General features: G+C 42.0%; 8 protein-coding genes, 3 long non-coding RNA genes and 1 other non-coding gene across 29 annotated transcripts; 5 read left to right on the forward strand and 7 right to left on the reverse strand.

The window, feature by feature from the left end:
* The first annotated feature begins 97,088 nt into the window (after window positions 1-97,088).
* On the forward strand, window positions 97,089-97,196 carry LOC112584058. The gene has a single exon (XR_003108414.1). It is a non-coding gene; the product is annotated as a U6 spliceosomal RNA (small nuclear RNA).
* An 88,201-nt stretch (window positions 97,197-185,397) lies between these two features.
* Window positions 185,398-519,700, reverse strand: LOC112583969. Of its 4 annotated transcripts, XR_006640887.1 has the most exons (8): window positions 519,396-519,700; window positions 242,165-242,332; window positions 235,590-235,670; window positions 233,887-233,920; window positions 212,442-212,541; window positions 212,009-212,108; window positions 198,191-198,365; window positions 185,398-185,676 (listed from the first exon to the last, which is right to left on the reverse strand). It is a non-coding gene; the product is annotated as an uncharacterized LOC112583969 (long non-coding RNA). The 4 variants fall into 4 exon arrangements; XR_006640889.1 differs by lacking the exon at window positions 242,165-242,332; XR_006640888.1 differs by lacking the exon at window positions 233,887-233,920.
* Window positions 519,701-519,822: 122 nt separating this feature from the next.
* On the forward strand, window positions 519,823-529,688 carry LOC112583970. Its single transcript, XR_003108323.3, has 3 exons — window positions 519,823-520,035; window positions 521,359-521,490; window positions 528,489-529,688. It is a non-coding gene; the product is annotated as an uncharacterized LOC112583970 (long non-coding RNA).
* Window positions 529,689-535,677: 5,989 nt separating this feature from the next.
* Window positions 535,678-557,275, reverse strand: ACTL7B (actin like 7B). 3 transcript variants are annotated; one of them, XR_006550134.2, is made up of 5 exons: window positions 555,548-557,275; window positions 551,744-554,377; window positions 551,200-551,283; window positions 539,107-539,248; window positions 535,678-535,734 (listed from the first exon to the last, which is right to left on the reverse strand). XR_006550134.2 is itself a non-coding variant. In XM_006079407.4 (1 exon), exon 1 carries the CDS (start codon window positions 556,742-556,744, stop codon window positions 555,491-555,493), a length of 1,254 nt encoding a protein of 417 aa, XP_006079469.3. In that variant the 5' UTR covers window positions 556,745-557,265; the 3' UTR covers window positions 555,395-555,490. The 3 variants fall into 3 exon arrangements, 1 of the variants encoding a protein (XP_006079469.3); XR_006550135.2 differs by lacking the exon at window positions 535,678-535,734 and having other exon boundaries at window positions 537,381-539,248; window positions 551,229-551,283; XM_006079407.4 differs by lacking the exons at window positions 535,678-535,734; window positions 539,107-539,248; window positions 551,200-551,283; window positions 551,744-554,377 and having other exon boundaries at window positions 555,395-557,265.
* A 1,711-nt stretch (window positions 557,276-558,986) lies between these two features.
* ACTL7A (actin like 7A) lies at window positions 558,987-560,437 on the forward strand. Its single transcript, XM_006079406.3, has one exon. The coding sequence runs from the start codon at window positions 559,018-559,020 to the stop codon at window positions 560,332-560,334; it is 1,317 nt and encodes a 438-aa protein (XP_006079468.1). The 5' UTR covers window positions 558,987-559,017; the 3' UTR covers window positions 560,335-560,437.
* A 5,921-nt stretch (window positions 560,438-566,358) lies between these two features.
* ELP1 (elongator acetyltransferase complex subunit 1) lies at window positions 566,359-630,140 on the reverse strand. Its single transcript, XM_044940399.2, has 37 exons — window positions 629,842-630,140; window positions 626,375-626,537; window positions 625,817-625,969; window positions 624,083-624,164; window positions 623,364-623,444; window positions 620,225-620,310; window positions 617,772-617,868; window positions 617,335-617,425; window positions 616,113-616,236; window positions 615,067-615,160; window positions 611,988-612,218; window positions 610,777-610,947; window positions 609,888-609,987; window positions 606,510-606,692; window positions 604,048-604,154; window positions 603,617-603,720; window positions 601,888-601,941; window positions 601,690-601,795; window positions 600,752-600,867; window positions 600,057-600,130; window positions 599,230-599,308; window positions 599,046-599,125; window positions 597,423-597,560; window positions 597,228-597,313; window positions 596,758-596,906; window positions 595,120-595,243; window positions 594,080-594,177; window positions 592,463-592,664; window positions 589,886-589,947; window positions 582,896-582,958; window positions 582,459-582,519; window positions 580,583-580,696; window positions 579,887-579,998; window positions 573,504-573,631; window positions 572,554-572,708; window positions 570,396-570,471; window positions 566,359-567,684 (listed from the first exon to the last, which is right to left on the reverse strand). The coding sequence occupies exons 2-37, from the start codon at window positions 626,522-626,524 to the stop codon at window positions 567,617-567,619; spliced, it is 3,999 nt and encodes a 1,332-aa protein (XP_044796334.2). The 5' UTR covers window positions 626,525-626,537; window positions 629,842-630,140; the 3' UTR covers window positions 566,359-567,616.
* Window positions 630,141-630,281: 141 nt separating this feature from the next.
* Window positions 630,282-636,875, forward strand: ABITRAM (actin binding transcription modulator). Its single transcript, XM_006079402.4, has 6 exons — window positions 630,282-630,483; window positions 632,095-632,146; window positions 632,735-632,864; window positions 635,491-635,567; window positions 635,650-635,719; window positions 635,805-636,875. The coding sequence occupies exons 1-6, from the start codon at window positions 630,387-630,389 to the stop codon at window positions 635,964-635,966; spliced, it is 588 nt and encodes a 195-aa protein (XP_006079464.2). The 5' UTR covers window positions 630,282-630,386; the 3' UTR covers window positions 635,967-636,875.
* Window positions 636,876-638,475: 1,600 nt separating this feature from the next.
* Window positions 638,476-695,626, reverse strand: CTNNAL1 (catenin alpha like 1). The gene is made up of 19 exons (XM_025282191.3): window positions 695,357-695,626; window positions 685,990-686,179; window positions 678,604-678,791; window positions 676,775-676,894; window positions 673,999-674,088; window positions 672,789-672,959; window positions 668,109-668,309; window positions 665,957-666,043; window positions 662,771-662,929; window positions 656,050-656,142; window positions 652,873-653,023; window positions 649,668-649,705; window positions 647,320-647,361; window positions 647,073-647,227; window positions 643,359-643,407; window positions 640,558-640,614; window positions 640,299-640,412; window positions 639,552-639,635; window positions 638,476-639,418 (listed from the first exon to the last, which is right to left on the reverse strand). Exons 1-19 carry the CDS (start codon window positions 695,495-695,497, stop codon window positions 639,413-639,415), a joined length of 2,136 nt encoding a protein of 711 aa, XP_025137976.3. The 5' UTR covers window positions 695,498-695,626; the 3' UTR covers window positions 638,476-639,412.
* Window positions 695,627-701,259: 5,633 nt separating this feature from the next.
* On the reverse strand, window positions 701,260-778,861 carry TMEM245 (transmembrane protein 245). 2 transcript variants are annotated; one of them, XM_025282192.3, is made up of 18 exons: window positions 778,259-778,861; window positions 769,880-769,997; window positions 768,280-768,381; window positions 756,987-757,103; window positions 754,421-754,645; window positions 753,116-753,285; window positions 749,966-749,989; window positions 744,512-744,616; window positions 741,428-741,510; window positions 740,336-740,426; window positions 734,095-734,193; window positions 730,085-730,216; window positions 725,927-726,049; window positions 725,653-725,798; window positions 719,042-719,142; window positions 717,979-718,153; window positions 713,589-713,783; window positions 701,260-702,097 (listed from the first exon to the last, which is right to left on the reverse strand). In XM_025282192.3, the coding sequence occupies exons 1-18, from the start codon at window positions 778,859-778,861 to the stop codon at window positions 702,052-702,054; spliced, it is 2,655 nt and encodes an 884-aa protein (XP_025137977.2). In that variant the 3' UTR covers window positions 701,260-702,051. The 2 variants fall into 2 exon arrangements, with proteins under 2 accessions (XP_025137977.2, XP_025137978.2); XM_025282193.3 differs by lacking the exon at window positions 749,966-749,989.
* Window positions 778,862-778,936: 75 nt separating this feature from the next.
* Window positions 778,937-818,838, forward strand: LOC123332946. The gene is made up of 6 exons (XR_006550145.2): window positions 778,937-779,080; window positions 783,345-783,611; window positions 813,533-813,739; window positions 814,840-814,957; window positions 816,653-816,728; window positions 817,324-818,838. It is a non-coding gene; the product is annotated as an uncharacterized LOC123332946 (long non-coding RNA).
* Window positions 789,597-815,700, reverse strand: FRRS1L (ferric chelate reductase 1 like). Its single transcript, XM_025279163.3, is given in 6 exon segments — window positions 789,597-794,163; window positions 796,160-796,406; window positions 800,629-800,767; window positions 802,882-802,966; window positions 815,111-815,396; window positions 815,398-815,700. Coding segments are annotated over 6 exon segments (1,032 nt in total). The 5' UTR covers window positions 815,500-815,700; the 3' UTR covers window positions 789,597-793,990.
* Window positions 818,839-822,909: 4,071 nt separating the features above from the next.
* EPB41L4B (erythrocyte membrane protein band 4.1 like 4B) lies at window positions 822,910-964,798 on the reverse strand. Of its 12 annotated transcripts, none has more exons than XM_025282195.3 (26): window positions 964,394-964,795; window positions 928,009-928,113; window positions 914,635-914,677; window positions 913,725-913,803; window positions 911,792-911,836; window positions 909,902-909,954; window positions 905,452-905,572; window positions 904,066-904,153; window positions 903,822-903,910; window positions 903,456-903,525; window positions 903,193-903,362; window positions 900,965-901,074; window positions 898,673-898,703; window positions 895,477-895,510; window positions 891,526-891,590; window positions 865,358-865,572; window positions 863,334-863,452; window positions 856,955-857,080; window positions 855,982-856,049; window positions 853,038-853,136; window positions 846,635-846,824; window positions 844,238-844,315; window positions 838,552-838,668; window positions 836,237-836,305; window positions 826,739-826,911; window positions 822,910-825,580 (listed from the first exon to the last, which is right to left on the reverse strand). In XM_025282195.3, exons 1-26 carry the CDS (start codon window positions 964,691-964,693, stop codon window positions 825,511-825,513), a joined length of 2,727 nt encoding a protein of 908 aa, XP_025137980.3. In that variant the 5' UTR covers window positions 964,694-964,795; the 3' UTR covers window positions 822,910-825,510. The 12 variants fall into 12 exon arrangements, with proteins under 12 accessions (XP_025137980.3, XP_025137981.3, XP_025137982.3 ...); XM_025282196.3 differs by having other exon boundaries at window positions 846,635-846,815; window positions 855,982-856,052; XM_025282197.3 differs by having other exon boundaries at window positions 826,766-826,911; window positions 855,982-856,052.
* Between the last annotated feature and the right edge of the window lie 42,201 nt (window positions 964,799-1,006,999).

A 1,006,999-nucleotide genomic window follows, 5' to 3' on the forward strand; every position in this document is an offset into this window, starting at 1 on the left:
GACTGAGCACAGCACACAGCACCAGGGGTAGTAATGCTGCTTCCTCGAGTTTTTCAGACCCATTGCTTTAAGGAAAAGAAATGTGATACAGTTGTTTTCTGATGAGAAATTTAAGCGTGCCCTTCTGTTCTATTCATCCCTTCTCTTTTTAACTTCTGTGTTGACACTGTAACAGACAGAATAAAGAAAGAGGATCTGTGCTGAAGTATGGGGTTCAATATCAGAAAGTCAAAGGGAGAATCTAAAACTGACCAGCACATTTGTGTCCCTGCACCTGACCTCAAGCCCTTCTCACTCAACTGCCTCCTGCTGGAGGTACAGACTGCAACTCTGCTCACGAAACTGTGAAGCAAAAACCGAGCAGTACTTTTCTGATATGAAGATAATAGATCTATACACATAAACCACTGTGATAGTAATTAATGGTTCCTGGAGAATGACAGGACTTTGAGGAATTGTCTGCTCTATTAGTACAATTTTTAAACCACTCTAGAACCTAGCTGTCTGCTTTGTTTCAAAAGATTCCTGATGATACCAGAGTAGAACAAAACAGAACCATTCAAGTTTCATTTGAAGCTTTATTTCAGAAAAATATACTCCTTGTTTGATTCCAACCAAGAGAGACTGTTTGCCAGAAATTCATGGAACCATCCCCACGCAGGACCAATAAGACCAATGATTGACATAGGGTAAGAAAAGAATTTCTCAGAAATGTGTACCACAGGCCTAATTCTGGGTTGGGGATGCGATGGCCTAGTCTGCCATCAGAAGGATTGTACTGACATGAAAACAGATTCTCCATTTTTTCTGTATAGAAGTTAGAAGCCCCCTATGTTTGCCCAAGATTGCCTGTCATTGTAGCAAGGAAAGAGGGTGGGAGGGAGGGAGGAAAGGAAGGGGGAGTGGAGGGTGGGAGGAATAGAAGGGGGGAAAAGAGGGGGGAGAACATCCTCTGAGTTCCACAGAAATCTCTCATATAAAAGAAAAATATACACTAACCATAAAAAGAAATGCATATCCCATTTCCTTAACATTTAGTAAAGAATGTTTTCTCTTAACCCAAACCAAAGCCTTCTTTTCTTTCCATTTGGATATGATTATCTGTCCTTTATTCCAATCAGCAGCTGTCATGTATGTCTTGGATAAAGGGTCAACTTCTTCTCCATGAAGCCAGTTCTTATTTTTCCATAAAGACACTTATATACTCTAACATTGGCACCAAGAACATTAGCCAAGATTTTAGCTCTGTTTAATAAGCATCTATCAGCAACTATATAGCTCGTATCCCCTGCACGCTCAGCACTGCACTACAAAATGGGAGGTGTACAAAGACTTGAACACAAATGTAATCAACTATCATTGAGCTCCTGCTCTATGATGACAGAAATATGTCCATCCTAGATCCTACTTTGGAGGACCCCAGAAGGGAGACAAGTAGACAAAAAAAAAAAAAAAATATATATATATATATATATATATATATATATATATGGCAAAGTAGAAAGAAATGTAAGTTACAGAAATAATACAACAAAGAAAAGAATTAATTGCCAGGGAAGTGGGGATGATCACAGAAGATTCCACTAAGGAGGTGACTGCTGATCTCCAGATGAATGGCAGGAAAAGGGAAAGGACAGCTGGAACCTTCAATGGAAAGGCCTTGAAATATCATCCAACAAGGGAAAGTATAGAAACATCAGATTGCAGGTATAAGTAGAGGATGATAGAGGCCACTGAATGGCATGGTGAACATTTTGGACTCTTAGAAGAAGCACCAAGAGGATTTTGAGAACTCTCTCAGGCAGCAATATGGAGGGTGGACTGAAAGAGATAGGTACTAGAAATAAAGAGATCTCATGGGTAAGAAGAGATCTTTGCTGTGGCTTCATGGAGTAAGTGAGGAAAGGAGGGAAGGAGCAGCCTGTCAGGGCACTTGCCTGCAGAGAATTACCCAGGAAGTGGAAACCCTATAGGGCAGGTCAGCATCTTTGAGGAGGAATCAGGAAATGCCTAAGCCTGGTGACAAACAGCAGATATCCTGGATACCCACCTCTGGCCCTTGAGCTTTCCTTCCTCAACTAACTGATTCATAATCCTACTAAGTGAAGGAAAGCAGAGGTCCCTCATGTTTTCTCTGGCCCAATGGATACCTGGCTTGCTAGTTGGGAAGGGGAGTTAGTAGAAATTGGCCCAGGCTGAGTCTCAGGAAAGTTATGACCAACCTAGACAGCATATTAAAAAGCAAAGACATTACTTTGCCAACAAAGGTCCATCTAGTCAAGGCTATGGTTTTTCCAGTGGTCATGTATGGATGTGAGAGTTGAACTATAAAGAAAGCTGAGCGCCTAAGAATTGATGCTTTTGAACTGTGGTGTTGGAGAAGATTCATGAGAGTCCCCTGGAATGCAAGGAGATCCAACCGGTCCATCCTAAAGGAGATCAGTCCTGAGTGTTCATTGGAAGGACTGATGTTGAAGCTGAAACTCCACTACTTTGGCCACCTGTTGCGAAGAGCTGACTCATTTGAAAAGACCCTGATGCTGGGAAAGATTGAGGGCAGGAGGAGAAGGTGACAACAGAAGATGAGAGGTTGGATGGCATCACCAACTCAATAGACATGAGTTTGAATAAACTCTGGCATGCTGTAGTCCGTGGGTCACAAAAAGCTGGACATGACTGAGCGACTAAACAACTGACTGAACTGAACTGAGTCTCACAGTAGAACAAGTGCCAAGGACACTAAAATGGCAGCTGTCAATTAGAAAGTGACTTTGCATGGAAATATTGAGGAGTCAGGGATATAGGCTTCTTCCCTCTATAGGCCCCTGGTCTATATAGGTTTCCTGAGATGAAAGAGATAGTGAGACCATAAATAGTATTACAAGGCTGTGCTTTCACAGGGAAGTTTCTGCTTGATCTCTGCCGACCAATTTAGTAAATCACGTGTGAAAATCTACCCACTGGGAAAAGCTAAAAAAGAAAAGCACACAAACAAGGGGCCAGATACCAAAAATGGGAGGAGGGATGTAGCTCCTAGGACATACATATGTCCCTTCTTCTTTGTTCCCATTGGTTCTGTCTTAACAAGGGACCAAGCAGACTATCCCATTCATAGCCCTGAATCAAAGTAATTGAGGCTCTGTAAGACAAGGGTAACTTCACTGACTCTGTTACCTCCTGTCCTAAAAGTTCAGAAGGGCATATGGATAAAGTGGTTTTGATAAACACTAGGGCAAACAAATCAGGAGGGTTATAAACCATCATTACAAGTGATGCACCATGGAATATACTGGAACATTGTTAATTTTTTTTTTATTAGACCAACCTTTGAAAGAGCAGGCCTTGTTATTTTAATGTCAATTACTATAGCTCACATCACTGGATTCTTGTTATACCAGCCCTACTACTCAGAAACATTTACAACAATCAGCAATTCTTTCACTGGAGGCCCACAAATTACACTAAAAAGTATTGATAATTTCCTCTAATCACTTATTTTGAACAAGACATGAATGGAGATGAACGTGGAAATGAAATATCTTATGAACATTCCAGTTTTGAGCCAAAGGACTGATTCGTCACCACATGAAAGCACAATGGGCAATTACCAGATGGTTGAAATGACAATTAATTTCATCCTTAATAATTATAATCTGACAGACAATAAATCAAGATGGCAGCCATCTGTAAATAAACACCCACAGAGCCAGCTAAACAGTATCGCACAATAACCTCATAAAACCAGCAAACTAGTTCCGACTAGCGAGCAAGTAAATCTCCCAAAGACCAGAGAGAAGCAAATTTTTGGGTCACCATGTTCCTACATTTGTCAGCTGGACACAATTGAGGGTCCGATGTTGTTTTGTTTTTGATTTTTTTTTCCCTAGGACAATTATTGTTATTTTCCATGAAACATTAGCTCATTTTATAATATGGGATTATGACTTTTGGATTCAAGGAAATTGTTCTCTCAAATAGCTCTACTCCACAGCCTTATATGGGCTTCCCTGGTGGCTCAGATGGGAAAGAATACGCCTGCAATGAGGGAGACCCAGGTTCAATCCCTGGGTCAGGAAGATCCTCTGGAGAAGGGAATGGCTTCCCATTCCAGTATTCTTACCCAGAAAATCCCAGAGGAGATTTGGCTGTAGCCAGCCACACAGAGGAGTCTGGTTGGCGACAGTCCATGGGGTTGCAGAGTCAGACACAACCAAGCAACTATGCCTGCACGCATGCAGGATCTTATCTAGTCCTTAGGATATCTAGCCTTGACCACAGAGCAGCCTCTACAGAGTTTATTGTCTTCCTTCTTGAAGACCTCTCCTTACTTATCTTCCATTATGCTCTCCTACTTCGATTTTTCAGAATTTTTTGCTGAATTTTGAAAATAATAATGGTGCTAGTATCAACAACAACAACCACTTGTATTCTTTATTTTCAGCTAACTGATCTCTATGCATTTTATTGGTCAATTCTCTTAGCCCTCTCAAGTGGAGATCTTTTTTCTTTCAATTACTCTTGAAAGCACAAAGGCCAAGAATCCTCTAGTCATTTGCCCATAGTCATAAAGTTCATAATTGGTGGAAAAAAGATTTTAACTCAAGTCTGGAATCCCAAAGCCATTGTTCTCAACTCTGATATTTATCTGACAGTTTTTATTTCTTTTCCCAATTTTTATGTTAGTCTTTTTAAAAAATCTCATCAAATGTCTTTTCCTTGTTCTGTCTTAGCTACTCCCACCTATCTGTCACTCATTGCTAAGAACTGCCAAATCTATGTTTAACCCTGATCTATCTCATGAGTACTAGATTCTCATGGTAACATGCTGCTATACTCCACCGGGATTTATTCTTTCATTCAACAAAAATCTACCAAGCAACTGTAGATGCAAGAGAGTGGGGGTGGGGGACGGGTAGAGACAAATAATAGATAAAATCTAAAGGTGAAATATAGAGTATGATAGATGGTGATACATGCTAAAGAAAAAATACACAGAAGTAGGAGAGGGATTGGAAGATCAAATGTAAAAGGGAGGAGCCAGTTTAGATAAGGCAGCCAGAGGAGGCCTCGCTGAGCAGATGCCATTGGAGTGAAGAGCTGAAGGAAGTGCATTTGATGGAGCTCATTAGATGGACATTTGAGGAAACCATTCTAGGCAGGGGACCAGTCATTGCAAAATCTCATAAACAGAAGCACTCCAAGCACATCTGAGGAACACTAAGAGATCCAGTGTGGCAGTGTGACACCAAAGAGGGCTAAAGTAGGAGAAGTCTAAGCAAGAATGGGGCCAGGGGTTGGGAAAACTCAGTCATGCAAACCACCATTGTGAATACTTGGAGATTTTACTCTAAGTAAGGTGGAGATGCCTTTGAGAAGCTAAGTACAGAGGAGTCATGATCTGACTTCTTTTTAAGAGGACCACACTGGCTGCTGAGTTGAGAACAGGCTGAGGAGGGCAAGGTGGAAAGCAGGGAGGCAGTTTAAAAGACTCTTTTGATAATCTTATAAAAGATGATGATGGTTTTGATGAGAGTGGTAGCCTTGAAGATGATGAGAAATGGTCATATGCTGTATATATTTTGAAGAAAAAGCCAGCAGAGTTTGCTGAAGGATCAAAAATAGAATTTAAGAGAGAGAAATCATGCAAGGCTAAAGAACAGAGTTGCCGTTTGCTAAGATAGGGAAATTTGCTGGGAAACAGGTCTGGGGATTGTGATTGAGGACATGATCAGGAGTTTAGAACTGGCTGTTTCCAGGTGAGTTTTGTACCAAATGGACATCTATTATTTCTAGTTCAAAACAAACATACACACAAACAAACACATCCCTCACATACCTTCTCTTATATATTCCTCATCTCTATTAACAACATCACCATTCTGTCCAGGTATTCATGCCAGACTTAAGGGCCTTTTTTGTTGCTCCCTCTCCACTCAGCATTAGACAAGTTCTCGTTCCATGAATATACCTTGTTTTTCTGTTCCAATGCACAAATCCTTCCCTCAATCTACATGATCCACCCAATCACATTCCACTCTACCTTGCTCAGCCAATATCAACTTATTCTTCAAGATACAATTTAAATGTCTCTTCTCGGAAGCTTTCTATGAGCCCATGAGCAAAATCAGCTGCTCACTCATCTTACTCAAATATTACTTACTCATCAAGCCAGTATAACTTTTTGCACTTTGGGCATTTGTTGATACTTGCAGTGTAGTGTGCATGTGGGAATGATGAGAGATGAGGCCAAGAGAGGAAAAAAGAATGAGTTCAAGAAGGATCTTTAAAATTATGCTAAGGGCTTGTACTTAGTCATGAAGTTGATAGGGAATAGTGATATTGCTTGAAGAAGGTGAAGGGTCTGGTTCAATGTGAGTCTTCGAGGATTCACTCTAGACCCCATGTGAAGCATGAGAAGGCAGGTAAAGGAAGACAAGGTAAGACTTGATGAGCACTTGAAATAAGACAGAGATAATGGGGATACAGTGGAGCCTGGCAGGTTATAGTCCATGGGGCTGCAAAAGAGTCAGACATGACTTAGTGACTGAACAACAACAGTGTGGATGAAGACGTGAAAAAAATATGACTTTTCTGAACTAGACATCATAAGACTTGGGGACAATAACACTTATTGAGACTTATTAACTCATTTAGCTTGTTCAACCTTCTCATGAGGGGGTCAGCATTCTTATTTCCATTTTACAAAGGGGTTAAACTAAGACAAAGATAGACTGAATAAGTTGCCCAAGTCACACAGCTATTAAGTAGCCAAGCCTAGATATGAATACAGGCAGTTGCTCTAAGACCCATATTCTTTTCCCCTATCTTATACCTCCTACAACATAGTGAATTAATATAAAACTATATTTAGCTGCACAAGAACATTTTTCCAACCAATATCAATCCAAATGTAATGTCTACTTCAATATTTTCATAAAATCGCCCTTCTAAAATGCACCATTCATGAACAGTACATGCTATAACTCGTGTTTATATAGATGCTTAGCCTCTATGTTATGTTTTTCTTAGTCTTTCTTCTCCCTCAGTCAAATGAGGGGAAACACCTAGCATATGGAAGCATTTCCACGCTACAAGTTATGCTGAAGGGGAATATTATGCAATTTGCAAACACTGTCAAATGAAATATAAATATGCATTAGAAAAATACAACAGAGACAAAAATGTCTTTGTACGGATGATTCATTTAGTTATTCATTTTTTCACTCAGCAAACTTTCATCAGGTACCCACTCTATGGCAGAGGTGAAGTAGTCAACAGCGAAAAGACAGAGATGAATTAGACTTAAGCCTTGTCATGACGAAACTCACAGTCTCATGATATTTATTTTTAAATGGCCACAGCTGAATGGCAGTTATTGCAGTTGATTCTCAGTAACCATCTCAGAGATAAACAGAGCTCTGTGCTTTGATTCATACAGAGTTACAGTCTCTAGCCCATCTTCATCTCTTATCAGCTGGACATGTCACCCCATCTATCTGAGCCTATGTTTTCTCAAATGAAAATAAGACACTACCTTACAGGAAGATTATGGGAATTAGGCATTATGCAGGGCAGATAAATTCTAGTTTGAGCCAATGCAATCAATGAATGACTCGAGACCCTCATTTTCAATCAACAGTTGAAATTGGTTTTTCAGTCACCAGTACTCTTTCCAAGGGTATAATCAAAATTCACAACTAACCAAACATTCCCACATATTCCAAAATTGTCAAACATTAACAACAACAAACAACAATAAACCAAAAGCTCCCCTAGCAGCTTCAAGTAAGAAAGGAACAGTCCTAACTATCAGGAACTGAATTGGACAAGTTCTTGGAAAAGCAGCCGATGCTTTATCAACAGCTAGTGCACACCAGGAGGAAGGACAAGTTTTTTGAGCATCAGCTTATGGATGGGGAATTAAACTTGATGAAGAAAAGGTGAACTTCTAATGAGGTGGATGAACCTAGAACCTATTATACAGAGTGAAGTAAGGCAGAAAGAGAAAGATAAATATTGTATTCTAGTGCATATATCAGAGAAGGCAATGGCAACCCACTCCAGTACTCTTGCCTGGAAAATCTCATGGATGGAGGAGCCTGGTAGGTTGCAGTCCATGGGGTCGCACAGAGTCGGACATGACTGAAGCGACTTAGCAGCAGCAGCAGCAGTGCATATATATGGAATCTAGAAAAGTGGTACTGAAGAATTTATTTACAGGACAACAATGGAGAAGCAGACATAGAAATAGACTTATGGACATGGGGAGAAGGGAGGAGAGGGTGAGATGTATGGAAAGAGTAGCATGGAAACTTACATTACCACATGCAAAAAGATAGCCAATGGGAATTTGCTGTATGGCTCAGGGAACTCAAACGGGTTCTGTATCAACCTAGAGGAGTGGGATGGGGAGGGAGATGGGAGGGAGGTTCAAAAGGGAGGGTGTATATGTACACCTATGGCTGATTCATGTTGAGGTTTGACAGAAAATAACAAAATTCTGTAAAGCAATTATCTTTCAATAATAAATAAATTAATAATAATAATTAAAAAAAGAATAGCATTGCAGTGAATAGTTCCCTAAGGACTAGTGTCCCTGTGGAGAGAAAACCAGAATTCTCTTGACGATGTCCCGATAGGTTTTCTTCAGAGAAGTGACACCAGCTAAATGGTTGATTCTCTCCAGATAGGAGACCCCAATAAACAAGTTTCCAGGACCATCGCAGTCCCATCCATTAGTCCAGCTGTGACTCATCAGGGGACTTCCAGGAAGAACTTAATAAGAGAAAAGAAAGATCTCAGACCGGTTCTTCAACATTCACAAGGCAGACATCTCACCATGTAAGGGGTAACTGGTGGAGGATCAACTGAAGGAAATCAACAAATACTAAATACATTCCATGTGTCAAGCATTGTGTCAAGCTCTTTTACTTAGGCAACTTGTTTAATATCCACAATACCTCAATTAGGTAGGTAAGTAGTTATTATAATCTCCATTTTACTGGATGAAGAAACTGAAACTCAGAGAAAGTAAATGAAACTCTCATGAAGCAGTTCATGAAAAGATCCCAATATCTGATTATTAGTAGGTAGAACTTGAATCCAGATCTTTCTGACACCTAAACCTATGTTCACAGTATTATGCCACTCTGTCATAGTAAAATCTGAAATCAGCTGGTATAGGATACCCCAAAACAGTTTCTGCCCTTCTCTATCTGTCATGAACCCCCAGGAGACTGACCTCAATGATTCCCAGCCTCCCTTGCTCTCTGGTTTCTGGCTGGGCGTGGCCAATGGGTGGCATCAGCAAGTGTTCAGAGGATACAAATGGAGAGGGTGGGGAATTTATTCTCCTGTTTCCATCCAGCCTTGCTGTACTGAGCCATGCCGCATTCCTCAGCTACAGGTCCTGTTGGACCTTCCAGAGTACTTCCCAGGCACCCACCCTCCAAGCCCTAACCCGTTACCCCTTCTGCCTGAGGCAGCAAGAGCTTCCTTCCTGATGCTGACAATTCCTGAGTGCCTCACCATTCCTTGTCGATTCCCTTAAATATGCCCATGCCTCTTAAATACTCTCTTTACAAAATTATATTCCACTAAACCCTTTTAAGCATGCCATTTGTTTCCTACTAAGACTCTAATGATATATACTGAGTCAAAAACTATTGTATATTTAATTCCACCATAGTTTAGACTCTTGAATTGATCTTGGGATATCTTGTAAATAGCATCAACTTGCATCTTATGGAAATGAATCAGCTAAAATTACAGTGCACACATTTTGTTTGGATTTGATGAGCTCGCTAGAGGGACAATAAACTCCCCACATGTTATTGGCAACCACTGTGGTGAATGAAACTTCCCAGTCACATTTGGAATGTGATATTTTTCCATGAGGCTGTGCTACAAAGATGAAATCCAAAGAATATGAAAACACACTTTAAAGACCCTGCCAAGAAGTTCTCTAGAATGTATGCAAAGCCGAGCTAAAATGTTTGTAACTCTGTCATAGAAAGTGGGGCTTCGGTTGGGAAAACGTGACTGAGATTACTTGAGCTCCCCAGTTACTGGCTTTTGGAAATGATGAGTGAGTAATGTGAAAATGAACTGAGAAACATTTCAGCCTGAATGGCCTTTTTGAAGTTTTCACAGGGCTCATACACAATAGGAGTTTGTCCAGGAAAGAAATAAATCAAAGAGGCCAAATGGGAGGCTTCGAGTCATACCTCAGTGGGTGTGCTAGGTGAAGGCTGAGGCTCTGTTTACACACATTAGAATAAAGTTGAGATTTGAGCTCCTTATTCCCCAAAGTATGCACCTTCTCCAAAAGAAAATGCACCAAAAAAAAAAAAAAAAGAATTGCCAGTTACTTCTCCAGAAAATTATCATCACAATCATCTCATTCTCTACCTTACTCCACCCAGAAAGACCTACCTGTGGTGAGTTACAGGCCAAAGACCCAGGAGAGGTGTTTGGCTTGGGTAAAGTTTAAGGAGACAGATTTTTTGTTGCTGGACTTCCTCAGTCTTATGGCTTTTGGCATTATTGCAAACATGGTACTTCAATTTTTATGCGTTATCCCCTGAAGGATATTTTGTAAGAGAATATGCTTTCTCTTCTAAACCCACCTGTGAATCATTTAGTATCTATCTTCCCATGCTGCCCAACAAAGTTTTACTGCATGCACTCTACACCCACAGTAGAGCACAGAGTAGATAGGCAAATATTTGCATGAGTCTATTTTTATTTCCAGTCTGTGACAATTTTGGGGGAGGGGGAGGGAATAGGGCTATAATCAGCACAGTCAAGCTTTAATTGTCCTAGACATTGGAGGTGCTTTTTTCCATTCCTCTCCTAGCTGCGTGGCTCTAAGCAAGTTACATAACATCCCTGGCTTTCCCCATCCATAGACCAGGGACATGAACTCTTGCTTCATGACATTGTTGTGATGACTAAATACTATAATCTTTGTGAAGGGCCTAGCATGATGATGGGGAAGGTTTCCTAAAATCTAGCTCATGACATTCCTTCCGAACTGATACCGTGGACACATGATATAAGAAACACGAAAAAGGATGGAGGCTATGAAGAGATGGTCTCTGTTTGGAGGAAACCTGAGTTAGTGGAAATCTGATCTCACCAGTAAAGCTCCTTTATGAATGAGCATCACAGAACCATGTTGAGGCCAGTATCACACCTTGTACGTGAGGACCAGGTTTCTAGCTAGACAAAGATCTTTCCACTTTTTAACAAATCCAAACATCAATATGTTATCTGAGTTTTACATACAACGTTTGGTTTTTTTACAATAACCAAATGTAGTGCATTTGGTTATTATGTCTCTTTTCTTAATTCTTTTAAATTAAGAAAGGCCCCCTTCAATGGGCCCAGGAGGAGGCCAGGCCAGTCGTTATGTAGAATGCCCACTATCTGAACTTGTTCCTTTATGCTGTCTATATCTTTTGTTTCCAGCAAGCTGGAAGATGGACCTAAAAGTTTGGTTATATTCTAATTAAGTCTGTGACAAGAACACATCATAGGTGAGTAGATCTACTTCATATTATGTCACATTTGGAAGCACGATACACTGTACTGCCCATAAAGGAGACTAGTAATATTGACATCAAATGAATTGACCCTATTTAGAGAGGAAAACCCTGAAGTTAGGGAAGTCAGTAACATGCCTAATATGCAGTTAGTAAGAGACTGAGGCATAATTCAATGTGTTACCTGCCCATGAAAGTCAGGGAGAGAGGACTAATGCACAGAGTCTCAAAATATTCTAAGTGGATCACTAGAAGTGTATGCTGCTGCATCGAAGCGAGACTGCAAGGCATACTCATAGAAAGAGAACTAACTGTCTTCAGTGGCAGTGGGTGGGAATGGGGTTATGAGTTGTGATCAGTTCAACATATGACCTGACAAAAGCTTAGTGGGAAACCTTCCTTTAAAAGCTTGTATTACAATCAACTAGGCACCAGAAATAAAATAAACTTTTTAATGCTCTCTTATAAACATATTTGTATTGTAATGTTTGAGAGAAGGCAGTCAGAGGCTTGTGAAAAGCACCCTCAACTAGCTTATCTGGCACATAAGAGCCAGTTAATAGCTATTTGTTAATTGAATGAACCCATTTGTGGCAAGTGTCATCCTGCTTGACTGCTAATCAATTCCCGGGGCCAGTGGTTCCAGTTCCTCAATATCTCTTGACTGCATCTACTCTTCTGCATCACTTCTCCAGCTGCTTTAGGGGGAGCCACCATCTCTCCTGAAAATGCTGTAACAGCCTCTAAATTGGTCTACTCTTCCATTCTTACACTTTCCAATCATCTCTCTACAATGCTGCCAAAATAATTTTTAACACTGCAAAGTGGATTTAAAATTGGCTTAAAATCCTTTCAGTGATTTCTATTTATACTTTGGTAAAATTCAAGCAACTTACCCTATCTTAAGAGGCTCTGCATGATCTCATCCCACCGACTTCTGCAGGCTCATCTTTTCCCTTCGTATCCGTAGCTCTATTCCATTGGTCTTTCCTTGCTCCCTTATCATGTCAATCTCTTTCCTGCTTTTGAGTCTTTGCAGGTGCTGTTCCTTGTCTCTGATGTTCTTTCCCACCTACCCTGAACTCCTGGAGCATCCTTACTATTTTACCTTGAATAGCACTTTTTCAGGGGTGCATTCCTTGACTCACAGATTGGGTTAGATCTTCCTATTATAGCCTTCATTTAATGCCTTGCTATTACTCTGTTGGTTTAATTAAATTTGTGGTTTAAAAATTGCTTGTATGTATGTACATACGTATGACTTTCTAAGCTGTAAGTTTCAGGCTAGAAGGAACCACCTAGGTTAAAGTCATATTTGTAATCCCTAGTATTCCCTGTAGGTCTAGCACAAAGCAATTCTTAATTTAAAAAATTGAAACTATGAATGAGTGAAATTTATTAAATTTATCATTTAATAGTTCTAATCAAACATCACATCTAAAACTGGTTGGTACTTTTGGTCCTCAGTCCTCTGTACAATCTCAGCTTTGCAATCCCTATTTTGACAATTGGGAGGTCTGCAACATTAGGATCTTGGGTGCCCTGAGATTTTGACTCTAAACATAGCTCTGGAGCAATTCTTTCCCTCATTCATATCCGTTATAACATGGTAGGCACAATAGTAGGGCTTCCCAGATGGTCCACTGGTAAAGAATCTGCTCGCCAATTCAGGAGATGCAGGAGAGATGGGCAATCCCTGGGTCAAGAAGATTCCCTGGAGGAGGAAATGGCAACCCATTCCAGTATTCTTGCCTGGAGAATCCCATAGACAGAGGAGCCTGATGGACTACAGTCCATGGGATTACGAACAGTCAGACATAATATCACAACTGAGCACACACATAGGCATAATAGTAAGGGACAGGGCACACACACACACACAGAAGTCGCTCAGTCATGTCCGACTCTTTGTGACCCCATGGATTGTAGCCCACCAGGCTCCTTGGTCCATGGGATTTTCCAGGCATGAATACTGGAGTGGGTTGCCGTTTCCTTCTCCAAGGGACGGGTCAGGAGCCAGGAAAGTTCAAAGGAGATATCTCTCCATATTTGGTGTAGGGGAGGTGGAGGTGTCAGCGATGATATACAAAAGGAACAGACTCCTGACCTGAGTTTATTAATAGAATTGTTTGAGTTTACCAGGGGAATAAGGAGGGGTGGTATGGGCATAAGGAGGGGTATATGGAACAGCTTGTGAAACGAATGGAGGGAAGAGACAGTGTGGCATTTTCAGGGCACTGTAAGTGTGGCTAACAGAAGCCAGTGAAGCAAGTGAGGTCTGGATCAAAAGGTCCTCCTGCCATGTTAAAGGAGTTTAAACTTTATGCAAAGTGTGATGGGAAGTCAGTGAAGGCAGTATAGCAAGGAGTAAAATGAATAGATATGAATGTTTAAACAATTGCACAAACTACAGCTCAGATGAAGAAGAAATGCAAACTCCAAATTCAATTCAGTAACAGTATTGAATTCAATTTGATAATTCTTGACTTTGTCAGGACATGTGTTTTTGTACTTCTTTTTCCACTTGCCAAATCAAACATGCCTATAGCACTGTGTAGAAGTAGTATGATCTGCTAGTTAACCCTTTCCCTCTCTATTGAAAGGCAGGTTGAATTATTGTATCTCTTGATTACTTGCACATGAGGCAGCTGCCGCCACCCCCATCACCCGCCCCCCCGCCTCCCCACTTGAGCTGCCCCAGAGAGTTGGGTTCTGCTGCTGGGTTCTGTAGTTTTTATTTATTTAACGATAGCTAGGAACAGGGAAAACAACAGTCTCTGAGCACGTGGATGGGTTTCCTTGCAGAAGTCTGAGCTGGCAGTTATTTTGATTAGCAACACATTTTATAAGGACAGAATCAGAAATGGAAACATGTCAAGGCCTCTTTAGCTATTGAGTTTGGCAGATTCCTATGAGTGTGCCTGGGCATGGTAATCAGCTCTTAACAACCCTCCGTCTCTCCCAAGGGAACCATGTGACCACACAAAATGTTCCCTCTGCGTATAGCCCCCCACTTGGGTATTGAAGGACTTACCAATATCACACACTAAATGCTGACGATTCAAGAGTCTTCTTAGAGCCAGTTCTGGGAACTAAAGCCTTCCCAAGCCTAAAGTCATTCCTCTTTTTTCTGTCTCCATACCAGTTTCTCTGTTCTCACTCCCTTTTAAGAATCAATACTTCTAGATGTGCATCTTAATATGCTAAGTTTCTCTCTGTAACACCTATTTTGCTTTTGAAATATGATTTCCCCTTTTTATTGCCCCAGTGACTTCCCAGAATCCTGGAGATATATGTGTGTGTGTGTACTGTTATGACTTGATATATAGCTGAGATGAATCACAGTATGCTCATACCATCTAAAAATGACAGACAACTATGGATACTGTTCTAACAGGGAGAGCTTCTCAATGAATGAATTCAGTTTACAGGGCGCCATCTGTTTCCCTACCCTTTCCTTATCTTTTTCAATCAATCACTGAATTTCTTTCTGTGCCAGACATATGCAAAGTACAAAGGATAAGAAAAAACAGGTCTGTAACTTTGAGAAACTCTCAATTTAATGGGGGAAAGTGATCCATGGACTAGTTTAAAACAAAATGGTAAGAGTAGTGACGGATATATACACAAATTTCTTTGGTTTGAAAGTGATAAAAACAAACTTGAAGCAGCTTAATAAAGACAGAAAATTTGTCAGAAGGAGAAAACATTGCATTAAATTCAAAGTCACATTTTGGAAGTAACCAAACCCCCTGGGATGGGCTAGAAGACCTCAGACACAACTTCTCCCAGGGTCTCTCATGTTCTCACTCCTTCTCTTCACTTTGCTTAGAGTTCTAAGTGAGAACTCTCATGTTCTCACTAAGCACACTTGTGCTAAGTGTGCTAAGTTGTTTCAGTCGTGTCCAACTCTGTGCGACCCCATAGACGGCAGCCCACCAGGCTCCCCCATCCCTGGGATTCTCCAGGCAAGAACACTGGAGTGGGTTGCCATTTCCTTCTCCAATGCATGAAAGTGAAAAGTGAAAGTGAAGTCACTCAGTCGTGTCCGACCCTCAGCGACCCCATGGACTGCAGCCTACCAGGCTCCTCCGTCCATGTGATTTTCCAGGCCAGAGTACTGGAGTGGGGTGCCATTGCCTTCTTTGTGTCTCTGTTAGTCTTTGCCTCTCCTGAGAAGGGAATGGCTACCCACTCGTATTCTTGCCTGGAGAATTCCATGGACAGAGAAGACTGGCAGACTATAACCCGTGGGGTCACAAAGAGTTGCACACAAGTTAGTGACTAACACTTTTCTCTTGAGCTCCTAATATTTCATTATCTAAATTTAAACAAACATTCCAGACTACAGTTAATATCTTGGTAACAATTCAGAAATTTCAGGGTAACAATTCATAAATTTAAACAAATATTCCAGACTACAACTAATGTCTTTGTAGGAAAGCATCACTACGAACAAAGCTAGTGGAGCTGATGGAATTCCAGTTGAGCTAATTCAAATCCTGAAAGATGATGCTGTGAAAGTGCTGCACTCAATATGCCAGCAAATTTGGAAAACTCAGCAGTGGCCACAGGACTGGAAAAGGTCAGTTTTCATTCCAATCCCAAAGAAAGTCAATGTCAAAGAATGCTCAAACTACCGCACAATTGCACTCATCTCACACGCTAGTAAAGTAATGCTCAAAATTCTCCAAGCCAGGCTTCAGCAGTACATGAACCATGAACTTCCTGATGTTCAAGCTGGTTTTAGAAAAGGCAGCAGAACCAGAGATCAAACTGCCAACATCCGCTGGATCATTGAAAAAGCAAGAGAATTCCAGAAAAGCATCTATTTCTGCTTGATTGACTATGCCAAAGCCTTTGACTGTGTGGATCACAATAAACTGTGGACAATTCTGAAAGAGATGGGAATACCAGACCACCTGACCTGCCTCTTGAGAAACCTGTATGCAGGTCAGGAAGCAACAGTTAGAACTGGCCATGGAACAACAGACTGGTTCCAAATAGGAAAAGGAGTACGTCAAGGCTGTATCAGAGAAGGCAATGGCACCCCACTCCAGTACTCTGGCCTGGAAAATCCCATGGATGGAGGAGCCTCGTAGGCTGCAGTCCATGGGGTCGCTAAGAGTCGGACACGACTGAGTGACTTCACTTTCACTTTTCACTTTCATGCATTGGAGAAGGAAATGGCACCCCACTCCAGTACTCTTGCCTGGAGAATCCCAGGGACGGGAGAGCCTGGTGGGCTGCCGTCTATGGGGTTGCACAGAGTCAGACACGACTGAAGTGACGTAGCAGTAGCAGCAGCAGCAAGGCTGTATATTGTCACCCTGCTTATTTAACTTCTGTGCAGAGTGCATCATGAGAAACGCTGGGTTGGAAGAAGCACAAGCTGGAATCAAGATTGCTGGGAGAAATATCAATAACCTCAGATATGCAGATGACACCACCCTTATGGCAGAAAGTGAAGAAAAAGTAAAGAGCCTTTTGATGAAAGTGAAAGAGGAGAGTGAAAAAGTTGGCTTAGCTCAACATTCAGAAAACTAAGATCATGGTATCTGGTCCCATCACTTCATGGCAAATACATGGGGAAACAGTGGAAACAGTGTCAGACTTTATTTTTTTGATCTCCAATCACTGCAATAGTAATTGCAGCCATGAAATTAAAAGATGCTTACTCCTTGGAAGGAAAGTTATGACCAACCTAGATAGCATATTCAAAAGCAGAGACATTACTTTGCCAACAAAGGTCCGTCTAGTCAAGGCTATGGTTTTTCCAGTGGTCGTGTATGGATGTGAAAGTTGGACTGTGAAGAAAGCTGAGTGCTGAAGAATTGATGCTTTTGAACTGTGGTGTTGGAGAAGACTCTTGAGAGTCCCTTGGACTGCAAGGACATTCAACCAGTCCATCCTAAAGGAGATCAGTCCTGGGTGTTCATTGGAAGGATTGATGCTGAAGCTCAAACTCCAATATTTTGGCCACCTCATGCAGAGAGTTGACTCATTGGAAAAGACCCTGATGCTGGGAGTGACTGGGGGCAGGAGGTGAAGGGGACGACAGAGGATGAGATGGCTGGATGGCATCACCGATTTAATAGACATGAGTTTGGGTAAACTCCGGGAGTTGGTGATGGACAGGGAGGCCTGGCGTGCTGTGATTCATGGGGTCGCAAAGAGTCGGACAGGATTAAGTGACTGAACTGAACTGAACTGAACAATTCAGAAATAATCTGATTAGATTAGATATTCATCTTTGACCCATCCAGTCAGATACAGCCAAGTGGCAAGTTGTCTGTTACAGCTAAGTGGCAGTTATTTTATGCAAATCAATATTCTGAAACTCCACACATGCAAACTCTAATTTGCTCTCAAGAGAAACAAAGAATGTTCTCCTATTCTGCACTGTTCTTTTTCCAATTAGACAGTGAAGTCAATGGATACCTTTAAGATGATTGGCTAGTTTAGACACATTTCTTTGAGGAACACATAGAATCAAGAGGAGTCCATTTAAAACTTTTAAAAGAGAAAAGGATGGAGGGGATAAAGGAAAGGAAATCCTTATATCCTAAGAAATAAATGCACTCAAATTTCTAATATGTGTTTTATGAGACACTACTGTATATTTAGTTTTTAGGCCAAAGATGCCAAGATTATGGCCCATTTGGTGAGCTTAGCACCAATGGGAAAAAGCCCATAAGAAGAATGTTATGGTTAAAATGTACTAGAATCTTACTCCTATAACTGCTAGTTTCAGAGAAGCTCTCATTCTATCCTATACACATTTCCCAAAAGCTGTAGGAACTTTTTAAAGCCACCAACCTGAACACCAAGATTATTATTTTCAAAAAATCTCTTCCAACTACCATAATGCCTCAGAAACCAAAGCACTTGTTAATCCATTTTGAAGTTTATTTGGGTCAAACAAAAGAGAGCAACCTTGACTTTTTTAAGCACATGACCTCCAGTTTAATGTTTATTTTTTTTAAATATCACAACATTGTTAATCGTCTATGCTCCAATATAAAAACAAAAAATTTAATTAAAAAAAACAAAAAACAATGTTCACTGTTTTGATATTTAAAAACACTTTTTAAAATAAAAGGCTGCTTTTGCTTTGAGAAGCACACACAGCGAAATGCCTGGCAGAGTATCCAAGGCCTCCCAGGAGGTAGCTACAATAAAAAGGAGAGATGGCGTTGGCTATAAACTTTACCATCATGTTAGGTGAAGCCACTCTTCATTCATCTTCAAGCATTCATTCAACCCACATGTGGTTCCTACTGAGCCCATCTTGCCTGTGAGGTTCTGTGGGAATCCAAGGCAAACCACAGCTACTAAAGACACATTGCTACCAAGTAAGAAGGGGAAAGAGATAAGAACCCACATACCTAAACAGCAAAGCAGAGTGTACTACATAACATTCAAAGCACTAAAGAAGGTTGGAAGAGAGTGTAGCAGTAAGGTGTTTGGCTTTGGAAAAATGGAAAAAAAAGAGGTTTAAACACCAGGTTTGCCACTCCTAGCTATTTGACCCTGATAAAGTTTTTACTATCATTTAACTATAGTGTTTTCATCTGCAAAATGAGGATAATAAGAATACTCACCTCAGAGAATTGTGGTGTGTATAAAGTTAGAACAGAATGGAAAGGTACTTGTTGTATGGAAGAAATGCCACTTGTCCGAAGCCTTAAGTGATGGCTTCTATATTTGAAAAATAATGTAAATAATGTACTATAAATTTGTTATACACAATAACTGTACAAACTTTCAAAAATATAATGAGTTAAAAAAGAAAAATAAATTCCAATTCCCATTTCCAGTGACAAACCCTAGTGAAATTTTGCTAAACTTCTGTCTAGCCTTTTTTCTTCTCATAGATTAATACTATTATATGTAATAAATAAATAATATAGTTAAATTTCCTATATTTTAGAGTCAAATAAACTAGTTATTTACTTTATTAATTTTCTATTGCTTTTTATTTTAGAGGGCCTCATCTAAATTCACATATTGTATGTTAACATATACTGTATTATACTCTATCATCAGCTAGGGCTTCCTAAACTCTCTTTCACAATTCAAGGCTAAAAGGACGGGATTAAGAATAAACTATGAATTAAAGGAAAAGATGCAAAGAAGGAAAAGTCCTACTCTAAAACGCATGAAAAGAAGTCGCTCACTGATTAACTCACATTTTTACACACAGACTATATGCTGTGATACTAGGCTCTGAGGATTGTTGTTGTTTAGTCCTTCAATTGTGTCCCACTCTTTGCAACTCCATGGACTGCAGTATTCCAGGCTTCCTTATCCTTCACTATCTCCCAGAGTTTGCTCAAACTCATATCCATTGAATTGGTGATACCATCCAACCATCTCATCCTCTGTCATCCCCTTCTCCTCCTGTCTTCAATCTTTCCCAGCACCAGGGTCTTTTCCGATGGATCAGCTCTTCATATCAGGTTTCCAAAGTATTGGAGCTTTAGCTTTAGCATCAGTCCTTTCAATGAATATTCAAGGTTGATTTCCTTTAGGATTGATCTCCTGGCAGTCCAAGGGACTCTCAAGACTCTTCTCTAGCACCACAGTTTAAATTCTTCAGTGTTCAGCCTTCTGTATGGTCCAACTCTCACATCCATGCATGACTACTGGAAAAATCATATCCCCTGGAGAAGGGAGAGGCTACCCACTCCAGTATTCTGGCCTGGAAAATCCCATGGACTGTACAGTCCATGGGGTTGCAAAGAGTTGGCAATGACAGAATGACTTTCACTTTCACTGGAAAAACCATAGCTTTGACTATATGGACCTTTGTCAGCAAAGTGATACCTCTGGTTTTTAATATGCTGTATAGGTTTGTCATAGCTTTCCTTCCAATGAGCAAGTGTCTCTAATCTCATGGCTGCAGTCACCATGCACAGTGATTTCAGAGCCCAAGAAAATAAAATCTGTCATTGCTTTCACTTCCCCCCTTTCTATTAGCCATGAAGTGATGGGACCAGAGCTATGATCTTAATTTTTTGAATGCTGAATTTCAAGCCAGCTTTTTTCACTCTCCTCTTTGACCCTCATCAAGATGCTCTTTAGTTCCTCCTCACTTTCTGCCATTAGACAAATCTGCATATCTGAGGTTGCTGATATTTCTCCCTGCAATCTTGATTCCAGCTTGTCATTCATCCAGTCCAACATTTTGCATGATGTACTCTGCATTGAAGTTAAAAAATCTTGTTGTACTCCTCTCCCAATTTTGAACCAAGAAGCTAGAGTTCTTATTAAACTGTATGTCAATGGGAAAAGGAAACCAATGCACTATATATGAAGCTTCTGCCCTGAATGATACATAAAATGCCATTTACCATAGCCCTGAGAGGTAGGCATGACAGTCCAGTTTACATGTGAAGAGACTGAGGCAGAAAGGAGATGTGACTTGTTCTAGGTAATAGGTAGACGAACTAGAATTAGAACCAGCTGGCTTCACAAGTATGCAATCCATGTAGTCATGTGGCACCTGGTGCTCTCAAGGGTCCCAGTTGTCACCATTTTGAAATTTTTAATAAACTTACCTCTGAAGTTGAGTTTTATAAATGAAGTCTAATAGGCCAATGGTACATGTTCTTGGAGCTTGGCACCCACAGCGCATATGCACTCTCCTTTTCCACCACCTCCCTGACTCCCTGGATGGGTTCTTAGCCTCCTGCTTCCTGACCCCAACTCTCTGCTGCATGGCCTTGCCCGCTCCACACACAAGCACTGGGTCCTCCACCCAGGCCAGCAAGGAAGTCTTGTTGGCAGCAAGAGGTCTTCTTTTTGCCTACAGTGGGCCTGTGGGCACAGGAAGAATTCATGTCAGGTGTGTGCCCTTCAGCATCTCTGGATAAGGCAAGGCAGTGCCTGTCCTTGCCATGGGCTAGCAATGCCACAAACATTCGACAGGTGAGTCAGTGGAGACCTCTTACTCACTCCCATACAGGTACCAAGAGCGTCCCTGCAGAGAGGTTGCAGTCCCTTAGGGGATGACCTTATGGGAAGCGGAGATTGAATTCCCGTTATGGGGCCTCTCATTTTCAACTTCCATGTCCCGTGTCCTTTCCGTGGGCTCTGCCAGTTATGTAGCAGGCCCTGATCCAAATCCAGACCAGAATGACTTCAAAGTCTTTGCTTCCTGCAATGTCCCACAAGGTTGGGGATCAGCACAGCACAGTGTGAGTCTGAGGTCAGAGGGCTTCAGTCAGCCTCGCACCAGAAGTTCTGGCAGGAACCTGGCAGGAGAACAACTCTGCACCAGCTGCCTGGAGAACACCCACCATTTCTCCTGCCTAAGCAGCAGTTTCTATCATATCTACATTGTCTCCCTCCTTCTCTCTGTCCCCATGAAACAGTTCTGTTTTACTGTGCAGAAGTATCTCTTTCCTTCTATACACCCCTCCAGAGAAATCATGCCAGTGGTAACAGATGAGTAACGTTGGTGGAGACAGACCTGAGAGGTTTTTGGAAAGTCTCGAATGCTCAATAGGAAGAAAGTGAACTGGAGAAGAGGCAAAGGAAACAGAGATTAAGGAGGTGGATGACCAAACATCCTGGTTTTCACAGAGCTGAGGAGTTTCTCAAGATATAAAACTGGACAGCCCAGGGCAAACTAGGATCATCAGTCACTCCAGAAGATCAAATCATAGAAACAGTGAGCACTAATGATGCCAGTGTTTCACAAATGCCAAAGCTCTTTCCTTTCCATGATCAAATCTCATTCAGACAACAATCGTGTAAGGAAGGCTGAATGGATTATCAACCTGTTTTACTTATGAAGATGCAAGAGCTCAGAGAATATAGTGATTTACCCTAAATTCAATAGTTCCTAAGTACTGGATACACCTGAAACTAACACAACATTGTGAATCAACTCTACTCCGATATAAAATAAAATGTTTTGATGTGGACCATGTTTTTAAGTCTTTACTGAATTTGTTATAATATTGCTTCTGTTTTATGTTTTGGTTTTTTGGCCGTAAGGCATGTGAGATCTTAGCTTCCCTGGTGGTTCAGATGGTAAAGAATCTGCCCACAAAGCAGGAGATCTGGGTTCAATCCCTGGGTTAGGAAGATCCCCTGGAGAAGGGAACAGCAACCCAATCCAGTATTCTTGCCTGGGAAAGCCCATGGACAGAGGAGCCTAGTAGGCTACAGTCCAACGGGGTCAGAAAGAGTCAGACATAACTGAGCAACTAACACTTTCACTTTCATGTGGGGGTCTTAGCTCTCTGACCAGGGATGGAACCCCTATCCCCTGCTTCAGAAGGCAAAAATCTTAACCACTGGACCACCAGGAAGTCCCTAGTCATGGAACAATACTGCAAATCTACATAAGTTAACAGAGTAGGACTAATGAGACCTGATAACTGATTGAATGTGCTGAGGAAGAAAGAGAAGATGGGCTTTGGGTTGACTGAGAGCAGAACACTTTCTTGAAAAGAAATAGAGAAATTAAGAAGAAAGAATTGTTTGGGTTGGAGCAGCTCATGCTCTGAATCTCTTCAGTGGGCCAAGGTCTTGAAAATACTCAGCCAAAATCATGGTTGCCTAATCAATCAATCTGTTTTAAGCTCTGAGACACACCTTGGCTTTCTGCTTCTACTCAGGAAATACTCTAATATTCTAGGCCCCCTTCCTGACAAGATACGCATTAAGTACTGGCAGTAAATCAGGGTGACTCTACAGTGGGCAGGAAGTAAGCAAGAGGTAATCAATTCTCTGTAAAGGTCCTGAGGCTGGGGACCACAAAAGTAACCCAGAAGGGAGGGAAGTGGAGAGGTCGGGACGCTGTCTTTAGGATTCCTTTCTTTCATTTACTCAATTAATTTCTTTAAAAATCAATTTCCAGAAGCCAGGCTATGTTCAGAGAATGCGAAGTGACAGTCCTGTCCTTGCAAATCCCATTTATCTGTCACTGAAGAACACAGGCTGTGACCTGTGCTGTAATATATGTCTGTCAGTGCCTGGAGTTGGGGGGAAGTCTAGGAGAAATAATGTAAATGGGACCTTGAAGAAGGAGCTAAAAAATTTCCAGGTAAACAAGGATAGAAAAAAGCAATTCATTCCCTTATTCCTTTATTCAGCTGAAGATTTATTTTGTGTCTACACAGTGCGCCTGGACCTGCTCTAAGTGACTAGTCTCCACACAGTACTCAGAGACTGCGTTCAAGGCTGCCAGGCTATGCTGTGCTTAGTCGCTCAATTGTGTTGACTCTTTCTGTAGCCCACCAGGCTCCTCTGTCCATGGAATTTTCCAGGCAAGAATACTGGAGTGGGTTGCCACTTCCTACTCCAGGGGATCTTCCTGACCCAGGGATCGAACACACGTCTCCTGCATTGGCAGGTGGATTCTTTACCACTGCTCCACCTGGGAAGGCCAAGTTCAAGGCTATCTGGTACCAACTTGTACCATACTGGGACTCCCCCACAGAGGACCAAAACCTTCTAGAAATGGAGAGGGGCTCTGGGTGGAGGAGAGGGCTTATGTCCAAAGATGAATTCCCCTATAGTCCTCTGCTTCAAGCTTACCTGAAGGGCAGATGTAGATACACTACCTGTAGAGAATTTGTGGGATGAGTATAACAAATACAGAAGCTACCACTTCTTAAAGCACATGTCATGTTCCCAGGACTGAGTTTTGTCACGTTTTAAGTTCATCCTAACTTTATTTCTGATGTCAAAATGAAAACTCAGAGAAGTTAAACGAATTCCTCAATGCCACACAGCCAAGAAGTAAGAGTCCAGTGCCTTTCTGACTCATATTCTATGTTCTCACCACTGTACTGGACTTTCCCCAAGGCAAGTAACTAGTGTGTGACTATTGATGGAATCGTCAATCCTTCATATCTTACATTCCACAACTGCTCTGCTTTTATAATTATTATCACTCCTTCTACTACTACAAAAGTTAATAACTAGAAGGCAGGATGTTATATAACAATCATGTTTCATGATAGTAATAACTACTCTTGGGCTCTTCCAATAGGAAATAGCTAGATATGTATTTATTGGATGAGCTTTAAGATCACTCCTACTCTTTGAGATGCTGATTTCCTGAAAACTCCAGGATAAGGCTCAGAACCAATCTTGTTGAGTTTCACTGGTAACCAACACATTTGTGACATTTTCCCTCCCTGTTCTCCCAGCTTCCTTTTTTTTTTTTTTTTTTTTTGGTTTTGTTTGTTTGCCTTACTGCGCATTTGTTTAATTCTTCCAAAATGCTGGTAGAAGTTACGAAAGTTGTGTAAGACCTCACATTATCAATCTAGGCTATTCAAAGCATATGCTAGCACAGGACTGTTTTGTGGATATTATTCCTCTTGGTTACAATTATGACAACCAAACAGAGCTTTTACTACAAACAAAGTTGCAATTACAAATTAAAAAAAAAAAAAAAGTATCTGGGCAACAGAGAAAAGCTGTATCTCTGAAATTGACTCTTAGTTTTTAGAAGCAGAAGTGGGGCAGAGGAGGAGGAAGAAAGAGGATTATGCCGCCTACATTCAGCGATTCCATCCAGAAAGCCTCTCTTCTGTGGCCGAGAACCTCGACTCCAGCTTCCATCTGGTTTCCATAAGGCAAGGGAACTTGGCGAATGACTGGCCACGTAAGTGCCGCACGTGCATATCCTGACCACGAGCACCAGTATAAGAAGCCAGACGGAATGAAGAAATTTCCCTTGGTCCCTCCATGCAGTCTAGAGCAGGGAAAGTTGTTGCTTTCAAGAAAAATGGAGCTCTCCTCCACCCTGACAGGAAGGTTCATAAAGAACTAAGCATTTAACTGCATCAAGAACGCCCAAACCCCCAATAATGTGATGTTACCAATTATTCTAGAAATGTCAGGTATATGGTCCAACTCCACTGCTGCTATCAATTCTATACCATGTACGCACAGGTAGCAGGACCAAAGAGAAAGAGCCGAAACTTGGATCCAAATGGATATGACAATTCTTTACTCACTAACTGTGTAGCCTTGAACAGAGTACTTAAACTCTTTGAAGAGCATGCAGACTGGCCCTAATTTATGAGATTGGTATTCATGATACACAGGAAACATCCTGTACACAGTGGATGTTTACTAAATAGCTAATTAAGGCTGAGGTGATGCTTTTGTTCAAGATTTGTAGTTATTAAAACATGTTTATTGTATGTCTGGCCCTGGGATACTGCACAAACATTGCCCCCCATTAACCTCTTTAACACAACTTAGTTGCTTTTAATATATACAACTTACAGCACTTCAATTCAAAGGTCATGGAACATTCAATGGTCCTGAGGATGCTGCTCCAGAATAAAAGGCCCACCCATGGGTGCCCAGGATGCAGAGCAATGCATGGCAGATCTACAGCTAACCCAGTGTCCCAAGTCAGTTTTTCTGTCAACTATTCCACTTGCTCTCCTAAATCTTTCTGAATCTAATACTATAATTTCAGTCATCTTTCTAAAAGCGTCACCATAGAATTACAGAGCTGGGAGAGGTCTGAAAAAATCCCTACTTTGCTTTTGAGAACAATCAGGTAGTCTAAGTGATAGTCCCCAAAGATGCCTAGTCCCTGGAGCCAATGAAAATAAGAAAGAAAGTTTAGTCCCTCACTCGGGTCTGACTCTTTGTGACCCCATGGACTGTGGCCCACCAGGCTCCTCCGTCCATGGGATTTTCCAGGCAAGAGTACTGGAGGGGGTTGCCATTTCCTTCTCCAGGAGATCTTCCCAACCCAGGGATTGAACCTGGGTATATAAACGTATATGAAACGTATATGAAAAAGGGACCTTGCACATACATTAAGTGAAGAATTTTGAGATGGGGATGAGCTGACAAATGGAGGAGTATGGGTTTTACTCCACATGCCTGGAGAGTCACTGAAGCATTTTAAGCACAATGAGATGACCAGACTCATTCTTTAGAAAGTTCAACCTGTAAATGGAAAGAGATTCAAGTTAAGTGGTGTTAAGGAAAGCTGAGTTCAGGGCAACAGCTGTGCAGTAGCAAAGAGAGGATGAATTTAAGCAGAGCCAATATGACTTGGTGAGAAGAAAGGGAAGCATTATGGGTGGCAGGGAGTGATGAGCCTGAGTGACTAAGTAGCCATTCCAGTGCCCAGGAGGAAACTGTGGAGGTGAGCTTGATCTGGGCTGAGAGGGCAGGAACTGTACCTACGTGAAAATCTGAAATTGATGCTCACACTAGATATTTTAAAAGATGTTCTCACCCCAATGACACGTTGATCTGTTGAATTGAAGGCAAGATGGAGAACATTTACACTGATAAGAAGCAATCACCGTGATTAAATTAATACATCATAGCTTTTAGTTTTGTCACTTTATTAATGACAAATTCATAAGATAGGATATAATGACTGATTATTAATTTGTTTTTATTAGTATTATAGTTAGAAAGAAAACTATTTTCATGACCTATATTTTCCAAATTGGGAAAGGAATATGACAAGGCTACATACTGTCACCTGCTTATCTAACTTCTAAGCAGAGGACTTCAAATGCCAGGCTGGATGAATCACAAGCTGGAGTCAACATTGCCAAGAGAAATAGCAACAACCTCAGATATGCAGATGATACCTTCTGCAAACATTAGAAATGCAGAAAGTAAAGAGGGAACTAGAGTCTTTCAATGAGGGTGAAAGAGGAGAGTGAAAAAGCTGGCTTAAAACTCAACATTCAAAAAACTAAGATCATGGCATCTGGTCCCATCATTTCATGACAAATAGAAGGGAGAAAAGTGGAAACAGTGACAGATTTTCTTTTCTTGGACTCTAAAATCACTGCAGATGGTGACTGCAACCATGGAATTAAAAGATATTTGCTACTTGGAAAGAAAGCTATGACAAACCTAGACACCATATTAAAAACCAGAGACATCCTTTTCTAGTTGCTTTAGGTGTAGAGTTAGGTTATTTATTTGACTTTTTTCTTGTTTCTTGAGGTGTGTCTGTATTGCTATGAACTTTCCCCTTAGGACTGCTTTTACAGTGTCCCACAGGTTTTGGGTTGTTGTGTTTTCATTTTCATTTGTTTCTATGCAAATTTTTATTTCTTTTTTGATTTCTTCTGTGATTTGTTGGTTATTCAGCAGCGTGTTGTTCAGCCTCCATATGTTGGAATTTTTAATAGTTTTTCTCCTGTAATTGAGATCTAATCTTACTGCATTGTGGTCAGAAAAGATGCTTGGAATGATTTCTATTTTTTTGAACTTACCAAGGCTAGATTTATGGCCCAGGATGTGATCTATCCTGGAGAAGGTTCCATGTGCACTTGAGAAAAAGGTGAAATTCATTGTTTTGGGATGAAATGTCCTATAGATATCAATTAGGTCTAACTGGTCTATTGTATCGTTTAAAGTTTGTGTTTCCTTGTTAATTTTCTATTTAGTTGATCTATCCATAGGTGTGAGCTCCAGAAAAATAAATGACCCAATCAAAAAATGGGCCAAAGAACTAAATAGACATTTCTCCAAAGAAGACATACAGATGGCTAACAAACACATGAAAAGATGCTCAACATCACTCATTATCAGAGAAATGCAAGTCAAAACCACTACGAGGTACCATTTCACACCAGTCAGAATGGCTGCGATCCAAAAGTCTACAAGCAATAAATGCTGGAGAGGGTGTGGAGAAAAGGGAACCCTCTTACACTGTTGGTGGGAATGCAAACTAGTACAGCCACTATGGAGAACGGTGTGGAGATTCCTTAAAAAACTGGAAATAGAACTGCCTTATGATCCAGCAATCCCACTGCTGGGCATACACACTGAGGAAACCAGAAGGGAAAGAGACACGTGTACCCCAATGTTCATCACAGCACTGTTTATAATAGCCAGGACATGGAAACAACCTAGATGTCCATCAGCAGATGAATGGATAAGAAAGCTGTGGTACATATACACAATGGAGTATTACTCAGCCATTAAAAAGAATACATTTGAATCAGTTCTAATGAGGTGGATGAAACTGGAGCCTATTATACAGAGTGAAGTAAGCCAGAAAGAAAAACACCAATACAGTATACTAATGCATATATATGGAATTTAGAAAGATGGTAACAATAACCCTGTGTACGAGACAGCAAAAGAGACACTAATGTATAGAACAGTCTTATGGACTCTGTTGGAAAGGGAGAGGGTGGGAAGATTTGGCATTGAAATGCAAAGAATGGCATTGAAACATGTATAATATCATGTATGAAACGAGTTGCCAGTCCAGGTTCGATGCACGATACTGGATGCTTGGGGCTGGTGCACTGGGATGACCCAAAGGGATGGTATGGAGAGGGAGGAGGGAGGAGGGTTCAGGACGGGGAACACATGTATACCTGTGGCAGATCCATCTCGATATTGGCAAAACTAATACAATATTGTAAAGTTTAAAAATAAAATAAAATTAAAAAAAAAAAAACAGAGACATCACTTTGCTGACAAAGGTCCGCATAGTCAAAGCTATGGTTTTTCCAGTAGTCATGTACAGTTGTGAGAGTTGGACCATAAAAGTGGTTGAGCACTGAAGAATTTATGCTTTCGAACTGTGATGCTGGAGAAGACTCTTGAGTGTCCCATGAACTGCAAGGAGATCAAATCAGTCAGTTCTAAAGGAAATCATCCCTGACTGTTCATTGGAAGGACTGTTGCTGAAGCTGAAGCTCCAATACTTTGGCCACCTGATGCGAAGAGCTGACTCATTAGAAAAGACCCTAATGATGGGAAAGATTGAAGGCAGGAGGAGAAGAGGGCGGCAGAGGATGAGATGGTTAGACAGCATCACTGACTTAGTGGACATGAATTTGAGCAAACTCCAGGAGGTAGTGGAGGACAGGGGAGCCTGGCCTGCTGCAGTCCATAGGGTCACAAAAAGTTAGTGAACAAAACTTAGTGACTAAACAACAATAAATACTTTAAATACTGGAATGTGCCGGATTCATTTTGATATTTGGCAAAACTAATACAATTATGTAAAGTTTAAAAATAAAATAAAATTAAAAAAAATAAAAAATAAATAAATAAATACTGGAATGAAATTATCAGCTTTCAGTGATCACAAAAAAGAAGGAAACTCAGCCTGATCCTTTCCTTAAAGGTGACAGGTGTTTTGTCCTCTCTACCACAAAGAGTGCAGAAATAAATAATGCAGGTGTCCATATGTATAAGCCTTAATTTCTTTTTTTCTTTTTTGGCAGTGCTATGGTGACTTGCAAGACCTTAGTTCCCTGACCAGGCATTGAACCTGGACCCATGGGTGTGAAAGTGCTGAGTCCTAACCATAGGGCTGCCAGGGAATTCCTGTCTTCTAATTCCTTTATCTGTTTTTCAGACACAAAGAATGTCTACTACATAAACAATTTCTACATGTCATTATATGAGTAAGCACCTTGATTACTCAGTGCCAGTAATTTGACCTATTAAAAAGTAAACATTTTCAAAAAGGCATGATTTATTTTCCTGTACATTACTTTGCCAACAAAGGTCCGTCTAGTCAAGGCTATGGTTTTTCCAGTGGTCATGTATGGATGTGAGAGTTGGACTGTGAAGAAAGCTGAGTGCCGAAGAATTGATGCTTTTGAACTGTGGTGTTGGAGAAGACTCTTGAGAGTCCCTTGGACTGCAACGAGATCCAACTAGTCCATTCTGAAGGAGATCAGCCCTGGGATTTCTTTGGAAGGAATGATGCTGAAGCTGAAACTCCAGTACTTTGGCCACCTCATGCGAAGAGTTGACTCATTGGAAAAGACTCTGATGCTGGGAGGGACTGGGGGCAGGAGGAGAAGGGGACGACAGAGGATGAGATGGCTGGATGGCATCACTGACTCGATGGACGTGAGTCTGAGTGAACTCCAGGAGTTGGTGATGGACAGGGAGGCCTGGCGTGCTGCGATTCATGGGGTCACAAATAGTCGGACACGACTGAGCAACTGAACTGAACTGAACTGAAAGCCACTTGAACACATTCTTAAAGATATATTTTTAAAAACTTTCTGTTTCATTTTCTTAAGAGATTTGTGAAAATCAGTGTTCTTTTTTTATGTATTTATTTTTAATAGGAGAACAATTGCTTTATAATATTGAGTTGGTTTCTGCCATATATCAACATGAATCAGCCATAGGTACACATACATCCCCTCTCTCTTAAACCTCCCTCCCACCTCCCACCCCATCCTACCCGTCTAGCTTATCACAGAGAACCAGATTTGAGCTCCCTGTGTCATACAGCAAATTCCCATGGCCATCTAGTTTTACATATGGTAATGTGTATGTTTGCATGTTACTCTCTCAGTTTGGCCCACCCTCTCCTTCCCCTCTGATATCCACAAGTCTTCCTTATGTCCATGTCTCCATTGCTGCCCTGCAGACCAGTGTACTTTAAAAACATAAACTCCCATCTAATAAAGTTCATGCGATTCTGAGATCCCGAGTAAATCCTGGGTAAATCCACTTGTTCTAACATTTGCAGGTGCTTCAAGAGAATTTCTGCCTGAACAATGTGCATTTTAGAGCTGGAAGGTGCCAGAGGAAACTGAAGGTGCCAGAGGAAACTGAGACCTGCAGGGAATTAAATAAACTGCTCCAAGTATTGCAATTAGAATCCAGCCATACTCCCTATCCACCATCCTTGTCATTACTCTCACACAGGCCTCAGGCCTTCGAGCCCTGTGGCAGCCTTTGGTACCACTCTGCATGAAAGCAGAGCTTGTTAGCGGAGCCAGGGCAAGGAGCCTCCCAGATCCATCAGATTTCCTGTGTCTGATGATAGGTAGGCCTCAGAGAAGAACAAAGTCACTCAAGCTTCACCTTTGAGTAATATATGTTTACATGCTAAATCACTTCAGTGTGTCCAACTCTGCGACCCCGTGGACTTCAGCCCACCAGGCTCCTCTGTCCATGGGATTCTCCAGGCAAGAATACTGGAGTAGGTTGCCATGCCCTTCTCCAGGGGATCTTCCTGACCCAGTGATCAAACCCGCATCTTTTATGTCTCTTGCATTGTCAGGCGGGTTCTTTACCATTAATACCACCTGGGAAGCCCTTGTAATACAGGGTTCTATTAACCTTATCCTCGGGGTTGTACAGCTGTAGCTTTCTGCACATGGCCCACCAGGCTCCAGTGGGTTTTCCTGCCATGCCATGTCTAACAGCAGCAGGCCTAGGACTAGACTCTGATCAGCCCTCCAGTGTAAGCATCATGAATCAATCTATGGTTAAATACACACACACCACAGAACTCGGACTTGTGACAAAATCTTGCATATGCCTACCAACACAGCAGTATGGCTGTGAGTTATGAATTGCACCATTCCTGATAGACTCAGGACTGCCTCCCTTCAGAGAGAGTCTCTTTCTTGCACTGTCACTAAACACAGAAACCAGGCTGCTTTCTTTTTCTGAACAATTTTTTCAGTAGGGTCACTGTATTTCACCTCTGTGACATGTTAGGATCTAAAGAGAGGCAAATGGTTCTTCTTCCTTATGCTTCCTCTCACAGGAGAAGTGAATATTATTTCTCAGTGACCCAGAGGGTCTGCATCTAATATAAACCACACAAAGTCAGCCTGGAAGGGAAAAAATCCCTAAGAAATGCAGGAGAGAATGGATGTGCTATCAGATCAATGCAGATGCTCAGGTCCCCAAGAGTCTGTCATGGACTGAATTGTGTCCCTTCCCCAAATTTGTATGTTGAAATCCTAATCCCGAGGTATCTTAGAATGTGACCGTATTTGAGACAGGATCTTTAAAGAGGTAATTAAAGTCAGATGAGGCCACTGTGGCGGGGCCTTAATCCAATATGACTGGTGTCCTTATAAGGAGGAGAAGCACCAGGATGTGTGCACCCAGAGAACAGGCCATGTGAGGACACAGCGAGAAGATGGCCAAGATCTGCAAGCCAAGGAAAAAGGCCTCCACAGAAACCAAACCTGCTGAACTTTGATCTTGGACTTCTAGCCTCCAGAACTCTGAGAAAAGAAATCTCTGCTCTTTAAGTGACCCACTCTGTGGCATTTTGTTATGGTAGCCCTAGCAAACTCATACATAGGGTGATTCAGAAAATAACATGGATCTAGACCTTGATTCTAGAACCCAGCATCCAAAGGGTGCACAAAGCTCTGTGCTCTATGTCACTTGACATGATCAAATCTGACCAGTTTTCCTTCAGAAGGAGCACAACCTACAGTAATCAATCTCCCAAACAATGAAAGAGAAGGACAATGGCTGTACAACAAGGTGGATTTCTTTTTGGCAGCCAAGGAACAGGGTCATATTTCATGGAGCAAACCAAATCCAAAGATTATCCTGCCCAAGAAAATGTCTATTCTATCAAACATCCTTATATAGCATTTGAAGTAAGAGTTCTTTCAGAAGAAGGAAATGGCATCCAATATTTTTGCCTGGAAAATCCCATGGACAGAGGAGCCTGATTGGCTACAATCCATGGGGTTGCGAAGAGTCAGACATGACTGAGCATGCACACAAACATACACAGTAAGAGTTCATTAACTCAAACCTTCCACTTACTTGCAATCTGCGATAGGAATTATACTAAATTTATCTTTATAGAAGGTATAAATGAGGTAATTAAGGAAATCAATCAATCAACTTGAAGGAAATGGAATATTTACTTAGCTCAGCTTCAAGTGCATTAGAAATACACGTTTGCATGTACATAATGACTATGCCAAGTCTAAAGCACTCATCTCTCTTCATAGAGCAGTTCATCCCTTTCTGTCTCATCCTAGAAGATTGGTTCTTAATCCTTGCTCACTTGAAAGTTGACTTGGAGAAGCTAGAAAGATAATGAAAATCTAACAGAACCCATAGAAATGAGAGGGTAGGATGGATCAGTATGATTTCTTATGTTTAAACATCCCCAAAGATAGCAAAAAGTGCACTCTATAAATGCTATTTCTAGACTCCTTTACCTGTTATCTAAACAATAAGTTTTACTATAATGACAGATTTAGGTACTAAAGAATCATAAGAAGTTTATGAATTATAAAGCTGAAATGGCATTAGAGACCATCAGCTCCAACTCCTTTATTCTGAGTTGTAGAAACGAGGGCAAACAGAGGTTAGCAACTTTTTAAAGTTCATTTACTCATCAATAAGTACTTTTTTGTGTGGCAAGCGTTGGGCTGGTCACCAAGTTGGTTGCTGACAAAGTCAGGACCAGCACCCAGGACCTTTGACCTTGAGCTGCTCCTACTCCCACCCTCAGTGCTGCCCCTGAATTCATTTTTTCAGAAATCATGTGACCTCCGGCATAGCTTGCGTACCTCTGTCTGCATGCATTGAGGATTGATTCCCTTTCCTCAAATGTGGGAAAAGAAGATGCCTAAAACAAATCCCAAATGCTAGCAGAATTACACTCGTAGAAAGGAAGAAAAACTCTACAAATGCTACCTCGGGTATTTGAAAATGCCTGTGATGTTTCAATGACACTATATTTTGAGCAGAATTGAGGCATAAGTAGTATTTGCTAACAATATGATTGAATGTAAAAAGTATCATGGGGACATCAAGAAGTTGTGGAGCAAGGCAGAAGGAGGAATATTATGACAGGAGTTGTAATAAAGTTATGGAGGTAGAAGTGGGGAGGTTGGGAACAAATTAGATTATTGTTGAAGAATGACTAAACAGTCAGAGGGAAAGGAGTGGTGCTCAAGGCAGATGGAAGAGAATATATATGTGTACCTAGAAACATATGTTTAATGTGGAAAGTGAAAATGTTTTAAAAAGTATGACACAAAAATATGTCATTATCAATAACATGATGTTCTTTTGTCTAAGAACTTATGTGGGCTTCCCTGATGGCTCAGTAGTAAAAAATCTACCTGCCAATGCAGGGGACATGATTCAATCCCTGGGTTAGGAAGATCCCTAGAGAATGAAATGGCAACCTACTCCTGTATTCTTGGGAAATCCCATGGACAGAAGGAGCCTGGTGGGCTACTGTCCATGGGGTTTCCTGAGAAACCTATATGAGGGTCAAGATGAAACAGAACCAGACATGGAACACCTGACTGGTTCAAAATTGGGAAAGGAGTACGACAAGGCTGTATATTGTCACCCTGCTTATTTAACTTCTATGCAGAGCACATAATTAGAAATGCCAACTTGGATGAATCACAAGCTAGAATCAAGATTGCTAGGATAGATATCAATAATCTCAGATATGCAGATGACACCATGCTTATGACAGAAAGTGAAGAGGAACTAAAGAGCTTCTTGATGAAGGTGAAAGAAGAGAGTGAAAAAGCTGGCTTAAAACTCAACATTCAAAAAACAAAGATCATGGCATGTGGTCCCATCACTTCATGGCAAATAGTTGGGGAAACAATGAAAACAGTGAGAGACTTTATTTTCCTGGGCTCCAAAATTACTGCGGATGGTGACTACAGCCAGGAATATAAAAGACCCTTGCTCCTTGGAAGGAAAGCTATGACAAACCTAGACAGTATATTAAAAAGCAGAGACATCATTTTGCCGACAAAGGTCCCTATAGTCAAAGTTATGGTTTTTCCAGGAGTCATGTATGGATGTGAGAGTTGCACCATAAAGAAATCTGAGTGCTGAAGAATCAATCCTTTTGATCTGTGGTGTTGGAGAAGACTCTTGAGAGTCCCTTGGACTGCAAGGAGAACAAAACAGTCAATTTTAAAGGAAATCAACCCTGAATGTTCATTAGAAGGACTGATGCTGAAGCTGAAGCTCCAATACTCTGGCCACCTGATGTGAAGAGCCAGCGCACTGGAAAAGATCCTAATAATGGGAAAGAGTGAAAGCAAAAAGAGAAGGGGGCAGAGGATGAGATGGTACCAACTCAGTGGACATGAATTTGAGCAAACTCCGGGTGATAGTGGAGGACAGAGGAGCCTGGTGTACTACAGCCCATGAGACTGCAAAGAGTCAGACAGGACTTAGCAATTGAACAACAATAAAGAAGTTACATGAATGGGCTATTTTTCAGTCTTATTCTTTTTTTTTGTTAATACCTTCATCAAGTCTCCAAAAGTGCCTCAAATGCAAATATAACAACTTTTTTGAATAAGTCAATATTTACCCTGTTTTCTTTGGGGATGGGGGGACTTGGCCATTCAGCTAATATTTCAGCAATGCTTCTAATTGGGCATTGGGTAGTTTGACATGCTTCTCAGACTTGTGAATGAACCAAAAATAATATTATACCTGCTATGCTCACAAATTGGTCTTAGTTTATTGATGCCCTTCCCTGCCCGCCAACAAAGTGATACTGGTAAATTTCTCCAGAACAGAATTTATGAAATTCAAGTAGTAGCATCAAGAGCACACATGTGTGCACGCGCGCGCGCACACACACACACACAATCTGCCCATCTGTTTAATGCTTTGGAATCTAACAGAGACCAAAATAAGTGTCTATTTTGTTTAGAGTCCTAAGAGCATGTTAGAAAGAAGAAAAATAGCAGTTCATGAGGAGATACTTCAACATTCCTGTATTTATTATTAAAAATAAAACCTTGTATATATAAATGTTCTAAAATAAAAAAAAATAAAACCTTGCTTTTGGCTTATGATAGAATATCTGGTACCAAGCTAGTTTTCCTTCTATAAATGTTAAAACTCAGAGCAAATAATGAGAAAATTAAATTTTAAAATAGCATTTGCAATAGCATGAAAAGTATAACGTTCTTTAAAATAAATTAATTAAAGATGTACAAAACCTCCACACTGAACACTAGCAAATTTTATGAAATAGGTTTTTAAAAATCTAAATAAATATATAGGTATATGTTTATGGGCAGCAAGCTCAGTATTGTTAATACGTCCATTCTCTACAAATTGATTCGTGGATCCAGTGCAAACTTAGCTAAAATTCTAGAAGACAAGATGACTCAAAAATGTATATGGAGATGCAAAGGGCCACAAATAGCAAAAGTAGTATTAAAAAAGGACAAAGGTCAGATGAGTTACACAACATAATGCAAAGATTTACCATAAACTTTGTTAAGCAAGACCTCACCTATTGACTAAGGATACAGATTCATCAATAGATCAACAAGAAAGACTAGAAAGTCCAGACATAAACTCACACATATATGGCCAGCTGATTTTTGCAAAATACACCAGTGTAATTCAATGTGAAACAAGAGTATTTTCAACATGGGGTTCTGCAACCGCTGTACATCCTTGTGCCAAACTCTTCCCCCAAATAAAAACCCATAATCTCCATTCCTATTTCATGTCATACACAAAGTTAATTTAAAATGAATCACAGACATAGCATAAAGGGTGAAATTGTAAGAACTCTGGAAGAAAACAAAGGAGAAAATCTTTATATACTTTGGGTAGGCAAATGAAATGCAAATTCCTTAAACAAGACACAAAAAGCATGCAACATGAAAGAAAAAAATTATAAATTTATCATCAAAATTGAAATGCTCTGTTCTTTAAAAGATACTACTAAGAAATGGAAAATGTCAACCACTGGAAGAAAATATTCATAATACAGATATATGACAAAGAATTAGAAAATAAAAAGAACTCCTCCAACTTGATAAGAAGAGAAAGAAAAATAAACAAATACACCAAAGATTTAAAGAGATACCTAATTAAAGAAAATATTTGAATGACCATAAGTGAATAAAGATAGTAAACATCTTTAATCATCAATCAGACTCCATGATATACTTACAAAATTGCTATAATTAATAGACCAATAATTATACCAAGTGTTGACAAGGATAAGGGGCAGCTTATACAGTGCTACTTGTATAGTAAAATGTTACAACCACTACATGGTTTCTTCCAAAGTTAATCATAGACTTATCTTACAACTCAGCAATTTCAATCATAGGTAGCTGCCTAAAAGAAATGAAAACATATTCACAAAATGATTTTATGTGAATATTTAAGTAACTTTTATTCATAATAGCCCCAAACTGGAAATAACCCAAAAGTTTATCAGCTGGTGAGTAGATAACCAAACTGAAGTATATTTAAACAATGGAATACTACTCAGCAATAAAAACAAATGAGCTACTAAGAGATGCAACAACATGAATGAGTCTCAAACATGGAGTGAAAGAGTCCAGACATGATAGAACACACCCAATATGATTCCATTTACATGAAGCTCTTGATCTTGTAAAGCTAATTAATTGTAATAGAAATCTGGTAAGTGTCAGCCTTAGGCAAGGATGGGGCGGGGGGGAGGGAACCTACAAAGACCATGAGAGAAATTTCTGGAGTGATGGAACTATTTTGTGTCATATTGAGGTGGCAGTTGCCCTTGTACCATACATTTGTTAAAACTCATCAAAGTATAAACTTAAAATGTAAGCATTATATTATGTCGAGTATAATGGAAAAAATTTGATTAAAAAAATCATAAACAGAAATACATGCTACTTTATAGTTTACAAAGGCATTTCAATGTTCAGTGGATCTTCTTAATCCTTAACACCACCATGTGAAATAAGCACGTATATCAAGCTTCACTTGTGAAAAAAATTACAGAATCACACAGTCTGTTCATGAACTACAGTGTATCATTTGCACAAAGGATTTATTCCAACCTATCCTGGAAGGAATGAGACAAGAATTCACCACCCCCCCATGCACACAAATTATAAAAGCTGCTTAGGATGAAGCATCACCTAGATTTTCAGGGAAGGGGTGCTTACAATAATAATGGGCATCATGAGCACCATTTATTTATAAGGTGGCACTATGACAAGCTCTATCCAAGCAATTCTCAAAATAATCCTGGGAGGTAGGCCTTATGATCGCCATACACAGATGAGGACAATGAGCTTCAGCAAACTTAAGGGACTTGCCCATGTTCAAACAGCTATTTGGAAAAGTTGGGAACCAGACCTGATGGAGTCAAAGCACAGCTTTCTGCATACATAGCACCACATTGGCTCCATATTTGAAATAACTGGAGATATATCTTCTTGGCAACTAAATTTACCCAAGCAAGCTGTCTGGGAATGGTACTTCAGAAAAGATTAAGGTAAGGTCGAAAGAACTTCAAGAATAGGATGGTGTGTTCTACAACGCAAAGATCATGTAGGTGTCACTCCTCCTGAGGGTAGACACTGAGCTCCAAAGGAAAGAGGGGTATCACTCTATGAGGGAACAGGGAGGCTCACCCAGCCACCTGTGCTGATCACCTGGGAAGCTGAACATGGATGTAATAGAGACTTCAACATGGCCAGGCAGGCAGTACACCCTGGGATGAGAAGATGTTTCTGGTAGAAGATCTGGAGCCACAGAGTCCTTGATGCAAAGCATTGTGGGATAGATGGGTGTTCATTTTCTTTAAAGAAAAATGAACACCCATTTTTCTTTAAAGAACAAAAATTAGAGAAACAGCAAAGCACAGGGGATCATTATAACATATTGGGATTGAGTATTAACATTTGGTGAAAAAGAGTTTGAAGCTAAAGAATGCTGTGTGAAAATTCTGACTCTGATACTGGGTTAAAATCATGTCTCTGTATTTGCTTGGATAGGCATGCAAACTTGGATAAGTTACTTTACCTACTTTACCTCTTAAGCTTCCCTCACCTTAGCTGTCTAATGTAGATAACATAATATCTACTACTGTGGGCAAGAATACCTTAGAAGAAATGGAGTAGCCCTCATAGTCAACAAAAGAGTCCAAAATACAGTACGTGGGCGCAATCTCAAAAATGAAAGAATGATAGCTGTACATTTCCAAGGCAAACCATTCAATATCACAGTAATCCAAATCTATGCTCCAACCAGTAAAGCTGAAGAAGCTGAAGCAGAATGGTTCTATGAAGACCTACAGGACCTTCTAGAACTAACAACCATAAAAGATGTCCTGTTCATCATAGGGGACTGGAATGCAAAGTAGGAAGTCAAGAGTTACCTGGAATAACTGGCAAATTTGGCCTTGGGGTACAAAATGAAGCAGGGCGAAGGCTAATAGAGTTTTGCCAAGAGAAATCACTGGTCATAGTAAACACCCTCTTCCAACAATATGTATAGAGAAGATTCTACACATGGGCATCACCAGATGGTCAATAACGAAATCAGATTGATTATATTCCTTGCAGACAAAGATGGAAAAGCTCTATACAGTCAGCAAAAACAAGATCAGAAGCTGGCTGTGGCTCAAATCATGAACTCCTTATTGCCAAATTCAGACTTAAATTGAAGAAAGTAGGGAAAACCACCAGACCATTCAGGTATGACCTAAATCAAATCCGCTATGATTATACAGTGGAAGTGACAAATACATTCAAGGGATTAGATCTGATAGAGTGCCTAAAGAACTATGGATGGAGGCCCATGACATTGTACAGGAGGCAGTGATGAAGACCATCCCCCAAAAAAAGAAATGAAAAAAAGCAAAATGGCTGTCTGAGGAGGCCTTACAAATAGCTGAGAAAAGAAGAGAGGCTAAAGGCAAAGGAGAAAAGGAAAGATATAAGCATCTGAATGCAGAGATCCAAAGAATAGCAAGAAGAGATAAGAAAGCCTGCCTCCGTGATCAGTGCAAAGAAATAGAGGAAAGCAATAGAATGGGAAAGATTAGAGATCTCTTCAAGAAAATCAGAGATACCAAAGGAACATTTCATGCAAAGATGGGCTCGATAAAGGACAGAAATGGTATGGACCTAACAGAAACAGAAGATATTAAGAGGTGGCAAGAATACACAGAAGAACTATACAAAAAAGATCTTCATGACCAAGATAACCACGATGGTGTGATCACTCACCTAGAGCCAGACATCCTGGAATGTGAAATCAAGTGAGCCTTAGGAAGCATCACTATGAACAAAGCTAGCAGAGGTGATGGAATTCCAGTTGAGCTATTTCAAACCCTAAAAGATAATGCTGTGAACGTGCGGCATTCAATATGCGAGCAAATTTGGATAACTCAGCAGTGGCCACAGGACTGGAAAAGGTCATTTTTCATTCCAATTTCAAAGAAGGGCAATGACAAAAAATGTTCAAAGTACCACACAATTGCACTCATCTCACACGCTAGCAATGTAATGCTCAAAATCTCCAAGCCAGGCTTTAACAGTACACAAACCATGAACTTCCAGATATTCAAGCTGGATTTAGAAAAGTCAGAGGAACCAGAGATCAAGTTGCCAACATCTGTTGGATCATAGAAAAAGCAAGAGAATTTCAGAAAAACATCTCCTTCTGCTTTATTGATTAGGCCAAAGACTTTGACTGTGCAGATCATGACAAACTGGAAAATTCTTCAAGAGATGGGAATCCCAGACCACCTTGCCTGACTCCTGAGAAATCTGTATGCAGGTCAAGAAGCAACAGGTAGAATTGAACATGGAACAACAAACTGGTTCCAAAATGGGAAAGGAGTATGTCAAGGCTGTATGTTGTCACCCTGTTTATTTAACTTATATGCAGAGTACATCATGTGAAATTGCTGGATGAAGCAAAAGCTGGAATCAAGATTGCTGAGAGAAATATCAATAACCTCAGATATGCAGATGACACCACCCTTATGGCAGAAAGTAAAGAGGAACTAAAGAGCCTCTTGATGAAGGTGAAAGAGGAGGGTGAAAAAGTTGGCTTAAAACTCAGCATTCAGAAAATGAAGATCATGGCATCCGGTCCCATCACTTCATGGCAAATAGATGGAGAAACAATGGAAACAGTGAGAGACTTTATTTTCTTGTGGTCCAAAATCACTGTGGATGGTGACTGCAGCCATGAAATTAAAAGACCCTTGCTCCTTGGAAGAAAAGCTATGATCAATGTAAACAGCATATAAAAAGCAGACATATTACTTTGCCAACGAAGGTCCATATAATCAAAGCTATGTTTTTTCCAGTAGTCCTGTATGGATGTGAGAGTTGGACTATAAAGAAAGCTGAGTGCCAAAGAATTGATGCTTTTGAACTGTGGTGCTGGAGAAGACTCTTGAAAGTCCCTTGGACAACAATGAGATCAAATCAGTCAATTCTAAAGGAAATCAGTCCTAAATATTCATTGGAAGGACTGATGCTGAAGCTGAAACTCCAATCCTTTGGCCACCTGATGCGAAGAACTGACTCATTAGAAAAGACCCCGATGCTGGGAAGATTGAAGGCAGGAGGAGAAGAGAAGGACAGAGGATGAGATCTTTGGATGGTATCACCAACTCGATGGACATGAGTTTGAGTAAGCTCTGGGAGTTGGCGATGGACAGGGAAGCTTTGTGTGCTGCAGTCCATGGGGTTGCAATGTGTCAGACACAACTGAGCAACTGGACTGAACTGAACTTCCTGGTACTGATGTTAAGATGGGTGCTTGCAAAGCGCATATCTACAGCACGTCAGGAATTATAAATGACAACCTTGAAAGTAGGCTATTTTTCCACTATGGAAAAAGTGCCTTATAGAGTAAAGAAAGAAAAAGAGAATTTCTGCAGTAAGAGATTTCCCAAAGGACCCCAGCAAATAGGGCCAACTGCAATCCAAGGCCACTGGACCACCCTGGAAAAGCAAAGACCTCTTCTTAGATTTGTGTGGGAAACCCCTCAGCCCACACTGTGCTTTTAGCCCATTCAGTCTGGAAACAGAATGTCACATTTTTTGGTCTGTGCTGTGTACTAGCCTGCTCCAAAGTTGAAGGGAACGGCATTCTCTAGGCACAAAGAATGCACCCAGACCCACTGATTAGAAATGTATTTTTAAACCAAAAAGTTTGGGTAGAGTTAAGCAGCCTGGAAGCTTTTAGAGATCTGTAGCAAATGGGATTCAGCACAAAGACCTCCCAGGATGTAGAACTTGTCCCAGCAGGAATTAAAGCTGTCTCAGATCTGGGAAAGATTTCTAGGGACTTAAGTAATTACCAAAGATCTATTTGTGGCACATCCCCAAGGTGGACACTAAGACTCTGAGGGTCTGTTCTCATGTGAGACCTGCAAATGCAGGCTTCTTTGCCCCAACAGATGGGCAAATTTTGACAAATATAGGCTTAGTTGGATCCTTGAGATATTGTTGTGTGGAAAGACTTCAATTTCTAGTTTGGATGTTATACGGGGATGTGTCATTGATGATTATTTCCTACAAGCTCAATTTCTTCATCTCTAAAATGCAGACCCACTGAAACTGTGTCCCCAGGGGACCACAAATCAGGACAGTGGATCTGACAAAGGATGGGTACAACACAGCAGCTGAGCGGGTGGTCTCTGGGGTCTGAATGCCTAGGTTAAACTCTGGCTTCATCAATTATGTATAATGTATTTTCTTAACTTGCCAGCCTCATTTTCCACATCTGTAAAATGGAAATAATGCGAAGTTGTATAAGAGTTGGGATTCAGTAGAATTTTATATTGAATAATTAAAAAAAAATTAAATCCTTGCATGTTCCTGGCTTAGAGGAGCTAAGGATCAATATGTTTTAACTCCTGTTAGTGAAATGGGACTATCCTTGACAATCTGGGGCACACAGCAGCCACAAGAATGATGGGACAGAATCCTTGCTCAAGTGGTTCATCTTATAACATTGCAAAAGAGTCCAGTAGCTTCTGTTATAAGATGGCCATTGATCTGGATTTGTTCTCCTTGTCACTCAACACATAATTACTGAGATTATGTGCCCAGATAGGGCCAAGCATCTGGGGATACAAAGATGTAGGAGGAATGGTCCCAGACTTTTCTGAACTCACTTAAGGGTGGGAGAGTCAGGTCCAAAAAGATACCATGGTAGACTAAAATCCATCTCATTATAGTGTGATAAGTCAAGTGAGAGAAGAAGGCAGAGGGCTGTGGACATGCAGAGAAAGGGCCCAAGGGGAGTGAAAGGCCTCCTAAAGGACGTAAGACTCAAGGGGATACACAAGAGAATGAGAAGGTGAGCTCACAGCTGAAGAAGCCAAAGGAAGCATGTTCAAAGCAGGAAGGCCAGCCAGGACAAAGGCCTAGAGATGCCACACACAGTTTGGGAACTGTTGAAATGACCGAGAGATCTGACAGTAATTCACCTTGGCTAGAGGCCAAGATGTAAGGGCAGCAATGAAGCTGGAACCTGATGTGAGTAGAAGCTTATCAGGGAGCTCCCATGGGCTGAACTCGGGTTTCCAACCTCAGCACTGCTGACCTGTTGAGCGGAATGATTTGTGCTACGGTGGCTGTCCTGAGTGTTACAGGATGTTTAACAGCATCCCTGGCCTTCACGCACCAGGTGTCAACAGCACATGCACGTCCCATTCCCCACTGTGACAGACAAAAATGTCTCCAGACGTTGTCAAATGGCCCTGAAGGGGCAAAATCTCCTGGTTGAGAGCCACTGGACTAAACTGAGGACCTTGAACATTATACTGGGCTACAGACTCCTAAGTTTAGGTGACATGGTCAGATATACATTTAATTTAGGTTGTTTCGGATTAGGAAGTCAGCACAAAGACAGCCAATCTGGCTATTTCAACCATCTAGGAAAGAGATTACGAGTGACAGTGGAAATGCTAAAGAAAGGATGTTCTTGCTACAGCAATAGCAAGACACAGATACAGATAAACATATAGATACACAGCTCTCTACATAGATATATAATATATACTAATTGATAATTAGCATATATACTATACAGATATATAATAATATCAGTGTGTGTATATAATACTAAGTATACTGTAATATATATGCAATATATAATACATACACACACACTAACTGGCTCTATAGGAAAATGGGGTGGGGTGGCTAAGGGTGAAGTGAATATTAAGTCTACCTCCTCTCCAAGGACAAACAGGAAAACTTTTTTATACTATTATTCTCAAGAAAATTTATAAATGCCACCATTGCACTTGAAAATTGATAACACAACTTCACAAATATTAGCTCATCAAATTCTCACAACAGCCCCTTCAATTTGGTTTTACCTGATAGGAAGAACTGACTCATTGGAAAAGATCCTGATGCTAGGAAAGATTGAAGGCCGAAGGAAAAGCAGACAACAGAGGATGAAGTGGTTGGATGGCATCACCGACTCGATGGACATGAGTTTGAGTAAGCTCCAGGAATTGGTGATGGACAGGGAAGCCTGCAGTCCATGGGGTCGCAGAGTCAGACACGACTGAGCTACTGAACTGAACTGATATTACAGATGAGGAGTCTAAGGTTTAAAGGGTTAGTGATTCACCCAGAATCACACAGCTAGTAAATTGTGGAGCATGGATTCACTTCTGGAGTTCAAATCCCATTCTCTTTCCCGCACATCATGAAAGATGTTTCATAAACACAGGCTTATGGTATTCTGACACTGCAATCAGTTTGATCTAGGGCGTTTTTAAAGGAACTTCGCTAGTTTTTCAAACAATACATTTCCAAGCAGATGATCTCATAAAAATATATAAAGAATAGAACCACAAAAAGTTCTGCAAAGTTTTTATGCTTTTTTTTTTTTTTTTTGTATGTGCTTTCTTTTTTCCCTCTTTGTTAGGTGCTAATTAAAAACGTGCTGTCCTTTCTTTATACTCACTCCAGGCTCTTATAAATAGGGCTCACCACCCCTCACTGAAATGCTTGTACCCAGAAATTCTCCAGGTTTCTGTGAATTTCATGCCTGGAGTCCTTGCACCCTAAGCAGACAACTGAGGCGAGAGTATCAAGCCCTCTCCTTAGCTAGTTTGAATTCCTCCTGTTGCTAACAAATCTTTCAGCTTTATGCTTAAGAGGAGAAAAAAAATTAGTGTTCTTTTTTTTTTCTTGCTTGGTGCAAAGTTTACAGCTGATAAATCTGTCTAAATATTGTTAACAGGTCAAGTGCACCTGGGAGCCAAACATGATTTCTCCAGACCCATGAAGAATGTGTGCATTTTCCCTGGCTATACCCACACATCATTTGTTATACTATTTGAAAGGCTTGGCCAGTGGCTGTACCCAGCCTCACTCCCACCCTGAGTTATAAAGCTTGCTCCACTTACAGAGTTTTCCAGCAATTACGGGAAAAAATTTCTGGGAGGAACATCAGTATTGTTTTGCACACTGGGCAAGAAATAGAAAAGTTATGGAATGTATTCAAACTATACAGTTGCTCTGTTTCTTTCTTTCTCTCCTTCTCTCTCTCCTCTCCCTCTCTTGCTTTCTCTTCCTTTCTCTACATAAATTTCCTGAAAATTGGATTACTGTCAGAAGACTACTTTGGCCACTGGAGGTGAAAAGAAACCAATATTTGTCTAGAGCTTTTCATAGGCTAGGTCTTGTATTACTCCTTAGCCTGTTTATCTCATGAATTTCCTGCTTATCTAAGGAAACTTGGAGGCTCAGAGTATGAAAGACTTTCTGAAGAGTGCTTAGCAAGTGAGGGTGCTGCTGCTGCTGCTGCTAAGTCGCTTCAGTAGTGTCCGACTCTGTGCGACCCCATAGACGGCAGCCCACCAGGCTCCCCCGTCCCTGGGATTCTCTGGGCAAGAACACTGGAGTGGGTTGCCATTTCTTTCTCCAATGCAGGAAAGTGAAAAGTGAAAGTGAAGTCGCTCAGTCGTGTCTGACTCTTAGCGACCCCATGGACTGCAGCCTACCAGGCTCCTCCGTCCACGGGATTTTCCAGGCAAGAGTACTGGAGTGGGGTGCCATCGCCCTCTCCTGCAAGTGAGGGTAGAACTGACATGAGAGTCTGCTTTTGCCAAAGCCTGTTCTGGGCACTGAAGTGGCATTGATGAACGAAACAAAGACCTCTGTCCTTATAGAACAGACATTCTAGACATGCAGACAGATAATAAACATGATAAATACATAGAATATAGAGTATGTTCAAGACAACGAATGTGGCAGCAGTCACTGATGTGTTTCCTGCGCTCAGCTTTCCATGAGTCTGGTTCTTGCAAATGAGTGGTAAGCACTGTCACTTCTGGGGTACATAATTACTAGTTTGAAACTCTCCAGGACATTCTTGTCTCTGTTATGATGATTGTTCTATTAATCTGGGTCCCAAGTAAGAACCCAAGAGTTCAGCTGAAGGAAAAAAGGGCAAGGCTAGGCACAAGAGAGAGGTTCCATTGCTACCGTGTAAGCAAAGAACACTTAATTAGCAGTAACACCGTAAGGGGAACTGGGAGGCCCTGTCCTGGGGCTCATAACCAACAGTACAAATAGCCCGCAGCCAGGGGAACCAGGTGGTAGAGTCACGTCCCATTGTGGAAGGAGCACCGGATAGTTAGTGGAGGAACAGTGGAAGGTGTGTCAAGTAGACATGGGCTCAATCTCAGCTAGGCCATTAACTAGCTAAACAAACATCCTTGACCTTGAAATAGTGTTGGGGCTCAGTTTATTTGCAAATGCAAGTAACGAACTCTGGCTTTACAGAGTTACTGCGTTGAAATGGAGTGTGTGAAATGGAAATGGCTGGTTCTGTGTTCATTACGATCAGCGTCCCCACGGCGCCTTTGTCTCCCGACCCTAGTGGTCTGCAGGTTCTCTTTCTCCTTCTCTCCCTCTCTCTCTCTCTCCCTCTCTCCCCCTCAGGAATGAGAAGTCAAGTTGTGTACTCTCTGCATCAGGGTACAGGCATGACTTTTTCTCAGTCAAATGGCTGTAATTAGACCGTCTTTCCTTTTATAAGCCTGGTTTTTGTTTTCCTCACTTTGGTTTCTTTGTTTCATTTTGTTTGTGTGCTTTTTTTTTTTTTTTGCCTCTTTTCATTTGTCTTCAGAAAATTATTTATGCATTCACTGTTAAACATTCCAAAGACTGAACATCCTCTTCAAGATTTGTTTTATATTGTGTAACAAATAACATTGATTCTCACTTCCTATGACAGCTGCTTCTCCTCTCTTGGCTCCTCTCTCTCTCTCTCTCTCTCGCTCTCTCTCTCTCTCTCTTTCTCAAGAAAACTGAAGCACACAGCCTCCTAGCTCCCTTTCAGTGGTCTCCATCCGCATCTCCATCCGCACATCATCCTCTCCTCTCTTGGGACCCTGTCTGTTGATTGAAATATATAATTGGATTAAGCAGGTTTATGTCTCTGTGTCCTGTTTCCTGTGCAATTTATGTCCTTCACCACACATCAGTAAGAAGGATAAAAAAAGCTAGTGTCTTCCTTGCTCAAAAAGAAAAATCAATTATCCTCCTTCTAAAATGAAATCATATGTATTTATTTGGCAAGAAGTCTTCAAAGAAATCAAAGTATCCCTCTAAAATATTCAGGCCATTATTACAAACCCCCAGAGTCTGCTTGAATGTTTTATTAACCATAAGTGTATTGGCTACCTACTAGGCACTTGATATCAAATACAAACAAGCTCTAGTCCCTCCCCTCAAGGAGCTTCCAGCACAGAAGAGGAGGCAGACATGGCACATTACAGAACAGGATGATTCACGCAGCGAGAAGAGTGCAGCAGCCAGAGGGCCCAGGGCAAGGGGCGATAACGCAGTGGCCATTCTGGCAGGAGTTCAGGGTCTGAGGGCACAGGGGCATGGGAGGTACGTTGACTGGGAGAGAGCACCCAGACCAGATCATAAAGAGGCCCAGTTTATTTTTCTTAATTGCAGTATAACTTCTTAACAATGTTGTGTTGGTTTCTGCTGTATAGCAATATGAATCAGCTGTAAGTACACATATATCCCCTCCCTCATGAGCCTCCCTCCCAACCCCTCTAGGTCATCACAGAGCATCGAGCTCAGAGCTCCAGTTTTATGAGAGAAAAAGTGTGGACTTTTCTTGTCTTCCTCAAGAGAGGGGAGAATTAGAAGACTGTGGGTGTGGAGGTTGATTCCATAGTGACTTTAGATTGGTTCTAATTCAAAAATGGAAAGAGCAGAGAGAAAGCAAAAGAATGGAATCAATTAGAAACTGTGCTGGGAAACTAAACACATTATCTTGCTTGATTCACAAGCTATTGTTACTGCACTCATTTTACGCATGGGAAGGCTAAGGTTCAGAAACTTGAATGTGGGGAGAGGCATTGCTGCACTACTTCCCATGAGGGCTGACCACTGGGGACCAGTGGCGTGTATCCCTCCCGGCTAGGATGTCCTCACACGGGGTAGGAGATGGGCCGAGTGCCCTGTACCTGCCTGAAGGGCTAAGAGGCATGAAAAGCTCTTCTGAGTGCTGGCTGGAAAACCCAAATGCCACGTCCTTACCATACAGGTTTTCTTCCACCAATTTGTCCACTCCAGGGGCTTTTATAATTATGGTTTTTAGAAGCTGACAGAAGCTAGATGGTGAGCTAGATGAACTACTGGTAGCTGGAAGAAAGACGAGTGTTCAGCAAATTTTAAAATTATTAAGATGGCATATCCCTAGATAAAGATTTTATAGCCCCTGAAACACTTCTGTTCTCTCCCATTGTTTGGAACTTCAACTTTGATATGTGAAAAGTGCTTAGACCCCAGGACATCACAATTGGATAAAAAGTGACTGCACAAAAGGAAGACAAGAAGCTTTGCCTTGGGATGAAAAGAAGCACTTCACTGGGGAAACCACAAGTTCATCACCCAGCCCAGCAGTGTCTCCTGCATCTCCTCCCTCTGACAGAGACAGAAGGTGGTGCTGAGGGCTCCAAGTAATTCCCACTCACGGCAATTCCTTCAGCAGGCTTTTTCCTTGAGGCAGACTACCTGGAAAAGGAGACTTCCTGGACTCTTGCTTCTGTGAGGGTCAATCAGGAGGAGTTACCAATGACCTTGGCCTTTGTCTTAAGCCCTCATTCTCAAAATGATGGTGATTTTTATTTTTCAGTGGTTTGGCAGATTGCAGGTTCACCAAGGCCTACTACCAGATGCAAGCGGTCAATAATGGCCAATCACAACGTGGATACTGGGCAAGACCAGGACCCCCTGACCAAGAACCTGGTTCCCCAGAAACTAGTCAAAGCCATTTCCCCAGACTACCTGCATGATAAGGAGCTGCTGGCTGGCACCAAGAAGAAACTTAGGTACGTTGGCCAAAAAATCACTGTTCAATCTGTTTGGAAGGCTAGGCTTCTAAGAAGAGTAGAATTAACCCCAGGAAAGGTGTGAAGGATCACAGCCTGGGGCCTGTCACCCCTCATTATTGGTCAACCTCAATTAAGCCTAGTTTTAACAGATGGGTTGTCATTCCACTTTTCCTGTTTCCTTGAAAATTATTGACCAAGTTTAGCAATTATTCTCTCCACCACATTTGTACAGAACTGATTCTTTGGCTCAAGTACTGAAAAGCAAGAGTTCTTTGGGTTTTCTAGCACCCTTAGTCCCCTTTTATCCCCTAATGATCCTTTCGGACAGCTGAGGCAGATAATATCAACAACTTCTCACCTGACATTTAAGAATTGGAATGAAGGGTAGCTTTTCCAGAATTAGAAGGGAGATCGCCTGACAAGCAAAACAGTTTTCTCCATGAATATCCTGTAGGATTGAACAGTGAGGCCCTGGTTCCCCCTGTTGCATATTTACATGCTGCAGTTTTAAGCCAAATTTCTCTCTCCCCTTTGAAAGTGCTGTAGGGAAGTAGTTTCATAATGCAGAGGAACTCCATCAAATTTGGATTTTATTTGTAAGATGAAAGGTCCCCTTTGTATGTAGGCATAATGGGAACAGGATCCAAGTCAAGACCATCTTCCTGAACTCCTATTTCCTTTTTTCTTTCTTTTTCGGGGGGAGGATTCCTCTCCAGGCAATGCTGTGTGTCTAAAAAGGGCAAAACAGTCACTGTTATTATTGCTTTTTGTCACTGTTTTCATTCTTATTAATTCATTGGTGGTGGTGGCAGTCTTCATCACCTCGGGCTCTCTCAATTCCTGATAGAAACTTTAGTTTTTCTGGCTTATTTACCAAGACATTGCACTGACATGAAATTTTACCATCTATCTGACACTGGTCTGCCTCCATTCTGCCCCTGATTCCCCCGCTCCCCCCACCCTCAGTGCACAGGTCAGAAAGTCACACTCTTGTGGCCTTTATCTCTTTCCTATGGTTTGTAAAACTTCATAACCACAAGACTCCTCTCTATAAAATGCTCAGATTCAAAATTTTGTGTTTCTCTCTCAGTGTTGAGCAATGTTTCTACTCAGATAATTCAGGAAAAAAGAATATTTATAACCCCCTTTTCTCTACAATTCAAAATGAGGACAGCTGTATTGGGTTCCCAGACACTCTGCTATTGGAGGGGTCAGAGGGCTAGAGAAACTCTGTGGACAAGTTCACCAAAAATGCCCTGGGAATTAAGGACTGCCCCAGGGCAGGCTGCTCAATCCATCCCCCTGAGAGCTGGAGACCTAAGAACACCTCACCAGCCTCGAGTATCAATGAGTTCCAGTTATACTTGGGCAGTTGTGCTTAATCGGTTTGATATGATATTTTTGATAGCTTGCTTATAATATATCAGATCAGATCAGATCAGTCACTCAGTTGTGTCCGACTATTTGCGACCCCATGAATCGCAGCACGCCAGGCCTCCCTGACCATCACCAATTCCTGGAGTTCACTCAGACTCACGTCCATCGAGTCAGTGATGCCATCCAGCCATCTCATCCTCTGTCGTCCCCTTCTCCTCTTGCCCCCAGTCCCTCCCAGCATCAGAGTCTTTTCCAATGAGTCAACTCTTCGCATGAGGTGGCCAAAGTACTGGAGTTTCAGCTTCAGCATCATTCCCTCCAAAGAAATGCCAGGGCTGATCTCCTTCAGAATGGACTGGTTGGATCTCCTTGCAGTCCAAGGGACTCTCAAGAGTCTTCTCCAACACCACACTTCAAAAGCATCAATTCTTCGGTGCTCAGCCTTCTTCACAGTCCAACTCTCACATCCATACATGACCACAGGAAAAACCATAGCCTTGACTAGACGAACCTTTGTTGGCAAAGTAATGTCTTTGCTTTTGAACATGCTATCTAGGGTGGTCATAACTTTCCTTCCAAGGAGTAAGTGTCTTTTAATTTCATGGCTGCAGTCACCATCTGCAGTGATTTTGGAGCCCAGAAAAATAAAGTCTGACACTGTTTCCACTGTTTCCTCATCTAGTTCCCATGAAGTGATGGGACTGGATGCCATGATCTTCGTTTTCTGAATGTTGAGCTTTAGGCCAACTTTTTAACTCTCCACTTCCACCTTCATCAAGAGGCTTTTTAGTTCCTCTTCACTTTCTGCCATAAGGGTGGTGTCATCTGCATATCTGAGGTTATTGATATTTCTCCTGGAAATCTTGATTCCAGCTTGTGTTTCTTCCAGTCCAGACTTTCTCATGATTTACTCTGCATGTAAGTTAAATAAACAGGGTGACAATATACAGCCTTGATGTACTTTCTCCTTTTCCTATTTGGAACCAGTCTGTTGTTCCATGTCCAGTTCTAACTGTTGCTTCCTGACCTGCATACAGATTTCTCAGGAGGCAGATCAGGTGGTCTGGTATTCCCATCTCTTTCAGAATTTTCCACAGTTTATTGTGATCCACACAGTCAAAGGCTTTGGCATAGTCAATAAAGCAGAAATAGATGTTTTTCTGGAACTCTCTTGCTTTTTCCAAGATCCAGCAGATGTTGGCAATTTGATCTCTGGTTCCTCTGCCTTTTCTAAAACCAGCTTGAACATCTGGAAGTTCTTGGTTCACATATTGCTGAAGCCTGGCTTGGAGAATTTTAAGCATTACTTTACTAGCATGTGAGATGAGTGCAATTGTGCGGTAGTTTGAGCATTCTTTGGCATTGCCTTTCTTTGGGATTGGAATGAAAACTGACCTTTTCCAGTCCTGTGGCCACTGCTGAGTTTTCCAAATTTGCTGGCATATTGAGTGCAGCACTTTCAAGGCATCATCTTTCAGGATTTGGAATAGCTCAACTGGAATTCCATCACCTCCACTAGCTTTGTTCATAGTGATGCTTTCTAAGGCCCACTTGACTTCACATTCCAGGATGTCTGGCTCTAGGTCAGTGATCAAATCCATCGTGATTATCTGGGTTGTGAAGATCTTTTTTGGACAGTTCTGTGTATTCTTGCCACCTCTTCTTAATATCTTCTGCTTCTGTTAGGTCCATACCATTTCTGTCCTTTATCGAGCCCATCTTTGCATGAAATGTTCCTTTGGTATCTCTGATTTTCTTGAAGAGATCCCTAGTCTTTCCCATTCTGTTGTTTTCCTCTAGTTCTTTGCATTGATCGCTGAAGAAGGCTTTCTTATCTCTTCTTGCTATTCTTTGGAACTCTGCATTCATATGTTTATATCTTTCCTTTTCTCCTTTGCTTTTCGCTTCTCTTCTTTTCACAGCTATTTGTAAGGCCTCCCCAGACAGCCATTTTGCTTTTTGCATTTCTTTTCCATGGGGATGGTCTTGATCCCTGTCTCCTGTACACTGTCACGAACCTCATTCCATAGCTCATCAGGCACTCTATCTATCAGATATAGGCCCTTAAATCTATTTCTCATTTCCACTGTATAATCATAAGGGATTTGATTTAGGTCATACCTGAATGGTCTAGTGGTTTTCCCTACTTTCTTCAATTTCAGTCTGAATTTGGCAATGAGGAGTTCATGGTCTGAGCCACAGTCAGCTCTTAGTCTTGTTTTTGTTGACTGTATAGAGCTTCTCCATTTTTGGCTGCAAAGAATATAATCAATCTGATTTCGATGTTGACCATCTGGTGATGTCCATGTATAGAGTCTTCTCTTGTGTTGTTGGAAGAGGGTGTTTGTTATGACCAGTGCATTTTCTTGGCAAAACTCTATTAGTCTTTGCCCTGCTTCATTCTGTATTCCAAGGCCAAATTTGCCTGTTACTCCAGGTGTTTTTTGACTTCCTACTTTTGCATTCCAGTTCCCTATAATGAAGAGGACATCTTTTTCGGGTGTTAGTTCTAAAAGGTCTTGTATGTCTTCTTAGAACCGTTCAACTTCAGCTTCTTCAGCATTACTGGTTGGGGCATAGACTTGGATTATTGTGATAATGAATGGTTTGCCTTGGAAACGAACAGAGATCATTCTGTTGTTTTTGAGATTGCATCCAAGTACTGCATTTAGGACTCTTTTGTTGACCATGATGGCTACTCCATTTCTTCTGAGGGGTTCCTGCCCACAGTAGTAGATATAATGGTCATCTGAGTTAAATTCACCCATTCCAGTCCATTTCAGTTCGCTGATTCCTAGAATGTCGACATTCACTCTTGCCATCTCTTGTTTGACCACTTCCAATTTGCCTTGATTCATGGACCTGACATTCCAGGTTCCTATGCAATATTGTTCTTTACAGCATCGGACCTTGCTTCTATCACCAGTCACATCCACAGCTGGGTATTGTGTTTGCTTTGGCTCCATCCCTTCATTCTTTCTGGAGTTATTTCTCCACTGATCTCCAGTAGCATATTGGGCACCTACTGACCTGGGAAGTTCCTCTTTCAGTATCCTATCATTTTGCCTTTTCATACTGTTCATGGGGTTCTCAAGGCAAGAATACTGAAGTGGTTTGCCATTCCCTTCTCCAGTGGACCACATTCTGTCAGATCTCTCCACCATGACCCGCCCATCTTGGGTTGCCCCACGGACATGGCTTAGTTTCATTGAGTTAGACAAGGCTGTGGTCCTAGTGTGATTAGATTGACTAGTTTTCTGTGAGTATGGTTTCAGTGTGTCTGCCCTCTGATGCCCTCTTGCAACACCTCCGTCTTACTTGGGTTTCTCTTACCTTGGACGTGGGGTGTCTCTTCACGGCTGCTCCAGCAAAGTGCAGCCAATACCTCTTACCTTGGACGAGGGGTACATATATATATATATATAACTTTGCTAATAAATCTTCTTGAATATCTCATTCAGGATATGTCTATGGTAAAAACTGTCCTTAATGCGTCCTTGGGACCCATTCAATAATACAATTTCTCCATGGCTATTTCAAAATACTTTTGATTTACAAAGAAAGTTTTTTATTTTTCTGTGTATATTTAACCATGTTGTTTTTCAACAGTGAAACTAATATCATGCTAATCCAATCAGAAAATGGGTTTATAGTACTACTTGCCTCTTGGGAAAGTAAATGAGAGAATATTGTGATTTCTTCATCAATATAATTTGGAGAGGAAAATAGATTAAATTATTTGCCAAAGAAATACAATTGGTGATAACAATGAAGCCTTCGGTCTCATTTTTTTCCATAGCCTGTGGCTGTCTTGCACAGTTGGATTAGGAAACCCGAACAGATACTGAGTTTGTTTATGGGGCTTGGTTTCACCTTTTCATTTCACAAATGGGAGAATAAAGGACAGACTAGGGTAGGGACTTCCCTCAGGTCACATGTAAGTTTGATGACTGATTTGCAATAAGATGCCTGGCCGCTTGACTCCCCAGGCAGAGTTCTTTCCAGGCTTGCAGGAGCTCCTTACTGGTTCCGAGTCATTTCCTCTCCACACTGGCACCACTTAACGCTCTCCTTTATTGCATTGAATAGCTGATTACTGAGGCTCCAAGCAACACCAGAAACATAGCTCTACCTCCCCGTGAACACACATTCTTGCTGCCTTCTCATGGGAACTCAGTCTTTGAAAGCATGGTATAAAAAAGCAAATCTGCTCAGTTGAAAGGCAATATGGTCCAGTAAAAAGAGTTTGGGCTTTGAAATCAGACCAATTCAGGTTTTAACCCTGGCTCTATTGCTAACCAGCTGCATGGCCTTGACCACATTATAGACCCTTTGTAAGTTTAATTTCATTATCTGGGCCAAGGAGACCTTAGTGTCTGTTTCCCATTCACAACTGTATGCACCAGACGAGGTGGCAGACAGATTATATTGAAAATTCATAACAGAAAAAATGGCTATAAATTCCTCAAATGTAAGGACAACATTTTAAAGTGAAAGAAACTTTCTGGACTAGTCCAATATTCCCTGTGTATACATGATACCAATTCAATCTATAGATAGTTCCTAGGACATGAATAGGTTCCTCAAATCTTGTCATAATTCTACAGGGAAAAGCCTCCCCTTCCACCAAAAAAAAAAAAAAAAATCCCATCTCATCCTTGATTCTCAGGATTATGTCCATCTATCAAATACCTGACTATTAAATAACCACTAATCACATATTTACATTTTCTGTAAAAACATACCAAATATAGAGTATGTGATATTAGAAGACACAATTTTCTATACACCAAAAACCTATACTTTGTTTAATAGAAGAATAAGAGAGTACTCTCAATAAATGGGGAACTGCATTTTCTTAGAAAATATGAACTTAGAGAAAGATATCTTTCAGCTAAGAAAGTGTAGTTAATAAAATAAGATTTTGATCAATTTATTACTTAAATGTATAGTTTGAAATGTAAAAACTATAATATTTTTGCATATTCTCCTTTCTAAAACTTTCAGATAACTTTCATTCATCTTTTCTAACATTCTCATTAGCAAGGACAAATATAGTTAGTTGTAACTGGATTTCTTCAAATGAAGTACAAAAAAGTTGTGTTTTTCTGGCCTGCCCAGAGAATCAACATTAGTTGAACAGTTCTAAAGCAGATGTTCTAAACATCTACACACCTCAGCATTTCCCTGCTCTTTGGTTTTTCCCTATCCACAATCATGAAGAAGAGTTGGTGATTATAGTGGTTTCATTCTTTAGTCCAGAATCTAACCCGAAACAAGGATCCTGTGAACGTCCTCAATAAATAACTGGGTTCCTTCCCACTATCACTGTTTATGTGGACACAAACCTTCCAAGCCTTTTTAGATATTAGGATTTAACTTAAGGATTTCTAGTCTCTCTTTCATTGTTTTTCCAGAGTCAACCATACGAAGCTCCATCCAATTTCCTTGTCACTTCTAAGTTATACCAAGAGAGTCTTTACTCCTGACAATTATATTAAATGGGAATAGACTGTACATATGATGATTAGATGTGAATAAATAGGCCACTTTCCCTGATACTGTGGGTCTCTCGGTACACTAATGTCTTTGGGATAGAAAAGGTGTATTGAATAAATGCCCTTGCCCATGTGAATTCCCCTGTCAAGACCCATACTGCCTAAAGCCAGTTCTCAGGGAGAATTCTCCACTGCCAATCTCAAACTGCATATTCTTAATGCATGCCATTAAAATTAATCTTTGCTTTAGCTGTCCATTCTTATTTACAGACCTAATTTTCTTTGCTGCAGTTAACTCTAGTTATGAAATCTTCCCTGATTCTGAGGCCTCCATGCCACCTGAAATTGACTGGACTTAATTTGAGGATTGAATGTGTATGAAGAAGCTTAAGACATATCTGAATTCACAATTCAGTTAATACAGATGAAACTTCTTTATCTTGTGGATTCTTTGAAGGAAGTGTGCCACCAATACTTTCTTGCACACAAAAAATCCCTATGTTCTTGGCCAAATATAGATGGCACAGGGAAGAAAACTACCATTGACTGAACATCTGTCATATATGGACATTGTGTTCACAGCTTTACATACTTTAACTCATTAATAACAACCCTATGGAGAAATTAATATTTTCTCCAAATTGCAACGAAGAAACATAAATCTTAGATAAAGTAACTTACCCAAAGCTATAAAGCATAGTGGATGAAATTAAAACAAAAACAAAACAGGGGTTTCTGTTCTTCTGCTACTGCCTTTATCACTGTAACACACAGAACAAGAAGTTAAAAGCTTTCAGCTTTATTCCTCATTTTCACAACTAATTAAACCCCATAACAATTATGGTCTATGAGTTCACATAACTTGACACATAATGCTAAATAGTTGTACCTGATATATAGATCATGGTAATATAGCCAAAGGATATAAAGAATTAGGCAACTGATTCATTAGAATCCATGTTCTGTCATTTCTCTCAGGATTAATTATTGATTCATTTCAGATAAAGAGGTTCTGTTTTTCACCTTGTCAGACATTCCCACCAAAAAAGTGACTTGGTAGGAATCTTCAATAGTATTCTTAAGGTTCTATTCCACTATTTCTGTTTCCTAGAGGGACCTGTAACTCCGTACTCTTATTGAAGACAGACATTCCTGACTCGGAGTCTTAAGGAAACTCACAGTTATCCAGCTTAATTCTAATGCATAAGCAGAACTCCTCACTGTGGGCAACAGTTTGGTTAAGCTCAGCACAGTCTGCACAGGATTGGAATCAGGAGAAAGCAGAGATCTTCACCCTAATCTTGGAGATGTAGAGTCAAAGGCACCAAATCAATGACTTTATAGACACCAGAGGTGATGTAGTATAGTTATGCAATTAGTGTTAATAGAAAAGAGTCAAAAAAAAAAAAAAAGTGGGGGAGGGAGGAGAAGGGAAGGAAGAAAGATACAAACAGCAGCTTCACCAGATAAACTTTTCCTCAAAAAAATAAAATTCTACTTCTACTTAAATATGCTAAGCTGAACACACATATTTAACCTCTGCTTTCTCTTTCCCAAAAGTGTTGTTAAATGCTATTAGGCACTATAGTGCTTTGTTATTATTTGTCTGTCTGCCTGTTTGTTTTGAGATATAAAGACACAGAGACAAAGAAATAGAAAGAAGCTAAGAGCAACAGAAATTTGGAAGGTCTGGAAAGAAACTGGATCAGTTGGAATAGACTTAGCAGAATCCTAAACTGGAAGCAATTATTTTAAAACAAAGAGAACAAATGAGATCCTACAAGTTTGCAGAGAAGAAATACAGCTTTCATATAAAAGTGCAAGAATTATGTCGGCATCATAGTTTCAAACAGAAATCCTGGAGACAAAAGAAAATTGAGCAATGCTTTCAAAATTCTGCAGGGAAATTATTTCCTACCGAGAAGATTATATCCAACAGAGCTATTGATTAAATGTGATGCAAATAAACCCATATTTGGACACGCATGGTTTAAAAAACTTGATCTTCCATGTATTTTCCTCAGGAAACTACTAGAGAATGTGCTGCATCAAAACAACAGAGTAAACCAAAGAAAAAAAGGCAGTAGGTCCAAGAAATAGAGAACCCAGCATAGCAATACATCAGAGGGAATCTCCAGGGTGACCGCGAGGGGTGTTGTAAGAAAACTCCTGTGCAGAAGCCTTACGAGAGTAACTAGTTCAGGTTGGGTCCTCCAGAAGTAGAGGCTGAGAAGGAGTTTGGAATGTAGAGAATTTATTAGAAGTCAGTACTTCTCAGGAATTGGGGAAAAGTGAGAGATAAGAAGCAAAACTGAGCAGAAGGAGAAGTTGAGTTATGATGCAGATACAATAAAGTCTTGGCCAATCCCTTAGGGAGTTCTGGAGCATTGGAGTCCATTGGAGTTGCTCCTCAGTGGGCTGAAGTGACTGTTATAACCTCTCCATTATCAGTCGCTAGATATGGACCACCCAAAGGCATGCTCTTGGGTGGGACAGTTCTCTGCAGCTGACACAGAAGATGAAGACGCTGACAGCTGGAGGCTGTCTGCTGACTCATTCCCAGCAGCTGGAACAAAAGGTTCCTCCTTGAAGGGGCTTCTAGGCAACACATCTCCGTGTCCACCTTACTGGCCCAAGTTGGAGCAGGCTAAAAGAGTCCAGAAGAAAGTTCTTTGAAGAGATGAAATTGATAAGACTACCTTATATGTTTTAAATTTACACAACTTAGTATTAAGTTTGGGGATGAATGAATGAGTGATCAGTACATAGAAACCTAAGCAAAGGATAATAACAAGATTAACTCCAAGGACAAGAAAATATTGTGCAAGAAACTAATCATATAATACTTCATGTTTGCCGTTGTTTAGTGGCTAAGTTGTGTCCGACTCTTTGCGACCCCATGGACTGCAGCCTGCCAGGCTTCTCTGTCCATGGGATTTTCTAGGCAAGAATACTGGAGTGGGATGCCTTTTCTTCTCCAGGGGATCTTTCCGAACCAGGAATTGAACCCACATCTCCTGCATTGGCAGGTGGATTCTTTACTGCCGAGCCACCAGGAAAGTGCCGTAAGACTTCAAGCCCTTCTATAAATCATCATTATGCTCAGTTGTGTCTGACTCTTTACAACCTGGTGGACTGTAGTCCTCCAATCATTGTTATATGGTCATACAATTACATTGAGAGAAGGAAAAAATGAGACATGTGGATAGCAATGAATCTCCATCTACCATAGTGTAGTACTTAAAATAATATTAGTATTTAAAGTACTTTTTACAAAGAAATAGCAACATAAGTTTGGTTTAAATATATAGAACTAAAGACTAAAAGACTCTGTTAGAAGTGCTGCAAGTTGTTGCCTTGAAGAAGACAAATATAGAGAAGTGCTATTTTTCATAGAATTATGTACATGTATAGCTTCTGAATGCAGAGTTCCAAAGAATAGCAAGAAGAGATAAGAAAGCCTTCTTCAGTGGTCAATGCAAAGAAATAGAGGAAAACAACAGAATGGGAAAGCCTAGGGATCTCTTCAAGAAAATCAGAGATACCAAAGGAACATTTCATGCAAAGATGGGCTCAATAAAGGACAGAAATGGTATGGACCTAACAGAAGCAGAAGATATTAAGAAGAGATGGCAAGAATACACAGAAGAACTGTCCAAAAAAGATCTTCATGACCCAGATAATCATGATGGTGTGATCACTGACCTAGAGCCAGACATCCTGGAATGTGAAGTCAATGGTCCTTAGAAAGCATCACTATGAACAAAGCTAGTGGAGGTGATGGAATTCCAGTTGAGCTATTCCAAATCCTGAAAGATGATGCCGTGAAAGTGCTGCACTCAATATGCCAGCAAATTTGGAAAACTCAGCAGTGGCCACAGGACTGGAAAAGGTCAGTTTTCATTCCAATCCCAAAGAAAGGCAATGCCAAAGAATGCTCAAACTACTGCACAATTGCACTCATCTCACATGGTAGTAAAGTAATGCTCAAAATTCTCCAAGCCAGGCTTCAGCAATATGTGAACTGTGAACTTCCTGATGTTCAAGCTGGTTTTAGAAAAGGCAGAGGAACCAGAGATCAAATTGCCATCATCCACTGGATCATCGAAAAAGCAAGAGAGTTCCAGAAAAACATCTATTTCTGCTTTATTGACTATGCCAAACCCTTTGACTGTGTGGATCACAATAAACTGTGGAAAATTCTGAAAGAGATGGGAATACCAGACCACCTGATCTGCCTCCTGAGAAATCTGTATGCAGGTCAGGAAGCAACAGTTAGAACTGGACATGGAACAACAGAATGGTTCCAAATAGGAAAAAGAGTTCATCAAGGCTGTATATTGTCACCCTGTTTATTTAACTTATATGCAGAGTACATCATGAGAAACGCTGGACTGGAAGAAACACAAGTTGGAATCAAGATTGCCGGGAGAAATATCAATAACCTCAGATATGCAGATGACACCACCCTTATGGCAGAAAGTGAAGAGGAACTAAAAAGCCTCTTGATGAAAGTGAAAGTGGAGAGTGAAAAAGTTGGCTTAAAACTCAACATTCAGAAAACTAAGATCATGGCATCCGGTCCTGCCACTTCATGGGAACTAGATGAGGAAACAGTGGAAACAGTGTCAGAGTTTATTTTTCTGGGCTCCCAAATCACTGCAGATGGTGACTGCAGCCATGAAATTAAAAGACACTTACTCCTTGGAAGAAAAGTTATGACGAACCTAGATAGCATATTCAAAAGCAGAGACATTACTTTGCCAACAAAGTTTCGTCTAGTCAAGGCTATGGTTTTTCCTGTGGTCATGTATGGATGTGAGAGCTGGACTGTGAAGAAGGCTGAGTGCTAAAGAATTGATGCTTTTGAAGTGTGGTGTTGGAGAAGACTCTTGAGAGTCCCTTGGACTGCAAGGAGATCCAACCAGTCCATTCTGAAGGAGATCAGCCCTGGGATTTCTTTGGAAGGAATGATGCTGAAGCTGAAACTCCAGTACTTTGGCCACCTCATGCGAAGAGTTGACTCATTGGAAAAGACTCTGATGCTGGGAGGGATTGGGAGCAGGAGGAGAAGGGGACGACAGAGGATGAGATGGCTGGATGGCATCACTGACTCGATGGACGTGAGTCTGGGTGAACTCCCGGAGTTGGTGATGGTCAGGGAGGCCTGGCATGCTGCGATTCCTGGGGTCGCAAAGAGTCGGACACAACTGAGCGACTGATCTGATCCGATCTGATAGCTTTGATAAAACAGAACATCAATTTCAAAAACAGAAAATATATTATATTACATTCTGTGCTTCCTGATGGCAAGTATGAGGGTCTGGTTCTCACCTGTGTTTTTTCCAACCTATTCAAAGCAGCGAGTCAAGGTAATTCTTTTGCCCACAGTCAACTTCCCTTTCTGGCTCTTGTCTTCCAAAAGTGAGACCTTGAGAGGATACTGCTGGGGAAACTGGAGCAGTGAGTGCCTTTGAGTAGAGGAAAGGGAACACAAAGGGACAGAAGACAGAGAGTACCTAAGGCAAGGAAGGTGCTGGCTTTGGGGAAGGTCCTATGAGTAACTCCTAGTCACTGAGGCTCCCAAGATAAGCAAAAATTCTGGAGTCAAGTTTGTGATTCAGGTTCCAGAGCCACCTGAACTTAAGACACCCTGTAGACCTAGATGATGAGAACATTAATAATGTTCATGAGAGCCTGAGGAAAAAGACACCATCCCCAATTCCCCAGTTCTGCTTAGTTTTCTAATATTTCCATGGCTCTCTGAGGACTACTACTGCAATATACTGAAACACTGGTGTTATTACTCTCATCATCATTATTTAAAATAACAAACAAGAGTACTGAATAGCTTCTATTTAGTGACTTGTAAACCTATTTTAGTAGAAACTATGCCTGCCTATATATAATCTTCTGGACTATCTTGTTCCAGAATGTTTTAATATATGGATAACAAGTATCAAATTATCACAAGCCTAACTTCAATACTTATCCAACAACTGGGATGATAGAAGAAAAGGTTATCACGGCCATGAAAACAGCCCAGCTCTCCATCAGATGGTCCATGTTTCTAGACCTAGGGCTTTGTCTGTGCTTTTCTGGCTTCCTGGACCCGTCTTGCCCCTGCTCTGCAGAAGTTGCTTCTCACTGAAGTTTAAATGTCAGCCACAGCCCTAGGCCTTCCAGGAGTAGGATCACTCTATCTCAATAAGTTCTCTGTTACTCCCCAGCTGAGTCCCCCAACACTGTGGACAAGCTCTACTTATTGTATTTATTCACAGATCTGCTTTTTTCTTAACTCTCTCCTCGCTTGAAAGCCATTTCCATGCAACCAGGAGTCTTGCCTGTCCTTTTCATTCTGTATGCAAGAACTTGGTAATGGCTCAGTGAAGAGTTACTGAACTTAAAAACCAATGGGCTTCACAGTTAACATTAATCAGCCATAGGGTTTGGCTGTATTTTAAAATAGTTAACATGTCAATTACGACAGCTGTTGGACACAGTCACTACAAATGTGTGACTGAGCGCCCTGCCATGTGTACAATAAGAAGGAGTTGAATTTTCAAGGCTTCCGTACAGGTAAGAGCTCATGTGTCCCACATCGTAGCTTCCTAAATTAAATTCCCAACCTCAGAGACAAGTTGGTAGTTCATCGTTCATATGCCAGTTGTTCCACCACCATAGGAACTGACAAAGCAGAAAGCAAAGATGTGAACGACTACTACCATTTATTGAGCATTTACTACAGACATGGTACTCGGGACATTATACTTTTCATCCTTATAATACGAAAGACAGTTGGGGGGCAGGGTTTAAATCTCACTTTAAGATGGGAAAACAGAAGCCTGGAGAAGTGAAGTAATATGTCTAAGAATACACAGTAAGTAAGTATCTGAGTACTGAATGAGAGCTCAGGTCTGTCATTTCTAAAGCTGGTATTCTTTTCACTGTAAAATGCCATTTCTGAAATCTAAATTTGTACCTTTTCACATCCAGAAAATCAAACCACTGTAGCTAAAAATGTTCTATTAAAATAACAGAGTCCCTTTTAAAGGGGAAAGCTAAGAAACCAACTCCTTTCAGCTTGTTGTCCAGAAGTTTAAAGAAAATTTGTTGTTCATGGAGCACTTATGCAATTTTATATAATGACCCTGAGAATCATGGCTCAATCACTGAAGTCTCAGCATAAATCAAGAGGGAAAATGATAATAAATGTCTTTGAGATAATAATGGAAAAGTACCAGTCTTCAAGGGGTTACAAGTTAGCAAAAAATGATATGAAATGCAAATGACACTTCATTTACTGTAAGAACAAGGTACAAATGTTCAGAGTAATTTCTTTCCAGCATGAATTCCTAATGAAATGTTGAGATCAATGTCAAGCAGGTTATTACTGAAAGAGGACACGGAATAGATGTCAAAGTTAAGTCAAACCAAATGAAGTAAGTTAGAGGAAGTGGGGCCGTATGATCCTTTGTCTTTGGTTTCAAGAACAAAGAATTGCTTTCTTTCTTTCTTTTTTCAAAACAATTGTATTTAGAGTTTATTAGTCATGTTGAAAATGCCAAATTTTTAAGGTAGAGCTGCAAGTTCAATAGGCACTGGAAAAAATCAAAAACAATTTCCTCTTTAAAATAAAATTTATCAAAATAATTTTTAAAACCAACCTTAATGTCAAGTTTTCTTAGTTATTATTTTGATAGATATACCAAGATAATTTATGGAGAAAAATTTATAGAAAAATTCTTTATTCATCAGAAGATATCCTCAATAAGGATTATAATTACATTGCTTCTAATTATAAAATACATATTCATTTGAAACTTGAAAAAATGAGAAAGAAACCTCTCCCATAATCTTACAAACCATGATAATGTTTCTATGAGTAGAAATATGTTCATATATTACACATGTAATATATATTTTAAGCTCAATTTTAGAGTGCTCATAATATTTCCTTTATTCTGCACTTGGGGATTAGGGTTTTCCAGGATGCTGATAATTTTATGAAATTATTTTTTAAATTAAGGTGGTTTTTATTAAACATATGGTTATACATGATTTGATTCATATGCCTTCGAAAATCTTTTCATATAAACACATTTGAGGATCTTTTGCTAGATGGTGTCTTTATACTGAGTTCAAAAACTATGTTGCCAACTCCTCACAACCGTCTTCACTCCCGCTGTGTTATTACATATCCTCTTGCTGGCCTTTCCCAAAAGGACACAAGTTAGTGAAGTCCCATTTTGTTGGCAACTCTCAGCACCATTTCCTTTTCTCTCTGCTTAATAACTGTCTACATAAAAATCTGTTTCAGAAGCCCGCATTATAATTATCTGTGAAAAAGGAGTAGGTTTCACCCTTGCCCACTCTTGTCCTAAAGCCAATCCATCAACTTCTCAGGTGTCACGACTGTCAACCTGGTTTGGTTTTGAGTGTGCGTGTGGGATGGGTTGTTTGTTCATTTGCTTTATTTGTTTAGAGGATATATCATTGTCCAAAAGCCATGGAAAAGATGGCAAAGGGCACCCCTTACAAGGTCTTGGGCTGAAGAAGTTGTAGAGGGTTGCTGTGTGGACACTGTCATCCTTCACATGGATGCCCAGATCTGGCCCTCCATCTCACACCAGACAGCTCCAGAAGGCCATTGCTCTTCCTCTCCACAAAGCACACCCTAGCCACCAGTGACATAGAGAATGCTTTCAAAATTTCCTGTGTTAGCATACAGTTTACCCCCTGCTTCCCTTAAGCAATGCAGAAGATCTGGGCTCAATCCCTGGGTTGGGAAGATCCCCTGGAGAAGGGAAAGGCTACCCACTCCAGTTTTCTGGCCTGGAGAATTCCATGGACTGTCTAGTCCATGGGGTTGCAAAGAGTCAGACACAACTGAGTGACTTTCGCTTTCACTTTCCCTCAAGCTTGCCTTTTCTGTTTTGGGTCTCAAAAACCTATGTTGAAAGGTGAAAAGACAGCCTTCAGAAAGGGAGAAAATAATAGCAAATGAAGCAACTGACAAACAACTAATCTCAAAAATATACAAGCAACTCCTACAGCTCAATTCCAGAAAAATAAATGACCCAATCAAAAAATGGACCAAAGAACTAAATAGACATTTCTCTAAAGAAGACATACAGATGGCTAACAAACACATGAAAAGATGCTCAACATCACTCATTATCAGAGAAATGCAAATCAAAATCACTATGAGGTACCGTTTCACGCCAGTCAGAATGGCTGCGATCCAAAAGTCTACAAGCAATAAATGATGGAGAGGGTGTGGAGAAAAGGGAACCCTCTTACACTGTTGGTGGGAATGCAAACTAGTACAGCCACTATGGAGAACAGTGTGGAGATTCCTTAAAAAACTGGAAATAGAACTGCCTTATGATCCAGCAATCCCACTGCTGGGCATACACACTGAGGAAACCAGAAGGGAAAGAGACACATGTACCCCAATGTTCATCGCAGCACTGTTTATAATAGCCAGGACATGGAAGCAACCTAGATGTCCATCAGCAGATGAATGGATAAGAAAGCTGTGGTACATATACACAATGGAGTATTACTCAGCCATTAAAAAGAATACATTTGAATCAGTTCTAATGAGGTGGATGAAACTGGAGCCTATTATACAGAGTGAAGTAAGCCAGAAAGAAAAACACCAGTACAGTATACTAACGCATATATATGGAATTTAGAAAGATGGTAACAATAACCCTGTGTACAAGACAGCAAAAGAGACACTGATGTATAGAACAGTCTTTTGGACTCTGTGGGAGAGGGAGAGGGTGGGATGATTTGGGAGAATGGCATTGAAACATGTAAAATATCATGTATGAAATGAGTTGCCAGTCCAGGTTCGATGCACGATACTGGATGCTTGGGGCTGGTGCACTGGGACGACCCAGAGGGATGGTATGGGGAGGGAGGAGGGAGGGGGGTTCAGGATGGGGAACATATGTATACCTGTGGTGGATTCATTTCGCTATTTGGCAAAACCAATACAATATTGTAAAGTTTAAAAATAAAATAAAATTAAAAAAAAAAAAAAACCTATGTTGAAGGTTGAAAAAGAAAAGCTTATCCCATCTGCTGTTTCTTACCCTTTCAATCCTGCTTCCCTCGGAGTTAGTGTGAAAACCATTGAGGAAGGGTCATATGCAACGATGAAGAGAAAAAGAAAGTATGATGGTTTATCTTCCAAAACATCAAACTAATTCAATCGCTATCTGCCCATCAATGACTGTGAGCCTCTTGAGGGCAGAAGTGCCACTCCAGATGCCAGCACCCCACTGCTCAACAGTACTTCTGACTCAGCTGTGCAGCCTCAGAACTACTCACTAAATAGATTCACATGTGAGCTATCAAAATTTTTGATAATCAGATATGGAGAAATTTGGTGCAACAAATGGTATTCTCAAATTCCAATAATACAAAGTTTCAATCAAGCAGAAAAATGCTTTACTTCTAAATAGAATACTGGAGTACTTAGTATAAACTGCTGAATTAAACAGATTTATGACAGTTCTGCAAAAGTAAAAGTTTACAAGGTGTTTTAAAGAAACTGATATCACAGGCCATATAATTTCCGCAAGCATTTCAACGTGAGACTGTGTAATTCCTCTGCTTCTGATGATGATGTAAGTGCAAGCGTCAAACACTCAGCCTTCCACCCTCAGTCAAATGGGATGACCAATGGATATAAAATTAGGGAAAAACCAGCATCAGCACTGGAAAATAGGAAGGATGCCATGTACATGCCTGACACCTTAGAGGATGTATATTTCACACAGACTGGTGGTAACGAATGGAAGGGTACCTTTTAGGCTCTAGTCCTTGAATGTCCTTGTGATACAGAAGGGATAGTAAGGAGGTGGAGGGAGCCAGATAATTCCTGTGAGACCAACTAATTTGCAAGAGTGAAAAGGGACCTTAGAATAGGAAAGTTCAACAATCAAAATGCTAGTTCTGCTGCTAGGCTTTCTCTTTGAGCCAGAGGCCATCTCAAGAAGAAAATGCTCACAACAGAAGCAAGAAGCCCCTTCAAGAGGGAGGTCACGTTGCAAGTCCAAATAAGAAAATCACCTTGAAAAGATGAAATGCTTCTTTTCAAATATTTCCTCTAAGAAATAAGAACACAAATATGCCAGTTAATGTCAGAAAGATACTAGAGGGTTTCTGAATGAGTATCTGATAACAAACTCAGCAGTGAAATGAAAAAACATAGTTGTTGAATGTGACATAGATAGCTGATTGACCACCAGATATTCATAGCCCCTCCTCCATCTTTATTCTTGGAAGGCACTTGCCCCTTGACATTGGGGTAGAGCCATATGAATAGTTTTTGGTAAAGGAATATAAGCAGAAATGAAACGTCTCTCCTGGGTTTATGCTTTTAAGAAGCCAGTATGCCTTCTCTATTGAATCTTTCTGCATTGTCTGGCTGGAGACAGAGGACTCAGGGGATGGAGGATGGAAGAATCTGGGACCTAGAACCATCACACAGAGGATGGACAAATACGTTTCTACTGTTAAATAGAATGTCGGAGATTGTTAGTGTGAGAGATGGTTTAATGGCTGCAAATTCCTCCCTTTCCAGTTATCCACACTGTACCACAATATGACCTTGCTGTGCCTTCAGAGAGGAAAAACTATTTCCTCTCTACATTCTCTTCACTAACTAAAAGAAAACTCTGGAAACAAGTCGCCAGTCCAGGTTCAATGCACGATACTGGATGCTTGGGGTTGGTGCACTGGGATGACCCAGAGGGGTGGTATGGGGAGGGAGGAGGTAGGAGGGTTCAGGATGCGGAACATGTGTATACCTGTGGCGGATTCATTTGGATATATGGCAAAACCAATACAATACTGTAAAGTTAAAAAATAAAATAAAAAATAATAAAATAATAAAAAAAATAAAATATAGAGTGAAGCAAAGTAAAAAAAGAAAAAAAAAGAAAACTCTGTTTTTCCATACTCAACACCAGATGTGTGTGCTATTTCCCACACAGAGCAACTCTCTAGTTCTCTGTGGACACCAACTCTGTGTCGTATAACTCACTTAAATTCTGACGCTCTACCTAGAGTTGGCATCAGATCCCACAAGTTACGGGCTCAGCCCCAGAAGACTGCCTCCACTTGAGGTGCCGATCACCAGGCCAGGTTGTCATTTGTGCTTGTGACTAACCAGCTATAAATCGAGGAGTCCCACGACCTCCTCCTTGGGTTCAATAATTTGTTAAAATGGCTTATAGAACTCAGGAAACAGCTCTAGCTGCGGAGCACATATTGTGTCCCCTCTATTGGAAGGGGAATCCTTAACCACTGGACAACCAGGGAAGCCCAATAGTAATTTTTAAAAGAGAAGCTATATGATGAAAATAACAATAATTGGGTTAAAATAAAAAATTATTATCAATAAAAATTGGACACGAGGACATGTGGGAAAAGATATACAAAACTACGTTAAATTTCTTATGTAATGGAAAAGAATATAGCTTAATTCTCAACATCAATAATAAAATAAAATAAATTCAAATATATTTTTAGTTATAGGGAAAAGTATAAGTCAAATAAAAAGATTACATTTTTTCTTTTATTAGTGAGACTTTGAGCAATCTTTCCCCAGTTCAGTGATTCCTTAATAAATTATATAGAGACACATGTTCCATCATATGTACTTATTTTTGTGTATGTATTATAGAATAGATGCTAACAGACTCATCAAAAGGATGAGATAAACCTAAAATTAATCCTAATTTAAAATAAATTTAATTGTGTTTATTAATAACAAAGCAACTTTTTTCTTTCACTAAAATAATAATTTTTAATGGGAATCAATGATTAATATCCTCTCAATGTTTTTAAATAGCTTGGTTCCACCTCTTGCAATATGGCAATTCAAAGGTGTGATTCTGGGTCCATTTTTATTTCAAACTTGGTTTTAGTGACTGCAATAGCTGAATAATCCTTCACAGACAGACAAATTCCAAGTGAAGAAGTATGTCACTGGCTACACTTGATAATCATGACGCTTATGTCCTATTCCCTCCACCAATTATGTAATTGTTATTGTTGAAATGTGGTAGTAAATTTCCACCTTCCATTGATATCCATCAACTGCTCTTGCAAAGGGAATTAGTCCCTGTTATATTTTTATGTTTCAACAAACGGGTTTAAAATTCTCCAAAACCTTTAAACAGAATAAAAATTCGATTTCAAGTTTTTGAAGTGTGTTGATACGAGAGATTTTATTTTATAGGTGTAACATCTACATCGTTTTCAGCAACGTATCAGATAGCAGTGGAAACACACGGGGAAACATTCCCCAACATCCGTTCTGAAAATGCTCTTTCTTACCTCATAACGTGGCTAATGGTGAATTCCTGCCAGGAAAAGGGAAAGTATGAGCTTGGCTGGTCTTCTGTGGAGGCGGGGAGAGGGCTGTTGTTACTGTTTTCTTGTGTTTGCTTTTACATAATGGACATTACTTTTAGCCTGCTTTTTTCCCCCCCAGGAATCATTTTAAGAACCTTGCCAATTCTGTGACATAGTTTAGATAAAAGTAAACAAAACAACCCTAAATTCACTTAACTGATTACACTAAAATTCCAATGAGTCCAGGAAAGTGGGCAAAATGTTAGTGTCACTGTTATTCACCCTGACTTCTAAAAGTCACTCTCTTCTACCTCAATTATTAGGATTAAACTGACTAAGTCTGCCTTACATGTGGACCAGAACAAAATACAAGTATTAACTCATATTAAATATTATTACAGCTTAATATCTTTCTTAATTTTTAAGTAAAAAATAAGATTTTCTTCAGAGTCTCCAATGAATGATTTTGTATATCACCTGGAGTATATGCATCCTACTTTGGAGAATAAAATAAATCAGTATGGATTCAGTATGGAAGTGTAACAGACTACCATTGAAGTGAGACCAAATATATCAATTCTGACAATACATATAGATGGTCAGAAATCAAAACTTGTCTCCAACAGCTCTAAAACCAAAGTATTAAATTATTTTATAAAATTAAAAACACAAAGACAGGGAAAGGCACACTTTGATTTTAGCAGGCCCAAACAGAAAGAAATGAGGAGTCATAGTATTAATTTCAGACAAAAAAGAATATGCAGCAGGTAACACTACACAGGACAGGGAGTGTCCTTCCATACTGACAAAAAGCACAGCCTGCAGAGATCTCAAGAACAACAAATGCGTATCTATTTGAAAGACTATGCAAAATATACAGGAACACAACTATTAGAGACTGAAATGCCACTCCAGCTTTAGCCATTCAAGTTTATAAAAACCAGGGAAGAATATAAAAGATATGAATAATAAAGTTAAACTTAATATGTATACATGTATATATTAAATTTCAGGGGAAGAGAAAATACCTTCATCCAAGATCTTGTGGAACATCTACACATACAGATCAGATATTTGGCGGCAAAAATAAAGCCAGATAAATTCGCAAATGTAGGAATTGCACAAGTCATGTTCTCAGAGCACAGTGAAATTTAAATGAAGAAATTAATAACTTACATGGTCTCGGCCTTTTACTATAAGCTTTCCATCAAAACATCATAGAGATCACTCTGATCTAGGAATACATAAATTTATTGTGCTCTGAGAATATTCCTCTTCTATTAATTTCATGAAAAAAGGCTTTAGGAGAAGTAAATGGCACCCCACTCCAGTATTCTTACCTGGACAAGTCCATGGACAGAGGAGCCTTGCGGGCTACAGTCCACAGGGTTACATGACTGAGCCCGCGGGCATGAGGGGGGAGGGAGATGGGATGGTAGCAGTAAACTAGTAGAACTGAAAAAAAAAAAAAAAAAGCCTTTAATTCAAGGCTTAAACCCTTCATAATTGAAGAAATAACATGTATATTTCAAGGAATTCTGACAATCAATAAAGGAATTTAAAAAAAGGTAAAAATCATCCATAACCACACTACCCAGAGATATTTTTGATTTCACCATTTCAGGCTTTTTCTGATATATGTATACATTAACACACACAAGTATCCATATGCATTTTTCCCCTCACCCCACAAAATAGGATTATACTGTAAGTTTACGAAAATATGATAACACTATACCTTTCCAAGTAACTAGCCACTTGAGCCAACCCATTCACCAAATAACCTTTGCTCTCATTCCTAATGGAAACCCTGTTTTTATCATCTACTAAAATCGAGGATACTATCTGTATATCTGGCCCTATCCCCTTCACCACCACTTTAAGTTATTCTGATTTAGGGGGGCTTCCCTGGTGGCTTAGAGGGTAAAGCGTCTGCCTACAATGCTGGAGACCTGGGTTTGATCCCTGGGTCGGGAAGATCCCCTGGAGAAGGAAATGGCAACCCACTCCAGTACTCTTGCCTGGAAAATCCCATGGACTGAGAAGCCTAGTAGGCTACAGTCTATGAGGTCACAAAGAGTCGGACACGACTGAGCAACTTCACTTCACTTCATACATTTGGTGTAAGTATGCCTTCATCAGTCCTCTTTTCCAAAGTATTCTGGATTCACTCTACCCTTATATTCTAGATGAAGTTGAATTTCATTAAACTATTTTAAATATTAAAATATTTCATTAAATTATTGTATTAAATTCTAAAAATTTCACTAGAATAGGGATTGGGTTGAATTTATGGATTGATATAGGGATAATTAACCTCTTCACACCAAAACAATTTTAATAACAAACAGTTTACATCTTCTAAAACTAAGGTTCAAAAGGCTTGGGAGCTCACAGAGGAAACATGTGACAGAGTCAAGATTTATATCTGGACCTGTTCACTTGTCACCTACGTGAATACATAATTTATGAACATCAATTTGAATTAAAATATATAATTTTAGAGATTAAATTTTTTTTTACCAACATGTTCACATTTCTGCCCATTTTCCTAGTCAATCCTTTTATATTTCATGGTGTGCATTCCAAAAGCAACATGTAATCTTGATGTCAATAAATTCTACAAGCAGTGGCAATGTTCTCTTTTCATAGCATGACTATAAGCAGAGAGATCTCATTAAATGCTGACATTTATTTCTATTTACCAGTGCATCTAACCTAGAGACAATATGCAAATGTATATGAGTTTTTCTCCAGTTACATAAGATGTGTTTAACAGAAGAATTTCCCTTGTGGTGAATTTTTTTAGTTTGTTGCAAAAGTCTTTGACAGTCTACTTCATGCCAGCATTTATATGGGTCCTGGGGTGAAGAGATGAATAAGACGTGGTCTCTTGCCTCAAGAAACTAGCATTAAATTGTTAGATATATACAAATACTTCAAATACATTTGGCTATTATTACATCCTATTTCTTAGAAATATGGACAAGGTTGAGGGAAGACTCATAGGAGGGAGGAGCAGAGGACTCTCTGGGGCCAAAAGAGCCTTCACTGAGTATGTGATTTACCTGGGTCTTGATGGATGAATAGGAGTTCATCACTGACCAATGGGAGGAAGGGAAATCTAGGAAGAGAGAAAAATGAGAAAAAGTTGTGAGGTCAGAAAAGCAGGCTGAGAAACTGTATGTGATTTCATACACCATTCAGTATAGTTTCCATCCCCCCCAAAATTTCTTAGAACTTCAGTATATGAAGACTTCATCAGACTCCTGTCACCCAGTCAGCCATTTCTTTTCTCAAGGTCACTTTACACCATCAATTATTAAAGTTTTATCTCTCTTCTGACTTGATACTTTCCTAATCTTCTTCTTTTATGAATTTTGAGAATACCTTGAGAAGAAACATTTATAAAGACCTTCCAGTTTTTCTTCTGCTGAGATGAAAAATTGACTAAGTCTTAACCATTTGTACTAGCCAATTGATATGCATGGTTTCTGTTGCGTGGCATCAACATGCCCTTCATAAGATTAACAGTCCCTTCTGTGTTGTTTGGGGCCCTATCTAATCCCCAACTCCCAGTGTTTTGTGAAGCTGAATAAAGGGCCTGGGACTGTACATCATCTCTGCAGGAGACAGAAGGTTTAAAAAAGTACCTAGACTTTGGAGGGTGAACTTAGATTCCACTCTCAGTGCTGCCATCTGTCTGTCCTAGGAGTGATCTTGGGCAAGTCATTCATCTTTCTGAGCCTCAGTTTCTTCAGCTAGAAAAATAGATGCCCTTGGATTTACTTAATTGGGTTTCTGTGAGGAGCAACGATGAATAATGTACATGAAAAGTCAGGAAAAGCTCTCAACTTTTCAAGGAAAATCAAATCCTATTTACCTTTGTGCCTGGTCCTGCGCTACAGGCTTTACATGCTTTTCCTCCTTCAATCTCCATTTACAGTTGAGGGGACAGCTCAGAGAAGTTGAATAGCTTGCCCAAATTCATATATTTCATCTGTGTTACAGCAAAACTAAATTCTGTATCTCCCATCTCTTTAAGTATTAGCTTTTTCAGAAGGTGGGATTGAGCTGGATGATAAAGTGCATCTCTGAGACCAAACCAAAGTTGGAAGCGCTAAAGAGGTCTTATAATTATATACCATTACCAGACATTTAAAACTTCTGGCCTAATATTAACTATTTCCAACCATCCTTGGCTAAAGATTCTATCCATAGTTGTAAAATTTAAAGAAACTATCCTGTCTGAGAATCAGAACAAAGAAGGAATTCTACAAGTTTTTCCTGTAATTATATGTAAAAATGAGAACTTTATACTACTTAACTAGCATACCTTGCTCCTTTGAATACCCTTTTATTTCATGTTGAGTGGCTTGTATGCAAATTGCAATGTAAATTCTTTCTTCCCCAGCTTCTACAGTTTTCCATTTTGCAACTTATTTATTATTCCTTGAAATGTCATAATAACAGGTTAAATCCAAGCTCTTGTGGGCTTTGTGCCAAGATGAGATTTTTAAAAAATCATGTCTAAATTACTTCATGAAATAATGTTCCTGTCTGCCTCCAAGCTGCTGTCAAGGCTGAGGCCAAAAACTTGCTAAGAACAGAGCAAACTGAGCTAGGAGTCTCCAGGGAAAGGGTAGAGTAGAAACCAGCTCTAGGGAGAGCCCTCAGTAGATATCCTCTTATTTCATATTTTCCTCTAAATGGTGTAGATGTTATCTCTACAAAGTATATTTCCTAATCAGATTTGATTCTACAGGGACTGGAAGCCCCCTAAACCATGTGCCCTTGGCTCTCATCTGAACTCATACTATGATGAAAATGAAATATGAGGGAAACATCTGAGAAATCTTAGACTAAGTAACCTGACCCTTAATATAAAATTTTGTCATTCGTGTATTTAGCAAACATTCTCTGATGTGAATGTATATAAACATTCATATAATGCCTGTATATAAACATACATTAAAAACATCTTCCCTGCCCTGCAGAAAATCAATCTCTGATAGGAGTGATAACCATGAAAATAGATTATTACAGTACAAAGTAATAGGAAGTACTATTGTCCAAAGGTAGATTGTGATACCTTGAGGGCCAGTGGTATTCTGTCCATTTAATTTTCATTTGTTTTATTCTTCATTCACTCAGCAAATCTTTACAAAGTAACCACCATTTGTGATGTGCTATTAATTGTTCAGGGGTACACAAAGATGAACTGGATAAAATAGTCTGCAAAAAATCCTGTGTCAATTTTATTAACTTACTAAAGAGACTTACTAGCACACATGCTAGATATGTCCTCCCCCGCCCAAGACCTATTATCTATCCTTTCCTTCTGCTCTGTGACCCACAAGGTACACTCTTAGTTGACTTCAACATTGATTAACTTTCCTCCAAAATGTGTTTTGTATCAACAAACCACTCTATGCCATTTGAAGTCCTTGATCAGTAATCTTTATAGCACAGTGAAACCACATGTATTTGTGTGTTTTAATATTTACTTAAGTTATGTCCACATGGTCTTTTCCTTTGTTGTTGTTTAGTTGCTCAGTCATGTCCAAGTCTTTGCAACCCCATGGACTGAAGCACATCGGGCTTCCCTGTCCTTCACCATCTCCCAGAGCTTACTCAAAATCATGTCCACTGAGTTGGTGATGCCATCCGACCATCTCATCCTCTATAGCTCCCTTCTCCTCCTGCCTTCAATCAGTCCCCAAATCAGGGTCTTTTCTAATGAGTCAGCTGTTCACTTCAGGTGGTCAAAGTATTGGAGTTTCAGCTTCAGCATCGGTCTTTCCAATAAATATTCAGGATTGTTTCTTTGGGATTGACTGGTTTGATCTCCTTGTAGTCCAAGGGACTCTCAAGAGTCTTCTCCAACACCACAGTTCAAAAGCATAAATTCTTTGGCACTCAGCCTTCTTTATGATCCAACTCTCACATCCATACATGACTCCTGGAAAAACTATAGCTTTGACTAGATGGACCTTTATCAACAAAATAATGTCTCTGCTTTTTAATATGCTGTCTAGGTTGGTCATAGCTTTTTGTCTAAGGAGAAAGCGTCTTTTAATTTCATGGCTGCAGTCACCATCCACAGTGATTTTGGAGCACAAGAAAATAGTCTCTCACTGTTGCCATTGTTTCCCCATCTATTTGCCATGAAGTGATGGGACTGGATGCTATGATCTTTGTATTTTTAATGTTGAGTTTTAAGCTAGCTTTATCACTCTCCTCTTTCACTTTCATCAGGAGGTTCTTTAGTTCCTCTTTACTTTCTGCCATAAGGGTGGTATTATCTGCATATCTGATATTTCCCAGATTATTGATTCTCAGGTTATTGATATTTCTCCTGGCAGTCTTGATTCCAGCTTGTGCTTCATCCAGCCTGGCATTTTACATGATGTACTCTGCATATAAGTTAAATAAGCAGGGTGACAATATATAGCCATGATGTACTTCTTTCCCAATTTGGAACCAGTCTGTTGTTACGTGTCTGGTTTTAACTGTTGCCTCTTGACCTACATACAGATTTCTCAGGAGGCAGGTAAAGTGGTCTGGTATTCCCATCTCTTTAAGAATTTTTCACAGTTTGTTGTGATCCACACAATCTTTTCTTTATACATCACAATAAAGACATTTTTCAATTTATCAGGTTTTTTTCCCCTGATATGAAAATGTTCAAATGTATTAAAATGTTCAAACTATACCTGCTTCACAGTGATTTGTTGCTGTTACTGTTAAGGTTATTTCTATTGAGTGCATTTTTTTTTTAATCTGGATATATTTTTCAGATAATCTCTTTAAGGTAATAAAATCTTTTGTCATTTTTTAATCAATAAAGTTTAACTCTACATATATCTGTTGTTATCAATATTGCCTTACGTTCACTATCTCTACCTGCAATATTTAGTTGTGATTTGATTAAATGAAAGTCCCTCAGCTGTGTCTGACTCTACAGTCCATGGAATTCTCCAGGCCATAATACTGGAATGGGTAGCCTTTCCCTTCCCCAGGTCATCTTCCTAACTCAGGGATCGAACCTTGGTCTCCCGCACTGCAGGCAGAGTCTTTACCAGCTGAGCCACAAGGGAAACCCAAGAATACTGGAGTGGGTAGCCTATCTCTTCTCCAGCGGATCTTTCCAACCCAGGAATCAAACCAGGGTCTCCTGCATTGCAGGCAGAAAAATAAAATCAATGTTTTTTGAGGCTGCTAAATTTCAGAAGAACTTTTAATTTTACCTCAATAGCATTAAAACAGCAATGTCAAAATGCTGAGGTCAAAATATTTTGCTATACATTGTGTAGCTTCTTGGATTTACACATCTTTAAGAGCACTTAGCATAATATGTTGAGATTCATGTTTGCCTTCCTCAGGAAATTGTGAGCTTCTTGAAATATGAAATTAAGCATTATTCACCTCCAGGAAGCCAATGCCTTGCTCAGCCTGCTCCAGATGGTGCTGAGTGAATGTAGGTTGATTGTAGAGTCATAAATGTTTTGGTTTTCTTTATACACTCTTCTGTATGTATGTATGTAGTTCTAGAGAACTAATCAGTACAGTGTTGCCAACATGCTCAGATGTAGGGAATCCTGAAGTCCCAGTGTCCCTTCACTTTAACTCTATTCCTACTCTTGTCCAAATTGATGTTCATTTGTCCAAGCCCTAGCCATCAAATGGAAACAATGGGCTTCACATACCAGACCTGATCTCAGGTCTATCACTCCTGGGGCTAGATTCTAGCCAGGCAGGATCTGCAACAGGAATTGAGAGCAAATGAGTTAAAGAGGAGGGGAGAAGAGGGAGCCAGGGAGGAAGGAAGGGAAGAAGTGCTGTGCTCGTGTATATTTATCAGTCTGTTTGCTAAAAGCTCCATGGAGGCAGCAAATTCATCTTTTATTCATTATTATGCATCCAAGAACGCTGCCTAGAACACAGTGCCTAGAACTCCTAGAACACTGCCTGGTACACAGGAGGTGCTCAATAAACATTTTAATGAATGGGACACCTGACAAAGGACACTCTGATTTACTGAGAACCTCTATTTGACAGGTTTAGTGCTAATCACTTCACTCACGATCTCATTTTAAATGTGGTCCTCAAGCCATCTTGGTGAGGGAGGTGGTATCACACCTGTTTAATGAGAAAGCACAGAGCCTTCACTACCACATACTGGCTGTTAGTAACTCTTCATAGATTAGGCCTCATGGAGTAAAAGATTTGTCAGAGCAAAAGGTAACTTGGAGATGCTCTAACCCAACCTTCTTATTTTACTAATGCAGAAAATAACTCCTGGATAGCTGAAGTGACTTTGCCAAGGTCTCACAGGGGTTAGGGTTGGCAACTGACCCTGAACTCAGATGTCCCACCTTAGTCAGGGATCTCTCTGCTTTGCTTGGATGCCTCTTGCTTGTTCCTACCATTGCCATATGGAGAGAGGACAAGACACCATGAGCCATAAAGTTGTTCAACCCAAAAGAGCTAATTTCAGGTGTTCTTTAAATCACATTCCACAATCAGCCACCATACCCACTCCTGACCCCCATCAACTCCATGACTTTGTCTACACTGGGTGGCCTTGTGTGCAGCTCTTGGCCCTGTTAGCCTCTAGCCTTGTATACAGCCCTAAAAACTGTGGAACTTTTGCACTTGGCAGAGGAAAATTCACCAAAGAACAGAACATACTCTTTTTCTTGTTTTAACTTGACTCCACTCTTCACCAAATACATTTTTTTTCTTTCCATGAAGTATAACTGAACAGTTTATGACAAGATTGAACACTGAAATCAGTGACATAACGATCTCTCTTTGTCCCTATACCCTGATGGTTTATCAAACAAGGTTCATGCAGATGGCAAAAAGCATGACTACACTATTAGATAATTCCTCAGGTTAGCTCTTTGCATCCATGCATGTTACAGACAGCAGAATCAACAAGAGGAATGGGGATCTGAAGCAAAGGAAGGGGAAATGCAAATATAAACCTGTGTTTCTAAAGGGCACCGGTTCTTGCTGTTTCAGAGGACTAGAGTCTGGATTCCTGAGGCGGGCATCAGACACGATCCACCTCATTTCCAGGGAACTCCCCTGCTTTGCATCAAAGTAAATACTTCCCTATTGCTCACACTTTGGACTCTTCTGTTGACTATGATGGCTACTCCATTTCTTCTAAGGGATTCTCCCCTACAGTAGTAGACATAATGGTCATCTGAGTTAAATTCATCCATTCCCGTCCATTTTAGTTCACTGATTCCTAAAATGTCAATGTTCACTCTTGCCATCTCCTGTTTGACCACATACAATTTGCCTTGATTCATGGACCTGACATTCCAGGTTCCTATGCAGTATTGCTCTTTACAGCATCAGACTTTACTTCCGTCACCCATCACATCCACAATTGGGTGTTATTTTTGCTTTGGTTCCATCTCTTCATTCTTTCTGGAGTTATTTCTCCACTCTTCTCCAGTAGCATATTGGGCACCTAATGACCTGGGGAGTTCCTCCTTCAGTGTCATACCTTTGCCTTTTCATACTGTTCATAGGGTTCTCAAGGCAAAAATACTAAAGTGGCTTGCTACTCCATTCTCCAGAGGACCACGTTTTGTCAGAACTCTCCACCATGACCCATCCGTCTTGGGTGGCCCTACATGGCATGGCTCATAGCTTCATTGAGCTAGACAAGGCTGTGGTCCCTGTGATCAGTTTGGTTAGTTTTCTGTGATTGTGGTTTTCATTCTGTCTGCCCTCTGATGGAGAAGGATAAGAGGCTTATGGAAGCTTCCTGATGGGAGAGACTGACCGAGGGATCTTGTTATGATGGGCGGGGCCATGCTCAGTAATCTTTAATCCAATTTTCTGTTGATGGGCGGGGCTGTGTTCCCTCCCAGTAGCTTGACCTGAGGCCAAACTATGGTGGAGGTAATGAAGATAATTGCAACCTCCTTCAAAAGGTCCCATGAACACACTGCTGCACTCAGTGCCTCCGACCCTGAAGCAGGTCACCATGGAACCACGCCTCTGCTGGAGACTCCTGAACACTCATGGGCGTGTCTAGGTCAGTTTCTTGTGGGGTCACTGCTCCTTTCTCCTGGGGCCTGGTGCACACGAGGTTTTGTTTGTACCCTCCAAGAGTCTGTTTCCCCAGTCCTGTGTAAGTTCTGGTGGTTCTATAGTGGGGTTAATGGCAACCTCCTCCAAGAGGGCTTATGCCATACTCAGGTCTCAAAAATGGCAGAATGATCTCTATTCATTTCCAAGGCAAACCATTCAATATCACAATAATCCAAATCTATGCCCTGACCAGAAATGCTGAAGAAGCTAAAGTTGAAGAGTTCTATGAAGAACTATAAGACCTTCTAGAACTAACACCAAAAAAAGATGTCCTCTTCATTATAGGGGACTGGCATGTAAAAGTAGGAAGTCAAGAGTTACCTGGAATAACTGGCAAATTTGGCCTGGGAGTACAAAACAAAGCAGGGCAAAGGCTAACCCAGTTTTTCCAAGAGAACACACTGCTCATAGCAAATACCATTGTCCCCAACACATGTAGAGAAGACTCTACACATGGACATCACCAGATGGTCAATACTGAAATCAGATTGATCACATTCTTTGCAGACAAAGTTGGAGAAGCTCTATACAGTCAGCAAAAACAAGACCTGGAGCAGACTGTGGCTCAGATCATGAACTCCTTATTGTCAAATTCATACTTACATTGAAGAAATTAGGGGAAACCACTAGACCACTCAGGTATGACCAAAATCAAATCCCTTATGATTATACAGTGGAAGTCACAAATATTCAAGGGATTAGATCTGATAGACAGAGTGCCTGAAGAACTATGGACAGAGGTTCAAGACATTGTACAGGAGGCAGTGATCAAGACCATCCCCAAGAAAAAGAAATGCCAAAAGGTAAAATGGTTGTCTGATGAGGCCTTACAAATATCTGAGAAAAGAAGAGAAGCTAAAGGCAAAGGAGAAAAGCAAAGCTATACCCATCTGAATGCAGAGTTTCAAAGAACAGCAAGGAGAGATAAGAAAGCCTTCCTCAGTGATCAGGGCAAAGAAATAGAGGAAAACAATAGAATGGGATACACTAGAGATCTCTTTAAGAAAATTAGAGATAAGATGGGAACATTTCATGCAAAGATGGGCACAATAAAGGACAGAAATGGCATGGAACTAAGAGAAGCAGAAGATATTAAGACGAGGTGGCAAGAATATACAGAAAAACTGTACCAAAAAAATCTTCATGACCCAGATAATCACGATGGTGTGATCACTCACCTAGAACTAGACATCCTGGAATGTGAAGTCAAGCGGGCCTTAGGAAGCATCATTACGAACAAAGCTAGTGGAGATGATGGAATTCCAGGTGAGCTATTTCAAATCCTAAAAGATAATCCTGTGAAAGTGCTGCACTCGGTATGCAAGCAAATCTGGAAAACTCAGCAGTGGCCCCAGGACTGGAAAAGGTCAGTTTTCATTCCAATCCCAAAGAAAGGCAATGCCAAAGAATGCTCAAACTACCGCACAATTGCACTCATCTCACATGCTAGTAAAGTAATGCTCAAAATTCTCCAAGCCAGTCTTCAACAATACTTGAACTGTGAACTTCCAGATATTCAAGCTGGATTTAGAAAAGGCAGAGAAACCAGAGGCCAAATTTTCAACATCTGTTGGATCATCGAAAAAGCAAAAGAGTTCCAGAAAACCATATACTTTTGCTTTATTGACTATGCCAAAGCCTTTGACTGTGTGGATCACAACAAACTGCGGAAAATTCTTAGAGAGATGGGAATACTAGACCACCCGACCTGCCTCCTGAGAAATCTGTATGCAGATTAAGAAACAACTGTTAGAACTGGACATGGAACAACAGACTGGTTCCAAATAGGGAAAGGAGTACAGCAAGGCTCTATATTGTCACCCTGCTTATTTAACTTGTATGTAGAGTACATCTTGTGAAATGCCAGGCTGGATGAAGCACAAGGTGGAATCAAGATTGACGGGAGAAATATGAATAACCTCAGATATGCAGATGATACCAACCTTATGGCAGAAAGCAAGGAAGAAATAAAGAGCCTCTTAATGAAAGTGAAAGAGAGAGTGAAAACGTTAGCTTTAAATTCAACATTCAAAAATCTAAGATCATGGCATGCAGTTCCATCACTTCATGGCAAATAGATGGGGAAACAATGAAAAGAGTGAGAGACTTTATTTGAGGGTGCTCCAAAATCACTGCAGCCATGAAATTAAAAGATGCTTGCTCCTTGGAAGAAAAGCTATGATCAACCTAGACAGCACATTAAAAAGCAGAGACATTACTTTGCCAACAAAAGTCTGTCTAGTCAAAACTATGGTTTTTCCAGTAGTTATATATGGATGTGAGAGTTGGACTATAAAGAAAGCTGAGTGCTGAAGAAGTGATACTTTTGAACTGTGGTGTTGGAGAAGACTCTTGAGAGTCCCTTGGACTGCAAGGAGCTCCAACCTCAATCCTAAAGGAGATCAGTCCTGAATATTCATTGGAAGGACTGATGCTGAAGCTGAAACTCCAATCCTTTGGCAACCTGATGCAAAGAACCAACTCATTGGAAAAGACCCTGATGCTGGGAAAGATTGAAGGTGGGAGGAGAAGGGGACAACAGAGGTTGAGATGGTTGAATGGCATCACCGACGCAATGGACATGAGTTTCAATTGGCTCCAGGAGTTGGTGATGGACAGGGAAGACTGGCGTGCTGCAGCCCATGGGGTTGCAAAGAGTCGGACACAACTGAGCAACTGAACTGAACTGATTGCCCACACGTAATTGCTTCTGTATTGATCTAAGAAAGTGGGGTTATTTTTCATTCAGAACTGTATAGTTTGATTGTATTTATGATGCATGACATTAGCTAAGTGTTTTACCAAACGAAGGAGACAGTAAGTAAGATGCGACAGACACTGGTTTATGGTAAATGCACACTCACTTCATGTATTGGGTGAACCATTGCAAGCATCTTTAAACCACTTTCCCTGCTTCCCTCTCACCTTCATAGCATCATCTATGATATACATCTTATAGAATGTACTATGAGATTATCTGGCATATAATGTATTGAGAGTCCTTGGACAGCAAGGAAATAAACCAGTCTAGATAAAACCATCTAGAACATAAATCTCATCATGTCACTCCCTTGCTTATAACTGTTTAATGTTACTTTAAACTTAGAATGAAATACCAACATCAACATGGTAGACAGACAGGTGCTTAAAAATCTGGCTCCAAACTGACCCGTCTGATGTTTCTTACCTCACACCAGATCGTCTCTTCTCCAACAATATTTGATGATTTGTTTCTCAAGACAGCCTGTTACTTCACAAATAATACTCTTGGGCCTTTTCTCTGCCTCACAATCTCTTAGTTATACTTCAAGACCCAGTATACAGGCCCCGTCTCCTGAAAATCATCAAGACCTTTCCAGGCAGAGTGAAACATGCCTTTCTTTCATTAGAGCACTGATCACACTGAAGTCTAGTTGTTCAGTCACGAAGTCATATCTGACTCTTTGTCACCCCATGGCCTGCAGCATGCCAGGCTTCCCTGTTCTTCACTATCTCTCAGAGTTTGCTGAAACTCATGTCTGTTGAGTCTATGATACCATCCAACCATCTCATACTCTGTCACCCCTTCTCCTCCTGCCTTCAGTCTTTCCCAGCAACAGGGTCTTTTCCAGTGAGTCAGCTCCTAACATCTGGTGGCCAAAGCATTGGAGCTTCAGCTTCAGCATCAGTCCTTCCAATGAATATTCAGGGTTTATTTCTTTTAGGATTGGCTGGTTTGATTTCCTTGCTGTCCAAGGACTCTCAAGAGTCTTCTCCAGCACCACAACTCTAGTTATCTGATCCCTTATCACATCTACCCTACTGGACTCTGAGCTTTTCAAATCAGAAGACTATGTCTTATTCTTTTTTTTTTTTTTTTTATCAACCCAGTAGTTGGCACAGTACCTGGCAAAATAATGAGTCTATAAAAATACTCATCAGATGAACATTTACTCTGTTCAAAGCACCAGGCTAAGTGCTATGAGGAATGCAAAGGTAGATTATTCAAAGTCTGTTCTTTGATGGCACCCAGCTGGAATGAATTACATCCATGGTTCTTGTGTTTTCTACTTGGTCACTCTTTAGCATTCCTTGAGAATTTTTACTAATTGCCCTCTGTTATAGAGTCATTAGGCAAAGCACTGCATGTGTTCCTTCCAACACAAAACCCCACCTTGATGCTGACTGAGTTTTCTCCATACGACTTTTCTGAAGCATACATATTCTCAGTTGAAACAAAATTAAATGTACACACTGATCAAAAGCTGACAAAACATCTGAGGGTGGGTTTTAGGTGCTTATGAATGACAAGACATGTCAAGTGGGCAATGCTGACTTATGCAGGTGGTTATCATAGGATTATACTTTTTAACCTAGGAATGCATCCTATAGACTCTATAGTAAAGATGTTACTAAAAAGGTCTGAAGTATCAAGAACAAAGAAACAAGAAGATCGAGGAAGGCTGCACAGAGAAGAAAATGTCTGACCCTGATAGGAAAATAGAACTTTTAAATCCTATAAATAATTCATACATTTTTTTTGAGTCACTTTTTGGAATACCAGTAAGGTAATTAGAGTATTTCACCCGGAGCAATCCAGTAACTAAATGCATGCAAAACAAATGGAGAGTCAACCCAGAGATACAATTAAATAGCATGTAAAAGAATCTTTTGAGCAGCTCAGGATTGATCACAAAGGGTTTTATCTTAGAGTTGGGTTCTGCATTTGGTAAGATAAAAATCACACAAGATTGATTCCAATTGAGGGTGATAAAGATGATCAATAAAAAATGTTTTCAGAGAAGAAAACATTTCCTCCCCCAAACCCATAATCCCAGTCTAAGCATGAACAAAACATCAAAGTCACACTAAAGTGAGAAGCATTCTACCTAACCAGTACTCCTCAGTTCAGTTCAGTTCAGTCGTGTCCGACTCTTTGTGACCCCATGAATCACAGCACGCCAGGCCTCCCTGTCCATCACCAACTCCCGGAGTTCACCCAAACTAAAATCACGTCCATCGAGTCGGTGATGCCATCCAGCCATCTCATCCTCTGTCCTCCCCTTCTCCTCCTGCCCTCGATCCCTCCCAGCATCAGAGTCTTTTCCAATGAGTCAACTCTTCGCATGAGGTAGCCAAAGTATTGGAGTTTCAGCTTTAGCATCATTTTTTCCAAAGAACACCCAGGGCTGATCTCCTTCAGAATGGACTGGTTGGATCTCCTTGCAGTCCAAGGGACTCTCAAGAGTCTTCTCCAACACCACACTTCAAAAGCATCAATTCTTTGGCACTCAGCTTTCTTCACAGTCCAACTCTCACATCCATACATGACCACAGGAAAAACCATAGCCTTGACTAGACAAACCTTTGTTGGCAAAGTAATGTCTCTGCTTTTGAATATGCTATCTAGGTTGGTCATAACTTTTCTTCCAAGGAGTGAGCGTCTTTTAATTTCATGGCTGCAGTCACCATCTGCAGTGATTTTGGAGCCCAAAAAAATAAAGTCTGACACTGTTTCCACTGTTTCCCCATCTATTTCCCATGAAGTGATGGAACCAGATGCCATGATCTTCCTCAACCTGTCAACAAAAACAAGGGAAGTCAGAGAAACTGTCACATGGCAGAGGAGGCTAAGGAGACACGATCCCTAAATCTAACATGGGATCCTGGGACAGAACAAGGATCTTAGGCAAAACCTAGTGAAATTCAAACAAAGTGCAGAGCTTGGTTAATAGTGACATAGTAATTAATGGCTAACAGTAATGTACTGATGTTGGTTTCATAGTTGTGACAAGTGTACCAGTGATGTAAGATGTTTACAATCAGAGAAACCAGATGAAGAGTTTATAGGCAGTCTCTGCGTCATTTTTGCAACATCTCTATAAATTTAAAACTATTGTAAAAAATGTTTTAAGTTTGTTAAAAAACAAAAAAACTGCCTCAAGCCTTATTGAAATTGGCTCAGTTAGATAATCAACTTCCAGGAGACAGCTTTGCAAGGGATATAAGGCAGGCAGACAAATGTTGCCAATTCTATTTTATGTAGAAGAAAGTGGAGGCTTGCAGAGTTTTAAGGTCAATCAACTGTTAAAGTCCCAGGATGGGTTTGAACTTGTGATTTTCAGCTAGCGCATTAATATTTACCTCCCTTGCAAAACTGGACAGGCAGCTTACATACCGATATCTTTTTGAATCCTCACAATGACAGCAGACACTGTAAAACCCATTTTGCAGACTACGGAGGCTCAAAGAGGCTAAACATCTTGCTTACGGTCATATTATTAGGACTTGTTAAAGCCAAATTTTGTACACAGGTTATCTATCTCCTGAGTTGTTTCCTGCTGCCTCCCTTCCTCCAGGCTGCCTCCCATGGAATATAAACATAAATGCTCTGGAAACTGCCACCCCACTCTACGCTGCTTCCAGCATCAACGCCTGAGAGCCAACTAAACACATATGGGAAAGGGTCTCTCTCCACTTGCTGGGACTGAAAAAGCAGTTCCTCAATTGGGCACGGGGTACTTGAGCAGCCTTCCTGGGCACCAGGGATCTGCTCCTCCTGTGAGCTCTCATGTTCTTCTTTCTACATCTTTGGGGGCTGCCCTGGGGAGTGCTCAGCCTGCCCTTTGGCAGCTCCACAGGCTCCTCCTTTCTGCAGCAGAGTGCTTTCTATCAGGGGTGTCCAGGGCAGGAGCCAGAGAGGCGTATTGGTAATGTGATGCGATAATAGTGTATCAAATTCAAAACGCCATTTCTGCCAAAAGAAATTTAATTAAGCACAAAAGTGGGTTACTGCAATGAAATGCACATGTGTTCTTTAAAGTCACGCGTGCCTTTGGGTATTTGGAAAATACCCTAAATGCATGTTATTGCAGGAATCTTGTTATCAGCCAGAAGGAAGGCTTTAGATCCTAGGTATATGGTTTGACATATGTGAGCATCTTGAAACCTTGGTGTTAATGTGTCAGTTTATCTGCATTGGATAAACTGTATTTTAAGACATAATCTTTCATGTCACTAACCAGGATACAATGGACTTTTCTCATCTAAAATTTCAGCTTTGCTATCAAATCCAGACCAAGCTTTCTTTCCAAAGATCTAGAAAGTAGTAGAAAGTTACTACTATTAAGAAAGTTACTAAGAAAGTTACTACTATTATTTTCCCTTTTAATAAGAAAATTAACTGGCTTTGAACGGAAGCATTTGTTATCATAGATTCATAAAAAAAAAAATCACGAATTTCTTCATCCACAGGGTTATTAAAGGGCCATCTAACTTGGTCCCTTCTTTTAGCAAGTGAGGAAATTGAGACTACAAGGGTAACTAGCCCAGGATGGCCCAGGAGGTCGCTGGCAGGGCTGAGCCCATATCTGAGGCTGGTGGAACATAGCCTCACAAATGTCCTATTTGGATCTAGGTGATCCATTAGATTACTATATGTGCTCAGTCGCTCAGTTGTGTCTGACTCTTTGCGGCTCCATGGACTGTAGCCCACCAGGCTCCTCTGTCCATGGAATTTTCCAGGCAAGAATATTGGAATGGGTTACCATTTCCTTCTCCGGGGGATCTTCCCGACTCAGGGATCAAACTCATGTCTCCTGTGTCTCCTGCATTGGCAGATGCATTCTTTACCACTGTGCCACCTGGGAATGCCCCTTGATTAGTATATATGTGATCAAGTCTTTTTTAAAAGTCACACATCCAGTAGAGAACGAATAACATGAGTCGAGCTGGAGGGGAAGGGCTTCCCTAGTGGCTCAGTGGTAAAGATTCCACCTGCCAGTGCAGGAGACCCAGATTCAATCCCTGGAAGACTGATAGGAAAGATCCCCTGGAGAAGGAACTGGCAACCCACTCCAGTATTTTTGCCTGGAAAATTCCATGGACAGAGGAGCCTGGCAGGCTACAGTCCATGGGATCACAGAACAGTCTGACATGACTTCACAACTAAACAACAAGCTGAGGGGTGGAAGAGGGAACATGGAACGCACACCAAGTGAGGAACAATTTAATTTAAAAGGAAGGAAGAAATTATATTCTCCAAAAATAGCAGTGTCATAAAAGACAACAAAAGGCTGAGTGACTATTTTGGAGGAAGGGAGATAACTAAATATATGACTAGAGAGAACTATCCTAGAGGAGGAAGTGCTAAAAAGGACATTATTGGGTTAATTGATAATTGAAATACAGACCATAAACTGGCTAAAAGTATGTGTCACAGTTAAACTTATTAAGGTTGATAACTATACCGTGCTTGCAGAAGAGAATATCCTTATTCCTAGGAAATGGACAGTGAAGTATTTGAGGGTAAATAAAAATGACATGAAGCTTACTCTCAATTTGATCAGTAAAAAAATTTATATAGGCAAAAAGATGACACAATTAAGGCAAAATGTCAACAATAGATAAACTTGGAATTAGACTATAGGAGTGTTCTTTGCTTTATTTTTATAAGTTTGAAATTGTTCCAAATAAAAAGTTTTTTAAAAAAAGTTAACCAATGCAAATGATTACCACCAGCACCACAAAATTATAACCACTCTTCATTCAAGAGCAAAAGAGGGCATTTTAAGAACATCTCTAAAAATATAGAGTCATGACATCCCTCATGCATATTTACTACAAAACCAAAATCTCAATAAATGAAAGCAATGAGCAGGGTCACCTCAGAAGTCCTCCCAGCCTGGTGTTTATGTCTGGATTTGGGGCTGGCACTACCCCTTCTGGGACTGCTGCCATTTACCCATTTTGTTATAATTTTTCATAGTGAAAACAAAATAATAACTTTCTATTATCCTAAAAATTACAACGAGAAAATTGATACCTACTGATTGCAGCAAAATAATTAGCCCACATGGTTTTTCTTTAAAAAACAAAAAGCTAAAGTTTACATTTCTGGATGTGAACAGGAAAATGGTCACATCAGGCCATGCTGAGGGTCCTGGTTCTAAAGAGACAAGACAATAACCACTTCCTTGGAGGCCTGAACAATCAGCTTCATGACAGAGCTTCATCTACAGTCATTATTTACACTTGCCCAGAATAGCAACTGCAATGCCTGCTCATCCCAGTTGAAAGCAAAGCCTCTTCTCTGAATTTGTCATCTGATTCTGGGCAGTGCCTGTCAGTTGTCTGCTTCAGGAGTCTGTGCCAGCCCTGACTGTCCACACAAACCACGTGGCATTGATGTTCCCCAAAGATAAAAACCAATCCTGGCCACCGCTCAGTATTCTTGGTACTTAGAGAATGTTTTCTGTTAACAGCAGGGGAGCTTTACTAAGTCACTCACAGATAAATTTATACCCAGTATGTTTGGAGATATAGGTATGTGTTCCATTCTGGAAAAGAAACGAAGTCCAAAGGTTGGGTCCTGCCCTCAGGAAGCCTGTAATTGCATTGGGATCACACAGAACGCAAAAGGCAACAACAGCAGCCATCCTGGCCACAGGCCATAGAAGCCAGATGTTCTATGCACACACACACACACAAAAAGAGTTGTGAATGCAGTAACCCTGGTGCAGAAGGTCCTAGCATAGCAACGTTTCTATCGCATTGTTTAGTCACGATGACAAGCTTGCCTAATCAAGCCAAATGTGACATGCTCTCTCACCTCCTGGTCTTTGTACATACTGCTCCTTCCGCCCAGAACATTATCTCCTACCCCACCCTCACCACCCAGTATCCTGCCTTCCCACCACCACATCACCTCTTTCTTTGGTTAACTCCTACAGCTTCTAGCTTGGATGTTATCACCCTTGAAAAGCTTTCTTGACCCCTTCCTTCTTGGCCTGGGCCCTTCCTGGATTCTCCCATTATAGCCTTTATCATGTTGCAAGGGGTACTCTAGAGTGAGACTGGGTTCAAATTCTGGGTCCCTCACCTACTAGCTTTGAGACCTAAGTCAAGTTCAGTTCAGCTGCTCAGTCGTGTCCGACTCTGGCGACCCATGGACTGTAGCACTCCAGGCTTCCCTGTCCATCACCAACTCCCAGTGATCACCAACACCCATCAAACTCATGTCCATTGAGTTGGTGATGCCATCCAACCATCTCATCCTCTGTCATCCCCTTCTCCTCACATGCATAACCCCTGTGTATCTCCTATGGTTTATTATCTCATTTAAGCTCAAGCCAATTCTCTAGTGTTGGCCTCTCTTCACAGATGAGGAAACTGTGGAGGAAACAGAGGCTTCATAACTCACCCAATGTGACACCTGGGGAATGGAGATCCAAAGCCAAGTCTAGAGGATATCGAAGACATCAGTTTTAAGCATCATCATGAACTTTCTTAGGGGCTCACTCCCTTGGTGGCTCAGACAGTAAAGAGTCTGCCTACAATGTGGGAGACCAGGGTTCGATCCCTGGGTTAGGAAGATCCCCTGGAGAAGGATATAGCAACCCACTCCAGTATTCTTGCCTGGAAAATCCCATGGGTTGAGGACCCTGACAGGCTACAGTCCATGGGGTCACAAAGAGTCAGACACGAATGAGTGACTTTAGTCACTCATGAACTTTCTTAATCAAGTGATACCAGAATTTCTGCTACTATGGGGAGGAGTCTTGGCAAATGGAATTGGAACTGCCTTTATGGAAGAGGTCAGGCAGAAGAGCCAAGAGGTTGTGAGCTGAGACCCCCACCCCTGAGACTGTCTTCCAGGGAAGGAACCTCCAGGTGAAAACTATTAGAAACTGTTTGAGAGCCATTAGTTTAGTTTTAATATCACATTTAGTGACACAGTTCAATTTTTTTATGTTTATATTTTCATTTTCATTAACATAGAAATGCATGGAAAAGACTGAAATAAGAGGCAGCGAAACAAAGAGTTTAAAATCATGGCTTTTGAAATCAGAGCTGATCCAGCCCCTTTACAGCTGTGTGACCTTGGGAATGAAAACTGAGGAACTCAAGTTTTCTCTAACTAGAGTTAAGCTAAATATTCCAAGTCAAACAGGGGTGTCAGCTAGATATCAAAGAAGGGGGAAGAGAGCAGTACAAGGCCAAGAGGGTAGTGTGTATAAAGACAGTCTGTCCTGTCTGGTAACATCTCTACATGGTGCTAGAAGAACCCCACTGCTGTTTGTCATGACGCATCCACTTCTACTTCACAGCTGACCCCAAATCCTTCGCTGGTAAACATGTTGCTGTAATTTCATCTCAGCTGTTTATTTAGAGGTTCTGAGTGCTAAATTTTGCTTTTGAGGTTAAAGTATCCTTTAAAAATAGTTTCAAGATGCCTTAACTTGTGGCACAACTAACAGGGAATTGTAGTTTTTGTGTCGTCAGTGTCTCTAGTTAAACACTAGTATCTTCTTTCAAAAGATTTCCTCCCATCAATAATACATCTCCAGAAATCTATATTTTAACCATACTTATTTTCAGTAGCTCTAGAATTACTGTTTAAATTCATCACTAATAGAAGGGAATGCATATGGTTTAATATATCATCTCATTTTCTGAAAACTGGTTCATAGATTCTAAGGACCAGCACATGATCAGTGCATAATCAGTAATGGTAATAAGAGAGGTTGCATGAGGGAGGGAATCTAAGGTGAGGCTTCTGGGAATGGAGTCACATGGTGGGCTTGGACCAGTGGGTGAACACTGCTGGGAGGGAAGTTTGGGGATATACCAGACTGCCTTTGGCAGGCAGAATTCAGACTTTGAGTCCCTGCTTGATTTCGATGGCATGGGCCAGGCTCCTGCATGTTACAGTTATGCTCCTGCATGTTAATTAGCTGGCATTTTCCACTAAGATTGTGTTAGTGCCTTTAGTAAAAGTGTCACTTATTACTCCTGGACAGGTGGGTGAGATGGGGTAGTTTGAGAAGTACTGAGTCCATCTACTTTCCAACAGCATCAATTGAGTAAATTAAACAAATTACATGAGTAACAAAGTATTTCATTTCTTCATAATTACCCATATTTTAGCACCAATATGAGTATGGGATATACAATTATAAAGTATAAAAACATTTTTATTTTGATTTTAATTGTAATATAGGAAAAATTATAGAAACATTTTAATATGTAACATATTTAATTATTAGGTATCTAGGCAGTATCACTGATGTTGCTGGCACAACTCTTTTTCTATCATTAAAGTTGAGCACATACATCTGTGCTCAACTTTATCATTCATTTTCTACACTGAGTTGCCCCAAAGAGGAAAAGTGTCATGATCATCAATGTCTATAGTTTGAGGTATCTGTCAGGTGACCACTGACTTCAGTTCACACTTGAAATTAGTTCCTTCTTTGTCCGCAGCTCAGCAGCCCTGGACTATGACTGCCTGGTTCTCTGAGCTATCACACTGAGAAGCTCTCTAAGAGAGGCCTGGAGTGCCACATGGTCTGCATTCTGAGTCAGATCCCCTCAGACATAGTTTTGAATTTGACAATACTTTCCAATCATATCCATATGACAAATTAGAGGGAAGAAAATTAATTATATTCATGTAAATGTTATTAGATTAATAAAGTTCATGTATAGCTTTTGTCCTCCTTCATCATGAACTGTTGGGACACAACACTTGCAGTAAATGAAACAGTAAAATTAAATTCCAAAACTATTTGCTTTTTTATTGAAAAATCAGTAACAACAGTGGAAGAAACCAAAAAAGAAAAATCATCTCTAATTCCAACACTCAATCAAAAGATTTATTTTCATTCTAACCCCACTCCTAGCTTTAGTTTACATGATTGCAATCATAGAAGACATAAATCTTTATAATCTGCTGTTTCACTTCATGCTCAATTGCAAATATTCTCAGTGTTGATATGTAATTTCTATTTTTTATTTCATTTTTTGGTACAAAATTTAGGCTTTTTCTTTTTTTTTCTGACTGCATAGTTAATCAAATACTGTAACTTTCTTAGTCAATTCTCTAGTAATTTGAACACTTAACACAGTAAGTTAACATGTAGTATAGTTTTTCCTTGAAATAAATGCCCAGAACTGAGATTTTTTAGATAAATGTGAGAAGGTTTTTTGGCTTTTACTCAAACCATTTATTAGCAGCTTGGATGAGCCCCTGGTGGAAATCTTTGCCAGTTCTCCTCTCCTCAGTCTGACACATGACTTCTCTGAGCTCTTAAAGTCCTCTTGGCTCTCTAGCTCCCCTTCCACTCCCAGACCCAACAAATGAAGGATGCTAACCAGCATTTAAACATTTGGCTAAGCAAATCCTACGCAACTTCACACTTCATTACTTTATCTCCACTCTCCTTCCTTTCTAAAGAAATGCCATTTCTTATAATGAATGAGGTGTGTATAATCCTCAGTTGTTTGGGTGCACTTTTAGAAATTCACAACTATGGCAATGTAGCAAGTTATCTGAACTATAGAATGTGACTGACACACCCATGGGCCTAATTCTACTGCAAACATAATGAATAGGGTTTCGTAAGGAACAAAGCAGACAAAATATGGGAAAGTACTTTCTAAATAGCAAAGGAACATGCAGAAAGTATAACTACTATTAACCACCCCTAAATTTACCTTTACATGTGTGGCATAAGGAGAAATGTGTGTGTGTGTGTGTGTGTGTGTGTGTGTGTAATCCCAGCTCCATTTCCTGGCACAGAGCTCCTAAAACACTAGGAACTTCCTGAGGATAGGACTGATAGGAGTGTCTTCTGTTATTCATAACAAGCCACTTTAGACTACACCTATATTTATGCTAATGACGTGACTCTCCAGAGGACCCTAGATATCTAGAGGACACCAGCTTGTTGGTGGAAAGACCAAGCCATGCTTAGAGGGCTGCAATATTTATCCCTTACCCTTAGCCACCAGGAAGGAAAAGGGTCTAGAGATTAAGTTCATTCATCAGTGGTCAATGATTTAATCAGTTGGGCCTACATAACGAAACTTTCATAAAAACTTTAAAAATAGGTTCGGAGAATTTCTGGGTTGGTAAATTACATGAAGGTGCTGGGAGGTGGGTATACCTGGACAGGGCATGGAATCTCTGTACCTCGTCCCCTGTATCTTACTCTATACACCTCTTCCACTTCAGTTCAGTTCAGTTGCTCAGTCGTGTCCCACTCTTTGCGACCCCATGAATCACAGCACGCCAGGCCTCCCTGTCCATCACCAACTCCCAGGGTTCACTCAAACTCATGTCCATCGAGTCAGTGATGCCATCCAGCCATCTCATCCTGTCGTCCCCTTCTCCTCCTGCCCCCAATCCCTCCTAGCATCAGAGTCTTTTCCAATGAGTTAATTCTTCACATGAGGTGGCCAGAGTACTGGAGCTTCAGCTTCAGCATCATTCCTTCCAAAGAAATCCCAGGGCTGGTCTCCTTCAGAATGGACTGGTTGGATCTCCTTGCAGTCTAAGGGACTCTCAAGAGTCTTCTCCAACACCACAGTTCAAAGGCATCAATTCTTTGGCACTCAGCCTTCTTCACAGTCCGAGTCTCCCATCCATACATGACCACAGGAAAAACCATAGCCTTGACCAGACGGACCTTTGTTGGCAAAGTAATGTCTCTGCTTTTCAATATGCTATCTAGGTTGGTCATAACTTTCCTTCCGAGGAGTAAGCGTCCTTTAATTTCATGGCTACAGTCACCATCTGCAGTGATTTTGGAGCCCAAAAAAATAAAGTCTGACACTGTTTCCACGTTTCCCCACCCATTTCCCATGAAGTGATGGGACTGGATGCCATGATCTTCGTTTTCTGAATGTTGAGCTTTAAGCCAACTTTTTCACTCTCCACTTTCACTTTCATCAAGAGGCTTTTTAGTTCCTCTTCACTTTCTGCCATAAGGGTGGTGTCATCTGCATATCTGAGGTTACTGGTATTTCTCCCAGCAATCTTGATTCCAGCTTGTGTTTCTTCCAGTCCAGCATTTCTCATGATGTACTCTGCATAGAAGTTAAATAAGCAGGGTAACAATATACAGCTTGACATACTCCTTTTCCTATTTGGAACCAGTCTGTTGTTCCATGTCCGGTTCTAACTGTTGCTTCCTGACCTGCATACAGATTTCTCAAGAGGCAGGTCAGGTGGTCTGGTATTCCCATCTCTTTCAGAATTGTCCACAGTTTATTGTGATCCACACAGTCAAAGGCTTTGGCATAGTCAATCAAGCAGAAATAGATGTTTTTCTGGAACTCTCTTGTTTTTTCCATGATCCAGCAGATGTTGGCAATTTGGTCTCTGGTTCCTCTGCCTTTTCTAAAACCAGCTTGAACATCAGGAAGTTCACGGTTCACGTATTGCTGAAGCCTGGCTTGGAGAATTTTGAGCATTACTTTACTAGTGTGTGAGATGAGTGCAATTGTGCGGTAGTTTGAGCATTCTTTGGCATTGCCTTTCTTTGGAATTGGAATGAAAACTGACCTTTTCCATTCCTGTGGCCACTGCTCTTCCACTTAGCTGCTCCTAAATTTTATTATTAATGATAAGCCAAGAATAGTTAAGTAAACAGCTTTCCTGAGTTCTTTGAGTCATTCTGGCAATTTATCAAGTCTGAGGGAAGGTTGTGGAAACCCCTAAATTTGTAATTGGCCAATCAGAAATGTGGGTAGCCTGGACAATTCATTTTCACCTGGTGTATGAAGTAGGGGCAGTCTTGAGGGACTAAGCCCTTTAACTAATGGGATCTGATATTAACTCCAGGTAGGTAGTTTCATAATTGAATTAAATTCTTGGACATTCAATTGGTGTCTGGATAACTGCAGAATTGATGTTGGAAGAGACAGCACATATCTGGTGTTGAGGGAAAACACTTCTCAACATGACTCATCTGGTGATCCTGTTAAGATGGAGACACTGATTTGAGAGCAAATCACTCCTCACAATGTGATCCATGGATCAGCAGCATTGGCATCACTTGGTAACTTAGAACTGCAGAATATGAGACTCCATCCCAGACCTACTCAGCCAGATTCTGCATTTTAACAAGATTCCATAGTGGGTCGTATACACAGTAAAATTTGAGAAGAACTGGTATAAGTCTCGGATTGCTTGTTCCTAAAAGCTTTGCAGCCACATACAATACACACTCAATGAGTGGAAGCTACTATATAGGCTTTCCTCTGGGTTCAGAGCTTGGATTTTAAAAAGTATTCCTTATAAGTAAGCAAAAAAGTAACTTGTCTGATCTTACTGTATGTCCCATGGAAATTTACTTCATGTTTTTATAACTTAGTTTATCTTTTCTAATAAAACAAAGATAACAGTAACTATCTCATAAGATTATTGTAAGGCTTTATAAGAAAACATAATTATAGTAACTAACACTTAGGGAGTACAATGAGCCAGGCTCTATGCATAGGTCTTTATGTGGATTCATTCACTTGATGCATATTTACTGAATACCTACCTGTTACTGGGCACAGTTTGCAGGCATCTGGAATAATGTTATAATAGTTAACATTATTGAACATTTCCTATGTGCCAGGTACTTTTCAGAACAAGTTATTTCTTTTTTAAAATTTCATCTTTATTGAGGTGTAATTAATATACAAAAAACTGCACCTCATTAATGTATACAACTTGGTGAATTTGGACTTACGTATCCATCCATGGTGGGCTTCCTGAAGGAGGGCATGGCAATCTGCTCCAATATTCTTGGCTGGAGAATCCCATGGACAGAGGAGCCTGGCAGATTCCAGTCCATACAGTTGGAAAGAGTCAGACACAACTGAAGCGACTTAGCACGCACACTTGCATACACCCATGTTATCAACACCACCGTACAGGTAGTAAACATATCCATCGCCTGCAAAAGTTTCCCTGTGTCCATCTGCTAGATAAACATGTTATTTTTCAACAGATCACATTTCTAAACAGGTTAAATCTTCACAATAGTCCTCTAACTTTCTTCAATCTCCACAATAATCCAATGAAGATCATCCAAATGGGGAAACTGACTAGCCCAAAGTTACAGTGTGGCACATGGAGTAAATGGTAAATGGTAAATGCTAGTAAATGGAGAACTCCAAAGATCACACTCCAAACTACTGGGGTATGCTGTGTGATGTATGAGGGTAAATTGTATGAAATCACCAACATTCCATCATTATTGATTCTTGCAAACAGTAATTTTGTAGGCAGTGTCCACAAGATTGTGAATTATTATCTTCCCTTTGCTTTTTTTTTTTTTAAATGACAATGTGTGTCCTTAATCTTTGCCTTAGGATCCAGGATCCACTGAAGGCTATGAAACCAACAGAAAGACAGGAACTATAAACAAGGTTCTCTCCATTAGTCTATTTCACTTCAAGCCCTTGTGGAGACTCAGTAAAGGTTTTTACTCTAGTCATTAAAACATTAAAAATAACACAATTCTAGTGCTTGCTTCAGCAGCACATATACTAAAAATTGGAACGATACACAGAAGATTAGCACGGCCCCTGCCCAAGGTGGACAAGCAAATTCCAGAAGTGTTCCATATTTTTAACCAACACAAAGCTGTAAAGCAATTATCCTCCAATTTGAAAAAACACAATTCTAAATAGCAAAATAGGATATGTTTATCACTTTGGCAGAGAGAAGAAGAAAAGAAAAATAAAAGTCTGGTGTCCACTGGGAATATGTTTGATCTTTTTCCTCTCTGAATTCAGAACGTAGGAATATATTTGATCTTTTTCCTCTTTGAATTCAGAACGAGCTTCAGCATTTGCTGTGTACAAAGTGCCAAAATGAGCTGATAGGGTAGATGTTTTAAGACATATGAATACAAACATGAGTTCAGAACCAAAGCCTTCACCTGAGAGTACAGCTAATATTATCAGTGTAAGTATTTTTTATTTGTAGTGTACACAGGCTGGGGAGACATAAGCTGCTTTAATAGTTTCTCTTTGAATAACAGGAATGACTTCTACTAAACGTAACTCTGAAAGATTAGAGAAGAGTGATAAAAAATAATTTTCACAGCCATGATCCCCTGTCCTCCCACTTAAATAAACTCTGCCTATTCTATTATTGTATTATACCATAAGCTACAGGGCTAGGAAACTCCCACTATTTCCAGACTCACTCATGCATAGAACGTTTGTGATTGACGGACAAGTGAGGCTGAAATGTGCAAATGGAAATGAAACATTCTAAGATTATACATCTCCCAGGTAGGGGTTGGCCCTCTTCCAGCATCTTAAGCTTGGCCAAGCTCTGCAGGGATGAGTATTCAAGGAAAGATGCTTGTTCTCAACCAGAGCCTAGAATAACTCCTCCCCTTCCTAAACCTCTAAATACGCCCCCTCAAAACTTGCTCTTTCATGATCTATACTCATTTAGTCAACAAATAGCAACAGAGCCTGGAAAATCCACTTTTATCCAGGCCCTGAGAAAACATACAGTTAGTTGAGAAGAGGTCCAAAATCAGAGGAACTTAGAGTCAAAGAGAGTGATTCTCAACTCTGAATGCATGTTAAAATTACCTAAAGCTTTACAAAAATCCTAATGGGTCCCACTGCTAACTAATTAAATTATAATCACTGGGGTAAAGACCAAAGAGGAGCCAAAGTTGAGAATAACTAGGAAAGAGTCAAATATATCACTGTCATACACTGCTATTGTGGAAAGTGTAAGATCTATTAGACCCTAAAGGAAGGATCCCATCCCAACTTTGAGGGAGTCACAGGTTGGCTGGAAGGCACCTGACCGCCTGTATTATACTTGAGGAGAAAAGGAGATAACCGAGAAGGCAGGGTAGGGAATGAGGGCTGAAGGGGCCGTGTGGGCAAAATGAAAGGCAGCATGAAATTCTCCAGAACTGCAAATTGTGTAGTGCAGTGTAGTGTAGCATAGTATATTGTGGTGTGGTGTAGTACAGTGTAGTGTGGAGTGGTGCGGTGTGGGTAGTCTAACGTCGTACGGTGTGGTGCAGTGTGGTGTAGCGTAGTGTGGTGTGGTGTGATATAGTATAGTGTGGCATGGTGTGGTGTGCTGCAGCACAAAGTAGTATGGTGTGGAGTGGTGTGGTGTAGTGTAGTATAGTGTGGTGTGGTATAGTATGGTGTGGTGTGGTGTAGTGTGGTGTGGTGTGGTGTGGTATAGTATAGTATAGTGTGGTGTGTGTGGTATAGTATAGTGTAGTATGGTGTAGAGTGGTGTGGTGTACTGTAGTATGGTGTGGTGTGGTATAGTGTAGTATAATGTAGTACGGTGTGGTGTAGTATAATGTAGTATGGTGTGGTGTGGTGTAGCATAGTGTGGTGTGGTGTGGTATAGTGTGGTGTGGTATGGTGTGGTGTGGTGTGGTATGGTATGGTGTGGTGTGGTGTGGTATGGTGTGGTGTGGTGTGGTGTGGTATGGTGTGGTGTGGTGTGGTATGGTGTGGTGTGGTGTAGTATGGTGTGGTGTGGTATAGTATAGTATAGTGTGGTGTGATATAGTATAGTGTAGTCTGGTGTAGTGTGGTGTGGTGTGGTGTGGTGTAGTATAGTATGGCTGTGTGTGGTATAGTATAGTATGGTGTGGTGTTGTGTAGTACAGTATAGTGTGGCATGGTGTGATGTAGTATAGTGTGGTGTGGTGTGGTATAGTATAGTGTAGTATGGTGTGGTGTGGTGTAGTACAGTGTAGTGTGGCATGGTGTGATGTAGTATAGTGTGGTGTGGTGTGGTATAGTATAGTGTAGTATGGTGTGGTGTGGTGTAGTACAGTGTAGTGTGGCATGGTGTGATGTAGTGTAGTGTGGTGTGGTGTGGTATAGTATAGTGTAGTATAGTGTGGTGTGGTGTGGTGTGCTATAGTACAGTGTGGTCTGGTGTAGTATAGTGTGGTATGATGTGGTGTAGTATAGTGTAGTATAGTGGGGTGTGCTGTGGTATAGTGTAGTATAGTGTGGTGTGTGTGGTATAGTATAGTGTAGTATGCTGTGGTGTGGTGTTATATGTAGTGTAGTGAAGTATAGCACAGTGTAGTGTGGTGTGGTGTAATATAGTGTAGTGTGGCATGGTGTGATGTAGCATAGTGTGGTGTGGTGTGGTATAGTATAGTGTGGTCTGGTGTAGTATAGTGTGGTATGGTGTGGTGTAGTATAGTGTAGTATAGTGTGGTGTGGTGTGGTATAGTGTAGTGTGGTGTGGTGTGGTGTGGTGTGGTATAGTATAGTGTGGTCTGGTGTAGTATAGTGTGGTGTGGTGTGGTATAGTGTAGTATAGTGTGGTGTGGTGTGGTGTAGTATAGTGTGGTGTGGTGTGGTATAGTGTAGTATAGTGTGGTGTGGTGTGGTATAGTGTAGTATAGTGTGGTGTGGTGTGGTATAGTATAGTGTGGTCTGGTGTAGTATAGTGTGGTGTGGTGTGGTATAGTATAGTATAGTGTGGTGTGTGTGGTATAGTAGTAGTGTAGTATGGTGTAGTATAGTGTGGTATGGTGTGGTGTAGTATAGTGTAGTATAGTGTGGTGTGGTGTGGTATAGTGTAGTATAGTGTGGTGTGTGTGGTATAGTAGTAGTGTAGTATGGTGTAGTATAGTGTGGTATGGTGTGGTGTAGTATAGTGTAGTATGGTGTGGTGTGGTGTGGTGTGGTGTGGTATAGTATAGTGTGGTCTGGTGTAGTATAGTGTGGTGTGGTGTGGTATAGTATAGTATAGTGTGGTGTGTGTGGTATAGTAGTAGTGTAGTATGGTGTAGTATAGTGTGGTATGGTGTGGTGTAGTATAGTGTAGTATAGTGTGGTGTGGTGTAGTATAGTGTAGTATGGTGTGGTGTGGTGTGGTGTGGTATAGTATAGTGTGGTCTGGTGTAGTATAGTGTGGTGTAATATAGTGTCGTGTGGCATGGTGTGATGTAGCATAGTGTGGTGTGGTATAGTATAGTGTAGTATGGTGTGGTGTGGTATAGTATAGTGTGGTCTGGTGTAGTATAGTGTGGTATGGTGTGGTGTAGTATAGTGTAGTATAGTGTGGTGTGGTGTGGTATAGTGTAGTATAGTGTGGTGTGGTGTGGTATAGTATAGTGTAGTATGGTGTGGTGTGGTGTGGTGTGGTGTGGTATAGTATAGTGTGGTCTGGTGTAGTATAGTGTGGTATGGTGTGGTGTGGTATAGTGTAGTATAGTGTGGTGTGGTGTGGTATAGTGTAGTATAGTGTGGTGTGTGTGGTATAGTAATAGTGTAGTATGGTGTAGTGTGGTTGTGGTGTGGTGTGTGTGGTGTGGTGTTATATGTAGTTTAGTGAAGTGTAGCACAGTGTGGTGTGGTGTGGTGTAATATAGTGTAGTGTAGCTGGAACAAAGGGTTCTATGGGAGAGAGATAAGCAGTAAGACAGGAGACTGAAGAAATAGACAAGAATCACATTATATTCATACTTGACCCTCGAACTTGTCAGGTATATCCAAATATACTTTGTAATTTATACTGAAAGCCATGGGGTTTAATGAAGGATTTTGGTTGGGGAATAAGTATTTTGATCAGATTTCTATTTTAGAATCACCCAGTTATAGCAAATGAAGGGAAGTGATAAATGGAGAGCAAGTGTTTGAGAAGGGATGAGGAATAAAGGAGTAAGGGCAGTTAAAACACTGGTGATACAGAGAAGAAGATAGATGATGTGGGACTGAACCATGGCAGGGAGAACAGGGAAAGAACAGATTTAAGAGACAATAAGAGTAGAATAAATGAAACTTACTGATTGATTAAATGTGAAAGTAAAACAATGAGAAGCCTGACTCCCAGCTTCCTGGACTGGGTGGCCAGATGTCTGGAACAGCAGCAAGAGTAGAGAAGGGATAACTTTAATCTTCTGGCATCCTGTCCTGCTGTGGCTCCTGCCATCCTTTCTCCTTGACCATTTCATGACCTACCTATGCCTTCCACCAGCATTTGAGGTAAGAACATAGAGATATTATTTCTGTTAATGATACGCCAATGGGAAACGTATGAATGGATGCTTTCAAACAGCTTTTGGTCCTTTGAAAGAGTTTATTACAGCCCAGTCCTCATCATCATTTCACTATTATCAGACAAGTCAGATACTTTCTCTCTCCCAACTCCAGACTATGTGAAAAGACACTCCAGAGATCTCTATCAATGCAGGCCAAGAAGGCTGAGGGACAAAACATTAGTTTCTCCTGTCCATAATCAAAATGGAAGAACTGCAAGAGAATGAGTGATTAATTCCTTTTTAGCCTTGCTCCAATCAGGAGTAGCAGATTTGGGGAGCTCAGATGATACAGAGAATGAAAAGAGAAACATAAAATTACAACTGGTTCTATGGATTAAAAGATTGCCTAATAATTTATGAATTGTGCTTTTGAACTGTGGTGTTGGAGAAGACTCTTGAGAGTCCCTTGGACTGCAAGGAGATCCAACCAGTCCTAAAGGAGATCAGTCCTGGGATTTCTTTGGAAGGAATGATGCTAAAGCTGAAACTCCAGTACTTTGGCCACCTCATGCGAAGAATTGACTCATTGGAAAAGACTCTGATGCTGGGAGGGATCGGGGGCAGGAGGAGAAGGGGACGACAGAGGATGAGATGGCTGGATGGCATCACTGACTCGATGGACGTGAGTCTGAGTGAACTCGGCAAGTTGGTGATGGACAGGGAGGCCTGGCATGCTGTGATTCATGGGGTCGCAAAGAGTCGGACACGACTGAGCGACTGAACTGAACTGAACTGAACTGAATAATTTATGATCTGTAATTTCACTCTGAGGTATATTCCTAAAACAACAGCATATATTTCATCAGCAAAAGGCATGTACTAGAATGTTCATAAGCAGTATTATTAGTAAAGCCAAAAGCAGAAAATTACCCAGATGTCCATCAGTAATATAATGGATAAATAAATTATAGTAGCTTCTTCATCCATGATTTTGCTTTCACAGTTTCACTAATCAGTGGTAAACCCCAGTCTGAAAATATTAAATGGGAAATTCAGGAAATAAGCAATTAATAAGTTTTAAATTGCATGCCATTTTGAGTTGCATGATGAAATCTCACACTGTCCCATTCTGTCTTCCCTGGGATCCCCAATAACTGATGTCTACTCATGACATCCAACCGTTGACATCAAATTGCTCCATAATCCAGAATCACCCAAAGCAGATGATCCTCTTTCTGACATATTTTGTCAGAAGACAAATAGTAGCCTAACGCTATGTCACAATGCCTATGTCATTCATTTCACTTCATCTCATCACACAGGCATTTTATCATGGCACATCATTACAGGAAGAAAGATGAATACAGTACAATAAGGTGTTCTCAGAGAAAGAGACCACATTCATATAACATTTATTACAGAATATTGTTCTAACTGTACTTCTCTTTTAACTTTAAAATTTTTTATTCTATATTGAACCAGAGTTGATTAACAATGTTGTATTGATTTCAGGTGTACAGGAAAGCGACTCAGCTAAACATATACATATAACTCAACTCAGTTCAGTTCAGTTACTCAGTCGTGTCCGAGTCTTTGTGACCCCATGAACTGCAGCATGCCAGGCCTCCCTGTCCATCACCAACTCCTGGAGTCCACCCGAACCCATGTCCATCGAGTCGGTGATGCCATCCAACCATCTCATCCTCTGTCATCTCCTTCGCCTCCTACCCTCAATATTTCCCAGCATCAGGGTCTTTTCAAATGAGTCAGCTCTTTGCATCAGGTGGCCAAAGTATTGGAGTTTCAGCTTCAACATCAGTCCTTCCAATGAACACCCAGGGCTGATCTCATTTAGAATGGACTGGTTGGATCTCTTTGCAGTCCAAGGGACTCTCAAGAGTCTTCTCCAACACCACAGTTCAAAAGCATTAATTCTTGGTACTCAGCTTTCTTTATAGTCCAATTCTCACATTCATACATGACTACTGGAAAAACCATAGCCTTGACTAGATGGACCTTTGTTGGCAAAGTAATGTCTCTGCTTTTTAATATGCTCTCTAGGTTGGTTATAACTTTCCTTTCAAGGAGTAAGCGTCTTTTAATTTCATGGCTGCAGTCACCATCTACAGTGATTTGGGAGCCCAGAAAAACAAAGTCAGCTACTTTTCCACTGTTTCCCCATCTATTTGCCAGGAAGTGATGGGACCAGATGCCATGATCTTCGTTTTCTGAATGTTGAGCTTTAAGCCAACTTTTTCACTCTCCTCTTTCACTTTCATCAAGAGGCCCTTTAGTTCTTCTTCACTTTCTGCCATAAGGGTGGTATCGTCTGCATATCTGAGATTATTCATATTTCTTCCGGCAATCTTGATTCCAGCTTGTGCTTCTTCCAGCCCAGCGCTTCTCATGATGTACTCTGCATAGAAGTTAAATAAGCAGGGTGACAATATACAGCCTTGACGTACTCCTTTTCCTATTTGGAACCAGTCTGTTGTTCCATGGCCAGTTCTAACTGTTGCTTCCTGACCTGCATACAGGTTTCTCAAGAGGCAGGTCAGGTGGTCTGGTATTCCCATCTCTTTCAGAATTGTCCACAGTTCATTGTGATCCACACAGTCAAAGGCTTTGGCATAGTTAATAAAGCAGAAATAGATGTTTTTCTGGAACTCTCTTGCTTTTTCCAAGATCCAGAGGATGTTTGCAATTTGATCTCTGGTTCCTCTGCCTTTTCTAAAACCAGCTTGAACATCTGGAAGTTCACAGTTCACGTACTGCTGAAGCCTGGCTTGGAGAATTTTGAGCATTACTTTACTACCATGTGAGATGAGTGCAATTGAGCGGTAGTTTGAGCATTCTTTGGCACTGCCTTTCTTTGGGATTGGAATGAAAACTGACCTTTTCCAGTCCTGTGGCCACTGCTGAGTTTTCCAAATTTGCTGGCATATTGAGTGCAGCACTTTCACAACATCATCTTTTAGGATTTGAAATAGCTCAACTGAAATTCCATCACCTCCACTAGCTTTGTTCATAGTGATGCTTTCTAAGGCCTACTTGACTTCACATTCCAGGATGTCTGGCTCTAGGTGAGTGATCACATCATCGTGATTATCTGGGTCGTGAAGATCTTTTTTGCATAGTTCTTCTGTATATTCTTGCCACCTCTTCTTAATATTTTCTGCTTCTGTTAGGTCCCTACCATTTCTGTCCTTTATAGAGCCCATCTTTGCATGAAATGTTGCCTTGGTATCTCTAATTTTCTTTAAGAGATCTCTAGTCTTTCCCACCCTATTGTTTTTCTCTACTTCTTTGCACTGATGACTGAGGAAGGCTTTCTTATCTCTCCTTGCTATTCTTTGGAACTCTGCATTCAGATGCTTATTTCTTTCCTTTCCTCCTTTGCTTTTCACTTCCCTTCTTTTCACAGCTATTTGTAAGGCCTCCTCAGACAGCCATTTTGCTTTTTTGCATTTCTTTTTCTTGGGGATGGTCTTGATTCCTGTATCCTGTATACATATATCTATTCTTCCCCAAATTCTTTTCCCATTTATATTATTGTAGAATATTGAGCAGAGTTCCCTGTGCTATATAGTAGGTCTTTGTTAGTTATATGTTTTTAAATATAGTAGTGTGTATATGTCAATCCCAAACTCCCAATTTATCGCCGCTCAACCTTTCCCCTTTGGAAACCATAAGTTTGTTTTCTATGTCTGTGGGTCTGTTTCTATTTTGTAAATAAGTTCATTTGGATCATTTTATTATTAGATTTTTCATATAAGTGATATCATATGGTATTTGTCTTTGTCTGTCTTACTTAGTATGAATATCTCTAAGTCCATCTATGTTACTGTAAATTGCATTATTTCATTTTTAATGGCTGAGTAATAGTCCACTATATATACATATGTACCACATCTTCTTTATCCATTCATTTTTCAATGGACTTTTAGAATGCGTCCATGTCTTGGCTATTATAAATAGCACTGCAATGAACATTTGGGTCCATACATCCTTTTGAACTATGGTTTTCTCTAGATATATGACCAGGAGTGGGTTACTGGATCATATGGGAGCTCTATTACTAGCTTTTTAAAGGAGCTTATATATTGCTCTCCACAGTGGCTGTACCAATTTACATTACTATTAACAGTGAACAAGGGTTCCTTTACCCTATACTCTCTCCAGCATTTATTGTTTGTAGACTTTTTTGATGATGGCCATTCTGTTTGGTGTAAGGTGATGTTTTATTGTAGCTTTGATTTGATTTTCTCTAATAACTAGTGATGTTGAACATCTTTTCCTGTGCCTATTGGCCATCTGTATGTAGCCTTTAGAGAAATATCTAATTAGGTCTTCTGACCATTTTTTAAAAAATTAATTTATTTATTTTAATTGGAGGCTAATTACTTTACAATATTATATTGGTTTTTGCCATACATTGATATGAATCAGCCATGGGTGTATATGTGTTCCCCATCCTGAGCCCCCCTCCCACCTCCCTCCCCATCCCATCCCTCAGGGTCATCCCAGTGCACCAGCCCTGAGCACCCTGTCTCATGCATTGAACCTGGATTGGTGATCTGTTTCACATATGATAATATACATGTTTCAATGCTATTCTCTCAAATCATCCCACCCTCACCTTCTCCCACAGAGTCCAAAAGTCTGTTCTTTACATCTGTATCTCTTTTGCTGTCTCACATATAGGGTCATCGTTACCATCTTTCTAAATTCCATATACATGTGTTAATATACTGTATTGGTGTTTTTCTTTCTGACTTCACTCTGTATAACAGGCTCCAGTTTCATCCATCTCATTAGAACTGATTCAAATGCATTCTTTTTAATAGCTGAGTAATATTCCATTGTGTATATGTACCACAGCTTTCTTATCCATTCGTCTGCTGATGGACATCTAGGTTGCTTCCATGTCCTGGCTATTGTAAACAGTGCTGCAATGAATATTAGGGTACATGAGTCTCTTTCAATTCTGGTTTCCTCAGTGTGTATGCCCAGCAGTGGGATTGCTGGATCATATGACAGTTCTATTTCCAGTTTTTTAAGGAATCTCCACACTGTTCTCCATAGTGGCTGTACTAGTTTGCATTCCCACCAACAGTGTAAGAGGGTTCCCTTTTCTCTGCACCCTCTCTAGCATTTATTGTTTATAGACTTTTTGATAGCAGCCATCTGACCAGCGTGAGATGGTACCTCATTGCGGTTTTGACTGGCATTGCTCTGATAATGAGTGATGTTGAGCATCTTTTCATGTCTTTGTTAGCCATCTGTATGTCTTCTTTGGAGAAATGCCTGTTTGGTTCTTTGGCCCATTTTTTGATTGGGTCATTTATTTCTCTGGAATTGAGCTGGAGGAGCTGCTTGTGTATTTTTGAGATTAATTCTTTGTCAGTTGCTTTGTTTGCTATTATTTTCTCCCCCTTTCTGAAGGCTGTCTTTTCACCTTGCTTATAGTTTCCTTCACTGTGGGTCCATCCATTTTGAATTTATTTTTGTGTATGGGATTAGAGAATTAGCTGGTATTAGTTGAATGAGTTGGTTGCTCAGAAGAATGATTTGTATAAGAATTATGGGAACACATGTATACCTGTGGCGGATTCATTTTGATATTTGGCAAAACTAATACAATTATGTAAAGTTTAAAAAATAAAATAAAATTAAAAAAAAAAGAATTATGGAAACAAAAAAGGAACTTGCTCTTCCCCTCTTCTAGAAAACATACTTCATAGAACAAGCACAGAAAGTTAACTAATTACCCCTTTAACACTGAACCTCTTGAGCAAAACTTTTCTTTTTCTGTTCTTCATGAGTCTTTCTGCAGCAGTGTTTTCCTGACAACAACTGCTCCTAGTTGGCAAAGGACTGGCTATTTTAAACTATTATGGAATACTCTCACAGCATATACAGATATTCTAAATTCTTCATGCACTGAGATGGACACTCGCTAACTGTTTACCACGTCCATCTCCTCTTTGCCCTGGGCACACAGTGAGATTACCATTCCCAGGCTTCCTCGTAGTTAGACATGGACATGAGCTTTGGCTCTAGACAGTACAGAATGACTTGATATGATGGGTGCTGCCACTTCCAGACCTGACCATTACAATCTCTCACATATAATTTTTCTCTTCTCTTTGCTCTTCTCCCTTCTGCCAGTCTGAAGCAGACAAGTATGACAACCTTGGAAGTCATGCAATGAAAGTAAAGGAATAAAAAATGGAAGGGCCCCAGGTCCTGAATATCTTCTAGTAGAGAGCCACTCACTGTACAGAAATACCTATTTTGAAACTCTATGAGATGAAGAAATAAACTTCAGATGCCACCCTCTCTAACTAGCCTTTGCAGATATTCCTACATGAAGAGAACTCTACATAGGCCACCTACCTCAGATTTTGACAGCACTTTATTTGCACCTACCTAGGTTATGACAGAGGATGAGATGGCTGGATGGCATCACTGACTCAATGGACATGAGTCTGAGTGAACTCCGGGAGTTGGTGATGGACAGGGAGGCCTGGCGTGCTGCAATTCATGGGGTTGCAAAGAGTTGGACACGACTGAGCGACTGATCTGATCTGATCTGATGTTATTCTGTGTCTTCTATTTTGATCACATGTACTCTTGTCTACTAGATTAAAAGTTCTGAGTGGCAAGAATCGACCCTTTATTTTCCAACTGAGAAGTTAAACTGTTTTTAAGAATTTTAACCAGGTACTCAACACTTGTAAAATTAATGAAATAAATGCATATTGGATAAATTCATTCACACATGGACACATGGATATGAGTGGCAAAATAAGGAGGAGATGCCTGAGATTTGAAGCCTGGTAAAAATGGAGAAAGCTAGTAAGTGTTAATGGCAATAAGAAAGTCCAAAAAGGGGAAATCAGTCTTCGGGTATTCATTCATAGTTCATTCCTCCACTCATCTCATCTTCTCTCAATGAAAACAAACTGAGCAACTCTGGTAACATAATGAGATAGCATTGCTGTACGCACTTTCCATGGAATAACTCATTACATCTTCATAACAAGCCTATTATGTGGGCATTCTTATTTCATTCATTTTATAGATGAGAGACGGAGAAGGCAATGACACCCCACTCCAGTACTCTTGCCTGAAAAACACCATGGACGGAGGAGCCTGGAAGGCTGCAGTCCATGGGGTCGCTAAGAGTTGGACACAACTAAGCAACTTCACTTTCACTTTTCACTTTCATGCAAATTGGAGAAGGAAATGGCAACCCACTCCAGTGTTCTTGCCTGGAGAATCCCAGGGAGTGGGGAGCCTGGTGGGCTGCCGTCTATGGGGTTGCACAGAGTTGGACACGACTGAAGCAACTTAGCAGCAGCAGCAGCAGCATAGAAACTTAAATAAATAGCTTGTCAAAGCCACATAGGTAGCAGTGAGGCTGAAACTCAGACCCACACAATCCCAGTCTACAGCCCCAGAGTTCAACCACAATGCTACAACAACTCCTACCTGCCAGCCATGATTTTCCTCATGGAGTTCAGAGAAGAATAAGTAAACAACCTTATTCTTTAAAACATCATCATAGCAGTTTTAATATGCTGTCTAGTGTGACATATATTATGAAAATTCTGAAAGAAGCAGGACAGAATTGTTGTGACTTTAGGTTAAGCAAAGATCTGACAGAAACTAACAATATAATACACCAAAGAAAAGACTGATAAATTGAACTCCATCAAAATTTAAAACTCTGTTCTTCAGAAAAACACTATTAGGAAAATCAAAAGACAAATACCACAGAATGAGATAAAATATTTGCAAAACACATACCTGAGAAAGAGCGGGAATACACTTTTGATTTTACTCTAAAATTTGAATGCAATTGTGAGGTCCTAGCTTAGTGGTTTTGAGAATAAGCCGTGGAGTCAGGAAGACTGACATTCTCTCTGAAAACTGACTCAGTCTTCTCACTTGTAAAATGGAAAGAACAATAACATCTAGCTCATGAATTATGGAGATTAAATTAATATAAACTATTAAGCATAGTTTGTGGTACATATAATCCTCAGTAAAATTTTTCTAACCAAAATTTTGTAAAAGACTGCAGGATATGAAAAATACCATCTTCCTCTTATTTGGGGATATTTAAGTTGCTTCCAATTGTTATCATAAGTAACATTATGAAAAATGTATTTGTGCTTGAAACTTTTCCTATATTTTTTATTATTTCCTTGAGATCAATTCCTAGATTTGTAAAGATTTTCAAGGCACTTCGTAATTCTTATTATCTTCTCAAAAGATTATATCTATTTCTCATTCCTACTGATCAGCAAGTTAAGAATTTTAGCATCATTATACCCTACAGAACAGTAATTTTTTTATTTACATGCTTGTTATAGAAAATGCAATTATTATAGAGATATTCACCACTCTGGTAAGATGGTAAGCAGTTAACGAGGAACTCTCTCTCACTAAAAATGCACGAATATGCTGTATTAAATATAAGAACTAAAAAAATACACAGCAATGTTTAAGAGAGAGAAATAAAATCTAAGAAACAAAAGGGAAACTCAGAGTCTGATCAGTAAAGTTTAACAAGCATCCTGGCCTATGAGTATTAAACCCACAAATAGGTCAGAGATCCAAGAGATGGGAATTTAACATCCATTTTTGGAACAGGAAACATAGATAGAGAGACACCTATATTAACTTTAGACTTTCAAAAGGCTGCCCTTTTTATGAAAAGAGAATTAGAAAAATCTTAAGCAATAACTCTCAGATACACCAAGGGAAATTGCTGCATACTCAGGAGTTAAGGGAAAAAATGTTCTGTAAGAAATCTGGACTCCAAGTCCACACCACACATGGATGCAGCATTAGTGTGGCCAACTTATCACCTTTGCTAATACTCTCCTGGTTTTAGCCCTGTGATCCTGTCTCTTAGGCAGTATCTCAGCACCAGGGCAACCTGGAAGTCTGATCATACCACACATCATCCAAAGGTACACACCCATACTTTCTAGGAAACTCAAGCCAAGTAAGTATATAAAAACTGGTCTGACTCTTGTGAGTCCCTGTGGATCCAAATGGACTCAATTATACAATCATTCTATGTACAGACTTTCACAAAGCAGGTTTCTGAGGACCCTCCAGATAGCATTGTCAGATAAAATACAATTCACCCAGTTCAGTTTGAATTTCAGTTAAACAATTTTAAACTTGCAATATGAGAACACTTATGCTAAAAAATTCCCTTCCCTGAGAAGGGAATGGCAACTCACTCCAGTCTTCTTGCAAGGAGAATTCCAGGGACTAAGGAGCCTGGCAGGCTACAGTCCATGGGATCATGAAGAGTCGGACACAACTGAGCAACTAACACTACACTAAAAAGTTAGTTAATATTGTTCTGAAATTCAAATTTAACTGAATATTCTGTATTTTTATTTGCTAAATTAAGCAACCCTGTAGTGCCAGAAATAAACAGCAGTAAGCCACAATTAACCATATGTCCTGGAGATAAATTCACTCATAAAAATTTAAAAATTATACAAGGAAATGAGCTACAATGATGGATAGTCAGTAGACATATAAAATGTAACAATTTGTACTTCAAAACCAGAAATTATAAAACAAACTCAGACAATACAAAATAAATACAAAAGTCCCATCTATCAAATAATTGCATTTTGATTTTTCTTCCATACTACATAGTTCATATGGCTGCTGCTGCTGCTGCTAAGTCCCTTCAGTCGTGTCCGACTCTGTGCGACCCCATAAACGGCAGCCCAACAGGCTCCCCCGTCCCTGGGATTCTCCAGGCAAGAACACTGGAGTGGGTTGCCATTTCCTCCTCCAATAGTTCATATGGCTATGCTAATACAAAGTGGCACTGCCATACCGTTCCCCAGCCAACTGCATGTTTGGGGCTCCTTCAATTATTAAAGAGATAAAAGAAGGAATGGAAATTATAATAAAAGAACAGGACACTGTTAAAAAGAACAGATGGATCTGCAAAGGGACCAAATAGAACTTGGAGAAATGAAAAATGTAGTCACTGAAACTAAAAACTTGAGATTTAGGTTAAACAACAAATTAGAGGGTTGAGAAGAGCTATAAGACCTTGGGCTAGTTAATCAACTCTCTGTGCCTCAGTGTTCTCAATTGCAAAATAGGATTAATAAAAATACCTTTCTTAAAAGTTGATTATAAAAATAAATATAAAACATATAAAGCACTCACAATAGGGCCAGTTTATCAAATAATAATTATTATTCAGTTCAGTTCAGTCGCTCAGTCATGTCCAACTCTTTGTGACCCCATGGACTGCAGCACCCCAGGCCTCCCTGTCCATCACCAACTCCTGGAGTTTACTCAAACTCATGCCCATTGAGTCGGTGATGCCATCCAACCATCTCATCCTCTGTCGTCCCGTTCTCCTCCCACCTTCAATCTTTCTCAGCATCAGGGTCTTTTCAAATGAGTCAGTTGTTCATATCAGGTGGCCAAAATATTGGAGTTTCAGCTTCAGCATCACTCCTTCCAATGAATATTCAGGACTGATCTCCTTTACAATGGACTGGTTGGATCTCCTTGCGGTTCAAGGGACTCTCAAGAGTCTTCTTCAACACCACAGTTCAAAAGCATCAGTTCTTCAGTGCTCAGCTTTCTTTATGGTCCAGCTCTCACATCCATACATGACTATTGGAAAAACCATAGCTTTGACTACTACGACTACTAAGTCGCTTCAGTCGTGTCAGACTCTGTGCGACCCCATAGACGGCAGCCCACCAGGCTCCACCATCCCTGGGATTCTCCAGGCAAGAACACTGGAGTGGGTTGCCATTTACTTCTCCAGTGCATGAAAGTGAAAAGTGAAAGTGAAGTCGCTCAGTCGTGTCCAACTCTTCGCGACCCCATTGCCTGCAGCCCACCAGGCTCCCCCGTCCATGGGATTTTCCAGGCAAGAGTACTGGAGTGGGGTGCCATTGCCTTCTCCATAGCTTTGACTAGACGGACCTTATTCAGTCATGACTTATTAGATAAGTATGCAGAACATCCTCACATGGTGATGATCCCCAAACATGTGGCTCAGAAATTTAGCTCTGTAAGGTCCTCTGAGAAAAAAAGTACTCCGTGATGAAATACTTTGTGAAGTCCTACATTACCCTAACAGCCTCTCAGAGATTCACAGTTTATGTTACCATCTTAAAAAACCCTCAAAATTTCTGCTGTGAAGAAACCTGTTTAGCCTGGTCATTTAAGTGGTAACTTAAAAAATGACAGAATGAAGACTCATGGAAGTTGTCACTTGGCAAAGTCCTTCAGCTGGTAAATGGCAGAGCTGATCTACAAACCACGGTTGCCTGGCCCTAAAGTCCATGCGTTTAATGACTGCACAATATTGTAACATTTGGAAGGAATTGATAAGAATCTTCTGGCAAAAAGCCTTCTTTCTGACAGTGCAGAAACCCAAGGATGAACTCACCCTAGTGTCCCTTCATACAAACGTCTGTATGTCTGCCTCAAGAGCCCCCAGCCAGTCCCCTGAATCCCAGGGGCAAGCAAGGTATCGTTTGAGCATTTCCTCTCTTCCTGAGGCACAGGCAAGGCACAGGCAAGGCACAGCAGGAGAATGACCGGCTTCTAGGGCCCTGGTTCTAAGCAGTCCCATCAATCATGGAATTGCATTATGAGGCTTCTTCCATACACACAGCTCCTATGGCTCTGCTAATACGTGGTGACGCATCCACATGTTTCCCTAGTCAATTGCATGCGTGGAGCGCCTTCAATAAATAGCAGTAGAAAATCAAAGACTAAGACATGAATTCACTAACACTGTTTATAATTTCCAGCTCAAAACAGCTTTTTTTTAATTAGGTCCATGGTTGTTGTGCTGTCACTCTCAGGGTCAATGTCTTCTTCTTATGTAGACGTCTAAGTGTTCGACTTGAGAGAAATGAAGGTGGAATTTTCTGCACTGCATTTTATTCAAGGCAGGGATTTGGATTTCACAGGAACTGATAGGCCTTGAACAACACTATTAACTGATTTCCATTAAAGGTTAATCCTACCCCAGATGTGAGTTAAGTTGGAATTTATGTGCTGGGTGTGTCACTTTTGTTTTCCTAAAGCTGTACTTTTAAATAAGACTATGTTAAAACCTTCTCAACTATACTCAGAAGTCCCAAGGTAATCATACTTATGACTACAGCTCATTGGTATTAAGTTGAAGTTAAAAAAGCTAACTAATGATCATCAAATATTCTGACAACATAGAAATTCTTCCTAAGTGAATCTTTAATATCCATAATATTTGGCTGCTTCTTTCATTAACATTTCATTCCTTTCAGTTCACAACATTTTAATTAAACACTCATATTCATATTTTCAATCCTCAACACAAATTGACCAAGCACTTTTCAAGGGCCAGTCTCTAAATTTGGCACTGATTCTAACATTAATAAGACAAGTTTGGCCTTTGAGGAGTATATTCTGGATAAAAAAAAAGACTCAAGCAGTTAAAAGTAACCAACCAATCCCTTACTGATTGTAGACATGGCAACATAAATGCATCTTAAAATACATGTTACTTATTTACAAAGAATGAGCTGTATAATACCACGGTATTTATGCAAATTTTAAAAAGCATCCATACAAAAACACAGTTGAATCTATTTTACAGCATACAAATAAAACAATACACAAAAAATATGCCTGAATGGTTGTCTGTGGGAGAGGAGGTAAAAGGAAGTGGGGAAAGGAAGGAAAGAAGAGAGAGAGGGAAAGAGGGAACAGAGGAGCAAAGGAAGGAAGGAAGAAGAGGCTGAACTTGCAAGTAGCTCTGCCAACTTTCAGTAGCTCAGGCAGCTCTGCCATCTGTCTGGTAGACAGGCAGTATTCTCTAGACATGTTCTTTTACCTAATCCCTTCCCTCTTTTGTCCCGAGTCCTTAATTATGAGAAATCTTCTTAATCAGAAAACTGTTAAAATAAGAAATAAACCAATAATAAACTGTGTAACCATGTAAGTGACTTGGGTTTCAATTTCAATAATAGAAGGTGAGCATGTAGGTGGGCAGATGGACTGGTAAGCCCACCCACCTTCTGTAGACACCAAGTACCTTAAGACAGAATCATCACAGCAGACCCAGGAGAGTCAGCTGCCCACTTCCCACCCTCCTTTTAACATGGGTGATTGCTCATGCTTAATCTGACTCAGATTGTAACCTGTACCTCTTTTTGGAAGATCATGCCTTAACCCACTTCTGTTCCTCTAGTAATTAGAGTCTTCTTCCTCAAAGCTTTAAACTTGAGAGAAACCTGAGGAGAGTCTTTCTAAACCAATCTTTTCTTGTCCTGGGATTCAACACAGCCATCAATCAATATTTACTAACTGCTCCCCTCCCCCCAACAAAGGCCTGGAAAATTCCATGGACTCTATAGTCCATGGTGTCACAAAGAGTCGGACATGACTGAGCAACTTCACTTTCATGAATGAACTATTGTTTTTCCACATGAGACATATCTGATAAGAGAGGCAGTGTAGAATAAGGAGAAAAACAATGGCTAGAGGTCAGAAAAGTCAACCCCAGCTCTACCTCTGACTAAATCTGTGGAATTGGGCCACTGATGTCTCCTCTGTGGTCCTCAGTCTCCTCACCTGGAGAATGGGAGTGGAAGCCTAAATGACTGCTAGTGATTCCTTCTGCTTCAGCCCTCAGTGGTAGTATTTACCTAATTTAGTGACAGTTTAAGACAGTTTTGTTGTCCTGACCCATGCAGGAACAATAATACTAACACAAAAGAAGATTTCTTCCTCTTCCCATATTTCAGTAAAAATTCCTCTGTGAGGTATTATGGTTGTTACAAAAAAACTGAACCCTGAAGTTCAGGCTCAATAAGGAAGCCAAAGATTGCAAATGCCGTTAGCAAAACTGAACCACAGCAGAAGCCTTGGTCTGAACAGTGTTGTCTTTAGGCCTTATATATAAGATATATACAGTCCAGAGTACATATCTTAATTAACAAGGTTTGAAGAGCAAGAGGTAGATCTGCCTATGTTTTAAAACAGTTAATAAACTATCCTAATATGACCAGCCTAAATTATTCTGTGTATCCCTTAAACTATGCAATACAGTATAGTTGAGAAAAAAATTTCCATTTGGAATATTTAAAATCAGAAATGTGCATCATTTAGAAGGATAAATTTCAGTGATTTGGAAAATTAATTTATCAACAATAAATCATTCTATGACTTGATTTTTTAATTTTTTTAACTTTCTATTTTGTATTGGGGTATAGCCAATCAACAATGCTGGGACAGTTTCTGGTGAACAGTGAAAGGATTCAGCCATTCACACACATGTTCATTCTCCCCCAAATTCCCCTCCCATTCCAGGGTGCCATGTGCTATACAGTAGGGCCTTGTTGGTTATCCATTTTAAATACAGCAGTGTGTACATGTCCATCCCAAACTCCCTAACTATCTCTTGCCCCAATCCTTCCCTTCTGGCAACCATAAGTTTGTTTTCTAAGTTTGCGAGTCTCTTCCTCTTTTGTATGTAGTCCATTTGTAAATGATTCCATATTTTTTAATAACAATAAAGATAGATCATAATTTGGCCGATTATTGCTCTATGGCTAGGAGTATGAAAAGTGTGTAAATTTAACCAAATTTTGATCCTTACCACTCCTAGAGTTTTTTACTATAGCCTAAAGATTCTGAACCCACAGCTTTTTCTTGTGTCCCAATTTTAATTTTCAATCCTGTTAAGTCCAAATGGAGGTAGAGAACTAAGATGTCCCAGAGGGCAGATAGTACATCTCATCTACCTGAGATCCATTCATCAGTCAACTACTAACTGTGTCTCTTATACCAGAACTTGGTACATAGAGAATACAAACTGGCGAGTTGTGCCCTTATCAGTACAGACTTAAGTGAATATAAACAAAGACCTCCTTCTAAGGTTACATCATTTATGCTGAGCACATCGTTGATAAATGCTGTAATATACTCTAAGGAGTCCCTCAATTTCTTTGGATCTTATTTCTTTCGCCTCAGATCACAGCAATGCATCAACTATACTGAGAAAGAAATCAGGAATGTGTTTTCCTCATGAGTTTGTTCCTACATTAAGTCACGTCTAGTGCTCAGAAAGCACGTCACATGCTCTGAAATGTCTACATTAGGTGCCAAAACCTCTTGTCACACAGAAGCCTCCTGTCTCAGCAGCTTCTGCCAGCATCATGAACTACAGTGAGGATAACCCACCATTGGATTATGTAGGACAGTCTTGCTTTTTCATTTTTTATGCCTTGTATCAGGCTTAAAAATGTGACTGAATAAACTTTGTCATACAGTTCTACTGATTCTGTCTCATTAATTTTATTGAGAAAAGTCCTGGTGTGGTCTATAAGCATCAGAATGTCATTTAAAACAAAACACAATGTAATGGGTTCTTCAAACTCAAGAAACTTGTGGAAAATAAACATTAACCATTTGTTGCAGTAATGAGGTAAATCAAAGTGTGCCAACTTGTTTGGGATCCTGTCTGCCATATTTGAGTTATTTTAGCTCTTTAAGCCTCCATTTCTCTATCTACAAAATAAATTTTAAAACATTTATTGCCAACTACTACATGTTCTAACTCCTTGGAAATGCATCAGTGAAGAAAACAAAATCCCTGACCCTACTGAGCTTACTGTACAGGGAGAATGTATTAAAATAAGCCAGTGAGGCAAAAACTGTGACATTATTCCAGCAGTTTATTTCTTATACAAATAACATTTTAGATATTTTTACATTACAATAAAAGAGAAAAGATTTTTATATCTATTATGAGATAACACTTTAAAAGGAAAAAGAAAATTAGGAAATCATCACTTAGAAGCCACCATAGTAATAATTGTTCATGCAAAACTTACCAACATATGCTAAAAACTAGTAGGTGACAATCGGAAGAGAACAGAACATTTATATAGTCTCAAATATTTTCCCACATGATACTTCTAAGTTAAAAAGAATTAACACCTATTGTTAGGAAAGAGAATGCAACCTAAGTCTTAGCCTATATGCGTATTACCATTACTCTGGCCACAGGATTTTTATGTTGGATCACCTTAACCAAGAGATCAAAGGTAACATCTCTAGTGATGAGAAAAATTCATAGGTACTGTCTACATCCTGAATCAAGGCATAAAAACATGTTCTATGATACTCCTGTTAAAAAAGCATAGCCTGGATCGAAAAATATGGAAACATTAGGGAAACCCAAATTGAAGGGTATTCTACAAAAAATTGAATAGTACTCTTCAGAAATGTCAAGGCCATGCCAAAAATAGAAATACTGTAGAACTTTTTCAGATTTAAAAAGACTACAGAGACATGACAACTAAATGCAGTGTGTAATTCAAAATTGGATCCTAGGCCAAAAAAATACATTCTTTTGCTCTGATGATATGAAGAGGACAACTGGTGAAATTGTTAGGCCTGGAGGCCAGATAATAATACTGTAGTAATGTTAATTCTCTAATTATGACCATTACAGTATGGTTATATAGGAAAATGCCCTTGCACACTTGTTATGTAGAAGAATGCCCTTGCACTGAAGTATGTAGATCAGAAAACTAACATCATGGCATCTGGTCCCATCACTTCACGGCAAATAGATGGGGAAACGATGGAAACAGTGACAGACTTTATTTTGGGGGGCTCCAAATCACTGCAGATGGTGACTGTAGCCATGAAATTAAAAGATGCTTGCTCCTTGGAAGAAAAGCTATGACCAACCTAGATGGTATATTAAAAAGCAGAGACATTACTTTGCCAACAAAGGTCTGTCTAGTCAAAGCTATGGTTTTTCCACTAGTCATGTATAGATGTGAGAGTTGGAGTACAGGCAAGCTGAGTGCAGAAGAATTGATGCTTTTGAACTGTGCTGTTGGAGAAGACTCTTGAGAGTTCATTGGACTGCAAGGAGATCCAACCAGTCTATAGTAAAAGAAATCAGTTCTGAAAGGTCATTGGAAGGACTGATGCTGAAGTGGAAACTCCAATACTTTGACCATCTGATGCAAAAAACTGACTTATTGAAACAGACCCTGATGCTGGGAAAGATTGAAGGCAGGAGGAGAAGGGGACAACTGAGGATGAGATGGTTGGAGGACATCACCGACTCATTGGAAATGAGTTTGAATAAACTCCAGGAGTTAGTAATGGACAGGGAGGCCTGGCATTCTGCTGTCCATGGGGTCTCAAAGAGTTGGACACGACTGAGTGACTGAATTGATATAATGATAAAGTGGCCTGTGTCTATCTTTAATTTTTCTCAAATATTTCAGGAAATGAAAAAAAATACATATATAAAGAGACAGAGAGAGAGAGACAGAAAAGAGGGAGTATAAAGTTAAAAATATTTTTTAAATCGAAACATTTGAGAAACATAAGTGAAAGGTATATAGGAATTCTTTGTACTATATTTTCAATTTTAGTGTTGTTACTATCTGGCAGTGAACAACCTAACCAATGAATCCAAATTAGCATCACTAAAAGTGGGATAAGCTGATATTTTATGCCCCTTGATGTGACGCAATATGAAACAGACAACATCACCTATGATGTATTCCTGCCAAGAATGTTTTATCTCAATCTAACCCTTTACACATAGTTTCCAATTAACAGAAAATAAAGGAACAGAAGAATAGGTTAAATGACACCAAGTGAAAATAATTAGAGAAGCTCAGAATGCAGAACATTCTATAACATTCTATAAGACAATAACCCTGGACTCATAATAATGTAAAATATCAGGGAAGAAAAAAAAAAGATATGGGGGAAAGAGAGGGTTTGCATTGTGATTCAGAACAGTTCACTTCAGTTCAGTCACTCATTTGTGTCCAGCTCTTTGTGAGCCCATGGACTGCAGCACGCCAGGCCTCCCTGTCCATCACCAACTCCCAGAGTTTACTTAAACTCATGTCCATTGAGTCGGTGATGCCGTCCAAGCATCTCATCCTCTGTCGTCCCCTTCTCCTCCTGTCTTCAATCTTTCCCAGCATCAGGGTCTTTTCAAATGAGTCAGTCTTCACATCAGGTGGCCAAAGGATTGGAGTTCAGCTTCAACATCAGTCCTTCCAATGAATATTTAGGACTGATTTCCTTTATGAAGGACTAGTTGGATCTCCTTGCAGTCCATGGGACTCTCAAGAGTCTTCTCCAACACCACAGTTCAAAAGCATCAATTCTTCGGCACTCAGCTTTCTTTATAGTCCAACTCTCACATCCATACATGACTACTGGAAAAACCATAGCTTTGACTAGATGGACCTTTGTTGGCAAAGTAATGTCTCTGCTTTTTAATATGCTCTCTAGGTTGGTCGGTCATAACTTTCCTTCTGAAGAGTAAGCATCTTTTAATTTCATAGCTGGTCACCATCTGCACTGATTTTGGAGCCCTCAAAAATAAAGTCTCACCATTTCTGTTGTTTCGCCATCTATTTGCCATGAAGTGATGGGACTGGATGCCATGATCTTAGTTTTCTGAATGTTGAGTTATAAGCCAACTTTTTCACTTTCCTCTTTCACTTTTATGAAGAGGCTCCTTAGTTCTTCTTCACTTTCTGCCATAAGGCTGGTGTCATCTGCATATCTGAGGTTATTGATATTTCTCCTGGAAATCTTGATTCCAGCTTGTGCTTCATTCAGCCCAGAGTTTCTCATGCTGTACTCTGCATATAAATTAAATAAGCAGGGTGACAATGTAAAGCCTTGACATGTTCCTTTCCCTATTTGAAACCACTCTGTTGTTCTATGTCAGGTTCTTACTGTTGTTTCCTGACCTGAATACAGATTTCTCAAGAGGCAGGTCAGTTGGTCTCGTATTCCCATCTCTTGAAGAATTTTCCACAGTTTGCGGTGATCCACACAGTCAAATGCTTTGGCAGAGTCAATCAAGCAGAAATAGATGTTTTTCTGAAACTCTCTTGCTTTTTCCATGATCCATGCATGTTGGCAATTTGATCTCTGGTTCCTCTGCCTTTTCTAAATCCAGCTTGAACACCTGAAAGTTCACGGTTCAAGTATTGTTGAAGCCTGGCTTGGAGAATTTTGAGCATTACTTTACTAGCATGTGAGATGAGTGCAATTGTGCAGTAGTTTGAGCATTCTTTGGCATTGCCTTTCTTTGGGATTGGAATAAAAACTGACCTTTTCCAGTCCTGTGGCCACTGCTGAGTTTTCCAAATTTGCTGGCATAATGAGTGCAGCACTTTCACAGCATCATCTTTAAGGATTTGAAATAGCTCAACTGGAATTCCATCACCTCTGCTAGCTTTGTTCTTGCGATTCTTCCTAAGGCCCACTTGACTTTGCATTCCAGAATGTCTGGCTCTGGGTGAATGATCATACCATTGTGATTATCTGGGTCGTGAAGATCGTTTTTGTACAGTTCTGTGTATTCTTGCCACTTCTTCTTAATATCTTCTACTTCTATTAGGTCCCTACCATTTCTGTCCTTTATTGAGCCCATCTTTGCATGAAATGTTCCCTTGGTATCTCTAATTTTCTTGAAGAGATCTCTAGTCTCTCCCATTCCATTGTTTTCCTCTATTTCTTTGCACTGATGACTGAGGAAGGCTTTCTTATCTCTCCTTGCTATTCTTTGGAACTCTGCATTCAAAAGGGTATCTCTTTCCTTTTCTCCTTTGCTTTTCACTTCTCTTCTTTTCACAGCTATTTGTCAGGCCTCCTCAGACAGCCAGTTTGCTTTTTGAATTTCTTTTTCTTAGGGATGGTCTTGATCCCTGTTTCCTGTACAATGTCACAAACCTCCATCCATTCATCAGGCACTCTGTCTATCAGATCTAATCCTTTGAATCTATTTCTCACTTCCACTGTATAATCATAAGGGATTTGATTTAGGTCATACTTGAATGGTCTAGTGGTTTTCCCTACTTTCTTCAATTTAAGTCTGAATTTGGCAATAGGGAGTTCATGATCTGAGCCACAGTCAGCTCCCAGTCTTGTTTTTGCTGACTGTATAGAGCTTCTCCATTTTTGGCTGCAAAGAATATAATCAGTCTGATTTTGGTATTGATCATCTGGTTATGTCCATGTGTAGAGTCTTCTCTTGTGTTGTTGGAAGAGGGTGTTTGCTATGACCAGTGTGTTCTTTTGGCAAAACCCTATTAGCCTTTGCCCTGATTCATTCTGTACTCCAAGGCCAAATTTACCTGTTACTCCAGGTATTTCTTGACTTCCTACTTTTGCATTCCAGTTCCCTATAATGAAAAGGACATCTTTTTTGAGTGTTAGTTCTAAAAGGTCTTGTAGGTCTTCATAGAACTGTTCAACTTCAGTTTCTTGAGCATTACTGGTCAGGGCATAGACTTGGATTACCATGATATAGAATAGTTTGCCTCAGAAACAAACAGCTATCATTCTGTCATTTTTTAGATTGCTTCCAAGTACTGCATTTTGGGCTCTTTTGTTGACTGTAATGGCTACTCCATTTCTTCTAAGGGATTCTTGCCCACAGTAGTAGATATAACAGTCAATGGAGTTAAATTCATACATTCCAGTCCAATTTAGTTCACTGATTCCTAGAATGTCGACGTTCACTCTTGCCATCTTTTGTTTGACCACTTCCAATTTGCCTTAATTCATGGACCTAACATTCCAGGTTTCTATGCAATATTGCTTTTTACAGCATCTGACTTTGCCTCTATCACCAATCACATCCACAACTGGGTGTTGTTTTTGCTTTGGCTCCATCTCTTCATTCTTTTTGGCATTATTTCTCCACTGATCTCCAGTAGCATATTGGGCACCTACTGACCTGCTGAGTTCATCTTTCAGTGTCCTATATTTCTGCTTTTTCATACTGTTCATAGGGTTCTCAAGGCAAGAATACTAAAATGGGTTGTGATTATTTCAGATTAAAAGGGTCTAAAAGAGATAACAACCAAAGGCAGTATATGATCCTAGGTTGGATCCTGTTTCCAAAAACATTTTTAAAGCTCCAAAAAGAAATTATTTGAGACAACTGGGAAAATTTAAATCTGGCCTGAGTATTGGATGATATGAAATTATTGCTAATTTTCCAATGACTCATAATAAGTATGCAGCAGATTATCCTTATATTTAGGAGATGTTTGCTGAATATTTCAAGATGAAGTGCCATGATGTCTACAGTGTACTTTCAAAGGGTGCCGAAAATTTTATGGCATGAGAAAGACACAAACAGAGAGAGAGAGTAAATAGAGCAACTCATTAATAATTGTTGAATCTAAATAAAGAATATATGGGTATTTATTATACCCTTGTTTCAGTTGCTTATGTAACAGGTTTTATAATAGCATTGAGGGGGAATAAATAATAATGCTTTTACCTTCATAATATATTCCTATTAGTCTTCTTCTAGAGATTTAAAAATTTGAAAGTAAGCAAGAGAATGAAAAGATTTTAAAAGCACATCATTGTTCACAAGCTTTGTTCTAAAACCTCACTAAATTTAAAAAGATAACACAATTTACCTCAGGGTTGTGTTTGTAGCACAGATGAAGGAGGGTTGACGAGCTACAGTGATTCCCTCAGCGAGTAGCAACGTAGAGAATAAGACATAATTGTGGCTGTGTCAAAAGTTAACTCCCTCCAAGTCTGGGGGTGACTGTGAGATCTTCCAATTTGAGACTGTCTCCAGGTCTGAGGTAGACAGCAGAGGTGGATGTAAACTTTCTTTTCTAATTCCTTTCTGACATGTGGAGTTGTTCTATTTCTAGACATGAATCCAGACTATTTCTTTCTCAAAGCCATCCATGTATACTGAAGATGGATACGCTTAACTGCCAACGCTACTGAGTTTTGTGTTTTGCCTTGTATTTTCATAAGTATTATTATGATAGTATGTGTATGATTTTATCAATGAGAGATGAGGAAACAGCACAACTGCACACTCTGCCTTCTATGTGTGAACTAAGTAACAGATATATGCGTGTCTAATCACCATAAGCTTTGAAGGAAGTGATGTGATAGGCTGCTGATCACATGTATCTGTTATTCACACAGTGATTTGTGGACTGAAGAGCTAGCAGCGAAGTCTGTACTTTATGCAACTGTTACTGTTGTTTAGTCACTAAGTCATGTCTGACTGTATGTGGCCCCATGGACCATCGCCTGCTAGGCCCCTCTGTCCATGGGATTTCCCAGGCAAGAATACCAGAGTGGGTTCTTTTCTTCACCAGGGGATCTTCCCGACCCAGGGTTTGAACCTTCATCTCCTGATTGGAGGTGGACTCTTTACTCCTGAGCCACTCTATGCAATTACTAACAACTAATCTATCTTGAGAACTGAAATTTGAACCATGTTATTGTTTTTCATTCCATAATCATGCCTGTACTATCACTTTAGCCTCTTTTTTGTGCTCCTTGAACATCCAAGAAAAAGTGTTACTGGGTGAACCAGTGTTACTGAATCTGTGTTATATGGAAAACCTGGAAAACCCAGGCAAGGAATAAAAAACAAACCATTCAGATGAGCAATTGTACTTGACTAATCCATGAATCTTTGTTTTCGGAAGGATAGCCATGAAGTTTTAAACCAAGAAATGACCCCAGTGAACCAGAAAAAGGCCATGAACAAAGGCTCAAGTAGTCTACCAACAGTAAATTAGAATTAGTACATCATTTTTCTGTGTACCTATGAAAACCTATCCTACTAATCCATCCTAAAGGAATTCAACCCTGAATATTTATTGGAAGGACTGATGCTAAAGCTGAAGCTCCACTATTTTGGCCATCCAATAATAAGAGCCAACTCATTGGAGAAGACTCTGATGCTGGGAAAGATCGAGGGCAAGAAGAGAATGGGGAAACAGAGGATGAGATGGTTAGATAGCATCACTGACTCAATGGACATAAGTCTGAGCAAACCCTGGGAGATAACCAAGGACAGAAAAGCCTGGCATACTGCAGTTCATGAGGTCACAAAGAGTTAGACATGATTTAGTAGCTGAATAACAACAAAAACCTACTGATATTTTTGGTAACTATTAAGAAAAAGAGATGGGAAAACAGTGGAAACAGTGTCAGACTTTATTTGGGGGGGCTCCAAAATCACTGCGAAAAGAAGAAAAGCAAAAAGCAAAGGAGAAAAGGAAAGATATAAGCATCTGAATGCAGAATTCCAAAGAATAGCAAGAAGAGATAAGAAAGCCTTCCTCAGCGATCAATGCAAAGAAATAGAGGAAAACAACAGAATGGGAAAGACTAGAGACCTCTTCAAGAAAATTAGAGACACGAAGGGAACATTTCATGCAAAGATGGGCTCGATAAAGGACATAAATGGTAGGGACCTAACAGAAGCAGAAGATATTAAGAAGAAGTGGCAAGAATACACAGAAGAACTGTACAAAAAAGATCTTCATGACCCAGATAATCACGATGGTGATCACTCACCTAGAGCCAGACATCCTGTAATGTGAAGTCAAGTGGGCCTTAGAAAGCATCACTACGAACAAAGCTAGTGGAGGTGATGGCATTCCAGTTGAGCTATCCCAAATCCTGAAAGATGATGCTGTGAAAGTGCTGCACTCAATATGCCAGCAAATTTGGAAAACTCAGCAGTCGCCACAGGACTGGAAAAGGTCAGTTTTCATTCCAATCCCAAAGAAAGGCAATGCCAAAGAATGCTCAAACTACCACACAATTGCACTCATCTCACACGCTAGTAAAGTAATACTCAAAAACCTCCAAGCCAGGCTTCAGCTATACGTGAACCATGAACTTCCTGATGTTCAAGCTGGTTTTAGAAAAGGCAGAGGAACCAGAGACCAAATTGCCAACATCTGCTGGATCATGGAAAAAACAAGAGAGTTCCAGAAAAACATTTATTTCTGCTTGATTGACTATGCCAAAGCCTTTGACTGTGTGGATCACAATAAACTGTGGACAATTCTGAAAGAGATGGGAATACCAGACCACCTGACCTGCCTCTTGAGAATCCTATATGCAGGTCAGGAAGCAACAGTTAGAACCGGAAATGGAACAACAGACTGGTTCCAAATAGGAAAAGGAGTATGTCAAGGCTGTATATTGTCACCCTGCTTACTTAACTTCTATGCAGAGTACATCATGAGAAATGCTGGACTGGAAGAAGCACAAGCTGGAATCAAGATTTCCAGGAGAAATATCAATAACCTCAGATATGCAGATGACACCACCCTTATGGCAGAAAGTGAAGAGGAGCTCAAAGGCCTCTTGATGAAAGTGAAAGTGGAGTGAAAAAGTTGGCTTAAAGCTCAACATTCAGAAAATGAAGATCATGGCATCCGGTCCCATCACTTCATAGGACATAGATGGGGAAACAGTGGAAACAGTGTCAGACTTTATTTTTTGGGGATCCAAAACCACTGCAGATGTGACTGTAGCCATGAAATTAAAAGTCGCTTACTCCTTGGAAGGAAAGTTATAACCAACCTAGACAGCATATTGAAAAGCATAGACATTATTTTGCCAACAAAGGTCCGTCTGGTCAAGGCTATGGTTTTTCCTGTGGTGATGTATGGATGTGAGAGTTGGACTGTGAAGAAAGCTGAGCACCGAAGAATTGATGCTTTTGAACTGTGGTGCTGGAGAAGACTCTTGAGAGTCCCTTGGACTGGAAGGAGGTCCAACCATTCCATCCTAAAGGAGATCAGTCCTGGGTGTTCATTGGAAGGACTGATGCTGAAGCTGAAACTCCAATACCTTGGCCACCTCATGCAAAGAGTTGACTCATTGGAAAAGACCCTGATGCTGTGAGGGATTGGGGGCAGGAGGAGAAGGGGACGACAGAGGATGAGATGGCTGGATGGCATCACTGACTCGACGGACATGAGTTTGGGTGAACTCTGGGAGTTGGTGATGGACAGGGAGGCCTGGTGTGCTGCAATTCATGGGGTCGCAAAGACTCAGACACAACTGAGCGACTGAACTGAACTGAACTAAAGAAAAAGAGATGAAATTTTAAAGAAAGAAAGTAGGCATTCATATTTCTGTAATAATTTGAATATTTCCACACAAAGTAGGGTTTCTCTTTGCATAAAATATTTAGGGATATTTCTTTTAAGTTTAGTTTTACATAGTTTTCATGTTCATAGGTAAGGTTCAACTGATTGTAGCTTTCAGAGAGTCACTTCAGTCAATATCACACAAGCATCTAGTAATCACAGGAAAACCATTTCTTTAAATTCATAAATGCTGATAATAACAGGTGGCCGACAAGTGGTAATGACTACTGCATATATGTATTGTGTATTTTATTTAATATTTAACTATAAGAACAAATTTAAAAGCTGTTACAAGCAATTGTTAAATATTTGTTACCTATCTTGATCACAATACAGTGTACACTTGTATTTATTACCAACCCATAGATTAATTAACCCCAGGGATTAACATTTCTTATTTTCTCAAGAGCAACAGAATAACCTTGTGACTTACATTAACAAGGTGTCTATATTATTTCATTTTTAACTGTGCAATTTCATATTTTAGTACAGGTAAAGTTTGTGGTTTGCTGCTGCTGCTAAGTCGCTTCAGTCGTGTCCGACTCTGTGCGACCCCATAGATGGCAGCCCACCACGCTTCCCGTCCCTGGGATTCTCCAGGCAAGAACACTGGAGTGGGTTGCCATTTCCTTCTGCAGTGCAAGAAAGTGAAAAGTGAAAGTGAAGTTGCTCAGTCCTGTCTGACTCTAGCGACCCCATGGACTGCAGCCTACCAGGCTTCTCCGTCCACGGGATTTTCCAGGCAAGAGTACTGGAGTGGGGTGCCATCGCCTTCTCAGAAAGTTTGTGGTTTAGGGCCTCCCAAACTCATTTCACATCCCTGGGGCTAGGATCACCAACATTTCTCTGCTTCCTCCAAAGTAGAACAAGATAAAGCCAGATTCTTTCTCACTACATCCCTGTGATTATGAAAACTCTTTGATGTGACCAATTCCATTTCGCATCAAAGAAAAGTAAAGCTATCCAGTAACATTTTTGTCAAAATACACCAGTCTATGTGTTTTATAACTATTGAAAAGATTGATCAAGAAAGCATCTTTTGTTAAAAGATATCACTAAGTCCTTGTAAACGTGTAATGACATTTATCGGCCAGTTCCTTCATTTTGGCTTTATTATGTTAGTTATAAAAGTAGTGGACCTGAAGATAAGAAATCCAGGATGTACTGTAGACCAAAACCTGTCCCTAATTAACTAAATAACCTTAACAAATGCTTCAGCTTCTATCTATGAGCCTTAGCCTTTTCACTGTAAAATAGGATAGCACTTCTTCATCTTCCTCAGAGCTTCATCATGAGAAGAAAATAGATGTCCATAAGATATGATAAGTGGGACTCTATACGAATGTGACTACAAAATAAGCCAACCTTACTATGTGAACCAGTATGCAAAATTAATAGACGTATAGTCCTGTTCAGAGTATTCATAATTAGAAAAATTTGAAATTGGTGATGTGTTCATTAATTAATCTTTGCACAAACTGATCAGCTTCCAGAAAAATAATACATTTCCCAATCTTTGAAAGTGGTTTGCTTCATCTGAGACATGAGGCTGAGTCTGAATTCCAAAGAAAACATGGCGTAAGCATTAACATGAAAAAAATGTTTAATCCCACACAAAAGGCACATTATATGGCGATGTAACCAGCTTCCCAGGTCTGTTACCACTAGAAGCTGACTCTTCCAATGATTCAGAAGGTGTGGGGTGGTCATGAAGCCAAATTTCAACTGTCTTGCCCACTCAACGTTGGCTATTTCACTTGTTTCCCATGTGTGTGTTTCGCCCGTGTGGAAACCTTCTCCTGCTACAAAGGTATCTCTGTGGTTGTACAATACACATCACAGGTGTTCAGGCAAAGAGGAGAAAGCTGGATTTAGTTTTCATATCTGAAAAAGATCCAGACAAGTTTCATGGATCATTCTTTTAAGAGTAGTTAAAAAACTGTCAGAGCCCTGGTGAAGATGGGAGAGTCTAATTACCCACTTCTACACATTTTCTGTGGGTGCAGCCCACGGTCAACTGGCAGAATGAGAAATTTTACTTGTTTGTCCAAAAGCCTAAGTTCATAACTCATCATTCCTGGTTGAACATTTATCATCATTTACTAAGCAGCACCTGTATGCCCTTCCTATACAGGAGAAGAGGGTAGAAAAGGGAATCACTCTCCTTGTAGGAACAGGGAGGAACTGATTTCCACACTATGGAACCAACACCTCTTCTCATCTGCCTTCCCCATATGCTGAGACAGCAGCCTGTGACTAATCTTGGCCTAGTCAATCAAAAAATAGGGATGTCCACCGCTGGAACTCTGGATGATCCCAGGGGAGTGATGCTAAGATGCAGGGCAACTTGGGAAACTATTACAAAGGAAGGAGGAACACTGATAATCCAGAGACAAAGAACAAAAGTGTCCAGGACCAGGGATGCCCGTAGTGGAGGTCAAAGGAGACTGTTTCCAAGGTTGTTCCCAGTGCCAGTTCTCCACGGTTCTCATCCGTCCTCTGAGCTTGATTCTCTAGCCTTTCAATGAACGTGCATCCAATATTTGTGATAACCCAAATATGTGCCAGACTCTTCAAAAGAGAATTAGCTGGAAGTGTGCAAGGAGACACTGTAGATATAAATATATATGACACATATTTTGCCTTGGAGAAGCACATTGTAGTGAGGCTGGTGATGAACTAAAATTCAATTCTGATCCCACTTCCTCCCAGACCCCTATCTTCTTTCCTTCCTCCCAGCTCCCAGGTTCTATGATCAGTAGCCTTCTCTGGAAATAGTTTGCTTTCTAATCTCTTTTATAGGTATTTAGTGTCTACCCTCTAAGATTGTGAGCATATAACCCTCATAGGTTTTATTTTTAAATCATCATAGCATTCAGCCCCATGTCTAGAATGTGGGAGGTTCTTCTCACAGAAACACGTCCTGACAATTGCCCCCAAATATCCCGTGCATCATAATAATGGAGCTTTGCTGTACTTGCCCACCTCTTAGAGAGAATATTAGATTCCAAACAATTCAATTATGTGAGCACCATAAATGTCTTTGTGTTAGGTTCTCGCTTTAGCACAGCTGATGAAGAGCCTCCATAATCTGATGATCCTTCACCTCATAAACACGTCATCCTGGCACCTACTCAGGGCAAGCTCTAAACTAGGAAATGGAGACACAAAGATACATCATCTTCCTTTCACTCAGGGAGTTCACAATTATGCGGAAATAAAGACATTAAAAATATTCCCTGTTCCCAGTCTGAGAGACAGGTTTGTAATGGGGTTTATTCCAACTGTCAATACAGAGACATAATGGGACAGCTGAAAGTGGGAAAGAGAAGTCACAAGTACAGAGAAGACAGGAAGAAACCGGAGGCTTCTGAAAAGGACCTGAGCAGTTGCTGTGACTGAATGAAGGTCAGGTATCAAATTGGCGGTAAAAGGAATTCTCAGAATCAAGCAAAGACAAAAAGCCTGGGACAAATTCTTGATTAGAGCTGGAAGGATTGGCTAAGACTAGGGCAAGGACATAAGGATGGATACGCAAAAAAAACAGATTCCCTGGGCAGCATATTGGGCTTGTGCAGTAGGATGGATGGGTCACTGGTGGGTCAAGGTCATGGTTTTCTGAGTTCATTACCTGAGGTTAAGTGTGGTAGCTAAAGTAAGCATGAGACACTCTAGAAGAACAATGGAAGAAATTGAACTTCAAAAGTGAGATTTCAATTAAAATTTACCCAGTAGATAAAAGATCAACAGCCATCGGCAGAAGAAGAAAAGTACGAATAAAGCAAAGAAGCTGGACAGAGAATCATTTGTCATGGGCAGGGGGAGACATGACCTGTGGCTGAAGTACAGGGGCAAAAATTTCTCAGGGAGGATTCAGAAGAAGTAATTCAGGGTTAGACTGGGAGGGGCCTTTGAAAACATGCTAAACATTTTGAACTTCATCCTGGAATCAATAGAAAGTCCACACGGGGGGTGTTGTGTTGCAGATTGGGTTCCATGGGAAGCTGGTTCAGAGCACAGATTTGCATGTAGGGAGATTAGTGGATAATGCCAGAAGCTTAGCACCTATTGGGGCAGTGAAGGAAGTCATGCTGGGCAGAGGGAGAAGTTGGACTGAGATGTTATAGCAACAAAGGCCTCAGCTGGCCTCCAGATGCTACTAAGAACAAGTGACAAGTCAGTTACTGCTGGAAGGCCCAACGTTGGTGCTCACCTACGCTCTATTCATCGCTACAAACCGAACAGTGCAGGGCACCAGGGTGAGCTCGCTCTGTGTACCAGGGCCTCTGCTAAGACATGTTTCATACTGTACATTTTTCAATCCTCCCCAGATCTTATATACCATTTTCATTCAACATACCACACTATTAAGGACCTCAGAAGTAGAATCAGGTAAAATCAATGAGCAAAAATTATTCTTGCTATAACCATATACAAAAGAATAAAAAAAGATAACCCAACACATATATTTCTTTGGCGTAATTTTTTTAAGAATTATTTGGAATCTTGGGTAGAAGAAAAAGGTTGGGAAGTTATGTCTTTTCCTTGTGAGTGTTTTGTTTCGTTTTGTCTTAACTGTTTGTGAGAGTGAGATGAGGAAAACAAATGAAATTTCTATGTAAATAAACTGTTGCAACTGTCCATCATGCTTTTGTGAAATAAAAGAAAAAAAAATAGATGAAGAAAGAATTAAAAAAAGGAACTAAATCAGTGTTTCAGAACACAGTCATAGGTTAGGAGAATAGAATCACAGTCTAGGAGAGAAAATAAATAGATGTATGAAGTTGCTGCTCTTCATTTTACCAGGTCTTCCCAGGTGACTCTCGTAGAGAACTCGCCTGCCAGTGCAGGGGACATAGGAGACAAGGGTTCAGTCCCTGGGTGGGGAAGATCCCCTCATGGAGGGCATAGCAATCCACTCCAGTATCCTTGCCTGGAGAATCCCATGACAGAGGAGCCTGCCCAGTCCACAGGGTCTCAAAGAGTCGGACACAACTGAAGCAACTGAGCATGCACGCAGACATTTTACTTAGATTCTGCCCCTGCAGATACATGTGCATGTGGGTGACCTATACTGGATCTTGCCACAGAAGGCAACAATTCTAACCATGATTAACATTTGTTGCTTTTGAACTGTGGTGTTGGAGAAGACTCTTGAGAGTCCCCTGGACTGCAAGGAGATACAACCAGTCCATTCTAAAGGAACTCAGTCCTGGGTGTTCATTGGAAGGACTGATGGTGAAGCGGAAACTCCAATACTTTGGCCACTGATGCGAAGAACCGACTCATTTGTACCGATGAGGAGACCAAGTCTCACTGAATTTAGAAATCTTGAGTTAGACCAAGTCTCACTGAGTTTAGAAACACCAGATTTCTAAAATGAAGTGATACCTTTCCATCTGGAGAACCCAGTAACTCAATAACTCTGTCAACATTCCTACAGAATTTATATTTACAAAGCACCTACCCAGCCCTTATATGCAGAGTACATCATTAGAAACGCTGGGCTGGATGAAGCACAAGCTGGAATCAAGATTGCTGTCAGAAATATCGATAACCTCAGATATGTAGATGACACCACCCTTATGGCAGAAAGTGAAGAACTAAAGAGCCTCTTGATGAAAGTGAAAGAGGAGAGTGAAAAAGTTGGCTTAAAGCTCAACATTCAGAAAACTAAAACCATGGCATCTGGTCCCATCAATTCATGGCAAATAGATGGGGAAACAATGGAAACAGTGACAGACTTTATTTTGGGGAGCTCCAAAATCACTGCAGATGGTGACTGCAGCCATGAAATTAAAAGACTCTTGCTCCTCAGAAGAAAAGTTATGACCAACCTGAACAGCATATTAAAAAGCAGAGACATTACTTTGCCAACAAAGGTCTGTCTAGTCAAAGCTATGGTTTTTCCAGTAGTCATGTATGGATGTGAGAGTTGGACTATAAAGAAAGCTGAGCACTGATGAATTGATGCTTTTGAACTGGGGTATTGGAGAAGACTCTTGAGAGTCCCTTGAACTGCAAGGAGATCCAACCAGTCCATCTTAAAGGAAATCAGTCCTGAATATTCATTGGAAGGACTGATGGTGAAGCTGAAACTACAATATTTTGGCCACCTGATGCGAAGAGCTGACTCATTTGAAAAGACCCTGATGCTGGGAAAGATTGAAGGAGGGAGGAGAAGGGGACGACAGAGGATGAAATGGTTGGATGGCATCACCGACTCAATGGATATGAGTTTAAGTAAACTCTGGGAGTTGGTGATGGACAGGCAGGCCTACCATGCCATAGTTCATGTGGTTGCAAAGAGTCGGACACAACTGAGTGACTGAACTGAACTACCCAGCCCTCAACTCAAGCGCCTGTCATAACTTTGTGGCAAGCATGTCAGTAAACACTTTGCAAATGAAGCCCAGAGAACTTGAAGAACTTGTCCTGATCATACAGTGGGTAAGTGGGAAAACCCAGGCTTGAACTCCTGATAACAAACACTGGGCTTTTGCTACATAAAGCACACTGATGCTATATTTAAGAAAAAAAAAAAAAATACAAGTTTGTCAGTCGGATGCTTTAAAGATATAAATATCAAACATGACTGACTATGCATATAGACAGATGATAATAAAAATGTTTGGCTGAAGGAATCATTTCTATGAGACATCAATAATACAGATCCAAGAGCTTGGGAAAAAGTTCCTGGCTGACAGAAGAGCAAATCAGTACCAAGTCTTTGGAATGCTATTCAGCAATATATACAGAGAGTTTTCAGTGTGCAGACTCTTTGGCCCAGTAATTTTATTTCTACTTTACAATAGCATCTGGCTAGCAGCCCCGGCGGGAGCTGCTGCCATTAAAATGTACAGAAGTCAGAGGATAACCTCCATCAGCACTGAAAATTAAGCCTGACAGAAACAACCAGAAAAACTTGGAAATCCCACTCTGTAGCATGGGCACTGGTTTTTGAGGTAATCAAAAATGCTGTAGCTATTTTACCTATTTAAGGAGAAAGCGATGGCACCCACTCCAGTACTCTTGCCTGGAAAATCCCATGGACGGAGGAGCCTGGTGGGCTGCAGTCCATGGGGTCACGAAGAGTCGGATACGACTGAGCGACTTCACTTTCACTTTTCACTTTCATGCATTGGAGAAGGACATGGCAACCCACTCCAGTGTTCTTGCCTGGAGAATCCCAGGGACGGAGGAGTCTGGTGGGCTGCCGTCTATGGGGTCGCGAAGAGTCAGACACGACTGAAGTGACTTAGCAACTAGCAAGGACTAAAATTCTAAGTAATCACATGTCAGGCCTTGCGAGAGGGCAGCATGGTACACCTGGGAAGTGGGGCCTGCAGGCAGGAGGAAGAGGCAAAGAGCACTGCACGCTGGACTCCAGAATGCCATCATGGCTTCCATCAGTTCTAAGTGCCAAAAGGCCAAGTGGTAAGAGAGGAGAACACTCTACCCTAAGCTGACAGAGCTTCTCTTGTTAAAAGTCAGATCTATGTGGAGCTTTCATTATGAGGAGAATTTCAAGGGAAAACTGCTGAAAAATCTACAGAATAACCAAAAAAAGAATATTAACCATGCAATTCAGTGAATAAGTTACTTCCTTAAAAAGATTTATGACAGGAACCATAAGAAAATTTTAGAAAGTTATTTGGTATCTTTTGTAGCATAAAGAAAAAAGACGTGCTAGTTTTGAAATAAGGTAAGAGTTGGGTGTGGAGGGTAAAGGAGGGAGAAGCCATAAAGAGAGAACAGAATGAAGTAAAATGAGAAAAGAATAAGATGAAAGAAGAGGATAACAAAAAATAATAGAAACAATGCAACACTGTACTGAGAAGGCAAAAATTGAGAGACTAAGACTTTTATACCAAGTCAAAATGTCATTCATATATGAATGCAAGAGACAGATATTCTCAGATTTGTAAGTTCTCAGAAAATATATATTTAAAACATATTTTTGGAGATATACACCAGTCTACAGAAAGATAAAAACCCAAGAATGAAGAAGTCAAGGTATAAAAGGTTCAGTGCTAACTACTGACTGGAGAAGGCAATGGCACCCCACTCCAGTACTCTTGCCTGGAACATCCCATGGATGGAGGAGCCTGGTAGGCTGCAGTCCATGGGGTCGCTAAGAGTCGGACATGACTGAGCGACTTCACTTTCACTTTTCACTTTCATGCATTGGAGAAGGAAATGGTAACCCACTCCAGTGTTCTTGCCTGGAGAATCCCAGGGATGGGGGAGCCTGGTGGGCTGCCATCTATGGGGTCGCACAGAGTCAAACACAACTGAAGCAACTTAGCAGCAGCAGCAGCTGACTACTGAAATGTGGTAAACATAGAGCTCATTAAAAGGTTGTAAATATGGTTACAAAACAAAACAATTATTTTCTTAAGTATTAAAATTAACAAATATGAGGCAAAGCTTTATTATACATTAATAAAGTCCATGTATGAAGAGGAACGAAGATTAGGGATTAAGTCAAGAGTGTTAAATTCTCAGTGTAAAATGTTTCATTCCCCAGCCGCCCCAGGTCAAGAGTCAAGAAGGTTCAACAACTCCCAGGCTGTCATTTTACAGAAGACAATTTTAGGGTCCCAAAAGGGGAAGGGCATAGCATAAACCTACTTCAGATATTGTGAAAATACAGTTCTTTAATTCTCCCCCTTCAGGTTAGAGCTGCATTCAGTTTAGTGCCGGGATTTTTGGAGAAAAGAATAAGAAACTTGCTTTTATTACCTCTATGAAATCAGTGAAGAAGGCTTAACAGAATGAGAAGTTCTGACCTCAACGTTAACAAATGTAGCAATAAGTGTTCATAATTTTTTTTGTTTTAACTTAGAAACAAACCAGTTGAAACCAAGGCTTCCACTATCCAAAAACTTTCAAGATCCAGCAAATATAGTCTCTTCTTTTTTCTCTCCCTCTTTCGTCCCCCACCCTCAACTCTTCATACAGCAGAAAAATGCTTTCATTTTTCTCACAAGATACTTTCTTTAGGAAATGCAGGAAACATTACCTATGACTTAGAATGTATTAGCATATGATCATTTCCTTATAAAAAATACATGCTCATTTGCTGAAACAGATTCCAACTATAATTGTTATGGCATTACTCTGTCAGGATTAACGAAGACACTTTCATTATCAAATAAGAATATGCAAATCAGCCTTATTTAGGGACTTATCGAATCCAAGAGTACTTCAAAATAGTTCATGTCACGAAGTTTCTCATTTTCTCTAGTCCTTCACTGGCTCTCCATTTTTAACCTCATGGGGACTTTAAAAGACATCAAATACTGAAGTATGTTTCTAATTTATTTACACTTAAATCATCAAAATGCTCTTTTGTAAGAGTCATTTGATGTCCAAGTATGCTTATGGGGCCTTATTCATTAGCCATGTCCCTGCCCTGGAAAAAAAACAGGAAGTCACAATTTGCTGCAATTAAAAAGACTGAGCCGGAAAACAAGGTTTGAATTCAGTTCCACATTAGTCACAGCACACTCCTGCCTCTCTCCAAATCGCCTTCTTGTTTTTCAAAAATGATTTAGAATACAGCAGGTTCCTTTAAATTTAAACTTCACCAATGGACGTTCATAATAACTTCACTTGGATTGTAGTTTACCATTCCAGCATGTGTGTGTGTGTGTGTGTGTGTGTGTGTGTGCGCACATGTGCGTGCGTGCACGCGTGTTGGGGGAGGTGGTAGGGATTAAGATCCTTTAAAAAAGAAGCGTAAATAGGAGAGATAAAGAGTCCTAACTTCTCAAGTGAGATATGCTGATTTCCTGTGAGATGACTCAAAGGGATTCACTGCCGAAATAAAATTCTAGCCAAAAACCATATACTCAAGGGAAAAAAAATAGTAGAGAGAAGTTCCACAATTTTCTGTTCTTTTTCTGCCATGAATGTAAATTAGATCTCTGGCCTATTATTGATTTTTGGTAATAAGCTAAGATAATATTAATAGCAGCTGAGGAGAAAATGATGTCTTCTCTCAGTGTATACTGAATGTCAGTCTGTCAGAAGGTTTTGCTTCAAATGCCATAACCTCCAGGTGTTCTGCTTCCTGAGTGAGTCTGAGATTTCCCAAGTTGCCAGTCAGGATCCAATCAAGAGCCAGAAACCACACCAGTTATTTGAGCAGAGCTAATTCAAGAGAAAGGATTGCTAAATAGGCGTAAAGTGGTTAACTAGGTAACAGAACAAATAGGAAGAGGACTCAAAGCTATCTGTTCAGTTCAGTTCAGTCACTTTTTCTTGTCCGACTCTTTGTGACCCCATGGACTGCAGCACGCCATGCAACAATTTCAAGAAGCAACTTTCACTCCTTAGGCTCAGGGAACAATGGAAGAGTCCAGAAGTACTGAAATGCAGAAGCCCATGGACCCAAACTCAGATTCCTAATGCACGGGGCAGCTATGGCAGATAAGAGGTTTACAGGCTCCCTGTCCCAGCTCCACAATGTAGGGCATAGAAGGGGTGACTTTGGAGATGAGAGACAATATTTAAAAATCAGTTCTCTGAGATATAAAGTAATTTAGGAAGGCGCTTGAGCATCCTGGTCTTTCTTGGTGGCTCAGATGGTAAAGTGCCTGCCTGCAATGAGGGAGACCTGGGTTCGATCCCTGGGTTGGGAAGATCCCCTGGAGAAGGAAATGGCAACCCACTCCAGTACTCTTGCCTGGAACATTCCATGGACCGAGGAGTGGGGTCGCAAAGAGTCGGACACGACTGAGCAACTTCACTTTCAGCATCCTGAGAGTTATTATTCCCATTTTATTCATATTTTTCCAGCATTCCCATTTTTCCAGCAGACTGGAAAAGTGAGTGCTGCAACAGAGTCAAATAGCCAGTAATAATAATAGCAGTATTTATCAAATGCTATGTGCCACATACATTCCTAAGTGACTTATAAATGTTAATCCTTCACCATCACCTTTGAGTCTTTCTGTGAGGTAGGTACTACAATTAGCACACTTCTACTTGTGAGGAAACTGAAGCGCAGAATGGCTAAGGAATTTGTTAAGGTTGCTTAGCAAATAGATGGATGAGATTTGAAGACCAAGTGGTCTGAACCTACCATCATAACCATTACATAATGCCACCACTCCTGTATCTGTCTTCATGTATCATGCTGCCTCACTGAAATAATAACAGCTGCTGATAGCTAACTAGCTATGGCAAGGCCCTGTTCTAAGAGCATGCATATATTTTCTAACTAAATTCTCACAGCAACTTTTTGAAGTAAGTACTGTTATTTTCTTTGTTTTACAAATGAAATACAGAGAAGATATTTTATAGCCCTAAGTCTCAGGCCTAGTAAGAGGCTGTGCTATGATTGAATCCAGAGTGTTTGGCAAGAAAACTCATGCTTTCAACCACAATACTAGAATGCATGATAAGTTAAGCCTCAGTATGCAGAATTTATGGCATCTCTCCTTGAAAACCCTTTGGCTAGTTACAGTAAATGGGCCATTTACTCCCATCTTTTTTAGGCAATCAAACGCCCATCTTTTTAGACATATTCCATAATGTAGACTTTTACCAATCAAGACTGCTCTTCCTTTCAGATTCTTGATGAGCATTAAAGAAGCTTTGCTTTATGTCATCATCCATGAAAACAGAGTTTCACTGAAGATTATGCATTTAAGAAAACTGAAAGGGTCTGAGTCAGTGTTTCTTTACATGTATATATGGACACATACTATGTGTGCACAGATAGTTAATAATCCATTTCCTTGACAAAATATGTGATTTTTACATATTTCTGATATGATTATTTTTATTTCCTTGAGCCATATTACTATCTATGTTATAATGAAAAACTGGCTTGTGACAATATCCAGAAGGAAAATTTTGTGACATGATTTCCTTTTCCAAAAGAATTGATTTTTATTGTTTTGTAAGAAGAGCATATTTCTCTAAATCCTTCTCAATATTATTTATTTTCTAAACCTTTATTTATCCACAGCATCTCAGAAACCCATCCAGTGTCTAAAGTGAGGATATACTTATTTAGCCACACAAATTAAATAACTGTTTTTTTGTCCTGATTTTTTTAAATTAATTTACTTTTTATTGAAGGATAATTGCTTTACGGAATTTTGCTGTTTCCTGTCAAATCTCAACATGAATCAGCCATGGGTATACATATATCCCCTCCCTTTTGAGACTCCCTCCAATAGCTGTTTTAAATGAAGGCAAAGCAAAACATCCTTTAAAACTAAAATGCAATAGGCACAAAATAAGAACTTTATTCAAACTAACAGCAATAAGAAAAAACAAAAAGTTGCAGAAAAGAATATAACATGGCTAAACACTGACAACAAGAACATGGCAAATCACCAGCTCTTTATATATGTGGCATTCGTTATACTGGAAGTGCTCTTTGCAGAAAAGTGAGAAAATCCTTTATAGAACAAAGAATACAAAAAAAAAAAAAGGAGGAGGAGAAAGAGGAAGAGAAAGAGGAAGAAGAAGGAGAAGAGGAAGAAGGAGGTGAAAACTACACATGGTCCAGAAGAGAAACACTGTAGAAAAATTTAAGTGGGCCTCTAATCTTGTCTGTGCACATACATACATGCACATAAATAAATGCATAGTTTCCCTTTTCAAAATTTAGCTCACACTGAACATACTTTTTTGCAACCTGTCAGAACTTTTTAAGCTCTGAAATTCATAACTCAAGCCCTTGAGGCAAACTCTGGAAGAAAGAGAGGAATAGGCTTGAATAGCAATCTTACAAGAAAAAGAAAGGGAAGGAAAAGTAGAAGGCAAATGAGATCAAAGAAGACAGAGGATGTGGAGCTAAAAGGATATCACAAAGGAAGCAAAAGATAAAGATGGACTTTTTCAATTTAAACTTCATTTTCTAATTTTCTTAATTGCATCAACATTGCACTATTGTGTGTTTTTTGGAAATTCTACTCTCTTCCTCCCCCTTCTCTGTGGCTGGGGTAGGTCACAGCACAGTGTAGGGATGCCAACCGCTGGAGCCAAATTCAATTCCAAAGCCAAACATAAGCAATGTTTGCAAATCGAGACTCCTTTGAGGTTCACCCAACTCCAATTTTACCAATTCCCTTCAGGGAAACATTTCCCTTTGAAGCTTCTGTGTATCCAAGTGCATTCTGGGATACAGGTTTGAGTTTCCAGTGCGGGGCAATTTACATATAGAATGAATATGTTCTGCACCTAGCCCTCTCATTACTTTATGTGAGCACAGTCTGTGACAGTGTATATAGTAAAGTCAGTACTTGAAGGCATGGCTGGAAAACATTTTTGGTCATGTGAATCTAAATTAAAATTCAAAAGGCAAATTGAGAACATTGAATTAGCCCAGATGTTGTAAAGTTAATATGCATTTTGATTTCTCTAGAAATACTCTTTGCTGCTGCTGCATCGCTTCAGTCGTGTGCGACCCCAGAGACGGCAGCCCACCAGGCTCGCCCATCCCTGGGATTCTCCAGGCAAGAACACTGGAGTGGGTTGCCATTTCCTTCTCCATTGCGTGAAAGTGAAAAGTGAAAGTGAAGTCGCTCAGTCGTGTCTGACTCTCAGCAACCCCATGGACTGCAGCCCACCAGGCTCCTACATCCATGGGACTCTCCAGGCAAGAGTACTGGAGTGGGGTGCCATTTTAGCTTTAAAAAAAAAAATGGGTCAGGGAAGAACTTGAAATGAATCTGATATTAAAATGGTAGTTTCAAAACTGTTTATTGTGTCAGGGATTGTCTCCTAGATAAATGCTACAGGCCATAACTTGAAATGCTTAAACAAGCAAAAAAAAAAAAAAAAAATTGTTTTTCCTCTAGAGAGAAGAGCCTACTAAGTATGTGGGTTGGAGTATGTTTCTAATGGACTTGGCAAGTGGGGAGTGTAGTTGATCAAGTTTAAGGGAATCTACCTGCCCTGAAAGTTCTAAAAGCACAGCTGGAGAAATAAATAAGCTTGAGCTTAAAGTAAACCGGGAACTGGGGAAGGGCTGAGAATTGTGCCTGTGCTGAGAATTACATGCTCACAAAGCCCACATGTGGGGTGGAGGTGGGTGGGCAGTGGCATTCACCAATGTTTATATTATCATTTTGTGGGTGAATGGAATCTAAGAAGTCTTTAAACCCAGCTAGGAACCTGAATCCCCAGTTTTCCTAGCCTTCTGAGAGGCATCTCCCCTCTCCCTGTACACCAGATCAATATGACTTGTGACCAAAATAAGACAAAGTGTTAATATTTTCAATCAGGGTCACAGTTGACTCCATTCTTAATCCCTCCTACCATGCATACCTGTTTCCATGTCTCCTCTCAGATTAAACATCTAGGAAGCTGGGAGTTTGTCTCCTTATTTAACCATTAGGCACTACTCCCCAGGGCCTCATCATGATGTCACACACTCAATATGTACTCAGGAAATATCTGAGAAGAATGGCCTCCATTATCATCTCCTTAAATTACTGAGACAGATTTGGGAGTGGGCCTGCAGAATTATGTCTCCTGAGACTCTGAGAGTCTTTATGCTATACTCAATTATTTTACATTATTCTACACAGCTTCATTTGGCTGTTTGATCAGAAATAAATGCTATCTGGTTGACCTACCATTGTGAATTTTTCCAAAACACATCAATACTTAGAAAATAAATTATTTTTTTCTATCCTTTACATTAATCTACTTTCCTCCCTTTATAGACTGTCAGTTTGGAATCCCCATCCTAACAAAAATCCCCTCAATGGTTTTTACATTATTATTCTTCCTGGACTTTCCAAAAGAAATATGCTTTTGATACAGCATGTATTTATGAAACAATGGTGTGTACACAACATTGTATAAACAAATGTATTGACCAAATTGAAGTGTACTTTTATGATTAGAAAAATCCTCACCCTCTTAAAAAACTATACTAAGCCTGTCTTATTCACCAAGATGTGAAAGGTGAGGTGTGGCCCCTTTACCATGTACACCACGCTATTACATCAAGTGGTATTTATGCCAGATATGCAAGCCTGGCTCAATATTTCAAAATCAAGTAATGTAATCTATTGCACAGACTAAAAAAGAAAAGTCACATGATCATATCTATATATGTAGACAAAGGATCTGGCAAAATCTAACACCCATTCATGATTTAAAAAAAAACTATGCAAAACTAGTAATATAATGGAACTTCCTCAACTTGATAAGAATACCAACAAAACCTACAGCTAAGATCACACTTAAATGGTGACTATAAAGTCATGAAATTAGAAATCAATCACAGAAAGAGAAATGAGAAAATGATTATATGGAGACTAAACAACATGTTACTAAAAAAAAAAAAAATCAAAGGGTCAATGATGAAATCAAAGAGGAAATTTCAAAATATCTTGACAAACAACAATGAAAACACAACTATACAAAATCTATGAGATGCAGCAAAAGCAGTTCTTAGAAGTTCATAGCAATACAAGGCCTTCCTCAAAACACAAGAAATAATCACAAATAAACTAACCTACAACCTGAAAGAATTAGAAAAATAAGAACAAATGAAAGCTATGGAGCAGAAGGAAGGAAAGTTTAGAGGCTGGTCAGCAGAAGGAAGGAAAGTTTAGAGGTTAGAAAGGAAATAAATTAAAATAGAGACTTTTAAAAATAGAAAAAAATCAATAAAACCAAGAGCTGGTGTAAATAGCACTGACAAACCTCTGGCCAAGATCATGAAGAATAAAAGAAAGAGGACCCAAACAAAAATAACAAAAATAAGCAAAATAAAAAATTAAGGAAGAGAAATAACAACCAATACCACCAAAATACAAAACAGTAACACTAATAGAATACTATGAACAGTTACATGCCAACAAACAGGGCAACCTAGAAGAAATGGACAAGTTTCTAGCCCACCAAAACTGAATCAAGAAGAAACAGATCATTTGAACAGACCAATCACTAGAAATAAAATAGAATCTGTAATTAATAAAATTAAAAAAAAAAAAAAAACTCCCTGAAAACAAAAGCTCTGGACCAAATGGCTTCACTGGGGAATTCTACCAAACATAAAAAGAAATCTTACCAAACCTTCTCAAACTCCTCCAGAAGACTGAAGAGGAGGGAACACGCCTAAAGGCATTCTATGAAGCCACCGTCACACTGATGCCAAAACCAGACAAAGACACCACCAGAAAAGAAAATTTCTGGTCAATATCTTTTTCTTCTCCACCCAGCGTGCTGGACCTAGTTCCCTGACCAGTGATCAAATTTGCATCCCCTACATTAGATGTGCAGAGTCTTAACAACCAGACTGCCACAGAAGATCCTGCAGGCCAACATTTTTGAATGAATATAGTTGCAAAAATTCTCAACAAAATATTAGCAAACCAAACACAACAACACATTTAAAAAAAAGATCATCAGCAGATGAATGGATAAGAAAGCTGTGGTACATATACACAATGGAGTATTACTCAGCCATTAAAAAGAATACATTTGAATCAGTTCTAATGAGGTGGATAAAACTGGAGCCTATTATACAGAGTGAAGTAAGCCAGAAAGAAAAACAGCAATACAGTATACTAATGCATATATATGGAATTTAGAAAGATGGCAACGATAACCCTGTATGCAAGACAGCAAAAGAGACACAGATGTATAGAACAGTCTTCTGGACTCTGTGGGGGAGAGAGAGGGGTGGATGATTTGGGAGAATGGCATTGAAACATGTGTAATATCATATAAGAAACAAATCGCCAGTCCAGGTTCGATGCAGGATACAGGATACTTGGGGCTGGTGCACTGGTATGACCCAGAGGGATGGTATGGGGAGGGAGGTGGGAGGGGGGTCCAGGATGGGGAGCACGTATACACCCGTTGCAGATTCATGTTGATGTATGGCAAAACCAATACAATATTGTAAAGTAATTAGCCTCCAATTAAAATAAATAAATTGAAATTAAAAAAAAAAAAAAAGATCATATACCACAATCAAGTTGGATTCATCCCAGGGTCACAAAGATGGTTCAATAAATACTAATCAATCAATGTGATACACAACATCAACAAAAGAAAAGGTCAAAACCACATGATTATCTCAATAGATGCAGCAAAAGCATCTGATAAAATTCAACATCCATTCATGATAAAAACCCTTACCAAAGTTAGTACAGAGGGAACATATCTCAACATAATGAAAGCTATTTATGACAAACCCACAGACAACATAATACTCAATGGTGAAAAACTGAAGACTTTCTGCTAAACTCTGGAACAAACAAGAATGCCTATTTTCATCACTTCTATTCAACACAGTATTTGAAGTCCTAGCCACAGCAGTAAAACAACAATAACAAATAAAAGGTCTTTAAATTGGAATAGAAGAGATGAAACTGTCATTATATGCAGATGACATGATACTATATATCTGTTCAGTTCAGTTCAGTTGCTCAGTCGTGCCCAACTCTTTGCGACCCCATGAATCCCAGCATGCGGGCCTCCCTGTACATCACCAACTCCCGGAGTTCACTCAAACTCACGTCCATTGAGTTGGTGATGCCATCCAACTATCTCATCCTCTGTTGTCCCCTTCTCCTCCTGCCTCCAATCCCTCCCAGCATCAGGGTCTTTTCCAATAAGTCAACTCTTTGCATGAGGTGGCCAAAGTATTGGAGTTTCAGCTTTAGCTTCAGTCCTTCCAATGAACACCCAGGGCTGATCTCCTTTAGGATGGACTGGTTGGATGTCCTTGAAGTCCAAGGGACTCTCAAGAGTCTTCTCCAACACCACAGTTCAAAAGCATCAATTCTTTGGCACTCAGCTTTCTTCACAGTCCAACTCTCACATCCATACATGACTACTGGAAAAACCATAGCCTTGACTAGACAGACCTTTGTTGGCAAAGTAATATCTCTGCTTTTTAATATGCTATCTAGGTTGGTCATAACTTTTCTTCCAAGGAGTAAGCGTCTTTTAATTTCATGGCTGAAATCACGATCTGCAGTGATTCTGAAGCCCCAAAAAATAAAGTCTGACACTGTTTCCACTGTATCCCCATCTATTTCCCATGAAGTGATGGGACCAGATCCATGATCTTCGTTTTCTGAATGTTGAGCTTTAAGCCAACTTTTTCACTCTCCACTTTCACTTTCATCAAGAGGATTTTTAGTTCCTCTTCACTTTCTGCCATAAGGGTGGTGTCATCTGCATGTCTGAGGTTATTGATATTTCTCCCAGCAATCTTGATTCCAGCTTATGCTTCTTTCAGCCCAGTTTCTCATGATGTATTCTGCATATAAGTTAAATAAGCAGGGTGACAATATACAGCCTTGACATACTCCTTTTCCTATTTGGAACCAGTCTGTTGTTCCGTGTCCAGTTCTAACTGTTGCTTCCTGGCCTGCATATAGGTTTCTCAAGAGGCAGGTCAGGTGATACTATATATAGAAAACCCTAAAGACTACACACAAAAACTACTAGAACTGATAAATGAATTAAGCAAGTAGCAGGATACAAGATTAACATACAGAAATCTATTGCATTTCTTTTCACTAACAATGAAATATCAGAAGGGGAAAGTGACAAAAAATCCATTTAAAATCACATCCAAAAATATAAAATACTTAAGAATAAATATGACCAAGGAGGTGAAAGATTTATATGCTGAAAACTAGAAAACATTGATAAAGGAAACTGACGATAATTCAAAGAAATGGAAAGATAGCCCATGTTCTTGGATTGGAAGAATTAACACTGTTAAAATGGCCATACTACTCAAAGGAATTTACAGATGTAATGTGATCCCTATGAAATGACCCATGACATTTTTCTCAAAACTAGGACAAATAATCCTAAAATTAATATGGAACCATAAAAGACTCAGAATTGCCACAACAATCCTGAAGAAAAAGACCAAAGCTGAAGCCACAACATTCCCAGGCTTCAGACAATATTACAAAAACTACAGTAGTCAGAACAGCATGGTACTGGCATAAAAGGAAAAAAGAGAAGAGAGAAACCAGAAGTAAACCCATACACCTATGGTCAATTAATTTTTGACAAAGGAGGCAAAAATTACAATGGAGAAAAAGATAGTCTCTTCTCAAAGTGATGTCAGAAAAGCTGGACAGCTACATGTAAATCAATGAAGTTAGAACATAGCCTTACACCACACAGAAAAATAAACTTAAAATGACTTAAAGGCTTAAATATAAGACATGACACCCTAAAACTTCTAGAAGAGAACACAAGCAAAACATTCTCTGACATAAATTATAGCAACATTTTCTTAGAAGAGTACCCTAAAAGAACAAAAGCAAAAATAAAAAATAAGACCTGATCAAACACAGCAAGTTCAGTTCAGTTCAGTTCAGTCACTCAGTCGTGTCTGACTCTTTGCTACCCCATGAAACGCAGCATGCCAGGCCTCCCTGTCCATCACCAACTCCCGGAGTTCACCCAAACTCATGTCCATTGTGTCAGTGATGCCATCCAACCTTCTCATCCTCTGTCATCGCCTTCTCCTCCCGCCCTCAATCTTTCCCAGAATGAGGGTCTTTTCAAATGAGTCAGCTCTTCGCATCAGGTGGCCAGAGTATTGGAGTTTCAGCTTCAACATCAGTCCTTCCAGTGAATATTCAGGACTGATCTCCTTTAGGTTGGACTGGTTGGATCTCCTTGCAGTCCAAGGGACTCTCAAGAGTCTTCTCCAACACCACAGTTCAAAAGCATCAATTCTTCAGTGCTCAGCACTTTTTATAGTCTAACTCTCACATCCATACATGACCACTGGAAAAAACATAGCCTTGACTAAATGGACCTTTGTGGACAAAGTAATGTCTCTGCTTTTTAATTTGCAAGATCAGATCAGATCAGTCACTCAGTCGTGTCCGACTCTTTGCGACCCCATGAATCGCAGCACACCAGGCCTCCCTGTCCATCACCAACTCCCGGAGTTCACTCAGACTCACATCCATCAAGTCAGTGATGCCATCCAGCCATTTCATCCTCTATCGTCCCCTTCTCCTCCTGCCCCCAATCCCTCCCAGCATCAGAGTCTTTTCCAATGAGTCAACTCTTCGCATGAGGTGGCCAAAGTACTGCAGTTTCAGCTTTAGCATCATTCCTTCCAAAGAAATCCCAGGGCTGATCTCCTTCAGAATGGACTGGTTGGATCTCCTTGCAGTCCAAAGGACTCTCCAACACCACAGTTCAAAAGCATCAATTCTTCGGCGCTCAGCTTTCTTCACAATCCAACTTTCACATCCATACATGACCACAGGAAAAACCATAGCCTTGACTAGACGGACCTTTGTTAGAATGGCCAAAATCTGGAACCTTGACATCATAAAATGTTGACAAGAATATGGAACAACAGGGACTATTTTTCATTCCTCATGAGAATGCAAAATAATAATACAGCCCCTTTTGAAGACAGTTTGGTAGTTTCATACAAAACTCAACATACTCTTAACATATAATCTGGCAATCATACTCTTAGTTATTTATCCAAAGTTGAAATTTAGATCCATGCAAAAACCTGCACATGAATGTTCACAGCAACCGATTTCATACTTGCCAAAGCTTGGAAGCAACCAAGATGTACTTTAACAGATAAATAAACTGTGGTATATACAGACAATGGAACATTATTCAGCACTAAAAAGAAACAACCTATCAAACTATTAAAAGACATGTAGGAAACTTAAATACACATTACTAAGCTAAAGACGCTGATCTGAGAAGCTACATATTATATGATTATAAGTTATGACATTATGGAAAAGGACAAACAATGGAGATAGGAAAAATATTAGTGATTTCCAGGGGTTAGGGGAGGGGAAAGAATGAATAAGCACCACATGGAGGATTTAGGGGCGAGGCAGTGGAACTATTCTATATGATACCACAAGGGTGGATACATATCATTACACATTTGTCAAAACCAAATAATGTCCAAAACCGTTAGTGAGCCCTAATGTAGACTACAGACTTCGGGTGATAATGAAGTGAATGATGCGCCAAGGTACTTCATCAGCTGCAACAAATGTACCACTCTGGAGCAACCAAGGGTGCTGACAGTGAGGAAGATTGCACATCTGTAGGGACAGGTGTATATGCACATTTTCTATAGTTTCTGTTCAGTTTTGCTATGAACCTTAAACTGCTCTAAGAAATAAATTTTACTAAAAAAAAAAAAGTCTTGGGCTTGAGTTCTGACTCTGCTGCTCACTAGTTAAATTGCCCTGGGCTAATCAACCTAGATAGCATATTGAAAAGCAGAGACACTACTCTGCCAACAAAGGTCCATCTAGTCAAGGCTATGGTTTTTCCAGTGGTCATGTATGGATGTGAGAGTTGGACTGTGAAGAAAGCTGAGCACCGAAGAATTGATGCTTTTGAACTGTGGTGTTGGAGAGTCCCTTGGACTGCAAGGAGATCCAACCAGTCCATTCTGAAGGAGATCAGCCCTGGGATTTCTTAGGAAGGAATGATGCTAAAGCTGAAACTGCAGTACTTTGGCCACCTCATGCGAAGAGTTGACTCATTGGAAAAGACTCTGATGCTGGGAGGGATTGGGGGCAGGAGGAGAAGGGGACGACAGAGGATGAGATGGCTGGATGGCATCACTGACTTGATGGATGTGAGTCTGAGTGAACTCCGGGAGTTGGTGATGGACAGGGAGGCCTGGCGTGCTGCAAGTCATGGGGTCACAAAGAGTCGGACATGACTGAGTGACTGAACTGAACTGAACTGAATCAACTTATTAGCCCTTGTAAACTGCTGGTACAAGTAGTATGTACTTCCCAAGCTTGCCAAGATTGCAGCGAAACACTAGGTATGAGAACACTTTGTAAAGTGGCTATAGACCCGTGCCTTTGGCTTCCTATAGAAGCAACCAAACAATTTCTCATCATTTTCCACTGAGCAAGCACTGGTAGTTGCAGATGTGGAAATACCTCATCCTTTTTACAAGCTTAAAGAAATTAGCACGAGCTGCAAGAAAATCCCCAACAAAAGAAGATGAGACTCCACTGGATGCCAAGGAAGCAGCTGGCACCATAAGCACTGTGGGAGCTTTGCTGGCATGCCTCCCTCTATTGTCCTGCCAAATGGCCTGGATGGGGGCATCTGGTATTGCAGTGGGGAAACCAACAGGAGAGAAGAGGCCACCCTATACCTGCCTCTGGCCTAGAACAAGGGGATACTTTTGGCAAACTACTGCCGCAGGACCCCACCAAGTTTAAGTGCACATTCCATGATATACCCTTTGGGGAAATGTGGGGAATGGCCCAGATCCTTCAGGATAAAACACCCAGGTAACATAAGTACTGTTTTTCTTCTAAACATATCATCAATCTCTATTTCTTTAAGTCTCTATACAGAAACAATCTTAAATTACCTTCTAAACGTGTATATGTTTGTTTACTTCGGTCTGCTTATCTTTGGGGCACTTCCCAGACAATTTTTAAAGAGCCTTAAAAATGTTTCCATTATGAAGAGATGGACAACAGTTGTAATGTGAGTACTGTCAGAGGAAACAAGAGGACAATGACTATTTTCCTTTATTAGGTAAACCTTGATCCATTTTCTTCACCTTCCTTTCTTATCCTGAGCAGGCTCTATATCACCCACTCTGGATAACTCAAAAATTCTTCCTAGTTACAAAAAAGAATTTTTGCCTCCTATACAAGTGGCATGCCAGGAAAGAACAGGAAAGGCAGCCCCACAATGGATTTGCTCACCAAGTTCACATTCCCTTGCCCCCACTGAGAGATGTGCTGTCAGCTCAGACTTGGGCAAGTAGGCAAGTGTTCTCCTGGGCACTCCACCTCCTGGCCTTTCATCCATGGCTTGGCACTGGCCAAGCCCAGCCTGGGGTCTGCCTCAGATCCCATCTCTCATGCTTGGGAGAGCTATGATTTAAAGGGGAAACATAGGTGAAAGAGGACCCTGGCTTTTCTCACAATCCTTCACAATTAAGTCTTTTAGGAAAGACCAGAAAAACAGAGTCTGTATACATGGGGCCAGGGCATATTCAAAGCAGAACTTATGTTGCCGGAGTTTGTCCACTGGAGTGACTTCTACTTATGGTAACAGTCATAGCAAGATGGTCCATCATCATTTCTAAGTTGCATTGGAAGTATAGACTTGAACATCCATAAACTGATACTCAGAAACACCTTCAGGGTCAAACTGACCCTCATATTGAAAGGATTCCATTTCAAATTAGGAATGATGTATATTTTAAAAAATATTTATCTATATATCAGCTTGGAAATTCATTTAAGAATATTGAAGCCATATATTAATACAATTGGCACATTTTTCACTGGGGAACTGGGATGATGCTTTTTTCTATTTCAAGAAAATTGAAAAAATAAGTTTCACTCACAGATCTCTTCAGACCAACAGCAGCCTGCATGATGATGTCTCTGAACACAGGAGAGAATAGCTGAGAATGTAACTCCAATGATTTTTACATGTTTATCGGTTGTTGTAAAAACATTCCTTGCCCCAAACTTAAAGGTCTACTGACTAGTCTATAGCAAACCAAACTCTGGGATATCAGTGCGATGTTAGACTTCCAATCCCAGAAAGGAGTGAGTCAAAAAAACAGAGATATGTAAGAAAGAAGGGAAAGAAAGAAGGGGGCAGAAGAAGAGGGAAAAAAAAAAGATGGAGGGAGAGAGATAGTCAGGGAGGGAGAGAAGGAAAGAAGCAGGGTGGGAAGGAAAAAACAGCATCAATCAATACGTGTTTCAAAGTGCATCACCTGTTTGGCTATGAGGCTAGTTTTCTGACTGGCTCCAATTACTTTAAATTCAACGAATATTTATGGAGTCCATACCATACGCAAGGCATCCTAATGAAAAGTCAGTAATAAGATAGTGTCCTCAAACATTTTAAAAATAAGATTCAACTTAAAATAAAACCTTAAATAAGCCACACAAATGCACAGGAATGTCTTCATACCACTTGTGTATAATATAGGTACAACGAGGTATTATATGGGCTTCCCTGGTGGCTCAGTGGTAAAGAATCCACCTGCCAATGCAGGAGATGTTGGTTCAATTCTGGGGTTGGGAAAAATACCATGGAAAAGGAAATGGCAACCCAGTCCAGTACTCTTGCCTGGGAAACCCCATGGACAGAAGAGCCTGGTGGGCTTCAGTCCATGGGATCGCATAAGAGTCGGATATGACTTAGCAACTGAACAGTGGTATTATATAAGCGCCCAGAGAACTGCAGCTCACAAAAATACAAATCTGGGCATCTTACCATGCCATTTTAAAATCCTACTTGATAACAATGTAAAAGTTTAAGGCATGGAGCATACCCACCTACTGATCTACTTACCTATCTAGTTTCCTTCCTTCCACCTACCCATCTAATGATCCACTCTTCCTCTATGTCATATCCCTCTAAAGTCAGCCTGCCAGTCTGACTTCATAATCTATTTACCTTTCTAGCAACAGGCTAGAGATCTCATCTCAAACTAGGTAGACAATTACCCCTTCCCACTTCAAGCCCCAATCAACTCTTAGCCGAACAACTGCAGTAGACCTCTAACTGTTCTCATCTTCCTTCTTTATACTTATTCTCATGTAGTAGCTAGAGAGAAATTTTTGAAATGTATCAGATCTTGTTATTCACCTTTTGAAACCCATACAAACGTGGCACTGATAATAAAACCCAGGGTCCTCATCAGGATATCAAAGGCTCCATTTAATCAGCCCTGCTAGCTCTCCAACCTTGTCTGTACCTTTCTGCCTCCAGCTTTTCCCTTCCTTGAATATACCAAGCTTTTTCCATGTTAACACCCCTTGGCCAGGTTATTCCATCTTTCTCAGCTTCCTCCAATAAAGCCCTTCTCTTTCTTCCTAGATTAACTAAAATGCTACCTTCTCCAAACATGCTGCCTGAAGAGGCCTTGCCCCCTTTATCCATTCATTCCTTCTCTATAACCTCTCCTTGCTCATTTTCTGCACAAAACTTAGGACCTTCTCAAACTCTTTTGTTTTTTCATTCTCCCCTGCTGGAATGTAAGTCCTTAGAAGGATCAACAAAATTGACAACATTTAGCTAGACTGACCAGGGAAAAAGAAAGATGATTCACATTACTAAAAATCAGGAATGAAAAGCGGGACATTACTACTGACCTTAGAGAAATAAAAAGATTACAATACTCTAAACAACTGTAGGCCCTAAAATGAGACAATTTAGATGAAACGGGCAAATTCCTAGGAAAAACACAAACTACCAAAACTGACTCAAAAATAAAGAGATGCTCTGAACCTATAACATATAAGCAGACTGAATTATCAATCAATATGGCTTCTCTGATTGGTCAAGTACTCTTCAATGTTTCCATTTTAAAGAATTCTTTTACAGTCAGTTGTGAAGACTTGCAAGATATGAAGTAAAATGCTTCATCCCTTTAGGTAGGGAGAATGATATTTATGTCAACAACATAAAGATATGGTTATCAAAATTAAGTGCTATACTATTCTTATTGGCCATAACATTTAGTTATATTTTTTCCAAAAAAGAAAAGCCAATAAGTATTTGTAATTCTCCCCCAGGTTTCAGGACCTGAAATAATTCCAGATGACCTAATATTTAATCTTCATAAAATCAGTAAAAATGATGGTTTTTGGAATCAAACCTGGGATAAAATCCCAGCCCTTTTGTTTATGTTACCTGTGGGACTTAAGGACAAGTCTCGGAGAATCCATGCCCTCATTCTTTGGGACAATATGGGTATAATAGTGGCTTTCTCCTAGAATTAAAAAGAATAATTGGGGTAGTATTTAAAAGTGTACAACCTAACAATTAATGTAGCAGCTATTATTGATCATCTCCTACATACCTGGTACTCTACTGGGGGATACAATTGCAAGTAAAACATGGCTTCTCCATGGGGCCAATAGAGTGGTTGAAAAGACACAGTCAAGGTTAATAGCTTTTTCTTCATTTCTCTGCTTAATGTAGAATTAATTTTTTAACTTAATGACACTTGATTAATAGGCCTACATATCATTGTGGCTAACAGTGAAAATGATCAATGACAATTTTACAGGTGTAAAATGCAGCTGATGAGGTTTTTAATCCTTTCTTTAGGGAGGTTCTCTATGTATCTCTTGAGAATTGAGAGTACAAAAAACACCATAGAAGTTGGGTTAAAATGCTAACTTCCTGTGTATTAATGAATGAAAACAAAATGAAATACGTAGAAGAGCTTATACATTTGCTCCCAAATGATAAGTACTGGATGAGGTTTTTAGAATTTCAAATCCTTATGAATCCTCTTGAACCATTTCAGCAACATATTCTGCCGCTCATATTCTGCAGAAGTGAAACTATAGAGACAGAGAATGTTGGCACCCAAAGGATAAAGATTAAGGAGTGGTCACAGAGCAGGGGACAGAGACATCTTCCAAATGAAGTGTGACTTGTGGCAGAGCTCAAACATATAAAATATATGACAAGGACTTTATGACCGGAGAAAATTTAAAGCACCTTCCACCACTGGGGAAAATAATGTTTAAAAGTGACAAAGGACAATGTTTCTTGGTGAGAAGCTTTCACCAGCCCTACAGACAAAGGCAAAAAAAATCATAGAGTAAATTGGAGTATCCCAATTTCAGTTTGATGACAACTTTTGGTTATAAGAAGAAATGTTTTCCTCAGAGGACTCCCAGATTTCTGAGCTGATACTTACCCTAAGTCTAAACTATATCTAGCACCATCTAGTGAAATAAGAGAATATGTAAGGTTTTTGAAAATAAAAACTTAAGAAATGATTAAAAATACAAGTCAATGAAAGAGGTAAGGTTTTAATAGGACAGGATGGAGGAAAGTGTGTTTATTGTCTTACTTATTTTTGAAATACGTTTTTGAACTCTTAGATAATATAAGAATGCTTTTAACTCAGTCAGTTGTTTGATAGAGCAAACATCCTTAGGCATTGGTTTGGCATTACAGGGAGAGAAATGTTGGAGTAAGGAAGAAAGAAAAATATTGGCTGTAGAGGTGAGAATTGGGTCTAAGCTAAGGGTGTGCGAATTGCTAACTGAGAAGAAAAGAATGCACATTGATGCGCTGGAACCAGCTAACACCGCTGGAGAGAGCCAAGCGTGCGTACCTATTCTCACCTTTTTGCTCAGTGATGTCTCACCTGAACATGAAATTGCCAGGGTGGAAACACTTACACAGTGGAAACTGGCAAAAGCAACAAGTCAAGGTTGTGTGCCTGTGCTTGTGCTTAGTCGCTCAGTCATGGCCGACTCCTTGCAACCCCTTGGACTGTGAATTGAATTAGACTGTTTCCAAGGGTGTATCTTCTCTTCCAGCACTGGTATTCTAAACAAGGAACTGGCTATCAGCTGCATGTCTCCCCACCACCCCTATCTAGAGGAGTGAGTCTCCTCCTCTTCTACCCGATCTAAGTGGGTGGAGGAAACAGAGTCCAAAACCAGCTTGTCTCCATAGACGACCCAAGGGCTGTTCTCCAACTGTGTTTTCAATCTGCAAACTATTGATCCTAGATGGGTCTTCAAGTCAGAAGAACTTAATGCAGAAGCAAATCATATCTGGGCAAGATTTCTCTGTCCCATTCCAAAAACATTCTGCTGTTTGGAGCCTGCATGCATAGATGAATTACTCATATTATTCTGAAGTGCTTTCATCTTATATGAACATGGTTTAAAACTATAATTTTTATCAAGAGATAATGATCATGGAGGGTTACCTTTTCTTAAGCTTTTAGAAAAATATTCCTAGTCAAGAACAGCAAAGATATTAGATAATTTCAGAGCTAAAATCTTATCTATGGGGGGTTTTGTGGCTTTTTCATTTAAAGGTGATTATGCTTCTAAGTGGCCTAAGTTCATGCAGATAAAGGTGGTGTCTCCAGGACCACAGAGTGACTAGTGGCCTACAGGCTGGCACTGCATATCAGAAGATAAACACGTTGTCAATGGGACAACTCCAATCTCTACAGAGTTGGAGAGTAATGAGGATTAGCTGCCAACATGTAAAACTTGGGAAAATATCACATGAAAATTCAGATTTGTGGCTTTTCTTGGGGAAAATAAAAAGTATATAGTAAAACTGGGCCTGCATTCTTATCTGGCAACCCCCAGCTAAACTGAGAGCTGCCATTCCCTGCTCTGATGCTGAAGCTCCAGTACTTTGACCACCTGATACAAAGAGCAGACTCACTGGAAAAGACCCTGATGCTAGGAAAGATTGAGGGCAAGAGGAGAAGGGGGTGACAGAGGATGAAATGGTTAGATAGCATCACTGACTCAATGGACATGAGTTTGAGCAAACTCCGGGATAGAGTGAAAGACAGGGAATTGTTTCAGGGCTTGCTGCAGTTCATGGGGTCACAAAGAGTCACACACGACTTAGCGACTGAACAGCAACAAATTCCCTATTCTCCGTGGTCTTCCTGATGCCCCTGCAACCCGTTTGGTACCTCCCTGCCTTCATTCGACTTTGCACTTGCTGACGTAAGGCCATGCCAGACTGAGCTGCAAGAGACGTCGGGCCTTTCTGAGGAAAGTGAAGAAAATTCATAGAAAGTGAATACATTTAAAGTTGCTCAGGCCTGAGCCCCACCTGAGCCCTGGGCCCTGACTGAAGGGACAGGAATGCTCCTTGCAGGCAAGAGTACACCCTACTTAATGGGCAGACAGAAAACCTGAGCTGCCTTTGGAGCAAGATGGGGAGTTTGTGGTTGAGCACATTTATTTCTGAACTTAATGACATGGAGAACCACAAGCCTACCCAAAGTATCAACTTTTTCATAAAAAAAAAAAAAGGAGAAAGTCTATTGAGTCAAATGTTCCAAGAATGCCTGGGCCAGGGAAACCTCCAGTGTATTTATAGCTTGGATATACAAACAGGAATGACTTGTTCAGCAGAGAAAAATAATAAGAGCTAATCACTGAACACTTGTTTCGCGCTCTCTTTCCATGCTCACAATTATCCAGAAAGGTTTTATATTTACAGATCAGGAATTCAAAGCTCAGAGAGGTTAACTAACTTAGGCAAGTCACACAGCTTGTTATTTGATAAACCTATTATGCACTGCATAGGCTGACAGCAGACCTGTGCTTTCTTTACTATGTTATGCTGAAATTTTATATTTTAAAATGGCCCTTCGTACTCTCCAACACATTTTCTTAAATATTACTGCCCAGGAGCTCTGTTACAAGTGCATAAGGTGGAGAAATTATTATCCACATTTTTCAGACAAACAGCTCAAGCACAAAGAATCAAACTTCTTAATAATTAGTAACTAAAAACTAATACCCAGGTTTGCCAAATGTTCTTTTCACATCATCACACTAAAAGCTGACTCTGGGCTGAGTATTTGTGTCTTCCTCTTCAGATGCTTAAAGAGTTATACAATTTTATATTATAGACATTTTTACATTACTTTGAATAAAGGATTTCTTTTCATTTTAAAAAGTGTCGGAAAATGAAGAAAACAAAACTTTCAGATTATTCTTATTAAACTAACCATGCTTCTTTTAAGGTAGCCAGTAAAACGTCTCTCTGTAACTGAGCTCTATTTATAATAGAGACGAATTTAGTCTTTTGTGGCGAAGGCAGTTGACAAGGAAAATAAGTCTGGGTAAAATACTTTTTTTGTTTTTCAAAATAGTACAACCCAGTTTAGAAGCAATAGAAGTTACCAAAGTGATGCCACAAACTGAAATTCTTTTTTTTTTTTTTTCCAAATGGTGGTAATGAGGCAGAAAAGGGGGCTGAGAAAGACCAGTGGTTTAAACAGATTGATTTTTAGTGTCTGGAAATATATTGTCTTTATCTGCATATGGTTTTATGGGTAAGAAATTTCCACGAATAGGGATATTTTTAAAAAGGCAAACCTGGACACTACAGAAATGGAATAAGTTCTTATAATACTCTGGGAAGCACTGTCTCTCTGGATTCAGTCATGCCAGGAGAGCATCTTATAATTTCCATTATAGTGTTTCCACTGAATCCATAGATCCCCAAGTTGGAAGGAGACATCTGTTCCACTCTCATCTAGACATGCCATTTTCTTCTGTCATGACAACCCTCAGCCAACACACACTTGCAAGCCCAAATCCAATTTATTCTATGAAAGGAACCGACTTTTATTCCCTTGAGATAAAGGGAGGGCTTTGAGATCCCTTGAGATAAAGGGAGGGCTTTGAGATCCCTTGAGATAAAGGGAGGGCTTTGAGATCCCTTGAGATAAAGGGAGGGCTTTGAGATCCCTTGAGATAAAGGGAGGGCTTTGAGATCCCTTGAGATAAAGGGAGGGCTTTGAGATCCCTTGAGATAAAGGGAGGGCTTTGAGATCCCTTGAGATAAAGGGAGGGCTTTGAGATCCCTTGAGATAAAGGGAGGGCTTTGAGATCCCTTGAGATAAAAGGAGGGCTTTGAGATCCCTTGAGATAAAGGGAGGGCTTTGAGATCCCTTGCAGGGAGGGCATATGCTGGTGCTGGGCTGCCACAGCGCTTTGGAGGATGTGGGGATGTGAGGCATAAAGACTAGAAGACAGCAGTGTCAGGGCTTCCATCAGACTGGGGACAGCAACCCTGTGCTAAGAAGATGGGTAAGAACAGGATGAAGCTCCATTTGGGGAGATTCTTGCAAGGACAGTCACTGAAACAAGAAATTGGTAGACTTTGGATATGGATTCATGGTTAATCCTGTAATACTGAACTATGATTTCTTAAAGTTTGTCTACCCTTTTTCTTGTCCCCAAGGTGGATGCTGCAGATGGAACTCAAGAAGTCCCCTGACTGCAGTAAAAGAGTGATTGCCGGAATAGGAAACCAGAAAGGTTGTTATACTGCAACAAACTGATAAAGAAACAAAAGGCACTGTCTCCTTAAATTGGCCTGACAAGGGGAATTTCCCTGGCAGTCTAGTGGTTAGGACTCAGTGCTTCCACTGCACGGGACACAGGTTCTATCCTTGGTGAGAGAGCTAAGATTCTGCAAGTTGTGTGGTACAGCCAAATAAATACATACATAGATAAGTTGGCTTGACAAGGACATTGCTCTGCAGCCAGTAACAGAGAAAGAAACAGTTTCTAGGGAGCAAATTCACCAGGAGAGCACTGATATCCACAGTTCACAATAGGTAGCATTTACTGAACACATCCAAGGGGTCAGGCATAATTCCAAGCCCTTCACCTATAACAACTCATTTAATCTTCATCCTACAAGGAAAGGACTGCTATTATCCCCATTTTTCATTCAAGGAAACTCACAGAGAGAGCAAGTAATGTGCTCATAGATAATTACAATGTCAAATAGCTAGGAAGTGGCAGAAATAGTGTCGGAATTGTGGTAGAAAAATAATAACCCTCTAAAGATGTCCATGATCTTATCCCCAGAACCCATGAAGGTACTACCTCATAGGACCAAAAGGACTTTACTGATGGAATTAAGTGAAGGATCTTGAGGTGGGAAGATTATCCTGGATTATCCAAGAGGGCTCAAGGTAATCCCAAGGGTCCTTTTAAGAGGAAGCAACAAGGTCAAATTCACTAATAGGAGATGTGTTGTCAGAAGCAGGAGATAAAAGGAAAGGGCTATGAGCCAAGGAATACAGGTGGCCTCTAGAGGCAGAAAAGGCAAGGAAGTGAACTGAAACCTCCTGAAGGAAAGAAGCCCTGTTAATACCTCGATTTTAGACTTTTCACCTTCAGAATTGTAATAGAACAAATGTGCACTATGATAAGCCAGTAAATTTGTGATAACTTGTTACAGTAGCAGTAGGACACTAATACATCCAGGAAGCCTGCTCCAGAGACTGTATGAAAGTGAAAGTGAAGTTGCTCATTTGTGTCCAACTCTTTGAGACCCTGTGGACTGTAGTCTACCAGGCTCTTCTGTCCATGGGATTTTCCAGGGAATAGTCCTGGAGTGGGTTGCCATTTCCTTCTCCAGGGGATCTTCCCAACCCAGGGCTCAAACCCGGGTCTCCCACATTATACACAGACGCTTTACCGTCTGAGCCGTATACTTAAATACAATTACATCACCTTTCCAGTATTAGTTGTTGACATTCCTAGAAAAGACTTTATAAAAGGAGTTTCGTATTGGCTTCAGTATTTCCCTTGTTTATCCCCATAGTGCTTGATGTCTGTAGGACTTTAATTACTATTTTAGATTCATTGCATACACACAGACCTCATATTCAGCAGGTCATCAAGCAACAGTCAAAACTGGACATGAAACAACAGACTGGTTCCAAGTTGAGAAAGGAGTATGTCAAGGCTGTAATTGCCACTCTGTTTACTTATTTATGTATGCAGGGTATATCATGAGATATGCTGGACTGGATGAAGCACAAGCTGGAATCAAGATTGCAGGGAGAAATATCAATAACCTCAGATATGCAGATGAGACACCACCCTTATGGCAGAAAGCGAAAAAGAACTAAAGAGCCTCTTGATGAGAGTGAAAAAGTTGGCTTGAAACTCAACATTCAGAAAACAAAGACCATGGCATCTGGTCCCATCACTTCATAGCAAATAGATGGGGAAACAGTAGAAACAGTGACAGACTATTTTGGGGGGCTCCAAAATCACTGCAGATGGTGACTGCAGCCATGAAATTAAAAAATGCTTGCTTCTTGGAAGAAAAGTTATGACCAAACTAGACAGCTTATTAAAAAGCAAAGACATTACTTTGTCAACAAAGGTTTGTCTAGTCAAAACTATGGTTTTTCCAGTAGTCATGTATGGATGTTAGAGTTGGACTATAAAGAAAGCTGAGCCCTGAAGAATTGATGCTTTTGAACTGCGGTGTTGGAGAAGACTCTTGAGAATCCCTTGGACTGCAAGGAAATCCAACCAGTCCATCCTAAAGGAGATCAGTCCTGAATATTCATTGGAAGGACTGATGCTGAAGCTGAAACTCCAATACTTTGGTCACCTGATGTGAAGAACTGACTCACTGGAAAAGACCCTGATGCTGGGAAAGATTGAAGGCGGGAGGTGAAGGGGACATGAGATGGTTGGATGGCATCACCAACTTAATGGACATGAGTTTGAGTAAACTCCGGGAGTTGGTGATGGACAGGGAGGCCTGGTGTGTTGCAGTACGTGGGGTCGCAAAGAGTCGGACGTGACTCAGCAACTGAACTGAACTGAACTGAACTGATATTCAGCTCACACACACTCACATGGAATGTTGTTGTTCAGTCCAGGGTGTCCAACTCTTTGTGATCCCATGGACTGTAGCATGCCAGGCTTCCCTGTCTCCTCGAGTTTGCCCCAGACTCATGCAATAACCATTGTTAAAATGGTATACAATTTCTGCTGCTGCTGCTGCTAAGTCGCTTCAGTCGTGTCGGACTCTGTGCAACCCCATAGACGGCAGCCCACCAGGCTCCCCTGTTCCTGGGATTCTCCAGGCAAGAACACTGGAGTGGGTTGCCATTTCCTTCTCCAATGCATGAAAGTGAAAGGTGAAAGTGAAGTCGCTCAGTTGTGTCCGACTTGTAGCGACCCTATGGACTGCAGCCTACCAGGCTCCTCTAACAGTTCCTAAATAACATCTGAGACCCTCCCTGCTGCTCTGGACATCTTAGTGTCTCCCCTGGGAGTGCCTCACCCCACTCCCACCCTAGGCCTTCCCAATCCCTGTAGGATTAGAGCCTGATAAGGAAGGTTCCTCCCCCAATCCAGCCCCAACTCAGCAGGCTAGGGCCATTCTAAAAGCTGGTGGCCATGCAAAAAGCAGATGTTTACTATTTCAAACATAACCCCAGCATATATACATGCTGATTAATAACTTGAGACACCCTGTTCAGTTCAGTTCACTCAGTCGTGTCCGACTCTTTGCGACCCCATGGATCGCAGCACGCCAGGCCTCCCTGTCCATCACCAACTCCCGGAGTTCACTCAGACTCACATCCATCGAGTCAGTGATGCCATCCAGCCATCTCATCCTCTGTCGTCCCCTTCTCCTCCTGCCCCAATCCCTCCCAGCATCAGAGTCTTTTCCAATGAGTCAACTCTTTCGCATGAGGTGGCCAAAGTACTGGAGTTTCAGCTTTAGCATCATTCCTTCCAAAGAAATCCCAGGGCTGGTCTCCTTCAGAATGGACTAGTTGGATCTCCTTGCAGTCCAAGGGACTCTCAAGAGTCTTCTCCAACACCACAGTTCAAAGGCATCAATTCTTCGGCACTCAGCCTTCTTCACAGTCCAACTCTCACATCCATACATGACCACAGGAAAAACCATAGCCTTGACTAGACGAACCTTTGTTGGCAAAGTAATGTCTCTGATTTTCAATATGCTGTCTAGGTTGGTCATAACTTTCCTTCCAAGGAGTAAGCGTCTTTTAATTTCATGGCTGCAGTCACCATCTGCAGTGATTTTGGAGCACCAAAAAATAAAGTCTGGCACTGTTTCCACTGTTTCCCCATCTATTTCCCATGAAGTGATGGGACCAGATGCCGTAATCTTCACTTTCTGAATGTTGAGCTTTAAGCCAACTTTTCACTCTCCTCTTTCACCTTCATCAAGAGGCTTTTTAGTTCCTCTTCACTTTCTGCCATAAGGGTGGTGTCATCTGCATATCTGAGTTTTATTGATATTTCTCCCGGCAATCTTGATTCCACCTTGTGCTTCTTCCAGCCCAGTGCTTCTCATGATGTACTCTGCATAGAAGTTAAATAAGCAGGGTGACAATATACAGCCTTGACGTACTCCTTTTCCTATTTGGAACCAGTCTGTTGTTCCATATCCAGTTCTAACTGTTGCTTCCTGACCTGCATACAGATTTCTCAAGAAGCAGGTCAGGTGGTCTGGTATTCCCATCTCTTCAGAATTGTCCACAGTTTATTGTGATCCACACAGTCAAAGGCTTTGGCATAGTCAATAAAGCAGAAATAGATGTTTTCCTGGAACTCTCTTGCTTTTTCCATGATCCAGTGGACGTTGGCAATTTGGTCTCTGGTTCCTCTGCCTTTTCTAAAACCAGCTTGAACAACTGTAAGTTCAAGGTTCATGTATTGCTGAAGCCTGGCTTGGAGAATTTTGAGCATTACTTTACTAGCATGTGAGATGAGTGCAATTGTGTGGTAGTTTGAGCATTCTTTGGCATTGCCTTTCTTTGGGATTGGAATAAAAACTGACCTTTTCCAGTCCTGTGGCCACTGCTGAGTTTTCCAAATTTGCTGGCATATTGAGTGCAACAGTTTCACACCGTCATCTTTCAGGATTTGAAATAGCTCAACTGGAATGCCATCACCTCCACTAGCTTTGTTCGTAGTGATGCTTTCTAAGGCCCACTTGACTTCACATTCCAGGATGTCTGGCTCTAGGTCAGTGATCACACCATTGTGATTATCTGGGTCATGAAGATCTTTTTTGTACAGTTCTTCTGTGTATTCTTGCCACCTCTTCTTAATATCTTCTGCTTCTGTTAGGTCCCTACCATTTCTGTCCTTTATCGAGCCCATCTTTGCATGAAATGTTCCCTTGGTATCTCTAATTTTCTTGAAGAGATCTCTAGTCTTTCCCATTCTGTTGTTTTCCTCTATTTCTTTGCACTGATCACTGAGGCAGGCTTTCTTATCTCTTCTTGCTATTCTTTGGAACTCTGCATTCAGATGCTTATATCTTTCCTTTTCTCCTTTTCTTTTTGCTTCTCTTCTTTTCATAGCTATTTGTAAGGCCTCCACAGACAGCCATTTTGCTTTTTTGCATTTCTTTTCCATGGGGATGGTCTTAATCCCTGTCTCCTGTACAATGTCAGGAATCTCAGTCCATAGTACATCAGGCACTCTATCTATCAGATCTAATCCCTTAAATCTATTTCTCACTTCCAGTGTATAATCATAAGGGATTTGATTTAAGTCATATCTGAATGGTCATATGCTAAATGCGCCAGTCGCAGCTGCCCACGCTACAGTCTAAGACACTAGAAGCTTCCAAAAATTTTTACTTATAACTCGTTTCAAAAATATTCTTGTTATAAATGAAAGCAAATTATAAAAAAAATACTAAGCAGCATCTAGTGTTAACTCCTTTTAGCAAAATGACTTTCTGTGGAGTGCAGCTGTGAAATTCTCAGAAACCTAGATCTAGGTCTCTAACTCCATACTGGAACCACAATGGCCTCAACTGAAAAGCAGCCACTCCCAACAAACAGTATCAGCAAACACCTCAAAGATTTGACTTAGCATGTGTTTCTTTTCCAAGTGAAACCACGCAGTCTCACTCCTTATCCTGTCCTCTTGGTTAGGACAAGAGAATCTGAGAATCAGATAAATACACTGTGTATAAACCATTATGAAATGTCATTAATTAATTTTTCTCTGACATCTCTGGCTTCATTGAAAAGGAATTCCACCATCTGTGGATGCCTCATATTCTTAGTCTCCTCTGAATAATATAATTGGGTGAATCAGTGTTTTCCTCAGAACATGAAGGCTGGGTTATAGTCTAAAACTCTTCTCTACTGATAATCTCATAGCAGTCGCGCTCAGTCGCTCAGTTGTGTCCAACTCTTTGCAACCTCGTGGACTGTAGTCTGTCAGACTCCTCTGTCATGAAATTTTCCAGGCAAGAATACTGGAGTGGGTAGTCATTTCCTACTCCAGGGGATCTTCCCAACCCAGGGATCGAACCCACATCTCTTACTATTGATCTTACCTTGTGGAAAGAATCATTTAAGGAAAATTGTTAAGGGACTGTGTCGATATCCTTTATTCTCCTGAAGATATATTGTGGTGTTCTGAGCACACCAGGCATCCATGGGGTTAACAGAGTGGATTCCAAACTTTGGAGTTATATGAGCTACAGGTCACCCTTTGTTCCACCACTACCAACTGTGTGACCTTCACAAGTCAGTCAAGCTCTGACAGCGTCACTGGACAGTGAGAGCAGCATTCCTTTCTTATGCCTGGTTGCTTGTAAGGACTAAATGAGTTAGCATGGTAAAATATCTATGATGGTATCAGTGGCCTATAGTCTATGGATCCCAGGTAGTTCACTTCCCATCTTCTCTATGACAGACCCAGTGCCAGTACTTGTCAGGTTGCTAAACAATATTCTGAAATGATCAAGGATGATTCTCCTTTATAATTGTGCTTTGTTTCATCACACCGAGCACAAAGCAAAAGAAGCAAAAGCTACACATATGTCAGGACTTTTTAAAAGTTCTGGGTTTCATGAACCCAGATTTGCACTAGTATGTTCTACCTTTAAGAAAATGAAAACTGTGCAAATGAAAAATGCTACGTGGGGGCAGTGTCCTTGGGTGTAAAAAAAAAAAAAACCGACCATAAGTCCCTGTAGACTATCGCCCACCAAACTCCTTTGTCCATGGGACTTTGCAGGCAAGAATACTGGGTAGGGTAGACATTCCCTTTTCCAGGGGATCTTCCTGATGTAGGGATTAAGCCCAGATCTCCTGTATTGCAGGCAGATTCTTTACCGTCTGAGCCACCAGGGATGCCCCCCATAAGTTCCATCCAAAAGAAACTCTTAAGGAGACCACCATCTTATCGCCCAACAAATCAACATTGCTGCTTTTCCATCAACATTTCTTGCATTTTCTATAAGTTTAAGAAAACAGAGTAGGTGACCCAAGGTTGCTGCTTTTGCCACTTCTAAGTCAGCCATTTGAAGATTGATCACAGAGTCTTTCCTTCCTTCCTTTTTCCTTATTCCAGGCACACTGCCATGCTAAGATGAAAAAGCAGCCACTCTGCAAAAAGATAGGGAACTGGAATCCAGTTGTGACCCCCAAAATAGGCACGAAGATACAGAGAATGTATTTTTCTACCCAATAGCCCAAGGGAGAACCTCTTCAATTAAATACACTTTTGATATGAAGCCAGACTGCCCATGATGACCATCTAAAAATATACAAAAATCTAGGAAAAACAAGCTCTCCATCCTGGAGAGAATGTCAATGGAAAATAGTTGCTAGGCTTTTCCAGTTACCAGTAATAAAGAGAAAAATAGGCTCCCCATTATTAGCCCAGAGCTGGAGGGGTCGTCAGCTGGTTTTGAGCCAGGCTTGGGATTTTCTGAGTGCGTTACAAATTATAGGAACAAAATGTGGACTTTTCATTCTAACCATGTCCAGACAATTTATTATTAGGTTTACTTCCGAGTGGGCTAGAGTTGAAAAAGATGATCTATGTATGGATAACATTTATAAGCTTCTAAAGCACATATACTCTCCTATTGAAAAGGACATAGACTTTAAATGAAAGAATTAAGAAAAACAAAAACAAATAAGGCAGTAATCCTTTCATTAATCAAACATTGATAATATGCCTATATAACCTTGTCAAAAATTTCTGCCCTTTTATGTCTGGTATGCCAAAGCCTTTGACTGTGTGGATCACAATTAACTGTAGAAAATTCTGAAAGAGATGGGAACCAGACCACCTGACCTGCCTCTTGAGAAACCTATATGCAGGTTAGGAAGCAACAGTTAGAACTGGACATGGAACAACAGACTGGTTCCAAATAGGAAAAGGAGTACGTCAAGGCTGTATATTGTCACCCTGCTTATTTAACTTCTATGCAGAGTACATCATGAGAAATGCTGGACTGGAAGAAGCACAAGGTGGAACCAAGATTGCCGGGAGAAATATCAATAACCTCAGATATGCAGATGACACCACCCTTATGGCAGAAAGTGAAGAGGAACTAAAAAGCCTCTTGATGAAAGAGAAAGTGGAGAGTGAGAAAGTTGGCTTAAAGCTCAACATTCAGAAAGCAAAGATCACGGCATCTGGTCCCATCACTTCATGGGAAATAGATGGGGAAACAGTGTCAGACTTTATTTTTTGGTGCTCCAAAATCACTGCAGATGGTGACTGCAGCCATGAAATTAAAAGACACTTACTTCTTGGAAGGAAAGTTATGACCAACCTAGATAGCATATTGAAAATCAGAGACATTACTTTGCCAACAAAGGTTCATCTAGTCAAGGCTATGGTTTTTCCAGTGGTCATGTACGGATGTGAGAGTTGGACTGTGAAGAAGGCTGAGCGCCGAAGAATTGATGCTTTTGAACTGTGGTGTTGGAGAAGACTCTTGAGAGTCCCTTGGACTGCAAGGAGATCCAACCAGTCCATCCTAAAGGAGATCAGTCCTGGGTGTTCTTTGGAAGGAATGATGCTAAAGCTGAAACTCCAGTACTTTGGCCACCTCATGCGAAGAGTTGACTCATTGGAAAAGACTCTGATGCTGGGAGGGATTGGGGGCAGGAGGAGAAGGGGACGACAGAGGATGAGATGGCTGGATGGCATCACTGACTCGATGGACGTGAGTTTGAGTGAACTCCGGGAGTTGGTGGCAGACAGGGAGGCCTGGCGTGCTGTGATTCATGGGGTCGCAAAGAGTCGGACACGACTGAGCGACTGAACTGAACTGACTGAAGTTGTTAACTACTTTTGTTTTCAAGATGACTATGCATTCTTTTGAAGGCAAGATCATATTGTATTCATCTTTGAATCTTTGTCCTAATACTGTGCCTAACATACAGGAGATATTCAATATATGTTTGATGAAGAAATTTCTCTTTTGGGAGCTGTAGGTACAAGTTTTTCCGTTGTATTTTTTCATGGACTCCTACAAATATATATCCAATAATTTCCTCCCAAAGTTTAACACTAGGGGAAAAAAAATCATCTGCCAGGATGTTCTTTCTCTTTACATAAGAGCAATGTAGCACACCATGCTTTCCTTGTTTACCTGGAACACAAGAAGTTCAGAGTCAAGCTTTAAGGTCAGTCATCACTCTCCTTACCCTAAGACTTTTGATGCAACTCTTTCCCTCCTTACTTTCTCTTTTCAGTTCAGTTCAGTTGCTCAGTCGTGTCTGACCCTTTGCGACCCCATGAACCGCAGCATGCCAGGCCTCCCTGTCCATCACCAACTCCCGGAGTCCACCCAAACCCATGTCCATCGAGTCGGTGATGCCATCCAACCATCTGATCCTCTGTCGTCCCCTTCTCCTCCTGCCCTCAATCCTTCCCAGCATCAGGGTCTTTTCAAATGAGTCAGCTCTTCACATCAGGTGGCCAAAGTAGTGGAGTTTCAGCTTCAACATCAGTCCTTCCAATGAACACCCAGGACTGATCTCCTTTAGGATGGACTGGTTGGATCTCCTTGCAGTCCAAGGGACTCTCAAGAGTCTTCTCCAACACCACAGTTCAAAAGCGTCAATTCTTCAGGGCTCAGCTTTCTTTATAGTCCAACTCTCACATCCGTACATGACTACTGGAAAAACCATAGCCTTGACTAGATGGACCTTTGTTGACAAAGTAATGTCTCTGCTTTCTCTTTTACTTGGCTCTTTATCTTTGTTTTACATAAACTTAATTTTAAGCTGCCTCGAATCCCTGTTGGAAGAAAATAGGAAGGGAATGGTGAATTAAAAATAATGAATAAATAAGAAAAAAGTTAGCATATTTCTTCTCAATGGTTTCCTACATTTGCTGAAGAAATACCCTCAAGATGCTGTTATGCTATATCAATGATCACTTAATATATTTCAATAGAAACAAAAAAGCAAACACAGCACACTATCAAAGAAAGGCTACTGAACTGGGAGACCAGCATCACAGGTTTAAAGTTCAACCTCTGTGCCTCCCTATCTATGTGACCTTGAACAAAACACAGTTTCATGAGTATCAGTTTCCTCATCTCATAAATGAAGTGCATTTGCGTTTTCAACACTGAGTACTTACTATGTGACAGTGACAAGTAAATGAAAACAGAGAAATGTAATCAAGTTAGCACACAGCCTGGCAAGGGAAACAGAAAGGAAAAATGATCAGAGTCAAATATGATCACTGCTATACTACATAGGTTACAGAAGAAGCAGAGAAGGGAGACGTCTAAATCAGCCTGCGGGTGTCCAGAGGATTTCAAAAGAGGCGACAGTTACATTGATTTTTCAAGTCAATTGGGAATTGGCTAGACGAAAAATGAGACAGAGGAGGGGTAAGAGGGCATGCCGGGACTCAGGAAGAACACGTGTGAAGTCACAGAAACATACAACAGCATGACAAGAGTGGGCAACTGTAAAATGCTGGAAGGTAATATGTGTCCCATCTATCTCCCAGGGTGGTTTCAGGGATCAGTTGAGTGGATGTATACATAGAAAGTGCTCTGTAAACTCTAAAGCACCATACACATGTTCAAATGTAAAAGATTATTATTAGACACTCATTTTTTTTTTCTTTCTCCAAATTGGAAACATTTGCTGAAGTAAACATTGCTGATGCATTAGCTGTCAGGATGGTGTATTATATTTGGAAAACATTTGCCAATGCCTGTTCAGTTTTTAAATTCCCAGTCACATGTGTTTTTTGTTTGAGAAAATACATCAAGCAATAATGGATTTATTGTTAATTGTGCAACATTGGAGCTTCAAGATTTAAGTAATCGCTCTCCCATGTTGATTTTATTCCACAATGCCTGTGAAGTTTGAAGTCATTTATTTAGTAATGAGAACTGATAAGTGAACACTATTACTACCTTGTAGTCATCAAATTTTGTTATCAGAGGAAATTCTGGACTCTATACATAGACAAGTGTGTGGATAAAGGCAAACTACTTCAGAGAAAAGGAGGAAAAGAAGTGTGGTCATAGCTCCCCAAAGTCCAATGGAGCTCAGATTCAAATACTCATCTCCCTGTTCAACATTTCAAGAACCAAACACTTCCTTCTTAGGGACATTTTTTCATGATTAGAAAAATCAACAAAAAGCATTTTGGGTAGAAAAATTAGAATGGATAACTCATGTTTAAAATTCTTGACATTCATGTACTATCAGTCACTGGAGAGTTTGAATCACTGCATTTTAAAAAGTACATGCCTTCTTTCCCTCATTCTTGTAAGAAATTCCTATAATAAAATCTGAAGAAGAAAAAGATAATAGGATTTTTTTTTTCATGTTGCCAATGAGTTGTCTTGGCTTTCCTTTTTCATCTTTAAACTCTCAGGAAATAATCAGATCCTGGCCCCTCTCCTCCTTCAAAGAGAAAAATGTTTCAAGTCTTGGAAGTTCTGTTAAACAGTGAAATCTTATATTGAATCACGGTTAATTAGGCCATTCATGAGCAGTTTTGGTCACTGGGATCTAATACACCATGTGGATGAACTAAGTAACATATTCATCTACTTCTTCTTGTGTAGAGGAAAACCAAATCATAGATCATCAAAGAGAGACAGGAGCTGAAAGGATATCCTGCATGACATCCCATTTTATGAATGAAGAATGCAGAGGAAAGTCAGTTGATTTGTTTAAAGTCCGACCTTGAACACATGGCACAGTTGAGGTTAGAAGCTGATGCTGTCGTCTCCCCGGGCGATCCACCTGGACACAAGGCCAAGACCCGGAGGAAAGCTTCCTGGGTGAGTGATTTCAGGCCAGTTTACCTGATGCCACTCCAATTCCACCACTTGAGGGGGCTGTCAGGTCCCTTCTTCCCAGGACTAGCTTGAGCACACCAAAGGCTTCTTGGCAGACGAGGGCTGGTGCATGAGGCGCTTAAAGCAGGCAGTTCCTGCTAGGCGATTTAAGCAGCATCAGAGCCGTGGCAGAGCTCCCAATAGGAGCAATAAACCCACTGTGCCTTTACAAGCGTGGTGGCCAAAAGCCTGGACAAATTGACTTGCTTTAGAGGCAAGCTGGGAAAAAATGATTTGTTGTAGAATTCCTGTTAGTCCAGTCAGCTCTCATTCTCTTGTGAAACCGGATTTGTAGGCACATGCACTGGGCCAATGAGTCAGCCCTTAAAAAGTCATTCATAATTTATGTATAAACAAGAATAGCTTTTGTTTCAGAGAATTTGGGAGGTTTTTGTAGTCTGCTTTCTTCCAGTACCATTTCTGAAGAACTGTTCCTGTCTCAAGGCAGTTCCTATAGGCCTACAAATACTTTGATGTTCAGACATCTGGAACTTATATTTGGTGTTGACTAATGAGTATTATTATTTTATTATGTATTTATATATGATCTGAAAGAAATTTGAGGTTATATGCCACATAACTCTGTATACACATTGAACAACGACAAATTCTTTTTACCCATTACACTTATGATTTATTACTTGGGCTGAAGAAGTTCTGAGTCATTCAATTGACATATAATTGTGTTTTGGAAGATAGTAATGGGATAGAGAGAATGTAAAATTGCCCTTAACATATATTGTTAAAATAATTTGTAAGTGGACAAAATGGACTCCAGAGATATTATTTCTCCCATTTTAAAAATATCAAAGGATAATTAATCTGACAACAAACTCCAGTGCTCCTTTTGAATGAGTAAAGATGATGCTTGGTCTTAGAAATACATGTGGGTATGTTTGAAAGGGCAATAAACAATGCGTAATGGATCTGACTTCAAAAGAATGCCTATTGGACAACCAGGCCTATTTCAAAGTCAAATGCTCAATACCCAGTTTGCTTTGGTACCAATAAGCCACAGGTAAACACCAAGATCAAAGGGAAAGGTGGGTGTGTGGAGGGGCATGTGATGACATTACTTCTCCACAAAGCCATTTCCCCCAAGGGACAGGGACGGCACCTTGTACCAGCCTCTGTTGTATATTCAGTAATTTATTTTAGAGGAGTGTCAGAGGTAGTTCAGTCCATTAGAACTGCAGCGTAAAGGCCACCAAACAAGAGATACACTGAAGGAGGCATGCTCTTGGAGAAGAGGATACTGAGCTGGAAAGGGATAAATGGGGCCTTTTTAGGCCACGCTGATCCATGCTTGCTTGCTTCTCCCTCCCACTAGCAAGAGCAGTGTAAACTGGTTTGGCCCACCAGCAGGCCGTGTGGCCCTTTGAAGAAGAATGAGCGCTCTGTGTATGCTGGCAAAGCAGCTGCCAACAAAGGCCCAATGGAGTGTTTAAAAGTTCCAACTTGATGCTGAATCAAAGCCTTTCTAGAGGCTGAAGCTGTGAACAGGATATCCCATCAACAGGGAGATGAACTCTTCTGCAGCTCCCCTATGGAATCCTTATAATTGACTTATCTGTTGTGCCAACCGTCCCCAGTTTCAATGCCCACAGTGGGCAGTATTCATTCAAAGTCATTAATGAGGGTTCTGTTAAAACTTACTGAACTACATTTTGGGACTTGACCAGGAGCTAGCAGACTTTATAGCAGGGGCAAGGTAAAAAAGACCCAGTAGATCCCACAACAGAAAGAGTTCTGAAAACAAAACAAAATCCAAACGTGGTTTTAAGAATGTGATAAAATCAAATATTTCCAGTCTCCTCCCTCATACCCACACACCTTTCAGTGACTTTATTGTCCATGATAATCAGATTAGAAGATTGCTCAGAAACATAAACTTAGGAAGAAATATTAGCCTTACTTTGAATGGATGCAAAAACCTGAGATGAAGGGCTAAAAGTTGTAGGCTATGTTTTGATTGCATGAAAATTATTTGCCCCATATATTTTTAAATGCATCATAGTATTTTCCTTTTGACTGACTTCCAATGAATGTCTCTCTTGTCCAAGGGATTATGTGAGGGCTAGCTGATTAGAAGTAAACAAGAACTACATACACTGAAAGTATACAGAGCAACAGATGAGCTGCATGAGCAAATCTCATTATAAATTACAGAAAATAGAGGATGTCAGCCTCTACCCCTGATTGCCCTGGTACTTGTCCAAAATGTTCTCTTCCTTAGTAACTATTACTATCCCAGTGCCTAAGCTAGTACCTAAGTAGGTCAAAATACCAGTTTATCAGCTAATCTTTCCTATCACACCTCCCACTGAACCTGAAATTAGGCCATGCTTCCAACTTAGGTTGATAAATTTGGATTTCTAACAAAACAACTAAGTTCTAATTCTCTCATTCTAGGGCACCGATGTAGCTCCATATTCTAACTCTCAGTAGCCATCAATGTAGATTTGTGCCATCTCCAGTTCTGTTCTTTTGTTTCCTATCATCCATCTGTGATCATATTGTTGACCTGATGATGTTAGAGTTGCCCAACACCAGGTCTCACCCCATTTAGCATATTTTGCTCATATAGGCCACATTCACAGGACTAAATCCCAGTTCCACTCCTCCAAACTTTGAAGAGCTGCTATTTTTATGCTCCCGAGCCTTACTGCTAAATGTGGTCACTGCCTGGATTCCCAGATCCTACTAGGCACCAAGAGGAGTTAGAAATACAAAGATCACTGAATTACATGCTCGCTCACAATCCTTTAGCACTTCAATACCCTGGGGGGAATTTAGGCTTATGATATGAAATATTTTTAACAAACTGGTTCTGATAAATTATACTTCTTAGTTATACATTGTACAAAAATACACAGAAGAATATAAAAATTACCAGAAATCAAACCAGTAGAGATGTGAACCTTCTTCCAGACATTCCTCTTTATACATGTATATAGACATTCTATGTATTTTCTATAAATTGGAAAATGCAAATACTTAAATACTGCTTTTTTCCTCAAATACATGACATGGATCTCTTCCTTAGCAATAAATAAGGAGATATATAATCATTTTAATTGCTGTAAAATATTTCATTATCTGTCTATATTATAGAACAGTTAGCCAGCTTCCTATTAATGGGCATTATATTCTATCTTTCATATTAACAAGAATATCTTAATGTTCCCTTTTTTGTCATTTGCACCAATATCTCCTTCAAATAAATTTCCATAAGTAGAATGTGGATGTCAATGTATATTTACATTTTATAATTTGAAACATATTTCCAAGCTATACTCTTAAAGGTTTGTGCCAATTTACACTTCCAGAGACGGCATAGGAAATTACATCATCTACATATACTCTCATTATATTTGAGGGTTTTTTTTTTTTTTCCTGAACATGTTTAATCTTTGCCAATCTGATAGGTGAGTTTTATGTTCATTAACTTTTCTTTGATTATCAGTGAGGTGGAAAATCTTCATATATATTAATTGGCTATTAGTATTTCTCCATTTGTGACTTGTCCATGTTTATTACCATTCTTTTTTATTTGTATAAATTTTTTCATGCATTGGTTAATGGTCCTTTGTATATTAGAAATATCACCCCTTGTTTTACCTACCAGTGCTACAAATATTTTTCCAGTGTGGTGTTTCAACCTTCAACTAATGGCTCTTAGTCACATAAATTATTTTTTTAATTATTAAAAATTTCAAACATCCAGAAAAGAGAAAGAGAAATAAAAGAGACAAATATAAGTGAACCCATGTGCTTACTTCCAGCTTCAATATTAATTAATTCACAATCTTGTTTCTGTTTTAAACTCCTCCTTCTTCCAATCCTGTACTCTTTTGTAGCAAACAAAATATCATATTATTTCACTTACCAATAATTTAGTCTGCACTTCTAAAAGATAAAGGTCTTCAGAGGGTTTGTATTAATATCATCAAATTTCTCATACCTTCATTTATGGTTTTCTTGTTTTTGTGATCTACCCAAGTCATTCTCATGGCCAAATTATTTTTTGAATATATTTATGACTTCTAAGATTTTCACCTGATTTCTTTCTACAGCTGCTGCTGCTGCTGCTGCTAAGTTGCTTCAGTCATGTCTGACTCTGTGCGACCCCATAGACGGCAACACACCAGGCTCCCCCGTCCCTGGGATTCTCCAGGCAAGAACACTGGAGTGGGTTGCCATTTCCTTCTCCAATGCATGAAAGTGAAAAGTGAAAGTGAAGTCGCTCAGTCGCGTCCGACCCTCAGCGACTCTGTGGACTGCAGCCTTCCAGGCTCCTCTGTCCATGGGATTTTCCAGGCAAGAGTACTGGAGTGGGGTGCCATTGCCTTCTCCGTCTTTCTACAGAGATGTGAACAAATACAGAATTCTAATCAAATATCATCAGGCAGCTCAGTTTGATAAATAGTGGAAACACTACTGAGTCTTTGGCTTTCAATGGAAGTGACAGATGTCTATTCTGTCCCTTGAGCATGATTTTCAAATTTTCCATTTAGTGTGACTGAGATAACTACAAATCATGGCATTCATTTATTTTTTTATGTGTAATCACTGAACTTGATAAGTCTTTCATTCTTATTTAATCTGTTTATACTTATGATGTGTGCTACCAGGCGGATGGAAGTTCCTTGACGATTGACCGGTTGGAACAGTCAGTCGACTATTGTTCAGTTGCTAAGTCATGTCTGACTCTTTGCAACCCCATGGACTGCAGCACTCAAGGCTTCCTTGTCCTTTACTATCTCCTGGAGTTGGCTCAGACTCATGTTCACTGAGTCCATGATGCCAATTCAGACAGTGTATGGATATGGCTAATTGAGAATGTATAATAATTAATGGTCTCTTACAACAAAATATGCTAATATTTTATTTTTTTTAACTTTACAATATTGTATTGGTTTTGCCATATATCTAAATGAATCTGCCACAGGTATACATGTGTTCCCCATCCTGAACCCTCCTCCCTCCTCCCTCCCCATACCATCCCTCTGGGTCGTCCCAGTGCACCAGCCCCAAGCATCCAGTATCGTGCATCGAACCTGGACTGGCGACTCATTTCATATATGATATTATACATATTTCAATGCCATTCTCCCAAATCATCCCACCCTCTCCCTCTCCCACAGAGTCCAAAAGACTGTTCTATACATCAGTGTCTCTTTTGCTGTCTCGTATACAGGGTTATTGTTACCATCTTTCTAAATTCCATATATATGTGTTAGTATACTGTATTGGTGTTTTTCTTTCTGGCTTCCTTCACTCTGTATAATAGGCTCCAGTTTCATCCACATCATTAGAACTGATTCAAATGTATTCTTTTTAATGGCTGAGTAATACTCCATTGTGTATATGTACCACAGCTTTCTTATCCATTCATCTGCTGATGGACATCTAGGTTAATATTTTAAATAAAACAAAAGAAAATTTTCATCTATTAGTCATATATGTTAAGAAGCAGAAGTCCTGCACATTCAAAATAGCAATTATTCAGTCCAGGTAATAAAGAAGAAATAAAAGAACAGGGAAAAATAAGTGTTTACTAAATATCATGAATTTGAAGTAATACTCATACACCTTACTAAAGCTATGGATCTCAGAATACATTCATCTTATTTTATACATAGTTGTTAAAACTGCACTAGCCTATCCCACATCACATTAGAAAAAAATTAAAAACTGATGGATCAGAATGGAAAGATAAATAAGAAGGTAATAACTTCAGAGAGGAGGTGATGAAGCCTGTCGATAAAAAGTACACACAAGAACTCAAAGAACTAAGGGATCTGAAGGCAAAGAGGCTCACACAGAGCTGTGAAGGCAGGCTTCATTGTTCCATAACACTGTGCAGTATTCATAGTGATAACCCTGAGGCATGAAGGGAAAACCATGGTATTTACCACAGTCTCTTTAAGAAAGCATGGAGTTAATTCATTTTTCATCATTTTTCATCAGATAATTATATTAAAATTTACTTTTAACTTTATATTTAAGCCTTTTTGGTAAAATTTCATTTAAGCAGCTCATTACTTCATTAAGTCATATAATGTCAGTATTAATCAGTCACATTTAAAAGTCATATCCAAGTGGAATAAGATTCTAAGTAACACAAACTCAGATATATTGCATACTAGTTAAAAATAATTTTTAACCCAACCTTGATTCTGTTGCATCACTTCAGTAAAATTTGCTTGATTGCAGAACCCTTTTATCAGGAAGCATCTCGGAAGTCAAATGTGGGGAATACCCTGGTGGCCCAGTGGTTAGGACTCAGCACTTTCACTGTTGGGCCCAGGTTCAATCCCTGGTTGGGGAACCAAGATCCTGCAAGTCACATGGCATAGCCAAAAAAAAATAGAAATTAAAACATCATTTGAAGGTCCAGAGAATAGTAAAATATATTCTAAGTAAAACATGTGAAAACTGCAGGATAAACCAAACACTAGAATCAAATATCTTTAATTCTTATTTTCTTGACCATGTAAGAGAAATGCTGCCCTGGTACTCTATAAACTTTACAAGAGTTTAATAACCATCCACAACTCAAAAAATAGATTCAGATTACAAAAATATTCTATGTAGTTTGAAATCACAAAAACAAAATGAGTAACTGGTTCAACCCAGTGAGCATAAAATATACTCCAGAGATAAAAGAACTAGGATTCTATCAATAGGGTATTCTTTCCTGCCTTTGCCTCTAGTAAACCAAAATTCCTGATTCAAAGTGGACAGTTGATAGGTCAATCCTAGACTAATGAGTTTTTGGTCACCAGCAAGGAGGCACAGGCAGCATGACATCTTACAAATATATATTTCTACTTGTTATTAAATGGATCAGATTATCAATTACTTTTAAACACTATCCTTGAAGGTCTGATTTCCAGATATTATTTGCTACTGGGAACATAAAACAAAGGCCCTGGGTATTCTCCTCTCATTTTGTGAAGTTATCATTTCTATAGACTCATGTTTCCATGGTCACATGTATGCAAGAACAATAATTGGCTATGTCTCTGAATGGCTGCATCAACTGTTAAGCTAGTTCTCAATAAGGCTTGGCTTAAGTGAGCACTGGGACCTTTCAGTGACCTGAGTCAACTTCCTGAATTCATCCATTCACTCAACAGATATTTTTGAGGGCCAACTACAAATCAGGCAATGCAGAATATCAATCTACCAAAGAGGTGACAAACCAGAGCCACTCACAGTTTTGGCAGAACAGTCCAACACCCTCGAGGCCACTATGTGGCAGAATATCATATGCTAAAACACTCAGTTGTTGTTGTTTTGGTTCAGCTGTTCAGTCGTTCAGTCATGTGTAACTCTTTGTGACCCCAAGGACTACAGCACACCAGGCTTCCCTGTCCTTCACCATCTCCTGGAGCTTTCTCAAACTCATGTCCATTGAGTTGGTGATGCCATCCAACCATCTCGTCCTCTGTCGTCCCCTTCTCCTCCTGCCTTCAATCTTTCCCAGCATCAGGTTTCATACTAAACCCCATGAACAGTATGAAAAACACTCAGTGGTTTGATACAAATCTGCTGAGAGGAACTGAACTGCGTGGAAATATTAAATGGTGAAATATGCACATGATGTGACTGCCTTCAAGAATCTCAAATCCAACAATGCTCTATGAATTGATTCAGAAGCATTTATGCTTAAAAGAAGCATAGAAGACAGGTGTGAAATCTCATTTCTGTTCCCAGATTCAACTCCTGACTTCATGTGAGGTCCACTGTCTCTAACATTACTACAAGTTATTCACCTGGAGGTAAAGAGTAATCCTTCTTTGAGCTGAAATATATTAAGGAACTATTGGGCTTTTGTTCTTCTAAGAAAAATATTTTTTTAAATAGCTGATATGGATTTTATATATATGCTGACTTTCATTAAGCTACTGCCTTTGCTTGAGATTGTCATGCAGAATTTCTGAACTGGAAAAGATCATTCATATAACCTATTACAGTGATATTAGAACTGTTAAACACAGGTTCTACCATGAGGTGGAGGAAGATGGCATACATAGGTGAGACCTGGAACCCCAGAGCCACCCTGCTTTAATATTTTATCTGTTTATAATCCCAGGAACATTTAAAGAAAGTGATATATGAGTATTCTTTAAAGAGCTTGAAATCACTGAATTAGTCTAACTTCTTTGTGTTATGAAGATACCAAAGCTCAGACAGAAAGCTGACTTGCCGAAAATCACATAGAGGGTAGGCGACAGTACCTGGACTCAGATCAGTATCTCTCCGTATCCTGCTCAAGAATTGTCCAGCAGGCCATTTTGCCAACTGGTCAGGTATTCAAAGGGCCAAAGTACTAAGGTTATGACTGTATTCCAACAGCCTGTGGCATGATAGTTCCTGTCCTTTTTAGGACATTTGCCAAGTTGTGTGATCTCCCTTCTCATTCCCTCTGGAGGGGAGGACATCTGACAGCATAATAATGACTCAATCTTGCTCTAAGACGTTATCACTACTACCAGGAAGATTTGTCGATAAAGGTTCTATACTAAACAATGTGAGCACACCACAGCTGTGCTCCAGAATGGGGCCAGGAAGCATCAGGTTCTCTCCAGGATTGAGGAAGACAGAGGTGATGAAAGGAAAAGATGGAGGAGCATCAAAATTAAAGCACTTCTAGACACCCATCTGAAGCAGAATCTGTTCAAAGGAAAGGCAGACTGAAGAGAGAGCTAAAGGGCCATTTTCTACTGCCCTTTGGTCTCTAAGTGTGTTTGATACATAGTTCAAGGCTGTAATACACAACTTTCTAGATCAAAGACTTTCATGTGAATTTCATGATTTTATAATTATGTGACAACTGTTGACACCTACCCCTGATCTTATTGGATGCAGAGAAGAATTATGTAATAATAATTACTGTGCTCACAACTAATGATTAATAATAAATTTCTGTAGTTAATGTGTCTTACTGAATAGATGTATCACCTTCTCAAACAGAAAAAAATGAAACAAAAACTGTTTTATATAAAAATGAAGATATTCAAGAGAGAACATTATAGCTAAGCCTATACAAAAAGGAAAGACCAGAGGATAATATAACAGACTCAAAATTGAGTCCTTGTTTACATTTATTAGTCTGCTGAGAATTACTGATGTCTCCACTTTGTCGGAGAAGGCAATGGCAACCCACTCCAGTACTTTTGCCTGGAGAATCCCATGGACGGAGGAGCCTGGTAGGCTGCAGTCCATGGGGTCGCTAAGAGTTGGACACAACTAAGCGACTTCACTTTCACTTTTCACTTTCATGCATTGGAGAAGGAAATGGCAACCCACTCCGGTGTTCTTGCCTGGAAAATCCCAGGGACAGGGGAGCCTGGTGGGCTGCCATCTATGGGGTCGCACAGAGTCAGACACGACTGAAGTGACTTAGCAGCAGCAGCAGCAGCAGCAGCCACTTAGCCGAATTTTTTGATAGGCAATAATTTTATCTGGGAGTGGACTATCCTTTGCTAATTCCAACCTTAGAGCCTCAGTCTTCCCAATCACCCAGGTAACATGTGTCTATATCTGGATTCTTGAATCTAGGAAACATCCTGACTTGTGCCTTTCTCAGGCTACTTTAACCAAGATCTTATTCTACCCTCTGTGGATTTTTTGACCAACTAATATATTGTTTCTGCTAAAAATAAAAATTTTGTCTTAACTGATTAATTAAAGCATAATACAACCAAAGTCAAGTTTGTAATATCCAGTTTTCCAAGGGGATTACATCGCACTTTGCACGTAGGGCCCCATACCTTTACTGCTTTGTGTCTCAAGAGCAATGGCAATAGTTAAGAGGGTAGTTCTGGAATCACATTGCTGAGTTCAACTCCTAGCTCTGTCAACTACAAACTGTGTGATCTTGAATAAATCACTTAACATCCCTATGTCTCTGTTTTATCATCCCTAAAGTGGAGATAATAATAACAGTACTGACTTCTTCATAGGATTGTTGGAAAGCTTGAATGAGATAATAGATGTATGCTGCTAAGAACAACAATGGCACACAGAAAGTACTTAATTAATGTTGGCTATGCTTGGTCGGTGAAGGCAATGGCACCCCACTCCAGTACTCTTGCCTGGAAAATCCCATGGATGGAGGAGCCTGGTAGGCTGCAGTCCATGGAGTCACTAAGAGTCAGACACGACTGAGCGACTTCCCTTTCACTTTTCACATTAATGCATTGGAGAAGGAAATGGCAACCCACTCCAGTGTTCTTGCCTGGAGAATCCCAGGGACGGTGGAGCCTGGTGGGCTGCTGTCTCTGGGGTCGCACAGAGTCGGACACAACTGAAGCAACTTAGCAGCAGCAGCAGCATGCTCAGTCGGTAAAGAAAATGCCTGCAATGCAGGAGACCTGGGTTCGATTCCTGGGTCAGGAAGATCCCCTGGAGAAGGAAATGGCAATCCACTCCAGTATCCTTGCCTGGAAAATCCCATGGACAGAGGAGCCTGGTGGGCTACAGTCCACAGGGTCACAAGAGTCAGACACAACTCAGCAACTAAACCACCACCACCACCATGATCAATTTTATGCAATTATGTGGATCATGATGAAAGTGAAAGAGGAGAGTGAAAAAGTTGCCTTGAAACTCAACATTCAGTGCCATCACTTCATGGCAAATAGATGGGGAAACAATGGAAACAGTGAGAGACCTTATTTTGGAAGGCTCCAAAATCGCTGCAGATGGTGACTGCAGCCATTAAATCAAAAGACGCTTTCTCCTTGGAAGAAAAGCCTTGACCAACCTAGACAGCATATTAAAAAGTAGACACATTACTTTGCTGACAAAGGTTCATCTAGTCAAGGCTATGGTTTTTCCAGTAGTCATGTATGAATGTGAGAGTTGGACTATAAAGAAAGCTGAGCACTGAAGAATTGATATTTTTGAACTGTGGTGTTGGAGGAGACCCTTGAGAGTCCCTTGGACTGCAAGGAGATCCAACCAGTCCTTCCTAAAGGAGATCAGTCCTGAGTGTTCATTGGAAGGACTGATGTTGAAGCTGAAACTCCAACACTTTGGCCACCTGATGCGAAGAACGGACTCCTTAGAAAAGACCCTGATACTGGGAAAGATTGAAGGCAGGAGGAGAAGGGGATGACAGAGGATGAGATGGTTGGATGGCATCACCAACTCGATGGATGTGACTTTGAGCAAGCTCTGGGAGTTGGTGATGGACAGGGAAGCCTGGAGTGCTACAGACCATGGGGTCACAAAGAGTCAGACACGAGTGAGTGACTGAACTGAACTGATGTGAATCATGGGAGTAAACACTTTTTCTGATTCAAATCTCAATAGGAAATATGAGCCATTTATCCTCTAGTTGATAGTTTGTGTAATATCCACTGTCCCCCTTGAACATCCAGCACTGGGTCATGGCTTGTATCCCATAATTGCTGACTACCTTTGTCCCCTTCCCTGACAGCTCAGTTGGTAAAGAATCCACCTCCAATGCAAGAGACCTCAGTTCAATTCCTGGGTCAGGAAGATCCACTGGAGAAGGGATAGGCTACCCACCCCAGTTTTCTTGGGCTTCCCTTGTGGCTCAGCTGGTAAAGAATCTGCCTGCAATAGGAGACCTGGGTTCAATCCCTGGGTTGGGAAGATCCCCTGAAGAAGGGAAAGGCTACTCACTCCAGTATTTTGGCCTGGAGAATTCCATGGACTCTATAGACCATTGGGGTCACAAAGAGTTGGACATGACTGACTGACTTTCACTTACTTTGTCCCCTTCTAATTCTGCATTTTCTCTCTCTCTTCTTCCATCACTCTCATTATCATTATCATCTTCATCTTCATCATCATCAGTATTGAGTACAGTGCTAAAGACCAAAGTCAGAAAATGCAGTTCACTGAAAATTCAAGAAGCTGCAACTTAAGAGGCAGTAGATGAGACATGGGATAAAGCAAAGAGTGAGACGCACATACTGCCTGGAGAGATCCAGTGCTGGAGAGACAGTGGAGTCTCATTAACTCTGATGCAAGATTACTAAGGTCCACAGGGACCCACAATCATCAATTATTCTTCCTGTCATGCTGTCCGGAGTTCAGAAGTTCTGAGCCCAGGGGTGAGGATCAGAAGTCAGTGGCACAGAAGTAAGTCTAATTACAACCCTGACACTCATCCGACCCCAGTCACGAGCCCCAAGATGGGGACAGTTTCAACAGACACTCCATCAGGATCCCAGAAGAACAAGAGGCCTGAGATACTGTGATCCCAAGGACCAAGTGATTGGCCTTCAAATATCCAAAGAAAACAGACAGTGCAATAGGACCCTTTCTTTAGGGTTCTCATTGCCTCCTTCTAAGCAGAGGCTGCGCTAGAGGCTTGGGACAGAATGAAAGGATTGGATGTGATGCTGTGGGTCACAACCAAATTCCTAAAAAGTGAGCCAGAGCTTTGGCTTAGACCCAACCCCTGCCAGTGGAATTCAAAGACTAGTGATTAAGAAATACTTTCTTGGCCTATTCAAAAGGGTGGTGGAAGCATGGTGCCAAAGTACCACCATCAACATCTGCATCTTTTACTACAATTTATTATCCGCTCACTCAAGTTGGACCCTACAATCAAACATAATGCTTCATACATAGAAACTCATGATGTGGATATTATTTCCTCCATTTTACAGAAGAGGAGACTGAATCTCTGAGAATTTGGGTAAATCATCCAAGATCACACAGCTACTAAGTAGCATCCCAGTTTCTCTAAAGAATGAAGACAGTTAATTGAATATGTCGATATATACCCACAGCACCCACCAGCTGCCAAAATGTTACTAGTTGAGGCAAAGTTATTTAACTGCTATTCAAAAGCAGAGACATTACTTTGCCAACAAAGGTTCGTCTAGTCAAGGCTATAGTTTTTCCTGTGGTCATGTATGGATGTGAGAGTTAGACTGTGAAGAAGGCTGAGCGCCGAAGAATTGATGCTTTTGAACTGTGGTGTTGGAGAAGACTCTTGAGAGTCCCTTGGACTGCAAGGAGATCCAACCAGTCCATTCTGAAGGAGATCAGCCCTGGGATTTCTTTGGAAGGAATGATGCTAAAGCTGAAACTCCAGTACTTTGGCCACCTCATGCGAAGAGCTGACTCATTGGAAAAGACTCTGATGCTGGGAGGGATTGGGGGCAGGAGGAGAAGGGGACGACAGAGGATGAGATGGCTGGATGGCATCACTGACTCGATGGATGTGAGTCTGAGTGAACTCCGGGAGTTGGTGATGGACAGGGAGGCCTGGTGTGCTGCGATTCATGGGGTCGCAGAGCTGGACATGACTGAGCGACTGAACTGAACTGAACTGATTATAATTCTTTGTCTATATTATACTAAGAACTATTCATCACCTTTGTTGTATAACTAGAAATGGTGTTGCATGATGAAGTATTAATAAGCTATTTATCTTCCCTTCAATATCTTCTGTTTGATCTGATAGGCAAAATTGATTTTTTTTTTCACTTCTACCTATTAAAAAAAAAATTACTCAAAACTGGTTCCACTAGATAATTTTATGATCCCAAGACTAGAGGTAAAGAGCTTCTCCATAATTTGCAAAATTCATCATGGTGGTTCACTACAGAAATCAGATGTCAGCATTGGGTCCAGTCTGGTCTCTATTCTTTTCTCTTTAGAGAACTACACTTGTTGATTGGTCATAGTGAGATATGTCTTACATTCTGAATGAACTGTGCTGTGTTGCATTAATCATTACATAGCTACAGGGAATGAAAATAACCAATTTCCTTAATTAAAGGGTTCTAGTAAGACAAGAAATGCTCTATTCATCACTTTTCATTTGTCTTGGCTAATAGTAATAGCAAAAAATAATACCTTGAATTTAGACAGTTACTTTCTTTCAAGAAGTTCAAAGCTCTAGTACGTCTAGTATATCATGAGAATAGACAGATGAGTACTAGTGAACTTGGCAAGGAGAAAGAGATGTTATTTATGCCAAATTAAAGCAGTAAAATGAGACCATAATTTATTTGATGAATGTATTATCTTTCTTGAGATGAATGCAGCATGGTGTAAGAAAGAAAAAACAGAAATTAGATGCAGGCTAGTGTGTGCAAATCTTGGCTCTGTTATTGACTAACTGGGGACTCACACTTAAGCAAAATTTTAACCTTGCTAAACTCAAGGTTCTCACCTATAATAGAGAAATAGTGAATATTTATCTTGTATGATTACTGTGAAGATAAAATAAGAGTTAAGTATGGCCATATATATGAAAGTGAAAGTATTAGTTTCTCAGTCCTGTCCAACTCTTTGCGACCCCATGGACTATAGCCCACCAGGGTCCCCTGTCCATGGGGTTTTTCAGGCAAGAATACTGGAGTGAATTGCCATTCCCCGAACCAGGAATCAAACTTGGGTCTCAGTTTCTTTACTGTCTGAGCCACCAGGGAAGCCATCTATCTATCTATCTATATATGTATTATATATGTAATATCTATATATGTATTATATATGTATTATATGTAATTATAATATATGTAATTATTATATATGTATTATATTATACATATATAACACATAATTATATATGTATTATAATATGTATTATATTACACATGTATTATATATAATACATATATAATAATATATATAATACACATATAATAATGTATTATGTGTATAATTATATATAATATACATATATGTATACATAATACATATATTATTATATTATTATATGTACATATATTATATTATATATATGTCATATATATGTATTATATATATAATTATATGTATTATATAATATACATGCATATTATATTATACATGATATATATGTAATATATATACATAATATATTAACATTATATATATTAATATATAATATAAAAATATATATCATATGATTGCTATGAAAATACAATAAAAGTAAAGCATGGCACCTTATAAAACATGAAGGCTTACAGCACAAATATTAAATTACTGTTTTCTCATGACTTTAGTAGAAAAAAGTTTCAGCAAGCTCCCTTGCATACGTACACATCATCCTCTACAATCTATGTTTAACTTTTTACTCTCCAGTCCCTTTCCTGATACCTAGCATCCACTACAATGCTCATCAATGGTTTGCTCAATTGGGGTGGATTAAGTCAGATTTGGTTTATGTTCTTTAAAAATTCATATAAACAATAGATATGGTAATCTGATGCCCCGTGTCTTTAAATTCTGGGATTTCAGATTTGTAACCTATAAGAACAGAGGAAGTAGTCCTAAACTGATTCAAGAATAAGAATTTGGGAGTTAAGAATTACTTAGGAAATCAACAGAAACCATGCTTTTAAATGCAGTAAAGTGAGGATTTTTTCAATGTTCCTCATATATAATTTATTATTCAAGAAAGGATTAGGATATCTCTAAATAAATAGTAGTTGGTATTTATATTTCTAGTCCCAAATGAGTCCATGGACTGTTAAAAGTAACTATTGCATCTTTGGAAAAATAGTTTTGCAGTAGGATTTCAACAAGGGATAATAATCACCTGCATGTTTACATCATTTTGCCTTTGAAAGGGCCCTCATCTCTTATCTAATTGATCCTCATAGTAGTACCCCATTTTACAGATAAGGAAACAGAGTCACAGACTATGTGACTAGATCCAAAGTGACAAGGTTAGGATTAAAAATCAGTTCTTAATTGTTTGAAAAATTCAACCACTCTAGGAATAAGACATACCATGAAAGGATACTCAACTCTAAGAATTAGAGGGGAATAAATGAATGAGGAACCTGACTTAGCTGATTTTATCAACAAAAAACGAGTGGCTTTACCACCACTGCCAACAAAAACTGAACAGCACAGTCGGCTCTTTGAAGCTGATCTACTCGGTGCCTGAGAGAAAGTCTGTGTGTACAGTTTGCTGGTTGTGGTTGGTGGTGAGGGTGGGTTGGGTTTTTTGTTAGGTTCTTTTTTTTTTTTTTTTTTTTTTTTTGTATTGTAGTTTTGAATTTCTTCCTATAATTGAATAAACAATAATTTGACTAACTGACCAAATGAACTAGGTATTTTGCCTTCAAAAGACATAACCTAAAAATACAAAAGGAGAGAATAGAATAAGGAATAATGGAGTTAAGAAGAAAGTGTAATGAGGGAAACTGAAAAATGGACAGCTCAAAGGAAACAATACAGGAAAATGAGTATACGTGCTAAACTTAATTATGTGCTCCTAGAAAGCTGAAGAAAAGACAATTCCTAAAATATTTAATCATTTTTACATTTTTTACTTAATTGTTTTTATATCTTTTCCTGCAAAATAACACGATAAAATGGAAGATAAATTTTAAATAATTACCCAGGATCCTAATTTAAAATTTATGCTTTATTTTATATTTAAAGCCTTCCCAAACTACTTTTGGACACATTTCAAGTACTCTTTCCAAGTCCTTGAAGAAGGGAGTCACTGCGTTCTGATTTATCTTTCTGTAAGTGCAGGTTTCCGTGCAGTGGGCTTGTTTGGCATGAAATTTGGGCTGGCAAATCTCTTCTGGGCTTCCTACTGGCTTCTTGTATATTCCTCTCTGTAAAGTCACAGAAAGAGCTGGACTGGGAGAAGTGACTCTCTCTTCCAAAGAAGTACTTCTAAAAGTATAAATAAGAGAGGGACTGTTATTCAAGACTTATCAACAACCTTCTTACAAAAGATGTAAACTTACCTAAAGCAAAAGCTCGTCGAGAGCTTCTGTTAGATAGAGTACCAAGTACAGTATATAATTTTAATTTTCATCTAACCTTACAACAACCCTGTGAGTAGGTATTAGTATTCCTGTTTGACAGTGGAGGAAATTGAAACTGAAGGAAATTAAGTAACTAACCCATGATCAGAGAGCACACAAGTGTTGGAATTAGGATGTAAGCTTAAATCTGCCAAGCTCCAAAGCCTTTTTGGATGTGGTGACTGCTGCGGAAACCATGAGCACAAAGTCATGTTGCTCTTATCTGATGGCAGACCATCGGAGCTCGAGTCCAGCAGTTGCTGGATGCAGGTTTTCACTGGAATTGGATTTGATCCTAGGAGAGAGCTTAGTAAATCCTGAAGAATGGCAGATTGGCACATACTTCAGACTAGTCATCTACTTTGCTAATCACTTTTCCAGCATCACTTCAAGCCACTTGGTTCTCTAGTCTATTTATACCCTCAGTTTTTATGTTGAGAAGCTAAACCTAAATATGCTGCATCATCTTGCAGCAAGACAGTATGGAGCTACAAAAAGAACATGACCCTGGGAGTAGCTTAGATACCCCTGCACCCCAGTTTCCCAGCTCTGCCATGCACTACCTCTGTAGATGGCAATAAAAATAACCACTAGATGAAAGGCACTGCGCCAGGGTTTTACTTACGCTATTTCATTTAATCTTCAGCTATTCTATGATGTATTTATAGTCTCCTCAGATAACAGACTAGGAAAGTGAGATCCAGGAGCTTCCAGAGTTTGAATTCAGGCTCTACCACTCACTATCTACATGATCCTGTGCAAGCTACTTAACCTTTTAAAGCCTCAGTTTATCATCTATACAAAACTCACAGAATGACTGTAAAAATACAGTATAAACTTTGCATACAAGGCTACTTGTCTTATTCAGTTTGATATCTCTTCCCAACATCTAACAGAGCACTTTGAAACAGCAGAAATTCAGTTATGGTTTAATCTAGTATTGATACATAGACTGGCTGACACACAGGTGAAATTTTGCTGAAAGAGTGATATGAAATAAGCATTTGTGGATTAAATCCTTAGGAAGCAGGAGAGCTGGTCGGGCCTTTTGAAGGAGGACTCATGGGGACCATGGATCTCATCTTCTCTGTGTTCAGCCTTCTTATCTTGGACATGAATTTTAACTTAGGATGTTGGAGATAGGAGAAAGAAGTGGAAGATCCCCTCCCCTAGGACCACATCTCCACCATTAGCTAAAGTGTAAATTTCCTCCTTGGTTTGGCTCCAGAATGTTTTCTCCACTTCCTTTAATACCTAATAAATCATCCTCTCCAGACCAATGACTTCCTATGCCTCAAAATACCTTCTGCCTTTCAGACCTCTGTTGATTCTATCCTACTTAACTGAAACACACTTTCCACCATCTCTTCTGATCAACTGTTTAGATTCTCTTAGAGCCCAAATGGCATTTCTTTTAAGGATCTTCCTGCATTTTAACAGAGTTAACTGGACTAACCCGGCTCACTCAGCCTGGCATTACAGTGAATACTCAACCCACAACGCCCCCACCCAGTCATACAGATGCATGCTCCCACAGACACATACCCAAGGAAGTAACTTTTTCTTACTCCTCTCTGTACCCACAACAACTACTACTGAGTTTGGCCCAGGATAATTTTTACATACGTGGATGAAATAACATGGGATGTAATCAGAGCCCCTTGTCCGTAACCTCTGCAGTGGACCATAAATCAGGATGTGTGTTCCCTGATGGACTGCCTTTATGTTCTCCATCCCCTTCAACCTCTGCTTTAAATATTAACACATTCAACATGGCTGAGAATTCCCCTCCATTATAATGGAAACTGACTTGGGTTAGAATTGTTTCAATAGTGAAAATAGGAAGATTATTGATGAATCATCCCCCTTAGACACAATATGGTCAAGCTTAGGACACACCCAGGGACGGAGGAGCCTGGTGGGCTGGTGTCTATGGGGTCGCACAGAGTCAGACATGACTGAAGCAACTTAGCAGCAGCGGCAGCAGCAGCAGGACACACTGAAAGGGAACTCTATACTTACCCACACCTAAGATAGAGAATGTCCACTGGGGCTCCATCCTTCATCTCTTTCTATGATTCTTGGGTCTGGTTTCATGAGAAGTGTTTCAGGGATGTTTTATACTGACATTAAGGTAGAATATGGTCAGAAGGGGCCATAGTAACTAAAAGGCAAGCAGTGAGGTGGCAGCATCATGTCCTGAAACCATAGCTGGAAACATAAACTGGTCTAACAGGCAAAGAAGGCTTCACTGGGGGAACGTGGTGGGGGAAAGTGAGATGGGAGTTGTCCACGCCTCTGTGGAGACGCCCCTCCCTAAACCCCTATATCCTTCTTCCCTCTGACCTTAGCCTCAGCTTGTCACTCAAGCAGCAAAGAAGGCTGGTTAGAGAGAAGCTTGCAGTCAAGGCAGATGCTGCAAGTCATGAGTATTTACATGACACCAGAGGGGATTGTGGCCTTCACATGTATAAGGGAAGAGGAACTATGGGAAAAGAAAGACATGGAGGGGATACTGACATTTGGAAAAGGAGATGTTAAAAGTCAGAGGGATTACAGGAAGGAGGAAGACTGAACAGCATCAGGAAGGACAAAGTACCTCTAAGGCACGCAAAGGGCAAGCCAATCCTGAGACTCTCCAGAGGAAGTATGGTTGGCCTGGGCAGGCAGCTCCATGCTTCTCTACAACACTGGGACTGATTTTCTACCTAGGGCTCGGAGTGGTTTGGATTTATCACTGGAACTTTGCACAAAGCTGCATAAATCTATCTGGAGTATATGTGTGTGCTTCAGAGAGCAGAAGCAGCAAAGGCAGGCACTGGAATAAGAAGGAAACAGTCTTCTCCCTCGCCCTGATCCTTCGTTGGCTATATCCTTGCCTACAGTGGCCATGATGGCTACATTAGCTACCTTCCTGGTGGGCTCCTCTGGGGATTAGAGTCATCCTGACCACTCCAGTGGATTATGGGACTTGAGGAGACAATTTTCTTTTTTAAGAATTGAGTTTCCTCCAATATAAAATGATAAACCTGGCCCAACTAACTTCAAAAGACCTATATGAAGCTTCAGTTCTACCTGTAATTCTTTTTTTTTTTAATTAATTAATTTATTTTCATTGGCGGATAATTACTTTACAATACTGTGATGGATTTTGCCATACATCAATATGAACTGGCCATAGGTACACATGTGTCCCCTCTATCCTGAATCCCCCCAACTACCTCCCTTCCCCACTCTATCCCTTTCGGTTGTCACAGAGCACTGGCTTTGGGTGCCCTGCTTCATGCCTTGAACTCACATTGGTCATCTATTTTACATATGGTAATGTAATGTTTCAATGCTATCCTCTCAAAACATCCCACCCTCTTCTCCCACTGAGTCCAAAAGTGTGTTCTTTACATCCAAGTCTCCTTTGCTGCCCTGTATGTATGATTGTCTGTACCACCTTTCTAGATTCCATATATATGAGTTTTCCTGACAGAGTCCACTGCTCCCTTTTTCTGTCTTTTCTGCTTTAGATTCATGGATTGCCAGAGATAGAAACTATTCTTTTCCTTACAGCAGATATAAGGTGAAACAATATGCCAAGACTGGAGATGAGGCAGGAGAGAGAGAGAAACACTCCTAATCAAGATGCTGCTACTGCTAAGTCACTTCAGTCGTGTCTGACTCTGTGTGACCTCATAGACGGCAGCCCACCAGGCTCCGCCATCCCTGGGATTCTCCAGGCAGGAACACTGGAGTGGGTTGCCATTTCCTTCTCCAATGCATGAAAGTGAAAAGTGAAAGTGAAGTCTCTCAGTCGTGTCCTACCCTTCGCGACCCCATGGACTGCAGGCTACCAGGCTCCTCCGTCCATGGGATTTTCCAGGCAAGAGTACTGGAGTGGGGTGCCATTGCCTTCACCATAATCAAGATGAATCAGCTGCGAAATTTATTGGGCCCCGTGCAAAATAAAAATGTAGGATCCATTGTTCAATAATTAAGAATTTCAAGATGGCAATGACAGAGCACTAAGCCAAACCCAGGGCTCTTCTGAGTATATGACCCCATGAAACTGCACAGGCCAGTGCCCAGGAAGCAGCCTAGATCTTAATGTCATGATCTCTCCTCTATGGTATGCTGACTGCTTTCTGCCTTCCCCATCCCCAGTCTCTATGAGATTATAAGTAATAGAGAAAAAAATGTCATTTCAAGTTTGAAAGACTATGACTGCATTCTTGGGGGGATGCTATTCAATCCCTGAAAAGAAAGCAAAGGAATAAAAAGAGTTGAAGAATATCTCCTCTATTTTTCACCCTCTCCAAAGCTCTCTTCACTTCTAAGACACTGCCCTGTGAGCAGAAAACAAGGTTAGAATCTGGAATTCAATGGGAGTGAGAAAAATCATAAATTGGGCTTTCTGAGGAAAAGCCAGTATGTTACAAGAGGTGAATGGCAGGGACTACACCTCACCTTAAGGAACAGATTTGGACAGTCCTTATTTCTCAATGCTGACAGGGTTACTAAGAACAACCATCCACATACAACAAGACAAAGTTAAGTGAGGTTGACACATAGTCCTGCTCTTAGGGTCACCGCAGCACTGATAGACACAAATGAGCTACTGCATTGAAAAGGCCAGGGTATGAGAGGTTGGTTGATATGATGCTTTATTGCTGTTGTTCAGTCAGTAAGGTGTGTCTGACTCTTTGCAACCCCATGGACTGCAGCACGCCAGGCTTCCCTGTCCTTCACTATCTCCCAGAGGCTGCTCAAACTCATGTCCATTGAGTCCTTGATGCCATCCAACCATCTCATCCTCTGTCACTTTCTTCTCCTCCTGCCTTCAGTCTTTCTCATAATCAGGGTTTTTTCCAATGAGTCAGCTCTTCGCCTCAGGTAGCCAAAGTACTGGAGCTTCAGCTTCAGCATCAATGAATATTCAGGGTTGAACAATGAATATTGTTAAATGAATATTAAACATTTCACTTGGGTTAAACAATGAATATTTGATATCCTTGCTGTCCAAAATCTTTACAGAAAGACTTCTCTCCAGAATCTTCTCTAGTACCACAGTTCAAAAGCATCGATTCTTTGGCACTCAGCCTTCTTTATGATCCAACTCTCACATCCAAACATGACCACTGGAAAAACTATAGTTTTGACCATATGGACATTTGTAGGCTATGATGCTTGGTATGCACCAGAGGTCTGACAAAGGTAAAGCTAAAGGCACCACATGCTGACTATCTATCAACAGAAGTATAAAGGGCAGGGTGAGAAAGGTAAAAATATATCCTATGCTGTGCTGGGGGTGGAGTGCAGGAAAAAGTGTGTTCTCTATTTTAAGCCTTTCACTGTAACTAGGAAAGAGTAACAAAGAGGAGGAGAGTTGTAAGTCAGGATGGTGAAGGATCTCAGAACAGCACCACTGAAGGACTAGTTGAAGGAGAAAGGAGCTCTTCACCTGAAGAAGAGAGTCAAGGAAGTCTTTGTGTGGAAGCTTCATTCAGCATAGTCGGTGCGGCTTCAGAAATCAAAAGACGGGGTGGATGGAAGACAGGAAGATGGGAGGAGCCCCTGTTACTGGAAGTGAAGGCAATGAGCACCTGAGAATGCTCTGCAAATAGAAGTTCCACTGGGTGGGACCTCGGGTTCTCTTCCAAGTCTATGAACTCCTGGGAATCAAACACATAAAAAGATAGTAGGTGTCCTGAGTCTTGAGGTGATGTATTTCACAACCAAAATCAACACATTTAAAATATTTCATAACTTCCAGGATGGTAAGGGAACGGGGAACACCGGCATCTACAAAGAGTTAAGCGGAACATGGGTTGGGTTGGACACTTTACAAATACCTTCCGGAGTGAAGAGATGCCTCAGACACTGCTGCAGGCACTTAATAGGTACTGGCTAGGACTAGGGCCAGGACAGAGCTTGGGCGTAATACTGAGTAAGTCATCCTAAGGTTACCTAAAGCTGGCCTGGAATGAGAGAGCAGTGGCGGTTCTCCAAAGGCATTTTCTTTGACCAGTCTTGAGCACAGATTAACATCAGTAGCATCTTTTGACTATGATAAGATAGAAAGAAAAAGAAATTTTTTTTTTTTTTAAACGCAAAGCTTGGGTCCTGTTGCCTTTTATAATCATAGTGTTTTTGTCAAGCCAGTCTGATTCCCTGTTTGTTTTCCTTGGATTACTCCACCCTGCCATGGGAAAATTAACTCTTTGGCACATCCACAGGTACACAATCCTATAGGCATCCACCCCCGACCACATCCTCAGGAGCCCCACTGAAGCTACCAGGTTACAGGAAGGGCTTAAAGTCCAATTAGAGTCTAATGAGCTGTGCTAATTGAGATTATTCGTGCAAACTGGCTAAAATTCTAATGAGTTGGCCTTAAATGGAACCTTCAGTCAATGTTTACTCTGGCTCTGCCCCAGCGAATTTGTAAGACAAATGCAATATCTCTGTCCTTGCCAGCCTCAGTGAAAGTAGGGGATAACATTACTGGTCGCCAGAAAGTCATAAGCATTAATCATCATTTTAGGCTGCTAAAAATGCTGTCAGCTACTGATACAAAAACTGATATCAAACACAATGGATGTTTTCTAGGAAAGAAGCACCCAGCATGTGGTAGATACTGAGTTAGGGGTATCCAGAAGTCAGGGCGAATACAAATGGATACTTACACTTGCCTGATATGATCGAATCTCCAAGTACGACAGCTGTGTTTTGGGGAGGTGGGGGAGATAACAGGGGAGAGGGTGGTAGGGCCGTTCAACCTTTCCTCCTATCAGGCACCAAAACCTTTACAGCAAGAACTGGGATCCATTCACTCCAGATCATTAGCTACAGTAACACCTACAGGGAATTTTTTTTAATGGAGGGCTTCAAAAAGACAATGAAAAGATTATACAAAGCTGATGGGAGTGAGCAGTGTATACAGATTACAAACTAGATGACTTGGTTATGAATATATGCATATACATTTTTATCTGGTAGTAGCCCCCAATGAGGCAATGGAGAAAATATGAGCATCACTGAATCATGGCCTTTGGAGTCACAGACAAGGAATGAGCTAAGTATCTACTTCCTTACCCCTCAACCTAGAGGAGATACACAATATCAAACTTCCTAAGAGGATTCCTTCAAAGTCTCTCTCATTTGGATTGAAATCCGTGGGATAAAGACAACTCTTTCCAATGTAATCCATCAGTCTCCTGGACATTCAGCTTCCACAATTTATATAGCTTAGAAAGGGACTTGGCTAACATCAACAGAACCAGATCTATAGTTGCTGAGATGGTATGGCAGAGATACCTGGTACCTTGCTTTAGGAAAGGTACCTATTATGTTTTTCTTCTCCTTTGGGATTTTTGCTAAAATTACAAGGGAACTGGAAGAATCACATTTAACATCCTGTTGTAATAATTAAGTCCCCCTTATTAGTCAGAGTTCTTGGTTGCAACTATAAGAACCTCCATCGAATTTAAGCAGAAAAGATATTTACTGAAATAGTACACAGAACCTCTGAAGAAAGCCTGGGATCCAGTTTGGAGTCTACCTGCCAGGAGCAACATATTCGTACTCCAGTAAAGGTATATTAGCTGTGAATAGACACCATGGCTTTGCACCACCACCCATAGGGCCCAGACACAAATAATCAGCAACTGCTGATCCCCAAAACAGATGCCACATCATCACTTGCACTAAAAAAGAAAAAATATGGAGTTCTTACAGCAGCTGATTCTCAGATTGCTCCAAATAAAATGAAATCTCACATGATTAGCTCTGGCTAACAGAGTTTGTAGTCATATGCATATGTCCTGAAAATGCTGGCTTCTTCCTTGAGGAAGCAAAATTTATAAAGATATTCCCCTAGTATGAGAATGGTATTCAAAGTTGCTGAGCATTATAAACAGGGCAAACACCCTTTCATACATCTTAACAAATGAGACACTTAGGGCCAGAAATTTTAGAAGTGGGGTCAGATTTCACCTCAAACATTTTTCCTGAGGCAGACTTTCTAGGATGGATCCTCCTTTATCATGGCTAAGACAGTTTTAACATCTCAGTCTGTCCTTGAAATGGACTTTATTTTCAGTTACTTATTTTCTTACAGACTGGTTCCAAATAGGAAAAGGAGTACGTCAAGGCTGTATATTGTCACCCTGCTTATTTAACTTATATGCAGAGTACATCATGAGAAACACTGGACTGGAAGAAACCCAAGCTGGAATCAAGATTTCCAGGAGAAATATCAATAACCTCAGATATGCAGATGACACCACCCTTATGGCTGAAAGTGAAGAGGAACTAAAAAGCCTCTTGATGAAAGTGAAAGTGGAGAGTGAAAAGTTGGCTTAAAGCTCAACATTCAGAAAACGAAGGTCATGGCATCCGGTCCCATTACTTCATGGGAAATAGATGGGGAAACAGTGGAAACAGTGTCAGACTTTATTTTTTTGGGCTCCAAAATCACTGCAGATGGTGACTGCAGCCATGAAATTAAAAGACGCTTACTCCTTGGAAGGAAAGTTATGACCAACCTAGATAGCATATTGAAAAGCAGAGACATCACTTTGCCAACAAAGGTCCGTCTAGTCAAGGCTATGGTTTTTCCTGTGGTCATGTATGGATGTGAGAGTTGGACTGTGAAGAAGGCTGAGCACCGAAGAATTGATGCTTTTGAACAGTGGTGTTGGAGAAGACTCTTGAGAGTCCCTTGGACTGCAAGGAGATCCAACCAGTCCATTCTGAAGGAGATCAGCCCTGGGATTTCTTTGGAAGGAATGATGCTAAAGCTGAACCTCCAGTACTTTGGCCACCTCATGCGAAGAGCTGACTCATTGGAAAAGACTCTGATGCTGGGAGGGATTGGGGGCAGGAGGAGAAGGGGACAACAGAGGATGAGATGGCTGGATGGCATCACTGACTCAATGGACGTGAGTCTGAGTGAACTCCAGGAGTTGGTGATGGACAGGGAGGCCTGGTGTGCTGCGATTCATGGGGTCGCAAAGAGTCGGACACGACTGAGTGACTGAACCGAACTAAACTGATTTTCTTACACTTATCACATTAAGAACTAACCTAGTATTCAGAAATGATATCTGAACTTTTTTTTTTAATTTAATTTTATTTTTTAAACTTTACATAATTGTATTAGTTTTGCCAAATATCAAAATGAATCCACCACAGGTGTGCAGGATGAACTTTTATTTAGCTTTGTATTCATCAAAAACAAAGATCATTTTGTCTATATACCAGTAATTATTATAATTATTAAATTGGAGTAAATGCAGTGAGAGATAACACAGTTTAAAAGCTACAGGAGTTTAGAGATGGGAAATTATCTAACTGAAGAAAGAACAGAAGGCTTCAAATAGAAGTATTATCTGTGCTGACTATGAAAGACAAGTAGAATTTCAACAGGAGAAAAAGGTTAAGGGCATTCCAAGTAGAGGGAAAAGTGTGAACCAAAGAAGCAGCAGCTGATGGTGGGTAAAGATGCCCAATGGAAGGAAAGACTGCAAACATAGATCAAGGACCTTGAATAGCATGCTAGTAAGTTCAGCCCCCATTCAATAAACACCAGGAAGTCCTGACTGAACTACCATGTTCGGTCAGCAGACTAAACTATCAGATCTGGACTTCAAAAAGACAAATCAGCATGTTAAGTGCCCTGTGGGCAAAATAAGAATAGAGAGGACTATAGATCAGATCTGAAATAAATCTCACCAGTTTCACCAGGACCAATTTTCTTTAAAAAAAAATATTTATCTGTGCCAGGTCTTAGCTGTGGCATGCAGGATCTTCAGTCTTTGTTGTGGCATATGAAATCTTTAGTTATAGCATGCGAACTCTTAGTTATGGCATGCAGGATCTATTTGCCTGACCAGGGATCAAACCCAGGGCTCCTGCATTGGGAGTCTTAGCCACTGGACTAGCAGAGAAACCCTCCAATTTTCTACAAAATACTCTCTTCATATAGAAACAATATCCAAGATCAGAATAGGATTTTTTTTTTTTAGATAAGAGAACTGCTTTCAACTAACTTTGGAAAGTCGAAATCATTTAGATATATTTTGATGCAGGAACTAAGCCAGACATTTTCAGTTGCCATCACTGTAAATTCCTGGGCCATGACATTATCAAATATTACTGCTATAAAGATGTTTTAGAAACTACCTTGTCCAATTCCTTCAGATGAACGGTGGGAAAAACAAGATTCAGAAAGAAGCCACTTGGGCTTGTGCCATAGAATAAGACATAGTGCGTCAATAACAGGACCGATGAGTGAATGAAGAATGAATTCTCCTGTTCTCATCATTCCAAAGATGGGGACAAATGTTCTTTTTCATACAGGGCCAGATAATACAGTGTAGCCCAGTGTCAAATTCCAGATTCTCCACTTACTCCCCAGGTAAGCACACTGCCATTTATGCCTCTATTTTCTTTTCCCTGAAAGGAGCAGGGGAGATAATAAGAATACCTTCTTCACAGGGTTGTTGTGAGTACTGAACTAGCTAATTTACATAAAGTTCTTATAACAGTGCGTCTACTACAGAGTAAGTCCTCCATAAATGTTAGCCATGTTAATATTTAGTGCAGACCCATCACTACAATTCAGGTGATGGATCTTAAGACGTATGTTGACCAACTGCCATATATCTGGAGAAGCTAGGCCAAGACATTGAAGAATCTGTAAAACATCTCCGGCAAAGAACAGTAGAGGGAATTGAGGTATGGAAAGAGAAATATGGAGGAGGGAACCTGACAACTGTCTTCAAAAATTTAACTTGTATCATAGAAGAAGAGGGCATAGATTTTTTTTTTCCCTATTGTCACTTGAGGAAGAAGAATTAAGAACAATGGAAAAGAGTGAAGCAAATTTCTATTTATAGAAATAATTTCAGGAGGAAAGCCCTTCCAAAGTAGGAATAGTTACTTTAACCAATAGGAGGTCTTCTATCAATACACATGGCCAAGGCCTGAAAGCCTGGCAGAATGGCATCCAAATATCAAATGGTCTGGTTTGGGATGCCAGTCTGCCCTACACTATGTCTCAGTCTCAGAAATAAGTTTAAAACGTTGAGTGTTACCATTTTATGGAACAAACAAAATAGGAAGATAATTAAGTAATAGAACTGTAAATAGTTTACAAAGTAATTTCATCTTCAGTGTTCCATTGAAACCACATCCTGCAGCGAGTGTTAAGTCTTTTTCCCATTTTGTTAGAGGAATCTGTGACCTGGAGAGGTGAAGTGATATATCAGAAGTCACACAGTGAGTGTCTTCTAACTACAGCTTCAGAGGTCTTTCTCTTGCTGCACTATGCATGGCCTTGCACAGGCCAGACAACAGAATCAGGTAATATGGCCGTAAGCTCACAAAAAAATTACCCATAAGAATTCTAGGGTCTTCTAGGTTGGAAGGCTTCTGCAGAACTATGGAATTTTGGCAGAAAAAAGAATCACCTTTATAAAACTGTATCTTAAAAAAAAGTAGAGGCTTCCCTGGGGGTCCAGTAGACAAGAATCTACCTGCCAATGCAAAAGACATGAGCTTGATTCCTGATTAGGGAAGATCCCACATGACACGGAGCAACGAAGCCTGTGTACCCCAACTACTGAGCCTGTGTTCTAGAGCCTGGGAGCCGTAACTATTGGGCCCACGTCCTGAAGCCCGCATGACCTAGATCCTGTACTCTGCAGTGGAAGAAGCCACCATAATAAGAAACCCACACACTGCAACTGGAGAGTAACCCCATTCACCACAACTAGAGAAAAAAGCCTGTGCAGCAGCAGAGACCCAGCACAACCAAAAACAAATAAAACAGGATAAAATAAAAACGGAAATCTACTTTGTATGCAAAGCAATCATTCAGAACAAAACCTACTGATGGAATTCTTAACATAATTTAAATATTCAATTATGAAGTTTTAAGCAAGCTAGGGCATTGCTGACTGTCTTTTCAGTAACAGATTAATTTCTATATGTTACATAACAAACTAAATTGGCTTTCCACTTCCCAGGACATAAAAAATTTCAGTTTGCTTGGATTTCAAATATCACTCACACAAAGAAATTCCGCTGACAGCTCATGAATAAAGAAATAGCATTACAAAGTTCTTTCAGCTTATAGTATACTTTTCCATCAATCATAGCATTTAAATTTACAACAATACTGTGCAGTACATATTATTATCATGCATAACATGTATTCTTAACTTCATGGTCAAAGACCCAAAAAGTTGCCTTGTGCAAGGTCACCCAAATAAAGAGGCCAAAATCACAGCACTGAACCCTGCTGACTCCAAGTTTAATGTTTCTCTCACCACAGCAGAGCTATGGCAACAGCGATATGAGCTGTCCTGACCGACCTCGGTAGATACCTGAAACTACTCAACCCCCAGCGGAAGTCGGGTCAGGGTCCCAGGTCTCTCTCGGTCCTTTGGCCTGGTTCCTGTAGCATTCACCTCACTGGGTTCTGCTGCCCTACCCAGGGGAACAAGATTGGTTTTCTTGTCCAATATTGGTTTTCTCAATATTAGATGGAATGGCAGGCTACTGCAAAAAAAAAAAAAAAAGAATTGACTGCCATATGCAAAGAGAAATACAATTCATAGTATTGAGGAGATGAGGTTGAGAGGATGCCTGACAAGGCGCAAAGGGGACTGTTATCTTGGGCAATTCCCAGGGTCCACAGTCTGGCCACTCCCCTCCTGGGTTCATAAATTCCTCCTGTCAAAGCCATGAACATGACTGGACCCAGAACACTGACTCATTCTAACAATGCTCACAGAGACATTCATCAAATTTGCTGCCAAATCCGCTAATTCGCAATGAGGAAACTCACTGTCAAGTGGATGGATGCTCATGTCAGCCTGACCAGCTGTGGACAGGCTACATGGAGAGCTAAGAGACCAGCAGGCTCTTCAGTGGGCCTAACCCTGATAAGAGTCAGAGAAGTAACCTGATCTAAATGCAAATGCTTATTGTTATCAGCAGGATAATATTATGATGCTTCCAATTCACCACTGGGCAGACTTATCATGGAGAAAGAGAAACTGAGGCCTGCTGAGATGGGCACCAGACATCTCTGTGATCTTTCAGACACGTTCATCCTTTATCAATTATTTTTCAACAAATACATCCTGGATTGCATTTCTGAATGTCAACTCTGGTTGTAGCCAGCATTAATGCTGGCCTGTGAGTCACTTGGATTCTTTAAAGAGATTTCACGTAATTCAATGCTAATACTTTTCGATGTTGATTTCTGAGCCTAATTCTCAGAGGGCAAGCTGAGTCCCTTCTTTCCAAGTTTGTGGTGAGAGCACACTCATCGCTGTCACGCCATGTCAGGGCACTCTGACTCATCCATTCTGCTTCTGCAAACATAAACCTCTGAACTGTCCACTTTAAAAGGAAGAATTTTATGCTATGTGAAATATATCTCAATAAAGCTCTTTAAAAATAGAAAAAATATTTTAAAATTCTTATTAAAAAAATCAATACAATTACCATAAAGGAAAACTAGAAAACACATATACACACAAAACATACATTTTTTAAAACTCTCCTCTAATCTCACTGATCTAGACATAACCACTCTTGACATTTTGGTGAACATTCTGCCAATTCTCTGTATGCATAAATGTTAATAAAACAACATTTTGAAAGTTGTTTTTCACTCAATATATTAATAGCATCTTTACTTGTTGGCAAATACAATTCTACAACATCATTTAAATGACTGCCTGGTATTTCATCCTATGAGATCAAGGCTGGATATTTAGGCTATTTTCAAATTCTTGCTTTTACAACCAGTACTATAATGAAAATCTTTATTTTTATAAAAAATTGAATTTTTAAAAAAATATTTTAAAGACATTTTGTTTTAGGGTAATTTCAGGTTTACAGAAAAGTCACAAATGCAGTACATAGAGTTTCCGTACATCCACACCCAGTTTTTCCTAACCTTGACATATTACCATGTTATATTTATTACAACTAAGAAACAAACTTTGACATATTCTTATTAACTAAACTCCATACTTTATTCAGATTTTATTATTGTACCAATGTCCTTTTTCTGTTCCAGGATCCAATCCAACATACCTCAAAGCATTTAGTAAAGCTGAACTTTCATGTTCATATTTATTGCTGGAAGCAGAATAAACTTCTAGACGTGCTGGGTTCTAGGGCACACACATTTTTTTTATGTGTGTCACTGAACTGTCTACCAGAAGTGTTGTACCAATACACATTCCCTCAGCAACATGTTTGGAGAAGGCAATGGCACCCCACTCTAGTACTCTTTTTTTTTTTAATTTTATTTTTAAACTTTACATAATTGTATTAGTTTTGCCAAATATCAAAATGAATTGGAAAATCCCATGGATAGAGGAGCCTGGTAGGCTGCAGTCCATGGGTTCGCTAAGAGTGGGACACGACTGAGCGACTTCCCTTTCACTTTTCACTTGCATGCATTAGGGAAGGAAATGGAAACCCACTCCAGTGTTCTTGCCTGGAGAATCCCAGGGACGGGGGAGCCTGGTGGGCTCCCGTCTATGGTATCGCACAGAGTCGGACACGACTGAAGCGACTTAGCAGCAGCAGCAACGTGTTAAAGTGCCCATATATATGGTGATAGCAGCTTTGAACATCATTATGATGATGTCACATCAAAGTATAATAAAAACAACCCAATTAGAGTCAAGGGCCCCAGCTCTGTTGATTTGAATCCGTCCAGAAAAGTCTGAGCATACATGCAAATTGGTGAGTTGCATGTCCTTCAAGGAATCCTTTAAATCTTACTTGATATCTATCTAAGGTTTGAGTAGATATCAAGAAGTGATGAGCCTGGCAAGTGCTCCATGGAGTTCTTAATGTTGCCAAGAAAGCAACTGTCTTCAGTACATCTCCATAGATACTTAGCTGGGAGAATGTACCATATCAGCTTTCAAACATACTTTAAAAAAATTTTTTTATTGAATTATAGTTGATTTACAATATTGTGCCAATCTCTGCTATAGAGCAATGTGACTCAGTTAAACACATATCATATATACGTTCCTTCTTCATATTCTTTTCCATTATGACTTATCATAGGATATTGAATATAGCTCTCTGTGCTATACATTAGGACCTTGCTGTTTATCCATTCTAAATGTAATAGTTTGCATCTACCAGAACCAGACTCCTAGTCCATCCCTCTTCCTTCCTGCCTCCCCCTTGGCAACCCAAAGTCTGTGCTCTACATCTCTGAGTCTGTCAAACATACTTAAAAACCAAAACCCTCATTCAAAAACACACCTTGCATTTCCTGAAAAAGTATTTACCTTACTATGAGCAATGCCTGCTGAAACTACTCCATTATATTTCAATGAATAAACTTGCAGGCACCAAACTTGGCTGTTTAGTGTGATAGTAAATAGCCGCATGTGGCTACTGAGAACTTGAAGTGTATCCAGTCTGAATTGGAGAGTGCCAGTGTAAAATAAACACCAGGTTTTGAAAAATAAGTACAAAAGGTTAATGTACAATATTTCATTAATAATTTTATCAGTTCAGTTCAGTTGCTCAGTCGTGTCTGACTCTTTGATACACCATGGACTGCAGGCTTCCCTGTCCATCACCAACTCCTGGAGCTTACTCAAACTCATGTCCATTGAGTCAGTGATGCCATCCAACCATCTCATCCTCTGTCGTCCCCTTCTCCTCCTGCCTTCAATCTTTCCCAGCATCAGGGTCTTTTCCAATGGGTCAGTTCTTTGCATCAGGTGGCCAAAGTATTGGAGTTTCAGCTTTAGCATCAGTCATTCCAATGGAATATTCAGGACTGATTTCCTTTAGGATGGACTGGTTGGATCCCCTTGCTGTCCAAGGGACTCTCAAGAGTATTCTCCAACACCACAGTTCAAAAGCATCAATTCTTCGGCGCTCAGCCTTCTTCACAGTGCAACTCTCACATCCGTACATGACTACTAGGGAAACCATAGCTGTGACTAGACAGACCTTTGTTGGCAAAGTAATGTCTCTGCTTTTTAATATGCTCTCTAGGTTGGTCATAGCCTTTCTTCCAAGGAGCAAGCATCTTTTAATTTCATGGCTGCAATCACCATCTCCAGTGATTTGGGAGCCCCCAAAAAATAAAGTCTGTCACTGTTTCCATTGTTGCCCCGTCTATTTGCCATAAAGTGATGGGACCAGATGCCATGATCTTAGTTTTCTGAATGTTGAGTTTTTACTTTTTCACTCTCCTCTTTCACTTTCATCAAGAGGCTCTTTAGTTCTTCTTCGCTTTCTGCCATAAGGGTGGTGTCATCTGCATATCTGAGGTTATTGATATTTCTCCCAGCAATCTTGATTATAGCTTGTGCTTCATCCAGCCCGGCATTTTGCATGATGTACTCTGCGTATAAGTTAAATAATCAGAGTGACAATATGCAGCTTTGATGTACTCCTTTCCCGATTTGGAACCAGTCTGTTGTTCTAAGTCTGGTTCTAACTGTTGCTTCCTGACCTGCATACAGATTTCTCAGGAGGCAAGTCAGGTGGTCTGATATTCCCATCTTTTGAAGAATTTTCCATAGTTTATTATGATCCACACAGTCAAAGGCTTTGGCACAGTCAATAGAGCAGAAATAGATGTTTTTCTGGAACTCTCTTGCTTTCTCGATGATCCGATGGATGTTGGCAATTTGATCTCTGGTTCCTCTGCCTTTTCTAAAACCAGCTTGAACATCAGGAAGTTCACAGTTCACGTATTGCTGAAGCCTGGCTTGGAGAATTTTGAGCATTACTTTGCTAGCATATGAGAGGAGTGCAATTGTGTGGTAGTCTGACCATTCTTTGGCACTGCCTTTCTTTGGGATTGGAATGCAAACTGACATTTTCCAGTCCTGTGGCCACTGCTGAGTTTTCCAAATTTGCTGGCATATTGAGTGCAGCACTTTCACAGCATCATTTTTTAGGATTTGAAACAGTTCAACTGGAATTCCATCACCTCCACCAACTTTATTCAAAGTGATGTTTCTTAAGACCCACTTGACTTCACATTCCAGGATGTCTGGCTCTAGGTGAGTGATCACACCACTGTGGTTATCTGGGTCATGAAGATCTTTTTTGTACAGTTGTTCTGTGTATTCTTGCCACCTCTTCTTAATATCTTCTGCTTCTGTTAGATCCATACCATTTCTGTCCTTTATTATGCTCATCTTTGCATGAAATATTCCCTTGGTATCTCTAATTTTCTTAAAGAGATCTGTAGTCTCCCATTCTATTGTTTTCCTCTATTTCTTTGCATTGATCACTGAGGAAGCCTTTATTTCTTATTTTTTCTCATTTCTTATTTTATATTAAAGTTCACTTCAGTTCAGTATTATATGTCAAAATAATATTTTAATATAACAGATTAAATTATTAAAATTAAAGTTAACTGCTTTATTCATGTGGCTAGAAGAAATTTTTTTAAATTATTAGATGACTCATACTTTTATTGGGCAACCATACAGTAAAATAATTTTATGACCTGCTAATGCATTGCAGGGCTTCCCACGTGGCTCAGTGGTAAAGAATCCACCTGCCAATGCAGGAGACACAGGTTCAGTTCCTGGCTCAGGAAAATCCCCCGGAGAAAAAAATAAGAACCCACTCCAGTATCCTTGCCTGGGAAATTCCATGGACAGTGGAGCCTGGAGGGCTACAGTCCATGGGCTTCACAAAAAAGTCAGGCCTGACTTAGCAACTAAACAGCAACAACAGTAGGTTGCAACCCACAGTCTGAACACTGCCCTAGTGGGCTCTGGGTTCCTGACCAGGAAATATGCCACCATCTGTACCCAGCCCATCTATCTGAGAGCTACCTGCCCAGGGATTGAGCCAGGATTCTCCATGAAAAACTTCACTTCTCCATGAAAAACAGCTTTTAGTCTTCACCATAAGAATGGATGGCCCGTGTTCAGGTATCTATTCCATAGACCATGATGTAAAACAGCTTAGAACTCAACAAACATTTCTGGGGAAAAAAAAAAAATCAGACGTCATCAATATATTTTGAAGGGCTTTCAAAAAACTGATACCTAAGAATATATGTTTTAGCAATTGAGAGTTCCTCACACAGCCACTGTTAAACTGTTTTGCTGTTATTTTTTACAACTTCACACTGTTTCGCATTCTACACTGAGATTATCATACAAATAATCGGTAGACGTTAAAACAGCTCAGTAACTGGCTAATGAGAAGATGTATTATCTTTGGGATGTGTTGACTTTAAGATCTAAGTGAAGTGAAAGTGAAGTCACTCAGTCGTGTCCAACTCTTTGTGACCCCATGGACTGTAGCCTACCAGGCTCCTCCATCCATGGGATTTTCCAGGCAAGAGTACTGGAGTGGGGGCCCATTTCCTTCTCCAGGGGATCTTCCCGACCCAGGGATCAAACCCGGGTCTCCTGCATTGCAGACAGACACTTTGCCCTCTGAGCCATCAGGGAAGTCCTAAGATCTAAAGCAGAATGTTATTTATTCTGATTTTTAACTATGTACCATTTAGTCTCTAGAAATTTGCATATTCTCATAAGTTCTATTTTACAATGCACTAACTATATGTTATAGTTGACAATACAGCAGAAAGTAAACTTTATTAATAATGATATACTGAACACTGGAAATCTGCTAAGAGAATACATATCAGGCGGTCTTACTACACACACAAAAATGGTAATTATATTTAATAATTAACTTAGCCATAGTAATAATTTCACTATGTATATGTATATCAGATCATGTTGTATACGTTAAACACATATAATTTTTATTTTTTTGTATTTAACAAATATACCTTATATAAGCACTGTAACATCAGTAATATAAAATGCTTTGTCATTTTATTTTTATAACCTCTTTTATAAACTAAAAAGGAATACATGTTATACAGAGACATTGAAATGAAGTGTACAGTATTTCTTCAATTACTCTTACCTGAAGAGACCGTCAGATTCTCCCTGGCTTAAAATCTACTTCTATGTCTCCGAAATGAGAAGAAACTAATTATTCAGTGTCTATTTAGATCTCATTACTAGATTCCTTTATGCTCTACAATAAGCACCGTCAGTATCAGCAAGTGGTTAACTTGTTGAGCATAAACATATTAACTTTATCAATGTGCTCATTAACCTTATTAATAAGCTTGTTAACCACTCTCTCTTATAGAAAATGTATGCCATTGACTAAATGCTTCTTTTTTTATCATTAAAGCTTTGCTTAATTATGTAGGTAACACGGGCTCATATAACTACATAAACAGTCCAGAGCTACGTAGTGTGATGATCAGGTATTACACATGGAGAGGGACACGGCCACAATACAATAATGACACACGTCAGCAGATGCAGTCAGACCTCTCCTGGTTACGAGGTCTTGGAGAAACCAGGTACCATTTGTTTCTTATATAAGAATAAAACTGAATTGTTTTCTTTATACATGTTATGTAAGTCTCTTGTTAAATGTTTCCTAAATTTTATCACTTCTGTCATTTCTTCACGTAATATAATTTTTTCTATTCCCATTTCTAATTCATTAATATTCATAAATAGAACTAGCCTTTTATAAGTTAAACTATTTTGCAGAAGGCATATATGTAGACATCCCCTGTGGTAACAGCATGGCTCAGATTTCACCATAAGTTGAGGCCTTCCGTGGCCTCTGTGTGTGAGGAGGGGACAGGGAAAAGGGAGGTAATGAGTTAACAGTCAGTGCAGGGGGTACAAATATGGAGGAATAAAGCAAGAGAAGCATCCTATAGACCCAGATCACAACAGAGGTTGCCCCCTGTGCTCAGGCATGGGAATGAGGTGGGTACTCAAGAGGAGAATAGTCAAGCTGAAAAAATGGAAATGGAAGTGAAGATTGTGGGGCAAGCGTCTTATGGGAGAGAGAAGATTCCACATTGGCCGCATGAGGCTACAGGAAGCCACCAAAACCCCCACATCTATGTACATGCATCACACCAGACCATGCTTCCCAAGTCTTATAAACTGAAGAGGGAGCTGCAAGGCCTCAAGCCACTGCAGGAAGGGGTGAGCTTGGGGCTTGGGACCAGGTCTCTGTTATCTCTGTGGTATATGAAATCGGGTGGCCACAGGAGGTGACCCTGACCTCACTCATGAGTCACGCAACCCTTTCAGGTCACAACACACTTGTGAACACGCCTTTCTGTCTGTCTGGGCTGTGGTTTGCCTTCACTTGATATAGATAGAGAGAAACTGAAGTGGAGGGCAAAAGCAGACTTGTATGCTTCAGAAACTTCTGCATCATCTACAACAAATAACTGCTTAAGTATACCAAAGAGGAAGTCAACCAGCAAATCCACAGGCCTTTCAAGAAACAGACCTGAGAGATTCCTGGAACGTTGAGTGTCCCAAGCCAGAACACAGATAGGAAAAGCCTATCTGTTCACAGGTAGGAGGGGGAAAGAAAGAAAGTAAAGTAAAAGCTCATACGCTCTTGGCTTCCGTGTGCTATCATTAATCATTTTCCTAGGAATGGAGGATGGTTTCCTCATTGTAAGAGGAAAAGAGAAACAGATTCCTTTGACAAATATGTTACCCAGATGTTCACCAGACCCCAATATCTTTTCCCGCAACTTGATTTAGAAAAGTGAAAGCTAGGATGACAATTGACGGGAAGTAGTTCCCAAAGAACTTATCAGATTGTGGCTTCACTCCACTTCTGCAAGGGGAAAGGGATTACATGAGGTCCTGAGAGCTTTCAAGAGTAGTATCCAGTCATCTTCTGACAGAAGCCATGGAAGCATTTGGCCGACTAGCTATTTTCTGGATCCGCCATGAGTTAAATTGCCTCATAAAAGGGAGGGAGGCTTGTATGAAACCTGATGCCTGCAGGAGTGGCTCCAACCTGGAATGCCTTGACACATCCCAGCCTCGCCTGGCTTCCCATTGCATCATGTATTCCTGAGGAGTTCACCGTCATAAGGAAGAACTAAGTCACGTACTTGGTGGAAAGGATTCTTAGAAGCTCCAAATTAGAAGGACAAATGTAAGTCATAAAGATTGTGAGGTTCAATAAATTGTTGTCATTGTTGTTCAGTCACTAAGTTGTGTCTGACTCTTTGTGACCCCATGGACTGCAGCACACCAGGCTTCCCTGTCCTTCACTATCTCCCAGAGCTTGCTCAAGCTCATGTCCATTGAGTCAGTGATGCCATCCAACCATCTCATACTCTGTTGCTGGCTTCTCCTCCTGCCCTCAATCTTTCCCAGAATCAGGGTCTTTTTTTAATGAGTAGGCTTTTCACATCAGGTGGCCAAATTATTGGAGCTTCAGCTTCAGCATCAGTCCTTCCAATGAATACTTAGGATTGATTTCCTTTAGGATTGACTGGTTTGATCTCCTTGCAGGTCAAGGGACTCTCAAGAGTCTTTTCTAGCACCACAGTTTGAAAGCATCAATTCTTCAGCACTCAGCCTTCTTTATGGCCCAACTCTCATTAAATTAATGCTAAAGAGAGTGGGGACTGCATCCTTATTTTTCACTATGGACTTCAGAAAGCATGAGACTCTGTGGATCTCAACAAGTGTCATTATTTCCCTTTTAGCTAACTCACAATTTTACTTATATAAATGTTTGTAAATGGAAGCCTTATATTACCATGTTAAACAGTAAATGAATATTCCTTTCCACATGTAATCATGAAACATGAAAAATAAACACTGTGACAAAGAGGCATTACAAAATTCACTTCACAGAGAGGGTTGTCTACAGAAGATTTGAGTCTTGTGCATGCTTATGCTTTTTTTTTAAATAAAGAAATGAATAAATAAAGATGATTAAGTCACAGAGAGGTGATATAGACATTTGGGATCCAAACTGCAGCTTTTCCTTGATTAATCAGAAAGCTGGAGAATTTTAAAAAGAGAATGCCTCTTACGAGTCGATAGTGTTTAGTGCTGTATCTATGTACCTTATCAAAACAACCCCAGTGATTCAAGGGTATAATCTCTTGCTTTGGAAAACATCACATTAGATCATCTCAAAATTTCTGCTTGATTGACTATGCCAAAGCCTTTGACTGTGTGGATCACAATAAACTGTGGGAAATTCTGAAAGAGATGGGAATACCAGACCACCTGACCTGCCTCTTGAGAATCCTATATGCAGGTCAGGAAGCAACAGTTAGAACTGGACATGGGACAACAGACTGGTTCCAAATAGGAAAAGGAGTACATCAAGGCTGTATATTGTCACCCTGCTTATTTAACTTATACGCAGAGTACATCATGAGAAACGCTGGGCTGGAAGAAACACAAGCTGGAATCAAGACTGCTGGGAGAAATATCAATAACCTCAGATATGCAGATGACACCACCCTTATGGCAGAAAGTGAAGAGGAACTAAAAAGCCTCTTGATGAAAGTGAAAGAAGAGAATGAAAAAGTTGGCTTAAAGCTCAACATTCAGAAAACGAAGATCATGGCATCTGGTCCCATCACGTCATGGCAAATAGATGGGGAAACAGTGGAAACAGTGTCAGACTTTATTTTTCTGGGCTCCCAAATCACTGGAGATGGTGATTGCAGTCATGAAATTAAAAGACGCTTACTCCTCGGAAGGAAATTTATGACCAACCTAGAGAGCATATTAAAAAGCAGAGACATTACTTTGCCAACAAAGGTCTGTCTAGTCAAGGCAACGGTTTTTCCAGTAGTCATGTATGGATGCGAGAGTTGGACTATAAAGAAAGCTGAGTGCTGAAGAATTGATGCTTTTGAACTGTGGTGTTGGAGAAGACACTTGAGAGTCCCTTGGACTGCAAGGAGATCCAACCAGTCCATCCTAAAGGAGATCAGTCCTGGGTGTTCATTGGAGGGACTGATGTTAAAGCTGAAGCTCCAATACTTTGGCCACCTGATGCGGAGAGCTGACTCGTTGGAAAAGACCATGATGCTGGGAAAGATTGAGGGCAGGAGGAGAAGGGGACGATTGAGGATGAGATGGTTGGATGGCATCACCAGCACAATGCACATGGGTTTGGGTGGACTCCAAGAGTTGGTGAAGGACAGGGAGGCCTGGCGTGCTGCATTCATCATGAATGCAAAGAGTCGGACATGACTGAGCGACTGAACTGAACTGAGCTGTTAAAAGGAATCGAGGGAGAATTGAGAGGTAAGGAAGAAGGAGCCAAACTGGTGGTTAAAGAAGCTAAAGTGAAAAAGACCCAAGTGCCAGAACATTCCATCTATGTTGCACCTGCTGCATACTGCCAAAGCAAGAATGTGGGCAAAGAAAGACTACTTCAAAATCTATAGTCAGCACGTGCATTCGGTATGCCTGCATGTCTACAAGCATGTATCCATTCATCCATGCCCATGGACCCTTTCCATTCCTCATTGTGTAAGGTTGTGATGAGTGAGTGCAGAGGTGAAGATAGCATAGATCAAGATGCTAGGAAGAAAGAAATAAGAAAAGGGAAACTATAGCACTTAAGGGAGACAGTGTCAGCAAGCTGAGAGAGGTACAGAAATCGCCATGGGAAGGAAGTTCAAGGAGAATAGGGTCATAGCTGCCTGGTGTGGGGTCGGGGCAGAGAATACCTAGAGTTCTCCCAACATCTCCACCTCATCATGAATGCAATAAAAGGAGAGATTTTCCTGGAAATGTGGCCTTAAAGCAGTGCTCTGAAGGATTGGGGGCGGGGTAGGTGGACAGGAAGGATGTGACAATGGGAAAATGCGAGGCAGAGAAAATAGCTTGAGCAAAGTCAGAGAGGCCATCATTTACAGCTTCCTAGATGTTTTCTAACCACAGAAACCAAACCCTAAAGAATCTGTCAGCACGTTCGAGGCTTACTGACTGAATCCTGAAAATTTATAGGCAACTGACACAGGAGGGTTGAGCAATTCCGTTGATTTTATCATGGCATCTGTGATCTTACATGAAGAGCAAGAGGCAATTGCCTTAATGATTTATTTAAAAGACTTTTCATAGATTTCTCAATTTGAAAATTATTTTCAATAAAATATGTTGATGTGTTTATAAATACTATATTATAGTAAAGTGATCCCTTTTGGACCAGGCAGTGGCAGCGAGTATGGAGGAGTTTGTACTTTCTTGAATGAAAAGTTAGGAAATTCCTGAAAATGTTTTGAAATAACATTTAAAGCACTTGGAAATCTCAGCTGGTTTGAACACATTTGTGTTCCCAAATATTACAAGGTAACAGAGCTCACTTCCACTCACTTCCCCTTAACTACATTAGATTAGTGATTAGTGAAAGTGGCTCAGTTGTGTCCGACTCTTTGCAACCCCATGGACTGTATAGTCCACAGAATTCTCCAGGCCAGAATACTGGAGTGGGTAGCCTTTCCCTTTGCCAGGGGATCTTCCCAATCAGGGATGAAACCCAGGTCTCCCTCATTGCAGGCAGATTCTTTACCAGCTGAGCCACAAGGGAAGCCCTAACCGCATCCGTGCATTTCAATTAATTCTCTTGATGTTGTATGTGGAATAAAAAGAGGACAGTGTTGATTTTTTCTAAGAGAAAAATAATATCTTAGGAAAATGATAAAAATAAAGGATATCTTCTTCCCTCTAAAATAAAGGTGCTACATTTTTTTTAAACTTCTATTTTAACATGAAGTAAATGAGATTCCAAGACATTAAGTAAATGCCCCTAGTTCATTCACAAGTGAGGGAAGGAAGATCAGAGTGAGGCAGTACTAGATCCCCCCATCGGGCTGTTACTTGAGCAGTGCTCTTGGCCCTCTCCCCACACTTGAACCCTAGACCTGGAACCATCTCTGCTTACCTCTCTCCTCTTCCCTGGATCTGCCAACCAGAACTGAACTCAGCTTCATGTGGAATTCCATCCCCCCTGCCACCTCTAGAAGATGAGGTGCTCTTCTCCCAGTCTTCCCCATGTCAGTAAATGGTATCATCCTCTAAAAAAGTCAGCAGATATTTTTGACTTTTTGTGGCTGCCATAACAAATGTACCACAAACTTGGCTTAAAACCACAGAAATTTATTCTCTCACACTTCTGGAGGCCAAAAATCCAAAACTAGATGTTGGCAGTTTTAATTCCTTCTGGTGGTTTTAAAGGATTCACACCCCTTCTACCTTCTATTGGCTGTGAGCAATCCTTGGCATTCCTTGACTTGTCAATGCATGATTTTAATCTCTGTCTCTGTCTTCACATGATCTTCTCCCTGGGTCTCTGGATCTGTTTCTTTTCTATTTCTTATAAGGACATTCACATTGAATTTAGGACCTACTGTAATCTGGAATGATCTTATCTCAAGATCCTTATCTTAGTTACAGCTGCAAAGACCCTTATTCCAAATCAGGTCACATTCTGAGGATCCAGGTGGTCATATCTTTGGGGGACACAATTCAACCCTCCTTCCCACATCAAATCAGTCCCAAGTCCCACTGACTTGACTTCTACCATATATTCCATTATCATTTCCTTCTTGCCACCTCTGATACCACCATTCAGGCCAACACCATCATCATCATTCCCTGGACCACTACGGTAGCAGCCGAACTGAACTCCTTGTCTCCACATTGGGATCTTTCTATCCTTTCTCTCCACCACAATCTGAATGATTTTTTTTTAAATTCCTATTGTACCTCTCCTCTACTCAAAATTCACCAAAAATTTATCACTAACTTAGCATAAAATTCAGACTCCTCTCCACAGCCTCCTGATATCTCAGGCTAACCTACAGCTCCTGCCCTGCTGGGTTTTTTGATGATCCTCAGGTTGTTGTTGGTGTTCAGTCACTCAGTTGTGTCTGTCTCTGCAAACCCATGGACTACAGCATACCAGGCTTCCCTGTCCTTCACTAACTCCCAGAATTTGCTCAAACTCATATCCATTGAGTCGGTGATGCCATCCAACCATCTAGTCCTCTGTTGTCCCCTTCTCTTCCTGCCCTCAATCTTTCCCAGCATCAGGGTCTTTTCCAATGAGTCAATGCTGATCCTCAGATACTTTAGGCTTATTTCCTTTCGTGAGTTTGTGCCTAGCTTTCCTTCTAACAGGTGTGCCTATTTTGCCCCATTTGCCATCTCTGAATGGCCCATTTCCCACCATTCAATTTCAGCTTAAATGTCACCTCCTTAAAATGCCTTCCTGACCATCAGGAAGTCGTCACCCACTACCTAGGAAATCTGCATCACAGCACCTACCTTTATTTGTCCACTGAGTATCCAGCACTGTCTGACAGCTTTCTTGTTTATGCGTCTCCTGTAGGTCTTTGTTCATTCTTTTATCAGTGTCCCATTCCCACTAGAATATATGCCGTGAAATCAGAGATTCTGTCAATTTATTCACTCTTAAATCTTCAACACTAGACTTTTTGGAACACTGTAGTTTCTCAAAAAACATTTGCCGACTTACCAAATATTGAATGAATTAATTAAAGTTACAGATGCTTAAAGACCCTGACTTGTGAATGGGTAATAGGTCACAGCTGCTGAAACCCTCTGATAGGGAGAGATCTGTTGGATGAGGACCCGGGAATATCCACAGATATTTCCTCAAACTTGGGGCACAAAGAGCAATTAGAGGCAGGAAATCTCCAACTGCTAGACAATCAGACCCAGAACTTTGCTTTCTTACCTGTAGTTAAGTGTATATAATTCCACTCTGGAGTTGATTAGAAGGTCAATGTAATTAAGGAGGGCAAGGACATCAGCATCAGTTATAGAACCTGGAGAACCTAGAATGAAAATGAAGACTTAGTTTGGCCACGGGAAAAAACCATCGTTACAACAAATACAATATGGGTTTCCTATTTCCTGTGCATCATAATGATCACATATCTCATTCAACATTTACCAAATTCATATAATTGTAAATGTTTTCACTGATGACAATAAACACAGGGGGAAACAAGATGTTTTATGTAAGCGATCTGAGACCCACTCACCAACATTGAGAATTGCCAAAAAAAAAAAAAAAAACTGAGCCACAGAGTAGCCAGAGCAACTTTGAAACAAGAGGTCAAATAAGCCACTGTTTTGCTTGATGAGATGAGAAAAAGAAGAATGGTGGTGGGGTCATCAACTTGTCCCTGTTTGCCTGGGAGCGTCTTGGTTTTGGCAGTAAATGTGATTCTGGAATCCCTTCAGTCCTGGGCAAACTGAGATGGTGTGACTCTAAGTGGTGAGGACTCAAGGCTGAAATTTCTCATCTGTTGAATGACTTAAGTCAGTGACCCTGTTTCATTCCCAACTCAAATGTCTGCATAACATTCACTGTGGTTTCATGTGCTCTGGTTTCTCTCTTTCTTACTAATTTTTTACTAATTTTTTTACTAATAATTGTGAAGGATACTTTTTAAAGTGCTCCTCCCAGCACTGCCAGCCACCTGAACATTGGGCCCATCTCTCTGGCTCAAAGACCCCACATGCTACTTTTGCCTGGGAGCAAATGGCCTCTCCCCTAGCAACACATGAACTCAACACACCTGGCTGCTCCCTCTCTAGACCCCCTATCACCCACCCTCCCAGTGTCTCCTGCACTCATTCCAGCCCCAGGACCCACACGCTCTCAGCGCTGCTCTCACCTCATGGCACGATCCTCTCACACCTGTCCCAGACTGTCCTTTCATCTTTAGTCCAAATCCATCTGCTTTCTGTCTTTCAGAGATTTCTCATAGTACCTGATTCACCATGCCCCTTCTTTTCCTGGTCTTCCATGGTAGCTCAGTTGGTAAAGAATCTGCCTGCACTGCAGGGGACCTGGGTTCAATCCCTGGGTCTGGAAGACCCCCTGGAGAAGGAAATCACAACCCACTCCAGTATTCCTGCCTGCAAAATCCTATGGATAGAGGAGCTTGGTGGGCTATAGTCCATGGGGTCATAAGAGTCAGACACAACTTAGTGACTAAACCACCACTTCTTTCCCAATATCAGGTAGATACAGATTTATTTCAATACCTGTCTTCTCTATTATTTCCTGAATTTGGTGTCGTAGAAATGACTATAATATATACTCAAGCTACTTTTTAAAAAATATACAGCTTGCATAATTCAATCCCAATTTAGGAACAGCTGACAAGGCACATAATGTAAGAGGAAAAAGAAGAATGCAAAAATACATAAAATAAGCCAACAAATGAACATCCACCACCTCCAAATGTGTGGACAGCACTATTAGCTGCAGGGGGAGGAGAGTATCCCATATCTGCTTTTCTGCTGTTAATGTGTTGCTCATTGATTTTATGCCTGATATCTCTTTTAACTGTAGTTTTAGGCACAATAACTAAAATCACAAGATCTTCTCATGTGCTCAGAAACTCTCTATACATGAGTTTTCCAGCCAAAAGTAATTTTCTTATTAGCTTTGTCTTTATATGTTATTTTAAATTAGCAGATAATTACTTTACAATATTGCGATGGTTTTTGCCATGTATCATATGGATCGGCCTTAGGTGTACATATGTCCTCTTCCTCTGGAACCTCCCCCCCCATCGTCCTCCCCATCCCACCCTTCTAGGTTGTCACAGAGCACTGGTTATAGGTTCCCTGTGTCACACAGCAAACTCCCACTGGCTATCTATTTCACACATGGTAATGTACATGGTCTAATGCTATCCTCTCATATCATCCTACCCTCTCCTTCCCCCACTGTGTCCATAATGTCTGTGTCTCCTTTTTTAATGAGGCTCAGCTAGGTAGCTGCAGTTGAACGGGGGCAGATGAGTAAGTGTTAATTCAGTCCCATCTGTGGCATGGTGCCTGGGACCAATGGGTGCTCCTGGGAGGCTGAAATGGATACTGCCGAGCCTCTGCCCACAAGGAGTCTGCTATCTGGGCAGGAAAATGAACATGCAGATAAGTCAGAAAACATAAAAAAGTTTGAAATAAGCAGACCCAAGCTAGGACTGTGGAAATACGGAAGAAGAACTGACTATTCCGGATCAAGAGAATCCAGAAAAGCTTTACAACAAAGATTATTTTTAAGGTCAGCCTTGAAGAATGAGTATGAGAAAGTAATGAGGGTGTTAGTGGGCAGCATGAGTGATGACAAAGATGCCTGATCTTGAAGGGTCTTGAACACCATGTGCATGAATTTGAGCTTTATTCGGTACACTGTGGACATGTCAGAAGTACTTTGAGAAGGAATCTGACATGAAAAGAGCTTTGCTTCTAAAAGCTCACACTGGTACCCACACACAGGGTGAGTGGGACATAGATAGAGCAGGGCCCTGTAGGGAGAGAGGGATTGTGAGACAGAGACCTTAGGAAGGGAAAAACAACAGATTTAAGGGCTGACTGAAGACAGAGGAAGATGTAGAAGGGGCTAGATAACTCTGAGATTTAGAACTAAAGAAATTTTTTACTTCTTATTGAAACTGGGAGCAAAAATGATTGGGAGGGAGAAGATACTTTTGCTCTGGGTCATCCTGGCCTAGTGCTCATTCTTACTTGGAAAGATTACCAGGACTGAACATCAGCTCTTGCCATGATTTCTGGGAATGGCAATCATCACTTTTTTCAAATAGATAATACTTAGCACTCCTCTTGGGCTAAGACTTTTATCCACTACTTCAGTGATCGGCTCTAATCAACAGTCAAGGGGGCTTTTGAACTCATCAGGATATTTCTGCCAACTTCCCCCATCCCAAGACACTAATGAACCTCCTTCAGTCACCCCCAAACGGGTCCATGAAAGGCACAAAGAACACAAAGCAAAAAGAACACGGGGTTTAGAATCAGAACAGGCCTCCAAAACTGAGGCCTTCTCTCCTTCCCCACTGCATGACCTGTGGGCAAATTTCTTAACAATTCTGTAGGTGATGAGGCTCAAAATGCAATTGGGCTCTGCGTTCTTCATCATCAAAGGGCTGGGTAGTGATGGCTTTTGTGACCACCCAAGGCTGCCTTCAGGTTGGATGTTGGCTTCATCCATTATCTGCTTATAGCAGCAGCATCCTTGCTATGAGCCACAGTGAGAATAGACCAAACACCCTACTCAGGGCAGTATGGACAGATGAGTAATTATCAGCTAATTCTCAGCAGTGAGAGAAACCAGGGCAGACAAAGCAGGCTAAGCCTCCAGAAGAAAAGAACTGTTCCTCCGCCATCACACAGCCCTGGTTCAGTTTGTGTGCCTGGGGAGCATTTCATTTCGAACACTGTTATCATCATCATTAATACCTTACATCTGTACAGTGCTTTATAGTTTAAAAGCATTTTCGTATTCATTATTTGATCCCCACAGAATCTCTCAGAGCTACAGATTTGTATGCCCATTTTACAGTTGCTAATACTTATGATTATGCATTAGTAATACGGCTCCCCAGGTGGCTCAGTGGTAAAATTGTCCACCTGCCAATGCAGGAGACACAGGAGAACCAAGTTCAATCCCTAGGTCGGGGACATCCCCTGGAGGAAGAGATGGCAACCCACTCCAGTATTCTTACTGGGATAATCCCATGAACAGAGGAGCCTGACGGGTGACAGTCCATGGGGTTGCAGAGTCGGACACGACTGAGCACATGCACACATAGGTAATATAACATGCCAATTACACTATATTATTAATTATTATACTGTGTTCCATGTATTGTGCTAAAAATTTAGCTTGTATTACCTAATTTAATTCTCACAACTCCAAGTGGTAGGCAATACTAGTTCCCCTACTTTACTAAGGAAGAAACTGAGACACTGAGAAGTTACGTCAATTCCACAAGGCCCTACACCAGGTTGCCCTGGATCCAGAGCCCTCCCTGTTAACCACCGACCAGGCTGCTTTTTCAGTCGCAGCCAGAGGAGGCAGAGCATGGTTACGAGCTGCATCAGAGGTTATAGAGTCAGTAAGTATACAGTTGCAAATTAACCTATGATCCCTTACTCTTGAACTTATGTTGCCCCTACTACTCTTTGCCTCCACATGTGCTTAAAGAACACAGTGGTAGAAACCAATTCCCATTCTCTTATGATCATGAGATAAGTGTGTAAGAAATGACCACTGAGCATCCATGAAACCCTCTTGGGTCTCACTAATCTCCCAGTCTGTCCTTTTCCCCTCACTGATACTACAGCTGCTGAGTGCTGCCTGCATTGGGACTTCTTGCATTTGACCCTCTAGCTAACCCCCTTCCTGGGTTTACTGGGCTTCCTGGTCAATGATGTCAGCTGAGAGACCCAATTTCTTGACCCACTAGAGCCCACTGCAGAAGCCTACCAAGTGTAAACCCAGATACTGGTCATTCTTCCAAATCTTCTTGAGATCCATAAATGTTCTTAAGATGATACAAGCTCAGCTAGTTTCTGTTATGTCTTCATTACCCTAAGGAATCCATGGCCTCTTAGGGGATACCAGAGTAGTGGTTGATTGGCTACTGCAATAGCCTCCTTCCTAACTGGGCTCTTTTCAGTCCTTCTTGCTCAAAACATATGCCCCATGACACAAGGGCAATTTTTCCATAACAGAAATATGATTTTGCCACATCCCTGCTCAAAAACCTTCACTGATTTCTACTTACGTAAGAATTGGCTGTAAATGCTACATCCCATATTGATTCAATACTCGATTCCTGGCTTTTCCCCATCTGTTCCTACCCACTATTATCATTTCAGTTATTCCCCATGAGACCTTCAAGTTCTCACCCTGTGCTTTGCTCAGGATGTTAACTCTGCCACAATGTCTTCTCCTTCATTCTTAAGTCTGATCATCATTTTTCAAGGCCTACTTCAAAAATCTCACCTGTCCATCAATTCTTTCCAAAACACTCCTCTCAGAATACCTTCCTCTTCGTGGTATTATGTATTCCCCAAACATATTATTTGTGCTATGTTAGAATTATTTTAATGAATGAGAGCCATACATGTATTTATATCCCCTACTTGATTGAGAGTACCTGGAGGGAAAGAATTAGGTATTATTCATTTCTTTCTTTTCAAACATAAAATAATGTTTTATACAGTATTGAGCCTGATAAGGTGGAAAGTACTAGACTTGGTAGTTGGAAGATGGCAGGGTAAAACCTTAGCTGATGATCAATGACCACGAACTAGCAGATCCCAGCAGAGAAGCAGACTGTCCTCTCCAGGTTTCTTTCCACCCCCACACCAAGTCCCAGGTCTTTGCTCTCTTCAGAGATGTGCTAGAGCTGGTGGCTGGGGTCAGCATTGATCCCATGTCCCTCCCTCCTCATTGCTACACCAGCTTCTGCTGCTTGTCACTGAAGCTGTGGCCACTGTATAATCAATGTTGGTACCTTTGACATTGGCACATATAGTCTAGGCACCCATACTGTCTGTATTCTTCCGTGCCTTTTATTTTTCATTTGGTAATATGACCCTGAGATTTACTTGAATACATTTTAATTGAATGTAGCTTTATTTCGTCAACTCTGAATCATAAACACCATGGTATCTGATGTTAATAAAAGCCTCAGGTAGTCGGAGAAAAGAGGTATTTGCAAATCAGTGTCACAGTTTCCATAAGGTAATGGTCCTGCTGGAAAACATTGCTCTTTTCCATTCCTCCCACCACTCCACTTCCTGCAGGGACACTGGGCCCTGCCACCCCTGTCACCATGGAAAAGTGCATCCAGTGAAACACCTATCTCTGTGAGCCAGGCAGTTCAACACCCTCTGGGTGTGAAGTGGGGAGGGGGACGAGGCAGACACCTGACTGTGCCTTTCTCGGATAACACACATGAAGAATAGTCTGGGGGAAACTGCTACCCACCAATGCTCTGGATTATCATTTCATTTGGCATTTTGTTTCTGAGCCAGCTTTCCAAGTCTAAAAGACAGCCCTCCGTGGGAGAAAGGTCATATCAAGAGCCATTTCCCCCTCATTTGTGTCAGATAAAACGAGTCTTGTTCTGTCAGCCTTCCACATTTAGCATTTCCACTTCAGCCGCCCCTGGGAATTTCCTCTATCTGAAGAAGACCTAATTAGACCCGCAACCAGGCTGGCTGGCCATGGAGCACTCTGGATCCCAAATGTCAAAGATTTCCATCCAAGAGACTCTGACCTATTTCTCACATTACTCTGTCTGCGAAGGCCTCGTTAACAAACCAAAGACTTATCTGTTCTAGAGAATCTATTCCCTGGCCCCAAGAAGGAAATTTGGTTCTGTATGAAGCATTCTTCCTTCACAGGGGATGCCCCTGGGGACTCAGCAACTTATCGCTAAAGCTCTCTTCAACCATCCCCACAACCTGGCGCAATGGACTTGCCCCCTGTCTATATCCCTAATTCACTCCATATGGATGTATCTCTTGGTACCCACAGTGTATTACTAGTTGTATTTATTTATACAGTTTTCTTTTCTACCAGGTCCTAGGTCTTGAGAGTATCTAATCCATCTCAATATCCTCAGCTTAACCCAAGGCCTGGCACAGGGGATCTATGATGGTTGTCCTGAATTTTCTTACTCCTGGGATGCCCCAATAGGTGATCTAGAAGGCCAGCCAGGATGCCAGACAAGCAACATGGAACCAGAGCATGAGTTCCGAGAGGTGGATAAGGGTGTCTTTCTCTAGGAAAGAAGCTACAGAACATGAAGAAAACTCCAGGCCAAGTCCTTGAGACAAAGGTAAGAGTCTGAACTGGGAATACCAAATATTCACATTGAGTCTAAAATCTTAGGGTGGGATAGTTACTAGAGACAGAGTGTCATCTATATACTAGAGCAAATCACAGCAGATCAAAGACAAGCTAGAAAGGCTTAGAACCATGAGCCAATGAGGCTTAAACATGGTTAAGGTATTATAAATACATTGGAACTCAAGCCTGAACAACCTTGAATGCCAGCCTGTGGGGTTTGAATAGTATTCTCTGGGGCAACAGCCAAATGGCCTCATGATACCTAGGGCTAACTGGCTTCCACCAACTGGAACCTAGTGTGAAACCAGATTATTTGAGAAGAGTGGTGTAACTTCTCAGATTCAGTTCAGTCGCTCAGTCACGTCCTACTCTTTGTGATCCCATGAACCGCAGCACGCCAGACCTCCCTGTCCATCACCAACTCCCGGAGTCCACCCAAATTCATGTCCATTGAGTCAGTGATGCCATCCAACCATCTCATCCTCTGTTGTCCCCTTCTCCTCCTGCCCCCAATCTTTCCCAGCATCAGGGTCTTTTCAAATGAGTCAACTCTTCGCATCAGGTGCCGAAAGTATTGGAGTTTGAGCTTCAACATCAGTCCTTCTAATGAACACCCAGGACTGATCTCCTTTAGGATGGACTGGTTGGATCTCCTTGCAGTCCAAGGGACTCTCAGGAGTCTTCTCCAACACCACAGTTAAAAAGCATCAATACTTCGGCGCTCAGATTTCTTTATAGTCCAACTCTCACATCCATACATGACCACTGGAAAAACCATAGCCTTGACTAGACGGACCTTTGTTGGCAAAGTAATGTCTCTGCTTTTTAATATGCTTCTCAGATTAATAGGATTTTAACTTGAATTCTGTCTCTGAGTCTAACACAGGGGAAGGCACCAATGCGATTCAAAGAATCTCGGCACAATGATAGATGAACTTTATAAACTTCACCTAAAATGGCAGGTTTCAAATGCGGAAAGAGAGGCCATCATAGCTTTCTCACTTATTCTCTGGGCCTCAGCAACATCCTTTGTAAAATGAGGATTTGAAGTTTTCCTCGGAGTTCATAATCTATGAAGCTGTAAAGCATGTTTTTTTAAGAAACCACCAAATAAAAACTGCAATTCTACCTGTTAACAGCTTGCTGGGAGCTCTGTGATGCTCTGAGGGCCTCCATGTCCCCAGGCTGTCAGGTCCTGACACTGAGCAGGACCTGAGACTGGAGCACCTGACACGATGTCTCCAGGACCTGGAGCTGAGAGGCCTTTGCCTGGACAATTTCTGAGAAATCCAGATACTGTACAGAGATTATCCCAAACTGAGGCCATCCTGCCTGACCTGCCTGGTTCCCATATCTTTCCATCTAATCAAAATAATCAAATTCTGCTAAGAAAAAAAAGCCCAAGTCCAAAGTCCTGACCATTAGCTTTAGTTTAGAAAGTCAATATTTATTTTTTTAAAAAAGAAAGAAGTGTGCAAGTAGAGCCCTTAACCAATGTCACAAATCTGGAGAGAGGAAGAACTGGGAAACAAAACCTTGTCTTCCAGCCTCAGACACATTGTCTTAAAAACTGATTCAATCATAGGTTTATGTTTTCAAATGGCAGAATAATGAAAGTATAATAAAATGGGAATAAAACAGGAAGTAAATTCAATTCAAATATTAAAGGGGAAAGTACAAACAACCAAGAAAATTAACTCTTCAAATAGCTGATACAACCACAGAATACCAAAGCTTTAATTTAATTGCCTTTATTTCGTGAAAATGTGAAATGGGGTTTGATCAAGCCTAGCAATGATCCAAGTTTTCATCTGGACAACTAATATTCAGTGCATGGAAAGTTGATCAGGTTTGCTAAACTGAAAAGAGGTAAAGGAAGGACTGGATGTAATTCTGGATGGGCCCGAAATGTGGAGTTCCATATGGGAATGCAGTAAGTGGGATAAATGGATCCCCCCACCCTGCCCCAGTCCTGTGGCTGCATCTCTGAAACCTGAGTTGCAGAGAATCTGCACAAATGCTTAGACCACGTGAACTCCCTTCCTGAGCCTCAGTTTTCACAGCCCCAAAATGGGGATCCTAAGAACCATTTCTCAGAGCATAACAGGAATGACATGGAAATCCCCTGATAAACCATTGCTAATGGAAGTGTAAGAGCATCGTTACTAAACTATTGACAGGACCAGGGAGGTTTGCTTCTGATTCTGTGATTTAGTGAACCTGCTTTTTGTAACAAATGACAAAAACATTCCACAGAGGAAGAGCAGAAAGGAGTGAAGGAGAGGTATTTAACAACCTAGCAAAACAACCTTGCTGCCTGCTAGCCAAACCATAAATCTAAATGGCAAAACCAGACGAAGGAAAAAAAAAAAGATGTGCAGCACTTTAGAATAAATGTGTCAAATATCTTCTGCGCAATTCTCTAAGCAGTTTCTTGTTTAGGAAGGTTTTCGGAGAAAGCTGGTCATCAGATGCAGCTGCCCACCTGGACTGCTTTACTTCACATCGTTCTCAAAGACGCGACTTTGAGAAGGACATCACCCTGGAAAATAGGAGGGCTGGGTTCTGCACTTGCTTCCCTGTGTGTCCTCGGGCACATCCCATCCCCTCTTTGGGTTTCAGATTTCTCATCTACGACATGAAGGTTCAGTCCAGAGACACTATCATTTTTAATGATGAGTCTCTCATTTTAGCTGTTGCTTTTGACTTGTTAGCTTCTTAACACACCTGTGTGGGAAACTTTCATGTAATGAGAGGCTGGACTGCCCAGGTATGACACCAAATGGTGGGTGCCTTGGCTTCTTCCTTCTTTGGACTTTTCCAGAAGTAGATGAAATGAAAAGACAGGACAGGGTCCTAGTCCAGGACTTTCCCTTCCATCAAGTGCCTTCCTTCTTTATCTCCCCTTCTAAACCACTTCCCAATCCCACACTCCCCACTTCAGACTGTCAGTGCCCTCTCAAAACTACTGTTATCTACTGCCCTTCTCAAAATCAGGATGCAGAGAGCTCCACGTGTACCTATGACACTGACATGTAATACTGACTGTAACTAAACCACAGCTATTATCTCAGTATAAGAGAGGACCCAGGAATCATTTTCAACCTCTGTCAGTCAATAATAAGACATATTCTAAGTTGTGCCAGAAGAGAATGAAGGCCAATTAGTGCAGGAGGAGAGTTTTTAACACAATATGTTCTAGTCCATTTTACACTCTTCCTCAACTGTCCCCATCTAATAAAACTTCCTAGCTCTAAAATATTTTCTAAAAATAAATGAATACATACATGACCGTCTAACAGTGCCCTCTGTGTACATGCTCTTTCACACACTCCAGGTACTGCTGTGTGCTTTCAGCCAACAAGAGCTATCAAGGAGGTCGTGTCAAAGGCAACTCTACCCTCACTTTGAATTCAGTGTGTTCTGCAACCCGAGTGGTTTATCTACCACGGTCACTCTTTATGCCTCTGTGTGTGTGTGCGTGTGTGGGTGTGTGTGTGTGTGTGTGTGTGCTCACATGCACATACTCACACAAGTTTGACCCACAGTGGAACACAAAAACTATCTAAGAACGGATCTGGATTTTCCAGATTTATTTTTCCTGTTGGCTGTTAAATTATAATTAAATTGCAAAAGTTTCCTTATCTTGAGACTCTTTCAAGAAAATGGGCAAAGAAACCGGTGAAGAACAGAAGATAATAAGGAGGGCTCTGACTGGCTTGTCCCTACACTTGGCTTGCCTGGATTACATGCAGATTGATGAAGTTCCTGCTGTCCTCTCCATGCCTTACCACCTAGATCAATCAAGGTCACTCGTTTTGCCCCAGAGAAGTGATCTGCTTGGACATACTCCTGTAGTTGGAAATAGGTCAGGGTGAGCTTCGACAGAAAATACAGAGAAGTCCACTGTCCCGTAAGGTATTTCAGAATCTTACCTGTACTACAGCCCTGATGGATGGCCCAGCTATAGAGACTCCTTACATTTCCTAGCACTCACTCAAGAACCTGCCCCCTGACGTCCTAAGCAGAGCATCTTGTAAATGCTCAGAGAAGCCCTCAAAGGCTCTCTGTTTGACCTTATATTCTCTGGAAGACTTAACCTAGTAGTGACTTAGTGCCCGTTGTTATATAGTTAAGTCTGTACTTATAACTCACGGTTGTCCATTTTACGTAATTTATAATAGCAAAAAAAAAAAAGAGAGAGAGAGAGAGAGAAACAAACTAAAATCCAACAAAAAGGGATTAGTTACAAAAAGTATGGTAAACCTAGACAATGGGACACTATAAAAATTAGATATACCTACGTATTTATATACTTAGCAATATACTGCCAAGTAAATAGGTATAGTACAATCTCATTTACAGAAAAGACTCTGGACAGTAATACACCTAATTCTTAATTATACTTATTCACGAGTGGTGAAATTACAGTTGCTGTTGGTGTTGTATTCACTTTGCTTATACGTATTTTCTAATTTTAAAGAGTAAATTTATAGTTTGTATAATATTTTGAAGTTAAAATAGTTAAATAAGGGTTGATTAGTCCTGATGGCATTTAGCATTCCTCCAACACTAAGACTACGAAACTGATTACCTGAAGCCAAATAACTAATGCTGTGCCCCATCCCCCAACTAACCATACATACACACATAAGCTCACACACACCCACACACATGGCTAATCTAAAGACTCTTTTTCATCCCCTGCATATATGTCACCAGCAATGGCCAAAAAGCCCGTCTCTGGAACACGAGATTGCAATGATAAGTCTCACAGTGATGGCAGGAATTTCAATGGCCACATTCAAAATGACAACATGACTGAAATAACACCAGCACTCTGCAAATAATAAACAGGATGGAGTGCTGCTTGGCTCAGGTGAACTCCACAGTTTGTTTTCTTTTCATTGTATTCCCCCTCGCACACAGCCAAGACTTGCCTTTGGATCTCACGGGCCTAGGATACTATTATTTTGACAGTTGTTCAGTGGGATTGCAGAGGATGAAAGAACACTGGTTAGCTTTCCATCTAAACACACCACCCACTCCAAGCAGCATAAACACTATTTTTTTGAGTTGATGGATGAGATTTATAGATGTGTGTGTAGAGGGCAAGTTGAAAATTAGTAAGGAGAAGTTGAGAATTAGAATGAAGAGAATACATATGATTCATTTGTCTATAAAATAGACCAAGAATTGAATTTGTATAAAGATAAATACATTTTAATTAGAAGCTGATATCTCAAATATCAGATCAAGATTAAGCTTAATAGCAAATGCAAATCCTTCTACCTCTCAGGAGTGTTCAGGATTTAGTTCTAATAAGATAATAGATCTGAAAGTCCTTTGTACCTTTTGTGAGAAGTTCTTATTGTTGTATGAGTAAAAGTAATAACCATTTAATTTTACTCTGATTTCTTAAGAACACTAACTTTCAACAAAGATCTGTTCTTGCCTACTGTGTTAGGATATACAAAACCATATTAGAAACATCATTATTTTTTTGTTGTTGAAAGGAAAAAAAAACAACTTAACCCAGCATCTAGAACCTCACAAACATGTAAAACATAAGAAAAAAAAAATCTCCATTCGAATAGCCATATGATTGCTTTAATATACTAAAAATATTGCATCCAAAGAAAGTTATAATTTAAAATGTTATTTGCATCAAGTCACCTTGATGCCAAGTGTCAAATACTTTGAAACAAATACTAAGATATCAAGTCTCTAAAAAATCTTTTATACAAAGTAATACTTTCAGAGCCTATATATATGGGCACTCCATATGTTTTTCATTGTTGACCTAAGAAAGGGATATAAGAATCATGTTTTATTGTTGAAAACTCTGATGATGAGGTGATTAATAGGCAGAAACTTTCAGGACCAGTATTCGAATCCACATTTGATTCCAAGTCTCTTGCCCTTTTACTTTAAATGAGTTGCCTCTTTTCCTTGCCCACTGGGTAGCACTGAAACGTACTGAATATAGGCTAACTACTTGAAAACCTCTGATTTCTACAGAGGAGTAGCTTATGGAAAATGGCTTGTGCTAAGCAGATCACTCTAAGCACCACACGTGATCTCCTGGTTGCCTAACTCATGACTGCAATGATGTCACAGTTATCCTAATTACCCATCATCACATGAACGAGATATGCAGGAAAGGTGTTTCCTCCCAAACACTGAGCATTTGAATCATTGCTTATGATGGAAACAACCTTAGGGACTGACCCAAGAGAAAACAGTAGTCATGTAATTTAAAGATATATTCTATTAACAGGAAGATGTGCAGGTTATTGATGCATAGGAGTGGATTTGTTACTGTCATTCTTATATAGGCTCTATGTGAGTTGAAAAAGAATGGAAATAATGATCTGAGATACTGTGTTAGAATTAAGAGAAAAGTGTTCCCCTAAAACCAATGGTTAGAAAACATATGAAAAGCATTTTTGGGCAATAGAGAAAGTCCAAATTTTATAATCTCATTACCCTGGTTTTTAAAACTGAGTTCTAAGATCTTGGGCCAATTTTTCAATCTTTTTGATCCTTAATTCTTCACATGTTAATAAGTTTCTACAGATCTTACAGTTAGGTAAGCCTGGACTCAAACTCAAATTCCATTCAGGAGAGGCCTGTTGCACATTTCAGAAGACAAATGAGCCTGCACATGTGGAGGGACAGACCAGGGAACCTGACCCTCCCCCGAGGGATGCCAGAGACCAGGTAATGGTGGAGGGTACATGAGAGAAGTTGTTTAAGAAAAGAAATGCTGATGGAAAGGGGAATTTCAAGCCAAAACTACTGCAAGACTCAAAGACCAGAGGAATTTGATGAAGCTATTTGAGGTTCTGAGGGAATAGATTTCCAAAGAAAGTTGGTTCCCCAATTTGTGGAAAACCAAAATCCTGAAAATCCTGAAAGCTCTGTAAGCACATTTTGATGACATGAGTTCACATTCATTAAGTATTTTTGATTTAGATTCAAGAGGGAGAAACAGATACATAGTGTCAAGCTATAAACTAGGCAGAGTAGAGAGGGAAAAAGTAAGAATAAGAAAGGAGAAAAGCTGCCAGCCTGAAGTCTCCAAGGTGAGTCTTATAAGGAATGTTTTATCTCAGGGGTAATGCCCTTTTTGATCCCCTCTGCTGCTTGCACATCATTTCTCCTCCCCATTCCCTAATTCCTACTCCAAAACAAAAACAAATAAGTCAGCTTCGTTAAAGGGTATATCATTAGACCCACCTCACTGTTGCTGTCTTCATCCCTTGAAGAGTTTAGAACTTGGTGACTCTTTCATCACTTCTCTCACCATCTTGATAAAAGTCTTGATGATGTCATCATCCATGTGGATTACTCATCTACTGGCTGGCCTCTCCACTGCTATCCTTGTTACTTCTTGGACCTTATCAATCAATACTACACCTGTCTGGAATTTCTCTCCTTAACACCCCATTTTGGGACACCCTCCTCCTGTCTTACGAGCTCACATAATCTACCATGTCCACACCTATAATTCTTTGGCCCAGCGAAGAGCTCCAATCCACTGGGTTTGCAAATTTGTTACTTTCCATCATCTCTATCATATCCTCACTTTCTTCTTCCCCACGTGGGTTTCCTCAGTGTACTTCATAATCACTCCCTTGCGCCTTCTACTTCTTGTCCTATCCATCAAGCTCCTCTGGGAAAACTCTAACCCTGGTCTGCAGTGGCTATCAGCACAAACTCTCTGCATTTGTGACAAAATTTGCCTCAGATTAATTGGAAGACTGGACAGACTCTATCCAAGTTTGGCAATTCCCTCCAACCAAAGAATTAACTGACCTTGCATATACACTGTTAATGCAGGTAAAAGAAAACAAAGCATTATTGACTCAGATTAAGAAAAGTAGGTTGAAGGGAAGTAAGAAGGAGTATAATTTGAATTTACATCTGAATAATAAGTCTCTGACTTTAAAATAAAGTAAGTGAAACTGCTAAAGTATTGCCAGGCAGAAGACAGACGGATTAAATAATAAAAAGCTTTCTTGTTTGCATTTAGCAAACTGCTGATAGTATGTAAAATGAAAGATAATACATTTCTTAACAGAATTGGTCTCTTAGTCAAACATTAATCATTAACATCTTCTTAACCATCAAGGGGCTTCCCTGGTGGCTCAGAGGTTAAAGCATCTGCCTGTCTGCCTGCAATGCAGGAGACCTGGGTTCAATCCCTGGGTCAGGAAGATCCCCTGGAGAAGGAAATGGCAACCCACTCCAGTATTCTTGCCTGGAGAATCCCATGGACGGAGGAGCCTGGTGGGCTATAGTCCACAGGGTCGCAAAGAGTTGGACACAACTGAGCAACTTCATTTTCACTTAACCATTAAGACTTGTTAACAAATTTCTTCATGAAAGATAGGAATAAAGGCCTTAAAAGGTAAAAATTATGACACTGCTATAAAGTTAATAAATGTTTATCATAGAAAATTTGAAAAATACAGACAAGAAATGTCTGGAACAAAGTGAGCACTCAATAACTATTTTCTTACATCATTAAACATTATTTGTAGATACTGTTGACTACATCCTATTGATACTACCTAAGACTGGATCATTACCCTGTATCATGGTATTTATACTGCTTCCTTAAAAAAAAAAAAAAAAAAAAAAAATATATATATATATATATATATATAAACTGCCAAGAACTTTGTAAAACATGAGTGCATGAAGTTAGTTTTGTTAGATCATAATGGGAAAATGAAATAAAAGAGTCAACAACAGATATGATCAGCTTTAAGGCTTCTTATTGGCAAAGCTAACTTGCCTTCTAGAAAGTTCCTACGCTCTGGAAACGTGGTTACTGGTTTTTACTCCCCATAGTGGAAGAGTTCCTAGGAAGGTAGACAAGCACACAAAGTACCTTGAAAAAAGTGAGGAAGTTTAAATTCAGACCTGGCCAATTAGGATAGTTGACCTGGGCCCTTGGGATAACTGCAGCTCACTTCCCCTCACAAGAGTAATTTTGTTTCCTACCAAGTCCAAGCTCACTCTTCTCACCTGCACTGACAGGCCAAGAAATCCTAGAGACTGTTGAGGCAAAGGCCAGCTGACTGAGAAGATAGCAGACTAATGTCTCAAAATAACTATCTTCTCAGGGTCTGGATGCCACTTTCTTTATAGACTGGTGGGGGTGAGGGGGGTGGGTTGGAGCTGGAAACAAAGTAAAAAGGCCATTAATCTTGTAAATGTCTCCTAAAATGGCAATTCCCAGGCAGGGGATGTGTTAATTTCCTCCTTCCTGCCATCCACACGTGGACAGGGTCCTGAACAAAGACAAGTTTAACAGGCAGAGGTGCAGGATTCTCTGAGGCATAGCCATTATGCATGATTATAATACCAAAGCAATAAAAAGCAAGTCAAAGAACCAGTTCTAACATGGAGTCAGAATTGGCTCTTCCCTGCAAAAATTTTACTTAATGATCAGATAGCTCTGAATGATGCACAGTGGTGCCTAACATATGTCAACAGGAGAAGACTCCACCAAGAAAATCAGCAAGGTCCTAGACTGCTGTTGACCTCAGATGCCCATCCATACAATTATTTCCCCACCAGTGGGTCTTAGACAAAGGCACATCCAAATCTTCTGGGGGCATGTTAAAGTTCATAACACACACACACACCCACACATACACACACACCCTTACATTCCTGTATCCACTGTCTAAAGACTGTAACTCAGTAAGTCTTAGATTGGAGCTAGGAATTTGTATTTTTAATATTGTCCCTAGGCAATTCTAGTGTAGATGAGCCTCTTATAAAGAGCTAATTTCGGAAAACCTACCAAGCCTTTAATTTTCATGGAAGTTCTCATGAGAGAGTTATAGCTGCTTTTTAAATTTGACTAGGAGAGGTTCTTAAAAAAATATTTTGAAGATAAAGTGTATTTAAGTTGTCAAATTTTTAATGGTTATTATGTCCTCGAGCATACTCCAATATCAGTTTCTTTCAAAGAATTCTCAAAAGTATCTTATACTTTTCATAAGCTTGTGATTTTGTAATCAAAACTTTATTTGCTGTCCTTTCCTTCCTTAAAAATGTATGTTAAAATATATTTTAATATACAGGAAATTTATTTAGACTTGCTTATCAATGCTTGCATGGTACTTTCTTACTACCTCATCCTCTGATCCAAGATAGCAATGGTTGGGTTAAAACTGACTGCACCAGCCATGCACTCATGGCTTCCCATTGAGCTGGTCTCCCAATACTTGTCTTTCCATTGGCAGCAGTGCCAGCAACAGTAAGGCATTCATTGAGCACATACCAGGTATAAAACAATGTATGGAAACTTCTAGAGATCACCTTGGCTCCCTGATAACAGTCAATGCTACCTTGTAGCTCACTAGATGTCATTTGATTTATTGCTTCTACCAATATAAATACAAAATATACTTTCTCTTAAAACATCACACATACTGTTCAAGTATATTTTCAGACTCTAATAAGCATTAAATGAATGTATGAAGATATTAATAAATGCTATAACAAGTATTTGAGAAATTAGGTACACATAGGTAACATATAATAGATCTCTGCATTAGATAGAAAACTGGCCATTGTCCCACATGGCCATAACCCTTGATCTTTGGGGCTTTCTTTTCCACCAAATAGGAATTACCTGGCTTTCTACCAGACAAAAATCGACGAGTCCCTATGGGATCCCTATAGAACTAGAGCAGCAGTCCCCAGTCTTTTTGACACTAGGGATGGATTTTGTGGAAGACGATCCTTCCACAGGCTGGGGGTGGTGGGAGGAAGGTTTCAGGACGTTTCAATCACATCACATTTATCGTGTGCTTTATCTTGACTCTAACGCTGCTGCTGCTGATCTGACAGGAGGCACGGATCTGAGGCCTGGAAGCGGGGGTCCCTGAGCTATAGATAGCTCAGCCAGTAGAAAGTCTGCTGAACCGCACTGACACTGTTTCACCAGAAGACACAGGAGCCTCATTTGCCCACGTCCAAGTCCGGGGTAGTTTTCATGACAATCTGAAGTCTGTGAAAATATTACAGCTGATAAACTAGTGCCGTCAATGAGTGGGTGAGGAATCTTTTCTTAGAAATGTAGCAAAGCTTTCTGTCATCAAGTACCAAAAATTTAAAAAACAGAAAGGGAGGGAGGGAGGGAGAGAGGAAAAGAAAGGAAGAAGGGAGGGAAAGGGAGCGGGGGAGAGAGAGAAAAAAAAAAGAAGAAAACAGGATTTCAAGTTTTACCCTCGTATTTCATGCCTAGAGTTTGGATTCACTCAAAGTATGCTATTTTCTTAGGGATTTTACCCAATACTGTTTATAATTCAGTCAAAATCAAGGCAATATGAATTGCATACTAACAATATCTCAATAAATACAGCATTATGCTTGAAAGACTAGAGGAATGCTAAATTTACTTATGGTTTGTTCAGGTAACAGCTTTGATGTACGCTGATGGCAAATATTCTGTGGTTAAATCAGATATGCTACATGTTCACTGTTAAGATACTACTTTACTTTATGCTGGTTTTCATATATACATTTCTATTTGGACACGACTGAGCCACTGAACTGAACTGATTTGGACTTTTTATTCCTTTAGGTGAAAGGGCATGACAACTTTTGTACACAGTTTTTAAAGGTTACTCTCCATTTATAGCTATTACAAAATACTGGCTATATTCCTAATGTTGTACATCCTAGTAGACCACCTTACACACCCAACACTTTGTACACTCCTGCACCCTGTATCACTCTTGTTCTACCTCTCCACTGGTAACCACTAGCTTGTTCTTTATACCTGTAAGTCTGCTTCTTTTTTGTTATATTCAGTAGTTTGTTGTATATTTTTTTTAGATTCTACATATAAGCTCTACCATACAATATTTGTGTTTCTCTGGCTTTTTTCACTTAGCATTTTTGTTGTTGCTCAGTTGCGCAGTCATGTCCGACTCTTTGCGACTCCACGGACTGCAGCACTCCGGGCTTCCCTGTCCTTCACCATCTCCCAGGAAGACCATAGCCTTATAGCATAGTGAAGTCGCTCAGTCGTGTCCGACTCTTGGCGACCCTGTGGACTGTAGCCTACCAGGTTCCTCCGTCCATGGGTTTTTCCAGGCAAGAGTACTGGAGTGGGGTGCCATTTCCTTCTCCAGGGGATCTTCCTCACCCGGGCATCGAACCAGGGTCTCCTGCATTGGAGGCAGATGCTTTAGCCTCTGAGCCACCAGGGAAGCCAAGCAAACGCCCTCCAAATCGATCCATGTTGCTGCAAATGGCAAAATTTTGTTCTTTCTTTTTTATGATTGAGAAGCATTCTTTTTTATGGTTGAGAAGCATTCTGGAAAGTATATATATCACACCACAGCTTTTTTTATCCATTCATCTGTTGATGAACACTTTAGGTTGCTTCCATATGTTGGCAACTGTAAATAATGCTGCTATTAACACTGAAGTGCATGTATCTTTTCAAATTACTGTTTTTGGTTGTTTGGTTGTTGTTGTTTGTTTTTTTTTTCTATATATACCCAGGAGTGGAATTGCTAGGTCATATGGCAGTTCTATTTTTGTTTTCATTCTGATTAGCAGCAATTTTATTTTTCCATTAATTCTACTTTATCCTTTGTAATTTTAATTTTTAAATTGTAGTTGATTTACAATGTTTCAGGTATATAGCAAACTAATTATGTCTGTGTGTGTGTGTGTGTGTATATATATATACTTTTTCAGATTCTTTTTCATTATAGGTTCTTACAAGATATTGAATATAGTCCCTGTGCTATACAGCAGGTCCTTGTTTATCTGAATATATATAGTAGTGTGTATCTTTTAATCCCAAATTCTTAATTTAGCCCCACACACACACACTTTCCCTTTTGGTAACCATCAGTTTATTTCCTATGTCTGTGAGTTTATTTTTGTTTTGTAAATAAGTTTATTTGTATCATTTTTTCAGATTCCACATATAGGTGACATCACAATGCTTTATGTTCTAAAATATATTCAAGAAGTATAGGAAAGTCTGAGAAATTTCAAAAATCTTTCTGATCTGAAAGTGATCTGTTTATATTGAAACTGAACAAAGAAAGAAATAGCCTTATATTTTCCCTGCTATTTGAAACAAGAAATAGTCAGACTTTGTAGATGATCCTAGAACTTGAGTTATTATTTTTTTTCTTTCCTTTGTACTTTGAGATTTTAATTCATATTGATGGAAGAAAATGCCAGAAGATGACCAAAGCCATAATAAGCTGGAACATTTGGAAAGAGTCAGAGGGGTATTTGCATGACTATCCCTTATTAAAATCTACCTTCCAATCTCATACGGGGAAGAAGTCCTCAGGAGAGCCCCTGCACTCTGTAGTTTGGCTAACCAAAAGTACCTTCAAAAGACTTTAAGGCAGTACCATGAAATCTCTAATTTTGGTTTTTAGTGGAATCAGGAGCCACAAGGTCAATAACAAGTGGAAAAAAATAATGTTTTTAAGTTTCCCAATGTCAGTCAACGTTTCAGTTATCCGACATTCAGTGTAAGGACACTTAACCATAGGTGTCAGTTTTGGCAGAGATAAAACACAGATTCACCCCACCCAGATTCACATACTAGGCACTGGGGTTGACCCAGATGGCCTCTCCTGTCCCCTTCATGAATGATGTACGTTGAGAGTTGTGGAGAAGAGAGGAGGAATTATTAAATCAGTCTCTTCCACCCCCAAACACTAGAGAACAACTGCAAAAGGAATTGATCATTAGTGAACACCAAGACAACCAGACATATTACAAATGCCACTCTCAGTAAGGTAAATGTTATCCTCCTTTGAACAAACAAGGAGACCATGTCTAAGAGAATTTAAGCAACTTTCCCAGGATCAGAGGACCAGGTAGCAGGGACATCTGAACAGCAAAATTCAGTTCAGTTGAAAACCATGACCTCCTACAGGCATTCTCAGCCTATTAAGCCCTGAGCCAAAGGCTGCCGGCCAGCAGGAAGGCAAAGATGACTCCTGTGTGATATATCTTTGACAAACCAAGCAAGAAAAAGTGGGATGTGGACTCCAGTGTTTCAATTCCAAAACCAGGCTCATTCTCCTACTTCAGCAACCTGAGAATGGGCCAGAGGACCTCGAAGCATCACAGATGCTCTTAGTACCCCAGTCTGGGGCTCAAAAAGGAAGGCCTGTTTTTCTGATCACGTTCATATTCTGGGTGTGCCCACACAGGAATATATAGCTACATCGTGTCTGCAGTGCCCTACTAAAATTACACATAGTCCTGTAAAGTTGAAATGCCCACACAAGTTTTAGAGAGAGCCTGGAACATGTGTCCATTATTTTTCTGACAACTACTCCCTTCTGGATGATGCTAATGGGATGTAATGAGAAAACTCATTTAAAAAGTCTCTGTTCCCCACTGACTGAAAGTTCATATTTTCAATCTTTGTAATTAGTCAGTCAACAGGTGTATTACCAAAGCGACTTACCAAATTATAAATGATGATCTGTCAAAGTCCAGAGCTATGAGAGAAAAGAAAAAACAACAATATATCAAGCTAACCAAAAGCAACAAAAAAGATGCAACTAACTCTTGAGAAAACTGACAGGTTAAATTTTATTCAAATTTATTTAGATGGAATGGTCTTGAGATGTGGTTAGCTTTGATGATCTACTATTGCCAGGAGCAAGAAACTTTGTATGAATGTCTGAAAAACAATTGTACTTGCTAGGTTTTCATCAGGATTAAATGGTGAGTCCTAAACATTTTAGTCAATAGCTTAATATGGATCAACTAATCTAGAATACAGTTTATAGTAAATCAAATTGACATGCCTCACAGTGTCCACCTTCTCAAAATTAAACACCATACCAGAATTGTGGTATAATTGACTATAGTGGATAGCCCATCATTCTCAACTTTCTCCCAAGCTAAACTCTCTCAATCATGCTTAAGTCATTCTTCATTCAGTTAGAACTTGTTTGGAGTCAGGCTTCATGAATGTCACTGAGAATGCAGAAATAATCAAGGCACAGTACTTTCCTCCAAGAGGCACAAAGTCTACTTTGTGGCACAAAGTTGATGGCCAAGTAAACCAAAAATGGCAAGATAATCCGATGGCATAAGTCCAGAGAATTCTGTGAATGTCAGGCTCAGAACCATCTCACCCAGTTCAGGGAAGGTTTTCAAGAAAAAAATTGTATACAAGTGAAATTATTTACAAAACACAGACTCACAAACTTAAAAAACACACTATAGTTACCAAAGGGGAAATGGGGGGGAGGGCGCAGGCAGATAAATCAGGACACTGGGATTAACATAAACACAGTACTATATATAAAATAAATAATCAACAAGGACCTATTGTGTAGCACAGGGAACTCTGCTCAATAGTCTATAATAACCTACATGGAAAAAGCATCTGAAAAAGGATGGATATATGTATACACATACACACACACACACACACACACACATATAACTGAGTCAATTTGCTGTACACCTGAAACTACAACATTGTAAATTAACTCTACTCCAATATAAAATAAACAATTAAATTAAAAAATAACTCATAAGTGTGAGCAATAGCATAACTGCCTACTTATTTAGCCAGTAGAAAATCAAAGGCATTCTGGTTATCTAATAATAATTGGGCTAAAGAATTTAGGGATGTTTATTGTGCTATAGTGCAATCTTTTTTGGATATTTAACCAAGGATGGCAGATAGATTTCTGATCATCTTTTTGTTTACATACACTCCTGCATTAGGAACCAAGATTCCCCAAGATTTTGCTACCTTTATCTTGGTATCTTGCTAACATAGATTGCTTGACTCTGTAAATAAGAGGGAAGGGAGGGACATATACTTCTGGATGTATAGACAATGGGGTAACATAATGTTCTAATAAATATAAACCTTCTACTTGTCAGCTACTAAAAAATGAAAAGAAAAAAGAAGAAAGTGTGAAGCTTCATCTACATCTTGAAGAACAAGTAAAAGTTTACCAGATAGAGAAGAAGGAAGAAGATTCCAGGCAAAGGGAACAACCTGTGGAAAGGCTCAGGGGTAGGGGAAAACATCGTATGTTGGAATAAGGCCTGTGCAGAGTCTCCTAGCACAGAAAACAAACAAATAGCATCAGCAAGAAAACAAACCTATATTGCACTCAGAGGTTTTGGAACTCTTCTTACCACAGCATAACCTAGACATTCCTGGCTGAAACAACAGCCACATGTCCTTGGGCATGGATTTCTGAGCCTCAATTTCCTCATCTGTGGGGAAAAAAAAAAAAATGGGAACAATGATATCACTCTGGAACATAATAAAAATAAGCTAATAGATTTGAACTTACTTTGAAAACTGACAACTGTTTTCCTTTATTTAGTAGACTTAAGATATAATTACTGATTTCTTTTTAGAAAGCAAATAACAAGCAAAAAATTTCTACATAATGTTACTCTTTTCTGTCACTTAAAAGAAAACTTTATCTTCCATTTCAACTAGTCTTCTATATAGACAGCAAGGTCTTTAGGTAAAACTCTGTAGGCCTCAAGTGACAATTCCAGTGAGATCCACTTTATCCCTCATTGACACAATATAAACAGACCTCCAGCAGGCCTGAGCCTCCTTTGATGAGCCTTTCTGAAATGTGCACATCCATATCTTAGTAGACGTATCACTGTCAGCTTTAGCTACAACAAAATTCCCACTGATATGTGATTCTCACTCCCATCTACTGCCTCATTCTACCACACTTTGAATTCATTTCTTTATTCAATTAGCAATCATAAAAATATACTGAGCACCTTCTCTATGCACAGAACGTTGCTCCAGTTAGGGCAACTATGTTTTCTGAAACACAAATCAGGTCGGATGTTCAAACAACCAAAAACGCATAGAAAGAACAGAGTGCTTCCAAGTGAGCCCACTATGGACAGAAGTCCAATGTACTATCTATCGTATGAGCACACTGTGGATAATTTGCCTATACAACATTTAAAGGGTATTCATTCATTGATACATTCAACAAATACTTACCGACTCCCTACTCAGTACTGGGAATGCTCATGATAAATAAAAACAGACACCACTTCTGCCTATGAGTTACTTGCCATTTGAAATGGGAGACAGAAATTAGTGAAGCGGTCATGGATACAAGTAAACTGGCAAATGTGATATAATTGCTATGCTATCAAGGTATTTAATTTAGTCAGGGAAGCCAAGGAAGCTCTCCTCAAGAAATAATGCTTCAGCTGAGATCCGAAGGTAACTAAGTAGACAGGAGATAATTCCATTCAGAAGGAATGCATGTGTAAAGGCACTGTGGCAGAGTAAGCAGAGGAGACTGAAAGGAAGCAGGAATAGAGAACGCCAGAAGGAAAATATATGAAGTAGGCTGGATGCAAAGAAGGTTAAGGAAGGAATGTTCAGTACTTATGTGCTTATACCAAGAGCAATAAGAGGTCACTGAAAGGATACACAAAGGTATAAGACATGACATCAATTTGATCTTGAGCGGCATAATATTTGTCAGGAGGACTATGTATGTCCAGCATTAGCAATAAATTAAGGGAAATACCATAAGATAAATTCTCCAAAGTCAGAGATCTTTGTTCACTGAGGTACCCCAAATACCTAGAATAGTACCTGGTTCATGGGAGGAACTCAGCAAATACTTGCTGAATGAATAATGAGACAAATCTTTGAGAGGATGGAAGAAGAAGCATCAGTTCCAGAGATCAGACAGGATGTTAAGAGGCAGCATGTAAGCTATATCTTGAAGACTAGGTAGGATCAGGCTAGTAGAGAGGATGAGCTTGGGCATTCTAGGAAGATATTTCAGGGAAAGAGGCCTGTCTGAACCAAGGCAAGGAGGCCACTAGGGCATGGACATTATGAGCCGTTCACCTTGGCTGGAGTACGGGCTGCATGAACGAATGTCATGCAAGGTAAACTGCAAAGGGAGGCTAAGGTTAAATGCTACAGGGCCACCTTGAATGCCAAAGTTATTTCCCAAGCTGATCCATATATCTTCTCTTGGCACTAGGAGCTCGCACTTACAGAAACATTTTGTGCTGCAGCAGGAGGAAACAGGCGCCAGGAAATACAACTCTTGAAAAGTAAGAACTCTACACCAATGTGATGATAGATTTTTTTGTTTGTTTTTATTTGGGAATTCCAGCATATGAGCCAGCCCTCCTCAGCACACCCTCCAGGGAGCCACTGGGACCGTCTTCCCTCTATCTGACATGTGAATCTCACCACCCCAGCCTTCACTGGTCCTATCCTTGGGGAGGTAGAAAAGAGGATGTGGAACTGAACAAATGTTATCTGGAATTCCAGGCACTGTCCAGAAGAAGCATGCGCGGCAGCTCAGTCATGCAGAACTTCTAAAGAAGTGCTTTTCCCATGGAGACTCCAAACCCTGTTTACTTGCCACTATTAATCTATGTTGAATCACACGTGGAGAACTCAGAACTGTTGGAATGAATTACCGATCACAAGAGTTATGAGTGTTCGTTGGAGGGAGGAATGAAATTCAAGATATGCTATTTCACTCTGTGTGTGGGTGTATCTCATTCCTTTCTTAATTTCTAGATATTAGGTTAGGTTCACTAAAAAAGTAAGTCTGGAAGTCAGGAGCCTCAGATGGTAATCCTGAGTTGCCACAAATGAGATTAAGATTTAGTTACTTAACCTTTCTGGATTTTCTCATCTATTAAAAACAAAATAGGAGGGTTGGGAGAGGGGCAGAGGTGGAGTCAGGGGTTGAGGAAGTGAATAATAGGAGGCATGCTGTGGCTGGACCATGCCAAAGTCTTTCACTGTGAAAGAAGCATTTAAGTGAGGGATGGTCCAGGGCAGCAGAAAGTAGGTGTTGTATGGAATCAGAATTGGTTCTGAATCCCAATCCCTTGCTTACTGGCCATGCGTCCTCCCAAGCAAGGCTCAACTGAGCACTCACTCTTTGCCTATTCCAAACGCTTTATGGTGTTAACTCAATTAATCCTTATAACTAACCCCATAAGGAGAATCATCCCATTTTTATAAGTGAGGAAATTCAGGCACAGAGATGACAACTTGCTCAAGGGCAATAGAATTGTCAGTCTTTACCACTCCATTCTTCTGCACTAAAAGTAAGATGGTAACTTTCTGAACCTCTTTTAAGATGTTGTGTTTCCATAATGTACAGGAATAATAGTAATACCAAGAATAGCTATCTTAGATACTATATAAGGGTGAGTTGGAAAACATTTTAGGTAAATCACAGGCTGACGTCTAAAGGACTTTCCAGCTCCAATTCAACAACAGTAATAATTGTATCTATTTAGCATCTAATGTACTCCAATACTCCAATAGGCATGTTTACCCCTATTTTTCAGAGAAGGACATTGAGGCAGCTAGTAAGCACTGGTCCTAGTACCATGCTGGTGCATCCGAACTCGAGTCTGCCTGGTCCTGCAGGCCCTACTCTTAGGATTCAATGATGCAACTCACAGGCCCAAGAATCTCGGCACAAAGAGGCCTGAGCCCACACAGATAAACTGGGCCAATGTGTTTCTAGAACTCTTTGACCTTCAAGTCACTCTGGAGTGAGAAAATGAGAAAGGCAAGGAGTGCGTCCAGGTCACTCAGTCATGAAAGACAAATGTTCTTGGGAATATTCAGAAGATGCTCTGCCTGCCTCCTATAAGCACAGAGGATAGGCCTCTCCAGGGACTATTCCTATTTACATTCACATGGTCACCAGCCAGTCGGGAAATCAAGCTGAATGCCTGGTAGACTAGAATATGATCCGTTGCCCAGACCATGTAAGCAGCAGCTCTCAGGCCTCCATATGTTTTAGATGGCCCAAGAAGATGACCAAGTACCAAGTGGGTGCTCAGGGTCAGACACCAAAGGCCTACTCAGGTGCGTGTCCTGAGAAAACCTGGGATATAAGGCTGTGGGCCTGGTGCAGAGGCCCAACCAGTTCTCACCACAACCCTGTCAAGAGCCCAACTTGGTGCAGTGTAAAGACAAGAAAGTCTTTGAAGCCAGACAGACTGAGGTATTCTAAATCTTATCATGCTGTTTACCTGTTTTATGTCCTTAAACAAGTGATGAGCCAATCAGAATCTCAGTTTCCTCCTCTGTAAAATGAAGACAGCAACCGTGCTTCAAAGAGTTGCTATGAGGACTTTCTGAGGGAATATGAAAATGAGTATGTCAAGGCTGTATATTGTCACCCTGCTTATTTAACTTATATGCAGAGTCCATCAAACGAAATGCTGGGCTGGAGGAAGCACAAGCTGGAATCAAGATTGCCAGGAAAAATATCAATAACCTCAGATATACAGATGACACCACCTTTATGGCAGAAAGTGAAGAAGAACTAAAAAGCCTCTTGATGAAAGTGAAAGAGGAGAATGAAAAAGTTGGCTTAAAGCTCAACATTCAGAAAACTAAGATCATGGCATCCGGTCCCATCACTTCATGGCAAATAGATGGGAAAACAGTGGAAACAGTGGCTGACTTTGTTTTTTGGGAGCTCCCAAATCACTGGAGATGGTGATTGCAGCCATGAAATTAAAAGACACTTACTCCTTGGAAGGAAAGTTATGACCAACCTAGACAGCATATTAATAAACAAAGATATTACTTTGTCAACAAAGGTCCATCTAGTCAAGGCTATGGTTTTTCCAGTAGTCATGTATGGATGTGAGAGTTGGACTATAAAGAAAGCTGACCACCGAAGAATAGATTCTTTTGAACTGTGGTGTTGGAGAAGACTCTTGAGAGTCCCTTGGACTGCAAGGAGATCCAACCAGTCCATCCTAAAGGAGATCAGTCCTGGGTGTTCTTTGGAAGGACTGATGTTAAAGCTGAAACTCCACTACTTTGGCCACCTGATGTGAAGAGCTGACTCATTGTAAAAGACCCTGATGCTGTGAAAGATTGAAGGCAGGAAAAGAAGGAGTCGATAGAGAATGAGATGGTTGGATGGCATCACCAACTCAATGAACACAAGTTTGGGTAAACTCCAGGAGTTGGTGATGGACAGGGAGGCCTGGCATGCTGCAATTCATGGGGTCTCAAAGAGTCGGACACGACTGAGCGACTGAACTGACTGACTGACTGACTGATATGTAAAGTTCCCAACACATAGCAGGTGTTCAAAAACGCTCATCTCCTCTTCCCTGCTGAGGAAGAAGAGCTCTTCTTTCATACCCGGTCCCCATCAGAAGATGAGAGAGTACCGAGAGAGATTGGAGAGGGAATACAGCTTCCTCTGAGTCAACATCAATCACTTATTACTCATTCATTTATTCATTCAGTAAAAATTTACCGAGCATGTACCGTGTGTTGAGCACTATACTGAATGCTTGAGAGGATCAGACATGGAGCCTTGCTATCACCTCCCCCACCACCCCACATACTCTCTCCTGCTCCCTGCAAGAACATCTGAGACAAAGAAGAGGGTCAGAAAGAACCATCTCCCTCTCAGAGGCAGGTTGTCAAGGAGCAGAGCCAATAGCCCAGTGAACCCACTGTGTGGTTGCAGTCAGGAAGGGCAATAGTGTCCAGGCGCTGAGAAATTGCTCTGTATGGAGAAAGGGATGGCGCAAATGCTACTCCTTTAACCACTACCTCCAGTCCCAGCCCTGCATGCACATAGGAGGTACTTTTCAGGAAGACAGAGTAGATTCCAGGGCAAAGCAGACAGGAATTGTGAATGGAAGGACTTTTGGGGTCTAAAGTAAAGAAATTTACAACTCTGTCTGTGATTCTTACCTGGGGAGAGGTTCCCAGTAGGAACCGAGAGCATACTCAAAAAGCCCCTGGAGACTGATCACTGAATTTTCTATCAAGTCAATTAAAAAGGTATCAAAGGAGTTGGGAATAATGGGGTGTCAGACTTATGGAAGAGGGTAGATATTTTTCTTATATATCTTATATGTAACCCAAATTCAGTTCTATCCACAATTAATGTTGTGATCCACATTCCACGTTCATAGAGTCAGGATGCTTCTGGGTGGGATGGGATGGGATGAGTTGGAAAGGAGAGGTGAAGCAGAACACTCCCTATCTGTAGAGGTGTGCCTGCCGGATGCCATGTGGTGGGCCATGGGAGGCTGGACTGGACAACTATCAAGGCTTCTCCAAGCCCTGAGGTTCCTTGCCCTTGGTTCCATGTGATAAAGGATTCCCATTTCCCTGAATTCTTTGGGTCTCCCTGACATTATTCTTCTACTTTCACTGCAAGCCAATCCAAAAGCACACAGGGTTTGGGATCAAAACTGTTGGGAGGGTTCCCATAGCACACTGTGCTCAGCAGCTGATGCATCCCTTGGACTGCCAGAGAGGTCTGGAGAGGGGAAGCCAGCTTCAGCTTCACGGTGGGGCTCACCATGTGGGCCTTCCCACAGGAGGCCACCTGAGGGAAGAGGGCTGCCAGCTAATGGCCCAAGGGGACTTCTTTCTCCTCTCCTCGAGGGGAAGTCCAGGCTTGAGAGTAGAAATGACTTCACCTTGCATATTCCTTACAGCTCTCACTCAGCAGCTGACAGTTCTGAGTCCTGAGGAATGGGAGAACTCTACACAGCTTCTATGGGTCATAGAAAGGGCTTATCCCTGGTTTCACCCAGAAAACAGCACACAGGAAATAGCATCAGAGGCAATCTCTAAAGTTTCTCATTAGGGTGCCTTGGGATAAAGACAGGGGCTAATCCTTTAAGCTGAATAAAAGTGGAAAAAGTTTAACTTCTTCTTCCAGATCTCTTACCCTGAAGCCACTGCAGACACTGGCAGGGAGCTCTGAAAGAGGCTTCATCTCATCTCTTGAATCCTAGGTAAAAATTTCGTGCTGGGTGGTCAGGTTGGTTTCAGCATGTGATCACGACATTCAGAGGCAATAATGTTGAGTAACAAGCATGAGCATGAAATGAGGAATCTGACAAATGTTAAAAAGAAAAAAAATTCCAGAATTATAATGTGTTAGAACTGTTCTTCTCTGCCATGTTTACTCAAGTATTTGATCTTTCCCTCCTCCCAATCTTCTAAATTTTGAGAAGAAAATACTTTGATCTTTATTTTCATACCATATCCTCTCACTGAGATTCGAAAGCTGTAAGCAGTATTACCCAACACGGGAGGGTTTAGGAAGAACATCCAAAAACGTACAAACAGCGAGCCATCAAATGCTGCTGAGGAAGTGGCAGAAATCCTGACCGTATCGCCACCATTATTATAATAACCACTTGATTTTTAGTTTAAAGAGCAGCATTAATTTTCTTTCCTGTGCATTTCTGTAAAGCAGCTTATTTGCCTATTAAAGAATTCAAACCATCAAGACAGAGAAACCTGGGAATTAGTCACCTTTATTATTAAAGGAGTAATTATACAATAACCACTTGACTTGGGTGAGGCAGCAAATGGAGCAGAAGGTCTACTGAGTGGAGCCTTAGGAGAAGGGGGAACCAAGTTTCAGCTGTCCACACACCCACAGTGTTGACCAGGGCAGGTCACCAGTCTTCGTAAGCCTCAGGTTCCTTGCCTCCGCACAGAATGGCAGCTTCTTCTTGACCTAAGGGTACTATGAGAACCACTTTGGAACCCTGTGTGTAAAATGCCTTTGTCAACTGTATACCTTCTCCAATTTGGGGCATGACAGACATAAACAATAGGGTGGCCTCTGGTTTATCATAAGTAAAGAAGGAACTAGCCTTTGTTTTAATTTGTATTTTATATTGTATTTTATATATATTTATATATATATATAATATATTTAATATTGTATTGTATATATAAATTTGTGATTTATATATATTATAAATAAAATATATTTATATTGTATATTTATATATATTAATTTATATATATATAATATATTTATATTATATGAATATTTATATTCATTATTTTTCAGATTCCTTTTCCATATAGGTTATCACAGAATACTGAGTAGAGTTCCCTGTGCTATATGGTAGATCCTTGTTGATAATCTATTTTATATATAGTAGAATGTATATGTTAATCCTAAAGTCCAAATTTATCCCTTCCCTCCACCTTTCTCCTTTGATAATCATATGTTTGTTTTCAAAGTCTGTGAGTCCATTTCTGTTTTGTAAATAATTTCATTTGTATCGTTTTTTTTTTTAGATTCCACATATAAGTGATATATTTGTTTTTGTCTGACTTACTTCTATTAGTATGATAATCTCTAGGTCCATCCATGCTGCTGCAAAAAGCAGTATTTCATTTTTTATGGCTGAGTAATATTCCACTGTGTATATGTACCACATCTTCTTTATGCATTCCTCTGTCAATGGACAATTAGGTTGCTTCCACTATTGTAAATAGTGCTGCAATGAATTTTTCAGTGGTTTTTTTCAATATGACAGCTAGTCATAGATTAAAACTTAAAATTGTCATTTTGAGTAATAAAGGAATGTGGAGAGTGGTGATGATGATGCTAAACTTAGAAAATTGGGCCTGAATGCTGCTGAGATGTTTAAAATAAATGTATTCCTTCATTCACTGGGCACTTCTTTTATGATGTACTGGGGAAACTGAGGCACGAGCCCTCAGTGTGACAGGGGCCCCAGCCCCAGAGTCTTGTGAAGGGATTAGCAGAACAGGGCAGGTGTTTGTAACAACACGGACTGAGGTATGCATTATCCCAGAGGAGGACACCTGATCCAGACTGGGTGGAGGGGAGCAAATTCCCTCTTAAATAGATCTGATGACTGAAGTCTAAGGGTGCACCTGCAGAAGCAGAGTGAACCTCCTTTAGTTTGCTCCAGAGTGCCCCAGTCTGCCTTTCCTTTTCCACCCTCGTGCCAGTAGCCTTTGGGGTCTGTCTGGCATAGCCTTGCCTTTGCACCTGTCTCTGAGGAGCACCTGTCATCCCCAGCTGCTTGCCGCACTGGTAGTCTTCGACAAGGCTTTCCGCCTTTAGGCATGGGAACAAAGGCCGTGGACAGGGTAGCTGCTGCTGCTAACCTGAGGCTTGAGCTCACGGTGCCCTATTCCCCGGGGAGATTACTCACCCCTACCTCCCAGGGGCAGCACCTATGAGTGTCTGAGAGGCAGAACGCTTCCACTATTGTTGGAGAGCTGCTCCTCCCCACTGCTCCCTGTGCATTTGAGCAGGGAGGATTAGGGTGTGTCTCAAGTTGGCCTGGGGAAAACCCTGTTTCCCCAAATACAGCACGCAATTATAACAGAGGGCACAATCCTGTGAGCAAATAATGCTGGGACTGGAGAAAAAGAAGCTAATGATTTATGTCATTTCCCTCTACCCCTGACTTTCACAAAGCTCCATTACTCAGACCCAGGACAAAGGTCTGAGTGAACCGGGGCCCTTCTCACACACGAACCATGACATGGTGAGTGGTTTGGGCCTTCTGCACAGAGTTCCCTACCTCTGCTTCTGTGCTTCGAGGAAGCTCCTACCCACCTCACAAGACCCCACTCAAACATCACCTCCGACCTGTAGTCTGTGCCAGCAGAGAGGATGGAGTTACAGTACCAAGTTCTGAACTGCCAAAGACCAGGTGCAGTGGAGCTGGGCATATCTGATACTACAACAAGCCAGGGTTCTGATAGAAGACAACGGAAGGGATATCAAGTAGGCAATAAACAGTGCCTGCTCCCCAAAACTGCATTTTATACTTTCCACCCACCATCTTCCCCTTTTGGTGATCAAAAGATATTTTAACACATGAAAAGTTTGAGAATTTTATGTATTTTGTCCAACCTTAACTTTCCATACTCAAAGAGTCAAAAGATGGACGCTTCCTTCATTTTCTATCAAAAATCTGCAGACCATACAATGAGAAACACTCACATGGTACATTTGAGCCTAATAACATTCCTATGAGGTAAGTGTTATTATTCACATTTTAGAAATGATTGAGGCATCAAATGATCAAGTGAGTTACGAATGTTTACCCAGTCAGGAAGGGTAAACTTGAGGTTAGCATCCAAGGCTTCTGACTACAAATCTAGCTCTTTCTCCACTAAAACCAGATACTAGATAGAGAAACAAAGAAACTAGCAGAAAAAAAGACAAGTGGATTATGCTAAAATTTTAAACAGAATTAACTACCGAAAGGAGAGAAAGAGAAGGAAGAGGTCCTCTTCTCTTCAAGATAAGTCTGAAGTCCACAGATATAGAGCAAAGACAAGTGTGGCCCCACTCCCACTAAGATCAAACAGGGTACTAATTAAAGTAAGGGGTTTAGGGAAGGCCATAGGTCTTCCCATGATTTCTTTTTTCCTTCATTTGTTCAATCACCAAAGCGTTCATGCAAGAAACTTTGGTTCAGTATCCACTCTGGTCAGCCCTTGCTGAATATGCAGAGAGAAGAGCCTCTGGCCTCCAGAAGCTTCTAGTCTCCGCAAGCATCCTGGCTTCCAGCCATATGAATCTGCTAACTATTGCCCTGAACACTCAGGTCATTGTTTAGACTTCCAAGCTTTACACAGGCCACACCCTCCTCCTGAGGAATGTCTTTCCCATCTTCTCTTCCTGAAAAAATCTTGCTCAGCTTTCCAAGTGCAGCCACATGGCCCATCCCAGTGCAGCTCAGGCTGTGGAACCCCTCTGAGTTCCTTCTCATGCTGCCCAGGACTCTGCCTCGGCTCTGTGCACTGGGGTACATGTAGAGGTGTTCTCATTCAGAGCCTGCAGTCCTTGCAAAAGTGAACTAAGGAAGTCTCCACAGCTAAAGAGGCCACCCTCTCCCAAGCCAATTTGATTTACCTTCCAACTCAAAGCAGGGGAAGTCGAATACAACCAGGTAATGATGGAGAAAGATGTAAACTAATCCATGGTAAGAAATCCTCACGGAAGAGAAGTTAATGAAGAGAAGGAAGAGGGTCTGTATGCTTTTGTAACTCAACAGCAACTCAGACAGTATTCTATACCCTTGATTCTGTCAATAAACTATAATTATTATAGCTCCATTTGTCAGAGTTAGAAGTTAATATTCTGACACTCTGATCTCTGAACAAGTGCTCATATCTGGAGGACATGTGCTAGTCTAGAAAAGTAACCTTAAACAACTTGTCAGAACTTGTATAACCCTGCCTGCATAGCCAACACTGCCCCTAGGTGGTAACAGCCCTCTGGTTACTGGAGAGGAGGTTTTATCATGGCACAGGGATCACTGTGGCTCCAAGACATCCAGTTCCATCTGCTTTTCTTTCATGTTCACCAAGGTACTTCAAGGATTAGTTTCCTCTCCTTGCTAGGCTTGCAATACAACTTAATGAAGAGAAGCATGGCCTATGGTAGCAAACTCTACAGTATTCAAAACCCAACACAACCATTTTCTTAGTTAGGCAACTAACATAATCTCTTTGAGGCTCAGTTCCCTTGTCTCTGAAATTATAACAAAGAGATAAGCACCAACACTATAAGACGTTTGTGGGAAGAGATGATCTAATGCACAGATGGTGCACAAGGTTTGCACTTAGCCCTCAATACACTGGTAGTTATTATTAGTGACAAATTCTTACTGTCACTTCTTTGATACAATATCTGGAAGGTATCTTTCTATCTTAAAAAATCAGGCACTGATATTTAGTTTCTACACCACTACTGTAAGAAGTAAGAATACACTGAGTCCAAAAGTTAACTTGCTAATGTCTAGGGACACTGATATGATAACATTCTTGCACCTCAAAGCCTTGGATCAGTCCCTAAAGACATTACTGCCCTGGCAGCAGCTTTCACTCCACCCTGAAATCCTCACACCCGCTCTAGTGCACCTGCAGTTTCTATACTGCTTTCCTGCTTCCATGAACTGCAAATGCCCTGCTCTGTGAACACTTCCCCTACCAAAATATCAGCTCCTGGAGGCCAAGGCATATGTCCTTCCTCCCTCTGTAGCTCAGGATCTGGCCTAGAACAAATCTTATCATGTACATACTGGACAAATGATTTTAGCAGGGAGAAAGAGGGCATTATTGATTGAGTCCATGAGTGACCGCAATGCAAGAAGACCTTAGTTCTCTTTGTATCTATTTCCCCTCAATTCTAATCATTTTAAAATATTCATTATTCCCAGTGTCCTAGTCTGCTTTCTTTCCACTCCCTTTTCCAGCATTCACTCCCTTCTCTGCTTCTATCCTGAAAACTCAAAACTGAGTGACTGCTATATGGCTTGTTGACAGCACTCATCAGTCCAGAACTCATGAAGTATCCCTTCCAAGAGTTCAATAAAAGTCAAGCCAAACCTGGACTGTCCACGAAGCACCTTAGGCTTACAAATAAAGAAGAAAGGAACATGGAATTTGGCTTCCAAGGAAGCTCAGTGGTAAAGAATCCACCTGACAATGCAGGAGACACAGGTTTGATTCCTGGGTCAGGAAGATCCTCTGGAGAAGGAAATAGCAACCCACTTCAGTATTCTTGCCTGAGAAATCCCTTGGACAGATGAGCCTGGCGGGCTACAGTCCATGGGGTCACAAAAGAGTTGGACATGACTTAACACTAAACAACAAGATGGGATTAAGTCGTAAAACAGATACAAAATCCAATCAGAGAAAGGAGTGGGCCAGCCAGGTAGCTTCCCAGAACACCAACTGTATTAGTCAGAATGCCAAATAGATTCCCCAAATCCCAAGGATACGACACTTCTTGGCTTCTTGGTATTGACACGTCTAATGCAGGTCAGCAAAGTATTCAGCTCCGTCTAGTCTTTCAGGGACCCAGTCTGGCAGTGGAGCAAGCGATCCGATCGGGTTGTCATACCACCAGCTTAAAAAATGGCTTCAGGCTTCAGCAAGGGATGGGATAGAGCAAGGGACTCGCCTTTGCTTTTAAACTGGTTGGCCGGAAATGACGTGTTATCACTTCCACTCAGTGCTCATTAGCCAGGATTAGGCAATAACCTATCTTATTTCAGATAAGATATCTTAAAATGTGAAATCTTCCTTAGGATACAACAGAAGTATCCATCTCAAAATTTTAAACATGGTGAAAGTGAAGTCACTCAGTCATGTCCAACTCTTTGTGACCCCATCAACTGTAGCCCACCAGGCTCCTCCATCCATGGAATTTTCCAGGCAAGAGTACTGGAGTGAGTTTCCATTTCCTTCTCCAGGGGATCTTCCTAACCCAGGGATTGAACCCAAGGTTCCCGCATTGTAGGCAGAGGCTTTTACCGTCTGAGCCACCAGGGAAGCCCTAAACATCATGCTGCTGCTGCTGCTGCTAAGTCACTTCAGTCAGTGTCCGACTCTGTGCGACCCCATACACAGCAGCCCACCAGGCTCCCCCGTCCCTGGGATTCTCCAGGCAAGAACACTGGAGTGGGTTGCCATTTCCTTCTCCAATGCGTGAAAGTGAAAAGTGAAAGTGAAGTCGCTCAGTAGTGTCCGACTCTGAGCGACCCCATGGACTGCAGCCTACCAGGCTCCTCCATCCATGGGATTTTCCAGGCAAGAGTACTGGAGTGGGGTGCCATTGCCTTCTCCGTAAACATCATGGGACTATATCAAAAACCACCAGCAGTTACCTCAGGTTTCCACTTACACAACTGGTAAAACTGAACTTAATTCTACTGTCACTGAAACAGAAAGCACCTTCAATTGGAAAGTTTATATTTCCTGCTTACTGGGGTCACCCTACCTCTGCTGATTAGTTTTATGACAGAGGTTGTTCAATGCAATAGATGCCAGGCCACCAAGTCAGAGACCAGACGATTGTTTGTTCCTGGAAGCCAGAGGAAAATCTGAAACCAAATCATACCTGGGGTCATGCCATTTACTGGCAGCAAATGATTTTGTGTAATATTTAAATGTTAATCCCTTTAATAGGCTTCCCAAGAAGTTGTCTGGTTCAGTAAATCATACAAAAAAGCTGAAGGGAGAATGAGAAATAGAAAAGTGGAAAATTTTTGCCAAAAGGCAAACCAAACCAAGAAAAGCAATTTTTAAACTCTTTCTGAATGAGACTGTGCAACTATATTCTTGGAAGCTACACCAACCCTCTTGTGTGTGAGTGACTTATACTATCCAGTTATAAGTGATGGAAAAACTGTGAGCTGGACAGCTATGCCAGATACATGAAAATGTTATATTAGCATCAATGCATGTAGTGGATTCCCCATTTTCAATCTAAACATGAAAGGAACTTAATTTAATGGAAAATCAATTTCTCTCCCACTAAAATAAACGGTGAGAATATATATTTTAAACATTGATCCAAGCAAATACCATAGTAGCTGCCTGAGGCACCCATGTCTCCAGGCCTTGGCAACAGTATAGCTCAGTCAGAATCAGAGCCAACTCTATTTTTCTACTGATAAAAGGAAGCATCCTTTTTTCTTTTTCTGGCAATGACCCACAGCATGTGGGATCTTAGTTCCATGACCAGGTATCAAACTCACACCTCCTGCATTGAAAGTGCAGAGTCTTAACCACTGGACTGCCAGGGAAGTCCGCAAAAGAGGCATCTTGATGTAGACAAAGACACTGAACTTGGGTACAATAGTATATAAGTAATGGCATGGCAAATTACTAGTCAATTTGGATTATCTATTTAAGCTACTATATAGCAGTAATAATGTTTATCAAATAAGCTACCATATATATAAACAGTCAGACATGACTAAGCACAGGATGGGCCTACTTGGGACATAATGTCTTCAACGTCTAATCTAAGTTGATTAATGACTTTGTATCAGGCAGGAGACTTGATCTTGACCCAAGCAAAATCAACATGAAGTGGGTCAACTTAGTAAAATTTGCATCCACTTTCCTTTCTCCAAAACACCTGCTTCTGCCTTTACAACAGAGCTAAAGAGGTGACCAAGGTAAAGTGGAAGAAAGACCTTGGCACTCTTAGAGAAGAGACACCAGAGAAATCCAAACTCTTATTACCTGTCCTTGATGAGTAATACTAGGGGATTTTCCCTACCAGGAAACAGGTCTCCACTCCTAAGAATGCATATTGTCCATATCAAGCAAATACTGCAATGCTGACCTAGTTAGTACTGTCAAATATAATCTTAGTGATGCTTTTTGTTAACTGAGTTTATTATGCTTAAGGACACGGCGTCAGATGAACAGGGAAATACCAAGTAGGCCTCCTTTGCATTCTATCTGTGGGAGTGACTGGACAGGTTTGGGGTGCTGACTCGTCAGCAACAAAAGAAAATTAAACCAAACCTTCCTGTTTAGTTTTCATGCTATATTTGACATTTCTGGGATTTCCCATTTCTTCTATCTACCATCCGATGGCAGAGCCCTCCTCTCCTAGGGAACACGGATCCACAGCCACTTTCCTTGGTAACTTACACTTGGCATTTGGCCAACAAGCATTCCAATAGCTGCCCTCCTAGAGCCAAGAAATGGGATTTCACTCAAATGAAAATAGTCTTTTACTTTCACAATGGGAGAGAAATGTCCATGAAAATTTGCATTTGAGCTGACTTAGAGCCCACCTTTAGCAAAGGGGAAAAATATTTTAACAGTTGCTGCAAGTGACAGCAAACTCTCACCAAGCCCCACAGCCAGAAAGAGGTAGCCCATAAAGCCTGCTGTGAAACCTTGTCAGTAAAACAAATTTTATTTCTCTGGGACCAGTCCCTCCTGAAAATACCATGCCAGTTCCTTGCTGGAATTGTGAACAATGAGTACACCATCAGAAAAACATGAGTCCTTTTCTTCAAAGACACTGAAGTCTCTGAGCATGCACTGTCTCATTAATTCTCATGACATATCTATAAGGAAGTCAAAAGCCGTCATTATGTTTTTCCCATTCTGCAGATTTTATGGGCTCCAACAATTGCCTAGGGTAACAGGACACATTTGTGGCAGAGCCCAACCTCCAGGACTGGCCAGTCTCCTGGGAAATTACTGTTTTCAGGTAAATTCTTGTGTCATCATGTGGTCACTCTCTTATTCACACACTGGGCAAACATTCATTGAATGCTGACTCCCTGCCAGCCACTGAGCTATATGCCAGGAGAGGAAACTTATCAAGGAAAGGACCTGCCCTAGAGAAATGTACAGTCTAGGAGGGGGGAGTCTGGAAGAAAACAGGTAATTACAAGGAGATCCAAGATCCATAGGCAACACAGCTGAGTGGTTAAGAACATGCCACGGGTAAACAAGCTCTGGGTTCAAATTCCTGCCTAGTCTCACATCTGCATTTTCCCATGGCACTGATCTTCTAACGTACTATATAATTTGCCTGTTTATTTGTTTACACACACACACACACACACACAGACATAGAATATAAATTCTATGAGGATAGGGATCTTTTGGCTGTTTGTTAGGGAATGTGTCTTCCAGGGCCTGGCATGTAACTAGTGTTGAATAAACATATATTGAATAAATAAATTCACTGCATGACCCTGGGAAATCTACCTTCTTGGAGCCTTATTTCCCTCATGTATAACATGGGGGCTGTCAAGAGGACTAGGTTAGGTAATATACACATGGGTTCAGCATAGAGGTAGGCCATAATAAACAGAGTAAGTGGTCTTAAATGTTAAATTTTGATGATACAGTTGTCTCCAGTACTAAGGGAGCACTAATAAGCATTAATGATCTCTACTTTGGGAGGTCAGAGAAGTCTGTGATGTTGTGTCCTGAAATTGAGTAGTGGAAGAAAAAAGGAAAGGAAATGGAGTCAAATCAGCAAGAAAGACAAGATCAAGACTAAAAAGATGTCACTGGAAGCTACTCTGAGGCCTCCTTTTTTGTTCACAGTCTTTCATCCCTGTACTCCCAAGGACTTCTGTACTTCGGAGGCACCTTCTCCTGGATTGCTTTCAGGACCCAGCAGAGAGCGAAAGTCCCCTAATTCCTCCTACACAAAGGCTTCTCCTTCAGGCCTAGCCACGGGCTGGATTCTGTGTGCTCAGTACAAATCCACCAAGATGAGACTGGCTGTGTAGTAACTACAGCAAGTAAAACAAGAGGCTTTCCGCTGAATGACACACCTGTGATTCAGTCTGCCCTGACAAAGTTGGAGATTAAGTTTCCTTGCCTAAAGCTGCAAGGAGAAACATGACACCCTTTACTGGCTATGAGTGGAATACACTTTATTAACCCGACCTTAATTATATTCCATTTTGAGATTCAATAGTTTCGATTGCAACACCACATGAAACCAGAGGGAACTGCACCCCACGGGACGCCGGCCATAAACGAGATCGGAAAAGTGCCTCTAAGGCAGTGACCCGCTTCTGCCAACCAGTCAGCAGTGAGCAGCCTGGAGCCCTTGCCTGGCTCTGGGGGAGCCCCAGAGGTGGCCAGATCAGGGCAGGTCTGGGACGGCAGTCAGCTGGGTAATGTGAATCTGGCCTCTATTTGTAAGAGAAATCATGTCTCACTGTGAAAAGTAAGATGCAAACGTGGCAGGAATTACATGCAGCCTAAACTTTCCAGGGATGCAGTGAATACAACTATCTCCACACAGACGAAATTCTTTTTCATCCAATCGTCGCAATCGAGTTCTAACTAGAGGGAGAAAGTGACTTTTCAGTAGACAGATCAGAATCAACCTTATAAAAGCCAAGGGAGTTAATCCTGCACTACTTTTCTGAGGTCAATTTTCCCCAAATATTTTGCCTTCCAACCTGTACTTTTCAAATAAAGTTACTAAGACAGCTTATTGGCCCGAGGGTTGAGTGTCTTCATTATTGTAATCAATAGCTACGAATTATTGGCACTTACTAGGTAGCAATCATTATGTTAAAAGCTTTACATGAATTATTTCATTAAATCTGCACAATAGCTTTATGATGTGGACATACGCAGTTCATTTCTCTAGTTTCCGCAATCAGAAACAGGCAGGACGGCTCACACTCAAGTCGACACGAAGCCCAGGCTTGCACCACCGCTGCTACGCTCTGTCTCCACTGAAACACGGGATCTGAAACGATGAGCAGGATGCCTCCTTCATCTGGGTCCCCCAGTGCCCAGCAGAAGCCCTGATACACGGTAGGTCTTAAGTGATGTCTGTCCAATTAATTAATTAACCGGGCAAATTTAAAGTATCTCAGACTAGGAACAGAGGGGCTAGTTGGAAGCCAGCTCTCTCATGGTAACAAGCCATGTGAATTTGAGCCAGGCAATTCCCCTTGGGCCTTGGCCTTCCCACTTGAATAATGAAATAGTTGGACTAGATGACCTTTGATGCTATCTGATTCAGGGTCTTGCTCCAAGTTCACCTAGCCAGCCAGCACCTAAAGCCTGCACTGGAAGCTTGTCTGCCTCTCCATCTCCCACCCCAAACTTGAATCCACGTTCGCAGAAATGGGCGCCTAGTTTGACAGCACCTTGGCCGGAGCCCCAGTGAGTCATATTTCAAGCTAGGCGGGAATGTAGGCATGCACATGAGTTACTGTTAAAAACACAAGGCTGGTGTCTATCCACCAGAGGGAAGAACAGTTAACACAACCACGACCCAGGGTTCTCTTTAATCTGACATATGAGAGAATGAGTCTCTGTGAGCCCAAGGGGGACCCTCTCCTCAATCATGGAAACATGCAAATATAAAAAAAATCATTAAACACCTCATCTTTCTGAACAGGTGAGGTGTCTAAAATTAAACTATTATCATTTAGTCATGGTCAGTACTACATTCAGGACACTTTGCCACATTCAGCAAATTGCTTTTATTGCTATCCTGTACCAAGTATGAGATGAGGCAAGTATACTATAAAGAGGAGAAAATAAATTATTCTTACCTCAAGAGCCCCAATCTTATGAGATTTAGCTATCATTCAAGTTGGACTTGTAAAAGTCAACAAAGAAAGGACTAATTCTGACAAGAGAATGGAACAGCAGGAAGGCTGGCTGGAAATTGGGGCTGGTTTCTGAGGACATGCTACTTGATTTAAACTTCGATAAAAGAATGGGCTTTGACAGGTGGAAGTGAAGGAAAAATATTTTACCAAAGGCAAATGATTACTGAGTTTTAGTTATTGAGCCATGACACGCACATATGTACACACACACACAAGTTATCCACATTCAGAATGTCCCTCTGCACACACCTGTACCCACTCACCAGGTTTCTGTGGGCCCAGCCCCAGGATTTCTCACTAACCATTAGGAATAAAACTGGTCACACTTCTCGTAATGGCAGGATTGAAACACATGTCTCTGTTAAGTACAATTTAAACCATATGCTTCTGCCTTATTTCTGCCTAGTTCATCAAAATTGTCTTTCACATTTGAATCTGGATAGCCAGAAGCCTTCCAAGTTTTTTTTTTTTCTCTCTTGACATGTAGGAAGTTGTCTTTTTCCAAAGAGAAAAACACTCTGAAATCACAGAAGATTCCAGGCTGCTCTTGGAAGGAATTAGATGTGTTTAGATTCACACACAAAGACTGAAAAGGTAAAGATTCTTCCAAGTTGAGTTTATTGGTTCTGCATGGTCCCACAGTGCTCCATGTTTTCCTTTATTTTAATACTTACCATAAAACTTAATGTGGAGATATAATTTTATAATACAGGGCCCTAGTGCAAGGGGCAGCAAACCCAAACAAGTGGCGCAAATATGACTGGCCACCTATTTATATGAACTGCAAGTTATGACTGGTTTTGTGTTCACTTGTTTTTAAAAAATTAAAGGAATAATACTATTTTGTGATATGCAAAAACTATATAAAACTCAAATTTCAGTGTTCCTAAGTGAAGCTTAGGAACCAGAGATCAAACTGCCAACATCCGTCGGATCATCAAAGACACAAGAAGTTTCCAGAAAAACATCTACTTCTGCTTAATTGACTACCCCCAAAGCCTTTGACTGTGTGGATCACAACAAACAGGAAAATTCTTCAAGAGATGGGAATACCAGACCACCTGACATGCCTCCTGAGAAACCTGTATGCAGGTCAAGAAGCAATGGTTAGAACTGGACATGGAACAACAGACTGGTTCCAAATCGGGAAAGGAGTACATCAAGGCTGTATACTGTCACCCTGCTTATTTAACTTATATACAGAGTACATCATGCAAAATGCCAGGCTGGATGAAGCACAAGCTGGAATCAAGATTGCTGGGAGAAATATCAATAACCTGAGATATGCAGATGACACCACACTTATGGCAGAAAGTGAAGAACTAAAGAGCCTCTTGATGAAAGTGAAAGAGGAAAGTGAAAAAGTTGGCTTAAAACTCAACATTCAGAAAACTAAGATCATGGCATCCAGTCCCATCACTTTATGACAAATAGATGGGGAAACAATGGAAACAGTGACAGACTTTTATTTTCATGGGCTCCAAAACTACTGCAGATGGTGACTGCAGCCATGAAATTAAAAGACACTTGCTCCTTGGAAGAAATGTTATGACCAACCTAAACAGCATATTAAAAAGCAAAGACATTACTTTACCAAGTCTGTCTAGTCAAAGGTATGGTTTTTCCAGTAGTCATGTATGGATTTGAGAGTTGGACTATAAAGAAAGCTGAGTGCAGAAGAATTGATGCTTTTGAACTGTGGTGTTGGAGAAGACTCTTGAGAGTCCCTTGGACAGCAAGGAGATCCAACCAGTCATTTCTAAAGGAGATCAGTCCTGAATATTCATTGGAAGGACTGATGCTGAAGCTGAAACTCCAATCATTTGGCCACCTCATGCAAAGAACTGACTCATTGGAAAAGACCTTGATCCTGGGAAAGATCAAAGGCCGGAGGAGAAAGGGACGACAGAGGATGAGATGGTTGGATGGCATCACTGAATCAATGGACTTGTATTTGAGCAAGCTCCAGGAGCTGGTGATGGACAGAGAAGCCTGGCATGCAGCAGTCCATGAGGTCCCAAAGATGACTGAGCGACTGAACTGACTGACGGAAGTGAAGCTTTAGTAGCACATAGCCATGATCATTTCATTTCTTTATGTCTCTCTGTGGCCTGGTGATGGACAGAGAAGCCTGGCGTGCAGCAGTCCATGAGGTCCCGGACATGACTGAGCGACTGAACTGACTGACGGAAGTGAAGCTTTAGTAGCACATAGCCATGATCATTTCATTTCTTTACGTCTCTCTGTGGCCACCATGAGACTTATGGCAGCATTGAGTAGTTGTGACAGAGACTATATGACCTGAAAATCTAAAATATTTGCTATCTGTCCCTTTACAGAAGATGTTTGCCAACACCTGCTCTAAGGTAGCAGGTTGCTCTCACTCAACTGGACGCTAAAATTTTTTTAAATAGGTCTTTTTTTTTTTTCTATTGACTATGTTTTCTTTTTTTTTTTAATTTTATTTTATTTTTAAATTTTACATAATTGTATTAGTTTTGCCAAATATCAAAATGAATCCACCACAGGTATACATGTGTTCCCCATCCTGAACCCTCCTCCCTCCTCCCTCCCCATACCATCCCTCTGGGTCGTCTTAATGCTGAAAAAACAAAACTGTCTCAAAGTTCTCAGTAGTTATTATCCTCTAGGAACTAGAGAATTAAATTTACCTTTGGGTCATGCTATCCTTTGTCCTTTGTTCTTGGAAAATGAATCCAGTGTGGCCTTTAATTACCCAGATGTAAAGCAATATATATTTGAGGAAAAATGAAGTAACCATTAATCTTAATGTAAATGTTTATACAAAAAAGTAAAGAATTCTCTTTGATATATATGTCAGATGTTTCTTTTAGCATAGCTGCATCTCTGTAGACTTTGTAGCTTCTTTAGAGAAAAAAAATTCCTTTAGTTTTCATCTTTTCTATGATTGTATATCATTGCTTGTTCTTGGGGAACTGTGTGTGTGTTTTCTAGAATTTTTACACATTAGCTTGGAAGTACAGATCTGAAAAACTACAAGAAAAATGGGAAAGACTCTGTTTTTACATTAAGCTGAGGTTGAGATTAGATTGGCTATGTTTATGTCATTTTGAACTATAATAAGATGTTATTTAAGATGAACAACAACCTAGGCTTTGTGAAATGATGATGAAATATTGCATTCTGATGTGATGGTATTTTTGAGATCATAGGCCCAGGGGCAGAATTTCATCTGAAAAGAAGGGGTGTCCTTGCTATATATTATTCTCAAGAGAAGGATAACATACGAGGACTAAGCCTGCAAGACTGGTCAATGACAAGGGGAAAGAATAAAACTCTTCTTTTTCTCTGGACCTTCATAAACTGAGGTCTAAACTCTGGTGAAAGGGATATACTGTAGGTCACAGAGACTCCCATAAAGTAAAATGGTTTCTTTGAAATAGCTAGGATGGGGAATGACCATTCAGAGGCCTTGGGAGAATGAGTCTGGACCTATAGTCCTTGAAAACAGACACTGGAAACAGCAGTTCTAGAATATTTACTGCTCGTACTTACCTCCTATAAGCCTTAACATCCAACAGAGTTGTGTTCTAAATTTATCATCTAGGCTCAAATACGTGGTGATAAATTAAGAACTTGCTCTATATTTAAATGAAATGATAAAGAGGAAATATAACCAACTGAGGATGCCAATACCCAATGGAGCAGTGACTGGCAACAAGAGAAACTCCACAGCATGGCAAAGGGTTTCATAATGGGTCTACATGTGTGAGTGTGTGCTAAGTCGCTTCAGTCGTGTCCAAGTCTTTGCGACCCCATGGACTGTAGCCTACAAGGCTCCGCTGTCCATAGGATTCCCCTGGCAGGAATACTGAGTGGGTTGCCATGCCCTCCTCCAGCGGATCTTCCCAATCTTCCCTGCGTTTGTCTCTTAAGTCTCCTGCATTGGCACATAGGCTCTTTATCACTAGTGCCACCTGGGAAGCCCCAATATATCTACACTAGGAATCTATTTATTTACACACATAAGCCAGTATCCAAAGGAACTGTAAGAACCAACTGAGAACACATCAAGTAAGATGCAGGTTGGCCATCAAAGCTGACGGAGGCTCAAGCCAATAGCAACAGTTTTTAACGGAATGTGACCTCATTTTACAGTTTTATAGGTGGTAGGAGTTACTTCTGCTGATAGCCTCCCTTAAGCTATAAGCTTCTTAAGAGTGGATAATCTCTCCATCCCCATCATCGTAATTCCTGACTCCAAGTAGGATTTGAATACAACAAATCATCCAACAGAAAAGCACAGGGTTTATTCCCACACATTCTCGCTATAAAGAGTCCCCACTCAATCAAGCTCAGGGGCACACTTTAAAACAGCCACTACAAGTGTCCCAAATCATCTGATACTTTTGCCTCCAAAACTAATCCTGACAAATTTTCAAGAACACAACTGAATAATTTCTAATGAACTACAATGGCATATAGGCATGTCTTAGAACAGCATCTTAATTATCCAGGAAATATTAAGGATTACAAATAACTCTTACACAGATATGGCTATCTGCTTATGACTACTAAATTGAGATTCTTTTATTTGAGAGTTATATATACACCTAATCAACACCCAATACATTAATTATTAAAAACAGTAATTACTTTCAGCTAACTTGACAATGGCCTCACAATGCCTCTCAGCAGACTCCCTCGAAGCCAAGCATTCTCAACCAGACAGTGCAGCACCCAAATCCACATGAAGCCCAGGGCCCAAACTTAGTTCTAGGAAGACGAAAAAAAAATTGATATTACAATGGTACTGTATACATGTATCCTTTCAAAGGGTTGCAGTACATAAAGAGATATATGGTTTATCTGGGACATTAAAATCACATGGGGTATGGTGACTAATAAAAAAGCATCTGACAAGACTTCTTGTGGGGTTGAGAACCATCACTCTGGGCGATCACTAACACACCCCTGAAGATGGCACATTAAAGAAAAGCCATCTGTCCATCTGGATGGCCTAAGCATTCGTTTTACTGATAGGGAAAGTGAGTCTCAGACAGGCGAAGTGACTTGTCCCAGGTGACACACACAGGAACTGGCCTAGTAAAGACTTAAATTCTGGCTTTGAGTTAAGTGCCCAGTTCACAGTGTGTCCTGTTATCATCACCACGAGAGAGTTTATTTTTCAATCTTTTTGGTTAAAATTATATTTCTTTATAGACAGAAAGGAATAATACAAACAAAGAAAAATTAAATTCTTAACCCACACTGTGAAATGTATATGGAAAACAGTGCAACGAATGCAGGCTCATTTACTGAGCGTCTACTGTGATTACGGACCTATGCCATGTCTCAGATTCCCAAGAAAATGGACTAGATTATCTTGAAGCTCTCCTTGTCCTGTCACGCTACATAGATTCCCACCTTATGTGTACATCAGGGAGTTGAGGGAACTGCAACAGCATTAATAATAATATACAGAATCAGTCCCTAATCACTCACGTTGTTCCAAGTCAAAAGGAGGCTAAACTTCAAAATAATTTCTTGGTTGTGAAACGAATATTGTTTTTTGCTAAGTTGCCCTTTAAACAGCCCACATGGGCTGGCCCACTTTCATGAAGCAGTTCTACACGAGTAAAAATCCCAGGGACAATCCTGCCAAGGTCAAAGCAAAGACTTTCCATTCAGACCATCATCCCTTCTGGCCAAAGCGTGGCTGCCAAAGCTCTTTACATGAGCAAGGGGAGCTAATGAATAGAATTTGCATGGAATAACTTAAGCTGATATTGGCATTCCAAGAAGACATCTGTGTTGACATCTTACTCTCTCCTTTCTCATCTCTCCTCACTGTTACCAAAATGACCTCTCTAAAATGTATATCCGAGCATGTCATTCTCCTGCTTACATAATCTGGATGGCTCCTTACTGTCTACAGGACTAGTCCAAACACCTTGACAAGGCACACAAAAGTCTTCTCAGACTGAGTTGTGTCTACCATTTCTGCCTCCTTTTCTGACAACTCCCTACCCCTTTATCCTTTTACCCTTTCAGCTCTATACTTTACTCAAACCAAGAAGCTACTTATTCCTCAAGATAACCTTGTCCTTTCCCATCATTGTTTCTTTGTAGAAGCTATAGTCCTTCTGGGGGATCTACAGCAGACAAACCCTTATCCTTCAATACACAGCTCACATATCACCACACTGGGAAGCCTTCCTTGACTCACGGCTGATTTTCTTCCTCATAATGGACAACTTAAAGATTCATATGATTGCTAATGAAAATAAGACCACAAACTTGCTTCAGGGATGAGACTGTCTTCATCTTTGTATGGTTAGCACATAGTAGGTGCTTATTAGATGACACTGAATGGATGAATAGTAATACTGATTTATGGAATTCAATTAGCACAATTGTTATTGATTTCCACATAGCCTACCAGAACTGCCCAAATATATAGTCCACATTTACTCCTTAATAATATAACAATGGTATTCTGCAGTGTTTCTCACAGGGTGGTTAACAACTTAAAATTTCTTTAATTATGTGTGAGAGAAATCTACATGGATACAATATTAAATAACACTGATTTGCATGTTGGAAAAATTATTCCTTTTCCAATTCTGTTTCAGTCCTTCTGATGATATAAAGGAGAAAGATTCGGTTTGATGCCATATGACTTCAGCATCTCTCTAAAACCATGTTAAATTTTTTATTTTTAAGAAAGAGAGAACAAACTTAAGATCAAAAAATTCAGTGACAGGAAAGAAAGAACAGGACTTAGGATAGGAGACTTCAATGATAGTCAATACCTAGCTAAAGTATAAGGGCACTGCTTCATTCTCATTGTTTTTATTTTCATGGTTACTTTCCAGTTTTACAAAGTGACATTAAATTTTTATTTACTGTGGAGCTATGAATTTTTCTTGTTAAATTTATTTAAGTTATAAAATCAGTCAGTTTAAAGAAAAACAATAAGGAAATATCATTACATGTACTTGTTAGCATTACAAAAATAGAAAGGATGGTATCCAAAGGATGGTATACCTATTATAGCTTGAGTGAATAAAGTCTTAGTAGACAAAAGATCCAGGAGGGTCACAAGTCTTCTGCTTTTGGGTACGTTACTAAACTTTTTTGAGCATGTTTTTATGAATTAGCAGAGTATAAGTAATCATTGCTACTTTTCCTATTCAAATCTGTTATAAAAATCAAGTGAAATAACATGTATGAAAATGCTTTGGAAAATGTAGAAAGCAACATTATGATCATCAAAACAACCAGCCTCATCACAGTATACCATTCCTTCCCATCCTGTCTCATCCAGTGTGGTTGAAATTGAACTTTGTTGAGTTCTAATAGATTTAATCTTCTTCATCCCCAAATTTCTGTTAAAACGACCAAGCCTACTTTTAAAATAAGAAAATATCTCAGGAATGGTATCATGAATTGATCAAAATAAATGAGAAATTTCTGCCAGATGTAGGGCACACAGGGCCATTTGAGAAAATCACTGACCACTCCACTACCCAAGACCTGCAAAGGGCCTGTAACCACACCCTCAAGTCAGCAATCAACACTTACATATGCTGGGGAACAGGTAAAGGGGTTCCCATCGTAGTGGCATGCAGGATGAAGGGAAGTGCTATCTTCAAACCCACAAATGACCTCTGGAAATTGCAACAGTTGACGCAATCAAGACAGCGGGGCTGAGGCTAGGGGTGGAGTTGAGGTTAGGGGTGACGTGGTCTATTGAGGGGTCGCCAGAATTATTTCTGCCCTCTGGTTACACACAAAAAGGACAAAAATACTAAGCAAAGAAATGATCTTTTCATTTCCAAGTAACTGGACCTCAAATTTAATAAAATAAAGCTAGAAGATTCTAATCTCTTCTTCCTTTTCCCCCTTATACTTTTTCCAGAAAATTTCAACCAGGAATCTATAGAATCTATGAATCTATAGAACCTGTAGAATCTAGAGATTCCTGGTTGAAATTTTCTGGGAAAAGTATAACGGAGCAATTCAAGCATGTGCAAGTCAGGGGATGAGCCTTGGTTTAACGACCTTCCTAATGGATACAAAGATTAGGATGAAGAGGGGGGAAAAAAACAAGTATCTGAATTTTTAAAGACCCCAAAGCTTTAAGGCTCATAGATGCCCAACATCAACTTTCAAATGCAAAGGACATTTTTCCAAATAGAATCATTGAACGCCATTCTCCTTTGCTAAATCTAAGATGTTCCTTTCTATTCTCCCAAATGAAAAATAAGCAATTTATTGCCTCTCCTATTCCTTTGTCTTAGGACTTTGTTCCAGACAGAGTTTGTCTACTCCATGGTGACAAGTTACATTTCCACAGTCCATTATACCTCTGGCCTGAGAAAGATCTCAGGTTGGCCTGGTAGGCTGGGCTACAGCTGAGAACTCATAATCTCACCTTGGATTAAATACAGACTCCCAAAGGACAATCTCTCCCTTCCCAAGGGTATCTGCCTCCACAATCTCATCTCCAACGGATTGAGCCAAATTCGAAGACTCCCCAGAGAAAGCTGAGGTCAGGAGTTGAAAACAACAGCTGAAATCTCAAAAGAAACTGCAGGAGAGTTGGGTCTTCTCCATCGCTGGACTAAGACTCAGGCAACTGCTGGATGAGCATGACTCAGAAGACAGTTCTGTGCCTGTGAACAAAGCCAAGGCCTTTGGGCTGCATGATCGTCACATCACATTCATACTAGTCAGCCAACAGGTGAGCTGCTCTGACTAGCACATCAGATTGCTTTCTGGACAGGATTTCTGCAGAGTCCGCTCCTCACAGGGCAGGCAACAAATCTGAGTGAGACAATAGGAGCAACCGCAATGAGTCAACGATGGGATGAGTAAATATGAACGTGAGCACCTACTATACCCTTGGCCATGGGTGGGCTCAGGAAATTCACAGATGAAGGAGAGATGGTTCCTGCCCTTGAGAAGCTAACAGTTCACTGGGAAAAGCAGATACATAACCTTATAATAGTAACACACTGTGGTGGTGCCATCATGGGGATGGATCCACTGCAGGAGCACAGATAGAGAAGAGTAAATCATTAGTAGAGGCTGGTCATGAACATTATGTCATCTAAGCCAGAGCTCCCAGGTTGGTCATTCCATTGATGGAATACTAGTGAAAATTGATTGGTTTGAAGAAAATGTATATTTGGCTTTGGAGCAAACTGTATACATGCCCATAAAAATATCCAAGGGTAGTTATTAAGAAAGGAAAGAGACTTCTCTTGGTTAGTGAGTATTTTATCTGTTTGCAGGGCAGACATTTTCACTTGCATATAGAGTAATAAAAACAGTGGAGTTAAAGGGGGATGGTTCAGAAAATGCTGGAAAAGTAGACAGGTCAGGCTGTTAAATAGGAACATGACTTCTTTTGCTCTCTATAGGAACATTGAATAAGTACATGAAAGAGAAATTTCCATCAAAATTCAACTGCCTCACTTCTCTTTTGACCATGTTTTGGATGAAGATATTTGACTAGATAAAGCAGCTCAAGCTTCAAGCCGACAGGCCTGCTGGCTTCTGTCCAGGATAAACACTGTCAGTAAAACAATCCCTCCCCAGCCTCTGAGGAGAGTGCTGACTGGAGCTACCAGCATTCCCTAACTTCTCCTTATGAAACTTAGAACACAAATCACATCGTGGGTCACCAAATGAGCTGTCGTTGACTTGGGCAAAGGAAAAACAGAGTCGTTTCATCAAACGCAGGTGGCACCACTCTCCTGTTTCATCGCCAGTTTTACCTGAGGGGCAACTGAATCAACATACCTTTCTTCCTATTCATTTTTGAAAACATTTGAGGCTAGTTATCACTCTTGGAAAATCAAAAGAAGTAGTTTTAGGGTAATAGAATCTGCTGTAGATCAAGAATCAAAGATAACTGGGCTTAACTTAGAGCCACTGGATTTTTGCGTCATCTCAGACAGGTCACTCTGCCTCAGGGTCTACTTCCCAGAAGATCTTCCCATTTATTCCAGTTTATTTTGAGAGGCTGTGACTTTCAGGTTGATAAATTTGTTTAAACACTGAATTCAATCTAAAGATTCAGATGAAAATATTTCACTCACTCACTTAATAAATATTCTGAGATCCTACCATGTACCAGGAACCGTCCCAGACATTGCGTTAGATTTAGTAAGTTTCCCCATTCTTTGTTCCAAAGAGAATTTGTGGTAGCTTGCGATAATAATTCAGTACAATAACTATCAAGTTTGAGGAAAATAAAATGAAAGCAGGCATCACACGATCACATATAATCATCTAACTGATCATATAATCAAATGTGTAGCATGTCTTTCTTAGTTATTTGCTAGAGATGGGCCACTATCTTATCTCTGAGCTTTTCAGAAGTCAGTGTGAAGAGGGGAACAATCTATTTCATAAAATTCTGTGTCTGTAAGACACAAATAGCATCAAAGCTATTCCTGATGCTGAGAAGTGGATATTTAGAATCAGCTTGACATTGTTAAATACATCCAACTACAGAAACCTTAATTCAACAAACATTCACTCACGCCTACTCTGTACCAGCTCCTGTGCCAGTTATTAAAATGAGTGAGATGAGTAAGATCTAGTCTGTGCTCTTCAGGTCTTTCTTAAGCATAAACTGCAGTTCAGGATTTGCAGGCTATGGCTGTCGATTCCTCTACGCCCCACCAATCCCCCACAAAAAGGGGAGATTATGAAGTAACCTTCTAGAAGTCATCCTGAGACAGGCTGGAACCTGGGACCTAGGACCTTTGCTGAAGTGTTTGCACCTGAACAAATGTCTCCTCGAGTAACAAAACAGAAAGAAACTATAACGGACTAAAATAACTGCATACATGTACAATTGAGGCTAATTATGGACAAGAAGATATAGAACGACCTAAAACCTAACTGCTACTGCTGAAGAGCCAGGAGCAAAAACAGAGTACTTATTGTTCATGACCCTGCACACAACATCCCCAAAGGGGCACGGAAACTACCTAAGCCACCCCTCTGGCCAGACCCCCGGACATGCCCCAACCCGCACCCCATGTAAAGAACCAGCTTATCCCTTCTCAGGAAGCAAGGAAGGGAACCTGTTGTTCTCGCTTCCTCCTGTTGCAGAAGGAGTCCCAATAAAGCCTTGCCCAAATTTCTTATCTGGCCTCTTACCAATTTCTATAAGGAGGCCAAGAACCCAGAACAGGAACACTCCTTAGAGGAAATCCCAGCGGTATGTTGAAGCTATGTATACAGAGATGAGAGTACAGGAGTAAGAATAGGGGGATACCCTCTGTGGTTTGGAGATGCCCTCCATCATCCCCCTGGTCCCACTGGTCTGGAACACATTTCTACAAAATAAGCACATGTAATTTGGGTATATTTTAAAGGCTTCATCATCAACAACTAGTTTTCCCTGCAATGAAATAAAATGCAAATGAGAACAGTCAGACCCTAAAGCAGCAGCAGCAGGGTCCCTCTGTCCTGCCTGAAGTGCTGAGCTAATGCCAGGCCAAGGAGTCCATCTCTCTTCAAAACAGCCAAATTGCTCCTAAGCACACACAGAATTTGATGGGGAAAAGATGTGGCCCTTTGGAATACAGCTACATCGATGCTTGGAGGCACGTAGCTCATCATCCTCCTTCTCCTAATGAGGAATCCCATCAAAACCCACCAAATAAAGTGAACTATGGAGTGGTCAAGTGACACACTCCAAAGCATGCAGCAGATCAGGGACTGCACTGCAGATCCTATTTGGAGTTTTAAATCTCAGCTCCTTTACAACTATGGCTTCCTGAGTACAGAGGCCATGTCTTAATGTCTCATTTTATCCTACAGCCACAGTGTCCTTCCCTGTGCCTGGAGCTGCATCAGGAGCTTCGATTGGGTTCTTGCAACCCAGGGGCAGGCAGCCTCCATCTAGCACAGATTACGGACACTGGGAACACAACTGAGTTCCTGAGGAGTTTTAACAAAATATACAGATGCCTAGGACCCACCCCAAAACAAGTGAAATCAGAATGCTAGATGATTTTCATGTGCAAGTGGGGCTGAGAACCGCAGATTCAGCTTCTCATAAAACCAAAACATGGCCATCGTGTCTTGGGCTGGAGCCCGAAGTCACAATGATCTGTGAATTCATTGTCTTAGGAAGGTAAGTTCCAACTGGATGTCCTTGCCAAGGCTTTCACCATGTTCAACTCAAGGTATTCAAAATGAAGAGTGGGTGCCTTTTTCCCTTTAATGTTCACATACTGCCATCTAGCGGTTCCTTTGGCTTTTCCAGAGGGGTGTCCCACAAAGACACAACTGTGCCTCAGCTCTAGCTAAGAGATCCTGGGTGCCAGAACCCCAAGCCATCTTATCATCTGGATGCTTTTTCTTGCAAAATATTCGATGATTTCTTCTCTCGGGGTGTCTTCAAGTCTTTAATTTTATTTGGATAGGGCATCCAGGGTGGAATTGGACCCAGGCCTAAACTGAGAAGCTGGAAAACAACTTTGCAGGTTCAAGAATTTCTACATATGAGCCCTACCTCAACAAAGGGCCAGTCGTGTGAACTTGGAAACATCATTTCACTTTCTGGTGCTTCAGTATGTTCATTTGAAAGACAGAAAGAATAGTTATGTCAGAAATCTTTACAATTAATGAGGTCACTAATGTGTGAATTTCTTACATTCATAATCACGAAAATAATTAAACATACACATACACACAAACATAATGATTAGATTGATACAATGTTATGCAAGTTTAGATGCAAATAGTATCAATACATGAACAGATAGGTGGCTACAACTTTTTATATATAATAGATAAACTCACATTCCACTGAATTTTCATATAGATATACTGACTTGACTGAAAGATTACCAAAGCAGAGAATACCTGAGATAATGTCATCAGAGGCTGCCTAACCCCATTTTTTTATTTACAGAGGATATTAGGGAAGACCTGAGGAAGGGAAGGGTTCTAATCAGGGAGTCTGTGCACGACAGTGCTAACCAGAAAAATCCAAGGTAAAGTCTCCCTCCCAGGGAGACCACCTAGGAAAGCACATCAGAAAGTTGCAAAGAAAGAAGTGCTGCAGCTTCTACTTCGGAACAGGGCTGTTTGATAACGCACACATTAGAAGAGTCCAGCAACTTTAGGACCTACTTAGATGTAAACTTATTTACTGCACAATTTGTTATTTTTAAAGTGAATTTTGTGTAGGAAAAAAAAAATAGGCAAACTAGTGGTTGGCTTAATTTTCCATCTTTCACTGATTATACTGGTTTCAAAGAGCTAAGAGAGTGGATAAGGCAACCTAAAGGGAGGCCTTGGGGAAAAAAATTTTTTTAATACTCTAATTGGAAGAGCAGCAGGTCTGTAAGAACCACCTGAAACCTAGTTTTAAATGGGCCCCAGAGCAGAGATCCTGACTCCAGAACTCTGGATGAAGCCCAGACATTTCCATAATTAACAGTCACTTCTAGGTGATTCTGTCCAGGTGCTCCACAGACAGCACCTTAAATAATCCCAGCCAAGATGCCCCTTTTCTTCCATGCTTCAGATGTTAGAAGATGGCTGATTCTGATCCAGTGGGGGTGGAGCAAGAAGGACTGAGGTAGGTTAGAGCTCAGAATGGAGAGCAAATTGCCCTAAACATGTAGACTGGAAGGAAGTTCAGTTCAGCAAAACAGAGGAGCCCGTAGTTTTGGCATCAGACAGCTGGCAGAGGTCAGGATCAAAAGATGTCTCCCAGCAGGCCACAGGACACAGTCAAGCAGTGGGTGTTTGACATGCCTTCTCTCCAATCCTCACTACAGGAAAGGAGGTTGCTACTTCACAGTTAAGGGAGACTTTACCCCTCAATATTTCTGCCATACTATTACCCAGGGATGCTGCAGCAATTTCCAGGGTCACTTTAACAGGACAGCAGGACCTTTACATACGCTGTTTCCCAGACCTGATCATTCCATCTCCAGACCCTGCCACCACTGCCTCCTTTGTCCAGAGGACTCAGACCTAAAGACTCAACTCTTTTCTTCTAAGACCCTAAATCAGAACTAATCATTGTGGAGATGTTTAAGCATTTATTTAATAATTACTAAAACAAAAAATCATTGATTATGCATATTGCAAAAGTATTTCATATAATAGAATGATCACAAAAACTAGAAATCATCATCTAGAACAGATTCCTTGGCCATCTAGAATATAACTCCCAGACCAACCAGTCACCTGGTTTTGTGAATAAAGTTTTATTGAAACACAGCTACAGCCATTTGTTTACATATTGTCTTTAGCTGTGGCAGAACTGAGTAGATGCAAATACTACTATGGCCTGAGAAGCTGAATATTTATTATCTGGCTCTTAATAGAAAAGGTTTGCCAGCCCTGGTTTAGAAAAATGAGTAACACCTTAGATAGTACAACAGACTCTAAGAATCTTTCTTAAATAATTTGAAATCAGACTCTGACTTCTGAACTAATGCTGAGTCACTTCAGTTGTGTCCGACTCTGTGTGACCCCATAGACGGCAGCCCACCAGGCTGCCCCGTCCCTGGGATTCTCCAGGCAAGAACACTGGAGTGGGTTGCCATTACCTTCTCCAATGCATGAAAGTGAAAAGTGAAAGTGAGGTCGCTCAGTCGTGTCTGACCCTCAATGACCCCATGGACTGCAGCCCTCCAGGCTCCTCCATCCATGGGACCCTCCAGGCAAGAGCACTGAAGTGGGGTGCCATTGCCTTCTCCGTCTGAACTAATGCACAATTATATTTCTACTCTTAGAATCTTGTTTACATCTCATTTAAAGTTTTTATCATCATTTCCCTCTATTCACTTATTCAACTAAATTTAATTGCACTTCTACAAATAACAAAGCGTGCATGCTCCCCAAGATCTATTATACCAGAGCAATGACCCTCAAACTTTTCAGATTATTAACCCCATCAGTAAGAAAACTTTTGAACACATGACCACACTATAGGTATATTTATTAATCATGAAGTATATCCTATGGACAGAGGAGCCTGCAGACTACAGTCCAAAGGGTCGCATAGTGTCTGACACAACTGAAGTGACTTAGCACACGTATGCGCATGTGCGCGCGCACACACACACACACACGTGTACCACTGTATCAACATATTAGCTACATTACAAAGCATATAAAAAATAGTTGGGGAATTGCAACTTTGAAAGCCACTAGACTAGAAGACTTATAGGATGTTGTGGAAAATGCTACGGAGAAAAATTAACATGACTTAGAAAAAAAAGTTGGGGGGGGGGACCAAATGCAGGAAAGGGATACCAGAAGGACATTAGATCTGAGTCTTGGGAATGATCAGAAGATCATCAAGCAAACAAAAAGGACAGGAGAGGGCATTCAATACAGGGAACAGAGCTTGTCCAAAGATACAGATGCTGCTAAGTCACTTCAGTCGTGTCCTGACTCTGTGTGACCCCATAGACGGCAGCCCACCAGGCTCCCCTGTCCCTGGGATTCTCCAGGCAAGAACACTGGAGTGGGTTGCCGTTTTCTTCCCCAATGCAGGAAAGTGAAAAGTGAGAGTGAAGTCGCTCAGTCGTGTCCGACTCTTAGGAACCCCATGGACTGCAGCCCACCAGGCTCCTCCGTCCATGGGATTTTCCAGGCCAAGAGTACTGGAGTGGGTTGCCATTGCCTTCTCCATACTGTTACCATGCTATGCTATGCTATGCTAAGTCACTTCAGTCTTCAGTATCTTATCAGATACAGATAATGTGTGCTATATTCAGATAATGTAGTTTTATTGTCTATAAATGGGGACAGAGGCAGATGAGGCAGGTCATTGTGATTGAAACCACACCTGAATGGCTTCATGTGTCAAGTTAAATCTGAAGTTTATCCTGAAAGCAAAGAGGAGATATTTAAACACAAGACAGACATTATTAAGTTTATGTTAGAAAGATCTCTCTGGAATTTGGGTGAAAGAAGGATTAAAGGAGGAGACTGGAGGTAGAAAGGTTAGTTCACAACATTCATGGAATACTTGTTTGCTCCAATTATATAATCAGGTCTCTTTTTTAATTGATAACTCACTGAAAGCAACGGCAGTCATATTCATCTTTTCATTCTCCCCTCCTGCAGCCAAAATTGAGCTGATCAATGAAAGGTAATGACTATTATACTGAATTGACACTATCTCCCATTGCAAAAAGACATTTCCCAGGGTGAAATCTTTGCCACCTATGGAAGAGCATCATGGCCCCAGAGTCTGTGCATGAGATGGGGAGATAAACAGACTTGAGGAATTATGACTCCATCCTAGAAGATCACAGTCCTCACGAAAGACCAGCACTTGGGCTGACTCGGCACTTGGAGAAACTGCTGAGGACGTACATGTCGGACCAGCCTGGCCGAGTCCACATCTCCAGGCCCTGGCTAGATGAATCAGTGGGTGCCAGTCACACCCCAGGCAGTGCTGGGAGGTTGGCTGTGGATGACTGCCTGGTGGTGAGGCAGCTGATCGAGCACAGGTGTCAGGATTGATATTGAGTGCGTCCTGCCAAGGAAGTCAGTTTCATTTTCTCCTGGAGCAGTTTTCTGTCTTGTTACTGAGTATGGTCTTTTAACAGGTACATAATTAACAGGAGGGAAGCCAGTACCACTGGGTGTCAGAATAGAAACTCAAGAAGCAGCTCTTCATTCTCCACCTCTTTTTAGCTGAGCATTGAAGAACAAAGCAGGAGTCAGACTTGAATGGAAAAATTACCCATGTCGCTCAAACTCAGGGCTGCAATTTAGTTGCATCAGGAAACCTCAGGGTAGAAAGGGCTAAAAACAATGTAACTGCAGATACACAACTCTGGATAATCTGCCTCCTGGGCCTCAAAGAAAGCTAGCTGGTAAGTGTAATGAAAATGACACTGAAGTTTATAGAGGAAATCCTTCAGGTACTAGGCATAAGAAAGATGAGTTCAAATACACACAGTTTAATATAATTTGCCACAAAAGTAGGTTAAAGGGAAAAATCATATGTGATCCCTATAAATTCTGGAGAGGTGCTTGAAAAATTCAAAACCCACTCAATTTTTTTAATATTTAAAATAAGAACAGAAAGATGCTATTTCAACACTAGAAAATATGCATCTTAACCAAAATCCCATCATGATTATCAGGCAAACAGTAGAAGAAGCATTTCCATTAAAGTCAGAAATACAAGGAAGTTCTTTGCCACCACTAATATTTACACTTATTTTGAATCTACTCACCAACACAATAGATAAAATAAAGAAGTAACAAATATAAAAGTTGGAAAAGAGGCAATAAAATTGTGAGTACTTGCAGATAATATTATCTGCTTAGAAAATCCAAGAAAAGCAATTGACAAATGTTTAAGGAAAAAAAGATAGAATTCACTTAGGATGGATAGGTACAAAATTAATACACCAAAACTAATAACTTTCATATAATAATAGTCAATTTAAACATATAATAAAAGAAAAATAACTTACAATATAATAAAGAAAGATAAAAGACTTAGGAATAAAAAAATTTAGATAAAGAAAGCAGATCTTTAAGATCTATATACATAAAACTACAAAATGCTACTCAGAGGCAAAGAGAAAGTAAGCAAATGGAAGAAGTTGTCTTAAATCAATCTATAAATTTAACACACTTTCAATAAAAATACTAATGGGATTTTTTCAACCAGGCAAGTATAGACAAGCATATTCTATAGTTTACATAGGAAATAAACAAGTGAGAGAAATCTTCTATTGCTTTTACTATTGAGGAGGGAAAAGAGAGAAAAGTAATCAGTGGGGATCAGTCCTACCAAATATTCAATGTTTTAAAAGATATTAAAAATAGTTTGAGATAGGATCAAGAGCAGATGGATCAATAGTAAGAGTAGAAAGTTCAGAAATAGATGTAAATATATGTGAGAATATATGGAGGCCATTATTCAATAAATGATGTTGTGTCAACTGGGTAGCTATCTGGAAAGAAAAATAAAGTTGGATGCATACCTCACGTCTTACATGAAGCTAATTCTAGATGTATCAAAGATTTAAATGCAAAAGACTAAAACATAAAAATAGAAGATGTAAACACAGGACAAGAGCTTTTTATATTTCAAAGTGGGGGAGAGGGTGATTATAAGTTGGACAGAAAACACACATACATCAAAAAAAAAAAAACCGTGATAAATGATACCACATAAAACTGATCATGCCTGACTTCTTGAGTCAAAAGAAAAACAGTGTGGGAAAGATGCTGCAACTCGTACCACAGATAAATGACTAATTTCCTTTCATTTATAAGAACTCCTACAAATCAGTAACGAAGATGAACAGATAGTTCTCGGAAATGAAATGTGAATGCCCCCCTAGAACAATTATTAAGATGTCTCAATAGCGTTCATAGTGTAGAATGCAAATTAAAACCACAGTGAGATATCACTTATCATCTATCACTCTAGCAAAGATAAAATGTTTGGTAACACTGTGTACCTGCGTGTGGGGAAAGAAACATCCCATTTGTGGCTGGTGGGACTTGACTATGGATTTCCAAAACACCTATGGAGAACAGTATGGCAGTATCCATCAAAATTTTAAATACATCTTCTAGGAATTTATTCTAGTGGTTTGAAATGAGATGTGTTCACTGGAACATTTGTACTAGTCAAGTTTTAGAAATGATACCTATCAACAGAGGACTGTTTGATTCGATTATAATACCCACATGCAGTTATTTTTATAGTTGCAGCAGCCTTGTCTGTACTAAAATAACTATAATACATTTTCAAGTGAAAAAAGCATGGCATAAAAAATAGAGAAAAGTAAGAAAATATGCATGTGTACTTGCATAAGTTACCTCTAGAAAAATAAATTAAAAAAACTAGTACTTAGTGCTTCTGTAGAAAGGATCAGGTGGCCAGGAAACAAGCGTTGGGAAGGTAATTTATTTTCCTCTGAGTACCCTTATGTGTCTTTTAAATTTTGTAAAGTAAGTACCACCTGTTAAAAAATTACAATAATGCCAATGTAATTTTTAAATTTTGTACTACCACCACCTCTCCCTGGTGCTAATTCAATTTGTGGAATTGTGAATGGTCTGTCCAAGCACAGATTGAAAAAATCTGGAGCCTGAAAAGGGTCTTACAGCACTCAGCTCAGCCTCCACTATAACTACTGAATCACCCCTACAATCGCGCAACTAAAAATATGGCCCACAGACCGGCAGCATCAGTATCACCTGAGAGCTTGTTAGAAATGCAGAAACCCAGACTCCATCTTAGACCTACTGGATAAAAAACTGCTTTAACAAGAACCTCGGGTGACTTCAGTGCGCGTTCAAGTCTATGAACCTGGGTCTCCCGCATTTCAGGCAGACACTTTAACCTCTGAACCACCAGGGAAGCCCTAAGTCTGAAAAGGACTCCCCTACCATGTGCCCATCACATCACCTGGGAAGGGAACGGGAGATGGCTTCCTCTGAATTCGCCTATTCATCTTTAATAATTACCATACACTGAGAACCAGTATGCACCAGAAGGTCACAAAAGTAGTTAATCTTCATTAATCCTCACAAAAATTCTATGAACCACGTAGATTCCCAAGGCAAGGAACAGGTAAGAGACGTGTGAGAGAGAATTCTACACAGAACACCTAATTGGCAAACCACTTTCTTACAAAGTGAGACTACTGTTCTCTTTTCACATCTTTTCAATGATTTTAATTATTCAAGAGAAAAGTCACACTTTGGTGCTTGTGTGTTTTTCACGGTGCTTTAAATTTTTTATAATCCCTCCATCTAACTATTTTCCCCTTTACAACTTGGACTCTTTCTCTCTCTCAATAACTCATTTACTGAGTTAATATAAGAGACTTCTTGTAGCTTACTCTTACTAGCTATAGTTTTACCTCTTGGATCCACACACAGAAAAGAACTGAAAAGAGAACTTGCTCAGTGAGATGATAAAATGTTCTGCAGTGGGAAGACAAATAAATAGATGGTGATGGTACGGAAATAAGCAGGCAGATCAAGAGAAAGCAAAAGGCAGTTTAAAACCAAATTCAAGTTTATTTTAGACTATGATCAGCAAGTAACCTTTCAAATCAGAAGAGGAAAAACTTTAATGAATAGTATTAACTGGATAATAAATTGGAAAATATACATAATGGATTTATGATTTAAATGTGAACAAAACATATATCAGTATGTGTATTTCTTAGAAAGAGGAGGATATTCCTAAATACAGCACTCAAAATCACAACCTAAAGGATGAAATTGATTTAAAACCTTTATTAATAACTTTCTGTACACCCCAACCGCCATAAAGCTAAAAGACAATGCCTGGGGTAAAATATCTGCAATGAATAGTTAAACACATTCAGATTCAGATTCAGATCAGTTGCTCAGTCGTGTCCGACTCTTTGCGACCCCATGAATCACAGCACGCCAGGCCTCCTTGTCCATCACCAACTCCCGGAGTTTACTGAGACTTGTGTCCATTGAGTCAGTGATGCCATCCAGCCATCTCATCCTCTGTCATCCCCTTCTCCTCTTGCCCCCAATCCCTCCCAGCATCAGAGTCTTTTCCAATGAGTCAACTCTTCACATGAGGTGGCCAAAGTACTGGAGTTTCAACTTTAGCATCATTCCTTCCAAAGAAATCCCAGGGCTGATCTCCTTCAGAATGGACTGGTTGGATCTCCTTGCAGTTCAAGGGACTCTCAAGAGTCTTCTCCAACACCACAGTTCAAAAGCATCGATTCTTCGGTGCTCAGCCTTCTTCACAGTCCAACTCTCACATCCATACATGACCACAGGAAAAACCATAGCCTTGACTAGACGAACCTTTGTTGGCAAAGTAATGTCTCTGCTTTTGAATATGCTATCTAGGTTGGTCATAACTTTCCTTCCAAGGAGTAAGAGTCTTTTAATTTCATGGCTGCAGTCACCATCTACAGTGATTTTGGAGCCCAGAAAAATAAAGTCTGACACTGTTTCCACTGTTTCCCCATCTACAACACATTAACTATTCATTAAATATGAATCTTATAAATCAACAGGAAAACAACCCTCTGCATTTTAAATGGGCAGAGAAGAGTAACCAAGTCCAAAATATGAAATACAAATATCAAGAAATATACAAAAATATTTCTATTAATTAAATAAATGCAATGCTAAACATGATGATTATCAACCATAATTTATAAAATGCTAAAGAGCATTCAACTTGGAGATGTGAGGATATAAAGAAATGGGCATGATTAAATACTAGTGGCAGAAGTTTAAATTGATACAATGTTCTCAACCACAATTTGACTACTTGTAATTATATATATTTGGTTGAATATATACATATTATGTATATGAATGTATATATTCATTTGGCAAATGTAGTTCCAGATATTTAAATTGTGGAAATAAAAGTTGGAAGAGAAGGAAGGAAAGGAGGGAAGGAAGATGGAAGGGAGGGAGAGAGGGAGGAAATAGGAGAGGACAGGAAGGGCAGGAAAAGGAGGGGAAGGGAGTAATAAAGAAATAAATGAAAGGAAGGAGGGAAGAAACAGAAGGAAGGAGGAAGAGGAAGGTGTACATTTAAATATCCAACAACAGGAAATCAGTTGAACAAATTATGGTTTATCTGTCTGATGCTGCTGCTGCTAAGTCGCTTCAGTTGTGCCAGACTTTGCGCGACCCCATAGACAGAAGCCCAGCAGGCTCCCCCGTCCCTGAGATTTTCCAGACAAGAATACTGGAGTGGGTTGCCATTTCCTCCTCCAATGCGTCAAAGTGAAAAGTGAAAGGGAAGTCGCTCAGTCGTGTTGGACTCTTAGCGACCCCATGGACTGCAGCCCACCAGGCTCCGCGGTCCATGGGATTTTCCAGGCAAGAGTACTGGAGTGGGGTGCCATTACCTTCTCCCGGTTTATCTGTCTAATGGGATACAATTCAATCATTTTACAGATATTACAGAAGCAGATTTATTAACAAGAAAAAAATGGTCTTGGATTACTGAGTGAAGAGAAAAAGATCTGAAAACATCATTTTCAAAGCAAGGCCCTGCATGTGTGTGTGTGTGTAATACATAAAAATATGTGTACAAGACCTTTATTACTGCATTGTGATGACAGCAAAATCTAAACAAACTTGAAACAACCTAGATTTCAAACAAAGCAGACTGGCTAAGTGACCTAATTACAGTATAGCCATATCACACAGGTATTAAAAAGAAAGTGGTATATCTATAAATGCTGACATGGAAAAATCATGGTAAAATACGGCATGAAAAATATCTCATTTGTGGAAATAAAGACATATAGCTACTTATATTATTTCATTTAGTCACTCAGTTATGTACAACTCTTTTTGATCCCATGGACTGTATAGCCCACCAGGATCCTCTGTCCATGGCAATTCTCCAGACAAGAATACTGGAGTGGGTTGCCATGCCCTCCTCCAGGGAATCTTCCCAACCAAGGGATCAAACCCATGTCTCCCGCATTGCAGGCAGATTCTTCACCATCTGAGCCACCACGGAACCCCAAGAATACTGGAGTGGGTAGCCTATCCCTTCTCCAGGGGAACCTCCCAACCTAGGAATCAAACCGGGGTCTCCTGCCTTATAGGCGGATTCTTTACCAGCTGAGCTACCTGGGAAGCCTTTCATATACATATATATCTTTTTTAAAAAACTATGAACAATAGTAATTATTAGACATATTTTAAGTATGATATTATACATACATATATATGTGTGTGTGTGTGTATATATATATATAAAACAGAGACGGGAGCCTAGTCAGGGGAATGGAAAGGAAACTCATTATTTTATACCTTTCCATAATGCTGGAACTTTTCCCATATGTACTTTTATTATTATGTGTATATACAGGATCCGCTGCTCATAGAAAAAATATATATACATATAAAGATAAAACCTAAAAAGCTAATAGTGATTATCACTGGCTATTGAGATTATATTTTTATTTTTTTGTTTACCTTTATTTCCCTATTTTTCCTTATAATTCCCTATTTTGAATTACATAGTTAATTTATTTTAATCATTTCAAAAATAACTGATGATATAGGAAAATATGATATAGTATATTTAAATGACAGAATAAAAAATGTTATATAAATCTTGATTTTGTTTTAATACATATTTATATACACATAGAAAATGATTGGAAGGAAATGTAAATAATAGAATTATCTATCATTGGGTTTAATGAGCAACCTTTATTTTATTCTTTATACTCTCCTTGTTTACCAGTTTTACATATTCAACACTCAGTAACATAGGAGACTGGAATGCAAAAGTAGGAAGTCAAGAGATACCTGGAGTAACAGGCAAGTTTGGCCTTGGAGTACAAAATGAAGCAGGGCAAAGGCTCATAGAGTTTTGCTAATAAAACACACTGGTCATAGCAAACATCCTCTTCTAACAACACAAAAGACTTCTCTACACATGGACATCACCAGATGGTCAATACCGAAATCAGTCTGATTATATTCTTTGCGGCCAAAGATGGAGAAGCTCTATACAGTCAGTAAAAAATGAGACCGGGAGCTGACTGCAGCTCATCATGACCTCTTTATTGCCAAATTCAGACTTAAATGGAAGAAAGTAGGGAAAATCACTAGACCACTCAGGTATGACCTAAATCAAATCCCTTATGATTACACAGTAGCGGTGACAGATAGATTCAAGGGATTAGATCTGATAGAAAGAGTGCCTTAAGAACTACGGATGGAGCACAGAGTAACAGAGCACAGGAGGTGGTGAACAAAACCGTCCCCAAGGGAAAAAAAAATGCAAAAAGGCAAAATGGTTGTCTGAGGAAGCCTTACAAATGGCTGAGAAAAGAAGAGAAGTGAAGTGCAAAGGAGAAAAGGAAAGACGTACCCATCTGAATGCAGAGTTTCAAAGAATACCGAGAGATAAGAAAGCATTCCTAAGTGAACAATGCAAAGAAATAGAGGAAAATAATAGAATGGGAAAGACCAGAGATCTCTTCAAGAAAATTAGAGATACCAAGCAAACATTTTCAAGCAAAGATGGGCATATAAAGGACAGAAGTGGTATAGATCTAACAGAAGCAGAAGATATTAAGAAGAGGTGGCAAGAATACACAGAAGAACTGTACAAAAAAAATATCTTAATGACCCAGATAACCATGATAGTGTCATCATTCACCTAGAGCCAGACATCCCAGAGTGCAGTCAAGTGGGCCTTGGGAAGCATCACTATGAACAAAGCTAATGGAGGTGATGGAATTCCACCTGAGCTATTTCAATTCCTAAAAGATGATGCTCTGAAAGGACTGCACTCAATATGCCAGCAAATTTGGAAAACTCAGCAGTGGTCACAGGCCTGAAAAAGGTGAGTTTTCATTCCAATCCCAAAGAAGGTCAATGCCAAAGAATGTTCAAACTACCACACAATTGCATTCATTTCACATGCTAGCAAAGTCATGCTCAAAATCCTTCAAGCTAGGCTTCACCAGTATGTGAACCAAGAATTTCCAGATGTACAAGCTGGATTCAGAAAAGGCAGAGGAACCAGATTCAAATTGCCAACATTCACTGGGTCAAAGAAAAAGCAAGAGAATTTGAGAAAAACATCTACTTCTGCTTCACTGACTATGCTAAAGCCTTTGACTGTGTGGATCACAACAAACTGGAAAATTCTTAAAGACACAGGAATACCAGACCACCTTACCTGCCTTCTAAGAAATCTGTACACAGGTCAAGAAGCAACAGTTAGAACTGGACATGGAACAACAGACTGGTTCCAAATTGGGAAAGGAGTACATCAAGGCTGTATATTGTTACCCTTCTTATTTAACTCATGTGCAGAGTACATCATGTGAAATGCCAGGTTGGATGAAGTACAAGCTGGAATCAAGATTGCAGGGAGAAATATCAATAACCTCAAATATGCAGATAACACCACTCTAATGGCAGAAAGCAAAGAGAAACTAAAGAGCCTCTTGATGAAGATGAAAGAGGAGAGTGAAAAAGCTGGCTTAAAACTCAACATTCAAAAAATAAGATCATGGCATCCAGTCCCATCAGTTCATGGCAAATAGATGGAGAAAAATGAAAACAGTGATAGACTTTATTTTCTTGGGTTCCAAAATCATTGCAGATGTTGAGTGCAACCATGAACTTAAAAGACGATTGCTCCTTGGAAGGGAAGATAGGACAAAGCTAGCCAACATATTATAGCACAGAGACAATACTTTGCCTATAAAGGTCCATATAGTCAAAGCTACAGTTTTTTCCAGTAGTCATGTATGGATGTGACTGCAAGGAGATCAAACCAGTCAATCCTAAAGGAAATCAACCCTGAACATTCATTGGAAGGACTAATGCTGAAGCTGAAGTTCCAATACTTTGTCCACCCAATGTGAAGAGCCACGTCAGTGGGAAAGACTCTGATGTTGGGAAAGATTGAAGGAAGGCAGGAAGAGAAGGGGATGACAGAGGACGAGATGACTGGAGGCCATCACCAACTCAATGGACATAAGTTTGAGCAAACTCAGGGAAATAGTGAAGGACAAGGAAGCCTGGCATGCTGCAGTCCATGGGATCGCAGAGAGTCAGACACAACTGAGAGACTGAACAACAATAAATCATAAAAAATAAATGGTTTGAAATAAAATGGGGTATATAAGGAACTCAACATCCACATGTTGTAATAAGTTGATTAAACAGGATAGAGGAACAACACAAGGAGAGGACTCTTCGCATTAATAGACAAAAGCAAATATCACAGCCTCCATGGGCACAGCTGGCATTAGGTGGGAGAGGCAGTACCTAAGCTGAACGAGTTCCCTCAGAGAGCTCTAGAACCTTGAAACTGGAAGAGACTTTCTAGGTTACTTAATTAAACCCTTTAGTTGAATTCTGATCTCGCAGAGACTTCTGCTGCTATGTGGGGAATGACACCCTGGTCCCTCACTAGACAACATCCCTGGGGACAGGAAGGAAATGTAGGCATCAGCACTGCGCACCAATGGGGCCAGACTGGTCTCTGGGACAGCCCAGTTCCCTGGGCATGTCTTCTAATTACCCATCGTCCTAATATATTCAAAGTATTACATATGGTGGATCAGTACCTACTTCTGCTCCCAAACTCTGGCTCCTATGCCTCCCCACTCTACAGTACTTGTCTGTGCTGGGACGTGAGACAAAGTAGAAATTTTCTCTAAGAAAGCCTGCTCCCATGACCTAAGCCCTAGGGGCAATGATTATCGAAGTGTAGTGTACAAAGAAGCACAGGGCTCACGGGGGCTTCAAACAAAGCAGTCATACCCGTGATGTCCTGCCTGTGGAAACCACCACTCCACTTCCCTTGAGGTTCAGTTCAGTTCACACAGAACTGGGACACTCTTCTGTGACCAGCCTGACGCAGTACTCACGCCTGCACAGGTAGGTGGAAGGCAGTTCGTCGTCAAACTGTCTCCATGAGCTTTGGCACACAAGGACACCCCATCAAGCCCAAAGAGTAAAGCACTCCTTTGAAAAATAAGGCAACCAATTCGAAGAGAATCTATCTGTGAATAGGCATGAAACAGCTAAGTTGCCAAATCCCCAGGAATATCAAGTAGGTGATTTTCACTCCCAGCTTCTGTTGCCCAGGGAGACATTTGCAAATGGGAAAAGAAGCAACCATTAAGAAAAGAGCTTGTGGATCATGATGGAGGGTATCCATGTAGTCCTCAAACCAGAAGTTGGTTTTCCTACAATAAAATTGGTGATATTCAAAATACCTCTCTAATCTTCAAAGTGCAATAACAGAGAAAGAAATCCTTGGGGTGGAAAATTGAAATAGTTCACTGTGGTTATCAGTCCTCGGTGCATCAGAATCATCTGGGACGTATCTGAAAGTTACAGGTAATTAAGCCCCAAAGATTTTAATTTAATTGGTCTGGGACCAGGGCTGGCATAGGTGCTTTTTAAAAGCCTCCTCAAAAAAACTTCCCAATAAATAGCTGGGAGGCCAGTCACTGAGCTAGTATAACAAAAGTCTAATGGGTGAAATATGTGCATATAAAAGAACAGTTGAGGTCCAAAACTGGCCCCTCCACTCAATCTGCTTCTACTCAGTTGCCAGAGGAGTATTTCTAAAAGGGAAAGCTCATCACCCTAGTCTCCCATTTGTTTAGAAGCCTGGAGAGGTCCCCCTGGTCTAAGGAATAAGAGCCTCCTCAGCCTAACTTGTAAGACCTCTCATGATCCATGCCCCGGCCTCGCCCTCCTATTCACAGCTCCCACAATGCTGAACTATTTTTCCTTTGCCCATACTTTGTTAGGTCTCCACCTTTTCTGTCTAAAATCTCTTCCCTCATTCTTATACCAGACTCACATATCTATATTTTAAGGCTCATGTCAAAAGGTTCCTACTTCCTATCACTCCAGTCAAATGGATGTCTCTCTTCTCTGTGCCTCATCAACAGACCTCTCTTACAGCATACTGTTACTGTGATTGGACTCTGCCTGTGTCCCCACTAAATGGAGCCCCTGGAAGCTTAGACTCTCTAAGGCTTAGTGAACCTAAATCAACGCACAGCCTGGAGATGCCACACTCATAATCATAAGATCTGGTCCTTAACGTTTGTAGCGTCCAGGTCAATTGGACAGAGGTCCGATTTGCATATGTCTCTACTACCATGGTGAAGAAGGCAATGGCACCCCACTCCAGTACTCTTGCCTGGAAAATCTCATGGACAGAGGAGCCTGGTAGGCTGCAGTCCATGGGGTCGCTAGGAGTCAGACACAACTGAGAGACTTCACATTCACTTTTAACTTTCATGCATTGGAGAAGGAAATGGCAACCCACTCCAGTGTTCTTGCCTTGAGAATCCTAGCGATGGGAGAGCCTGGTGGGCTGCCATCTATGGGGTTGCACAGGGTCAGACACGACTGAAGCAATTTAGCAGCAGCAGTAGCAGCTACTACCATGGTGGTTCAGATGGTAAAGAATCTGCCTGCAGTGCAGGATACTCGGGTTTGATCCCTGGGTCAGGAAGATCCCCTGAAGAAGGAAATGGCAACCCATTCCTGTATTCTTGCTTAGAAAATCCCATGGACAAAGGAGCTTGGCAGGCTATAGTACATGGGGTCACAAAGAGTTGGAAATGACTGAGCAACTTCACTCAACTACTGAAAAGTTATGTCAAGCCAGCCTCCTGTTAAGTAAAATAGTCACTCTCTTCCCATCTTGAAAATATATCCTCAACAATATGGAAGGGCAGGTTCAGGTGTAGAGTTCAAACACTGCAGGGAATCCATGCAAGATTGGAAGACCCAGAGAAAATAGAACCTTGTCCCAGCTTCTGGCCTGCCCCTTTCCCTTCCCCTGAAATGGCTCTTACCTACAGGGTGAGGAGTCTCTTGTGCACATAAGTGGTTGCTCCAACGCACATGTCCAAACTCCATCCCCATTCAGCTAAAACAAGCACTCTTGGACTACTCTTCAGGTCTAGGAGGTCACCTAGAGATTCAATAAGCCAAAGGGAGAATGGACCAGAGAAAGAGGCCCACACAGGATCTAGAAGCAGGCTCTGAGTTGTCTGAGCAAAAAATTCAGAGTTCAGCACATTCGTGGGGAGCTAGAAGAAAACCAGAATGGGGCCCTCTAAAGCTTAGAACTCAGGGCAGTGGCCCTTCCTGCACAAATCCAAGGGCAGTTATGTTTAAGACTTATTTCAAGTATCATCACCTCATCCAAGAAACATTCCTAGATTCCCTAAGCTAGGAGCTGTCCCTGTCTACTCTCAAAACACCTTGTGGATATATCCAAATTTGCACCTAGACAGGGTATTACAACTATCTGTTCCTAGGTCATCTCACTACACTAAACACTTTCTGAGAACATGGACTGTACCTTATTCATCACCGTGGACTCCCAGGAATCTAACACAGAGCATGGCTTAGGGTAGGACCTTATCCAGCAGCCAATGAATGGGTTCATGAAACAGAGATGATGAAGGAGAGGACATTCAACCAACCCAGACACTAACTCCCTTCACCTCTCCAGCCCTCAAATTTTACTAGAGACCTTTTGAAGACAATGTAGCAATTAACAGTGGCAACTATAATAAATTTCAGTTCCACCCATATATAATTTTTGATTTATGACAGACATACTATCTGTCAAGAAACTGAATTGCTTCATGTCATACTGAATTTAATTCACAAGTAATCTTTTTGCTATCCTCATACAGTGATTCCCTCCCCCCAAAAACTGATCCTCTGACGTCCTGTTGAGGAAGATATCTTAAACTGTGAGCACATGGGGAAATCTTGAAGCAAACCAAGAGGACAACACCTCTCATCAACAGGACCTGAACTGAGCTACTTCCGAACAAGTGAGAAGGGCCCTTTCTCCTACTCACATCCTTTCTTCCAAATGACATTCCAAGACTTTGGAGAGAAGCAACTGACAAACAACTAATCTCGAGAATATACAAGCAACTCCTACAGCTCAACTCCAGAAAAATAAATGACCCAATCAAAAAATGGGCCAAAGAACTAAATAGACATTTCTCCAAAGAAGACATACAGATGGCTCACAAACACATGAAAAGATGCTCAACATCACTCATTATCAGAGAAATGCAAATCAAAACCACTATGAGGTACCATCTCACACCAGTCAGAATGGCTGCGATCCAAAAGTCTACAAGTAGTAAATGCTGGAGAGGGTGTGGAGAAAAGGGAACCCTCTTACACTGTTGGTGGGAATGCAAACTAGTACAGCCACTATGGAGAACAGTGTGGAGATTCCTTAAAAAACTGGAAATAGAACTGCCTTATGATCCAGCAATCCCACTGCTGGGCATACACACTGAGGAAACCAGAAGGGAAAGAGACACGAGTACCCCAATGTTCATCGCAGCACTGTTTATAATAGCCAGGACATGGAAGCAACCTAGATGTCCATCAGCAGATGAATGGATAAGAAAGCTGTGGTACATATACACAATGGAGTATTACTCAGCCATTAAAAAGAATACATTTGAATCAGTTCTAATGAGGTAGATGAAACTGGAGCCTATTATACAGAGTGAAGTAAGCCAGAAAGAAAAACACCAATACAGTATACTAACGCATATATATGGAATTTAGAAAGATGGTAACAATAACCCTGTGTACGAGACAGCAAAAGAGACACTGATGTATAGAACAGTCTTATGGACTCTGTGGGAGAGGGAGAGGGTGGGAAGATTTGGGAGAATGGCATTGAAACATGTAAAATATCATGTATGAAATGAGTTGCCAGCCCAGGTTTGATGCACGATACTGGATGCTTGGGGCTGGTGCACTGGGATGACCCAGAGGGATGGAATGGGGAGGGAGGAGGGAGGAGGGTTCAGGATGGAGAACACATGTATACCTGTGGCGGATTCATTTTGATATTTGGCAAAACTAATACAGTTATGTAAAGTTTAAAAATAAAATAAAATTTAAAAAAAATAATAAAAAAAAAAAAAGAAGGCATTTCCCTTCAGCAGGGAATGCCTCCGCTAAATCTCTCAATGATAAAGAGAAGCAATCTGCAGATGAGATTACAGTAACTCTTCTATGGTAGTATGCCTTTTGATTCATGTAGCAGTGGCTGAACCTTGAGTCAGTTGGAGTTTTTTACATCATTTGCCAATTCACCCAGAGATATTCTAAAGTTGTGCAATGGGCAGATTGTAATCGCCTGCACCCAGGGAGTGGCAGAGGAGTGAGTGCAGTGAGTCACAGACCACAACAAAACCTTTCCTTGCATGTTGCGCTCACCTGGCAAACCCAGAGGATGTACAGTTGACAGCTAGACAAGGAGTATCTTTGTTATTTGTCAACAAACTGCAGTGACCATTGCAAGCCTTGGCAACTTGACATGGGGAAGACTTGGGGTAAGAAATGAGGGAGCCAGTAAGTAAGATAATGAAAAACTCCATTCTCCTGATGACCAACTGTCAGACAGGTATGTCAACAAGAGTTTTATCTGACCCTAAGGACCTATTTTGGAGAAGGCAATGGCAACCCACTCCAGCACTCTTGCCTGGAAAATCCCATGGATGGAGGAGCCTGGTAGGCTGCAGTCCATGGGGTTGCTAGGAGTCGGACTCGACTAAGTGACTTCACTTTCACTTTTCACTTTCATGCATTGGAGAAGGAAATGGCAACCCACTCCAGTGTTCTTGCCTGGAGAATCCCAGGGACAGGGGAGCCTAGTGGGCTGCTGTCTATGGGGTCGCACAGAGTCGGACACGACTGAAGTGACTTAGTAGCAGCAGCAGCAGAAGAAGAACCTATTTATCATATTCAATACAACAGGAGGGTGTTCCTTTAAGTGGCAAAGGGACCCTCAAATAGATATAATGATCAACTGATTTTGAAATGACTTAAATATCGAGCTCTATTAACGAACAGCTATGTGACTTCGGGAAACCCAGGTGACATCTGAGAATCTGGTTCTACACATCTATAAAATGGGAGTAATATCTGCCCTGCATGACCCACAGGATTGCTGTAAATATCAAACAAGATAATGAAAGTAAAACAGATTGTAGCCACAAAGTTCAGTACAAATAACATTTTATAACCATTGCTTTTGGTAATAGACATTATCCAAAAGTCAAATTTGGAGAGACTAGACAGAAGCTGATTCGATTGCTTTACATCCACAGAAGTAAGTGCATTTATAAACTAATGCGTAGTCAGCAGAATGTTTGCTGGTTACTATCCACTTACAACATGGAAAAATTATAGGAAAAACGCCACCCTTGGCCTCCCATCAGGGGCTTAGCACCAACTCATCTGCACAGCTTTGCTTCTTAAGATTTAATTAAGCCTTCTTTTTGGTGGCTCAGACAGTAAACAATCTGCCTGCAATGCAGAAGACCTGGTTTTGATCCCTGGGTTAGGAAGATCCTCTGAAGAAGAGAATGGCAACCCACTCCAGTGTTCTTACCTGGAGAATCCCACAGACAGAGGAGCTTGATGGGCTACAGTCCATGGGGTCACAAAGAGTCAGACAGGACTGAGCAACTAATACTATACACAGTCAGCAGTTTCTGAGCACCCCCTGCAGACCAAGCCCTTTGGTGGTAAATGGACAAACAAACACAATGAAGACAGCCACGTTTCCTGCTCATGGTAGAGGAGACAAGTAATCATGGAGAGAGACAAGTAAAACACTCAGAACATTACAGGTTATGGTAACTTGTACACAAGCTATGGAAAGTGGGGTAAATTTCTACTTACACAATTATGAAAGCTTCAAAGAAAAGGTGATTCTTGAATCAAACCTTAAAAGAGAAGCTGGCACTTGCCAGGCAGATGGCAGCTTGGAGTAATTCCCAAGAGAGGATACTGAGAGCAAATGCTTTAGTGTTCCAGGGGAATTGAAAATGATCTGACTATGGGAGGAAAGGGGACAGTATTAGAGAAAGGTAAAGGGACAGGTAAGAATCATCATAAAAGCCTGAGAATGAAAGCTGACATTTACCCTGTAGGTAGTGGGATTTAAGGAAACAGTTTAAAGTTGACTATGGCAAGATTGTATTTCCACTTCAGAAAAATCTCTTGTGTGTGCTTTGAATATGGCATAGGAGGAGAAAAGCCTAGAAGTAGGAAAGCCCATAAAAGAATGCTTTTCCTGCTTATTTTTATACAGCAGAATCCTTCTTTCAAGTCAAATCGTAAGTGGAAGCTTAATGAAATGAAACAAACCAAAGCACATCAGCTTTGGTAGAAGCAGTAATTCAGGATCAGGAGTCATACTATATGGCCTCCCTTCAGCCTCAAATAGCACCTGAGGCCCTTCTATAAAATCTTAAGGCTCTTAGTATTGGAAAGTGGTGTGTGCACTGGGTCAAGAAGACAAGAATAGCCCAGGCGAGAGAAGAAAAAGATCATAAATGTAGACGGGATCAAACCCAGTTCCTGGTAGTGGACTAGTTGCAGGGGGCGAGGAGAAGAAGAAACAAACTGCAGGGTCTGAATGAGGCAAGTGAGTGGATGATGGGCAGCCAAGGAGGGTGAGCAGGCTGAAGAACAACCATTCAGGTGTGGCATGCTGGGTTAGAGGACCCTATGACACATCGGGCAGGTCATCAGGAAGGCAGCTCAAGGAGGAAACTTAAGCTGGAGGGAAAAGATGTGGCCGTCAAGAGCAGGGCCGAGAGAAAAGATCACATCACCATGGAAAAGTGGAGAGAGGGGGAAGAGAGAGAAGGTGGCTGTGATCAGACCCTACAAAAGCTCCTATAGTTGAAGAGTAGGAAGCTAAAAGATGGTTTCTCCCAACTCACCCTCCACCTCCATTTTGAAAAGCCAGGAAGAGAACTAACCCTTACTGATCACCTACCAACTAGAGACCAGGTGCTGGAAGAGGTACACTTTCATGTGACTCATCTCACGTTAAGTCCCATGACAGCTCTGCAGAATGGTCACTTGTTCAAGTCACCCAGGAAATAAATGATGAAACAGGCATTCCAACCCAGGTCTTTCTGAATCCCCAAATCAGCCTCACTGAAATCTAGAGCTGTACTGTCCAGTACAAAAGTCAGAAACAAAACTGGAAGAAAGTGGCACCCAGAAACCAAGGTGGAAGACAATGCTAAGATTGAATGTGCAATGAGAAGCCCCAGATTTGGATGGGGCTTCCCTAGTGACTCAGACAGTACAGAATCTGCCTGTAATGTGGGGAACCTGGGTTCGATCCCTGGGTCAGGAAGATCCCCTGGAGAAGAAAATGGCAACCCACTCCAGTATTCTTGACTGGGAAATCCCATGGACAGAGGAGCCTGGTGGGTTACAGTCAATGGGGGTCACAAAGAGTTGGACACAACTGAGCAACTAACATTTAACAAAGTAGGACAGCATTCCAACTCCTCCAGGCCCTGGCACACAAAGAGACAACTGATGCCAGTGTGGAAGGGGCTGCAAGAGAAACACCTTGATTCTTGGTAAGACACTCTTCCCACAGGCAGGACCAGAGAATGGATATTCAATTCCTAGTATGTCATGTCCTTGAAGAAGTGTCAAGTCCAAAGTTGGGTAATCAGGCAGTAGTGCACAGAAAGGAGGAGTGATTTAGAGACTCCAAGAACTGAAAGGGCCTCAGAGTTCATCTAGTCTAACAATACCTGTGTTAAGTGGTCACCGCATTTACTTAACATTCCCTTCTCCAGGGGATTCTTCCCGATCCAGGGATCAAACCCAGGTCTCCCACATTGCAGGCAGATTATTTACTGCCTGAGCCACCAGGGAAGCCAATAATGATAATGATATATAGTAAATCATAGTGTTTTATATGTGTTGCCTCATTTGAGTCTCCTCATATTAACAGTATCCAAGTAATTAAGTGATATCTTATCTTCTATAAAATACTACCTCACAGGATAACTCATTCCATTTTCAAAGCATCTCTGTTAAAAAGTTCTTGTTGAGCTAGAATCTTCCTCTCTGTAGTTTTCACAATAGTTCTGGCTCTTACGACCAGACAAAGCTGGTTTATTTAAACACAAAACTATTTTCTCCCCCAGTCTCATCTCTCTTATCTCTTCCCTTCCCCCACCCTCATCTCAAATGGAAATATATCAATCACCTCCTTCAATCATTCCTTCTAGGGCATGACTTTGAATCATTTCTTCATTTCTTGACAGCTCTTCTTCAAAAGGGTTACATACCTTAACATTCTAGGCCAGCACAGAGAAGACAGATGCTTCAGCTTTTTGAGTAACTATGCAGTAACCATGTAGCACTAATCTGGAAATGCCTGTCAGGTCTCCATCTGTTCACTCAGTTCAGCACCTCCACCCTTCAGCCCTTTCATCCATGCTATCTTTGCCTGGAGTGAGAAGATTCATCTGGGTTTCCTACTAATGCTTCTGCCTTTCTCCCAAGCCACCCTCCACCTCCATATTGAAAATCTGGAATGAGAACTAACCCTTATTGATCACCTACCTACTGGGGCCCAGATGATGGGAGAGGTACTCCTTCATGTGACTTTTCTCACATTAAGTCTTAATGACTGTTCTGCAGAACAGTAACTTGTTCAAGTCACACAGGAAATAAATGATGAAACAGGCATTCAAACCCAGGTCTTTCCAAATCTAAAAATCACCTTCAATGAAAGCTAGAGCTCTATCGTCCAGTACAATAGCCATTTTTCATATCTGTCTATTGCATATGTGAAATGTGGCTGTCTGAATTGAGATGTGATATAAGGCTTTTTACACACCAGATTTTGAAGACCTAGTTCAAAAAAAAGAATACAAACATCTCACTGAAATTCTTATGTTGATTACATGTTAAGATAAAATATGCTTTTATTTTTTTTTAATTTTATTTTATTTTTAAACTTTACGTAATTGTATTAGTTTTGCCAAATATCAAAATGAATCCACCACAGGTATACATGTGTTCCCCATCCTGAACCCTCCTCCCTCCTCCCTCCCCATTCCATCCCTCTGGGTCATCCCAGTGCACCAGCCCCAAGCATCCAGTATCGTGCATCAAACCTGGACTGGCAACTCGTTTCATACATGATATTTTACATGTTTCAATGCCATTCTCCCAAATCTTCCCACCCTCTCCCTCTCCCACAGAGTCCATAAGACTGTTCTATACATCAGTGTCTCTTTTGCTGTCTCGTACACAGGGTTATTGTTACCATCTTTCTAAATTCCATATATATGCGTTAGTATACTGTATTGGTGTTTTTCTTTCTGGCTTACTTCACTCTGTATAATAGGCTCCAGTTTCATCTACCTCATTAGAACTGATTCAAATGTATTCTTTTTAATGGCTGAGTAATACTCCATTGTGTATATGTATCACAGCTTTCTTATCCATTCATCTGCTGATGGACATCTAGGTTGCTTCCATGTCCTGGCTATTATAAACAGTGCTGTGATGAACACTGGGGTACACGTGTCTCTTTCCCTTCTGGTTTCCTCAGTGTGTATGCCCAGCAGTGGGATTGCTGGATCATAAGGCAGTTCTATTTCCAGTTTTTTAAGGAATCTCCACACTGTTCTCCATAGTGGCTGTACTAGTTTGCATTCCCACCAACAGTGTAAGAGGGTTCCCTTTTCTCCACACCCTCTCCAGCATTTACTACTTGTAGACTTTTGGATCGCAGCCATTCTGACTGGTGTGAGATGGTACCTCATAGTGGTTTTGATTTGCATTTCTCTGATAATGAGTGATGTTGAGCATCTTTTCATGTGTTTGTGAGCCATCTGTATGTCTTCTTTGGAGAAATGTCTATTTAGTTCTTTGGCCCATTTTTTGATTGGGTCATTTATTTTTCTGGAGTTGAGCTGTAGGAGTTGCTTGTATATTCTCGAGATTAGTTGTTGGTCAGTTGCTTCATTTGCTATTATCTTCTCCCATTCTGAAGGCTGTCTTTTCACCTTGCTAATAGTTTCCTTTGATGTGCAGAAGATTTTAAGGTTAATTAGGTCCCATTTGTTTATTTTTGCTTTTATTTCCAATATTCTGGGAGGTGGGTCATAGAGGATCCTGCTGTGATGTATGTCAGAGAGTGTTTTGCCTATGTTCTCCTCTAGGAGTTTTATAGTTTCTGGTCTTACGTTTAGATCTTTAATCCATTTTGAGTTTATTTTTGTGTATGGTGTTAGAAAGTGTTCTAGTTTCATTCTTTTACAAGTGGTTGACCAGATTTCCCAGCACCACTTGTTAAAGAGATTGTCTTTTATCCATTGTATATTCTTGCCTCCTTTGTCAAAGATAAGGTGTCCATAGGTGCATGGATTTATCTCTGGGCTTTCTATTTTGTTCCATTGATCTATATTTCTGTCTTTGTGCCAGTACCATACTGTCTTGATAACTGTGGCTTTGTAGTAGAGCCTGAAGTCAGGTAGGTTGATTCCTCCAGTTCCATTCTTCTTTCTCAAGATCACTTTGGCTATTCGAGGTTTTTTGTTTTTCCATACAAATTGTAAAATTATTTGTTCGAGCTCTGTGAAGAATCCTGTTGGTAGCTTGATAGGGATTGCATTGAATCTATAGATTGCTTTGGGTAGTATACTCATTTTCACTATATTGATTCTTCCAATCCATGAACATGGTATATTTCTCCATCTGTTAGTGTCCTCTTTGATTTCTTTCACCAGTGTTTTATAGTTTTCTATATATAGGTCTTTAGTTTCTTTAGGTAGATATATTCCTAAGTATTTTATTCTTTCCGTTGCAATGGTGAATGGAATTGTTTCCTTAATTTCTCTTTCTGTTTTCTCATTATTAGTGTATAGGAATGCAAGGGATTTCTGGCTGTTGATTTTATATCCTGCAACTTTACTATAGTCATTGATTAGTTCTAGTAATTTTCTGGTGGAGTCTTTAGGGTTTTCTATGTAGAGGATCATGTCATCTGCAAACAGTGAGAGCTTTACTTCTTCTTTTCCAATTTGGATTCCTTTTATTTCTTTTTCTGCTCTGATTGCTGTGGCCAAAACTTCCAAAACTATGTTGAATAGTAATGGTGAAAGTGGGCACCCTTGTCTTGTTCCTGACTTTAGAGGAAATGCTTTCAATTTTTCACCATTGAGGATAATGTTTGCTGTGGGTTTGTCATATATAGCTTTGATTATGTTGAGGTATGTTCCTTCTATTCCTGCTTTCTGGAGAGTTTTTATCATAAATGGATGTTGAATTTTGTCAAAGGCTTTCTCTGCATCTATTGAGATAATCATATGGTTTTTATTTTTCCATTTGTTAATGTGGTGTATTACATTGATTGATTTGCGGATATGGAAGAATCCTTGCATCCCTGGGATAAAGCCCATTTGGTCATGGTGTATGATTTTCTCAAGCGCACATGGAACCTTCTCCAGGATAGATCACATCCTGGGCCATAAATCTAGCCTTGGTAAATTCAAAAAAATAGAAATCATTCCAAGCATCTTTTCTGACCACAATGCAGTAAGATTAGATCTCAATTACAAGAGAAAAACTATTAAAAATTCCAACATATGGAGGCTGAACAACACGCTGCTGAATAACCAACAAATCACAGAAGAAATCAAAAAAGAAATCAAAATTTGCATAGAAACAAATGAAAATGAAAACACAACAACCCAAAACCTGTGGGACACAGTAAAAGCAGTCCTAAGGGGAAAGTTCATAGCAATACAGGCACACCTCAAGAAACAAGAAAAAAGTCAAATAAATAACCTAACTCTACACCTAAAGCAACTAGAAAAGGAAGAAATGAAGAACCCTAGGGTTAGTAGAAGGAAAGAAATCTTAAAACTTAGAGCAGAAATAAATGCAAAAGAAACAAAAGAGATCATAGCAAAAATCAACAAAACCAAAAGCTGGTTTTTTGAAAGGATAAATCAAATTGACAAACCATTAGCCAGACTCATCAAGAAACAAAGGGAGAAAAATCAAATCAATAAAATTAGAAATGAAAATGGAGAGATCACAACAGACAACACAGAAATACAAAGGATCATAAGAGACTACTATCAACAATTATATGCCAATAAAATGGACAACATGGAAGAAATGGACAAATTCTTAGAAAAGTACAACTTTCCAAAACTCGATCAGGAAGAAATAGAAAATCTTAACAGACCCATCACAAACACGGAAATTGAAACTGTAATCAAAAATCTTCCAGCAAACAAAAGCCCAGGTCCAGACGGTTTCACAGCTGAATTCTACCAAAAATTTAGAGAAGAGCTAACACCTATCCTGCTCAAACTCTTCCAGAAAATTGCAGAGGATGGTAAAATATGCTTTTAGAATTAGCTTCACCTGTTTCTTTTTACTTTTTTAGTGTCATTACTAGAAAATTTAAAATTATATATGTGCTCTGGTTTGTGGCTTGCATCATATTTCTTTTGAGCATCATTGATCTAGAATACTAGAATGAACTCTTTGAGAACTATTAATACTATCCTAGTATGAGCATGTAACCCAGGGACTAGCCATTTAATTAGTTTAGTATCAGATGGGATTAGAAGTTCTTTTAACCAGTGATGGAATCAGAGCTTTCCCTTTATACATTTTTGTTGTGTTTTTTTTTGTTTTTTTTTTAATTTTATTTTATTTTTAAACTTTACATAACTGTATTAGATTTGCCAAATTGTTGTTTTATATCTTGTTTCATTATTCAAACTTCCCAGAGGCTTTGCATGTGCGTAATTCTATAAATAAGTTAAATAAATCCATATCTTTTGTATCCAAAAGGACATGTATTTTTTCATCTAATGTGTTTACAATATGTCATAATATTCCACAAAACTTACTATTATACAACTGGATAACACCATGTATGTTCAAGTTGAGAATCATTCTTAGAAGGAATTGTCTGAAGCTTTTAGAGGAAATAATCCTATATATGATAGTTTTGTGTTCTGCTGTAATGAGTTTTATATTTTTATTGCTCTGCACATTTGGCAACAAGAAAGCAAAGAATTATTTTAAACAGAATTTCCAAATCAAAAACTGAGATACAGCAACTGAAATGAAAATTAGCTTAAGTGGTCACAGGGTTACTGTTATCTGACATTAATAAAAATGATAATAATATACAGAATGTTACAGTTTATTATCTGCAGTTCAATTTAATCCTCACAAAAGCCTATGAAGTAGGACACAGTAGTCTAAATCGGTCTGTTTATCAAGCGAAAATTTGAGGGCCCAGAAAGTTAATGAGTGGAATCTAGAGCGTTTGAGTCCAAGTCTGGTCATCTTTCCACTTTGTCCCACACTGGATCATGAAAGACATTACAAGTCTGACAGTTATATTGTTTGGGGCTTAGAGAGAGTTTCTATGGGATAAAAGGTTTATTACCAGATTATTTTAGATGCCACAGGAAAGCATGTGCATGATTTGGTAATGGGTATATGGTGATTACTCCGTAAACATAGCTTTCCTTTCTTTTCTCACACCAAGAAGATTCTTTTCATGGATAATGCTACAAAATGATACTTATCCCTAACTCTTGGTTTTTGGGTTACGGATACCTGCCTGCCTTTGATTGAGCTATCTGGATGCTTTGTGACCTCACCAATGCTATCATTACATTGTTGTAATCCTCTGGTAAAGAGAACTTTAACTTAAAACCCCAAAATCCAGGTGAAGGAAAGATAGAGAATAAGAAACTACTTGCTGATGACTATCATAGATATTATTATCAAGGTTGCCATTTCCCTCTCCAGCGGATCTTCCTGACCCAGGGATCAAAGCTGGGTCTCCTGCATTGCAGGGAGACTCTTTACCGCTGAGCCACCAGGGAAGCCCATTATTATCAAGAGTAAACCAATTCATGGTGACTTGACAAACCATCACGTTCTCTATGAAATCCACAAGTCCCCAACACTTTCCAAAACCTGCAAGGGTGAAATGTGAAAATGCCAGTCAGAGACGATTGCCTATAGCTTGGGGGTCAACCCAAGCTGCCAAGCAAAACAAGGCTTTGTTATGAAAGAAACACAGAATCATCCATTATGACATCAATGTCAAATTATCACAACAAAGCCTTACATTTATAATTACTTTAGAGTTTTAAAAAATGCTTTCACCCATAATCTCATTTAACTCCCAATTATCTGATTCGAAAGTTGAGTGTTACAAGTCTTGCAGAACTAGCCCAGAACACAATCAAGCTGCCTGTCTCCAAATAAGTCAGTAGGGAATTTTTCAATTGCAAAGCTTTAACATTAAAAATAAGTTTTTGACTTCTGTAACAGTCAAGAAATGGTTCTGGATTCAAGGAAACTTGATCAGGTCAATGATATGACCAAGAACCTGATTTCTCTCATCCTTTTCTCTACCTTCACCCTAAAACCAGCCTCCATCCTGGTAGCAAAAAGGATGTCTATAATTGCAAGAGCCTGATGATTCTTCATCCATATCCAGCAGGAAAGTTTTTGCCCCAATATTCCTGATCTCAAGACTCACTCTGCTTGGAATAACTTAGGTTACAAGTTGCCCTCCTCAAAGCAATCTAAGTGGCTAAGGGAAGGTATGTGTTCCTTCTCCTGGAGCCTAGATTGTTACAGGCAGTTTCTGTGGAAATACATGAAACCCTACAGAAAATCAGGAGCCCTTGAGAAGGAAGATGGGACAATGGATGCTAGAGAGGCAAATCAACAAATGTCCACCCTACTAGTCTAGGCTTTTCCCATTTAATACACAGCGGTAAGGAAGATAAAAAGTAGGGTAAGTGGATGGTAAACATAGATGTCCTGATATATTTTTGTAGCATTGGAGAGTCTGTGTCTGTGTGGGGATTTTCCTATGAGATGTGTTAAGCTGAGTGGGCTAAAAGTTAGTTAAAAGATTTATTTCCTAAAGCACTTAGTTATCCTGAGTTCCAGAAGCGAAAGAAGACCAGGAGACACATTAACACCAAAACATGTCCAACAACTGTGCAAAAGACAATGCTTTCCCCTGTTTCCTAGGCATAATCAAAGCTAGGTAATGGCAGTGTCTTGACTAATAACTAAGAGGCTGACTCTTGCTTGGTTCTGGCACCAAATGCTTTACATTCATTTAATGCTTACAAATACTATGATTACCATCCCCATTTCACAGATGAGGAAACGGAGGATCAAAGATGTTAAATGATTTAGCTAAGCTTACTCAGGATAGGAATGCAGCTCCATTTCAGAGTGTATGCTCTTAAGCATTGTGCCATTCTGTCTTGGGTTGCTGCTGCTCAGTCACTGAGTTATGTCCAACTCTTTGCAACCCCATGAACTGCAGCAAGCCAGGCTTCTCTGTCCATCACTATCTCCCTGAGTTTGCTCAAACTCATGTCCATTGAGTCAGTGATGACATCCAACCACCTCATCCTCTGTCACCCCCTTCCCCTCTTTCCCTCAATTTTTCCCAGCATCAGGGTCTTTTCCAGTGAGTCAGTTCTTTGCATCAAATGGCCAAAGTATTTAAGCTTTAGCTTCAGCATCAGTCCTTCCAATAAACTCAGGATTGAGTTCCTTTAGGATTAACTGGTTTGATCTCCTTGCTGTCCAAGGGACTCTCAAGAGTCTTCTCCAGCACCGCAGTGGTCTTGGGTGGTCAATGGCAAATTCTGCTACTGCGTGGCTCTCATGGAGACTTATGCCATCAGCTTGTTATAAATCAAAACCCTTCTTTTATCATAATGCACACCTTGTAGAAAAGAACAAAGCCCTGGAGCCCCTAGAATCCACCTTCAGACGCTTCCACTATTTTCATACTTTCAAGAAAGTAGCAGGGTTCTGAGACCCACAGATTTGTGTTCAAATCCTGACTTTGCTACTTACCAGCTGTTTGACTTTTAACAAGTCAATTAATGAGCCTTGTAAGCCTAATCTTCTTTATCTGTAAAATGTAGATATTACCTGCCCTCAGATTATCTGAAACATAAAGAGGCATAGGCTAGCACACAGAAAATGATCAGTAATTATTAGCAGTTTTTTCCTCCTCTACTATCATGTCTTTCATCTCTCCACTTCCTTTGAATATGGTTGTACCTATTTAAAATAGGAAGCTCAGAACATGTTCGCAGGGTCTTCTTAATATGCATTCCTTCTCAGAACTCTGAGTGACTCTACACACCAAACAGGGCAATTTTATTTAAAAGCTGTAACTCTTGCTGAAGTTTTAAGAATTTTTTTCCTATTGCTGGAATGGTGGACCATAAAATAATGTAACTTTTTTTTCATTGAACCCCTTGGGCTTATTCTTTAAATGGATTTACTTGCTCTTTTGCAGAAAGGGAGTAGTACAGCTCATTTAAAAGGGGATCCTTTTGAGCAAGAAGAAAGGTTGGTGGCTTATTCAGGGCTTAATGAGTTAGCTTTAGTATGTAAGCTAATTAGTAAACCCAAATTTCCAGGGCAAGGAGCTAAGAGAGGTAGCCAGGTACTTAAAAAGATGCCTCTGGAAAAAGCACATCATTGGGAAATCATGCTGTTGATAGATGTTAATCACTTTCCCTTCTAGTTTCTGCCAAATTTTGGAGCACAGAAAATAATTTCATTTTGTTATATTTTGTTTTGCTATGTTTCTCCTGAGCTAGGAGATGGGAGGAAACTGAGCAACTGACTACTTAATCAGATCCATGAGCATTAGTGACTAGGGATGCCCATGGGTGCTTTCTCAAAGGGGAAAACACTTCAGGCAGAGTAAAACCTGGTGGATATGGTCACCTCTAAAGTTAACCCCAGAGTCCTCTTGGCAGCAGCTTCACCAAATTGCAGGCATGACACCTGGAAGAAAATTAACAGACTTTCCACTAAAGGATGAGCATTACAGCAGGGCCACAGGAAGTAGATCAGAAGAGCTGAGTTTATACCTCTGTGTTCTAAATGCCAAGTGGTATGTGTGAATGAAGCTGGGTCCTTGCGGTGGACTTTGATGTGCTGCCAACATGAAAAGGAACAGAATCAGAGAGCAGTTTAGAAACTATTACCAGGAGAACTTTCTCCTGGAGAATTTATTAAGTGGGAAATGTGCAATTAGAAATCTTATTATGAGCGAATAGGCCAGTAAAAGTCTGCCTTATTTAGAACACAGAATTCTAATTCAGTTACTAAGCTGAAACATATGATATTGCCATTTCATAGGTTAAAAATGGTTCAAAATCAGAAATTTTCTGTGGCTCAATCTAATATCATTTAGGCATTTTATAAAGGGGAAGATGATGGACACTGAATGATAGTTTTTGACCACTATTATATGTCAAGAAACAGGGTGACAATATACAGCCTTGACGTACTCCTTTTCCTATTTGGAACCATTCTGTTGTTCCATGTCCAGTTCTAACTGTTGCTTCCTGATCTGCATACAGGTTTCTCAAGAGGCAGGTCAGGTGGTCTGGTATTCCCATCTCTTTCAGAATTTTCCACAGTTTATTGTGATCCACACAGTCAAAGGCTTGGGCATAGTCAATAAAGCAGAAATAGATGTTTTTCTGGAACTCTCTTGCTTTTTCCATGATCCAGCGGATGTTGGCAATTTGATCTCTGGTTCCTCTGCCTTTTCTAAAACCAGCTTGAACATCAGGAAGTTCACGGTTCACATATGGCTGAAGCCTGGCTTGGAGAATTTTGAGCATTATTTTACTAGCGTGTGAGATGAGTGCAATTGTGCAGTAGTTTGAGCATTCTTTGGCATTGCCTTTCTTTGGGATTGGAATGAAAACTGACCTTTTCCAGTCCTGTGGCCACTGCTGAGTTTTCCAAATTTGCTGGCATATTGAGTGCAGCACTTTCACAGCATCATCTTTCAGGATTTGAAATAGCTCCACTGGAATTCCATCACCTCCACTAGCTTTGTTCATAGTGATGCTTTCTAAGGCCCACTTGACTTCACATTCCAGGATGTCTGGCTCTAGGTCAGTGATCACACCATCGTGATTATCTGGGTCGTGAAGATCTTTTTTGTACAGTTCTTCTGTGTATTCTTGCCACCTCTTCTTAATATCATCTGCTTCTGTTAGGTCCATACCATTTCTGTCCTTTATCGAGCTCATCTTTGCATGAAATGTTCCTTTGGTATCTCTGATTTTCTTGAAGAGATCCCTAGTCTTTCCCATTCTGTTGTTTTCCTCTATTTCTTTGCATTGATCGCTGAAGAAGGCTTTCTTATCTCTTCTTGCTATTCTTTGGAACTCTGCATTCAGATGTTTATATCTTTCCTTTTCTCCTTTGCTTTTCACTTCTCTTCTTTTCACAGCTATTTGTAAGGCCTCCCCAGACAGCCATTTTGCTTTTTTGCATTTCTTTTCTATGGGAATGGTCTTCATCCCTGTCTCCTGTACAATGTCACGAACCTCATTCCATAGTTCATCAGGCACACTATCTATCAGATCTAGGCCCTTAAATCTATTTCTTACTTCCACTGTATAATCATAAGGGATTTGATTTAGGTCATACCTGAATGGTGTAGTGGTTTCCCTCCTTTCTTCAATTTAAGTCTGAATTTGGCAATAAGGAGTTCATGGTATGAGCCACAGTCAGCTCCTGGTCTTGTTTTTGCTGACTGTATAGAGCTTCTCCATCTTTGGCTGCAAAGAATATAATCAATCTGATTTTGGTGTTGACCATCTGGTGATGTCCACGTATAGAGTCTTCTCTTGTGTTGTTGGAAGAGGGTGTTTGCTATGACCAGTGCATTTTCTTGGCAAAACTCTATTAGTCTTTGCCCTGCTTCATTCCGTATTCCAAGGCCAAATTTGCCTGTTACTCCAGGTGTTTCTTGACTTCCTACTTTTGCATTCCAGTCCCCTATAATGAAAAGGACATCTTTTTTGGGTGTTAGTTCTAAAAGGTCTTGTAGGTCTTCATAGAACCATTCAACTTTAGCTTCTTCAGCGTTACTGGTTGAGGCATAGACTTGGATTACTGTGATATTGAAAGGTTTGCCTTGGAAACGAACAGAGATCATTCTGTTGTTTTTGAGATTGCATCCAAGTATGGCATTTCGGACTCTTTTGTTGACCATGATGGCCACTCCATTTCTTCTGAGGGATTCCTGCCCACAGTAGTAGATATAATGGTCATCTGAGTTAAATTCACCCATTCTAGTCCATTTCAGTTTGCTGATTCCTAGAATTTTGACATCCACCACTTCGTGGGAAATAGATGGGGAAACAGTGGAAACAGTGTCAGACTTTATTTTTTCTGGGCTCCAAAATCACTACAGATGGTGACTGCAGCCATGAAATTAAAAGAGGCTTACTCCTTGGAAGGAAGTTATGACCAACCTAGATAGCATATTCAAAAGCAGAGACTTTACTTTGCCAACAAAGGTCCATCTAGTCAAAGCTATGGTTTTTCCTGTGGTCATGTATGGATGTGAGAGTTGGACTGTAAAGAAGGCTGAGCGCTGAAGAATTGATGCTTTTGAAGTGTGGTGTTGGAGAAGACTCTTGAGAGTCCCTTGGACTGCAAGGAGATCCAACGAGTCCATTCTGAAGGAAATCAGCCCTGGGATTTCTTTGGAAGAAATAATGCTAAAGCTGAACCTCCAGTACTTTGGCCACCTGATGCGAAGAGTTGACTCATTGGAAAAGACTCTGATGCTGGGAGGGATTGGGGGCAGGAGGAGAAGGGGATGACAGAGGATGAGATGGCTGGATGGCATCACTGACTCGATGGACGTGAGTCTGAGTGAACTCTGGGAGTTGGTGATGGACAGGGAGGCCTGGCGTGCTGCGATTCATGGAGTCACAAAGAGTCAGACACGACTGAGCGACTGATCTGATCTGATCTGATTTGTCAAGAACTCAACTAAGTAAAAAATATATATATATTAAATATATTCATAAAATATTATTTAATGGTATCACAACTCTAAGATCAGTATCAGTATCTTCGTTTTCAGAAGAGAAAGCTAAGGAACAGAGGAGGTGAAATATAATAACTTGCTTGGGGTCATGCAGAGTTGGGTTGCAGACAAACTCTGGGGCCATGCTACCAAAAACCAATGGTGAATTCTCAGTAGTGCTGGACAGTGCACATCCCTCCAGCCTCCTTGAACCTGCTTCTTAATTTGCTCTTTCTTGGCCACCTCCTATCTCACTGGCCACACACTCACTGGGATCTCTTCATCTTCCCAACCTACAAGCATGCTGTGGGTCCAGAGTTTCGGTCTCAGATCCACTCTCTATTTATACACTAACTTCCCAGATTATTGTATCCAGTCCTCTATTTTTTAAATACCAGCTATTTACTAATGATCCAAATTCAATCTTCAGAGGCCCAACATCTCCTCTGAACTCCAGACTAGTACATCTAACCAACTACTTGCCTTCTTCACATAGAAATCCAATAAACAAACTGAATATAATACACCAGAAACTAAACTCTAGAGCTCCACACCCACTACCCACAAACATTAATTCTTTATCTGTTTTCCTGATCTTGCATTGAAAGCAGACGCTTTACTATCTGAGCCACCAGGGAAGCCCTTTCCTGATCTTAGAAAATGACAATTCTGTACTTCCTTCCACATAGGCCAAAACAACCAGACAGGAGGTATTTTTGACTTCTATGTTTCTCTAATAGCTCACATCTAATCCATCAGCAGATCCCAAAGTTTCTACCTTCAGATTAGGTAGAATGCTGAATTGAAACACATCTCATGATCCTGCTATACAATAATCCAAGCCATCATCATCTCTCATTGGACTTTTACAAAAGCCTCCTAACTCGTCTCCCCATTTCCACCTTTATCACTCTCCAGTCTGATTGTAGTGCAGCCGAAGTGATCTTTGTAAAACATAAATTAAATCATGCCATTCTTTGCTCCAAACCCTACACTGGCCTACTATCACACTCAAAAAACATCCTCCAAAGTCTTCCCCAGGGCTTACACTTCATTGATATGACCCCGACTACTTTTTTTTTTTTTTAACTTTACAATATTGTATTGGTTTTGCCAAATATCAAAAGCTAGCCACTTCCCACTGAGAGGTGAAATCTATTTCCCCTCCCCTTGAACCTGAATATGGCACAACCACAAGTACGATGGAAGTGACCCTTTGCCACTTCTAGGTCTAAGACTTTAAGAGGACTAGTAGCTTTTACTGGCAGCATCATATCTGAGAGTCCTGAGCCACCAGGTAAGAAGTCCAATGCCCTCAGACCACCAGATTACATGGCAGCAACACAGCCATCGGCAGGCATTCCAGTCAATAACCACAACTGAGATCCCAGGTGTCAATGGCAGCCATGTAGGTAAGCCAGTTTGTCTTTACAGCCCAGTCAAACCTTCTGATGTCTGCATGCCTAAATGTTACTTGAGTATAAACACATGAGAGACCCTAAGGAAAAACTACCCACCCAAGCCCAGAATCTTAGATGATGATACTTGTTTTAATCCACTGTTAGTTTGCTATGCTAACTATGTGTGCTGTGTGCTTATTCGCTCAGTCGTGTCTGAAACTTTGGGACCCCATGGACTACAAGCTGCCAGGCACCTCTGTCCATGGGGATTCTCCAGGCAAGAATACTGGAGTGGGTTGCCACGCCCTCCTCCAGGGAATTTTCCTAACCCAAGGATCATCTCCCACATTGTAGGCAGATTCTTTCATGGTCTGAGCCACCAGGAAAACTAACTATATGGCTAATTAACTGGAACACCACTTCCTACCCTTCTCTCCCTTGTTCCCTCCATTCCAGCCACATTGACCTACTTGCTATTCCTCTAACATACCAGACATGTTACTACCTCCAGTCTTTATACCAGCTTTCCCTGTATATGGCATGCTCTTCTTTCAGATACTCACACGGATTCACTCAGAGCTCTGCTCAAACAAGAGAGAGCTTCTCTGATGAATTAATCTAAACTACTACCCTATCAGTCTGTCTCTTATCAAGCTTTATTTTTCTTCCAAGTATTTCATATTAACATATTTTAGACTTATTACTTTCTTTCTACTAAGAAAATGAAAAATTTGCAATTACAATAACACTGAGAGCTTTCACCTGAAGCTCCTTCTCTATTGCCTGGAGAATAGACATGTAGACATGGGCGGAATGAATGAATTCGATTCTACAGCGCAAAGCACTCTCCCCGCTTTACACTAGTATGCAGAGGAAAAGACGGGGCAAAGGGAGAAAATGCAGGTGGTGCAGACACACAGAAAGGCAACTATACAAAGAAGGGCTATTTCTCCTTCTTTGAAAACCCTGACCTAAATTCCGCTCTTTCTTTTGAGCCTTACTACTGGGGCTGTTATCCATTTTTTTGTTGTCTCCATTGATCTGAGGTGACCAAATTCAAGTGCATATTTACCTCACATTCATAAAGAAATGAATGTGAAGTGTTGGCGGGGCAAGTGTTGGCGGGACAGCTTATGGCAGAGAGAGAAACTAAGAAGTTCAGCCTCAGGGTCTGTCACCAGTGAGACCTCCATAAATCATGATGTTTTAATACTTTCAAGAAAGTAGCAGGGTTCTGGGATCCCACAAAGCTCTATTCAAATACTGATTTTACTACTCACTGGCTGTTTGACCTTTGACAAACAATTAACTGTTGTGAGCCTCACCTTTTTTACCTGCAAAATATATCCAAAATGGCCTAAAAGATAAATATACAGGTATTATAAGTACATTGACCAGAGTTCCAGTTCTTATCCATCCTCTTCCTTAAACTCTAAGTCCCTCAGTTTTCTCTTTGGTGAAATAATAATAATAACAATCATTTTTAAAATGCTGGTGTGAAAATTATATGAGACCAGGAAAGTGACATAACAATAGCTAGCATTTAGTTAGCATGATGCTACATCCTGGATCTCACAACATCCTCTGTCCTAACCAACACTGACCATATTAGGTAGGTACTAACCCTATCCTTTGCCCCAAATCACAGAGTTAACTAGCACAAATGGAGTGGGATTTAAACCCAGGCCAGTCTAGAGCCCAAGCTCTTAAGCATTCTATTCTGTAACTTCTCCTGGAAGCTTAGATCAGTATCTGGTACATAATTACATTCTAAAAAATAAATTACTATTTCAACTACTGCTAATAGTACATATCATCATGATCATAATGATCATCATTTTCATCCTCATGTTAGTGTCCACAGACACTTTTCTTACCCACAGAAGAAAATTTCAGAGTCTTGCATCTGATAAGCCTGAGCTAAAGATGTGCCCCTACTTGCTCAGTTATAAACCCAGACACTGAACAAAACTCCTCAGTGACCCTGACTATAAGAAAACCGGTCAGGCAGGGGGGGGGGAAGCATAGCCGTGGCAGTGACAAGCGGGCACTGGGTCATGTTAGCTTCATACAGCCAATGGTGCCTGTCTCTCTTCAACTCTGTAATTACCTTTAGTAACTGGAACCTGGCCACGATGGGAATGTTTACACCACAGAACTCAGCAAACCCAACCAATCAAAGCTCTGTTTCTCCCCAAAGAGAGCTGGTTGTTAAACACTTGCCAGCACATCACTGTTCTGAAGTCAGATAGACATGAGTTTGAATCCTCATGCGATCAAGTGGGATCCTGCAAATTAATTAACTTCTTTGAGTCTTATTTTCCTCACATCTATAACAGCAATAATAGATACCTAATGGATTGTTCTAAAAATTAAATGATGTACCATGTGTAAAGCTCTTATGAATATCTGACACTTATCAGTCACTCTCTAAGCGAGTGTGACTACTTTGACACAATTTTGTTAGTTTTATTATTTGTGTGACAGCAATTCTGTTAGTTTTATTATTTGCATTACAATAAATAAAAGCAGATGGCAAAGAACATGGTATAAATAATATACAAGTACCAACTCAACAATGTACAATTCACCAGGGTTGGTTTCACCCTTCTAGAAACTGTCCTAGTCATATCCCAGCTCAAAAGATTGGAACTAAAGTGCTTCCTACACTCTGCTCAAGTAATGCCTTCTTATTTGGATTCATTTCTTATGTTACAAGCCCCTGCCCGCACCATTCAGTCAGGGTCAGGGTGAACCTTACCTAATTAACAGTGGCATAATCAAAACAAATATTGTTTCATTTCCCCATGACATGATTCTCATATGCATTCAAGGTTGGGCCTGCTCTTGATGAGTAACCAGAGGGCAAATCGCAAAATCACCAACCATTTGAGCTGGAAATTATTGTGTACTCCTTGTACTCGCTTTGCCGATGGGGAGACTGAGTACTTAGGTGACCTGCCCGCTAGAAATAGAGTGCTCTAGATCATGAATTGTAAATTGTAAGAGATAAATGATGCAAAGAAGAGAGCCAAATATTTAATGACGTCTCTCTCCACTGTCCCCGAGACCTAGTCCAGCACCCGTCCCATTGCCATGGCCAGGTTTCAGTGTGTCAGATTATATACCATAGAAACTTAATGATCTGGCAGTGTATGCATGTCCATCCCAATCCCCCTAGCTACCTTTCCCCTCAACCTTTCCTCGCCCCACCCCAGAATCCATGAATCTGTTCTCTAAGTCTGTGAGTCTCTTTCTGTTTTGTAAGTAAGCTTATTTGTATTGTTTCTTTTTAGATTTTACACATAAGGGATGTCATATGATAGTTCTCCTTCTCTGTCTGACTTCACAGTATGACCATCTCTAGGTTCATCCATGATGCTGCTATATTTAACATGGATAATCAACAAGGACCTTCTGTATAGTACATGGAACTTTGCTCAATGTTATGTGGCACCCTGGATGGGAGGGGAGTTTGGAGGAGAGTGGATACATGTATATGTTTGGCTGAGTCCCTTCCCTGTTCACCTGAAACTATCATATTGTTAATCAGCTATACCTCAATACAAAATAAAAAGTTTAAAAAAGAAATTGAACAATTTAATGATGTTCTTTATTCTCCAGTAGAGCTACTACATTTTATTAAATGCAACAGTTCCAGATCTAGAATGACCAAGGGTACTACTCAGCTCACTCTTTGAAAACTTTAATGGCTGTACGAATTGAGGGACACCTGACTACTCTGAACACTCATACCTCTCAAGATGCCCCAGCTTCATCCTGTAGCTCCCGTTAGAGAATCATAAGATGCATTAGCAAATTAGAGGTTCTCAGAAGCCTCACAATACAGACATCTTTTAAAACTTTTTATTAATCATATGCTTATTTTTAATTAGATCAATGTTTCCCAAGTTTGTTTTTTTTTTAAACTACAGAACTCCCTTTGTGCTGTATAACTATTAATCTTAGACAGAGTATTCAGTATAAGACCAATCTGATAAAAGCTGATCTAGTCCAACCCCACAAGTTAAGAGAAGAAACTGAATTTCTGGGTAACAATCCAGCTCTTTCGCCTCCTATTCCTTGCCACAGCCACCCCTTAGTGACTTCTCAATATGCAAATAGCCTGCTTGAATGTCCCAGGGACCCACACTAGCCCCATTCTAATCCAGTGTGCTAACGAGCAGCTGAAGAGCAAATCCAAAGAAGTGATTCAGTTAGGAGGCGAACCAGAGAGGAACTTAAATAGGAAGGAAGACCAACAAAGATGAAAAAAGAAAAAGTGCCTAGCACACAATAGGTACTCAACAAATAATACCTGACTAATCTATACTGAGTTCATAAAGGAAGCAGATTCATTCACGTACTCAGCAAGTATATACTTAATGCCAACTACATGCTAGCACATGTTTGGGTCCTGGGGATACAGCAGTGAATAAACAAAATCCCTACCTTCATGAAACATCCAATTTAATCATATGACAAGATCCCAGCATGTTAGAGTCAGAAGTCAGCTTATCTCCTGCAGCCCAACCCTCTAATTGTTAACAGAAATTCAGATCCAAAGAGAAGAAATTCCCCCAAGGTCACCCAAGAAGTTAGCAGCAAAGCTGGAATTTAAACTCTGATTTCCTGACCATAAATTCAGTGCTTATCCACCACACCAGCCTGCCTAAATTAAGAATATTTGATATCATAATCTTTAAGGGAAGTCATGGTGCCATAAATCATCATTAAATGACAGAGACATAAATATTATAGTCCTGACCCCCAGTTCAGCATCTAAACATACTTACAAGTATCAGGTCTTGGCCAATGTTTTTGGCTTACTAGAGTAAGTAATTATATTACTTTACGAAACCAAATTCAATTAACCAAAGCTCAGGGATTATGAAGACTAGAGAAGACAGAAAGGGGACTATCACTTTGTGTTCTTTCCAAATAGGTGATCAGGAAATGAGAAGTGGAAAGGGCATGGGTTTTGGAATCAAATTGAGTTTTCAATCCCAGTTTTGCTTTCAGTTAGTTGTACAACCACAGGAAACCCACACTTAATGAGGAAACTCACACTCAATTTCCCCACTTGCAACATGAATTCTCACAGAGCTTTATGGGGATTCTATGACATATGTACGTGGTGTATTAAGGGCTAAAAAAGCAGTCATTCCTTATGCCTCCCCACACCTTTTCTTTTGAAGGTAAATTCCCTTTCTTGAAGACTTGCTAATGAACTATAAAATGTTCAAATAGTTTGGTGAAACATAATAATGTAATCATCTGATAAAGTCTGAGGAAAATGCCCCTAAACTCATGGTGTGCACAACAGGTCTGGAATTTGGATTCTTTTCATTTGGTGGAGTTTTCATATTTTCAGCCTTTGGTCAGACTTAAATTCCAGTTGGGACTACCTCACCTAATATTTTGGCACTTTCCCTAGTCACAGTTGGAAGCCAGAAGTAAAGATATATGTGAAATGAAAAAATAATGAAAACCAAAAGTCAATATCTTTCTACTTTTTCTTTCTCCTTTAGTGGGATAAAAAAAATTTTAAAGCAGACCTATTTGACTTCCAATCTAAGCCTGGGATCAAGTTTTCATTCTACAAACCTTTTCCCATGCTCTAATTTGACAGGGTTCTGCCTACCCTACACCAGTCACATTTTTTAAGCCCAAGAGATCCTTTTGCAGGTAATGTCTTATCAAGACCAATGACCCTTGTGACTCTCTGGTTATGTCTTTGGAAACATACATGCACACAGGTCTTGCTAGAGCTGAGAAAAAAATAAAAACTTTTGTTTGTTGTCAATGTCGTGTGCTTCAATATTGGTACCAACACAATCATACCAGAGACACAGTCATCTGAATCCATACTGTAATTAGCATCAAGATTTTGTAATATCCCTCAGCCAAACTGTATATCTACAGCTTCAGATCAGATCAGATCAGTCGCTCAGTCGTGTCCGACTCTTTGCGACCCCATAAATCGCAGCACACCAGGCCTCCCTGTCCATCACCAACTCCCGGAGTTCACTCAGACTCACATCCATCGAGTCAGTGATGCCATCCAGCCATCTCATCCTCTGTCGTCCCCTTCTCCTCCTGCCCCCAATCCCTCCCAGCATCAGAGTCTTTTCCAATGAGTCAACTCTTCGCATGAGGTGACCAAAGTACTGGAGTTTCAGCTCTAGCATCATTCCCTCCAAAGAAATCCCAGGGCTGATCTACAGCTTAGCTCCCTTTCAATTTAGCAGAGTAGTCACTATCCATTTTCCCTGCCATGCCTGAAAGAAATCATACTTTATTTCTGGCAGAAGCAAAGACAAGATAGGGAGGTTAATGAGGGACTGGACATACACAAGAATTCTAGCACTTGTGTGTTCCAGAAAGTGAACTGATAAAACACTTGTCATGTCTGACTCTGCGACCCCATAGACTGCAGCATGCCAGGCTTCCCTGTCCTTCACCATTTCCTAGAGCTTGCTCAGACTCATGTCCATTGAGTCAGTGATGCCATCCAACCATCTCATCCTCTGTCATCCCCTTCTCCTCCTACCTTCAATCTTTCCCAGCATCAGAGTCTTTTCCAACAAGTCAGCTCTTCACATCAGGTGGCCAAAGTATTAGAGCTTTAGCTTCAGCATCAGTTCCTCCAATGAATATTCAGGGTTGATTTCCTTTAGGATTGACTGGCTTGATCTCCTTGCTGTCCAATGGACTCTCAAGAGTCTTCGCCAACACCACAGTTCAAAAGCATCAACTCTTCAGCACTCAGCCTTCTCTATGGTCCAACTCTCACATCCATACACAACTACTGGAAAAAATTATAGCTTTGTCTATATGGACCTTTCCTGGCAAAGTGATGCCTCTGCTTTTTAATATGTTGTCTAAGTTGGTCATAGCTTCTCTTCCAAGGAACAAGCGTCTTTTAATTTCATGGCTGCGGTCACCATCCACAGTGATTTTGGAGCCCAAGAAAATAAAGTCTGTCACTGCTTCCATTGTTTCCCCATCTATTTGCCATTAAGTGATAGGAATAGATCACTTGCCATGATCTTTGTTTTTTGAATGCTGAGATTTAAGCCATATTTTAAAAAAAAATAAATTTATTTAATTGGAGGCTAATTACTTTACAATATTGTGGTGGATTTTGCCATACATCAACATGAATCAGCCACAGGTGTATATTTGTTCCCCCATCCTGAGCCCCATTCCCACCCCAACCCCAAACCCATCTGGGTTGTCCCAGAGCACTGGCTTTGAGTGTTCTGCTTCATGCACTGAACTTGTACTGGTCATCTATTTTACATATAGTAATATACAATGTCAATGCTATTCTCTCATATCATCTCACCCTTGCATTCTCCCATTGAGTCCAAAAGTCTATTCTTTTTTTTTTCTTTTCTCTTTTTTTTTGTTAATTTTTTTAAATTTTATTTTCTTTTTAAACTTTACATAATTGTATTAGTTTATTCTTTACATCTGTGTCTCTTTTGCTGTCTTGCATATAGGATCATCATTACCATTTTTCTAAATTCCATATATATGCATTAATATACTACATTGGTATTTGTCTTTCTGACTCTGTATAATAGGCTCAAGTTTCATCCACCTCATTAGAACTGACTCAAATGTTTTCTTTTTGTAGCTGAGTAATATTACATTGTGTATAGGTACCACAACTTCCTTATCCATTTGTCTGCTGATGGACATCTAGGTTGTTTCCATGTCCTAGCTATAGTAAACAGTGCTGCAATGAACATTGGAATATGTGTGTCTCTTTCAATTCTGGTTTCCTTGGTGTGTATGCCCAGAAGTGGGATTGCTGGGTCATATGTTAAGCCAGCTTTTTCACTCTCCTCTTTCACCTTCCTCAAGAGGCCCTTTAGTTCCTCTTCGTTTTCGGCCATAAGGGTGGTGTCATCTGCATATCGGAGGTTATTGATATTTCTCCCATCAATCTTGATTCCAGCTTGTGCTTCATCCAGCCTGGCTTTTGCATAATGTACTCTGCATATAAGTTAAGTAAGTGGGGTGACAATATACAGCCTTGATGTACTCCTTTTCCAATTTGGAACCAGTCCACTGTTCCATCTCTGGTTCTAACTGTTGCTTCTTGACCTGCATACAAGTTTCTCAGGAGAGAAGTAAGGTGGTCTGATATTCCCATCTCTTTGAGAATTTTCCACAGTTTGTTGTGATCCACACATTCAAAGGCTTTAGTGTAGGCAGTGAAGCAGAAGTAGATGTTTTTCTGGAATTCTCTTCTTTTTCTATAATCCAGTGGGTGATGGCAATTTGATCTCTGGTTCCTCTGCCTTTTCTAAATCCAGCTTGAACATCTGGAAGTTCTCTATTCATGTACCATTGAAGTCTAGTTTGGAGGATTTTGAGAATTACCTTGATAAAATCCTTACAGGGATGCTTACTCAATGTGGAGGTCATCAAGGGTTGACATTAACAATGGAACAGAAATAAACATAAATTCAGGAAAAGTAAAAGAATATTACCAACACCAGGTTGAGGGTTGAAGAGAGTAGGAAGTTTTCACTCTTGGCTGTGCTTTAACTCCCATGTACATTTTCATGGGCCTCCTCTGAACTCACTGAACTGCCTCCAGAAAATGAGGAAGCATTGGCTTAGATGGGATCTTGGGACCCTCCCAGGCCTGATACTCTATGAATAGACAAAACAACACAATGTCCATAGCAGGACTCTGAGAGTTGGGCTTCACTGACAAGCCAGATGATGTAAAAGACCATCATCCATGTGGAGATGATCAACGATAGTGGATAGACCTAGAAGTAACAGTATACCTCTCTGATTTGCATAATAGCAAGAAAAGGGATCAGGCAGCACTAGATTCACTCAAAGTATTGCCACTTTGAAATGTTTCATTCCTTATGGAATGTGGTTTTTCCTCCTTGTTTGAAACAGTCATCAGGATGCCTAATCGGAGGATTATTTTGAAAGATTTTTCTAAGCCCAGTCATGGGCATATTTAAAATCCCAGGGACTAACTATGAAAAAACAAAAAAGATATTTTTAATTAAAAACCCAATGAAGAGGGCAGGTAAAGCAGCTTTGTAAAAAAGACTTACCATTGAGTACCTAATGTGCCAGACTAACACTCAAAGATAGAAAACACGAGAGATCAACACAACCCCCAGCACCCCCACATATAAGTACACAGCCCCTAAAGTAAAGGTCAGAGACCATAAAGAATGAGATGGAAGCCATCTATCCTTCCCTGGGGATGTCAGAAGTGATATTATAGTGAGAGTGACATCGGATTGGCCCTAAAAATGTGATTTTATGGACTTCTGGCTATGATAAAAGTGTTACAAGTGGGAAAAAGAAGGATGCTGTAATTGCAAAGGATAAGATTTTTGAAAACTGTATTGAACCTCAGTTCTCTCATCCCTAAGTTAGGAATAAGAATTCTCCTTGCCTTGCAGGAACAGAACTTTTCAATTTAATGAACATTCAGGAAGCAGTTGAATCACAGAGCAAGCTATTTGATGTGTGACATCACGATAAAAGATTCAAGGAGGAAAGAAGAAAATGACATTGGGGCCCCACCTCTATGAGAACAATGATCAACTCTGAAATTATAGAGAATTAATTAAGATCATATAATTAAGCAGCTGATGTTTTCCTTCAGGGAACCATAAAATGCTCCCTGTGCAAAACTTTCTTAATACGATCCCCAAGGCACCTTTGGAGGTAGAAGAAAAATAGACGAGATATTGTAGTTCTTCATAAGCAGGTTGAGCCTGAAACTGAAAGTCACTCAGTCGTATCAGACTCTTTGCTACCCCATGGACTATACAGTCCACGGAATTCTTCAGACCAAAACACTGGAGTAGGTTGCTGTTACCTTTTCCAGGAGATGTTCCCAAACCAGGGATCAAACCCAGGTTTCCCACATCATAGGTGGATTCTTTACCATCTGAGCCACCAGGCAAGCCCAAGAATACTGGACTGGGTAGCCTATCCCTTCTAAAGCAGATCTTCCCAACCCAGGAATTGAACTGGGGTCTCCTGCATTGCAGGTGGATTCTTTACCAGCTGAGCTACTAGGGAATCCCCAGGTTGAGCCTAGCCCAGCTTAAAGGTTAGAGAGATGCTTCCTCTCCATCCAGCCATCTCCAGCTAGTTTCAGTTTTGGGCATCATGATGAAGCTGGAACCCCTGCAGTGACTCACCAGTCTCCAAGGTCATCAAACTCAGTGGCATTTACAAATTCATCAACCCTCAATAGAACTACATTTACTGATTTCCCACTGCATATCAGGCCCAGAGCTGATGTCACATGAGCGTGGGATGCAGAACTTTGTTTCTTTGCTCACCAACTTTAGGGAAGTCAGACATGCAATCAAGGAAACTTCCATGTGGAATGTTCTAGAACAATTCCATCTGGCACAGTCAGAGAACAGTGCTACAGAGGAGGTGCCACTGGGCTACCAAGCAGAGAAAGGGATAAGGAATATCTTGAGTAAAGGCTCAGAGGGGTAAAGGAGCATGGGAACCTGCTCAGTGTCATGCTTGAGAAAAGAGTGAGTTGTCTGGAGGCAGAGAATATGGCTAGAGATGTGGGCAAGAGCCAGGTCATAAAGGGCTGCCCTGTGTGCCAAGGCAAGGAGCTTGGCCATCATCCAATAGCCATGGGGAACCACTGAGAGCTTTCAGACACAGGAGTGACGTGGTCTTTAAGAGCGCTCCCTCTGGGGCGCTGTGAAGCCAGACTATCAGGGGAAAGACCAAAGGCAAGGAGGCAAGTTAGGAAGAGTTTTATTGCTATTTTTGTGTGGAACATCTGTTCTGAAAGGAACAATAGAGAGTAAGTCATGTGGCCTAATAACTTTTCACGCAGGCTTCCATGGGGGCTGTTATAGCAGCTAGTGTATAGGTGCTATAGTGTATAGTGTATAACACCTGATGTGTTATAACACATCAGGGAATCAGGACATAGTGCCAAGTGAGAGGCAGGCAGCACAGAACAGTCGCCTTAGAGGGAGAACGATTCAACAAAAACTCAGCCCAGCAACTTTCGATTGTATGACACTGGGCAACTCAGTCAACCTCATGGACCCGTAGTTTCCTCATGTGTAAGATGGCAATGCTAATGTCCACCTGGCCAGCTGGCGTGAATGAGAGATGCTCACAAGGCCCCTGGCAGAACTTCAGGCACAGAACAGGTCCCTGTTATTACAGTGGAAAAGCCTTTCGCCAAGAATGTTCTCAGAAAAGATCCATCCACCATGACAAGATGCTTCCTCTGCTAAGCACCAGTAACCAAAGCAAACACAGCAATGGGGATGAACCCAGAGTTATTACCTACACTAGAGGTTCAGGTGTCCCTTTGATGGAAAGCAAAAGCCAGTCCGAGTCTAACAAGCCCATACACACTGATCAGAACTGCCTATTCTCAAAAGCCTTGGGCACATTCCCACGTAACCTGGTTTGACAAGCTGTGCTGGCCCAGTGCCCAGCTTCCAATCAGAATCTACAAGGCCTAGAGATTATTTGACAATTTCTCTCTCTCTACAAGGGCAGTTATGATGCAGAATGGAGGCAGCAATACACATTTTAAGCACATACACATCACCCTTTCATTTCCTATCTCTCTAAAGGCTCAATTACTTCTTCTAGATAGCAACAGTACCACCCTTGTGGCACAAAGCTCAATATAACTCTACAGTAAGCACAGCTAATTCACTGTCTGGGAACAGTTTGGGTTCTAGAACCAAGAACCATAGTTGCAGATATTCTGATATTCTCAGCTCAGACTGTGCTGAGATTCTGGCTCTAAATCACTTGCTTGGAAAGTGAGAGCACTCACGGATGAAGACAGTGCTCAATGCTAACTAATATCCCTCCTCCTATCTTCTGACTCTTATCCTCTCATTTGCAAACACTCTGGAAACTTCCTGTAACCCTATTCAGACACCAACTGTCCCTTTCCCTCTACCACTGTATGTTGCTCAGAGTATCCCACACCTACTGCTGCTGATCATATGCTAGTCACCGTTTAGCCTTTGGAAATCCCTTTCTCCCTTCCTTAAGAGACTGAAATGTTCTGGACAAGTCACTAGTTATCTTTCCAAACACAACAGGAGCTCCACTTGGCTCCACTTCAGTATGGACCACTTTGACCATTCACCACTTCTGGAAAGCCACCCGTCTCTTGACTTCCTGACACTCCTCCCACTCTCCTGGCCACCCCCAGTTCACACTGGTGGAACCTTCTTCTTCTGTCCATTCCTGGGCATGGGCTTTCTGGAGTCTTGTCCCCAGAGTCCCTTATCTTTCCATAATCCTCTTTCCAGGAGATGCCAAAGGTATCTACTCTGGCTCCAGATACCTCCCATATCCCCAAGAACACAGCATCTTCTTCTACTCTAGCTCAGTTCTCTCTTTGATGTGTCTCAATAGCAAAGCCAGGCCCCTGGTGGAATCCCACACCTTCTTGTCCTACACTGGCCTCAAACAGCTGTCCATATCCAACTCTGGACTTTTGTATCAAAGCCTGCTCATCTGCTGATGCTTGCTGCCTTGGTTGGTGACACCACCATCCTCCCTGTCCAAGGTAAAAGGCTAAGGCATTCTTGGCTTCTCCTCCTATTCTACTCCACATTTGTTGAGTTGGATCTGTCCCTTCCCTCCTTCCTTAATGCCCCAGTTTCTGGCCAAACTCTTGTCTGGGCTTTTGTCATCCCTTTATAACCAGTCTTTCTGCTCGCTTCTCTCACCTTTGCAGAGTCTCCTCCTCACTGCTGTCTTTATAAAGCACGGAAAATATTACCATCAGAGGAAAACCCCTCACTGTACCCTCCTCCCCAGACCGTCTCCTTAGCATGACATCCAACACTCCTCTACAATGTAGTAAGAACATACAGTCAGGGGGTCTCTCTCTCGTACTAGATCATAAATTCTTTAGTGCCTCTAATTGTTATTCAATTGCTGCATGCCAATCAATTTGACCCATAATAGGTGCTCAATTCACACCTGAAGAAATGAATGAATCTTCAGGCTGTCAGCACTCCCAGCTTATCCAGCCCTGCTCTCTGAAACAAAAATGCCCTTCTTGGATTATCTCAGGATGAAGAGCTCCTTCAGATCAGTTACATAAAATCACCAAAGTATCCCCCAAATTGTAAGAGTGATGAATGCCCTACCTTAACTTTCCAAGCACTGAGCAGCTTCTAACTGGTTACTTATCCACATCAAGCAAAAAGTGTCCTCCATATGAATTGTGGAGAATACAGCCAATATTTTATAATAACTACACACAGAAAGTAATCTTTAAGAATTGTATAAAATTTTTCACAAATCAATAAAAATGTGAATTATGGATGACAAAAACAATTTCTTAAAGTTTTTTTTTACTTGGACTTAACTTGCTTGATCAGAGTCCAACGAGAAAAACAAGAAATCATTCTACTTAATACAAATGAAATTCCATAAAAATAATTGATTATTTAATAACCCAGGTGATAGAAAAATGGGGACATTTAAGCAAACAATGGCATGGTGACCCAGGAAGCACAAAATTGCTAACACTTCCAGGCTGGAAGAAAAAGGGGACCAGGAGTTGGTCTACTCAGTGGAAGCTGGAACCTTGGCAGAGGTGGATTTACCATGAAGCTAATAAGGCTTATATTTGAGGGATCTTTGTCCTTCTGGGCCTCTTCTAAAACCCTGGATCTAATTTTGTACTCTTTCCTTTAAAGCTTCCCTCAAATTGTATAAGCTTTTCAGTCTTCACAAAAGCCACGAAGGAAATATCACCAGTGCTGGAGCTGTTGCCCAAGGCTGAGATGAGAAGAAATACCCTGGTTTTCCCTTTGTCTTTCCTTTCCTTTCTGATTTCCTGCTAGTACTTCTCATTGGCCAAACTCAGCCACAAGCCAGTTGGCATGGGAGCCTGGATCAGATTTCAGGATAAGATTCCCTGTAACATGCAACCAAACAGGGGAGGGGCAAGGAGGAGATCTGAGAGCAGACAAGCCAGGGATTGGCATATCAGCCCATTCCATGTCCCTTGGGTATCCAGTGTTGGGACTGAATAGAGTTTTAAGTGTTACCAGGAAAAAGCTAATTGGCTTTCCCTCTCCCAAGATGTTGCACAAGGCAACACTGTCCCAGTGTACATAAGACACAACCTGTATCTTCCTCCCAGCCATGTAGACTCTGAAACCCAATCTTGTTCTTGTCCCAAAGGCAGATTTGGGGAGGATAACTCACACTAACCAAGCTTATAGAAGCCTGAAGCACAAGCCTGAAAACCAATATGCTAATTTGAAGAAGAAATATCCCTGTAATTTAATGCAGAGTGACATGTTTGTCTTGACAAAATCAGTTCACTTCATTTGCTCACTGCTGTACATAATATTGACTATTAACACCGTAGCAATTACTTCCAAGAAATGTGCATACAAATGTAATACATAACTCCCATCCTGGAGGGGCCTAGTGATGAATTTACAGTAACACTGTAAACAGATGTATATCAAAAAGAAATTAAAATCCTTATTGAGCACAGACCCATATCAGACTAGTTAACATGATTTGAACCTTTATAACATCAGGCTCTGACAGATACATATGTTGGTGTCAACCATGGAGACAGATCTGACAGGAAGATTGTAAATAGTAGTTGTTTGCCTGTTAGATCACAGAATCTCCTGGAGAGAGCTCAAGTTAACCTCCCTGACTTAGTTTTTCTATGCCCCTTACTGACCACCACCTCTTCTGATGGGTACATATTTGAAATGCCATTCATTTGGTTACAGCCAAGTTCAACAGTCCTGAAAATCATTCACTCACACGAGGTCAGGCTCCTAAACCATTCTTGATCTTTGAGAATCTCATAAGAGCTTCAGACTCTTTGAAAGCCACATATACACACATTTTATTTACACATTCAGGGGGTTCTTAGACTTCATTACCTCCAGTTCTTTCTCTTGAGCAGAGTTTCTCAATCTCAGCAATACTGGCATTTTGGATTGAGTAATTCTTTGTTGTTGGGCTCTGTCTTGGTTGGCAAGAGAAGCAAGCATTCTAGAAAGTTTAGCAGCATGCCTGGCCTCCACACTTCAGGTACTAACAGCCTACCCTCAACCAGTTGTGAAAATGTTCCCAGACATTGTTCAATGTTCCCTGGGGGAAAAAACTGCCCCAGCTGACAACTCCTTTCCTAGAGAGACATTGAAGTCTCTGCTCTTACCCCAGGAGTGATACATGGGGCGTCCAGCTATAAGAGTAGCCAGGTGCTGTGCACCTCTCCTGCCTAGACTTTAGGCTAATGATCAGTTCAGCAGATGAGTTTGCTTTAAAAAGGAGAACACTGAAAAGTTTCTGCATTCTAGTTCCACAAATGTGTAAAATAAATATCTCCATGTGGATCAGGGTTGGGAGAGAACCTGAAAATTTTTGTTCAGGCTACTGATCAGGATGGGGGAATTTTAAGCTTGTTTGTTTGTTTCCATTATTGGGGAGAAGAAAACCATCACCACTATCGTGCATGTGTTTACAGAATATTACATGACTATATCTGTTAGCTAACTAACCTGGAGTCTACCTAAAGCTGCTTGTGACCATTAACCACCTGGAGGAGCTCCACATGGTTCTGGAATAGCTGGCTTTACTGTCAGTCTCTCCTTAAGTACAGAGACCTGAAGCCCATGCCACTTCTCAAGGGCATCTATAGGCCTTAAAAGAAAGCAAAGAAGGCATTGTTCCCTGACACCTCCCTGCAAGATGCGTAATGAGGATTTGCTGTGGGCCAGGCACTATGCTTTATGCACATCAAATCACTTAAGCCTCACAACAAGCTAGAAAAGTTGCTATTATTGTCCCCACTTTAGAGAAAAGAACTGAGTCTCAAAGAAGTCTCATAGGTTTCTTAGAGTCACACAGCCAGTAAGTAACAGACTGGAATTAAAACACAGTTCCTGTCACTGTCATGATTCTGGATCAGCTGCAAATTTTAGCTAAGGAAGAAGAATTTTAGAACAGGAAGAAGTCGCCTCCGTGACACCTGTGAAAATCAAGGCAAACAACACAACTCGTTCACTTGGATGGGAAAACTGCCAAAACAGATTTTTTTATATCAAATCAATGTAACTTCTGATGGGCACAATGTTTTTAAAGAGATATCTCTGAATACATTGAGAGCAGTATTTGGCTGTCATCTTCAAACTCCCAAAGTCTTCTCCTAACACAGGCAGCTACATGCCACACTGAGGGTAAGGCAGAAGCCCAAGGATTCTGACGTGGAGGGCTTTTCTACTCGTTTCCTCATGAGCAACTACAGGCTGCTGGCTCTGAGCAGGAAAACATTCACTAGCCTTTAGCTACCAATTCAAACCAGGGACCTCCCCATCCTGCCCACACAACTCCAGAGGAGGTCTGGGACAGGGATGAAGAGACCAGACTGATGGGACTAGTCCAAAACACAAATAATGTATTTCCTCCCAAATATGAAAACAACACTTGAAGCCAGGGTGTAATAGTAGGTTTTCCCAGGATGGTTGCTTTCATAGAGTGTTACAAGTGTCCCTCGATTATACTTCTAAGAATATCGAGTCTGGATTTCTTCCTTCCTTTCCGTCTTCTTTTACTTTCCCTTCCTTCCTTCTTCCCCCTTCCAGCAGTCATATCCTGACCTCCTCCTCTGTACCAACCCCTATGCTGGGACCTGGGTAGACTGAGATGAACAGATCCCAGACCTTGTCTTATCTTGAAGCTTAGTGACAGAGACTGGCAAACAATATCAAGGGAATAAAACAGGTACTGGAACAAATGGAGTTGTGCTACTGCCTCCTCAGAAAGCTGAAAACATTCAACATAGTGCAAGAAAATCATGTATTCACTTGAAATACTGCAGGTCAATGTCAAAAGAGGCACCTCAGAAGATACAACATTTGTATATAACATTGTAAATCTGGGTCTCATAACTTGTTAGGAAAGCATGACTTTGAATGGATCCTTGGATTCTATGATGTGAAATCCTAATAAAAAGAGATGAGAACAAAGCTGTTTTCCCCCTTAAACAGCAGGGTGGGTAGGAAAAAGGAATACGGTTAATGAGTTCTGCTTTTCTTATTCTTTAAATTCATTAATATTTATTGTGCTTTCGTTTTCAAATTACTTCTGCTTAATTCTGAAGTAATTTGAAGAATTACTTCAAATTAATTCTGCAAAATTATGTTAATTTTGCCTTAAAATAGTCCTATGAGGTAAATTAGAGAAGGGCATGGCAACCTACTTCAGTATTCTTGCCTGGAGAATCCCATGGACAGAGGAGTGTGATGGTCTACAGTACTCGGGGTCGCAGTACTGTAAATATTATTATCTCTGTCGTACTGTTGAGAAAATGAGGCTCAGAGAAGTCAGTTGCTCTCTCAAGGACTCACAGCTAGCTGAGACAAGAATGGGCCACTCAAATTCACCTCCATCTGCCTGTGCAGCCCAGGTCCTGAAAGGCTCCCATGCATGCCATGAGCCCTGGGAAACGAGTCATGTTATTCAACTGCAGTCTCACCAGCATCACACATGGAATAGGAGGTGTGTTCAAGAGGCTCTGGGGTGTTGAGAAGAGAGCTAAGTGGGTTTTAATGGAAAAGATTGTTCTACTCATAGCGGCTCCAAAAAAAAAAAAAAAAAAAAGTGATTCACTCTTCAGGCCTGACATGTTTTGAGAGACAGACATGCCTGTAAATTTGGCCAGACTCGTGGGTGCCAGATGATAATTGACAAAGACCCTAGGGCTTGGCGATCAAGCCAGGACTTCCTCGTGTTCCTCACTGAGCTCTCCAGGGGCCAGGCATGGTGCATAATTAAGTCAGATGGTTGCAGAGGGGAAGAGATGGGTTATTTTCTCTACGGAGAGGTTTTCTTCTTGGCAAGATGCAGAATGACACACTTCAGGCAGCAGGAAGATGATTTCCATAAAAGTCGGTGGGGAGGGAGGGAAATCATGAAGTTACTGAAAGACAAACAAAGCCCAAATACCATAAACAGAGTATGGAGTTCCCAACCAGAGGCACAATTATCTCTTACCTCAAACTTGGACAGGACTCAAGCAGGCATTATAAGAGATTTTCTCATGCACATGAGTAATTCCCCCACTCATTAAAATGTTATAGATGAGCCTCACTTGGAAAACAGCAAAGTGTGAATTCCAATGCAGGACATGGAGGAGGCAAAAGGGGGCCTGAGGATGTCCTAGCAGAAAGTTTTAAGGCAGCCCAACAATCTTCTAAAAAGCCAAACAGTGGACAGAGTGAAAAGAAAAACACAAGGAAGAAGCTGGATTGTCCATAAGAACACCACTGGTACACATGCACAGATGCCTTCCATTTTACTAACTTCCACTTAATGAAAGCACAAGTTCATAAGTAAACATGGGATTATTTATCCATTACAATGAGGGAAAATGCCTTTTTTAATCTCATGTACGGTTTAACCACTTGGGACTTTTCCTTCTTGGACCAAAGTCAATACCTGTTAAAAACAAAGAACTGATGGGATTGATAACAATGTAATTTAATGAAGGTGTGATTCACATGGGATTTCATAGCATGACAGAGAACCACACTGAAATCCTTAACCCATCAGTTTTGGGGCATCATCTTCCTATCATGAATGTTTTCATGATATTGTGAGGCTGCAGAGCCAGCCAAAAAGAGCACAGATATGAATGTCAAGTCTTACAAGGTCTAGTCCAGTACCTCAATAGATCATATGTGAGCTGACCCCGGAACTGGAGTCAGATTTAAATGTTTAATTCTATATACTGTCCTGAAAGCACTGTGAATTGGCTGATACAACACGAAGACTTGAGGTGGGGAAAGAATTTTCCCTGGAAAATTTTAGGCATGTGACAGATTCAGACTGACGTTATCCTTAAAGGGCTGAATAAGGTTATTTATTACAGGACAGTAACGTGTCTCCATGGGTTTTGATGAGAGAAGGGACATCCATTCCTTCTCCTTATTTAAAGACTTCTTATATAGCCATTTTCTATAAAAGACTGATTGTCATGAATTGTCGTAATATACTACGACAACCCTTCAAATATGATAGTACTCACACAAGTGATGAGCATCTTTCTAGATCACAGGTATTCTCTTATTTGTTTTCCATAATGTTTTTTTCTGAATATAAAGTAATATATTTCCATCACAGTATGCTTGGAAAGTATGAAAAAACCAATAAGAAAACAAAAATTACTTTCAACAGCAGCAGAGATAACCTTTTTAATAATTAGGTATGTTTTCTTCCTATATATATTCCCCAATATATATATTAGGAGTGTATGACATCAATCTGCACATATCATTTTATACCATTTTTTCTCCTTTATGTATTGAGTATTATCCTATGACATTAAATGTTTTAATAACATGGTTTTTATTGGCTAAATATTATACCTTTTGATATAAATAGATCATAACTAATTTAACCAATTCTCCATCAATGGAAACTTGGTTTGTTTCCATTTTTTTGATAAGTGTAAGTAACAAAATTTTTTAAAATATCATACTTAAACATGGTTACACTTCTATATTGATCAGATTCAGACAAGAAGGCAGAAGCAAATGGAGTTTCATGAAGAGAGTATTTACAAGGGTATTGTTGGGTTTAAAGGAAACCAACAACAATAATGAGCCAAAGAGGCATGGACCCAGAAGAAGTGGAGAGTCCACCACTAGCCAGGGCTGAAGGAGAAAAAGGAGTGAGTGGCCACTGGGACCCAATGAGGGCTATAGAGGAGGAGAGGAAATGTGATGGGGTATGTGGCCTTGGGTGAAGAAGGCAGCCACTTCCAGTCCATGGCCCAGCAGGGAAGGAGCAAAAGAAAATACTATTCCACCCTCTCTTTCCACCTGTTCTCTGACTTGTCATGGCTCCCCAGTGAAGAATCCAGCGAGCAGAGAGAGGCAAGGAGGCTGGGTTGATGCAGTTCATTGAGTTCAGCCTCCCTGGGCACACAGCAGGGTGGAGAAGGTGTTTGACATATCTAGGGAGACAGAGAATATCCAGCTCAATACCTCTGCTTATGCCCTAAGTTAGAGCCACAAACACTGTGAAGATTTAAAACACACACCATGTGGCCGGTTCCTCTGAAGCTGTATTATCTGAGTTCCAGATGGGTACAAAACAGCCCAGCTTGTCTTAAGTCCATTTGTGCCAAGTCTAGAACTGGGTCAACTCCTCCTCCAAGCCTTACTCTGCTGCAGCCACCGAGGAGACTTGTACTGAGACAGCGCCTACTGGAGCAGCCAGTATATTAGCACTCAGGAAATTCTGGAATTAGGCTTGCTGCATAGGCCAATTATATAATGCATCTACAGGGTGATCCCTATCTCAATTATTGCTTGCTTGCTTGCTTGCTAAGTCACTTCAGTCGTGTCCGACTCTGTGTGACCCCACAGACAGCAGCCCACCAGGCTCCCCCGTCCCTGGGATTCTCCAGGCAAGAACACTGGAGTGGATTATTACACAACTTTTAATCAATATGGCTTTCTTCCCTGGGTCCAAATTTTTTGTTCATATTAGATGTTATAGGATAGAGTCCTACTCTCAACATTAGCTAGTGGTCTATGGCCTTGACACCTTTATTTAAGCCAGCATCGTCTTCCTGGAAGCTGGTCCCTGCTTCCTTTCCAAGCAGTTGGCTGATGTCCTGCCCCAATATCAGAAGACCTTCTATAACCACAACTGTACCCATGAACTGAAAAACCACTACTTGCTAGAAATACTTATTGTCAGGCACTGCTACCAGGGTTCAATACCTCTGGCTGTCGAGTCCAGCATAGATGGAAGCAAATTTGAAGCATTTTTAGATACTGTGTTTGGGGTCAGTCCTTCAGTCCTCTGATTCTTGCCATAGCTCAGTAGAGCCTGAACCTTCTACCTACTGAGGTTCCAGTATGTCTTGTGCTTGATTGTGCAATAACTGGTTAAGCCCTAACTAAGATTTACTAACTGTGAGAAAACACAATAAAAATCTAGGTAATTTGGCTGCTGTCTTTTGATGATGACATCACCTTCTTTCCATGCCCTCTGACCCCCATGTCCAACACATGGGCTTTGAATGTTCTGCTTAGGACCTGGCAACTAATTTGGAAAATCATCTTCTCGCAGAGAAATACTTTGTTTTTCCTGTCTGATCTGTAGCTATGAACTCTTTTGCTGGGTCCCTGGCCATGAAATATGCCTCCTATATTATTGTGGGAAGATCTGCCTCATTGGGGTCTGTGTCCTGATTGCCTTTGAAGTCAGCAACATCAGAAGCTAATTCCAAGCAGGTCCTCTAGATCCTGTGCATGGTTTTGTGTTTTAAAAATTGCATTAAAGATCAATTTAAGCTCTTGCAGCCCGATAGGCATTGTCTTGTGTGCCTCTATTTCTTTGTCTCTATTTCTAACAGCACAAGCCTAAGTCTTGTCTTTGTTTTGTCAGGTGGGTCCCATTAAAATCTTGTATTAAACTTTGCCTCTTTTGAAGTCCCAGACCTCATCCATCTGTTTTTTTTTTCTAATGACTTTGTTTAGAATTTTTTCAAAGTTAATGGAAATGTCTGAGGGATAGAGAGTCTGGTTAATTGATCCTTCAGTTATTGAAGGTTACTGTCGACCAATATTTTTAGAATTTTGCATTTCATTTTATCTCACTTCAAATATTCCTCTTGTTTGTTTCAGCTGCCCATCCTCCACTGAGCAAACTTTCCCCTTTCTTAAGTCTCATTTTAGTCGCTTCTACTCCCCAAATTGAAATTGGATGTCCAGAAATTAGACTCCAGGGAGCCTAGCTGAGGAAGGTAAACTATAAAAGAGATGCAGAGAGGGAAGAACCCTGGACAGAATATATGCCCAAATCTATGAAACAAACCTAATAATCACAGACCACATATAAGCATCAAATCTAAAAGTATATGAGTAAGATCATAATGAAAAACGAGAGTTTAAGACTAAAGAGCACTGAATCATAGAGAAGGCCAACTGGAAATAAGCAGAGCAGATTCCAGAATGCTGCTCCCAACACCGATAGGTGTTTGACCATCCTTACCAAGAGGCTTCTCAAAAGTTAGTATGCATCCAAAAAAAAGAGGAACAACAAAAATTACACTTGCTGAATATGCTAAGAAATGTCCCTTTTCTCACAAATTTTAAGCAAAAGCTCTTTACCACTGTGTATATACTTTATGCAGAAAATGTTAATACCAGAATTGCTTTCTAAACAGAAATGTTAAACTGTCCATAAAAGAAGCATTTCTGCCTTGTATGTCAAATGCCTGTATTTATATACCAGAAGGCAATCTACTGTCTAGCTCCTTTGTTTTCTCTTATTGTCTCAGCTATTTGGAGTCTTCAAGTCTCATGTATTAAAAGCAATGAGAGAAAAATAAATAAAAAAATAAAAGCAATGAGAGTTAATAACAAAAGGTCTTTCTCCTTGGCTTCCTTCACATGGCTGAGCATCACATTTATGACCAGGGTGAAGACTATAGGACACAAGGCTCCTAAATAGATGAGGCAGTGAAGTGGAACTAGTTCCAGCATTTGGAAGTTGGGTGGCATGGATGGACACGCCCACTGGATGAAAATAATTTACTGAGCACAAAGGGATCTCTGAATCAATACTAAACATGGACAAAAGTATATACCACCCTCAATTTGGGTGGGTAATGATTGCAAGCTCATACTGTCTAAGAGATACTTAAAGTATTATGGAGGAACTGTCAAGGTATGGCAAAGTGGAGGAATGCATATCCAGTTCCAACCCTAGAGAAAGAGAACAATTTCAAACAAAGGGATTTTAAAACCTTCATGTGATCAGAACACAGAGTGAATCCAATCATCAAAGAAAAAACTGAGGGCAGGAAGACACAAGCAAACATCATGAGGACAGTCAAGGCTAACACGATAAAACAACTAAGAATCCAGAATCAAAACCAGAATGAGAGAAATTATCCAATTTGAAACATGGAAAAAAAACCCAGATGAAACCAGAATGATCTCCTAAGTGACTTCAGTGCAGAAGAACCAAATGCATATTGGAATCTCTGGATTCTTTGAAATGTGTTGGTTACACTGCACATTTATGAACTGTCATTATTTCAGACTGAAAGTTAAGTCACTGTCAACAATTTTTTTTGTTACTCATAAAGAATACTCATTACAGAACAGTCTCTTATCAAGATTCTTATTTTTAAATTAGTCAAATATATTGTTTCAAGAGGGAAATTCAAGTAGGATAAACGTCCCTTCTTTCAGATGTTATGAGTAGTTTGAAGTAGTTCTATTCTTTCTAGATTGCTGGGAAATAAATGCAAGCAGATTATCTTGATCTTGACCATACTTTTACCTTGTGTGGTTACATGTGTGAGTCTCTAGTTAATTGCCTGAGTTTCATATACACTGATTAGCAACAGTCTCAGCATCTAGCACCACAAGGACCCACACCCATCATGGCTTTTCTTTCCCAGAGATCAACCCCAAGGGATTGGGAAGATGTCTCACTGAAGCACTCAAAAACACAGATGATCGTATTATATTCTCTTTTCTGAGAAATTTTTGTGAGGAAGGCAATCGTCTTCTAAACACTATTTCTCTAGTAATTCCAACATCAAATCTTCTAGAGGGACTACCCACAATGATTCACAAGAGAAAAAAATATGATCCCTTGAGTGAGGGGAACCTCTTTACACAAAATTCTGATTATGTTACTCAGCTTAAAAAGCTTCAGCATCTCTCAACTGTCTACAGAATAACTTTTAAGATCTTTAGCTTGACCTACAAATTCTTTTACAATCTAGCACCTGCCCGTCTTTCCAATGACATATGCCACTCAGCCAAAAGGAATCCTCAGTTCAGCCATGCTGAACTTCTTGCAGATGCTCAAAGGAGAGGCTTTCTCAGGCCTCTGTGTTTTTCCACTTGGTGTTCCTTCTTAATAAAACGCCCGTACCGCCTTTACCACCACTGGTATCATCCCTTGCCTCTTCTGCATGTGAGAAATATCTTCAATGCTGAGATAAACATCAGTTTAACAAGTCTTTCCTGGTCATCAGAGGCAGAGTCAGTGGCTACATGACATCCAACTATCACAACTATTCCACTTGTTGTAAGTACCACAACGTTTTTAATCTTGTGTGACTAGAGCCCAGCAGAATGTTCCATTAGTATTTGGGGAAGAAGAATAATTCTGTAAATTAGTAAGACGACTCAAGGAAGATACAGTAACTCTTATTAATAAAAACAGTAACCTCAGCTAGGTTATCATTTTGATGTTTGGTATGTGTTAGGCATAGTAATAGCTTTACAAACTTTACAAACATCTCATTTAATTTCCCATAAATCACCTATGAAAGAGAAGTGTTTATCATCCTCATCCCCATCTCGAAGAGGTAAACGAAATGGGTCAAGATCACGGAGCTTGTCCGTGGCAAAGCCAGGGTTCAAAGCTCGTCTGCCTACTGCCAAAGTGGAGTCCCTTCACACTGTAGCAGGCTAACCCACATCCTGGCTTTAGAATTGTTGGCCTTGTCCTCTACTTTGTAATTATCTAGCTATGTGGTCTCAGTTAAGGAATTACGCCTTTCATCTGGATCTCTAGACCAGTCCTTCCTTAAAACCCTTCCTTAACCTATGTAATCAATACATCACAGATATTACTCCTTCCATCTCCTGAGTATGTCTCAAATATGACCACTCTTGTCCATCTCCATTACCAAAACCCTAACCCAAGCTACCTTTATCTCTCACCTGAACTTGTGCAGTAAGTTCTTAACTCATCACTAGTGTCTTCACACCCACTCAGACAGGGCCTGCTGTCCAGTATTAGTAGGACAGCCAGATTGAAATTTAAAAACACAAGTGTATCATGGCTCCCCATTTGTTCTTAGGATGAAGAAAAAATGCTTAACATGGCACACAAGGCCTCTGCCCCCCATTCCAGTTTCATCCTACCTCTCTCCCCACTTTTCCCTGAGCCTTGCAGTTAGTTGCTCAAAACTCTCCCTCCTTGAAGCTTTTGCAGATACTGTTCTGCAGCCTGAAAGGCTCCTCTCTCCCCTCAACTCCCAACTTTCTGACCATCTCAGGGGCTGCTTCATTGAGGGTGCCTTCCCTGATGCCCAGATCAGTTAGGGCCCCATTAGATATCCTCACCATTGTCAACTACAAATTGGCACTTTCTATTGGCACTTGCCATCTACCTCTACAAGGATTACATCTGGTGCTGCTGCAGCTGCTGGCTTTCAACACCCCCCTGAAAAGAGTTCAGGATGGAGAGAAGAAATGAGGCACTCTGTGCTCTTGGAAAAATGGACAGAATGGGTCTTCAGATAGTGAGATATTTTCAGGAGATGATTTTATGTGCCCAATTCTTATACCTCCTCATATCCAGAAAAGCACAAAAATCCCTCACGGTCACATCTGTTTCTCATGACTAGTAGTAACCCTCACAAGAAACCTTCTGCAAAAAAAATATGTGCTTGACTGCAGGTACTCTCCCTTCACTAAAATCACATACTGATCTTACTCCCTCCCTCTCTGGAGCAGTTTCTCAGAGCTATCTGAAATTCTGTCTCCTATGCGATAGTCCTCAATTTAGTTCACTTGCTCAGTTGTGTCCATCTCTTTGCGATCCCATGGACTGCAGCACGCCAGGCCTCCCTGTCCATTACCAACTCCCAGAGTTTACTCAAACTCATGTCCATTAAGTTGGTGATGCCATCCAACCATCTCATCCTCTGTCAGCCCCTTCTCCTCCCGCCTTCAACCCTTCCCAGCATCAGGGTCTTTTCAAATGAGTCAGCTCTTCGCATCAGGTGGCCAAAGTACTGGAGTTTCAGCTTCACCATCAGTCCTTCCAATGAATATTCAGGACTGATTTCCTTTAGAATTGACTGGTTGGATCCCCTTGTTGCCCAAGGGACTCTCAAGAATCTTTTCCAACACCACAGTTTGAAAGCATCAGTTCTTCAGCACTCAGCTTTCTTTATGGTCCAACTCTCACACCCATACATGACTACTGGAAAACCACAGCTTTGAAAAGATGGACCTTTGTCGGCAAAGTGATGTCTCTGCTTTTTAATACGCTGGCTAGGTTTGTCATTGCTTTTCTTCCAAGGAGCAAGCGTCTTTCAATTTCATAGCTGCAATCACTGACCACAGAGGTTTTGGAGCCCAAGAAAATAAAGTCTGTCACTATTTCCATTGTTTCGCCATCTATTTGCCAGGAAATGATGGGACCAGATGCCATGATCTTTGTTTTTTGAATGCTGAGTTTTAAGCCAGCTTTTTCATTCTCCTCTTTCACCTTCATTGAGAGGCTCTTTAGTTTCTCTTCACTTTCTGCCATAAGGGGGGTGTCATCTGCAAATCTGAGGTTATTGATATTTCTCCCAGCAATCTTGATTCCAGTTTGTGCTTCATCCAGCCCTGAATTTCACATGATGTACTCTGCATATAAGTTAAATAAACAGGGTGACAATATACAGCCTTGACGTACTCCTTTCCCAATTTGAAGCCAGTCTGTTGTTCCATGTCCAGTTCTAACTGTTGCTTCTTGACCTGCATACAGCTTTCTCAGGAGACAGGTCAGGTGGTCTGGTATTCCCATCTCTTTAAGAATTTTCCACAGTTTATTGTGATCTACACAGTCAAAAGATTTAATGTAGTCAAGGAAGCAGATGTTTTTCTGGAATTCTCTTGCTTTTTCTATGATTCAGCAGATGTTGGCAATTTGATCTCTGGTTCCTCTGCCTTTTCTAAAACCAGCTTGTACATCTGGCAGTTCACAGTTCATGTACTGTTGAAGTCTAATGTGGAGAATTTGGAACATTACTTTGCTAGCCTGTGAGATGAGTGCAATTGCTTGGTAGCTTGAACATTTTTTGACATTGCCCTTCTTTGGGATTGGAATGAGGACTGACATTTTCCAGTCCTGTGGCCACTGCTGAGTTTTCCAAATCTGCTGGCATACTAAGTGCAGTACTTTCACAGCATCATCTTTAGGACTTGAAATAGCTCAGCTGGAATTCCATCACCTCCACTAGCTTTGTTCATAGTGATGCTTCCTAAGGCCCACTTAACTTTGCAATACAGGATGTCTGGCTCTAGTTGAGCGATCACACCATTATAGTTATCTGGGTCATTAAGATCTTTTTTGTATAGTTCTTCTGTGTATTCTTGCCACCTCTTCTTAATATATTCTGCTTCCCTTAGAAGATATTTTTGTCCCCTATTGTGCCCATCTTTGAATGAAGAGTGTAATACATATCTATTAATGAATGCTGAAAGAATGTATGTCAGTTTCCTCAGCTGAAGAATGAAAAGATTCAAGCATATGATCTCTAAGTTCCCTCTAGACAAACAGTTAACTCCTTAGGACACTAAATTGTTCCCTGTTGCTCTGGAAGTCCTAACTGGACCAAGGAGGAGGCAGATTTAGCTCAGGAGAAGGAAGTGCTTTCTAATAAGAGGAACACCTCAGCAATGGAAGCAGTTTCCCCACAGAATAATGGAACTAATCAATTAACTGTTATTTGACCCTTTCCCAGGGGCACTGTAATAATAATTCCTGCATCCCATGAGAATGAGAACAAATGATCTCAACATACCTTTAAACTGAGAGTCTGTGAATTTGTATCTCTGTGAAATAACCAGACCCAGCTCTAAATCTCAAGCAGATGATTAAAATAGTAAGATCTTATTAAAATGAGAATTTAATCCCAAAGGGAATTGACACATTCTGTTTCAATATATATTGAACCACCTTGGCCACTCAGTAAAAATACAAATTCTCAGACTTCCAGTCTGGAGATTCTGATTCAGTAAGTCTAGCTATTTTTAATAGGAGTTCCCAAGTAATTCATACAGATTTAGAAAATTCTTGCATAATAAAAAGAGCTCTCAACTTGGAGTTACAAGATCTCAGTTCCAGCTGGAATTGATGGCCAATTAACTCTAGGACCCTGGCGAATTTTGTGATCTTTCCTCACTTTGGCATTTTCTTGAAAAGAGGCACAGTACTTTTAAATGGTCTAACATGAGCTGACATAGAAGCTGATTCTTAATGCTAGCATATTCTACATGTATCCTAATCTCACTACCTCTGCAAAGGATTCTAAAACTCTTGTCTCAAAAGCTTACAATGAATCCATTCAATGTTTGGCTTCCTTTGGGGAATGGTGGTATATTTCACTTCCCTCAAAAATTACGAAACTTTTGGCAAAGATAAGTTCAGCTACCTCAGTGACCAATTGTCAATCAAGATTTCAGGACTTCAGAACCTTCTCCCCATAAATGAGCCTCTTCTAACAGATCCTGGGATTACAAATGAGATCCACCTAAGGTATTCTTCATTCTCCATTCCTTTCACTCTCGCTTTGTTCAAGACTCCATCACCTTTGGAAAATGCATTTAAGAAGCACTATTAAAGCAGGAGTGCAAGAACCTATCCAAACCATTCTTCCTGCTTCTATCCTAAAATTTGTGGATTTGATAAATTTGGGGATGTTGGAAGGGGATTGGAAGTTAGCATTGATATATTTCTTGAAACCTGGGCCTTGGGAATTCAAACATACTAGTCAGAGTCCTTGGTCATAGCTAAGTTTCATTCATTTTCTCAAGCCTTCATTAACCTCCAGGCGTCTTGCTAATGTCTGCACATGGAGAAGTAAATTTAACATGGTTCCTACCCTTAATGAGGAGCTTATACTCCAATACAGTGTCATTCAGTGGAATGCTGTACAATAATAGAAATATTCTGTATCTGCACTATCCAACACAGTAGCCAGTAGCCACATGTGGCTATTGAATATTTGAAATGCGACTGGGGAAAGGAATCTCTATTTTTAACTAATTTAAGTTAAATAGGCACATATGGCTCACAGCTACCATACAGCACAGCTCTTGAATAAAAGCAGATATTAGAAGAAGATAAAGAAGGAGAGGAGAAAGAAAAGGAGAGAAGGAGGAGGAGGGGAAAGAAGAAGAAGAGAAAAACTAAAGTATGGTGAGTATAACTGTAATTACATATTATGAGTTACCAATTACTGATCATGTGATGAATAACTTTTCGTTGAGATGTTTGAGGGTCAGGTAAGATGTTCGGGAAAAGAGATTTCATGTGAAGGGTGAGGGATGTTGACCAGATGGAAAATGGAGGAAAAGAGCCTTTGGGATAGAAGTCATAACCTCATGAAAGCTTGAAAGCACAAGGTGGGTTTTTAGGTAATGATGTGGTTTGTTTGAAGCACCAGATACTTGGGAAGGAGGTAGAGTAAGGAGGCAGAGCTAGTAATGATACATGAATGGGGTAGGGCCAAATCCTAAAGGGCCTGATGTTTAGTTCCGAGGGGGTTGGGCTTCTGTCCACAAGCAAACATTTTTCTTGGGGAAACTCTAAAGCTTTCCAGTGGTGGCTGATGTGTTGGTTGCCCATTTGTTTTCCCAGAGTTGGGAACAAGAGCCGGTGTTTTCATTGTCTTTAACTAACTTCCTGCTTTAGTTTCATGCTTATATTTTCTCATTGCGCAACGTTCTTGGTTTCTATTTTAACAATGCCTCAGAGAAATATAAATAGCAAGGTTAAGTTTAATTCAGCTGAAGTCTTTATTCAGCCTGGACAACTGTAATACCTCAACATAATACTTCCAGGCTACAGGTGAACCTTGTGTTTAAGGTAGGTAGGCACTAATCATGCTTGCAGACCTGCCAGGGCCCACCGAGAAGGTTACAGCTCAGGGTTCCTGAGACAGTGTTCTTGACAGTGTGAGGAGCTGAAGAAAATTTATGCGTGGTTCAATCAGAAATAGCTCAACTCCAGAATGAACTGGGAAAACGATGGAGTAGGACAGTGGTCTGCGACCCACTGAAGAGGGAAGTCTCCTGGAAACTTGATAGTCACTGTTGGTGTAAAGTCCTTTCCTTTATGATCCGCATTGAAACACTTTTATTTATGAATTATCAAAAAAATCATTTACTGAGCATCTACTCTGTGCCAAGGCGTTGTGCTGAGCACTTTACTGGCATTAGCCCTTTTAGTCCTCACAATACTCTGCCAGGCAAGTAATCATATCCATAATTCACATGTGGCAAAGTCAAACTCAGAAACACTGTATACATAGCACGTTACTCGCCCAGAATCACACAGCTAGTAACTGACAGTGCCGTGTTTAAACCCAGGGTAAACTACATGAAATGTATGCCACTAAGAGAGACATGGCTAAAAGATACTGGTGTCACAATTAAAATAGAACGCATTCCCACTCCCTCTTCCTACTCTGGTAAACCTGAGTAAATCCTTTGATACTTCAACCTCTTTTATTTCATCTACAACATGGGGATAATTAGACGTCCACTCCAGTTCTGAAAGGTATTTTAAAAGCTTTGAAAATTCTCCTTTAAGCAGGAGGTGTTCAGAAGCCACTCAGTCATCAAACCAACACAAACCAAGCACCTCTCATTTTTACAGAGATGTCAGCTAGGAGTTGCAAATATAAAAAAAAAAGAATATTAAGACTTCAAGGAACTTTCCACTTAGCAGTTAAAAATCACAATATTTATAAGATGCCACTCACCCAGACAGGAATAATACTCATTCCCAAAGAATTCTGTAATGTGGTGGAGGGTACTCAGCTAGTACTGGGAGCTTTAACGTTTCAGGTGGACAAACATACCAAGTATAGGGACCTATATATTTATCTTGAGTGCCCTCCATCTAACCGCTTTGCTAAGTTAATCACACTCTCCAATCTTTCTGTAAAACAGATGGAGACACACAGAGCACATGGACAATGAAATTACACACAACAGACACCAGGCCGCCCCCCAGAACACTCCACCAATCTGATACTGACTTGCCAAGAGTCACCTGGGTTTGCATCCAAATGTGTTTATGCCAACTGTGCCTGCTGGTAAAATGACGATTTAAATACCTTTGGAACCAAATAAAATATGAAGGTAATAGAAGTTGCTTCTATGAAAAATAACTTAAATACTTTGATGAATCATTAAGTAAATGCTTTGGAAATAGGTGTGAGTGAGATGACTGTCAATAATTGGAGGGGAAAATCATAAAAATCTAGAAATATTGCCCAGGTCACTTCACATGTTTTTTTAAGATCATATTCCACTTTAAAGAATTGAGACTGTTGACTGTGCATCATGGCAGTGGTGTAGGAAGAATGACTACTGTTAGCCATTTCCAAAGAAAAGCTTTGACCTACCATCAAAATATTGGCAAAGGTATATATACATATGTGCTATACATTGGAATTAAATGTCTATGGTTTGTATGTATCATTTTATCCCCATTTGAACCAACTTTTCAAAACAACCAACTATTGCCCCAGTCATCCCTGATAAGAGGACTCCTACTCTACCTCAAGGGCAGTTTTTTGTTTGCTTTTTAGTTTTATGAAACTGTAAGATGTTTTTTGAGCATGGTCAAGCCCACGCTGTAAAATGAGCGATGTTTGCTTACTCTCTCATGGGACGGGTAACAGGTTCCTATCTCACTCCCCAGGCTGCACACAGGCTGGAGAAAACGCCTTCCCAGGCTGGCTGCAGCATGTAGCTATGCCCCACAGGTCCAGATGCTCCTTACTGTGTCTGACACTGTGTCTCACACCATTTGGCCTGGGATGGATGCATGGTTTTGTCATTTCTAGGATTTTCTCTTCAGTCTTATTCTTTGTTTATACTCTTGATCAAATAACTGACTATTTACAATTATTTCTAGGGAGGCAATCATTTCCCTCTAAATTGCTATTAAAAAAAAAAAATGTTGCCAATGTGTTTCATTCCAAAGTGGCCCCTTGTGAGAAATGAACTATTTCTACTTGGTGAATATGAAATTTATTCCATAGATTTCCACATTCTTGTGTATCTAAGGACTACTTACTGGTTACCTACTGAGTTATGAAAGATTACTAAAATTGGGTATTAAATTCAGTACATTGCTAAAATGTACTGAATTCTCTAATTCAGTGGTTACCAGAAACGTCTGATTATTTCTACAAAATATAAAACTCTTACTGTGTGCATACAATCTCAAATGGCTGGAATTCTAGCAATTTTTAGATAGAATACATTGTTCCCAGAGCTTTGTCACTAGGGTCTAAGGTTGACTATAATCTTCAGTTGCCTCAGCTCCAGTTTTACCTAACAGATCTATGCAATTACTGTTAGGTTTCATTTCTGCTGTTTGTTTGGTTCTTGACAAACCAACAGTATTGCTACCATTTCTACTATGATGAACTTTTTACTGTTGATACACACAGTTTTTAAGAGCCACTTAGCCTGTTAATCAGAATGCTGGGTGAAGCTACAGCTCTGTCACTTTGACCAGAGAACTGTATATTCATATTCCTTTCAGCAGTTGCCATCTCTCTGCCCTGATCAATGGTCTATACACTGTGGATGAGATATGGAGCTTAACCCCCTTTTGGCTCAAAAAGTCCCTTCCTTCAGAGTCTGAACTGTAAAAGATCTCCATTTACAGACCCATGATACTTCCTGGGTCACACCACTAAATATCTCAACAGCCATTAGGGTTACTCATACCATGCCCAGTATTTCATAGTCCATGTGTATATGAATAAAAATTGCAATAGCCTGCAAAATATTAGAATTAGGATAAATTTTACTACTCTCTTTCTATTTTATTATTGATATAACACACTCAACAACAGTCTCCATGCCTTTGACCTCTCTCTACCAGGGTCCCTCTCAACTGAACTACCAGATTTGGTCATTTCACTATCCTGCTACAAATGAAAATAAAGAAATAAATAAACTTAAATAATTTGTCTTATATGTGTATCTACTGCAAACAGATTGAAAATTTTAAAATCTTAGTCTAGTGTGCTTATCATCCATGGTCTAACCCCAACCAAATATTCTCCCTTTATTTTCCCCTCACTTCATTTTATACAGTCTTCATTTTAATAAAACTGAGCTGCTCCAGGCACCTGATTTTAAGATGTCCTGCCTTGCTTTTGGTGATCCATCTGGCTGACAGCTCTTTCTCCCCGCTTTGTATGGGTCCACATCTTACCAAATCTTCAAAGTTAGCCCTAAGGTCACCTCCTATAAAGAAACTTTTCCAACTTAATTTAAACAGGAAGTGGTCTCTCTCCCCCAAATGTCAGTGATGCATTCCCTGACTACTCCCCCTTCACTCTACACCTGCAGCGTCACATCTTAGTTCATTGCATCTGCCCTTCAGACTATAAGCTTTTTTGTTAACTATTTATTTGTTTGACTCTACCGGCTCTTAGTTGTGGCATGCAAACTCTTATTTGTAGCATGTGGGACCTAGTTCTCTGACCAGGGATCCAACCTGGGCCCCCTGCACTGGAAGCATAGAGTCTTAGCCACTGACCACCAAGAATTCCCCTGTAAGCTTTTTGATGACAGGATTTGGATGTTAACTTCCACTCTCTTACATGCCACTGGGCCTTGCAAGTAGTAAGCAGTCAGTAAATAAGTAAATGAATGATATGTATGAATGAATGAATGAATTCAACATATAACCAAATGGTTCTCTCCTATGACAGCTTCACTTCTTTGCCTTTATTCTTTGATGAACTGGCCTTGCTAAGAGAGCCCAGACAGGGCTCAGCAGATTAGCAGGGAGTCTCTCTCAAGCTTTTGATATATAAGAGTGTAGCCTTGTTGCAGGGCAGAAATAGAACACAGAAAGTCATGCTGAACAAACTCCTCCCACCCACACCCTCAGAAGAATCCAGAAATTTACCCAGACTCAGGCCCTCACCTTCACACAGGGTGACCATATAATTTGTATCCCAAATTTTTGAGAGTGAAAGAAAAGTTTATTAACAATTATTCTAGGGCAATAAGGATGACTGGAGGACTCTCCCAAGCCAAAAGGGGGAAGGGGGTTACCCCACCCTTGGATACCTTTCATCATCTGTAAATTGGGAATAATAACACTAACCTCAGAGATTTCCCACAGGATGAACGTGAAGAACCTAGTGCAACATCCAGGACACAAATGGTTTACTGAAACTCTTTCTACTGCAACACCCAGGCCATACAAGCTTCACCGATGGGACTTTATTATTTTTATTTATTTTTAACTGAAGGATAATTACTTTACAATATTGTGTTGGTTTCTGCCATACAACAACATGAATCAGCCATAGGTATACACATGTCCCCTCCCCACAGATGGGACTTTAAATCAGACTGAACACCTCACGACAGTTAGCTGAAATCACAGGACAGCGTGGAGAGGGCTCAGATAAGGACACCTGGAAGTCTATACCCTTCTCTGCGCCAGGGGAGATAGAAAGTCCAGCCCTGAAACACCAGTCTCATCAGGTTGTCCTTTCCAGGAGGAGATGATTTCCTGGCTCTGTCAGAATCAGTTTCACGCTCCATCTCAGAAGTGGCTGCATTTCAGCAGAGGAGGGGAATAAAGCTGGAATTCACCATAGTGATCTAGACTGATCAGGAGCCCAAAATCAATCAGGGAATGGCAATCATCTGGCAAAAAGCCGTCTTCTGGTAGGTTTAACAAGCACGCAAAAACGTCAGTTATGTGTACACATCCATAAGTACCCTGGCTAAAGATCAACTGCCCGCTTCTGCTCCCTGAGACAAAATAATTAGAAAAGCCAGGCGTTATCCCTTCTGTTCATGCTTCATTTCCAAAAGACAAATGATAATTTGTCTAACTCATACATTATTCCGTTCTCTTTATGTCCTTATGTGACAGTGTTGTCTGATCTTGACTCCCCGGTGAGCAATGGTTGGACCTATTAAAGTCCAACCCAATTTATCAATGAATATTTCCTATTTCCCAGAGAATATGAAAGGCTTTCAACACTAGTACCAAGAAGCCTCTTCTCCTCTAAATTTAAACGTAACAGCACTCATGCCTTACTTCCTTCCCTCGCATGCTCCTTCTCACCTCCAGAACTAGCCCACTGCCCTGTGGACAGGACTCCTTCCCCTCCATCTTCTTGCAGGCCTGTGCTCTGTCAGCCATCCATCTAAGACTTGTCTTCAATTATCTCTACTCTGACTTCTTCCCCTCAGCCTAAAAACAGACTTAAGTCTTAGGAAAAAAAGACAAAAATAAAAATAAAAGCAAACTCTTCTTTTCCGCTTCCAGTTCCCACCTTCCGTCTCAGTTTTCCCTTTACCAAACGTATTAGAAGAGTCATAGTCCTAGTTGTTTCTACCGTCTCAATTCCCTTTCACCCTCAACCCGCTGCAACATGGCTGACCTAAAGCCTCTATTGACATGTCACCCCTGGGTTCACTAAAACAGCTTACAATAAAAACCAATACCATACTAGTTGCAAAAGTAAGCTTGTCAAACACAACACCCTTGCTTTAGCTCTTTTCCTCCTTCCCCCAGGATTAGACCTGGAAGCATAGGGGGCATCCTCAGGGCATTCTCATCACCCACTACAGCCAATCAATCATGAATCTTGTGTGAAAAGAGTCCTACATGGAAAATAAAGAGTCTGAGTCCCGGCTAAGACCTGCTGCCAATTTGTTTTGTGACTTTATACCAGCCATTGCCATATCCAAGACAGCACCCTCATCTGTATGATTGAGAATGGGTAATGTTGACCCTCCATTTGGGTAAAATCAACCTAAGTCATTACCTTCCAGCCCCCATTTGCTATCAAATGCCCAAGGATTGTTTGAAGTTTAGAGTCTTAATCTCTGAACACTGTCCATCCTCCTCTTCCTACAAATCTTTTTAATCACTGATAGCACAGCTGAATCCGTACATCATGCTCCCCACAGCCCCTGTTTTGAATGTTCCCAACTGGCAAAGAACTGAGGTTTCCATTTCATCAAAGCCTGTTTTCACTAACAATTCAATTATCATTTCATTACTGAGTCCTTGTTCTGCTATGGACGAGCGAAATCACAACATTGAGCAGTTTCCCAGGGAAGAGCCAAAGAATGCAAAGGAAGTGATATCTGATGACATCTAGTGATGGAGAAGAAACTAAACGACTTTGATAGTTTTCAGTAGAGACTGTGATAGGTGTCAGTAGAGACCTGACACCAAGCTGCAGCTGAGCCGAGGGCCAGCTACTCAACTTCTGAACCTCACTGGAGGGAAGAGGGATGACCAACAAGGCTCTATGTAGATCAGTTCACAGTCATCATGCCAGACACTGGGCTTGGTGCCAGGCGCTGTGATCCAGGAATATAAAAATGGAAAGGCACAATCCCTGTCAAAGCCCTCAGAGCCAAGGAACCAACAATCCATCTTTTTTTCTAGAAAATGGTAATAAAGAGTTAGTGTGTGAGAGCAAAAAGGACAAGGGTTTTGGTCATAAGCAGATCTTGTTTTGAATTCTGATAACTCCATTAATTAGTTATGGGACTTCAGGCAAATTATTTAAACTCTCTGGGCCTCAATTTTGCCACCTATAAAATGGGGATAATACCATATAGGCTTGCTAGGATGGTGAGAGCTGACACTCGGAAAAAAAAAAAAAAAAAAAAAAACTGTGGCACGCTGCTGCTGGTACATGGTGACTGTTATAAAAATTATAACACTAATAGTATTACCAGGAAACTGAATTAGGGTCTGTCACTGACTCGATGTTTGAGTTTAAACAAATAATTTTGCTTCTTTGACCCTTAGCATCTTTAGCTTAAAAGAACCTAATAGGATCCAGCTTGCAGGGTTCTGTGCAGACCAAATTATATAATGCATATAAAATTATTTGATAACCTATAAAATACTCAGGCCCCATAAAATGTCATTATATTATTACTATATTAGTGACCAAAAGTGGGGTAGAAAAAGAAAGTTCTAATCTTACACACCCAGGGGTCATTTCTCTCTTCTAATAAAAGTTCATTTTCCTTTTTAAACAATCATTTACATGCCACCTAATATGTGCTAGTCACTGTCCTAGCTATTCATAGCATATTCCCTCTGATCTTCACAACAGCCCTTTAAGGGTAAGCATTGTTATCACCCCCGTCTTAAGACAAGGAAATAAGGGCTTTAAAAAGTAACTCCCTCAAGGTCACACAGATGGTGGGCACTCGTATGTACTGTACTTCACTGGCCACTGAATGGTCTCTAAGCCTCAGCTGTGCCTACAGCGGCATGTTTCAATCTGGGGATCCCAAGTAAACTCCCCCAAAGGACCAGCTAGCTATTTGACCCTCCTCTATACCTTGGTTTCCTTTCTTATAAAATTAGGGAGAAATACTAGATGGTTCTACCTCTGATACAGTGGTCTTTAAAGATTAAATCATACAAACCAACATTTCCAGCAGAGTTTCATTATTATAAAGCACAGGTCTTACACATTTCCTTGTTAATAGTTAATAATTATTACAAACTGCTTGGTGGGGTTAAAGAACATTCTAACTGGTACAATGATGATCAACCAAAAAAAAAACACTCATAGACAAAGGCAGGGGGCCTAAGTTCCTTTAATATTGATAAAGGACACAATAATATAGCTATATGAAGGCAGCTACCATTTTGGACTATCAATATGAGGGGTACACCCTAGGAATGGCAATGCCGTAAGCCAGGAGTCCAAGCCCTTGAGGACTTTGTGGGGCTGCCATACCAGTGCTGGACCACCTATTCCCTGACTTCATTCATGTAAGAAAATAAACCCTTGCAAGTACAAGTTATTTCAGTAGGGTCTCTGCTAATCCTATGGGATTCTACCCTTAAGACCTATTCTGGTTTTTCTGGTTGGAACAACCAAATCCCCCATGACTCACAGTGCTGCCTCTCACACGTAAGTCTGGACAAACAACCTTCCCCTGAATAATTAGTAGCTTGATACTTTAATCACAAAGCTGATGCTTTCTGTAAGGCTGCCTTTTGACTTTTATGACTTTTCAAATATGTTTGTCTAATGAAACCTACCCATTAACCCTCTTCTGACCCCTGTTCGAGAGGTACTGTTCCATTTTCAGAACGCAGCTCAGTGCGGCGTCTGCCATTTCACTGCGTGCCATCTCTAGTCCAAATCCCCTCCCTTCTCTAGCAGCCCATCTCAGTCACTGTTTCTAGCTGGGAAGTCTCACAAACACCAGTTCACACTTGCTTCTGATTCTGGGGCCCCCAAAAAATGCGCCAGTTCTTGGATGGAGAGTCATCATGACAGTGACTCAACCCAAACTCGAAAGCAAACACCTACTGCCACAGGACCAAACTTGATGGGAATTTGGGGTGTTGGCCTGACATACCAACTCCAGGAACGTGACTTTGTATTCACGCCTAAGCACTAACGTCACACATAAGACACTGAAATAATGTTATGATGTTTCCAGCTATTTATGGTGAGGTATAATAGTGACATTCCAGAAAATGCTTGTCCTAAACCTTGACACTTAACTTTGTTTTTAAGTTGAAGCCCACAAAAACATTTTACGTGTAGCAAAGCCCATATGCCTGAGGAGCCCCAGGAGACTTGTGGGTATGATCTTTCACTTTAGTATAAATCCATATAAGATCTCCTCTGCTTCCTACAAGTCAAAAAACTCCAGCTTATTCATGGAAGCTCTAGTGAACAATTCTAGCTGTAGTTACCACATTACATCAGTATGTGTGTGCCTGCCTTTCAGCCGCCCTCAACTCTGTCCCCACCTGGCATTCCGCCACCCCAACACCACACTCCCAGACCGTAAGAGCCCTCAGAGGAGGAGCTCACCTTTTTCCTACATAGGACACCTATGCAGGAAAATCAATAGTAGAAATTCAAAAACATTTATTATACATATCACAATGGAATATTACTCAGATATAAAAAGGAATGCATTTGAGTCAGTTCTGATGAGGTGGATGAACCTAGAGCCTATTATACAGAGTGAAGTGTGTCAGAAAGAGAAAGACAAATATCGTATATTAACACGTATATATGGGATCTAGAAAGATGGTACTGACGATCTCACATGCAGGGCAGCAAAGGAGAAACAAACGTAAAGAACAGACTTTTGGACTCAGTGGGAGAAGGAGAGAATGTGATGATTTGAGAAAATAACACTGAAACGTATACATTACCATATATAAAACAGATGGTCAGTGTGAGTCTGATGTATGACGCAGGGCATGCAAAGTCAGTGCTCTGTGACAGTCTAGAGGGATAGGACGGGGAGGGAGGAGGGTTCAGGATGGAGGCGACGCAGGTGTACCTGTGGCCAAGTCATACTGACGTGTGGCAAAAACCATCACAATGCTGTAAAGTTATTATCCTCCAATTAAAACAAATAAATTTTAAAATTAATTTCAATAATTCACATTCCTTATAAGAAATAGCAATTAAAAGATTAACCTGATTATAGGACTATATGTCATACTATCATTATATATATATGAATATAAAATCAAGGTCAGGTACTAGCAAATCTCTTATATAAAACCTTCCAGAAAAACCCCACCTCATTTTAGGAAATAATACACACATACACACACAGAAATCTGTCCATGGATTTCATTTTGTCTTTTTTGTTTTAGTTTTTAAAACTTTTGCTTTCACCTCACTTTTTATTTACTTACTTTTTAACTGAAAGATAATTGCTTTACAGAATTTTGTTTTCTGTCAAACCTGAACATGAATCAGTCATATTCACCTCACTTTTGCTTCCTTACTTCTTAACACTAGAAATGTGAAGGTTAGTCAACCTAAATAAGAATGAGTCCTCTTCAGGCTTCTTTCCTGAAAATGGCAACAAATACTCATGGCACCAGGAAAAGGGACAACAAATGCTGACTGGGTCACACTCACCTCAGGACCCTTCCTTATAGGTGGATGAAGGACTTAAAAACAAAAGAGGAACTCAACAAAAACGAGCCCCATCCTTCAAAATGAATTGTGTGCATTTCATTATGTCTGTAAGCAAAAATACCACAAAATGAGTTGCAAATAATTTTTGAGCCAAGCCACACTGTGGTTCGGATATTAACAACCAATCCCTCCTTACCAGGAAACCGAGGAAGCCCTAGCTACCATGGCATTGCTCCTCCCTCTTGCTGAGTTCTGTGTCCTGTTATCTACTGACTCTTCTCTTTGTTCCACGCTGGTAAACTTTCAAAGAGTCTGCCTCTTTATAGGAGAGCTGATGGGGTCTTGCAGAAGAATCTCCATCTCCTGTCTGCAGTTTATTTGTGGTTTAGACTCTTTCGTTTTTCTTAATAACTCAATAATTCTACCATAGCATTTTCTGGGCTCTCTATATCAATCCCTCCTGAACCATGACTAGGAAATTTCTCCAGACAGTAAATTGGAACATTCATAATGTCCACCTCACTTGTTTCTCATCACTTAAGGATCAAAGATACCTCATGGCCTGATGTCCGGTATCTTGAAATGATTGCCTCATAGTTTTTGTTTAGTTTTAAGGGGTATTTTAAGCAAGAGGGTAAATCCAGTTCCTTTTATTCCACCTTAGCTAGAAGCAGAAGTCCTGTGTCCATTGGAAAACCAAATCCCAAACAAGATAAAACAAAACAAATAAAACAGACAACATGATAGACAGACAGACAGACAGCTAGAAAGAAATACCAGATAAATTTGTCAAGATATTTTTAGAACATATTTTGATACTATTAATTTGGTAAAAGCACTACTAGGTCACTTTTTCCTTTACATCAATTTCCTCCTTAAATACAATGAAGCATCAACTGTTTAACAAAATAAATCATCCATAGGTCTGTTCTCTTCCACCTGATAGTCAATACTTGACCATCTCTTCCAACCTAAGTAAGTCACGAACACCCACACAGAATGCAAAATGCAATAGCATCCACTGTGTGCGTCTAGCCTATTCTCATGCTTCCAGTTGCTTTTCATGTTTCTGCTGCATGTTCTTCTTCCTTGGCAGAGAATAACCACCTCAAACTATTCATATAAGATGGTGTTCCATGCTTGTTTTTGTTTTTTGTAACACTGGTATGTGTTCTTAACTGTATCAATATGAAATCTCTCACAGCAGCCAGTGGGGACATTACTCACTCTATTGATCTTATCATCTTAACCCTCCTTTCCCCATGTTTCACTTCCTTTGGAGGTGTTATACTCTTCCTCTCCAGCAAATTGTTCTCATCTACCTTGGTTGATTTCTGAGCTCCTTGACTCAGGATAGCTCAGGAAATCTTCAAATCCCCAATTGGGAAAATGGGCTCAGAAGGAGTAGAAGAGCATAGGGCACTATGACAAGACCAAGGGGCTGGGCCTTTGTCTCCCTACTTTGATTCACCCAAAGTTCAACATTTAAATTAGTCTGTAGTCAAAATTACTTCTTTTTCCTGTTCACTGCTACATTAACCCTTGCAAATGCAAGAGACAAAGCAACTATGTTTTACCTTTTAGGCCCACAGACAGCTCTTCAAACTGCCTTTACTCTTCTATGAAAGAGGGCTGTATTTCTCCCCAGCGTTAGGAGGAAAAAGCTTTAGGTGGTCAACTGTCCTGGTTTGCCCAGGGCAGAACAAGGCTGCCCAGGGCTGGAGGAGATTCCTGGTTTGCAATATGGCTTCTAGTTTTAAAACCAGACAGTCTTATGTAAAGAAGGATAAATAAGTCAAGTTAGTGCTTCCTGGTTGAATGCCATATCAATTCTGGTTCACCATAACGATTACCACCACCACCACCACCCCCACCACCCTGCCATGGGGTGATCAAAAAGATGATCAACACAAAAGATTAATTACAATTAGATTCAAAATTAAGTATCCCCAATCACTGATTTCTCCAGGTATTGTTAACCTAAATGCACAATAGGGCAGTTTGGCAAGCATTTTACATATCTTAAACATATTTATCTGTTTTTCTAGGTATTTCAGTTTTAAAATTATTCTCCTCATTTATTTCCCTTTCATTTTCAACTATTACCCCTTTCCTTCCATGATTTTAAGAAACAATTTTGGAATTATTTTAGTGGCCAAAGTGATGAAACATTTAAAAATTTACTGTCTGAGTTACATTCTGTTTTATTCTAAAAATAGTGTAAATCCTCTGTATAGAAAATTACCAACATGTACATGTATGTTGCTTAGAAAATTACTAACATGAAATTAAAAGATGCCTGCTGCAGCCATGAAATTAAAAGACACTTGCTCCTTAGAAGAAAAGTTATGACCAACCTAGACAGCATATTAAAAAGCAGACATTACTTTGCCAACAAAGGTCCATCTAGTCAAAGCTATGGTTTTCCAGTAGTCATGTATGGATGTGAGAGTTGGACTATAAAGAAAGCTGAGTGCCAAAGAATGGATGATTTTGAACTGAGTTGGAAAAGACTCTTGAGAGTCCCTTGGACTGCAAGGAGATCCAACCAGTCTATCCTAAAGGAAATCAGTCCTGAATATTCATTGGAAGGACTGATGCTAAAGCTGAAACTCCAATACTTTGGCCATCTGATGCGAAGAACTAACTGTTTGGAAAAGATCCTGATGCTGGGAAAGATTGAAGGCAGGAGGAGAAGGGGCTGACAGAAGATGAGATGGTTGGATGGCATCACCGACTCAAATGAGTTTGTGCAAGCTCCGGGAGTGCTGCTGTCCATGGGGTCGCAAAGAGTTAGACACAACTGAGTGACTGAACTGAACTGAGCATGTATGTTGCTTAGAAAAATACTAATATACTAGCATGTACATGTTATGCTGGGGACAAAGAATTTCTCCTGCCATATCAGTAAACAAAGGATGTGGCAGCTATCAAGACGTCAGCCACCACAGCAAACCCCCAAACCCCAATAGTGCATCTGAGAGGATTCAGAGTGGGGAAAAAGAGGATGGTGGCCCTAAAGGCTCAAGTTACATATCAAAGGAATAATTTCAATAAGCCCAGGCTCCTGCATCTTCCCATATGTAGAAAAGTACTACTGACTAACTTGAGATGTCTGGTCTTCTTTAATTAGCAATAACCTTTTGATAGTCAGACTACCTGGGTTACTTTTTTTTTCTTACAAGAACTCCTATACATGCTGGCTCCTCCCTTATCTCTTCAGAACACTCCCGCAGAGCTATCTGAAAGGTTGTCTCCCGGGCTTAAGTCCTCATAAGTTCTCCAAATAAAACATAATTCTCAACTTTTAAGTTGTACATTTTTTTTCAGTCAACAATATCCATGTAGAAATACATGAATTATTATCTCTGCATTCAAAATCTAAAGGAAATAAATCAAATGTTGGCAGTGTTTATTCCTGAGCAAGCGGGATGTAGATTATGCCCTTTCTTATTTTTCTGATCCTTCTGTAATATGATTAAAAATAAATAGCATGAAAATTCCCTGGTGGTCAAGTGGTTAGGACTCCATGCTTTCACTGCCAAAAGCCAGGGTTTGATCCCTGGTCTGGGAACTAAGATCTGAAAAACCATGTGGTGTGGGCCAAAGGAAAAAAAAAAAAAAATCTGGCTTGAAAAAAGTAAATATCAGTAGGAATTCAATCATTTTTAAAACAAATAACAGTAAAGAAGAAGAATGCTCCGAGAGTCAGAAGAGACGTGATAAACACAGCCACTCCCGGAGAAGGAGGAGAACACTCCACAGAGAACGTGGCATTTATACTGCCCCTTGTGGAATAAGGGTCAAGGATCTCTGAGGAGCACATGGGAATGGTGTAAATGCCAGGCTACAACGGCGCAGCAGCAGCCGAGAGGAGCTACCACGTGTCCAAGGTCAGGGGCGGTGGCCGGGAGGAGCTACCCCATGTTCAAGGTCAGGAGGGGTGGTGGTGAGGAGATACCCCTCATCCAAGGTAAGGAGCAGTGGCTGCACTTTGCTGGAGTAGCCGTGAAGAGATACACCACGTCCAAGGTAAGAGAAACCCAAGTAAGATGGTAGGTGTTGCGAGAGACATCAGAGGGCAGACACAATGAAACCATAATCACAGAAAACTAGTCAATCTAATCCCACTAGGACCACAGCCTTGTCTAACTCAATGAAACTAAGCCATGCCGTGTGGGGCCAACCGAGATGGGAGGGTCATGGTGGAGAGATCTGACAGAATGTGGTCCACTGGAGAAGGGAATGGCAAACCACTTCAGTATTCTTGCCTTGAGAACCCCATGAACAGTATGAAAAGGCAAAATGATAGGAAACTGAAAGAGGAACTCACCAGGTCGGTAGGTGCCCAATATGCTACTGGAGACCAGTGGAGAAATAACTCCAGAAAGAATAAAGGGATGGAGCCAAAGCAAAAAGAATACCCAGCTGTGGATGTGACTGGTAATAGAAGTAAGGTCTGATGCTGTAAAGAGCAATATTGCATAGGAACCTGCAATGTTAGGTCCATGAATCAAGGCAAATTGGAAGTGGTCAAACAGGAGATGGCAAGAGTGAACGTTGACATTCTAGGAATCAGCGAACTGAAATGGACTGGAATGGGTGAATTTAACTCAGATGACCATTATATCTACTACTGTGGGCAGGAATCCCTCAGAAGAAATGCAGTAACCATCATGGTCAACAAAAGAGTCCAAAATGCAGTACTTGGATGCAATCTCAAAAACGACAGAATGATCTCTGTTCGTTTCCAAGGCAAACCATTCAATATCACAGTAATCCAAGTCTATGCCTCAACCAGTAACACTGAAGAAGCTGAAGTTGAACAGTTCTATGAAGACCTACAAGTCCTTTTAGAACTAACACCCAAAAAAGATGTCCTTTTCCTTATAGGGGACTGGAATGCAAAAGTAGGAAGTCAAGAAACACCTGGAGTAACAGGCAAATTTGGCCTTAGAATACAGAATGAAGCAGGGCAAAGGCTAATAGAGTTTTGCTAAGAGAACACACTGGTCATAGCAACACCCTCTTCCAACAACACAAGAGAAGACTCTATACATGGACATCACCAGATGGTCAACATTGAAATCAGATTGATTATATTCTTTGCAGCCAAAGATAGAGATGCTCTATACAGTTAGCAAAAACAAGACTGGGAGCTGACTGTGGCTCAGATCATGAACTCCTTATTGCCAAATTCAGACTGAAATTGAAGAAAGTAGGGAAAACCACTAGACCATTCAAGTATGACCTAAATCAAATCCCTTATGATTATACAGTGGAAGTGAGAAATAGATTTAAGGGACTAGATCAGATAGAGTGCCTGATGAGCCACGGAAGGAGGTTCGTGACATTGTACAAGAGACAGGGATCAAGACCATCCCCAGGGAAAAGAAATGCAAAAAAGCAAAATGGCTGTCTGAGGAGGCCTTACAAATAGCTGTGAAAAGAAGGGAAGTGAAAAGCAAAGGGGAAAAGGAAAGATACACCCATTTGAATGCAGAATTCCAAAGAATAGCAAGGAGAGATAAGAAAGCCTTCTTCAGCAATCAATACAAAGAAATAGAGGAAAACAATAGAATGGGAAAGACTAGAGATCTCTTCAAGAAAATTAGAGATACCAAGGGAACATTTCATGCAAAAATGGGCTCGATAAAGGACAGAAATGGTATGGACCTAACAGAAGCAGAAGCAGAAGATATTAAGAAGCAGCAGCGAGAATACACAGAAAAACTGTACAAAAAAGATCTTCATGACCCAGATAATCATGATGGTGTGATCACTCACCTAGGGATTGATGTTGAAGCTGAAACTCCAATACTTTGGCCACCTGATGCGGACAGCTGACTCATTTGAAAAGACCCTGATGCTGGGAAAGATTGAGTGCAGGAGGAGAAGGGGACGACAGAGGATGAGATGGTTGGATGGCATCACCAACTCGATGGACATAAATTGGGTAAACTCCAAGAGTTGGTGATTGACAGGGAGGCCTGGCGTGCTGCAATTCATGGGGTCACAAAGTCGGACACAACTGAGCGACTGAACTGAACTGAGGGACCATGGCCATTACAGTGAGATCACCACAATTTCACTCTTCCTTTCCCTTTCTCCATACTTCCTCACTGGCCAACAACATCACAGATTAAATACCTGCCATTTTGTCCCCCAAACATCCTACAGACTTATAACATTTACTTCTCATTTTTATGTTAAAGTTTATATATTACAAACATTCTCCGTCATAGGTTGTAGTCCCCATCTATCAGTTATGAAGCTCTCAGCTGCCTGTTACCCTGATTCAAACTGTCTCTGGTGATAAGGAAATTGGTTATTACACATTCACAAAGTCCAGAAGTCAAGAAAGCTTCTGGATTTCCTGGTTCAATGACAGATCTGTGTCATCAAAAGCTTTCTTCTCCTCCCCATTCTGCAGCCTCAGGGTTTCAACTTGGTATACAGACTGCCTGTTTGCATGGTTGAAAATGACTACCAGCAACAACCAGAAAGAGAAGGAGAAAGTTGTTCTTCCAACCATAGCATACAGTCAACCTTCCATACCCCCAGGTTCCATATTCTCCTACTGTGGATTGAAAATATTTAGGGAAAAAAATTTTCAGAAAGTTTCAAAAGCAACTCTTGAATTTGTCAGCAACTACTTGCACAGCATTTACAACTGCATTTAAAAACTATTTACAGAGCATTTACATTGTATTAGGTCTTATAAGTAACTAGAGATGATGGAAAGGCATAGATTATACAAAAATACTACACCATTTTCTATAAGGGATTTGCGCATCCCTGGATTTTGGTATCGGTGTCAGTCCTAGAACCAATCCACCAAAGCTACTGAGGGATGACTATATATGGCTTCCATTTAGTCTGATGTGACTAGTTTAGGACACACATTCTACGGAGAACCAATAACAGCTGCCACAAAAATGCCATAGACCCAGACTCAAAGGAATGAAGTTTTACCCCCAGAACTGGAAAGGTGGCATCTGAATAAAATTGGGCTTCTCTTAGGAAAGAGAAGAAGGGAAGGTGTGCTGAGTAGAGAACCAACTGGACACAATATACCCTTGTTGCATTTTCCTTTTATGATTCCTTCATCCCATATTGATCAAATTACCCAGACAGCTGCTCTCTCTCTACCTCACTGGCATCTGGAGGTCAATTATAGCATGGTGGAAAAGAGCTCTGGAATTCCAAAGTCATGGTTCACCCCCAGTTCTGCCACTTCCTTCCTTTGTGAAGAAGCCTTATGAGCATCAAGATATTATTTGATTTCTCTGTGCCTATTTTATAACTGTAAAATGGGGGTGGTCATAATTGCTATTTCATTAGATTGCTATACGGATTCCATAAGAGAGTCTATGAAGTCCCTATCATCAGTTCAGTTCAGCTCAGTCACTCAGTCGTGTCCGACTCTTTGCGACCCCATGGATCGCAGCACGCCAGGCCTCCCTGTCCATCACCAACTCCCGGAGTTCACTCAGACTCACGTCCATCGAGTCATTGATGCCATCCAGCCATCTCATCCTCTGTCATCCCCTTCGCCTCCTGCCCCCAATCCCTCCCAGCATCAGAGTTTTTTCCAATGAGTCAGCTCTTCACATGAGGTGGTCAAAGTACTGGAGTTTCAGCTTTAGCATCATTCCCTCCAAAGAAATCCCAGGGCTGATCTCCTTCAGAATGGACTGCTTGGATCTCCTTGCAGTCCAAGGGACTCTCAAGAGTCTTCTCCAACATCACAGTTCAAAAGCATCAATTCTTCGGCGCTCAGCCTTCTTCACAGTCCAACTCTCATGACCACTGGAAAAACCATAGCCTTGACTAGACGGACCTTTGTTGGCAAAGTAATGTCTCTGCTTTTCAATATGCTATCTAGATTGGTCATAACTTTCCTTCCAAGGAGTAAGCGTCTTTTAATTTCATGGCTGTAGTCACCATCTGCAGTGATTTTGGAGCCCCAAAAAATAAAGTCTGACACTGTTTCCACTGTTTCCCCATCTATTTCCCATGAAGTGATGGGACCGGTTGCCATGATCTTAGTTTTCTGAATGTTGAGCTTTAAGCCAACTTTTTCACTCTCCACTTTCATCAAGAGGCTTTTTAGTTCCTCTTCACTTTCTGCCATAAGGGTGGTGTCATCTGCATATCTGAGGTTATTGATATTTCTGAGACCTTGTCTAACCATCACTATATAGATCCTTAGCACCCAAAATAGTGCCTGGAAAAGAGTGGGCACTCATTAAATATTTGCTGCATGAATAAATAGACAAAGTAACAGTTTTATAATACCAACATAAAGGCCAAATGAGCTGTGCCATGCTTCTCACATGATTCTCGTGATCACACTATGAGATAACAAACACATTCAGAAGTCTCTGTTCTAAGATCAAAGAATTATAGCTCCAACATGGGACAGAGGGCAGGAAGTCCCCGGCTGCTTCCCTCCTCCGTGTGAGCAGGTAGGAAACCAGCCAGGCAACTGTATTTGCTCTCTTCAAGCCTTTCCCCATGGTCTTGGCTGGCTTGTTTATTTCATTACGCTGACAACTCACAAATGTTTACTGCCTCCCTGTTAAGCCGTTTCCTGACATCCTGATGTTTCGGAATATGAGCAATTTGTCCACCTCTACCTCATAGTAACCCCTTACATCCTAAAGCAGGTAATGACGATAAGCCTTAGCTTTTCTTTTCAAAAGTGAGCAACTCCAATCCCTTTCAATGCTCCTCCAAGGGCCCATTTTTAAATGTCTAATGCTTTCCTGAGGAGCCTCTCCAACGTTTTCCATTATTTATAAAATGAGGACTTTCAAACTGGGAGCAATGATAAAAGAAGATTCAGAACGTGTTTTTTTTTTAACTTTTTATTTTATATCAGAGTATAGCCAAATAACAATGCTGTGATAGTTTCAGGTAGATAGCAAAGGTCCTCAGCCATACATACACAAGCATCCATTCTCCCCCCATACTCCCCTCCCATTCAGGCTGCCACATAACATTGATCTGGGTTCCCTATGCTATACAGTACATCCTTGTCAGTTCTTTTTTTATTGAATAAAAGGTGCTTGCAAACTGTGCAGCAGTAACACAGGCTAGAAATATTTCAACATATGAGTTCAAGTCTCCACTTAGCAACTTATGATCCCTGTGCTTCGGACACATTGTTTAATTTTTCTGATCCTTATTTTGATCCCTCTAAAATGGAAGTTCTCATTCCTCAAGATTTTTGTGCCAATCATGTACACAAGTAACTGTTAAGAGTACTTTTCATTTCCCTTTAAAAAGTCAGTGGATTAGTTGTTTTTCAGTTGCTTCATTTGCTATTATTTTCTCCCATTCTGAAGGCTGTCTTTTCACCTTGCTTATAGTTTCCTTTGTTGTGAAGAAGCTTTTAAATTTAATTAGGTCCCATTTGTTTATTTTTGCTTTTATTTCCACTATTCTGGGAGGTGGGTCATAGAGAATCCTGCTGTGATTTATGTCGGAGAGTGTTTTGCCTATGTTCTCCTCTAGGAGTTTTATAATTTCTGGTCATATGTTTAGATCTTTAATCCATTTTGAGTTTATTTTTGTGTATGGTATTAGAAAGTGTTCTAGTTTCATTCTTTTACAAGTGGTTGACCAGTTTTCCCAGCACCACTTGTTAAAGAGATTGTCTTTTCTCCATTGTATATTCTTGCCTCCTTTGTCAAAGATAAGGTGTCCATAGGTGCGTGGATTTATCTCTGGGCTTTCTATTTTGTTCCATTGATCTATATTTCTGTCTTTGTGCCAGTACCATACTGTCTTGATAACTGTGGCTTTGTAGTAGAGCCTGAAGTCAGGCAAGTTGATTCCTCCAGTTCCATTCTTCTTTCTCAAGATTGTTTTGGCTATTCAAAGTTTTTTATATTTCCATACAAATTGTGAAATTATTTGTTCTAATTCTGTGAAAAATACCATTGGTAGCTTGATAGGGATTGCATTGAATCTATAGATTGCGTTGGGTAGTATATTCATTTTCACTATATTGATTCTTCTGATCCATGAACATGGGATATTTCTCCATCTATTAGTGTCCTCTTTGATTTCTTTCACCAGTGTTTTATATTTTTCTACATATAGGTCTTTAGTTTCTTTAGGTAGATATATTCCTAAGTATTTTATTCTTTTCATTGCAATGGTGAATGGAATTGTTTCCTTAATTTCTCTTTCTATTTTCTCATTATTAGTGTATAGGAATCCAAGGGATTTCTGTGTATTGATTTTATATCCTGCAACTTTACTATATTCATTGATTAGCTCTAGTAATTTTCTGGTGGAGTCTTTAGGGTTTTCTATGTAGAGGATCATGTCATCTGCAAACAGTGAGAGTTTTACTTCTTCTTTTCCAATTTGGATTCCTTTTATTTATTTTTCTGCTCTGATTGCCGTGGTAAAAACTTGCAAAACTATATTGAATAGTAGTGGTGAAAGTGGGCACCCTTGTCTTGTTCCTGACTTTACACACTGAGGAAACCAGAATTGAAAGAGACATGTGTACCCCAATGTTCATCACAGCACTGTTTATAATAGTCAGGACATGGAAGCAACCTAGATGCCCATCAGCAGATGAATGGATAAGCAAGCTGTGGTACATATACACAATGGAGTATTACTCAGCCATTAAAAAGAATACATGTGAATCTTGAGTTCTAATGAGGTGGATGAAACTGGAGCCTATTATACAGAGTGAAGTAAGCCAGAAAGAAAAACACCAATACAATATACTAACGCATGTATATGGAATTTAGAAAGATGGTAACGACAACCCTGTATGCGAGACAGCAAAGGAGACACAGATGTATAGAACAGTCTTTTGGACTCTGTGGGAGAGGGGTGGGGGGATGATTTGGGAGAATTGCATTAAAGCATGTATAATATCATATAAGAAATGAATCGCCAGTCCAGGTTCAATGCAGGATACAGGAAGCTTGGGGATGGTGCACTGGGATGACCCAGAGGGATGGTATGGGAGGAAGGTGGGAGGGGGGTTCAGGATGGGGAACATGTGTATACCTGTGGTAGATTAATGTTGATGTATGGCAAAACCAATACAATATTGTAAAGTAATTAACCTCCAATTAAAATAAATAAATTCATATTTTAAAAAAAAGTCAGTGGATGCAGAGGTGACAAATAATAAATTCTGTGTTATATCAAGAAAGTACCAGCTTTAAGGGAGAACCTCTCCAGTAGCTCGCTCAAGGATCCACTTATGATGAAGCACAGCCCATGCCCACAAGTTCCTTTAGTGCTTATTATCAGAGCACTGCACACTGTTGACCTTCACAAGAAGAATGGCTGTGTCGGACTTTCTGAGAAGAGTTCTCTTACACATCAAAGGGACTCTAAATGAGTAATTTTAGTTACAAGCAGTATATCCTGTTAAGAAAATAGATTTTTCATCATGGTAAGTGTTGTGGCCATGAGAATGTATAACTACAGGAAGTAGAACTAGCCAATGGCCCCACCTCAGCTCTGGGGCCATTCACTTCTTTGTTGAGGCCACACCTCCCTCAAGCTCTTCCCAGCCAATTACTGAGCTCAGAAGAATAGCTTGGGTGCCTCATTCTGGAAAGAAAGAACCTGTAAGGACTCTATACTGGTTGACTTTTGCTCAAGGTTGTCTCCCCTACCGAAGTTTCCTTGGATGGCACAGAAGTCTAAGATGCTTCCACTCAACACCCCTAACTCTCCCCTTCCCTCAGGTCAGACCTCCAGCATGTTCTGCCAGCTCTGCCAGCTTCTCCAGCCCCACCCTGCTTTCCCTCACAAGTATTTCCCCAAATAAAATCTTTGGCATCTTTTTCTTAGAAGAGCCTGACCAACATCGTAAACAAAACAAAAAAGAAAATTCTCAGTTTTCCAGGAACTTTTGCATCTATCATCACATCTTTTCCTTTCAATTAGTCAATAAGTTACACAAATGGGAAACTGGAGTCCCCACTATTTAAATGAACAAATAAGGAACTTGGCCAAGAACAATTACCTCAATTTTTTTCGGTAGCTTCTCCATCTCCTAGTCTTCCATGCTCAGTGTTCAGGAAAAAAAAAAAAAAAAAACCTTTAGGTTTACTTTTCCTTTTGATTACTCTTTTCTTAGCATGAACAACAATAGTACCTACAATTTATTAAGCAGGCACTGTAGAAGCACTTTGCTGCTGCTGCTGCTGCTAAGTCACTTTAGTTGTGTCCGACTCTATGCAACCCCATAGACGGCAGCCCAGCAGGCTCCCCCGTCCGTGGGATTCTCCAGGCAAGAATACTGGAGTGGGTTGCCATTGCCTTCTCCAATGCATAAAAGTGAAAAGTGAAAGTGAAGTCGCTCAGTCATGTCCGACTCGTAGCGACCTCATGGACTGCAGCCCACTAGCTCCTCCGTCCATGGGATTTTCCAGGCAAGAGTACTGGAGTGGGGTGCCATTGCCTTCTCCTAGAAGCACTTTACATATATTCAATTATTAATTCTCACAAAAATTCAAGAAGGTAAGTACTGCCCCCATTTATATATGTGGTAAACAGCTTCAAAAAGTTAAGTAACCTGCTCAAGGTCACTCACCTACTAAGTAGAGGACCCAGGACCAGTCTGTGACTCTAAATCTAATGCTATTAACATTAATAACAATATCTCAAAACTGCAGAACATTTTACTAAGCATTTCTATATGCATTAGGAAGTGGGCTCGGCACCTACCAGTTAATTCCCCCTGCAGAAGTCTGGAAAAGACAAGAGCTAGGGAAAGGAACAGGGGTGACAGGAGTTGACAAGGTACTAGCAAGAGTGAGAATGACTATCTCCCTAATGCTTTTAGCTCAGGCTGCAGAAGAGTCACTCATGGCCAGGGATCTTGATTTCAAAGAAAGCATGGGAGGAAAAAGTAAGTTTTTGTTAAAGAGATTGCCAGAAAAATATTTTCTCAAGTAATGTTCCTAAAATTATTAGATGGAAATCAGCTTCCTACCACCTACCGGCCATGGAATGGGGAAGAAAGCATCAAGCACTCAAGGTTCTCCATGATCCAATGCTTAGCGTCCTGTCCATCTTCATCGCCCCTCCAGCTCTATTTTACCTGATGCTTAAAAACAACAGCATCCACAATGGGCTGTCACATACCTCTGCCTAATTCATCCTTTCTCTGCTAACTCCTCCTCGTTCCTCAACAACTCAACTCAGCCACCATACGCTACATTAACCCCAGTGTTTACCTCACCTCAACATTTCATTATTATGTTGAGACTATCTCCCATTAGAAATACAAACAGAATTATCTCACCTTAAAACATTATCCGTACCTCACTGCTCTGGCCCATAAAGTGCTTCAAGGGGGATCCTATGGAAGGCAGAAGAAGATCCAGGTTCCATGCTCTGGCTTTCAAGACCCTAAATGACATGGTCCCTGAGCTTGTCTCCAAACTCCCCCTTTTTCCTTTGCCTACTACTGTCATGCCACTGTCTGCATTTAGATGAATTACCACACCAACCCTATTTTGCCTTAAGACTTCTTTCCTCTGTTCTTGTAGAGTTGTCCCTTTTAAATTCTTCAGATCTTTGCTTGAATATTGCCTTCTTAGAGATGCCTTGCTTTTCCACTTCTAGAACTACCATATTCTCTCCCACTCTTCCCTATTCCTTCTCCTCACTGCAACCACAAAACTTTTTTAAAAGGCTATTTATTTATTCCTTTGCATGATGCATGCATGGTAAGTCACTTCAGTCATGTCCGACTCTGTGCAACCTCACGGACTGTAGCCTACCAGATTCTCTGTCCATGGGATTCTCCAAGCAATACTAGAGTGGATTGCCATGCCCTTCTCCAGAGGCTCTTCCCCACCTCGGACTCCAATTCACATCTGTCTGCATCTGTTGCATTGCAGGCAGATTCTTTATTCACTGAGCCACCTGGGAAGCCCATTTACTCTTTAATTTGTTATTTAAAACTTGAATTCAATGGAAAACACATCTTCAACTTCTCATGCTATTGAGAGCAAGGATCCAGACAGGCTTATTAAATTATATTCTCCCAAGGTGTTTGGTGCAACAGTATATTCTCAAATTTGTTGAATAAGTGAATGAGCAGGCAAAGTTCAGGAAGAACATCAAAAGAGAGGGAGTTACAGAACAGCAGAAAGTCATAGAACTTAAATATTAGCTAGTTTCCATAATGACTTGTTCTGAGTGAACTCTAAGTGCTTTGTAAATATTAATTACATTCTCTTCACAGAAAAAAACTCATTATCTCTAACGTATAAGCAAAGAAAGTAAAGCCAAGTGAAGTGACTATTCCAAAAGTAATATAATGAGTTAAATAGAGAGCTTTGGTTTTGACTCTGAATAGCTTTATTTTATACCATCTTGTTCCCAAAGGATTTGAGGTGGCTTTGAAAGACAGACAGTTACACAATTTAGACTGTCCGCAAAAAAACAAAACAAGCTGGTTGCTCAGGAGAAGCACGACTATTCCTGGTACAAGGCCTGAAAGAAACATTTCCCCCGGGTCCTCACAAAGAGCAGCAACCACATCCTCAGTCACATCCTCCAGGACAAGCAGCAGTGGGGCTCACAGGGTTGTTTGCTAGCATTCCACAGTGTGGGCTGATGGCACACGACCAAGGCTCAGATCCAGGGAGCAATTCTCCAGGGAGCCAAATCAAGACAGCCCAGGTGTGCAATTCTCTGATGGTCTGTCTTAATCCAAAAAGGACATCTGGCGATTTTGGAGGACTAATTTAACAGCTTCATGTGCTGAGCGCTGTGAATTTTACTTCCCACATGAAAACTTCTAATGTCTTAAATGATAGTGGATTGAAAGTGACCAGCATCCAGAACACAGTCAATATTGTGGAACTATGAGAGTTCTATATGATTTATCCATCAAATGACCTGCGGAAGGTATAAGTTAAGCTGCTATAATAAGGAAACCCCAAAATACAGTAATTTGGATAAAAGCAAAGTTTATCTCTCTCTTACCTAACAGTCCAGGTATATGACGTTTGTTCAAGACAGGTGGACATCTCCACTCCATAAGGTCATCTAGGGACTCAGGCTGGCAGTGTACCTCTACCATCCTCAACAAGAAGCTTCTTTTCAATCCAAGGCAGCTGCCCTGGTTGTTGACATTTTAGAGTCAACGGAAAGACAGAAAGAGAGTGAAAGGCAAACAACTTCCTTGTAAAAATGTAATCTAAAAGTGGCACAGGTCAATTGTGTGATCATTTAGTGACACAGACACACCCACTTGCAAGGAAGAGTCGGGGAATGGAATCTATACCTAAAACTCAAGGAGATTATATTACTTTCAGGAAGAACAGGAGAGGGGATAAGGGAAACCATAAGAATATACTACTAGGAATTGGCATCTGCTTAAACAGAATTACCCTTGTATTAAAGACCAAGCCACTATTACCCTTTGGGAAATAAAGTCAGACACCTGTTACAGGTTCAAATTTTGTATATTCATGTGTTCTGGCCAGTGACAGACAGTGAAGGATCAAGACCCCAAAATTCTACATCATATGCAATGCTATGCTCATTTTAGCCAGAAAAAAATTTAAGGTGCTTCTAAATGCCAACTACAATCATAAAAGAATTAACAGAGCTTCTGTGTAATATTAGACATTAAGAAATGTCATATCCTTGTGAATCTTCCAAGATAAACTAATCGCAAAATATAAGTGAAGGTATACAAATAAGATGACAACCACATAGGGTTCTTAACTCCAAGCTAGTTAAATGTCAGAGGATCTTTATTAAAACTCAGTAAACTGGAAAAAAAAAAAAACCCTCAGTAAATTGGTTTTGGAATAGTTGATCTTAGATGACTTCTTTCTGTCAGTCATTAGATCATAGCATCATTTGTTTGAGGAGGTATTCTTAGTTTGAAACAATAAAAATCATGATGAGGTATGATATTTTGTTATTGTTCTTCTCTCTGTCTATGGAGGTAGAAAGCATATGTCTATCTCATCCAAATGGGATGTCATATTATTACCATACAGTTTTATAAAAACTGGGCAGCAGGACTTATCACTTACTCCACTGAAAATCATCTCCTCCCTCAGAAGACTGCTCTTGTCTCTGCTGCCAACCATGCTGGTATTAAGGTTTAAATTCTATATGCGCTTTAGTCAGTTGTTGTAGTCCAGTCACTAAGCTGTGTCTGATTCTTTGTGACCCCATGGACTTGTAGCACACCAGACTTCTGGTCCTTCATCTCCCATCTATATGGACATAGATTTTCTCCCATAAGCAATTCCTTTCCATGGAGTGAAAGTTTAAGAAGAAGTCTATAAAACATAAAACTCTTAGTATGTTCTTACTAATTTTCTCCACAAGATGGTAAAGAATATAACAAAAGCCAACAGTGCTTAAAGTTGACCTACTCCTTATAACTAAGAAGTCCACATGTGTAGTTTGTCAGAAGCAAACAGGTACTTAGTCTAGATACCAGGTGAGTAAATATACAGGTCTACAATTTGGGAAAAATTGGTGGTTGCTCTATTAAATACAGAGGGGCCTAATGCTATCAGTAGGCAAGCTTTCAAGTATGCCTTAATTACTAGAACGAATAGCCAACGTACCTCTACCATCCTCAACACATGTGTGTGACGATATGTGTGTGTAAAGATGATGTAAAGAGCTAGGTTCTCATCAGCACAGTTTGGTAAGAGGAGAAGGAAAGGAGAACTAACATCTGTTGAGTATCCTCAACAGATGTCAGGGATAATATAACACCATGTCCTTTATCTTCGTTTTCACTTTATTTCTCACAACAACCCTGTGCAGCAGGCATTATACATCATCACCTTAGAGATGGGGAACCTGAATCACAGAGGTGTGAAATGACCTGCCCAAGCTCACACAGCTCATGCACAGAGAAGCTGGAATTCAACCGAGTTCATGCTCTTTCAAACAAATCACACTGCTGATCTGGAATTCTATGTACTCCCCCACTTACTTTAGGCACCACAAGGCTGACCATAACTGGGGCTTGGGTCTACACAGTTCAGGGAGTGGTCCCTACAGGGGTTTTTAATTCCACTAGAGTCCTGCTAGTGAGCTCTTTGTCTGTCTTACTTGCTGTTACATACTTCACCTAAGATAGTGCCTGCACCATTTTCTCCAAAAAAAAATTTTTTTTAAATCAGTGAAAGACTAAGATTAGTCACATACCTATAACGAAGATGGTCAATGATTTCTAGAGAATTCTCAATGTCTCTAATGGCTTGGATCTCACTTGAATTTCTTTATTATAAAAATTCTATCTACAACACATATCATAAAGTTCAACAACTATTTCTAGTATTATTATAAAACTGTCATTTATTTACAATGTTCACGGTATCAGTCTAGATACTTACATGTATTATCACATTTAATGTCACGGTAACTCTACAAAGGAGGTACTGATTTCATTCATGAAAAAGGTGTAAAATGATTCAGTAACTCAAAGGACTTGACCCAAAACTGCTCAACTCTAAACATAAATGGCAGACCTAGAAAATGTAACATCTGAAAAAATTCTCTTTTAAAATTTCTACTTCTGTATAACAAAATTATTTTCTATAAGCATTATTTTTAAATGATTGATTCAAAAGAAGAATAAATTTCAAATTTCAATTCTTAACATGTTATTCAAAGTCAGCAGGCTATTTCACAAATACACGAAAACTTGCATCCACTAAACAAAAAGATTACATCTCACACTTCATATCAGTCTGACCATATTAGACTTTAAGCACAAATAAAACCTCTAAATGGTCATTCAAACTAAAAGAACGCGTAACTTGAATTCCGTTTGTCTTCACAGTCACTGTGCTATCAGTATTTATTTCAAATCTTCAGTTTATTTATTTTTTTTTTCTTTTTCTAATTTTAATTTTAGATTTTCTGATCTAAATCAACTCTGCTGAGTTAGGCTTAATTCAAAGATTTGTTTTGTTTTTACTCTGTAATTAGATTACCTCCTACAGTTTATTTTTTTTTTTAATTTTATTTTATTTTTAAACTTTACATAACTGTATTAGATTTGCCAAATATCAAAATGAATCCGCCACAGGTATACATGTGTTCCCCATCCTGAACCCTCCTATAGGTGCTGGAGACAAAGCACATATGAGATGAGCAGTAAAGATTCCAAACCACTATGAACTTACTCTCAAAACCAATACATGTAGTTGAGTTCATGCATGCTGCTGCTTCTTAGTCACTTCAGTCATGTCCAACTCTTTGTAACCCTATGGACTGCAGTCCACCAAGCTCCTCTGTCCACAGGATTTTCCTGGCAAAAATACTATAGAAGGTTGCAGGGGATCTTCGCAACTCTGGAATCAAGTGCAGGTCTCCTTCATTGCAGGCAGGTTCTTTACCTCTGAGCCACCAGGGAAGCCCCGAGTTCATGCATACTAAGCACAAATTACATAACTCAGAGTTTTTTTAATCAATGTAGAAGACAAAGAAAGGATAAGATGCAAAAATGTGCTACTATGAAGCTTATGCGTGTATTATTAACAGTAACCCTAGTCATCGTTTAAAGCTTAGAACAAATGATTTTCTCAAGGTGTAAAGTATCACTGACATGGTTCAAAATTGCAAATGCATGTGATAAAATGCAAAACAACTTTTAATTATTTTTATTATTGTTTTTACGTTCTCTACAGACAATACACCTTTCATCACCCGCACCTAAAGCTGACCCTTCCCACGACCACTCCCCTTGGTAAGGCACTGACAAAGACAGCACTCAATCTCCAGCCACATCTGTACTCACCATTATTAATACTTGAGTTCAATCACGCACTTTCCTATTCATTCTTTAAATTCGCGCGAATATCCACATGGTTGAAAGACAAGTTATTCTCCAACGTGGAGCCCTATTAATAACTCCCCACTGTTTAGAAGGAAAGAAGAGTTCCTAGCTTCAGTTACCTTGATGATCCCTCTGTTCCTCAATAAACCTCTCTTTAAGGTCGCTTCCTAAGCATAATACAGAAAGGGCGGCCTCACTAACCATCGGAATTATAATCTATATTTTTCCTGTCTTTGTTAGTTTCATGGCCTCTTATTGTAAATTATGTGCATAAATCAGCACAGTCTGGAAAAGTGGAAAAATCACTACTACTTGGTGAAAAGCAAACCCATGTTTAATATTCTTTTCCAGTGACTGAACATATCCATCTTTTTGGGGGTGTTAGTTCTAAAGGGTCTTGTAGGTCTTCATAGAACCGTTCAACTTCAGCTTCTTCAGTGTTATTGGTTGGGGCATAGACTTGGATTATTGGGATAATGAATGGTTTGCCTTGGAAACAAACAGATCATTCTGTTGTTTTTGAGATTGCATCCAAGTACTGCATTTCGGACTCTTTTGTTGACCATGATGGCCACTCCATTTCTTCTGAGGGATTCCTGCCCACAGTAGTAGATATAATGGTCATCTGAATTAAATTCACCCATTCCAGTCCATTTCAGTTCGCTGATTCCTAGAAGGTCGACATTCACTCTTGCCATCTCCTGTTTGACCACTTCCAATTTGCCTTGATTCATGGACCTGACATTCCAGGTTCCTATGCAATATTGCTCTTTACAGCATCAGACCTTGCTTCTATCACCAGTCACATCCACAGCTGGGTATTCTTTTTGCTTTGGCTCCATCCCTTCATTCTTTCTGGAGTTATTTCTCCACTGATCTCCAGTATCATATTGGGCACCTACTGACCTGGGGAGTTTCTCTTTCAGTATCCTGTCATTTTGCCTTTTCATACTGTTCATGGGGTTCTCAAGGCAAGAATACTGAAGTGGTTTGCCATTCCCTTCTCCAGTGCACCACATTCTGTCAGATCTCTCCACCATGACCTGCCTGTCTTGGGTTGCCCCATGGGCATGGCTTAGTTTCATTGAGTTAGACAAGGCTGTGGTCCTAGTGTGATTAGATTGACTAGTTTTCTGTGAGTATGGTTTCAGTGTGTTTGCCTCTGATGCCCTCTTGCAACACCTACCGTCTTACTTGGGTTTCTCTTACCTCAGACGTGCTGTATCTCTTCACGGCTGCTCCAGCAAAGTCCAGCCATTGCTCCTTACCTTGGACAAGGGGTATCTCCTCACCACCACCCTGAATAAGCTGAAGTTGAATGGCTCTATGAAGACCTACAAGACCTTTTAGAACTAACACCCAAAAAAGATGTCCTTTTCATTATAGGGGACTGGAATGCAAAAGCAGGACATCAAGAAACACCTGGAGTAACAGGCAAATTTGGCCTTGGAATACAGAATGAGACAGGGCGAAGACTAATAGAGTTTTGCCAAGAAAATGCACCGGTCATAACAAACAGCCTCTTCCAACAACACAAGAGAAGACTCTGCACATGGACATCACCAGATGGTCAACACTGAAATCAGGTTGATTATATTCTTTGCAGCCAAAGATGGAGAAGCTCTATACAGTCAGCAAAAACAAGACCAGGAGCTGACTGTGGCTCAGACCATGAACTTCTTATTGCCAAATTCAGACTGAAATTGAAGAAAGTAGGGAAAACCACTAGACCATTCAGGTATGACCTAAATCAAATCCCTTATGATTATACAGTGGACATGAGAAATAGATTTAAGGGCCTAGATCTGATAGATAGAGTGCCTGATGAACTATGGACTGAGCTTCATGACATTGTACAGGAGACAGGGATCAAGACCATTCCCATGGAAGAGAAATGCAAAAAAGCAAAATGGCTGTCTGGGGAGGCCTTACAAATAGCTGTGAAAAGAAGAGAAGTGAAAAGCAAAGGAGAAAAGGAAAGATATAAGCATTTGAATGCAGAGTTCCAAAGAATAGCAAGAAGAGATAAGAAAGCCTTCTTCAGCGATCAGTGCAAAGAAATAGAGGAAAACAACAGAATGGGAAAGACTAGGGATCTCTTCAAGAAAATCAGAGATACCAAAGGAACATTTCATGCAAAGATGGGCTCAATAAAGGACAGAAATGGTATGGACCTAACAGAAGCAGAAGATATTAAGAAGAGATGGCAAGAATATACAGAAGAACTGTACAAAAAATATCTTCATGACCCTGATAACCACGATGGTGTGATCACTGACCTAGAGCCAGACATCCTGGAATGTGAAGTCAAGTGGGCCTTAGAAAGATTCACTACAAACAAAGCTAATGGAGGTGATGGAATTCCAGTTGAGCTATTCCAAATCCTGAAAGATGATGCCGTGAAAGTGCTGCACTCAATATGTCAGCAAATTTGGAAAACTCAGCAGTGGCCACAGGATTGGAAAAGGTCAGTTTTCATTCCAATCCCAAAGAAAGGCAATGCCAAAGAATGCTCAAACTACTGCACAATTGCACTCCTCTCACACGTTAGTAAAGTAATGCTCAAAATTCTCCAAGCCAGGCTTCAGCCATATGTGAACGGTGAACTTCCTGATGTTCAAGCTGGTTTTAGAAAAGGCAGAGGAACCAGAGATCAAATTGCCAACCTCCGCTGGATCATGGAAAAAGCAAGAGAGTTCCAGAAAAGCATCTATTTCTGCTTTATTGACTATGCCAAAGCCTTTGACTGTGTGGATCACAATAAACTGTGGAAAATTCTGAAAGAGATGGGAATACCAGACCACCTGATCTGCCTCTTGAGAAATTTGTATGTAAGTCAGGAAGCAACAGTTAGAACTAGACATGGAACAACAGAATGGTTCCAAATAGGAAAAGGAGTACGTCGAGGCTGTATATTGTCACCGTGTTTATTTAACTTATATGCAGAGTACATCATGAGAAACGCTGGACTGGAGGAAGCACAAGGTGGAGTCAAGATTGCCAGGAGAAATATCAATAACCTCAGATATGCAGATGACACCACCCTTATGGCAGAAAGTGAAGAGGAACTCAAAAGCCTCTTGATGAAAGTGAAAGTGGAGAGTGAAAAAGTTGGCTTAAAGCTCAACATTCAGAAAATGAAGATCATGGCATCCGGTCCCATCACTTCATGGGAAATAGATGGGGAAACAGTGGAAACAGTGTCAGACTTTATTTCTCTGGGCTCCAAAATCACTGCAGATGGTGAGTGCAGCCATGAAATTAAAAGACGCTTGCTCCTTGGAAGGAAAGTTATGACCAACCTAGATAGCATATTGAAAAGCAGAGACATTACTTTCCCAACAAAGGTTCGTCTAGTCAAGACTATGGTTTTTCCTGTGGTCATGTATGGATGTGAGAGTTGGACTGTGAAGAAGGCTAAGCACCAAAGAATTGATACTTTTGAACTGTGGTGTTGGAGAAGACTCTTGAGAGTCCCTTGGACTGCAAGGAGATCCAACCAGTCCATTCTGAAGGAGATCAGCTCTGGGATTTCTTTGGAAGGAATGATGCTGAAGCTGAAACTCCAGTACTTTGGCCACCTCATGCGAAGAGTTGACTCATTGGAAAAGACTCTGATGCTGGGAGGGATTGGGGGCAAGAGGAGAAGGGGACGACAGAGGATGAGATGGCTGGATGGCATCACCGACTTGATGGACATGAGTCTGAGTGAACTCCGGGAGTTGGTGATCGTCAGGGAGGCCTGGCGTGCTGCGATTCATGGGGTCGCAAAAGAGTCGGACATGACTGAGTGACTGATCTGATCTGATAGAACATATCCAAGAAACCCTCTGAAAACGTAGCATAAAATAAAATACTAAATGGACTATAAATTAGAGGTGAGAGGGGAGAAAATAGGAGTAAGAAGAGATTTAGAATAATTCTGATTAAGTCCGGAAGTTTTGTGAGAAAAAAATCAATTGTGCCTATATTATTTTTTTGTGCATTATACAGTACTATTTTTGTGCATTATATAGCATATGGATGTCTTATATGTTAGAGAAAATTCCTAGTGTCTTTATGATCTCAATAAATATATCATGAATGAATGACTTTGTAAAATAAATATTAGTTATACTAAATCAGAATATTTTGTCATCTGTAGCTCTTTCTCCTAAAATGATTCACAATAAATTGCAATCAGATTGTATCTGTCCCTAGGGAAATTTAATCTCTTGATAATTCTTCATTACTAACATTCATTAATCCCTACAGTAAATTCACATAGTTAATAGTCATAAACTTCCCCATTTTGGAAATGGTGCTATTGAGACATGGTGTCAGGGAGTAATTCCTTTGAGTTATTCAGGGTGAGTGACAAGCAAGGAGATGAGAGTGGACTCCTAAGATTGCTAGGAACAAAGTTCTGGGAAGAGTCACAGAATCTCAGGATGAAAGGAACCTCAAAAATCACGTCCTACCTTCCTAGTGTTACATCCCCACTAGAGCCTTCAGCCTCCAATGGCAATACCTCTGAGAACAGTGAGCTCACCACCTGAGTTGGACCATCCTACTTTGGAACATCTCTGACTAATAAAAAATTCTTCCTTGTGTTGAACTGAACTCTGTCACTTGATATGTCTATTCTTCAATCTGAGGCTGAGTAGAACAAGTCTAGTCCCTCTTCTGCCTGACCTGCCTTCAAAAATATTAAGGCAGGAAGCATTTTTCAGTCTATTGACCCAGTTTTTTCAACCAGTCCTTGTGTGACGTAGTCTCAAGTCCTCTCACCACCCCCGTCACCCGCCCTGTAATAACTTGTCCAGGCAGGAGAGAAGCCTTTGTGATCAAAGGCATATCTCCTATAAAACTGGACTTTGCTAATTCATCCTTGCCTTGCTTTGCTTGTTTCTTGCTCAGAAGCAAAGAAAACAAGACATCAGAGAATTTCTGCTCTAGATCTTCCCACCAATGCCAACTTTCAATTCATTTTCCGCAACCAAAGTAATCTTGTGGTTAAGGTTCCCACTGATTCAGACAATGTCCTGCAGAGCATAAAATATAATATGGCTCTTCAGGCAATGAAAGGTAAAGCTCCAGTCAGAGGTCACCACCTTATTAAACAGAATAGAAAGATTTCTTTCTTTAAAAAAAAACAACTGACTATTTTTACATCAATAACCCTAGAGTGATGGTAATGAAAATTAAAATGGAAAAAAAATATACTCAGAATTTCATCAGTCACCAAAATGTCTTTTTCATTCTGTTTTGTCTACCAACAAAAATTCTTGCCCATGTGCATAAACATTTCTATTTTCAGCTTCATAATCATAATTTAAAACAACTTTTTATTCTTAATGTTAAATCTAACATTATCTTGTAAGTTTTATTCAAATTACTTCACAATTTTAGTTATTATTGTAATGGATATATAGTATTCCTCAGAGTAGACAGATAATGTATTTAATTCATTCTCTATTATAAGACTTCTCAATGAATTTCTGAAATGTTCTTATTATAAACAGTACTGCCACAAATTTCTAAACACTTACTGCTTTTTATTTCTTTAGACAAAGAACCATTATCCCCATTTTACAGACTACTAGGTTCAAAAGGATATGTATATTTATGCCTCAAAAAAAAATCTGACCATGAAAATTATTTTTCAAATGAACTCATTAGCCCTACAAGATAAGAATATCTATTCCTTCCTGGGAGTCTGCTTCCCTTATGGCTCAGCTGGTAAAGAATCCGTCTGCAGTTTGGGAGACCTGGGTTCGATTCCTGGGTTGGGAAGATCCCCTGGAGAAGGGAAAGGCTACCCACTCCAGTATTCTGGCCTGGAGAATTCCATGAACTGTATAGTCCATAGGGTTGCAAAGAGTCAGACACAACTGAGCAACTTTCACTCACTCACTCTACTGGGAGTCTAGTATGCACAGACTCTGCTCTGAAGAATTTAAGAATAGAGTTCAATTTAACCCTCAAAAGAACTCAAAAGGAAGGTGTTTTATCCCAGTGGTAGATGAGGAAAAAGATTTAATTAGAAATACTGAAGAAAAGATCATCAGTTTTGAGAATGAGGATTTGAACCCAAGTTGTTCTGGCTTTAAAATTCATAGTCTCTGAATATAAGTTTGCTCAAGTGTAAAACAAAGGACTGAACTATATATTCTCTTAAGTCTTTCCCGACTGAAATATTTAGGTTTCTTTGTTCCCTCATTTTCAAAAAAATTTAATTTCTTAACAACACTGTTTCTTCCATACAACAAGCTGTAAGATACATATATCCCCCACTTCCTCTTTTTTCTCAATTCATTTATTTTTCACTAAAGGACAATTGCTTTACAGTATTGCATTGGTTTCTGCCATACATCGACATGAATTAGCCATAGGTACCCATGTGTTCCCTCCCTCTCAAACCTCCCTCCCACCTCCCACTTCTTCCCGCCCCTCTAGGTTGTTACAGAGTTCTGGTTTCAGTACCCTGAGTCATAAAGCAAATTTCCATTGGCTATCTGTTTTACATGTTATATAGTGTATATGCTTCCACGCTACTCTATTTGTCCCACTCTCTCCTTCCTCCCCACTCCCCACCACCCGCGTCCATAAGTCTGTTCTCTTTCTCTGCACTTCCTCCTGAATCAGTTAGAAGTATGCTTCCCAGGTGGCGCTACTGGTAAAGAACCTGCCTGCCAATGTAGGAGGGACATAAGAGATCTGAGTTTGATCCTTGGGTTGGAAAGATCCCTTGGAGGAGGGCATGGCAACCGACTCCAGTATTCTTGTCTGGAGAATCCCATGGACAGAGGAGCCTGGTGGACTACAGTTCACAGGGTCACAAAGAGTCCGACGTGACTGAAGCAACTAAGCACACATACATATACGTCCCTCCCATCCACCCCTTACCCCACCTACCCCTCTATGTCACCACAGGGCACCAGGTTAACTCCCTGTATTACATAGCGACTTCTCATTAGTTACCTGTTTTACACATGGTAATTTATATATTTTAATGCTGCTGCTGCTAAGTCGCTGCAGTCGTGTCTGACTCTATGCGACCCCATAGACAGCAGCCCACCAGGCTGCCCCATCCCTGGGATTCTCCAGGCAAGAATACTAGAGTGGGTTGCCATTTCCTTCTCCAGTGCATGAAAGTGAAAAGTGAAAGTGAAGTTGCTTAGTCATGTCTGACTCTTAGCGACCCCATGGACCGCAGCCTACCAGGCTCCTCTGTCCTTGGGATTTTCCAGGCAAGAGTACTGGAGTGGGGTGCCATTGCCTTCTCCAATTTTAATGCTACTCTTTCAATTTATCCCAACCTCTCCTCCCCCTACTGTGTCTACAAGTCCCTTCTCTACATCTGAGACTCTATTCCTGCCCTGCAAATAGGTTAATCAGTACCGTTTTTCTAGATGCCATATATATGTGTTAATATACAATATGTGTTTTTTCTTTCTGACTTAACTTTGAGAAGGTTTCTGATAGCTTCAGATCACCATGGTGCTTTCCCAGCACTAAAATTATGTTCATAGACATCTCCCTTATGGATAACAGGGGAGCTATTTTAGCACTTCTGTGCTTATAAAAGATGCTGATAGCAGGAACTTCTAACTGAAACTACCTCACTAACAGTGGTACCTCCAGGTTTTATCTCCATTTCAGTAACTCTTACAAATGATCTTTTGTATTATGTGAATTCCCTCCTTTGATTATTGCACGATAATTTTATAGTTTTCCTCAGTCACTACTAAATCTCTTGACAAAGTACTTTACTTCTTGAAACATGTCTACACTATCATCCTGATTCTACCAGGAACTTATTTTTGGCTTAGTTTCTAAATGCTCTCCTGTCATCAAATGAGTTTTATCTGAGCATCTGTGTATAATACCTAGAATTTACTCTTGAATTATTTGGGGAAATAAACTATAAGACATGTAATTTCTTTTGCTCAGTGTAATTTACAACCTTAGGTCATATTGTTTGAAGGAAGAGATTCCCTACCTTTGTAACTTTAGCTTTATCTGACCATTCATCTGACATCACATACCCCATGTATTTTCCACACTCGGCGTTTTCTGTACAAGTCAATCCTAAAGGAAATCAACCCTGAATATTCATTGGAAGGACTGATGCTAAAGCTGAAGCTCTAATACTTTGACCACCTAATGCAAAGAACTGACTCATTGGAAAAGACCCTAATGCTGGGAAAGACAGAAGACAAGAGAAGAAGGGGATGACAGAGGATGAGATGATTGGAAGGCATCACTGATTCAATGGACATGAGGTTGAGAAAGTTCCGGGAGATGGTGAAGGACAGGGAAGCCTGGCATGTTGCAGCCCATGGGGTCACAAAGAGTCAGACATGACTGAGTGACCGAAAAACAACTGTTCCCTAAAAAACAAACAAAAAAAACTTTTAAAATTCTTAAAAAGCCTTTAATTACCATCCTGAACTCTCTTCCCAAGTGAGCTGCCACTCATGAGAAGTACCCAAGGATGATAAGAATGACCATCAGTCCAGCAAGCTAGAGAGGGGATAGCAGGACATATATTTCATGTATCACTGGTTAAGTTGAAAAGGAAGGAGTTCTATCTCTTTGGTCCCCTTTGGTTTCTTTCAACCTGAAGTTTCTCTAGACCTGGCTACTTACATTTTCAATCTATAATTAACAACACTGTCTTTTTGGTGGTTATACATGTAGTAGGTTAGTGTCTGGTGTTTTGTAACTGAGATGCAGGGAAGACACAAAAGCCAGGGTAGACACAAGAGACAGGGGAACCAGGAGCAGGCATTCCCATCCTACCTGCTTTGTTTTCCCAGAATCCACTGGTTGACAGAGAAGGTGTTCAGATTTTGAGAAGGGAGCAGGGAGTGGAGAGGGGGGAGACGAAAATAAGAGTGGTTGTGTATTTGCTTAAACAAAACATAAACAAACCAGGTACATAGTATCTTTGTAAAACCCTTATTACTAATAAACACATAAGCAATCAGATTGCACCTGAAAATTTGCAAATAAAACAATACAGTCTGTGCCCTCAGAGGCCCCTGGTCTGAATTCCACAAAAACAATGCAAAAGTGAGCTGGAGAGGCAAGCCTGGCCAGATAGGCAAAAGGAGGTATCCATGAACAGAGGGAAAGCTCACTCAGGAAGCTCCTGAAAGGACAGTTTGGGATCTCTATACTTAAATCTGGATCCAACCTCTGACTCCCATCTGTGAAACAGGACTAACTGTAAGCACTATTATGGAGTGAGAACTAGGTGAAATGGGAAAAGATCTCTTTAAACTGTGAAGAAACATGCAAATTTACCTTAAAATAAAATTTGAGACTTGGAAGCAGAACTTCCATAAAAATGTCATTTTCAGTCCTTGGATGGATACTCCTCACACTCTCCTGTGCCCCTACTGTTAACTCCATATTAATATTCTACACACCACCCAAGTGTACAAGAATTAACTTTAATCTTTGCTAAAACCTGTTAGTAAATATCATTATTCCTAATTTACAGATAAGGAAACATGGCTTTGATGAAAACGATAACAGAATTAGAGGTAATTATGCTCATTTAATCATCTTTCCAGTTGAGCTATTTCAAATCCCGAAAGATGATGCTGTGAAAGTGTTGCACTCAATATGCCAGCAAATTTGGAAAACTCAGCAGTGGCCACAGGACTGGAAAAGGTCAGTTTTCATTCCAATCCCAAAGAAAGGCAATGCCAAAGAATGCTCAAACTACAGCACAAAAAGGCAATGCCAAAGAATGCTCAAGCTACCGCACAGTTGCACTCATCTCACACGCTAGTAAAGTAATGCTCAAAATTCTCCAAGCCAGGCTTCAGCCATATGTGAACCATGAACTTCCAGATGTTCAAGCTGGTTTTAGAAAAGGCAGAGGAACCAGAGATCAAATTGCCAACATCCGCTGGATCATCGAAAAAGCAAGAGAGTTCCAGAAAAACATCTATTTCTGCTTTATTGACTATGCCAAAGCCTTTGACTGTGTGGATCACAATAAACTGTGGAAAATTCTGAAAGAGATGGGAATACCAGACCACCTGACCTGCCTCTTGAGAAATGTGTATGCAGGTCAGGAAGCAACAGTTAGAACTGGACATGGAACAACAGACTAGTTCCAAATAGGAAAAGAAGTACGTCAAGGCTGTATATTGTCACCCTGATTATTTAACTTCTATGCAGAGTACATCATGAGAAACACTGGGCTGGGAGAAACACTGGGCTGGAATAAACACAAGCTGGAATCAAGATTGCTGGGAGAAATATCAATAATCTCAGATATACAGATAACACCACCCTTATGGCAGAAAGTGAAGAGGAACTAAAAAGCCTCTTGATGACAGTGAAAGAGGAGAGTGAAAAAGTTGGCTTAAAACTCAACATTCAGAAAACGAAGATCATGGCATCTGGTCCCATCACTTCATGGGAAATAGATGGGGAAACAGTGGAAACAGTGTCAGACTTCATTTTTGGGGGCTCCAAAATCACTGCAGATGGTGACTGCAGCCATGAAAGTAAAAGACGCTTACTCCTTGGAAGGAAAGTTATGACCAACCTAGATAGCATATTGAAAAGCAGAGACATTACTTTGCCAACAAAGGTCCGTCTAGTCAAGGCTATGGTTTTTCCAGTGGTTATGTATGGATGTGAGAGTTGGACTGTGAAGAAGGCTGAGCTCCGAAGAATTGATGCTTTTGAACTGTGGTGTTGGAGAAGACTCTTGAGAGTCCCTTGGACTGCAAGGAGATCCAACCAGCCCATTCTGAAGGAGATCAGCCCTGGGATTTCTTTGGAAGGAATGATGCTGAAGCTGAAACTCCAGTACTTTGGCCACCTCATGTGAAGAGTTGACTCATTGGAAAAGACTCTGATGCAGGGAGGGATTGTGGGCAGGAGGAGAAGGGGACGACAGAGGATGAGATGGCTGGATGGCATCAGCGACTCGATGGACGTGAGTCTGAGTGAACTCTAGGAGTTGGTGATGGACAGGGAGGCCTGGTGTGCTTCGATTCATGGGGTCGCAAAGAGTCGGACATGACTGAGTGACTGAACTGAACTGAACTGAATCATCTTTCCATTATTTTCTTACTTTTTTTTTTTTTAGTATTTCTGTTAACATATTTCTACCAGAATACTGAGACTGTGTATCAAGATCTCAGCCCCATTCAGTTATTTACTTTACTTCATTAGTTCATTCATTTAACCAATATTCATCAAGTCCCTATCACGTGCCTGTGACTGCCCCAGGTGCTGTGGACCTGTGTCAAACAGAAAAGAGAAGGTCTCTGCTCTCTCAGAGTTCACTTCTAGATGTGAGAGACAGGATAAACAGACAAACAAAAGCATCCACATGATACTATCACATAGTGACAGGTGCTATAAAGAACCTTCAAATACATTTGAATGATGACTAAGTGAATAAAAAAAAAACTGTCATATACCCTGTTTTAAAAAGTTTATACTGTCCTGAACAAAATGTAAAATGGAATCTGTATAATGCCATCCATCTGGTTGTTCTGCCAAAGACAAATGAGCTGAGGGCCAAGATAGAGGCTTCCTATTATCAAAATAGCATTGCCAATGTCAAGGAACTCTGCACTTTGGAGATGCACCATTTCACCCAACAGTTCTCATTAAAACATCCTTGGCTGTTTCCACTTCCTCTGAGGTTGCCCCACCAGCCCAAGGCTATGAAAGAAAATGGAGATGGCTCTGAAAAACTTCCTGCAAATAGCTCCACCATGATATAAACCCATTATTGTCAAGCATGACGTGATCCAGAATCTGCATGTTTCCTACAAGGAACACAGAGATGTGAGCATGGCTAATATCAGAAATAAAATGGGGGGGGGGGGGAGGGGGGAGGGGGGATGACACTTTGAGCCAATATGGGAGGGAGACATATATCATTCAGACACATTTTGGGGCAGTATCCTACAGAGTCCATATGGATTATTGGCCAAAGCTTCCTGGTTTATTACCACTGAAAATTAATTTGGTTTGGTTGGTTACATTGCAAATCATAATATGTACTACAATCTTCTGTGGTTTTCTAAAGATCAGTGTAAGTTCCAAAATTTCAAGCATAGCTCCAAGGCTATGACATATGTAAATTCTCCTGGTACATTGCCAACAGAGTGCCCAAGATAATGTGATTAGTGCCTCTAGAATATTTCAGCTTCCTCACTGGAAAAAGCACCCTCAGTAAATAACCCTCCTTGACAGTTTACTACTCCCTGGGTGGAGAAGTAGAACAGTGAGAGCGTAGTATTTAGAGATTAGGACTTAACTTGTGACATAACGCTGCTATTTCCTGATGAGTCATCTTCTATAAGCTACTTATCTTTTCTGAAACTCTGTTTCCTCATCTGTAAAATGGGGATAGCAATACCTACCAATCAGCATTTCTGTGACAATTAAGTAAAGGAATGTGAATTTACATACATCACAAAGGGCAAAACATCATGTACCTGGTTATGGTCATTCCTGGGGAGCACTCACTATAATCAGGATGTTGTAACGATATCTTACAACCAGGATGTAAGATGTGTGTCAATGTGGGAGCCCCAGTAACTATCTGTATACTTTTTTCAGCCTGAAAAGGCAGGTCATTTAGGCCTTCTAATTTGAAAATATATAGTAGAAGTGAACTATATCTGAACTCTGTTCATGTCACCATTACTCAGGATACCTCAACTCCAAGTTAGATGCAGTAAGAATGAATCATCATAAGCACTGACAAATATTTCATTCATCTGCTCATTCATTTATTCATTTCCCACTCCATCATTTTATATTCTATTTGTGCATGCTCAGTCGCAGCTGACTCTTTGCAACCCCATGGACTATAGCCTGCCAGGCTCCTCTGTCTCTGAGATTTCCCTGATAAGAATACCGCAGTGGTTACCATTTCATTCTCCAGGGGATCTTTCTGACCCAGGTATCGAAACCGCTATTCCTGTGGCTCCTGCACTGACAGGTGGATCCTTTACACTTAGCCACCTGGGAAGCTTTTAGATGTCACATACTCATTCTTTAAGTCTATTCTGAGCTCAGTACTACGCTGGGGACTGTTCAACAGCTGGGCTCACAGTCCAGGAGGGAGGAAGGTAAGTCAGTGACTACAGTAGACTGTGATGAGGGCAAAACAACACAATAATAATAATGAAAGTTAACTCTGCTGATTAAGCTCCTGGTCGTAAGCATCGGACACCAATTCTGGTTTACTTAAGTAGAAAACAAATGTATTGGAAGGAAAAGAATTTCTCACAGAATTTCTGACCTTAGAGGACAAGATGTCAAAAATGGGCAGGAACTAAGGCCACACAACAGGACCACAGCCAAAATTCCACCATGGGGAAGATCTGGTGTGTACAACATGGCTGGTCCTGTTTCCATGGCTACTTTGGAAAACAGGCTATTCTTGTTGCTACCAAGTTGAACAGGATAAACCCCTTGGGTAGTGCAGGAAGATATGACACTGAGTTTTAGGCTGGGGCATCTGCTAAGGTAAGCCCTGGGTCCCAATGGGGAAGCCAAAGTAGCATCTGGACTTTCAGCTTTGAAAGTGGACACAGGTTGATGCAGTCCTTCCAGGTCTCATCCTGAGGGAATCTTCCAAATACAGGGATGGATTTCAGACACCAGCAGCCAAATGTTTACTGAGTGCTTTCCATGCACCAGAGACTGTGCCGAGCAACTTATATACTGCATCTCAGTGGACCAATCCTCAAGGCGGTCCTATCATATAGGCACTTTACTACCAGACTTCACCAGGAAACTGAGATTCAGCAAGAGCAAGAAACTTGCCAAGTTGTACAGCCAGTAAAGTGGGAGAGCCTTGACTCAAACTCAGTTTTCAATAACTGACCTACACCACAAAGAAAGAGAAGTTCAAAGGTTCTCAGGATCACAGGCAAGAAGTGCTTGAATCAGACCAGGGAGTGAGGGAAGGCACTCCAGAGGAAGAGAGGTTGCAGTGGAGATTTAATGGACAAGAAGCTGGTTAGATGTTGCTGGGAGGCGTGTGGGAACTGAGGGTAGAGGCAGTGGGAGAGAAAGATATGTTATGTTTTTAATTTTATTAAAGAGTATATATCAGCAACTGTTACATGTCTCCAGAAATCCATTCTTTCCTTCTTCTATTTAGTATTAGGACAGATAAATGCACTCATACACACACCTCCATCCTGGCAGAACACATATCCATGCCACCAGAAACACATTCCTCAGACTCCCTTGCAGCTAGGTGTGCCTACATGACCATGTTTCCCTAATGGTGTGAAGGTAGGAAATGATATGTACAACTTCTGGTCACATTCTTCCTAGTAAACTGCTTGCCTGTCAATCATTTTTTTTTTTCTCCTTTCCCAAGGGTTAGACCATGGGCATGCTGCTAGCAAGAAACTGACTATGCAGATGAAGAAAACATTCTGAGATGGTAGAGCAACAATACAGGAGGAACATACGTTCCTGAGTGACCTCTTAGAGCTACCCAGCCTTCCCAGGCCATTTACCTACAATAGGGCTGTTATGTAAAACAGAAATAAGCTCCCATTTTTATTTAATCCATTGTATATTGGGGTTACTGTGTTACAGCTTAACCTTTCCCTAACTATCCATAAAGATGGCTGAGTGCCAAAGAATTGATGCTTTCAAACTGTGATGCTGGAGAAGACTCTTGAGAGTCCCTTGGACAGCAAACCAGACAATCATAAAGTAAATCAACCCTGAATATTCAGTGCAATGACTGATACTGAAGATGAAGCTCCAATACTTTGGCCACCTGATGTTAAGAGCTGACTCACTGGAAAAGACCCTGATGCTGGGAAAGACTGAGGACAGGAGAAAGGGGCGACAGAGAATGAGATGGTTGGATGGCATCACTGAACCAATGGATATGAGTTTGAGCAAACTTCGTGAGATAGTGATGGACAGGGAAGCCTGGCATGCTGCAGTCCATGGGGTTGCAAAGAGTTGGACATGACTTAGAGACTGAACAAGATTCCCTGAGTTTCTGTTTCTTTATCTATAAAATTATGGGCTCTATTTTCATGGTAAAAATAATGTAATACAAATGTTGTTGATAGGAAGAAAAATGGAAATGCATTAAAGAAGACAATATAAAAAGTAATAGCCTGTCATTATTCTTTCTTGTCTTGCACATACACTTTAGCAAAAGTATTAATGTGCCTTTAATAGTTTTAAGCAATACAAATTATTATACATTAATTTCAACCCTAAATGATTAACTTTTCTCCATTCATATTCTATATCTTGCTGGATAGCAGACTTGCTGTTTTAGAATTTGTATAATCTCACTCTCAAGAATAAATCTACTGATTAAAAAAAAAACAATGCAGAAAGCATGTGGTTTTTTTGGAAGACATACAAACCTAAGTTCTATTTCTAGTTTTATCACTGATTAGTTATCTGCAGTTGTTAACCACTCTAGGTCTCATTCATCTCACATGAAAAAAGGGAGGGGGTGGGGCAAATAACATTAATTTTTCAGGTTGTTAAAAGAATTATAAATAAAAGACCTTATACGGTGCTGGTACATGAGTGCTGTAAATGCTACTATTTGTATTAGTACTGTATTTCAGATGACTGATAAGGCCTGCTGCAAATACCACAGCACCCTGAGGCATCCAACTTGGAACTCTCCAAGTAATTTGTTTAGAGGACTCCAAAATGCCATGTGCAGTCAAGTTTATCTGATAGTACATGATATGAATTCTATTAGCTGAGCTGGAACTTCATCCCACTTTTGAACATCTATAGCCTTTCAATTCGGAGATGGCAATGGCACCCCACTCCAGTACTCTTGCCTAGAAAATCCCATGGATGGAGGAGCCTGGTGGGCTGTAGTCCATGGGGTCGCTAAGAGTCGGGCACGACCGAGTGACTTCACTTTCACTTTTCACTTTCATGCATTGGAGAAGGAAATGGCAACCCACTCCAGTGTTCTTGCCTGGAAAATCCCAGGGACGGGGGAGCCTCGTGGGCTGCCCTCTCTGGGGTCGCACAGAGTTGGACACGACTAAGGTGACTTAGCAGCAGCAGCAGCCTTTCAATTTGGTACTGTGCCTGTCAACTCTGTAATTATCAACAGAATGTGAGAGGAAGCCTCCACACCTGAGCAGTGGAGGGTGGGTCTGCAGCCACTGATCTCCTGCAGGTGGGAGGGTGCCTGCAGTGTTAGAAGCTGTTCCTTTCCTCAGTATGGTATGACTGATGCCATCTCATCTTCGGGACCAGTTTAGGTGACAAACTTGGTTCAGAAAAGGAGACTCACGGAAGGACTTTGTCATGGCTCTTCTGCCCTCTTACATTTTATCTAAATTTCCAACTTTGCAGCACAGAGGGTAGCAGTCATACCCTTCGATGTTAGCAGCACACCCTGGCCAAGCTGTCAACTCTCTTCATGAAATTCAAAGGCCTGAACCATGTCGGTGCTGATGCCAAGTAACTTGCCAGCTCTTCAGAGTGCTGCAGACATCCTCATACTGGGTGAAGCACAAGGAGTGAAAAATCTTCTTACGCAAATTCCCTTACCCACCCACCCACCCCCAGAGAGGCAACAGACTGTTCCATCTGGAGTCCTATGTCAACTTTTTTTTAACCATTTTTCTCAAGGTATGACTGACATACAGAAAGTCATAAATATTTAATACGTACAACCTGATGAGTTTTGAGATACATATACATGCATGATGTCAGCTTTAAGAAGGAACAAATTCCCCTCAGATCATAAATCTCAGGTAACATTCTAACTGAAATCAATCTTTTCTTTACGCCTCAGAGAAGCCAGTTGCTTCTGCTCCTGTGCCAGGGTGGATATACTAGCTCATTGTTTGCCATCGGTTCTCCAGAGTCGATATACTCTGCCTACTGTTGGCCAACATTTTAAGTAGTTTTTTCTTGAGCTCTCAGGTAGAAAATGTCACTCTAGGTATTAAGATCCAGGCAAGGCTATGCCCAAGCTTTCAAAAAAAATTCAATGGTCCTTCACTGTTGAAAACAGTTTTGACTTAACTCTACATTGCTGAGGCAAGAAGGAATATGAGTTAACAATAAACAAAACCCCAAATGCTAAACCACTGTACCCACTGCATGCACAGCAGCAGCCTTTCAATTTGTCATTACCTTCCTGTTTTTCTAGTTCTCTCTTATACATACAAACAGCCCTAAAGCCACTTGCCCAAAGGTCATTCCATGACGCTGCATAAAACAGAATGGAGGCCCTCATGCTGACAATGAAAGAAGTCAGTTCCAAGCACTTGCCCAAGGGCACCTGGTGGGTCAGTGGTAGAGCCAGGGACCCAGAGCTTCCTTCCAAAGTGCCCAGCATGCGGGGTGTGTGCTGCACCAGCCAACAGGCTGTCTGTCATGCTCTCCTTGACTCACTGACTTTCAAGGACCAGAACATGCTAATGTCCACGTCCAAATGATGGTGATAACGGCAGGTACACCACAGTGCCTTCCATGCATAGGGTGACAAATGTCAGTTTCCTTGAAAGGAGAAGCTTCATGCAGAAACCCAGCCCTCCTAGAGTCAACCGTGCCATGAGGTCAGAGGCCAGGAGGCACTGGGGGAAGGTGTGTTCCGTGTGGAACGTCTCAACTTGCCAGGTCTCGGGGAAGTTGGACTTTTCCCAAGGAAAGTTTTGCCCTAAGTCTTGATAACTGTCAGCACATCTCACAAAGACAGGAACTCTCGAGCTAGAGATGCCAAGCAGCCGGGAACCATTAAGACTAAAACTTGAGCTGCTGGAGCAAACTGGAGACTGAGGATCGTTCTTCTCCAGGCTGCAGCCTGTGAACTTTGAGAACAAAGTGCCATTTATTATGGACCTGCTCTGGGCCTGGCTCTTAGCACACTTGACTTCTCGGAGGCAGTAAGTGTAATGCAAGATTCCTCAACTGACATTTTGGATAGGACAATTTTTTATTGTGGGGGCCATCCTATGCATCCAAGGATGTTTAGCAGAATCCCTGGCCTCCACTCACTAGAGGCCAGCAGCGCTTCCTCTTGCCACCCATGACAATCCAAGTTGTCTCCAGCCTGATAACCCCTGGGAGGCAGAATCACCCCAAGCTGAGAACAACTACTATAGTGGCTATTTTGCAGGCTCTGGGATTGGACAGTGCTAGTCACTCAGTCGTGTCCAACACTTTGCAACCCCATGGACTATAGCCTGTCAGGCTCCTCTGTCCATGGAATTCTCCAGGCATGAATACTGGAGTGGGTTGCCATTTCCTTCTCCACAATCAGACAGCCAGACTCCAAATCCTGACCCACCCTTTGTCCCATTTATCAGATAACTTTAGAAAATTCTATAGCTTCTCTGTTCCTCAATGTCCTTAACTGCAAACAGTTAATAATAATACCCACACATAGGGTAGTTATGAGGATTATGTAAGATGTCACCCAAGAGGCATGCAGAATCGGGCCTGGCACAGAGAAAGCCAACACTCCCATACAGAGTCTCAGCCTCATTTTTCGGAAAAAGAAAGCAAGGCTCGAAGAAGTGACTAAGAGATCACACCATCAGCAAGCAGCTCAGCTAGTACGTGAACAAGATTCCACGTAAGCCCAAGAGCCGTCAAGTGAGCTCCTACCACATGGCAGGCCCTGTTCTGGGCTCCTCAGCTAAGGAGGAAATGAGACAATCCTTGTGCTCAAGGGACGCTGGTGGTTTCACAACACGTGCTATGGTAGAAGTGCAGACAAGTGTCGGGGTTGTGTGTGCTCGGCAGTGAGGCACTTGACCCAGCCCAGGTTGTGGGGGAGGCGATTCCCAAAAAGTTCCTCAAAGACTCCAAGACTCTCTACCTGTCACCACAGTGCTTGTTTTATCTAACAGCTAACAGATGACAGCTTTCAACAGTGACTGCAATATGTACACCTGAGGAGCGAAGTCTACAGTAAGTCTGGGCTGAGACACCAGCCTCCAAAGATCTGTGGAAAGGGAGGAAATCACAGAGTCTCACTGAGACTGAGGCAGACCTCTCATTCAGAACTGCAGGAGGGACTGGGAAGGTTTGAAAGCTGCCCCTCGCTAGTCAGTGCATCCTTCAGCAGTTTGGAGAGTGGGTTTAGCAAACCCCATTTGACAGCCCTGGGGGCGGTCGAAGACAATTAAAACTGACTCAGCATGAATATACAGTGATGATGAATAAGCAAAAACCCAAACTGCCACAAGAGTTTCTTCTTTTCCTCAAAGAAGGTGATTACGTAAGAAGGGATCACGGTCCTCAAGATAGACAAAACCGTTTTACAAGCAGAGATGCTTTCATTGACCTTGTTAAGTATTCCACTTAACAAGCTGACTGCTGAAAATTCACATTCATATTTCCACTGGTTGGCTTAAACACCTGCATCATGGCCATGTTCTCACACACTTGTACAAAATCCCCAGTGCTTGGGATGATCCTGTATGACAGCCTGGGGCCCCTACTAGGAAGCTGGGAAGGGCCAAACCTCCAAGGCAGTTCTTTGAGAACAGGACCCAGTAGCACTTCCTGTCACTGAAGTAGGACAGGGATGAACCTTCCACAGGCCCTCACCGCACAAAGTGTGGCCCTTGTGCCAATAGCATCAGCATCGCCCAGAGCTTGGTAGAAAGTAAATATTCAGGCTCCACCCAGACCTATGGGATCACAGCCTTTGGGATGGGAATCTATATTTTAACAAGTTCTTAAATCTAGAAACACTGCTGTTGACCATCTTCCCTTCACCTTCCCTCTTATTAATTTATTCAACAAATAGCTTCTGAATATCTACACTTTAAAAACCTTGCTATTAGATACTGACTGTACAGTTGTGAATAAAACTAACACAGTTTCTGCTCTTGCAGAATTTAAATTCTTCTCTGGGGAGCAATGGGAATTGGTGGCCACTTTTGATGAGAACCCGTGAAGGAATTAAAAACAAAGGTTTATCCCTGACAGATATGCAAGTAGAGTCATATCATATCATAAACATAAGCAGGCTAAGCCAGAACAAATATTTAGCAGGCACTGGAGTTATGCCTGATGAAAAAAAAATGACAAATGGATTTTTTTTTTCTCCTACCTGAATCTGCCCCTTGAGAATGGGCCAGTGTTCCATTGCCCTGGTTTCCCCAGGGCTCAGCAAATACCTGGAACTCACTTAGTATTTGTTGAATGAATAAGGGAAGGAATAAACCCCAATTAGCCTAAGGGGTTGCCTAGAGTCCTCTGTGTCCTAGGAACCCCTGAATCAGCCTGGAACTTGCTCTCCCACAAGCTAGGAAAGGGTCTCTCACTCAATAACCTGCATGTCCACAAAAAATTCTGTAAGCACAACCCTAACTCTACAAGCCAGTCCCCACCTGGTAGGCTGGGGAGCAGAACTTCCTTCAGGAAAGTCAAATCTCTCTGGAAGCATCTCCCTCTGTGCTGGAGGACTCTGTACAGGAGAGGCTGAGAAAGAACGACAGGAGAGATAGGTCTCCTGGGAGCTGCCCCAAGAGCAAAATTAGAATTAAACTAGTGGGGTGGGAGTCCAAAGGACACAGTGAAGTGCTGCCCCCTACCCAGCCTTCCTGGAAAACAGGAACATAATCAGCTGACACTAACAATTAGCTGCTCAGATCTCAGAGATTTCGCTCAACTAGAAATCCTTAGGCAAGCCGATAGCCGCAGATTTTTGCTTCATTTGGATACTTGATGGACTTAAGCCAGACTGTATATTTACTTAGGAAGGAGAAGAATAAAACATTAAAAGCATATTCTTCATGATGAAATTACATTATCCAAAAGCAAGGAAAAACAGATTTCATATCGCTTTTCAGCTCTCAAGGAATAAAACCCCCTCTGAATATGTGGATATTATGGTGTGGGTTTTGCTCATGCACTTTCACGTAAGAACACAATATATGCAAGTGGGAGCTTTCATACTGAGTAAAGATGCTCAGGGCCGATAGGAGGCCCCTGATAAAAGAAGAAGAGGTGGGAAGAGCACAGCACAGAGCCTTCACAGTGAGGCCACCAGTCAATAGCACCTGAATCAAGAGGGCTTTCTGCTTTCCATCCAGTGTATCAGTAGGAACCTCCTTTGCAAAATTGCTATAAGTCTAACTCATGGCTGAAGTATGATGAGAGAGGGTGCTCCCAAGCAAGGCTTAGTCTTACCCTCAGTGTACAGAAGCTTCTAAGATGAAGCATGAATGAAAGGTTTATAGTCTCCCTCATCTTGTGCAGGAGGAAAGGAAGGGAAGGGAGGAACGGCCCGTCAGCCAACCACCCACCGCGGTCACCCAGTGCAGGACGCCTTAGGCTGAAGCCACCGCTGGGCTCCTCAGGAGCTTGCGGGAAAAGAATCATTAGGCCAAGGTGGAGACAACACAAAGCCCCAGGCATCTCCTAAAGGCTCTGGGGACTTGGGTCTCCTAGGGGAGTCTGTAGGCTCCATGGGCCCAGAAAAGGTACTTGAGACCCTTCTAGTGAGTCAGGCAGTGGAAGACAGAAGACTGAACACCTATAACTGGGTCCCGGGGGTGGGGGTGGGGGGGTGGCATGGGGGGAGAGAAAAACTGAGATTGAGAAAAAGGGACTGAGACCCAGAGAGAGAGAGCACATTTGTGAAAGTGAAAGAGAAGCTGGACAGCAAAAGAAAAGCAAGTCATTATGAAAAACAAAGAAGTCGTTGAGAAAACCAAGAGGCATTAAGGTTGACTGAACACAATTTTAAGAGTTTCACATAGATTAACTCATTTAATTTACTCCTTATAACATCCTCTAGTAAGGTACTATTATAATCCCTCATTTTATACATGAAGAAACTGAGTTTTAGAGTTAGTAATGATAAATGTCTGAACGAGGACTCAAGTTTAAACAGTTTGGTTCCAGAATATGGGAAAGAAAGAGAACAGCAGGCAAGGCAAGGCAAAGGAAGAGGAAAGAAAGGGTAAAGAGAAGGAAAATCTTAATGAGGAAGACATTTCATGAAGTGGATGGGTAGACAGATAGCAGGCAATAGAGAGATGAATAGAGCAAGTCCTCACTATTAAATTGGACCATTATGACTCTGAAGGGCTTCCCCAATGGCTCAGCAGTAAAAGAATCTGCCTGCAATGCAGGAGCTGCAGGAAATGCAGGTTCAATCCCTGGGTCAGGAAGATCCCCTGGAAGGGGGCATGGCAACTCACTCCAGTATTCTTGCCTGGAGAATCCCATGGACAAAGGAAACTGCAGGGCTACGTTACATAACAAAGAGTCGAACACAACTGAAGCGACTTAGCATATGACTCTGAAAATACAAGTCACTACACAGGGTTGCTCTCAGTCTGTTCAGCTTTCTATTCTGTCCAGTAGAAGCGTAACAGGGCTTATTATTTCACAAATTTGGTTTCCCGTATCAAACATTTCAGGAAAGTAAGATCTGGGAGAACACATGTAGCCTACAAGATGGAAGTTAGTCCTACCCTCCAAGGCCAGTCTAAAAATGTGTCCCATAGATTATGGGACCCAGATAAAGTTAAATGACTCATTGTTTTTTAAATTCCAACAGATGGTTCCTGGGTGTTCACCCTGGGCCAGGCCCTCTACCAAACAATACAGAATGACGAGGACGCTGAGTCTCCAATGGCTCAAAACCATTCAGTCCCCAGACAATGCCATGAGCTCTATATGAACAGTGGGAATAAAACTCATACAAGCCCAGAGCAGGGGGCAGATTGAGGACAATTTCATGTAAGTGGCATCCTAGCTGGACTTTGAAGGATGAGCTGGAATTTCTCTGGTGAGGAAGAAGACAACAGGCAGTACTGGCAGAGGAAACCACATGAACACAGGCCTGAAGGTGTGAAAGGGCAAGGAAACTTCCAGAAAGCTGTTAGAAGTTTGGAACAACAGAACTCAACAGGAAGTTGGAGGAAATACCCCAGTGAGAAATGTGAAGCTCTGACAGTGATGAGTCTTGACTGCCTCTCTAAGGCATCTGTACTTTAGCCCTTGAAGTCAGGAACCCTTTGAGAATCTGGCCAAGATCTGAATACTCTTCCCACAAAATACACTCACACATACACAAATTTTGCATTCAGAATCACAGTGTTCTCAGATCTCTGGTAAAATGCCATCACTACAGGCAACAGGGAGCTACAGATTGTTTTTAGCAAGAGAGTGACAGGGTCAGATCGATGTGTTAAGAGATGCCAAGAGAGGCGAAGGTGACAACCCCCACATTAGAGTCAAACAAACCTGGATGTAAGATCCTGCTCTGCCCTTTACTAACTACAAGACCTCAGGAAACTTGGTTCAGGTTTTAGCAACTTAGTGTCTCATAAAATAGTCACAGTAATAGTTCCTATCTCTCAAGGCAGTCGCTAACATTAAATTAGATAAAGCATTTAAGGTGCATAGCACAAACTCCAGAGGACATGAGAGCCCTGGCTCTATGGGAACTTTTTAAATGATAAACACAGTTTTGTTGGTCTCAATGAGAGAAGAGGAAAGGCCCATGGAATAATCCCAGTGAGCCTGGCTCACCCACCACTCCAGGAGGCACCCAATCCTATGTCTGTGACTCCTGGTTACATTATGTGCCTTTAAAATGAGGCTCAATTCTTAACAACAGAGGCTCTTAGGAAGTAAGTGCTATCCTTGATACTTCCTTTCCAAATAGATGGTGACTGCATCTCCAGAGGCCAGAAACTGGGACTGGAGAGTGGCCGAGCAATGCAGCTCACTCCAAATGTTTCCAAACTGATTTCATAACCAGATAATGCCTAAGATTTAAACTTGGCAACCACAGGTCTATTCTTCAGATTGTGAAACCAATATTCAAAAAGCTGATGAAGTGGATTCCCCATCGAATGACACAGGTTGCATTGAAGATGCCAACCACAGATTTGTCATGGACACTTCATGATGTCTCACTCAGCAGTGAGGGTACAAAACCACTGAGAGAATTCTGCTTATGGAGCACAAATTTCAGTGCCTGGCACATAGTAGGCAATCAATAGCTATTTGTTAAATGAAGGAATTTATAACATATTCTCTTTCCAAAGTGAAAGAGAACGTATTATAAATGAGGCTTCAGGCTTCTATCCATCTTGTCGAGTCCTCCATTCTGTATGTGTGGAAACGGATGCTGAGAGAGAGCAGAAGTCATATTCCCAAGAACTCAGTGTTTTTATAATTGTTCAAATTATGTCCCCATATGCACTTCAGTACCTCATATGGCATTACTCAGGTCTTTACAGAAGTAATCAATTACAACGGGCCTTAACACAACTAGTGTCCTTATAAGAGGAGAAAACTTGGACACAGACACACACACTGGGAGAACACCACATGAAGATGAAGGGAGAGACTAAGGCAATATTTCTATAGGCCAAAAGTTGCCAACAAACCACTAGAAGCCAGGAGAGAGGCACGGAACATTCTCTCTCACAGCGCTCAGAAAGAACTCACCTTGCTGACACCTGGATTACAGACACTTCTAATCTCCAGAAGAGTGAGATGATAAATTTCTGCTGTTTAAGCTACCCAGATTATGATATTTTGTTACAAATTTACACAGTGCTCTCTCTGCTACAGACCCAATAGCTCTGAAGAAAATGAGAGGCCATTTCAGCTGACTTTCAAAGGGCAAGTCTAATATCATGCTTCTTTATGGGATGGTCAGCAGGTCAACCTAGACAGCATATTAAAAAGCAAAGACACTACTTTGCCAAGAAAGGTCCATCTAGTCAAAGCCATAGTTTTCCCAGTAGTCATGTATGGATGTGAGAGTTGGACTATAAAGAAATTTGATTGCCGAAGAATTGATGCTTTTGAACTGTGGTGTTGGAGAAGACTCCTGAGAGTCCCTTGGACTGCAAGGAGATCCAACCAGTCCATCCTAAAGGAGATCAGTCCTGAGTGTTCATCATCAGAAGGACTGATGCTGAGGCTGAAACTCCAATACTTTGGCCACCTGATGCGAAGAACTGACTCATTTGAAAAGACCCTGATGCTGGGAAAGATTGAAGGCAAGAGGAGACAGGGATGACAGAGGATGAGATGGCTGGATGGCATCACTGACTCAACGGACATGAGTTTGGGTAAACTCCGTGAGTTAGTGATGGTCAGGGAGGCCTGGTATGCTGCAGTCCATGGGGTCGCAAAGACTCGGACACAACTGAGCAACTGAACTGACAGCAGGTCAATGAATTACAGGCTAGGAAATCTAATTATCCATTCATTTGACTAATATTTCCTGGACACACATGAAAGTGAAAGTGAAAGTCACTCAGTCGTGTCCAACTCTTTGCGACCCCATGGACTGCTGCCCACCAGGCTCCTCTGTCCATGGGATTCTCCAGGCAAGAGTACTGGAATGTGTTGCCATTTCCTTCTCCAGGGGATCTTCCTGACCCAGAGCACACATGAAGTGCCATCATAAGCACAGCTTTGTCCCTGTGGTTGATGGGCACACACGAGCCACAGAGCTGGACTCAACACAGGGCAACACAGCAGAGTCTGGCTCAAAGGGCTCAAAGCAGCCAGGGAGGAGACCCTGACTCTGCCTGGGTGAGTCAGGAAAGATTTCACAGAAAATGTGAACTTTGAGAAGGTCTGAAGGAGTTTCCCAAGCATAAAATATGGATAAGGGCATTGCATTCTGAGAAACCAAAACACTGTAAGAAAAAGTCTGGCATAGGTATACTGAGGGTGCAGTGAGAAGCAGTTCCTGGATGGAGAGGAAGGAGGAGAGGTCATGTGGCATCAAACTATGAAGGACTGAGTTTGAGTTGTTATCCTGTAATGCAGAGAACACAGAATCATTCAGGGGGCGCTGGTGTGATTAGTTGATTTCTCAAGTTGACCACTCTTGAAGAGAGGGCATAGAGGCCAGGAAACCAAAGAGCAAGAGGCTGCTGTCACTGCCATATGAGGGGTGACAAGGGCATGAAACAGAGGAGCTACAAAAAGGACAAATAGATTCCGAGCCACTCCTGAGGCCAGATTAACAGATTCGGTTGACCTAGGCTCCATAAGACATAAGACTGCCCAATAGGAGGTTGACACTGGCCTGATAAAGATGGTGTTGATGGTTTCTTCTTATCTTCAGGAAAGAGAACAGATACCCCCAGGTTTTCAGATCTCACACCTTTTTTAATGATTCTACAGAGAAACCCATAAGGCAAATGTCCAGAAGAGGACAATTTTTTGCTCACTGAAGGCAAAAAGGTGATGTGGGTGTCACTTCCCTTTAAATTTTGCATGTACCCAGAAAGTTCTGCCTCAATTATGGCAGGCGGTGGTCCACGCAGGGCTTTCTGCCATTCACTCCAGATTAACCTACCTTATTAGGCCTTGACCTCACAAAAGGAAGCGGCCCCATGCCAGCAGAAACAGGGATGTCACAACTTCAGGCCCATAAGGGAGTCACTGGGGATCAAGCAGAACTGGAGTCCTCCCAATCATATCTCACTTTTACCTTAAAAGCTCCAAATCCTGGAATTCACAGGGACTCTGCAACTCTCCAGTTTAATAGCCTTCCATCCCCTGCTTGCCTGCTGCTGCTGCTGCTAACTCGCTTCAGTCGTGTCCGACTCTGTGTGACCCCATAGACAGCAGCCCACCAGGCTTCCCCGCCCCTGGGATTCTCCAGGCAAGAACACTGGAGTGGGCTGCCATTTCCTTCTCCAGGGCATGAAAGTGAAAAGTGAAAGTGAAGTCGCTCAGTCGTGTCCGACCCTCATTGACTCCATGGACTGCAGCCTTCCAGGCTCCTCCGTCCAGGCAAGAATACTGGAGTGGGGTGCCATTGCCTTCTCTGCTCTCCTAGCTCATACCTAAACTCATCAAGGAACTGCAGAACCCAACTCTCCAGCCCAGGTAATAGCCTCCACTAGGACTCCCTAATCATCCCTCAACACCTAATCATCCCTCAATGCATCCTCAATGCAGAAAAGAGGATGAATGCTGCTTCTGCCTGACTCTTGGAGCATCTGAAAATAAACTCTTGCCCTGCCCTGTCTTCTTCTGGTTAAAGTTATGCAGCAGCTCCAGCCTCTCCCCATGGAGAGACTTTACATCTACTCTCACTTTGTTCATACTTCTCTGAACTCATGCCAGGGCCAATCACTTCCAGTTTATCACTTGAGGTTTTACAGTAGAAGGAACCTTATTTAAAAGACTTCTCCTGTTTGCTCTGGCACCCAAAATCACTACTGCCTTTTTAGCATGTCACCATACCTCTGTGCATTCCAAAGACATCTCTAGTCTTTTAGGGAAAAAATGTGTAAGGGACATAGAGTGAAAGAGGAGCATGTGAGCTGAGAAAGCAAGATAAGGGTAGTAAATGGGGATGGTGGGATAGATATGACCCCTTTTCCTTCACTGATTCCTGTGAGTGCTTACCCATGCCTGTCACCATCATTATCTGAGAAGTTCGAGAACAGTGTATTAGGGCATGGTGCCAGAGTGACCACAACTGGGGGGGATCAATCCTTTCATCCACAGATCTGCTCTGTTTAGCAGGAAGACACTGAGTGTTCTGAATTCCGGGGTGAACTCCTCCAGTTGGGGTATGCAATATAATCCAATAAGGTGAAGGTAAGAATGTCTCTGTTTGACTGGTTTATCTCACACTTCCAAATTTCCCATTTTTTCATGTACTATATGTCTGAGACCATTATACTCGTGTGTGTGTGTGCATGCTCAGTAATGTCTAACTCGTTGCAACCCTAAGGACTGTAGCCTGCCCGGCTCTTCTGTCTATCAGATTTTCCAGGCAAGAATATTGGAGTAGGTTGCCATTTACTCCTCCAGGAGATCTTTCCGACCCAGGGATTGAACCCGTGTCTCCTGCATCGCAGGCAGATTCTTCACTGCTTGAGCCATTGGCAAAGCACCCTTGAGCCACTGGGAAAGCCCCATTGCACTCTTTATAAGTAAATAAACATGCACATATTAGAGATGCATACTCAATATATTTTTCTAGAGACACTTGCATAATCAAAAAGGTTTAAAGAATGCTGCCCAGGATGGCAGTCAGATAGCCCACACATGCCTTTGACTGGCTTTGGGGTGGGCAGGTGAGAGTGTGGATATTCACAGTAAGATATATGCACTGCCGTAAGAACAGGCATTCTGCAGAGGACCTATTGACCTTTGGTAGGTACATTATTAAGAGGATGTTATTTAATCTGCATTTATAGTGGTAGCATATCTAGAATGAGAGAGGACATAGTCACATTCAACCTCAATTGTCTAGACTACATCTAGAGAATTATGTCCCCTTTTTAAGAGGTACATTTTTTAAGAAACTACATTTTTAAGAGGGAACTCCAAAACTGGAGTCTTTTCAAAGAATATTGACAAAATGTGTCAAAAGCACTTGCAATGGTGTCATCAGAGGAATGCTGGATGGAACTGGAGGTGTCCAGCCTGACCAAAGTGTGGGATACCTGAGAACTGGCTTCAGATTTCTAAAAGGTAATCATGGGAAGTGAAAGCAGACATGGTTTGTGACCCAAGATTTAAAGCCAGTGGCTGGAATTACAGGTAAGAAAATCTGGGTACAATCTACAGAATAATTTTCTGGCACTGCTGTCTCAAGAGAAAAGCTGAGCTCCAGTCACTAGAGCTGTGCAAACAGATGTAGGGGGACTCCTTGTTGAAGATGCTGCAGAGCAGACTCCATCTTCAGACGGGTGACTCATCTGGAATACAAGCTTTCAGTAAAGTTAGCACATGGACAACTGGTGACCCACACAGTGATTTTAGATGATACATGAATACGTATTTTTTATTTTAGTAGTTATAAGGCAATCTCACAGATACCTTTGATTTAGATGAAGCTGAATTTACTGTCAGTCAACTGACATAAAGAAAACCATCAGGCAGAAGACAGTAGAGGGCACATGCAGACATGGAAAAACTCCTGAATAGCTGAAGATAAGGGAACAATGGAGATGACTGGGAGACAAAGAAAGCTCCTCCCTGCCTCAGGACTGCAAGGTTCTCTGATCTTCAGTACTCACCCTTGACCAGAGATCACTTTGGATTTCTGCCCTTCTCCTTTCAGCCAAGCACAGACCCCAAAGTTGGAGTCCCCAGAGCCCCGGTGTTCACCTGGCCTCCTCGAACGTCCAGTCCTGGCACCTTTCCTTTCCTCCTCGCCAAATACCCTGTCCTGGATCCTGAACAACCTGCTCTCCTTTTAGAAGATGATAAACTAATAAATGGATCCCCCATTAAAAGCTGGAGTATCTTTCTCTACCTCTGTCTCAGAGAATGTATCTTTATTTGATCAACAGCCTCCTGTAGGGTATATCTGAACCCCAAGAGGAAACTCCAGATTCAAAAAATTGCCTTAATCAACCTAAATCAACTGCCTTAATCATTAAGGCAGTTTTGAGGGCAATGATTGTTAGTCAGAAAGGACCTTAGGAATCCCCACCCCCAACAATGCACTTACAAGAATGTTAGAATCAAGTATTTAGCTCTTTATAATTTACAAAACACTTTTCCCATCCATTTTCACCTGATCCTCATAAGAGCCCAGGGAATGGGTATTACAGTGATTATCCCCATTTGGGGACAAGAAAATTGAGACTCAGAGACGTTGCTTAATATGTTTAAGGCCACACAGCTTTCAAACCCAAGCCCAAATTTCCTTACTCCAAATCCCAAGCTCAAACCACTATACCACACTGCCCCCCAGTGTCCCAGAAAAGTGACTCTAGCCTAACCACAAAGGCAACAAGGGCAGCTGCCATTCCTACATTCTCAACAAACAAGAGCTCTTTTTAGTTTTTATTGATTGTCTGGATTGTGATGTGGGTGGTTAGGCTCAAAATGATTCTTGCATAGCTCATATCTGCCCCTCAAGGAGCCAAGCAATTTCTTCACCGGCTTAATATATGCATCTAATATTTACCTGTCTCCTAGGATGGTTCTAAATGGAATAACATAGGCAAAAGGGTCTGGAATACAGTAGGATTTTGATAACTGCATGCTGGGACTGTGGGCACTCCTCACTTTTCTCTGAGATCCTGGTTAGGAAAAGAGGTTTGAAACAACTAGCTGAACCTATAAACTAAACTGGAACCGAAACCTCAGATTTCCAGATCATGCATTTCCATTTGAAACCTAAGTGCATGCCTCTTCTTGCTTGGCCTGCAGGAATTTTGTAAAATGAATCATTTTAGCAAAATGCATCTTCATATTAGGAAAGGCAGAAACCCAAGAATTTGGGGGGAACGGCAATAAAAAGAAGACTATTAAATTCCACTGACTCTTCGTACACAAGGCATCTTAAGCACGTTTTCACCATGTGTCCCAGATTTTCCAAGATGGTCCTCATTTCAGACGCTCTGTGCCTCACTCAGACCAGGCGGTGTATACTGTGCCAGGCCACATGACTCGATCTGGGGCTAGGAAAAGATGGTCAGTATAAATATGTGCCAGACCTCAGCCCTTGGGGTGCTCATGGTCTAGAAGAGAAGGCAATGAAGAAAGAATGAACCAGTATGCAAAATGATGTGGTGGAGGAAGGAACCAAGAGTGTTAATAATTCAGGGTACAACAGGAAAGCCAGAGTTTTCATAAGGAAAGAGCATTCAGTCTGGATCCTGAACGTTGACTAGAAATTTGCAAATGAACAAAAAAACTGTACCTATCTGTGTTCCCACTCTACCTACAATCCCTCACCCATGAGCCAAACACCTTCCAGTCCTGATCTGCCTCTGGTGGATCACCTTTCTCACCCACCCCCATAAAATGTCCCAATCTCCCTGTCTTCTCCACTGATTCTCATCCCACCCATGCCTCCTCCCTCCTCCACATCTTCCTTCCACCATGAATCACAAAGCCCACTCAGACCTGCCTTCGCTCTGAAAGATGCAAAATGGCTTATTTATCTAAGACTATCCCTCCACCCCCAGTCCTCTGTCCTCATGGGACAGCAAAGTAAAAAAACAAGCAGATCCAACAGAGGACAGAGCATGGAGGTGCTGCCGGCTCATGATTCATGATTCAACAGAGATGAGTGAGCCACTGTGGTGGGTGTGGGAGCAGTGAAGGCACAAAGAGAAGGAGAAGGATTAATTGAACCAAGCCAAGCTCAACCTGAAAGATCCTGGTTTGGTTTGTTCCCGAAATAGGGTTGAGCTTATGGCTGGTTCTTACTTGTTAGTAACCAGTTCACCCATCCCTTCTCTTAAGTCCTTGTTCATTAATCTTCTTAAAGAAAGCAAGTTGACTCTCAGGTTTGCTGGCTGTGTGTCAAAAACCTGTTCTTCCACTAAGAGATTTCAGAGGTGAAATACATATAGAAATCTTCACACTGAACTTCCATGTAGAACAAGGAAGCTGTTCTCCTGATCCACTGTTGTAAGAGATAAGCTAGTGACGATTCATAGGCTTAAGCACCAAGAAGCTACATTTACTTACCCATTCACTCACTCATTCATTTATTCATTTATTTTAAAATATGTACTGACTATAATCCAGACCTGAGCTAGACACTGTGACCCTGAGCAGCAATGAACAAATCAGGTGTGATCTCTGCTCTGGCAGAATGAGGAGGAAGTTCTATACATACACAAATAACTGCAACATATGGTAGTCAGTGGTATAAGAAAGCCCCTAAGAGCATGCTTGGGGAATTACCAAGAGGATTAAGGGTGTTTTCACAGAGAAAGGAATGCTTATGATCTCTTTGAGGTCAGGAACTATGTCCTACTTATCACTGTATCCTCCCACACACACACACATCAGATCAGATCAGTCGCTCAGTCGTGTCCAACTCTTTGCGACCCCGTGAATCGCAGCACGCCAGGCCTCCCTGTCCATCACCAACTCCCAGAGTTCACTCAGACTCACGTCCATCGAGTCAGTGATGCCATCCAGCCATCTCATCCTCTGTCGTCCCCTTCTCCTCCTGCCCCCAATCCATCCCAGCATCAGAGTCTTTTCCAATGAGTCAACTCTTCGCATCAGGTGGCCAAAGTACTGGAGTTTCAGCTTTAGCATCATTCCTTCCAAAGAAATCCCAGGGCTGATCTCCTTCAGAATGGACTGGTTGGATCTCCTTGCAGTCCAAGGGACTCTCAAGAGTCTTCTCCAACACCACAGTTCAAAAGTATCAATTCTTCAGCGCTCAGCCTTCTTCACAGTCCACCTCTCACATCCATACATGACCACAGGAAAAACCATAGCCTTGACTAGACGAACCTTTGTTGGCAAAGTAATGTCTCTGCTTTTGAATATGCTATCTAAGTTGGTCATAACTTTCCTTCCAAGGAGTTAAGTGTCTTTTAATTTCATGGCTGCAGTCACCATCTGCAGTGATTTTGGAGTCCAGAAAAATAAAGCCTGACACTGTTTCCACTGTTTCCCCATCTATTTGCCATGAAGTGATGGGGCCAGATGCCATGATCTTCATTTTCTGAATGTTGAGCTTTAAGACAACTTAGCACAGGGTTTTTGCTCGTTGGAGGTGCTCACAGACGTGTGCCAAATGAACAATCAAGATCTCAAAGAAATGAGTAGGAGTCACTAGACAAAAAAGAAAAAAGAACACATTACAGGAAGAGGGCACAATGACTTTTTTAAAAAAAGGCTCAAGGTATAGACTTTTGAAGGAAAAACAGGTATTTCACTATCAGTAAGAGCAGAAGATGACGCTGGAGAAGGAAGGTGGGCTCAAACTGGGAAATGTTTAATATACCAGGCAAAGAAGTTGGAACTTTAACCTGGGAACAAAGGGTAGATTTATTAGTATGGGTTTGCCATGAGTAGATCCATGTAGACATATTTTCAGAATTAAAAACACAGTCTCTTGGATTTCACTATGTTGGAGGCTTTCTTTTAAATGGCAAATGTACTCATCTTGGTAACCTGGGGCTTAGCCCAGGGAGTGAACGCATAAGGATTTTAATCAAATTCGAGGCAGGTGTCTTCTCAATCTTTCTTCAACTGAGAGCCCAAATCCTTCACCTCATCCTTTGAGTGTATTAGAAACATCCCTGCTGACTCGATGCTGCTCCTCAGAATCTTACAGTGGACAGCAGACAACAGAGCAAGAAGGGAAGGCACTACTTATGATCCAGGATCCAACTCCAGGAGACACATTAACACTCTGACAAAACTGTAACTCGAAAAGATACATGTACCCCACATTCACAGCAGCATTATTTACAATAGCCAAGTCATGGAAACAGCCTAAATGTCCATCAACAGAGGAAGGGAAGAGGAGATGTGATATATAGACATATATACAATGAAATATTACTCAGCCATTAAAAAGAATAAAACAGTGCCATGGATGAACCTATTGATTAATCATACTAAGCGAAGTCAGAAAGATAAAGACAAGTACCATAGGCTAGCACCTATATGTGGAATCTAAAATATATACAAATGAACACAACTACAAAACAGAAAGACTCACAGACCTAAAGAATAGATATGTGATTGCCAAGGGTGAGAGGAAAGGATTGGGAGTTTGGGGTTGGTAGATATGCAAACTAGTATATATATATGATGGATAGACAGCAAGATCCCACTGTATAGCACAGAGAACTATATTCAATATGCTCTGATAAACCAAAATGGAAAAGAATAAGAAAAATATATTAAAATATATATATATGTATGTATGTGAGTAACTGAATCACTTTTTTGCTGTAAAACAAAATTAAACATTGTAAATCAACTACAGTTCAATAAAAATTTTTTTAAAGAAAATCATTTTTTTAAAAAAGGGAAGGTACCAGAATCACAGGGACATGTGGACATTCCCAGACACCAAACAGAGCACAGCAGCCCAAGGCAACAATTACAGGCCAGCATTTTCTAACACTCCAATCATAAAGCAAAAACACACAAGGTTGTTCAGTTTTGTTTTTCTCTTTTTATTTTTTTTTCTTTTTAGACAACTCAACATCAAAATACATACACATCTCCATCAGAAAACCTGGATACAATCCTAGCTCTTCACCTGACTATGAGACACTGATCAAGTCACTGAAAGCCTGAGACTCTCAGTGACATCACCTACAAATGATTAGAACACACTCACACAGCTGTTATGGGGACTGACAGGCAGGAGGTCTCCAAAGCCCCTGTCAAAGAGGTTAGCGTTTAGGAGGCACGCAACACACCACTTGGCCCTCTTGGCCTCCCCACCCATCAAAGTAGAGAATCACATCACACCTGGTTTACAGGGCTCAGTTTTGCCTCCATAGTAACCTCAGGTTTCTGGTGCCCTAAAAGGAAAACCTCACTGCTGTTTACTTTACTAGATAGTGATGTGTCATTTCCTAGTGACTGGGCACTGGTAAATCAATGACCAGGAAATAGATACATCAAGTCTCTGCTCTTTAGCCTGGAGCACAGGGTCCCTACTTTCTACCTCTCCGCTTCGGAGCAGCGTCGGCTCCCACCCGGCCCCCACTGCATGCTTACACACTAGGGCTTGAAGGCACTGCAGGTACCCGGGGGCACTGCTGCTCCACTGCGCCGCGTCATCTGGGAACGCCCTTCCCACATCTCCCCAGCTGGATGGATTCACTCGTCTTTCAAGTCTCGGCTCGGGTGTCACCTCCTTCAGGAAGCCATGTATGAACTCCCACATTAGAAGACGCACCCCTTCCCATGCTCCTTTCACACCTGTCACTCTGTATCTCATCATATCCCATGTCACGCTGCAAATCTCTAGTTTTGAATCTGTATCCCCAAGTGGCCTCCAATATCCTCAGGAACAGGAACCATGACTTATGTCATTTTATCCAGTGCCTCTCACAGAAATGGGGACAAAGTGAGCATACAGCAGAGAATCATTAAAAGGAGTTGACAAAAAGCATAAAAAGAATCCTGGAACATTGTTTCCATGAGTAAACTACTAATACACTCCTAGTCTCCAAAGATGATTCCCACCAACCAATCCTGGATCCTTGTATTTATGCTCTTGTACAGCCCTCTCTCCTTGAATCTGGACTGGCCCTGGGGCTCACTTGGGACCAGCAGAACACAAGTGTCCCTGCCTAACTTCCAAGGATAGGTCATAATAAGTCTTGCAACTTTCATCTAGGTTTCCTGCAACACTCACTCTAAGGCAGCAGTTCTCAGCCCAAGATAATTTTGCTTCCCAGGTGACATTTGACAATGTCTAGGGATGTTCTCGGGGCTGGGGTAGGAGATATGCTACCTGCGTCTAATAGATGGAGGCCAAGGATGCTTCTCAGCATCCTACAGTGTCCAGGACAACCTCCTACACAAAATAGCCCAAAATGTCAATAGTCCCAAGGCCGAGAAACCCTGCTCTAACGGAAGCTGGATGCAATGTAAGAAGTCCTACTTCTCTCAGACTGTCATGCTAGAAGGAAGCCCAAACTAGTCATGTGGAGAGAGAAAGACCTGGCCAGCCTCTAACTATTCCAGCTCTACAGCTGATGAACCAAACATGTCCGTGAAGAAGTCATGTTCTTCATGGACATGTTTGGCCAACCTATTCAGGAACTCAAATGATTCCAGCCCTAGCTGCTCTCAGACAACAGCCATTTGAGAGACCCAAATGTAAAGCACATAGTTGAGCAAGGTAACCCACAGACTGTGAAGGACAATAAGATACTGTTTTATAAGTCACTGAGTTTTAGAGCGGTTTGTTACATGGCAATAGACAATCAAAGCACCTGGATTCTGACATTTCCAGGTCTCATTCCTTTCCCATGCTCTCATTTATCTTTCTCCTATCCTCAAGTTTCAGGAAGGCAAGTTTTTTATGCAAACTGGTTTCTCAGACATTATAGACATATGCAAATTCCCCGATAGTTGCTTTGGTCCTACCAGCTGGGACAGAGAATCCTACAGCACTTTGTAAGCCAGGAGCTAGGGCCATTTTCATCTTATTGTTGGAAAAAGAGACAGTAAAAGTCAGACTGCTGCTGTAGTCTGCCCACGTAATAGGCCTTGGGACTGTACTGACCCCAGTGAGAAGTTGCTGCCAAAGAAACAGGAGTGAGCTCTTGCTGAGATTTAAAGTTAATACAAAGGGAATTTATTTATAATATCAGGACACATTGCAGTATCCTTGGTTTCTAAACAATACAAATTTATCACCTAACTCAATTCAATTCAACAAGCATTTACTGAACATCTGCTGTGTGCAGAAATTAGGCTTATCCCCTTTGGAAGACTCAAATATGAAATCATCTAGTTCCTGTTAGTATGTCAGATGTTGGGCTTCCCCAGTGGCTTAGTGGTAAAGAATCTACCTGCCAATGCAGGAGACATGGGTTCGATTCCTGGGTTAGGAAGATCCCTTGAAGGAGGAAATGACAACCCACTCTTGTATTTCTTGCCTGAACAATTCCATAGACAGAGGAACCTGGTGGGCTGAAGTCCATGGAATCGCAAAGAGTCGGACACAACTGAGCACACGCATGTGAAAGATTTTACAGAAATACCCTAATGAATTTTTTGGCAAACTCAGTGTTTTAGTCAGTTGGACTGACACATCAACAGCAAGCTATAAAACAAAATACCAAAATAAAATCAATGCCCAAGTAAGATATAAACATGTGAAGAAGGGTCTGTAAATTTTCACTATTAGGTTAATGAAAGTACACTCATTCACCATACCATTAACTAAGTGCCCACTATATTTAGGCATGATAGGGTAAAGAACGGAGAAGGCAATGGCACCCCACTCCAGTACTCTTGCCTGGAAAATCCCATGGACGGAGGAGCCTGGTAGGCTGCAGTCCATGGGGTTGCTGAGGGTCGGACACGACTGAGCTACTTCGCTTTGACTTTTCACTTTCATGCATTGGAGAAGGAAATAGCAACCCACTCCAGTGTTCTTGCCTGAAGAATCCCAGGGACGGAGGAGCCCGGTGGGCTGCTGTCTATGAGGTCGCACAGAGTCGGACACGACTAAAACGACTTAGCAGCAGCAGCAGCAGCAGCAGCAGGGTAAAGAATCTGCCTGCAATGCAGGAGACCCGGATTCAATCCCTGGGTTCGGAAGATGTCCTGGAGAAGGAAATGGCTACCCACTCCAGTACTCTTGCCTGGAGAATTCCGTGGACAGAGGAGCCTGGCAGGTTACAGTCCATGGGATCGCAAAGAGTTGGACATCACTGAGCAACTCATAATTTCACTTTTCATTTCCACTGCAACCAAACTCTAATGATCAAAGGTTTACGGCTCAACATAAACTTATAATTCATACTTTTAGACACAGTACATAGTCCTAGGCATTTAGTAAATAAATGTTAAAGAGTGATACCTCCTCAAAATTAACAAATAAGCAGCTGATTTTAATCTATAAACGTACTAAGACTCTAAATCTTAGAAGGACTCACAAATCTCACACTATGTGCTATATTTTAAAGATTAAAAATAATAATTTTTGTAGAAAATAGGGGAGTGGGAGTCCAGCATCTGAACTTTTTCATTTTTCATCTGTATTCCTCACCTTCCAAAATGTACTGATTTAGATAAGACACCAGAGACCACTTTCAAAACAGAAGACAGGCTCCCCTTGAGAAATCTGATGGGCACTAAAGGGGATTAGGAGGGTGTATGTCAGGACAGGCTGCATCATATAGTGATGGCAAACAGCCTTGAACTCTCAGTGGCTGTAACACAGCATTTACTTCTTGTCCACACAGCCTGTCCAACCCTGTCCAATAGAAAAATCTGGCTCATCAGGCACTCGGGGACCCAGCTGACAGAGCCTTCCTTTTAGTCCAAGTTTCTCCCTCTCCATAGCAAAGCAGTGTGGCAAACTGGACACTGGCCAGAGCTAATGTGCTTCCTATGGCCAAGTTAGTCACATGGTCACACCTGACTTCAGACAGACAAGGACATACAGTCCTACTATGAGCCTGGAAGGGGGAAGAACCAGAAATACTTGATGAACAGCACCAACGGCTTCACAAGAAGTCATAAACTCAGAGGTGTGTCTTCCTGAAACATCAGTTTTACTTAAAGATTGATAATTCAAAACATGGACTGAACATTAAAACAAAAGTAGATATAAAAGGGGCTCAAGTTCAAAATACATGTATTCATTTTCAACTTAAAATACAAAATTTGAAAGAGAATTCAGACTTCTGCGCTTTCAAGACTATAATCTCCAAATTCCCCTCAGTCACTATTGTTGGCTATTTTTAGCAGTTCCATCGAAAAACGAAGAAGTACTAGTCTAAGATAAATATCCATTTGAAGAAAAGGGACAAAATAGATGCTTTGGGGCCCTCAAAATAAGCAGTGGGTAATATTCTAGGTTTCCTGACAAAAATGCAAAATGAAAACTCTAACATCAGTCAGTTCCAGAAAAACATCCATTTCGTCTTTATTGACTATGCCAAAGCCTTTGACTGTGTGGATCACAATAAACTGTGGAAAATTCTGAAAGAGATAGGAATACCAGACCACCTGATCTGCCTCTTGAGAAATCTGTATGCAGCTCAGGAAGCAACAGTTAGAACTGGACATGGAACAACAGACTGGTTCCAAATAGGAAAGGGAGTATGTCAAGGCTGTATATTGTCACCCTGCTTATTTAACTTATATGCAGAGTACATCATGAGAAATGCTGGACTGGAAGAACACAAGCTGGAATCAAGATTGCCGGGAGAAATATCAATAACCTCAGATATGCAGATGACACCACCCTTATGGCAGAAAGTGAAGAGGAACTAAGAAGCCTCTTGATGAAAGTGAAAGTGGAGAGTGAAAAAGTTGGCTTAAAACTCAACATTCAGAAAACGAAGATCATGGCATCTGGTCCCATCATTTCATGGGAAATAGATGGAGAAACAGTGGAAACAGTGTCAGACTTTATTTTTTGGGCTCCAAAATCACTGCAGATGATGACTGCAGCCATGAAATGAAAAGATGCTTACTCCTTGGAAGAAAAGTTATGACAAACCTAGATAGCATATTCAAAAGCGGAGACATTACTTTGCCAACAAAGGTTCGTCTAGTCAAGGCTATGGTTTTTCCAGTGGTCATGTATGGATGTGAGAGTTGGACTGTGAAGAAGGCTGAGTGCCGAAGAATTGATGCTTTTGAACTGTGGTGTTGGAGAAGACTCTTGAGAGTCCCTTGGACTGCAAGGAGATCCAACCAGTCCATTCTGAAGGAGATAAGTCCTGGGATTTCTTTGGAAGCAATGATGCTAAAGCTGAAACTCCAGTACTTTGGCCACCTGATGCAAAGAGTTGACTCATTGGAAAAGACTCTGATGCTGGGAGGGGTTGGGGGCAGGAGGAGAAGGGGACAACAGAGGATGAGATGGCTGGATGGCATCACTGACTCGATGGACGTGAGTCTGAGTGAACTCCGGGAGTTGGTGATGGACAGGGAGGCCTGGCGTGCTGCGATTCATGGGGTCGCAAAGAGTCGGACATGACTGAGCGACTGAACTGAACTGAGTTGAACATTAGTCACTTTTTGTCAACAGAACGCAAACATATCCATGCTGCTGCTGCTGCTAAGTCGCTTCAGTCGTGTCTGACTCTGTGCGACCCCATAGACGGCAGCCCACCAGGCTCCCCCGTCCCTGGGATTCTCCAGGCAAGAACACTGGAGTGGGTTGCCATTTCCTTCTCCAATGAATGAAAGTGAAAAGTGAAAGTGAAGTCGCTCAGTCCTGTTCAACTCCTAGCGACCCCATGGACTGCAGCCCACCAGGCCCCTCCGTCCATGGGATTTTCCAAGCAAGAGTACTGGAGTGCGTTGCCATTGCCTTCTCCAACAAATCCATAGTCAAAGGTATTTGTCTTTCTGCAAGTACAATGTACGGATAATGAAGCCATCTCCAACTGCCATGTATAAAGAACAGAAGCATTATTTTTGCATCAACTCCTGTCAACTAAAAGGACAGGATCAAAGCTGGTCAGAGAAAGTTGATTGCTTTCTGTAGATCAGGCCTAATAATGGGTAGGCTTGGGGTATCTTGAAAGACTGATAGCTACACACACAGAGTGCTTATTATTAATAATGCCAGGCACTGTTCTAAGTCAATTCTGAATAACAGTTAATTAAATCCTCAAGAATTGGAACAGCCTATATAGGGAAAGAATCTTGAAAAGAGTGGATATATGTATATGTATAACTGATTCACTTTGCTGTACACCTGCAATTAACATAACATTGTAAATCACTTATACTCCAATAAAAATAATAATAATAAAAAAAAAAACAAAAAAACCCCTATGTGGCCAAAAAAACCCCTATGAGGTAGGTTCTATTACTGTACCCACTTTATAGGTAAGGAAACTGACATACAGAGGCATTAATGTGCCCACATCTTACAACTTATAACTGGTAGAACCAGGATTCTAACCTAGGCATCTGTCTTCAAATCCTCACTCTTATGCATCAGGCAATTCCATCTCAACTTAACCAATTATGGCCCACAGGGCATCTTACATAGTCAGTGGGCTCTGGACAAGTGCTAGAACTCATTCATCTCCTTATTAAGTCACCTCAGCAAAAAAAGGGCAGAGAAGTTGTGCTATCAGCTACAGCACAGCCAATGGGCCTTCCTTCTCTATGACTTCAGGGAGGCCCCGCTTCCTCTGAAGACAACTTTTGGACCAGATTCTATACCTGCCCCCACCCAAGGCAGCTCAAGTCCAACTTAGCATGGGCACCCAAGACCAATTTGATTTTTTGAATAAAGATCTGCATTTTCTCCAGCTCATTTCCCAGTGATTGATGGAGACCCCAAAGCTCCACACACTACATTAAATGGAACAGATGACCTCAGCACGGAAACATTTTTATGCAATACCAGCGGCCCACCCTTTCCGTAAGAGAAATGAGGAAAGTAAACTGAATATGGCCTAGGAATGCTCCTTTACTTTAAAAGAAAAACTTTTTAAAATCGGAGCTATTGGAAGAGGCAGGCTGGCTTCACAATATTTTTTGTTTATTTGGGAAACACTGACCAAGCATTTAGCATGTGCCAAGTGTGTGCTACACAATGTCCCCCATACCACCACCACCATCATTCCTGACTCAAGAGAGTCCAGGAACTATACAAGCATCTGTTTCAGTCTCAAGCAGTCTGGTCTATTCAATCCAAAGGTAGCAGTCAATCCATGGTGATCAAGAAACTACAATAAGGTCAGAAAAGACCCAGGAAGATCAGTAGTGCAGGTGCAGGCCCTGTCAAAAGCAGATAAGACACTCCTAAGCCACTGGAAAGTGCACAGCACGTGGAAACAGTAAATCTGAGCTGGGATTTCACACTCAGCTGCCCACCGGCTAGACTGTGTGTGTGGAGGGATCACATGAACTGGGAAGCACGTGCCCTGTCTAAAGGCATTCCCATTCCGTATTTTCTTTCTCCACAAACAATAGGCAGACCAAACCAAACATATACTGTGACAGAACTGAGCTGTGAGCTGCCCACTGGTGACCTCTGATGGAGTATTTCATTTGAGGTACCAGTTCTTAGGTTTACAGGGCTGGGGGCTGATGCTGGAGCTTCTCCAAAGCTTGACTTCCTCATTACTCAAGGAACAGTCTCTGCCTTAAAGTGTTATCCAGAAAATTCCATAGTGACAGTAAAGTTCTCCCAATCCACTCAACTTGAGCTCCTTAAGGGTAGTTATTTTTCCACCACTAGCTTTTGACATTAGGTCTGGCATACTATAAGTCAAATGAATGAAATGCATGTCTGCTGCTGCTGCTGCTGCTAAGTCGCTTCAGTCGTGTCCAACTCTGTGCGACCCCATACACGGCAGCCCACCAGGCTCCCCCGTCCCTGGGATTCTCCAGGCAAGAACACTGGAGTGGATTGCCATTTCCTTCTCCAATGCATGAAAGTGAAAAGTGAAAGTGAAGTCGCTCAGTCGTCTGACTCCTAGAGACCCCATGGACTGCAGCCTACCAGGCTCCTCCATCCATGGGATTTTCCAGGTACGAGTACTGGAGTGGGGTGCCATTGCCTTCTCTGGAAATGCATGCCTACTGTGTGCCAAACGTGGCCCTAAGTGCTCTACAAATGTTACATTAAAGGAAAAAGGGCTCAAATGTAATCCTGATGGTCATACACCCAAGTCTTCCCGGTTCAGTCCTTATTCCCTTTGTCTACCACACATGCAAGCCAACTCGTTAAAATGGCAGTGGGTTTTTAGGCAGGAATTGACTAAGGGAAAAGCAGGGCTGGGATCATGGCTTATTTTAAGCACCTTCTTCTAAGGGGCCTTTTCTCTCCTAATACCAATTTAATCACTAGCGTCACTCACATTCATTTATTCACCTCGAGCTCCCCGAGTCCTGGGGAGCTCTGTGCTGGGCCCCGTGCTGGGCCAGGGGACAATGAGTCAGTGCCCTCAGTCCTGCCCTGGAGGAGGTCACCTTTTAGGGTTTTGCATCTGTTGGGCTCTAGACAAGAACACTGCAGCCTATGCCAAGCCTCCAAATTACAGCAATGTTCTAAGGAGCAGCTGGGGTTTTATTTTTCATTTCCTCAGCACACCCGTCTCTCTGCATTTAGTTGATACACTCTAAAGAATAGGCCCTGACACCTGGGGGTATGTTTTTGAAAAATGTGTGGACCATATGCATACCTAACATGCAACAGGGCCATGGAGAAATCAGTACAATGCGGCTTGGCACCAGCCAGCTTTTCTTTTTTTCTAATTCCTTAACATCTTGCCTACAAATTGTGTCCTCAAGCACTTCAGAGAGTTGAATAACCCCAAATGCTTATAGCTTATTTCATTATGCTTCATTTGGGGCTTTAAAGGAGGAAGACCAGAGAATGTCAGGAACAGTTTAGCAGCATCAGGGCTGATTAGGTTGAAGAGCATTCAAAGAAATGTATTTCTGTATTTCTTTTGTTACCAAGATCATGTGTTTCACTGAAAGCGAGCTTATGATTGCCTCACAAATGTTTCCTAGCCTCTTGCAAGCCCATGAGCCATTGCTTGACTGCCTTTTATTAATTTTTTAAAAAGAAAAGGGGGCAGGGCAGAGGAGAGGGGTCTTGACTAGAAAGCACTCTTAAGGCAGCAACCAGCATAGAATAGACTCTGTTCTAGGAATGGGGAAATCCAGCTTCTAGGCCCCTCTTGCGCTTATAAGCTGTGTAGGCTTAAGCACACCACTGCACTTCTCTGGTCTTCAGCTGCCTTCTCTGTTTAAATGTGGTAGGAAGGATGATGTCTATTTCCGTGAGACTGCACCACTTACAAAGCCCCCCAACCCCTACATATATTTTATCAGGGGCATCAAGCCAGCCTGATATGCAATCCCAGCTTAAACCTGTGAGCTGTGTGGTCTTGTACAAGTTAACTAACCTCTCTGAACTTCAGTTTCCTTGTAAAATAGGAAAAGAAACAGAAGACAGCTACTAGACTCAAATGAAACAGCAGACCCAAAATTCCTCTTTAAAACATTATATCAATATTTAGACTCAACTCTCCCTTGGAACCACCTGCCCCTATTATCTTCACTGGCACTTCCTTCAGCTGCCACAAATGAACAGATGTATGATATAAGTAAAAACAGTGTGTGTGCCATGAAATGCAACTTCCACCCACATGCAACCAGACTGCTTGCCTCGATTCCTCCTACATAGTATACACCACTTAGAGTTACGCAAAGGTCATCCTCCTCCTCATCACACACCGTATGAGGCACCCACCAAGTTATTCTAAATTCTCTGTCCATGGGATTCTCCAGGCAAGAATACTGCAGGGGGTTGCCATTTCCTCCTCCAAGAGACCTTCCCAACCCAGGTATCAAACTCAGGCCTCTTGTATTAAAGGCAGATTCTTTACCATCTGAGCCACTAGGGAAGCCCAAACTTGTCATAGCTGATTTAAAGACCATCTTTCAATGATAACCACAGGGGAAGCTCTAACTCAGGGGGACTGTAATAGGACACAGTATTCCACTAAACAGCTAAACTCTACATAGGAATTTACAGGAATTCACATGTATTCATCATCCCATTTGAGCCTCAAAACAGCCCATGTTTAAAAAAAAAAAACAAACAGCTCATGTTATAATTTACTTTGTTACGTCCATTTTACAGATAATGAAACTGGAGATAAGAGAAATGAAGCAACTAGCTCCAAGTCACACAATCAGTAAGTGGGAGCTTGCAGTTGAGAGACCAGGTTTTCAGATTCCAGATCTGATAACTTTGCACTTCCCCACCCCTCCCCTGGCATCACATGGAGGGTTATACTATAAAGATACTTGCCCTGGCTCTGCTCCCAGTGGTCACCCTCATTTAAGGTGGGGGATCCTGTACCACCAGCACTTCGTTTCCCTTCCTGGGCGAAGTGAGAGACTGAAGGAGGGGGAGTGGTACTAGTTAGATGGTCTCTTCTGGCTACCCTTCCCCCTTATTGTTTTTCCTGTAACCATTAAAAAGAGCTTTTTGGCCTACACTTGCAGAATGGCCGTCACATACATATGAAAGCTTTTTGCTTCCTGCTTGTTTTTTTAAGAGTAGTATGTTTCTCTTTAGGCCAACTTCTGAAGCTAGGCCCAAGACCATTTACTCTTCACTGTCAGACCCACAATTCATCTGCATGTCTCACTTTCCAAAGCTCGAAGCCACAACATGAGCAAATACTCAAGCATTTTTTTTATATATTGCTATTAGGAACCAAAATTGCTATTAGCAAGACTGAAAAAGCCATTTTAAACAATGTTCTATATAAGGAAAGGAGAGAGCCAACTTATTGAGTTCATTCCATGTGCCAGCCCTGGGAAGAGGTTATCAGTTCTCATAGCATTAAGAGAAAGAAACCATTACTTCATTCTGAAGATGAGGGAAAATGAACTCAGAGAGGCTGAGTGGCTCACCCAGGGTCACACAGGAAGATGAACAAAAGATTGGAAGTCAGATAGTTTGAGTCCAAAACACAAGCTTTCAGCTGCAATACATATATGTACACTAGTTCTGTAATCTGGGTCATGGCTTCCTCCAAAGATTCCTCTACTTTTTCTGGTTGTACCTAAATGTGGAATGAAGGACTCTGCTTCTTGGTAAAGATGGTTTAGGTGAGCTGAGAATTGGGAAGGAGAAAGAGTGAGGAGTTCAAGGAAACCAAAGAAACCTCACTAGATCCAGCCATAAATCCTACCTTGGAAGGTATAGTCAGTTTATTCGCTCAATCATGACCAACTCTTTGCAACCTGATGGACTGCAGCACGCCAGGCCTCCCTGTCCATCACCAACTCCCAAAGTTTACTCAAATTCATGTCCATTCAGTCGGTGATGCCATCCAACCATCTCATCCTCTGTCGTCCCCTTCTCCTGCCTTCAATCTTTCCCAGCATCAGAGTCTTTTCCAACGAGTCAGTTCTTCGCATCACGTGGCCAAAGTATTAGAGTTTCAGCTTCAACATCAGTCCTTCCAATCAATATTCAGGACTGATTTCCTTTAGGATTGACTGGTTGGATCTTCTTACAGTCCAAGGCCTTCTCAAGAGTCTTCTCCAACACCACAGTTCAAAAGCATCCATTCTTCGGAGCTCAAATTTCTTTATTGTTCAACTCTCATATCCATACATGACTACTGGAAAAACCATAGCTTTGACTAGACAGACCTTTGTCAGCAAAGTAATGTCTCTGCTTTTTAATATGCTGTCTAGGTTGGTCATAGCTTTTCTTCCAAGGAGCAAGTGTCTTTTAATTTCATGGTTGCAGTCACCATCTGCAGTGATTTTGGAGCCCAAGAAAATAAAGTCTGTCACCTGGAAGGTACAGTAGAGGTTAACCTGGAGAAGGGAATGAGGAAAAGGCCCCAGGTGGCAGAAAGCAACCTGTGGGAAGTAAGAGTTTGATCTGAATGCAGTGGTGAACTTCAGAGCAACTGGGGGCCTTAGTCAATCATACTCTCTGTAATCATGCAGTCTCATGGCTGCCATGGTAATTTTGCACAGAATCAAGTGAAAACATTTAGAACTCTTCTGAAACACTTGTTTTATTTACAACTCTAGTTGCATATTTTGCAACTTTTTTCAAATACAAAAATAGCCAATATAATAAAATAAATTATAAGAGATACGGACTCATCCTGTGATGAAACTGTAATGAAAGTCAGTTCTCACAAGAATAGAATACAGACAATAACAGAGTTCTGTGATGAGTAGGTATCTCCTTTCCCATCCTGATAAGCTCAAATGGAGTATTCATGTTTCTGGTCCAGCTGAATGGCTAGTTCATTGGAAAAATTGCAAAGGGTCATTATCTCAGGCAGACCCTAAAGTGATCCCCAACTCCTGGCACTCACACTCTTGTGTTATCCTCTCCCTGAGTGTGAGCAGGATCTGTGACTTGCCTCTCACCAATCGAACATGGCAGAAGTGATAAGAGGTCACTCTCGGGATTACACGACATAAAAGTCTGCCTCTCTAGAGTTACTCTTTCCCTCCTGTGAGCCACAAAGAAGTAAGCTGCTATGTTGCGAACTTCCTGCAGAGAGGGCCATATATTGGGAACTGGAAATGGTCTGTAGGACTGAGGCACTCAGCTCCTACAGGCCACTAAGAAATGAATTCTGCCAATGACTCGATAACCTTGGAAGCAAATTCTTCCCCAGGAGAGCCTCAGGTGAAAATGAAGCCCATCCAACACCCTGACTGTGGCTTTATGAAACTCTGGGCAAAAGAACCAGCTAAGCCAGGGCCAGAAAGGTAAACCATGTAAATTGTGAGACAATAAATGTGTTTTTTAAACTGTGAAGTTTGTAGCAATTTGTTACACAGTGATAACTTGTTAATATAGTCACATATATGCTTTGGACTGGGCACTGTTCTAGACACAGTGGCCATATTTATTTGGTTAGGCCATGGATCCAGACCTACGTGCAAACAGAGGGAGATGAACTAGTTAAGCAGACAAGATGGTTATGCCTAACCTACAATATAATTCACAAGATGTTATAAGACTTATAAACAAATTTCTGGGCGCACACATCCACAGAAGCAATTACTTCTGCCCTAGAGAGCTTGAGAAAGCATTATGGACACAATATTTCAACTGGGAAGGAAGTTCTAACATGGTGAAGTTATTTTATAACCACAGAAAGTTCTGCACTTTGGGTTAAAATGCTAGCATCCTTAACATAATGGATATTTTTTTAATGCCCATTTAAACTCTGACCATCATGGAAGAAAGCCATGATTAGAAATATCTTCACACTGGACTTTCTCCTCTGCTTTCTGAGCCTAGCAAAAGACACACCTGTGCTTCCCTCCCACGTAGGGTGTGAAAGAATTGCTTGCATGCAAGACCCAGTGGAACAAGACAGCTGTCGGCCACGTCACTGAGGAGGGTTTCCCTCACCCAACTGCTGGTCTCCATGGCAACTGCCAGTCACAGCCAACAAACAGTTACCTCGACTGCATTACACATCTCTGCAGAACTCCCACGGAGGGAATCCTTGTTGATTTCTTGGTCACCATGGTTTCAGTTCCCGCCATAATCTTAGATGTTCTCTAAGCATGTGTGCACAGGCAGGTTCGTATATTAATGTGCGTGCTGAAGCTCAGAGCATTGTTGCCCTTTGCTCTTGGTGGAAGTCAAAGCATGCTTGAGGAATGACTAGTGTAATCTTACTGATGAAAATGACATAGTTATCCTCACCCCAGTGAAAGGTCTGTGGTTGCTCAGGATCAGCTGAAAAAATTCCTTCACATTGACTGATAGGAATGCAGCATGATCAACTCTCCCCAGAGAAAAGTACATCTGCAGGCACTAAAACTACTTTTTCATCTTGGACTTTTTAGAAAATAACTCAGTGGATGGGTCAGTTTTACTCAGGTCCCAAGGACAGTCAACTTTTGATTGGAAATTACTGTACATATTCATGGTATTTGCTCTAAATAACATTTACAGTCTCAATGGTAAAGTCATCTCATCCACAACATCAGAACAATGATCAAGAGAACCATTATCAGAATTATTTATAAATGCTACATCTGCATTTCTATGCTGATGCTGAGGAATCTGTACAATTATGATGTAGAAGCCAACTTTAATGTAAATCTTCCAGGAATTCTTGTGAAAATGCAGACTCTTTCAGTGGTAAGGCTGGCAGTTCAGTACTCCTGACATGTTCCTGGGTAATGATGGTATGCTAGCCATGGACCACTGTTGCAAAGCACTAAGGAGTCCTCACTAGAGGACTTCTGACTAGAGCTTCTGAGAATTACAGTTAGGATTCTCAGTAATGACATCATCATGTAAAATACTACACACAGCACCTCGCATGGAATAGGAACTCACTGAATGTTGTTTCTCTCCTCTGCAAAGTGTTTCCATTCTCATTTGCTCATTGGACTGTCACAACAAACTTGCAAGAAGGTACTTGGGGCAGAAATTGGACTTGATTCCGATTTTAAAGACAAAGACACTGAAGTTGAGGAAGATGAAATAATTTGCCCAAATTTATAGAGTTAATGGGGCAAAGGCAGGAACTGAACCTTTGTCTTCTAATCTTCAGTTCTGTGTTCTTTCCATCACACCATTCTTAGAGCCTACATGTCCCTACTAGGAATACTACTTAACTAATTCAAGATGAAGACCATTCCATTATATATTTGAAAGCTAGAAAAATCCTGAAATCAAAACCTGACACAGATAATACTCTCAAAAAAAAAAAAAAAATCACCCTCTATAGGCCAATTTCAAAAATATAGATGCAAAACTCCTAAATAAAATATTATCAAATCAAATCCAGCCATGTACTTGAATAATAATACAAAATGACTAACCAGAGCTTATTCCAGGAATGCAGGATAGTTTAATATGAGGAAATCTATTAACATAATTCATAATATCAATAGGTCAAAGGAGAAAAACCATATGATCATTGTAAAAATGCCAAAAAGGCATTTGATAAAATTCAATAGTCACTCAAGATGTTTTTAAAAACTGGGAACTGAAACTTACTTCTTTAACATGAAAAAAGGATAAATATCTGAAAGCACCAGCCAGTAATCTACTTAACTGGGAAACAGCCAGAATAAGATAAAACTGCCAACCCTAGAAGAGAAAGCTAGACCAAAGAAACAGAATAGAAAACTCAGAAGTGGTCCCAAGTATAAGTATATGAGAAGGATAGTATTTACAGTCCCTGGGAAATTTTGTTGAACTAATGGATTAACTATTTGAAAGGAAATTAAGTCACACTTTTACTTCCATCACAGTCCAAAATAGACTACAGTTGGATTCAAGTCAGTGTTTTTAAATAAATCATGAAAGAAATAGAAAAAAATACATATATATTCCTCCTAAACATAACAACAGTCAGATAACTTAAAGGGAAATACTAATACACTAAATCACCTGAAAATAAAGAACTTTTATATTGTAAGAAAATAAGGAAATCATAAACTAGAAAACATATGATAAGTAAGGAATATCTTTAATTCATTACAGAGATTTTATAAAGCAATGAGAAAAAGATTAACCCTATATTATAAAAATGAGGAAACTATATGGAGTCAGTTTTCAAAAGAAGAAATATAGTTGGTTATTATATGACCAAATATTCAACTTTACTATTAATCAAAACCATTCAAATTACAAGTTCAAGATGGGATATGTTTCCCCATAGAGTTAGCAAAGACTACAATTCATTGAGAGTGTCTGGATACTGATACTCTTCTACTCAGCTCAGAACATAAATTGGTACACACTTTTTGGAAGGCAATTAGCAATATGTCTCAGAAATCTTAAAATGTGTATATTCTTCAGCCAAGCAATTCTATCTGTAACAAATTCATTACCCCTTCCCCAAAAAAAGTATAAGATAAAAGATTACACAAGATATATGCATATGAATATATTTTAAAGTGTTGATAATAAAAAACAATCAATGGTTTTTCATAGGGAATTAAATAAGTCAATTATGATAAATCTATTCATTGAACTGCAATGATAGCCACAGATTCACTAAATTAGTCTATCTAATGACCCGAAAAAATGTTTAGAATATATTACTAAGATAATAAAGCGAGGTACGAAACAGTATGTTTCATACTCTTTGATAGCATTTTTTTAAGTTATGTAAGAATAGAAAAAAATGGAAATACTTTTAGTGCTTATCTTAAAGTGACTTGCTAATACGTGATCTGTTTATTTTTCTGCTCGCTCTTCTGTACTTGGCACATCAAACATGAGTTGCTATTGTAATAGGCACAAAACCTGTGTACACATCTTATTTTCAAGAGGCACTAGGGAACCAGTGTTTAATCTGAGGAGTGAAGTGACACACGTTAAGTGAGGCTTCAGGAAATTTGTTTTCACTACTGGGGAGTAAGTTGGGTCAAAGGAGTGAGAACTTGAAAAGCAGGAGACACACATCTGAGTTCAGCTGTTACAATGGCAGCATAAGTCTTTAGGGCACTGCCTAGAGATGGTTACCAGGTTCCAACAGGTGAAATCCAAGAAGCCTGTTGAAGGTGAATCATCAGGAAAAAGTAATAGAAAAATCAAGATGTGGCTAGCCATGGGGAGAGAGGGTGGGGTGGGCCCTCGGGACAATGAGCTGATGATGAAAGTGCAGCCACAACAAAGTAGATGAGCGCAGGTGTGGAGGCAGGTCATCTTAATGAGGAAATCGCCACGCAAGGTAGATCCTGACATGAGGAAGTTCGGAGAAGAGCTTTGCTGGAACGGAGGTTCAGAGTTCCTCTAAAACACTTCCTTTAGAGTTTACAAAAGTTGCTCTCTCACCTGTTTCTCACAGGTGACCTGATGCAACAGGCATGCCTGTCATCATCACTCACCTGCACAGATGAGAGAACTGAGACAGGTTCAGCTAAAACTGAAAGTGTTAGACAGTTTCAGTTAAAAAAGGTCTCTGTGAAATGATAGTCAGGACTGGATTTAGGCCTATCTATCTTCAAATCTAATATTCTTTCACATACATCATTCTGTTTTGTTATAAATATAGGTAGCAGTTGAAATCACATAAGCAGATGAATTTGCTTTAAAAAAAAGAAAAAAATGAGGGGCGGACAAAATAGGGCCCTAGAAGTTAGTAGGCCAAATGGAATCAGTTCAGCCACTCAGTCGTGTCCCACTCTTGGTGACCTCATGAACCACAGCACGCCAGGCCTCCCTGTCCATCACCAACTCCCGGAGTCCATCCAAACCCATGTCCATTGAGTCGGTGATGCCATCCAACCATCTCATCCTCTGTCGTCCCCTTCTCCTCCTGCCCTCAATCCTTCCCAGCATCAGGGTCTTTTCAAATGAGTCAGCTCTTTGCATCAGGTGGCCAAAGTACTGCAGTTTCAGCTTCAACATCAGTCCTACCAATGAACATCCAGGACTGATCTCCTTTAGGATGGACTGGTTGGATCTCCTTGCAGTCCAAGGGACTCTCAAGAGTCTTCTCCAACACCACAGTTCAAAAGCATCAATTCTTCGGTGCTCAGCTTTCTTCACAGTCCAACTCTCACATCCATACATGACCACTGGAAATACCATAGCCTTGACTATATGGACCTTTGTTGACAAAGTAATGTCTCTGCTTTTTAATATGCTGTCTAGGTTTGTCATAAATTTCCTTCCAAGAGTAAAGCAAAAAGCAAAGTCACTCAATCATGTCCAACTCTTTGCGACCCCATGGACTGTAGCCTACCAGGCTCCTCCGTCCATGGGATTTTCCAGGCAAGAGTACTGAAGTGGGTTGCCATTTCCTTCTCCAGGGGATCTTCCCGACCCAGGGATCGAACCTGGGTCCTCCCCCATTGTAGGCAGATGCTTTTACTGTCTGAGCCACTGGGGAGTTCCAAGAAGTAAGCATCTTTTAATTTCATGGCTGCAATCAGCATCTGCAGTGATTTTGGAGCCCAGAAAAATAAAGTCAGCCACTGTTTCCCCATCTATTTGCCATGAAGTGATGGGACCAGATGCCATGATCTTAGTTTTCTGAATGTTGAACTTTAAGCCAACTTTTTCACTCTCTTCTTTCACCCTCATCAAGAGGCTCTTTAGTTCTTCACTTTCTGCCATAAGGATGGTGTCATCTGCATATCTGAGGTTATTGATATTTCTCCCGGCAATCTTGATTCCAGCTTGTGCTTCCTCCAGCCCAGCATTTCTCATGATGTACTCTGCACAGGTTCAGTGGTAAAGAATTCACCTGCCAAGCACAAGACATGGGTTCAATCCTTGCATCAGGAGGATATCCTGGAGAAGGAAATGACAACCTACTCCAATGTTCTTACCTGGGAAATTCCACAGACAGAGGAACCTGGTGGGCTATGGTCTGTGGTGTCACAAAGGAGTCGGAAATGACTTAATGACTAAACAGCAAAACTCAATCAATAACTGAATTATGTATAGCATGTCAGTCAGTGTTCATTTTACAAACATCCACTGGCTGCAGAGCATTATTCTAATAAGCAATTCTCAGCCTCAGCTCAGAGCCTGCACCAGTCCACCCACATAGGACAAACAGCTTTTCTCATGAATGCTGGGACACCCAGAATCCTTTCTCTGGCCCATGTGAAACTATCATTTGGTGTTTTAGCAAATTATTTTATATACTTGACTTGGAGTGGCAACAATATGCACTCAGAAAATGATGAGACTGTGTCAGAAGGCTGAAATTTGAATCTTTACATTGTTCAAGCTATTTACTGTACAAACTCATGATAATAAATAACCTTACCTCACAAGGTTGCTGTAATGAGGTAAAGTGTGAAAAAGCCTAACACTTAGTAGGTATGCAATAAATGCTCTTTTCCTTGCTTTAATATAGCATCTCAAGTTTTAGAATATCTGCCACAGGCAAGATTCCAGATGTGTGAGGCATGTTTATGACCTCAGATTTCATTTTATAAGGCCTATATCTAGACCTTGTGTAGTAACTTTAGTAGAGAAGGTGTTAGATTTTTTTCCTCACATAATTTTTTTTGCATACTGTACCTCCTTCAAAGGCCACATTGCTAGTTATAAAGTAACCCCTTCTAGAGGTTTGCTTCGTAACATATGACAATTAGACTGCCCAAGAATAAAGTTCAAACATACTTCAGCTAGTGATGAGTTTGAAGGATCTGTCAGCTTACCCAACAGGAACACTAGGAAAACTGACAGCCAGTTAGCGATGCACAGCCCTCTCCTTTAAACCAAGTTACAACAAAAGCACTTGCCGTAAGGACCTAATTTATCATTGGAAAGATAGCAGATATGTTATTAATAAATAAATCCCTCTCAAGCAAGCAATGACTTCATTTTCTCTCAGGGATACTCAGCATAGAATTTTTCCTTAAGCCAGCTTACACTTACACAAAGGAAAGGCTAGAATGCATTTGTCTGCAGGCCTTAAGCACCATGCTGTGATGAGAACCCCAGTGTCCTGTACTGCAGAGACCTGTCTATTGGGAGAGAAGTTAGTCTGCCATAGACTGAATGTTTGTGTCCCCCCAAGATTCACATTTTAAATCTCACAGCCAAAGTGCTGATACTTGGAACTGGGGCCCTCGAGGGGTAATTAGGTCATGAGAGTGAAGCCTTCACAAATGGTATTAGTGCCCTTATAAGAGAGATTACAGAGAGCATCCTTGCTTATTCCACCATATGGGTGAGGACACAAGCAAGAAGATTGCCATCTACTTACCAGGAAGGAGACTCTCACCAGAAACTGAATCTGCTGGTGTCTTGATCTTGGACTTCAAGCCTCCACAAGTATGAGAAATTGAATTTCTGTTGGTTATAAGCCACCAGTCTATGGTACGCTGTTATAGCAGTCCAAATAGAATAAGACACTGACTGCTGGGCATACACACTGAGGAAACCAGAATTGAAAGAGACACGTGTACCCCAATGTTCATCGCAGCACTGTTTATAATAGCCAGGACATGGAAGCAACCTAGATGTCCATCAGCAGATGAATGGATAAGAAAGCTGTGGTACATATACACAATGGAGTATTACTCAGCCATTAAAAAGAATACATTTGAATCAGTTCTAATGAGGTGGATGAAACTGGAGCCTATTATACAGAGTGAAGTAAGCCAGAAAGAAAAACACCAATACAGTATACTAACGCATATATATGGAATTTAGAAAGATGATAACAATAACCCTGTGTACAAGACAGCAAAAGAGATACTGATGTATAGAACAGTCTTATGGACTCTGTGAGAGAGGGAGAGGGTGGGAAGAATTGGGAGAATGGCATTGAAACATGTAAAATATCATGTATGAAACGAGTTGCCAGTCTAGGTTTGATGCACGATACTGGATGCTTGGGGCTGGTGCACTGGGACGACCCAGAGGGATGGAATGGGGAGGGAGGAGGGAGGAGGGTTCAGGATGGGGAACACATGTATACCTGTGGCGGATTCATTTTGATATTTGGCAAAACTAATACAGTTATGTAAACTTTAAAAATAAAATAAAATTAAATAAAAATAAAAAATTAAAAAAAAAAAAAAGAATAAGACACTGTCCATCCTGGTAGGGAATGGCCTGGAGGAACAGCTCTCTTCTTCTGGACCTTCAACCTCTTCTAACTGTGAGAAGAACTAGCTGAAATACAGATGACCACACAAAAGTTATGACCAACCTAGATAGCATATTCATAAGCAGAGACATTACTTTGCCAACAAAGGTCTGTCTAGTCAAGGCTATGGTTTTTCCAGTGGTCATGTATGGATGTGAGAGTTGGACTGTGAAGAAAGCTGAGTGCCAAAGAATTGATGCTTTTGAACTGTGGTGTTGGAGAAGACTCTTGAGAGTCCCTTGGACTGCAAGGAGATCCAACCAGTCCATTCTGAAGGAGATCAGCCCTGGGATTTCTTTGGAGGGAATGATGCTGAAGCTGAAACTCCAGTACTTTGGCCACCTCATGTGAAGAGTTGACTCACTGGAAAAGACTCTAATGCTGGGAGGGATTGGGGGCAGGAGGAGAAGGGGATGACAGAGGATGAGATGGCTGAATGGCATCACTGACTCGATGGACGTGAGTCTGAGTGAACTCTGGGAGCTGGTGATGGACAGGGAGGCCTGGCGTGCTGCGATTCATGGAATCGCAAACAGTTGGACACGACTGAGCGACTGAACTGAACTGAACACATTGCATTGCACATGGGCTTCCTAGGAAAGGAATGTACCCTTGGCAACTAGGCCACAAACTGTAGGGTGGCAATGTCCAAAGTCGATTATTTTTTCAATATTTACTTATTTATTCAATTATTTATTTGGCTGTGCCAGGTCTCAGTTGCAGCATGTGCAATCTTTGATATTCATTGCAGCATGTGGGATCTTTTGTTTTAGTTGTGGCATGCAAGATCCTTAGTTGCAGTATGTGAACTCTTATTTGCAGCATGGGGGATCTAATCCCCTGACCAGGGATCAAACTCTGGGCCCCTGCATTGGGAGCACAGAATCTTAGCCAGTCAACCACCAGGGGAAGTCTCTGATGTTCACTCTTGAGGAACTTAAGATGTTGAGAAAGCTCACCAGAAAACTTCCTATTCCTTTTGGATCCCCATCTTTGGTTTTCTAAATACACAGAGCAGGATGCAGTCAGGACACAGATTGTGCTACAAATGTGCTGCTAAGGGGTTAGCTTTTGATCCATCAGCTAGGGTTTCCCAAAGTGTATACATCACAAAACACTGGGTCCAGGGGGTTGTGTTAGGTTTTCTTTGGGGAAAAAAAGATTTCTATAATCAGGTAAATGTGAAAATTTTAATAAAATTAAATTCTTCTTTGTAAGAACTCTGAGAGCCTTTGGTATTCCATGCACATATTTTGTCTACCTCTCTGACCTTGCCATAATCTATGCCATTTCTAGTACTGAGCAGGCACTAGAGTTGTGGTGTTTAATAATAGAAGATGTAAACAGATAGACATACTTACAATATAATGTAATTATATTGTAAAAACATAGTTCTGTATAGACAATAACAAAATTAAGCATGAAAAAGAAGTGATAAAAAGGGAATAGTGCACATTAATAGCATAATCTGCCTCCTGACTCCTTCTCTGGCCTCACTGTCAGCTAAACATTCGGGACTTCCCCAACAGCAAACCACTTGTGGCTCCCTATATGCTATTCGTGCTATTTCACGTCCCGTTTACACACTCTATTCAGTGTGCCTGGAATGTTCTTGTCTTTCTGCTGAGCAACAGATCTTAAAATCCAGCTCAAAAATGTTCTCCTTTGTGAAATTCTGAACACCTCTCCCTAAACTCATCCTGCCTTACACAAGACCCCCCCAACACACACATGCTTGCACACACACACGTATGTAAGTGAACAAAATCATGTACACACAGGCCACTATTCATGATATCATGTTGTAAGTAGATGCCTACTTGTTTGTGTCCTCTATTAATAAAGACCACTCCAGCACCTGCCCAATACTAGACGCTGCATAAGTGATGTTCAAGTGGATTCATTCATTTATTAATTTCATCTTTGAGAAAAGCATACTATGAACTCTACCCCTACTGAAGTCCTAACTAATCTCCCTCCTCTCCTGTGGGAAGATTATTTAATTGGAGAGAAATCCAAGGTAACATAAGAAGGGATTTCTGGTCTTTGATCCTATGTTGAAAGACAGAGGCTTCATTAACTTAATTTCAGGTAGTGCACACGCAGTTGCAACATTTTGGTGAACTGACTTCCCTTGTTATCCTTGCAGTCCCTTAGCTGCATGAGAAATGATCACTGAAAAGAGTGTCAGGGGTGTTCCTGCCTTCCCAACATGCAGGACCATTTCAGACTTAGAGAAAAGCAGTATGGCTCATGGTTACCAAGACCAGTGCTCCTCAAGCTTGAGCCAGCATCAGGATCACCAGGAGGACTTGTTAAAACATGGGTTGCTGGGCCCCACCCTGCAATGTCTGATTCAGTAGGTTTTAGGTGGGCCTGAGAATGTGCATTTCTAAAAGTTCCTAGGGGATGCTGGGGACACTGGTCCAGTGACCACACTTTGAAAACTATTGACCTATGGTTCACTGACTGCTTCCCAATGCCAGAACTGTACTAGCAACACAAGTGTTCAAGCTACCTGGTTGCTGCTCTCAGGAAGATGGCAAAAAGGACCAGTACTAAATTTGGATTTCAAAGACCAGTCTTGTGACAACTGGCAAATCACAGAACCTTAGAACACCTTAGCTTCTTCCACCAAAAAATGTCAACTGTAAGCCCATCACTGCCTACCCTCACTGGTTTGTTGTGTGAATACAATGGGGGGAAATGAGCTACAAATGTTTATATCCTAAAAAGTTCTAAAGAATGAGAAATTTGATCTGAAAAGATAAACATGTGTGAATGATACAAAAAAAAATTTAAGGTGTGTAAGGCAGTGCAGGGTAGTTCAGAGGAAGAGTTCAGGGATGAATTTCTCTACATAAATTAAAAAAGCTTTCACATGTGAACAGACAGCAACAGAACTTTGACTTAACCATTAAAGGGTTAGTTTGCCCCTTTTTATTGTTGAGTAGTAGAAAGGAAGTAGGTTAAATAACTGCTGTGATTGTCCAAGGGTCTGAACTAGGCTGGTATAATTGGACAGAAAAAGAAAGGATGGAAATAAAATAAATTTAAAATACAGAATTTATAGAATTTATAAATTGACTATATACCATAGCAAGGGAGACACAGAAAGCAAAAAACAGCTGAGCTCTAAGTACAGGCTCTAGAATGAAGCAGATCTCAGCTTGAATTGCTTGTTCTACCATTTTCCTGAGCAAGTTATAAAACCTCAGCTTCCGTTTCCTCCTCTGTAAAATGAATAAGAACAGCATCCTTCTCAGAGTGCAGCTGGACAGACTGAATGAATTAATGCAGGTAAAGCCCTTAGGACAATAACTGGTCCTTACCAACAACTGATTAAACAATAGTGATCACGACACTGATTACACCAAAAAGATCTCTCTCCAGTCCCTACTGCTGCTCAACAATCTTGCAACCTAATTTTTCACATTAAATTTTTCACATTTCTCCTGCTAACTCTCCCCATCTCCCTGTTTGGCTGATAATAGCTTTGCAATACAACATTCAGCTTTTTTAATTGTGAAGACTCCAAATTATGGGACTATATCCTAGGCCATAGGCAGAAAGGACTTCTCCTGGCAAAGCTGCATTTTCGTCCCTTTCTACATTCAGATGGGCCTCCTTTCTTACAGCATTTTACTGAAGACAGAATTAGACCACCTATGCCAGCATCCTGAGTTTTTCTTACCATTCCCCCAATACCATCCCTTATAGGGATCCCTAAGGCTTATAGGCAAGATCCTAAGGTCTCGTAGGTGAGAGGTTAAGAAAAAGTTCCATGGTGATATAACAAGAGTCCCTAGCTCAATCTAAAATAGTTGGGTCATCTCAACCCACTATGTTGTTGTCCAGTCGCTCAGTCATGCCTGACTCTTTGTGACCCCATGGACTGAAGTATGCCAGGCTTCCCTGCCTTTCACTGTCTGGCAGAGTTTGTTCAAACTTATGTCCATTTAGTCAATGATGCTATCCAACCATCTCATCCTCTATTGATCCCCTTCTCCTCCTGCCCTCAGTCATTCCCAGCATCAGGGTCTTATAGATTGAAACCCACCAGACTCCTCTGTCCATGGGATTCTCCAGACAAGAATACTGGAGTGAATTGCCATGTGCTCCTCCAGGGGATCTTCCTGACCAAGGGATCCAACAGGTGTCTCTTATATCTCCTTCATTGACAGGAGGGATCTTTTCCACTAGCACCACCTGGGAAGCCCAACCCAGGACACTTCCTTCCCCATTCAGTCACTTTGACATTTTAAGTCATTTACCTACACTAGTCTACTCCTAGTACCAAATTATGGATCAGGAATTGTTGCAAACAAAAAGACAACCAAACAAAAAACCTTCCATTCAAAAATGGCTTAAATGTGCATTATTTCACATAGCAAGAATAAGTGAGGTAGGCAGCTCCTGTGTGGGGGGTAAATCGATCTTTGAGAAGATTCTTGAATGACGTTTTCTCTCAAATGATCTTGGCATTTGCTTTCGTCAAAATCCCCAAAATTCTATGAGAAGTTTAACTGAAATGAAAATTAATGTTGTCATTAATTATGGAGAGGATTGGAATTTTCATAATATTGAGCCTTCCCATTCTGAAATGCCTTTGTGCATTCATCAAATTTTCTTTAAGGATTCTCTGGGAAGCTTTATAGTTTTCTTCATATGGGATCACCTATATTCCTTAATTTCTAGGGCTTGGAAAAGAGAAAATCTTGTAGTATTGTTATCTTACTTTTGCTATTATGAATTAGATATTTTATCTCATTCATCATTATTATTTTCCAGTTTGACATGTTTTATATGGTCATCTTAACTGAACTCATTTATTAGGACCCTTAATTTTAATTGACTTAATTTTTGTTGATTGTTGTTGGTTCTGCAGATTGGCAATTTTATCCTCTGAAACTAGTATTTCCAATATTATACCTGTTTATTTCTCATTTTATTATATTGACCAGAACTGAATTTCCAGGAAAATATAACATATTAGTGACAACAACCATCTTGATCTTGCTGTTAATTTTGCTGGAAATGTTTCAATTAGGATGAACCATATGAAACTGCCATTCTTCCAGGTCAAAAAAAGGTCAAGTGTTAGCAATTTCATATCTTTTAATCTATTATTTAGCCATAGGTAGAATATTGAAATTTTATTTTAAACATAAATTCATTACTGTGACTTCCATGGCAGTCCCATGTTTAAGACTCCGCACTTCCATCACAGAGGGTGCAGTGTGATCCCTGGTTGGGAAACTGAGATCCCACTGCAGTGCAGCACAGCCAAAATGTAAGTAAATAAATACACAGATATTCATTACTAATTAAACAACTGTTTTTTGGGTGCCTACAGTATGACAGACATAGATTTAGGCCATGGATATATAACTTTAATCAAGACAAACACAATTTCTGCCCTCTTGGGGTTAACATTACTATGGCAAAAAAACAGATAATAATTCAGCTAACCAAAAAAAAAAAAAATTAACAAACGAACTAAAATAGTGAAAAGAGTTCAGAGCAGTTACTATGTATAGAAACTGGAGTAAGGGCACAATTCAGACAGGTCAGTCAGAACCGGTCCTTTTAAGTCAGGACTCAGAACCAGTCATGCAACCAGCTTTGAGTATGCACTCTGGGCTAAGACAAGGTAGGAGCAAGCTCTAAAATGAAGCATGGCTGATGAGTGCTGGAATCTGTCAGGAGCCAGTGTGGCTAGAATGCCACCAAGTGGGTCCTCAAGCTTCAGGCTAAGCCTCAGCTGGTGGCTGTGTGAAGGAACAGAAATTCTGAATTAGGATGAATATTAAAATTTAGATTTGGACTGGGCTTTTAAAGACTTGAAAATGAGACCATCTCTCTTAGCTTAAAATGACCAGCTAGAGGATCTATCCTAAGCTGTTGGACAGGGTGGGAGAATGAGCACTAATACGGCACCTTTGAAACACTGGTAGGAGAAAAATAAACCCTTTCCTAATTGTACCAAAACTGCATTCAGTCATCCTGAAACCAGTTCCAAAGGCTGGAGAGGCAAGCTGAGGATAGACCCAAAGAGGCTTTATTTGGACAAATGTTGAACTTCATTTTGGAAGTCAAAAGAAAGCAGTAATGCTTTTTGTGCAAAGACCTGATTCTGTAAAGTCAGAGAATGGGGTCATAGGATCCTCAAACAAAAAAGAGGACAGGGATTTGCCTCCCTGTGGCTCTTACCTCTGGTTCAGTCTGCATTATTTGTGCATTCTTCTTTAAAAGCCACCAGAAAGTGCCAATGAAACAAGATAAATTTTCACAGCTACCCCCAGGCCAGAAAATGATTCGACAGCTGTCCCACCAGTCTATTGTCATACTTGAGAAAACAGAAACAAGTTGTTTCTAATGCTGGCTAAAAGACTTGAAGCAGAGAAGATATAGATTTGGGTTCCAGCCAAATCTATAAAGACTAGGCAAAATTCTGGAGGGGAAAGGCTCGGATGACAGTGGGCAATTCAGCAGGCAGTCAAGGCATAAGCAAAGTATAGTGAGCAAAAGACTGGGGCTCAGTCTAGCTGGTGGGAGTCCTAGGCAAACCTACAGTGTGCTAGTAAGGGGCAGACTGTGACAAGAGGCAGGGGACACGTGGAAGTCCAGGCTGGAGCAGCTGACGCTGTAGGACAGAAGTGGTGGTGAGAGGCCATCAGGGACCCTGTCCCCAGGAGGCAACTAGGGCCCAGAACTCCAGATCTTGCAAAAAGCCTGTGGGCCCAGACTTCTGATTGGAACAGGAGTGTAAGACACAAAAAGAGATCTCCAAGGGACTAGGGCTGTTTACTCAAGTCCAAAGGCCTGAGCAGAGGACAGCTGGAAAATGGTCGGTGAGTCTGGCCTGGGAAAAGGTAGCAAAACAGAGGTACAGCAGGGACAGAGGACTACTTGGCCCAGAGAACCTTCTTGGATGACTTCCAATCTCACCCTCTTTCCTCTCTATAAGAAGGCTCTCCTCTCCCTCACTGCCTTTACCTGATTATGTCTGGGCATGTTATAACTCTGACGTGAGCTATTGGAAACCTAACTTGCTACCTGCATGTAACAATGTAACACAAGAACCAGAAAACACTGCGAGCATCACACAAGCCACTCAGGACCAATGGGTCACTTGTTGCCACAGCAACCACAATCAAAACAACAATCCCAATTTTCCTAAAGCCGGTATTTAATGATGACTGTATTACACAGACAGTAACGAATCCCACGGTGCATCATAAACAGAGTTGCTAGTATCCAACATTATCAATGATGGAGAAAAATAATTTGAAACTGGACAAAGTACATTTCTCAAGATGTGTGTGCAGTTCTAGCCAAAAATGCAAGGAGGGAATCTCTCTCGGCTCAGCTTGAAGTCATCGCTATATCCCAGCCTCCTTTTTTCCCTCTTCACTCCAGTTTTGGAGGGATACCTTCATAAATTCTTAAGAAATGTAATAAATTTGCTTTTAAACCCAGATATGCATATCCCTAGCCGTAGGGGTAAATCGGACAGAAATATAATGATTGCTATGAACCGTTCACATTTGGAGTAGATCTAATAACTTTCTTTCATGTGATCAGGGCAAAATATAATCCAGGCTTATCTCTTTGAAGCAGATTGTTCCCTTCTAAATGCCGGATGCAAATATGAAACACAACCGTCTCTCTCCTTTCCTAGTGTCCCTCTGCGCCAACACCGCCCCCTCGCCGCGGGGGGCGGGGGGCGGGGGGCGGGGAGGGGAGTAGGACCTGTGCTTTAGCCCACTGCCGCCACCCACTGGTTGGGAAGCCAAGTCACAGTTTCCCTGGCCTTGGGTTTCTTAGTCTTTCTCAAGTCACCTGGCAAAATCATAGCCACTGTAGGATGGAGTAAAAGAGTCCACCAATCTTTCCTCTCTCTTTCAAAGCCTGTTCCCCTTTCCTTCTTCATCCGGGTCTCAGAACAAAAGAGCTATCTTAACAAGAGAGAAATAAGCAAACAGGAAAGCAGACTTCAGTTTTCTTTTCTACTCTGACTCATCATTTGAGCCAAAGGCTCAAGACCAATTTACTCCAATTCCCACATTACAGTTCAAATTTGCAGGAAGAAACTGGTAATCTGCTAATCAGGTAATTAATTGATACCCTGTGGTCAGGTATCTACCTCTGGACCAATCAGTGGGGTGGGGTTATCTTGCACCGATCAGCTGTCCAGTCTGTCCCCAGAGGCCATTCCCAAAGAGCAGGGGCTCTCAGGAAACCATATTCCTTGGACTCTGACACAGCTCAACCTTCAGTTGTCATATCTTTCATTTTGTGTGTTATTTTCTTGACCTTAACACTGTAATAGTGTCATACACACAGTTGTAATTAAGTGCCTCTCTTTGGTGGCTTTACCATTTTCTGGCTAAGTGACCATGGGCAATAACCTAGACTCTCTGAGTTTCCACTTTTGTTCACCTATAAAATGAACATGCCCCATAGGATTTTCATAGAGTTTTTAATGATCATCTCTGTAAACTATTTAGCATGAGCCCTGGTACAGTCAGTGCAAAAGTAATATTAGCCATTATTATCACCATCACCAGCAGCAGCGTCATTCAGTCAGGAAGACCATCTTCAGAGCTTCAAGTTGAGCGCCAGATGTATTTCCAGACAAGCTCAGCCTCCCTTGTCCTAGTTATCACACCAAATTTAATCAATCGGTCAAGAACTGAAATACTCACTTTTGCTACCCAGGATCTGAGTCCTTGCATCCAGCCTAGCAACTGGAATAAAGTTAGTTCTGAGCAAATTCTACCAGAAACTGGATATGTCAGAGATTCAGAGGGACATCATGTAAGATGAGGGGAAAGAGGCACCTTCTCCAACTTTATGATTCCTAGATGCTGGAGTAGGATTCTTCAGAATGTGAAAGCTAAATAAGCCAGCAGAGATGGAATTCTAAAGGCAAATATGATCCTGTGTCAAGAAGTCTATTTGGGAGGAAAATATTCCCTAAGAGTAGGGAAGCCTGATGTGCTGCAGTCCATGGGGTCACAAAGAGTTGGACATGACTGAGCGACTGAACTGAACTGAAAAGTAGGAATATATTTCAAGGAGCTAATCAATAAACCCTCAAAAAAAGAAGAGGCTCCCTACTGGGATTTTTGTGGGGTTTGATGACATTGCAAAGTAGTCTGGCTATTGGGCTGCCCACATCCTCACAACCCTAAAGACCAAGTGACTGAGAAAGAGGTATATGGCCAAGGTTACTTGGCACCTTCCTTTAGTTGCTCTTTGTGGAAAGAACTTTGCTTAGAGATGCAATTGAATAACACTTCAACTGAGTTAATGATCTAAATTAGGGCAGGAACACTAGGAGTGGGATGGGAAGACATGCAGGTGAGGCCACTACCCTGGATCTCAGAGAACTTACACAACAGACCAGCTCACAGACCCTGGGCACACAATCCAATTTCTATGTAATAGGAGAGAACTGGATAAAATCAATGATTATCAAGCATTTCCACCAAGCCCTGAAGTCCCTCTATAAATCCAGAGGCCACAGCAGGTTTTGGAGGAAAGAGATTAAGGGGTCTAAGCAAGAGTGAGCCTCTGGGTCCCATCCCCACCGCCATAACTCTTTCTCTGCCCTTCTGATGTTTCAGATCAAATTTTATCGAGAAAAATCCTTCTTCTTTTTTTAAAGCAAGGTAAAGAATTAGATGGTCTCCAAATTCATTTTGGCTCTGACAGTCTATGATTCCAGAGGGAAGGAATGGGATTACTTCAAGAGGCTACACGGGAGGGTTAACACGAGATCACGAAAGGCCTGGAATGCCATGCTAGGGCACTTGTGGTTTACCCAATAGGGAGCCATGAAAGGGGGCTAAGATGACCACGTCACTGTGCTGAAGGACTGGAGAAGTGGAGGATGCAGTGGGAGCTGGGGGACAGAGCTATTCCAACAATCTGCAGACAGGAAGTAGTTTATCAGTGTTTTATGAGAGAGGTGAAAAACCAGACAAGAAAAATAGATGGGAAAGGGAACAGCCTTCTTCACTAGCCAGCAGCCGCCATTCTGTCTCAGGAATTTTTGTTTGCTTGCTTTTTTTCTTTTTTTCTGCTAACTCCATTCCCATCCTTAAAAAACAGAATAAAAATGACTCTTTATACTTGGAGCCAATGTTTTGACTGGTTCTCTTACACCAGATGAACACAATGACACCACAGCAAAAGGCATGTCCTCTATAGCTAATTAACAGAGGACAGATAACGTCAATGGTTGGCACCTGTCATAGCTGGATCCCCACCCCTCCATAACCCAGATGCTCTCAAGCTCCCAGCCTGCAGCTGCACCTCCCTAACTGGCTTTGAAGAGGGACTTTCATAATGTCTCCATTCTAGCAGCTTCCTGACCCACAATACCTGTTCCCACTACCAGCTCAGCCAGGGCAGGAAAACCCACAGATGTCCTGGTGGACTTGTTAAAGATGGAAAAGCCATATCCAGGCCTCTGATTTACGATGTGACATGAACTCAACACTTTTCTCATGTGCCTGAATCCAACACTAATGAGCAAAAGCAGATAATTAAAGCTGATGCTAACAGAATATGCCTTAAAAAAGAAAAAAAAAAAAGCTACATATGACACCCCTTAGCTGTCTGGCAACCTGGCATGCAGAGCTCACTGAGAAGCAGGGCACTGTTTCCTTGACTGTGGCTCTGACCTGACTCTGGAATCAGCTGCCAGCCCATGTCATGGCATCAGGCTTCTAACACTCCCTTCAGGTTGCCTAACCCTTGCTGAGGTATGTGTATATGCTATTCCTGTGCCAGGAACACCCTTCCCACAGACTCTTATCACTTGTTCACTTGGAACCAGAGTACTGAAATGCAGAATTTTCAGTAATCAATCATGTCTAACTCATGCACTTTGAATTTGAAGGAACAGACCCAGAGAAGGGAAATGCCTTCTCCAGCACACCCAATAATAACCAATGCTAACAGCTATGGATGCTAGGGCCCAGAAGCCATGCTAAAAGTTTCACACAAACTATTACATTCAGTCCCTATAACAACCCTATAAGGTAGTAACAATATATACCTTAATTAATTACCGATGGCACCCACTCCAGTATTTTGCCTGGAAAATCCCATGGACGGAGAAGCCTGGTAGGCTGCAGTCCATGGGGTCGCTAAGAGTTGGACACGACTGAGTGACTTCACTTTCACTTTTCACTTTCTTGCATTGGAGAAGGAAATGGCAACCCACTCCAGTGTTCTTGCCTGGAGAATCCCACGGATGGGCGAGCCTGGTGGCTGCCGTCTGTGGGGTCGCACAGAGTCAGACACGACTGAAGCGACTTAGCAGCAGCAGCAGCTTAATTCTAGATATGAGAAAACTGAAAGGGGAAATGACTAGTCCAAGTTCTATAGTCTTGATAGTGTCATAAAAAATTCTAGACAGGTGACACCTGGGAGGGTGGGCAGGGAACGAGAGAAAAAGTGTAGCGGAGAGTTCTCTCCACAAATAGTTCATTCACTCCACCTCTCTGAGACTCAGCTGCTGCATCTGTGAACTGAGAACACTTATACTTTGCTGCAAAGCACTATGTAAATGAAAGAGAAAATAGTTCTTTTTCCAAAATTAAAATAGGGCTTATTATATGTTTAAAAGAATAATACTCATTTATATTTTTTTAAAAAAGACCATAACACTACAGAAAAAAAATGAGGAAATATTATCCGAACTTCCACTATCCAGAAATTATTTATATCTTAATGCTAACTAATATGTAACAAGAAAACTGTTTGTGATTACATGTGTGGACATACAATTATTAATCAATGGGATCATACTGTTCATGCTGTTTTGTGATCTATTTTTTTTCATTCAAGTTATTCAAGTTATAAAAATCAAAAAAGTCTATTTTCAGGAGGACATTCTTCTGAGCTTAGATCAGCCCTGTGAAATCTAAAACAAATAATCCTAAAATTTATATGGAACCACAGAAGACCTGAATTGCAAAAGCAATCCTGAAGAAAAAGAACAAAGCTGGAGGCATAATCCTCCCAGATTTTAGACAATAATACAAAGCTATAGTAATCAAAATAGCATGGTACTGGCACAAAAACAGACAGATCAATGGAACAGAATAGAATGCCCATAAATAAACCTATACACTTATGGTCAATTAATCTTTGACAAAGGAAGCAAGAATATACAATGGAGAAAAGACATCTCTTCAATAAGTGGTGCTGGGAAAACTGCACAGCTACATTTTTTTTTTTTAAATAAAGTTAGAACATTCTATCCGGAGAAGGCAATGGCACTCCACTCCAGTACTCTTGCCTGGAAATTCCCATGGATGGAGGAGCCTGGTGGGCTGCAGTCCATGGGGTCGCTAGGAATCGGACACAACTGAGCGACTTCACTTTCACTTTTCACTTTCATGCATTGGAGAAGGAAATGGCAACCCACTCCAGTGTTCTTGCCTGGAGAATCCCAGGGACGGGGGAGCCTGGTGGGCTGCCATCTATGGGGTTGCACAGAGTCAGACACGACTGAAGTGACTTAGCAGCAGCAGCAACAGCAGAACTTTCTATAACACCATACACAATAATAAACTCAAAATGGATTAAAGACCTGAATATAAGACATGACACCATAAAACTCCTAGAAGAAAACACAGGCAAAATATCCTGACATAAACTGTGGCAATATTTCTTAGATCAGTCTCCCAAGGCAAAAAAATAAAAGCAAAAATAAACAAATGGGACCTAATCAAGCAGAGCAAAGGAAATCCTAAACAAAACAAAATTACAACCTATAGAATGGGAGAAAATATTTGCAAACAATGCAACTGACAAGGGCTTAATTTCCAAAATATAAAAACAGCTCATATTCCTCAATTAAAAAAAAACACAATCAAGAAATGGGCAGAATACCTAAAAAGACATTTCTCCAAAGAATACATATAGATGGCCAATAGGCATATAAAAAATGCCCAGCATCACTAATTATTAGAGAAATACAAATTCAAACTACTGTTAGATTATTACCTCAAACCAGTGAGAACAGCCATCATCAAAAAGCCTACAGATTCCCAGTCACCTGCCCCAGCCTCTACTGGAGATTCTCCAAGACCAACAGTTTGTGGGTCGTCCGCCTAGCACCACCAGAGTGGCATTCAACTTCCACGCACATGTGTAGAACGAGCTCCCAAATATGCCTTCTGCATTCCTAGCCACCAGCTCCAACCTCTCCCGGAGACTCACAAAGACTGGCAGAGATCAAGCCCTGAGCCTTTGGGGTGGGAGCACTGACTCCAAGGCCCTAGATTACCAGAGAACTAACCCGGCTGCTGCTGCTGCTGCTGCTGCTAAGTCGCTTCAGTCGTGTCCGAACTCTGTGCGACCCCATGGACTGCAGCCTACCAGGCTTCTCCATCCATGGGATTCTCCAGGCAAGAACACTGGAGTGGGTTGCCATTTCCTTCCCTAGGGAGTATCAAATAGTGAGAACTCACACAAAGGAAACCACTTGAATACAAGACCCGGCATCACCCAACCACCAGTAGCACCCTGTGCAGGATGCCTCATCTTAACAACGAACAAAACAAAAATACAAATCCAATCATCAGCAGACAGGACTACCACCTCACTCACCCTTGCCCATCAGAGGAAAAAAAAAAAAAATTCAGCATAAATCTCACCCTATACGAAGCTTATACAAACCACTGGACCAACCATAGGAGGGCAGAAACCAAAAGAAAGAACTTAACCTTGAAGCCTGGGAAAAGGAGACATCAAACACAATAAGTTAAATAATAATAATAATAATGAAAAGGCAGAGAAATACTACACAAATGAAGGAACAAACTGAAACACAGAAGTCCAAATAATGAAGAGGAAATAGGCAAGCTACCCGAAAAAGAATTCAGAATAACAATAGTAAAGATGATCAAAAACCTTGAAAACAGAATGGAGAAAATGCAATAATCAATTAACAAAGACCTAGAAGAATTAAAGAATAAACATACAGAGACAACACAACTACTGAAATTTAAAAATACTCTAGAAGGAATCAATAGTAGAATATCTGAAGCAGGAAAATCAATCAGTGAGCTGGAAGATAAGATGGTCAAAATAACTTCTGAAGAGTAGAATAAAGTAAAAAGAATGTAAAGAACTGAGGATAGTCTCAGAGACCTCTGGGACCATATCAAACGCACCAACATTAGAATTATAGGGGTCCCAGAAGAAGAACAGAGAAGGCAATGGCAACCCACTCCAGTACTCTTGCCTGGAAAATTCCAAGGACAGAGGAGCCTGGTAGGCTGCAGTCCATGGGGTCGCTAAGAGTCAGACACGACTGAGCGAACTTCACTTTCACTTTTCACTTTCATGCATTGGAGAAGGAAATGGCAACCCACTCCAGTGTTCTTGCCTGGAGAATCCCAGGGACAGGGGAGCCTGGTGGGCTGCTGTCCATGGGGTCACACAGTCGGACACGACTGAAGTGACTCAGCAGCAGCAGCAACAGAAGAAGAAGAAAAGAAAGGATATGAGAAAAATTTTGAAGAGATTATAGTTGAAAATTTCCCCAACATGGAAAAGGAAATAGTCAATCAAGTCTGAGAGGCACAAAAAGTTCCATACAGGATAAACCCAAAGAGAAACACACCAAGACACATACTAATCAAACTAACAAAGACTAAACACAAAGAAAGAATATTAAAAGCAGCAAAGGAGAAGGAACAAGTAACATACAAGGGAAACTCCATATGTTTAACAGCTGATCTTTCAGCAGAAACTCAGCAGGTCAGAAAGGAATGGCAGGATATATTTAAAGCACTGAAAGGGAAAAATCTACAACCAAGCTTACTGTACCTGGCAAGGATCTCATTCAAACTTGACAGAAAAATCAAAAGCTTTTCAGACAAGCAAAAGTTAAGAGAATTCAGTACCACTAAACCAGCTTTACAACAAATGTTAAATGGACTTACATAATCAAGAAATACAGAAGAAGCAAAAGATCTACAAAATCAACCCCAAACAATTAAGAGAATGGCAATAGGGACATATATATCAATAATTGCTTTAAATGTAAATGGATTAAATGCTCCAACCAAAAGACACAGACTGGCTGAATGGATACAAAAACAACACCCATATTTATGCTGTCTACAAGAAACCCATTTCAGACCTCAAGACACATATAGACTGAAAGTGAGAGGATGGAAAAATATATTCCATGCAAATGGGAAGCAAAAGGAAGCTGGAGTAGCAATCTTCATATCAGACAAAATAGACCTTAAAATAAAGAAGATTACAAGAGATAAGGAAGGACACTACATAATCATCAAGGGATCAATCCAAAAGGAAGACATAACAATTGTAAATATCTATGCACCCAACATAGGAGCACCTCGATACATAAGACAAACACTAACAGACATAAAAGGAGAAATTGACAGTAACACAATAATAGTAGGAGACTTTAACACCCCACTCACACCAATGGACAGATCATCAAAACAGAAAATTAATAAGGAAATGCAAGTCTTCAATGATACATTAGATGAAATGGATCTCATTGATATCTTCAGGACATTCCATCCAAATGCAGAAGAATACACCTTCTTCTCAAGTGCACATGGAACATTCTCCAGGATAGACCACATCTTGGTTCACAAATCAAACCTCAGTAAATTTAAGAAAACTGAAGTCATATCAAGCATCTTCTCCAACCACAACACTATGAGAGTAGATATCAATTACAAGGAAAAAACTGTAAATAAAACAACCACATGGAGAATAAACAATACATTCCCAAATAAACAACAGGCTATTGAAGAAATCAAAAGGGAAATCAAAACATTTCTAGAAACAAATGACAACAAAAGCACGGCAACTCAAAACCCATGGGATGCAGCAAAAGCAGTCCCAAGAGGGAAGTCTATAGCAATACAACCTCCCTCAAGAAATAAGAAAAACATTGAATAGACAACCTAACTTTACACCTAAAACAACTGAAAAAAGAGGAACAAAAAAAACACCAAATTTAGTAGAAGGAAAAAAATCATAAAGATCCAAACAGAAATAAATGAAAAAGAAATGAAAGAAACAATAGTAAAGATTAATAAAACTAAAAATTGGTTCTTTGAGAAGATAAACAAAATTGACAAACCACTAGCCAGACTCATCAAGAAAAAAAGAGAGAAGAATCAAATCAACAAAACTACAAATAAAAACAGAGAGGTTACAACAGACAATGCAGAAATATAAAGGATTATAAGAGACTATTTATGAACAACTATATGGCAATAAAATGGATAACCTGGAAGAAATGGACACATTCTAAGAAAAATTCAGTCTTCCAAAACTAAATCAGAAAGATATAGAAATTATGAAAAACCCAGTTACAAGCACTGAAATTGAAGCTGTGATCAAAAATCTCCCAAAGAACAAAAGCCCAGGACCAGATGGCTTCACAAGAGAATTCTATCAAACATTTAGAGAAGAGCTAATGCCTAAACTTCTAAAGAAAGTGAAAGTGAAGTCGCTCAGTCGTGTCCGACTCTTTGCGACCCCATGGACTGTAGCCTATCAGGCTCCTCCGTCCATGGGATTTTCCAGGCAAGAGTGCTGGAGTGGGGTGCCATTGCCTTCTCCAGGGGATCTTCCCGAACCAGGAATCAAACCCAGGTCTCCCACATTGCAGGCAGACGCTTTACCTTCTGAGCCACCAGGGAAGCCCCTAAACTTCTAAAACTCTTTCAAAAAATTGCAGAGGAAGGAACACTTTCAAGCTCATTCTACAAGGCCACCATCACCCTGATACCAAAACCAGCCAAAGACAAAGTTGGTGGTGGACAGGGAAGCCTGGCACGCTGCAGTCCATTGGGTCACAAAGAGTCGGACATGACTGAGCAACTGAACTGAACTGAACAGGCCAATATCACTGATTTGAACATAATTGCAAAAATCCTCAACAAAATTTTAGCAAACAGAATTCAGCAACACATCTAAAAGCTCATATACCATGATCAAGTTGGATTTATTCCAGGGATGCAAGGATTCTTCAATATATGCAAATCAACCAATGTGATATACCATATTAACAAAATGAAAGATTAAAAACCATATGATAATCTCAATAGATGCAGAAAAAGCCTTTGACAAATTTCAGCACCCAATTATGATTAAAACCCTTCCAAAAATGGGCATAGAAGGAACCTACCTCAACATAGTAATGGCCATATATGATAAGCCTACAGCAAACATCATTCTCAATGGTGAAAAACTGAAAGCATTCCCCCTAAGATCAGGAACAAGACAAGGGTGTCCACTTTCACCACTATTATTCAACATAGTTTTGGAAGTCCTAACTACAGCAATCAGAGAAGAAAAAGAAATAAAAGGAATCCAGATCATAAAAGAAGTAAACCTCTCACTGTCTGTAGATGACATGATGCTATACATAGAAAACCCTAAAGATAGTATCAGAATATTACCAGAGCTAATCAGTGAATTTAGAAAATTTGCAGGATACAAAATCAATATACAGAAATCACATGCATTTCTATATACTAACAATGAAAAATCAGAGCAAAATTAAGGAATCAATCCCATTCACCACTGCAACAAAAAGAATTAAATGTCTAGGAATAAACTTACCTAAGGAGACAAAAGAACTATACACAGAAAATTATAAGACACTGATGAAAGAAATCAAAGACATAAACAGATAGCTTCCATGTTCCTGGGGAGAAATATATATTGAAGAATCAACATTATGAAAATGACTATACTACCAAATGCAATCTACAGATTCAATGTGATCCTTGTCAAACTACCAATGGCATTTTCCACAAAACTAGAACAAAAAAATTTCACAATTCATATGGAAACACAAAAGACCCCGAATAGACAAAGCAGTCTTGAGAAAGAAGAATGGAGTTGGAGGAATTAACCTTCCTGGCTTCAGATTATACTACAAAGCTACAGTCATCAAGACAGTATGGTACTGGCACAAAAACAGAAATATAGACCAATGGAACAAGACAGAAAGCCCAGAAATAAACCCATGCACCTATGGGTGTACCTTATTTTTGACAAAGGAGGCAAGAATATACAACGGGGCAAAGACAGCCTCTTCGATATATGGTGCTGGGAAAACTGGACAACCACATGTAAAAGAATGAAATTAAAACACTTCCTAACACCAAACACAAAGATAAACTCAAAATGAATTAAGGACCTACATGTAAGACCAGAAACTATAAAACTCTCAGAGGAAAACATAGGCAGAATGCTCGATGACATAAAGCAAAGCAAGATCCTCTATGACCCACCTCCTAGAGTAATGGAAATAAAAACAAAAGTAAACAAGTGGGACCTGATTAAACTTAAAAGCTTTTGCACAGCAAAGGAAACGATAAGCAAGATGAAAAGACAACCTTCAGAATGGGGTTGGAAAATAATAGCAAATGAAAAAACTGACAAAGGATTAATTTCCAAAATATACAAGCAGCTCATACAACTCAATAACAGAAAAACAAACAACCTAATCAAAAAGTGGGGAAAAGACCTAAACAGACATTTCTCCAAAGAAGACATACAGATGGCTAACAAACACAAAGATGCTCAACATTGCTCATTATTAGAGAAATGCAAAACAAAACTACAATGAGATATCACCTCACCCCGGTCAGAATGGCCATCATCAAAAAGTCTACAAAAAATAAATGCTGGAGACGGTGTGGAGAAAAGGGAACCCTCTTGCATTTTGGTGGGAATGTAAATTGATACAGCCATTATGGAAAACGGTATGGAGATTCCTTAAAAAACCTAGGAATAAAACCACCATATGACCCAGCAATCCCACTGCTAGGCATATACCCTGAGGAAACCAAAATTTAAAAAGACACATGTATCCCATTGTTCACTGCAGCGCTATTTACAATAGCTAGAACATGGAAGCAACCTAGATGTCCATTCACAGATGAATGGATAAAGCAGTTGTGGTACATATACACAATGGAATATTACTCAGCCATAAAAAGGAATGCATTTGAGTCAGTTCTAGAGAGGTGGATTAATCTAGAGCCTATTATACAGAGTGAAGTAAGTCAGAAAGAGAATGATAAATATCGTATTCTAACGCATATATATGGAATCTAGAAAAATGGTACTGAAAAATTTATTTACAGGGCAGCAATGGAGAAACTGACCTTTTCCAGTCCTGTGGCCACTGCTGAGTTTTCCAAATTTGCTGGCATATTGAGTGCAGCACTTTCACAGCATCATCTTTGAGGATTTGGAATAGCTCAACTGGAATTCCATCACCTCCACTAGCTTTGTTCGTAGTGATGCTTTCTAAGGCCCACTTGACTTCACATTCCAGCATGTCTGGCTCTTGGTGAGTGATCACACCATCATGATTATCTGCATCGTGATGATCTTTTTTATACAGTTCTTCTGTGTATTCTTGCCACCTCTTCTTAATATCTTCTGCTTCTGTTAGGTCCATACCATTTCTGTCCTTTATCGAGCCCATCTGTGCATGAAATGTTCCCTCGGTATCTCTAATTTTCTTGAAGAGATCTCTAGTCTTTTCCATTCTGTTGTTTTCCTCTATTTCTTTGCATTGATTGCTGAGGAAGGCTTTCTTATCTCTCCTTGCTATTCTTTGGAATTCTGCATTCAAATGCGTGTATCTTTCCTTTTCCCCTTTGCTTTTCACTTCCCTTCTTTTCACAGCTATTTGTAAGGCCTCCCCAGACAGCCATTTTGCTTTTTTGCATTTCTTTTCCATGGGGATGGTCTCAATCCCTGTCTCCTGTACAATGTCACGAACCTCCATCCATAGTTCATCAGGCACTCTGTCTATCAGATCTAGTCCCTTAAATCTATTTCTCACTTCCACTGTATAGTCATAAGGGATTTGATTTAGGTCATACCTGAATGGTCTAGTGGTTTTCTCCACTTTCTTCAATTTAAGTCTGAATTTGGCAATAAGGAGTTCATGATCTGAGCCGCAGTCAGCTCCCAGTTTTGTTTTTGCTGACTGTATACAGCTTCTCCATCTTTGGCTGCAAAGAATATAATCAATCTGATGGATGGGGGGGCCTAGCATGCTGCAGTTCATGGGGTTGCAAAAAGTAGGACACAACTGAGCAAACTGAACTGAACTGAACAGAATGAAGAAACAGACATAGAGAATAAACTTATGGACATGGGGAGAGGGGAGGAGAGGGTGAGATGTATGGAAAGAGTAACATGGAAACTTACATTACCATATGTAAAATAGATAGCCAATGGGAATTTGCTATATAGCTTAGGAAACTCAAACAGGGGCTCTGTATCAACCTAGAGGGGTGGGATGGGGAGGGAGATGGGAGGGAGGTTCAAAAGGGTGGAGATATATATATACCTATGGCTGATTCATGTTGACGTTTGACAGAAAACAACAAAATTCTGTAAAGCAACTATCCTTCAATTAAAAAATAGTTAATTTTTTTAAAAAAGAGAAAAAAATAAAGACCAAAAAAAAAAAACTCTACAAATAATAAATGCCAGAGAGGATGAGGAAAAAAGGGAGCCCTCCTACACTGTTGATGGGAATATAAATTGGTGCAGCCATTATGGAAAACATTCTAGAGGTTCCTTAAAAAACTAGAGTTACCATATGATCTAGTTATCTCACTTCTGGGCATACATCTGATCAAGATGAAAACTCTTAATTCAGAAAGATACACACAGCTCAATGTTCACAGCAGCACTATTCACAATAGCCAAGACATGGAAGCAACCGAAATGTCCATCAACCTATGAATGGATAAGGAAGATGTGGCATATATACAATGGAATAGTACCCAGCCATAAAAAAGAACGAAATGTCATTTGGAGCAATATGGATGGACCTAGAAATTATTATACTAAGTGAAGTAAGTCAGACAAAGACAAATGCATGATGGAATCTAAAAAATAATACAAATGAACCTAGTTACAAAAGAGAAACTGACTCACAGACATAGAAAACAAACTTATGGTTACCAAAAGGGAAGTGGGGAGGGATAAATCAGGGATTTGGGATTAACAGACATGAAAATCAAAGTGTTAGTCGCTTAGTCATGCCCAACTCTTTGCAACCCTATGGACTACAGCCTGCCAGGCTCCTCTGTCCATGGAATTCTCCAGGCAAGAATACTGGAGTAGGTTGCCATTCCTTCTCCAGGGGATCATCCCGACCCAGGGACTGAATCTAGGTCTCTTGAACTGTGGGCAGATTCTTTACCATCTGAGCCACAGGAAGTCAACAGACATAAACTACTATATTTAAAATAGATAAACCACAAGTATTTACTGAAGAGAGCAGTTATTCAGCATCTTGAAATAATCTCTAATGGAAAACAATCTGGAAAAGAATATAGATAGACATCTGAATAACTTTGCTGTATACTAATACAATATTCTAAATCAATCATACTTCAATTAAAACACTGTGAAAAGAACCAAGTGGTTTATTTACCATCCTCTTTACGGCTGCTCCTTGGAGGGGCATCGCCAGCTACAGTGGTGCAGCCTGTGCCCTGTCCAGAGCCCAGGAGAGCACATGGGAGCTGAAAGGCATCCTGCCCTAGTCTCCAGGCTTAGCCCCTAGCTACATCATCCAGGAAAGGGCCCTTGTGTGATTGGCACGAAAGCAGTGTGTGTGCTGGCCTCTGAAAAGGGCTAAAACTAGCCATGGAGACCCTAGAGCCAGAGAGCCTGCTTCTGAGGGCCGCTGGAACAGCAAGAGCAAGCAGAGCTGGAGCCATCCATCTGCCATGTCTGTACCAGACCTGGGCCCTGGGCCCCAGGGCACAGGGTTAAACCATGGCAAGCACAGAGCAGGCTCTTAGAATGTGCGCTAAGTCCGTTCTGCTCTATGCAGGGAATGCTTGTGGTGGTTTCATTCTTTTCCTCTAAGCAAATTTTAGGAAAATATTCAAGTGATAGGAAACTGAGCAAACCTTAGGCCCAAACACTGCTCGTGTCCTGCTGGAGAGAACCCAAGGTAAAAAATCCAATTTCCTGTTCGGCTGTCCCTGGGGGTCTCTGTATGTACCCAGAGTTCACCGAGTCCCTCTAAAACAGCTACAGGGCGAATTTGTTTTCTATTGCTGCATAACAAATGACTCCAAAATTTAGCAGGTGAAAAAAAAAACAAGCATTTCTCATCCCAAAGTTTCTGCACATCAGGAATCACATCAAGTTAGCAGGGTGCTTCTAATGTAAGGTCACCCATGAGGTCGCTGTGAAGCTGTCAGCCAGGGCTGCAGTTGTCTCAAGGTGCAACTAGGGCTGGAAACTCTGCTTCCAAGCTTACCCATGTGGCGGCAGGCAAGCTTCAGCTCCTTTCCATGTGGGCCTCCCTACTGGGCTGCTTCATAACATGGCAGCTCACTTACCCCAGCACCAGGGAAGCCCAGAAAGAAGAGAAGGAAAGCTGAAAGGGGAGGAGCACAGATGGGAGAGGAAAGGAGAGGAGGAGAGAGGAGAGGCTACAGTCTTTCTGTACCCTAATCTCAGGAATGACATCATATCACTTTTGCTGTACTCATTTCATTAGAAGTGAGTCACTGGGTCCACCCTACACACAAGGGGAGGAAATTACAGAAATGCACCAACCTCCATCCTCTTGCCTGGAACATAAATATAGTAGTTAGAATCCTGCCAGATATTTTGGCTGGTAAGGATAAGGGCAACACCCTAGGGATAGTGGATCAGAACACAGGAAGGAGAAGCCTCAGTCTCTGCTGATTTCATCACATCATCATCACTGCCTCTTACTCAAAAGAATAAAACCTAGGTATTAAAGCCACTTCTGAGTTTCTTTCATTTGCAGGCGAGTCTAATCTTAGCTGATTTAGGTTGTTCAGTTCAGTTCAGTCGCTCAGTCATGTCCAACTCTTAGTGACCTCATGAATCAAAGCACACCAGGCTTCCCTGTCCATCACCAATTCCTGGAGTTTACCCAAATTCATGTCCGTCAAATTGGTCATGTCATCCAGCCATCTCATCCTCTGTCGTCCCCTTCTCCTCCCGCCTCCAATCCCTCCCAGCATCAGGGTCTTTTCCAATGAGTCAACTCTTCACATGAGGTGGTCAAAGTATTGGAGTTTCAGCTTCAACGTCAGTCCTTCCAATGAACACCCAGGACTGATCTCCTTTAGGATGGACTGGTTGGATCTCCTTGCAGTCCAAGGGACTCTCAAGCATCTTCTCCAACACCACAGTTCAAAAGCATCAATTCTTCGGTGCTCAGCTTTCTTCACAGTCCAACTCTCACATCCATACATGACCACTGGAAAAACCGTAGCCTTGACTAGACGGACCTTTGATGGCAAAGTAATGTCTCTGCTTTTTAACATGCTGTCTAGGTTGGTCATAACTTTCCTTCCAAAACTAATAGAGTTTTGCCAAGAGAACGCACTGGTCATAGCAAACACCCTCTTCCAACAACACAAGAGAAGACTCTACACATGGACATCGCCAGATGGTCAACACCAAAATGAGATTGATTATATTCTTTGCAGCCAAAGATGGAGAAGCTCTACACAGTCAGCAAAAACAAGACCAGGAGCTGACTGTGGCTCAGATCATGAACTCCTTATTGCAAAATTCAGACTGAAATTGAAGAAAGTAGGGAAAACCACTAGACCATTCAGGTATGACCTAAATCAAATCCCTTATGACTATACAGTGGAAGTGAGAAATAGATTTAAGGGACTAGATCTGATAGACAGAGTACCTGATAAACTATGGACAGAGGTTCGTGACACTGTACAGGAGACAGGGATCAAGACCATCCCCATGGAAAAGAAATGCAAAAAAGCAAAATGGCTGTCTGGGGAGGCCTTACAAATAGCTGTGAAAAGAAGAGAAGCAAAAAGCAAAAGAGAAAAGGAAACATATAGGTTGTTAGCTAAACTCAATTAGGGCTTAGATTCAACCAGCATTTATTTCTTTTACAGATGGGTCACCTAAACTCAGAGAGGTAAAGTACTGATAATTCACCTAACATCACTCAGAGATGATCAGGAATGAGACCCACACTACTTATCTTCAAATTTACCCAAGCTGGTTCTGAGTGTCCCCAAAGTTTGTTGAACACTCAAGGCTCTGTTTAAGATGTTCCTGGCAGCTGGAAAAGTCCTGACTCCCTCAGGCTATGTATTCGTACCAGAACATTCCCTGCTCTGTTTCTCTGCGTACCAAGTAAACAAATGAAATAGAGGAAGAAAATCATTTTGGATTAATTGATGACTTTCAGCTCAAAAATTTTTTGTCTTATGCACACTCAAGACAGTAGCCATGGAAACCCTCATTTCATTTCCTTGGTCCATCTTTGTATACCATCCCCTCTTTTGGAGGCCAAAAGTTAGCAGCAGCTATTAAGTATGTTCTGGAGAGCAGCAAGGTAGGACAATTTTTCAAAGAACCTTAGTACACACATCTATAACTCAGAAATGATCATGTTTTCATTACAGAGTTGTCTCAGAAAGTTTGCCTCTTAAGAAAGAGCCTTTCACCCCACTTGCCGGAAATGTTAGCAGAGCCATTCAAGACAGAATCATAGCTGTGACATTAAACATTTTATTTTGCAGAGGACACACCTGGTGCCCTTACCCAGCCACACCCTTGCTCTAGGAATGACCATGTTTAATTAAAGCCTACTAAAGGGCTGGGCCTGAACCATCTTATTTGAACTTATGTGCCCCTACTTCCACAGTCTTGGGTGGGTGAAGCTTGGTTTGTCATTTCAGCCAGGAAAACCATTGTATCAATTAAGAATCTTCCTTTTAAACATGCCATCCATCTTGCTAGCTCAGTCGGTAAAGAATCGGCCTGCAATGCAGGGGACTACTTGCAATGCAGGAGACCCGAGTTTGATTCCTTGGTCAGGAAGATCCCCTGGAGAATGAAATGGCAACCCATTCCAGTATTCTTGCCTGGAAAATACCATAGACAGAGGAGCCTGGCGAGCTACAGTCCATGGGGTCGCAAGAGTTAGACATGACTTAGCCACTTAACCACCACCTCTTAAGCTTAGGCAGAACATTCTATGCATAAATCATAGCAAGATCCTCTATGACCCACCTCTTACAGTAATGGAAATAAAAACAAAAATAAACAAGTGAAACCTAATTAAACTTAAAAGCTTTTGCACAGCAAAGGAAACTATAAACAAGGTGAAAAGACAACCCTCAGAATGGGTAAATTAACAGCAAATGAAACAAGTGACAAAGGATTAATTTCCAAAATATAAAAGTAGCTCATACAAGTCAATACCAGGAAAACAACACAATCAAAAAGTGGAAAAAGACCTAAACAGACATTTCCTCCAAGAAGACATACAGATGGCTAATAAACACATGGAAATATGCTCAACATCACTCATAATTAGAGAAATGCAAATCAAAACTACAATGAGATGTCACCTCACACCAGTCAGAATGGCCATCATCAAAAAGTCTACAAACAACAAATGCTGGAGCATGTGTGAAGAAAAGGGAACCCTCTTACACTGTTGGTGGGAATGTAAGCCACTACGGAAGACAGTATGAAGAAGTGAAGTCGCTCAGTCGTGTCCGACTCTTTGTGACCCCATGGACTGTAGCCTATCAGGCTCCTCCATCCATGGGATTTTCCAGACAAGAGTGCTAGAGTGGATTGCCATTTCCTTCTCCAGGGGACCTTCCCGACCCAGGAATTGAACCTGGGTCTCCCGCATTGCGGGCAGACGCTTTACCGTCTGAGCCACCAGGGAAGTCACTGGAAGACAGTATGGAGATTCCTTAAAAAACTAGGAATACAACTAGGAATAAAACCACCATATGACCCAGCAATCCCACTCCTAGGCATATAGCCTGAGGATACCCTAAAATTGAAAAGGACACATGTACCCCGGTGTTCCTTGCAGCACTACTTAGAATAGCTAAATCATGGAAGCAACCAAGATGTCATTGGCAGATGAATCGATAAAGAAGCTATGATACATATATACAATGGAATATTACTCAGTCATAAAAAGGAATGCATCTGAGTCAGTTCTATGAGGTGGATGAACCTGGAGCCCATTATACAGAGTGAAGTAAGAAAGAGAAAAACAAATATTGTACAATAATATGCATATATATCAAATCTAGAAAGATGGTACTGATGAAATTATTCGCAGGGCAACAATAGAGACACAGACGCAGAAAACAGATTTATGAGACTTGGAGCCGGGGGAGGAAGGAGAGGGTGGGATGTACAGAGAGAGTAACATGGAAACATAAATTACCATATGTAAAATAGACAGCCAATGGGAATCTGCTGTATGACTTGGGGAATTCAAACTGGGGCTCTGTAACAACCTAGAGAGGTGAGATGGGGAGGGAGGTGAGAGGGAGGGGATATAAGTATACCTATGGCTGATTCATGTTGATGTTTGGCAGGAACCAACACAATACTGTCAAGCAATTTCCTTCAATTAAAAATAAATAAATTTAAAAATAAAAAAAAATCTTCCTCTTGAAAGTATGAAGTAAGAGATGCAGAAAATCATTAATTGATGGCAAGCAGTTAAACTAAAAAGTCATGTAGCATTAGAGCTGGAGCTACCCTTTATGGACAAGCATATAAGAAAAAAGGAAAAAAAAAATTCTACAAAAAAGTGGAAGACTGGCTTAGATAAACAGAGGGAAAAAAAAGAAAAAACTCATGTGGTCCCAGAGAGAGAGGAAGAAAGCAGCCACTTCAGTTTCTAATGGCTTCCCAGTTCTCAGCTCTAGTCTCCACAGGCGAGCTTATGTTCCATTCCTGTGTCATTCCTAAGGGTCTTTCCTGCATCTAGAGTCTAACTAGCTTTCTGCTCCTTGCTGCAATGATGCACCTTCATCTTATAAATCCTTTCCACTTTATATTATCCTGTTTGCTTTTTCCTATATCCTGGAAGACTAGCAGATTAGGAAAGGTAACTTAACCTAGCCCTTTTACAAGATAGGGAAATGAGTCTCTGGGAGAAAGGGGAAGGAGCTTTTCTAAGATTATTCACCCAGGTAGCTATAAGAGGAAGGAAATGGCAACCCACTCCTGTGTTCTTGCCTGGAGAATCCCAGGGATGGGGGAGCCTGGTGGGCTGCCGTCTATGGGGTCGCACAAAGTCGGACATGACTGAAGTGACTTAGCAGCATATAAGAGGCAGAACCTAAACTCAAGTTTTCTGATTCAAGGCCAGATATTTCACCTAGCATGTCATGTGATCAAGAAAACCAGAAACTCAGAGTGAATTTGACTGAAATTCCCATAATTCTCTTGGGTATTCAGGTTTCAGGAAGAAACAGATAGATGTGGATACTCGATGGTGAGAGAAACAAGCCAAACCATGAAACCTGTTTTATTTTAATTATTTTATTAATTGGTTTCTACCCCTTTGGACCACAGACTGGAAACTCAGATGCTTACAGGTGCCACACAGATAAAGAAAAGAGGGAAACAAGCCAGTGTGGGACAGATGGAAAAGGGGTTCAGTTCAGTTCAGTCACTTAGTCGTGTCCAACTCTCTGCGACCTCATGGATTACAGCACACCAGGCCTGCCTGTCCATCACCAAATCCTGGAGCTTACTCAAACTCATGTCCATTGAGTCAGTGATGCCATCCAACCATCTCATCCTCTGTCATCCCCTTCTCTTCCTGCCTTCAATCTTCCCCAGCATCAGGGTCTTTTCCAATGAGTCAGTTCTTCCCATTAGGTGGCCAAAATATTGGAGCTTCAGCTTCAGCATCAGTCCTTCCAGTGTTATTCAGGACTGATATCCTTTAGGATGGACTGGATGGATCTCTTTGCAGTTCAAGGGACTCTCAAGAGTCTTCTCCAACACCACAGCTCAAAAGATCAATTCTTCAGCACTCAGCTTTCTTTATAGTCCAACTCTCAATCCATACATGACTACTGGAAAAACCATAGCTTTGACTAGATGGACCTTTGTTGGCAAAGTAATGCCTCTGCTTTTTAATATGCTATCTAGGTTGGTCATAGCTTCTCTTCCAAGGAGCAAGGATCTTTTAATTTCATGGCTGCAGTCACCATCTGCAGTGATTTTGGAGCCCAAGAAAATAAAGCCTGTCACTGTTTCCATTGTTTCCCCACCTATTTGCCATGAACTGATGGGACTGGGAGGCCTGGCATGCTGCAGTTCATGGGGTCACAAAGAGTAGGACATGACTGAGCAACTGAACTGAACTGAACTGATGGGACTGGATGCTGTGATCTTAGTTTTTTAAATGCTGAATTTTAAGCCAACTTTTTCACTCTCCTCTTTCACTTTCATCAAGAGGCTCTTTAGTTCTTCTTCCCTTTCTGCCATAAGGGTGGTGTCATCTGAGTATATGAGGTTACTGATATTTCTCCTGGCAATCTTGATTTCAGCTTGTGCTTCATCCAGCCCAGCATTTCGCATGATGTACTCAGCATATAAGTAAAATAAGCAGGGTGACAATATACAGCCTTGACGTACTCCTTTTCCTATTTGGAACCAGTTTGTTCCTCTGGAACCATGTCTGGTTCTAACTGTTGCTTCTTGACCTGCATACAGATTTCTCAGGAGGCAGGTAAGTTGGTCTGGTATTCCCATCTTTTTAAGAATTTTCCACATTTTGTTGTGATCCACACAGTTAAAGGCTTTGTTGTAGTCAATAAAGCAGAAGCAGATGTTTTTCTGGAACTTCCTTGCTTTTTCAATGATCTAACAGATGTTGGCAATTTGATCTCTGGTTCCTCTGCCTTTTCTAAATCCAGCTTGAACATCCAGAAGTTCACTGTTCATGTACTGTTGGAGCCTAGCTTAGAGAATTTTGAGCATTACTTTGCTAGGGTGTGAGATTAGTGCAATTGTGCAATAGTTTGAACATTCTTTGAGGATGTAAAGTGGGAGACTGGGGCAAACCAGAATGCTCGTGACCAGCTCGAGTTATTCAGATCCAGTCATGAAATGTGATGAGGCCATTAGTCGCTCAGTCAGGTTCAACTCTTGGTGACCCCATGGACTGTAGCCCGCCAGGCTCCTCTGTCCATGAGATTCTCCAGGCAAGAACACTGGAGTGTGTTGCCATGCCCTGCTCCAGGGGATCTTCCCGACCCAGGGACTGAACACAGGTCTCCTGAATTGCAGGCAGATTCTTTACCATCTGGGCTTCCCTGTAGTTCAGTTGGTAAAGAATCTGCCTGCAATGAAGAAGACCTGGGTTTGACCCCTGGATCGGGAAGATCCCCTGGAGAAGGAAATGGCAACCCACTCCAGAACTCTTGTCTGGAGAACTCCATGGACAGAGGAGCCTGGCAGACTATAGTCCATGGGATTGCAAAGAGTCAGAAACAACTGTGCAACTTTCTTTTCTTTACTATCTGGACTACCAGGGAAGCCCATATGAGAATATGCTGCTGCTGCTGCTAAGTCGCTTCAGTCGTGTCCGACTCTGTGTGACCCCATAGACGGAAGCCCACCAGGCTCCCCTGTCCCTGGGATTCTCCAGGCAAGAACACTGGAGTGGGTTGCCATTTCCTTCTCCAATGCATGAAAGTGAAAAGTGAAAAAGAAGTCGCTCAGTCGTGTCCGACTCTTAGCGACCCCATGGACTACAGCCTACCAGGCTCCTCCATCCATGGGATTTTCCAAGCAAGAGTACTGGAGTGGGGTGCCATTGCCTTCTCCGACCCTATATTATCAGATCTTTTGAAGTTTTTATGAAGAGTTAGCAATCTATATACTTTTACCTTGTTTGATCTACTGTATTGCAAATTTTCTAAAAGAACAGATCCTTGTGAAATTTCCTAATTATTAATACACATGGCAGCCAAACAAATTTCACCTTCTGATAAATACTGCCCTGCACCTCCGTTTTGGCACCTCTGCTCTGGATTGCAAGCATTGAGAACAAAACTATGTATTATTATTTATCTTTACATCTTTAATGCCAAGCACAGAGAAGGCATTCAGGTGCTTTGATTAATGGAATGAACTGGATGAAAATCATGTCATTCTAGTCTCTTTAAATGATGCCTCCTCAGAGAGGTCTTTTCTCACCACCTACGGTTATCTGCCAATATCCACTTTTCTATTTTTTTTCTATGAAAAAGACTCCAGTAGCATGTGGCTACTGAAAATAGAGAAAACACTTCGTCAGCCTCTCTTGTGGCTATGTGGCTATGTGACTAAGATCTGGCCAAGAAAATGAAAATAGAGGTAATATGGGAAACTTCCAGGAAATATTTTTCAAGAAAAGGCCATTCCCTTCTCCTTTCTTTTCTTCCTTCCTGCTAGAATGCAGACATGACGGGTGATGCTGAAGTGGCCATGAAGGGCCAGGATATGCGAGCCACATATGAAGATGGTAAAACAAGAGGACAAAAGGTGCTAGGTGTCTGAGGATTTGGGAGCTAGATTGGCAGCAGTGGATTGCATGATCTTGTACGAGAAAAAAATACACACTTCTACCTTGTTCAAACTACTGTTTTGAAGTTTTCTAAAAGAAAAAATCCTTGTTTTCTATTCTCTCATTCTGATTTATTTTCATTTAGCATTTACCATACCTTAAAAATAGCATATATTTATTCATTTTACTCATTATTTTTGTTCCCTACCAGATTTTGTTCCCTACCTGCTCCATGAGGGCAGGAACTTTGCTTTACTGGCAATTATTCTCCCAGCATTAAAGAAGAGTTTCTGTATACGGCAAGTGATCAAAACATAATTATCAAAGTGAAACTGAATTAAATGATGACCTAAACCCAGTTTCATACCAGCCACCATCAGTTAAATTTGTTCTTTTTTTTAATTGAAGTATAGCTGGTTTGGGCCTCCCTAGTGACTCAGTGGTAAAGAATCTGCCTGCGATATAGGAGCTGCCATTTCAATCCCTGAGTCGGGAAGATCCTCTGGAGGAGGGCATGCAACCCACTCCAGTATCCTTGCCTGGAGAATCCCATGGACAGAGGAGCCTGACGGGCTCCAGTCCATAGGTCGAACACGACTGAAGTGACTTAGCACGCACAGATAGGCCTGGTGAACCGACTTCGTGTGAATATTAATATTCATTCATACTTGATTCACAATGTTGTGTTAATTTCTGTGGTACAGCAGAGTGACTCAGTTATACACATTCAGTATCCATTCTTTTTTATATTCTTTTCAATTATGGTTTATCCTGGGATATTGAATATAGTTCCCTGTGCCACACAGCACGACTTTGATGTTTATCCATTCTATTTGTAATAATTTGCATCTACTAACCCCAAACTCCCAATCCATCCCTCTCCCACTCCACTCCCCCTTGGCAACCATGAGTCTGTTCGCTATGCCTGTGAGTCTGTTTCATAGATAGGTTCACTTGTGCTGTATATTAAATTCTGCATATAAGTGATATCATATGGTATTTGTCTTTTTCTTACTTCACTTAGTATGAAAATCTCTAGTTGCATCCATGTTGCTGCAAATGGAAATTCTTCATTCTTTTTCTTTTTTTAATGTATAAATGTGCTCAATTCTTGCAACAAATTACCCCAAAGATTTTGGTCAAAAATTTGCAAAAATGCAAAGGTGGCGGGAGTTGGGGTTGCGGGGGGAGGTCAATGATCCAAAGGACTTCTCTCAAATTGACAAAGATTATAAAAAAGTAAGACAATTCCAACAACATATTTCCACTTCCAAAGGCAGCACTTTCCCAGCAGCTACCCCATTTTTACTCAGTAATAGCCAGATCCCACGTCCAGGCAGGGCTCCAAGACAGCTGCAGCATGAGAAAGAACAGGTCTGTTGGAGAAAGCCACTTGGTATACTGAGTTCAAGGCTGGCCTCCTAGATTCTAAATAATATATTTTTTAATTGTTCAAGCCACAGTTTGAAAGTGGAGTGCTGCCTCCCTCATAGAAAGATAAGCCCCTGCTCAGAAAGTGGCGTCACTAAGTGAAAACTCAGAACACAGAAGGTGGCAAGGCCCAAGGCATTGCATGGCTTCCTCTCAAAGCAGTAGCAGTGGTTTTCCTAATTAACAGAGCAAGTTTCCAAGGAGCTGGGGAACCCCACCAGAGGAAGGAAGCCCGGGTTAAAAAGACTCCAAATTCAAAACTCTGGCTCTAAGGCCCAGGTCTGGAGCTGAGGCCCGGAGTCTAGATCTTTTCTAAAAGAACATCTGGGGTGGAGTTGGAGGAAGGAGGGGCAGAGGAGGGAGAAAGGCTGCATGTACCAAAATGCCACATTATATACTCAAAATAAACACCTGGCAGAACACCTCCACATCTGGAGCACGTCACAAGGCTCAATTTCACTTGGCCAGACCAAGTGCCCCACAGCTGTTACATGGTAAGTCAGATAATTAAAAACAGCAGGTTGCCATGGCACAAAATTGGTTGCTGCTGAACAATTTGTATGTTTGTCTTCGGAGCTAAAGTACTAGAAGTGAGCTATGTCTTTGGGGGACAGAAAGGTGATTTCTCAAGACACACGAATGAGAGGAAATAAAGGATAAAAGGAACTAACCTATTAAGCACCTCCTCTGTGCCAGGTGCCACACATACATTTGTTTCTTTTAATCCCACCACGATCATAGAAATAGAAATTATTATCCGTTTTCTCAGGACAAGAAAACAGAGAGGCTCAGTGACATGGCCACAGTCCCACAGCAGAGCCAAGTGGACCAGGTTACATTCAATGCAGGTCTGACTCCAGAGCTGTCCTTTTTCCTCCTACCATCAGCTCACTGATTTTGGCCCCAAAATACAAATGTTGCCAGATGATGCTTACACACAGGGAAAAAGACTCCCAGTGAGCCCACAGACATGGGGAAGGTGCTGGTCCCCCAAGTCATTTGCTGCAAGAGAACAATCACTGAACACATATGCCCACAGACACACAAGTATGGATTATATGTTAATCATCTGGCAAAGACGGGGCCTCAAGGCTTCATAAAAAGTAGCAAATGGCTCTTTGATCAAAAGGTAAAGAAAGATTTTAGGTGGTGGTATGTCATTGTCCATTTGTGTTAGAGGGACAGAGCCAAGAAAGGGATCAAGTCAGTCGTCGGCTTGAAAAGGGGGATAAGGCCAGACACAGCAGCACAAGATAAAAGGACCATCCCTCCAGCTGCAGCCCACAACTGGACGTTATTAGGCTTCTGACCCCGTCCCTCTGCAGTGTGTGGGACTGGTGGTCTCCAAAAAGATATGTGCACACCAAACTCCCGGAAGCTGTAAATACTGCCTTATTTGGGCAAAGGGTCTTTTCAGAGGTAATTACAACTCTTGAGATGAGATCATCCTAGACTACCTGGGTGGGCCTGAAATCCAATGACATGTATCCTTATGAGAAAAAGGCATGGGGAGATTTGAAACACACACAGAGAAGGCAGTGGGAAGACGGAAGTAGAGTCATGATAGTAAGGCAGCCACAAGGAACGCCAACAGCCACCAGAACCTGGAAGAGGCAAGCACAGATTGTCCCCTAAAGCCATCAGGGAAGGGCAGCCCTGCCAGCACCTTGACTGCATATTTCTGGCCTACAGAAGTGTAAGAGAACAAATTTCTGCTGCTTTAAGCCACACAGTTGTGGTATTTTTTTTACATCAGCCCTAGGAAATTAACAAAACCCTTTTCAAAGTTTCCACTCTGAGCCAATGGAGCAAGATGATCATACATGGGCACATGATCAAGTCCTGCCCACTGCCATATAGTGTTCACCAGTTTCCTTTTCTTCTGATGTGTGTGTCATCCTTCGTCAGCTCTTTGGCCTCTGCTGGGTGGCAAGCCATGTAATTGTGCCTCCTGCCGCCAGGCAGCCAGAACCCGCCAGCAACAGCACACTGCACTATGGCAGAGGCCTTGTCCACCGATGTTCTCAAAGCCACCAACCCTGCTTCATGCTGCTGTTCATACTGCCGCAACTGTCAGCCCCCATTAAACCTCCTGAAACGGCTGCCTAATGAAGTTATGGTACCATGTACCCTGGCGACAGTCTAGAGAAAATCCCTCAGTGCCTGAAACACCCGGCACCAGCCTTGACAGGATTCTTCCTCCCTAGGGATATAGGGGGAACTAATAAACCCAAGGCAAGCCCCATTTCTTCTAAGACATCGGCATGTCTGCACCCACTGTTTGGTGGGGTGCCATCCACCAAACCCACACACAGACCTTCTCTGATCTCAGACGTGTCTTCTGCTCTTCTGAAATGTTCATCTTGGTAAATAAAGAGAAAGTTTTCCCTTTACCCCAGATGAAGCAAAAAATAAATTCTAACTGAATTTTACCTTGAGTCCACAATTTCTGCACCAAAGCATATACTGAAAATGGTCACAGGAGGCTCCTCTCCTTGCTGGGGGCAACCTCAACCATGAGAGACTCAGTTACAAGGACAAACCCTTGTCTTGGTCACTGCCATGAGCTCTGAGCCCAGGATCTTGCAGGCAGTTGAAGATTTCCACCATCAAGCAGGATATTGCTTATGAGTTGAATTTACAATGAACAAAACTGGAGGAGACCGAACTCTGTCTCTAGTGGCCCAAATTTTTCTCCTATTACATTAAGAAAAACAGAAGACTTGGGTCTAGAGAAAGGAGGTATCCCTAAGTTGGGAAGACCTTGAAATGACACTATGGTCAGAGCCCCAGCTGAAGACTTTGCCTCTACCCACTGATGTCAGCCACTTAGCCAAAACATGTGGCCACTATTTACAACAGCTAGGACATGAAGCAACCTAGATGCCAATTGACAGATGAATAGATAAAGCAGTTCTGGTATATATGTAAAATTGAATATTACTCAGCCATAAAAAGGAATGCATTTGAATCAGTTCTAATGAGGTGGATGAGCCTAGAGCCTATTATACAGAGTGAAGGAAGTCAGAAAGAGAAAAACAAATATCATATATTAACACATATATGTGGAATCTAGAAAGATGAAGCCATTTGAAGGGCAGCAATAGAGAGACAGACTTAAGAGAACAGACTTGTGGGCACAGTGGGGGAAGAAGAGGGTGGGACAAATGAAGAGGGCAGCGTGGGAACATATACATTACCATACGTAAAATAGATAGCCAGTGGGAATTTGCTATGTGACTCAGGGAACTCCAACTGGCGCTCTGTGATAACCTAGAGGGGTGAGATGGGGTGGGAGGTGGCCAGGAGATTTAAGAAGGAGAGGGACAAAAAAGATATGTGCTGCTCCCTAACAAGTAGCAGAACTCTCTCCTACCCTCATGCCACACTCTAACACATTGATCTTAAAGCTATATGGTAATGGACTCAGCATCACAGAATTATTTTATTTTTAACAGACTTACAGAAATATAATTGATGTACCAAAAAACCGCATGCTTAATATATCCAATGCCATGAGTTGGGACATATGCATACACCTGTGATATATGTACATACATACACATATTCTGTATGCATACACAATCAGATAATAAACGTATCTACCACCTCCAAAAGTTTCTTTAGTCCTTTGTGTGGGGGGTGGGGGCGGGGGGGGCGGGGGTGAGAAGTCTTAAGATAACCCTCTTAACAGATGTTTAAGTGTACAGTAGGTTAATACAGATACTACGTTCTAACAGATCTCTAGAACCTATTCATCTTACATAACTAAAATATTATACCCACTGAGCAACAAATCACCATTTATTCCTCCCCTCAGTCCCTGGCCACCACCATTCCACTCTGCTTCTATGTCTTTGACTAATTTAGATACCTCACATAACAGGACTCATGCAGCCCTTGTTCTTCTATGACTGGCTTATTTCACCTAGCATACTGTTCTCTGAGTTCATTCATGATGTCACACGTGTCAAAAATTTCCTTTTTTTTAAGATTGATCAATAATCTATTATATGTGTGTGTGTGTGTGTGTGTATACATATCACATTTTCTTTATCTATTCTTCTTTTGATGGATGTTTATTTGTTTCCATATATTGCTATAGAGAATAATGCTGCAATAAACACAAGAGTGCAGATCTCTTTGAAATCCTGATTTCAACACAAAATGATTTCAGACCAAATTAAATAGATGGATGAGATACTTAGCTAGCATCACTGACTCAATGGACATGAATGTGAGCAAACTTCAGGAGATAGTGAAGGACAGGGAAGCCTGGCATGCTGTAGTCCATTAGGTCCCAAGAGTTTGGACACAACTTAGTGACTGAACAACAACAAGATTTTTACAGACACCACCTTCTGTTCTAACAACAAAGACAGGAATCCACAAGGGCTGCAGCACAAGAGAGATCTAAGAACAGGATTAGCGTTGCCCCTAAGGCTAGGACCAAGCTTATGCTCCTGACTCCTTCTTCCCTTTAATGAACTTTTTGCAGGAGGCTCCAAGGTTGATGAGGAATATAGAATACTGTTGAGCATACCCCATCAGTTCTTTAACTAGGTTTAAATCAGGCAGGGGAGAGGGTTAAGGTTTAAATTGAGTTACACAAATAACAGAAGCTACACAAGTTCTGAACAGTCCTATACAGTCTCTACATGAAAATAAAAACATCCTCAATTCTGAGAGCCCCTTTCTTCTAACTAAAGGTAATAAGAGGTTGCATTTATTAAGCATCTATTACATGCCATCTGTGTCACAGACATTACCTCATTTCATTACTACCAGCCCTGCAGGATAAGTTTTATTATTCCTATTTTACCCACTTCTGCCATGACCCATCCTCTTACTGGAGACAAGACGGCAGACAGCCTGAAACAGGACATGGAAAACAATATGGCTGATAAACATTAGCTGCTATAACAAGTCCTGGCCAGGACGTGTCACAGGCTAGAAGTTTTCATTCTTTCTCAAAACACAAAGCCCACAAATTAGAGGGCACCCAGCTCTGACCATTATACCAGCATTTGCTTCCCTGGACTCTTTTCTTTAATAACCAAAACTATTCTTCCAGAAAACTCTTTGAATCCCACACAAAAGCTGAGTCTGGCACGTTCTATGGGTATTTAAGACTCAGCAATCAAGCGACTGATGTGGTGGGGAAGGGATGTGGAGGATGGTAAGTGAGAACTCACTGGTGTTCAAAGTTCAGCAGGGCTTTGCCACAAGAACGCAACTGAAATAATAATACTCATTGTGCAGCATATTTATTTAAAAGATGGATGCAGTTCCAGTTAGAGAGGATGTAGAGAGTCAGAAGAGATTATTGTTCCCACCATAACATGACCAAGCCAGGTGTACTACCAAATCACAGTTTTTTACAAGCACATCACAGAGGTGACAACATACAGAAATCCAAACAAACTAAGTTCCAGAAAGTGGCAAACTCTTCCTCGGGGAGAAAAAAATTTTTTAAATCAGAACAGAATCAATGAAATAGAAAATGGACAAAAATAGAGAAAATTTTGTAAGTCAGAAGCTGGTTTTTTTATCAGAAATAATAAAAGTGATAAAATGCTAATAACACACACACAAAAAAGCATAAAGTAACAACATAAGAAATGAAAAATGGACTTCAGTCCAGATCTGACAGATATTAAAAGGACAATAGGAGTGCTTCCCTGGTAGCTCCAGGGTAGAGAATCCACCTGCCAATGTAGGAGATACAGATTCAATCCCTGGTCCAGGAAGATCCTACATGCTACAGAGCAACTAAGCCTGTGTGCCACAACTATTGAGCCTATTTTCTAGAGCCCAGGAACCGCAACTATTAAGCCCACGGGCCACAACTACTGAAGCCCAGGCTCCCTAGGGCCCGTGCTCTGCAACAGGAGAAGCCATACAGTGAAAAGCCTGCACACGCCAACAAAGGGTAGCACCCTCAACCGGCTGCAACTACAGAAAAAGCCACGGAGCAATGGAGACCTAGCACAGCCATATATAAACTCATACATTTTTTAAAAAAGAATAATAGGGGACATAAATAGACAACCTTATGCTAACAAATCTGAAAACTAAGATAAATGGAGAAGTTGCTTTAAAAAGATAATTTACCAAAACTTAAAAACTAGAAAACCAAACTGTACCATATCTATTTTTTAATTTGATTCATTATCAAAATCCTTCCAAAAAGGAAAACTCCAGGTCCAGATAGCTTCACCAATGAATTATATCAACTATTTAAGGAAAATAAAATGCCAAATTTATAGACTCTTTCAGAAAATAAAACAAATATTTTTCAAAGGCAGCATTATTTGATATCAAAACCAAGCAAGAAAGACTCCTCATGATCATACATGTAAAAGTCTTTAACATATTAACAATATATCAATATAATTAAGCAATATACAAAAATAACATATCATGACCAACTGAAGTTTATCCCAGAAATGCAGGCATTAATATCAGTTTAACAGTCAATTAATTTCATTAACACATTCACAGAATAAGAGAGAAAAATCATGTGATGATAAATAGATGAGAAAAGATATTTGACAAAATTTAACACCAATTCATAATAGAAAAAAGGGGGAAACTGAAGACAAATGAAATTTTCTCAATCTGATTATGTGGAGATAAACACTAAGTTCATGGATCCAAAAGGCAATAGAGTCAGGTATCCATACCTTCAAGTTGATATATAAACAAAAAGCTATCCCAGTCAAAATTCTAGCTAACAAGTTGATTCTAAAATGTATATGAAAAGCAAAAGTCCTACAATGACCAAAATAAACAATCTCAAAAAAAAAGGAAGAAAAGTTGAAATATTTACACTACCTGAATTAAAGACTCACTAAAAAGCCACTATAATCAAAACAAGGCAGTATTGACATCAGACAAATAGATCAATGAAACAAAATAGAGAGCTCAGTAATAGATTCATACATATAGAACCAACTCATTTTTTACTCATTTTTACTAGGTATCAACCAAGTCAATTCAATGAGAAAAGTTTTTTCAACAAATGGTGCTGAAACACTGGAAATCCATGGGGGCGGGGGGTGGGGGGGGTGGGGAATGAGTATATAAAGAACCCTTACAAATTAACAAAACACACAAACAACCCAAATAAGCTGGGCAAAAGACTTGAATAAATATTCCATAAAAGTAAATATACAAATGTGAAATAAGTGGGAAAAAAAGCTTAATAGCATTTTTCATAAGAGAAATATAAAATTAAAGCCACACTAGGACCCTGACAGCCTTCACAAAAATCAACTCAAAATAAATCATGGACCTAAATGTAAAGTACAGAACTATAAAACTCCTAGAAGATATCACAGAAGAAAACCTAGATGACCTTAGATATGGTAATACCTTTTTAACTATAACAGCAAAAAGGAAATCCATGAAAAAAATAATTGATAAGCTGCATTTCAATAAAATTTAAAACTTTCATTTTTAAGACAAAATCAAGAGAATGAGAAGACAAGCCACAGACTGAGAAAACATTTGCATAAGACACATCTGATAAAGGACTAATAACCAAAAACATACAAAGAACTCTTGAAACTCAACTTTAAAAATGGGCCAAGATCTTAACAGGCACTTCACCAAAAAAAAATTTACTAATGGCAAATAAACATACGAAAATATGCTCCACATTACACGTCAAAAGGGAAATGACACCACATCTGTTAGAATGGCTAACGAGACCAAATGCTACAAGGATGTGGGGCAACAGGAGTCCTCTTATCTTGCTAGTAGGGAGGCAAAATGGTAAGTCACTTTGGAAGACGGATTGGTTGGTTTTTGCATATTCTTACATACAATCCAGCAACTACACTCTTTAACATTTATACAAGGCGCTAAAAACTTACATCCACACAAAAACCAACACACAGATGTTTATAGCAACTTTATTCATAATTGCCAAAACTTGGAAGCAACCAAGATGTACTTCTGTAGGTGAATGAACGAACAAACTGTGGTACAGCCAGACAATGGAATACTATTGGGCTGGCCAAAAAGTTTGTTCAGGTTTTTCCATAGCATCGTACAGGAAAATCCAAATAAACTTTTTGGCCAACCCTATATTTAGTGCTAAGAAGCCACAAAAAGAACATGAGGAAACTTACATTTATATTACTAAGAGAAAAAAGCCAATCTGAAAAGGCTACACTGACCTTCTGGAAAAGGCAAAACTATGGAGACAACAGAAAGATTAGTTGCTACCAGGGATGGGGTGGAAGAAAGTTAAACAGAGAAAGCACAAAGGATTTTTAGGGCAGTGAAAACACTCTGTACAACATTATAATGGTTGATACATATTATTATAGTTATCCAAACCCACAGAATGCACAACACCAAGAGTGAATCCTAAGGTAAACCATGGAGTATGGTATGTCAATGGAGATTCATCCTAATTTATTTTTTAAAAAATCGATACCTGCCGGGAGCCGGCATATTGCATATTGAGTGAGGATCTGTAATAGCTCAACTGGAATTCTATCACTGCCGGGAGCCAGCGTGAGGAACTCCGCCCATGACAAAGGTCATGAGGAAGGAGACTCGGCATACGCAAAGGCGGGATCGAGCCTCAGGAGTCCCCCTGGAAATTCTCGAGCATCTACCCCCAAAACCAGAGTCTGCCTACTTTCTGCTTTGTGCTTTCACCTACACCTCTGACTTTACGGGGGGCTGTCTCCCACTACCTCTCTCTGAAAAAAGAGTTAGCTTACAGCTCCAGTTAATAATTCTTGGATGTGACAGTGTTTCAACCTACAAACTCCTTTGGAAATCCTCTAGCCTGCCTGAATGGGTTTTTCCGGCCACATGTGATTGTTCAGAGCCTCCCAACTGTGAGAGGCAGGAGATGTTCTAAACTGCCTAAACACAGATTCCTTTGAGTAGTTAAAAGATTGATTAGAAATTGTATTGGTGAAGGGTTTTTCACTTGTTGGGCCAATGTTTGCTGCTAAGTCTCCATACTCCTTACCTACTGTGTCCTTGGCAGTGTATTGATTGATATAATGGGTGTATAGAAATGTAAAGTGCAGCTTTGTCCAATGCTTTTTGGAAGGCTGGCGCCTGACTTTGGAATAATCACCTTTAGAGAAAGATAAGTTTCTTAAAATGTTAACAGGCCTCCTGGCCAGAAGATGATGTCAATCACCTGAACTTTTGCATATGATAAGGAAGAAAGCCTGGCTTGCTGCATGGCTCTACCCCTTCCCCCATTATCCTCTATGCATACCTTTAGGTATAAAAACTACTTTGGAAAATAAAGTGCGGGCCTTGTTCACTGAAACTTGGTCTCCCCATGTCACTCTCTCTCCCAAATTCCAGCTGAGTGTCCATCTGGAGCGCGGATGTCCTCTGCGACCATTTATTTGCCTGGGCTTCTAAGACCCACTCGAGAAGGTGTCTAAGGTGGGGCACCTTCCGCTATTCAAGAGGGCGCCTGCGGCCTCCGTGGTCAGAGCTAACCTGGTGTCACGGGTTATATTGATTTTCCGCGTAAACCAAGCCACTCAGCTTCTTTTCTCCACTGAATTTTCCTACTGAGCTATCCTTATTTCAGCCACTTTTCTCCACTGAATTTCCTCACTGAGCTATCCTCATTCTATTATTCTTTATATCTTTGATGAATAAATAATTAAATAGGTCGCCGATGCCGTCCCCGCTTCGAATACCCTGGATCAGACGGGGCTGGACCCCGGCAGATACCATCCTCTTTTCTGATTTTTATCCGATTTTGCTCTGTTACAATGGTTGATTAAATCATTAGCTATCAGCAATAGATTCAACCGCCCCTCCTTTTCCCTTCCCTTTCCTTTTCCACACCCAGCAGGGTGTGACTAGAAGTTCTAATCCTATAAACACATGACTGGTTTTGCTGGTAAGCAGTCCCCAGCCTTAGGTTCTTTCCCAGATTCATCTCATTAACAAAAATTCAGGCATGGTTGAAAGGAGTTTGTTATGAATTTTAAGACACCTTTATTGCTCTTATCACTGAGGAAATTCCAAGGGTTTTAGGAGTTCTGTACCAGAATTGGTACAAAGATCAAATATGTATTTCTTATCCTATGTCACAATATCACAGGTGACTTCAGAAGTCATCAACTGCCTGAAATTACATGAAAAATATTACACATATGTGTGCTTGGGGCAGAGGAGGAGAAGTGGTGTCCTTAGCTTTCACCAGCTTTCCCAAGGAACTTGCGACCTTTTTGAAAGAGATTCAAAACAAAGTCTCTCTACCTTCTCCCTTGACAATTTCCTCTGATTTAACTCTGTCCTAGATTTCAATGACTCTCATAATATGTAATCTTGGACAAGTTACTTTACCTCACTAAGGTTTTCATGTCTAAAATGAGAGATAATAAACTAATAAAATCTATCATACAGGAATATTGTAAAGGTTGAATGACATAATTATATAAGGAACTCTATGCACACTAGCTCTGAAATAGACCAAGGGTCAGCTAAGTTTTTCTGTAAAAGGCCAGACAGCCCACACCATTCCCTTGAGAAGCATTCTTTCATGACTTTACCTCCTACCTCTTAGCTCTGAGTCCAAAACCTCTCTTCTATTCTCACTCTCAGGATCTCTAATTGCCTGTAGGGAAACTTCCCTTGAATGCTCTTTGAAACACAACCAAATGGAAATTATGATTTCTCTTATCAACTGAACAACTCTCACCAAAACTAACAAGCCAACCTATTAGACATTCCCTAGTCTAACAGATAGATGGGAGTACAAAACCATCTTATCTGTCTCCTGAGAAACCTATATGCAGGTCAAGCAGCAGAACAGTTAGAACCAGACATGGAACAACAACAGACAGGTTCAAAATTGGGAAAGGAGTATAACAAGGCTGTATATTGCCACCCTGCTTATTTAACTTACATGTGAAGTACATCATGCAAAGTGCTGAGCTGGACAAATCACAAGCTAGAAACAAGAATATCAGGAGAAACATCAACAACCTCAGACATGCAGATGATACCACTCTAATGGCAGAAAGTGAAGAGGAACTAAAGAGCCTCTTAATGAGGGTGAAAGAGAAGAGTGAAAAAGCTAGCCTGAAACTCAACATTAATAAAACTAAGATCATGGCATCTGGTTCCATCACTCTATGGCAAACAGAAGGGGGAAAAGTGGAAGTACTAACAGTTTTTATTTTCTTGGGCTCCAAAATCACTGCAAACAGTGACTGCAGCCATGAAATTAACAGACACTTGCTCCTTGGAAGGAAACCTATGACCAACCTAGACTGTGTATTATTATAAAAAGCAGAGACATTACTTTGCAGACAAAGGTCCATATAGTCAAAGCTATGTTATTTCCAGTAGTCATGTACAGATGTGAGAGTTGGACCATAAAGAAGGCTGAGTGCTGAAGAATTAATCCTTTCAAATTATGGTACTGGAGAAGCCTTTTTTTTTTTCCTTCCAAAAGTCCCTTGGATTGCAAGGGGATCAAACCAGTCAATCCTAAAGGAAATCAACCCTGAACATTCATTGCAAGAACTATTGCTGAAGCTGAAGCTCCAATACTTTGGCCACCCGATTCAAAGAGCCAACTAACTCATTGGAAAAGACTGGATGCTGAGAAAGATTGAAGGCAAAAGGAGAAAGGTGTGACAGAGGATGAGATGGTTAGATAGCATCACCAACTCAATGACATGAATTTGAGATAAATTCTGGGAGATAGTGGAAGTCAGAGGAGCCTGCCATGCTATAGTCCATGGGGTTGCAAAGAGTCAGACATGCCTTAGTGACTGAACAACAACAGATATATCAGCACTTCCATGATTTTCTGCTTCTTCTCAGGCAATTCTCTCTGCTTCTCTTCCACCATCTACCTCTCACACAGCTGTTGATTTCTTATCCTTCAAAACCCAGGTCAAATGTCACTTCTCAATGGTGTTTCCCAACATCCACCCCACAAGCAGCCACAGCAACCTTAGGAGGTGAACTGTGCCTCTTGCACACATATGTTGCACATTCCTTTACAGTATATTATGTTCATTTGTGAACATGTCTACCTACTCCACTAGAACATGAGCTCCTTGAGGGAAACATTTTTTGAAGTCAATATTAATACAGAAATTAATCCAAATTAATGAAAACTTAATATTACACAGAGGCAATTGAGAAGTCATGCAAGTTCTGTATCAGGTCCTGTCTTTACCTAAAATTTAGTCCATCATGGATTTTTTACCTTAATGTTGATTTTATTTTAAATATTACACTAAAACCTTGTTTACCTTGATTACTGAGTTTGCCAATGCCCCTTTAACTTTGCACCCAAGGTAAGTGCCTGACTGTCTTCACCCTTGTCCTAACCCTGAATTAGTCATTAGCAGCTCTGGCATTCAAATTTGGGTGTCTCTGATCCCAAAACCATACTGCTTCCAAAAGTCAAAAAGATCAGGCACTAGTCAACCTCTCAAAGAGTTCATAATCTAATGGCAGACAGTGACAAGTAGGTGGACAGTTACAACAGAAGTGACATGTGCCTCCCCCGGTGTAACTAAGAAAGAGTGAGTAGCTAACCTTGCCTGAGCCCATCAGGGAAGGACCTACAAGAGAGGAAGGCTCCAACTCAAAGGGTCTCCCCTAACATGGATTATCCCACTCCCCTTAGGAAGTGGCAATAGCTACAGTAAACTGTGAACAATTTTTCATCTTTTTACAAATTAAACAGTAATGGTTTTTACTTTCTGTATGTTTCCCATCAGATTTTGAGCTCCTCAGGGACAAGGCTGAGTGACACACAGCAGATGCTCAGTAAGTGGGGTACAATGTATGAGTGGCCCAGTTAATGAAGGGCACTGACTGTCACAGAGGGGGCTCCCAGCCTCCAGCACCAAGGCACCGCACAGAGACATCTGTGAACAGAGAACAGGAACAACCACTCTAGTCTTTCCCGAGACACAGTCTGACAGACTGTCTCATCCCAGGGGCCTCACCTGGGGCCCAGGTTGCCTGGGCAAGCACACACATGTGGGCCCACACAATGCTACCTTTGAGCCATGCATGCGTGGAATGTGCCTCTGGATGGTATGTGCTATGAAGGGCCTTCAGTGTCCACTAGGCAGACAGATGGCACTGGCCTGGGAAGAGTCTAGTTCTGCGTCACAGCAATAAAAATACCATCCGCAGACACACTGGGCAGGGGTGGAGACAACCAAGGGAGTAAGCAGCATGGGATGAGGGCTGAAAAAGCCGCTGTCGGGTCAGACTCCAGCAGAAGACAGATGCAAGAGCCACACTCCTTCCTTCAAGAAGGCAGCCCATCTCTGAAGAGAGAGCCTGGGGTTCCACATAACATGTGGGACTTGAACAACCGGCTAGCTTTTCTCATCTACTAAATTGGGGTGAAACTTCCCACCTGGTTATGAGGATTTTTAGGTATAAAAATGCCTACCCTGGTGTGTGGCATATGGTAGGCGCCCAATGCATATTAGTTCTATTCTTGGTCTGCCTTAAGTAAAGAAAGTATTGGCTCCAGTCTAATTTTCACTGGGGTTTCCCCAGAGCTGAAAGTGACGACTACAGGCAAAAATCCAGCAAAATCTACCTCTGCTTTTCCTTAGCAGAGTCCCAGGATAAGACCCAGCCCTGCCATTTATTGACTGCTACCTTCTGCAAGTGACCAGATCTATCCACTCTGTTTCTTTATCCATGGAGTGTGGGTAATAAGAGAGGCGGAAACTGACAACTCTTTGAAAAGCATAAAATTCATTGCAAGTTGTTCATTCATGTATAGAATCCACTCTTTTGAGTCTCCTATCGGCCAGGTGCTGTGTGTTCATAGCTCAAGGGGTGCTGCAACAATTCTGTGAGGCAGAAACTAAGCTCAGTGAGGTAAAGCGATGTTCAAAGGCAAGGAAGGGCAGAGCTAGATCTGAATCCCAGATGTGACTGGCTTCCAAAGCTTCAGTTTATTCCATGACTAAGCATGTAACTCAAATATTGAACAAGGCAGCAAATTCTATGTTGGTAACAGTAAAAATCATTCATGTTTTAAGCTCCACCCCAGTCATAGGGGAGGTGATACCTGCTCTTGGTGTTGGAAATCGATACTGTACTGCCCCAGACCCAGCAACTCTTTACTTGGTTCACAAGCTGATCACCCAGAAGTTCAGTTGGCTGCTAGGGGATCCCAGCTGTGCCCTTCTTCAGAGAAATGCCTGCAGCAGGCAGAAGCCACCTGGCCTGCCAGTGGCTGAGACGTTATGCGTCCACCCCCCAGCAAACAAAAACAGACGCAACAATGCCTCACTAGTTCAGAGTAGAAAAGGCCTGAGCCTGTCGCAGAGGTGATCTTCCTCCCTGTGGGGTAAAACTGAGGTCAGATTTCAGCTGAAAGTCGCTCTTGGCCCCATCCTCGCCCTGTCGTCCTCACTTCCTCACAGGTTCTCCTTCTAAGTGCACTACCTCAACAACCCACACGCAAAACTATCCCCATCTCAGGCTCTGCTTCGAGGAAGCTGACCCAAGACAGTCCTAGGAATGAGTAGAAATGTGTTTCAATTAAGAAAAAAGGGAAGGACATTTCACTAAGAGAGAAGGTTATCAATTAAAAAATGAAAACTGTTAAGTCCCTGCTTTGTGTGAGGTACAGCACTATGCACTAAGACAGAGAGCAATCAAAAATACCCCCAGCTTCAAGGGGGAAGAGGGCCTCCCAGGGTTCTGTCAGAACACAGTGTTTTTTCCAAGGAAAAGTATAATCAGGATTGCATTGAGGAAAGATGCTCCTTGTCCTGGCGGGACCATGGGAGATTAACTGGGCTTGAATAGAGAGACATTTGGAGGCAGAAATACTTTGGCCACCGGATGCGAAGAACTGACTCATTGGAAAAGACCCTGACGCTGGGAAAGATTGAAGGCGGGAGGAGAAGGGGACAACAGAGGATGAGATGGTTGGATGGCATCACCAACTCAATGGACATGAGAGTTTGAGTAAACTCCAGGAGCTGATGATGGACAGGGAGGCCTGGCATGCTGCAGTCCATGGGGTCGCAAAGAGTCGGACACGACCGAGCAACTGAGCTGAACTGAACTGAAATGAGAGGCAGAAAACTTGGATGTAAGATGGTATTATCCAAATGACTTAATTACAGTTAGGGTGTATGTTGGAATGGAAAAGATAACACTGGAGGAAAAAACACCTAAAAATGTGAAATACTTATTAATAATGTTTTTTGGAACTTTAATGCAAATTTGCTCCTGATGACTTTCCCTCTCACCAATGCATGTTTATTCCAGGGCTCAGGGATATAAATAATTCTAAATCCAATTCAATTGGGAGTGCCCCTGGTACCAGGCCCTATGCTGGGTGCTGGTCACTGCCCTCCATGTGAGACAATGGGACATCTGCCCTAAGGATTCAAAAACAAACCAGCCATAATCTCTTCCTTTTAATCTTCTCCTAGCCCCATGTGTAATGTTTCTCATTTAATGAATTATAATCCAACCTGTTATCAATAAATAGTATAATTTTCGCAAGACCAGAGAATCCTGATAATCCAGCATTTCTATAAAGGCCGCTGCACTTTGAAAAGACCATAAGTTCCAACATCAGAAAAAACTAGGATCAAATCTCCCAGCTCTGCCTTTTGCTGGCTATTTGCCCTCAGCAAATACCTTAACCTCTTTGAGCCTCATTTCCTCATCAAAAAATTAAGGGCTATAGTATCTATCTTCAAAGGTGTTTGAGAGAATTCAATAGGACAAGAGAAATAAAGCGGTTGGGAGGGACAGTGCCTGGATCAAAGTAGATGCTCAATAAGTGCAGCAATTGTATTACCATTATTTAAAGCCTTCTTCTGTCATTTCCAAATAGTGACTGAGGGGAGATATTGATCTCCAGCCAGCTTCCTCATCTGGCCTTTCATCTCCTGATTTGCCAATCACTGAGTCACCTGAAGGGCTACTGTTAAAAACAAATGTCAGCATGTGCCATTAGAGCTGGTATGTGGTTTCTGGACAATTATTGGCTGGGGTGGGTCGAGTGGCATCTAAAAAATGCATAGGAAATATGTGTCCTGGCGCAATACTCTAAGAAGTGAGTCTTTGTTCCCTCCGTTGCTTTACTTTCAAAGCAAGAAGGTTACATCTGTCTATGTTCCACATGCCTGGGATGCCAGAGAGACACAGCCAATAGGTGGGGCCCCACAGTAGAACTCAGCATCTCAGCTTCAGCCACAGGCCAAGAGCATGGGGGAAAAGGGGCGATCACATCCCCGACTGACTGCAGGGCTGCTTCCAGACCTGCTGCAAGGAGAGGCAGAGACAGAAGAGGCACTACTGCAGTTCCTACTCCCAGAAGATTCCACAATCAGAGGCCTCAACAACCTGCTATTTCGGGTCTCAGGAAGTAGGCATCTGAAGTTTCAGAGCTATGGGTCATTCCCCCTCAACCCCAGAAGATCCTCAGATTGCATTCACCAAGGCCATGTTACGAAGTAGCAAGCTCCATTGAGGGGAGAATACAAATTCTTTCTGGGATATTACTAAAAGGATCACATTCTGAGAAAGGATCTCTTTCTTCTCAATCAGCTGATATTGTATGAGCTCCTGGCAAGTCACAGAAGGAATCAGAACCACAACACGATGAGGGCCCAATCCTATGTTTCACTGTCTTTCTAGCAAACTTTGCTTCACTGCCACAGCACAGGCCAGTTTAAGGCAAACATTCTAATGCAAGGCAGGTTAGTAGGAGGAAAAAAAAAAAAACAAAAAACTTGAGAACTAGCTCACATTCCCAGATGCTTTTGCTTGTACCTGGGCAGGAACACCAAAATTGGTGCAAGGCGATATCAGGTAGCAGAGAGTATAAGACTAGAGTCAGGGCCCTTCTCTTGTTCTTGACTCTGAAACCAAGGCTGTAAGACTGTAAGCTGTCTCTAGCCCTCTCTGGGCATCAGTTCTCTCTGCCATAAAATAAGACAACTGGACTAGAGTTCTTTAACCCCAACGTTCATCATGTGAGCCCATCTTCATTATGTTTTCCATATTAACATATGCCAGATTGTGATTTGTGTCATATCCACACAGATGTACTATTTTCATGTTACATCTGGTTAAAATTGCCATGTTTCCTCACTGTTTTCCTTCCTTGAAATTGATTTTAAAAGGAAACTTGATAGAATTACCATGAATGGAAACCACTATCACTTGCCAGAACAGAAGGCAGCCATAAAAATAAGTACAATGAAAAAAAAAAAAAAGGCTTTTAATTATCTCTGGGAAGCATTGCCTTTCGAGGATGAGCCCCCTGATGTCTGCTCTCTGGTTTAGAAGCAAAGAAATTAGTAAAGAGGTGTTAAGGATATTCTAACACCTATCTGAGACTTCCCTAATCAAAAAAAAGAAAAGAGAAAAAAGGATTGAAAGGTAACTTAAAGGGAAAAAACTTCTTACTACAAGACTCTATCACCTAAATTATCTCAATATCCCTACAGTTTAGGAACTAATATTTCTAAGGTCTTCTCCTATATTGATATTCCATTTGTGCCTTCCTGTAGAGAAAGGATGATCATAAGTAGTGGAAAATCTGAGTTATAGACTATCCTGAGAGAAGTGACTCTCAATATCCAAACAGACATTGTCAGAATGTTTTCCAACTGAAGGACCTTGAACATGCATTAGCAAACAGAAATGGTTTGTGATTTGCCTAGTCATCATCTATTTTCAAATAAACACTTCTAAATGATTTGGCAGTGCCTAAAAAATCATTCACCCTTCTGTGTAATTTAAACACCACTCTCCCAACATTTTGTTTACAGTATCAACTTGCTTAATGAACCATTTTGTCAGGAATATGCAAAGATAAATTAAACCAGAACTTATGTCATCAAATTAACACAACTTCCAAATTAGTGAAGTTCAGATTAATCATGACATCAGAGAGAGTACTATAAAAACAAAATGCCAGTGGATGTTTTGGCTATATATGTTCATGAAGATGAATGTGTTGGAGTTACACAGCAAAGCCTTCATTATATGACTCTCCAAGGCACTCCTTTCCTTGGAACCATTTAAATATAATATTTGTCTTATTTAGACAGATATAAAATGAGGGAAGGCAAAGTCCCTGAAATATACCTGAAAGATCTTAGTATAACTGATATGTCCAGGGCTCTGGATTATGGGAGAATATTCACTAACCTTAATTTTTTCTTTCCGAAATGTTTGCCTTTTTGCCTTTGCTAATTCTGTATGCGCTCCTGGACAAGTTCCTTCCTCTTTATGGAATTAACTTCCCATGTTTAAAAAGGAAGACGGGGGGTGTTGGACTCGAGCAGTTGTCAGCACACTTCTTCTGTAAACAATCAGAGAGTAAAGATTTTCAGCTTTGTACACCATATGGTCTCTGTTGCAACTGCTCATTCAGTCTTTGTATCAAGAAAACAGCCACACGGAATATGTAAACAAATGAGCAGGGCTGGGTCCCAATAAAACTTTATTTACAGAAACAGATGGGGGGCCATATTTGACCCACTAGCCTATATTTTGCCTTTCCTAGACTCAAGGATCTCTAACCTCTGGCCCTGATACTGTCTTTATACAGAAGGGAAGGAAGTTGCCAAGATCTGTTATTTGACAGAGCCAGGATTAAGATAGTCCCTTGGACTGCAAGGAGATCAAACCAGTCAATCCTAAAGGAAATCAATCCTGAATATTCATTGGAAAGCCTGATGCTGAAGCTCCTATACTTTGGCCACCTGATGTGAAGCACTGACTCATTAGAAAAGACCCTAATGCTGGAAAAGATTGAAGGCAGGAGGAGAAGGGGATGACAGAGGATAAAATGGTTGGATGGTATCACCAACTCAATGGACATGAGTTTGAGCAAGCTTCAAGAGTTGGTGATGGACAGGGAAGCCTGGTGTGCTGCAGTCCATGGGGTTGCAAAGAGTCAGACACAACTGAGTAAATGAACTGAACTGAACTGAAGATTAAAACCTGGGTCTGTGAAGTTTAAGTCCAGGATCATTCCTCTATAGTAGACTGTCTAATCAACCAAGAAACTTGTACCTACATGAGAAAGCATCAAGTGCTGTCATAAAGAATAGGAAGAATTTCTTCTACCATTTCAAGCAGAATTAAAGTTACTTTATCAGTGAGTCATTAGATTCCAAGATGAAGGTGGCATTAAGTGTTTCCTAATTCTGAAAGAGATGGGAATACTAGACCACCTGACCTGCCTCTTGAGAAATCTGTATGCAGGTCAGGAAGCAACACTTAGAACTGGACATGGAACAACAGACTGGTTCCAAAGAGGAAAAGGAGTATGTCAAGGCTGTATATTGTCACCCTGCTTATTTAACTTATATGCAGAGTACATCATGAGAAACGCTGGACTGAAAGAAGCACAAGCTGGAATCAAGATTGCCGGGAGAAATATCAATAACCTCAGATATGCAGATGACACCATCCTTATGGTAGAAAGTGAAGAGGAACTAAAAAGCCTCTTGATGAAAGTGAAAGAGGAGAGTGAAAAAGTTGGCTTAAAACTCAACATTCAGAAAATGAAGATCATGGCATCCGGTCCCATCACTTCATGGCAAATAGATGGGGAAACAGTGGAAACAGTGTCAGACTTTATTTTGGGGGGCTCCAAAATCACTGCAGATGGTGACTGCAGCCATGAAATTAAAAGATGCTGACTCCTTGGAAAGAAAGTTATGACCAACCTAGATAGCATATTCAAAAGCAGAGACATTAACTTTGCCAACAAAGGTCCGGCTAGTCAAGGCTATGGTTTTTCCTGTGGTCATGTATGGATGTGAGAGTTGGACTGTGAAGAAGGCTGAATGCCGAAGAATTGATGCTTTTGAACTGTGGTGTTGGAGAAGACTCTTGAGAGTCCCTTGGACTGCAAGGAGATCCAACCAGTCCATTCTGAAGGAGATCAGCCCTGGGATTTCTTTGGAAGGAATGATGCTAAAGCTGAAACTCCAGTACTTTGGCTACCTGATACGAAGAGTTGACTCACTGGAAAAGACTCTGATGCTGGGAGGGATTGGGGCAGAAGGAGAAGGGGACAACAGAGGATGAGATGGCTGGATGGCATCACTGACTCGATGGACGTGAGTCTGAGTGAACTCCGGGAGTTGGTGATGGACAGGGAGGCCTGGCATGCTGCGATTCATGGGGTCACAAAGAGTTGGACACGACTGAGCGACTGAACTGAACTGAACTGATTGCCAAGAAATGTATCATATTGGGAAAGAAAAACTCAAGAAGGTTGAGCAGGAGCAGGAGAGAAGAGCTGAATATTCAGTCAAAGTTCCACAGTGTAAAGGAAACTATTTCTTCTTCACCTCACATGTGCACAGCAATTCATGGTTTATAACAAAATACTTTCATATCTGGTATTTGATTTCATGTTCACAATACCTCTGTGAAGTGGGAGTCATTGCTTTATATTTGCTCTTCCCAGTCTCCATCAGGTGGCTTCAATCAGTCAGGTGAGCCAAGTACCTTGCCTCCTAGTGATTTCAGTGTTATTCTCCCTATTCTACAAAAAAGAACTGAAATAACCAGCTTGGAGGTCAAGCAACCAGGGAGGTCAAATACAAAAAAGCCTGATTCAAAATCCACAATTTTGGCATCTCCTCAGGCTGCCTCCCCTTAAAGATAGAAAACACTTGGTATAGTACACAGCATTTTAGGGACTTCAAATTTTAATGAGTACGACAGGATAGGACAGGACAGACAGAACAGAAAGCATTTTCCCTTTGATAACACAAAAATGAGGCAAATAGAGAAGCTTCAGTTTAATGAATTAGATCAGGCTTTTCTCCCTTTCCATTTCCCTTTCTTTTAGTTCCACCTACCCACTCCATAAAGGTGCTCTTGTAAACCTCCCTGCTGCTAAGTTGCTTCAGTCGTGTCCAACTCTGTGCGACCCTATAGACGGCAGCCCACCAGGCTCTGCCGTCCCTGGGATTCTCCAGGCAAGAACACTGGAGTGGGTTGCCATTTCCTTCTCCAATGCATGAAAGTGAAAAGTGAAAGTGAAGTCGCTCAGTCGTGTCCGACTCTTAGCGACCCCATAGACTGCAGCCTACCAGGCTCCTCCACCCAAGGGATTTTCCAGGCAAGAGTACTGGAGTGGGGTGCCATTGCTTTCTCTGATAAACCTCCCTAGTGATGCTTAAATAATCAACTTAATAGCATCCTGGTATCTATAGCATCTGAAAAGAAATTCTATCAAGAACCACTATTTATAAAGTACCAACTATGAATCAGATACTGTGATAGGTTATTTTCCCAACACCATCTCATTTAATCTCTAAAAGACCTCTACCAGGTGGGGGTCTTTTGTGGGTGAGGAAACTGAGGCTGGCTCAGAGAGGCTGGGCTTCCATGGTCACAGAGGAAAGGCCAGAGCAGAGACTGGACCCTGGACCTACTTCTAAAGCTCCCATTCTTTGTACTGTGAGACTGCCTCTCAAGAAATAAATGGGGTTAACATCACAATTAGGGAGTAACTGTAACCTGGTCATAGAAGAGATGAATCCTTACCTAGACAACCTCTAGAACATCATGTGGTGACCACCTGAGAAAGCTGTAGCCAACGCTACAAAAGGGACGCAACCCCAGCCGGCAGCATCAGTGTCCTCATGGGCCAGGAGCTGGCTAGAAACCCCACACAGACCTGCTGAATTAGACTTTCCAGGGACAGGGTCTGAGAACTCATGCTGGGAAGCTCTCCCGGTGATTCTGATGCCCATCAAACACTGAATTTCTGCTGTATAGGCATCTCTGTGCAATCAGCGGCAGCTTGAACTGTTAGCCAGCCAGAGACTGGGAAAATCAGACTTGGAAAAGGAACACATCTTCCTCCAAGGATGCAGAGTCTCTTGTGAAATGGAGAACTGAACCTTAGGAAGCTTCACTTCAGATTCCATACCCACAATTAGGAACTCATCGATTTGCAGTGAGAATAAACGCTAAAATTGAAACAGGTAAATCAGACTGTTCTGTGGCAAAGCCAATTGGGCCCTATTTCACTCACCTCACCGCACGCTCAGATCATCAGAGGAACTCAATCTCTGGTCAACGAGCAGATCTAAACCTCCCAACAAACCAGGGTTTGCTTTTCTCTTCATGATTCTTTATTGCTCACTTACATGAGTTCTCACAATGGATACTGAAAATAAAATACTCTTCTACATCTCCAGTCCTTTTGGTTTTGAATAGGTTGATTGCCTGGGGACTGATACTCCAGAGTTTAGATTACAGATGCCTGAAGAATATTTATTAACTCCAAGGGAGGAAAACAGTTGTGAAATGAAGTAGTTATTTAAATCTAATTCTACTTACTAATATTGTCTTGCCTTATTTTTCTTAAATCAGCCTTCAGTGTGTGGTCAAAACATATATGACTTCACTTGATTTTGGAAACTTCTTAACGTTGCAAATCAATGGCCCATAATCTCAGCATACTAACGTTAACTATTTTCGTTTTGCCTATTTTATTTCCATTTCAGGCTTTGTTTTTACATTTATATACAATTTTGCCTGGTGGTAATTATACAGTAGAAGTGAAACTTAAGTCTTGCTTTCTTCCCGGTTAAAGTTTCAACATAAGTGAGTTTATGCATTATCTTCATAATGATCATTTTAAATGTCTAGACAACAGACTCATGAGTTGGCACTTCACTTAAGCACACCATATGGGTTAGGAAGTATTTACTGAGCTCCTACTGTGTGCCATATGCAATTCCAGGCCCCCAGGAATCTAGCACTCAATAAGACAAAGCCTCTGCTAAGACAGCAGCAGTGTACCACTCATCCCGTCTACTTAAATGACACCCCTGCAGCAAGTGCTGTCTGTGCGCTTCACACAGAAAAGATGCTTAGTTGAGGGGGAGACGGATTCCATTAGTGCCTTTAGTGGGTAGGTGAATGGAAATAAGAGGCAGGTGCAGGCCTAGGGATATATACAGACAGTGCCTGACATACGATGGCTCAACTTAATGATTTTTCAACTTTACAATTTTATGAAAGTGATTCACACTCAGTAGGAACCATACTTTGAATTTTGATCTTCTTATACTAGTGATATGAGGTACGAAACTCTCTTGTGGTGCTGGGCAGTGGCAGCAAGCTAAAGCTCCCCGTCAGCCACAGAGGCACAAAGGTGGACAGCCCGACCACCTTAAACACTCTACTCATACAAGCACTGTGTTTCTCACTTCCAGTACAGTATTCAATAAAACGCATGAGACCTTCAACACTTTATTATAAAATAGGCTTTGTGTTTGGAGAAGGAAATGGCAACCCACTCCAGCATTCTTGCCTAAGAAATCCTATGGCAGAGAAGCCTGGTAGGCTATGGTCCATGGGGGTCACAAAAGAGTTGGACATGACTTAGTGACTAAACAACAACAAAAATAGGCTTTGTGTTAGAAGATTTTACCCATCTGTAGGCTACAGCAACTGTTTTGAACATATTAAGTTAGGATAAGCTTAACTATGACATTCGGTAAGTTAGGTATATACATTCATTTTCAACTTAACGATGTTTTCAGCTTAGAGTTGCTTGACTGAGACATGCTACATTCGTGGCTGCCACTACAGATCACCAAACTGTTCTAAGGCATTAAACCAATCTCCACTGCTACTACAGACAGTGTCTCATTTTTAACAGAAACTCATCAATATTGAGTGCTAACATTTTAAAAAAACAAATGCCGATTGAGTTAGTTCACAATAGTGCCTTAGAGAAGCTATGGATTTACATATATATGTTCACTGGGGATCTTATTCTTCCTTCAGTTACTTCCTTTAGTATCTAAGATGATGCTATCAGATCCTGAAGGCAAGAGTTAAAATTGTACACTGATATGTTTAGCCTATGTCATATACTCTCATGCTCTATGAGAAGGAAGAAGAAGGGGTGAACAGCCTATTCCAACAATCCTTACATCTCCTCCTCCCTAACTCTGAGAGGCAGCACACAACTCCTCAGGAGCTGGCTCTTTTCTCTCCCATCACTGGTCCCTCCACAACCATGCCTTGAGTAGCCCCCACTGCCAGTCCAGACACTTCCTCCTTAGCCAGGTCTTCCCTGACTCCTGCCTGGAAGAGCTTCCCATACCTCCCCACTCGCTGGGGCAGGCCTCAACTAAGGCCCTTTGCTCTAGGAGTAGTGAACTTGCCTTTTCACCTGGACCTTTCCTATCACATCGTAGAGGTCAGGACCTGCCCTTGCTTCCTATTGTCCCCAGCAGTGACATGTGGCTGGGTCATGATAGATGCTCAACAGATAGCTGCATGGTCCAATAAGACAGAAGAGTCAGAAAGGGGATAAATACACTAGCAGACTGTTAACAGATTAGAAGCCATGGACACCAGCTTGATGTGATCCTTGGCAATCTGGCACTTCAGGAATCCCTGATGAATTCAAGATTCCTCACTTTTCTTCTTGCAGAAGCTCAGGGACATTCATGAGTCTTGTGTATTTTTCCCACATAATCCTAATCACTCTCTTCTTTTTATTTTCAGTTATCCCTAATTCAGACCCTGATGCTCATTAAAGTTCTTTAAGTCCTCAGGTTATTTTGTTCCATCTTTTAACCCTACCTCAACTTCCATTTCAGGACAGAAAAAGCATATCATATTGCTCCTGTGTCAAAATGAAAAAAAAAAATTTAATTTCATATTTCATGAACACCTTATAGTAATACCTTTTCTTCACCCCTTAAAAACCACTCTGAACAGGGGGTGTATTGTCATCCCATTTCACAGGTAGGGAATGAAACCTCAATGAGGTTAAGCTACCTGCCTGAAACCTCACTGCCAAGAAACAGGAGGCAGAATTGAAACCCAGGCAGGTTTTGTTCAAAGAGTCAGACACCACTGAGCAACTGGACAACAACAAGGCTCTGTTCTGAGTTGTGGGCTCTTTCCTTTGTACTCTTGCAGCTGTCAATACGAAATGCCCAACAAATGTCAGAAAGCTGAGTTCTCCTCCTAGGATGGCCACTTACTTCCATGAGAACATGCATGACCAGTGCCTTCTTGTACCATGTTGTGCTTAGCAAATGGCAGTAAATGCTAATGCTGTCCCAGCGTCACAGGACTATAAAAAAGAGAGTCATGGGCCCAAGAGCCAAGCAGGAAAGCTGGAGTCTTTGATGTGTCTTTGTGTTGCTCATCAGAACAGCATGTTCCAAGGCATAATGTCTACTTTGAGAAAGCCTCAGCATGGCTCTGAGGGCCAGGTTACAACACCCATAAATCACAGTAACACTCGAGTTCACAACATCTCAATCTGCTCTTCATAACCCAACTCACACACCTCAGGGGAGTCGGACAGCTGGCCTTGTGAGCACAGCCTCTGGATCTGAACACGAAAAAATGCCCACACTGGAGGGATCTTAGAGAATATTCAGCCCAATTCTCTTGTTTTACCCACGAAGAAACTGAGCCCCAAGGTTCTGGCCCTACTCTGACCCTCAGTCTCCCCATCTGATGGCAGCTTATTCCTCCTCAAAGGTGCTTCCTAATCTTACCTCTGTGAGGCAAAGCAGCGCCATAAAGGCTCACACTGGCTCTTCAGACCACAGGTGCACTGCCCGAGCTCAGGGCACACAGCCAGAGGCTGCTTCTAAGACGGGAAGAGAGCGAGCCACAGCGCATTTGGGCCACAGGCGGCCCCCCTTGGTTGTATAAGATAAGGAAGACTAGTTTCACTTACCATCCCACAAAGAGTCCAAATCTTTGGAACAAGAAACAAGGTGTGAGCCAACTGTGTCGCCTGTACCCCCCATGGAGATAAGCAAAAACAAACAAACAAAAAAGGACTGTCTTAATTTTAAGCACAGCAGTTTGAATAGAAAAGGAATGAAGGAGTAGGTCACTCACTGACTCTTCAGTAACAAATTAAGTGTAAACTTGCAGAGATTGAACTGCATAGCTGGCTTTGAAGATGGAACTGGTCAAAACAATCAACCATGGAGCTCGGACGCCTCCTTGTGGTAGAGCTGGATTACTGTCAGGGACGATTCCCCTTCACGACCACTTGGAGCCCTACTCACTATATTGTAATCAACTGAGAGCCTTCGACATACCAGACTCTGGGCTAAGTGCCTTCACAAACCTAATTCACCAATGTTCGCATTATGTGAATATAATTAGGCCCACTCTATATAGACGGAGAAGGCAAACCTGCTCCAGTACTCTTGCCTGGAAAATCCCATGGATGGAGGAGCCTGGTGGGCTGCGGTCCATGGGGTTGCTAAGAGTTGGACACGACTGAGTGACTTCACTTTCACTTTTCACTTTCATGCATTGGAGAAGGCAATGGCAACCCACTCCAGTGTTCTTGCCTGGAAAATCCCATGGATGGAGAAGCCTGGTAGGCTGCGGTCCATGGGTTGCTAAGAGTTGGACACGACTGAGCGACTTCACTTTCACTTTTCACTTTCATGCATTGGAGAAGGAAATGACAACCCACTCCAGTGTTCTTGCCTGGAGAATCCCACGGACAGCAGAGCCTGGTGGGCTGCCATCTATGGGGTTGCACAGAGTCGGACACAACTGAAGCAACTTAGCATAGACAATGAAGTAGAACCTTTAAAAACTTAAATCGCTTGTACAAAATTATAAACCTAGATCTGGGAAATTTCCAGTCCAGGTCTCCTTTCTCAGTATCACATTGAGTACAGAGTGTTGAGGACACAGAGATGAACAAGATCTAGCCCCTGCTGGGATGTTTCGATCCTGCCATGCTCACATATTTTAACTGAACATACTGACTCATTAAATGATCAGAATGCAAAGCCCTCAGCGCTGTTTGCACAAGGGTAGGAACTGAGTGCAATGTGCCTGGGGCCTTGGCACTCACTGCCCCAATCTCAGGACATCCCTGACCAGAATCCCTGGCACAGGGGATTGGTGAGTGAACCTGAGCTAGTTCATAGGCATGGCTATGAACTCTTGGGTAAGAAATGAAGCCCTGGGTTGAATAACTGTAAAAACAGACATTAACCAAGCCAAAACTTCAAATGGTCCAAGTCAAGGCAGAATCCAAAGAGAGTTAATAAGTCTTTTGATTTGTCTTTTACAGCATTTCATATGTCCAGTCAAGAAGACAGGAAACCTGTGGGATCTCCACACAGAAAAAGTCAGGCCATTAGTTTGGTCTATTGATTGGAATGACAGGTTAAGAAACAACTGTGGCCAAACAAGACCTGGGTATCTATTTTTGCAGGGCACCAGAATGCCGTTTTCTATCTGGCATCGATAGCAAGCCATCCCACAAGAGAGAAAAACAGTCAGATCTATTTTGGAGCTGGCCTTCTTTTATATATTGGCTGGTCAAAAGGTTCATTCAGTTTTTTCCATAAAATGGCTCTTGCATGCATGCTGAGTCACTCAGTTGTATCCAGCTCTTTGCAACCCTATGGACTTTAGTTCATAGCCCAACAAGCTCCTCTGTCTATGGGATTCTCCAGGCAAGAATACTGGAGTGGGTTGCCATGCCCTCCTCCTGGGGATCCTCCCAACCCAGGGATCAAACCAATATCTCTTCAGTCTACCTGCACTGGCAGGAAGCTTTACCACTAGTGCCACCTGGGAGCAGCACTTATCTTTAACCTCATTGGAAACAATTTTGTTTATGTATTAATGACATATGTATTTGTTATGTATTATGACTGTATTATGACAGCTGGCACATCAGTGCTGCATTTCAGAACAATTATCAAAATTGGTAACCTTTTGTGTAGCCATTTTAATATTGAAGATGGGGGAGCAACATTTTCGTTATACTGTGCTTTATTATTTCAAGAAAGGTAAAAATGCGGGGCAGAGACCCTCTGCACCTGTGCGAACATGGTGCTGCGAGCCATGCGGGCTGTGGTTGGCACCCAGCATGCCCTGCTGCGCACCAGCCCCGCTCCGTTGTTGGTGCAGAAATTCACAGAAAACACGAATGGATAACAACAGAAAACGGTGTTGGAGCAGTGGGAATCAGCAATTTTGCACAGGAAGCTCTGGGAGATGTTGTTTACTGTAGTCTGCCTCAAGTTGGGGCAAAGTTGAACAAACAAGAGGAGTTTGGTGCTTTGGAAAGTGTGAAAGCTGCTAGTGAACTCTATTCTCCTCTATCAGGAGAAGTAACTAAAAGTAATAAAGCTCTAGCAGAAAATCCTGAACTTGTCAACAAATCTTGTTATGAAGACAGTAGGCTGATCAAGATGACATTCAGTAACCCTTCAGAACTAGATGAACTAAGGAGTGAAGAAGCATATGAGAAATACATAAAATCTACTGAGGAGTGAAAATGGAACCCCTAAATAAACTACTTTGAAACAATTTAATCTAGCATAGTTGTCTTAATTTAGTAGTGGATAGATATTTAAAGAGCAACTTTTAGCAAAAGAAACTACTTGTAACAATGTTTCCTGAAGAAAATACCCCTTAACTTTCTAATGACTTCAGGTAAACACCTTGCATCTTTTCCACAGCATCCTGTGATTTTTAGGCTAGCAGTTATAACATTCAGAATTCCTGAAATTATCTCTGGTAAAACTAGTTACAAAAATTATGTAATTCAAGGATAACATGGTTATCTTAAACCTCATATGACATTGTAACTTGCTTACAGCTATCCTTGGATTTGGGTCAAAATGATCTTCTCACTAGGAATAACTGCCAGTGGAGGAAAGTCTGTTAGTTGTGTACTGTCCGATGAAGAATATTACTATCTTAATTGTGCAATATACTGTGTTTGCTGGTGCTATTTTTATACAGTGAAGCAACAGCCTTGCAGGAGAATAAACAATTTAAATAAAATTTTTTTCTTAAAAAAATGCAACTGAAACACAAAAAAAGACTTATGCAGTACATGGCAAAGGTGCTGTGACTGATCCAAATGATTAATTCCCACAAGCACTACACCCAAGCAGACCAGCTGAAAGCCGCACACAACAAAAGCATCCATAAACAAAACAAAACAAAAACAAAAGCATTCGCATAACCTTCCACTGCGGTGATGCAAGATCATGTTTCTTTGATGACCAAGCAAAAACTGCGACAGCTTGACCGGGAAGTTCTGACTTACCTGCTGTACTCACCAGACAGTTCAGTGAGCACCCTGACTGCAGCCTTCTGAGAGATCCTAAAGCAAAGGATGTAGATAGGCTATTCCTGGATCCCTAACCTTCAGAAAGTATGACATACTTTCAAATGTGTGTTGTTTCAAGCTGCTACACTTCAAGGTTATTTGGTCTTTAAACCTGTATGGGCATCAAAAATCACATGAGGAGTTTCTATTTTTTTAATGTTAAAATTTAATTTTTAAAAGTTTTTTTAATATTATAAGTAAAAATATGCATCCTAATACCTTTCAAAAAAAAAAAACACCTTCCTCTCCAAAATAACCACTCTACTTGGAGCATATCCTTCCACATCTTTTTTATATGTTGCATATTATACAATGATATCATACCATACATACTATTCATCACCTTGCTCTTTTCGCATAACACCGTCTTAGAGACCTCTCCATGTCAATAAATGCATATCTATTACATTATTCTATCTGCATCAGAGTATTCCATAAAATGAATGAACCATAATTCATTTAATCACTTCCCTACCAAGACACATTTAAGTTGCTTCTAATTTTTTATATTATAAGTAATACTTTAGTAAATATTCTTGGACATGCATGAATACAAAGGATAAGTGCATTTTTAAATTCAAACAGATACAGTCAAAATGTTCTCCCAAAAGGCTGCATTAATAATCACCTATCGATGCAAAATAGAATCTATTAGGCCCTCCCTGGTGGCTCAGATGGTAAAGAATCCACCTGCAATGAAGGAGACTCAGGTCTGTTCCCTGAGTCGGGAAGATCCCCTGGAGAATGAAATGGCTACCCTTGCAGTATTCTTGCCTGGAGAATCCCATAGACAGAGGAGCCTGGTGGGCTACAGTCCATAGGGTTGCAAAGAGTCGGACACAACTGCACAGCTACCACTTTCACTTTCGCATATGGTATTATATATTAATACATTAATAATTATTAATATAATAGTTTATAATATAAATTTCAACTCACCTTTATTAATAATGAATATTATGTCTATGTTTTTCTTGCCAATCTGATGAATAAAGGTATTTCACTTTTAATATTTTATTACAATCTAATAAACCTGAAAAAGAATGTTAATTTCATTTTCCTGCTCACAAGTGAATCATTACCATAAGTATCAATATACATGACTTCCAGGACTGGGGAGTTTTTAAATTTATGGATAAAGAAAAAGAAGAGAGATTTTTCTCAGTGATTTACATGTGCTGGAAGATACAGATGAAGGAAACAAATTATTTTTAAAAGATGAGTATATAAGTAAACCATGTCAGTGAGAGAAGAATGGGATGTGCAGCTAGAGGTGTGAATGGTAAAAGGTGAAACGAACAGACTGAGATAAAGGTGGTGTTGACCTATGCAAGACATCTGTTAACTAAGGTGTTTAAAAGTACGGACCTTGAAAACACCTATATTTGTTTCTTGGGTGTATAGCTGTCTATATCAATGATTCATGAATTGATTCCCCTGAAGAAATTATCTGCTCAAAGAAAACCCAACAAAAGTATGTTTTTCTTTGATCATCCAAAAGGAAGATGAAATGTAGTATTTCTAATATCACAGCAGTTCTTCAAGACACAGACTATATCCTCATTTTACAGCTGGGAAAATGATGTTTGCAGCAATGAAGTTTGTTCAGTTTCACAGTCAGTAATCAGCAGAGCAGTGACTTGAACTCAAGGATGTCTGATACGAACACCCTTACACTTTCCAACAGGCTCTACAGCCTCCAAACAGTGAGCAAAACTTGGCGCTGATACTGGTTTGTCATCATTCATTTTTTTTTTTCTAGTATAATTATGATTTTTTTTCATTTTTTTTCATTTTATTTTTTAACTTTACAATATTGTATTGGTTTTGCCATATATCAACATGAATCTGCCACAGGTATACACGTGTTCCCCATCCTGAAACCTCCTCCCTTCCCGTACCATCCCTCTGGGTCGTCCCAGTGCACCAGTCCCAAGCATCCAGTATCGTGCATCAAACCTGGACTGGCGACTCGTTTCATAAATGATGTTATACATGTCATCATTCATGTTGCGTGATCTGGGGAATGCCATTTAAAATATTTTGGACCTAGATTTCCTTTCCTTTAGAAGAAAGAGGTAGAATCAAATAATCTATGCAGTTTCTTCCAAATCTAACATTTTTGGATTCCATTTACTATCTCCTAGATTACAAAGTTGAATTAGTGCTGAACAGAGAGAAAGAAAGCTTTCTGAAGGTTAACTTAGCATAGTCAATGTGTCTTTCAGAGACACAGTTCCAGAGAGATACATTTCTTGCTCCTAAGGAAATAAGAAATCATAAGTTTGAGGACGGGAATAGGAGCAGGACAAGGAGGCATCTCCAGGAGACTGTTCCAGAAAGTGTGAAATTTCAAGAAGCATTTGAAACTCAGTGGGATGAAATACGGTTCAGAGTCAAGCTTATACAAGAAGAGAATGTGAGAGAGAGAAGGGAGAGCTGAAAGGACTAACTTTCTGAAAGTCTGATTAAAACCCATTTAATCCTCCCTCCCGTCTCCCTCCCCATCCCACATAGGGAGGGAGGTTCAGGAGGGACAGGACATATGTCTAATCTACCTATGGCTGATTCACACTGAGGTTTGACAGAAAACAACAAAAGTATGTAAAGCAATTATCCTTCAATTAAAAAATAGATTTTTTCTTAAAAATTAAAAAAAATTTAAACTCATTTAATCCAAATTTGTTTTGACAAAGCAGTTTTTCAATTAGTACTACCTATTTGGAACTACTTCCTCAAGCAAATATGAAATCTCCCTTTATGCATACTGGAAACTGGAAATTAAGGATGAGAAAATGATACCATGATTAGTGTGAGAAAAAGGAAAGGCATAATCTCTTTTAATGTAACAGTTCTTCTCACTAAAATGATATATACACATTTTAGAAAACTGGAAATAGAAACTATTTTTAAAATCTAATTTCATCACCTCATCATGCAGGTGTGCTTCCTTTTAGTCCTTTTGCCATGCATGTGTTTTTAAAACAAAACTAGAGTTCTATCATATATGTAGTGCTAGCTTATATTTTAATGAAATATTATAAAAAGAGTATTTTCTCAAGTCATTACAAAGTCCTGGAAAAAACAGTATGTTTAATGGCTGCATGGTGTTCTGCATTTTGAACGTGTCATGACTTACTAAGCCACTCTCCTGCTGGGGGGACAGAAGGCAACACTCTATATTTAAAATGGACAATCCCTCCCAGGGACCTGTGCAAGACTCTTCCCATTCCTCCCTGAAAGCAGGCAGGAGGACTAAGAAACCCTTTGACTCAGAGTGGTGTCCAAAGGGGAAATGCCCATCACTTCGGACAAGCTGGAACTCCTCACCTGTACCCTTCTCCCAAAGATTTCAGGCTTTGTGAGGGCAGATTGGATCATGGGTGTGGTGAACAGGTCTGAGGGAGAAGCCACAGACCAGGGGCAGGAGGCAGCTGGTGGAAGGAAATGGGCCCGAGGAAGTGGGGAGACACAGACTGAGGGAAAGACAAACAGAAAGTTTATAGGAAGTTTACAGAAGAAGCTAAAATCTGAGGTACATCCTGAAGGAAGAATAGGAGGTATCACATGAGCATCACCATCCTTCATTATCTTCATAGTTTGTTTATGATATGCCAAATCTGCTTTGAACTATGCTGTTTGTCTTTGGTCTAACTCATTTTGAAACCTCTTCATCTCAGGAGAGTATAATTGTGAACTCTGCCTTTCAAAAGTAAGCCATATAGCTGAGGATTCAAACTTATAAATCTACTAGCCATAGCTCTTTCCTAGTCAAGAAATAAGAGTATCTGACATCACACAAAAAAAATATGTTCCAGGAAGAAGACATATTCCCCCACATTTCACCTTTTTGCATCTGTTACAAAGAAAGTTTCACCTATTGGTCTCTGACTTTTCTGAAGTAAACCTTCAGAATATTATTTTTGGATGATTATATTTTGGATCAACTCTCATCCAGAAGCCTGATAAAACCTGTTTTTACTTTGAACCTGGAAATTACTTTTTTTTTTCTAGTTTCATAAGTTTAAGACTTCATGGTTTAGATTTCATTCCAAGTTCAGACTGCTCAGAGGCCTGGTGGGATCACAACTTGGCAAAATATATCCATGTTCCTAAAATTAAGCAACTGTTACAAACATCTGAGCTTCCACACTGGTGCTGTTGAAAGGGCATTTTCCTATCACAAAGGCAGACTTCCTGCTGGGCTGTGGGCAGAGGGAGAGAACTAAGGAGGCAGACCCCACTGAAGCCTTTTTCATCCCCACTGCCTTTTTATCCACCCCCTACCTCCCCGGATTGGCTGGGCCTGTCATTTGAGACTAAGTCATATAGACAAATCCAAAGTTCACTCAGGGACATGGGCAAGAAAAGACAACAAAACACTCATTATTCTCATCAAGATCTTTTCCCAGACTTGGGGATATTCCTTGGCACACAGTAAGCACCCAATAAAGTTTACTGAAGAGAAAGACACAGAGAGAGAGAGAGAGAGGAGGCGGAGGAGGAGGGAGGGAGGGAGGGAGGGAAGGAAGGAAGGCAAAGAAAGAAAGAAAGATAAGAGAAAGAGAGAAAGGGAAAAGGAGAGAAAGGAAAGAAAGGAAGAGGGGCAAAAATACTCTGAAATTATTTGAATAAATTCTTATTTACACATATACACATGTACATATACTGTGTTTTATAAGAAATTAATTATAAACAAAGTTGAGGACTTAATAAGCAGAGGCACTTGCTAAACACCATTACGCACATTAACGCAAACCTCATGATAACACCATGAGACGAGAACTATTATTAACCCCATTTTACTGATGAGGAAACTAAGGTTAGAGAGATTAAGTAACTTGGCCAAAATTCCAAAACTAGTAAGCGTGGGGCCAGAATCTGAAGTTGGATCTAATAAGAGTCTGATTCTCTCCTTTCCTCTTTCTCCTTTGTTCTTTCCTCTGCTACTTCTCGTCAGAGGCCCAGAACTCTTTGTTTCTCCTTTCTTTATTCTTTATAAGGTGATAACCAATTCAGGGCATGGGCACACAGGTGTAAGCATTAGCAATAAAGCAATCACATGGCTCAGAGAGTTCACTCAGCAGAACCTGGGTTTGCCAGGGGAGTCATGGAAAAGTACTGAGAAAGGAGATTTTCCTTGTTAGAGATACCCTAGAAGGAGAAACCGGAGAAGGCAGTGGCACCCCACTCCAGTACTCTTGCCTGGAAAATCCCATGGACAAAGGAGCCTGGAAGGTTGCAGTCCATGGGGTCGCTGAGGGTTGGACACGACTGAGCGACTTCACTTTCACTTTTCACTTTCTTGCATTGGAGAAGGAAATGGCAACCCACTCCAGTGTTCTTGCCTGGAGAATCCCAGGGACAGGGGAGCCTGGTGGGCTGCTGTCTACGGGGTCACACAGAGTCGGACACGACTGAAGTGACTTAGTAGTAGTAGTAGAAGGGAGAAACACTGAGGGTCCATTCGAAGGGCGAAACATAAACCATCAGTCTCTAAGCAAGGTGACCTGCGATCCACTAGCCTTTAGAAACCAGTTTGGAGCAGCTGCTCTCCGTCTGTGGCTTCTCACATATCAGAAGCCATTGGGCATGCTCAGCTCAGGGCAATCTTCTCAGTCCTACTAGAAGCTGGGGAAACCCAGGTAGAGAGTATCCCAGGAAACCACAAAGGAGCTCCAATACAAACCTAACTCAGAAGAAACCTGAGTCCTATTCACTTCCACTGCATAAACCCATCCTAAGGCCTGCCAGGTGGCTCAGTAATGAAGAATCTGCCTGCCAATGCAGGAGATGTGGGTTCAATCCCTGAGTTGGGAAGATCCCCTGGAGAAGGGAATGGCAACTCACTCCTATATTCTTGCCTGGGAAATCGCATGGACAGAGGAGCCCAGTGGGCTACAGTCCAGAGGTTCACAGTGAATTGGACACGACTGAGCAGGCACACGCACAGGGCACTTTACTGTCTGCAGAGCCCCTCCAAGGCTCACCCCACTGGCGTCTCTGGGAGAGCTCGTTTCCTTATCTTTCTGCTCTTTTCTAAGCTCAGTGTGCTATGGTGGGAAAAAACACAATTTTGCCCAAGAGATCAATGATTGGATTCCAAAGTCCCAGTTCTTATTAACTACTCTCCATTCCTGGGCCTCAGTTTCCCCCTTTACAGTCCTCTCTCTCTCAAAGGATAAAAATAGGTTCTACAGAATGACAAACACCATTATAATAGAAGAAATCTTCCTCCCACCTCAGAACATTGTTGTGCTAGACTTTAACTGTCTGATATAGAGATGGTTGTTTCCTTCAGCCCAGAGTGCAGGTATTCAGTCAGGACCATTGCTCTAGAAACCACAGCAAGTTTCCAGAAGAGCAGTTCTGAAACATGTGGCTCACCAGAGTTGTTCTAACACCTCCCTTTCAGTTCATGAAGACCATTTTAAGCCTGATGACAAGAACAGACAGACCAGGTCACTTCACCCAGGTCCTCTGGAACCTAGTGGCTATCCCTTTTTCCAGTTTCAAGGACCCAGTTTTATAAAACCCTACCTTCCTGAGACACAGATGGGCCAAGGGCAGTTCTACAAAGGGTGGTGAGCTGCCCCACAAGAAGGAAAGTGGTGTCTGAGAACAACCAGGCATTGTTTGTCCTCTCCACCCACCACCACCCACCCCCACCAGGGTCTGGCAGGGCTGAGCCTGAGTGGGCAGAAGAGCGGCCTGGAGGCTCTGGCAACATTGGGGGGGGGGTGCAGCCTGTGGGGAGGGGAGCAGGGAGTTCTGTATGACAGCTGGGCTCACAATGTAGGCATTGTTCCCTCTCAGAATTGCATCTGTTCCCCTAAGGGTGGTGGACAGAGAAGAACAGAGTTGAGAGCATCTGCCAGGGCCCTGGGAGAAAGCTTGTGTGCTACCCGGCTAGGTGAAAGGGAAATATTAAATGCTCATGTGGCAGCCCACCCACAAGCCAACCTGACAAAGGTTAGAGATGCTGCAGAAAAATACCAATGCCAACTCCCTCTGCCACAGCCCTCTCCCCACCCCAGTCCCTTTGATTCTTTCTCTTATTTCAGTCATTTCATATCATGCTGTGTTTTGCCTGGCACTGTTATTTTATTTTTTTTACTTCTCACTATCTAAGCATTTCTTTTGTACACTTCAAAATTTCCCTAAGCACCTTTCTATTAACATATTATGCCCATTATGTTGACTTTTAAAATCATTAAATTCAACATGGTGCACTCAAACCTGTATATCCTCATTATATCACTGATGATTCTATATTCTGAAAAGAAATGTGATCTGGATCAAGAAAAGTAAATAAAAATGTCTATCCCCTTTTATCTAAAACTAATATGTTTTAGTATGCTATGTGCTAATATTTACATGATCTCTCATTGCATGCATGCCTGCTCAGTTGCTATCTGTCATGTCCAATTATTTGCAACCCCATAGACTATGTACAGCCCATCAGGCTCCTCTGTCCACGGATTTTCCAGGCAAGAATACTAATGAGTGAGTGAGTGAAAGTCGCTTTGTTGTGTCCCATTTTTTGCAACCCCATGGACTGTAGCCCACGAGTCTCCTCTGCCCATGGATTCTCCAGGCAAGAATACTAGAACAGGTTGCCATTTACTACTCCTGGGGATCTTCCCAACCCAGGGATAAAACCCAAGTCTCCTGCATCTCCTGTATTGGCAGGCAGATTCTTTACCATTGTGTCATCTGGGAAGATCTACCTGAGAAATCCTGTGGACAAAGGAGCCTGGTAGGCCACAGTCCATGGAGTTGCAAAATGGACAGGACTTAGCAACTAAACAGCAGCAGATTTCTCGTGAATCCTCACTAAAATCCTACCAGGTATAAAAGAGTATAAATAAAGTTTACAAGTGAGAAAACTGTAGGTCAATAACACTAAGTAATCTGACCAAGATCACACAGGTAGCAGATAAAGATCAATCCCAGGTCTTCTGACTCTAACTCCAGTGCTCTTTCCATGGTGCCAGGTCATCCAGTAATCCCACTTCCATCTTCCCAGGTCACCCAGTAATCTCACTATTCGAGATTCATGCTGATGAATTTTACTTTGTAATTTTAAAATCAAAGGTTAAAAAATTGTCCACTACACTGTTGAAGATGATAACTGGAAGCAATCTAAATATCTAACTATAGAAGAACAGTTATGCAAATTGTGACAAATTCACTAGAATATTGCTCAACCGTTAGAAATTAAAATTTTATAGATTATTGCAACACAGAAACTTTTCATAACTGAAAAATATGTATGTATTGATATATTGTGATTGCAGCTGCGTGTAAGTTTACCTGTGTAAATAAGAACAAGCACAGCGTCAGATGAAACGAAAGCAGTATTTGCAAGGCAGTAGAATTCTGGGTAAATTTTTCCTTTCAATTTTCAATTTTCCTTTTCAATTTTCATTTTTCAGTGCCATTATGACATCTTAATGAATAAAAGACTGGTTCCAAATCAGGAAAGGAGTACGTCAAGGCTGTACATTGTCACCCTGCTTATTTAACTTATATGCAGAGTACATCATAAGAAATGTTGGGCTGGATAAACTACAAGCTGGAATCAAGATTTCCAGGAGGAATATCAATAACCTCAGATATGCAGATGACACCACCCTTATGGCAGAAAGGGAAGAAGAACTAAAGAGCCTCTTGATGAAAGTGAAAGAGGAGAGTGGAAAAGTTGGCTTAAAACTCAACATTCAGAAAACCAAAATCATGGCATCTGGTCCCATCACTTCATGGCAAATGGATGGAGAAACAATGGAAACAGTGAGAGACTTTATTTTCTTGGGCTTCAAAATCACAGCAGATGGTGACTGTAGCCATGAAATTAAAAGATGCTAACTCCTTGGAAGGAAAGTTATGACCAACCTAGACAGCATATTAAAAAGCAGAAATATTACTTTGCCAACAAAGGTCCGTCTAGTCAAAACTATGGTTTTTCCAGTAGTCATGTATGGATGTGAGAGTTGGACTATAAAGAAGCTGAGTGCCGAAAAATTGGTGCTTTTGAACTGTGGTGCTGGAGAAGACTCTTGAGAGTCCCTTGGACTACAAGAAGATCCAACCAGTCCATCATCAAGGAGATTAATCTTGAGTATTCATTGGAAGGACTGATGCTGAAGCTGAAACTCCAATCCTTTGGCCACCTGATGCAAAGAACTGACTCATTTGAAAAGACTCTGATGCTGGGAAAGATTGAAGGTGGGAGGAGAAGGGGATGACAGAGGATGAGATGGTTGGATGGTATCATCGACTCAATGGACATGAGTTTGAGTAGGCTCCAGTAGTTGGTGATGGACAGGGAAGCCTCACGTGCTGCAGTCCATGAGGTCTCAAAGAGTCAGACACGACTGAGCAAGTGAAGTGAACTTATGACATCTTTATAATAAATCAACATATAATATCTTTGCTAAGTTTTTAATGCCAGATACATGTGCTTTTCCAAATTTTCTCTTTTATCTGCTGATTCAAATACATTTAATTTTGCTTTACAGAAACAAACAAAATTTTTCTTCAAACTAAGATTTTTTGTTCCATTTTTTACATAAATTCTTTTATAATTTACAACTTTCTCTGTGGTGATCTTAGAATACATCAAAATCAAGCCAATATCTGTAACTGCCCCTGGCTTTGACTGCACTAATTATGCTGTAACAACTGTTTGGCATTCAGCCACGCTGAGAAAAGAGGAAGAGACAACAGCAAAAAGTAATGGGGACCTTATCATAGCTTCACAGCAGCCAGGAGACCTGGAAAGAAAGGTGCCTGCTCAGTCACACCGTCAGTTTCTCTCGATGCTTCAGCTCCTCTCAGTCTCTAAAGATTTTTAGATTTCCGGTGTTTTCAGAAACTTTAATCACAAGGAGCAGGAATCCATTTAGACTCTCTCAAATTATGTGGAAGTTAATTATAAGATTACTGAAGATATCCGAGACACCCCCAATGCACAGGAAGTTAGCCTAGCCTTGTGGGACTTGAGAAGCCATAGAATCCAAGACTTGGCCTCTGCTGCTTTCTCCCTTCTCTCTTCTCAATCTTTCTCTCCCTCCTCACTTCCCTTTCTCTCCAGCCTGGATACTGCTCCTCACTCAACAGCTCACGGAAGACACAGCCCCAGCCAGCTACCCTTTTATAAGACTCTGATACTAGCATTTTCCTCACTTTCTCAGACCCAGCTTCCTCTGCTCCCTTCCCCCCTTCTGCCTCATCCCCCCTGAAAACATCAGGTTCCCTCACAATAAACAGGATCCCCACCTGACAAGTACAAAGATTTAGCAAGAAGAGTGTTCAGTGCAAACCCCAAAGGGGAGGAAGGTGGTCGAAGAGGTTAAGACAAGACACTCATCCTATCAGAAAAAAAACAAGATTGGGCAAAAAGTCAGGAGCTGATAAAATACCTAGGGCAACAATTCTGGGGAAAGAAAAATAATACTTACCCTCAAAGTAAACAGAAAAATAAGTCAGTAAACTGGACAAGGTCATGGTGAAGTTGGTGACAAGAGTTCTTAGGTTGTGCTGGCCTGAGGCTGCACAGTGCTAGGAAAACATATGGTGCTAACTTTGCTGGCTCAAACTTTGGTAAAGAGGTAAAAGCCATAAAAAGGGAACCATGGGTATATATTCTGCTACTGCTAAGTCGCTTCAGTCGTGTCCGACTCTATGCGACCCCATAGATGGCAGCCCACCAGGCTTCCCCGTCCCCGGGACTCTCCAGGCAAGAACACTGGAGTGGGTTGCCATTTCCTTCTCCAAAGCATGAAAGTGAAAAGTGAAAATGAAGTCGCTCAGTCGTGTCCGACTCCAGCGACCCCATGGACTGCAGCCTACCAGGCTCCTCCGTCCATGGGATTTTCCAGGCAAAAGTACTGGAGTGGGGTGCCATTGCCTTCTCCGATGGGTATATATTAGACAGCATCAATAAACAAAGATGACAAGACTGGAATTAGGAAACTTGACTCGGCCACTAGCTTTCTAAGTAAACTTGTGTAAGTCATTTTCTTCTTTGGGCCTCAGCTTCCCCACCTATAATGGGAAGGGGCTGAACTAAAGGACACTTGAGGCTCCTCCAGCAATGACCTGTGTGAGGCAGTGGTATGCTGAAGTCAGCTCTTACCAGATCATGAAAACTGACTGTTAAATTTGGGAGAATTTTGTGAGTTTGTTATTAAATAGCTGTCATTAAAAAAAAATTAGTTACATATATTTATAATCAAATAAATCATATTAAAATGCAAGAGTGAAAAATACTCAAAATTTATCACTTCCTAATTATTTTACTACATTTTACTATTACCTATGCCAAGGGTCCTGATAGCTCAGACAGTAAAGCATCTGCCTACAATGCAGGAGACCCAGGTTCGATCCCTGGGTCGGAAAGATCCCCTGGAGAAGGAAATGGCAACCCACCCCAGTATTCTTGCCTGGAAAAATCACATGGACCGAGGAGCCTGGTAGGCTACAGTCCATGTGGTCGCAAAGGGTTGGACACAACTAAGCGACTTCACTTTCATTTTCATGCCAAAGGTCAGGTAGCTTTTCCTATAAAGGGACAGATGTGAAATATTTTAGGTTTTGGGGACCACAATCAGTCTCTGTCGTGTATTATTATTAAAAGAAAAAAAACTTTAAAAGTGTAAAAATCAATCTTAGCTCATGGGCTGCACAAAAACAGGCCATGTGTCAGACTTGGCCTACAAGCCATAATTTGCCAACCACTGATCTATGCTCTTGAGGTTATCTAACATCAATTTCACTTACATGGTAGAAATACCATATAATCGTGTGCTACTGAGAATCTCTTCCCAACTCCATATTCAGTTATATCACACTGGCATCTCAAAATTGGTTATGACAGGAGTATTTACACTATGGAAATGGGCAAACATTGCAAACAAGGGCTGCTTCTCCTGGAGAGTCTGTTGTTAAACATCTATCTGCACACCACTGTCCTGAGGGCTCAGTGAGACAGAATTATAGGAAACTACAGTGCTCTCCCAGGGACTTCCCTAGTGGTCCAGTGTTTAAGACCAGGTTTGATCCCTGATCCAGAAGCTAAGATTCTGCATGCTGCGTGGCCAAAAAATAAATAAATAAATAAAGTACTTTACCAACTCACTCAGAAAATCCAGACAGAAAAGCAGAGTGAAAAGGGGAAATGGAGTCCATGGAGTCAGAGGAAAAGAAAAAGTGAAGGGCACCCACCCCTGCCTCCCTGGACACAGCTTAGTCAACAGGTGGATCTTTATAACAGCCCTCAGCATTCAGGCTTGCTTTTCTGTACCTGCGATTTATCCTATTTTTCTCTTCTCTTCCTTTGAAAATGCTACTTCTATGCTTGCTGCTGCCCTGGGCAGTAACAGAGCAGCTGAGGACTGCCCAGAAGCCAGCAGGGACAGACACTATACAAAAAAGGGTTCACAACTGTCAGGGAGCCAAGAAGATGCCAAAGGGAAAGGGACTTTTATGTGGAACAGACACCTCTGCTGTTCTGATATGGACTGGGGGCTTCTCTTAAAATAGAACAGTAAGTGTGCAGGTCTAGACTGAGCAGCAATTTTGGTTTTAGGGAAAGCTGATACCCAGCAGGATGAGGATAACCCAGGGAAAGTTTATTTTCAGCAATTTGGGCTCAATTAGGCAGGAAAGGTGCCTGGCAAGGAACAAAGATACAACCAAAACCAGGAGTAGGCTTTTTGGGGTCTATGAGGTGACCCTCCTACAAACTCCCAGACTGTAAACAATGCCCTTGGGCAAATGACATGCAGCCTTCATAGTTTTGGAAGAAACTGTTTCTGTGCTTTAGTCCTCTCTCCAAGACCCTTGAAAGTCCACCCTGGGCATTTATACCACCTCTCACCCTGCCACTCTGCTTCTCCCAGCTGATCATAAGGAAAACAGATGAAAACCAGAAAACAGGAGTCTTCCTTCAACTCCCAGTTTCCTGATCCAAATTATAAAAAGTGCCAGGGAAGTGGAAGGGAGGAGAGAGTTTGACGGGGGTGGCAGAAGACAGAGGTGGTTAGAGACAGCTGCAAAGGACCCTTAAATTGACCCCTGAAGGAACAGACAGAGAGTAAAAGCAAAGGACATTTCAGACAAAGGCAGTGGAGCATGAAAATGCAAGATATGGTTGTTACCGTTAAAGGGGCTCAAACTTATTAGTCACAGGAGAAATTCAGGTTAAAATCACAGTGACAGGTAGAAAGCCACAAAGAGAACATTAACTCCCACCCCAACAATGAGGAAGAAGCCAGACAATCTGGAAAATCAGAACCTCCCTGGAGCCCGTCAGAGAGCTGAGGTTACAAGGCAATCAGAAGAACTGAATTCCAAAGACTTGACAATCGCACCAGGGAGAGCCAGGCCATAAGAGCTATTCTACATTTGTCAGACTTCTTTGGAGGAAGAGGGTAAGAAAAAAGTTTATATTATAACAAATTCTTAAAAGCCAGTGTGGATTAGAATGAAGTTAAGAATCCCTGGGAGCCCCAGACACAAGAGGAGTTTATACTCCCAAACTCTTTTCCACAGCCTCTACCTGGTACTCAGCAGACAGACAGAGGCAGGCAGGAGAGCTGAGAGAGCCTTCACTGGCCTGCACACATTTTCCAGTATGTTCTCTTATAAGAAACCAAAGCCTTAATCACTAATGGAAGGGCAGGCAAAAGGCCCAGACATATATCCACTGTCTGTAGAAAGGGTAGAAACACAGGCACCTGCCTCTGCAGGAGAAGCAGGAAACCTCTCTCACCCCATGATGCCCTCTGCACTGAGCAACAGGCAACAGCTCTCCTGCTGGGGCAAGAGAAAAAAGCCCACCTGCAAACTAGTCCTCCAGAACAGTTACCACTATACACCCCGCCAGAAAAACTTAAGATTTGTAAGACTGATGTTGGCAAGGATGCAGAACAAGAATTCTCCTGGTAAGAGTAAAAACTGATGGTACCACTTTGGAAACCATTAGACAGTACCTCCTAAAAATAAACCTTGTGTATATCCTATGACCCAACAATCCCACCTCTAGGTATTTATCCAAGTGAAATGAGTATATATGTGAGACAAAGGTATATAAAAGAGCAATCACAGCAGAGTTATTTGGTTTTTTCCAGCTCTCTTTTTTAATCCATTTTATTATAGTTGATTTACAATGTTGTGTTTAGTTTCAGGTGTACAGCAGTGATTCAGTTATATCAGATCAGTTGCTCAGTCGTGACCGACTCTTTGCGACTCCATGAATCGCAGCACGCCAGGCCTCCCTGTCCATCACCAACTCCCGGAGTTCACTCAGACTCACGTCCATCGAGTCAGTGATGCCATCCAGCCATCTCATCCTCTGTCGTCCCCTTCTCCTCTTGCCCCCAACCCCTCCCAGCATCAGGGTCTTTTCCAATGAATCAACTCTTCGCATCAGGTCGCCAAAGTACTGGAGTTTCAGCTTTAGCATCATTCCTTCCAAAGAAATCCCAGGGCTGATCTCCTTCAGAATGGGCTGGTTGGATCTCCTTGCAGTCCAAGGGACTCTCAAGAGTCTTCTCCAACACCACAGTTCAAAAGTATCAATTCTTCGGCACTCAGCCTTCTTCACAGTCCAACTCTCACATCCATACATGACCACAGGAAAAACCATAGCCTTGACTAGACGAACCTTTGTTGGCAAAGTAATGTCTCTGGCTTTTGAATATGCTATCTAGGTAGGTCATAACTTTCCTTCCAAGGAGTCAGCATCTTTTAATTTCATGGCTGCAGTCATCATCTGCTATGATTTTGGAGCCCAGAAAAATAAAGTCTGACGCTGTTTCCACTGTTTCCCCATCTATTTCCCATGAAGTGATGGGACCGGATGCCATGATCTTCGTTTTCTGAATGTTGAGCTTTAAACCAACTTTTTCACTCTCCACTTTCACCTTCATCAAGAGGCTTTTTAGTTCCTCTTCACTTTCTGCCATAAGGGTGGTGTCATCTGCATATCTGAGGTTATTGATATTTCTCCCGGCAATCTTGATTCCAGCTTGTGTTTCTTCCAGTCCAGCGTTTCTAGTGATGTACTCAGTTATATATTCAGTTATATACATATCCATAAAAAAGAATGTCTATATTATATACATAAAGGTTTTGTGCCAATGTGGATTTTCCAATGTATAAGAGTAAGCTTTTAAGTGAAGGTCTTCTCACATTTTAATATTTATGGGTTTTCTGGCAATAAATACTGGCTTCCAAATGAAGGCATTCCCCCACTCACTACATTCATAATGGCATTCTGCACTGTGGGCTCTTTGGTGGGTGACCAGACTTGAAACACAATGAATCCTGTATTACACTCTTCACACCAATAAGTTTTCTCTTCAATGTGGATTCTCTGATGTTCAGCAAGGCTATCACAGAACTTAAAGGCTTTGCCACACTCATGACATAAATAAGGCTCCTGTCCAAAATGAATCTGCTTATGTTTAATGAGATTTGAGCCCATACAGAAAGCTTCTGACACTGAAGATATCCCTAAAGGTTCTCTGATGCCTGACAAGATCATTCCAGTGTCTGAAAATTTATGGCAGAGTTATTTAAAATAGTCCAAAATTAAGCAACCAAGTAATCACCAATAGTACTACATAAAAATTGTATAACTGTAGTTTCTTCACACAGTGGGCTGAATTATAGCAGTGATAATGAACAAACCACTGCTACCTGCAACATGAATAATTTAATCATCATGTTGGGCAAAAGCCAGTTTAAAAGAAAAATCCATGAATTCATTTATATGAAGTTCAAAAAAGGGCAAAACTAATATATGGAATGGAAATCAGATAGCAATTACCCTTCGAATAGTAGTAAATGGATGGGAGGAGGTGGGGGGCTTCCAGGCTCCTGGCAACGTCCTACTTCTTGATCTGGTTCTCGTCACACAAGTGGGTCCACAATGTGAAAATACATCTCCCATGAGAGAGAAGACAGACAAAAGGCAGATAAAAAGTGGAGCCAGAACACAGAAGAGCCTTGAGTTCCAGACCAAGGGACTTAGCCCTTGTTCCACAGCATAAGAGTGCCACTAAAGACACTTTTTAAAAGATAATTGTAGATTCATAGGCAATTGTAAGAAATTATACATATCCTTCATGCAGTTTCCTCCAATGTTGACATAGGAAGAAAGACCAAGAGTGCAGTCTCACAACTAGGAAACTGACACTGATACAATCTACCCACCTTATTCAAATTTCACCAATTCCACATGTGCTCATTTGTATGTGTACATGTGTTTGTGTGTGTGCTTGGTCACTCAGTCACCTCCGACTCTTTGTGACCCTACAGACTGTAGCCCACCAGGATCCTCTGTCCATCCCAGGCAAGAATATTGGAGTGGGCAGCCATTCCCTTCTCCAGGGGGTCTTCCCCACTCAGGGGTCGAACCCAGGTCTCCTGCATTGCAGGTGTATTCTTTACCATCTGAGCCACCAGGGAAGCCCCGTGCGTGTGTTTAGTTCCACGCAATTTCAACACATGTGACTACCATCACAGTCAAGATACACAGCACCCTTTTGTGGAATGGTTAAACAAATGGGGGTACACCTATACCACAGAATACTACTTAGCATACACACACAAGGAACTATGCCTCTTTTTAAAAAGGCCTATCTAAAATGGTTAGCACTGTATAGTTCCATTTATGTAACATTCTTGAAATGACAAAACTATAGAAATGAAAAACAGATTAGTGGTTGTCATGGGTTAGAGAAAGGGGGAAAGGTGGAAGTAGCTCTGAAAGGGTAACAATAAAGGCATTTAAGCAGATAAAGGACATTAACAGCACCACCCAAGGAATCTGGCTCATTCTAAGTGCCTCAGCTCTGACTTTCCAAGACTTTAATTCTCCCACCCCTCCTCTATACCATCCCTACCAGCATGCCACCGCCACCCTCAGCAGCTGCCTCTTGTTGTTTTAATACCGAGTGAATTAGCAGTGACTTGGGCTTTGATTAAAGGATCCTGTTGATAATGGGTTCTCCCCACTGGCAACCCGACATAGTATCATCTGTCAGTGGGGAAAGGTACTCCCACTCTGCCCTGATACACTAATGGATGGCAGACTAGGCCCCAGGAGCCAAATAAGGAGAGAAAGTGCATGTCACCAACACAACAGGGACAAAGTGCAGGCCTTGCGGAGAGGCACACCAGGCGTTTAGGAACAGCCAGTCCCTAACTCAGCCTTTGACTCTGCTCTGACGCTGCAAGTCAGGCACTGTGCATCCTGCTGGGGACACTGTCTCCACAGTAAGACTCCTGTGAATCAGGAGGGAAGGGCTTCTTGGAGGTGACATGTGAGCTGGCCTAAAGAATGAGCAGTTCCCCAGGTAGTAAAGGAGAGTGGAAAGCAGTATCCCAGACGAAAGGGGCAGTAAGAGGAAAGGTACAGGCCTGGAGCTGACTGGTGTGACTGGAGAAGGTGATGTGCAGAGGGAAACGGGGAAATTAAGCAGGAGAAGTAAGGGGGCCAATACATCAAGAACAGCCCCATTGCTCATGATAAAGAACTTGGGGCTTTAGGCAAAGGGCAAGCATGAACAGTTCTGAAAGCAGGGGTGAGACTCAGTTATTTTCGAAAGACTTCTCAAGTGGCACCATGCGCACGAGATAAATTACAGGGCGCGAGATTCCAGTCAGAGACACCGTTAGGAGCCCGCCGCTCTCTCTCATGCACTTCACTACGAATGAGCTAAAGAAATGATTCTACTTCCCTGGAGATTTACATATTAAGGTGGTTTCACTACAAGTGCTGTCTTCTCTTGTTGGGACACAATTTGTCAAAACAAGGATCAGGCTTTGACTGATCAAAAAAAAAGAGAAAAAGCCTTGAGCACTGCTTCCAAAGGGGTGGGGGCTCCCAGTTCAAAGCTGCAAGAGAGAGGCCTTTCTGACCTTGTATGACAGCCCATCAGGGACCATGCAGAGCAGCCTTGAGAAAGAGCTAATGCGAGTCAGGAATGTCTGGGCGCACCGGGCACACGGGAAGCGGCCTGACAGATGTCTGTATGGTGGGGAGCTCAGGAGTCTCCTGGGACAGAACATGTGCTAAGGGAAGAAAGGTCTGGTTTGCCTGTAAGGAAGTCCTAAGGATGGGAAAATTCTGAGTTCAGCCAGGTATGTACCCCTCCAAATTGTCTCTTGACCCAGTCCTACTGGTTTCATCTCAAAGTCCTCTGTTGAGCAAAAGACTGTAAACAAAGATGGAAACACCTTGGAACTCAGGCATTCCTGCTCTGGGGCCCTTCTACTGGAGTGTAGCACAGGTGGAGCTGACAGGCCTCCTCTATACGCCTCTGGCACCTGAGGGCTCGGTGTGGCAGCCCGTGAAGAACTATAGGAGAAGTCACTGTCCTTTACAGACCGACACAGAACAGTGTGCCAGCCATGCCTACCTACAGCAGCTGCGCCCACCACAGGAATGGGCACGCCTGCAGAGTCCTCCGGGTGACACGGCAGGGACATGGTAACAGCAGACACGCTGTGAGCTCACAGGAAGCACACCCTAAAGAGTTGCTAGGGGCCCGGTAAAGCCTCAGCAGAAGCAGCTGGGGGGTCAAAGGAGGCTAATTTGTGTACTGGTGTGAAGGTAGGATAGCCTCACTGGAAGTCCTCACTTGTCAAATTCTGGATGACTGTTGTTGACACAAGGAAATAGGGATAATTGTGGAACAGTCTAATGTTAAAGAAAAATTCAACTTTAACTAGCTCAGGCAGAAAACTTTTAAGACTGCCTACTCTGCCACAATTTGACATTATCTCCTCTAAGCTTAATCATGTGAATGACAGATATTTGTGTAATGACTTAACCAGTGTTTCTGCTGTCCCCAGTTATGTAAGCACCTCTCAAAACCTGTTATTTCCCTATATCTCTTCCTAAGAACCAACCCGACCTGTATGCAAATGTTTAGGTAACAAGGGATTTTTGAGTGCATGGTCATAATGAAATCCTGGAATATCAAATGTCAAGACCAGGACCCTGAACAAGACAGCAGGAGGCACTCTTTGGTGAGGGAAGGTGGGCAGAACTGAAAGAAACCCAGGAGAATTACTGTAATGTGAGAGACTGTAAGTCATACCAATCACTGTAATCTCATGGTATAACAACTCTCTATAGCTGAGTTCGGATATTGCTCTCCTTGTACAAGGCGGACAGTGTGCAATAAATAAAATCTCCAAAGACTTTCCTGCTAAGACTCCGCTCCAAATTACTCTAAGATCCTAAGAGCCCAATTTACTGATGGATGGAGCTTGAAGAGCAATTAAAAGTGTTGTTTCCCTTCCGATCTTAAACTAAGAATCATGCCACAAACACATAAACCAAATATTGCAGTGCTAAATCAACAGACTGGTATACATTGGCCTTTTTTCTGCTCCCCAAATATGCCAAGGTTTTCTCCTCACCTTCTCATCTGTTGACCTCTTTTACTGAATACTCTAAACCCAGATCTTTGCATAGCCACCTACATAGCGTGCAGGTCTCAACTCAAACGTCACCTCCTTATGGCAGTTAGCAATGTTCTACTTCTTGGCCTGGGTGGTAGTTACAGGAGTGTGTTCAAGCTGTGCACTTGACTTGTGCTTAATTTTCTGTACATATGTTATACGTTGACAAAAAAGTTTACATTGCAAAATAAGTCACCTCCTCAAGGTAGTCTTTCCTGATAAAACCATGCTCCCTACCCTCTCACTCTCACATTAGCCTTAGTTATCATCTTCATAGCACTATCAGATCAGATCAGATCAGGTAAGTCGCTCAGTGGTGTCCGATTCTTTGTGACCCCATGAATCGAAGCACGGCAGGCCTCCCTGTCCATCACCAACTTCTGGAGTTCACTCAAACTCATGTCCATCGAGTCAGTGATGCCATCCAGCCATCTCATCCTCTGTCGTCCCCTTCTCCTCTTGCCCCCAATCCCTCCCAGCATCAGAGTCTTTTCCAATGAGTCAACTCTTCGCATGAGGTGGCCAAAGTACTGGAGTTTCAGCTTTAGCATCATTCCTTCCAAAGAAATCCCAGAGCTGATCTCCTTCAGAACGGACTGGTTGGATCTCCTTGCAGTCCAAGGGACTCTCAAGAGTCTTCTCCAACACCACAGTTCAAAAGCATCAATTCTTCGGCACTCAGCCTTCTTCACAGTCCAACTCTCACATCCATACATGACCACAGGAAAAACCACAACCTTGACTAGACGAACCTTTGTTGGCAAAGTAATGTCTCTGCTTTTGAATATGCTATCTAGGTTGGTCATAACTTTCCTTCCAAGGAGTAAGCGTCTTTTAATTTCATGGCTGCAGTCACCATCTACAGTGATTTTGGAGCCCAGAAAAATAAAGCCTGACACTGTTTCCCCATCTATTTCCCATGAAGTGATGGGACCAGATGCCATGATCTTCGTTTTCTGAATGTTGAGCTTTAAGCCAACTTTTCCACTCTCCACTTTCACCTTCATCAAGAGGCTTTTTAGTTCCTCTTCACTTTCTGCCATAAGGGTGGTGTCATCTGCATGTCTGAGGTTATTGATATTTCTCCCGGCAATCTTGATTCCAGCTTGTGCTTCTTCCAGTCCAGCGTTTCTCATGATGTACTCTGCATAGAAGTTAAATAAGCAGGGTGACAATATACAGCCTTGACATACTCCTTCTCCTCTTTGGAACCAGTCTGTTGTTCCATGTCCAGTTCTAACTGTTGCTTCCTGACCTGCATACAAATTTCTCAAAAGGCAGATCAGGTGGTCTGGTATTCCCATCTCTTTCAGGATTTTCCACAGTTTATTGTGATCCACACAGTCAAAGGCTTTGGCATAGTCAATAAAGCAGAAATAGATGCATTTCTGGAACTCTCTTGCTTTTTCCATGATCCAGTGGATCTTGGCAATTTGATCTCTGGTTCCTCTGCCTTTTCTAAAATCAGCCTGAACATCAGGAAGTTCACGGTTCACATATTGCTGAAGCCTGGCTTGGAGAATTTTGAGCATTACTTTACTAGCGTGTGAGATGAGTGCAATTGTGCGGTAGTTTGAGCATTCTTTGGCATTGCCTTTCTTTGGGATTGAAATGAAAACTGACCTTTTTCAGTCCTGTGGCCACTGCTGAGTTTTCCAAATTTGCTGGCATATTGAGTGCAACACTTTCACAGCATCATCTTTCAGGATTTGAAATAGCTCAACTGGAATTCTATCACCTCCACTAGCTTTGTTCGTAGTGATGCTTTCTAAGGCCCACTTGACTTTACATTCCAGGATGTCTAGCTCTAGGTCAGTGACCACACCATCGTGATTATCTGGGTCATGAAGATCTTTTTTGTACAGTTCTTCTGTGTATTCTTGCCACTGCTTCTTAATATCTTCTGCTTCTGTTAGGTCCATACCATTTCTGTCCTTTATCAAGCCCATCTTTGCATGAAACGTTCCTTTGGTATCTCTGATTTTCTTGAAGAGATCTCTAGTCTTTCCCATTCTGTTGTTTTCCTCTATTTCTTTGCATTGATCGCTGAAGGCTTTATCATCTCTTCTTGCTATTCTTTGGAACTCTGCATTCAGATGTTTATATCTTCCTTTTCTCCTTTGCTTTTCGCTTCTCTTCTTTTCACAGCTATTTGTAAGGCCTCCCCAGACAGCCACTTTGCTTTTTTGCATTTCTTTTCCATGGGGATGGTCTTGATCCCTGTCTCCTGTACAATGTCACGAACCTCATTCCATAGCTCATCAGGGATTCTATCTATCAGATCTAGTCCCTTAAATCTATTTCTCACTTCCACTGTATAATCATAAGGGATTTGATTTAGGTCATACCTGAATGGTCTAGTGGTTTTCCTTACTTTCTTCAATTTAAGTCTGAATTTGGCAATAAGGAGTTCATGGTCTGAGCCACAGTCAGCTCCTGGTCTTGTTTTTGCTGACTGTATAGAGCTTCTCCATCTTTGGTGGCAAAGAATATAATCAATCTGATTTCGGTGTTGACCATCTGGTGATGTCCATAAGTGTCTCAAATTAACTTGTTTATGCTTGCACTCACTTATTTTCTGTCTCTTTTTCTAGAAAGTAAGACCATGAGAGAACAAGGACAATATCCACCTTGTTTCATGCCATATCCCTAGTGGCTATAACAGTGCCTGGCAAAGAGTGATTAAGAATACACAGGAGGCAAAGAAAAGGAGAATAAACAGGGGAGTGTGCTGTGTATGTTCTCAGTTGCTCAGTCGTGCAGCCCATAGATTGTAGCCCACCAGGCTCCTCTGTCCAGGCAAGAATACTGGAGTGGGTTGCCATTTCCTACTCCAGAGGATCTTTTCAACCCAGAGATCGAATCCGTGTCTCTTGCATCTCCTGCATGGCAGGTGGATTCTTTACCACTAGTGCCACTTGGGAAGCCCAAACAGGGGAGAGGAATGATAAATAAGGGATTAACGGATTAACATATCATCAAAAAGGCTACAAATAAATGTTGTCAAGGATATGGGAAAAAAGGAGCCCTTGTACTCTCTTGGTAGGAATGCAAATTGCTGCAGCCACTATGGAAAACATTATGGTGGTTCCTCAAAAAACTGAAAATAGAACTACTACATGATCCAGCTATTCCACTCCTGGGTATACATCCAGAAAAGAGAAAAACTCTAATTCAAAAAAATGCATGCACCCCAATATTCACAGCAGCACTATTTATAATAGCCAAGACATGGAAACAATCCAAGTGTCCATCAACAGATGAATGGATAAAGAAAATGTGGCATGTATATATTACAAACACACACAATAATATTACTCAGCCATAAAAAGAATGGAATTCTGAATCTGAAGCAAAATAGACAGATCTAGAGAATATTATGCTTAATGAGATAAGTCAGACAAAAAAAGACACATACTATATGATGTCACTTTTTTAATATAAATCCATTTATTTTAATTGGAGGTTAATTACTTTATAATATTGTATTGGTTTTGCCATACATGGGTATACACGTGTTCCCCATCCTGAACCCCCCTCCCACCTCCCTCCCCATACCATCCCTCTGGGTCATGCCAGTGCACCAGCCCCAAGCAACCAGTATCATGCATTGAACTTGGACTGGCAATTTGTTTCATATATATTATACATGTTTCAATGCCATTCTCCCAAATCATCCCACCCTCTCCCTCTACCACAGAGTCCAAAAGACTGTTCTATACATCTGTGTCTCTTTTGCTGTCTCACATACAGGGTTATTGTTACCATCTTTCTAAATTCCATATATATGTGTTAGTATACTGTACTGGTGTTTTTCTTTCTGTCTTACTTCACTCTGTATAATAGGCTCCAGTTTCATACACCTCATTAGAACTGATTCAAATGTATTCTTTTTAATGGCTGAGTAACACTCCATTGTGTATATGTACCACAGCTTTCTTGTCCATTCATCTGCTGATGGACATCTAGGTTGCTTCCATGTCCTGGCTATTATAAACAGTGCTGCGATGAACATTGGGGTACACGTGTCTCTCAATTCTGGTTTCCTCGGTGTGTATGCCCAGCAGTGGGATTGCTGGGTCATAAGGCAGTTCTATTTCCAGTTTTTTAGTGGAATCTCCACACTGTTCTCCACAGTGGCTGTACTAGTTTGCATTCCTACCAACACTGTAAGAGGGTTCCCTTTTCTCCACACCCTCTCCAGCATTTACTGCTTGTAGACTTTTGGATCGCAGCCATTCTGACTGGCGTGAAATGGTACCTCATTGTGGTTTTGATTTGCATTTCTCTGATAATGAGTGATGTTGAGCATCTTTTCATGTGTTTGTTGGCCATCTGTATGTCTTCTTTGGAGAAATGTCTATTTAGTTCTTCGGCTCATTTTTGATTGGGTCATTTATTTTTCTGGAATTGAGCTGCAGGAGTTGCTTGTATATTTTTGAGATTAGTTGTTTGTTAGTTGCTATTATTTTCTCCCATTCTAAAGCCTGTCTTTTCACCTTGCTTATAGTTTCCTTTGTTGTGCGGAAGCTTTTAAATTTAATTAGGTCCCATTTGTTTATTTTTGCTTTTATTTCCAATATTCTGGGAGGTGGGTCATAGAGGATCCTGCTATGATTTATGTCTGAGAGTGTTTTGCCTATGTTCTCCTCTAGGAGTTTTATAGTTTCTGGTCTTACGTTTAGATCTTTAATCCATTTTGAGTTTATTTTTGTGTATGGCGTTAGAAAGTGTTCTAGTTTCATTCTTTTACAAGTGGTTGACCAGTTTTCCCAGCACCACTTGTTAAAGAGATTGTCTTTAATCCATTGTATATTTTTGCCTCCTTTGTCAAAGATAAGGTGTATGACGTCACTTTTATGTGGAATCTAAAATATAAAACAAATGAGAGAGCATGGAGCACAAGAGAAACAGACTCAGAGATACGGAAAACAAACTATTGGTTACCAGGGGTGAGAGGGAAAGAGGGAGGGGCACGACAGGGGTATGGGACTAAGAGCTGCATACTATTGTATATAAAATAGATAGGTATCAACAAGGATATATTGTACAGCATAGGGGATTAAGCAATTATCTTGTAATAATTTGTAATGGAGTATATTCTATAAAAATATTGAATTACTATGCTATATACCTGAAACTACTATAATAGGCAAATCAACTATACTTTGATTTTTAACAACTTCTAAACGTAGCAACACTTATTCAAACATTTACTGTTTGAAACCTGACATTTAAATATAAAATGGATTGCTTCTTTAAAGAACATGAGAATCTCCCTGCTTTAGTTTTAACTGCACTGATTTATCTTGAAGCCAAAGGTGATGCTTTATGAGTAAATCCTTCCGTGAAAGTAGAAAATTGTTCAGTTAACAACAAACTGCCTATCTTCTAGGGGCTAGACACTGTGCAGCATCCTGGCAGAGAAGGAAGAAACACAGGATAAAATAATAAATCCCAGTCCCTCCTTCCACACCCTGCCAATCTCAGTTGATTACCCTTGCTTCTTAGTTCATGAGAAAAATGAAACCCCAAGAGAGAACCTCCAGTATTCCCACCACCAAATCTATCACCTTTCCAACAGCTGGACCCATATACTCCAGTGGCAGTGGTCACCCAGAAACAGCCAAGGCAAGATCTCTACCTCAGTCTCACCTTCCAGATCTCATAAGAGTGCCTCTGATAGGTGAAAGCTGAATTACATCCAGAACTGTAGCTACAAGGGAGTCAGGGATCATTTTTCTCCCATCCCATATATAACCCAGCAGCAAATTTCGATGATCCCACCTTCAAACTATATTGTGAACTCAACTGTCTCTCACCTCCTGTACTAACAGATATCACCCTAGTCCAAACCACCATCATCTCTATCCAGACAGCAAGGGTCTCCTAACTGGCTCCTGATTCCTACTACACTCCTTTACAGTCTATTCTCCACACAGCAGCCAGCATAATTTTAAAGACTAAATCAGATCATGTCATACCTGTGCCCTCAACTCTCCAATGGCTTTCCATAGCCTCTCGTAATGCTGCACGGAAAAATAATAAACAGCCTACTTTCCAGGAAAAACAGAGGGGTAACAAAGGCATGACTTCTACCTCATGCTTTTGCCTTCTAAACTCTAGGCAAGTGCCAAGCGACTGATGGAATCTAAATTACATCTAGAACTTGAACTGCAAGACAGGCTGGGGAAATTTTAGTCGTCTGAGTCTAGAAAAGCTCATAAAAAGAAACTGGAACATATACTGAGGCCAACCCACCATGTCCCCATGATGTCCACTGCAACAGCATTTACGACAGCAATCAATCATCAGAAAATAGAATAAAGGAACAGAAGTAAAGGGCTGGAAAAATAAAGTGTGCTCTATTCAGGTAATAAATAGCACAGGCATTTTTGAAGGACATTTTATCGATGACATGAAAAATCTTACAATATGTCAATTCCCAAAATAAAGTGAACAAAAAGCAATGAATTCAATTTGAATTGAATTGTCCCCACTTTAAGGGACAATAAGTGATTCTAAATGTGGCCTATGTATTATTTTTGCAGGTATGATAATGGTATTATGATTATGTCAGACAATGTCTTTGTTCTTGAGAGATTAATGATTTAGTGTTGTGAAATTTTTACTTTCAAATAATTCCGAATAAAAGCAGACAGATTATTAACTAGGAAATCATGAACGATGAAAATCTAGGAAAATGATACACAGGCATTCACTGTACTATTCTTTTAACTTTTCTGTTCAAAATATGTCAAAATAAAAATTTGGGTAGAAAAATGCTGGGTAACAGTGGCTAGTTATTTGCAAGACTGCACTGACTTCAGGCTGTTTCCTTTGCTAACAGCACATCTTTAAAAATGCATGCTCTCAGAATGCATGTACACAATGCTGTCATCTCCATAACCCAATATGGCTTTAGGCTGCTGTTTCTTTTCTCATTCTTCTAATGTGTTTTGAAAAACTGCAACTGTTCCAGAGAATATCTCTCTTTCTCCTTTCTTCTCTCTGTGCCCCCTTCTCTCACTGCCCCTCACCACCCTAACACACACAAAATTGTTGAATCAGTGATGTGAAATGTATGGCACATAAGCCACCAGAACCCCTACCAACCAAGGCAGTCATCACTAATTGATTTAGGTACTCTTTCCTGCCAAACCTCATTATCTCTCCGAATCCTGCTAAACACCGCTCTCCAGGTAACTTTGATTAATGCATGGCAGCTGGCATGTGAGATTAAACTTTTACCATATATCTATTCAATAGATTACTTTAGCAAAACCTTAAAACACTGGGGGGAGAGGGGAGGAAATGGTGGGACAAATCAAGAGAGTAACATGAAAACATACATTACTATATGTAAAACAGACAGCAAATGGGAATTTGCTATATGACTCAGGGACTACAAACCAGGGCTCATTAACAACCTAGAGGGGTGGGAAGGGAAGGGAGGTTCAAGATGGAGGGGACATGGGTAAACCCATGGCTGATTCATGTTGATGCTTGGTAGAAACCACCACAATACTGTAAAGGAATTATCCTTCAATTAAAAATAAATAAAAAACTTTTTAAAACCTTAAAAAATTATGACTGCCATTGTAACCAGGAAGGGTTAATTTTGAATTTGCACTGGATCTGTTTCTGTGACTTTAACCCTTTTTGTTACTATAAGCATACATAATGGCTTGCCTAGGTCCCATCCCTGGGTTGGGAAGATCTTCTGGAGAAGGGACTGGCAATCCACTCCAGTATTCTTGTCTGGAGAATCCCATGGACAGAGGAGACCGGCAGGCTACAGCCCATGGGGTCGCAAAGACTTGAGTCGGAAACGAGTGAGCGACTAGCGCTACGCTACCGCTACGGTGGCTTGCCTCAGGGAGGTGACCTGGCCCGTGCGCCTGTGGAGGACTGTGCCATTCGTGAATTATTCGTGTGGCAAATGGCACAGCACCTTGTCTGCTGCTTACTGGCCCAGAAATTCACATTTGGGGAGGCCGGAATCACAGATAGAGCTGACATCTTTATTTGTTGATATGACAGGAAATATTCCATTTCACACCAATGAAATGACTGTAAGGAGGTGAAACTAACACATCCCCCTATGTGAGGTTTGCCATTCTAGGAGATATCTTCAGGAATTACATGGTCTTTTTACTTTGTTTCCTCGCCTCCCCCCTCATCTCTGATCCATAAAAGAACGTAGCAACCAGGCCCTGACAAGATGGTTATTTTAAGGCGCTAGGCTGCCACCTTCTCAGTCAATGGGCTCCTGAATAAAGTCCCTTACTAGCCCCAACACCTCAGATTCATCAACTTATCTTGTGGTGATCAGGGCAAGATTGGACTCGGTAACATCATGAGTGTCTCTGAGGCCATGGAAAAAAGAGTTCAAAATGTGAAGCCAAAGACCTCTGCCTCTTGCTTCCTCACAGGGCTATAAGGCAGTTGAAATGAAACCATGGACACTTTGTAAATGCCAGACATTTTACATATAAAGAGTGGCATTATGAAAATGGAAAATTCACTGTTGGAGAAGTCACTGCTAGAGTGTTGATTATAACTCTGAATACAGGATGAGTTCTAAGAGCCTAAACTTTTTTTTTTTTAAGCCAATTCAGAAACAGGGTAAATTCTGAATTCTTTGTGGATTCTTCATTTCTAGCTTATGAAAGGGCTCAGTACTCAGATCTTTTCTAATCTCATGGCTTTTAAAGCAATTCATCTGCTGTTGACTCTCAAATTTTAAAAGCGTAACAAGATGTTAAAAAGGGAATTCAGACCAAGGCACAATAGATACCAAATACGGGGCAGACACAAATCAGTATTTTCAAGGTGGGTTTCTAAGAACAGTTTAACCTGGGGCCCTCATGTAGCCACTGTCATAAAATGGTCCAGTAACCAAAGATTGAAGATAATTTGTAACAGGTTTTCTTTTTATTTTTTATTTATTGATTTATTTTCTTTTAAATTTTTAATTGGAAAATAACTGCTTTACAATATTGTGTTGGTTTCTATCATAAATCAGCCATAGATATACCTCCCTCTTGAACCTCCCTTCCACCTTCCACCCCATCTCACCCTGCAAAAGGTTTTCTTTGAAGAAAGCTATGCTGTGAATAGTTTCTCTCCCTGGAGAATGACAGGAAATCCCCTCAGCTCAGACCTAGTGACAGAGCAGGACTCAGAGAGCTAATATGTATTCCCTGCAGTTTAAAGAAAAGGGGTTGGGAGAGTTGCTTAATTAACTGGAGTCTGACCCCACCCCGCCACTGGGGAATCTAAAGGTAAGAGGTAGCTAAAGCAATGGGTGGCGGCTGAGAAGAGATTCCCTTGGGGATAGCCAAGGCACAGGGTGTATATTTTCAAAGGGCAGGAGGTGAGCCACACTGGAGTCAATAAGAGCCTCATCATCCTAGCTCAAGCGTTCTGCTCGGTGGGGTGCTGGGACTGTAAATGAGAAAGTCTGTGTGGAGCGAGCTATGGGAAAAAAGCACAGCAGCTGGAGGAAGAGGGTGCGTCACCCACACCAGAGGAGTGGACCACAGCAGTGGAGCGCCACAATTCACGAAAGAACCAAGGAAGACACGACGATAACTGTCACCAGCCTCCGAGAAAGTGAAATCATGTTAGGAGAGCCCCAGACAAGGAAGAACTTTCTGATCTCTTTCTCCTCTACCCTCCTAGTGGAGTGCTGAAACCAATTCCGGACATGCTGAAACCATAGCTAATGAGATGATGAACAAGAAAAGGGGTCAGGGAAAGCCAACCATAATTTCTTCCCAGTGTGGGTGGCTGACCTGCTATGGTACAGAAATTGGAAGCAGAAGAAACAGGACCTTTTAATGAAGATTTAAGTATTAAGTAGGGCTTCCCTGGTGGCTCAAATGGTAAAGAATCCGCCTGCAATGAGGGAGACCTGGGTTTGATCCTTGGGTTGGGAAGATCCCCTGGAGGAGGAAATGGCAACCCACTCCAGTATTCTTGCCTGTCCCATAGACAGAGGAGTCTGGCGGCCTACAGTCCATGGGGCCACAAAGAGTTGGACGTGAATTTGCAACTAAACACACAAGTATTAAATAACAAATTGAACTGGACATTCTTGTTTCTGAATGAAGTGTCTGGTTTCCTGCTTAAACAAAACCATGGGACTTTCTTATACCTAAGAGGGGCCAGAAAAATCATGGTGCCTACCAGAATTTTCACCCAATGGCAGGGAAAATTCTTCCTCTACTGAATAAATGTTAAAGGGACATTAGGAAACAAAATTAAAATTGCATTCCGATTGATTCCCAGAGCTGTGCTTCTTCCCAAAAATTGTTATAGTGGTATAATAGGCATCTCAGAATTATCATATCCAAAAACAAATTCTTAATTTCCATCTCCTAGATTTCCTACTCTTCCTGAAGTCTTTCCATCTCATTAAAAAAGAACTCTTATCATTCCTCTTGATCAGGCCAAAATCCTTAACGTCATCCTTGAATCCTTTCTTCCTTTGACATGCTAGATCCAAACTATCAGTAAACTCTACAAGTTCTAGTTTCAAAAGTCATTGTGAATCCAACCACTTTTTACCACCACCTGATTGAAACTACATTGTGTCTCCCCTTTGCTGTTTACTCTCATCTCCCTACACTCCACTCTGAACACAGCAACCCAAAGGGACCCTTAAAAAGCATGTAAGGTCTGCTCTAGAGCCTTCAAGGCCGTCATTGTGTAATTAATTAATTTTTAAATGAAACAAAGATGCTTACTTCTAATGATAAAAGGTACAATTCACAAAGATAGACATTATAAGCCATTAGACATCTAACAACAACAACGAAAAAGATACACAGAGCAAAAATCAGAAGAAATATAAGGGAAAAGAAAAAAAATAATCATAGACATATTACCATTTCTCTGAGAATATTTTATCAAGTCCAGAAAAAATAAGAATAGGAGCATCTTGAATGATGTCATTAATAATTTAAATATAATTTATATTTATATTAATATTAATTTATATTACTCTTATAGCATACACAAGTATATTTAAAATTTTGTATTTCATACCTTGCTATTACTTCCATGGAACATTTAGAAAAACTTCAGTACCTTCATTGTTAACTTAGAATGAAAGCCAGTGTTCTCAGAATGCCTACATGATAGAGACCCTGGTCTTTTTCAAACCTCATCTCCCAGCACCCTCTCCTTGCTCGTCACAATCTGGCCACAATGGGATCCTTGCTTTTCCTCAAACTTGCTAGGTGCTCTTCCAACTCAAGACTTTTCTCCTCTGTTCCTTCTGCCTGAAATCCCCTCCCCGTTGCAGGTTTCTGTTCAAATGTCACCTTATCAGAAAAGTCTCTCCTGGCTGCCTAATATAAATAGCAACTGCATCTTTCCCTTCTCTCCTACTCCTGAACTCCCTACCCTCCTCCTTTACTAAAGTTATACCCATGCCACTAAGACCCACCTCAAATACTATGCATTCATTTGCTTGTTTATTGTCTGCCTTCCTCTTCCAGCATGTCACAACCCAAAGCTAGGATTTAGCTTTGTCTGTGGTTGTGAGCACTCAATATTTTTTTTTGAGTAAATGAATAGATTAAAGCACTTGAAGAGATCCTAAGCCACAATAATTTTATATTTAAAAAGCTCTTTCAGGGTCCCTTATAATATCTGGAAACTAATCCTGAAGTAGAGAAGAGCTGGATCCCCTCGGCCTCCTCCTGACTCCTTTCAGGCCTACTCTCCCTGATCCCATATCTCAACAGGAACGCATCCCCCGTTCTCACACTAAAGGCCTTCCAGAAGTCAGACAGGGCTGGAGGGAGCCCATGGAGTCTCTCCCTGGCAACCGTGGTTGCCCATTAAGACCTCACTCTGACACAAGAAGTACCAAAGCCGAATCCGGGGCCCTCTAGGTCTCTGTTCTGACTGCCAGACCAGAATGTCTGTCTCTGTTAATTTGACTGAAGCTCTGTTTAATTACTAACTTGGTAGTTTCTGCTCTCTGCTTAGCTGCTTGTCAAGTATATGGCACTTTTGATAATTTCAGGGTAGGAATTTAGTCTATTTTGGTAATTGAAAATCAGCCTGGAGCCAGAGTTTCCCTTTTATTCAGAAAGACGAAACAGACAGCACATGAAAGGCGGGCACACTGTAATTTTGTCTTTTCTGATGCATTAAAAGCAGGCCTCTGCACACTGGCTGCTTGCTGTCATCTGAAAACCTCTACTGGGCCTGTAAATATGAAGTCTGGTGCTTTCACATCATTAGTTTTTTGTTTTTTTTTTCTTTCTGCGTCCAGTTTGGTTGGAAAAATTACACAGCAATGACAGGAGACCACAATGAGAGACAGGCTGGGGGTGCCCAGAGAGCCTGGGGACTAGCAGCTGGGCCCTGGGTTTCAGGACTGGCTCCACAGCACTGGTCTCGATAACTGAATGCTTATCTAAGACAGTTTCAGGTGGATTGACAAATTCTTTAATATTTGTTCATTCAAACCAACATTTATTTGGCGCGTCATAAATACCAGAGACAGAAGTTCCACACATGAGAAGACATGATCCATTTCCCCAGGGAGCTCTTGGTCTAATGAAAAGATAAATAGGAAGAGAGTCATATCAATCTTGTCGTAATCAAGATATGCAGAAAGCACTCCGGGAACATGGGGATAAAAGGGAGTCAGTCTACTTGAAAGATGAGTAGCTATTTACCAGGGTTCATGATGTGGGCTCAGGACAGACAGGATAGCCCATACAAAGGCCTGAGATACCAGTGCTGAAGAGAAAAAGGAAAATTCAGTGTAGGCTATGGGAGAGTGTGAGGCTGAGGATGGTGTGGAAGCAGGAGGATCTGAGGAAATGTGAAGAAAGTAAGACTTGACCCATTTAACTAATGGTTCAGTTCAGATCAGTTCAGTTGCTCAGTCACGTCCAACTCTTTGCAACCCTATGGACTGCGGTTACAGAAAAACTTGAAGTCATGTGGTAAAATGGGCATGAGAGAAGTAACAGCTAACAATTATTGGGCACTTATTACCAATTCTGAGTACTTGCCACTTAAATCTACAGTGTTCAGAGATGCTAAGTTCCTCGCCCAAGATGATGCAGCTGAGAAGAGGTGAAGCTAGGAATGTAAAGGCAATCTGCAGACCCTCAACAATCACACTACCTTGCCGGAAGTTTGCAACTATTAAGTGAGCTAACAGTTATGAAAGCACATTGGAAAGGGTAAAGTGCCAGCCAAACGGAGCACTAGTGTTCACTAGTCTTGTTACAAGGAGCCGCAAGCAGGTCTTTCTTCACTGATACTTGACAGTGCGACCCTGAGCATTTTCTCCCAGGCTCCGAATAGCAAGCAAGAAAGGCTGGAGAAGACAGATCACTGTGGAAGAAAGGAAAGGAAGTCTGGGCTTTCATGATTCACACTGGGGGGATGGAAGAAGGATAAAATCAAATGAAGCAGCCCTTCCGAAAGCTTAGCCTGTGCTGGCACCTACTGGTGCCCATGGTAGATGTGCCAGCTTCATGGGGAATTATGCCCTGGAGGACAGATGCCCCAGGGCAGTTATACCTGTGAAGGGGATGGTAGGGAGAGGAGGGGCAGAGTTACAGCTGGTCTAAAAGGCTGGGAGACTTTTTCGCACCTGAGAGGCTCCTGTACATCTGTGGGGGAAAAAAACTTTCAGCTGGGAATTCACTAATAATAACCATTACTAAGCACTGCCTGTGGACATGAACTGCACTGAGGGTCTCACACACCTTCCCAAAAAATAGCAATACCTCAACCCCACCAGCTCAGCAAAATGTCATTCTCTTTGTTTTAGAAATGCAGATAGCTCCAGGAGGTTACCTGACTGGATCGGGTAACCACATAACTAACTAGTAACTGACAAACCCAGTTTAGGATCAAAGCTGAATTTAATTCATACTCTTTCTTATAGCACCAGGATGCTTCCAATAGACTTACACTCAAAGCTTATGATTATGCCTGTGATCCTGGCCCTGTTAACTCACCACTGGGAGTTTTGTTTTGATTGATTAGTGAATTGATGCTCCTGCCTCATTCCAGAAGAGGTTTACATCTTCGATCCTCACCTGCAGTATGAGGAGAAAGCCCTCCCAGTGTGTTTGTAGAGACTCTGAAAAAGGGATTAGGTCTGAGGCTTCCCTGGTGGCTCAGAGGGTAAAGCATCTGCCTGTAATGCAGGAGACCTGGGTTCGATCCCCGGTTCAGGAGGATCCCCTGGAGAAGGAAATGGCAACCCACTCCAGTACTCTTGCCTGGAAAATCCCATGGACAGAGAAGCCTGGTAGACTACAGTCCATGGGATCGCAAAGAGTTGGACACAACTGAGCGACGACTTCACTTTACCCTTAAACCATGAAGTGAAGAAGAACTAAAAGCCTCTTGATGAAAGTGAAAGAGGAAAGTGAAAAAGATGGCTTAAAGCTCAACATTCAGAAAACTAAGATCATGGCATCCGGTCCCATCACTTCATGGGAAATAGATGGGGAAACAGTGGCTGACTTTATTTTTCTGGCCTCCAAAAATCACTGCAGATGGTGATTGCAGCCATGAAATTAAGACACTTACTCCTTGGAAGGAAAGTTATGACCAACCTAGACAGCATATTAAAAAGCAGAAATATTACTTTGTCAACGAAGGTCCTTCTAGTCAAGGCTATAGTTTTTCCAGTGGTCATGTATGGATGTGAGAGTTGGACTATAAAGAAAGCTGAGTGCCGAAGAATTGATGCTTTTCAACTGTGGTGTTGGAGAAGACCCTTGAGAGTCCCTTGGACCGCAAGGAGATCCAACCAGTCCATCCTAAAGGAGATTAGTCCGGTGTTCATTGGAAGGACTGATGTTGAAGCTGAAACTCTAATCCTTTGGCCACCTGATGTGAAGAGCTGACTTATTTGAAAAGACCGTGATGATGGGAAAGATTGAGGGCAGGAGAAGGGGACGACAGAGGATGAGATGGCTGGATGGTATCACTGACTCAATGGACATGGGTTTGGGTGGACTCCAGGAGTTGGTGATGGACAGGGAGGCCTGGTGTGCTGTGGTTCACGGAGTCCCAAAGAGTCGGACACGACTGAGCAACTGAACTGAACTGAACTGAAACCACGAAGAACTGCTACCTCATAAAATAGCTATCATTGAACTTTATGTCTCCAAATACAAACCAGAATCCTAAGGTGCCCCTGGAAATGTTTCCAAACTTATCAACATAAGAAACCACAGTCCCAGGTCACTTGTCAGTTAATGTTCACATCCTGAAAAATTCTCTTCTGCCTGCGCATCCAAACAAAGATCCAGAAAGCTCATTTTCTAGATTTCAGTTGAAATTTAAAGGAAACAAAGATACTAGGTTGAACTATGTGAAATTACTAAAGGGGTTCAACACAATGAACGCAGGTCTTCAAAAAGACAGTATCTTTATCACTGCAAAATGACTGGGAAAGCCCATCCTGGGTCAGATGTCAGCAGGCAGGCATACGAATCATCTGCAAGACTGTTTAACATGAAGATTCGGGCCCACCCATAGATTCAGCACTGGAGTTGGGGTGGGGTAGTTCAGGAATTCAGCTTTCTAAAAGGCATTCCAAGACAGAAGAAGGACTACATTAGGGGACTTCCTCTTGAGCATTTCCCAACTGGAAGTCTATTCTGTCCCCAATAACTCTGAAGGACAGCATCTCAAGATGATGCACTTCTCAAGGGGCACCCTTAGTCTACTTAAGTGTTAGTCACTCAGTCATATCTGACTCTTTGCAACCCCACAGACTGTAGCCCACCAAGCTCCCCTGTCCATGGAATTCTCAAGGCAAGTATACTGAAGTGGGTAGCCATTCCCCTCTCCAGGGAATCTTCCCAACCCAGGGATCGAACCCAGGTCTCCCGCATTGCAAGTGGATTCTTTACCTTCTGAGCCACCAGGGAAGACAGGAAAGTTCAGTTTGAGGGCCTCTGCTATAAAAGTAGGCAAGACCCGGTGACAGTTTCAAATTCAACTCCACAACTTTCAACTTGTCTTCTTTCCAGAAGTCTTCTGAGTGCCCAGCTTTTTTGTTTTAATGACCCACCCCTCCTTCTGTTGTTTTTTAATTTTGTTTTGTTGCCTAAAATTAATAATTATTGCAAGGCAATCTGCACCACTTTTTGAAAAGCTGCATTTGGGTAATGTGCCCATCACTCTACCCTCCAGGGGAGAATTACTACAGCTCCACCAGTTAGTCCAGAGACTATGTCCATCTTCCACACTGCAAACCCAAACCAAAGCCTCATTATTTCTACTGTTTGTTTTGCTGCAGAATGGTAATATTTACATGGAAATGGGTTTTTCCTCTATCCTGTAATTTGTACTGCTTACTTTTCCTTTTTGGACTTCTTTGATGCTGCTGAAGAAAGAAGTCCACAAGAATCTGGAGAAACGAAGAGAGTGGGCTGCAAGCAGGAGTAAGTGGAAGTGTTGTTGGCTTCTCTGTCTCATAAACCCCCTACCACCACTTTCCCTACCTTGACTAAGCTATCTCCTTATTTCTGCTTTTCTGCCTCTGACAGCTGGGCTGAAATATGTCAACATTATCACTGACTTACTATAAGACCTTCAGTGGGTCTCTTTCTCTCTCCAGGCCCTGTTTCCCATGTGAAGAGTGAAGGTATACAAGGAGACAATCTCTAAATTTAATAACTTTCCTAAGTCCACTGGACTGTCACTCATTCCTCTGAGATAGACATGTGACTTGGGGCAACTTATTTAACTCCTGTGATAGACCATCAAGGTCAGTCACATCCTTCTCTTTTCTATCTCTGATGAAGAAAAAAAGTTGTTTCTTATTCCCAAGACACAAAAATAGAAACCAATCTATGATCCCTCAGAAGTCCCTGAGTTCCAAAGATGATACCATTACTGCATGAAATTCTTCAAAGACTTTCCAGTGCTTCAAATCCTCTATCACAGCCCTGACACATCCACCACACCCACTGCCACATCCTCCAGCCCCAGTACAACCTTAAAACCTCCTAAGGTTAATTTCTGCCTTTCCTCTCCCCTTTATTTCTTACTGGAGGGTCCTACGAGAAACGTAATTCCACCTCTAAGGATGTAGTCTGGAAAAGCATTTTAAAATATCACAATAAGGTACACAAAAGGGTATTTACTGGGGCCTTGTTTACCATAATAATAGGAAAAATTGTGCATCAGCTAAAAATAATAATAATAATAAAACTCTGAGAAATCCATTTGATAGAATATTCTGCAGCAGTCCAAAAGAATAAGGCAGATCTATAGAACCTGCCTCTTGAGAAACCTATATGCAAGTTCAGGAAGCAACAGTTAAAACTGGACATGGAACAACAGACTGGCTCCAATAGGAAAAGGAGTACGTCAAGGCTGTATATTGTCACCCTGCTTATTTAACTTCTATGCAGAGTACATCATGAGAAACGCTGGGCTGGAAGAAGCACAAGCTGGAATCAAGACTGCCCGGGAGTAATATCAATAAACTCAGATATGCAGATGACACCACCCTTATGGCAGAAAGTGAAGACGAAATAAAAAGCCTCTTGATGAAAATGAAAGAGGAGAGTGAAAAAGTTGGCTTAAAGCTCAACATCCAGAAAACTAAGATCATGGCATCTGGTCCCATCACTTCATGGGAAATAGATGGGGAAACAGTGTCAGACTTTGTTTTTTGGGGCTCCAAAATCACTGCAGATGGTGACTGCAGCCATGAAATTAAAAGACGCTTACTCCTTGGAAGGAAAGTTATGACCAACCTAGATAGTATATTGAAAAGCAGAGATATTACTTTGCCAATAAAGGTCCGTCTAGTCAAGGCTATGGTTTTTCCTGTGGTCATGTATGGATGTGAGAGTTGGACTGTGAAGAAAGCTGAGCACTGAAGAATTGATGCTTTTGAACTGTGGTGTTGGAGAAGACTCTTGAAAGTCCCCTGGACTGCAAGGAGATCCAACCAGTCCATCCTAAAGGAGATCAGTCCTGGGATTTCTTTGGAAGGAATGATGCTGAAGCTGAAACTCCAGTACTTTGGCCACCTCATGCGTAGAGTTGACTCACTGGAAAAGACTCTGATGCTGGGAGGGATTGGGGGCAGGAGGAGAAGGGGACGACAGAGGATGAGATGGCTGGATGGCATCACCGACTTGATGGACATGCGTGTGAGTGAACTCCGGGAGTTGGTGATGGACAGGGAGGCCTGGCGTGCTGTGATTCATGGGGTCGCAAAGAGCTGGATATGACTGAAGGCAATGGCACCCCACTCCAGTACTCTTGCCTGGAAAATCCCATGGATGGAGGAGCCTGGTAGGCTGCAGTCCATGGGGTCGCTAAGAGTCGGACATGACTGAGTGACTTCACTTTCACTCTTCACTTTCATGCATTAGAGAAGGAAATGGCAACCCACTCCAGTGTTCTTGCCTGGAGAATCCCAGGGACGGGGGAGCCTGGTGGGCTGCCATCTATGGGGTCGCACAGAGTCAGACACGACTGAAGTGACTTAGCAGCAGCAGAGCAACTGAACTGAACTGATAGGTACTAATGAGTAGACTGACAAAACATATTGTTGAATAAAAGAAGAATGCTATAGAATGGGATGCATAGTATATCCAAATAATTAAATGTACATATTCTAAGTATATATATATATATAGATATATACACATACATATATATACCCATACACAAGCGTGCGCGCACGCACACACACACGCAAATGTGCAAATATATATCAGAGGTTTGGAAGGATGTGTAACAAACTGGTAACATTGTTTACATCCAAGGAAGGGAGGGTCAAGGGGACTTTATGTGAAATGTTTTAACAGTTTTACTCAGAGGATATAATCATAAATTATTTTAAAAATTTTAAATTAATTTGAAATAATACTGCCCCTAAATACGTAGTGAAGTGAAAAGTGAAAGTTGCTCAGTCATGTCTGACTCTTTGTAACCCCATGGAATAGTCCACAGAATTCTTCAGGCCAAAATACTGGAGTCAGTTCCCTTCTCCAGGGGATCCTCCCAACACAAGGATAGAACCCAGGTTTCCCACATTGCAGGCAGATTCTTTACCAGCTGAGCCACCAGGTAAGCCCCCTAAATACATAACGATAGCACAAAATGGGAGGAAGGAAAAGTATCTTGTTATAAGGTTCTTACACTACACATGAACTCGAATAATATTATTTGAAGATGACTATTCAAAAATGTGATAAAGATGAATATTAAATAAGATCAATTTTTATTAGAAAAGAAGAGGTTTAACAAATAAAACAAGAATGAAGAGAATAGAATCATAAAAAATAATCCACAAGCAAGTTAGCAAAGAGGGAAGGAACAAAGAACAGATGGAACAAATAGAAAACAACCAACAAGATGCTAGATTAAAATATAACCATGTCAATAGTAATAACGTAAGTAATCTATACACCCCAATTAAAAGGCAGAGACTATCAGATGGATTAAAAAACAAGACAACACATTATGCTGTCTACAAAAAACTCACCTTCAACATAAAGATATAAATAGATAAAAGGTTGCTGCTGCTACTGCTAAGTCACCTCAGTCATGTCTGACTCTGTGCAACCCCACAGACAGCAGCCCACCAGGCTCCGCCGTCCCTAGGATTCTCCAGGCAAGAACACTGGAGTGGGTTGCCGTTTCCTTCTCCAATGCATGAAAGTGAAAAGTGAAAGTGAAGTCGTTCAGTCGTGTCCAACTCCTAGCGACCCCATGGACTGCAGCTCACTAGGCTCCTCTGTCTATGGGAGTTTCCAGGCAAGAGTACTGGAGTGGGGTGCCAGGGCCTTCTCTCGATAAAAAGTTAAAATAATGCAAAAAGACCATGCAAACACTAATCAAAAGACAGCTGAGTGCCTTTATGAATATTAGAACAGGACTATTACCAGAGATAGAGAGTCACTCGATAATGATTAAGCAGACAATTAACCAACAAGACATAAGAATCCTATATATGTAATATATCTAACATTGGAGCTTCAAAATGCATGAAGCAAAAACTGATAGAACTCAGAAGAAAAACAGACAATTCCATGATTACAATCAGATACATCAACAGCCCTTTCACAGCAATAAAAAGAAGCAGAAAGAATTAGGAAGGACAAAGACTACCTAAACAACATTATAAACCAACTTGACCTAATTAATATTTATAGAGAACTCTAGTCAGCAAATAGCAGAATACAAATTCTTTTCAAGTACAATTGACTACTGAAAAACACAGGTTGGAACTACACAGATCCATTTACATGTGGATTATTTTTCAAAAGTAAATACCATAGTAATACACAATCCCTGGTTGGTTGAATCCATGGATGTGAAACCTTGGATACAGAAGAATGTAGATACAAAGGGCTGGCTATAAGTCAGTCATGTGTATACATGAAATAGTCACCAAGAATATACTGGCTCATAAATCAAATCTTGACAACGTTTAAAAAACTGAAATTGTACAAAATACATTCTCAATACTTTGAATTAATACTTTGAATTCACAATATAATTAAATTAAAACCAAGAATAGAAAGATATTTTGAAAATTTCCCACACTTCTGAATAACTCAAAGAAAGTCAAATGAGAAATTATAAAATAATGTGAATAGAAAATGAAGACGCATCATAAGTTGTAGCTATTAATAGATGCAGTATTATGAACTGGGAAGAGATAACAAGAGAAAAGTCCAAATCATCCAGTTCTGGGTTTCACCTTTTGTTTTATTATAAAGGAAGTAAAATCTTGAGGTTATGTTAACTTCAAAAAAAATGTATATTAAGAAGAGAAGAATGGTCTCAAATCAATGTTGTAACAAGAATTCACCTTAACAAACTAGAAAGAGTCAATATAAACTCAAAGCAAGCAGAAGAACATAATAATATGAGCCAAAATCCATGAAATAAAAAAGAGAAAAATAAAATTAATGAAAACAAAAGCTGTTTCTTTTTTTAAAAAAAGACAATTGATAAACCTCTACTCAGCCTATCAAGAAAATTACGGCACAAATTACCAAGACCAAGAATGAAAGGGGACATCATCAGATCTACTAACATTATAAGAATAATATTATGAACTATGCCAATAAATTCACCAACATGGAGGAAATGGATAAATTCTCTGGGGGAAAAAAACACAGCCCTAACCTACTGTAGCAGACCGTGAGAACTCTAGTTATCTGCCTAAGGAACTCCAGGTAAAGAAATCATAATGAGTAAGAAAAAGGAACCTTCCTTCACTGTTGGCAGGAAGGTAAACCGGTGCAGCCACTATAAAAAAACAGTAAGGAGGTTCCTTGAACACCTAAAAATAAAGTTACCATTGTTGGTGTTTAGTCGCTAAGTTGTATCCAACTCAAACTACAGCCCACCAGGCTCCTCTGTCTGTGGAATTTCCCAGGCAAGAAAATAGAAGTGTATTGCCATTTCATTCTCCAAGGTTTCTTTCTGATCCAGGGATCAAACCCACATCTCCTGCATTGGGGGGTGGATCCTTTATCACTGAGCCACCTAGACAGCCCTAAAGTTACCATGTGATCCAGTAATCCCACTCCTGGGCATATATCCAGAGAAAACTCTAACTCAAAAAGATACATGCACCCCAATTTTCATAGCAGCACTTTTACCACGGAAGCAGCCTAAATGTCCATCAACAAATGAATGGACAAAGAAGATATGTGTATGTGCATGTGTGTGTAATGGGATATTGAAGTGAAGTGAAGTCGCTCAGTAGTGTCCGACTCTTTGCAACTCCATGAACTGTAACCTACCAGGCTCCTCAGTCCATGGGATTTTCCAGGCAAGAGTACTGAAGTGGGGTGCCATTTCCTTCTCCAGGGGATCTTCCCGACCCAGGGATCGAACCTGGGTCTCCCCGCATTGTAGGCAGACGCTTTACCATCTGTGCTACCAGGGAAGATTCAGTCATAAAAAAGAATGAAATAATGTCACTTGAAGCAACATGGATGGACCTAGAGATTATCATTCTAAGTGAAATCAGACAAAGACAAATATATATCACTTATATGTGGACTCTAAAAAGAAAATGATACAAATGAACTTATTTATGAAACAGAAATAGACTCATGTAGAAAACAAATTTATGGTTACCAAAGGGGAAAGGTGGAGAGGATAAATTAGGAGTTTGGGATTAACAGATACACACTACTATACATAAATTAGGTAAACAACAAGGACCTACTGTATAGCACAGGGAAGCATAGTCAATATCTTGTAATAACCTATATAGTAGGAAAGAATCTGAAAAAGAATGTGTGTGTATAATATGTGTATATATATACATATTCTAAATCTGAATCATTCTGCTGTACTCCTGAAACTAACACAATAGCACAAATCAACTATACTTCAATTAAAAATGAGTAAGGACATGGAAGCACTGAACAAAACAGGCATTTTTACTAGAGTAGAAAAACAGACTTTAGAGTAGCAGAAGTTAAAGAAGTAGAGATCAGCAAGTACTGGATTAAAATCAGGTAAGTTAAGAAGCCACTGCATAGTTTGGTGAGAGACCATGAGAGTCTGAACTACCAAGACAGTAGTAAGCATGAAGAGGAGACTAAAATTTGAGAAATAGGTAACCAGCAGACTCAGCAGAACTTGGTATTTGAGGAATTACAGGAAGGATGAAGGAGAAGGACAGAAAGGTAGTTACAGGTCAGCCTTGGGAACCAGGCTCTAGTTGACCCTGGGACTACTTGAGCAAGGGCAGTAGGTGGCAGAGGAAGACCATGGTCTACATTTACAGATTTTAGGTATGGGATGCCTATGGGAGGTCAAAGTTGGTAATGCTTAGCGAGTATTTGGATACATAAATGTGAAGCAAATGGGAGAAGTCAGCAGTGAAACAACTTATTGCATAGGTAGATACCTTGCCTAAGAGACTACAGAAAAAGAAGTGTCTCAAGGGCAGAACCCTGGATGAGAAAATAATCTGAAGTTCAAGAAAAGCTTTATGATTTTGGAATAAGGCAGTTCTAAGCAAGTGCAACCATACACAAACCTGTTAAGTGACGTCTCATAATCCAAAAACTTAGAACAAACCTACCTATCAGAGAAAAACAGAATAGTTCATATGGAAAACCTTAAAAATAATCTTTAGGAAGGTGTACAATAATGTAGAGATTGGTTATGATAAAACGTTATATGTCTTCTTACCTTTTAAAAAATATTTATGTGTGTGTGTGTGTGTGTGTGTGTATAATTTAAACACTGAAAACAGGCACAGCGAAACTAGGAAAAATACATCAAAATGTTAGTATCAGGTGTTTTGAGTTTAGGAGCCCACGGGGTCCTGCCATCCACCAATACTATTCTATATCTTGCAAATTCGCTATATAATATTTATGCCAAGAGGAAGACAACCTGTCCCCAAAAAGAAGAACCATGGTATTTCCTTACATCTCTAGTGTCGACCACCATCACGCCAGTTCCCGCGGAACCGTGCCCTCGGCCCACAGCGGCGGCCGGAGGCCTCAGAGGGAAGCCCGCCTCCCTCTGCAGAGGGTCCTCAGGTGTAGTCTCCTCTCCACAGTCAAGCTGCCCTTTCCCGTCACGAGCCTTCCCCCTCGGGGCCTCACCAGCCCCTCCTCCTGGCCTGGCTGGGGGCACCAGGGCCCTGCCGGCAGCTCCTCATAAAACAAGTCCCAGAGGGCTGCCGACACCCCACACGGTGTGGATACTGGTCCTGCTGGGACAGGCGGCAACCACAGCAGAGCTTTTACACCAGCCTTGGGCCCTGGTGCTCAACAAAGGCTCACGGTTCCCTCCACTCCCCTTGCCACCTCACTAAGTCAGTGTAGCGTCCTGTGCCAGGCCTGTGCGCGGGTTGACATCCGGGCCAGAAACCCAAGGACTCACCTAGCGCTCACTAGACTGCAGTCAGCATTACAGTGAAGGCCATGAAGATGCTCAAGTTCAGGCAGAGAGGGCGGGTCCCGTGCTCAGGGCCTCTGGGGCCCTTCAAAGCCTTGGTAGGCCGCAGCCTGAACCAAGGCCCCAACAGACTGAGGTGAAGCGATACTTGGTGGAGCGCCGCAGGAGGGGAGCCCTGTCACAATCGCTTTTGTGAGCAGAATACCGAGCTCTGGCTTTGAGACCTAGGATCCTGAGAGGCAGTCGCTACCTTCAAAAGCTGGCTCTGCAGCAATGCAGGCCCCGCCCCAGGCCTTGACCCCTGCCCTGGACGTGGCCCCGACCCCAAGGGTCAGGCCCAGCCGGATGTGGGGGCGGGCGCAAAGCATCCTGGGAACAGCCTTTACCCCCGGAAGTTCCGCCCAACGCTTGCCAGTTAATTCCTCTAAACGGTTACTTACTGACCGTTAGCTACCTGCGGTACTCCAGGCCAGTAGTGAGGAAGATAGAGAAAGTCCTGCTACTTAGGGGACCTAGATAGTAGCCCAAGATTACAAAGGCAGTTGTGATGGAGAACGTGAGGTTGCTAATCCCGTTTTGGGAGGGTCAAGGACGGCCTCCCCGAAAGACCCGGCTTTACAGAGCAGTAAGGAAAAAGGAAGGGAGGGTGGGATGCAACCGTTATTGAAGATTTGGGGATGAAAAGTTCCCATCCGGAGGCTTTATGGTTCCTTTCAGAAGTGGGCCAAACAGCCAATCTATTGAGGGTGTGGAAGTGGGCCAAACAGCCAATCTATTGAGGGTGTGGGAAGGGCAGGAGCTTGAGAAAAATGAAAGAGGTTTGATACCGTTTTTTGAGTAGATTGAAAAGAAGCTGACTCGAGGACCAACACTGTAAGCCCCACAAGGGGAGGGAGCTTTGTTTTTCTTATTCGTGTGTCCCCAATGTTTGGAACAACGACTAGAATAATTTTACCCAAAGACCCCTCTGGTTTCAACTGGATTTGGACAATGCACAGTTGTAGTTTTTCTCAAGTGACCTTCTTGCCCTTAGCTTCGTGTCCTGGGACAAAGCCACTGAAACAATTCATCCATTTTTTCCAAGTGACTTTTTGTTGAAGTCTACTACATCTGGGGCAAAAATCAGGGGTTTTGTTCACTAGGGTGTCAGCTAAATCTGGGAGGGTGCCTGGCTTGGAAGATCCCTATTCCTGCCTCCTCTCCTTGATGCATTTAATCTTTGGTTCTCCTTAAGTTCCTCTCATCCTTTGGAGCTAAATTCTTTTTCTTTTTTTTTTTTTTTTTTTGCTTTTCCTTGGGGCCTCAAACTTAGGAACACAGGGCTTCTACTGAGACCTCGGCTGCCCCAGAGCTTGGGAATTCCTTGGCCTTGACTATCTCTCTGTACTGTAATCTTTGAAAGGCTACATAAATTCATCTCCATTGTCATATTCCTAAAGTGGAAACTCAACTTATACCATCCTTCTTTGGTGAGCTCCTTCCCTCTAGAACCTTCCCCCAAGGACTGGGGCTAGGATTTAATGTGAGGGCAAGGTCTGGGGCTGAGGAAGAGAAAGAAATCAGTTAACTGCTTTTGAACTGGGAGAGGAGGACATTAGCAATTGAATAAGCAGAGAAAGAGGCTGGTGAGGGACTGCTATCAAAGAATAGAAGGTTCTCCAGCAGGGACTCGCTGTGCAGAGTGGGGGACCTCTGAAGAGCTAGTTACATTTCTGCTGCAGAAGTTCCCAAGATTTTGGAATTTGGAGACTCCTATGGACTATGCAGTTACTCTAGTGGGCCTTCACATCTCGAGAAGGGTTGAAGGGCTGTGGAGTAGTGCTCAACAGCAAGTGATACTAAAAAAGTTGCAGAAGAATTGAGTTGGTAGTATGCCCTCATTTGTTTTAGAATGATCCCTTTGTCCTCACAAATCTGGAAATCTACACTCTTTGTGATATATCCCTAGGAACTTCTGGACAGCATAGCTAAGGAAAGAGTGGCTGCTTGCTTCCACATGTCTGGTCACAGGCTCTCTTCAGAGACAGGACCCGATGGCTGAAAGGAAAAAGCTCCTCCTGCTGGAAATCAGTGTGAGAAGGTAGGGAAAAGCAAGCCCTTAACAGCAGCCCCCGGGAGAAGGTTGAAATGGACACAGTTTTGAGCAGTCAGTGCATAAGTGTTTTGCAATAGAAGTCAGACAAAGGAGATTTTCAGAAGATGAGCTCTCTGGGACAGTGTTCAGTGGGATTTAAATCAAGCCAAAGTGAGAGTATTAGAATCTGGCAATGGTGGGTAGAGACTGTACATGATGGTGGGGTGACAAGGCAAGTGAATCAGTGGGATTCGTGGAGTTCATGGGATGTTGTGAAAGATGGGAGATTTGAGATTCTGAAAAAAGGGTAGGAACTCTTGCAAGAGGAGGGATCTGATTAGAGAAGGTCTAGTGTCTGAGGTGTTTGTTCTAGGGCAAAGAAGAAAAGATAAATGATGGGGGTGAAAGATGGTCCCTTAAGATTGTAGCTCTGGAGGCAGAAAGGGATCTATCTGCAGGGTTGAGATTTAATACGGGGATCTGGGAGGACAGAGTGGAGGCAGAGAGGACCTTGGTGGAAAAGATGAGAAAGCTGGTAAGGGGGCAGAATAAGGATAAATGAAATACTAGGAGAGATTGAGGCAAGGAGGTCTACCGAACAGGGGGAGAAGGCCATAATAGGAGTGGGAAAAAGGTGCGTGGGAGCTGATGACAGAGCCTCTGGTGGCAGAGAGGAGGCCAGTGAAAGGAATGATGAAGGAATGGGACCAATTGTGAAGAGCAGGGCACAATGAGAAGAAAACAGATTGTGCAGGAGCAGAGTCAGATACAAGATTGGGAGTAACGGGAAGATGAGACTCTGCAGGGTCCTGGGAAGAAAGGCTGATAAATATGCCAGAAGGGAAGTGACATAGGGTGGGTGGTAATTGATCTGAAAATACTGGTGAAAGGGTGGAGGCCAGAGTTTAAGAAAGCTCAAGTAGAGGATCTATTGGAACAGAAGGGGACGCACAGGGAGCAGCATCTTTTCACAGGATTCCCCTAAGCAGGTCAGACACCACAGTGATGCCTTCCCAACCCTCCCTGCACACAACTTGACCCAGAAGTTACCAAAACTGCAAAAGACTATGAGCTGCAGCCAGGAGCAGTCAGAACAAGAGGGTCTGGCAAGAATAAGGGTACCTGAAGCAGGCTACCCATCCCCTTCCCATTCCCTCACATCTGAGACTTCATTATACTCCTTTGTACCTCACCCCAAGACTTGCTTTCTCATTCCATTCTCTATTGGTTCCTCCTTCAGGAGCAAGCCCAGGCTGCACTGGGGCCCTACAATTATGTAGTGCATGCTAGGAAGTGAGAAAAGGAAAGAAGGAAAGAGATTAATCACTTCCAGAAAAGGTCTCATGCCACCACAGCTTCTTTCTGGCAAGTTCCACAAGCCACTATTACAAGAGACTGGGTTACATGCTGAAAAAGTGAAAATTAGTTTGACCTGAAAAAAGTGAAAATCTGCCATGCCAGTCATCAAGCTGGGAAAACAGACACAGATGGCAGATAAAGCCAGCTGTAAAATTAGCAAAAAATTCTGTTTCTCCCAAGGAAACACACCAACTATAAAGTGTCCGAATGATACTCAGTAGCAGAACTATTACTTTGTAACTGAGAAACCTTGTTTTCTAAAATCGGAGTTCATTGCAAACTTTGCTTTTGAAATCATTTCAGTAAGAGCAAAGCATCCTTTCCTGAAGGATCTATTTCACACTGACACAGAGCACCTGCCTTGATTTTCAACCCAGATTCAGATAAGGGTGTTTGGGATATAACATTATATATCTATCTTAATTTGTAGTGTCTAAGGAAAAGAGACCTACTGTCCACTTTGCCATTCAGACATGATGCCACTTTACACAAAGCCCTGCTTTGCTTTAGCATATCAAAATACTATTTCATATAAATTTCACTTTATGCCACCCTTCCCCAAATCATATAACTTTTTCCCATTCTTGGTGACACACCCCATGGTTCCTCCAATGTGTGACCTCCATTGCAATGAGCCAATAACCCTGATTTTGTCAGACTACCACATTGCTCCAGGTGTCCTGATTAGGAAATTTGGAGGGTCTCTGAATATTTGCTCAGATCCCTCCCTACAAAGGATTGGCCTCCATGACAGTAATAATGTGTACATCTGAGACTTCTAGAGTCTCAAGACATTCAAGGTTTGTCTGTCTTTGATTGTGTGGCTTTACACTGAATTTAGATTCTGGTTGTCCCTTTGATCCTTCAATATCAGTTTATATGTCCCCTGGAATTTTTTGGTTTCCTATCAAACTAGTGTCTCCTGGTGAAATTAGGTTTTTAACACCCTGTCCTGACTAGTGTATATCTCAATTCAGTAACGCAATCGTGTCCAACTCTGTGACTCCGTGGACAGCAGCACACCAGGCTTCCCTGTCCATCACCAACTCCCGGACTTTGCTCAAACTCCTGTCCATGGAGTCGGTGATGCCATCCAACCATCTCATCCTCTGTGGTCCCCTTCCCCTCCCACCTTCAATCTTTCCCAGCATCAGGGTCTTTTCTAGTGAGTCAGCTCTTCCCATCAGGTGGCCAAACTACTGGAGTTTCAGCTTTAGCATCAGTCCTTCCAATGAATATTCAGGACCGATTTCTTTTAGAATTGACTGGTTGGATCTTCTTGCAGTCCAAGAGACTCTTAAGAGTCTTCTCCAACACCACAGTTCAAAAGCATCAATTCTTTGGCTCTCAGCTTTCTTTATAGGCCAACTCTCACATCCATACATGACTACTGGAAAAACCATAGCTTTGACCTTTGTTGGCGAAGTAATGTCTCTGCTTTCTAATATGCTGTCTGAGTTGGTCATAGGTTTTCTTCCAAGGGGCAAGCATCTTTTAATTTCATGACTGCAGTCACCATCTGCAGTGATTTTGGAGCCAAAGAAAATAGTCTCTGTCTCCATTGTTTCCTCATCTATTTACCATGAAGTGTTGGGACCAGATGCCATAATCTTAGTTTTTTGAATGTTGAGTTTTAAGTCAAGTTTTTCACTCTCCTCTTTCACTTTCATCAAGAGGCTCTTCAGTTCCTCTTGGCTTTCTGCCATAATAGTGGTGTCATCTGCATATCTGAGGTTATTGATATTTCTCCCAGAAATCTTGATTCCAGTTTATGCTTCATCCAGCCTGGTATTCGCATGATGTTCTCTGCATGTAAGTTAAATAAGCAGGGTGACGATATGTAGCCTTGACATACTCCTTTCCCGATTTGGAACCAGTCAGTTGTTCCCATGTCGGGTTCTAACTATTGCTTCTTGACCTGCATACAGATTTCTCAAGAGGCAGGTCAGATGGTCTGGTATTCCTATCTCTTTAAGAATTTTCCACAACTTGTTGTGATCCACACAGTCAAAGGCTTTGGCATAGTCAATAAAGCAGAAGTAGATGTTTTTCTGGAACTCTCTTGCTTTTTTGATGATCCAACAGATGTTAGCAATTTGAACTCTGGTTCCTCTTGAGCTGGATGTTCAAATCCAGCTTGAACATCTGGAAGTTCATGGTTCATGTACTTTTGAAGCCTGGCTTGTAGAATTTTGAGCATTACTTTGCTAGCGTGTGAGATGAGTGCAATTGTGCGGTAGTTTGAACATTCTTTGGCCTTGCCTTTCTTTGGGATTGGGATGAAAACTGACCTTTTCCAGTCCTGTGGCCACTGCTGAGTTTTCCAAATTTGCTGGCATATTGAGTGCAGCACTTTCACGGCATCATCTTTCAGGATTTGAAAGAGCTCAACTGGAATTTCAGTGCCTCCACTAGCTTTGTTCATAGTGATGCTTCCCTAAGGTCCACTTGACTTCGCATTCCAGGATGTCTGGAAGTTTATCTACTGTCTTCTATTTGTCTATGAGAAATTTCCCGTCTTCTCTGGGTATGAGAACTTGGTTTTAGGAAAGAGCTGTCCACACTTCCTGAGAGCCAGGTGACTGCTGATTATTCAGGTCAGCAAAGAGAGGCAGCTTAACCTTAGGGTTGAGGACTCCGCACAAGTGATGTTTTACCTTTGATCAACAGTCAAGCAATCTCTCATGGGCTTGTCTGCTAACAAGCTTGTGCTACTTCCTGGCATAATTCACTGAGAATAAATTAAAATTATGTGACCACTTGGGGATCTTTGACATGAACAAGAATGTTCATTTGAGAAATGCTTGAGGCATAAAGGGAAAAGAAACTCTCATGAGATTGTATAACTGGTCTAAGAGAGATCACTGTGATTAATGTAGAGATTTCCTGTCTATTTCCATTCTTTAGGGATTAATAAGCACTAGTTTTTTATTATATGGCTTGATAATACTGTCAAGGACTTGAGTAACTGTTTAAAGCAGCTATAATGACTTTCTTTTTTGTGTCTCTATATATATGAAAAAGGTTTTCCTGCATCTAAACTTTCTCCTCCTCCTTACAGAAAGATAACCTCTTAGTGATAATTTCATATTTGTCTAAAGCTACCCTCTCTCTCACTTTTTTTTGTTGTTAGTGTTCTATCCTCCTCTTTTCACCTCACTGGGGACAATTTTAAAGATTCATTGCTCAGAAAAAAAAAAAAACGTTGTCACTATTTTGCATACTAAATAATAATAATAGTCTAAGAAGCAAGAAAAATGTCAGTAAATTGTCTTGCATTATATAATATAGACAAATGTATTTAAAGAATGGACTTCATTCCTATGCTATAAGGGATGATCTCCTTCAATATAAGAGCTTATTTTTAGATTTTAAGGCTATTTAAATTTTGTCTCCTGAATACAAAGTTTATAAAGTACATTTAAAAAATATCCTGTAATATTTCTGATAAATCAATTGGGACAAATTGAAATGAGTTAATCATATTGATTGTGCTTCCCTGATAGCTCAGTTGGTAAAGACTCTGCCTGCAATGCAGGAGACCCTGGTTTGATTCCTGGGTCAGGAAGATCCACTGGAGAAGAGATAGGTTACCCACTCCAGTATTCTTGGGCTTCCCTTGTGGCTCAGCTGATAAGGAATCCACCTGCAATGTGGGAGACTTGGGTTCAATCCCTTGGTTGGGAAGATCCCCTGGAGAAGGGAAAGACTACATCCATACATGGCTACTGGAAAAACCATAGCCTTGACTAGACGAACCTTTGTTGGCAAAGTAATGTCTCTGCTTTTGAATATGCTATCTAGGTTGGTCATAACTTTCCTTCCAAGGAGTAAGCATCTTTTAATTTCATGGCTGCAATCACCATCTGCAGTGATTTTGGAGCCCCAAAAAATAAAGTCTGACACTGTTTCCACTGTTTCCGTATCTATTTGCCATGAAGTGATGGGACCAGATGCCATGATCTTAGTTTTCTAGATGTTGAGCTTTAAGCCAACTTTTTCACTCTCCTCTTTCACTTTCATCAAGAGGCTTTTTAGTTCCTCTTCACTTTCTGCCATAAAGGTGGTGTGAGAGTCGGACTGTGAAGAAGGCTGAGAGCCGAAGAATTGATGCTTTTTAACTGTGGTGTTGGAGAAGACTCTTGAGAGTCCCTTGGACTGCAAGGAGATCCAACCAGTCCATTCTGAAGGAGATCAGCCCTGGGATTTCTTTGGAAGGAATGATGCTAAAGCTGAAACTCCAGTACTTTGACCACCTCATGCGAAGAGTTGACTCATTGGAAAAGACTCTGATGCTGGGAGGGATTCGGGGCCGGAGGAGAAGGGGAGGACAGAGGATGAGATGGCTGGATGGCATCACCAACTCGATGGAGTTGGTGATGGACAGGGAGGCCTGGCATGCTGCAATTCATGGGGTTGCAAAGAGTTGGACACAACTGAGTGACTGAACTGAACTGAACCCACTCCAGTATTCTAGCCTGGAGAATTCCATGAAATGTATAGTCCATGGGGTCACAAAGTCGGACAGGACTGAGCAACCTTCACTTTCACTTTCAATCATATTGATTAGAGACAATCCTATATCTATATTGCTCTGGGTTTGTTATATAAAATTAATGCTAAGACAATGTTGTAGTATATATAACTAGTATTAAAACTTTAAGACTTAAACTTTCTAAATTTTATGTATTGGTTTTATGGGACAAGCAAAGAATCATTGTTGAAACATTTTAAGATTATAAAATATAAAATTGTTTTTAAGTGAAATCATAGATGTCTTATAAATGGTTTCGATTTTATAAAATTCTTAAAATACTACAAATCATGAGGACTTAATTTTTTAGCTAAAATTATAACTTCCAAATAATTAAAAAGTTAAGACTTTAGAAAATGTTGTTACTTGATATATAATATTTGAATAGCTGAATAGTTTCTAAAGCTAAAAAAAAACCCATATACATATGGTCTTAATTTATCCATATTCATATGTGTTATATAGGGCTATAGATTAATAGGGTGTGTAAGTGCTTTTGGTTGATGTGTTCGTTCTGTCTTCTGTAAATGTAAAAGGTAATCTAAAATGTGTACCCATAAAAATTTAGTCTAGCAGTTTAGTTTTCCCTGTGTCTGAAGAAAACAAAAATTGGTTACTTTGGCTAAATGCGGTAATCAATAAAATTATAAAAACTGTATTTAGTATAATAATTATAGAAAATGAGAATATGTTTATGACAATGGTTTATTAAGGAATTATTTATTAAATGATAATTAAGTATAATATATACACTTGTTTTAATGTGCTGAGATGAATATCTTAAAAACTGAAATTGTATGTGTATTATATATTTATGTCTACATATACATATGAAGCATTTAATATGCTTTAATTCTATAAATGACAAAAATGAAAATTCAAGGTTATATTCCATGTTAATAGATTTATCACAAAAAGGCTTATAAATCTTTTATTGCAAATTGTAATATACACACAAAGAGTAATAGTAGGGTTTTCTTTCCATAAAGTGAGCAAGTTATTTTGTGCCTATATAAGAGTTTCCTTTTGATTTACCAAAGTATCCTGATAATTCTCTGTCCTCCTGTCATTCTCTTGAATAATAACACAAATTTCTTTATTGTTTTTTAAGTTACTAGATCAGATAATCAGAGGAAAACTGTGGTTGAACTTCAGTGAGGAGCTTACCAGGTACTGTTAACAACTAACACAAAAGTAATTCCAAGTCAACAGACACACGATACAAAGTACTTGAAAGTCTGTCCTAAAACCTCAGAGGAATCGGAGGAATCATCCCAAAGCAGATAACTGCAGGAAGTGTCGCCTCCCAGAGACCCACCAGACAAGATCGCCAGAGCTGCAAATTGCCTTTTGCTCTTTTTCTTTGAGCTTTCCTCTCTGCCAAGTTAAGGTTTAAATTGTTGACACTTTTTATCTATGAACTATGATACTTTGAAAGTCTTTATCCTTAATACTGTTTTCTTTGTTTTTTTCCCCAATTGCTCACTCCTTGGTGTGAATCCAGTGCTAGGCTGCAGTTTGCTCATGGTTTGGTAACAGTACGCAATTACCCTGTCTACTGGGTTTGTACTCAATTTTCTTCAGGTGCCACCCAGCTTCCTTTGCTATCAATTTGTTGGAATTAATCCACTCATTTCCTTCCTTGGTGGGTAAGACTCAACCAGGAGGTGGGCAGGGGATGAAAAGTAAGAGGCCAAACAACCAGAATTTTAAAACCCCCTGTTATGTCATACATAGAAAGGAAGGTTTCAGCCCTAAATAAAACAATTCTCCCAAAAACTTTTGTGAAAATTTAGCTATTCCAAGCAAATTTTCACAAAAGTCAGTGATGGAGGATGAAAGGCGTGATAAGGGGGTACTTTGAGAAAACATAAAACAGGGAATTCATTGACGGTTGAGTGGTTGGGACGCCACACTTTCACTGCCAAGGGCTGGGATTCAATCTGTGTTTGGGGAGCTAAGAGCCGCAAACCACACAGTGCAGCAAAAGAGGGAAAAAAAGAAAACAGAGAAGACAGTAAGAGGAAATGAGACAGTTAAGAGTTCCGTGAGGGAAGATGGGCCCCATAGGGTACTCAATCAAAAAAGAAAGAGAGAGGTAACTATGCCTCTGGCGAGGCCCCAAAGAAGTAGGAGCTAGTGCCATCGAGTCTGTAAATGGTCTGGAACTTGGGCCTCTGTGGAATCCAGTCAGAAGGTAGAAGCCAGAGGTATACGGGCTGAGAGAGGGCCTGGTTGCAGGTTTTCTGAGGCTCCCTGAGAGGCTGAAGGTAGAGACTGAGCTGACCTTGCTCAGAGGAATGATGGGAAGCCCAGGACTCTGAGGCCGCATTATCTCCCATAGGCTCCCAAAACAGTAGAATGTCAGCTTCCTTGGCCTCGCCTCCCTACTCACAGTGGGGATCTTGATAAAAATGGTTGTCACGAACTGCCTGTAGCAGACAGCTTGTCCAAGTGGCTGCAGACGACAAGCTAAAATCTAGAAAGCTGGGATGGGGGCCTCACCGAGCCAGAAACGCACTCCATTCCTCCACATCCAAGACTTCACACTGCTTGTCTGATTCCTCACACCAAGGCTTTCTTTTACATTCCCTTCTCTGTAGGTTTCCCCTCCAATATCAACCCCAGGCTTCACTGAGCTCTGGACTGCAGGAGTCATCCTAGGAAGAGGGATACAGGAAAAAGGGGAGACTAATCTGTTCACCAGGAAACCTTATTCTGTGCTCCAGTAGATTCTTTTCAGTCAGCCTCTCTAGTCTGAGAATCCAAAAACCTCGGTTACTTGTGGTGAAGAGAAGAACAAAGTGTTATTTTAGGAGGCTGAGTGGAATGATCCTTTGTGGCAGAGACGTTTCAGAGACTAAGACTTTGAAAACACCAAATTTAGTATATAAAATTGCCCATGACAATAATAGTAAGGGCTTTCATAGACATTATCTCATGTGATCCTCACAACAACCCTGTGAGGTATGGAGGCCAGGAATTACCTCTGAGGAGGAACTTGAATTTTGGGGAAGTTAAATAGCTTGTCCAAAATCAGGATCAAGGAGCTCTGCCTCCTAAATCAATAGTGGTTCCAGTGTATCTCACACCACCGCCAGTGGGCAAGACTCATGGTCCAGCTCCATCATTCTTTCACTCTGCTTCCTAATAGAGACTTACTCTAGGAACTGACATGCTCAGAGATTGTGGACCTGGGCCTTCATGGGAAGGTGAGATTAACACCTCTAGGTAGCCCAGACTTGACTAGACAAAACCTTACCTTTTAACACTACACCTTTGTTCCTCTTTGACTCTGCACTAAAGTTGAGAGACTAGAGTGAGTGACTAGGACTGAATTTTCACTTTCTTCTCCCTAGGCAAGCCATAGACATACATTAATTTATGCATGGATAATCTGATTTTCCATATTAAGTTACTAAAGCTCTGTGATCCATCTCTGTTAGTTACTTTAAAGTGGATAAAAATATTTTCTAGTTTTCCTTTGAAAATTTCATGAGGGTTTTCTGTATGTCATGTTCAATTGATTTTTTTTCAGTCCTTGCCCTTTGCAGATGAAGGGCACTAATTTCCAGAACTGCAGGTGCATGTATATTCCTTCACATGGGACTTGCCCCTGCTCACAGAGGCTCAGCCTCTGATTCAAGGCTTTCAAAAGGCTCAGAGGATTGCTCTCCGTAGCAGCCCTAACACAAAGGGAAGCCCTGGCCCAGAGATGCCTCAGATGGAACAAAACAGGTGAACCAAAGTTGAAGGACCCTGTCCTCCTACAGCAATCCTGAACTCAATAGTCCAGTCCATGGCCAGTGACTCCCTCTACCAACCCCCAGAAGGTCTATGAGCTTCAAGCCCTCCTCTGTTCCCCATATTCTAATCTTCCCTGAGAGTCTCCATCTTAGGTGTCTCTCTCTCCCAACATAATTGGTTTGGAAAAGGAGAAAAAGGTTAATCTCTGCTGGTAGCTGCCCTAGGATTCCTTTGTCAAATTAATGTGTCTGTTTTCCTATATGTTAGTAAACTTTATTTCTCTAAACGGTAGAGGAATGGAAAAATGGATCCCATGCTATACAGAAAGTATGAAACAGAACTAGAACCCCAAGACTCACTGAGATGCATTTGAAAGCAGAGTTTATCTGAAGTGCGCCTCAACCTCAGACAGCTGAGGAGCCATGGAATAGCGACAGTGTTCTCGAGGGTGGGAGAGGACCCTTAACGAGGAAGGTGAACTCACAGTTCCTCTTCACAGCAGCCAGCCTGATAGCTCCCTCCAGCCTTCCCTGGGTCTTCTAGATCCTTCCATCTTTCCATATCATAGATACACTGTAGCATTATTTTCTATTTATTCCTCTTACATCACTAATTGCGTTGTCCATTACCTCCTTGGTCACCTGAGCTTTAATCTTACCAATTATATAGCCTTTGAAAACCTGAAGTTCTTCCAGGAATTTTCGCTAATTCCCAGAGATTTGCCTTCACAGGATTTCCTCTGTTCTTAAGTTCAGCTTCCTACCTCCCAGGCCAGACACAAGACACAACTCCACATTCACTCACGAGAGTCCACTTTCACATAAAAGCGTTAGTGAGCAATGCAGTCTTTACAAAAGATACTGTGAGAGTGATGAATAAGGCCATGTATGGGGAAACCGACCTCCTGGCAAACAGCTCTAAGAGCCCTGACTGCTAAATTAAGCACTGAATTAGTTCCTTCCCTGAAACAGTCCTATCCCAGGGCACTCAGTCCTTTCCCACGCAGATGATGGGTTTTGCTGAACTGGCAGCAAAACTCTCAAGAATGAGGGATAGATTCTCAGTTTACATTGCTTCTGAGATAGCATTGTTTTTAGGTCCTTTCAATGAACAGAAAAAGAAAAAAAAAATTAACCATGAGTTCATATTAATACGTACAATTCAAATTTAACACCAGGTTTTTACTTTGTATCTCATTTCTCTCACAATGAAAACTTTGGATCTTAGTAACATTAATGTTATTTGTTTTATCCTAATATATATATATAAATGTAATTTTAAACTTTATAGTACAAGCATTACACCTAATAATAAAATTGAGTGAAGTTTCAAGTTATTTGCAATTTTTTTTTCCTTAGAATATACCCACCAAGAAGATAAACCAGAAGAGCATGTTCCAAAGTCACTTGAAATAATTCTTTTCTCTATGTGGGTATATAACCAAATTGGTGTCAATTCATTCTCAATTTTAGGATTAGCTTTACTTTCTGTGTATTAAAACTAAAACATTTACATAGGTCTAAGTCAAAAATAAATTATACTCAGAGACGTCTCACTCCCAGCCCTTTCATTTGATTCAAAATAGATATTATTTCTTCTCTCAAGATGTAGAAGGCATGTGAGAAGCAGGAAAGGATAGGAACTTTGTAGAAAGAAACTGTGGTCTAAATCCACTTGCTGTTTGAGGTTGGGAGTTGGGCATTTCCTACTTTTTAAGACTTGATTTTTTCACATGAAAATGAGAACAAAATAACCATCTCCTAGAAATATCCTGCAGATTAAATTAGATAATATCTGTGAATTGCCCAGTCCATATTAAGTACTCAAAACATGACAGATATTCAGTATATTTTATCTGAAAAGCTTAATAAAACTTAGAAATGTTAGACCAGCTTGTCACCCAATTTTGGTGTCCTTTTAAAAATACTTTTCCATAATGTAGAAATAATAATGTATGATAATACTCGAGACAGAATTCAGAAGATCTATATCTTCTATAGCCTATATCTAAAGAGATATAAAAGTAACTTTTATCTAGTAGAACCCAAAATACTAGATTTATTTGGATGGCAGTAGTGAGGTAGACTACCAAGAAAGAGATAAAAAGGAAGGATACTCAAAAGAGATATGTTATGGACTGAATGTTTGTGTCTCCCCAGAATTCCTATATTGAGACTATCCCACAATGTGAACATGTTAGGCGATGGAGCCTTTAGGAGGGGATTAGGATTAGATGAGGTCATGAGCATGGAGCCTTTGTGAATGGCATTAGAGCCCTCATAAGAGTCACGAGAAAGCTTACTTCCTGTCTCTCTTTTCTGCCATGTGAAGACAGCGAGAAGATGGCTATCCAGGAAACAGGCTCTCAACAGACACCAAATCTGCTAGCACTTTGATCTTGGACTTCACAGCCTCTAGAACTGTGAGAAATAAATGTTGTTTAAGCTACCCAGTCTATGGTATTTTTGTTACAGCAGCCCCAACAGACTAGCAAACATCTGTTATAGAACTAAATGAAAGTGGGTAAAGTCCTTGTTGCTGTTTCATCACTAAGTCATGTCTCATGGACTGTAGCCCACCAGGCTCATCTGTCCATGGGATTCTCCAGGCAAGAATATTGGAGTGGGTTGCCATTTCTTTCTCCAAGGGATCTTCCCAACCCATGGATCAAACTCGAGTCTCCTGTTTGGCAGTCATCTCCTTTTTGCCAGGCAGATTCTTTTACCACTGAGCCAGCCACCTGGGAAGCCTGATAAAGTACTTAGCAAACTCAGAGTTCAAAAATGAAACTACATACTATATTATCTATAAAACATGCCTAAAACAGAGACTTAAGAGAATTAGAAAGGCTGAGAGATAGATAATAAAGTAGCTAAGTAAAAAAGCAAGTACACAAAAATCAAGTTTCTAAAATTCTACCTAGGGACTTAATATTGGAGACGGAATTTGTGGTAGGAGAGTAAGGTGCTGTTTTTAGGACTGAAACATTCTAATAATTGGTATGTTTTCCCTAAATCGATAAATCATTGCAGCTTTAACTGTTGGGGCAATTGTCTAACATGGGAGGAAAACTGGATATAATCCTATATATAAGATCTTTTTAAAAACATCATAAAAAGCTCTAGATTATCATCTTGCAGTAGGAAAAGCATTTGTATATTTTAAAGCTATTTTCAAAGTATAATAGTAGAGCATGCTTTTAATAATTCAAACAGCACATAAATGTATAAACCACAAAATGTAAACACTCTTTCCACCCCTCTCTACTCCCACTGCCTAAAATGGTGAGGTAAGCACAGTTAACAGTTGGATGTATACGGAAAGGCACACCTCACTGCATGCATTTAGTCCCACAGCCATATCACACTTAGCGGCAAAGGAGGCTGGTAAATGCAGTCTGCAACTGAGCAGCCATATGTCCACCTAAAAATCCTATCAAAGAGTGTTTTGCTAAAACAACCCATTATTTTCTGCCATGGCCTTCATCCTGCTTTACCCATCTTCAACAGGAAGGCTTGGATTTTTCTTGATCTGGCTGTGAACCTTTGCCATTTGCTAAATTTGGCCTTGGTTAGGGGAAGTCTCCTTAATGCCATCACATCTCCTGGTGACATATAGTTGGCCATGTGAGCTCCCTAACAGTGATGGAAAAGCTGGGGCCTGAAGAGGGTGTCTGGGAACTCAGGCTAGAGCACCAACCCATTGTGTTTTGAAGATACGGTTTTGATGTATGGAGTCTTTCCCCCCAGCATTATGAAACTGGCTTGGCTGTTACTGGGGGTAACTCTTCTTGCTCTCCATAGAGGGAGCACAATCACATTGTTTCTGCAAAGAGCACACTCCTGCCAGGCCACTTGCACCTGCAGACAAGTCTGTTCGTCTTTAAGTGGTTCTTTAAGGATTAAAAAGTAGTGAGAGACTTTGGATAGGCTGAGCTGCACGCAGCTGCACCAGAAGCTCCAGTGCTGTGAAGAGAGAGAATATAGGACAAGACCCTGGGAATCTCACAATGGTCCCAGCTCTTCTGTTCACCAGCGATGTATCCTTGGCAAACTGCTTCCCAAACCAGAGCCTGTTTTCTCATCTAAAAAGGAGTTGGAGCAGATCATTTCTGTTTCAGTTCCCCAGCTGTCCATGACCTTTTCCTATCTATTTCTTGTTGGGATCTATTTCTTGTTGGGAACACTTCAGTATTAACCTTAGGGGAAAGACAAATCTTTCCTTCTCATCTGTTTCTCAAGTGTCCATTACCAGACATGGAAGAATCCAAGGTCTTCAAAATGACTCACCCCTGTGTACCTTCTGGAGACCAGAAACCTGGGCTGATGCATTTGGTCAGTTTCAAACAGGTGTCAAATGGATTTTAACACAGTGTTCACTATTGGTTCCCACAATCAAGTCTACAGGGAGACTGGAAAGAAAGTGAAAGTGAAGTCGCTCAGTCGTGTCTGACTCTTTGCGACCCTGTGAACTGTAGCCTACCAGGCTTCTCCGTCCATGGGGTTCTCCAGGCAAGAGTACTGGAGTGGGTTACCATTTCCTTCTCCCGGGGATCTTCCCGACCCAGGGATCGAACCCGGGTCTCCCATATTGGAGGCAGACACTTTAACCTTTGAGAGACGAGGGTAGGAAGCAAAAACAGAGGAATGAAAAATGTGTGTAATGGTTAGAGCAGTATTTTCTCTTTAAGACTCTATGGACACACCCAGGGCATGACACATGCTGAAGCTAAGTCTTTGATTTTTAAGGGTGAAAGTGACCAAAAACACAGATCTCCATAAAACCCACTACAGGATGAGTAAAGAAAGAATGAAATGTCAATGAGAGCACCTTTTTTAGACTCTTACACTATGTTGCCAAAGTTTCTAGTGTTTTCTCCTTTTCTTAAAAATAAATTTCATCTGCATAGCACATTTACTTGGAGGAAAAATTGAAAGGCATTAAAGGATACAAATTAAAAAGTAAATTTTCCTCTCACCATTTCCAGTTCTCTAAGTTCTCACAGAGCTTGTATTTCAGAGACAGCCCATGTCCACACTTGCATAAATGCAGGTCTATAACTTTGGGGGACCTCTATGTTTGCCTTGGTTTTCATAAAACTGCTTTGAGTGTAAACTACATTTAGTGCTAAGAATAGCTAGAGTTGCAAGTAGAACACTGGCAATGATTTTAGTATTCTTCTTCACTTTCACTCAGTCCTTGGGGGATTTCATTCATGCCCTTGGTGGTGGTGGTTTAGTAGCTAAGTCATGTCTGACTCTTGCGACCCTATGGACTGTAGCCTGCCAAGATCCATGGGATTCTCAGGCAAGAATACTGGAGTGGGTTGCCATTTCCTTCTCCAAGGGATCTTTCTAACCCAGGAATCGAACCTGGGACTCCTGCATTGCAGGCAAATTCTTTACCGATCAAGCTATGAGGGAAACCCATTCATGCCCTGGCTTTCCTCCAATCTGAAACCTCCCAGGCCTCTACCCCGGCCCTGCTTTCTTTCCTGAGCCTATACTTGGATTCCAGCCACGTCTCTCCACCTGGAGTGGGTACCCCAAACTCAGGTGTCAATGGAATTGGTCCCTTTCCCCCAGACCAGCTCCTTTTCACCTCTTCCCAGGCTCCGGGTTTCCCCATTCAACTGTTAGGAATGTATATCACTTCTCTTTCCTTCCACCTCCTGCCTCATTCCTCTGGAAAGCCCCTTCCTCTTCCTCGCCTTTTCCTTTTGCCAAATTTCATTTCATTGTCACCTCTCACTGGAGCAGATACGTACATAATGCTTATTCTGTGCCAGGTACTATCCTAAGTGCCTCACAAATACCAACTCATCTTATCCTCACAATAACCCCATAACAGGTATGCTATTATCATCCTCATTTTACAGACGAGGAAACTGAGCCCAAAATAATAACTCCATTCCCTAAGCTCTACTGCGCCTCTTTTGACTACGTTTTCTATGGCCTCTTCTGCCCTCGAGACACAGCAGTTTCTTATTCCTGGAAATCGTCCTGAGTTCCCGCTATTGTCACAGTAGTTTCAAACTTTCAGTCTATCTCCCTCCATGTAAAATACTGCCCGAGAAAATTGCATGGGGCATGTTCATACTGGAAACTTCCTTCTTGTTTACTGAAATTTCAATTTAACTGAGCATCCTTATCCTTATTTGCTAATTCTGACAACCCTACTCCCGCAAAACCACAAACATCTTGGCAGCAGGATGTCCCACCCACCCACCCTCATGGGCTAGAACAGAGCCTGGGCCAGGTGGGCGCTCACTCACTCGACTGTACTGAAGTCAGGTGCTCAGTGAATGGTGAGCGCTTGCCATGTTAGCTTTCACTATGCTTTGCATTTGGAAAGCTTTGTCCCCCCGCCAATGCACCAGATACTGTTTTGTGCACCATCGTTAAATCCAATGTCTCTTGGAGTCTTATTGTTCTCATCAACAAAACGAGAATACTGTTCAACACCCACTCCCCCATGCTGTTTTCTAGGCTGCTTACAAGGATCAAACGCCACAGGTGAGGTGCAAAGGTGCTTTGAAACTAAGAAAAACTGCACTGTTGTGAAAGATGCAAACAATTACCAACATTAGCATATCTAACTTAACAATAGGGAAATACTTGGCCTATATTTAATCTGATTTTTCAGGAGTTTTAAATATTGAAAGCTACTAATTGATTGCTAAGAAACAGCATGACAAAGGAACTGAGACAGTGAGAAAATCCAGGTTTTCCTTGATAGCTAAAAGAGGGTAGAAAAAAGAGCAGAGGGAAAAGACCCATTGGAGACAGGAGCAGACACTGTTCTGGTAGGTGCCCCTTCAGAAACCACAATGCCCAGTGACCCGGCCCAATGCCAAGATCCCCTGAAACTGCCCCCAAAAATTGTTTTCCATATTATGTTTCTTATTACTATTTCATCAGTTTAGGAAAATAAGGCCAAAAATGGTAAAATTCCATGTCCAACTTCTTCATGTCTTAGACATCCACAAGTTAGGACTGAATCCAGCCACTTCTCCCAAGACCTGAGTGAGTAGAAAGTTGCTTCTTGGTTTCAGAAGGAAAAGGAACAAGCTGCAAAAATATCCTCATGTCTTTACCTTCCTCTTCCCCAATTACTTAAAATTCACCCTGTGAGTTGCTGCCAATTCATTGAGTTAAAACTTTAGGGATCTGATTTACTTGGGAATCTGAACACACAACCAGAGATTACAATGGATGGTAAAACATCATTCAGAGGAGAAAGGATGGTGGTCAGCTCATGCAAAGCTCCAAATTCTTAGATCACTAGAAAAATGTTGCCAGGTGGCCAACATTGAGGCTGACCCCTTGTTCCAACTCCATCTGGAAGGTAGAAGACCTTGAATTACTTGGTCTCAATTTATACACATACAGTTGGTCAATAAAGTAATTGTCTTAATCCAAAATGCATGCCAGTGACCAAGATATTTTCAGCTGTATATGTGGACAGCTTTTTAACACATAATTGTCTCAGTTCTCTGATCTATTTGAAATTGAACCCCCTTGGACTTTTTTTTCCTACAAATGTTCTGTTTTTAATTTCTAGAATTTAGTTTATAACAGAAGCACATAAAAAGGTGAGAACTTCCTTCTCCACTACCTTGGTTTTCATTGTGTGGCAATCTGATGCTGGAATTACCTTTTTGACACTTAATGCATTTTTAACTATCAATACTTTTATAATCAAACAAGGGCTTTGAGAGGAATTTAACACTTGCCACAAGTCCTAGCTTGTTCTTACTCCAGGCAGCCTCTCTTCTGGATTCATGCTAGGAATAAATCATTTGGGAATCAGATGCTTTCTTATTCTCAGCTGTTTTTGTGTTTTCTTCTCTTACACCTAGCTTCATCTACACTGGCAAATGAAGTGAAGGATTCAGACTATTACTCAGATAATGTGACCAAAATTCCCCTTATAGGACTTTTATTTGTTGGTGTGTCTTAGAAGTGAAAGTAAGGGCTTACCTTTAAACCCAAACAACTTGACATCCAGTGCTGTTGGGCAAAACCATGGCCAGTTAATAGAGTTTTGCTGGAACAAAATCTACTTATACTTCTACACCAGGGGTGTTATTTATATCTATGAGCCTCTTGCTCTTCCTCCTCTCTGTAAAATCAGAATAACAATTCCTACACTGCCAGATTGTTGATGAAATTAAATGAGATAAATATGAAGATTTCTACATGCAATAGATATTCTGTACATATTTTAAAACATATTTGCACAAATATACAACACTTCATGGTAAATAGATGGGGAAACAATGGAAACAGTGACAGACTTTATTTTGGGGGCTCCAAAATTACTGCAGATGGTGACTGCAGCCATGAAATTAAAAGACACTTGCTCCTTTAAAGAAAAGCTATGACCAACCTAGATAGCATATTAAAAAGCAGAGACATTACTTTGCTGACAAAGGTTCGTCTAGTCAAAGCTATGGTTTTTCCAGTGGTCATGTATGGATTTGAGAGTTGAACTACAAAGAAAGCTGAGTGCCAAAGAATTGATGCTTTTGAACTGTGGTGTTGGAGAAGACTCTTAAGAGTCCCTTGGACAGCCAGGAGATCCAACCAGTCAATCCTAAAGGAAATCAGTCCTGAATGTTCATTGGTAGGACTGGTGCTAAAGCTGAAACACCAATAGTTTGGCCACCTGGGAAGAACTGACTCATTGGAAAAGACCCTGATGCTAGGAAAGATTGAAGGCAGGAGGAGAAGGGGATGATAGAGGATGAGATGGTTGGATGGCATCACCAACTCAATGGACATGAGTTTGAGCAAGCTCTGGGAGTTGGTGATGGACAGGGAGGCCTGGCATGCTGCAGTCCATGGGGTCGCAAAGAGTTGGACACGACTAAGCGACTGAACTGAACAACACATATTGTGTTATATATTGACCAGAACATTTATATTGTGCCTTACAATTTATAAAACACTCAGCTACATTTTCTCTTTGATCTTCAACAAAGCATTGGAAAGTGTAAAAACAGGTAAGTCGCTGTTTTACAAACGAAGAGCCTGAGGTTAAATAGCTTTCCTAAGGCCACAAGGCTAATGTGAGTTGATCTGGACAACCCTGAAACTCTCCACCGCTTCTATGTTGATGCCTCATACTCCACACACATGTGTGTGTATATGTGTTCAGTTGTGTCCAACTCTTTGAGACCCCATGGATTGTAGCCCACCAGGCTCCTCTGTCCATGAAATTTTCCAGGCAAGAAATACTGGAGTGGGTTGCCATTTCCTACTCCAGGGGACCTTCCTGACCCAGGGATGGAATCTGTGTCTCCTATGTCTCTTGAGTTGGCAGGCAGATTCATTACTGCACTACCTGATTCTTAAATGTGGCTTCACATTAGAACTACTTGGAAAATTTAAAAATAAATATCAGTAACTCGTCCCACCCCCAGAGAGTTTCACTTAACCACTCTTAAGTGTGGTCTGGGCATCAGTATTATTTTTCACATTTCTCATTTCTCCATTTTCAGTTAAACTTTGATTGTGACATAACAGTAGATTCATGGACAGTTGAGAGAAATAATACAGAGATCCCATTTCCCCCCATTAGTAACATCTTGCAAAACTATAGTATAATATCACAGCCATGACACTAACATTTATACGGTCAAGATGCAGAACACTTTCACCATCATAAAGAGCTCTTGAACTTTCTTACAGCTACACCCAGCTCCCCCTACCTACATATCCCTAACCCAAGGGAACCATTAATCTGTTCTCCATTTCTATAATTTTCATCCTTTCAAGAATGTTATGTAAGTGGAATCTTGTAGTATGTGATCTTTTAGGATTGCTTTTTTTTCACTCAATATAATTCCCTCAAGATTCATCCAAGCTGTAGTTTAATCTCTCTCTTTAGTCACTAAGTTGTGTCTGACTCTTGCGACCCCATGGACTGTAGCCCACCGGTCTTCTCTGTCCATGGGATTCTCCAGGCAAGAACACTGGAGTGGGTTGCCATTTCCTTCTCCAGTATTTCAATAGTTTATTCCTTTTTATTGCTGAGTAGTGTTTCCCAGTATGGATGTACCAGCTGATTTCACTGTTGAAGGACATCTGAGCTGTCTCCAGTTTCTGGCTATTACAAATATTTGGATATAGGTGTTTGTACGAAGAGAAGTTTTCATTTCTTTGGGATAAATGTCTTAGTGCAATTGCTAGCTGGTATGGTAGTTAGATGTTTAGTTCTGTAAGAAACTACCAAACTAGAGTTTCTAGAGTGACTGTATCATTTTACATTCCCATGAGCAATCTCGTGTGCGTAATCTACTTTCTTATCCTCACCAGCTATGGTGTTGTCGTCATTCTGTCTTAAAAGCCATTCTGATGTGTTCTCCTTGTGGTCTTAATCTGCATTTATTTCTCTAATGCTTAGTGATGTTGAGTTTTTTTTTCATGTGCTTATCTGCCGACCGGGCTTCACCAGTGGTTCAGTGGTAAAGAAGTGCCTGCAATGCAGGGCACATGGTTCAATTCCTGGATCGGGAAGATCCCCTAGAGCAGGAAACGCAAGCCACTCCAGTATTCCTGCCTGAAAAATCCCATGGACAGAGGAGCCTGGCGGGCTGCAGTCCATGGGGTCGCAGAGTTGGCCACGACTGAGTGACTGAATACGGACACATTTGCCAACTATATCGTCATTTTAGTCAAATGCCCATTCACAACTCGGAGAAGGCAATGGCACCCCATTCCACTACTCTTGCCTGGAAAATCCCATGGATGGAGGAGCCTGGAAGGCTGCAGTCCATGGGGTCTCTAGGAGTCAGACTGAGCAACTTCACTTTCACTTTTCACTTTCATGCATTGGAGAAGGAAATGGCAACCCACTCCAGTGTTCTTGCCTAGAGAATCCCAGAGACGGGGGAGCCTGGTGGGCTGCCGTCTATGGGGTCACACAGAGTCTGACACGACTGAAGTGACTTAGCATAGCATAGCATAAACATTCATGTGTAGGTTTTATGGGAACATAGGTTTTCAATTCACTTGAGTAAATACCTAGGAGTGTGATTATTAGATTATATGGTAAGAATACATTTAGCTCACTAAAAATATCAAACAAAAAAACAAATTGTCATTTAAAGTGGATGTACCATTTTGCATCTTTTATATGGGATAAACATCTTTTCATATGTATATCTGCCATCTGTATAGCTTCTTTAATGACATGTCTGTTTAGATCTTTTGCCCATTTTATAATTGGATTGTTTATTGTCTTATTGTTGAGTTTTAAAGAGTTTTTTGGATACAAATCCTTTATCAAATTATTTGTGTTGCAAATATTTTCTCCCATTCTGTGACTTGTTTTTTCATTTTCTTAACTGTGTCTTTCACAGAGCACAAGATTTTCCTATTAATAGAGCCCAATTTAGTTCAATTTTTTCATTTATGGACTCTGCTTTTGGTGTTGCATCTAAGGTGTCATCACCAAACCCAAGGTTCTACATTTAGGTCTATGATTCCATTCTGAGTCAATTTTTGTGAAAGGTATAGAGTCTGTGTCTAGTTTCTTTCCTTGTATTTTTGCAGAAGGATTTCTAATGGTTCTAGCTCCTTTTATTAATATTTTCTCTACTGAATTGCTTTTACTCCATTGTCTGCAATCAATTGATTATATCTGTGTGTCTATTTGGGAACTCTCTATAGTGTTCACTGATCTGTTTTTTCACCAGTCCCATGCCATCTTGATTATTGTAGCTTTATAGTAAGTCTTTAAGTCAAATAATGTCAGTCTTCAACTTTTTCCTTCTTCCTCAGTGTGGGACTGGCTATCTTGGGTCTTTTTCCTTTCCACAAAAACTTTATAATCAGTTTGTCATTATCCACAAATTACTTGCCTCCAAGTGGGGGTGGAAGATCATTTCTCCGCTGGGCGCCCATTACAGGAGCATAAAGAGGAGAAAGGTAAGAACATCACCCTGTTCTGCCTCGGTGCTGCTGCATGAGGCCAGAGGTACAGGAACACTAGACCCACTGACACTACCCTCCTGGGGCGATCAGAACGTGGCACCCACCGCTGTGGTGCGGGGGAATGAAGCAGGAGATCAAGTCCTCACTCAGCCCCACTGAGACCCATTCCAACTGTGCTTTTTTTTTTAGATTTTTGTGTTTGTCTATCTGACATGCATTCATCACTGGGCCACTTATATTAACTATATTTTCTTTTTCTATTTGTGATGCTCTGGCATTTGGAGGCCTTACAAAAAATAAGAATATACAGTTAATATAAGTAATTCCTAAAGATAATAACAAGTTGCCTACAAGCACATCTTCTTTCACTTTTTGGAGTCTTCCTATTTTGGAGAAGGAAATGGCAGCCCACTCCACTATTCTCGCCTGGGGAATTCTTTGGACAGAGGAGCCTGGTGGGTTACAGTCCATAGAGTTGCAAAGAGTCAGACACAACTGAGTGACTAACACACTTAGGTTTGTTTGATGGGTTTTACGGTCAAAGTTGAACAAAGCTGGACACTAATTTAAGTGATAAGAATAGATTTTAATCGCTAAATGCTACTATAGGAGAGAAAAGAGTTCCATCTTGATTTATAAAGAGGTGACTGTGAATTTTAAAGGGAAAACGAATGCATAGAGAGGAGATCAAGCATGGGCTTGAGGAGAGTCAAAGAAGTGAAAAATAACAAAAGTAGGAAGCAGAGGTAAGTCCCTGGGAAACCCACCTGGGCCTGCCAATTGGCATTTACTGAAGTTAGACTCCTTCCCTCCCACAGAGCCTGGGAGATAAGCAGTCTATCTTCCTTCAGGTGTTGGCTGGAACAAACAGTAAATTCTTTGGGTATCCTGAGTTTTCTCAGACAGACACTCTAAAGGGTAATGGGGGTCATCCTAGGGATGCAGCTTTAAGTTATTTTAATGTTTTTCCCACCTTTCTCAGCTTCCCAGGTGGCTCAGTGGTAAAGAATCCACCCGCAATGCAGGAGGTGCGGGTTTGATCCCTGGGTCAGGAAGATCCGCTGGAGAAGGAAATGGCAACCTACTCCAGTATTATTGCGTGGGAAATCTCCACGGACAGAGGACCCTGGCAGGCCACAGTCTATGGGGTCACAAAAGAGTCAGACATGATTGAGCAACTAAACAATGACAATCAGTCTTTATAGGCCAAAGCTGAGACTTAGTTAAGAGAGGGCTCAGGGGACCCTGGCTAGAGTTTGGTCAAGGAGAGTCTCTGTCAGTGTGCAGGGGGTTTTAGTTGTAAGAGGGAGGACCTCAGAGAACAAGGTGACTCCATCTTGGTACCAGAAGTCCTTGACATGAGGAATTTTGAAAGCTCCTCGTGTGATTCTAATAAACAACAAAGTTTGAGAACCACAAGGCCAAGACAAGAGCTTTGCCCTGTGTTTTAATGCTCCCCATCACAAAGACAAATTATTTTATGGAAACTGCATGCTCTGTGTACACGTGTGTGCAAGCATGTACATCCGTACAGGTGTACACATGAATGCAGCCACACACCAGGCTGACAGGCAGATGAGAGGCCTGGATCTCTCAGGCAACAAGAAGATGAAGAAAGTGCTGAGAACTACGGAAATGTACCAAGCTGCCTTTAGTTTAGTTCAGTCGCTCAGTCATGTCCAACTCTTTGTGACCCCATGGACTGCAGCATGCCAGGCTTCCCTGTCCATCACCAATTCCTGGAGCTTGCTCAAACTCATGTCCATCAAGTTGGTTATGCCATCCAACCATCTTATCCTCTGTTGTCCCCTTCTCTTCCCTCCTATAATCTTTCCCAGCATCAGGGTCTTTTCCAAGGAGTCAGTTCTTCCCATCAGGTGGCCACAATATTGGAGTTTCAGCTTCAGCATCAGTTCTTCCAATGAATATTCAGGACTGATCTCCTTTAGGATGGACTGGTTTGATCTCCTTGCAGTCCAAGGGACTCTCAGGAGTCTTCTCCAACACCACAGTTCAAAAGCATCAGTTCTTTGGCATTCAACTTTCTTTATGGTCCAACTCTCACATCCATACATGACTACTAGAAAAATCATAGCTTTGACTGATGGATCTTTGTCAGCAAAGTAATGTCCTTGCTTTCAACATGCTGTCTAGGTTGGTCATAGCTTTTCTTCCAAGGAGCAAGTGTCTTTTAATTTCATGGCTGCAACCACCATCTGCATGGATTTTGGAGCCCCCGGAAATAAAGTCTGTCACTGTTTCCATTGTTTCCCCATCTATTTGCCATGAAGTGATGGGACCGGATGCAATGATCTTAGTTTTTTCAATATTGAGTTTTAATCCAACTTTTTCACTCTCCTCTTTCACTTTCATCAAGAGGCTCTTCAGTTCCTCTTCGCTTTCTGCCTTAAGGGTGGTGTCATCTGCATATCTGAGGTTATTGATATTTCTCCTAGCAATCTTGATTCCAGCTTGTGCTTCATCCAGCCTGGCATTTCGCATAATGTACTCTGCATGTAAGTTAAATAAGCAGAGTGACAAAACCTTGATGTACTCCTTTCCCAATTTGGAAGCAGTCTGTTGTTCCCATGTCTGGTTCTAACTGTTGCTTCTTGACCTGCATACAGATTCCTCAGGAGGCAGGTAAGGTGGTCTGGTATTCCCATCTCTTGAAGAATTTTCGACAGCTTATTGTGATCCACACAGTCAAAGGCTTTGGCATAGTCAATAAAGCAGAAGTAGATGTTTTTCTGGAACTCTCTTACTTTTTCGATGATCCAATGGATATTGGCAATTTGATCTCTGGTTCCTCTACCTTTTCTAAATCCAGTTTGAGCATCTGGGAGTTTTCTTGGTTCACATACTATTGAAGCCTGGCTTGTAGAATTTTGAGCATTACTTTGCAAGTGTGTGAGATGAGTGCAATTGTGTGGTAGTTTGAACATTCTTTGGCATTGCCTTTCTTTGTGATTGCTGGAAAAAAAGGGGGTCCCAGCAGAATTCAACCATATATCCATTTATTTGGCCATAGAAATGAGAAGGGGTGCTTCTCATGGTTCTGGTTGAGAGCTCACATTCAAAGTCTTACTGATCCAGTTTCTTCAGGCACTCTGCCTATCAGATCTAGTCCCTTGAATTTATTTGCTGCTTCCTCTGTATAGTTGTAAGGGATTTGATTTAGGTCACACTTAAATGGTCTAGTAGTTTTCCCTACTTTTTTCAATTTAAGTCTGAATTTGGCAATAAGGAGTTCATGATCTGAGCCACAGTCAGCTCCCGGTCTTGTTTTTGCTGACTGTATAGAGTTTCTCCATCTGTGGCTGCAAAGAATATAATCAATCTGATTTATAATCAGATAAGAATATAATCAATGGAAACAGTGACAAAATCACTGGGCTCCAAAATCACTGCAGATGGTGACTGGAGCCATGAAATTAAAAGATGCTTGCTCCTTGGAAGAAAAGCTATGGCAAACCTAGACAGCATATTAAAAAGCAAAGACATTATTTTGCTGACAAAGGACTGCAAGGAGATCAAACCAGTCAATCCTAAAGGAAATCAGTTCTGAATATTCATTGGAAGGACTGATGCTGAAGCTGAAGCTCCAATAGTTTGGTCACCTGATGCAAAGAACTGACTCACCAGAAAAGACCCTGATGATGGGAAAGATTGAAGGCGGGAGGAGAAGGGGACGACAGAGGATGAGGTGGTGGATGGCATCACTGACTCGATGGACATAAGTCTGAGCAAGCTCCAGGAGTTGGTGATGGACAGGGAAGCCTGGCATGCTATAGTCCATGGGATCACAAAGAGTTGGACATGACTAAGCGACTAAACTGAACTGATCTAGTTTCTATCCTTCAGTTTTCTCTGCTAGACAATTACAGCCTAAAACCAAGGAAGTGGCTCTCTCTCTCTGCAATTGCTCAAGGGTCATCCTTAAAGTGCTGTATTTCAGCCTGACTTTCCCATAACTCACTGGCGTGCTGTGATTCATGGGGTCGCAAAGAGTCGGACATGACTGAGCGACTGATCTGATCTGATAGTTTTATTGCTTCATTTGAATCCTAATTATTATTCATGTGTTTATGCAAATACAGAAGCCAGGAAGGGTATGACTCCTTTTAGAAGCCATGCTGTGGTCTCTGAAATGTTAAAGGCTCAGAAAATTGGCACATTGAAGGGCTCCATCTCAGGAAAAGGACATTTTTCTAGACCAAGTGCTGCCTGAAAGCTTTGGCATTTCTGGCCGTGAAAATGAAAGAGGAGGTGGGCCCTGAGGCTGCCCTGGAGCAGAGGTTCCCACATCAGAATCCCTGGGGGCCTGGGAGATCACACTGGTACTTCCACTGTGCCCCACACATTCTGATTTAACTGGGACTAAAGTCGGGCACTGGTGTTTTTTCAAAAGTCCCCCACCCCAGGTGATTCTGACAAGCAGCCAGGGTTGAAAGGCTGAGAACCCTAGAGATTCTGCAGAATTCTGGGGCAACACAGCAAAATGTCCAAGCCTGATAAATACAATTAAGGAGCCTTGCAGCAATGCATACAACTTATCTCCCCCAGAGCACCTAAAAGAGCCAAGACAGAGATGGGAGAGACACAGTTTGTCCTCTCCACCAAAATGGGCAGAGGATAAAAGCCAAGGCCGGTATGCAAGGCCACAGTGGTGGGAAGGGGCCAGCGGGGGAGAATGCCTTCCAGAGGAGCAGACATTCAGCTTGCGCCTTGAAGAAGAGTGGAACTTGGACAAGTGGTAAAAGACATTCTGACCTTACAGAGCAGATCTTCATGGTGAAGCAAAATTATTTTTAAGACATGAAAAATTTAAGATAAAAATTTCCTTGCTGTTTGAGCCACAACCTCTCCCCTTTAGTGTGTAATGTGTATCTGTACTATATACTGGGGCTTCCCTGGTGGCTCATATGGTAAAGAATCTGCCTGCAATGCAGGAGATCCAAATTCAATCCCTGGGTTGGGAAGACCCCCTGGAGAAGGGAATGGCAACCCACTCCAGTGTTCTTGACTGGAGAATCCCATGGACAGAGGAGCCTGGCATTACATATTAGCTAGATGCCCTCAAAAGAAGAAGGCCTACTTGCAGAGAAAAGAAAAAAAAAGCAATACTTTCTACTTGGCCAATTTCAAGCTACCAACACAGTTGAACTGGCTTACAAAATTTCTGAATAACCAACAAAGGGCTCTCACAAGCCATTAAGATCTAGCTCCAGCTGCATCACCAAATCCCTATACTCCCCCTCCCAACTGGTTAAGAACCACTGCATTACAAGACAACGTGGATTTAATTAAAAACAAAACCAAAAAAATCCGCTTATCAAATAGAACATTGTTAACGGTCTGTACTGTACTAGTTAATTGCTTAAACCCACCTCACACAGATAACTCTTGGGGAAAACTTAGTAATACACTTAAGGAAGAGAGATCAGGCTGCCCAGATAAGGCAGTGAGGATAACAGGACTCTTGCCACGGGTAAATAGTAGGATTTCACCACAGGATGTCACTCTAATACTTGCTAACTTATGTCTCTGGAAATCTGAGGCAAGCTGTCTCTTGTTTGCTAAAGGATTGGCATTCTTACCTTTTATACCTTGGGATGATCATGAAATTACATCATATTTGTTGTTCATGGAGAGGCTCTATACAGTCATCAAAAACAAGACCGGGAGCTGACTGTGGCTCAATCATGAACTCCTTATTACCAAATTCAGACTGAAATTGAAGAAAGTAGGGAAAACCACTAGACCATTCAGATATGACCTAAATCAAATCCCTTACGATTATACAGTGGAAGTGACAAATAGATTGAAGGGATTAGATCTGATAGACAGAGTGCCTGAAGAACTATGGACAGAGGTTCGAGACATTGTACAAGAGGCAGTGATCAAGACCATCCCCAAGAAAAAGAAAGGCAAAATGGTTTTCTGAAAAGGCCTTACAACAGCTGAGAAAAGAAAAGAAGCTAAAGGCAAAGGAGAAAAGGAAAGATATGCCCTTTTGAATGCAGAGTTCCAAAGAATAGCAAGGAGAGATAAGAAAGCCTTCCTTATTGATCAGTGCAAAGAAATAGAGGAAAACAATAGAATGGGAAAGACTAGAGATGTCTTCAAGAAAATTAGAGATACCAAGGGAACATTTCATGCAAAGATGGGCACAATAAAGGACAGAAATGGTATGGACCTAAAAGAAGCAGAAGATATTAAGAAGAGGTGGCAAGAATACACAGAAAAACTGTACAAAAGAGATCTTCATGACCCAGATAACCACGATGGTATGATCACTCACCTAGAGCCAGACATCCTGGAATGTGAAGTCAAGCAGACCTTAGGAAGCCTCACTACAAACAAAGCTAGTCTAGGTTATGGAATTCCAGTTGAGCTATTTCAAATCTTAAAAGATGATGCTGTAAAAGTGCTGCACTCAATATGCCAGCAAATTTGGAAAACTCAGCAGTGGCCACAGGACTGGAAAAGATCAGTTTTCATTCTAATCCCAAAGAAAGGCAATGACAAAGAATGTTCAGACTACCACACAATTGCACTCATCTTGCACACTAGCAAAGTAATGCTCAAAATTCTCCAAACTAGGCTTCAGCAGTACATGAACCATGAACTTCCAGATGTTCAAACTGGATTTAGAAAAGGCAGAAGAACCAGAGATCAAATTGCCAACATCTGCTGGATCATCAAAAAAGCAAGAGAGTTCCAGAAAAACATCTACTTCTGCTTTATTGACTACGGGGATCACAACAAACTGTGGAAAATTCTGAAAGAGATGGGAATACCAGACCACCTTACCTGCCTCCTGAGAAATCTGTATGCAGGTCAAGAAGCAACAGTTAAAATAAGACATGGAACAACAAACTGGTTCCAAATTGGGAAAAGAATATGTCAAGGCTGTATATTGTCACCCTGCTCATTTAACTTATATGCAGAGTACATCATGAGAAATGCTAGGCTGGATGAAGCACAAGCTAGAATTAAGATTGCTGGGAGAAATATCAATAACCTCAGATATGCAGATGACACCACCCTTATGGCAGAAAGCGAAGAGGAACTGAAGAGCCTCTTGATGAAAGTGATAGAGGAGAGTGAAAAAGTTGGATTAAAACTCAATATTGAAAAAACTAAGATCATGGCATCCGGTCCCATCACTTCATGGCAAATAGATGGGGAAACAATGGAAACAGTGAAAGACTTTATTTCTGGGGGCTCCAAAATCACTGCAGATGGTGACTGCAGCCATGAAATTAAAAGACGCTTGCTCCTTGGAAGAAAAGCTATGACCAACCTAGACAGCATGTTGAAAGCAAGGACATTACTTTGCTGACAAAGATCCATCAGTCAAAGCTATGATTTTTCTAGTAGTCATGTATGGATGTGAGAGTTGGACCATAAAGAAAGTTGAATGCCAAAGAACTGATGCTTTTGAACTGTGGTGTTGGAGAAGACTCCTGAGAGTCCCTTGGACTGCAAGGAGATCAAACCAGTCAGTCCTAAAGGAAATCAGTCCTGAATATTCATTGGAAAGACTGATGATGAAGCTCCAATATTGTGGCCACCTAATGGGAAGAACTGACTCCTTGGAAAAGACCCTGATGCTGGGAAAGATTGTAGGAGGGAAGAGAAGGGGATGACAGAGGATGAGATGGTTAGATGGCATCACCAACTCGATGGACATGAGTTTGAGCAAGCTCCAGGAATTGGTGATGGCCAGGGAAGCCCAGCGTGCTGTGGTCCATGGGGTCACAAAGAGTCAGACATGACTGAGTGACTGAACTCAACTGAATTGAACTGAGTTGAAAGGAATCGTTTATACGTTTTTTTTTTCTTATGTGTTCATGCTCTGTCACTCAGTTATGTTCGACTCTTTGCAAACCCTGGGTCTGCAGCCCACCCGACTCCTCTATCCATGGGATTTCCCAGGCAAGAATACTGAAATGGGTTGTCATTTCCTACTCCAGGGGGTCTTCCTGACCCAGGAATCGGCCAAGTCTCCTGTGAGTCCTGCATTGGCAGGCGGATTCTTTACCACCTGGGAAGCTGTTCTTGTAAAAGATTTGGAAAATTTACAGAAAGGAGACAAAGGCAAAGAAGCATTTTGGAATCACAAACCTTTGATTTAACACAAGACTTTGATTTACCAGGTGAGTAAAGTTGAGCAGGATTCTTAACCTCTCCAAGCTTCAGGGTCCTCACCTGTAAAATGCAGAAAGATCCTTGTAACTTGTGCCTCACAGACTGGGACGATGTCATTTCCATTGGCACATACTGAACACCCACCCCATGCCATGCTCTGCACGAATGAGGCTGTCCAAGTGCCTGCCCTTAAGAAGCTCAAGTTTAACCTCATAGATGGACAAACATCTAAACAAGGGAATACAGGCCAATGGCCAACAGACACGCTTAGGTTTCTACTCTAAAGTGTGAACGTGTTATCTGACATTCTCTAATACCATGACAAAAATTCTTCACATGTGATAGCTTTTGTGTTGGGAAATAAATGAAGTGTTGGTCTTCACATTTCAACTATAAGAGTTGTCTCTAGCCCTGGCTCCTCCTCCATGCAGACTGCTCAGGAGGAATGCCATTGTTGAGAAGGAAACAAAAGCAGTTAGAATGTTCTCAGTCAGAGTGGAAGACACACATAAACTCTTACCTGAGGGATGAGGATGAATGCTGGTGGAAACAGTCTGATGGCCTGACGGCAGAGGGTGCTCTGGGCATGGTTTCACTAGGAGGTCACTTTGCTTCAGGACAGCCAGCCCTTTCTCTGAGATTCTCTGAGTTCCACACTCCTTGGTGGGTCAGGTTCAAGCTGGCTTCCTTCTGGAAGGTAATAAATTTTGCCACAGCAGCACATATGCTCCAATTTCAAGTCAACCTTCCAAGCAAAAGGTCTGTGTCTCACCCTGTGGGGTGGGGACGCAGACAGATGGACAGCTGAGGTCACATGCTCACACCCAGCCAACCACCATGGCCAGGTAGATGGGCTGGTCTGATTGGCTTAACCTAGGTCATATGCTCTGCTTTGGGTGCTGGAGTCGGGAGTCAGCCCCGGGTCACATCTGATGCCCATATAGAAACTGGGAATTGTAGGTAAGAGATGAGGGGGGAAATGGAGGGCATCAACTATTGGTTCCACCTGGTGGATGTTAGCAAGACCTGAGTGTGACTCGTGCTTTAGGGGGGCCACAACGGGCTACAAGTGAGGTTCACGACCTGCTCTTCATACAGTCCTCTCCTCCTCTTCCCTGTATTAGCACTGCTATCGCATAGAGAACTCTTCAATTTTTTTGTCTGCAAAACATCGCTTACAGGCTCACCCCTCTACCTATGCAGAGGGAGAGAGGGGAGCTGTGCTCTCAAATAAAGACCACTAGTTACCATCTCCTCCCCTAACCTGACTGTCACGCATACTTCCTCCCCTAACTTGGCATTTCCAAGTCTCAAACCTCTTCTCATCCTTCAGGTCAGGAAGTTGCCTTCCCCTGTGGGGAGCACCTGCACATTTCAGACTGCAGCCTTTCTGCCCTGCATCCATTCTCCTCCTCCCAGAATCAAGTACAGATCTTGGGCTCCCTGCAGTCCCTCTACCATCCTCATTTGTAGTGGGTTATACAACTATATTTCTCTACTATCACCTCAATGAAGCTAAGGTGGAAGAGGAGATAAACACACATGGTCGGTCACCTAAGCTGAAATGTGTTGACCCATATTTTTCTATAAAAATTAAATCTGTCATGCCTGTGGTTGGCTTAAGTAAGTTCATATCAGAGTCTCTTAAGTGATTCATGTTTTTATAGCACCTGCCACAGCGATGTTTTTAGAGGAGATGAACAGGAGGTCCTCACCTCACAGCACTGAATCTGTGACTGTGGAGACAGAGGTTGTTGAGAATGGAGGAAGAACAGATTGTGGAGGTGGGGCGGTAGACACAGACACTGTTTTCAGCGATTGTCAAGACCAGCATGTGGAAGAACATTTACATGCAGCACTAACTTACTGCCTGTGTGATTTGGGGTACACTACATTCCCCTCTATAAGCTTCCACTTTCCTCTCTGTATCTCATCAGGCTTTTAGAAGAAATATTGAGCCAAGGTTCTTGGGTTGCAAGCCACAGAAATGAATGCTGGCCAATAAAGCAAAAGTTATGTTGAAGCAGCAGGTATGTATGAAGACATCAGAGAGGTAGAGACTTTGGCAACATAAGAATATAGGTCCCACTGAAAGAATTCACACTCCAGAAAAAAATTATTTTCACTGTTAGGCCAAATAAACTGTGTCGACTGGCACAATCAGCCTCCAGTCTGAAGCTCTCTCCACAGGCAAGAGCCCTGAATAGTACCAAAGCCCTGTCAGTCCCAGAGGAACTCCAACTCCAGGCTACAAACCCAATTCTAGGCAACAGGGAAGGCCCAGATGCCAGGGCATTAGGTGATAAAGACCATGTCTGGTTCTTTCCCCAAACTGCAGTCCCTAGCATAGGACCAGGGACAAAGGTAGCCTCACAGAATGCCCCCAAATCAGGACTCTTTTTCTAAGGTAAGAAGTGGCTCAGGGATACTTGATGGCCCATCAGATTCCACAGCTCACCAATGGCTGATTTCACTGACTCTGCTCACAGGCCCCCAGTCATGCGCCCCCATCTGGAGGTGAGGGAAGGAGAAGGGGCAGGAACTACCCTCTTCTAGGCAGACAGTCATTCACCAGCTGAAGTCTTTTGCAAGTCTTGATGTCTTCTCCTTCAGCCCCAAAGCTACCAAGTGGTCACCACACCCAGCACTTCTTTCTCCATTTGCAGCTTTTCAATACCCACACCTCCACCTTCCCACCCCCAGGAACACCGAGCTCAGGCCTTGTTTCCTTATCAACGTGGCTGCCCCCAGTAGCTGTGTGTGATCCTGAGGAAAGGGCCACACTGGTCATTTCTGTCTCCAGTCTGGGTCTCACCCACAGTAGATGCTTGGTTAAGTGCTTAAAGGTTGCTAACCGTTAAGAATCATTGCTGTAGTTTAAATGTTTGCTTCCACCCTCCCAGTCCCCAACCCCCAAATTCCTATGTTGAAAACATAATGCCCCAAGTCATGCTTTAGGGGAGGGAGACCTTTGGGAGGGTAAGGCCTTCATGGATGGGATTAGTGCCTCAACAGCAGAGGCCCCAGAGACGCCTCTCATCCCATCCACTAAGTGAGAATGTAGCTGGATGTCAGGGGTCTGCAACCTGCAAGAAGTTTTTCACCGGAAGCCTGCCATGCTGGCACCTGGCTCTTGGACTTCCAACCTCCAGAACTGTAAGAAAATAGACTTCTGTTGTTTACAAGCCACCCCACGTATGGTGTTTTGCTATAGCAGCCCAAACCAAAGCAGCCATGTTTGTGTGCTGTACTAAGTTGCTTCAGTCGTGTCCGACTCTGTGCCACCCCATGGACTCCACTGTCTATGGAATTCTTCAGGCAAGAGTACTGGAATAGGTTGTCATGCCCTCTTCCAGGGGATCTTCCCAACCCAGGGATCAAACCCTCATCTCTTACGTCTCCTATGTTGGCAGGCAGGTTCTTTACCACTGGCATCATCAGGGAAGCCCTCCTGGAAATAATCATGACCTGGGTCAGGAGACCCAGGCTCAACCACTGACATGGCCCCCTCCCTCTTGGTCCTTAGTTTCCCCATCTCTACAGGAGGGAGAGAACCGAATGATTTCCAAATGGCCTTCTGGTTTCTCGAACATCTTCCAGATTCAGTGGCTCTGTGACACTGTAAAAATAGCCACAGTTTTGGCAGGAGTCTAAAAGGAGAGGTCCACTGATGGGTAGTGGTCATCATGGGAAATGGCCCCTCCCACTCAGGAGACACCCATGGGCTGTACCTTTGGAGGGGGGGCGGTGGCAGACGGTTAGAGAGGCAGTCAAGCAGTGATAAAGCTGTGGGCAGGCGACCACTAGGGGCAAAGACAGGAGACGCCTAGTTTGAGTGTCCCACCCACCACATAACTTTGTAACCCAAGCCAGTCCCTTAATCTGAGCCTTTGTTCTCCCCTTGGTCTATGGGTGAGCAAGCAAGATGAGTGTCAGTTGGATTGGGCTTTGAACCCTGAAGAGCTAATGGAACAAGAAGCCACATTCTGGGCTCTATGATGATGTCACCCTCAGGAAGAGGGCAGAGGGGGAGGGGCTGGTGAGCCTTCCCCCCACCCCCCATCCCCTGCCCCTGCTGCTCCCAACCCAGCAGATACAGACTGAAAGCCCAACTCCCCCTCCCCACCTTCTGCTATCAGCCTAGAGCAAGAAATCCAGACCAGACAGGAGCCACCGCACTTTAAAATTTTATGTGAAATTCTGTAAATGTGTATAGAGTGGCCTGTGGCTGCCTGCCCCCAGACCTGGCCGGTGGGGACCCCACCGCTCAGCACTTGCTGTAGATGGCCGCACTGCCCCGCTCCTCAAACTCTTCCTTGCTGACCCAGAGCTGCTGGAAGGCCTGCAGGGATGCCAGGATGGAGCCGCCGGTCCACACGGAGGTCTTCCTCTCGGGAGCCGCGGCCACTGCAGGGCTGTCCCCGGGACAGAGGAGGCTCAGCTCCCTCTGGAAGCGCTCGGGGAAGCCATCCAGCATGGTGCAGCCTCCGCACAGCAGCACGTTGGCGGCCATCTCCTCCCTGAAGCCCGCCTCCTGGCAGCGGTTCAGGCAGGCGGCGGTGAGCGCGGGGAGGCCGGGCTGGTTGCTGCCTACCAGGGTGGGCTTGAAGAGCATCTCGGCGCACTGGAAGCGCTCCTGGCCGATGCTGATGAGCTTGCCATCTGGGAGCTCGTAGTCCACGCGCAGGTCCTCCAGGCACAGGCTGAGCTCCTCCTCGGGCTTGAGGGCCGAGTAGCAGCACTTCTTCTTGATGTGCTCGATGATGTGCAGGTGGTCGTCAGTGAACTTGTGGCCGGCCTCGTTGAGCAGCTGCAGCAGATAGTTGGTGAGGTCGCTGCCCGCGTAGTCGGCTCGACTAGTCAGGCCTGGCAGCACGTCGCCCTCAGAGATGGGCACCACATGTGAGACACCGTGCCCGCTCTCCACCACCAGCCCGGAGGTCTTGCCATAGGAGTAGATGGACAGCAGCGACTGGGACGTCACGTGCATGGCAGGGATGCCGAAGGTCTCGAACAGCAGCTCCGCATACTTCTCCCGGTTGCTCGTGGGGCTGAGCGGGGGGTCAGAGACCAGCACAGCGTGCTCCTCGGGGAGGATCTTCATGGCCGTGTGGAAGATGTACTCCCAGATGCTCTGGATGCAGTCCCAGTCCACCACGATGCCATATTTGAGCGGGTTGATCAGCTTCAGAGGCGCCTCCATGTTGAGCAGCTCATGGCCCACGTAGGTCTCCTTGCGGGTGTCACCGGAGTCAGCCGCCTCCGAGTAGCGCTTGCCCACCGTGGAGGAGATGAAGTAGGTGGGCCTTGGCTCACCCGCGTAGCCACACTTGCAGTATTGGGAGCCCAGGTCAATGATGAGTGCCTTGATCTTGCGCACCTTCTTGGGCTTCATCTTCAGCTGAGTGGCTGAACTTGTGTCCCGGATGCCAGCATCAGGACCTGGCAGTGTGCCTGCCTCTCCCGGGTCCCCCTGAGCCGTGCCCATCGGCTTGGGGCTAGAGCTGTTCCTTGTCGCCATCTGCCTTCCTTGCTCACCTGTCTCACATCCACATCCTAGAGCTCCCTGGGGAGAAATGAGGGTCTGTCTCTAGCAGTGACTTGGCAACCCCTTAGAATTGTGATGTCACATGGGCTGGTCCATTCTGGCAGTTGTAGGGGGAGGGGCTTGGTCTGGGCAGGCCCTTGATCTATCCCCCTCCAACCACCCGATCAGCCTAACTCAACTTTGCTCCAGGACAGAGCAGGTGGCCAGCACAGTTTTAGAAATCCAAGCACACTTGCGTCTCAGAGGTTTCTGCTCTTTCTCACCTTATATCCTCATTCCTAATCTCCCATTCACTAGTGATCACCTCTTGCTTCTCAGCTTGATGAAAGGGTGATAAATATTTGAGCCCCAGTAGTGAGCCAAAGGCTTCCGGGTGACGCTAGTGGTAAAGAACCCACTACTGGATGTAGTGCCAATGCAGATGTATGAGACACGGGTTCAATCCCTGGGTCAGGAATATCCCCTGGAGGAGGGCACGGAAACCCACTCCAGTATGCTTGCCTGGAGAATCCCATGGACAGAGGAGCCTGGCAGGCTACGGTCCATAGGGTCGCAGAGTTGAACACGACTGAAGCGACTTAGCACAGCACACACACAGCCCAGTGAGCCAAGCACTGTAGCAGGCATCTCACATGACACTTCACAGAATCCTGGGAGATAGGCAGAGCTGAGGAAATCAAGGTTCAGAATGCAAATGACTTGCCCAAGAGCAAACAGCTCTTGGGGTGTTTGTGCTATAACCCATGTTCCTCCAACTTCAATGTACCAGGTCTCCTTGAAGCGTGTGAGAGCTCCAATGATAGCAACCCAGCCACAAGCAGTGCCCGATCTAGTCGGGAAGATGAATGATGCAGAGGAGTTTGCAGGTGGGTGTCTGTTGGGAGGACACAGGAGCACAGAGGGAGGGAGTCAGAAGGTTCTGCAGAGAGGGGGTGCCCACATAGAGTACTGAAAGGCAGGTGGGTGCCTGTCAGGTAGCTTAGAGGAGGGAAAGGCATCCCAGGCAGGGAGCGCAGCCTGAGCAAAAGTTCTGAGGGAAGCATGGTGCAGAGTTTCCAGTAGTTAGTGTTTGGAAAAATAGATGAGGATAAGGAGGTCATGGAGGCAACTAGGTACGTGTGCTCGGTCATGTCCAACTCTTTGCAACCCTTTGGACTGTAGCTTGCCAGGCTCCTCTGTCCATGGGATTTTTCAGGCAAGAATACTGGAGTGAGTTGCCGTTTGCTACTCCAGGGGATCTTCCTGATCCAGGGATCAAACCCACACCTCTGGAGGCTCCTGCATTACAGGTAGATTATTTACCTGCTGAGCCATCAGGGCTTGAGGGGACCGCAAATGCTAGAGGTAAGGGCTTGGATTCAACTGACGACGCAGAGGGCTAAGGACAGCGAGCATGGGCAGTGGGGGAGGAGCTTGTAAAACAGAGCACGCCAGGCTTCGAGGGTCTTAGTGAAGTGGGATGCACAGGTCAAGGGGCACAGGGTGAATAATCACCCCCCACCCCCTGCAAGATGTCCACATCTGAGTCCCTGGCATCTGTGAATATGTTACCTTTGTAAGTGCTTGGCAGAGTTGCCATAGCAGCAGTTGGCCCTAAGTCAGATGGTATTAAGTCTTTGCTCAAAATTCTCTAGTGCTTTCTGGCCTCATGCAGAGTTAGAGCCAAAGTCCTAGCAATGGCCTGTGAAGCCTGATGAGAGAATCTGCCTGCAATGCAAGAGACCCAGGTTCGATCCCTGAACATCCTTTGGAGGAGGAAATGGCAACCAACTCCAGTATTCTTGCCTGGAGAATTCCATGGGCAGAGAAGGGCTACAATCCACAGGGTCGCAAAGAGTCAGACATGACTGAGTGACTCACACACACACACACCCCCCCATATATTTATTTTGGTTATTGTCTGTCTCTCCCCCAACCCCCACTGACTAGAATATAAGTTCTACGGGGGCAGAGATTTTTGTCCTTTTTTTCCCCTCACTGCTGCCTGCCTTGCACATAGCGAGCACTCAAGAAATAGTGCTTGGATAAGCCAGGTTTATTACAAAATTTAGAAAAAAGTAAATCACTTCCAAAACTCTATCTCAAATATACCCTAACACAAGACAAAGGTCCCCCGTAACTAGAAACCCTGGGACACTCGATTACGTCACAATCAGTGATGTCACCACTGGAGAAATTCTCAAGTTGCCCCCTTATTTCAGCCTTTCAGGCCTCGAGGCCGCTGGGATTGAGGAACTGAGAGCAAGATGGCTCTCAAGAGTGTGTGGGCGCCACAGGCGGCAGTAATAGGGGATGGGCCGTCCGAGAGAGGAGGAGAGCAGGCCCCCCCGCAGACACAGGTCCTCCACACCGCCTCCTTGAAGGATGGCCCAGCCAAGCGGGCAGTGTGGGTGCGCCGGAACCATTCAGAGCCAGAACCTACAACGTCACCTGAGGTCAAGCAGCCCAAACTAGAGCTGACCAAAGCTGTGGTTGTGGACCTTGGCACAGGCTACTGTAAATGTGGCTTTGCCGGGCTGCCAAAGCCCACCCACAGGATCTCAACCACAGTGGGCAAACCCTACATGGAGACCGCCAAAACCGGCGACAATCGCAAGGAGACATTCGTGGGGCACGAGCTTATCAACCCAGAGGTTCGTCTCAAGCTGATTAACCCTCTGCGACACGGCATCATTGTGGACTGGGATACAGTGCAGGATATCTGGGAGTATCTCTTCCATCAGGAAATGAAGATTGCCCCAGAGGAGCACGCGGTCTTGGTTTCAGATCCACCCCTGAGCCCACACACCAACAGGGAGAAGTATGCCGAGATGCTGTTTGAGACCTTCAAAACGCCCGCGATGCACATCGCCTACCAGTCCCGCCTGTCCATGTATTCCTACGGCAGGACCTCCGGCCTGGTGGTGGAGGTCGGCCACGGCGTGTCCTACGTAGTTCCCATCTACGAGGGCTACCCTCTGCCCAGCATCACCGGACGGCTGGACTATGCGGGCTCCGACCTGACAACCTACTTGATGTGCCTGATGAACACTGCAGGGAAATACTTCACTGAGGGCCAGCTGGGCATCGTGGAGGACATCAAGAAGAAATGCTGCTTTGTGGCCCTGGACCCCATTGAAGAGAAGAAAGTCCCAGCTACTGAGCATATGATCCAGTACACCCTGCCAGATGGGCAGGCAATCTACCTGTGCCAGGAAAGGTTCCTCTGCTCGGAGATGTTCTTCAAGCCTTCTCTGATCAAGTCCATGCAGCTGGGCCTCCATACCCAGACAGTGTCCTGCCTCAACAAGTGTGACATCGCCCTCAAACGAGACCTCATGGGCAACATCCTGCTCTGCGGGGGGAGCACTATGCTCAGCGGGTTCCCTAACCGTCTGCAGAAGGAACTGAGCAGCATGTGTCCCAATGACACCCCCCAGGTAAGCGTGCTGCCCGAGAGAGACACGGCAGTGTGGACTGGGGGCTCCATCCTGGCGTCGCTTCAGGGCTTCCAACCGCTGTGGGTCCACCGCTCTGAGTACGAGGAACACGGGCCTTTCTTCCTCTACAGAAGGTGCTTCTGAACTCCAAGGCAGCGTGGTCGCTGTGCCATGCATCGGCTTTGCTGGGTGAGCACCCATCTCACATGCAGGGAGCAGTCAGCCCGTTCACTTCTGTAGTATTAAACAACCCTCATGTTTCCTTCCACAGTGTGTTTCTCTTTCCTTACGCATTAAGAACTTCATGCGTGAAGCATCTGCCTTAGAATATGCATTTGCCCAAACAGTGGTGGGGGCTGAACAAAGGAGAGGGGCAGTGGGGGCGGGAGGAGGGAAGGAAGGGGGAATGATTATGGACCAGAAAGACATGCATTATGTTGATTGCTGAAGTATTTGGGGGAGACACTATCTCTACAATTACTCTGTCCCTTATTTTGTGTATTCCCCACTTAAGGTACTATAGTATTGTTAAACTCTGGGAGTGTGATACATTTAATAGAGTAAATGCTGTCGTGGCATTTAAGAATATCCCTTTCAATAAACAGCAACAGGAAGTACGCGGTAATGGTTCAATCTCCCACAGAGGAGCAGAGCACGTTTCACACTTGATCAGCACCTCTGAAGGCTTGGAAGAGCTGATAATGCCTGACACCTGCTTTGATTGGACTTTCTATTGGTCCCAATAGTCACTTATAATGTCTCTATCAGTTCTTACCAAGCCATCATGGTGACTAGCTGCTGAAACCCATGTGTTATGAGCAAGGTATGTGTTATCTTAAGGGAAAAACTCTTCAGGGAATAGGTGCTATATAGATTTCCCCCTTTAAAAACTGCAGGAAGATTTATCTTGGTTTATCAGCACTAAGATCATGAGGATGCAACCCACAGCCATTCTCCAGACACTTCAAAGGGCAGCTGCTCATCTCCGACATGACTGGATTCTCCATCAACCCGCAGGGTATACAAGGAGTTTGGAATGGGCTCAGGATAAAGGCTGCCGGTTTTGCAGTGGATGGTGGGTGACTCTAACCCAACTGAGGAACCAAAGGAACATAAAGACCCTTGTGGCCTGGAAGCCTTTCCAGGGCCCAGCATGGTCTGGGGTATTCTTGCAGGCAGTTTATAATTGAACCTTTGATTTTTTAGAACGGTCCCCAATATATTCTCTGCCCTGTCTCCAACACTGCCAGGCAGCATAAAATAGTGGAAAGAACATGGGCTTTGGACTCTGTGGACTGAAACTCTTTTGCTACCAACTGGCTATGTGACCTAAGTCTTGTTTAGTCACTAAGTTGTGTCCAACTCCTTTTCGACCCCATAGACTGTAGCTCACCTGACTCCTCCGTTCATGGGATTTGCCAGGGAAAAATACTGGGGTGAGTTGCTGTGTCTTCTCCAGATCTTCCTGACCTAGGGATCAAACCTGCGACTCCTGCATTGGCAGGCAGATTCTTTACCACTGAGCCACCAGGAAGCCCTGAGTCTCTTCACCTATAAAACTGAAATCAAACACCTACCTCACATAGCTGATTATAAATATGAGATATAAAACAATAAAAGTTTAGCTTTGAAAAAACTATCAGAGATAAACATTTGAAAACTAGCGTGTGGCCTCCAGGAGGTGATCCTAAGAGTTGTTGGATAGTATTATCTTGTAGATTTCTACCCGTTAAATACAGGAGCCCAAATACCTTACTAGGATCCTGAGCCACACATACACCCAAAGGCGCACACTTTCAAGCATGCATAGGAGAGCTATGGCATCTCTACCAGGCTCAGGGAGAAGCCCTACAGAGCCATCCTTGTAACCTACAGGTTTGCCTACAGACAGCCTTGAAAGACGCAAATGCCTTACCCTGGAGGCCTGGTGAGTGAGCATAGACGGCTGGCACCAGCAAGCTAGAGTAGAGAAGCAAAAATAGCCACAGAAGGGCTTAGTCAGCAAGGGTAAGCCTTACCCTGGAGGATCAGGGCGTCAGATGAGTTGGTACACTGACTTGAGAGAGGTCTGCCTTGTTTACCTGTTTCTGCCCAAACCACTACAGTCAACACTCGAAGAACATTCATTGTTCTTCGAGAAGGTTGAAGTCTGGCTAATTCTTAACCTTTGGACCTCTTTGACAGGGTGGTTAAAGCCTATTGGCCCCCTCACAATAATATTCTTTGAACACATCAAATAAAATACATAGGATTATAGAAATACACTATCTTCAGATTCTTTAAGGGTCTGTGAACCCCCCAGTCAAGAACCCCCAAAAGGTGAAGAGGGTCTTGATGAAGTGGAGGCATGGGAGATGATTCTGGAGAATGGGAACTCCTAGGCCATTCTAGGACTAAATGCCATACTGCATTTTAAAATGAAAAATACCAATGTAAGGCTGAACAACTGTCTAATCTCTTTTCAAAGCACTTTTATGAATTCTCTCACTTGTCCCATATAAATAGCCCTTGCAGAAAAAAAGCATCTTCCTCACACAGAAAAAAAGATGAAAAGTTTTTAGTAAGTATTTGGAAGCCATCTTAGCCCATTAGTTCCCAAATGGAACAGTTTTGACCCCTGAGAGACATTTGGTAATGTATAGAGCCTCTTGATGAAAGTGAAAAAGGAGAGTGAAAGAGTTGGCTTTAAACTCAACATTCAGAAAACTAAGATCATGGCATCTGGTCCCATCACTTCATGGCAAATAGATGGGGAAACAGTGGAAACAGTGTCAGACTTTATTTTTTGGGGCTCCAAAATCACTACAGATGGTGACTGCAGCCATGAAATTAAAAGACACTAACTCCTTGGAAGGAAAGTTATGATCAACCTAGATAGCATATTCAAAAGCAGAGACATTACTTTGCCAACAAAGGTCCGTCTAGTCAAAGCTATAGTTTTTCCAGTGGTCATGTATGGATGTGAGAGTTGGACTGTGAAGAAAGCTGAGCACTGAAGAATTGATGCTTTTGAACTGTGATGTTGGAGAAGACTCTTGAGAGTCCCTTGGACTGCAAGGAGATCCAACCAGTCCATCCTAAAGGAGATCAGTCCTCGGTGTTCATTGGAAGGACTGATGCTAAAGCTGAAATTCCAATACTTTGGCCACCTCATGCAAAGAGTTGACTCATTTGAAAAGACTCTGATGCTGGGAGGGATTGGGGGCAAGAGGAGAAGGGGACGACAGAGGATGAGATGGCTGGATGGCATCACTGACTTGATGGATGTGAGTCTGAGTGAACTCCGGGAGTTGGTGATGGACGGGGAGGCCTGGCGTGCTGCAATTCATGGGGTTGCAGAGTCAGACACGACTGAGTGACTGAACTGAACTGAGAGATATTTGTGGTTATCATAACAGGAGGAAGGGGTATGTCATACTGGCACCTGATGGGTAGTTCAGTTCAGTTCAGTTGCTCAGTCGTGTCCGACTCTTTGCCACCCCCACGAACCACAGCACGCCAAGCCTCCCTGTCCATCACCAACTCCTGGAGTTTACCCAAACTCATGTCCATTGAGTCAGTGATGCCATCCAACCATCTCATCCCCTTCTCCTTCTGCCCTCAATCTTTCCCAGAATCAGGGTCTTTTCCAATGAATCAGCTCTTCACATCAGGTGGCCAAAGTATTGGAATTTCAGCTTCAACATCAGTCCTTCCAATGAACACCCAGGACTGATCTCTTTTAGGATGGACTCGTTGGATCTCCTTGCAGTCCAAGGGACTCTCAAGAGTCTTCTCCAACACCACAGTTCAAAAGCATTGATTCTTCTGCGCTCAGCTTTCTTTATAGTCCAACTCTCACATCCATACATGACCACTGGAAAAACCACAGCTTTGACTAGACAGACCTTTATTGGCAAAATAATGTCTCAGCTTTTTAATATGCTATCTAGGTTGGTCATAACTTTCCTTCCAAGGAGTAAGCGTCTTTTAATTTCATGGCTGCAGTCACCATCTGCAGTGATTTTGGAGCCCAGAAAAATAAAGTCAGCCACTGTTTCCACATCTATATGCCATGAAGTGATGGGACCGGATTCCATGATCTTAGAGGCCAGAGCTATTGCTCAATATTCTGTAATGTACAGGGTAGCCCCCTACAACAAAGCATGATATAACCCAAAATATCAATAGTGCTCTTGTGAGTCCCTTGGACAGACAGCAAGGAGATCAAGTCAGTCAATCCTAAAGGAAATCAACTCTGAATACTCACTGGAGGACTGATGCTGAAGTTGAAGCGCTAATACTTTGGCCACGTGATGCAAAGAGCCGACTCACTGGTAAAGACCCTGATGCTGGGAAAGATTGAGGGCAGGATGCGAAGGGGGCTGCAGAGGGTAAGAGGGCTGGATGGCATCGACTCAATGGACACTGAGTTTGAGCAAGCTCTAGGAGATAGTGAGGGACAGGGAAACCTGGCGTGCTGCAGTCCATGGGGTCACAAAGAGTTGGACACGACTTGGTGACTGAACAACGAATCAACAATGCTAAGACTGAGAAACCCTGGTTAGCCCAGTGGACACACAGGTTGGAGAAAAGATTCAGTGAGATTAAATGACTTTGTCCAAGGACACTAAGATGAGTGGACCATGACTTTGTTCTTTCCAAATACCAGGAGGACATCTGTTGGTCTTGAAGTTCCTAGGACTGGAGGAAGAGCAGGCAGGAAGCACAGGTAAGGGCTGAGGGAGCACAGAGAGCACAGGAATTGAGAGCAGGCCTGCAGGGCTGCAAGCACCATCACCTTGACTGTGGCCTGTGTACAGGCGATCTCAGATATTTATGGTGACCTAGCTTCTAAGATGGTCATCCTCCCCCAGTTACTATGTGACAGACAAGGAAGGACAACCAAAGGCTCCCAAGGACTTGTCCAAGTGGTACTTCTAGTGAAGCACAGATTACAGGAAGCCACAGGAGGAGGAAGAAAGCTAATTTTGCTTTCCAAACTTCTGTGTGTGTGTGAAAGTCGCTCAGTTGTGTCCAACTCTTTGAGACCCCCATGGACTATACAGTCCATGGAATTCTTCAGGCCAGAATGCTAGAGTGGGTAGCCTTTCCCTTCTCCAGGGGATCTTCCTAACCCAGGGGTCGAATCCAGGTCTCCCACACTGCAGGCGGATTCTTTACCAGCTGAGGCACAAGGGAAGCCCAAGAATACTGGAGTGGGTAGCCTATCCCTTCTCCAGCAGATCTTCCAGATCCAGGAATCACACCAGGGTCTCCTGCATTGCAGGCGGATTCTTTACCAACTGAGCTATCAGGGAAGAAGCCCTTCCAAACTTATAGTCACCTACAATTACTAAGAACTGTCAGTTTTATTTACTTTTAAAAATATCCTCTTCAATTAGAGAGAATCCCTCAGATGTGTGCACACGTGTGTACATACACACATAAATGTATGTGTGTATATATGTAGGTATATGTGGAAAATCAATTTATTTTAAAATATGCAGCACTGCTAAGAAATTATACCAAGCTCTACTGATAAAAACATAATAACCTCCTGCCTCAGCTTTTTTAAATCTGAATTAAAATGCACTTTGATTACAGGAGACAATCCTCTGCACAATTCCTCTTGATGTACAGAGCATCTGACCAAAGCTGATTCAGTGGCACCAACAAAATAATGAAGGCTTTTAGCTTCTTCCTGCAGCATGAATTTGCTTTGGGAAAAGCCCAAATTTGGGGGAAGAATCATATACTCTCCTCTAGAACTTGACAGAATCTTTCCCCCAAATTAAGCATTCATCTACCAGGAGGTTCTCCTTTGCCCATACACAGCCATTTCCCCCCAGGATTTCCCCCTTGACGTTGCCCTTCAATTTGGAAGGTTTGCTCCCACCTGCTGCTTCTCCAAATGAATAAAATCCCATCTTGCTCAGATGAGTAAGTGACAGTAATTTGTATTCATACAAATTATTTTTTGCTTCTTCACTACATTATTTTAAGGAAAGTGAATTTTCATGCAAAGTCACGCCATTATCAAGCCATGTTTACTTCTATTTCCAATCCATCAGCAGGGATCCCTTTACTATTATCTGTAGCAAGAGCACTACATTAAAACATCGTGTAGGTTACCATGTTCAGTAATCCACACCACAGAGTAGTCACAAAGCACTTGCAGCCTTTCGATGCTGTGCACTTAATTACAGATCTTCTGTTTCTATTATTTTGTGAACATTTTCAGACACAAAAAAATTGAATTATACAATGAACACACCTAGATTCTGTAGTTTACATTATTATTAGGGAAAGGCTTATTTGGTTACACAATTCTGGGTATATCCACACTCTGAGGATCAAAAGCAGCACTTACTGTTAGCTTACATAGAGAAATAGAAGTCTGATTCTGATATTAAAGCGTGGAAGAGATTGTTAGCTTTACCCAAGAACTCAGCAACAAAACTGTTGTCAAAAGGAATTAAGCTTCTTCTAGACTCACCGAAAAGGGAAAACATTTCCATTTCTTCCAAAGAAAATAACTAAAAGACAGAAGTCAGTTAAGCACCATAAAGAAAAATAAATGAAATGGCCTAGACACTGACAAAAACACTATGTTAAAAGAAGCAACATCTGGAGGAAAAGGAGTGACTTACTACTGCACGTGCCACCTGATGCACACCGCTCACCATGCCAAATGCGCACAACACTGTTTCAGAAATTCTCGACTGTTCCAGCGCTGATACTGCTAATTCTAGCAGAACATTCACAGGCAGTAAAGAGTCTCTATGGACACTGTAGTGCAGAAGGCTCAAGCTGGCTGTAACTGGAAGCACATGACCTGGTAAGATATTACTGTCAGCACAGGAAAGCTCAGAACATTAAAGAATCGATTTCGATTTTCATTCTGCTTAGTTCAAGGTGAAGAAGTCATTTAAATGATTGAACCTGACCAAATGTTGAGACCACTAATAGCCATGTTGTTTATATATAATGCTTTGCTCAAGGAACATAAAACAATTTTAAAACATTATTTTACTTTTCTTCACACTTGAGATAGAAGCCACGAAATATTATTCCCAATTAACACAAATCAGTTCTATGATTTTTTTATGGTCCCAATATGATTCAGATCTGTAGCTGGGAATCAAACCCAATGTCCTGATTACCATAAATACCAGAAATATGCTCTCAACCAGCACTAAGTAAAAAAACAGTAACTTTTACAAAATGATGTTCTATTGGTTGAAGCTTAAAGTCTTGCTAATGATTACAATTACATGCAAAATAAAACAGAAATTTCTGTCTGCCGAGGTCCGCTATACAGAGCAGCTCTCCCCAGTGCTAAGGTAGATGGTCTTCTCTTCCCAGTTCCCAAAGCCAGGCCTCGAGGAGTGAGGAGTAGAAGGAAGACAGCTTTCTCTGCCAGAGCCTCCTAGCTGAGGTCACATCAATCTAGAAGGCTCAGTTTCCACTGGGTTCTTCTGTTGATCTTTGGTGGCATAAAAAGCTCAGCATCTAAAGGAAAGGAAAGAGAAACTGTAACAGACACACTCTTTCCTGTTGGTGGGAGCTGAGGCAATCGCTCTAAGCTAAAACGAGGCGACTGGGCTTTGCACCTACAAGATGAGCTTCAGAAGCAGAGTTAATGTTCGTGTTACCCTAACAACCTCCTGGTCAGAGCAAACACAGCCTAGAGGCCCTGCCCCAAAAAGAGGAATTCCACTTGAACTTCAGGCAGGTGAGAGGGTTGAAGAAAAACAGGCACACTAACTGATTCAAAGGGAAAGAATATTTTGTATTTCAAATGGGAGAGTGTGGTGGTTGTGGTGATGATAAGGCTGTACACATGTATTAAATTTCATCAAACTATACACTTAAAAGATCTGTACATTTCACTGTATGTAAAGTTTACCTCAATTTTAAGACTTAAAGAAAAAACTGGTGGCATGTTTTCAGTAAGTAAAGCTAACAGACAGAAAAGACTTTAAAAAATAAATAAATAACTAGAAGAGGCAGGTGACAGTTGGAGAAAATTTGTCAGATAAAACTTCCAGGCCCTCTTTCGGATACATTTATGGAGTTATTTAAGTAGGAATAATAAATAATAAGTAGAAACATGAGAAAATAAGTAAAGAGGTTCTTTCTTAGTATAAATACCACATATTAACTTATTGGCAGGAAAGAAACTATTCTGAAAGACTATATGACAGCAAGCCCTGACATCTTTCATATTTCCATGTTTGGATTTCATAGCACAAAGAAAGTCATTTCATAAAAATACTTTGAGGACTTTTATCAATTTTTCCAAGGACTTCTCTTTATCCTTTGATAGTCAAAGCAATTTTGCTATCAACCATAACAAGTCCAACTGGTCTATGATTTAAGCACTACTCTGGTAAAACGTGAATCCATTTTATGAAACAGATTCCATTTTTGCAAGACCTGGAATCAGCTTGTGTGGTGCTGCATTGATGGTAAACATGAAGCAATGAGAAAATGCCCCTCAGGTCACTGCTCCCCTGTGGTGTCAGCTGGGCAGGGGCAGGCGAGGAATATTTGAGTGGCACTGATTCTGTGAGTAGCTCATCTGCCCCTTTTTGGGTTATGCTGCTGCTGCTGCTGCTAAGTCGCTTCAGTCATGTCCGACTCTGTGCCACCCCATAGATGGAAGCCCATCAGGCTCCCCTGTCCCTGGGATTCTCCAGGCAAGAACACTGGAGTGGGTTGCCATTTCCTTCTCCAATGCATGAAAGTGAAAAGTGAAAGTGAAGTCGCTCAGTTGTGTCCGACTCAGCGACCCCATGGACTGCAGCCTACCAGGCTCCTCCATCCATGGGATTTTCCAGGCAAGAGTACTGGAGTGGGGTGCCATTGCCTTCTCCGTTTTGGGTTATGAGAACTTCTCTTTTCCTACACAGTCTATACCAGTGTTCCTACACAGGGACACGGATAATACACATAATGAACTGATGATACATAATACAAATTTGGAGGCTGCTGATAATGAGCAGCCTTAAAGTTTTAAAAGTCTTCAAGGCACAGCTGGGAAATGAAACTGCTCTTTGATAAAGCCAACTAGACCACCCTAGGGAAAGATGTGTGACTGGACTTGACCTGAAGGCCAGCATCAAGCCAGCAGTAAGGAAAACAGGGGCAAGAAACCACAGCTGGATTAGACACCACACAGCCTGGATTAATTACCAAACAGCCTCTCGTCTGGGATGAACTGTGAGCATCTCAGAAATCAGTGTGTGTTTTGGGACTGACACCAGAAGCAGCCTGCCAGCCTCCAGGAAGAAGGGGACCTAGGGATATAGCAGTTAACTGTCTGGATATATGAGCTTAGCTGGTATGGAAGGTGGTAAGAATATTCCTGGTAGCAAAATATACCATTAAGGTTAAACTTGACATGGCTCTCACAAAGCCTACTTCAAATGTCATCAAAATACTAACACAATATACCATTTAAATGAAAAACTTTCAGAATGCTGCCTGCCACATGCCAGAAATGCAAACAGCAACTACAGAAACTGCCAACTTTTCAAAGCTGAGAAGAAGTTACCATGCTGGAATGATCCACATGAAGGGCAAATACTTTGGCACCAAACTGATCCGTCAAAAGTTTTTTTTAACCAACTTTGAAAAGAAAGCCTTTAGGGTTTTTAACTTTGAGGACTATGTAACCCCCCACCCCCCAAAATAAGCAGAAACATTTTACGTATAATTCAATAGGAAATGCAGATGAAATGATAACCTTCTTTGGATCTGTTTTCAAATTATACTATCAATCCTAAGGATGACTAAAAAGGTCCAGCTCTGAAGCAAGAAATGTGAAAATGTCCCCAAGACACAATGCAAAACTGCCAAGAGCCAAAGCTGATGATTCAGAAGAATTCTTACAATGTATGTGCAAATTAGACTGTTTAGACTCAAACTTCAACTGGGATGTACCTGTATGGATGCATATATGCCACTGCATTGACAAGTGCACATGTCAGAACAAGTTTTTAAAAAATTATACATTTAATATCACACTCGATCTCTCATCCCCCAACCCAGGTTCCTAACACTAAAGGATTAAACTAATTTTACTACAGATAGATTCTTAGAATAGAGGAAAAATTGCAGTGACTCCCCAATCTCTCCTTATACTACTAACCTCAACACTTACAAAAATATACTTCTTCTGCTTAGTACTATAATAATTTAAAGAGAAAAATACTAACCAAGAACAGGAACTGAAGTCTTCTGTTGTTGGTAAGAGGCCATGATACTATTTGCAGTAGAATTGGGACCTAGAACCTAAGTAGAAAGTAGACTGAATCAGCAAAGATTATTTTATCCTTCTGATGACTGCAAATACCTTTGCAGCAATAAGTAGCCCTTCATTTTCATTATGGCATCAAACATATATGTCATTTTAATTTGACAGTTTCTCCCATCTCCATTCAGACCCTGATATCTCCTGTCTACCAGAAGGTAACGATGGGGGGAAAACAGAAAAGGAAAAGCTCAGTGATAAACGTCTGGTCCTTTCCAAATGAGTGAGCCAAACCCTGGGGAGGGGCACAATAATAGATTATAGAATACACAGAGCATCAGACTGTACTCAAAAATTTGTGAGAATTTTTACATTAAAATAATATGTACACAAAACGGAGGAGAATGCAAACTCCACGTGTGTTCAAGGTGAACAAGAGACTTCATAGGAATCCCACGCCTGCAGGAGCCTCAGCGGGCACATGCCAGGCCCTCTGCCCTGCCGTCACTCAGCTCTGTGCCCGTCCCCTCCTGGCGCACGCCCAGCAGCGATCCCACATGCTCAAAGCACTGCCCTGTGACCCATGGTATCCTGCACATGTGACATTACCGTGCTTTACCAACCAGAGCAAAAACACAGATTTCCTGTTATTTCCCCCAAAAGACTCCTAAACTGGTATCTTAGGTGTTAATATGATCTGAATAGATGAGATAAGGGAGGGCCTGGGGAGGCATTGTAAATTGTTAGCTTCAAAATCACAAGTTTTGAAGGTGATCACATTTCTTCTAGGAAATACCTATTATAGTAAATTCAAGTGCTCATGGGAGGCTAACTCTTAGTTGCTTTTATAGTTTTTTCTTTTAAATGCTTTGATACCTACCTTGTCATGTAACCTTCAAAACATTCAGTGAAGTATACCAGAGAATATTCTCATTTATAACTGAGGAAATCAAGACCCAGTAAGCTCATGTATTTCATAAGGCTATGAGCTGACTTTCGGCCTCTGTCTCAGCTCCAAACCCACCCTGCTGTGCACTGCTTCTGAGGCTGGGACTGTGGGCCTGAGAAAACAACCCTCCTCTGACGGCTGTTATTCTTCAACAAGAGCAGCCGACGGAGGGACAGGCCGAGGCTGGAGGGAGGAAGGAGATGGGCTCTGTTCCTTCGTTTGCTTGCTTCCACTCAACAGTGGCTCCTTACCCAACAGCATCTCTTCATTCCAGTTTCCATTTATTTCTATGCACTCTGAACCAGCCTCATCTGCCCCCTCAGAAATACCAGCACCAGATGGCTGCCCCTGCTTCACGGAGCTTCCAGAACCGGTTCTGCAAGGCCCACCTCCAAGCGTCTAAATTCTAAGAATCTCAAACTCTTCCTTCTGTTCTTTCATCCCTAGGGGTAAAAGCTGCTGCCCACACTTACTATATCTCAGTGTTCCTTCTCTGTGCTCCCCTTTGCCTTTTTGTTCCTCTAGTACTTGGTTAACCAGTTCCATTTATTAAAATCTCTCTGATAAAATATGAGCTGTGGTTTCCGTTGTCCTTAACGGACCCCGACAGACAGACCAGCCTTTCAGAATCAAAATCAAAACGCTGAGCAACAGACCTGAGCTGTAAGAGACTGTGCAGATATAAACAATAAATAGATGACAAAACATCAGAATTCTTGATGGGACACAAACAGCTTTAACGTAATTAGTAATCATGTCATAACAACACAGAATTGACAAGTCAAATTTACTGCCATTATCTGGGCTTCCTTTAAAGAGTTCAGATCCCATCCATAAGTGTGAACAGAGAGGTGAGGGACCAGTTCCGGTCGACCCTTAACAATTTCACTGAAGGTCAGGGGCAACCATCTGACTCCCATCTTCTCCGTGACAGAGGTTTCATGTGGGAAAGAGAACTAAAAGCAAACTCAACCTAAGCCAAGGTGTACTATGAACTACACGGTCAATCACAAAATCTTCTTACCACCAGCTTGCTAAGATAATTTAACTGTGGTGTGGTATGTTTTAAGAAACGGAAAATCTTTTGCTTTGACTGTTAAGACACTATGAGAGTAATAATGTGTGAAAGTGATTTTAACACGAAAAGCACATTGTGTTTTTGAGGAAAACTTACAGATGTAGCTGAACTCTGCTGGGGGGTGAGAGTCCAAATTTCCGGAAGCGACCTTTCCATTAACTGCAGAGTATCTTCAAAGGCCTTCTGTAATTCCCTTCCTTGCTCATCAAACTCAAAGAGAAAGAGCATCTTTAAAATATGGCATATTTCATCTAGAGAGAAGAAATGTGAGAGAGTGGTTAAGCTGTAATACCAGCTCCATTGCTAGAATCCTAACAGATTCTTTCCCAAGCAAAAAATATCTAATATCACACAATATCTTCCGTATTTTCTCCTTTCTCCTCCAAAGCTAGAATAATTTAACGTATCTACTACAAAAAGAAAACAAACCCACTGCAGCCCAAGCAGGGGTTAGTGTCTCCTCAATCCTTATCCTGATGTCAGCGATGCATGCATGTGTGCTAGGTCACTTCAGTCGTGTCCGCCTCTTTGTGACTCTATGGACTGTAGCCCGCCAGGCTCCTCTGTCCATGGGAATCTCCAGGCAAGAATACTGGGGTGGGTTGCCATGCCCTCCTCCAGGAGATCTTCCCAACTCAGCCATCGAACCTGCATCTCTTACGTCTCCTGTATTGGCAGGCAGGTTCTTTACTATTAGCACCATCTGGGAAGCCCCCAGGGAAGTTCCCAAAAGGCCAAATAGAAAGATAGATGTCTTTCTCCAGACCAATAAGACTTATTCCCAAGTCCATGATGTAGCAAGTGAAGGGGATGGACTGGATTTTAATCTTTATTTTCATCCCAGAGCAAACCTGCTTAACACTTTAGGCTCTGTGTGGCCTTGGGTAAACTTTTTGACTTCAATGATCGTCCTTCACATCTTGGGTAGGTGAAAGCCAATGAGAAAGGCCTCTGGGCTGAGAAGTTTTGTTTTACGAATGTGCCCTGAAGTGATGTATTTACTAGGGTTTTTATGTGGGCAAGAATCATCAGTATTGAAAATATACCTTTCAATTTCTCAGTCCCCTGCACCACTTCACTCAATGCCTCCAAAAGGGCCACATCCTCCAGTGGACTCCCCTCCTTGAGGCTGTGCTTCTTCCGCTCCGCTTTGCGCCGATTCTTAGATGATCGCCTGTTAGAAATCAGAGATGTTTTAAAAGGGGCTCTCCTTAAGCCCTTCCCACATAAATCTGAACAAGACAAGGATGCCCACTCCCAGTACTTCTCTTCAATGCAGTACTGGAAGTCCTAGCGACAGCAATCAGAAAAGAAAAAGAAACGGAAGGTCATCAGGAATTGTCATTAGATAGGGATGACATGATACTATATTTGGAAAACCCTAAGGACTCCACTGGTGATAGAAGCAAGGTCCGATGCTGTAAAGAGCAATATTGCATAGGAACTTGGAATGTCAGGTCCATGAATCAAGGCAAATTGGAAGTGGTCAAACAGGAGATGGCAAGAGTGAACATTGACATTCTAGGAATCAGCAAACTAAAATGGACTGGAATGGGTGAATTTAACTCAGATGACCATTATATCTACTACTGCGGGCAGGAATCCCTTAGAAGAAATGGAGTAGCCATTATGGTCAACAAAAGAGTTCAAAATGCAGTACTTGGATGCAATCTCAAAAATGACAGAATGATCTGTTCGTTTCCAAAGCAAACCATTCAATATCACAGTAATCCAAGTCAATGCCCCAACCAGTAACGCTGAAGAAGCTGAAGTTGAACGGTTCTATGAAGACCTACAAGACCTTTTAGAACTAACACCCAAAAACGATGTCCTTTTCATTATAGGGGACTGGAATGCAAAAGTAGGAAGTCAAGAAACACCTGGAGTAACAGGCAAATTTGGCCTTGGAATACGGAATGAAGCAGGGCAAAGACTAATAGAGTTTTGCCAAGAAAATGCACTGGTCATAGCAAACACCCTCTTCCAACAACACAAGAGAAGACTCTATACATGGACATCACCAGGTGGTCAACACCGAAATTAGATTGATTATATTCTTTGCAGCCAAAGATGGAGAAGCTCTATACAGTCAACAAAAACAAGACCAGGAGCTGACTGTGGCTCAGATCATGAACTCCTTATTGCCAAATTCAGACTGAAATTGAAGAAAGTAGGGAAAACCACTAGACCATTCAGGTATGACTTGAATCAAGTCCCTTATGATTATACAGTGGAAGTGAGAAATAGACTTAAGGGACTAGATCTGATAGACAGAGTGCCTGATGAACTATGGACTGAGGTTCGTGACATTGTACAGGAGACAGGGAGCAAGACCATCCCCAAGGAAAAGAAATGCAAAAAAGCAAAATGGCTATTTGGGGAGGCCTTACAAATAGCTGTTAAAAGAAGAGAAGTGAAAAGCAAAGGAGAAAAGGAAAGATATAAGCATCTGAATGCAGAGTTCCAAAGAATAGCAAGAAGAGATAAGAAAGCCTTCCTTAGCGATCAATGCAAAGAAAGAGAGGAAAACAACAGAATGGGAAAGACTAGAGATCTCTTCAAGAAAATTAGAGATACCAAGGGAACATGTCATGCAAAGATAGGCTCGATAAAAGACAGAAATGGTATGGACCTAACAGAAGCAGAAGATATTAAGAAGAGATGGCAAGAATACACAGAAGAACTGTACAAAAATGATCTTCACGACCCAGATTAATCACGATGGTGTGATCACTCACCTAGAGCCAGACATCCTGGAATGTGAAGTCAAGTGGGCCTTAGAAAGCATCACTATGAACAAAGCTAGTGTAGGTGATGGAATTCCAGTTGAGCTACTTCAAATCCTGAAAGATGATGCTGTGAAAGTGCTGCACTCAATATGCCAGCAAATTTGGAAAACTCAGCAGTGGCCACAGGACTGGAAAAGGTCAGTTTTCATTTCAATCCCAAAGAAAGGCAATGCCAAAGAATGCTCAAACTACTGCACAATTGTACTCATCTCACATGCTAGTAAAGTAATGCTCAAAATTCTACAAGCCAGGCTTCAGCAATACATGAAAAGTGAACTTCCAGTTGTTCAAGCTGGTTTTAGAAAAGGCAGAGGAACCAGAGACCAAATTGCCAACATTTGATGGATCATCGAAAAAGCAAGAGTTCCAGAAAAACATCTATTTCTGCTTTATTGACTATGCCAAAGCCTTTGACTGTGTGGATCACAATAAACTGTGGAAAATTCTGAAAGAGATGGGAATACCAGACCACCTGACCTGCCTCTTGAGAAATCTGTATGCAGGTCAGGAAGCAACACTTAGAACTGGACATGGAACAACGGACTGGTTCCAAATAGGAAAAGGAGTACGTCAAGGCTGTATATTGTCACCCTGCTTATTTAACTTATATGCAGAGTACATCATGAGAAATGCTGGGCTGGAAGAAGCACAAGCTGGAATCAAGATTGCTGAGAGAAATATCAATAACCTCAGATATGCAGATGATACCACCCTTATGGCAGAAAGTGAAGAGGAACTAAAAAGCCTCTTGATGAAAGTGAAAGAGGAAAGTGAAAAAAGTTGGCTTAAAACTCAACATTCAGAAAACGAAGATCATGGCATCTGGTCCCATCACTTCATGGCAAATAGATGGGGAAACAGTGGAAACAGTGTCAGACTTCATTTTTCTGGGCTCCAAAATCACTACAGATGGTGACTACAGCCATGAAATTAAAAGACGATTACTCCTTGGAAGGAAAGTTATGACCAACCTAGATAGCATATTCAAAAGCAGAGACATTACTTTGCCAACAAAGGTCCGTCTAGTCAAGGCTATGGTTTTTCCACTGGTCATGTAGAATGTGAGAGTTGGACTGTGAAGAAAGCTGAGTGCCAAAGAATTGATGGTTTTGAACTGTGGTGTTGGAGAAGACTCTTGAGAGTCCCTTGGACTGCAAGGAGATCCAACCAGTCCATTCTGAAGGAGATCAGCCCTGGGATTTCTTTGGAAGGAAGGATGCTAAAGCTGAGACACCAGTACTTTGGCCACCTCATGCGAAGAGTTGACTCATTGGAAAAGACTGTGATGCTGGGAGGGATTGGGGGCAGGAGGAGAAGGGGACGACAGAGGATGAGATGGCTGGATGGCATCACTGACTCGATGGATGTGAGTCTGAGTGAAGTCCAGGAGTTGGTGATGGACAGGGAGGCCTGGTGTGCTGCGATTCATGGTGTCACAGAGTCGGACATGACTGAATGACTGAACTGAACTGAAGGACTCCACATAAAAAACTTCTAGATCTGATAAATGAATTCAGCAAAATAGCAAGATAAAAGAATGACATCAGAAATTGTTTGCATTTCTTTATAATAGCAATGAAATATCAGAAAGGGAATGTGAAAAAACAATACTTTTCAAAATCGCAGTCCCCAAAACAAAATACTTATGAATAAACCTGATTAAGGAGGTTAAAGACTCATATGCTGAGAACTATAAAACATTAAGAAAGGAAACTGAAGATGATTCAAAGATATGGAAAGAAATCCCATGTTCTTGGACTACAAGAATTAACATTGTTAAAATGGCCATATTACTCAAAGCAATCTACTGATGTAATGCAATCCCTATCAAATGACCCATGACAGTTTCACAGAACTAGAACAAATAATCCCCAAATTCTATGGAACCATAGGTGACCCAGAACTGCTAAAGCAATTCTGAAGAAAAAGAACAAAGCAGGAGGCATAGCCTTCCCAGACTTGAGATGTACTTCAGAGCTACAGGAATCAAACCAGCACGGCACTGGCACAAAAACAGACATGTGGCTCAATGGAGCAGGAGAGAGAGCCTAGGAATAAACCTACACACCTACTACCAGTTAGTCTTCTACAAGAGAGTCAGGAATATAAAACGGGAAAAGCCTCTTCAGCAACTGGTGTTGGAAAAGCTGGACAGCCACATGTAAACAGACGCAGTTAAAACATACCCTCTCACTGTACACAGAAATAACCTCAAAATGGCTTAAAGACTTAAACATAATTAAGACATGACACCATAAAACTCCCAGAAGAGAGCACAGGCAAAACATTCTATGATAAATTGTACCAATGCTTTCTTAGGTCAGTCTCCCAAGGCAATAAAAATAAAAGCAAAAGTAAACAACCTTACAAGCTTTTGCACAGCAAAGGAAACAATAAAAAAACAATGAAAACGATCTACAGAATGGAAGAAAAATATTTGCAGATGATGCAGTAGACAAGGGCTTAATTTCCAAAATACACCAATAACTCATACAACTCAACAACAAAAAACCAACAACCCAATCAAAAAATGGGCTTAAGATTTTAACAGACATTTCTCTAAAAAAAAAACCATACAGATAGATGGCCACCAGGCATGTGAAAAGATGCTCATCACTAATTATTACAGAAATGCAAATCAAAACTACAGTGAGGTACCACTTGACACCAGTCAAAACGGTCATCATTAATAAGTCTACAAACAAGAAATGCTGAAGAGCGTGTGCCGAAAAGGGAACCCTCCTGTAATCTTGGTGGGAATGTAAGTTTGTACAGCCACTGTGGAAAACAGTATGGCAGTTCCTCAGAAAACTAAAAACAGAATTACAATATGATCCAGCAATCCCACTCCTGGGCATATCCTGGAGAAAACTCTAACCCAAAAAGATATATGCACCCCTATGTCCATAGTAGCATTACTCACAACAGCCCCAAGACATAAACAACCTAAAGATCCACTGACAGATGACTTGATAAAGAAGATGTGGTACATACATACAATGGAATACTACTCAGACATAAAAAGAATGAAACAATGCCACCTGCAGTATCGTGGATGCAACTGAGATTATCAAAGTAAGTGAAGTCAGTCAGAAAGAGAAAGAAATACGGTATCATTTATACACGGAATCTAACATACAGTACAAATGAACCTACGAAGCAGACTCACAGACAGAGAACAGACCTGTGGGTGCCAAGGGGAGGAGAGGGAGAGGGAGACGCATGGACTGCGGGTTTGGGGTTGGTGGATGCAAAGTACTACACTGGAATGGATAAACAAGACCCTACTGTGTAGCACAGGGAACTATATTTGATATCCTGTGATAAACCACATGGAAGAAAATAGAAACAAAGAATGCATGTATGTGTATCACTGAGTGACTGTGCTGCGCAGCTGAGACTGTCACACTGTAGATCAATTATGCCTCAATAGAGAAAAAGAGAGCTCTCCTTGCGCTCAGCAGATTACAATGAATGTAGCAATAACTATGGTCACCGGGAAACCAGGGTATATACAGATGGTGCTTGTATTTTGGGGAAAATGGTGAAGGTGATAAAAAGTTCAATTGGTAGTGAAAAGGCAGGAAATAATAAGGAAAGCCCTAAAAAGTGATGCCTGGCCTTGAAGTTTTGATTAAGATGCAGGATACAGGAAGCTTGGGGCTGGTGCACTGGGATGACCCAGAGGGATGGTATGAGGAGCGAGGTGGGAAGGGGGCTCAGGATGGGGAACACATGTACACCCGTGGCGTATGCATGTTGATGTATGGTAAAACCAATACAATATTGTAAAGTAAAAAAAAAAAAAAAAAAAAAAAAAAAGATACTGAATAAAATGAGATTACATCTGATAATCAGAGCTGGAAGAATGAGAACAACCAGCTTCAATTTTGTAGTAAAAAGCAAATAAATTTAAAGGCAACAAAATTAAATTTAAGAGGACAGACATATCAGATTGGAATTTGAATATCATAAAATGTATAAATGAACCCCACATTCTTTCCTGCCTCAGAGGTCTTTAATTATGCCATTTGTTTCATCTGGGACCCTCACCCCAACTCCCAAAAGCCCAGTCTGGGTGGCTTTCCTGCAGTTTCTGTTTATCCCACCCAATCCCACAGATGTCCATTCTAAATTCCCAAAACACTATTTGGTTTAAATACATCATCATGCATTGTTTTCTGTTTCCCAAGTAAGTCTACAAATTCTTATTAATTCACATCTCCTTAAAGGGCTTCTGTAATATCCACTGCAGCTAGTTCAGTAAACACTTTTGACCAACTGAACTTTGAAGAAGTGTGAACTTGCTTTTCTTTATAATCTTTCTAGTTTTCCAGTGCCTACACATTACATATAGTCACTTAATATTTGTTAAATGAATGAAATCAGATGTTAAATATAAACTGAGTACCCAGTGTAAGTGCCGTATTAGCAACGGGCAAACACACAGGCCACGAAGCTGCAGCAGAAGACAGCTGAAGTCAAGTCTGATCTCTCGGACACGCTGGGAAGGTCCTTACACAACTTCCACAGTCCTCCCCGTCCTGCTGCACTGTCCTGGTGGAAAACTGACCTCTTCACTTCTCCTTTCTCCACACACCCAGGGGACGGTCAGTGTGCTGAGTGCACGTGATACGTACGCTGATATCCTCGAGTTACTATGTGAGTATCCGCCACTCAAGTTACTGCCGCTCATGGTACTGCTGGTCTCAGAGAAGAGGTCTGACTCTGGACCGTGGGGCGCTTCATCATCTAGAAAGGAAGAACCAGACATGGAACTGAAAGCCCCTGCAGACAAGGCTCACCTGCAGCAGGGTGAATGAACCATCGTTATCCAGGTCACCTCTAACGAGGTAGGAAAACCGGTACAAAGCGGATCTAAAACAGGGCACACGTGTACAAGTGAGCCACTAGACTGGCACAAGGCTGCGCATCAACTATTCGTCAGTAAAAAAGGAGGTGCTCTGCTTGTGCTCAACAGACCACAGTCAAGGCAGCAATAGCTACTAGTCACCAATAGACAGGAAATACAATTTTACTACTGTAAGCCAGCTCTTTACCAAACGTCTTTATTCTTTTCTTAAAGCAAAGGAACTTCTGGAGATGAGGGGATTTATTCTGTCAACACTGCAGTCAGTTCCCCTGGCTGGGTGAGTGGGGGACGTTTGGTAGACCAGTACCCATGACAAAGACACACACACGCCCTTCACAGAGGCCTCAGACTTCCACTTGGCACAGTAACCTCACTGCGGGAGGCACAGCAAGCGGCTAATAAGACCAAGTGTGACGCTGCCCCCAGCAGCCCCGAGCTGCACTGCCTCCGGGCAGGCACTCACCCAGGCTCACGGGCTGGGCCTGCTCCTTCAGCTCTCGTACCACCAGCAGACGTTTTTTATGGCGGCTGAATGTGGCTGTTTGAGAGTCCAGAAACACCATATAATTTTTCTGGGCTGAGGGTACAGATGGAAAATAATTTAAACATGTTTAAGCAAAGGGAAAAAAATAGAGTGAGGGGTTAGCAAGGGAGTTGGAGCTTAATGAAAAGAAAACAAGTTATCAAGTTTTTCAAGTACGATTTTTTTCTTTAAATTTAATGGTGAATTAACCAACAATGCTTTCGGAGAATGAACTAGAGATTGAGATTCAAGATCTTAAAGTTCATCAACATCATCCTAGAAAACACTCTACCACTAAACTTTTAAAATTACCTGAATAAGAGTCTTTAATATCTAACCCAAGAGAGGACTGGAAAATAAAAGGAGTGTACAGGAAGCTATTAACAAAAATAGGAAGCAAGTCATGAAATGCTTCCTAAACCTATAAGTATTCAGTCTTTGCTGATGAATAGTCAGCATTTTTCTAGGTTCTCATTAGTGGAGAAAAATTCAAGTAAGACTGAGCTAGAAGGATTGTTACAGGGCCCAGAAGGATGCTTCCAGGACCCAGGTAGGAGTACGTATAGAGAATGATGCACAGAGAACTCTCCCAGTTTTAAGTTGGACAGGGTAGTAGAGAGCAGACAGGGTAAGAATGTGAATGCATGTTAATGTCAGAAAGGCTAGACATTACTTACAGGGCAGACTGTGCAGGGCTTAAAAGCAACCTCTACTCCCAAAGATGTCTATACGTCAAACTGACATCCTACTCCTACATTTTGCATTTAAGGAATTACAATGTACACTAGAGTATTCTAGAACTGATTAACACTCATCTGTTATTGATTAACCTTCTGCAAAGGTCCTTTTCATTTTTATTATTTTTTTGGACATGCTGTGCAGCATACAGGATCTTAGTTCCCCGAAAAGGGATTGAACCTGTGCCCCCAGAACTGGAAGCTGTCTTAACCACAAGGCCACAGGAAAAGCCCTTCTTTTTATTGTAAAAAAAATTTTTATTTTGAAAGTTCTAACCTACATTAAAAGTTGCAACAGTTCAATGAATACACACACACACACGCTTCACTTAGATTTATCAATTATTAATATTATTCTATATTTTTGGCTTCCTGTTTCTCTCTCCACTCTGTCTCACACACACATAATTATTTTTGTGGAACCCTTTGAGAGGAAGTTACAGATACCATCCTTCCCTCCTAAATACTTTAGCATTTCTCTCTTAAGAATCAGGATATTATGTATACAATCACAATACAACTATTAAATGCAGAAAATTAACCATGACATGATATTATCCAATAACTCATATGCAAGTTTACCAACTATTCCCCAATGCAAAAATTTTTAATTGTATCTTACCCACAGGTTTTTAACATTCAAATATTTCATGTCTGACTATTTAACATCATTGTTGCTACTGTTTAGACACCAAGTCTGTCCAACACTTCATGACTCTATGGACTGTAGCCTCCCAGGTTCCTCCATCCATGGGATTTCCCAGGCAAGAATACTAGAATGGGCTGTCATTTTTCTTCTCTAGGGTGATCTTCCCGACTCAGGGATCAAACCCACGTCTTCTGTAATGGCAGGCAAATTCTTTACCACTGGAAGCCCATTTAACATAGCACATTTAAAAACCGTGGTCAGAATTCAATGACCTCACCCAGGGGAGAACTCTGGTTGACTCAGTAAAATGCATTCTTTCATCACTGACATGATTAAAGGATGTAACAGCAAAGACAGTCCTCTCCCATCTCCCTCTCCCCCCATCTTGATATTTCCAAATCAGGAATTCTTTCTAAAACACAACCCTCACCTTCTAGAATGGAAGGCTTTATGTTGGTTTCTATAATATCTGGTCTGTTATACTTGTGTACCTAAAAGGAAAAATAAGATAATTTTAGGCAGGAAAACTTCAAGTCACTGGAAAGTTAAGATGCTAGGGAATGGATTGCTTTCAGAGGTGACCAGGATATTTTCCAGAGGAACAGGCCTACAAGGCGGCCAAAGAAAACCCAAATCATTTCAGTAAAAAACAGTAACATTTCACATTTAGAGGACTAATTCCACACCTCAAGAATAAATTATTTAAATGATTTAAAAAGCACTGCTTATCCTTAGACCAGAACCTGAACTACTTCTACCAAACCTTGGAAGCTTCAGAAGACCAGGGACTCCGGCTGACACCGTGTCCCCCGTGCAGGCCCTCGTTCTGCTGAGCACTTCAGGCAGGGAGTTCTGAAGGCCTCTTACCAGTCTCAGAGCTTCTTCCCAGGCAGCTCCTTCTAACAGCACGAGCACAGCTTCTTCATGGTCCTGACAAGGGAACATCAAGGAAGATAACAGGCTAATGGGGCAAGCGTGTCAGATGCCACCATATCAAACTGCAAAACTGCCCAAAGAGCTGCCTCTCTTGCTCACAATCCCAGATCTCAGCATAGGGTCTGGCCTAGAGCGGATGCTTGATAGATGCTGATGCAAAAGACAAATAAGGAGTGTCAATTCTCTAAATGACCACAAAACACAAGGTGAGCATCATCTCTCTACATCCCTGAGCACTGAAACCACGAGAGAGACTGTTAGAAATGCCCATTTCCCCAGCTGCACCTCCAAGTCTGATTCAGGAGATTTAGGTGGGCTCCTGAATTAACAAGACCCCACTTTGAAAAAAGGGTAGACTAGAACTGTAACTTTCCAAACCGTTTTTTCTTTTAATGCTTATTTTTTTCTCTTTGCATTTCAAACAACTTCAAACCTACACAAAACTGAAATTAGTAGACATGTATATCCTACAGTCTTTAAGCCATTTGTGATGCTTACATACTTACCACTAAGAACTTTTGATTAGGTACCCTAATATATAATTACGTTCTTAAAAAGCACATAAAACAAAACACGTTTTTAAAAGATGAAATAAGAGACAACTGGCTGGATTTCTTCAAGTAATCTCTATCATAAAAAAGGTGTGTATAAACTAGATAAAAAGGGATTTAAAGAACATAACATAATGAATGCAATACATAGACCTAAGAGGAATCTAATTTGGATCGATCTACTATAAACAACTTTGGAATATTGAGGGAACTTAACTTTTCATTATTGGATAAATTAAAATGTGTCAACATGGAGAGAGGAAGATTATAGCGAAACAAACCAAATTTACAAAAAGTATACTTTCATTTTGGTGAAAAAGTACATCTGTGTGTAGTGTGTGTGTGCGTGCATGCATGTGCGTGCTTGTGTATGGGAGTGAGTAGGGAATACAGAGAGGAGAGAGGAAACTCTAGAAAGAAACAGTCGCACAGAGTCGGACACGACTGAAGCGACTTAGCATGCATGCTCAAACTAACGCACAATTGCACTCATCTCACACGCTAGTTAAGTAATGCTCAAAATTCTCCAAGCCAGGCTTCAGCAATACATGAACCGTGAACTTCCAGATGTTCGAGCTGGTTTTAGAAAAGGCAGAGGAACCAGAGACCAAATTGCCAACATCCGCTGGATCATCAAAAAAGCAAGAGAGTTCCAGAAAAACATCTATTTTTGCTTTATTGACTATGCCAAAGCCTTTGACTGTGTGGATCACAATAAACTGTGAAAAATTCTGAAAGAGATAGGAATACCAGACCACCTGACCTGCCTCTTGAGAAATTTGTATGCAGGTCAGGAAGCAACACTTAGAACTGGACATGGAACAACAGACTGGTTCCAAATAGGAAAAGGAGTGCGTCAAGGCTGTATATTGTCACCCTGCTTATTTAACTTATATGCAGAGTACATCATGAGAAATGCTGGGCTGGAAGAAGCACAAGCTGGAATCAAGATTGCCGGGAGAAATATCAATAACCGCAAGTATGCAGATGACACCACCCTTGTGGAAGAAAGTGAAGAGGAACTAAAAAGCCTCTTGATGAAGGTGAAAGAGGAGAGTGAAAAAGTTGGCTTAAAACTCAACATTCAGAAAACGAAGATCATGGCATCTGGTCCCATCACTTCATGGCAAATAGATGAGGAAACAGTGGAAACAGTGTCAGACTTTATTTTTCTGGGCTCCAAAATCACTGCAGATGGTGACTGCAGCCATGAAATTAAAAGACGCTTACTCCTTGGAAGGAAAGTTATGACCAACCTAGACAGCATAGTCAAAAGCAGAGACATTACTTTGCCAACAAAGGTCATTCTAGTCAAGGCTATGCTTTTGCCAGTGGTCATGTATGAATATGAGAGTTGGAGTGTGAAGAAAGCTGAGCGCCGAAGAATTGATGCTTTTTAACTGTGGTGTTGGAGAAGACTCTTGAGAGTCCCTTGGACTGTGAGGAGATCCAACCAGTCCAATCTGAAGGAGATCAGCCCTGGGTGTTCATTGGAAGGAATGATGCTAAAGCTGAAACTCCAGTACTTTGGCCACCTCATGCAAAGAGTTGACTCATTGGAAAAGACTCTGATGCTGGGGGAGATTGGGGGCAGGAGGAGAAGGGGACGACAGAGGATGAGATGGCTGGATGGCATCACTGACTCGATGGACGTGAGTCTCAGTGAACTCCAGGAGTTGGTGTTGGACAGGGAGGCCTGGTGTGCTGCGATTCATGGGGTTGCAAAGAGTCGGACACGACTGAGCGACTGATCTGATCTGATAAATAAGTTACTTTCAACTAAGAAGGCTAAATAAACATTTTCTTCCCAGACCCCAGAGGATCATTTCAGACCTATACCATGTCCCAAAGAAACACAGTATATGTGTTTTGCTTGACCAGCAATGTGTGTGTGTGTTATTGACATAAAATTCATATATTAATAACATACAATGAATAATTTTAAAGTGTATAATATTAAATATACACATATTTAAAGTGTATACACACTATATCACAATGTTGTGTAATCAAAAGCTCTTCCTACTTTCAAAATTTTTTTTATCATCACATAAATACACTTCATATCCATTAACCAATCCCGCCGTATTTTCTACTCCTCTCACCCCCTGGTAACTTCTAATCTGCTTTTTTTCTCTCTGAATTTGCATAGTCTGGATATATTATATAAAAGGAACCATAAAATAGGTGACTTTTTGTGCCTGGCTTCTTTTATTAAGTGTATGTTTTAAAGATTCATCAGTTCTTTGTTCCTTTTTCCTCCCCTTATTTTTTTGACTAGCAAAATTCAATATAAAATGTACCCTTTTAGCCATTTAATGTATAGTTCAAGGGCATCAAGCAAATTCACATTGTTGTGAAACCACCACTACTATCAATTTCCAAAACTTTTATCTTGCAAAAAGGAAATGCTATATCCATGAAACAATAACTCCCCTCTCTCCCTACCCCCCACCTTCAGCAACCATTGTTCTACTGTGTCTCTATGAATCTGACTACTCTAGGTACCTCACAAAAGTAGAATTATACAATATTTGTCCTTTTATATCTATTTCATTCAGCATTATCTTTTCAAGTTTTATCTAAACTGTAGCATGCACCAATTTTTCATTATTTTTTGACTGAATAATATTCCACCCTATGTGTGTATGTGTTCAGTTCAGTCATTCAGTTGTGTCCGACTCTTTGTGACCCCTTGAACCACACCATGCCAGGCCTCCCTGTCCATCACCAACTCCCGGAGTCCACCCAAACTCATGTCCACTGAGTCGCTGATGCCATCCAACCATCTCATCCTCTGTCGTCCCCTTCTCCTCCTGCCCTCAATCTTTCCCAGCATTAGGGTCTTCTCCAATGAGTCAGCTCTTTGCATCAGGTGGCCAAAGTACTGGAGTTTTAGCTTCAGTATCAGTCCTTCCAATGAACACCCAGGACTGATCTCCTTTAGAATGGACTGGTTGGATCTCCTCACAGTCCAAGGGACTCTCAAGAGTCTTCTCCAACACCACAGTTCAAAAGCATCAATTCTTCAGCACTCAGCTTTCTTTATAGTCCAACTCTCACATCCATACATGACTACTGGAAAAACCATAGCCTTGACTAGATGGACTTTTGTTGGCAAAGTAATGTCTCCGTTTTTTTAATATCCTGTCTAGGTTGGTCATAACTTTCCTTCCAAGGAGTAAGCGTCTTTTACTTTCATGGCTGCAGTCACCATCTGCAGTGATTTTGGAGCCCAGAAAAATAAAGTCTGACACTGTTTCCCATCTATTTGCCATGAAGTGATGGGACCAGATGCCATGATCTTAGTTTTCTGAATGTTGAGCTTTAAGCCAACTTTTTCACTCTCCTCTTTCACTTGCATCAAGAGGCTCTTTAATTCTTCTTCACTTTCTGACATAAGGGTGGTATCATCTGCATATCTGAGGTTATTGAGATTTCTCCCAGCAATCCTGATTCCAGCTTGTGCTTCCTCCAGCCCAGCATTTCTCATGATGTACTCTGCATAGAAGTTAAATAAGCAGGGTGACAATATACAGCCTTGACGTACTCCTTTTCCTATTTGGAACCAGTCTGTTGTTCCATGTCCAGTTCTAAGTGTTGCTTCCTGACCTGCATACGGTTTCTCAAGAGGCAGGTCAGGAGGTCTGGTATTCCCATCTCTTTCAGAATTTTCCACAGTTTATTGTGATCCACACAGTCAAAGGCTCTGGCATAGTCAATAAAGCAGAAGGAGATGTTTTTCTGGAACTCTCTTGTGTATGTGTACATATATCATATTGTTCACAGCAGCAGTATCCACAACAGCCAAGATACGGAAACAACCTAGATGTCCATCAACAGATGCATGGAGAGAGAAGCTGTGGTCCATACACAATGGACTACTACTCAGCCATAAAAAAGAACGAACCAATACCATATACAGCAACAGGCATGCAACTAGAGATTACCATAAAATCAGAAAAAGAAAGACAAATTCCACGTGATATCACTTATATGGAGTCAAAATATGACACAAATGAACCATCTATGAAACAGAAACACACTCACACTTATAGAACAGGTGTGCAGCTGCGAAGGAAGGTAGGCGAGGGACGGAGTGGGAGGGTGGGCGAGCAGAGGTAAGCCATTACATATGATGGATGAACAGCAAGGTCCTACTGCATCGTGCAGAGAGCTGTCGACATGTTCAGTATCCAATGGTAAACCAGAGCGGAAAAGAATATAAAAAAGGAATGTGTATATATACACACACACACACATACACACACATACAAAACCAAATCACTTTCCTGTATTTTACCACAACATTGTAAATCAACTATAGTTAAAAAAAAAAAAAAAAAGTCAATGCAATTCACCCTATCACTGGTCTAAACAAAAAACGTATCTTAAGAGTCATCTGGTAAAATTTAATACCCATTCATGATAAAAACTCTCAGAACCAGAAACAGAGGAGAATTTTCTCAACCCACGAAGGCAAGGATTGGCAATTTTTTTCCATAAAAGGCGAGACAGTTAATATTTTAGGCTTTCTGGGACAGACTGTTACAAGTCCTCAAACTGTTGTTTTAAGTGCAACAGCAGCCACACACAATGTATAAACAATTGGTGGGTCTATGTTCCAATAAAACTTTATTTACAAAACAGGTGGTCAGCAAGCTTTGGCCCCCAGGTTGTAGTTTGCCAAACCCAGTAAGAGCCTTACCAGTTTCTCACATCTACTGAACAAACAACTCCTTTGCCAAAAACTAGCAAACATCACACATAGGGTGAAAGACTGAATTTCTCTAGCTAATATCACTCACTGTAGACAAGACCAAGAGTTAAAAACTCTATAGGGGTCCATACTTAGGGAGATGCTACATTTTTATGAGTTTTTACCTCCAGGAGCCTTAAGAGAACTTCTCATAGTGAATGCGAGGAAATATCCTCATATTTCTAGCAGGGGGGAAGGAAAAAGGAGACGTGAAAATATACCCAAAGCATGCCGATTTCAACAAGACCTGCTCTCAAGAGAAAATATTTTGCCAGAGCCTAATCAAAGAGGGTTTCACCAGGACCTCCAATGTGGGGGCAGAGAAATACCCAACTCTGGCCCACTCTAACTTTCCCGTCCTACTGAGGGGTGAAAAAAAACTGACAAGCCCTGGTGAAGTTCACAGCTAAAGCACATACTCAAAGACTGAGGCCTAATCACAGGACTAGAGAACACGTCTCCTCCTACCCAAACCCCAGCCTCATCACGTCACTAAAGGGCTTCTGATCAAATTTCCTTTTACCCAGGTATCACATTAAGCTTTTGACAAAAAATTACAAGGCATTTTTAAAAAGGGATAAAAATGCAGTTTGAAGAGTCAGAGCAAGCATCAGAACCGGACACTGATATGGCAGGTATCTTGAGATTATGAGGCTGGGAATTAAAAAATGAGTATGATAAATATGATAACACCTCAAATGGAAAAAAGAGACAACATGCAAGGACAGATGGGTAACGAGACCAGAGACAGAGAAATCCTAAGAATCAAAGAGAAATGTTAGAAATCTCAAGCGAGCCTCCTATCCATTTAATTAACCATCTTCAGTGGGATATGTCTTCATGTTTTCAGATGAATCACCATATTCTCTTTCTAGGATCTAGTGATATCAAATTTTAGTTATCTTCTTTCACTCATCCTTATTACACAAAAGACAATGAAGTATTATAAAATCATAATTTAGTTATGCAAGTGTGCCTGCTAGTAACAATTGTAACAACACTTTCTCATCAAAGGCCAACACTCTAGAAGGAAGGAATCCCTGGTAACATGTGTATGCCTGTGTCCTTTGAGTCTGTGGCCCATGCAATGCATGGATTTACTATTTTCATAATAAATCTACAATTCTATCAAAAGCTGGTATGGATACTTTATAATCTGCTGGAAAACGGGAACCCAAAAAGCTGCCTAAGGTAAAAGAGACATTTCCAAGAGAGACAATGGGAGTGAAAGCCAAAAAAGGAGGTCTCAAGTTCAATCACTTTGGTTTAGAATGGTCTTTTCTCATTGTTCCTACTTTGGTATGTTAATATAAAAAATATAACTGCCTTATGATTTAATTTCTACTTTCCACCAAGGTCAAGCCACTAGTGCATATTAGAGTTCTTTGATATTCTATCTCACAGAAATTACAATTATTTAGAGATATACTGAATTTAGATTTCCAAGTCAAGTAGGCAAGATGGAAGACCTTCAAGGGAAATACTATCTCTGGATTTCCTAAATACCCACAGTTCCTTTCATTTTCATGATTGCTAAGGTACAAATGGGAAATAATGACTTGGTGTGTGTGCGTTGCGGGGGTGTGAGTAGAAGGGAAGAACTGAGTTTACCTGAGCGTACTGTTCCAAAACTGTGGCTGCATCGCTGTGTTTCCTCTGCTCAACTAGCTTTCCTGCAAAGACAACAATAAGCATTTGACTCTCACAGTTGGCTAAGATCAGCATTACCAAAACACAAGTGGAAGTGGCTTTCAGTGGTACTATTTAAATCAAAATGGTCTCCGACATATTGGAGATTGAGCTCTACAGAGTATACACTCAAAATGAGCTGCTTTAAAATAGCATTTTCAAAAGTGTTCCCCAAGATTGTTCAAAGAACAATGAAAGACAGGACCAAGAAACCATTCTCAGGTCAAACATGTTTGTGAAGCACTGGCTAAGACAGAGTTGACCATTCTTTTGCTGACATGCTTCATCAGTATGTCTTTGATGCGTGCACTCAGTCATGTCCCTTTGCAACCCCATGGACTGCAGACCACCAGGCTCCTCGATCCATGGGATTTTCCAGGCAAAAATACTAGAGTGGGTTGCCATTTCCTCCTCCAGGGAACTTCCTGACTCAGGGATCTAACGTGCATCTCCTGCATTGGCTAGCAGATTCTATACCACTGGGCCACCTACGACAGTATGTCTTTTCTGCATCAAGCAAAGTATTAATACTTTGTGAATTTCTATGAGAGATATAGGCAGGAATACCAGAGTCCTATCCTAAAGTGGCAGTTCAAATCTAAATTTAGCATGGGATGTGAAAATCACATATAGTCAAAATCATTCAGGAACAAATGCTTACAAAGGCATTCATGTGGAAACTGACCTAGCACTCTCACTGATCCATTTCTTCCTCTAATAGGAAGATGCTGCTGTTGCCTTGGTTGAGCACTAGATGGGGGTGGTTGGCATGTGTCAGGAATGTGGCAGTATCTCTAGATTTGAGAATCACTCTTGGTCCAGTTGAGTGGGAGTGTGCCTCGATGAGAGGCACACCAGAAACCAAAGTTAACTAAGGGGCTGGCAGATTCATGTCTTCTATTTCATGCTAATTCCAGGGCATATTATCATTTACAAAACCAGGAAGAGTCACCTCCACTAAACAGCTATCTTTTCTCTCTTTTGGTGACTTGTGTAAACTGCCTAAGTTAAATGTACAAATAAAGTGACTCCACCTTATAACAGTTCCCAAAAATCTTTGGCATCTCTCTTCTCCACCTTTTTCTGCTAAACATCTGGGCAAACTGGGTATACTGCAGTATAAGGCATGAAAAACTGGAAGCTAAGAGTCACAAAAAATGTAAGATAACAGACCCCAAGAACAGAGCTGGAAAGTATAAGCTACAAATAACAAGTTTCTAGAGCAGAAGTATCAATGGAGGCAGAATAAACAGTTTTAACAGGAATCAAATAAGGACTTCTCAATACTTGTAAGAAGACTTCAGCTTGGAAATTGAAAGGGCTTATAGAAGAGTCTACAGAACCAATATGCTGAGCTACCAGGGAAGCCCATCTAATAACCAGAAAATGCCAGAAAAAGAAAAGTCATAATCTCATACATTTTTTTTTTTATCCCAAGGGGGAAAAAAACAAAGTGAAATAACGAATTAGAATATGTTCATACGTTTAACAGGCTATAATTTGAAATTTTTTTCAGGACTGTTTTGGGGGAAATCATAACAATATTTACAAGACTCTTGAAAAATAGGGGGAAAATATACCAGCCACTCACTTCAAGCATGATTGAGAGTGCCAGAGCCCCACCTGTCTCTTCTCCTGGGCACTCTGGGGATGCCACTCCACTCTAAGAAACCAGACTCTGCAATAGCCTCGCCTCTGGTTTCACACCCTGCAACAGCTAAACTGGCTCTGCTTTCGGACTGCTTACACATTTGGCCTCATTTCTGAAAACCGCCATTATGTTTTCGTTTTCCAACAATCTACTGTCTGTATTTGAATGGCTCCATCCCAAAATTCATCTTTACATTCTTATAGGGCACCTGGCTACCCAGCTACACTGTAACAAGTGTACCTATAAGGTGTGAGTTTCAGTGAATGAGATGGAGAAGGAGGGTTAGCTAGGTCATTGCCAACTTAAAGTTAAGTGTTCCTGGGGCTTCCCTGGTGCTCTTGTGGCTAAGACTCTGCACTCCCGAAGCAGGGGGCCCAGGTTTGGTCCCTGTTCAGGGAACTAGATCCCACATGCCACGACTAAGACCTGCTGCATCCAAATAACTAAAAATAGTAATAAATAAGTATTAAAAAAAATAAAAGTTAAAGTGTTCTCTCATGACTCCAGCTTTTCCCTTCCCCGAGGACTGGAACACAGATATGGAAAAAATCCAGCTTCAACTACTGCCCAAGAGACGGCAGATCTGCACCGTGGGAAGACCTGCCAGAACTGCAAGAGAGAGACATGAGCTGCTTTCCCTACGGTGCCATCGTATCTGGGGACTCTTGTAGCAGTTCAACTTTTACTCTACCTAGTAAGCCATTCCAAATTAATTTTTATCAGTGCCTTTTTGAGGGCATCAAAGTGGGCTGCCTTACAGGTATTTGCAAAAATTCCAAATGAAACCAAAGAAACTCAAACCGTTAGGGGAAGTTCTCATTTGGAAGAACCTTAACGACCGTGTTTACCTGCTAGAGTCCTGCCCAGGCCAGCCAGCTGCTCTGCGGTCAGGTGAAGCTGGGCTGCTGCACAGAGCGCTTGCTGCCAGCTGCCACAGGCCAGAAAGGCGCTGAGAGCTTTCTCGTGTGCACCGCAGCGGGCGAACATGAGCCCTGCCGGCTCATGGAGGTGCTCCTGCAGCAGGTGTTCCCCGTAAGCAATGCTGATGTCCTGGAACAGGAGGAGACACAGGGTCAGTGAGGAGAGGTGGTAACTTGTTCTTTAAATCTCCAGGGAAGGCTGTCTTGGTCATTATACTTGAAATTCCTTGGAATTACTTAGAAAAACCCTGTGGATGACTAGTGAATTCAATCTTTTTTTCATTCAAAACCTTACCGAGGATATGCTGTTTGTTCATCCACAAATAATTACTGAGTACTATTCAGGGCAGTGGGAGTAACACAGCAATGCAAAAAATATAACAAAGGAAAAAAAAATTAAAAAACACTAACAAGAACCATGATCAAGCTACTGTTATGGTGGTGAATGAGAACATACTTATTAAACCTGATATGGTCAACAGTATAATGGCAGACAGTGGTAAAGGGACAGAGTGATGGGAATGCTATTTCAGAGGGCTGTGAGGAGAAGCTGTGTGAAGAGTTAAGGGAGAGTATTCCGCGCCAAGAGCACAGAAGGCACCGTGGCGATCAGGCAGGAATGGGTATGGAACACACAGGTCGGAATAACAAGGCCAGTACGACTGAAGCAGAGAGTGCACAAGAGAGGAAAAGATAATGAACATGAGAGCAAAGAGGTGGCCTTTGGCCAAATTCTCTGTTCCCCAAGCTCAGCATTAGGCAGGGAAACAGAGGGATATAACATGGGGTCCCTGCCCCTAAGGGAACCCACAGCCTGGTGGGGGAAAAAAATCAGTACATAGCAGATTGATAAATGCCATCCCCAAGGCAAGAATGAGGTGTGCTGGGAGCTCAGTGTCTGGCACTTCATCCAGGAATGGTTTTCTGGCAGAGGAGAACAGAGTTTAGAAGGACAAGGAGGGCTAAAGGACAGGGAGGTAGAGGGCTGGCAGAGAAAGCCGATGCTCAAGAGGTGGCAGCGGCCAGATCACAGGAAGATCTGTGCAATTTGTGGACAAAGTGAAAATGTTGCTGATGATGGCATGGGCTCCACATCGCAGGTTCTCGGACAAAGTGCTTCCTCATTTAAAAACTGTGCACAACACCTATCAGACTGTTGTGAGAATTCATGTAGCTGACAAGCGGAGTATCTAGCATGTGAGTAAAGCTAAACAGACGTTTGTTTAAACAAGTAAACCAAACTTTATGCAGAATTATACGGGAAAGATGCATCAGGATGCTCAGTGAGGTTGGGCCGGAGGCGGCAGGATGGAAGCCCCCAAAGTATTTCCGATGAGGATCCAGCGACAATGCCTTGACCTGGGCAACCTCTTTCCAAGAGGAATAGATGAGGGCCATTCTCTCAGATAAGAAGTTCAAGATAAGAGTAATTAGTTTGAAGATTAACTTTGAAACCAAGGAAAGTGTCAGGGACACAGGATCCTCATCCCTTTCCAAATGAAGCACAAAGCAAAATCAGGAGCACTCGTTTCACACGTTACACACCTTGTACTGCTGCGAGTTCGGTGGGTAGAGCTTCAGAGCTTCGTTATACAAGTTTTTATCTTTTATTAAGTTTAAGCATTCTGGGAAGTACTCCGGTCCTACAGGAATAAGATTCATACACACACAAGCTTAAGACTGGAGAAGCATAATGGATTTCATCTCTACCACTGGTCCTTACACAAAACCAACCAGGCAGCTTTTTACCTGCATAATTAGAGTATCCAGAGAAATGGAATGCAGGAATGTGAACTTTAATGCGCACCACTGCAGATTCTGAGATTTAAGAAGCACTAATTGGGATCAGAGTTCTGCTCAAAAGGAATTTTACGCAGACCCTGAGAAATGACCACCCAGCCCAGTGTTTTTTCAACCTTCTTAATAAGAATCATCTAGGGAGCTTATTAACCATATACACATGCCTGAGTCCCAGCCTAGCCTAGATGAACCTGATTCTCCAAGGAACACAGACCTGAATGCAAGCACCTCAGGCGACTCTTCTCGTCCCTGCCTCGGCCGTCAGGAAAAAATCATGAATACTGAAGGCCGAGGTTCCAGCACCAGTCAGGCATGGGTGAAACGACCACCTGGCATGGTGCCGGTTCTACTTCACACGACTGCCAGTCAGAACTGTGTCTTTCAGGGCACAGGAGCCATGGCCACTCAGACAAGCTGGGTCTCCTCAGGGTGTTTGCATACACCATGATAAGAATGAAGCATCAACAAATTGTGATTTTGAGACACGGAGTGGATTTCAAAGGTGATCACTTAACTCAAAGGATCTGAGCTATGGGGCTCCTCGAGTTCACTCAGAGACATCTGCTGTACCCTCAGCTTTTCAAAACTGACAGCTCCCCGAGTTCACTCAGACATCACTGTACCCTCAGTTTATCAAAACTGACAAAAATCAGGTCTGCAGCCACAGCTGTTAACATTTTCAGGTGTGGAAACTGAAATCAGTCTGTCTCAACTAACATTCGATTTCAATTTGTACCCTACCAAAGAATATTTGAACAGAAGTAAATATACTAACTCATACTTACCACATTTGCTTAGGTGGCCAATGGCTTTTTCATATCGCTTCAAGTGTTTATCTATAGTGAACCGCTGATAATTCATTTCCATTTTCTTAAGTGTATTCAGAAATGGAAGATATTCTTTGGGATCCTAAAAAAATTTTTTTAAAGGATAATTTTAGTGCTGTGATAATATTTACTTTAAAAAAAAAAATATATAGTAATTGTAGCAATAAATCCAAAGCTACAGCATTTTCAAAATATGTGAAAGCGAAATTGTTAGTTGCTCTGTCATGTCCAGTTCTTTGCAAACCCATGGACTGTAGCCCACCAGGCTCCCCTGTCCAAGAAATTCTCCAGGCAAGAATACTGGAGTGGGTAGCTATTTCCTTCTCCAGGGGATCTTCCTGACCCAGGGATTGAACCTAGGTCTTCTGCACTGCAGGCAGACTCTTTATACCATCTGAGCTACCACAGAAGCCCTCTTCAAAATATGTAGTATATTAATATATTAATTATGTAAAAAATCAAACTACATAAAACCACATTTGGAAAAAATGCCTTAACATATGGGTGTTCTTAGTTTTCACTCTGAATAATAATGACTAACTCTTAGCTTAATCTCACAATACCAATTGTTTCATAGGTTAATAAGGAAAACAAGATTCCCTCATCCTCGGGAAACTTAAAATCTAGTAGAGGAGATAGACTGGTACATCTGGTAGGTACTGGGTGTCATAAAAGCACATAGGATGGCCATCTCATTCAGTCCCTGGATGCTGGGCAGGGAGGCACCAGCAACAGTTCACTGAAAAAATGTCTCCTGGGCATCCTTCCACCAAGATGAGTGAGAATCAGCCAGGTGAACAGAGAGGATGAGAGTGCTGGAAGCGCATGGGCCCAGGGGAAACAGAAGTCATGCCACCTGCAAAGGTATGTGGCAGTTGGGAGACAAAAGCACTGTCTCGCATCCACTGCAGAGAAAAGGGGATAACATCAAGAGGTGAGAACTGAGAGATACACAAATACTAGATCACAGAGGAGATTTTAAGCATGGAGCCTCTGAACTTCTTCCTAGGGGGAAGGTGGAGCCCATGAAGGATTGTAAGCAGAGGAATGGGGATCAAATTTTCCTCTTTGGAAAGGTCATTCTGGCAAGAGCAAAGAAAGGAATGATAGGGGCTGAAACTGAGGGTGTTAAAAAAAAAAGAAAAAGATAAAAAATGTGCAAACCAGAGGTGCTCAAACTCTTGGACCATAGCATGGCAAGGTGAGACAAAGAGGCCTCGAACCCTTCTATTCTCCAGGTTCCCAGTTTCCACTGGAAAAAGATGCTGCATGATAAAGCTGGACTGGAATATAAATCACCTGCTGTATTTCCTTTATAAGAGCAGAATTTGTTCTCATTTTTGCCTGTACACTTGAAAACAATCAAATGGCTTTATTTCAATTGTTCAATCTAGCAATCAAAACACTCTGATAAGCCAGAACAGTGACAGAAAATGAACTTTAAGTATGGACCCTGGAGACTGGCAGATCTGCCTGGAGGCCTGCACTCACGGCTGTAACTTCAGCCCAAACTCTGCACGTCAGGAGCACTGCTTCACACTCTCATGTTCGCATCAACAAAAATGCTAACTATGTTGAAGGAGTAACTTCACATACCTTCTGTGACTTCTCAGCTACCATGAGGACCAAATCAAAGTCATAGGTCCCAAGAGAATGGTCATATAATTCATTAACATCTACCAGAAGCAGCAAATACTTCAGGGCCTCTTCGGCACTCACAGCGTCAGGGACTGGTGGAGCATTTCCTGTCGGTGTGTAAGGAAACAACAGAACAAAATCATTTGGGGGAGAAAACCCATACACCTAGCAGCATAACCAAAAAGAGAAAGTAACACATTTTCCTGACAGAAGTGGACACCAGACAGAAAATAGTCCTTTGACGATTTGGTACATGCTTTGTAGGGTAGCACCAAAAAAAAACAGACCCAGGTTTTAAAGTGGAGACCAAAAGGCCACACTCTGAACTGGTGATGTGGTGCTGGTCCTGGTCAGGGCTACCTCCCGAAGACCGAAGACCCGACGTCAGTCAGGGCCCTGATACACACAGACTGTCAACATGTCTCTACCTTGAAGTTCGTGTACCTTCTGCAGTGCAATCTCCAGCTCTGGGGTCGTTTTCTTCACGTGAGAGGTGAGTATTGACAGGCAGTACCTGCAGTGGTCAGTGAAGGACAGCACAGTAAAAGCGATGAACAAGCTGAAGAAAAACTACTACACACTTCCGTTATTCAAAAGATGCCAACTCATGACAGCACACGTACTTGTGAGGGTTTATGTTCTCCATGGCTGCTCTCATAGCATCGCAGATAAGGTCTACTTTTTTCTCATCAGGATCGCTGGACAGTGGAACAGTGCTGGGAACTGGTGGAGGATACATGGTCTTTGTAACATCTTCTTCCCTAAGAATAAGTATGTATTAAAAGGTCACAAACCAAACATATGTCCCAGCTATCAAACTACTAACACATATACTGGAGTGTTGATGAGATAATAAATATAAAATAACAAAATAAATAAAATAAAAAAAATAATAAAAATGGCTTTTGGAAGGTAGTTAATTTTAAAAATAGTCACATATAGCAAAAAGTGGAGAAACTAACTGAGAAATGAAACATATGCACAGAAGACTTAAATGGTAATGTTTATAGATGTTACATTAATATAGCCCCAAACTGGGTCTAGTACAGGTGTCCACTCACAGAAGAATGAAGAAATAAGCTGTAGCATATTTATACTATGGCTTACTGTGCTTCCCTGGTGGCTCAGATGGTAAAGAGTCTGCCTGCAATGCAGAAGACTCAGGTTTGATCCCTGGGTCGGGAAGATCCCTGGAGAAGGGAATTGGCAACCCACTCTAGTATTGTTGCCTAGAGAATTCCATGGAGAGAGGGGCCCAGTGCCCTACAGTCCATGGGGTCACAAAGAGTTGGACACGATTGAGTGACTAACACTTTCACTTTCTTTCTTTTTTATGGCATACTACTGAGCAATTAAAAAGAATAAACTAGTGATACATGTAAAAACATGGGATGAATCTCCAGATAACATGCTGAATGAAAGCAACTTTATTTACACAGAAAAGTCAATACTATGGTATACAATTCATTTCTATGAAGTTCCTGAACAGGCAAAATGGATCTTCAGTGAAGAATTCAAAAAAGCAGTTGCCAAAAGGGTGGGGAAAGAATAAATGGGAAGGGATCTGGAGGAACTTTCTGAGAAGGAAATGTTCGCTATCTTGACAGGGGCCAGGACTGCATGGAAGCATACATTTGTCAAAACTCAGTGAACGGTACACTTATAATCTGTGCATTTCGCTACAGATAAATCTGACATGGAAGGGGTGGGACCCTGTACACAAAGAATATACTCTAGTTAACGTTACACAAGCTGAAGTACTGACAGGCAAAGTGGATTTATGTCTACAATTACCTTGAAATTTGTTTAAAATAAAGATGAATGGTGGATGGACAGATGGTAGATAGTGATAAAGCAAATACAGGAAAATATGAACTGTAGAATCTAGGTGATGGTACAGGATGCTCGCTGGACAACTCTCTCAACTTTCTTACATGTTCAAAATTTTTCATTTAAAAACTTAGATAAAAGTTATTGCAGAAAAAGAAGCCATTTATTTCAATTAATAGTTTTTATATGTATACCTAAAAATAATGACAAAGAATAATTTTCAGGACATGTTTTAAAGTCTCAGTTTTAAAAAGAAGGGAAAAGAGTAAAAATCCAGTACATGTGGCATCTAAGAGTTAGAGATTTAAAAAACTACATTGAAAGTAAATTTTCTCCTCTATTTATCTGTTTGATTTCCTTAATCAGAAAAGAGAAAATTATGGATATGATATTCATGAATTATTCAAAATACTTACTTCAATTCTGTGAAAAATAAATTAATATGATTCACAGAGTCTATCTGTCTTATGAAGGTTTCCACATTTTCAAGAAACACCTACCCAAAAAAAGAATAAAAAAAAGAACAAAACATCTTAGTTCAGAGCATATTAATTACAAGCCTAAAGTACATTATGATAAATATCAGATTTAGAATGTTACCTTAGGGTTGTGATCGTGAATCAGATTGAGATTAATTCTCAGTTTTCTCATGCATTCAAATGCTTCTTTAAACATAAGTCTGGGGAAAGACAGAAAATGGAGAGAAGGGACATTTCACAAAAACTCAGCTCCTTGGACTCAGCACATTTTCATAAGGCTATAAACCAGTTAAAATTAAGACTACAGCCCAACTACTACTGGATTTCTGCTCTGAAATCATAGAATGAAAAAAAATCAGGCACTTGGTTCATTTACCTTCCTAAATGGTGTGACGACTTAAGTCATCCAGGCCATCCGAGGACTTGATCCCCACACACTCACACAAGAAAATCTTTATGGAACTCAGGGCTACCTTCTTTTTTAACAAAATGTTAGTAAACATCTATCTTTCCAATATAAACTTTCCCCCAAATTCAAAGATGCAAACAATCGATCATTTCCTTCCCAACAGTGGCTCACGTATTTTGGGGTCATAGGTCTTTTTTTAAGTTTGCTGAAAGCCTTGGACCTTCTGCCCAGATAAATACACAGATACAGGATACAGTAAAATTGCCCTGGGTTCACAGGCCATCTAAAGCCCATATGGATCCCCTTGGGCTAGGAAGTTGTTTCATACCATGAGCCTCATCATTCCTTCTGCTAGGAACGTATTCTACACCATACAATTTAAGAATCTAAGTGCCAAAAGAAGAAAGCCTCTGAGGATCTGATTGAAGATATCTGTAATGAAATATTTAAATACTTTTTAAGTTTTTAAAACTCTTAATAGAATACTTGCTGCCTTCACACATAACAATAAGCTAACTAATCATATACATGGTACTTACTTGTCCAACCACTTTCGAATCTGAGCTAAAACCAGGGCTCGATGATGAACAACTTCTAAGTTTCCCCTTGGCATCTTAAAATAAATAAATCAAATCAATAACATGTTTTATTAAACAGAAAAAATTTAAATACCCAGGATATACAACTTTACCTAACTCTTCTTCGAGAATTAACACAGCACTATAAAATGAGCATGCTGCTGCTGCTGCTGCTAAGTCACTTCAGTCGTGTCTGACCCTGTGCGACCCGAGAGATGGCAGCCCACCAGGCTCCCCCGTCCCTGGGATTCTCCAGGCAAGTACACTGGAGTGGGTTGCCAGTTCCTTCTCCAATGCATGAAAGTGAAAAGTGAAAGTGAAGTCGCTCAGTCATGTCTGACTCTTAGCGACCCCACAGACTGCAGCCTACCAGGCTCCTCCATCCATGGGATTTTCCAGGCAAGACTACTGGAGTGGGGTGCCATTTTGGCAAAATCTAGTTGTGCTCAAAATTTACTTTGACTTTTAAGAAGTTTCCCTCTTAGCCTTACTGGGAAGAGCCTGTTTTAACACTACTTCGTATAAAGCTAATAGAGAATTTAGCAAGGAAAGGCTTATAATAAATTAATACAAATGATAAAATATAATCCACAAGAACTGTCTGGTATTTATTGCCAAATGACAATCAGAAAACACAGCCTGAAAAATCAATGTACCTGTAATATAAGCTTTGTGTCTTGAGGCACAACAGTGACGATGCGTGAACCCCTCTCCACCTTCCGCAGAGACTCGCCATTAGGCACGTGGCTGCTGCTCAGACCTGCCTGCAATGCTAAAGACACCACAGACCAAGACTTGAGAATTACTGTCACGACAAGCTACTTTCCATTAACTGCAGCTGAAACAGCACGTTATCCAAAGGAGAAGGAAGCGATTAATAATGAAGCCGGATTGCTCTGTCACTCAGCCTCAAGACCATCAGCCTTTCGGATAAACAAGTTCATCCCAGGATCTTGCCCTCTCTTACAGAGCCCTCATGCATGATGCACAAACAACTTCTCAGCTGACATGGAAGCCAGTGGGAGGACTGGGCAGTTTCTCCCTGTCTTAGCTTTATCGATACACTACAATCACATCAGTCAAAGAGTCCATTTCCGAGTTAGAAGCAAAGAAAACAAGTGGGCTACTTCTTTCTTAGTAACAGAACTGTGTGCACGCACACACATACACATAGGGGAGGGGGTGCGAGGAATCGAGGAAAAACTGCAGCCGATTTCCTACAAACCCCAAGACAGAGTCCTTCAGATGTACAATGGAGGGTGGCCACAAAGAAGACTGAGGATATCGCCAGTCTGCCATCTACACAGTAATTCAAAGTAAAATATGAGTTATGTTAAGAAATTTTCTGAAAATTTTTTTATCTCAGGGTACGCTGCTTTAAGGAAGGACCTCCCACTCTTTGATAACTGGCGTGGAGTGATTTAACTGAGATATTGAGATAAGAGGCTAAGTAAATGAACTTGACGTTTTCTCCAGTCTAGGACTCCAGGATAAAAAGCCAAAGTACATGACAAACATAAAAGTCATGGAGACTTCAAAGGACAAATGATATTAGAAGAGAGACTATCTTCTATCTTCTACACTGAAAACTTACTTTTCAATGAAGCATCTCTCAGGCAAAAGCACTGGCAAGTATGAGAATGAGTCGTCACCAATAAAAACTCATCATATACAGCAAATGATGTGATATTTGATGCAACCTACAATAGGTCGGGCAGGCAAGGGGGAGAGTTAGTTATATTACTTGGAATCAAGATGGAAAAAGATCCAGCATCAAAGCAGGCCATGTTACCTCAGTGTCGTTGATGAAAAAGCGACATCTGTCAGTCAGACCAAGGATACATTCCTGCAAAAAAATAAAATATGAAATTACCAACAGTTCTAACCAAACTGGGGCTTCCCTGGTAACTCAGTGGTCAAGAATCTTCCTGCAATATAGGACACGTGGGTTTGATCCCTGGGTTGGGAAGATCCCCTGGAGAAGGAAATGGCAACCCACTCCAATATTCTAGCCTGGGAACTCCCATGGACAGAGGAGCCTGGGGGGCTACAGTCTATTGGTTCTCAAGAGAGTCAAACTCAACTTAGCAACTAACCAAACTAGTGAAACCAAATTTTTTCTGTTATATGGTTCTACTGTCCTATGATTTCACATTTAAGTCCCTGTAATCGGGACTCAAGATGCCTAAGATGTGGTTGGTCCAGGGCAAAGTGGTCTATGATGCCATCCAATCCATCAGTAGCCTCAACATTTCTATGTCCTACACATCTCAAACATATCACCTTTCACCCCTCACTGCCTCCACTCCAACAGTCACTTCCACTCTCGTCCCTTTCAACATACTCCCACTGGGCAGCCAGAATAACCATTCCAACCGTGAAGCACATCACATTACTCCCTGATTAATATCATCAACGTCTCAGTCTTTGTTAAGTGAGTAAATGCATACTCCTCTGAGTCTAGCCACTGCTTCCATTAGGTTCCTTGAATAAGCTGAGCTCTAAGTTTATTTACAATATGCACAGTTCTTCCTCCCTTTCTCAGAGATGGAGCTTTCTTTCTCTTCACATCTCAGCACATATTCCACCACCTCCTAGAGACCTTCCCAGCCCACCAGAAGCTGTCCTCTGCATCCTCACAGCGGCTGTCCTCTCAGCCTCCATCAATCCGCTTGGTGCTTGACCTCTACGCCCTGCTCACTGACTTCACTCTCGTATCAGAGGGGATGGCCATACCCATACTGATAGATTAAAACTTCCAGAAGGGCAGGAACTGGTCAGCAGTTTTGTTCTGTAACCACTGCATCCTACCTCTTCCACAATTATAGGCAATTCCAATATTTGATGAATAATAACTTACTCAATATCCATTTCAAGATTATATTTCTGTTGTCCCCAAAAGTTACTTATAAGACTAACTTTGTTAGTTCTGTACATGTTCTGTTTTGAATGTTCTATACAACTGGGGATAAGTCTGTCAACTGCATTTTTTCTATTTTCGAATTTATACCTCCAAGGAAAGGAATCAACTAACAGCTATTGACACATGCGAGGCAACCTCTTAAACCTACTTTGTAAACTGAGAAGCTGAGGTTCAGGAGAGTGAGTACTTCTCATTGTTGCCTTGAGATTTAGTGGATACTCAGGTTCACTTTCGGAGAAGGCAATGGCACCCCACTCCAGCACTCTTGCCTGGCAAATCCCATGGACAGAGGAGCCTGGTGGGCCGCAGTCCATGGGGTCGCTAGGAGTCGGACACGACTGAGCGACTTCACTTTCACTTTTCATTTGCATGTACTGGAGAAGGAAATGGCAACCCACTCCAGTGTTCTTGCCTGGAGAATCCCAGGGACAGGGGAGCCTGGTGGGCTGCCGTCTATGGGTCGCACAGAGTTGGACACAACTGAAGTGACTTAGCAGCAGCAGGTCCACTTTCAAAGCACACACTCTTTCTAGTTAATGTTGTCAGCTCCTGGGCCACTGCTCTATGAGGTAAATTTTTCTGCCTTGTGTTCACTTACCTCTCCTCCAATCATGGCCAATTCAGTCTGCGTGCACGGATAAGGAAACCGAACAGGGAACCCACCAGGGTTCTTCCACGGTTCAACAGCCAGAGAAGGTGACTCTGCAGGTTTGGCAGATGAGGTTTAACAAAAGCTGATCTGCTCTTTGTAAAAAAACTCTCACATCAATGCTTGCTAAAACACTTAACAGGCAATTTAAATCATTTTCCAAATGTGTTTTGGAAACTCATGAGAATAATCCAGTTCGTTGCAAGAGAAAATATAGGCAGAACATATCTGCTGATTCCACTCTATAGATAAGGTTTTCTAGGGTAGTTAAAAGACCTAATAATCAATGTGGCACTGTAAGACACTCATAAGTATACGTTCTCAAGATTTACATATGTACATAAGTCATAAACATGCTTTCCCAACATTCTGATACTCACCCCATAGGTACTTAAATATCTGGCCACCAGCCACCTGCAGGGCTACTGACTTGGTCTTGGGGTTGCAACACAGACTGATTATTACCCCGTCCACTGTCACAGATGAACTGAGAAGAGTGAAAAAAAAAAAAAAAAGGAGATGAAGAAAACATGAATAGACCATTCTTCTCAAAAGTACTGACAACTCATTGATTTTGCAAAACAGAAAAAGAAGCAATTTCCCTCTGGTGCTGCACTGCCTCATTCAATACAACACAGACATAATAAACATGTTCATATACATACTAACTCACATATGTTTATATACACACTAACAGATAAACTACTGCAAGCTCAAGCCCAGGTAATGCAATTATCTGTCAACATGAGAGTATTTTCCACAACGTCGGTAAGCCAGGTGTCTACACTATGAGGTCATCAGTCCTATTCTGGCAGTAACTTAAGCAACTTATTGTGAATCACAATTTGCTGCCTTCAGTAGACAATATGGTGTCAATATTTATCTGCCAATATTGGGTTGGCCAAAAAGTTCATTCAGGTTGTTCGATACCATTCTGCCCAAAACCTGAATGAGCTTTTTGGCCAACCCAATATAAACTGCGTTAAATAAAGCAGTCCATCTGTAGGAAAGTGAGCCTCTTCAGTATCTCTATGGCTGCTATACTTATCCCTAGAAATCTGTGGGCCCCATTAACGGAAAGAAGGGAAACTGTTGATGCTGTGGAAGTAGCGAAAAAAGCAAGTGGTGCCAATGCTAACATACATTCAGAGTTTTTAACCAATCTACAAAAAAGCCACAAATTTGGAGAGGATAAATTATCTGTGAAGAAGTCAAGGGAATGGACTGTGGAGGTGCACTGCTGGGCCTGGATCCTGACTCCACCTCCATTATCTCAGTAAGTTACTTAAACTGCTCTGTGCCTCAGCTGTAAAATGATCAACAGTACATGTCAGAGACATGCTGTGAAAAATAAGTGAGTTAACATAGGGAAAAGCACTTAAGAGAGTACCTCTTACAAAGCATAAGTTATAGTAAATGTTAACTATGAAGAGTTATAAGCTGATCATGGGACTTTATCAAACACATTAATATTTTATATGAATGAAATAGTCTTTTTTGAGAAACAGAAGTCAAAGCAGCAGAAATATATTTTAAATGACTTCTCACTTGCTTTACAGCAAATGCGATAATGGCATTTAACTTTCACAGGATAATGATAAAAAATTTCAAATTTTGTGTAGTAGATATATGCATAATTTAGGCATTTCTAATGTCAATTGCTCCGTTTTCTAAAGGGAGCCCTTGTTAAGTCTGTATGTAGCTAGAACATATTCTGCATCTAGACATATTCACAAAAATTTTTTAAAAATATGAAGCATTATCATTCAAAGATTAAAAGGTAATAACGCACTGGAGTATGTTTCAAGAGTGCAATAAAGAAAGGTTCCTAATTTTACAACAATGGTTTTCAGGATTTAAAGCTAATCAGTGAACTTTTAATTACATGTGAATCTAGGGATTATTATCAGTGTATGCCTAAGGTGCCGAGTTTTGACACTGGAAACCTGAGGATTTCTCAGAGCTTCCCAGACAATTCTGCTGCACAATAGGGCTTGCAATACAGAAGACAGCATTCATGAATGAGACCTGTTAGCTGACAAAGATGCAGTGAGGAATCAAAATGAGACTCAGGTCAGGGAGCTGTGAAATTTTAGCAAACAAAAATAGAAGGGACTTTCTAGTAGTACACGCAAGCAAGTGCCAAACAAAATTATAGAAGAGGAGACTGGAAGTCACTACATCAAAATAACTTTAACCTTGAATATTCATTAGAAGGACTCATGCTGAAGCTCCAATACTTTGACCACCTGATGCAAAGAGCCGAGCCACTGGAAAAGACCCTGATGCTGGGAAAGATTGAAGGTGGGAGGAGAAAGGGACGACAGAGGATGAGATGGTTGAATCGCATCACCAACTCGATGGACATGAGTTTGAGCAAGCTCCGGGAGATGGTGAAGTACAGGGAAGGGCATGCTGCAGTCCATGGGGTCGCAAAGAGTCAGACATAACTGAGTCACTGAACAATAACATCATCATCAAAATGAAGTGCAAATGTAGAGATCTTATAATTGATGAGTTGCTAATTCTCCTAGGCTGCTAATTACTTTCTAGAATGTAAGTATAAGTTGAATTAAAAGTTTTAATACACCTTCAAAACATTTTGCCTCGTCTACTGGCATGTGTTATTTTTTACCATTTTCTGATGCATTTTCATCTATATTTTGACAGAGCTAAAAATCAGACTTAATGCTCTTGATAAGTGTGTGTACAAAAAGAAGCAATCACCCCTCAACCCTGCTTTCTCAATGCAAAAAACCCCCAAAAAACTGCAATGCTCACAAAAGAAAAAAGCCTGTATCTATGTGCTTATTACCACGCGGAATACAGGGAACTGTAATACCTGATGTTGAGCTGTCCCTGCTCGTCGTCCGTCTCGGAAGGGGCCACAGTCAGATGGTGAACGGCAGACCGGGGGCCGGACTGGCTGTGGCTGACGGCCAGAAAAGTGTCTTCCTGAGCCCAGGCGAGCAGGCTGAGCTTCAGCGGGTTTACTTCTTCAGCCTCACTGTCCTCAATCGGAATTCTGTTTTAAATATTGAAGAATTTTCAAGCATGAATAAAATCTTCACATCACTGAAGTTTTCCTAAATGGAGAATGCACTGCTTTCTATACAGTCAAATCTTAATTCTTCGGAGGGACAAAACCTAAGGTAATGCCCAATACTAGAAAATCCAAAAATAATAATGCTTACCTGGCTTAAGAATGTTTTTCTGCTATTTAAAATTAAGTTTCTTACACTCTGAGATTTTTAGATCTGAAGAAACCACTTTAAGAAACTGATTACACAAGAAAAACTGACTATACTAGGCCCTACACGAATAAACTCCAGCAGTTTTTTACCGTCACCACTCACCAGCATTCAAATATTCAGTAGATATTTAGGTCCCAGTTGAACGCATCCTTTCCTAAGCATCTCACAGCAAAATGACTAATTAGCTTAAGAGATGATTTCTCTGCTGCTAATGCCTTCCTCCTGTAGCATTTAAACACTGGCGGAGGGCCTTGTTTTTGCTACTTCACACGGGAACGCATGATGGCTACTTCCTGCCATTCCGCTCAAGCAGCAGATCTGGGTGCTCACTGCAGAAGCTGGGTTGCCAGCCTGATCTTCCTCCTCGGTCCGCTCTTCCTGGACTCAGGCACCCCACCACAATCCAGCCCCACGCAGGAGCATCCCCGCCTCTGGTTCTCACGACACTCTTCTGCCCGCCACACCCGACAGCCTCCATACTTCTCTGGCAATCCTCAACCTATCTCTTTTTCAAGGTTCAAGATAAGTATTCATTGAATACACGCATATGTATGGCTGAGTCCCTTCGCTGTTCACCTGAAACTATCACAACATTGTTAATCGTAGCCCAATACAAAATAAAAAGTTTAAAAATAAGTAAATAAAAAAATTTTTTAAAGGTAATTCATGCCCTTCATGAAATCTTCTCTAAATGACTTAGAGCTATCCTCCTCACAATTTAAAAAAATGAAACCATATTCTTAATTGCCTTGCACTTTCGAGTTTGTCTTAAATCTGTCCTCTATCTCTTCCGTCTGTGAAATGAAATCCATGTACATGTTCTTTGAAAAACTACTAAGCATTACACAGTCAGTTCCCCAATCATACAGAGGTTGGAAACATATTCACTTATTAAATGTAACAATATATTTAAGAATTAAATATTAAGTATTAAATTCAGTTATTTGTTCATTATTCCCCATTAATTTAGGAATAAATGCTCCCTAGGGAGACAAAGTAGTACAGTAGTTAAGAACATGGACGTATTGAATAGAATAGAATCAAATTCTGGATTTTCACAGAAGTGAACTCATAATTCCTATATCCAACTGTTTATAGTATAGTTTCAATGGAAACATGCCTCCTGATTTCCAACCCAAGAGCCTCAAAACACAGCAACCGAAAGTTCTGCTGTAGGATGAGCAGAGTAGACACTGTGACGTCAGCCACACGCTAACAGTGTATGACTTCTCATCTGTGAAAGCAAATGTACTCTGCTCCATCATCTTCATCTCCATCTTTCCCGTGAGATTTTCTGCCGGGAGCCGGCATATTGCATATTGAGTGAGGATCTGTAATAGCTCAACTGGAATTCTATCACTGCCTGGAGCCAGCGTGAGGCACTCCGCCCATGACAAAGGTCATGAGGAAGGAGGCTCGGCATACGCAAAGGCGGGATCGAGCCTCAGGAGTCCCCCTGGAAATTCTCGAGCATCTACCCCCAAAACCAGAGTCTGCCTACTTTCTGCTTTGCGCTTTCACCTACACCTCTGACTTTACGGGGGGCTGTCTCCCACTACCTCTCTCTGAAAAAAGAGTTAGCTTACAGCTCCAGTTAATAATTCCTAGGTGTGATAGTGTTTAACCTACAAACTCCTTTGGAAATCCTCTAGCCTGCCTGAAGAGGTTTGTCCGGCCACATGTGATTGCTCACAGCCTCCCAACTGTGAGAGGCACGAGATGCTTTAAACCTTCTAAAAACAGGTTCTTTAGAAAAGTTAGAAAATTATTAGTATAAGTGTAATGGGCTGATTAGAAATCGTATTGGTGAAGGGTTTTTCATTTGTTGAGTCAATGTTTGTTGCTAAGTCTCCATATCCCCTGCCCTTACACACATTAATGAATATATAGAAGAAATAAGTATTAACCTTTGATATTAATCACGTTAGACCTTAGGCTAAGTAAATTCTTTCCTTAACTAAAACCCACTACACCCTCACCCTATAGGAATGTAACTTTATTTGGGTGGCGTCTGTTTTAAGAATAATCACCCCTGGAGAAATAAGTGTCCTGGTTGACTGACCGCTGTCACAAGGAGAGGGTCGTAAATTGTCAGCAGGCCCCCTGGCCAGAAGATGATGTAACACCCCTAAGACCTCTGTATACATTTGTATGAAGCACCTGACTTTGATAAAAGTCAGGACTGCTGACCCCGCGTGACTTTTGCATAACACCTCAGTGTATAAAAGTAGACCATGGAAAATAAAGAATTGGGATCAGTTCCTCGAAAGACTGGTCTCCCCATGTCTCTCTCTCTCTCACTCTGGTTGAGTCTCCATCTGGAGCGCGGAACCCACCATGCTTACTAATTATGCCTGGGCTTCTAAGATCCGACCGGGGAGGCCTCAGCGTCTCCTCTCCTTCGGGAGAACGGAAGGACGCCTGCGGCCTACGTAAGTGGTGCAAGCTTCTTGTCTTGAAGTTTTATTGGTCCCCCGCGTAAACCAAGCTACTCAGCCTCTTTTCTCCACTGAATTTTCCTACTGAGCTATCCTTATTTCAGCCGCTTTTCTCCACTGAATTTCCTCACTGAGCTATCCTTATTCTATTACTCTTTGTATCCTTAATTAAAGTGTAATTAAGCAGTTGTTCCCCGACCCTCGCCTAGCCGTCTCTCCTTCGAATACCCTGGATCAGCTGGGGCTGGACCCCGGCAATTTTCCCTGGAGAAAACTCCCCAGACGATGTTGGGGGAATGGTTTCTAAGTCAGCTTAAGACTTACACTCCATCATCACCCATCAGCATACATGACGTTCAGATAACTGACTTCCCCAACCAAGAGGAAAAACCAGGGCCCAGGTGTTGTATCTATTTCTTGTTCCACTGAGCAACAGGCACAGGATAAGACAGCAGTAGTTGGCTGAGTTTAGGACAGAGGCTGGCTGCTCCTGTTTCCAGAGGGCCAAGATAACTAACAACAACCTACTTGTATCTTTTGTCCAGATGAGGCATTCTAAGGGAAATTTTAAATCCATTTCCACCCACAGCTCCCAGTTTCACCGTAGAGTCTATGCTTGGACTATCACCTGGGGAAAAATAAAGCAAATATTGTCATAGTAAACTACAAACATTTTTCCTGATATTAACGACATGAGGTCCTGCATGTTAATGGGGTTCTAGAAAGTAATCCACTTCACAAATAAAGTAATCTAGAAAATAACCACATCTCAAACTCTTTCTTAAATTTCTGCACCTTTCAGGCTGAGAATTCAAAACAAGGTTACCACAGCCATGCGCCAGTATAACTCATGACACAACCATAGAATTCACAAATTCCAGGTTTTTCCAGCACATCAGGAAACCAACTAGAAACAGCAGTGGACTGTGGAAGGACAACTAGACTAGAAACTGAAACACCTAAGTTGGGGTTCTCGCCCCTTTTTGCTCAAGCAAACTTCAAACCCTCCGGCATTCTGTTCCCTCGTCTATATAACTGGAAAACCCCACTGTGACACAGCTCCTAGGAAAGCTGTGAGAACAACTGGAAACGTGTGCAATGGCCATGTAAACTGCAAACATGTTAAGGATGTGATGAGACACTGCGTTATTTCTAGAGCTGAGTACTATTCTTAACTAACTAACCCTTCAACTTTTGCTTTATTAAGCAAAAGGAACTGTTCTTCTTAGCCAGAGTAGTATTGAATCCCTGCCCCTCAAAACCCTACAGGTCAATCAAACAGCACAATAATAATAGTATTAATTATAAACTTCAAAATTTTTGGAAGCCCTAGAGCGAAGGCAACACCAAACTATAATTTGCTTCTGTGTAGGAGGGATGTGATTCAGAACATCCTGATAACAGTTTCTGAACATACCACATTTATAAACAGAAATCTGGTTGCTGGCGTCTAGGACAGCGAGGTCGTTACTCTTTTCAGGGCGTGCCGAGAACATGACCTGATTTACAGAGTGCGGGAGCTGCAGCCGGTAGGTGCACATGGGAGGCGGAACCACACTCTGCCGGAAGACCGTCACCAGTACCCGGTCTGGGAGCGAGAGAAAGAGGGTTAGACGCATGAACGCTCAAAATGCAAAACAAGGCCATTTTTAAAAGCAACTCTTGCTGTTTTCATAAGGAATTAGCTTAAATACACTGGAGGGGAGGAAAGCAAGTATCTGGGCTCCGTCTGTATCTGGCGATTATCAGACCTGGACGATAGGCCTGGCTACCTCCAGGCCTCGAGCAGTCCCATCTCTGGGCCTGGATAGTCAGGTGCCAGGGACTAGAGCAAGCAGGCCAAAAGGCCAGAGTTCTAGCTTTAACCCTGGGCCTGCAACCAAGCCAGACTAAACCAAAATCCTTAAAGCACTTCCCTGTGCATGGATCTGGTGACAAGGCATATCTGCTTAAGTCCTCTATACAGAACGTATGACTGCAAAACCAGTATTGTGACTACTACATAGAACATAAATCAGCATTACGATCTTAGAAGCAAGCTTTCCTTTATGTCATCAGCAATAAATGAACTGTCTATTCAGGGGATTACGGCTTTCCCATTTCTTTCCCCTCAGTAAACAAACACCCTCAACCTAATTAAAAAACACCAAACCCATCCTTGAACTAGGTAGACGTCCATGACTTGAACTGAACATCCTGGAAAGGTATATAATTAACGAGCATTTATCAAAAAAACAAAGCAACATAACAGAGTGCTGTGAGGGTCAAGGGCACGAAAGCAAGGCTGACACAGCAATGCCACAAGCCTACTGCAGTCTTCCTCTTGACCCAGGGTCAGAAATGTCAATGTCTTCAAAGTCCCGACAAGTAAATATGTAGAGGTCATGGTTGCAGTGCAACAGGGAGCTGGGGGAGGCAGGTCGAGAGGAGAGACTATGGTTCTAGGGGAGTACACGCCTCACTGAAGGGTGTTCCCATTCAATCCAAACCAAAAGCACAAGTTTAAACAAAGCGAACAACCAGAATAATCAACTGAACAAAAATCCCCCAGTTCCAGTCAAACCACCACATCTGCAGACCCCCGGCTCAGGCCCCTCACGGGCCCACAGACACTCTTCAGCTCCTTACTTCCATCGATAACAGCCACATTTGCCATGTCACTCAGATTATCTCCCGAGCTCCGGTCAGTCGTCCAGTGCCAGTCATAGCAGAGGTAGTGCCAGCCTTGACAGAGAACATGCAGCCGGTATGGGCTGACCGGGTCCCACAGCAGAGACACGATCTTGCTCTTCCCACAGGTGTCGAAGGGCAGACTTTGCTTGAGATACCAGTGATAGTTTCCAACAGTCCAGAGCTGAACTGCAGGGGAAAACGAGACGAAGGCCGTCAGAGGCAGAGGGCAGGGGGCCAGACTTCGCACCACTTGCTGGAGAGGGATGGGGATGCACTCTTCTTTTTCAAATGACCCTTTCTGTTCAGCTTCTTCGTTACGATAATAATATTAACAATAACTGTTAAAGCAGGACTTCCCTGGAGGCCCAGTGGCTAAGACTCTGTGCTCCCAATGCAGGGAGCCCGAGAGTTTGACGCCTGATCAGAGAACTAGAGCCCACGTGCAGCAACCAAGACTTGGCAGAGTCAACTAGATAAAAATAAACATTACAAGACCAGCGAAGTGAACATAAAAAAACTGTGAAAAGTACAGCTTTTCATGAGGATAAAACGTTAAGCATCAGTAAGGCCAGAAGCACACACGTTCATTCTTGCCTCTACCATCACACTTTACGATCGTTAGGATGGAAAGCTACCAAAACAGGACAGGGCCTTAGTGAGCTGTTTTTCCATAAAGACTTAGAAGAAAATTTGGCCATTAGATTAAAATACCCAACCCAAGAGCACGAGACTAGTATCACTATGCTGCATTATGCTTAAGATGTTTATTATTTTCTTCTAGCTGTTTTGCATGCAGTTAAATCCATGGGAGATTATATGCAATTACCCTTTTCAACATCTCTTAAAAGAACAAGACCTAAACCTGCAGGATGCAGGAGGCAGGAAGAAGCTGGTCAAAGACTATAAACCTTCAGTTATAAGTCCCAGGGACCTAATGTACAGGGTGGTGACTACAGTTAATAATACTGTATTATATACTTGAAAGTTGCTATGAGAGTAGATTTCATATGGCCTCACCATAACAACAACAAAAAATGATAATTCTATTAAGTGAAGACTGAATTAATCAACCTATTGTGGTAAACATTTCACTGTATATGCATGTATCAAATCATAATATTATACCTCCTGAATGTACCAGTTACATGTCAATTAGATCTCAATAAAGCTGGGGGGAAAAAAAACAAACACCTAATCATGTCACAGCCAACTTTTATTAAAGAGAGAATAGCTATCATAAATGATAGTTCAGTCGGTAAAGAATCTGCCTGCAATGCAGGAGACCTGGGTTCAATTCCTCGGTCGGGAAGATCCCCTGGTGGAGGAAATGGCAACCCACTCCAGTATTCTTGCCTGGAGAACCCCATGAACAGAGGAGCCTGGCAGGCTACAGTCTACGGGGTCACAAGAGTTGGACATGACTTAGTGACTAAACCACCACCACCACCATACATAAATGAATATCTTAATTGTATAAAGGAATTTCTTTTCTTTAAGCATCTCCCTGATCACTAACTCTTAACTCAGCAATCACAGCATATCCAACATAGTTCTTGAACCAGGTTATTATAAATACTTCCACCGAGCTTTAAGTTAGATCACACACTCATGTTCTGTAAGGACAGATATTGTGGCTCTTCTTGCCCTAACACTTTCCCTGTGAGCATATCACAGGGCCAGCCATTAACACCTGGTCAATCAGTGGTTCTCAACTCTGGCCGCATCTTAAAAAAAAAAAAATCACCTGGAAGCTCTTTTTAATAAAATTAAACATCGATGTATAGTCTCCACTATAACACACTGAAAGCAACTCTGAGATGAGGCCTGGACAGCATTTTTTTCCCTAAAGGTGCAGTCAGGGTCGAGAACTATTGTGGTGAATGAGTGAATGAATGAACTTCCAAATAACATTTTCGCTAAAGTTCTATTGATTAAAAACTTTCAAAGCCACTCAGAAAATAAATGAAAAGATTTATGGAAAAAAATGGTCAGCATACTGGTATTGATGACAGTGAAAAATTACAAAACTTTAAATGCCGAACAAAACAGGATTTAATAAACGGTAGCATAAAGCAATATATAGCAATTTAAAATAATACACATCTGAAATGGAAATAGTTTGAGATACATTGTAAAAGCAAGCTAGAAACCTGTAGGTATCATATCTACATATTTAACAAAAGTGAGATTATAGCTATACATAAAACCTAGGAAGACAAGAAAATTTTAATAATTTATTGAGAGAGAGAATTATGGAAGAACTTTTTTCTTCCCATCTTTTTTTTCTAATGTTTCCACATATTACATATATACTGAAAATAATATTTACAATTTGATTTACATTTAAAATCTATAAAAGATTTTTACTTATATCTAACCTCATTTCTCGTTCACTTCCACAGTATTCCTTTGGCTAGCATTCTGATTTGCTACAGTAATATCATCCATGAGGAAAAAGCACTAATGACTTGGTTATCTGATAAGTCAACTTGGCTAGGCTATGGTGTCTAGTTGTTTGATCCTAGTCAAGATGTTGCTGGGAAGGTATTCTGCAGATGTGATTAAACTTTCAAATCAGCTGACTAGATTAGCCTCCATAATGTGGACAGATCTCATCCAAAGAGTTTATGACCTTAAGGGCAAAACCTGAGGCTTCCCAGAGAAAAAGGAATTTTGCCCCAAGACTGGAACACAGAATCCTGTCCAAGTTTCCAGACTGTGGGCCTGTCTTGTCTCACAGATTCTGGACTCAAGACTGCAACATCAACTCTTCACTAATTTTCCAGTCACCCTACCCTGATTCTATTTCTCAAGGGAACCCTGCCTGATGCATAACTGAAATCATCCCATGAAAAGCTTATCACATGAAATCATCCCATGAAAACTCCATAACCACTCCCTCATCTCCACCTCCCTGCTCAGTTGTCTTTGATCCACTACAAGACTAAGTGGATGGGACGAAGGAAACTCCACAGCCTACTACTTTCAACTACACATTATGGGGCCGAAGGCTGAGATATCGGTGCTGTCTTACCATAGGTTTTTAGAGATGAATTTTCTTCCCTCTGAAGTTCTTCTAGCCAAACTGCAAGCACAGTGGAATCTGCATTCCAGAAAAGGCCATTAACCTAGGAGGGGAAAAAAGACCTGTCACCGGCCCTAAACTAAATATTTATCTCAAAATCTTTATGAGAGTTAAATTTCCTACTCTTACAAGTCAAATAATTCCACACATGAGTTGACCCCTAGCTGTAAATTATTAACCTATGGAGTTATTAAACAAATCTGTCATTACATGTAAAAGACATTTTAAAAAATCCAGTTAAATACTTAACCAAATGCAAGGTGATATTATTAGACAATAAGGGAAATTTGATTACAAACTAGGTATTGGATAATATTAAGAAATTATTACTAATTTTGTAAGGTGTGATAATGGAATTGTGGTTACATAACGAAAAATGTTCTTAACTGTTAGAGAAATGAATATTGACAATATGATTTCTAGAATTAAAATCCTAGGAAATTTTTACAAAGTGTGTGTCTGTGTGTATATATGTATGTAGGCCAGAGAGTAAAGAATAGATGACGATAATTTTGCAAAATGCTGGTATATATCTGATGAAAGTAAGTAATAGGTACATGGGAGTTCATTAAACTCTTCTCTCAATCTTTATTTAAAATTTTTTTACATAATTAAAAATAATCATGATTTGTTTCTGATCCCGCAAAGATCCAAATGGTACACAATCTTCTTAAGGATTAAACGTTATAAATGACAAGTATCTTTATCACTGGAAGAATTATCCTTTTGTCAAAATAAACAAGAAAAACTAGCATTTCTATTTCTTTTCTGTGTTTTATCTAGTGTGAGGAAAGAATGCCATTTTTTCCTCTGCAAAACCTCCTTATGAAAAACAACTTCTGTTTTGCAAAAAAAAAAATTCAGTCATAAGTAGCCACTACTTTTGTTACTATCTATTCCGGGGCTTCTGTTTACACACCCATATCAGATAGAAACTTTCTCTATAGCTGTGGACAGTCCTCTAAATTGGATGGTGAAAGAACTAAGCCACCTACCTTAACCTCATCTCTGAAGAAAGGAAGTGTAAACTGTCCGTGGAGAAGTCCATTTTTCTCAAAAAACACAACATCCTGTTGATTAGGTTTATCTTGCGTAGATGCAATCAAACTGCCTGAAGGCCTAAAAGCAAACCCAGAGCGTTAGAACATCCAGAAGCTCACCCAGCTGGTGAAGAACAAGATGAAATTCAAAGAAACAATTTTTTTCTACAAACACAAGAAGCCTCCATCTAAGGAAATTTTAAGTCTGTATTTCCTCGCAAGCAGTCACCCTAGTGTGGAACTAAATCTGCCCAGAGAAGGCAGTGCCTTTTCCTGATTTGTCCACACAAAGATTCTATTTGCCCACAAAGCATCACAGATTTATACTGCACTTGGCTGACTTTTGAAAAATATCAATAAACTATTTAAACCATTCCCAGTATAATGTCCAATAAAGCCACAACCTACTTCTCCTTCAATTACATGTCTTCAGTAATATTCCATGTACTCAGTAATAGTCATGCATTCAGTAATGCTCAGGTAGTAGTCTTAAAGACTTCTCAATCTACTGAAAATAGCTTGATCGCTGCATCTTGTTTTTATGTCTCTAGAATTTTAATTTAAATACATCTCTCTCTTTGCACTATCATCCAATTGCCACTCAAACACTGGTGGGAAACATGTTTAAAACCTAGAGACCTAGGTTTTGCCTGTAACAGATGCTTCTGAGACAGAAGCTATTTCCTCTATCTATAATTAGGACAGCCAAGTGTGACAAGAAGGAGTGACCTGCCAAAGGGTACTGGGCCAACAGGTGAACTGGGCCCAAATCCAGCCTGCCTGTTCCTCAGTGAACAGGTCCCCTTAGTGTGGGAGCTTGTGCAGAGAATGGAAGTCCCTTTCCTAGTCTTCACCAAAGCTCTGCTGCCCCACTGAACTTTGCAGACTGCGACTTCCCTTCTAAGCACCACTTTCTGTTTTACACAGTGGATTCCTGTAGGTGCAGCCTACAGCTACAAAATGTGTGGCCTTGCAATGATGAGGTCTGTGAAGCTCAGAATCTACTACTCACACCACATTCAGACTTCAGAAAACTAAGAAAGATACAGGCTGACAGTCAAATGAGAACAAGTGATTATTCTTTTGTGATTTATAAATACCTACATTCAGTAGGTACCACCACCCCTACCCTCGCTCTCTCTGGGGAGGAAGTTACAAGGCTCCTTCTCCCACTCACTTCCAAGCCAGAGCAGGTCCCAGTCCAGCCACGGGCTCACTGGTTGACTGTAAAGCGAACTCCCGGTTCCACACTCTGACCTTTCGAGCCCCTGTGCAGTAGGAAGAGGGGGAAGAAATGACAACGACAAAACTGGGAGCACGGTGATAAATGCTGTCAAGTCAGAACTTCCAAACATCTTCCTTGTTAATAAAAACTGTCATGGTTTTACAAAGCCAACTAGATTAATCTTGCTAAAAAGTTGTATCTAACATGTAGGAGGCTGGACCAAACAGCCTCAAAGAACTCTTCTAATGCTTTCTTTATGCATTTAGCACCTAAAGCAGCACATTGTCACGTCATGTGCAATGAAAGTAAACCCTCGGAGCAAAAGGAAGAAAAACTCCCTGAACTAAGTCTAAAAAGTTTTATTTAACTGCAGCAATTTATTTCCATACCTGTCTCTGGACAAACAACACTCACAGCAAAAAACTGCCCATCACCACGCCAGGTAATTTGTGGTCTATGGTCATCCCAGGGCAAAGCAGATTCGTGCTAAGAGAGGGAAAAACACAGATGTTACTGGGGGCCTTAAATGATCTAGAATCTAACCAGCCTCAGGCTATTAAAATTAAATCTTTTATATAAGGTTTAAGATACTTGAAAATGAGTTTCACAGAATCCTCAGGAACCCTATTCGATGGGCCCTTAGACCCAGAAATCCTCAACCTAAAACAAAACAAAATCCTTCTCTGGGCATTAGAAAGTGGACTCTAAGCACAGCAATAGAGAAAGAGCTGCAGACCTAGATATTAAAAATATTAAACTAAGGAATCTATCAGGTAACTATACACAGAAATAAATGTTTGTCTAAATTTGAGAGAGTATTTACTGTGTAGGCTTTGCAACAGTGCACAGAAGAATGAAGATGAGAGGAAGGTGGGCAAGGAACAGCTAGAGGAGCTAAGCCAGCAGCCATGATGAAAACATGGATAAGCGCCTCGTTACGCAGCCCAGAAGGAAGAAAGGTTTCAAGTGCTACTTGCATCTTAGTCCTGAAAGCCTTGAAGACAGAAGCCAATTCTGTGGGGCTGGGCACCAGCGACCGCCGGGGCAGCCTTCATCACCTTCCAGCAAAAGCTAAGTCAGAATGGTGCTAATGCCACAATCGGCACAGCAGGGAATACACAGCAGCCTAACATGATTTACTCGCAGAGACACTGCCCTGCAGTACAGAACACGAACTTCCTCCAGTGAAGGGCTGAGACAAAGTATCAGCTACATGAAATAAATTATGCATGGGAAACACAAATGCCAGGCAGTGTATGATTTCATCTATTCTAGGTCTGCTCAGGCAAATTTCCCATGTAGTACAGACAAAAATGCTTCCATTATATTCCATTCTACAGGCCCATATCCTGGGATGATCCTCAATTCATCTCCCTCTCACCTCACATCTGCTCTATTATCAATAAATCCTGTGGGCTCTATCTTCAAAATGTATCCAGAAAGAAGGAAAACATAAGAGTTTCATCCAAGAAGAGAAATCAGAAAAAAAAAAAAAAATCTAATATAAACGCATGTAGGAAAAGTATAAAAACATGCATGAGAATTCTCAACAGTGAATACAGGACAGTAGCTCCTTCTAGGGAGGAAGCGGAAGAGTGTCAGGAAGGGATACTGAGTGTTTCATTTCTATCTGAGATGACTTTTTTTAAAAATAAATATTGGTTATAATTATTCTCTTTGTGGAAAAAAAAAAAAACTGACTAACTTAGCAATAAAAAAGAAAAAGAGGATCTTTCTCATTCCCTAATGCATCTAAACAGCTTATGTCCATGACCACCCTCTACCTGTGAAACAGAGCAGGATCCTATGGTGGTCCTTGCCCCCCCACCCCATCCCCACCACCATGGCCTCAGCTTGCCTTTTGTCCATGGAAAAACTTCAGCTAAACAATAAATTCAATCAGAGAAGTGAGAAAAACGAAGAAACAAAGGAAAACAGCCAAACAAGACTAAGTGGTAATAGTTTAGTCATTAAGCACAGTCAAGGACCTTTAATTCCTCAATAATTTTCTGAGCCATATCCTATGAGCTATCTTATGGATTCTAAAACCCCCACTAGGTGAAAGAAGTTAACTACATGATGACCAGACTGTAGCCATGACATAAGTTGCTGCAATTCTGAGAACTGGCCTTAAAGAAATGGGAACAAACTGACCCTAGAACTAAAGGTGAACTGTACTTAAAATAATCAAGATGACATTGATCAGACCACAGCATGACCAATTTCAAGGTAACTGTAGAGCTGACTTGACTGTTTCTGCACGTAGTCCTGTCAGTGGGCCTATTAAAACTCTTGCCCAATGGTTGTTCGGGTGGGGCTGGGGGGCAGGGAATGCCAGCCTTTGGAGAGGAGCGTGCCCCTCTCCCCCTCTCAGTTGTCAGCATCCGGAATAAAGCAAATTTTCCTTTCCACCAACCCTGCCTCTTGACTGACTTTAGAGCAGCGAGCAGTTGGATCCCTTTCTGTAACATCTGGACACCCAAGAGTTCCTGGTGGGTAGCAGAACTTCGGAGAAGGCAATGGCACCCCACTCCAGTACTCTTGCCTGGAAAATCCCATGGGCGGAGGAGCCTGGTAGGCTGCAGTCCATGGGGTTGCTAGGAGTCGGACAGGACTGAGCGACTTCACTTTCACTTTTCACTTTCATGCATTGGAGAAGGAAATGGCAAGCCACTCCAGTGTTCTTGCCTGGAGAATCCCAGGGACGGGGGAGCCTGGTGGTGGGCTGCTGTCTCTGGGGTCGCACAGAGTCGGACATGACTGAAGCAACTTAGCATCAGCAGCAGCAGCAGAACTTCTATTTGTTTCAAACAAAGTTCTTTATCCATCAGACCAACCTTACCATTTGCATCTGAAAAGCTGCTTGCCTGCCTTCAGATCCATGGAACTGCGTCTCCTTCCTGCCCCAACCAACAGTGATGAACTTGCCTAGAGAACAATTAAGTGAGAACATGCAAGACAGTCAATAAGCTAGATAAAATAAGAGCCGATTCATGAAGTTGGGTCCTCTGAGACCTCTCAATAAACTGACCAGCAGTCAAGATGTTAAAAACCTATGCTCCACATTAGATGCTCAGTGATTCTGAAGACTCTGAAACACCCTTATTTTGGAGCATTACTGCCATCATATATAAATTCCCTTGATGACAGTCAGCAATCTGTTGCACTTTACAAGTAAGAAGAATGAAACATGAAGAATCTATGTGATACCTCCATGGATAACAAAAACATGAAACACGAGAAGACGAAACACGAGAGCCGGTACTAAAATGCCAACTGTAAATGTTCAATTCGCTAAATGTATCCAACCTCCTTGCTAGTGATGGAGATCATAGATTATGGAATTCAACTCCTCACAGAGACTGAGATCCCCCAGGGACAGAGGCCAAAATTACATCACAGGGCTTCTGCCTTTCAGGTTGGGCTTCTTTTTAAATCATAATGCTGAGCTTACTACATAAACCATAAAGTCAGAGTTGCTGAAATGACGCAGTTCTTCTGTCCCTGGAAGTGGGATCTGGCATCCTCCAGATGTCGAGTTACGACAGAGATGTCCTTGAGAGCATCCATCCGATTCAGGACCCAAATACCTCCTCCCTACAACTGACGCTGACAGTGCTAAAGCAGGGCTGCTTATAATTTCTATGAATTACGGCTGGCGGGACAGTTTCCTGTCCGCTCGGCTTGGGCACATCCAAGTACTGTATGGCTCACACCTCAGAGCATGCCCTGCTGTTGTATCCAAATAGTAGTGCCTATCCTGGTGCATGGCCTGGGTTTCTACCCAAAAGTTTCCACAGAGAGGTAAAGGGTCTGGAGGGAAGCAAAAAACCTTTCCCAGTGGGAGATCAGATAATAGTGATGGGACTACTGCAGAGATCAGCAAACTACAGCCTGCATCATTACAAATAAACTTGTACTGGAACACAGCCAAACCCATTTCTTTACATATTATCTTTAAGTGCTTTCCCACTAGTCAGCATAGTTGGACGGTTCCAACAGAGACCACATGGCCTGTAAAGATGAAAAACGTTACTATCCAGCTCTTTACAGAACAAGTTTGACACTTGGGTTAGAAGAAAAATATCTGTTCACCTCTTCACACAGTGACTTTTTGTACTGACAAATGCATTTCTAAGACTCAAGACCCTAACTTGGACTCCTTCTCCTTTGATATACTCTATCAGACTTATGAAGTTGGCAGGATGAATGAGAGCACGCTTTCCCATGCAAAGCTGTGTGCTTCTTACCTCTACGACAACCTCTATGACTATCCTCAAAGCTGGCTGCCCCAGAGTCCCACGCTGGACCCTAGATCCAGCACCATACCTGCTCCCTGAGCTAGTAAAACTGTAGCTTCTGTCAGCGACTCCCAGTCCACAGCTCTGGCTTCTGCTGAGCATCAGCCCTTACTAATTCACGTGCTTCGTGTGGTGATCCCATATGGCCCTTAAACAAATTCAAAACAGAACTCGCCACCCACCTCTTACAGACCACACTTCCCCCCTTTACTCTCAGATACTGGCATCTTTATTTTCACAACCTGAATTTCTGGCTACAGTCCAACTAAACTTTCACCTTCACCTTATACTCCCAAAGCCTATTTATTTCATTCTCTAAACTGGTATTTTTCAAACTAGCTAGGGCAAAAGAGGAACCAGACATGTATATTCCAAAACTGTTTCTCATAATTCCAAAAAATGTATTCCTATCTTCACTGAGAATCAAAACTTCCCTGGATTTTTCCCCTTTTCTAGCCCCAGACCCACCTTCATCTCTTACCTGGGTTCCTGTAGCAGCCTCCTACCAGGTCACCCTGTCTCCAGTCTCTTCCCTCTCTACCAATCAACCGTGCATCATCAAAACCTTTAATTACTGATCTCCTATAATTCAATGTCTAAATTCTCTATCAAACTGAATCAAAATCTCTCCCTTTTATTTAATTCCACATCCATATCCGGTCACTAAGCACTGCTTAAGTATTCACAGTTGCCTGAATCAGCCAAGATGTGTCAAAGGCTTCTGTGAAACATCCCTGCCTTGGAAAGAACTGATTCAGTTACTTGGACCACTCCCCCACCCTCAACCCTCGTCTACCCAACACCAGATAAGCCAGAGCTCAGCTCAAGTTGGCCTCCTCTGGGAAGTCTTCCCTCCCCATGACTCCTTTCTTCTCCTCATGCTACCCTAATACTTGCAATGTTCTGTTATTATTGAACTAACAGGACCCCTTAAGGGAAAAGCAGTTTTAGCCACAGTATCAAACACACTGCTGGGTTCACAGTACCTACTCAACCATTATTTCTGAAGAAAAAAAAAAAAAAATTATTTTTGAATGAAAAAATGAGTAGCAATTTTCTAAATGATTTCTTATTTGGCTGAACGAGAAGACAGGAGGTGAGAACTCAGCAAAATTTAAAATACCATCGCCCCTAATCCTCTCTTCAATCAAGCCAGCTACCTGGACCCTCAAGTTGGTCGGAGCTGCTTAGACTCAAGAAGCATCTCCACTCTTACTCTCTTCAATACTTCCACAGCCTACTGCCCATTTCATCTCAGCTAGATCCGTGCAAGAGAACACTCTGATGGTTCCCATGACCATTCAGAACTAATCAATAGAACAGAAGTCAGCTCTTTATCCCACCTCTCTTGTATTTTCCCCCAAACTGTGTATCAGAAATGCTCTCCTTATTCCAGCCAGTATAGTCCTTTTCATCAAACCCCAAGACTAAACCCATCATGGGTTTGGGCAATAACAACCCAATCTATAAGCACAGATTCTTGTTTCCCAGTTACTGACAAAGCCGACTCTCAGACCTGAAGGGCCACCAGAGGTATGCCTTTTAAGAGCTGGAATGAACTGAAGGAACTGGGCTATAGACACTTAATTAAGTCAGGGTTTAAGCTTCACAGCTCTTTGGGCTTATGACTATCAGTCTGCAAGAAAAGTCACAAAATGTTTCAGACAAAGTTATACTTACTTTCACCAAAATCATCCTGGTGGATTTGCTGTTCCATGATAGGTTCAAAGTCTTTTGTCATCATAATTAGGGTCTCTTGGCCTTGAAGGAGCACAAACAAGAATGATTTTGTTCTCATTTAACAAATCTGCCGTTCTGTAAGTATCTACAGCACTGCAAGATACAGAGCTGAAGTGGAAGAATTTGTAATTGAAACAGGGAAGACAGGATTCATTCAAAATGTTCTGACGCTCATTTAAAAAAAAAAAAAAAGTTTCAACTGGGTAAGTCACCTGGTGCTTATTCTCAGCTATTTATGTATGTCAAGCTAACATAAAAGTGTACACAGCCCTTCCTCCTCCACTAACTGCAACTGTTCAGTCACCAAGATACCTCTTTGAGTGAAAAGCTCATCAGGGTGCTGGTTTACAGAATCTCAGCCGGAATGAAAAGACTTATAGAAAAAAAAAAAAAAAAGGACTGGAAGAGCAGTTTTCAGAATCAGTTTATTTTATACAGCAACTCTTCCTCTTAAGAGTATATTAAAATAAACATTGCTGACATTTTAAACTACAGACTTCACAGCAACTTTTTAAAACAATGTGTTAAGAAGTAAAACTTCCCTCAATTGTTTCAAGAAACGTTTTTTTTTAAATCTAAGCACCCTAAAACTTAAGTCTTTGAGCTGTCAGGAGTCATGTCTCATAAAGTCACGAGTTAGGGACCAGTGACATGCTTACCTGTGGCAAGCAGCACCAGCTCTTGGTCAGGACTCCAGCTCATGACAGAGATACCACTGGCTACACTCCCGACACATTCCAGCTGAGAGAGACATTTTAAAATGTTAAGAGAAATATGAAAAGATAAGCACCCCGATAAATGTTTATTATGACCTTAATCAAAATAATTCACAACACACCAAGGTGAAATTAAGCAGTAAACATTTATTCAGTAACAGATATTAAAAGGCCAGGCGTGATACAGATCACGGGGACTGGATGTGATGACCGCCAGTCCATTCCTCCCATTAAGGAGATAGGAGATGCCTCCACAGTAGGCTGAGGGCTGTAACTGAGGTCTCCAGGAATTAAGTGGGGACTCAGAGCAGAGAATGACAAATGGCCCAGGTGAGTTCAGGAAAGCCTCTCTGAGGAGGTGCTTTAAAGGGAAGAAACAGGGCTAGGAAGAAGAGACCAGCGGCGGGGAGGGGGGGAATGTGGTGTTAAGGCATAAAATTATAAAAAAGAACAGTTAAAAATCAGCTGCCACTAAAGCATAAGGTATGCAGGGACGATGGGGCTGGGAGGTGAGGCTAAAAAGGAATTTGGCAAACAGACAGTGAACCGTCTGATAGAGACAAGAAGGAACATGGATTCTGTCTTACAGACGCTGTGATGCCATAAACAGAGAGATCAGCACCATCTGATGGAGACCAGCGGATTACAGGAGCTCGGTAATTAGGAAAAAATTCTACAGAATGTTTTACAAGTAAAAGCATACCTTTTAAATATGAGATATACCAATTTGTACTGGATGGCTTTGATGTTTCTCACCATGAACTGAGAGGAAGATTTATTATTGTACTAAATGGAACCGTTAAAAGCAAAGGTACCAGATTTAGACTGCCAGGATTCAAATCTCACCCGAAAACTGTTTGACCTTGGCCTAGCCTCAATTTCCTTTTCTGAAGAATGAGGAAACAACAATCTACTTCATAAAGTTATAATGAAAAATTACAAAATTCATGTAATTTTGATGAAAAATACTTTAAAAAGTGCCTGGCGTACTGTAAACATTTAATAAATGCCAGCTGTTATTACTATCCTGTGATTAGTAATATAACTCTTGTGACACATCAATGTTAAAGAGATCACAGCTAAGGGAATTATCAACAAAGTTTAAAAAGCTATCAAGGCGAGTAAAGACATTCAGAAACTCAGCCTTATGCTAGAGTAGAGAAGGAGGCAAGTCATTGAAATCTATCACCTCTGATAGTCATAAAATGTGCACAAAATGAAAATGTATCATCTTAGTACCTGTAGTTCAGGGACTCTACAGTCAGTCATCAAAGAGAGGCCTATCAGCATTCTTAACAGAAAACACGAGCCATCTAAACATCCCAAAGACTTCCTAAACTGAGAAATAAGGGTTACAACTCAGGATCGGATTGTAGCAAGAGGTGAGCCATACCACACAAGAATGGGTTTGAGGTTTGAGGTTTTGTTCTTATCTGGAATGCTCTCATTGTTATAATTAATAGATGCAGCAGACAAAACTGAGTTTAAGACGAATCCTGAAACCATGTCAACAACTTTCTGTAAAGAACGGTAAAATGCAAGGACTCTAATTTGCAAAATGCCTAAATATTATGGCTCCCGATATTGTAAACATCTATGAAAAACTAGTGACATGATACCAAAAAAAGACGTTTGAGGATGCCTGAGATTTCCTCCTCCCTGGTCTCTCTTGCTTACCTGGTGTGTGTTGAGATTACAAAGCAGGACATCTCCAGAAGCTGTGGCCACACACACAGACTCCTGATCCAGCAAGTCCTGAATACCAATGATGCAGCCACTTCCATCCTCTGGGAGAAAGCCTTCTGCCACCAAAGGAATTTCATTTTTCACCTTTCACCAAGACAAACAAGCAAATTAAGTCAATCTACTTTCAAGAACAATTCATAACATTTCTAGAAGTAAAACATTTTTTTAATGTTTCTTTTATAATACAAAAGCTTTCAAAAATTTTTTTCCTAGATTAAAATCCAAACTTTCACTTGAGAAATATCACAACACTACCATCTTTAACAAAGAAAACAGTTAATATGCTTCTTTTGCCAAGCAAACATAAAACAAATACCTGGTCTCTTTGGAGATATCCAATAAAACATGAAGCTAAAAACTACGATTTTCTAAAATCTACAGTCGGGGGAAAAGGGACTAAGAATGTCATCACCTAAAATACATTAGTAGCAAAATATAATTAAGGGGAGATATCAGAATTCACCCAAATAACCTCCATCAGTAATTTACCTCTCTCGTGACAGGGTCTACCTCCACCAGTCCATGCTCTGAGCCGATGACCACCGTTGCCTGCTCGGCTCGGAGACAGAGGCACTGTGGTTTCCCTTGAGCCTGAATGTCCCTGAACTCCAGGCTCCGAAGTAACTTTAGATTCCTCATGATGAAGCAATGCCTAAAAAAAAGTACAAATACCCTTAATGAAGCTTTAATTTCTCTGAGAAACAGAAACAGCAACAGCTTTATAACAACAAATGACACTCCAGTACAAGCAAAATGATTCAGGGAGCAGAGAAGTCAGAATAACCAGAAAAAAAAAAAAGATGTAATCCGAACCCACAGAGAGATAAGTGGTAGCAACCTAACCAATTGTTTAAATCTAGAGTCTACAAAGTGAGGCTGTGAAATCTATTTTACATTCTCACTCTTTGGAAGAGGCAAGATTCTCAACTTCAGAGTTTTTTCTTCAAAAAAGATTTAACATCAGTTACTTTGCAAGGAAGTAAAGAACACAATGAATGAGAAAACATGTTACTTTTGCACATGAGGATATCTTTGTAACTTGACAAACTTACAACATTGTATAAAAATCTACACGTATACATACTTGGCAGTTGGAGAAAATAGTTACTTTAATATCACCACCTACATTTATAAACTGGCTTTTTATCTTAATTAAAAAGTTAAAATTGAAATCAAACAGAAATAAAGAAAAGCATTTACTACTCTCAGAGAGAAAAGACACTATGAAATTATAATAGGATCCTTCAAAACGATGATCAACAATTGGAGGAGCTTGATAACCTGACATCACATAACCTTCACGTAACTCCACTTTTCTGGTCTGGTTTTCACCAGGGCGATACAAAAGCTGAGAAACGAATGATCAATAGGAAATATACTTTGGTTTGGCAAAATCAGACTTGCTTTAATACATAACATTATCTAAAAGGGGAAAAAAAAAGCTTATATGCTAGATATTTATATCCAGACTGCTTTAAGGTTTATAAGTAGAATTCAGTAACTTATGTTAGGAGTGACAATTACATAGACCACACGGGCCTAATTGTCACCTTAATCCAAGGTGCATTCTCTCATCTTGCATTTTGTGCATATGACAATGAGAGAATAAACACAAGTCACTTCTTATTCTACACAGCAGATTAAGTGCAGTTTGAATGAGGCAACACAAAAAGTGAGTTAAGAGGAAGGCAAGACCACGCATGGTAGAAGTGAGGAAGAGAATCAAGGCAGACGATGGTTTCGTAAGGTTTCACGACATATATATTTAAGAATTTCTGGGAATTATTTGAACCTGTATTCTACCATGCAAACTTTTAATTTAGATCTAATCCTGAATAGAAAGCTTGCATTTTTTCAAAGAATATAAAAATTACATTATATTTCATCTAAAGACACCACAAAGGTGACCACGGACATAGATCTGAAAGGATAGGAAGATGTGAGACGAGAGAATGTCTGGGCTAGAGGTGGGTAAACAAGGAACAGCAAAAGATGAAAACAGGCGACAGGGGGCTGAGATGTATTTCATGCTGGTTTAGCTAATTATGCTGTTATTGTTGCCATGATAAGATCATCAAAATGTCTTTCTGTAAACTTGCATTCTATTCATCAATAACCTTTGGACCCAGCATAATAATTTGGAAGGTAAAGGCACAAGGTGAGGACTCCCTCTTTCCTGTAACCTTGCTGTTCCAGTCAATGTTGTTTCAGTCAATGCTGCCCCAGCAGTGGACCCTCCTTCCAGGGGCCCTTGGTCCCAGTCTCTAGTACTCCCAGGACCAGCCTGGTAACAACCACCCCAGAGGTACCAGCACTAACCAGACAGGTGCCCCTCCAGGTGCTGGACATCTACTAACACGGAGCTCCTCCTCTGAGTTCTGGAGTTGTCAACACCAGCTTTACAATGTCTCTCATCTAAGGTTAAGTCATGACAACCCCAATGGCTTCCCTCTGTTTTGAGCCTCAGATCTAGCTAAGCGCTGTAACTTCTTCCATCAGTTTACTTTTTAGTTATTTCACTGCTCCTTTCTGCGTTTTGTTCTTCCAGGAGCTACTTAACCACTTCTTCCGATTAAATTCTGTTGAAATACAGTGTGTTTTCTGCCTTCCTGCCTAGACCCTAACTGACAGACACAGCAAACAACCTGAGTTCTCAAATCACTGAGCTTTCAATATCACCAGCCAAGGGCGGCTCATCATTCATCCCCCTTCTCCCCAACCCTCCCAGCCTTTAAAATGAACTTCTCTAAATTTTCATACCCATCATCTTTATTCCTTTATCTTCTCAAAAGTGTCCTATTCCTTTTCAAGACCAGGAAAGGAGAACCCTCCAAATTCCCCAGGACCTCCGCTTATCAGTCCCATTTTTTTTTTACATCTGCAATCTCCAACTCCCCTGCCCTCAATGACTCACCCTTTCTCAGCCCACTAACGTGCTAAAGATCCCACCACACCACAGATCAATCCTGGATCCTCTCTGAAATTCTGACAATGCCTCTATTTTCTTCCCTTGCTCCTCATCCATCCACTTCTTATCTAACTATCATGTCCATGACTATAAGTACCAAAGAGATCATTAATATGCTTATTAGATCTAAATGTTTAGCCCTGACCCTCCCCAAACTGAACATTAAAGTCACATTTTCAACCTTCTACTGTTATTACAAGGATTTCTCAAATGCACATCAAATGCAACTTATTACATGGCTTACTATTCTCGATCAAATTAGTTTCCCCACTGGGGACATGGCATTTCTACTTTCTCTGTCTTTCAAGTTGAAACAGTGTTTGCTTTCCTTTTGCCCACATTTTCATAGTAAACTATTCACTGGTTACTGCCCTGCCTGTCAATGTGCGGTTTGAATCCTTTACATAGTACGTAACCCTACCATCGGCTACTAGCATCCAACGCCGACTGAGCACTAAGTGCTAATTCTGGACAAAAATGACTACAGTCACTGCCCCCACAGAGGTCACAGGGGAGAGGGCCACCTAGGATACCATAAAACATGGAGAAGCACACGAACGACATTTCGAAGAAAAAGTCGCAGGTGCCCGAAGGGGCTCGCAACACATCATCTGAACTTCTCCGACCGGCTCTCTCTCAAGTGCACTGTTAGACTTTAATTGGTGCCTTAACTGGCTCAGCTGTACTGTCCGCCCCTGCAAGGAATCCGGAGCTCGGGTAAAGTGCGCGGCTCGGGGAGCAGCAGGTCATTCCCCGCCTGCCACGCGGCGTGGAACCCTCTGATGGTCGCGGGTGCAGCAGGTGGCAAGTCGGCAGAGAACTCAAGGCTCGAGGGCAGAGGTGGTCACGCCGCACTTCACTCTGGGGCCTGCAGCAGGCAGCGGCAGAGCGCTCGGGGAATCTCTTCATCGGGACACCTTCTGGAGGACAGGGCCCGTTTCTGTGGCCCCCACCCTCCCCACCCCACCTAGGCCGCTCGAGCGCTCACCTGCGCCGCACTCCGAGGACCCCGAGGACTTCCCCCGCCAAAGAGCTGTGCGTCCGCCCTGTGTCGCGCACTCGCCTCTGTCCGCTGCTCTTGAGCTCGCGCGGTGTGCACTCTGTCGCCGTGCCGCTCGACCCCCTCCGGTAGTGGCTGAAGCGGGGCCTAGGAGAGGCTAGCAGCGGGACCCTAACGAGCGAGCAACACCAGCTATTACCCGACCGGAGCTGCGCGGGAGTGAGGTCACGAGGAGGAGGGGGCGTGGCCCGCCTTCTTCGGTGCCCTGCGAAGTACCGTGAGGAGCTGCGCTGGCCACCTCCCCCTACCGCTACGTCTTCCTGCCCAGCCTATTGTATTTGACCTCTGCTTAGACGTCAGATGCCAAAGCTCAATAATTGGGCCGGTAGGCGGAGCCTGCGGGATTGGAGGAGCAGCGCGCTTGCGCACACCGCGTGTCTCGGGCCACACGCCGGAAAGACGCCCTACTCCTGGGCCCGCCGGAGGAAGTGTCCGGGTCCCGGAGGGCGGGGTTTGCAGCCTTGGAGGTCGCCATGACTACCGAGCCCGAGGACCCTGTGGTCGACTTGGCTCCCGAGCCTGCGGTGCCGTCGCTTGTGGATCGTTACTTTACTCGCTGGTACAAAGCAGGTAAGTGAGGAATGATGTTCGTCTCTCCTGGGCCCCATTGGCAATATGATGACAGATCATAAGCCACGCGCACTCTCCCCAAAGCAGAAGGAACTGGATCTCTGTTCCCCTCTAAGCCAAGGGAATGGTATTTGCAGAGACGTGGAAAAACAGCAGGGTGCATTCTGGGGAGGGTGAATGCAGTGCGAGTTCAGGAGGATGGGTTACTTGGGGGAAGAGGATAGTCTAAGGTGAGATCTCCGAGGGAGATAGGAACTGGCTTCCAATCTCCTTGAGTACCTAAAGGGTTTTAAGGGACTCAGTGCACCATAAAATGATTTAAACAATCAGGTCGAAACTAAGCTAGAGGCATAGGGAGTGAGAAAAGAGGGTGGGTTAGAAAGAGGCGTTTAGATAGCAGATGCTTCTAATTGTTTTGCTGGAGAAGACTTGGAGTCCCTTGGACAGCAAAATCAAACCAGCCAATCCTAAAGGAAATCAGCTCCGAATGTTCATTGGAAGGACTGATGCTGAAGCTCCAATACTTTAGCCACCTGATGCAAAGAGCCAACTCATTGGAAAAGACCCTGATGCTGGAAAAGATTGAAGGCAAGAGGAGAAGGGGGGGCAGGTGACAGGATGAGGTGGTTGGATGGCATCACCGACTCAATGGACATGAGTTTGAACACCCAGAGATAGTGAAGGACAGCGAAGCCTGGTGTGCTGCAGTCCATGGAGTGGCAGAGTCAGACACAACTGAGCTACTGAACAACAAGAAAGCCTAATCTATTACACTTCGCCACTTCCTGGTGGCTCAGTGGTAAAGAATCTGCCTACAATGCAGGCAACCCCAGGTTCGATCCCTGGGTCGGGAAAATCCCCTGGAGAGGGGAATGGCAACCCACTCCAGTATTCTTGCCTGAAAAATCCCAGGGACAGAAGAGCCTGGTGGACTACAGTCCATGGGGTCGCAAAGAGTCGAACATGACTGAGTGACTAACATACACTTACAAGTAGGTATCCTATTGGAGAGCTTTTGTGTACCTTCAAATAAGAGTGATGGGAGCATCACTGGAGACCCTCCTCCACATCCTTGCTTATATTCATTCAGGGATAATAGGTGTAATCAGTTTTTGCAATATTGAAATATTTTATAATAGCATATGTCTTATTGGCCAAACTTTGTGTAACCAACCATCAGGTTTATCCTAGATTGAGGGACTTCCTGGAATGCATGACTTTGAGTGCTAACATGAAGACAGTCCTGGGCAAACCAGGATGAGTTATTCTAAAATTGACCAAGAAAACATGTGCTACTATATTAAAAAGATGCATCACTAATCATCACTTTTTTTTCTAATAGAAATAATGAGTAGAATCATTTTAAAGTGAGGATAAAACAAGATGGAGCAAAGAATTAACATCACTTTGACACTGAATGAATGATTCCATCTGGTCCAGATTTAACTCCTTTATAGGAAGCCTTTAGGTGTATCTTTTTGAGTAATGAGGGGATACCAGTGACATATGTATCTAGTCTTCACAATTAACTATCTTTATGAACCAAAGAAAGTACCACACAGTGGCAGGAAATACTGACTCAAGAGCCATAGAGTCATTCATTTCTTCTAGATGTCAAAGGAAAACCCTGTGAAGACCACTGTATACTGCAGCACTCTAACCGGTAAGCAAATTGGAAATTTTAAATTATTAAAAAAATTTTTTTTTCTGGTATTGTAGCCTGGTATGGTCTTGTACTGAATATTCACTAAATGATTATCTTCCACTGTGTAGAGATGGTATTATATATATAATAGCCATTTGGTTGACAAGAATGAGTTTTTCAATGCTTACACTAAACAAGTAAACTTGATTACTCAGACATCCAAATGGAGGACCATACCCTTAGTCAGCTACTACTTCAAGTAACCAGCCCGTGCCTAACCATGGAATTGCCCGAGCCCATGGAGAGGGCCAGGGTGGAAACACAGATGTACATATGATGCCTCAGTGCTATCTAACACCTTGGTACTCTCCCCTTTTAGGGGAAGTTAAATTCAATCCCATTTTCTCCGTTTTTATTATTGTATTCTTCAGTTAAGCTCCAATAGTAGCTGGGGAAAAAAAAATGCAGGGGAGGGGTGGGTGGGGAGGGAATGATAGGTTGACTAAACAGATGTCAGCTCAGCTCTTCTTGTGCCAGTAGGAATACTGTGTTATAGGAGGAAGAATTATACCATGCAGTAATATTGGATCCATTTTTGCTCCTCAGAATATGTGTCATCACGTTGGCAGGATCTCATCCAGTTCTTCAAAGTGGAAAAACAATTAAAAGCATTTCTTATCAAATCAGTACCAACTGTAGCAGACTTCAGAACAAAGTCTCTGGGAAATTTAAGCGGGTATGTACCTGTATTTCTTTACTTAAATCCTCTATTATCAGAATAATGATAGAGCCAGTCAGTCTTATAACCAGCAATATATACTCAATACGCTTCCCTGGCAGTTAGAGATGATTTTAAGAATCATCTTGAACTTGTAACTCTAAAAGAAATTTTCAGACCAAAAAGATAAGGCATTTCAAAAGGTATATTATCTGTCATATAGGTTCTGCACCACCATCCCTACCATCCCCAGGATAAAGGATGGAGAAAGTGGGCCTTTGAAAGAACAACTCTAATACCAATATAAGAAAATATTTTGTCCCTTCTAATTTTATTAAGCCAGTATGTCAAATTTTATAAACTCTAGATCAATGCTTTTTTGTCACATATTTTCACATGTGAATTTAAAAGAGAAAAAAACAGTTCTGGGCTAGTGAAAAAAAATCAGCCTTAAAATACACAGTATTTGCTTCATATCATTTCCTATTCCTAAATCATTGCCAGTTTAGTACACATCTAGCTTTAGTACACATATACCTTCTTCTCCAAATAGTGGTCAGTTATATAAAAATGTTACCTCTATCCTCTACAACTCTATGCAAGACCAATATTATTAAAGGAGGGTATCACACCAAGGACAATTCAATACCATACTAAAATATCCTGACAAAGCCCCCAGATAGGAAAGTTTGAGTGGATGACTTCAGTTCAGTTCAGTTCAATCGTTTAGTCGTGTCCAACTCTTTGTGACCCCATGGACTGCAGCATGCTAGGCCCCCCTCTCCATCACCAACTCCCAGAGTTTACTCAAACTCATGTCCGTGGAGTCGGTGATGCCATCCAACCATCTCATCCTCTGTCGTCCCCTTCTCCTCCTGCCCTCAATCTTTCCCAGCATCAGGGTCTTTTCAAATGAGTCAGTTCTTCGCATCAGGTGGCCAAAGTATTGGAGTTTCAGCTTCAACATCAGTCCTTCCAATGAACATTCAGGACTGATTTCCTTTAGGATGGACTGGATGGATCTCCTTGCAGTCCAAGGGACTCTCAAGAGTCTTCTCCAACACCACAGTTCAAAAGCATCAATTCTTCAGTGCTCAACTTTCTTTATAGTCCAACTCTCACATCCATACATGACTATTGGAAAAACCATAGCCTTGACTAGATGGACCTTTGATGGCAAAGTAATGTCTCTGCATTTTAATATGCTGTCTAGGTTGGTCATAACTTTTCTTCCAAAGAGTGTCTTTTAATTTCATGGCTGCAGTCACCATCTGCAGTGATTTTCATTTACTGAGTTCATACAAAGAATTTCTGCTAATTACCCTTACTGTTCTATAAGACCCTTGTTTATACTAGGCCTAAAGGCCTCTAATAACCTGCCTTATAATTATTTATTTTTTTCCCCCTCATTCAAGAAGAAAATGGACTTTAAAAAGCATGGACCATTCTTTGAAATCTACAAACTACAAGTAACAGTTAGTGCTTCTGATGTTCCTGTGATAAATCTTTGTCCAAAACAGTAACACCATTGTTAAACTGAGGAACAGCGAGGGACCTGCATATGGAACCCTCTGTAGATAAACTTTGATTGGATCTCAGCACTGCTCATCATTTATTTTCCTAAGGGAGGTGACAACAAGGGGTTAAAACACTTCTTTTTGACACAGACCCAGTGGTAGAGAAACCATCTAGGATGAATCTCTAACTGCTTCTCCCAAAAGTGGGAGTCACACTGACTAGTATTTTGAAACAAAGTTACCACATACCAGAGAAGTGAAGCGTGTGGTAACAACACCTGAATACTGTCTAATAATATTGTGAGTGGTAAAGAGGCCCTAAAGAACAGTATCTAGACCTCAAATGTCCACTGCAATAAAAATTCCCAGAAGGAAAGAGCAACACATGAGACATGCTTGCATCCGTTTCCTGTGAGTTCTTGTAGGTATTTGTCAGAACCTCTCCAGATATATCCATACAGTGGTGTACGTGAAACTAAAACCATGCCATGACATTCAGACAGATTAAAGTCAAAATGCAGTATTCACTAGTGGGAGATGGGGTAAGGAGTAAATTACTCTTAACTGCTACTGAAAACTTTTCTGTTTTCCACATTTTCCTTAAAGTGCATTTTTTAAAAAATTAGAACAAAGATCCCTCTTCAAAAAGCCTTAGTGATTGACCCTAATAAAGAAGTCCTTTCATATATTAAAGTTCTAATATAAAAATAAGTGGGAATCTTAATGAAACTTTGTATGACATTGCTGTCATTTGCTGTAATATTGGATTTTATATTGTTTATTGATAAGATTTCCCTGCCCTTTGGATATCTTTACACTTGGATATATGGAGCTTTCTCATATACAGTTAAATATAATGTATAATAAAATATATTCTTAATATGTAACTAAACTATTATCACATGTGTCTTTGACTGCTTTTAGCCCTAGAGCTTAGGATGTTACCTGACCCATAGCAGGCATTTAATATATAAATGTTTGAAGAAATGAATGTTTTTTTCTGTACTTCACTCATTTTTACTTAAAACACGAATTCCAGGAATATATGCTATTGTAACACTGAGGGCTGCCTCTCAAAGAAAAATGAAAACGCACATCAATTAATTTTTCTTCCCTTTTTTTACCAGGGGGCACAGTTTCTCACAGAACTTGCACCTCTGTGTAAGATTTACTGCTCAGATGGAGAAGAATATACCATATCTAGGTAAGTTACTTTTGAACCACAACTTGGGAGAAACAAAGGAGGTTAATATTTTTCTTCAAAACAATTTTTTTTTTCTAACTAGCTGTGTTAGAGGACGGTTGATGGAAGTGAATGAAAACATTCTCCATAAACCATCTATTCTTCAAGAGAAGGTAGAAAGGGCTGGGGAAGTAGCCCATCCAGCACTTTTTATTTGATTTTTGTACCATTCAACATTAAATATTGTTTCCTTTCTAGCCATCTACCGAAGGCTACATTGCAGTTGTGTTGCCTAAATTTGAAGAAAGTAAAAGCATAACAGAAGGGTTACTGACACAAAAGGAGTATGAAGAAGTTGTGGTGAAACGCCTCAGAGCCGCGACAGCTGCCTCACGAGGGCCGAGGACCGAGACGGAGTGAGAGCAGCACCGCGTCCTTGTCCTCACTGGCCTACCAGTCCGCGCACCAAGGACGGACCAGCACGGGCGAGGCCGCCTTCACACCCGGCCGGCCGCAGGGAGGCCCGGTCTGAAAACCTGACCAAGTCTTCCTTCTCTGTCTAGCATAACAAGCCTCAGTTCTACTTTGTCTTCCGCCTCCCAGATCTGACTACCCATGTACTCACTGACTCTGTTCTTCTCTTGCTTTTCTCTAACAACTAGCAAGCAAGAGATGTTTTCCTGGTTAAAAACCAACAAACAAAGCATTTTGAGGAAAAATATACTCACCATCCTGTAGCCCATTAATAACTACTATGTTTTGACATAACTGTTTGAATGTTATAGCATGGTAATTGTTTTTGCCTCAATTTTCCGTCATTTTGAAGCTGAAAAACAACCGGCCTTTCCTCCCCAATCTGCTTCAGTGTGACGCCACCAAAACGTCTGGTCTTCCTTAGGTTGCCAAGAAGAGGCTAGGGTAGAGTTTGCCTTCCCTGTTCCTGCAGGTTGGCCTTCAGCTCTGAACAGTGTAGCACTGCCTTCTTAATGGGGACACATGGAAAGGCCTGAAAGGGGCTTTGCTAACATGGAAGTATAACCATGTGGTGTTAAGTAACACATGTATTTGTGGTCACTCATTCTCACCCTTCAGTTACAGGATAACCAGTGAAGAAGTTGTTATACTTCACAGACACAGATGCCTTTGAACAGGAAAAAAGCTTTCATATTTAAAGAAACAAAAATCTATGAATTTATGGTTTAAGATTATATATTTATAATGAATTTCAAATAAAAGGGCTTTTTAAATTGTTATTTTTCCTTAAGGGCTGCAATGCATACAAACATACAAATATTTGTTTTTAAATAAAAGTTACCCTTGATGTGTAAATTCTTTTGGACTTCCATCATCTTTTGCTGTTCAAGTTGTAAGTTATCCCTTTCCCACCCCCCACTTGCACTCTGAACCGGACGTGAAACAATGGACTGGTTCAAAATTGGGAAAGGAGTACCTCAACGCTGTATATTGTCACTCTGCTTATTTAACTTATATGCAGAGTACATCATGAGAAACACTGGGCTGGATGAAACACAAGCTGGAAGCAAGATTGCCAGGAGAAATATCAATAACCTCAGATATGCATATAACACCACCCTTATGGCAGAAGGTGAAGAGGAACTAAAAAGCCTCTTGACGAAGGTGAAAGAGGAGAGTGAAAAAGCTGGCTTAAAACTCAGCATTCAAAAAACGAAGATGGCATCTGGTCCCATCACTTCGTGGCAAACAGATGGTGAAAAAATGGAACAGTGACAAAGTCTTTATTTTCTTGGGCCCCAAAATCATTGTGGACAGTGACTCCAGCCATGAAATTAAAAGACACTTGCTCCTTGGAAGAAAAACTATGACAAATCTAGACAGCATATTAAAAAGCTGAGACATCACTTTGCTGTCCAAGGTCCCTGTATAGTCAAAGCTATGGTTTTTCTAGTAGTCACATACGGATGTGAGAGTTGGACCATAAAGAAGGCTGAGTGCCAAAGAATTGATGCTTTCAAACTGTAGTGCTAGAGAAGACTCTTGAGAGTCCCTTGGGCTGCAAGGAGATCAAACCAGTCAATAAAGGAAATCAACCCTGAATATTCATTTTAAGAACTGATGCTGAAACGCCAATACTTTGGCTACCTGATAGGAAGAGCCATCTCAAAGGAAAAGACCTTGATGCTGGGAAAGATTGAGGGCAGCAGGAGAAGGGGATGATAGGATGAGATGGTTGGATGGCTTCATCGACTCAATGGACATGAGTCTGAGCAAACTCTGGGAGATAGTGAAGGACAGGGAAGCCTGGCATGCTGCAGTCCATGGGGTCACAAAGTTGGACACAACCTTGCATGTGAACAACAGTTCTCATTTCAAGTATATAAGCTCTTTTGTGAATAGTTTTAAAATTATTTTTGATTTCCCCATTTCATGTAGCACAAATGATTCCCAGAGATGTCATAAAACAAAGATATAAAGATAGTAAAAAAATTATATATGTTTTACATATACTGTTACAGCATTCTCCCATTATTTCCATTGTAATTTAAAAGAATATTTTGGTTTCAGGGAATAAATATCATGTTTGGTGATTTCTATAAAGAAATATTTTATAAAGGTCATAACAAAAGCTGACTACATGCCATTTTCTCTCGAAGGCCTACAGTACATTCAAGTTTCCTTCAATAAAATACTGACTAGCTAGGTGGTAGTTCTGTGGTTCTTCAGGATCAGGTGCATATTCATTATGAGGGCTGAACCAGATAATTATCAGACAAGCCTAGAGAAATACTGCCTTTTGGCAACTGGCATGTCCTGTTAGATTTCAAAATGAATTTCAAAGCACTGTGATAAAAGAACAGAAAAACAAAGTTAATAATACAGCATCAGGACAGAACTTATAACTGGATCCTACAAACCCACCCCTCAAAAACAAGAGCTTTGAACCCTAAAATTTAAAAGACTAAAGATGTTTATTTGTTTTACAATGAACATTCCAAAGGCACGTATATAAAATGCATGTTTACTCAGAATTTAAACAGCTTAGTTCAGTTATTCTGTCTTCTATCTTACATTCCATCAGTCGCTACTGAGAAGTACAAAAACTACTTCTGAAGCCAGTAACAGAGGCTTAGGCTTCCAACTAATACTCAGCAGAAACAAGCCAGCCGCGCTAGAACGAAAACTATAAGCACTTCCTAGTGAGCTTCCCTCTAGGATTTTGTGGCGTGAGCTCCATGATCCTGCTTTTGGGAAGAGAGAGGAGAGGGGCATGCATCACAATAGACTGCCTGTGCACTGAAACACTAGAGAACAAACATGCGCTCTTAGGATGGATGACCTGGCCCAGAGGGGAAGGCAGAGGCCCAGACATTCTCAGTGGACAGGAGGGAGTGAAGAGGAGCCCACAGGCTTGTGGGAAACTCTGCATCACCGAGACTACTGGGCATCTGCTGCTGCAAGTTCGTGTCCTAGATGGGAAGCTTAAATTTATAAAACAGTTATGGTAAAATATGCCATCAGTGAGCATATATTTACAATAGCTTCTTTGGATTAAACTGTCATTAAGACAGTAGGGATATTTGGTCTGACTTAAAGAACATTATTCAAAGCAATGTCCCATTTTAAAATCACCCTGCAATTAGAAATACAGCAACTACCATGGCATTTATTAGTTGTCAGAAAGCTTCACAATCGATTTCATGATCAGAAAATAAAACAAGATTTCAGTTTGTTTTCTCTGCAAAATTGTTGAATTTCTGAAACATAAAGGATCATTTACTTTCTAAAACGGTCAGTGTTGCCACATGGTGTTCCCAAGATCCGACCTCAAAAGTTTCTCAAGTTTTACCATCCACAGTTGTAACTGAGACCCATCTGTTGTTTTCCATCTAAAGCTGGAAAGAATTGAGATAATTAGTATCTGCTTTACTCTTAAAAATTACAAAATTAAACAGTATCTATTTTCTTTTGCATTTTCAATTACAATAATTTTTAAAATTTAAGTTTAAGACAGAGAAATCATCTCACCTTCTTCAACAGTTTATAGCAAAGTGAGAGAAGCTGAACCAAAACAGCCATCATGGATCTTGCCTTTGTAATACACTTATCAACCTATAGTGACAGAAAGCAAGCAGATCAAATTCTTACCAGGGGGCCTTCAAAAGACTTTATCATCTACAATTTCACCATTATAGAAATCTAAGGAGTGTCAAAGGGTATATAGATTAAGGTATCTGAACTGACTTGATGAATCGAGGCCCCAGAACACAGAAGCGGCAATTGCTGCTGAAGTCTCGTGCGTGCCAACTTCATGGAACCTCAGGAAGAATGAATGGAAAACCAACCTGCTCTATTTCAGACCATTTACGGCTTCTCGGTGTGCACCAAACAGTAGCAGTGAACCCCTAACTTGCAGTCCCTTGCACTCTACTTTGCTGCACACAAACTTCCTAAAATAAACAATAGGAGCCTTTCTCTCTGAAGGGTCTGTGCCCTAGACAGGTGATGATGGTGAGATTTAGGGGCAGCTGCTCAGTGCTATGGCATTAATCTTGTCCAAAAAGCTAATTTATCTGGTGAACCTACTGCTCCCTGAGGTCAGTTATAACTGCAGATGATAAACAGTTCTTGTAGTTGAGGCAGGAAAAATGGAAATAAATTGTAGTTTGGGTATTAACACTTTATTTGAAGAGAGAGGCTGGAAGCTAACCTAATAAAAAAAGGAGCATGAAAGTTTCTCAAGTGCCTTCCTGCATGTCCCACTGTCCTTTATACCTTTAGAAGCACTTGACTCTGTAAAGGTGTCTTAATTGTTGTCTGGAGCTGGTGGCAGAGAGGAGCCAACGTGTTTATTTCCAGGAGAAGCGTAAGTTTGTCATCATCTTTCAACTGAAATGTGAATGTGGCAGTTATAACAATTCCAATGAAACTCCACCTTTTAAACATCAAATACCGTTATACCTCAATAATACACTCTCAAAGTGAGTATTTATGACATCAGCACCAGGACCAGGCAGCGGGGTATGTGAATTACCTGTTTTGAGAAAGCTTGTACACTTGAAGCAAGCTTCAAGCCCTCTTCAGCAAAAACCTGGTGGAAAGGAAAAACATCACTACTTTAGGTGCATGTCTTCTACTGGTACCAAGTACACTCGTAGATAATTTTCATATGGAATTTTAAAACTAAAACCTAACATTAAACACCTCTCATGGAACGCCTAAGGTTTTTGTTGTACCCAGGAAAACACAAGAGTTTAACTCTATCTACAAGCAGATTTCCCAGACCTGATGCAAACTTATCCCTGCAGAGGCTGCTCTACGTGTGGCCACCTCCAATTACCATGGAGGATCATGAGATACTTAGAAAAATTATGTCTGGGTTTCTGGATGGATCCAAAGTTCATCCCATAATTCCCCCAATTATAAAAGGGTGATGAATCTTGGAACATGAGGTCAAAAGCATTAGAACATTGGTTTCTGCTTCTGGCTTAGCAACAGAGAATCTGTCACTCATACATGTTCTTCAACCAGCCATCTGAAGGGACCAATTCAGATTAGATTTTCACTACTTATCGCACATTCTATGATTTATTAGTAAGCAGAATAGGATGACAGGAAGGAATGCTGGAAAATACTTTAGAATAATCACGATGATTATTTTTAAATGGTACATAGAATCTTTTAGAGTGAGAGATACCAGGGAAATGAAGACATAGCTTTAGGTGGCAGCAGTAAGAGTAAAAAGAACTGGGTAAATTTGAGAATGATTTTTGAAGAAAAATAATAGATCTTGGTAATAAAGTAGATAAAGCATATGAAGAAGGAGAAAATCATTTCAGGGTTAACTTTAACCCTCTTTCCAACAGCCTTGCTATCATGGGATAAACTGATCTCAGGGTCAAATAGCCCTTTACATCCTTCCTTAGCCTTTAAAAGGGAAACCAATGTGTTTCACACCAACCTTCCAACCTAATGGGATGACTCACTTAACCCACATGTTCCTCCTCATCTTTCCACATTACCACTTTCCGTTGTACATGTCAGCTCTTCCCTTCTAGCCTGCAAACCCCTAGCAGCAAGATCCCTGTCTCACCGAGTATCATGGTCTCAAAACCACCTGAAAGTTGATGACTCCTAAGTCTCTCTATTCTTGAGCTATCCTGACATGAACTGTGCATTTACTTGAGCAAAACTACATGCTTGATTTCCAGCCTCTAAATCCAATGTTGTCCCTCTGTTCCTTATCTCAGTAAATGGCGCTACTGTTTACCCTGCTGGTCAAACCAAAAGCCTTAGAAAACAGAAGTCAGGGCATGCCATCGTAAAACCTTCGATGGGTTTTCTATCATTCTTGGGAGAAAAAAAAAAAAAAATTAAGGGTTTTCCCAAGGCTCAGAGATGTCATACGTTACCACTTTCCTTCTTGTTCACTCCATTCCACCCACGCTTGTCTCCTTGTTCTTCAGACACCTGCACTTCCTGTACCTCAGGGCCTTTGCACTTGTTCTGTCTGCCTAAAATACTCTATCCCCAAGATATCCGTCTAGCTCACTCTCTCGACACTCTACTCAAATGTTACCTCCTTAAAGAGGTCTTTTCTGACCACCCCTCTACCACTTACGTGTTTTTATCTCTTAAGTATGTCTACATGGGCATTATATACTTAATTGTATATTGTCTATCTGCTCCCACTAGAATGTAAGCTCCATGGGGAGGGAAAGGGGCTTCCTTTTGTTCACTTTTCTCCACAGAGCTCTTAACCCCAGGAGCTGACACACCAGTACAAATTCAATGACTATTTGATAAACATTTTATGTAGATACTTCAGCAGATGTTGGTTTAATAAATAAGCTAACACAGGAAGAAGGTAAGAGTGGATATTTTGCAGTGAAATACTCCCTACAATGTGGTCTGCCTTGGGAGTGGATATGGGTCAAACTGAACAAAATGAATCCAGAATTTACTCCAACTTTTTAAACAGAGAAACAGCTCACTTGTAGTCAATTTTACAGAAAATTCCAAACAAAATATCGTCTGCAGTTCTTCTGCCTCTGTTGACTGGCATCCTCTCCAGCTGAAATCCCTTTCCTGAAGAGGCTTAGGTGAAAGCACAGGGGAATGCCAAAGGAAACTATATAAAGGCAATAAAGTGATAGAAATTTCAAATGCAAGAATGCCCTTGGTTCTAGAGAGGCAAACAGACTGACATGCGAGTCAGGGGAAATAAGAAAGGCATCTTGTAATCTCACCCATCTAAGCCTCTAAGTAAGGGAGGAGGATTAGAGTCAGGCCTAGGTGAAATTTCATAAGACACACAGGGCAGAAGGGCAGGTGTCAGTGCTTCTGTCCCTCCCTGAATGCCCCAAATCATCAGGACTATGGAAGAAGGAAACTAACGTACTGAGAAGCTGTAATGGTCTCAAGTCTGTGATAGATGCTTTCTTATGTGTTTCCTCATTTAATCAGTACTGTTCATCCAGTTCAATAATGAAGTCAAAAAGCTTTCCTAGTATTCAGGACAATATAAGAGATAGGCATCTGCTAACAGGATATTTTTACCTACTTGGGAAAACCTAAAACTTAATATTCCATCTAGTGACCATCAAAGCCCATTCTACTTTATCCCTATTTTTTTCCCGAAAAGATAACCATTTTTTAGATTTAGCTGTAAAATATGCTGTGCAAACCCTTGACTTTTCTACCACTCTTCTACTATACACGTGTGTTGTATGTACAGGTAATCACACTAATATGATACAGTAAATCATTTAGAAAACTGTTACCAACTTTTAGTCCAGAATTAAAGTATTATCACAAAATAGAAATTAAACATACCTCTAGTTGATGAATTAAATCCTGGTAAGTTTTTAGTGGCCCCTCTCCCCTGAAATAAAATAATTATTAAGGAGGTAAGAAAAAGTTATTGCCTAGCAATTGATTTTGTATTAAAGTTTTAGAGCATCCTGTGTATTTACAGATCCAAAATTTTGAAGAATAATATTGAAGAGATGAGTAACATTGTCACTCTTCTTAAAGCAGCTTTAATATTTAACTCTTACCTCTTAAGGCACTTTTAAAAACTAGTAAACATTATATATGTTAATTTTATAATGTAAAGAAAATTAAAACTGACATATTTAAGTTTTTTTTTTTTAACTTTCTTCATTTTGCTTCATAAACTCAAGATATGAGATCTGAAAAGGCCTTTGTTCCATAATGGATAAAAGATGAGACCAAAAATCAGGAAATTCTCATTTTTTATTCTGATTTCAACTATGGCAAGAATTGAGGTGATTTTGATGAGGCACGTCAGGTAAGTTTCAATTCTGAGTCTATAAAACAAGCAAAACATATTTGTGCTACCACTCTCATCAAGAAGATTAAGGAATATCACACTGAAAACTACCAAGAAGAATTAAGAACTTCACAAGTGAAAAGTAAATTACAACAAAGAGCAACAGAATACATTAAGAAGAGCAGCAGCCTAGGCATGAATCAGAAGATCTGAAATCTAGTAGGTACCGGTTTGGCCCTTAATAGCTACTAGTTACGAACACAATATTCTTTTACTCTGATAAACTGTTGTAAGGACAAATGAAATTATGAAGCAGAAACCACTTTAAAAACTATATGACACTGGTATGTGTGAAATCTTTAAAAAGTATAATGCATTAGAAAATCTAAAATACATAAATTATAAAGAAATACGAGTAACTTAAATAAATGACAAAGAAACTATATAAATTGTTAAGACAACCTTAAATAATAGCCTGAAGAAAAACTATAAAACCGCCCAGGACAATTACAAAACTGGTGCTGTGAAGACTAACAGATGAGTCTCAGAAAAAAGCAACTAGATGAGGCTGGTAAGCCACCGTCTTAAGGGAAAACAGAAAAACCATTTGGGGGAGAAACAAGTATACTGACAGGGTGGGTAGAAAACAAAGCCAGCTTGAGAGTTTATGACAATTATATTACCGAGACTTGCAAGAATGACACAAGGTGTTAGACATTACAGAAAATCCATTTTATTTTCCTGAATGTCAGTGGTTCCTATCCAATAACCATACCCCAGGAACAAGCCCCCCTCCACAGAGCTTTAGTTACGCCTTCTCTTCACAATAGAGCCTTTCATGCTTCCTAGTCTCTGTGGGCCGCATGTCATCCCTTGCCAAGATCCACTAGTCTGACTCAGAAACAAAAACTGCTGACCATACAATCCTGAAATACCCTGAGATAAGAAACAAGAAATAAAAGGGACAGTCACAAACTTAAAAAAAAAATTTCTACTGAGGAATCCTTTATTTGGGAATATTTTATATACCAAGGGTGTCCCTGGTAGCTCAGATGGTAAAGAATCTGCCTGCAAAGCAGGAGACCTGGGTTCAATCCTTGAGTCAGGAATATGTCCTGGAGAAGGCAATGGCAACCCACTCCAGTATTATTGCCTGGAGAATTCCATGGACAGAGGAGCCTGGTGGGTTACAGACCAGGGAGGGTCACAAAAAGTTGGACATGACTGAGTAGCTAACATTTTCATTTTATATACCAAACTACATTTGGTAAGCGAAAATTTATTTTTTCAGTTTTTAGCAGTCAAAAAAATTTTTTCATCTGATTTTTATCCCCCTGAGATAACTAGCATGATTCCAACACAAAGATTTCTGTTTTTTTCAGTTAATCTTCACATTTCAGTTAACCACATGTTGAGTGTAGGTAAACAAATTCTATTTTACTTTCTTTTGCACACTTGACTCATCGGATTTTTAAGTGATATAAACTAAAAAAAGGAGGTCAAAACTAGTTTGAGAAAATTCAATTCTGGGAGAAGGTTGCTAAGAATTAAGAACAAAGGAAGGAAACCTGGGGGACAAAAAGGTCTCCAATGATGGAAAATATGGAAAGATATTAACAAATGACTGCTGACCAGAGGCAAAATTACTCAACTCTTAGCATTTCTCCTTTACCCTCTGGAAGAATCATTTCTCTTGAAAAGGTAAAAGACATCATGAGGACAAGAATGACGGTTTCTTCCTCACTCCTCACCTTCCTTCCATATGAAGAAACCTTCACTAGCACAGCCTCCCTCGCTCTCTGCACTCTCACTTATCTCACCCCTCAGAAGAGGGTGGACGTTTATGGATTTTTATTTTCAGTCTTTTTGCTGACTCTGCGAAAATAAATTGCACATGGTAGCCCTTTCCTTTTTCCTTTTTCTCTTGGTAGTAAAGGTACCCTTGGAATATATCTGGTCTTTCAAGTGTTTTAAGAGATACATTCTGCCCCTAGGGGGTAAGATTTCTTAATTCTAGGTACTATTTTTAAAAATCTATTTGCCTATGGCTATATACACTATTCAGTATCAGCTTTATAAATGCCACTGGCCCCCATCTGCCTATTCTTTTGCTTATTTTTCAGTTAATTCTGAATTTGGGTGAAGAAAAAGGGGCTCTTTATTGAGCCCCAATTTCTTTGGAAGGACTGATGCTAAAGCTGAAACTCCAGTACTTTGGCCACCTCATGAGAAGGGTTGACTCATTGGAAAAGACTCTGATGCTGGGAAGGATTGGGGGCAGGAGGAGAAGGGGACAACAGAGGATGAGATGGCTAGATGGCATCACTGACTCGATGGACGTGAGTCTGAGTGAACTCCGGGAGTTGGTGATGAACAGGGAGGCCTGGCGTGCTGCGATTCATGGGGTCGCAAAGAGTCGGACACGACTGAGCGACTGAACTGAACTGAAAGCTCACACAGTGGTAGAGATCCCAATTAGTTTAGCTGAGCTTCAGACCAAACGGATTACATTCCAGAATACAGAAACAACCGGCAGGTGTGGCCCACTGCTGATTATAATTTCAAAGTCAAAATGAGTAGAAGAGAAGCCACAACACTGAAGATATCAAGTATTCTCCAGTTTTGAAAAATGGGTAAGATACATATCAGAAAATGAGTGAAAAGTTTGAGGTCATTCCTCGAGAAAATTCTAGAACAGGTTATTGAGTGCATAACTGATTAAGTTTTAACAACACTGAGATACTATGCCATATGTATAATCGTCCATTATTATAAGAAAAGACAGAATGTAGCTCAGATATATGTAAAGTTAGGGAAACTCTGCTACATAATGAATGCTGACCCATGGAGGTGTGGCACCCTACTGACTTGGCAGACCTCATGGCTCTATTCCTTGACCTGTGTATAAGCAGTCACTGCATAAAGATTTCAAAGGCATGTCGTTTAAAACTTACTGATGCAGCCTGGGGGAGACACTGATATGTGGGATGACGAAAAAGCAGGAAGCAAAATTATTTCAGAACTATGCAAGGAATGGGACACAAACCTGGAAGAGGATCTCATTGAAGTCTAAATCCTCATTAAATGAATGTCTTCTTGCTGCATTCACTGAACTGTAGTAAGAACTACTACTTATACAGTCTTTTTACATATATTTGAAACCAACTTTAATCTATCAATGACATAACATAGCACTTTTTCTTGATACCAGATATCATTAAATTCATTTTAAAAGGTAATGTAACTACATTTACCTAGTAAATAAATACAGAGAATAGGCCATACTGGACATGTTCCGTCCATATAGAACCATCTCATTCTCCTGATCCTCCCACTTCTCAATCTCGCAGTTGGCATCAGAAGTGAGCAAACCCAGCTTGAGTCCAAGCTTTGCTATCTTGGCTTGCTCCTACAAAACATACATTTTAATCACAACGATGTAGTCATTAACCATGAAAAGTAAGACTGGAAGTAAGACTATTGCAAAAGAGAAGATCTTACCTCAGAGTCAGGCTTTAATGATCTCAGGTTTGCACTATTCTTCTGTGACAATAAAAAATATTAGAGCATCTTAAAAATCGGTACAGTTAATTGTAAAGACATGCAATAGTAACAGAAAGCGTAACAAAATTTTAACAAAAATTTTTTCAGTTCATACTTAAACTATATTAAACTGTTTAAGTAAAAACAATTGTGGCTGACCCTTGAACAACGTGGGGGTTAAGGGCGCTGACCCTCACCTTAGCCAAAAACCTCCATATAACTTACCAAGAGTCCACCCTCCATATCCATAGCTCCCCCGTATCTATGGTTTTGCGCCTGTGGATTCAACCAACCTCAGATGGTGTAGCACTGTAGTATGCACTATTGAAAAAAATTCACTAATAAGTGGACCTCAAAGTTCAAACCCATGTCGTTCAAGGGTCCACTGTAATGGCAAATACCCAAATATGTGGCTTCAGCTTTGAACAGGTAGGTAGTCAGAAATCTGGGGCTAGGGAAAGCATCTGTGTTTCAGACTCTTAAAGACTTCCGCAGTCTTCCCACAGACCAATTACTACACACCCAAACCTCCTTGGCCCCTCCACTAAATTATTCTTAAGAAATGATGAAATAATATTAACCGCTACATGGCAGCTTTCAGTATCTTCCAAATGTTAAGATGCTGGAATTCATTTCCTTTAACCAGTTTGCCCTTTTGAGGGATAAATTTCAGCCTCCTGGTTTCACTTACATCCAGATTCCTAATCCTATATCCCAGGTTATATAGGTAATTATACTTAGAATTTAGGATTTACTATTTGAACCAGCATGCTTTTATGGCCCCTAGCTTTGAAACAGCAAGTTAGTTTCTATGTAGGCTATTTAAAACTCAAGAGTATATTACCTCTAGGGCAGGAGAAAACATGGTACACCAGTTTGGTTACCAGGCTGGCCCACAGATGATTGCTTACTTGTAACAACCACTACCTATAGCAATGTTTCTTTGAAAAATATATTCAGAAGTTCTCTTGAGATGGCAGCCCAAGTGGGGTATTCCCTGCATTCTGAGATCTGGTGGGAACTCCCCTAGCTGGGGCAGCAGTTCCGGAACAGCTGGGCTAGTAGAGACAAAGGGGCCAGGAGACCAGGGAGCCCTTTACTTTTAAAAGGAAACATTTATTTAAATCACACACACACACACACACACACACACTGCCCCCCCCAACCCCCACCACAGAGTATATATTCACACACACAGACACAAAGTGCAAGTTATGATAAAACACGCATGTGTCTGCTCAGCTTAAGAAGGTGACTCTGAAGTGTACGTGGGCTCTCTGTTCTTGTTGCCCTTATTATCACCATGACTTACTACTTCTGACCAGCTATTCTGTCACCACTTTAACTGCAGAACAGAACAACTGCAACTTTTTCCTTTTTTTCTATCCCACAGTTTATATTTGTTGTGTACCATAAAAAATATGGGAGGAGGTAAAGGACAGAAAAGAAATACAGTGTCCATAAAGTTACACACACACACACACACACACACTGCTTCTTGGGTTCATTAGAAAATAAGCAGAGATGATCAATGATTTCCTTGGCTCCATGTATAATTACATCATCTGTATTTTCTTCCTTAGTCTAGTGGACTATAAAGCAATTGATAAAAGTGTTTAAGAAAGTTAAGAATACCCTAGAAGTTTTTAGGTTTTATTTTATTTGGAATTTTACACTCTACCTTTATTCAATTTAGTTGTGTTTCCATTGTTTTTATTTCTGATTTTACAAATTATTATTATTAAAGTGTTTATATGAAGACTGAAAGGGAATTGCCTGAAAAGGTACAGAAACCATCCTAATAATATAACCAAGCTTGCCATCTAGTGGGCATTATTTTATAATGCAGTCAGATGCATCAGTTTTAGTCATATAAAGCCAAAACAAACAAAAAAAAGCAGCCAAAAAAAAAAAAAAACACAACACTTCACGTGTCTAAAAACAAACAAAATGGCTTATTTTCATCAAGGTAGAAAGCATTCAGAAAGTTCTCAGTCTGCATAAAATGGTTCCAACATGATCTTGTGAATTAGACCCAAGCTATGAAAAACAAACAAACAAAAACCCTGACTTCAGATTATCCATCACCTATTCGCTCAACCCCCAAACCAAACACAAATAACCAGACTATGGGCTCCATCTAGACTACCACTCAGAATAACAATTCTGAACAGCCCACATTTCATATCCTAGCTTTTTTTGTAATGTCAATTATTGGAGGTTGCGGAGAGTAGCAACAGGCAATGAGAGCATAATTTGAATTCTGAATAAAAATATTCTCAAGTGGACAAAGGTCTTCTACTTACCACTGGCTTTGGAAGTGAAAGGTAGCCATACTTCTCTCCTGCAAATAACATAATATAACTTAAAACAAATTTCCCACTACTCACATTTAATTTTTAAAATATTATTAAATAAAATGTTAGTACATTAGTTTTGACAATTTAGTCTAGTAATTACATATGACTGAGGAATAAGATTTTAATTTGGTTTGTGAACTTAAAAAAAATATATATTTGGCACAGATTTTGATTTATAAAATTGTTTCTGAAGCCCTGTCTTCACAATTTATGTTTAATACTCCCTACATCAAGATGACATTTGTGCCATCCTTACTTCTGAGTTTACACCTCTAGATAAATTAAGTCCAGAATTAAGTTCCAAAGGCCCTCTCATCTTATGAGGATGCAGAATGATTTTTCATAACAACTTAACTGAGGTCCACTTTCAATATCCAGAGCTTTTCTGCATCTCCAAAACAAGGTTAATCACCCAAGGACAGGAAAGCCTCATTATTTCAGTGAAGATATGCTCTAATATTCCTTTGCTGTAGTTGAACCACCTTGAAGTTAATCTGCCTAGCCTGTAGTTTATAGGGATGTACCAGGTTCCATGGCTCTGCACTTACTTTGTCACTTGGCAGACTGGACGTATGAGATGCTGTTCACTGAAGTGGGGTGATCAGGAAGAGGAGCTTGCTTATGGATGAATACGAACTTACTTGGGGGGGGTGTATGAGTTGGGAATAAGGGAGTGATCCAGCCAGACAAAAGATGATGTTAATAGAAATGAAGATAGTGAAAGTGAAAGTGAAGTCGTGTCCAACTCTTTGCGACCCCGTGGACTGTAGCCTATCAGGCTCCTCCGTCCATGGGATTTTCCAGGCAAGAGTGCTGGAGTGGATTGCCATTTCCTTCTCCAGGGGATCTTCCTGACCCAGGAATCAAACCCGGGTCTCCCACATTGCAGGCAGACGCTTTACCGTCTGAGCCACCAGGGACGCAAAAATGAAGACAAGAGGACTGATTTAAGAAGAATTTTACAAGTAAGATTGGTAGGATTCGATGAGTGTAGAGGTAAGAGACAGTTTGAGGATAACTGGGCTTGATCTAATCCAAATTCTGCAATACCCCAGTCCTACCACTGAGAACATAAATTTTTTTTCTGATTGATCATGCCATGTAAAGTCCCTTTCAGGACCAAAACTAATTATAAGAACTTCTAATACAGAATATTAGAGCATATCTTCAGTGAAATAATAAGGCTTTCCTGTCCTTGGGTGATTACTTTGTTTTGGAGATGCAGAAAAGCTCTGGATATTGAAAGTGGACCTCAATTAGGTCAGAATGAACTTGACTTTTGTCTAAAATAATCTCAAATTCTAAATGTGGATACACACTCATCACTAAGGAAAGGTGGAGTCTTTTTGATCTGGTCCCTTCTCATACAAAGGGGGATCATGGCCTCCCTAAAGACAGAATTGGATGAAGGCAGAGAGGCAGGAAGACAAAGATTGATTTTTGAATTCCTGACACAGTCCCAGGAGGCCCTATTATGAAATCTAAGGGTCTCTTGGTAAGGGGACAACCACCTAGCTCTCAGACTGACTTCAGATATGCAAACACTAAAGGCTCTTTTTCACTGCTTAGCATGTTGTTGCTACTTAATTGGTTGGCTAACTGATACTTGCAAATATATGTTTAGTTTCCCAGTCAGGGGAGTCAAAATTTGCAGAGCAGAACTTACACAGCTAAAATAGAGTAGAGGCTTTCCAATCACAGTTATGAGTTATAACAGCAGCAAAGAGAAACCAGAATCTGAAGGACCTACTCTGTCCTTCGCAGGGGGCAGGTGCGAGGTAACAGGCAGGTTTGTTCAAATAATCATACAGAATAGGAAGAGCAGCTCTGTTACATTGGCTCGGCTCATCAACGACAGCTAACTCAGAGTGGGACTTCTTTGGAGGAAGAGCTATATTTATGAGCTTCATGATAACAGTCGGGGGGGAAAAAAGGCAGTGCAAGAAATTAAGCAACTCTGACTCAATTCACCGCATATAAGTAAGGATGCCTCTGAACAGCAAGATACTACCAGTTAAAGAATGGGTGTCCCATTAATCAAAGGCAGCAGTTCCCTACCTAAAGAGGAATTTCTGTTCAGCATTTAGGAAGTTAAGAAAATCCTGGGGACAGGTTACCCAAACCTTAAGAAAGCCTGGGAAGCTTCTCTTCATTTCTTACAGAAGTCTTATGGTTAAATGATCATTTTCTTTAAATATGGGTCAGTTATAATCAATTTACCTTTTAGTATACAAAACTCGCCTCACATAAAGACCCATTCAATACTTTATCAAAGTATCAAAATAATGTGCCATTCAGACTAGCTATTGATTTTTAAATGCAGAAGTGTGGTAAGCATTTATTACATTTTATAAATTATATCTACAAATTCTACTATTCTCTGACTTTTAAATCAATAATTATCCTAGATGGGTATTTTAAAAAACATGATATGTTTAGACGTTCATATTCAGTAAAACATGTAATTTGATGTTATTTTGACTTTTGACTTTAAATGACATTTTAAACAAGCATGCTGACACTAACGGAAGCCATTAAGAAGGAAAAAAAAAAACACAAAAACACATAAACAACTGGACACACAGTACAATGGGAAATAAAAATCCAAGTTGATAGTAAAATAAAGAGTAAAAATTATGCCTCTGTACATTGTATGGTGCTATTCTACACGTTGTAGAAATACCAGTGAACTTACCCATCAAACGAAATATTCCAAGATTATGTAGTCATCAAGGAAAGAGATTCCATCCAAGTGGAAGGAAAGCAATTTGAAAATCAAATAACTACATTCATTTCATTATGAAGTTAGTAGAATTATATCAGAGAATTACTGTACTACAGAAGAGCTTCTGTACTAAAACTAAAAAACAATTTATAAGAAATATAAAAATGACTTAATTTCAATAAGAAAGCTACAGTGTTAATATTAATTCAAAAGAATCCCCTATACTGTTGTACAACAAATTTTACTGCTTTGATACTACATAGAAGGACAAGTAATATTTTTACTATGTTTTGTGTAAGACACTTTATTATAAAAATAATCCAGTTGGGTTATAAAAGTTATTCATTTGGCATCTGACATTTTTGACATTAAAAATTAAGTTACATTAAAATATGAATATATTTCAATATATGGACAGTTTCTCACCTCGTCTTCCTTCAAACACATCATTGATTTCTCTCAGCAGTGTTGACATGTCACTAATTTGGGATTCCCAGGCTTCGCAGAATACATCTAGATTTTCTTTAGCAATTTTACTAGATGGATGCAATGTCAAAGTTTCAGCAGCAGAAATTATCTAAAGAAACAATACGCAGGTTTAAACTTCAAAATCTTACCTCTCAGAATCATACTGGAAACCAAACTTAAAATCAACTCCGTGACACAACTATTAATACAAAGCAATTTCCACACGTAAGTCCCATGTTGGGCCATATAGACATGCACAGAAGAATAAAACTTACTGTTCCTTACAAGCTTATCCACAGATAAATAGTAGGCATTATTATACACAAGCAGTGGTATTAGCACTGGCAGGAATGACGATGGTAGCAGCAGCAGGAACACATGCGTACACCTACAAGTGCTGGCAGATACACCCTTGAGGTACTGTGCTTGATATGCATGAGTATTAATCCTCCAACACAGAAACAAAATACTATCCTTTTCAAATAAGTATTATTCTGATTTTACAGCTGGAGAAACTGAGACTCAAAGATACCAAGTAACTTATATATGGCTCTTCATGGGCACTGGACCCATGTTCCAGGTGTTGTGAAAACAGTTGTGAATGAAACAGATCAGTGTTCCTCTCTCATGGGGCTCATATTATAATATGGGGAGACAGAGGATTAAAAATTTGCAAGCAAATCATGAAATATCTTCAAAGATGATAAATGGTAAGTATAAAAACAAAGGGCAAGCAGGATGGACGGTATTAGGTAGTCCCAGTATTTTAAGCTAGGTGGTCACTGGCAAAGGCGGCATGTACATGAAGAACTGAAAAAGGTGAGGGAATCACAAGGTAGCCTGGGCAAAGGCACCTGAGGTGAGATATTGCTATATATTCTAACAGAGCCAAGCAGGCCAGTGTAGACTGGACTAACATGGAGAAAAGGAAGGTCACCAATGATTTTGTGATGCAGAAATGCACACAGTAGGATAGGCTTTACCCTGAGGGAGACAGGGAGTCACTGAAGAGCCTTCAGAAATGGATATGTAATGGAAAAGAATATGTATGTAATATGTAATGGAAAAGAAAAAGACATAAAACTGAACCACTTTGCTGTACACTAACTAACACAACATTGTCAATCAACTATACTTCAATTAAAAAAAGGAACCGATATGGTCAGAGCTGCCTTCCAGAGAATTAGACCTAGGTGCTCCTGCTGGGTGGGCACAGTCCCACAGGCACAGGCTTGACAAGCAGGTGGCAGCTTTACGAGGAGAACAAGGCTCCCCATCTTCGGGGAAGGTGGGTGCGTGGCCCGCCAGCGGACAGGAAGCTGGACACAGCAGTGAGGGCTTCTCAACTGGGAGCCACTGTACAGGGTGCCAACTGTTCAGCCGTGCCTTGGGTATGACGGGACACTGCAGACGAAATACAAAACCGACACTGCTGCAGAGATGTCCAGAAATACTATAAATTATCCTAGAGGTGTGCTCTATTTTCTTAAATTACCCCTTTGAGAGATAGGTAAGACCAGGAATAAAAGCTGAGGCTAAGGGAATAGGAAAAGCCTTTCAAGTTGTAGAAACTGGCAACAGCCTCTATCTATCACCATCCTGGGGAAGAAAATAAGCTTTTCCTAATATACCTGCTGCCACAAAAACAGTAAGCAGAGAATTACAACCACAGAGCTGGTAGAGACGGAGGACTACAAGTGCTGACTGTATATCACAGGAGATCCGAACTTTAGTTCTACTGAAATACATTTACAGCCAAAGCAAGTAGTATGACTCCCAAATGGACAAGTAAATCTTGAAACCTTGGTTTCCCCCAATAAACAGAGATCCTCTGGTTTTAACAAAATGCTCAGCAGATGGTCACTGGGGATGGTCACTCATATAGTTTCTGCTTCCAAGCCTTTGACACTTCCTCTACCGGGGAGCATAAACATCCATCCAGCATGACTCTGAGAGCCTGCACATACCAAGATGCTTTTGCTGTTCTCAACTACATATTCAGGGGCTCAATATCTGTCATCCGATAATGCAAAAAAAGGAATAAGTCCTTTTGACCGCCATGATAAATAAGAACACTTGGTAAATTGTATGTTTGAGCTTAGACCTAAATAAGGAGAAGGTCTGTCCCTCAGGTTTTCCCTTAACTTGACAGTGACATTTTTAAATGGGATATCCATTTTTTAAATGCTTTTAAAAATTATAAAAACAAAGTAACATTATAGAGAATTCAGAAAAAAATTACTCACAATTCTCCCTAACAAGTAGAACATTCATTTCTGTACAATCCTACAGTCATTTTCATATATATATATAGATTTTATATGTAGCAATTATAGCATATAAACAAATTTGTATCCTGCTTTTGTTACCTAACATTTTAATAAAACAACTTTTGATGCTGCTAATTCTAGTTATCATAATTATTATTCTAGTGTCATAATATACTATACTATTTGCCTAATTTAAGATTGTTATTTGAATCTTATTATAAGCAATGTTGTAACAAACGCTTTTGCTGCTGCTGCTGCCGCTAAGTCGTTTTAGTTGTGTCCGACTCTGTGCGACCCCATAGACGGCAGCCCACCAGGCTCCCCCGTCCCTGGGATTCTCCAGGCAAGAACACCAGAGTGGGTTGCCATTTCCTTCTCCAATGCGTGAAAGTGAAAAGTGAAAGTGAAGTCGCTCAGTCGTGTCCGACTCCGTCCATGGGATTTTCCAGGCAAGAGTACTGGAGTGGGGTGCCATTGCCTTCTCCGAACAAACGCTTTTACTTTTCTTTAATCTCCTTATGTCTTTAGGAATTTGGGGTTCAAAATGTGAGTATTTTTATGGCTTGTTACATAATTATAACTTAGTTTGCAAACATGTCATAACAACCTACACTGTAAACAGCTTTTCATTTAAATAGGTATAAACTACGGCATCGGTTAAATGAGCCGATCTCTAGTTTGGCAGATGACCAGGTAATCCAGTGGAATGTTCCGACACCCTATCAACACAAGTTCCATCACCCTCACTTCTCTCAGTAGACATGACCTGTAGCTGACAGAACTGTTTGTGTCCTCCTTGTGCACACTTTGCTATGACACTCAGATAAAACATAATACAGAACGAACGATCTGCTGTTCATCATACCTGCTGGCCAGTCACCTGAAATGTCTCCTCTGCGTGTAGACAGGTTATTTCAAGAGGTTCTGTCCCAGATACATGTCTCAACAGTCGACAGGTCTACAAGAAAAATTTTTATAGTTCAGCTTTCTCCTTCTTCACAATACATAGCATCATTTTATAGTTAATAAAGAAAATAAAACAGGGCTTCCCTGGTGGCTCAGCGGTAACAAATCCATCTGTCAATGCAGGAGACACAGGTTTGATCCCTGATCCAGGAAGATCCCACATGCTGTGGAGCAACTAAGCCTGTGCACCAGAAACATTGAGCCTGTGCTCTAGAGCCCGGGAGCCACAACCACTGAGCCCACCTACTGTAATTACTGAAGTCCGTGCACCCTAGAGCCTGTGCTCTGCAACAAGAGAAGCCACAGAAAATGAAAAGCTTGCACACCATAGAGAAAAGCTCACGTGCAGCAATGAAAACCCAGCACAGCCAAACTAAATATAAATAAAATTATAAGAAAATAAAACATTAAAACCTAAAAAATAAATTTGTAATTAATGAAATTATACTATACTGATTCCAAACAGATTCTAGGAGCAAAACTGGAACAAATAAGGGTTGAGCATATAAACTATTGTTTCTACTTCCCATCTGAACACTGTAAGGTGGTCACAAAATATAAGAGCCAGGAGAAATCCTGAGACTTCCCTGGTGGTCCAGTGGTTAACACTCCATACTACCAATGCATAGGGCACAGGTTCAATCTGTGGTGAGGACACATGCCACACGGCACGGCCAAGAAAAAAAGAACCAGGAGGAACGCTGAAAGATTTTGTAGTGCCCGCATATTTTATGCATGAAGAAACGTGGTTCAGAGGAGGACCTACCCACGATCTCTTAGCTGAACTATGTCAGTTGCCACAAGCTACACATTCTTTCTGATAACAAACTTCTGTCAATTAGCACACCTTTTACTGGAAAGAACCCTGGAGTAGGCAGACTGATACAATGAATAAAGAGTCTGTATCAGCAAAAAATATTGAAAATCTTGAGGCTTAACAGTCTGAACTGAGATGATCCAGTCTATTTCTGTCTGAACTGGTATATTCCAGTTTAGACCAGTCTATTCCAGTCTTGGAGAAGGCAATGGCAACCCACTCCACTACTCTTGCCTGGAAAATCCCATGGACGGAGGAACCTGGTAGGCTGCAGTCCATGAGGTCGCTAAGAGTCGGACACGACTGAGCGACTTCACTTTCACTTTTCACTTTCATGCATTGGAGAAGGAAATGGCAACCCACTCCAGTGTTCTTGCCTGGAGAATTCGAGGGACGGGGGAGCCTGGTGGGCTGCCATCTATGGGGTCGCACAGGGTCAGACACGACTGAAGTGACTTAGCAGCAGCAGCAGCAGCATTCCAGTCTAGATCAATCTGATGCAGTCTGAATCAATGTATTCTGGTCTACACCACTCTGGACTGGTCTACACCAGTCTTCACTTAAAATCTGTAGTATTCTGATCTGACCAAAAATTCAAGAGAGTTCAGATCAGTTGCTCAGTCGTGTCCAACTCTTTGCAACCCCATGAACTGCAGCACACCAGGCCTCCCTGTCCATCACCAACTCCCCAGCTACCAGAACCCACCCAAACCCATGTCGAGTCGGTGATGCCGTCCAACCATCTCATCCTCTGTCGTCCCCTTCTCCACCTGCCTTCAATCTTTCCCAGCACCAGGGTCTTTTCAAATGAGTCAGCTCTTCGCATCCAGTGGCCAAAGTATTGGAGTTTCAGCTTTAGCATCAGTCCTTCCAATGAATATTCAGGACTGATTTCCTTTAGGATGGACTGCTTGGATCTCCTTGCAGTCTAAGGGACTCTCAAGAGTCTTCTCCAACACCACACTTAAAAAGCATCAATTCTTCAGTGCTCAGCTTTCTTCACAGTCCAACTCTCACATCTATACATGACCACTGGAAAAACCATAGCCTTGACTAGACGGACCTTTGTTGACAAAGTAATGTCTCTGCTTTTCAATATGCTGTCTAGGGTGGTCATAACTTTCCTTCCAAGGAGTAAGTGTCTTTTAATTTCATGGCTGCAATCACTGTCTGCAGTGATTTTGGAGCCCAGAAAAATAAAGTCAGCCACTGTTTCCCCATCTATTTCCCATGAAGTGATGGAACCAGATGCCATGATCTTCGTTTTCTGAATGTTGAGCTTTAAGCCAACTATTTCACTCTCCTCTTTCACTTTCATCAAGAGGCTCTTTAGTTCTTCTTCACTTTCTGCCACAAGAATGGTGTCATCTGCATATCTGAGGTTATTGGTATTTCTCCCAGCAATCTTGATTCCAGCTTGTGCTTCTTCCAGTCCAGCATTTCTCATGATGTACTCTGCATATAAGTTAAATAAGCAGGGTGACAATATACAGCCTTGACGGACTTCTTTTCCTATTTGGAACCAGTCTGTTGCTCCATGTCCAGTTCTAACTGTTGCTTCCTGACCTGCATACAGATTTCTCAAGAGGAGGTCAGGTGGTCTGGTATTCCCATCTCTTTCAGAATTTTCCACAGTTTATTGTGATCCACACAGTCAAAGGTTTTGGCATAGTCAATAAAGCAGAAATAGATGTTTTTCTGGAACTCTCTTGCTTTTTCCATGATCCAGCAGATGTTGGCAATTTGATCTCTGGTTCCTCTGCCTTTTCTAAAACCAGTTTGAACATCTGGAAGTTCACAGTTCACTTTTAATAATTAAATTAAAATTTCAATCATCCTCAAATTAGTTCCTCATGCATTTAAAATGCCTTCACTAATAAAAAGAAGATTGAATTTGTAAATTACAAGCTTCCTTGATTTAATCTCAATTATTTAAAAAGTAGAAAGAAAGAAATAGCACAACCAATATGACTCATTAATATATTAGCATTGCAAAAACTAGTTATAGTAGTTGCACAACTTTGTAATTTTTTAAAATGCCCTTGGTGTTATTCAGTTTTTCTTAGTGAAATCCATTTGTATTGTTTATTCTTTAATTTGCTCTTCATTGCCTGCCTTGCAACAGAACATGTGTTTGCAATGTACTTAGCAAAATTCATGATCTTAACATTGTACACTGAAGTCAATGTGCCTTCCTGGTACAAAACAGCCAGTATGCAGTTTTCTAATGTTTGGGGTTTCTACCTCAATTGACAATACTGAAAAATATGTATTAGCCAAGGAAAACCACTATCTCAAAACCATGTTGAAAATTACTCCAACCTGTCAAAGCCTATTAAAATTCTCTTCCCAGTCCAATTCCCAAGATCATTTTGTATGTGAAATAGGAAAAGCTGAATTTGATTACAACTATATGCAGAAGGAATCAAGAAATCATATATTTGTTGTTGTTGTTGTTCAGTTAGTCAGTCATATCTGACTCCTTGCAGCCCCATGGACTGCAGCATGTCAGGCTTCTCTGTCCTTCACCATCTCCCAGAGTCTGCTCCAACTCATGTCCAGTGAGTCAGTGATGCTATCCAAAACACATCTCATCCTCTGTCGTCCCCTTCTCCCCCTGCCTTCAACCTTTCCCAGCATCAGAGTCTTTTCCAATAAGTTGGCTCTTCGCATGAGGTGGCCAAAGTATTGGAGCTTCAGTATCAGTCCTTCCAATGAATATTCAGGGTTGATTTCCTTTAGGATTGCCTGGTTTGAGCTCCTTGCTGTCCAAGGGACTCTCAAGAGTATAGTCAATACTATAGATGATTTTCCTTTCAAAGGATTTGTCTTTCTTTTTCCATCATTTATCCCACCTCACCTGTTCTGAATAAGTCATTCATCAATACATGAGCAGTTTAATTAGAGTTATATAACACATTTTAAAAATCCTTCTCATTCTCACCATATCATTCTCACCTTGGAGACAGAACAACACTAATGGAAGAAATCTAATTCTGTCCCTCGTGCAGATCCAGCAACTTGGCATTTTGCTCAATGTCAGTCTATTTTCTATGATTTATTATGTTTATGTGCCAATTACAGCAGTCTTCTAACTATGGTGCCCAGTGGTTGTTAATCCAGTTCTAACAAAAGGGCATGATTCCGTCCTTGAAGTTCACTATAGAAGTAAATTCCCTTCTTTAAGAAAAAAGTCAATTTTATTCCACACCGAAATTTAGAAGGACTATAACAAGGTTATACACAAGATGAGAAACATGACTATAATGTTACCCTGACCCAGTACTGATGCCAGGCACTACAAACTGCTTCAAAGTGAGAGCCATAAAATTCTTGGCAAAACTTAAGAGAACAAAAACAAAGGAACGGCATTGGGGGAAATAAAGGCAGGTTGTTCGGAATAAACAATATGATTTCCACCCATAAAATCACCCCAGAGTCCAGTGCATTTAACATTTATGCTGCTGCTGCTAAGTTGCTTCAGTCGTGTCCGACTCTGTGCAACCCCACAGATGGTAGCCCACCAGGCTCCCCCGTCCCTGGGATTCTCAAGGCAAGAACACTGGAGCGGGTTGCCATTTCCTTCTCCAATGCATGAAAGTGAAGAGTGAAAGTTAAGTCGCTCAGTCGTGTCTGACTCTTAGCGACCCCATGGACTGCAGCCTACCAGACTCCTGCGTACATGGGATTTTCCAGGCAAGAGTACTGGAGTGGGGTGCCATTGCCTTCTCTGTAACATTTATGAGCATTATCTAAAAGAGGTCGAGAATGAGATGGTTGGATGGCGTCACCAACTCAATGGACATGAGTTGGAGCAAACTCCAGGAGATAGTGAAGGACAGGAAAGCCTGGTATGCTGCAGTCCATGAGGTCGCAAAGAGTTGGACACAACTTAGCAAGTTTTACAGCATGTTCGAGTTCTTCCAGAAGAAAGATGGAGCTGCCCTATAAAAGCCTATTTGTGAGGTTTGAGGAGCCTCTTTGGAAAACATTCAACTTAAGTGGAAAAGCATGAAAAGTTGTAGTAGTAGTAATAACCAACATTGAGAGAATGCATCAGTGTTTCTGGCTACTTAAATGAAGAACTAGGACTAGGATTTTGCAATAAAGCAATTTAGAACTTTTTTTCTATCTGAACCCCTTACTGATAGTAGTAGCCTGTGTTTCTAGTTCTTAGAATATTTGTGTCAGTATCCAGAAATTTAAAAATCTACTTTTTTGAGATATAATTCATAGAAAACAAAATGCATCCATTTTGAACTCTTGAAAAAAATAATCTTGAGGCTTAAAACAGAAAATTAGGGAAAAAAATTTTTTTTCACGTTTTTAAAAAGACTTGCTGCAGGATTCCTACAATTAGCAAGTTTGCCTATGGTCATAATTCTTGGTTTATAAACAAAACAGCATCAAATCTATTTTTAAAAGGAGATGTATTTACAGTGATTTTAAGAATGCTCTCTAGTAACTCAAACTGGTACTCTGTGGCAGCCTAGAGGGGTGGGATGGGGTGGGAGGTGGGACGGAGGTTCAAGAGGAAGGGGAATACCTATGGCTGATTCATGTTGATGTATGGCAGAGACCAACACATTATAATAAAACAATTATCCTTCAATCAAAAATAAACAAACAGAATGCTCCCTAGTAGTTTTCAGATATTAAAAAATAAAGGAGAAGAAGCTAGTTTAATTCATCTGAAAGTTCCTTTTAACCATTAGTATGTGAGATTCAGTGAGCAGGGTAATATTAACAGATAACATGAAGGCAGCTAGGTGGTTCATATCTGTGCATTAATGCACACGTTGGCTAACACATACTTCATACATATATGTATGTGTGTGTGTGTTTGTATATATTCTTCATATGTACATGGGCTAATATACATTTCTTTACTAGCAGATATCTGACATTCTCAGTAGTAGAAGTCTTACAATATCAATCAATAATTGGAATTATAACAAAAGGGGCAAACAAAGCACCAATAACACGTAACAAAGATTTGGGCAGGAGAGATTCAGAGAACAAATACTGTATTGAATGTTGTCTTTGTCCTTCCACGTCCATTCTTCTTCCTTCTTGGGAGACGGACCTGTGTGGTCCACAGCTGTGTTTGGCTGTGGAAGCCCCAGCACTAGAGCAGCAGGAATGAGGAGGGTAAGGGTCTTTATTCTCACGCTCTTTCCCTGGAGGTTGCCTGGAGCTGTCTCTGTTTAGTCCCTAGGTTCTTGAAGGACTCCATACCCTTCCAATTTCCCAAACCACTCACTCCCCATGTTAGTTCGGTCGTAGAAGCAGAATCAGCTCTGCTATCACTCACCTCAATTCCTGTACTCTCATGGTTTCCCCACATCCTATCCATGCAACTGTAAACAGCTCCTTTATTAAACCCTCTTAAAATTAACCTAATTGGAATGTGCTGTCTCTTTTTCCTGTTGAGAGTCAAAAGATTCAGATACAAACAAGGTCATGAGATGTATCTCCACTGCTCTACTCCAAGATTTAACCTCTCTGATGGAATAAGGAAGAAGATTAAGAAGTGCATTTGTGCAATACTGTAAAGCAATTATCTTCCAATAAAATTTTTTTTAAAAAAGAAGTGCCCTTGTGGGTTCTAGCACTTTTTATTGTTTTTAGAGGCCAAACTTGTAAGAGCAGAACAGAAAAACATGATATTTTTAAAAGTCCAAAGGCAAGAGAGAAAACGCTCTTATGAGTAAGCCAAAAACTGTATTTGTGTTAATATTCCCTGATGACAGTACAGCTCTCATTAAACTACCTTTTCTTTAACAAGCAACCTATTACTCACCTCAACAAGCCGCTCTTTCTGTTCAGAGAGTTTGCAGGCATATTCAGCCAAACCTTCTAAATTTCCTTCTACTCCAGTAAGTTTTAATGCTTTTAGAACCACATGATCAGCATGGTATTTTAACAGATCTGCTGCCAGCTGAGCTGCTGTACTATGAAGCTGCAGATGTGGGGGGTGAAACAAAGACAATAAACAACAAGGTTTTGTGATGAAAAACCTCACGAGTACTTTAAAAACTAAAGAGCAGCAACCTCAGATCACGCCCACCTGATCTGCTGAGGGGGAAAGGGTAAAGTTTCCTGTGGTAACAGTAGAACTGCAAAGCCCCAGGAGCTTGCAACTTCTCCCAAGGGCAGGAAGGAGAACTGACATCTTTGAGTCCCCTGGTGTTGGCAGTAATCCTGTTTGCAGAAGATGAACTGGTCACCCTGGCAGAGTAGCCTGGACCTCTTTTCATCCTATTATCAACCAGCTCTTTCCCACACGGCTTCTCTCTTACCTCAACTGCCTCTGCTGCTCTTAAAGTTAGTGAAAACAACACTATGAAGAGACTGGCATTCTGTATACTAACAGGACAATCAAACGGCAGTTCATGATCATCAATGTGTTTCTAAACAGACATTTGGGAAAGCATCATTGTGAGATACAGTCAAACATGTATTCAACAAATTTTATTAAATACCTACGTCAGGAAAGGCACTAGCCTAAAGGCCGGACATACATGAAAAGTAAGACGCAACATCTTCCTTCAGGGAGCTTACAGTTCATCTATATTGCCATCCAGAACTTTATGCTCTAACTCCTAGGTCACAGGAGAAATGAGGGATAAAATAATAATGAAAACCTCAAGGCTTTATTTAACATTAAGTGGAATGGATTTTAAACATGGTTCACTCTCACTGAATATCTCTGTGTACAATCAACTCCAAAATCTTTTCTTCTCCTTATCTTGTCTTAAAAAAAAAAAAAAGTTATGACAGGTTATTTTGGGCTCACTAGAAAGAGATCATTTTTAATCTGATTTTTAATTAAGCCTATTTGTACAAAGTGATTCTTTTTTTCCTGGAAGTAATCCAATGTCAATTCAGTTTACAGGACTCTGTACAAAATTAACAATAGGGTAGTCCGCACTCATGAACTCAAGTGAGAATAATTGCAGTCAGAAACAAAGACATTAAAATGCATTTTCCTTTGGAAATTAAACAACGTAAGAATTCAAAAGATTTTGTTTAACCATCAGGGCCCTAGAAAATAACTAATGCCAACCCTTTATCTTACAGACTATGAAACAGGTCCCTAAAGACTGAGTGACTTGTTCAAGGTCACGTAAATCTTATAAATGATTCTAGAGAAAACTTACAAACCCCAAGGGAAGAAGGGTGAACAAACATGAAGTTCCTGCTCTGTGCAAGGTACTGAAAGCAGATATTGTACACATTTATAGACATTATCTCCCTAATCCTTATATCCATTTCAGAGGTAAGGAAAATGAAGTTTATAGAATGCCACTCAATCTATCACCAAAAAATTTTACGTTCTACTGATAGTCAGTCTTAACAATAGTTTAGTTGAATAGGCTGGAAAAAAATGAGTAGGCTTGTTTTAAACCACAGAAAACCATATCTTTCTATGTTTAATAGGATGTTAAAATGAAGGTTTCAACAGAGGTCAATGAAACATCACCATATAATTTATATATGAAACTCCCCCAAACCAGCTCCCTTCTTTTGAGCCCTTGACTCTCTTAAAAAATATAAAATTAGAGCTAAGTGAGAAGGAACAATTTTGGAAGGAAGATCTGTTTGGAGCACTGGCTCACTCACTGTGAGTTCCCCTCTAGGCACACACATAGCAGAGGAACAAGTGGGCAGGAGGGTTACAAAGTAAAGGGGTGGTCGGGGGAGGCACCAGCAGAGCCTCTGAAGAGCACACTCGGGGATTAATGACAGATAAAGTCAGCTTTAAACACCTTCTGAGTCCAGTGCATCTCATAAGGGCACTGGTCACTAGGAACTTTCTACCTCTCTACTTCCTCTCTTCTCTCCCTGTGCCAGAGCCTGTCAAAGACCTGGAACAGAAGCTAGATAATAGAGGATGAAGGGCCTGAAAGAGACAAGACACCACACCTCCCCCAAAAGCCCTAGGGGTGCAGGACAGAGGAGTGGGGAACAGAGGGGAAGTCATACAACTGAACGAACCAAAATACTGATGAATATATTGGAATGAACATTCTCATTTTTAACTGAGATTGTGTCTTATGACCTAAAGCAGGGATTGGTGAACATTTTCTGTAGAGGGCCAGACAGTAAGTAATTAGACTTTTCAGGCCACCCAGTCACAACTGCCCAAATCAAATGGGCAGAACTATGTCCCCCAAACTTCATTTATAAAAACAGCCTGGCTGTAGTTCACAAACCCCTGACTTAAGGTGACTTTCAGTTACCTAAAAGTAACCACTAAACGATTAAGTTTTCATTCAGGGAACAGAGAAATCGTAATCAAAAGAATATTTTTAAAAATCAACTTCATTAAGGTACAGTTTACATATAACAAAATGTACCAAGGGTACAGTTTGATGAGTTTTGATATTTACACCTAAGTAACTATCACCATAATCAATATTTATGACATTTCCATTACCCCCAAAAGTTCTCCCAAGCCCCTCTGTAGTAAATATTCCCCCTACATATGACCTCAGGTAGTCACTGATCTGGTTTCTGTCACTGTAAATGGATTTGGCCTTTTAAAAATTTTTTTCTAAATAGAAACACACACACACACACACACACACACACACACACACAAAACCTTTGTGTCTGACTTCTTTTACTCAGTGTTGCATTTAAGCAATCCATCCATATTATTACTTGTATCAATAGTGTTCCTCTTCATTGCTGAACAGTATTTGGCATAGTTACATAGTTATACCAAAATTCATTTATAAATTTCCTTGTTGATGGAAATTTAGATTGTTTCCAGTTTGGGGCTGTTATAAACATTTGTGTACAATTTTTGAGGATGATGGCCCCAATAAAACAATGGCTTCAAAATAACTAGGGCAAAGGAAAACTTTTAAATAGCATTCTCTGGGCACAGGAACATCCTGATTCTAAGGCATGTTGTACATGCTGTACAACGTGACAACTTGCAAAGAATTAAAAGAGGCCAGACTTCCAACCAACTTACCTCTTTCTTAAGCTCATTGAGATTGTGACTGATTTTCAATATAGTGAGTTCCAGTTCTTCAGCGATGCTTTTTGTTTTCCTGCTTTGCTAAAAAAATTTAAAAGTACATGTGAAGAGTTATCTTTTTCATCTAGCAATTCCAATTGTACTCTAACTACAAATAACAATAAAATTTTAATACCATTCTGTGAACTATATGCAAGTATATTTTAAAAATTCACCTGTGTATGTTAAAGTGGCAAGGAGAATATTTAGTTACATTTTTCAACTCTAACTTTTAAATACTGGAATTTTTAAAATCTAATTTTCTTTAATAAATTTATCATGGCTAAAACTAATCTGTTTTATCTTCTGCCTGGAATGCTCATCTCTTCATTCTTAACCTAATCAAAAATTAAAACCCTATTCAATCTTCAAATCCTTACAAAAATTTCTGTTTTTTAGAAAGGCCTTCTTTGATCACACAATCTAGACCCTCTTCTTACCCTCTCTAACCTTTTCTCAAAGTAATCATCTTAATTTGCAATTACATATGTAGTTTTTATTTTATTTTTTTGTTTACAGTTTATTTTGCTCACTAGGCTTTGATAAGCTCTGTGAAGGCTGGGATCACACGTATTTTGTTCACCAATGAGTGCATTATACCTGGCACAGCAAATGCAAGGTAGCAGGTATTCAATTCTTTGAATGAATAAATTCCAGCTAAATGTCAATCTCTTCATGAAGCTTCTAGATTCCTCTTGCTCCTTCAAACGCTTCACATATGCTCTGTCCCTTCTCTTGGGACACTTACAAAGTTTTTTGGACTTGTCTCATACCTTCTCATATTTTTCTACATTGCAAAATTCTTGCAAAAATTTTATTTAATTCATCTTTAGATTTCTGATGCCTGGCATATAAAAGGCACTGAGCAATAACTGCTAAAAAGGGTACATGAATGAACAATACATCTGATATGCAGAATAAGAGATCCAAGTGCTGTGAAACATGTGAAAGGTGATACCTGCATATTTAAGTACTGATAGAACTGGATTCCCAACGCAAAGAGTGTTTCCTCACAGAAACTCTTTATATCGCATGTTGGGCTTAAAATTTAACTCTGAAGCAATCTCCACTCCAGATTAGATACCACATAGATAATTCAAGTCAAGCTGAACACAAAATACTGCTTTTATTCCTGACATCATTTTACCCGAGTTAAAAGTTTCCTTGTTAATATGAGGATTTGCAATGTTGTGATGCCAAGAAATTCTGAGGGAAATCACTGATTTATCTTAGTCTTCATTCATAAACCCATCTCTTCACAAGGAAGCAGGCTGCTGGGTCCTCAGGCACCTTCACCCTTCATCTTTCGGCCTAAGCCTATGTCCATGACTTCCAGACTTGTATGCTGTAAATCATGTTAAATGCATTCTTGACATAGCCTAGGACTACGCAACAAATAAATGGTGCCAGAGACATGAGTCAGGGCTCTATCTTTCAAATCTGTGATCCACTCTCTGTCAGAGACTGGATGTATACTGCCTTATGTTGTACCACTGCTGCCAGTCCTTGCCACTGTTGCCCACATAACTTCCATGTTGAAGCACATCAGCAGCCTATTCAAGGCTTTTTAAGTGGCTGCCCACCAATCTGAGACCAGGAATCTGTGCCAGGGTGAAAAATCTTTCACCTGCCAGCTGGATCTACCCTTGTCTTCACTGCATCTGAACCTCCATGAGTTTTCCAAATCCTTGTGTCTGTAAATCAGGTGTCCTCAGAATTAAGAACTGTGCACATCTGAAAGAATCCAGCAGTAAGACTCAGGACCCAAGAATCTCTAGGTAGGGGTTCTACTACTCCGATCTTTACTCTGAAGAAGCACTTCGGGAGGGATTTCCCAGAGGTGATTTTGGTGGACGAGTGGGGCCAACAGGGTGAACTAGTGGGGGTGACTCAGAACCCAGACTGGTCAGGGTGAAAGACCACAGGCCGAGGGCTGTCAGCACCGGGAATGCTGGAAGGTCAAGCAGGACGCAGAAAAGGGAGGAGACTCCCTTGTCCCATTCTGGACCACATTCACACTCCTGATGATTACAGCACCTGCATAACTCTCAGAACTTTAGGGCAAAGCAATCACAGAGGATTTACTTTGATGAAATCAAGTTCTTACAGCTTGAATCCACACAGAAATTAACTGCTGCAATTCCGTCCTCGCCTGAGCTGACAGTTCCAAGATGCGTTCTCTGTGCTCATGGCTGGTGTAGGCACAATCAGTGAAGTCCTCCGTGCGCTCCAAGAGGGCTTCCAACATCGCTGAGAGAGTCTCTTTTGACTGAAAATAAAGATTCTCCCGAAGAGTTTCAATATTCATCTGAGAACAAAAAGGATATACATCCACAGGAGTCAACATTCCCACCTAAGCAGATGTGCTGTACTCTCCTCCCAGGGCCCAAGAAGAAGCTTGCAATTTCTTTCCCTGTCTGAAAGCTCAGGAGAAATACAACCTCCAACAAACCTCCAACAAAAGTTTGTGAACAAACTTTATTGTCCACAAACCCAGGGGGCCCACATTGCTCAAGAGCCAACAGTGGCTGTGCAGAGCTTCATTCTGACGGCTAGCAACAAAACATTTCTATACGGTCAGTGAAAGAGCGTGATCATGTAGCAACTGGTAGGGAAAATGAACCTACCTCCAGATACAGGATTTGTTATCTGAGAAAATGCCAAGGCAAAGTCCTGGAAGATGTTACAGCCAAAAACGACTATGTGTTGAGCCCAGGGGGAAGGGTGTGGAGGGTGTGGGGTACAGCAAGAGCTGGGAAAGGCGTCAATTTTTCCTTCATTAATTCAGCGAAACTGGTCTCCCTACATTTTGTTTTATGTCCCCATCAGACCTCCCTGACCAAAACATTCTCTACCAGGGGGCCTGGATAATCTTCCTAAAATGTATACCTTCAGATATTGCCCCCTCCCTCTAATTGGTTCCCCACCACCAATAAAACCAAGCCCAGACTTGTACCGCCTAGCACAAACCCTTCCAGGGTCTTGTCTTTATGTCTTTCCAACAGTCCCTCTCACCTTTCTGAGTTTCTAAACCTTTCACTTCAGCCATCCTGTGCTTAGAGTTCCCTGAATTTGTGATAAACACATGCCATTAGGGCAACCTTCTCTCTCTCAGCTGTCTGAGATGTGCCATGCCACTTCAACCTTAGCCCTTCAACCTCTAGCCCCTGAAATATCCCATAGAAACAACCTGGGCTAGGAGGCACTAAGTGGTGATGATCACGATTGTGGGCAAAATTCTTGTGCAGATAAAGACAACATACAATTGCTTCATACTTCAAGGTCTTTTCACAACAATTATTTCAAATTTATCCTTATTATAAGACCCATTTTTAACAGGACCCATGCAAATACCAAGATTTGGAAAGGTCGAGAGGCTACAGGGAAGTAATAGCTTCCCCTTCTCTCGGCCCAAGTTATCTCCAATAATCACTCTGTCCTATGGAGGCAGGGTTGGTTTTTTTAAGCCAGGAAAGAACACAGATAAAAGTGAAGTATGGAACTGACAAGGAGAACCTGAGAATTTGAGGATTTAAAGATAACTACAACATAAAAATCAGCCCACAAACCATTTAAGGTTTTTTATTTTCCCTTTAAAGAGAATCATATATGGCTTTTAAAACAGTAACTTAGTAGCATTTTTATGAAAGCCACTCATTTGCAGGTTTTCATAAGATCTGTCCATATATTCAAAGTAATGAATACATCCAGTTTCCCTCTACAGATGCAAAGAAGATCACCACCAACAGGGAGAGTGTATTCAAAACAGCTCTCTGTGCAGAATGCCTGCTGGCGAAAGGTCAACAGCAGCCACAGGTACCGCACTGGTCTAGTTAACCCGGAACCAGAAATGCAGTGCCAGGTAGCCAGAGACCTGGCTTTACATTGACTAGTTTCCCTAATGGTCCTTTGACCTCTCTCCTTTCGGCCTTAACAAAAACAAGGGATTAGAAAAATAAGCCCTAAGATTCCTTTCAGTAATAAAAACTCTGAAAGAATGGCTGGTCTCTGGAGCTTCCTTCCTCTCAGGAAGAGACACAGGGTAAGACGGACAGCACGTAAACAAAGCCAGAGGTGTAAACCCAAAGGTCATGGACTCTGGGATCAGAGTCCTGGTTCTAAACAAGGGTTCTAGCACATATTAGCTTTCCTCCTCAAAAACATGGGTACAATAATATTCACCTAAAAGGGAAGTTTAGAGAACAAATGAGAAAATATTGAGAACAGGTGTTCCATTTTTCTCTTTCACCCCATGTCCTACCATTACACAATTAAAAGTCAAAGTGCAGGATTTCCCTGGTGGTCCAGTGGTTAAGACTCTGCTTCCAATGGGATACAGTTTTGATCCCTGGTCAGGGAACTAATATCCCACGTGTTGTGTGGCTCAGCCAAAAAAAACAAAAAGTCCAAGTGCAGTGTAAGATGGAAAGAATACCATTCCAGCTGCAGTTCTGGCTGCTGGAGACATAGGTAACCCTTAGTGTATTAGAGAGCTTCTCAGGGTCCGAGTTTTCCCATCCATTAAATAACACAGGCCTATTAGACACGCTAGTAAAGTAATGCTCAAAATTCTCCAAGCCAGGCTTCAGCAATATGTGAACTGTGAACTTCCTGATGTTCAAGCTGGTTTTAGAAAAGGCAGAGGAACCTGAGATCAAATTGCCAACATCTGCTGGATCATGGAAAAAGCAAGAGAGTTCCAGAAAAATATCTATTTCTGCTTTATTGACTATGCCAAAACCTTTGACTGTGTGGATCACAATAAACTGTGGAAAATTCTGAAAGAGATGGGAATACCAGACCACCTGACGTGCCTCTTGAGAAATCTGTATGCAGGTCAGGAAGCAACAGTTAGAACTGGACATGGAACAACATACTGGTTCCAAATAGGAAAAGAAGTCCGTCAAGGCTGTATATTGTCACCCTGTTTATTTAACTTATATGCAGAGTACATCATGAGAAACGCTGGACTGGAAGAAGCACAAGCTGGAATCAAGATTGCTGGGAGAAATATCAATAACCTCAGATATGCAGATGACACCACCCTTATGACAGAAAGTGAAGAGGAACTAAAAAGCCTCTTGATGAAAGTGAAAGTAGAGAGTGAAAAAGTTGGCTTAAAGCTCAACATTCAGAAAACGAAGATCATGGCATCTGGTCCCATCACTTCATGGGAAATAGATGGGGAAACAGTGGAAACAGTGTCAGACTTTATTTTTTTGGGCTCCAAAATCACTGCAGATGGTGACTGCAGCCATGAAATTAAAAGACGCTTACTCCTTGGAAGGAAAGTTATGACCAACCTAGATAGCATATTCAAAAGCAGAGACATTACTTTGCCAAGAAAGGTTCGTCTAGTCAAGGCTATGGTTTTTCCTGTGGTCATGTACGGATGTGAGAGTTGGACTGTGAAGAAAGCTTAGCGCCAAAGAATTGATGCTTTTGAACTGTGCTGTTGGAGAAGACTCTTGAGAGTCCCTTGGACTGCAAGGAGATCCAACCAGTCCATTCTGAAGGAGATCAGCCCTGGGTGTTCTCTGGAAGGAATGATGCTGAAGCTGAAACTCCAGTAATTTGGCCACCTCATGCAAAGAGTTGACTCATTGGAAAAGACTCTGATGCTGGGAGGGATTGGGGGCAAGACGAGAAGGGGACGACAGAGGATGAGATGGCTGGATGGCATCACTGACTCGATGGACGTGAGTCTCAGTGAACTCCGGGAGTTGGTGATAGACAGGGAGGCCTGGCGTGCTGCGATTCATAGGGTCGCAAAGAGTCGGACACGACTGAGCGACTGATCTGATCTGATTAGATGACTTCCTAGGGTTTTCCCAACTAGGCACTGCTCCTACCAAAGAGTGCTTGTCACCACCTCTCTGACGTGCAATGAGTTCTGCCCTAAAACTCATTTAGGGCAGATGGGGATTCTGGGGTCAGGCTGCTGACTTTCAAATCCTAACTCTGGCACTTTGTAGCTTGCAAGTTACTTAATTTCTGTTTCTCAGTCTCCTCAACAGTATAATGCCATAATAATAATATTCTTGTGTGATGTACACATGCACATATTTAAAGCATTTAGGATGGGCACAGAGTAAGTGCTTGATAAATGTTAGTATGCGTTATTGTTCATTAAAAATTTTTAATTATAATTAATACTACTGCTATCACTACAGTCTCAAAGTATCAATTCTATAGCACAGGGAAGAGCAGGAATTCCAGCAGAATTGATTTACTGTCTGTCATCAGATGCGGATGGTATGGTACCGCTCTAAAGACTGCAAAGCGAAAGCCGTTCTGAACAGAGGACAGGAGGGTACAGTTAAACCATACAGCTAAACACAGCCAGGGTAACTACCATAACCCCACACTGGTATTCTCTGTACAAACTGCACTAAGCCTTATGTTACTGAATATTAAGTTTATAGCCTATAAGTGTGTTAGTAACTCAGTCGTGTCTGACTCTTTGTGACCCCATGGACTATAGATTGCCAGGCTCCTCTATCCATGGAATTCTCCAGGCAAGAATACTGGAGTGGGTGGCCATTCCCTTCTCCAGGTAATCTTCCCAACCAAGGAATCAAACCTGGGTCTCTTGTATTGCAGGCAGATTCTTTACCATCTGGCCCAACAGGGAACTTCCTTATATACTATAGCATTGTTTTAAAGACAAATATCTTGCTTTGTGAAGCGTCTGTATTCTAAAATACCACACGGAAGTATGAGTATTATTTATAATGTTTCTTTGAAATGGCAAGAAGAAAACAAAATATACTCTCTGTATTCTTACCTTGAATTCCTTAATCCCAGTAAAAATACTGATAGATGAAATGTCATTCTCTCCATTTGGTTTGCATTCGGTTACAATTTCAATGACCTTATCCAATGCCACTTTCATCCGGTCAAATACTCCTTCTTTGTTTTTATGTGCTGACTCACAGTTGGGATGCCTGAGACAAGTCTTTGAAACAATTGAAAAATTTTATGTTAAGATTTGACCCATATCATAATACACAAAATCTTACAGAGAACAGGCCATGCTAATAAAAATGGTTCTTTACCAAAATCTCCTGTGTCCCTGGCTCACCCAGCACTTCTCCTCACTAAAGGTGGAAGCAGGATGAGTAAAGAGTAAAAAGCAAGTTTAAGTGAAAAAGGCAGGGTACAAAACCGCATCTTTAGACTTTAACATGCTTACTTAAAACTGTTGGGAAAAAAAAAACAAACCCTATATCTTCATCATGATTAAAACTTAAAATGTTGCCTAATATGTGCAAGAGCTAAAAAAAGAATGAGGAAAAATGGACAGATGTTTTGTGACTGTGGAGGCATCTTTGATTTTCAAAAAATGATATAAAGGAGAAACTACTCCAGGGCCCAGCTGTGAACAGAGCCTTCCACACAGGCTCCAGGGAAGCCTGTTTCTGTGCCTTCAGTGATCCTAGCATGGAAGCAATGTTCTGAGCAGAAAAGGCAATTCCCAGAAAGTGCTAATGAGATGTTCAGCAGTGCACTCTTGAATTCTACCAATTTGCTGGCCTACTGCCGTATGGAATTACAAGCTCTTGATTGACAATTTTGCGAAAACCAGAATAAGGACTGAGAGGTATGAAATTACAGAATAAACAAACTAAGAGCAGACTTAATACTCCAGTTACTTAACAGATTCCAGCTCGCCTAGTTTTTCTAGAGCGTGTGTGCGGGCTCCCCAGCGAGATCGTGCAGGCCGTGCAGGCACTGACCCAGTGTGACTGGCCTCCATTCGCAGCACCTAATAAGCCGTTTTCTGCTTAGTTGCTCAAAGCTGACTCACAGATTACCTGATGTTTGGACCAGGGATGGAAGTTAACTTTCTTGTTAAAGAATAACTGAAATTTGACTACTATAGCCTATATTCCAATTTATCACTTTCATCTTTTTAAAAAGTGAAATATATATAAATTATGTGCATTTAGGGTTTCTAATTAACTTACAACATAGTAAAACAAAACTTTTCTTACCTTTGAAGCTGTGAGCAGCATCATTGTACACTTTTCAAGAACTGACCTAGCTGCTGCCATTTTTGCCTTTTTCTTTTCATCCTTCAAATCCTAAAAATGGAATAAAACCACTGAGCTGCCTAGGATCATGCAAAAAACTCAATTTCTTGGGAAACCATTTATTCAAGAAAAACAATATTCAACAATTTAACTAACACTACTTTTTTGAAAAATAAAAACAGAATAAAGTTTAATAAAATGTCACAATTTCAGTGTAAATACCTTAACACGACGGAGTAGAAACAGCTGCCCTCAGTGAGGGCGGCAGAGCCAGAAGTGAGGCGGATAAGCTGTCATGCAGCTCATGTTCTGGCGGCCTGCACACCTGACATTCCTGTGCCCAGGTGAGGACACCTCACTCCCAACCAGAAACAACCATCCCATGCTTTACTTAATTAAAAGTGACTTATTTATTCAGCATTTGTGGACCATTATTTCCTTCAAATTAGACACTTAAAAGTCAACTCTTTCAGGAACCATGTCTGATTAACCCCACCTAAGTGCTTATTCATCTCAATGTGAATTTTTTTTTTTTTTAAATCCTAAAGTTAGCCTATATGCTGCTGTAAAATGTTAAGCTGTTTCTTGGGTATGTAATTTTCCCCAACTAGAATATAAACTCTGAAGTAGACACTGTATTTTGTTTTTTTTAATTTGGTTTTTCTTCATACAGCCTTCAATATGAAGGTGTGCTATCACAGAGGGTCCTCAAATCTTGCTGATTAAATCTACAATCAAATACTCTCATAATAGCTTGATTATAACCATCTAAATTGGAGGTCAGCCAAGATTTTCAATAAAAGGCCAGATAATAAGTTTTTGAGACTTTCTGGTTCATTTGGTCTCTGAAACAACGACTTAATTCTGCCAGTGTAGTATAAAAGCTAGCTTAGACAATACATAGGAGAAGGCAATGGCACCCCACTCCAGTACTCTTGCCTGGAAAATCCCATGGATGGAGGAGCCTGGTAGGCTGCAGTCCATGGGGTCGTGAAGAGTCAGACATGACTGGACAACTTCACTTTTACTTTTCACTTTCCTGCACTGGAGAAGGATGGCAACCCACTCCAGTGTTCTTGCCCGGAGAATCCCAAGGATGGGGGAGCCTGGTGGCTGCCATCTATGGGGTCACACACAGTCGGACATGACTGAAGTGACTTAGCAGCAGCAGCAGCAGACAATACATAAACAAGTCAATATAGCTGTGTTATAATAATTTTACTTATAGACACTGAAATTTGGATTACATAAAATTTTCATAGTCGTTTTTTTTCTCATTTGCGAACTGGATGAAGTCTTTTCTTATAAATAAGAAAGACCTAAAGTTTGAAAATGGTTTGCCTTTTATCTAATAAATTAGAGTGTATGTAAAGTTATCTCTACAATAATATCACTCTCATTCACTTGTATCTCAATACAGCTTTCTTTAATAGGAAACAAAGTTATACCTAGTAAATGAAAAACTGCACAAAACCCTGAAGCTAATTCAGATCACAAGGTAACATTCCAAAGTCTGTGTCCTGCATGTGATTATCACCCATCAGGAGTAGCAATCAAAAATAAAAGTTGAGGTCACTGCTAAAATTTCCACCTATTCCTTGTCTTTAACATACTGAATGGGACTTCCGGCAAAAAAACCCTGTGGGTCTAGATGACAAGGCATCCAATGTATATACACAACACTTGCAAACCATACATTACACCACATATTGTAGGTGATAGCAAGTGATCAAAAAGATGGCATCTCAATGTTAGAGGGCTGGTCCACAGGACAAAACAGAGGTCTCATTAACCCCGGATGTCCAAGAAGAACTAAGTGAAGCATATAATCCAGCCCGCCACTTTTCACGCCAAAAACCATCTTTCAACTCCAGCTACAAACCAGGAAAGTTCATGCCCAAAACCAGTCTACAGGACTCTACCAGAGCATCTCAAGAAGAGGTCAATTATATATTTAACTTGACATGATAAAATCATGCACAAGTCCCCCAACAAGGAAAGGCAATCCTGGATATGATGTGGTCTTCTATCTCCCCTAAACTTCAGAACTTACAGTCTGAACTGGGGAACACTACTACAAAGAACCAACATCATGGCGCAGCTGGAAACTACAGGCTTTAGAATCAGACACAATTGAGTTCAATCTGCTAGAAGAGTCACCTTAGGAAAGTGTATTATCCTCTCAAGTTCAGCCTCGTGTGAAACAGTAATAACAATACCTACTTTCACAGCTGTTTTGAGAGTCAAACAAGATCAGCTAACGTATAGCCAATGCAATAACCCAGTGCTTGGGTTATTACTATTAAATTAATGTAAAACAATTATAAAGATGTAACAATAGAATAATATATAACAAGTTACACAAAGAACAATAACAGAGATATGTAATAAAATATTACCAGGATATGTATGATGACTCATTTATTTGCCTGAGCCCTTGTAGAAGAGTCAAATGGAAAATTCTGTAAAAAGAGGAAGTACTTGAATTGGGCCTTGAAGGCAAGTATGACCTTTCCCAGTGTGAGAGGTGGGAAAATATTTAACTATTATCTGTGAGCAACACAAGACACACAGATCTATTTACTTTATCCTGGCTTCTTCAGGAAAGGCTTTTAAGAGCAAGGTTATAGATTTAATAAGCAAGACAACCAATCCAAATGATCACGAAGATCACATCTCTAACCAAACTGAAAAGTATGCATGTATCTCAAGACTTGTAAATAGGGTAAATACATACATTTTGTCTATCTCCAGTTAGATGTGCAAACTCCACCATTTCATTTCCAAACTGACTGAATATTTGGACAAACTCTTGAAAGCTATTCACTTTCTCCAGTCTTTCCATAGTTGCAAGAACCTGCAAAAGAGATTATTTTATTTCAGGTTTAGATGTGAAAGAGACTAAGACATCAAAGCCTGAGGCAACAGAGGAACAAAAAAGAAATTCTAAATTCTAGAGGAAAGTTGGGAAAGAGTCCCAGGAGAAGACAGAGAAGAAGGAGGGGCTCAGAGAAGTAGATTCAAAGGTTAGAGTCATCTAGGGAATGATCTCTTTTTAGGATAGGAAGTGTGCTTCCTTGAAAATTAAAGGAAAAAGGAAATGAAATGACTAAATATGCAAGAGCTCCCATTTATGTAACAAAGTCTGGAGAAGGTGGCAACTGGGCAGGGCGAAGGTGATCGAATCTCCAGAGAATGAGGACGGGGATGAGGATGAGATGATACAAGAAGCTTTAAGGTTCAGACAACCAGAGCTGGGGAAGTCCCATCCTTCTCAGAAAGGTGGAAGACTGAGGAGAGGAAGGGAGATGGGGGACTTCAAGAGCAGGAAAAGTTTGAGTCAGTCAGAAACTGCTTGTGGTGAATAACTGTCAAGAAGTTTTGGGCAGCCAGGGGTGGAGAGATGGCATGTTTGTAATACAGCCACCAGACAGTGTTATGTATTTTCTTGATATCAGAAATAAAGTAAATAGATGTGAAACATATTTTCAAATTCTTTTCTCTGAAATAACAGTACTGGATTAGTTTTAGTCAGACCAAGATAGGTAAAGAAAACACAGATATCCTGTGTGTACTTATTTTTAATGAGGCTATGATAGATGTTTGGCATGTTAATGGGCCCTGGCAGCTCAGGAAGTCCAGGCGACCACGGCAGATAAGGCAAATCCCACCACTGAGCAAAACCTCTGTCTTCCAGAGAGAGGAAGGTTTTTCTTATTCCTCTAGCACTGCCCGATCCACCTCCTAAATTCGTTTTCTCTTTAATCTTACACTTTTCCAGGTAGTCTTGTCTTCAAACCAGTGGGAGGGTCCCGTCCCTGGCTGACTGCTCTCCCTGCCTCAGGGAGTATCCAGGGAAAAAAGTGATTGTATCCATACACACCCTGGCTCCCAGTTGATGGAGACAATAACAGCCATAGAAGAGGTCTAGACTGGGAGAGTCAAAATCTGTTCTTTAAATTTTGTGATTATTCAGTAATATTTAGAAACTCTGCATACAGAAATTTTATAATGTGCATAATTGTGGTTTCAGGTGACTGAGCTTTTTCTTTTTTAATTGGAGGATAATTGCTTTACAATGTTGTGTTAGTTTCTGCTGTACAACAACATGAATCAGCTATAAGTATATAAATAACCCCTCCCTCTTAAGCCTCCCTCCCACCCAAGCATTTTCTTAAGCATAAAAATTGTTATATCTGCCTTGGTGGGGGGAGGTACTGAGGAATTCAATATTTTCATCAGGTAGGTTTCCACTACACACATTGTCATGGTACTTGACTTTTTATCCCAAATTTGTCTTTATCCCAAATCAAAAGTTTTCACCAATAAACCTCAACAAGCAGATAATGGCTTTCTGAGAAGAAATGTTATTTGTAACCAAAAATTTAGGTCCAGTGCACACATTTAGGAATTATAGGTATAGATGAAACATCACTTTTAAACTATAGACAATTAGAATAATAAACAAAATAGACAAACATTGCCAAATTACTTGCAATTAACTTAAAAAACAACTTTCTAAACAACCCTGAAAGATACAAGTAGAAACATCAGAAAGGTAAGTACCTTATTTCTCGATCTTATTATTTGCTTAATGACTACTCGGTCTGCCAGTAGCAACACTCTTGTCACTGAAGAAAGAAGTAATCTTGCAGCCTTTATGACTCCTGTTTTATCTGTAAAAATTGTGATCTGGCCATCTGATTCTGGGCGATTCAGGCTGCTCACATCTGTAAGTGCTGCGATTGTTTCTCCTAAGAAGAAAGGTGGTGGTGGGGTGGGGGAGGGGGAGAAATTAAACTGGGAATAAGATACACAAATTAAAATCCAGACTTTAATCTTTAAGGTAATGTGCTCAGCGGGTAGAAACCCGACTTCAGGAAAAAGAAATAGCTCCTTGATGAGCCCAAAGATTATCATACAAGGATCCCTAAAGGCATAATAATGGCACACTCCTAAGAACTGTGAAAAATTGCCTTCAGCGAGTTTGAAAAATATCATAACTTTTGTTTCCAGTGGTATGCAAACTACATGATCCCCAAAGCCTGTTCTAAAAGACTAAGTGAGAGCGATCCCAAGAGCCAATAACCAAAGAACCTAAAAGCAGAGCAGTAAACAGCTGCCCAGGGTTTGCCCAGGGGTGAGAGGATAGAGGTGGTTGGATGGCATCACCGACTCAATGGACATGAGTTTGCGCAAACTCCAGGAGTTGTGATGGACAGGGAGGCCTGACATGCTGTGGTTCATGAGGTCACAAAGAGTTGGACACGACTGAGCGACTAAACTGAACTGAACTGAATAGACATTGGGGGCTTGGTGGTTACAGGGGAGAAGGCGTCACTGCCTGTCTTCACAATCTGAAGGGGCGTGGGTTTTTCCAGACAACCAGGGAGAGAAGACAAAGTTTTGGGCACCAAACGGGAGGCATCCTCAGTGACAAGGGGAACTAGAAAAATCAGCCCTCAGTAGGCAGAGGGAAACAATAAGCGAGTTCATCGGCTGGTCAGCCTGGGCTTGGTGGCAAAACAAAACTGTTCCTCCTAAGAACTCATGTCCCAGGCTGGCCCTCAGGCGTGCTGTCTGAATATACACTTTTCATGATGCCCAGCATAAGCCATTCTATCAAACCAACTCCCCACCTCTAGAAAAAGTCTCTTCTTCACTATTGCTATGAAAATATTTTAATTTCTGTAGTAGCAATTATCCATCAATAAAACAATTCAAATATTTCTTATCCCCCCAAATCAAACTGTAGTTTCTCAAACCTTACTTTTTAATTAAATAGATTTTTTTAATAAGCTTTTCATCATCTTGTAATGTTCAAGATCATTTTTCAAGTCTTGAATAAATCTGAGTCCATAATGGATCAATTTTTCTCATATAAGCCCTCCTGTCAATACTATTACATACTCCCAAGAGGTTAAGGACCTCGAGAAAAATTACCTGAATTTTAACAATTATATCACAAGGTATGATGTAATGAAGTCAGGATTCAGGAAGATTAGAGAGAAGCATATAAAATGGACTGGAAAGGAGAGATTCAGAGCCAGGCTACTAATCACACAGCTATTTTAATTGTGGATGTGAAGTGGTAAGGATCTTACCAGGATGACAGCCATAGGAATAAAAAAAATAAAAAAAAAAAAGACGATTTGAGAGACACTGAGTTAAGAAAATACAAAATCAGGACCTTAACAACTGATAAGATGGAAAGGAAAAGTAAAAGAAATGGCTTCAAGGTTGTAAACCCAAGTCACTTAAAAAAGTCAGTAGGGCATGGGAAGGGAGATGATAAATTTAGTTTCAAACAATAGGAACCTGATACCACACAGGAACACCCAAAAGATAAGCCACTACATAAGGAATGGTTACATATCAGGACCACAGCTGGAGTTCCACTAACAGATGAAATCTGGGGTAGCCAGTCTCCAAGGTGGCTCCCAATGGTCCCCACCTCCTGATATTTTCATCCCTGTGTTACCTCGTCGTACCAGGGTTGGCATGGCAGAAGTGATTGTATGTTATTGCCAAGGTCATGTTGTTAAAGACGATGAGGTTGATATCTTGGTTTCTCTCCCCATCTGAGGAAAGCCATTACCATGCTGTATGCAGCCACTACCACAGACAGGTACATATGGGGCGAAACTGTGCCCTCTGGTCAACAGTTGGCAAAAATATGAAGCCTGCCAATCATCAGGAGGCGGAGCTTGAAAGCAGATTCTGCAGTCCAGCCAAATGCTCAGACAACTGCAGGTCCAGCCAACACCCTGTGTGCAATTTCATGAGAGACACAGACCCAGAACCAGCTGGTTAAGCTACTCCTTGATTTCTGACCCTCAGAAACTAGTGAGGGAAGAGATGTTTGTGGTTTTAAGTTGCTAAGTTTGGCTTAATATGTTACACAGCAATAGGTAACCAAAACAAAGATTATACAGCAAAATATAAAGAGAAAAGAAAGGTTAGAATTAAACTTGAATGTACAGAAAAAGGAGTTGGAGGGAAAGTATCACTTTGCAATACCACGTAGTATAAAAATGTTTCCTCTGCACCCCTGGAAAATGTTCCTTTTTCCAGCAGTTCTCAATCATCAAATATATGAGCTTGCACATTATAGCATCTTTTAAACTTCCTTTTTCTGACTAAACCTCAGGCATTCAGCCTGAAGTTTGCAAGATGGTAACATTTGGTTAGCTGTACTAACAAAGTTAAATGCTTCCTTAACATTATAGAGTTGTTCCAAGTATTGACTACTCTGAAATTAGTTCCTTGGAAAAGGCACAAAGTTGCCTTATAGATTCATGGTTGTCATTTTTTTAGCTTGTTAGATGTGTTAGTGTTTTGTCTTAAAGCAAAAACTCTGAAGTCAGTCAACTACAAATATTTATTGAGCACCCATAGAAAATGTAAAGCTTGACTAGAAGCCAAATAAAAAGTAAAAACAGTGGGGGGAGGGGTGGAGGTTGATGAAATGGGTGGAGTCAAAAGGTATAAACTTCTAGCTATAAAATAAATAAGTCATGGGGATATAAATGTACAGACTAGCACCCATAGTTAATAATATTGTATTGCATATTTGAAAGGTGTTACAGAGTAAATCTTAAGGTCTCTACAAGAAAAAATCATTACATTGAATACCTGACACTAGTGTAATGCTGTATGTCGATTATACCCCAAATTAGAAAAAAGCAAAACTATAATGCAAAAGCTCAACACAAGAAAAGTTAAAACTAATAATTACAATGACAACCAATATTTACTGAGCACTTTCTATGTGTCAAATGCACACATGCATTATATCAAAACACTTCTATAAACACTAACAATATCCCCATTTTATAGATGAGAAAACTGAGACTATGTTCCTCAAATGACCATTCTCAGCCTTGTATCTGAGTGACTTTAAGAGGCAGTTCTCAAGAAGGAAAAGGACACTGCACGTAAGAGAGAACATGTGGAGACCATGACACCAGACAGCTTCCCAAATATGCCTGCACGGAGCTCCTCGGCTTACAGGGCTTTCAGGGCTGCACAGTCTGCTGGAGCTGGGGTAGGTGTGCACGTCCTCATTCCTCCAACACTTAGAGCACAGCGACATGCGAGGAAGCCAGTAAGGTGAGGACTCGGACTGCCCTTTCATTTAAAAATCCTTACTCTTGCTTTAATTAAGGATTCGCTTAAGAAACAAAACGTGAAGAACGTCTCTACATTTTCTGTTGAATTGTCCATTGCATTATGTAATAATGTCTGTTGTGTAAGTGCCCATACAATTTAGTTCCTCGAAAAAAGCCTGTCTCCTCTTGATGAGCTGGTTTGTTTCCTTCCAACAAACAATGAGAATTAAATAACCATTTCTTTCCCACATTTTTTGTCTAGATTTTCAGGAAGCAGAAAGATAAATTTCATGTTTAATTGGAGTAACAATGTTAGCCAATTCATTTCTAGTACACTTATATACATCTCCTATTTTAATGGGTTTATTAATCATATATTTAATTGTAACTCTTTTACATCTCTCTCTTTTTTTTTTTTGGCTAAACCTCACAGCTTTCAGGATTTTAGTTCCCCAATCAGGGATTGATCCTGGGTCATGGCAGTGAAAGCATGAGTCCTACCCACTGGACCACAAGGAAATTTCCTTAAATCTCTCTTAATATGAGGCAAAACATAAATTATGAATAGACTAAGGCCATCTCATTCCTATTCTATTGACATATCCTAGTGAGTGACTAGAAACCCAAACTCAGAATCCTCCCTTTGCTTTAATCAATAACCAAATTCTATCATTTAATCACCTAGTGACTATTTAGTGTACTTTTTCTGCTTTTTATACCCCTAAGACGCTGTCTTGATTCAGCCTGGTACAACAGAAAAGCGTATCAACTCCATATTAATCTCTCTGCCTTTAGTCTCAACCCTCTCTCAATCATCCCTCATTTGTTCATTTCCCCCATGCAACCAGAAAGATTTCTAACATAAAACTACTGTCTTTCATCTGGCCCCAAATTCCTCAATCTATCAAGTACAGAACAGTACCTGAAGCCATTCATGTACCATTAGGGCATGTATCATCTGGCTGGCCCCTTCACATTACGTGGCCTTATCTCACCCACTCCTTTCCCCCATGATGACTCTCCAAACACACCTGCTTCTCCCTCAGGGTTCAGTTCAGCTCAGTCGCTCAGTCGCGTCCGACTCTTTGCGACCCCATGAATCGCAGCACGCCAGGCCTCCCTGTCCATCACCAACTCCTGGAGTTCACTCAGACTCACGTCCATCGAGTCAGTGATGCCATCCAGCCATCTCATCCTCTGTCATCCCCTTCTCCTCCTGCCCCCAATCCCTCCCAGCATCAGAGTCTTTTCCAATGAGTCAACTTTTCGCATGAGGTGGCCAAAGTACTGGAGTTTCAGCTTTAGCATCATTCCTTCCAAAGAAATCCCAGGGCTGATCTCTTTCAGAATGGACCCACCTCAATTAATAGTGCCATCATCTACCCACCAAACCTTGGAGTTATCCATGACCCCTCTTCCCATGGATCGCAGCACATCCCACATCCAAACTATCAGCAAAACCTACCAGCTCCACCTTTCCAATATAACCAAATGCAACTGCTTTGCACCACCTCAAATGCTATTGCTGGGCCTAAGTCACCATCATCTATCACAGCCTCCTAACTGGTCTCTGGCTTCACTCTCATAACTCCTAAAATCTATTCTCTGTACAGAAGCCACCAGGGATCCTTTTAAACTATAAATGAACTTGTGTCACTACCCTGCACCAAACCTTCCACTAACCCCAAGACGCTGAGAAAACAGTCCAAAGTACCTATCTTTGCCTAGAAAGCCATACCTGTTCTCACTCTGCTCCTGGTTAGGAAAGTCCTTCCCCCAAATACTAATATAGCTGGGGTCCTCATTTCAGTGCTGTCTCTGCTCCTATGTTACTCCCTTAGAGAGATTTCCTCTCCCCCTGTTTCAGTAGTTCTCATTTCAGTAGTTCTCAACTCAGGGCCATTTTGATCCCTCAAAGGACATTTGGGAATGTTGAGACATTTTTGGTTGCCTCAACGGCTGAAGAAGGGATTTTCTAACATCCAATAGGTAGCAGCTGGGGATTCTACAACGCACAGGGCAACCCCCAACCCCAACAAATAATTACCAACAAATAATTATCCAGCCTAAAACATCAACAGCATCACAACTGAGAAACTCTGCTGGCCTTCCTAAAAGAAACATTCTTTGATCTCCTAACCCTTCAGTTCAGTTCAGTTGCTCAGTCACGTCTGACTCTTTGCAACCCCATGAATCACAGCATGCCAGGCCTCCCTGTCCATCACCAACTCCCAGAATTCACTCAAACTCATGTCCATCGAGTCTGTGATGCCATCCAGCCATCTCATCCTCTGTTGTCCACTTCTCCTCCTGCCCCCAATCCCTCCCAGCATCAGGGTCTTTTCAAATGAGTCAACTCTTTGCGTGAGGTGGCCAAATTACTGGAGTTTCAGCTTCAGCATCATTCCTTCCAATGAACACCCAGGACTGATCTCCTTTAGGATGGACTGGTTGGATCTCCTTGCAGTCCAAGGCACTCTCAAGAGTCTTCTCCAACACCACAGTTAAAAAGCATCAATTCTTTGGCACTGAGCTTTCTTCACAGTCCAACTCTCACATCCATACATGACCACTGGAAAAACCATAGCCTTGACTAGATGGACCTTTGTTGGCAAAGTAATATCTCTACTTTTCAATATGCTATCTAGGTTGGTCACAGCTTTCATTCCAAGGAGTGTCTTTTAATTTCATGGCTACAATCACCATCTGCAGTGATTTTGGAGCCCAGAAAAATAAAGTCTGACACTGTTTCCACTGTTTCCCCATCTATTTCCCATGAAGTGATGGGACCAGATGCCATGATCTTAGTTTTCTGAATGTTGAGCTTTAAGCCAACTTTTTCACTCTCCTCTTTCACTTTCATGAAGAGGCTTTTTAGTTCCTCTTCACTTTCTGCCATAAGGGTGGTGTCATCTGCATATCTGAGGTTACTGATATTTCTCCTAGCAATCTTGATTCCTTATGCTGCCTTATCATCTTTTCCATAACTATCACTACATGCCATTGGGCACTTATCTATTTGTTCATTTGTTTGTGTCTCCCTCTCTAGAATACAAGCTCCATAAGGACAGACTTTTTATTGACTTCTATGTAGCTATATCCCTTTGGTCTAGAAGAATGTCTGGCATATGGCCAGCACTCATTAAATATTTATTTAAAGAATAAGTGGATAAATGATACTCAACAAAACTAACTATTTGTATCCAGCAAAACTCCCCAGTTCTCTCAAGCTTCTATGCCACCAGTTATAGAGACTTCTGAGACATCAAGAAATCTGAAGTCAGATTTGTCTCCTGTAGACACAGGAACGTGCTTACTTTTATTTCCATTTTCCATACAGTGGTAAATAGGCTACTATGCTCCTTGATGGCAGAGTCTATGCCTCACATTCTCTACACTTCTCACGCTCAATGGCTGATGGCAAGGGTGGTAAAGAATCCGTTTGCCAATGCAGGAGACACAAGGGATGTGGGTTTAATGCCTGGATCGGGAAGATCCCCTAGAGTAGGCAATCCACTCCAGTATTCTTCCTGGAAAATTCCACAGACAGAGGAACCTGCTGGTTCAGTCCACAGGTTTGCAAAGAGCTAGACGTGACTGAGTGCACACATACATACGGGTGGTGGGCTTCTACCCTGCGCAGTGAGAACAGTCAACGACACAGATTCAGGACCTGATCCAAGAGACATTCAATATTCCTGGAAGCTAATCCAGGGCTTTAATGACCTACACATCTGTACTAACAGGATTAAAAGGCAGTACACATCTTTACTCAACACGAGACAATCATTTGTCATGATATCCAAAGCAATAAAATTGGTATAAACAGGCTTCAACATACCTGCTTGTTTAGCTTCAATACAGGCAATATTTATTTCTTCTTTCAAGTCCCAGTTTTCATTGGCTATAGCTTCCCCCACTTTAACAAATCTTCCAACTGCCAAGTTGACGGCTTGTCCTACACGCTGAATTGCTTGCAGAGTTTTATCAGACTTTTTGGTATTATCTTTATGATTAATAAGTGTGGTGATCTAAAAGTAAAAGATAAAAGCAAACTGCTTAAAGTTTATCTCAGTACTTTTTTTTAAAGCGATATCACAAAGACCAAGAAAATTAAGCCCAGCATACTACACTAGCCTAATAAACTCGATTAATTGACAGCTTTAATGCTTCAACCCAGAGACAGCCAGCAAACACGTTGCATCTCTCCTGAGGTCGACGCTTCCTTTAATAATAACTCCAGATTTACCTGAGGGGCTTATCAGGGCACACGTTTCTGTAAACCCTCCGGACAGATCAACAAATCATAAAAACAGGAGAAAAGTAGAAGAGGGTGGATTCTTACATTCAAAGAATCCACAGGAAACCAAAGCACTGCAGGTCTAGATTCTTCGACCGTGACTCGGGCTGCTGTGAGAGTAGAGACAGCATTTTGTTCACCGGGCGCTTCACTCTGCTGCCTAGCACAGTGTGTAGGTCGTACAAAATGCTATGTGAACCACAGATGCTACTGAACCAACCAGACACTTGAGAAGGACCAATGTAATCTATGTTTTATAGTTCACCAAGGTTTGTTGTAGACTCAAAGTACATAAAATACCAAGAGCTTTAACACTTGACTCCAGGCCCTGAAATAAAATATAAAAGGTGAAAAGTTAAGCTGCTTGAAACAAATATAAATCTTCAAAATGTCCAGGAAAATTAGTACATAAACTATACTGACATATAAAAATATTTAAAGAATGTTACATGAAAAATGTAAATCCCAAATGGTACATGTCCACTGCGTATAACTTTGAAATGATTTCTATAATATATTAACAAAGATCAGAATAGAGAATTAAGAGGAAGAGGCTTGCTCTTTGATCAGCTACTATGTGGCAAGCACTTTGTGTGTTATGGTATTAATAGTTTTGAGTCAGAAAGGCCTGTGTATGTTTCTTGGCTCTGCCATTCCTAGCTAAATGACCTAGGGAAATTTACTTAAAAATCTCTCTAAATTTCCTCATCTCTCATACTGTTTTTCAAATTTTGAAAATGTTCTAGAGTCCAGATCCTGAGGATACATCACTGAGCAGGACGAACACAATCCTGCCCTCATTCTGTTTACAGTCTAACCAGATAACAATAATTCAATTGTACACAATGTATTTGTTGAACACCTATCATATGCCAAATAAAATCCTAGACAGTGATGAAACAGCAATGAACAAGAAAGGAAAGGCCCACAATCTCATGGAGCTTACATTCTAGTGGAGTGAGGGGAGACACAATAATCACACAAATGGGTTAACAAAACTAACGTAAATGCTATGCAAAACGTTAAAATAAGACAATGTGACAGAAAGTGTCTGTGTAGCTACCTGAGATTAGTTGACCTTCCTTCTACGAAGAAGTGATATTTAAACTGTGATCTAAATGATATCAAGTAGAGAGGCCAGTAAACATCAGGCGATAAAGTGTTGCAGGGAGAAGAAATAACTGTTTAAGAAAAATAAGGGAAGAAAAGAAGGGGCATCCTTGAATATGAGACTGTTCTTTTTTTTCTTTTTTTCAAAGAATAAAGTAAGGCCAGAAGTGGTTAAAGAATAGTGGGCAAGAGGACAAGTGTAAAACCAATATCCAACAGGTAGGCAGGGACCAGCCTTTATTGCAAGGCTGCAAATTGCAATAAAGAGTTTGTATTTGACTCTGTGCATGACAGAAAGTCACTGAACAATTTTTGAGGACAGTGGTATAATCTCAGTAGTGGTTTTAAAATGTGTGCTCCAGTTCTTCAATATTTCTCCTTTCAAGCTTCATTTCTCTCCCCTTAAGTGAGATGAAATTAGTGACCCACTTCTAACCAATAGAATAAAGTAGAAGCAAGGATGTACCTCTGAGAGTAGGTATTAAAACACATTGTGACTTACATTTCTCTCTCTCTCTCTCTGGGATCAATCACTGCGGAAGAAAACCAGCTACCAAATCATGGAGGAGAGACCCACGTGGTAAATAAATGCTTAGAAGACTGTCTGGTGTTTAGTAAACATTACACATGACTACATGCTAAGTCACTTCAGTCCTGTCTGACACTTTTTGACCCCATGGACTGTAGCCCATCAAGCTCCTCTGTCCATGGGACACTCGAGGCAAGAATGCTGGAGTGGTTAGCCATGCCCCACTCCAGGGGAGCTTCCCAACTCAGGGATCCAACCCGGGTCTCCTGCGTTGCAGGCAGATTCTTTACCATGTGAGCCACCAGGGAACTGCCCGCAATGCAGGACACCTGGGTTGGATCCCAGGGTCAGAAAGATCCCCTGGAGAAGGGAATGGCTACCCACTCCAGTAATCTTGCCTGGAGAACTCCATGGACAGAGGAGCCTGGTGGGCTACAGTCCATGGGGTCACAGAGTCAGACATGACTGAGTCACTAACACTTTCACATAATGATTAGATGTTATCCAATTTACATTTCTAGAATCTCTGTTCTTTCCTCATGTTTGTGATGCTACCTTATTTTCTAGAATAACTGACACTAATCTCTTGATTGAAATGGATTATCTTAGTTTATTTTGTGGGAAGATAAGAAAAGAGGTGAAGATCCAGGAAGGAAAAAAAAAAAAACAAGCCTGGCAGTAGGCCAGAAAACAGAACAAAGTCTTAATTCCTTGAGACCTGAAAAACAAGGGAGTCAGCCCAGGACAGAGAAGTTCATCTCTGGGCTTAACTCACTAGCAAACGATCAAAATCACTACATATAAAAATTGACTAATCTGCTATAGAAACCAATATAGAAGAAAGCACACTGAATCACGCTGAGGTCTTTAAAAGGAGGAAAAGGGGCTTTTTCACTCACTTTATACACCATTTCTGTGTTTTACCTTTGCATTAAAAACACCTATACTCACATACACAGATCAGCAGAGCGCCCCATATGGACTCAATGCATCTCCAACTTGGTGAGACCATCGATCCTGAGAGCTTCCAGGACAGTGCAGTGAGAAGCAGGAAGACAGGGAGCTACCCTAGAGACTTCAAGCCTGTGTAATGGTGAGTGGAGTAAATCTATCACAGACAGGAAAAGACTGGTGGGTGGTAGAATAACATTCCAGGCTAGGGTGGGGCTGTGTGGCAGATTTCCCTCTTCCCTTCCTTGGATAAAAGCATTGTAAGACTGGGAGTGGGAGTTTTGACAGGAAGAATAAAGTGATTATTAAAGAAGGTGGGTGCCGCTCTGCAAGAACTGTGCTTGGGACTTAGCCCAGGGCATGTAAAAAAACTGTCTGAATTACAAAACATACAACAAATGAGTGTATGTAACAGATATTTGTATCATTTAAAGAAATGACAGGAAGGCAAAACACATCTAGCACCAACCTTCAGAAAACACTACCAGCACCTCTGAAAATCCAGGTGCCCTATGGGTCCCTCACTTTCCAGATCACCCCCTCACCAGCCAAAAGAATCCACTGTCCTAATTTTGTGCTCATCCTCCCCTTATTATAACGATTGCACCTATGTTATATCCTTAAATGATACATGGTTTTGTTTTGCCTGCTTTGAACCTTTTAATTTTTTCTCCTTAACATTTGAGATTCATCCAGACTGATAATTATAGCCATGGTTCATTCATTTCAATGCCGCAGCGGTGTCTCATTTTATGAACCTAGCACTCTTCATTTAAACATCTTTGCTGCTAAAAGACGTTTGGGTAGTTTTCAGTTTGGAGCCATTAGAAGCAAACTGACTATCAACATTCCAAACTATGTCTCTAACACACGTGCAGGATTTTCTCCTGGGGTGTGGATTTAAGAGCGAAATTACTGGGCGTAGGTAATATCCACTGTCAACTTTAATATATTACATCAAATTGTTTTCCAAAATGGTCGTACTGCTGACATTTCCATTAGCTCCCCATTCCAACGCTTGTGCTCACTGTGGTTTTAACTTGTACTTCACTGGTTTCTAATAAAGTTGAGCATCTTTTCACATATGTGTTAGCCATCTATTTCCTCTTCTACAACATGACTGTTTATTTTACCAATTTTTAATGGGTAATCTTATTTTTGATTCATTGGAGTCCTTTATTTATTTTGGGTGCTACAATCATTTGGTGGTTATTTCTGTTGCAATCATATTCTCTTGCTTTATGGCTTATCCTTTCAATTCTGACGAACAAAGATTCTTCATTTTAATGGAGCAAATATATTAATCTTCACTTTCGGTCTATTAAGAATTCCTTTCCCACCGAGGTGGGGAAAATATTGCCCAATTTTTTTTGCCTAAAAGTAAGTTTTTACTTCCATATTGATATTTTAAATCCATTTGGAACTGTTTCTGTATATACTGTGAGACAGAGATGCAATATCATGTGTTTCTATTTAGATAACAAATTATTCTCATTTTTTAAAAAATTCTTCCTTTTCCTACTGACAAGAAGTGCCCATTCTGTGAATTATCAAGTTTCCATATATGTGTGATTGTTTCTAAGTTCTCTATTCCGTTTCACTAGTCTCTTTGTCCATTTCTGTTAAACCCACATTGTCTTAATTACTCTAGCTTTATAATAAGACTTGAAATCTGGTAGAGCAACTCCACCCACCTTGTTTCTCTTCTGATATTCTTGGTATTCTGATATTCTTTCATATAAATCTTAGAATTACTTTTATCAAATTCTACTAAAAAAAATTCCAATGAAATTTTCATTGGAATCGCATTAAATTTACATATCAATAGGGAAAATTGGGAGCTTCCCTGCTGGCTCAGATAGTAAAGAATCTGCCTGCAATGCGGGAGATTCAGGTTCAATCTCTGGGTCAGGAAGATCCCCTGGAGGAGGAAATGGCAACCCACTCCAATATTCTTACCTGAGAAATCCTATGGACAGAGGAGCCGGATGGGCTACAGTCCATGAGTTTGCCAAGAGTCAGACATGACTGAAGCGACTTGGCACAGGGAAAACTGATATGCCCATAACATCAAGTCAATCTAGCCAAGAACATGGTACTTCTTTCCCATTTATTTAGCTCTACTTTGGCCTTCTCATAAAATTCCCCACAAAGCTTAGCAACTCTTTTACTAGACACATTTACACACATATTTTGCTTTCATTTTTATTCTAACTGGTATTTAAAAATTTAAACAAATTTTTAATAGAGTATAAGTTGATTTATAACTGGTATCATTTTTTAGGACTACTTTTCTGTTATTAATGCAGAGCAAAGTGCAAATTGACTTAAGACTCTTACACTGAGTGAACTTACTAAACCTCTAAATTTTTAAAATTTATTTGTAGACTCCATTTCTCTAAGGAAATGTTTATTTTAAATTTGACTTGTTGCTATGACGTTAAATAGATGGGGAAACAATGGAAATAGTGACAGACTTTATATTCTTGGGCTCCAAAATCGCTACAGATGGTGACTGCAGCCATGAAATTAAAAGACGCTTGCTCCTTGTAAGAAAAGCTATGACAAACCTAGACAGTATATTAAAAAGCAGAGACATTGCTTTTTAAAAAGCAGAGACATTGCCAACAAAGGTCCATCTAGTCAAAGCTATGGTTTTTCCAGTAGTCATATATGGACATAAGAGTTGGACCCTAAGGAAGGCTAAACGTCGAAGAATTGATGCTTTTGAGCTCTGATGCTGGAGAAAACTCTCGAGTCCCTTGGACTACAAGGAGATCAAACCAGTCAATCCTAAAGGAAATCAACCCTGAATATTCATTGGAAGGACTGATGCTGAAGCTACATTACTTTGGCACCTGATGCGAAGAGCCAGCTCCTTAGAAAAGACCCTGATGCTGGGAAAGATTAAAGGCAGTAGGAGAAGCGGACAACAGAGGATGAGATGATTGGATGGCATCACCGACTCAATGGACATAATTTGAGCAAGCTCCAGGAAATGGTGAAGGACAGGAAAGCCTGGCATGCTGCAGTTCATGGGATCACAAGTTGGACACGACTGAGTGACTGAACAACAACTTCTATTACTAGTTTGTTATGCGCTCTTTATCACGATGAGGAGTTGAATTTAACCAAATACTTCCCTGGTGGCTCAAAGGGTAAAGAGTCTGCCTGCAATGCAGGAGACCCAGGTTCAATCCCTGGCTCAGGAAGATCCCCTGGAGAAGGAAATGGCAACCCACTCCAGTATTCTTGCCTGGAGAATTCCATGGACAGAGGAGCCTGGCGGGCTACAATCCACAGGGTCCCAAAGAGTCGGACATGACAGAGCGACTTCACTTTCACTTTTTTTCCTGCATCCACTGAAAAGCACATGTATCTTTTCTAATATGTGATGCAGAAAATTATACAGGTACATTTGTCTAATATTGATGTAACTGCATTCCTAGAAAAAGACCAGTAGTCCAGAACTTTTTACTTAGAGCCAGAAGAGGTTAAATGATCTGAGTAGAAACTGCTTAAAACAGACTAAACTGTACAAGAATAGCCCTACTTGCTCACCTCAGACCCTATCTCCTCTAGGGTATCACTGCTGACTCATCCACACCTGCTCTGAGCTCTTAGAGCATTTACTATTGATGATGTTCATCTGACACTTGCCACGTGCTATTCTGTACCTGTCCTATCTCCCACAAGCCCCTCGAAGAGTCGTAACTAGAAAGCTTACAACAAATGCTTGCCTAAAAACCTTAAACTAGTCTAATGGATACGGTGGTAAAACATGAGTTGAATAATATTATGCAGCATCCTTAGAAAGATGAGACTCCTGGACATAAGTTTTCTAGAGAGCTTCACTCAAATCCACTAATACTCACTAAAACATAAAAATCATTCTAAATCACATTCCACACTTCTGCTTTGTGAGTGTTTTGCCCATGTTATAGATATTTCTTGATTTTAAGCAAGATTTAACTTTTTTTTGTTGTTGAGTACCGCCTGCAATGCAGGAGATCCCAGTTTGATTCCTGGGTCAAGAAGATCCCCTGGAGAAGGGAAAGGCGACTCACTCCAGTATTATGGCCTGGAGAATTCCATGGATTGTATAGTCCATGGGGTCGCAAAGAGTCAGACACGACTGAGCGACTTTCACTTTCACAGTTAATCATCAGTTATAATAATGCTAAAGATACAGCTGTGGACACATAATATACGGAATGCAGAACCTCAGCTATGGCCCTGAATTAGCCTTTAACAGGGAAGGAAAAACAAAACAAAAAAATGCCCACATTTTCCAGTTAGCACTGACCTCTAGTTAACTCTCAGCAGCCAATGCACGTTTCCTTCTCCACTCTCCTCCTCTCCACCCTCTCTTACCCCTGAATTACACAATGCAGAACTTGTAGGATACATTTTTAGCAGTGATAGTGTGAAATGTTACCATTTCTCCAGATTACAACAACCTTGTTTTGCCATTGTGACTCTCTTATCTGGACCTACTACTAGCTGACCTCATCACGTCTTCTAATCTCTGCTGCTGCTGCTGCTAAGTCGCTTTAGTTGTGTCCGACTCTGTGCGACCCCATAGACGGCAGCCCACCAGGCTCCCCCGTCCCTGGGATTCTCCAGGCAAGAACACTGGTTCTAATCTCTAGAGACAACAAATACAATACGGTGTAGCTAAGACTCTGGGGCCAGGCTGTCAGGGTGTAAACCCCAGTTGGACATTTACAGGGTGAAAGTCCCACAAGTCCCTTATCCTCAGTTTCCTCTTTCATATAATGAAAATAAACATGTCTCTACCCCTATAAGATTTATGAGAATTAAATGGGCTAATAAGTATAAAGTGCATAGAACACAGTCTCACCCATAGTAAGCATTCTATCTGGATTATTATTATTATTAAATGGATAAAATACCACTCTCTTAACTCTCTCTTAAAACTACTCCAGTATTTCTCATTTTCTGTTGTGGTTGTGTTGGTGGTGGTAATGGTATTCTTTTGTAGGAGGGGGCAATGCAGACATCACTAACTGATCCTCAACTCAAACCACCTGTCAGTGCTTCTGGCCTACAATGAAGGGAAGGCCCATACACAGCATCAAGGTTATTCACTGTTCTGTTAGCCAGGCTAAAATAAGCACAAGTGAAGAAAATGGGGCTGTTTATTTAATCAGCATAACAGAAATATGGGACATGTGTGGCTACTGTTATCAAATATTTGCAGGCTGAGATGGATTAGATATTAATAGTATTGAAAATCCTATGGACGAGCTACAGGCCCAACCACTGAGCATGTTTAAGCAGGGCCCTGGTGACCAGATGTCAAGGATGCTGTAAGAGAGAATTTTTTAAAATTCAGAGTCAGATAACTTTTAAGATTCCTTCTACCTTGAAAATCTTGGCAATATGAATGTGAATCATCAAGACGTTACAAAGGAGTTGTGAGTCACACATTCAACGAGCTCCTTAAGGCACAGAATTTTTCACTGCCCACAGTGCTTGGCACATAACAGACCTAGCTGAGGAATTCTAGCCCCGAGGGTTCGTATAAGTCGGCTCTCAGTAACAAAAAATTCTCTAAAGCTAAGCGCGGCAATTAGCTGATTCCAGACTTCTGTTGTGACCGGTAAATTCAATAAACTATACATCCCAAATGGGATTTGGCAAAAAGATGTGTACCCGGATTAACTATCAGGCGGTCCTCCACTTCACCCTTCCGAGGCAGGGCAAAAGCCAATTAAAGTGAGCAGGCAGGTTAAGGGGAAGGGTGGCCCGGGGTAAATGGGCGACTGGGGAGCAGACTTACACACGATCCGGGGAAGGGACAAAGGCCTAGGGGAGAGAGCACGCTGGGCTCGGAGGCACGCGCCAGCCAGAATGGCTACAGTCCGGGTTGGGACTGGAGATGCAAAGGTGTGACGGCCGCGAGGAGGGCCCCTGAGCGCCAGCGGAGCACCCGCGGGGGTCCCCTCCGCTCCCCGGGAGCAGGGCCGGGGGCCGCCGGAGTCGCAGTCTCGGGGCGGTGCGGGTAGGGAAGCCTGGCGGTGCACCTGCGGCCGGACTCCGGTCCGCACAGGTCTCCCCGCCCCGCAGCCGGATTTCGGATGGTCCAGACTCCCTCCGCCTCAACGAAGGCCAGTCCTCAAGCCCCAGAAAGGCGACCAGACGCCGACGCCGCAGTCTCGGCGCGGAATGTGGGGCAGCAGCTGCCTCCCGCCCGGCCCGGCCCGGCCCGGCCCGGCCCCCTCCGGGAGCGACCGCCGCCATCGCGGGCCGCGGCCGGGGGGGTAAGATCAGGGGCCGCGCGCGCCGCTTTACCTGAGAAACCAGCGGCAGCAGCGTCTGCTCCACCGAGCGAGTTTTGATCTCGAGTCCGGAGTCGAAGGCGAAGCTCGACGGGCCGGAGCCGTGCGCTGCCCCGGCGCCGCCACCGCCTGTGGGGCTCGGAGAGGCGGCCATGGCCTTTACTCAGCCCGTCGCGCAGCCGGGACACTGCGCCGCTACGGGTCCGCCGCCTCCCGCCAGCCAGCCAGCCTGCCTGCCTGCCCGCCGCAGCGGCAAGGCACCCGCGCCGCCCGAGACCCCGCCCCCGGAAGACCCCGCCCACCCCGCCTCCGCGCGCTCCGGCCTGGGGTCCGCCTTGCAGCCCCGCCCCACAGCCCGGGCCCCGCCCCTCTGCCCCCATTCCACCCACCCTGTTTCTCACATCATTCTTCAGGGGGTTCCGCACAAATCTCGCTCCTGCCAAATCAGAGGCACAGGATACCTGAGGGCCTCCCACGAACATGTGGCCTCTTACCAGAGCAAGGACATCCATGCTCATAGAAGCTACCTGTCCTCCTCCGGAGAAGTGACTCTTCCTAAATCCGAATTCCCCAGGATTCCTGGAAACTGCGCTGGGATTGAAACTATTAATAACTGGTAGGCCAGGACAGGAGTCAAGCCTGTAGGGACGGGCTTCTACCCTAAGATAGGACTTCTACAGGTTACAGTCTTTCTGGAGCTTTCACAAACACATCTCCCCTTATATAAATTGTCCATGTTCCATAAAAATTCATTGTACGCACTGGTGCCAAAGGAAAGGCAAGATATAAGACATAAGAGATGGACAGATGTATTCATTAAAGTTTGACTTCACTGAAGATCAAATTTCTCAACAGAGACTAAGTTTACCACTTGATTCATTCAACACTAGTAATTTTATTTCAAAATATAAATATTTTTACATTTACAAAGATGTTACATCAGTAGGTTGTCAAAGCAAGTTAAAGCTAAGAAACAGCATTTGTGAGAATAAAGACACATGGTTATATCTGAATAATCTTTTTTACTTTCAAACCATCTCTACTTTGCCTGAGAATGCAGAGATGATACATTTTCCACAAGTTACATGAGCAATAACAACTATATATCCAATCGTGGCTTCAAAATCAAATGGTACTTGAAATATACTCCAATCACCTAGACAAGTGGCACTGCAAAGCACAAAAGAAGGGTTTTCTTTGGAATAATTACAATTGGAGTTACATTTTCTGGGTCACTGCCATTAAAAACAGTATTTGATAATAAGCCAAAACAATGTTTTAAAATTTGCTTACCACAGCTTTCAGAGTAAAATATAAAGCGAGAATAAAAAGTAAGAAACCAGGTGTGGAGTAAAGAACTCTGGACTTGTAGTCAGAATTTCTGCAACTGAATTCTGGCTCCATCATTTTGTGGTATAAACTTAAGGGAAAGATCACAAAAAACCTTTCTGAGCTTTGATCTGATAATACTTGATGCCTGCCTATCTCACAGGACTGTTATGAAAGCAGTCTGAAACCTATAAAGTGCAATACAAAAGCGTTATTAAAATGGCATGTCAACATATCACCACTGCATTTGCACTCTAACTGATCTTTGAAAAACTTTCAAAAGTAAAACACAAATACTGACTTTACACACCATAGGTGGAAAAGAATCTCTATACTTGATGTATAGCTCTGAATGGCAAATACAGTTTTTTTCTGGTATTTCACTAAACTTTGAGATATATTACAGTTTACATGGTAGATGAGCCTGCCATTCGAATTCTATTACAGATGTCTTCTAAAAGACCTGTACATTTTTATTTGAAAGCCATGTTTCCCAAAGGACCCCAAGTCCTTTGAGATGCTCTGAGAAAAAGAGGATGAAGGTGTAGTTTAAGGTCAAATAAGTCTCGTAAACAGAGTCTTTGTCCCCTCTTGTAAATCCACAATATATAATAGCATGTTAAAAACTCTTCGAAGTCCTACTTCAGAAAGGAAACAAATTCAGCATTCCTCAGTTTTAACTGACCATAGAGTCCCTTCCCCCAACTCCATATACACTTTCATTCACTTAGAACACCTAACAACATTCTTTGGAACTACTGCTATAAGGAACACATTTTTCCCAAAATTGGCAAGCTGCATGGGGTCGCAGAGTCAGACACGACTTAGCGACGGAACAACAACAACTCAACTAGGAGGGAAAGGGAAGAGAAGTAGAACAGTGGACTGAGAGAAAAAAGAACGGACTCTACTCCGAATTGTCACTGACAGGCGCCATGTTAGAAAAGACACTTCAACCTATGGACTTGTTTCCTTCTCTGTTAAATGACAGGATCACATAATTATACAAGGCCTATTCTAGCACAGAATTTCTATGACTCCAGAAGGCAGACAGAACATGTTGGTTTATAATTCTCTTAAACTACCACAAAAATTAACTGTTTAGTGGTTTCATATAGCATGAGTATTATTTTTGCAGATCTTAAGTTAATGTAAGCAAAATTTGTCGTCAAGGAAAGTAACTCAAGTGAAGAAACTTTAGAAAAGAAAAATATAAATGAGACGAGCTTTCAGACAAACTCTATTAAGAATAATTATACTTTAGTAGGGATGTCTATCTAAAATAGTCTCTCCAGATTGGAGTAACTAAGTGATGGAAGTTTATTGAATAGCTAGGTCATTTCCAAATAAAATGAGATTTTGAAACATAATTACTGAACACTGGACAGGGAGGCCTGGTGTGCTGTGATTCATGGCGTCGCAAAGAGTCAGACACAACTGAGAGACTGAACTGAACTGAACTGAACTCTTGGGGCTTCCCAGGTGGCGCTAGCAGTAAAGAATCTGCCTGACAATACAGGAGACGCAGGATACTCAGGTTCCATCCCTGGGTCAGGAAGATCCCCTGGAAGAGGAAATGGCAACTCACTGCAGTATTCTTGCCTGGAGAATTCCATGGACAGAGGAGGCTGGCAGGCTACAGTCCATGGGGTCGCAAAGAGTCAGACATGACTGAAGCAACTTAGCATGCATGTGTGCGTAAGTTAATGAAATGAATATATTTTGATGGCAAAATGTGCAAAGACAAGAAATACATAAAAACAAAAAAATACTTGTCTTTGGCTGGAACTAACATTTGGAACTATGTTGCCAGGGGCTATTTCTACTGCAAAATGCCTACTCTAATACTTTTATAAGGGTCTTGGAAGACCCTTAGTGGAGACCGCAGTTTCCTATAAACCTTGAGGTTGAAAGCTCTGGTGAGCTCATCTGAAATTACTTTGCTCTAGGCTAACCCCTCATGGCCTGAATTTCTGAGTAAATCTGGCTCAGTAGTGACACATTCTGAAACGCTGAATACAACTAAAGTGGAACCAGAGGTACTAGAAAGTCCAGAGGGGTCACAGCGGGTTCTTATGAAGACCAAGGTTAGCCAGAGGACCTCATCTGCAAGCCCTCCAAGTGGAATAAACTGCTATTTCCAAAGCTACTCAGTTTGTTTAAATAACGCTTCTTGGGTATCAAGAGTCAATCTGTATCAGTCTCAAAAGTCAAGGGAAAACTCTGCCAGCTAACCACCTTTAATGGAAATGGGTGTTAAGAATTCCTGCAAACTTAAAAATAAATAAAACTGGTATCTAAGGCAGTCTGGCAGAGATCACTTCCAGAAACAGAGAGTGTGATAGAAATTTTGGAACTGATGCTGGACTTACATGGCATGGGTTTATGCTGAAAATCCTATGCCCCGTTCTCTCTCGGAAAAGAGAGGCGCATACTGTGTGGGGAGCTTTTCTCCCCTCCATTCAGTTTACAGTTGAGTAGTGAGTGTGACCTTCAAACTTATCTTTAATAAAGCGATAAAATGCAGAACACTGTGATAGGATTTCTGTACTTAGTTTTTACTGAAGCTACTTATACTTCATCAATTATCTGTTTTTAGGGAAACGTTCTCTTTCTGGGTCAAATGCTTAGATCGTCTTGCTGGAGCACTGGAGCAGCTCAAGTTTCCTGATACGACTGGGTAGTAGTCTGGGGCACCTCTGCTCTTGATATTTCAGGGAGATACTACATCAGAACCAACTTTGACAGCTCTAAACTCTTCTCTTAGGGCTCAGAGTCCCCCTCTAAAGACCTAGTATTCATACTAACAATTATGACCAGGAAGAACCATATATTAACCTCAAGTTTATATGTTTACCATTTCACTTTATAGAGCTAAAAACACTTTGGAGGAACATAATTTGTATATGCACACTAACTCATTGTGCATAATATTTACCTTTTATAAATATGTGCTAATCACAGCTGTAAACTTATTATATCATTAACGAAAACAAACCTGATTTCTTTCTTAAAACTTTTAATGAGACATTTTAAATTTTAGCAATACACATAATGTGGCTAAGATTTAAGGTAAGAGAAGGCATTCTTATGAGTTATCCCCTACAGCACCCTGTATAGTGCCCAGCATGGAACCCAGAGTTTGGGAAACTCTCAATCAATGCTTTACAGAAGGAATGACTGAACAAGTGATTAAAGGAAAGAATGAGTTAATTAATGCCAAATGTAGCACTTGGTGGACTATCAGACTGTAACTGTTGAAGGATTCATAGGAAATATAAGAGATCTGCATATAGTTTATTGTATAAACAAAGACCTCACAGTAGCCTCTTTTCTAGATCAAGTTTTTCTTAAGTAATATCAGAATAAATTTAATGCAATTAAGGTCCATCTAGTCAAGGCTATGGTTTTTCCAGTGGTCATGTATGGATGTGAGAGTTGGACTGTGAAGAAAGCTGAGCGCTGAAGAATTGATGCTTTTGAACTGCGGTGTTGGAGAAGACTCTTGACAGTCCCTTGGACTGCAAGGAGCTCCAACCAGTCCATTCTGAAGGAGATCAGCCCTGGGATTTCTTTGGAAGGAATGATGCTAAAGCTGAAACTCCAGTACTTTGGCCACCTCATGTGAAGAGTTGATCCAGTGGAAAAGACTGATGCTGAGAGGGATTAGAGGCAGGAGGAGAAAGGGACGACAGAGGATGAGATGGCTGGATGGCATCACTGACTCGATGGACTTGAGTCTGAGTGAACTCTGGGAGTTGGTGATAGACAGGGAGGCCTGGCGTGCTGAGATTCATGGGGTCGCAAAGAGTCGGACACGACTGAGCGACTGAACTGAACTGATGCTTCTTAATGAGAAAATAAAGTTTTAGAAAAAAGGATTTCTACTTTTAAATGTTTTTCCCAAAAAGGATATCTTTGTTACTTAAGAATCCTCTCTCCTCCATACTGCATACTCCCTTGGGGACAGAGAAAGAGGCTGAAGGTTGTTTTACAAAGGGGAAAGAGCACAAAGGTAAAAGCTGGGTTCTAGTCCTGGCTCTGTCATTAACTGTAGTCTATGCAATAGAACAGGACATGATTCTACCTCAAAGCACTGGAAAAACTGTGTCAAGATACTAAACGAGAATATTGTAAAGTAGTTAGCCTCCAATTAAAATAAATAAATTTATATTTTAAAAAAAGATACTAAAAGAGTCACTGGAGTATAGCAAGGTTGGCAGACTGTGGAGTAAGAAAGATCTGAGGTCAAATTTTACTAAACTTTATGACTTGGAGTTGGTCACTTTTCTGAACCTTAGCTTCCCCATCTGTGTGAAACACAAAATAATATGAAGCTGTATGAAAGCTGATGTGAAGTGACTGTGAAATGATATGTGCAAAAAGATTTTGTAAAAGGTAGAGCAGTATGCTGGTTATTGTTATATCTGAGATATTTAAAAAGTCATGATTTAATTCAACAAGCATTCATCTAGAGTCTGTGTGCAAGGCACTGTGCTCACCGATACAAAATTTTACACTCGTAAGTAACTAATTGGCCAAATTATAAATAGTAAAACAGAGACATTTCACAAATCAGAACACTGCTGCCCCTGAGATTTTCTTTACTTAAAACATTTGGAAAGAAAAAAAAAATCACAACATGAATTCTATCATATTGTTACCATTAATAGCAGCTTAATACTTAATTAATTTCAGTGTGGTCAGCCAAGGTTTAGAAATTTGGCAATAGAGTAATAGGGGATGAAGGGAGAGGGGGAGGAAGGGCTTCAGTCTTTCTTCTCCTATGGTTGCAACATACAACTAACTGAACTTCAAATAAGCCACCCACCCTTACACTGAAGAGTTGATCTTTCTTATAAGAGGACCATACATTGTGGAAGAAGGGAGAAGACTCATTTTTCCTGCTCAAGCCACTACATTCTCAAAAGTGAAAGCCCTCTTCATTGAAAAGTGACTGTTGTAGAAAAGTTTAAGGACAGATTTCTTAAAACAGGAGAAAATCACACTATATACAGCAGGTAGTTTACGGCTCTTAAAAAAAAAAGTTATAAATACGTATTATAATATACATAACCAAAGTGGGAAAATTTCAAGCCACAATACCAGTGTATAAACTGAAACTTTTCAAGCCATCTTAGCAACACTTAAGTGAGTAAACCACATTTCTGAGCTCTAAAGCTGTGTTTCAAAATGCAAAGCAGCCCACAGCCAGTCCTCTCTTGTCCAGGCATTCTGTATGGAAGGCCAGGAGGCTCCTGCGTCTCGTCCTGGGCTCTGTTTGCCAGGCGCGGCTGAACAGACAGGAGGCCATAGCCGAGCTGAACTCACAGTCAAGGGTGAATGTCCTTACAGAAATCACAGCAGTTGGAAACCAAGTCAGTCTACCGAAGGTTTCAGGTCTTCAGAAATGTCACGGAAAGTCCTTTAAGAAAAAAAGACAGGATGTTTAGTTTTGCTTTTAGGAAAAGAGGGAAAATAAAACTACAGAGATACTTAGAAAAGAAAAATAGCATCTAACCAGTAATTCACTGTCATATAATATTCTTATAAGTTGAGAGCCTTGGTGCCATTATGTAGTCACTGCTTTTTTTTTCTTAGTATTTTCACTGAGTATTGTTTCCAAGTCTGATAGTTGTTTCTCAACCTGCAGCAACAAGAACTCTAGTGTTTTTTTGGAAGGTCTATCCAAAAGACTGTTTCCCTAGACCCTCTTGAAACTAATGACCATGTGACTAACATCTGGCCAATGAGATGTAAATAGAACTGTTGAGTGACTTCTGGGCAATGTCCTTAAAAGAGAAAGGTGATCTTTTCTGACCTTTCCCCCTTCGTGCTGACTGGAAAGTAGACACAATGATGTTAAAGAGAAAAACAGTAAGAGACTAAAGATTAAATGCTAACTGGATAATTTTATTGCAAAAGAGGAGAACTGATCCAACAATGTCCCAGCTCTGAGTGTTGTGGTTCAGGGCAGGAGAAATGGGATAGGGCTTTTCATCAAATGACTATGAACTTATACTGTTTCTGACCTACATCAAACAAGCCAAGTGAATGTGGCTAACTGGCAGGTAATAACTGGGTTGGATGGAGGGGGTCTGCTGTATTGGGGCCTAACTTAGGACTGTAGTAGCTAGCTGGCCTTTGCTACATAATTTATCCAGCCAGGTCTGCATCTTTGTTGGCAGCCAAATGGCCAGGTCGGAGTTCATCAATGAACAAGCATTCATCTTAGATGAAAAGACCCCACACCAAGGCGACAGAACATCAAGGTGGGGGGTCAAGCTTGGCATGGATGTTTGTGGAACAGACACACCAAGCCCTGGTCTGCCTACCTTGTACTTCTTACAGCCAAGAGAGAAATAAACTTCTAGCTGTTAAAGTTCTACTGATGGTGGGGTTTTTTGAGTTGGTTTTTTTTGGTTATAATACAGGCAAATCCATCTTAAATGATACAGATATGAAGCACAAGTTTATTACCATCCTTTTAGACAGAGATTGCTTTGCTCCTTTACAATCATATCACCAATTAGGAGGGTTAGACAGGCAGGCAGAGGTAAAATAAAGGTTAACCATTTAGCATCACATAGGAAGTACTCAAATGTCAAGTGGGGCACAGGTCAAATGATATAGAAAAAAAGAGATTACATTTGCTCAGTTATCTAAAGGCTCTTTCACTGGATGGTGTGGGAAGCCTCTGATATCTCAAGCACATCTCTAACTAGCACAGCTCTACATCCAAAGGAACAGCTTTGAGGAAGGGGTAAGCTTCCTGGCTATGGTTCCTGTGTCTCTGAAAGGGATTATATATGACATGACTGAACTCACCATGTTGAATATATGCTAACAGGTCAAGGAACTAGAATGAATTTTTATACTGAGAAAAATTCCCCCAAACTAAGATTTATACACACACGTTTTATGTATTGTTGTTGTCTTTTAGTCGTTAGGTCATTTCCAACTCTTTTGCGACCCCATGAACTATAACTTGCCAGGCTTCTCTGTCCGTGGGATTTCCCAGACAAGAACACTGGAGTGGGTTGCCATTTCCTTCTCCAGGGGATCTTTCCAACCCACAGATGGAACCCGCGTCTCCTGCATTGGCAGGCAGGTTCTTTACCGCTGAGTCACCAGGGAAGCCCCTTTATATGTATTAATATCCATCTATCTCTGTATCTATCTAATCAAGGTTTCTCAATAGCTGCACTGCGGACCACTCTGTGCACTGTGAGAGGTTTAGCAGCATCCCCGCTCCTCCTGTCTACAGCTGTGATGATGAAGATGTCTCTATACGTTGCCAAATGTCCCCTGAGGGGAGCCTCACCCTCCTCCCCCACAACCATTGCTCTAGATAGCTACCTACCCATTTATTTATATATCTCTTTTTCACAGTCTCACCTACATTTGTGTACAGGTAAAGCTGGCTACAAGTTGTCCCAGACTATATGAAATTCAGGTAGCACTCAATTCTGGGAAGCCCTGGAATATCTTTAAAACCAATAACCAAAAACTGATCAGTATTACAAAGCATTTTCCAACACCAAAGAGTTTTTAAATTCATTCTTTCATATCTTTTCAAATTTCTAAGATACTTTCAAGCTTCAATCCCTAACTCTTCAATTCCCCTAAATTATGAATGAAAACGGCTGCCTCAGGGCAAACATGCATGAAATAAGATCAAAACTGTGGTTGGCCTGGTGACTGCTTTCTGTTGACAAGTAAGCTTAGCTGTAACCCTGAAATTCATACCTGCTATTCAGTTCTGCCTCCAGGCCAAGAAAGCCTCCAGAAGGACTCAGAAGAAAGAAAACACAATGAAGCAAGCTAGGAAAATAGCTATTAAGTATTTTCCATCCCAACAGTATGTTTTCTCTAGATGTTTGGGGTGGTGATGGTGTGTGTGTGTGTGTGTGTGTGTGTGTGTGTGTGTGTTTGTGTGTCTAAAACCCTATAGAAGTAACACTGATCTGAACTGAACCTCAATTATCTCGTGTGTGTGTGTGTGTGTGTGTGTGTGTAAAACCCTATAGAAGTAACACTGATCTAAACTGAATTTCAATTACCTCGTGTGTAATGTGTGTGTAAAACCCTATAGAAGTAACATTGAACTGAACCGAACCTCAATTACCTCCTGGAAAACAAACTCCATAACCCAGAGATAGAGATATAATTTCTTCCTGGTCTCATCAAAAGGCACAGCACTAACTAATCCACAGGGCTCATAAAACTGTAACCCTCCCGATTAGGAAGAAACAAAGGAATAAAAATTGCATCGGCAGTGTTTTTTTTTTCAGCTGCACTGCACAGCTTGTGGGATCTTAGTTCCCCAACTAGGGGGTGAACTTGGGCACTCAGCAGTGAAAGCACAGAGTCCTAATGACTGGACTGCCAGGGTATTTCTTTGACAGTATTATTTCTTAAAATAGTAAATGTCCTACCTAAACCATCTAAATATAGTATTCTTTCCCAAACCATAAGAATTGGTACGTTCCTTTGAACCACAGTGGTAGAATTTCTCAAGAATAAAAAGGGTGGAATGGGGCCTCATGTGACTAGGGGGATAGAGAATTGCTGTGAACATTTTACAGTTCCTTTCATTGCAATGGGGATTGTGTGATGTGATTTCTCACTTGCAATCTTCTCGGCTCCTTGAAAATATTTTGGGATCTGCTTCCCCTGAAGTTTTCAAGGAGATTTTTTTTTTTAATCCATTTATGAGAATGCTTAAGTCTTTTCTGATTTAACAACTCAAGAGTTGTTGACTCCCAGCTTCCCAGAGAAAGAGTAAATTGTGGATGTTTACAAATGAAAAGCACGCACTGACTAACGTAACTTACTTTAGCAGGCTCAGGATAGCTGAGTATGTATTTCCTAAACCCCCACCAGCACACCTTGTGACAGATCACATGTCATCACTTACGTACATTCTGCCTCTTTCAAAAATTTGGAATAAAGTTCTAAGGTTGGAGTTTACTATGGCCCATACTCTTTTATCAGCCTTATACTGAAAAGATCTTTTAATCTGATCTGCTCCTGGTTTCACTAATCTATTAACTCATCAAATTTTCATTGAGCATTTATCCTAAACTGGAATGATAGGGAGCATACTCCAAATGACGTCCTCAAGATTTAGGTAAAGGTCTGGAGGAGTCATGGTTTTTTACGAGACCATTTTCATATATTATTTTACAAAGACAAAAATAACGTCTTGCTCTATTAAAAAGTAGGAGGTGTTAAACCTTAGCTTAATTGCCAAACACTGATCTTCCTTGTCTTATGATGGCATTATACCTGGCTTCATACTTAATAATATCCTTAAGACAGCTTCCCTTGTGGTTCAGATGGTAAAGAATCTGCCTGCAACGCAGGAGACCAGGGTTTGATCCCTGGGTCAGGAAGATCCCCTGGAGAAGATAATGGCAACCCACTCTAGTATTCTTCAGTTCAGTCGCTCAGTCGTGTCCGACACTTTGTGACCCCATGAATCGCAGCACGCCAGGCCTCCCTGTCCATCACCAACTCCCGGAGTTCACTCAGACTCATGTCCATCAAGTCAGTGATGCCATCCAGCCATCTCATCCTCTGTCCTCCCCTTCTCCTCCTGCCCCCAATCCCTCCCAGCATCAGAGTCTTTTCCAATGAGTCAACTCTTTGCATGAGGTGGCCAAAGTACTGGAGTTTCAGCTTTAGCATCATCCCTTCCAAAGAAATCCCAGGGCCGATCTCCTTCAGAATGGACTGGTTGGATCTTCTTGCAGTCCAGGGGACTCTCAAGAGTCTTCTCCAACACCACACTTCAAAAGCATCAATTCTTCGGCGCTCAGCCTTCTTCACAGTCCAACTCTCACATCCATACATGACCACTGGAGAAACCACAGCCTTGACTAGATGGACCTTTGTTGGGAAAGTAATGTCTCTGCTCTTCAATATGCTATCTAGGTTGGTCATAACTTTCCTTCCAAGGAGTAAGCGTCTTTTAATTTCATGGCTGCAGTCACCACCTGCAGTGATTTTGGAGCCCAGAAAAATAAAGTCTGACACTGTTTCCCCATCTATTTCCCATGAAGTGATGGGACCAGATGCCATGATCTTCGTTTTCTGAATGTTGAGCTTTATGCCAACTTTTTCACTTTCCTCTTTCACTTTCATCAAGAGGCTTTTTACTTCCTCTTCACTTTCTGCCATAAGGGTGGTATCATCTGCATATCTGAGGTTATTGATATTTCTCCCAGCAATCTTGATTCCAGCTTGTGTTTCTTCCAGTCCAGCGTTTCTCATGATGTACTCTGCATATAAGTTAAATAAACAGGGTGACAATATACAGCCTTGACGTACTCCTTTTCCTATTTGGAACCAGTCTGTTGTTCCATGTCCAGTTCTAACTGTTGCTTCCTGACCTGCATACAGATTTCTCAAGAGGCAAGTCAGGTGGTCTGGTATTCCCATCTCTTTCAGAATTTTCCACAGTTTATTGTGATCCACACAGTCAAAGGTTTTGGCGTAGTAAATAAAGCAGAAATAGATGTTTTTCTGGAACCCTCTTGCTTTTTCCATGATCCAGCTGATGTTGGCAATTTGATCTCTGGTTCCTCTGCCTTTTCTAAAACCAGCTTGAACATCAGGAAGTTCACAGTTCACGTATTGCTGAAGCCTGGCTTGGAGAATTTTGAGCATTACTTTACTAGCATGTGAGATGAGTGCAATTGTGCGGTAGTTTGAGCATTCTTTGGCATTGCCTTTCTTTGGGATTGGAATGAAAACTGACCTTTTCCAGTCCTGTGGCCACTGCTGAGTTTTCCAAATTTGCTGGCATATTGAGTGCAGCACTTTCACAGCATCATCTTTCAGGATTTGGAATAGCTCAACTGGAATTCCATCACCTCCACTAGCTCTGTTCCTACTGATGCTTTCTAAGGCCCACTTGACTTCACATTCCAGGATGTCTGGCTCTAGGTGAGTGATCACACTATCGTGATTATCTGGGTCGTGAAGATCTTTTTTGTACAGTTCTTCTGTGTATTCTTGCCACCTTTTCTTAATATCATCTGCTTCTGTTAGGTCCATACCATTTCTGTCCTTTATCGAGCCCATCTTTGCATGAAATGTTCCCTTGGTATCTCTGATTTTCTTGAAGAGATCTCTAGTCTTTCCCACTCTGTTGTTTTCCTCTATTTCTTTGCATTGATTGCTGAGGAAGGCTTTCTTATCTCTCCTTGCTATTCTTTGGAACTCTGCATTCAGATGCTTATATCTTTCCTTTTCTCCTTTGCTTTTCGCTTCTCTTCTTTTCACAGCTATTTGTAAGGCCTCCCCAGACAGCCATTTTGCTTTTTTGCATTTCTTTTCCATGGGGATGGTCTTGATCCCTGTCTCCTGTACAATGTCACGAACCTCATTCCATAGTTCATCAGGCACTCTATCAGATCTAGGCCCTTAAATCTATTTCTCACTTCCACTGTATAATCATAAGGGATTTGATTTAGGTCATACCTGAATGGTCTAGTGGTTTTCCCTACTTTCTTCAATTTAAGTCTGAATTTGGTAATAAGGAGTTCATGATCTGAGCCACAGTCAGCTCCTGGTCTTGTTTTTGTTGACTGTACAGAGCTTCTCCATCTTTGGCTGCAAAGAATATAATCAATCTGATTTCGGTGTCGACCAGTATTCTTACCTGGAGAATTCCATGGACAGAGGAGCCTGGCAGGTTGCAGTCCATGGGGTCGCAAAGAGTTAGACATGACTGAGCGACTCACACACATACATACGTCCCAAGAAACCCACTGTACATGAAAAATATTGTAAGTCAAAAAAGTATTTCATACCCTTAACCTGCAAAACATCACAGCTTAGCCTAACCTACCTTAAACATGCTTATAACACTTAAATTGGCCTGCTGTTGCTGCTTAGTCACTAAGCCATGTCTGACTCTTTTGCAACTCCATGAACTGTAGCCCACCAGGCTCCTCTGTCAATGGGATTAACCAGTCAAGAATACTGGAAAGGGTTGCCATTTCCTCTTCCAGGGAATCTTCTCCACTCAGGGATCAAACCCGCATCTCCTGCATTGGCAGGTGGATTCTTTACCACTGAACCACCAGGGAAACCCATCAATTGGGCAAAATCATTTAACACAAAGCCTGTTTCAGAAAGTGTTGAATATCTCAAGTAATTTACCAAACACTGTACTGAAAGTAAACAACAGAACAGCTGTCTGGGTGCCGCGTGGTCGTAGGCATATCAGTTGTATCCCCTTGTGATCATGTGGCTGAGTGAGAGCTGCAGCCACCGCTGCCCAGCACCAAGAGAGAGCTGTACTACATATCACTAGCCCAGGAAAAGATCAACATTAGAAATCTGAGTACCATTTCCATTGAACGTGTATTGCTTTCACACCATCACTAAGTTGAAAAATCGTAAGTTAAACCTTCTTAATTTGGGAATCATTTGTAATTTCTTTCATAAAAAGATAATGACCTTTGATTCAACTTTGGGTATTAAATTATGGAAGATAATCACAGTCAGGTTAAGATAATGCTTCTAAAAACAGCAATGAGTTGACTAATAACTCTATCCCCCAAAAGGTAAAGCTGAGTTCCTTAAAGGACCACCTTCTAGCTGTCACCTCTGGTCACATCAAGGTGTGGCAGAGGGCAAAGGAAAACTTAAATACAGCAAACAGCATCCCCAGAGGAGTTCCTGGGCTATGCCCTGACTTCCTTCTTACAGGTTTTTCTGAGCTTTAGTGTTGAAAGATTGCTGCTCAGGTTTTGGTAGGAATGAAATAAGTACATTAAATCAAGTCTGATTATTCTGTCCAAAAATCAAAAAAGTATTGAGACTTGAAAATGTGTGATTACAGGGGTGTTATGTCCTTCCCCACACTTGCCAGACAGTCCCAGTGTTAATAGAGAACAGGGGAAGCCATAGGTTCTGATTATTGAATTGAGGCCAAAACAGTTGGGAGCCCAAAGCTGTGCTGTGTCGACAACATTTACTGCCATGAAACACTGTATTCCCCATTGTCAACAGTGAGAAGCACTACACAGGACCTAGAAACAATACACAGAAAACAGGCATGCAGATGGATCTTCTCGGCCATCAGTGCCTGTGTCTACAATTAGAAGGGCTAATGGAACGCAGACATTGTCATGTTACAGCATGAGAGTTCTAAGACAAGCTGAACCCTTCCATAGTTCATGACCCTGTAGACACTATTCCCTCACAGCCCAATGATTCCTTGATCTAGGAAGAGGGCACTGTCGAAGGTTGACGGGTACGGTGAATACCCCAGTAACTAAAACGGGCACGGCCCGGGGGTAGCAGCAACCACAGTAAAAAGGGAAAAGACAAAAGTGTATAAATGAAAGCTGTAAAAAAATGAAAGGTAGGAGGTGCTATCCTTAAGAGCATTAAACGCAGGACATAACCTAATCTTGAGAGGAGGGAAAGCTCTGATGGACTGACATTTGAGTTGCAATCTACAGAATGATTAGGAGCTAATTAGGCAAAGAAAGACAGGGGATGGGGAGAGTCTGTCCAGACACAGAAAGCAGCGTGTCTGAAGGCCTAGGGTTTGAATGGAGCAGGTGTATCTGAGGCCCTGGCAGAAAGCCAGCGTGGCTGCAGCTCTGACAAGGGGAAGATGTTACAGACGCATGAGCCAGGCACAGGCAGACCACGCAGGGCCTTGGAAGGATTTTGATCTTCCTGGTAAGAACCGTGGGAGGCCAGTTCTGGTAGAAGAGCGTTACGACCAGCTATGTCTCCCCTTTAAAAAGGACGCATCTGCTCAGTGTCAAGAGACTGGAAGACAGCAAGAGTGGATGCTGAGAGGCTGGCCGGGAGACTGAGATGCCACAATAGTCCAGGTGAGAAACCCTGTGGCTGGGCCCAGAGTGGGTGGCACTGGAGAAAAAGAGGAAAGGGTGGATTTGAGACGAAACAGGTAGGACTGGGTAAAGATGGTGACTTGGGAAGACAGGAGGCTGTAAGGATGACCACACAGGCACATGTAAGTGAGGGGTACCATCACTGAGGAAGGAAGCAGAGGAGAATGTCTTCCTGAGCAGGGGTGGCGGGATGGTTAAGGAAAAGAAAGATCTCTAGTTGAAAACACACTACCTCACCTGCTTATTTCTATGTGACTACAGGCAGGATAACCTCTCTAAGCCTTGACTTCATCTATAAGATACAGAAAACAACTGTTTCTAACCTCACACGGAAACACTGGACAGATTAAGTAAAATAAAATAATGCAGGTAAAGTTTTATCACAGAACTTGGCACACTGAGTCCCAATAAATGTCAGTGGCGGCTGGTTGTTACTATTTAAGAGGCCATTTAGACTTTCCACCAGGAAGTGCTGTGTGAGAGACATGATTCCCTCAGGCCTTTTCAAAACCCCATTAGAGGGAGTTCCCTGGTGGTCCTGTGGTCAAGAATTCATCATCCACCCTGCAAAACAGAGGGACGGGGGTTCGCTCCCTGGTCAGCAACTAACATCCACATGCTTTGGAGCAACTTAGCCCGCATGTCTAAGCCCCCCTGCCACAACTAGAGCCCCTGTGCTACAACTAAGGCTTGATGCAAGCCAAATAAGTAAAGCAATATTTATATATATATATATATTTTCAAACCATTAGACGGCATAAACCTCCCTTAAAAAAGAGAACATAAGAGGTTAAAAGAAACAAACTTTCAGAAAGTGGAAAGCAGATGAAGAACTGCTATGACCAGCATGACCTAAAAAACTGAATCCTAAGCCAGGAGTTATTCAATAAGGCTCAGGAATTGGTGATATCAAGTAACTTTGGCAATGAGGTTGAAGGTGGGACTAGACACAGAAGGGCTGCTTTGAAGTGTGCCTAAAATGCAGTAAAACCTCATGGGTCCAATATTGTCACCCACACCCCCACCCAGCCAGGCAAATACTCCTGTTACTGGCAGAAATTTGAGTCTTTTCCTCCCTTAGAGAAGGTAAAACAAAAAAGTCTCTGGACTGGGGGACAACAGGCAGGGATAAGGGTAGGGGTGCATACTGACCGTGGCAGACTGAGTGAGGATTTACATCTCGAATGCTGTCCGATTCCTTTCCCTGTCTTGGCTCCCAGAAGGCTGGCAGCCAAGCCACCGACCTCTGAGCAGGAGATTAAAAGATCTTTCACTGAGGAATTTAGCAGCCCCACAGGGAAGCCAAAAAGCACTGACATCAATGGCTGCAGAGACAATGGTCCTGGGCAGATTATATCATGGTGACACACGTAATAACCACCCTGCAAATCCTGAGTGGTTCACTCTTCACATCAGCTGACAGTCAAACGTACTGGATACCTGATACTGTGATTATTGTTGTTGCTGTTGTTTAAGTCTCTAAGTTGTGTCCAACTCTTTTGTGGCCCCATGAGTGGTAGCCTGGCAGGCTCCTTCTGTCTATGGGATTTCCCAGGGGAATACTGGAGTGGGTTGTCATTTCCTTCTCCAGGGGATCTTCCCGACCCAGGGATGAAAACTGCATACCCTGCATTGGTGGGCACGTTCTTTTTCACTGAACCACCAGGGAGGCCCCTAATATTGTGATTATATTGTGTTAATATGGTGAAGGTTAGGGGATATTATAGATGTAATTAAGGTCCCCAAGCAACTGACTTTAATCAAAATGACAATATGTTCTGTGGGCCAGGTCTAATCAGGTGAGCCCTCTGCAAAAGAGTCTTAACCATCAGCTACAGAAGTCAGAAAAATACTCCTGAAGGCCTGGCGAAAGCAAGCATTGTGTTATAAAATGCCTATGGAAAGAGGAAGCCTCTAGGAACCTCAACTTGGGGCTACAACTGCAAACAAAGGAATTTTGTCAATAACAAGCAAGCCTGGAAGAGGATCCCAATCTGCAGATGAAACCCCTGCCTGAGTTCATGCCTTGACTGTAGCCTTGGAAGATCCTACGCAGAAGACGCAGCTGAACTGTACCTGTACTCTGACTTTCTTATAAATGACTCTTACAAATGTGTTGCTTTATGCCACTAAGTGAAAATTTGCTACATATCATAGAAAACTAACACAGACCTATACGCTAAAAAAGGCAAATTTTATTTACACAAATAATATCTCAACAAACCAGACTGCCCAAAAATATGATAGTTCAAATGGAAACCTCTACAAAGATGATAGAAGATAAAATTGGAGAAATAATCCAGAAAATGGAAGCCATAAAGACAGAACCAGAAGAATATCAGAGAAAAGATTTAAAAATGACAAGACCAGTGTAGGAGGGCCAACATCAAAATAAAAATACGTTTTTGAAAGGGAGAGAAGGAAATCATTAATAAAATAATTGAAGAAAAATTTCAGAATGGCAGAACATAAATTTCCAGTTTTCAAGGTCACAGAGGCACTTGATAAAAGTGCCAATTCAAACACAACAACAAAAATAGATCAAAAAACAACAACAAAAAAAGAAGACCCTATAGGTTTTCAAACATTTGAATTACAAAGAATCAGGAATCAGACTGGCCTCAGAATTTCGACAACCACAAAAGTTAGAAAACAAAAAAGAAATAAAGTTACACAGGGAAAAATTTTTAAACAGAATTCTCTACCCAGGCAAGCTACTGAGTAAGAATGACTTTAGAAGAAGCCTTTACAGACACGTATCATCCCCTAAATTTATCTCCCGTGCATTCTTTCCCAAAAATCTACAGGAGGATGTGCTCCAACAAAAAGCAGGAAGAAATCAAGAAAGAAAACAAAATTGGGAAATACGATTCCAACACAAGGGAGAGCTAAGGGAATCCGCAAAGTGGCAGCTCTATAGCAGGTAAAAGGATATTCCGTATCTTAACAGACTGCACTCAGGTGAAAACACAGAGACTGGTGAGCTCAATTTCATACACAGTTTATGATCATTCAGCTGGAACTCACCGCTGAGCCTGAGCAGGCCATGGGGTCTGGTTGGGTGTGGGCACTGAGTTCGTGGGACTCACTAGCATGGCACTGTAAATATTGGAAGCGACCACGAGTATGCAGAGAAGTATGGGCCCAATGATTGCTCCTTCCAGGCCCAGATAGTACGCTCCACCAGCCACCGCCAAGCCCGTCAAGTAAGGATGGCCACCTCTGGAATGAAGAGCACACAGATTACGCGCGACTTTTAACAAAATGTAAACCCTGGAGTAAGTCGGAAATACATTCTCTGACACACTGTTCATTCCCTAATACACCTGACTTCTGAATTGCGTTATCAGCTTTCTTTAGATCACTTCAATGTGGATATCTGAATATTAATTGTAAAAGTATCAAGATGCAAAACTTTTCCTGCCTACATGTGTGACATTTGCCTTTTCGTAGGTCCGGCAACTGAGAAGTAAAGTCAGCAGTGTTAACAGGTACCGTTACATGGCTGTCCGAGGTGGGTTAATGTTAGCTTGGGGCTGGTTTATACAAGCTACCTGTTAGGTTTACCTTTGTCTAGAATAATTAAGTGGGCAAAATTAAGCATGTTATTCAACTAATTATGCTTTTTTATAAAAGATGATAACAATACAATGGCATTCCTGTCATTCCTAAGTTAGGCTTCTAGCAACCTCCTAAAATACAGATTTTAACACAGGGAGTGATAAAAAGCCTCATGAGAAAAATATCTGTTAGAAAGCCCAAGATTTTTATTTCATAGGACGTCCTCTAGCTTATCACAGTATCATTTACATAACTGGAATGAAATAACACACAGGCAGACCTCAGAGATACTGCAGGTTCGGCTTCCAGACTACAACAGTAAAGCCAAATATGGCAATAAAGTGAGTCACAAGAAATTTCTGCTTCCCCAGAGTATATAAAAATTATGTTGACACTGAACTGTAGTCTTTTTAAGTGTGCAATAGCATTATGTCTAAAAAAGTGTAAGGTACCTTAATTAAAAAAATACTTGATTCGTAAAAACACTAATTGTCATGTGAGCCTTCATCAAATTGTAATCTTTCTGCTAGTGGAGCATCCTGTCTCGATGGTGATGGCTGCTGACTGATCAACATGACTGGCCGCTGGAAGACTGTGCAGAGTCTGTGACAATTTCTTAAAACAAGACAATAACGTTTTGCTGCACTGACTGACTCTTCTTTTCACTGGTGATTTCTCCATAGAAAGCAATGTTGTTTGAGAGCTTTAGTCACCACAGGACTTTTTTCAACACAGGAGTTAATTCTCTCAAACCCTGCCTCTGCTTTATCAACCAAGTTGATGTACTACTCTAAATCTTTTGTTGTCATTTCAACAATCTTCAGAGCATCTTTACCAGAAATAGATTCCAAGTGGCAAGGAACCACCTTCTTTGCTTATCCATAAGCAACTCCTCATCCATTAGAGTCTTATCATGAGATTGCAGTAAATCAATTACATCTTCAGACTCCACTTCTAGTTCTCTTACTATCTGCAACATATCTGCAGTTACTTTCCCCACTGAAGTCTTGAACCTCTTAAAGTTATCTATGAGGGTTGGAATCGACTTCTTCCAAACTTCTGTTAATGTTGATATTTTGATCTCTTCCCAATGCAATACAAGCGTTCTTAAAGGCATCTGGAATGGTGAACCCGTTCTAGAGGGTTTTCAACTGACTTTACCCAGATCCATCATAGGATCAGTATCTATACTAGGTATAGTCTTATGAAATGCATTTCTTACATAATAAGGCTTCAAAGTTGAAATTACTCCTTGAACCACAGGTTGCAAGAAAGCATGTTGTGTTATAGCCATGAAAACAACATTGATCTCATTGAGTATCTCCATCAGAGCTTGCGGGTGACTGGGTGTGTTGTCAGATGACCCATAGTATTTTTAAAAAATACTTATTCCTTTATTTGGTTGTGCTGGACCTTAGTTGCAGCATGCAGGATCTTTAGTTGTTGCATGCAAACTCTTAGTTGCGGCATGTGGGATCTAGTTCCCTGATCAGGGAGTGAACCTGGGCCCCCTGCACTGGGAGCACAAAGTCTTAGCAACTGGACCACCAGGGAAGTCCCAAAGTATTTTAAAAGGAACTCATTTTTTCTGAACAGTAGGTCCCAAGAGTGGGCTTCAAATATTCAGTAAACTATGTTGTAAATGGAAGTGCTGCCATCATCCAGCTTTTGTTGTTTCACTTCTAGAACACACGCAGAGTGGATTCAGCACAATTCTTAAGGGCCCTAGGATTTCTGAACAGTAAATGGACAGGGAAGCCTGGTGTGCTGCAGTCCATGGGGTTGCAAAGAGTTGGACACGACTGAGCAACTGAACTGAACTGAAATGAGCACTGGCTTCAATTTTCAAGTTATCAGCTACATTAGCTCCTAGCCATAGAATTAGCCTGTCCTTTTAAGCTTTGAAGACAAGCACTGAAAGTCCTAAATGGCATCTTTTCCCAACAGAAAGCTATTTGGTCTACACTGAAAATCTGTTTAATGTAGTAGTCACCTGAATTATTTTTCTTCACCAGGTCTTCTGTATAACTTGCTGCAGCTTCTACATCAACACTTGCCACTTCACCTTGCACTTCTATGTTCCAGAGACGGCTTCTTTCCTTAAAGCGTATGAACCAACAACCTCTGCTAGCTTTAAACTTTTCTTCTGCAGCTTCCTCACCTCTCGCAGCCTTCACAGGATTAAAGAATTAGGGCCTTGCTCCAGATCAGGCTCTGGTTTAAGGGAATGTTGTGGCTGGTTTGATCTTCCAGCTAGAACATCTTCTCCATATCAGCAAAACCTTCTCCATATCAGCAAAAAGGCTGTTTTGTTTCCTTAGCATCTGTGTGTTCACTGGGAGAGTACTTCTCACTTCCTTCAAGAACTTTTCCTTTGCATTCACAACTCGGCTAAATGTTTGGCTCAAGAGGCCTAGCTTTTGGCCTACCTCAGCTCCCAATATGTCTTGTTCACGAAATTTAATCATTTCTAGCTTCTGATTTAAGGTGAGCAATATCTGACTCTTCCTTTCACTTGAACACTTAGAGACCACTGCAGGGTTAGTAACCGGTCTTTTTTCAATATTGTTGTGTCTCAGTGACTAGGGAGACCCGAGGAAAGGAAGAAGACAGGGCAACGGCTGGGCGGTGGGGCAGTCACAACACACGCCACGTCTATCAGTTGAGTTTGCCATTTTATATGGTGTAGTTCATAGCACCCCAAGACAATTACAATAGTAACATCAATTCTAGCTAAAACCTTAATATAAAATTTACAACAAAGTTTAAAGAAATGAAAATACTTAACTATAAACCATGTAACTAGTTATTATTTAAATTTCAACTATTAAATGTTAGTTAAACACAGTGAAGTTCTCCTTTTATATTGATGTTTTAGGCACAAAAGTCCCCCTAAAGTTCACTTATGGATGTGCTTGTTTCTTTTTGCTCTGAAACTCTGGGGCTTCTTAGTAGTTCTATATATTTACTTTCTACTTTAACTAGGAAGAAAACAAGGTAGCATATAACTCGTCTCTTCATAATTTCAAATTAACTGAAGGGTCCTCTTCCTATAAACTTTGATCTTGTCTACCCTTATTATAATGAGTTTTATTCAAAGAAAACTTAATATATTAACTATGACGATAGTTTAAGTAGGTCATATTCTATATCTGAGTAGCTGAATAAAATTCAATTATTTGGTCACATTCTAGATTCTAATAAGCAATGTTTACCTTGATGTGTGGCTAAATGAAAATCAGCTTGATTTAGTAAATGCAAATTGCTAAAACAGACATCAAGATCTACAAAAATGACATATTTATTATATTGCTAGTTTGGCTTCTGCCTTAAATTTAACCTGTATTCATCATAGCACCACACTATAGTACCTTAAGTAAGAAAGAAAGCACTGTTTCTCAGATACAAACCTATGAGATTTCATTTTACATGGAAATCCTCATAAAATCTAAAAATGTGTTTATCCAAAAGCAAAGAAGTTCTGAAAATAACTACTAATTTCTTACTGTACTTAAAATATTCTTATTTTGAAGTATGTACAGGAGTACTTTTTCCTACATTAAATGTCACTAAACCAGAGGATTATTCGCAATTTTACTTTAGCCCATGGTCTCATATATTGTAAATACTACTTACTACGAACAAAATAACATACCTTGCGAATGGTATTAATCATATACATTAAACTTTGATTGTATCAGTGGGATCACAAAAGATTACTTCACTGAAGTGATTATTATCGCCTGTCCTTTCACCCAGGCCCAAAAAGAAAAGGAAAAAAATAAACCTTCATAAAAAAAGGCCAGAGAAATTCCTAGATATGATTCATCACCAACTGCAGCAGTGCCATACTTACCCTGATATATCAGAATAGATGGCAGTATCTACAAAGTAGGTTGGCAAGAGATGAAAAACCAACAGTAAGATGGCTTTGCATCCTAAGCCTTGGGTAAGCCACAGATCAAGAACTGCAGGTACTGCTGCCCAGTATGTGCCCAGAAATGGCACTGCTCCAAGGATTGCTGCTAAGGCTAATACAAGATTAAAAAGAAGAAGAAGCAACTTTAACATCATCATCAAAGCAATACCAATAGCAGAATCTAAACACTAGCTCCTACTGTTTAAAAATTTCCACCAGAACAAGTTAAACAAATACATACTCAAATTTTAGGGCAACGATATGCCCTATTTAACTGAATCAGCTGTTAAATGAAATCCAAGATCTTAAAACTGGATCATGAAAATCCTTCTGAAGTGTGTGTTTACTTCTACTCTTAAGTCACAAATGTTAGTGTCCCACAGCTGTTATTCTCAATCGATGGCTAGTTAACACGTATGTAGCTGGCCTCAGTATCCTCAGATGTGGAACCTGCAGGTTCAGAGAGCCAAGGTACCTGAGCACCCACAGGTTCTGGAATCTTCAGGGGGTCTCAGAACCACCCCCTCAGGGACACCGAATGACAGCTGTACAGGCCTATGATGTAACTGTAGAGCACTGGCCAAATATTTGTACTGAGACCAAAGCCAACTCAGAGATTAGTTTATAAATCTCAGATGAGAACATATATTCCTTACCTTGCTTCTTTCTAATAAAGTGTATCGAAAAACAACAAAAAAAAAACCCACCACAAATAACCTTGCTAGTTGAAGGACCTTACTTCACAATCAACCCTTTTCAGAATAGTATGTTCAATTAACAAATAAATATTTGTTGCTTATGCAGTGTTTACTATGTACTGGGTATTATTCTAGCTACTGGGGACACAGCAATAAACAAACATTACAAATCACATTTCTGCTGCTAATCTAGACTAGATATCAAAATTTAGCATTTCAAGTTTGACGAAGATGACGAGACATGGAAAATGGTTTAATATTCCTTAAATAGAGCACAGCAGAAGTTATGGTACAGTTGTTACCTGATGGTATGAACACAATATTGATGCCAAATATAGTATGAGTCAGCCAGGTATACAATCCATAGAAGCCAGCCATTTTGAGGGAAGCATCAAACACCCCTCTAGAATGTCCAAAGAGAAAGTGGAATCAAAACAAACACAGTATCACACTGGGATTCAGAAAAATCAATTATTTCTAGGCTTCTAGATTTTATTCCAAACCTGATAATAGCTTCCATTTTTCCAGTGGCCTGAGAATGCTGTTTGCATTTTATTTCAATAAAATATACAAATCTTCTATTTAAACCTTGCAATAGATTTACTAAACTGTTCTTTAAATTTCACTAATAAAAAGATAACAGAAAAACCTTAAGATACCCTATTCACTGAAATAACTCATCAGCTTTTCACTTCTGAAGCAGATTACTCACCACCAAAATAAAGAGAAAGAAAAGTAAGTGTGATTATCTTATTTCTGAGGAGGTAATTAAATTCTGAGACATCCAGGCTGTGACCAGCCCTCCCCTTGGGAAGAGCAAGTGAGGGATAATATAACTGGTACTTCATCAGTCTTTCTTCTTTTGTTAACAAAGTGTTTCCACATTTCTTAAACCATGCAACCCAACTTACAAAGTAATGTCTAAAAATGGTATCAAACAATGCAGGTCACTTGGAGAGAATTTACAGAAGATAAATCTTATTAATTCCAAAGTAACACCTGAGATTACAATACAAGAGGTGTAAAAACAGGCACACACATTCAATGATTAATAGGAATGAAAATATGTAATCTCGGGTACTTCACTTTTGCTTTTCAGTTGGAAGACTTAAGGTAGGACTGTGTTAAGGAGGAGAAATAAGGAACTGCTCAGAGAGAACACAAAGGCAACAAACCTAAAATCATCCCAAGGTATCACAAAGTCACAAAAACAAGGAATCTGTGGGTACACGGGAGGCACGCTCATATACTCAGGAGAGAAGGAAAAGCTGTCTGTAACTGAAAAAAGCAGAGACTGTGGCAGCAAAGGTGACGCTGTATACAGAGAAGGACACACAAAGCTTTTCTAAAGCATCCCAAGAGGGGTACTCTGAGAGTAAAGTCAAACTCTGGAACCTGGTGATTCAGTCATTTCATACCGGTCTAAGACACGGACTTAGTGACAGAGTGGCTCCCAAATTGTAAAATCCTGTCATACTGACCAGCGGCTTTCACTCAAAAGTATCTTAAAGGTGTTGTATGACCTCTTACAATAAGGACACAGATGGAAGAGGTATCAAAAAGACTGAAAGGAAGGGACATGGCCTACAGGAAATATAAATGATCTGAAGAGTAACTGAATAGAAAACATGGAAGAAAAAAGGAACATGAGAGATTTGGGTTTTCAACGTGAGGGAGAAAGAATGGCAGTGTATCAAAGTCATGGAGAAACCCAGAATAGGAAAGAACATGCAAGAAAAGGGAATATGTTTAGTTGGGCCATGTTTAGCCAAAAAAAGGATGATGGAAATACCCTGGAGGCAGCTGGAAACAAGAGACAAGGCTTAACAGCAAACTTGGGATAAGAAATTTGAGATATGCCAGAAAAATCCCAATCATGGGAAAGGGTAAGATACCCCAAGGCATAAGCCTAGAAAAAAATGGGGCAATGAGCTGTATTCTCATAAGGGACCTAAGGACAAAGATACACTAGTCCAGGAGATAATGAAATCATTCCCCTAGTAGGAAGAAAATCACTATAGTATGGTATTCCCAGAGGGCTTCCCTGGTGGCTCAGATGGTAAAGAATCCACCTGCAATGTAAAGAATCTGCCTGCAATGCAGGAGATCTGCAATCAAACCCAGCATCAGGAAGATCCCCTCGAGAAGGGCATTGCTACCCCCTCCAGTATTCTTGCCTAGGAAATCCCATGGGGCTACAAAAGAGTAGGACACAACTTAGGAACTAAACAACAACAAACCCAATTGGGAAAAGGATCCGCCAGCTCCCTTCATTACAACTCCCTCCCCTTCCTGATTTACCAGCCACTCCAGAGATCCAGTTTCACAGTAAATCGGACAGAAACTTCGTTGACGCTGGATTTCCAGAAGGGGAAAGCATGCTGTGCACACAGACGTAGTGTGCTGCTAAGTGGCTCAGGATGGGCTGCTCCCACGGACACCTTCCGTCCCACTGGAAGTAACAGTGAGTCTCACACACAAGCCTATGGCAGAGGCATCACATGAAACCATGTGGAGTCCGTGGTGGTGGGAAAGAGTAATTCAATATTTTAATATAGTTAATACACGGTTTTGTGTCTTTGACAATCCCTACCAATCATGGATACTTACTCCTCTAGCACTAACTAAAAAAATCAACAAGAGGTTGTTTGAGTTACACGGACAAATAGCAAACATTTGTATCTCAACACTAGTTCTATTATAAGACTAATAAAATGAATTTAGTAATTTTTAAAGCACCACAAAGAGAAACTAAATATGAAGTTTTTAAAAGTCATTTATTTACCTTAGAAACCTGAAGCAAAGTTTAGGCTTATTAGGTTGATCTTTAATCAAGCAAGTGAAAAAGGCATTATATTTACTGACTTGGTTATTATTTAAGAACTCTAGCTTAAATTACTAATAAATTACTTTAAACAAATTAATTTAATTTCCCCGAATATGCATGAAATTCTGCCTCTCTATTACAGCATTAGGAAATCTCTTCAAATAAGTGAAAATATATTTTCTGACAGCTTTAAACTCTTCCTTATACATTTCAATTTAAACAATATTCATAATCTTAAATCTACAACAATTTCCAATGAATATTTAATATTTCCAGTAAAAACTGGAAATACTGATTTACTAAATGATTGACATTGATTTCTATTAACCCTGGTATTTTCAATTCTGCAAAACTAGAGGTGGGAAGCATGTTTACTTTCCAAATGAAAATCTCACAGTACACGCATTCTCCCATCAAACTGATCTCTAGGGCCCCCCCACCCGCCGGCCCTGAAAAGCCGTAATCCCACAAGCAAGAGCCATACCCGTGTGCATGCACTCCTGTGAAAATATCACACACACTAAATTGCACTGAGGCCGTGACAACATGCAACTTAGTCATGTGCAATACCCCCACCAGAGCAAGCAGGACGGGGCGCCGGGGAGGGAGGGCGTGGTGCAGACGCAGGGCACGACATGCTCTAAGGGCAGGAACGTGGTTTGCGGGTAGAGGACGCATGCCACGAACTCAAAAATTCATGAAATGTAAACCCAACCACAAATGCAGTCAGGACAGAGGAACACTTATCCAGAATGGAGAAAAATAACAAAGGTTCAGAAATTCAATGGGACAGTGTTTATATCAAATAGCCACATATTTCAGAAGGCAAAGCTTGAAGAACAAAGACACTTTCACTGTCTGGACATGCAGTTCACTCCCAATTTCAATTCCGCTTTTTAACTTATTAATGAATAATGTGAAATGAGTCTAATAACTCACTTAACTGTAACAATGATGATGACTAATGATTGGTGCTTATAAAATCTGATATAACTGATAATTTACAGACAAAACTACAGCCTCAAGACATTGTACTAATATTTTCACGATCATTTATAGAATATTTTTCCCTCTTAAAATCTGTCTCCTTGAAGAAACATATTCCATCTTGAATATAATCCCTAAGAGCGAAAAAACTGACAGTTTGTGGAACTAGAGCTCATTGTTATCCTACATACATGAGAAATTTCTTTAGAGGCATCTATGTAAAACTGCATATTTTAAGTCTTGAATTTGACCCAGTAAAGAAGTAAAAAGCACTCAGACTGCTAAAAATCATCCTGAATTATAATCTATAATTTATATAACTTTAGAGTTGTGCTTAGAAAAATGGCCCAGCCTGTAACAAGTTATCTTGTCTGCACCGTATTTTTCAGACTCACAGAAATCCATCAATTTTGAGAACAATTAGGACTGTTGTACTGCTCCTGAGGGTTGTTAAAATGTTTTCCATATTAAAAATAAAATGAATGGTTTTTTGTATGAGTACTCATTAGAACCAAGACATGGGCTACATTTACAGCACATAATTAATGTGTACAATCCCAAGAAGATAAAGCAAATCTACCCTGTAAAGAGATATATATTTCCTCATATCACTGTAGATGACTATACTCTCTCTAACCTCAAATTCCTTCCTGAAACAAAGACCTCAATTTTTTAAAAATTTTCACTGAAACACAGTCAGTTTACAGTGTTGTATTTGTTTCAGGTGTACAGTAAAGTGATTCACTTATACATACATATATACACATATTTACACTCTCTTCCATTATAGTTATTATAAGATATTGAGTACCCTGTGATATACAGTAGGTCCTAGTTATATTTTATATATGGTAGTGTGTATATTTTAATCCCAAACTCCTAATTTGACCCTCTCCATATCCCCTTTGGTAATCAAGTTTGTTTTCTATGTCTGTGAGTTTATTTGTTTTGTAAATAAGTTCGTGCGCATCCTTTTTTTTTAGATTCCATATATAAGTGCTATCATATGGTATTTGTCTTTCTCTGCAAAGAACTAAATTTTTAGCTGCCGGCTTCATGTGTCCAGCTGAATAATGTTAACAGTACCACAAACTTAATTCATCAATTTTGACACAACCACTTCCTCCTGAAGGAAAGCATCATGGTATACCAGAAGAATGTGTGATCTCCATCAGCTGGATGTGGGTGCAAATCACAGCTTTGCTTACCAATTCCAAGAAACCACGACATTAAAGAGTAATGTTTAAAACAAAGGAGATGGCATTATCTGGTGTGGAAAAAAATTACTCAGTGACAGATATTCAGAGGATGGTCAGCTATGCCAATAAAGGTTATGTCAGGAAAATGTAGTATCTTTCTTTAAGTTCTTTATAGACAAGCTAGATAATTTTCTGTAAGACTTGGCTTAAGTAACATCACTTAGAGGATTCTGACAGCCTTGATATGGTTGATTCCATAACTTTACCCTACTGGGAAAACAAAGTTATTTTTCCTTTTTGGTGAGAATATTTGCATAAACTTATCTGAGTCAGACAAATGTCACTTAGATAAACTAATCTATTGCTAGATTAATAAAGATGATAACCAAAGGTCAAATAGGCTTAGAAGGGTTGCTGAAACCAAAAAGTATCTTTCCTGAAGACAACTTCACCCTGAAAGGTGTTACAGTAGACAGCATAGTCCCAAACTTGGAAAAATTACATGGATGGCTCCAGGTGGATCCCTGAGAGCACCAAGGGGATACGAGCTTTCTTGTTTTTAATCCCACTTACTGTCCCACTTAACGGCTTCCCAGGTGGCTCAGTGATCAAGAATCCTCCTGCCAATGCAGGAGATGAGGGTTTGATCCCTGGGTCAGGAAGATCCCCTAGAGGAGGAAATGGCAGCCCATTCCACTATTCTTCCTGGGAAATCCCATGGACAATGGAGCCTGGCGGGCTGCAGATCATGGGGTCGCAAAAGAGTTAGACACAACTTAGTGACTGAAACAACAACTGTCTAATAAAGTCTACGAGGAACAAGAGGGAAAAAACCTAGCAAAGTTTCCAGAGAAAAATACAGTTTAGGTGCATGCATGCTATTTGAATGTAACCAAGGACTTTCCAAAGATTAAAGTGGTATCCTCATCAGCTGTTACATGAACACGGGGCGGGGAGCCAAAATCAGTCAGACAAAATTATCAGGTCAAATCAAGATTTCTGTGGAAGACTAGTTTGAAGCAATTACCATTTTCTTAAAAGTATGTGGAAATAGAAATGCCAGCTGAAGATTCACTATTCAGAGAAGCTTAAGACGCTTAACAACTTATTAAAAAAACAAGCTCTCATGGATAACATGAGGACTTAATTTGAGTAGCTATTCAACAGAAGTCAAAATGAAGTAAAGTCTTATTAATGAGTTAAGAACAATGAGGGACAAAGGTTGGGGAAGGAGCTGAAACAAGGCTGCAAAAGGCTTCTCCCTATTTGACATGATGAAAAGGAAAAGGGAGTCAGTGACTTGGGAAGAGAATATGAAGAATGAAAGTTGAAGAATCAGCTCGTTCAGAAGTCAAGCCTGTGATACATGGTTATGAGATGACATGATAGAAGTTTCTGGCCAGAATCTATGATTCACACAGAGCCTATGATTTGGAGATAACTCCAAATTTCTCATTTCTAGGATCCAAAGTACCCCCTGCAGAGGGCACAGCCTGGCTGCAGAGGGCAATAGGAAGAAACAGGAAGGCCATCTACTCTCCTCCATGAGCAAAGTCAGAATTCCTGAGAGTACGAGGAGGCTTCTGAGAGAAGATGAGGTGTACGTGTGGTGCAGGAGGGGCTTCTCCTGAATAAACCACGTGATGATTAGGAGCTAGAGTAAGAGCCTGTGGATGGAAAGCTGATGGGGACAGGCCACTGGATCTTTGTACATCACAGACTTGAGAGCAGGACACTGAAAATGTTTTACGTTATCCTCACAAAAGAGATTTAAAATATTTGAAAACACCAGTGCCCCTCAGTTATTTAGCACTGAATGCTGCTAGGAAGACAGAAAAACAGGCCTCTCGTGGAGAGCAGTTTCTGATGGAAGTAAGAACAGCATAAATCTTATCCCTACCTGATAGCTTCTTCCACAGACTGGCCAATAATATTAGAAGAAGGACCTGGCTGAGAGAGTGGTGTCAGGCTTATCACCCACTTGACTGGCTTGTAGTACTCATCACTGGAACTTAACAGATAAAACAGTGTGGTCAGGAAAATTATCTGCAAAACAAAGGACAGTATCTCCTAAAATACCACATTTGGAAACTACAGGAAGGAAACACAAGCGGAACCAAGAATATGCTTTACTGTGGAAGGCGTGCAACATGTGCTTGGCTGTGTGGACATACCAGCGACAGGACAAAGTTGAGGAGGGCAGTCCCGCTGTAGAAGAGAATGGTCAGGAGCGTGGTGACGGTGGAGAAGAGCAGGCTCACGTTCCGGCTCATGACAACCCACAGAGACTCTAAGATCTGCAAATATTTGAACGACGCTCAGTAAGGAAAATGGTTAGGTAAATCATGGTGAACCTACTGCAAACAGTAGGCCGCCATTAAAACATCCCTGCTGTAACACAGAAATATATCTGATGATATAATGCTCTGTTTAAAACACCAGACACGAAAAGTTTATACACAGCATGATTATAACTATGTGAACGTGGCACACAGAGAAAAAATACCTACAGGAGAACATGCCAGAATGTAACCTGTGATTGGATGTAGCTTGTAGGACCATAAGTGCAGGCCATGAAATCCTAATATCTGCCTTATTACTCACCTCCCCTACCACCTTGCCATCTCCAACTTAGAACAATCGAAAAATATAAAACATCACTTCAATGACTTCACTAACGTCACAATGACAGAAACGAACCGAAGTCACAAAAACAAAATGAACAGATGGGGTCAGAGCTCTGCAACTGAAAATCTTTCCTCAGATAGATATGACCCTATATTAAGACCTACTGAGTTCATTTGATCTACCAGCAAATTCACTAGAACCAGATATTAATACATGTTAAGTATTACTGAAAGAAGATGTATAATATTTATAGTACCCCTACATGTTTCCATTTCCTGTCTCTTCATGAATTTAAAGTCCTACTTGATAATGTCTGTTCTATTATTATCCCCATGAGGGGATTGTGGGCAAGATTGTGGGCCTACGATTGTGGGCAAGAATCCCTTAGAAGAAATGCAGTAGCCCTCATAGTCAACAAGAGTCCAAAATGCAGTACTTGAGTGCAGTCTTAAAAATGAAAGAATGATCTCTGTTCATTTTCAAAGCAAATCATTCAATATCACAGTAATCCAAGTCTATGTTCCAACCACTAATGCTGAAGAAGCTGAAGTTGAACGGTTCAGTGAAGTTCTATAAGACCTCCTAAAACTAACATGAAAAAAAAGATGTCTTTTTCATCACAGAGGACTGGAATGCAAAAGTAGGAAGTCAAGAGATACCTGGAGTAACAGGCAAGTTTGGCCTTGGAGTACAAAATGAAGCTGGACAAAGGCTCACAGAGTACTGCCAAGGGAACACACTGGTCACACCAAACACCCTCTTTCCAACAACACAAGAGATGACTGAACACATGGACATCACTGGATGGTCAATACCTAACTCATATTGACAGGACTATCCTCTCTCTTAATGAAAAACATGGAAGCAAGATGATCAGAAAAACACCTTCCATCATAGCTTTCAAAATGCTTCCCTAAACCTCACAGCAAGGTAGTGAGGGAAGCAGTGGAGATGATACCATCTTTGTTTTACAGATATACTAACTGAAGCTCAGGGATTTTAAAAAATTTGCCCAAGGGCCTGAAGCTAATAAGTGGAACCAGAGCTGGGCACCAGAACTCCTAATATCTGTTTTATTTTGGTGCCCTTTTCAAAAGAGAAATTCTGTTTTCTGTCATATGTCCAAGTTATACCATCTGTTCTATGAAAGGCCTATCCATTCCTTTCCTGCCTCAAATGTACGACTTATAAAAGGCATATTTTGTTGTCCTCGAAGTTTCTTGCAAACCTCAGCGCAGCCTTCATGAGAGGAGTTTGGAAGGCTAGTTTCATTTACAATAACTCCTTACATAAAATCTTGCAAATGCTTCATGATGCCTACAAAAATATGCATGACTGACTGTTTGACCTTGTGGGATAAAGAATGAATGAATAATGCCACTGATTCTAAGAAACAAACCAACAATGCCCTTACTTGTGATTTTGACAAGCATTCTTTTGGGGAATTCAGTCTTTTGGAATTTTTATTAAAAATTTTAAAAAAAAGTTTCTGGGTCAAACTGATAGGAAATACGCTGTGGTAATTCTTAAGAAATTAACGGAATACATTAACTGTAGACTGGTAGTTGCCAGCCACAATCCAGTAACTTTTCTATGTACTCAAAGGGATTAAGAAGAAAGGTTCAGAAAATAAGAAATAGATGTTGGGTATTATAAAACTAAAAAACTGAATCAAGGGCTGACCTTGACGTTTCTTAAAATTTTTTCTGATGAGATAGGTGGTGATGTTAAAGAACGTGATTTTTTTTTTAATACTGTATAATAAAATATGTCGATATTTAGAAATTAGTGAACACTAATTCCAAATGACCAGTGCACATTATAAAATCATGTAAGGGTGAAAGATCCATTCCTAGCCAAGACAGATCCATGGACCCTAATATAAGAGTAGAAAAAGTTCACTGATAACACTTTCAAATCCCACACTGCAACTAACCTTAAAGAAATACCATCTGTTAAGTGTCAGAGTAGTATCAAAGAATTGTCACCATGATCTGAAAAAGTTATTAAAAGACTTCCCTCTCTTTTCCAACTACATATCTGTGTGAGGCTGGATTTTCCTCACATACTTCAACCAAAACAACATATTCCAACAGACTTGAGTACAGGAACAAGCATGAGAATCCAGACATTAAACAGGTTTGCAAAAATGTGATGAAAGCCACTCTTATCACTAAATCATTATTTTGTTTTGGAAAATGATTATTTTTCAAACACAAAAAGCATGTTCTTTATGTCAACAAGTAACGTTATATTTTAGTGATCTGTTAAATATTTTTAAAGTTCTCGGTTTTAACTGCTAATACAATAAATACCAACAGAATGCACATCAGCAAAAGCTCTTTGGAGCTCTCAGACCAAAAAGTTTGAGAGCCACTGGACTAGAGAAAACAGAGGGAAGGGATTATCAAAAGCAACATTCTTAGAACTGAAGGACATGAATTTCTAGATTTAACGTCAAACTATCACAGCTATATCAGGCGACTGGGAGGACGGGAAAATGTGAGTGCAGGAATGGGTGAAGGGCCCAACAGAGTCATAAGAAAACCCTAGGGGAGCAGTAAGGAGGCACTGAGAGACTTGTATCTCCATCTTCCATGTCAGAAGCTGAAGATAACACTGTGAAACCAAGGAAGAGCAGCATAAATATTATTTTAGAAATTTAGAGGTAAATACACAGAGAAAGTTAAAAGAATGCAGAGCTCTGGAGAATGAGGCTGAAGGGGGAAGCACAGAGCAGGGGCAACGCTATTCACTATTTAACACCTTCAAGCATCTTTGACTTTTCAGCTATGGTCATCTCTTGTCCTGATAAAAATTAAAATTTAAAAACATCTAGCACAGCAAACCTCCACTTTTTAAAAAATTTTATTTTTTTAAAGATTTTTTTAATGTGGACCATTTTTTTTTTTTTTTAAACTCTTTATTGAATTTGCCACAACACTGCTTCCATTTTGTTTTGGTTTTTTGGCACCGAGGCACATGGGGTCCCCTAGCTCCTCAACTAGGAATCGAAGCTGCACCCTCTGCGCTGGAAGGGCTTTTCCCAACCACTGGACCACCAGGGAAGTCCCAAACCTCCATTTTTATTAACATGATAAGAGTTACAAGTTTATTCACAAGAGAGGATTTCTCATCTCTGTGAAAAGCCACAGGCCGAGAGACCTCATGAAGTACGCTATGGAGTGAAACTCAGCAACACTGCAAACTGTTCCTTGCTGCCTCCGATCTTCTGGAAAGCAAGCAGAGGTGGATGGCGCATGAAGGAAGGACAGGAGGGATGACAGAAATCTAAGCCTTTAAACATCCAGTCTCTCTATTGTAACTGGAACCATATTTCTATCTGCCAAAGGACTTCACCAACCAAAGGCGGCTTCCCTTGCTAGTGGTTCAACAAGGGGCATCCTGATCAGTCTAGGGGATGAGGACACCATTCTCAGAGCCTGGGAGCCACAGCATCGTGCACGCTTCCTGAGTCGGCATCTCTTGGTTACTCTTCAACCACAGAGGAGGGTCAGGGGAGCTACATTCGAGGCCTATGGCTTTGGGACATCTTTCTGGTGCAATTAGAACTCTCAAAACTGCAAAATCTCATGGCATTAAAAAACAGGGTGATGAAAGACATTTACAAGTGTGAAAAAAACCTGGGAATTAGAGTCTGTTTTTTCCTAAGTCCAATTTAGTTAAAAAATACTATTTCTTACCGAAAGAAACGTCTCAATGTTCTCATGGACAAACGAAGCGATATCCTGCCAGTCAAGAATGTCCCCCAGCCAGCTATTCTGACGACTTATGTGCAGCTTGTGCCCTCTGTGCCTTCCAGAGTGCGATACGTTCTGTGGAACAAAACAGTTCAGACATGAAATCCCCGTCCTAACCTGAAGACAAGAAGACATATAAATAGCCTACTTTGTTTCAGGTCCACTTGAGCAGTTTAGTAAATACACAGAGGTGAAAAACTTCGTATTATATCAGAAATTAACAAAGAACTCCATCAAAAAGACCCAAAATATATTTCTCTTTTTATATTCTAGCTACTGTGTCTCAGCCTAGCTTAAGTGCATCCCTCCTAAGCATGTTCATGAACACACTTTACTCGTCAGTATATTCAATTGAACATGAACACAGCATATACTTTCATCTTATTTTCCCCCCTTCTCCCCTCTAACCTTTCTTTTAGTCTCCCATTTTTGCTTTTTCCCTCCTTTCCTCATCTACCTTATTACTCTTCCAAACAAACTAAAGAGAGCTGAGAGAAATAAAATATGAAAAAGTATAGCTAAAAGCAATAGTAAATATAATGGTATGTATTAATCATATCTCAATAAAAGAGGGAAAAACAGAATATGAAAGAGAAGGGTGCAAAGGAGAAATCGAACTTGTCTATCGGGGAAAGAATTACATTGGCATATATGCAAGAATAACAGATGTGGAAGGGTGATGAATAAACAAAGCGACTAGTAAGGCTAAAATTTAGAAATAGAAGTAGATTCTTAACATTTTACATGTGTTTCCATTTTCGCAGTTTTCCAAAAAACCCAGGGATACCAATCTTCATTAGCAAAGAAAACATTAGGTCCTAGTAAAAGAGGTAAAGAAAGCAATGCACTTACCCACTTATAAACCTATGCTTTTAAAACACTGACTGACCTCCCTGGACCATTCAGGAAGCTCAAAGTGGCTGAGGGACAGTAAAAGCTGTTTGTGTGTAAGCAGAAGCCCCAGAATTAGCAGAAGAAACAAGATACAACCTTCGTAATTGGCTCTTCATCAGGTATCTATCCAGAGATTCCCCAGTTAGGTTTGGTTTGGTTCTAATATTTATTTATTTATCTGGCTCCACTGGATCTTAGTTGTAGCTTGTGGAGTCTTTAGTTGTGCCAGGCAAACTCTTAGTTGTGGCATGTGGGATCTAGGTCTCTGACAAGGGCTCAAACCTAGGCCTCCTGCACTGGGAGCTCAGAGTCTTAACCACTGGACCACCAGGAGGTGCTCCCAGTGAGTTTAACTCTCAATTACTGAAAACCCACAAAACCCATCACCATTCCTTCAACTTCTCCTAGGCAAGAGCCAACAAAGGGCCATGTAGTCAAAGCTATGGTTTTTCCAGTAGTCACGTGTGGACATGAGAGTTGGACTACAAAGAAAGCTGAGTGCAGAAGAATTGATACTTTTGAACTATGGTGTTGGAGAAGACTCTTGAGAGTCCCTTGGACTGCAAGGAGATCCAACCAGTCCATCCTAAAGGAAATCAGTCCTGAATATTCAATGGAAGGACTGATGCTGAAGCTGAAACTTCAATACTTTGGCCACCTGATGCAAAGAACTGACTTACTGGAAAATATCCTGACACTGGGAAAGACTGAAGGAGGGAAGAGAAGGGGATGACAGAGGATGAGATGGTTGGATGGCATCACTGACTCGATGGACATGAGTTTGAGTAAGCTCCAGGAGTTGGTGATGGACAGGGAAGTCTGGCGTGCTGCAGTCCATGGGGTTGCAAAGAGTCAGACATGACTGAGCGACTGAATTGAACTGGCAAGAGCATACAATGCCAAACAGGTCACTGGGGAACATATGCAAATGTTCATTTGCGCCCTCCTCCCTGTTACCCAAGCTAACTCTGCCCCACTCGATTTCTCTCCCCCTGCATCGGCATCTTCCACAGCACAGTCCCTGATGGCCCAAGGGCCCTGCCAACCCAGTGTACAGAATGGCCTGCATGACTACCTGCTTTCTAAAGGTCATTTTTACATTTAGTAAAAAATGATACTCATCAGTACAAGTAGCACTAAAGGTTTATTTAAAATAAAATAATTATCTCTAAACTTTCAGATCTATTTTCACTTCCTCAAAGAAAAAGTTCGTAATTCCAGAGCTGTACTGTCCCAAATAGTAGCCACTACCCACTTGTGGCTACCGAGTACCTAAACATGCTCTTGGTGTAAAAGATAAACCAGATCTCTAACACTCAGAATGGAAAAGATTTAAATATAGAATCTCATCACTTTTTCATTCATTCCATATGGAAATGACATATATTGGGTATACTGTGTTAAGTAAAATACATTATTAAAATAAATCTCATCCATCCTAGTTTTTTTTTCCTCTTTCTTTTTTTTAATGCAGCCACTAGAAAGTTAACATTACATATACGGCTTGCATCACACTTCTACTGCACAGATCTGGTTAAGAAGATGAGACACTGTTGAGTGCTGGGAGCCAGCGTGAGGAACTCCACCCGTGGCAAAGGTCATGAGGAAGGAGGCTCAGCATACGCAAAGGCGGGATCGAGCCTCAGGAGTCCCCCTGGGAATTCTCGAGCATCTACTCCCAAAACCAGAGTCTGCCTACTTTACTGCTTTGTGCTCTCACCTACACCTCTGACTTTACGGGGAGCTGTCCCCCACCACCTCTCTCTGAAAAAGAGTTAACTTACAGCTCCAGTTAATAAAGTTCCTGGGTGTGACAAGAGTGTTTCAACCTACAAACTCCTTTGGAAGTCCTCTAGCCTGCCTGAATAGGTTCTTCCGGCCACATGTGATTGTTCACAGCCTCCCAACCGTGAGAGGCATGAGATGTTCTAAACTGTCTAAATACAGATTCCTTTGAGCAGTTAAAAGATTGATTAGAAATTGTATTGGTGAAGGGTTTTTCACTTGTTGGGCCAGTGTTTGCTGCTAAGTTTCCATATCCCTTACCTGCTGTGTCTCTGGCAGTGTATTGATTAATATAATTGGTGTACACGAATGTAAGTAGTAGCTTTAATGTTTGTAACCTTGGACCCTTGAGTTAATTCTTTTCTTGTTATAGCCCACCACACCTTTGCCCTATAGGAATGCAACTTTATCTAATGCTTTTGGAGGGTGGCACCTGACTTTAGAATGATCACCTTTAGAGAAAAGTTAAGTTTTCTGAAGAAAGGATCATAAAATGTTAACAGGCCTCTTGGCCAGAAGATGATGTAATTCACCTAAACTTTTGCATATGATAAGTTTGCAGGAAGGAAGCCTGGCTTACTGCTGACTCTACCCCTTCCCCCATTATCACCTATGCACAACTTAAGGTATAAAAACTACTTTGGAAAATAAAGTGCGGGCCTTGTTCACCGAAACTTGGTCTCCCCATGTCGTTCTTTCTCTCACCTTCTGGCTGAATTCCCATCTGGAGCGTGGAGGCTCATCAAGCCTACTAATTATGTCTGGGCTTCTAAGATCTGACTAGGGAGGCCTTAGTGTCTCCTCTCCTTCGGGAGAACGGGAGGACGCCTGTGGCCTATGTAGGTGACGCAAATTCCTTATTTTGGAATTTTATTAGCTTTCCACGTAAACCAAGTTATTCAGCCTCTTTTCTCCACTGAATTTTCTCACTGAGCTATCCTTATTTGATCACTGTTTATATCTTTAATTCTATCATATCCTGATCACCAAAGCCGTCTCCCCTTCGAATTCCCTGGATCCACCGGGGCTGGCTGGACCCCAGTAGTTGAGGATAATGAAAAGCAGATAGAAAACCGATAACAGAGAAACTGATGGTTCTGCCATGGAAGTTAATCATCAGTTCAAGCTGACTTTTAATGACCTGAGGTTTAAGACCTTGCAGCTTAAAAATGTCAAGAAATGAAATCCCGTGTTAACACAATCAGACCTAGTCAATGAGTCCATAAAAGGACACTATTCATTTACAACTGAAGTCCTTAGCTAAAATAACTTACCTTTACAAACCAAGAATGATACAGCCTATCCCAAAGTTCTAGTACTTGTTTTTCAATTACGGCCGTATTATTCACCTTATCTCCGAGAATTTTATGAAGCTGGAAGGAATACAGATATAATCTGAGTTAGTGTTTCAGGCAACAATCCAATAAAATTAATACATGCTGGTCTTTACATTTGTTCCAAATCAAACTAAAATGTCCCAGACTATTTAACTGCCTCCAACCACACTGTTCTTTCCTTAAACTCTACTCAGTATTTCCAGTAAATACTCTCTCTCCCATCTTTTTGCTTCTTTATTCTTTCCTTTATTCTTAGGTCTCTAGGAAAACTTCTTTAGGTCTTAAGAGAACAAAGCCATGCTTACTGACTTTCCGATCTCATCTGCCCAGAGAAAAATCTTTCCCAAGTGAGCCTGGTGCTCGACCATTATATGGAAGTGTCCTGTCACATTTACCACTAGTATTAGAATTACTACACAACTTTAGGTTAAATTTTAGAACCTTAGCTAAACGCAAATCTTCCTTTGAATATGCTGAGAGATGTTAGGTCTCAGTGTGTGTTATTTGCTTAGTTGTGTCCGACTCTGCGACCCCATGGACTGTAGCCCTCCAGGCTCCTCTGTCCATGGGGTTCTCCAGGCAAGAATGCGGGACTGGGTAGCCATTCCCTTCTCTAGACCCAGGGATCTTCTTCCAGACCCAGGGATTGAACTCGGGTCTCCTGCACTGCAGGCAGATTCCTTACTGTCTGAGCCAGAGATGTCAGGTCTCAGAGTTATGACCAATTAGACTGGCTTCCAGGTTCAGGAAATCAAAAACACTAAGACAAGATAACTTGGAGAAAGCTAGTCATTATGGTATCTCATCCTACATGTTACGTGTTATTAAAACCATATGGTAATCTTAAAGATGCTTTTAAAAAGACAATGATTTGTTGCCCCACTTAATACAACTGCTGCCATTTTTCCCTCTGCAACTTTCTGCCTGCTTACACAGATACAGTTTAGAATTCTCAGTTTAGAATTCTATATTTTCTTTTGCATCATAAGTATTTCATTTTTACTCTTCAACACTAACCTTTATTTTTATATGGTTTCATATTAGCTAAGTTTTTCTATTATTATTTAATCAATCATAGGACATAGAGATGGTTCCCAATTTATAATGTCACAAGTAACACTGCAATAAATATCTTTATGCAACTTTTTTATTACTAACATTAAGATAAACATACAGGAATCAAAGGAAATAAGCATTTTAATGACTCCAGTCAAACACTGCTAAACTGTCTTCTATAAGGACTATACCAATTAATACTTTCCAATGTTGTATGAAAGAACCAATTTTTCCCAAACCTTATGAACTGATAAATTATTAAATTATTAGATAATTTAATAGGTGTGAAATAGTAATAATTATTTATATTTTTCTTTAGTGATGAGAGTGACCATTTTCCATGTTGGTTTTCAATGTGTATTTCCTTTTGTGTGACCTAACCATACCTTTTGACCATTTAATGCTGATCTTATAGACACCTGAACCAGTTTTTTGACATATTGGATACAAATATATCTGCTCAGTGTTTTCTCTTACATTTGATTTATTCATAAACCAAAGACAAATTAGTGAATATAAAAGCCATTCATCTTTGCATAGTATTTTAGTTTACAAATGGCTCTCACCTACATTCTGTGACCTTTGCAACAATCTCAACAAAGTTAGACAGAAAAACGTTTGGTTAACCCTTTGTTCTTTTAAAATGAGAAAAGAGAAAGAATCTATGATAGGCCCAAGGTCATGCAGCTAAGAGTTGGGACTAAAAGTAGCAGAGTTAGGATCAAAAGCTGTCTAATAGTCTTTCATCTACAGCATATATAACCTATGGACAAAGAACACCTAACAGAGCAAATTATCCACAGTAATTAAAACCCACCATTACCCCTATTCTAACTCTCCCTACTTATTTCACAATCATGGGGATTTAGTCTTTTTTAAAAAGTTTTATTTATTTATTCATCCATAATGTTTTTGGCTGTGCTGGGTCTTCATGGTTGCGGCGAGCAGGCGTTCCTCTCTAGCTGTGGTGTGCGGGCTTCTCAAGGCGCTGGCTCCTGTGGCCGAGCACTGGCGCCAGGCGCGGCCACAGCAGCTGTGGCACACGGGCTTGGCTGCCACAGCAGGTGGAATCTTCCCTGATCGGGGATGGGACCCGCGTCCTCTGCCTTGGCAGGCGGATTTTTAAACTGGACCACTAAGGAAGTCCTCTACTGACTTTAACTGTGTTTTTTATATACTATGATTGTCAGATTCTCACAGTCCTATGACCCATTCTGTCAGCCTCTGGGATCTTTTACCAGAAGAAGCCTAAAATGGTCACAGACAGCCTCCAGTTTTGGCTGCTTGCACAGTGGCCTTTACTGCAATAAAGCACTATTTCAAACTGACATCTCCTTTAGCTGTCTCACTCTCAGCACAATGGTGAATAACTAAAATACCACAACTACTAACTAAAAGGAGTTGTTGCTGTTTAATCGATAAGTCATGTCTGACTCTTTTGCGACTCCATGGATGGTAGCCTGCAAGGCTCCTCTGCCCATAGGATGTCCCAGGCAAGAATACTGGAATAGGTAGCCATTTCCTTCTCCGGGGGATCTTCTTGACCCAGAGATCAAACGCGCATCTCCCACACTGGCAAGCAGATTCTTTACCACCGAGGCACCTGGGAAGCCTAACTCAAAAGAGAGTTCAGCAAAATTTTGCAGCATGTTATAAAATACTCTTTTCAAATTTGTGGTGCTATCAATCATAGCAGAATACTACAGACCCCAATTACCAGCCTGCAACATTATATTAGCAAAAGCCACAAGGAAGATCGGGCCAGAGAACTGAGTTTAACGGGCACACCACCGCTGCTACAAAAAATCACTGAAGCACATATCCCACTGGAGGAATGAGATGCTCTTTGTATGTGAAACCCAATTCCACACTAAGAACAGTCAGAATGCCCTCTGAGGTGTAACTTAAGGCAAACAGCCTAATCTACAAAAACAGGAGTAAGTCAGAAGGCAAATGTCTGGTCCAACCTTGCTTGAAATCTTGGTAGCATTTGATACAACCAAGTCTTTCTTGAAACATTTTCTTCTGTAGGCCTCACTGACACACAGGGTGCAACACAGGGCTTCTCCTCCTCCATCTTCTCTGCTGGCTCACTTCTCTGGCCTTCAAAAGCCTAAGTGTGCAGGAAACTATGTCTGGTCCTCCTCAAGCCATACTCTCTCCTTAGGCCGCAATACAGGCTTAATGGTGTCCTCCACCTCTAAATTCTTATGTCAAGTCCTAACCCCCAGGATCCCAGAATGTGAGAGTATTTGGAGACAGGGTCTTGAAGAAAGTAATCAAGTTAAAATGAGATCACTGAATGCTGAGGAACGAGCCAACTAGAGGGTTTGATTAGAACCATGACAATGAACAGAGGACATAGGAGATATAGCTGACAAAGTAGGCTGGAAGCACATAGAAAGTAACCTTCTCTGTTCATACCTAAACATAGGCTATAAAAAACTTTTCTTCTTTCCTGAGTGTGGCATTCCATCCCCACCTAGTTTTGGCCCTTTCTACACTGTAGTTCTTAGGATTCAATTCTTATATGACTCTTAGCTGGATTAGATCTGAGCTACCTCTGCAATGTCAATGACTCTTTAAAAAAAAAAAAAAAATTTTATTGACATATAACTCACACACCTTACAATTCACCCATTTAGGTGCATAACTCAACAGTTTTTTTTTTGCATTCACAGTTATGTAATCATTACCACAATCTATTTGGAACATTCTCAAGCCCCCAGAAGTTAACTCCATACTCACTAGTAATCACTCTTCCATTTCTTCCCAATCCCCTACCCTTGAAAACCACCACTCTATGTTTCTATAGATAAGCCTCTCACACATTTTATATAAGTGGAATCATACTTATGTGGTCTTTTATGACTGCTGCTTTGACTTAGTAATGATTTCAAGGTTCACCCATGTTGTACAATGCATCAGTACTTCCTTTTTATGGCCAAATAATAGTCCATTATACAGATATACCACATTTTATTTGTCCATTCAATTCAGTGGTTGTTTTTAGATATTATCCCTGTGCCTCCTAAATCAGGATCACAAATATTTTACAGCTTTTCGTAGAAAATCATGTCTCTTCTGAGGTCTTCCATTTTAGACTCTCAAGTATAAGGTTTCAAACCTATTTTTTCCTCTAAATAATTAAAAATATATTTTAAAATCTAAGGCACATTCTTCCAGCTATCCAAATTCCCTTTATTATTTTCCCAAACAGGTAAGAATTCCAGAATAAAAGTTTCTCCTGAACAGATAATTCAAGAATGAAACACTAAGTTATCCACAGTATAAGTCAGGCAAACATATATCTAAGCATCTAAAAGCCCTCTGCAACATTCGGTCTTCCTTCCATGATAGTTCTGAGAAGCATGTGCACATACAGTGGACCCCTGACCAACACCGGTTTGAACAGTGCAGGTCCACTTACATGTGAAGTTTTCTCACTAAATATGTACTACAGTAGTGCAAGATCAGTGGCTGGTGGAATCTAAGAATGCAGAACCAGGTAAGTGAGAGCCAACTGCAAAGTCAGGGACTTTTCAACTACAGGGAAGGTCAGCACCTCTAACCGCCACATTGTTCAAGGTCAACTGTACTTATCTTTTGTTTATTCAATAAATATTTTCTTTAAAACTTCCATGTGACAGTGGATTTCATTATCTGGCATGGACCCAGGAAAATCAGTAACACATCTTTCTCCTAACTTTTAACTTGACCACGATTCTATCCTTAGGTTAGCAGATTATTGAACGTATAGTGTAAATGGCAACCCACTCCAGTGTTCTTGCCTGGAGAATCCCAGGGACCGGGGAGCCTGGTGGGCTGCCGTCTATAGGGTCGCACAGAGTCGGACACGACTGAAGCGACTTAGCAGCAGCAGCAGCAGTGTAATTTCCAATAGGTGGCGCAGTGGTAAAGAATCCATCTGCCAGTGCAGGAGATACAAGAGATGCGGTCTTGATCCCTGGGTCGGGAAAATCCCCAGGAGGAAAAAATGGTAACCCACTCCAGTATTCTTGCCTGGAAAATTCCATGGACAGAGAAGCCTGGCAGGCCACAGTCCATGGGGTCACAAAGAGTCAGACACAATTGAGCAACTGAGTAGGCATGTATACACAGTGTAATTTCTTTTGTTTTTTAGATTCTGAATTTGAATTTTAAACAGGGAATTTTTTGGCACACATTTCAATGCAACAAGTTTTGGCAATCCCTAGATAATCCCAATTACCTCATACATTAAAACTACAAATTACCTTCATTTCCACAGGAAAAACTAGGGGAAAAAAGTGATGTCCCAGATCCGTATCATGGAGTCTGATCCTTAGCTACAAGAGCTGTGTCTTTTCCTCTGCCTTTCGTTTCCCCTTCACAAAACTTCAGTCAAACTCACCTCCTCAAGTACACTCCTATCTCTGTATCTTGGATCACATAAATACCCCTTCTTAAAACAGACTCTTCCTTCTCTCTATTCATCCAGGACCTATCATTCCATTCCTTCACAGTTTATCTCAAGTGCCACATTAAAGCACTTAGATCAGTTCCGGGCACACACTTCTAGCATATCATAGTGGAAAGAGCAAAGGATTTAGAATCAGTCTTCAGTCTGAAAGCAAGCTCTGTGATTTATTACACGACCAGTGGGAATTTACTTAAGTAAATTTACGTAAGTCTGTTTCCTTGTCTATAAAGGGGGTAAAATAATTCAGACTACTATAGGTTTCTTGGAAAGATTAAATGAAACAAATTGCAAACTGTCGAGTACAGTTATCAGCAGATAATAAAATTTAATAGGTGTTAATAATTTTTTCTCCACAAAGCCATATTTGATCAGCCAAGCTTAGTGATCATTCTGTCCTAATGTACAAACAATGAATCAGATCTATTTTGAATATGAAGCAAATGCCCAGCCTCTTGGATTGTTCAGGCTACCAGCAATTATCAATAGGATTGTCCAGATGGTTTTATTTCATCCTATGTTGACTGTTGATTTATAGATTTAAGCCTATTTCAATAACAGAAATTATAAACAGAATCTCCATTTTTGCTTTATCAAAGCAAGAAGTCACTACCAATGAAGACCCTGCAAAGAAAAAGCTGTGAAAATAGGCTCTTCCCTTACCTTGTGGGTTATCCATTCTCGTCCATACTGATATACGTTGTTGGCTGCAGAATTAAGGGCTCTTTGGACAACCTGAGCCTCAGGAAGCCAACTAATTCAAAATAAAAAAAGGAAAAATGAAAAACTGGTGAAGTGTACTGCACCAGTAATCCCTGGAACTTAATTTTTTAAGCAATCATTTACAATTTACGATTCTAAAACTTGCAGAGTATTTCCTAACTTAAATTACTGACTACCATGGGGGTAGTTAAAAAAAAAAATAAAAGAGGAGGCCATACAATTTGTCATCAAGTTCAATTAGGTGAACAGCATAATCCTAGGAACACTCTCCACGAAAACGTAAAAACCCTCTCACAGAAGCCAAATTAAACAAGTAGGCAAAGAGATCCTACAGGCGTTGGCAGACTTTTTTTTTCTGTAAAGAGCCAAGGCGTAAATAGTTTAGGCTTTTTGGGACACATGATCTGTATCACAACTACTCAATTCTGTCTGCTTTTTTCTGCAGCCTCCAAATAGCCACAGACAACATGACATGAACAGGTGTAGGCTGTTCCAATAAATCTTTATGGAACAGGTAGTTGGATTTGGTTCTGTACCGTAGTCTGCCAACTCTGCCACAAAAAATGATACAGTATGGGAACACTTCTGACTCTGCCATGGGGGGGATTTTCTTGAATCCCTTAACCTCTGATCCTGTTTCCTCATCTGTAAAATGGGGACAACGTCTTCAGCAAACAACATAACATAGGGGAAAGCTTAGTAAATCAAAGACATGTTGTATACTGTGAGACTCTATTCAATATTCGGACTTTCCCCTCTGCTCTCCTCCATCCCATTACATGTCATTCTTATGCAAAAATGACAACATTCAACAAAGTTTTGCAAACTCTTCTCTCTTCCAAGGTAACTGTACCAATGAAGATCATTTCATAAAAACAGACATAGAACCTAGGCCATCCATCTCTGTTTGTCAAAATTACATCCACCATCCCATTACATGTCATTCTCATGCAAAAATGACAACATTCACAAAGTTTTGGCAAACTCTTCTCTGGCCATCCATCTCTATTTTTGTCAAAATTACATTCTTACTTTGCCCACTCAGGATGATTTGCTAGAGTTTCATTAATCAAATTGCTTGTGACTTCAATCATGTGTACACTCTCTTGATGTACCTGTATTATGGACAAGAAAAGAGTATCAATAAAAATTAAACTCAATTTAACATTTATCTTTTATACTACTCTAGGAACAATGCTTCAAGCATCAAGTAATTAGATATCTTAGTGTCAGTTAACTTAAGAGACCGCACTGAACAGCCACTATCCATAGCAAGGCAACCCTAGATTGTTTTTTAACTCTGAGAGCTGTCGTTTTGTTTCAGTAAGCAAACAACTTACCTGTAATAACTGCAAAGTTTGTCTGCCCTGTCATGAATGTCTCTGCTCAGTGTTTTTTATTTTTTGAAAACCCCAAGGGTTCCCCCTGAACCTGAATAGCTAAACAGTCTGCCAAGAACATTGCCATAAAGTTATGCTCAGACACTTCACACTAGGAAGCTTCATCCTTTCTAGCCTGAGATGTGTGAAACTTGAGAAATGTAATCAAAGGTACGACAAATGTGCAAATCTCCCTAGGCTTTCAATATTCACAAGATACCTTAGGGTCTCCCATATACCATTCTAAAATGTGATTTATTAATCTCTGCCCTTCTATGCCTCTCTTGCTTCCAGAACCTCTCTCTTTAATTCACAGCTTCTCTGTTCCCAGTCCCAAACCAAATCCACCACCACCCATAATAAAATCTGTAGGTTTTTTCTGCCCACACAAGGCAGGTGAAGATAATTAATTCCAAGTAAAAAAGCCACAAACTACATGCTTTTATCAGATGCAGTAGCAGTTTTTCACAAGCAAACAGTCCTCAAATTATTGCCTAACTGATCATTTTTCAATGCCCTGATATGGTGTTTATAATAATTTTTATACTATTTAATTCTTGCTTTAGGTAGAAAGGAATTACCTAACATCTTCAACCCTGCTATTATCTCAAAACATACTAGGAACATGGAGGCAAAAAGGATTTTCTGACAAACTGGATATGCATCTATTAATAAAAGAAAAAAGTGGTCAAGAATGACCCTGAGGCTTTTCACCTGAGCAAGCAGAATGAAGCTGTCACTTGAAATGAGAAGAAGAGACAAGCATGGGAGGGTCTGGAATTCAGTTCTGACATGTTATATTTGAGATGTCTATTAAGACATTCAAATGGATACTGTCATGGTGTTTTAGAGAAAGATCCTTTTATTGGCTAGGAGAATGAACTAGATAACCAGTAAGTTTCCTTCAAAAGCTCAGTTTGCATGAGTCTTAAACTACAAAGAAATGGTTCAGTAATAATTGTTATCAAAGTTCAGGGAAGCAAAAGCTAACTGAAGCATGCAATGAACAAAGAAAAAGAAAGATGAAACAATTGAGATGAGCAGGCCAGAAGACCCTACCAAAGGGACAAAGAAGGGAAAGTGGAACAGGAGAGGAAAAAGAGAAAAAAAAGGAAAAGAATTACATACTGGGGAAAGGTTTCTCTAAGAACTAGAAAAACATACAGAGGAAGGTTTAGGTGGAATATAACAAAGACAAAGACAGGCCTCTCAAGTCTGTAGAGTCTAAATAAGTGACTATACATGATTAAAATCCAAAGAAAAGGTAAAAACTGCATTTTAACTGAAATAGGTACAGAGAGCAGATTGTTAGAAGCAAATGATAAGATCAGGGCATACTGAGGCTAACAGTGACTGAGAATAGGACTTCCAAGTGGAAAGTCAAATAATAGGAAACAGGGCAATCCTTTAGTAAATTGCTGCATATTAGATTATCTATTGCTAACAGGTGCTGCTGCTGCTGCTGCTGCTTCTGCTAAGTCACCATATCTCTACAGCACTATATGAAAACGGTTCACATCCAGGATATCAGGTAAGCTTCACAATTTCTGGAAAACAACACATAAAAATCTGGGGTGCAGAGTTCAGTAGGGTCCAAATAAAATAAAGACTGTGACAGACTACAAAAGTTTTTTGAAAAGCCAGTAAGAGACAAAAAATTTAGCTGAACTCTGGAGAATGATTTTCTTTGATGAAAGAGGGGTAATAAGGACTAAATTTTTTTATATCCTCTCAAAATTCGTCTGTTGAAAGCCTAACATCCAATGTTGATGGTTATAAGAGGTAGGGCCCTTGGGAAGTAATTAGGTCATGAGGGTGGAGCTCTCATGATGGGACTGGTGGTAGTGGTTTAGTCACTGTGGTGCTTTAATCGCTAAGTCGTGTCCGACTCTTGTGACCCCATGGGCTGCAGCCCACCAGGCTCCTCTGTCAATAGCATTTTCCAGGCAAGAATACTGGAGTGGGTTGCCATTTCCTTCTCCAGGGGGTCTTCCCAATCCAGGATTGAACCCTGCATTGCAGGCAGATTCTTTACCGACTGAGCTACCACAGAAGACCTGATGGAAGACACGACGGGATTAGCATTCTTAAATGAAGAAATACAGAGATGTTCTTTCTCCCTATCATGTGAGAATACAAGGAGAAAACAGCCACCTATAAACCAGGAACAGAGCCTTTACCAAGAAGCTGACCATGCTCACACTTTCATCTGGGACTCTCAGCCTCCAGAACTATGAGAAATAAATGTTTGCTGTTTAAGGCACTTGGTGTATGGTATTCTGTTATAGCAGTCCAAACTAGGAAGGCGGAAAGGAAATGCAAGCTGGAAGGATCTGGAAAGTGAGAAATATCTTAATGGTAAATCAGCAGAAAGAACAATGAGACATGAAGGAAGGAATCAAATTCTGATCAAGTGAACAGGATCTACGCTAGGAGTCATGGACCAGATCATAGTTCTCCTTTTGAGAGAAGAACCCACTTTTCCCTCAGTATCTCCATTTTTCATCTGCCATTTACCTCAGAGGATTTTTATGATAATAAAATTTAAACGATAAAAATACATTAGGCAAATTCATGGCAAAACCAGCAATACAAAAATCATACATACTTTAAATGCTGTAATTATTTATAAGCAAAGTAACATTTCCTATGCATGCAACTGCTGGCTTCTTATCCATACAACAAATTCTAACAGTTAAAGAGTTTATTAATGGTGATAGTAATTGTTGTACTGTACCTTTGCAGTCAGGAGTAGGGCTAAAAGAAGTGTTCCTATCACTAACAAAAATATGATGAAAATGCTAATTATTTTGTCTAACATCTTCTCCAACCAGATGATCATCTGCACAGAAATGAGAAAGAGAATTAGTCACCTTTCAAGCACAGCTTAATAAAAACACATGTGCATTCAAACATCATGAAGACAAAACAGGATATTCAGCATTGCAGAAACTATGGCATAATGATTAAAGCAGTGAAAGCTATAAGCCACTTTAGAAAATTAACTAACAGTGTTAATTGTTGTTATAGAAAGAGCTTATATTGTCACTTCTAAGAAAAGGCAATCAATTTGAATATAACCTAAATCTATGCGTGGATTCTCATATTGTGGTATGTTGACATTTCAGATTAGAATTTATGATCTGATTAAACATTCCAAACTAAACAATGACAATCCATTAGTGACCTCAAATCCCTACTGTCAATTAGCAAATAGATATGACATTAGAAAAAGGATGACTCTTACAATACAGATATGTCCTAAACTGTAGATAAAATAGAAGCAAATTAAAATGGGAATTACATTCAAAATATTTTTTCCTTTAGTGTCATCAGGGTTACAAATAACATCTATTGTTAAGGCACTGATAAATACCAATTTCAGAACAGCTACCCTGGAAGCAAAAGGGCTGGGACACGGATGCACCATCAGGGAGGGGCGCACAAGGGCTTCAGCTGCACAGCTGACACCTGCTCACACTGGAGGGCAGGCATGTGGGTGCTCTTCTATCCTTTTATATCCGAAATATTTCATAATAAAACAAGAAATCCACTTGAAATTTCTATTCTTTTTAAACCATAAGCTTTATGACAAATTATAATTGACTATAAATAAAGAATAATCATTAATGCAGTGGTTATCTCTTAATCAATAATTAAAATTATGCTTTTCCAAAATGCCACTAGACATTCTATTTTGAGTATAACTTCTCTCATCTTTCACAATCACAAATAATCCTACATTTTCTAAAACTTTTGTTTTCAGAATATCTAATCTGGACAGATTTCTAGAATTCCTGACATGCAAAGCTACCAATTAACATTTCAAAAATACAACCAGACTGATGATTGAAATACCACAATGCACCCCTCCATCCCAACATGAGCACTGAGAGTAAGTTACTCTTCTTTTAAATATGAATTATGCTCTCCAAACAGTTAAACATCCAAGAGCAAAGAAGGATGGTTAAAACAGCATGTCTTCTAAAACATTTGCTTTCTATTCAAAGATTATAAGCTTGCACCTCCTTATCTTTCAGGAAGGACACTGTCACCAAGAGATCGATGCTACAGTGAACTCAAAGATAAACAGTGCATTTTTATCTTGACAATTACAGCTTTCAAACAGAAGAGTTAATTTTCAGTGCATGCTACCAAAGCATCAAAGACAACGCAGAGATTAAAAAAAGTAATAACAGGCTTCTAAGATATGGAAGGTCAGAGGTCATATTTTGAATGTAAGTTCTAAAATCAGTGAAAGTGAAAAGTATCACAATCAGAAACTAACTCAACATGTAGTTTTTGGGAGTTTCCTGAGCAAAGAGCTAGTGTTGCATGATTCCTCTTTGTATCTCCAAAACCTAACAGTGCACAGCATGTGGTAAAAGCTCAGTTAATACATATTTGAATAGGCAAAATAAAGAAAATATCAGAACTAAGAATGGATTGGTATTCACAAATTACAATTTCTGAAAATAACTTAGGAGCCTCATTTTTTTTTTTAGAAAATTCACATCCTGAAATACACTAACATAAAAGATGTTTTATTTGGAAAGTATCTGAAGTTATGTCTGAATGTTTTTAACATATAAAACATGGAATATTTACAAACACATTATGTACAACAACATTACAAAAGTCAAACTCTTTTCAAGGCAGGGTAGAATTTTCCTATCACAAGCTCTATATACCTGCTCCTGCTGCTGCTAAGTCGCTTCAGTCGTGTCTGACTCTGTGCGACCCCATAGATGGCAGCCCACCAGGCTCCCCCGTCCCTGGGATTCTCCAGGCAAGAACACTGGAGTGGGTTGCCATTTCCTTCTCCAATGCGTGAAAGTGAAAAGTGAAAGTGAAGTCGCTCAGTCGTGTCCCACTCCTAGCGACCCCATGGACTGCAGCCCACCAGGCTCCTCCGTCCATGTGATTTTCCAGGCAAGAGTACTGGAGTGGGTTGCCATTGCCTTCTCCATCTATATACCTGAGGACTGGAATAAGAGACACCTAAATAAAAATTTATTTTCAAGAGATAATACTGAGGGTTAGATGTTTTATTGAAAATTTAAAATACAAGCAGACACTGTTTTATTGTGTTTCAATTTATTGTGCTTTGTAAATAACATGCTTTTTTACACATTGAAGGTTTGTGGCAACCCTGCATTGAGCAACTATATTGGTGCCATTTATTCCAACAGCATCTGCTTATTTTGTATCTCTATCACATTTTGGTAATTCTCCCAATATTTCAAACTTTTTTGTTATGAGATGTACTATGGTGATTTGTAATCAGTGACTTTTGATGTTACTACCACAACTCACTGAGAGCTGAGATGATGTTTAGTCTTTTTTTTTTTAGCAATAAAGTATTTTTAATTACGGTTTATACAATTTGGGGGACATAATGCTATTGCACATTTAATAGACTACATGTGTCCAACTCAGTCTCCAACTTTTTACCACTGCACTACCTATTAAGCTCAACAGACTACAGTATGTGAAAGTGAAAGTCACTTAGTCGTGTCCGACTCTTTGCGACCCCATGGTCTTGTATAATACAGTCCATGGAATCCTCCAGGCCAGAATACTGGAGTGGGTAGCCTTCCCTTCTCCAGCGGATCTTCCTGACCCAGGGATCTAACCCGGGTCTCCTGCATTGCTGGCAGGTTCTTTACCAACTGAGCTATCAGGGAAGTCCAGACTACATATAGTACAAACAAATTTTATATGTACTGGGAACCCAAAGAAAACCATGTGACTTGCCTTATTGCAATATTCACTTTACTGTTGTGGTCTGGAACCCAACCCACAGCATTTCCAAGGCATGCCTGTAAATAAAATCGCTTAAGATGTTCCATACACAAGCAAAAGGTATGTGTATGGCAGGGGTCGGGGGGAGGTTTCTATTTACATGTGGCCAGCTAAGATAAGGTGAGAAAACAAGCAAAAAGGAAGACAGCAAAAGTGAAAGAGAAAAAAAAAGAGGAAAAGAGAGACAGGAAAGACTTTAAAATGTGGAGAACTAAGGACCAATCAAGAAGAAACAATCAAAGAGGGTAGAAAACTTACGGAGGAAACGAACCCCCTAAAAGAGTGAATAGAACAAGACTCATAAGGAAACTGCAACTCACAGGCACAGAGAGAAACGTGGTGAGAGGAAGCGAAGAAGGGGCAGGGATGAGGGAGAGAATTCGTAAAGAAATGCCGAGGCTGTGCTCTGCTTTAAGCAAGGGGAACCACACTGCCTGTCGGTCCCTACCCTGCTCCACTTATTTCCCAGTTTATTTTAGGTTTGAGATTTTATTTTCTAAAAGTAGAATGGGAGTACTTTTAAAATGACATTCTGAATGTTTTAAGTATAAATAAAGGGCATGCATTTTTTAAAATGTAGAAATGTCAGTAAATACATAGTTATATCAAAAGATACTCTGAGGCTTCTGAACTGACTTGCCTTCTTTATCAAGTTATGAAGAAACTGTCATTCCACTACTGAGTTTTCTATTCATTATTCTGGATGTGTAGGTTTTTATTTTGCTTTGTTTTTCTTAACCTAATTCTAGCAGTCTCAGTGCAAATAATAAATACTGAGAAATAAAACAACTAAGTCTCGAGAAACAGTTACATTTGAATTAATCATAGCCGTGTTTCTCACCCTCACTTCTCTTGAATTAGTTTCTAATTCACTCCACTTGAACTTGGAATACCAATACCCAATGCTGCAAATTTTCTGCCCTTGGATGAAATACGTAACAAAACAGACTTCAACTTATTTATGTGCTTTCCCGGGGCACAGGCCCTCAGAAGTTAAAGCAGTTACTCCAACTCTACACCAATACTTTACCTATGCTACACAGAATCATCAAAGAAAAGGAAAAGGTTGTCTGATTCCTTGAGAATCTTTTAAAACTAATTCACAATTAGTCAGCTATGAATTAGGTAACCTAACTCAAGTCACCAAAGGTTAAATCAGATTGAACCTAATGACTTTAGCTTTCCTTTCTCTCATCTCTTGAGAACAATTTCATTTCAATAAAAACAAAGTGGGGAAATACATAAGACCACCTACTTTAATCAAAGTAAGAAAATATCACTTATTTTTGTAGCACTATCATTTGCCAAGGATTGAACTCATTTACTCATATTTGTTTTGTAGAGCAGAGGTACACATAGCCATTTGTGTATGTGTGTTTGTATGTGTATGTGTGGTCACAGTGGTATGTGTGTATGCTGATTTTACACACTGTTTATTTTCAATCCAAAGTTTAAAAGCACTGTCAATAAGTCTCCCCTTTCTTCTCTTTCAATAGAAAGAACGAAACTCTAATCTTTACACCCAAGAGCCTCATTTTGAACTATTTCTAAGAGGTAACACATTTTTCTTAAGGCCTGCTATAATGTTTTCACTGAAGATTTTTAAGGTCTTACTGTGTTTAATGACAATATGCACGAATGATATCATCTTTTGCTATCTGCCCTAGGGATCTGGTAACACTGTCAGAACTACTGTATGTGTACTATATATCAAAGGTATGGTACTCCAAATCCTCCTAATCCAGAGGATTAGGCTTCATTTAAGTTACTGAAAATTCCATGCCAATCATGTGAGGCACTGACCATAGATACAACCTCACATTTTGGGAAATACATAAAACTAGATGTCACAGGCCATGACTACACCATTTTCTGAGATAAAAAATAAAATTTTGAAACACTAGCTATAAAAAAAAAAAAGATAAAAAACACTATCAGCCAAGAGAATCATACAAATATTTCACAAGTCTTTTTTAAAAACTGTGGTGTTATTTATAGAAAAAGTAGCCATAAAGAGTTCTCTTTCCTTTTCAAGTAACTTTTGCCTAAAATGCTCTCACACATCAAAGGAAACGAGAATATCAGGCTGGGCCACATTATAGAGCTGAAAAGGTCTGGAGGTCACTGTGGACAAAAGCACCATGAGACAGAACGTCAACACACTTGGGCAAGGAGATACCATTCACATCCTAAATAAACAGCTTTAAGTTTTTAGCAAATTGCACTGTGGCAATATTAATGCTTCACGACCTTCCATAGCTTATAATTAGAACTTTAAAAAACAAAAACTTAGTCTGACATATGAACAGAAACAGGGTGAGAACGGAGATACGGGGGGAAGTTACAGAATTCAATAATAAAAATCAACATCCGGGTGTTCATTTACCTTCTTATTTAGCCAGTGCCAGAGCTTGAGGATAGGGGTAAAGGTGAGAGAGAAGATAAGAACAGTGGCATATCATTAGAGAATGCAGTAATAGTATGAAAAGAAAAGAGAGTCACTGAGAGCATGAGGAGGAAATTATCTCAGACACAGGAAAAACTGGAAAAAAAACTGAAATGCATTAACAAAGTTTCGAAATCAAGTGAATGTAGTATTCCTATAAGACACACGATTGAAATGATGATAACCACAAACTTTGTTCGAAATTCAATGATTAAAAGTACATAAAGATAACCTGAATGTTTACAGGCTTAAACTTTCATACCAAATTCCAAAGATCAAAGCGGTAATTAAGATTTTTCACATACCATGCATTAAAAGATTTTCAGTCCCTATGTAAACTAACTCCTGTTCACACACTACATTTTCATTGAACTTTGTAGTTGCAGCTTTAAAATAGCACTTATTTTACATTTCCTAGAGTAAAACATTTCAGTGCTCATTTGGAACAGCGAATACCTGGCCAAAAAGCAGACATATTTAAGATTCTGATCATATTAGGCGCATTTTCTTCCATTTCCAATTTTTTAGGCATGCATTTTTCTACTGTATGCAATATCCTGCTGTTTTTTCACGTAGACATTACCTCACCTACACCTCACAATATTTAGCACTATAATAACTAATGCTAGTTAATGGGCACATAAAATAAAAATCAGCAAACATAGGATTTAAAGCATTATTAGTGATATAAAAAGCATAAAGACTAAAAAGCTTAATTCCATCTGAATGACTAAACGCTCCTTGCAGAGCTATTCCTAACACACACCTAGTACATGTTTAGACACGTACTTCGAACAACTTTCTCCAGATGGATCATTTCAACACTGGTCCAATCAATTGAAATTAAATAGAAACATGGAAAATGGATTTATTCCCCAAAGCAGGAACCCAGATATATTATTATACTGCATAAAACATAATTTTGGCATCAATTATAACTGACCAAATATTCAATTTGTGATGGCCATTCATTCTGATATGTATCATATATAACAGAAAATGCTAGTTTTATTCATTTTACTGTCTCTCTTCCTGAAGAACAACAGACTGGCATATAAATTAGAATAAAAATGACAAATTTTTACAAGACTACGGCTAAGTTGCTTCAGTCATGCCTGACTCTGTGAGACCCCATAGACAAGCAGCCCACGAGGCTCCCCCGCTCCTGGGATTCTCCAGGCAAGAACACTGGAGTGGGTTGCCATTTTCTTCTCCATTACAAGACTACCCCTTAACAAATACTTTTTGATGCCCCTGGAATTTCAACCAACACAACTGTACAGTTTTCCTAAATGAAGTGCTCCCAATACAAGTATATGGGAACACTGAAAACAGGACTTGGTTTTTATGCCATCTGATAGTGGTAAGACAAAGAAATGAACTGATGTAATAAGAGCCACCCTCTTTAAACAGCTTGAAGTGATAAATCTGCTCTAATAAGATAAAACATCACCTTAATCAGGGAGATATGATAAACATGTTGAAATCTGTGAGAAGTCCTAGATTCTTATTTAAAAAATTGAAAAAAATTAATAAGAACACAATAGGCAGGGAATTCCCTGGTGGTCCAGCGATTAGAACTCTGTACTTTCACTGCCAAGGGCCCAGGTTCAATCCCTGGTCAGGGAACCAAGATTCCCACAAGCCACGTATCATGGTCACAAAAGACACACACACACACACAAAAATAGGCAAATTAAAAAAGAAAAATATAAACAGCCAAGAAGCAAATAAAAGAATGGTCAACTCAACTGTTATTTTAAAAATTTTCACGTTAAAGCAACACAGAGATACTTCTTTTTACAAAACTAAAATGGACTTTCAGTTATACCATAATATCGAGTACTGGCAAGAGTTCAAAGAAATGGGCATTCTCATATGCTCCTGAGGTGGGAATTAAAACTAGCAAACTTTCTGGAAGACAACCGAGCCATCTATTAAAAATATGTATCCCCTGCACCTCCTTTGACTTCCTCCCCCTCACATGAACTCCAGACACTGTTCTTGTCTCTATCTACATTGCTTCATCCAACAGTGTTTTTTCAGCCTTAAGCGGATGGACCTGTTAAAAGTAGTCACCAGCCCTGTGAAAAAGTCCAGCTTGCACAGCACACAAAAAGGTGTTCTTGATCCAGTCTTGCCTGACTCTCCAGCTCTGCCTCCCACTAATCACCATTTCACATACCCCATTTTGTTCCCTAAGAACTCACTCTGTGGGAGTCCCTGTACCCCTACACTGTTCCATTTACCCGCTCTTCTTGCCATGCCTGTCTAATAAACTCCTGGCAGTGCTTCAAAATTTGCTTTGGTATCACCTTTCCCACTGCTTATCAACAGGGAGTCATTTCTTGCTGAGGACTACCACTATATGCTATACACACCTCTCCCCTCAAATTATAACAACCACTTAACACTTACGGAACTTACAGTGTACCAGATCCCAGTCTAGGAACTGAACATGTAAGTCACTGAACCCTCACCACCATTCTGCAAGATATACTTGCTATCATACTTTATATTCACTGGCACAGAAGGGTTACAAAACTCATCCAAGATCACAGAGCTAATAAGCAGCAGAACTGGGATCTGAATCTAAAGTTTGAATTCAGAGACTATGCTCCTAACATCAGCTTCTGAAACTAGCACAGCCTTTAATTTTAATGGATTGCTGTCTCCCCACTAAAACAGAGCTTCTGCACCTAGTTTTCCAGGACTCATCTGGTTTTCCGTAAAACTTATGCTCTCTGACACATGAGAATTATCCAAAATTATTCACTGAACTGAGCTACACCTGGCTATATAATTTTAGGCAAGTCACTTAACCCCTCTAGATTTCAATTTGGTCCTTATAAAATGAGAGTTGAACTAGGTGCTCCTTTTCCCTCGTTTTTAAGTTGTAAAAATACTTACACAACACTTATTCAAACTACATCTATCCCATCCATCACTCTAAATTTCATCAAAGTTAGACATTAAATGTGTTATCAGCAAGTACAATGTAAATACTAATATACCATAAAATGGAATCTTTTAGACAACGAAATACATAAATTCTATTTGAAAGCAGCTCAAGTTATGAAACTACAATACCTTGCTATCAACTTTTAGCAAGAATTTCCCGAGCCCGATAATTGGCCACGGGGCCAGGGCTTGCTGCCGCTCCCTCAGGAAGTGCTCTGTCGCCTGCCACCACACGGCGCAGCGCTTCTCCAGGAAGTTGACGACGCCAAAGTGAATAATGAGCTTTTTGAGCACCCAGACTACAAGGAAGGTGAGAAATACACACACACAAGAGACAGTGATTACAAACAGCTTCAGTTTCACAAAACCTTCCTAAAACAGGAAAGCGAGTGCTAAAATAAAGATACAGGTTTTGTTTTTGTTTAATGGAGGAGGGAAGGAAGAAAGTTCAAAATATTCCAGACTGATGGAACTGGGACACTTTCCACACAATCCCCACCTACCTATCTCCCACCTTCTCTGTGAAGTCTGAATCCTTGAAGGGGTCAGGCAGTCAAAGCCCATATAAACATTAGATACCTTGATCATGAGGATTTCACTGACTACAATCTTGGCCCCTCACACTGTACCGTCTAGGATAAAGCATACTAACCTCTGACCAGTCCTTGTCTCTTTGGCTATTATAGCTGCTCTTGCCAAATTTTGTTCTTTTCCTTAGATGTTTGATGTGTACTGACCAGAAAAGTAGAAGGTATTCCATACACATCATAATTTTATACCCCCACAGGATAACATTTTCATTTGTATTTCTAATTCTCTTCTTGATGCTCTGTACACCAGGGTTCAGTAGTGACCAGGGCTGTTACAAACAGCTGTACACTACATGATTTCAGCAGAACTACTCAAACTATAATATGAAGGTACCTCTCTGCAGGGGGGTAGTGTGGTTTCCCTTTAAATAGGCGTTAAACCTTCTGTTAAAAGCCTACTAAGAAGGAGGAGGGACTAGAAGGAAGTGCTACTTACCTGTGAGGGTTGTCTTGACGTTTGGACCCTAGATAATTGGTCCCAGCCACTATGATTTCCCTAACTCCAGGGAGCTCTGTGTCCTTAGCCCTGGCCTTGTAATCTAACAGTTCACAGTTTACTCTTCTGAACCATGAGCTCAGGGTTACACGCCAGGTCAACAATTCCTTCATCAGCATTTTTAAACCTCTGAAGAGGTCCTAAGGAAGAAAGTTCCTATGGTCTCCAGAATAAGTCCAGGGTAATTACGGTTGTAAAAACTTTGTGGGGGCCACCATGTTCACAGCCTACTCCCCCTTTGTATTTAAAAAGATAATAAAATTATCTCAAACATAAGAAAAAAAAGAATCCACAAATTAAAGAAAAAAATTTTTCAAAGGCAAGACAAGATCATCACTAACCAATTACCTGCAATAGGCACGGGCAGCAACTGTACAATCCACAGGTTTGACCAGATCTGGACTCCAACGATGGCCCAAAGGAGAGACACAAAGTAGATGTCACTAGTTTTCTTCTTCCTAAGAAACGTTCCAACTTCAGATCTCTGTCTGCCCGGGGGCGGTGAAGGGGAGGTAGGTGAAGAAGATGAGGACAGTGTTGGAGGGGGTTCTCCTCTGTCCATGGTTTCTGTCTCTGAGGAGGGAAAGCCAAAAAAAAATCACCCACATATTGGTCCACATTAATAAATAGTAATACAGAGCAATTAGCAATTAGCTAGGCTAGCCTGGTTTAAGCCTTCAAGATGTACTAAGATAGCATGATTACACTGGGTTAAAAAAGAAAATAAGACCCGGATGTATGCTTGCAAATGTAATAAAAAAAAAGGTGTGGAGAATGATGTATGCTTGCAAATGTAATGAAAAGTGTGTGGAGAATTAACACCGACAGTGTTTACATCTAAGGAAATTAAGTTTGTTAAGAGATAGGGTTGAGTATGAGAAATGGTTTATTTTTACTTTATACATTTTACACTGTTCAAGTTTTTTATGACCTATTTATCATTTCTATTTATATATATATATACCATTTAGATTAAAAAAAACTAAAGAAAAACACATGACAAAGTAACAGAATTATAATTAGCCCATGAAAATTACTCAAACCATATGAAGCAATAAATATTAACATACAGAATTCTTTATCTAAAAATTCCTTCTCTTTTAACTTTATTGTAGATGTATTTATATGTGTTTCTGAAACAGTATGGCTTTTCAGCGTCATTTTATCTAAATGGGACCAGCTGCTCTTACAAGAACCCAGGGCTTTGAAGCATATCTTTCTCTTAGAATGAGATTAAAAAATAACAGGTTGCTGGGGGTGAGTGAATCTTCAAATATAGGATAACACACTGAATTATTTCATAAGGCACTGCTTTCTAACAACACAACTACTGCTATATTTCACTATTACTCAGAATACATCACAATGATGGAAATGAGTAAGATCCTTAAACCTATATTTTGCCTTCTATTAAAAAAAGTTAATAATAAAAGTATACTATATTTCTTAAAGTCTAGGTTAAAAAAAAAAAACAAAAACATGAACACCCCTAATTTCAATGCCCTATTTGCCCCATTTTCCTTATACAGTTTTACACAGTTGTATCCTTTTCCACTCAGAACCGTTCCCACTTTCTCCCTTCAGTTGAATGCCAACTCCAAGAGAAATAAGACCTTGTCTGTCTTGCTCTCCCCTCCACTGAATTCCTAGTGCAAAAAAATATTACCTGACATGTAGAAGGTACTCATTAAGTCTTTATTCTAAGAATGCCTTCCCTGTTATTTCATAATTTTCATAAGTAACCCCACAATAGCCCTGTTAGTGCTTTATTATGATTTCTTTAGTGCTTTTTTTTTTTTTAAATGAGTCTTAGCTGTGAGTACATTTTTACTACTGATGTAACCAGGACCATGTTTAAGTCAGCTCATCTCATGAAAACTAACATTCTACCCAGAGGTTTGGGGCTAAACATCAAGCTGATTATAATACGCTTCTGTCTGCTCTCTGAATGTCTTCCTAATCTGGAAACTTCATGTTGCTGAATGTGGCAGATATTCATAAGAATAGTAAGTCCATAACCAAAACATCATCCCCTCTCTACTCTGAAAACATAATTTAATGTGTAAGAAAAGTAAGTTTTCCTACTACCCAAGATGCCTTCTTCTTAGCTGATCCCTTCTTTCAAGACTTCTCTAAAGTAAGTTCTTCCAGGAGAGCTCATGAAAACAATTCCTTAACTCTCAAACCTCTGGCAGTAATGGGCCTCTTGGCACAGACAGACAAGGCCTTTACACTCCTGAATTCTGTGTGCGAATGGTATGACTTTACAGCTGGCATAAAACTACTAGCTGGATCCCACAGGAGCTCTGTGTCCAAAATAATTAGAGGATTCTGTGCTATGGGAAACAGTCAATGTACTAACAGCAAGAGGCATGCAAAGCAAACTTTAGGAAGAAAAGCAAAAAATGCCAGAGGAATGAATTATTGGAAGATGGAAAATAAAAATCAAAAGAAAGAGATGGAGAAAAGGAACAATGACCAAAAAATGCAACACAAAGAGGGCAAAATAGAACAATGGAGGAGAACTGACAGTTGTATAAAAAATGGCAAATTAAAGGACTTAAGTAGGGGAAAATATAGACAAAAGTAAATGGGTCTTTAAGAAAAGGAAAATAAAATGAAAGGCTAGTGAGAAAGAATGACAAAAGAAAAATAAGAAAAGCCCTTTAAAAAAAAAAAGGAAAGAAAGAAGAATCAAGGTAAGAAACCTAAGAAGATACATAATTAAATGAATGAAAAAAGTGATACATGAGAACAAAGACAGAAGGGAAAAAGTGTAAAAATAGGAACCAGAGAGAAAAATGAAGGACCAGTAAGCAGCATTTTGTGATGCCAATGTCTTTCCTAATTTTATGTTCTATGTATATTCCACTTTCCAGAATGATTCTGAAGGCATTCTCACAACACCAGTCACCTGCAGGCTGGGTAGAGGTGTGGTCCTCAGTGCTCGATTCATACCCTGTGATAGAGATGGCCAAGGTTGCTAGAGTAGAAGCTGCCATGGAGATAACTTGTCCTGGTAACTCTGCTCCTGTAAAACAAGCATGCAGTTATAAAGCTTTTTAAAGGCAATTAAAAAAAAAAGGAAAATAACTTGTAAACTGAAACACAGTCCTTAGTTTTTCAACAGCAATAAAACAAAATGGTTATTAGTGATCCACTAGACCATTGGTTCTTCATCAAGAGACAGTGCTTAAAAATCAGTAGTAAAGTCTGCTAAAAATGCAAGTTTCTGGACTCTCTCTCTCTCATTTGGGAACTTGATGCTGGTGCATGTGGAAGATAGTAGATATAAACACGAAACACCACACTTGTGCTTTAACTTCACAGGTTTATTTTAACACACATCTCTGCTGAAAAACACTGCCACACCAAGTCTATGAGCTTCTTGAATACAGACTTAGTTTCCTTTGTATTACTAGCTCCTAGCACAGTACTCTCACCTGGAAAATCCCACTGACGGAGGAGCCTGGTAGGCTTCAGTCCATGGGGTTGCTAAGAGTCGGACACGAATGAGCAACTTCACTTTCACTTTTCACTTCCATGCATTGGAGAAGGAAATGACAACCCACTCCAGTGTCTTGCCTGGAGAATCCCAGGGATGGGGGAGCCTGGTGGGCTGCCGTCTATGGGGTCGCACAGAGTCGGACACGACTGAAGCGACTTAGCAGCAGCACAGTATGGAATAGCCCATGTGCATACTAAGTCGCTTCAGTCGTGTCCGACTCTCTGAGACCCTATGGACTGTACCCCACTAGGCTACTGTATCCATGGGATTCTCCACACAATACTGGAGGGGGTTGCCATGCCCTCCTCCAGGGGATCTTCCCGACCCAGGGATTGAACCCACATTTCTTATGTCTTCTGCACTGGCAGGCAGTTCTTTACCACTAGCCCAATGGGAAGTCCAAAATAGCCCATACTTGTTTTCAATAACAACATTTCATGACTGAATATGCAAATGTATGGGTATTGCACAAAATCATATACAGTCAATCCTCAACCTACATGGGTTTGAACTGTGCAGGTCCACATACGTGTGGATTTTTTTCCAATAACTATAATATCTGTATTTTCATTTTACAGATCTTTAAGTATCAGGAAAAGCTTTTGTTCAATGAGAAATCATAGGTGGAACCAGGATTTGAATTCCGATTCTACCCAAACTGTTTCAGCTTCCTGCTTTTGGGTGAGTCATTTATCAATTCCTTTTTGAAGCAGAGATAGAAATTCACAGATATTTGACTGCATGGGGGAGTCACTGCCCCTAACCCTGACATGATTCAGGGGTCAACTGAATATCTATAAAGTCCATAATTCATCACAGACAAAATCTACCACCTGAAAATCTAAAAGATTACCACCACCCTGTTTCACAATCTAGGTTGTCATGTTAAGTATCTAACAGGTAGTAAACCAAGTTTAACCTAGATCCAAAAAAACATTCACAGTCAATAAGGTCTGTCTGTAACGATCAGCCTTTAGGTTGCTATGGCAGACAACACAGACTAGCTCACCCAACACCTGGCTCCAGTGTGCTTTCCTGTACCCTAGAGACTGGAAAGCTAAAGACTGCTGCCTGGACCTCTTTGCAGCCACTGCTCCACCTGTGATGCAGTGGATACCAGGGAGGCCGCCCGTGCAGACGTGGGAGCCCTCAGCGACTCACTGTGGTCTGGAAGCTCTCATGTCACACACAGTCATGGAGACACATGGTTTTCCTGCAGGAACTTAGCAGGCGTTCCAGAGGTCCTGCCGTCTGGTCTCTGACTCTGTGGCAAACAGCAGCAGTGACACTATGTGGCACTTCTGCTCAAACGGTCCTTGGGTGTTGCTGAGCACTTCTCCTAGTTGTGTTGCTTCTACATGTCAGGTCCAAGCTCAACTGCCTGATCGGTCCAAAAATTCTGTGTGTACAAATTCTTTACACTAACCAATACCTCTTTCTATTTAGACTAGTTGGCATGAATTCCATTGTCCAACCAGGAACAAGGGTTCTTAGTCACCAAATCATACATACGCCCACATTCATACAGCTGGGACCTTTCAGTAGGCTGATATTCAATGTGACAACATAAAGTTCTGCCAGGCCAATGAAAAGAGCCATGACTTTCAGGTCAGTGAATTACAGCTCCAGATAAACTTCACATACCCAACAAATCCAAGGCTGGCCACCTCCCAGAGGTAAGCAGGCCGTGCCTGAGATGGCTCTTTGGTAGATTCAGCCCTCAGGAGCAAGAGCACTCATCTTGCTCAATCACATCCTATCCCTCCTCTAGTAAATGTCTTCGTAATCTTAAAGAGGCTTATTTTTAGACAAACCAAGAGAAATCCAAAGTTATGATCTGGGAAGAAAGCATAAATTAGATATCTGGATTGGGACCTATTCTCCTGGCATAGGTATCTAAAGTGCTGTTTTGATGCCAATAAGAGAAAAAGGGCTGAGAAAGACAGCATCTTTCATGTCTTACATGTTTCCATTACTCACTGTATTGAAAGCTGAGAATAAAAATACAGACCCCGCCCCAAAGGAGTTAGGTGAAAGAAATAAATACGAATCAAAAAACCACACAAATAAACAAATGTATACAAATTATGATCACTGCCACAAAGGAAAAATACTGGGTATTTTATGAGTTCCTAACTGAAGAAATCTGACTTAGTCTGGAAAACTAGGAAAAGCCTTTCTTTAAGAAGTAAAAATGAAGCTGATATACACAAGATGAGGAATTAACCAAAGGAAGGTATAATCTTTTAGACAGAAGGAAGCAAATAAGAAGGCTGTAAGTGAAGAAGCTGGCATGTTAAAGACTCTGTGAACGGTCAGTGTGTCTGGAACACAGAGATGGCAAGCCAGATGATGAAAGTCACAGACAACCATACTAAATGACTTTAGTCTTTATCCCAAAGGAGTAGGAAAGCAGTGAAGAATTTTTTTGTTTTTGTTTTTTTATTGAAATACTATTGAGATATTGTAACATCACATGAAGTTTTACAAAATAATACAGAGTGATCCTGTGTATCTGTTGTTCAGTCCCCTTCCCTACCATGGTAATATCTTTTAAAACTGCAGCACATTACTACAATCAGAGTGTCAGCATGGATACAAGACACAGAAGTTTCATCACTGTAAAGATCTCTTATGTTGCGCTTTTATGACCACATGTCCCGACTCTGTAAATAAATAATCAGTTTTAGGGATACACAAAGATCATTCTTACTGTTTGATCAAGAACGGATTAGAGACGACCAGGAGGAGGTACAGGAAGATGCATCACTGCAACACTACAGGCACGGCAGGATGGCAGCACGTCTGCAGTGGTTAACAGGGAAGAAGCTGGGAAAGCAGCTGCACTGAAGGGACAGGGGACGGTCGAGGCTGACCAGATTTGGTGATGAAATAATTAAGGATTCAACCACGATCCCCCAAGATTCCAGATTACGATCAGACGGACCACATGTGGGAAATGGATGGAGATTTTAGATATACCAAAGTGCTTTTTAGACTGTCAAGTAGAAATCTTTAACACAAACTGATTACACCACAGACTAGGAGGTCTTAGATTCTTGGGTGCCCACAAGAGATTTCTTGGGCTCCACTTAAGAGCAAAGGCTGGGAACACCTAACGACTCATGGCCTGGGACAGCACAGTAAAGGGAGAAATGCTTCCAGTCACAACTCGAGGAACTCTCTCACGAGACTGAAGACTAATCCCAGGTCCTCAATCATTACACCCACCCTTCACAAGATGAAAAAAAATGAAGATAAAAAAGGTGAAGTGGTGACTCATCTTTGAGAGACTGAGAAGAAGTCCCTTGATGGTTAGCTAGCTCCAAAGTAACAAGCTCATCTTCAGTTCCTCAAATACGGGCTTTCAGTTTAGCTGAAGAAACCCACCCCATTTGGGCATTTGTACACTGGTGTATACTTCTCAACTCCCACTAAGCATTCAGTCGCCTTCCCAAGTGGCTCAGTGGTAAAGAATCTGTCTACCAATGCAGGAGATGCAGGTTTGAGCCCTGGGTAGGGAAGATCCCCTGGAGAAGGAAATGGTAACCCACTCCAGTATTCTTGCCTGGGAAACCCCATGGACATAGGAGCCTGGCGGGCTACAGTCCACAGGGTCCCAAAGAGTTGTACATGACTCAGCAACTAAACAACAACAAGCATTCATTCACCAAACAGGTGACTAGGCTACGTGCCGGGATGAGAGACTAAACCGCAATCTCACGCTCAGCCCCACACTAAACTATCAGATATGATTCCGCATGTTAAGAGCTAAGGTAGATGGAAGTGTAGAATATTTGAGGAGCATCAAGGAGAGAAACCCCTGCTTGGGAGGTCAGGGAAGAGTTTCCAAAGGGACTATCTGACAAGAATGGTAAAAGACGCCACCCTTGAAATCCATTTACATAAGGTAGCCAGATAAAGACGACAGAACAAGTTTATCTTGTGGAGAGACGAAGAAGCTGGTCTCTTAGAGGACAGAGGTAGAAAAGTTTTCCTGGAAGACAAAAAAACCAAGTGTAAAGACACAAAGGCAAGAACAAGCAAAGTGTACTGTTCAGAGAACTCTAAGAAGTCTAATGAGGACGAGACCAGGGTCCAATGATAAGAGCGAAGAGACAGGGGGATGTAAGAGGAAATGGGAGCCGAGGACGGAAGAGCTCACACTGACTACACAGAGGCCGGACAGCTCAGTGACTGGGGTCACAGTGAGGAAACAAGACGGCCCAGGTGCAAACCTCAGCTCTATCCCTTATCTGTCAGATGACAACAGGCAGGCTACTTAGGATCTAGGTGTCTTAGTCTCTTCAAGTGTCAAATGCAGCCTATGTAAATTCCTATCTCATGTGAGAATTAACTGAAACAATACCTAAAAAATGCTTAGAACAATGCCTGGTAGGCAGGACTTAAGAGAAACTGACTCAATAAATGACACTATCGTCACCATCATCTGTATCAAAACTGTTGGCTTTAACAGGATAAACTACAAGCAAAGCCACTAGCACTCCTGTAGTATTTGCCTGCACCTCTCATCCCCTTTCTGCTTGATATTACAAACATTTCCCTAAGTCTTATCCTGACATTTTTAGATCTCCACACTGAGTTGTGCAAAACATCTTACATACAATTGGCACTAAAAAGCTTGAGGAAAAGTTAAGACCAACAGATTAACCCCTCACAACTATGGCTTAAAAACTTTCTTCAACTAGCTGATGACACTAAAATATGCAATAAATATTTAATAAATCTTAGCTAAGTTAATGAACACAATGCAGTATCATCTTAGTTAACACACAAAGGACTCAGCAAAGTTTCAGAATGCCTGAAACTTCACAAAGGAGCAAAAGGAACAGCACACACAGAAAATCAGCAGATTTGAAAATCAGGGATATAACATTTGGCAACTGCTCTTACTCATCAAATAGATATGTACTTAAATGATTTTTGTCTAGTACTATCCTTCTGCACTTCAAAAACCCCAGGGGTTAGGGCAGAGAATTGATAAACTAGACAGAAGAATGCCAGGACTGAGAATCTAGGCAGTCATGGTACTGGGAAAAAAGCCCTAGCTAAAAATAGGCACACAGACGGAGGGAACATAATCTGGAGACCCAAGGACTAAACAAAGAAAGGAAAGAGCATCCAAGGTTTCAAGTGTCAATCCACCCAGGGACTGAGCCAGTATTAACTGGAGGCCCAAAGGGCAGGAACCCACACAAATCTAAATAAGCAGGCCACCCACATTAGCAGCCTAGCACCAGCAGACAGAAACTCATGGTCTGGTATATAAGAAAAACATCACATGTTCAGATATCTGTAGATATGGCTAAATCAACAATGGGCAGAATAACTGCTTTTTTAATAACAGAGGCAAATATGTTTGGAAGCTGGTCTAAATAAGGAGAAACTTGATCTAATTTGTTCTCTTTCACAGGGCTAGTTGAAGTTTCCGGGAATACCTCCAAAGATGCTTATTGGAAGGAGGCCCTTTATATCAAGTAAACTCTTCCCAGCATATAAATAAAGTTCCCCTTGAAGACGGCTTCTGTTTCCATCACAAGTGTGGAAAATACATCTCCTTCTCAATGGCTTCTAGTACCACTTCACTGTAATAAGGGCTTGGATATGGACCATTCGGAATATCTCCCAGGTCTATGTAACTGAATTGAAGAAGGACAGATAAACAGTAAGAAAATTTAGTTTGCTCTTTTTCTTTTTCCAATTTGGGCTTAACTGGACAACACTTGCTTCTTCATATCACATGCTATCCCCAACAAGGCGACAAGGAAGGCTTCCTTATCAAGATTATTTCTGGTCACTCATAAACAATGAGCAATCCCAGGAGGAGCAGGCCCAGGTATACCTGCCTGTACATCTCATCCTGGGTGTCCAGGTATTAAAGATACATCTTATGCTTGTCTGCCTAGCTGCTGAAGAAGTACTTCTCATATTCATAGTAAATGGCCAACTTTCTTCATCTGTGAAGCAAGTATAGTGGTGGTGGTGGTTTAGTCACTAAGTCATGTCTGACTCTTGTGACCCCATGAAGAGGCTGTAGCCCGCCAGGCTCCTCTGTCCATGGGATTCTCCAGGCTAGAATACTGGAGTGGGTTGCCATTTCCTTCTCCAGTAAAACAAGTATACTTTTAAAAAAATATATTCATTTACTTATTTGGCTCCGTCAGGTCTTAGTTGCAGCTCACAGGATCTTTGTTGGATCACGCGGGATCTTTTCTTTGGGCTCACAGATTCTCTAGTTGTGGTGCACAGGCTCTACGTGCAGAGCATGGGCTTAGGTACCTCACAGGATGTAGGATCTTAGTTCCGTGACCAGTGATTGAACTCACATCTCCTGCATTACAAGGCAGATTCTTAACCACTGGACCACCAGGGAAGTCCCACAAACATAATACTAATCACACTGGAGTACTAAGAAAATTAAGAGAGATGGCAGCTTTTAGGAGCCTAACAGGGCCTCACCCACAGGAGGCGATACTGCCCATGCTCCTCTGTTCTCCCAGGCCCAGGGAACACACCAAAGCTGGACCCCAGGCTTCTGCCAGGTAGGACTTCAGAGACCCAGGAGGCAGAGAAGCCAGGTGCTATACTTGCGGAGAGCCACCGGGGCCAACATGAAGACTGAAGGGACGGGCAACTGCAACTGAGGGTGAGAGAGACAAGCACTCAGTGATCAGTCCATACTGTTTCAGGTTGGCTGATGCCTGTCAGAGGTGAAAGGAAAGAACACGGGGAGTAGGTGAGAGCCAATGAACTGGGTTCAAATTTTAAGTCGAGGGGTCACCTGTGGGACTATGGGCAAGTCAGTTAACCTATTATTAAAAGTCTTCACCCAAAAAAACGTGGATAACTTATTTTGTAAGGTTGAGGATGGGGGTTGTTTTGTTTGTGGATTAAAAAAAGATAGTACACCGGAAAATATGATAGACACTTAACATTTTTTCCCTACGTTATCTTGGGGTTCCAAGAAATATCAAGTCAGTACCCCCAAGGTCTAAGAAAAAAAGCATAGAGTAGGGCCCCTGGGTTCAGAAAGAACCACTGAAACTAACTCAGAAATGATCCATAAGAAGAGTTTTTCTGGATCTGGGCCCTAAACAAATTCATGCTTTAAAGTCTGGTGACATCCAAAGGATTAATTCTGTGAATCCAGTGAACCACAGATTTTAAAGCAGCACAAGATTCAAAGCTCAGCAGACACAGAGAAAAATGCTCACACAGGTGACGAAGATACAAGAGCAAGTCCTACGACGGGACAGTAGAAGGAAGACACACACGCCGGCAGCACAGAGGCATCCCCGCGCCCAACTATATTACAGTGACCCCTACAGGAGGGAAAGGACTGCAGAAAAGGGAAAGGCTGTCCCAGCATGGCCTGAGTTCTGATGCCTAAAGAAACAAGGTTCTAGGGGCAAGAGGGGAAAAGTACACAGAAGTTAAAAAAAAAAAAGTTAGACAAATGTATTTTATGATGAGGAGTATCTACACTGCTACTACTACTACTAAGTCACTTCAGTCGTGTCCGACTCTGTGTGACCCCACAGACAGCAGCCCACCAGGCCCTGCCGTCCCTGGGATTCTCCAGGCAAGAACACTGGAGGGGGCTGCATTTCCTCCTCCAATGTGAAGTCCATAAAAGGATTCTAAATCAAGAATAACCTATTCTTGATTGGGCTGGAATGAGTGAGCAAAACAAGGAAAACTGACATTTCCAAATCTGCTCTCAACATTTTTCTGTGTCTGTGATTTCCTTTCTTGTAACAGGCTAGGATACAAATACCAGAAATCTGGTTTGCATACTGGCACAACTACCAGGTTTATGTGGGAGAATAATAATCACACAAATAGTCTATTTTCCCAAGCTCAAAACTTGGGTCTTAGAAACCCTGTGCTCACAGCTCCCTAGGCTGCCATCACCAGCTGACTAGAATTTACACAAGAGAAAACCTATCTGAAACCCTTGGTTAGACCTACTTTATTCATATAATTGCAATAAAATACTTACTTAGCCCTGGACAAAAGCAGTCAAAGGGACAAAACTGTATTCAAAATAGTAAAAACAGAACTATCATATGATCCAGCAATTTCACTTTAGGGTATGTATCTAAAGAAAACAAGAATGCTAACTCGAAAAGACATGCACCCCCCATGTTCACTGTGGCATTACTTAGAATAGCCAAGATTCAGAAACAATGTAAGGGCCCACTAATCATGGCAAACAGATGGGGAAACAGTGGAAACAGTGGCTGACTTTATTTTTCTGGGCTCCAAAATCACTGTAGATGGTGACTGCAGCCATGAAATTAAAAGACGCTTACTCCTTGGAAGGAAAGTTATAACCAACCTAGACAGCATGTTAAAAAGCAGAGACGTTACTTTGCCAACAAAGGTCCGTCTAGTCAAGGCTATGGTTTTTCCAGTAGTCAAGTACAGACGTGAGAACTGGACTATAAAGAAAGCTGAGCGCTGAAGAATCGATGCTTTTGAACTGTGGTGTTGGAGAAGACTCTTGAGAGTCCCTTGGACTGCAAGGAGATCCAACCAGTCTATCCTAAAGGAGATCAGTCCTGGGTGTTCATTGGAAGGACTGATGCTGAAGCTGAAACTCCAACACTTTGGCCACCTGATATGAAGAGCTTACTCATTTGAACAAATCCCGATGCTGGGAAAGATTGAAGGCAAGATGAGAAGGGGACGACAGAGGATGAGATGGTTAGATGGCATCACCAACTCAATGAACATGGGTTTGGGTGGACTCTGGGAGTTGGTGATGGACAGGGAGGCCTAGCGTGCTGCAGTTCATGGGGTCGCAAAGAGATGGACACGACTGAGCAACTGAACTGAATGAAAAGAAAGAAAGAAAATATGATACACACACACACGAATATTATTCAGCTATAAAAAAGAATGAAATATTGTTACCTGCAAAAACATGGATGAACCTTGAGGGCATTATACTAAGTGAAATGAGTCAGAGAAAAACAAATACTGTATGACCGCACTTACATGTGGAATCGGAAATCAAACAGCAAGCTCATAGACACAGAGAAGACTGGTGGCTGCCGGGGCTGGAGGTGGGGGGTGGGAAAAATGAGTAAAGGCAGTCAAAAGGTACAAACTTCCACTTATGTAATACATAAGTCACAGAGATATAATGGACAGCACAGTGACTACTGTTAATCTTAACTAACTAAAGTTAATCTACCTTACTGTAGATTTGAAAGCTGCTAAGACAGTAGGTCTTAAAAGTCCTCATCACACAAAACAATTTTTGTAACTACGTAAGGTGACAGATGTTAACTAGATTCATGTGGTGATATAGATAAACATGCAACCATGGCTGTACACCTTAAACTAATACAATGACATATATCACATATACCTCAATTGAAAAAAAAAAAAAACAAAAAAAGCCACAAGAAATAAAAAGGAAAAAACTGTCACGGGGTTAAGCAGAGCGATCTGAATCACTACTAGGGAAAGGAGAAAAGGGGGACCAAGCTTACCAGGCGAACAGGTGGAAACCACCAAACTTTCTATAGCAGTTGCCAAAACAGGAAGTTTACTTTGACAGATAACCACAGGAAGACAGGTTGAAAAAAGAAAATGTAGACAGCAAAATATAAAATAAAATAGAATCTTTCTGATTTTCCACTGTCACAGAGATAAGTAAAATTTCTTTGTTTCAGGTAGTTATTATAAAATTCTAAACAAATATTTATGAACAAAAGATGTTTTACAACTGTCAGACATTACTCAACTATCAAATAAAATAATAAAGGGTGATTTAATTTTAAAAACTTCTATAAAGTAACTGCACAAATACACGGAACTGCCATAAATAGCCCTGTGATTACTATCTTTAACAGACTAGTCTAGATAAAGGTCACCTGCAACCAGGGTATCTCAAAAATAATCTTTAAAACAACATGGTATATTCAACATTGTAGTGGGAGTTGCAGCCAGAGCAATGAGGCCAAGATAAAAATAAAAGGCATCCAAATGCGAAAAGAAGTAAAACTATGCAGAGAAACGACCTACATGTGCAAAATCCTAAAGAAGCCACAAAAACTATCCAAGCTAATAAACAGATTCAGCAAAGCTGCAGGATACAAGATCTACAGGGACTGTAAATATTCATAACCTTGGATCTGGCATTGGTTTGTTAGACAGAACACAACATGTGGAAATTAAGTGACATATTTCTGGTTAACCAATGTATCAAAGAATAAATCAAACAGTATCTTGATCCAAAGAAAATAGAAATACAACACATCAAAACTTATGGGATACAAAAGCACTTCTAAGAGGGAAGTTTACAGCAAAAAAAAAAAAAAAACAAACCTCAAATAACCCAACTTTATGGCTACCTGCTTAATGGGCACAGGGCTTCCCTGGGGGGTGATGAAAACGAACTAGATGGAAGCTGCACAGCACTGTGAATGTACTAAATGCCACTTTTAAATGGTTAACTTTTACATTACATGAAGTAAACCTCAATTAAAAATGCAAAAACAGGAGGTGAGACATGGTTTAACTATCCAAATATTTTAAACAAATTTATTTTCTGTTCAGAAAACACCACTGAAATAAAGCAGTTTATCACAGCATGTTTTTAAAATAAAGTTACTCTCCCAAATACTTCTTAAGAATAATATTAATAGTATGCCCTATTTCTTACCAGAAGACTCTTTTCCATTCTGTTTTTCATAGAGGGTGCCCACACACATCAGGAAAACAATAACGAGGAATACTGGAATTCTCCATGCGCCAGCCAAGGATGCTGCAAATTATTAAGAACCAACATGTTTAGTGAAATAAAAACCTAGCACTTGCCTTTAAAAAACTCAGTTTAGTAGATTGACAGAACAATTTGGCAAAATATATGAACAAAATAGTTTCACAGGGAAAAACAAATTTTTTAAAGGCCACCAGACAGCTGAAACCTCAATTCAGGGCTCCTCTCAGGAAATCCAGCCCTGCTCTAAAGAATGAGGATGTGCCAGTCTACCTTTAATGGGCATGTTTCCTGAGGAATCAAGTCCATTCTAAAGCACATTCAGGGCTTAAGACCATCAAGCCCCACATCTAACCCCAGAATGACCTGCATCAGGCACAGAACCTTAAGTCATGGTGTCTGACTTGCACTCCTGAAAACAGCTGGGTGTGAATTCTACCTCTCAAGAAAGAGTGGAATGGCCCATAGGAGCACAGCAAAAAGCTTTAATGTCACCTAACAAGTGGCCAAGGATCAAAAGCCATTTGCATTTCCCTGAGCTGGTCTAGAGCCTTAGGAACATACCTGCCGATCTCCCTCCTCTACCTTCCCCAAACTCAAAATGAATCCCAACAGATATTAGGGGATCTTGTTGAGAAATTCCTTTAGCATTCCAAATCAGCAATCTAGAAAGTTATGCTTTGTTCCTTATCAGATTCTGAGTGAAGACATACTTCCAATCAACTCTAGTTTTTTTCCTAACAATAGGCAGCTCTAAAAACTACTTCTAATAGGCTATCTACTATTCTAGGTTACTGAATTTTGTTTTTAAATTAGAACTTGACGTTTCCATATACTAAGACTTAAAGATAAATCAGTCCCTGAAAAATCACTGTACAACATCCTAGCAGCCTCTCAGCTAACAGTGACGAGTCTCAAAAAACAAGGAACTCATTACTTTGAACAGCTTTGACACTGATCATTCTTTACGTTAAACAGAATCATGTCCCTCTGAAGCTACTCCTTGCTCTGACACTTGCCCCAAATGGTTAGAGATCTGTTTAAACCACTCTTTCACCGAATCCTTCAAATACGTGAAATAGGTTTCCATATTCGATATCTTTCCATCTCCACCTCTCCCTTGTAGCACCAGTGCTCTGCTGTTACGGAAAGTAAACATCTTTGGTTCCCTTAATAGTTCCTCTCACATGATTTTGAGCACCTCTTATCATTTTTGACTGCTTATCTATATCTTCCTTAAGTAAGACACTCAGAAACAGCCAGGATAGTCCAAGTGTATTCTACATTTTAAGATATATCAATATTTATTCTTAAAAGAATTTTTTGAAAACGGACATTCCATATACTTAAAAGATATCTTAAAGTATAACATTTTCATTCAAGATTAACGACTGTTTAAGCCAGAACATTTTCAAATGACTAAAGAATTTTAAATGCAACACGTAAAACTTCAAAAAATTCGCTCTGATTCACGTGGTCAGCCAGTGCTGACCTTAAGCTAGAGTTTCTTACGGAAAAAAAAAAAAAAAAAAAAAAGACCCACCTAAATGAAAAAGCAATATAATCCAGACGGGAATTGACATTGCTCTCAAGTAGCGTTCAGTGCTTGCATTCCACTTGAATGAAACAGCCAACACATAGCCAACTACCAAGGTCCAGATCTTAAATAAATGAAATACAGACACAGCTGTAAAATATATACATGTGAAATAAACATGCAATTATACAAAACTTGCAAGCCTCTACATAGCATGAGAGCTGTGGGAACACCATGGATGACAGCTGGCAGTGCTAACAGAAGGAGGCATAGTTTCTCTTCCTCTTCCTTGATAAATCAGGTTTTGAAATAAACAGGTTTGTTTATTGTTATTATTAAAATCCCATGCAGTGATATTAAATATCTTTAACAAAAAATACATAAATACAGTTTCATTTAAGTTCAAAAGCTACAGCATGCATAAAGATACTTAAGATACTCAATTTTTAAGCCATGGATTTAAATTAAGAGCTTCACCTTGTGGAATTCTTAAAAGTTTTCTCTATAGATTAATGTTCACAAAAGAAAAGAAGAAACAAGTGGGAATTCCCTTGACAGTCCAGTGGTTAGACTGCCACACTTCCACCCCTGGAAGGGAACGGCAGTAGGAAAGCCGGGTTTGATCCCTGGTCGGGGAACAAAGATCTGGAAAGCCTCATACAATGGCCAAAAAAGAGAGAGAGAATGAAAGGAAGCTTTCCAAAAAGAAGCAGGTTAAAAGATTCAATTACAACCTATGAAAATATGCTTGTTACCACAAAAAGAACTTTTTGAAAGCTAAAAAGAAGGCAGGCAGCTGAAGTGTGACCCTGCTGCAATAACCTAGGTAACAGACGGTTAAAACCTACTCCAGAGTTACACACAGTTGAGAAGTCTAGCTGAAAAAAATATTACCAGAGGAAGAAACAGGAAGACGTGAGAACAGAAGAACAGGTGAACCAGGGTCCCCTCCTCAGCTCTTTCCCACCCTAAAACTAAACGACTCAGTACTCACAAACCATCAATGTAGCTGACACAGAAACTCTCAAATAAACTCACATTTCATAGAACACGCACAAAAGACGGAAGGAATACATAAGGTAGAACAGACACGAGCACCGACACTTTATTAAAATAACTTGAACCTTGAAAAATATATAGGCAAATTAAAACAAAACGAAATGAAAGGACTTTAAGCTGTAACCCAGAGAGTGAAGAAAAAAGAACTGATATGGTTACTACAAAAGACAGAAAAAAACTACCTCATACTTTATTTTGATCATCTCTGTCAAAATACTCTTCAGGTCTAAAATATGTTTATAGGTTCAGACTTGAGAATTCTGTTTTGGGACCTTATTAAATAATGATAAATTCTGAAAAAGGATTAAATGTAAAAAAATCTCATCACAGTCTAATTTAGGACCTTGAAAAATTAATAACCTAAAGTTTCAATAACTAGGACGTGGTTAACTCTGAATGATTCATTCAATAAAATGTTATGCAACCATTAAAGCAGGCTTTTTTAAATAAAGACTACATAACTTAGAATATTCCTAAGATATTATTAAGGAAAAAGCAAAATACAATAAACACATATGACAGGATTATATCTATTTCATGGTGGGGGGAAGGAAATGTACTAATAAATTGTATTTGGGTGATAAGATTTTGTTTTTCCTTTTTTGGTAATTTCCCAGTTGTCTTTAATAGGCACTAGTTCTTTTATAATGAAAAGGACATTAAAATATTCTTCTTCAAGCAACTAGTAAGATGAAATATTAAAGAGATCTAAAGTCCCAGATGTATGAGCACATGGGAAGTGAGCCTACAGCTGCCTCAAAAAAGCTCAAGCTTGTAGGACCACAGAGATTTAACCCTGGGAATTTAGAGAATTTTGAGATAGGCTGGTAGAGCTCAGAACAAAATCTGTGTGTAACAACAATACACTTATATAGCACTTACCATGGGCTAGGCCTTGCTCTATATTAACACATTATAGACATGAACTCACTTAACCCTTATAACCCCAGGAAATAAGTAAGGCTATCATTCTCATTTTAGACATGAAAGAAATTGAGACTTCAAAGGTGACTTGCCCAAGGTAACACATCTAAAAAGTGAGTCAAGATTAGAACCTGGGGATTTGGGTCCAGAATCTACTTTCTTAACATTAAGGAGAAAAAAGGGTAGTGCCAGAAAAATAAAGAGGAAAAGCTGCTCCAGTATTCACAAGAGAAAATAAAAACAGTTGATTCTGATGACTACAAATTGCTGAAATTTTCTTTAAAAATGATCCTCGGCAAATGGATAGTCTTCAGAGGTATGTGACACAAGCATAATCAGCCCTGTTAATTAAACATGCAGTGAGTAATTTAGATAAAAGACTAGAAGGAGTATTAGTTGAACTTGCAGATTATACAAAGTTGGGAATAGTGAATATAAATGATTCAAAAAGATATTCTGAAACTAGAACAATGGGCTAACCAAGTAAGATTAAATTTAATAGAGAGGAATGCAAAGTTTTGCTTTTAGGTTCAAAACTCAGCTATACAAATACAGAATGGGAAGAGAATAGCTCGTCAGAAGTATAACTGGTGTGAATGCTTATTAATAAAAGTACATTAGGGAAAGTGTTTCAGTGACTTGCACTATCAAACCACCTGGGCAATAAAATTGAGTGCAAAAAGAAATGGAAATTACAATACAGGAGATACAGATACAGGTGCAGGGAGTGGGGGGCGGGAAATTGTTCAGCTTAGGAAAGAGAAGGAAATAACTAGATTCAACAGTTATCTTCAAATAGCTGGGGAAATGTCATCTGAGAGAGGCAACAGACCATTTTCTGTAGTTCTGAGAGCAGAAATCACAGGTGGAAATTAGGAAGCAACATATTTCAGCTTAATATGATGAATTTTTCTAATAAACTGATTGAAAGCAGGAGAAGGGGGCAACAGAGATTGAGATGGTCAGATGACATCATCGACTCCATGGACGTGAGTTTGCGCAAGCTCCGGGAGATGGTGAAGGACAGGGAAGCCTGGCACTGCAGTCCATGGGGTTGCAAAGAGCTGGACACAACTGAGCGACTGAACAACAAATCTAAAAAGGAAATAAGCTACTATCACTAAAAGTTTGAGCAAAAGCTGATGGGGAAGACCAAGGAAGAGAATGTGCTCTCAGTGAGAAGGTGAACCAGAGGATCACAGAGGATATGCTTTCAGATTTTAAGCCTATGATACTTTTCAACCAGTCTCTAACAAGTTTTTGTTTCTTAGCTGTATTCCTAAGGAATTAGTATCACTTGCAGAGCAAGGAAAAAATGAGAGATCGCATACTTCAAATTTTTTAAAGGAAACTCAAAGAGTCGGACATGACTGAAGCGACACAACACTGACACATGCATGGTCAAATCATAGCCCTAATCAGATCATTGTTTCAGATACTTCATTCTCCTTTAAAACGACTTTATTCTAATTTGAAAACTCTGTTCTCTTCATGATGTGGCAACTTAGAGTCATGAATATTTCATAATCAAAGTCTTAACATGAGAAAGAACCTAAGCACTGGAAAACTTTCCTTCTTACTGTTGCCAGGCAAGCAAAACACACCTGGAAGTGGAATGGGGCAGGCCTGTACAATCCCAAAGAACCTTCTGGCAGCACTGCCAAACTCTTGAAGTGAAGTGAAGTGAAATCGCTCAGTCGTGTCCGACTCTTTGCGACCCCATGGACTATAGCCTACCAGGCTCCTCCATCCATGGGATTTTCCAGGCAAGAGTACTGAAATGGGTTGCCATTTCCTTCTCCAGGGGATCTTCCCGACCCAGGGATCGAACCTGGGTCTCCTGTGTTGTAGGCAGACGCTTTACCGTCTGAGCCACCAGGGAAGCACAAACTCTTAGGATCTGTAAAACTGAATATCCAGGAACCCTGCACGCGTGCCAAGCCACTTCAATTGTGTTCAATTCTGTGCAACCCCACGGACTGTAGCCCACCAGGCTCCTCTGTCCATTCCAGTATTCTCCAGGCAAGAATACTGGAATGGGTTGCCATGTCCTCCTCCAGGGGATTTTCCCAACCCAGGGATCAAACCCGTGTCTCTTATGTCTCCTGCATTGGCAGGCGGGTTTTTTACTACTAGCACCACCTAGGAATTCCCTGAGCAGTTCTTTAAGCTCTCTAAAATGAGGATGATAATTAGACATCATTCAAGATAAGCCAACACTTCACACAACTAGGGCTGAGTAGCCCAGAGATGGATCCTGATTTGTTCAAAGTCACAAAGCAAGCTACTGACAGAGTTCAGTTTAGAAGTTACACTCCTATCTTTCAGCCACTGTTCTTTCCACTTTATGCTTCTTTATAAAGTAAAATGGAAACAATTTAGGCCATGGAGGCCATGGAGAAAACAAATCCATTACTACTGCAAAAACTGTAAATGTCTTCAAATGTTCTAACAATTCTGAACTAAAGGAGAGAGGAAGACCCATAACACTCCCAGCAAAGAAAAATGGTGGAGCAGGAAGGCTAGCTTTTTAGATTTATCTTGACAGCGCTACACCAAGCGAAGATGACCAGGACCCTAAGGACTGAGTTATACCTGGGTCTGGTGCAAAAGATGATTTTTTTTTCCCCCAGTGTTTAGAAATCACTAAGTCAACACAATATTTGAAACTGTTTTTTTACAATTGCCCAGAAGGAAATGGCAACCCACTCCAGTGTTCTTGCCTGGAGAATCCCAGGGACGGAGGAGCCTGGTGGGCTGCCGTCTATGGGGTCGCACAGAGTCGGACACAACTGGAGTGACTTAGCAGTATATTATAAATGATTAGCATTTCACTTGCAGGTAGGATGGAGTACTAGGAGAAGAAAAGAGCTAGGAGACTGAAGGAACCCCAAAGGAAGGGGAACAGAAACTGAATGGGAAGGATAATGTGGTAACAAAGGAAAACACAGGTACTGAAGACACTACAAAGGAAAACGGGATGGGACTTGGAAATAAATGAACAGGTATAAGGATAAAAGAGAGATGACTAAGATTTCTAGATGACAGGAATTCAGGGGTGTCTGGGGGAACATGTGTGGGTAGTCCAACCCTGATAGTCTTCTATTTTTTTCCCCTAATAACTAAAATCAATTTGTACTAAAAACAAAAAAAAAAAATTAAACTAAAAAATGTTCCTCCACAACATCCTGGAGGTAAACGTTTTAAAATCTTTAGTGAAGGTCTTGATGACAAAGGGCCTTCAACTGCTGATAGGTCTGTTGAGTAAGTACCATTTACCGAACGAACAGATCAATCTCGAAATCTTCCCGCCTATGAAATCCATCCCTCTGACTTCACATGACTATCGTGAGAATGAAATAACACACAGGAGAGTGCCTACCAGTGAGTGGCAGATGCTCAAAAACTGGATCTTAAATGCATGCACTGTCGGCTCTCCAAAATGTAGATTTGCTTACATTCACTTTTCTCTCTACCTCGCCCATCCGTACCTCTCCCATCCATATTTCTCAGCAGCAGCAGCTCAAATTTTCAAGCTGTCTAGAAAGCATCAAGACTCCTTTCTTTTTTTTTTTTAAATCACATGCAGCACTGGTTGGGCTTACAAAACCAAACCATTGTGAACCATGAGATAGAAAAGTCAGAGAGAGGGCAAGCTGCCCGGTCACATGACCGACTTTCACTTCATGTCAGGCCTTACACAGCACTTGGGACAGAGAGCTGAGGACTCCCTGTCTCTGCTTCCCAGGTACACTTTTAACTTAACCCATCCAACCACCTGCTCCAGACGACTGCTTCAAGAAACACAACCGCAAGTTTCTCTCCAACTCAGATCAACCTCCAGGCTCTACTCCCTCAATTTAGCGCCCCCACCACTTCCTACTCTTTTTTAACTAACTCATTCTGTGCCTTTTATAATGGGATTTTTATCCCTTCCTCCCATCACTTTAGCTTATCAGCTACAATAATTAATTGCCTTTACCTTCCTTCCCCTCTTCTGATCTAGCTTGGTCCTTACTTCTGCTAATCCACACCCATACAAATATTATGTAAATAAAATATAAGGAAGGAGTTTATCATCAGTAAAAAGATACTCGTAGCTATATACATTAAGCTGTGGGCACTTTTTCACAATTATTCAATTCCTCATCTCTTTCCACCACTGTGAGTGACTGGCTCAAATGCCCCAGTTTCCATTAGTCATGCCAAATGTACCCATGTATTCAATTCTAACTTCACTATGAAAATACAGCGTTCATATATGTTAGGCCTTTCCTAGTTTCTTACAGTTTGGTGGATATACTACTTGATCTTGCCTATAGTAATTTACAATATACTGCAGTATCAATAGTCAAAAATGTGAGCAGGATCTATAAGTATGTCTGAATCTGACAAGATTGAATTTCTTGAGGATAGGAATCAAGTTATAGTAATCTTTATATTTCTTAACAGCATATAATATTCTGCCTTTTATGCAAGGGGCATTCAATCAACTTAACTGAACTTAAAACAACAAGGTAAAGGAGAAGTAACATCTAACTGCTGCTCCATGAATGTGAACCTTGGATTTGTTCAAAGTCTGAGTGCCTCTGGGACGATCACAGTCTCAGGACCTCAGAAACCTCTCCTGGAGAGCGGCAGGCAGGAAGACAATAAAGAGCAAAGTAACACTAGGGTTACTCTCACCTGACAATCTACCCAGAAAGTGAAAGAGGGTGCTTCCACACCTCTCCTTCCTATCACAACTGAAATAATACAAGTTCCTTGGAGGCCAAGGATTTTGTCTGATCACGACGCAGTTGCACACACAGGCAGCGTCCCCAAATTATGGATGAGGTGCTCTCCAATACCTTGCTGGCCCATAACTGGTGGGAAATAAACATTTAGATGTGTATCTGTCATCTCCATGAGAATTATACTCACATGACACATTACTTGAACAGAGCCTGTACCTTAACCCTTTTAAATCCCTCACAAAGTCCAGTACCTAATAACATAATCAACTTCTAACTTTAATTGAGAGGTTGCTTTGATAGAGCTAGAGAAGACAGTTCTGGTATTAGTCACCAACTCTACCAATAACTTCAGGCAAGTTATAACCCTGCTTGACCGATAAAGGGAATTATTTTGCAACTTGAAATCAAGGTGCACTTAACAGGGACAAAAGTGAATAAATTTATTTTTAGATGGTACTGCTTCTTAATGAAATAGTAGTCTTATGCATTAAATATCCACTTATTTTTTTCATCCCCAGTGAAATATCCTAAAGGAAATCAACCCTGAATATTCACTGGAAGGACTGATGCTGAAGCTGAAGCTCCAACACTTTGGCCACCTGATGTGAAAAGCCAACTCACTGGAAAAGAACCTGATGCTGGGAAAGACTGAAGGCAGGAAGAGAAGGGGACAACAGAGGATGAGATGGTTTGGCAACATCACTGACTCAATGGACACGAGTCTGAGCAAACTCAAGGAGACAGTGAAGGACAGGGAAGCCTGGAGTCCTTCAGTGCATGGCGTCACAGAGTCTGACACAACTTAGCAACTGAACAACAAAGTGAAATGTTTGGATCATTAGCTGATCTACAATCTGGCCTGATTTAGGAAACATGTCACCAGATTATCCTTGAAATCCCTTCCAACTCTAAAGCTCCCTGATTATCTAAGAATAACCTCAGGACGATCCAGGAATCACAAATATGCCTTCCCTTCACCCAGTCTGCTTAAGAAATCCACGTGGGAGGAGATGTAATGTCGCAGAGCAATCCCTGCACAAGGCGTAAGAGTTCCCAAGAAGAGAATGTGGCAAGACAAAGGCCCAGGGGGCTCAGCACCTAGGTGCCTGGCACAAAGTATACTGAAATCACCTGAACTGAGAGGCAGCTCTGAACTATTAAGAAAGATTTGTTCCAGGACTTGAGAAACTTGCGTCAACCAGTCCCCTCTTTGTCCCAACAAGACTGGTAAGAAGTCACCTCTCCCGTCTGTAGGATGACATATTGGACTAGGATCTCGAAGGTCTCTTCCAGGATAGTCCCACGTAAGCAGAACTGAAGATGCTGAGCACTCCCTCTCCAAGACCAGGAATAAATTCCTGTCCACTTGCCGATGCGCTGAAAGCCCTCCCTGCAAAACGGAAGAGCGCTTCCCTACAGGGTACACGTCCCCCTAATGGGGAGACTGTTTCGAACCACACCCGTCTTCTCTTTGGAAGGAAGGGCACCAAGTTCCTCGTGTGCACGGGAAGGAAGGCGGAGACGGACACTGCCTGCATGCTCAGGTCTGGACTTTTGGCCGCCCTTGCACCGTGCCGAGGGACTGCACCCCAGCGAGCTGGGGGTGTGGTGAAGGTCACTGCGTGCCCGGCGGGACGGCCGAGGGCCCGGGCCGGGGCTCACTCACCCACAGGCTGTTGAAGTAGTCCAGCCCGCGGCAGATGAGCGCGCCCGCGTGCGCCAGCAGCACCTGCACGCCCAGGTAGCTGCCCAGGCTGTAGAGGCCGTAGAGGAGCGGGCCGCCGGCGCCCAGCAGTAGCAGCAGGCGGCGGCGGCGCAGCGCCTGCTCGCCCAGGGCCTCCACGCCGTAGTCCGCGAAGCAGATCGGCAGCAGCAGTGCGGCCAGCACGATGGGCGTGTGCGCGCGGTGCAGGCGCTGCAGCCAGTGGCGCCCTAGGCGCGTCAGCGAGCTCTTGAAGGGGTGCAGGAAGGTGCCGCACAGCACAGCCCAGAGCAGCGGGCGCAAGAAGGCCTCCAGGATGAAGTAGACGAGCACGGCGGCGCCGCAGCACAGGCACACGAACAGCACCGCCCCGGTGTTGTAGAAGGCCTGCTTGATGGGCTTGTCGAAGCGCAGCGCCAGCGCCGCTGTCCGCGGTGTCTCCCCGCCGCCGCCGCCGCCGCCGCCGCCGCCGCCGCCGGCTGCCCCGACCGGACGCTGAACCCGCGGCGCCCGGCTCGGGGAGCCCCGCGGACTGAGTGCCTCCTCAGGGCCGCCATCGTCGGCCATCGTGCCTTTGCCGCTGCCGCCGCTGCCGCCGCCAAGAGACGGCACTGGGAGGCCTGGAGAGAGGCAGGGCGGGAGATACGCGGCATTGTGGGAGATGTAGTTCCTAACTCACCACTGAAAGCTTACACAACCTTTGAGGAACTCCAACTCCCAGAGAGTATAGCGAGCGTTCCTTCGCCCTCGGGCTCCCTGTGGTTCATGGGTCCCCGCAGAATTCAGGTAACAAGTTTCTGGGGTCTGCGTGTTAGAAGGGGCAAAAAACAAACTTTCCTCTCCCCACCAACGTACAGTATAAGAGCAGTGTATGCTAGCTCAATTCAAGTGTTCTATTAGTCACAAACTGGGGGGAGGGGAGGAATGTCAGATAACAGCCTTTACACAAAACACCCTGAATCATAAAACAAAACAAAACCCTCCCTTCGTTCTCTGGTTAATGTCAACTTTTAGGGAGGCAGAATCCCCAGAGTCACTATCTTAGAATCCGTGGGGGAATACTTTAAAAAGACCAATTACCATATTCAGTTTTATTGATTTATTTAATAAAGTGTTGGCTCTGGTGTGTTTGGCAGGATTTTAAATAGCGATTACTGTGGAAAATTCTGAAAGAGATGGGAATACCAGACCACCTGGTCTGCCTTTTGAGAAAATTGTATGCAGGTCAGGAAGCAACAGTTAGAACTGGACATGGAACAACAGACTGGTTCCAAATAGGAAAAGGAGTATGTCAAGGCTGTATATTGTCACCCTGCTTATTTAACTTACATGCAGAGTACATCATGAGAAACGCTGGACTGGAAGAAGCACAAGCTGGAATCAAGATTGCTGGGAGAAATACCAATAACCTCAGATATGCAGATGATACCACCCTTATGGCAGAAAGTGAAGAGGAACTAAAAAGCCTCTTGATGAAGGTGAAAGGGGAGAATGAAAAAGTTGGCTTAAAGTTCAACATTCAGAAAACGAAGATCATGGCATCTTGTCCCATCACTTCATGGGAAATAGATGGGGAAACAGTGGAAACAGTGTCAGACTTTATTTTTCTGGGCTCCAAAATCACTGCAGATGGTGACTGCAGCCATGAAATTAAAAGACGCTTACTCCTTGGAAGGAAAGTTATGACCAACCTAGATAGCATATTCAAAAGCAGAGACATTACTTTGCCAACAAAGGTCCATCTAGTCAAGGCTATGGTTTTTCCAGTGGTCATGTATGGATGTGAGAGTTGGACTGTGAAGGAGGCTGAGCGCCGAAGAATTGATGCTTTTGAACTGTGGTGTTGGAGAAGACTCTTGAGAGTCTCTTGGACTGCAAGGAGATCCAACCAGTCCATTCTGAAGGAGATCAGCCCTGGGATTTCTTTGGAAGGAATGATGCTGAAGCTGAAACTCCAGTACTTTGGCCACCTCATGCGAAGAGTTGGCTCATTGGAAAAGACTCTGATGCTGGGAGGGATTGGGGGCAAGAGGAGAAGGGGATGACAGAGGATGAGATGGCTGGATGGCATCACTGACTCGATGGACGTGAGTCTGAGTGAACTCCGGGAGTTGGTGATGGACAGGGAGGCCTGGCGTGCTTCGATTCATGGGGTCGCAAAGAGTGGGACATGACTGAGCGATTGAACTGAACTGAACTGAACTGGCTCTGGTGTGTCTGGCAGGATTTTAAATAGCGATTACCATATGGCAGACCCTGTTATAAATTTCTCATTCCTATTAACTCATCTGATCCTTAGAACAACCCTACAAAGAAGATGGTGTTATTATCCCTACTTCTCAATAAGGAAAACTGAGGCTCAGAGAAGTTAAGTACCTTGCCAAGGTACACAGCTAGTACGTGCAGAGGCAGGATTCAAACTAAGAGTCTGACTCCTAAGTCGATTCTTACCTACTAGGTTAATAAATTGGTCTGACAAGGAAGACTTTAGCACAGGGGTCCTCAACCCCCAGGCTGCAGACTGGTACCCATCAGGGGCCTGTTAGGAAATCAGTGGCTCAGCAGGAGATGAGCATGGGGGAGCAAGAGATGCTTCATCTGCAGCTCCCCACTGCTTGCATTACAGCCTGAACGAGCCTCACCCCCAGTGGAAAAACTGTGTTTCATGAAACCAGTGCCTGGTGCCAAAAAGGCTGGGGACCACTGCAAGTTTAGCATATATTTTTTAAAGCTCTTCAGAAAACCCTAATGTGCAACTATTGTTGACAACCATGTAGGTGTCGATGCTGGAGAAATCTAAACTCCTGGAGGAACCCTAGGTCAGAGTCTCAAACTGCCACTGTTCCATTTTTGAGACCTAAGGTCAGGTCAGTTGAGCCCCCAACCCTAATTTCCCCTTTCGCATGGGAGTGATAATAGAAACTCTTGTGTCAAAAGAGAAAAAGGGAGCTCTGAAACAATGCATGGTGCTTCTGTTTTCTTGTTGAAAGGTCCTGGTACCCAAGCCTACTGCTTGTAAAACACCTCCAAAGGCATTTTATTTAGAAGAAGAAGAAAGAGAGGGGAAGAAGGGAAAGAAGAAGAGAGGGAAGCGGAAGAAAAGGAGGATGAGGAGGAAGGGGAGGAAGAGAAATAAGAGGAAGGAAAAGAAAGGAGGGAGGAAAGAAGGGAGGGAAGGAGGAAGGTTTCACTGAGTACTCAACACGAGAGTACTTCGGAACTCAGCAAGTTACCTCTCTTCTGTTTTCAACAAATTTTCAAATAGAAGAAAAAGTGATTCCTTTCTGTCCTGTTTTGGGTTTCAGGTCACAGTCCCTGTTTTTCAAGTGGTCTTTGGACGTTGACTCTGTAAATAATTTGCTTCAGTTGTCCTAAACTGTCCTTTTTCCTCTTTACTTTGTTAAGGGCTGCTGGGGTAAAGAATCCGCCTGCCAATGCAGGAGATGCAGGGGTATGGGCCATTCATAGTACAGAGCATAAGCTCAGGGTGCTGAGCAAGTGAATGGATGATTCGCTATCCTTTCAAAAAAGTTGTTTGTGCTTCCTGTGAGAAATGGTACTGAAACACTGGGAATGTGTCTTCCTACGTAGTCCTATAATTAAGAGCAGAGAAAAATTAAAATACTGGGATGTAGGGCCTACAAAATCAATTTGAGTACACACAGTCTACTCAAATCTCTAACTCACAGAGTGTATGCTTTTAGGCACATCCTCCAAAATGTGAGGCTACTTGAAGTGAAGTGAAAGTCACTCAGTGGTGTCCAACTCTTTGCAACCCCATTACCCTTTGTAGCCTGCAAGGCTCCTCTGCCCATGGAATTCTCCAGGCAAGAATACTGGAGTGGGTTAGCCTATCACTTCTGCAGGGTATCTTCCCAACCCAGGGATCCCGCCTTGCAGGCATATTCTTTACCAGCTACCAGGGAAGCCTGAGGCTACTTGGGTTTTCTTTTTTAATGCCATGTAGCAACTCAGCTCAGGGAAGAACAGCCTCTGTGGGCTTCCAGGTACAGTGACGGTGTAGAAGAGTGGATCAAGTTGACCCTGGGACCACACTGCCTTTGGCCTGCTTGTTGCATGAACTGATGAATTTCCTAACCATTTAAGCCAGTTTGGGTTCAGTTTTACATTTCTTGCAACAGAAAGCTTTCTGGCTGATAAAATGATAACACCTCCATCATTGGCTGCCGTGAGGATAAAATGGGAGAGCGTGTCTAAAGCAGAGGCACAGTGCCTGAGACATGGTGAAAATCTAATAGTGGCTCCCAGGGTGCCTCCTCGTTTTGTCCTCGAGATGCCAAGAGGCATCTCTTAAGCCACAGTCAAGCACAGACTCCCAGGGCATCAAGATAAAAGCCCCAGAGGTAAAACAAACACAGGACAGGATTCTCCAGGGCATCATGTCTGTCGTAGAGTGTTTACTGAGTTGTAATGAGCACCTCCTTTAAACAAAAATCTTGTGCTTACAGTGCAGTGTATACATTACACATAAAAGAGGTGTGTACAGTGCAGGAGGCGAAGCCATGTGAAAAGGTAATCAAACAGACATGCATTTAGATTCCAAATATGAGTTACCACTCTCTTTTCACAAAACCCATAGCAGACATCACTAATAAATCACTGAACTCTTTCTCACCGAGCGTAGATACAGCCTCAAAACCCTTCTTAGCAGAACATACTAGGGAACCACTACCAACTCCACAAAGCACACAAGAGGAAACATATTTGCCTTTTCTATATTAAACTAGCCATCCAGAGACTTCCCTGTTGGCCCAGTGGCTAAGACTCCACCCTCCCAACATAGGGGCTCCTGGGCTCAATCCCTGGTCAGGGAACTAGATCCAAAGTGCTGCAGCTAAGACCGAGTGCAGCCAAATAAATAATTTAAAAAAAAAAAAACAAAAAAAAACACCTAACCATCTAGTGTCTGATAATAGATAAAATTGGCAGACTAAAAATGTAAATAAATGGTTTGGAAGAAAAGAGTTTGGGAAGTATGAACATGAGAAATTACTAAAGGTTGCTTTTTTTTTTTTTTTTTAAATCTCAGTGCCTGAAGAAAGAATGATGCAATCGAGTCCGATACCATCAGGCCCTGCCTTACCACTTCTGCTTATCTCTTCTATTCCTGCACTGAGCCATGTACCCTCACTTAAAGCACAAGTCCTGCCAGTTCACTGAGTGGAGTCTAGCCTTTCCTACGTCCGGGCTCCTGTTCATCCAGTCTTGGTTCCTGTCCTTCTGGTTTGTACCATCCAGCTGTAGCTGACCTTCCAAGCCATCTCAACAAAGAAAAGTTTACCAGTTCACTAAAAAGGTCAGTGAAGAAATTACCAATTTGGTTCAACCAACCCAGTTGAGACCCATCTATCCAGCAACAGATCAGATGAGTAAAAGAAACCTGAAAGTTCTCTGAGGGAAAACATACACACACACACAATCCCCCTTTACAACAAATCTGCAACCAAAATTGCTCCCCCTTTCTCTTCCAGGGTAGGAGGAAGTTTGGTAGAGGGGATTGACATCTACAAGATGAATTTTGTGATTAACAATTATTACTAAGAGCCAGAACTGCCTGTCTAAAAAAATGGCTGGCCCTAAGTGTCCTTTGCTGGTAGCTCCTCATCTTCACAGAAGTGATTTTCTTCTGGAATGTTTTACCTGGAATGATTGAAGTATGAGAGCTAGGGACCAGGTCTTGGAATTCCTAGTCTACCTTGGCTCTGTTCCCAACAATATACTCCAGCTAACACTGAGGCTACCCGTATTATAAACAGCCAGCCTTCTGCTGCAAATCAAGGCAAGACTGATCCACCAGGAGATGGCTGATGCATTTCAAATTGACCAGACTAATCCCTCTTTTATTTACAAGTAAATTATCTATATTTGAGAATCAAGTCCTGCTGGGTTTGAATCCTAAGCGATACATGTTTGTACACCCTTGGCTCCACACTGATGTCACTGCAGCCTCCAGCTGGTCCCTCTATCTGCCCTCTTGCTCCACTCCAATCAGTTCTCTACCCAGTAGCCAGTGTGATCATTCTAAAATACAGTCTGATCCCTTCAGATCCTCCTTACCCTATGGGAAGGTTCCAAGCTCTTTCATTTCAGTTCAGTTCAGTCACTCAGTCATGTCCGACTCTTTGCGACCCCATGAATCGCAGCACGCCAGGCCTCCCTGTCCATCACCAACTCCCGGAGTTCACTCAGACTCACGTCCATCAAGTCAATGATGCCATCCAGCCATCTCATCCTCTGTCATCCCCTTCTCCTCCTGCCCCCAATCCCTCCCAGCATCAGAGTCTTTTCCAATGAGTCAACTCTTCGCATGAGGTGGCCAAAGTACTGGAGTTTCAGCTTTAGCATCATTCCTTCCAAAGAAATCCCAGAGCTGATCTCCTTCAGAATGGACTGGTTGGATCTCCTTGCAGTCCAAGGGACTCTCAAGAGTCTTCTCCAACACCACACTTAAAAAGCATCAATTCTTCGGCGCTCAGCCTTCTTCACAGTCCAACTCTCACATCCATACATGACCACAGGAAAAACCATAGCCTTGACTAGCCGGACCTTTGTTGGCAAAGTAATGTCTCTGCTTTTGAATATGCTGTCTAGGGTGGTCATAACTTTCCTTCCAAGGAGTAAGTGTCTTTTAATCAATTCATGGCTGCAGTCACCATCTGCAGTGATTTTGGAGCCCAGAAAAATAAAGTCTGACACTGTTTCCACTGTTTCCCCATCTATTTCCCATGAAGTGATGGGACCGGATGCCATGATCTTCGTTTTCTGAATGTTGAACTTTAAGCCAACTTTTTCACTCTCCTCTTTCACTTTCATCAAGAGGCTTTTTAGTTCCTCTTCACTTTCTGCCATAAGGGTGGTATCATCTGCATATCTGAGGTTATTGATATTTCTCCCAGCAATCTTGATTCCAGCTTGTGTTTCTTCCAGCCCAGAGTTTCTCATGATGTACTCTGCATATAAGTTAAATAAGCAGGGTGACAATATACAGCCTTGACGTACTCCTTTTCCTATTTGGAACCAGTCTGTTGTTCCATGTCCAGTTCTAACTGTTGCTTCCTGACCTGCATACAGATTTCTCAAGAGGCAGGTCAAGTGGTCTGGTATTCCCCTCTCTTACAGAATTTTCCACAGTTTATTGTGATCCACACAGTCAAAGGCTTTGGCATAGTCAATAAAGCAGAAATAGATGTTTTTCTGAAACTCTCTTGCTTTTTGCATGATCCAGCAGGTGTTGGCAATTTGATCTCTGGTTCCTCTGCCTTTTCTAAAACCAGCTTGAACATCTGGAAGTTCACGGTTCACGTATTGCTGAAGCCTGCCTGGCTTGGAGAATTTTGAGCATTACTTTACTAGCATGTGAGATGAGTGCAAGCTCTTTACTATGTCGTAAAGAGCCACACTCACCCTGCCTCACCTCTCCCCACTCCCTGCTTCATCCTTTATCCTCCAGCACTTGGGTGGCGCCTAACAATATCCAGGAGCTAATCCTTAGAACCTGTGAAGTATGTTACCTTACTTACACTTTGCAGATATGATGAGGTTAAGGACTTTGAGATAGGGAGATTATCCTGGATAATATGGATGGGGTCTAAATGTAATCACAGGTATCTCTATCAGAGGGAGGGAAGGAGATTAGACTACAGAAGAGGAGAAGCAACCTGACCTCTCCGACCACAGAGGCAGACATTGGAGTCATGAGGCCATGGGCCAAAGAATACCCACAGCTACCAGAAGCTGTAAGAGCCAAGGAAAAGTTCTTTCCCCTGGAGTTCCCGGGAGAAACCAGCCCTGCCAATCTCTAGATTTTAGCTCCATTCAATTCTGTTCAGACCTCTGGCCTCCAGAACTTCAAGAGAATACATTTCTGTTGTTGGAAGCCACAAAATTTATGGTAACTTGTCACAGCAGCAATCGGAAACGAATACAAACCCTGTCCAACGACAGTGGTTCCCAACTCATCCTGCTGGCCTTTCTCCTGTCTTGCTGTCCCCTTTCTTGAAGATGCCTCTCCACATCCTTTGCCTGCTTTACTCCTATTCCTTCTTTAAGGTTCAACCTCAGGGACTTCCCTGGTGGTCCAGTGGCTAAGACCCCGAGTTCCGAATGCAGGGGGCCCAGGTTCGATCCCTGGTCAGGGAATTAGATTCCGCATGCTGCAACCAAGAGTTTGTGTGATGCAACTCAAAGATCCTGCATGAGCAACTAAGGCCCTGTACAGCCAAAGACATAAATAAATACTGAAAAAGAGAGATTCAGCCCCAGCACTGCACCTGCTTTCCTAGCTACCCCGGGCTGGGTGAGGATCCCTACTCCACCCGAGCGTTTCCTTACGTGGCAGTCGCCAAACAATATCATCGAGGTGTTTATATATTTGACTCTCTGAATAGGCTGCGAGCCTCCTAGAGGCAGAAATCAAGAGCAGGTCTTCCTCTTGTCCTCCATGTGTAGTTTCTCACATACAGACTGGCACATAAGAGTCCTCAATAAACATTCATTGAATGAATGAATGAACAGGTGGTTAAAGCTGCTTGACCTCCTGGAAGCAACGGACTTTCACATCCACTCCACTTCAGCAGTCTCTTTTTACAGCCCATCCCCTGGCCTTTGCACCTGGGACTGAGCCCTAAAAAACTTACAAGTCAAACATCATCAGCCAAGGTCAGGTATGATAGCTGAGCCACCCACTGAGAATACTGCAAAATAAATACCACAGGATACCAAAATAAATACCACTAGGATACCAAAAAATAACCAAATACTTGTTTGGGGAGGTGGTAAGAATTACAGCCTATAATGCAGAAAGTGGTAATAATTCTTTCTTAACATGACGTTCCTTGCACTTTTCAACCTAGTCCCAGTTTCTCAATTTGCTCAGCATTTGCATTCTGCAATTTCCACACCACCCTGATGATTCATAAGACTTTACCACTAAACTAACTGTTGTTAACATACAAGATGATTTAGTTACCACCAAGGTCTATAACGAAATTCTTAGAGCTAGTATGCACTGTCAGTCAACTAATACAATTTACATGGGATTATAGGCCTCCATTTACTATCTGATAAAGGCATTAGGCTGAAGCTTTAAATACAGATTTCTTTTGCAAATTGTTTTTCTGCAAATATTTTTACCTGACTACTGCAACATGATTTTTCCTTTGTCAGGATGACAGGCTCTCATCTTCTCCAAGGTTTATAACTTCACAAAGACTTTACTGATGAAAGGATGTAAAACAAACAAACATAAAATCAAAAATGCATCAGAGTAAAGCAGTAAAGAATTACAAACTTTAATTACATCAACTGAAGAATTTCAAACCATGTTGAGAATTTATATTTTAAAGTTTAAACCTAGTTAATATATTCTAACTCTAACATAATCCTCTAAATATAGGAGTATTTGTGATATCATATGGACAGAATAATCACTTAGAAAACATCTAGGAATATTGCTACCAATACTTTACATAAACAGAAATCCATGTCTTTATTAGTAAGGTACCACACATCATAGAGTAAAAATTCACATAGGACAGGCTTATAAATATACATAAATCTCAAAATCAATCACAAGTGAACATTAGGTACACAATTATTATAAAACAAATATAACCCATCAATGTCTATTTAAAGGCATAGTTCTTACAAAATAGTATTTGATAGACAAGTCTCAAAAAAGTATTATTAATACTTCTGGAGCCAGATTGTTCCAGCATATCAGCGCATCTAGGGGAATAAGGCATGTGGAGAAGTTGCATTTGCTCTTCCAGGTGGTCAGGACATTCTATCTGATGAAAGGATAACGGCCTCAGTGATCTGGGTGAATGCCACAACCACCGCAGCACCCCATAATCCTACAGAATTGATCACTCTCCAGAAGAATGGAATGGAACAGCTATTTGCCTAATGGCCAATATCCAGGGGAAACGTAAAACATTAATGGAATATCAGCATAGTTGAAGTGAAAAATCCCAAAGAGCTTGATGATTCACTTAAATCTTTAATCATATTTAAAATCACATTAATAGCCACTATTTTCATGAAAAAGAATGTATACTTATCTATTAAATATAAAACAACCAAGCAACCAAGTATAACTTGAAACTAAATAACTGATTAAATGAATAAGGAATCTAATTAAATATAAAACATGGATAGGTTGCATCAACATGCCATTTACTCAGTTCACACTAGTCTTGGTTTCTTAACTAACTGTATAGAAAAGTCAAACTCAACAATGATACTTTATACATTCTTAACAAGTCATAGAATGTTGAATGGAGGAGGCAAAGTTTAATAAAGGACCCAGGAATCCTTTCCACAAACTAAACTACCATAAACTCAAGGGTAGTTTTGCCTATAATACACACAATGTTTTACCTCTTGAGTTTTAAAGTATTTAAGAGATCAGATCAGAAACAGAAACAATCCTGACAAAGACTTTCAAATGGTATATATACAGGCATTTATGTATAAACACAGTGCTCATCACATATGCACAGATGTATATACAAACACACCGAGAATAATCAAACCGTTCGCTAACCCTAACCAATTCTGTTTAGAGAACAGAGCAATTCTATACAGAAAGTATTCCCATCTCAGCATTTGGACTATTGTGGTGGTTCTCAAACATATTTCCATTATGATACAGGAGGTTACGCCACAGTCACGTGTAACACACTCCCATCCCATGAATGTAATAGATTTAGGGAATACTTGAAAACTGTCTAGAGGAAAATACATTAGTCTGAAACACTGTACAGCCAACCCTTGAACAACACCAGTTTGAACAGGCCCACTTAAATATGGATCTTTTTCAATAGTAAATATTACAGTGCTACACTCAGTGAGGCTGGTTGCATCCTTGGATGCGGGACTACGGATAGGAGGAGCCTCAGACATGGGAACTACATATTTTGGAGGGATTACTCTAAATTATAGGTGGATTTTCCACTAAAGAACAGTATCAGTATTGCTAAGCCTTTGTGATCTTTAAGGGTCAACTGTAATCCCACCATGAAGAGCAATGGCACAGTAAAAGTCATTCACAATTGCCTCAACCTAGATAAAATAAAACTGCTGTTCACCCAGCTCTGACTTTACTGCTCTCTCTTTCACATCTGCTGCTGCTACTGCTGCTAAGTCGCTTCAGTCGTGTCCGACTCTGTGCGACCCCATAGACGGCAGCCCACCAGGCTCCCCCGTCCCTGGGATTCTCCAGGCAAGAACACTGGAGTGGGTTGTCATTTCATTCTCCAATGCATGAACATGAAAAGTGCAAGTGAAGTCGCTCAGTCGTGTCCCACTCCTAGCGACCCCATGGACTGCAGCCCACCCGGCTCCTCTGTCCATGGGATTTTCCAGGCAAGCCTACTGGAGTGGGGTGCCATTGCCTTCTCCGCTCTTTCACATCAACTCTGGAAAATATATTAGAATGCAGGTTCTAATGGGAATCCATTATCAAGATAACAATCCATCAATTCTAATTTATTTTACAAATTACTCACTAACATTGATATTTTTACAGTTAACCAGTAACAACTTACATTACTGGCAGTGTCCTGTGCAATTGACCATGATACCTGGGTCATTTAGCTGAGAGCACGAGCGGGAAAACTGCAGTCCACAGGCCAGCCTGCTGCCTATTTTTGTATGGCCTGCAAGCTAAAATGGTTCTTACATTAAAAATTTTTTTTAATCTAAAGAAAAATATGGGTGACATGTAAACGTTATATAAAATTTGAATTTGTGTCAGTGAACTTTTACTGGAACACTGCCATGTTCATGGGTTTATGTATTGTCTGTGACAGAGCTGAACAGCTGAGAGACTGTAAAGCCTAAAATATTTATCATCTGGACCTTTACAGACAAACTTTGCTGACCCTCAGGCCAGAACTAAGAATGACAACTTCTGTGGTAATAGCTCTTAAGCACAAAATCCTGAATATAGACTGTAAACTTAATTACAGAGACATTAGTAAAAAACTCTGTGGGATGTAATCTATCCCTGAGTTGTCCAAATTGTCCAATTTCCTTAAGGACAGAAGCCAACAAAATATAATTAAATATGGCTCCTGCATTTTGTCTGAAGTCATGTTGGCAAATTCATCTTTGAGACTACAATGAAGCAAGAAAAGGGCACTAGGCTCTAAGCTGGAAGACCTGGGTTTTAGGTAAATCACTATTAAATGCATTCTAATCTTTTCCAATCTGTGTATTATTTTTAAATAACATAAAAAGCACTAAAATGGCAAAATAATGAATCAAAATGTTTTAAGAAAAGAAAAAGAAAGTAAAATATACCCCTTTCCCTAAATCTAACTATAAAAAGTCCTCCTATTCATTGTAAATTGCTTAAGGGGGAAAAAAAGCACTTGGCTAATTTGAGTGTGGATAGTGGGTTCCATTTAATGAAAGTTTTAATGAATATGCATGTGCCTTTTTAAAGTAAGTGTATTGGATAAACTGGTGTCTCAAGTCCTTGCCAACACTGGTACATGCTCAGTCGCTTCAGTCGTGTACGACTCTTTGCTACCTTATGGACTGTAGCCCTCCAGGCTCCTCTGTCCATGGGGATTCTCCAGGCAAGAATATTGGAGTGGGTTGCCATGCCCTCCCCCAGGGCATCTTCCTTAGCCCAGGGACTGAACCTGGCTTTCTCACGTCTTCAGCACTGGTTGGCAGGTTCTTTACCACTAGCGCCACCTTGGCAGCTAACACTGGTAATTCATGCCAAAGGCCTAGCCTCAGTTTTTTCATCTGTAAAATTGGACTAATAACAGAATCTACTTCCTCTGGTTGTTGTGAGGATTAAATGAGTTAATCCATGTAAAGTGCTTAGAACAGCACTAAATAAATTTAGCAAACATTATTATTCTACCTGGGCATTTACAAAAATACACTGGTTGGGCATCTCCCCTGTAACAAGTACAATGTTAGAAAAAGGACTACAGAGATAAAATAGAAGTTGATTCTCCTATCGTAGGTAAGAATTAATGAAATTTGAGTCTACAGAATTTTCACTTTAGTATGTCCATAAACTGATGATTCTCTGAGATGATGGTGAAATTCAGTTTTGCATTCCTGGTCTATAAATTCTCATTTCTGAACCATAATTATTGTCAAAAATGTCAAACTCTGTTTTACAGGGCAAAACAGCATTGTTATGAAAGATCTTTCTATTTATGTTTCAAAAGGCAAAAGCTCAGTGTTTGCTAAGAGAATGACCACAGGTAGAACATAAAAATGTTGGCCAGTCTGGCAATGTATGTGAAATACAGACTTTGTGAACCAAACTTGCCACAGAAGTAGTTTCATTTATGCATTCATTCAACAAATGTTTGCTGAGTACCTACTATGTAGGAGTATCTGTTAAAATGATGAGTAACAAGCTATAGTCCCTCCATTAGGGAGTTAGCAGGGAGGACAAGACAGCAATTACAGAAAAGTGTGATAAGTTAAATGATGGTGAAGCCGAGTGTGCTATGAGAGCGTCTGGCAGGGGCCTGAACCTACTTAATCCAGGGGATCGGAGGAAGAAACAGTTACGCTGTGACCTGAAAGATGCATAGGAGTTCAGCACGCCTAGGCAGTGGACACTGTCTGGACACAGGGAATGTCAAGAGAGGTGAGAAACCGGGTCTGAAGAACTGAGAGCAATTGAGTCTTGCTGGGACACAGCAAGGTGAGGAGTGGTGACGAAAGAGGACAGTGGAGGTAATCAAAGTGGCTCTCATTTTACACTAATGGAAATGAGATATCGTTGAAAGTTCAAAGCACAAATGTGCAAAACTGGTAATCCAAGGAAAAACAGTTCATGAAACAATTAGCCCGACTTGAAAGTAAGCAGAAGGAAAATCCCTTAATTTATTCTTTCCCTGCCTGCTACAGAGACTAGCTTGAGTCTCGATTCAGTTTTAACCTATTTATAGAGGAAATATTATACATGAGAGGGTGAAATATAAAAATATTTGCTTTCTTATTTACAATGTGGGTGTTGCACACTCAGCCTCACTGCTGCACAACCACTACACAACCACCTTAGAAGGTGACATACAGGCCCTCCTTAGCCATGGCTGGCAGGCTTCGTAATGAGGCCACTGCAGTCGGGCGGAGCCTGGGACTTGAGTCAGATGACTTGAGTTCGAAGCCATTGCTCAATGACACTTGACCTCTCTCCATCTGCAATGAGGATCATTTCTCCTGCATCCCTTGGATGCACGTGGTAAATTGTGCAAAGTCACAGAATTGGGATGCTTTCCTCATTTTTGTTCAGTTCCAGAAGAATGTGAAAGCCTTTTCCACAGGGGAAGTGGCCTTTCACCTCCGACATGGATTCCAAGGATGGCATTAGAAATCACAGTCTCCAGTGTTGTTTAATCACAAAACCCACAAAGTTGGAGTCAGCTTTAAAGCAATTGGGGTGGGGTATGGCAGGGAGCCAGAAGACTCCAGAAGTCTACAATGGGAATGCCTCAGCAGCATACACCCATAGACTCTTTCCCTCTAAATGGGCTATTAACTCAGACAGCTGGAGTAAAGCAACGTTTGGGTTCCTTTGAAAAAAAGGAAGTGCATTAAGTCAAGACATTAGTATAAATTATGCTGACGGATAACCCAGTTTACAAGTCTAAACATGTGAATGGATACTCTAAGTAAATTCACTTGATGGGGCATTTTCTAATTTTAAAAATGTCATCTTTAAAAGGTTTCTACTCCAAATTTCCACAGTCTCCAAAAATGTTAATTTATTATTAAAATGCCTTGAATATTTAAGATGATTTGTCTATTATAATACATTTAATTGTACTCAACATATGTTGATTCTGACAACAGAATTAGCTGTAACCACAAATGAATACCTTAATTTATTAAATACAGTGGTAGTAGAGTCCAAATTCTAACTTCTAAGAATGCCCCAATTTCTTATCATTAATATAATTTTACATCTTCAGGAATACTCACAGTTTTGTTTTTAACCTTTCCAAGCAGCAATAAAAAATGTGTCCTCTTAGCTACTTACTAATTGAGAAGACATTTCAAATAAGTCTGAACCATTTTCATATCACTGTTATCTCCATCCTTCTCCTCATGAGCTGTGTAAATATCTAAAGACCTTCATGCTCGGTGGAAATTTGAAAGTTCTTCTGCCTAGAAGGCTGACTGTGAACTTGGGCCATCCAGCGAAGTTCTCTTTAGTATTACTCCAAATAACTCCTGAACGTAGTTGGCAGAGTGAAGGTTGTTTAGAGACATAGTTTCTAAGCCTGGCTTTCTCTGCTTTACTATGTGTTATCTGACTGAGCAGCCAAGGCTACATGGCACAAGAGTCATAAAAAGAGTGTCTTCTTGGGTCTCAAATTCCAATCAGTATAATAATGATGGCAATAATCATTTTCATCAAGCCAACTCAGACATGTTGTAAAGCTCAAGTAAGAAAACATATTTGAAAATGAGTGTTTAGAAAAGTTTTAAGTACTTTCTAAAAGTATGGGTCATTATTAAACAACACTTCAGTTAGAAAAGCAGCTTGCTCTTTTTTCCAAAAAGCTGAATCCTATGTGTCTTGTTTTTATTTTTTTACATAATAGACGCTAAAACAATACTGAATATTTTTTAAAAATATACTAAAGGCTCTCTAATGCATTGACTCTGTTCGCTCTGCCACTGCGGTTAAGGGGTCCCCATCAATAAGTAGAAGGTCAGGGCAACAATTAGAAGCAGACAGAACGGAGAGGAGAAGGTCTGATAGGCAGCCGATGGCATGAAAATGTCCTCGTACTTGTAAATACTGACAACGCGCTCTGAAGTTGGTGGTGAGTCTATATCATGTCGGGTGATAGAGCCTTTGAGAAGAAAGAAAGAAAAAGGAAGCAGCAAGAGAAAAAAGGTACAGATTTAAAATGATACATGCAAACCACAGAAAAATGAGACAAATCTTCAAAGAGCTGCTATTGTTTTCAAATATATTTTTAATATTAATATATGGACCACTAACAACTCCTGACTGACTCCCTTGCAGATGAAGTCTATGGGATGTAAAGTGGTAGCCTGGCCAGGCCAGATCAGAGAGGATGTGCTGTGTGTCTACAAGTCTGCATGTCTGTCTGGTGGAGTGGAATGGAGGTATGAAAGGAGGAGAATTAAGATACCAAACAAGTCTTTGGATGGAAAGCATTTTTTGAGCTGGTTAGAAGAGGAAAAAGGGAAAGGCTGTATGTAAAGGCTGCTTCATAAGCTAAAACTGATAGGAAAGGCCTGACCTTTTGATTAACCAATATGAAACTCGGGTGAGGGAGACATGCCTATGAGTTCAGAGCAAAGATCTCCTTGGAAAACGGGCCTCAAAGGGAGGGTTTTGAAGTTACTATCTGCCAGGGAAGCTGTGCCATACTTGACATGCCCAGCCCCTACCCCAGTGTCCATGCTGGCTCTTGTTAACACAAACCAAACTCCTCAGGTTGGCAAGAGTTTTTGTCTCAACAGGTCCCACTCACCTCTCTTCCCTAACCTCTCTCACTGGTCACCTTCGTGAATTCCCAGGCTTAACTATGTACCTCCAGTTCATGCCCTTCTTGAGAGACATCTAATCCCATATCCTCCCTTCAAGGCTCAGCTCACAGTTTATCCTCTTTGAGAGACCTTAAGAGGATGGATAGGGTTTGATCACCAGAGAGGCGTTAGAATAGTGTTCACAAGACAGGAAAAGTACAAGCCTCTCTGTAAGGTAGGAATGTGTCCGTGCTGTTTGGAGATACTGAGAACAATGTCAGAATGCTGAGAGTGCTTATCAGGCAAAGTCTCCAGCACTGGGGAGGGCTTGGAATACTGGGCCATGATATGAATTCAATATCATTATTATCCTCATTGTAGATGAAAAGAAATTAGAACTCGGAATTTAGATAAAGGCTAGATACAGCTACCAAGGGGCAGAATCAACACTCAAACTCGGCGTTTTAGATTCCAAACCCCATCAATTAAAATGAGTTCATTTCTCCAGCCTAAGACATAGTTTATTTCCCAGGGTACTAAGAGTAATCCAAAATATAATTGCAGATTCATTGTCAGTAACCTGGGAAATAAGCAAATGGAAAAGGGGTCATAAATCTGGAGGCATCCAGATGTTTTCCCAACTAGAAACAGGCAAAGAAAGGCATGAAATTTCCAATCAATCAATGGCAACAATTTGAAGGAAAGAAAAAGATCCTATTAGGCAATGGATGGGGAAAAAAAAAAAAGTGAAAGTGTCAGTCACTCAGTCGTATCCAACTCTTTGTGACCCCATGAACTATAGTCCACCAGGCTCCTCTGTCCATGGAATTTTCTAGGCAAGAGTAGTGGGGTGGGTAGCCATTTCCTTCTCCAGGGGATCTTCCTGACCCAGGGATCGAATGCAAGTCTCTTGAGTCTCCTGCATTGGCAGGTGGATTCTTTACCACTAGTGCCTCCTGGGAATCCCCTGAGCAGATTCCTTAAGCTCTCTAAATTGAGGATGATAATTCCTACAATTCTGGAGGACATGGTGAGAAGTAAATGAGACCATTGTGAGAATTAGAGTCCATACACCATACACAGCAGACATACGATCTGTTTCATCAAGCCATAGCTCATCATATATTATCTTGTATATCTCACTCTAACTATGCGTGTGTATAACTTGTCCCATTCTGTGTTCATGTGTATAGTAAGTCCATTACTATATTCTGAAGGCAGGATCCTGTCTCCTTTTTCTGTGTTATACAAAGTGCTCATCACTTTCTTGTAAATAATGACTCCCAGTCAATAATGACTCAAGCATAGCAGTGTCTGGTGTTTAATCCAGATCCCAAAATGTAAGCTTACCCTGAATGGCTGGACCCCAAGCAAACAGGTAATACCAACTCAAATGCAGATCGACAATCGTTTCATCTCTGGGAACATTTACAGGCCGTTTAAATCTGCAGGTGACCCGATTGTTCTCAAAAACTCCTTCTTCATCTCTGGCAGGGTTTCTCTGAATCTCCTTCGCCCACTGGCCTACGTTATAGAAGTGTTGTATGCGGACCCTGCCATTGTCGTCGTGGACGCAGGCCATGACATCGTCACCACCCTAACACAAAAGATGATGGAGAAAAAAAAGTTAAAGTTGCCTCTTAGGCAAACTCTTCTGCTAGAAAGAAATTTCACTCCAAAATATACATTCCGTGACCTCTGTAATTGGAAGTCCCACCCCAAAAATTGTTTTAAATGCCATTAAAAAGCTGTAATCAAGTGACCAGAGTTTGCACCACCATATCTGACATTGAGTATGTCCTCATGTGCCACTTAGGGAAGATTATGTCACCAGCTCTCTAGTAGTCCTGCCGAAAACACAGACACTTAACCTAATCATGAGCAAACAATTAAATCCAAATTGAAGGTCATTCTACAAAAAAAAGTGGCCTGTAACCTTCAAAAGGGTCAATATCATGAAAGACCAAAAAAGAAAAAGCTAAAAAAGTGTTTCAAAATCAAGAAGAAGACTAAAGATATTGTCATGTCAATACATGACAACTAATGGTGTTCCTAGACAGAACCCTGCATCATAAAATAAAATTTTCTATAAAGCATAGCATTGTGGCAAAGGGCAACTTTTGATAGTGGACAGTGTATCTGATAATACTACAGTATCTATGTTAAACTTCCTGAATTTAATAAATTATATAATGAAAAAGAATATCCTTGATCTTAGGAAATACCTGCTTAAATATTTAGAGTGAAAGGGTCATGATACCTTCAATTTAACCTCTCAAGTTTGTAGAAAATAATAAAAATCATAAGTAGTAGAAGTCAGAGTAGTAGCAGCAGTTGCAGCAACAGCAGAAAGAGATAAAGCACGTATGGCAAACATTACTGTTTGTGAGAATGTTCTGGAACCAGATGGTGGTGGTTCCACACCATGAATGTAGTTAATGCCACTGAACTGTATACTTTCAGTTCAGTTCAGTCACTCAGTCATGTCTGATTCTTTGCAACCCCATGAATCGCAGCACACTAAAATGGTTAAAACAGTAAGTTTTAGGTTGTATATGTTTTACCACAATAAAAAGTTACCATTTGGTGAAGCATATATATAGGAGTTTATGAGACGACTCATTGGAAAAGACCCTGAGGCTGGGAAAGATTGAGGGCAGGAGGAGAAGGGGATGACAGAGGATGAGATGGCTGCATCACCAACTCAATGGACATGAGTTTGAGCAAACTCTGGGAGACAGTGAAGGACAGGGAAGCCTGGCGTGCTGCAGTCCATAGTGTCCCAAAGAGCTGGACACAACTTAGCAACTGAACAACAGGTGAAACATCTATATATATATATATAGGAGTTCATGGTCCTATTGCCAGCATCTGTTGGATCATAGGGAAAGCAAGAGAATTCCAGAAAAACATCTACTTCTGCTTCATTGACTATGCTAAAGTCTTTGTGTGGATCACAACAAACTGTGGAAAATTCTTCAAGAGCTAGGAATACCAGACCACATTACCTGCCTCCTGAGAAATCTGTATGCAGGTCAAGAAGCAACAGTTAGAATCGGACATGGAAGAAATGAACTGGTTCAAAATTGGGAAATGAGTATGTCAAGACTGTATATTGTCACCCTTCTTATTTAACTTATATGCAGAATATATAATGCAAAATGCTGGGTTGGATAAAGCTCAAGTGGGAATCAAGACTTCCAGGAGAAATATCTGTAACCTCACATATGCAGATGACTCCACCCTTATGGCAGAAAGAAAAGAGGAACTAAAAAGCCTCTTGATGAAGGTGAAAGATGAGAGTGAAAAAGCTGGCTTAAAACTAAACTTTCGAAAAATGAAGATCATGGCATCCAGTCCCATCACTTCATGGCAAATAGATGGGGAAAAAATGGAAACAGTGACAGACTTTATCTTCCTGGGCTCTAAAATCACTGCAGACGGTGACTGCAGCCATGAAATTAAAAGACGCTTACTCCTTGGAAGAAAAGCTATGACAAACCTAGACAGTGAATTAAAAAGCAGAGACATTAATTTGCCAACAAAGGTCTGTCTAGTCAAAGCTATGGTTTTTCCAGTGGTCATGTACAGATGTGAGAGTTGGACCACAAAGAAGGTTGAGCACTGAAGAACTGATGCTTTCAAACTGTGGTGCCAGAGAAGACTCTTGAGAGTCCCTTGGATAGCAAAGAGATCAAACCAGTCAATTCTAAAGGAAATCAGTCCTGAATATTCATTGGAATGACTGCAGCTGAAACTCCAATACTTTAGCCACCTGATGCGAAGAGCCAACTCATTGGAAAAGACCCCGATGCTGGGAAAGATTGAGAGCGGAAGGAGAAGGGGGCAACAGAGACTGAGATGGTTGGACGGCATCACCGACTCAATGGACATGAATTTGAGCAGACTCCAGGAGGTGGCAAAGGACGGGGAAGACTGGCATGTGGCAGTCCACAGGGTTGCAAAGAGTTGGACATGACTGAGTGACCGAACAACGATGACAACGGTCCTACTCCTGCAACTTGTCTATAGGATTAACGTTAAAAAAAAAACAAAACTAAAAACGTTAAAGATGTTTATCAGCTATAAGAAATGTACCCCTCTGTGGAGAATGCTGATAATGGGGGAGGCTCTGCATGTGTGGGGACAGGGTATATGGAAATTTTCTGTACCTTCTTCAGTTTTGCTGAACCTAAAACCTCTCTAAATAATAAAATCTAATAAAGAAATAAGCAATTCATTATTTCCAAAAAAAAAGTCAATGACTATTACAAAGAGGTTCCATTTTGCTTTTCCTATACATCAGGTTTTGAAAATTTTTAAATCTGTACTTCTTAGAGTAATAGGAAGAGAAAAAGAAACCTAGATTTTGAAGGCCTTTAGATAGCAAAATGTCAAACATGAAATTTGGATGCTTCTTACTCAACCTCCCTCCTCTGAGCCCTCTAATGGTAAGGGTGCGTGCACCATGGGTGCAAATCCATTCCTGGACAAGAAATGGTCAGTTGCACTGAAAGCCAGCCTGTTGGATGGCACACAACCACTCTTTCTCCCATTGACCCTGAAGTAGGAGACAAATGATGTAGACTAGTATCCATGCAGTCTTACCAGGTGGACCCATTGTTTTGCCGCCTGGAATGAGAAGCTCATTCTTCTAGCGACCTCTCCAAAACCAAACTCAATGGAGTTTTGATTGCTTAGCCTGATCCCCAAATCTCTTCTTATGACCCACCTATAACCCAGGTCCAATCCACCGGCAAAAGCCTGTCAGTATTACCTTCAAAACATACCTGAAACCTGGGCCCTTCCCACCACTCTTGCTGCCCCCATCTCATTCTAAGAGCCTCAAAACAGACCAGGTGAAGAGAAGCATCTTATCCAAAAAGCAGCCGCACATGCAAAGGTTCAATGGCCTGAGAAAGTGTGGCTGTCTGGGAAATACCTTGGCACAATGCATGGCAAATGACGAGGCTCTGGAAGAAAGAGGGCATGATGCGGCAGAGGCACAGAGAGAAGCAGAGATAAGCAACGGACAGCAACCTGGGTTCCTGCCTGTTCCTCTCCACAGTCCTTTCTGAGGGCCAGATGCATTCTTGACAAGGTATGATGTGGAATACTAAATTGTTGGACCCAATTCTTCACTCCCCTGTTGTTGTATTATATATCTACACCTTCACAAGGCCTCTTGGTTGGGAAGGATACTTCTTTGCCCCTTCATTCTGGGTTAGGCTGAGTGACTTACTCTGGGCAATGGAATATTACCAGCAGATGTGATGTGAACACAGGTTTGAAATCAGCTTGGATGACTCTTGTGTTTCTGCCTCTGCCATGAAAAAAACATGCCTTGGGAGCCACTGGTTCCAGAATGATTAGACAATATCTGAATCCAAGCCATGGACTGGAGCCAAAAGCAACCGAGTCCCAGCCAATCCATACACATGTGAGCAACAAATCAATGCTGACTGTTATCAGCCATGTGGTTTGGTGGGGCTCTCTTGCAGCATGACTGTGGAATTAACTAATGAATACAAGTAGGAGATACCCTGTATTCTCATAACCAACCCTTCCTTCTCCGTTTAAAATAACTTGAATTATTATTTTTTAACTTGTAATCGGAGAGACATAACTAGTATAATGGCTATCATGCTGTGATCAATTTACTTGCTTGGATAAAGAAAATCAAATACCAGGAATTGGCTTCTCCCATTTAAAAGTGGCACGGGTGCTTAGGGAAACATAACCACGCTCGTTCTCTAAAATCTAAAGTGGTACAGCAGACTGAAGAGAAAAATCACCTTCCACCACGATTTGTGTCTTACCATTTTCTTGTCTGAAGAGAATCCAACTGCAACCCAACCATCGGTGTCTGCACTCAGCTCAAATTCCACATCAGCCCCTATCATCCGGTAGCTAAGGAAGTAGTCACAGGTTTCTGCGTTACAGCCCGGTTTGCCGTATCTATAGGATATACCGAAACAGGTATTACTGCTTCCGCCTCTACGTCTTCAAAACACATTAAGAGAGCATCTCTGTGTCAGGCAGAATGCTAAGCAATATGAATCAGATCTCTGCTCCCTGGGATCTCAAAATCACAATTTCATCCAGGAGAGACTGCAAAGATGATCTGCTCCTCTTTATCTATGTACAAACGAGGTCCAGAGATGAGAAGGGACTTGCCGAGGGAATCAAGCTGTGGCACGGGCCTCAAGTCCTAGCCAGAGTTCTCGACATCTTATTAGAGTTTCTCAAATATTCACAATTACCAAATTATTTCTGACTACTTTTAGAGAACAAAAAAATCCTGAGTTAATAATTTAAATAATTTAGATTGCCATTTCTTTTCATTTACAAATTTTCAATTAACAAAAATGGACAAACTGAAGACAGATTAAACTACAAAACCAGGACCTTTTAAATTCATAGCATTCAGGGGAAAATGATGTCATTGGCTGAAACTGACTTCCTGCTTACCCACCCATGGTATGTCTGATTGTACTCTGCAGGGTCTTTATTTTGAGCCTGTGTCTTATTACGAGTCACGACTCCATTCTCCTCTACTTTTATCTGTTTGAACTGCTCCAAAACCCTTATACATACAGGGCACCAAACGAATGCCTCATTTACTTATATTCACTGGATGCGAATGCATCATTTACTTACAAAATTTGCCTTTGCTCTATTGAGCTGCTTGGGACTAATAAAATTCAGACACTAAAGTAAGATGTTTATCCAGATAATCAGATTATGCATTCGTTAATCCGTTTAAGGAGCATCATTGCAATGAAAACATGAATTTAAATTTTCTTACAGAGAACTTGTGGATCCTTTGAGGACCAGCAAGCCCTAGTTTTAGGAATACTGCCTTTCAGAAATGACTGAAAACTGCAGCAATGGATGGGATAATCTAAGCTCAGATAAAAGGTATCTAAAGGTATAGGATGCAAGGCTGCTAAGTACTGATGGAGGAGGGAGACAGGGAACATGCAGCTTTGCAGGCAGGTACCCTGAGCAGCTGGCAAGGGGTGTAAGCTCAAGACCACAGGAACTGGAGTGAAAAAGCTGCAACGGGTGAGCAAAGCTAAGTGAGTGGGCCAGAAAGCAAGTCTCCCTGAAGCCAGCAGGGCACTAAAACTCCTTTTCTTCTCAAAAATATCCCCTAATCACCAGAATTATTCATTGTTGGCTATCTTCCTTAATAACAATAGTATCACTAGATTTTTAAAAATTCCTTAGAAATACTCTTGCAATCCAAAAACTCAAAACCCCTGTATTCAGTTTTTAGTCCTTGGACTTTGAGTCCCAAACCAAAAAAAAAAACAAAAAAACAAAAAAAAAACCACATTCATTGCAATGGCAATCAAAATCTTTACTCAAGGACAATTTGTTTTTGGAAATAAAGGACTCAAAGAAAAGGAGGCTTTCTCAAACAAAGCAGAGCTGTCTAGATGGAAGGTCACTGTCTAGCTGTTTTCTAGCTCCAGTCTATCACATCCAGATAGAATACTACTAATAATCAGGCACTAGATCTGAAATAACTAGCTGGACACTAGAATCAGTGCGTACTGACTAGCTAGGATCATATAGCTATCCACAGTCATGACTATTGTTTTAAAAAGGAATTGGGTCTTAGACATATCTGTTGGGTTGCCCCAAATGTTCGTTTGGGTGGTTTTTCCGTAAGATGTTATGGAAAACCCAAATGAATATTTGGGCCAAGCCAATATTATTACCTGTCCTGCCCACACCCATACTGAATGAACAGAGACAAATTCTGTGTCATGTAATTCTTTTTCATACAACCAACTGGTTAGACCCCCAAGTCAATGGCATACAGTCATAAATGAAGTCATAAATGAACCAGAGAAGTAAGTTCTAGGGCCAAGGGGCGTGAGACAGTTCAAGGCCTTTAAGGCTGCAACCTGGGCTGGCCACTGGAAATAGGTTACATTCGTGCTGAAGTTATGAGGGGCATGGGCCCCTGGTGAGAGTGAACTGCATGCAATTTAAATACTACCTTGAGAAGCAAATCAAAGTCTTAGCTTTAAAGTTCTCCAACTCACAGATCTACCAACCTAAAGCAGCCCTTAGTCTTTCCACAGTCATCCACTTTGATTTTGGCAAATGGATCCACAGGAGGAGCAGTAGGGAAAGGGTAACCTGGCCAGTGAGAATAAATAAAGTTAGAAAATCCAGGAACAGCATTTCCAATGAGAAAAGCTACTTTTTAGTACGTTGACTATTCTCTATCGCATGAGTCTAGAAATGGTCAAAGCCTCAGAAAAGAGCTCAGTTGATGCCTAATCACCCTCTTCATGAGGGCAGGTGTGGGGCACACATCTTTGAACCCAGCCTACGTGTTAACTGAGAAAGGGCTTTCTCCTCATTTACAGGTAGGGTGCCTGGGGTACTGAAAGAAGACATAATATCATAACCACTGGCTCACCAGTGTCCACTGGAAGCATGAAAATAGAGTTTTATTCCATACACCTGCTCTAAGAGAAAGAATGAACAATTCTCTATTTGATAGCAGAGGCTTTCCATTTATAGCTGTATATTACAATAGGATCTCTCTGTTTCTGTGAACTTGTTTTTCATCAAGCTGTAGAGGACATTTTCATATCTCATATAAATTTGTTAATCCCATCATTTCACGCATCTTTCTTGTAAGATGACTTAACATCATAATGCTTTCAACCACACGTCAAAGGACAGCCTGCATTGCGTTTCCAGTTTGTGCCCACAAATATTTTTATTCTAGGCTGTTCACTCCATGTACACAGGAATTGTGTGTGATTCATCTGGTATTCTCTGCCCAGCACACTGCTTGGCACTGGACATTGAAATGATTATGCAACGAATCAATTAAATCACCCATAGATATTAGGCAATGTAAATACACTTTTAAAAAATTATTGTATTAGTTTTTCTTTTCTCACTATTCTGAAGTCTTTTGTGATTTGTAACGCTTTTTTAAACGAGGTTTTGTTTACTTTGTTTCATTAAATTATACTTAAAGACCAACAGGTCACACTTGCCTGGTTTATATCTGTACGTTTTGTGTTCTACTACCCTAGATCTTTTTTTTTTTTTAATTGGAAGACAACTGCTTTACAATGTTGTGCTGGTTTCTGCTGTACAATGTGAATTAGCTATCAGTTCAGTTCAGTTCAGTCGCTCAGTCGTGTCCGACTCTGCGACCCCATGAATCACAGCACGCCAGGCCTCCCTATCCATCACCAACTCCCGGAGTTCACTCAGACTCACGTCCATCGAGTCAGTGATGCCATCCAGCCATCTCATCCTCTGTTATCCCCTTCTCCTCCTGCTCCCAATCCCTCCCAGCATCAGACTCTTTTCCAATGAGTCAACTCTTTGCATGAGGTGGCTAAAGTATTGGAGTTTCAGCTTTAGCATCAGTCCTTCCAAAGAAATCCCAGGGCTGATCTCCTTCAGTATGGACTGGTTGGATCTCCTTGCAGTCCAAGGGACTCTCAAGAGTCTTCTCCAACACCACAGTTCAAAAGCATCAATTCTTCGGCACTCAGCCTTCTTCACAGTCCAACTCTCACATCCATACATGACCACTGGAAAAACCATAGCCTTGACTAGATGGACCTTTGTTGGCAAAGTAATGTCTCTGAATTAGCTATAAGTCTACATATATTCCCTCCCTCTTCAGCCTCCCTCCCACCCCTCCTCCACCTTACCCCTCTAGGCTGACTACCCTATATGTTGATCAAATGCTAAAGTACAACCCTACCTTCTCACCATCCTTAAGTACTTGGGCAAAATGCATTACTTTTTCTACTTTCATGCTTGTTTTATGCTAAGTCCTATGTCCACTTCAGTACTATAGACTGAGTTCTGCCTTGGATGAGTTTTTGATATTTATTGAGTTCAATGCTACAACTATGTCAAGCATCTTCCTATACATTCTTCCTTTTAGCTTTCACTACAATGCCGTGGGCATTTTTTTTCTCAGGATATTTATCCAGGAATGCAACGACTACCTATGTTGGTTAAGATTCTAGAGGTGTCCGAAAGACACAATCCCACGTAATGTTGTTTCTGACTAAAGTTCCCCATCTTCTTCCATTATACTTTCTAGCATCCAGAATAATTCATCAGCATACAGCAGGTTTCCAGCTCAATAAATGCCAGTCATTATTATTACTGGTTTATTATTACTGTTACATTTTTAAACTGACCATTGGGTAAGATTATCTCTAGAAGAATGGGTTTCTAAGCTCCAAGTAAGAGCAAGTTTTAGAACAAAGGTTACTTATAAATGTACTGAACTAGTTTATTTAGTGTTGGCAAATGGCTCATTTGTCAGGGTTTTTCTAGCACTGATTCCCTTTTATCTTATATGCTTCTAAATCTTGGAATGAGAACTTATGTTGTCAAATGAATTTTGGCATCATTTAATAATGTCACGTTTTTCTCATTTTGTAAGATGTTTTTAAGTTATTTATTTTTGGCTGCAGTGGGTCTTTGCTGCTGTGTGTGGGCTTTCTCTAGCTGCAGCAAACAGCGGCTGCTCTCCAGTTGCGCGGCGTGGACTTCTTGTAGTGGTGGCTTCTCTTGCTGCAGAGCACAGGCTCTAGAGAGCCTGTTTCAGCAGTTGCAGCACGCTGGCTCAGTCGTTGTGGTGTGTGGGCTCAGTTGTCCTTTGGCATGTGGCACCTTCCCAGACCAGGGATAGAACCTGTGTCCCCTGCATTGGCAGGTGGATTCTGAGCCACTGGACCACCAGGGAAGTCCTGTATAATATATAACCAGGGAAGATGCTGTATAATAAAGAATTTGATGGGTTTTTGTTCCTGGTTCTTGGGTGGGAGGGAGAGAGACTCTAAATCCTTGGAATTTCCCAGTGGGTCTTTGTTATTCCTGAGCCCCTTGGGATCACACCTGCTTTTATGCTAAGAGATAAGATGACTCAGGATGGAGGCTGGTCACTAGGAAAGACCCAACACATGGGTACAGGTTTGGGGCTTTGAGCCAACCCCACGTGGGGCAGGGGGGAGGCGAGGGTATAAGGGCTGGAGATTGAGTCCAATAATGTAGCTAATGATTAAATCAGCCATGCTTAGGTGATGAAACCCCAACAGAAACTTTGGACACTGAAGCTGAATGCATCTTCCTGGTTGGTGAATACACTGAAGTGCCAGGAGGGTGACAAGTCCTGATTCCATGGAGAAGAATATTTCCTTCCAGGACAGGACATGAAAAGTGCATTTGTGGGCTCCCAGACTCTGACCTGTGTGCGTCTTCATTGGCTGTTTCTGAGTGTTCCTGAGTTCCTTGGTACTAAAACTACAACTGTATGCACAGCCCATTTCTGAATCCTCTGAGATATTCTAGTGAATTACAGAACATGAGAGGGATTGTGGGTGCCCCTTGGATTGGTAGCCAGCTGGTCTGAAGTGAGGACAGTCTTGTTGTGGACCATGCCCTTTAACCTGTTGGGGTCATGAGTGCCAGAACTGAATTTCAAGACAACAGCTGGGTTTAGTATCAGAAGATAAGCAGAGCAATATTTTATTTTTTTTCCTGAAATTAAACGATCTCCCTATTTGGAATAAAGTAAATTGGGACCACATGCCAATTTTTAAGCTCCTATATCTCAGCTACAGCCCAGCCTCTACAGTCAGCTCTAGGATGGGCTAGGACTCTGCAAACCACATTTCTCCTCTGCCAGCTGGCTAGGTTCTGCCGAAAGGAAACATTAGAGGGAGGCTGGGAGGCAGGAGGATCTGCCAAAACAAGACCATTTGTTCCTGTTTGACAGCCGTCCAATCAGCAAGTCCTCAGCAACTCCACTTCATCCTTGCAGTGGCAATTGGTTTGAGTTTCCAGTCTTTTTTCTTTTTCTTTTCTAGCTGTTTTCTAGACTCCCAGAACCAGCCTCATCAAAGGAACCAGCATTAGCTGGGCAGACAGCCCACTCTCAGAGGATGGGTGAACCTCTGGGCTGAGGGCCCTTGTCTGAGCTCCCAGGTTCTCAAAACCTCAAGCCCTTTTCTCTGCTCCCTCAGCCCCAGGGCTGGCAGCTGCTTCCCATAGTGACTTTCTCTGAGCTCCCTTTCTGCTTCTGTAGTCCCCCAACACCTTCTCAGACAGCTCTCTGGGCTGGTTTTCAAAAAGCTTAAAAAACTGGTTTCTGGCTTTCCTACTGAACCTTTGGGTAGAGACTAAATGTATTAATCCTTAACTACCAGTACAATGTGTTTGAAGAAACCACACCTTATTAGCAGTTGTCATCCTGACATCTAGAAAATGATATTCAATTGGATCTATTTTGCACACATTGTACAATTTTATTGGAAAATTATTTTGATTGTAGAATTCTGATTTTAAGTACCCTAGGTGCACAGAATGAATGATATTTCTCTTCGTTTACAGAACACTCCATTGAATGGATATACCACCTGTTTTTAATCTATTCACAGGTTGACAGACAGTTGGGCTGTTTCTACTTTTTGGCTACTATGAATAATGCTGCCATGAACATCTGTGCACAAGTTTTTGTATGAACATATGTTTTAAGTTCTCTTGGAGTAGGACTGCCATGTCATATGATAACTCTTATGTTTAACTTTGTGAGGAACTATCAAATTATTTTCCAAAGTAGCTGTACCATTTTACATTCTTACATCAATGTATTGTGGAAGGGTCCTTTTTTAAAATTTTTATAGTCAGCCTAGTAGATGTGAAGTGGTATCTCGTTACGATTGTGATTTGCATTTCCTTAATGACGAATGATGTTGAGTATAATTTCATGTGCGTATTGGTTATTTGTGTATCTTCTTTGGAGAAAGGTCTATTTAGAGCCTTTCTCCATTTTAAATAGGGTTAGCTGTCTTTTTAATGTTGGGTTGCAATGTGCTAGCTTTTAAATCTCTGCTATGTCTAGGCTTAATAAGCTTCCCAGGTAAAGAATCCGCCTGCAATGCAGGAGATGCAGGTTCAATCCTTGGGTCAGGGAGATCCTCTGGAGAAGGAAATGCAACCCGCTCCAGTATTCTGGCCTGGGAAATCCCATGGACAGAGGAGCCTGGCCGGCTATAAGTCCACGGGGTCACAAAAAGTTGGACACGATTTAGCGATTGAGCACACACACGTCTAGGGTTATTTCCCCTTTTTCTTCCATTCCTAACATGGTCTGTCTTCTCTCTTTTTCTCTTGATCAATTTTGTCAGCATCCTATTGTGATAGTTAATTTTATGGGTCAACTTGGCTGGGCCAGGTGCCCAGATATACAGTCAAACAATATTCTGGATGTTTCTGTAAGAGTGTTTTTGGATGAGACAAACATTTACCATTTTAAATCAGTGGACTCTGAGTAAAACAGATTGCCTTCCATAATGTGGGCAGGCTTCTCCCCCAGCTGGGGAGAACAAAAAGACTGACATTCCCCAAGAAGAGTGAATTCTGTGGCAGATGGCCTTCAGCCTTGAACTACAACATTGGCTCTCTCTTGGGGCTCCAGCCTGCCAGCCCGCCCTGCAGATTCTGGACTTGCCAACCTCCAAAACTGTGTGAGCCAAGTCCTTAAAACAAATTTCTCTCTCTATTGGTCTCTCTTTCATCTACACACTCTCTCCCATCTACACACACACACCCTATCAGTTCTGTTTCTCTGGATAACCCTTTCATTTGTATTTTCAAAAAATCATTTTTTACTTTTTTGATCCTCTTTGCAACCCACTCCAGTATTCTTGCCTGGAGAATCCCATGGATAGAGGAGCCTGGTGGGCTACAGTCCGCGGGGTTGCAAAGGGTCAGACACGACTGAAGCGACTTGGCACACATGCACTGAATATTTGGTTTCTATTCCATTGAATACTGTGCATCTTTATTATTTCTTTCCTCCGATTTTCTTTAGAGTTATTCTTTTTCTAACCTCACATTTTTTTTGGCATTTCTCCTGTTCCCATATCAACATTTAAGCCCAACCATCAGCTGCCTCCAGGGGTTTCCGCCTGGACATTACACGAGCAAAGCGATTCCAGGCGCCCAACACCTCCCAAATGGTCTTCCTCCTATGTTTTCTGTCTTAGTGAAGAATCCCACCACCCTCCCCAGTCTCCCAACCCTGAAACCCTAGATTCCTCCACCTGAAACACTTTCTCCACCACCATTCCTTTCATTCCCACTCCTGAAACCCGAGCCAGCTTCTTGGCTATTGTACCACCTCCACTCTGATTTCCCTACTTCCCTTCTAATTCTTCCACTGCCTGCCAGGTTTCTAAAACAGCAATTGGATCTTGTCACAGTGCTCCTTGGAGACCTTGACTGGCCTCTCCCCACCCTCTCCTACCTCTCCTACGCTCCGTCATCTTCCTGAGAAATATGGGTCGGATACCCAGACGGGCCAGCTTCTCATTCTCCCCTTAGCTTTGTCCATGCTCCCCCTTTAAAAATTATTATTGGTTTTACATTTTTCATTTACTTATTTTTAATTTTGGCTGCCCTGGGTCATCGTGGCAGTGCTCGGGATTTTCTCTACCTGTGGCGCATGGGGGCTTCTCTAGTAGCACACGGGCTTAGCTGCCCCGTGGCACATAGTTCCCAGGGATCGCAGCTGCATCCCCGGGATTGGAAGGCAGATGCTTAACTACTGGACCACCAGGGAAGTACCTTATTACTGTTTTTTTATGTTTTTGTTTATTTATTCGTTTCCCTCCACTTTCCATTTTAGTGCCTTTTTTTCCCCCTCTCTCTTTATCTAAAATTAAAATTTGGGTTAAGACCAAATAAGATTGGCTTGGGGCCAAAATTTTTTTTCTCTTTCACTTCCCTTCTTCTCACATGTGTCCTGTAAACCCCTGCAGTAACTATTCTGTTTTGAAGCAGAATTAAAGCCATTTTTTTTCTCCCTTCAGCTATTCCTATCACACAAGAGGCACTTATTTTCTTGGTTCATTTTTCCAGGTTCCCAACATACTTCTGTGGTTTCCATTCTTGTCGAACTCGCAGCCACTATCCATTCCTCTTTTGCAATCCCTTGAGCCTGTTTCGCCATACTCCACTGGGTGGTTAATGGCTTCTGGTTTGCTATTTATTGCTTCTAATTAACTCCTTGGATCATAGCTCTCAGGTATTAATTTAGTACTTAATTCCTTGTGAAGTTTTAACCAGAAATCATCTGTTCGCATCTCCAAGAGTGGCTGCATCAGCCACTTTCTCTTTCTGGACTGTCTGAATCACTTCTATTTAGCAGAGCCACACAACGAAGTGAAAATGTCAAGGGGCTCTGTAAAATGGAACATTCCACCCCCGTGAAGTCTGTTCAGCAAAGCTTTCGTTGTAGCACTCCATCACTCAGGAACCTGCCGCTCCCAACGGACTACCCCATCACTTCCAAGCCCCTCTTCCCAAATTTGCCCATGAAGATGCCCCATCCTATCTGTTCAATTGCATTTCCCAGAGCAGGTCAGCACCTTGTACCACCTTATCCATAAGGTCAATCAACAAACCCTCCCAGTTCTCTGCTACTTTCTAGCTGTGTGACTTTAGCCACAATATTTAAATCTTCTGTAGGCCAGTTCCCTTAATTCTAAAGTGGGAATGGCAAGAGTGTCTAAGTCAGAGCGTTGCCCTAAAGAATAAAGTTAATATGGATACGGTATTTAGGACAGGGACTGGCACATAGTAAGCACTTACTAAAAGCACGAATCAGTGTTACAATTGGGCTAGAGTCATGGAGATAATTAATTTAGATTATTTACCTTTAAATTATTTACCCTTTCTGTTATTTGTTTTCAGAGAAGGCAATGGCACCCCACTCCAGTACTCTTGCCTGGAAAATCCATGGACAGAGGAGCCTGGTAGGCTGCAGTCCATGGGGTCGCTAAGAGTCGGGACAACTGAGCAACTTCACTTTCACTTTTCACTTTCATGCATTGGAGAAGGAAATGGCAACCCACTCCAGTGTTCTTGCCTGGAGAATCCCAGGGACGGGGGAGCCTGGTAGGCTGCCGTCTCTGGGGTCGCACAGAGTCGGACACGACTGAAGCGACTTAGCAGCAGTAGCAGTTATTTGTTTTTGTTTTATTTTTCTGCCCCCAAACAGTATATATACAGTTTCTACTTTTTCACCAAACAAGGTGATGCTATCTTTGTTCAAACCGAAGTACAAATGAATAGATACTATAGCATGTACCCATGTTGGGAGGCTGTCTTTTTAATCTTAGTATACATGCTTCCCTGGTGGCTCAGAGAGTAAAGAATTCACCTGCAGTGCAGGAGACCCAGGTTCAACCCCCAGGTTGGGAAGATCCCCTGGAGAAGGGCATAGCAACCCACTCCAGCATTTTTGCCTGGAGAATTCCATGGACAGAGGATCCTGGTGGGCTACAATCCATGGGGTTGCAACAAGTCAGACATGACTGAGCGACTAACACTTTCACTTTCAATGCCCAATTTGATTTTCTTTTTAGAGAACCCTCAGAACAGGAGGTTTGCCCATAATCATGCAGTAATCTGTTTTATATTCTATTGTTATACTGAATACATAGATTCTGGCTTGAGAATCTCAAGGGGAAAAGGTATGAATTATAGGATTCAAGCACCAAGAACCTATCCAAACTCAACCACAGAGAGTTCAAGGGTCACAGCAGGGTTAGATAGTGTGCTATGGGAAAATACCTTGCCTAACAGCAGAGAATGGGAGGAAAAATCAGGGAAGACTCCCTGAAAGAGGTGGCATTTGAGCTGGGACTGTAAGGAAGAGTAGTATGGGCTAAGACAGTGGGAGCCCCCAAGAATTCTGAAAACTAGCATCATTAAATCAAAACATAACTAAAGTCTAAAAAACAGACATTTCAGGAGGTGATTAGAAACATCAAATTGGCCAGTGTTCACTCTCTGGCCTGGGGGTCTTGCACAATCTGGACACTGGAGAAATGGTCTCTGAACAAGGTAGATAATGGTCACTGGGCTGTCCTATAGTTTCAGGAAATTCTCTATTCCATTAATCTAATTCCCTTTTTCTGATTTCACACTACCAGGCTGCTTTTTTTTTTTTTTTAATTCAATCTGTTGGCAATTTTCAACCTGAGAAGGGGGTACCCTGCAAAGAGAAAACAAGTAGCCCAATCACTAGAAAAAGATAACCCCACTTGCACTGACAGAAAGAAAGAATAGTTTAAAGGTACTATTCCCACCTCTTCACTTGCCACTTCCTTCACCATCAACTAGGCTCCCTCCTTCCTTCTCCACTGAATTCATCCCAGGAGAACTTGCCCATTGCCTCTCATTTTCTGAATCTGTCAACTACTTTAAGTCCTCCCTGGGCCTCCCCATGGCACAGGACACTTTCTGATGCCCTCTTTTCCTTTACCTTCTGGGTGAGACACCCTTCTGGGACATTCCCCTGGTTCTGCTTCTCCCTCTCTGGCAGCACCCTTTTAAGGCAGTGTCACTGATGATTTCTAAGGATCTTGGGAAAGTCTCTACTCAGGACCCACAAGGCTAAAGCCTAGGTCCAGGGTAATCTGGGAGAGGTGCTAACCCCTGGGAGGCTTACCCCACAAACACCCCCACTAGCATCCACCAGATGGTTGTAGGGTCAGCCTTTGAAGATAAGCAAAATGGTCAAAGAAAGGAGCAGAGTGGACAAGGAAGGCTCAGTGCAAGGGAGACAGGGAGTGAGAGATGGCTGTAAAAGAAAGTTGAGTCAGAGAGAAAATTCCAGGTATAGGAGATGAAGCTTCATCCAGGGAGGAGGTCGGAACTATCAGAGATTTTTGAGGGTTAGAGCCAGGCTTCAGGCAGCATGTGCAGAATGGTCAAGGGTGGCAAGCAGACAAACTAGCAATCTGTACACTGATCCCAGGCCTTTTACCCCTGTGGGGTCACCTCACCTCAGTGCCTCCCCCTTCCGTCTCACCAGAGTCTCCTAGACTTCCTGGTTCAACTCTATAAATCCTTTTTTAGGGCTGCAGCCCATCTGGTGTCCACGTTCATAAAACTGCCTGGACTACACAACTAACTCCATTCTCTCTGCATATACAAACTGACATGGAATCTGACCTTGTCCTCCATTAGAGAACATGTGCCCAATGAGAATATAATTGCTCACATGCCACCGCTGAGTCACCTGGCTGTGTGCTAAGCAGACTATGAGCTGCATCGCTATGTATTAAATGCTTTCAGAAAGAGATGGCTTTTGTATTAAAACTATGTAGTCTTTGTTTTGGGGTTGCTTTGGGTTTTTGTGGCTGCACACAGGCTTTCTCCAGTTGAAGAGAGCAGGGCTTCTCTCTAGTTGTGGTGCAGTGGCTTCTCTTGTGGAGCATGGGCTCTAGGGCACGTGGGCTCAGTAACTGCAGCTCACGGGTTCCAGAGTACAGGCTCAGTAGTTGTGGCTCATGGGCTTGGCAGCCCTGCCACGTATGGGACCAGGGATCAAACCCCTGTCCTCTGCATTGGCAGGTGGATTCTTAACCACTGAAGCACCAGGGAAGTCCTGTACTGTGCATTCTTTCTCAGAGCCGTAGATTCTACTCTGCTTGCTGTCCTTCTACCCTGCCCCTGCACTCTCCTTCTCCCAGGCCACACGGCCGCCCAACTAGAAGACTCCACTATCAAGCCTCCCATGCAGCTAAGTCGTATGATTAGGTTCTTGCCAAACGAATGTGAATAACAGGGATTTGTGCAAACAGCCTAAAAGGTAACTGCTCGTCCTGAACTTCCTCTCTTTCTCATTTCCTCCAGCTTGAAAGAATCCATGCAAGCAACATGACTTCCATGTGGATGAGGACAAAGCCTTAGGGCATGCAGGAACAACAAGGAAGGAACCTAGGTCTTTGAATGACATTGTGGAACAGAGCTGGCCTACCAGTCCAGAACAGTCAGACTCATGAGAGAAAAATAAGCTATCTTATTTAAGCCACTATATGTTGGGGGTCCCTGTTTCAACAGGTAAGCATCTACCCAACTAGTCTATTTCCCCAAATCCATTTCTCCATAGAATACAGTAAGTCCAATTTTTGAACTAGTCATATTCCTTTCCAGCTAAAAGGCTACATTTCCCAGTCTCCTTTGCACCTATGTGTGAGCACATGACTAGGTTGTGGCTAATGAAGTGTAAGTGGAATTGTTTCATGGGATTTCTGAGTAATCTCTTTATAGTCAGTGACCTTCTTCTTCCCACTTCTTTCCCGCTGTCTGGAAAGTGAATGTAATGGCTGGTGATCAAGCAGCCATTTTGGGCCATGAAGTTACAAACTAAGAGTTGTGACAAAGCAGAAGACCAGGATTAGTGTCTCAGATGACCAGTTCTAGACTGCCTGCTTCTGGATTTCTTTACATAACAGAGGAACGTCTATCTTACTTGTGTTGTTAATGTGTGTTTGTTGTAGGTAGCTAAACTTAATCCCAAATAACAGATGCACCCAGCATCGTATTGGCTGCTGGGACAGACAACATTTCAAACCCCAACTTGATTCTTAGATATTCCTCTTAACAGAAAAAAGGAAAATCACTTTCCAAACAGCAGAAATAAGAAGCCAGTTTCCATTCCTTCTGAAGAGAATCAGCTTAGCTTTTGTGCTCACTGAAATATTGCCTGTGCAGGGAGGTCTGCATGACAAACCCCCAGTTGCTGTACCCAGGAGACCCCAACGATGGGTGGCTCACACTAGGGGTCCATGACATGTGGGAAAACAGTACTGAAGGGGACTGGAAGTGGGGAAGGAGGTGTGACCCAGCTCTTGGGGGGCTGGGCAGCGAGCAGGAACAGAACGCTGAAGTTGGGACACTAGCCACGGCAAATTTAGGTCAAAACAGACATGGAGGAAACAAGGCAATCTCTCTTTAAGAGGGGACTTGGGCTTCCCACCAGCTACTCTGATTTCACACACTCTAGGCCAGATGACAGTCTCCTCCTTTAGCATCCACTACCCCATCCCTGTCACAGATAGACGCTGAAAATTGGGGGCGGGGGGTGGGGTGGGTGGCGGAAGCCGGGGAGAGCGCGAGGGGGGCGGGGAGGGGGTTGACTCAGCCCCACTTGTCTGCAGGTTCGAAGGACTTGGCTGACCACCTCCCTCCGGGCCTCAGTCTCCCCACCTGTAAAGCCAGCAGCGAGTGGAAGGCGCTGACAGCTCTCCGGATCTCTTCTCCAGGCCGATGGGCAGGGTGAGCCTTGCGCTCCGCGGTCGGGCCTCGGCTGAGCCAGCGGAGCCTCCAATCGCCTCCTAACGGATTCCCCGCCCCCCACCCTACTCCTGCCGCCTCCGTCCCCATCCCGGGTCTCCGCTCCCGCAGCCCCTCATCCTCCCGCAGCCTCACCCTCCTCGGACAGGTAGCGCAGGTCGTAGAACTCCCCGGCGAAGGTACCGTAGGAGGAGTCGTGGCGCGGCACCGCCTCGTCGGCGCTCGAGTCCCCCCGCGCACGGCCCCGGGGTCCCCGGCCCCCCGGGCCCGCGCCGTCGTCCGCCGGGCTGGCTGCACAGGCGGCCGGCCCGGCCAGCAGGAGCAACAGCAGCTGCGCCCAGGACCGGCGCGACCGCGCCATCGCTGCGCACCGATCCCGCAGCCAGGCCGCTCGGGCCGCAGCGGGGGCGCCGCGGGCGCGGGGCCGGGACTGCGTCGCCGCCAGCACGCGTCCGCCCCCAGCCTGCAGCCCGCGCAGCCGCGGAGCCGCCCGCACCCGCCGCCTCCCAGCCTAGGCTGCGCATCCTCGCTCGCGCCCGGAGCCTCGGCTTCTTCCTAACATCCTCACTTCCTCGGCCGGACTGTCTCTGCCTCTGTCCTTTTCCCCATTTCTCCTACCTCCCTCCATGAGTCTCTCACCGAACAGATTTGACCCTACTTCACTCTTGCTACTACTCAAAAAGTGGCCCACGGACCTGCAGCATTAACATCCCCAGGTGCCAGGAACGTTAGCATCACTAACCCCTGGCCCCACGGCAGACATCTGTATGAATCAGGATGCATTTTTCCAAGATCCCCGGGAGGCCCCAATATACGTTCCCATTTAAGAAGTGCTCCCCGGAGGGTTCACCTTGGGGCACACCTTGTTCGTGTCACTGCCTCCCCGACTTTGTCCCAGCACTTTTTGGTTTATTTACAGCACTCGCTGTATCCATTATTTCTTGGGATCAAGACTGGAAAAGTTAAAATAGCAAGACCCCCACTTTATAGATAGGTAAACCGAGGTCTTCAGAGCCGGAGGGGAACTAGAACCCAGCTCTTTGGGCTGGATTCACCAAGACTTTTGGAGTGTGTAGTCAGAGGCTGCCCTTGCCCCTGAGTAACATGCCCCCTTCAAAATCAGGCAAGTGGTTTGCTGTTTCCCCACAGCAGGCAGGCACAGGCCTTGGCTGGCCCAGACTGTGGGATTCCGGACTTTCCCAAACCCTTTCCTGCTGCGTGTAATTCTCTTCCGGTTGTTTACTTTGCCATTCATTCATTCACACCAAGCACTTACTTACCACTTGCCAGGTTCCTAATTCTTTCCTAATGATGGTTTTGGAATGATAACACATTCAAACTGCTGTTTTCCACTAGAAAACATGGACACAATTCTTTTTATGCTGGTGTTTCAGAGCCAGCATTCTAGCTTGCTTTTAAATTTTATTTCATAAACAAAGAAAATAATTACGGTGGCAGAAAAGTGTAGAGGTTTCTAATGTAGAACCAGAAATCAGGCTGTTTGTGGTGGTGATTAGCAACCTCCAGGATTCAATGGAGATTAGGTAAAATGGTGGAGGTGAGGATCAATAGGGTTCAATATTATAAATGGCATGAATGAATATGCCAATGGTTATGCTATACAATATTCAAAAGAAACGTGATTGCAATTTTTTTTTTTTTTTTTTTTTGGCGCAGGTCAGATGGGAGACAGAATACTGCTGTGGAAATTGAGAAGAATTTTATGTCCCAGAGGTCAAATGTTTGCTTTTAGGTATCACTTAACACTGATGGTGGGTTGTCCAGTTGGCGTTTAAATCACCTGACAGGTGATTCTGGTATAATTCATGGAAACCCTGGGTTTCACTAGGTCTCCCAATATTCTAGTTGTTGCAAGAAACACATCATATTTATTGCTTGAAAAAGGTAAGATGAACTATAGTGACTTTAGAAATCAAAACAAAGAGATTTGTTTTTTGCAAAGCTAGGCAAAACGTAGCTTTGCAAAAGATAAAATTCTAAAATATAAAAAATTCATCAACTGAAAATCTGTTAAAGAGTTGTCCTTAAAAAAATTTAAGAAAACACCTTGTTCTTTAAAAAGTGAAATGTTTTTCTTTTCTCATCTTCCTGTTTACCAGGAAAGATAAGGCCAGATTTAAATGGCAAGCACTGGACTTCCGATTTTGATGCTGATTCACTGATTTGGGAATCCAAGTTGTTACCTGTTACTTTATTTTTATTGCCTTCATTTAAATTAATACAATTAACAATGTTGATGCTAGAAAGAAAGTATGTTAAAATCAAGCCATTCTCTGGTAAACTAGCCTGATAAAATCATGTGGGCTTTTTTATTTTTTTCTTTACAGAGAATGTTGGGCACCCACAGCCTAAAATGAGGCATGGAGATAAACTGATTTCAATGACCTAAAACCATGATCAAGGACCTGGGGTCCATGGACTCAAAGGAGGCCTTAGATGGGCTTCAGAAATGGTGTGAAGATCCAATGAAAGTGCTGGAATAACGTGTGACATGTGGATTTTTCTAGGGAGAACACCCACAATCTTCATAGGTTACTTCAAGTCTTCATGCCACTTCAGGGTTTTAGAACCTCCTCTGGTTTCCCTATGGACTTGGCTTCTTTCTTTCATGAGGATATCTCCCATCCAGATAAATTGTCTTTTGGGATCTTCTTTCTTAAGATTTTTTTTATTTTATGTGCACCATTAAAAAAAAAAAAAAAAAAAACGGTTATTGAATTTCTTACAATACAGCTTCTATGTTTTGTTTTTATGGCCATGAGGCATGTGGGATCCTAGCTGCCCGACCAGGGACTGAACCCACACCTCCTGCATTGGAAGGTGATGTCATCACCACGGGACTGCTAGGGAAAAGTCCTGAAATTTTCTTATTTTTGTTTTCTCACAAGATTTGATCCCTGGAGGGAGACCTGTTCTTACTCTCAGCACATGTTCTCTGCTTTGTTTCAGCCCAGGTTTTTCATATCCTCTGCTCCCCGGCAACATGAATCCACCGAGTGGCCAAGAAATATTGTGGTTTTCCCTTTCATACACAATTTCCAAGGAAGAACTTTTCCTGAGACCACTGCCTGAACAAGAGTTGGCTATTCAAATAGGAACTTAGAGGTGAACCTGAGTTTAATTTCATTTTCATTTTTTTAGAAAAAGCCCCCTTCTCTTCTCTTCTCACCAAAGCCATTTCTCTAAAATAACTTTTTTTCTGTTATAAATTTCACAACCCTGCTCCACCCAAAAATCTAGAGCTGCACCTTGGTACCTGACCAGTAACAACAGGTTTGCCCATGCTTCTGTTTGTCTAGTAATATGCGTGATTTTTTTCACTTTTGACTGTTTATGATATAAAAGCAGTGATCTTGGAAATTCCTCAAAAAGATCAACAAAGAGTTGTTGTATGACCCAGCTACTTCTATTTCAGTTATATGCCCAAGAGTTTGAAAAGCGGGGCACAAATGTTCATATTATTCATAATAGCCAAAGAGTGAAAGCAAGCCAAATGTCTATCAGCTGATGAGTGGATAAATAAGATGTGGCATAGCCATAAGTGGAATATGATATAGCCATTAAAAAAGAAATGACACATGCTATTACATGGGCAAACCTTGAAAACACAATGTTAAGTGAAAGAGGCCAGCACAAAGAACCACATACTATGTGATTCCATGTTTTAGAAATGTTCGGAATAGGCAAATCCATAGAAATCTGAAGACAGAAGGTAAATTAATGATTGTTAAAAAATGGGTGGGGGAAGAACTGATACTGACTACAGATATGGAGCTTTTTTTGGAATCCTGGAAATGTTCTGGAATTAGTTGTGTTTATAACCAGTCCATCCTAAAGGAGACGAGTCCTGGGTGTTCATTGGAAGGACTGAAGTTGAAGCTGAAACTCCAATACTTTGGCCACCTGATGTGAAAAGCTGACTCATTTGAAAAGACCCTAACGCTGGGAAAGATTGAGGGCAGGAGAAGAAGGGGATGAGATGGTTGGATGGCATCACCGACTCGATGGACATGGGTTTGGGTGAACTCCGGGAGTTGGTGATGGACAGGGAGGCCTGCTGTGCTGCGGTTCATGGGGTCACAAAGAGTCAGACGTGACTGAGCGACTGAACTGACTGAACTGAATGAAAGAGGAACTCCCCAGGTCGGTAGGTGCCCAATATGCTACTGGAGATCAGTGGAGAAATAACTCCAGAAAGAATGAACGGATGGAGCCAAAGCAAAAACAACACCCGTTGTGGATGTGACTGGTGATAGAAGCAAGGTCCGATGCTGTAAAGAGCAATATTGTATAGGAACCTGGAATGTTAGGTCCATGAATCAAAGCAAATTGTAAGTGGTCAAACAGGAGATGGCAAGAGTGAACGTCGACATTCTAGGAATCAGCGAACTCAAATGGACTGGAATGGGTGAATTTAACTCAGATGACCATTAGATCTACTACTGTGGGCAGGAATCCCTCAGAAGAAATGGAGTAGCCATCATAGTCAACAAAAGAGCCCAAAATGCAGTACTTGGATGCAATCTCAAAAACGACAGAATGATCTCTGTTTGTTTCCAGGGCAAAACATTCAATATCACGGTAATCCAAGTCTATGCCCTGACCAGTAACACTGAATAAGCTGAAGTTGAATGGTTCTGTGAAGACCTACAAGACCTTTTAGAACTAATACCCAAACAAGATGTCCTTTTCATTATAGGGGACTGGAATGCAAAAGTAGGAAGTCAAGAAACACCTGGAGTAACAGGCAAATTTGGCCTTGGAGTACAGAATGAAGCAGGGCAAAGGCTAATAGAGTTTTGCCAGGAGAATATACTGGTCATAGCAAACACCCTCTTCCAACAGCACACGAGAAGACTCTATACATGGACATCACCAGATGGTCAACACTGAAATCAGACTGATTATATTCCTTGCAGCCAAAGATGAGAAGCTCTATACAGTCAGTAAATACAAGACCGGGTGCTGACTGTGGCTCAGATCATGAACTCCTTATTGCCAAATTCAGACTTAAATTGAAGAAAGTGGGGAAAACCACTAGACCATTCAGGTATGACCTAAATCAAATCCCTTCTGATTATACAGTGGAAGCAAGAAATAGATTTAAGACAGTAGATTTGATAGACAGAGTGCCTGATGAACTATGGACAGAGGTTCATGACACTGTACAGGAGACAGGGATCAAGACCATCCCCAAGAAAAAGAAATGCAAAAAAGCAAAATGGCTGTCTGAGGAGGCCTTACAAATAGCTGTGAGAAGAAGAGAAGTGAAAAGCAAAGGAGAAAGGGAAAGATATTTGAATGCAGAGTTCCAAAGAATAGCAAGAAGAGATAAGAAAGCCTTCCTCAGCGTTAAAGGCAAAGAAACAGAGGAAAACAATAGAATGGGAAAGACTAGAGATCTCTTCAAGAAAATTAGAGATACCAAGGGAACATTTCATGCAAAGATGGGCTCAATAAAGGACAGAAATGGTATGGACCTAACAGAAGCAGAGCTATTAAGAACAGGTGGCAAGAATACACAAAAGAACTATACAAAAAAGATCTTCATGACCCATATAATCATGATTGTGTGATCACTCACCAAGAGCTAGATATCCTGGACTGTGAAGTCAAGTGGGCCTGAGGAAGCATCACTACGAACAAAGCTAGTGAATGTGATGGAATTCCAGTTGAGCTATTTAAAATCCTAAAAGATGATGCTGTGAAAGTGCTGCACTCAATATGTCAGCAAATTTGGAAAACTCATCAGTGGCCACAGGACTGGAAAAGGTCAGTTTTCATTCCATCCCAAAGAAAGGCAATCCAAAGAACGCTCAAACTACCGCACAATTGCACTCATCTCACACGCTAGTAAAGTAATGCTCAAAATTCTCCAAGCCAGGCTTCAGCAATACGTAAACTGTGAACTTCCAGATGTTCAAGCTGGTTTTAGAAAAGGCAGAGGAACTAGAGATCAAATTGCCAACATCCACTGGATCATGGAAAAAGCAAGAGAGTTCCAGAAAAACATCTGTTTCTGCTTTATTGACTATGCCAAAGCCTTTGACTGTGTGGATCACAATAAACTATGGAAAATTCTGAAAGAGATGGGAATACCAGACCACCTGACCTGCCTCTTGAGAAATCTGTATGCAGGTCAGGAAGCAACAGTTAGAACTGGACATGGAACAACAGACTGGTTCCAAATAGGAAAAGGAGTGCGTCAAGGTTGTATATTGTCACCCTGCTTATTTAACTTATATGCAGAGTACATCATGAGAAACGCTGGGCTGGAAGCAGCACAAGCTGGAATCAAGACTGCCAGGAGAAATATCAATAACCTCAGATAAGCAGATGATATGGCCCTTATGGCAGAAAGTGAAGAAGAACTAAAGAGCCTCTTGATGAAAGTGAAAGAGGAGAGTGAAAAACCTGGCTTAAAACTCAACATTCAGACAACTAAGATCATGGCATCCAGTCCCATCACTTCATGGGAAATAGATGGGGAAACAATGGAAACAGTGGCTGACTTTTTTGAGGGGGGCTCCAAAATTACTGCAGATGGTGATTGCAGCCATGAAATTAAAAGACACTTACTCCTTGGAAGGAAAGTTATGACCACCCTAGACAGCATATTAAAAGCAGAGATATTACTTTGTCAACAAAGGTCCGTCTAGGCAAGGGTATGGTTTTTCCAGTAGTCATGTATGGATGTGAGAGTTGGACTATAAAGAAAGCTGAGTGCCGAAGAATTGATGCTTTTGAACTGTGGTGTTGGAGAAGACTCTTGAGAGTCCCTTGGACTGCAAGGAGATCCAACCAGTCCATCCTAAAGGAGATCAGTCCTGGGTGTTCATTGGAAGGACTGAAGTTGAAGCTGAAACTCCGATACTTTGGCCACCTGATGAGAAGAGCTGACGCATTTGAAAAGACCTTGATGCTGGGAAAGATTGAGGGCAGGAAGTGAAGGGGATGACAGAGGATGAGATGGTTGGATGGCATCACCGACTCAATGGACATGCGTTTGAATAAACTCCGGGAGTTGGTGATGGACAGGGAGGCCTGGTGTGCTTTGGTTCATGGGGTCGCAAAGAGTCGGACACGACTGAGCAACTGAACTGAACTGATATGATATTATGAAGATGCTAAAAAAAAATACGGATTATACTTTAAAATGGTTAACATGGTGAATTTCAAGTTTTTAAAAAGCTGTGATATTTGAGATGGTTAAGAAAGATAAAGGTGACATCAGAATATTCTTGTGCTTTTCTGGGGGTATAAATTTTGGAGTGAATTCAGGTGGAATCTTCCAAATTCTCTAGGACCTAGTTTTTAAATTCTTCAAACATAAGGATCTCCTATGTAGTCTACAATCCAGAAACTCAGGGTTGCAGGATTCCCAGACCACTTGCATTAACTCACCACCCCCGTGTCCACCAGGCTTCCCTGGTGGGTCAGACAGTAAAGAATCTGCCTGCAATGCAGGAGACCCAAGTTTGATCCTTGGGTCGGGAAGATCCCTTGGAGAAGGGAATGGCTACCCACTCCAGTATTCTTGCCTGGAGATTTCCATGGACAGAGGAGCCTTGGAGGTCTACAGTCCATTGGGTCACAGAGAGTCAGACATGACTGATTGACTGACAATTTCACTTTCCCCATGTCCACCAGGAGTCTGTGGCCTACAGTTTGGAACCCTTGCTCTGGAATGATTATGTCAGCAAGCTGATTTTTCTTCCTGGACATATGATGTGTTGTGTGATTGTACGGTACTGTTATTTTGGGTTTAAGTTTTTTTTTTTTTTAAAGGTGAAGTGACTATACCAATTCATTTTTATCGCTATGAATCCACCCAACACAATGTCATCTTCTCAGGTCCCAACTCCAAGCACCCAACATCCATGCACATAGGCAAATAACAGGACAACTGCCGAAAGGGTGGAATCCTCTTGATTTTACTGGTTAGAGTTCAGCTGCCAGAGGTACTGGGTTTTCATATACAGTAACAGCCAACTTGTTCGTGATCAGACTTCAGTGACATCAACCTTCCGAAACATCTGTGACGCAGGGGGGCGTGGAGGAAGCAGCAGCAGGCTCAGAGCCTCCTGAGAACAATGGCCGAAAACCCCATGCACCACCCCTCCTCAGACGCAAAGCCAACCTGACTCGTATGCAGCACTGCTTTTCCTGGCTTCCTCAAGGAAACTTCAGTTTTGCCCTGGAGGTTTCCATCAGAGAGCAGGAGGTGAAGAGCAGAAGACTCAGAAAGCAGGTCAGAAAAGGAGGGATCGGCAGGACGTGACAACCCGGGACACAAACACTTCCCCCATATTGTACAGGAACACATTTTGTATCGTGTGCACAACAGAAAGAACGGCGAAAGCTGTTTAAATACAGCCAGGGATCGGGTAGTATGGAAGGGGGTAAAAGTTCCCAGATACCACAGTTGCCCCAAGAGCTTCACCAATAGAGCAGACAGCAGTGCAAACCATCAATGAGAAGAGTGTTAGTCTGTGAAAGGCAAGCCAAGCCCTGCACGTTTGGACAGGCTCTTGACATCACGACACCACACCAAGGTACAAACGGGGCTGATGTTTGTAATGATGACCATGACTCATCAAGAAAAGGTTAAATACTCTCCAGTGTACTCTGTTTACTAAGGCAGGGAAGTGCGTAATATATTTTAGAAAGATTTCCCTCAAAAAATATTAAAATTTTAAAGATTCATCACTTAAAAGGGTTAATCCTCTGTTATCTGAATATTTGCGTACATTACCTCATTTCACAACAATGCTAGTCAATGAGGCATTGCTTTTTTTTTATATATCATTAGTATCAAATTATTGGCACCATTCAGATTTAAGGAGAGGGAGAGGAGAGCAAGTATACAATACAACATAAAAATACAATTCTGATACAAATATATGAGATCAATCCCACTTAAGTGGTCATAAGAAATGGATGGATATTTTACACACAAGGAAATACAGCTACTAAGTCATCACATGGAAAAGTGCTCAGCTTTGCTAGCAATTAATGAAATAAAACAACCTTTTAAGAACAACTATACGTACTTATTAAACTAGCAAAAATAAATAAAAATGGCAAAACCCAATACAGGCAGAACTACTGGTAAATAGAAATGCTTATACATTGCTGGTGGCATCAAAAATTGTAGAGGGGATTCAAGCATTCAGAGAAGATGGGAGGCTGAACTTGATGACCTTTAAGGTCCTTTCAACCAGGAGACTAGATCTTTCTAGAAAGCAATCTGACAATATGAAACAAGAGCTATAAAATACTTCATGCTCTTTGACCTTGTCATCTCTCTCTGGAGATACTCCCAAGGGAAGAGTCCAAAGGAAGAAACATTTTATTTTTTACAAAGACATTCATAGCAGCACTATTTATGAGAATGAAAAATAGGATATAACTCAAATATCTAGTAATGGCAACAAGTGAGGTTAACCACATGACATGAATACAAAGAAACTGTAAGTGGTGAGAGCCGGATCAGTGTTGAAAAGAGAAGATATGCGTTGATGGAGGAAGTAATCAAGGATTATGTACACACTGACCATACTCATGAAGAAAATGTGTGCATGAGCATCGAGAAAGCGTGGGGAACAATTTGGAGGGCCAGTTTGTGGTTAGGGGGTTCTTTTATTCCTGCAAAGTTGTTCAAGTGCATAAGAAAAATTTAAAAACACATTTCTTGAAACTAGATAAAAAAGAGCAAAGTTTCTTCTGGTCAAGTTTCTATCAACAGGACATGAGTTGATCAACTTTAGAGATAATTTTCCTTCATGGAACACCCAAATGAATCCTGCTATCAAATCCCTTTGTAAGGATTTTTAGACAATTTCAACTATTTCAGACAATTTAAGCTTTTACTTTGGGTTCAATAATAAATTCTATGTATCCCCAATAATATCATAACCCCCAAATTCACAAGTTAAATTATATTTCTGATTAAGCTGAAATAACTTCAGTCCTGGTGATTGCAACTTTCCTTTTTTAGTTCACCTACTCGTGTCTGAATAAAAATGAATGTTAAAGACTTTATAAGATCTGTGCATTTACCAGTGTAAATGAAAAACCAGCAGTAAAGAATTATTCTCTCATTAAAAATGACTCTTTAACAAACAGTCAAAGCTTGGTGCAAGTGTCAGTCATACAAAATCACATGGTTGAGACTGAGAGCAAAGGATTCCATGCCATATTAACCCCTGTGGTTATTAATATGTACACACAGGTGCTTCTGAAAAGGAATCCCGGTTTTCCCATCTTTCTTCTCCTAGGCTTACCAAATTTTGTCTCAACTACATTGAGTAGTAGGAAAACGTCTAATACTCAGGAGACGGCAAATAACTTTTCCAATAAAAGTCAAGCCAGAGGTTGGCTTTGACTGGCCATGGAGACCTGGGCGACCAGAGCACACGTTTGTATGCTGTGCTACAGCGAGCGCACGAAGCCCGAAGAAAGAAAACGGACAGAAGGCACCATGCCCTCCTCCAGGCAGCCAGGGGAGAGTTTCACAGTTCGGTCATCAGCAGTCTTTTCATCATTTTCTCTCTCTCCAGTTCCTGCCGGAGTGTCTCTGCACTGAGAAAGAGGAGGCGACAAAATGGTGAGATGCACGCTCAAAAATGGTAAGAGCAGCCTCAGTTTAAATGCCATTTCCCAAGCTCAGCTCCTGACTTGCTCTTTCAGGCTCCTTAAGGAACCCCTCCATTTGCCAGCCCTACAATGGCCTGAACTTGGCTGCCTATGGATTTCCTCCACCAGACTTCAGCTTCTGCAGGTACCGCTCCTCAGAGGACTGACTGTTATATACACCATTCCTCTCTGAACCCTCAGAGCTGAACACAGGACCTGGCACGTAGCACCCTCTCAGCAATGTGAAAGTCCAGGTGTTAGTCGCTCAGTTGTGTCCAACTCTTTGCGACCCCACGGACTACAGCCTGCCAGGCTCCTCTGTCCATGGAATTCTCTAGATGAGAATACTGGAGTAGGTAGCCATTCACTTCTCCAGGGGCTCTCCAGCTTAATCTGAAATAGGATATAACTCAAATATCTAGTAATGGCAACAAGTGAGGTTAACCACATGACATGAATACAAAGAAACTGAAAGTGGTGAGAGCAGGATCAGTGTTGAAAAGAGAAGATATGCGTTGATGGAGGAAGTAATCAAGGATTATGTACACACTGACCATACTCATGAAGAAAATGTGTGCATGAGCATCGAGAAAGCGTGGGGAACAATTGGAGGGCCAGTTTGTGGTTAGGGGGGCTTCTGTTTTGCTCACTCTACATCCTTAGCACCTAGAATAATACTATCTAGCCTTTGATGCGGAGAAGGCAATGGCACCCCACTCCAGCACTCTTGCCTAGAAAATCCCATGGACGGAGGAGCCTGTAGGCTGAAGTCCATGGGGTCGCGAAGAGTCGGACACAACTGAGCGACTTCACTTTCACTTTCACTTTTCATTTTCATGCATTGGAGGAGGAAATGACAACCCACTCCAGTGTTCTTGCCTGGAGAATCCCAGGGACGGGGGAGCCTGGTGGGCTGCCGTCTATGGGGTCACACAGAGTCGGACATGACTGAAGCAACTTAGCAGCAGCAGCAGCCTTTGATGACCTTTCAGTAAATACTTAGAGAATACATGAAGAAAAGCATGAATAAGACAGTCACAAACATTGTTGCAGATGTGACAAACACAATGAGCCTGTGCCTGGTTTCCCTGTCACCAGAGTTACCTGTCAGCCCCTGCCGCTCTGACACACCTGGTTGCTGGAGAAACAGGCTTCCGAATGGTGTAGATGGTCTGCACTGTGGACACGGCCTCTGTCAAGGGCCTCAGGGTCGCTGCTGGAATCAGCGGGGAAGACTGGCCAGGACAGCACTGTAGCTTACTGTCTCTAAAGTCTGCCTGGAGGGGAAACAAAAAAGAGGAAGTCAACCTCAATTTGGGTTTCATTTTCATATTGTCAGCTGTTTCCTCACCCTTACCACACAGTCCCTGTCATTTTTAAATAATAGTTCATCAGTAGCCTTGTATTAAACCATTTTATTTAGTGCCAGCCACTATGCTAAGCCCTTTACATGTGTTACCTCTTCACAATCTTTAAGGGGGAGGTCATGTTCCATCACAGTAGACACCATCATTTATAAGACACACCATTTTTTGCACACGCCACAGAGAAAAAGTAACCATTCAAACTCTGTCAGGCCCACTAGTGTAATACCTACTCTAATTTCAGAGATGTTAGAAGGTGGAAAGATGCACATCTTGGAACTGATTTTTATGGAAAAGGAAACTGAAGCTCAGAGACGTTAAGTAATCTTCCCGAGGTCACACAGTAAGCACTAAGAACCAGTATTTAGAACCAAGATTCTAAATGGGGAGAATCTTTATCTTTGAGAGTCCTGAAAGACTACTGCTGAAAAATATAAGCCCCTGTTTGTTTTACAACTGCCTCCAGAGACAGAACTGAGCTGGAGCAATGCCAGAGGACTGACCACAAGAACAGAGCGTCACAGAGTTGCTGGCATGTGGTGTTTGCCACAGAGGGCTTTCACAAACGTTGGGATGCAGTGGTCACTTGTGTGGTTCCTTAGATAATGCTGCCTCATTTCTTTCCAGGGACATGGTAGGATTACACTTGCCCAGCCTACTTTTAAGAATGTTTTTTAATAAATTTTTATTTATTTATTGGCTCTGCTTCCTGGCATGCAGGAACTTTAGCTCTCCAGCAAGGGATCAAACCTGTGGCCCCTGCAGCGGAAGCACAGAGGCTTAACCACTGGACCCCCAGGAAAGTCCCCCTCGACCCCACTTTGAAGTTGGGCATGGCCAGTGCCTCGCTTTAGCCACGGAAACGAGCCACCGTGTCTTATCTGCATTGGAAGAGTTAAGTGCTGCTGTGTGATTTGTCACTTCTTTCCCCGCCTCCCCCCAGCCTCTGTGACCAGCAGTGTTCCAGTGGCAGCTGCTCCATTAGCCAGGGTCCCAGAAACAAAGCAACACAGAGCAGAAGGATAGCCCACCCACGGCAGTCACGCAGCATGAACAGGAAATTCAATTTGTCATTTTAAAGCATGGCTGAGTCCAGCCTTCCCGATACAGGAGCTGGGGTAAGACATTATTTTGTTGCTTCAATACAGTGGGTGTAGGTTGGGCTTTTGATGCCAATTTTGACTCTTTCTGGAAAAGAGGGAAATGTACTTACATACAAAGGCAATTGCGGGGAAGGTACCAGGGCCTTAGCATGAATCAAGGCAGTGGCATCAAGCTTTACCAACAGTCATTATATTCCTCACTGCCATGCACTCAAAATAGGAAAAAAAGAGCCAACCTCATTTAAGAATGACCTTGTGCTCTAAGTCACTTCAGTCATGTCCAGCTCTTTGCGACCCTATGGACTGTAACCCACCAGGCTCCTCGGTCCATGGGATTCTCCAAGCAAGAATACTGGAGTGGGTTGCCATTTCCTCCTCCAGGGGATCTTCCCAACCCAGGGGTTGAATCCACGTTCTCTTAAGTCTTCTGAATTGGTAGTCGGGTTCTTTACCACTCGCACTACCTGAGAAGCCCAAGAATGACCTCAGGGAGCAGTGAAAATTACTGTTATTAAATCTCAGCCCTGAGTACTCGTCTTCTTAATATTTGCTGAATGAAGAAATGAATGAACCAACATTTGCTGGAACAAAGTAGGTAACATAGGGACAGGCCAGGTTAAGAAGAAGATCATGAGACAGAAATCTGACCAGAGTCAGGCAGAGGTCCTCATCTTAGACAGACCGAGGCCCTGGGCTGACTATCAAGTAGACTCAACAGGCTCAAATACAAGGTAGGAACTGGCTTCAGAGCCAACCAAGGAGTCTAGTTGTTGAATCCAGGCACAAGGTCAATGCTGGATCAACTACCAGGATAACTGTATGGAATTCCCTGGAGCTGCTGAACTCCCCCTTCACTGTGGACAGGATGGGTCAGGGAGTCTCTGGAGAGGCCAACTGTACAGCAAGGTCAAGTATCTTGACCTTGGTAGGGAGGAAAAGAGAATATGATGCACAGGAGGAAGAAAATTAGGAAGCTGAAGCCTATGAATTTGGCTTCCATTACCATCAAGCTGTTGGTATTAATAACTTGCTAATTATAATCTCCAGTTTAGTCCTCTCTCCTGATACAGACTTGGATATCCAACTGCCAAAAAGCAAAAGGCAAATGAGAAAAGGAAAGATATATACATCTGAATCCAGAGTTCCAAAGAATAGCAAGGAGAGATAAGAAAGACTTCCTCAGTGATCAATGCAAAGAAATAGAGGAAAACAATAGAATGGGAAAGACTAGTGATCTCTTCAAGAAAATTAGAGATACCAGGGGAACATTTCATGCAAAGTTGGGCACAATTAAGGACAGAAATAGTATGGACCTAACAGAAGCAGAAGATATTAAGAAGAGGTGGCAAGAATACACAGAAGAACTGTACAAAAAAGATCTTCATGACCCAGATAATCAAAATGGTGTAATCACTCATCTAGAGCCACGCATACTGGAATGCGAAGTCAAGTGGGCCTGAGGAAGCATAACTATGAACAAAACTACTGGAGGTGATGGAATTCCAGTTGAGCTATTTCAAATCCTAAAAGATGATGCTGTGAAAGTGCTGCATTCAATATGCCAGCAAATTTGGAAAACTCATCAGTGGCCACAGGACTGGAAAAGGTCAGTTTTCATTCCAATCCCAAAGAAAAGCAATGCCAAAGAATGCTCAAACTACAGCACAATAGCACTCATCTCACACGCTAGCAAAGTAATGCTCAAAATTCTCCAAGCTAGGCTTCAACAGTATGTGAACAAAGAACTTCCAGATGTTCAAGCTGATGTAGAAAAGGCAGAGGAAACAGAGATCAAATTGCCAACATCCGCTGGATCATAGAAATGCAAGAGAATCCCAGAAAAACATCTATTTCTGCTTCATTGACTATGCTAAAGTCTTTGACTGTGTGGATCACAACAAACTGTGGAAAATTCTTCAAGAGATGGGAATACCTGACCACCTTACCTGCCTCCTGAGAAATCTGTATGCAGGTCAAGAAGCAATAGTTAGAACTGGACATGGAACAATGGACTGGTTCCAAATTGGGAAAGGAGTATGTTAAGGCTGTATATTGTCACCCTGCTTATTTAAGTTATATGCAGAGTTCAGTTCAGTCACTCAGTCATGTCCAACTCTTTGCGACCCCATGAACTGCAGCACGCAAGGCCTCCCTGTCCATCACCAACTCCTGGAGTCCACCCCAATCCATGTCCATCGTGTCGGTGATGCCATCCAACCATCTCATCCTCTGTCGTCCCCTTCTCCTCCCGCCCTCAATCTTTCCCAGCATCAGGGTCTTTTCAAATGAGTCAGCTCTTCTCATCAGGCGGCCAAAGTATTGGACTTTTAGCTTCAACATCAGTCCTTCCAATGAACATCCAGGACTGATCTCCTTTAGGATGGACTGGTTGGATCTCCTTGCAGCCTCAAGAGTCTTCTCCAACACCACAGTTCAAAAGCATCAATTCTTCGGTGCTCAGCTTTCTTCACAGTCCAACTCTCACATCCATACATGACCACCGGAAAAACCATAGCCTTGACTAGATGGACCTTTGTTGGCAAAGCAATATCTCTGCTTTTTAATATGCTATCTGGTTGGTCATAACTTTCCTTCCAAGGAGTAAGCGTCTTTTAATTTCATGGCTGCAGTCACCATCTGCCGTGATTTTGGAGCCCCCCAAAATAAAGTCAGCCACTGTTTCCACTGTTTTTCCTTCTATTGGCCATGAAGTGATGGGACCAGATGCCATGATCTTCTTTTTCTGAAGGTTGAGCTGTAAGCCAACTTTTTGCCTCTCTTCTTTCACTTTCATCAAGAGGCTCTTTAGTTCTTCACCTTCTGCCACAAGGGTGGTGTCATCTGCATATCTGAGGTTATTAATATTTCTCCCGGCAATCTTAATTCCAGCTTGTGCTTCTTCCAGTCCAGCATTTCTCATGATGTACTCTGTATATAAGTTAAATAAGCAGGGTGACAATATACAGCCTTGACGTACTCCTTCTTCTCTTTGGAACCAGTCTGTTGTTCCCTGTTCAGTTCTAACTGTTGCTTCCTGACCTGCATACAGGTTTCTCAAGAGGCAGGTCAGGTGGTCTGGTATTCCCATCTCTTTCAGAATTTTCCACAATTTATTGTGATCCACACAGTCAAAGGCTTTGGCATCGTCAATAAAGTAGAAATAGATGTTTTTATGGACCTCTCTTGCTTTTTCGATGATCCAGCGGATGTTGGCAATTTGATCTCTGGTTCCTCTGCCTTTTCTAAAACAGCTTGAACATCTGGAAGTTCACGGTTCATGTACTGCTGAAGCCTGGCTTGGAGAATTTTGAGCATTACTTTACTAGCATGTGAGATGAGTGCAATTGTGCGGTAGTTTGAGCATTCTTTGGCATTACCTTTCTTTGGGATGGAATGAAAACTGACCTTTTCCAGTCTTGTGCCCACTGATGAGTTTTCCAAATTTGCTGACATATTGAATGCAGCACTTTCACAGCATCATCTTTTAGAATTTGAAATAGCTCAACTGGAATTCGATCGCCTCCACTAGCTTTGTTCTTAGTGATGCTTCCTAAGGCCCACCTGACTTCACATTCCAGGATGTCTGGATCTAGGTGAGTGTGAGTGATCACACCTTCATGATTATCTGGGTCATGAAGATCTTTTGTGTACAGTTCTTCTGTGTATTCTTGCCACTTCTTCTTAATAGCTTCTGCTTCTGTTAGGTCCCTATCATTTCTGTCCTTTATCGAGCCCATCTTTGCATGAAGTGTTCCCTTGGTATCTCTAATTTTCTTGAAGAGATTTCTAGTCTTTCCCACTCTATTATTTTCCTCTATTTCTTTGCATTGATCGCTGAGGAAGGCTTTCTTATCTCTCCTTGCTATTCTTTGGAACTCTGCATTCAGATGGGTATATCTTTCCTTTTCTCCTTTGCTTTTCACTTCTCTTCTTTTCACAGCTATTTGTAAGGCCTCCTCAGACAGCCATTTTGCTTTTTTGCATTTCTTTTTCTTGGGGATGGTCTTGCTCCCTGTCTCCTGTACAATGTCACGAACCTCTGTCCATAGTTCATCAGGCACTCTGTCTATCAGATCTAGTCCCTTAAATCTATTTCTCAGTTCCACTGTATAGTCATAAGGGATTTGATTTAGGTCATATAATGCAGAGTACATCATGTGAAATGCTGGGCTGGATGAAGCACAAGCTGGAATCAAGCACAAGCCAGGAAAAATATCAATAACCTCAGATATGCAGATGACACCACCCGTATGGCAGAAAGTGAAGAGGAACCAAAGAGCCTCTTGATGAAAGTAAAAGAGGAGAGTGAAAAACCTGCTTAAAATTAAACATTCAAAAAATGAAGATCATGGCATCTGGTCCCATCACTTCATGGCAAATAGATGGGGAAACAATGGAAACAGTGACAGACTTTATTTTCTTGGCCTCCAAAGTCACTGCAGATGGTGACTGCAGCCATGAAATTAAAAGATGCTTGCTCCTTGGAAGAAAAGCTATGACAAACTTATATAGCATATTAAAAAGCAGAGACATTACTTTGCCAACAAAGGTCCATCTAGTCAAAGCTATGGTTTTTCCAGTAGTCATGTACGGATTTGACAGTTGGACCACAAAGAAAGCTGAGCACCAAAGAATTGATGCTTTTGAACTGTGGTGTTGGAGAAGACTCTTGAGAGACCCTTGGACAGCAATGAGATCAAACCTGTATACTAAAGGAAATCAATCCTGAATATTCATTGGAAGGACTGATGCTAAAGCTGAAGCTCCAGTACTTTGGCCACCTGATGGGAAGAACTGACTCATTAGAAAAGACCCTGATGCTGGAAAATATTGAAGGCAGGAAGAGAAGGGGATGACAGAGCACAAGATGGTTGGATGGCATCACCGACTCGATGGACATGAGTTTGAGTAAGCTCCGGGAGTTGGTGATGGACAGGGAGGCCTGGTGCGCTGCAGTCCATGGGGTTGCAGAGTCAGACACGACTGAGTAACTGAACTGAACTGATCCAGCTGCCCATTCACTATTTCCATCCAGGCATTTCCAAGGCATTTCTAACACATTTGCAAGAGGCAAATTCATTATTTCTCCTGGTTCGGTCTTCCCTAAAATTTCCTTGTCTCTGAATGCACCCACTCTCCATCCACATTCTGCAAGTCAGAAATCTTAGAGCTATTTCTGGCCCTTTCTCTCCCTCATCCAATCCAGTTCCTCACCAGCCTCTTAAATATTTCCCCGATCTGTGCACATCTATCCACCTCCACCATCAACAGCATTCTGGGCCAAGCTCTCTGCCTTCTTTCCCTTGAACTACTGTTCGAGGTTTCTAGACGACTGCTCAGAGCCCACACTGCCTGACCCCAGCTCCTCTCACTGCCATCACAGGGGTCATCGCCAAATGCAGCTGCCCTGGCCCTGCCCTGCTCAGAGTCCTTCAAAGGCTTCTCGTTGAAGGACTTTCGATCTGAGCTCAGCCAAGCATGGCTGTGCCCTGCAGGGTTTGTCCCTGCTTTCCTCCCCTTCCTCCTCTCGTGCCCCACACCCTTGCTCTCTGCCTTCTATGCCCACTGGCCTCAGTTCAGTCCCCTGGAGGTGGGATGCCCCCTCTGCCCCAGGACTCTGGCTCATGCTGCTCCCTCTGCCTGCTCTAGCTGCCTTCAAGCCACTCTTGCCCTGTTCTTCAAAGTCCCAGCATGGTTTCTGACATTGGCTTCCTGCTCCATCTCGGCCCCTGGCTTTTTAGGAAGGGCTTCCCTGGGTGTCTTACAGTACTGCCAAGGCTGGGCAGCAGGCCAGAGTGCCCGCCATGGCCAGCAGAGGAAGTGGAGCCGGAGCCTCCAGCAAAGGAAGCTGTGCCCAGCCAAACTGCAGGGGCCAGATGAGTATCTGGCAGCAGCACTGAATGCCTGGCCCAGCCCCTGTGTCTCTGCCCTCTGTTCCTTAAAAGACAGGTGCTGGAAGCTGATCATGACCCTAGTGCAGATTGTTCTGCACGTGTGCATGCTAAGTCGCTGCAGTTGTGTCCGCTCTGTGTGACCTCATGGACTGTAGCTCACCAGGCTCCTCTATCCGTGGGATTCTCCAGCAAGAACACTGAAAAGTGGGTTGCCATGCCCTTCTCCAGGGGCTCTTCCTGACCCAGGAACAGAACTCACATCTCTTATGTCTCCTCTATTTGCAAGCTGGTTCTTTACCAGTAGCACCACATGGGAAGCCCCATGGATTGTTCTAGAAACCTGCTTTTGTCTCTGCACGGACTGTTGAACACCTTCCCAGGTCTGTTCATCCTCAGACCTGAATCAGCCACTGCTCACACCCTCCTGTTCATATGGCTGAAGCCACCTCAGGTAGTGACAATCAGCCAGCCCCTGAGACTGCACTTTGAGCTATCCCTAGGGCACCACACAGCCCACCCAGAAGATCCTCTAGATTGACCTTTGGAAGGAACCTCAGGGACCATGTGGTTCTAGGAATTGCAAACTCTGATCCCTGGGAGGAAGAGGGAGGGAGAGGAAAGAGGCATGCATGGGTATTCAGTTATGCCCAACTTTTTGCAACTCCATGGACTGTAACCCCCCAGGATCCTCTGTCCATCAGATTTTCCAGGCAAGAATAATGGAGGGGATTACCATTTCCTTCTGCAAAGGATCTTCCCGACCCAGGGGATTGAACCTGCTTCTCCTGCATTAGGAGGCAGATTCTTTACCACTGAGCCACCAGGGAAGCCTCAGGAGAGAGAGGAGGGAGCCTAAACTCCCTACTTCTGCTCATCAGAGAGTGAGCTTTTGCACAAGCTCTTAAAGAAAAAAGTTGAGGCGCTGAAGAGAATCTTGAAAATCATCGAACTCTCTCACTTTGCAGATGAGGAAACTACAACATTTAAATGTTTAAAAACATTTCAGCAGTTTGCAGAGAGTTTAAATAAGCTGCTCAGCGACACAGAGAGCCATGGCAACAGGAAAGCCGGTTGTCATGACTACCTGCTCTTGTTATTACACCACCCTGCCTCTCCAGCATTGAGGAATGACAATTCTACTTGACATCCGTGGGATGGTCTGAGCATGGTCGAGTACTTGCAAGTTCTTGATCCCTTTTGACCCTTGCCTCAACCAGATATGAGGAGGAGGATGTTCTTATTACTATTTCCACTTTAAATAAAAGGAGACTGGTGCTCAGAGTGGCAAAATCTTCACTTAAAATCATAAATCATACCATTATCAAGATGCAGATCCAACCCCAAAGTATTGAAAACAGAGAGTCTGATAAATGCATGTACATGCATGTTCATAGCAGTGTTATTCACAGTAGCCAAAAAGTGGGGAGAACCCCAAACCCATCCATGAATGGATAGATCAACAAATTGTGGTATATAAGTGCAAATGGAATATTATTCCTCCATAAGAAGAGATAAAATACTGATACATCCTACAGCATACATAAATCTTACAAACATGATGCTAAGTGACAGAAACTAGACACAGGTCACATAGTGTATGATCCTATTTTTATGGAATATCCAAACTAGGCAAATCCAAAGAGACAAAATGCAAATCGGTGGCTGACAAGGGCCAGAGTGAAGGGGGAAATGGGGATGACTGGTGACTGGGGATGAGATTTCCTTTGGGGGTGATGGGAAGGTTTTAGAATTAGAGGTGGTAGTTGCATGACACTGAATGTACTAAATGCCACTAAATTGTCACTTCAAAAATTGTTAATTTTATGTTACGTGAAGCTCACCTCAATAAAATAAAATAACTCGAAAATGCTGACCCCAAAACCCCAACTTCTTCTCAGCCTCACAGAGTTCACAGTGATCAAAAGAAGCTGTTGGTGGGGCTTCCCTGGTGGTCCAGTGGTTAAAAACCCACCTTCCAATGCAGGGGATGCAGGTTTCACCCCTGGTCCAGGAACTAAGATCCCATATGCCTCGGGGCAACTAAACCCGTGCGCCACGGTTTTAGAGAGAAGCCCATGCACTAAAAAAAAAAAATCCCGCATGTCGCAACTAAGAAACAACGCAGCCAAAAATAAATAAATACACATGAGCTGTTGGCATCGTCAGCTGGCAATCCTCAGGAAAGCAAGCCACCGGGAAACTATGTCTTAAAACACGGATCTGTTTTCCGGATCTACTTACGGTAAACTGCGGCCCTGTTATGAAAGGATCAGGAAAAGGGGTCACTGTATCAGCCGGGAATGTTTTTATCTTCAAAAAAGAGACAGAGAAGAGTGTTACTTTCAGATTAGAAAACAAAGCTTTGAAATCTTTGGCAGCACACTTTTAAACTGGACCGAAGGATACAGGAGCACACACACCGAGCCTTCCTTGCCTGCTGAGGAAGTAAACCAAGGGCCCCTACGAGAGTTGCCTAGCGGCTGTATCTGAGCCTGGAGCTGCGCCATAGGGCCAGGCCTCTGCACGGAAGACAGGCTGGAGTCTTGTGTTTGCAAGGCACTACACTGCCTCACCCTGACCATAGCCAGGGGGTGTAATGAGGAGGCGAGGGGCCACGTGGGGGCCTGCTGATGGCCCCTCTGCAGCTGTGGGGAATGGACTGGACGCCACTGATAGGGCACAGAGTCTATCACAGTGGACAGAGTACCAGGAGGCCTGGACTAATCAGGCCAGGAGGGCTCGCTGCCCGTTCACTTTAGTTGTAGGGCTCCCTGTAAACTCTGGGCAATAGAGGGAAACCTCAGGGGAACCCGGGTAAGCCTGGAAGACTCCTACCACCATGGCCTTGGGGACAGAAGGCATGGTGATCACAAGTGCCCTGTGCTGGTGTCTGGAGAGGGTTATCCTGCAGGATCAGGTAGCGCCAACTGGCCATCAAGAGCCTTTGCTTCCATTTCTTTCTCTTGGGTCATTTCACCTTTGGCCTCCTAGAGGCCTTTGGAGGAGAGGGGGTGGGGAGGGGTTGTTTCTTTAAGCTGGCCTCGAAGACTGCCAGCAGGCCCAGGGTCCTGATGACCGGCACTAGCTTTGTCTGCAGCCTCGGGGTGCAGCAACTGCCTGCTGGTGGACGCACACTGTTCCACTTCCACCAGAGGGCTGCAGCCAAGACGCCAAGGCCACCACTTCCCACGTGCAGTCGCGTTAGTGTCTTTCAGGGTCTTGCCTACGGATAGTAGTTACTTGATGGCTTCGAATCATTCTAATAGGGGGTAAGATAGGGATGCACAGGAACACATCAGATCAGACCCAAATCTGCTGAGGGTTTCTGAGGGAGTTGAGTAGGTCTCAACTGAACCCATCTAGAAATGACAATGTCCTTGCAGTGGGCACTGAGATGTCTAATCCAAGCCTGCTCGCCCCTCCCCCAAACTCTCTTTTCAAACATCTCAAAATTCCCATGGACCCAGGTGCCAGTTCGCGTTCCTGGTAGTGACTACCTGCTGTGCAGCAAGTAAAGGACTGGGGGAAGCCGTACTCCTTGCAGGGCTTAATGGTTCAAAGTGGTGTGCTGAGACCAACAGCAATGTGAAAGTAACATACAGAATAGACTTGGACCACCGTGAAATAAAAGGGAAAAAGAGGATTATTATTGCTATTAAAGAAATGCGAGAGTTGGCAACATCAAAGAGTTGTTTTATACCTGCTCTAAAGAAGAAAAAGATATTCCAACAGTTACCCTCTGGGTTGCTGAGCTCTGACAAAGCACATACACTCTCCTGATGGTTCTGTAGTTGGTATCACCACATTAGAATGGGGGCAAAGCCAAAGCTGCGATATTGAACCCAGCAGGTTCCGGCCTGAAAAAATAAAGCCCCTGATGCACAAGTGATATGTGTTCCCTGGAACAGTGACAAACTGGAAACAAAGCACACGTCCTGCAGGAGAGAGTTTGTTAGGTAGATGGTGGACCATTCACTTGATAGAATGCATAGGACGTGGTACCGAGAACAAGCTAGAAGCAATACAACGTTAAGCGAAAAGAAGAAAACGGTAGGTGACATGGAGGCTATGATTTAACTATGTAAAACTGTGAATGAATATAAATAAATATTAGAAGGAAACATGCAAAATGAAAAAAAAAAAAAGTTGTGCCAGGTTGGGATTACAGGAGATTCCTTTCAAGTCATTATGTAATTCTCATATCGTCATCTTGATAAACAGCAGGAAAAGACAAGTTAAAAGCTTTTGTTTTGCAACAGAAATGCAACTAAGAGTGTTCTCTCTGCGGAAAGCATCTATGCACATCATGGCTCTAGGAAAACAAACTCTTCACGGTTCTTGAGACCTACAGAGAAAGGGGTGGGACCACAGTCGTGAGTCCCAGTTTGACCAGGGCTGGTTGGACTCCAAACTCTGCGTCCATCCTGGAGTGACAGCCCCTGCGGCCCCGGCTCCTCCGGGGTCCGGTGCTCATACACACCCCTGGGGCTGCCGCCTGATGCTCCTGCCCGCCTCACCTCTCCTGGCCAGGCCCCTCTCCCTGCCAGGGTACCTACCAGCCTCGTTTTGATTGGAGGGTGCATGCAAACTCCAGTGGTCTCTTCCTTCATGGGGAGAGAGAGTGGAGGAGAGCAGCGAGAGTGGGCACAGTGGGGGGCGCTGGCGGGCTCTGCCTGCTCACGAGGAGAGGAGAGAAGGGGAGGACGAGGTGGTGAGAGAGGGGAGGAGGAGATAAGGGAGGGGAAGGAGAGAAAGATAGCACAGTGCAAGATGGATCTGTCAACTCCAGTCTGCTCTCCAGCCAGCCTCACCCACAGCCTCCTTCCAGCCTCTGGCCACCTGACTTCTGGTCCCTCCCGCTTCCCTCTTCTCTCCACCTTCTCTCCTCCTCCCCAGCCCTCCTCAGTCTGCTCCACTGTCTGGGCAGAAGGGCCCATCAAAACTCTCTTGCCAGGACTGGCAGGTGGGGGCCATCTCCTGTGCCAACCACACAGGACCGGTATGCTGTTGAGGATGCTAAAGCATTGCCCAGGCCAAGCCAGAAAGAGCTCAGATGAATCAGTGAAGATGGCCATGGGGGCAAAATGAGCAATGACCACACGCTTGAGAGCGTCGGCCTCCCATGCCCAGCGGCCTCCTACACTCTGCTAAATGAGGACCCACATTACGTGGATAGGTGAGTAGAGAGCTCCAAGAAAGAGGCACATCAGTGAGGAGAAATACAGAGGTCAAGACCGCATCTGTCATGGCTCTTTATCTGTGTTCAGAAGACGTGCTGGCCATGATCCCCCTCCCACATCTATGGCCCCAGGCCTTGGTGTCTGGTCTAGGCACTCGGGGGAAGGGGAGCCTTGCTGCTTAGCTGGAAGCTACCAAGCATTGTGAGAAAATGTCATGTCACTCTTGGGATCCTGGATTCCCCGGTTTTGTTGTTGTTTAGTCGCTGAGTCGTGTCCGACTCTTTTTGCGACCCCATGGACTGTGGCCCGCCAGGCTCCTCTGTCCATGGGATTTCCCAAGCAAGAGTCCTGGAGTGGGTTCCCATGTCCTTGTTACCCAGCCCCAGCGCTAAACAGTGCCATGCACCCAGCAGAGATCTGACAGCTCATACTAGTGAGGATGAGGACGGTGAGGAGAGAAAGCTCTGATGTTAGGAGAGTCACTGACAGGGTTAGTGTGAGTCTTAGGAAAGAACCATTCACTCCAGAGAACAAATACATGTGTCTTTTCACTCAAGAGCATTTTCTTAAGTCATTGGTATGATCCTGCCACGATGGATCAAGGACAGCCTCTGGGAAAGTTTCACTGAAAAATTATCGAGAACATTGCAGCCTTATTTTTCATCTCCAGATGGATCTAACGCCATCCATAGACAGTCCAGTCCTAGACAATCTCCAAGGGGCTTTTACAGCCATATTCCCAATGGCCTTCAACACAGCCTTGTTTTATTATTCAGATGTGGGAGAGGCAGAAATGACATTTGCAAAGCCTAAGTCCATGGGTTTAGACCCTCTTGTCCATTGTTTCTAAGTCCATTTTTCAGAAACAAGGGAGTTCACATTAGTCACCTGCGGTTAAGTTTTACCAGCCTACTTAAAACCTCCCCTTCTGGTCCTCGGGACAAATCCCATGTTCTACATGATGCTATCTAAGGCATGAATCACCAGGAAACATGGACATTCTGCCTTGAGGCCAAAATGTGTATTGGCCACCAGAGTCTGAATTGAAGATTATAATGGATGACTTATTTGCCTAGCATCAGATTTATTGGTAAAGAAATGTTGGTCCATTCCACAAGCATCTCTGACCTCTCTAAATGGAGATTTAGAACTCAGATTTTTAAATGCATCTGAGTCGATTTAAACAAAAGAATATCCCTGAGGTTCCCACACTTCTGACTCGTAGTAAATGAACAGGAAATAAGATAACATGTGTAATAGGCTACTACTCTGAAATACCATTTATATTTTCTCCTGGTATTTCTTTCCCTCCTAGGGTCTTTTCTACACCCACACAGCTAGGTTCTGAGTGGCTTCTGAGTTTCAAAATCTGACCTTTTGGGGGAATAGAAAGGTTTAGGTATAGATAAATGATGGTTAAAATGTTTAAGCTTTCAAAAGAGATTGCCAGCCTGAGGATAGGTGAGAAAATTCACAGGGGAAGGGAGGAGGGGTAGACACGAGTGAATGCTGAGCAAAGGGGCTCTGTGCCCCCTCATTCACTAATGGAGGCTGGGGGACAAGGATGAAGGAGCAGAGGGGAGTGACCTTTCTGACTCATTTTGAGTTGGCGCTGCCTGAGCTGCTGGTCCTGTGCCAAGATGCTGCAAAGCCTTAGTAAGAATGTTTGGATCCCCATGAAGACCTACTATACCCAAGTTTACCAGATGTGGGTAGAAATGGGATTGGTGGGCTTCATCGTTTATAAAATCATGATTGCTGATAAAAGAAGTAAAGCCTTGGAAGCTTCCAGTCCTACACCTGCTCATGGTTATCACTAACCAGCTTTCCCTGGACGAGATGTCTGTCTGACTGTGTTATGGGACATTGTCGTGACTTGTAGCAATGCCACTGCCCTCAGGCATGAATAAATGTACCTGTAAGACTCCTCCTCAAAAAATAAAAAAGCAGAGGGAACCTGTGCTCTAGCAGAGAGGTCCACATCCCAGAAGCTCTGTGATCTCCATCATCCAAAAGGGACATGAACGGAGCAGAGGGTGTCCCAGATGCACCAGCCAACAGCTGACTTCACAAACTAAAGAGACTTCCCTCACTTTCCCCTTGCCCTGAAGAACATGGACGCAACCCCAGGGAGACTGAAGAGGCACCCAATTTGACTTGAGATTAAGCTTTAGCTCTCCTGCTAGAATGAAGGTCAGAATAATAACTAAGTTATTGAGACAAATGGAAAACCAACTCTTCTGACCCCCAACCCAGGGCCCGTTCCGGGCCCTACACAGCCTTCCTTTGGCCAAACCATCTCCTCCCTGACCCATGAACCCCTGATTGATGTTCCCTGACCCAGAGGGGACCCGGGAGGGACAAGCCCCCAAGAGAAAGCATCAGAGAGGCAGGAGGTGTGGGTGTTAATGGGCTTTGTTACCTGGGGAGGGAAGCTAGTGTGACTGACCTGGAGTAGATAGGATGATGCAGCCCAAGGTCAATACGACTTGCGTGTCCATATTCCCTCCCTCCACCTCCCCTCACCCTACCAATACCCACACCCCCGTGCACAGCAGATGAGAATTCCAGATGGAGAGTGGGTGCTGTCTGTACTCACATGCCTTCTTCCCTTCCCATCCCCACGCCTCCATGCTTCCCTCCCAGGCAGAAACTCTTATCTGATCTCGAAGAGTCTGCGATGCAGATTCCAGGAATGGGTGGACAATAAAGCTGCAGAGGCTGCAGGACTGGGTTGGCTAAACTGAGCCACACAACCAAAGAGCCGGAGATTAGAGAAGAAAAGATCTGGGAAAAGGAGGGGGCAAATGCTGTAAGAGTGAAGCTGGAAAGCTTGTTTTTGTGGCAAGTTTGAGGATGCGAGTCCTTAGGGCAGTGCACGGTACAAGAGAAGAAAGAAGCAAAATGAGATTTGAGAAGTGTTACTGGGAGGTGTTCATTTAATCTTCTTTCATTATTTTGAGAGATGCCAGTTAAAGATTGAATTTCTTTTTTTTTTTTTTTTTTTTCCATGGCTGTTTGGACCATACTTCATTCCATGCAGAGACTGGCTCATAAGGGTCAAAAGTCATAAGGGTTAAACTAGCTCCATCAGTGTCTTGGTTTAATGAAGTTCAGAAAATCTGTCCCGCTCCTCTCTCACCAGCTCCCTGTCCTTCCAGATCTGGCCCAAGGAGCCAGGGCAGTGATGTGGCTTTAGGAGGTGTGTCCAGCCTCAGACCCCAAGCTAGTCTTTCCTTGGCTATCCTAGGAGATACAGATGCCACGCCTCTCCATCACCCCAGCAACAGGGCAGAGAGGGCTCGTTTCTCTTTCTGGGTTGGTGGGAGGAACAAATGGAGGAGATGGAAGTAAGAGGACCAGACTAAGGTAGAAGCAGGCAGCTGGAGCCCCTCTTCCTCTCTAGGACCCTTTATCACTCTCAGAGATAGGACTCTGAACTGAAGTAAACCCGGAAATACCAGCCCTCCAGCACAACTAGCGTGTGTGTGCTTTGTGAACATGTACCTGTGCCTCAAATCTGCAGAAACAAGACAAAGGATGCTTCATCTTGAGAACAGATACTCGATGCCGACTCTAGCTGTGAAGTGAACAGCTTTGTCTTGTCCCTCGGCTGGGTAGTGCAGCACCTGGTCCTATTTCAGAGCTCTGTCAGAGCTGCCAGAGACATAGGCAGAGTGTCCTGGGGACAGGGAGTAAGCTCCCTGTTGGAGGTTACCCTATCTTGGCAATCTGTCTAACAAGAAGGGCATGAATTACCAGCTCCATGTTCTTGAACACGGAAGGAAGTAACTCTGCAGGTTCCCGAGCTGGGCATCACCCACGGTCAGTTCTCAGCTAGTTATCTGAAGGAGCTGACTCAAAGGTCTCAGACAGTACCAGCTCACCAGATGAGACGCACAGTTGCAGAAATCACAAGTGATTTCCTTGTGCTAGCCAAGGCAGGAACAGTGATCATTCCTAAAGCCTGCGCAGCATTTGGCCTCATATGTCCCCTCTTGAAAGCTGCCCAGAAAACCTTCCCATCCAGGGCACCCTCGTCCAACTAGCCTGTTCTGAATGACTGCCACCTGGCTTCTCCCCAAGCATCCTGCACATGGCTCTCCTATGGATTCTGACCTTTTATCAACCACAGCCCCTCCAGTCTCCAGCTGCCCTATCCACTCCCAGAGCCTCGCACACAGCCAAACACACAGATCAGTTCTCGGGAGATAGTTTTTCACTTGGCTCATATTTTCACTCACAGGCCAAATTTGCAAACCATGATTTATGCTCCAGTACCCTTGGGTATCAGGCTAAGCCCAGCCGAAGATATATCCAGTCTTGCCTGTGTCATCTAGTGATATTAACAATCTTATACACGTTTATGTTGCTTTTCTATGTGGGGCTCTTTCTCTTGTGTGATCCTCATCATACTCTTAGGCAAGCAGGGCAAACAATGATATCCTTATTGGACAGAAGATGGGGCAGCAATTATCCAGTGGCCAGGATCTTAAGGTGAGGAGCAGGGACTGGAGCTAGTTCTGGTCTGCATGACTCCTGGTCCAGTGTTCCCTCCCCCAAGTGGCTTTCCCACCTGCAGGAATCCCATCCCTAGGGAGAGACCTGTCTGAGGGGATAGAGGATGGTAAGGAGGCACAAGGGGCCTGGAAAGCCAAGGTGAGGCCCTGAGCTGGTGCTTTAGGCCAGAGCATGTTGTTGGAAGAGACAGCAAGAGATGCCTCATGGCAGGCATGCGGGGTGCAGCCCAGGAAGCCAAGAACCCGAGACTCAGGCAGAGAGGAGCCCTACGATGTTCAAGGATCAGCAGACAGGTTGGGTGGGGCTCCTGTTGCCGCCCTCAGAGGAAAGGGGACACTGCCCTCCCTCAGGGGCTCTGGGAGGTGGAGGGACCCCTGACGCCTGAACCCTGGAAGAAAGCTGACCCTGAGCCTCTAGGCTGTGAGCAGGACAAGAGGGAGAGCCTTCCCCTCCGTGATGCCCACCTCCGTCCATCCGTCCCACTGCCAAGACATGTCTACGGTCTGCGGCTTTTCTGGTTTTAGCAAAATGGAAAGTTTACCAGAGGAGTGGCTTCTGTGAAATCCATCAGGAGATCCCCCGGCTCCAAGGTAAAGGCACCTCTGCGGTTAGAGGGGCTCTACAGAGGCAGACAAAAACATCCCAGTTAGGGGTCGGAGGCTCACGAGAGAGGGGGTGTACGTATACATATAGCTGATTCACGATGTTATACAGCAGAAATCAACACAACATTGTAAAACAATGATCCTCCAATTAAACAATAACCCTGTGTACGAGACAGCAAAAGAGACACTGATGTATAGAACAGTCTTATGGACTCTATGGGAGAGGGAGAGGGTGGGAAGATTTGGGAGAATGGCATTGAAACATGTAAAATATCATATATGAAATGAGTTACCAGTCCAGGTTCGATGCACGATACTGGATGCTTGGGGCTAGTGCACTGGGACGACCCAGAGGGATGGTATGGGGAGGGAGGAGGGCGGAGGGTTCAGGATGGGGAAAACATGTATACCTGTGGCGGATTCATTTTGATATTTGGCAAAACTAATACAATTTTGTAAAGTTTAAAAATAAAATAAAATTTAAAGACTAAATAAATAAATAAATTAAAAAAACCATCGGAAAACAGAAATATCCCAGTGAGTGCTGGCTCTCGACTGACCATGGAATTTCATCAGAAAATACAGGTGTTCCCTACCTCTCTCCTCCCCTCACTTACTAGCACTGAACTCATTATTACCCTCAACCCCCCTACAGTTCTCTTGCTCAGCAGGGTACAAAATATTGAGACCAAACCCCAATTTTTCTGACATCTTCATGGGTAGAAGCAGGTTATAGGGAGGGGGACTGTCTTTTTTGAAGCTGAAAACAATTTTTCTTAAATGCTGAGTGCTCTTTGACTGGCCTTTGGGGGAAAAATACTTCAAAGAGTCCTTTGAATATATAAAGAGAAAAAAAAGACCCCATCTTGGATCCAGGGGGCCAAGACCTCAAGGAGCTAAACTCATCTGCACAATAGTGAGGAAAAGCTTTCTGGTGGGAGGGTGGGATCTTTCATTTTTTGGAAAAATTTTTTCTGTCTTGCCCTGGAGTCTTAGCAGCATGGGGGCCTTGAAGCCCTATATAGGAAAAAATAAGTCTCAAATCTCATTAACTTGGTGCAAGCAGAGCCCTAAGGAGAGAGCTGACCAGGAGAGGGAGCCCTGTGGCCTCTGACAGGATGCTGCTTGCATCTCCAACCCAGTTCCCTTCTGTTTCGTAAATGTGTTCGCGTGGTTTTAACCACGGCCTGGATATAGACAGGACTCTGTGTCCATACTTGGGACAAAGAAGTGCTAGGGACTTGGCACAGTGGAGGGGAACCCGACTCCAGTTCCCAGGAGGTGATCTACAGAAAAGCAAGGAGCCTCAGTCTAGGCCAGTCACAGGCTGAGGGCGTTCAGCCAGGATTCTGTTGAGGAACATGGAGATATTCCCAGAGACCCCCGGGAACGGACCCCCTGAAAGACTGCCCATGGGCATGCGGGATGTGGCCTGGACTGCTGTTACTCTGATTTTACTGGGAACTGTGTTCCCTGGAGCCACAGAAGCCTCAGGCTTCCTGTTTGCACAAGCACTTTAATCTCCACTGGACCCATGGGTTGGGCAGGGTAGTAGATTTTACTCCCATTTTTGGGAAGAAGAAACTGGGGCTCAGAGAAACAAGGTCCATGGAGTGGCTTCTCATTTAAAGCAGCCATAGGTATTTGAAAGGAGCAATTGGGAATAGACTCTGTGGCTCTGGTCTTGCCTTGGGGGGCCCCACCTCATGCACACAGCATTCCTCAGTGGGGTCCAGGGACCAAGCAACATTCGACCCAGCATTTGCTTGGAGAGCAAGACCAATCGCTGAAGAGTGACTGCAACCAAGCATCACTCAAACAAAACCAAGAGAAATGTCTTGTGTAAGACCTTTGCCACAGCCCATTCACACCACTGGCAATTTCCTGAAATTTCAAGCCGACAGATAGAATATTGACCAATTTCAAACTATCAACACAGGCTATCTCCCATAAGGAAGGAGATGGGGATACGTCTAGGCTTTTACTTCTCCAGATTTTCCATTTTGGCGGGTAAAAAGCCATTTCTCACTTTCTGTCTTCACAGTGGAGTAAGAGCGTTTGTAGGGATGATATTCTAAAACCAAAACTGCCCTCAGAAATCTCTTAAATTTCCCTTTAAGTACAGAATACATGCTTTTATATGATACTATTTGTCTCTCATACATGGTTATCTTTCAGGGACAGATTATATTTAAAAAAACATGTGGTTGTTACTGTTGCTTTAGGAGCACCCAGAGTTGATGACACAAAGCTCAAATGTGCACAGATGCCACACACTGAATTTATGCACAAACTGCAGCAAGTAGAGCTGCTCCTCAGGGCTTCTCCCGTACCTTGGCCCCTGGGGACAGCTGGCCCTTGCCTTCTGAGTTCTGAGGCGAGCTGATCTTGTGAACTTTGGGGGACAGCAGCGGCGCTGAGACTTGTGTGGCGGTGGCGGTGGCGGCGGCCGTGGTTGGAGTTGTGGGCGCTCCCACTGCCTCGGCCAGGTCTGGAGGGAGGTCGTCTTCATCGCTGCGGTTACTAAAAGCACATGAAGCTCTGCTCATTACAACAACAAACAGGGGAGTGGAGGGAAGAGGGGAGGGCTGGGACGCTAGGGCAGGGGCTGGGGTCTCCCCAGATGTCTACCAGATGTCCAGCTTACGGGAGCCAATATATCAACCTTTAGCCAAAGCAACTTTGGGCTGGATTTTCTGTCACTTGCCCAGGGATGAAAAACAAATCTTAATATAAAAATATAACATAATAATTACCATTTTATCCATTTGTAAGCATATAATTCAGTGGCTTAGACATTCACAATGTTGGATAGCAATTACTTTATTTATACCCCAGACTTCTCTATCATCCCAACAGCAACTCTGTACTCATCAGACAATATCTCTCCATGGTCCCCTCCCTGTAGTCCCTGGTAATGTTTGTTCTGCTGTTGGGGCTCAGAGTGGGCCACCCCCAAATATGCCACAATAGCATATTGATTTATTAGGATAGAGTTGTTTTTAATTTTAATAAAACTATACGGAGAAAAAAATACATTTTTTATATAGCATTTTTTGAAGACCCTGAAGGAAAGATTGAATTACCACCATTACTGAAAATTTATTTCTGGAAATGTCCACATTTTTTAATTAATCAGATAAGAGATATTTTTACCATTAAATAAAATATGTATTCACTATGAGATATAATATCCTAGTTATGAAAATTTGCATTTTAGAAACAATTTAGGGTAATTTTGTCCTTTGGCATTTAGCCAGAAAGAGTAATGACTTTTGGCATTTAAATCAGAAATAAATATTTATCAATATAGTTTGTACTCCCTACCTTGTGTGTTCAGTGTTTCTTTTCAAAATAGCAGTTATGTGGGGATAAGAAAACTTACTGGTACTGAGGTACATAAATTTCAACATGAGGATTTCAGTATGACTTCAAGGGTTTTGTAAGAGAAATATTTGCATCTCTGTGCTTCTTTTCCAAAGAGTGCTTACAAGTACAGTCTGGAAAATGGGAAGTGGAAGAGCAATGATGCACGTGATAAATGATTAGGGAGAAGACAAGGGAATAAGCAGAAAATTGAAAATAAAGATTTCGTGAGAGGTTAAAAAATATATATATATAGTTTGTACTGGCTTCCAAGAGAATATTGACATTCTGCTGAGGGTCTCAAGTTTTCTTCTTCTCTTCATAATGTCAAATTATAATATAAAGTATTGCAAAAAGTTGTTTCTTAATTTCTGACAGACTTTCTCCTTTCAGCTTGGTATGTGGTATAAAGGTCTGTCATATTGATTATTTGGAATTAAGTTACTTAAGAAATAGCCACCAGCACTCTGACCCTCCTCTCTGTCTCCCTGAAAGCAGGATATAAATCTCTCATGTGAAAGGTGTACTCCCTATAGTAGGCAGAAAAAAGAGTGAAGTCGCTCAGTCGTGTCCGACTCCTTACGACCCCATGAACTGCAGCCTACTACGCTCCTCTGTCCATAGTATTTTCCAGGCAAGAGTACTGGAGTGGGGTGCCATTTCCTAGGCAGAAAGACCCCTTTATCACAGAGATAGGGAATTTAGGCCAAGAAGCCTATATAAACAAACCTTGCTGCTTCTTTAAGTTACTACCCCAAGTCCAAACTGTTTAGATTCTTCACTAACTGAGCACCCAATACCTAAGTTTCTTTATCCTGTCAATTGCTTACAAATTTTTTATTTCTTTGTCTAAAAAGTACAAAAGCTGCCTGCTTTGACCACTTCTTAGGTGCTATTTCTATGAGATCTCCATATGCATGGATTAAAATTTGTTTCCTGTTCTCCTAATAACCTGTCTTCTTATTTTATTATTGGTCTGGCCACAAGAACTCAGAAAGGGAAGAGGGAAAATTTTACACCCCTCCCCAACATGGTTTTCTGTCCGAATGAATGTGACTACTCTAGGTACCTCATATAAATGAAATTATATAGTAAATACTTCTCTGTATCTGGGTTATTTTTCTTGACTGTAATGTTTTCAAGATCTATCCATGTCGTAGCATAAGTCCAAGTTTCATTCCTTTTTATGGTTGAATAATATTCCATTGTATAGATAGATTGTATTTTGTTTATCCCTTCATCTGTTGATGGACACTTGGGTTGTTTCTGCCATTTAGCTATTGTTATGAATGTGGTGTGCAAACATCTGTTTGAGTCTCTGCTTTCAACTCTTTTGGACTGGAATTCTACCTAGGAGGGGAATTGGTGAGTTGTATAGTAGTTCTATGTTTAATATTTTGAGGAACCACCAAACCAAGGGATGTTATTCTGAGTAGCCTCCCATAGAAGGGTAAATATAAGAGCTGTAGAAACCTACTGTTTTGAATGAAAGACTCCTCTTATGGTCTAACAGCAACTGTCCCTTTGGTGATAAACTGGTTATAAAGGAGGAGTTGGGCACAATTGTCTTGGGGCCAAGTAGTACTGATTTTAGCCCCTCTCTGATCAAACGGGATGACCCATGATGGAAAGGACACTGGACAGGAAGTCACATGAGGGAGGAGAAGTCTGGGCTGGCACCTGGGGCTCATCTCCAGAGCCTGAATTTATGAGGAAGGCTTGACTTCTCACAAGGTATGCCAAGGCTGGAAGCCTTTCTGATCTGATCATCCTGGCAAAGAGAAGCACCATCAATCGTCCACTCTTGGCATGGACAGTATTTTCTCAAACTTACAGAAATTAGGACAGGTTCCCTATTGCCTGCTGCCAACCAGATTCCTGCCTGTGCAGGAAAGTGCTAAACCAGAAAGATCCAGTTGCCTGAACCCTGCACATTCCAAAGGAAACACTGGTCATTGACAAGCTCCTGAGAGAACCCCTGGACCCTTGGAATATCCTGCTGAATAAGTGGCTTACCATACCTAAGGCCATGGGCCATGCTAGATAGCTTACATTATCAATGTGATATATGATGAACACATGGTATCTAAAGTCAATTCATGAAACATTTTAATAAGTAAAATTTTACATATGGTATGATTCTTTTCTTTGAAATGATGCCTTTCTGTTTTAAAGAAAGGCATGGAAAAATGTCTAGAGTAATAGTCATAAAGGTGAACGTTGGTTATTTTTGATGGTATGATTCTAGGGGATTAGTTTATTTTCTCTTTGGATTTTTTGTCTTGCTGAATAGTTTCAGATTTTTACACTGTTTACTTTTACCTTTTTTTTTAAGATTTTTTTTAATGTAGATCATTTTTAAAGTCTTTTTTGAATTTGTTACAATATTGCTTCTATTTCACGTTTGGTTTTCTGGCTGCGAGGCATGTGAGATCTTAGCTTCCCTACCAGGGATCGAATCCACATCCCCTGCATAGGAAGGCAAAATCCAAACCACTGGGGAGCCAGGGAAGTCCCCACACTATATCTAAATAAATAGTAAAGTTCAATTTATGGGGGAAAACTAAGAAGATCATCATTTTCTACACATACCAGCTGATCTCAATATAAAGATATACTTTTACCTGCCTTAAACTCTTTGCAGAGTTTAATTCCTTCACTCTAAATACAACAGTCGCATTTTTCCTCCCTATCTCGTATTTCGAGAAAAGAACACAGCTGAGATTTTTGTTTATATCCTAAAAAGTGGCAGTTTGAAAACCTGTTCAGAGAACCTAAATATCATGATGCTTTGATGAAGTAGCCTAAAACCCAAACAAGCACATATAATTCTGACCTAGGAACTAGGAATACTGTAACCACTAAAAAAGGAACACACCTCCCCACATGTCAAAAATAATGATGCAGAATTATTTTTGAGGGAATGAGAAATCTTAATTTTTCCAATCTATATCCCTTAACCATGTGTTTATTAACTTCATCAATATCTGTGAGTGGAAGAGATGAGTAAAGTAGTGGTAACTAGAGTTGACAATACAAAAACTATCTATGGGATGAAAATGCAAAACCGGGAACATCCCATCTGTTAATTTTGCTATTTACTACTAATGGGGAAAACGGTGACATTCTTTGATTTTCAAACCAGAATACTTTGGGGTATCTTATGAAATACACACAAAATCAGAGGTTCAAAAAGGGTTTCCTTAAAAGAGGCAATTTGGTGAGTTAGTTAAATTTTCTTTCCTTCCAGGCCATGTAATAGTCACTGTTTCCAACATGACTACATATCCTGAATGGGTGATAATAACATTTTGAATTTCGAAATGTAAAATGAAAGGCTAATCTTGCCAGCTTTATCCCCTGGGAAGCAGATTTTTCATTGGTTAATCTGTCCCCCAGAGATCATTAGGAATGTTAATCATTTGAAGCTTTCTCATGTTGACTTTCCTAGGAAATACAGCTGCTATACAGTCCAGAAGTTTCAACTAAGGCTAATGAGGTGGAACGCGTCTGTCCTGAAATAGCCCCCTCCTCCTTTTCACAAGGGGCAGGTGGCAGGCCAGAGGTGACTGCCGGAGAGCTGCAGCCACAGTTTGCTCCCTGTCCTGTACACTGTAGTCTTGGTACCTCCTAAACTTGACCTTTTTAGAGGCCTCAGGTGCATAATAAGAAAGCAAGAGGAACTAACTCATCCTTCAGCCAGGTCCCTTGCTAGGGCTTACCCACATTATCTTATGTTTACCCTCACAAAATCTTTGTCCATTTTACAGATTACAGAGAGATTCAAAGAGTAATTTTCCCAAGAGTTTATGACAGTGAACAAGAAGCCTTTCTAACTCCAGAGCCCCATGCTTTGCACTGCACCAAAAGATCCCCTTGCAGCTCTCTGACCAATTAATTATATATCCAGACAGGATACCTGGGCCATAGCTGAGGTCAAGAAATGGGAACAACCACTGTGATTTTACTAATGTACCACCACATTTAACTGCAGCATTTACCTGCCCTCTTTGGATTAAAATTATTTACAATCTGTCTTTCCCTCTAATAAATTTAAGTCCTTGCATGGGAATTGTCAAAGTCACTTTGTTCTTCCCTCACGGTGTCTAGAATATCCCTGTGCACAAGGGAATTAGGAAACTTTTGTTAAGTTCAACAGAACTGGACAGGTCCTGCTGGTTCTGGCACACTTTGGAATATGGCTCCTCCTGCAGAAATATGGCTCCACCCAAAGGAATATGGCTCCACCCACAGGAATAAGGCTCCTATGGCTCCTCCTACAGGAATATGGCTCCTCCTACAGGAATATGGCTCCTCCTACAGGAATATGGGCTCCTGCTACAGGAATACGGTTCTTCCTACACAAATATGTTGTTACTGTTCAGTTACTAAGTCATGTCTGACTCTGTGACTCTGTGGACTATAGTATGCCAGGCTCCATGGGGTTCTCCAGGCAAGGATACTGGAGTAGGTTGCCATTTCCTTCTCCAAGAATCTTCTCGGACCAGGGATTGAACACGTCTCCTTCATTGGCAGGTGGATTCTTTACCACTGAGCCACCAGGGAATTCCTACAGGAATAGAGCTCTTCTTGTTGCTCAGGGATCAGCTTTGGCTCTATTGACAGGGCTACCATTTCACTAAGGCACGACGGAGACAGCATCCGACATACTCCCCATGTTCCTCCTGTGCCGTCTGTGCCCCTGAGGAAGCTCCTCCCCTTAAGTGTGGGCTGGATCTGGTGACTTGCTTCTAATGAAGAGAATAGGGCAAAAGTGATGAAATGTCATGTCTGAGATTAGGTTATAAAAGGCTGTGATGTTGCCTTTCTAGAAGTCTTTCTGGCTCTTCTTGTGTATTTTCTCTGCTAGAGAAAGTGGAAGAGGTCTGCGTGTCTAGGAACTAAAGGCAACCTCCAGTCAAAAGCCAGCAAGGAATGATGTCCTCAGTCCAACAGCCCTCAAGGAATTGAGTTCTGCCCCACACTGTATGAATGAGCCTTCAGATGAGGCTGCAGCCCTTGCCAATATCTTGAGGGTAGCCTTAACAGACACCCTGACCCAGAAGACTCAGCTAAGCCATGCCTGGACCCCAACCCACAGAAACTGTGAGAAAATAAATGCAGACTGTTTTAAGCCACTAAATCTTGTAGTAATTTGTTCTAAAGCAGTCAATAAAGAATGCATATGCCACCCGCGTCATGTTGTCAGGGAGAAAGATCCAGCACCATTATGACTTACATCGGAAAACAGACTGTTTTTTTTTGAGGTGGTCCTTTGGGAGGGGTGTGAAGGGCTAAGAAGCATTTACAACTGGACATTTGGCTTCGCCTTTGTTGTTGTAATTGAAAAACTTGCAGCATGGAACTCACAAACTGTATTGTCTTGTTAACTTCCGCACTCGGGGAGGCTTGATCTCCGGCTTTTCCATAGCTGGTTGTGTAGTTTCCACACGTATAGGAATAGGACTTCTAGAGACACATCAGAAAAGCAGAACAACATCAACAAAGAGGTTTATGGTCTGGTTTTGACAGTAGGGACTGCTTTCTCAGTTAATTTATACCTTACTCTTACTAACACTGATAGTCAAGATAGCCATTTTTTCCCTCCTCTTCACTCTACCTATTACATATAATTACTTAAAAATACCACAGAAAAGCCAAAATAAAAAAATTATAAGGAGGAATATACAACAAGCAGGAACTGAACATGATTGGGGTATCACATGAAATTTCTCTGCCCAAAACACCCCCTTCCCAACATTAGGTTTTTGTTCATAACCAGGTTTTGCCAGTGAAACGAGTAAAGGGAAACCCGTGGATAGCCTATTCTTACTTCCAAGTAAGTAATCTAGTATCTATGTTATTTTAAACATAACACAGAATACATTTTCTAAATATACAAAGAATGATAGAGTAGTTCATATAAAAAATATATAATCAGAAGACCTTTAGGACTCACTCTAAAACATTTCATTCTATGTCCAGATTAAAATGTTAAAAATTAAGTTTCATTTTTATATTTCCTCAAGAAAACATGCCAGTTAACCAATGGGCTTACTCCTAACTGTGATTTTAAGGAAAAGTTTTGACACATTTTTATGATTGAGTGATTTCACTTAAAAAAAAAACCAACAGTAATTACTTTCTGGGACCAATGGACATCAAAACAAACTGAGATTCTCAGCAAGAGACTTCTAGTAAGTCAGTTAACACGTCTGGGCCTCCATCTTCCCTTCTGCTGAGTGCCTAATTTGGTGGTGACAAGTATGTGGCCAGAGTGCAATAAATGTTAAAGAAACATAAATGAGCAACCATGAAATAGAGTCAACGTATTCTAGGTTCATGACTTCCTCAAGCTGGCCCTCCGGAGGCAACTGAACGCAGTCCCTGGAAGAACTCAGGGGAGCACATTACTCTGCTAGGGTGGAATGGGTGGTGTTTGGAAAGCTTCAAGGAGGGGTTTAGACTTAACCAGATGGAGGGAAGACTTCCAAGGTGGGAGACAGAGTGGAGACCCAGATCTGCTGATGGGTAAGGTAAAGTCATAGCATCACTGATTCAATGGACATGAATCCAAGCAAGCACCGGGAGATAGTGAGGGACAGGGAAGCCTGGTGTGCTAGTCCATGGGGTCACAAAGAGTCAGACACAACTTAGCAACTGAACAACAACAAGGTAACGTTCCAGGGGAAGATCGGGGGCTTGTGACTAGAGGGGAAACCAGGGCCCATGCATGAGGTGCCTCAAGCTGAGATGTTTATTTAAAGGCAAAGGCAGTCACTGAAGGTTTTTGGCGAGGGAGTGGCATGGTCACTTGCATTTTAGAAAGGCCCTTAGAGCAACAAAGGATGCTGGTGAGGACAGGCCAGATGCAGCATCTTAGAAAACTATAGTAGTGGTTATCCAGCATGAGAAATGGTGAGGGCTGGCGGTAGGTTGGGAAGAGGGTCATGATAAGGAGGGGATGGATGTAGGAGATAATATGAAAGTCAAATTGGCAGGACTTGGTGACCAATTAGATGAGGGCATGAATAGGAGAAGTCAAGGACTCCCAGGCATCAGGTATGGATAACAGGTAGGTAACAATGACATCGGGGCTTCCCTGGTGGCTCATTGGTAACAAATCTGCCTGCTGTGCAGGGGATGCAGGAGATACGGGTTTGATCCCTGGGTCAGGAAGATCCCCCGGAGGAGGGAATGGAAATCCACTCCAATATTCTTGCCTGGAGAATCCCATGGACTGAGGAGTCTGATGGCTACAGTCCATAGGGTTGCAAAGACTCAGACACGACTAAAGCGACTGAGCACACGTGCACACACGCAACAATGACATTAACCAAGATAGGAAAACTGATGAAATGGGCAGCAGGGTAGGGTTGGAAGAGATGAATTAAGGTTTCAAAAAGTCCAAGAGGCAGCAGGGTATGTATCTCCGGAGTAAGACCAATTTATACCAAGAAAATGGACTAGGCATCATAAGATAGCATAGAGAAATATTCACTTCTGCTTTTAGCATCAAGTATAAGACTTTCCCAGGGTAGTGTTCCCTAGATTATGTAAGGTGTTTTTTGAAATTCTTGTTTCTGGCCTTTCCCCACTACGACACCCCTACCCCCGCCAAAATGGCCCTACCTCCCACCAAAGGATCTGAAATGTCTGGAGGAGGACTGTAGTTTTTGGTTTTAACAAGATGCTGATGCAGTGTTCCTTGGACATTTTAGGAAACTTTATCCTAAGGAGACCCCACCAGTGTTAGCAGACTGCCAAGGTGTCCATGGGGCTGCCATGATCTATAGCTAGTTATTTACAGAGAGGTGAAGAGTGTCTACTTTCTATGAGATTAGGAAAGAAAGGTTTTTCTCTGGGTTTGGGTTGGTGGTCATCTGGAGGTTTTAAAGAATATCTATGACTCTAGTACTTCCCGGGGCTCAGATAATGGACCAAGGGACGAGTACTGAACTGAGCTGAGACAGCGAGCAGAAGCCAGGTCATGAAGGGCTCCCTCTGCTCTGTTAAGGAGTCCGGACTCCACCCTGACTTTAAACAGGGGACTGACATGGTCAGGTCAACATGCCTGAGAAGCAACTCAAAGTGACTTGCTAATACAGCAGGTAGAAATATTAAAACAGAGTAAGTGGCATTTTTGAGACATAAAGGAAGTTGAGACAGTCTTTTTCTCGCTCTCTCTTCAGGCTCACATTCTCTCAGTTTTCTTTTTCTTCTCTACTTTATTATCAAATGCCCTCATGAGTAACGCTTTGAGAATAAAGTTGATGGTACTATTGTTTCCCCATTCAAACAAGAAGCAACAGACCTTACATTAGCGTCCTGGAGAGTGGATTTCTTATTAATATTTACAAACGTTGATTCCTCTTTTCCAACCTGCTAAAGAAAACAGGCAGGTTAGTCAAAACTTAATATCTTGGCATGCAAAAATGTTCCCAAGTGTCCTACATTCAAAGGATTATAGAAATGTGAAGGTGTATCAAAGAGGTAGATCATCAATTACTCAGTCAATAACCAGTTGTTTTTTTTTTTCCGGTGTTTATTTAATTTAACAAAAAAATATTTTCTTGAGTCATTCCCCATCGTGGGGATTAACACTTAATCATTCAAATACAATCAATGCTTGCATTCACACTCTTATCGAGTACCTGCTATGTGCCAGCTCAGGACTGAATGAGAAACGGATGCTGTAGGAAAAGTCAAACCCACAGTTTAATTCCCTACCTCACATTTTTAGATCAGGGATAATAAGCAGCTCCATGCTCACACAGCTCTTAGAGCCTTCAAAAGACTTTGGAATCTGTCCTTTCACATCGGTGTAACAAGCCTGGGAGGAGTCACGTCATATGATTTTGAAAGAAGCCTTGTCCTCCTCCCTCTAGTGAGTCCCACAAAGAAGTGCGTGGATGGAAGGACACCCACTCAGCCAGCCAGGCTGGCTGAGCTCACACTGGAGATCAACAGATGTAGCAGCCAGCGGCCCTCAGACCCACCACGGGGTACAGAGCTGGCCCTTTCACTTCCCCAACAACTACTGGCTTTGGGCCAAAACATTCCTTCAGGTTTTGCTCCAAGATGTTATGAAAAACCCAAATGAACTTTTTGGCCAACCCAATAACTACACTGGTTAATAACTCTTTATATTAAAAGCTCTATTCACTTAACAGGTGTGGTTCCTACGTCCTGGCTGGACCCGGCTGACATAGCAGTCCCAGAGCACCTCTTCTACACGTCACTGATGAAACCTCGCGACAGAAAATCAAAGGCTTGCAGGCACGCACCTGGGCGCTCACTCGGGATGCGTTCTCCAGCTGGGCCTTCAGAATGTTACACTTCACGTGATCAGCCACGGGGGACGGCAAAAGTGGAGTCTGGAGAGTCTTCTCAGAAACTTTTTTCTCTTCGGCCTGAGATGAACCAAAATACGTGTAACAAATGGTAAACAAAGAACTAAGGAAACACATACATTAATCTTTCTCAACAATCATCACTGCAAATAACACAGAGACAAGTGTGTCACCAACTCCTGATGTTTGTACCAGCGCTTTTACTATTTGCCAAGGATTCACAAGCGCATCCTCTCCTTCTCGCGTGAAGCAGGGAGAGGAAGTGGTAGGAAGCTCACGAGGACAGGACTGGGAAGGTCCAAGGAGACTCTTTCAGATTCATGCAGCCAGAGCCAGTGGCAGAACCAGGACTCAAACTCTGAGTCACATACTGTGACGCGTGTGTGTGTGTGTGTGTGTGTGTGTTCAGTCGCTCAGTTGTGCCTGACTCTTTGTGATCCCATGGTCTGTAGCCTACCAGGCTCCTCTATCCATGGGATTTCCCAGGCAAGAACACTGGAGTGGGTTGTCATTTCCTTCTCCAGGGGATCTTCTGTGACTTGTTAGTTCAACGGTCGTTCGTATTTTTACAATAATCTTGCTGAAAACTGTGATTCTCAATAAGAAGTCTGTATCCGTTACCTCACTGTAGAGTGTCTCAGATGTCAATAATCTAGTACCACCTTTTTTTTTTTTGCCATTTTTTAAAGAAAGGCAATGCCAAAGAATGTACAAACTACCGCACAATTGCATTCATCTCACACGCTAGCAAAGTAATGCTCAAAATTCTCCAAGCCAGGCTTCAGCAATACGTGAACCGTGAACTTCCAGATGTTCGATCTGGTTTTAGAAAAGGCAGAGGAACCAGAGATCAAATTGCCAACATCCGCTGGATCATCAAAAAAGCAAGAGAGTTCCAGAAAAATATCTATTTCTGCTTTATTGACTATGCCAAAGCCTTTGACTGTGTGGATCACAATAAATTGTGGGGAATTCTGAAAGAGATGGGAATACCAGACCACCTGACCTGCCTCTTGAGAAACCTATATGCAGGTCAGGAAGCAACAGTTAGAAGTGGACATGGAACAACAGACTGGTTCCAAATAGGAAAAGGAGTATGTCAAGGCTGTATATTGTCACCCTGCTTATTTAACTTATATGCAGAATATATCATGAGAAACGCTGGGCTGGAAGAAGCACAAGCTGGAATCAAGATTGCCGGGAGAAATATCAATAGCCTCAGATATGCAGATGACACCACCCTTATGGCAGAAAGTGAAGAGGAACTAAAAAGCCTCTTGATGAAAGTGAAAGTGGAGAGTGAAAAAGTTGGCTTAAAGCTCAACATTCAGAAAACAAAGATCATGGCATCTGGTCCCATCACTTCATGGGAAATAGATAGGGAAACAGTGGAAACAGTGTCAGACTTTATTTTTTGGGGATCCAAAACCACTGCAGATGGTGACTGCAGCCATGAAATTAAAAGATGCTTACTCCTTGGAAGGAAAGTTATGACCAACCTAGATAGCATATTGAAAAGCAGAGACATTACTTTGCCAACAAAGGCCATCCAGTCAAGGCTATGGTTTTTCCTGTGGTCATGTATGGATGTGAGAGTTGGACTGTGAAGAAAGCTGAGCACTGAAGAATTGATGCTTTTGAACTGTGGTGTTGGAGAAGACTCGAGAGTCCCTTGGACTGCAAGAGATCCAACCAGTCCATCCGAAAGGAGATTAGTCCTGAGGGTTCATTGGGAGGACTGATGCTAAGGCTTGAAACTCCAATACTTTGGCCACCTCAGGCGAAGAGCTGACTCATTGGAAAAGACCCTGACGCTAGGAAGGATTGGGGGCAGGAGGAGAAGGGGACGACAGAGGATGAGATGGCTGGATGGCATCACTGACTCGATGGACAAGAGTTTGAGTGAACTCCAGGAGTTAGTGATAGACAGGGAGGCCTGGTGTGCTGTGATTCATGGGTCACAAAGAGTCTGACACGACTGAGCGACTGAACTGAACTGAACCACGAGGTTTTCACAGGTGTATGAAGAGTTAATTTTTAATTAGATTTAATTTTTTGGAGTGATATGCTGGAATACAAGAATTGAACTGGTTCTAAAGCCCATTCGAGGTTTTTGACGATTGCTTAAGGGGGTACAGCTATCCTGACGGTAATGACCAAAGACCGACTTTGAAAAGAAAACAGAATGCTGCTAAAATAAGAAATCAGTGGGAATTTAGCACTGATTTTCCCCTTGAATTTAGCAATTCTGTACTGCTTTTTGGATAGAAAATTCAAGCTGGCTTGCCGCTGCTAAGTCACTTCAGTCTCATCCGACTCTGTGCGACCCCATAGACGGCAGCCCACCAGGCTCCCCCGTCCCTGGGATTCTCCAGGCAAGAACACTGGAGTGGCTTGCCATTTCCTTCTCCAATGCATGAAAGTGAAAAGTGAAAGTGAAGTCGCTCAGTTGTGTCCGACTCTTAGCGACCCCATGGACTGCAGCCTACCAGGCTCCTCCGTCCCTGGGATTTTCCAGGCAAGAGTACTGGAGTGGGGTGCCATTGCCTTCTCCATCAAGTTGGCTTATTCTTGCTTTATCTGACCAAGCAGGAGCTACTGTTCAGCGCTATGACTTGACTCAGGTGAAAACCAACATACATTTTGGAAACCTTGAGTATCATCATTGCATTTATGTTTGCATAAAAGGCATCTCTATGAGGGGTAAACATCTGAATTATAGCAAGACTATAATTCCATCCAGGAGGATGGCTCCAGGAATGTTGTGCTTTCTCTCTTGTGCGTGACCATATTTTGTATTTTACATTCAATTTGAATTGTGAAAAGAGGGTGTATCATTCAATATGGAAATTCAGATTTCAAAACACACAGATGAATGGTAATTGGGCTTTGATATAGTTGTCATTGTAAATAGCCCTTCTGTTTAAGGATATCATTCAGGGATAAAGAAGTGATCAGATGCAGTTTTCAACTACTGATACAAATTGTCTACATGTTTCAAATCTGATGAAATTCAAATGTCTGTGACAATTTTGGGTGCACCTTTGGAAATGGGCAATCAGAATGTCTTCTCACCATTAACATATCCAAACCTTAGAAGAATCAGAGGATTCTTGAGACTGAAAAAAACCTTAAAAGCCATCAGAATCATTGGTTCCCAGTTGTGGTATCATGATAATTTATGATGCCTGTTGCAAGGATTGTTTTTATTAATGATAAGGAATCATAGTGTGAAGTCATATACTTGCCTATGTGTTAGGACAAAGTCATGGTTATCTGGCATCACTCTATTCTCCATGCTCACTGATCCATTTCTTCACGTGAAGGAGAAAAGAGGGGCATTATTGCTTGAGTGCATGGGAGTAGTCAAAGTTAGTCCTTCAATCATGTCCAACTCTTTTCAACGCCATGGACTGTAGCCCACCAGGCTCCTCTGTCCATGGAATTCTTCAGGCCAGAATACTGGAGTGGGTAGCCACTCCCTTCTCCAGGGGATCTCCCCGACCCAGGGATCAAACCAGGGTCTCCCACCTTGCAGGCAGATTCTTTACCATCTGAGCCACCAGGGAAGCCCTGAGTGCATGGCAAGTGCTCAATACTCACAGCTGCCTCAGCTACACCTTAACCCAGAGCAAGCCACGATTGTTAATGTCCCACAAGGTTCACAGCAACTACAAATTACATACAACTTGTGAGTTCTCTGCTACCGTATGCTATACTTTCCTGCAAAATATTTTTGATTTTGCCAAGCTCCAGGTAAGTCCTTGTTAAAATGATTTATTGTGTGGACTGCAGAAGAAAAGTTGAAAACCTGGAGACTAAGAGAAAGAAGACCAATCCCAGGCACATAATCCATTAGGCTGACTCCAAACAGCTAGCACAAGCCTGCTCAATGAAGATGTGTTGATTGAATGAATATAAAAGCCATCCTGAAGGAAGAATTATTTTTCCAGCCAACTATCATTGAGGGTAGTACTGAATAAAAAAGTAGGTGAACAGGATCTTAAAGTTGGGGCTCAAGAGTGATCAGAGGGACCCGAGGCTTCCCCACTGTGGTGGGTACAAGGGGATGGAGGGTCTTCTGAGAAACTCTGGAAGTCTAGTGTAAGCTAGAGGGATGTCTAGGGTGGAGGAACAGCCCAGATAGGAGGTATAATGTTCCTATGTTCATCAACTTGGGTAAGGAATGGGAGCTTTCCAGGCCAGATCTTCCAAATAATTAATTAATAGTTTATTGTTGTTTAGTTGCTAAGTCATGTCCTACTCTTAGTGACCCCATGGACTGCAGCACATCAGGCTTCCCTGTCCTTCACTATCTCCTAGAGTTTGCTCAAACTCATGTCTGAGTCAGAGATGCCATCCAAACATCTCATCCTGTCACCTCCTTCTCCTCCTGCTTAAATCTTTTCCAGCATCAGGGTCTTTCCCAATGAGTTGACGCTTCGCAGCAGTGGCCAAAGCATTGGAGCTTCAGCATCAGTACTTCCAGTGAATATTCAGGATTGATTTCCTTTAGGATTGACTAGTTTGATCTCCATGTAGTCCAAGGGACTCTCAAGAGTCTTCTCCAGCACCATAGTTCGAAAGCATCAATTCTTTGGTGCTCAGCCTTCTTTATGGTCCAACTCTCACATCCACACATGACTATTGGAAAAACCATAGCTTTGACTATACGGACCTTTGTCAGCAAAGTGATGTTGGTAATTAATAATTTAATGTATAATTAAATTAATATAACTATAAATTATAATTTTAAATAATTTAATAATTAAAGTGATATTGTTAATTAATTCCAAACTGTTAACTCCCTCTTACAAAGAGGCAAAGCTAGGCAATGGGGTTAGAAAAAATGGTCTGTGAGTAAAGAAGACTATTCCTGTAAGGATTTTTAAAAGTGTATGCAACAGTGGATCTCAACCAGGGGCAATTTTGCTCTTCAGGGGACATTTGGCAATGTCTGGAGACAATTTTGGTTGTCACGCCAGGATGGGGTAGAGGCCAGGGGTGCTGCAAAACATCCTGCAATGCACAGGATGGCCTCTCCCCCAAAGTATCAGGCCGAAATATCACTAGAGCCTAAGGCGAGCGACTCTAGGGTAGAAACTGAAGAAGCATGTTCGAGTGAAAAGGGCACTGTACTGGGAGTCAGGGGTCCAGGGATTCAGCCGCTGCTCTGACTTTAAGAATGCCAGGTCCCTTCCTCGGGTCTGAGATGTTGAAAAGGTTGAAGTAAATGATAGATTGACTCCAGCACTGGCTTTCTACAGTTCTAAGATATAACTTGGTTTTTATAAGGCTGCCCATTTGGATACAAGAACAGGTCTAGCCAAAAGAGAACTTGGTTTTTGCCCAGTCCCTTCCTCAAGACCTCCATCCCTACTTTTTTATTTTTATTTTTTTTATTTTTAAACACATAAGCCAGCCTTTTATTTTTTGGCCGCATCATGCAGCATGTGGGATCTTAGTTTCCTGTCCAGGGATTGAACCCATGCCCCCTGCAATGGAAGTGTGGAGCTCTAACCACTGGACTGCCAGGGAAGTCCCCCTCCCTCCCTACTCTAATCCTTCCCTTCCTTCCGTTAGCAAACAGTTACTGAATATCTATGATGTGCCAGGTGCTGTCGGGGAGAGACAGAGAGTGCTATGGACTGAATTGTGTCCTCCCCAAATTTATATGTTGAAATCCTAACCATCCTTGTGATGGGATCTGGGCACAGGGCCTTTGAGAAGTAGTAATTAGACTGAGATAAAATCACATGGGTAGGACCCTCATGACGGGATTAATGGCTTTATAAGAAGAGGAAGAAAGAGCCCTCTATTCCGGCAGTGAGAAGGCAACTGGCTCCCAGACAGGAAGAGAGCTCTCACCAGGGAACCAAATCATCCACACCTTGACCTTGGACTTCCCAAACTTCAGATCAATGAGAAATAAATGTCTGCTATTTAAGCCACCTGGTCTATGATAATCTGTGATAGCAGCCCATGCAGACTAATTCCAAGGAGTAAAACCAGAAAGAGGTAAATGTGGAGGCTTCCCTGGAGGAACTTCAGTTAGAAGGATGGAGAGGACCACGAACAGATCCAGTCTGAGCGGCTCAGCACCAGAGGCGGCCCCTACTGCTGTAACCCACCCCAAAAGAATATAAGTGAATTTCGGCTCCTAAGAGACATGCCTGAGCAGAAATGTCATGAGAGGTTGAGTAGAAATCCCTCCAAGACAAAGGCACATGGTTTAAGAGGCAGGCGGGGTCATAATGAGAGGTGTGAGTGAACCCCAGGTCCACGTGCATCACCCAGCTCTGGTTCTTGGCACCTTATTTATATTGATGTGCAGAGCAGGCCAGGGTCCAGCAGGCTTCACAGTTTCCAGTTCCAGCTTCTTTAGATGAGCAGCGGCTTCGCTGAAAAGGGCAGGTGTTCCCGGACTCAGTTCTGTAAGTGAGTAAGGAAAGGTTGAAAGGGCAGAGAGATAAAGGAGATGCAAGACACTTGCCAGAGACCAACCCTCAGAGTCTTGCTGTCTGGTTCCTCCTCTGGCAGCTTGAATCTCTCAGGAATGTACTAGCAGGTAGGATGTGAGAACATTTTAAGGTCAAAGTTTCAAAGCCTAAGTCCCCCCGCATATGTGAGCTGGATGACCCTTGGCAGATTACTTTACCTCTCTAAGCCTCTGAGCCATTTTCAAATGAAAATAAAATTACTTACCTTGCAGGGTTGCTGTGTTTATTAAGTGCAGTAATTCATGTGCAAATGCTTTATTAATGGAAAAGCACTATGCACATTAGAAAGATTAGTGTTCAGGCTAACAGGCAGACGAAGGTGCTCTTAAAAACCATGTTATATTTCTAAAATCAAATTCATTGTATGTTGGATTAGTTCACCACCACTCCTCCCACTAGCTTGTTTTTATCCGTGGGTACATTAAATATTCATTAAACATTTGGTATTCATTACATATTAAAGTTTGTGCCAGGCATTGATAGCAACTGGGATCTGGGAAGCTGGAATAAGGAGATGAATGAGACACAATTCTAGTCCATTTGGGAGACAGACACCTGTACAGATACTCCAAATACAAGTGACCAAAGATTTATTTAATTGTATATGGGGGCTCCCCTGGTGGCTCAATTGGTAAAGAATCCGCCTGCAATGCGAGAGACCTGGGTTTGATCGCTAGGTTGGGAAGATCCCCGGAGAAGGGAATGGCCACGCACTCCAGTATTCTGGCCCGGACAGTGAGGATAGGATCAATTTTTCAATACCAAAGTGGACAATGAGTTACCATTTCTAGCTCAGCCAACCCAGAATTGCTATTCACAGTCTACAAGTGAAGGCTCAATGGCTCATCCTTTTCACCAGCCACAGACTGATGAAATATCAGACCTGTAAGATTCCCTTGGCCATCATCTCAATACCCTCCAGCCCATTCCATAGTTGAGAAAACCCTGGATCCAAGAGGGGATTGGCTCAACCATGAGAACTAGAATCCAAGCCTCTTGATTCTCACCTCTATCTTGGCACTTGTTCAAACCACATGTGATACAGAACAAGTTCTCCCCCCACCTCCTGTCACACACAAATTCTTTGGTAAAATATAATAAAAAGGATTTTCTAGAAAAAGAAAAGAACAGGCATACAAAATCCAAGCCCACATTTTTAATTAGTTTTAACAGATACAAAATCACCCTGTCATATTGCTAGAAACATTTCTTTTTTTCCCTTTTTTAAAAGATTTTTTTGATGTGGACCATTTTTAAAGTCTGTATTGTATTTGTTACAATATTGCTTCTGCTTTGTTTTGGCATTTTGGTTGCGAGGCATGTGGGATTTCAGTTCCTTGACTGGGATCGAACCCACACCCCCTGGATTGGAAGGCAAAGTCTTAACCACTGGAACTCCAAGGAGGTCCCTAGAAACTTTTCTAATTTGTTTATTCTCCATTTCCATGACTACTTTGGCAGTGTGCACTAGATCTACTTCACAGCTTGCTTTCAGAAGGCAAGAATGAGACAGAATGTGAGACTCAGTCACCTCACTCCCCTCTCTCTCTGTTCCACCGCTCGAGCCAGTACTGGATACAGCAGGAGCAGAGAAACAGCGTGGAATGAGGCAGAGACATCTGCTTCCTCATAACAAAAGCAGTGTTGGTGGGTAAACCACAATCCCTAAGTCACCTCTGCCTAATGCACAAGGCTCTTGTCTGCTCTCACCCAGACCTGGTAACCCGGCGCAGATATTACCACCATTCCAAGCTGCACCGATGTCTTGAGCATCTTGGAAAGTCACCCACGCCCTGCAGCACCGCTCCCCCACCTTGCCCCCTATGCCCCAACTTACTTGTCAGGGATTTACTGCTGGAGTTTGGGGACCTGGAAAGCCCCTCCTTGTTCTCCAGGGTCAGCGAGAGGCCATAGTTCGTGTGGTGCTGGTGCTGGTGGTGGTGATGGTGGTGCCTTCCCGAAGCCTTGGTGGTGAACGGAGTGCCCCCGTTCTCCTCGAGGCCGAAAGGCAGCCGGTCCGAGCTGCTGAGCCCTGGGGAAGGGAGCGGGTAGCTGTGGAGGGTGTCAAAGTCAGGATTTAGAAAAGCAGAGAGTCTTGATACCCTTGTCTGTTCTTTAAATGATGTTCTCCCAGCATTGACAACCAAGAGAAATAGGTGTAACAAATAGTTCCGCAGAGTTATCGCAGAACAGGACGCGATGGCAACAACAGCAACTCAAAGGAAAAGCAGAATGTGGAAATTTGTATTTATCAGAGATGTTAACCCTTAAAAAAATTCTTAAGTTTGAAATAAATCTCAATTAAAAAAAATACATCATCTAAATGGGAAGCATAAATCAAAGGCAATCATCAAATTAAAAAATAATTCATTAAACACCCTACCATAATAAGATCATGACACAAACTAGAAGCCTTGGAGCCACTTTCTCCTCCTCTCCATCAACCCCACCATGAAGAAAGACCTGTTAATGTTACTGCTACCTCTAATTCCAATTGCTCCACTTGGTGTTATTGCCACAAGGCTCTTGAAACAGATTCTCAAAGCTCTCCCAGCCTCTACTTCTTCTTTAGCCCATCTCTACAGAGCAGCAGTCAGAGAGCTGTTCTGCTTATGGTCTAGAGTGTGGCACTCCACCCTCCGGGAGCTTGAATACCTCTCTGCTGCTAGTGATTCTTAAGATGAAATCTGATGAGAGCTATGGATCTTCTCTGCAGAAAAAGGCACCCAGACACAACATTTCACACTCAATTTCAGGCTCTCTTTCACCCCTCCATGGACCAAGGCTCAGAGCTTGGTTTGCAAGAAAAAAATCCAAATTCCTTTATGTATCACTCATGCCTGCCCCCCGCTCCCCAACCAGTGATCCCATCCCATTCTCTTTGCAGCTCATCTTTGGCTATATTCTTCTCTATACCCCCAAGTTCTTCCCGTCCTGGGGCCTTTCACCTCTTTCTGTTCCCTGGAGTCGTCCCTCATCACCAAATTCAGCTAAAGCACCCCTTCCTCCAGGAAGACTTCCAGCCTTTAAGACCCAGATCAAAGGTCTCCTCACACCCCTAAGCAGAGCCAATCCCTTTTTCTGCTCATTCCCAGAGACCAGATTTTTGCTGCTTATTCCTTCACTCTGTCTTCAGGGAGCTCACACCCCAGGGTAGGAAACTGTCATTTAATCAGTTACAGTCACACTGGAATGAGCTGTGAAGGGAGTGTACAGGGGAAGGCAACTAGTTTCCTGGGGCTGGTAAAGGTGTTGGGCAAGGAATCATTGGGGAAGGGGAGTCCACTGGGGGATATAGTCAAGTTTTGATGGACTTTCTTAAAACAGAATATTTTTTTTTTTTTTTTTTTACAGGAAACTATATTTCTTGTGTTTGCATGAAGTTGATAACTCCCCTCAGGGTGGACCTATCAGAGCTCTCCCTCTTTCCAGGGACTTGCTCTGGAACATGATCCAATCAGGGACAATCAGATTTTCCAGGAGGTTTAACACATGGAAACAGAGAGAAAGGGTCTCTCTTCCTTTTTAAGAGTCAAATAAGGCTTTACTGTGACTTTTGTGGGCCCTAAGCCCTTTGGCCTTCATCTCATCTCTAGAAAAAAAATTAAAAATTACATTTTATGACTGCATTTATATTATAAAACAAAACAAATATATTAATATCAGATATTAAACCATTTTCTTCAACCAAAAATTCATTTTTTTCTTCTGACTTTAAAAGAAATGAAATCATTTTTGTGGGCCCCTAAAAGCATTGTGAGCCCAAGGCCCTGCGTCTACTGTGCCTCATAGATAAGTCAGGTTTGGCTATGAGGATGATATAAGTTGAGGCTATTTATAATTATATTCCCTGGACACAAAGAAGTATCTGTGGGAAGTGGTCAATGCACAGAGGGACACGAGATGAGCAGAGGTTAAAGCTAGATGAAAAGGGGTGGGGGGAACCCTTACTGGTAGCATTTGAATCCCTGGTTCCAGCCATGCCTGAAGCTGGTCTACCACTGAACTTCTCAATTATAAGTCCTATTTATTTATGTTTGATGTAGTTAGATTTCTCCCATTTGTAACCCATGTGCTCTAAATCAGTGATGGTGTGTTGTTTTCTTATTGTTTTTTGCTTATTTGTTTTATGGAATATCTTTTTAATGCCAAGGTGGAAATGGCTATTAGAATCCTAAGGAATAGTATGAGCAAAGGAATGACATTTGAAAAAGCAGAATGGCTAGAGTGGGAATGAGAAGTGGAAAAGGTTTAAGCAAAGGTGTGACATGATTAGAGTTCCATTTTAGAAAATTCACGTGGAGGGCTGTGTGGAGGACAGACACCCTGGAGACTATGATGGGCTAGATGAACTCGGTGGATGGAGGAGGGGGGCCCCTCTGGGCTATATCTGAAGAAGTGCAGGTGGGGTGTGCAGGCTAGGCGCGTGGGGCACAGGGGGAGGAGGTTCAGAGGAGGACTCTGCTGGAGATACAGGATGCTTTTCAGAAGAAACAGCACTTTTTTTTTTTTTTTTTTGTACTTTTTTTCCTGCACTTTTTTGCCCCTATGTTGTTCCATGAGCTAGGTCTCTGGTCCACCCTGGCTGCCTCCTAGAGATTTTGCTCAGGACAGTTCAACAGGGAAATAAATGTGTGTGTATATAAGAATGTGTGGGTGTGTCTTTGTCTGGGGTCACAGTCAGCCTCACTTCTCCAACCTGAAGCATAACCAAGGCTATTTACCCTCCTCATGGAGGCAGCAGTGGCAGCAGAAAAAAAGGGCACTGAGTTGTCACTGAAATTTCTAGCGTCTCGTCTTACTTCTGCCCAACCTTGTGCAGGAATCTTGGCCAGCTGCCCTGGGCCACAGTTTCCTTCTCTGTGACATGAAAGGGGTCAGGTGATTTCTGGATGCATTTCCAGGCCAGAAAATCAGCCTTTACTCTCGCCCCCAACTCATTTATCCAGTACTTGCTCTGCCCCAGGCACTGGGTTACATAGTTTACATTGACCATCCCATTTTATACATGTAGAGGCCTTGCTTAGTTCATAATGGGTGCTCCATAAATATTTGATAAAAGGAAGGAAGGGAAGGCAGGAGGGAGAGAAGGAAAGAAGCAGGGAGAGGGGGAGGAAGGATGAATGCAGTGGTGGATGTGACAACAAGGGTATGAAGTGCAGAGCTCGTGGGCATTATTTTCCCGTGTCTCCAGTACAGTGAAAATAATACCTGTCTTAAGGAGGCACAGAGACTGGGAGCTCAGAACAGACAAAATGCCCTTTGGCTTGGAAGGCTTCACAACTTGAGGCTCACCTTCCACCCACCCTGTTAGTAGCACACTGCTGCCCGCCTATTAAAGGTCCAAACTTTTGGTCGAGGCAGCAAAAACAAACCAGAGAAACACTTAAAGCCAGAGTGACAGGCTGGGGGCATTGGCAGGACTTGAGAAGGGGAGAACACAGAGACGTGGAGGGGTCAGAAAACTGAATGTTTTAGCCTGGGAAATGGCATGCTATTAACAGGAGAAAGGAGTTTGGGAGTGAGGACTACTTGGAGAAGAGAAACCATGATTTCATTTCAAATGGGTCACACTGAATGTGAGAATGAATCCCCAAGGAACAAGGTGCCCTACAGCAGAGATCTGGAGTACATTCAGGGCTGGAGGTTTGAGTAAGTTTTGAGTAAGAATTTCTGAGGAATGGTAAATAGATAAATAGATATCTCTCATGCTCACTCCAACCGACTCTCACTCTCCGCTTGGAATGTATGATGAAAAAGGACACTGAAGCTGCGCCCCGCTCAGGAGGAGGGAGTGCTGTGATTGATTAGTGATGTCTGCCATGGACTGGAAACAAGGCAGTAATATCATGTATCTTCTTGTCTTCCCAAGTTAAAAGCGTGTGTGTGTGTTTTATTTCTAAGAAACCCAGAGTGAAAAGTTAAACAGGGAAACCAATATATGTGCAGGGAGTGATAACACGTATTTAATGTGACTTTCACTTTACAACAACTGCTGGGGAAGGCTGAGAAAGAGACAAATGGGAAGAGAAATAGATGAGGGTCAGAGAAGCAGCATGGGTTTCTCAGGGTCAGAGTTTCTAGAAGAGCAAAGATTCCTAAGCAGGAGTGGAATGAGTTGGGTGCTTTCCCAGCTCATGCACACTGAGGACCGCCCAGGAGACCCTAACTGATGGCATTGTGTGGGGTTGTGGGTCCTTTAAGGAAACCACCGCTGCTGGCCTCATGGACTGTTCCCTGCAGAACTCCAGGGGGTGATGGTCACATAAGCTATGATGTAATGGCACCCACTGCACCTGCCCTGTCCACAGAACCTCAGAGGAGGCCATGCCCACCTAGCAGCACTCAGCAGCTCATGAGCCTCAGGGCCCAGAGGCTGAGATCCAAGACATGAGGCCAGCTCCATGCTCACTGTCAACAGAGACTGAGGTTCACCAGGTTTCTGGCATTCTGGAAAGGAGATCACAAGTCCTGGTTTTCAGAGGGTGATGCAAGAGGTGCACGCTTGCATGAGCTGGCAGTTGAGAAGGATCTGGTGTGAGAGAAGGGGGCTTCTATGTGCCTAGCACACGCTAGGCGCTCTAATGGTTAACTTTGACAGTTACCCTGCAAGGAAGCTGGTGTGGCCCCCTTTTACACTGGGACTTAATGAAGGGAAGTAACGTGCCCTGTTAGTAGATGTGAGTGAGAAGTTGTGCGGGCATGCGTGCTAACTCACTTCAGCCATGTCTGACTCTGTGTGACCCTATGGACTGTGGCCTGCCAGGCTCCTCTGTCCATGAGATTCTTCAGGCAAGAACACTGGAGTGGATTGCCATGCCCTCCTCCAGGGATCTTACCACTCCTGGGGATCAAAACCTGGTCTCCCACATCTCCTGCATTGCAGGCGGACTCTACCACAGTGCCACCGGGGAAGCCCCTAACTGGATCTAATCTCTTCTCTTCCCTTCTCTCTGGAGAAGCCCCCTACTCTCATTTTGCTTCCAACTGTAGAGAAAACAGCATTCCTCTGGGGGCTGCCTGTGTCATATGGGATGTTCTTGACTGTATCAGCAGTGGACACAGCTCTGCAGATGCATGGTGGAGGGACCTTTACAGCCCTGCCTGATTCTGCCAGAGCTTCCCCACTCCCTGACTCTGGGATCCCAGCAGACCAAACAGATGGTACTCAATCAAAATGCATTACATGCTGAAAAATGGGATAATTATTCAGAGATTTATAAGTACAATATTGTAACATTATAATAATTATTATATTATTGTACCATTATTACACTAATTATTATAATAATTATAGTATTTAGTAAAATAATGGTATAAATGTTCAAAATAATCCTCCAGAACCCATAGCCAGAATTATGACCTGTGCAGGGCAAGGATGGGGGAGGGTCTTGAGCTGAAACTTACAGGGCTTTCTCTCAGAAATAAGGCTGAGAATTTTCAAGTGCTCAGAGGAACCAATCACACACTCTATAGCTCAGTCAAGTTCTGGGTGATGTGTGCTTTTGCAAGCAGCTCTGAGGATCTAATCTTAGACAAAAAAGCATAAAATTGTAGAAACAGAACCACTCAGATATCATCCAGGTGTGCTGCACTGTGCTTAGTCGCTCAGTCGTGTCTGACTCTTTGAGACCCCATGGACTGCAGCCCACCAGGCTCCTCTGTCCATGGGGATTCTCCAGGCAAGAATACTGGAGTGGGTCACCATGCCCTCCTCCAGGGGATCTTCCCAAACCAGGGATCGAACCCAGGTCTCCAGCATTGCAGGCAGATTCTTTACCAACTGAGCCACCAGGGAAGCCCAGTTAGGTGGTTTAAGATTCTGGATGAATAGTGAAAGCACCATAGGAAACGCCTTACACGGCTGCTAGGAATGCCAAATGACACAACTGCTTTGAAAATTAGCCTGGAAGATTCTCAGAGAGGTTAAACATTGAGTTACCATATGACCCAGCAATTCCACTCCTAGTTATGTACCCAAGAAATGAAAATATGTCCATACAAAGACTCATATATAAACATTCATAGCAACACTATTCATAATAGCCAAAAGGTAGAAACAACCCAACTGTCCATCAACAGATAAACAGATAAATACCATGTGATATATCTATATAATAGAATATGATTCAGTCATAAAATGGAATGAAATATCAATCCATGCTATGATATCTATGAACCTTGAAAATATTATGCTAAGTAACAGAAGCCAAACCCCAAAGGCCACATACTACATAATTGTTTATATGAAATGTCCAGAATAGGCAAATCCATACAGATAGAAAGTAGACTAGGACTGGGGAGGATGGGCATGTGGTCTCTTTTAGGAGAAATGAAAATGTTCTAAAATTAAATTGTAGTGACTGTACTGCTTTGTGAAAATGCTAAAACCACTGAATTGTACAATTTTTAAATTGGTGAATTGCATAGTATGTAATTTATATCTTAATAAAGCTGATTAAAAACATCAACCAAGGGATATTTTTTAAAAAAATCAATGTACAATCCTTACCCTGGCTAATTACATCATCATCTATCTCTAAATCCAATGTGCAGCCAGGGATAACAAACAATGCCCTAGTCCAATCTCCTCAATTCACATATGGGGAAATGGGGGCCTACTGGGGGGAGGGGGGAGGTGACCAGGTCACACAGTGGATAACTGGCTGAGCCTGGGACACCATCCAGGACTCCGACCTCTCCGCTAGCCAAGCATCCCAAGTGCTGCCCATCTGCTGCATCTTCCCATCTGCCTCGGCTTCTATTTAAGGCACCAAACGCACTCATCGGGAAAATCCCAAGACCTCCTCCGAACCTCACTGCCTGAGACATCTCTGTGCACACATCTTGTCTTCTCAATGATACGGCAGGAACAGAGATTGTCATCTCACATGTTTTCATGTCCTTTAGTGATGTTGATAAAACTAGTTCTACATTTCAGGAAAAAAAAAGAGACCTCTCCCTTTAGCTACCTAAATAGCTACCTAAATCCTTTAAACTGGCTCCTTCCCAGGCTGGGTTGGGCACCTCTCCCCAGCTTACTCTTATCTTACCCTTCCTGACTCCTCTTAGAGCCATTCTCTGCTCTCCCCTGCCTGGCTCTGTTTCCAAGGAAATGCATTTTCCAGTTTCCCTTCCCTGTGGTTTCTATGTAGGTTTGACCAATGGGAAGCACCGACAGAAACTGGAAGGTGGGAAAAGGAAATAAGCCAAGGTATTTCTCCCTCATTTCTCTCTACCTCAGAGGATGTTTTCAGCAGTAACACTCAGTCCCCTGGGGCTTCGGCTTCCACTAGACTGGCTTCCTGTGGCCCCAGCTCCTAGGCTTTGGAACACTGCCATCTCTCTCTGTCCCTTTGTCTCCACAGCTCTAGGAGTAATAAACAGGTTCTACTATTGTTAATTTCTGAGTTGCCTCACTGGTCACTTAAGCCACTTAGTTCTTCATCCCTGTGTAATCAACTCCCTGTATTAAATTCCCTCTGTAAGAAAAGCCTAGAGTGATTTCAGTTGTCCTGATTGCCCATGACTGATACACAATATCTTGCTCAGTTGATCAGTCCTGTCTGACTCTTTGTGACCCCATGGACTGCAACACACCAGGCTCCCCAGACCATGCTCAAGGGAGGTCCCTTCCTTGAGTCTCTGTTTAATGGGCATAAAAGCAATGCCTGTCACTAGGTTATCAAGAGTGTCTAGTGAGGTGATGCCATTGGTCATTGAATTCAATGTGGAAACTGCCCTGTGCTTTGCAGATGGTTTCCAAAGACTGGTTTAACTTTGTTTCCCTCTAGTGGTTGGCACGGGCATTACAGTATAGCCGACTAAGATTTCAAGAGGCAACCACCTTACAGGGGATTTGTCGTTGTTCAGTCAACTGCTCAATCGTATCTGACTCTCTGTGACCGCATGGACTGCAGCACACCAGGCTTCCCTGTCCTTCACCATCTCCTGGAGCTTGCTCAAACTCATGTCCATTGAGTTGGTGATGCCATCCAACCATCTCATCCTCTGTCATCCCCTTCTCCTGTCTTCAATCTTTTCCAGCATTAGGGTCTTTTCTAGTGAGTCAGCTCTTGGCTCCAGATGGCCAAAGTAGGGGAGCTTAAGATTCAGCATCGGTTCTTCTTATGAATATTCAGGACCAATTTTCTTTAGGATTGACTGTTTGGATCTCCTTGCAGTCCAAGAACTCTCAAAAATCTTCTCCAACATCACAGTTCAAAAGCAACAGTTCTTCAGTGCTCAGACTTCTTTATGGTCCAACTCTCACATCCATACATGACCACTGGAAAAACCATAGCTATGACTATACAGACCTTTGTTGGCAAACTAATGTCTCTGCTTTTTAATATTCTGTCTAGGTTTGTCATAGCTTTTCTTCCAAGGAGCAAGTGTCTTTTAATTTCATGACTGCAGTCACCATCTGCAGTAATTTGGAGCCTGAGAAAATAAAAAATCTGTAACTGTTTCCGTTGTTTTCCCCTTTATTTGCCATGAAGTGACGGGACCGGATGGCGTGATCTTAGGTTTTTGAATGCTGAGTTTTAAGCCACTTTTTTTCACTCTCCTCTTTCACCTTCAAGAGGCTCTTTAGTTTCTCTTCACTTGTGCCGTAAGGCAGATAAGACACAATATCTATCCGTGTCTATTTCTGGATTCTTCATATTTTTATTGATCTATTTGTGTATTGCTAAACCAGCACCAGACTGTCTTTTTAAAATACATTTTTATAGTTTCATTTATTTTTGGCTGTGCTGGGTCTCTGTTGCTGTGTGGGCTTTTCTCTAGCTGTGGCGAGTAGGGGCCACTCTTCATTGCAGTGCCTGGGTTCTCACCGCAGTTGTGGAGCCCGGGCTCTGTAGTCGTGGCACAGGGGCTAAGCTGCTCCATGGCACGTGGGATCTTCCCAGACCAGGGATCAAACTCGAGTCTCTTGCACTGGCAGACCGATTCTTTACCACTGAGGCAACGGGGAGGCCCAGCAAACTGTCTTAATTCCTTTTGTTTTAATATGTGAGTCTTAAATATCTGATGGGACAAGTCCTGTTTCCTTTCTCACATCGTTTTTCTTTTTGTCTCGGCTATCCTCATGCATTCACTCTTCCAGATTACAATTCAAGTTACTACCAAAAAAAAAAAATCCCACTGGAATTATGACTTGAAGCATTAAATATAATGGATTAATTTGGAAGAATGAATTCACAAGGTATTTCTTAGCATTTATTCAGATCCTCTTAAATGTTCTTCAGTCAGAATTTAAACTTTTTCTGTAACAGTATGGAACATATCTTACTAACTTTATTCCTAGCTATATATCAGTTCTGTCACAATTGGAAATGGGATCTCATTATTACATTTCTTCTTCTTTTTTTTTTTTTTTTTACTACTAGATATATAAAACTACTAACTTTAGGCTATTTCTGCCTCTGGTCACTTTGCTGGACTCATTAATTGGAATTCACTTGTATTTTAGGGATAATCACATGACTTTTGTTTTTGCCTTTCCAGCATTTATTCTTTATTTATTTTTAATTGGAGGATAATTATTTTCCAATACTGTGTTGGTTTCTGCCATACATTAACATGAGTCAGCCACAGGTATACATATATCCCAGCCCTATGAACCTCCCTCCCACCTCCCGTTTCCCACCCCATCCCACCCCAGAATTTATTTTTTATTTTGCTTTCCTGGCATATTGCATTGGTGAGGCTTCTTGAATGATACTGAATATTAGCAGCCATCTTTGTCTTATTTCTAAAATCGGTAGATTATCTCATGTTTCAATATTAAATGTTGATTTGTGACAAATTGTAAATTAGGTTAGAGACAGTCCTTCTATTCGTAGCCTACTAAGAATCTTGAAAGATTAGCATGACTTATCTGAGCGAATCCACTCTGTTCCTAAGTGAACACTACTTTAAAGCGCTTTAAAAAAAATCTGTTCTCAAACTCGCTTTGATTTTACCATCAAACTTATCACTCCAGGTTTTAGAATTTAGTTTTCAAGAATCTGTATGACATTTCCCTGTCTATTCTTCTGGCATTTCCCCAAGACCCTATAGTTTTTCAAAGAGCACTGGTAGGTGCAGCAATGACATATTCAAATTTTCTTCAAGGCTTTTTTTTTTTTTTTTTCTGAACCTGAAGACTTTAACTGTAAAGCTTTAACTTTAAAAAAGACTTAAACTGTAAATTAAAATATTTCCTGACTACTCTGTTTTATCTTCAACTTCAATTTCATCCTCTTGGTTCTTTTTACCTTCTGTAGTTAGTATACTCGGAGAAGGCAATGGCACCCCACTCCAGTACTCTTGCCTGGAAAATCTCATGGATGGAGGAGCCTGGTAGGCTGCAGTCCATGGGGTCGCTAAGAGTCTGACACGACCGAGCGACTTAGCAGCAGCAGCAGCAGTTAGTATACTGACTAGCTTCCTTGTCGAAAGAGAAAAGCAAAACAGAAGTTGAGCAGCTCTTCTTCTGTCCTGTTAATTCCATATACCATCCTCAAGATGGCTCTGCTATTAAATAGTTCATCTTTTTGCTCCAACCAAAGCATGCATCTATAGAGGTCCTTTTAAAAAAGGTCTCATCCCTTGTTTTTATATGTTCTACCTTCTTCTCCTACCTTTGTCACCTGATGCGAAGAACTGACTCACTGGAAAAGACCCTGGTGCTGGGAAAGATTGAAGGGAGGAGGATAAACGGACGACAGAGGATGAGATGGTTGGATGGCATCACCGATTCAATGGACACGAGTTTGAGCAAACTCTGGGAATTGGTGATACACAGGGAGGCCTGGCATGCTGCAGTTCATGGGGTCTCAAAGAGTCGGACATGACTGAGCTGAACTGACTTTCTTCTCTTTAATACACTGTTTTAAACTGTGGGTTCTGAATGCCTTCCTCTTTCAGATTACCTGATATTTTCAGTTTTTACATTTTCAGAATGTAAAAATATTCCCTCTTAGATCTACCCTCTGTTTGATATTTTTGAAATCTAATCTTCTACAGATTAGAATACATGGGGGATTACACCCTGAATTCCACTCATTTCATACTATTGATTCTAAGACACCAGGATCATTTTCTTCCGAGGGTCTTGTCACCCACACATTCCAACTCAGTCTTCCTCGCTGACCCAGCATTAACAACACAACACCAGCAGTGTTTCTTCTACCTTCCAAACAACCAAATCATCAGCCAGAAAGGCCAAGGCCTCAACGGATGCTCCACTTGCAACTGAATGCCAATGTCTGGATGGCCAAGGAGTCCCCCAAGGTGATAGGCCAGCATGCAGTCTCCTGGGAAAGCACAATGACATTCTCCATCCAAGGTCCTCTGGTACCTCCTCTGGGCTGCTCAGTTCACCCTTAGGTGCTGCCTGTACTCAGCTGCTCTTTCACCCATGCTGGCTCATGTCTTGACCTCATAGCAGGATTCCCAGAGGAAAGAACAGCTTCTCTGTAGTCTACACAGCAGCACATCAGTTCTCTAAACACCTTCCAGAGGAGCCTGCTTGAGTCAAACTGGCACCTGTTTTACTTTTAGCCTAAGTGGGGACAACTCCATGTTCCTAATCAGAACTAAAGCATTAGGGTGAAGTGAAAGTTCCTCAGTGGTGTCCGACTCATTGCAACGCCATGGACTATACAGTCCATAGAATTCTCCAGGCCAGAATACTGGAGTGGGTAGTCTTTCCCTTCTCTGGGGAATCTTCCCAACCCAGGGACTGAACCCAGGTCTCCCGCATTGTAGGTGGATTCCTTACCAGCTGAGCCACAAGGGAAGCCCAAGCATTGGGGAGATGCTGACAAATATCTCAGTAGAACGTCCCAAATGATAGGCTTCAGAAGGTTGCAAGTAGGTTAAACCATTTGTTCTCTTGGTTGTTGGAGCAAGTGAACAGGACTGGGGGAGCCTAGGAACTCAAGCAGCCTAGGGACTCAAGTAGCCTAGGGACTCAAGCAGCCTAGAGACTCAAGCAGCCTTGTCTGCTTACTCCCGTGTGTTCTGTGTGCTGTGTTTAGTCACTCTGTTGTATCTGACTCTTTGTGACCCCCTGGACTATAGCCTGCCAGGCTCCTCTGTCGATGGGGATTCTCCAGGCAAGAACACTGGAGTGGGTTGCCATGCCCTCCCTTCTCCAGGGGATCTCCCCAACCCAGGGATCCAACTCAGGTCTCTGCATCGCAGGGGGATTCTTTACCATCTGAGTCACCAGGGAAGCCCAAGAACACTGGAGTGGGTAGCCTATCCTTTCTCCAGGGGATCTTCCTGTCCCAGGAATCGAACCAGGGTCTCCTACATTGCAGGCAGATTCTTTACCAGCTGAGCTAGCAGGGAAGCCACCACCCCCCGCCCCACCCAGTGTGCTATACAACAACACAGTTTCTATGGGTGCCAAGGACAAGAAAAGGCTGGGAAGCATCATTTCTGGTCCATAATTCAGTCCATTAGCCTGGAATCGTGGCTCTTGATTGGGACTCTCTCAGCAGAATCCACTCAAGTACCATGACATCACAGCAGACGGTGTCAGCCAGAATCCTGCCTCCTGACTGTGCATTAATCATGCTCTCTAAATACCCTGGGGGGAGAGGCAGGGAAGCACTCACCTTCTGAATGCCCTGCACCGTGCCATCTATTAATTTACTTAATCTTTCAACATTTGGATAAGGAACAATTATTATTCTTATTTTACAGATTAGGAAACAGGACCAGAGAAACTAATTAACTCTCCCAAAGAGACACAGCTAGTAAATGGCAGAGCTGGGATCTGAACCCAGACGACGACTATAGAGCCCTGTGCTCTCCTCAGTGCTAGGAGACTGTGGATCCCTGGGGATGATGAAATCTGCAGTACTGTGACGTTAAAAGGATGCTAATTGGCACTTAGCTTTGGCTGTGCTGCCCTTTAGCTGTGGCCTTAGGTAACTCATTTCACCTCTCCGAGCCCCAGATGCTGCATTTTTGGACAAAGATTTATTAAGCATTTATATGTTAGGAACTCAGTTTAATGAAATAATTTGATCTCTGCCACGTCTGGCTGAGATAGGAGAAGGTGCATTTACCCATCACGGTTTCCAGGACATCTGTCACTTATTTCCATTTTAATTTAGCAGAAACTAAACAGAGTAGGCATTACACCAACACACTGCTGCAAGTTCTTTTTGATTTAGCGCAAGCATACCATTTGGTGGAAAGAGTATAGTTGAAAACCGTACCTTTCTCGTAATGGGTTTCAGAAGGAAACCGTACCTACATCTTAGAAATGTGACACATTACAAATATTAGGTCTATTAATTAGGGATGATTTCCCAAAGTAAGTTAGTGGTTATATTTTTTTAAAAGCAACCAGAGAGAAACAATGCCACCACCTCATTTTTCTCTTGTCTGAAAAGGTCAAAATCACTTTTTTGGGGTTTTTTGCATGGTTTAACCTTTTATATAAGCTACTAATTGGCAGGAAAAAATTTTCCCCAATTTGTAAATATTTCAAGACATTTTCCAGGCAATCAACTTGCAACTGTCTAATGAGTGTTAACACAGGTGGTATCTGAATCCATAGTAGACTGAACGCTCTTGTTTTCAATAGTTGATTAAATGCATGTGTGGTCAATTGCTCGGTTGTGTCCAACTCTTTGTGACTCCATGGACTGCAGGCCGCCAGGCTCCTCTGTCCACAGGATTTCCCAGGCAAGAACAGTGGGGTGGGTTGCCATTTCCTCCACCAAGGGGTCCTCCCAACTCAGGGAGTGAACCCATGTCTTCTGCACTGCAGGCTCATTCTCTACCACTGAGCCACCCAAGAAGCCCAGTTTATTAGATGCCTGGTGCCAAAGACGGTGTCTTTCTCAAAAGCAATTCCCAGTGCCTATATAGCACCTGGCACAGGGAGGCAGCAGGCTAAATACCTGTTGGATGAATGGTACAGTGCATTAAAACTGGACTCTCCCTAGGTAACTTATCAAGTGTCCATTCATAACAGCTGCCTTTAGTCATGAATTCCCCAGTTGTCCCTAATGTTACATATGATCTCAGCAAAACTGCAGAGAAAAACATTACACATCTTAAGGAATGATGAGGTTTGTTTGGTGGTAACTGGGTCTCTGTCCCATGTAAGCTACAGCAGGATATGTTTCCATGTGTCAGTCCGGAGTTTTCCTTTGGTGACTCTGCTATCCATTGGTTTCAATGAATGACTGTAAGCAAGTCGAACATCTGCCAGAAAATCCATTTTATCCTGATGTCATGTTTGCTCAGTTTTACGAAGCCTTAATCTAATTGTTTGTGTGGGAGGCTGTGAGGAAGGGCTCTATAACTTTTGTGGGGAGATCTAGGACTTCAGCAGTTCCAGATGAATTTCAGGATCTGGGTCCAAAGAATAAATATTTCATGAGTTCACTTTTGCACAGAAGCTCATGACTAAGAGCATATTCAACCTCTTTCCTGCCTGAAGAAAAAAATACTGACATAATTATTGTTGTTTTCCTCTAGAGAGTTCACTTTTAATAAATCCAACAGTGCTTTCCCTCCTTGCTTTCTTACAGATTCTCTTTTTGCCTCTCATGTCTGCATTTCAGTGCCTGCTACTGCTGCTGCTAAGTCGCTTCAGTCGTGTTCGACTCTGTGCAACCCCATAGACGGCAGCCCACCAGGCTCCCCGGTCCCTGGGATTCTCCAGGCAAGAACACTGGAGTGGGTTGCCATTTCCTTCTCCAATGCATGAAAGTGAAAAGTGAAAGGGAAGTCACTCAGCTGTGTCCGACCCTCAGCGACCCCATGGACTGCAGCCCACCAGGCTCCTCCGTCCATGGGATTTTCCAGGCAAGAGTACTGGAGTGGGGTGCCATTGCCTTCTCCGATTTCAGTGCCTACTCTTAGCCTTAAAAGAATATTCTTCTTTCTTCCCCCTTTTCTTTAGGTATGTATGTATGTGCTCAGTTGTTTAGCTGTCTCCAACTCTGTGGCCCAGGCTCCTCTGTCCATGGAATTTTCCAGGCAACTATACTGGAGTAGGGTGCCATTTCCTACTCCAGGGGATCTTCCCAACCTAAGAACTGAACCCGAGTCTCTTGCATCTCCTGCACTGGCAGGAGGATTCTTTACCACTACAGCCACCTGGGAAGCCCTTCTTCAGGCAGGAAACAGCATTAACAGACTTGCCCCCAGACACTGCTTCAAATGCATCCCCAACAGCATCGCACGAGAGCCCTCAAGGAACAGTTAAGACAAAATAATTGTTGCCATGAAAGCACAACTGCCAGGGTATAAATTAATGTCTAAAGAGCCCGTCCTTGAACTTATGGTTGCTGGGAGGAAGGATGGGGTTCCAGAAGGGATAGTCAAGGAGTTTGGCATGGACATGTACACACTACTATACTTAAAATGGATAACCAACAAGGGCCTACTGTATAGCACATGCAACTGCTCAGTGTTATGTGGCAGCCTGGATGGGAGGACAGTTTGGGGAAGAATGGATTCATGTATATGTATTAGTGCCTTTGCTGTTCACCTACCTGAAACGGTCACGATGCTATTAATTGGTTATACCTCAATACAAAATAAAGTTGTTGTTTTTTTTTAGAAGAGTCTGTTCTTTATCAGCCTCTATAGTTGGAAAGAGCTATGGCAGATTCAGGGATGAGCTGCAAGGGTTATTTTTCTATTCAGCAGACACCATCCAATATACCCAAATGAATGAAATTATTCATTCCAGAAAGAAGTTCAGGTTAGATGAATAAAATGCACACTCTGTTCAGGGCCGGTTTTAGACACTCTAATTGCACAAGACCTAGTGTGAGCAGGAGCTGAACGCTGGGTACGAGGTTCTGAGGGGATACAGAAGGGGATTCATTTGTTTTGGTTTGCATTTGTGCTTAAAAAAAAAAAATCTCAAATGGTCTTCTCTCTGTCCTTCAATTCTTGGAGGTTAACCTCTGAAGCCATATACCGGGCCAACTTCTAAGGGCTTTCCAAATTGCCTCTAATGTGGTCACAGCATCCCTACCGGCCGTGAGTGCAGCTGGTGCAGCTGACAGCAGAGCAACACCTTTTTGCTTTTGAGGTCTCAGCTGTAGGAAGAGGATGTGTAAACCATTCACTATTCAGTAGGGGATGATGAGGGAGGTTTCTGCAGGTTTCTTCTAACATGAGCCTACAGGGATGTTCCTATAATTATTCTACATCTTTTAAGTGGATTGCCTAGGCTATAGCAGTTTTGGTATTTTAAATTCTGAAGTCTTCCCCCTAGTCAAACCACTAGTGAGTCTTGGAATGTGGCTGTGATTTCAGAATGCATGGATTAGAATTTTAATTGTAATTAAATGTAAATCCGTCCTTCCCTGAGCAAATGCACCAGGGAAATTCACAATGTCTGAGTAGAAAGTTCTTAACTCCCAAACAGGAAATGGAATGTGGATACCAGAAATCAATTCCTTTATCCTGGATATCTTTAGGCTGCCCCTCTTCCTTTTTCAAATCTCTGGGGCATGAGGTATCATGCTGATTGTTACTTGAACTTCTCAAAAAATGCTTTTACAGACTATCTGGTAAAGAGCAACTCTTCTCAGACTTCCCTGTCTTCACTATTAAGAAGGCTAAGATGATGGGTTTTAGTTCATGCATCTGATCTTTACTAAAGAGTAGGACCCTAGATTAAGGGCTCCAGATGTTTTCACAGTAAACAAGGAACAAATGGCATTCAAAACGAGGAAAAGCTACGCAACTTAACCTCTAGAGGAATGCAACTGAAACAGAAATTCTGATTTTTAGACTAATCAGACTAATAAGACTTTAAAAGTTAGCAAAAGCTAGGAGCATGCTTCCTATGGGATCACAGAGGCCCTGACAGATTGCTATTGTGTGTGCAGAGGGGAGAGGTGTAATCAGATAGAACATCTCTGCACGGAAATTTTATTAGGCAATATCCAAATTAAATGCGCACATTCCTTCTGGCCCAACATCTCCACTTTAAGGAATTTATTCTTCAGATGGATTTGCTCAAGTGCACAAAGCATACAAGTTGTCATTTCAGAGACTGAAGGCAGCCTAAATGTCCATCAATGCTGATTAGCTAAGTAAATACGTGCTTGTTTATACACAGAATAGCTCTAGATGATAAGAAATGCAGACAGCAGTTGCCTCCGGGGAGAACTAGGGAATAAAACGGTGGAAAGGAAAAGTAACTCTTATGGATATTTTTGAATTTTTACCACTCTCTGTATTACTTACTATAAAAAGTTGAAAAGCACAGCAGTTCCCTTTATTACTAACTTTCTACTTTGTCTCCAAATAGTTAAAAGCGTCCTCTGCTTTGTGGAAGGTGAAATCCCAGGTTGGGACAGGTTGGAACTGAATGGAAACTCTGTTTCAGTTCTCTCAACTTCTGAGTCCAAAATGTCCCAGCAGAAAGGATTCTCCACCAATTCCTTCTCACCAATTCTTCAGACCAAGTCTTGCAGACTGGAAAGCATTGCCCACATTTCCCCTGAACAGTTACTTTCCCATATTCTCAGGCAGAAATATCATTTCTGTTTCCTTTTATCCCCTCTCAAAAGATCCCCATGCTGTTTCTGCTCTTCGCTTGTTAGAGTTTCAGAGCCATGTCTTTAACTATTGTGTGAACCTTCTTCCATCTGATCTTTCCTTTGGAACCAAGCACCCCTTTCTGTTGCTAAACTTAGACCACACATCTCAAGCCATCAACCTAGGAGACAGACCATTCCTTGAGCTAAACTTTCAACCTCCTTGTCCTACTTCTTATCCCATGGACGGCTAAGGCCTTAAATCTCAAACTGCTAAAAATTGCTACCAGATAGCATCGAACATACCAGCTAGCACCAAACAAAGCGTCTTACACACACAGTGCCATTTAATTCTCGTAATGGGGAGAGACTGTTCAATTCCATTTGGGATGAGGAAAATGAGGCATAGAGAAGATCTGAAGCTGGCGAAAGGACACGTGACAGGTTAGGGGGCAAAGATGAGTCCACATTTCACCTAGCCTGCGACTGCAGGACTCTTGCTCCAACAAAACCACCACTCCACATCGGATGGTGCAGTCTTTCTCTCATCAGCCTGCAACTTCCTGCCATTTTACTTCTGCAAACTTCCCCGTTACCCTACCACATGGTCCTCAGACCAGGGGTGTGCGATGCCCTCTTAAGTGGTTGGAATTCACTAGGCTCCTGCTTCAGCAGGAGGGCCCAACAACGACCTAAGTCTTGGCTTGATAGATTTGGGAGGAGGAAGGTCATGATGAAATAAAAGCCATATAAAGAACCACTAGAATTCTCACATTCTTCTGCTTCACACTGAGCTTAAGGAAATGCAAAACTATGCCAAGAGGTCAGATGAAGCAGCTGCTTATGATGCATCCATCCATTTACTTTTGAACATTATGCCTCTTAAAAAAAAAAAAAGTCAGCCTCTAATTAGTTAAAATTGAGACACTAAAACAAAGGCAAACAAAACCAGATAAGAAGCTGTGCTTACCTGCCCACCTCAAATTGTCCTGCAGTGGCCATTAAAACGATGGTTCTTAGGCCTCATCCCAACCACCTAGAGCCTCATCATCCCTATTTTTAACACACTGTTCAAGCAATTATTTGGCTTCCTAATTTTTTTTTTTGGAGGGGGGCAAGGCTTTCTACAGAACTGTTGAGAATTTCTTCTTTAGTGGAGTCTTAGCTGAATGTCAATTTCACCTCTATTTTACCTTTTATATACTCTTGGGATATCTTAAAATGCAATGCCTTTCTATAAAAGGACAATATGAAGGATCTTTGTGGGGATGGAAATGTTCTGCATCTTGACTGTATCAATGTTAATATCCAGGTATGATACTGTACTACAGTTTTGCAGGAGGTTACCACTGGAGGAAACTGGTAAAGGATAAATCAGATTGATATTATTTTTTTACAACTGCATGTGAATATACAATCATCTCAAAAATAAAAATTTACTTTAAAAAGTGAAAAAGAAATGTGCCACCTTTCATGTGCAAAGAGGGGACTTTCCTTCATTTAGCAGCAATTTGCTTTTCCTCCATCTCTGCCCTCCTTATACCTTGCCTAGGAATTTGTTGCCTCTGGTAGCAAAATGCTGCAAGCAGATCATCCTAGGCCTATTTAGGGTTATTTACCCGGTATTTTGGGAAGATTCAGTCAGGCAGGGAATTGACTTACAGCCAAGTTTAGGAAATATTGATCAAAAGGGATCGATACGGCTGCTCAGGGAGTTCTTTGATGAGATCGGATCTTAAAAGACTAGTTAAAAGCTACAGAGTCAACGGCAACAAGAAGGATCTATCATTAGCTGAGTTCAGAGTAGGACCCAGGAGGCTCGAGTCACTGACCTGGAAGGATGGTGGGATATTAAGAGGCAGGAAAAACAAAGGACTCGTGCACTGTCCTTTTTCCTTTATCTTTGTTGTTAAAGAGAACCACTTTCAGTGGAAGTGGTAGACCAAGAGATGAAACAGGCAGGCAGGTTTTGAAGGCCAAGGTAATTACCTGTCATGATTGCAAGACTTTCCGTCCACACGAATTACATCAATCTGATGACACTGTCAATTCACTGTTACATCTTCTAAGAGATCACAGAAAAACAATGGATATTTACACGGTCAGTAAGTAACTGAGTTTCAAAAACGCAAAAAGCTAATCCCTTTAGTTCATGGAATTCTGAGTACGGTTTTGCCGGCAGATAGTATTCCAAAAGAAATGACTAATCTGTGAGCTCTCAGGAAGGAAGAAGGGGATCATCTCAAATGAATGATTCAATATGAAAATAACTCTCAATCTCTGCTCCTTTGAAAAGGGTGCTGTTGGTGCATGAATGCCTGAATGGAAGGGTGACTAGGCTGCAAGAGAAAGGGTGAGGGGATGGACAAGGTATGCAGGAGGGTTATTAGCTCACTGGTGATGGTGATGAACAAGGTTACAGACAACTGGTGTGGAGGAGGGACAGACAGACAGACAATACACTGCTGGTGGTGGGGGGTGACATCTTAGCAGTTCTAGATTTCGGAGTCCTGACTCTTCAACATCATCTAATAAGTCTCCTGTAGATGTGGATCAACAGGGTCCCAAGTGGTGGAATAGTTGGCAGTGAAAGGCCTTACAGTACAGACGGGCAGACAGACTTTGGGGTCAGAATTGAGCGACCACCTCTCAGCTGTGTGACCACTGGCAAGTTTCTTGGTTCGACCTAAGCCTGAGCTTCCCCATGTGAGAAAAGAGTATCACAGAGCAGTCAGGAAGATCAAATGACATGACATATGCAGAGTTTGAAGCACACACCTGGCTACTAGCCCCTGTATGTTTCTGTGGATCAGTGTCCACCTACCAGAGTTTCCAATATCACACGGCTAGACTGTCCTCTGTCCCACTCAACATTATAGCAATGCCTCCAATGAGAACACCATAGGTACACTGAATAATATTCACAGGAGGCAGATGAATCCAGAAGATACGTGGTGGTCAAAGTCCTGTTCAAAAGACGATGCTCCCAGCTGGGTACGGTTGTTCAGATTTTTTCAGACCAGCTCAGAAGTGATGGATTCCTGCCTGTCATCTGGTGAGATGTTTCCTTTAGAATGAATGTAACATAATTCATCTCCTGAACAGACATTCATTGAGCACTTGCTATTCATCAGGCATCGGGGAACAAAGGAGAGTGTGACACAAAGCTTAGATCTAAGGAATGTACCACCTCCAAGATGAGATGAATAAGAGAGGCATAAAACAGTGAGTATATCATTGACGTACACGGAGCGGGGGGAAGTAGTAGAACAGAGCACAGCGCCTAGCTCAACTGCAGAGCTGGGAGGGGGCAGTCAGAGTCCCTGGGAGAAGACAGCGATCATGAGCAGAGGCTTAAGGGATGAGCAGGAGTTGGGCAAAGAGGATGGGAGTGACAGCATCCTCAGCAGAAGGAACAGCATTTGCAAAGGCACAGATGGGAGTAACAGCAGGGTATGGTGAATGCCAGGAACTGCAAGCAGTTTGGTGTTGTAGGAGTTTAAACAGGAGGGTGAGAAATGGGGGGAAATACCCTAGTTGGAGCAACAGGACAGGAACAGATAGCGGGGGAATTCCAGAGAAGGCCTTGGACTTCATCCTATGGGTGATGGAGAACCCTGGCAGATATCAAGCCTTGCAAGGATGCAATCAGATGGCGTTTTAGAAAGATCACTCCAGTGTTTGTGAGGAGGATGAGCTTGTCAGGTGATAGGAGTCAGGGAGATCAGGAAAAGGGTACCTCTCAGCCAGAAAGAAGATGCTGCTACAGATCACTGTTGATAGAGAGGAAATGTGGATTGACAGACAGATGCTAAGAAGGCAAGCTGAACAGACCTGGAGACTGCCTGGATACACAGGGCGAAAGGGAGATGAGTTGATTATGACATAAATTCTTATCCTGGGTAGGAAGAAGAGAATCCAGGTGAAGTTACTTTTTTTTTTTCCCCAGTAAAACAGGATGACTTTAATTTTGACATGTGATGCTTGATATGTACAAGGATATACAGGTTGAAACGTCAGTATAAAAACTCACAAGAGTTGTCTGCATTAGAGAGAACAGCTTCAGAGTCAACAGCACTTATAAAATCTTAACAAGATGAGAAGAGTGGGTAGACTGATAAGTGAGAAAAGCAGCAGGCAGAGGAAGAACCCCTGAAAAACACCAATCCTTCACAGGCAGACAGGCACAGAGGCTGGTACAAAGAAGAAAAAGTACAAGGGCTAGAGTCAGAAATCCCAGAAATCAAGGGACTAGCTTCAAGAAGCTGGGAATGAGTGATTACCGTTGTCAGATGTAGTAGAGAAAGGTCTGCGAAGTTGAAGGATAAAAAGCGCACACTTCCTTTAACAATTAGGAGGTCGTGTATGTATACTGGTTAGACCTCTTGGTTGCAAACAACTGAATCCACTCAAGTTACTTTAGGCAGAAAGGTATTTATTAGAGATTATCAGATAAGCATACACAATCTCCAGGAGGTCACAGACACAAGTGTGGAGGTCTCTGCCAGGATGAGCAGCTGCCAAGGCAAACACCCACCCTCACTGTAGGACTGTTACAGTGGAAACCCCCTGCCATCTAGGACCAGGTCATAGAAGCCCTCACCCGAGCTGCCCTGGAGGAAGAAACACCTCGGCTACTGTGCCTACAAGTCGTGCCACTCTTCCTAAGAGCAGTCTCGTTCTAGGATGAGCTTGCTCCACACCACCTAACTGAATGTTCACGTCAGACTTCCAAAGTCCCATCACCTACCTCATCCACAAACGATACCTCTGTGCAGTGTCAAATGAAGATGGTGACCAAAAAAAAAAAAAAGAAGCAAGAATAGTCTTTATTGCTCGGAAACACAATTGGAAAACTGTATCAATAAAATAAAAAGATTCAGAACACAATTACTTGTATGCAGCACAAACACTGAGGATCAAAATGTCTGCTAAAGGAAACACACGTAAACAAGGGCCTCAGGGAAAGTTTACAGATGATGGACTTGACCAGGCTGCGCGTGCATTTGATTCTCTCCTTCTGGATAGACTTTCGTGGTAACCCCTCCAAAAAAGGTCAGATTTCGGCTATAAACTATCTCAAAGCATGGCAGCACATGGTTTGTTTGTTTTTTTTTTTTAAAGGCTTAAGAGGGCCAAATTACCATTACATATATGCAAATGGCACAAGAATTGATTTCACAAAAATACTAAGGAAAGTATCCCGAGCCTATCTATCAAGAGGGAGAAAAATGTCCTACTTGGGAGCTTGGAATGGGGGGAAATAAATATTTTGGGACAAGTTTTATTCTAAAAGACAACATAACTGATTTCTGGTTCTACAAAAAGACTGTAGCGACACCCTCCTGTCCTCTTGCCCAGATGCTTTGGCACAACGTCACTAAAATTTTATATGCTTTAATTTGAGCCATCAATGGGTCTCAGATGCACGTTGCCTTATATACATATATATATATATTTTTTTAAGTTTATTTATTTTAGCTTTTGGCCATGCCATGAGGCAATGCAAGATCTTAGTTTCTCAACCAGGGATCGAACCCATGCCCCCTGCAATGGAAGCGTGGCGTCTTAACTGCTGGACTGCCAGGGAAGTCCCTGTAGGTTGCTTCTTAAAATAAGGAAGTCTAGGATAAAAACCAACCCTCAAACTCTGCATAGTCTGACAGTGTGTGTTCATAATTATGTCTTCTGAAATCATGCAAGTTAGCAGCACCAATCATTAAGACATTAAAAAATTAATCTTGTACTTGAGCAGTAACTTCTATAAAGACAAATGCTATGCGATTTATGATTAACAAAACTGCTAAAATTCAAAGTGGCTAAACTGCTTTAAGATAGGAAATTCAACATCTCCCTGTGTTTATATAACCTCTAACATGTTACATACTTTATTTAGCTTCTGAAAGAGGTAATCCTCTGTTAGAGGAAGTCTGAATGTTATGTGCTCAGCCTAAACATATTAAATGTTGATAAATCACAGAATTTTAGAGCTAGAGAAGAACTTGTGCTCATTTAGTCCAACCTGCTCTTTTCAGGTAGGGAAAACGAGGCCAACAGAGGGAAAGTGGTTTGTCCAAGATCACACAATGACAGCAGCTGGGCCCCAGTGACCCCAATCCCCACCGCGGTACTACATGATACTCTCTCTACAGAGCAATCTTCCCAAGTTTTCCTGGGTTTATTTGGTCCCATTCATTAAATAACAAAGAAACATAAGGTACACGGCAATACAATAAACACAGACTTATACTCCAATTTTAAAATCAGAATATCAAAACGATTCCTGAGCCTTTAACTACCTTCATTTTATTGAGAATGCAGTCCACAGTGAGTTATGACTACCTATCGTGGTTACGTGCAAATATTTACACGGACATTGAAAACACCATTCAGAACTATTCCTCGGAGACATTGCTATAACCACGTCCATGTGATGCCAAGGCACTTTCCATGGGATGGAATGAAACTACGATGGTGAATGGGAGTAAGACGCTTCAGTCTCTCAAAGTGCAGTCATGACTTTATCTCGATACATCACACTTTGCTTTCCTCCTAAGTTCTTCTGGTTCTGGTCGTGGACATAATCGAAATGGCTGTCATCTCCACTGGCCGACGCTTTCCAATGTGGCCTGTCATCCTGAAAGGATGGCCTGTTTTGTTTGCAGAGGGAGCAGTTAGTGGGGGGGGGGGGGTATGGAAGACAATCAGAGAATTGAGCGAAGCAACATAAGCGCAAAGGAAACGGGCAGGGGTAACCATGAACTACATGAATGCAGATGGCTTTCAGAAGAAACGCACAGATTCTCTACTTTCAAGTGTTTTTTTAAGTTCAGATGGTCTGGTCCTCTATCAACTTCCAAGCTGAGAACAGCGCTGCCTGTGGCTGGGCCATCATCCCTCCAAGGGTGTCTAAGGATCCAGTCAGTCTGGGAAAAGCTAGGTGATGGTGAAAAAGGTTCCTTTCCTATGGGAATTCTCAGAGCTGTTGCCATGGGAACATACACTGTGAATGCCTTATTCAGCCTCTTCTAAAAGTGCTGGACCAAATACCATTCTCTTTTCATGGAGAGTCTGATAAAATACCATATGCTGGGTCCCACCCCCAGAGATTCTGATGCTGGAGGCCTGGGGTGGGGCTGGGACTCCACATGGTCAAGCTCCCAGGTGGCACAGATGCTGCTGGGCATCAGGGCCACCTGTGAGCTGCACTGGCCCAGCCTTCCTGGCATTCCCAGCGAAGACTGCCTCGCAAGGAAACCAACGTGGTAAAATAGGCGAAAATCAGTGTTACGTTTTATAGGCATGAGGTTAAATTAAAAAGCATTTATATGAATCTCTTCCATGCCTCATGTTTGGAAAAGAAATGGTCTCTGCAATACAGAAACTTTTAGAGGTATTAGTTCACTAGTCTAACTTGCTTTTCAATGTTCCATGGACATCAAGTGCTTATGATCAAACCGCACTGTCGTCCTACAGCATCCGCAACAGACGGGGTAAGAAAGATCAAGAACTAACTGCTCTCCTTGGCCTTGTTCTGAACAGATGTATTCCCATCACTCCGTTCACCATACTCTCTCAAGGAGCCAGGCTCGCAATCTCACTAAGAAATAACTTTATACAAACTGAATTCGCCAACTATGTTTCTGAAAGAGCTTCACACATAAACACCCATTAAGACTGATCTGAAATTCAAATCTTAAAAGGAATGTTTGCTTTTATGAAGCTGGCATTAAAAAAAAAATCCCAAGCTTAATCATAAATACAACAAAGCAGATGCCAGTTTACCTGGGAAGGACCACGGTGGGTTAGGACACAGGTGGGCAAACACGGCCCTCAGCCTAAACCCCACTGTCTGTTTTCATAAATAAGCTTTCCAGGAACACAGACAGGCCCATTCACTTCTGTATCCTTTGCGGCTGCTTTCAAGCTATTCAATACAATAGCAGGGTTGAGCAGTTGTGATAGAGATCACAAAGCTGAAAATACTGACCATCTGGACCTTTACAGAAAAATTTACTGACCCCAAGGTTTAGAAAAAAAATTCACCATCACAGAAAGCAACCCTCTACTCCATCCTTGGTGGGAAAAAAAAAATCCTTTCAAAAAAGTGCCACAACAAAAATCCCTGAGCTTTAATCTGTCCTGAATTCTCAGGACAGAAAAATGTTACTTAAACTCTAAGCAACATTTCAAACAGAAAACCAAATCCCAAACACCTGAGGTTAGACTGACTAAAATAAAACAAAACCAAAAAAATCCCCTCCCAGTTCATTTTATTTCATCAAGCATACATTTAGTAAATCTAGATCCATTCCTGGCTTCTTTTGCTTTGCAAATTACTCATCTCTTCCAGGACAAGACAACTCTTTTAACAGTGGTTTCTGATGCAGAATTTCAATTCACCACAGAGTAGGAAAGGAGAGCTTGGAAAAGGACAGTAGAAGTAGAAAAGGACAGCTCTGGGAGCTCAGGTACTTACCTTACGTTGGGAGAGTGGGGGTGCCACCGAGGTTGGCCGGGGTGGAGATTGGGATGATACTGAGGCTAGAAATAAAATACCAAACTGGATTACTCGATGCCCTTGGTTTCAACGGTCTTCACTGGCTATGGATGGAGAGGCTCTCATTGGTGCCTGGCTAGGGGAGTGGAAGTTTCCCAGGATATCAAGTTTCCCCCATGACAAAGGTTGGGGGGCTGCCCTCTAAGAAGAAAGGTGGAAAGCATCTGCCTTGAAAGGGTGCCCCAGAGCACCCGGGGCCAGGCAGCATTCATCTCTCCCGAGGGAGCCGAAGGAAGGGGCCAGAGAAACGGGGAGAATGGGGGTAATTTATTCTTTAGAAACAATTTCTGCCATTGCTGAAAAGGACGACAACTGTGTGTAAACAGTCACACTGCAAACAGGACTGGACAGGGGATGACGCCAAGGGAGCAGGACTGTGCGCGAACTCTTTCTCTCGTTTAAATACTTTTCCATCAGGTGATCCAAAAGTAAACATCCCCCAGAAACAAACAAAACCACAAACCATCTAGATCCTGATAAAACAGAGAGAGAGAGAGACGTAGTTTGCCCATTTTAACATGGAGGGGAAAAAAAAAAAAAAATGGACCCAGACGGGTGACTCACAAAAATGGCCAGGGGTCAAGACAAGGCAGGCTTGGGTGGGTGGCAGGCTGCCTGCAGTTCCACTTCTGGCCTGCAGGGGGCAGCAGCCATAGACACTGCCAGAAGTCCTGGGGCTTCGCAAGCCTCAACTTTCTATGGGGCAGATGAGGCTTTCCTGACATTGAAGTCACTACAGTCTAGCCACTATTATTCTTTTCATCATTTCTCCTCCTTCTCCCTCCCTGATGTTTCTGTTAATAAGAAGGAGTCCATTTTCTACTACGGAAAATTCTCAGCCATTCTGTTCATTCAGGGTCTCTGGACCTGAGATGCCCTCCTGGCCTACTGTGTACTCAGTGGCCTCTCTACTTCAAAGATGTCGGTCAGCAAGACCGCAGCCACCAAAGGACATCCTACGGGAAAGTGGAATCTGGAGGAAAATCTCAGTAGCAGAGTCTGAAAGCTGACCAGGGCTTTAGAATCTCCTGGAAATCATCTCTGCACATGTCTCTCTTTTAGGGGCTGCAGAAGACCAGAGAAGTGATAGATGACTCGCCCAGAGCTGGGCAGTTTCAGGCGTTTCAATCACACAGCTAGGCTCCAAATGAGGCTCTGCAACAAGAGACTAAGCTAGACTAGAAATAGATCTTCTAACACCTCGTCTTCAAACACAACCAAGTCAGATGCACTGGAGAGAGGTGGTCACCCTATCCATAAAGCCCTGGAAGAAGGATATTCCAGAACCTTCCTTGTTCTCCTTCAGAAAATTATATACCCTCTAAAGCTGTCCACCTGATGCGAAGACCTGACTCATTGGAAAAGACCCTGATGCTGGGAAAGATTGAAGGCGAGAGGAGAAGGGGACGACAGAGGATGAGATGGTTTGATGGCATCACCGACTCAACAGACATGAGTTTGAGTAAACTCCGGGAGTTGGTAATGGACAGGGAAGCCTGGCGTGCTGCAGTACATGGGGTCACAAAGAGTCGGACACAACTGAGCGACTGAAATGAACTGAAAGCTGTCGAGGAGCATTTTTTAAAGTTAATCCACATGGTTCTTAACCAGGGCAATTATGCCCCCCTGGGGACAACTGTAAGGAGGTATGTGCAGTTTTGCTTATCATAACGACTGGAGGGTTACCTGTAACTCATTGGCAGAGAAGAGGGAAGCTCAACCTCCTGGAAGTCTAAGGACAGTCCCAAGCAGTGAAGAACTGTCCCTCCCCAAATGCCAAGAGCCCTCTCATTGAGAGCACAGTAATCCATAGTCCGCATTTGGCTCGGCTTGCTGAGTTCAGAGTAACAACAATGCTACAGCACTGTCTTCCTGGAAGCCCTTCTCAGCACTCAGATGCTTATCAGGCCACTTCTCAGGGTGTTCTCTGCCGACTCAATTTATTCCCAACACAGCACCTGTAAGGCTGGCAAGGGGAAAGGGCCAGTGGTTGCCAAAGATGTTAAGAGATGAATACCATCCGGGTAACGGTTTTCGTGGATTTGATCTCAATAAACAACTGCCTTGACGCTCACTCGGGGCAGAGAATGCAGAGAAAGGGCACACCTGTGAGGCCGCCAGGGCAGAGGCAGTACTAAGTCGGGAATGCTTTGCTTTGCTTATTTTTATCTTTTTCTCTACTTCATGCACTAGTGACCCATTGACAACATTCTAGCCACTCACACCTGAAAGTCCCTCAAAAAAAAAAATATCTGTAACCAAGAAGAACCAAGAACCCAAAGAAGTCAAGGAGAGTGGCAAACCTGGCCTTTGCACTACCAGATACAAAGCACTTTTTACACTTATTCACAACAACTCGGAAGTCACATCCAGGTTCTGCACACAAGGAATAAAGATTTCACGTACAGAAGACAGTATCATAAAATTCTGAAACATCACTTGGCGGTCTCATAAAGTTAATGTACACTGGACTGGGATCTCAGTCCCATCTAAGGAATTAATTAATCTACAGTATCCAGAAAGAGACTGATTAAAATAAGGCTGCAAAGTGAACTCATCATGGAGTATTTAATTACTTGTGACATTCAAAACCAGACTGGTGACAGGACACAGAAACCCAGGAGAGGAGTGTCCCTTGGACATTCACACCTGCCCAGGACAAGAAAACTGGCCCCACATTAGGGGGTCATCAGACATGGGTGCTGCCTCTCGGTCCAAGACAACCAAAGAAGCCAGGAACACACCATCAGCTCAGGGTCCTTGCCTGGTCACTCATGAGAACCACCTTCAAGGCCCTGATGCTTGCCAATACCAGATCCTGCCCACCCTAGAGTTTCAGATTCAACCAGTCCAGGGTGAGCCCCAAGCACCAGTTAGTTTTTTAAAGCTTGCCAGATGGTTTGAACGTGCAGCAGGGCTGCATGATTTCCAATGAGGGGCTCAGAGAAGGCTCTTTGAAGGTGATGGTTTCCCAGCAGATGAGTGCAGGTGAAGGAATAGTGGGAAAAAATTATGGGGCAAAGATGATGTGATTCTCTAAGACCTGAACCCATGCTGTATCCTAAGGAGCAGAGACAATACATACTAAAGTTAAGTTGGACCCAGGTTGCGGAAGGCTGTGAACAACCAGTGAGAGCTACCTATGGGCTGTGGCTGACGGGCAGGCACGGGGTTTGGGCCAGCAGCCATGGAAACCCACCTTTGCTCCTTCTGCAGGTAACAGGCCTAGCACGGTGCTTATAAAGCAGGTTCTAGAAACTACCACTCCACGAATGGTAATGGACCCACCACCAATAGAAAGTCATGGAGAAGACTAGCTGTTTTTATGGGGATTGTGGGGGGGGGGTGCTGTCCAATAGTCAAATGATTTGGGGAAACCCTAGATTTTAAAAACAAACAAACATGTGTCTTCCTTGAAGGACTTCTTGGTACTTTTGACACCCCAAAGGGCACTGGAAGATCCAAGAAGAGAATGAAGGACGAAGCATTTCCCAAATGTATGACCACATCCTTTCCTGGAGGCACATCTCCAGGGACTCATGTTCCCTGGGCCTAGAACACCTGGACAACAACTGCCTCCCGAGAGGACCCCTGAGAGGCTGTGTCTGACCACCCAGGAAGTTTGGACGTATGTCCCTGTTTCTTGCCAGTGGACAAGGTAAAGAAAAACAGGCAGCTCAGAAAACCAAGAAGAAGGAGGGGTTGTAGAGAAGGTTCTCTTCTTACTGTTTTCTAAAAAAAAAAAAACAAAAAAACACGTATTGCTGTTATTTCTTCAAAACCTGGTTACAAGCATAATGACTGCTCAGTGTGGAGAATTTAGACACTTTAAGAAATATGACATGAAAACCTTTAAAAGCAATAGCTCACCTGGTAATTATGGACTTCAGGATTTGTTTTAGAGCTAAAAAAAGAAAAAGAAAAATTGTAATAGCCTATAAAGCAGATTGATTACTGATTTATTTAACAGCTATAAACTAATTTAGGATGCTGGCTACTCTGTTAGCAACTTTTACAAATCCTATTTCTTTTTGGTTACCAGCAGTTTAACTGAGTACATAATTGGGGAAACTAAATAGCAGCTCTCATTAGTCACTTAAAGCTTACAAATTTTAAAAAAGCTCACAAATAAAAATATCTAGGTAAGATCCCAGAATCCCAGTTGTGATGTTACATTTTGGAGGTAAAAAAGAGGTCCTTTCACAGTTGGGCAAACCAAGTAACTTTAGCGCCCGTTTCAGGTTGCCCTGGCATCGCTGGGTGGCCCATGGTATCAGGCAGCTCCAGTGACGCCCAGGGCTTTCTCCAGTTGACAGAAGAGGCGCGGGTCCCTTCTGAGCATCCACCACCACGGTCCCCACTTCTCTCAACAAGGCAGCCATGACATGGCCACCACTCTGGAAGGTTCGTTCCATATAACGTTCTGTCCTGGGAACTTCACATCTTGTCATTTAATCCACACAGCAAGGCTATGAGGTGCATACGTGTTACCACCTCATTTTATAGATAAAGGAATGGTTGTCTAACAGAGGAGTTATAACACTTGCTGGCTAGTCCACGGCAGAGACATTCTTTGCATAATCTCTAGGCCCCCTTTCTGCTAAGCCACCCTGGCTCTCTGAGAACCTGAGGAAAGCTTCCAGGCTCCTCATGCATGATCCTATGTTGACGGAATCTGAAGTCTAACCACTCTGGTCAGAAGTATGGACAGAGACAGCTGGTGTGAAACACAACGCTTGGCCAGAGAAGCCACAAACCAACCCAAACACAGCTATCGGGCTATGTTGCTAGGGTGGCATGTTCAAAATCAAGGTTTCTCCAGCAATGAGAAGGAAACCCATCATGGCTATGAGTCTTGCTTGAGGTCCAAATAGTCCTTGGCTCCAGTTTTCAGAGAGGGCAGTGCACAGCGCCAGGCTCTAGGCCAGATTCGCCCCCTGCTGCCCTTCCCCAGGAGGGCTAAGTGTCTGCAAGATGCCGTACTCCTGGCATTACCTCGGTCCTCAGAGCGCAATTGTATCCCCAGCTCCCACAGCACTCCTCCCCACCCCAGGATCCCACAGGCTGTGAAGAGCAATTGAACAGCTGCGAACAGTGGTTATTAGCTCATTTGTTCCTAAAGGGTATATTTACTGGGGTTGGTTTTTTCCCTTGGTGGAGTTGTTTTTTTTTTCTTTTAGCTTGTTGTAGTTCCTGATATATATAATCTCTACTAGATGCTATGAGGAAAATGTAATTTTATTAGGGAAAAACAAACAATCACTTCCTGAGTGAGCAAAGGAAAGAAACATAAGTCATAAGCCCCTGAGAATGAAAAGCAAGACACACACTACCCAACACAGGGATCCTGGAAACACAGCAAGCTTGTGGGCCTAAAACTAACCCACGTGGGATCCCTGAGCTCTCCTCTTATTCTCGAGGTCCAAGCCTGGTGTGGAGCAGTTCAACAGGCCCCTCGGGGCCTTCGTGAGATGCTGGGAACTGAACCCAGACACAGGAGTCAGACACCTGATGCCCAGCCGAACGAACGGCACCGCAGGCAGCGTGTGCAATCAGAGATGCAAAGCTGAGTTTTCCAGCTGTGTTAACACAAGGGCCAGCTACATTCTCCAGAACCTTGGGGTCCCTGAGGTGTCTTGAGGCTGCCTGGGGGTGGGGTGGGGTGATGAGCAGCAGGTTCCAGTCCTGCCCTCAGGTCCCAGCTCAGCAGCATCCAGAATAACGCCAACTGGTCTGTTCTCTGTCCTGGAAAACCTTCCAGGGCAGGTTTCCCCTAGGGGGCCAAAGCCAGAGGCTAAAGAAGTTTGAAAAATACTTGATGGAGCCCAACCTCTTTGTTTTCATATGAGAAAAAGGAATGCCCAGAGCTGGTTAGTGCACCACTGGGGCTGGGCAAGAGGCCTCCCAACGTCTCATCACCAGCCCGCTCCTCCGCACGCTCCGCCAACTGCTCAGGGTGCACAGCGCCCCAGAGCTGTGCCGACCTCAAAGACCACCCTCTCCAGCAGCCTGAGCCCTATGCCTGGGACGGCCAGAGACTTCCTAAACAGGACCACCAGTGGCTGAAGCTCGGACCCAGGGGCTGAAACAATTATAGTCTGGGGTTCTCTAACATAATAGCTGTCCACCAACATCAAAACTCACATAAGAAAGCAATTGTTTCAGGGAGAGAAAGGCACATACCAAGTGGGACAGACCTGGGACCTAGATCCCCTAGGGAGCTTTAAAACCACAGATGCCGGGTCCCCACCCCCAGAGACTGATTAGCCTGGGGTGCGGCCTGGCTGAGGCTGTCACCAGCTCAGCAGGTGATTTCAATGTACAGGAAAGATGTAGGCCACCTGTGTGGTGGGGACGGGGTGGCAAACCACACCCCACGGGCCAAACCTGGCCCACCTGCTTTTGTGAGTAAAATTTAATTGGAACACAGTCCCGGTCATTCACTGACATCCTGTCTGTGTTGCTTTCATGCTCTAAGGACAGAGCAGAGTGGTCCTGAGACAGACAGCAGAGCCCACAACATCTAAAATATTTACTACCTGGCACTTGACAGAAAAAGTTCGCTGACATCCGCGCTAGAGACTTTCAGCCTCATGACGAGTTCTCTTCCTGCAGGAATGTCACTGGGTGTCTGATAAAGGTCTTCCACGTGGTCTGACATAAAACCCACATGTCACCGAGCGAACCCAGCTTTTCTCCGGGAGCTTCGGCGTTTCCATGGCATGGCCCCTCTTTCCCACCACCGCCGGCAGAGCCGTTAGCGCACCCTGTCTGTCCCACACATGCCGATCACCTTCGTCACCACTGTTAACAATACCCAGAGCACAAAGCCACTCGAGCAAAGCAGCTGTGCTTTCCAAAGTAACAAACCATCTTGGAACGTTCTATTGTGTACTTGTTGAAAGCCAGGTGGAACATATAGCCTGGCAGCAGAAAAAGGGGGTGGGGGCGGGGACCATCAAGGGCCTCCCTTCATGATTTAATTGTATTAAGGATAAACATCACCACTGCAAATAAATACAATAATTCGACAGCAGAGCTGTCCCCAGACTCTGCGGGCACTTACCAGAACTGAGCTGCTATCACTGGGTTACTTGCTTTAAAGGAAAAACAGAAAAAATAAGACATTTTAGAGAGCTTGACCACTTTGGACCACTTTTTACCAATGACTGGGGAAGAGACTTCCATGATCTCAGAGCAGTCCTGATCCCAGGAGGCAGACTCTTCATCCTGGTTACTTCTCCTTTCTGGAGAAAACATACCATCACCTTCTTGCTGGGCCCCACCCTCTGATTCGCTCTGAAAATGATCGCTGAGCTAGTTCTCAGGACCAGGAGCCCTAGGACGCAGAGACGAGACAGTCCCTGCTCTCAAGGAGCTCACAGTCTTCTTACAGATAGAGACTGCATCAGGAGATACTACAAACGGAAATACAAGCATGAGCCTGTGCAGGGGAGCTCAGGGCAGACGCCTCCAACCCAGTCCGGGTGTGAGTCTGGAGAAGGATCATAGACAGAGATTGATCTTGTGTATCTAGACTCCATTTTGTTGTGTGAAAACTGGAGCACGGAAAATCGTTACATGTTTCCCGAAGAGGCCAGAACTCTGCCTGGAGAAAATGTCAGGAAAATAAAGGAGGAAAAGAGATTGGAGACCAGGAAGGGAAGTGGAGGAGAAGCACAGAACCATGGAGTCAAGGCCCCTCCCGACTGCAGCAGCCACAGCCTTTGGGTCTGCACACTTCCAGGGGCTGGGGACTCACTCTCTAAAGAGGGAGCACTATCTCTGGCCGGCCACATGAGAAAGTTCTTCCTTATACCGGGGTGTTTCTGGGCAGCTTTGAACCAGTTGGCTATAAGCACAGTGCTCGCCAGGGAGGTGAACACAGCTCTTGGGACAGAGCATGCTCTCGTCTCTCTCCCCACCCCATCACCCATCACTCCCAGCTCCTGCAATCAATCACCCTTCATGGATCCACCACCCTCCCTGGACACACCCCCACCCTCTCAACCTCTGGCCTTTCTTGAAAGTAAGGCCACATTCCCTGGGCTCTGGGGATTCCCCCCAGAGAAGCAGCCAAGAATGTCTTTAGAGAGTTTCCGGTCACCAAACTACTGCACCGTTGGTTTACAAAAGAAGGAAACTGCGGGGAACGCAAGGTTAAAGATTCTAGAATGGGAAAGCATAGGCGCCAGGTCCCACAGAGGCCCGAGTTATACAAGAAAAATATATGGAATGGCCACTACACTGATATCCAAGCAGGGAACAAGGGAGGGGTAGGGAGAGTGCAAAGGTTCTGCTATAAAAGAACAAGCATCTTAGTGCTAAACTCGAGGTCCTAAATGAAGGAGCAAGCAAGTACGGGCACGGAGAGCTAGGCTTTGGGACTGTGAACAATCCTGGACTGCTCATCTTCTGATTGCACCTGTAGTGGGTACTAGGGCCCATACACGTGCATGGCCACAGTAGTAAATGACGGACCAAGCTCAGGGAAGGGAGGAGTAGGGCCCACATCCCGGGGTCTGGCTCAATTCAAGGGCAGGGAATGTCTGGATTAACTGTGGGCCCTGAGTCCAGTATATAAGAGTTCTGGTTCTCCTCTTAGAGTCAGAACTCTGGTTAGCACGAGACTGATGTCCCCATGTGAAACTGGAAGATGGAAGACAGGACTTCCCTGGTGGTCCAGTGGTTAAGAATCGGCCTGCCAATGCAGAGGACATGGGTTTGACCCCTGGTCTGGGAAGATTCCACATGCTACAGTGCAACTAAATCTGTGTGCCACAACTATCGAAGCCCACGTGTCCCAGAGCCCTGCTTCACAAGAGCAACGAGAAGCCCACCCAGCACAACTACAGAGTAGCCCCCACTTGCTGTAACTAGAGAAAGCACGAGCACAGCAATGAAAGCTCAGCACAGCCAAAAATAAATAAGTAAAATAGATTTAAACCGAAAAAACCACCACCAAAAAACCCAAACAAAGAAAAAGATAAACTGGAATATGGAGGAGAGACAGGGACAGTTTTTCCCTCAGAGACACATCATTGTCTTCCACAGGCAAGAAACAAGTTCACCTATGACATCTCTGAGGTCCCAGGTCCCAAAGAAGCAAACAGGCGCAAGAAAGGAAATATGGAAAAGGGAGGGGAGATGAATGCACCCAGTGGGAAAGACTGAAGACAGATGGATGGTGAGAGGAGCTTGATTCCCACCAAGAGAATCCCACTGGGGTTTTGCTGAAAGATTCATCGTGACAGAGAACAATAAACAGTTCCTCCAAAAACTGCTTCACCAAACTCCTTGGGGCTTAACCAACTAAACCATGACATAAAATTCCAAAACAGAATGCAAATCACACCACCTTTGAACGTCGAATGTCTTCGGGATGGATAGCGTTTACTAGGCTTTCTCTCGAAGGTGCTGGTTCTTCGTAACCTGGCGCCATGTGTCGCTTGATATTCCGTCCGCCCACTGGAAAGCAAACATTTCACGGCATGCTACCAAAATCGAACGTCGGTACAGTATATGTATTTGGAAGTGATTTTTTATATTCAAGAGCTCCAGTGTAAATTTCAACTTATCTCGAACTCGTTTGGTAAAGACACACGCTAAATTTAGCTTTCTGTTTGGAAATAAAATCGCCATTGCCAAATCCAGGCTGTATTCTATATCTACCAAAGGACAAACCTACAATTTAGGGACCAGCCACTTGACCACACAAACCAAGGAGGTCCAAGTATCTGGAACGTTTGAGTAAGAGAACACCGAATTGCACAAAAAATAACCTTTCATAAAACATATTAGGTAGACGTTTAACTCTTTTAAAAGGCTGTTATCAGTGACCACTTAAACTAAACCGTGGCTTTCCTTGCTATGCCCAGGAAAACACTGCTGCTTTCAGCAAGGCTCTCAATCACCCTGACGCCCAGCTGCAGCTTCCAGGCGGCAATGCTGTCTTTGTCTGATCTATCACTGCTTCATTCCAGCCATCCTCGGTTTACAATTTATCACCTGGAAGAAGGCACTTGCCACCTGCTCTAACTGCCTCCCAGGGGCAACCTCATCTCCAAACTCCCTTCCACCTCATGCCTCTTTTTAAAGAGCACAAGGGAACCTGGGCTAGGCCAAGCCCCACGGGAGTGTCCTTCCGGGATAGAAGCCTGTCTGGGCAACTTCTACAGTCCCCTGCTCATTTCAACAAAGCAGACTTCAGAACACCATGCAATGTCTCTGCCAGGCTTTGCGGTCATGACATCTCCGACCCTCCACAGGACCCATGATTTGAGTATTTCTCAGAAAGGACTTGGTACCCCCACTCCCCTCTGCAGCATTTAAAAACACATTCAAACAAAGTAATTCTTTAAACACAAGTGCAGAGCCATTTCTGTGCACAGCCAAAGAATCTGAAATGAACAAATCCTCTGGCATTTTAAATAGAGTTCAAGGACATGCCATGTGTGGGAAGAGGTTATGAAACCATGTGAAGTTTCAGATCTTGTAACCGCAATTCCCAGATCTGTAAACACGCCTCAGAAATCAACCCTGGGAGTGTATTTAAAATGGACATTTTCAGGTTTTATTCATACAGGCACATGTGTGCAGCCACAGACTCTAATTACAAAAGTCTTAGCTGGGGTCCTAAATCCTCATTTTTAACAAACACCCAGGGAATCCTCGTGCACTTTAACAGACATGGTCTTAGAATCATGAGTAAAAACATATCAGAATAAATTCTCTTTCTCCTGAGTCTTTTCAAATACTCCTGAGCCCGTCTGGGTCATTCACACACACGGTGACATCCGCTCTTATTCCTCCTGCTGCTGTTGCTAAGTCGCTTCAGTTGTATCTGACTCCGTGCGACCCCAGAGACGGCAGCGCACCAGGCCCCCCTGTCCCTGGGATTCTCCAGGCAAGAACACTGGAGTGGGTTGCCATTTCCTTCTCCTGTCACCAAATACCTTGATGTTGGCATGTGACAGGCCATAGAGCAGTGGTTAAAATATAAAACAAAGGACCCTGACTGCCTGGGGTTGAGGCTCAGCTCTAGCACTGACTGACGGTGGCCCTGGGCGGACTATCTACACCCCCGCACTAGTTTCCTTATTCGCAAAATGTGCATCATCTGAGGACCCATCTTATTAAGGCCACAGGGAGGATTCACCAGTTGGTACGTGAAAAGCCCCAGTGCTGGGTGATTGACAGAGCTTTCTGAAATGATGCTCGTGTTCTACCTACAAAGGTACCGCCCAGTGTGGCAGCCACCCGCTTTCATTTGCACCGGGCTCCTGAAGCCTGGTTAGTGAGACTAATGAACCACATTTTAAAATGTATTTAACATGAATTAAATAGCCACCTGTAGCTAGTGTCTACTGTATTAGACAGCACGGTTCCAGATGAATGTCAGTGGTTAAGCATTTTGTGATTATTAGTCTCATTTTATCAAGCAGGATAGGCAGGTTGAAAGAGCTCAAATGTTAAGAAAGAAGCTGAAACGTGAGGTCCAATGCAAGTCCCTGAATGCACATCCACGGCTCCTTTTCCCCAGAGCATCTCCGCTGCCCTCCTTCGAGCTGTAAAAATGGCGCCTACCTGAACCGGAAGCGAGAGCCCAGCCGGATGAAGTCCGACCTGTTGGACTTGCTGTTTCCTGGCGTCCGCAGCCGGAAGAAGGCGTGATGCTCCACGGCGCACTTCCACAGGTGCTTGCAGGTCCGGGCGCTGTCCAGGCGGAACACGAACGTGTGCTCCTGCTCACGGCCCTCGGAGGGGAAGTGTGGGTTCCGGTTACGCGGGTGCTGGTGACACGGATGCAGGGTCACTCCCAGCGAAGAGGAGGGACGGGCAAGGCTTACCTGGTCGTCATCCTCCACCACCACCAGCGTCAGTTTGCTCTTTTTAAAATCCATTTTGGTAATTTTCGGCCTGGCCAGAGAGAAAGCATTTTAAAAGCGCAGTCTGCAGGAGCAACCATCTACACATTACATAGCCCTTTCCTCTCTACCGGTTACGCTTTGATTTGCTTAAGAAATCATTCATTCAGGTAAGTGTGATTATTCAGAAGCGCCACTTCCATTATCAGACACCCACACACGCAAGGGTCTGTGTGTTTTTAAAACGAATCTGGGTGTTGCCAGTATCCCTCGATCATCATCCCTCACATAGAATTCCACCACAAAAGAGGAAAAAGACATTTTTAATATAGGACAAAACTAAATTACCAAAAGAATAAGCCTATTTTGTTAGCTCCTTCAAAGATTAATATGCCTGTCGGGGTCAGTCCAAGAGAATATTCACAGCCATCTCTTCCCTACAAACAAACGAAGGCACAGTCGGTAGAAGGTTCTAATAGGTGGTCACAGAGCAGAATGCAAAACAGTTCTTCACCGCGTTACTTTGTTTGCATTGTTTACACATTTTTCCCATCACGGGGAACCCCAGTTACTTAAATGGCACAGTTCTTACCCTGACAACGTGCATGTCTACCCCATACATTTCCAGCCACTTCGCTTTATTCAGATAGGAGAGTTCCGCCTGGGCAGGGCTCTTTCCCCTTAGAGAAACCAACAAGACACGTGTGAACTGCCATGTGGACACCCACAGGAGTCTGCAGGGCATGGCCACTCTAAGGGTGCTTGGGGCAATTAAAGGGACGAGGGATACCATCTACATTAACATGACACAACCTCCAAGGACAGACTGCTAACAGAAAGAGGACAGAGCAGGGCTTACAATATGAACGCTTGAGGAAGCACTTTTGTGTGTGTAGATACGTGCACGTGTGTGCAAAGGAGAAAGGCTGAGTATACATAGCTGACTGCTCAGAGCATCCTCCTGCAGGGCAGAGAGTAGGGTGGGGCATATGGGGAGTGGGATATGGCAAGATTCTATATCCACATTTTTCTACGTTGTTTCAGTGGGATACAAGACTGTGCTGATGTCACATGCCATTTTCAAGAGTCAGAATGGTTGCGGGACACCGTGAGACCATGGTAAGTTTCTGAGTCCAGGAGTGACTCGGCACAGGCAGTGTCTGGGGAAGATGGGTGGGCAGTAGGAGAGGCAGCGGGCCTGTTCTCCAGGCATAAAACTGCCAGGCTAGGGTGACTGAGGGGGAAAAGGGGACAAAGCAAAGGATAAATGACAGGGCTAGATTTAGCTGTGGTGACCAAGTGTCCTGAAATGTAACTCTGTACAACACATGATCTAAGATTTGAGTGTCCCCGTAAGGGACCACAGGACACATTTCTATAGGATTTGGCCTTGAAGTTCAGGACATGCGCACAGCCCCTGGTATGCAGACTGGCTGGATCCAGGCAGCAACCCCCTGGCTTGTTCAGGAGGCTGGGATAGTGGCCCTGGTTATTCAATGAGCAAATCAGGACCAGGCCCTGCATTTCTGAGAGAAGCCAGAATGTGGTTTGGTTTTTACTGTACAGCTCTGGAAAGAGAGATGTCCTGTGAGCCTTTGGAAAAGCAGGGCTGAAGCACAGGAAAGAAAGCAGTGAAGAGCTGGAGCTGTTTCAGTCATCAGCAGAGCCGCTCCACCAGCAGATAGAGAGTCTGACCAACGTTTGTTAGTTGCTCAGTTGCGTCTGACTCTTTGTGACCCCATGGACTGTAACCCGCCAGGTTAAGGCTCCTCTGTCCAATGGGATTCTTCAGGCAAGAATACTGGAGTGGGTTGCCAGTCCCTTCTCCAGGGGATCTTCCCGAACCAGGGACTGAACCTGGCTCTCCTACATTGCAGGAAGATTCTTTACTGTCTGAGCTCTCAGGGAAGCCCTTTGACCAACGCTTACACGTGACCAAATGCATACATTGGAATGCTGGATGGTAGCATCAAGGTACCTGCATTCTTTCCATCTCTGGAAGATATCAAATTCCATAGCTTCTGTCTGATTTGGAATGAACCGAAACTCAGACACAAGCTCTGGTGTGTGTTCTGGAAGCTCGCACTCCCCAAGCTCGGCTGCAGGTTTCATAAAAGGAAGAAAACACGAGACAGTGAATGCTTCTGGTTATTGCAGCAGCAAGTCCAAAGGCGCTCTGCCCGACTGTAAACAGCACAGGTACCCCCTCAGGTATAACTAAGGCCCTCCTTTCAGGAGGACTTAACTCCCACTCAGTCCCCACAGATACATTCAGAATCCCTTCCAGTCACTCCAGTGCGCTCCCCACTGGGCCATACACCATCATCTCGATTATGACTGTCTGTCTTCCGACTACTTCTCCTGCCCAGGGAGGCCGTGATTACATTACCCCCACCAAACTGTAGTGCCTAAATTTGCAATAAAAGGCAACTGCCGGGAATGGGGACCTGCCCAGGAACATCCGTGTAACAAGGCTCTCGTTAAGGGTGGGTCTGAGCAGCACACCAGAGTCTGCAGTGCTGGAGAGGACCAATCAAGAATTCAGTACAGGCAGGATCGGGTGTTGGGGTGGGGGAATGTCAGGAGGGAGAGGGAAGGTGTGAGGAGGGAGGGAATAGGGGGTGAGAAGGCTGCGGAAGCAACTGCAACTCAGGCAGAAGCTGGGAGGGAGGCGGCTGTGCAGAAAGGAGCAACAGCCATGTGGGCGAGCCCAAGCAAAGAGCCCAAAGCCGCCCCCACAGAATGCAGGGCCGGAGGACACAGGAGGCCCATTCCTCCTCGACCTGAATGAGAAAATCTCTCTCCACTCCCCCAGCCCTCGCAGGACAGGAGGCAGAGCCCAGAGGGAAAAGGAATCCCCCAGAGGCCCCTCTGCTCCTTTTCTGCAATTGCCTCTAGTACCTGGCCAATACAAAGTGTGGTCCGCAGGCCAGCAGTGTGGCCATCGCCTGGGAGCTTGCTTGCCATGCAGAATCTCAGGCCCCACCTGAGACCTGCGGGAGCAAACCCGCCTTCCACCAGGCGCCCAGGAGGGTGGGGCACACGTTACTTGGAAAAACATGGATCTACAACAGGGGTTTTCTAACAAATATGCATCAGAACTGCCTGGAGGACTTGTTAAAACACACATGGCTGGCCCCCACACCTAGAGGTTCTGAATCCATAGGTCTGGAATAAGGCCTGAAAACCTGCATTTCTCTTTTTTAATTTATTTATTTTTAACTGGAGGATAATTGCTTTACAATGTTGTATTGTTTCTGCCATACAACAACATGAATCAGCCATAGGTATACATATGTCCCCTCCTTCTTGAACCTCCCTCCCACCACCCACCCCTAAAACCTGCATTTCTAACAAGCTCCCAGGTGATACTGATGGAGCTGATGCAATATGTTCCAGGGGAACATACTCTGAGAACCACTCCTTAACACAGAATCCCACCAACAAGCTAGCACATGACCAAACACCCCGAACTGACAGCAACTCTTAATGTACCTAACAGCCCTTTCCACTGGCTTCTGAGCCCAAATCCCAGTGCCCACCTTTCAGGAGAGGGACTCCTGTGGGCTTGCAGAAGAGGATGAAATGTCCCTGTCCACTCAGAGGAAGCAGTGATACCAAACTGGGAGGGCTGGTGTGAGGACTGCACGAGACAGCCTCTGACACTGGGCAGGGAACTCGGAGCTGTCTCCTCACCTGACCACAGCCCCTCAAATATGCAGCTCTCAGCTGGACGGCAGCCCTAAGACCACCAGGGGTCTGGATCAGGGTATGCGGCTGCTGGGGACTCTGGGCACAGCCACAAGTGATGCTTCTGCTCTGGACACATTTGCCCAGAAAAGGGGAGGGCTGGGCTTCCAAGGCTGGGGGCTGCAACTGACCTCTGACCTAGACTTTACCCTGAAGCTGCGGACCCAGCAAGGTCAGAAGGGCTGTCTGGAAAGAGGTCTCCTTGATATGAGCCACCCTGCAGCATGGGCCAAAGTGAGCCATGCATTTACTGGTGTGTCTGCACCAGACTTGATTAACTGTGCCTCTGACATCGCCAAGCACAGGAGAGAGAAGCCAATGACAAGGTTCCCACGAGACCAGGTGAGGGGGCTAGTGTCCCCCCTTATCATTAGGGGGACTAAAACAGGCCTGAGGGACACCCATCCTGAGGAAGCATGCTACCTGCCTTCCAAGAACCTGCCAGCAAGAGCACACTTCGCTTAGCCGTGGTGGGGGATGGGGAGTGTGGAAGAAACAGCTCAGAGGCAGGAGGGCTTGACTCCCACTTGACCGGTGTGACCTGGGTAAAGTCCCTTAACTGCCTGGGTGTCTAATGCCTTATCCACAAACCTGAAACTTACAAAGCAGGGACACACCACAAATGACTATGTTTTCCCTCCTCCCTTTCCTTTGTACCTGAATTAATTTTCAAATCAACCATAAAATTCGTTCTCAAAAGAGCAGAGCCTCCAAGCAGGGCCACTGCATCACAACAACGGAGGCACCGATTCAAAGACGACTGCAGCAAGACACGTGTTCGTGGCTCCGGCATGAGAGGAAACGCCTTTCCTCTCAGTTTTCAAATGTACAGAGGCTCTCAGGAAATTTCACAGTCCTTGGGGAGCTCTTCAAGTTCATTCTGCACTTACCGATCACCTACAATAAGCCAAGTCCCCATTCAAGAATAAGCACTAACGGTGACTAAAGAACTGAAGTATCAGCAAATGGGAGTAATCTGGTCATTAAAAACCATCTTTATGAGTATGCTGCTGCTAAGTTGCTTCAGTCGTGTCCGACTCTGTGCGACCCCATAGGTGGAAGCCCACCAGGCTCCCCCGTCCCTGGGATTCTTCAGGCAAGAGTACTGGAGTGGGTTGCCATTTCCTTCTCCAATGCATGAAAGTGAAAAGTGAAAGGGAAGTCACTCAGTCATGTCCGACTCTTAGCGACCCCATGGACTACAGCCTACCAGGCTCTGCCGACCACGGGATTTTTAAGGCAAGAGTACTGGAGTGGGATGCCACTGCCTTCTCCCTTTATGAGTATAAACATGATGAAATATATGTACTAAAATTACCAAGTAGAAAACCATACAAAAAAATCTGTATACGACTCTGACCAGAACTACATTTTCAAAACTCAAAACACATAAAAACTCTGCTTGTCTGTGAATAGGATGGTGGGTTCCTTCCTTGCTTCTACTCGTCTGTTGTCCTGATAGTCTATAATAAGCCTGTACTGATTTTATAATTTGAAAAAACTTACATCAAGTTTTAAAACTTGGTAAATACAAAAGTCGGAAGCCAAATCTTATTATGGTATTCAAAAAGAATTAGTAATTATGAATGAATACATCATCATTCATTATCCCATAGAAGCCAAAGAGCACACAGGTAAAGAGTCGGCAACATATGTCTATCTGATGTGCTAACGAAATTCCCTATGTGCAGCTACACATTAGTATCCTCTTAATTAGTGCTGGAGACTTTAGTGAGTGTTTCTTGTGCATCTTAAACTAAAATCCACCAATGCATCATATGGATGGAATGGTCAACACTGAAAGTCAGGCAGGCAGCCCTCTTACCCGCCAGTTCCCACCCACATGCTGATGGCTCCCCTGTCAGCGCTTCCAGCCTGACCTCTCTCGTGGAGCCTGATCTGCACTGACTCAAGAAGCTACCAGAGGCCCCACTGGCACCTCTGAGCCAAGAGACTGCACAGATGTCCCGCCGTGGAGCCCAACTCTTAGTCTAGCCATTCGCTGTTACCATCACCTCTTCTCAGTAAAAGCCTAGCAGTCACCTCTGACTCCTCTTTCAACACTGAAGCCTCATGACTGGGTCCTTCTCCTTATACTACTGATGTGGTTTGGGGGGTGTGTGTTTAACCCCCAGCCTTGGTGAGTTTGATTTTTTTACAGCTACGTCTCACTACACCCCCAGCCCCAGTCTTGGTCTTGTTCCTGTCCCTTCTCCCCATCATAACCACTGTGGCCTTTCTAAAACGCACATCTCATGGGGCCTGCCTCCTTTTCAAAGGCACCACTGCTGACGGCATGAAGCCGATGTGCTTTAACGGGGTCAAGGTCACCCATTTCTCCAGATTTCTGAGCTTGGCCCTAAGTGTACTTCTCTTTTCTGTGCCCAGGATCCTCTGTTCATTTCCATCTACCCTTCCTCCCATGGGCCTGCCACTTCCGAGCCTCCTGCAGGTCTCTCTTGCCAAAGGAACCACACTCTGCTGTATGTGTGCACACAGAGTATGTGATCCTGCCTTGCGGTCCTCAGGGGACTGGAAGCTACTTGGGGATGGAGACTGTATCATGTTCATTTATACCCCCAAAGCAGAGCCTTGTGCCTGCTACATAGTAGACCGTCGTTTGTTCAAAGGAAAAGCAATAACTTTAAAATGCTAATTACCACTAAGGAGTAATGTACCTTGTAGGCAGAGAGCGGCTAATTCCACAGCTGTTTCATATGGGCATTTCAATCTTGGAAAAAAAAAAAAAGAAAAAATTAATTCTAAATATGAACTTTAATATTCATAACTATACAAAATGTCACTAAAACTATTTTTCAGAAGGTAGTGATATTTAGATAATGATTTTTGTTCTCTGTGGTTTCTATTTTTGCTGTCTACATTAAAAAATGCAAACAACCTGACTTACTCTCCCTGTTTCCCAAAGTCAGTTCTCCTCATATCTTAAATTAACCCCATCAAGGTATAGTTTCAACTCTAAGCATAATGGGCAATTTTCCTGAATCTGGCAAGAATGGGGAAGTTTGGAAAAGAGAATGAAAAGCCCTGCCCTTTGCTTTACTAGTTTTAAACTTATTTTATCTTGATTTGACACATGCATCTTTTCAAGTTGCTTTAAGTCTTTCTTGAAACAAGGTCCTAGTGTTAGAAATAAACAGAGAGACACTATATCTAAGATGGCCAGGACAGCCAGATACACCCAAGCGATCAAATAACTGAGACACTGCCACAGAGCTGTATTACTACAAATCCAGAGATCCCATTCATACTTAATGCATACTTAATGTTGTTAGAAGAATAATAACGACATACACTGGTATAGCACTTCATAGTGTTCAAAGCCTTTTCACATACGTGTATTATCCAGTTTGGTCAATGCGTCAAGTGTGTCAGCCCCTACTATGGGTGTGGCCAGTGCTCCCCACCCTTCACCTCAGAGATGAGGAACTGAATGTTCAAGTGTCCTGCCCACCACCGGCCAGCTGGCAAATTCAGTGCTGGGGCTGGAACCCCAGGCTGCTGTGAATATAGTAACGTCAGGCTGAGGTGCATGTCAGCTGCAAGGTGCTGTACAAATCCAAGATGTCGCCACTAATATTTTTCCAGACCGAAGACAATCACCAGGTAAGAGGCTTTTAGTATGGGAGCACAGTATGGTGAGAGAGAAATACACACACACACTTTGATACACACACAATCAAAGATCTGTATCACACCGCTAAGGCGAATGTATACACTGTACAATCTAATTGTTCTAGAGTGTTCATTCCACTAGGATTCTTGTAGCACATATTCTACAGAGAATTTGCAGATTCAGAAATCACATTTTAAATCTCCTTCAGGTTATATTCAAAATCAAACTGTATTCTTGTCAAGAGCAGGTATTGCTTTTTAGATTCAGTGGGTCTTAGTTCTTCATGTAGCAGAAAACAGTCAATATGTCTGGTGAAAAATGACACAGCTGTAAAAGTTGTGACTGCAGAAATCGCATATCCTTAAAATACATACACTGCCTGTAAAATCAGTCACTTCAGTGCCAACGCTTGTCGTGCTCGACACTGTATAGCCAGAGGCCTAGGACTTAAAAACCATTTTTAAGAGAGGAAAAGGAAATGAGATGAGACATCTAAACCTCTTTCTAGTAGAATTAGAATGTAACCTCTTTACATAAATGCAGATGGTGATGAGCGAGACTTTCAGATGATCCAAATACTTGTAAGTGTATACATACTAATAAAGTATCTTGCTTGCAAATACAACAAAAGCCATTATGAATGGAGCAATGATGTGACCGGGGATAGAATGACTCCCAAATACACATCACTGAAGATATCAAATGCTCTTGGAAATGCTTCAAGCCATATAGGAGTTATTTAACATAAGATGAGGATGACCGTGATACAAGAATTAGACTCACTTCACAACGCCTGGTGTACTTTTTTGAATTTTGAAAAGGGAACAAGGGTAACAAGTTATAAAAAAAAAAAAAACACACACACACAGTGAATTATTTAGAAAATACACTATGATCTATCTTGAGTTAATGGTTAGAAAAAAAACATACTTACTTTCCTGAAAGAATGTCATGCCTGAGTTGTAAAACAAACAGGTACCTGATAAACATATACAAAAGTCAACAGAGGGTCACTGTTCCCCAGCCACTTCCAATCCCCAGCTTCCCAGCACTGCTCCCACCCCCATGCAGTCCGGAAGTCTGCATTGTAACAAGGGAGTCCAGGTCAGATGAGAACCTGGGTGGAAGCATCTCCTCCTGTCCCAGGAAGGCATTCCAGAACCTAGCTAGGAAGGTGAATGCATGTAGGAAATTTGCAAGATACTCGGAGGATGGAACATGGAAAGCTGCACGGTCCAATGACGCCTCCTCAATGCCCGTGGGCCTCCAGGAGACAGACAGACAGACATACACACACACACACACACACAGCTCACACAATCCAACAGGTAGGGTGGAACCACTGCATCTGACCCTCAGCTAACCCTGCCAGCAGATTTCAGGAAGGATGCAGCTGATTGTATCAAAGAGTTTGCAGCTGACTGCAGTGAGCGACTGCTGAAGGCTTTTTTTCTGCTGAGCTTAACCGCAGACTCTGCCTTCAAAAAACACATGTGTGCACATACACAGACACACACACACGCACACAGGAAAACAGAAATCCCGGAACTGGTCAAGGAAAATGGGGAGGAAGGCAGCAAATAACACCAGAGGAGTTCACTGAAGTAAGAGATTAAGTAAGTGTCCTTTTTTACCAGGAGGATGTGGGCATCAGAACCACTTACAGTGCTTTGTAAAAACCAAAGCTACCCACGCTCCGCTCCACACCTACAGAATGAGAATCTTACACGCAAGAGTGGTCCCCAGGAATGTGATTTGTTCAAAAGCTTCTCGGGTGTTTCTGATTCACAACCCCTGGTTAAGAATCACTGGCTTTGATGACAGCTAGAAGCAGCACACTTTATAAAGGACTCTGAAGAGGAGCCCTAGGACAATGTAATTTGTTTGAACTTTGAACACAGTGCACACAGTCACTCTCTGTGGGATGGATATAGGATAATGTGGGTGACCCAGACATGTGGGTGGTGGTGAAGGTTCTAGTACATTCCAGAATGTTACTACTTCTGACAGGCACTCAACTACCATTAAACGGAGTACCCATATTAAGGAGGAAACAGTGCTGATGTGGCCAGAACTTCCAATTCCTATAGGAAATCTTAACTGCAGAAGCCCATAGGCCCCTGCCATGGCAGGGCATGGTGATCATGTCAGTCATTAAAGTGCTACTTAGATGTCACCTCCAAGCCAGGGGCCAGAGCCATGGACCACCCATCACCACTGCTGTGTATCACAGACGATGACAAGGGGAGTCTGGGGAATCAAAAGCAGCAGGAGACTGAGCCGAGAATCTCACTGACAGCAAGGTGACTGGAGGGAAAGGCCACACATAAAATGTGTTTTAAGTCTCTTTTGCTTCAACACTATCTCTGAAGTCTCAGAGGCAGACATAGGCAGGTATACCAAGGAAGAAACTCAACGGGGTGGGAAGTCACCATGAAGGAGCACCAACGAATCTGATACTACAACAATCGAGGGAATATTTGGTAGCCCTCCTTAAAGAAATAAAACGGCAGTTTTGGATGGTGAAATGCTCTTCTAACATCTGCCTTCCCTTTTGGTATCTGAGACAAAAAATAAAGTTCCAGAGACCAACTAGCCAATTTACCCAAGGTCCGTCAAGACAGAAATAAGATGAGAAGATATACTTTTAAATTCTGATTTACTAAGAAAAGGTTCAATCAGGCAAAGTTTTCAACAGAATGCAGAGATAAGCACAGGCAAAGTGTTCGTAACTTTTGCTCAGAACAGAAAGACAGCAGATGGAAGAGGTGGCAAGCCCACAGTCTAGAAGGCCTGCTGATTATAACCAAGGCAAGTGCTATGGGGTGTGAGTGGGTGGAAGGACCTTGCTTCGCATCTTGTCCTACCTTGTAAACTCCTCACGAAGGTTGTTCGGTTCTGAAGAATAATATTTAACTCGAAAGTGCAAAGCATAAGCAGGTCCAACTAAGCGTTTGGAGATGGAAGGTTGAAGATGTTTTCCCCCAAGTTTTGAAGATCACAGAATGGACAAAAAGGAAAAACATGTTAAATCTATTAACATATCCACCACACCACTGGAAATTAACAACAGAACATACAAAGCAATCCCAGTTTGGAAAACTAAAATGGACTTTGGTGTTGACGAAAACAGTGTAGTTAGTAATCTCATTATGGAAGAAAATCCTACTCATCTAGTGAGTCACTGAGAGCCAACACTTTACTTTCCCCCCTGACTGCCAAGATGCCCCGGTGACACTAACTTTTAACAAAATACTAAGTGGGCTCTAGGAAAGTGACACATAAACAGCCAAGTGTTCTGTAATCTAAAAACAACCACAGTAAAAAGACTTTAAAAGTATTAAATTTTTAAAAAATTACTCACACATAAACCACATTGAAGAAATGTGGTTACCACAACATAACATCAGAGAGCAGGACCAGACTGTCAAAGACCCCGCCAGCTCTGCCTTCTCTGAATCTACTTCATAACCCCCGACAAACGACTGTCATAGGCATACTCGGGTTTCTGCACATCCTATTTTTCAGTCCTCGTTGGGGGAAGTGTCTAATTTCAAAAGAGGGCAGAGTGTGCTTTTTAACATCTACTAAAAACTCCCATTCACATTTTAAACTCTTAACATTTAGCCAATCTTAGGAAATTAAAACATCCTTAGAACTGAATCCATTTGAAAATGCTCCCAAGTTCTAATGAAAATGTAATACTTCAAAACACTGGCAACGGAGTTCACTCTCTGAAAAAGTAGGAAGGTAGTAGACTGAATTCTGCTTACTTACTTTTCATCTGCTTTTTTATAGGTTTGGAATGATCCAGCCAGTGCTGAAAGAAAGAAAAAAAAATTGTTTTTCTTTTAGGAATAGTTTCATCAATAAGATTTTGCAGTCCCCTGGAGTTACCCTCCCCTATAAATCTTAGTAACTAAAACTAAAAAACACAGGTTTTTTGACTCGGTCCCCCTAAATTCTAAAATTAACGACCAAAATTCATGACCCTTTAAATGACCCACACTGAAGATGGAAAGACAGGAAGGAATTTGCCTGAGATAATTCTGCTCTGGTCCATGAAGGTGTTTCAACTTCCTCTAAAACCAGGGCTGGGCCTCCCTTGTGGCTTAGCTGGTAGAGAATCCGCCTGCAATGGGGGAGACCTGGGTTTGATCCCTGGGTTGGGAAGATCCCCTGGAGAAGGGAAAGGCTACCCACTCCAGTATTCTGGCCTGGAGAATTCCATGGACAGCACAGCCCATGGAGTTGCAGAGTCAGACACGACCGAGCAACTTTCACTCACAAAACCAGGGATTGGACCAGATTATGAGCTCTTAAGCTGGTTACCTGCAACCTGCTCGGTATAGTATAAAAATATCTGTGCTTCATGAAAAGATATAAGCATCATTAATTATTAGAGAAATGCTAATCAAGACTACAATGAGGCATCACCTCACACGGGTCAGAATGGCCATCATCAAAAGTCTACAAATAATAAATGGTGAAGAGAATGTGGGGAAAGGGAACGCTCTTACACTGTTGCTGGGAATGCAAACTGGAGCAGCCACTGTGGAGAAGGGTATGGAGGTTTCTTCAAAAACTAAGACAGAACTACCATTTGACCCAGCAATTCTACTCCTGGATAAACACCCAAAAAACCCAAAAACACACATTCAAGAAGATGCATGCACCCCAGCGTTCACAGACAACCCAAGCGCCCATCAACAGATGACTGGTTTAAGAAGGTGTGATATGTATACACAATAGACTATTACTCGTCATAAAAAGGAATGAAATATTGCCATTTGCAGCAACATGGATGGGCCTACAGATGATCATAATAAGTCAGAGAAAAGACAAATATCATATGCTATTACTTACACGTGACATCTAAAAAATAACAAATGAATCTATATATAAAAAAATGGAAACAGACTCACAAAAAAAAAAAAGGAAAAAAAAACTTATGGTTACCAAAAGGGAAAGGGGAGAGGGATAAATCAGGAGTTTGGGATTAAACTACAGATACAAACTACTGCACATAAACTAGATAAGCAACAAGGATTTACTGTTTAGCACAGGGAAATATATTCAATATCTCATAACAACCTATAATGGAAAATAACCTGATGAAGATTTATATATAACTGAATCACTTTGCTGTATACATGAAACTAACACAATATTATAAATTAACTATACTTCAGTTAAAAAAAAAGAAAACATATCTGTGCTTATGGACATCAAGTTCATTTTTCCTGGGAAGAGTTAGCTTTCCAAAGAGGTGCTGAAAATAACCTAAAACCCTTTACCTAATTGATCTATAAAGTCCCTTCAAGTCAGTGGCGCCATCATCAGCCTTTTTCTCCTGAGTTTTCTCATGATAGAACTAAGTCTCCACTAATCTAGTAACGACCATAAGCCACGCTGCCAAAAGTCCCTGTTCATACACGGGTTTTTTGACTCGGTCCCCCTAAATTCTAAAATTAACAACCAAAATTCATGACCCTTTAAATGACTCACACTGAAGATGGAAAGACAGGAAGGAATTTGCCTGAGATAATTCTGCTCTGGTCCATGAAGGTGTTTGAACTTCCTCTAGCTTTCACCAGAAACACCAGTCTTATCCACCCGAGGAAATTACAAAACCACTTCCCTCATATAAAAGTTCCTCTCTAACATCCAACTTGTTGGCGCTACAGTCTTGAGGAGCCTTGGGAGCTTGACTTCCATGGAAAACATTTAAGAACATGACACTGTGAGCCCCTCCAGGCGAACATGCGCCTCAGAGGGCAAGGACCACGCGCTTAATCATCTCTGAGTTTCCTGTGCCACACACAGAGCTGGCCACCCAGCAGGCCTTATTGGATTCTTGAGAAATAAATAAATGTTCAACATAATTTTTTTAAATGGGGCAGAAAGGGACTTTCCTCTATGGAAACTCCGCGCATGTGGAACACTGCTGTAAGGACAGCAGTTGGAACAATACAGCACAGAGCGGGTTTCTCAATAGCTGTTCAGAATCAGAGGTCACTCTGCTGACCGTCAATATACTTTCAGAAGCAATCTAAACCCTGGACATTCTAATAATGAAAACGGGAGGGACTGAGTGAGTACAGTGTACTCTACCCCTCACCAAAGAGCCCGTTACGAGACTCTGTGGGAGGAGAGGGATAAGGCAACACAAAAGCAAATAAGAGATGAATTATAACACAATAAGCTGTGAGCAGTGCAATGGGAGACATCGGCTTTGTCATCCCTGCTCCCCAGCGAGGCAACTGAGTGATAAAAGCCCCAGATCCCCACAGCTGGATGCCTATCTCAAAGGCTTGTGCACAGGATGCTTCATCTCATTGTTAATAGCTCTGAATGAGAAAGGACCTAAATGCCCATCAACAAAGACGGATTAAAAAATGACTCCTCAAGGTAGTGAAATACTATTCAGCCTTTAAAACTGATTTAGGCCTATATTTATTGATGTGGCAAGAGATCCACAGCACAATGTGAGATGGAAAAAAAAAAAAAAGCAGGTAGGATCCCTTTATAGAAAATTATTATTTCCTAGCAACACATGTCCATAAGAATTTATAAGAGGTTATTTCTGAATGTGGGACTGTGAATGATGTCTACTTATTTTCTTTTTCACGTTTCTGCATTGTTTCTTCCTTTTAAAGAGAATATTATTTTCACAGTGGAGGGTATGGTGGGGTGGGCCTGCCAGGTTGTCAAATTTTATTACTCATTCACCACTTGCCTATCGGGTGGTTTTTGATGATCAGTTTGTCTCATTAGAGTGAAGTCTCATTGCTGCCCCTTAGCCAAGCTGAAGTCCTGGACCCTTAGCCCCTGGGAAAAGGACATACAAGGACTTATAAAGCAACATATTTACTTTCCTGCCAAAGTAAGTATCATGCTAATGGGTTGACTAAACCTGTTCTTTGCCTCACTTTCAAATGAATTTATCCATACCAGGCAAGGAACGTTTTCCCCACAACCAACCTCTAATCTTATTAGCCCTGGAGGCTCAGAGCTTAAAGGAGCTTGTCCCATTTCTTTCCTTTCTCAAGTCTCCTTATCATATTTGGAACAGAATAAATTTCAGCCCACTGCTCCTCTCCCTCTACTGTCAAACTCTAATCTTAATCCAGGCCCCGCCTGTATCATTTCCGGAGCTGTGGTTTTAAACCCTGGCTGCACATTTCAGTCACAGATACCCAGGTTCCACCCAAGATTATTATACAGAATCCTAGATCATTAGTGTTTTCCAAAGGCTGCCAGTGTGCTCATTAAATATTTAATGCTGAAGTTTCCCTGCATCCTCTCCTACCCAAGAATATGTCCTAATAATGACCCTGGGAATCCTGAAACATCCACGACCCCTTCTGAAGACTGCTGTCTGAGGTTTGTAAAATCTTCAGCAATTTCAGGGTTTACGAGCCAGATGGCTACGGCCCGGTGTTAACTGACAGGCACATCATGGCTGGATGCTCCCCCTGGACAGCAAATGCCCTTCCCTCTGACCACACTGCTAAAGAAGTTCCCCTCATCCTCATGCACTGGCCCCCATCCTTCCCAGCAAGTCACCAGCCATGGAGCCTTGCCTGGAGCAGGACCTACCAGGATGGAGGTCTAGGGCTCACAAAGCTGGGGAAAAAATCAGCAACAGCTCCATTTAAAAAGCTCCTTGACCCTGGGTGTTCTGATCAGGTTTGCTCATCTGCATCAGAGGCAGTAAGAAAGCCAGTCACAATCCTAAAACGAGATGATAAAACCTTTCTTGTGTCCTACCAGTTCAAACTGACCCAACTTCCTTCTTAGCTGCAGGAGCTGACTAGACCCTGATCACTCGTATTTAATCCCACAAGACCACCCTGGGACTTAAAGACCCCGGATACTCAGGCCCAGTGTGGCATTTAGCAAATCATATCCTGTACTTGGCTTGAAGCCCAATTTAACAGCAGCAGGACCTATCTCAGATATTCACCTGCATCTGGCTAAATACAGCCAGGCTGCCTGTTAGCAGGGACCAAGACAAATGGCTCCAGCCCTCTTAATCAGACTGGTAAACCAGTCACCGGAAAGAGACAGGTGCGTTTCTGAGTTCAAAGGGCAAGATATTTAACTCAGACACTCTAATGGGTATTAGGTAGTTTCTGATCTGAATTTCTTATCCAAGTCCATCTGGCAAAACCCTTTCCATAAATTGAGATGTGAGATGATCTGGCAAAGCCCATCTGTTCTGACTGTACATCAGTTCTAGAATTATGACATATATGAGACTGGCTGTAGAATTTAATTGTCTAAAACCTACACACAAGCACTTGAATCACAGGAGAGGCTCGGGGCTTGACAAGGGTCTAAAAACTCTGCCGGAACAACCTCTGGGCCATCACATTTGAGTGATGGAACTCATAACTGGCTTTCTAGTACCTCTAGATTTTCTTGGCTCGTAAAAAGTGTCTAGTTTGCATTTAAATTAGAGCTGGAAGGAATATGAGATAATCATATCCAAAGGATATAAAGAGAAAGAAGAGAACGAACACTTTTGGAGCTTATTGTGTGTGATATTGTGATTCATAAGAAGAATTGTATATTTGGTCTTCGTTGGTTTCTGGCACAGAGCCCCTAAAAGCCTTGTAATTTCCTAAGTGGTAACAGCAATAAAAGTGTCTTAATATTCATAACAAACCCCTTCCAATGACACCTGAGTTTATGTGTTATGAATTATGAGGTTCTTTGGGAAAGCACCTAGGGATGGGGCTGGTTGCTAGGGGAACCAAACACATGAGAGCAGGAACTTTCAGTCCCATCCCCCGATCTCCAGGAAGGGGAGAGGGGCTGGAGGTTGAATCAATTACCAATGGGCAATGATTTAATCAATAGTGTCTGTGTAATGAAGCCTCTGTAAAAACTCAAAGAGACAAGGTTCAGAGGCCTTCAGGGTTGGTGAACATATGGAGATTTGGGAAGAGTGATGTGTTCAGAGGGTCACAGATGCTCCACACCTTCCCACCCCCAATAGCTTGCTCTGTGCATCTGTTTCATCTGGCTATTCCTGAGCTACATCCTTTTATGATCAACTGGTAACCTAGTAAGGTAAATGCTCTTCTGAGTTCTGCATTGGCTCTGGCAAAATTGATCATACCCAAGGAGAGGGTCTGGGAACCTCCCACTCACCTACAGCCAGTAGGTTAGAAGCACAGGTGACAACCTGGACTTGGGATTAGTATCTGAAGTGTGTGTTTGGGGGTCGGAGGGGGCAGGGAGGTGGGGAGTCTTGAATGACTGAGTCCTTAACCTGTAGGATATCTGACACTATCTACCTGAAGCATTCATATATTGGTGGTGTTGGGAAAAACACGCATTATATTATGTAACATCCATTGCCTTCTCAGGCCTCAGAGTAGAGAGAGGTGGCTGTGGCGAGGGCAAGGGGTGCCCTGCATCACGGCACTAGTGAGGCAGGATTCTAACTCAGCGAGTGTCAGCATGATGCTCTGGGCCTCCACACACACCCAGGTCTGACACTCCTTTTCTGCCTACAGGAGGGCTCTCGCCTCATCCTCAGTCTCATCCAGAAGGAAGTCCTGTCAGCCTGCTGTGCACACCAGCCACTCCAGGCTTCCTTGGGGGTTCGTTTAGCTCAACTGCAGAGCGTCCTTCCCTTCCCTTCCCAGGTGGCTCAGTGGTGAAGAATCCACTCGCAATGCAGGTGATGTAGGAGGCGCGAGTTTGACTCCTGATCAGGAGGATCCCCTGGAGAAGGAAATGGCAACCCATTCCAGCATCCTTGCCTGGAAAATCCCATGGACAGAGGAGCTTGGTGGGCTACAGTCCATGGGGTCACAAAGAGTAGGACACAACTTAGTGACTACACAACAACAACACAGAGACTTCCCTTGATCAACTGTGTCCCATTCAGTGCTGATATTTGCATGCGGGCAGGAAAACCCGCGCTCTGCCAACATTCAGAAGCAGGCTGCTGGGAGGCCTGGGGCATTTCTTGAGCTGTTTGACATGTCTTTGAGAAAGAGGCGGAAGACCAGAATTCAAGTCCCAGCCCTGCCATTTGCCTGGGGTGTGGCTGTGCACTCACCCTTTAGCTTCCTTCTCAGTGCACTGAGCCGTCTGCTGACACTGGCTAAAGAATCAACTCCCTGTCTCTGGAAACTAATGAACCATTCATATGCAAGGAAGGGTTTGTCTGCAAACATGGTGACATTCCAGGCACCCATCAGAGTGAAGCCACAACAGTCCCTCTGCGTGTCTTTCCAGCAGCATGTCTCTGTGTCAACCTCCCTGGCAGCCGTGGGCCCCTAACTACCCATCTATCTGATTCCACGATGCAGAGACCGGAGATAAAACCTCTCACAGGTCTTGAGACAAAAGCCAAAACACCTTTTCTGGATTCCTTGCAGACAAACGGATCACCATAAGATGCTCTCTTTTCATGCTGGGATGGGCTTGGGAAAGGACTCAGGATGGCTACCCCTACCCAGTAGAACACTCGCCCCCAAGATGGGATGGAGGCTCCCGGTTGGTGAGGCAGTGGTGACCCCTGCCCCGAACCCCTGCCACTCCTCTGCCTGGCAAAGTCCTCTTGTCCTCTGTGGCTGTGGCCCTCCCCATGTTCACCCTCCCCCTCTGTAGTTTGATCACCTCGTCAGTGACACTCAGGCTCCAGGCTCACAGATGAGAGGACTGAGCCCACAGTATCCAAGGGACCACTTGTCTGTTTCCCCAGCAGACTGTGGCAGGCAGGGACATTGTCCAGCCTACCCATGTGCCACAGAGCTGGCCACTGAGTAAGCTCCAAGCCACAGTACACTGAATGGCTACTGACTAAATGTTTTCTTTGTGTGTGTTGTGGGGGGGTGTCTGGGGGTGGAGGGGTGTGACACTACCATGTGTCATGAAATCAGTATAACCCAGTGGGCTGGCCACTGTGATGACAGACCAAGTTCTGAATCTTGGCTCTATCCCCCACTTTAACCTTTGTGAGGTTCCAAGTAAGCCGTGGCTTCATCACCTGTGAAATGGGTCTGCCTCACAGATCGATGATGAATAATTAAACACGAGTGCTATAAAGCCTTCGGTTTGATGCCAGTCTCAGGTCAGAGTGGGGACTCAGTAAACAGCACCTACCAGACCAGCCAGGGGAAAGCTGGGTGGGTGCAGGCCAGAGCCCGGGCTCTCAGAAGACAGCTTTGATTTGTAAAAATAGAGCCCGTGCCCCTGCTTTGAGCTGTGCCCAGCGAGAGCTACAGATGGATTCCTGGGTGGCTTTCCTGCTTTAATACAGAAAAAGGAAACAGGAGGCCCCAGTCCCAACTGCTAAAAATAGGCGATGCCAATAGACTTTGACCTTGCTTCAGGGCTGGGCAGCACACTATGGAAACCAGGCTTGGCTCTTTGCAGGGAGCTGGGGACGCAGAGAGTTGTGCCAAGAGCCCTGCCACTGCCAGCCCTCTGATATGAATATCAGGGGCTGGGTGGGGATGTCATTCTTGGCAGGAGCCTCTACCGTGGTGCAGTAAGCCACTGGCCAAGTGGACCGTCCCCTTCCTGGCCCCCATCTATTACACCTGCCACCAACTGCTTCATCCTAGACCCTAGGAAAAAAATCAGTGGCTCAGCAAACCTTTCCAAAAGGTCTCATCTAAATTGCTAAGGTCTCTCCTACAAGCAAGGCAGCCTTGAGGTTCCAGCTAAGCTCAGTGCATCACCTCTGGGGGCCTGATGACTTATGAGCCTGCCCACCTGGAAGAAAAGACCCACAGCCATGACGGGTTACAAAGCCCTTTCTCCTCCCTTAAATCACAGAGTCCCTCAGTTTCCCTGTCAAATGGATGTTACTGCATCCACCCCGGTGCTAGGAAAACTGGGGCTCCAGAGTACTGTGTACTGAAAAGAGTGCCTGAACCTGAAATTGTAAAAACCTGGGTTCGTGTATGAGCTGTGCGACTCACTCAGTGACTTGCCAAGGTCTAAGAGCTTTGGTTTCCCCACCCAGAAGACAGGAGAAATTGACCGCTCCTAAGGTCCCTTCTGGGGCTAAAGACTAAAGTTCTAGGTTGTATGCCTTGTTACCACGAGTCGCCAAGTCAAGAGGAGAAGGTCCTAAGTCTCAGGATCTAATTAGAAAGGTTTGCTCACATACACAAATAATGACCTTGAGGCCAAATGAGCGAACTGCCAGGGAGGGTAAAATAAACTCAGGTTTACACAGAGGAGGAGAAACACTTTGGGAGTTCAGGGCATGCCGCATGAAGGGCTGTCATCAGAGCTGGTCTTGAAGGATGGCCAGAAGTTAAACGGGACGAAGTGAAAGTGAAAGTTAAGTCGCTCAGTCGTGTCCGACTCTTTGTGACCCCATGGCTGTAGCCTACGGGCTCCTCCGTCTATGGGATTTTCCAGGCAAGAGTACTGGAGTGGGTTGCCATTTCCTTCTCCAGGAAATCTTCCCCACCCAGTGATCGAACCCGGGTCTCCCGCATTGTACACAGATGCTTTACCGTCTGAGCCACCAGGGAAGTCTCTCAAACGGGATGAGAAAGGGCATTCCAGGAGCTGCACCAGCATAAGCAAAGTGACTAAACAACAACAAAACATCACCAGAGCCTAGCCTGCAATGAGCCCCAGCTGGAAGGCAGACTAATGAGAAGAAGGGGGCTGGGAGCTCCCGCTGCTCCACATGGCTCGGATCCTCAGAGTCAGGCAGATAACGGCCCTGCACCTGCTCTTGCAGGGCAGAGAAGCACGCCATGCTCACAGAGCTGCAGGCTGGAAAGGCTCTAGCACCTTCAGAGTCTGAGGTCCTGCAGGTGTATGGCCTGGGAAGGATGCCTGGATCCCGCTGCGAACATCCCTCCTGCCACACGGGGCCTGGGCACCGGCAGGCGGGAAAGCCTGGCAGTCAAGTGAACAGAAGCTCACAGCGAAGACTTTCATAATGGAGTCACCTCCGTGGTTTCTGGAGAACCCGAGTGGCTGGGGAGTGGTCACCTGGGGTTAAGGACATGCCACCAGGGCAACAAGTACTTGGCTCTCAAGGCAGAAAGATGGGTGTCTTCTCCCTTCTGACTAGAGGAGATGTGAGGGACAGTACCTTGCCTCCCTTTAGTCTCAGAATCACAGGACATTAAAACCAGAAGGGCTCTTGGAAGAACATGTCCAATAAACCCATTTTACAGATGAGAAGACTGAGGCCAAGGGAGAGAAGGTGGCTTATCTAAAGCCCATCAAACCAGGAGCAAGGTTCAGGCCTGAACTGAGTCCTGGGCCATAGACAATCTGAAGCCAAAAATACCATATACAAAAGGACAACAGGAAAAGCAGCTCTGGGAAGAGGAGGACTGATGAGTGTCAGATGCTGGGGACGGCAAGAACTCTAAATTCAGCACTGAGGAAGCAACTGGAAATGGAACTCTGATGCAGGTGTATAAATGCTGGAGAAACAGGCAAAGTCCCTTAAGAGAAAGCAGTTAAAAGAATGGACAGAGAGAGAGACACTGAGGTGCAGGGAAGAAAACTCAAGGCATTCGGGCTAAATGACCTCGGTCTTCTCAGCCAGAGGTGAGGCCACCCGTGAGAACAGTCTCTGTGGGGACTGGACTAGAGGTCTGTGGTGCAGACTCAGAAGGGGAACCCTGGGGCACTTCAGGGTCCAGTGGGGGCTCATGAGGCTCCAGGAACAGCTCGGGGCTTGGATTTCGCTGAACCTGTGATCTGTGCTTGGGCCAGAAGGCACGGCCCGTGGCCTCTCCAGCAATGCCTGGCAGTCCTGGAGAAGCAGCAGAGGAAGCAGATGGGCCTGCATGTGTGTTGAAGGGGGGTCAGGGGACAGTCACAGGGGCAGGAGAATCAAAGGGCAAATGGGGACACAAAGGACATGCCTGAGGCTTGACTGGGCGGGGAAGAAGACCAGGGCAGGAGGGGGTTGTTGAGGGCCAAGGCCACGTGCAGAGGAACTGGAAGGAGGCTAAGAAACAACAGAATTCTGGATCTTATCCTGGTTACAGGATAAGAAACAACAGAATCCTGGATCTTGGAGTAAATGGACAGTGAGAGGACCCAAGGTGCATCTGGGTGAGGTTTGCTCAAATGAAACTTCAGTGAGAGGAAACCAGGTCTGGAATATTTAGAGGCGTCAACAACTTGAGTTCTGAGTTTGCCCCGGGAGGAGGAAAATGGGCACTTGAGGCCTTGAAGGATGGGAAGAGGGTGCTGAGGTCAGAGGGTGCAGCACTGGGTGGTCCAACCTCAAAGGAAGCAGAAGTACACAGTGTAGGGACAAAGGATGGTGGGTTGCCCTTCCCTGAGCCATGGAGGCCAAAGGGAGAGCCTCCAGCTCACAGGAAGGAATCAGGAACATGATCTCAAGGAGGCAGCAGGATGCTCGTGGCAACAGTCAAGGGGGTAAGGGAGTGGGCTTCAGACAGACAGGAGGTCCTGAAGGTACGGCGGAAGTTGGTGGTGTAGAGGGGGCATCTAGTGGGTGCAGAGGGACACATCTGCCCAGCAGGCACTGTAACCCAGGCGTACTTAAGCCCTGGCTCCACTGCATCACCGCAGACTGAGCACCACACCATCCATCTCCAGCAGACCCAATTTCCAGGCCTCGACTTTGAGTACCTCCTTACAACCATCATGCATAAGCCCAGGAAGTATTTAAAAACTATCTTTCAGGTAGAAAGGCTTAGTTACACAGGAGGAGCTCCAGGTCTCAGTTCAAATATCTCCTACCAGAGAATTCACCCTTTCATACCCTGTCTGAAATAGCACTGCCCCTTACTCTGTCTCCTCACTCTGCTTTATTTTTCTTAACCCTTATTACCACCTGTCATATTACGCGGGTATTACATACATACACTGCATTATCCACTGCTTAGAACATGGCCTAGTGCACAACAAGCACTCAATAAATATTTTTAGATTGCTGAATAAATTCTCTTTGAAACCCAAAGTTAGATTCTGCTGGGAATGGAAACTCTGAAGTCTTTCTTGCTTTTAAAAGAATAAAGCTGACAGTATGACATTCCTTGATTTCAAACTATACTACAAAGCTACAGTAATCAAAACAGTCTAGTACAGACACATAGCTCAAAGGAACAGAGAGCCCAGAAATGCACTCACATTTATATGATCAATTAATCAACAACAAAGGAGGCGAGAATCTAAAATGCAGCAAAGACAGCCTCTTCAATAAATGGTGCTGGGAGATCTGTACAGCTACAGGTAGAAGAATCAAACAACTTCTATCTCATACTACACACAAAAATCAATTCAAAATGGATTAAAGATTTAAACATAAGACCTGAAATCATAAAACTTGCAGAAGAAAACATAGGTAGTATGCTCTTTGACAGTAATCTTAGTAGTAGTTTTTAATATGTCTCCTTAGGCAAGGAAAACAAAAGCAAAAATAAATAAATGCAATTATACCAAACTAAAAAGCTTTTACACCATGAAGATAACTATCAGCAAAATAAAAACACCACCTACTGAATGGGAGAAGATCTTTGCAAGGGACATATCTGATAAGGGATTAATATCCAAAATACACGAAGATCTCCTACAAGTCAACATCAAAAATATCCACACGATCCTATTTAGAAATGGGTAGAAGATCTGAACAGACATTTTTCCAAAGAAGACACACAGATCTCCAACAGACAACATGAAAAAATGATCAACATCACTATCAGGAAAATGCAAATCTAAACTACAGTGAGGTACCCATCACCTCATACCTGTCAGAATGTCTATTATCAAAAACACAACAAAAAACAAGTATCGGCAAGGATACGGAGAATAGGGAACCCTTGTACACTGTTTATTGGTGGGAATGTAAACGGATGCAGCCACTATGGAAAAGAGTACAGACAGTCCTCAAAAATTAAAAACAGAACTACTGTATGATCTAGCACTTCCACTCCTGGATATTTATCCAGAGAAAACAAAAACACTGATGAGAACAGATATATGTACTCTTACGCTCACTGCACTGTTATAATAGCTAAGATATGGAAGGAACCCAACTGCCCATCAATAGATGAATGGATCAAGAAGATGCAGTATCTATACATACACATCAGAATACTACTCAGCCATTGAAAATAATGACATCTTGCCATTTGTGACAACATGGATGGATCTAAAGGGTATTGTGCTAAGTGAAATAAATCAGACAGTGAAAGACAAATATGGTATGATTTATCACTTATGTGTGGAGTCTAAGAAACAAATGAACAAACATTACAAAATAGAAACAGAATTATAGATACAGAGGACAAACAGGTGGTTGCCAGGAGGGAAGGAGGAAGAAAAAAAATAGGTGAAGGTGATTAAGAAGTACAAACATCCAGTAGTTGAAAAATAAATGAGTCACAGGTCTGAAATGTACAGCAAGGAGAATACAGCCAGCAACTATATACTATTTTTGTATGGCAACAGGTTGGAAATAGGCTTATTGTGGTGATCATTTACAGATGTACAGAAATATCGAATTATCATCTTGTGTAACAGGAACTAACATAGTATTGCTGGTCAGTTATAAAATAGATGAAGAAATAAAAATAAACAAAAGAGTGGTTCTGAGCTGTGTTGAGTCCACTTACTCAGGCACCTCCACTGTGGACAGTTCTGTCTCAGGCAAAGCGAAGGAAGTCTTTGCTGACCAAACACAACCTCCTGGAGCCTGCAAGATGGCTCTCGAGCAATGCCAAGACCTGCTCAGACCACCCGGCCCCGAAGCCCACTAAGCCTGGCTGCGGTTCAGCTGTGCCCACAGCACCTGCTCTCTACACCTGGCAAGAGTCCATGAGAAGAGGGTGGCACAGCCTCTTCTGCTAGTTAAAAATACAGCATCCCCAGAAGAATTCTTATAATGAGATTTCTTTCTACCTACTCTAGAGATGTGCCTACACTGCATCCTCATGCTTGGAAACGTCTCCCTAGCACGTCCCCACATGCAGCAAGATACTGGACACCTCCTGGGTGGGGCGTCATGGATGCATCACCTCACATGGGCGCCAGCACCTCCATCCCAATGCTCTTTACCGCAACAGTAATGCAGTTTTACTCCTGTCTTTCTCTACCAATTTTTAGTAACCGTGGACCTGTGATTAGCCAGTCCATTGTGTAAGGAATGAAAGGAATACTTACCGGAACCTGGGCAGAGTCGAGGAACTGGAGGCCAAAGTAATCTGTTTCCACCAGGTCTAAGTGGTACACAATCTGATCAAACAAATCCTGGCCTTTGGCATGTTTCTGGAAGATAATGGGTAGATGAAATTTTAGGAGATGACAGTTGATAAGAAACAAGATTTAAAAAAAAAAAAAACCCAAACAACCAAATCACTTTCCTCTCTCTACCATACAAATATGTGTCAAAGTACACAAATTTATTTAAATGCAATTATTTTTTTATTATAATACAAACTCATGATTAAATCTAAAGCATATATGATGACAAGAAAACCCCACCAAACTACTACTTTATAGGATGATTAGGGAACCAACACCTTATTATGATAAATGGTTAATAAATAGAAAAAAAAAAAAAGTCAAGCATTGATCCTGCCTTTAGCTGCAGCACTAGGAACCTAAAGAGTTGCTGTTGTTTCGTTGCTAAGACATACCCCACTCTTTTGCGACCCCATGGAGTGCAGCCTGCCAGGCTCCCCTGTCCATGGGATTTCCCAGCCAAGAATATTGGAATGGGTTGCCATTTACTTCTCCAGGGTTTTGCCCAACCCAGGAATCAAACCCTCATCTCCTGCACTGCAGGCAGATTGCTTACCACTGAGCCACCAGGAAAGACCAACCAAAGAGTAGATGACAGCATATGCAAAAATTAACTAAAAATGAATCAAAGACCTAAATGTAAGAGTTAAAACTATAAAACTCAGAATAAAACATACACACAAATCTTCACGACCTTTGATTAGGCAAAAGTTTTTTAGCTAAGACACCAAAGGCACAAGCAACAAAGGAAAAAACAAACTGGACATCATCAAAATGTAAAACTTTTATGCTTTGAAGAACACAAAGACATCAAGAAAGTACCAAGACAATCCAGAATGGGAGAAAAGTTTACAAATCATACTTCTGATAAGGGACTTTTCTAGAACATATAAAGAATTATTACAACTCAATAATAAAAGGACAAATACTCAATTTAAACACAGGTCAAGGATATATAGAGATGAGGGCTTGCCAGGTGGCACAGTGGTAAAGAAGCCGCCTGCAGTGCAGGAGATGGGGGTTCGACCCCTGGGTGGGGAAGATCCCCTGGAGAAGGAAATGGTGACCCACTCCAGTATTCTTGCCTGGGGAATCCCATGGACAGAGGAGCCTGGAGGGCTACAAGGGGGTCTCAAAGAATCAGACCTGACTGAGTGACAGAGCACACACACACATATATAGAGATAGAGAGATGGTTCACCTAAGAGAGATGAATAGCCAACAGGCATATCAAAAGATGCTCAACATCACTGGTCATCAGGGAAGTGCAAATCACAACCACAATTAGACACCTCACACCCACTCGGAGGGCTATAACAAAAAAAGACAGATAACCAATGTTGGAGAAATTGGAACCCTCTTATATTGCTGATGGGAATGTCAAATCTTGTAGCTAATTTAGAAAAGAAGCCTGGCAACTTCTTGAACAGTTAAACACAGAGTTACCATTTGACCCAGCAATTCCACTTCTAGGTAAATATCCAAGGAAAAATGAAAACATTATGCTCACACAGACACTGGTACAAAAATGTTTACAGCAGTATTATCCATTATAGCCCCAAAGTGGAAGCAACCCGAATGTCTATCAATCGATGAATGAATAAACAAAATGTAGCATATCCATATAATGAAATACTATTTGGCCATAAAAAGGAATAAAGTTCTGATACATGCTACAACATTGATGGACTCTGAAAACATTATACTAAGTGAAAGAACCTGGTTATAAGTTACAAGTGACCACATATTATTTGAGATGTCCAGAATATTAAGTCTAGAGACAGAAATTAGATTGATAACTAGTAACTGCTTAGGACTGCCAGGTGTATGGGGTGACAGCAAAGATGAACAGGGTTTGAGGGGAGGCGGTTAATGAAGTGTTCTAAAATTGACCATGGCCATAGATGTGCAACTCTATGAATATACTGCTGCTGCTGCTGCTGCTGCTAAGTCGCGTCAGTCGTGTCCAACTCTGTGCGACCCCAGAGACAGCAGCCCACCAGGCTCCCCCGTCCCTGGGATTCTCCAGGCAAGAACACTGGAGTGGGTTGCCATTTCCTTCTCCAATGCATGAAAGTGAAAAGTGAAAGTGAAGTCGCTCAGTCATGTCCAACCCTTAGTGACCCCATGGACTGCAGCCTACCAGGCTCCTTCATCCATGGGATTTTCCAGGCAAGAGTACTGGAGTGTGTTGCTATTGTCTTCTCCGATGAATATACTAAAACCCACTAAATTTTTATGTTTCAGATAGGTGAATGTATGGTATGTGAATCTCTATAAATAAACTACTAAAAATAGCAGAGAGGCAGAATTTTTCTTTAGAGTAGTATTCCAGCAAATAAATGAAGAAAGAATAACAAAACTGTGATATCACAGTTTTGTAGCTTCTAATGAATGACAGGCTCTAAGTATTGGATGCCAGTGGCTACTAACATTGCAATAGGAGACAGATAACCAGGTGAAAAACATCCAACCACCCAAGGTATAATCTTGCTCCCCACACCTCTCTTTCCACAGGGAAAAAAGAAATCTACCTTGCAACTGGTTAAACTACTAGATCCAACTGTAGGAAATGCAGAGGAATGTTCTAAACTACAAAGAACCACAACTGGCAAGATCCAGCCTGTGGGAAATTCTAGAAACTCCTCAGGACCCAGTTTCCTCAACAAACAGAATATAGGGAAGAGAAGAGATCAAGAGGACACGTACAAATTGAAAGAGATTTAAAAGACATTTGTAAACAGGCAAGCTTAACTTGCAGTATCCAGGGATGTACACTTGGGTGAGCAATCTTGGAAAGACAGTAAAGAAGCGATTACAATGAAGTCAGGGTAGTGTTGCTCTTGGGGCTGGGCATGGGGCTGGGAGGAGGCAACAACTGTGGACTTCCGGCTGGCTGGCAGGGTTCCAGCTTTTGCTGTGGGTGATGGTACCAGGGTGTCTGTCTATCTTCTAGTAGTTCATTAAAGTGTAGCTTTTTGTTTCCTTTGTACAGCTCTATTTGTGTTATATATATATATAAACAATAACAAAAAGTTAAAAAAAAAATAAGAACTTCATCAATGAATTACAGTCTCCTTCCTTTCCAGAAATACTCCTCTGAAAGCAACAATTCAACACAAGATTCCAGAAGGCTCGACATGCAGTGACATTCTCTGTAAACGAATCTAGTGGAGAAATAAGGTAGGATTGGGGGCGGGCAAAAAGGAGAAACAATCAAAATTCCAATCACAGAACACAGCACTGGGGCCCGCCAGCACATCAGAATATTATTCGGCTGTTACAAAAGAGAATTATGAGGATTAGACAGAACTATGGAAAATCCTTATGACAAACGTTCAATAAACAGAGCACAAGGGAACAGCAAATGTGATTCCAGCTACATCAATCTATGTATATACTGCACATGGACTACTTGATAAAAACAGGAGAGAGGCAAAAACTACAACAGTTGCGTTAGCATGGAAACACGATAGGTGGTTTATTTCCCAAGTTTTCTTTAACACTGATCTTTTGGCAGTTGTCAGGCAACAAATACAATGTAAAAAAAAAAAAAAAATCACAATCCTGGCACTCCTCCTCCTTGCCCATAACAATCCATTCTCTGCAGGTATTTTTTCCAATTACTCTCCTGTGCTACTGGCCCCATGCAACACCTATCAGCACGGTGCCAAGGCTTGATTAGTGGGCTTCCTAGTGGGAGAGAACTAGTCAGAGTAAACCTTTAGCAGCAGGATGTGGCAGAAACAACTGGGCTGCGAGGAAGCAAGAGACCTCTCGTCCCGGATGCACCACCAACTGCAGCCTTAAAGCAATTCATAATCTCCCCAATCCCCATGGCCGCCCTGGACTTCCCCCCATGGCTACTAATCAGACCTGGCCATGGTCCCCTGGATATATAGGGCCACCAAAGCTCAACTGACCCCAAATCCAACCTGCTTCCCTCTCTTTTGGTTCAGGGCTTACCATCCAGGTATGTAATTTTAACACTCTCGGGGTCTGAACTCAAAAAAGCACAGTTCAGCAAACGTAAAATGAGGGGAGTTAGCCGAAGTCTTTGTCTAGGTCATTCCAAATTTTATTTTTCTCATGTCTTTCTAAAATGACTCTAAATTTAGACGCAGCTCAAGGTGGTGGTTGGGAAAATAACCTTTCTAGGGGCAGTGGGTCCCTTCTGCCAATGTAAGATGGGCTCCTCTTACTGGTAGACCCTTACTCAGCTGGACATGGAGGTGGCAGACAGCAGAGTCTGGGGGGTAGGATGTACCATTTTCACTCACCTATAAACACTTTCCCCCACTCACCTCCCAACCAAGTACATTCTTGGGTCTCTTCGGCTGGAAGAGGGAATTCCCAGTGGCCCTTACTGGGCCTAAAAAGAATCTGATGAAATTATAAGGGCTGGAACAAATAAAAAGGTCCTTGGAACAGAGGTGCCAGGGGGCTGAAGACAGGAGGATCGAGACCACAGCGCTTGAATCAACCATCTCTCACTCCTCCCAGCCCGCAGTGTGTCCAGTCTCAAAACTGAGACGGTTCCAGATAATCCATCTGCACCACCAGCCAGGACACCTTACTGAGAGCAGCCCCTAGAAGCCCACAAGCTGTCATCTTGGGCTTATTCGCCCAAACATATCCTTCTTCCGCAACATCTCCAACTCTGTTCTCCCCGCCCCCCTCAAAGGCAGTCAGGGCCCCTCCCCTGGGTTTCCACAGCAGGCTCAGGCCTTTATTACAGGCACACTTAACTCTGCACCACGGCTACTCATGTTCCCATCGTACTCCTGCTTCAGACTCAGCACTCCCAAGGGCAGAGACCTGCTGAGTTCCCCTGGGTACCACCCCTTCTTCTCTCCATCCCCAAAGCACAGGCCTGGCTGGCACCCAGCAGGTACTCCAAAAATGTCTGCTGGATGGATGGATGGATGGATGGGGTATGTGTAGGGTCTAGGGCCATGAAATGGATCTTCTGGAGGGGCCAAGCTAAAGCACAAAAAAACAGACTGGTATTTCCCAAGCAGCAGACCTAAAAATGAGAATACACTCATTAAAATCTTTTCAAATTAAGTTTTCCATGAACAAGCATCTAGGGAACTGTCCTGTACTTCCAAGGCCATTTACCTAAACATGATTTTATGGCTATTACATTAAGTGCTGTCGAGTGAGGACACACGGAGATCAGTTAATGTGACAAGACTAGAAGCTGATCCTGTTGCCTCATCATTAACTAAGTCGCCCTCTCTGTGATGAATTCACTCACTCATTCAACAAATGTTTATCAACTGCTCATCAAATGCCAGTCACCCTTCCAGGCAGTGGGGTACACTGGGGTCACAAAGTCTGGGAGGAGCAGCTACAGGAAACTACAGAAGAACAAATTCTTCTTGGGGAATGAAGTCAGCCTAAAAAGTGTAAGACCCGAGCCCACAGGTCGCAGTACCAAGTGGTACTCTGTGCCTACTCGGTGTAAAATATACTCAGTGTAAAATCTTTCAAAGTTCTAAGCACCATCTTGAAATCCAACTACAAGACACGTATGGAGAGTTGCCCCACACACAGCAGGATCTAGAGAGCTCTACCCTTGAGTTCTTGCATCCACATCACCTAGTTTTTCGGCCTCCCATCTCAACACATCACTTTTCACGAGGACCAGCAACTAGTGGTTTGGAGACGGTATGGCTCTACTATAGCAGCTCCTTCTGATCTGACAGGAGCTAAAAATAACCATGCACATTAAAACCATGTAAAATAAGAGTACTGGGTTGCCAGCTAAAGACAGGGTCAGGCAGGCAGCCAGCAGGGAGAGGTATGGACATTGTGATACCTTCGCTGGCCAGTCAGAGGTTCCGATTTAGTCTCTCTGCTGGTTCCCAGCCAAGGTCCCAATAAGGAAGACTGCTGGACAGCTGATGTCTTAACTGTCCTGCAGATAAATGAACCAGCCTGACCCTCTCAGATAAGATGCAACGGGCAATGTCTCACTGCAGCCTGACCCACGTGCAATGTAATAAGTCAACAGTGGTCCTGGAAGAACAACGAAGATAGAAGGCCAGCCATCCAAATCTCATTAGTCTCCAGAGCATTCAATGCTGTGCATCCCAGGTAGGTTTGCAAGGAGGAATAAGCCGTGTGTGAGAGTGCCAGTCAAGCGTGCACATCCGAGGTGGGGGAAAGCATGCCATCTGGGCAGAGAAAGGATTTCAGGAGCCTTGAAGGCACACGAGGCTCTCTCCCTTCCATCCACTGGCTCCACATCCATCAGAGGCCAAGTCCCTCTGCACCCATCTTTGGAAGGCTCTCTCCTTCCTCTCCATTACGGCTCAGGCCACATCACCTCATCTGTGGGCCACAGCAAGAGCCCCCCGAGTAGTCCCAGATTATCATCCCACTTATCAGTTGTTGACCTTAAGTTTTATAACATATGGAAACTTGATAAGCAGAAAGGGACAGAGGGTGGAGGTGGAGGAGAGGGTGGGAGGAGGGGTAGAGTCTTTCTTTAGCTCTGAGTATTAAGGTGCCCATCTGATGGTGGCCTCAAACCGGTTATAAATACACACAGTTGTACCACGGTGGAGCCATGCCCTGGGACTCTTAGAGGCCAAAATGTTGGGTTGGAAAATCAGCTCTATTTCTTTTCTAGCAATATGACTGTGACTTTAGGCAACCCCCCATGCCGAGTCTCAGCTTCTCCGTCTGAAAAACAGGTACTCACTCTCCTCTACTGTGTCCACCCTGCTAAGTCACTGCATTAATAAAAAAGAAAGCAAACAAGCATCCACTGTCAACTGCAGTGTCCTATACACACAAAGGAATTATTATCACTTTCATCCAAACTTTATTTCTCTCACATCTCCACAGGAATAACACAATGTGCTTTTTTGCCAAATGCTGAACAAGTACCGACAAAGCTCTGTCTAGTCAAGGCTATGGTCTTTCCAGTGGTCATGTATGGATGTGAGAGTTGGACTATAAAGAAAGCTGAGCACCGAAGAATTGATACTTTTGAACTGTGGTGTTGGAGAAGACTCTTGAGAGTCCCTTGGACTGCAAGGAGATCCAAGCAGTCCATTCTAAAGGAGATCAGTCCTGAATATGCATTGGAAGGATGAAGCTGAAGCTGAAACTCCAATACTTTGGCCACCTGATACAAAGAACTGACTCATTGGAAAAGACCCTGATGCTGGGAAAGATTTTAGGCAGGAGGAGAAGGGGATGACAGAGGATGAGATGGTTGGATGGCATCACTGACTCGATGGACATGAATTTGAGCAAGCTCCGGGAGTTGGTGATGGACAGGAAGCCTGACATGCTGCAGTCCATGGGATCGCAGAGTCAGAGACGACTGAGTGACTGAACTGAACTGAACAAATACATGATCTAGTAATCCCATTTAAGGGAAAATAGGCTAGCCTGGCTTTGGGATTTTGGGTAAACCCATGTTAGTTCTTAGAGATCAACTCCTTCCTTTCCAAGTTCTTAATTACCCCTTGTTTAAACAGCTCTCAGAACTCTAACTGTTCTCATCAGTGGTCTTCCTGGCCATTGGTTCCCAGAAGGTACCTGCCTCAAGGCATCTTTCAACTGTCTCTAGGAAATGCTAATTTCATGGTTAGTTATTACTTCCTATACTCACCCCCAAACTAGATAACTTGCTACTTTTCTCTGAACCTTAGTAGGAAAGTAGCTCTCTATTACCTGCACGTGCACACAGAGGGGCCAAGGGTCTCTGTTCCTACTGCCATCACTACTAAGTCATCACAAAGAAATATACACTGTTTACACCAGGATGTCGTAAACACAAATATCTGAAATTACTGAGTAAAGTTACCTTGAAATTTCACCCTGAGTGAGAAATAGCAGCTCAGCCCTCAGCAAGATCTGGTGACTCAAAACTGAAATCTATTGGTGCAAAGACAATGCAGAGGATCCCTAATCTGCTGGATTGAAGGCCAGGCTGTCCAGCTTATAAATTCCACCTCCCAGTTGAAGAAGACTTCCATGTTTACCAATGTTCCATGACCCCAGTTTTCAGAGAAAGCCTGAGGCTCACAGAGATCAACATGACCAAGTTCCTATTGCTCACAAGTGGCAGACCAAGAATCAGAACCCAGCCTTCTGGATTCCTAGGACAGAGATCCTTCCATCTCATCCCACTGCTTCTCCAGTCGGCTCATTCACCTGTTTGGCTCCAAACACATGCAACGTGTCCAGCCAGCAAAGAAGAAATATTTCTTAAGCCCAATTCAACACACAGCTACAGAAAGCATGCTTCATGTGTGGTCTTGGCTACAGGTGGGAGACACGGCCACCCGGTCAAACACCAGCAGACCTCCTGGTGGGAGGTGGGGGGCAATTCCCATTCTGTTTGGAGGAAGGGAAGTTGGGGCAGAATGGAAAGTAGTTGATTCACTCAAACACTAACCCAGAAGCCACGACACTTTCTGTGAGGGACACCAAGAGTCTGGGCGGCTCCTAGAAATTCAATTCTGGTAAAACCGAGTACGTGTTACTAATTTCCTGACCTGCCTGGCTAACCATCTCTTAGAAATTGGAGGAAGCAACCAATACCACTGCCCTTAATTTTGGTCAACAAGGAAGTGAGAACAGTCTCAGAAGAAAGTGTTGTTTTGGTGTGCGAGTCAGTGAAAGGAGACAGTGTGAATGGGGTCCTCTTCCAACCAGGGGCGCAGGGCTCTCCACATGGGACACGAGCTCTGGGCGGGTAGGGGGTAGGCTTAACGGTTCCTGCACATAGCACCACCACACTGGCTTCCAGGGATGGAGCGATCAATCTAAAACACTGAGACTTTGTGCTCCCTTATTGCCTATGGATCAGCCTCTGTTCCAGGCTGATAAGCCGTCTTTGGGCCGAGAGTCAAAGCTCTCATTTGTTTCTGCTGTGAGAATTAAATAGCCCCAACAGCCATGATCCTATGAACCTTCTTGCAATCAGTGTGGAATACCTAACACCTTCTGATGGCCTCAGTTTCTGCCTCCCTACAGCTGCTTCCAACCGTGCCTACCACATGTGACTCAGCAGTAGCTGAAGGCAGACCCTCACCTAAGTGCTGAATAAAGTCTGGGCACTAACGCTACTTGATCCTGGCAGCCCTGAAAACTCGTTTCACCCAACACTTCAAATATTACTCCTCCCCCTCTCAGTAAGAAACCCTAAAACAGCACAGGTTGAATATGCTTTAATTTGGGGGTAACTACTATCAGGCCTCTTGAGAGTCCCTTGGACTGCAAGGAGATCCAACCAGTGCATCCTAAAGGAAATTAGTCCTGAATGTTCACTGGAAGGACTGTTGTTGAAGCTGAAACTCCAATACTTTGGCCACTTGATGCGAAGGGCTGACTCATTTGAAAACACCCTCATGCTGGGAAATGCTGAAGGCGAGAGGAGAAGGGGATGACAGAGAATGGTTGGATGGTATCACGGACTCAATGGACATGAGTTTGAGTAAACTCCGGGAGTTGGTGATAGACAGGGAGGCCTGGCGTGCTGCAGTCCATGGGGTCCCAAAGAGTCGGACACGACTAAGCGACTAAACTGAACTATCAAACCCAGGCTTCCCTGCTGGTTCAGTGGTAAAGAACCCACCTGCCAATGCAGGAGACAGGGTTCGATCCCTGGGTCATGAAGATCCCCTGGAGCAATGCATGGCAACCCACTCCAGTGTTCTTGCCTGGAGAATCCCATGGACAGAGGAGCCTGGTGGGCTACAGCCCGTGGAGTCGCAAAGAGTCAGACATGACTTAGCGACTGAGCACACACTATCAAGCACATTTTAATGTGTGATCCTGACTGACAGGGACAAAAATATCAGACAACCTCATTAACACCAAGGTCCACTGGACAAATTACTCTTAGAATTCTGGATTGGGAGACTCTCCTCACCTTTATTATTAAGCAAGGTGAGTCATGAACCAGTCACAATGCTCTTGGCCCAAGTGAATCCACACAAAGCTCTGGAGAATGGGATCAGGGGCAGGAGACTGCCCTGAATGACCTCTTAGGCAGGTGCTTCCCAGCTTAGTGCCCTCCATCTTACATCAAAAGAGAAGCAAGTACATGGGGGACTAGAAAGGTCCCAGGTGGCAAGTACCTAGCATGCTAATTTTTACATTGATCTTTTTAAACTGGTGGCACTTACAAACAGGGCTGGGAAGTCTTTCTCCTTTTCCCCTGCATCTGAAAGAGCCTGGCACTGCTACAACCAAACAGAATATGGTATTCGTGATATTTTGTCATTTCCAAGGTGAGTGACAGTTCTCTAGGGACACTTGCTCTGTGGAAAGAGCCGACCACCACGTGAAAAATCCAGCGACCCTAAGACTGGCACGCTGAAGAGGCTGTGAACAGATGTTCCTGTCAACTGTCCCAGCTAGGTCCAGCCTCCAGCCATCCCTGCCAAGGTGCCAGACATGTGAGCCCAGCCATCGCGAACCACCCTCACCAGCCAATCTTGCAACTAAGTCCTCCTGTATGACCTGGTCCATGACATGAGGAGCAAAAGAACATCTCAGCCTGGCCCCACCTTAGTGGGTTCTTGGCCAACAGAACCCATGAACTATGATAAACAGTGATGCTTTAAACCACTGAGCACTGGGGGAATTTGTTATACAATAAATAATCAGAAAGAAAACCAAGCCAATACACAGATATAACGTGTGCATGGCATGTGTGTGTACATAAAAGATTTAGTATACAAAAAAGTTTTCCATAACCTTAAAAACTGTTTCTTAGGAATCCTTACACTGTGATGTTAACTCAGGCATCATCTGCTTGGAGACAAGGAATTAGAATGATAAATATATTGAGTCTTGAAAAAAAAGGGGGGGTAGGTAAACAAACCTGAAAACTACTCTTTGAAGGTCCTAACTGTTTAGGAAAAAGATATTAAAATCAAGGGCTGGAATGACCGAAGCTGCCTTGCTCTACATTCACCAACACTGTATTAAGGACTCAATAAATTGCACTGTAGGTGGGGGAGCGGACGGCTACGGATTCAAAGAGACTTAAAAGACATTATTTACCAAATGCAATGTGTTGTCTGTAGTTGGCTCCTGATTCAAATATGCCAACCACTGACCACAAAAAGGTTTTAGATGCTGGAGGAAAAGGGAACAAGGACTCGGCATCAGACGACATTGAAGACTCACTGTTCGTTTTGTTGAGTGTGATCACAGATGGTAGACATGTAGAAAGAGAGACACCCATTTAGCTATTAACAGGTTAAATGACACAAAGTTGTCTTGGAGTTGCTTGAAGATACTCCAGAGAAATAACAAAATATGGGTGCTGTATACAAGACAGTTTCATCATACTATTGTCTCCACTTGTATATTTGAAATTTTCCATAATGAAAACTTCACAAACTGCAAAGAAGTTGAGGGTTTGAAGGTGCCTGGCCACAGTGACCAGGGCCCCCACACAGGCTCTACTAGGCATCCAAGTTACCAAATAAGACGCAGAGACGGCTCAGAAATCAATACATTCAAGTTCCTCATTTTACAGATGGGGAAAAACGAGGCCAGACATAGGTCATGTTGCCAGGCAGCCAGTGCAAACCCAAGAATAGAACAGTAGCCTTCTGACCCTGAGACCAATACAATTTTCTTTCTCAGAACTGTCTTGAGACAAATGCATTATGTTACCTGAATAGGAAACAAAAAAAAACAGCCTAGCATTTCTGCTATGGAAAGGTTAGAGATCAAATAGGCAATACCAAAAATTTCAGTGTTAAAAGCTTGTTGGCTATAAAAAGTATCTGGTTTGGGCAAATATTTTTGGCTTTTTAAAATGGTGGATCAGAAAAAAGGGGGTGGGGGAGAAAAAAAGAAGAAAGAAACCACAGGAGAAAGGGAAAGAAAATGAAACAAATTTGTGCCTGGCCAAACAGTAACATGCAATTAAAATGATGGATGCCTTTGTGCCAGAGGTTGTTTGAAACAAGCTGCTGGAAGAAGGGCAGCCCTGAAAATAAATTGCCAAATCACTTTTTGCAGCCAGATTGCAGATTCCCCATCCATGTGATTCTAAAAGCAAATAACTCCACATAAATAAATATGCAATGAATTCCCAGGAAACCCAGCCAAGAAACATGAACAGAAAGAACTAATTTCGGGTGGACGACTGCCCCCACCGATCCTGCAACTTAGGAACGAGACTAAATTTGCAGAGTAAGGCAGGTCGGTGCTACCTTGCATCCTTCAATTCCTGGGACCTGTAACGACCACCCCCCTTCTCTCCTTGGAGCCCTTTACAGCTCTGAAAGTTCTGGGTGTTGCAACCACCCCATGATGCAGTGGCTGACAGCATGGACTCTGGGATCAGCGTGGCAGGGATCTGAGTCCCAGCCCTGGTCCTCAGCTTAGGCTGAGACTGGTGTCCGAACTGTCTTACCTGGTAGGAATGTTTAAGGATGGCAAGAAATGAAATGATGAATTTAACTGGGCGTGGCCCCAGGGTTCACCCACAGGCAGGCCCGTGGAGGCAGACTTCATTCTAGATGGCCTATCAACTCATGAAGAGGAGCTTTACAGAGGCGGAGTGACTGGGGAGTGTTAGAAGATGAACTATGTCCCCCCCAATTCATATGCTGAAGCCTTAACCCTGCAATGCTTCCCAACCTGGCTGTAACTGGAGAAGAGGTAATTAAGTTAAAATGAGTTCATTAGCACGTGCCCTATCCTATCTGACTGGTGTCCTTATAAACAGAGGTCACACACACAGACACCAAGGCTGATACAGAAAAGACCACCTGAAGACAGGAGCAGACGGGGCAGCAAGAGAGCGGCCACCCACAAGGCACAGAGACAGGCCTGACTCTGCCGGCACCTTAAGCTTGGGCTTCCAGCCTCTGCAACTATGGAAAGATAAATTTCTACTGTTCAAGCCACCGAGACCACGGTACTTTGCTTACGGCAGCCCAAGCCGAATAGTACAGGGAGATTCAAGTTAGGACCAGTTTTCAATCTGGCTTGAGCAAGCTCCAGAAGATGGTGAGGGACAGGGAAGCCTGGCGTGCTACAGGCCATGGGGTCACAAAGAGTGGGACACAACTGAGCGACTAGTACTTTAGCAGTTTCAGTGATCACACCAACTGCTGAGGCACAGAATTCCAGGGCTTAATTTACTCAGCTCTGTGTGCGTGGAAGATTTTCAAATCAGGTTAATGAGTGGAAAAGCACATAAAACTTTTAACCTTGTCTCTGGTGAGCATGACTGTTAGGGTCATAAAACTACAACTGAGGCACCGTCATCTATGTCCCTGATGGAAGGGTATAAAATAAAGCTGTCTTGTTACAGGTGGCCTTTGATTTTTCATTCTTCTCTCTCTCTCTCTTTTTCCTTTGGTGAGTCAGTAGTCTTAAAAAAGTCTCCTGGAAGAAGAAGGCAGAGAATGACATATTCAGAAGAAGAAAAGGAGGGTGTGATGCCTACGGGCACTCCCTGGGTCTGGATTTGCAGGGATGGCATTGTCAAGATTATTAGCGTGAGCTGTGGTGAGAAGACTCTTGGCTGCAAGTTCACCACACAGAAAGTGAGCCTCTCCTTACCCATGATCTAGTAAAAATGTTCCAATCACAGATGCATTTTTAAAAGCAATAAATACTGAATATCAAACATGGTAAAAAAAAAAAAAGTATGAACTAGTACTATGTAGTATTATGGAATGTTACTTTAAAGTAGAAGACAAAAATAGGAAATTATCTACAGAACTAAACACCTAGGCACAAATACAGAGGGATTCCCTGGTGGCTCAGTGGTAAACAATCCACCTGCAATGTATGAGACTCGGGTTCGATCCCTGGGTCAGGCAGATCCCCTGGAGAAGGGCATGGCAATCCAATCCAGAATTCTTGCCTCGAGAATCCCATGGACAGAGGAGCCTGGCGGGCTAGAGTCCATGGGGTCACAATCAGACATGACTTAGTGACTAAACACACACACACAAATACAGCAACTCCTCATCATCTCTCACTGCTATGGATTGGTCACAGCTAACCCCAACATCTCCTAGTTCAACCAGAACTAATTCATCTAGAATGATTTCACACGTAAAAGAAGACCTCAAATTTGTGTCAAAAGATTTTTCTCCAAGACTGTCTCTAAACCAGGCATTGAACCCCAACCCTTATACCGTCTCAGGGACCTAGGCAGTTACTGTAGGGGCAGGAGGAAAATCTGTGTGGGGCTATGCAGGTGCCAAGCGTTCCAGCAGGTTCCTGCTGGATGGTGCTCACAAGTGAACTGGGGGCAGTCACCACACAGATCTAGTCAACTGCTGCTCTCTGAGGATTCAGACCGTGCTGTCAGACTTTCCAGTTGCTCAAGAAAGCTACAAAATCGAAATTCCTTTACGTGAAATGTGTTTTAAAGCCTTGTACAGACCTTGAGTCTACTTTTTAATTGGAGCATGACACACACAGACAAAACTGCACAGGTCACATGTGTACAATGCTAGGAATGATCAGAAATGACCATGACTCTGCAGCCACCACCCAGGTCAAAAGACAGAACTGTTCCCAGCTCCTGGACATCCCGAGCATGTCTTCCCAATCCCACTCTCCCTCCCTCCCACAGGGGCTGCAGGCTGGCTGTGCCTATCTTGCAGTTCCAGATGCAAATGGAAGCGGAAGCGCACGGCCTGTCTTCCTCTACAGCCACATGGGGCCCGAGCACCTCCAATCCACGATCTTGATGGCTGAGCAAAGGCACACCAGTGGATCTTACAGCCCTCAGTGGAAGGGAAATGAGGCCCAAGTGAACGCAGCTTTGTGGATTCACTCACGGCTGAGAAGGACTCGCCAAGGGAGGAGTCCCAGATAAGAAGCCACAAGTGTGGGTGGAGTGGGAAGGTCAAAGTCACAGAAGGGGAGGGTCTGTTCTCCCGAGTAAATGGACAAGGGACAAAAGGACAGGGGAGATGGCAGGTGCCAGGGGGAGGAAGCCAAAGTTCACAGCCACCAACAAGGCAGAAGGAGAGCGTGCCTGGAGACCCACAACCGGGGCGACTGGGGCCAACTCCCATGCCCACAAGACTGGCATTTTCCCCAGAGGACGCCAACTGGGCCGGATTCCTGGAAGGGGGAGGAATCAACAAAGATTACCTAGCATGCCCCGACTTTTAAAACCCTTTCTCAGGGTCAGTATCAATACATGTGAGCTTCCCAGGTGGTGTTAGTGGTAAAGAACCTGCTTGCCAATGCCCAAGATATAAGAGAGGCAGGTTCAATCCCTGAGTAGGAAAGATCCCCTGAAGGAGGGCATGGCAACCCACTCCAGTATTCTTGCCTGGAGAATTCCATGGACAGAGGAGTCTGGCGGCCTACAGTCCATGGGGTCGCAAAGAGTTGGACATGACTGAAGCGACTCAGCACACACGCACGCACGCATTAAAACATGTGAAGTAAACAGAAGAGGGCAGTAAACACCCATCACTCAGGTTTAACAAGGATCAACATTCAGTGTCATCTGTACTCCTTTCTCCCCCTTCCATTAATTTTTTCACATTTTTTTTTGCACAGATGGTGGTGGTACATTTACTTACATCTAAATGTGCAAATCTGAGCCGCTCCATATTGACAGATGGAAACATCTGTGCAAGCCACACCCCTGTACCATTCCGCACATTCTAATCTCCCCAGATCCTGGGTGCCCCTCCCGGGTCAATTCCTGGCCGTCCCCACTCCCTAGGAAGCAACACCCATTCTGAACTGATTCTTCTCTAGATTACTTTTGCCAGTTCTGGAGTGACAGAGAAATGGAATCATCCAGAGGTACTCTTGTACAAGGCTTATTTCACTCAGCATAATGCCTATGAAGACAGAAAGACAGGTTTTAAAATTCACTTTGGGCCACGCTGTATAGAGATGTCTTTATCACCTTTCTCATGCTATCTTATGTGGATAAACTATAAAGCTCTGAGATAAACATTTGAGATAAAGATAACCTGCAATGGGATTCAGAGCTGTGATTGCCAATGAATTACTCAAATCCTGCTTTCTTGCCTGGGTCCGTGTCCAGATACTGGTTTCTGCACCTAACATGTGTGACAACCACCACCCCACAGCTCTGACCTGCGGTGGCCTCTGAGAAGCAAGAGGCCTGTTTTTTCCCGTCTCTTGCCCTGGCTCTTCCTTCTTAAGCAAGTAAACTGGGTACAAGTGGGTTTGTTGCTCAGTTGCTCAGTCGTGTCCGACTCTTTGCAACCCCATGGACCGCAGCATACCAGGCTTCCCTGTCCTTTACCATCTCTCAGAGTTTACTCAAACTCATGTCCCATCGAGTCGGTGATGCCATCCAGCCATCTCATCCTCTGTCGTCCCCATCTCCTCCTGCCCTCAATCTTTCCCAGCATCAGGGTCTTTTCCAATGAGTTGGCACTTCACATCAGGTGGCCAAAGTATTGCAGCTTCAGTTTCAGCCTTTTCAGTGAATATTCAGGTAAAGTTGTAGTGTTCTCTGCAAACCCCAAAGATGCATCTTCCCACTAAACGAGCAGTTGCTTGAGGAAAGATGAAATCTTGACTCAGTCTTGTATCTACCTGGCCCTGGCATGGTTCTGTGCGTAGAGCAGGCTCTCAATAAACACCCGTGTTTCTTATTCTTCCCTCTTCCTTGAAGATGTCAAGGCCATCCAGGGTTGGGAGGCAACAGAGCAGAGGGGACGAACTCAGGCTGCCCTCTTTTTCTCAGGGGTTCCATGGTGGCAGGAGTCCTAACACCCGTGCTCGGGGACTGTGCGGGCTGACACAGCCCAGAGCCTGGCCGGGAACAACTTTCCACAAGTCTACAGCAGGCACCATCGGCGTCTCTCTGTCTCGGCCTCCCAGTTGGCCCGGTGGATGTGAGCTGTGTTGAAAGCCTTACCACACTCCTTTCCAGGTGTCTGATCCCACTGGGCCCTCACACCGGCCTCGACTAAAACACAGCCAGGAGTGAATCCAGGCTTTATGGCACCTGGAAGTTTTTATACCATTTGGAGGTCCTCTTAAAGAAATAAAATGCAAAAATAAATAAATAAATACTACATTTGTGAACTTAAAAAAACAAACAAACAAACCAAACACCCAGGCAGCACAGTATCAGGGCCTCTCCGCATCACCATTCCACCCCTAGGTTATCAACCCTGCCAACGTGCTACGCACAAAACAGGGGGTGGGAGGGGGATCGTTACGGATCAGCTTCCCATCCACCCTACTCCTAGATCCAGCCACCGAAGCCACTGGGTTCCACGTGCTCAAACGCCACTGCATCTGCCCCTCTGTCCACACCCAGTACCACGCTAGTTCGGACCCGAGATACAGCTAACAGCCTGATGACTGTCCACCTTCACCCAGGCCTGAGCCAAACTCCAAGCATCCAGTGGTCCTAGCTCCCTTCTCATCACTCTGCTTCATCCTCTGCTGAGCTGCATTCTGCTTCCCAGACACGTCTCCCTCACGGCCTCCTCAGTGAGGCTGGTCAGTCCTCCGCCCAGAGTCAAAATCACCCCAGCAGCCACATCCGCCGAAGCCCTCCCGGATGGAAATCGATCTCTCCCTCCAGCGAACCCTCACAAGGCTTCAGCTGTCTGGCTCTGATGATATGCCCAAGTCATTCTGCCTGGTACTAAGGTGATCTGAGAAGCCAAATGAGGTGGCAGAGCTCCCAAAGGTCAAAAGAGCAAATGCAACTCGCTGGGCTCAGCCATCTCCTCCGCCAAATGGGGATGACGGCACCGCACTGCTGAGCGGTGTGGACCAGATGAGGATTAAGTGAGATGATTGCTGGGCACACACTTGAAGACCCAGTGTTCTCAGCACGGTATCAGAACCTGGGACCAACCTTGGCTCTATCATGAACCATAAATCCCCAGTAATAGGCTATCTCACACCACAGTCATTTCAGACCCTCCTCTACCAGGGACCAGCTGCTCCCCTGGCTGCAAAGATAAGACTTTGCCTTCCTTCCCATGGTGAGGTCCAGATTGTCCCAAGTTTTTCTCCAAATATAACAGGAAGTAAAGTGTAATGATTAAGAACACATTTTACTCCACCATTAAAAAAAAAAAAAAAAAAGCATATGGAGTGTGATGGAATTTTTGTAGAAAGAAACTGTTTTTTATCCATTATTAGCAAAAAGGTGGGAGAAGGCAATGGCATCCCACTCCAGTACTCTTGCCTGGAAAACCCCATGGGCGGAGGAGCCTGGTAGGCTGCAGTCCATGGGGTCGCGAAGAGTCGGACACGACTGAGCGACTTCACTTTCACTTTTCACTTTCATGCATTGGAGAAGGAACTGGCAACCCACTCCAGTGTTCTTGCCTGGAGAATCCCAGGGATGGGGGAACCTGGTGGGCTGCAGTCTATGGGGTCACACAGAGTCGGACACGACTGAAGCAACTTAGCAGCAGCAGCAAAAAGGTGGAGGGATACCACCAAAATGTAAATGTAGTGATGATGTATTATTGCAGGGATGATATGACTTTTATTTGGTATTTTTTAATTGATAATTCCTAAAAATTCTAAAACAAACAGCATGCTTTAAAGTATGGAGTTGGTATGACAAGATAATATTTCTTTTTTATAAAACCCGTATTTTCATTATTTTTCCCTTTTTTGCTTCCTAGTTAACCAACTAGGCTACTTTGTTCTCAGTGTTTCAGGAAAGGTATGTTATAGCCAAACACAGAAAATTAAGATTAAAAAAACAAAGATGCAGATGATGGACGCTAGAGCCACACTTGCCAGGCCCACCACGCTCTAGTGGCAAGGCCACAGGTGGGGCATTAAACCGTTCTGCACATGTTTCTTCATCTGTGCAATAGGGCACTGGCTACCTGACGAAGTTTTTGTGAGAATTAACTGTGGACGTATATACGAAGTGCTCAGAACCATGTCTGGCACTGAGTAAGCTCCCCTTTGGAAGAAAAGTTATGACCAATCTAGACAGCATATTAAAAAGCAGACACATTACTTTGCCAACAAAGGTCCATCTAGTCAAAGCTATGGATTTTCCAGTGGTCATGTATGGATGTGAGAGTTGTACTATAAAGAAAGCTGAGCACCGAAGAATTGATGCTTTTGAACTGTGGTGCTGGAGAAGACTCTTGAGAGTCCCTTGGACTGCAAGGAGATCAAACCAGTCAATCCTAAAGGAAATCAGTGCTGAATATTCATTGGAAGGACTGATGCTGAAGCTCCAATACTTTGGCCACCTGATGAGAAGAACTGACTCACTGGAAAAGACCCTGATGCTGGGAAAGATTGAAGGCAGGAGAAGGGGATGACAGAGGATGAGATGGTTGGATGGCATCACCAACTTGATGGACATGAATTTGAGTAAGCTCTGGGAGTTGGTGATGAACAGGGAAGCCTGGAGGGCAGCATTCCATGAGGTCGCAAAGAGTTGAACATGACTGAGCGACTGAACTGAATGCTCCACTTTTGTAAGAAATCTTTTAGCTTCAATCCCCTCTACCTTTCAGGAGTTCTTGATACTCATTCCTCAACATTTCTGTGATCCTGGGATATCAGCTGGTTTCTGATACTAGACATATAATCCTCTACTGGACTTCTGACACTAGTGAGAAATCCGTAACAAAACTGACCACTCCAATGTAAAATGCCAGGTTGGATGAATTACAAACTGAAATCAAGATTTCCGGGAGAAACATCAAAAATTTCAGATATGTAGATGATACCACTCTAATGGCAGAAAGTGAAGAGGAACTAAAGAGCCTCTTGATGAAGGTGAAAGAGGAGAGTGAAAAGGCTGGCTTAAAACTCAACATTCAGAAAAAGAAGATCATGGCACCTAGTCCCATCACTTCATGGCAAATAGATGGAAACTGACAGATTTTATTTTCTTGGGCTCCAAAATCAATGTAGATGGTGACTGCAGCCATGAAATCAAAAAGACACTTGTTCCTTGAAAGGAAAGCTATGACAAATCCAGATAGTGTATTAAAAAGCACAGATATCACTTTGCCAACAAAGGTTCATATAGTCAAAGCTATGGTTTTTCCAGTAGCCATGTAAGGATATGAAAGTTGCACCACAAAGAAGGTTGAATGCTGAAGAACTGAACTGTGGTGTTGGAGAAGACTCTTGAGAGTCCCTTGGACTGCAAGGAGATCCAACCAGTCCATCCTAAAGGAAATCTGTCCTGAATATTCATTGGAAGGACTGATGCTGAAGCTGAAGCTCCAATACTTTGGCCACCTGATGTGAAGAACTAACTCACTGGAAAAGATCCTGATGCTGGGAAAGACTGAAGGCAGGAGAAGGAGACAACAGAGGATGAGAAGTTTGGAAGGCATCATCGACTCGATGGACACGAATTTGAGCAGGCTCTGGGAGTTGGTGATGAACAGGGAAGCCTGGGTTGCTGCAGTCCATGGCGTCACAAAGAGTTGGACACGACTTAATGACTGAACAACAGCGACCACTCCAATTAAGCCAAGAACTCTGACTGCAGAATCCACCCCCCACAACCAATTCTGTCCTACCGCCCTTAAGCGCTATCTCTGGAGGTTTCTGCTGCTGGAGCTACATCATATGCTGTTCTTTTACTGTAGATTAATTCTGTCTTTTTCTCCTTCAAATTCAACTTCATAGGTGAAACTTATACATGTAATCTCTGAAGATCAAGGTCAAGAGCAGACAGAGCAGACACTAGCAGTACAGCGGAGGCGCCAAAACCATGTATGCACTGTGTACGCTCTCGCATGCTGCTTACCCTCTCTGTGCCTCGATCTCCTTATACTGTACAATGAGGCTGTTAATAGGAACTACCTAACTCATAGGGTTGTGAGAAATCAGTGAGCTAAGCCATATGAAGTACTTACATCATAATGCACATGGTCAGTCTACTTTGAAAACATGCTATGTGCAAGCCAGACCCCAACGGCCACACATTCTGTACGACTCCATTTATATGAAATATCTAGAGTTGGCAAAACCAGAGAGAGACAGGAAACGCGTTAGTGGCTGCCAGAGGCTGGGAAGAGGGGAGAAAGGAGAATGAATGCTTACTTAGGTTCAGGGGTCATGACGAGGCTCTGGAGCTCGACTGCGGTAATGGCTGCCTAACATTGTGAGTGAGTGTGATGGAATGGTTAACACTTTATCTGCATTTCACCAAAATAAAAACTTTTGCAAAACAATAAGTCAATTTATTACTTAGTTTTTGTAAGTAATATAATTACAATTATTACTCAAATTACTACATGAACCACTACCATGACATGGGAGGTACTAAGTCCCCCACAAGGCAAACATGAGCGGGAATACTATAGGGTACAAGCAGAGTGGGGGTTCGGGACAAGCTTCACAGACATGGTGGCATCTGAAATGGGTCCTGAGAGACAACTGGACCCTTATGAGATAAGAATCAGCCAAGAAGAAAGGGAATGAACAGCAAAGGTACAAAGTGTGAGGGTGGGAACCATGAGGGTGGCAGCCTTGGGGAAGAACTGGGGAGACCGGAACGCCAAGTCTGGAAAGGGTTTTACAGTCGGTGCTCTCACTTACTGCAGGGTGTTGGGCAGAAACCTTGCTGCTGAACTTTCTACAAAACTGGAATGCCCACAGTTCTGTCACAGAGGTGCTACAAGGATTAAATATAAGCCACAAAAGGCGAAAGCTTCATCTCAACCTAAAACTCTACACAAACATAAGGGACGTGACTGTGCAGAGAACACAGCCCCTCAAACACAGCGGCACGTGGCATTCCACTGTTGACTGGGGCCCTCCTGGGGTAGAGGCTGCGGGTGGAGCAGGTTCCAGGAAGTAAGCAGTGACAGGGTGAATGAAGGCTGGAACACAGTACACAGCCCACCTGAGGAGCCAGACCACGCAGATGCCGGGGAGGGGAGTGGGGGGTGGTCCTTTAACCCTGACATCCTTAGCACACTGACCCGGGGCTACCAAGGCAACGTGAGGGGCCAGATGTGCACTGTGAATCAATTACAACTCCACTTCCCACCCCAAATGAGCTCCTTCGAAGCAGGGCCCACATTTTCAATCATTTCATGTTCCTTGCATGGGGTCTTACACACACTAGTTGATCTCTCTCTGCTTTTGTATTTTGATCTCATGTTTTGCTGTGGTTTTTTTGTGTGTGTGTGTTTTTAAATTTTTTATTTTGTACTGGAGTATAGCTGATTTACAACACTGTGTTAGTTTCAGGTGTACAGCAAAGTGATTTCATTATACACATACGTAGAGCTATTCTTTTTCAGATTCTATTTCCCATACAGGTCATCACAGATATTGAGTAAAGTTCCCTGTGTTATACAGTAGGTCCTTGCTGATGACCTATTTTATATAAAGTACTGGGCATATGTTAACCCCAACCTCCTGTTTATCCCTTCCCCCACCTTTACTCATAAGTTTGTTTTCTAAGTTTAAGAGTCTCATTCTGCTTTGTAAATAAGATCACCGGTATCATTTTTTACTGGGGTTTTTAACGAATACATGAAACAGATGGCATAAAGCAGAGCTCGTCAGTAAACAGAATGAACTTCAGCTCTCTCGAAAACTCATCTGTGTGGCAGTGCTTGTCCTGTGAAGTGAGTTAATAAGATAAATGACACATAACAGTAATCCAAGTACACGCAATGCTTCTTTTCTTTTCTGAAGACAGCACATAATTTTTGCATTTTTCTTCAGAAGTCTTTTTAATGAACAGGAGCTATCGCCATAGCTTTGAGAACAAAGCTAAATGCTTCTGGACTTCAAAGTCAGTCAGTCCTATGTAGAATACTGAAGCATCCCGAATAAATGTTTCTGACCTTGGACTGCCTGGCTCCCACTGAAACATCCCACATACAGATCCCCTCCTCTTAGCTCCCTCCCCCCCCAGTTCCCCTGGGATCTGCCACTCCAGCCTGTGTGCAGGGACAGGAGCCAGTCTCCAGCCAGCTGGGCCCCTCCCTGGACTCTGACCCCCGCTGTCACTGCCACCCAATACAGACTGCAGCTCACTGGGCAGGTGGCTTGTGCCCTGGGCCCCAGCAAACAGGAGCCATCAAAGGACTGGAATGGGCTGCCAGGGAGTGCTGTGGGTTAATAACTAACCCTCAAGCACCTTTACAGTGTATCGGGCTTTCCTGGATGAAGCCCATGGCTGTTTCACAGGCAGATGTCAGAGCAGGCAGTTTCTTCTGGGCCCTGGGGAGAACCACAGGTTAGTCTGGGAACAGGAAGCGGGACCTCGGAGAGGCGAAGAGGTCTACCACTGTCACTGGGCCACTGAGAGGAGGAGCCAGGAGGTGCATGCAGGAAACTGCTCTTATTACATGCTAATTACTGCTCATTTGCCACAGGTGAGCAGCCTCTGGCTGTGGAGCAGCAGGCCTGCTCCAAGGCAAAGACCTGCCACCCCAGAATGACGCTCTGGACCACGTGGCTTTCAAGTGTTTCTTTAGGAGTAAAACCGAGTGGTTCCCACTGCCCTGCCATCTGTTCCACCTCCTTTCTCTCTGCAGTGTTCAAGTTCATTGACTATACTCCTAAAAATGTCTGCAGGCACCTCTGGCCAGGAGACGGAGAGAAAGGGCTCACGGGGTGAGCTCACGGGGTGGGGGTGGGGGGCAGTGGGGGGGAGATGTTCCCGTAGAATGTAAAGGAACCCAAACAGGAGTAAGATACAGAAAAAGACAACCTCAAGGTCAAGTGTTGGTCACTCACTTGTGTCCGACTCTTTGCAGCCCCATGGGCTATAAACTACCAGGCTCCTCTGTCCAGGCAAGAATACTGTGGTGGGTTGCCATTCCCTTCTCCAGAGGATATTCCCCAACCAGGGATCAAACCCTGGTCTCCTGCATTGCAGGCAGATTCTTTACTGTCTAAGCCACCAGGGGAGACATTCAAAACTACAATTATGGAGCTGATGAAGAACCAGAACAAAAAGATACCCTTTTAATCAAATCTACTGAACACTTCTCAAAGATGAGGAATCTGGAGCTTTTCAAAGAAGCAACATCTAGTGAAAGATAGGATACCTAGGCTCACAGGCAGGGGCTGAATAGGAGCAGGAATCCTGCAAGTATTATCTCAAGCCTCAGTGCCTTTGCATATGCTGACTGGCCACCAGAAAAGCTATTCTCCACTGTCCTCAGAACTCAAAGCTTTCTGGAATTTTCTGGTTGCCCATCTTTCCCCTCCCAGTGCTCCCACCTTAGCCCTTTCTTTAAGCTTATTTGAATTTCCCCGGGGCACTTTTCACACCAGGTGTAATGACTTGTCTCCACTCAAGCTTCTCAAGGACAAGGAACTTGCCTCATTGTTTTCTGTGTGCTGAGTCAGATGCTTTAAGTGATGCTTGTATCAACTGTACCTCTGGGGAACCAAATGCTGAGGATGCCATCGAGGAAATCCACAGTGGGAAACTCTAAGACAGATGGCTCACTCCTTCAACAAATGGGGAAGAAAGGAGGGGAGAAGGGAAAACTCCAGATTAAGAGCTTTAGCTAAATTGTGGGGCAGAGAAAAAGGAGAAGATGTTGGTCAAAGAACACAAACTTTCAGTTATAAAATAAATAAGTTCTGGGATCTAAATGACAGCGTCATGATGCAATAGTTAATTATAATGTAGAGTATACCTGAAATCTGCCAAGATACACACACAAATGGTGACCAGAGAAGTGATGGATATGTTAATTACCTCGATGTGCAGTAACCATTTCACAATGCAGATGTATATCAAATCAACATGCTTTACATCTCAAATAAATAGCATTTTTATTTGTCAATTATGCCTCAATAAAGCAAGAGAAAATAACATTTCAAAAAATTCTTAAAGAGCTTTAGATAGACAATCAACCAAACACACTCAAAGGACCTTGGTGTGACGACCAAATAAGACAATCTGAACACTGACTATATATCTGAGACTAAAAGACAACTATTAATTATTTTTAGGTGTTGTGATAATATTGTGAATATTTTTTAGAAAACACAGCCCTTATCTTTTAGATAACTGGGATTTTGTTTTGGAATTTTTTTAAAAAGAATCAGGAAGAACAGATATAAGAATACAAGTGAAAAGAGAGGGGCCACATTAATAAGTGATGAAGTTTAACAATGGGTACTTAGGTTATGTTCGGTATATGATGGGTACTTGGGGCTCTCTCTGCTTTTGACTGCACTTAAAATTTCAATTAATACAAACTGGAAGGAAAGTAGGCAGAATTGAATGAAGACTACACATCCCACAACCGCTCACCAGCAGCAACAGACTTCAGCTAATTCACAGCGAAATGGAAGATGGAACGTTCATTTCCACTTAGGGAGGAAAGGCAAGGGGGACTTACATGGACGTGTTCTCCCTTGTTCCACAGAGGTGAGCTCAGAAGAGGAAGTGGGTATGGGAGACAACCTCATCAAGGCCAGCAGAGTAAGGAGCCGAACATGATGAGAAAAATATAACCCAACTAAAAACCAGGCAAACATCATAGAACACAGCATACCAGGAGGAAATACATTCATTGTCCATAAACACAGGCAAAGATCCTCAACCCATCAACAACTGGGAAAAAGTGAAGACTACAGTGAGTTCCCACTAACTCCTACAAGACTGGTAAAATAAAACAGAAAAGCTGCCCAACGCCCAGGGCTGAAGAATGGATTAGCAGACGCTTTTATGTACTGCAGGGACTCTGGAAAACAATTTCATATGATCTTAAAAGGCCCTGCCTGCCGCCCTCCCAGAGACGGGTACATACCCAGGAGAGACGCTGGCTTGCAAACGTGCACCAGGAGACCAATTTCAGGAGGTTCAAAGCGCCATTTTTTCCCCTAATAGCTCCAAACTGAAAACATCCCAAATGTCCACCGACAAAGGATAAATATATTCGGGTATATTCATGCAGCACGGCAAGAAGTCCAGCCATCTCATCAGTATGGATAAAGCTCACAGACACAATATTGAGTGAAAAATCCATATACTATAAAGTTCACAAACATGCAGGACGAACAGTCTATCTTTTAGGGAAACACACACATGAGGCAAACCCATCAAAAAAGGAATGAGATAAATTTCAGGGGTGGGGGAAGGGAAGGCAATTAGGGAGGAACGTGGGTGGGAGATTAACAGCACAGGTGAGGCTCTTTGTTCTTATGCTGGGTGGAAGGTACAAGGGTGTTTGTTACATTACTTAATTTTTTTAGTATTTATTTATTTACTTATTTGGCAGCACGGGTCTTAGTTGCGACACGTGGGATTGTCCATCTTCACTGCAGGACATGTGGGATCTAGTTTCCCGACCCGGGATGGAACCTGGGCCCCCTGCATTGGGAATGTGGAGTCTTAGCCACTGGACCACCAGGGAAGTCCCTGCTGCTGCTGCTAAGTCACTTCAGTCATGTCTGACTCTGTGCAACCCCATAGACGGCAGCCCACGAGGCTCCCCCGTCCCCGGGATTCTCCAGGCAAGAACACTGGAATGGGTTGCCATTTCCTTCTCCAATATATGAAAGTGAAAAGTGAAAGTGAAGTCGCTCAGTCGTGTCCGACTTTTCTTTTAAACCAGTCATATTACAGATACTCTTTTGTATTTGTATTTCATCATTAAAAGATTTAAAGACTGACTGGACAGAGGGCTTGCCAACACTGAGCAACTCTGACAAAAGACCGGACAACCCGGGAGAAGGATTAGCAAGAAAAGGAAGAGTCCCAGGTGAGAGGAGCCAGGATGCCAAGGACAAAACCCCGAGGGGTGGGTGGAGGACATCCAAGTCTCTGATGGCAGCGCCATCGGTGAACGGCAGGGCAGAGTTAGGAAGGCCCAGACACGAAGAAAAGTCTGTAACTCGGATGAATGGGTCAACAAACTGTGGCATGTGTGCACACTGGAATATCATTCAGCCTTTAAAAAGCTGACCTATGCTACCACCTGGATGGACCTTGAAGACATTATGCTAAGTGAAAAAAGCCAGACACAAAAGGACAAGGACGGTATGACTCCACTTACGGGAGGTAGCTGGAGGAGTCAGATTCCTAGAGACAGAAAGAGGACTAGAGGCTGCCAGGGGCTACGGGGAAGGAGGAATGGGGAGTTCGAGTTTACTGGACATGGCTTTAGTTGGGGATGATGAAAATGTTCTGGAGATGAACAGCGGTCATCTTGCATAACAATGTGCACATACTTTGAAGTGTACACCCAAAAATGGTTAAAATGATCAATTTTATGCAACTTACGTATTATCACAGTTTTAAAAATCCATATTTCAAAGAAGGTGCAGCTGAGCCAGCAAGCTGGAAGGATAAAGGAGAGATGCTACCAAGCCTACCTCAAGCCCCTTGAACAAACATAAGACATGACACAGATGACAAGAGCGTTCAGGCATGAAGTGGACATGGAAGAGGCACCACAGAGCCAAGGGAGGCTGACCCTGCAGGCACCCGAGGCACCGGGCGGTCCACATCCCCCTGGCAGGGCCAGCTTCCCTGGGCGATTCTGCCCCTGGGACCCAGCTCAGTGCTGGGAAACAAAGACACTCCAGATGACCCCATGGATGGCACAGGGCCCTGGGGATATCACCCTCCAGTTCACAACTTCTAGAAGGAAATGCTGGGCACTCAGCCAACTGTGACACTGGGGGAAAGAACCTACAAGACATGCTGAGAAATGGCAGACGGAACCCGAACGCCAGAGATGCTGTAAAGCAAAGAGGTTCAGCAAAGGCAGGGCAGTTTACAGCAGGAAATTCTAACCTGTCAAATGACAAAAGATTCTGACCTTCCCTGGGAGTTCCAGAGAGCACACCTTTCATGGGCTAGGGGTAGAGCACTAAAGAATGGGTCAGGAAACCCAGATTCAATTCTGGCTCCACCCTACTTACAGCTGAGTGGCCTTGAGACCTGCGTAAAGGGGATAATAACACTTTCCCAGATGGTAGCAATTAAGGGAAGTTAACACAGATTCTGCAAGCCTCGGGGGTAGGAGAGTCAACAGGCAAGATACCAAGTGCTCTGAGTGACAACCTTCAACCCCAAGAGACAGGTAGGAACAGGCATTATTACACACACACAGGCAATATTACACACACACACATACACACAAACTTTTTTAAGTAATTCAGAATAAGCCAAAAAGAAGGCACCAAACTGGGTGAAAAGTATGTCTGGAAGGCTTGGATAAGAGGAAAAAAGGTTTTTTTTTTTTAAATAAAAACAGTATATAAAAGGCTGCACACCATGTTTATAAACATGTATGCAAAAGCCCAAAGACTGAAGGGAGCGGTGAAACCAACCAGTTGCTATGCAGCAGGATGGGAATATATAAAATGTTTCTCTCTGTGATAATTTTAGTGTTGTTCTATTAAACACTTTTTTAAAATGTTGCCTATTTCCAAACTCAGCGTTGAAGAATTTGGGCCTCAAACCAGAAGGCCCTCTGGTTGAAACCACACTCACCCAGTATGACTTACAGGTGTGAATTCCACGCATGGGAACCCCAAGTGGCCTGGAAAGGGGGCCACCGTTCTGAGGCTCCGGGTCCCCATCAACCCTGGGGCAGGCTCCTCCCACCCCCACTCCTCCCAGACCCAGTCCTGGTCAGACGACCTTCCCAACACAAACCTCCTCTAGCCCGAAGCTGCAGTCTGCCTTACTATGTGACGCCGGTGGGGTTTTTTAAATCAGTCTGCTGGGCCCTGATTCTCCCCTCTCACAAATAAGGTATAACAACAGTAACCACCAAAAGAGGTTTGGTAAGGATTCAACAGTCACTTAAGCACTTAGCACAGTATCAGCACACTGTGATCCCCTGACTCTTACCAGCTTGAGACCCTCCTCTGTGCTTCAGAGGTTGCTCACTCACTCCTTCAAAATTTGAGGGCTCAGCCGGTGCTCACAGTCATCCCTAATCACAAGGAGCTGGAAGCCCAGACAGTGCGGTTTCCTGGCTCCCATCCTCCCTGCATTTGCACCTGCTGCTTCATCCACTGCAATGCCTTCTGAGCAACTCTTAACAGCGGAACCTCCTAGGCAACCTTCCGGACAACTCAGTGTCACTCAGGGCATTGAACCTTCTCCAAATCTAGCCCACAGTTCCATCGCTCATCCCCTCACCACCCCTCGTGGGGTTCCGAGTTATATCCTGACACTGTCTCCCACCTTCTAGACTGGAACTCTCTCCCCCGTCCGGTACCCCTCCCAATGCTTCATGCAGGGTAAATGCACAACCAGTCTTGGGTGACTGAAAACACTGTGGCCAAACAAAAACATTGTGGGAAACAAAAATAAGCCAGAAATTAAAATCAAGTGGGACTAGTGAGATACATCCAGTGTCAAGAGAAGCTGAAGAGGCTGCAGAATGAGATGAGAGACCCTGGGGCAGAGGAGGCACTCCTGGGATGCTGCAGGGTCACCCACCCATCTATGCCACATCAGCCCCGGCTGGGAGCAGGGCCTGAGCTCCCTGGGCAGGTGGGAACCTCCCCAAAGCAGGTGTTCAGAACACAAGCCCTCAGATGCAAGGGGAGTCTGTGGCCACATCAACGGGACCTCTAAGCTGCCAGAAAGCAGAGGTGATTGGTGGGGAAGGGCTCCAAGGATGAGGACCCCACTCCTTACCCAGGCATTAGGTAGCATACAGCTCAGATGGCCACAGGGAGCTCCCCGCCCCAGCTAAGGATCCCAGGGGCTGTAAAGTATTAGGGGCAGAAAGGTCCCACCCTAAAGAGGCCCAAACTTGGGGTCTAGCTCCCTATTCAATTGTGCTGTAGAGGTGGGGAAAGAGACTTTACTGTTATCAACCCATATAAATTCATCGTTTTAAATAACATATTCAGAACTAAAAACAAAGAGAAAAGTACAGATGGACACACACACACACACACCACAGTTTTAAAAGTGGTTATCTCTGATGAGATTTTAGATGTTTTTAACTTCTCCTCCATCTCTATATTTTCTAATCTTTCTGCTGCCAACGTGTTCTCCTGTGAAATGCAAGTGGGGGAGGAAAACACATGCCAACCACCAAAAAAAAAAAAAAAAAAAACCCACCAAGATGAATCAGCAGCTGACCCTGCCTGCAGGCAGCTGCCATGGGCCCTAGGAGGAAGCCCCAGTGCAAAGAACCAGATTCCTGCAGAAGAAACACTCTGGGCAGGGTGGAGGAGGCTGGAGACAGGAGTCAGGCCATGGAGAAAGATGGGACACGGGTTTTGAGGACAAGTTGTGGGTGGAGGATTTCTGCGGTGATGGAGTGGAGTTTTTTCTAAGTCCCTATGCAAGAATGTAGGAGAAAGGCTATCTCCCTGTATCACCGACCCGACTCCCACCACAATCTTTTGCTATTTCAGAATTAAACAGACCTGCGCCTTCATCCACGACAGTGCACTAGAGACAGAACTCAGTGAGATTATGCACGTGAAAGCTCTTAACCAGTTAATATTTGTTCTGTCCTGGACTCGCGCAGGGTCATGTTCCTGGTGCTGGAGAGGCTGGCAGACACCCCCACCCTGCATATTAACACCGACAATCCGGCAAGTGAGGAACCGGAGTTAAGCGAGGGCACCTCTGTCCCACTTGGGATGGTCACCATCCACCTCTCCTGCCTTCTCCCCTTCCCCACCTGCCCTCCTTTGAAAACAAAGGTATGTTTTAAAAATACATAAACCCATGACACAGTCATCCGAGGGCCCCCATGGCCTCATTCATAGTCCAGGATGGGTGCGAGCAGGGTAGCCCTGGAGGGCCGCCTTGAGTCATTATCAGCCCTCACAAGGAGGAAAAAGCAGCCGCCTGAAGTCTGGGATAAGGCAGGGTGTTCATGGCATCAGGGACCTCAGGAGTGAGTGGAGATGAGGAGCTGCCTTCTCATGGGTCTTATGTGGTCCTCCATTTCTTCCCACACCTGAGAGTGAAGATACCCCTGTCCTCCAAGTTAGACCCCAGTCCTCACTTCCCCCACACTCAATCAACAGCCCCACCTCTGGGAACGCACCAGAACTCAGTCCCTTCTCCACCCCAGGCCCTCATCACCCCTCACCTGGATTACTGCACAGCAGAACTGTCTCCAGAGAGGGAATGGTCCCCATTCCCTCTCGCAGCCCAGCCTTCACTCTGGGGTGGCAAAGACGGGCTCCCTAAAGTGCAGGTGTGAGCCTGCCAACCCCCAGCTTGGAGGCTGCTGCTCCCATCCTCATTGTCTGAAGCCCTTTCTAATGCACAGTGCGGCTGCCCTCTGCTCTCACAGTTCAGAGCCAGTGTTTTTCAAAGGGTGTGACTTGCACGCCAAAGGTACCGATTCAAAGTCCAGCTTCCTAAACTAATCAGAAATTCTGCAGGTGAGCTCTGCACAGCTGAACTGGAGACAAGAAAATCCCAGATGCGCTCTTTGTGTACACTGAAGTTAGAGAACCCTTTTGCTGGAGTTTCCTGTTGTTTAGGTAAATGCCCAGAACATATCTGGCCCCCTGCCATGATGCTGTGTTAGGACTCGGGCCAGCCACCTTACTGCTGATCCTACACATCTCCAAAGGCGAGTGTGGTTCCCAAAGATGCACCTGACACCTCCTCACTGAGTGACCAAGGGAGTCACTTTATATCCCCAGGCCTCTGTGTTCCATACATACGATGGGTGGATATGTGTTGTCTAGGGTCCCTTCTAGACATACGATCTTCATGTTGTATCATGCATGTTCTGTTGGGTCTGAGGTTCCAGTCCGGAAATTCTAAGGACCGGCATTTTTCTATCTGGGGGTGTAAGTGGGGGGTGAAAAGTGAAAGTGTTAGTAACTTAGTCTGACTCTTTGCAGCCCCATGGAGTATAGCCCACCACGCTCCTCTGTCCATGGGATTCTCCAGGCAAGGACACTCGAGTGGGCTGCCCTTCCCTTCTCCAGGAGATCTTCCTGACCCAGGGATTGAACCTAGATCTCCTGCACTATAGATGGATTCATTACCATTTAAGCCACCAGGGAGTAGGGGTTGGGAGGGTAGCATTCTTTTCTCATTCAAAGTGAAACTTTTATAAAGCATCTCTCTTACTACACCCAGTTTCCAATTTCCAATAAGGGAGAGCCAAGCAAGGCTTAGCCTTCCTGGCATGGCTTTTTTTTTTTTTTTTTTTTTAAGGCCAAGCCACGTGGCTTATGGGATCTTAGTTCCCTGACCAGGGATCAAACCCAGGCCCTTGGCAGTGAAAGTTCAGAGTTCTAACCACTGGACCGCCAGGGATTCCCACCCTTTTTTTTTTAAATGTTCATTTCTAGAAAATTTCCCAATCCCTTTTCATAGGCCAAAGAGGAGGTACAGAGATGTGTGTAAGATGATAGCCTACCAGCAACCCTTCAGCACCCTGCTGCTTCCTAAGGCCTTTTCATATCCTTTTAGACATATAATCCTCTCATTTTAAAGACCAGAAAATCAAGGTTCAAGGATGGCACAGCCAGACTGCACAACTCAAACGTGCACATTCCCACCCTGAAACTCTCTGTGCTTGCCCTGTACCACCCAAGTCCACACTGAGCTCAGAGAAGGTGAGAGCAACTGCGCCAAACCCTCTACTGGCCAACGAGGCATGCCCTGCAGGGCATGGGAGGGAGCGCTAACCAGCCAGCCACACCCCTTCCTGGCTCTCCACACAGAGCTGCTGGAAGTCTGCGCATGCAAGGGAGGGGGGAGACGGGGCTGAGCAACAGCCGCACGAGCAAAAGCGATGCCAGGGATTTAGTCAACAGAGAGCTAATATGAGTCAACAGCGGGTGCCGCTGCCAAACACACTAATGGGATCTTCAGCGGCATTAACAGAAGCAAAGAGTCTGGGGCAGGCCGAGGGAGTCCTGCCCTGCTGGCCAGACCACACCTGAGGGCTGGGGCCTGGCCCAGGGGATGCACCTACTGAGCCAGCACCCAGGTTTCTGAAGAGGAGTGGCTCTGGAGGGGCACTCTGGCCTGTATGGTGGGCCAAGGCCTCCCCTGGGAGCTGGGCTGGAACAGGAAGCCCACTCCAGATTGCCCATTATAGATGGATTCTTTTTTTCCCCCAAAGATCCTGATGCACAGCAAAGCTTAAGAACACACAGGCGTGCCAGAGGATGAGACCCACCACCTGGGGAAGGGGGCTCCAGGCTCCATCAGGGAAGCATCACTGGAGAAGACAATTACAGCTGCTTCTTCCTTTGTTATATATAACAGCGGGGCCGTGGCATGGCCAAGAAGTGGCTGACTCCCTGAAACAACAGGGAGTCTAAAAATGCATAAGGGGCACTGGATTTGAGATCCTAGAGCCACAAGCATCAAAGACTCCAGGAAGACCTCCTGATTCATCCATCCCCAGCACCCTATCTGGTAAGCCTGTGAGCTCAGCATCACTTACAGGAAAAAGACACACTGCTACCTGCGTTTCTCAAGGGCCTCAAGGCCACCTTTCATTCACCTTTGGGTCCACAGCCCAGCTGAAAACCAAGGTGCCCCAGCACAATCCCACTGAGGGCCTTGTGTTTGAGGCACTTCTGGAACACAGGCCTCCTGACTAGGGCTAATAAAACGGCTTATGACAATGCCTGCGCATGGTTAGTATGCTGAGCGGAGAATGCATGACGCTACCACCACCAGAGAGTTTTAATTACAAAAGAGCCATAGTTAGCCTGGCAAGTGTGCTTTGTGCCTGAGCAAGTAACTGGAGACAGAAAATCCAGCTTAGGGAGATGGCGGTCAAAGGTAAATCCGGTGTACCAGGCCGCAAAGCCATCCCTAGGCACAAGAAGCGGTAAAAATTCAGGAATGCAGGAGACGAGAATAATGACCAGTGGGACTAAATGCCAAAAAAGGACAGCATAAAAAGTGAGCCTGGTGAAATGGGGCTGAGAAGGAGCACAGATGCTACAGCTTTATGGAGACCTGGCTGCTTGGAGCCATGCTGTAACTGAGAGTTCGTTACTGGCACTGAAACTCTGAAGATGACTGTGGGAGACTGTGATGCAGCTCTCACACCGAATAAATCTTCCAGTCAATGAGCTGTGCTCACTGGTGAATTCTCCATCTTTCCTCTCCAAGCAAGGGCACAGATGACCAAAGCCAACATTTGCTCTGGACCTGCCTTTGGGTGGCACATATACATTATATGCATGTCTATATAAATAAAATTGGAAGTTCACTAAATAACATCTTAAGGCATCCCATTGGACGTCCCTGGTGATACAGTGTATAAGAATCCGCCTGCCAATGCAAGGAACACAAGTTCGATCTCTGGTCTGGGAAGATCCCACATGCCGCAGAGCAACTAAACCCCTATGCCATAACTACTGAAGCCCGTGCGCCTAGAGCATGTGCTCCCCAACAAGAGAAGCCACCGCACCTAGAAGCCGGCACACCGCAAGTGAAGAGCAGCCCCCTTCCCTCACTGCTCTCTCTGCAACTAGATAAAAACCCAAGCAGCAGGGAAGACCCAATGTAATCCATAAATAAATAAATAAAAATTTTTTTTACAAAAAGGAAAGAAATCTTCCATTGTAAGAAAACCTAGTTAATTCTTCTGTCAAGTAGCCTTTAATTAAGTGAAGAAACCTTTAGGATGCAAAACCTGCCTCCCCCGCGCTAGGCCAGGGCTCCACCAGCTAAGGTAAGTCAGCCTTCGCATCCCAACCTGTTCATCTGGGTACCTGTTTGGGTCTATTCACCACGCATGCATTTTTACTGGGTTTGCATTTTTCATCTCAGAAACACCACTTAAACCTGTCGCAGAAACCTGACAGAAGCAATACATTTTATAAACGAATCATCTTGGGGGAACAGACAAGAAAATCATCAGCAGTGAGCGTTGTCAAAGTTCCCAACCAGAGCATTCCTTTCGCAGATCTGAGATGCAGAACGCGCCACATCCTCTCCACACACCAGCTGCCCGCTCCAGAAGCAACCCACTCACCTCTCCTCCACTCGGCTCGGCCCGCCCCCCTCCCCTTTTCAAGCCTCCTCTCCCAGCTGAATAAAAAGCTGGAGAGCCCAGTCTTGGAAAAACAGTAACATTTTAATACTATTTTAAAGACAACTGCTCTGAGCACTGGAATGTTGGCTCCTTTTCCATGAATAAAAAGGCCCCCGAAGGGTATTATCGTAACAAAATGATATCCTATGGAGAGCACCAGGAACCACAAAAATAAAATCGCCATAAACTGAAACTGTCTCAAAATTAAACCTAACACAAGGAAACATTAAACCGCAGGCCAGGCAGGCTCTGATTTTCCCATCTAAAAACCCTTACAGGTTCCCAGCCAGTTCTCTCCTGACGTCCAATTTCCCCCACCCGAGAAGGTCTAAATGCTTTCTTTAGAAGTCCCGGTATGTTATTCCGCCCGCCCCGCTTGAAACCCTCGGGACGGTCTGTAACATTCATCTAAAGCTCAACCGTTTCTGTGTCCTCAGTCACACCCAAAGATTCCCAAAGGCAACGTCTGCCGCAGCGCCGGGTGCACAGTAGGCGCCCCATTAATGTGCGGATTCGATCTGATCAGATCTAGCCCCTTGGGCTAGAAAGACCCGCTGGTGGCCGGACGCCCTGGCGGGGACGTCAGCGCCAGCCGAGCTCTCCGCTGCAGGGGGCGGGGTGCAACCACCTGTGGGCGGGTGGCCCGGGCTGAGGCCGCGGCGCAGCCGCCCTGGGGTGCCTCCGCGGCTCCACGCACAGTCCCCGGGGAAAGTCCGGCGCCCCAGGCCCGGGGGCCGACTCCCAGCGGCCCAGAAGGGGGCTCTGCCGCTGCAAAGTTGACCCGACCAGCGAGAGTCGATTCTCGAGTTAGCTCCCAAGTCGCCCAACCCCCTGTGAAGCAGCGGGCCAGAGGGGCTGTTTAGGATGGGATGAAGGGGTGGGGAGCGCCCAGATGGGGACTGGAGAGAGCAGAAATACTCCCCTGACTCCCTCCCAAACTTGGGGCACCTGCCGGCCAGCAGGCGAGGGGGCTTCTCCTCCCCTGCCTTCCCACCACGGCCTGGTGGCGAGTCTGTGGGGGCAAGCGGGCTACCCCGGGGCAGCCCCGCCTTGTTTTGACATTCTCTAAACGACAGCCCAGCACCAAGAAGGCCGCTGCAGAAACCTCAGAGACCGAAGGGGAACAACAGTCACCCGCGCCAGGGGGCGGGGACTTGGGACTTGAGGGGGCGCGGGCCAGGGATGGGGGCCCCCGGAAAAGACCAGAATGGGGTGGCCGGAGAGGAAACAGGACTAGGAGTGCGCGCAGAAGGGGGAGGGGATCCCGGAGAGGTACAAGGGGAGCTCCCCAGAGGGGAGCATCGGGAGAAGGGAACTGCCCCACGGGCCCCGGGGTGCCAGTGGCCCGGACCGGCTCCGTCACTCACCGGCAGGTCCACGCTCACTTCGGTACCGTCGAGCAGGAAGACGCGGCAGTAGAGGGTGGCCTTGGAGGCTCCAGCGGCAGAGATGTGCACGGCCGCGCCGCCCGTGAGCAGGGGCCCGCCGCCGGCCGGGAACACGCTGCCCCCGGGCGCGGCGGGCAGCGTGGAGACAGCGGCGGCCGGGCCCCCCCGCGGGCCCCCGTCGCGCTCGTCCCCCAGCCCGGCGGCCCCGCGCCCTGCCGCGCCCCGCGCGTAGCGCTGCATGGAGCGGCGGCCAAAGGTCCGGCGCAGAAACCGCAGCATCCTGGCTGGGGGCGTCCCCTGCCTCCGCCCCCTGCGCCGCTGCCGCTGCGCCGCCGCCCGGGAGTGCCCCGCGACGCCGTCAGTGCCAGCGCCCGCCCGCGCCTCCTCCCGCCGGCTGCGGCCCGGGGCTCGCTCCCGCCGAGGCCGAGGCCGCGCTCCGGATGCCTGCGGGGCGCGCCGGCCCGGCCAGCGCCGACTGCGAGTGGCCGCGGGCGGGAGGGCGCGCTCGGGGCGGCCAGGCAGCCGTCCCGCCGCCGCCTCCGCCGCCACGCGCTCTGCCGGGCCGGCGGCCTGCGCTCGCGGCCGAGGGGCCGCTCCCGACGGCCGGCCGCGGGCGGCCCGGGGGGCTGCGGGGGGCGCGGGGGCGGGCTGCCGGCTGCTCCCGCGCCGCGAGCCGGCCGAGGGCCAGCCGGAGCAGGGCGCCTGCGTGCTCCTGGCGCGCTCGCGCCCACTCGCCGCGCCCGGGCCCGAGGAGGCCCCGCCGAGTACCCGCTCCCCAGGCGCCTTTTCCTGCGCCCGCAGCCCCCGCCTCCCACCTGGGAGGCTGCACCTCCAAGCCGCCGCTGCCGCCGCCGCCGCCGCCGGGACTGCAGCACGCCCTCCTCCCTCGGGGCTGCGCCGGGTATTTGCAAACCGAGTCTGTGCTGCCCCCTGCCGGCCCGAGCGCCCCCTGCTGCTGTAGGTGTGCTCACGTGTGTACACGTAGGTGAGCACACACGTGTTTCCGGCGCCCCGAGCCCTGAAGACGCCCGAGAGTCTTCCCTTGCCTAGTTTGTAAACCCGGGCTGCATGCCCTCAGGGGAGCCATGCCCGAGAGGCCAGAGAGAAAAACGCAGGAAGCGAAGGCCCTGCCAGGCCCTCAAGTTTCCCCTTCTGGAAAAGGATGGGGGTGGACTAGGTAATCTACCAGGTCCCCACAACTTAAGTTCTGTCAGTTTAAAATCTCAGAAAGAGCCCTTTCTGCTATTCCAGTCCTATGGACACATTCCAGATAAGGAAATTGAGGCCAGGCTAGGAGAGGTGTACTTTTCCAATGGACTACGCAGAGAAACACCTTTCCTCAAGGAACTCGTGTCCAGTATGGAGGAAGTGTGCGTGCGTGTGTGCTCAGTCGCTCAGTGACTCTTTGCCATCCACAGAGGCCTGCATAAATAGCCACAACTTATAAGAGTAGTAAAGGCTGAAGAAGTTGCTGAGAAGCAGAGTAGAACTGAGGCATTAGGAGGTAGTCTATGAGGATACACGGAGAATATTGGAGGCGGAGGAAATATTTATAAACAATGCCCCCCAGGTATACAAGTTCAGGGACTGGATCAAGGAGAAGTGGATTGTCCATTGTGGTTGAAAGAAGGTCAGGCCTCTTGAGAACAGCACTACTTTTCTTCTGTGTGTGCCTGACACTGTGCTAAGCCCTTCTCATTCATCATCTCCTAAATCCTCAGGACAGCCTGGTTCCATAAATGGTTTTATCCCCATTGTACGGAGGAGGAAATTGAAGCTTAGAGAGCTTAAGAGACTTGCTCTAGATTTCATTTCAAATAGGGGCTCGTTTGCTGGGATTTAAAGCTGTTGCTCCTAACCACTGCCAGGCTGAGGCATGTGGCATAATTGGCAAGCAGTGGTGGTTTCTGAGAGACCTGGACAGAGGCAGTGGCCACAGCAAAGGGGAAAGAGAGAGAGAAGGATGAATTCAGGAGGTATTCCAAAATCGACGTTTACTGAGGATCAGGCACTGTCTTAGGTGATTTCATGGATGGTATTTTCATTACCCTCATTCTAACCTTTCTAGATAGTTCTGTTTATCCGCATTGACTTAGGTGGAGTTTGGGGCTTAGAGAAGTAACATCCTTGCCTGAGGTCTCAGAGCTCCTGAATGGCAGCAGCCAGTGCCCTCCCCTGTTGCCTGATGTTTCTCTTATGACTCTACAGGGATCTACCTGGCGACAGTGTATTCTGAAGGGGCACCTGCAACCAGACTTCCAATACCCACTCTGCTCCTCTCCCCACCCCCACCCCCACCGCCAAGACTTAACAGAATACTGTCAGCAAACGTGTTCAAAGGGGACCCAGTCTGCTTACGGTTTATAAGGGTAGCCCATTTCCTACTCTATAGCCCAGAAGTGCTCTGGTAGACTGAATAATGGCCCTCTGAAGATATTCACATCTCAGTCCCCAGAACCTATTCCTGAATATGTTCCTGTACATGGCATAAGGGACTTCACAGATATTCCTTATAAATTCAGGAATTTGAGATGGGGAGGTTATCCTGGGTTATCTGGGTAGGACCAATATAATCACAAAGGCCCTTGTAAAAAAGAGACAGGGGAGTCGGAGACAAAGAAAGTGATGTGGCAGTGGGAGCAGAAGTCAGAGCAATGCATCCAGGAGTCAAGGAATGCAGGCAGAGGCTGGAAGCTGGAAGAGGCACGGAACAGATTATCCCGTATATTTTAGAAGGAACATAGCCTTGGTTTTTAATGCAGCCTGTAAAATCTGACTTCTGACCTTCAGAACTGTAAGATAATGCACTTGTGTTTTAAACCACTAAGGTGATGGTGATTTATTCCAGCAGTGATAAGGAGACTCATACATGTGCAGTGTTAAATCGTGTTAGGTTGGTACACTACATTTTCCCAAGCCTCTTGGCACTCTCATAGTGCCATCCCTCTCAAAGGAACTGTCATTCAGTTTCTACGTATCCTCTGTCCTTCTCTCCACCAAATGCTGAGCTCCATGAAGACAGGAGTTTTTTTCTTATTCATCACTGTATCCCCACCCAGCACCTAGCCTGCTGCCTGACAAATAGTCAGCATTCAATAAATGCTTGTTGAATGAATGCAGGATCAGATTTCATTGTCGTAATAGCCCGTGGGGTAGGTATTGCTTTTGCCTTGTAGAAATGGAGAAAATGAAGGTTGGAGTAGAGTCCAGACTCACACTCGCCTCTCCTGACTCCAGCTCCCAAGTGCCACCGACAGTACCATGTCATATCTAGATTGCATTCATTTTACCTGCACCTCCTCTGTCCTGGGCACCGTCACCTCACTGATTGAATTGATCTCATTCAGTCTTCATCGTGATTTTTTAAAAATATTTATTTACTTATTTGGCTGTGCCGAGTCTTAGTTGTAGCACTCAGGATCTTTAGTTGTGGCACATGGGATCTAGCTCCCTGGCCCGAGACTGAACTTGCGCCCCCTCTATTGGGAGTGCAGAGTCTTAGCCACTGGACCACCGGGGAAGTCCCCACAATAGTGATTTAAGCACTATTTTCTCCACCACACAGAGGAGAAACAGAGTCTCAGGACTTTCTTTGATTAAATTTCACATTAGTCAAGTTTCCTCCCCAGAATTTCCACATTTGAATAGTAAAGTTGCATTTTGTCTGTTCACAGTGCTATCTATTTCAGTGATTGCTCTTTCTTCATCTTGGCATTTTAGACCATAAAAATTCCTTCCCTCTTATCCAAGCTCTGTACCAGCCCTTCAGAAATTTTAATTGCCATTTCTCAGACCCTCTCTGAGAAGGCCTATAATACTTTGGCCACCTGATGTAAAGAACTGACTCATTTGAAAAGACCCTGATGCTGGGAAAGACTGAAGGCAGGAGGAAAAGGGGACAACAGAGGATGAGATGGTCAGATGGTATCACCGACTCAAAGGACATGAGTTTGAGTAAACTCCAGGAGTTGGTGATGGACAGGGAGGCTGGGTCCATGGGGTCATAAGAGTCGGACACGACTTAGCGACTGAACTGAACTGAAGACCTTCTCTCTGCTCAATGAAAATGGACCAGAAATGTGCATGTTTCTAGTTTGCCAACACATCACTCTTTTATGGGCCTTTTGGTCTTCAAACTATCAGTTAGTATTTTACTTGTGTTCCTGTCTAGAACCATCTTGAGCTGAAGTTCTCAAGAAAGAGTCTACATTTAAATTCCAGCTCCTTTCCTTGGCCACAAGCAGTAGCTTGAGTTTCTCAATGTCATGGCACTTTGGAAGCTGACCCGTAGAGTCCCTTTTTGCTTTCTCATCATTAAAGATCAGCCACCAGTTTTTTAAATTTTATTTTTATTGAGGTGACATTGATTTATATAAGCTTATATAAATCAATACAAAGTTTATATAAAACTTATATAAGTTTCATGTGTACAACACTGGTTTTGTTTTTAATTTTGTTTAATTTTTGGCTACACTAAGTGGCACATGGGATCTTATTTCCCTGACCAAGGATCGAACCTGTGCCCCCTGCTGTGGAAGCACCGAGTCTTAACCACTGGACAGCCAGGGGAATCTTTCAGCCACCACTCCTTTGTCCACCTCCTCAGGTTCATGAGCACCTCCTAGCTTCCTTCCCATCCCTACTCCCAGAGTAGCAAACCTTGGGAAGCTCCTTACATGGACCCTTCCTCCACAGTAGTCTTACGTGTTAATTAAACAGCCCTTAACCCTGTCTCTAAGCAAGAAACTCCTCTCAGAAATGTGCCATTTATCCCTAGCCTTTGTTTCCTGGCTCATTTCCTAGACTCAATAAAATTATGCCCTCATTCCCTCAGACTCTTTTTCTTTTCCCATAGAACAAGATTACACTTGAATGTATGCTCCTATTTATTCCCTTGTATTTTTTTTTCCATAAACATTTACGGAGACGTTACTATGTCTCACAAAGCCCTCCCCACTCTTCCAAGTGTTTGTAAATGTTGGCTTAGTCTTTCTGCTATGATTTCACAATAATAGCTATCATTAATTAAAGACTGTGTTGTGGGCAGCTGTGGTTTCTGCCAGCCTTGAGTCCTTTTTCTTTCTTTGGGGACAAGAACACAGAGAGAAGCATAGCCAAGGCACATAGTTTTCTGGTGAAAGTTCAGTTTTAGACTACCTGGATCCAGCCATGCCTGAAGCTACTCCTTGGAATTTACAGTTTAATAAGTTAATCAAAACAGAATGAAGATTTTTCCAGGTCCCAGGTTCCTTGGCTTCATTTGTTCTCTTTCCTGAACATGAGGCATAAGCATTATTTTGAATAGGCACTCCCACTTTGTTCATTCTTTAAAGGACTCATCTCCAAGCAAATAATTAGCAAAGCAATGCTCATCACTGAATTTACAGAAATAAATGAAGAGTTAATAACTCATCTAAACTTTTAGGTTCAGAAGTGGCAGTGATTAAAGGACTTTTGGGTGACTACAACTGAGTCCCAAATTTATATTTTTAGCCAATCCTTTTACCCTGCTCAAATCATATTTCTGACTTCCTTCTCAACATCTAATCCCTAGATCTGCATTCCAAACATCTATTGCCTGGCCCTGTGTCTAGACTCAAGAGATCAACATTTGGAGAGAAACAAGAGTGGTCCACCTTCCCTCATGCCCACCCTAGCATGTGTACCCTATCTGAGGACCCATTTCTTCCCTGAAGGATGTGCACCCCGCTCTGGGGAGACCCACATGGCTCTGATGTAATAGCCCCAACATTCAGATGCTAGAGATGCCCACAGAGAATGGAAGGGGAGCACTTTTATAGTGCCTGCCAGCCTTGTTGCCTCCCTGCCTTCATCTCATATGTAACCACTTATTATTTAACATTCCTGATGTGCTTCCTAGTCTCTTATTCTCTCTTAGCCAACTGGTTACCTTTGATTCTTTTCTACCCAATGGTCTAAAATCAGTGCTGTCCAATAGATCTTTCTGCAATGATGGAAACATTCTATTAATATATCTGTGCTGTCCAACATGGCAGCCCCTAGCCACATATGACTATGGAGCACTTACAAGAAAGCTAGTGTGACTAAGGAACTAAATATTTAATTTTATTTCATTTTAATTTAAATGTAAACCTGATTTGTTGTTGTTGTTTAGTCACTAAGTCGTGCCTGACTCTTGTGTGGACTGTAGCCTGCCAGGCTCCTCCGTCCATGGGATTTCCCAGGCAAGAATACTGGAGTGGGTTGCCATTTCCTTCTCCAGGGGATCTTCTCAACCCAGGGATGGAACCTGTGTCTCCTGCATTGGCAGGCAGATTCTTTACCACTGAGCCACATTAGAAGTCATTATATCAGACAATGCAGAACTAGACATCACCTCTACTGCATCACCCATCAGTTCAGTTCCATTCAGTTCAGTCGCTCAGTCATGTCCGACTCTTTGCGACCCCATGAATTGCAGCACACCAGGCCTCCCTGTCTATCACCAACTCCCGGAGTTCACTCAAATTCACATCCATCGAGTTGATGATGCCATCCAGCCATCTCATCTTCTATCATCCTGTTCTCCTCATGCCCCCAATCCCTAAAAGACTCAGCATCAGAGTCTTTTCCAATGAGTCAACTCTTCGGATGAGGTGGCCAAAGTATTGGAGTTTCAGCTTTAGCATCAGTCCTTCCAAAGAGCACCCAGGACTGATCTTTAGAATGGACTGGTCAGAGGGCATCACCTATACCTGGGTTCATTTCTGTGGTCCCTGATCCACTCCTATTGGGTCCAAGTAGTGACCCTTTTTCTCATCCCAGGCTTCTGACATTAACCTTCCCAGGCCCAGCCAAGTCATGACTTGATCCTGTTTGCCATTGATTCAAAAACCCATCTTCTGCCAAGTTGGTCAAAACCAAGGTAACTTGTTCTTTGGGGGAAAGACCTTGGTAACTGAGCTGCTATGGTGGTAGGATGCGCTTTTGAAATCCTTCCACAGCTCAGAGCACAGCGTGAAAGCAGATTTCCAAAGTGGGGGTTCCATGACCCACTTGGCTTAACATCACACAACCAAGGCACAGGAACCACATACACAAAAGGAACCCTCTCCGTCACCTCCTTCTCTGTTGTAGATGTCAAGCCCTAGTTCAAGACAAGGAAAGAGAGAATTTGAAGAAAGAGAAGGTAGCAGGTAGGATCAGATGCATGCCAGTGAAGGTTTAAGAGGCATGAGGTCTGTGAGGGGCCTCTGGACTGGGCCAGCTGGGGAGGAGACATTGTCCCTTGTGGCCTTGAGGGCAGTCTGGTGGTGGAAGCAGAGAATGGATTATATGATGGATCAGGGAGATGGAGATAGTAGATCCAGGCCACTCATCTTGAAGGCTTAGTATCAAAGGCAGGCAGTGAGGTATCAAAGGAAGAACAAGGACTGCTGGATCCTCATCTGATACTTTCTCATCTGCTAAATGAGTTTTGTTTTGTTTTAATAATAATAGGACAAGATAGATAACAGGTGCAAAAAAGAAAAGAAAATGCTTTATAAATTGCAAAATTCTGTGAAAATATAAGGCTCAAAAAAGAAGGGAATATGGCAGTTGCTAGAAGGGGCAAGGAGACCAAAGAAAAGTTGCGGGGGGGTGGGGAATGGCTCTAATTTTAATACGGGGGAGATCATTACATATTAGGAGAAAAAAGGTGGGCTTCCCTGGTGGCACAGTGAATAAGAATCCACCTGCCAATGCAGGGGACACGGGTTCGATTCCTGGTCTGGAAGATTCCACATGCCTCGGGGCCACTAAGCCCGTGCACCGCAGCTACTGAGCCCATGTGCTGCAACTGTTGAAGCTCAAGTGCCTAGATCCTGTGCTCTGCAAAAGAGAAGCACCGTAACGAGAAGCCCACGCACCAGAGGAAGAGTAGGCCCTGTTCACCGCAACGAGAGAAAGACCCAGCGCAGCCAAAAATTAAAAAAAAAAAAAATTTTAAAGGAAGAGGCATGTGGAGAGGGAAAGACCGAAGGGGTAAAGGAGTATCATTGAACAAACCTATAGAGGATGTTTGGCGGGAAGGAATAAATGCATTTTTTTTAAGCTGGAGGGAAGGCTGATTAGAGAGAAGCTGGGTGGAGCTAAGAGTTGACAAATGTTTATCAGAGGCACCCTGCTTTTTATTCCCAAGGGAATAATAAAAAGAATAACACGTCTTTATGCTGTGCAGAGGTTTATGGCTTATTAAGTACTGTCACAGACATGACTGCATTTAATGACCCTGCCAGACAATCCCGGCTGTGTGGTGTTCTTAGCCTCAGTTCACAGCTGGGGAACCCAGGGCTTGGAGAAGTGTGGGACTGAGATTACGTAGCTGGTACGCAGCCATGTACTGGGATGGGAGCCCCTGATCCCAGGGCTATTTGGCTGGCCTGCATCCTTCCCTCAGTGCCCTCTCTAAACTGAAACCTGGCCCTTCCCCGCAGCTCCTGCCCTCACTGACTCACTGGGAGGGGCCCCGTTCCTCTTTACTCCCTAGAGCCAGTTTCTGACCTTTAAGACAACACCCTCTCTCTTCCCTTTGCCACCCTCTTCCCTAGCCTGTCCCTCCCTTTGGACTAAGCTGTTAGAATAAAGGCAGGGTTTGGAGCATATTAAGATGGCAGCCACCGCAGACCTGCCCTGCCACTCCCCACTGTGCCCCAGAGGTTCCCAAGGGAAACAGGCACCCAGGGCAATGGCAGGAGGTGCAGGCTGTGCTTTGTTTTACTGGACCTGCCCAGCACCCGGGGCTCTCTGATCAAGCTGGGATGGAGCCCAGGGCCCAGTCTGAAAGAGGACCTCTCCCCAGTCCCCCTTTGTTTTGAGCCTGTTTCTCCCTTCTGGTTAGTAGCTGCCTGCAGAAGCAAAGGCAAGTTTATTAAGGTGTGGGTGAAGGGAAGAGAGTCACATTCTTGTGTGACTTTTTGATGCTTGGTGACCCCACTACGGGTAAGTAAACCTGACCTAAGCATCATCCTGGAATCTGACCAATCAGATTACTATTCCCTCTTCTTAAGGTGGAGACCAGAGAAGACATGGCCAGGAGACTTTCCTTGGAGGGGAGGAGGGGAGGGCCTTTCTCTGCCAATCCATCTAAGCTAGAAATTTCCAGCCCTCATTCCCCTTCAACCCCAACTCTTCCACTGCCATTACCTGACTCTCCCAGACCACTGCACAGCCTCCCCTGAAGGCTCTCCCTCTCCAGTCCACTACTTACTCAGCCCCTAAAGTGACTATTCCTCAAATGGCAAAGGGCTGAGTCATCTCCCTATTTCCGATCTTTCAATAAAGCTAATGACAAGGGATGCTGGTGAAAATGACAGAGTTCCAGGCGCCTAGACGGAGGCCTGGGGCCATCTGTATTTCTTATCTGGACAAATTCCACATAGAAATCTTTAGCCAGCCTTTATTTGCTGGAGAGGCTGAATGAATTTTCAGCCGGAGCTCCCTCCCCCACCCCCTTGGAGACCTTAAGGGACTCCTCATAATCTATAGGGCAAAGGCGTCCATCGGCCCTGCCTGCCCCCACAGCCCCACTGTCCCTTCCCACCACCCCCTATCATGAATTCTAAATTACTGCCATTCTTCACATACCCTAAGGTGACCTTCAAGATTTTATATGTGAATCTGGGACTTCAATGGTGGTCCAGTGGTTAAGAATCCACCTTCCAGTACAGGGACACGGGTTTGGTCCCAAATCAGGAAACTAAGATCCCACGTGCTGTGGGACAACGAAGCCTGCACACCGCAATAAGAGAAGGCCGTGTGCCTGGAGACAGTGAAGACCCAGCACAGCCAAAATAATTTTTACACGTGAATCCTATGGCCCTCAAATATGTCTTCCCACCTTCCCACCTGCAAACTCTTATTCAGCCTTCAGAACCCGATGGGCCCCTCAGTGAAGCCCTTTCTGACCCTCTCTAAGAGATCTGGTGGATTCCCCTTTTCTCTGTCATCTCACAGTGCCATCTGCATCTCCCTCTGCCACATAAACCGGGCAGCCTCCCTGTGCTAAGGGAGTTACAGATAGATGACAGCTTGGATTAGAATGGAGAAAGTGGACAGGATTGAAAGGTAATCAGGAGGAACCCCAGTGTGATATGGTGATGGGTGGGCTTTGGGGGCCAAAGAAGCGGGTGGCAGAGGACTTGACTCCTAGGTTACAGGCTGGTGAGTCCCCTCTCCTCCCAGATGGGGAGTGCTTCAAAGGTGAAACCATGTCTTGTTTATCTCTTCATTCGCTGCCCCGTGCTGGCCTGGTTGGGGGAGTTTCTTCAGACCCAGGCAGGCCTGAGCCTGCTAGGAAAGCAGTATCAGGGGGTCCATCCAGGAGGTGCAGGAAAGACAGAGGTGGAGCACAAAGCCAGGCCTGATGAAGGGGGTGGGCTTCCAGGCGAGGGGCCCTGGGATGTGCTCAAGAACTTTCATTACAAGCTACCTTGGTCACTGGCTTTCTGTCCCAACCTGCTCTCCTCCCTTGATAAAAGGACCAATGCCCATTGGATATTGGAAGGTCTGGAGTTTGAAAACTAATTCTGAGACCTAATTCTACCTCTGCACCATCCCCTGGCCTTGGGAAGGTTGTTTCTTCTCCCAGGGCCTTGAAGAATATTCTCTCTCTTTCTCTCTCTCTCTCCATCACTGCTCTGTCTTACACACACACACACACACTGGCTGGCACACATAGATGTTCATTAAATGGTCACGGTCACCATCCAGGAGGTGTATCAGACAGTGCAGCCCAGAAATGTTTATTGGAGGTGGTGTTTGAATCCTCACTGTGCCACTGACTTGCAGTGTGACCTTGGGCACTGAATTTGAGCCCTCCCGCCTTAGTTTCTCATCTGTTAACAGGACATAATAATAGTATCAACCTCACGGGTCTATTGTGCGGAATAAATGACACGGTATGTCAACTATGTCTGGGAAGTACCCAATAAATGTGAAGTGTTATTGTTAGCATTTCTGGTCATGTAATTATCGATAATTTTATGTCTTAAATAAATAGAAACTTCTGGGTCACGGCCTGGTTGGCCTGGCAGGGGGCCCAGGGCTGGAAAGGGTCCCAAAGTCTTGGGCATGGGAGTGGAAATGAAGTCAGGGACCCTGGGCCTTTGGCCTGGGGATTGGTAGCGGCCAGGCAGGGACTGGGAGGGGAGAGAGAAGAGAGAGAAAGGTGGGGGTGCAGGGTGGAATTCGAGAAGAAATACAACCAGAAAGAGAAAGAGGGAAAAAACACCACCACTGTGGCCAGGGAACCAGCTCTCAGTGAACAGAAACCCTGGAAACCGGTCTGGGCAGTCCTGGAGCCAGGTTGGGTCAGCTGGTGTGGCAGCCACAGGGAGCAGTGCTGGCCTTGGGTGATGCCTGAGGCTTTCTCATTTGACCAGGGAGGCATGTAAGGGGCTCTCCAGGCCTGGTCTGTGACAGTCCCTTCCGGGTTGGGAGAGAGAGAGAAAGACTGCTTCCAAGAAAGCTGGGGCACACACTGTACTACAAAAAAGCATAACTCATGAAGCCTTGCAGAGCTGGATTCCAAATTCTCATCAACAAGGGTGCCGAAACCATTCAAGTGGGAAAGGACAGTGTTTTCAATAAACAGTGCTGGGAAAACTCAATATCTACATGCAAGAGAGAGAACTTGGACCCTTAATGTTACACCGTATACAAAAATCAGCTCCAAATGGATCAAAGACCTAAACAGGAAAACCAAAACTATAAAACTTTGACAGGATTTCCTTGGTGGTCCATTGGCTAAGAATCTGCCAACCAATGCAGGGGACACGAGTTCGATCCTTGGTCCAGGAAGATCCTTCATGCCACGGGGCAGCTAAGCCCATGTGCCAGAACTACTGAGCCAAAGCTCTAAAGCCTGTGCACCACAAGCGAAACCAGTGCAACGGGAAGCCGAGCACAGCAACTAGAGAGTAACCCCTGCTCACCGCAACTAGAGAAAAGCCCGTGTACAGCCACGAAGACCCTGCATGGCCAAGAACAAATACACCTTTTTAAAAAACTAGCTTTTACAAAGGTAATTGGTGTATCAAGACCCACAAAATGTAGGCCTCTTCAGGGGTCTGCTTGTTGTTGTTCAGTCACTAAGTCATGTCGGACCCTTTGCGACCCCAGGGACTGCAGGCTTCCCTGTCCTTCACTATCTCCTGGAGTTTGCTCAAATTCATGTCCAGAGTTGGTGATGCTATCTCACCATCTCGACATGTGCTGGCCTCTTCTCTTTTTGCCTTCAATCTTTCCCAGCATCAGAATCTTTTCCAATGAGTCAGCTCTTCATATCAGGTGGCCAAAGTATTGGAACCTCAGCTTCAGCTGCAGTCCTTCCAGTGAATATTCATTGGATTTCAGGTTTCAGCTGCTTATTGCAAAATTCAGGTTTAAATTGAAGAAAGGGAAAACCTCTAGACCATTCAGGTATGATCTAAATCAAATCCCCTTATGATGATACACTGGAGGTGATGAACAGATTCAGGGGTCTGGCTCATGTCACAGATCTAAACCCAAGCCAGCCGGCACCTATGGGTAACACCTCTTAGTTAAAGAAACCTCACATACACATCAAAATCTGCCAGCTCAGCTTTGTCTAGTTATGTTACCTGGAAAATAAAACCTGCTGGTCTCATAAGAAACTTCCTGACCTCTTAGCCAATCACATTCTGTTTCAGCACTGCCTCTGCTGACACTTTATAAAACTCACTCTTGCCCAAAATCTCTCAGGAAGGATGCCCCAGTACAGTAGACACTATACTCCCCAATCTATTGATTATTTTCCATTGAATAAAAGACAGCAAACTCATTACTAAGTTGTATTATTTTTGTCATTTGACATCTCCTAGAAGAAAACGTAGAGAAAAATCTTCAGCAGTGCTTTCTTGGTTATGACACCAAAAGCACAAGACAAATAGGAAAAAAAATGTATATAAATTGGCATCCCTCAAAATGAAAAACTTTGGTGGATCCAAGGATACTATCAAAAGAGTGAAAAGACACAACAAGAGAACCTTGAGCACCGCAACGAAGAGTAGCCCCTGCTCACCAAAAGTAGAGAAAGCCCACGTGCACCAATAAAGACCCAGCACAGCCAAGAATAAATAAAGAAATAAGTGGGGGAAAAGAAAAGACCCAGTGCAGCCAAATGAATAAATAAATGAATATTTTTTTAAAAAAAAGAAAGAGCAAAAAGACAGCCTACAGATTGGGAGAAAATATTTACAAACTATGTGCCTGATGTGGAAGTAATATCCAGAATATACAGAGGGCAACTAAAATTCAGTAAAAACAACCCAACTCAAAAATAGGCAAAGGATTTGAAAAGACATTTCTAAAAGAAAGAAGGTAAACAGATGGCCAAATAAACACATAGCAAGATGCTCAACATCATTAATCATTCAGTCAGTTCAGTTCAGTTCAGCCGCTCAGTTGTGTCGGATTCTTTGCAGCCCCATGGATTGCAACACGCCAGGCTTCCCTGTTCATCACCAGCTCCCAGAGCTTACTCAGACTCATGTCCATCGAGTCAGTGATGCCATCCAACCATCTCATCCTCTGTCATCCTCCTTCTCCTCCTGCCTTCAATCTTTCCCAACATCAGGGTCTTTTCAAATGAGTTGGTTCTTTGCATCAGGTGGCCAAAGTATTGGAGTTTCTTCAGCATCAGTCCTCCCAGTGAATATTCAGGACTGATTTCCTTTAGGATGGACTGGTTGGATCTCCTTGCAGTCCAAGGGACTCTCAAGAGTCTTCTCCAACACCACAGTTCAAAAGCATCAATTCTTCGGCACTCAACTTTCTTTATAGTCCAACTCTCACATCCATACGTGACGACTGGAAAAACCATAGCTTTGACTAGACAGAGCTTTGTTGGCGAAGTAATGTCTCTGCTTTTTAATATGCGATCTAGGTTAGTTATAGCTTTTCTTCCAAGGAGCAAGTGTCTTTTAATTTCATGGCTGCAGTCACCATCTGTAATGATTTTGAAGCCCCCCAAAATAAAGTCTCTCACTGTTTCCATTGTTTACCCATCTACTTGCCATGAAATGATAGGACCAGATACCATGATCTTAGTTTTCTGAATGTTGAGTTTTAAGCCAACTTTTTCACTCTGCTCTTTCACTTTTATCAAGAGGCTCTTTAGTTCTCTTTCCCTTTCTGCCGTAAGGATGGTGTCATCTGCATATCTAAGGCTATTCATATTTCTCCCGGCAATCTTGATTCCAGCTTGTGCTTCATCCAGCCTGGCATTTCATGTGATATACTCTGCATATAAGTTAAATAAGCAAGGTGACAATATACAGCCTTGATGTATTCTTTTCCCGATTTAGAACCAGTCTGTTGTTCCATGTCCAGTTCTAACTGTTGCTTTTTGACCTGCACAAAGATTTCTCAGGAGGAAGGTCAGGTGGTCTGGTATTCCCATCTCTTTCAAAATTTTCCACAGTTTGTTGTGATCCACACAGTCAAAGGTTTGGCATAGTCAATAAAGCAGAAGTAGATGTTTTTCTGCAGCTCTTGTGCTTTTTCAATGACAATTTGATCTCTGGTTCCTCTGCCTTCTTTAAATCCAGCATGAACATCTGGAATTTCACAGTTCATGTACTGTTGAAGCCTGGCTTGGAGAATTTTGAGCATTACTTTGCTAGCATGTGAGATGATTGCAACTGTGTGGTAGTTTGAACATTCTTGGGTTCCCTTATAGCTCAGTTGGTAAAGAATCTGCCTGCAATGCAGGAGACCCTGGTTCGATTCCTGGGTTGGGAAGATCCACTGGAGAAGTGATAGGCTACCCACTCCATTATTCTTGGGCTTCCCTTGTGGCTCAGCTGGTAAAGAATCCACCTGCAATGCAGGAGACCTGGGTTTGATCCCTGGGTTAGGAAGATCCCCTGGAGAAGAGAAAGGCTACCCACTCCAGTATTCTTGCCTGAAGAATTCCAGGGACTATACAGTCCATTGGGCCACAAAGGGTCGGACACACGGAGCAACTTTCACTTTCACTTGAACATTCTTTGGCATTGCCTTTCTTTGGGATTGGAATGAAAACTGACCTTTTCCAGTCCTGTGGCCACTGCTGAGTTTTCCAAATTTGCTGGCATACTGAATGCAGCACTTTAACGCATCTTTAAAGATGCGTTAATATAACTGCAAAGAATATTCTGCAAAGCATATAATCAATCTGATTTCAGTATTGACCATTTGGTGATGTTCACATGTAGAGTCTTCTCTTGTGTTGTTGAATGAGGGTGTTTGCTGTGACCAGTGCATTCTCTTGGCAAAATTCTGTCAACCTTTGACCTGCTTTGTCTTGTACTCCAAGGCCATATTTGCCTTTATTCTAGGTACCTCTTGACTTCCTACTTTTGCATTCCAGCCCCCTATAATGAAAAGGATATCTTTTTGGGGTGTTAGTTCTAAAAGATCTCAAGAAAATGCAAATCAGAGCCACAATGAGATAAACACTACACACCTATAGGATGGCTATAATAAAACAAGACAAAACAGAAAATGAATGTTGAGGACATGGAAACTTTACAAACTTTGTATATTGCTGGTAGGGAATGGAAAATGGAGCAGACATGGAAAATAGTTAAGCATATTATTATTTTATCTTCCAGCAATTCCACTAATTGGTCTATATACCCAAACTAATTGAAAACAGGGATTCAAATGACTGCTTGTATACTAATGTTATAGTAACATAATACACATTAGCTAAAATGTGGAAACAAGCCAAATGTTCATCAACAGATGAATGAGTAAACATAATGTGGTATATCCCTACAAGAGAAGAGGGATGTGTGTGCACGTGCTAAGCCCCTTCAGTCGTGTCTGACTCTTTGCGACCCCATGGACTGTAGCCTGCCAGGCTCCTCTGTCCATGGGATTCTCCAGGCAAGAATACTGGAGTGGGTTGCCATGCCCTCCTCCAGGGGACTTTCCCCACCCAGGGATTGAATCAGAATCTCTTAGGTCTCCTTCATTGACAGGTGGGTTCTTCACCACTAGCACCACGCGGAAAGCCCAGAATAGGGATATTTTTTCATTAAAATGGTGAAAATGGTAAATTTTATGTTTTGTATGCTTTATCACTATTTTAAAAAACCTGTGCTCCATCACATATAAAGAGATTGCCCTGATCTTAGGCAAGTCAGTTAACTGCTTTGGCCTCAGTTTCCTTATTGATGTGTCAGTTCAGTTCAGTCGCTCAGTCGTGTCTGACTCCTTGTGACCCCATGAATCCCAGCACACCAGGCCTCCCTGTCCATCACCAACTCCCGGAGTTCACTCAAACTCACGTCCATCGATACAGTGATGCCATCCAGTCATCTCATCCTCTGTCGTCCCCTTCTCCTCCTGCCCCCAATCCCTCCCAGCATCAGGGTCTTTTCCAATGAGTCAACTCTTCGCAGGAGGTGGCCAAAGTACTGGAGTTTCAGTTTCAGCATCAGTCCTTCCAATGAACACCCAGGACTGATTTCCTTTAGAATGGACTGGTTGGATCTCCTTGCAGTTCAAGGGACTCTCAAAGAGTCTTCTCCAACACCACAGTTCAAAAGCATCAATTCTTCGGCACTCAGCTTTCTTCACAGTCCAACTCTCACATCCATACATGACCACAGGAAAAACCATAGCCTTGACTAGACGAACCTTTGTTGGCAAAGTAATGTCTCTGCTTTTCAATATGCTATCTAGGTTGGTCATAACTTTCCTTCCAAGGAGTAAGCATCTTTTAATTTCATGGCTGCAATCACCATCTGCAGTGATTTTGGAGCCCAGAAAAATAAAGTCTGACACTGTTTCCACTGTTTCCCCATCTATTTCCCATGAAGTGATGGGACCAGATGCCATGATCTTTGTTTTCTGAATGTTGAGCTTTAAGCCAACTTTTTCACTCTCCACTTTCACTTTCATCAAGAGGCTTTTGAGTTCCTCTTCACTTTCTGCCATAAGGGTGGTGTCATCTGCATATCTGAGGCTATTGATATTTCTCCCGGCAATCTGGATTCCAGCTTGTGCTTCTTCTAGCCCAGCGTTTCTCATGATGTACTCTGCATATAAGTTAAATAAACAGGGTGACACTATACAGCCTTGACGTACTCCTTTTCCTATTTGAAACCAGTCTGTTGTTCCATGTACAGTTCTAATTGTTGCTTCCTGACCTGCATACAGGTTTCTCAAGAGGCAGGTCAGGTGGTCTGGTATTCCCATCTCTTTCAGAATTTTCTAGTTTATTGTGATTCACACAGTCAAAGGCCTTGGCATAGTCAATAAAGCAGAAATACATGTTTTTCTGGAACCCTCTTTCTTTTCCCATGATCCAGCGGATGTTGGCAATTTGATCTCTGCTTCCTCTGCCTTTTCTAAAACCAGCTTGAACATCAGGAAGTTCACGGTTCACGTATTGCTGAAGCCTGGCTTGGAGAATTTTGAGCATTACTTTACCAGCGTGTGAGATGAGTGCAATTGTGCAGTAGTTTGAGCATTCTTTGGCATTGCCTTTCTTTGGAATTGGAATGAAAACTGACCTTTTCCAGTCCTGTGGCCACTGCTGAGTTTTCCAAATTTGCTGGCATATTGAGTGCAGCACTTTCACAGCATCATCTTTCAGGATTTGAAATAGCTCAATTGGAATTCCATCACCTCCACTAGCTTTGTTCGTAGTGATGCTTTCTAAGGCCCACTTGACTTCACATTCCAGGATGTCTGGCTCCAGGTGAGTGATCACACGATCATGATTATCTTGGTCATGAAGGTCTTTTTTGTACAATTCTTCTGTGTATTCCTGCCACCTCTTCTTAATACCTTCTGCTTCTGTTAGGTCCGTACCATTTCTGTCCTTTATCAAGCATGAAATGTTCCGTTGGTATCTCTAGTTTTCTTGAAGAGATCTCTAGTCTTTCCCATTCTGTTGTTTCCCTCTATTTCTTTGCATTGATCGTTGAGGAAGGCTTTCTCATCTCTCCTTGCTATTATTTGGAACTCTACATTCAGATGCTTATATCTTTTCCTTTCTCCTTTGCTTTTCACTTCTCTTCTTTTCACAGCTATTTGTAAGGCCTCCCCAGACAGCCATTTTGCTTTTTTGCATTTCTTTTCCATGGGGATGGTCTTGATCCCTGTCTCCTGTACAATGTCACAAACCTCTGTCCATAGTTCATCAGGCGCTCTATCTATCAGATCTAGTCCCTTAAATCTATTTCTCACTTCCACTGCATAATCATAAGGGATTTGATTTAGGTCATACCTGAATGGTCTAGTGGTTTTCCCTCCTTTCTTCAATTTAAGTCTGAATTTGGCAATAAGGAGTTCATGGTCTGAGCCACAGTCAGTTCCCGGTCTTGTTTTTGCTGACTGTATAGAGCTTCTCCATCTTTGGCTGCAAAGAATATAATCAATCTGATTTCAGTGTTGACCATCTGGTGATGTCCATGTGTATTGATGTGTGCTATGTGCTAAATCACTTCAGTCATGTCCAACTCCGTGCGACCCTATGGAATGTAGCCCACCAGGCGGAATAATAAACAAACAGGTTAAATGATATCAGATAATTGCTATGCCTGGGGCATAATATATGCTCAGATGTTCTCTTCCCTATTACCTCTTCCCCCACATCCAAATAAAAATAGTTTTATTTTTCCCTTTGGTTATAAAATGAACACACACTCATTGTGAAAACATTCTTCTCAGACAATATCCAATAGAGAGAAGCAAGTTTCATAATCAAGTTAACTTACTAATAACTTTTTTTTTTTTGGCTGCAATGGGTCTTAGTTGTGGCAAGATTTTCACTGAATCATGCTGGATGTTTCGTTGCAGCACATGGACTCTATTTGGGGCACATGTGCTCAGTATTTCAGCACCTGGGCTTAGTTGCTCCTTTTTTGGTTTCCCAACCAGGGTTCAAACCCTCATCCCCTGCACTGAAAGGCAGATTCTTAACCACTGGCCCACCAGGGAAGTCACAGTAATAATTTTTGAAAAGTTCAATGAAATTTACCTAATAATATCTTGATTTTTTTTTAGAAGTCTATTTGATTTAATTTCAACTAGCTGTGCTAGTTTCCACTGTACAGCAAAGTGATTCAGTTTTGCGTATGTCCACATTCTTTTCGTGTTCTTTTCTCTTTTGGGTCATCACAGGATATTGAATATAGTTTCCTGTGCCATACAGCGCATGTGCGCTAAGTCACTCCAGTCGTGTCCGACTCTTTGCAGCCCTCTGGACCGTAGCCTGCCAGACTCCTCTGTCCATGGAATTCTCCAGGCAAGAATCCTGGAGTGGGCAGCCATGCCCTCCTCCTGGGGATACAGGTTTGCATCTGTTAATCCCGAACTCCTAATCCATCCCCTACCTCCCTCTCCTCCCTCTTGTCAACCACATATCTGTTCTTTATGTCTGTAAGTCTGTTTTTATTTCACAGATAAGTTTATTTGTGTCATATTTTAGATTCCACATATAAGTGATATCATCTGATATTTGTCTTTCTCTTTATGACTTACTTCATTTAGTATGACAGTCTCTAGGTCTAACCATGTTGCTGCAAATGGCATTATTTCATACTTTTGTAAGGCTAAGTAGTAGTCAGTTATACATATGTACCACATCTTTCTTTATCCATTCTTCTGTGAATGGACTTTTTTCTTTTTAAGAAGGTTTATTAATTTTATTTTTTAAAGTATAGTTTATTTACAATAGTATATTAGTTTTGGTTCTACCACATAGTGATTCAATATTTTTATAGATTATACTCCAAGTAAAGTTTTATAAAATATTGGCTATATTTCCTGTGATGTACAATATAATCTGTGTATCTTATTCACTTTATACATAACAGTTGTACCTCTTAATCCCCTACCCCTACCTTGCCCCGCCTCCCTTTCCTCTCCCCAGTGGTAACCACAAGTTTGTTCTGGATATTTGTGAGTCTGTTTCTGTTACATTCATTTGTTTGTTTTATTTTTTTAGATTCCACATATAAATAATAAGTGTTTGTCTCTCTGTCTGACTTACTCCACTAAACATAATACCTCCAGGTCCATCCATGCTGTTGCAAATGGCAAAATTTCATTCTTAGGTTTCTTCCGTGTTATGTTGTGAATAGGGCTTCTATGAACACAAAGGTGCATTTATCTTCTTGAATTATAGTTTTGTCTGGATATATACTGAGGAGTGGGATTGCTGGATCCTATGGCAACCCTATTTCTAGTTTTTTGAGGAATCTCCATACTGTTTTCACAGTGGCAGCATCAACCTACATTGTAACCTACAAGGGAGGTTGTAGGAGGGTTCCCTTTTTTCCACACCTTGTCTAGCATTTGTTATAATAACTTTATTACCAGCATTCTGCTGGTAAAACAAAAAATTATAATATAAACACATCTTAAAATATAAAGCATAACAGGAAAGTGAAGTCAACAAACACAATAGTCTATCAATATAACCACACCCTGAAATTTTAAACAAGCTCAGAATGGCACGTGTGCCTGGACATTTTTGTTGGAGACCAATTCTAGTAGTGGTAGGGGTTGGAGGAGACAAGAAGTAATCAATAAGATATATCTTTTTCTTCTAAACAGAAAATGGGATCCTTTTCCACATGGCATGGTGAAGTTTCTTTTTTCCACACCACAAAATATCTTCCTGACATCCTTATTGACTTTTAAAATATATTATGTAAAGTATTTCTTAAGATGAAGTGAAGTGAAAGTCTCTCAGTAGTATCTGACTCTTTGTAACCCTATGGACTGTCAGGAGTCTGTCAGGCTCCTCTGTCCTTGGAATTCTCCAGGCAAGAATGCCGAAGTGGGCAGCCGTTCCCTTCTCCAGGGGATCTTCCCAACCCAGGGATTGAACCCGGGTCTCCTGCATTGCAGGCGGATTCTTTAGTGTCTGAGCCACCGGGCAGCCCAAGAACACTGGAGTGGGTAGCCTATCCCTTCTCCAGGGGATCTTCCCAACCCAGGAATCAAACCGGGGTCTCCTGCATTGCAGGTGGATTCTTTACCAGCTGAACTACCAGGGAAGCCCATTTCTTAAGATAGGTGTGTATTCTGCCAATTCCATGGGTACCTGATGTAGGTACACTGAGAGGTACCAGGGTTTTCTCAGCTTCTGTCCACACAGTGAGGGCGTGACCGCTCTGCCAGAGAGGGTTTCTCAAAGTATCTTCTGCAGGACACTGTTCATCAGTAGGCTTCATCATACAAGAATTCTGTGGCAGCCAATATAGATTTTGGTAGGGCATCTCACCAGAGAAGGCAATGGCACCCCACTCCAGTACTCTTGCCTGGAAAATCCCATGGACGGAGGAGCCTGGAAGGCTGCAGTCCATGGGGTCACTGAGGGTCGGACACAACTGAGTGACTTCCCTTTCACTTTTCACTTTCATGCACTGGAGAAGGAAATGGCAACCCACTCCAGTGTTTTTGCCTGGAGAATCCCAGGGACGGGGGAGCCTGGTGAGCTGCCGTCTATGCGGTCACACAGAGTCGGACACGACTGAAGCGACTTAGCACCAGCAGCAGGGTATCTCACACAGGTCCAGAACTGGATAATTTTGTTTAATCCGGTTGTCTTAATAATGACCATGGAACACTGTAGCCACATAACCAGAGGATCACAGCTCCTTGATAAGCACATGAGTCAGTCATTGTGTGAACACTGCTGGACAACGCTCAGTGTCCAATAGAGGTTTAACTGACATGCCCTATTGGAGGGCGATATGGGGCAAGAATCACAAAGACGAGTGTCTCTTCAACTAGGAATCCCACTACTAGCAATCTCTCCTTAGGAAATGTTGAAAAGAAAGCCTTACACTGAAGTGCTACCAACAAGAGCAAAATACTGGCTGCATCCTATGTTAAAGTTGCAAGTGGGAGGTTTAAGGTGAGATAGGGGACTTCCCCCATGGCTCAGTGGGTGAAAAAATCTGCCTGCAGTGCAGGAGACTCAGGTTCGATCCCTGGGTTGGGAAATCCCCTAGAGGAGGAAATGGCAACCCACTCCAGTATTCTTGCCTGGGAAATCCCATGGACAGAGGAACCTGGCAGGCTACAGCCCGTGGGGTCGTAAGGTGAGGTAGAAGCGTTCTCTTGGAGGTGACTAAGTACATATGGAATGAAAACAAAATGGTTATCAGTGTGTTTGAACTGCCTGAGGAATTTTAAAAACAGATTCCAAAGCTTTACTCCATTTGTGTAAAAACCAGCCTCTGCCTAGGCCACTAGGCTCCCGTTTCCACGTCCCCCACCAGCCATTTCCAGTGTCCCAGTCTCTCTGCTTCCAGAGTCCAGAGAGAGGAACTCTGGTTGGAGGACATTCTTTTGTGCCAAGTCATAGGTTACTGGCCAACCTTTGCAATCAGCTGCTCTGGGGTTAATGCCCAGCCCAGATCCAGCTGGCTGTAGATGGTTGAGCAGAATAGTACAAAACACAGTCCCCAGGCCCACCTGTTTCCCTCTCCTCAACAGGGTTTTTGCAGAGGACAGGTCACCTGGGTTGCAAGGGCAATTATGAAAATATGGATCTCTTGGGGGGAAAAGTAGATTATGCGATTCCCAATGTCCAGTTGACAAGAAATCAGGCTGAATCTTTGGCTTGGGTCAGAGTAGAGAATCTCAGTGAACGAGCCTTTCTGGGCCAAGTGCTCTGACAGAGAGGAAGAAATATTCCATAGCCATTTCATAAATGACCACTTTCTGGGCCAAGTGCTCTGACAGAGAGGAAGAAATATTCCATAGCCATTTCATAAATGACCACTGAGACAATTAGCAAACATAACCTCCAGTAGCATGGACTCTGGCCTCCCACCAATTTCAGAAAGTGGCACTCACGTCAGGGTTGAAAGTAGCACTTTCCCAAATTATTTTAGCAAATTAGCAGTTTGGTGTATCACACTCAGCTTCAGCAATCCTTGCCAACCTCATCCTGCTCAGAGAAAGCCATACTCAGTCTTTTCAAAGCAGATAATGTAATATCGCTTCTTGCTGAAGTTTGGCTGGTGCATAGGGTTAACTGAGGAGAGCCCTCGGAGATGGAGCTGCCAGAGATGGATCCAAAAGAAGAAGCTGAATGTCCAGGGAAGCAAGACAAAAGATGAGACCCAGGGAAATTGAAACTGCCCTCCCTCCTGTAGAAATTCAAGGTCAGTGAACTTCTTATTGTGCTGTCTAATACAAGAGCCACTGACCATGTGTAGCCATTAATTTAATTTCTTTCTTTCTTTTTTTGGCTGCACCATGTGACTTGTGGGATTCTAGTTCCCCCATCAGGGATTGAACCTGTGCCCTTGGCAGTGAAAGCATGGATTCCTAACCCCTGGACCTGCAGAGAATTCCCTTGGGTTAATTTCAATGAAATGCAATAAAAAAATTCAGTTGCCTAGTGGCACTAGCCACATTCAAGGGCGCAACAGCCACACAGGTCTAGAGGCTGTGGTATTCATGCAACTCTAGGCCATTTCCACTCCTGCAGAAAGTTCGGGTGGACAGAACTATAGAGAAAGCCATCTTCTCCTCCCTCTACCCTCCTGCCAAATGTTGGTCACGCTGCACCTGCCCTGTGGGGACAGACAGCACAAAACCAGTTTGGAAATCTCTTGATGGTTTAGCATTTGTGTCTGGAGAGCTACAGAGCCAAAGCCATGTAATAAAGCTCTTTTGAGGACAGTTGCATCACTTCGCTAAGTCACCACGCGCAGGTTTCTTAGATGGAGAACTTCAAGGTTTTTGCTCACCTTGCAGAGAGTTAAGATTTCATTAGCTCCTCTTTTTCCTTTTATTATTATTATTATTGTTTTTAGCAATGCAGCCAATAGTTGTCTTGCCTGGAGAATCCCATGAACAGGGGAGCCTGGCAGCCTACACTCCATGTGGTCCCAAAGAGTTGGACACAACTGAAGCGACCTAGCATGCACACACGCACCCATAAGGGAGAGGACCCTTGAAAGGGATGACCAGTCCAGGGTTCCACAATGCCAGTAAGGCTTGGGGAAAACATGAAACGTTGGGCTTCCCTGGTAGCTCAGTTGGTAAAGAATCCACCTGCAATGCAGGAGACTCCGGTTCGATTCCTGGGTCGGGAAGATGCCCTGGAGAAGGGATAGGCTACCCACTCCAGGATTCTTGGGCTTGAAAGGTTAGACTTAAAAATAAACTAAACCTGAGGGTTTCCTGATGGTTCAGTGGTTAGGAGTCCAGGCTTTCAGTACCATGGCTTGGGTTTAATCCCTAATCAGGGAACTGAGATCCTTCAAGCCTTATGGTCCAGCCAAAATAAAATAAACCAAATTTCCCACTCCTTCCAGGCCGACTCCAGTACCACACTTCCCTGGGAGGCCTTTCTGGGGGGTCTGGTTAACCTCCTTACCATGAGTGACCATGGCCATCAGGAAAAGCCTCAGGAGAGAGTTTCACTCAGCAAAGCTGAGCCTCCACCCTCAAGGACACCATTTGGAAGGTTACAGGGACATGCCAGGGGGTGTCTGAGGACCCCTCTTCTAGTCCCAGGTCTTGAGACACAGGTACAGCTGTTCCACTGCAGAGGGCGTTGGACATTGACCTGGCAGATGCTTCAGGCCCCCCTGCTTAACATTCTCAATCAGGACTGCTCCCTCTTCTGTATTCTTAGCCGGCTAATTCCTGGCTTGCCTGAACCGCACAAAGTGCTGAGCAGAAACTGGCTGATTTGTCTGGAACAATCTGGCCAGACCTGTTGCAAAACACACCGATGATATCCACCCAGGTTTTCCATCTGAAAGGTCTGACTTTTTTCCAAGAAAAGCCTTAATAGATTAATTAGGATCTTTGCCTCCCGGGGATCTGGCAAATAAACAATGTTGCATTTGTGCCAACAATAGGTATAAAGAACTAGTGTTTATCATCAAAAGTTGCCAACCTGGGTTTAACATGAGGGGTGATACAGAGTTAGAAGAAAGCAGGCATCGAGGGTGGATGCAGGATAGATACAGAGGTGAACTTTCTGCATCCTTAACCCCCAGGCTCTTCAGATACAATTTGGCAGAGTATAAATCGAAAGGTTTTTATTTATTTAAGTGATTAATTTGTTGTTGTTTACTGTCTTTTGGCTGCACTGGCTTTTTTTGTTTGCTTGTTCCTTTTCTTTTTTAAAATTTGTTTATTTTTTAATTGAAGGATAATTGCACTCGCTCTTCATTGAGGCCTGTGGGCTCAGTAGTTGTGGCATAAAGGCTTAGCTGCCCAGTGGCATGTGGGATCTTAGCTCTCCACTCAGGAATTGAACCCGAGTCCCTTGCATTGGAAGGCAGACTCTTGACCACTGGACCATCAGGGACATCCTGAAAGCTTTTTATACTTTGCCTCAATGTCAGCTCACATTTCTTGATCTTGAGGGAACGTAATGCTGTCCTGAATGACCAAACAGATCTTGTTTCTGGGAGTTACAGCCCTCTTTAGCATTCGAATATGTTGAAAATACTTATAAAGTTTGTTTTTGACATCTGAGGCTACAGGAACTTTTTTTAGGAGTGATTTTCAAGAATCTGTTTCCTAGAACTAAGTGGGACAAGATGAACTTACCTGTGATTAAAAAATAAATTTTATTTGTTTCTAAAGAAATTTCTATTTCTGGTGATTAAAAATATATATGGATAGATACAGAATGAGAGATTAAAATATACACAGGTAGATAATGAGAGATAGATTAAAAACTCAACCAACATGAGGTCCAACCAATACACAGGTTAAACATTTCTTGACATGCAATAACCAAAGTGAAAAAATTTTCTAAAGTTTATAGGAAATGCGAGTTTCCTGATGAGGAGGAAATCATATTAGAAGGTTCTTCAGGGGCATTTCTCTCTGTGATTCAGGAAGCCACATGAATCTTCAATGCTTCAAGTCTGGTTCAATAGGACCAGATCACATTTCAGCCTCTTCTGCTTCCATCCTCCACCCCTCTGTTTCATCTTTCACTGTCCTGTGACATAGCACCTCCTGTCTGCCTCCAGTTCTTGGCACATTCTGTTCCCTTGGCCTGCATGTCCTCATTCGCCCAGGGCCATTTTCTGATTTTAAAACACAGCACCTCATTGTAGTTTCGATTTGCATTTCTCTCATAATGAGCGATGTTGAGCATCTTTTCATGTGTTTGTTAGCCATCTGTAGGTCTTCTTTGGAGAAATGTCTGTTTAGGTCTTTTTCTCATTTTTGATTGGGTGGTTCGTTTTTCTGGTATTGAGCCATAGGAGCCGCTTGTATATATTGGAAAGCAATCCTTTGTCAGTTGTTTCATTTGCTATTGTTTTCTCCCATTCTGAGGGTTGTCTTTTCACCTTGCTTATAGTTTCGTTTGCTGTGCAAAAGCTTTTAAGTTTAATCAAGTCCCATTTGTTTACTTTTGTTTTTATTTCCATTACTTTAGGAGGTGGGTCATAGAGGATCCTGCTTTTATGTCATCAAGTGTTCTACCTATCTTTTCCTCTAAGAGTTTTAATAGTTTCTGGTCTTACATTTAGGTCTGTAATCCATTTTGAGTTTATCTTTGTATATGGCGTTAGGAAGTATTCTAATTTCATTCTTTTACATGTATCACCTCACACCAGTCAGAATGGCCATCATCAAAAGTCTACAAACAATAAATGCTGGAGAGGGTGTGGAGAAAAGGGAACACTCTTTCTCTGCTGGTGGGAATGTAAATTGATTCAGCCACTATGGAAGACGGTATGGAGATTCCTTAAAAAACTAGGAATAAAACCACCGTATGACCCAGCAATCCCACTCCTAGGCATATACCCTGAGGAAACCAAAATTGAAAAAGACATATGTATCCCATTGTTCATTGAAGCACTATTTACAATAGCTAGAACATGGAAGCAACTTAGATGTCCATTGACAGAGGAATGGATAAAGAAGTTGTGGTACATATACACAATGGAATATTACTCAGCTATAAAAAGGAATGCCTTTGAGTCAGTTCTGATGAGGTGGATGAACCTAGAACCTATTACACAAAGTGAAGTAAGTCAGAAAGAGAAAGCTAAATATCATATTCTAAAGCATATACATGGAATCTAGAAAAATGGTACTGAAGAATTTATTCACAGGGCAGCAATGGAGAAACAGACATAGAGAATAGACTTATGGACATGGGGAGAGGGGAGGAGAGGGTGAGATGTATGGTGAGAGTAACATGGAAACTTACATTACTATATGTAAAATAGATAGCAAACAGGAATTTGCTGTATGGCTCAGGAAACTCAAACAGGGGCTCTGTGTCAACCTGGAGGGGTGGGATGGGGCGGGAGATGGGAGGGGGATTCAGGAAGGAGGGGATATATGTATACCTATGGCTGATTCCTGTTGAGGTTTGACAGAAAACAACAACATTCTGTAAAGCAATTATCTTTCAATGAAAAAAAAAACACAAAAAACACAGCACCAATTGCTGTTTAAAATGTGAACAATAAATGTACTTGAAGTATAAAGCAGATACACCACAGCAAGTTTGAGATGTGTAGCAAAGTGAACCAGTTCAGCTGGTTCCAACAGAACTGGTTCCTGTCTGGCTTCCCTGAGTCCTGAATCGCCAAGTGCCAGTCAGTCAGCTCTCATTGCCCCCTCCCCTCTTCCCTGGCCCTTCAGGAAGCTCTGCTGGTTTTCTAGGTACCATTCCTGAACTCAGGCCAATGTACCTCTGCAGACAACTCTCGGGGTCCCCTCCCTGCTTCCTGACCCAGGAATTTCTCTCCACAGGTCTCTCCAGCTCACTGTAAAATAGATAGCAAACAGGCCCCGCCTTCCCTGAGGCCACCTCACCCCAGAGCCACTTCAGAAGGACCCGCAGCCTTCCTGGTTGGCTTAAGAGCCATATTTTCCCCACCAGAGTTAATTGAGGGACTAGAGCTCAGCTCTCAAATGTGGATCAGCCTCTCGGTGGAAAGGCCTGAGGGCATGTTAGCTCCAGTAAGTCAACACAGCGTGAAGCTGCACCCTGGAACCGAAAAAGAGAAAGGTGGTGGCCCTGCTTAGGGAAGGATTCTCCTCTGAAACTGCATTTCTTTGAGTAACATTGATGTGCTGAAAGGTACAAGAGAATAATCCTTACTGAGCACCTACTATGCCCTCATGTAATTTTTTTGCATTGAATCCTCACAATCTAAATGATAATAGTATTGTTTTCCATGAAGCCTGCAGGTAACGTTTGCAGGATAAGCGCACAGATGGAGGTCCACATACCGCATACCCTATGTGTCAATGCTTTAGAGTTAAAAGGCAAGCTGTGTGTGTGAATAGTGCTCAGTCGTGTCCAACTCTTTGAGACCCCATGGCTCTGCTGTCCATGGAATTTTCCAGGCAAGAATACTGGAGTGGGTTGCCAGTTCCTACTCCAGGGGATCTCTCTGACCCAGGGAGCCAACCCGAAACTCTTATGTCTCCTGTATTGGCAGGCAGATTCTTTACTGCTGAGCCACCTGGACTTCCCTGAGAGCTGATAAATAAAGAATGTGCTACCCTCTGAAACTGACAAATAACTTCATAATGACCTGGGAAGCCAACCTGGAGTTTAGAATTCCAAGACTCATTAGAGTTCTGAGCTGAGAGGGTGGAAGGGCAGAGAGAAAATCCTCTTCTCTTCTCAGGCCTGAGTCTGTCCTAAGCCACGAAGAGAACGTGCCAGTGAGGAAACCAGAAGTCTCTGCCCTGTCCACCTGCATACCCCTCACACCCTCCCCAACAGCAGACATTGGTCTCCATCAGGCCTCAGACAGGCAGTATAGCACATCCAGAGAATGGATTGGCAGATCACCCTAAAGTGGATTCAGGTCCATTTGGACAGGGGATTTCAAGGGTCCCAGCCCTTGTAATATGGCCTGGATGGGGAGCAAGGTTCTAAGGGCTTTCGTCCCATGAATCCCTCACTCAGCAGGGAGAACTACAGACAGAAAAAAACAGGGCATTATAGACAATGGGGACCCGAGTAGAGGCCCCTCTTGCCTGGGCCTTAAGATTTTACTGACTTTATCTCCTGCAGAAATAAACAAGTAGAATACAGCTCGTCAGAGGGGCCAATCCCTGGGAAGATAAACCCAGGTGAGGAGAAGCAAAGTTCTTAATCCAAGAGCAATAGAAGATTCCACCTTAATCCATGGGTGATGCAGGGCTGACCTAGCAGCACTCCACACTCCCAAATCCACCCCTGAGTTCCTCTATGAGAATTGAAGCCCTGAAAGGTTAAATCACACATCTGTCACATAGTTAATTGGAGAAGGAAATGGCAACTCACTCCAGCATTCTTGCCTGGGAAATCCCATGGACAGAGGAGCCTGATGGCCTGCAGTCCATGGGGTTGAAAAGAGTTGGATATGACTGAGCACAGCCCAGTGCTCCTTGGAATGAACTGCTATGCTCTATTAAAAATATCTGGTAAACAATAATAAATAAGAACTAATATTTATTGGGCTTCCCAGGTGGCTCAGTGGTAAAGAATCCGCCTGCTAAGCAGGAGACTCAGGTTCAATCCCTGGGTTGGGAAGATCCCCTGGAGAAGGAAATGGCAACCCACTCTAGTATTCTTGCCTGGGAAATCCCATGGGAGGGGAGCCTGGCGGGCTACAGTCCATAAGGCTGCTGCAAAAGAGTCAGACACAATTTAGGGGCTAAACAACAACACATAGCTAATAAGTGGTGGAGATAGGATGGGAACTCATGTTGTTCTGACGCCAAAATCCTGCTCTTTCTGGATCCTACAGTATTCCTTGAAAGACCAAAGGGGAGTGGGAGCTGGGGTTGAGGAGAGAAGAGGGTACAGAAAACAGGGGGCTGAATTTTGAGGCTCTAAGATTTGATGAATGTTGGCTTTGCTGCCTGTTGGGCTAACCAAAGTCTAGTCTAAAGGGGTCCTGAATGAAGGTAAGCCACCCTGGTAAGCTCCCAACCCTGTGCCCTCACCCCGTGGCCTCAGAAGGCTCTTCCACTGCACCTAAAATACAGAATCCTTCCCTTGAGTGTTTATCTGATGTTCCCCCAGCTTCTCAACCTGCTAGCTTTGCGTTTTTGCTTTGATGACCTTTCCTCCATTCTCCCAAGCCATCTGCCTGCTCAGTGAAAGAAGGTGACCTGGGGTGTGCCAGTGAATGAAGCTTTCTTCATATGTGGGTAACTCACTGAACAGAGTGACACAAGATTTTTTTTTCCTCATTAATTTATTTATTAAAATTATAACTTGTTTACAGATCTCTAATTGGCTTTGTCAGTGAAGGCCAGGATGCATTATAAGGCAAAATTTAAAGAAATAAAACCCCTAAGTATAGACTGGAAATATGGCCATGAAATGTATATATTCATCAATTCATTAAAGCCTTGGCCTTCTTTCATTACCCTTTTAAGGCTGTTGCTTCTCAACCTTGGCTACGCATTGGAGTCACCTGGGAGCTTCAGAACCACTGATGGATGGGTCCCACCCGCAGAGATTTTGATGTGCTTGTTCTGGGAGTGGTGAGTTTGTAAAACTTTCTAGGTGATTTTATGCAGTTAAGATGGGAGAACCAAGGTTTTAAGAGAAAGTTCTACCTTTAGCTGTGTTGCTTTTAGCACTTGAAAGCACAGGTCCTTGAACCTGACTAGATCCACCTTCCCCAAAGCTTACCACTTCTGCCAACTATGAAAATCCTTCCTTCCCAGGTCTTGTGAGCACGCTGGCATACAGTCAAAATTCTTCCTGTGTTTATAGTTTCAAGGAAAGAGGGTCTTAGTTTATCTTCTGCACAAATGAGCAAGTATGGTGAGGCAGGAGTGGCCAATCCCACGAGAAGAGGGAGCTGGGGCAGGGAAGGTGGTTAGGGGTTGTTAGCTGGGAAGTGGGAGGAGGTGGGGGCGGAAGAGGAGAAAAGGCAAGATCCTTGGTTCAAGGGCAACAGACAGTGCCATCTTAAACCCTGGGAGTTGTAGAGTTGACACCGAAGTTGCCCACAGCCCCAATCTCTTTTCCCTCTTTTCTCAGCTGCATTTGCCCAGCCACTCTTGACTGCAGGGGCTCTGGCAGTCTGTCCCTTTGTCAGAATCTTCTGCTATAAGAACCATCTAGAAAGGTGGGAGGGGGTCATAGAGGAGGCGTGAAGGCTGGAGTGCTAGGTCCCTGCCTCCAGCTCCTCCGAGTCAGTCCAGGAGGTCTGGTCACACTGCCTGCCACCCACACATTTGCTGGTGACCCTGGGCCCTGGTTAAGGGCAGTTACCACCATGACAGCGGCAGAGAACCTGTCCAGCGGGTTCCACGGTGAGGTCTGGCCTGCAACTCAGGGAGCTCCCTGGGTACTGCTGTTCCCTGGGGCTGGGTGGGGCATCCTCGCAGAGCCTGCTCATGGAGCCTTTCTTCACAGACTCAGCATAGCCTTTGCACTCACCCACTGGTCATCCACAGACCTAAAGATTCATGCCCACACTTGTCATCAGTCAAAATACTGAGCTCTGCTCCTGACCCACGATGGGATGAGGCCTGAGAAGAAAATGCCCACATTGTTTCACCATGAGATCAGGCATAGCTTTCCCAGTGGTGAAGGGAAGCCCTCAAATGCCTTTAATATTTTGGCCAGTCTTGGCAGGTTACTTTCATTCTTCACCAGGGCACACACACACACACACAAAAACCACGATTGTTTCTGAGAAGTCTCAAGCTCCCTCTAGTGTGTACAATGTATTGGGTGTTACTTGAGTGTCAACATTTTGAAGGACCTAAGGATATAATTAGACGTTTGGCCTAAGACTTATGAATTAGGATAATCCTAGCAGTGACATTTATGATATCAACAAATATAAATAACCTGAATTGGAAAGTGGAAAACCCATCACACTGCATCGTAGCATAGCAACTTGGAAATATGATGTGTGTGAATATATATGTGTAGCTTTTAATGACACAAGGAAATACTCATGATACAAGCTTAAGAAACATATATAGGGCAGGGAAGGATGAATAGGCAGAGCACAGATGATTTGTAGGGCAGAGAAATGTCTCTGTATGTTATTATAAAGGTGGCGACATGCCATTATACATTTGTCTAAATCTGTAGGATATACTACATCACAAGGCTGAACCCTAGGGACTTCCTTGGCGTTCGAGTGGTTAAGACTTCGTGCTTCCAGTGCAGGGGGCATGGGTTTGATCCCCGGTCAAGGAACTAGATTCCACATACCACAACTAAAGACTTTGCACGCCACAACGAAGATTGAAAATCCTGCATGCCACAACTAAGACCCAGCACAAGCAAATAAATAAATATTTTAAAACAAAACAAAGCATTTATTAAAAAAAAGAGTGAACCCTCATGTAAACTGTGGACTTTGGGTGATTACGATGTGTCAACGCCAGTTACAATGCCAGTTGTAAGAAAGGTACCACCCTGGTGGGGAACGTTGATAATGGAGGAGGCTATGCGTGTGTGAAGAGAAGGCAATGGCACCCCACTCCAGTACTTTGCCTGGAAAATCCCATGGATGGAGGAGCCTGGTGGGCTGCAGTCCATAGAGTCACTGAGGGTCGGACACAACTGAGCGACTTCACTTTCACTTTTCACTTTCATGCATTGGAGAAGGAAATGGCAACCCACTCCAGTGTTCTTGCCTGGAGAATCCCAGGAACGGGGGAGCCTGGTGGGCTGCTGTCTATGGGGTCTCACAGAGTCGGACACGACTGAAATGACTTAGCATGCATGTGTGGGGACAGAGGGTATGTGGGAAATCTCTGTATCTTCCTCTCAATTATTCTGTGAAGTTGAAATTGCTCTAAAGTAAATAAACTCTTTTTTAAAAGTTCTGGAAATAGTGATGATGGTTACAGAATATTGTGAATGTATTTAAAATGCTACTGAATTGTATACTTAAAAATTATGAAAATGGTTATGTTTTATATTGTTTATATTTTACCACAATTAAAAAAAAAACTTAAAAGAAACCCCATAATATGTGCTCAGAAAACTGCTGGGAACAAATGCCCCCAAACGGTAGCTCTCTTTAGGAGTAGGATTATAAATGATTTTTATTTTTTTCTTTAGTCTATACTTGAAAGGCCCACACAGAGCATGTTAAAAAAAATATAATTATCATATAGACTCTATAATCTGGAAAAAGTTATTTAATCAGTCATGATCTCAATAGGAAACAGAGGGCACACTTCAAGCAGTTTGAAGAAGGTCCGAGGGGATTAATTACAAAGGCTTAAGGGTGCAGGGGAACCTCAAGAAATGCTTGAGGACCTTGGGTATAGAAAAGACAGAGCTGTTGCTATCCATAGGCCAAAGCGAAGAGGCAAGGAAGGAGTTAACAGAACTGAGAAGGAGTCAGAGTTGTGCAGAGCAAGCCTGGTTAGAGGAACGGTAACGTTTAGTTGAGGCAACAGCCCACCAGAGTGACCTCACAGAGCCACTCACTCTGCTCCTTGACCTCCTGCTGGAGTTCCCTACCAGACAGAACCCACTGGAAGCCAGAGCACCAGGAGCTATGTTGCAATGCATTCAGGTCAGCATTATGAGGCTCAGAGCAGACCACAGAGCAACCTGGAGTGGCGTATGGAGTCCTTTTAAAAAGACTTATAAAAGCTTGAAGCATTGACTGATTCAAAATTGGGTCAGGTCTTAGGGGTTTCCAGTCCAACCACATCTCCCATCTTGAAATGCATCTTCATCAAGTCCTGGGAAGATGGCCAGTGACTCATGCCTGCAGGGGGAATTTCAGGCATAGGTAACCCCTTGCTTCTAGAAAAATCTCAGTTCTCTTTGGACAGAAGTGATTATTAAAGAGTTGTGCGTGAAAAAGCAGAATGTGGAAACAGCAGAGACAGAACACTGGGATTCAAATCCCTGCCACTTGGACAATTTGCTTTACTGATCTTGGTCTGTTTTCTCACATGTAAAGCAGAAGTAATGAAATTTATCTGACAGAGTTGTTGTCAGGACTAAGACCTGACCTATATGAAGGAACTTCATATACTAGCTGGCACATGGGAAGCATCAGTGGATGCTAAATCTGCACCTAAAGTCTGTCTCCTATAAACTTGTATCCATTGTTCCCATAGTGACCAGATTACTCCCTCCATCTTCCTCATTGACCATCCTTCAGATGTTTAAAGGTAACAGGAACCCTCCCTACCCCCTAAAGTGCTTCAAGCTATGCTTTTCTATTTTCTTTGGTTTTTTGTTTTTTTTCAGACACTTCATCCTCTTCCAAACAAACAAGGAGCTGCCCTGTTCTTTAGATGACCCATCTCCACAGCCAGAACAGATCAGTCTGGACCCAAGCTGGCCCATTAGATTTCTGCTCTGGCATTTTTCAAACTTAAACTGAGGCAAGTCAGGTCCTCTCTGCTGGTAGGAGCTGAGGGATGTGAGGTATGGGCCATGTGCGGCAAAAAGACATCAAGAGAAAAAGAAGGGAGCCCTAGAGGAGTGGAAAGGTGGAGGGTGAGGGGCTGCTAGGAGCCTTCAGGTATCTGGAAGCTCCGCGTGCCAGCCCTGCGGTTCCAGTAGGCTGTCAATTAATCTTCCTTGGATTCTGTGAACTAAAACAGTCCTCTGTCTAACCCGATGCATTTCTGAGACTGTCAAATAAAAGAATCACATTGACCACATCTAAGAGTCTAGACCGTGGACTTTGGAGCTCAAAAAGCCTCAGTTTGAGTCCTATATTAACCCTTTACTAGCTTTGTGACCTTCAGCAAATCTCATAACTAGTCTAAACCCATTTTCTTCACCTGTAACATGGGACGCGCCTTAGATACCTCATCACTTGACTGTAAGGACTAAGAAAGGATGGTGTGTCTAAATCCAGTTCAGGGGACTTCCCTGGTACTCCAGTAGTTAAGAAGCTGCCTGCCAGTGCAGGTTGATGTGGGTTCAATCCCTGGTCTGAGAAGGTTCCATATACTGAGCAGCGGCTAAGCTGGTGAGCCACAACTACCGAGCCTGAGCTCTAGGGCCCACAAGCTGCACCTCCTGAAACCCACATGCTCTAGAGTCTGTGCTCTACAACAAGAGAAGCCAACCACAGTGAGAAGCCCATGCACTGCAGCTGGAGAGTAGCCCCCGCTCGCCGCAACTAGAGAAAGCCTGTGCAAAGCAACGAAGACCCAGTGCAGCCATGTATAAATAAATAAATAATTTAAAAGTTGTATACAATCCAGTTCAGTACTTGATACACAGGAGACTCATTCCACTGGCAATAGCAAAGCAAATTTTATCTTCATTATTACTGAGTTTGTGGTTAATTCAGACACTTAACACAAACCGTCATAAAATCTGTTTTCCTACCCTGAACTCGCATTGACTTTTTGACTCTAATTGTGGGATTTTAAGAATTTCCCTGCTCACTTTGCCCTTTGTTAACTCCAGAGAAATTGTTTAAGAGGAATGTGCAAATTTTGGCAAGGACAGATGCTCCTCTGTCCCCTAGGAGGCTTCTGACTTGTGTTGTTTTCAGAGTGTCATGACCAGAGCAACAGAAGCAGTCAATGTTTAAAGAAGTCTTTCTCCTCAGCTGTACATTCTTGGGCCCTTTCCCAGAAATGACTTTCCAGAATAATTGTCCTAGAAAGTTACACATGGGCAGACTGTGTGCTGGACTGCCATACACTGGAATTAATTCTTGGTTCCCATGACCCATCCGCAGTGATTACAGTGATCCCGTGGCTTGGAGTTAGAAGACTCTAGGCTCAATTTCCAGCTTGGAAGTATCTCGATTCCTTGGGTTACTAGTAAGCATGCATTTGAATCTTTGAAACATCAGGTGGAGTGATTCATTCACCTGTAATTCATTCAACACACATTTAATGGGCAAATGTTATGTCCCAGGCCCTCTAGGGGTTGATGCTGGAATTAGAAGATGAAAACCTGCCACTGACCTCAAACAGGTCACAGTCTAATAAGAGACCAGTGAAATATAGCTATAATTTAGTGAATATAATGATGTAATTAATGGTAGCTCCTGCATAACACCCCTCCCTGCTCTCCACATCTCAGTAGCTTATCATGAAAAAAAGTTTAGTTTTTTGCTCATGCAAAGTCCAGTGTAGGTTAGGAGACCCTCTTCCTTCTTATAATCTCAGCATAAGGGACACCTTGTCATCACAGTGGGGTAAAGAAGATGGAGAAGGAGCGTTCGCTCTTAACTGCCTTGACCCATAAGTAAAGCACATCATTTCTGCTCATGGTCCATTGGTCAGGATGGGTCACGTGGCCACCCTAAGTTAATTCCATGGGAGCCAGGAGATGTAGGGGAGTTCACAGGTGCTTGGTGAGCACTGACTGTCTCTGTCTCCCTAGGAAATGCTATGACACCAGCAAGCAAGGGATCCAGTATTAATTAAGATTCTTTGGGTTCAGGTAACAAACCAGCTTGAGTTAGCACAAACAAAAAAGAAAACTTATTACAAGGATTTTGAGGTGTCTTCAAGAATCAAATGGCAGAAATAAAACTGAACATCCAGCAGGGATTAGAATCAGGAAATGCAAAAGCACTGAGACACGTCTCTTGACTTGGTACCACTGTGAGGAAAAAAAAAAGGAAGTGACTTGGTTTTTCGTTTCCTAGACAATCCAGTAGTTACAAACAATTCAGTAGGTGTGTTTTGGGGAGTTCAGGTATTCCTAATGAGGACCATTTAACCCACATTAAGAAGAGAGGGAGGAAGGGAGGATGAGCATTCAAAAGGAGATGATATCTGCCCTGAGTTTTTAAATATATATGTATTTGTGGTAAAACTGTCCTGAGTTTTAAATACTAAGAAGGAATCAGGTAAAGACAAAGTGCAAGATCACTCCAGGCAGCAGATGCTACGAGCCAAGAACTGGATATATAGAAAAGCTCGGAATAAATCGGGAAATAAGACTATTTTTTATGGAGAGAGTTTAGGGTGAAGTGACAGACACTGTTAGGTGACTACCCAATACACAGTCTCTGTTCTCCTCCCTTGCTAATAGATTCTTGATTTTTTTTTTCCCCCGGTCATGCCACACAGCTTGTGGAATCTTAGTTTCCCAGCCAGGGATTGAACCTGAGCCAAGACAGTGAAAGCGCTGAGTCCTAACCACTGAACCACCAGGGAATTCCCAGGTCTATGAATTCTCTTGAGTTACTTTTTTGGCATGGTTTGATATATGGGTCACGTTCCATTTTTTTTCCCCTATGTTGATATCCAGCTGTTCTAGTATCATTGTTGTAAAGCCTATCTTCCCCCTATTTTAAATATCTTGGCCTCTTTGTCAAAATCCTTTGACTATGTTAGAGTCTATTTCTGAAATCTCTATTTTGTTCCATTTTTTTATTCCACTGATTTTTGTGTCCCCAAGCTTTCTCCAATGCTGCTACGTGGGATGGTTGGCATTCATGTGTGTGCAGCCCAGAAGGGTGAGGGAGTTAAAGTCTTCTGGGGCAACCATCAAGTAGTGGGGGACAGAAGTCAATAGAGAAATACTTCTCCAGCAGACAATTTCCAGAATTCTGTGTGCTCCTCAGGCAGCCCTGGGAGAACTGAGGCCCAGTGACCCCAACGGGGACCAGCATAATAACATACTCTTTAAATCAGCTTTTCTTCTTTCCCTATTTCATTTTCTTTTGTACCTCAGTCTTCTGGGATCAACTCCCAAATAGACTATCTGACTCAAGTTCTTGTCTCAGTCTCCATTTTTGGAAGGAACCCAGGCCAAGTTTTGATTGTCAACCCCATTTTCTTCTCTTTTAGCTGGGAGCAATACTGTCTGACACTGATTCATGTTGGGAGAAGACAGAGTATAAGAAATAGGCTGGGACCATTTTTTAAGGCATTAAATATCATCTAAGAAATTTGGATTCTGTCCTGTAGGGAAGAAGAAAACTCAAAAACACTGAGTACAAGATTGACTTGATTAGACGATTTAAGATCCTTTATCGACCCAAGACTTGAAGATTCTCTGAATTTTAGTTTCTTTAATTAATAAATTGCAAAAGTACCACTTCCTTGTCTATTTCATATAGGGACCAAATCACGAAGACCAAATTAGATGATGCACATTCCACAGGAGCTAAATAAAAGCAGGGTGTTACTATTATTAATTCAATCTGAAGTATGTCATATGTTAGCGTGGGAACTAAGCATTCTAGTACTTTTTCAAAAATCTTCTAATTTGTCAATTAGCATTTCCAACTGTGGAAAAAGTATATTTTCAGCATGTGACTTCATGGGCCAAGGAATCCAAATGCAATATTGGGTTGTATCTACAAGATAGCAGAATAATGAACTGTAATTTAATATATCTGTAAGGAACCGTAGAGTCTAAACTAACAAGGGTCTTAAACAGATGGAAATGGGCCTTCTAAGACTGATGGGGAAATTGTGATGTCTCAGGTTTCCTTTATCTTTCTGCTCTGCCAACTCGATAATGTGATTTCCATCTTCAAACCAAGATGGTTGCTGCAACTTTTGACATCATGTCCACTTCCAGGGAGGAGGGAAAAAGTGGAAGGGAAGAAGGTGAGTCTTCAAGCTGAGTCAGTGCCTCCTCTCCAAGAACTTCCTGGAAGTCTCATCTAATGATTTCTATTTATGGCTCACTGGCCACTCTTTAAGCACAAGGAGAGCTGGGAAATGTAGTCTTTTAGCTGTGTGTAAGTCAGCTCACCCCAAAATCAGGGTCCCATCAGTAAGGAAATAGAAGAGAATGGGTATTGGGTAGGCGATTAGCCTACCCAATCTTGGCCAGACATGGTGTCTTGCTCTTACTTGTTGTTGGCTGATTGGGCAAGTTGCTTTCTGAGATTCAATTTCTACTTCTGTAAAATGGTGCTAAAAATGTGTACTTTATAAAGATTTATATTTTACAAACCACTTTGAGGGTTCTGTGAGATAATCCAAATAGTATGCCTGGCACGATGCTTGGCGCAATGTAAGTGCTCAACGTATACCTGTTGAATCAAACTCTAATAGTACCCTGTGCTAGGTGCTAGGCTTGAAGTAAGAAACACCACAGGACACATCTCTTCCCTCAAGGGACAATGTAGAATGTATGTGTGTGTGTGTGTGTGGAGATGTGTCACAAAGGCACTGTGCTCCTCCACCCAGACCCCCTCTTCTTGCCCTGGTACCCGTATCCCCAGATACTGGCAAGTGTGGCTATTGATGGCTCCCAGCCACACACCTCAGTGGGAACTTTCTTCAGCTGCACAGAACTGCCTGCTTACAGGTTCTGCTCCCTCTTGGGGGTGGTCCATCACCAGTGAGCGGCTAATGCATGGTAAAAAGCCCAGCCCCTTTGCCTCAATTCTGGGACAATTCCGAAGGTCATCATGGCTCCAGAACTCTCCAAAGGATCACTCAAGACTCAGCTGCACCTCTGTTTCACCTCCCTTCCCCAATCCAGTCCTTCTTCCTTCATCTTCTTACCAGTGTCTCTCTCAAAAGCATCCCCCAGTCACCTTTCTGCTTGCAACCCTCCTTCTCAGAGCCCATTACCAGGAAACCTAGTTAATGATACATGATAAGTTACTGCCTAGTCCAGTTCTCAGCTGTCTTCAGTCACAAGGGCTGGACCTAAAGTCATCAGGACAGCCGTTTTTGTCTCTTTCATCACTTCCCTGCATCTTCTCTGCATGACGGCTTTTGGAGAAGCCAGGCTTTCCTGACCACTGGTGGGCCTAATGCCATCTCAAAACTTCTTTTCAAATTCGTCTCCCAAAGCTAATCCTCTCATTCTCTGGGTATTTCTTCTGGGAACTGTATCAGTTCCAAGACAGCATTTGATTGGCCCAGTTCAGCTTTTCAAGTCAAGCCACCTCGTAGGCTGCCAACAAACCAAGAGACTGGCTGACTTTGTGTCAGGGACCCACCTCCAGTTTGATCAGCTGTGGTCATTGGCATAAGGCTGTGGGGAAAGCTCAGGGCTTTAGGGCCTCCCTTTCAGCAGGGTTAGTGGGGGGATGGGTAGGCATTGTGAGTAAGGATAAGAAGGTGATATCAGTGCAAATGCAACTCCTAAAAACCTAGATGAAAGGAAAGGACAAGAATCAGAACACTGTGTTTAAGCAAGGAGGCAGGGCTGTTGGCCCTGTGTTCTAGGCTAAGGAGACAATCAGCTGGATTTGGAATGAAGGGTTGAGGGAGGCAGAGGGGAGAGTGGGTATGTGTGGAATGAAGTCATGTGGATTAGCCCAGCCTGTTTTCAAAGGAAGTTGAACTCTGATATTGGACCACAGGAAGAAAGCAGGGACCCAGGGGCCAAGAGCAGGAGAGAGAAGGAAGCAGCAAGCAGTCAGGTGTCCCTGGGACAGGTTGAGTTACCTTCTGTTCCCTCAGTACGTGTTGTACTCCATGGGGACTCCTCAGCTTGCCCATGGGGCAGGTTCTCCCAGACCATGCGCCAGCCCTTTGAGTGTTTCCTTCCATCTTCTGTGCCCTGAATAACAGCATCTGGGTCTCAAAAGTCCCAACATCTGAGCCTCTTCCTGCTCTGTCTCAGGGAGGTGTGATACGTCCTCACATCTGGGGATGGCCACAGTGGCATTCTTACATTGCGTTGACCCCTCCCCACCCCCAAACTGTAGAAGACAAGAGGCATTATCTGCTTTTTATTATGCTGTCCAATTCGGTGACTGCTAGCCTCCTGTGGCCCCTTACGTTTAATTACACTTGAATAAAAATGTAAAATTCTGTCCCTCAGTCACATTGCCCATATTTCATTGCTCAGTAGCCTTGTGTGTCTAGTGGCTACAATACTGGACAGTAGAGATGGAGATCAGTTCCATCATTCTAGAAAGTTCTATGAGACTGTGCTGCCTTAGAGTGTGAGCTTCCAAGGTGAGTCCATCTTGTTCTTTATGGTCACCCTGGTTCCTGCATCAGCGCTGAGCACAAAGCACATATTTAATAAGCAGTTGTGGAATGAATGATTCGATGAACAGATCTCCACTTGGAAAGAAAAGGAGACTCAGATAAGTGTTACTTCCGTAGATGGTCCATCGGATATATGACAGAGCTGAGACTCCAACCCAGTTCCTCCACCTCCAAGCACAGGTCTCATTCAGCTTCTCCCTGATTTGCCAACTGGGGCTTCCCAGGTGGCTTAGTGGTAAAGAATCCACCTGCCAATGCAGGAGACACCGGAGACGCAGGTAAGATCCCTGGGAAGAGTCTCTGGAGGAGGAAACGGCAACCCACTCCAGTATTCTTGCCTGGAAATTTCCATGGGCAGAGGAGCCTGGCGGGCTACAGTCCATGGAGTCCCAAAGAGTCAGACATAACAGCCCTCACGCACTCTGACAGGAGGAAGTGGTCTGACGCTGTCACCTTAGCAACCTCCTGCAGCTGATTGGAAAATCACTGAATTTTTTCCCAGTTTTATTGAGAAATAGTTGGTATTCATCACTGTGTACACTTAAGGGATACAGCTTAATGGTTTGATTTACATATGTCGTGCAACGGTCACCACAATAGGTTTCATTAACATCTGTCATTTCTTATAGATACAATAAATGAAGAAAACGAAAGCAATTTTTCAATTGATAAATGTTACAATGGATGAAAGTTTAATGCCTCCACCTCTCCTTCCCTGTCCCCTCCCTCAAATTTTATCTTACTTTTAATTATATTATATCAATAATTAATGTTTGTATCATTACGACAACATAAGCATTGTGCACTGCAGGACCTATTAGAAAGCTGTGACTACATGTTCTTCTTCCTTTTTTTAATTGGAATATATTAACCTACAATACTGTGTTAGTTCTAGGTGAACAGCATAATGATTCAAAATTTCTATACCTTATAACATGATCATTATGAAAAAAAAAAAACCACTTAAAAAATGATGGTTTCTTTGCTCCAAGGTAAGGAATAGAAAAGACAGAACATATAGAAGAGTAGAAAGACCACTGATGCATTTTTGTAACACTAAAACCAGCTCTGTTAACATTTGGGATGTTACCTCCAAATGTCTTTCAATAAAGAGGTGTTTGAGGTTTGCCACAGTGTTCTGTCTTTTGCTTTAGAAAATTGATTTCCAAGAAGTTACTTAGGCCAAAAGCTTTCTGTTTCTTTCTTTCAGCCTTATCATGAAGATTTGAGGCTTCATTTCTCTCTTTAGATATCAGCACAATCCTGGATTCTTGGATATTTCCCCCTCCACGAAACAAGCGTGCTGCAACCATGCTAAGGGAGAGCTCAGTCATGTACTACTCTTTGCGATCCTATGAACTGTAGCCTGCCAGGCTCCTCTGTCCATGAGATTCTTCTGGCAAGAATATTGGAGTGGGCAGTCATTTTCTCCTCCAGGGGATCTTCCCAACCCAAGGATCAAACTCATGTCTCCTGTGTCTCTAATATTGACAGGTGGACTCTACCACTGAGCCACTTGGGAAAGTTGTGATAAGATAGTTCAGTTCAGTCACTCAGTCACGTCCGACTCTTTGCAACCCTAAGGATTACAGCACACCAGGCTTCCCTGTCCATCATCAACTCCTGAAGCTTGCTCAAACTCATATCTATCGAGTTGGTGATGCCATCCAACCATCATATCCTCTGTCATCCCCTTCTCCTCCCACCTTCAATCTTTCCCAGCATCAGGGTCTTTTCCGATGAGTCATT

The sequence above is a fragment of the Bubalus bubalis genome, chromosome 3, assembly GCF_019923935.1.
Source record: "Bubalus bubalis isolate 160015118507 breed Murrah chromosome 3, NDDB_SH_1, whole genome shotgun sequence".
NCBI lineage: Eukaryota > Metazoa > Chordata > Mammalia > Artiodactyla > Bovidae > Bubalus > Bubalus bubalis.

Excerpts from the sequence above, each read along its gene's own strand:
- ACTL7B (XM_006079407.4), bottom strand. The coding sequence starts at position 556,744 with ATGGCGACAAGGAACAGCTCTAGCCCCAAGCCGATGGGCACGGCTCAG.
- ACTL7A (XM_006079406.3), top strand. The coding sequence starts at position 559,018 with ATGGCTCTCAAGAGTGTGTGGGCGCCACAGGCGGCAGTAATAGGGGAT.
- ELP1 (XM_044940399.2), bottom strand. The coding sequence starts at position 626,524 with ATGAGGAATCTAAAGTTACTTCGGAGCCTGGAGTTCAGGGACATTCAG. Across the intron at positions 616,237-617,334 it reads GGACCTGCTCTGGCTTGGAA|GCCTTCAGGCAGTTTGATTG; the intron begins GTGAGTGGGAGA and ends GTTTGCTTTTAG. Across the intron at positions 597,314-597,422 it reads GAGAACATAAACCCTCACAA|GTACTGCCTGTCAATACTCA; the intron begins GTACGTGTGCTG and ends TGACCACTGCAG.
- ABITRAM (XM_006079402.4), top strand. The coding sequence starts at position 630,387 with ATGACTACCGAGCCCGAGGACCCTGTGGTCGACTTGGCTCCCGAGCCT. Across the intron at positions 630,484-632,094 it reads TACTCGCTGGTACAAAGCAG|ATGTCAAAGGAAAACCCTGT; the intron begins GTAAGTGAGGAA and ends CATTTCTTCTAG. Across the intron at positions 632,147-632,734 it reads ATACTGCAGCACTCTAACCG|AATATGTGTCATCACGTTGG; the intron begins GTAAGCAAATTG and ends TTTGCTCCTCAG.
- CTNNAL1 (XM_025282191.3), bottom strand. The coding sequence starts at position 695,497 with ATGGCCGCCTCTCCGAGCCCCACAGGCGGTGGCGGCGCCGGGGCAGCG. Across the intron at positions 686,180-695,356 it reads TGCTGCCGCTGGTTTCTCAG|ATCACCACACTTATTAATCA; the intron begins GTAAAGCGGCGC and ends TTTTACTTTTAG. Across the intron at positions 668,310-672,788 it reads CTGGGATTAAGGAATTCAAG|ATGAATATTGAAACTCTTCG; the intron begins GTAAGAATACAG and ends TTTTGTTCTCAG.
- TMEM245 (XM_025282192.3), bottom strand. The coding sequence starts at position 778,861 with ATGGCCGACGATGGCGGCCCTGAGGAGGCACTCAGTCCGCGGGGCTCC. Across the intron at positions 753,286-754,420 it reads GCTGCCCGTGCCTATTGCAG|TCTGGGTGCTCAAAAAGCTC; the intron begins GTAATTGGTTAG and ends CCTTCCTTGTAG. Across the intron at positions 719,143-725,652 it reads TCTGTGGAAGAAGCTATCAG|AGGGGTGTTTGATGCTTCCC; the intron begins GTAGGGATAAGA and ends TGGACATTCTAG.
- EPB41L4B (XM_025282194.3), bottom strand. The coding sequence starts at position 964,693 with ATGCTGCGGTTTCTGCGCCGGACCTTTGGCCGCCGCTCCATGCAGCGC. Across the intron at positions 895,511-898,672 it reads GTGATAGCAGCTCAGTTCTG|CTCTAAAACAAATCCTGAAG; the intron begins GTAAGTGCCCGC and ends TTCTTTTTTTAG. Across the intron at positions 825,581-826,738 it reads AGAGCGGCAGGGGCTGACAG|TGCAGAGACACTCCGGCAGG; the intron begins GTAACTCTGGTG and ends CCTCTTTCTCAG.